At 39.5% G+C, this 1,153,433-nt stretch overlaps 22 protein-coding genes and 2 non-coding genes across 34 annotated transcripts; 14 read left to right on the top strand and 10 right to left on the bottom strand.

The window, feature by feature from the left end:
* The first annotated feature begins 131,083 nt into the window (after positions 1-131,083).
* On the top strand, positions 131,084-142,142 carry LOC117369833 (potassium voltage-gated channel subfamily H member 8-like). The gene is made up of 11 exons (XM_055221536.1): positions 131,084-131,098; positions 132,202-132,400; positions 133,127-133,284; positions 133,959-134,157; positions 134,931-135,128; positions 135,834-136,030; positions 137,321-137,573; positions 139,159-139,367; positions 140,669-140,803; positions 141,489-141,506; positions 142,110-142,142. Exons 1-11 carry the CDS (start codon positions 131,084-131,086, stop codon positions 142,140-142,142), a joined length of 1,614 nt encoding a protein of 537 aa, XP_055077511.1.
* Positions 142,143-209,790: 67,648 nt separating this feature from the next.
* ptprsa (protein tyrosine phosphatase receptor type Sa) lies at positions 209,791-465,607 on the top strand. 4 transcript variants are annotated; one of them, XM_055221435.1, is made up of 34 exons: positions 209,791-209,921; positions 268,595-268,687; positions 326,694-326,898; positions 340,482-340,627; positions 344,123-344,264; positions 362,756-362,944; positions 374,730-374,840; positions 382,923-383,192; positions 383,295-383,876; positions 384,273-384,406; positions 384,894-385,038; positions 390,053-390,376; positions 391,785-391,978; positions 395,755-395,872; positions 401,691-402,284; positions 403,217-403,311; positions 403,400-403,647; positions 404,024-404,111; positions 404,676-404,888; positions 405,073-405,239; positions 406,862-406,977; positions 414,476-414,523; positions 419,152-419,249; positions 424,862-424,985; positions 430,850-431,025; positions 434,324-434,443; positions 435,834-435,988; positions 437,161-437,446; positions 440,950-441,128; positions 442,234-442,360; positions 442,451-442,576; positions 453,537-453,691; positions 461,056-461,191; positions 462,236-465,607. In XM_055221435.1, exons 3-34 carry the CDS (start codon positions 326,802-326,804, stop codon positions 462,302-462,304), a joined length of 5,772 nt encoding a protein of 1,923 aa, XP_055077410.1. In that variant the 5' UTR covers positions 209,791-209,921; positions 268,595-268,687; positions 326,694-326,801; the 3' UTR covers positions 462,305-465,607. The 4 variants fall into 4 exon arrangements, with proteins under 4 accessions (XP_055077410.1, XP_033821417.1, XP_055077412.1 ...); XM_055221437.1 differs by lacking the exons at positions 209,791-209,921; positions 268,595-268,687 and adding exons at positions 282,371-282,788; positions 393,724-393,750; XM_033965526.2 differs by lacking the exon at positions 414,476-414,523 and having other exon boundaries at positions 209,792-209,921.
* A 6,662-nt stretch (positions 465,608-472,269) lies between these two features.
* Positions 472,270-479,788, top strand: tbxa2r (thromboxane A2 receptor). Of its 2 annotated transcripts, none has more exons than XM_055221441.1 (3): positions 472,270-472,433; positions 474,901-475,746; positions 478,374-479,788. In XM_055221441.1, exons 1-3 carry the CDS (start codon positions 472,431-472,433, stop codon positions 478,692-478,694), a joined length of 1,170 nt encoding a protein of 389 aa, XP_055077416.1. In that variant the 5' UTR covers positions 472,270-472,430; the 3' UTR covers positions 478,695-479,788. The 2 variants fall into 2 exon arrangements, with proteins under 2 accessions (XP_055077416.1, XP_055077415.1); XM_055221440.1 differs by having other exon boundaries at positions 477,567-479,671.
* Positions 479,789-480,028: 240 nt separating this feature from the next.
* On the bottom strand, positions 480,029-489,448 carry gipc3 (GIPC PDZ domain containing family, member 3). Of its 2 annotated transcripts, none has more exons than XM_033964902.2 (7): positions 489,294-489,448; positions 487,261-487,527; positions 485,109-485,294; positions 484,836-485,016; positions 482,570-482,679; positions 482,038-482,119; positions 480,029-480,180 (listed from the first exon to the last, which is right to left on the bottom strand). In XM_033964902.2, exons 1-7 carry the CDS (start codon positions 489,375-489,377, stop codon positions 480,029-480,031), a joined length of 1,062 nt encoding a protein of 353 aa, XP_033820793.1. In that variant the 5' UTR covers positions 489,378-489,448. The 2 variants fall into 2 exon arrangements, with proteins under 2 accessions (XP_033820793.1, XP_055077417.1); XM_055221442.1 differs by having other exon boundaries at positions 482,038-482,116.
* Positions 489,449-491,731: 2,283 nt separating this feature from the next.
* si:zfos-943e10.1 (GRAM domain-containing protein 2B) lies at positions 491,732-502,004 on the top strand. 4 transcript variants are annotated; one of them, XM_033964898.2, is made up of 13 exons: positions 491,732-491,975; positions 497,951-498,127; positions 498,421-498,484; positions 498,583-498,655; positions 498,738-498,841; positions 498,926-499,024; positions 499,114-499,185; positions 499,272-499,340; positions 499,421-499,514; positions 499,596-499,685; positions 499,776-499,875; positions 499,953-500,060; positions 500,275-502,004. In XM_033964898.2, the coding sequence occupies exons 1-13, from the start codon at positions 491,884-491,886 to the stop codon at positions 500,291-500,293; spliced, it is 1,161 nt and encodes a 386-aa protein (XP_033820789.1). In that variant the 5' UTR covers positions 491,732-491,883; the 3' UTR covers positions 500,294-502,004. The 4 variants fall into 4 exon arrangements, with proteins under 4 accessions (XP_033820789.1, XP_033820790.1, XP_033820791.1 ...); XM_033964899.2 differs by having other exon boundaries at positions 491,742-491,975; positions 497,954-498,127; XM_033964900.2 differs by lacking the exon at positions 491,732-491,975 and adding an exon at positions 497,040-497,264.
* A 355-nt stretch (positions 502,005-502,359) lies between these two features.
* Positions 502,360-504,040, bottom strand: lim2.2 (lens intrinsic membrane protein 2.2). The gene is made up of 4 exons (XM_033965463.2): positions 503,848-504,040; positions 502,953-503,093; positions 502,538-502,672; positions 502,360-502,454 (listed from the first exon to the last, which is right to left on the bottom strand). The coding sequence occupies exons 1-4, from the start codon at positions 504,023-504,025 to the stop codon at positions 502,384-502,386; spliced, it is 525 nt and encodes a 174-aa protein (XP_033821354.1). The 5' UTR covers positions 504,026-504,040; the 3' UTR covers positions 502,360-502,383.
* Positions 504,041-507,200: 3,160 nt separating this feature from the next.
* LOC117370245 (WD repeat-containing protein 47-like) lies at positions 507,201-520,527 on the bottom strand. Its single transcript, XM_055221439.1, has 16 exons — positions 520,383-520,527; positions 518,984-519,170; positions 518,746-518,829; positions 518,594-518,678; positions 517,510-517,818; positions 515,608-516,047; positions 514,944-515,040; positions 514,056-514,228; positions 513,323-513,583; positions 512,584-512,662; positions 512,342-512,499; positions 511,450-511,616; positions 511,195-511,365; positions 510,544-510,675; positions 509,991-510,209; positions 507,201-508,576 (listed from the first exon to the last, which is right to left on the bottom strand). The coding sequence occupies exons 2-16, from the start codon at positions 519,139-519,141 to the stop codon at positions 508,431-508,433; spliced, it is 2,679 nt and encodes an 892-aa protein (XP_055077414.1). The 5' UTR covers positions 519,142-519,170; positions 520,383-520,527; the 3' UTR covers positions 507,201-508,430.
* A 602-nt stretch (positions 520,528-521,129) lies between these two features.
* camsap2a (calmodulin regulated spectrin-associated protein family, member 2a) lies at positions 521,130-561,167 on the bottom strand. 2 transcript variants are annotated; one of them, XM_033965448.2, is made up of 17 exons: positions 560,809-561,167; positions 558,245-558,504; positions 545,720-545,881; positions 544,056-544,139; positions 539,096-539,237; positions 538,121-538,260; positions 532,131-532,227; positions 531,951-532,047; positions 531,839-531,870; positions 531,682-531,751; positions 529,539-531,588; positions 525,332-525,468; positions 524,553-524,761; positions 524,258-524,318; positions 523,337-523,452; positions 523,021-523,139; positions 521,130-522,438 (listed from the first exon to the last, which is right to left on the bottom strand). In XM_033965448.2, exons 1-17 carry the CDS (start codon positions 560,945-560,947, stop codon positions 522,133-522,135), a joined length of 4,221 nt encoding a protein of 1,406 aa, XP_033821339.1. In that variant the 5' UTR covers positions 560,948-561,167; the 3' UTR covers positions 521,130-522,132. The 2 variants fall into 2 exon arrangements, with proteins under 2 accessions (XP_033821339.1, XP_055077413.1); XM_055221438.1 differs by having other exon boundaries at positions 521,136-522,438; positions 532,137-532,227.
* A 317-nt stretch (positions 561,168-561,484) lies between these two features.
* Positions 561,485-564,200, top strand: ddx59 (DEAD (Asp-Glu-Ala-Asp) box polypeptide 59). Its single transcript, XM_033964804.2, has 7 exons — positions 561,485-562,379; positions 562,469-562,651; positions 562,765-562,854; positions 563,026-563,277; positions 563,359-563,511; positions 563,602-563,730; positions 563,826-564,200. Exons 1-7 carry the CDS (start codon positions 561,621-561,623, stop codon positions 564,078-564,080), a joined length of 1,821 nt encoding a protein of 606 aa, XP_033820695.1. The 5' UTR covers positions 561,485-561,620; the 3' UTR covers positions 564,081-564,200.
* Positions 564,201-564,680: 480 nt separating this feature from the next.
* kif14 (kinesin family member 14) lies at positions 564,681-574,337 on the top strand. The gene is made up of 29 exons (XM_033964805.2): positions 564,681-565,926; positions 565,999-566,253; positions 566,351-566,438; positions 566,544-566,642; positions 566,758-566,810; positions 566,893-566,923; positions 567,008-567,115; positions 567,199-567,315; positions 567,395-567,513; positions 567,589-567,761; positions 568,172-568,319; positions 568,492-568,555; positions 568,639-568,823; positions 568,891-568,993; positions 569,083-569,240; positions 569,323-569,470; positions 569,562-569,708; positions 569,854-569,986; positions 570,053-570,146; positions 570,223-570,352; positions 570,578-570,678; positions 570,903-571,003; positions 571,088-571,318; positions 571,402-571,589; positions 572,093-572,245; positions 572,377-572,499; positions 573,141-573,215; positions 573,666-573,801; positions 573,918-574,337. The coding sequence occupies exons 1-29, from the start codon at positions 564,923-564,925 to the stop codon at positions 574,268-574,270; spliced, it is 4,818 nt and encodes a 1,605-aa protein (XP_033820696.1). The 5' UTR covers positions 564,681-564,922; the 3' UTR covers positions 574,271-574,337.
* Positions 574,338-575,622: 1,285 nt separating this feature from the next.
* LOC117369832 (adhesion G-protein coupled receptor D2) lies at positions 575,623-639,723 on the top strand. The gene is made up of 25 exons (XM_055221046.1): positions 575,623-575,785; positions 575,873-575,909; positions 576,058-576,082; positions 576,329-576,541; positions 576,777-577,412; positions 578,431-578,622; positions 578,706-578,779; positions 578,865-579,128; positions 580,759-580,870; positions 580,955-581,104; positions 581,579-581,690; positions 581,762-581,873; positions 581,969-582,018; positions 582,735-582,855; positions 583,708-583,811; positions 584,403-584,505; positions 585,159-585,312; positions 585,400-585,533; positions 585,933-586,048; positions 586,697-586,817; positions 605,938-605,979; positions 609,051-609,104; positions 611,466-611,619; positions 624,502-624,587; positions 639,578-639,723. Exons 1-25 carry the CDS (start codon positions 575,754-575,756, stop codon positions 639,707-639,709), a joined length of 3,330 nt encoding a protein of 1,109 aa, XP_055077021.1. The 5' UTR covers positions 575,623-575,753; the 3' UTR covers positions 639,710-639,723.
* Positions 639,724-640,258: 535 nt separating this feature from the next.
* nr5a2 (nuclear receptor subfamily 5, group A, member 2) lies at positions 640,259-709,463 on the bottom strand. The gene is made up of 7 exons (XM_033964773.2): positions 708,986-709,463; positions 706,726-706,844; positions 703,717-703,858; positions 692,392-693,104; positions 666,034-666,153; positions 662,498-662,645; positions 640,259-641,787 (listed from the first exon to the last, which is right to left on the bottom strand). The coding sequence occupies exons 1-7, from the start codon at positions 709,065-709,067 to the stop codon at positions 641,540-641,542; spliced, it is 1,572 nt and encodes a 523-aa protein (XP_033820664.1). The 5' UTR covers positions 709,068-709,463; the 3' UTR covers positions 640,259-641,539.
* A 144,224-nt stretch (positions 709,464-853,687) lies between these two features.
* ankle1 (ankyrin repeat and LEM domain containing 1) lies at positions 853,688-860,042 on the bottom strand. Its single transcript, XM_033965175.2, has 9 exons — positions 859,695-860,042; positions 859,081-859,233; positions 858,818-858,923; positions 858,560-858,683; positions 855,778-858,099; positions 855,517-855,685; positions 855,275-855,437; positions 855,062-855,194; positions 853,688-854,879 (listed from the first exon to the last, which is right to left on the bottom strand). The coding sequence occupies exons 1-9, from the start codon at positions 859,757-859,759 to the stop codon at positions 854,713-854,715; spliced, it is 3,402 nt and encodes a 1,133-aa protein (XP_033821066.1). The 5' UTR covers positions 859,760-860,042; the 3' UTR covers positions 853,688-854,712.
* A 561-nt stretch (positions 860,043-860,603) lies between these two features.
* Positions 860,604-865,763, bottom strand: LOC117369628 (alkaline phosphatase-like). The gene is made up of 11 exons (XM_033964924.2): positions 865,645-865,763; positions 865,215-865,331; positions 864,473-864,588; positions 863,647-863,821; positions 862,382-862,554; positions 862,185-862,310; positions 862,011-862,080; positions 861,800-861,934; positions 861,485-861,676; positions 861,288-861,407; positions 860,604-860,903 (listed from the first exon to the last, which is right to left on the bottom strand). The coding sequence occupies exons 1-11, from the start codon at positions 865,748-865,750 to the stop codon at positions 860,635-860,637; spliced, it is 1,599 nt and encodes a 532-aa protein (XP_033820815.1). The 5' UTR covers positions 865,751-865,763; the 3' UTR covers positions 860,604-860,634.
* A 748-nt stretch (positions 865,764-866,511) lies between these two features.
* On the bottom strand, positions 866,512-876,270 carry alpi.1 (alkaline phosphatase, intestinal, tandem duplicate 1). The gene is made up of 11 exons (XM_033964925.2): positions 876,143-876,270; positions 874,941-875,066; positions 872,829-872,944; positions 871,768-871,942; positions 870,932-871,104; positions 870,573-870,707; positions 870,405-870,480; positions 869,806-869,940; positions 869,224-869,415; positions 868,318-868,434; positions 866,512-867,005 (listed from the first exon to the last, which is right to left on the bottom strand). Exons 1-11 carry the CDS (start codon positions 876,225-876,227, stop codon positions 866,731-866,733), a joined length of 1,605 nt encoding a protein of 534 aa, XP_033820816.1. The 5' UTR covers positions 876,228-876,270; the 3' UTR covers positions 866,512-866,730.
* Positions 876,271-889,640: 13,370 nt separating this feature from the next.
* srek1ip1 (SREK1-interacting protein 1) lies at positions 889,641-891,956 on the top strand. Its single transcript, XM_033965368.2, has 5 exons — positions 889,641-889,742; positions 889,983-890,030; positions 890,116-890,253; positions 890,353-890,416; positions 891,397-891,956. The coding sequence occupies exons 1-5, from the start codon at positions 889,730-889,732 to the stop codon at positions 891,626-891,628; spliced, it is 495 nt and encodes a 164-aa protein (XP_033821259.1). The 5' UTR covers positions 889,641-889,729; the 3' UTR covers positions 891,629-891,956.
* A 67,514-nt stretch (positions 891,957-959,470) lies between these two features.
* Positions 959,471-961,786, top strand: nppc (natriuretic peptide C). The gene is made up of 3 exons (XM_033964698.2): positions 959,471-959,667; positions 960,183-960,477; positions 961,292-961,786. The coding sequence occupies exons 1-2, from the start codon at positions 959,575-959,577 to the stop codon at positions 960,453-960,455; spliced, it is 366 nt and encodes a 121-aa protein (XP_033820589.1). The 5' UTR covers positions 959,471-959,574; the 3' UTR covers positions 960,456-960,477; positions 961,292-961,786.
* Positions 961,787-963,780: 1,994 nt separating this feature from the next.
* On the top strand, positions 963,781-969,195 carry ncl (nucleolin). The gene is made up of 16 exons (XM_033964695.2): positions 963,781-963,937; positions 964,758-964,859; positions 964,928-965,063; positions 965,271-965,372; positions 965,663-965,917; positions 965,991-966,137; positions 966,208-966,288; positions 966,460-966,583; positions 966,667-966,803; positions 966,871-966,997; positions 967,075-967,214; positions 967,280-967,415; positions 967,654-967,793; positions 967,970-968,096; positions 968,213-968,487; positions 968,569-969,195. The coding sequence occupies exons 1-16, from the start codon at positions 963,920-963,922 to the stop codon at positions 968,628-968,630; spliced, it is 2,109 nt and encodes a 702-aa protein (XP_033820586.1). The 5' UTR covers positions 963,781-963,919; the 3' UTR covers positions 968,631-969,195.
* Positions 965,411-965,545, top strand: LOC117370440 (small nucleolar RNA SNORA57). Its single transcript, XR_004541388.1, has one exon. It is a non-coding gene; the product is annotated as a small nucleolar RNA SNORA57 (small nucleolar RNA).
* LOC117370439 (small nucleolar RNA SNORD82) lies at positions 966,324-966,392 on the top strand. The gene has a single exon (XR_004541387.1). It is a non-coding gene; the product is annotated as a small nucleolar RNA SNORD82 (small nucleolar RNA).
* Positions 969,196-972,555: 3,360 nt separating the features above from the next.
* b3gnt7 (UDP-GlcNAc:betaGal beta-1,3-N-acetylglucosaminyltransferase 7) lies at positions 972,556-975,535 on the bottom strand. Its single transcript, XM_033964697.2, has 2 exons — positions 975,370-975,535; positions 972,556-974,653 (listed from the first exon to the last, which is right to left on the bottom strand). Coding segments are annotated over exons 1-2 (1,212 nt in total). The 5' UTR covers positions 975,372-975,535; the 3' UTR covers positions 972,556-973,443.
* Positions 975,536-985,764: 10,229 nt separating this feature from the next.
* Positions 985,765-1,002,964, bottom strand: LOC117369540 (lisH domain-containing protein ARMC9). 2 transcript variants are annotated; one of them, XM_033964784.2, is made up of 26 exons: positions 1,002,821-1,002,964; positions 1,002,350-1,002,496; positions 1,002,139-1,002,264; positions 1,001,903-1,002,064; positions 999,470-999,625; positions 999,297-999,389; positions 998,823-998,847; positions 998,347-998,504; positions 998,079-998,177; positions 996,885-996,920; positions 995,591-995,625; positions 995,393-995,504; positions 995,195-995,287; positions 994,912-995,002; positions 994,677-994,800; positions 994,453-994,592; positions 994,052-994,128; positions 993,822-993,896; positions 993,558-993,648; positions 993,372-993,424; positions 993,101-993,196; positions 992,680-992,789; positions 991,074-991,201; positions 990,638-990,731; positions 988,414-988,592; positions 985,765-987,018 (listed from the first exon to the last, which is right to left on the bottom strand). In XM_033964784.2, the coding sequence occupies exons 2-26, from the start codon at positions 1,002,422-1,002,424 to the stop codon at positions 986,996-986,998; spliced, it is 2,451 nt and encodes an 816-aa protein (XP_033820675.1). In that variant the 5' UTR covers positions 1,002,425-1,002,496; positions 1,002,821-1,002,964; the 3' UTR covers positions 985,765-986,995. The 2 variants fall into 2 exon arrangements, with proteins under 2 accessions (XP_033820675.1, XP_055077216.1); XM_055221241.1 differs by lacking the exon at positions 996,885-996,920.
* An 11,569-nt stretch (positions 1,002,965-1,014,533) lies between these two features.
* On the top strand, positions 1,014,534-1,015,988 carry polr2h (RNA polymerase II, I and III subunit H). The gene is made up of 6 exons (XM_033964786.2): positions 1,014,534-1,014,705; positions 1,014,917-1,015,001; positions 1,015,080-1,015,163; positions 1,015,243-1,015,336; positions 1,015,426-1,015,509; positions 1,015,742-1,015,988. Exons 2-6 carry the CDS (start codon positions 1,014,929-1,014,931, stop codon positions 1,015,857-1,015,859), a joined length of 453 nt encoding a protein of 150 aa, XP_033820677.1. The 5' UTR covers positions 1,014,534-1,014,705; positions 1,014,917-1,014,928; the 3' UTR covers positions 1,015,860-1,015,988.
* Positions 1,015,989-1,016,411: 423 nt separating this feature from the next.
* Positions 1,016,412-1,020,753, top strand: mfsd8l1 (major facilitator superfamily domain containing 8-like 1). The gene is made up of 11 exons (XM_033964785.2): positions 1,016,412-1,016,768; positions 1,017,366-1,017,551; positions 1,017,666-1,017,728; positions 1,017,808-1,017,927; positions 1,018,068-1,018,147; positions 1,018,242-1,018,578; positions 1,018,680-1,018,753; positions 1,019,561-1,019,774; positions 1,019,912-1,020,034; positions 1,020,102-1,020,232; positions 1,020,521-1,020,753. The coding sequence occupies exons 1-11, from the start codon at positions 1,016,693-1,016,695 to the stop codon at positions 1,020,596-1,020,598; spliced, it is 1,482 nt and encodes a 493-aa protein (XP_033820676.1). The 5' UTR covers positions 1,016,412-1,016,692; the 3' UTR covers positions 1,020,599-1,020,753.
* Positions 1,020,754-1,153,433: the final 132,680 nt, after the last annotated feature.

Raw genomic sequence — 1,153,433 nt, 5'->3', positions numbered from 1 at the left:
CTTACCTTAAGCAGCTTCACTACAGATCGGCTCTTTGGTTGCTATGATTGGTTGCCCGTGGTCGGAATTCCAAATATGGAACTTGACTCCAAATTCGCTGCTATAACTGCTAGCTTCAATGAGCTTCATTTGACTGGAGCCGAGCGCTGTGGGTGACGTCACACTCACTTAGTCCACTTCTTTCTACAGTCTATGATCACTCCTGGGAAATGTCTTGGGTATTTTCAGCAAGAACAACAACAAAATTTTAAAAATTCACCAAACTGGGGCATTGAAGATGAGAAGGTTCATATTCAAATATTTCCTCCAACGAACCGTGCGTAGCTGAGGTAAGCACAACTTGACTCCTTGACAACTTCCTCCTCATGATGCAAATGTGTAGTGATGGTTGCATGAAATAGTAATAGTCTGCATTAGCACACTTGGTAATGCACAAAGCTAATGTGAGTAAAATGTAGTGCTTGTGTTGTGCGCTCCCTCAGGGCAGAATACTTAAGCAAACATAGACAGACAGTTCCCCTCAGGCCACGGATGACCTCACTACTCGATGAAGAGGTGAGCAGACAGCAACACCGCCGGCCAACACTCTGAACTTCAACCTTTGCTCAGGCCGTGACCCACAATGCACCGACGCTGGACACAAAAGTGAATCTACCACTAAATAGGTTGCGTCTGTTTGGATCCGGTGCATTCTGGGAGTAAAAGAACTAACTTTTCATTTTCTAGAAAGGTTACGCTGTGGGTCCACGTTGCTCAGGTTTCATTAGAATCACTGCCAAAGCTGGGAAAATGCAGAAAATAGTGCAAAGATGATATAGTGGAGATCAGGGCTGTGAAGTGGAGGAAGACGGGGCTGAACTTGAGTTTGTCAGGGGTTGAACGTCTGTGTAATCTGAGGTTGTCGGTGGTACTAAAAGGTCAAAGTGCAAAATGCTAGTTGCTACCTGTAAGAAACCGATCACCATATTGACTTTCTTTCAATAAGTTATAGCTAAAACTATCCTTTTGGGGCTCAATGTTTTGCATAGTACGATAAGATTTCTACCACTAATTAAAGATGAAACGATAAACAGTAATATTGTTTATTGTGAATAAAATGGTAGGTATAATCAACGCCAACGCCAACAAAGATAGTACAATGCTGTTCATCTAGTTTTCCATGTTTTCCCAGCCCAATGAACCAAACAACGGAGCAAATATCATTGGGACAGACGACAACGAACATCATCGCTGGATTAAGGAGACAATTGAAATACGGAAACGTGTCGACGGGACTTTCAACCGGGACGAGGGGGCTTTTTTACTCTCACACACCTGCAATACTGTCCTGAAGAAGCGCCAAAATGTATTTAAATTAGCTGACTGGAAACGTCACAGCGACATCACGTGACCACTCTGAGGAAAAGCGCTGGTGAGAAACGGTCAGGGATGAAAACAAACTAAATCTTGGTAGATACGGCAACAAAGATAATCATCATTATATTACCAAAAGGTGCAGAAAAAAGCTATTTTTCCATGATGATCCCAAGTACAGTATTGTCATTTTATAGAATATTAAAATTATAATTATCATATCCAGAACATTTTTAAACCGTCAGCAACTTTTATTATTATCGTGATATAATCGTTAATCACAATTCTCTTGGCTATGATAATCACACTCCCCAAATTTCAATATTGTTCCATATCTACAGTACAACTTATTCTAGATGCTACTAAATGCCTAAGTATTTTCTTGCAATTCATGTTTTGTTTTGTTTTTTAAATCAAAATCATACATTCGATATTGATTGCTTGCTTTAGCACCTAAATATTATCGTTTACCGTGATATTTACCTATACCAATATATTACGGTATTGTTGTGACAGGCCTACAGTAAGTAGTTTCTAAGTAGGATGAGTAAAAAAAAAACTAAACCAAACCATACCTAAGTGTTATTCTCTCCCAAGACTATTTATATTTATATTTATATACTTTTAACTTCCCCAGCTCTGACAGAAATGGGCACACCTCCTGATGTTGCGTATTGGGTTTGACAGCAGCAGTATTTGTTCTAGTCGATAAATGGCAGTTTCGGCTTAAATCTTGGACATTTTTCGGTATAAATCCAAACAAAGTGAAAGTTAGAAATGACACATATTTAAAGTATTGTCAAAAACCTGTTTCACAATATTTTCCCCGTCTGTTGAATGCAATTATCCCAAAGTATCTCTCATGAAAACTGTCATTTTTCTTTACATTACTCGTCCTTCATTACAATTAATTAGCCACACATTATGACTTCACCTCTTACATCATAACCCCCAGCACCCATGGGAGACTGTTTTAATAGGAGGTGGAACTTTTGTGCTTTGATCAGGAGAAGTGAACGCGCTGGAGGGAAGGGGAGTCAGTATGTCCCGTCTTTTTATGTTACCCCCGGTGCACAGAGGACCCCAGGGCGCTGTGCTGCTCTTATGATCATGATGAAACCTTTACGCCATAGGCACTCAAATATAGGACTGATGAGGTTACACTGAGTTTAAATTTATACAAGTTTGAAAAATAATACTGGTACTGGTAATACTTTAGAAAAAACACATTTTTATTAATAGTCTTAACAATGCATGCACATATACCTAATTAAGTAACTACCAGAGACTCTAAATGTAAATTGCCATAGCTAATCCGCTAGCTGCTGTGTTACAAATATGAAGTGAGCATGGTGCGCATCAACTCTGGTTCCAATTCACTTTCTATTGAAAAACTGTCACCCCTCTCTCCGTAACTGCTGCTGTCAGGCTTGTCATTTTGGTCTTAAAGTGTTCGTATTAACCCGCTCTACATGATCCCGGTGTTTTTATTTTGCTATTTTGGCTTTGACTCATGATATGAAGATTAACAACAGACAAATCAGGCGGCATTTTCCCCCCCAATGTCTCTTGTTGTCGCTAGTTCCTGCAAAACCAGAGGTGCGGGCAGGAAGGGGGGTTACCTTCAACATCATCTCTCCGGATTGGCTCTCTGGTTTCTCTGATACTCGCAGACAGAATTCCGAATATGAAACTCGGCTCTAAATTCTCTCCTGTAACTGTTAGCCTCGATAAGCTTCATTTGGCTGGAGCTGTACACTACGGGTGACGTCACACTCACTTACTCTACCTGTTTTATACGTTCTGTGGTCACTACTTAATTAAGGAGTCAAGGAGTATCAATGAAGAACTTACTAAGCCTGAATCATTCTTAATTAGTTTTTTAAAGCCTTTGTTCATACTTTATTAAGACTAATTATGTTGTAGTTATTATAAAGTCATACCATATCCCTTCATCTTCCAGTCGCTCAATTACTGTCAGTGGGTGAAGTCTTATGTAAGGTTTGATGGTTTGACAGTCACTACTAATAGAGAGTACTTCCTTTGTGTCCTCAGGCAAGACGCTGTGTATTTGTATAAGTGTAATTATACTGTATGATAGTTGGCAGTCGGAGAGGCTGTTGGCACAGAAAGGCGGTCATGTCTGTGTTAGTCTGCCCCAGGGCAATTATGGTAACTGAATCTCAATGAGTACATGAATAATGCAGTTTGTCTTTAAAGGTTATGAGCACACCAAGAACACAAGTAGGAAACAAGAAACATGAGAAAAATGTAAACACTCAACACTCACAAATGACAGTACCACTTACCACTTGCATCAATGAATAGTCTAGAGTAGTGAATTAATATTGTGTGGCTAACAATGTGGGAATCCATTTACATTTTAGGACAAGACACAATCCTTGTTCCATAACTCACACTTGTGCACTTTGAATGTGTGTTCACAAGGAGCACGTCTGCACCATAGACTCTATAAAGAAGTGGACTAAGGGAGTGTGATGTCACCCACAGTGTGCGGCTCCAGTCAAATGAAGCTCATCGAGGCTAGAGCAGTTATAAGGGCGAATTTGGAGACAAGTTCCATATTTGGAATTCCGACCACAAGTATCATAGCAACCAAAGAGCCATTTCGGAGTGAGGCTGTTGGTGGTAATGCCCCTTCCCATCTGCACCGCTGGTTTAGCAGGGAGTGAGCACTTAGCAATGCTGTCAATGAAACCTGTTGCTAACACTAGTGGGAGCAAGGAAAAAGAAGGAGCGTGATTTGTCTGATATTAATGTTCATATCTTGATTTACGGACACAATAGCGAAATAACAATACCAGGATCATGTATTCACGGGTCAATACGAACATGTCAGCAGCAGTTACAGAGAGAGGGGCGACAGTTTTTCAATAGAAACTGAATTGGAGCCAGAGTCGATGGAGCCGGAAGCCCCCACAGGCTCACTTCCTATTTGGAACATGGCAGGTTAGCTATGTCCATTCATATATACACGTCTATAGTCTGCACTATCAGCATCGACTAAGCATCGTGTTTGTATTGTTTCTGCAGTATGTTCCCCACATTTTGAAGACTGTGGTGCGTTTCTTTGCAACTTAGCAGTGAGCGATAATTTGCAAAAAAAATGGAAAAACTATTTTATATGTTTATATGTTAATGACGATAAACACATTATGCAACAAGATTTTGAGTGTTTATAAAAAAATCCTCAACATGTGAAAAGTGACTCAGAGGTGAAAAAGAGATGCACCTTAAATGAGCTCTGTTTGAGATCATTAGACAAACCATCAGTAGGATTATCTATGAATCAATATTACGTTTATGACTTACGACAACCACCAGAGGCCGTAGTGGCAGCAGGGGCTCTAGTGCGTACTCTTGTTGTATCCTTAGGCAAGACACTCCATATTTCCTGGTATGAAAGCGGTGGTCAGATGGGGCTGGTGCCGTAGATTAGTTGCCTTGCTTCTGTTAGTCTACCCCAGGGCAGCTGTGACTACACTTGGCTTACCACTTCCAAGGATGAATGATGTGATGTAAAAAGTGGTGTGGCCTTGGTTTATTCATTTCAAAGGATCAAAACAGTTCAAGATTTCTGTAAAATTAAAGATTTCTGTTTGCACATTACTCATGGAGGTCCTGTTATTGAAAAACTATTGCTTTCTCCTCGTATAAATAATGAAATTCTGTTATTCAGTCATTCATTCAGCCATGTTATAATGCTGTTACCTCCTCAAAACATACCTGGAGTTGTCTTTTCTTTCATTCACATGTTTGAGTAATCCTTTATTATTAAGCTCAAAATTCTTTGTTCCACCTTGTGATGTCATGAAGCAGTATTTTTCAAGTTAACAGCTACATTTCTACCTTTTGTTCAGTAGAGATTGGCAATTCCAGAGTTGAAATGATCCAAATGATTCTAGTGAAGCTGTATGGAGTTTAAAGACACAGTGCAGCACTTCCTGTAGCACCACATGACATCACAAAGTGGAACGGCGTGTTTTCTGTTTGAGAGAAGAACTCAAGAAGAAGAATGAAACAAAGCACAACTCCTGGTATGTTTTTGATGAGGAAACAACATTATAATAACATAGATCAGAAAATAGTGTAGTAGTGTAGTGTGGGCCTTTTAAGTTATTATTACTTTGAAGTTAAATTCATCTGATTAGTTTCTACAGATGCATTAAACAACAACAAAAAAAGACATATTATCTACAAACACTTTTTAAATCTACACTATTTTTTCATTCATTTCAATTGCTTCTTCTTTTCTTGTTGCTTTGTTTTGATCGTCGTGCACATCGCCTTACATACCGCTGACCTTGTAAGCATAGTATATCTAAACAGAACGCATTCAAAAGCCCTGTTTGGACATGCAGCTTATCTCTCCCATCGCAGCTTACACTCCGACATCACCATCGGCAACCAATGATCCAGGGATGTCCTCTTTTGCCTACCGTCCTATGTAGATTTTTCTGTATTCATCGCCACCTATCTGCAAGTCATGGGGTCTTTTATTCGCGGGCCTGCCTCCAGAAAGCACCCAAAGGAGAATAAGGGGAGCGGGTGAGAAAAATGAGCTACAGAGACGGCGAGGTGGCTTATCGGCTCTCCACACCCGAACTCAGGCGGCCTGTGTGCGCTTATTAAATGTTTTCCTGGCAACGCAAACTTATATACACTCCACTATTCCGCTACTGATGCAGTTGCCATCGCTATATGGAAGGTATTAATGTGTCAGAAAGAGGTTATAAAGCCAAGGAGTTGAAAAGGGAAAAGGTATCTGGTATTAAAAAGAGGCCAGTGCCGAACAGGATGAGATTGTGTTATGAGGGATTTATATTTGGTCATTACGGCAGAAGCGCGGCCGATATTGAAAGAGTCAAATGATTAATGAAGAGCAAATAGCTTGTGAGTAATGGTTCTTAAATCGCACAGCGCCAGCAAGGACACACGGCTAAACGCATTCCCTTCATCAAGGTTTATTTCGGCTGCAGCAGGTGCATCAGCAATTATACAGGTCACCAGAACACACAGGAGAGCTACACGTGCACTTAACGCTACAGGAAGGTGAAGCTACCAAGTTAGATGTGGAAGATGAATCAAAACATGGATAATATTGTTGTTTTGGGGATATGAACGTTTTAATTATAGGCTCTTTGCACAGCAGCACGTTAGCTAGCTCGCTATGTCTCAAAGCTGACCGTCACTTTTATTAAAATCGGAAAACATAAAATAAAAAATTCAAATAAAATGAATTAGACTACCCCATTTTTGTATGCTTCTTTATATACTTCTTTTATATACTTCAGTTTATGCTTTTTGTGACACTTAAACCTCAGCCAAGACTTTTCCAGGCACGTTTATTATCTGAATATGGTCATCAGGATATCTGGGTTTCTTCTTTGAGTCGTTATAAATTGAGATAAAAATCCAATTATTACATGCTAAGGTATCACTTTCCTGGGTACAGACCAGCAAACTAGTTATCCATAAATATAGAAATGATATTAAATGCTTTTGTTGTCCATAACAATAATAAAACAACAGTCTCTCACAAATAGAATCAGAAAAGTAGCAGTCAGTGTTTGTGTGGATGAAATATTCAGCAGCAGCTGCAGCCCTGGCCTGGCTCGTCCCGGGTGTGTGCAGTTTAAATGTGCCGTTTGAGCCAGTGCAAGCTCTGGTTTTGGGGCTAAACTCCTCACGGGGACAGAGAGCTGTAGACGACTCTTTTGTGTGTCCTCGCAGGGATGGAGAATTGTAGACTCCCATTTGTGTGTCCTCGTGGGGAAAGGGGAAATGCAGCAGGTCTGGGTGCCAATTTGTACGGCTTTGTCAGGGAGTAGAATACTATAGAGTCGGGCAGCGGCGATCACCACAATCGGAGCAATGGGAAGAGGGAAAAGTTTGACATAAACAAAAAGAATACACTTTGACGTTGCACATTTGCAGTCAGTCCTACAGGAGATGTTTGTAGTCACTTACAATGAAAAAACAAAATTTAAGTAAAAATAACAGAAAGAAAAATAAAAACAACTGGGCTTTTTTATATTATTATTATTATTATTAATTTAATTAATTTTTGTAATATTATTTTTTTTTACTTTATTTATTTTTCACCCCATTTACATTCTGTATATCTTCCTTTCTCACTAACAAATTATTAGTACTAGCACTGTCCTCCGCTGTCCCCAGTTTACCCCTTCACGGAAATATCACACATACACAAACGCACACACACATTTTGCACACACAAACACACACATACACACACACAACACAGACTTGTCACACACAACTGTAAATAGCTGTTACATCTACAAATCATGTTATGTCTTGTTATGTCTTGTCACCACTGTGTATGACTAGTCACTATGTTTGTCTGTCTTGCAATAAATAAAATAAAACCCCCAAAAAATCTTTATATAGGCCTGTCATGATAATCACTATATCACCTTAACGTTCAGAGCATGAAAGTTGGAAGAATATACATTTGGCTCAATATTAATTGTGTGAACATGTTCTTTGCAATAATGGTGAGATTTGTTATTTTTGTTGTAATATAAGATTTGAGCTGTAGAGGGTTTAATAAGCAACTTTTATGGCTAAGTATTGCATCATTCTGCTATTTATGTGTTGCAGCTCTGGCCTTTTAATGACACTGTCTATTTTAAAATGGGTTCACTGGGATTATTCTGCTTTGCGACAATGGTATAAAGTATAAATGGTATAAAGTTTCAATATTGATATTTCTCTGTATCATGCTTCAAATGTGTTATTGTGACAGGCCTATAATTATGTTAACCATTAAGATTAAAGACTTGAACATGCTTATCTGGTTCACAGAGTAATTATTACTTAGAAACAATCTGATATTAAAAATATTTGTGGATAGAATAGTGGTAAAAATCTGATGAAATCTCAAAATTATTCCAGTTGTAGCTCATGACAATAATATCTAAAATAATATAAAAAAACAAATGGAATTTTGATAACCAGGTATTTTTTCATATCCATATTTGTCTAACTGTTGCAAATTCTGCTTTAAAGTAAGTTTAAATTAAAGTAAGTTTATTCGATTTTTTTTTTTTTTCTGTCCCATCTCCTCACCTGGTCCCTCCCACCTTCCCCTCACCATTCCCATAACCTGACTCCTCCCCCATTCCCTTCCCCTCACGTGTCCCGTAACCCTTACCCTCACATGGCCCCTCCCCCTTCCCCTCACCTGTTCTGTAACCCTTCCCCTCACCTAGCCTCTCACCCCTCCCCGCACCTGGCCTCTCCCACCTTCCCCTCACCTGGCCCCTCCCCTCTCCTCACCTGACCACTTCCTCTCACCTTGCCCCTCCCTCCTCCCCTCACCGTGCCCCTTTCCCTGACCTGCTCCGAAACCCTCCCCCTCACCTGGCCCCTCCCCACTTCCTCTCCCCTTGCCCCTCCCTCCTCCCCTTACCTGGCCCCTTCTCCTCACCTGCCCCGTAACCCTTCCCCTCACCTACCCCCTCCACTCTCTCCTCACCTGCCCCTTCCTTCCTCTCACCTGGCCCCTCCGCTCTTTCCTCACCTGGCCCCTCCCCCCTTCCCCCTCACCTGGCCTTTACTCAAACCCGTCTCTGGTCTTCTGTCAGGCCAACGCTGGTGCAGAAACACAAATATCATCTAATGTCGTTACGTGTTAACTACAAATAGAGACTTTGAATCCAATATACATGACCATCTTAAATTATTTCAATTTTTCAACTTCCCCGTCAAGCAATTCTTTTTTTTTTGTATTTTTTTTCTTTCTTTTTTCAGTGACCACATTGACAGTAGCGGCTTTAGGCAACCGTCGAACCACCAACTCCCTGTATAGAAGGAAACTCCATCAATAAATAAACTGTTATGAAAATGTTCCCCACATCTCTGATTTACATACACTTCTATGGGACTTCTGTTTTGCCTCTAGTGACAACATGAATAATACTATTGAATAAACAAAATCCCTCATCTTCTTTGACCTTCTTCTTAGCATCCCTCCATCTTGAATTTGCCTCACAGACTGCGCTGACTTCCATTCTGGCCAAATAAAAGAAATGAATAATACACATGGCTTCTTGCTCAGTTCCATCTCTTGTATGTTTTTAAATTGGCTCCTATGAGATTCTGAAAAATTCTGAAGGCACAACTGACTTTGACTGCACCTGCCCCAGCGCTCCCAGCTCCTCACGCGGATCAAATAAAACCGGCGCCCCTTCAGGATATTAGCCAGTGTCTTCTGCCCTCTGCATATTACAAGGCTGCTTTGTTAATATAATTCTGCTCGTGGTCTGATTGCATTGACAGGGATTTTTTCATTTGTTTTGCTGGGCCTGTTTAGCTGGTAGCTCTGTGGTTTTATAGATGGGAGCAGATGCAGAGGCGGGCAGTGCGCAGGACAGCAGGCGAAGGGGGGAGTTTGATTGGATGGAGCTCAGCCTGGTAATATTCCATTATGTAGGCTGTCACTTTGGGTAACCCTCGCAGCCAGGAAGCATCCGAAACGCTCCATGCATTTGCTGAAACAATAGGATTTGCTGTTGTTTCTAAACAGCGGTGACAAAATCCTGCTGTAGTTTTTTTGCTTTGGTACACAATATATGAATTGTTTAACCTTTTGTACAGCTTACTTATGTGTGGAAGCCTGTTTTCTTTCCTATATGCAGTTTTACAACACATTTGCTATGAAGAAAACTTATTAATATTTACTAGCAGTTCTAAATATGGATATGTTTCTCTCTGTACTAGATTATGGAAATATAATCTACATGCAGATTTCAGCCTCTACTTTGAAACCTTCAGATAAACAGTCCTTCGTTTTGTAACAGGTGATGAATTTAAAATCCACAACTGTACCCTCTATGAAGAAGTAGGTTGGCCAGTATCTGTCAGAAGAGAACAACACTATATAAAATGTATTTATAAGGAACTACGATGATAGACTGACTCAATATCTCGCTTGTTGAGCTTTGATACAGGAACTTTTAATGCAAGATCTTATGATAGCACACATCTAAGGACTAGCTGCACCACAACTGAGATGGAGAAAAAAGCTTTTGGTTATTTTGCTTCCCGAAAATGGAATACATTTCAAGGACATGCAAAATTGGATACTTTGGTGCCACTAATGCACTTTAATAATCTGGTGATAAACATTTATACTCACACCTGCTCCTGTTTTTAATGTTTTAAATGGACTTATGTACTTTTGTATTTGTTTTTGTTTGTATTTTTCTGTATTTGAACAGAGCGCCTGTGAAAAGAAGGGTCTGAGCGCTCTCATTGGACTCTCCCTGTAGAAATAAAGCTGGTAGAGTGTTTGTCCACTGATCTGAAGGCTGCTGCTCTCGACTTAAACATCATTAGTTGAGTAGTCAGATCCACTGACCCACAGGTTTGCGGTGCAATTCTAGCTTCCACAGATGAATGCAATTGTTGTGTCTCTGGGCAGCACGCTTTGCCACTTTGCTCCCAGTGTTTGCGTACACTGGTCTATGAATGTGCGCATGAACGGGTGAGCGGTTCTTTGAGGTAAAGCGCTTTGAGTGACTTGAAAGTGGAAAAGCGCTGTGTAGAAATGTGACCATGTACAATTAAACCAGGTCCCAGTTTGTGCAGAAGCAGTTGAAGCCTATTGTAATTGTATCAGTGGTTTGTCCTTGAATTAGATGTAATGGAGTCGCTTTACCTCAGTTTACTGTACTATTGTTGCTAGGATACATATTTGCTAATGGTATTTTGGCACCTGAGAGTTAAGTAAAGGGTTTAAAATACCTTTCTAAAGTTTGTAGCAAGTCAATGAGTACCTTGTTCACTTGTTTTTGTGGAACGTCTATCTGGCATAAACCAATGCTACCTTACTTTGCTCACCGCACATTTCAATTAATCTGAACTAATCCATTAATTAGTAGCAACTTTAATGTTAGAAATCTGCAGAGCTATTTAAAATGAAACGGAATAGCTAACAAAAAATAAAAAATAAATATAAAAATTTCACATCATGTAACTGTAACAGAAGTCTCAGAAGCCCAAATGTGACTTTACTCCATTAAGATGTTATTCCTTTCCATAGAAGGTTGCACAGTATGGTTATCTTATCTCCATAGAGACAGTGAATGAGACCACAAGTCACAGTTCAGATCTGTGGAGAAACAAACCTACTCACATGCAGTAACAATGTATTTTTTTTCCAGATGTTTATTAGCTATTAAAACTATAATTGAATAAATGGATTGGATGTTAGATACATCATCCGAACTCCACAAAGACAAAAAAGTGACAAACCCTTCTCTAAAAAAGTTACAGTGTACCTTTAAATGATAAAGGACGACGAAAACAAGAACAGAAAAGAAAACAAGTCACCTCTTTTGTTTTGACTGCTTACTCGAAGCCCTGACGAGACAGCCATTTTGTCCTAATCACAGCTTTTTGGGAGAAACGCCACTCCAGAGAGCACTGTTCTCCGAGTGGATTATCTTCACTAATGACAGAAAGCCTGCCTCTTAAGCTATTATACCTTCACTTCTCCATCAACGTCATGTGACTCAGCCTTTTTCCCCCTCCTGCGTCCTCTCTCCTTTTATTTTTTGGAGGACACTCTAGACCTGATGTCATCTAATGGAAACGGGCCAAAATATATAAAAAACTTTACCACTGCTGCATCTGTTGCAGCCAAGGAGACGAGAAAAAAATCAGCTTGCATTTTGGGTGAACTGATAAATAGTGTTGCGTGCCTGACCCGGGTGACCTCCTGGACGCCAGCCATTGAAATGTACTTGGTTTTAAACAGCGCGGGGCAGACAGTATGATGGTCCCTGGCACAGCAAATATCTATCTATTGCCAGAGACTGAGGTTATTGCTTGTGAGATGAAGTGAAATCGACAGCTTTAAAGTATGTGATCAGAAGGACTGGTCAGGCAGCGAACATCAGGGGGTCAACGTTGATCTTGACCATAATAAACTGGAAACAAAGCTGGCCCTATCTCGCAATGGTAAAACACTGGCCCTGACTAATGTAATGTCTCTGAGTTTTTTGCTAAGTCGCACTAAAATCATTTGTATGTATTTGTGTGCCGTGACTAATGCTAATGCTATACAAGCTATATTTGTTAAGAAAGACAATCCTTCCTTAAACAGGAATGGGGAGAGATCTATAATTGTATCTTCAGACCCAAAGCAAACAAGGGAAACAATGAGAACAATAGGGCGAGAGAGTAGGGACATTAAAGGTTGAATAGGGCCATTAAGGCTGAAACTGGAGACAGCAGCTGTTTACAGTTTCAGTGTAGTTAGCTCCTCCCTTCAGATAGATATAAAGCAGTGTCCACCAGTAATCTGACCAGAAATGAAGCGTCTTAGATGAGCAGCATCTTCACCCCTACGACGCCTTGTCCAGTTGACAGATTTAACTTCGCCTTTTGCTAATACTAATGCTCATTTCTGAGCCTTATACATATTTAAATAACACCACTGACTGAAATATTCTACACCCAAAAATTATTGAGTCATGCTTACAAGAAATTTCTAATAGAAAGTTTGCTTTAGCACTGACACACAAAGATGAACTTTTCTAAAAGCTGAAGTCTTCTCTGATGAATCCTTCATTTTATTTGTGTAGTGTTTAACATGTTGTCAGTGACATCCCCTCACAGCTCCCTGTCCCCTGCCTGATCTATCAGTTTTATTGGACATTATATTACGCCAGAAATGGTCAAACATACTCTCCCTCTGATTGGAACTAGCCAGCTACTGTTGTGCACAGACCCAGCTGGTTTAGAGTTTGACAACCAATCCAAGAGCGTGTGGTTTGAATCCCATCCAAGTAAACATTGTGTCCTTGAGCAAGACACTGCAGTCACATTCCAGACACCAGAATAGAAGTAAACACTGTCTCTCAATTGCAAATATTTCACTAAGACCATTTTTGGTAGCTCAATTTTTCCCAATTAAGAAAAAAAAAACAGGATCCAAACACTATTCACATCCACATCAGAATATAATTACTGTTATGCTGCAGTAAACCTTGGTACTTGATTAACTAACAGGAGCTTAAACAAGATTTTTGCTCAAATGATGCTGTAATGAAGCAGTTGCATTTAGATCTCTACACACATTGTTATCTTTCATGAAAATAAATGTGTTTTTTAATAGGTTGATTCAATTTTTGTAGGAAAGCATTCTAGATCATCTCATCTTGTTGTGTTTAATTTTTTTTGAATAATTACAGTGTACCAGTCCACGGGTCATGGACAAAGCTTTAGCATTCCCAGCTGGATTCCCGTTTGAGATTCCCAGCGATCTCTAATTGGCATTTGTGAAGAAAGCTGCAAAAAAAACATCGGATTATAGCACAAGAAAGTGTTGAAGTCAGACTATGTGCTGATGTTGTGCCTTTTTTCCTAAATTGTCAAACAACACAAGCTCTTCTATAACTGCAGACTGGGATCAACACAGGCCTAAGGTTCACCGGGGCGCTCTCATTAGGGGACACACACACACCTCCACTCAAACTCCCACTCGCTCACAAACAAACAAACACGTGAGCGCTCTTCATCATCGTCCTCCTCATGCTCCGCTCCTCTTCATCATCTCCTCCTCCTACACCCTCTCGCTCTCCTTAGCAATTTCCATCTGTTCAAATGAAATATATTTGGCATCTGGAGAATGCCCCTTAGCGATGAGGGACAATATATCTTACAAATATCAGCCGTCCAGCCTTCGGTTCATGTAATATTTATAAAGCAGTGTGGCAGTGGGTGGTGTCAACAGTGTTTACGGGGTACGGGTAGAGCGCCTCTCCAAAATGTGCCGGAATGGTCCAACTTTATGACAGTTGGCGAGGAGGTGGCGGTCTGCGGGCCAATCCGGTGCTTCGTTTACATGTTAGCGGCCATCGTGCTGACCTGAGCACATCTGGCACGCTTGTCCGCTTAATTAATCATGTGAGAAAGGCCAAGAGCTCCATGTTTTTTAAAGCAATGCTGTGTAAGGCCAGAGTCTAGTCTGATGGAAAGGTGTATACCGCAGTTCTCTCAGCTATTTTTATGGCACTTACAAGAACATACAGTACTTTACTTTTTATTAAAGAAGACCTGCTGTGCCTGTGTCTGTTCTATAGTTATAATCAGTGACACCCGCGGATCATTAAGTTATAAACTGCATATTTTAAATTGCAATGTTCATCTAAAAAAGAAACAAGTCCACTCACTCCCACGTTAGAAAACTGCGGCGCCCAATGGAAGATGACGTTGCCGTAAATGTCATCGCAACAAAGAGTCGGCACCTTTAATGCATGGCTGCATCACACTTTTTTTTTTTCATTTGTACCAAAATGACTACGCAACGTGGCTGAATCTTGCACACATCACCGATTACCAAGAAAGAAGTAGTCACAGTGGGCATTTGCTGGTGGCGGTGAAAACAGGCTTGGATTGGCAGTATGGCATCTTAAAACACTACAAATACAACTTTGGGGAAACAACTATAACATAGTTACAAGCTGTAAAAAGTTCATAATAGGGCTGCTTTAAGAAAAGAAGAATTTGACATTAAACGTATCTCGCATTTGATAACATGTGTTTTCATTGCTCGAAAATCCCTTTAAAAACAAACATTCTTACTGTAAGTGGAGTCACCTCTCCACAGATCATACTTGTAATTTGGCCTAGTGCAGTCGCCTGCTTGCCTCTAAGGATATAAATATGTTTGGTATATTGGGTAACATTCCAGGCGAAGGAATAACGTCACTGTGGAGACAGTGCAATTTTATTTAGATATGCATGTATACATTTACATGAATGATTTTTCAATGACATTATATACAATAGTGCATTTATAAACATGATGCCTAGACCTTTTCTGTATTTAAAGGAACTGTATGTAATATTCTAATTGTAAATTTCACAAATATGACCAAATAAGATATGAGTTAGACTTGTTCAAATCAAATGGGGCATAGTAGCTGATAAGTACTGTAATGCTGATTTATTCTTAATTACAAAAACACTGGACATGATGGCCAAGTTGTTTGTTATAATTTGATGTTTTGTTTCTCAAGACAATTATCCAATCGGAAGTTTAAATCTGTCAACTGGACCAATCGTTGTAGCAGTGAAGATGTTTCGCTGCTCATCCTTCTTCAGTTCTGGTCAGATTACTGGTGGACACTGTATTATATCTATCTAAAGGGAGGGGCTACCTACACTGAAACTGTAAACAGCTATTGTCTCCAGTTTCATCTTAAACGACCCTGCTATTGTTCTCTTTGTTTGTATTGGGTCTGAGGATGGAATCATAGATTTGTTAGAGATTCTGTCTCCACTCCTACAACGATATGTCCAGTTGACAGATTTAAATTTAAGTCTTTTGCTATGGATGAGACCTGGACGACTGAGAGATTACACAGATATCCAATCAGAAAGCAGAATGGACGAGCCAGTTTAAATGCTTAAATCCAGTTGCTTTAAATCTAAAAGAACTTACTCTGATCTGAATTGTCACTCCCTAAACCCCAGCTCCTGCAGCCAGTCATTAATCAGTACTAGTGCAAACTGTGAGTGCATTCAGGTTCTGAGCCATCAGGCATGGCCAGTCCATGTACTGAGAATGAGAAAAACCTGTTTGTGTCCTCGATCTGCAGGTTAAGGAACTGGCAACCCAAGTTCAGTTGTGCTCGTAGGACTTTTTACCTTTATTCTTACATAGAGATTCCAGGTTTTCCTGTTTGTTACACAGATATTCCAGATTTGTAGGTTACCCCTGTTAGATAAATATAGATCAGTGTGTGTATGTGCGTGCGTGTGTGTGATCCTGATGATTAGTGTTCATAGTCCAGATGGCACCACGTCTTAAGCTCAAAGTTGCTGTAACTCCTTGATATTCCTCTTATATATACTTTTATTGTTCCAAGAAACACAATCTCACTTCTCATCTTGTATTGACCAAACCTGCTTGTTGGCACGCGAACAGGTCTCTCCCAGAATCCCACTGCTTTGAATATTTATACATACTCCTGACAGGAAAACTTTCTCTAAAAGCCAAATACAGCCGTTCTCGTAGCGCTGCTGAATTTTGTGGAAATGTGAGAAGTGAGGGGTAGGCTTCCACTGTGGGTGCCTCGAGCTAGTCTCAGATCAATATGTCTGCATGGAGTTAATGCTGCAATATTCACTCAGAGTAGCTCAAGGTGTCACAGCGAGTTTATTCTTTCAGAAATAATAACTTTTTTTGGTGGTCTTCTGGTTGACAAATATATCAGCAATGCCAAATTTGGGGGTCATGAAATATAACCAGGATATTAAAGGGAATGGACCCATATAATAAAGGGAATTTGTTTTGCTCCAGTACAAAGGGTTCCTACGATCAAAATGAAACTTCTTTGTGCTGGCTGCATCTAATAAAAAGTGTTTTATCCTCCGCGAACCATGACGTACACTGTTAGGAACATGCAGAAAACATGCAAACCTGCTCAGAGAAAGACCTTGTTCAGTCTAGAAATCTAACACAGGATCCGTGCTGTTATTAACTGGTGAAATTTCCTCCTACTCTGTGATTGGCTGATAAAATAGGGTGGGTTCACGTGAGATCACAACATTCTAAAATTCCTATTGACCTTGTTTCGTTCCCACCCGCTTTTGCCTCTAAATGCTACTAAACCGCAGATTCTTTGTGGTGGCACTTCCGGTTAAGCGGGAATCCCATTAATTTCAATGGAGAATTTACGAAAAATGTTGGCGCTAAAATCTGATATAAACTAGGTTGATTTACGTTCACGTGACCAACAAGTCAGCGCTGAACCGATTCTCTGGGAGGCGTTAAAACGGCTCTGTAGTCCCTATAGAACATAGTCAAGATCTGCTGACCCAAAGCAAAATAATACAACCAGAACGACAATGGCGGCGTCCATGGAAACGTCTGGAATAAAGTGGATAGAACATTGCAATTTTTGAATTTGCCTTTTAAATGTCAGATTGCAGATTTTTTGCATCTGCATGATAGCAAAATCCGAAATTTAAATCTATCAACTGGAAAAATCATTGTGGGAGTGAGGACATTTCGCTACTCATCCAAGCCGCTTCTTCAGTTCTGGTCAGAATGCTGCTGGACACTGCCTTATATCTATCTGAAGGGAGGAGCTAACTACACCAAAACTGTAAACAGCTATTATCCCCAGTTTCAGCCTTAACGACCCCATTCAACGACCCCAGTCACAAAACTCAACGCCTTCTTTGGTAGCACAACTAAGCGTAAGCGAATGTACGTTTTCACAGCAGCTTCAAAAAGTGGTGCCGATATTCAACCCAAAATATGTGATTGTTGTCAGTTAAAAGGACTACAAAACATTAGATTACTATCACCCCAAAACAGTTCATTTCCATGGTAAACATTTTATATAGCAGTTTTCTACGATTTTCAGTGTACGCAGACACTAGGGTCAAGGTGGGTTAAGTGTCTTGCCCAAGGACACAATGACAGTGTTTGTCTGTGGGAGCTGGAATCACGCCACCACTCTGACCAATGATGTTTATGTTGAGAGCGAGATTCGAACCACCAACCTTCAGATCAGTAGTCAAACACTCTACAAACTGAGCCACTGTCGCCCATAGAGTTATACCTGCCTATAATTCTCAAATTCTCAAACTTGAACGCAGCCTATTTACCCTCTGCTCTGTGTATTTCTGTCACTGATTCAGTTTGTATAGTTTGTGACAGCGCTGCTTTGAACACGTCCTCCCTGGGCTCACTGCTCTTTCCTGGGGTCCTCTGTGTGTTGTAATGCTGGACGTGTTAGCAAACAGAACAACACAAGTCCAGAGATCCCTGTCCACTCCAAGGGCTGCAGCTTGACCTCTGCTCTGCCTTTCCCCATCTCTCCGCGCCCCCCCCCCCCCCCTCCTCCTCCTCCTCCTTTCCCCAGCATCCCTCCATCCAGCCCGATCTGTCAGTCTGTCCCTGCACTTAAAGAGCACTTCGCAACGATTTTCTGTCCACTCCCCATCAGAAGCAGGATATCTCATAGACTGTGTATAAACTTTGGCTGTGCATGCTTACATCTCTCTATGCCAACTTGACACCAATCTGGTAAAACAACAATATGGAGTTTGTTTTGGATGCTAGGCATTACAGTGGCATATTGATTAGCACTTCTGTGTAACAAGAGGGTCCTAAGTTCATATCCCAGACTGGGTGGGGCTTATGTGTTGACTTGTTCTAACAGTCGCCCAATGAGGTTCATCTGGTCTTCATCTGGTCTAATTTATGTTAATAGATTATATTTTCAGACCAAGGTTTATTATTTTTTTCCACATCTGAGAGTTTTGACTGCTCACTAGCGCTCTTCCTCGGAGGGGTCACATGATGTAGCTGTGACGTGCCCGGTCAGCTGCCCACAGGACTTTAAACCAGGACGACGGTGCCTTCTTAGTCTCACACACTTGAGATACTGTCCTGAAGAAGTCAGACTGCAGATGGCGCTGTTGTCCTGGCTCTACTGGTTTGAACACACATAACCATAGACTGTACGAAGAAGTGGACTAAGGGAGTGTGGCATCACCCATAGCGTTCAGTTATAGGGGTGAATTTGGAGCCGAGTTCCACATTTGGAATTACGACTGCCAGTATCATAACCAAAAGAACAATCTGAAGTGAGGCTGTTGAAGGTAATGCCCCTTCCCGCCCGCACCGCTGGTTTAGCAGAGAGTGGGTGCTTAGCAACGCTCTCGATAAAACCTGTTGCCAACACCATGAGTGTGACCTCGGGGAAAGAAGGCGCCTGATCTGTCTGTTATTAACGTTAATATTTTGAATCACAGACAGAAGAAATAAAATAAAAACACCAGGATCATGTGGAGCAGATCAATATGAACATTTTAAGACCAAAATGACGAGGTTCACTGCAGCAGTTACTGAGGGAGGGGTGACAGTTTTTCAGTGTAAAATGAATTGGAGCCAGATGATGGAGCTGGAAGTGGGCCCATGCTCATTTCATATTTTGAACACAGCAGCTAGAGTGTTAGCCAAACCTGTTTACCTGTCACAGCAACATCACGTGACCACTCTAAGACAGCTAGTGAGCAAAGATATGACAACACATTCAACTTTGGAATGAAAAAAGAATCTATTGAAAAAAAAAAAAAACCTGTCATCATCTTAAAAGTGGTTTATATTTTGTGGAAGTTTAATTTCCAAAAAAAATTAATTTTGTAATCAACATGTTTCTCCACATAGAGTGTATAGTAAAAGAGACAAAATCAGAGACTATCGCATGCTTGGCTGCATCTAATTGTAAAACACTATCGCTTGTAGATTCAGAAGAAAAGACAGTTTGAATCGCTACACAACTATATATATAAAGCTGTGGCTGTGCTAAAAAAAACAATGCATGTGAATACTAGTGACGTGCTAAAGGGCTAGTGTGATCTAGAAACATGTTTAAGTGCAAAAACCTTGTTCCTCCCAAATGTCCCAAATGTTCAACACTGCCCTCTATGTGTACATATATGCAGGAGAGTCAACAAAGTGGGACAAAAGGGTCTGTTGTCCTGGGCCCCAGAGTTCAAGGACCCAGAATTGGACGCTTTTGCTATTCATTTATATTAGAGGGGGGCCCTTGGCAGGCATCTTGCACCGGGCCCCCCAAATTTCTGTCGACTGGCCTGTATATATGATGTGTCCAGTTATGTGTCTCAATGTTAACTGGTTATTATCCACACTGTAGGCATGGCTTGCAGTTGCTGAAGTAGACTAAAGCAGAGTGTTAAATGAATAATTAAAAGTAACACAATTATAACAGCAGCATGACAAATCCTCACAGATGGTTCTATTTTAATATTTTGTAGGTTTCTTACTTACGTAGCCAACCCCTGTGTCTCACCCACCACCCATCACTGTTCATCAGACGCCAAATCAGACTGCAATGAATAAAGGCTTCGAAATGAATGAAAGTACTGGATGGGAGTGCACGTGTGTGTGTGTGTGTGTGTGTGTACAAGATTGTGTATTTGGGGAGTTGCACCTCAGGGATCTGCTGTCACTGCTGTGTCATGTTGATAGACATGTCAATCACCGCTGCACTCAGAGCGCCGCACAACTGGAGGGGGCTGGCACACGGAAATGACTTGAATGGAATCATAAAACACTCATTGTAAGGCAAATGGTTATAGTATTATTTGATTTTTTTTCAGTCAAACCGTTTAGCAGTAGTGTGCGGTGACTTTTATGGGTAGGCAAGCAGATTTGGGATGGACATCAATATTGAGTCTATAACAGTTTAATAACACCACTTTTTATACAAACTAAGCAAATTGGTATATTTATTTTTCATATTAAATGCATAATGTGCCATTTGGAGTCAAATTAGAGAAGCCTAGACCTATAGTTTATTAATATTTGTATATATTGGACTATATTTCACACACTGTACACAGGGCTATTTGTTTCCTCATTTATGCAGCTGAGCTTTCAGTGCTATTGTTGCCCAATTATCATTATGCATTTAAGCACAGGTCCATCAAGCCAAGGATCGATCCCTGGTTAAATGACACTACTCGTGCTCTTAGGCAGCGTTGCAGACAGGCAGAACGACGATGGAAAAAGGACAATTTACATGTTTCTCTGGACATACTGAGGGACAATCTTGCTCATTATCAGAGAGCTGTGAAAGAGGCTAAGTCCCAATATTTGTCTGATATTATATCTAGCAATGGTCATTCTCCCTGAGTGCTGTTCAGTACAATTGATTCTGTAGTGAATCCAGGCACCTTTCCTTTGACTGACCCCTCAGTTTCCACTTGTGAAGATTTCCTTTGCTTTTTTGTTAACAAAGTGGTGTCTGTACGACAGCTAACTAGCTGCAGCATTAGCTTAGACCTACCTATTGTTGCCACTCATTCTGCTGTGTTTGACCATTTTGAACCAGTCTCACTTTCATTCCTCGCTGATGTAGTTAAACATGAACGCAACAAACTGTCCGCTGGACCTTGTACCAACCAAATTGCTAAAGAAAGTGTTCAGCACTGTTGGGCCTTCCCTCTTGGTTTTATTTAACATTTGTCTTAGTTTAGGGTGTGTCCCAAGTGCTTTTAAACATGACATAGTTAGGCCTCTTCTTAAAAAACCTAATTTGGATCCTTCAGTTTTATCCAATTTTAGACCTGTTTCTAACTTGTCTTTTATTTCAAAAATTTTTGAAAAAATTGTTTTTATACAATTACAGTCATTTTTAGAAGAAAACTCTATTCTAGAGAAATTCCAGTCCGGGTTCAGATCACGCCACAGCACGGAGTCTGCACTGCTGAAAGTTCACAATGACATTGCCCTTTCTGTTGATGCCAAATGTCCTGTTGTATTAGTGCTGCTAGATCTAACAGCTGCTTTTGATACAGTGGACCATTCAGTCCTTCTGTCCCGGCTAAACCACCATGTTGGCATTTGCGGTGCAGCATTTGAGTGGTTCACCTCATACCTGACCAAAAGGACCTTTTCAGTACAGATAGGTGAATTCTCATCCTCTACTGCTTCCCTGTTTTGTGGAGTACCCCAGGGTTCCATTCTTGGGCCTGTCCTGTTTTCACTCTATATGCTGCCCCTGGGGTCAATTATATCCAAGTACAAGCTTGCGGTCCACTGCTATGCAGATGATATTCAGATTTATTTACCTGTAATGTCAAGGAAACATGACGCGCTCGAATCGTTGTTCAATTGTAATGCAGATATCAAGTTGTGGTTAGGACAAGATTTTCTGCACTTAAATGAAGAAAAAACAGAATATATTTTGTTTGGTGATTCTGCCCCCTTAAATCTTGGCTCACTGACCTCAAAGCTCAGACCAACTGCTAAAAATCTCGGGGTCATTCTTGACAACACTTTTAAATTTGATAAACAAATTGACAGCATGGTCAGAGCAAGCTTTTTTCAACTGCGTCTTTTAACAAAAGTTAAGCCATTTTTAAATCGCAATGATCTTGAGAAAACGATTCATGCTTTTATCAGCTCTAGAATAGATTATTGTAACTCACTTTATGTTGGTGTCTCTCAGTCGTCCTTGGGTCACCTCCAACTTGTGCAGAATGCTGCAGCACGATTTTTAACCAACACATCCAGATGCCAACACATCACCCCAGTCCTTTATTCACTCCATTGGCTTCCTGTTTCTGTTAGAGTTGATTTTAAAATTTTACTTTTTGTTTTTAAAGTTCTTAATGGCCTCGCCCCGCCCTATCTGGCTGAACTGTTGGTGGTCTGAAATCCAAACCGGGCCTTGAGGTCATCAAATCAACTCCTTTTGGAAGTTCCGAAAACTAAATCCAAACACTGGGGTGATCGGGCCTTCTCTGTGGCTGGGCCCAAACTCTGGAACAAATTGCCTCCTGATATACGCACCATTACTGACTTTGGTCTTTTTAAATCCAGGCTTAAAACACATTTATTCAGACTGGCTTTCAACACTTAGTAATGTTGTGATACATGATCATTATTTATAATTTGTTATATTAATGTACTTTATTCTATTTTATTCTCTGATTCTTGTTTTAATTTGATTTTACTGGAAAGCACATTGGTCACCGTGAGTGTTGTAAAGTGCTCTATAAATAAACGTTGATTGATTGATTGATTGATTTACAATCCATATGAGAGACACATGAAAGATCTACAAATGTACATTCATGAAGAGATACTAACAACAACAGTGCACTGGTCAGACAGGTGCACTGGTCAAACAGGTGCTCTGGTCAGACAGCACGTGGTCTTATAATACAGCCTCATGTGTCACAAACATCTGCTTAAACACAGCCCTGCTTTAGAACAGCGCTCACACTCACTTCACAGATGCAAATCAAAACCATGTCTTTCCTGAAGAAACGTCCTGTATTGCCCTGAAGCAGAGCAGGTCCAGCACAGCCACATGTTTCTCCACACATGTGTAATAGTTCCAATTTTCCACTAACACTGTTGGTCCTTCATAAACACACAGGTCACAGACCAGACGTCTCCTACCAGACTGTGGCTCCTAACTCCTCCATTTCACACAAACTAGCCCTGAAACTAGCTCATGTTTGATTAAATGTCTGTATTTCTAACTAACATCTGATCTTTTTTATTTTTTTTATTTTTTATTTAACCTTTATTTAACCAGGAAGGTCCCATTGAGATTAAAAACCTCTTTTTCAAGGGAGTCCTGGCCAAGAGGCAGCACATTTCAAAACAAGTACATACAAACAAACAATAAAGTACATACAAACAAGCAATATTACAATATTACAATCATTACAAGCTCAAAGCTACAAACGATAACTTGTCTAAAAGCGAGTTATTTCAGTCACTTGTGTTGAAAGTTGCCACTGTTTTTTGATTTTTCAGAAATCTCCTCAGATGTCTGATTCCCATGGAGCTATAATATGGGTTTATGCAGCGCTGTTTGAGCCGGCTGTGGTCCTTAGTACACATGCACAAACCTCTAAAACAACTGGCTGCCTCTCCGGTTGTAAAAGCTTATGTTAAGAGTGTGCTGTGCATGGAAGTATAATGACACAGCACAGCCTCAGAAGCACAGGACAACAACACAAGCTAATGAGACGTTTGGAACTGCAGATACTGCAGTCTGCTCAGTGTACTAAAGGACACTGTGACTTTAACCATGCTTCAAACAGGCAGGAGTGAAGGGAAAACGGGATTATTTGGATATATTTTAAAACAATTTATTTATATTTTTGACACACAATGATTTTAGATTTTATTGGTCAAGCACTGCGTGCCTTGATTGCCCTTCTCCTAATGGAAAGTTTAATACCACATTTCCCTCAGCTATTTTTCCTGGCACTTACAAAAAGCACAAGAAGAGTTTGGCATTTGGCATTAAATGTAACTATAACACATTTGATAACATGTGTGTTGTTAAAGTGGAGAGGAAATGACTTGAATGGAATCACAAAACACTCATTGTTCCACAAATGGTTATAGTATTATTTTATTTTTTTTCAGTCAAACAGCTTAGAAACAATGATGTAGAATTCTTCATGGGTGAAAAAAGAAGAATTGTATTGCTCGATATAAGCCATATTCTGCTTTGGAATTCAGTGGGTAAGATAATACGTTTAGAGATTATAGAGCTCCCTGTTTTAAATACATTCTGCTTTTGAATATAGGACTTATTTGTGCATGACGGAGAGATACCTAGAGCAGGGGCAATCCATCTAACAGCTTTTCAGACATTCACATCAGAAATATGCGCGTTGAAGTCTGCATCGGGGGAGAAAAGTTAGACTCACTAAAATGTCAAAGTTTTATAGCAAGCCTTTAGGAGGTTTTAAAAAGATACTTTGGGTGAAGCTTTGGGCAGAGGAAATGGACAGAAATAATCATCGCGTAGTGCTTCTAGAGAGGCTGTTTTCACAAGTGGATGTGAGAGTCGCTGTCCGTGGTGCTGAAAAGCTGTCATCCCTCTCTGTAGAAGACTACTGGTTCTGTTGACCCTGAATGACCTTGTGCTGCTGAATGAAAATGTGTTCACTTACATACTTCTGATGTATTTCACTGTCATTCAATGTTCTGTATTATTGCAATAATGTCCACTCAATTAATTTGGTTCATTGTGGTTTCAGTTTCAGTTTCAGTTGCATAAAGTTTCAGTTTTGATTCACAGTTGGGTGTATACACATTATAGGGTTCCCTCTGGAGCCAGGAGTTCCACGGAAAACAAGACTTTTCCGTGGGACTATCCTTGTTACCTAAAGGACAAATACAATACATTGTTTAGATTGTAACACATGTTTCAAAGTAGTGGAGCACTGCTGAATGAATGATAGGGCCCATCAAAATGTTTTTGATAACATATTTATCAATCAGTTACATTGACAACAATACTCATCGTGCCTCACCTCCCAAGTGACGGCACATGTCATTGTCCACGGTGCTGAAAAGCACTTTGTCAGTTTAGACATTGAAAGGCATCGTGTCCAGCCTTGAAGGACACTAAATGTCAAATGTCTTAACATACACATGCAAGTGAGCTAATTCAGCAGCGGGGTCTAACTGAAATATTATATAAACATTTACTTGGGAAACTTATGTTTTTATTTATTTCTCATTTTCATTTAATTTTTTTCCCTCTAGTGATGTGGCCAAAACTTTGAGTCACAGGTGAATGACACTCTGAGTCGACTACCATTGTGAGATTGTATATTTATAATGAATAAATATGTAACTAAAGACAATAATGTGACATATGTCTCTTCTTCACATTTATAACCTTGAGTGTCACTTGTAAACAGTGTGTCCACTTGCACATATTAGTCGATAATATCTGTATGATATGAGCTCAATTACATGCCAAAATATGAACCACCGTTAAAGCAACCACTCCATGTTATAATCTTAATCCTCAACTTTTACTTTGTTTATTTACAGAAAAAATGCCTCAAGGGAGGTCGTTCCCTTTGCCTCAGTATTGAAGGAGGTCGCCTGGGAGTGAAACAATGCCTCATGTCTGTGCAGCACATCAGTCAGCTGCAACTGCGGCTGCTTCCTCCTGGAGAGTGAGTATGAATCTAACTCCTCCGTGCTCCTCAGGCGAAAAGCACCACTATAACTCTGCAGTGCATTGCTCCGCAGACCAGGCGCTTTGTATGCTCAGCACTGCCCCCCTCCAGCTCCATGTCTCACTGCACCCGCACCTCCCACTCAAATAGACTTAAATACATTTGTGACTTTGACGAGGGTCATATCTGCAGGTTGCCTCTCTAACATGACTGTCATGGTCATGCAAAAATTGACCAGACAATTACATGGTTTAATAATGGACGCACTGGGAGCTCATACTCGTACGTTGGGAAGATGTTTTTGCATGTTACAAGCTCAAGCAAAAATTACATTGGTTTATTACCTTATTAACAGGAAAGACTTTTTTTCTTTGTCTCCAAATTACACTGCCTGGTCAAAAAATAAAAAAAAAAAAAAAAATCACCACCAAAAAAAAAGGTCACACTGTAATATTCCATTGGACAACCTTTAGCGTTGATTACGGCACATTCCATGACCAACTGCAGCAACCCCAACCTATTTGCTTAGTTAAATCCAAGTGGTGACTTTTTATTTAGCCAGGCAGTGTCCTTGTTCTGTGCCTTTAAGACGGGAAATGATAGAACTCAAAATTCACTTCACTTCACATCTCTTGAAAGGGCAGTGCAGACAGAAATAAAAAGAAAACAAGCCATTCTGTGGAATATTCTGTTCAAAGTAATGGCATCTCCATGGAGACAAGCAGGTGGCAGACCCTCTAGCAGAAAAGTTACATAGTGTACCTTTAAGATGCAAGGAATCATTTCAACACAGAAAAATGTAAGACCAAAGCAAGGTTATGTCTCAGTGGCATTCTGTGCATTCTCGCTTTTCATTCCTGGGTAAAGATGGTAGCTTTTATGTAATCAACTTCACTTTCACTTAAATAAAAAACACAGATGGGTCAGCAAACTACATGTCTCATTTTCCAACCTTTAACTATACATATGAATGGATATATTTGGAACGTGTTGGCTGCCACATTCCAAATAGAAAGTCATCATGGGCTCCGCTTCTATCGGCTCCAATTCACTTTAGAGAACTGTGACTCCTTTCTCTGTAACTGCTGCTGTCAGGCTGCCATTTTGGTCTTAAAATGTTCATATTGACCCGTTCTACATGATCCTGGTGTTTTTATTTCGCTGTTGTGTCTGTAACTCACAGTCGGAATCCGAAATATGAAAATTGGCTCCAAATTCGCCGCCATAACTGCTAGCCTCGATGAGCTGGGTGACGTCACACTACTTTAGTCCACTTCTTTATAGAATCAAAGTTCCCAACCCATTTCCACTCATGTACTTGACTTACTTGCCAATTATCAATTTTGAAACCTTGCACATATTACCAAAAACTCCCAATTTTGACCTGTTATGTAACTGTTATATTTATTTTAAAGTTTATTCCAGCCAAAGCATATAACGCCTCCTTCTTTTTGCATCCTTTTCTCATCTTACTGCTTTGTTTGACTTAGCTCGTGTTAATTCCCCACCAGTTCAGCATGTCCTTATTTACCCATCTCCATTTTCTTTGTCAATAGATGCTGCTGAATCAATAAGCCGCATGCCTCCTGTCCATGGTACCAGCAAACATTCTCGTCATGATTCTTCTTTTGTGTTTGTAGCTTTTTCTTTTTTTCTATTAAACACTTCATCCCCCCTTCTCTCTCCCTCTCTCCCACACCTTCCCACTCTCTATCCCTCTTTCCTGTCCTCATGGTGGACTGTACAAGATTAAAGGGAGAAACTGCAAAGCTCCCAGGCCTAAATTAGATTCATGCTTCTTTGGAAAGAACAGAGAAATTGGTACAGGGCTGAAATCCAGAAGGTCAGATCGAGCGGTCTTTTCACTCTACTCTCGCTGGGCCCAAAAATAAATTAATAATTAAAACAAGCTTAGCTATCCTCACCCCCTGCCCTGTGTCTTTCACACTAGCCTTGGATGTTTTTTTTTCCTCCTCATCATGTTTGCGGCCCTATCATCTCTGCTTATATGTGGACTTTTTTTGTTTCTAACCGCTTTCCCAGTCAGAGTTCATACTAATGAGTTCATGAATGAATTTATCTTATTCTTCTTGTCTTTATTTTACCATAAACATGCAGCCGGCCGTTCACTTTCATTCAAGGGCAAGGCTGGTCCTCACTAAACTAAACATGTCTTGGGAAAACTGAAGAACAACCACATTTTTGGGTTCTCGAATTGACTGTCCAATCAGAAAACATAATGATCTCCTCACTTTAGGTTGTATACTAAAACTACTTTTCAATAAACCTAAAAGGGCTCCCTGACAGCCGATAGGATAGCAGGTTTTGTTGTGTTACCGTTTTTAAATCATTAAGCGCACCATGACCATGACCATGACATCACGAGGTGGAACAGAGCATTTTGAGCTTTGGAGATGTACAGATTAATAATAAAAGGTTACTTAAACATGTGTGAATGAAACAAAACACAACTCCAGGTATATTTTTGAGAAGGTAACAGCATTATAACCTGGCTATAAGCTCACCAGAGTCCATTTTGCATAATATAGGACCTTTAAGAAGCATTCTTGCTAGAAGCTCGAGTACGCATACCTGCCTTTGTCTGTTTTAAATGCATTCCCCACCAATAACATTCTTTCCCTTCTCCGTGCGAATTGGCAGTGGTGTGAGTCAGCCCTGTGCACTTACATCATATTCTCCGGCTTCAGTGAAGGCCTCTTCGTGTGAAATAGAAAAAGCCAGTGTGCACTTCAAAGACCTTTGTGTGGCCGCCTTTAGTCGTCTGTGCTGCAGGAGCTGTCAGAGCTATATGAGCCCACACACTGCAACTACTCACACTCCTCCCCTACCTTTGAGAAATATGCACAATTATTGTCAAAACATTAACAGATTTTTAACAAAAAAAAATAAAAAATCCTGGTCAGATATTTTCCTCTGCAGGATGACTGGAGGCTTTTTACTGTTACTGTACTCAGGGTAGAGCTGCTGCTCCTCCACTTTGAGGGCAGGACGATTCAGGATCAGTTTACCGAAGTGTGTGGATACTGAGGATAACGGTTTCAAATTAGATACAGGATGGTGCAATTAGAAAGTCTAATTTGAACTGGGTGCTAATGACATGACACTTTACAGGGAGAGAAATGTGCAGAGAGAATATCCTGCAGTCATATGAACGATTATGTCATTTATCAGCAGCATCATAAGACAAAACCCTCACTCTGGTGCAATTAACACAGAAGAACAGGAGAGCCACTGAAATTTCACATCAGTGTATCACATCGACCCCCCCAAATAAATAAATTAAAAATATAAAAAAAATAAATGAGATGAGATATTAAATTACTGCAGAAATTGAATATTTAACAGTCATAAAAACAAATAACAAAAAAAACATTTAACACTGAATTGAATATGGTAATAGATGAAAGCAGCATAAGAACGGATATATACATTTTGCATCCCTGTTTTCATAATGTCAGTGAAAATACTGATCCTATTTCCTGGTGATTAACCATAGACTGTATATATAAAAGGACATAGCTAACCTGCTAGCCACCACATTCCAAACAGGAAGTGAGAATGGGCTTCATTGACTCTGGCTCCAATCCACTTTCTTTTCAAAAAACATTACCGTTCTCTCTGTAACTGCTGCTGTCAGGCTCATCATTTTGGGCTTAATGTGTTAACTATATGACCCTATTTTTTGTTTTTTTTTGTTTTTTGTGTCCGTAAATAAAGATATGAACAATACTAACAGACAAATCAGGCGCCTTCTTTCCCTGAGGTTGCTCTCGCTAGCGTTAGTTTATGTCATGATACTTCCACATGCTATTAGCACAATCACACCTAGCTACCATGCTACTTCCATCATATTACCATGCCGTCGTTACTGTTCTGATAACAAATTGAATTAGTGGTGTGATTTTTTTTTTGTTTTTTTTTTGCTCGTAAACAAAATTAATACTGTGCAAAATTACAAATATTTTCTTTCCTTTTGCGTCAGTTCTCAGCCTTGTAAAATAGAGCAGGCTGTGTTACGTTGGACATCAAAATTTACTGCAAACTCCAAATAAAGCCCACTGCAGACAAAAACGCTGCGGCGACGACACAAGGCCACTCAAGAGTTTTTCATAGAAATCTGACTCAACACTTGAAGAAAAATTGAAAACAAAAATAAGGTTATAACATCTCATCTATTGACACAACTTGACTTGGAAAGATTCTCAGGCGTAACTCAACAGTGATGCTTACGGCTCTTGAGTTGTGTGCGCATTCTTCTACGGAGTGCCCTTGAACACAGCATGGAATCTCTCAGGATGCTTTAAATAAAAACATTGTAAATTGCTGACGTCTGAACACTTTTGCCTTTTCGGCTCTTGTCGACAACAAACAGAGGAACGCAGGTGCACAATTAAAACATTGCATTGATTTGCTGCAATTATGTTTGATTAGCCTCTCCTCCTCTCGCTCTCCCAGTGACGAGACAGGCTAGCGCTAATCACTGAGCGAATCCAAACTTTCCAAAGTGTGTGTAATTACTGTGATTGTGTGGGAGCCATGAGAAGCTACTGCCTCCTTTTATTTATTTAGCCAGCGTGAAAATAGCATTAACTTTATCTTTTGATTTTGTTTGGAAAATTTGATCTGATGAGCAATAAATGTGCCTCAGCGTTATGAAGGTTGTGCATTTGTACTTGATGTTCTACTACATTTTGTGACATTTTAACTTTTAATTGAGTAGGCTGTGTACCAAAGTGTCCTGAGTTTCGTCTTTTTACATGCAGAAAAGTAGAAGTAATAGGGGTCATTACGTCTTTTTTATATTTGGTGACAGAAGGTTGAACCCGTCAGCTTATTATAAAACTGTCTGCAAGGATGGAAAGACTAAAAAAGGAGTTTTACCTGGTCCAATCGCAATTACCACAGAGCAATTACCTGACTGTCGTAACGTCTGGGGGATCAAACATACAGACTCGGAGTAAGGTTTAACAGAGTTTATTACAAACAAGAGGATGTGAATGTGGGTTGGAGGAGCGGTTAGTGGGAAGCTGGGTCGGAGGCTGAGGTGTTCAAACCGGTCGTAGGTAACTGAGTTGGAGGCTGAGGTGCAAGGTGGGTCCAAGAAACGGGATTTGGTAAAAAACACGAAACACCAACTGAGTTTTATGACCATAACCACAAAAAAAACTAACTGAGCCAAGCAGAACTGTACCACGGAGGATACAGTGACGATCTGGCAGCGTGTGTGTGATACTTGGTCTCTTTGTACTCCAGAGGTAGAGGCTCGATTGCTGATTGGCTGCAGGTGTGTAGTGGGTGGTGCCAACGTCTCCTCCCAGCTCCAGGCACAGAAGGGAGTGGGGAAGATGGCACAGAAAATACAGACAGACTTGGATCTTGACACTGACATGGTGATAGCAACGAATGTCCCAGTATCTGTGTGATTCCTCAGTCGTCCAGGTACAGTATGATCCATAGTAAAATAAAATAAAAATGTGTCAACTGGACAAAAAGTTGTAGGAGTGAAGACGTTTGAGACCAAAGGGAGACCAAAATAGACATTTTTGGATGCAGTGAATGGGCGAATGGGTGAATGTAGCTCCTGCACTCATCATAAACATCATTGGTTGAGCGGTTAGATTTACTGACCCACAGGTTGGCGGTGCAATTCCACCTCCCACAGATCAATGCTGTAGTTGGGCAAGACAATTAACCCACCTCGCCCTCACTGTCTGTGTACACTGGTGTATGAACATGTGTATGTGTGAATGGGTGAGTGGTTCCTTGATGTAAAGCGCTTTGAATATGGAAAAGCGCTGTATAAAATTTGACAGTTTACATTAGCTATTTAACTATTTTTGTAATTAATAAAAAAAAGGGAGAAGTCAAAACTCATGAGCCAGTGCAGGATTACACTGCGGTGCATTCAAAATAAAAAGTACACTTAGCTCAAGTCACTCTCATTAAGTTGATTTTGGAATACTTGCCGAACTTGCTAAATCCAACGCACTAAAATCCTGAGCTTAATTATTGTCATTGGTGGTGGATGCAGCTGATGAAACAGTTACCGTGGCAATCCATCACTATGGCAGCATCATTACCACGATCATCTCACTCCACACGGGTCACTACAACACGACTGAGCAAAGCACTCTCCATCCATCTTTACTCTGTCATTTACACTAGCTTCCTTACATACACATCACATTTCTATAGTCTCCGTGGGAACTGAGAAGACCTGTTGTTATTCATGCATTGTTCTCGTTACGAAATGCAAGTCTGAAGAAGTGTACAGCTCAAGGACGCAACGGCAGTATGAAGTGAAAGAAGCGAGCGTCAACCTTTTACAGTTCTCAAACAGTCGACCTAAACACTATTAGATAAGCTGCTTGCAGATTTCATATACTTTTTTGGCATGATGAATAGTCTATACAAATAATTACTTTTTTTAAAATATGGAAGAGAACAATATATTGGAAGAAAATTGAGTTTTACAATGAAGATATAAAACAGTGATTTAAAGCAATGCGGTTTGGTTGCATTAGCTGAATGATGAGGTTTTTGTTTGTGTGTGTGTGCACGTAGGGGGTATTGGGGTGTGTGTGTGTTACTTAATAGGGATCTTTTGCTTAGCATGGAAGTTAACTTAGGGGTTAATCAATGTTAGAGTTTAAGTTAAGTTTAATCAGGACATAGTCTGTGTAATCCCTCAGTCATCCAGGTCTGGTCAGATTGCTGCTGGACACTGCCTTATCTTATCTGAAGGGAGGAACTAAATACACTTAAACTGAAAACACCTTTTGTTTATAGTTTCTGTTTGTAGGCTAGGTCTATTGAGCTACATTAAGTGTGCACTGTGCCTGAGACATATGTAGCTTCCACACCTATTAGCATCTTGACTCTATTGTTGTCTTTGTTCCGTTTGTTTGCTTTGGGTCCGAAGATGGAGACCTGTGGAGACTTCATTAGACCTCGCCTACAAACAGAAACTATATACAATAGGTGTTTACAGTTTCAGTGTAGTTGGCTCCTCCCTTCAGATAGATATAAGGCAGTGTCCAGCAGTAATCTGACTAGAACTGAAGAAGTCTGGATGAGCAGCAAAACATCTTCACTCCCAGAACTTTGTGTCCAGTTGACAGATTTTACATTTGGCATTTTACTATTAATCAGGAAGCAATTACATTTAATATAAGGATCAGTCTTGAGGAATTCACTTTTTACGGTTTAAATCTGCTCTTGGGTTGTTGTGTCAGAGGCATAAATGTGTTTCAATATTATCGTTTATCGAGCATCAAATTATGTAACCGTGAAAGGCCTAGTGTAACCCCCTTTCATATCAGAAGTTCTTTTTAAAGTATGTTATGGAACATTTGACTTTCTAAAACCTGTGTCAAAGCATCACCCGCGTTGCCACTTGCTCTTCGATGTGTGTGAAAGTATTTTAAAATGTTTTGGAGTAGGCGAGTGCTTCATGTTACGGACCCCGAGCAGCGGGAGCGTTTGCTAAGAGCATCCCCTGGAGTTGGCTTCTGATACATGGGTCAAAGCTGCTATGTTCACCTATTCAACAAAACCACAGTCCACAGCGTGTCCCCTGCTCTCCGCTCCGGTCCAACAAAACAAGCGCACCTTTGCATTTTGTTTTTTTTTCTTTTCGCTCTTCTCCCCGGATACCCAGACCACATAGCGACAGCCCTCCTCTGTGTATGCAGCGCCCTGTTGGCTGGCCCCGCGCCATTTTCCAGATACAAAATGTCAATGCAAAGGGAATACTGTGGTTTATGACTACCTGCTGAACAAAGACAGAAAAAATGTCTGGGGAGGAGAAGGGAGAGAAAAAAAAAAACGCTAAATTAATCCCCTAAAAGCCTTTTAGCAATATTGGCCTCCCACAGCGATCTGGTAGCACACAGAGACCACTTCCCATCATTTAATTCCAGACGAAATTTCATTTAGTCCAAGAGCTATTCATTTTGTTAAACGAGTGCACGGCCCACCTCCGGACGGCTGCTACCCCAACACGCACACACACACACACACACCCACACACACACACACACACACACAAACACAAAAGTGACTCAGAGGGAAATTATTTTAAGAAGGCTTGGACAACATGTTTGAAGACATCTTTGAAGTACCACACAAATATACTCGACTTCATGACTAACAGCACCTATGACAAGAGCGTCTCTCTGACTCACCCACTTCCAGTCTGGGATTCATCACGTCTGTCACAATAGACGGGGAAATGTAGATGATACACAAAAACAATTATGCTAACAGTTTTAGCCTCAAGCGTACAGCAATACATGTGGCTTTCAAGAGAAAGTTTTATTATTTAAGTAGTCATAAAAAGTCCCTGGGTTGGACGTTGCATGGGTATTTGTGGGGTATTGGCCTGGAAAGTTTGGAAAGTTTTGTGAATCCATGATCTGATCCAAATTTATGTTTAATTTATCCAGGCTGGAGACTGGCACAACCATCCTACATCTAGTTACAATGATATAAAAGGAGCTTATGGTGACATTTTTATTTCCATGTCATGTAAGTAACCTGTAAATAATACTATATAAATGTACTTCTCTCTAAAAATTGTTTCTGAAAACCTTTACCCTAGTGTTGTCAGGATCAGTGGCCTTGTATTTTTATGTTCTGTGCAAAACCGTATGATGGTAAATAGTCACATCAAGGAACCACTCACCCATTCACACTCACATTCATACACCAACCTTCACATTGGTGGACAAACACTCTACCAACTGAGCTATTGTCGTCCCAGTTGCTCATTATACACACACACTACTTTCAAATGGTGACCACCAAATTCTGGGCTTGTGGTAGAAATTTTAGTATTGCGAGCTGTTTTTCCGTTGTCCAAGATACACTGCAAGAAGTGTTAAAAGCCACACTAGTCTTTGTCAAATCCTTTAGGCTCTCAGGTAGGCTATAGGTAACTTTGTGTTTTCCATGTACATGTTTGCTGTTTTATTTCACATGTCTATTGTTTGATCATCCTTACCTCTACTCAAATGTAATGTCTGTCAGTACTGGGGCCGTTAGTTTACCGGTGCAAACGTAATAAACCAACATAGACAGTCTTCTTGTACGTTCTGGTGTTATTTTACAGATCATTTCCACGACAGGGCCCTAACTAAAAATCATCTCGGGCGGCTTGTACTACCTATATGAAAATGCATATTAGAGACTTTGTAAGCGGCCCCTCCCTGTGCTGGGGTCCCCTTTACCCCTTCCGCAGACCGACGCCCCTAGTGGTGACACACAGCTTGTAATATTTTAGTAGCTCTGGCCCGCTGGGGACGACCTGGTGAGGACACGTTCACATCAAACACCAGCGCTGATATAAACCTGGAGACTCCAAACTCACTCTCCAGCCCCACCCGCAGACAGCACAGAGTATATATACAAGTACCCCCCCCCCACCACCACCACCATCACAGCCGCTGATCAAAGCCCCGTTTGAAGATGATCCAGAGGGATTCCCAAGCAGGCAGCTACAAGGCCCAACACATCGGAGCGTTCTGTTCAACACCACTGTACCCGTCCCTGATCCTCCGACCTGAGCTGATCTGTGGGGCAAAGTGCAGACGGGAGGGCACACAGGTGGGGTACAGCAGGGAGGGACTAAGGCTGCGCAGGGATTGTGACAAAGGAGAAATCAGAAAGTTAAAAGGACCAGTGGTGGAAGAAGTACTCGGCTATGTTACTTAAGTAAAAGTACAGATCCCGGGGCAAAAAAGTAAAGGTGTCATGTGAAAAATCTATGTTAATGTACCTGTTTAAAATTGACTTAAAAGAGTAAAAAGTAAAAGTATTTCATGCAGATTTTGAGGTCTTATGACGCTTCAAATGTAGTGATTTTGATACAGATTTGTGCGGAATTTTGTTCAACAGAAACAACTGAATCAATCATTTTCTAGCTGTTTTTATCTGTATATTTTTGCTTGCTCAGATTATGTTAAAAATAAACCCTCAGCCTTTTCACCAAATCTCCAACAGTAATAAAAACAAATACTTTCACTTTTAAGTCCAGTTTAAAAATATAGTGGAGTAGAAAGTACAGACACTGCTCTCAAATGTACTTAAGTAAAAGTAACAAACATCCACTTCAGAATGTACTCAGGTAAAAGACAGATACCTAAAATCTTGACTTAAGTACAATACTTTACAACTTTTACTTTGTTACCTTCCACTACTGATGGGGAGCCTGACAAAACTATTAAGTAAAGGCTGGTAAAAGTCTGCAGTATAGAGTTGTTATATTAAAGAGCAAACAGATGTGGATTAAAACTGCAAACTTAACTAAAATGTTCTAGATTAAAACTATCCAAAGTAGAAAATAAACCTCTACCCAATTTCATTACTGGTGTCTCATTAGCTCAAAAATATAGTTCTTATTGATTCACTTCATTTGTCAACATCTAAAAGAAAGTAAAGTTAAAAGAAAGAGTGCACTAGTTTGTGTAGGTGGAAGTTAAAGGGCCCATATTACACTGTTTTCTGATCTGTTATAATGTTGTTTCCTCATCACAAACAGGCCTGGAGTTGTGTTTTGTTTCATTCACAAGTTTAACACACAACCCCTGCATGTTTAGGATGAGTTCTTCCATCAAACTGAACACACTCTGTTCCACCTTGTGATGTCATGTGATAATACAGGAAGTGCTTCACTGTGTTTTTAAACTCAACACACCTTCACTAGAATCATTTGGATCATTTCAGGCCTAGAATTGCCGATCTGTACTGAACTAAAAGTAAAATGTAGCTGTTAACTTGAAAACTACCGCTTCATGACATCACAAGGTGGAACAGAGCATTTTGAGCTTTGGAGATGTAGACAGACTAGTAATAAAGTGTTACTCAAACGTGTGAATGAAACAAAACGCAGATGTGTTTTTGATGAGGTAACGACATTATAACATGGCTTAAAGCTACTGGGGGCCATTTTTGTGTAATATAAGAGCTTTAAAGAAACTTTTTTTACCAGTTTACCTGTTCTTTTGCACCTTCTGACCATGTCTCAGGAAGGTCAGAGGGACCGAAACATTGCGCTAATAAACGTGAAACAAGAATGAGACAGTGTGAAGGAGATTTCTTAAGCTTTCAGTCAAAATTCCACGATACAAACAGTTTGACGTGATGACATAAGGTTCTGGCAGCGGAAGAAGGCGATTTACTACTTTGTTTACTGTTTGTCTATAGTATTGTAAACTAGGGATGCAACAGCCTTTTCAATTCCGATACTGATATCAATACTTTTAATATGAACTGATCATCATCTTTGGCCCACAGAAACATAGAGAAAGTGTTAGCAGTCACCTCCAGTCTCTCTCTCTAAAACCTTCAAATCAGGCTAGAAATCTAGGGGTAATAATGGACTCAGACTTGAACTTTAACAGCCACATCAAATCAATAACATCTGCAGCTTTTTACCACCTAAAAAACATTGCAAAAATCAAAGGTATACTGTCAAAGCCAGACTTAGAGAGACTTATCCATGCATTTGTCTCCAGTAGGTTAGACTACTGTAACGACCTGCTCACTGGCCTCTCCAAACGAGCCTTAACACAGCTGCAGTACATCCAGAACGCTGCTGCTCGGGTCCTGACTAGAACCAGGAAGTATGAGCACATAAGTCCTGTGCTCAGGTCTCTGCACTGGCTTCCTGTAGCTCAAAGAATAGACTTTAAAGCAGCTCTACTTGTGTATAAGTCTCTCCATGGCCTAGGTCCAAAGTACATCTCCGACATGTTAGTGCCATATGAGCTATCTTGCAATTTGAGGACTTCAGGGACCGGCCTCCTGCTGGTGCCCAGAGTCAGGACTAAACATGGGGAATCAGCGTTTAAGTTTTATGCAGCTAAAACTTGGAACAGTCTTCCTGAAGATGTGAGACAGGCCTCTACTTTGACAATGTTTAAATCCAGACTCAAAACAGTTCTGTTTAGCTGTGCATATGACTGACAGGTTTTTATTCTGCACTCTTCTCCTTTAATGTTAATTTTATGATGATTATTTGTGATTATTTATGTTTTGATTTGTGTGATTTTAATATCTTTCTTATTCTGTAAAGCACTTTGAATTACCTTGTGTACGAATTGTGCTATACAAATAAACTTGCCTTGCCTTGCCTTGCCTGATACCAGTGTAGGGATGTAAATGGTGCTTATTTCCTTAAAACACAGTTAACTTTTTATGCAAGCTATCCATTGTGTTATGTAACTGTTCATTATCCTGCAAATCACCACTGAACAGCTTTGTATGAATAAAAGTTCAAACATGAGACAACATAGGCCTGTAAATAGTTGTATTACATCCAATTAAAATTGAATATCATGTAAACAATACCCAGTCCAGCTAATTGTACAGTACCATGTTCTTACATCTCTACTGTAAAACATTACATACTATGGTGAATTTTGAGCAGATTTCAAAGGGTCTTTATAGGCCTGTTGTGATAACATAAATACAGAAAATACAGATGATAAACGATAATACTGAAACTAATTTATGGCACTACCTGAAAGTAGCATATTTTATACTACTATATGGTTAAAAAAAAATGGCATAATGAAACTCTTAGTAGTAAGTTTTTAGGAAAGGAGGCAAGAAGTTTATTTGTATACCACAATTCATACGCAAAGTAATTCCAAGTGCTTTATAGAATAACAAAGACATTAAAATCACACAAATCAAAATGTAAATAATCACAAATAATCCTCAAAAAATTCACTTTAAATAGAAGAGTGCAAAATAAAAACCTTTCAGTCATATTCACAGCTAAATAGAACCATTTTGAGTCTGGATTTAAACATTGTCAAAGTAGAGGCCTGTCTCACATCTTCAAGAAGACTGTACCAGGTTTTAGCTGTTTTAAACTGAAACACTTATTCCCCATGTTTAGTCCTGACTCTGGGCACCAGCAGAGTGTGAGATGGTTCATATGGCACTAACCTGTGGGAGATGTATTTTGGTGCTGGTCCATGGAGAGTCTTGTTCACAAACAGAGCTGCTTTAAAGTCTCTGAGCCGGTGCAGAAACCTGAGCACAGGACACATATGCTCGTACTTCCTGGTTCTAGTCAGTCATCTATAATATACCTATAATTAGTTATTTATTCAACCTTCTACTGCTCAGATCTTATTGTATAACAGAACAATAACAAACTGTTCTCTGCTAGTACAAAAAAAAGTCTCCACGATAAATACTGACCCTCAAAAATGTCTGTTCCATCTATCACGTATTGAACGATAACTCGATATAGTAATTATGGTGACAAGCCTGGGTCTTTACTTTAATTCAAACTGATACCGTCTTTGTATAAGCATGTCTCGATCCCATTTCCAAAACCACCAAAGCAAACTCAAATATAACGTGAATGAATTGTTTTCCCTACTGAACTCTGTAGACTTCTCTGGCTGATGTGGCTTATGAAACATGAGACAGTGTGACTTGCTGATGCAGCTTCAGTTCAAACTCTCTCGTTCAAAGCATTCGCTCCCACGGGGAATGTTACTTGTCAATAAGTATTTCTGCAAATTCCAGCCGGCTTAGTTTTGCTTTCTTTCCACTATTCTCCCAGGACTTCATCTTTTCACAGAAGCTGAAATCATAAACTGTCCTTGGAATTAAACCCGCACTTGTCCTTCCTTTTTGCATAGCTCCACTGTTGTAGCTCCTGGCTCCACACTCTATTAATGCATTTAGCAAACCTGTTTTGTATCTTAACTTTAACTAGGCCTTGTGGTAAATATAAGGAGCTATTTTGTAACAGTATCAGTATCATTCAATATATGAAAGGTTGAACAATATTTTTTTAGGGTCAGTATTTATTATGTATACTTTTTCTTTACACTACTGGGGATTTTTTTTTTTTTTTTGTTGGCTTTATGATAAGAAGTAAAAGCCAAAAGTAAAATCTGTCAACCGGACAAAAAGTTGTAGGAGTGAAGACGTGTTGCTGCTCATCCAAGCCGCTTCTTCAGTTCTGGTCAGATTGCTGCTGGACACTGCCTTATATCTGTCTGAAGGGAGGAGATAACTACACTGAAACTGGAAACAGCTGTTGTTTACAGTTCCTGTTCGTAGGCTACGTCTGTTGTGCTACCCCATGTGCGCACTGTGCCATACTTAGCATATTCATTCAGCTCTTAATGGGCGCTTTCACACCTATTGGTATCCTGGCTAGCTCTATTGTTTTCTTTATTTTCTTTGTTTGCTTTGGGTCTGAAGATGGAGTCATAGATGGGGAATAGATAATGATTATTTAACTCCTCTCTCAAAACAATTCAAACTATTATTTCTATAGTTCTTGTGTTTTAATTTGATGTGTTGAGTTTTACTTCCTGTCTGTTGATGGCTGCCCCACCCTCATCTGTTTCACCTGTTCCTTGTTTCCTGGTGTATTTTAGCTTCATATTCCCCCCTGTCCTTTGTTGATGCCTGGTCATTGTCCTGCTCTTCTGTGATTTCATTTTTGTGATTTTTGTAATTTCTTCCTGATGCTATTTTGTTGATTAAAGTATTATTTTAATTTAACTTAGCATTTTGTTTTCGTTTTATTTTTATATAACGTCCATTTGACACTATGACTCATTACAGATGCAAACTAAAGTACTAAAGTGTTTGCAGCTCATGATTTTTTTAACAATAGTGTAGATTTAGAATAGTTTTTTGGGGGGTAGTTCTGCTTTAGGGTTATTGTGTCAGTGGAATAAATTAGTTTCAGTATTATCGTTTATCGTGTCTATTTCTTCATCAATATGTCACACTTCAAAATGTGTTATTGTGACAGTCCTAGCAGTAGTGGTGGAACGTAACCAAGTAAAAGTACTTTTTGAGGTATCTGTACTTTCGTTGAGTACATTTTAAAGTGGATACTTTTTGTTTTACTTTACCACATTTGAGAGCAGGTATGTGTACTTTCTACTCCACGGCATTTTGAACAGGTCTGAAAAGTAAAAGTATTTTTTTATTATTGTCTGAGACCTGCTGAAAAGGCTAAGGGGTTATTTTTAGCACATTCATAGTTTGAGCAAACAAAATATACAAATAAAAACAGCAGGAAGAAAACAATTAATTCATTTGTTTCTGTTGAACAAAAATCTGCATAAATCTGTATTAAAATCACTACATTTGAATCTCTATTAAATCTCAAAGCCTGTATAATACTTTTTACTAAGTACATTTTCAGACAGGTACTTTAATACTTTTACTTAAGTAGATTTTTTTTCATGTGATACTTTTACTTTTACTTAAGTTTTTTGTTTTTGTTTTTTTGCTCCAATATCTCTACTTTTACATATATGACCCATACTCTACACAGGGGCCAAACCTCATCGTATTTCCTCAGAAGTTATTATTTAATGCTTAAAACAAATGCCTTTTTTTTTTTTTTCAAATTCCTGTTTCATCAATATCTTCCAAAGCTCCTATATTTTTCACCACACTTGACAAGTCTATTATCCCGTTAAACTAAGTGCTAATTATATAAACGTGAAAACCTGTCATACACTTGAGTACACAAGGTGAGGTGATCATTTCTAGTACCATTGACTCTGACTCTCAGTGAAGGCCCATAGTAACTGAGAAACTGTACTACAAATGATGAAAGTTGAGCTTGTATGAAGTGATCTACTTGATAAACCATGTACTCTAAACTGACACAAATTTACAACCGCCATTTTGTATCACATGCATAGGTCGTGCAAGAACATTTTGCCCTCTCTGTGTGAAGTCTCTCATAAAGAAGACATATTGTGCTCGTGTCTGCTTTATAATTATAATCCGTGGAACATTATGTTATAATTTACACATTGTTAATTGCAATATTCATCTAAAATGACTTAATAAGAGAAAGAAGACCGCTGACTTTTGTGTTAGAAAACAGTGGTGCCCAATGGCGCTGACGTAGACTAGCGAGTGGTAGATTTTTTTTCATTTGTACCAAAATTAGTACACGACACGGCCAAATCCTACGTGTATCAACGATTAAGAGAATAAAATTAAAGGACGAAGGAAGTGCAGAGCAGTGGGTGCGTGCCAGTGGTGGTGAAAATGGGGATGGATCAGCAATATGGCGTCCTGAAAATAAGCGTTTAAAGATTGCTCAAGACATGCACGAATCATTCCAAAAACAACTTTGAGAGGTTAAATGCGAAGAGGAAAGAACAATAACACCATTTTGCAGGTTTTAACAGGTTCGCTTTAACTAACAGACACCAACACCTCCTGAATATCTGGCAATCCCACATTATGACATAACTGGGCTCCTGCTGAGAGTGAGACATGGGGGGTCGGGGAAGTCTCTGCTGCAGAAGGAGGTGGAGGCAGCTGCTGTTAATTGCAATTTGGTGTAATTAAGCCCTGGAAAATGAGCTGATAGTTCTGCTGCCGGGCTCGAGTCTGTTGGTTCTCATGTCTTGGAGTTCCTCTGTTCTTTAGCCCGCGGTCCAAATAGTGGCAAGAAAACCAACTTCTCCTGGTTTCATCAGAACATCTCCAGAATACAGAGAAATCCGCCTCTGGGATGGAGCCTTGGCTGCTACTGCTCATGCCATACACTAATAATGTGCCTGTGCCATTTTTTTTTAACACTCTGCATGGAATATGTTTGGGATTTTATTCATAATTTATTCAATTTTATTTCTATAGCACATTTAAAAATAACTTCAGCTGCCCAACGTGCTTCACATACAAGTCAACAAAAAATAAATATGCAGATAAAACGATACATAGCAAAAGAACAATAAAACACCAAGATATCCTGTCTAGCTCGTATTAAATGCCAGGGAGAAGAGGTGGGTTTTCAGTCTAGTCCTAAACTGTGAGACTGAAAGATAGATGAGAATCAAGTCAGGAACCACAAACTTTAATTTGGTGGATGTCATACACACAATGAAAACCAACTCTCTCTTGCCGTGTCCCAATTCAACGGTTGCACACTTTGAAGTACCGTTCAGAGGACCCGGGCGAAGAAAGGTGCTCCTCCGTGTAGCCTCTGTCGACCGCAAAGACCATGCCGAAATGGTTTCTTTGCTAAGAATTTCCAACTTTTGGTTTTAACCTCATTCAAACTTCTTAAATCTTCAGTGTGGTATCAGGTGGTATCCTTGCACCCTGTCCCGGGCCTCGTATTACTCTATTCTCTGATCTATGTTATAATGTTGTTTCCTCATCAAAAACACACACCTGGAGTTGTGTTTTGTTTCATTCACGCACGTTTAACACACACAGACACACACGCACTGCATATTTAGGCTGAGTTCTTCCTGTTTTGCCACATGACATCCACCTTGCGATGTCCTGTGGCTCACAAGAGTTTTGTGTAATATAGGACCTTTAAAAACAAGGACATGAGTTTCTTTCATTTGTTTGCAATATGAAATACCAATACAGTTTGATGTACCTATAGAAAGGACTATTATTGTCTTTGCTACACTCATTCCCTGCTTATATATTTTGTGCGTTGTAGTCATTGTTATCAGAGCCTAGTACAGCGACGTATTGTTGTAGCGAGGGTCTCTGAAGTGGCTGTGGTTGCCAGGTTGCACAGTCCTGTCTGGAGCTGCAGCACTGGCCTTTTGTTTGGCACATTCTCTAGTTCCCAGTTGAAGCAATTATTCGCTCCACTTGGCAAATTTGTCCTCCATTCACGATCTCAGTCGACAGATGATTTAAAAAGCACCTACAGAAGCCCTGAAAGCCGCAGCAATCCTGATTTGGACTTTAATTTGTCCAATTAGGCAGCTAATGAGCTCATTTAGACTCAAGTGATGCTCAATAAAGATGAGCGTAGTCATCCAGGACGCTCTGAGGACTGGAATAACACATGTTCACCGTCACCAGGCTGCGCCGCCTCCATTCTACATGCAATATACGGGTTGACTTTTACCACCTTGTGTCGCAATGCATTTGAAATCTCTTGGTGTTTATGAAAATGTACAGTGATTTCATGTACTGCAGTATCGTTTTAGTTAACATGCAGCATCTGGGGTAATGGAGTAGGACCATGTGCCTTGTACATGCTATACACAGACTTACAGCACGCAGTATCGCGAACAAATGGATAACTCTTTGTTGTTTATCAAAAAGTACAATCATTAAATGTATTGGATTTTTTATACTTTATTTTTAGAGTTTTTAATTCAGAGAAGCATGTGTATAATTTGACAATAATTAAATTTATTAAATATCATGTTCGCTAATATTCCATTTTTGATATAATGGTACACCACCAGTCAAAGGTTTGGACCATAGACTTGTATATAAATGGGCATAGCTAACCTGCTAGCCGCTGCGTTCAAAATAGGAAGTGAGCATGGGTGTGTTTCCAACTGCATCGACTCTGGCTTCAATTCACTTTCTATTGAAAAACTGTGGCCCCTCTCTTTGTAACTGCTGCTGTCAGGTTCGTGCTTTTGGTCTTAAGATGTTCGTATTGACCCGTTCTAGATGATCCTGGTATTTTTATTTTGCTGTTGTGTCTGTAAATCAAGATAGGAACATTAATAACAGACAAAGTGTTCGCTCCCTGCTAAAACAGCAGTGCGGAGGAGAAGGAGCATTACCTTCAACAAACTTGCTCCTAACTGGCTCTTTGGTTCCTATGATACTCCTGATCGGAATTCCAAACAAGGAAATCTGCTCCAAATTGGCCCCTATAACCACTAGCCTCGGTGAGCTTCATTTGGCTGGAGCAGAACGCTGTGGGTGACATCACATTCCCGTAGTCCACTTCTTCATACAGTCTATGGTTTGGACACACCTTCTTATTTTTTGTTTTGCTACTTTCTACATTTTAGAAAGACATCAAATATATGAAGTAAAATGGAATTATGTAGTGAAAAAAAGTTAAGTAACAAAATATTTTTCAACAAATCAAAGGTTGGCTACTTTGAGGGTTTGAATAAAAAATATTTTCTTAAAAAGAGTTGTTTAATTTTTATTTATTTATTTATTTTACTAAATAATTCCATATATATATATATATATATATATATATATATATATATATATATATATATATATATATATATATATATATATATATATATATATATATATATATATATATATATATATATTGCTTCATGTATTTGATGTATTCTGTATGTGTCTAAAATGTAGAAAGTAGTAAAAAAATAATAATAATAATAATTGAATGATTGAGTGAGAGGGTGTGTTCAAACTTTAGATTGGTCGTGTATATGAGCAAGTGAATGTATATAAACAAGGACTAATGGGAGGAAATTGACTATAATATGTAAGAAATATATTTACATACAGATTTGTGGAAAAATTGAATCTACAGTAGCTAAAGGTTTCATAATATCTGACTTACATATGTGTTCCTTCTTTGAAATAATTAAATACAGCCTCAAAACACTGACGTAATTCTGCATTTATATTTAGATGTGAGTTAAACATCACGATCAATAGATTTTAATCGTCACTAATCACAGGTCAAATGATGAGTGAAAACATACAGATGATGGTTATCTATACGCCTCAGGCAAAGCAGTAATCCAAGGCTACATCTGTGTGAGTCACACAGGAACAGGCAGCTGCTCATGGACTGTGTGAAAGGGGGGCTTCTAAACATAGCTTCACCAAAGAAGTTTTTCTACCATTTTTTTAAGGGTTAAACAGAGCTAGTTATAAAGTGGATCTGATTTTAGAAAAATGTGAATCTAGCCGAAAGGAATTGAATCAGCTTTTTTACTACAATGCTGTGCTGTAGTGGCGACTGGCTGGTTAGCACGTTAGGCCAGTACTGGAAGAAGTACTTTATTTTCTGGACTATAAGTGACACTTTTTTCATACTTTCGCCAGGGGTGCGACTTATATGTGAAATTATTAAAATATATTATTTCACATCTTCATTATTGTCACACTGACAATAACACACTGACTTTTTACTGTTTTTATTTGTATATTTTGCTTACTCAAACTATGGACTGTGTTAAACATAAACCCTCAGCCTTTTCAGCAGAAAATAAAAAAAATACTTTCACTTTTCAGTCCAGTTCAAAAATGTAGTGAAGTAAAAAGTACAGATATGTAGTGTAGTGAAGTAAAACTAAAATCTATCGATAATATATCCAAGTAAAGTACAGATACCTCACATTTACACTTAAGTACTGTACTTTACTACTTTTACATCGTCACCTTCCACCACTGCTGTCAGCCCAGGTTTGACTTTCTGTTTGGAGTTTGCATGTTTCTCCCCGTGCCGGTGGGTTGCCTCAAAACACGCACAATTGGTTTTGACAAAATCCTCTGGCTAAGGTAGTCCAGACCAAGCGAGCTCATGATCAGGAGATGGGTCCCCGAGCGCTGCACTGTCACAGGTTGTCCGAGCGGCATTAAAGGATGGGTCAAAATTGCCTTCACCTTAGAAGTAGCTATAACCCATTTTCATAAGTATCTAAATCCCATACTTACAGAAGGGGGACAAGAGCCAGATTTCCCTATTGCTGGGTTTCAAATGCAGATTTTTGTTGTAATACAGTGAGAGATTGGGCCTAGTCAAAAATTGAAATGATCACGTTCAACATTTGTGCATTTACTTTTGGATATTTGGCAAAGTGCAACATAATCAATAGGAAAAATTGGCTCTTGCGTCCCCATCTGGGAGTCTGACATCATCAAAGAATCTGAAAACCAACAATTGATGCATTGTGAAATAACTAGTAGGTAAATTCAGAGATGTTGAACCTGATAATTTCTTATAGTGACTAAACTCATGAACTCACTGTATTACAACACAAATTTGCATTTTAACAATATTCGTTTAATCTGCCCCCTATAGAATGTAAATTGTCACATTTTCAAAGCGCTTTACATCAAGGAACCACTCACACATTCACACACACACTCATACACCAGATCATGCAGACACTGAGGGCGAGGTGAGCCAAGTGTCTTCCCCAAGGACTCAACGGCAGCATTCATCTGTGGGAGCTGGAATCGCACCTCCTACTCGTTTGTCGGTGGATGGGACCGCTCTACCGATGACGTTTTATGCCAAGAGCGGGATTTCGAACCGCCAATCCTCAGATCAGTGGACAAACGCTCTACCAACTGAGCCACTATCGCCCCATGTTGCGATGTCATCTGAAATCCAGCAGTAAAGAAAAGGCCGTGTTCACAGGCTGTACCTCTGGGCAGGTGGTGGAGCAGACGAGGTGGAGCCCACAGAAAACACTTGTGTAGACGCCGGCCTCTGCTACAGCTCTGCCAGCTCTTTTTGTCTTTGGCATCTCAGGCCTCGATGACAAGGTTAAACTAAAGAACATTCGCTCCCTTACGTGCCCGCTCTGCAAAATGAGACTTGACTTGCCTGTGCGTACTACCATAGAATTAATGTGCGAACTATGAAGCACGAAAGGCAGCTCGGAATGCATGACTCTTATGCAGCCAGTACATTCACGCATGGATGATCTTGGAAGGAGAACGCAACGCCAGCAACCCCCACCAACACCCAGCAACACCCAGCATCCTTATTATATAATCCTAAGTAATTCACAGCCAAGTACACATTATCAATCTCCATGACTTATAAGGATAAAATGCAAGGTTTCATTTTGTTTGTGTAATTGTTTTAGAGAGAAAGAAATATAGCGTGCAAAAATTACAGGGTGTGTATAAAATGTATTAGTAATGTGTTAATGTATTAAATAAAAAGTAAATGCATAAAAATAAGTAAATAAGTAAAAAAAAAAAAAAACTTAAACAAAAAAAAGTAAATGTATTAGTAAAAAAAATGTATTATTAGGCAACTGATAAGATATCTTAATCAGACTTGTTCTATTGTATTATTATTATTATTATTATTATTTTTTTTTTTTTACCTAATTTAATACACCTTCTATAAGAGCACCATTAGTTGTAAAAAGGATATCAACATGGTACTAGATTTCTTGCCTGTTCGTTGTAGTATATCGTCATCAATGGTTGTAATCTCATCTTTTATCTTTTGCTTTAGTTCAGTAATGTCCCGTGTCTTTGTTCAATACACGATCATTTTAAAATAGCCCCATAAAAAGAAATCCAGAGGTGTGATATCTGGAGGTGGAGCCATTTCTTAGAGGTTCATTCAAAATGCTGCCTCTTTAATCAACAGGATGCCTGAAATACAAAGATGCAATGTGATTAAAAACGTGTACAACCACTGAGTACAATAAAACAAAACTAATTAATATATCAATTGCCTTTGTAATTAAATATAATAATTTAAAGAGACTTTATGGACACCCTGTATATAACACTTTACATTGTCTATAGAAAGCACAAAAGCAGTTGAATGATTGACCAAACTTCCAACAAAAGTTCATTTCAGTTTCTGTAAAAAGTAGAGTTTCAATGTATTTGTTTATTTTCTGTTATTGTGTGGTTACTATATTACGCAAAATTGACTCTTGTGAACTTTAAGCCATGTTATAATGCTGTTACCTCCTCAAAAACATACCTGGAGTTGTGTTTTGTTTCATTCAGACATGTTTGAGTAACACTTTATTATTAGTCTGTCTACATCTCCAAAGCTCAAAATGTTCTGTTCCATGTTGTAATGTCATGTGGTGATAGTTGTCAAGTTAACAGATACTTTTCACCTTTAGATAATTCCAGAGTTGAAATCATCCAAATGATTCTAGTATATGGAGGTATATGGAGTTTAAAAACATGGCAGAGCACTTCCTGTATTGCTACATGACATCACAAGGTGGAACAGAGTGTTTTCTGTTTGAGAGAAGAACCTAAATATGCAGGATTTGTGTTAAACATGTGAATGAAACAAAACAACTCCAGGTATGTGTTTGATGAGGAAACATTATAACAAATCTGAAAATAGTTTAATATTGGCTTTTTCATAGACATTTTAAAAAAATATGACGGTTGGTGTCTTAGGCAGAAAAATGGCTTACATTTTTTTCATAGGGAGGGCTGTAAAAGTCTAGCTTTTTTAAGTACGATATTCACAGTCTCTTGTATAAATGTTATATATTTAAAGTGCTTGTGAGCTGGCCAGTTTTTTTCATTGCTTGCTTGAATAAAAGTTACTCAAAAGTACATTTATTTTATATTTTTCTTCCACTTAAACTGGTATTACACACTTTATGCATCAAAGGAAAAATTAAGGTGAATATTTAAAAAAAGAGGTAGTTTTGTGAAAAGAGGCAAAAGTCGATCTTTTAACATGATTTTTATGGTTAAAAAGGACTAAAAGGGAGAGTGAGGGGGGCGGCGGGGTCAGGAGGAGTGAAGGGGAGAGTGAGAGTGAGAGGGGAGAGTGAGAGGGGAGAGTGAGAGTGAGGGGGGAGGAGGGGTGGGGTCTGAACGACTAAAGGGGAGAGTGAGGTAGGGAGGAGGGGTCTGGAGGACTAAAGGGGAGAGTGAGGGGGGAGGAGGGAGCGGTCTGGGAATAGGAGGAACAGTGTGATTAATCGAACACGTCAAACTCCGCCCCTATAATCAGGGAAGTCCTGCGTGATGTCACCAAGTATTGGGAATGGTAGAGGCCACTGAACACTGAAGGCAGCAAACACTTAGATTTAGGTGTTTTGGTTTTGTTTGTTTGTTGTTGTTTTTTTACCAGAAAGCAAATAGTTTGAACTAAAGTTGCCCAAAAATGACAAGAAACTGTAGTTTATGCTATTAAAACACCATATACACAGTTTAGTAGCAAAAAAGTGGGTTTTAGTGCTTAGTTCACTTTAAGAAATGAATTGAAGTTCGTCGAAGGTCATAGTTATACACAAATGGCCTCTTTGTATATATACTTTGTTGTTCCCCATAGGAAAATTAGCATTTTGCATTTGATCCACCCCTCAGTGTCATTGGAGCAGCCTGGCAGATGCAAGGGATGATGGAGGTTCATTATTATCTTAAAAAACCTCAGTTCTTAAAGGAAAGTGGCACAAAAACGGCACAAGGAGCACTGCTGACTCGTGTCTGAAATCCAAATCTTCCAAAAGTTGGTGGAGTTTTTAAAAGTAGAAAAGTGGCAGTGATAGATTGGCTGGCTGAAGAATCTTCCTTTGTACTGACTGACACTTGAGTTTAAAGTGGAAGAAGGGACTTGGGAAAAAGAGAAGTGGGAGATAATATTGAGTTTTTATAGTGTAAATCTCCGTGAAAGTCATCGCTGTATACAAAGCTGTGGAAATCTAGAGTTTGTGCGGAGAGGCGAAGTAAATATTAACTATACTAATGAGTTACGCGAATGGTTTTGAATGCACTCATCCACTGTAGCTTTTGAACCCATGAGAGAGATTTTTGAAAGAGAGTTTGAAAAGTTAAGTGCAAACTGAATACATGTGGAAATAGTTGAACAACGGTTGGCCTAATACAATGCTATATCATAATACAGATAGTTAATAATACCTGGCTGTTTTTTTGGCAAACTGTCGTCAAGACATTATAAAAAAAATGATCATAATGTTGTATTTGTAGTATATATATATATATATATATATATATATATATATATATATATATATATATATATATATATATATATATATATATATATATATATATATATATATATATATATATATAAATATAAATAAATGGACATAGCTAACCTGCTAGCCACTGCGTTCCAAATAGAAAGTGATCATGGGCTCGCTTCCGGTCTCCATTGACTCTGGCTCCAATTCACTTTACATTGGAAAATTGTCGTCCGTCTCAGTGTTGCTAAGTGCCTGCTCTCTACAAAACCACCGATGTGGACGGGAAAAGGTGTTACCTTCAACAGTCTCCCTCCGGACTGGCTCTTTAGTTGCTATGATACTCGTATTCCTAATATGGAACTAGGGTCCAAATTTGCCCCTTTAACCGCTAGCCTCGATAAGCTTCATTTGACTGGAGCCGAACGCTAGGGTGACGTCACACTCACTTAATCCACGTCTTTTTACAGTCTATGGTTGAACTCCTAAAACACTGAAATTGGAAATCAAACAAGTTCATGTCCACCTTTATTTTACCTTTGTACAGTTTGACCCTGCACCAAAAACAAAGATTCTGATCATATATCATATATCAAGTTCATTTTTGCATAAATCTGCCATAGTTTTGGCAAAAAGGTGGCATCGTTAGTTTGTTAAATGAAACAAAACGCCATTGGAACACTCTTTAAAAGCTGTAGGCTCACTTCTTGTAAATCCATGCTGGAATATTTGCGTGTTAACACCATTATTTTAAAATTATATTATTGGTTTACTTTATACTGATTCTGAATTAACAACACAAACTATGCTTTGCACACATAACATTGAGATTTCTTGTGCAGTCAGATGATTAGACAAAAACAATAGCTTGACTTTTTTGTAAAGAGCTCTGTGCACAGCAGCACACTAGCTAGGTCACCGTGTCTCAAAGCTAACAATCACTTTTACTAAAATTGGGGAAAAAACCAACCTATTAAAATTCAAATAAATGAAAATAAGACTACCCAATTGTTTTTAAATGCAGAATACTTTTGTTTGTGGTGTTGTTTTAAGATTTATCATGCCCCAGAATTAGCATTAGCATTAGCACTGAGACACAAACATCTCTCTTTCTAAACACAGAAGAGTCCTCTGGTGAAGTGTTCATTTTATTTGTGTAGTTTTTAACATGTCAGCTCCCTGTCCAATGCGTGGTCTTCTAATATTTATTCATTTTAGCATGACTCACCAAAAACCTCATAGAGAGAGATACCCGTGGTGAATAAAGCCTACTGTAATGAGATTTTTAAATTTTTTATCCATCAAGGTGCTACATTTTGTATGTTTACATTTCAAAAATCAGTGTATTCATGCAGATCTATATCTCGGAGGAAGTCGGCCATTAGTCCATCCTGAGATCACACTTGTGGTCAATTCACAAAGACAAATCCCGAGGCGATGTGGGCGAGTTGTCATTCTTCTGATAGCTCCACTCTCACTCCAAAGGGAATACCCCAAGGCGATCGCAGCCCCTCTCTGCAAACATGATACAGGCCGCCTTTGAAGAGCCTCACTGCTCAAACTCTGTCAATACAAATCCACTCACATGCTCTTTGCTATTTGCCATTTCACTTTGCCCACGGTTTCCAGCTGTTTTGTGTATTTCAGATTGTGAGTCGGGGAAAATATTTTGAGTACTTGAATTTTTGCTGTAGAAAAAGTTGTTATACATTATTGGTAAAAGTAAAGCAGTTTGTGTCAAGTGTAAGAATCATAGCGATGATAACTTTGCGAGTACAATACAATCCGGCCTCAGAGGAAAATATATAAGACAACCAGCTGTTCAGCCTCCTTAGAATCTATAATGACATTTCCTCATCACAAACAGACCTGGAGTTGTGTTTTGTTTTATTCACACATGTTTAACACACAAATCCTGCATCTTTAGGCTGAGTTCTGTGATGTCATGTGGTGATACAGGAAGTGCTCCACTGTGTTTTTAAGCTCCATACTCCTTCACTAGAATCATTTGGATGATTTCAGCCCTATAATCTCCAATCTCACAGTTTGAAAACACGCAGCAAAAAATGTGGCAAATTTTCAATCCAATATGGCTTCCTGTCCGCCATAGAGCAGTGCTATGATTGGCTTTTTTTTGCTTGTCTCCTTGAGCTCTATCGCTGATGCAAATTTGGTGTACCTAGGGCAAAATATGCATATTGCCTCCCAATTCATTTGAAAATTTCGAGTTTTCTATGTGGTGCTGTTGAGTCGGCGGGCATGGGACATTTATCGAACTTTTTGCCGGACCAGTCGATCCTATACCCGGTTTGGGGACTTTTCGCCGGTGTTCTGGGGGGGTGAAAAATGCGACATAAGTGGGGGGAAAGAAATAATAATAAGAAGAAAAAGAAATCGATGAAGAACAATTCCCTCCGCCATCACTTAGGTATGTTTTTGATGTGGTAGTAACATTATAACATAACTTAAAGCTCACAAGAATCTATTTTGTGCAATATAGGACCTTTAATAATGATAATAAACCTCCTGAGTCAAATCATTGTGCAAACCTTTATAACTACGCTCTCAACCTTTAATTGTAGAAAAAGAGGACCATGTTGAATGTGTTGGGACATGAAAGGACGGACTCATAGATAATAACTACAGTAACGCCATATGATGTCAAGTTTGTATCAAATGTAATGCACAGATAGTTTGAAATAGTAATGCGCCAATGTCTTACAACCCTGAATCCCAGTACACCCAAAAGTCTCAAATTTTGATCTAAACTTTGATCGATCTCGATGATAAGACAAGCGCATTTTAATAGATAGGTCTACAGCCAATCCCGATGCAGTAAAAGGGCATGGTGCTAAAGAGGAGTCGGCGATCTCTCGTTTAGGTCAAAGCTCTGAGTCAGGATCACTGTGTCTTTAAGTCTCCTCACGTGTCTTCGCGTTTCAGAAGCTTTGACTTAAATCTGCGCAATCTGACTAAAATTCCAGTGACTCCTTCCCTCTGCCTGTGTGTGCACGGTGCCGTCTGCCCCCGCTCCCTCTCTCTGATCCAGCCACAGCTCCTCACCTTCTTTTCTCTTTTCTCTTCTCTTGTGCTTCGAATCGTCATAATCCAAGTTACGGAAAATAAACGATCATTTATGAGTGAGAGTTAAGACCTAATTTACCAAGTGCAAGTGTTTCTCGTGCTTTTTGGCTTAATATATTGTACAAACTCATTCCAAACTTTACATGTGGATTTGTCTGGGATTATTGGTCATATTAACACAGCCCATGTTTTCAAGAAGATGGAAGAAGATCGAATCGAAAATCAAGATCCATGATGATGACCATGATGATTCCTTTTTTTGCATATCGCCCAGCCCTAATATTCTATGCAAATCTCATGTTTTCGACAACGAACAACTGGGATATTCTCTAAATAAGTGGGACGAGGGCCAGGCTGTGCAGAACAACCAAAAACCAAGTTAACACCTTCTAAAGATCTAATAATCAAAGACCTCCCCCCACAAAAAGTCAGTTCCTCACTCACTGCAATCGAGCAAACCGGCATGACTCTGTGTCTTGCAATACCAGCAACATTTCTGTGTTAAAACAGGCTTTTGGTCCTCTTTTTGTTGAGCCTTGTATAACCTTGCATATTTTTGATGGTGAAAGTTCCTGCTCAGATAAATTTTGATCATGATGATGAATTTGCCCTTTGCTTTTTGACAAACCTAACCAACCTCTCTGCATCACAAATGAGATCTGAAGCAAAGGCATTGAAATTCACCATGGCTTTCTTGAAATACCTTTAAAAAAAAAAGAAGTAAAAAAGGAATTAACTTTTCACAAGCTCTTTGTGCCCTGATAAAGTTTTCAAACCCGAAATGACAGAATCCCCGTCTCCTGTGTCTAAGTCTCTGAGCCGCCTTAGACTCCTCATATTCACTGACCTCCAGCTGAGAACACACTGTTACACCTTTGCCCCTCTCCGTACCTACTGGATAGGCTTTGGATCATAACAAATCCCACTTCACGGCATGACAACACGCTTTTGTAAACCGCTCCCAACCTATGTGACAAAAGTTCCCCATACGCTAACCTTGTCTCACCTCTTCTGTGCCGTCATAACAGTTCTGACAATGTGGGAAAGTGTATGAGATTGCATGTTGCCTGTAGGATTTCGCACCTTAAGTAGAAGTATACGTGTGTGAGAGTGGTGGGAAGGGGGCAGGGGGGGGTCACCAGCGTGCCCGGGGGGGTGGTTGGGTTGGGTTTAGACCATGTCAAGGCCATGTCAAGGGCAACCGCAAGGGATGAGAAGGTAAATCAATAGACAATATACTGTATATGGACTGAGCTCAAATACCAATCTGGTGTTGGCAGGCTAATCCAGGGCGGGCTGGCGACGTGCGGACACTGTTAAATTAATTAGAGTCTGATTTATGCCCCCAGTGACTTTGATGGGATGTGCAGCTGCTGTGTACAATTTTAGCAAAACCACTTTCTTTCGGAAAAATTGGAAAACTTCACGATTAAAGGGCCCATTTTTTTGCTATTTTCTGATCTACGTTATAATCTTTCCTCATCACAAACAGACCTGGAGTTGTGTTTTGTTTCATTCAGACATGTTTAACACACACACACACACACCCCCCCCCACACACACACACACACACACACACACACACACACAGCATTTAGGCTGAGTTCTTCTCTCATACTGAAAACACTCTATTCCACCTTGTGATGTCATCTGGTAATACAGGAAGTGCTCTGCTGTGTTTTTAAACTCCATACACCTTCTCTAGAATCATTTGGATAATTTTAGACCTGAAATTGCCCATCTCTACGGAACTAAAGATAAAAGGTAGCTGTTAACTTAAACTACCACTATGTGACATCACAAGGTGGAACAGAGCATTTTGAGCTTTGGAGATGAAGACAGACTAACAATAAAGGCTTACCAAACCTGTGAATGAAACAAAACTCAACTTTTTGGATGTTTTTGAGGAGGTAAGAACATTATAACATGGTTTAAAGCTCACAAGAGTCAATTTAGTGTAATATGGAACCTTTAAATAAATGAATAACATACGTTTATTTCACATTAATGACAACACAACAACATCCACAGTAACATCAATTCCCTTAGTTGTATAATCTTATTGTCAGCAACATTTGTGTCCATTTTTAAGTCTGTTATAAAATCCAAATCTTTGCTCAGTACAGAAAACATGTGGAATTAGCTCAGATTCAGGCTGCTGTGTGATGTTGTCTAGCATTAATAAAGCACCAAAACCCAGCTTTCAAGAACTGTTTCAAAAGCATGCTTGAAAATCAATTAGTTCTGCTTTTCACGTTTCATTATTTGCTCATTGCTCATTATGATTCTAGATGTTCTGAAACAAAAACACAGTACTTCACACTACACGTTTGCCACAATGATATAACGCAGCTGAGCACATCCAGTGAACTAAAGCTAATTGATAAAATACAACTGTGCATTTTGAAAACAGTAGGAATTTCTCATTCAGACACAGAAGTATTCAGTTCTCTTTTGGTGTAGTATTTTTTAGAAGTATACATACTGAATACTGTTCCAAGAATGTAATGCTTTTACCCTGAGTGGCTCTGTATTTTTGTGACTTCCTCAGCGCTTCATTTTCACAGAACTCGTCCAATTTTAGATTAAAAGTTCTTGATGTATGAGACATGGTTAGCAGTGCATTTTTCCAACACTTTTTGCTTTTTTGTGGTGTTTATTGTTCAGTGCTTTTGCCTGGGGCTGAGCGGCGCTTTAGTACCTCTTAATATTCCACAGCCTGATTAACAATTTAGGAAGCATCAATTTAAATATAAGGACACTGAGGTACGAGGGAAAGGCCATGCAGGGATAAGTGAGCAGGATTATATTCTGACTAAATATTGTATGCTATACTCTTTCTGTGAGTACCCACAATTTGCCCTAATCAAATCCAGAGGAGCCCGTTTTCCTTCGTCATTTGTTAAGCTACGTTCTCCCTCCCAAGCACAAATTACATCGGGCATATTCCAAATCAAGTGAGTAGGCCCTCATTAGCTCAGTACTCATATCTCACAAAAGAGCGGGGCTACAAAGAAGGAATCAGGCCCCATTTCCACTAATACTGCCAGGAGTCCATTGCAAATGATAATGCGCTTTACATCATTTTGTCCATGCCTTTATCTTGAGCTTCTTAAGGAGTAGGCAACACGCAAAGCCATTAGGGACACGATAACTCCCCATATAATTAGATGGGGAAAGATTGGAATGCCTGCTGTACCACGGGCAACAGAATCACTTATGCTGGCAATTAATTGAAATGAATGGAATTAGCTGGAACAGAGGGTTTGCCTCTGTGGTTTCTGACCAAAGATTTCCATGTATTTTTACTTTTTATTTATTTTTGCAAGCATGAGTCATATGTAACCCAGGTTTTTTTCTCCCCTTGGTCACTTTTTCACCCCCAGATGTTTTCAACTATTGCGACATTTTGCACACGCATCACGAGACTTGGTGCGTCAAGCTCTTTTAAACATGGCCACACGCTACTATAGTCGTGTGTTGTGTCGGTCCCAGGTATTACTGAGCTGCTGCAGATGCGTCTTGCCTTTGTGACAAAGTGCTGTCGCGAGTTATTTAATTAAGCGGAACTGGTCAGGTTCTGTAAGTTTTCTGAAACTGGATAGTGAGATAAGGTCTCGAGCCTGAACTGAACCCCAAAGAGTACAAGTATCAGCTGGTGCAGTTGGAGGCATTGCAGCCACCCCCCACACAAACACTTACCTTCACCTATTAACTTTGCTGGACTTGGCACACACTGCTAGACCTCTGGAACTCTCGCGTTGAACTCTCGTGTTGAACTCTGGTGCTGAACTCTCGCGTTAAATTCTCGTGCTGAACTCTCGCGCTGAATTCTCTTGTTGAACTCTCGCGTTGAGCTCTGGTGCCGAACTCTTGTGTCTTTATGCGTGACCCTTGTGGATGATATGAACGTGGTGTGGCTCGTTCTTTCTGAATAAAAAAAAAATTAAAATCTAAACGAGTTGAGCTCTCGTTCATTTACAGACTGAATACTATCAAAAGTGCACTGCAAATACTGTACATAATGTCTATCTGTACACTGTAAATAACACTACAACTAAGCACTACAAAAACTGTGTCTGTCTCATTAAATACCCCACTTTACCAAGGTCTTCTGAACCAGCCTACTGCTGCTAATGCTATTGCCAAATATTTCTAATCCATAATGCAGTATTGTACATGTTACACATACATATAAATAGCAAGTGTCTTTATTCCTAAGCACATAGTTTGACAAAATTAATTGAAGTGAAGTTGAAATAACTTTTTAACCTTAAGTATTTTCATGATCTCGTTGCCATGGCAGCACCAAGGCAAACACCTCATTAAAACAATACCTGTTGATAACTTCAGACAGACATACCTTGAGGGGTGTCTTCATTTGGCTTTCTGCAGGAGGTAGGTCACGCCACCCTCCGCTGGTTTCTTATTAGCGCAATTAGGTTTTTCCTGGTAACATGCGGGCTGCAGAAAGAGGAACTGTAGAAGGGTCATCTATTAAAGGAGGATTAGACAGGTACCAAAGACAGTCAGAATCATTAAAGGGCCCATATTACACTATTTTCTGATCTATGATGTAATGTTGTTTACTCGTTGCAACATTTACGCTGAGTTCTCCACTGTGTTTTTAAACCTTCACCAGAATCATTTGGATAATTTTAGTCCTGGAATTGTCAATCTCTGCTGAACTAAAGATAAAAGGTATGCCTTAACTTGAAAACTACCTCTTCATGACATCCCAAGGTGGAGCAGAGCATTTTGAGCTTTGCAGATGTAGACAGGCTAATAATAAAGGGTTACTCAAACATGTGTGAATGAAACAAAAACAACTCCAAGTATGTTTTTGAGGAGGTAACAGCATTTTAACATGGCTTAAAGCTCACAAGAGTCAGTGCTGTGTAATATAGGACACACAAACCCAGCCAAAGCAGACACACCATAGAAAGCCTGATACGTATTGAGTAAAACCAGCGAAAAACTATAGTTCTTGCAGGTGCAGGACCTGATTAAACCTGAAACTTTTCCTCACTTTCCTCATATACTCCTTGCATCCTGATTATTCACCATGATTACTTTCTAACAAACATTCAGGGACCAGAGCTGAGTTTTTCCATCACAGTAATGTTAACAAAAAACTAGCTTTCTTCCTGGTTTAAGGAGGATAAAACGCATTAGATGCAAACAGCACAAAAATACTTCATTTTACCCCTAAGAACTGTTTTCACTTTACATTTGTACTGGGGGAAAAAAATCAACTTTATTACATACAAAAACCTGGATACAGACCCTTTAAGCAACCAGCCTTATGATGAATTTGCCTTTCCCTGCAGAACAGCTCAAACCTGGTAGCTATGACGTCTGAAAAAGAGGGAAAAAAAAAATCTGTCTCTCTGTATCACAAGGTAAAGGCCATTCATTATGCAGCAAGCCTATAAATAAACGAAATCAGAATAGTGTAGCGATTTGAGCCATGTCTCTGCGGACGGCGCTGAGCACTGTCACCCTCTGGCTATCTCCAGCAAACCAGCCCGACACTAGCTCCGCTCCTGAGTGCTTTTCCTTTTGTTTTCGTCAACTCAACTGTCTACTGGACCCAAGGCCAAGCGTACGGACAGTCCTGAGACCAGCCAGATCCATATTTAGGCTTCACTCGGACCCATGCGTTCTAATGGATTCAGGAAGTGTGCTTACAGCTGAAGATGTTGGGTATTAAGTGCTCCCCATGTCGATGTACGCACTCACCTTTGATTCTGGTCCAAGGATGCTCTTATGGTGGTGTCATTCCCAAACATCATTCACGTGGAAAGAGGATTGGAGAAAGGTCATGCGAAATAATGAGTAGATGGATATATAGTCTTTTAGGGATGACCTCTTGGATATTTCTGTGTTTCCTAGAACTTACAATATGCCAATAACAAAAAGGCCAGAGGTAGTGTAAATGATTTTGACAGGAGGTCGGAAATTTAAACTCAGTATAGTATGATGTCCTGTAAAAATAACCTTTCAGCCTGTTGCCTTGACAACCAAAGGTGAAAGTACACGCTAAATAATCTGATAGTTAAAGCAGATGTAGACTCATTCCATTCATATGTTGCCTTCACATGACAGGACAGAATTTTATGGAGGAAAGCCGATGTGGTCACTTTGTTTATGGTTAATATCTGTGTAATTACTGAGCACTCTTCATGAGACTTATGTGAAGCCAATCTCTAACATATAATGGTAAGGTTCAGCTTCTGGGGATCATCCATCCATTTTCTTCCACTTACCCGGAGCCAAGTTATGGGGGCAGCAGTCTAAGCAGGGACTCCCAAGCTTCCCTCACCCCAGACACTTCCTCCAGCCTCACTAGTGTAACTTGGTCTTCCCTGGGACCTCATCCCGGTGGGACATGCCCAGAATAGCTCCATAGGGAGACGTCCAGGATGGATCCAGAATGTAGAGGAGCAGCGGCTCTACTCTGAGCTCCTCCAGTGTGCCTGAGCTCCTCATCCTACCTCTTAGGGAGTGCCTAGCCACCCTGCAGAGGAATCTCATTTTGACTGATTGTATCCATGATCTTGTCCTTTCGGCCATTATCCAAAACTCATGACTATAGGTGAGGGTAGGAACGTAGATTGATCGGTAAATCGAGAGCTTTGCCTTTCGGCTCAGCTCCTTCTTTACCAAAACAATCTGATACAGCAGCCACATCACTGCAGACGCTGCACCAATCCGCCTGTCAATCTCATGCTCCATCCTTCCCTCACTCATGAACAAGATCCTGAGATACTTGAACTTCTCCACTTGAAGCAGAGACTCTACCACCTGGAGAGGGATCATACATTTGGATATTTCAACAGTAAACCTCCCAAAGTTATATAGGCCCCTGCTCTCGATCTGAAATTATGACATTATCTAATTCAAGAAACACAAAGACAGACTGACTTTGAATATTGTAGATGCACTGCATGGTATGATGAAGATTTGGTGGAATGAGAGGGGTGCGGGTTCTTGCATGACACAAAGAAGGTCCTTGGTAAAAATGTTTGACTTGAGACTTGGTGGCACTGTGGTGCAGTGCTTTCCTCAAAGCTGCAAAGTTCATGGTTCAATTCCCAGATCAACGAGGGCTTTCAAACTGGTTTTCTGTGTGGAGTTTGCATGTTTTCTATATCTGGATGGGTTTCCTATGGGTTCCCTGCATTAACCCAATTTATACCGTGTAAAATAGATTAATCCTACTCTTGGCCAGGATCCTCACTCATTCTCTGGAGATGGGTCCCTTCCCCAACGTACCTAGCTTCCATTTCTGTGTGAGCCAGTCTAAGGATTGTAGTATTCTGATATTTCCAATCCCACATCCATACTGGAAAAAAATTATGTAAATTATATCCACCTGGCAAACATAGAACAAATGCTTCTTCAACTCTAGTCCATACGTTTCTTCCAGGTACATGGAAAAGTATAGGTTTATTGTTAACAAGATAAAACACTGTCATGGCTGAAGTCTTCCTGTCAAGTAACGGGTATTTGCTGACGCACAATTAAAGTGAACATTTCAACTGCGGTTCATGTATTTCTTCCAGGTACATGGAATAGTATAGGTTTGTTATTAACAAGATAACATATTGTCATTTCTGAAGTCTTTCTATCAAGTAGCAGGGATTTGCTGACTCACAATTAAAGTGGGTTTGGAGAAGCCGGTGTTAGTGTTACTGGCAGCATGCAGTGACAAGAGCAAACGTGTTCCTAATGGTTACTATGTGCCTGCAAGTTCCTGAGACTTCAGCAGCTCGTCTGCCAAGCTGCTGGCTATGTGAACGGTGTGTCAAAGCCGCTCATTCCGCTCTCCAATTAATGCCACTCAAACCTCATCCTGGCCCATTTGTTTGGTCCCATTCTTGCGTCACATGGCTCGGGGTTGTGATCACATCAGTTCACATAAAAGACCATTGGAGCTTGAGCCAGTATGCATTTCACAGGGAACGGGACCCCTATTGATCAAAGCGTTCAGACATGTCCAGGCCCCTTTCCCCCAGTGCATCATGGGTAGTGCTTGTTGGAGCCAAGAGAGCCTAACAACAACAAACATCTCTGCTGCTACTGCCTGTCTCTCTCTGATTAGCTGCCGGGGAGATATTTTTAGACTATCCCAGTCGCTTTGAAGAGGGAGAAGAGGAGACCATCCCCCATACTCAGCCCCATATCCAAGACCCCTATCCACAGTGGAGTCCAGTAGGCTATTGTTTTTGCCCATTTACTACTGCACTGTAACAAGCTGTGTTAAAGGTATATTCTGTAACGTTTTTGGTTTAGGGTCCAAAACCCTCTTGTCTGGAGATGGAGATGTTATTCTGTTGCCTGGAATGTTCCACAGTATAGCGTTTAACAAAAACATCTCCATGGAGACAAGCAGCTCATGCCACCGACCCAAGTAACAACTCAGATCTGTGGAGAAGCAACCAAACGCGCAATAAGAATGCATGTTTTTCAAGGTATTTTTGAGAAATAAAAATGCCTGAGAAGTGCATGCAAGATAGATTAGTTTATTGCTATACTGTGAGACATTCCAGGCAAGGTAATAAAATCTCCATGGAGACGGGCATGTGACTGAGGCTCCACCGGGAAGGTTACAAAATACTTCTTTAAAAGGTCCGTAATACACTATTTTCTGATCTGTTTTGTAATGTTGTTTTCTCATCAAAAACATACTGGAATTGTGGAATTGTCTCAAACAGAAAACACTCTGTTCCACCTTGTGATGTCATGTGGTGATACAGGAAGTGCTCTACTGTGTTTTTAAACTCGATACATTGTCACTACAATCATTTGGATAATTTTAGCCCTGGAATTGCCAATCTCTACTGAATAACCGCCATCAAAAGGTAGCTGTTAACTTGAGAACTACCACTTCATGACATCGCAAGGTGGAACAGAGCATTTTGAGCTTTAGAGATGTAGACAGACTAATAATAAAGTGTTACTCAAACATTTGTGAATGAAACAAAACACAACTCCAGGTGTTGAGAAGGTATCAACATTATAACATGACTTAAAGCTCACAAGAGTCCATTTTGTGTCATATAGGACTTTTAAGCCCAGCAATCAAATACAGAATTGTTATGCTAAAAAAAAAACAAAAAAAAAAAGCTAAGCTAACTAGTCACATCGGGGGACAGAGTAAATCCAATAGCTCATAATGGTTACAACAGAAAATCGTAATGTTTTGCGTGACTCAATAATAATATGCTTAGTGTTTTGATTGTGCCGTGTTTCTTCAAGTATCAAATTTGTAAATGAAATGAATTGAACAACTGCTTCCTGATGTCTCTCTTGACCCACTGCTATAATGAATAAAGTCGGTATTGATTTCCCAGGATATAATGCTATTGCTACATCACAAGCCCCTGTACATAGTTACCTGATCTTGTATCAATTATTAGTACAATTTCACCTAAATATGAGAACTATTGACTTGAAATGCCATGACATCATCTACAAGGCTTCAATTATGGAGTTTAGACCTGCACAGATGCAAAACAACAACACATCCACCTGACATGTGTGTAATATTTTCAGTGGCGGAATGGCTCCACATACAGTTGTTAGTCTGATTAGGTTCATTGGGTCTTCATGTTTTAAAGGTCCTATATTACACATAATTGACTCTTGTGAACTTTAAGTCATGTTATAATGTAACCTTATTAAAAACATACCTGGAGTTGAGTTTTGTTTCATTCACATTTATTATTAGTCTGTGTACATCTCCAAAACTTAAAATACTCTTTTCCACCTTGTGATGTCATGAACATAAATCAGAAAACAACGTAATATGGGCCAAATAATTGTTTATTTTCCATCCTGTATTTTGTGATATAAACAATTGTTGCTTTAGGTCTAAACTATGGGTGTGTAAACGTATTCATTTCACCTTTGCGTTTCTGAATCAACAACATTATCTGTTACCATGTCAACCTTTGATTAAGCATACATTTGTTATGAGTTGCAACAGAAATAGACACAGAATACATAAAAAATAAATAACTTGTAATATAATGACGCATTGCACTGCACATGTCTTTCTTCAGACAATGGTCCCTATTGAGTCCACTGAGCAGAGTGAGGTGAGAAAAACACAAGCTGTCCGTCATACCTCCACTATAATTGACAGATCAGTCAGAAAGTGCCCACACAATCAGCGGCCGGTCTCCGAGATGCCATTCAAATTAGCTGAATATTAAAGAACGCCTCGGCTCAAGCCACATAAATTATACATAATGAAATGCTATTAACATTTTTACTCTGGTAATTAAATGCATTAAAGAGCTTGGACAGTGGCGGGAGAAGCAGAGAGGCGGGAGGGAGGGAGCGGGGTACCTTTACCGTCCACCGGAGTGTGCTGCACTGTTTACACACCAATTAGCGTCGGTGGACAGCCCCTCTGTCAAACCAAATGCCACGTTTGCTTGGAATATTAAGTGCTTTATAATAGGGCGCTGCTGAATGCATGTTAGCTTTTGGAAAAGTGGGGAAAAGGACAGACACGTGAATGAAAAAGAGTGAAAATATAACAGTCCCATTACGTCGATTTGTAGGGGTTTTTGTAACCATTCATAAATGTGCTTGTTTAGCTCCAAATGCACGCAGATGCACAAGGAGAGTAAGGATACAAAAACAACAACAATGGTAATAGTGATGATGATGATGATGATGATGATGATGATAACAACAACAACAACAACAGCAGCACCAACAGCAACAACAACAACAGCAACAACAACAGCAGCAACAACAACAGCAGCAGCACCACCAAAAACAACAGCAACAACAACAGAAACAACAACAGCAGCAACAACAACAGCAGCACCAACAACAACAGCAACAACAACATTGTGTTTGTTAAAATAAGACAGTAACTTGTTTTCTTTTTTGGTAGCGGGTCGGTCACCTGCTTGTTTCCAATGAGAGGCGATTCCTCTGCCTGAAAAGTTCCACAGTGCGGCATTAAAGGGCCTATATTACATGAAATTAAGCCATGTTATAAGGTTGTTACCTCCTCAAAAACATACCTGGAGCTGTGCTTTGTTTCATTCACATGTGACTGAGTAACCCTTAATTATTAGCTCGAAATGCTCTATTCCACCTTGTGATGTCATGAAGTGGTAGTTTACAAGTTAACAGCTACTTTTACCTTTTGTTCAGTAGAGATTGTAAATTCCAGGGCTGAAATCATCCAAATGATTCTAGTGAAGGTGTATGGGGTTTACAATGGAGCACTTCCTGTATTACCACATGACATCACAAGGTGGAACTGAGCATTTTCTATTTGAGGGAAGAACACAGCCTAAATATGCAGGGTTTGTGTGTTAAACATGTGTGAATGAAACATTATTATAACACAGATTGGAAAACAGTGTAATATGGACACTTTAAGCTTATCAGGTTAGAGTTACAGTTGGACGCCACCAGGTTAGATCTATGGAGAGGCGACCCTGCTCACAGTGAGAATGTGTGTTTTGAGGTATTTTCTTTTGCAGTGAAAACATCAGATAAAAATGGAAGAGAGAAAAGTTCAATGCCATAGTGTGGAATAAAAGTTAGCTAGTGCACCTGGGAGGATTTTAGGGCAGAAAAGCAGGATTGTAAACGCAGAGGCTCTGGTCCTGTGTGCCAACTATCTGTGATCAGCATCCTCAGGTCAGCTCCATCTTTGTGATTACATCTGCTACGGCTACAAGTGTATGTGCCGTCTACATCAGCAGAGCACAGATGGTACAGATACAGCAGGGGAAAAAGAGGGATGAAGACACTAGTTTGAACAGAAAGCTATCATCTATACTGCACGTTAACATTAAAAGAACTGTGAAAATCTGAGCATTGGATTTAGGATTTTTTCTTTTCTTCATTTCATCAGCAGAAGTTAAAATGTTTTGAGTCTTAATCTAGTTTATATCATTTCCCCAAGAATCCACTTCAGAATAACTACACGTTAATTATGCACCGATCCATCTTTTTCAGTTCCTATACCAATATTGATAATCTGGATTTAAGTATTTGCCAATGCCCGTTATTAACTGATACCATTCTGAGATAGAAAATGGCACTTATTTCCATAAAACATAGTTAACTTATTACACAAGAGATCTAATTGTGTTATGTAACTGTTCATTATCCTGCAAATCACCACTGAGCAGCTTTGTATGAGTAAAAGTTCAAACATATGAAACGTTCCAGGCCAAAATCAAGCCCCGGGGCCTAAACGTGGTTGTGCTCAATGGCGCATGTCGCTAGTTTAGCCTTTAGCGGCCAGGTACATGTTGTTCTGCCCTGCCCATCGACCATGCGCAGTTGAGCTACCCCCCATGAGACTTTGCGTGATGAGAGCGAGCGGAGCGGCCACGGAGGAGGTAACGGAATAATACATAAATTATAAATGATAAATGATAATGTTTGGTGCTTCCAGGAGCTTCTGAACCATGCTCTAAACTTGCGGCTTGTTCATATCACTCACGTGCTCGTTCATGTCGTACCAGGTGACCACTCTAACTAATCGCAGCTTGAGTTTAGCTAAAGCAGACATAGAGCGTGGCCGAAGCTAACGATTAAAAAGCGTCTTTTTTAAGACAACAGACGGCTTTTGAGCTGAGAAAAAGTTTATGATTTGAAAGTACGTAAAAATCGCCACAAAATTAAACTTTCATAAAAGCTGTAAGTGCCCTGTCAGTTAAACATGAGCAGTTTGTGATTACATTGCGCTCTATGACAAAAATCCTTTCTGGGCAGGAGGGATTTTTTGTTGTAGTAACAATGAGTGGCCACTAATCCAACTCGGCACAACTATAAGATAGCAATACCCAATCCAGTTATTTAAATAGATCCATGGCCAAAATCAGCCCAATCCGTATAGCAGCTTAACCAATATCATGAAACCGATACCTAATCCGAGCAAATTTTTCAGTATCGGCACCAATATTCAATACTAGTATCAGTATCAATGCCTCCCTACTTAGAAACTGCTTACTGAATACCCTAACCCTTTAATTAAGTAGTTACTAAGCCATCTTCCTTCATGCTTACTTCATGCTTACTTCATGCTTTATTAAGGGTGTAAACTGTGTAGTTATTATGAAATACCAAAGTCACTCTTCTTTTATAGAAATGTTTTGCTGGAACGATAAATATTTAAGAAGGAAAAAAGTCAGGGAGAAATTGGTTTAGCAAAGTTTGATGTTAAGAATGGGGCAATTGATTGGCTGTTTTGCTCTAGTGCTAAAAGTTTAATATAAGCTTGGTATTTCAGTTTGAAGTGGGGGATTCTCTGTGGGTTTTAGCGTCTGGCAAAATGTAAAAGATAGAGTTCCAATACGAAGAACTGCTGCTGGTAACTTGGTACAAAAGTTCAAGAAATTTATCAGGTTAATTCTTGGATAATATGAAACGAAAGTCTTCAAATTGCCAATAGTTTGAACTTTTCCTACTTTTTCCTGTTCATCTGATGATTCAATTAAAAGCAGCGGCCCCTTTACAGCTGCCCATCGGCTTTACCTCGCTCCCCCACCGCAATTGTTCCTAATGAAACCCCCGCTGAGGTGTCACAATTATTTCAGCACCAGGCTAACAAAAAGTGATTAAAATGGATTTATTTTTAGACCTCCTTAGGGCAGCTGGCAAGAGTCATGGCAGGAAGAAAATGAGAAAGAGGCTAGCGTCATATATTATGGAGATTTTCAATTTAATCAGGACTCTAAGTGGCACCTGATGCTTGTATTACTTCAGATTTTAGTGTCTTCAGTTGAATGAAGCGCAGAACTGGAAATGAAATCATCACTACACTAATTGTCTAATTTAGTACATTCTTTGAAATTACATAGTAAAGTATTTGATTAGAAATTAATTTAGCCAGGAAGATCACTGGTAAGAAGTGTTTAGCATAAGGGAGGGCATCTGGCATACGCATCTGTGTCAATTACATTTTTTTCTGAGCAGTTTAAGGGAGAAAATTAGCCATGGTAATTTTGGAAGAGGAATGTTGACAGGAAAGAGATACAATATGACTGGCATACTGTATATGTGTTTTGGTGTAGATTTACATGTCTATGAAATATTGCTTTTCATAATTGAATGGGTCTTATATAGAGTTAAAACACAAGTTTACATGCACTGTATAAAAAGACACAATTTTTCATTACTTCCTTCACAGTTAGATTTTTACATACAATAAAATGACTATGCATTTTTACAAATTGGAAAAACCTGGATGTTGGAAGCTGGAAGCTTCTGATAGGTTTATTGACAATATTTAAGTTAATTAGAGACACACCTGTGTATCCTGCCAAACTGGTTACAAAGTGGCTTAAGGATAACAAAGTCAAAGTTTTAGAGTGGCCATCACAAAGCTCTGATGTTAATCATATTGAAAAGGCATGTACGAGCAAGGCGGCCTACAAACTTGGATCAGTTGCACCAGTTCTATCAGGAGGAATGGGCCAAAATTCCTGCCTATTGTGAGAACTATTGTGAGAAGCTTGTGGAACGATATCCAGAACATTTGACCCAAGTCACACAGTTTAAAGGCAATGGTATCGCATACTAATGAAATGTATGGAAACCTCTGACAAAAAAATACTTCTCTTATTCTGGCATTTAGCAAATAGAAATAACTTTGGTAAACCTAACAGACCTAGGATAGGAAAAGATTTAGTCTGATTTCATGTCAGGCAGTGAGGAAAAAAACACGTATGTGTCTTTTTATATAATGTAGGTAAACTTCTGGTTTCAAATGTATATTGCTGTATGTTCCAGAGACAGCAGTAAGGAGCGGCATTAGCTCTGTTGGCCACGTCTTAAAATAGAAATATGTTTTATTCCTTCTCTGTCAAATTCTTGTTGTGTACTTGAGCAAGACACTTCTCAAAACCTTGCCTGGAAATACATCAAACAAAACATTATCTCGGACCTTCGTTCAAATGAGCTAATAGCTGTAGCAGTAAGTGAGCGCTCGCTACTTTCCAATATTTCAGTTCCCGGTGCAGACTTATGTTTAGTTTTTAACATGAAAGGGAACCAGTGAGAATGCAGTTTCAGTGACATATTGTGTATGCACATTACCAACTCAGTACATGTCAAATATTATTTTTAAAGTATTTTTAAGTAACAGAAATTGAGAGTTTGTTTTGAATCTCAAAAGTCTGATGCAGACTGCAGAGTTTGTTTACAATAGTGTCATTATAACTATATTAGTGCTAGATCATTATGTTTTTTACTGAGACTTTTATAGCATCCATTTCGTTTTTACTGACTCCCCTCTTTCTCCCGTCGCTTCGCATTGTTAACTTCCATTAAGGTGGTCGTGTCAGCTTTATTCTGCCACACTGTATAACTGGTATACTGCTATCCAAGAGGGATCGCATGATATTGGTCCAGGGAGGCTAACTGCTCATCTCCACATAACATACTCAAACTGATTTATCCACAGAAATGAAGGAAAAATTATTCTTTTAGTTAGCAAATGTTTTTCTGGTTCCTCTTTCTCTGTTTCAACAAGGCAGATGTCATGATCTTATAGAAAATCTTAAACATATTACAAACTACATTTTACAGTTGTTTCTTCCTCATAAACAGACCTGGAGTTGTTTTGTTTCATTCACACATGATTAACACACAAACTCTGGATATTTAGGGTTCTTCTCTCAAACAGAAAACACCCTGTTCCACCTTGTGATGTCATGTGGTAATACAGGAAGTGCTCCAGTGTGTTTTTAAACTCCATAAACATTCATTAGATTCATTTGGATGATTTCAGTCCTGGAACTGCCAATCTCTACTGAACAAAAGGTGAAAGGAGCTATTAACTTGAAAACTACTGCTGTATGACATCACAATGGAGCATTTTTAGCTTTGGAGATGTAGAAAGACTAATAATAAAGGATTACTCAAACATGTGTGAATGAAACAGAACACAACTTGGGCATGTTCTTGTGGAAGTAGCAGCATTATAACATGGCTAAAAGTCCACAAGAGTAAATTTTGCGTAATATAGGACCTTTAAAGTCCATAGTTTAAAGACACTGTCTGAAAAACAGAACTAGTTCATTTTAAACAGTTTTGCAGTGATTCACAGTTATTCCTCCGTTACCTTATGCACTCAGAGCACCCTAATTATTTACCAGAATGGGTTTATAAGCTTTTCATAACTCTCAAAGACCAGAGCAATTTTACCATCACAGTAAACTTAAAAACCATCCTGCTCACGCTCACCTGATTATCAGATAATAAAAAGCATTATAATTAGATGCAGACAGGACACAGGGGACTTACCGTATATTAACCTCAAGAGCTGCGTCTGTACTGGGGCAAGACAAATTTTTCTCAAATACAGGTACATCCAAAAATCTGGTACAGACCCTGGTGGACAGTAGTAGATACTAAATACCCTAGGTTAAATGCGACTTAATCTGCAAAATGTTAACCGTGGTACAGTTGTTTCTCCCACCATTTACTCACCTCACTTAAACACAATGCAGCCTACTCAGTTGTGTTGTGTTTGAGGAATATTTAGTCGCTTATTTTTACAACGCCATATTGCCAATCAACTCCCGTTTTCATGTACATGCCCACTGCTCTGTGCTTACTTTGTTCTCCAGTTTTATTTTCTTAATGGATGATACGCGTAGGATTCGTGCATTGCCAGTTTGGTATAAATGAAAAAAAATCTGCCACTCGCTGGTGTGATATGCAGCTATCCATAGGACGGGCTAACACCTACATGGCTCTTTGTTGTGATGATTTTTATGGTGATGTCAGATCCCACTGGGCACCGTAGTTTTCTAACATGGAAATCAGTTTCTTGAAAGAACATAATGACCCCCGGGTGTTATAGATACATAGCAGACACCAGCACAATAGGATCATCTTAAGTGAATGACCGCCGTGTGAAGTAATGGTATTGTATCTTTGGATGGAAAGGCAAGTGACAAATGCCTGACATGTAAGAATGCTACCTGCTCCAGCCTGCCTCAAGCATGCACACTTCCTTGCATTGTGTAGAATTCCCAGCTTTTGTAATGGAATACTCGGAATGCATTCGACTATAATGGCCCTCCATCGAACAGTCCTGTTTTGTGTTGAAGGTTATTTGGCCGAGATGTCAAAGGAAATCAGATGTTTCCCACACATCTTTGCCCTCTAAAGCCACGGCTGTATCCCTGTGCTCTGAGCGCTGCACCCAACCTCCAACCTCACAGAGCCGGAAGGAGATTTGTTGATGGATGTGGAAGGCTGCAGCGGTCCCACAGCAATTAACTCTTCTCCTGCTCGAATCGGCCTGTCAGAGTGATGGAATCAGTGTGCAGCCGCTGCCTGTCACCCGCCCACAGGAGGCGCCGCAGACAAATGCTTCATCTGACCGTTTGTTTTACTCCAGGCCTGGGGTCTTAAGCTCCAACAAACCAAAGTCCCCTGCGCTATGAGGGGGAGGAGCATGCTGCATTGTACCGCCCAGGCTGCTAAACCCTGCTTATGCTTGTGCTATTTTTAACAATTGGTTCTGAAGGTTCTTTTAGTTCTTCTAACAAAAATAAAAGTATCTGGATCTGGACACATCCAAACAGTAATAGTGATTTATGTGCACATCCAGTTTCTTTACTACATAATCCCATATATGTTGATGTCTTCCATATAGATCTAAAATGTAGAAAGTTGTTAAAAAAAGCAAAAAAAAAACAAAACACTGAATAAGAGGGTGTGTCCAGCTATGTCCATATATAAATGGACATAGCTAACCCGCTAGCCGCCGCATTCCAAGTAAGAAGTGAGCGTAGGTGTACTTCCGGCTCCATTGCCTCTGGCTCCAATTCACTTTAAATTCAAAAATTAACCTGGTGTAACCTGGTGTTTTTATTTCACTATTTTGTCCATGATTCAAGATATGAACTTGAATAACAGACAAATCAGGTGCCGTCTTTCCCCCTGGTTTCTTTCACTAGCGTTAGCAACAGGTTTGATTGACTGCGCAGGTGGGAAGAGGCTCTTTGGCTGCTATGATACTTGTGATCTGAATTCCAGATATGGAACTTGGCTCCAAATTTGCCTCTATAACAAAAAAAAAATCAAAACAGAGGAGTTATCTGTGCTTTTTCCTTGCTACTTAATTCTATATATCTTACTTTATATATTTGATGTGTTCAGTATGTACATAAAAATGTCAACAGTAGTAAAAACAAAGAGGGAGAAAAAGCGTTTTTCCACATTCAAGGCACTCAGAGCACATAGCTATCCTTAGTTGTTTTTGTCTTGGATGCTTTCTACGGGAACTATGGGTCTGCAAGTTTTTGATACTACATTTACCACAGGTTACAGTAGCCTATTTCCTTGTGAGCATCTATCACCTGGATTCAAAAATAAAACACGACTCTGCCACCTCTTTGCTGATGTCACAGCCTTGTGGATGGACATGGTGGCCGTCCACCAACCATCCACCACTCCATCCATCTGGACCATCCAGGGTTGCACGGCACTCATCAGTGAGCAAGACTGTTTGAACATTAGTCCATGTATTTCTGGGCCCACTGAGCTGTTTCTGCTTGTGAGCGTTTGTTAAGGGTGGCCGAATAGAAGGTTTTATGCATGACTGTAAGCCTCTGGAGGATCCTACACCTTGATGCTCGCGGGACTCCAGAGGCACCTGCAGCTTCAAATACCTGTTTGTTGCTTTGTACTGGCATTTTGGCAGCTGATCCCCCTAATCCAATGTATTTGTCTGGCAGAAACCTTCCACGTTGTACCTTTATCTGCATGAATCTGTGTGTGCTCTGAATCAGCTACAAATCTCTTAATAGTACAATGATCACTATTAAGTTTTCGTGAAATATCTAAGGTTTTCATACCTTGTCCAAGATATTCAACTATTTCATGCTTTTCAGCACTAGAGAGATCCTTTTTCTTTCCCATATTGCTTGAAAATGGTGGTCTGCTTAATAGGATGGAACGTCTTTAAGTAGTTTTTCCTTTAATTGGACTTACCAGTACCTGACAAACTAATTGGCTCAGGTGTCTGAGATTGACTTCACTGACCCAAAGAGCCCTGAGACACAATACCATCCATGGGTTTAACTGGAAAACACAGCATTTTACTTTTATGACACTTAAACACAATTTGCATAATAATTTGGAATGCGGTGTAAGAATTTCATGTTTGTGAAATACTTGTCAATACCACATTCAAAACTACAGCCTTCTTATTGAGGGCATCCATTTGTTTTGGCTCAGCTTTAAATAGTCCACAGAGCACTTAAACTAATCACAAGCTTGAGAATGAGACGAATGAATGGAATGAATGACCACTTCCCCAACCTGACTCATTTGACCAAATATTGTAATGAAACACTCAACTCAAGAGTACTTAACATCCTCTTACTGGAATGGAAATCTGCTCTCAAAAAATATTTAGAGATATTAAAATATGTTTTGTGTAATATTTTTGCACAATATATTTGGGCTGTTGAAGGAAAAGATTCTACAGCTTTTACCTTTGCCTTACCTTGGAGCACTCTCTTAGTGACTGGCTCTGCTCATCCTACATACGAGGCTCTGTCTAGGATGTCTGCAGGTCCCACTCCCTTGTATTAGCAGACCCAGAGGGTGCATAAGCCACTTAACCTGTCATCTCAAATTGTGTGCACAACAGCAGATCGCGGAGCTGTGCATGTCTCCGTGGCGATGTAGGAGCAGTAGTCAGGGCCACAGGGAGGACAACACACTCTTATGGGTCAGGAGAAGATGCAGAATGTGTGTATGAGACTAGTACTTCTGACGATGAGAGTGATACTTGGGACTGGAGGGACCGCGGTTATTGCAGGGCTGGTTCGGAGGCAATGGAGATGTGGAAAATGCAGTTCATATGTTATAGAGAATGACGTCTCGGTTTTTTTGGTAGAACTACCATGCTCAAATGTGCAGCAGAGTGGAGCGGAGGATTTGCAAGAGTTTATTTTATACTGATTTTTCGAAAACTATGTAAACAATTCCTCCAATCTGACAAACAGCTCCCTAATTGCTTCGTATACTCGGAAATTGCTTGTCATTTTCATCTTCTACAGAAAGTTAGAAAAAGCAAACTTGGATTTACAGCCTAGCCAAGCTTGAAATAACAAAATTGCCAATTATGGGCCAGTCATTTATCTAGTATTTTCTGAGAGTTGGTGTGTCCCAGCAAGTGTTGGCTTTAGGAGGGACGTTGAACAATGGAAAGTTAGTTGCAGGGTTGATTCATACTTACAGACTCTTTACTCTTACGCACACAAACATTTAGTATACATGTACTCTGAAGACCGTATTATAACACACAGGATATGTGGACTCCACTCAGAAATACTGCTGTTAACAATACCAGTAATTTATTCAAAAATAAATAAATGCAGGAGAGTCAGCAGAGGGGGACAAAGGGGTCTGTTGTCCCGGGCCCCAAGCTCTTAGGGGGCCCAGAACTGGACGCTCCTCCTATTCATTTATATTAAAAGGGGGCTTCTTGTCCCGGGCCCCCAAATTTCTGTGGACAAGCCTGAATAAATAAATGAATAGTAATATTATTTTGACTGGTTGTAATATTTCTGCTGGTTCTGCTAGGAAACTGCACTTAAAAAGTAATTTGACTAAATGCATTTAAACCAAGATAAATGTTCAAAATTCAGCTTACCGTATTTCAGCTGATAGTTATATTCATTTTCATTTCCTTTTTTGCTGTACCATTAAAGAGCCTGTACCCATTTTTTTTTTCTCTGATACATTTGAGGAAAAGTTGTTTTACTCCAGTACAGATATATTTTCTACACAGCTCTTGAGGTCAAATTAAGTCCACTGTGTGCTGTCTGTGCATCTGAATAGAAAGCATTATATTGTCCTATAATCAGGAAGTGCATGGCAGAATGCTAGTTGTTGTCCGTCGTGTTTACCGTCACAGCAAACCTCCACTCTGGTCTCTGAGGGTTGTGAAAAGCGCTCATAAACTCATGGAGGATACTCAGAATACATAAAGTAAAGAGAGGAATAACTTGGCTAGACCACTGCAAACCGTTTAAAATGAACTTTTTGTTGTTTTTAATGTTTTTTAAGAGTAGAAATCAAGTAGAGCGCGTTTTCCTTTGGTCCATTGGTCTGTGCTGACGCTCTGCTCCCAGCGCTTGTCAGTCTGACTTCCTCACCTCCGACTGCCTTCACTCTGCCTGTCTCTTATCTCCTTGGCACAGGGAGTCAGGGGGTCGCTATCTGCCAGCCAATCAGAGCGGTAAACGCCCACACGCCTTCACTGTTCACAAAATCAATATCCAACAAGGCTTTGTACATTAGCTGTGCCCATCTCAGAGCAGGCACCAGATCAGCAGCATTAAGGAGATGTGGGAATTTGGGCTCTGGACAATATCTGCCTACACATGTACTGAACAAAGGATTACGGGGTCAGTTTAAGAAAGAACGGATTGTCTTTTGATTCATTTTGGACGAAATCTCCCGAATCTGTCATCATTAAAGGAGATTTATTATGTCAAATGTATTTTTATTCTTAAACATGTTACAGTGTTCCCTCATGATTAATTGCATTGATTTGTGTCAGTTTGAGTAATCCTGTATTGCCTGTTCCAGTACAGCAGAAACGCGGGAAGAAAATTAAAAAGTCCAAACCTGGAGAGCTGCATAATCTCCACCAACCCCTCACCTGCCCCTGCTGTTTCCTCACAGATCTGAAGCAAAATGGAATCATCAACAGACTTAGACCCTGTTTAGTCCCACCTAAGTCCTGGGTTAGACCTAATTTAGTTCTAGGTTAGACTCAGTCTGCTCCTCCTGTCTCACTGATGTATGTTTTATTTAAGCCAGGCAGGGTATTTCATGTGTGACATAATGGTTTTGTACAGGTCTGTTGCATCTTTGGGCTGTACGCTGTCCCTAATTTTATTCTATTCCATTCAATTCAAGTTTATTTATATAGCACATTTAAAACAACTTCAACACCAACTTATTTTATTGCAGTGAATGCTGTCACAACAAAAATAAGTAGACCTGGATAAAAAGTGTGCAGATTACATACTCATATACTGTATTTTCTGGACTATACGTTGCTCCAGAGTATAAGTCACATCAGCGAAAAAATGCGTTATAATGAAGAAAAAAACATATAAGTCGCACTGGACTATAAGTCGCATTTTTGGGGAAATTTATTTTACAAAATCCGAGACCAAGAACTGACATTTTATCTTTAAAGGCAAGTTATAAATAATAATAACAATAAAATAGAGAACAACAGGCTGAATAGCAGTACAGCACGCTAACATAAGACATAGCCAATTAACTGAATACGTGTTTGGTTTGTTAACGTAAGATATTAACAGTTAATCAGATAACTAAAGCTTAAAAAAAAACAAGTTTACTCTCAATCTCACTCCAAATCACTAAATCCATTGAATTCTTTATTCTCAGTGTCGCTTCTGAATAACTTTGCCTGCTTGTAAAATTTTAATAATTTCACATTTAAGTCGCATCTGAGTATAAGTAGCATCCCTGAACAAACTATGAAAAAAAGTGTGACTTAAAGTACGGAAAATACACTACTCGTATTTATGCAAAATGCGACTATATAGGCAGAGTTCAGAGAGTGTAGTTCAATAAACCCAGTCAACAAGCAGAAACGGTAAACAGATAGATGTGTTAGTTTCAAAACATCTTCAGTCCAGTTGACAGATTTTAACATTTGTTTTACTATTGATCATACCTGGACTGAGTGATTACGCACACACATCAGTTAAGACCTCTAAAGCCCTTCTCCAGCTCAAAGCCCTAAATATTTCAGTTTAATTATTACTATGCCCGTTGCTGAACTTGAGATGGTTATCCTAACTGTTTTTATTAATGTGTGTGATAAATGACGGGTCTTTGGAGATCTCATTAAATGTAGATTTGTATCATGCAAAGTATTTCCATAATATTACAGGCTGCAGATTGTTAAACATAAGGCGTTTTGTCACCTTGAACAGGACCATCGAGACACCTGGAGTAGTTGTATTCAGTCGGTAGCATGAGTTACAGGCATAAAAACAACATTTAATGGAATAATAATAATAGAAGACAGCAGTGGCTTAGTGAGAGGATTCACCCACCAACCAAAACGTTCTGGATCCAACCTGTAAAGACAATGTTTAGTTGATAAAACACACCAAAAACCTCATTGCCTGTGTGAATGTAGTGAAGGAGTGAATAATAATGATCGGAGGAACCATTGGCACGGATCAGCAGCCTCACTTCCGCCAGTCTATCCCTAGACAGCTGTGGCTATGAAACAAACTATGGAACATTAAAAGTGCTGTCCCAATTTTTCTATGTATTTGAGCAGAATTTGTCTTGCCCCAGTACATATTTATTATATAAGCAGCTCTTGAGGTCAAAATAAGTCCGCAGTATTTTGCCTGCAACTAATTCTAAAGCTTTTTTTTATCATCCGAGTGCACAGTTAGCATGCTAGTGATCAGCCAAGGTAGTCCTGACCCAACGTATAGTTCAAGATCATGGACATGGGTCTCCTGCTTCTGATATTAAACTTTCTTCAGAACAAACTACCTGATCCACTCGGTCCTCTGTGAACTGAAAGTGCATAGTTCCTAAAAGATCCTCGGCTTTTGCTCAGTCGCCTTTTCATTTCAAACAATCAGACAGTGGAATCAGCTCCAGACAGGCTGAAATTGTCTGTACATTTGAATTATTTTACTAGAAATTTGAAAAAGTACATTTTAGATAATCAAATGTGTCCACATCAGTCTAGTTAATTTGTAATGTTCAGTATAAAACCGGCACATAATTGATTTTTTTTTTTTTGTATGGACTGTGGGAAACATACTGTATGGGACATGGAGATTTTTAATGTATTTTACTGCTAATGTCAATGACGAACTGTTAGTCTTATAATATAATCAGATTGAAATGTGTATTTTTAATGTCTGTTCACCTGCACAGTGACTGCACATGGGAAGTAGCAGTAGCTAAATCTGGTACAAATCATCTTTTCTTTGTAAGATGAATGAATTTGTACATGGTCCTTGACAAAAGAAAGAAAAGAAATAAAGTCGGGTTCTCCCAGCGGTATTGGAGGATGGGTCAAATGCAGAGGGCAGATTTTCATACGGGGATAATAAAGTGTCCCTTAACCTTAACCTTAGTTGTCAGCTTTACTGTGACGGCAAAAACTATGCTCTAGTCTCTGAAAGTTCAAAGTTCAGTCAATTAAGTTTATTTGTAGAGCACCTGTCCTGCACATGAACTCACTGCGCTTTACACACAATTAAAATCCCAAGAATTTATGAAATATAAAAGTAAAGAATTCCACATTTGGGATTCACAGAAAGGAGAAATGAGGCTTGACAGTATTTGGTCTAAACTCATCACATTGAATAAACAGTTTAGCAGCAGTTGAGCAAAGAGTTTTAAATGAACTATTTCTGTTTTTCCATGTTTTTAAGACTGTGAAAAAAACAGGTACCAAGCCATGTAAAAGTGTTCAGTGCTTTGTTCTTCTTTTTTTTTTTTTTTAAATGTGGTAACTTAAAATTTGTGTGATATATCTTTAGTCACATTTCTTTTTCTTATATTAGAATCAAAATAAGTTGAACAAAGCCCCGCGTTCTTTCCATGTATATTTTGCAGCGTCCCAGCTTGTTTCCGCTCTGGCCGCTTTATGTTTACTTTCTCATATTGACGAAGTGTCCAGGTGCTTGAAGTCATTTCCCCCTCTGGAGCTCTGAGCCCTCACCTCGGCACAGGGACTTTGATAAGGCCTTCTTTGCTCCAGTGCACTTCCTAACAACATATAGACAACTGGAGTTTGTGTACACTCAGCTTCACTTCGGGCTTATAGCAATCCGTAGTCCATTTCTGAGCCCTCCCCACTGCATTGGGCAGGCGGGCCTCACCGGGGAGATGCCAGAAACACTGTTAAACTTCGAGGCGTGCCCGGGCTTTGAGCGTGGTGCAGCAGTAAATTACATTTTTCAAAGCGTTCTGAAAACTCGTCTCGTTCCTTGTTTCTATTTAAAAAGTGTACTCCAGTTACAGCTAGTTTTAATGGCTAATTGTGCAACGTGAACTTTGGGAACAGGCAGTGCGGTGATGTCAGTGTTGCAAAATACAAATGGGGAAAATACAGCATTAAAATATATAAAAAGAGTAGACCACCTGAAGGCATTTGTGCATGTTTTTTTTTTTGGGGGGATATTTGGCCTAACAAGGAAATTGCCTCACCAATATTACATTATTGGCCATTAGCGGCGTATTACATTTAAACTTGATTATTACATTATCGGTTGCTACAAGGTGTAACCACGGACTGTATAAAGAAGTGGACTAAGGGAGTGGGACGTCACCCATAGCGTTTGGCTCCAGTCACATGAAGCTCATTGAGACAAGCAGTTAAAGGGCGAATTTGGAGTCAAGTTGCATATTAGGAATTCCGACCCCGAGTATCACAGCAACCAAAGAGCCAATCAGGAGCAAGGCTGTTGAAGGTATCACCCCTATAAACAGTAGACAATAATCGTCTGTGGGACAATCGGCAACAAAGATAATCGCCTTTATATCAGCAGAATGTGCAGAAAAAAGCTACTTATCCCGGCAGAAGTCCAATGATATAAGAGCTATTTAAATATGGAACTTGTTATAACATTCAAATAATAGTTATTCATATCCAGAATGTCAGGAACTTTAATAATTACTTACTACTTACTTACATATTACTCTTTCATTAGGTGATAGTCAGAATACTGTTACTTGTCTAAAAGCAGTGGAATACAAACTTGAAATGCAAACTTTAACAGTGCTCTCTTTCTAATTAGGGACAAGCAAAAAATGGTGAAATAGACAAATCAAGATTTCTAGGCCCTTCTCCAGCTAAAAGACCTAAATATTTCAGTTTAATTATTACTGTGCCACATTCCTGCCCATTGCCGAACTTGACATGGTTATCAAAACTGTTTTTATTACTGTGTGAGGCAAATGACGAGCCTTTGTAGATCTGATTATTGAAATAAATCGTTAATCGCAACAGTTTGGACCATGATAATCGTGACACAGAATTTCAATATTGTCCTATGTCTAGTTGCAGAAAGCACAAACATCAGAAAAACATGAATGTACGCTGCATTCTTGTATTATACGTGATCTCCGCCTCTGGATATCCTCTGGACTGACGAGGCAGGGTTTAGACCTGTGCATCTTCTTTGACCAACATTTGTTTCATTGCCGTCAGATCCTGATAGACATCATTTGATCTGGTTTCACAAAATAAACTGTTGCATCGTTTTGTCTTCCGCGAACCAGGAAGTGCACCGTTAGCATGCTAGTTGTTGTTACCTTTACCGTAAATCTAAAACTTCACTCTGGTCTCAGAAAGTTGTGGAAAAACATGAAGAATGAGAATGTATTTGGAAAGTGAGGAATAATCCCAGATGTTGCCTTTAATTATTTCTGCATCTGCATCATTTTATCTTCCAAGAACCAGGACGCGCACTGTTAGCATGCTAGTTGTTGTTGGCTTTACCGTGAATCTAAAATTTCAAGTTGTGGAAAGCATGGTGAAGACTTGGGATGCTAGAAATGTATTTGGAAAGTGAGGAATAATCCTGGTAGCCTTTAATTATTTTACATTGATCCAAAGCAAACATGTAGATTTCAAGATGACAGAACAAAACAGGCGACATCACATATTTATGAAGGGCCAAAATCTAAAGTGACGTATGAAGAGGAGCAGAGAGGTCAACATACACATCAGAAAAGAAGTTTATTTACTTGACTACAACATAAGCCATAACATTCATTGATTTCAGAATGATGGAAAAATAGACCAGTTGTCCTAGTGATTAAAAGTATAAAAGAAAATAATATATATTTTTAATGTTGCATATAACAGGAAGCTGTGTAGCAACCGTAGACTGTATAAAAAAGAGGACTAAATGAGCGTCCGGCTCCAGTCAAAAGAAGCTCATTGAGGCTAGTGGTTATAGCGGCGAAGTTGGAGTCGAGTTCCTTATTTGGAATTCCGACTGCGAGTATCATAGCAGCCAAAGAGCCGGCTGATTTGTCTTTTATTAACGCTCATATCTTGAGTTACGGACACAATAGTGGGTTAATACAAACATTTTAAGACCAAATTGACGACAACATCAGTTACAGAGATGGGCGACTTTTTTTTCTTTCTTTTTATACAAACTGAATTGAAGCCAAAGTTGATGAAACCGGAATTGCGCCCATGCTCGCTTTCTATTCAGAACGCGGTGGCTAGCAGGTTAGCTATGTTTATTTATATGTACATCTATGGCTTTAACCCATGAATAACAAGCTCCTCACACAAATGTAGCTGTTCATGGAAATATATTGACACTTCAGACATTGTTCCTCCTGTTTCACCAAATTGCCAAAGACTTGCGGTATTATTTTCATGTAGCGGCTGAAATGTGATGTTTCTTGTCAACATAATTACACACGTGGCACAATGCAGGAGCCCACAGTGATTACAATTAGACACTCCTCTGATTGCTTTTGCGAGTGCCAGCATTTAAATCCAGGGTCAGCGGCGAGAATCAGACGAGAGATACACAAACATTCATTAACTTTTTTTTGTCGCACACTGTACTCAAGTTAACAATAGCCCACGCAATGCACCGTCCTGTAATTACACTGTTATATTAGCGGGGGTATAATTTCGAGATGGTGATTACGTGATGTGGTGTAACAGCTATAGTGTTAGCTTCATGAGAAATCCTTCAGAATGAGCTGTTTACTATGGAAGCCCGTTTCCGCCATGAAAAAAAAAATAAAAGCCCCACAGAAAGTCGAAATTACGAGTTTTAAACTCGTAATTATGAGTTTTAAACTCGTAATTATGAGTTTAAAACTCGTAATTATGAGTTTAAAACTCGTAATTATGAGTTTAAAACTCGTAATTATGAGTTTAAAACTCGTAATTACGAGTTTAAAACTCGTAATTTCGACTTTTAAAACTACTAATTATGAGTTTAAAACTCGTAATTAGGACTTTTAAAAGTATGAATTATGAGTTTATAACTCGTAATTTTGGGAATGTAACATTTACAAAAAGTGAACCTTATCAATTTTGATTAAATGAATTTGGTATTTTAATAATTTCCTCAATAAACCAGCGGGGTTGTGACCAGCTGGCACTCTGCTCAGACCAGGAAAACGAGCGCTCACAGACACAGAGCACAGCTCATGAGTGGTCAGAACAGCACTCAGGGCCCACTGATTTGTTCAAGACGCCAGAAACTTTACTGGAGCTTAATTTATTCATTTTTTAAAAGTATGTAGGTGATAAACATAACAGTCCTCCTCCTGTCTCCTCTGCTCTGTACACTCAGTTGCAGTGTGCTACAAGCTCAATTAAGACTTTAAAAGTTCTAATTACGAGTTTTAAACTCATAATTAGTAGTTTTAAAACTCATAATTACGAGTTTTAAACTCATAATTAGTAGTTTTAAAAGTCGAAATTACGAGTTTTAAACTCGTAATTACGAGTTTTAAACTCATAATTACGAGTTTTAAACTCATAATTACGAGTTTAAAACTCGTAATTTCGAGTTTAAAACTCGTAATTTCGAGTTTAAAACTCGTAATTTCGACTTTCTGTGGGGCTTTTATTTTTTTTTTCATGGCGGAAACGGGCTTCCATAGTTTACAGTGTTTAGAGGGAAAAAAAAAACCTGGCGCACGTTTTCAAAGGGGAGATCCGGCGCCTCCTGGGACTGTCTCGCACACGGAGAGAACCATCATCCCAAAACAAAGAGACCAAAAGTCAAACGAGAGGAGCGGGTACACAGGAAAGAGTAGAAAACAAATACTAAGCTATTGCAGTAGTGAAGGCGGTGTAAACTGTGTGAATAAAAACATGTATTCCATTCCTCTATGTAACTTGAGGAGGGTGCGTAACCTGCGTGGAACCAGGTTTTGATTTGCCTTGAAAGTTCCGCAGTATGCCATTATTTAGCTTGCACTTATTTGACGATATAGCTGCTTTTGTTGTAACTTGATTTGGTAGTAAACTAAACCCTCTGCCACAAAGCAAAGGATTTGTTAGTTGTCCCATAAAGTGCACTACGGAACTGTGCGGGCGAGGGGTCTATTACCTGCTTGTCTCCATGGAAATGTTATTGCCTCGCCTGGAATATTCCACAGAATGGCATTAAACCTATCTATCTCACATTTATGAAATTACAGGCCATTTCTCAAACAATGACCTTAAAAACACAATTTCTACTGTGAGTGGGGTCGCCTCTTCACTGATCCGACTTGTAACTAGGCCTTGTAAGTAAACATCTGTGCTGCAACTGTAAAATGGTCACATATTTCTATAGCGCTTTTTCACCTTCAAGGCACTTAAAGCGCTTAGCATTGAGGAACTACACACACATTCACACACCAGTGTACGCATCCACTGGGGACAAGGTGGGTTAAGTGTCTTGCCCAAGGACACAAGGACAGTATTCATCTGTGGGAGCTGGAATCGCACCGCCAACCTTTGATCTGAGTGAATCTGACCACTCTACCAATGATGTTTGCGTCGAGAGCAGGATTCGAACACTACTGAGCCACGGTCGCCCCATGTTTTTCGATGTAAAAATAAAACTAGAAAAAGGAATTGTGTGCGTCATTATTTAATGTCTACTTCCTCTTGTGTTGGTTTGAAAATCAGGTACCCTTGTTTAAACTGTTATCACGTCTTAAAAAGGCTTTAAACAGAGATATGTCCATCTTTAAACTGGTACAAGTGAAATATTCAGCTGACTGGTGTGAGGATTTTTTGCAGGTCAAAGCTGTTCTGTGTTAGCAAGAAGCCGGTTGCCAGGTAGAATTTCTTGACGTGCTAAAAATAAAAAATAAAATAAAAATAATGTTGATATATGCCCAGGAAAAGGCCTCGCTATACAATAATGCCTGAGTGCCTTGAATTGTCCCTCTTTGTTGTCAGTGGATGTTTGGGTCAGACGATCCTGCCACTCGTCTGAAGTACTCATTTGAAATTGATAACAAAGTATGTTCTTATATGATTTTTCATAAAGAGACAAACGTGGACTACGGCAACATCGACAGTAGGAAATCGATGAATAAATGAAATCTTACAGAAAAGACTGCGCTGCAAGGTTATAAGGTGCCGTTACTGTCCTTTATAATGTTGTTCAAAGATAAAGTCACTGTTCCAGTCAAATGCACATAATTATACAGCAGTTATATTCAATGCACTAATTACATGAGGCGATTCAAAGCTCAGCAAAAGACACAAAAACACATATGTTGAAATGTGTCAATTTATTCACATGTGCAGGAAACAGACAGAAATGAACCAAGAACAATGTTCCGTGGATCACCTCTTTAATATTCCTTGCATTATCACCAAAGGACACTCAGAAAAATGTACAACATCCAAATGTCAAATTTGAATATTTCCGCCTGCATCTCTGAACAAGCCATTTTTATTGCCTCAGTAATGGTCCACTCAGGAGCCGAGAATTGAATTTTTGTACATTATCACACCAAATGCTCTTACAAAGGTCACTGTGATAGGGCTGCATTTGTTGCTCAGAAGAATATGAGGGATGATATTCTGATTAATCTGACTAATCACTTATTTTCAGCGAGGCCCCAAAGGTTGAGCTGGAGCTGCTGGGAACCTGCACCTGTTTGTCTGAATATGGACAGGTTTTACCAGCACTTCAACTAGTTAGATTTGACCAATCCTTTAAAAACGGAAAATAAAATCATAGATAAAATGAGCACATTGATATAAGGCTTTTCAACTCATTGTTGCTCTTTCTTTCTGTATCTTTATTTATACAGGGAGAGCCTAATGAGAGTACCAGACACTCTTTTTCATGAGTGCCCTAATTTAAAACATTAAAAACAGGAGCAGGTGTGATTATAAATGTTTATCACCAGATTATTAAAGTGCATTAGTCATACCAAAGTATCTAATTTTGCATATTGAAATATGTTCCATTTTTGGGTAGTATTTCAGTTCTATTGTGGCCAGTTTTTAGACGTAGACAATCATATGAGCTTGTATTAAAAGTTCCCGTATCAAATTTCAAAAAGCAAGCAAGATACTGAGTCAGTCTATGGTTGTAGTCCCTTATAAATACATTTTATACAGTGTTGTTTTCTTCTAACAGACAGCGATGGACAACCTACTTCTTCATAGAGTGTAGAAGACCTGTTATGGAACGAAGGGTGGAGTGAAAGAGTGGACCGGAAGGTTTCAAAGTAGAAGATGAAGTCTGCATGTAGATTATATCTCCATAATCTAGTACAGAGAGAAAGGTTGCTTGAGCGTTCAAAGCATTTAACAGACAAAAAAACACACTCAGTCACTTTTTACACTGAAGAAAACATGCTTTTTATGGTGTATGGTTATAATCTATGACACACGCAGATTGAGGCATGAGAACACACTTTCACAGCAATGGGGAAATACAACGTCGAGTGAGGTAATAATGAGAGGATACCCAGCACTGTCTGCAACCTGAAACCAGTACAACCTAAAAGTCTATTTGCATAATCCATTCTATATATGCTTCTTTTCCAACATATGTGAACTGTAACTACACTTATTTCTGTCTATTTTTCAAGAATCTAAGCAAAAACAGTCAGTTATTCTCAGTGAAGATATGGTTCAGTGAAAAGTAAACAGTAGTGGTGGTGTTACTGGCAGTCGCAGTGGTTGTAGTTTGGACACATCCTTTCATTTAGTGTTTTTTTCCCTTTTATTTTTACTACTTTCTACATTAAAGACATTAAATACATGAAGCAAGATATTTGGAATTATGTAGCAAAGAAAAAACCTTAACACTACTAAATATTTTCCGACAAAGCAAAGGGTGGCTGGTAGTAGAAAATAGTCAAAATAAAGGGAAAAAAAAACATTGAATGAGTGTCCGTGTTCAAACTTTTGACTGGTAGTGTATATCATATCAGTTGTATTGTGGTTTTCATGTATTCCATGGTGGCATTGTCATTGCCCCCAAGTTCAAACCTTCAGCCACCTATACTTATACTATTTTTATGATCTGTAAGCACTGTTTGTGTTACAGTGTGGATTCTTTCAATGCAACTTTGTCCCATTCGTCCAAAACCTTCATGTGTTTGATAATTGGCGCTCCCACCTCAGGCCCATAGCTGCTGGCATAATTACACTGACAATAAGATAAAGATTTTCAAGTAGCAGTTGTCTATTTTTACACTTTGGACACATTTTCACCTCTGCTGCAGGGTGATCGTTATAGCTTCGGTGACAGAGGACAGTTGTCAGGACAAAGACAGACACTCAAATTCCACCTGGACTTGGCACTTTCTATTTTAAAAAACGTCACATCATCACTGCTCTACATCGGGACCACGCAGACTCAACAAGAAGCCAGGCCATCAAATTAAAACTGCAACTTTCTCTCTATGAAGAAGCCCCATAGCGACAACGTTTCGGCGATATTTTAATCCATGCGAAATAATCCAGAAGCGGAACGATTTGGGGAAAAATAACAAAGTGAGATTGCGGTTAGGTTTGAAGAATTGAAAGAGCTGAAAAAAGGCTGAAATATGAACAAACTAACACAAGAATCACATTTCAGAACACGTCTGTACATTGGTTGTCCATTGAGCGGAACGTTGGCGGTTCAAATCCCGCTCTCGACATACAGTAAATATCATTGGTAAAGCAGTCAAATACACTGACACATTGGTTGACTTTGCGATTCCAGCTCCCACAGATGAATACTGTTTTTTTTTTTTTTTTTTTTTTTTTTTTTTTTTTTTTTTTATTTTGAAGAACACCCAGTGACATAGAAACACATACAATATTTACAGCTTACTATTTACAGAGAAAGTTGTGTTGATGTGTAAAAGTGTTAGGGGGGGGGGAGTACAGTACGGTACCTGCATTATTCTGTCTTGGTTGGTTTTCTTTGTAAGTATGCGTGTGTGTGTGTGTGTGTGTGGGGGGGGTGGGGGTGTATGAGTGTGTGTGCGGAGATAAAGAAGTAATACTAATAATATTAATAATAAAAGTAAAGATAACGATAACAGGTTTTATTATTGCTGTCATACTCAGTGTTGGTCAATATTGCTCTATGTTAGTTTTGTGGTCCTAATGGTGGTATTGGTTATTTAGATTTAAATGTAAAATGTGTGTGCATGCGTGTCCTGTACAATGCATTAAAAGAGGCAAGGTTTTGGTGAGCCCGCACTCAAGGGGCAGTACCCCCTAGCAACGCGCCCATTCCTTGCTAACCCTAATCTTTTTATGTATTTGTTGTCAATTATTATTATTATTGATTAATAATTAATTTATTATGATTCATAATTGTTATTATTGTGTGTATATATATATATATATATATATATATTATATATATGTGTGTATATTTAAATTATTATTTAATAATTCATGTTCTTTATTTTAATATTTAATATGTGTGTTTATATTCATCCATTTATTTATCTCCATCAGAACCACAAATTAATTCAATAAATAAATTAGTTAATGAATAAGGCAATAATAATGACAATAATAGTAGTGACAGCAACAATAGAAACGTGTACATACAATGAAAACAATAACACAACAATAATAGTGATATACAGCAATAGTGGTGGTATGATTGCAATTATTGTAATAAAGTTTACATAATGTCGTGTGTGTGTGTCTTTGTAGGAATGGGGGGGTGTATAGGAGTGTGCGTGGCATTCTCATAATTACTATGTTAATGGTGTTGTAATAGTCTATTGGTGGAGTTTATGTTGTTGATATTGATGACTGATTGAAAACAATATTGAAGTGGTTTATGAATGGTGTCCAGGTTTCCATGAAAGACGGTATGTCATCCTCAAAGTATGCTGTCATTTGAGAGGTTGAAATGTGATGGATGAGTGAGTTAGACCAGTGTTTGATGTTTATTGACTGTTTTGATTTCCAGTTTTGTAGAATTATTTTCTTGGCGATAGTTAGAGATGTCAACAAACTGTTTTTATATTTAGGTGGTATGGTGAAAGTTGTAATAATGCCAAGTAAACATAGGGATGGGGAGGGAGGAATTCTGCAGCTCAGGATGTCTGTGAGTTTGTGTGTAACTGTGTTCCAAAAACCCTGAACTGGTGAACATTCCCAGAGTGCATGTAAATAAGTGTCTGTGACTCCCATGGTGCATTGTGAACAGGTGTCTGTGTCTGTTAGTCCCATTTTGAATTTCTTGTATTGGGTGATGTGTGTCCTGTGGATAACTTTGTATTGGATAAGTTGTAGATTAGTGTTGGATGTCATTGAGAATGTATTTTTGCAAATTTCTGTCCAGAGTTCGTATGTAGGTGGTGTATCTATATCTGTGTTCCATTTGAGTTGTGGTGCATGTATTATATTGTCTGAATGGATAAGTTTGTATAGTTTGGAAATGAGTTTCTTTGGTTTCTTGATATTCTTTATGTTTTCTAATAGTTGAGGGGGATCCAGGGTATTATTAGTTATATTAATCTTGCTTTGGATAATGGATTTGATTTGTAAGTATTGAAAGCGATTATTGTTGTTGATTTCGAACTGTTCCATAAGTTGTCTAAATGTTATGAATTTATTGTTGTGGAATAAGTGGTGAAGGTGAGTGATGCCTTTTTGTTCCCATGTGCGATAGTGAAGTGGGGTACTATTCATGTGAAAGTCAGGGTTGTGCCAGATGGGGGTGTATTTACAAGGTGCCGTGGAAGAATTAGTTAATTTTAAGGCTTTCCACCAGGCTGTCAGAGTTGTTGAAATGACTGTGTTCTTGAAGCAGTTATGTTTTTTGAGAGTAGTATTCATTGAGGGTATGTCTGCCAAAGAAAGATTTTTTAAATATGACTGTTCCAAAGAAATCCATGTGTTATTATTATATGTTTGTCCTGTCCACTTAACTAGATATTGTAGTTGATTTGCCAAGTGATAGTGGATGAAATTTGGTGCTTCGAGGCCGCCTTGTGCTTTGTTTTTTTGTAATGTTGAGAGTTTGATTTTTGCTTTTTTGTTCTTCCAATAAAAGTGTATCATTAATGAGTCTAGTGTCTGAAACCATTTGTCCGGAGGTGTAGCTGGGATGTTTGCAAATAGGTAATTCAGTTTGGGGAGGATTTTCATTTTTACTGATGCTATTCGTCCTATTAGTGAAAGTGGTAAGTTTGTCCATCGTTCAAGGTCGTTTTCTATTGTTTTAAGCAGAGGGTTATGATTAAGTGAGAACAACTCTGACAGCCTGGGGGAAATGTTAATGCCTAAATACTTAATGTTACCTGTGTGCATACCAGGGAATGAATCCTGAGCTGCAGAACTTCCTCCTTCATCTGAGAGAGGGAGTATTGTTGATTTGTTCCAGTTGATAGTGTAGTCTGATATGGATGAGAATGTATTTATAATTTTGAAAGTTTCGTGTAATGATTGCTGTGGTTTTTGTAGGTACAGTAGAATATCATCTGCATATAGGCTGATTTTATGATGTGTGTCCGAGACGTATATTCCTTGTATGCTGTTATTTTGGCGTATTGCTACTGCAAGCGGTTCAATGAATAAGGCGAACAGCGAGGGAGAGAGCGGGCATCCTTGTCTAGTGCCCCTGTGCAGTGTGAACGAAGGTGAGGTGATACCATTAGTTGTGACTGTGGCTCTAGGTGAGGTATAGAGTGTCTTAATCCAGTGGATAAATGACTCCCCGAAGCCAAATTGATGGAGTGTGTGGAAAAGAAATGTCCAGTTTACCTTATCAAAAGCTTTTTCTGCATCTAATGAGGTTATGATTGTCCTGATATTTGATTGTTGAGCGATATTGATGAGGTTGAATAATCTACGAAGGTTGTCTGAAGAGTTTCTATTTTTGATAAATCCTGTTTGGTCGGGGTGAATTAATAGTGGTGTAACTTTTTCTAGCCGGAGGGCAAGTGCTTTTGTAATGATTTTTAAATCTGTATTAAGTAATGAAAGAGGTCTATAGCTGGTGGGTTGGGTTGGGTCTTTGTCTGGTTTAAGTAATATTGTTATGGCTGCTGTATTCATATGAAGAGGGATTTGAGATGTATTTTTTATTTCAGTCACTGTCCGGTTGAAAAGTGGTGATAGTAAATTCCAAAAGTGCTTATAAAATTCAGGGGGGTATCCGTCGGGACCGGGGGCTTTGTTGTTGGGCATCTGAAGGAGGGCTTTATGGAGATCTTGCAGTGATAATGGTGCATCTAAGAATTCAGCCATATCGGAGGGTAATTGTGGTAGGTTTATGTTTTGGAAAAATGATTTAATTGCTGTTGGATTGGATTCTTTTTCTGATGAATATAAGTTCTTGTAGAACATACGGAATGTGTTATTAATTTCTTGTGGATCATGAGTGATTTGATTTTCAAAGGTCTGTATTGATGGAATTATTGATTTGTCTTTTTTTCTTTGAAGTAAGTTTGCAAGATATTTACCAGATATATTATGTTTTTCAATAAGTTCATATTGGAGTTGTTGCATAATAAAGTTGTTTTTTTCCTGTAAAATTTTGTCTAGTTGTAGTTGTGTGTTTCTCAATTCAGGCATATTTCCGTTTTCTGTCAATGTTATTATCTTTTGATGTAATTGTTGTTCTAATTCTATTTGTTTTTTCTTTTTGTAGGTTGAATATGAAATAATTTTCCCTCTTAAATATGCTTTACCGGTTTCCCAGAGTGTTATTGCAGTGGTCTCCGGGGAGTCATTCAGTTCCATGAAGGATGCCCACTCCCTCTCTACCATCATATTGAATACTGAGTCTTTGAGTAGTGAAAGATTGAAGCGCCATCTCAAGGAAGGTTTGGTGTAGTAATGAAATTGTAGTGTTAGACTGACTGGTGCATGGTCACTAATTGAGATAGGATGAATTGTGGTTTCTTTTATATTAGACAAGAGAATATTGCTTATGAGGATATAGTCAATTCTTGAGGAAGAATGATGTACCGCAGAAGAGTGTGTGTATTGTTTTTTGTGTGGGTGTGACAATCTCCAACTATCGCCAAGTCCAAAGTCTGTCATGTATTGTTTTATTGTGTCTGTGGAATGCCAGTGTCTATTATGTCCTGCGATGTGTGAGCGGTCAAGGTTTGAATCCAGTACTGTGTTGAAGTCTCCAGCGATGATTATATTTGAAGCTTCGTTTAATTTTGAGAATATACAGTGAAAAAATGAGGGGTCGTCGGTGTTAGGTCCGTATATATTAACTATTGTAAATTTATTGTTGGACATGGTGCCATTGATGATGACATACCGTCCCTCAGGGTCAGTTATTGTCGAGAGATGGTTGAATATAAGTTTGTTGTGTATTAAGATTGATACTCCTCGTTGTCTGCTGTTGTATGTAGATGAATATATACTGTTAAATTCTTTAAATTGTAGTAGATCAAGATCTGAATTTGATAAGTGAGTTTCTTGTAGAAGGCATATGTCTGGTTTTAGTTTATGAAGTTCGCTGAAGATTTTTTTCTTTTTCGCCTGTGTGCGAATGCCACGCACATTCCAAGTGACAAATGTTAATGTGTTTGGTGTCTGTATGCACATGTGTTTGTGTTAGGTGTGCAAAACCAAGACAGAGCAGACAGTAAATGCATCATTTGAATGAACTGATAACAGGAAAAAAATGTTGAAACTTGAAAATAAGAAGTAGATATAAAATAAACAAAATTGGATAGGGGGTTGAGAAAAAGAAAGAAGAGGCATGGCAGTATATGTATGTCTGCAAGTGAGTGCGAGTGTAGGAGAGAGAAAGAGAATGAATAAAGATAAAAGGGAGAGTCATAGTCCAGAGCCATTGGATAGAGTTATTAACTGGGAGTGAGGAGACTAGTGCAGTTCTATATGTCTAAAGTAGTTAGTTGAGACCTGGGTTATATGAATCAGTTTTGTATATGAGAGAGCGAGCAAGAGAAAGAGGGAGAGAGTGCGCGTGTGCATGCGTGCGTGCGTGCGTGTGTATGTCCGTATGTCTGTGTCTGCGTGCGTGTGCGCGTGTCTGTGTATGCGTGGGGGGAAGAAGGGATGTATGCATGTGTGTCTGTAGGTTCTGTGTGTTGTTGAGTTATGGAGAGGTTACAGTATTGGAAAGTTTAGTAAAGCCAAGGGGTTATTTCTGTATTCCGGTATAGCTGTCCATTTATGTAAAGTTTGTCCGAAACAATGATTGCTTTCTTTCCTTGTTGAATCATGTCCTTGCGAATCGGATAAAGTTTTTGGCGGCGCTGCATTATTTCTTTTGGGTATTGTTCATTCAGTCCATAATTCGTTCCTTTCAGTTGTCTTCCTTGATTCTGTACGTGTTGTTTTTGTTTGTAATGCTCGAATTTGGCCACGATTGGCCGGGGTCGTTTATTGTCCGGTGTGGTGTTTTTTGGTCCCATGCGGTGCACGCGATGAAATGTGATGGCGTTTACTGTAGCAGCTGGGAGTTTGAGTTGTGTTGTGATGAAATCTTTGACTAGTTTCTCTGCGTCTTCTGTGGGTTGCTCCGGGATGCCGGTGAATACCAGGTTGTCCCTCATGCTGCGTGACTGTAAGTCCAGTATGGTTTCTTTCATTGCTTTATTTTCTGTTGTTATTGTTGTAACCTGTGTAGTGAGTGTGCTGACTGATTTTTTCAATGATTTATTTTCTTCGGTGAGTGTTTGTATCTGTTCCTGACTGAATTCCAGGCTGTGTCGGAGTGCGGAGAATTCTTGGTGCAAAAGTTCGATGAGTGCTATTCTATTGTCCATTGCGGTGAGTTTGGTGTCAATTGAGCTGAGAATGACGGCGATGTCGGCGATGTCTGCGCAGCATGAGGGGTCGGATGGGTTGTTTGTGTGGGTAGTACCTGAGTCTGGTGTTGAAGCCATACGCAGTCTCTTTTTTTCATTACTGGGAGTGGAGTTGTTGACGGAGTTGGTTAAATCCTGGTTCATATTGATGCACAGTCGGGTGAAACAGTCGTCGATATATTCCTCAAGCGATTCCAGGGTTGTGGGTATATTGCACGAGTTCGGATGGAAAGAGGGAGAGAAAAAGAAAAAATAAAGTTCCAGTAGAAAATAACTTTTGTTTTGTTTTTGTGTCTCTAGCAGCAGGGCGCCGCCATCTTAGATCTCGCACAGTCTCGTGAGCTCCGCTCAAAGTCTCATGGACGCCACCTCTCAAAGTCTCCACAGATGAATACTGTTGTCGTATCATTGGGCAAGACACTTAATCCATCCCGCCCCCAGTGTTTGCGCTCACTGTTGTATGAATCGGTGAGCGATTCCTTGACATAAACTGATTTAAGTGCCGATATAAAAACGTGACTGGGGTCTGGGTTGGTCTTTATACTGAATGAGCCAGGATATTTTGTTGCTTGTGAAGGATTGTACTTGCTGATACTTCAAAAACTACAACATTTGTACTTCGGTAATCGCGTCCATTCAAATTTCAATAGTGATTAATCTTTCAGCCCTAATGACACCGTCAACTAGACCGTCTTTGTGCTGCATTTTCCAGTTGGCAATAAACGCATGTAAAACTTATTGCAGCACCAGCTCTGTTCAGCATCACTGTCACCCTAGGGCCCTCCGCGTGAGACTTACAGCTTACAATAAGACAACATGCGCCGGGTGTCTGCGGCGCCAAGAGAGACGCATCGCCTGTCAGCACCCAATTAGAGCTGGAGGGGGCAAATTAACACGAAAGCCAAGAAACTCCAATTAACACTGACACATTGATTTGGTGGCAGTCTCATCATTGTCTTAAAATTAGAATTAATCAACACGAGCGAGGGTGCCAGGGCGAAGGTCTTGATTCAACACTGCTTCTGCTTATGAGAATCTGTATGTTGGAGATTATAGTCCCGTCTTGTCGTGTGTATGTTGGTGACAAACTGTTTTCACTCATGTACGATGTATTCAATTTATTTACTCGTTAATGACAGTTGGGGAGAGGCAGACAGATTGTGGATCAGTGCTTCAATTGGTACCTGACTTTTTTTTCCTTTATTATTTCAGATAAAGATGTACCATAGCGGTTCCTGATTGGCTAATCTACCTGTCAATCACTGCCATCTGAAAACGGGGAAATTCACCGGTGACCAGACTCACATCACATCTTCAGGTAGACATGAGGCATTGTCCTCCAGTAATCTGACCAGAACTGAAGAAGCGGCTTGGATGAGCAGTGAAACATCTTCACTCCTACAACTTTTTGTCCGGTTAACAGATTTACTTTTGGCTTTTACTATGGATCAGACCTGGATGACTGAGGTATTACACAAATATTGAAGAAATGTGTATTCTGGATCCCACAGGTTGGTTGCCACTAGTTACTTCAAATATCAATAGGTGAGTTTACCAGAAAACAATGATCATGAAATATTGTCCCAACAGTCTTTGAAGTTATTGACAAAAAATACATTGTAAGGATGTGCTGGGGCACATCGTTAGTGATGTCCTGGGCTCATTGGGTGTTTTAAGTCTTGCAGCATCAGACACCCTCGCCGAGGTGACCTCGCCAGGGTTGATCAGGCCTGACTTTTGTCCCAGCAGCTGTGGGTCACGGATCACTCCTTTTTATCCAGAGCCATCTCGAGGCTCTTACTGCTGTTTCTGTTTTTTATTCAGTGGCCCGCTCATGCCCAGATGAGCAAAAGCCCTACAGAGAGCGCCCAGTGAAGCCTCCATAGCCCACGTCCATTGGTGCTCACCCTTTCTCACAGCACTGGCCAGTTGTTCCGTGGCCTGTGATAGAACAATGATGTCTGGTGCAGTGATGTTGAACAAATATTATACCAAGAAGTAAAAGTTTGTGACTTAGTAACTATTTAATTAAGGGATTAGGATTAGGAGTTAGGGTCAAGATATTAAAGTTACTAAGCCGCACGTTATGTGTTTAATCAGAATAACTTAAATTGAATACCTTGAACCTTTGTGTTGTTTCCTGAATGCAAGTTTTGCAGAGCCCCCATTTGAAATATTCCATTCACTCGTCTAACACTTTTTCTCTACAGTTCTCCACCATTCTCCTCGCCTTATTTGTATTTCTCTTAGTTCTCAGCTGAATCCCCTCACCTTGTTTGTAATCCTTTCAACTCTCTCTCTGTATCCTAACACGTGTTCCCCCTGGCGCTCTGCTCTCTCCAGCACCAGCTGCCTGATCCTACCATTCTCTGCCAACCTGTGCTCTCGTTCCCTTAGAGCCAGTCATTCTAATGCTCGCTCACCCCCCACTGCACTTGATGTTGGCAGAGACGCGCATTAACACATCAAACTTCCACTCCGTTAATGTTCTTGGCCTTGGCACGGCTCCATGTGCTCCGGATAACTGATGGAACCTGCCAGGTGGTGAACCAAAAAGCAGCAGATGCAAAGCATTCTGGGAGAGAGGGGTGGGAGTTGAGACAGTCTTCTCTGGAGTTTGAGTAAAAATTATAGGACAGCTTGTGATCCCGAACAATTTGTACCCAAAGTTGTCTAGAAGCAATAATGAGCAAGTTTAAGCGGTAAACTGTGATGTCTGAGCACCTCCCGAGGTTGTCTCTGGTCTGCAGAGGTATGGAGCTGCAAGGAGGGCGAAGGGGGAAATTACTGATCGGCCTGTCACGATAACATCATTTTGAAGTGCAATATTTTGCTGGAGTAAATATAGACGAATTTACCCCACTGACACAATAAAGAGCAGATTTAAACCACAAAAAAATATTCCAAATCTACAGCAATAAATAAACAGCAGAATGAAACACTTTAGTACTTAGTTTGCATGTATAATAAGTCATAGAAGTTATTTATTCAAACTTTTGTGGCTTAAATATTATTGTATAGCTAAAATAAATTACCAAAAAATGTCCCAGTAGTGCAAAGAAAAACTACACATAGATATATACGTACTGACCCTCCAAAAATATTGTTCCAGCTGGTATTAGTACTGTTCTCAGAAAGTACAATATTAGACAGTTTTCAAGTTGAAGTTACAGTTCTTTATACAAAAGTGCTCAAGAAGTCCTCTGACACCTGTGTTGTAAACAATGTAGATGAAGTCACATAAAGATGGAAGTCTTTTCTGTTTTTTCCATGAAATGTCCAGCTGTTGTGCAGTGCAGTCCAGTTTGTTTATGTCAGTGACACATTGAGGAGCAGAGGAGCTCATCTGTCATTTCTACAGTGGCTCAGGTGGTAAAGCAGTCAGTTGCCTTATAACCAGAGGGTTTGTGGTTTGAGCTCAGCTTTGACTGACTGTGTGCGGTCATATGTTGGCTTGAATGCGGCGTGTGCATGCTTGTTATAGTTGAAGAATAGTTATTGGTATTAGTATTGGTGTGAGGAAGTACAGTAATGGACAGTTTTCAAGTTGACGTCACAGTTCACAGTTTATTTCAGTGACGCATTGGGGAGCAGTGGAGCTTGTTAGTCATCTTTCGTTTAGAGCAAATCAGACTTTAGAGCTGTGTTTTTGTGTTTGCACTCGTAAACTGCCATCCAGGCTTTCATATGGATGCTCCACACATTTCTCGGATTGGCCAGTCCTCCTGTCAATCACTACCTTTGGAACTCATCGTTCCTCGTTTGTTTTAGTACAGTATAGAAAAAGTGCGTAGTTTTGGCTGCCCAGGCTAATAATTCATGCAAATTATAAGAGCAAAGTACAAAAAGGATGTCTGCATCTCAGTATCAGCTGCACATACTGGTCAAATATTCACAATTTCAACAGCTGTTACTATATTTTCTTTTTGCTTAAGGTACACTTTTACAACTTGTGTATAATAATTCTCAAATATTTGAAATTTCATCTGTAACTTGACTGTTTTCCAGCTTCAGTTGGAGAAACACGGCTGTGAGCCTTCAAACTGAGCGCACATAGAATAATACAATGTTCCACTGATCAAAGAGGATTTTTTTAGTGGACTGCATGAAAAGGGAATAAGTAATATTGATGATGTGTGCTGTTCAGAGGAGCTGAGCTGGCAAACACAAATATCGAAGTGGGCCTAGCTTCATGAGCCAAATGCGGGGATATGTGTGTGTGTGTGAGTGAGAGAGAGAGAGAGACAGGGATTGAGAGATGAAACAATAATAATTCTGCCAATCTGAATATTTTGCTTCTACTCGGGGTTGAATCAATCACATTCAGCTAAAATAGTAACAATTCAACAAATATTTTAACTGAAATGATAGAAATAGACTGTTTTTGCTGTTTAAAATAATGGTTTACATGCAAGACTCATGCTTTCAACAACTCATTTAAGAACCATATTTAATAGTAATAATAATAATAATGATAATATATAATACACATAGCGGTTTTCAGTTTGTTGATGATGTGTTACTAAGTCTGAGGGAGCCTAATGTGGCATGTGCTTTCTTGGTGACGGTTAGAGAAGTTTATCAATGCTTGTGTCTATTGTCAATCCAGTTCCTTAACCTTGCCTTGATGGGAGCTAGGGATGCTCCGATACGATACTGGCATCGGATATTGGTGCAGATATCGGTCCAGCCAATATCTCATTTTAGTTTGAAAATTGGTGTAATAAGACACATCCTAATATTGAACTTGTATTTTTTCAAAACTGTTCTGTTTCAATGCTGTTCTGGTAATTTGGATATATATATTTTTGTTTTTGTCTTTAAAGGATATCTTCCATCTATGGCCTTGTATTGGTTGATATCAGGAATCGGCAGATACTTAAAGGCAACATCGATATCGAAACAAAAAAGCTGGTTCGGTGCATCCCTAATGGAAGCATTGACTAACGTTTTCGTAAACCAATACCATTGTTCACCACATGCCACCATAACACACCAGACCGTAACACACCAGACCGTAACACACCAGACCGTAACACACCAGACCCACACCAGACCGTAACACACCAGACCGTAACACACCAGACCGTAACACACCAGACCGTAACACAACAGACCGTAAGACAACAGACCGTAAGACGCCAGACCATAACACACCAGATCATAACACACCAGACCGTAACACACCAGATCATAACACCACAGACCGTAAGACGCCAGACCATAACACACCAGACCATAACACAATAGACCAGAACACACCAGACCGTAACACACCAGATCATAACACCACAGACCGTAAGACGCCAGACCATAACACAATAGACCGTAACACACCAGACCGTAACACGCCAGACCATAACACACCAGACCATAACACACCAGACCATAACACACCAGACCGTAACACAATAGACCGTAACACAACAGACCGTAAGACGCCAGACCATAACACACCAGACCATAACACACCAGCACGTAACACACCAGCACGTAACACACCAGACCATAACACACCAGCATGTAACACACCAGATCATAACACAACAGACAGGGTCTGCGAGAGTATGTGCATGTAGGAGCCGAACATGCAGCGACCAGCATGTAACCTGGGCAACTCCTTCTTAAAATGAATCAGGAGCAAATTCAGTTTGCACGGCACACTGGCATGCTTCTATTATGGCCCAGCAGAACACGGCAGAACACAATCAACACTGGCGTCTGCGGAAAATAAGACCAAAAGAAAAACACTTCTCAAAGAAACTGCAGGAACACTCTGACCATTCGCTCCAGTACTGAGGTGCAGCGCTCTCTCCAAATGAGGAATTCACAAGATGTATCTAAACTCTGCAACAAGTCCACTTCAATGTATTTATTTATTGGGCAGGTTGGCTAGTTGTAATCTCTTGTGTGTTTTTATAAATTTTATTATCGCTTTATAGGGACACTGTATAAACTTTTGGATAGAGAGTCCGCCACCTGCTTGTGTCCACTGAAATATTACTGCTTTGCCTGAAATATTCCACAGTATAGCAATGAACATCTATCTCCATGGAGACAAGCAGGACACGACACTACATTTTGTTACAGGGCAGAGTTACTGAATTTTTCATATTGAGACTGGATGAATGAATTAATGTGATCTCAGACTATAGCATTTTTGAACGCAAACTAGGTGTACACTGACATCACGCTGGGGGTTCTACATGTATGTCTATGGACTTGTTTAACAGCACAAATCCTCTCACTTGTTGTAGTTCAAAAGTAAACTCTTTCTGGTCATATTGTGTTAGAATTAAGCTCAGATTATAGTCTAACAAGCCTCATATAGAGCAGTGCTTACAGTTAGCATCACACCCCCAAGGAATGTTGATGACCTCAGCTGCAAAGTATCAAGACACTGGGATAGTCCATTTAGAAGAAGGATAAGGAATACATGAGATTTATCTTTCAGGTTAAGTTCCACTTCGTAACAATAGTCCTTTGCATGTTTAATAAAGAAGCACCGTTTTTCATTTTTTTGTCAGTAATTGCCATAGTAGATCATGCAATCACATAATGAACTGGCAGATTTTCATGCCAGATCCTCTTCTTGTTGCAATTAGCCGTATTATTGGGACTGAAGTGTGCAATGGAGAACATTTACTATTATGACTACTTGCCTAACCTTCAAGGATACATATTAGACTATTTTCTGATCTGTTATAATGTTGTTCCCTCATCACAAACAGACCTGGAGTTGTGCTTTGTTTCATTCACACATGTTTAACACAAACCCTGCATATTTAGGCTGAGTTCTTCTCTCAGTAGAAAACCCTCTGTTTCACCTTGTGATGTCATGTGGTAATACAGGAAGTGCTCCAATATGTTTTTAAACTTCATACACCATCCCTAGAATCATTTGGATGATTTCAGCTCTGGAATTTACAATCTCTACAAAACTAAAGGTAATACTTGCAAATGACCACTTCATGACATCACAAGGTGGAACAGAGCATTTTGAGCTTTGGAGCAGTAACCAGACAAAAAAGTACTCAAACATATATGTATGAATGTAACAAAACACAACCTCAGGTATGTTTCTGAGGAGGTAACATTATAACATGACTCAAAGCTCACAAGAGTCCGTTCTGTGTATTGTATTTTCCAGAGTATAAGTTGCACCAGCCAAAAAATGCATAATAATGCATTGCACCCCCCGGCCAAACTATGAAAAAACTGTGACTTATAGTCCAGAAAATACGGTATTTTGTGTAACACAGGACTTTTATCTTAAACCAGGGCTGTCCAAACTCCGGCCCAGGGGCCAAACGCGGCCCTCAGATCAATTTTTGTTGGCCCTTATGCCTCTTCCTAAACTGGCCCAATTGATCAGCAAGTATTTTTTACTACAAATTGAAGAGATTCTACCTCTGTAACCTGAATAACATCACATTTCACTGTGACACAGACCTAAAAATAATCTTCCAAGTCTTATTAACGATACAATGGCTCTGTCAAAACTGTGTTAAATGCACCAATTGTCTCCCTGTATCAGCACTGGTCTGTGGCCCTCCGCTTCAAATATGTTTCACTATACAGCCCTTGGTGAAAAAAGTTTACTTTAAGTTTACTATTTGATATACAGATATATAGATACAGATACTGTATATTGTATATGGAGCTCTTGAGGCCAAAATAAGTCTGCTGCATAATGTCTGCACCTATTATAAAGCATTTTATTGTCTGATAATCAACTCCGCACTGGTCTCAGAGTTGTGAAAAGAGCTTATAAACTCATTGGGGTGAATAATTAGAATACATAAGATAAGTGAGGAATAACTTGCAAACTGTTTAAAATGAACTCATTCTGTTTATCACGTTTTTTACACGGTGAAAATCAGTCACACACCTTTAAGACTTAAAGTACTTTCAGTATTATCACATATCGCAATATTTTCTGTCTGTTTCAAATGTTGCTATAGTGACAGACCTACACACACATACATTGACATAGTGACAGACCTACACACATACATTGATATAGTGACAGACCTACACACACATACATTGATATAGTGACAGACCTACACACACATACATTTATATAGTGACAGATCTACACACACATATATTGATATAGTGACAGACCTACACACACATACATTGATATAGTGACAGACCTACACACACATACATTGATATAGTGACAGACCTACACACATACATTGATATAGTGACAGACCTACACACACACATATTGATATAGTGACAGACCTACACACACATACATTGATATAGTGACAGACCTACACACACATACACTGATATAGTGACAGACCTACACACACATACATTGATATAGTAGTTAAGGGAAGCGCACACCTGTCCCGCACATCTGCCTTGTTACTGCCTCCTCAATAATTCACTGCTCCCAAGACTTTGGCTCCATCTTTTATTCATGCCCTCCTGATATCACACACACCATCTAAACTCACAAAGCACAATCCAAACAGACAAGACCAGAGAAGTAATGTTGACTCTTACAAACTTCTATCATTACCACTGCTGTCATGTTGTGCCGCTGGTGGATTGTGAGAGCAGCCAAGGACAAAATGTCAAGGTCGATTAATGGACACTCAGATGGAAGTCCCTGTTTCAAAGTAGTGATGCATCTTTTGGTTGCATGCGACGAGACGTGTGATGGTAGACTGAGGTTATGAGGAGATGTAAAGGGAAGAAAGTTATACAATTTATGTGAAGGTCAACGATCAATATAACGACACTGTAATACAACTCATGCTCTGGATTTGTATGTAAGGATTAAACAACAAGAAGCAGTGTGTTACGCTGTTTTAATGCACTAGAGTGGAGTCTAGCGTCGCGTGAGAACCATAGACTGTATAAAGAAGTGGACTAAGTGAATGTGACGCCACCTAGTGTTCGGCTCCAGTCAAAGCTCATCGAGGCTAGCAGCTATAGGGGCGGATTTAGAGCAGAGTTCCATATTTGGAATTCCGATCATGAGTATCATAGTAACCAAAGAGACAATCCTTCCTGCTCGGATCGCTGGTTTACTGGCACTTAGGAACGCAGACAATCAAACCTGTTGCTAATGCTAAAGGGAGTGACCTCGGGGACAGATGCTGCCTGATTTGTCTGTTATTAATGTTCATATCTTGATTTATGGACACAATAGTGAAATAAAAATACCAGGATCATGTAGAGCGGGTTGATACAAACATTTTAAGACCAAAATGACGAGGCTCACTGAAGCAGTTACAGAGAGAGGGGTGACTATTTTTCGAGTCGATGGAGCCAAAAGTGTGGCCATGATCACTTCCTATTTGGCTAGCGGGTTAGCTATATACAGTCTACGATTAGAACTGTGTAACACACTGCTCCGAGTTGTTTAACCCGCTTATAACATGGTCCCACAAACTGAAAATAGTTCACATTTAAGCCTAACAACCTTCTGTCTGTATGTTCAAAGCGTCTATTTCTGTTTTAGTTTACGCTAATCCCTCCTAACAGTAGTTCATTTGTTTACCCGTAGCTCTGGTGATGCTCACAGCGTAGTGATATAGAGCGCTCATTAACTATAGCTGAACCTACCTGTGCCATTATACAAAAATAATGCACAGCCGTTAGCCTTAGAATTCTCACTGGCCATGGTATAAAAAAGTTATCCACTCACATTAATCCTACATGGACAATTACCATTTTAGAGCCAGCAAAACAGCTAAAGTACTCTTAACCCAACACAGTAAGACATGTAGTCTCCACCCACAAAGCTCCTGTGATGACTGGAACCATCATGAGTAATTAGACACAGTATTTAGACTGTCTTGTTTATTACCTGGCCAACCACACTACACGCTGTCACTCCAGACTCATCAGCCTGGAACTGTATTCTGTCTACACAAATTCTGATGGGCGTGATTGACAGGCAGATTAGACAATTGAATAAACACAAACACGGCGACGTACGAGTGAAAAATAACACAGGACTGAGAACAGTGGCATGGGCAAAGCGCTAAACTCTGTAAATATGACATAAAAGAAGTTACATATTTTGTTCTGAATGTTAGAATATTCTGGGATGTCTTTTGTATTTGAAAGAGCATTGTTACAAAGAAATGACTGTGATTGAATCGCCCCAAAACTGAATGTGCATCTGATGCGCTCTGTGCTCTGAGTCCAGGGTGTGCTGCATTCAGATCGAAAGTAAGAGGAACAGGCTTGTACGAGCAGGAACTAAACATCCCTCAAAGACACATCTGCAGCCTTCTTCTCCAGAAACAACGTGATCAGCTCCAGTTCTAGTTTGATTACATTATGCTGGTAAACTCACGAGTTGCTAATAATGATTAGCTTTCCTCGCAAACAATTGTTACTATGTCATCACGGCTCTCGTAAATGCAGCTTGTTAACGAGTCACACATTACTTCATAATCATAATTATATTGGCGGTAATGTTGCAAAGACACAGCAAGTGACCAATTCACAACAAGCTGCTATTTGTGTACTGCAAAAAAAACAAAACAAATGCATAATGTGCAGTGCATCCTCCAAACCAAAACACTATATGGAGCTACACTGACTCAATGACCGGCTTTATCTATATTAACATGATAAATATAAGACACACACATTACTCCTTATTTCATAACTACATCTTACCTTCTCATCAGAAGAAAAATCTGCTGTTGGTCTCTTTTTATTCCCAACGTAGACCTGAGCTCTCTCTATTTCTCAAATGTTGCTCTGATGTTTACTCTTGTCTGATTCCGGCGCCGATCGGACTATAGTTTTGCCCTTTTGGTCACACTGGATAAAACCTCTTTTCTTGATTTCATGTGGAGTCTCTGATGGTGTTTGGGAAGCACTGGAGGCCGGTTTCTTTCTTGATGATGCAGACTTCATCTTCCAACTTTGCCATGATGGTTAAAAACCCCGCTGTGTTTAGTTATGGCGACGTATCTTGAAGTCAGATCCAGTGAACTGAGGACACTTATTACATCACTTCCGACTGCGCGGGTTTTTTTAAACCCAAATTGCTCTCACATAATTGACTGTGTGAGCTGATAGAGGCAGCGGTGGAAGAAACAAAAAAACTCATTCTGTGCATCAGACAATGGTTTAAGTAAGTATAAGACCGAAATATAGCCATTTTGAGCATTTTAACTCACGCAATGCACTGTTAACAGCTAAAAGCCTAGACATGTGGAAAAGTTGTTTGCTATCTATTTCTTAGAAAAACTTGACTTCCTTGAGGCCACTAAAATAATAATAGCTTACCAACAGTGTGTGACTGTGGCATTAATGAATAATAAACCAGTGCGAACTGGCAAAGCGCACTTTGAAAGGCAGTCTACAAGTCAGACCCTGTTACATTTTTCATCGCACAAAGATTTTTTTTTCCCCCTCCAGTTTTGAGTTGTATGTTTTTTCTCCCAGTTGCTTCTGTAGCTTCACACACACTTTACCACTTCACGCAGAACACTAAACTAAAAATGATTATGAGGAATCCTACATTTTATAAAATTGTCCACCAAGTATTTTAATAAATTCTACAACTATTTTTTGCCTGGGATCCAGAACACACATTTCTTCAATACTTTACGAAGATGTGAGTCTGGTCATCGCTGAATTTGCCTGTTGTCAAATGGGCGTGATTGACAGGTGGATCAGCCAATCGGGGACACGTATGACCCATTCATATCAGAAATAATAAAGGAAAAAAAAATATCACAGGGAGCTAAACAACATGGCGGATTTCTACAGAATCATTGAGCGACGCAATTAATAAATAAACGCAATTAATCTGAGGTGAGATAAATTTGATTTCATTTGTAAATCACAGGTGACCAATGAGCTCATTCGTTTCACATGTGTCACTGACGTTTGATGACGTTTGACCGGGCTTGAGACATAACAGAGGGAGTGGGGACCAGACTGACATCGATCTGCATAAAAAAAAAAAACAGATAGACAGAGAGATATCGTTCTCGAAACAATTTTACCAACATGTTCAAAAAGGCAAAGCAAAGATCCATTTCGAGTTCAGCTCCTGTGTGTGCTGGAGAATTGTGCGATCAATGGCAAATGCTGATTAATAGTGAGAGAGATGAAGTGACCAGGTGAATATTTAAACCAACCCAGGCATTGATGCAGTGTACTAATGACCAGTGTGAATGGGGCTTTGGTGGACTCCTGATCAGGGACAGGTGAAGCTGCACACACACATTCTGGTGGCACTTTTTTGCAATTAAAGCAGGCCCTGTGGCTATGTTTCCGCTGAGTGCACAAGCCAAATATCAGGGCACGGTGCTCTGGCGTTTTGCTCCCCTAGTGGAACTAATTAGATATTCCCAGAGGACAGCCCTGTCATCACATTGTTCTGCCCACAATGCAAGCCTCGTTTTTGGCCCTGGGAGGGAAAGCGCTGGGCCAAAATAAGCCAGTGAATAACTAAATTATATCAAGGGGGCCCGTTCCAAAAGTGCACCTTATTAGAAGCTGAAGTCGGGCAGTTTGGGAAGGGATTTGAATGAGAATACGTCATCGTTGTGTTTGGATTCGAGAGTGGTCTGGTTTCTGTTTTACTGTGAAACAAAGGTAGATTTAGCAGCTTAGGCATGAATTAGCGCTCCCTGGTGCGGCATCTGTTGCTTGACACCTGTGAAAATGTGGCTGATCAGTGATTTCATGCTAAATTTTCCAGGCTCCTATAGTCCTCCTATATGCAGCACTGCTTCACATCTGTGCCTATAACTGTGTTTATACCTTTAATCTTTCTTCTGAATCCGAGGACACGTCTTTGTCAGAGGGTAAAATTATGTTATATGTACTTTTGCACGTTGGTATTTTTTTCGAATGCACTTTTTCTTTTTCTTTTTGTGGGAAAAAAAATACTACACTGATGTTTCACACCTGGTCTCAACTTAAATATCGTTGATAGAGTGGTCAGATCCACTGATCTACAGGTTGGTGATGCGATTCCAGCTCCTACACATGAATACTTGTGTCCTTAGGCAAAACTATTAACCCACACCTGCCATGGGACTACAGATTAGCGTTTATGGCTAAATCTAGCATATTTACATGGTTTCCTATTAATTAATATGCACTATTACGGAGTTTGATGACATCGGCTCCCACTGGACAACACGGGTTTTCTACCACAGAAGACAGCAGACTTAGTCCTTTCAAATCAATAGTGTGATTCAAAATGTCCAAATTAGAACATAATGATCCACGGGTGTCATAGATTTGGCAAGGCAAGGCTTGTTTATTTGTATAGGACAATTTGTACACAGAGTCATTCAAAGTGCTTTACAGGATAAGAAAAAACATTAAAATCACAATACAACAAATCAAAACATAAATAATCACAAATAATCATCATAAAATTAACATTGAAAGAGAAGAGTGCAGAATGAAACCCTTTCAGTCACATGCACAGCTAAACAGAACTATATTGAGCCTGGATTTAAACATTGTCAAAGTAGAGGCCTGTCTCACATCTTCAGGAAGACTGTTCCAGGTTTTAGCTGTTTTAAACTGAAACGCTGATTCTCCATATTTAGTCCTGACTCTGGGACCAACAGGAGGCTGGTCCCTGAAGTCCTCAGAGTGTGAGATGGTTCATATGGCACTAACATGTGGGAGATGTACTTTGGTGCTGGTCCATGGAGAGACTTGTTCACAAGCAGAGCTGCATTCAGTGAGATTATAACTATAACTATATCGCAGTCACAAGCAAAATATGTCTTCTTTAAATAAACACATAAATAAATATCAGTATTTTAGTTGCAATCTCGGTAAATATTTGTTTTTGATGGAATACTAACTTTGCAGCATAACTGATGTTTAACCTGGAATAGAACCCCCTAAAATCAAAGTGAGGCGGTTTTGTCAGGAATATCTGAAAACTGAAAATGAATAAATGAAAAGGTTGTTTGGTGGGATCTTTGAGCTGTGATGTCATCATTTCAGCTTGTTTTAAAATGCATTTATTTACTGTATACACGTAAATGTCCCAAGAGCCATGAGTTTCATGTTCGGTGAATCTTCTTTTAACTAAAAAGAGCTGCAGATGTGCAAAGGGGAAATTCCTGCTACCCAGCCCTATACTTACCTGATACTTACCACATTTACCTGATTACCAGCCTGGACAATAAACAGTTGAACTAACTACCAGTTGTGTGCTGCTTTTGAGTCCTAAGTAAAACCGCGACATGCACAAACTAAAGGCAATGATTATGCGACATATTTACCCAATTAAAGCAAGTAGTGGTCAAAGTACATGTACAGCTTTGACATACTTTATCCAGGTCGGTCAGTTACAACTCCTGTCTGATTTTCAACTTTTAACTTTTTCATAATTTGGGCTGTTTTGCGTTTTTAAATACCTTTGCAACTTACCTGCCTTAGAATCTAATTGTGTGCTAATATAATTAAGATGGACGATTGTGATAAAGGCAGATATGACAGATAACGAACACTTCATTAATTCCCCATGAACTCATTAAATCACCCTGAACTGGTGTTTACAAAGGTCTTGTAGGCAGTTCATTATTTTAAAGTGTTTTCCATTAGCGGCTTATAATTGGATAGTCCTCTGCAATGTTGGCGCGCTGACTCCTATGTAGGCTGAAACAAAGACGCATTGGGAAAGTGAGAGTAGCGCACAATGGCCCTATTATTCCCAGTGAGAATGTTTTTTGTAGAGCTGGGAGGAAAAAATACAGTACTCCTAAAGTGATGTATAGGCTCCATCCCATTGTTCAAGTCATTTCCTCATTATATCCGGACAAAACACGCCGCTATGCTATCACCTCATTAACAGCTGTGTGTGTGTGTGTGTGTGTGTGCTTTGGAGAAAACAAAGTCCATAGAGATGAATGGGGTGTAGAGGAAAACATTGGCCACATGTTTCCAGTGTTGAGTGCATGTGATGTTGTAATGAGAGTCCACAGAGCAGGTGACCGGTGTTATTATTGGAAGTTCACTGTGACCAGCAATGTAGGACTTGATGTGATTGAGTCAGATGGGTAATGGCTAAAAACTGGCATCCAGAATACGCAGAACGGCACAACTGAAAACAAGTCTTTAAATCTTTCAAGGAGGTTTGAATTTATATAGAAAGTAGCAACCATTCATCTTATTCCATGTATCAAAGGTACTACTTGGGGTGGAGGCCTTTTGTAGTCCACATACACTGTATAAAGAAGTGGACTGAGCGAGTGTGACATCACCTCGTAGCGTTCGGCTCCAGTCAAATGAAGCTCATCGAGGCTAGAGCAGTTATAGGGGCCAATTTGAAGCCGAGTTCCATATTTGGAATTCCGACCGTGAGTATCATAGCAACCAAAGAGCCAATCCAGAGCGAGGTTGTTGAAAGTAATGCCTCTTCCCGCCCGCACCGCTGGTTTAGCAGAGAACGGGCACTTAGCAACGTGTAACGCACTAGGGGCTAATGAGGACCTGACTGCATTGTTGACCAGAGGTAGGTACAGTGGGGAGCCAATGTGTGTGAATAAACACAACAAACAAGAAATCTTAGTCAAAAATAAAATGTGTATTAAGTTCAATATTAATTACTCAGGGCAGGTATGCGATAATATAATATTTACTATGGATTATAAATATGAATATATATATATATATATATATATATATATATATATATATATATATATATATATATATATATATATATATATATATATATATATATATATATATATATGAAATGACTTTATATATTAAGTAGATATAATTAATACAAAATGAAATGCAACAGAACCAAAAAAAGTGCAAATGTCCCGTTCCAGTTCCAGGTTCGAGTATTTATTCTAAGGTTGTGTTATCCCAATCGTTTGTAATGTCTTTGTAAACCAAGAGCGTGTTATAATCCAAGAAGCGGGGAAAAAATAAAACGGTTCGATTGTTCCTACCAGTTTATGAAGGAAAAGGGGTAGCTCGCCATCCAGGTTATTGTGAGGTTGTCGTTGAATTCAGTGCAGAAAAAAGCGGATAGTTGATTTAGTGATAGAGGCACGTATCCGTCGGGTCAAATATATTTTTATGTATTTTTCAATGAGATTGCCGAGAGAATCAGCCACAAGCAGGAGCAGCATGAGAGAGATTTTGGCGTCTGACGTCACCTCTAAGAAGGAAATTGTCCCGCCACAACAAACTCCTCACTGGAAGTGAGCGGGTTACAAACGCAGTCAATCAAACCTGTTGCAAAAACTAGCGGGACGACCTCAGGAAAAGGAGGCGCCTGATTTGTCTGTTATTAATGTTCATATCTTGAGTTACGGACACAATAGCGAAATAAAAATACTAAGTTCATGTACAGCGGGTTAATACGAACATTTTAAAGACCAAAATGAAGAGTCTGACAGCATTAGTTACAGAGAGAAGGTTTTTCAATGTGAAGTGAATTGGAGCCAGAGTCGATGGAGCTGGAAGTACGCCCATTTAAATATATACAGTCTGATTGTTTCCTTGGAGATGTTATTGTTTTGCCCAGTATTTTCCACAGTATGGCATTAAAGTTACCCATCGTACATTATTGCTCAAAAAATATCTTGAAAATATGCAGCTTCTTCTTGTGAGAGGGCTGTAACTCAGACTAGTGTTTGCCACCATTACATTCAAAACAATAACATCTGTTTGGAGAAAAGCAGGTGTCAGAAAAATGCCCCTTGAAAAACCTCCTTCCTTGTTTCATGGTTTATAATTTAGATTTTGTGTGTGCCCGTGGAGTTGTGGTACTGTATAGTTTGTGCGTGTATAGATGTGTTTTGTAGAACATAAAGCTGTGTCCTCTGTAGGCCCTGTGCCTCTCACGGCTGTAATCACAAAGAGGACAATGACTGTTTTTACCGCTGACATGTGACTGCTGACGTGGTTAAGCTTACACATGTTTAACAATGGAGGAGAGCGGTGGTGGTGTGTTTTGTCTGCTATCTCTCTCTATCTCTCTCCATCTCTCTCTGTCTCTCACGCCATCTCTTTATCTCTAACTCTCGCTCTCTCATTCATTCTTTCTCTTTTGCTCGCTCTACTTCTCTCTATATATCTCTTTTGCTCTATCTTTTTCAACCTATATCTCTATTTCTCTCTCTCTTTTGCTATCTCTTTCACTCCATCACTCGCTCTCTGTCTCTATTTCTGTCACTCTATCTCCCTTTTGCTCTCTCTATCTCTTTCACTCTCTATCTCTATCTCTCACTCTATCTATCTTTCTTTTGCTCTCTTTATCTCTCTTTCTCTATCTCCTGCTCTTTCTTTCTCTATTTCTCTCTCACTCTATCTCTCTTTTGCTCTCTATCTCTCTTTTGCTCTACCACTTTCTCTGTTTCACTCTATCTCTCGTTCTGTCTCTCTTTTTCTCTCTATCTGTCTTTGCTCTCTCTATCTCTATCTCTTTTTCTCACTAGTTCTTTCTTTCTCACTGCTTCTCTCTATCTCTCACTCTCTATCACTGTGTCTCTCTATTTTGCTCTCTCTATCTCTTTCAAACTCTATCTCTCACCCTACCTCTGTCTATCTCTTTTGCTCTCTATATCTCTGTTTCTCGCTCTGTCTGTCTCTCTATTTCTATATTTATCTCTCTTTTGCTCTCTCTATCTCTTTTGCTCTCTCTCTCTCTCTGTATCTCTCTTTCTCTCTCCTGCTCTTTCTGTCTCTCTATCTCTCACTCTGTCTCTCTTTTGCTCTATTACTCTCTCCCTCTTTCTATTTCACTCTTTATCTCTCGCTCTGTCTCTCTATGTATCTCTCTTTTGCTCTCTATCTGTTTCTACATCACCTGCTCTTTCTGTCTCTATTTCTCTCCCTCTATCTCTCTTTTGCTCTCTCTCTGTCTCTTTATGTCGTGCTCTTTCTGTTTCTCTATTTCTCTCTCACTCTTTCTCTATCTCTCACTCTTTATCTCTGTTTCCCTCTATAGTATAAAACAGTCATCCTCACACATTCGTATTGTGAAGTAGATGTTTACATTTACAGACCCATAGGAGCCTTGACATTTATATATGTTTTTGTGAATAAATCAGTCGTTAATTAACTCACTGATTGAGAGTTTTACATCATCAAATTCTAAAGTGCAACATGTATAAATGAACGGCGTCGTCGCACCCTCCCTTCAGAGCAGTGTAATTCGTTTTGCTAATACCGGCTAAAATGTCAACATGGCTTTAACTACTGGTCTTACCCATAATGCCGCTCATCAGTCACGGTGTTTACATATGACCATAGAGGAGGTTAATTTAACAGCTCTTAGCTTCTCCAAACTGGAACACCACAGCTCACTGATGATGTATTGTCGGGGGCATTCAGGGGATATTGTAAATGAAGCAATTTATGGATGCCACAAATTACCCAGCAGACCTGTTCACAATAGTCGGGCCCGCCACCGCGCCTCTAATTAAAAGCACTAATGGCATTTTCACTCTGATGCTCTGAGCTCCATTGTGGGATCATATAAAGTCCTCAGGTATTAAATGTATCACGCTTCAAAAAGGCACGGCTTTCTGAAGACCCTCGTCCACCCAACTTGATCACTATACAGCGAGCGCTTTATTTTGAGGGTAGCGTGAAGTCCTCTGTATTTCAGCTGCAAATGATTCATTATTTATTTGTATTGACTTTTTCGCTTATTTTTTTTTTTAATGCAATATTAGCGCACATTTCATTGTCCTCGTTGATTAAGTTGCGTCGTTTTGTACTTTTACCGTATTCTCTTTGTTTGTTTTAGTCTTGTACTTCATGTAGTGAGCAAAACGCGATATAAATGGTAAATAGTCGCATTTTTATATACGATACATCAAGGAACTGAGGGCTGAGGTGCGTTAAGTGTCTTGCCCAAGGACACAACAACAGTATTCATCTGTGGGAGCTGGAATTGCACCGTCAACCTGCGGGCCAGTGGGTCGCCAGTGGACAAACTTTCTACCAATTGAGCCACTGTCGCCCCAGTCGCCCCGTGTAATGTAACGTAGAATATGATTAATAAGCACAAAAATTATAATCAATGTTGTTATCCAATCAATTGTTCATTTCTGGGTTAGACGATGTATAATTTAAACCCTGGATATTTTTGTAGAGACATATTACAAAAAAGTTACACATTATTAAATATTGGATGTAAATACTTGTTAACAAGGCAAAAAGTAGAACAGATATTGATGTGTCTGTTTCATTTCTGAGCTGATTGTACCGAAGACATGGCACTCGATGGGCTTTGTGTACATATAAATGAAAAAGTCTTATACTGTATGTTTGTTTGGTAAATAGTCACATTTTTATATAGCATTTTTGCACCTTCAAGGTACTTAAAGCCCTTTACACCAAGGAACCACACACACATTCACACACACATTCATACACGTGCCTTGCCCAGAGACACCATGACAGTATTCATCTGCGGAAGCTGGAGTTGCACCGCCAACCTGTGAGCCACTGGATCTGACTGCTTAACCAATCACGTTTATCTCGAGAGCGGGATTTGAACCACCGACCTTCAGATCAGGGACAAACACTCTGTCGGCCCAGTTTCTGTTGTTGCGTTGGGCATATGCAACATGGTAAATGGAGGGCAATGCCATTTTCTAGTGGCTACCAATTTTCTCACTGCTTTAAAATATATTTACATATCATAAATGGCAGTGTGCTTTGTGCATTAAAATTTCAGAATGAAAAATCTAAACAGGGGCACAGCACATTATTATTATGGTAATATGTGTTAGTATAGAGAAGAATGGAACTTTAGCCGTCTGTTCTAAGATGAAGCAGAGATTTGTCTTGAATAAATGTACACAACATATATTTTTCTATAAGCATCTAATTGTGTAGGTCAGAATAAAAGCCTTCACACTGTCAAGCCTGTATCAGAGCATTGTATACGGCTGTGTTGTCCTTGGGCAAGACACATCCTTGCCTTCAGTGAATGTATTGTGTGATTGCGATCAATGGTGATTTATCCTTGAACTTTATGATGGTCTGTTGATATTGTCAGAAGTCTGTGTTCAGTGTTACCATAGGTTACCATACCGTAGCTGCAATACACTCCATAATAAATAAACAAATATCTATTTTGCTCTAAAAGTATTTATCTCGGTTATCCAAAGCCGTCTGAGCTACACTTCCCGTCATTTTTATTTAACAATCCAGTTCAAAAGATTGGCCTTGAAAAAGCACATCCAGTCTTCTTCAGATGTGATCGCACAATATTGGACTGATGCCAGGTCATAGCATTTGTGTGTTTTCACTGGGCTGGGATTTTGTAACCTCACTACATTTGTTTAAACTAACTGCCACTATGAAAAAAATCTTTATAAATATAGAATGTTAGAAAACGTCATACGGACTTTTGCACAGAAATACGTTTAAAGGTCCTATATTACACTAAATGGCCTACATTTGCAGGGTTTGTGTGTTAAACATGTGTGAATGAAACAAAACACAACTCCGGGTATGTTTTCAATGAGGAAACAACATTATAACAGACGAGAAAACAGTGTAATATAGGACCTTTAAGCGTATCTTGCATATGGGTCCATAGTTAAAATATTCCATAAATAAGTAAATAGTATCGTGTTACATATATGGCTGCAGTACTGAAGGGCACCTTGTGGGCGTGTGGAGCTGTAGCTTTAGTTTCTCCAGAGCAGACTCCTCCTCCTGACTCAGCACGGGCCTGTCTCAGGATGACAGCCTGTTTGAATGGACGCTCTCTGTGGTGATCTGGTGCCGTTTGTGAATCGCAAGCTCCTCTCTGCATCCTTGTTGTCCTCCAGTGGTTCTGCTGAGGCCATGTTATTTACTTTTGTGCTGCTTGTTACATGCTTACATTTTATATAGTCTATACAGTCTCACGGTCAAATATGGTCCAACACTGCTGCTAATGTAAGAGACTGGACCAAACAAGAGTATTTCTATTTTTTGTATTATTTTGTATTATTATTATTATTATTATTATTATTATTATTATTATTATTATTATTATTATTATTGTTATTATTATTATTATTGTTATTATTATTATTGTTATTATTATTATTATTATTATTATTATTATTATTATTATTATTATTATTATTAATTTATGTATGTGTTTATTTATTTATTTATTTGTATTATTTTGTGTATTTGTAAGAGTATTTCAGTTTTTTTTTTTCCTGTTTTCTTTTATTTAAACTATAGCCTGTATAAAGAAGTGGACTACGGGATTGTGACGTCACCCATCGCGTCGGTTCCAGTCAAATGAAGCTCATCGATGCTAGCAATTATAGCGGCGAATTCGCAATTCCGACCACGAGTATCATAGCAACCAAAGAGCCAATCTAGAGCGAGACTGTTGAAGGTAACGCCCCTTTGCAACCGCACCGCTGGTTTACCAGGGAGTGGACGGTTAGCAACGCTGTCAATCAAACTTGTTGCTAACACTAGCTGGATGACCTCAGGGAAAGAAGGAGCCTGATTTGTCTGTTATAAATGTTCATATGTTGATTTACAAACGCAACAGTGAAATGAAAACACCAGGATCATCAACATTTTAAGACCAAAATGACGAGACAGAGCAGTTACGGAAAAAGGGGTGACTTTCTTTTCAATAGAAAGTGAATTGGAGCGAGAGTCGATAGAGCCGGAAGCGCGCCCATGCACACTTCCTATTTGGAACGTGGCGGCTAGCAGGTTAGCTATGTTCATTTATATATTCAGTAATTTAGATAGAGACAGTTTGCGGTGTCCCAAAAATGTTCAGGGGATCTATACAGTATTTTATTATCATTACTCAAAAGTAATAGATTTATTGATTGATTTGAGTGATTTAAACCATCTTTAATCATGCATATTTTCACATTACATTTTACATAATATTTAATTTAACTTTTTTGGACACAACATTCATTCTGGTGAAGAACATAGAAACATACTGCATACTGTTGTCATTCCCTTTGGCAAGACACCTCACATTAGCGACATTGGATCATTGATAGAGCATTGGCACATAAAAACAAAAGTTGGTGGTTCGATTTCTTCTCTGACCAAGGTGTTGTGTCCAGGGGCAAGACACTTTCTCCACTTTGCCTATATAAGAGCATGGCCGTGTGACTGTTGGTCAGAGAGGTCGTGGGCACAGATTGGCAGCCACATTTGCGTCACTCTGCCCCGCACTAGTTTTGGTATTTTAGTAGTTCTTAGTTGGCAGAGTATTATTGATAGTTATGTCACATTCTGGCTCGTCATCTCTCTGAAGTTTGTCTTGAAAATGTCAAGAGTGGCCCCGTCCAATTAAAGAGCAGTTCTCCACGTTCTATGTTAATTCCGGTTTCTGTGTTGGCTGTCTGAATTGGCTGACAAATTACATTTAGTCCTCTGATTCCTCCTGCAGCCGCTCCCTCTCTGTAGTCCTGCACAGTGGCTCCTCTCTCCTTGTCTCTCATTATTTCAAATGAAATGAAGAATGTGCCTGGAATATCTGAATAAATTAAGAGCTTATTTGAAAACATTTCGGAACCTGATTAGCCTGATCATTAGAGGATCCAGAGAGCTTTTGGCGGCGCAGTTTCTGCCGAGGGAGAGAGTGTGACCACTTCTGAAGGTCAGACATGTGTGCCATCACTTCATGTCATCTATTATTTAATACGGCAATTTCCTCTTCATCTGGCCAATGTTTCATTTCATGGTCTCTTTTCAAATGTAAATTTTTTTGTGATTTTTAAAGTTTAATTCTGAAAAGGAAACTGTTTTATGCCAGTAATAGGCCAATTCTTGAACAGCATAATTATATTCCTTTCAGTATTGTAAAAGCTCAAAGATATTCATTTAATTGAATAACCCTTTATTTATATAGACTCATGAGGAAAAGGCCAAGTGCAAAGACTGTTTTGTCCAACTAAACAACATTTGTGTATGTTTTTTTTTTTATTATTATTATTATTTGGGTGATGTTACAGAAGGATTTACTGAAATCCACTTCTGACTGAATCAGACTGCATTTAAATGTCCTTTTGTAAGTAATTTAGGTGACGTTTTCAAATCGTTATTGTTCTCAACACTCGCCAGCTAAACAACCAAATGGATCAATGTCGCCCGATGTGATATTATTGTCCATTCCTGTCTGGTCCTGTACAGTTTGGCTCATTCTGTTTAAAGAAGTGGACTAAGCGAGTGCGACTTTATCCATAGTGTTTGGTTCCAGTCAAATGAAGCTCATCGAGGCCAGAGCAGTTATAGGGGCTAATTTGGAGCAGAGTTCCATATTTCGAATCCTGCGAGTATCATAGCGACAAAAGAGCCAATCTGGAGTGAGGCTTCTGAAGGTAACGCCCCTTACCACTTACACCACTGGTTTGGCAGTGATCAGGCGCTTATTAACGCCGTCAGTCGAATCTGTTGCTAATGCTAGCCGGAGTGACCTCAGAGAAAGAAGGCAGCTGATTTGTCTTTTATTAAAGTTCATATCTTAAGTTATGGATCAATATGAACATTTTAAGACCAAAACGAGCCTGACAGCAGCAGTTACAGAAAGAGGAGCTTTAGTTTTCTAATGTAAAGTGAATTGGAGCCAGAGTCGATGGAACCGGAAGCACCCCCATGATCATTTCCTATTTGAACACGGCGGATCGCAGGTCAGCTATATCCATTTATACATACGGTCTATGATCTGGCTTTACTTCCATTGTAGGGAGTATTATAGGTTTGGCCAAAATTACAAGCTCTGTGTCGGCAATGTGAGGCTGCTAGTTCTGGATGTGTCTCTGGGGGACAATAAAAACAAAATGAACCTTAATGTTTTCCACTGGAGGGTGATAGATCTGTTTAATAAATAACACAATATACTGTAGATATAAATAAATATTAAACTAATTGCTCCACAGCCCCAGTTGTGCAGGCCTTAGCAGGACAGATAAAGGTCAGTGCGTGTGTGTGCCCTTTGCCTGACTCAGAATATGCATTAACCTGTATGAGTGGATGCTTTGGGCTCATCTGGGACTGTGCATTGAGACCACCCATGTGTGATGACAAACAGTTGATCTAAAACGTTGCATAATTGGTCGCACGGCCTCATGGGAAACCATCTCTATACTCTTTTCCGCTCGGCTGCTTGTATTTGCATCTGTGAAGGCTTTGTATAAATGAAATATTTGTATGCGGTTCTGCGCCTCTGACTCTGTACATGCGCAGTTACTCGACCCAACCATCTAACAGATAACCTTCCGCTGAATCTCACTCGGAAATACCATCGTTTATATATTTTTTCAAATTTAAAAAACTAATTTACAGCGGTGAAACATCTGAACATATTGGAAGCCCTAATCAAATCAACTCGGGGCACTTTAAATTTATTCTCCCTTTAATGCACTAATATTCTACAAGCGATATCAATTACCATCAGCGCTGTATAGGTAGAAATGGTGCGCTCATCACAGGCGAGGTGCACGCTTCAGTGCGCTTGGCTCAAGGGTTCAAAGTGCAATAGAGTGAGATAATATGCTGCGGCCCCTTTGCCTTTCTGTCTTATGGCTTTTCTCATTGTCTTTGAAGAGCAGATAATTAGGGCTGTGTCTGAGCTGCAGGGGAGAGTCAACCTTATGCTTTCAGTCTCAATGAAATAGAAGCAATCAAATTATTCAAAGATCTGCAGGGAGGGGGGAATGGTAAAAGATTTTGAAAAGTAAATTTAAATACTAAAATATTATGCTTGTGGAGGTGCAATGTATCTTAAAAAAAAGGAATATTTCTGGTGTTCCAATCGTAAAACTAGTATAAGGTTCTCTTGGGTTGGCTTGGTCATGTACATAAAGGATTTGTTCTAGTGGAGCTCATTCTTTTTGGAGTGCTTTTCAACCAGACAACTATCGAACATATTGGGCAGCTCAATGGAGAGTGGTCAGTGTGTGAAACATGCAGGACCAGGATGTGTAGTTCAAGAAGCCTCAGGAGCAGCATCTATGAATATTGTGATGAATGTTTTACTTTGATCTGTGTACTTTCTTGCAGTACAAAGGTGAGGTAAAGACTGGTTTAAAGGTGAAACATTCAGGATCTTGTTTGAAAGACAGCAATACTGATCCCAGAATGTAGTATGAAATTAAAGTGACACCACCAGGCTAAATTAAAGGTCCAATCTGTGGAAATGCAACCCCCCGATCACAATTGGGTTGCATGCTTTCCAAGATATTTTGCTGAGAAATAAAAACATCTTCAAAGAAATAAATACTACAAACATTTGAAGGCTTACATTCTATTCAAAGTACAACATTTCCATGTAGAAATGTATGTAACCCTTTTACCAAGCAGCTCGTTATTATGAAGGAATAACCAATTTATATAATACTCCTTTAACCTCAAGTTAAACCAATGGTAAAAGAGACATTCCAATGTATAAAACTTTTGTCTAGGGTCAAGTATGATTCTAGCTTTTAAATTTAACAAATAACTCCAGGGAATAATTATTATGCCAAGAAAACTGTAATGAAACCGTAATGTACTTTTAACTATTTCCAACTTAAAACATTTTTTTGAATATTTTCAGTGTTTGAGTTTACAGTGTGCAAACGAGAAACACACAGTAAATACATTTTAGACTTTTCTTATTTTAGAAAATTTGTTATGAATTGAAATAAAACACAATAAACATAAAATTTCCTCCACACTATAAAGTAAAAAACAAGTGCACTCGATTTGATGTAATGCAAACTTGCAATTTTTTTTTTTTTATGTTGGCGCATGTTGGAGCTCAATGAAAAATCCAATAATAGGTGGAATAATCCTACCAGTCCGCCGTTCACTTTCACGTTAAAATGAAAGAAAGATTTATGAAGATGGTACACAGAATGTGCTCTCCTGTCTGTCGTCCTCAACACAGCTGAGTGCAGAATCGTCCGTGGCCACACCGTCTCTCTCCACCTGACTGAAGTGAAGCAGCAGAAACACGGCACTAGCTTTAGCTTTAGCTTAGCTCTTTTTCAGCACGGTCCTCTGAAGACTTTGTGAAAACTCACCCCCAGGCTGTGCGTTAAGTTCCGCGAGTTCTCCGCAAGTCCTCAGCAGTCCTCCAGAGCAAGGGGAAATCTTCAAAGTACACTGAAACACGGCTTTCAATAATGTTTCTGTATTTTCATTCGAGCTCTTCATTGAGTTGTTCTTGCTATTGCAGTGCAGTCTCTCTGATTTTTCGCTCTTCTCGATCTCTTTGCTCTTTTCTCAAACATGCACCACGTCATCACGCACACGCAAATAAAACAACATTTAATATGGGGTATTTTTAGCTCTCAATCATGAATTTTTATATATTTTTATTTTAACACCATGCAAAATGCATGTTTAACTATTTTATGAACTTACAAAATGTAAATATTATTGTATTTATAATATGAAATTAAATATATATTCTAATGGTGAATGAAAACAAATACCGGTAATCCTAATACAGAAAATATTCAGGTTATTACATGTAGATGCTGCACTTACCATTAGAAAACGGCACCTTAAATAACACATCTAAAATGACAATGGATTGTATAGTTATAAAGGTAAAGAAAGTTTTATCAGTAGTTACAATGTGATACTCATAGTGTTTTGCTGTCATAAGCTTTGGTTTTTCTGCAGGCTACAACTGCTCACCTCAGGTTTCTCATTACAAACTTATTATATTATGTGGCTAGACATTCAATTGGAACAGGAAGAGGAATACATACAGAAAGAATAGAACTACATACTCTTTTGGTATTTTAATTTGTGTTTAAATTTATTTTTTCCTGGTAAATTTGATACAGGCCAATTCTAATGGAAAATGAGTGAAATGCCAGTTGGTGCTTTGTTCAAAAAAGTCCAATAAAGCTCTACTGAACTCCCAAATGAACTATATTTCATTGCTGAATTTACAATGATGTAGTTCACCTGAGTCAACAGTAAACTCTTCAGAACTGACAATAAGCTGCTTCTACTGGAGGGATGGGGGATGAGGTGTCTAGATGAGCTGCCCGAAGTAGATTTCGTCATCTTCGGGTTCGTCATCTGGCACGTCGAAGCAAAAGCTGTATCCGGCCTTGGTTGCACTTTTCTTGTGTTTTCTCCATTTCTTTCCAGTTTGCTGAGCTCCTGGAGGTCTCCTGACGACTTCCTCTGGTTCGTCTGGTATTTCAGCACAGAACCGAACACTTGGTTCAGTGTCTTCTGGCTCAGATGCTGGTTTTGGTGACTCCTCATCTTCGACCGCAGTGGGGCTGGTGTTGTGGGACTCTCGCTGGATCAGGAGAGCTTGTAACCGCAAAGTTTGATTCCATCTCCTGTTGCGTTTTTTCTTTTTAGGAGATTGTGTCTCCGCGATGCCATTTGTACAGCTTTGTACACGACATTGTTCATTCTCAGCCAAGCAGATGGAAGGAATCTCAGGTTCTGGAGTCTTGAGCTCGCCTGTCTTTCTTGGAAGACGCCTTGTTGGTCCTTGTTGTTTTGGTGGGTCAGAAGGATAGACCTCAATAGCCTCAGGTTTTGGAGCTAGTTTCTCTTCTGAGTTTACTTTTGGAGTCTTTCTCGGAAGACATCTTGGTGGTCTGTGTTTTTTTGGAGGACTATGAGGATACAGCTCAATTGGCTGAGGGGGATCCTACCAATTGTGTTCAACATTTACAACCCAAGCAGGTTCCTCCACAGCCTGCTTGGGTGCATTTTCCTCCCATGTTTCTTCAATTCTCCTAAACTAGGCATTTTGTTTGGGTACAAGAGCTGGCAAAAACTTGGACTTTTCTTTCTCCTGTGAAGTTTGTGTTGCTTCAGTCTGTGCCTCGTTTAGTTTTTCTTGCTAACTTCTTGGTCTTGGCAGCAATACTGTTTGCTTTTGTGACCCCAGAACATAATAAGATATTAAGGGTAAAGTAAAGAAAGTTTTATCAGCAGTTACGATGTGACACTAATGGTGTTCTGCAATCATAAGATATGGTATTGGGATTGGCGACATCAGCTGCAAAGTATTAATACTCTAAGATGCATTTTTGGCCTCATTCAGACTGTGCAACCAAAAAAATCATGACCACCTATGCATGTATGATGGAACGCCTCTATAGACATTTTTTGTTTATTCCACCAATGCAAAATATCATGTGGCTATTTGATTTTAGCTTTTATCATACTATCACTATCTGATATATTCTTTTACATGATTTTTTTTTAATCTGACATAATGTTATTCCTGTTCAATGCTTGTAATTCAGTTCAGCCTTTTGACTTTGGTGGCTTACTTTCCCCATCTGCTTTGTTCACTCTTGATGGAGCACTATGCCAGCAGATTCCTTCTGTGGTAGTGGTGTTTTTTTTTACCCACAATGCACCAGGAGGGCAACCCCTGTTAGCACCATGATCGAGGACTCTGTTGGCTTGGTGTTAAATGAGCCGCTGCTGTGTATTCGTTCTATAATAGCCGCCATATGGTTGTCATTGCTGAACATGCCTCCCCACTTTGAGCAAAAGTTTTCTATTGTCTCAGAGGGAAGACAATTAGTATGATGATGTGTGAAAGACTAGAGCAGGGTTACCTTTCTACTGTATAAATTAATCACTGTTAGTTCCGTGTACAATATACCGACAGCGTGTAAGTCGTCTTTAGTTTCCAGACCCAGGGATATAATTATCAACACTGGTGCTGCATTGTAAGTGTTTATACAGAATTAGTGTGTACAGTTTAGTTGCTATAAATAAGACTTCAGCGATGTTGTAATGCTAAAAATGATTAAACGATTCAAATTTTCGACTTTTTGATGTGAGTTTACATTTTGCAAAGGTTGTGTTTACACTTTGCCCTGGTTTGCTCCTGGTTTTACCACAGTTTAGTCCTGATGTAGACTTGGTTTTATCCTGTTGTAGTCCTAGGTTAGTCAAATTCAGGTTTTATCATAGACTGTGTAAAGAACTGGACTAAGTGAGTGTGACGTCACCCATAGCGTTCGGCTCTATAAGCTCATGGACGGTAGCAGTTACAGGGGCAAATTTGCAGCCGACTTCCATTTTCGGAATTCTGAACACAAGCATCATAGTAATTAAAGAGCCATTCTGCAGCAGACCTGAAGGTAATTCCCTTTCCCGCCCTCATCGCTGGTTTAGCAGGGAGCAGGCACTTAGCAACGCTGTCAATCAAACCTGTTGCTAATACTAGTGAGCTCGGGGGAAAGAAGGCGCTTGATTTGTCTGTTATTAATGTTCATATCTTGATTTATGGACACAATAGCGAAATAAAAATACCAGAATCATGTACAGTAGGTTAATAAGAACATTTTAAGACCAAAATGATGAGCCTGACAGCTGCAGTTTGTGGTTTTAATCCTAGTTTAATCTCAGTTCTGCTGTGGTGTAATGGTTTTGACCTGATTTTCACTGTCTTAAAAGCTTGTCACTTCTTTAAAAGCTTGTAGTTCTTTTTAAACAGTTCACTGTGGTCCAAAGATATTAATCACTTTCCTAATGCATTCCAAGCCTCCTAATTATTTACTGCAATGAGTTTATAAGCGTTTTGCATAACTCTCAAAAGCCAGAGTGAAAATTTGCCCTCACGGTTAAGGTAACAACTAGTATGCTCATTTACACTTCCAGATTATCTGACTGTAAGACATATTATAATTAGATGCATACAGCATGCAGGAAACATATTTTGACCTCAAGAGCTGCTTATGCAGTATATGTGTCAGGAGGAATCTATTTTTGTTCAAATACATGGGAAAAAATCATTTGGTACCAGGCTGTTAAACCCCATACAGTATTTGAATCCCAGACTATATGGTGTTTTCGATGTTTGTGACAACTTCACTGACATTTTACCTCAAAATGTTGTCTTTTTTACCAGATTCATTAAACCAAGTGCGTGCGATTTTGGGTTTGTCAGAAGCTGCAAATCAAATATATTGCAATTAGCTAATTTCATTGCAATAATACTGTTTTAGCCTTGATGATCTGTCAGGCATATTAAAAAGCATCAAACCGAATCCTGCAGTGTTTATGTAATGAAATAATACCTATTGTAAAATCCTTGTCATTTCCATATTTCGTCATACAAACGTGCATACACCATTACATTTCCCAGCTTTATTGAGGTGTGTTTTGGACTGCGGTGTTCCTCCGCTGTTGCACCTATAAACCCTCCTGCAGTTTGTGTCTAAGGCCATAAAACATCTTCCTATTAGCATCCCAGACACTCGGGCGAGGAGCGGCTCCCTCTTTATATGCAGGCTCAGGCACATGATCATTTCCATTACAATCATTTGGGTGAAAATATGCAGCCGACACAAACATGACATTCATTTTAATGTGCTGCCACCGCTCCATTCAATTACATCCCATAAAATATTCACCAGGAATCTCGCTCAGATTTAGGCAAAAGGGCCATGGCGCAGTAGGAAGTTTAGATGATTAGGTTCATGTCTATACTGTAAGTAAAGGCAGACTTAGTTTCCAAATAATTGATTTAACATGTACTGCAACTCAAAAATCCCATTTGGAGTAACGTCAGTATATGTAATTTGAACCTTACATTTCAATATGTTCATGTGACCTCAAATGAACCTATTTTATATAACATTGCATTATGTAAGTTTTCTGGGAAGGATCCGTTTACGATTTGTCTCTGTGGAGATGTTAATGCTTACATGTACATCTTGCATTTATTCAAGTATACATTACTCAAAAATACCTTGACAACCATGCATTCTGGATTGCCCCTCCGCTGATCTAATCTGTGAAATGGCCTGGCTGCTTTACCTGCTTGTCTCTAGACTCTATGAAATTTTAATGCCATACTTGGAACTTTCCAGGCTGGCAGGCCAAGTTCATGAGTTTTAAATAAGTATATAAAACTTATGCTCTCTTATCCTCTTAAAAGAATAAAGTTATACACTAACTTATAATTGTATTGGAAAATAAAAACTTAAACTTATATCATGATTATCTCCAGCGGCCATATGCTACCAGCTTCTAGACTGAAGAGTTTAAAGGTTTAATGAAGAACTGAAAAACTGTACATCTGTAGCACTGAGGCCACCTGAATTAGCCCTTTAATAGACACACCCCAGGCCCAGGGACCTAAACATGACAACAACACACAGCCCATTCAAGTCAACGGGCCGTGCTCAGTGGCACATGTTGCGAGTTTAGCCTTTAGCAGCTAGGTACATCCGGTCCTGTCCTGCCCAAGGACCATGCGCAGTTGAGCTATCCCCCATGAGACTTTGAGCGACAAGAGCGAGCTGAGTGGCCACAAAAGGGGCAAGAGAATAATACTTATATAATATATAATAATTTATATAATACTTATTATGAGTTATAAATGATAATGTTTGTGCTTCCAGTAGCTTCTGAACCATGTTTTTAACCTGTAGCTCGTTCATGACAGTTTGTCTCGTTCACATCGCTCACATGCTCGTTCATGTTGTACCATGTGACCGCTCTAATTAGTCAGAGCTTGAGCTTAGCTAGAGCAGACATAGAGCGTAGCTGAATCTAATGATTAAAAAGTGTTTTTTAAGACAACAGATGGATTTTGAGCTGAGAAAATGATCTGAAAATAGTAAAAATCGCCACAAAATTCAACCTTTGTGAAAGCTGTAAGTGCCCCGTCAGTCCCTGTCAGCCAAACATGAGCAGTTTGAGCTCTATGAGAAAAATCCTTTCTGGGCAGGAGGGATTTTTTCATTGTAGTATCAGTGAGTGGCCACTAATCCAACTTGCGATAGCTCTAAGCAGCATCCAATTATTTTAGTAGATCCATGGCACACCTAGACAGACTAAACAGAAAATATAGTGCCACACAGTGGCTGGTGGTATAAATAAATTAAAGGCCCCAAAATGGCTTTTACAATGATAAAAATATCATGAAACTGGAAATGATTTCAGTTTATTTTTTCTGCATCTAGTAAAGCACTTCTCAGGGATAACACATTTCAAAACAGCATTTTATTCACATGAAAAACTTGTTTTTTGAGAGAATTCAACCAACTTTTGTGTTCGACTCAGCCTGGACAACTGAGGGTCTGTACAGGTGTTATGACGTGACAAGCACCAAAATAGGATAAAAAGGATTTTTGAATCACAGCCATTACAATTTCAACCAAGATTTGGCAGAATCATGTTACTGATTGTAATCACAGCTGAAGTCCATCAAACTTTTCTCTAACCCTCATTTTGTAAAGTGTCAAACCAAGAGTCCCCTATCTGTCCGACACACTGTCACCTGTACAGGCCTTCAGCATAAATCTGTGTGTGTGTGTCCGTGTGTGTCGGTGTGTACTTGTGTGTGTCTGTGTGTACTTGTGTGCGTGTGCTTGAGGGAGCGGTGATGTCAGCAGATCGTCTTCACCTGGGACTTCTCTCTGTCATCATTACACATGTCTGCTGTAGCTAAAAACAGAACTCCTGATCATGTCACTGTGGGCGGGAGTCAGGAAAAAGCATAAAATGACTCATTCTTTTACATACTGTGCTGCTCGCAAAAGTTTGGCCTGCATGATAACTTAGCAGTGATTTTTAATGAAGACGGACTATTGCACTAAAAATATCTTAAAAGCCTTCAATTATGCAATGACTCAAACTGGCCATGGACTGAATTTGTTTATCTATATTCTGTCAAAGATGTTTCATTCATCAAGTTTGTCGATGCTCAGTTTTACATGCAACTTGTTTCAGATATATTGTATAATCAGCTCTTGAGGTCAAAATAAATCCACTGCTTGTTGTACGCATCTAATTAGAATGCATTTTATTGTTCGATAATTAGGAAGTGTCAGTTAGCATGCCAGTGACTGTTAGCTTAACCGTCACGACAAATCTCTGCTCTGAGTTGTGAAAAGTGCTTAATAAAATAAACTCCTCACAGTGAGTAATGATGTGCAACATGTAAAAGGAAAGTGCGGAATAACTTTGGACCACGGTTTAAAATTTGTTCTGTTCGTCAAGCAGCTCAGTTGGTGCTTGCCCTCTGATCTGAAGGTTGATGGTTTGAATCCCGCTCCCACAGATGAATACTGCCGTTGTGTCTTTAACCCACCTCGCATAAATAGATTTGACCCAGTTAGCATGTATGTGACAGTAAGAGTTTAGATAAAAAGCAGACACTCACGTTTATCTCAACAGTTAAAGAATAAACGTAGACTGTATATATAAATGGACATAGCTAACGTTCTAGCCACCGCGTCCCTGTGTAACTGAGGGCATATTCTTAATTCCAGTTCTTGTTGCACCTGTGAAAACTTACTCCACTTAAACTTTCAAAACTTCAAGTACCAAATCTATATCAATGCTCTATTTCTGAAACCCCTCTTCTCCCTCAGGCACAGGTTTGAAGCCCTATAACATGAAAAAGATTGAGAGATTCATCGGCTCTGCTCTGTGTGCAAAGATGGCGGACGATGTTATTCAACTTCACCTTCCACTTAACTGTTTCAGACACATTTACATGAACAACTTTTCTCTACTTCATGAATGTTAAATTGGTGCTGGGACATAACAAATTGGTCTCAGTTCGAAGGTTGTGGGTTCAATTCCCGATTGGCCACTATGTTGAATCTTAATTGTCCAAATGGATGGATTTGGGCATGAATAAGTCCAGATAAAGTAATATTAATGAACTAGCAGGTTTTACTACTGTATGTAAATCTCTTGTAGCAACGCTAAAGTAAACTGTGGAGTGCACCATAAGAACTGAATATATTCTATTGTAGTGACAGAAGAAATGAAGGCCTTGGCCACCACTGTTTTTAGTCCTTGAATGTTTAGCACAATGAGAACTTATTAAGGCGCATATTTTATTATTGGAATCTTCTGCGTCTGCACCTGCCCCTGCATCTGCTCTTTGTTTCCCTGTATTTTCTGGAGATGCAGGTTTATTTCTATATCCGTCACCTTTTCTTTGATCATGTCCACAGTCATGTAACTTAGCCCATCCTTCAACACCAAAACATAATGAAATGTTGATGCAAAGCTCCGTGGTCAATGGCCAATCTCATCTGATCTTCCAACCTAAGACCGGGTCTGGTTAGTACTTGGACGGGAGTTTACTGGAAATGACACAGGTGACACAGTGGAGTGGTAGTGGCTCTGGTGGAAACTGTTGTGTCCTTAGGTCACATTGGCCGATGGCACAGATTGGCAGCCTTGCTTCAGTCAGTCTGCCCCAGAGCAGCTGTGGCTACAATGGGAGCTTACCAACACCAAGTATGGAGTGAATAATAATGCACTGTGAAGTACTTTGGGTGTCTTGAAAGGCGTTACTTAAATCCTATTTGCTTTAGAGCAGCATAAAATCATTAATCCAAAAAGAGATAACATCATAAATTTATTTAGGCAATTTCTGTGTGTGTGTGTGGGTGTGTGTGTGTGTATGTATGAATGCTGTTGAAGTAACTGTTTAGAAGTGGGTTAAGGAGATCGCAATAAAATACCAACTCTACTTCAGATAATGACAGGGACAGACAGGGATACCGGCCCCTGACTATCTCTACTGCGTAGCAAACTAACGTAACTGTTTGAGTGAGTCGGTCTGTCAGAAACCCCAGGGTCACTTTTAAATAGGTTATTATGTCTGTTTCATGAGAATACAATTTCTTTTGCAATCTAATTACTGCCTATGAGACTCTATAATTCTCTGTACTCGCTTCGGCTGGTTTGGTCGTGGTTCAAGCCCAGTTTTAGTGCTGATATAGACTTGGTTTGGGCCTGTTTTAATCCTGGTCTAATAACACACCCAATGTTATTCAATGTTTTTGTCCTTCAACTTATAAATCAGATGTTATGTTTACTTGAGTAGTAGTTTCCCCACAGACCTTTTTTCTTGAGTAATTTCTTGAACTATTACTTTGTACCTCTTGAATAATCTTATTTTGAAGTAACTTTATTTCGAAGTACTTTTACTTTATCTCAATATTAGCTTTTCTACCCTTTTCCAGGTTTAATCAGGAAAATCAGTGACACAAAAGCAGCTCAGAGCAAGGACACACGTTTATCAGTGCAATGAAAAACAACTGTAATGACAAAACATGTTTTTATTAGTCTTTTGTTTTGGCTAAAAAGTCACATACTGTGGCTTTAAAGGTGCACTGTGTAAGTTTTCTGGTGGAGAGTCTGCCCAAACTGCTTGTCTCCATGGCAATGTCTTTGTGTGTCAGATCTGTGGAGAGGTAACTCCGGCTCAGTCAAAATTCTCGTTGCGAACTGAATAAATGCAGGGTAGATAATGTTTATGTCACACTGTGGGACGTTCTAGGCAAGGAAAAAACATCGCCATAGGGACAAGCAGGGACAAGGTGGGGGACCATCACCCAGAGAAGTTACTTAGTGCACCTTTAAGTTATGAAAATAAGTTATGGGCGACAGGTGCATTGGAGGAGAGGCACTTGACTGAAAGGTTAAGAAAACTCCCCGAGGAAGGTCAGAGGATCTAAAATGTTGTGTTAATAAAAGTGAACCAAGAGTGAGACAGTGTATGGGGGTTTTCTTAAGCTCTAAACCATGTGACAACGTTGTTTACCTCATCAAAAACATGCCTAAAGAGTTTTCCATCCATACATTTTTGAGTATTTTGGCAATTTTTCCCAGGCATGATTCAAACTCTCCTTATGGTTAGCTGTAAGATTCTGTTCAATGGCTTACTCCCACACCACAATTCTCCATAAATATACAAAAACACAATACAAAACCACACACAACAGCTTCACAAACCTGATGCGGTGTGCAATAGTATCATGAGCGGGATGCACGCTCTGAAGGGGGAGTGACTTTGCATGGAGAGCAAAGGGAGGGGAGACTCAAAAATTAATCTGAAACTTGTAAAACAGGTTAATACATTGTTTTCAGAGAATATCGTGTTCTAAAATCAATAAAAGGACACTAAATGGTGAAAGCAAATGTTTTGTCTTATCAGTTAATACCCCATAGAATTAAAATTGCCCCTCTTAAGGTAGTTATTTTAAAATACATGTTATTTCTGGCCGCTGTTATTCTGGCCGCTGTTTACATCCCTCCGTGCGCGGACACGCACGAGGCCCAGCGCGTGCTCGCGGAGCAGATTCTGGATGTGGAGCGAACCTTCCCGGACTCTTTACTGATCATCCTGGGGGATTTTAATAAGGGAAATCTGAGCCAGGAACTACCCAAATATAAACAGTTTATTAATTGCCCGACGAGAGAGCAGAAGACGCTGGATCACTGTTACACAACGGTCAGTGGAGCCTACAGAGCCGTGCCCCGCGCTGCTCTAGGATACTCTGATCACGTCATGGTTCACCTCATCCCTGCTTACAAACAACGGCTGAAACTCTCCAAACCTGCTGTGAGGACTTCTAAGAAGTGGACCAGTGAGGCTGTGGAGGAGCTTCGCACGTGTTTGGACACTACAGACTGGGATGTGTTTAAGGCTGCCACAGACAGTTTGGATGAGTACACAGATACTGTGACGTCATACATTCAGTTCTGTGAGGACAGCATCATTCCATCATGCACCAGGGTGACTTTTAACAACGACAAACCCTGGTTCACACCCAGACTTAGACATTTGAGGAGGGAAAAGGAGATGGCTTTCAGGGCAGGAGATCGTGAAGGCTACAGGCGTTGCAAGTATGCGTTTAGCAAAGAGGTGGAAAAGGCTAAAGCGAAATACAATACACGTCTGGAGCAGCAATTCTCCACCAACGACTCTGCTTCTGTCTGGAGAGGGCTTAGGCAAATCACCAACTACAGGCCCAAAGCCCCTCCCGCTGTGGACAACAAACAACTAGCAGAAAAGTTAAACGGCTTTTATGCGAGGTTTGAAGTTTCACACCCCTCCCCCTCCTCCCCCACCATCACGGACATTACCTCCAAACCCACCTCGGACCCCCTCCTCCCCCACTGCCCTCACAGTTGTGGAGCAGGACGTGACTAAGCTTTTCAGGAAGCAGAATCCCCGTAAGGCCGCGGGCCCAGACGGTGTCTCTCCTTCCACCCTTAGACACTGTGCTGAGGAACTGGCTCCTGTCTTCACGGACATTTTTAACACCTCCCTGGAGTCATGTCATGTCCCAGCCTGCTTCAAGCTGTCCACCATTGTCCCCGTCCCCAAGAAGCCCAGGATCACTGGACTTAATGACTACAGACCTGTGGCGCTGACGTCTGTAGTCATGAAGTCATTTGAGCGCCTGGTCCTGCACCACCTCAAGTCCTTCACCTCCCCCCTCCTGGACCCTCTGCAGTTTGCCTACAGAGCCAATCGGTCTGTGGACGACGCCATTAACCTGGCCCTTCACTTCATCCTCCAGCATCTGGACTCCCCGGGAACCTACGCCAGGATCCTGTTTGTGGACTTCAGCTCTGCATTCAACACCATCCTCCCTGCTCTACTCCAGGACAAGCTCGCTCAGCTCAACGTGCCTGACTCCACCTGCAGGTGGATCACTGACTTCCTGACAGACAGGAGACAGCGCGTGCGGCTGGGGAAGAATGTCTCGGACACTCGGACTATCAGCACAGGATCTCCACAGGGCTGTGTACTTTCTCCCCTGCTCTTCTCCCTGTACACAAACTGCTGCACCTCCAGCCACGACTCCGTCAAACTGGTTAAGTTTGCGGATGACACCACCCTCATCGGACTCATCTCGGACAGCGATGAGTCTGCCTACAGGAGGGAGGTGGACCGGCTGGTGTCCTGGTGCAGCAGCAACAACCTGGAGCTCAACGCCCAGAAGACAGTGGAGATGATCGTGGACTTCAGGAAAGTCACAGCCCCCCTGCCTCCCCTCACCCTGACGGACTCCCCCATCACCACTGTGGACTCTTTCCGCTTCCTGGGCACCTGCATCACCCAGGATCTCAAGTGGGAGCCGACCATCAGCTCCCTCATCAAGAAAGCCCAGCAGAGGATGTTCCACCTGCGGCAGCTGAGGAAACGCAAGCTGCCAGTCCAGATGATGGTGCAGTTTTACACGGCCATCATTGAGTCCATCCTCACCTCCTCCATCACTGTGTGGTTCGCTGGGGCCACTGCCAGGGACAGACAGAGACTGCAGCGCATTGTGCGCTCTGCTGAGAAGGTGATTGGCTGCAGCCTTCCATCTATACAGGACCTGTACGTCTCCAGGACTCGGGGGCGAGCAGGCCGTATAGCAGCTGACACCTCTCACCCTGGACATGGACTATTTGAGCCACTTCCCTCTGGCAGGAGGCTACGGTCCATTGGGACCAGAACCTCTCGCCATAAGAACAGTTTCTTCCCCTCTGCTGTTTGTCTCATGAACACTCTATAATATCTGCACTAAACTGGACACTTTATAATACCGGTCACTTTAATAAGCCACTTTGCACTGTTGTTCTGATGCTGCTATTGTACATATTTTTTCCCTTTAAGTATTTCATTTGATTTTTTAAGCATATCTTTTTAACTTTGTGCATGCTCTTATTTGTATTTGTATTTATTCAGTGTGTTTATGTTGCACTTTTTCACCGTATCAAGTTCCTAGTTTGTGAACTGTGTTCACAGACTATGGCAATAAAAGTCTTCTGATTCTGATTCTGATTCTGATTTCTACATTTTTATATGCAGTATTAGCCTAATGATGAGCTCACCAACACTTTTTTTTATCCCAACAAACCAAGGTATAATTAGATCAACAAGTAAACCTCTCATATGCATTGTAAACCTTTACGGACCCTAGTGCCATGGAAACCAGTTCACATCTTTCAAATAAAGCAAAAATACATTGTAACTAAGACAATGATATAGTTCTGTGGTGCTTTATTCAAACATTTTCATCACAGAACACGACTGAAACTTCACAATGGTATCCTCTCGAGTAAGTACACATCAAATTATTACTTATTGTGTTGGCTTGTTTAATCAAATGAAAACTCCACATCTGATCTCTAAGTTAGCCTCATGTTAAACCAACGGAGATGTTACGATAAGAATGAAAAGTAAGAGCTCAAACACATCTGAAGTATGGAAGTGGAAGTTTAATAACCAATCCAGCAGTCTACAGCTCTGTTATGTTTGAAAATCAAGTCAACGGTAGGAAACCAGTTAACAGTAAAACCACAGGGACACTGCAGACACACTCACATTCATCACTGATAGAGTTAAACTATAAATAGGATGTATAAATAAGATGTTTCTGAGTGTGTGTGTTGACCAGATTAATTGCTGTGGTTAAAAAAAATAGGTCCATGGACAAAAATTAGGCCAAAAAAGCAAAACAAAAAACAAAAAACAAAAAAACACACACATTTTTTCTGTTGTGCTGCCTATAGTTCTGCCTCAGTTCCACTCAGTCGCAATGTTTTTTTGTTTTGGTTTTTTTCTTCCATAAAATAATGCCAGTGCATAACCCAGGGGTGGGCAAACTATGGCCCGGGGGTTTATTACTCCGGCCCTCCGAACGTGACCAAATTATGGCACATTTCAGCTACATCAACCTTGTATTACTCTCTTATTCTCTCATCAGCCCTTCTGCAAAAATTAGCTTATCAAAGAAAAGAAAAGTGGATAGTGAGCGCTGAGTGTTTAACAAAATATTTTTTCACCGAAGTCCAATCAAAGTCAAGGCAAGGCAAGTTTTTTGCTGGCATTCAAATTAGCAAAAGCTAGCAAGCCTTTCTCTTCAGCCAAGTTTTTAAAAGAATGCATTTGTAAAACAGTTTGTACAATGAGTCTTGCATATTCATGCTTTGCTACATGTTACAAATCTCTAAGTTTGCCCACCCCTGCCATAACCTCTAACATGGTGATCTAAATATGTTATCAGTTAATACCCCACAGAAGTACCACGTCCTCTCTTTTAACTGTGCGGTGCAACACTAGAGTTTGTTCACGTTTTACTCCTATTTGAGAGGTAATATTTTGAAGTAACTCACCTTTTTGCCTCTCTACCCTCCTCTGAAGGATTTCGTTACTGGGCAGTGTGAGTTGACGCCGAACAGGCCTCGTTTCCTTCTGTCCCTTGACAGTAAGATCAGGAGTGCGTGGGACGGGCTCATCCTCGTGGCCACAGTGTATATCGCGGTCTTTGTCCCATTCGAGGTGACCTTCATGAGCAGCACGGTGATGGACAGGCCCACGTTTGCAGCAGACCTGGCCGTGGAGACTCTCATTGTGCTGGGCAAGTGCCATTGATACTTTGTAGCTGATGTCGTCAACGTCCCCTGGGGGTGTGATGCTAATTGTTACATAAAATATAGAATCATTGTAAATGGTAAGCAAACCCGTATTTTTTGAGGAGTCAATGAAATTTGCAAGTGTAAAGGTATGAAAGGATTTCTTGTGTAAAACTGGGACAAATCAATGGTTTTGGATAAATCTGCTGGGACATGGGACACAGGGCTCAAAATTGGAACTGTCCTGGGTAAATATGGAAGTCTGACACCCTACTCTCAAATAACATTAACACAAGTCACAAGTTAGTTAGCATTAGCCAATGGTTTTTCAATTAGTGTTACCTTTTTGTTGAAAATCAAACCTCTAAACAGGACCATGAACACTCCTATCGATCACAGGCTCCTGTAAATGTGTTGTTTAAATCCAGTTTGTAATTTGTCTAGAGTTTCCAGACGAAAACACTTTTTTTTTTAGCAGTGTTTGCTAATGTGTGCATTGTGTTTCCATGGTAACTGATGGACATTCCACCATAGAGATACACGTAGAACAGCCCTAGTGTGATGTCACGGCAAAGTATCAATAATACAGTAAATTAACAATAGATCACTTTAATGCCACACTGTGAAACTTACCACACAAAGCAATAACATCTCCAGACAAGACAAGCTGGTAGTGGAAACATTACATAAAAGTGTCATGTCTGAAACAGTGATTTGTCTTGTACTTTTAGACATTTTGCTGAATTTCCGTAAGACATACAAGAGTGAGATGGGTGAGGTGTTTGACGTTTGTGCCATCGCTCGACATTATCTGAAGACCTGGTTCATCATCGACCTGGTGGCAGCTCTGCCCATCGACCTGCTGTATGAGGTGTGTGTCCCTCTACACGCTCAAACCAACCACTCATATTTATTACATGATTTATTATATACTATATATATATATATATATTAGATTTCAGTTATTATATAGTTTGTATAATGTATTGGATGGACCTAACCTTTGCATTAGACTTTTTCTGATTTATCTTCATGGAGAATGTTCCAAAGTTTGGATTTAACGTTCTGTTCCTCTGGAGTCACAGAGGGCCTCCTCCTGTTTGTTGCAATGGAAATGTTGTTCCTCTGGCTATATAATCTTCCACATGCCATAAAACATCTTTCTGGTGAATGTTTCAAAGTCTGGCTTTAACTTTCTACTTCAGTGGAGTCAAGCAGATAATATGCCACCTCTAGAAAGTTACTAACTGTGCCTTTAAATATAGTAGAGGTGAAATAAACCAATGGTCTCTGGTGACCACCTGTATGACTTCTAAACTTTGGAAAATTCTAAAAGCTGAGGACACACGGCACAACTGTTCCAGTTTTGTCTTCAAGTTTAAATGTGCACTTTTTCTGGTGGAGGGTCTGTCACCAACTTGTCTCTTTCATTTATTAAAATACAGGTGTTTTTATTGCCAACAAACTTCACTGTGTTATCCCATTCTGTGTAGCATTCTTCACATAACTGTCACATTTGACCCCTCTTCCTTAAATCATAGATGAGTCTTGTGTGTTGTTCAGTCTCCCATAGTCCACCTGTTGAAGACTGTGCGTCTGCTGCGTTTGCTTGGGCTCATGCAAAAGATGAAGAATATTTCCCAAAGCAGCGGGCTGGTGCTCACCTGCCTCATGTCAGCCTTCATTCTGCTCGCACACTGGGCTGCCTGCCTCTGGTACATGATCGGCCTTTACGACCTCAACACGGAGCACTGGCACATCGGTGAGTGCATCTCACCTTTGTGTTATTTTGATTTGCAGCCAAAAAAAAAAAGACAATGCATTCTGGTAAACTGGACTTACACTGTGCGTTTTCAAGTCGTCCTAAATGATTCCAAAACTCACACTGTGTGACTGAATCTTGTACAAAGACACATGGGCGTGTGCACACTGTACGGAGCCATGGTTGTATACGCTGACTTGCTCACACTGTAAAAGGGATATGAGCTAGACGAGGGGAGTTTGCTGTACTGGGAACATGTTTGTGACCACAGTATTTTTTCATATGGACTGTTAGGGACTAGTCCAGTTTTTGGCCTTGCCTCCAAATTTCTCAGATCCACCCACCGGCTGAGCCGCACCTGGAGCGACTCAGCAATCAGCGCAGGATATAACAGCCCGGAGCTGCGCACTCCAGCAGCGACCAGTGGGTCCTCTGCTGCAGCATTTTTGAATTATTTGTATTTTATTTTTGTATTATCTAGTTGTTTAATTTGTACACACTTTTGAGCACTTTGTGTAATAATACATTTATTTTATGATTGTCTGACCACGTTTCCACGCTCTCACTTTTGTTCTACGCCCGGTTTTAACATCAACTCGTTGCGTGCCACCACCCCTGGACGTTTAAACTCCCAAAACATCACAGAAGTATGTTAACACTGTTACCTTTAGCACTGCTTTGTTTAATGTCAGGCTTTTGTCACCAAACTGTTCTGATTCTCGTGTGTGCAGTGATCTATTCAGAATTCTTGTAGTCTCTGTTTCCTCTCTCAGGGTGGCTGGCGATGATGGGTGAGCAGCAGAAGACTCCATACTGTGAGAACAAGACGTCTGGAGGTCCGTCTGAGGGCAGTGCGTACCTGGGGGCCATATACTTTACCTTGACCAGCATCACCACTGTGGGCTTCGGCAACATAAGCCCCAACACCAACGCCGAGAAGGTCTTCTCCATCTGCCTCATGATGACTGGAGGTACTTTACACACTACTGCTAAACACTGGTGTACAAACCTTCAAATCAGGTTAGAAATCAAGGGGTAATGGACTCAGAAAAACATATATATATATAAAAAAAAAAAAAACATAGCAAAAATCAAAGGTATACTGTCTAAACTTGGAGAGACCTATCCTTGCAATAGGTTAGACTACTGCAAGAGACTGCTCAATGTAAGACAACTGCAGTACATCCAGAACGCTGCTGCTCAGGTCTTGACTAGAACCAGGAAGTACGAGCACATGCACCCTGTGCTCAGGTCTCTGCACTGGCTCTGCAGCTCTGCTTGTGTACAAGTCTCTCCATGGACCAGCACCAAAGTACATCTCTGACATGTTAGTTCAATATAAACCTTCTCACACTCTGAGGACTTCATGGACTGGCTTCCTGATAGTGCTGGTTTAGTCCTGGTTTAGTTCTGGTTTAGTCCTGGTTTAGTCCTAGTCATTTGCCCAGAGTCAGGACAAATGAGCTTGATTTGTCATGTGACTGATAATCATGATCAAGACTCAACCAGGACCAAACCAGGACCAAACCAAGATTAAACCAAGATCAAATCCAGGATTAAAGTAGGACTAATTAAAGACTAAACCAGGACAAAACCAGAATTAAACTCAATCAAGACCATACCTGAACTCCATAATAATGTCACTGTACAGTTCATGACTCTTATCTCTGCTGTAGCCCTGATGCACGCTCTCATCTTCGGGAATGTATCAGCCATTGTGTATCGCATTTACGCCCACCACGCCCTGTACGGCACACAGATGAAAGAGCTCCGACGCTTCATTCGGGAGCAGAACGTTCCCGAGGAGCTGAAAACCCGAATGCTCACCCACGCGCTCCTCACATGGTCTCCCAGCTCCGTCCATCGCGAAGAGGTACCGTGTACTTTGTCAATCATTGTGAACAGAGCCAGGTAGAGAGGTGTTGTCATGATACTAAAATTTCAAACTTGACTTCAATATTAAGAAGAGGATTCAATACCGATTCCAGTGCCACAGTGATAACTAAAAGACACTCAAGATCAAGATCATTCTAAAACTATTCAGAAAAGGTTCATTTATGTCCTGTGAGTGTGACTTTTTAGTGCAATCAATACCTGCTCAAATGACAAATCTAGTTTCATTACTAATTTTAGTATCAATTAGTAGGACTCTCTTCATACAATATGTTCACAACATGCATCTCATGGCACGGTATTTATTGCAATATTTTGTGGAGGCTAACAAAACTATGAATATACCACCATAACAATGAATTTAAGCAAACAGAGCCTTGAAATCTGATATACACTGGTCCCGCATTGTGTTCTGTGTCCTGATTGGCTGAGAGACTGTAGACCATTCAGCCAAATTTACATAAATGTTCGATCGACACTATAGTGGAGCGGCGCCAGGACGAAGAGGCATGTTCAGAGGAACTGTGAAATACTTGTGAGTCACTACTAAATAATTAAACAAGAGAGAAATGAGAGAAAATGTTAATGCCTGTCTGAAAAAAAATTAATAAAGTGTGTGGTGAGTGTGTGGTGCCTTAAAACATAAATAATAATTGTATTAAATAAAGCTGACTACTTCGCGGATTTCGCCTATTGCGGGTTATTTTTAGAGCGTAACCCCAGAGATAAACGAGGGACCACTGTATTGTGATGGCCTTCGATATTATTGTGAGACTTTTGATGATACAATATTGTGATATTTCGATTATTATTACATTCCTATCGATTAGTAGTAGCCAAATGAGTAATGTGGAGAGGGTTTCATCAGTCAATAAAGATGTTTCAGCTTCCATCCAGAAGACATTTTCACTCTGATGGTACTGGTTTGAGACACTAGGATTTATACTATTCTGAGGTAACTTCGTCCAGCCTCAAAAGGAGAAGTTTTAGAGTGAAACTGCCTTGTCCTTTACTAACTAACATAAGTACTGGCCGTTAACTCAGAGTAGTGTAAAATCCTAATCCTAACTTACTCAAATATGCAGGGATGACATATAAAACCTCTTCATACATGTTTTTGATGAGGGAACAACATTATAGCTTGGTACAAATCTCCAAAAAGTCGATTTTGCATCACACTCCCTCTTTAAAACATAACTCAAGTAAATAGAACTTTGATAGATAAAGCTCTGATTATCAACATGTGTTTACACTGATCTTTTTTCTTCAGATCCTCCAGAACTTCCCAAACGAATTGAACATGGACATCCACGTGTTCCAGTTCCGTGAGATCCTGGGACTGCCTCTGTTTAAGGACTGCAGTCGGGAGGTCCTGCGCTGTCTGTCTCTGCACATCAGACCCACCCTCTGTGTGTCAGGAGAGCGCCTGGTGGAGCAGGGGGAGGCTGTACAGGCCTTCTACCTGCTCCGCTCCGGGATGATGAAGGTGCTGACAGGAGCAAACCAGCAGCTCGGAGTCCTGGGTCTGTCCTCCCACCACAAACACTGCATTATTTGTAGTTTGCAGCCGATGTCATCAATATTCCCTGAAGGTGGGGAAAGTGAGGGGGGATGGGGGGTGAAGCTAACTAGAGGCACTGCTCAGTTTTAAGATGAAGTTAGACTTAAATTTCAAGCTTTGTTTTATCAAAATCTGACTGTAAAGAGCTGATTTAGCTGCAACTACAACAGAACAGTTGATTTGTACATTATAGTCACAAACTAGCCTACCATTTTTTCAGTTAGTTACTCTCCCCTTTCTGCTGTCTGATCTTAACTTTAACCTTAACCTGATTGTGAAGATATATTTCAATCAGCATTTGCGAGCCTAGCCTCTAATACAAAGTGACAGTTGTTTGGTATAACTGTGTTTGAGGCAAGAATGAACAACAGAATCTCAGAGTGCTACAGCAAAAAATAACTTTAAATTACTAAATACTAAACATCAGCAATAAGCTTTTCTAAATAAAAAGGTCTTTAGATTAGCTTTAAAAAAGTCCAGGCTCTGTGTGGCTCTCAGCTGGACAGGGAGGCAGTTTGAGAGACGTGGTGCAGCTGAATAGAAGGCTCGGTCCCCCATTGTACGGAGCCTAGTGGGGGGGACCTGAAGGAGCTACCTGAAGATCTGAGGGTGCAGTTTGAAGATTGCAAAGTGATCAGGTCTTGCAGATACAGTGGTGCCTGACCAGTGATGCATTTATGGGTCAGCAGAAGAATTTTGATGTTTGATCTGGGATGAAACAGGGAGCCAGTGCAGTGATTTAAGAATGGGAGTGATATGTTCAAAATTGAAAATGAAGCTTTGTCTTGTCAAAATGTTGTTTTGTTTAGTTTTTTTTACCTGGCAGCACAGGTGAATAGGAAAATAAAAGTAGGTCTTTAAAAGTAGGTTACCGTGATTGTAATATAATGCTAAGTCCTGCCCCCAGATGATATGCCAAGCTTTTAGGGGGGTCCCGTGTTTGCTTATATGTGCATTGTGTCACCATGGTAACCGCTGAACCTTCCTCCTTAGACTTTTTAAGGTGAAATTAATCATTTTACTTTTTTCATTAAAGCATTTTCAAAAGTTAATAAGTTAATATGCATACACAAATACACACAGAAGAGAATATTGAGACATCCATCCTCCATCATTCCAACTGCGCGGGCCAAACGTTTCTTTGCTTTTCATTGCCTTATTTTTCCATGGAGCTGTTGTTTTCAACCCAAAATAATTATTTCCTCAAAACACTGACTCGGAAACATGTTATTTAAGGAGAGAAAGGTTCAGTTCAGCTGCGTCTGATCCGAGCTCTGTATCAGTGATGAGTGTGAGCGTGTCAGCAGTGTTCCTGTCGTTTATCTGCTAACTGGTTTTCTAAGTTTCTCTTGTTGTAGCTGAGCTGTAGACTTGTATTTTTTATCATCAGACTGTAGTAGCTCTGTCAGATGTTTGAAGTGTTTGCAGCTCTTACGGGTGAAAATGTCAATACTTTGCCACCTTTGCCATTCACTCATAAAGTTCCAAAGGCTGTGATGTCTTCTGCATAACCTGCACTGAAATGCCTTTTGTACCTGTTGTTTTAGAGCGTGGCAGCCTGATGGGGAGCGAGATGCCTCATGGTCAGCCCTTCAGAGCTGTAATGTCGGTGCAGGCCATTGGGATATGTGAATTACAGGGGATGAGTGTGGCCGGGCTCAGGGAGATGCTGCAGCTTTACCCCGACTGGGCCCAAGTCTTCTACAGAGACCTAGAGCACCACCTGACCCTTGACCTCCACCGAGGCAACCTGCTGGTACAAACTGCATCTTTAACAGGGTCCAGGGGAAGTAGTGTTTAGTAAGGTTATCAGAAGTATCAAACAATTTCCTGAATATCTTTAGAATGATCTTGAGCTGTATCAGAACACGTATAAGACACATAGACTAGTATACGCCCATGGACCACTATGAAACCTACTGGACGACTGAGGGATTACACAGATATAAGGACACACAGATATAAGGAATAGAAAAGAAAGTACTACCATTTAATGTTAAAAATTCTATTGTCACATTCTGCTATGATCATAGTATCGTAAACGGTATTGAGTATCGAGTCCATAGTATCAAAATTGAGTTTGAAATTTAAATGCCGTCATTAGTGTCCAGAGGTCAGTAGTATACTGCACTTTTCAGAGTATTTTTTTCTTTTTTTTCCCCAAATATTTTTATTAGACACACAAATAAACAGATTATATTAGATTATATAGTTTAGTTGTCCCAGTTTTTGTTTTGTTTTTTTTGTTTTGTTTTTTTTCCAAACGCACAAAAGCAGTGTGGTAGAACTGTACAAAACACAAGCACATAAATATAGAAATATCACCCACCCTGTACAAGTGCTAAAACAAATAAATGAATTAAAAAAATAAAAATAAAATGAACATCCCCATCCCACCCCATCTCAGCCCAACATATAGAGCACATTCCACCAATTAACTATTCACAAATATTACAGACATCACAACAGCTAGGTACTGGCACACATTCATAACGACAACACCTGCAAATTTGTGAAACAGGAGATGCACCATCTGTATGTCCTCTTAATATGTATTTAATTTTTCCAAGTTTCAGAAAACATATCTCTGAGCCATAGAGAGAAAGAAGGGGGCATCTAGTAGATTTCCAATGTAATAACAATAAGCATCTTGCAATTAGAGATGTAAAAGCTATAATGGCCCAGAGTATTTTTCTAGCAACATACTTGAGTAATATTTTTATTGAAGTAACAGTACTCTTACTTGAGTAAAAATTGTGGTTACTCTTTTCACTATGAGTAAATCTACAAGTGATAAAAGCTTTATGTCGACAATATGAAATTATTTGAACGTTATTTAATGTTTCTCCATCCAATTACATTCACTTTTTTATCATTTTTTATTGTTATTTTATTGATAAAGTTACACAGCGCATCTCTAATTCAGTTTCAAGGGTTAATGTTTGTTTTTTCTTATTGATAACATTGTATTTTCCAAGAAATATGCAAATAGTTTTATGCAAATACACACATACGAATCATATACTGGCTTATAGGATGTCTTGATGTCATCTGAAGCCCAGCAGCATCACTGACCTGCTTGTGTATCTCAGGGCTCCGTTCACCGATCCGCTGACCCTGCCTCCTCCCCTCCCCTTGGCACAGTGGTCCCATCCGCCCACGATCACCCCCGCTACAGAGATGATCTACACGGTGAGCTCAAAATACAACTATACACTTCTTCCTGTTTCCCATTCAAAACACATTTCAGCAGCAGTAAAACAAAAAAGTTAAATCTGTCAACTGGACAAAAACATGTAGGAGTGAACTTTTTGTCCAGTTGACAGATTTACTTTCACGTTTTTCTTTTACTATGGATCATACCTGGACAACTGGGGGATTACACAGACACTTTTCAGCAGGATTTCACTGGATAGATTGTATGAAACCCCATTCACACCCGCAGCGTCACGTTTTACCCGGTAACTTACTGGGATCTATGTGTGATTGGGGATTAACATGCACATATTTGTTCTTGTACTTCTCTTTTCCTCATTCCTTTCTCATTCCTTTACATGTCCAGAGAGTTCTGATCACTTGTGTAATAAGATAAGAACCTAATAATGAGATTTACATACATATACAGTAGTGACAAGTGGTGATAAGACATAACAAGACATAACACGGTTTAAAGACGCAACAGCTATTTACAACTGTGTGTGTGTGTGTTTGTGCGTATATGCATGTGTGATATTTCCATGATTTTGGAGGGGGTAAGGTAAAGACGGCAGAGGAGAGTGCTAGTAACAATGAGATTCTTTTTTCGCATGTAAAATAAATCGTTTTGCTTCTGTAATGTATTGACTGGCTCCTTGTTTTCCCAGTGTGCTGTCCACAGATTCAGATCACGATGGAGGTGAGTTCTCTCCTCTTCTAAATCGGTTTCTTTTCCCAAATATAACTGCTGGATTAAGTCTAGATTTTCTCACCACCAGATCATTTTAATTTTGTTCATTCAAGCGATATTTAAAGAAGACTTTCTGCAAAATTGACTTTTTAATAATTATTTCCTTTCTCATTCACCTTCTTGAATTTAGAGTGATTCAGGCATGTTTGAGTAATGTTTATTCTCCTGTATTCAAGATGTCGTTGCTCCAATCAACCCACATTTTCTACGGCCACTTAGTTTGTTCTCCAGTTGTATTTTCACGTAGGGTCCAGCTATAGCTATTTCGACACAAATTTAAAAATCTATCCATAGGAGCATATGGCTCATTGTTGTGACGTTTATGGTGATGTACTATAAACAAAATGTACTGTATGAAGTCGTTATACGGTACATTTAAAATATTTTGGGCTCCAGCTCCAATCTGCTGTCATATAGTCAAGTAGAAACCCCTGTCTTTCTGCAATTACTCAATTACAGGGGGTTTTATTGCTGAAAATGCCTTGGAAAATATGCAGCCTTTCCACAGATCTGACCTTTAGCTTGGCCTCTTGTTGTTTGTGTATTTTTCAGGAGGACAGTGAGGACAGTCAGGATTTTTACTAGTTCCGCTGTGAGCCAAACAGCGACGTCTAAGCTCGCCCCTGTCCACCGCTTTTGAAAGATTTGTATTATTGTTTCCTTTGACGGAGTGATAGGGCTGCAACTATCAAAGTCATTTATTGTGACTCATCGACTTTACTAAAATAACCACAGACTGTTGTAGGCTACTGTTCAGTTTCTACTCAAGTTTATCAACCCCAAAACAGACGCCTCAAGAAAACTGCTGTCTACTCCACTGCTGAAAATGATATCAACACTTGATTAAAAAAAAATGATCTCAAAAAAAGAAAGTCAACTGTTTGCAGCTATTAATACATTATAAAGAATACATAACATTTTGTATTTATCTGAAATGTGTGGATTTATTTCAAGTGTTTTTATGGAGTTCTGGTTGTGTTGTAATATTTACTCTACAAAATGATCATTATTCTTTCTGATTTTATGCATGGAGGCTTTAAAGAGCCGCATGTGGCTCTTTAGAGAGTAGTTGCAGACAGGTTAACCTATAGAAAGTGCTGAGGATGACTAAACAATAGGCCGTAGACTACAAAGCAGGACTCAAACACTCATTCCATAGTTTGGGAAGCACTGATATAAAGAGACAGACTGATAAGAAGAGATGAAGAGAAATGGATAAGAAAGAGAGTGCAGCGTGTTGGGGTTTGGTATTTCTGCATGCATCTTTTGCTCTGGACCTCTAAACTTGGACGACTAGAATGGCCCCTGACTATCTCCACTGCATAACAAACTGGTTAGGACGCATAGACTCGTGATATCGTGCATGTTTTAAGTGCACTCTGAGGAGACCCAAACAGATACAGTACATTCAAACACTCCACAAAAATGACCCACCCAGATTGGAATCAATAAGCACGCCGATCAGCACCATGCCACTGCACCACTGTACCTCTGTGCCAGCGGCAGCCAGGCTTTAGCCCGGTTGATTGCTAAATGATGCCGCTAACATCACAGGCTAATCCTCCCTGTTCCTCGCACATGCAGCACCGGGGTACAGTCCAAAACAAGGATCATATTGTGTTCTCAGAGCTGAAATCCTGTCTGAGGGCTCAGAGCAGCCTAGTGTTTGTTGGGTCATTATTACATTATAGGTTCAAACACAGTGAACACAGTAAAAATATATATCCCACAATGAAAATACAATTCTCAAACTAGACCACTAATAAGTACAAAGCTTGTTGTTCAGCCCTCTCTCATAGAAGCAGGTGAAACGTAACCAGTGGTGGATGAAGTACTCAGTTTTGTTACTTAAGTAAAAGTACATATACAGAGGTGAAAAGTTATTCAAGTAAAAGTTAAAGTATCACATGAAAAACTGACTTAAGTGAAAGTACTTAAGTATCCGTTTAAAAATGTACTTTAAGAGTTAAAATTTTAAGTAAACATTATACATATTTGGTCAACAGCAACAATACGAATCAATGTCTTAATTTTTTCTCATGAATCTTGTGTGTTTATTTTTGTTTGCTCAAAGCCAAAGCTTGAACTTGAAAACTTTAGTCAGGATGTTACTATGAACATGGTCAAAATAACCCCTCAAATCACATGAAAACTACTTTTTACTTTTCAGTCTTCAGTTTAAAAAATGTAGTGAAGAAGAAAGTACAGATACTGCTTTCAAATGGAGTGAAGTAAAAAGTATCCACTGTGAAATATGTTTAAGTAAAGTACTGTGGGGAAGCTGGCCCGACACGGTGAAAGTAGAATTCAGACTCAGGAAAGTCCCTTTGACAAAATTTATTTAAAGCACTGTGGTATAACGTGGACAAAAAATAATGCATATTTACAAAAAAGATTGACTGTGCTCAACTTAACAAAGCAACAGAAATTAAGAAACTAAGAAGAAAATCAACATGTACCTTGACTACACTGATGTCTCCTTGAATGTCTAATTGGCTTGGTTATACACCCCACTGCACAGGAAGCACCTCCCCCAGTATACTCCATATCCTTCACTGGTGCTGTGGGTATAACTTTAGCCATGTCTTATATTGAACCATCTCTCAGGGCCCAAGTCCCTTAACTAAATAGTGTTTGGAAAATAAACTATAAATACATAAAACACTGGCACAAAAGAAACAGACTTAAACCAGTTCTCCCGTCCACATGGTCCGGCCACAACCACACCCAGGCCTATAAACATGGCCGACATAGGCCACGCCCCCTCTGTGTCTGGACCTTGTGGAGATTCAGGTAAGCGGATGAATGTAGTGAACTGAATAAACTACATTTAACCAAATTAAATATCTTTAAACTAACAAGAGTGTGTGGTGAATAAACTAACTAAAAAACTAAACTAAACAAACCCAGAATAGTTCTATTTAGTTTTGTATTGAAAAATTATTGAAAATGAACATGTGTGTGGACAAATAAAATGATGGCAATATTAAAAGTGGCGAAGACCCACTTTGTCACAAATACAGATACCTAAAAACTCTACTTTAGTGCATTACATTACTACCACTGAACGTAACAAAGTAAAAGTAGTAAAATACTTAAGTATACATTTAAAAAATATATATATCATTGGCCTGCTGAAAAGACCAAGGGGTTTCTTTGTATCATCAACAAAAGTACGCAGAGAAAAACAGTTGAACCAAATTCAGCACAAATCTGGATCAAAATCACTACATTTGAAGCTTCATTAAATCTCAAAATCTTTGCAAAGAGACTTTTTACTTTTTAAGTACATTTTTAAACCGGTATTTTAATACTTAAGTAGATTTTTTTCATGTTATTGTATTTTTTTGCTCTGGTCTTTACCCCACATTATATAATTTCAAACTGATGTTATGACAAAATATAACAAATATGCAGTTTATGTGTAATCTGTTGCATTCTGTTTAATCTGTTAAATAATAAAAATGGCAAAGATGGCAAAACATTGTGTTAAATAAGGTACAAAAATGTTGTATAAGAAATAAATATTGAGGCTTTACACAAAAAGACAGTGCAAAGATTACATAATATTCCATAAGGTCCATGAGAGCTGATATCGGACTATGATCCATCCATCCATCCATCCATTTTCTTCCGCTTATCCGGGGCCGGGTCGCGGGGGCAGCAGTCTAAGCAGGGACTCCCAGACTTCCCTCACCCCGGACACGTCCTCCAGCTCCTCCGGTGGGACCCCAAGGCGTTCCCAGGCCAGCCGAGAGACATAGTCCCTCCAGCGTGTCCTGGGTCTTCCCCGGGGCCTCCTCCCGGTGGGACATGCCCAGAACACCTCCCTAGGGAGGCGTCCAGGAGGCATCCTGAGCAGATGCCCGAGCCACCTCAGCTGGTTCCTCTCAACGTGTAGGAGCAGCGGCTCTACTCCGAGCTCCTCCCGTGTGACCAAGCTCCTCACCCTATCCCTAAGGGTGCGCCCGGCCACTCTGCGGAGGAAGCCCATTTCAGCCGCTTGTATCCGCGATCTTGTCCTTTCGGTCATTACCCAAAGCTCATGACCATAGGTGAGGGTAGGAACGTAGATTGACCGGTAAATCGAGAGCTTCGCCTTCCGGCTCAGCTCCTTCTTTACCACAACGGACCGATACAGCGACCGCATCACTGCAGACGCTGCACCGATCCGCCTGTCAATCTCACGCTCCATCCTTCCCTCACTCGTGAACAAGACCCCGAGATACTTGAACTCCTCCACTTGGGGCAGAGACTCACCACCCACCCGGAGAGAGCAAACCACCCTTTTCCGGTCGAGAACCATGGCCTCGGATTTGGAGGAGCTGATTCTCATCCCAGCCGCTTCACACTCGGCTGCAAACCGCCCCAGTGCCTGCTGCAGGTCCTGGCTCGAAGAAGCCATCAGGACAACATCATCTGCAAACAGCAGAGATGAAATCCTGTGGTTCCCAAACCAGGCCCCCTCCGGCCCCTGGCTGCGCCTAGAAATTCTGTCCATAAATATAATGAACAGAACCGGTGACAAAGGGCAGCCCTGGCGGAGTCCAACATGCACTGGGAACAGGTCTGACTTACTGCCGGCAATGCGAACACAGCTCCTGCTCCGGTCATACAGGGACCGGACAGCCCTTAGCAAAGAGCCCCGGACCCCATACTCCCAGAGCACCCCCCAAAGGACACCACGAGGGACACGGTCGAATGCCTTCTCCAGATCCACAAAACACATGTGGACTGGTTGGGCATACTCCCATGAACCCTCGAGGACCCGATGGAGAGTATAGAGCTGGTCCAGTGTTCCACGACCAGGGCGAAAACCACACTGCTCCTCCTGAATCCGAGGTTCGACTATCGGTCGGATTCTCCTCTCCAGCACCCTGGAATAGACCTTACCGGGAAGGCTGAGGAGTGTGATTCCCCTGTAATTGGAACACACCCTCCGGTCCCCCTTCTTATACAGAGGGACCACCACCCCGGTCTGCCATTCCACAGGTACTGTCCCCGACCGCCACGCGATGTTGCAGAGACGTGTCAGCCAAGACAGTCCCACAACATCCAGAGACTTGAGGTACTCAGGACGGATCTCATCCACCCCCGGAGCCTTGCCACCGAGGAGCTTGCCAACCACCTCAGTGACTTCAGCCAGGGTGATGGACGAGTCCGCCCCTGGGTCCCCAGTTTCTGCTTCCTCCTCGGAAGACGTGACAGTGGGATTGAGGAGATCCTCAAAGTATTCCTTCCACCGCCCGACAACATCCCCAGTCGAGGTCAGCAGCTCTCCACCCGCACTGTAAACAGTGTTGGTGAAGCACTGCTTTCCCCTCCTGAGGCGTCGGACGGTTTGCCAGAATCTCTTTGAGGCCGTCCGATAGTCCTCCTCCATGGCCTCCCCGAACTCCTCCCAACCCCGAGTTTTTGCCTCTGTGACTGCCCGAGCCGCGGCACGCTTGGCCCGCCGGTACTCATCAGCTGCCTCAGGAGTCCCACGAGCCAACAAGGCTCGATAGGACTCCTTCTTCAGCTTGACGGCATCCCTTACTTCCGGTGTCCACCACCGGGTTCGGGGATTGCCGCCGCGACAAGCACCACAGACCTTACGACCACAGCTACGAGCAGCCGCATCAACAATAGAGGTGGAGAACATGGCCCACTCGGAGTCCATGTCTCCAACCTCCCCCGGGATCAGGGAGAAGCTCTCCCGGAGGTGGGAGTTGAAGACCCCCCTGACAGAGGGCTCCGCCAGACGTTCCCAGCAGACCCTCACAATACGCTTGGGCCTGCCAGGTCTGTCCGGCTTCCTCCTCCGCCAGCGGATCCAACTCACCACCAGGTGGTGATCAGTTGACAGCTCAGCCCCTCTCTTCACCCGAGTGTCCAAGACACGCGGTCGGAGGTCAGATGACACGACAACAAAGTCGATCATCGACCTCTGACCTAGAGTGTCCTGGTGCCATGTGCACCGATGGACACCCTTGTGCTCGAACATGGTGTTTGTTATGGACAAGCTGTGACTAGCACAGAAGTCCAATAACAAAACACCGCTCGGGTTCAGATCGGGGAGGCCGTTCCTCCCAATCACGCCCCTCCAAGTGTCACTGTCGTTACCCACATGGGCGTTGAAGTCCCCCAGGAGAACAACGGAGTCCCCGGTTGGTGCACTGTCTAGTACCCCTCCCAGGGACTCCAAGAAGGCCGGGTACTCTGCACTGCTGTTTGGCCCGTAGGCCGACACAACAGTGAGAGACCTGTCCCCGACCCGAAGGCGCAGGGACGCGACCCTCTCGTTCACCGGAGTGAACCCCAACACGCAGCGGCTGAGCTGTGGGGCAATGAGCAAGCCCACACCAGCTCGCCGCCGCTCCCCGCGGGCAACGCCAGAGAAATGGAGAGTCCAACCCCTCTCAAGAAGTTGGATTCCAGAGCCCAAGCTGTGTGTGGAGGTGAGGCCGACTATATCTAGCCGGTAACGCTCAACCTCCCGCACAAGCTCAGGCTCCTTCCCCCCCAGCGAGGTGACATTCCATGTCCCCAGAGCTAGTCTCCATGTCCGGAGATCCGGTCGTCGAGGTCCCCGCCTTCGACTGCTACCCGGATCTCTCCGCACCCGCCCCTCATGGCTCCTCCCGCAGGTGGTGGGTCCACGGGAGGACGGCCCCACGTCGTTTCTTCGGGCTGGGCCCGACCGGGCCCCGTGGGGAAAGGCCCGGCCACCAGGCGCTCGCTGCCGAGCACCCACCCCAGGCCTGGCTCCAGGGTGGGGCCCCGGTAACGCCAGTCCGGGCGACGTAACCGGCCTTGATCTTTTACTTTCCATGCTGGGCTTCTGAACCGCTCTTAGTCAGACCCGTCTCCCAGGACCTGTTTGCCATGGGTGACCCTACCAGGGGCATGAAGCCCCCGACAACATAGCTCCCAGGATCATTCGGGTGCTCAAACCCCTCCACCACGTTAAGGTGGCGGTTCGGACTATGATGTGAAATGTAAAGATCTGAACGTGTCCCATTCCCTTTGTGAGGCGTGTTACAAGGCGAGGTGAGGCGTGGTTGGCTTCACTTATACTGTCAACATAAATTACTCTGTATTTTGAAAAAGCGCTCACCCACACAAAAGCATGTTTAAATAATGTCATATGTACCTGACCCAGATGGAAATAAAGGCTTTTCATAAACCACGTACAGAATGAATGTTGGATCTCTCAAAACACCTTACATCTTTTATGACCCGCGCAACATGAGCAAGTAAACAAAACATGTTTTTCCATGGCCCCTCAAGCAACACCAAAAAGACGTAGTGAGAAAGAAAAAAACAAAAACACGAGGCTATATGCAAAAGCCACTTTTCATCTCCACTGCAGCACAACTAGAACAGACAGGTGGAGCTTCACAGCCTTAAACCGTCGGGAAATGGAGAAGAATAAGTCCGACACATGTTATCGGACGAATAGAATGTAAACTAAACACAAAATGATTATTTACACAGGCGTGACAGTGAGAATGTGGCTTTGTGCAACTGAAGGACAACACTGAGGACCCCTCAGCACAATGACAGATGTCACAGCAGACAGAGCGCTCTGCAGAGACACTCCAGTTATAATACATTCAAGTTTATTTTTTATACTTTTTTAGTCACTCAAAAACACTTCACAGAGCATTCTTCATTCACTCCACATTCTGTGGTGGTAAGCTGTTATTGTAGGCACAGCTGCCCTGGGGCAGACTGGCAGAATTGAGGCTATCTCTGACCACCATCAACACTCACACATACACCAGAATCATACTAGGCAAGCTGGGTCTAGTGTTTTGCTTAAGGACACAACATTTTTGCTACTGGCGCCCCACTGTGGCACCTGAGTTTCCTCGCGGTCTCCCATCCAAGTTCAGGCCCAGCTCTGCTCAGCCTCTAAGGTCTGACGAGATCAGGCTTTGACATGACCTGGCTCACACTACTAATATGTGTAGCATGCGATAAATGTGTAAATCAATTCAATCTGGAACGCCTCTTGCCAGAAGCGATTGGGAAAACATGGAACATTGTGACTAATATGAATGTGATTGGTCAAAGCATCACAAGATGAAAAATCCAACTTTTGTTAGATCCAGCTGAGGGGAAAGCTCAGACATCTATTCCCTGTCCACAAAGTGTTTCCCTTCTGCACATTCAAAAACACAATGATCTATATTTATGTTAAAATGGGCTGAAGTACGTCTGTCTGCGACGTTTGTTTTGGTTCATTTGGGCGCGTTGCCTTTTTCTTTCACATAAACCTTAATGCTGCTCTGTCATTGGTCTGCTGCTACTGGGTCAATTTGAACTTTAAAGTGAGAGTGTCTCAAGATCTCGAGATGTTTTTCTGCTGCCGTGGTCAAGTGTCTTTAACGGGCCGACCTGACACACCTGTCTGATGTTTGTTGCTGTGTTGTGTTTTGTTAGAGGAGTGCACAGGAAGCTCATGCACAAGGAGAACATGCAGACTTCACAAAGAAATGATGGTGATCGAACCCAGGAACTTTTTGCTTTGAGGTAAGTCTCCCGTTGCTTTGAATTTCTTCAGCATACAACTGTCTAATTTGATCCATTAAATGTGTTAAGAGATGATCAGAGATGTTTTATTTAACAGAGTGAGATGATTTTGAATAGAAAAAGACTAATCAAATTAAAACGAACAAGTCCTTGAGGTTGGCATGTCGGACATAGACCTGCCCTAGGCTCATATTCTGACCTAGTGCACTGCATGAATATACAAAGAACTCAACTGTCTCAGAGCACAGACCTCTGCCAAGGCTTTGGCCCTATCTCACAATGCAAAGGATGAACTATGTACAGGTCATGGATAATAGCTCTAAATACAAACTACTGGATCCTTATCTGACAGTGGTAAACAGCCCATTATAACAGTCCTACTGACCCATTATAACAGTCCTACTGACTCATTATAACAGTCCTACTGACTCATTATAACGGTCCTACTGACTCATAATGGTCCTACTGACTCATTATAACAGTCCTACTGACCCTGGAGACTCTAGTCACTATGTTTTTAGTTATTTTTCTTTAGATTGTAGTCTATGCAATTACAAAGATATTTTCTGGATATCTTTGTTACTCAGTTACATTTACTCAGTTACTTGAGTAACTAATAAAAATGTACTTCTCCGAGTAGTTTTCAGACACCATACTTTTATTCTAGAGCAATATTTTATGGAAGTACCAATAATCTTATCTAAGGAGTAAATGTTGTTCTCCCATGTGTCAACAGTGTTACATGATTTGTGTTTCTTGCACCACCAATATCAGATTTGTGTATTTGTTTTGCCCCATTTTCATTAATAATAAAAAAATAAAATAAATTAATGTATAATTTATAAAGATGTTACATCCAGACTTTCTCTAAATGTCTCCAAATACTTTTTTACTCCTGTGGCATTTCATGGGCCATTACTTAGTACTTTTACTTGAATAATATTATTTTGAAGTAACAGTACTAGTTACATCAGTACAATATTTGACTACCCAATTTTGGTACAATATAATCTTATTTTTGCCCAACTGGACTTGTCTATACCTGTACTTCCATAATGCCTTCATGACATCAGCCCCTTTTTCCACATGATCTTGTAGGTCCCATCTCCTGTTTTTCTGCCAGATGTTTTATGCTGCCACATCTGTACGCACCATACTGCTCCCACGAGTAATGAATTATATTATTGGATCGAGCGTAAAACGACTTACCGTGATGGTCCCTTATCGTCAGCCCCGCACACATCAGGTAAATCTATGCTAGCTCTCCCATCGTTTTTACTTTCTCCTCCCCGCTGTCACACAAGTGTACACAACAGACACATAAATTTCATCTTCTAGTCGAGGCCAATCAGCGCAATGCAGTTTTTTTCTCCCAATAAGTGGATTTAATCGGTATCTCCGGCGATGCTAGTGATTTATGCCGCTGCGTTTTTACATAAATTCTTGATTAGTGCAGCTGCAAAGACGCTAATGGCTTTAAAATGTTGTCACGCTTAATTTCGTCACTTCTCTGGGCTTGTTTCTTGCTCGGAAATGAGTAGTTGGGATGAAACTACCTTGGTACAAAAAAATCTATTTCGCTTGGCACAGAGAGGCACCTGTCTAGTCTATCACGTCTGTTATCCAAGCAGTCATTCATGCTTGCTCTTCCATTTCGGCACGCACCCGCCTCCTTCTCCCCAACTCTTTCTTTAGATTTCTTTTAGTCATCCATCTGTGACAAACATACTCTTCCATCATACAACTTTCAGGGCCTTTTTTTGACAAGCACACGTCGGCCATTTTCCTAATTTGTGCTTCTACCCGTTAGTGTTCTGGCCTGTCACATCTGTAGGCTTTTTACTTGTCACAACTCTCTCACTGGTGTTCAAGAGCATACACTATATTTTATTACTTGCTGTTGGTTAAATTTAAAATATCAATGCTTGTCAAAATGTCAGCTTGGTCTTTGTAGGTATCTCTAAAATGTGTTTCGTTTAATGGTCCAGTACAAAGTCAGGATAATTACATTTTTGGCAACATTGCTGGATCTAGAACATTTGGACATTTGCTACAGTTTTATCAAAGGTTTCTGTAAAGTACCACACTAACGCTTTAGGCTGCATTCACTTTCTTGAATGTCTTGATGTCATATTTTCAGATGGAGGGCAGAGGTCTGTAGAACTCTATGGGAGTTGTATTGTTTTGGAAAGAAATATCAAAACTTATTATCCACAGATGTAGAGCCCATAGACTGTGTAAAGAAGTGGACTGAGTGAGTGTGACGTTACTTATAGCGTTCAGCTCCAGCCAAATGAAGCTCGTCAAGGCTAGAAGATATAAGGGCGAATTAGGAGCAGACTTTCATATTTGGAATTCTGACCGCAAGTATTGTAACAACCAGAGAGCCAATCCAGAGCGAGGCTAATGAAGGTAATGAAGGTAACGCCCATTCCTGCTCGCACCACTGGTTTAGCGTAGAGCGGGCGCTTAGCAATGCTGTTAATCAAACCTGTTGCTAACGCTAGCGGGAGTGACCTCTGGGAAAGAAGGTGCCTGATTTGTCTATAATTGATGTTCATATCTTGATTTACAGACACAATAGCAAAATAAAAACCCCAATATCATGTAAAGCGGGTTAATGCAAACATTTTAAGGTCAAAATGACGAGGCTCACAGTGGCTTAGCTATGTCCATTCTTATGGAGATATATATATATATATATATATATATATATATATATATATATATATATATATATATATATATATATATATATATATATATATATATATATATATATATATATATATATATTTTTTTTTTTTTTTTTTTTTTTTTTTTTTCATTATTTAGAAGCTTTAACAGACAACTATTGTGTGAAAGATTTGAGTAAACAAACATCCTAAAGATATTGTGAAAAAATAACTTAACTTTTGTTTATTTGTACCGACAGAGAATATGTCAAACCTTTTGTCAGTTTTTGATTCCTGTGGATCTGCCCTTACAGCGATATTAACCATAAACAAGGTAAACAAGGTAGTAACAAATGTCACCCTAGAATACTCCCCTGTCCTCCAGCTCAATAAGCTCTGTGCAAAACAACACACTTAAAATGAATTACCTTCAACAGTCTCACTCCGGATTGGCTCCTTGGTTGCTATGACACTCGCGGTCAGAATTCCAAATAAGGAACTCGGCACCAAATTCACCCCTAGCCTTAACGAGCTTCATTTGACTGGAGCCGAGTGCTATGGGTGACGTCACACTCACTTAGTCCACTTCTTTACACAGTCTATGGCTTTGACACAATGGAGCTAGCTAGCATGCTGCTGTGCACAAAGACAATTTTAAAATATAGAACTTCTTGAGTTTTGAGATGTCACCTGAAAACAACCTATTTACCCAGAGAAAACACTTCTTCACTTGGCTCCTCTTTTCCCCATAGAGTCTCCAATATGGCATTTTTTCATTGTTGACATAGCTCCCAAAGGGCAAAAGTCCACGCAGAAGATTACAGTGTCCCCTTTATCCTAATCCCAATGTTATATGTGAAATGGAAAAAAGTATACTTTTTTTACTGGCTGTAAATATTTCATCTGACTGCCAAGTACTATTAACCTGAAGAATTACGAGCCATAAACTGTATCAAAGCTTTGAACAGGAGGCACAGTAAGAGTTTTCACACTGCTCCTGCTTGTGTTGTTCCATGTACTTTTGCATTTATTGGACTTCAAGAGGCACTAGAAAGGCAGTGGAGACAGAGCCAGGCTGCTGGGCTTTGTACTTCAGAGAAAAAATGATGTTTTCAAACTTTTTCCAAGATTTTTTTCCTCTAAATGAAAAACCAGGTAACACAGTTTATTCTCACTTCTCACTGTCTCATTGTTTTATCCTCCCACCTAGTCATAAACTTCTGTGAATCTGCTGCTAATTAAATGTAACAGCTTATGAAATCCTACTGCGCCGTCAAACGTTATTACTTTATTATATTTAGCGTGTATCTTAGTAACATACTCCCACGTCCAGTGACATGCACGCAGGTGAAATCATGAGTCCATATTGTCACTTACCAGTAGGTGGGTTACAGTAAAGCACACCTATTATGCAATATTGACTTTTCAGAGCTTTTAACCGTGTTATAGTTGTTTCCCCTCACCATTTCCTCACTCAAAGTTGTTTTTGGAGTGATTCGTGCATGTTTGAATAATCTTCTTATGTCCAAGACGCCATATTGCCAGTCAATCCCTGTTTTCACTCCCACTTACGTACGCCCACTCCTCTGTACTTACCTCGTTCACTAATTTTATTTTCTTAATCGGTGATACGTGTAGGATTCTTCAGCGTAGAAAGAAAAATCTGCTGCTCGCTAGTGTGATGTGCAGCTATCCATAGGGGGCGCCGGCGGCTACACGGCTCTTTGTTGTGATGCGTTTACGGCGATGTCAGCTGCCATTGGGTGCCGTATATTTCTAATGCAGTAGTCAGCGGACTTGTTTCTTTTATTAAGTTGTTTTAGATTAATATTACGATTTAAAATATGCAAATTATAACATAATGATCGACAGGTTTCTTAGATTATAACTATATAGCAGACACAAGCACAATAGGATGCTTTAACCAAAATTAATATGATGCATTTTCTGAAATATCTTGTGTTAACTTGTCAAACTTGTAGCCCCCCCCCCCCCTGAACATTTTGGACAAATCAACCGACTTTACAGTATATCATATTTTAGCGCAATATTTTTCACAAATTATCCATTGAAACGAATGGGATTCCCACTTAATTGAAATTGCCACCTCAAAAATCGTGCAGTTTTGTCACATTTACAGCAAAAGCGGGCAGGCGGATAAGGTCAATACACGTGGCAGCTTTTCATAATGTAATATCTAATCCCACTAACCTTGAACAATTTAACTTTCTCTAATTCTTCTTCTCCTAATTGAAATGGGCACCACTTCCTGTCTCCACTAGGGCCGCTGCTGCTGTATGCTCTATGCCAGAACCACCCACTGGCAGCTGATTAGACCTGACAACCCCCCAGCGCGGATGTCCAACCTTTTCAAAGCACTGAATGTGATACTGGACGGAAGGATTGATCAAGTCTCTGTAGGTGTCTGGAGCAGGTAGGGCCAGGACAAGAACCATACTAGGACAAAACCAAGAGGTCAGGAGATACGGGGGAAAAAACTGAATTGTAATTAAAGCTACGATTATACCTGTGTTTTAGAAAGATGCCGATCATCTACAACAAGGCATGTTTCAAATCACAAAAGGCTCGACCTGGAAGCATTCAAGTAGGGCCAGGGCAAGACGAGGAAACGAGGAAAATACCTACAGTGGGGCACATAAAATATTTGAGATGGGCTTGTTAAAGTAGATTTTCAGAAATATATAGTAAAAAGTACTGTTTAAAGTAATATGGGCCAATTCACCAGGAAGCTTGAGGGCCTAGAAAAATTGGTCTGAGGGCTGCATTTGGCCCCCGTGCCACAGTTTGGGCATGCCTGATCTAGAAGAAACCTTTTTTTTCTCCATTTTATATTGGATCCCGAAGCAAGATTACAGGTTAAAGACATTCAGTGGTCTTGTGTGTTTGGGAACTGGGATGAATCTGAACCATCCAGAGAAAAGTAAACCATGCTAATTATACGTTATACACCTTATATATACATTTTTGATGGTTAAATCTCCCAGCTGTACAAAGAGTCCAGGTTCAGCCACTGATTATTAGTCAAAGATCGAACTTGTTTAACCTGTTTCTAAATACAGAACATTATGTATTGTTTAGTCTTGATGAAGTATCTTGCAGTCAGACAGACCTCAGCTAACCTCTCATAGATTACCTTTCAGAGCTCATCGCAACAACTGAGTCACTCCCTCAACACATTCAACACACTCTGAATGGATGTTTTGGTCATAGCCTTGATGTCTTGGAATGCAGGCTTTTGTAGTACAGTAAAAGTGTAGCTACTTTTATGCAAACGGGAAATTGCTTAAATTGTTTATTTGCCAAAGTGGTACAAGTATGAAGGTGCACTATAACTTTGCCCGTCAAAGGTTTTCAACTTGCTTGTCTCTATGGAGATGGTATGACCTTAAACTGATCATGCATTTAAGAGGTTTTTAAATGCTAAACTAGTATCTTGGAAAGCATAATTTCCGCGTATGGGGTTCTACAGATCTGAGCCTTAACTTGGCCTGCTTGTCTCCATAGAGAAGTTTAATGACATATTTTGGAGTATTCCAGGCAAAGCAATCCCCATGGAGACAAGCACGTAGTTGACCCTCCACCAGAAAAGTTATATAATGTTATGTAGTAAAAATTAGCACTTGCAAACATCTTGATAACCAGCACAGTAGCTAGATTGTTGCAAACATTGTAATTTCCAGCCTCAGTGATATAATGATATACAAACTGTCTAAACATTGGGCTCTCAAAAAAAACTGAAACAAAAATAAGCACAAATCACTATGACAGTTTTCCACTTCGCAGCTCTTCAGTTTCACTAATACCATTTGCATAATTTTGACATCTTCTCACAAGATTGGCTACATCTGGGATACGAGGGCCAAAGGGAGAAGAGTAATTGGCAAAAACAAGCATTTTAGTTTTGGGCCCGTTTTTATCTGCAGATAGACACGAGAAGAAGAGGCAGAGGTAGAGGAACATCTGGGGTCTCAGGGAGTCTGCGGAGTTTCACAGCTGTTGGACTGTCCCAGATGCGCGCACATGACCTTCAACGCACCAAAGCAAAGGATCATGGGATTGGACCAAAATAGATTTAAAAATAAATCACTGCGCTCATTGTTATGTTTCACTCAATCTCGATTTCTCAAACTCTCGGAAGTGTTTTGAGTTAAATGAGGAACTGGTGCCTCAGTGTGTTAGTGTTATTTCTGAGTACATGACAGCATAATTCAGGTTCCTTTTTCTACATAAACTTGAACTACTTTTACTTCATAGCATTCGCGGTTTAGTTGTGGAGCAGTAGTTGTTAGTACCAGCAGTAGTGGAAGTAATGTGCTTTTTGTGTTGTACTGTACATTTGCAAAAAATACATTAATCTAAAGTCATATTCTGTGTAGACACATCTGCAGTGGGATCCTCAGACTTTTAGGTTGATGAGAAGTTCTTTACAGAGATCAATGGGCACGATTGCAAGTAAAATTGAGACTAGACTCAAACTGCTTGATTGTTTCCCCTCTCACAAGTTGTATTTGCCGTGATATGTGCATATTTAAGCAATCTTTAATCACTTATCTTCAAGACGCCATATTCCCATGTAACCCCTGTTTTACCACCACCATTACCTGTCACCCACTTACTCTGTTCTTCAATTCTATTTTCTTAATCAGCGATACATAGGATTCGTCAATGCCACGGAGTCATTTTGGTACAAAGGAAAAAAAATCATCTGCTTGCCAGTGTGATGTGCAGCTACCCATAGGAGGTGCCCACAGATCTCTTTGTTGTGATGATGTTTACAGAGACGTCAGTTCCCATTGGCCACTGCCATTTTCTAATATTGAATGAATATTACAATTTAAAATGTGCAAATTATGACATAATGATCCATAAGATTATAACTATATAACAAACACAAGCACAATATGTCTACTAAGAAAATATTACTGATCTGTAACTGTGAGTCCAACATACGGCTGTGTACCCTATAGAAGCAGCTGGGTGTGGAGAGGGAAGATATATTTTTTTTAAATTGCTATTGCAGCTCTTGTTCTGGAGATATGCAAAATTAGAACATTAAGTATATTGTAATTAACAATATTAAAATTTCCAAACAAGTGATATAATATTAATATATTTCTGCTCTGTCTATTCAGGTTTTGTGTGATACTTCACATTCCTAAAAAGATTCTTAAAACACTGAATAAGGAGCTAATGCAAGAAGACACTGAGATCATTTTTGTCAATATCGTCTACCCCTCGCTGTGTGGTTAGTGTAACGAATGAGCGTTCTCTCACACAGTGGCATATGCCTTTGAGCTGACCCTGACTTCTAACAGGTGTTTGGGGTTAGTGCAGTGCCATCTATAATGTTCTGGCACTTGACATTCTTTTCCAGGGTCTGGCTCTCTCTGGAGAGTCCTACAGTGTGTGTATGAAGCAGCTCCCTCATGCATCATGTGCACCGGCCTCTCCATGATGTGAGCACACTGCTGCTCATCAGTCACACAGAACAGGCTCTGGTCAAAGGGGAACACATGACCACACACATGTCTGAACACCAATGTTTGGATCGGTAAAGCTACAGTTTAAGTATAGAAAAACTATGAAATGAAGTTTATTTCTGAGAAATATTAACCCAGATTCAAGGTGCCTGGCTATGCTAGTTTTTGTTCTCCTTTGCATTAGTCATCGTTTAAAATGACTCACATTGTGTTCCCTGGTTAAGACCTGGTTTAGTTCTGTAACAGACTTCCTGGAAGAGAGGAAGCTCAGTTGTCTGTTTTTAAATGTATGATGTTTGAATAAATACATAGAGGATCATAGACCTTGACACCAATATAAATTATTATAGATTTACTATACACAGCCACCCACTCACAGCAGAACATACAGTTCTGCTGTGAGTGGGTGGCCCCCCTTATAGATACTCCCCATGAGCCTAAAATATAAACAGTATGTTTACAGTCCAGGTAAGATGTGAGAAGAAGGGCATTACGGGGCATCCTGAGCGCTGCAGTGTCCCACTACTGAATGCAGCACTGAAGGATATGCACAAATGTACCTTATCTAGTGATACTGATACTGGTATCAGATATTGGCTTCTAAATATTGGTTCGATGGCTGATATTCTGGTTGGTGTTGTAATGGCAGGAGCAGGGCGGACCAAAGAATGCAGAACTCGGGGCAATTTTACGGTGTTTATTTACAGTTAGTGCAGTCAAGTAACAGTAGTTCATTAAATCAACAACAAGCGGGAGACAGGGTGCAGGCCAGTGTCTGGGAATACGTCGTGACGAGTGGGAACAGGGGCAGGCGTTGGGGAGCCGGCTGGGGTCTAGGACGAGGCACTGAGACGGAGACGAGGGTTAGACAGAACCAGAGCCGGAGCGGGAGATGTGGAGCAAGCCAGAGCCCAGGACAGGAAGGTGAAGACAAGGCATGGACAGTACCGGAATCGGAGCGTGGGATCAGAAGCCGAACCAGAGACCAGGAGCCGGGACGAGCGAGGGAGCAGGAATTTGTGAGGTAGCAAAAATCCAATCAGCATCAAAAGGTAAGCACCAAAATACAAGAATAGAGCTGGAGCATTCACGTTGGACACGCGGACGGTCTGGCGCCAAGTGTCTGGAGCAGATCCCTCTTATTCATGGCAGCAGGTGGTGGTGATTGTGCTAATGGAAGGCAGGTGCGCGCGGGAGGAGCTGAGAGCTCCGCCCAGCTCCATGTTCAGGCAGGTGAGGGAGGAGGGAAGGCACACAGGGAGGCAACAAGAGGCGGAAAATGCATGCATCATGACAGTTGGACATACAAACTGATGTAATAAGACTAGTTACTGACCGTAGTCGGCCCAGAAAGTCTCATAACATTTCAACTTTTAGGTATACAAAGCTGTTCTGTAGTTTAGGGATAATTAACAGCTACATAACACATTTGGATTTGTTCTGTCTTATTTTTTGTTTAAAGAAAATAAATGCTGTTTTTGAAAGTGAAATCAGAACTGAAAAAGGATCGGTGCATCCCTAACCTTGACCGTAGAACATTATAATAGAGTTATGTTTACAGTAGTAGTAGTAGTAGTAGTATTTACTGCTGGATTACAGATGACATCACAACATGTTCAATAATACTTTATACAGATGGGGGACAGCTAAATTGAATATTGTTAAAACGCAGATTTTATTTGTAACACAACTTGAGTTCTTGGGTCTAGTCAAAAATAGAAATGACCAGGTTCAACATTTTTGAATTTACCTTTTAGATATTTCATGGCAAAGTACAATGTTATCAATAGGGAAAACAGTTTTTTGCGCCCATCTGAGAGTATGACCTCATCACATTCTCGTGTCCCTTGGCTCTTACTGTGTGTCTTTTTAAAATAAAGTGTATAAAAGAAAAATACTTGTTTGTAGATTGTAGGTTTGCATGTGTACGCCAAAGTAATCAGCACACTAAATGTCTAACTTTGGTCTGGCTCTGAGTTGGTGGAGGGGGTCAGCTGTGTACAAAGCATCATGGGACCTTTAGCTCAGATGGACTCTTCCCTTCAGCTACACTGCTCTGACAGCACTGGCATGAGAGGCACCAACGCTCACGCACTCACTGTTGTTGCCAGCAATTAGTTTAATGGAGCAAAATCTAAAATCACTTCAGACCAGCGCCGCCATGAAACCCAAATGACAAGGGTAATAGCTCTTAGATTGTTACTCCAAATCAGGCTGCAATGTTTACACTGGTTTCCAGGTCGGCCATTCAGATGCGTCTCTGCGGGACTGTAAAGATCTACCTATTAAGCCAGATCTATTTCATGTTATACGCAACATTTTGAGGACTTTTTCCAATTCCAAAGTTACACAGGGTGATAAATTTGTTCTATTGTACTCGGTGGTTATAAAAAAATTTAATCACATAGCATTTTTGTATTTCCAGGATCCCATTGATTAAAGAGACATTGTTTTGAATGAACCTCTAAGAAATGGCTACTCCTCATGAGAAGGCACAATGTGTATCGAATGTGAAACGTAACAAAACAAAACTACAGAACTAACTACATTTATGAAGACAAGGACGGTGTTAGATGGAAAGAGAAGTGGGCCACCAAGAACATCAATTGCGTAAGAGAAATCTGCTCCCGGACAGTTAGAGTTGCCACGTTCAACAGCGCACAAGGTCCTACACAAGAACATGGCAAGAAATCAAGTACTGTTTGATGTGCTTCATGCAACTAATAGTGCCCATATAGAGGTGTATTAAATGAGGTCAAAACTTTGGAAACCACTGAGTACAATAGAACATGTCATTCATATATCTTAAAATTTCCCTCTGTAATATTTTTTTTACTGTAAAGAGACTTTATGGACACCCTGTATTTAGTTTTAAATTGTTAAACATGGCTACAGCAACAGTCCTCATTTCTCATCATTCTGAAACCCAAGGCCATATTGCTTGTTTTCAGATTCGATTCTGCCTACCGTCTCAAGTGTATGCTCATATAATTTAGCAAACGGTTACAAGGTCCATTATCCAACTCTATGACAAAATCAGGATAAATAAAATAAGGCCTTAATAATCAAATGTTCTAAGTCTCGTTGGCAAAGCACAAACAGGAAAACATGGAAACATAGCTACTTCAGACAGACACCAAATGTACACAAAATGGCTATTGTTCCCGGCTGTCGAGCGTCTTGAGCATCTGCGCCGTCTCAGATATCACAGATTCATTCACATTAATTGACTGTTTTGAAGTGGAGAGATAAGAGTTGTTGGGGATGGCCATATTGTGTGGAAGCGTCTGCTGGCTCTATTGTAAACCCATAATCCAACAGGCTCTATAAAACACTATTCTCCCTCTGATTCGCCTCAGATGTGATCCATTGATGTACGTACGTCATTTGCCTGACATCCCCGCTATCCGAGGGGTTTCTGAATGATGGAAAATAAGGGCCGTTGCCATAGCAATTAACAATAACAGGAAGGTGAAACTAATGAGTCGGTGTTGAAGCAAAATGCAAAACACGACAAATGTGAATAAGTATGGTTCGTTTTAAATCTAATCCCAGATCAAATACGGCAGAGGCATTCACCTAGCAACCAGCTGTTAATGATACCTTGCAGTGGGGGTGTTCTACATGCACCTCTGTAGTGGGATGTTCAGCAGTTGCCATGGCGACACAATGCGCACATTAGCAAACACTGTCAAAGATTTTTTTTTTTATATATATAAATTTTAATTTTACATTTCCTGTTCTATTCTATTCTGTTCGATTTATTTGTGGATTTATTACTTTTACAATTGAAGCAGGGCCAAGACATATTAAAAAGACAGAAAACATAACGGAACAGTTTGTAGATAAGACAAAAGAATTTAAATACATGCAAGCTAAACCAATGAATGAGTATTTGTGTTTTTGTGTAGCTAAAACATGTTGAAGTTGAAGGGAGGAGAAAAAGAGCGAGTGAAAGGGGTGAGCTCAACTGAAAAAGGGAGATAAAAATTAAAAAAAAAGAAAAAAGGCAGAGAGTGCTGCGGTAAGAGTTTTATTATTGTGTGTTGTTTTTCCCATTGTTAAAGATACACTGCAAGAAGTGTCAAAAGCCACACTAGTCTTTGTCAAATCCTTTAGGCTCTCAGGTAGGCTATAGGTGACTTTTACATGTCTGCTGTTTTATTTCACATCATTATTATTTCAAATGCTAATGTAAAGTGTTACCTCTCTGAGCTGAGAAGCCCAAATGTCCCCCCAGACTGACAGGATTTAAGTCTTGTGACTCCATTGCTCTGGTCCCACTGCCGCAGAAACTCTGTGTGTCAGTAGTGGGACAGTTTGTTTACCGGTGCAAACGTAATAAACCAACATAGACAGTCTTCTTGTATGTTTAGGTATTATTTTACACATAATTCCCAGAACAATGCTGTGTTCCTTAGTTCCTTGGTGTTGACATTCACAGATTTTTTTCTTCTTCTTTATGGAATATTGACCTGGCCATAGACTTAATCTCAGCTGCCATCTGCCCATTTGGCCATGGGCGTGATTGATAGGTGGATTAGCCAATCAGGGACCTGCATGGAAAGAAAAATATACAGTATAACAGGGGGCTGAAAAACATGGCGTATTTCTGAAGAATCAACGAGCGAAGCACTAAACTGTGTTAATCTGAGGTGAGGTCAATTTGATTTTGTTTGTAAATCAGAGGTGACTCCTTTGTTTCACATGTGTCACTGGAAAAAAATAATCCGATTGGACGATCATGTTTGGCTGGACTTGAGACGCAACAGAGGACGTGGAGACCAGACTGATGTCAATTTGCTTAAAAAATACAGAAAGATTTGCCAGGAAAGTGTTATTGAGCTATTTATTTGCCAGTTATTGTACTATTGAGGTATTTATTTGCCAGTTGTTATGATTAAATTAGAATTTTCTTGATATTTACTGTATTATAACTGTTATTGCTTTCCTTCTTTTTTTCTTTTATGTGCAAAATTTCAATTTCTAACCTAAGAATATAATTTATCATCATCTGCTCAAATTTCCATTCTCCGCTTGAAGCTGCGTATTTGTTTTCCTGTTCAAACAAATAAGTCAAATAGTGGTCTGAATAGTGTCTTAATAAAAACATAGTTTAGAGACTGGAGAGAGATAATTAGAGCCGCCACAGTTTGACTCTGAGAGGAATCCAATTGTTTTGACATTCTTTTTTATAATTGTAGCACATTAGCTTGTCATGGTAAGATAACGTGCCTGGAAGGATGTGCAGTGCAGATGACTCGTACTGCAGGAGGAAGTGAGGATAATTTGTGGATTAGCACAAGAGCACTAATGACATCTGCAATGGAAAGCAGCGATGATGACATGTAACACAATGGAGCCGGCATCGATAATGAACTCGTGTCAACTCAAGTCAGGAAACAGACAGGCACATAATGGAACAAATAGCTCATTATTATGTGTGGGGTGAAAAAGCAACATTGTATAAGGTGGAAACCAGAAAAAAAGGAGTCTGTGTAATCCTTCAGTCGTCCAGGTATGATCCAGAGTAAAAGAAATATTCAAATCTGTTGTCGTAACGGCAGGTACAGGAGCGGACCAAGGGACGCAGACTCAGGGCAATTTTACAGTGTTTATTAACAGTTTGTGAAATAATATGAGTCAATATTTCATTAAACACACAGGAGGCGAACCAAGTGTTGAGCAGAAACGGGGAACACCAGGACCAGACGAAGACAGGATCGGACTCAGGAACAGAGCAAGCCAAGCGGGGGTAGTCCGGAGCAGACACGGAGACAGCCAGGGCCGGAGCGGGACAGGACCGGAGACGAGACCAGGGGGAACCAGGCAGGAGTAATCCAGAGAGCGAGGACCAGGGCAGGAGAAGAGAAGCAGGCCGGAGACTGAGACAGGACAGGAGGCGAAGACGAGGGGTGGACTGTATCGGAGCTGGAGCGCAGGGTTAGGAGCAGGAGCGAGCGAGGGAGCAGGAATCTGGGAAACAGCAAAATCCAGTAAGACACGAGTAGGCAGGTAACGGGATACAAACTTGAGCTGGAACATTCACGTTTACACGCGGACGGTCTGGCTCCGACTGTCATCTGCCAAGCCCTCATATACTCGACAGCATGTGGTGATGATTGTGCTAATGCTCTCCAGGTGCGCACGGGAGGAGTAGGAACTCCGCCCAGCTCCGGATTCAGACAGGTAGGGGAGGGGGAGAGCACACAGGGAGACAGACAATGCAGGCATCATGACATCTGTCAACTGGACAAAAAGTTGTTGGAGTGAAGATGTTTTGCTGCTCTTCACTTCTGGTCAGATTACTGGTGGCCACTGCCTTATATCTAGAAAAACAATAGGAAAACAATAGGGCTAGTCAGTATTCTAATAGCTGTGAGAGCAAGCATTAAGGGCCTGAATGATTATACTTAATATGACTCTAGGCATTGAGTTTCCCTTCAGACAGATAGAAGGCAGTGTCCAGCAGTAATCTGACCAGAACTGAAGAAGCGGCTTGTATGAGCAGCGAAACATCTTCACTCCTTCAGCTTTTTGTCCAGTTGGCAGATATCAATATTTTTTTTTACTACGGATCATACCTGGACGACTGAGGGATTACACAGACTTCTTAAAAGTAACTTATCTGATTTCCACCTTATACGATGCTTTTTGTCCAGTTGACACATTTTAATTTTTCTTTTACTTAGCAGAAAAAGGTAGAATAGTGAAAAAGATGATAATAATAATAAAAATAATAAGTCCATCAAAGCTCTGAGTAATTGTTAAACTTAAAGTGCATATGACAGGTTAAACCACACAATTCACGAAGATGTATTTAACATAATTACATTCATAAGTGTTAACATCGTGCTTCATTTTGCTATAGTTATTACAAATTGCCAAATAATACATGACAGCAGCTTCATTACCAGTCAAAAGTTTGGACACGTCTTCTCATTCAATGTTTTTTTATTTTTTTTTATTTTTACTACTTTCTACATTTTAGCTACATACAGAGGACATCAAATACATGAAGCAAGATATATGGAATTATGTAGTGAAGAAAAAAACTAAAAAACTAAATATACTAAATACTAAATATTTTTCGACAAAGCAAAGTGTGGCTACTTTAAGGATTTGAATATAAAATATCTTAAAACTAATTTAGTTATGTACCTTTTTTTCTTTGCTACATAATTCTTTATATCTTACTTCATATCTTACGAGAGGCTGTGTCCAGACTTGTGACCTCACACTGACACTGATGATGGGACTCCTTTTCACAATTTCATCTTTTTTTCTTCACAAACTGGACTTGACTAAACCTACTAATCCCACCAAAAAACATTCAAACCTGTCATATTATCTCTAGGCTTTTGAACCCCACGTTCGCAACTACCAAACAGGACTGACTATCTCCAAGCCCTCTGTTCTCCTCACTCTTTTTACTATTCTCCAAAATATTTTTCATAGAATTACACCAAACTAAACTAAATATACAGTGTGTTTCTGTGAGTTAATATGATTGACTGAGATTCAGGATAAGGACCACGCCTCCACCTCCTCCTGCTCCTCTTTAGCAGACCACAGCTCACTTTAACCACACTTCTAATTACCCAGAAGCCCTATTTATGTCTCCGCTCTCTTTACCCCTCCGTCCCACCCTGTGTCTCTTGTTCATCTTTCCCAGCCCCCACATTATATCATCAATAAATATCTTTACCGTTTACCATTGTTGTGGCTTGGTGCGATTCCAGCTCCCACAGATGAATGCTGTTGTTGTGTCCTTGGGCAAGACACTTCACCCACCTCACCCCCAGTGCCTGCGTACACTGGTGTATGAATACGTGTCTGAATGGGTGAGTGTTTCCTTCATGCTTTGAGTGCCTTGAAGGTGGAAAAGCGCTATATAAAAATGTCCATTTACCATTTATTCTACTACGAACTTTGAATTTAGCATGAATTTCACGCAGTTTTTCTTTACCTTCTCGACTTTTTTCCATATACTGTTTTCGATAACTTCAACTTGTCAACACCCGATAGATTTAGACGTGTTGTTGTGATTTTATTAATGGCCTTCTGTCATTTAAAATTACAACATGGCAACACGGGGAGTACGTTCTCACGCTTTCCAAGTTTGCATTATTCATAAGCGTAACATTCATTCAAAATATGAAAATTGATCAATCCATCACATGCAAACTAAGAGAGGTTATTATTGCTCTTAGGCTGTAGTGATGCTCTGTGGACAGAATGACGAATCACATTCAGCCTAACAACCCTTTAAGTGCTGTTTACCAAACATGCCTACAGTAAACACCATTTACATCCCTGTTCGGTCGGAGCAGGATTCGGTGGGCCTAGTTTATAATTGAGTCCAGTGGCGCGTGAACTTTCTACAGCTGCAATCTGTCTAAGAAACTCGCTATTTCTCGGTCTTTGTATTGTCGACGCTCCCGCTTGTCACCTCTCCAAAAGCGGCCAAAAGTGAGGGATCTTGATGAAGGCAGAATGTAATTATTATTGTGGTAGTGTGCGACTGGTGCAGACTCTTTACATGGTTCAGAGGAGCTCTCTCTCTCTCTTGCCGAGTGTCAGCGTTCACCTTTTTTCAAGGGCAATTATTTCAGCGCTCACTCAACATGCTCCCCACTTCCCTGAATGTCAACTACAGCCCTCAGCTCATGTACAAGCAATAAACAAAGATTGGTTTCATTATTAGAGAGGTTATGGATTCTGAAAATCTGTAAGAAGTACAAATGAATGAAATGTTGGGCCGCCCCAGTGCCTCGGTCATGCTGGAGTTGCAGTTGCCTCGAATCAAAGCTCACACTGTGGATAATGGTAAAGTAAATGGTATAGACTTTAGACCGTGAAAGGAATAATTAGGTATTTGGTAAGTCTATCTAACTTGTTTCTAGCTCACACAAACTCTTTGCACATCGCTGGTATATACAGTTGAATCCAGAAGTTTACATACACTATATAAAAAGATACATACACTTTTTTTTTTCCTCATAGTCTGACATGAAATCAGACTAAACTTTTCCTGTTTTAGGTCAATTAGGATTACCAAAATTATTTCTATTTGCTAAATGCCAGAATAAGAGAGAAGGATTTTTTTTTTTAACTTTTTTTTATTTTTTATTTACTTCAAAGCCAGAAATACAGTAAGATTACTATGCTTTTAACCAATTTCTGAAAACCCAGATGATGATGTCAAGACTTTGGAAGCTTCTGATGGAACTGTGGACTTTCACAAATCTGGTTCATCTTTGGGTGCAATTTTCAGATGTCTGTGTGAATGCCAAGTGTGAAATACGGGGGTGGCAGCATCATGTTGTGGGGTTGTTTTGCTACAGGAGGGACTGGTGCACTTCACAAAATAGAGGAAAGAACATTATGTGGAAATACTGAAGCAACATCTCCAGACATCAGCTAGAAAGTTAAAGCTTGGGTGCTAATGGGTCTTCAAAATGGACAATGCATACTACCAAACTGGTGACAAAGTGGCTTAAGGATAACAAAGTCAATGTTTTTGAGTGGCCATTACAAAGCCCTGATCTCAGTCCTATTGAAAATGTATGGGCAAACCTGAAAAGGCATGTGTGAGCCACAAACTTGGCTCAGTTACACCAGTTCTGTCAGGAGGAATGGGTCAAAATTCCTGCCAACTATTAAGAGAAGACTGTGGAAGGTTATATAAAATGTTTGACCCAAATCATACAGTTTAAAGGCATTGGTACCAAATACTAATAAAATGTATGTAAACTTCTGACTTTGAAGAAAGTCATGAAAAAAATTGCCTTGAAAAATCTTTCTGAGCTTTTGTCACCCACACATGTTTTCAAAGTAAATGAAGCCTGTGGCAGTCTAATTTTTGTCACAAAGTTCTGCTTTTACAATACACTTTCTAAGGGGAAAACACAATTATGAGAACAATTTGTAATTTGTAATGCAACTTTACTGAAGTGTCATAAATTCTCTGCATTTGACCAAGCAATCCAATGTGGGAGCGTCCTGTCCTAATGTGAAGTTCCATATTTAGTTCTAAATTATATGGACCGTCAGTCATATCATCAGAAAGGACGTCTATGACTAGCTAAACAATGAAGAAAACTGGTCAGATCGTGAGGGAACATGCACAATCCCCACAGAATCAAAGATCCCCGCGCGTTCAAATTCTCCATCTTGTCAACATCTCCTGACTGTCCACATATAGAAGTTAGATAAGCCGGTTCTTTTTTAAACTACGCGCAGTATTCTTGGATCTGCAGTACGATGCCACCAGCCACCTTCCTCTTTACCATTTGGATGCTCAAAGCAGTGGTGGGAGGCTCTGCGGAAGAACACCAGCTCTATTTTCAGAGTGTGAAGTTGTGGGAGCAGCAGAAACATGTCGCGCTCAACCTGTTTATCATTAGTCCGTGAGTGCATTTATTATGACGCTTCATGCAGATTTAGACAGAGTTGGGAAGTAACTCAATACATATACAGAGAATGTGTACTCTTACTTTTTCATTTGGTGGTATTCAGATTACAGTTACTTAATCAAAGGAATATAGGGGCGACAGTAGTGCAGCTGGTCCTATGTTGCATCTTTACTCTATAATTTAAATGCAACTCTGCCTGAAAGTATTCAAAGTAATCAGAATACAGTACTCTGTTTGGTGCATGTATCGGAACCCATTGCAAAATACATGTTCAAAGTATTCTTGCCATCGCTGCATTTAGATGTATGTAGATGTATTCGCACTCCTGAACGAACTTCTAATGCGGTAATGAAGTGGTGTTTCCCGTGTCAAGAGCCCTAGAGACACAAGGGCTGGATAATGCATTTAATGTGGATAAATGGGAAGGTTATTATGTCCTCTGTGTGTGAAAAGTGTTATCATGATGTTACAATTACACTTATGTGCTAATTACAGCTAAAAAATTGTACTGTAGCGTGCCACAACTGCTTTCACTAAACACAGCAAGATCGAAAGACTTTCTGTTTTACTCAGTGCTGGAAGAAGTACTCAGTTTTGTTACTGATACTGGAGCCAAAAAAATTAAAGTATCACATGGAAAAAGCTACAGAAGTAAAAGTATTAGAATGCACTTAAAGAGTAGAAAGTACAGGTATTTCGTGCTGTCTTATAAGGCTTCAAATGTAGTGATTTTGTGCTGAAATTTGTTCAGCAGAAAGAACTGACTATATAGTTAGTTTTCCAGCTGTTTTTATTTGTATATTTTTGTTTGCTCAAATTATCAATGTGTTAAAAAAAAGAAAAAAGAAAAAAAACCTCAGACTTTTTTATAGGTCTCAAACAATAATAATAATGAAAAAAAAAACAAACAAAAAAACTTTTGCTTTGCTTTTCAGTCCAATTCAAAAATGTAGTGGAGTAGAAAGTACACATACCTGCTCTCAAATGTAATGAAGTAAAAGTAAAAGTATCCAACTGAAGTACTACTTAACTAGGTATAGGCTTGATATTGGACCAGATTGAACTATATGGCAGAAAGTAACCCATAAATAAATAAACGGTAACAGGTTTAAAGCAGGACTTACGTAATAGTGATGCAACAAGATGAAGAGGTCAAAATAAGATTCCAACCACAGACTGCAGAATCAAGACTGCAAAACACTTCAGACTAGCACCAGGAGAAATCCATGTGCGCACAGCTGTTTATATCTGTTGAACAATTCTCCTGAGGAATGTGGGTTTACTTGAAAACTTGAAAATTTTAAGTTTAAATTTAGTTTTTTTTTTGCTGTAATACTCTCTACCAAAGCAAACCCATCTCCATCAATGTGCTAACTCTCAGTTTGAGATCAGGATATAGATTGCTATGGCTAGGTATGCTTTTATTGTCCCTATAGGGCTATTCTTCCTTTGCGCTTGACCCGTTCTTTAACGGGGACTCTATCTGGAGTGCAGTGCCCAGGGACCCATGAGCAAGGTCAAATGAGGACTAGTGAATTGGCCTATTGTGTATAATGGAACACTAGGAAGCTGGAAACTGTGATTTTGTGTATTTCATTCAGCCCAATATGCAGGATTTATGTGTTAAACTTGTGTGAATGAAACAAAACAAAACTCCAGGTCTGTTTGTGATGAGTAAACCCTTTAACTTTAGAATACTGTATACTTCCTCCAACACCTAACATTATATTAAAATAAATTATGGCATTTTTAAAGGTGCTATAACTGATTCTTAAAATGTGAAAAGCAGAACTAGTTCATTTTAAACAGTTTGCAGTGGTCCAAAGTTATTCCTTGCTTATCTTATATCCTCATAGTATCCTGATCATTCACTTCTCACAACTCTCACGTCATGTTATAATTTACATATACTGTCACACACAGGACCTATGTATAAACATGCAGATTCCACCATTCAAAGCATTCACTTTTGATTTGTTTCCATAGACTGTATGTATAAATGGACATGACTAACGCGCTAGCCGCTACGTTCCAAATAGGAAGTGAGCATGGGCACGCTTCCAGCTCCGAATCTGGCTCCAATTCACTTTCTACTGAAAAACTGTGGTCCCTTCTCTCTGTAACTGCTGCTGTCAGGCTCGTCATTTTGGTCTTAAAATGTTCGTATTAATCAGTGCTACATAATCCTAGTATTATAATTTGGCCTATATTGTCTATAAATCACCAAACGAACATTTATAACAGACAAATCAGGCGCCTTCTTTCCCCGAGGTCGCTCCCACTAGTGTTGGCAACAGGTTTGATTGACAGCGTAGCTAAGCCCCTGTCATCTGATAAACCAGCCATGCGAGCAGGAACGGGCTTTACCTTCAACAGCCTCGCTCCGGATTGGTTGATATACTTGCGGCCAGAATTCCAAATATGGAATTCGGCTCCAAATTCACCGATATAACCGCTAGCCTCGATGGGCTGGAACCGAACTCTATGGGTGACATCACACTCACTTTGTCCACTTCTTTATACAGTCTATGTTTATTACGAGAAATAGCTCAAGTCTAAAAACAGCAGAGACATCCCCCAAACAATGGCTTTAAAAGAAGCAGGTCATGTTTAAAGTGAAGAACATGGACTGAGCCCCGGGACGTCTTTGTCTGTCTCCTCCTCCTGGTGTGAGTGACCGCCAGGGGGTTCTGAGCACAAACACTTTTTGCTAGTGTGCGTGTGCTAGTGTGTGTGTGCTAGTGTGTGTCCTAGTGTGTGTGTATGCTACTGTGTGTGATAATGTGAGTGCTATTGTGCTTGTGTGTGTGCTAATGTGTGTGTACTAGTGTATGTGCTAGTGCGTATGCTAGTAAATGCTAGTGTGTGCTAGTGCTGTGTACAAGTATGTGCGCTAGTTTACGTGTGCTAGTGTGTGTGTGCTAGAGTGTATGCTAGTGTATGAGCTAATGTCTATGCTAGTGTGTGTGCTAATGAGTGGGTGCTAATATGCGTGCTAATGTTTGTGCTAGAGTGTATGCTAGTGTGTGAGCTAATGTCTGTGCTAATGTGTGTGCTAGTATGCTTGCTAATGTTTGTTCTAGAGTGTATGGTAGCATGTGCTATTGTGTGTGCGCTAGTATGTGTGCTAGTGTGTGTACTAGAGTGTATTGTAATGTGTGAGCTTGTGTGTGCTACAGGCCAAACAAGGAGGAGGAAACAGCCCTTAATGTAAGGCAATGGATTAGAGTGGCGGATTGTGCCTCAGAGCAGACAGCAGAGCACAGCAGACCAAAGAGAAAGACCAAGCATTGAGGAAATATGGAATTGGGTTTGCCTGCTAATCCCATCAAGCACTGGAGAGTGTGCTTCTTGGGTACTAACGGTGGTGGAAAGAGTGCCAAAAATGTGTAAGTGATGTGTAAGTAAAAGTACAGTGACATGGCTAAAATGTACTCAACTGCAAGTACCGAAAATACTCTTATTATTATTATGTACTAGTTACATAATTACATAGTAGCATTTTAGATGAGTCTTTTACACAGAACTAGATTAATTAAACAGTAAATTTGTTTTAAACTGCAATTGTATTATCTGGGGTCTGGCCAATCAGAGCAGGCGTTGCAGTGCTGTTACATGTCTTTGAATAGAAAAGTACAGATGTTATGAAGTACAATGGCTACAGCAAAAGCTGAAGTTAAATCTGTCAATTGGACAAAACGTTGTAGGAGTGAAGACGTTTGGCTGCTCATCCAAGCCGCTTCATTTCTGGTCAGATTACTGGTGGACACTACCTTATATCTATCTGAGGAGAGGGGCTAACTACACTGAAACTGTAAAAAAAGCTATTGTCTCCTGTTTCAGCCTTAATGGCCCTATTCAACCTTTAATGGGCCTACTGGCTCACACTATTGTTGTTATGGGGGAGAGATTATGTCTCAGGCCCTCATTCCTGTTTAAGGAAGGATTGTCTTTCCTAACAAAAATGGCTTCTTTAACTCTCCTCTCAAACCATTTATTTTCTCTGCCTAAGATTTGTACCATTTGTATTTTCAAAGGAGTGGTTAGTGGCATTGAGATGGAGACATACGGTGGACTGGGGTCCAGAGGAGCTCAGTCCACTGTACATGATGCAGCGAAACGTCTTCACTCCTACAACGTTTTGTCCCTTTGACAGATTTAACTTCAGCTTTTGCTAGGAACCTGGACAACTGAGGGATTACACTGACAGGTACAATGGCTAGAATTATGCGGTATTACAAGTACAAGTACATGTTTAAAGGTCTACTCCAAAGACTTCAATTAACCTACCCTAAAAATTCTACACAACATGAGTGTGGCTGGGCACTAGATAAAATCCATTCATCCATTTTCATCATCCATTTCATCCACCCCAGACGCTTCCTCCAGCTCCAGGACAGCTGAGAGACATAGTCCCACTAGATCACATGTATTGGTGAATGTCAGTGTCAACAATGCATAACTATTCTTTTTTTTTTTTTCATTTTTTTGGTTTGTGCAAAAGGTGGTAAGCAGCTTGGCTAGGGAGTCGGGGGCTGACACATTTATAGCGAATATTTCATCTTCATTCGCATTTGTTCGCTGAAGAAAAGTACAGCAATACTGAGTGCTTTGAAGATTAAACCTTTCACAATCCTTCACTCCAGGAACACTAACTCTAAAAGTTAAAAATAAAATATGTATCCATTTTATAATCAATTTAACTGGGCGACTTAAAAGGAAAAGATTGCATAATTCATGTTTTTTATGTTTCTGTCATTTTGAAAGGATTGTTGGTGTAAGATATCTTCGTCCTTGCGTGTGTCTTGGTGTTATTCTGAAGAGCCGGTATTTCATGCACGCAGACTTGTCCCAGCTGCTGCTCTATGGGTGTCTCCACAGCTGAGCACTCATCTTATCACTGCTCCACTTCCAGCTGAGAGCCGCTGTCACCTTTGACCTCTGCCTGACACTTGTACACCTGTGGGCTCGGGGTGTAATGGAGCTGCTGATAAACTGACGGAAAAAACGTGAGACTTTTACACCTTTAATGGTATGTTTTTCGAGATGAACATACAGGTGTTTTAATATTAATTCCTTTGGATGAAAAACGTTTCTTGAGAATGAGGAAGTTCTAGTTTCAGTCAGTATGCTTCTCTTGTTCCATTTCCTGTTATCGTGCAGTGACTGAAAGCTGCGTATGGTAGAGAAGTATTCGCTTAGGAACCCCACTCTATAACTGTAGTCTTCTTTATAGATAAACAATTTGATTTTATTTTAATATAAGCCAAGGTTGATGACTCTTCTGGATGTAAGATCTCTGACAGTTAAACCTGCTTGACTCTATGGAACTATCTTGTGTTTGATTCTGCTGTATAGTTATAATCTACGACAAACGTGGATCATGTTATACTGTCCACATTTTTAAAAATCGCAATATTCATCTAAAATGACTTAATAAAAGAAACAAGTTTGCTGACTTCCGCGTTAGAAAACTGCAGTGCCCGATGGGAGCTGACGTCGCTGTAAACATCATCACAGCAAAGACTCTGGAGCTGTCGGCACCTCCTATGGATAACTTTTCATTTGTTCCAAAATTACTATGCAACACTGCCAAATCGTAGGTGTATCATTGATTAAGGAAATAAAATTGGAGAAGGAAGTAAGTGCAGAGCAGCGGGCGTATGCTGGTGGCGGTGAAAACGCGGATTGATCGGGAATATGGCATCTTGAAAATAGTTGATTAAGGATTGCTCAAACATGCACGAATCACTCCAAAAACAACTTCAGGTGAGTAAATGGTGAAGGGAAACAACTCTAACATGGTTAAAAGCTCTGAAAAGTCCATTTTTACATAATAGTATTATTATTATACATAATATATATATATATTTTTACATATAAACGCATATGCAATGTTTGTAGTCAAGTAATAAGTTAAAAAACAGTTGTTTTTTTTTTGCATTACATTCAATTACATTTATACGGTTTTACAGTTACATCTGGCCAGTTTTGCTGATGTGGCCCTTGGTGAAATTGAGTTTGAGGCTCCTGCTCTAAACCCTCAGATTTCACCTGCCTTTAATTGTACACAATTCAACACTGCAGTTTATGTATTCATTGGGACTTGATGTTCACAGATGTTCAAAGTTGTAGATCTGGGAGTTATGTGAAGGACATAAATTCAATTCATTTTTGTAAAGCCCCAAAATCACAACAGCAGTCGTCTCGCAGGGCTTCACAAAATTGTAGATTTAACCAACAGAAAGTTAGAAAATGAAGCGGAAAGAACCAGAGAGAAGAGAAGCCTTAAGGAGAACCACAGGGAAAGAGAGATCACTCCTGTGGACGGGCAAGCTGCAGATGTGTCCACGACTGACACACATCCGTTTGCAGATAAAAGTCTGAATCTGTGAGCCCATTCAAGACTAAGGGACGGGGTTAAGGGTCATCCAGGTGAGGGAAAGGGGGGATCTGGGGCCACAGATCAGGATCAGGACATGGGAAGGACTCTTTATTGCTATGTCATACTTTATTTTTGCACATTTTAGGCCATGACCCTCAAAATAACCGTGCAACTGACACAGGGAAATAGACAGGGATAATCAATTTTAAGAGGCAAAACAAGTTAAATCAGGTTTATTTGATTGGTTTGTTGTGATATTGGTCAAACTTTCCGTACCTCCATTTTAGGAACCAGCTAAAATGACAGCCAGGGAAAAACTCTTCTCTCTAATGAAACTTCTTATTATTATTCATTCCTCTGTATCTATGTGTGTGTGCGTATCCAACTCAGATTTATCAAAACAGTAATTTGTTCCCCTCATTCTTGTCTCACTCTCATTTTTCACAAGTAAAAAAAAGGCTGCAGCTAAAAATAAAGATCCAGTGTTTTTTTTTCAACTTCAGCTTTCAAATTCAAACTTGTATTTTCTCCAGTCTACCTCTCCACACTTGAGCAGACTCCTTCCTGAGTGGGATTTGAAACGTTCCTCCCCCTCACTATACTCTGTACTTGCCTAGATGTACCAAACCAAGGACTAGCGACTGTACCAGAGCTGCAAAAACTTTCACCAAACCTCCACACTGCAGCATTCTTGTCAAAACATACAAAACCCTGCACTTGGCCCACTTTCCACCTGTCGTTACTTCTTGGCATTGCCTTTAACATTGACCTAAACGCGCACTATGTAACTTTTCTGGTCAGGGGTCCCCTACCTGCTTGTGGAAATATGTCTTAAATGTTCCACAGAATGACATTTATTCAGTTGTGTTTTGATTACATATTTTTTTTGGGTGTGCTTGCGTCTCCACAGATCCGATTTGTGACTTGGCTTGGTTGTGTCACCTGCTCGTTTCCATAGGTTTAATGCCGTACTATGGAACGTTCCAGGCGACACAACGACAACGCAGTAAGATCAGCCAGTCAAAAACTCATCAAAAAAAAGTATGAGCAAGTTGATTCTGGCTAACAATCTTGAGCTTAAATATTGCATCATGTAACTTTTATGACACCTGCTGGTTTCCATGGAGATGTTGCTGTTTTGCCTGGAAGTTTCCACAGTATGGTATTAAACAGCTTGAGTTTCTTGAATGTTTACAGCAGGCCTATTCTGCAAAATTGACTTTTTAAAGCTTTTAACCATGTTATAGTTGTTTCTCCTTGTCATTTACCCTCTCCAAGTTGTTTTTGAAGTGATTCGTGCACATTTGAGCAATCTTCAATCACTTATTTTCAAGACGCCATTGTTACGACCCAAGGGTGGATCAAAAGATATTTAAGAAGGACACAGGAAAAGAAAGGTAAGGGTTCAGAGCTGTTTATTATTTTCGTAGCTTCTGGTTCTTCTTAAAGTTTTAAAGCTGTTGGGAAAAAAATGTAAAACCTTACCAACCCCCCCCCCCCCCAAAAAAAAAAAAACAACAAAACAAAGTAAGAAAGGAAAAAGACCATGGTGAGCCGGCCAACAGGACCTACCCTAACGAAAAAAAAAAAAAACCCAAACTTCCCCTACACAAAGTAAACTCAACAAAAATAGGACGTCCAGACTCACCAAGCCAAACAAAAAAGGAGCCAAGGTAACTAAACCATGGAAACACCAGCAGGGAGCAGAGCGTGCGGAGTAACGTGCACGCTCTGGTGCATGGGAGCCTGACGGAGACCGGTGGAGAGTGGTGAACAGAGAGAGCGGCCAGCATGTCGGGCTCACGATACTTAAAGGCTCCGGGGCTTGAAACCAAAACAACTGGTAGCAACCTAGAGATACTTTAAAAAAACAGGCAAGAATTCTGAACTAACTACTAACTAACTTGAACTAACAAAAATATACAGGAAAAAATAGGAATATCTTCTTATGAATTAAAACTATGGCAAAAAAAAAAAAAAAAAACACTTAAAAATGTAGGAAATTCAGAAACAAAGGGGGAAATGAAAACAGTCATATTGCTCATCAACCCCTATTTTCACCACCACCGACATACACCCACTGCTCTGTACTTATTTCATTCTTCAATTTTATTTTGTTTATCAATGATATGCGCAGGATTTGGCAACGTCACATAGTCATTTCGGTACAAATGCAAAAAAAATCTACTCACTAGACTGAGGCTCTAAGGCACTAGGCTCTTTGTTGTGATGACGTTTACGGCGACGTCAGCTCCCATTGTGTACCGTGGAAATCAGCTGACTTTTCTTTTACTAAGTTGTTTTTTATGAATATTACGATTTAAAATGTGCAAATGATAACATAATGATCCACGTTTGTGGTAGATGATGACCATAGAGCGGACACAAGCACAATACATCTTCTTTAATGCCAGTTTGTTGCGTGGTACTCTTGGAAAATAGAAGCCATAGTCCTATTGATCTGGGAGATGCTAGCACCTTGACAGCTTGTCCTGTTGTTGCAAATTCAGCAGCCCACAGTATCTTTAGCTCATATTGGCAGATTGGGATTAGACGCCTGACTCAGATACTGCATTTAACATCACAAGTATGCCATACCCCATACCCATGAATTATAATGGCAACGCCGCGGCCCTAAGTGCGAGTACAAGTGTGGATCTGATTTTGAGTGCAGGAAAAGTTAGAGGACGATGACTCATGGCGCTAATGTTTGTACCGTGCTCTCACCTTTGCGATTTAAAAGTTTCACCTTGTTGTATTGTCTTTGAGTCTATTTGCCCACTGCTCCTTAGCAACAGTAAACAATGGGTCAAATGCAGCGCCTGAAGTTGAATCCTCCCCTCCACATCATAATCATTATTCTGAGTCACATATAACTTACCTATAACTTACTAATTACTTCATATTTTTGGCATTGTTGTTATCAAACCTATAAGATATTCATTTGACAATAATATCTTTGATTAGTACTGTTATTCCGGCTATGTATTATTTTGATTAATATTAACATTATCATAATTAAAACCTAAAAAAACATATTTATACACTACCAGTCAAAAGTTTAAACGCACCCTCTCAAAGATTTCTTTTAATATATATTTTATGTTCAAATCCTAACAGCCCCTTTGCTTTACCGAAAAATATTTAGTAGAGTTATTTAACTTTTTTCTTTGCTACATAATGCCATATATCTTATATCAGGGCTGTTCAAACTTTTTTCATTAAGAGCCACTTACAAAACAGACAAAGTTGAGGGCCGATTGAGGGACATAGACTGGTCAACAGTACAGTGAGTACTTCAAATTTGTGTTATTATTACAAGTTAGACTGAACCACTAGACCTTTATTCATGCTCATCGTCAGTAGGACACATTAAATATTTGATGTGGGCTTGTTAAATTAGATTTTCAGAAATGTACAGTAAAAAGTACTGTTTAAAGTAATATGGGCCATTTCACCTGGAAGCTTGAGGGCCAAGAGAGATTGTTCTGAGGGCCGCATTTGGTCCCCAGGCCACAGTTTGGGCATGCCTGTCTTACATCATATATTTGGCAAAAAAAAAAAAAATTTAAATTAAAACAAAAACATTGAATAAGGGAGTGTGTCCAAACTTTTGACTTGTGTATGTTAAAACAACACCCTCTTATCAAAGTTTTATTCCTTTTTGTTCTCTACTTTCTACATGTTATATACTTATGGAAAACTTCAATTATATGAAGTAAGATTCACCTTGCCTGGTTCGTACAGTGTAACGTGTCTTTTCTTTTCGGACCTCAGAGTCAGATTCAAAGCATCACATCTTTATAAATGATTCCACCTCTCTATTGTGACTCACTCCGGCTTCCATTTCCTCTTTCGTCCTTTTAGCTGTTCTGCCATTTGCATAACTAATGTCAGGTCCAGTCTGTGTGAGCCCTGCATGCACTTTTATTAATATTAGATGTCGTACTTAAGTTGAAAGATTGGCCCGAGCGTTTCTATGTGTTTGTGTGTAGGTCTCTGTGGGACCAGGGGGCTTAAGGGGTACAGGCCAGACAGAATGTGAGCACGGCACCCGTAATGAAATAATGAGTCAAAACTTATAGAAGGGGAAAGTGCAGCTCTCCGTATCCGGGGGGTGACATTAGAGTCGTGTTGCTTCAGTTCAGTTCAGTTGTGATAAATTGCATTATGTCCTAGCTTCATCAACTCTGGCTCGAATTCAGGTGGGAATTAACAGCCTCTCTCGGGATTGGCTCTTTGGTTGCTACGATGCTTGTGGTCGAAATTCCAAATATGGATCTCGGCTCCAAATTCATCCCTGTTACTGCTGGCCTCGATGAGCTTCATGGGTGACACTCCCTTAGTCCACTTCTTTATACAGTCTGTGGTCCCTCTTGGAGATACTTAAAAACAACGGAAAAAGAGCACTACGTAACTTTTCTGACGGAGAGTATTCCACCTGATTGGCCCCATGGAGATGTTATTGCTTGTAATCTGTAATCTGTGTAATCCCTCCAGGTCTGATCCATAGTAAAAGCCAAAAGTAAAATCTTTCAGCTAGACAAAAAGTTGTAGGAGTGAGTTGAGGAGGAGTTTCGATACTCATTCAAGCCACTTCTTCAGTTCTAAGTTCTTCAGTGTGCCTGGAATATTCAAATGTAAGGTATTCAGCTCATCTATTTCCACGGAGATACCACCAGAGCAAGTAAGAGGTCAGATTTGTGAATCTATGGCCCTGCTTACACTAAAAATGCATGTTTTTCATGGTATTTTTGAACAATAAAAACACCTGTAATAGAACGGTTTAATTCCATACTGTGCAACATTCCTGACAAAGCAAGAGCGTTTCCATGGAGATAAGCAGGTGTCAGATCTCCCAGCAGGAAAATTACATGGTGCACCTATAAAAGTGCTAGGAACTCAAGACAAACTTCCTGGATCTAGATTTGGAGAAGAGATATGGGTTTGGAGCTGGGGGCCACAGACATTTGCGAGTTTTTTACAGAAATGTGTTGGAAGTTAAAAATAAAATTAGAATAGTAGGTAATGTTGTATAACAGCCACACTCTTTACAGCCTTAATAAACTATGAACATGAACAGATAGTTTATTAAGAATGATTCAGGCTTAGTAACTACTTAACTAAGGGTTAGGGCTAAGAGTTAAGATGAGGGAATTAAGTACTAAGCCTGAATCTTACTTAACGACATTTGTTCATCATGATGTCTGTGATCTATGAAGATGTTTTGCTGCTCATCCAAGCCGCTTTTTCAGTTCTTCAGTTCTTGGATGAGAAGCAATTAATTTTTTTATTTTACTATTGTTCATTATGAATTACAGTCTTTCTTCACACTTCACTAAGGCTAATTAGTGTATAGTTACTTCATAAAACATCATTAAATAAAGATATTATAGAGAAAATAAAATGTCTGTCTTTTAAACAGTATGGATCAGCATTCAATATTCCATTTCTTTCCTCAGATACAGATCTACTTTTTTCTTCACATATGTCTAGGTAATTTCTGTAGACCTCTCATGCTTTTGAGGTTGTGCTGAAATCCATTTAACATCATCTGTCTCTTTTGCAAAAACATTAGTTAAACGTATCTATTCATTAAGTCATGTTTGTAAGTTTAACATTTTTAACGTTAGCGTCTCTCAGCCCTGATAGGTTAATGCATAAGAAACATATTTCAGATGATGCCCCCAGAAATCCGACAGAGTTGTTCCGGTATTGTTGTTGGCTGTCTGCATACGCCTGACAATAATTGGATTTTCAGTCTTCTGCCACATCAGGACAAGTTAATTAAGCAGAAACATCTCACCAACTCCACTCACTGTTTTTCTGCTTATTTCTGCCTTTTTGACTTGGAGATCATGATTTGCCATTGTGTTTTTCTTCTACCTGAAATCCTTTTGTCTTTCCTCCTCTGTGCCCGATGAGTGATATCTGAAATAATTTGCCGTCAGACACATTATGACATGTTTTTCAATCTAATTACACCTTATTCTGCGCATGCACTCACACCAAACACTGACAGGCCAGACACAACTGTGTGTTTGTGTTGTTCTTGATCATTACTTCCTGTAATTGTTGGTCTAAATTTGGCAGGATAAGTGCTCTTTGTGCCAGCAGCTATGAAAGCTCCTTTCTAATTTGGCAGTATTCCTTTATAATATTTCTTGCCTTCTTAGTGGCTATCCCGGCATGTCACTCAGTTTATCCAGGCTTGGACCAGCTTAAAGTTCTGAGAATTGTGGGAGGAAAGTGATATTTGAGTTACACAATTTGCAAGAGTATATATTCTTTAAAAGTATACATGAATTCAAATGTTCTTTTCTCTACCATGTACTTTTCTGTAGCATGTTTAATTTGCTCCAGGCACAGCAGAACACTAGCTAGCTCACTGTGTTTCAAAGCTTAAGCTAACTTTTATTAAAAGCATAAAATATAAAATTAACAACCTATTAAAATTCAAATGAATTAAAATAAAGACTACATAATTGTTTTTAAATGTACAATACTCCAGTTTGTGGAGCTCTCTTAATATTTATTTTGCCCATAGACTGTATATATACAGTAAATGGACATAGCTAACCTGCCAGCCGCCACAAACAGGAAGTGATCATGAGTGTGTGTGCAGCTCTGTCGACTCTGTGAAGACGCCCCAATTCACTTTACATTGATATGTTGTTGCCCCTCTCTCTGTAACTGCTGCTGTGAGCCTCATCATTTCGGTCTTAACATGTTTGTATTAACTCGCTTGGCATGATCTTGGTATGTTTATTTCACTGTTGTGTCCGTAAATCAAGAAATGAGCATTAATAACAGATGAATCAGATGCCTTCTTTCTCCAAGGTCACTCCTGCTAGCATTAGCAACAGGTTTGATTGACAGCATTGCTAAACGCCCGCTCCGTGCTAAACCAGTGGTGTGGGCAGGAAGGCCCACTTGGCTCCAAATTTGCCCTTATAACTGCTAGCCTCGATGAGCTTCATTTGGCTCAAGCCACACACTATGCTCAAATTTTATATCATATTTATATTTATTTATTTTAGTGTGACTCTGCTAAAACCCCATAGAGATACAATAGAACAGGAAGGAACGTTAACAGTGAGGTTGCTGTTGTGCACTGAGCCAGTTGAAAGTTTTAAGTAGTTTTCAAACTTTTTAAGTACTTTTACATATTTTTCTACTTGTATATACTGACTGTGCAAGACACTGAACTACATGGTAAATCTTCCCAATTTCCATTTTTCTCTTCCAGCCTATTGCATTCAATTTGCTTAAAGTAACACCGCGTAACTTCCCGGAGGTGGCACATTACCTTCCATGGAAATATAAAAACCATACTTCGAAAAATTCTCCATGAAGATAGCCATATTGTGGAAGCCAATGGTGCAACATTTCCCAGCAGAATAAAGCCCTCCAGACCAAGTTAGACCAGTCAGGTTTGTGGAGATGCAAGCCCTCCCAGTAAGGATGCCTGTTTTTCTAAGTTTTTCAGAGCAATGAAAATATACAAAATGAAAAAAGTAAAATAGATTATGCCACAGGGCTTAAATGATTTCCGAATATAATTCACTTTTTTACAACTAAACAATAAATTTTTTTGATACTGAACATTTGGGCCCATCACAAATCACTTTTCCTTTTAAGTGATAGTCAAAGTGCTGTGCAGCATGTGAATAATGCAACCATGAGCTCCTGTTTTCTCCTGACAGGGACAAGAGTCATGAATTTATATAAGTTTGCACAGCGACGCATGACTTGTGCCAGGTTTACCAGTCCGAGGCCAGCGGTAATTTTATGGGTTCATCCAAAGTTAGTGAGCTGTAAAATAGAGTGTGGTGATAGCCCCAGCACACATAATGGAGGCCCCTGTGTCTCCATGGAGCTTTGATGGGCATCATATTGTGCACTATCAATGACTGGGCCATAAGTCTGCACCCCGATAGGAAGAGTGGGCTTCTGTGTTGTTTATGGCCCCTACTGTGCAGTTTGAAAATGATATAAAGTGGATTTGAAAAATTCAACATGTGTATAACCATATGAACAGTATTGCAGCCTGTAAGGCCCTGGGACTGCACGTGTAAATGATCTCGGAGCTATAATTTAGTATGTTTACATTTGTTTAATTCAATTTGTTTAGTTCATTAATGTACACTATCCCTATCAAATAAAGCAATAAATACAAATTAAATCCTTAAGCAGCATCAAACAGCCCTTCCAGGCCGCCCTTCGCACTTGGCCGATCCGACACTCCCTAAGGATGGCGCTGACACATCACTTGTCTCTGTGTTATTGTGGCTTTGGGGTGTATTTGTCACTACACAAAGTCAACACACATTGGCCATGGCAACACCATGCAAAATATGTTTTTAACTACTTGACTTTTTTGATCGAGGTGACCTGAAGAGTCACTCTCCCAAATTTCACATTCTTCATTTAAACTAATACATTACATTTTATTAATTTGAAATTTAAGAAAATTAGGAAATTTTGCCATTATGATAACATTGGCGCTTTTGCACATTGCTATGGCAACACAGTGATAAATACCACATGATTTCCATAGACTTTTTTGATTGGGATGGCCTGAACAGCCATTGTCAAATTTATTACATGTTACTAATATTTTCTCATTAATAAGAAATTGTGGAATCGCTCCCATTAGAATAACACTGGCACTTTAGCACATCACCGTGGCAACATGGTTAAAATTAGAACATGGTTTTCATCGATTTTTTTGATTGCGATGACCAAATGGAATTTTGTGTAAAATTGTATAGCATTTTGGAAAACTAAACTACCTCCCTACAAATATATTTCTTATTCTGTAGGGGGCGCTATCATGCCAATTTTGTTTCTTTCATAAAGAGTAAGTTTCAGCAAGAAAGTTTTACAACTGATTCAAATTTGAGTTGGACTTGGGCATGAATGCCCATTGACTCATTGTTGACTACTACATGTTTGCAATGACAAATCTGCATGTCCCAGGCCTGTGGCGTGGGGCTTGGAAACTGTTTCTAATGCTGGGGGAGACTGAGTGGACGAAGTTGACAATGATGAGTAACCAACAGGCCCTACGCCCTGTAGGGGCTCAGGCCTAATCATGAGCCTAGTTGAGGGTCTCAGAAATATTGAGTTGGAATCAGATGCGTGCTATGGCTGAACACATTTGGCAAAGCAGAAAAAAGAAAAGAAAAAAAATAAATTATGCATAAACACTAGTACATTCAGTGACATTTAATTAATTTGTTGTTTTGGTTTATTTCTGGTATTAAAACCTGACAAGTGCAATGAAATACCTCCTAATCCTTAATACAAATGCAAAGTATTAACTACTGAGCAATAAGAAAATGTTACCAAATCTTTATCTTTCATTCAAACAGATTTTCTATATATAGTTTTATCACTTGTGTTCTTTGACTGATTTGAATATATCTGTTTTAATCTTATTTTGTTTATCTAAAATGTTAAGCACTTTGGGTCAGAGTAACTCTGAGCCTGGATTTAAACATTGTCAAAGTAGAGGCCTCTCTCACATCTTCAGGAAGACTGTTCCAGGTTTTACCTGCATAAAATGTGCTCCATGTGTCTCAAATAAAATGTTCCTGACCTGTGGGGTGCCCTAGGGCTCAATTCTGGGACCTTTGTTGTTCAATCTTTACATGCTCCCGTTTGACCAGTTAATAATAATGTGTCCTACCACAACTCTGCAGATGACACTCAGATCTATGTCTCACTGGCAGCAGGTGAATATGGACCATTGGATTCACTCTGCCACTGCATCCAACAGATCAGTGTGTGGATGCAAAACAACTTTCTTCAGCTAAACACAGACAAGACTGAAGTCAGCATCTTTGGCCCACAGAAATAAAGAGAAGTCACCTCCAGTCTCTCTCTCTCTCTCTCTCTCTCTCTCTCTCTAAAACCTTCTAATCAGGCCATAAATCTAGGAGTAATAATGGACTGAGACTTTAACTTTAACAGCTATATTAAATCAATAACATCTGCAGCTTTTTACCATCTACAAACATTGCAAAAATCAAAGGTATATTGTCAAAACCAGACTCAGAGAGACTAATCCATGCATTTGTCTCCAGGAGGTTAGACTACTGTTCACTGGCCTCTCCAGCCTTAAGACAGCTGCAGTACATCCAGAACACTGCTGCTTGGGTCCTGACTAGAACCAGTGCAGAGACCTGAGCACAGGACTTATGTGCTCATACTTCCTGGTTCTAGTCTTAAGGCTCGTTTGGAGAGGCCAGTGAACAGACTGTTACAATAGTCTAACCTACTGGAGACAAACGCATGGATAAGTATACCTTTGATTTTTGCTATGTTTTTTAGATGGAGAATACAAGCAAATACGAGCGAATTCACTCTAATGTCTGAAAACATGGAAATTCCTTTAATCAAAACTACCCAGGCCTGAAATCAAAACATAAATGACTAAACCAAACCACAAAGCTACCATTCTGACAAACAGTTCTCCATTATTGTGTTTTATTGCAATGCAGGCACAATGATGATATTATCAAATCCTTGTTTTGTCCCCATGAAAAAAGAATTATTGAAACTTCTTTCACTAAGTTGCATCAGCCCATCCCCAACAGCCAGCAATCAAACACCACGGTCGATCCACGTGACGGGTGAGCTCACACGTTGTTATTCCATTGATCCAGCCTTGGCTTTATAACCCTGATAACAACCTTTTACGGACATCAAACCCATAACACACCCCACTATAGTTACCCACCCACTCTGCATGTTCTATCTATCGTAATCCCCTGTTCATTTTTCATCGCCGTGGGAACAGGTCTGACAGGTTCACAACCCGGTGGGCCTTTCTCTCTTTCTCGCTCTCTCTCTCTCCGTCGCTCTCGCTATCAGATCAGCTCAAATACAGTGCTATGATAATGCTGCTTAGCTCCGCGGCTCGGGATGAAAGAGTTTTCGGCATAGGCAGCCAATATCTAGGGAAGAGCCCGAGCAAATCCTTCGCCTTGTCAGATATGTCTCCCACAGTCTCAAAGAAAAGAAGCACGTTGTACACTTTGGAGGATTTGCAGCGAGGCTTTGTGTTCACCCAGGAGATCTCCACTGATACAGTCCTAAAACTTCTGATGTGCCGAATGTAAAAAAAATAAAATAAAAAATGTACAGGTATGTGAAGAGAGGAACACAAACGAAGGGGCTGTGTGGTTGTGGAGTGCAGAATGTGACAAGTTTGATATGACAGAGCTACTCCCAGAATGCTAGCAAACATGTATGGTTTGTTTTCTATATATATATCGTTTTTGCTAAAGTTTTATAAAGTAAAAAAAAAAAAAAAATAGTACATATTTAAGTTACCGAAAATAAATTGTTCAAGCAACCTTTTTTTCTGTACTGGATTATAAAGTACAGGGTGACCATGAAGACACAATACAGTTTTAAAATTTAATTACAAAGGCAATTGATACCATATATTAATTAGTTTTGTTCTGTTGTACTCAGTGGTTATAAAAGTTTTTTAATCACGTTGCATTTTTGTATTTCAGGCATCTTGTACATTAAAGCGGCATTGTTTTGAATGAACCTCCAAGAAATGGCTATTCCTCAAGAGAAGGCACAATGTGTATCATGGTGTATTGAGACGAAATGGGATACGCAGAGTCAATGAAACTACAGAACAAAGTATGAAGAGATCAAAATATAACAGATGAGGCAAACTGCGAACATGTCAAGAAATCCAGTACTATGTTGATGTGCTTTGAGCGACTAATGGAGCTCATATAGAGGTGTATTAAATGAGGTCAAAAACTTTGGAAACCACTGAGTACACTAGAACAAGTTTGATTAATATATCTTATCAATTTGCCTTTTTATTTATTTTTTTGTTATTGTACAAAGACTTTATGTCCACCCTGTACATGCAGACGTCAGACTCTGCTTCGCACTCGTATGGTACTGTAATGGTAAATGTTTTGTTTGGTAGTTGCCTATTTTGCAATGAGATAACAGAATTTGAAAATGAAAACTTAGGACTGTTGGTATAGCAATTAACAATTTAAAAACAGTTTTTAAAAGTGATATCCTTTGAATGATGAGAAGTTGTCTTAATGTCACATAAAACCGGAAACTGAAACCCATGACTATTTGACAAAGGATAAAGGATGTTAAGATGGATATCATGAATTATACAATCACAGGATCTTTTTTGCCAATAGAACTGATCATGATTTGGGCTGTTTGTCCAATTTGTCTAAAATTTTATATACGTTTGTCAAAAAACAGACCATGAAACTTTTGGTTTAAAGTTCTGCGCTCAAAAAGTTGTAGATTCAATATAGAATAATACATACACTTACAAAGTACAAAGTATTGGTTTGCCAGGTTTTCTGGAAGAAACAAGAGACCAAGCCTTTGTTAAAAAATAAATAAATAAAATGCACATATTTGAATAGCATATTTAACATCATCGACAGCTTAAAATGTTAATTAACTGTAAACAGCTATATTACGGCTTATTATTGTGAAACTGACCTGAAAATGGCTTAAAATCACCTCTTTCGTGACGTGAAAGTGCCTCAGGAACAAACCCTCTCAAAAAACACAACTCCCCCATCAAAAAAGGAAGCCCAAATTCGCTATAAAGAAGCCGAAAGTCACTATAAAGATGCGGACTTGGCAACTTCGCTTGACTCCATAAAGGTAGCTCACCATTTTATGTTGAGGAACTGAGCAGATTTCAGTTCATAGCCATGGCACGACTCAGGACCTGCTTTTGACGATTACTCAAACTTTATTTTTCCCATCTTTGATCCCTTTGACCTTCCTGTGCTCTTTTCTCTCTCACTGATGTCTGCTTTAGCCCTGAAAAGCTCCGCCACGCAGGGGAAGAGTCACTCACTTCTGCTTCAACCTGTGTTTTCTTGACGTGACAAAAACACTTAATGCTGTATATAAGAGGCACCCTGAGAAGAATGGCCTGTGGCAAGGATGAGATAAAACATGTGGCCTTGCTTTGCAGAACCAATGAGGTGAAGAGCTGAAGGAGGAGAGAAAACACAGACCTTTTACAGGGGGGAGGCTCTAATGTGTTCTGCAGAGTACTTCACTTTAGTGGTCCAGAGAAGAGAGAGCACTGCTTTGGAGTTACACTTCAGTAGACAAGAATTATTGAAAGAATATCTAATATATTTATTTGTGTTTAACTTTTACAGCTTTACTTCTTTCATGTAAATCGTCACATTTTTATATAGCCCTTTCCCACCTTCAAGGCTCTCAAAGCGCTTTACATCAAGGAACCACTCACCCATTCACACACTCATTCACAGTGAACGCAGACACTGGGGCGAGGTGGGTTAAGTGTGTAGCCCAAGGACACAACAACAGCATTCATCTGTGGGAGCTGGAATGACGTCGCCAACTGTGGGTCCGTGGATTTGAAAGCTCAACCAATCATGTCTGTGTCGAGAGTGAGATTTCAACCTTTGGACCTACTGATACTTTGCAGTGACATCACAATGGGGGTGTCCTTCATGTATCTCTATTGGTGAATGTTCAGCAGTTACCATGGTGACACAATACAAACATTAGCAAACACAGACAACTTTTAAGATGGTCTGAAAACTCAAAAAAAAAAAAACACAAAAAAACCAAAACACAAAAATCATTTAAACTCATTTTCAGGAGCCTGTGATCAATATGAGGCTTCAAGGTGAAAGTGACTAACTCCAGAACAGTTGGCAAATGCTAGCTAGCTTGTGACTGTAATGTTATCTGTGAGAGACTTGTTTAAGCGCACAAATTAGCTCAGCTAGTTCCAACCAAGTCAGCTCTTTCTTGTTACATTGCACTATAAGGCTCAGATTAAGTCAAACTTGAGTAACGGAGCTTCTAACAGAGTAGTGCGTTCAGTTAGCTTCGCACTCCCAGGGAATGTTGATGACATCAGCTGCAAAGTATAAATTTTAGCAAAACTAGAGCATTTATTTTACTATTAAAAGTCATGTAATTCCTCATCAGTCGTATAGGCACCATAGCCTTGGTTAGCTGTTGGGCAATTTAGCATCATGAATATATGGAAAACAAGCAAGGGCACATCTGCTGGTGCAATGAAGATGCACAGAATCGAAATTAAAATATATATAATTAATGTAACAGTTTACAATGAGAAGTCCCTCAGTTCTTTTGCAATAAACTTGACCTGTATGCATGTTATGTCCAGGTGTTCTCATTGGGTTCTCAAAGCTGCTTGTGGTGATGTGTGATGGGAGACAGTAGCAGTTGGTGTGAATTGTTCATCCTCTTATCCGAAGGTTGGCAGTTCGAAACCTGCTCTCGACATAAACATCATTGGAAGAGTGATCAGATCCACTGATCCACAGGTTGGCAGCGTGATTCCAGCTTCCACAGATGAATGCTGTCGTTGTGACCCACCTCGCCCCCAGTGTACACAGACACAGGTGAATGGGTGAGTGAGTGGTTCCTTGATGTAAAGCGCTTTGAGTGTCTTGAAGGTGCAAAAGCGCTTTATAAAAATGTGACCTTTGACCATTTTACATGGACTCCCATTCTGTTTTAGTGTTTACCTAATTTAGAGTCAACGTTATCCTCCTTAAGGTAGGTTCTTGGCTTCCTATGGTAGTGGTACTGTCCTAGTTTTGGACTTAGTTTTACCTTATTTAAGACCTGAAATAGTCCAGACCTAGACTCAAAACAAAACAAACAACTGTTCACACCTTAGGGCAGTTCAATGGACTTGACAGATACTTCTTATAAACAGCTAGGGTGTGTTAGTTTCAATATAGATAGCTCGTTCCTTTGGTCTCATATAAGGCAGTGTCAGAATGAAGAAGCTACTTGGATGAATGGCCAAACATATTCACTCCTGAAATATTTTGTCTAGTTGACTAAATTCACGTTTCTCTTGTGTTACAGACCAGGTTAAGATGTAGTAGCACTTGAAAAGCCAAATCTTTTCTTAGGTGGTGTAAAAAGTTATTGCTGTGTGTACGTCTCGCAGTGTCACAAAAGGAGTAGTAGTGAAAAGTATCTGCTGATGTGCGTGTAAAGCACTGTGGTTGTGGTGAAGTTGTTTGTCACCGTGAGGATGTTCTCTAACAACAAGTGTGTCTTCAGCTCCAAGTGTGCCATCGCTAACCAGCCTCTGTTACCTAGCAACTGTTATCATTTGCATTTGTGTGACGTCTTGAGGTCATTTGCATTATTTATATGGCCGTCTTGTTTTGACTTGCATAGAAATCAGAATGCCCACTGCTGCTATACGTTTTAATGTCACATGCAAAACGCCTGCTGTTGAATTTTAATGTTGTTATTTTACTTTTAACCGTAAATTCAAATGGCAAGGTTCAGCACAACACGACTGCGCAGGCCTACAGAGACAAGGTGGTTAGTGCTCTGCCTGCCAGGTAAGGCTGTGGGCTTAAATCTCGAGGTGGTAGTTAAAAAATATTTGGGTGGAGTTTGTACTTCCTCCCTTTACATTGTGAGTTTTTCTCATTAGGTTTTTGCAGCGCATCATCAAAAAAAATAGACTGTATAAAGAAGTGGACTAAGGGAGTGTGCGTCACCCATAGCGTTCGACTCCAGTCAAATGAAGCTCATCGAGGCTAGAAGTTATAGCAGGGAATTTGGAGCCAAGGTCCATATTTGGAATTCATGAGTATCATAACAACCAAAGAGCCGATCCGGAGTGAAGCTGTTGAAGGTTATGCCCCTTCCCCCTGCACCCAGAGTTTAGCAGGGAGTGGGCGCTTAGCAACGCTGACAATCAAACCTGTTGCTAACGCTCGTGGGAGCTACCTCAGGATGTTCTTCAATCACAGATAAAATAGTGAAATAAAAACACCAGGATCATGCAGAAAGGATTAAGACTAAAATGACGAGGCTCACTGCAGCAGTTACAGAGAGAGGGACGACAATTTGTAAAGTGAATTGGAGCCAAAGGTTTGCCCATGCTCACTTCCTACTTTGAATGTGGTGGCTAGCAGGTTAGCTATGTCCATTTATATATACAGTCTGCGTCAAAAACATGTATGTGGTGTATTGCACAATTGTTGTTGTTATTATACTATTTTAGCCTCATGATTCTTATTGTTTTTCTGTTTTTGTAGCCGGCCAGGTGGGTAAAGAGACAGGTGGTGTTTGGAGGACAGGTCAACTCCTTATCCCTGTTTATTACAAGGCCAGAACAGAGTAAGAGGCCAGAAAGTGGGAACAGTTTTATCTGTTACATTTGTTTAGCTGATGAATCATAACAGTTTTTTATTATTATTCACTACTATACAGCACTGGAAACAGTTAATATGTACGCAGCATAAATATATTGATGGGAAAAGGTAAAGTGGTATGGAAATGAATACATAGATATTTTTTAAAGCCAGAGTATGTAACTTTTTGGCCAATAAATAGACTAAAACAAAAACATGTTGGTTTTTTGTTTTTTTTTGTTTTTCATTTTGGTGTAAACATGCATCTTTACTCTGAACAGGCTTGCATCGCCATAAAGTTGACTTATTTCATGGCAATGTTGTTTCTTTGGCTTTTACCTTCCATATTATGACAACTTTATATGCACAGAGAATGTATGAAAAATATGGTATTAACAGAAAGTTACATAGAGTACTTCAGGCTTGACGAAAACTGATCCTTGAAATATCTCGGAATTATGTAATACTTTAAAATCAAAGCTATCTTCAACGGGATACAAGACTTGATAGATGATAGATTTGATTTTAAACTGTTACATAATCCAGTACAAAAAGAAAGTTATCGTGAACACTTTTTCTTTAATTCTACTGGATTATGGAGATATAATCTACATGCAGATTGCAAAACTGGATACATTGGTGACACAAATGCACTTTAATAATCTGGTGATAAACATTTATACTGACACCTGCACCTGAGACATAATCTCTCACAGATCTATGATTCCGTGCTCAGACCCAAAGCAAACAAAAAAACAGAAGAGAACACTAGGAGGGCCATTAAAGGCTGAATAGGGTCATTAAAGCAGTCATTACAGTTTCAGTGTAGTTAGTCCCTCTTTTCAGATGGATATAAGGTAGTGTCCAGCAGTAATCTGACCAGAACTGAAGAAGCGACCTGCATGAGCAGCGAAAAGTCTTCACTCCTACAACGATTTGTCCAGTTGACAGATTTAAACTTTGTCTTTTGTTATGGATCAGACCTGGACAACTGAGGAATTACGTAGACACCTGTTTTTAATGTTTTAAATTGAGCTATGTGGTTATTTGTTTGGTTTGTTTTCGCTTGTATTTTTCTGTATTTGGACAGGGCGCCCATGAAAACAAGAACCTGATAGTGTCATTAGCCTCTCCCTGTAGAAATAAAGATAAATGAAATAAAAAATACAGTAACTATTTAAGTGTTCTGTTACCACACTGACAAAACCGCTCCTTACATTCCTCTAAGTAGCTACCCTTAGCATTAGCTTCACGCGGCCTGTACGTGGAGCGTGTGACATGTGTGTGCGTCCGTCAAACTGCGCCTAACTCAAAGTGTCCCGGGGCATTTGTTGTAGCGCACATGATTAATGATTGTTGACACAAACACAAACGCCGGGAAGCACAGAGCCAGTGAGACAGATGAAGATAGATAGAGGCAGAGGGAGAAGCTCAAGTTAAATAGCCCCATATCAACATTGCAGACGCCGCAGATAATGGGCCTCTGCTGCCACTTCTTTTTCACCTCAACCACATCCCTTAAGAGAGCAATTTGTAGCAACCAAAAGCAGCGGAAACACAAATCTAGTTTATAAGTACTCATCATCATCATCATCATTCGAATTGTTGTGTCTTTATATGCTTATTTGCAACCAGTTTACTGGTTACTTTACACTGTTTCAAGAGCTAAAACTGAAGAATTGGTGCTTCGCATGTGTTCTCATGGCGAAAAGACGGTATTGAGTTCATTCAGCCAGCCGGAGTAAAGTAAATTAGGGCTCCCCTTTGTGAGCGCGCTGGTATTCTGTCAAACATAGAAGTCAAGGTTCACCCCAAATCACCTCCTGTGGGACAGCACTTCACCTGCCTCACTATCAGATGCGCAGCCCGATCTTTCTGAGATTATTTTGAGAGTGTCCAGGGAGGTTTTGTATCTCCACTCTATTGTTTTTTTGCAGGTTTTCGACCATATAAAGTCACCGCAACTCATCGTGAGCTTCAGTGTGCTGCAATAGGTTGTGTTCACGTTGTGGAATTTGATAGTAATTTCAGACAGAGGGCAGGGAACTGTAAAATTATATGGGAGATTTATAGTTTTTGCAAGAAATATCCAAAGTTATAATCCAGACTTTAGCATAATGTGCTTGGAACAGCCTCCATCTGACTGTCAGATTCTCTCTGTCTTTAATAAAGCTTAAGATTAGACTGAAAACCCACCTCTTCTCCCTGGCATTTAATACTAGCTAGACACGACATCTTAGTGTTTTATTGTTCTTTTGCTATATATCGTGATATCTGTGTACTTTTTTTTCTTGTTGAAGCACTTTGATCAGCTGAAGTAGTTTATAAATGTGCTATATAAATGCATTTGAATTGAACTGGCTTGAATAATGTGTCAGGGATTGACTCCACAAACTTGGCATATTAATCTTATGTCTTAATAATCACACACCTGCACCTGTTTTAAATGGACCTATGGAGTTTTTTCTCGTTTAGTTTGCATTATACATAAAGATAAATCAAATGAAATTAATAGTTGCACCATTTTTTACCACTTTATGCGAATATGCACGATGATTACATAAACCAGCTCAGCAAATCCACATTGTGACAGATAGAGGGCAACTTCTGCAGGAGTCTGACTTCTCCAGATCAGGTTTAAACTCTAGGGATTCCTGAATGATGTGATTTCAAATAAACGCAATAATAATAAATTCCCCGGATTAGTCCAAAGCATTTTTGTGCAATGAAATACACCAGACACGAGGCATGGTCGATGGAGTGTCTTGCTCAAGGGCACATTAAGGCCCAATCCTAGTTTTACCCTTTAGCCCTTTGCCTTTGCCCTTCCCCTTCATTTTGCACATTCATGACTGGGAAAGGGGTATTCCAATTCTATTTTAGATTGAGGGATATGGGTAAAACAAAGGGCTGTACACCTTTCCAAACGGAGCAAATTCATGAAATAAACTCTCAAACGTCATCAATGAGCACTTTAATGAGATTTATAAGGTCTTAACTTTATTCTTTAGTGTTTTTGTTCACTTTGCACCACTCTAAACAGTCGTATGTTTGGTATTGACTCAACGCACGTCTCAGTCCACCTGTTCTGCCACTGTGGGGTTTGCAAACTTTACCAGAGCAATAGACCCAAGTTGTATTTTATTTCACGTTTACGCCGGATATCACTGCTGTTGTGAGCGATTCTCAAAGGTCAAAGCACCGAGTGGAACGTGAGACCCGGTACAAACGAGAGAACTGCACGGTGACTCTTTCGTCCCACTGTTGAGGGGCAGAGAGCGGGGAGAGCAGCGGTCTGAGCGAGAGGGCTTCACGGGGGGACAGGCTGTCTTTCTCTGCTTCGGGGTCGTATTGAGGTCAGCAACGGTGCGAGAAACAGCGATCTGACACAAGCGCGCACACACAGGAGCAAAGACGGACGTAGCGATGAAGCAAATCTATGAAAAAGTGGGATGGCCATCACTGTCTATTAGAAGAGAACAGCACTGTATGAAATGTATCTGTAAGGGACGACTTCAAAAACTGCCAGAATACCACATCTCCTTGTTGATTATTGATACTGGAACATTTAATACCAGATCACATGACTGTATAAGGTTGTTTTGCTTCACAAAAATGGAACACACTTCAAGGAAAAGCAAAACCGGATATGTTAGTGACACAATCGCAATTTAATAATCTGGTAACAAACTTTTACGCACGCCTGCTCCTGTTTTTAATGTTTTATATGGACTTGTATACTTGTTTGTTTTGTATTTTAAACAGGGCGCCCATGAAAAAGAGACCCCTAAGTGCCCTCATTGGGTTCCCCTGTCTAAATAGCAATAAAGAAAGAAGAAATAAAACCAATTCGGAAATATACGACATGGAATGATTACAGTTTGCCTATAACTACAGCATCCGTTTGTCTGAGTTTACAAGCATCTAAAGGATTACTAAAGGAATCAGGATTGGGTTTGAGAGTTTACGTTGACCAGTATGAATGTAGAATCAGGTACATTTTGAGATTTCAGATGAACAGTGCCAGAAAATACTCAATAGTAACTGCAACAAGATGGATTTATAATGAAAAAAGTAGACTTATACATACTTATATTCCTGGCTTTATCTGCGCTGAATAAAATATATGTCTGAAGATGTGAGAACGGCATGAAATAACACACATTTATCCACTACAGGATGTCATTATACAGCGAAAGTGGAGAGAAAGCCCTGAGTTAAACATATATTCATGACTGTGTAGCAGCCGCATACATTGGCTGCTTCCTGTGTCACAGTTTATCAGCGGGTTATCCTGTGTGCTCCTCCCATCACAGATCACCCCCTGATTCTGCGAGACCCCACCTCCTCACGCCTCTGCTCTGACCTTTCATGTCCCAAAGTGAATTATTATGTGTTGTAATGTATTCCATCTGACAACTGCCTCTGCATCCGCACAGCCACCAAATTTCCATTAACTTTTAATTAGCTTATACCTGCTAAGGGGGATCTGTTTAATTTTCGATGGCCCGGAATTTCATCTCTTAATAAATCCCTTGAATAACAGCCCATCCTCTCTCATTAGTAAATGTCAGAGTTGGAATTACAGTATACAGGTACATGCTGAGTGAGGAGGGCCTTTGTATCAGAGAGTGGGGATAAAACATGTTTCAAAGACATAAATAATTTAAACTGTAATCAAAGCTGAAATGGGACCTCCACAGTGTGTTTTATAGAGCTGTAAAGTGTAAGGCTCAAACTCTTTAGTGTGGCATTCAAACTACCTCGCTCTTGTTCCAAAGTTTCCATACACAATCTGAGAACTGATACACATTAGAATTTTATATTGGTTGTGTTTCTGGACTTGTTTTGGGGTAAGGTAAGGCAAAAGTAAAGGATACGTGCTAATATCTATCCATTGGTCCTGTAGACTGTATAAAGAAGTGGACTAAGGAAGTGTGACGTCACCCAATTTGGGGCTGCGTTATTTGAAATTCTGCCCGCTAGTATCTTAGCAACCAAAGAGTCAATCTGGAGCGAGGATGCTGAAAGTCACTTCCTGCCTGCACCGCTGGTTTAGCAGGGAGCAGACGCTTAGCAACGCTGTCAATCAAACCTGTTGCCAAGGCTAGCAGGAGCAACCTCAGGGGAAGAGGGCGCCTGATTTGTCTGTTATTAATGTTCATATCATGATTTATGGACATAATAGCGAAATAAAAATACCAGGATCATGTAGAGCGGGTTAATACGAACATTTTAAGACCTCCTCTACTCAAATACTTATTCCAGTTACGTAGCCACTTTAGTACAAATGAAAAAAAAAAGTCTGCTACTGTAGACTGCAACTATCCATAGGTGGGTCTGGAGGCATTGTCTGGCAGCATAGCACCTGTGATGATGTTTAGAGCAACATTTTGTAAAGGGGCAGGGAAAAAACAGCTATGCAGTCTTCAACCGGAACGCAGCAGATTTGTTTTTTTTTATTAAGTTGGTTTACCTCAATATTGAAATTTAGACCTACCACCATCTGTATTATTACTATTCTTTATATTGTTGTGCGTATGGTCTGTGTGTTGTGTACTGCTACTGCAAACCTAAGTACTCCTCTGGGATAATAAAGACTCCTTGAACTTTGTAAGGATATTTGACTTACCAGTAGGTGGCAGATGCCATCTACTGGTGGAGGGACTATGTCTGGAGGAACTATGTCTCTCGGCTGGCCTGGGAACGCCTTGGGGTCCCACCGGAGGAGCTGGAGGACGTGTCTGGGGTGAGGGAAGTCTAGGATTTTGCTTAGACTGCTGCCCCTGCAACCCGGCCCCGGATAAGAGGAATAAAATGGATAGATGCAACAGGGCCAACCTAATTACAAATGATGTCTTTAAAATGTCCGAAATATAAAAGAATGATGTACGAGTCTCATAGATTATAACTATAAAGCGCTTAAAAGCATAGTCTGTCTTCTAGTTTAATGGTTTAAACTTCCAAGTATGTAAAATATTGTCTGACTCATTACATAACTTCTACAGAGTGTTTTTGGAGCCGTGTGAAAGTGCAGCTAAAGCTCCATTGTGTGTGATGTGTGGAGTTGATCTGACTCGTAATGCTCCGTCTCCCTCAGGCTGATGTTCGGCTCTTGTGACAGTGGAGTGTTATTGTTGGAGGTTCTACACCTCACCAAGGTTAAGTCACATCGGATCATGCACCGGTGTGTGATAGAGAGGGGGAGGTATTAAGAGAGAGGGAAGAGAGGTGAAGGGAAAGAGAGAAGGGGAACTGAGGGGAGCGAAAGAAACTGAACTGAAGAGAGAGATGTGGGTGGGGAGAAAGAAAGATAGTGAGAAGGAGAGAGAGAGAGCAGACAAAACAGAGATTGCACTGAAGAGAGTGTGTGAGACAGAGAGAGAGAGAGTTCACTGAAAAGGGAGAGTGGGTGAGACAGACAGAGAGAAAGGTCAAACTGAAGAGGAAGAGAGAAGGAGAGAGAGTGCACTGAAGAGAGTGTGTGAGACAGTGAGAGAGAGAGAGTGCACTGAAGAGAGAGTGTGAGACAGTGAGAGAGAGAGTGCACTGAAGAGAGAGTGGGTGAGACAGAGAGAGAAAGAAGAAGAGAGTGCATTGAAGAGAGTGTGTGAGACAGAGAGAAAGAGAGATTGCACTGAAGACAGAGTGTATGAAGCAGAGAGTGCTTTGAAGAGAGAGTGTGTGAGACAGAGAGTGAGAGATTGCATTGTAGACGGTGTGGGAGAAAGAGAGATTACACTGAAGAGAGTGTGTGAGAGAGAGAGAGAGTAGTGAAGTGCATGCTCAGGTGAAGGCTGCTGATAATAAACAGATGAGTTCCAGTCTGTTCACTGATTCACTGCTGTTTCACATATAGTACGTGTAGTACATATAGTACACAGGCTGCACCCTTATTGTTAAAGTGGGTCAGGGATGTGCTTTCACCCTGATCCTTGATCTAAAGAAAACTCGACAGAAACAGCCTTTTACTTGCAACTATTTTATTGACGCCTACAGGTTTGTGTGTGTAGTGTGCAATTAGTCAGTGAACAGTTAAAGTTATACTAGGAAAAAAAACAACGCATTTTTAATTTTTTTTAATTGCACGACATCATTAGAAAGTGTATTTATAGTGGCCAAAAATCAGACTAATTTTAAATCCTGCGTATTCTCCTGATGGACCAAATACAGCAGCCCTCCTCTGTGGGAGTGGATGGCTCATTCACACTGTATTCCAATCCAAATGAAGTCCTCTACTGCTATTTTCGTTTTCATTACCTAAACACCCGCTGTCTGAAATCACAGGGTTTATATCGACATAGATCCTCTGCTTGTTCCGACTTTGTCCCTGCAAGATGTTCCTACCTTCACCATCCCAGTGTCCTGTCAAGATCCGGCTATAAATATCCTCGCAAGAAGCGGTAGTGCTAGTGAGAAGTGGAACCAAATGAGTAGAAGATGCTAGCAAAGCCCATAGGTGAACCAGGAGCCAGTCAGGTTATACACTGACAACAGGAGAGGCAAAATCAACTCTACCTGTGACAGCATCAAAGCGGTGTCATATCGTCGCGCCCACTCATCCTTCCAATACTTAGGTTTAATGAGGCAAGTGGCACCCAACGGTTTCTCAGTAGCACCCTACCTAGCCAAGCCTTTACCAGTCCCACGATTTATTGCCCCGTACAAGCGGAGGTGCTATTTCTGTTGTCACGACTTGTTCTCTTCACACTGTCATGTTACCTCGCAGCGCTCTCCTTCCATAGACTAAAGTTAGAGCTGCTTATGCCACAGCGTGTGCCAGCTAGTTTGGGTTGCTGTCCAAAAAGTAAGATCCTTATAGCTCTGTGGGGGAGCGCAAACTTTAAGGATACGAGATGTTATTGGTGATGCTGTTCGAGCAGATGTACTGTATGTCTTTTGGTTTATAATTTGTCGACGTGCTACTATGTATTGCTGCTTTTGTTATTTTAAACTTAGGGGAGCAGAAGAAGAGAAAATGCTGAGAATATTGTCAGCGGGAACCGAGTTGTCAGCTTGTTATTTTCCTAACCCTAATCACAAATGATAGTGTAGGCCTAGTGTTTCATGTTCCTTTGTACTTAGAATAAAACTTTTAATCTTCGTTGGACTGTTTCTGATGTTGAATGTGTGGATAAAGAGCCCATATTGGCGTTTGATGCCTCTGTGCCAACACTTCCAAGTGCGCTGCCAACCCGATGGCATAAAGTCTCATGGGTAACAATGGGACTCTGTGATGAACGGAAATCTAAGTGAGATGCAGATGCAGGGAGGTGGTGCTCCATGTTTGGCTAGCACTCAAGCCTCACAGCAAGAGGGTTCCGAGGTCGACCGCCCTTGCCTCTCTGTGCTGACTTAGCGTGTGTTCTACTCGTGCCTGGGTGGGTTTCCTCTGGGTACAATCCTCCTGCTAAGGTAGTCCTGACCATGCCTAGGTTAAGATATGGACATGGAACCACTGCTCTGGACAATTACCCAAGCGACAGTGAAGGATGGGTCAAATGCAGAGAACCAATTTTGCTGAGAGGAGAAGGTGTACCTTAACCTTGTCTCCATGGGTTAATGCGTTTCCTTGAATGTTATACAGCATTAATCTTGCTTGTATTCAGTTTTTTTATTGCTCAAAATACCCTTACAAACATCTAGTCTTACTGTGAGTGGGCTTGCCTCCACAGATCTAACCTGTAACTTGGCCTGCCTCTTTAATCAACAGAATTAAAGAGGCAGGTCTAAGATAAGTTCAGTGATGTTCTGTGGAATATTTCAGGCAAGCAATAGGATTTTTACGGAAAGAGATCTTAGTGCCCTTCACAAGAAAAGTTCCATAGTGGAGCTTTAAAGTAAAGGATTTAAAACAGTAAATGTAACCAGATCTCCGGCAGCTTTTTCCCTAATGAGCCTTGTGATGTTACGCACAAGAATCTGCCTCACACACAACTTGTTTCACCCATTTCCATAGTAACACAGTATTCTGTTTTTATCATCTGAACGCGCCGTGAACTCACTTGCCCCTCACTGGCTCCTCATTGACTCTTCACCGGCTCCTCACCCGCTCTTCACTGGCTCCTCACTAATTCTTCACTGGCTCCTCACTGACTCTTCACTGGCTCCTTACTCACTCTTCACCGGCTCTTCACTGGCTCTTCACCGGCTCCTTACTCACTCTTCACCGGCTCTTCACTGGCTCTTCACCGGCTCCTTACTGGCTCCTCACTGGCTCTTCACTGACCCTTCACTGGCTCCTCACTGGCTCCTCCTCAGTCTACATTTATTTACATTTACTTTGAATTTGTTGTTGCTACATCTTTGGGTTAGGTGATCTTCTGCATCTTTAGGCTAGGTGCTCTTCTACGTCTTTGGATTAGGCGCTCATCTGCATCTTTGGGTAAGGTGCTCCTCCATATTGTTGGGGTTAGGCGCTCCTCTACATCTTTGGGTTAGGCCAGGGGTGTCCAAACTACTTAACTCTTGCTGAACCGGCTCAATTGATCATTTAACAGCAAATTAAACTATTTCTATCACTATAACCTCAAACATCACATTGCGTTGTGATACAGACCTAAAATAAATGTGTTTCAAGTCTTATTAATATACATCGGCTCTGTCAAAGCTGTGTATAAAGCACCGCCCTGGATTGGTCACCGATCTGTGGCCCTCCACTTTGAATATGTTTAGAGAAAGGTTTGGGCACCTCTGGGGTAGGCGCTCCTCTGCATGTTTGGGTTAGGTGCTCCTCTGCATGTTTGGGTCAGATGCACGGCCATTTTTCCATCCTTTACCATTAATTATGCAGAAACAGCTAACCCTCCAGCTGGGTACTCCTGACCAGTACTCTGTCTAGTTTTTTGCTCTGAGAGTGAGATAAAACACATCACAAAGTAAAAAACCGTATTTGCTGAAATATACATAAAAAATGCAGAACTTTTGACTTTATCACTTGCAAAGTTGTGGTCAGGAGTGCCTAGCTGGAGGGTTGTTATTATTGCACACTTCTTGGCATAATAGAATAGACTTTGACTTTATTATGTAGACTGGTTAAACATTGACCTTAAGTAACTTGTTGCCTCTTTCTGTCTTGTCATTCTGCCAGCATTTTGATCACTATAAATTAAAGAATCAATATAAAGCTCCAATATGGCCCCAGGTTATTAAAAGACTGAACTTAAAAAGTGTTTTTCATTCAGGCAGCTCTTTAATATTCTGTCTCACTCTTGGCTTCTCTTAATGATCACTCCGTCTCTCCAAAGCACAGACTCCTGTTTACATCGCCAGCCGGCTTCAAACACCGGAGCACAGAACAGATGAGCATGCGGAAAAAAACAAACTCAACCCAAAAATGGCCATAATTAGGTGAACTGACCATCACCGTTAATGATCATCCAGAAAACGACACATTTCCTATGAATGCACTAGGCCAGTCTCATCTCTGAAGTGTGTCTTAGTCATTGTTGAACAGATTAGAAAGTCTCTTCAATAAGTCTGTTTATGGTGAGTTTGGTCATATAAGGCCTTGTACTTTGGGTTAGGTGCTCTCCATATCTTTGGGTTAGGTGCTCCTCTGCATCTTTGGGTTAGATGCTCCCCCATATCTTCGGGGTTCGGTGCTCTTCTCCATCTTTGGGTTAGGTGCTCCTCTACAGCTTTGTGTAAGGAACTCCTCCATATCTTTAGGGTTAGCTGGTCCTTTACATCTTTGGGTTAGAGGACGTAGAGGTGCTTCTCTGCATCTTCAGGGTTAGGTGCTCTTCTTCATCTTTGGCTTAGGTGCTCCTCTGCATATTTGGGATAGGTGCTGCCCCATATCTTTGGGGTTAGGTGCTCCTCTACATCTTTGGGTCAGGCGCTCCTCCATATCTTTGGGTTAGGTGCTCCATTAAGTCTCCTTACAATTTTAAAGTTGAATAACAAAGGCAATTGATAAGCTATATTAATTACATTTCTTCTATTGTACTTAGTGTTTTTTAAGTTATAATCACATTTAATTTTTGTATGTCAGACATCCTGTTGATTAAAGAGGCATCGTTTTGAATGAACCCCTAAGAAATGGCTACTCCTCAAGAGAAACCACAAAGTTTATCATGGTTTATTGAGACAAAATAGGATACGCAGAGTCAACAAAAGTACAGAACAAAGTATAGAAGAGATCAAAAGACAGCAGACGCGATTGCAACCATTGATGAGGCTACAGCGAACAAGGCAAGAAATCCAGTCCCGTCTTGATGTACTTCGTGCGACTAATGGTGCCCATATATAGGAGTATTAAAGGAGGTAAAAACTTTAGAAACCACCGAGTACAATAGAACAAGTCTGATTAGGATATCTAATCAATTGCTTTTCTAACTTTATGGATACCCTCTACTTCCACTGAACAGTTAAAAAAAACAATCTCGTCTTATTTATATTTACAAAAAACTGCATAAACTTTACCGTTTTTTAGGGTTATCTCATTTTTATATCTAATTATTTTGGATTATGCTTCAATCCAGGTCCACTTAAAATCATGTAGCAAAGTGGGGTCTTTTGTTCCATTAACCTTATTTTACTTCATTTAATTTACACATTTGTACATTTACCATAATTTTTCTATAACCACCAACCTTTAGTCTTTGGTTAGTTATAGTCCACGTTTAAGTTAAATATCACACATACATATACATCACGTTAATAAAGATACTGTATTTGGTTAAAGCATTTCATTTCAGTTCAACTAATACAATTCAGATAAACACAAGCACATGACTTCCATATTTACCTGAGTCTCCTCCTACATGGTCCAGACAAATGAGGGGGCGTGCCCAATGCCAGGGGGCGTGCACAAAGTCAGCCATTTTTAAAGCCTTTGTCTGAGGTCCATGTCGAGGGGAGAACTGCTTTAAGTTCCTTTTTGTTTCAGTGTCTTTGTGTATTTAACTTTAAGTACTTCAGTGTTTATAGTTTTATTTTACACACTTTGTTAAAGAGACTTAGGCCCACGTAAATGCTGTTGTTAGGTTTGACATGCTGCTAAAGTTAAAACAGTCACCTGTGTGATAAATGGTACTTACCTGGGGGAGGTCCTTCCTGCTGGGGAAACTATTCACCTTATTCCAGACGTTGCCGCGGGCGTCATTTGGGTTGTATTATTTTGCATGAGACTGTTGATCTTGACAGGAAATAAGTTCTATAGAGACCACAAAGCCGTTTAAAAGCCTCCCAGAGAATCGCTGCAGTGTTGACTTGTTGGTCACATGAACACTGAACATTTCACACAAATAAACCTACTTTTTTATCAGATTTTAGTGATAAAACCTTTCTCATTTTTTGGTGTGAAATGAATGGGATTCCCGCTCAACTGGAAGAGTCACCACAAAGAAAGTCATAGTATTAGTAGTACTTAGAGACAAAAGTGGGTGGGACCAAATAAGGTCAATAAAAGTAGGCTGGAGTTCCTTAGTTTTGTTAATATCTGTTCCTTTTGATTTAGTTCAGCAGTTTTTTGTCAATTTGTACGATTTTGCCACGCTTTACCATGGCAAACTTGAATACATTTTTGGTTGAATGGGACATTTTTCTGAGTCCGCCTCCTACTTAAGACCACATTGGCCGCATCCCCACAAAACAGGGATAAACAAGAGTAAACAATGAGTCTTTTTTGAAGCACGTCGGTAACCATGCATGAAAACAAATCCAAAACCAACCAAAATGAAGAAATTATAATCATTTGGATGTCTTTGCCTCAGTTGAACCCATTGCTGATCACTTGATGTACCTACCTGAACTACCTTTGTTTGTCTCGACACCATTGTCCCATCGTTCAACACGATTCAAACAAAAAACATGACTTATATACTTTACAATGCACATCACTGACTGAAGAAGACACCAGAGAGCCCTCGCCCCGTCGCGCTCACACTGTGTTCACCATAGGCTCTTGTAGATGAGGTGTCACTGCAGCTGTCTTGTGCCGAAGCTCAAAGGTTATGACAAATGGCACAGGTGTGGTCTCCATGGCGACACATCTGGGTGAACCGCAATTTTGCATCTATTTCAAAATGTGATTGGTATCGCAGCAGGTATGGGTCTCTGCAATTGCAAATGATATTAGAAAGTGATATAAAATTTGACCAATTTCATTCAAAAGTGGCTGAGGTCAGGACAGAATCGGTGGTGGATGAAGTACTCAATTTTGTAAAAGTACACATACACACGTAAAAAGTTACTCAAGTAAAAGTAAAAATGTGCTTTAAGAGTACCAAGTAAAAGTATTTCGCACAAGTCTTGTTAAATGTAGTGATACTGATTAAAAATTGTTATATATCTTGGTCAACAGGTGCAATACAAATCTATTTTTTTACTTTTCTTATGAATTTTTCTAATGAATTTTTATTTTTGTTTGCTCAAAACCGAAGCTTGAACTCGAAAACTTTTGTCAGGTTTTTACCACGGACATGGTCAAAATAACCCCTCAAATCACATGAAAAGTGCTTTTTACTTTTCAGTGCAGTTCAAACATGTAGTGGAGTAGAAAGTACAGATACCTGCTCTCAAATATCGTTACATAAAAGCAAAAAGTATCCACTGTAAAATGTACTTAAGTAAATAATTGATACCCAAAAATTCGACTTATGTACGATACTACTTGTACTTTGTTACCTTCCACCACTGGAAAAAGTTGCTAGATAATACATGTAATGAGTACATGTTTGCAAATGCGTAATTTAACTGGTAATAGTCAAAGTGTCCGAGAGCAGATGATGTTTCGCTGCTCATCTAAGCCGTTTCTTCAGTTTTGGTCAGATTAATAGAGGACACTGCCTTATATCTAGGCAAACAATAGGAAAACAATAGGGCTAGCCAGTATGCTAACAGCTGTGAGCGCAACCATTAAGGGCCTGAATGATTATGCTAAATATGACTCAGGCACAGTTTAGCTGAAAAGACCTATCAACAAAGATAAACTGTAAACAAATAGGTGTTGAGTTTCCCTTCAGACAGATATAAGGCAGTGTCCACCAATCTTCACTCCTACTATTTGTCCAGTTGATAGATTTGAATATTTCTTTTATTATGAAACGCACCTGGATGACTGAGGGATTACACAGACATAACTCCACTGCTAAATACAGTGTGTTCTTTCAATTTTGCTGTGTTGAAAATCAACTACACCCGTGAGAATAACCAAAATTACTATTAACAGTATCCGAGCCCCAAAACCTCATTACCATATCTATCCTTGTATCATTATTATTGCATTATGTGAGTTCCATTCCTCCTGTCCTGGGACTTGATTTACCCATTGTGTTAGGATAAAATACATTTGTAGCTCTCTTCCCTTGAGTAAATTGCTCTCTGGTGCGTTATCTTTATCCCTAAATGAAGTCGGAGCTCTTTAAGCTTCTAATGTCCCCTAACACTTCTGAAGGGTCCAATCAATGTGTGGCCTTGTCCGACTTTCCGTGCGAGCGTCTGGCCCTTGATTGCAGGTGCTCGGTACAAGGTGACAGGGGCCTATACTCGGCACCTAATTAAAGCCCGTCCTGCGCTCTGATTGGACCGTTCCCCCCGCACACCGCCGCACGCATTAAGAGAAGAAGAGAAAGGAGAGGTCAGCCAACAAAGCCAGGTTCAACAACAAGACGAAGAGCAGTGGTAGATGGAGAGGAGAAGAAGAGGTGATGGGGAAAACAGATTAAATGCATCTGGAAATAAAAGTCCCTGAGATGATGGGAGAAAAATATTGAAGTATCCACTCAAATTATGTTTCATTTTGTCTGAATACTGTTATAATCCCTTCCGAAAAGATTCAGTTTGGTCCAACAAATGAGTAAGTTCCAAAGAATGCATTGCTTTGTTTCAGTCAGTTATATGAACATTTTAACAGAATAGCTAGTGACATTAACCTGTATGTAGTGATAGGAGTAAAATGAATATGAAATGAAAGAATAAAACAAAATGTACTTGCGGAATACTGAATCCCTCATTAAATGTGTTTTTTGACATATTTGGTCTCTATCTTTAAGCCTACTCATTGATTTGATAGGCTTAAAGATAAAGTGAGGAGCTCGGTCACACGGGAGGAGCTTGGAGTAGAGTCACTGCCCCTAAAACGTCGAGAGGAGCCAGCTGAGGTGGCTCGGGCATCTGCTCAGGATCCCTCTGGACAGCTTCCTAGGGAGGTGTTCCGGGTATGTCTCAACGGGAGGAGGCCCCATGGAAGACCCAGGAGACACTGGAGGGACTATGTTTCTCGGTGGGCCTTGGGGTCCCACTGAAGGAGCTGGGGGATGTCTCTGGGGTGAGGGAAGTCTCGGAGTCCCTGCTTGATGACTGATGACCCCGCGACCCGGTCCTGGATAAGCAGAAGAAAGTACTGCTGCTGCTACTGAGTACTGCTTTCTGAATACTTTACATTGAGTTGCAGTCCATTATAGATTACAATTGCTTTATGTTTGTTGCACCGTTTGTTATGGTAAAATGTTCACTCGCCCATTCATACACCAGTGTGCGCAGACACTGGGGGTGAGGTGGGTTAAGTGTCTTGCCCAACGACAGCATTGGGAGCTGAAATTGCACCGATCTTGACGGCTCAACCAATGATGTTTATGTCGAGAACAGGCTTCGAACCGCCAACCTTCACATCAGTGGACGAACGCTCAACCAACTCAGCTGCTGTTGCCCCTGCGCTTTCACTTTCTCCTAATTAGAGAAGAAAAAATCTCTCAAGCGTGCACCACAAGAGCCCTGTTTTCATTTTTTCTCGCTAATTACGTCAAGTTAAAGTCTAAATTGCATACTTAAGTACTGCAGTGTGTTCCTCTGATGAAAAAGGAACTATACTCAAACTTAGTACTCTGAATCAGTATTTTCAGTGCATTTGTTTAGTTACTTCTCGACACTGCCTGTAGGCCAGTAAACAAACTAGTAGATTCATTTGTGGACTTCGCTCGGCCTCTGGAGTGTTTGGTTGGCTTTGAAGAGAAGAACAGATCATAATTGGCACAGTGGAGTAAAGGAGTTTTTATGGGAGTGTTGTTAAGTTGTAGACTATTATAAGCCTTCAGTGAATTCTGTTGGTCAAGCTTTGCACTTTGCTCCATATGACTATAGCGTGAAGTTATTCCATCACTACAGCCCGTATGGATTCGTATACGTAGAAATGTGCAGTTCCCAGTGACAAAAGCTCAGTGTCTTTGTCTTTCTAAAGTCTAACTCTCGTGGAGCCTCCCAATAATTATAGTGGTTTGCCTTAAATCTCTGTAATGACAGCCTCTGTGTCTGCTCTCTGTTTAACTCATTATTCACTAAATAAACCCACTTGCTTTTAAAATTACAACTATTGTGCTGGTTACAGAGGCCGAGCAATACTATTATTTATCCACATGCAAAAACAAAATGGGGGTTTAAGTTTACTTTTGCAAATGCATCCTCTGGGCTGAATCTGGAGACGTGTTCTATTAGTTTGGTTAACATCTCGCTCATTTGAAATTACAATCAGACGGTTAATGTTAAGACTTTTGTATTCTTAAAATTGTGTGTTTTTTATCGCTTGCCTTTTATTTTGTGTTTTTTCCAAGTCCTCTATCTGTATTTGTTTCTGGACACATAGATTAAGACGTCAGCCACACTGTATCCCCTCACTAAAACATTATCCACACGACAACCTTTTGAAAACCTTGTCTACTCCCCGATGAACGAGGGAATACACACAATGTAAAACACACAACGTACAAATGTGTTGGATAATTCAGAGATCAGGTTTAGCGATGACTTATGCGTCGCCCTTGGGTGCTTTAGTGGCAATAACGCTGACATTTTAATGAAGGCAGTATAACCTTCTCAATATCCTCAGTGGAGCTGTTTATCCCTGCCTAAGCCACCCCTTTTTGGAAGATTTGATTTGGTAAATATTAGTGATGCACCGATCTGATACTGGTGTTGAATACTGGGCGATACTGAACGATTTGCTGTATTAGAGATCGGTTTCCAAGCGGTTCAGTCGATATCCTGGTTGGACATATGAGGACATTGAGGTATTAAGACTATTTAATGGCTGTAGTCGTGCCAGAAAATCTCATAATGTTTGAATTTTAACACATCTGGATCAGTTCTCTCTGAAAATAAAGACATAAATGCTGTTTTTAGTCTCTCCCCTGGTATCGGTTGAAATTGGGTATCAGCAGCAAAAGCAATGGTAGCAATGGTATCAGAATCGGTATCGAAGCTGCAAAAGCTGTATCGGTGCATCCTTAGAAAATATGCAGCAAAAACTTTCTTTGAAACACTTAACCAGCCTTTGCCTCAGAGCATCTGTGTTCTTATGGCGCACCCAGCTGCAAAATGACAAGAGCATACTGTGCAGAAAACTGGACTCAATCAAAAACTTTAAGGGAAAAACAAATGAATAAGTATATTATTATTCTTCACTCAATGCCCTGAGGCCATGTAAAGTTATTCTCACATAAAGGAGCATGCTTGGCTCATTTCAGTCATGAGAGAACACTGTGCTGGCCCCAAACCTAACCAAACGAATAGTGCGTAATACATCCGGCATTACAACCAAAATGAACGTTTTACATGACAGCTGTTGAATAAAATTAACAGATTACTCCCTTGGGTTTCATTATAAGCGCATAATCAAACTGAAAACCTGGTCCTGGTGCATATTAACAACTTTTATCACTCGAAAAGAGCGCTATTTGAACACTAAGCTTACACGTGTGGGAGGTTGTGACCATATAGAGCGCACAGACGCACAGAAGCAGCCCCTCGTTGCGTATCTTCTCATCGTTTCAGCGGTTCATCTGATAAGCACTAAGTGAGATGTGGCACGCCTTTATCTTTAAGACGGAATCGGGAGGGAGGATGCTGAGGCGCAGTACCCGGCGCGTATTGGTGCGTTTTATCCCAGCCTTGCCGCCCTTCTCGCGCGCTCTGTTGCACTGACGAAGCGACTGGACAACACCTTGAAAGTAGGCGGATAAAAACGACATGACTTCATCACGTTTTTGACCGCACTGTAAAAAAAAAAAGCCCATATATTGTATTCTACTTAACCATGTGGGTATAGACGTGACTGTGGGTATAGGGAGATTTTGACCGCATAGTAAATTACGCAAGTTTTTTTTGTGTATTTTTATTGGCTATTGAAGTAAAATGTGTTTCTAACTAATTGGCAAAAATGTTGTAAATACATTTTACTTCAAAATTAATCCTATAATTGCAAAATGACATTGATGGAGATGGTCAGATGGACAGATTTGTGAGTTGAGTGTCGTTTGGAGAGAGAGAGAGAGAGCCGGACGCATGACATCATTCTCTCAGCTTCCCCTGCGCGAGCACACGCGCACGTACACGCACACGCACGCACACGCCGCTCTCTCCGTTTGCGCACGCTGGTGGTGGTGGCTGCTGCTGCTGCTGCTGCTGCTGAGGGAGCTGAGTGAGGTCCTCCTCCTCTGAGCTGTGCCAGACGCGTCCCGAGCAACCTGCGCTCCTCGGCTGGATTTTAAAATTACACCGAAACAATCACTCAAGAGGCTCACCACCGCATACCACGCATCCTCAACCGGACTTGCACCCAGGACGCAGACGTTTAACGCGGGGATTATTGTTTGTTTTAACCATGAAGACGTAAAGGGTTTAAAAAAAACTGGAGAAAGAACGAACAACTCCTCAACGGTAAGCGCATGCCACCTCTTGTTACACTTTGCGCCACTTTTTCCTTTAAAATGTGACCGTTTTCTGCAAATACGACTCGTGCAACATCTGAACGTTCCCTCACGCGTCCGTAAATGGGACCGTGCGTTTAGATTTGTGCAGAGAATCTCATCCAAATGGCACCGCGGGGCTCTAGCGATAATGAAACACGCTTTGTGGTCCCGGGCTCAGTGGGAGACGGGACAACGCAGCTCCTATAGCCGCTCACTCCACAGTAACGCGGATTTCCATCACTCCATAAACGACCGAGGCGTAGGTGCCTTCTCCATTTCAATTCTCCCCCCGTGGAGAATTCCCAAAATGAAGCAAGCAGCCTCGCCTCCCTCTTCTGCTCAATTCCCCCCGGGTGCCTTTTGGAGCTCGTGGATGTTGCGCGTGGGGCGGAGGTGTGTTTAGAAGTAGGCTCGTCATTTAAGTGCACCTCTACACGTCTGGGTGTTTGATTCAGCAAGTGGTGGAGCTGAGCTGTGCGTTGCCTTTGTCATAAAGAGCCGGACATTCCCGCGTGTGGCGATATGGATCAACCCCGCGCGCCTCAGCTCCTCACTTCAGATCAGTGAAGCGACAAAACTGAGAAATGCTCGCTGCTTTGCTGATTTTGGTGCTGGGTCTGGTGCTGTCTCCACACACCCCAAATGAGCAGGGTTTGGAGTTTTTGCAGATCGAGCGCTCATCACTGGAGTTTATTCCACGATGCGCCGCTCCAGCCATAGCCCCGGGTTTTCTGAGTCTAGATTTAACCAACAGCGCATAGGAAATCCATTATAATCCACGCTGGAACCTCACCTTAATATTATCTATAACGCAGAATATCTCATACCGCGCGTAATGTGAGAAAATGGCAGATGTTGTTGTCATTTTCAGACTTGTTGCCTCATTTTGTCAGATAAATGAATGAACTGTTTGGATACGATACGGCTTAACTATAAAGGCATTCATTTATACAGATCCCTAGTTTTAAAATCATGTAGTTGTGCGTTTCCATTCTGTGTCTCTCTCTCTCTTCACTCCCGTTTCTACCCCACTGAGTACAGCCCGCATCCACGCTCAGCTCATAAAAGCGAGAGCGCAAGAGAGAAAGAAAGAAAGAAGAGGGAACAATATCTCGCCCTCGCCCTGGTTGTTAAAAGAAAATGGCTTTATTCATTTTTCTCTGTGCCTGTGGTAACTTAGTTATAGCTTTTTATGGTGCCTGCAAATGGCGCACAGGCTCACGCCACAATGTAATGTAATCAAATTTATGATGTTGCTGTGTATTACAATTCCCTGTTATGCTCCATCACATGAGAAATTCGGATTGACCCCCCTCCTCTCCTTCTCACAACAATACCACACCCCCTTGTTGTTGAGTCAGCCCATTACCCAAATGTAAGCCAAGAAGATTTGTCCGAACGTAATGCATTCATAGTATCATTAGTCGTTTCACAGTGTCATATATTTCCTCTCCATAATGTAAGCGTCTATCCAAAGTTGCTTTCCGAGGACGACTTAAGAAAAACAGTGTTCTAGGTCTGTTTGCAGTTTTTATAGACTTCCCACAGTCCACAGTCCACAGTCCGGATTGTTTTATATTTATAGAAAGTTGAAATTTCACTTCCATAAATACAAAATCCGCTCCATAATCTGCCGATCTGCAGCTAGACTCCCACATTCTTTCATTCATTTTAATAGATTCACACATTTTGCTTCAGTTTCAGACAGTTGGGAGATACTTAAGACCGCGGGCAAAAAGGCTGCGCCCATCTGTAGATAACGCTTGCTAACCTGAGCAGGCAAAATCACTCACTCCCCATTTAATGCTGTCTTCACTCCAGACATGCAGAAGGACAGCCATTATTGGAGCCTTTCCCTCAAACCTAATGGGCTGGATAGGTTTTATGAAGCGTTCCCCCCGCACGCTGCATTGTTCACAGCACGATCAAGTACCCGTGTTGGACATGCTCACAGGCCTGTTTAAATAGCCCTATTTATATCCTGCAGTGCAATTAAAACAGAAAAACAGCCAAAAGTGCACACTAAACAACCATGTAGTTCTATAGAATGCCATGTTCAAAGTGTGACATGCCCAAGCCTACAGTTTTAGCACAGCAGACTGAAGGTAGGCTGGGAGTTTTCAGCAACACTTTCCAAAATAGACGGTATATATTTTGTTGTGCGTTCGTGTTTGTGTATCTCATGTTTTTCCATAATGATTTGCTGCTAGTCTGAAGTTTTTTCTCTCTCTTTCTTATACGAACACATCCAACTTAATTTATCTGGGCTTGGTGACAGATTCCAACCTGGATTTGTTATTGTTCAGTGTATTGTCAGAATATTCCAAGTCGATATCATGCAATTACATTTGGTTTTACTTCAGATGCCGTTCCGTAAACAGTTTTTACAACATTTTTTACAGGTTTTCGAGATGTTAATAATCCACTGTTGGCTTAGGTTTCAGGGTTAAATCAGACAAGTGACTAGTTTATTCTGCTATTTACAACTGCAAATGGATAAAACAACAACAGTAAAGACAAGAGAGTATGAGAATTTGAGTCAGATGCCCTCCCGATGCATGTCTTGGGACTAGCACAAACTGGTAACTTAGCTGGTTTGCAAGTTTAACACGTTCTGCAAAAAAAAAAAAAAAAAAAAAAATAGCGGATAGCTCATATTGACCCAAACTAGGATGGATTTTTGAGCACGTTCCCCCTTTTCCACACAATCCATTCCAAGTAGAAATCAATCCGAGCACGTCTCAGTATGTATGAGATGGGTGATTGGATGACAAGCGCAAGTTGAGTTTTTCCTCCCCCTGCAGCTCTACCTCTTCATCACCTGTCAGGAGTCCGGCCAGCGCAAATAAATGCACCCACGTAAGCCGGGCCATTCCTCAACACAAATTACACATGCACATATACTTTTAATACATTAACGATACAAGCCAAGTGCAATGCGGTAGAGAAACCACGAGTGAGCCAAACGTGTGGTCAAGCCATTAGAGGGGGAAGAGTGCTGCTTGTAAAAATGAACCTAGGCAGATAAAATATAGTCATGGAAGCCAAATAGTAAAAGTACTGCTTAAGTACTCGAGCATATCTTATGGGTACATGCTGGTTGTCATGGGAGTAACTACTTTTTACTCACAGAGGAACAGCAAGATCTGCTAAACAGTTTTAGTTTATAAGTGGTTAAACAGAATCACATGCGTATATGGTCCATCATGTTGTCAGCTTATCCCCAAATGTACAAAAAGGACTTAAAGGTTCACTAGAGGGTTTGCTACCTGTTTAGGATTTTCAGTAGTATGGCATTAAACTTGTTAATCTACATAGAGACAAGCAGGTGACACAAACAGGTAAAGTTACAGGTCAGATCTGTGGAGAGGTAACCCCGCTCACAGTAAGAATATATGTTTTTCAAGGTATTTTTGAGCAATAAACACACCGGTAATTGAATAAATGCAGGATAGACAAGTTTAACGCCATATTGGGGAGTGAAAGTGATAACATCTCCATGGAGACAAGAAGGTGGTGAACACTTACTACAAAACGTACTAATATTTTACAAAGCGTAAGGTTAGACGGTTATACCTTTACCCTGTATCCCACCCATAGACTGTATAAAGAAGTGGACTACGTGAGTGTGACGTCACCCATAGAGTTCAGCTCCAGTCAAATGAACGTTATAGAGCCGAATTTGGAGCCGAGTTCCATGTTTGGAATTCTGATATGACAACCAAAGAGCCAATCTGGAGCGAGGCAGTTGAAGGTAACGTTCATTCCTGCCCGCACCACTGGTTTAGCATGGACACAATCGCAAAATAAAAACACCAGGATCATGTAGAGCGGGTTAACGTGAACATTTTAAGACCAAGTTGAAGAGCCAGATGAGAAATTGCGGAGAAAAGGGTGACAGTTTTTCAATAGAAAGTGAACTGGAGCCACAAAAGTCAACTGGAGTCGATGGAGCCGGAAGCGTGCCCATGCTCACTTCCGATTTGAAACGCAGCGGCTAGCGGGTTAGCTATGTCCATTTATATTTATAGTCTATGATCCCACATTAATAGAAATAACAATGCTAAAACATGAAATGGTGAACAGTGAAGCTGCAGTGACTTTTACATTCATTTGTCTGAAGACTAAAGTCCCATTGTTAACATGCAGAAAAGGGTTTGCGTAATCCTAGTGTCATGCCATTTTTTATAATACCACGCTGTGCACCCGTAGCATATTATACTGTTCATCTTGTCAGAAACCATATGGTCTTCAAAATCCCTATTCAAATGCGCTCTGGAATGTTGGAGCCGGAATGTTCTTGTCCCTCACTGTTATGTCACTTCAGATAGACCATCCATACATGCTCTTCAGAGGGATTCTTGACTGCCAGAATGAGGCCGCAAAATACAGTATTCAGTGAGTTTTTTCTGAACATTCTGACCTGGTTTGAGGCGAGCGGTGACACTTTAATGGCTTTGACGTGTACATGTTTCCTTGGTACATGGAAAGCTGTAACGGAGAAGCTTCATCGTAATTTGGAGTAGTTTAAAACGGCATTAAAATCTTAAGTTTGTGTTTTTTTTTATGTCAGAGGCTTTAAACATCAAATGTAGACGTAGTTCCCATCAGTGAGTTTTGATGTCCGGTACTGCAGGCATCTTATTGCAGGATGTGTTGAATAAGTGTTTTTATATATTTGTTGGAATCGTTTAGGGGTAAATGCTTTGTTCTGAAATAATAAAAATAGAAAAGATATACAGAATCATTATAAAATTGGATTTGATGTTGTTTTTTTATTTTATTTATTTATTTATTTTTTATTTTTTATTGTAATAGCAGTAATACCCTAAAGCTGCACTGTGCCACTTTTCCTGTAAGACGTCCATCATCTGTTCGTCTCCATGATGATGTCATTTCTTTGCGTAGAATGTCCAGAATCTCCACGGAGACGAAGCCATGTTGCAAGTCAGATCAGTGGAGAGATGACTTGCTCACAGTACGAAAGTGTGTTTTTAGCTATGAAAACATATATAACTGCAGGAAATGCCAGATACGCAAGTTAAAAGTCATACTAATAAATATTCCAGATATATTTCCATGGAAACAAGAGTGCGGTATGGTCTCCACCTGTAAAGTTACATAGTGAAATTTTTAAAAGTAATAAACGTTTACGATGTCTAGTCATTTAAAACCATCAAAAAACATAAACTAAATCACATTACTTGACTTTTTTGTTTATTTCGAAGTTTTTTGTTTTAAGAAATTGTGGGGATCAGAGGTGCAAAACTGTTGCAGCAGTGTCAGCAGCAAAAGAAGCATGTCACAGTCACACAGTTCAGTTTCCATCAGCATGTTCGCTCTCAACAGCTCTTTACTCAAGGGTAATTGCACTCTTAATATCTGTGTGGAGTGCGTATTCCACCCAATAACAAGTGCAAGGACAAAACATTCAAAAGAGCCATATTCAACTTCCATGCGCATAGTTTGAGTCAAAAGACGTTTCTGTGGATCGTATTTAGACGTGATTAAACATGCTTACAGTCTTTTTTTTTTGGCATGGAAAAGGTAAATTCACAAATGTTGAACTTGACCCAAGAACCTGCTATATTACAACAAAAAACAGCATTTTAACAATAAACTGAAGTGCGCCCCCTTCTGTAATCTGTAATGTTGTGATGTTGCCTGAAACTCAGCAATAGTGTAGTAACATAGCAATGCTGTATATCAAGATCGGCAGCAAAATAATACAACCAGAATGGAAATAGCGGTGCAACTTCTGGAATAAGGTGAATATTATATGTAGAAAAAGTAATCAAAGTGGCGATGGCTCAGTAGTAGAGTATTTGCCCACCAACTGGAAGGTTGTTGGGCCGATCCCAGTTTTGGGTGTTGCATACTTCAACTGTCTTTGCTTCAGTCTTGGATAATGGACCAACTTCCTCACTGTTCGGCAAGTGCACAACCACTATGGCAAGGCAAGTTTATTTGTATAGCACAATTCATACACAAAGTAATTCAAAGTGCTTTACAGAATAACAAAGACATTAAAATCACAATACAACAAATCAAAACATAATCATCAATTAATTTTAATCATCATAAAATTAACATTGAGAGAGAAGAGTGCAGAATAAAAACCTTTCACTGATTTGCACAACTAAGCAGAACTGTTTGGAGCCAGGATTTAAACATTGTCTAAGTAGAGGCCTGTCTCACATCTTCAAGAAGACTGTTCCAGGTGTTAACTGCATAAACCTAAAACACTAATTCCCCATGTTTAGTCCTGACTCTGGGCACCAGCAGGAGGCTGGTCCCTGAAGTCCTCAGAGTGTGAGATGGTTCATATGGCATTAACATGTCGGAGATGTACTTTGGTGCTGGTCCATGGAGAGACTTATACACAAGCAGAACTGCTTTAAAGTCTATTCTCTGAGCCACAGGAGCCAGAGCAAAGGCCTGAGCACAGGACTTATGTGCTCGCACTTCCTGTTTCTAGTCAGGACCTGAGCAGGAGCGTCCTGGATGTACTGCAGCTGTGTTAACACTCATTTGCAGAGGCCAGTGAGCAGGCCGTTACAGTAGTCTAACCTACTGGAGACAAATGCAGGGATAAGTCTATCTAAGTCTGGTTTTGACCGAATACCTTTGATTTTTGCAATGTTTTTTTTTTTTTTTTTTTTTAAAGCACCATGATTCTTACTTTATTCCTAAACAGGTACATTTTTACAAATGTACAGATAATTCTTTTGAAGGACTTTAATCCACCTTAGTCTGAGTGATATTTCCTTCAGACAGACTATGGGTCCATTTCTTCCTGCAGGAGACAGTTGTAGATCTCCAGGGAGTAGTGCATGCTCTGGGTTTAATTGCACTTGCAGCCATCAACTGCCCACTGGCGCTGTAACTCTCGAAGGTCATCAGGCTCAGGCCCATCCCCCGTTTCTCCATAGAAACTAGAGACTGATGTCACCGGTCGCTTGGCATCTCGGCATGGCTAACTAGACACTGTAGACTGTTTACTACTGACCTAGCATCGGAGACCATAAATCTTTCATGTTTTGTTCTGGACAGGCGTTTATGTTTAATTTAGAGTGAGCAATAAGTCTGGCGACCCGCTGTGACTTGGCACCGTGACCTAGGATGGGCGGAGTGTTGGAATTAAAGCAGGAGGAGGGGCCACTGGGTGTATTACAAACTTGTACAGACCTCAGGATTGTGCCATCACATCTCAGAGAATTTACAGTTAGGGTAATTTTAAACTAATGGAGATTATAAGATGCTAAATACTTAATTAAGACTCTGCACCTGATTTTTACTGTAGTGAAAATAGAGCTAGTTCATCTTAAATAGCTTGCCGTGGTCCAAAGTCATTCCTCACTTGCTTTATGCTTTCCGAACATCCAATTTATTGCTATTTTCACAACTCTCAGGACCGAAGTTTGGCTGTGACAGTAAAGGTAACAACAACTAGCATGCAAACACGTACCTCCTGAGTATCTGATAAGAAAACACTTAATAATTAGATGCAGACAGCACGCAGAACACATATTTTGACCTCAAGAGCTGCTTACACAATATATCTTTGCTGAGGCACAAGACATGGGAAAAATCAGGTATAGCGTCGTTAACATAACCTTCATCCAGGAGTGATCCAGCAGCTTATCAGATTGTTCCAGTGCTTTTTTGTATACCTTTTTAAAGTATTTTTGCAAGTATATCTCTATGGATGTTTCACACATATGCCCAGAAACATAAAGTTTTTGACGTTCGATCCCGAGTTCTATACGTCCAGGTGAAATTAAGACAAAGAGTTGGGAGCATTGGCCTTGTACGCTTCTTCAGCAGCCTCTAATAAAACCCTCACAGGCCAGCATTGATCTCCCAGAATAATCCATTTAGACTGTGCGTGCCTGGCCGTGTGGGGCCTCTTCAATTATTTATGGCAGAATGCTGTGCAAGCTTCCACCGCGATGCAACAATGTGCTATGGGAAACCTGTGAGCGGCGGGCTGCAGGAGGCCACACTGTCCAGGGACACAGATGTATGGAGTGAGTATAGAGCAGGTGTACGCTCAAACAGGACAATAAGGTTTGCTCTGTTTCGGTCCTTGGCTGAAGAATTGGGTAGCGTTTTCACAATCCTGTATAAAGGCTAATGACAGAGTTGGAGTTAGCATATAAGTCACAATTTTTTTCATACTCAAATTTATGCATTTTTTGGCTGGTGCGACTTATACTCTGGTGCAACTTATACTCTGGTGCAACTTCTACTCAGATGCGATTTATATGCAAACATTTGTTTTTTCTTCATTATTATGAATTTTTTGGCTGGTGCGACTTATACTCTGGTGCAACTTATACTCAGATGCGATTCATATGTGGAAATATGTTTTTTTCTTCTTCATTATTATGCATTTTTTGGCTGCTGCGACTTGTACTCCAGTGCGAATTAAACTCAGATGCGATTTATATGTGAAAATATGTTTTTTTCTTCATTATTATACATTTTTTGGCTGGTGCGACTTATACTCCGGAAAAAACAGTATATATTCAATAACAGGTATAAATAAAAATAAAAAATAAAAAATCTTAAAGTCATACTGTCGAACCTTCCAGGCAAAAGCAATAACATCTCCATGGAGACAAATCTGTGGTTCATCCTCCACCAGAGAAATAGTACTTAATTTTATTGAATTATAACAACTATTTTTAAAAGCCATTTTTAAAACAACCAAAAAAAAAAAAACGTCCTGCTGGTTCATGACTACTGACCTGCATCTAATTATAAATAAACATTATCCTCTGCAAATCAGGAAGTAAGACTAGTGCATGTTAGTTGTCAAAACTCCAGTCCGGGCTCTGAACGTTATGAAATGTGCACATAAGCTCATTGCAGTGAATTATTGAGCTCCTAGAAATGCTTTATAAAAAGTGAGGAATAACTTTAGACCACTACAATCCGCTTAAAATGAACTTGTTTTCATGTTTTTAAGACAAAATATTGATTGCAGCAATAGACAGAATTCAAATTTCCCGTTTTGAGAAGCACATTTATCAAAGGAAAATGCTGACAGGAATCAAAAGTTAAGTTGGGAAACAAGAGAAATGGTGCAAGATACTGTACATAAACTGGAGAAAATAGAGTTAAAGTGAGCTAAATGTGATTAGGTGGGCCCTGTGAGAGTAGAGAGGGGAGAATAGTTAGAATTATAGATGAGGCAGGAAGGACTAACTGGAAATGAGGCCGGAAAAGATGGATAGGAAAAGGCTGGAGGATGGGACCTTTTTAAAGCAAGTCATGAATGGTTATTGATCACGGCAGACTTATTATTGTTGCCATTGTGCTAAGTGGGAATGCCTGTCAGCTTCACTCAACACATCAATCCAAAATCCAATGCAAAGTTTGGAGTGGAAAGAAGTGAAAGAGCAGTATAGGTTTCCAAGACTATGCATTACTTTTGTCAAAATAATTACATTTCCAGCTTGATTTCAGGATTAGGGAAAACTGATCTATTACCGTAATGATATATATTTTTTTATTTTATCGTGTGGTTTGATGTAGATCCAGTTCAAAATAAAACTATCCAGGGAAGTTCCAACTTTGCTCTATTGGTCTAATCTTTTTGAGCATCGATACTTGCTCATCGCTATCTAGTCTACTTTGTATGACTTGATTATTTAGGCCGTCTTTCATACAGCTCTTTAAACCCAACCAGATTTGTCTCACCTGATTTACCCAGAATTCACCAGGAAGCTCGCTCCTCGCTCCCCTTTGCTATAATTCCCTGAAACCTATTAAGCCTTTCTATCGATGTGTGCTGCCAGCTCCGGATTTTGGATTCAACGAAAGACAACCAGCATCACCTTTTAGCTTCTAAATCTACGATATTTTTTGACCCTGTATTTATACATAATAGGTTATTAAAACATTTCACTTTGCCTCACTTGGAATTTCATTAAGCACTATTTCAGTTATAGCTGTGGTAGCCATTTTAGATATCCATCTGCATGTATCTACATATCATTACGACCACAGACATTTTATGCACAATCTCCATAGCTACTGGAAGCCCACACTCTCCTTCCTCATCGCCAACAGTGTTACTCAGAGGGAAGAAACCTCGCGGGCTCACACACTACCAGCTGTTGAGCAATCATTCTGGAAAAAAAGGAGTCTTTGTAATAGCTATTAGACTGTGCTTGTGTCAAACAGCCTAATCAGATGAGCTAAATAGCGTAGTGGCATTGCTATTAGCCAGCGATAGCATACCATCACGTTTGGCTTTAATTAGAGGGGAGCCTATTTCCCTGCTCTTGTCATCCGCGTGAAGCAGCCTGTAAGGATTTATTGTTTGTCCACTTCCATTGATTATTGGATTCCAGTAATTGTTTTGCGTTGGCTTGATTAACAAACCTGTGTTTTCTCTGGAGATTAGCTCAATAGCAGGAGTTTTAATGGCGGGATGCCAGGCAAACCCTTAACGCCAGTGTTCTTGACAATACAATGGGGAATAGAGTGGAGAGGGTCGGGCAAATTAAGAAGAAGAAAAAGGACTTCTTGTGTGTTCGTTTATGTTGCAAGTGGGAGATGTTTGGCAAGATGCAGATTGAGGAGGGATTGGAGACAAGTACAAATCAGGTTCGGTTGGTCCCAGAGGTGGCGTATCCAGGTGTCTGTTTTGTGTTCCCTGTCCGACCGTGTAAAGGTGATCAATGGAGGACGTGTCTGTGCAAACATCCCCTGACTCTTGTCTCAGGAATTTGAGGCTTTTGTGTGGTGTTATGCTTTTGTCGGAGGTTTCTGAAGAGGTGTCAGATGGGAATGTGAAATGATACTGGTAAACCATCCATTTCAATTTGTGCATAGAATTGGGGGCATGGGAAGATACATATCACATTGTTTATATTCAATGTTTATTTTCTATGAACTAAAATCTTTATAAAAACGCAGAAAGGCAAAACAAAACATGGGACTGTCAAGGTATACATTTTTGGAAACAAACAAGAGGAGCAACCTCCGGGAAAGACGGACACCTATTTTGTCTTTTATTAATGTTCATATCTTGATTGAATGGACATAATAGCGAAATAAAAATACCAGGATCACTTAGAGCAGGTTAATAAGAACATTTGAAGACCAAAATGACGAGCCTGACAGCAGCAGTTACGGAGAGAGGGGCGTTAGTTTTTCAATGCAAAGTGAATTGGAGCCAGAGCTGATGGAGCCGGAAGTGTGCCCATGCTCAATTTGTATTTGAAACGCAGCAGCTAGAAGGTTAGCTATGTCCATTTATATATACAGTCTATGATTATGACCTTAATAGCGACAACTATCAATAAAACAAAGTATCTTAACATCAGACAGAATGCAGAATGTGTGACTAAACATGGAAAAACCCACAAAACGGAACAAAAATCATGTCTTTAACTACTTAGTATAGTCAGATCAAGACATCCAAACAGCAGTTCCACGCACACAACAGTTTGGGGAACACTTGACTATCTCATTTATAGGCCTAATAGAACCTAACAAGATTGCCCATTTTGCTGCATATTTGAACTTACCTTCATGAACATAACTAGATTTGACAAAGGCCTTTATCTATAGAAGCTACTCTGATGTATTGATTGAGTCTTTCCTCATTTAAATCATTCATGGACCATTTTCCTGTCTACAGTGATTGCTGAATAGTTATGATCTCCATGTATGAATGTAGGTTTTGATTTCTTGAACATTTTTGCATACCACTTCGCTCTGCTTTGTGGTAAGGTGAGGACTGGTTGCAAAGGCAGCGGGGGAACACGGGGTCTACTTTAAGGTAATTTATTTCTGCTGTCGCTTTGTTGGTTGAAGAGGAAGTGACAAATGCCCGCTGCTTGTTTATGGGGCCTGGCTAAGTGCTGGCAGGGCGACTTTCCTCCGAGGCGGCTGGGCTCTCTGTTTAATTCATGTCCTTGGGAGGTGCACTGCTCTGTGGCATTGTGTGTGGCGGGCGAGCTAATGAGCGCTGAGCCTACCTGATTTCTATTCCACAACTAGCATCCTCGCTATTTACTACGTCTTTCTCTCTCAATCCCAACTGTTCCCAGTTTTCCAAGAACGGGAACGCCAGAGTCTCAACCCATCACTTCACGCCATATAAATCAGTCAGGTTCACTACAAGACCACGTTTTTTTTTTTTTCCACAGCTGTCGTGTTTATCACTTTGATTCATCTTGTGAGAGAGGGAAAGTATGTTTTCTTCTCATGTCAAACCCCACGACCTTTGAACCTCACTGCTTCATGTTTATAGTCAAGGGTTAGTGGGAAGAGAAGGAATGACTCATTGTTTTTGAGAAATTCCCAAGTTCTGAGCATTCCAAGTTACGCAAATCTACCGTGCCCATTGGTTTGCGTCAGCCTGCCTTGTCGATAACTCTATGCAGCTAATAATGTAGCCGTCATGTTAATGGGGAAACTTTTTAGGTTTTTTTTCCATTGCAATCTGAAAAGACTCCCCAATGAACCCCAATACCAACATTTACCACCATTTTTTCTTCTGCGTTCTACATTATTTTCATGACTAAGGATGTGAAATGCAAGATGTTGCTCTATAATTTTATGCAATATTAATTAACTGAGAGACATAGTTTGGCAATGTGGTTAATGTGCTTGGCAAAGGACTTATGCAACGCTAGACTTTTGGTTAATGGGCAAAAATCTCTACCAACTACATCTGTCAGATCTTCTCAATGTTTAATGCAGTTTAAGACTAGACTGAAAACCCACCTCTTCTCCCTGGTATTTAATACTAGCTAGACTAGACAGGATATCTTAGTGTTTTGTTGTTCTTTTACTATGTATCATGTTGTCTGTGTATTTGTTTTTGTTGACTTTTATGTGAAGCACTTTGGTCAGCTGAAGTTGGTTTTAAATGTGCTGCTGCCCCAAAGGAACCACTGCTTTTTATTACCAGGCCAAGAATTGTACCCATTATTAATTTAATCCAGTTGCATATTAAATAACCCAAATTACATTCTAGTTTGTTGTAGTTGTTGTTTTTCCCTTGACATGTTTTGGTGAGCGGCTGTCACTTTCCTCAGAAGCATCAAAAGCCAGATTACATTCTATTGTCAAATATCTTACTTATGTTTATTACGTAACAGAATGTTTGAACAAATCCAAGTACTTCTGCTCTTACTGCGATCCTATTGTACCCCCTTTTTTCCTCCCGTAGTCTGTGCTAAAACACACATTTATATGGCCTTTGCCTGGGAATAAAAGCAGTCCTAAATGCAGCTGGCAGCTGGTTGTGAGCGCTATGGAGAGAAGCAGTGGACAGACAGACAGGGTGAGATAAGGCCTGACCTCTGCCACAGCCGCTCAGCTACATCCTTCCCTCACCATTATCCTTCTGCGCACGTCCTCTAAGTGCGCCTCTAATTGACAAAAGGGAAGGAGCTTTTAGGCTGTTCGGCCGCGTGCCCTTGTTTCATGTCAGTTTAGTTCATTTTTTTCTCTCCTGTTCCTTGTCCATCAAATTCCTCCACATACTTAAACACTTCCCTCAGTGCTGGCTCCTATAGCGCAGCATTCCCAGTCCATAGTTTGAACTCTTCTATGCCTCCTCCTTTTCCTTCTCTGTCTCGGCCCATTTACATCTTACCGTCGCAGATCTAGTGCATCGCTTACTACAAAAGTTTGATGTGCTTCCAGTGTGAATAATGAAACAAAGTTCTCCCGCAAACAAAAAGAAACGGCCGGCTACACTTATCAAAAGGTTTGCAAAAAATGAAGAAGAAAATGTTTGGATCTTATACTTTATTATACCCATTCAGCAATACAAATGAAATATGTATATCTATATATGTTGAGTTGTTTTAAAAATGACCACAATACTATGCTTATTCTTGTAAGATGTCTTAAATGAAGTTGTTTTTGTCATGTTTACAGCATAAGTAGTTATTTTATTTGATATACTCTTTTTTCAGACCATGGTTTAGTTTGTTTTCAACCCTGACAGTTTCGACTGCTCACTAGCTTTAAACAGGATTGAAACCAGGACGAAGGGGCTTTTTCACTCTCACACACCTGGGATACTATCCTGAAGAAGTCGGACTGCAGATGGAGCTGTCGTCCTGCCTCCAGCGGTACAAAGACAGCGCCGAAACCTATTTAAATCAGCTGCTCGGACACGTCACAGCAACATCACGTGACCACTCTGAGGAAGAGCGCAAGTCAGCAGTCGAAACTCTCAAGTATGAAAACAAACTAAACACTGGTCTGAAAAAAAAAAATTATAAATCTAAGACCAGATGAACGTCATTGGACTAAGTAGTCATTAATAACTCAACTATACTAATGTAGTGGTTGTGGTTGCTGTTACTGTATTCATTATAACTACCTGAATTATTCCATTAATAATAAGAATTCTCAACACTATAATAACACCATAATAACAGTGGTTCGTCCTTCTTCGGTGTCTGTCACTGTACATCGATCACACAGATCAAATTGATATTGGAAGCCTTCTTCTCATCCCATGTTCCACAGTGCGTGAAGACTTGTTTGACTGACACTTCTGTACAATTTTCTGCTTCTTCAGTCCTGGAAATGTGAGCAAGACAATCTCACTTCAGAGATATCCAATAGATTCTGTGATACTGCTGTCTATGGCGGGTAGGTTCTCTTCTCCGCAGTACAAGTGCAGATGACTTTAGATAGCTTGTCTTTTAAAATAGCTCAGTGATCCTGTTTTTAACCAGGCAAAAATGGAGGAAATCCTATGCCACAAAGTATTTCACTAGCAACTGCAAAACTGATTGTAGTGAAGTTGTGTATAGCTGGAGAAAAAATATGTTTTATTGGTAATATGATTAACCATCAGCTCCCTGTAGTTGCTGCTTGGGCCCTGTTACATGGCATATAAAGATCCAGAAATCAGTATCGGTTTTGGCTCGCGTAGGAAAAGTGCATCGAAAGCTATTGCCTCACATACAGCCTTATGGCCTATTTCTGTATATTTTCTTCAACAATACAAACAATATAATCAAATATTCATGTTTGGTCCTTGTTAACGGTTAGTATTTGTGACATTCCCATGCTTCCTCCCTGAATGTTCTTTCCGAAGCAGCTCTTAAGTGCATTGTGTCCAGACCTTCCATACCGTGCCGGGGTCAAATTCCAGTCAAACTCAGCATTGATAGTTACCTGTTTTGTATTTTTCATGACTTTAAGTGCTTTCTCCATGTTTCATCCCCCTAGGCCCAAGCATCCTGTCTCTATGGCCTCAACCTACTACTGCAGTTTTTCTTAGCCACAGTTTGTTTGTTCTATTGTCCTCAAAAGCAATTACGGCCATCAGACATGCACATTAAATATTAACTGCCCTGGCTTGTGACAGTTTTCCCCAGGCTGTCTCATTTTTGTGATGTAAAAATATGCAGATATTTGAAGCAGCAGCTCTTTTGGAACAAAGAGAGGGACATTTCGCTGTTGTCTGCATTTGTCGGATTGCATTTGCATCGGAAGTCCAGCGGGCATTTCCACTCGAGTGTACAAATTAGAGCAATCAGTTGTTTGAGAGAATAAATAATCTCCTCTTGTATTGATTTGCCAGAGATGCAGAGGGACCAGGCTTCACTAATGGTTACCTTTTTCACAAATGTGTTTAGTATAGAACGTGACTCGTGGATCGGGCTGTGTGCGTGCTACAAACTGTCACTTATTTTTGGGTTGACGTGCTTAGTTTTGTGGCACGTTAGCCCCCGGGGTTAGTCATCGAATTTGGCATTGCTCTAGCACTAACCAGCATCAAGTTGTGGATATCTGGTGTGGAATATTAATTTGATCCACGGCATTTAAACATCCAGGGCATTTCAGTTGGTGTGTTGAACTGTCCACTGATCCGAAGTTGAAGGTTTGAATCCCGCTCTCGACGTAAACATCATCGGTAGAGAGGTCAAATCCACTGAGGCACAGGTTGGTGATGTGATTCCAGCTCCCACAGATGAATGCTGGTTTTGTGCTCTTGAGCAAGACACTTAACTCAGCTTGTCTCCAGTGCCTGCGTACACCGGTGTATGAATGTGTGTGTGTCTTTTCGAAGGTGGAAAAGCGCTGTATAAAAATGTCACTATTTACCATTTTACCATTAATTTCCTCTAATTATTAATGACTATGGTTAGAAGAAAACACAACAAAAAAAAAACTATAAAGCTCGGGTTTGAACCTCATAGATTTTTCAGTTAGCCTATTGAGGTTTTATGATGCTAAATGCTAAATTTTGCAGTCATTAAATAGCATTCTGGCTGACAATAATGTGATGGATGCATTTACCAGTAGTAACAGCAGCTTTTCGGGTTGTTCCACGGCTCGTTTGTTTTCTTTTTTTATATTCTTTTGGCTCGTGCATCTCACATCAAACATGGTAGATTTTGATAAAACCTTTTTGACATTCAGTTCGACGCTCTATAAGCAGGAAAGTAACTTAGAAGTAACGACTACAATGTTTTGGGTTCAATTCAAAGTCCAGGTTCTATTTACTTTACACAAAAAATCTGTCACATTTACATACACAAGCAAGAATTTGCGTCTTGCCCAAGGAAACAACAGCACTTGGAATAATAGGGGGAAGAAAAAGGGATTTGACCCAACAACTTTCTAGTTTGAACTACAGCTCTTTTTTGCGTACTTTGCTGTAGGATTTAACACTCTACGAGATCAAATCCTCCTTCATGACATTTTAGCCCTCCATCAAATGATTCATTCAATATATATAGACTCTCCCTGCTCTGAAAGTGACAGATATGCTCATAAAAGTTACTTAAAATCTGATACAGTAGACGGATGATTGGAAGATAATAGATAGAAAGGAAATAAGATGGTGAGTCGAGTGGCCAGTCAGGCTGACATGACAGATGGCTTCGTTTGAATGTCCTTTGAGTGGTTCTGCGGTGGAAGCACTCTCTTTCGCCTGTAGCTGAGTGCTTTGTGTCACTCGAAAACCTGTTGGACTTGGATTCTGCAGAACTGTGGAATAAAACAATCAGTAGACAGCATCAGGCTGTGTACTTAAACAAAACTTCTGCAACAACTTTGCACATTTGACAGTCCTTAAACTCATTAAGCTGACCAGTAGAGGGCACCACAATGAAGTTTTACTGTTTTTTGCACAGAAACAGATAAAAAAACATAATTAAAAATCCTTCGGAAAATACTTTTATTCAAATACAGAAGTTAAAAATATGCTGATGATGATGGCTTCTGATAATTTAACTGGTACAGACTGAATTTTAGGGCTTTTTTATTGATTCGTTTGAGAAGCAGATAGAAATGAGCCACTTTGCAATTTGTAGCGAGGCAGTGCCAGAGAATAGTGGGAGTAAAAAATAAAACTATCATGTTTTTGATGAGCGGATCAATATTTGACAAAAGACCTTGTTTTTAAAGGGCCAGTACCTGACTTTTACTACTTCGGGAAAACACCTTTTGCTGCTCATATTACCTATAGATTTTAAACAGCATTTTGTTGGATGATCAGCTTCCTGGTTCAACAATTTATCTAGAAATGTTTTTGGGTGAGAACTGTATGGAAACAACTACCTGAAAGACAGTTGAGGCGACAGTAGCTCAGTTCAGTTGGTATTAGTCCACTGATCCAAAGGTTGGCAATTTAAATCCCGCTCTCGTCATAATCACCACTAGTTGAGCGGTCAGATCCAGCTCCTACGCATGAATGCTGCCGTTGGGTACTTGAGCAAGACACTTAACCCACCTTAGCCCCAGTGCATGAATGGGTGCGTCGTTCCTTGATGTAAAGAGCTTTGAGTGACTTGAAGTTGTAAGAGAGCTAGATCCCAGATGTTTTTTGCCTGGTTCGACATCAGAATGAGAGGAGGGGTTAAGCGTGGAGGACGGGGCTCACAGTTTCTTCACTCATGGTTCAAAATCAGTTATGCGCCTTTAAAAGTTATCTTTCATTCTTACTGTATTATGGAAGCTACTGAGTGGCGTTTTGATATGGACCAGACAGCTAACGTAATGCAGTCTCCGTGGTGCATCCTCTCTGTGCGTCTGCGCCTAATGGTTGATAATGAAGAAGCATCTTAGCCTCGTCCTCCGACACACACACACACAAACGCGCACGCACACACACACACACCGTCACTGCGACTGCCCTTCAAAATACCAGGCCCCACATTAATCTTTAAATGACTGTTGCTTCTTCCACCATGACTTTCAATCCATTAGTGAACGCAGAGTCTTGGAGATGGAGAGAGATTGCCGGAGAGTTGCGCGTTGTGAGGGAGTGCGAAATGGAGAGAGAGAGAGGGATAGAGGGGGGGCAGAGAAGAGAAGAGGATGATGTCAATGATACAGGGGAGAATGAGAGGGCTGAAGATGCCATGAGCTATCACCGGACGGCCATGTAACAGCCAATCTGGAAATATCAAAGTGGGACATAGAGGACACTGATTAACATGCGAGCGACGAGGGCTACTGTATGACATCAGCCTGTTCTCACGCAGTGTCTGCAAAGTCACACAAAATGACAGCTAAGTTAGACTAGACAGAATACAAAAAGTGACGCTGTTACTCTGCAAGGACAAAAGTGTTGCGGTCTACAGTTTTAAAATTGTCCTGCCAACTACGGGAACTTTGGAAGGGTAAACGGGTAACGGTTAGTTTGGCTTATGGGCTGAGTCAAATGCATGCGTACTTTCATTTATTAACAGTAAAATAAGTGCAAACTAGGGAAAAATCCTTCAGCGATGGTAGTCCAAGATGTGGAGAAGGGCGGGTCAAACGCAAAAGGCACATTTTCCTACAGTGACAATAAAGTATACCTTAACTTCATGGGTGCAAATGAATAAAACAAACATCAAATATAGAAAAAGTCACATTTATACAGATGCAAAATTCCATATGACTTGTCCAAAAACAGCTGCTCTGAAGTCTGGGATATATACTACACGGTGTGCTCCCTCATTCGTCCAAGAGTGGTGTCTCTACATACAGGCTGTATACGTACTGCATTCATAAATTCTACACTATAGTTTTTTTCAGATTGGAGCTAGCACAGAATATACAGAACTTACCTATAAGGAACTGGATGCATTGTGACTGTCCATTCAAACCAGTTTTCTCTTTCTTTTCTTTATATTTCTTTATCTTGAGTCAGTTTAGCATCACCTAATCCTACCTAGAGATTCTTGGCGTAAAACATTTGAGAGTTTAAAAAGTTGATACCAGTTAAAACTGCACTCTCAACTTTTTACTTGTCTTTGATTTTTGGAACTATCCCTCTCTACTTGCACTTCTGCCCCCGTCCACTTTCCCTCTCCCTCACTCTCTCCTCTTTGGACGTCCCATCCTCCGAGCTGGGTCTCTCCACCTCTCCCTCCCTCTGTGGCTCTCCTGCAGTGAGCTATAGTGACTCTGACATCATTACCCTTGTTGTGACAGGTTTCATTTGGACCCTGTGGACCTATACATCAGGCTGAGTGATAGTGCGGGGCCCGGGGCCAGCTTCGCCCCGCCCACTATGGGACAGAGTAACAGACCGAGTGCTTCCTAAAAACCTGCTCGGACTTCGGCACCGATGGATTCTTTCTTTTTCACTTACTCTTTATGGCTTGTCAAACTTGATGTGATTTCAAAACGTTCACCAATCCAAGTCTGACAACAAGTAACAAGTAGAAGCAGTTGGGAGATATTTATTAAAAAAATATTCCCAAGACAGAGGAGGGAAAGAAGTACTCATTTTCGTTACTTCTGTAAAAGTACAGCTATTGGAGCAAAAAATACTCAAGTAAAAGTATCACATGGAGTGATTTTGATAAAGATTTTTCATGATTTTGCATATTTTTGTCATGAACATGTAAAAAGTAAGAGCCTTTTCAAACAATAAAAAAATAAAAATACTTTTCAGTCCAAATGTAGTAAAGTAAAAGTAAAAAGTATCCACTTTAAAACTGACTTAAGTAAAGTACAGTTACCTAAAATTTGTACTTAAGTATAGTACTTCTGTCACACTTTAAACAGAGGGAGGGCTCAAAATGCAGGACTGTACTGCAAAATGTTCTTTAATGTTAATTTTAACAAAAAACTAAAGTAAAACTAAAGAAAAAAATCCAGAATGGAAACTTACAGGACATGACACATACAATGGACCAACAGGGGGCAGTGGAGAACACTGGGTGCATATGCAAACACAGAGGAAGAAGACACAGGTGAAGCACATGAGGGCGGGGCAAGCAATCAGTATGACAGGAAGTAAAACTCAAACACACACAGGGCTACGGAAATGAAGGATCATGGAATAACTCAAGGAAAATGACCACCATGACAACTTTACTACTTTTACTCAACTTACTGTTAAGTAAAAGTACAGATACAGAAGCAAAAAGATACTCAAGTAAAAGTATCACATGAAAACATCTTAAGTAAAAAGTAAGTAGCTGTTTAAAAATGTACTGTACAGTAAAAAATGTATTTCGGGCAAATTTTTGAGAAAAGAGGCTTCAAATGTAATGATTTTGATACAGATTTGTGCTGAAATTTTTTCAACGGAAACAATTAAATTAGTTGTTTGTTTGTTTTAAGCTGTATTTATCTGGTTTTTTTTCTTTGCTCAAATTATGAACGTGTTAAAAATAAACCCTCAGCCTCTTCAGCAGATCTCAGACAATAATGAAAAATATTTTAACTTTTCAGCTCAGTTAAAAAATGTAGTGTAGTAGAAAGTAGATACTTGCTCTCAAATGTGGTGAATTAAAAGTAAAAAATATCCACTTTAAAATTGTCTTAAGTAAAGTAGCTCGGGGTGACAGTAGCTCAGTTGGTAGAGCATTTACCCACTGCTCCATAGGTTGGCAGTTCTTGACATAAAACATAATTGATTCAGCAGTCAGATCCACAGACCCACAGATGAATGCTGTTGTTGCGTCCTTGGGCAAGACACTTAACCCACCTCACCCCTTGTGTCTGCGTACACTGCTATGTGAATGGGTGAGCGGTTCCTTGATGTACTTACATTTACTACTGTACTACTCCTTCTTCGTTACATTCCACCGCTCCCCAACATGGCGGCGGGGAGAAGACAGATGGCAGTACCCTGTTGTTTGATTGACAGGTTGTTTCTTTAATGTGTAAGTGTAATAATGAGCACTCAGTGTATATCTGTAATTATAGCTACATTTAAGTGACAGATTTTGGCATTTGACTTCATTGTAGTCGTCCACGCCGGGAAAATGGAAACCTTTCGCAAACATTTAAATTCCTCTTGTTTATACCGTTTTGCCACTTATTCTAATTGCAAAGTGACTCATAGATTTTTCAAATAATTATCATATTTTGAATGCTTTAACCTTCAATTAACCTCTCGCGTTCTCAAAAGTACAGTTGCTTTTCTGTCTGTGAGCGTTTTAAGGAGACACAACAAATGAATCAATTTAAGTTTGTAAGTAAAGTGGCTTGTTATACGGGTTGACCTCATCCATCTGCAAAACGTAATTAGAATCAAACTCAAAAGACAATAACAGTAACTTTCTAAACATTTTTGTAAATTTAGGTTTGCAAAAGGTGAATCAAATTGACTCACTTACATAGAAGACAATTATTTTATGGCTCATGAAAACAAAACTAATTTAACTAAGAAACTATGAAATGCAAAGCAAATCAAGGCCAAAACAAAACAATCAGTTGAACATCCTGGGATCTCCTGCCTCAAAATGTAATAGGGCTAATTTCCTGCTGCAAAACTGTTAAATTCGCACTATGTAACTTTTCCATAGGGCCGTCTGCCACCTGTTTGTTTCTATGGAGATGTTATATCTTCACCTAGAATGCTCCACAGTATGGTATTAAACTTGTACCTTTTCATTTACGCAAAACATGTATTCGTGCAGGCTCACCTCTTTATAGATCTGATGTGTAACTGGGCCTAGTGGGAGTCGCCTGCCTGTCTCCATGGATACACAAGTTTAATGTCAATTTGTGGAACGTTCCAGGCAAAGCAAAAACATCTCCGTGGATTCTTCACCTTTACAAGACAGACCTATGATTCCGTCCTCAGACCCAAAGCAAACAAAAAGAAACAAAAGGGAATAGGAGGGCCATTAAAGGTTGAATGGGGTCGTTAAAGCTGAAACTGGAGATAATAGCGGTTTACGGACAGATATAAGGCAGTGTCCAGCAGTAATCTGACCAGAACTGAATGAGCAGCGAAACGTCTTCACTCCCACAACGATTTATCCAGCTGACAGATTTAAACTTCGTCTTTTGCCTTTACAATATCGTTTAAATGTTGATCAGCAGATTCTCAGGTTAGTTATTATGGCTTTGCTTAGACACTGCTTTGCTAATTTGGTAGAGGAATACGTTTGACCTCACAATCGAGTACAGCACTGGCTTATATATCAGTCCATTGATACTTTGCAGCTGATGTCATCAACATTCCCCGGGGCTGTGATGCTATCTGTAGGCTCTGCTCTGTCTGAAGCTCAAGTTAGACTCTAATCTAAGGTTTGTTTTAACACAATCTGATTATCCTAAAGGACTGATTTAGCAGGAACTACAACAGGTGAGCTGATTTGTGTCGATAAACAAGTCCTTCTCAAACAATAGTACATTCACAAGCTAGCGTTAGCCAACGTTTTTTTCAAAATCAAACTCCTAAACAGGACCATGAACGCTTTTATTGATCACAGCCTCCTGAAAATGTGTAGTTTAAATCCATTCTGTATTTTTCTTGAGTTTTCAGACGATCTTAAAACAGTTTTGGCTGTATTTGCTGCTGTGTGCATCATGTCACCATGGTAACTGCTGAACACATTATGCCACAAACATACATGTAAAAAGCCCCCCCCACCACCACCTAACCCCAGTGTGACAGTACTTTTGTATAATACATTGTACAGTTGTGGTTGCTCGCCCCACTGTGAGTAAGTCTAGAGGTGACAAAAGCTTTATGTCGACAATATGAAACAATTTGCACATATGTGTTTCTTGCAGCGCTCCTTCAGATGTGATTTAGTCTTTAGATTTTGTGCATTATTAAATATTTCGTCCTTCCAATTACATAAAGTAAAAAAAAAACCTTTATGAAAACTGCCGAGACTCTGCCGTCAGCACAAACCATATCTTCCAGTGCGGTAAACCCAGCCAGTGTCAACAATCCCTCTGCCTCTTCACAGCCCCATTGATCTGTGGTTATACTAATGTGAAGCTTATGAGCTCGGCCGTATCCTTTGTGGCCAGACAAAAATGAATCCACTTGAGTGTGCCTCGTAATGGCCACACTACCCTTCACCCTTTCACGGAGCGGGACTGTCCTATTGTATTCTTTCACCCGCAAAATAAGACACTCCGAACTGAGGCGTGAGGGAAAACGCTCTTTTGATTCCTGCTCAATGTAAAATCGATCTATTTTGGTGATGAAATGCCAGTTGAGGTATAACTAATGTGATAACAACAGCTAAATACTGCAGCGCAATGTTACGTCGTGTTGTAACCGGATTAGATATGGGAAAGGATTTGAATTTTAACTTGTAATTCTTTTTGTATTGCTCACTGATTGGGATTTGTAATCTTTTTTGTCTGTGGAGAATATAATTGAGGCTTTTGAAACTCTACTCCCTGCTTTTCAAAAAAAAAAAAAAAAACAACACTCGAATTTCAGGTAGTAATTAGTAGTGCTCTAAATATCCATTTTGCAATTAAGTCATTTTCATTTCAGTCAATGGGTTTCATTAGTCAGTTAATGGGCACACGAGTGACATTTTGCTTTTGTTTTACTATTTCACAGTTATTTGCTGCAGTTAGAGCTGTGTTACAACAGTTTGACAAAAGCGATGATGTGACAGTGAATTTTAAAGATGAGATAAAGATGCAGTGTAGAAGTTAAATGAGACAAAACTCTTTTAGAGAGTAGTTTAAGTGGTTAGCTTTGAATTTGTGGCTTCAATCGCTATGGCTTTTATACTGCCAGACTGTTGTACTGTAGTCTGTGTTTAAAGTTAAGGCTACACTCTGTGACTTTTCTGATTGCTCTGCTTTTCTCTGCATTACCGGGAATGTTATAGAGTATGGCATTGAACATAACTGTCTTCATGGATGCAAAAAGATGACGCCACCTGGCAAAAAATGCATCAGCTTCAGACCATATACTGTACTACTAACACCACTGCATCTTATTCATTCATCATTCATTATTCTTCATTCTTCAATTTTATATTTTTAATCAGTGATACACGCAGGATTCGGCAGTGTTGCATAAGCATTTTGGTAAAAATGGAAACAAAAATATGTATATATAATAAGTGGCTTGCTAACTTGATGTGCAACTATCCATCAGAGAATTGCGCAACTTCTTTGCTGTGATGATGACGTTTTTGGTGACGTCAGCTCCCATTGGGCACTGCATTTTTCTCACCCGGAAGTCAGCGGACTTGTTTCTTTTTTAAGCCGTTTTACATGAATATTGTGATTTAATATGTGCAGATTACAGCATAATGACCACAGTTGTCAGAGATTATAGCTATATAGCAGACACAAACGTCTTCTTTAAAAATCCAACGTGTTTTACTCCCTGGTCCCTGCTCTCTCTCTTTCTCTTGTATTTAAGTGCATGTGTGCTAAAGCAGGCTGCCCACACACAGGGCTCATAAATCACTGTGCTTTTTGAATCCCTTGCCTCTTGTAGAGCTGGTGGAGCTCTGATGGATGGCTCTTTTTTCAGTCAGGATTGTGTGGGAAAGGCTGTAACCTATGGACAGGCCGAGCGCCCTTTGGGAATTCTCTGCCCCCCCCTCCCCTTCCCCGTGCCTCCCTCAGTGCATACATCTCCTGACTGGAGCTCTGGCGTCTCTCATGGAATCACGCAGGGGCTGGTGCGAGAGAGAAAGATGTCAGAGCGTTTCTGTGTTTTGTCCTCTTTGAAAATTGACTCAATTCATTGCATTATTTAGAGTGGATAGTATTCTAAACATAAATGAAGTGCTCGTGAATGTCAGCGTACCCCTTCACTTAAAACATTTTAAATATTAATAAATCTGAGGATGGCTCTGAAGTATGGATCACTATTTAGTAGAAAACTCTACGCATTTGTTCTTTATAGTGAAATATTGCATTAATCCTTTGTAATACATAGGACTTAAAACTCCACTATGTAACCTTACTGCTGAAAGGTGCACAACCTGCTCGTCTCCATGGAGATGCTACAGCTTTGCCTGGAATGATCCACAGTATGGCCACCAGGTTAGATCTGTGGAGAGAATACATGATTTCATATCTGTAATTGAATGAATGCAATAGATAGATTAGAGTTTGATAGAGTTTAATGCCATGCAGTGGAACATTCCAGGCAAAATAGTAACATCTCCATGGACCAGTTGTGCCTGTTATTGTACTTGCTGCCATTCTTACAAAAAAATTAAAATAAAAACTAGAGTATCGCATGGTACAGTTTGGAGTGTGAATTTATGAGAATCATGAAGGCACATCCTCTGCATTTACGTTTCCCTCTCCAAAACAGACAGGAAATCTATAGGACGTGATGCTGAGTGCCCTCTGTTGTTATGTGCTCCGCTGGTCAATCAATGTGAATTATTAGAGCCCTTACTTTACAACCGAGATACATATGTTTTACTGGCATTGTCTTATTTAGCCTATAGGAGAAGGAATCGCGTCTTCCAAAAGTTTAACCTGCTTTTTTCAATTTTCATACAGTGCTTGTCCAACTTCAGAGCTCTTTACATCAAGGAACCACTCGCCCACACACACACACACACAGACACAGGTAGAGGGGGGCGAGGTGGGTTAAGTGTCTTGCCCAAGCACACAACGCCACTGCAATCACAGGTGGGAGCCGGAATCGCACCGCCAACGTGTGCGTCAGTCGACAAACCCTCAACAACCGAGCTACCGTCGCCACAAAAGTTTGAAGAAGACCACATACTACATACTTAAAGAGGGCAGCTAGCTTTGTTTGTGAGCTGTCTGATGCTCTTGTTCGACCTTTCCTTGTAGCGTATTTGCACAACCTGTAGCTCCATATTGTCAAACGATTAATAATGCAGACAGCACTATCTCAGCTCTTTTGTGAGTGACGGAGAGGAGATAGGAGAGGAGAGGTGAGGCGAGGCAGTCGTTGTTTTTGTGTTTAGAAAAAGCTAAATCCGTTGAGCGTTGGAGTCAAACGAATGTATATACAGAGCGATGTGACAGACCTGTGCATTCATTATTCGACATATGGCTGCTCCCTGCCTCGTCTCCGTCTCCGTTTAGATGTTGTCATTCGCCTAACCTTGGTGGCGGAGGGGAAGGATTCTGCTGCCTGAAGATTTTTCCCGTCACAAAAACTCAAATAATTAAATAAAAGTAAATGCATAAAATAAAAATACTGTTTTGATGTGGTTCCTTGCTGTTTTTAAGGTGAACAGCTTTAAAAGATTCATTCAAGGAGACGATGCATTTACAATTTATGATCAGAGATGAGACGCTCCAAACAGCACAGTGGCTCTTCTGGTTGAGAGGGGATCCTGTTCCTTTCAAAGGCTTATTCAGGAAAAGTGTCACCTCAAAAATATGAAGTAAAGTAGTGTTGATTTGTGTAAAATGTTCTATGTGCCAACAAGTCAACACCTCAACGCTTCTATGGAATACTCTGAATCGAACTTATCAAATCGCCAGCCCCGTGTAAAATAATACAACCCAAATGACGCTGGTGGCGCGAATGGCAACTTCCAAAATAAGGTGAATAAATAAGTAAAAAGTTAGAAGAAAAAAAACATGTTATTTGAGATGATAACAGGTCAAGGCAGCACTACATATCATTCTTGTGTCCTTGAGCAAGACCCTTCACCCACCTCGCCTACGTGTGAGTGAGCGGTTGGCGGTGATCAGAGGGGCGATGGTGCGATCGGCAGTCTTGCTTCCATCTGTCTAGCTCAGGGCAGTTGTGACGACAAAAATAGCTTACCACCGCCGAGTGAATGAATAATGTCTACGGTGTGGCACTTTGAGAGGGCTGTCAATCCTGTATAATGTTATGTTTCATTATTATTATTCAGGCGTTTAAACTGCGTTTTTCATTTCTTTAAAAGGAAGTCGTCGTGACCCGTGTTGTAATTTCCTGTGTATTGATGGTTTTGGACACAATGCTAGACAAATCTTATTATCAGCGTTGTGGTTTGTTTTTTTTGTATAGTTAGGATTTCCAGATCGTCACTGGTTTCCGATTGTGTGAATATGCTTTGCAGTGTAATAGGGATGGGAAATAAACTATAATATTGTTGTAAATAGGGTTTGTGTGACATTTTATAGTCGTGATAATCGCCAACAAAGATAATCGCCATTATGTGACCAGAATGTTCTGAAAGAAGCTACCATAATGTTCTCACGTAGATCGTACTTGTTTTCACTGATAACAAAGTACAATTACACGTTAAAATGATAATTATTCATATCCATAACAGTTTTAAACCATCACCAACTTAAACAATTTTTTTGCATTTTGACTATCATTATCATAACACAGTATTTCAATATCGTCCCATGGTCCCATTTTTTTTTTTAATATATAGTGCTTTTCCACCTTCAAGTCACTCAAAGCGTTTTATATCGAGGAACCACTCACCCATTCACACACCAGTGTACGCAGACACTGGGGGCGAGGTGGGTTAAGTGTCTTGCCCAAGGACACAACGACAGCATTCATCTGTCCGCCAACCTGTGGGTCAGTGGATCCGCCCGACCCATGCATATAGTGTATTTGATATGCCTGATATTTAAATTTTAAGAAGAACAAATCTTGAAAGATGTGTTCTATGGCACTGTTGCTCTTTAGTTCTTACTCATTCTCCTGACTTAGAGGTTAAATCTTCAGGAGCTGTACGTGTAACGCTGTCCTCTGTCTGTTGGGGGAGCTTGAGTACACTAAAAGCCTAATAACATTGTGCCTCGCCTTAATTTTAAAGCTAAACGACCGTTGACGGACACTTTGCTCGATACGGGCTGACACGATTTATGCTGAGTGTCTAGGTCAACGTGCCCTGAAAGCCAAACACACAGCTGTCTGGAAGTCTAGGTACACATAAAGAATTTTACCCCCAGGATGTTTTAGCCTTGAACATAATCGAGGCTGTCCACTGCCAAGTTGGATCGAGCGCTCCAAAGAGAAGCTCACACGGGGGCAAGAGTGTGCGGCGCATACCAACCACTGCGGAGTGCCAGGAAGTCAGCCCGGAGTGGCACTTAGAGGAAGTTTGATCTGAAAGTTATCAAAAAGTTGTTTATGCTGAGAAGTTTTCGTTACGGCTCTGTTTCAAGGCCACAGCGAGCGCGTGTTTGTTGTCAATGCGGGGGAACGGTTTAATGTTGTGTATATGATTTTGACACGTCCTTCAGTGTGATTTATATTACTTTTTGAAGACAGAAAATTACGCAGTTTCTTATTCTCATTTTGGTATTTTCAGCAGCTATAAAACATGGGTGTTACGCTGCGTCAACTCTAGACAGTGGCCATTTTGACAGGATGCGTTTGGTTACATCTTATTAATTCTTTTGCAATTTATTTATATTTTTATTTGATATGTATTCTTTATAATTGTGTGTGGAAAATAGTTGGCAAAGATTTGGCAAAATGCACGAGGCTCGACACAAACAAGTGATAGAACTTTCGGCTCCTTTATGGGATCCGAATCTTTTGGATCTGTTCCTTTCAGAGCTCTTCAAAAGTCTGGCTCTTTTACTATTTGTTTATATGCCAGAAGCCAATGTGAGAACTCATTTCATCTACAAAGTAATCGCAGAGTGTGTTTACCCTTTGAAATTATGCATAATCTAAATAAGACGTTGCACTATATTATTTTTTTTAAACTAACTGCTATTACGACTTTTTCGTGCTCAAAGCTGTCACTCGTGTCATTTGCTTTGCTTCTGTGTAAAAATGTATAAAAATGAGAAAAGATTTGGTTCTTTATAAACTGAGATTCAGCTCCAACCATTCACGTTAAGGAACCGTTCAAAAGAGCCGACTCAGTAATCAACAGATTTCCTTGGTGGAGCAGGCATAATGTTAACCACTCTGCCACCCTGTATCCACACTGAAAATACCTTTAAAGATTTTAGCCTAGCTTCTCTCCGTGGATATGACTGACAGAGTAACCAACCTTTATGACAAAGGAGTATTATGAAAACTAACCACTGCAATGAACCACCAACCATTCCTGTAAGCGATTTGGCTGAATTGTATGCAAAATGTTTAAACAGCCTCTTGCGCTCGGCATTTCCAGTGTGAGTCAAAATGCAAATTGATTATGCTCTCCAGCGCAACTGAATCAGCCAGATGAGTAGGAAGATTGAGGTGTCGGAGAACTGCCAAACATCAAATCATTCCCAAGGTCAGGAAATATTGGTGAACGATATCATAAACCCAGCGGCCAAACGGTCCATCTCCCCCCTGCGTTAACAAAAAAATATCAGTGTTTTTGGCTTGTGTATTTATTTATACCGCCGCTTTTTATGACTCGTCTTTTCATGATATTGAGACAAATTGCGGCATGGCCCTGAAAGCTACTCTGCTGATTAACTCTTCGCGGATGGCTTTTTATCTGTTGGCATTTGATGTACGACATCTTTGTGAGGGCTACGGTCGAATGCAATCACAGGCCCTTTCATTGCAATAGGGGCCCGGGTAAGATTGCCTGGCTGCCAGTTCTCGGGGGAGGCGATCCTTCAGAAAATATTGACTTTTGGACAGTGAGCGTTCCGTGTGTATTAGCGCTGCAGCTTTGGAGAGAAATTGCAAATGCCGTTGTGTGTGTGTTGTATATTGTGGTTGTCGTGTGCCTGTCTGTCTATACTGTGCGCTAATGGATAAAAGGCAGCAGAAGAAATCCACCCGGGGGCAAAGGTGACCGAGCTGGTAAAAGAATAGAAAGGAAATTCCATCTACACCTTCCCTCCCCCCCCCAAGCTTTGGGCAGATCAGCCATCATGGTGCTTCCCCCTCACAGATGACAGGCTTCACTTACACATATGAGTGACTATAAGCGCCGTATGGTTTACCTCTCACCTGTTGCATTTGTATCATTCAGCACGCTTCTCCATTACGCAGCCGGGCAACGACCATTCACTTTCCCACGTTACGGACAGCTACACTGGCGCATGGTGAGCTATAGCTGAGTTTTATGGCCTTGGAAGGGTTCTTTGGGATTACGTTTTGACTTCTATAGGAATTCCAATTTGTTTTAAGATTAAATCGTATTGTCGTATCTCTGTGTAATCCCTTAGTCGTCCAGGTATTACCCATAGCAAAATAAAAATTAAATTCTGTCGACTGAACATAAGTTTTGGAGTGAAGACGTTTCACTGCTCACCTAAGCCGCTTCTTCAGTTCTGGTCAGATTGCTGGTGGACAATGTCTTATATCTATCTGAAGAGAGGAGCTAACAACACTGAAACTAACACACCTGTTTGCAGTTTTTGTTTTGTTAGTTAGGTCAGTTGGACTACACTAAGTATGAACTGTGCCTGAGTCATATTTTGCATAATTGTTCAGGCCACTAATGGGTTCTCTCACACCTATTAGCATACCAGCTATCACGATTGTTTTCCTTTAGGTCTGAGGATGGAGTTAGGATAGGACATAAATTATGTCTAAGGCCAGCTTAAAGATGTATTTAACTCCCCTCTTAAACCATTTTTTTTTAACTTTCGCTAAGATTTATACCACAGTACCTTCTTTGAGATAAACGGCAGATTGGGGTCCCGAGCTGCTCTTGTGACGGTGTTGACACATTCTCTTATTATGGAATGTGAAATCTATTTTGGAAGTATAGTGGGACTGTGAACAGTTAAGTCCAGGTCACAGTATACATTATTATCCCCTTAAGATAAATGTATCCATTTTACTTGCTGGTGAGGCTTGTAAGAAGTAATGTGTGGCCAGTGTTTAAATCGTAGAAACCCTTCTATAGGTTTTGAGGCAGCTACTTAGTTTCGGACTGTGGATAATCTATTGGTGCGACAAATCCACTGAGTTACCTGGCATCTCCAAACAAAAAATAAAATTATGCCATATATATATAATACCTTGAGACGATTTAAGCTTCAGGAAGATGAATTTTTTGCTAATTAGAGTGAAAGACAAAAAGCTTACATTCACAGATCTAGAGACTCATGCTTAATCCGTCTTTTTCATTAGTGAATTTCCACCCACAATTAGCCTTATTAGTCAAAATCCTGCAGTTACTTAAATGGCTGTATTCATTCACTTGCATTGGCTAAAGGTTGTGCACTTTCACCAAAAGTCCTGCCTCTAGTCCCACATCTTCAATGATCTACTGACCTTGTCATGCCCAATCCCACAGCAGTGTTTACTGCATACTATCAAGTGGCTGCATCCAGGGTCATGGGGTTAATCTGCTATTAGGTTTAAGGTCAGAATGGGGTCAGGTCGGGTCTGTGGCTAAGCTAACAGATGTTACTAGCCAGGAGGAAGGAAATCTATAATGTTTCCATAAATCCTAGTACAGTATTAGTCACATTAATTCATATTCCACCATATATTTGCTATGCTACACATGATCTTCATAATAAATGCTCAAATATAGTACTTCTCAGCCTGCTCTTGGTATGTGTTGTGGAAAGTTCTCCTTAGCAGAGTCCATTCACATTGAGAAGGAGGGAGAAACAATTTGAAAGGGTGCAGGGCCTTTTCTAACCATAAAAGGTCAAAAACTTAATTTAAAGAACACATTATGCATTTTTGTGCCTTTAATTCCCTTTTAAGCATACTTTTCACTTAAAATAATGTCTGAATTTCAAAAATATACTTTTTAATCTACACCTGTTTCCAAGGTGACATTTGGGCATTGGAGCTCCCTCTGCTATCAGCAATAGGAATGAACAATGGCAAAGTAAAAAAAACAAAAACAAAAACTGAAGACCTTATCCACTATGAGTGTTATGCTAACTCCTTAAGAGAGTTTTATCTATAATGCAACTAAATGGGTAAAATGTGAACGGAGCATTTTTGAATACTCACACATAGATGATTTTGGATTAATAGATTAATGAAAGGAGCCTGAATAAAGCAAAAATACATCTCCAGGTATGTTTTTGTTAAGGAGACAGGGAACATTATATGGTTAAAAGCTCAAAAAGTCCATGATTGTAAAGCTTTTAGCCATATTATAACGTCAATACCTCCCCAAAAACATACCTGGAGTTTTGTTTCATTCACACTTGCGTAACCTTTTAATATTAGTCTATGTCTCCAAATCTCAAAATGCTCTGTTCCACCTTGTAATGTTATGAAGTTGTAGTTTTCAATTTAATAGCTACTTTTTACCTTTTATTTAGTAGCGATTAGCGATTCCAGATCTGAAATCATCCAACTGAATTGAAGGTGTATAAAGTTTAAAAACACAGTGGAGCACTTCCTGTATTACCACATGACATCACAAGGTGGAACAGAGCGTTTTCCGTTTGGTAGAAGAGCTAAAATATGCAGGGTTTTTGTGTCATATATGTGTGAATGAAAACAAAACTACAGGTATTTTTGTGATGAGGAAACAACATTATAATATAGATCAGAAAGTGGCGTAATGTGGCCCTTTAACAACTTAACAACATACACTTTGTACATTTCATTTATTTTTAACTCCTCAAAAAACACTGTCCTCTGCCCGGTGAGTCAGTAACTCAGAAAACTGCTCTCATTTAGTTTTGAGAGGCAAAGTCAGGGTTATCATCATACAGAATTGTTCCATTTCCCATTTGCATACGAGGTGTCTTGTATCCTTAATGATCAAAGTAGTCAAAAGGCCTCAGGACCCTCACTGATGACAAGGATGGTGCTTTAATTATTTCAGAATGAACCAGTACCTGCCCCACAGCATTGAAATTACCACACTCCTATGCACAGTGTGTTAATAACAGTTGAGGGGGGAATTAGAAGCCCACACAACTGCTAATGTTCGTCCTCCAAGCAACAATATGCTCCATACCTTATTGCAGGGTTTCACTCGGTTACACTTGGAATAATGGTTTTAAGCCAAATCAGACAGAACATATGAAATCTGGAAAATATTACGCAGTTGGATCATAATTAAAACTGCAGTGCAAATTCAAACTGTAGCGCAGTTGAATGCTAAAAAGTCTCATTTTTATATAGTACTTTTCCAACTTCAAGGCACTCAGAGATTTTACATCAAGAAACCACTTACCCATTTACACACACATTCATACACCAGTCTACACAAACACCGAGGGCGAGGTGGGTAAAGTGTCTTGCCCAAGGACACAACATCAGCACTCGCCTGTGGGAGCTGGAATCGCACCGCCAACCTGTGGATCAATAGATATGATTCAACCAATGATTTTTTTTTTTTTTTTACGTCGAGAGTGGGATTTTCGGATCAGTGGACAAACTCTACCAGCTGAGTTACTATGGCCCTGTTGAAGAGACATTCACACATTCATCTAGTATTTTTAAATTCTTCGTTACCAACAATGCATACAAAAGTTGTGTCCTTGAGCAAGACACTTTACTCATCCTGCATGTTTAAAAGTGATATGGAGTGTGAACTTAAGGTAGCTGAAGTAGCTTATCAACAGAAATTGAATAAATAATCATGGAACTCTCTTAAATACAAAGACCTGTATACTGCAGACTTTTATGTCCTTTTTTTTCGTTATAGCCATTTCCAAAGTCAAGAATTGTAGTACCCTTGCAGATCAGCATGTACAATTTGCCCCGCTGAAAAAAGCGAGAAAAAAACGGACTGAAAATTGTTCTATGTACAAGTGACACAATATAAACTGACTTGAGAAGAAGATTGACTCTTTGGTTGCTATGATACTGACGTTTGGAATTCCAAATATGGAAGTCTGCTCCAAATTCTTCCCTATAACGAGCTGGACCCGAACGCTAGGGGTGACGTCACACTCACTTAGTCCACTTCTTTATACAGTCTGTGACCAGTACAGAGATATTTTAAAATCAGATTGCAGTTTACCATGAACAAGCTGGGTTTTTAAGATCAAATACAGTAGATAAAAACAATTACGTGACAGTTTTTTTCTGCTACACTGTCATTATATCTAAGTACTGGTAGTATTTATAGGTAGGACGTGCCTATAAAGTCATTTGTGATAGTGCAGAGTGTATAGAGGAGACAGCTGGTGTGGTCTTTTTCATCTCATTCACACAGACACAGGGCCACTCGCTTACGCTAATTCCCGCCTGTGCTCTGAGCTTTGTGCCTGAATGACAGTAATTATCGCTGGAGTTCTGACGTGCAGACACAAACACTCACTTGATGTCTTTGTTAAAATCAAGTACGAGCCCCGGCTAGACCTCCCACTCAAAACTTGATTTCCATGTTGCACTGTTGCCTTAGGGGATCTCCTGATATGCATTCTTATGAGGCATTACATGAAATCTGAGTCAAAACACGGAAATATCTAACAGTTAAAGGTCATTCATGAACATGGTGTTACTCATGCAGAGAGATTTTATTCAGAAATGTGATGACAAAATTGTTAAATACAAATCCAACAAAGGATATGTATTTAATAATAATAATAATAATAATAATAATAATAATAATAATAAATAATAATAATAATGCAAGATTATTATTATTATTATTATTATTATTATTATTATTATTATTATTGTCTTATGAAGCACTTTTCCACAGTCAAAGTTGGTGTAAAATTCCAATTTCTTACTATTATTCATTCACTTCATGGTGGAAAGCAGTACCCACACCTGACACCACAACACTCACGTACACCACTTTCATACTAGGCAATGTGGGTTAAAGGTCTTGTCTAAGGACACAATAACAGTTTTTCCACTGTGGCACCTAATTTTTGTTTGCAGTCTCCCATTCAAGCACTAACCAGGCCCAACTTTGCTTAGCTTCTTAGATCTGATGAGATCTGGCTTTGACAAGGAGGTTTGGCCATATTTATACATTATACATTAAAGCCACATTATGTATTTTATGTTAAGAACCTGACTCTTATGAACCACGTAGAATGTTCCGAAATATGGTTTTAACTTTCTGTTTCCATGGCATCACCATTTACCACACCTTGTTTACATTTTTCATTTCAGTGTGAACTCTCCATAAACAGGGATTAGATTGAAAAGCATTTTTGGCTGTGGACTCTTGATGTCACTCTCCACTCTTCATCCCCATTTAACACTGCTTCTCTGCAACAGCGTACGAGCCAAAGATCGTTCGAAAAAATGGAAAAAGCCCCTGACATTTGAGCTGTATTTTAAGTCCACTTGGAGCATACATAGACCCCCATCTCTGTACACGTTCTGGCGGCCATCGCCCTCTGTGGTCGGGGACACAGGGTCATGTAGTTCTCAGATGATGTATGCAGGAGACAAAAGGAGAAAAGCCAAGGTCCCGCCCTTTGCTAAACATGTCTGTGTAATGTGTGTGTGTGTGTGTGTGTGTGCGTGTGTGTGTGCTCAGGGGTAACAGCCCCAGGGGTAGATCACAATGGAGTAATCCTCTTATCTGTTGCTGTTTCCATCGCCCTCAGACCGTTTTTTTCACCCAGCCACTATATCATTTCATATTGAACGGCTGCATTCGAGCGGTTTGGCACAGTCGGAGAATATATCGGAGAAATAAAGGAAAAAATCTAGCGCATTTTGTGCTGAATTGTATAGTATTTTTTACCTTGAAAATTATAGATAATAACAAGAGCAGTAGCATAGGGTACTGAAAGTAATAGTAGTGGTGATATTAGTAGCAGTAGCAGTAGTGTAGTAGTGGCAGTAATCACACTATGAAAGCTACAGTCTGATGTACTTAATGTTGCTATTCAGCACCTTCAGTCCAGAAATCACAGGAAAGGCAGCTGGCTTAAAGTATATTACAAATCAGTAATGAACACCTGCAACTCATTTATATTTTTGTGGTGTTTTTGTGTTCATATCTTGATTTACAGACACAATGGCAACATAAACACACCAGGATCATGTAAAGCGGGTTAATATGAACATTTTAAGACCAAAATGACGAGCCTGACAGCAGCAGTTACAGAGAGAGGAACAGCAGTTTTTTCAATAGAAAGTGAATTAGAGCCAGAGTTGATGGAGCTGGAAGCGCTCTCATGATCACTTCCTATTTGGAACATGGTGTCTAGCAGGTTAGCTATGTCCATTTATGTATACAGTCTATGGTTCATAAGGACTAGCAAGAATATACAGTATATTTGGTGTAGCATAAGCATATTTCTTTATACATTTCCCTTATATATAAAGCATGTGGACAGAATGAGTCCCATGCTCACTAGCACACAGAGTACAGTAGAAATAGCAGCGCCGACAGTGTTCTGAGCTGCCCTTTGGCACACAGAACTGCCGCTCGGTCCAGGCTTGTTGGACGCTTTGTGTGAAAGGTGTCCCGCTGTGTGCTGGTGACAAACACTATTTCTGTACCCCTACTCTCTCTCCCTTTTTCACTCTTTATTTCCATCTCTCTCTCTCTATCTTATTCTCCATCGTACCTCTCTCTTTCTCTCCTCTCTTGCTCTCTCCATCCCTCTACCTCTTTCCTTTCCCACACCCTCTCATCCTGCCCCCTTCTTCCCTCTTTTTTTGTTTCCACCCTCTTTCTCTGTCCCTTCCTCTTTTTCTCCCCGGCTCTCTCTCCCTCTCTGTGTCTCTTTGAGTGCCATCTCTCTGTCTATTCATCCTCCCTCCATCTTCTTATCTTCCCCCTCTCTATGTATCATCCTCCCTTTCTATTTATTCTCTCTTTCTCTCTCCCTTTCTAACCCCCTCTGTGTCTCTTTAAGCTTCCTCTCTTTGTTTTCCCTCACTTCTTATCTACCCCCTTTCTCTATCCTCACTCTCTATTCACCCTCATCCTCCTCCCTCCCTTCTCTCCCTCTCTTTCCCTTCATCCATCCCTCCCTCCCTCTCTGTCGTGGTTCCAGCAGGCCGTGAGAGAGAGGCGCTCCCTTCCGTCGGTGCTAAACAGCGCTCAGGGGCGGGATCCACACCTATCATTAACATGTCCCCTGCGCTGGAGCTGTCTCTGCCTTCGCTCTTCACAAAACCAACAGTCACACAAGACTTCGGAACGCACACATTGCATGAAATGTTCCACAGTATGGTATCAAAACTTAACAATCTCCACAGCGACGAGCAGGTGACGCCATAAGGGCAAGTCAGTACGGCCATAGTTTATCTTTTTTCAGCGATAAAAACAAGGACACATTGACAGCATTCATCTGTGGGAGCTAGAATCGCACCACCAATGTTTATGTCGACAGCGGGATTCAAACACCGACACCGTTCAGATCAGCGGACAAACTCTCCACCAACTGAGCTACTGTCACCCAGCTCGTCCCGTACACGTTTTGTCATCTTTCTCCATGAACTTCTACTGTATTGTTTATCCGGGTTGGCAATTTCGCAAAGATCCCTTTCTGTCCTTTCATTGTTTTCACTCCTCATGCCCCAGCCTGGAAGTGATAGTCCATATCACATAATTGAATCTAATACAGGTGGCGGACAGGGGGGAGGGGCTTATCGGCTGTATTGACAAAAGACAAGTGCAGCCCATTTGTCAAAGGCTTTATCAGGAGCATCCCGGAATGTGTCAGAATCAATAACAAAACTGGGACATGCATTGTCAGACCGACTCGCTACAATTTGTATTAGAGGGGCATTATAGCTCCTTCTGTATTTTTAATGTCTATTTTGGCAGCGATTGATGAGACTCAGTTGGGTTAGCTAGAGAAGACGCAGAATACTAACCTACTGATGCATAAATAACTCAAGAGCTTAGCCATAGACTGAACAGCCAGCTCTGAACATACAGATAATGCGCCCAAGATGAAACAGTGGCTGATCAGAGGGCTGTTGACTTGTGCCATGACTTGTTGCTAAGTGCTTTTTGCTCTCACATGCGTTTTAAGTGTATAGTCTATTGAACGTGCGTCTTTAAATAGGAGGCTTATAGGAAGGACAAGTGGGTATAGAAGGCATTCGCAGTTGATCTTTGATGTTGCCCATTTTGCTTAACTCTTCAAAAGATCCAATTCTATAATCAATATATCCCAGGAGCGAATACAAGATGAAACGCAGGTCCCGTCTTTACTTCCGTGCGTCATTATTGGAGTTTTAGTACATTTATTTGACCATGTAGATAGAGTAGTTCTTGCTTAGTCTTTTGTTTGTGGATTGGGTCCTTAAGCCAGTCAAAATGGAGGAAATCCGAACCTCTATAATGGCTCTTTGTTAATTGCCTGCACTAAATAAAGATCAGAGAGTTGGGTTGTTTGCAATTAGCAGTCTTTAGGTTTAAACCGTTCATTTGCAGAATGGGGCTCACCTGCCGTTGGAGGCTTAGAAGTAAGAAAGTTCTAGGACATCACCTTATTACCATCCGATCTCAGTTCAGCTGTTTCTTGCTTGGTTTTGTGTTTTTCAGTTTTACTCTCTGTTTTTTTTGGCAATGCATGAAATTTTAATGTACTAAAAGCCCTTTAATTTATTTGTTGTAGTCTGTGAGAAGTGTCTCTCTATGGGTTTCAGAGTTATAAAGCATTTTGCACCATGGCCATTTCAATAATTAAATCAAAACATAATTTAGCAAACGGTCCAACGTCAACACGGAATGAGAAAACAGTGTGCAAAAAAACTCCCATAAGACCACGGTGTACATGCAATTGTATCCCTGTCAATGGTTTGTCCATAGTTTGTCTCTGACCTCCCCGTGCCTTGCTTGCTGCCTCTCCTGCTTGGCTCCAGTTGCTGTTTTGAACCCTTCCTTCTACCCAACTTAATGATTACTGCTTGTGGAAAAAATGCCTCTTGGGATAGCTGCTTGCTGTTGAAAAATGAGGTTCCCACACAATTATATGGAGGACAGTGGCGCTTTCTCCTCGCCTTTTCTGTGTCTTCTGGTCAAGCTGATAAGTGGAAAAATGGGCACGAAAAGGTTGGCTTGTTGGCTCCATATGTTTGCACGCAGTTGGAGACGGTAAGGTGTGCCAAGTATCACAGCTGTATCCTCCAATCAATGCCCCGGCGTGGGCTGGGAGCGACGATCGATGTGCCCTCCCTGTTCACACTGCAGCCTGTTTTTTCTCCCCACTTTAACTCTATTTTCTGGTTTTCAGGTTTTATTTGTTTATTTTACCAATGGTAGTTCAAACTAGTGAGCGATTCGTAGCATTCTCAAGTCAAAATAAATCAGAAAAATGTGTTTTGCATGTTTCCAGTAGTAGTAGTCGTAGTAGCTTGGATGTATCACCAGTACTTTTATTAGTTTATTTAACTTTTATTGAGCCAGGTACGTCGATTCAGAGCCAATTCCCATTTAAGACGGCAACCTGGTCAAGAGGCAGTAGTATAAGGAGTACACATCAAGCAGAACAGTGAATGCAATGCACGTATGTATTAGTTGGTAGTAATTTCATGGATGATTTACAAATACTTTGAAACAGCTCAATTAGTTGGCAATAGCAGTACTTCTAGGCAAATTTTGAATACTTCCAGGTGTGCCATAATGCTTTAGCCCAACTCCAAATAAAGTAAACATGTCTTATACTCCAAGCAAATTAAACTAAAACAATACTAGACTAGTTTTTATTCCACGAGCCAAGGTAGCGATAGTGGTAATAGTCGCACACTCATACAAACAGATGGAGGGGTACTTAGTTTGATTCATCTGTTTGTATGGCACAAATCAATCGTAAATCGCTCGTTTTCTTCTTCTGCCAAATTTTCTAAAGACTGCTTTGTAATATGTGGATACGGGCTTAAAAAGAGAATAAAACCTTAGCTTTTTCATTTGTTTTGATCGTTCATTAAGAGGTCAGACAAACACACACATAATTTCCAGCAATTTACCCAGAGCCATCGGATCATGGGAGTCTTAAGTTGCTTTGCGGAGACGGAGGATTGGACTTAAATACTGGCTGATACCGAGGGGCAGAGACGGCACAGAGATGATGAAACTGCCTCACTCCTGCCTTATTATGTCTTTTATGACTGGTTGAAACTACGTTGGTTTAGTACAAGAAGGTAACGAGACGCTTTGTGCATGAAAACACTATTATTCTGGATCCTTTGCTTCCATTTCATTGTTTCTCTGTTTCTGTTGTTCTGTGTTCTGGCTCAATGGTTTGCTTTCCTGTTATTTGGCATGGAGGTTGTAGTATTTTTTGAGTGCTCAGAACAAGATGACCTAAACGGGACAACTGAAACCTTTGCCAATGAATCAAAATACGCCTCCAGACATGTTTTTGATGAGGGAACATAGCTCGGTTTCTAGCCCAAAAATGTTCACGTGATATTTGTGCCCTCTGCTGGAAACTGTCAAAAATCACAGCGATGAATTACTTAAATCAGGCCTATTCTGCAAAATCGACTTTTCAGAGCTTTTAACCATGTTATATTTGTTTCCCCTTCTCATTCACCCTCTTGAAGCTGTATTTGGAGTGATTCGTGCATGTTTGAGCAATCGTTAATCGCTTATTTCCAATGCTTGTTTTCACCACCACCGGCACACACCCACTGCTCTGTACTGACTTTATTCTTCAAATGTATTTTCTTAATTGATGATATGCCTAGGATTCCGCAGCATCGTGTAATCATTCTGGTACAGTAGACTAGTGATGTGCAGCTATCTATAAGAGCCGACAGCTACACTACACGGCTCTTTGTTGTGATGACGTTTACACCGATGTCAGCTCCCATTGGTCACCGTGGTTTTCTAATGCAAACATCAGCAGATTTGTTTCTGTTATTAAGTCATTTTAGATCAACATTGCGATTTAAAATGTGCAAATTAGCTCTTTAAACTTAATAGTAAACTGACTTTCTTGTATCCTTGTGCAGATAAACATCATAACTCCAGCTCTCCATCCAAAATAGGCCCTTTTTCTGACCTGTAGTTTCAGGCTAACACTCCTTTCTGACATGATTCTCTGCCAGAAAACCTTTGCTGCTCAACATTATAAGCTCTTGTCTGAAGAGCTGAGCCGAGAGGAGCAGGAGGGAGACCCACTTTCCAATCAGACCACTGAGGCAAACTGGGAGTGTCTAATTCCCTCCGTGCCTCTAGGTTTTTGGCAGGCGCCGCACTCAGGAGAGAGGGGTTGTGGGAACAGGATCTCCCCTCTACCCCAGTCTAAATCCTGCCTGCTCTCCGCATTTGGATAAAGAGGCCACCGGCACTGCCTCTGGTGTTTCAAGTCCGATTAATCTTCTGATTAGGTTAATCCGGCAATGCTCCAACAGAGAAGCGTCGAGAACTATTTCCTTTCCTCTCCCATTCGAATCTGTCTGTAGTTATCTCCAGTCTAAGGCTAAAGGTGTTGCTCTGTTATCGCACCGCTTCATTTAGTAGAAACAGTGTGAAGCAGGGCCTAACATAATGATCTCTCAAACCCAATGGATTAATGTCTTACCGCTTCCAGTTTAATTTGAGTTTTTAAAGTCTTATAAGAACAAATACCATTCAAGGCGCTCATTCGATTGGAGTATCTGATTGTTTAAAGAGACTAATGGAATCCAGGTAGGACGAATGATTACAAGAGCACACGAGCACACAATAGAAACCTCTTCCTGATTTATCGCCGTGTTGAACGCTTGAATAGACCATGTTAATGAAGGTCAAATGACAAAGCGTTTCCTATGGGTTCGTAGTGAGGTTGGATCCATTACATGACCCCTTTTACACACTTGGCTTTGAGTGTTTAATTTACTTCCTATTCGCCTTACCTAATGTCATTGTGCCGTTACAGTATGGGAAATATGTCAGGCTTGGGGGCGACCGTAGCTCAGGTGGTAGAGCGTTTGTCCACTGGTCCAAAGGCTGGCCGTTCGAAACTCGCTCTCGATATAAATCATCGGTTGAACGGTCAGATCCATTGACCCACAGGTTGGCGGTACGACTCCAGCTCCCACCTTGCCCCCTAGAGTCTGCGTACACCGGTGTGTGAATGGGTGAGTGGTTTCTTGACGATTTGACGTTCTTTTAGTGTTGATTTTAGAAATATTTGCACTGTTAATAAAATCTAAGTATCCGTATGGAATCTATGTAGACATTTGTAGTTTTTTGTTTTTGTTGCAGTATTGAAATATGTTTTGAAGTAAGGGTTTCCACAACGAACCATTTATAAGATTACCACGACTTGGAAATCTTTTGGGGAATATTTTAACTCTTGGATGCAATTCCTGTTTTTCTGACAGAATAACCAATCTTTTGCGCTGTTTCGTCAAGATGCTCGTCATCTGTCCCGTCTGACCACCAAAAACGCAATTCGGATCCCACATCTTACGTCCTGAAAACACAAACACTTCCCTGCTACTAATTTTAAAAGTAATTTAACCCTGCTTATATCGTAATTTTGACAATTTATGTAAAGCCTCGGGGGAGAATACGTGTCTGTGTTTAGTCACAAGTAACGTCAAACAAGTCACGCATCTTACTTCTAAAATTGTAGCAAAACATATAATTTTCACATGACTAAGCTGACGGATTGAACTTTATGAGTTTGTGTGTGTGACTTTGAAGAGTGGGAGGATATCCTAGCTGCTAAATAAATACGGGCACATATTTCAGACATCTTTAAAGTTGGCCCTTTGAAGTGGCACATTTTACATTTGGCGTTAGCTTCATGGTGTCTGGAGTGATTCAGTGGAGGAGGGAGGGGATTTTGGAGAGACTGGTGACACGTAGCTAGAGGTATAAACACTATGTGATCAAGCTCGTGACCTTTTAGTTACACGATGTTCTCCCTTACATCCAGGACACACGCCACCGGATGCGAGGCCCACGGCAAAAAGTAGCATCACTACCAAGTACGAGGGTGACACTTTCATCGCTTGGATATCTCCCGCTCACAACCGCACGGATTCCAGTTACAGCAGGCACCAACCTAAATGGGCCTAAATTTTTAATCTGTGCAGGAGAACAGAGATCACATCTTTGGTGGATAGCAATGCTGTTATTTATTTAAGAACCCCCACGGAGAGAGAGGGTTATTTTGGATGGGAGAGACGGAAGTATCTATGTGGCGTTCTTTGTCTGGCCCAAGGGGATTGTAGGTAGACTCCTTTCACCACACTGACCTTCCCTGATGCAGAAGAGTGCTGAGGGGGGACAATCTATTTATGTGCAAAAGTCCAAGCAGAAATGCTACAGAACTGTGCGATTTCTGCCCTAACAGAAAGCACCTGAATTATTGATTTGGAGTTTGCTCAATCTCCAAATGCTTCTACATTTGTGCCAGTGTAAAGTCATTTGGCTGCTCCGTCACCCTAATGTCTGCCTCATTCACAGTGACTGCGCTGGAAAGCACTGGCGGAGTTCTCAATGGAACTCTGAGGAGGGGCAGGGGATAGTATCTCTCTCCTGTCCTCCATCACTCTCTCTCTCTCTCTCTTTCTTTCTCTTGTTCCTTTGTCTCTCTCGCTCTCCAAGGGCACTTTTTGAGGTGGACAGGAATAGCACGGGCCATCCTTTTAATTTGATCAGTAAATTCAATCCAGTTTGATTCATAGTATATCAATTAGCTATAATGGAAAATGGTAAATGGTCATACTTTTATATAGCACTTTTCCACCTTCAGAACACTCAAAGAACTTTTACATCAAGGAACCACTCACACATTCACACACACATTTAAGTGTCTTGCCCAAGGACACCACAACGGCATTCTTCTGTGGGAGCTTTAATCGCACCGTCAACCTGTGGGACAGTGGACCTGACCATTCAACCAGTGATGTGAGAAGGATTCAAAACTGCCAACCTTTGGATAAGTGGACACATATGAGGACACGGTCAAGTCAATTCAAGTTACACTTATCATTATTATAAAATGTGACTAGCACATATTTTCAGTACTTCGTTAGCCTCCATAATTTGTTACAGTGGTCCCTCGTTTATCGCGGGGGTTACGTTCTAAAATAGCCCGAAATCCACAAAGTAGTCAGCTTTACTTTTTCCAATTATTCTATATGCTTTAAGGCTGTAAAACCCCTCACCACACACTTTATACTTTTATCAGACAGGCATTCATATTTTCTCACATTTCTCTCTTGTTTAAAGACTCTCAAAGTTCAAACCTTCGTCTATTATATCCCCCTTCCTCGATGATCACTTTAAAGTTTTGGGGCCACTGTATATTCATATAATATATATGTGTGTATCTCATATTATATTATGTTGTTAATGTTAGCCACATTAACAACATAATATGTGGGACTACTGCAGCCGTATAGACAGTGTTACTTAAGTAAAAGTACAGATACCAGAGCAAAAAAACACTCACGTAAATGTATCCCATGAAAAAAATCTACTTAAGTAAAAGGATTAAAGTACCCGTTTAGAAATGCACTTAAAGGGTAAAAAGTAAAAGTCTTTTGTGCTGATTTTGAGATCTAATAAAGCTTCAAATGTGTTTTGCTGGATTTGGTTCAGCAGAGACATTTGTATTGATAGTTTTTTTGTAGCTGTTTTTTCTTTGTATATTTTTCAGCAGGTCTCAGATAATAATAATAATTAAAAAAAAAACTTTTACATTTCAGTCCAGTTAAAACTTTAGTACTTTCACTTTGTCCTTTGTCATGTCCCAGCGCTGCTTATAGACAGAGTATCGTTACTGCTTTCTCACCTTAATTATTTTGAGCAACTTGATATATTTAATTTAGTCTTCCAGGCCTGTATAATATGACATTCCATTAATCCAAGATATAAACTGCATTAGCATCAGTAGAGTTGAGTAAACCTTTTGTCTGTTGTAATTAAACACACCCTGATAGTTAGCGACAGGTGTGGCGGGCCCCCTGTTCTTCTGGCCACACGCAGCCGTCCAAAGTCATTTATTAAAACCACCATCAAAGCTGCCACGTATCCTGTGCATGCGGTGGGGCGCGGGCCTGAGAGTGAACGCGTAAAAATGGGGGATGGGGGGTTACGTAACAAGGGCAGACTATCATACAGTTCATCCTAATGAGTATGGATTAGCAAGGATGATCCCGGCTTTACAAAACTCCAATGCTACTGTGTGTCTATGGAAGCATCATAGAACCGGGTCAGTCTGGGCCAGTGGTGGAAGGTACAAGTACAAGTAGTAAAGTACTGTGAGTAAATTTTACAGTGGATTCTTTTTACTTCACTACATTTGAGAACCGGACTGAAAAGTAAAAAGTACTTTTCATATGATTTGAGGGGTAATTTTGAGGATGTTTGTGGTAACATCCAGACTAATGTTTTCGAGTTCAAGCTGCAGCTTTGAGCAAACAAAATAAATACACAAAACTCATCAGAAAAATTAAGAAAGTGATTTGTGTTACTGTTAACCAAAATATCTATACTTTTTTTTTCTAATCAATTTCAATACATTTAACACTAAGCAAATGAACAGTGCTTGTGTGAAATACTCTTAAAGTACATTTTTAAACAGGTACATAAATACTTTTCCTTAAGTGTATTTTTTCATGTGATACTTTTACTTATACTTGAATTACTTTTTACCTCTGTATCTGTACTTTTACTTAAGTAACAAAAGTACTTCATCCACCACTGTTCTGGCGTCTTCTTTTTCATTCTCTTAATAACTACAGTCAACCTATTTCATTGCGTATGTATGTATGGCATTACTTATTTTCCTCTCTGCCAATCACGGTACATCAGCCCGCCTCCTCTCCTCCCTCCCTGATGCGCCCAAGTGCTGATTAATATTTATCCATGTTCGTTTATTCATTCATTTGATTATCTGAGCTGTCGCTTGAAAGCAGCTAGAAAAAAGCTCTTTTCCCCACCAATATTATAAACCAAAGTATCTCTTCACGGAAAAGTCATAATGACAATTTTATGATTATTTCATGATTGTGGGGTGCTGCTATTTTAATTGCTTTGTTCACAATGCAAGCGCTCCAGGATATGGATTTCAGAGAAGGGCTCAAGGCACACATTACGACAGAGAAATGAGAGGGTTCATGTAAGGATTGGGCCTATAATGTCCATGTATTGAGTTTGCTAACTTTGCATGCTGCGAGTGGAATCGTGTTTGAAGGAGGATGTGAATGAGCCTGATCCCCCTGTGGTTTATGGAGTTTGAGTGAGTTTTTTTGTCCACACATTCAAAAAGAGTGCTTGACTCTTGTGGTTATTGGGAAGAATTTGTCGGATTCCTGTCAGTGCCATCGGTGACTCGAAATATTGGTTAAAAACGTAAAAAAGAACAAGTTTATTTGAAATGCTTTGCTGTAGTCCAAAGTTATTCCTCAAGCAAGCGAGCAAAGTTTGTTTATATAGCACCTTTCACAGACAAGGAAGTCACAAAGTGCTTCACAACAAGAAGCTAAAACTCATAAAAATAACACGCAGTTACAACAGAGTCAATACAACAACATGGCGGTCGTAGCAGCCCCTAAAAAATGACTGCACCTTAAAACAATTGTGTTCAAAAGTCAACTCAAAACGCACTTCTTTAGTCATCAACAGACCCCAGTGAACGCGAGGGGAGCGGGAGATCGTTCCAGAGTCTGAAAGCAACGGCCTGGAAGGAGCGGTTTCCTCTGGACCGAAAACGAGTGCGAGGAACCGGCAGCGAGTTCTGATCCAGGGACCTCAAAGAGTGAGAGGTCAAATTTCTGATGTAGGAAGGAGCCAGACCATGCAATGCTCTGAAAGTCAGCACCAAATTTTAAACAGTATCCACTATGAGACCGGCAGCCAATGAAGAGCTTTGAGAATAGAGGTAATATGTGAATCACTTTGTGCTTTCCGAGCGTCCCAATTTTTCACCTTGATAGGTTAATAAGCACTTCTCTATAGAATTATGTTTTCATGGCAATGCTAACTACAGCTAGCATGCTAACAGTGCACTTCCTGATACTCAGACTTATATTTTGACCTGAAGAGCTGCCTTTATGATATATCTGTCTGTACTGGGGTTAGATTTTCCTCAACAACATGGAAAAAAGTGATACAGCCAGATTAAAGTGAACGCTGTTAACTGAATCTTGATTTGAAGTAAATAAGACTGCATTTTTTTCCTAAAACTTGGACTAAAATGCTCTGTAGTTAGGTGCAGATATACAGGTGTCTTATTTTGACCTCAAGAGCTCAATATATCTGTACGGGGGGAAAAGATTTTCCCTAACTACATGGAAAAACATCAGATACAGCCAGATTAAAGTGAACGTTGTTAACCGAATCCTGATCTGAAGTCGTAAAATAAGACTGCAATCCCAGAAAAATCACTATTTGAACTTGTCCATTTATTCCTGAATCTTTGCAGAAGTTGTGTCGCAGAACATCTTTGGTTGACGCTCGGATTGGCTGATGACTGATGTCTTTGTTGTGCCCACAAGGTCACATTAACAAGCTGTCTCCCCGCACACACCATCTCTGTTTGATGGTGGCCCTCTCTCCGCTGCCAATAGCTAATCCGGAGATTTGCAGCCGGCACATAAAGACGCTACAGTGATATGTTTGCTGTCTGTGTGAAATATGGCCCATTGTCATGAACCAGCAAAGTCATTCTTCTACCCAACCCGCAGACCTCTCCGGACACAAACACACACACACACACAACACCACCTTACCGCAGTGTCCAAACCATAGCAACTGTAAACATGCAAGTTGCACCGTGATTCATAATAATTAATCCTCTTCATTCGGTCTGTCCCGTTTTGCACCCAATGACAATATCCCCTGCTTACACACACATACAGTTATTGCGACCTCCCCCCTCTCTGCACCCCCCCTCCCCCCGCCCTTCGCTTGGGAACACAGCTGTGACCACCTCGGCGCCTTTCCAACACCAACGTCCCATACGAAAGGACACCGCAAAGGGATTTAGTCCGTCTATCTCGCTGTCTGTTAAAGAGAGCTCTATTTTATCACGGCCGGCCTATCATGAGGCATTAACACTAGACCTACAATAACATTATTTATAGAGGTATTAATATTAATATCGACCTGGGTGCTGTCAGGCGGGCTGATTTAGTGGGTAGGAGAACGCCGTGCCATGTCGAAGTGGCAGGTTTGACTAATTGAGTACAGTGGTGTATAGCGGCAGAGTGGTTAGTGCTCCCAGCTGGAGTTTGTTGCTTCATTCATTGGCTGTCTGCTAAATCTGTGCATTTACATGACTTAACTGCATATGAGCTGTTTTTCAAAGTCTCGATTTTGTAAGTAGAGCTGGTCAATCTAAAGTGGGACTGATTTAATTAGTTAAAGCAGACCAATTACGCAGAGCTTTTAACCATGGTATAGTTGTTTTCCAGTCTCATTTATGCTCTCGGGGTTGTTTTTTTGGAGTGATTCGTGCATGTTTGAGCAAGTTTTAATTTATTTTCAAGACGCCATATTGCGGATCAATCCCCGTTTTCGCCATCACGAGCAAATGCCCACTGCTCTGTAGTTACTTCGCTCTTCAGTTTTATTTTGTCAATCGATGATACATGTAGGATTTAGCAGCGTCGCACAGTTATTTTTAAAAATCCGCTATTTGTTAGTGTGATGTGCAGCTTTCCATAGGAGTGATCCAACACCTACACGGCTCTTTGTTGTGATGACATTTGCATCTCCCATTGGGCACTGCAGTTTTCTAACACGGAAGTCAGTGAACTTGTTTCTTTTATTAAGTTGCTTTAGATGAATAGATGCAGTTTGCAGTTATATTTCAGTTTTTAAAATGTGCAAATTATGTGTCAGATGATATCTATAGAGCAGACAAAAGCACAATAGTTCTTCTTTAAAGGTGCATTGTGCATAGAGATGTTTTTGCTTTTCTTGGAATGTTCCACAGTATGCTTTTACACTTATCTGACTTTCAAATTAATACCTCACTGCACAATATTTCAGGAAAAGCAGTAACATCTCCATGGCGACAAGTAGTTGGTGGATCCTTCACAGAAAAAGGTGCACTATGTAACGTTTCAACAATGTAAAGATGTAAGAATGGCTTAACCTGCAACTAACCGGACCTAATCTAGAATATTTTCCACCTGAATCTCACACTTGCGTAACATGGATAATACCTGATTATGAATAAGCAGTCCATCTATTTTTACTATAGATTTTGAGGCCAGTTTTGCAGTAACAGCTTTCTTTAAAATCACTACTGTTCCTCTCTGTACAAAACATGCTCTGCCCTGAAACAAGCGGCTTCTGGGTGCTTTCATCTGAGCATGTCGGGGTTGGAGTGGACGTTCTCGTACAAAGCACTGGGCACCAGAATAGAAAGCCAATAGGAAAGTAATAAGGTCACTGAACAAAAGCTTACAGAAGGGAACAAAACCTGCAGTCTGTAGGCCATGAGTCTGATTGTGTGAAGGTTGTATTGGGTTAAAACTAAGACTGCACACACACACACATTACATATTGAGACTAAACGAGGACTAAATCTATAGGCCATGTCTGAAACGAGACCAGGACTTAAGTCTACATCAGGACTGGGCTCGCACTTCACCTCAAGTTGCCTCAGATTCAGAACACACACTTTTCCAATACTTTACAAAGATGTGGGTCTGGTCAGCAATGAATTTCTCACATGGGCGTGATTGACAGGTGGATTAGCCAATCAGAGACATGCATCGTTAGTTCATATTAAAACAAATATGGATGCTTATAAGGAAAAGAGAAAGGAAAAAAAAATATCACATGGGGCTGAAAAACATCGTGGATTTCTGCAGAATCAATGAAACGCAAAGCTGTGTTCATCAAAAGTCAGAGAAATCTCATCTTATTCAAAATTATGGACAGCCAATGATTGCCTTTGTTTCTCATGCATCACTGAAATAAACAAATCTGATTGGTCGTGGGTCGATTGGGCCTGGCTCTGTATAAAAATCCCTCAGTGCAAAAAAATACACAAAGATATCATTCAGGATTTGCAAGGAAACTCCAAAGTAGCTTCAGAAGAATATCAAATCTTTTTGTCAAAACTTTATTGCAGTGAATCAAGAAACAACATCACATATTTTGGACCTGACAACAGCATTTGTGTTTTGGTTAGTATTGGAAAGGTATGACTCAAAAAGCAAGAACATTTCAATTTGAGTGGATGCTATGCAATCGAAACAACCCAAAAACCAATTACCATTACAAAGTCGCCATGTTGAGTTCCCAGTTTTGCTTTGAGTTCACTGCATACACTAAACTGGCATCTCTTCATGGTCTTTTCCCCTTTCATTTGGCTTGGGCATTAACATTTCTGCAGAGCCGCTACAACATCAGAAAGTCTTTTTCCCTCAAAGACACCATCAGAAGAGCCCTCAACTGCTGACAGCGTCACAATCCCACTCCTGCAAAAGCTCTCACCTTTGACACCCGTGTGAGATTGAATTTATTGAAAATTTTTTGTCACCCAGTCAGCCTTTTTTTAATAAGTCACATTTTGTAAGGCTTCAAAAGAGACTTGGTTCGCAAAAGCCCGCCACCCTCGTCTTTGTATACGTCGAGAGTTTTATCAGGGACCGCTTTCTGTAGATTCCAACTATATTTCCAAGGTTTTGAAGCTGTTGAAATGAAGAAATGACTTGATCAGTGTTTATATTAATGGTATAAATGTTTGAATAAAACTTTAAAGGACCCATGGTTGCGCTATTCTCTGATCTATTTTATAATGTTTCATCTTCAGAAACATACCTGGTGTTGTGTTTTGTTTCATTCTCACATGTTTAACACACAAACCCCTGAGTTCTCCTCTCAAACAGAAAACACTCTCTTCCACCTTGTGATGTCATCATGTGGTAATACAGTAAGTGTACTGTGTTTTTAAACTCCGTACACCTTTACTAGAATCATTTGGATGATTTCAGCCCAGGGAATTGCTGATTTCTACTGAATTAAAGGTAAAACGCAGCTGTTAACTTGAAAACTACCAGTTCATGACATCACAAGGTGGAACAGAGCGTTTTGAACTTGACTAATAATGCAGGATTATTAAACACATGTGTAAATGAAACAAAACACAAGTTCAGGTATGTTTTTGAGGAGGTAACGTGGCTTAAAGCTCAGTTTTGTGCAATTTAGGACATTTAAAATACACATGCTAAAAGCCCTGTACCCTATTGTATTAAATTTATTTGAGCAAAGTTTGTCTCGCCCCAGCACAGATATATTGTATAAGCAGCTCTCGAGGTCAAAATAAGTCAGCATCTACTTATAAAGTGTTTTGCATCATCAGAAAGTGCACTGTTGCCATGCTAGTTTTACCATTATAATAAAAAAACTCAGCTCTAGTCTCTGAAAGTTGTGAAAAGTGCTTTAAAATATATCTCCGTGAATAATTAGGATGCTCTGAATGCAAACGGTAAGTGAGCAATAACTTTGGACCGCTGCAGATGATTTAAAGTGAACTTGTTCTGTTTTTCATGTTTTTAAGACTGTAAAAATCAAATGGTATACATGTTTGTATCAGAAAATAGATTTGTTTAAGCTCTTTTGGCTAGTCGACTTGGAATAGAAAGCTCAATAGACCAAAGGCACTGTCTATGCTCTAAAGAACAACAGCCCAAATTAGAGTGTACATTGACTCCGACAGTTTCAATAGAACAATTCATTCACACCTAAAATATCAAGGGTATTTGTAACTCAATCGGCTCATCCGATCGGTCTGTGATTGGTTGAAAAAGATTGGATGATATATATAGTCACTATCCATTTCGTGAAAGTGGTTTCCTCTGTCTTTCTTCTAATAGCATTCTGTCCTCTTCCTGTCACCTTTCTTTGCCTTTTATTTTTCTGATTATTTGCTTCAGGTTAAAGTGAAAATATATTTACTGTCCACCGTGGGATTTCTTTTCTTTCTTCTTCCATTCTTTCATCTTGCTGAGGGAGTGTGTGATGAGCAGTGGGCGACCGGAGTGCAGCACCTGGGGACACTTCTTGAGCCCGGATCTTGTTAAAGACTTCCTACCTGGAGTATCCATCCCATCGGGTTTAGAGACTGCAAAAACTGGGACCTTTGCCATAGCGATTAAAAGTAACAAAATGGAAAAGCTGCAAATGTTGAACCGTTTTTGCGATAAGGTTTTGTGCCACATTTGTCATATTAATCTTGTGGTTTAACATCCTTTCACCTTAAACCAAGTGCCCTCATGGATTTGAATAATGAAAATATATTATAATACTAAACTGAGCAAAAATATTTCAGCTTTAGCCAAGTTACGAATAGCTCCTACTAGACCACTTTTTGTTTCACACAGATAGGACTAATAAGAGGACAAAATGCAAAATATCTGCATTAGCCAGTTAACCCTATAGTGGCGGATGCTATCGTCGCCGATAGAGCGCGGTTGCAGACTTTCCATTACCGTAACTCTGCAACAAGTTGTGCTCTCATTGTAAATTCAAACGGCGTCTCAAAGCAGAGGCATGAGGCTCTTTAAATATTTTACTGTCATTACGGTAATCTGCCGCCGTTGTCCCTCGAAGATGACCAATCAGAGCTCAGGTGCCGCCGGAATTTTCCTAGTCACAGTGTGTTAAAGAAAAATACAGATGGATATGTAAAATAGAGGTAGTTGTGTGAAAAAAATGCAGTACATTCTGATACTTCCTCTAACGTGATTTTTATGGCTAAAAAAATAATAAAAGTCTAGGCGAACTGTGCTCAGTCCAACAGAAAGTTAGAAAATCAATCATGAAAGAGAAACAGACAACAAATGAATCAACAGAAAACAAGCAAATGAATATTAAGGCAGACATATTGTGCTTGTGTCTATATAGTTATACTCTATGACACCCGTGGATCATTACGTTATAGTTTGGACATTGTAAATCTATAATGACGTAATAAAAGAAACAAGTCCGCTGACCTCCGCACCAATGAGAGCCAACGTCGCCGTAAACATCAACAACAAAGAACCGTGTAGCTGTCAGCAGTTGTACCAAAATGACTACGCGACGCTGCCGAATCCTTTGCGTATCATCAATTAAGAAAATAAAATGGGAGAATGAAGTAAGTAGGTAAGTAGGTGGGTGTACACTGGTGGTGCTGAAAAGGAAGGTTGATCAGAGCGATGACGTCTTGAATACAGGAGGATAAAGATTACTTAAACATACATGAATGACGCTAAATACAACTTCGAGAGGGTAAATGAGAATGGAAACTACTGAATCCATGGTTAAAAGCTCTGAAAAGTCCATTTTCCGTAATAGGTCTGCTTTAAAACATTGCCTCTGGAATGTTATGAAGTCATGTGAACACCACCTACAAACCTAATAAGCTACGTTTTATCACCTCGACAACTTCCTGGGCATTTTTCCTATATGAATACCAACTCACATTTTTTCCTTTTTGATATTCTGTTGGGGAACATAGCTACTTTTATGGCTGGAGAGAGGAGGTTGTTTGAGGCTAGGTGAAGACAGGACAAGAGTATGTGACGCGCTGCCATGGTAACGGTTCTATTGACACCATCACGTGAAACACGAAATGTATTTTTCAGATGGCCTTCCCAGTCATTTTTCTGATTATTTATAGACTTCTTCCATCGTGTATCTTCTGCTCTGATGTCCTCGCTATAGTCACGTTGTTAGAAGAAAAAAAAGGAAACGCTATGAGATTTTTTGCATGTTTTTGTATCCCATTTTGCCATGCACCATGATGCTTGGCCATCTGTCTCCGCACGGCCGCACAACCCAACGCCAATATGTTGCGGGGGTCATGAGAAAACAAACCAGCGCTACTTTCCGCATGAGTGAACCAAACTCTATTGAACCGTGTCCTTAAGGTGCTTTGGCAAATGTACAAGCATCTCACCTGTAAGTAAGTGGCATTTTTTTTTTTTTTTACCAGGTCCCAGATTTTGATTTAGGGAGCAGTGTAATTTTTTGGGCTAACTCTTCGAACGCGTTGATTAATGGCGTTGTGCCCGGGCGAGGGAGTGTCTCATGCGACGGACGGAGGGAGGGAGGAAGCGGTAGTGCAACAGCGTGTGTGCGGTGAATAAGTGCTGTACATTAAACAAATTCCCCCTTGCTCGTCTTGGCAGCCAGGCGTGTGGGAGGAGGGAGGGAGGGAGGAGGATGGAGGGTGGAGGGAGGGACGACGGAGGGAGGGAGGGTAGTGCACTCTCTCCCCGTGTCTCAGGCAAGCGCACACAGTCATTGGTTATATGCCAGCAGTGATTCATTATAAGCAAACTGATGCAAGTTGTTCAAGATAAACTTTTGTGGTAAAAAGTGGACAGCCCCGCAATACATCGCCAAATGGATTTTTTATGAGATATGATGCAAAGGCAAAACTTCAAAGTTGTAAAACAAAAGTATAGATCAACGAATTTATTTACTGTAAGTTTGATTAAAGCGGACCTATTATGCAAAATTGTCTTTTCGGAGCTTTTAACCATGTTGTAGTTGTTTCCCCTTCGCATTTCCCTTCTCGAAGTTGTATTTGGAGTGATTCGTGCATGTTTGAGCGATCTTTAATCTCTTATTTTTAAGAATTAACCACTGTTTTTACCCACGCATATGCCCACTGTGACGTACTGACTTCGTCCTTCAATTTTATTCTTATTTAACAGCGTTGAGTAGTTATTTTGGTGCAAATGTTTTTTAAAAATTCGTGGCTTGTTAGCGTGGTCTGCAGCTATGCATAGGAGGCTCTTTGATGTGATGATATTTACGGCGAAGTCAGCTCCCATTGGGCACTGCGGTTTCCTAACACAGAAGTTAGCAGACTTATTTCTTTTATTAAGTCGTTTACATGAATATTGATATTTAAAATGTGCAAATTATAACTTAATGAGCTGCAGGTGTTGTTGATTATAACTATATAGCAGACACAAGCACAATATGTCTGCTTTAATTTTTTTTTTTTTTACTTAAAATAAAAACAAAACAAAAAACGTCCATAAATATCATAAAATATATACATTACACCATGCAATGTGCAAAGAATGAATTCATTGTGAAATTGTTAAAAGTCCTATGTTACTTTTCTGCAGAAGGAGCAACTACCTGGAGATGTTATGACTCAGATGTTCCAGAATATGGCATTAAAATTGTACAAGTCACTAGGCGAGTCACATGTCAGATCTATGGCGCATGTACAGTACTGCATTTTTGACATTAAAACACCTGTACACAAAACTGAATAAATGTAAAATAAATAAGTGTAATGCCATACTTTGGAAGATTTCAGACAAAGGAATAACATTTCCATGGATACGGCACGTGGCATCCTCCCGTACAGAAAAGGAACATAGTGTACCTTTACATATTTTAAGATTTTAATACCATTGTTCTTACTTGATTTAAATTCTAAGTTTTATCCTCAGTATGTGAAAGGTGCTAAAGTGTGTAGCACATATAGATCACAGCTCATTAGTATTACCATGATCTCAATGGCGTCTGTCCAACTCATCTCTCGTCAGTGTCTAATTAGGCTGAAATCTGGCGAGCGTGGAGTGTTCCGCGCATGAGTCCCTCTATTCTTCCATTCTTCCATCGTCATTACAGCGGAGTGCCATGGAGTCCCTGTGGGTGGGGCCATAGTCCGTGTGTCTACAGATCCACTCCCCCTCTGCTTCTCGGTCGCCGTGCTGTTATACCAGGGGATCTCTCACAGTCTGCCCTGTTAGTTGACACTGATTGGCCAGCATGGGTTGCTCTGACCCCAGTGGCGTGTCAGAATAAAGGATTGTGTTGACTGTTTCTATTGAGGTAATCATGCCCATGGAGAATGCTGGGAAAGTGTCTAGGAGAAGGGTTCATAATAAAAAGATGGAGGGGGAGAAGTGGCTAGTATCCAAACAGAATACAGAAGCAGGATGGACCGCCCGAGCTGATCGCTGTTAAAAAAAAATCGAATGGATACAATGCTTGTTTGTCATCTATTTGAGTCAACTGAATTATTTACAGATTCAAATTGCAAACATTTTATTCTGCCAGCCACTGGTGAAAAGGTTGCCACTGATCTTCCAAAACCTTACAACATTATTTTCAGGGCTGCAGTCAAATAAACTCATTCTTGGTCGACTGATTTAGGTCTCCTGCCTTTGTTTTTAAAGGTTATTGATGTACCAGTATCTGAAATATCGTGACATTGTATCGTCACAAGTCTCACAATAATATCGTGGGCCATCACAGTATATCGAATCGTGCAGCAACGCTAAAAGAACAGAGGGAATGACATTGACCATGATCCTTTGCGTTCAGTGGAGAATTAAGACTTCTAAATCTTAATTCTGAAAATTTCTCAAAAACGATTTAGTCAAATAATGATATGCTATAATCGTATAATATGTTCATACCTGGATGATAAAAATGAACTTGCATATAATCTTCAAATAGTAAAAAATGTAGTCAGACAAGGCTTTGTTTCCACTGGTTAACTTTGGAGCGGATCAGTACAGGCCACAAGTGTCTTAACTGTCTAAAGTGCACCGTACCGCCCTGTTTGAGGGGTCTGAAGCAGATCCTGGAGGGTACTAGCTGCCACAAGGGTCTTACCCTGGAGGGTACTAGCTCCCAGCAAAGACCAGCACGATATGGATCTCTTCAGCTAAGGTGTGGGTACATAAGAAAGGAGATGATTGGACAAGAGAGAATGCAGACTCAAGACAGCAACAAGCAGATATAAACATAAAACAATAATCTCTCACCAAACGCTGACTTGATCTTGTGATAAACCACCGTATGGCAACTTTATATGTTGAGCAGATATGCGTCACAAAACGAAGCACAAATGCAACAGCTGTTTCCTGTTTATCGATGCACTGCACTCATTTAAAAAAATATAATATTTCCAGAGTATACTGCATCTAACATGAGCCAAACCCAGTGCATTACTTACAGACACATTAAAACATGGCATAGAGGCACAGAAAATTGAAGTAAATGCAGAAAAGTTTACGACAAACCGGAAGGTGGAACGGAGCATTTTGAGCTTTGGAGTGTACAGATTAATAATAAAACATGTGTGAATGAAACAAAACACTACTCCAGGTATGTTTTTGAGGTGGTAACAGCATTATAACATGATTTAAAGCTCACAAGAGTCAGTTTTGCATAATATGGGACCTTTTGCATCGCTAAACTGCATTACAATATATTCCACCATTTTCCATTGTTTTGATCTGAAATGTCGTCTTCACCATTCACAACCATATCACAGATTCCTACCCCCCCCCCCATACTATATTATGCTGCAGACCTCGCATGTGATCGATCATACCCTGTGGTGTTTATCATCAGTGATATTCATATGATTATGTTGGCGGAGGTTGAGAGGGCAGAGTAATGGCTCTCCTCTCTGACCTTTACTGCAGATAACCTTCCCGAGGAGGCTCCTTTGGGTGGCTCAGGGCCGCCCAGAGCTCCAGACCTCTCTAACGCTATTGACTGGTATCGAATAGGGCCACGGTAGACCAGACATGCCCTGCAGAATAGACACACACACTATCATGCCAAGCAAAATTGATCAGTTACAAAAGGGGGTCTCTTTACATAGTGGCTTGTGTTTATTGGTTGAATTGGTAGTAAGTGACTGTAGTTTTGTTCTTGAAGATTATGTTTGGTAGCAGAATTGGAATGGATTGGCGATGGTTTTATCACAAATACAATTACTCGTTAGTGTTATTCCAATGCACAAAGTTTTAGATGTAGCATATGCCATTTTTGTTTAGATCTGATGAAAACTTTACTTGTTTATGCAGTTAGTTACTGCATTGACAATGTTCTAATATTATACAAACATGCACTTACCTATTGCTCTGCCTATGTTCCAAGTTATAGCATTAAACTTGTATATCTAGGTGCGACACTAGTTCAGTTCATAGAGTGTTTCTCCACTGATCCCAAGGTTGGCAGTTCAAATCAGGCTCTCGACATAAATATCACTGGTAGAGCGGTCAGATCCACTGACCCACAGGTTGGTGGTGCGATTCCAGCTCCTACAAGGACACTTAACCTCACCTCCAGTGTCTGCGTACGCTGGTGTGTGAATAGTTGAGTGGTTCCTTAATGTAAAATGCTTTGTGTGCCTTGAAAGTGATCCCATATCTTAACATTTATTCAATTAAGTGTGTTTTTACTGTTCAAAAACATCTTTAAACCATGCGTTCTTACTGTGAGGGTCACCTCTCCACAAATATGACCTGTAACTTGGATTGATTGCTTCACCTGCGTGTTTTCTTAGAGATACGATAAGTACAATAACATCTGCATGGAGACTAAGAGGTGGCTTACCCTTCACCAAAAAAGTTACATAGTGCACTTTTAACCACAGTATCTTAAAACATGTCCCCCTCAAACATTGATGACTTCACTGTATATTAAGTCCTGAGTGTCCGACTTACCATCACACTGCACTGGGCAAGTACACCCACTCGACTAATATGGCCCGGGCTCATTAGAGATGTGTAGCAGCCACTGATCAAAAAAGAAAAAAAAAAAAGAAAGAAAAAAGCCAGAAGGGTTCTCATGCAGATTTGCACTCTAGAGCTCTCAGGCAATCAGTGGAGAGGCTGCACTTTGCCTGCCGTCCTGTGGTCACAAAGGGCACGCATACAGCCCCAACCAAAGCAATTCCCCCTCCCACCACTTGAGGAGGCAGTTCATTCACTAGTCCCTTTCATTAATCTTTCTCTTTATTCTTTCTCCTTTCTTCTCTCCCTCCCTGCGCACCCCTTTCCTTCTTTTAAAGGTACCACCGAACCAGTAACAAGGCAAAGAAGAAGAGAATCCGCCGCAGCAGCAGAAGATATGAAGCTAAAGTCGTGTTGAAAACATCCCAGAGGTAAGAGCAGAAACCGCAGACCCAGTGTGCCGCCATTTTAGAAGAATCTCCAACTTGGAATAACTTACCAAACTTTATATATTCAGCATTGTTTCTCCGCACACCTCTTCTTACGCCTTCCAGGCTCCTACATATTGTTTTATTTTTCACACTGCACCAGATCCCCCATTACACTGCCTGGAGCAACCCTCAATCTGCCGTGCTCCTATACACTAGAAATGACTCACACAGCAACAAATGTGTTTAAAGGTGAGACTTTCACTGTATACACCGTCAGAATGTTACTTTGGGTTCAGTCATGTACGCTGAAAATGTAGTATATAAAATGTAATATGAAATTTAGAGAGATTGTATTATTTTACATCTGGTCAACATGATAAAGAGAACATTTAGGCTTCTCTGGTGCAAAAGTATTGAAATTATAAGCAACTCTAACTGTAGCTCCTTCAGTCTGTGTCTGAGTGATGCCTTTTTTCTAACTTTTTTCCAAAATCAGGTGTGATTTGTCAAAAGTTTACAGTATATCCAAAATGCACAGCTCGGTACACTCATTTTATCACAGGTAATTTCCCTGCACTGCTGCCAACTGCAAACTGTTTCCAAAACTCAACAACATGCACAATAGGCAACCCAGCTATAGGCCCTGAAGTATCTGGAAATGGGTGCGCAGGCCCATCGGCATTGAAGGATGGGTCAAATGCAGAGGAATTAATGAACTATACCTTAATCTTCAATAACTGTTTTTCTTTTTTTCTAGACTCAACATCACAAACAGCTTACAAAGACACATACATTAACACAGATATCAGCAACATAAGTGGATGTGGTGAGGGTAAAGGGGATGGGACAGGTGGGAGGGGGGTAGGCTTTGTTGAGTTTGTTCATAATTGCACAAAATTTTAAATAATAGTGAGAAAATTGTATCTATACATTTGTTTTAAACTGTAGGGTGAAAAACAGGTATAACACTCTCCTCCTCCTCCTCCTCCTGTTAGTTTACACTGATGCCCTCCCATGCACACTGCACAGCATGAAAAGGTCTCCGCTCGTCCTCTGTTTGCATCTGCCTAAGTGATTATTTATTTTGGTGCTTTATGCTGCGTATGGAGATCTCTGGAGACCTAAATCCTTGTAAATATTCAAAGCCGCTCTTAATTGAAACCAACCTCTGCTTTAATTGTGGCTCTATGTATTCAGCCTGTTTTATCAGCGCTGGGCCAACGCATTGGAAGTCTCATATTCTACCTAATTCTATTGCTTTTATATTTCTTAATATTCTATTGATATTTAAGGCTGTGGAAGCGAAAAAAGGAAACGCGCTGTTGCCAAAACACATGTAGCAATGACTATGTGAATGATGCTGAACACATTGATTGCTCATTCTGCTTTATTTCATGGTAATAATATTAGCGCTTACCCAGCACAAAGACTAAATTATGTAAACAGGTTTCAAATGCCTTTTTTCTGCCTATTACCGTGCAATTTCTGCGCTAGATAAGGTTTCATTTCACTTTACTTACTAGGTAGAATTGAAACTTTTTGGTAAAATTTTCATTAAAAAATTAACAAAAATAAGTATGGTGAGTTTTTTTCACTAAATAAAATGAAACAGTTCAACCCCTAAATGCCTTATAGCCCTATGAAATGAATGAATCATGTTGAAATAAACATGCAGTAGTATAATTACCTCACAAGCTGCAACTTGAACACGAACACAAACACAAAACATGGCTGCAAAGTTTTTAACAGGCTCTAACGGGTGAACACACATCGCACCAAAGTCATCTTCACTGCAGTGGCTTCCTGTTCAATTCCATGTTGATTTTAAAATTGCCCCCACACTTTAAGCCGCACCCTCCGGTCCTCAGGTCAGGGCCTCTTCATGGTCCCAAAGACTTGCTTTAAAACACGGGGGGGCCTGTCCTTTCAGACTGTGGCCTCAAATTATGGAAGGCCCCGCCCCTGGCCCTCCGTATGGCTCCTTTAAAAAGCAGATCAAGACAGTTATGTTATTTGGACAAGCTTTTGGTTAACAGTGTTTGTAATCTAATAAAGTCAAGACAATACCTACTTGGTCAAAGCCTGATCTCAATCAGATCTGAGAAATAAGCAAGGACTTGGATGGGAGACCACTGGGAATATGAGGTTGGCCATGGTGGGCAAAAACTGTTTGTTATGACCTTAGACAAGGCCCTTCACCTATTGCCTAGTATGAAGTGATGATTGGAGGTCTGATGGCACAGATTGGCAGCCTCGCTTCTGTCAGTCTGCCCCAGGACAGCTGTAGCTACAATAGTATCTTACCATCACCGAGTGTGGACTGAATGAATAGAATAGTGTCCAGAAAAGCATTATTTAAATTATTATTATTTATTTATGTATTTATTTATTTATTCATTTATTTATTTATTTATTTATTTATTTATTTATTTATTTATTTATTTATTTATTTATTTATTTATTTATTTATTTATTTATTTATTTATTCATTTATTCATTTATTCATTTTGTATTTATTTATTTATTTTTATATCCTGTCCATGTTGTATTTTATTATTACACTCTACTTAAACTTAAACTCTTACTTACTTCTACACACAGCTCACACTATCACTTCTACACTAGACATCAAATGAGTGTAATCTAACAGATTTGGCGTAAAATGGAAGAAGTACATTGTAATGCCTGATGAGTGTAAGCAGTGAGCCAGCCCTCCCCTGTCCTGCTCTGAACGGCCATGAGGAGCAGCTGTGGATGCCTCTCTCACTGCGCTCTGCCGGGGGGCTCCAGGCTGCTCCTAACAGCTGGATTTGTCATATTGTGGCGGAGTGATGAGGCCGCGCTGACCTGCTGAAATGGTGGAGCAGAGGAGAGCTGGCACAAGTGGACCCCCCTCTACAAGCCTCCCCCCACCAGCCCCGCAAGCACCCACCAGCCCCACAGCCCCACCAGCCTGTTGAACCTCCACAGACTCAACAAGCTGGAACGTGAAGGACCTGGCAGATGTTAATTGTGATAATTATATTCAATGCAGCCTAAAATTGCTGCCTCCCCAGGTCTCACATGAAGTGTAAATATACAAAAGGATCAAGTTAGTGAGGTGTAGCAGCGAGGGCCAGATGCTGAAAACGCAGTCAACTTCAGGAAATTAATATTGGTTCTTGACTTCTTAGTAAACCTTGAAACAATAGAAAGTCTAGTAGTTGATATTGATACTTTGCAGAGATGTCACAAGTCAAAAGTTGTTAGACTGTCTGAAAACTCAAGAAAAAAATATGAAATGGATTTAAACAACACATTTTCAAGAGCCCGTGATCAATATGAGTGTTCGACAAAAAAAGTGAGAGTGACTAACTGAAAAACTGCTGGCTGACACGAGCTTGTGACTGTAATATTATTTGAGATCGACTTGTTTAGCAGCACAAATCAGATCACCTGTTGTGGTTCCAGCTAATTCAGTCTTTTGTGGTCAGATTGCGTTAAAACAAAGATCAGATTAAAGTCTAATTTGAGTAAGAGAGCTTCAGACACAGCAGAGCCTACAGTTAGCATCACACCCGCAGAGAATTTTGATGACATCAGCTGCAAAGTATCGATTGTTTGTGGTAATAATGGACTTTATGGACACGTGCACACTTGACTTTAACCATATGGAGTGAGATACCTTCATTTTGTCACATTCTTATTAAAGAATCCTCAGTTCATATTGAAGGTACTGCTCCTGTCTAGTACCAGTACATTTAAAGGTGCACTGTGTAACTTTTATGATGGAATGTTCGTCACCGGTTTGTGTTCATGGAGATCTTATCACTTTGCCCAGAACGTTCCCCAATATGGCATTAAATTAATCTCTCTATCTTCACTGAGACAAGCAGGTAACAGCATCAGGTCAGCTTACACATTAGAGCTGTGGAGAGGCGACCCCGCTCACAGTGAGAGTACATGTTTTTAATAGTATTTTGTAGCAATAAAAAACACGTAATTGGATAAAACATTCAAGACAAAGCAATATCATCACCACGGAGACGAGCAGAAAAGTGACATAGTGCTCATTTAAGTTTAATACATTTTACTATGAGTATGGGGTGACAGTAGTTTAGTTGGTAGAGTGTTTATCTGCTGATCTGAAGGTTGCCGGTTCTCGACTTAAGCATCGTTGATTAAGTGGTCAGATACACTTACTCACAGGTTGGTGGTGTGGTTCTAGCTTCCACCAATGAAGTCTGTTGATGTGTCCTTAGGCAAGACGCTCCTCGCCCCCAGTGTCTGTTCTGTGTACATTGGTGTGTGCATGTGTGTGTGCATGTGTGTGTGAATGGGTGAGTGGATCCTTGATGTAAAAGCGCTTTGAGAGCCTTGAAGATGAAAAGGCGCTGTATAAAAACATGACCATTTACCATATCAGTATCATTACATTACATTTTACCCGTACTTCCTGTGTTGATGGATAAAAATAAACAACGTGCCGATGCGTTCTATAAAACCACTGTACGATGTATATTTAGGGGCGGAGCGGTGGTGATGGCGGGGGGAGATGCTATCTTAGGTCTATTAATGCAGTCATTGCAGCACTGCCCCGGGCCAGAGGGCTTAATCCAGAGGAGTGCGCGTGAATGGGAGCGCGGCTCGGACTTGCCAGACCTATTTAAGTTCTGGTTGAGAGCACAGTGCTGTGTGGGCGAATCTATTCTGTCCTGGACCCGGGCACAGCATAAACATTGCCCAGGGAACACAAGTAAAGGGAAGGCGAGGAGAGCAGGCCAGCGCACAGCCACTCAAGCGGACAAGAGCAAAACTATAAGGATGGTTGCCTTTAATTTCCTTTCTACCGACTCCCCTGCACTGTCCAGGGCTTGGTGCAAGAGGGGCTAAAGGCAGAGCGTCTTGGAAATTACCTGTGGAGGCTATCTCTTTGCTGGGGCTGCGCAAAAGTCCATCCCACACTTTCACGCTGGATCTACCCTGATAAATCCCCCAGTGATGGCTCCGAAGAACTATACTCTCCCCCTACTGTCTGTAAGGGTTGTACGTTAGCTCTGTGGCACTCCGCTGTGTCTGACCCCCTGACCCTACATGTAAACAGAGCCTCATCCGCAATCCTCTTACCTGTACCCCCAATTCCCACCCCTACCCGCCTACACCCCTCACTTCACCCGCGTGACCAAATAAGGAATACACAGCCACGAAAAGCCAAGCAAGTCGGTCAGCTAACCCACCGAGGAAGCCATTAGCGAGCCAGTGGAGAGGGGTGGGAGAGGGAAAAGCACCTCTGGCATCACTCATTATTATGGTCTTCCTCCCTTTAACTCCCCCCCCACACACACATGCACGTGCACATACACATACACAAGCACGTCGTAAGTGAGCACGGAGAGATGCTCCAAAGGATATACAACTAAGTGCCCACAAAAGCATGGTATAATGGCCTGACCCGAAAAGGGACATGTGCAGGATAGTCACGAATAACAGAGAAAGCAGGATAATGGAAGATAGAACCTTAAAACAGCATATTCTAATCTAATATCATGATTTTTATTTTTTTTTTCATTTAATAATTATTTTGTAGATGGATTAAGCAACATTATAGACATGTATTTCATTATAAATAGACATCAAAATATTTGTAAAAATGCTCCTTTAACACAAATACCACTTCAGTTATCATTACATTTCATACAATATTATACTTATTTTATTTTGAATGTTTTTATGCCTTTTCAGACAGTAAAAAAAAAAAAAAAAAAAAAAAAAAGGTTTTATTTAGCATCACTCCATCCTTTACATCCAAAAGTCAAGCCGGTTAACCAGAGCCGCAGGAGGAACACTCTCCAAACGTTTTAAAATAAACTCAAGAACTAGGAAGAGAGTTCAGAGGATAGACTGGATGTGGTAATAAAAATAAACTAAAATGTTCGTTTGGAAAAAAAAGTAGCTGGTGATGACTAAGCAGGGAACTTTGAACAACCAAATAAGACTGGAACGGCTGGCACAAACAAGTATCTGGCTTAAGAATTATTACGGGGGATGCTGACAATACATTTTGAGCGTTTTCTACTTTGGCGTTCCAACTGTGTATATTTGAGGTAGGCTGGTAGCTTTAGCGTTTTAGCTTTGGCACGCTGACAATAGAAAATCCAAGTCGAACCCAACATCACAGGCGCCGTCAAAAAATCTAAAACTTAAGAATTGACAGATTTATTCAGTCCCGTGTAATTCCCTACATTTCATTCAGAGCCACACTTCCAGCCCGAGCGCATCTCCTCCCTCACACTGGTGTCTATCTGCCTGCTCACTTGTGTATCCAGGTAATGAATTCATAATCTCTCTCCAGCTCTGTGTAGATCTGTATCGTGTTGGTAGATAAGAGGCAGCACTGGGGCGTTCTAATAGTCACCAGTCTGGCTCGGCTTCTCCGCTGCTCCTACACGGCCAGCGGATGTGTGGGAAAACTACCACCACCACCACCACAACCACCCCAAGCTCCGGAGATGAGAATTTGAGGAAGAAAACTCACCTGGATAACTTGTTGGAGCTACTGAAGCCCTGTCTTCTGCACCTTTTGTGTTCGTTTTTCATAGCAGCATTGAGAAAGCACAAGTAGTTTTTTAGTCCAGTGAAGCGGTACTATTTTCGGAGAGTATACGTTTGAATTATTCACTCACATCTCACAATGTATTATGCTTTATAAGTAAAATATAAGCAGGTCAACTCTAAAGCATAAAACGAGCGTGATAAATGATACTTAAAATACCAACCATTTTCTAAAGCTGGAGTTTTTTTTTTGTATCGCTGAATTAATGTTTATGGCATAGACTGTATATAAATGGAAGTAGCTAACCTGCTATGGCTGCGCGTTCCCAAATAGCTCCATCGGCTTCCATTCGTTTTTTTATTGAAAAACTGTTGCCCCTCTGTGTCTAACTGCTGCTGTCAGGCTCGTCATTTTGGTTTTTAAAATGTTTGTATTAACCCACTTTGCCTACTTTGAAAATCAACATTACGAACATTAATAACAGACAAATTAGGGCGCCTTCTTTTCCTGACGTTGCTCCCCGCACTAGCAACAGGTTTGATTGACAGTGTTAAGTGCCGCTCCCTGATAAAACAGCAGGCAGGAAGAAGCGTTACCTTCAACAATCTGATCCTGAATGGTTCTTTGGTTGCTATGATACTCGTAATCAGAAATCTAAGTATGGAACTTGCTCCAAACTGTTAGCCGCGATGAGCTTTATTTGGCTGGAGCTGAACACTATGGGTGACGTCACTTTGTCCACTTTTTGTTTACAGTCTGTGGTTTATGGCACAGCAGAAGAATGCAGAGTGAAATATGTGCCTATACTAAACATGTTTTTGTTTAAAGGAGCACTTTGTAATTTTTCTGGTGGATAGTCTGCCATCATCTTGTCTCCATGGAGATATTATCACAGTGTTAGGCGCGTTCCGTAGTATAGCATTTAATGTGGACACAAGCGGATGATGTAAACAGGTTAAGTTAAGGAGAAAGAAAGGAAGGAAGGAAGAAAGAGAAGAAAGAGAGGAAGGAGGAAGGAAGAAGGAAGGGAAAGAAGGAAGGAACAGATAAGAGGAAAGAAAGAAAGAGGAACGAAAGAAAGAGAAAGAAAGAAAGAAAGAAGAAAGGAAAGAAAGAAAGAAAGAAAGAAAGAAGAGAAAGAAAGAAAGAAAGAGAAGGAAGGAAGGAGAAGGAGGAAGGAAGGAATGAGAAAGGAAGAAGGAAACTGCAGGAAAGGGAAGGAAAGGAAGGAAAGGAAGGAAGAAAGAAAGGAAGAAAGAAGAAAGAAAGAAAGAAAGAAGAAAGAAAGAAAGAAGAAAGAAAGAAAGAAAGAAAGAAAGAAGAAAGAAAGAAAGAAAGAAAGAAAGAAAGAAGAAAGAAAGAAAGAAAGAAAGAAAGAAAGAAAGAAAGAAAGAAAGAAAGAAAGAAAGAAAGAAAGAAAGAAAGAAGAAAGAAAGAAAGAAAGAAAGAAAGAAAGAAAGAAGAAGAAAGAAAGAAAGAAAGAAAGAAAGAAAGAAAGAAAGAAAGAAAGAAAGAAAGAAAGAAAGAGCAAAGGAAGGAGTGAAAAAAGAAAGAAAGAAGGAAGGAAAGAAAGAAAGAAAGAAAGAAAGAAAGAAAGAAAGAAAAAGAAAGAAGGAAGGAAGAATGGAAGAAAGGAAGGGAGGAAGGAAGGAAAGAAAGAAAGAAAGAAAGAAGGAAAGAAAGAAAGAAAAGAAAGAAAAAGAAAGAAAGGAAGGAAGGAAGGAAGGAAGGAAGGAGAAGGAAGGAAGGAAGGAAGGAAGGAAGGGAAGGAAGGGGAAGGAAGGGAAGGAAGGATGGAAGGAAGGAAGGAAAGAAGGAAGGAAGGAAAGGGAGGAAGGAAGGGAGGGAGGAAGGCAAGAAGGAAGGAAGGAAGGAAGGGGAGCAAGGAAGGCAGGCAGGAAGGAAGGAAGGCAGGACGGAAAGAAGGAAGGAAGGAAGGAAGGAAGGAAAGGAAGGAAGGAAGGAAGGAAGGAAGAAGGAAGGAAGGAAGGAAGGAAGGAAGGAAGGAAGGAAGGAAGGAAAGGAAGGAAAGGAAGGAAGGAAGGAAGGAAGGAAGGAAGGAAGGAGGAAGGAAGGAAGGAAGGAAGGAAGGAAGGAAGAAGGAAGGAAGGAAGATCGGAAGAAGGAAGAAGGAAGGAAGGAAGAGGCGGCGAAGGAAGAAGGAAGGAAGGAAGGAAGGAAGGAGGAAGGAAGGAGGAAGGAAGGAAGGAAGGAAGAAGAAGGAAAAGAAAGAGGAAAGGAAGAAAGAAAGAGGAAAGGAAGAAAGAAAGAGGAAAGGAAGGAAGGAAGAAGAAAGGAAGAAAGAAAGAGGAAAGGAAGGAAGGAAGAAGAAAGGAAGAAAGAAAGAGGAAAGGAAGGAAGGAAGAAAGAAAGAGGAAGGAAGGAAGGAAGAAAGAAAGAGGAAAGGAAGGAAGGAAGAAGAAAGGAAGAAAGAAAGAGGAAAGGAAGAAAGAAAGAGGAAAGGAAGAAAGAAAGAGGGAAGGAAGGAAGGAAGAAGAAAGGAAGAAAGAAAGAGGAAAGAAAGCAAGGAAGAAGAAACGAAGAAAGAAAGAGGAACGGGAGGACGGAAGAAGGAAGGAAGAAGGACGGAAGAGGAAAAGAAGGAAGGAAGAAAAGATGGAAAGAGGAAAGGAAGGAAGGAAGGAAGGAAGGAAGGAAGGAAGGAAGGAAGGAAGGAAGGAAGGAAGGAAGGAAGGAAGGAAGGAAGGAAGGAAGGAAGGAAGGAAGGAAGAAGAAAGGAAGAAAGAAAGAGGAAATCAAGGAAGGAAGGACGGACGGAAGGAAGGAAGGAAGGAAGGAAGAAAGGAAGGAAGGAAGAGAAAGGAAGAAAGAAAAGGAAGGAAGGAAAGATGAAGGAATGAAAGAAAGGAAGAAAGGAATAGAGGGAAGGAAGGAAGAAGAGAAAGAAAGGAAGAAAGAAAGAGTGAAAGGAAGGAGGAAGAAGAAAGGAAGAAAGAAAGAGGAAAGGAAGGATAGGAAGAAAGAAAGGAGGAAGAGAAAAGAAAGGAGAGAAGAAGGAAGAAGGAAGGAGAAGAAAGAGGAAAGGAAGGAAGAAGAAGAAAGGAAGAAGAAGAGGAAGGAAGAAGAAAGAAAGAAAGAGGAAAGGAAGGAAGGAAGAAAGAAAGAGGAAAGGAAGGAAGGAAGAAAAGATGGAAAGGAATGGAAAGGAAAGGATGGAAAGGAAGCAAGAGGAAAGGATGGAAAGGAATGGAAAGGAAAGGATGGAAAGGAAGGAAGAGGAAAGGATGGAAAGGAAAGAAGAGGAAAGGATGGAAAAGAAGGAAGGAAGAAGGACGGAAGAGGAAAAGAAGGAAGGAAGAAGGAAGGAAGAAGGACGGAAGAGGAAAAGAAGGAAGGAAGAAGGAAGGAAGAAGGACGGAAGAGGAAAAGAAGGAAGGAAGAAGGAAGGAAGAAGGACGGAAGAGGAAAAGAAGGAAGGAAGAAGGACGGAAGAGGAAAAGAAGGAAGGAAGAAGGACGGAAGAGGAAAAGAAGGAAGGAAGAAGGACGGAAGAGGAAAAGAAGGAAGGAAGAAGGACGGAAGAGGAAAAGAAGGAAGGAAGAAGGACGGAAGAGGAAAAGAAGGAAGGAAGAGGAAAGGAAAGAAGAAAGGAAGGAAGAGGAAAGGAAAGAAGAAAGGAAGGAAGAGGAAAGGATGGAAGGAAGGAAAAGGAAAGGAAAAAGTTACACAGTGCACCTAACATCATTGTTTAATTGCTGGTATAATCTTTCATTTATTTCATCTGTGAAACGTTGTTCTTAAGACGCCAAATTTCCTATAATCAACCCCTCAAAGACAAAAACCAAAGCAACAGGTCAGTCTACAGGCTCTATTTAAACCCATACAAACCCTTAGTCAGAGTGGAGTATGTATCTGAATAGTTACTTCAGTTACTTCAGAAGGGAGGTATCGATGGGCCTGGAGGGAGTGCGGGTGCTCTCTCCTTAATTGTGTTTTTGGGAGGTGATGAAACGTCCTCCATTTGAGCACGGGTTTGGCAGTAAGTGGACTGTCGCCTCCAGGGACAGGCTGAGCGATGGCACGCTGCTATCCACCGTGATTGTGTCTCAGCCCCTTCGGGTGACACAGAGAAACGGAGGGGAGCAGCCAGACAATAAAGAAAATGGTGACAGGTTTTATTTACAACCCACCCACCTTGTATTTTTATATTGAGATAAGTTGATGTTGAGGAGGGAAATTATTGGGAACACTGTACTTTTAATCATTTATTTTACTGTCATGAGTAGGATGACCACCTATAATCTTTTGGTTGTCCTGTACAGCCATTTATGCCCCTGTCCCTTGCCCCACTTACTTTAAGAACGTCCCACTATGTCACAGTTGTCAGATTAAATAAAAAGTTAGATTAACATGATATTATCTTTTTTTTTTTTGGCAAAGAAATAAACACTTTTGAGCGTTTTGGCTTTCAGGGTTGTAATATTTTGGCACCTGTTGCTATTCCAATCTCTCTATGTCGTCTACCAATATTAGCGAGTGTATTAAAGGTGCACTGTGTAACTCTACTAATGGAGCGTCGGGCACCCACTCGTTTCCATGGAGATGTTATTGCTCTGCCTGAAACGCTCCACAGTATGGCATTAATCTTATCTAACTTACATTTATTTGATTGCATGTGTTTTACCTTTGAAAAATATGGATTCTTATTGAAAGTGCGGTCGCCTCTTCACAGATCTGATATGTAACTTCTTGACCTAGTGGCGTCACTTGCTGGACCCCGTGAAACGAATAGGATTAATGCCATACTGTGGGACATTCCAGGCAAAGTGAGAACGATTACAAACAGCAGTGCACCTTTATTAGTGCATGCTTAGTTTCAGTCGTACACAGAGGCAACAGTCGCTCAATTGTTGGAGTGTTTGTCCATTGATCTGAAACATCTGTCCCCACGTCATATAAGGCTATAGCACAATGAGCTGCAAAAACAGACTCCTTGGAGCACGGTGAACAGGCTGTAGTAGCATTCTGCAATAAGATCCTCCCGATTAAACGCTTAGCCCCCGTGTGCTCGTCACTTCTTCCGCTTGCTGAATTTTCATGGCATTTACGCACACTTACCACTAGCTAAAGCAAAAGTGCGTATACACTATAGAGCTCTCCGCTGCACAGGAGGGCTCCTTTGTGGCAGAGTCTCATTATTCCGTTATGGATTGCACATGTCAGGCTGTAAGTGCTCTTTTTATCCTTCCGAAGCACTGTCCTCTGCCACGGAGCGCATTTCCCTCCTCCACTGAAATTTACCATGTTAGGCCCACGCCACCAGGGGAACAGCCGTGAGAGCCCTGGGTAGCAGCTAAGATTTACCAGCCTGATTAAATAAAGAGCTGTAGTGTGAATAAGAAGCCAGGGGAGAAATCTGTGCATGTTCTTTACTCCATGGTTAAATTGATTAGCTGGTCTGGGTGCTCTGGTCCTCCCGCACACTTTCACAGCTCTTTACGGCGTGCTACATGTCACACTGGGTTTTAAGCAGAGAGCAGAGAGAGGGCAGTGGAGCTCCGCCGCTGCTGCTGCTGCAGGGTGGCTCGCTGCCAGCACACAGCCACTCCAAGACCATCCTCATTCATTAGTGTCTGCATGCTTTTAGAGGTTTACACTTAATAAATTGATACACTTACTTTAATTGGACAGCTAAAAATCTTTCATGTGATTTACTATGCTAAATTTGAACGGCGCATCATCGCTAATCACTCATATTATTTTCCTTGAGCATATGTCTCACGGACGGTACAGACCATGTATCATATTGTTACAGGCGGTGTATTTGTAGTATGCATATTTACGCCACAGTTGCTTGCACACCCATGAGCCTTTTCTTTTCTTTTCTTTTTTTTTACATACAAATAATAGTTGTATGAGTTTGTTTGATTCCAGTGATGCATTCTGCACAAATCCCATGTGGAAAACTGTTTTAGTTGGAGAGGGTCACTTCCATTTTTCAAAACGACACAAGGTTACCTACAACACCTATACTTTCTTTTATGAAGGTGTCTTTAGATATTATCAGCTCTGTCAGTTTTCCTAGAAGCCAAACCATTACAGAGTTAGGAATTATAGCTACTTTTATTTTATCTTCTTTAACTCCTTCATAAATCAAGTTACTCTATTTCAGAATCAGCCTTTACCTTTTATTTTTTACAAGGAGCCAAACACTTGAAAAACGAGACTTTGTAGCCTCTTTGTTAGCAGCGTGCTCCAGGCAAACAACAGAGTGGGGGTCACTTGATTGATGTGTCTCCACTGCGTGTCCCTCTTCAGTGCTGGACACCAGCTGTCACTTCTCACATTCAAACTTCACCAGCCAATCACATCCACGACTTCTGCTCGAGAACACGTGATTGGACGGAGTTACATTATGTTAGAAAATGAATATTATATTGGAGGCCACCTACAAAGAATCAGAATCAGAAGACTTTTATTGCCATTGTCAGTGAACACAACGCACAAACTAGGAACTAAAGTGCAACATAAAACACTGAATAAGGACAAATAAGGGCATGCATAAAGTTTAAAAAAAGATATGCTTAAAAATAAAATAGTCTTAGAGGTAGATATATACAACAGTGCAACCAAAGAGACAGAATCTGGTTTGTGAGAAGTGTTGTTATTACACTGCAGTACATTTAGTCAAACTGCAATCAGCATGGAAGAAACAGTAAACTAGTTGTAATGGCTTAATCGTAGGCCTGGTTGATTTCAGTCACAGGTACACACAGACATACATTCTACAAAAATGAGCTACATTGTATGTTTTAATAGTACTGGTTGCTTTGCAGTAGTTGACAGTGCTGTTTTTTATCATTTAAACTGTATAATCACACAGCCTATTTGCCAATCAACACGTGCGTTCTGCATTGTTCCATACTGCACTTGGAACAATTGTACCTGTCAATACTCCCGCGTTATAAAGCAAAAGGTCTTCGCTATTTGTTTTCACTGGAGGCTCCTGAACGCAGCGCGGGTCTAGTATTTTTTTTTTTCTGCGCTCTGGAGCTCTGTGTGCGTGTGTGTGCGTGTGTGTGTGTGTGTGTGTGTGTGTGTGTGTGGATGGAAGAGAGGAGGAGGAGGAGGAGGAAAAGGAGGAGGGGGGGCATCTGCCTGTGTGTGTCTCTCCCCACCCCCCAGTCGGTACGAGGTGCATTTGGGAAGAAAGGAATCTAAACCTGGGACGCGAAGATAACGAAGCACCAATAAAGAGGTGTACGTCCGGAACCCCGTGCGTCCCCGTATCGTGCGCGGATTATTACGCGGTATTTGATTTTTCTTTCACTGCGGAGCTTCTTTGGCGTGGAGCTGCGCGATCTTTGGGGGAAAGGAATATAAACGCACACCGGGGATATTATGACTTTTACGTGCCTTTTTTCTTTTAACAATTGACTGCTATGCCAGCGAAGAAAGTGGAATATTGCTTTTTGCGCATGTTGGGATGAAGGAACTGTTTTTTTTTCTGTCGGAATACACAGCGTTAACATCGAGGACGGGGTTTAAAAAGTGAACCCCGTAAAACAAACAGGGGGGTTCTTTCAAAGACTTTTACGCATCAAGTGGGTAAGTTTTTCCATCCTTCTGTTCTATACGTTTGATTTATTTACCCTGTAACAAGAATGGCTCGGTCTTTTGGCGTTTTTTGTGAACGCGCTGGCACTTTTTGCGTAAATCTGGAGCGCTTTATTGACGGGGTGTCTTCGTGTGAGAAGATGGCACCGGGAGAAGTAAAAACACGTTTTTTTTTAACTCTGGAGTTGCAGTCTGTGGTTCTGGCAACTAACTTTTGGTGATAAAGTAGTAGCCTGGGAACAACATACACATAAATGAAGTGTTTGAGACGTTTAGAAGGCTGTGATTGAAAACTTTTACAACGGCACGACCTCCTATGTTGAATACGCAGTTGGTTTTGAGGCTTGTGCGCGCTACAGGCTCCCAACAAGTCACTACTATAGCTTTTCTGTCCATTTTCTTTCAATTGATTTAAACCATGAACGGTGATTTTATATAATAAGCTTCATTTTGCATGTGTTCTCTTCTGTACACCTATAATCTGAACTAATCTTACATTTTACGCACGGTGACTGTTAACACATGAGGGAGGCGCGTGAGATTTAAACATGACTTTAGGCTACGTTGTTTTCTGATGGAGGCAGATGGTCTTTTTCAAACTTATCTGATGAGATTCTTAACTTTATTGCTGCCCCCTTGCCTCTCTCTGACCCTCCTCCACAAGATCCAAGCAACTGTTCGCCAAAAAAAGATCAGTGAGTGGACTAATATGTTTCATTTAAGGCTGGGATAAACACAGTTGTTTTTGCTCTATAATAATACTGAGATGGGACTGAAAATGAAACGGTTCACAGGGATCAAGGTTTTTATGTCCAACAGAGCTGTCTATATCAGCTCACTACCTTTCCAATCCAAATCTGCCCTGTTAATAGAAATTTACATTTTCTTAATTAAATCCCATCTATCTTGGTTTTCTGTATCAATCCCTCTGCTGGCTTGAATAAATAAAGCCATTTGTCTTATGATAGGAGTCACATGTTGTCTGTCAGGAGCCTGTACAAGTCTTGTCCTTCAGAGTAATTGGACAGCCCGTACACCAGGAGGCGGCGCATCAAGTGTGTTCTGGATTCTTAATGTGGCTTTAATTGAACAATTTATCACCCCTGATCACTGTCAACTAAGTGGGCAGGAAAAGACAAAAGGCAATGAAAATGCCAAGGATAAGCTGGCAGGCACAGCAGGCCGAGCGTGACCAGCATCTGTCTCCACGGCGACAGTCAAGGTACGACTCTATTTGATCAAATTATTTTGTCTGTTGAAAATGGCAGATCGATGCATTTGTGAGTGGCGAGCTTGTAAACGGAGAAAATGAATAACAGAGCAGAGGAGGAAGGGGCATTGGGAACATTACACCCTTGAAAAGTTCTTTTATTTGACCAAACTTTAGATTCTTCCCTGGAGCACCACTCTCCACACTTGGAGTGAAGCTAATTGAATTGCGCCGTGGATATGATGTGTTTTTTGCACTTGGTCCCCAACAAATGGGTTTCATGTGAATTTCCTCTGCAATTACTAGTTTACAATTACTAGACATAAAAATATAACCATTATGGTGCTATCCAACAATAGATCCTAATTTTCCAGTGTAAATGAGCCGTTATATCCCATAAAACCATCCCTTGCTGTTCTTATTGGTGGATATATTTAAAACCTGAAAATGTGGCTGATCCAAATAGGCCTGTCACGATAACTACTATATCGACTCATCGTATCGAAACATGGAACAGTATATTTTCGGCTCAGTAATTAAACTTTTTTGCAGCATTTTTTTTTTTTTTTTTGCCATTTTTATGTAAGATTTGAGCTGTATAGGGTCAAATAAATAACTTTTGTTTGTTGCAGCACATAACTTATTTTAATTATCTTGCTTTGAATCAGTGGCGTAAAGTATTTTCAATATTTATCGGAATATTATCGCAATATTTCTCTGTAACGATATATCATGCTTCAAACTTGTAATCGTGACAGGCCTAGATCCCAACCAAGGTCCTTTTGTATCAATACAAACAAAACAAAAGCAACAGTTTAAAATATGACGTGTCAAGGATTATTTATTAAAACCCACTGAACAGAACCTCTCACACTTTTTCTTACACTTTTCCCTGATCCTCAATTTCACTTTTTATTCCAACAGTTTACAGTTCCTTCTATTTTAATCACCCAGTGCTAGGCCTGTCACGATAATTACTATATCGACTTATTGTTCAATATATATTAGATGGAACAATGTGGCTCAATATTTTTGTAGTACTTTTTCTTTGTAGTAGTTGGGGATCTGTGTTATTTTTCTGTACTACAATTAGATTTGAGCTGTATAAATAACTTCTATGACTCATTACAGATACAAACTAAGTGTTTCATTCTGCTGTTTATGTTTTGCAGTTTGTGTTTTTTAACCATATGGTACATTTAGAATAGTTTTTTAGGATAATTCTTTAGGATTATTGTGTCAGTGGCAGAAATTAGTAGAGATAAACTGACGATATTTGCACTTTTTAGCGTTTCAGCTATCAGCCTTAAATTTGTTTTGTTTTGGCTGACCTGCTGCCTAAAAAGAAGTGATGGAAGGTAATGAAGTACAAGTAGTAAAGTGCTTAAGTAGGATTTTTAGGTATCTGTACTTTACTTAAGTACTTTTTAAAGTGGATACTTTTTACTTTTACTTCACTACATTTGAGAGCAGGTATCTGTACTTTCTACTCCACTACCATTTTTGAACTGGACTGAAAAGTAAAAAGCACTTTTCATATGATTTGAAGAGTTATTTTTACCATGTTTGTGGTAAAATCCTGACTAAAGTTTTCGAGTTCAAGTTTCGGCTTTGAGCAAACAAAAATAAACACACAAGATTCATGAGAAAAATGACGGAATTGATGCATATTGCTTCTGTTGACCAAAATATGTATCATTTTTTAATCAATATCACTACATTTACACTTAAACAATTTAACAACGTTTGAAATACTGTGAAAAACTATTTACTCTTAAAGCACATTTTTAAACAGGTACTTAAATTACTTTTACTTAAGTCGATTTTTTCATGTGACACTTTTACTTTTACCTCTATATCTGTACTTTTACTTGTGCAACAAAACTGAGCACTTCACCCACCACTTCTAAAAAGTACACACAAAGTTTTATTTTAACACTTTAGTACAAATTGATAACTCAGATAACGTGACTACAGCTCTCTTACAGGTTTGTGGGTGAGTTTGTAGTAAATTTAAATTACACAGATTGGGGAAAATGATCAGAATCGCCCCAAAAATATAATCAAATCTTAGTGGCCATCGGTTGCTCAGAATCGTAAACAGTCGGTATCAACATCGGCCTGAAAAAACCCATATCGGTCGATCTCTATAAATTAGTATCAATGTTATCGTTTATCTTCAGCAATATATGAAACTTCAAAATGTGCTCTCTTGACACGCCTACCCTGTGCCCCGTTCAGCTTCAAATTAGGAGCATTTTAGTAGCATTTAGAGTTGTGCAATTAGTCGCGTTGCTCTTGACACAAGCACATAGTTAATAACAGCTGCTCAGAAGTGACTGTCATGGCAGTGAAAAGGGGAGGAATGTAAGCTGTAGAGCTACTGTTGCACTCCCAGCTAATTGTGTTTATTCATTTTAATTTGCTCCAAGTGGTAAATCAGTGATCCTCCAGACACACAAGGTGCAATTAGTCTGGCTGCGAAAACAGGAGGCACTGTTTTATAAAGTGTTCCCCTCCTTCTTCCTTTCATTAGTGGATTAGGCCATTTTTCCTCTGTCATATTTGTATCGGTAACACAGACCTGGGTCGACAGGTAAAGTCTGAAAGCTCCAGGTGTAACGCGGCTTAATTCAATAGCGGAGCTGTTAATTAATTTCAGATGTCCAGATAATGTGTTCCGTGCCTTTCTGAATGTTATCAGAGTGACCTTATATTGCAGTGGATACTCCTGTAGTGAGTGAACGGGTCATGTCAGCTAGTTCTCAGAGATCGAGCGATATGTGCTTTTTCTTTTTTTTTTCTCTCTTTTCTTTTTATTAAAGTTTTTAATAGGTAAAGCAAAATATTACATAAATAATTACATAAATACAAAGGATATATAATAAAATAAATGAATAATAATAATAATAATAATAATAATAATAATAATAATAAATTAACAGATAAATAAATGAATTAGCAGATGAATAAATAAGATAAATATAAATAAAATAAATAAAAAAATAAAAAATAAATAAAAAGGGAGGGGGCGGGTTCAGGTAACATACCGACTGCTTTTTTATGGCCAAATACAAAGCAACCGATATTTTTTTGGGCCGATATATAGGGTTCATTTTGATTACTTTCCTCAAATTATGCAGTTTCAATTTACTACAAACTGCCTCATATGGCTGGCTTGCATTAAAGTGTTAAAATAAAGCTTTGTGTGTATTTTTAAGCAGCAAATCGACCAGAACAAAATATCAGCCTGTGCTGGAGGTTTGAAGCCGATAGCCAATACGCTAAAGAGCCCAAATATCGGCGTGATGTATCGACCAACTCATATATTGGTCTTAGTATTTTGTGCTTTGTTGCATGAATAAGCCACTTCTATAACACTTTTATTTATCAGAATTCAGTTTTTACTCATATTATAAGTCACAATGTGAATCCGATACGAAATTATATCTGTACGTTCATAACAAAGCCACACTATTGTAGTTGCCATGCTTTTTACACCATCCCCCCGTTTTTTTTTTTTTTTTTAGTAGAAATCATTATCCAAGGCCAAAAACAAACTTTGTATTCAAGCCAGGAATGCTCACCGTGTAGTCAGTTTAGTGGTAGCAGCTGGATCCAGACTAGTGCTTTCGAGTCTGGGGGAAATGCTTATTATCATCAGGGGAGGTACTTAAGAGTAAAACTGACAGGCTTGGAGTAAAAGCAGGTTTTTGAAGACAGAAACAATTCAAACATTACAATTGCATTTTTTATGTGCTTGTATGTGTGTCATTTTCTCTGTTGGGATTAATATATTCAACATTTGGCCGTAGGGGAGAAACATGATCGGGCGGACTGGCAGAGGAAATATTGACCACTCACTTGCGCTGGTTGGCAGTGAGCTCCGATACTGCTGCCTATGTCCTTAGTGAACCTCATTGGAAGGAAAGGAGTGAGCGCATGACCCTTTTGGTGCAGTCTAAAAAAGTTGTATTTACTCTCCAACTCCCAGAACTCCAAAAAAGGTCAATGCTCCAAAACAAGCAGCTGTTCCCGGGGATGTGATGAGACTGCTGTAGTGGAAGGTAGATAAGACGGAGCGCAGATAAGGTGTGTGAACTCCGAGGCATTGATTGGGGGCTGGCTTGGATGAAGTATGCCGCTCCTTCTGACTGTCAGCCCTGTCTGGGGTTTGCTTGCACTTTGCTTATGTGCTTACTTAATTTGTTTGTTTTGTGTCAACACTTTCAAGAGTACTTTCCCCACTTCAGATGTTCAGATGCCCTGGACGTCATTCTACACTAGCTGTCAGTACTGCATGTTTTGCTCTCTTATCATACACTGTAATGTGTTTTTGGTACTGGTTCAATGAAATGGATTCTAATCGGCAACTACTGTGTTTGTTTAACGGATACTTTAAATCAGGTCAAGTTTATTTCGATAGCATATTTAAAACAACTTCAAAATAAATATACATATAACACAATACATATCTGAAATGCATTTGGTAATTTGTTACATTTTTTACTTCATTATCTTACCCACGTAATGTTTTTATCGAAAGCTATGATTAGAATTAGCGGTTGATGGGCGGGTCATGGGCAGCAATGGATGAAGTACTCAGTTTGTTACTTAAGTAAAGGTACAGATACAGAGGTAAAAAGTTACTCAAGTAAAAGTAAAAGTATCACATGAAAAAATCAACTTAAGTAAAAGTATTTAAGTATGCGTTTAAAAATGAACTTTAAGAGTAAAAAGTAAAAGTATTTCACACAAGTTTGGTTTTGGTCAACTGTATCAATGCGGATATTTTTTGTTAATTTTTCTTATGAATTTTGTGTGTTTACTATTGTCAAATCCGAAGTTTGAATTCAAAACTTTAGTCAGGATGTTACCACGAACATGGCAAAAATAACCCCTTAAATCACATAAAAAGTTGTTTTACTTGTTGTTTTACTTTTCAGTCCAGTTAAAAAATGTAGTGGAGTAGAAAGTACAGATACCTGCTCTCAAATGTAGTGAAGTAAAAGTAAAAAAAAGTTTAAAAAAAAAGTATCCACTGTAAAATGTACCTAAGTAAAGTACAAATACTTAAAAATTCAACTTAAACATTTGTACTTCATTACCATCATGGGCAGCTGTTATTTATTGAACAGTAACGAAAAAACACAAACCTAAAATGTCTGTACTAGGAAGTCTTCAGTTTTGAGTTGGACTTAACTTTTTTGTGTGCAAAATTCAATGTACCCCCCTCAAACACCCTAATCCCTGCCTGAGTTCTTGCAGAATCCTTTGGGAATTCTCTGACCCGGTGCCACCTCCCCAGCCTCCTGTGCCCACTCCCCTGGCACCTCACGGTTCTTACCGAAAAGATTCGCTCCAGCTCCTTTTGATGAAGTGACAGTAATCTGCTTTTGACGTTGTGCAGGACCGTGTGTTGACGCTTGCTACTCCCACATTCACTCCCTTAAGAAATTACACACTTGAGCAATTGCTTCAGACACTGTACAGATATTAACACCTTCGCATTCAGTTTTCTTTGGCCTGGAGCTGTTTCGATGTGGACAGGTACAAAGCGGATGCGGACATTGAGTTTCATGGCGATAGAATTAATAGCATTTCTGGAATCAACATTAAAGAGGGAATATTATGCAAAATCGAGTTGGAGCTTTCTACCATGTTATAACTTTGGTCCGTCATCAAAAACGTGTGAAGAGGTTTAATATGTCATCCATGCATGTTTTAGTAATTTATCCATGTCTCCTAGGCCTTATCTGAATATCTGAAAACCTCCTTATGGTTAGCTGTAAGATTTGTCCAATGCTCCGCCCACAAGCTTAAGTCACCGATGCTCCCACACGATAATTGTCCATAATATAGAAAAGCAGGATACAAAACAATACACTACAGCTTCACAAACCTGATGCGATGTGTAGTAGTTTAATTAATACGCTTAATTAATTAATACGTTTTTTGGCAAATTTTGTATTTTCAAAACAATAAAAAGTAACATGCTGATCTAAATATGTTACGTGTTAGCAGTTAATACACCATAGAAGTAAAATACATCATCTTTAAGTGACAGAACTGAACAATTTTTCTAACAAGCGCTGCGATTAGATTTGCGACAGGATTCTGTTCAAAGTGCACATTTTAAAAGCATCCAAGAGCGATAACATTTAAGAAGACTGATCTATGACCTGCTAATCTAATACAAGAATCCCATGCGTTTAAGAACATGTTTGTAGGTTTAGCAGCTTTTGGCATGATTAGAGGTCAATTATGTAAGTTTTGTGCTGTTGTTATGATTTGCTAATTGCGAAAATTCAAGTTTTGATTCGTTTAAGATATATTTTGCAGCCATATTAAGTGGGTGTTTTTTTTCTGGCTTCCTGTCTGCGTCTCCTTTGGGTGCCCATACTGTTTGTTAGCAGTGTGTCTATGTGCGCTTCATCACCAGCTGGCGTCCTGATGATTGATGCGGTGTGGTCCCCCTCGAGGCGTCTGCTCCCTCCCTTTTTGTAAACTAGGTCTGGCAGGAAGGCTCGCCCCTTTTGCCCTGGCAATTTGACCTCGGTGTGGTTTCAGGCTTGCGGTGCTGGAGGACTGGTGGGTGGGGGTTAAAATCCCATTCTTCTGCCTGAAGGGTCCGAACAGGTTGTGGCTCATTTAATCGCAGTGCATGCAGCCTGGTCGATGGTTCACTGCAGCCTGTTGAGCCATCTGTGTGATGTGAGCGAGTGGATTCCAAGAACATTTCTTTTAGTTGACAAGAATTCAACTGGGTAAGAGCATTAGCGGTCTCTAGCAAAGACGAAGTGCAGAACAGGTGACCTTTGGAGAGTCTTATCTCTGCAACTTTTGTCCATTTGGAGGATGTATCACAACACAGTACTGTTCATATATTGAGATAATAATCACCACTTTTGTCCAGTTTGATGAAGAAATCTTTTGTCTGTCATGTCCTTCTCTGTAGACCATTTTAAGGGGTGTAAACTCGACGTAGTTTTTCTAAAGTATATAATTTTATCGAGACATAACTGCAACTAATGATTATTTTCTTATTGATTAATCTGACAATAAGTTTTTGATAATTCGACTAATCGCCTGTACAGTCAGCGTTAATGGCACCTGCATGTGTAGCTCTGCTGAGAAATGCGGTCTCCCTGAAGGACACTTTAAGTTTGGACAAAAGTTTTGGATACACGAGATGGTCTTCTGTTCTTGTCTTGCACGTGCACTGTTGTGCTTTGTGAGGAAATACAGCACAGATGGTCAGAGTCCGCCTGTACCTGACATACCTGACACATTAATAAAAGACTCAGCTCTACAGGCAATGCATTGACGCACTCTACAGGCGATGACGTAATCTTAATATCTTAATGGACGTCAATGTTTACGTTGACAAAGTGTTGCAACCCTGAATGTATGTGCTACTTCTCCTTTATACGTAAGCAGCACTGCTCATGATGGGCATTATTCACAACGGATTTTGTAACAGGTCACTGACCTTTCAGCAGTCACAAAACAGCCTGATTCATAACAGGCCAGTTGCATTTTGAGAAAAAAGAAAAACAGCGAATAGAAGTAGAGGTGTGTTATTATCCTCTATATGTGTGTTAAAAGCTGTTAATCCCATGGTGCTTATTGGGCGAAGAGCGGCGAAAGCCTCTCGGCAGGATGGTTGGGGCCAGTCGGCCTATTCAAATAATCCCTGCACCCCCCCTTCACCCAGTGCCCCCTTTGCTTTTGTTACTTGCTCACCCAAAGTTTTGGGGGACATCTGGTCGTAGGAGGCAGGGGGAGGGAGGGGGGTGACTCTTGAGCAGCCCGAGGGGAGCTCTAGGTGGCAGCAACAAAGAAACGTGCGCATACAAGACCACCAGCGGGAGAGAAGGCAAGACCAGGGGAGCTGTTTTTGTCATAGAGTAGAGAGAATAGGTAGCTAAGGAGAGGTAGACAGATAATTGATGGGTAGAAATAATTGTGTGCAATGCATTCTGAAAAACATGGGCCTCTGGGAAGTAGTGACTGAGATAAAACAGAATAAACTTAGTGTGTGCTGTTGTTGGGAGGAATACAAGAGAAAGACATTGGAAGAGGACAGGAAGGGGCTGCAGAGGGGGATGGCTGTTCTGATGCATCATTCAGAGCTGAACGAGCCTGGGTTAAGAAGCCGTAACTACCTGCCTGTCAGCCTGATTGTTCATCCCTATGCATCAGGCGCTTCACCCAGGAGACATAGGACTTTACTATAGGGGCCACTTAACTGAACAAAATGGCTGCCTTTGTGTCCCGAGAATGGCATAGGTTCAAACATTTGCATATATAGCCCAGTAGACTGGAGTTGGGTCTATCATTTTAATCTGCAAGTTTTCCCAAGATGGCTGTCAAAGTGGACGCTTTACAAGGTCTTCATGGGGGAACAACTCCATTTCCGTTTCAGCAATGACTTATTGATTTTCACAAGGTTTCAGCAGGGTTTTATTTTTACAACCAGTGATTGACAGCAGCATTGATCCATTGAAGTTTGCAAATCAAACAATACCAGAGCTGTCACTGTTTTTGTGGAGTAACTTAAGAATAGATTCAGGTCATGACTGTATGAAGTCACCTAAGTAGTAATCTGCATACAATCTACATATAATATATATATATATATATATATATATATATATATATATATATATATATATATATATATATATATATATATATATATATATATATATATATATATATATATATATATACTATGACCCTTTGTGGCATGATTTCTCATGAGTAATATATTTTAGGGTTGTCAGTTTATGAAGGTAGTTATTTTTATTATATAATATATAACAGAACTGTTACACAAGAAGCTGTACCATAAAGCCTTTGAGTGGTAATTATGACTTTAGAGGCTGGAGTACCTTTTTAAAACAGCATGCTTCCTCATCCAAGTGTGCAAAAGAAATTACACTTGCACACTCGTGTCTGGATATAGAAATATAGCATAATGTAAAAAGAAAGAAAATAAGGAACCAGGGGCGAAATGCATTGGGCTTTGCTCTCAGATTTATCCAGATGGTAAATAAAGGTTTTCCAAGTGGTAGACAAAAGAGAACCTAGAAATACAGAAGGTGCTATTAGTATGTAAGTAAAAAAGGCAAAGATACTGTCTTAAAACACTGTTAAAGTTAGTTAAAATCATGCAATCAGCCAAACAAAAATGTAGGTTGCCATGGTCCTTGTTCCTAAAATATAGTATGCATTGCTAGCAGTCTACATCATGAGTATATTTTCCAATTAGTTTCAGGTTTTGTGGAACAAAATTTGAAAGTAATCCGTGCTTTCCGAAATAGGTCTGGCACCTGCAGTGGCTGGCTAGACCCCTAATTAACTTTAAAGTCTTGGTGTCAGCGAAGATAATCCTGATTAAAAGGCAGTGGAGGCTGGGGGCAGAATGACAACATGGCAATCAGCGATAGGAGCCATGTTTGGGCAGATTAACATTAGCAGAGGGCGGAGGGTGCCCTTTCTCTGCTGTCCCGCTTTTGTTTAAGGATTAGAAGCTCACTGGAGTTAGGATGCCACACATTTTAGCTTTGTGTAATATGCCCAAATTGTACTGTCCCAAAATGAAGAACTCTATGGATTATTCAGTTTGTGCAGAATACAAATTCAACAACCATTTGTCTTGCATGTATTTTATATAGCACTTAGCTGAAATAATAATTAGAATGGTCCATACTCCTAAACATAAACAAGAAAAGCTAAGCACAGTAGGACTAAGTGTTTTTTCTAAAGAAACTAAATAGTCACGTTATCTATATCAGTCTATTTGGTGTCAATGCAGCAGGAGATTGTGTTGACACAGTGGGAAGTCAGCGTGTCTTTGATTACACTACAGCCTAAAGCCTCCAAGTGAGATCTGTGGTGGAAGATAAGAAATATCATATACTATGCATCAATGACAATGCTGCAGATAAGATGCATGGGGCTAGATAAAGTTAAACATATGGTGATATTTTGAAATAATTACATTGTAACCCCCACAATACAACATGTCCTTTAGCAAAACGCACCATCTAATGACATTTATTTCTGTTACATCCATGTCCCTAATGCATGTAAGAGCAAGTCTTACAAGTTAATGGGTGGTGTGAAAGGTCTAGGTTTAGCTTAGTCTGTCTTTTACCCCAGGGTTAAATGGTGAAGTGTCTGCGAAATCCATCTGCCCGCCCCCTCAAGGCAGAGTCTGTGACATTTGTCCTGCTGCAGCACCCAATATGTAGTCTCACCAGGGTAGATAAGGGGTTAAACACGAGAACAGAAGGGGAGACTAAGTCATGTCTGAGTATAAAAAGTGACTCTTGCTTTAGCCCCCACTTTGCCTTGTCTACTGTGGAGGCAAATACAAGAACAGAGTGAGACTATAAAGGCAAGGGGGCCGGGGTTGGAAGTGGTAGGGGGAGCAGACAGGAAGGAGATTGGAAACAGGAGGTAGATGGAGCACTGAGAGTCCCCCTTTTTCATGGAGATAAAGGAGCACTAATGAATTTGAACCAGCGCCCTCCAGGGATGTACCATAAGGGCAAAAGCAGGAAGGAGCAGATTGGGGTTTTGTGGCTTTTTCAACCATAGCCAAACTGTCTTTTCAGCGCATAGGGGTGCTTCACATTCTGCAGCCGCTAAGATGGCCGTTACCTCGCTTGCCAACTGCCACAGTACAAACCTGTGCCAGGACTTGGAACGCAGCTCGGTGCCAGAAGAGATGTTGCTGATTGGCCAGACTGTAACCCAATCTTTTAGCTAGCAGTGCCATTTAACTGTCTGTTTGGTAACCTTGTTAGGAATAACTAGGTGGATAGTTTAATTGGTTTCAGGTAAACATTGTAGAAGAAGAAGAAGAAGAAGAAGTTGAAGAAGTCGCGTCACCTGTAGAGACTGAAACGTGTAAATGTGTAAGGGTGTTGAGTGCAATACCGTAAACTGTTTAGCAGCAACTGCATCGTGATGTCTGTATAAGGGTGGGCAAATGATAGTAAAAACAAGGACAAACTAAATCTGATCGCTGTGACAATCTGCTTGTTTAGAGATAGCTTAAATTGTGGTTCAGTTGATTTAGCCAATCATAGCGAAGTGTGCACTATCAGAAACAGTAGATAGATTGTAAACTGTACAAAGAAGTGGACTAAGGGAGTGTGACGGGGCGAATAGCAGCAAATCTGGACATCCATATTTGGAATTCCGACCGTGAGTATCATAGCAACTATAGAGCCAATCCGGAGCGAGACTGTTGAAGGTAACGCCCCTTCCCACCTGCACCATTGGTTAAAGCAGGGAGTGGGCGCTTAGCAATACTGTCAATCAAATCTGTTGCCTAGCACTAGTGCCCCAAGCAACCTCATGGAATGAAGATGTCTGATTTGTCTGTTATTAATGTTCATATCTTGATTTATGGACACAATTGCGAAAAAAAAATACCAGGATCATCAACAGCAAATGATTACAAATATTTTAAGACCAAAATGACGAGCCTGACAGCAGCGGTTGCGGAAAGAGGGGTGACAGTTTTTCAATAGAAAGTTAACTGGTGCCGATGAAACCGGAAGCACACCCATGCTGACTTCCTATTTGAAACGCTTTGGCTAATAGTTTAGCTATGTCCATTTATATATACAGCCTATAGTTACCTCTTGATTGTAATATGAAGTTACTGAGTATCTTTCCCATATATGTGTCATAATATTGCATGTGTATTACATTTAGGATTCACACTTTCTTTAGGCACACTTTCTTTGCTATGTCAATCACAACCCTTTATCTATCGCTTTACCATGTCTAGCGAACCACATGGTGAGCGACCTTCTCATAGAGAGGTAATGGTTAGTTCTAGGGGCTGTGAACCTTTGCAGTTAATAATGAAGTGGGCCCCTCCATTGTAAATCACAGAGCCTGTGTTTGACTGGAGCCTTTTACAGACTTGCGGGGGGATGGCATTTGTGCTAAAGGGCTGTGCTTAGAATCACTGCTAAGAAAATAACCTTGAAGGGAGATGTTGTTGTATTGGTTTTTCTATGAGCGTTGAATTAAACTTGTTTGAAAGAAAGCTTAAGTGTAACAGTTTTACCAAATTTCCCTTTGTGCTGCTACAGTCGACCTCAAGGTTTCTCACAAGTCTTGTCGAACATGTCTCGAACAAGTCTTGTCAAAAAAGAAGCCAGAAGGAACCTTTAGGAACCTGGTCTGTTCTTTGAAGTCGGCTATTTCCCCTTTTTTCCAAGTGCGTCACTCACTTCAAAGTAGGAATTTCACACACAATTTTCTCCTTCTCTCCTCTATGTAGAATTTAGTGACAAAATTTGTGCCTGTTGTGAATTATGTAACCTAAGATGACTTGCTGTGAAGGGATGATTATTGTGCATATATTATTTTGACAGCTTACAGAGTCCCCCTTCGTTTTTCTTGCATATCATTTACTATATATCTGTAGAAAGAGCTTGCAGATGCTTCTTGGAGGTGGTCCAAGGTTTTTCTTTTGTTAATGAGATGGAATTTGGAGAGGGTCAGCCGTGTGGATAGCCTTGCCTAGATAGCTCTGACCTCTGCGGTTTACACTTTTAAGTTGGGCGCTTGGAGAATGCTTAGTAAGAGACTTGGCAGCTGACCTCCTAAAAATGAAGTGCGTGAAATCTGATTCAAATTTGCATTCCGTTTTTCAAAATACAATGTGACAAATGCTTCTTAACCTCTCATTCCAACATCTGCAATGTTGAGATTAAAGTACAAAAGGCGTTATAGAGTCATAAACAATCATGGTTTAAAACAAGCTTTACAATTATTAAGGTCAGTCATTTTCACAAAAGGTTAGAGGTTTTCGCCCCGAGAAGAACCTTGAAATATTCCAGCGTTGAGTGATTGGTATTCAGCTGTGTCTTTTGCTGTCTTTGCTGTGAACAAAAACAGCGGTAGCATTGGGGGTTGCAAACAGCACAGAGGAGGGTGCCATCTCCACTATACCACCACTGTTTCTCCAGTTGTCCCAAACACATTATGCATGCAATCCCAGTGTGCTGTGGATATGATTTTCACTATTTAAATCATGACATTTAATTTGTTACACTATATTTTTTATTCATGTTTATAATGGTGTAGCTTGGTGCCCTTATTACTTTGCTCAACCTCTGCATATTGCTAGTTTTGCTTCACTTTGCCTTACTAACTTCTCCCATTTGATAGTATTAACAACAATAATAATAATAATAGTAGTGTATTTTCAACCGCTTTTTAGTCACGTGTGGTTATATTAGAGTCTATTTAGTTTATTTTTAAGTCTATTTTTAAAAATTATTTTAAGCTATTTATCTATTATCTTGTTCTATTGCATGTACCATTTTCCTTCTGTTCTATGACTGTGTGGTGCAATACTGGAATTTCCCCACTGTGGGACTAATAAAGGCATATCTTATCTTATCTTATCTTATCTTATAGGAAATATTTTGAAGCAATTTTATGGCCCCTCCATTTTCACCAAACACGAAACCCGTTCATACAGACAAGGTAGACAAAGTGTCTTGCCAAAGAACGAGATAACTAAGTATGCCATGTTATAGGAATTGAACCTTCTTGTTGGGCCTGTCATGATTGTTCCAGTATCAACTTTAATGAATGAAAGCTGGAACAATATATTTTGGAGCTCAGTATTTATTGTGGGTATTTTTTTATTTTTTTTTGCCATAACGGGAAGATTTTTGCTATTTTTATGTAATACTGTAAGATTTGTAGATTAATAAATTCTTTGGCAAATTTTTGGTTCATTCTGACATTTAATGAAACTGTCTATTTAAAAATTGGTTTACTGTGATTTTTCTGCTATGTGTCAGTGGCATAAAGTAGTTTCAATATTATCGTTTATCACAGTATGTCTCTGTAGCGATATATCGTGCTTCAAACTGTGTTATCGTGACAGACCTACTCCTAGTTACACTACACTCAGTATTTTATCAGTCAGCTACCATCGCTGTCATAAACATTAACCATTGTTCTCTTTGTACATTTTTTTTCATCTTGACACCACTGATCTTCCACAAATGTTGTTACGAGAGTTCAAATCATTGCCCACCAGCATTCAGAGCACTCCATCACTATACCCCCGGTCCCTCCTATGAGGCCAGTTTGCACTTTGGCTTTGAGGAGCATCCAAATGCATGGGGTATTTTTATCCAGAGTCTATGATCTCTCTTGATCTGAGTCTGTTGCGGGTCGTTAGCTGAAGCGATTGAATGCACTTGACCTGCTGGTGCGGGCAGCGTGGGCACTGCACACTGGGCGCTGAGACAGGCTGCGAGGATGAAGAGGAGGGTAGTGAAGAATGCAAAGGATGTCTGTGTGGGAGGAAGAAGACGAAGGAGGAGTATGCATAAGGATTCACGTTTGAGAGAAGCATACTGCAGCGGGACGAGTGGGAAAACAGAGCAGCGTTCATAGTAGTGAGAAAATCAGGACTTACGAGACAGCAGAGAGTCATCTGAATATTATTAAGGGCGGTGCATGCCAGTTAGCTATAAGGAGTGAGGTGGACAGGGCTGATATATCGAATGCCATTTGGTGCCGGCATCATCAGATTTTAATGATGTTCAACTTTGCCGTTGGGCAATTGTGTACTGGTGTCAGATTGACACATCAGCATATTGTAGCGCGGGGGAGTGAAGTGAAGGCACTGCAAGGACACGGTTCCATGTCCCGCCGCTCTGCTCCTCTCCAACATGTTTCCTCTTATTAAACTGCCCTGTCCTAGGATTCTCACTCAAGACAGCTACAGCGCAACAACCCCCTAAAATCCAGGCTAATATATCTGACACCCACTCAGTCCTCCCTTAGCGCCGCTGTAGTCCAGTTGCTGCCTTTAGGTGACCTCTGCGGTGGGTGAAAAGGCCACCGATGAAAATAGTATCAGCTGATAACGGTGACAGGTGATCTGCCGAGCGGCTATAAAGAGCAGAGGCATAGCTTGTTTCTTTTAGCCCCCGCCTGCCTCCGAGGTCATCTTTAGACTATAATGGCCCTGCTTTGATTCACTTTGAAGTCTTCTCCTAAATAAACAGGCGCAATTTTTACATTTATAAAAACACATTTCATTTTTAACAGAACAGACACTGCTGGTTTATCATTCCTCGCTCTTTTATCTTATAGCACAATGCTTCTCATGACTTGGCATCTCTGCACAAATCAAACAGCCTTTTGAGATTAACTCTTGTTTTTTAAGTTCCTGTCAGCAAATGTCAACCCTGTTTTATTTGATATGCCTATCCTCTTTTTTACCCTTCCTGTGTTTTGGATGCTGATAGTTTAAGCACCATGGGTAGTTTTAAGACTCTTGCCCCACATTTCCGTCACTGCCTCCGTGAGTTCTAACAGCGAGTAGCGTTACATGATGCCCTTCACATGTCGGCTCGGATTTCACAGCAGCCACTGTTTTGACAAACTAAGATTTTACGCTGTTGAAGTGAGCCCTTCAAAGGACACCAATGATTGGATTAACATAGTGACATTGCTGTTTATGACTTCTTGAAGAAACCTTTTGGACGTGTGTACTGCAAACAGCTGTTGCTCCGGACAGGAATTTTTAGTACTACATAGTGGCAACGTCTTAGAAGTTTACCTTGTGTTACACCCTCGGAACATGTAATGGGTGGCATATAAAAAGGGGTTATGGACTAGTTCAGCAGCTAATAATAAGACCAAAACACATCTGTATGCTTTCAAATGTCAAAACTCTTTAAAGGGCCCATGTTACGCAATTTTTAAAAATGTTTTAATGTTGTTTCCTCATCAAAAACATACCCAGAGTTGTGTTTTGTTTCATTTACATGTTAAACACACAAACCCTGCATATTTACGCTGAGTTCTTCTCTCAAACAGAAACACTCTGTTCCACCTTGTGATGTCATGTGGTAATACAAGAAGTGCGCCATTGTGTTTTTAAACTCGATAAACCTTCACACGAATCATTTGGATGATTTCAGCTCTGGAATTTCCCATTTTTTATTTAACTGAACGTAAAATGTAGCTGTTAACTTGAAAAATACCACTTCATGACATCACAAGGTGGAACAGAGCATTTCAAGCTTTGGAGATGTACTTAAACATGTGTGAATGAAACAAAACACAACTCTAGGTATGTTTTTGAGGAGATAACATTATAACATGACTTAAAGCTCACAAGAGACAGTTTTGTGTAATATAGGGCCTTTAACAATATTTTTTTTAACATGATTATTATGTAACTTACACCATACATGTTTCTGATCCCTGAGAATTCAGCCATCATATATGAAATACATCCTCTGGTGCACTGCAGTTAGTATTCTAAACCATGACAAGGAATGTATAACAGTATAAACCGTACCCTAGCGAGATGTTTAGTTTTGTTCTGTTCTGAGCTTTGTGTGTTTAACTGGGATAGAAGGTATAGTTAGCTCAGCGCTGCATCAGTGTACAGCCTCTGCAGCCCCAGTCCCACCGGCCCATACATATTGTTCTCATATTTCCTTTATTTAGATGGGAAGATCCTCACAGGATATTGACTGTTTGAGGCTCATTCATCCCGGTCCACTGCCTGTCCGATGGGAGGGAGGATTTCAATATTTTGTTCAAAGATTTATGCCAGGACACATTTCACAAAACAGAAGGAAGTATTTGGTCTCTCATTCAAACCATCGTATGGAAATTCCCTCCTTTTATGTTAATACAAAATAGCGTCGCTGCACAGATCAAAAAACCTCCTTGAAACCCAAGTCATGCCTTGTCTTGGAAATTTCCTTTGAACCGACAAAACTTGGAAGGGTCACTGAAAGCCAACCTCAGAGCTGCCCTTGATGTCACATAGCATCATTCCATTTTTTTGTGTGTATTTTTTATTTAATTCTGGCTTCTTCTTACTTGAAAACCTCCGAGGCTCACTGCTGCGCAAACACATTTAGCATAATTGCACCTTTCTTGTTGGCCTCATTTTAAGCAAGGTATTGATTTTCTCTCTCTCCACTTCTCCTCTCTGTTTTTGTTCTCTTCAAGCCATTTTTGCATTCCTCAGACAGCTCTTTCCTCCCTTTGGCCTATGTGATCACTAGTATGTTTTTCTTGCCTGAATTCGCTCAAGTGGAAAAATAGTACCAAGAATGGCGTTTGATTACAGCGGCCAAATTAATGCTCACCTAATGGACACCGAATGCTCGATACTACTGCGCTGTAGATCTCTCAGCTCCGTGTGCTTCATTATAGTGAGAAATCGTCTGTGGAAGTGATTTTCGGCATTTATTTGGACCAATAGCAGCCGTGTGTGGGAGGAATTCTGCAGATGGCTTCCTCTTGCACTTGCAAATTAGAATGTACTGCATCTTTTTATGTATTTTGGGAGATATGCAAAGTCTATCACTCTCACTTACAATACTTTGCTCGAGCCAACAAGCTGTTAATACATTCAGAGGTTCTCAAAATCAAGTTGGATTACCGATGGTACACAGGCTGACTTAATAAGAATATTTAGTGCTTGTCTGTTTTTGTTCTTTAAACGTTTAGAAAAATAAAATGGCCAAGATAGCGGCATGAGCGATATATTTAAAGGGCTCGTATTACGCTGTTTTCTGATTTGCTATAATGTTGTTTCCTCATCACAAACCCCTTTGCAAACCCTGCATATTTAGGCTTCAAACAGAAAACACTCTGTTCCACCTTGTGATGTCATGTGGTGATACAGGAAGTGCTCCACTGTGTTGTTATTCTTCATACACCTTCACTAGAATCATTTGGATTATTTCAGACCTGGAATTTCTGAACAAACGGTCAAGTGTAGCTGTTAACTTGAAAACTAGCACTGTATGACATCACAAGGTGTAACAGAGCATTTTGAGCTGTGGATATATAGACAATGGCTTACTCTAAAATGCGTGAATGAAACAAAACGCAACTCCAGGTAAGCTTTTGAGAAGGTAACAAGACTTAAAGCTCACAAGAATCTTTTTTGTGTAATATGGGCTGTTTAATACCATATATGAAACACAAAAGTTACATTGTCTTTAAAACTAATTGTACTTTTGTTAAAGAGTTAAAGCTGTTTCATAACGTCTTACCAACTTGAGCGATACTGAAAAATCCCAAGCACATTTTATTGATGTAAAAATCTGGCCTACCTGCGGCACATTGTTATTTCAAGTCTTCTTTTCAGATGTGCTTTTGCCATTCTTCCACTGCTTCTTGGATATAAAGCGGTCGGTGAGTGGTGGCAGAGGAGGTCGGACATTGGCTGTGTAGTCTAAATTGTTCGTTTCTCATGAATGTTTGATTCACAGCAGCAGCGAGTGGAAGAGTGTGAGGCATGGCACATCTGAAATGACAGTGTACACTTTGTGAGCTTGTGTTGAGATTTCACAGTGTCGCTCTTGTCAATTTTCATTTCCCATCTCTGTTCCACTGTGTGCGCCTTTTATGTGGACTCAATCTGGCCACCTGGACAAACACCAGAAGGTTCATAAAATGTTCAGTGTGGACGTTCTGTCTATATGAACATGAACAGTGTTTTATTTTTAACATCTAGCAGCGAGGATTGGGACTAGGTTTCACATATATAACTGTTACTTTTTGATGATTTTGCCAGTAAACCAGTACTGGGCCTATGATTGTACACACAGGTGCGTACGAGGCTTAACTCTTTGGTAGCTGTTCAGAAAGAGAAATTTAAAACTATACTTTGGAACATTCTCCATGAAGATAGATACTTTTTATGTCATACTGTGGAACGTTATAGCCAAAAAGAACAACATTTCGATGGAGACAAGCAGGAGTAGGCGCACCTCCTGGTCACATATGAGTCAGGTCTATGAACACGCAAGCCCACTGAAGGTAAGGACACATGTTTTTCAGAGCAATAAACACCCCCATCTTGAAAAAAACACAAAAAACATGCTTTTATTTGTGTCTGTTGTTTTTACCTAAAAGGTTACATGCTGTGGCTTTACCTATACAGCACATTAAAGGGCCCATATTACACTATTTTCTGATCTATGTTATAATTGTTGATGTTGTTTCCTCATCACAAACATACTCGGAGTTGTGTTTTGTTTCATCCACATGTTTAACACACAAACCCTGCATATTTAAGCTGTGGTCAAAACACTCTGTTCCACCTTGTGATGTCATCATGTGGTAATACAGGAAGTGCGCCACTGAGCTTTTTTTTAATCATTTGGTTAATTTCAGCCCTGGGATTGCCAGTCTCTGTTGAACTTAAGGTAAAAAGGAGTTGTTAACTTGAAAACTACCACTTCATGACATCACAAGTTGGAACAGAGCATTTAGAGCTTTGGAGATATAGACAGACTAATAATAAATGGTTACTCCAACATGTACGAATGACACAAAACACAACTCCAGGTCTGTTTTTGTGGAGGAAACTGCATTATAACATAACTAAAAGCTCACAAGAGTCAATTTTGTGTATTATAGGGCCTTTACTACATTAATAATCAACATAACATTACACTATAATCTCTCTGTTTCTTTTAATTTACTACTGGATGACCACTATCTCTTCAACCCATTTCCAGAGCCTACCCCACCGTGTACAGCTCCCCTGACACAATCCACCATGAGATTGTTGACCTAAGCCATTCTTACACTTGTCGCTACATGCACACTCCTCCTGTTATACCCCTGAAACAGCCGCCCGCGACTCCGTGTTCAGTTGTACTGTAACGTCTCTGAGTGGACCTGACCATGCATGAAACTCCACCGCTTTAAATGCTGTAATCACTATGTACGCACACACACACACACACACACACAGGCCCAAGTCGCCGTTCTATAAATACACTCATTTGCACGCATTACTATGACCTGCGTGCTGTGTGTGTCGGAGGCGGTCAGGAAGTCATTGAGGGGCCCTTCACTCCAGTCTGGGAGGAATGCAGTTTGAGGGGGATGGGCGTGTGAGAGAGGGAGAAAGAGGGTGGGGGGAGAAAGAGAGAGAGAGAGAGAGAAGGAGAGCGAGCTGTTCGGAAAGTGGGGTGTGGTTGTCCAGTGGCCTGACGACACAAACTGAAGCCTACTATATATTGCTACTATATTTTGGTACCGTATGAATAGGCTTTCACAGATGTTCAGTGTTTATGTGGCGCTTGTCAGATCCCATTCAACCCTCCCTTTGAGCAGCTGGGCCGACGCACACACACGCACACACACACACACATACACACACATACACACATGCATAGACTTTATACTGACAGGCTGGAACTTAGAGCTATTTTTAGTTCTCGGCCTTGAATCATGAGCAAGCAAAGAGCACAGCAACAGTTTATATTTTGTTCTAAAAACTAGGCAAAGGTTATATTAAAAACACCCAAGATTTGGAGTAGTGCAGTAAAGAAAAGTTCAAAATCAGCATTCTTTCAAACCGCACTTGGCCCGAATGTCTGGCGGTGCCATTTATACAGCAGGATCGAGTTTAGCATGAGTTTAAATCAGACCAGACTAACACTCTGCAAGCATTATGGCCAGGTGTGCAATATGGCTGCTAAACAAAGGGCGCTTTAATAAAACAGATTTTTAGTTTAGAAAATTTTTGAAAGTTTTGATGAAAATTGTTTGAGTTTGGGAAGAGATTTGTATCGACCTATTAAGATGGCAATCAAACATAATTTCACTCACTCTTAGAATAATTGCTGTTTTGTTTGTTTGGGCATCATTTTGTGACTCTGTGAAAATAGAGTTTAGCCTGAACTTTTGGAGATCTTTGCATTCAGATATGGAGACATTGTTCCTTTGGCAAGTCTAAACTGTTCATATATGTAAATTGTCACATTTTTATACAACGCTTTTCCTGCTTTAAGGCACCAAACACAACCAATGATTTTTCTGTCGAGAGCGGGATTTGAACCGCCAACCTTCAGATCATCAGCTCTACCAACATTTTATATAAAGATAAAGATAATGAATATTAAATCACCAGAATGTCAAGCTACTTATCCACAGGGGAGTGACAGGGCCCAGAATTGGACCCTCTTCCTATTCCTTTGTATTAGGGGGGGGGGGGCCCACATGAAGCCTCTTGCCCTGGGCCCCCCTAATTTCTGACAACGGCCCTGCTCATCCATAATGTCATCCACTAGATGGTACTAATTTTTACTGATAACAAAGTACAAGTATATAAAAGCTGTTTAAACATGTAACTTATTCATAACATTAAAATTATAATTATTCACATCCATAACATTTTTAAACTGTCAGCTGCTTGAATCGAATCGTTATTGTGATATTTTGTTGGTAATTGGTCACATTTTTATTTAACATTCATACACTGGGGGCAAGGTGGGTTAAGTGTCTTGCCCAAGGACACAACAACAGGATTCATCTGTGGAGGCTGGAATCGCACCGCCAACTTGTGGATGAGTAGATCTGACTTCTCTACCAATGATGTTCATGTCAAGAGCGGGACGGAATTTCAATATTGTCCCGTGCCTAAAAATGTGCTTTTTACAATGAAACAACTGATTATATTACAAAACATCACAACAGAAATATTGTCCTGATAATCTGGCACGAGTTTTAGGTTTACGTTCAAATGTGTTCCAGCCCATGTGCATGTTTTTTTTTTTTTTTTTTTTTTTTTACTGGAAGTGAAGAGTTAACAGCTCTAAACCAATAAAGAAATGTGTGTTTTCGGTGTTCTGAATTTCAATGAAGCTCAGATGTGGAGCGAACAGAGAGAGGTGGGGGGACTTGGGTCTTAAGGTAAAAATTGATTTTAGGCTGAATGAAAGCAGATGCCTGAGAACACACATGCGCAGAGAGAGAGAGAGAGGGATAGAAGGAGAGAGAAGGAGAGAGTGCTATCAGTGGGAATATAGTAGCACGTATGCACAATCACACACGCACACACTGCTCCTCGATTCACAAAGAAGGTTAATTGAAGGTTAGGACTGGGGAGCTGAAGACATGAGGCTCTCAGTGCTAACATGTGGCTGTTCTCGCTCAACCTCCTCCTTCCTCCTTCTTTCTCTTCCTCTCCCTCTCGCTTCCTCACCCTCTCTCACCACCCCATTCCTCTGTCTACTTCCTGGGCCCAGTCAAAATGTGCAGCCATGCAGATGCCTACAATTTCATTAATTCAACCCATGGGCTACACACTGCAGCGCTAGCTCTTTCTCCCTCTCCCTCCTCTTTCCTCTCACACTCTGCATATGGCTCCACTAAAAGGTTAATATAATCGGCTGCCACTGAGGACAACTGTGCACACACACCGGGAAATAATGTGCCAGCGTTTTACATACAACATGAGGCAGTGAAAGGTTGTTCAGTGTATGCTAAAAAACTACTTTAGATTCAATATGCTAATTGTACAGCTTCTTCAAACTGACTATTATAAAGACAGGAGCACTGGGAAATACTATGAACCTAAAGTAACTGTGCTTTATGTCGATGCGATGGCGACAGCAGGTCAGCTGGTGAAGTGTTCGTCCACTGATCCGAAGGTTGGAGGTTCGAATCCCGCTCTTCACATAAACATCATTGGTTGAGCGGTCAAATCCACTGACCCAGAGGTTGGCGATGTGGTTCCAGCTCCCACAGATGAATGCTCTTCGTCGTGCCTTTGGGAAAGACACCTAACCCATCTCACCCCTGTGTCTGCGTACTCTTGTTTACAGAGAAAAGATGCACATATACAACCACAGTTTATGTAGAACACGGCAAAGGTATTTTTCTGACATTATTGGAAGTTGTAGTAACAACTCTCGTGTCCTGTTTGCAATGGTAAACAGATTAACAAACCCCCCAGCTCCACTGCCGTTAGAACTAATTTCCACATGAGTTTGCAGTATTCTTTAATGACAAGGTTCAGAGCATTAAAAATGTCATAAATTCCACAACGCAAATAACAACCCTGCACCCACCTAGACACTTAGAGCTGACTCACTTTGCACCTGTAACTGACAAAACTGTCCAAGAGATTGTCACCAGTCTGAGTTCATCTACATGCTGCCTTGATGTGTTACCCACTAAACTTCTAAAGTCTGTGCTCAACAGTTTGCTGTCACCACTCACTCACATAGTTAATATGTCACTTCAATCTGGAACATTCCCAAGTGCTTTGAAAACTGCGGTTATCAAGCCTCTCCTAAAGAAGAGCAGTCTTGATGCCACAATATTGAACAATTATCGACCGATCTCAAATCTGCCATTTTTAGGCAAAGTCCTCGAAAAAGTTGTTTACCAACAGCTTATTAACTTCCTTGAAATGAACAACTCCTTTGATGTCTTCCAATCAGGTTTTAGACCCCACCACAGCACTGAGACTGCTCTTATGAAGGTGACAAATGACATCCACCTGAACACTGATGCAGGCAAAGTCTCAGTCTTGATCCTGTTAGATTTGAGTGCTGCCTTTGACACTGTGGATCATGGGATCCTCTTACAGAGACTAGGGGACTGGGTGGGCATCTCTGGTACTGCACTAAACTGGTTCAAGTCCTATTTAGAAAACAGGGAGTACTTTGTTGAAATTGGAAAATGTATATCAGATAAATTTGAGGACTTCAGGGACCGGCCTCCTGCTGGTGCCCAGACTCAGGACTAAACATGGGGAATCAACGTTTAAGTTTTATGCAGCTAAAACTTGGAACAGTCTTCCTGAAGATGTGAGACAGGCCTCTACTTTGACAATGTTTAAATCCAGGCTCAAAACAGTTCTGTTCAGCTGTGCATACGACTGAAAGGTTTTTATTCTGCACTCTTCTCTTTTAATGTTAATTTTATGATGAATATTTGTGATTATTTATGTTTTGATTTGTGTGATTTTAATGTCTTTCTTATTCTGTAAAGCACTTTGAATTACCATGTGTACGAATTGTGCTATACAAATAAACTTGCCTTGCCTTGTCTTGTGTGTGAATGGATGAGGGGTTTCTTAATGCAAAGTGCTTCGGAAAAAAAATAAAAAAAAAATAAAAAAAAGCAAAACACAACAGCACAACCAAACATCAGGGAATGTTAATGTGACATTTAAGTTAGTTTTTCAATTCAATCTATACCCCAAAGATGTAAACCTAACACAATTATCATATTTAAATGCTTATAATTAAATCATTCACCAATATCAATTTCTCTTAATAATAACCAATAATACAAAACATATGTCTGTATTGTCTCGTAACAATGGAAGCGGATGTACCGGTCTGAAAACCCTCTGATCGAAACGTGACTTTCAGAGATTGGACTGTTGCTGATCTGAACAATACTAAAGTTATTGTGAGTGTAGGATTGGCCCATGTGACGTGGTCTAGGGTGAGGAGTTGTATGTGTGGCGCTTTGTATTCCAGTGTGCAGTGTTGTGTCGTGTGTGCATGGAGACAGAGTGGCTCTTTGTGGCCATCTGCATTAGTATGTGTGTGCATGTGTGTGTTTGCGTGTGTGTTTGTGTGCATGTGTGTGCGTCCATCATCACCCTTAGAGCCAGTCTCCCGCACACACTCATTAAAATGTCACCCTAAGCTTGGCCATCCATTCCCTCATGTGGAATGCAATAGGCACAGGGAGGAGACGGAGGCAGCCATATTGGGCTTATGGGAATAAGTGGGATCTGAAAGAGACAATGTATGATTTTAATAGATTGTTATTGTTGTTGCTTTTTTGCATGTTTAAAGTTTGATTAGTGGCCAGTTTTGTAAATCTTGACCCAGTACTCAAGATATGATACTTTTGAAGACTGTAATATACAACTGCATTTGCCACTAATATTTTTGCTCTCTCTGCTTTTGCTAAATTTTACTCTTGGAGACATAAGAAGTAACTCAGTACAGTTAGTTTATGGTTTTGGCTTTTTAATCAAAGGTCGTCAGTCAACACTCTGTTAGTAGAGACATGTGACTTGAGGCTAAGTTCAGACATTGGAGGAAGAATTTTGACTATTTGTTGCGGTAAATAGCATTTAAGTTCAGGAAATCCTCTCTAAAAAATGTTTATTTAGTTTTTAAAAAGAAAAAAATGCACCAATCTATCACTATGAGAGCTCGATCAATATGGAATTTTTATTTTAATTTTTTTACTGTTGTTTAGAATCCAGAGAAACCAATGGCTGACAAGTTCTCCCGCTGTTTTTGGGCCGATATGTAGGACCGATTTTTATTGTTGTCCTTAAATTATTCCCTTTTTATCACAGCCCTTTAAGAGAGCGGTGTAGTCATGTTTTGTGCAGTACCCTCTTTGGATTAAAAGCAGCAGATCAACCAAAACTACATGTCAGCCCGTACTGGAGATTCAAGGTCGACAGCCGATACGCTAAAAAGTCCAAATGTCTGCCAACCGATACTTTGGCCAATCCGTCCATCTGTAAATATGAGAATAAAAGCTGTGATACATATATTTTTTGCTGTGTAGCTCAGTCCTATTAGAAACAATACATTCTGTTTCTAATGGTTCCTTTAAGCATCCACTTATGCCACTCCGCGTCCCTCCTCCCTCGCTCCATCTCCTCCAAACCCTTCCATTTCCACAGTAAACAGACAGATGAATAATTTAATCACGATCGATTGGTTTGTTTCGGCCTCAAATGTCAGGGTGTCATTTGATCGTAGCCCACCGCCTCCCCTCTCTCTCTCTCTCTCTCCACCTTCCTATTACAAACTGGGCTTCTACGCTGATGCTGTTCTCACTGGTGCTTAATGACCAGAGCAGAGATGTGTGGGACCCCTGTGTGTTTGCTCTCAGCACCCATTCACCCGCTGCTGCTGCTGCTGGACAGTTGTTTGGTCATTTTGCTATAGGTGAATTTAACCGTTTGAGGCGTGATGTGTATTTTTGATCTCTTTTGTTGTTAATGGTACAGTGTAAAACAAGACGCCATGTTGGTATTTTAACTCTTTCTGTTGTGTTGCTGACCAGAGTATGCGTCAAGGAAGAAGGATGAAATAAAAATAGAAATAAGTAAAGATATCCAACATAGTAGACAGAACAATTCATGCAGGATCATTTACAATACTTCTTGATTAACAAAATAAATTAAAATCTGAAAACATATAACATGTTTTTCTGTCATTATAGTGTAAAAGTTTCCTTAAAAGTCTATCTAAATCTAACCATAATCTTTTGCAATGTCATTGATTTATTGTGTAATCAAAACCATGTATGTTTTTGGAGTGTTAAAGTCAAAAGATATTGAAATTTTGTGTGACGATTATCATGGCCAAAATAATTGTGATGAACGATTATATCACGATAATGATTAAAGTTGTTATGGAATATGAATAATTATAACTTAAACAGAATGGATGAGCAGGGCCGTCAACTGAAATTTGGAAACACGGGGCAATAAGCCTCACATGGCCCCCGTAATACAAATTAATAGGAAGAGGGTCCAATTCTGGGCCCCTAAGTCCCTGGGGCCCCGGACAACCGACCCTTTTGTCGCCCCCTGTTGACTCCTCTGTGGATAAGTTGTTTTTTTCTGCAGATTCTGGTAATATAATGGTGATTATCTTTGTTGGCGATTATCACGATTATATAAAATCGCCTTGGGGTCCCACCGGAGGAGCTGGAGGATGCGTTTGGGGTGAGGGAAGTTTGGGAGTCCCTGCTTAGACTGCTGCCCCTGCAACCCGGCACCGGATAAGTGGACGAAAATGGATGGATAAATGGATATAAAATCTCTCACAAACGATTATTGTCAACCTTTTTTAGCACGATAAACTATTTAAGTATTTATTGCCCCATCTTTACCTGAAAGTGTCACCTTGCCCAATGCTTCTGCCTACTTTTTCATATTTCCCTGTCCATTCTATCAGATTACATATACAGAAAACCAGAACTAACTAAAGTTTTATGAATAGGTGATGTGAGTCACACAAACACATGCACACACTTTTTTTGTTTGTTTTCCACGCTCCTATGGGACATAACACTGACTTACATTCATTTTCTGGAGATTGATCCTAACCTTAAACATAGCTATTACTTGCCTAGCGTTAACCTATTTGAACCCATATCTGAACTCTCCATCATGTTAAGCTAATAATAAACCACTTACAAAGACCAGGTCCGCATATCGTCAGTGTGTATGCAGATTTGAGTCCCCACACTGTGATAATTACCTGCCCACACACTTGTTAGGTTTCCATGCATGTGCGCACTGCCTGGAAAACGTCTCATTGAGCCATTGTTGTTGCTCTTGGTTCATTCATGAGTCGACCGGGCTCCACGCTCTGCTGGAGTCCCAGAAGACTGCGGCAGCCCTGGGAGACCTTGTTAGTGACAAACACTACTTTTACATGATGGCCAAGTTTAACATCAGGAGCACGCAGCATTTACCAGATTAAGATTTGTACTTTCATCTCATTTTGTTTACACATCCCCCGACTTAATGATCTTGACTTCTGCTTATTTCAGGTTGATCCGAGATTAAAAATACTGACTTAAACTAATTTTAATCCAGATCAAGATTCATTTCTAGTCGTCATTTATCAGCGTGGGGCTTTGGCATCGAGAGGTCTACAGCCAGTTCTAGTAAAAACAAGTTAAAAACAAGAAATTTGACATTTTGTGTGTAAAAGGACAATGATTAAAATTCTGTATTGTTAATGTTTAGGAATTTATACTAAAATGCATTTTTATTAGTCTTAAAATAGACTAAATTAAATCAAATCAAAAATAGTGATCGATCAGTATGAGAAAACACGATGTGATTATTATTTTTCAGTAGTGGATGAAGTAGTACAGATACAGAGGTAAAAGTACAGAAACAGAGATTTAAAAGTGTATTTAAGTGTAAAAATTAAAAGTATTTCACAGTGTTTCAAGTGTTGTTAATATTCAAGTGTTAAATGTAGTGATATTGATTAAAACTGATACAAATTTTTGCCAATAGCAGCAATATGAATCCATTTCTTCATTTTTCTTTTGAATTTTGTGGGTTTATTTTTATTTGCTTAAAGCCAAAGCTCAATCTCGAAAACTTTAGTCAGGATGTTACCACGAACATGCTCAAAATAACCCCTCAAATCATAGGAAAAGTACTTTTTCAGTACTTTTCAGTCAAGTTAAAAAATATAGTGCAGTAGAAAGTACAGATACCTGCTCTCGAATTTAGTGAAGTAAAAGTAAAAAGCACCCACTGTAAAAAGTACTTAAGTAAATACAGATACCTTAAAAAGTACCGCACTTTACTACTCACACATTGTTACTTTTTTGCCATATTTGCACCTGATCAGCCCTTTCAATAATATCATTTTTTATATTTATCTGCCCCCTCCATTCTGAAGTCCATCCTTACAGTGACGCCTTCATGACCTCGATGTTACAAATGGAAAACCAGATGAATGAATAACTCCCTGTTAGTGAATGTCCCAGTCTGCCCTATGACTCCTGTCCCTCTACAGTCCTGACACTACGCCCCCTCAGGCTCATAGTTGGACTGCAGCAGCATAGTCGTGTCTAATTATCCTGGTGGATCCTTTGGCTAAATATCTCTCTCACATAGGTGGCCCATGTGTACTGCTCTTGTTGACTCTGCATGTTTTCATTTGTTTACCGTAGTTAATTTGCCTCGGAGGCTTTCCTGCTCAGATAGCTGCAAACACTGGCCCGAAATGAGGGATGAAGCTAATAGAATGCTGATTAATTTTACAGTGCGCTTTAAGCCTATGCGTGTCGATGACTGTACTTGAGAGTGCAGGAGGATAAGTGGATAGGTGGTAAGTACTCGCTAACATTGCATAACCCTGGAATTGTAGTTGTAGTAGCGTGTGTGTGTGTATTGGCATCATGCACACATACTGCACTGTACAAATACACTCAGAGCCTCGGGGGAAGACGGGGGAGGAGGAGAGGAAGAGGGAAGGAGGAGGAGAAGAAGAGGAAGAGGGGAGGAGAGGAAGAGGCTGACCAGATGGAGCAGACTGCTTCTTGCTGAGAGAGCCTGACGACAGCTGAACAGCTTGAGGTGTACCGGAGTGGCAGGTTGCATATCATACTTGCCTGAAGTGAACACACAGGCCCACTGACGCTACTGCACATGTCCGAGGAGCTGAGGAGGGGTTCACGCGGTTGTCATAAATGTGCGTGTATTCACTTAAAACATGACCTGTTTAGCAAATGAGCCGTGTGAATGAGTTTGACAGACAATTGGTGACATGTAAATATGAACAGAAGGTGTAACTGCGTAGGCCTAGGGTGTGCTTTGGTCATATGCTCGGAAGTGTTGGGTCAAATGTTTAGCGTGATCCCAATCTTTTTGTTTTTGTATGGCGCAGACGGATTACTATGGCACTTCATAAGGAGAATTATGTCATTTGTTTGTTTGTTTTTTAAATTACAGTAACAATTAAACCTGTCACAATAACACATTTTGAAGCTACAGAGAAATATTGTGATAAACAATAATATTGAAACTACTTGATGCCACGGACACAAAGCAGGAAGATCCCTGTAAACTTTAAAATATACAATATCATTAAAGGGCATGAGATGCAACGAATAAATAGCAGGTTGAAGCAATACTTAGCCATAAAAGTTACATATTCCACCTTCTACAGCTCAAATCTTGTCGTATTACAACAAAAATAACAGAAATATCCCCATTATTACAAAGAAAAAGACCAAAAAAGACCAAAATATACTTACTGTTTCAACTTTCACCTATTGAACGATTGACATAGTTGATATAGTAATTATCATGACAGGCCTAGTAACAATACTGCCAAACTAGTAGTATTCTTGTTGTTGGCCATGGTTGCAGGTTTAATATCATGTTGAGGCATTTTAATTGCATGCTTTCATCAATAAATGGAAGTGGGCAGCTAGAATGCTGGTTGTTTTTTAAGTAAAACTCTGCTCTGACCTCTAAAACGTGCTTATAAACTCATCAGGGTGAGTAATTAGGATGCTCATAGTGCATAAGGCAAGTGAGGAGCATATAAGAACAGCTTAAAATGGATTAGTTCTGTATTTCACATTTTTAAGATTGTAAAATCAGGTATAGCGCCTGTTTATCAGTTTCATGTGGACATATTAACATCCAATTTACCTATGTAACCGATTGACTCGTAATCAAATCTCCTGACACTGAGTATGGCTTTAAATCAACAGCCTCTTTGCCACTAGAATCTTAATGGTTTATTCTGCGTCTGTCCAAGTGTCTGAAAACCTTTCTCATGGCACTCATTTCCTCCACTCGTCTACCTCCATCCCTCCTTCCTCTCGTCTTTCTTGCCACCAAATCGTGACTCTCCACTGAGCCTATTCCCCTAGCTGTGATTAGGGGCTTTGGATTCCAGCCTGCATGTTTTTCAAGGCCCAGAGGCTTTAGGAAGAAAAAAAAATTGCTGTATTTTTCAATCCAATAAAGAAAAACGAAAGATACAAATATGTGATGCGAGTCATCGTTCAGTGAGAAGAAAGGGAAATAATCTAACTGGAAAAATGTCTTCTTGTTTGAATATGAGCCAGTGCTGAAGTTGCCAAGATGAGCAGTTCGGTAGTGCAGTCTGACTGGCATCTAATTACTGCTTCTTAATTTTTGTTTTTTTCCTCAGTACTTTCTCACAATTCGTTTTTCGGGTAATAGATCTTTGTTGAATGTGTTTTCCCCCTATTTGAAAGCGTCAAAGTGCCATAGAACAGGATTTAACAAAGTAAAAATAAAATCCTAAAATGAAGAAGCTGTAATTTGCTCTGTTACAAAACTAAAAACAGCATCTTTGAAGGGCGAATGATGCAAGCTACTCCAAACAACACCATCCCTGAGGACTTTTTAAAGGTGGGCACAGCAATGGCATGGTTTTGATGCTTTCTCCCTGGAAGTTGCGCTTGGCCGGCTCTGCTCACCCAGGGTCGCCCATCAAAGGGGAATCACAAGATGAACACTGGGCAGAAAGGGAATTTCAGCCACTACGTAAGAAACAAAAGGCTGCGCGAGTGGCTAAACCCATCAAACAAGTCCAGAACAGTACAGAATCTGTCTTGAGAGTTGACTTCAGACATGGATTACATGCAAAACCATTGTGGTCTATAATTAGATTACAATAGGGTATAACTTCATGCTGAGGGGTTTGTTGTTGAGTCCGGAGCCTAGATTGAGCTGGTTTCTCTCTCCAGCGGCAGGGCAGTGTGAATCAGGAAAAGTTTTAAGTTTTAATCCTCGGCTGGAGATTTAGTCTAAGCTGTGAACCGCTGACTGTGAGAGACTGGAATAACACACTCCCCTATCACTGCCAAACTGCTCTTGGGCTACTTATGTCTTTGCTGCAGCACTGCCTCCAGTCGTGTTACTCCGTTTTTTTCTGCAAACCAAATGAAGTGAACTTTAGTTTCTACATCATGTCAAATAAAGAGGCATCCAGGGTTCAGTATGTTCGGTGGTGGAAGAAGTATTCGGCTTTGTTGCTTAAATAAAAGTACAGATACTGGAGCAGAAGTAAAAGTATCATATGAAAAAGCTACTTGAGTAAAAGTATTGAAGTACCTGTTGAAAATGTGCTAATATGTAAGTAAAAAGTAAAAGTATTTTGCGCAGATTTTAAGATCTAATAACTCTTCAAATGTAGTGATTTTGAGACAGAAACAACCCCTTTCAGCAGACCGAAGACAGTTATAAAAAAATGCTTGTACTTTTTAGTCCATTTAAAAAATGTAGTGGAGTAGAAAGTACAGATACCTGCTCTCAAATGTAGTGAAGTAAAAGTAAAAGTACCCACTACTGAAGTTAAGTACAGATACCTAAAATATACAGTTCAATACTTTACTGCTTATACTTTGTTACGTTCCACCATTGAGTACCGTGTATATATGTACACAGCTGAGTGGAGAGTCTGTAAATACATCACAGACTAACTTAATCAGCTCTTCAGTGTCAGTGTGAAAATATCAGTGTCACTTTCATGCACGTACATTGTTTCACTTGCTCTCTGCACTGTCGGATTCAGATGTAAATATTGTTAGAGCTAAGTATTTGCTTGTGTCGTATTCCTAGCCTCAGTCTAACAATACACTCGGTAGACTGAGGCTTTTGTGATCCCCGTACCACTGTACTCTGTGTGTACTCTGTGTACCGTGCGATTTGCAGAGGCATCAAAAACATATCTGGAGATGTGTATGTGTTGTTTTTTTTTTGCAGCTGACCTTTTGCTTCTCTATAATAACTCCTCTAAAGCCACACACTTCTCATCAGACGACCATGGATCGATAAGTCTCGGCGCGGTTACACCAAGTTTGCTGTTTGCTACTGCCGTAATTGTATTTACAGTTGAACTTGCTCTGTGTGCATAAATCTAGTGTCTGGCCAAGCACGTCGCATTCCTCTTAACAGTCAGCGGGAGAGAGAGCGCTGTCTGCCGGCCTCCCTCGCCCTTGGTGCTCGTGGCTCTAAGCACTACAAAACACAGCATGGGTGTGCAAACAAACATACGGGGAAATGAATGACAATGAGACAAACATTCTATTCATGCACTTTAGTTACAGACTTGAAAACCCACAGCTCTCTCCTCTTGTGCCACTTAAAACCAGCGTGGGTATTCTGCATGCAAGAAAATAAACAACCCGACAGCCCCCTGAAATCCTCTCACACCAGACTGCTGTTGTTTTGTGTAATTTGCTTCCCGAAAATAAGTTTTATACAATAGCATGACTCATGGTGTGAAAACTGCCTTTACACATGTCTATAGTTAGGCAAAGTTAGCCGGCTAGTGAATGCCCCGCCGGGACAAGAATGCATGTGCACAAAAACGAGAGGAAGATTTAAAGAGGTTTTCCAGCTGTCTGACCTTTGAACTTTAACCTTACAACTCTACTCTTCCATCACTTTTCCAAACCCCCACCTTCACTCTCTGTCTACGTCCTGTGAAATTCACTCTCACAACCGAAACAGTCAAAGTCAAAGGTTTTTTTGTTGCCTCATCGTCTACTTTCATTTACATTTTTCCTCCTTTATTATTTATTTATTTACTTTACATTTTATCCATCCATTTTCTTCCACGTACAGCAGTCTACGCAGGTACTCCCAGACTTCCCTCACCCCAGACACCTCTTCCAGCTCCTCCGTTGAGACCCCAATGTGTTTTATTTACTACTGAATTAACTTAGAACCGTATTCTAACTCATATGTGTATGTTTAAATGCTCATGGTCTATAAATTTTCAGTATTTTATGGAAACAACTTGCCTCTTTTTATGGCAGTGCCTGTTCCACAATCACCTACTGTCCGCCACACAAACAGCCTTTATACCAGTGAGTGGGTGAAACCTAAGGCCAGCTGACAACACCAGCTCTGTGCTCCAGTCGTTTATTGTGGAGGAATACGTTAATATGGATAAAGGCACTTTATGAGCGCCCACTGAATACACTCTTCTACCCCAGTGCTTCTGCCAGTGGCCAAACACTCCACGGGTCACATGAAGCCCATAGAACAGAGGGCTGCTTCTTTGTTCTCTTGATTTTTATCATGGGGATTTGGGATTTTTCCCGGCAATTCCAGGAAGTGAATTAATTGTACGACTATTAAGTTGGTTTTCATTCAGTTTGTTCTGAAGTAAACAAACACTGGAGATTATAAACCCTCTTTGTCTTACCAGAGGTTATTTTTCAGAACTCCACTGACTTTTGATGATTTTTTTGTTAAAAATTTCATTGTGATTTTCTTTCTTTCTTCTTTCTTTATCTTTATTTGGAAAGGGGAGCCCCATTGAGAGCACTCGAGCTCTCTTTTTCATGACTGCCCTGTTTAAAATACAATACAAGCAGAAAAAACAAGCAAACAAGTATACAAGTCCATATAAAACATTAAAAACAAGTGCAGGTGTGTGTATAAAAGTTTATTACCAAATTTCGATTGTGTCAAGTATCCAGTTTTGCAGTATGTGTTTAAAAAGTAGGATTCTGTTCAGAGTTACTTTGTGTTTTGAAAATCGTGCTAACTCAAATTGTGATTCTGATAGTTTGCAATATATAGCCCCGTCACAATAAGTGCTATATCCACTTACCGTTCAGAATATGAAAGCTGGAACAACATATTTTGGGGCTCAATATTTATCGTGTGTACATTTTCTTTGTAAAAATTGGGAGATTTGGGGTATTTTTGTTGTGATACTATAAAATTTGAGCTGTAGAGAGTTGAATATTTCACTTTTATGGATAATTATTGGTTCATTCTGCTGTGTATTTACTGCTGCTCAGGCCTTTTGAATAGGTTTTATTTAAAAATGGTTTCCTGGGATTATCCTGCTTTATTGTTATTGTGTCAGTTGCATAATATTATCGTTTCTCGCAGTAAATCTCTGTAGCGATATATCGTGCTTCAAAATTTGGTCTAGCAATAAATTGAAGCCATATTTCTGTCATTCACTATTTGTACATTTTATTGGACACTTTGCTTTTGGTGGTGTACAGCGACTTCCTCTTTTTTCCTCGTTTTTTCTCGTTTGTCTTTTCCTTGTTCAGCTTGGTGGTTTTTCCATTCCCAGCGCTCTTTTACAGAGCATTTCTTTGGTTTAGTTGCCTGGGATGGCGAAAGTGTGTCCCATTTGCTCCTGTCTGTTCCGCAGGCTCTTTGTGGCTCTAAGGAACAGTTGTCTTTCCCATGCTTTTAGTACAAGTGCTGCTGGTTGGAGCACGGCGTTGGCTGGGCTGACAGGTTGAAAGACTGAGTGTGGCTCGACTTGGCCATCTGTCTGAGGCTGAGCTTGTTCCTGTGCTGTGTGATTGACAGGGGTACGGCTCCCCCCCTAACCTCCAGCCCGCAAAACATCTCACGCACTTGCACAAAGCTAATTGCTATAGCTGAACCATGTTATTGGGTTGAGTCGATTGAACTTTTAAAGATGAAATGTTATATTTAGAGGTTGTGGGAATTAGGTTGGCAAATCCAGACTGATATCTCTGTATTTTTTATACAGGTTGATGTCAGGCTGCTCCCCACGCCCTCTGTTGCGTCTCAAGCAAACGTGATCGTGCAATTAGATTTGTTTTTTCAGTGACACGGTGAAACAAAGGAGCTCATTATTCACCTCATCTCAGATTAAAAGAGTTTAGTGGTTCGCTCAGGCGTTCTTTACTATTTCCGGACCATGCCTGTCCCTGATTGGCTGACCCACCTGTCAATCACTCCCATTTGAAAACAAGGAGATTCACCAGAGACCAGACTCACATCTTCGTAAAGAATTTGTATTGAAAACTTTATGAAGATGTGTGTATTCTGGATCCCCACGCAAGTATTAGGTCAGTCACGATAACAAATATAGACGATAAACAATAATATTGCAACAAATGTATGTCTCTGACACAATAACACTTAAGATGGATCATCCAAAAAAAAAAAAAAAAAATCAAAATGTACGATATGGTTAAAAAACACAAACATCAATACAAAAATCGCAGAATGACACTTTAGTAGTTAGTTTGCATCTGTAAATAGTCATACAAGTTATTAAGTCATCCTTCCACAGCTCAAATCTTATCGTAGAACAGAAAAGATAACAAAATAAATGCCCACTAGCACAAAGAAAAAGGACCATGATAAATATTGACCCCCCCCAAAACAATAGTTCCATCTAACAGAACGATAAGTCGAAGCTCAAAACATGTCAAACTGTTTGTCTGGCTGGAAATCTTGTCGTGATTCATTTAATGTATGCAGACTTGGTGTTTTTTAGTCTGAGCACCTCTGGTTTACAGCAGATACTCAACATCTGCTCAGCTTATGGTGCGGAGCATGATGTTAAGTATAACGCAACTAAGAGTATGATCATGATCTGCAGGACCAAAGACGACCAGCACGTGAGAAATGCTGATTTTTACCTGTCTAATGTTGTGTTGAGGGTTACAACTAAAACGAAACATGTTGGGCATGTCATCACTGCGGACATGGCAGATGATGATGGTATTTCTAGACAATGCAGGATGTTGTACGCTCTGGCTAATGCTCTTATGCACATGTTTGGTTCTTGTTTTGATGATGTAAAGTTGATATTGTTTAAATCATATTGTTCACCACTAAACACTGCCCACCTCTGGACTCATTACAAAAAAGCCAGTGTTTAAGGGCTGCAGGTGGCTTATAATGACACTTTACAGTTGCTCTTGTTTTATTTGCAGCTGAACAAGTCAGAAAACGAAATAATAATGTCACTCACAAACATAAGATTCAGTGCAGTACTCTATCAGTCTAAGATGTGGAGACACTGATCTGGTTGTCTTTTTAAAGCATAAATGTTTACTGTTTGCATTGTCACTGTCCTTATCTGTTTTAAAAATGGATCATGAGTCTGGAATAAAGATGAACTGATGTAGTAGTTATCGTGACAGGCCTAGAGGGAATAGTGTTTTTGCCTGAAACTAGATGCGGGACGATATTAGATAGCAGAGATAACATCAAAATAATCGTATTTTCAAATTTAAAATATCACGTATATTATCTTATTATCTGCCATCTCTTTTTGAGGCAGCCCTGACATGCTGTAAAAATAAAAAGATGCTTGCAAAAGGGATGTATTTATTTGTTTTTCCTTTTTTTGTGTTTAATTTCACATTCTATTCACTATTATTTATGCACTACTCAAATCTAAACCACGGCACATTTGAGGAAAAAATCCGAAGCTGTGATAATCGTTTTGGAGATTATCCAGACAATGATAATCCCCAATTGCTAAAATTATAGAGATATTCATTTCGTATCAATATTACCAGCGTTTACTTGCAACAGCGTCAGACAGCAGTAAGGCCGGTTTAGCGTCGTGGAAGAAAAGCTTTTTACAAAACATGCGTCTTGTAGAGTATTATTTGCAGTTTGAATACGTAGTACCATGAGGGGAATGTCTGCTGCGTGTATTGTTGTCGTCGTTAACATGCTAACATCTATTTTCACATTCAGGTGTCACAATTTTTCCGAGTGGTGCGCATCCCGTTATTTTGGAATCAAGAAAGTTCTCAAACCACACAACAAATGTTACACGCTGATTCCTGCCAATTACACCACAGACTGCCAGCTCTCTCCTCCTCTGCCTCCTCTTCTCTCACTTAGAATAATCTCATTCCTTTCCCATCCACATCCCATTTCCAGAATGAATTGCATAGATTTTTTTTTTTTTTTTTTTTTTTGCAGCTGTCCTTCATAAACCGCACTCACTCCTCCTGTGGCAGTTTTTAAAGGGCATTGGAGCCGTTGGCCAGTCGCTGTAGTCTGTCTGATTCCCTTGGCGGGAGTCCAAAAACTGATGTCACCCCTTCTTTACTCCCCTCTTCTCCACCAGACTTTCTCTCCTCTATCAATTCGTTGTCAAGGTCTTCCACCAGCTATTACTTCTGGCACCCAACTGAGATAATTAAATACCTCCTATGTGGTAATAGTGCTGTAGTAATTGGGGTTGGCAATATGTTGGGTCAGTCTGGATTTCTTTTTATCAATAAGAGGCATGTATAGCTACGCACTTCACTGTAATTGGTTAAATATACATATCACTCAGATGTGCACGATGGACGCTGACCAATAGGAGAAGTGGATGGGAAAAACTAGATACAAGGTGCTATTAATATGCTGCTCACTCCCCGTTGTAGTAAAGACAGTTATAGACAACTGCCTCAGTAGTCGTATACGCCAACGTGTTTACTATAAAGCTATGGCTATCTTTACCGCAGTCACCTTTGGCCTTTATATCTATAGAGCGACAGGGCTGTGGAAGCAGAAAGAACAGATTTTTACTTTAGGAGTCTGTGAAGTTTGTGTGAGGGTCATTGTAGACAGCCATGTCACTCCTCTGCGGTAAACAAAATGGCCGTGCAATAAAACCCGCATTTAGGAGGGCAGCGCCGAGCTCCCGTCTCCCAACTGCCAATCTGCCCGGCCCTTCTCCATGACCCAGTGCTCTCAGCGGCTGCGCGTACAACCCCGGCACATGTGAAGGAGGGGCGCGCAAGCTTTATCTTATTTGTTTATTGGGAAGTTACACTGGGAGAGGAGTGTTTGTCTTACAATATATACAAGAGCGTGTTCACAACTTTTGATGAAGACTCTTGGATGCAAATCAAATACAAACTTTGCGAAATTGAGTTGGGAAAGTTTGTTAAATCACATTTTTATCTTGTCTAAGGATCAGTAGTTCTTGTAAAAATGTGTACTTTCCATACTTTTACATTCAGTTGTAGACAAAGATCAAATGCAATTACAGTGTGTACAGTGTAGGGGGCAGTGTTGCATTTATAAGCTTCACCTAAATATAAAACGAATGTGCGTTATTTAACATTTGCATATCACGATGGCACCAGCGTATGACAATATTAAAATAGATTCACAAATACAAAAGAGTGGTGTGACTTTGAAATAAAACTTTAAGGCACTTTTCAGCAGTTTTAACTCTCTTTTCCCTTTAGTTCATAGGATCCTCGCTAAAGGTTGTGGGACTCTCGTGGGGATAGCAGATGGCAGACACAAGGTGGCTCGGAGATGTCAAGCGCCATTTCTGGGGTCGGGGGAACGTTGGGAACAGCGGAGGGCAAAGGCTCATGGGAAAGCTGCTTCCAAGGAGAGGTTGCCGGGGCAGCGCAATCTTAGGTCCCTTAATGAGGTCAGGGCAGAGCAAGTCCTGCCTACCTACACAAACAACCTTCAAAATCACAGTGGCATTATTCTAAGCAGCATCTTTGAAGACATGTGTCTGTGTGTATGAACCATTCTTCTTCCGACTGGGCTGTCCCATGTGGCGCCTAATGACAGGTACACTGAATTTCACATTCCTGCAACACCGATCTCTGAGGATTGAGCAATAAAAGAGGTAGATACACACATGGAGGGGCCATTTACATAATAGTCCCGCAGTTTCATGCAAATTCATGTGATTCTCCACCAAACATCTGCAATGCAAGCATAGTTTAGTATGCATGAATTTGACGGGGGAAGGGATGGGAGAAGAAGAGGAAAAGTAATGAAAGATAGGAGAAGGTTAGGATGTACGTGGCAGGCAAGCAACGGTAACGGTAGGTTTGAAGGATAGCTTTGATCAAGGAGAAGTAGCAAAAATACATGTTTGTGTTGAGATGACAGCTTTGAGTATATACATTTCAATACAACACATTCTCCTAGTCGGGCGAGGCAGAAAAAGTCAAGAGAAGTGAATTTCAATGACACATGGAATCAATAAATTTCAGGATTCTACAACAGATGGTTGCTGTATTCCAGTTTTACCGCAATGGCAGGCTTGTGTGGTATGTCTCAGCACACACACGCCTCGCATGCAGACAGCCATGCTACACAGCTCCGGCGTCATATGCAGAACAAATAAATTATATGGGAGGACAAGTAAATGAGTAGACTCTAAATGATCACGCTCTTAAATGCCATATGGAGGTGTTCAGTTGAGAAAAAAAAATACCTGCATGTGACGACTAAGTGCTATGCAAGCAACAGTAGGAGCTGTTATTATAAGACACTGTTGAGTATGTTCACGCACAGCCTCTGTAATTAAAATCATATAAAAGTCTTATTTTACATCTGAAAATGTCAAAATGAATGCTAGAGTTATGCCAAGTATGTTGATGGGCCAATTCATCTTTACTGTGCAATGGGGGATTTTATGGATTTTTTGCATTGCCAAAATGTGTATACGTGCAGAATGAACATGTTTGCATAAATACCATGTGCAAAGAAATGCTAGTTTGTGATACTATTGAAGGATGGGTTTTATATTATGCAATTTTCTGATCTGTTCCAATGTTGTTTCCTCATCGCAAACATGCCTGGAGTTGTTTTTGTTTCATTCACACATTTAACACACAAATCCCTGCATATTTAAGCAGAGTTCTTCTCACAAAACTAAACTCTCTGTTCCACCTCGTGATGTCATGTGGTAATACAGGAAGTGCTCTGCTGTGTTTTTAAACTCCATACACCTTCACTAGAATCATTTGGATAATTTCAGCCCTGGATTTGATGATTTCTACAAAAATAAAAGGTAAAAAGTAACTGTTACCTTGAAAACTACAGCTTGATGACATCACAAGGTGGAACAGAGCATTTTGAGCTATGGTGATGTAGACAGATTAATGATAAAGGGTTACTCAAACATGTGTGAATGAACTCGGGTATGTTTTTGAAGAGGTAACATTATAACATGGCTTAATGCAAAGAGTTTTGTGTAATGTAGGACTTTTAAACAAGAATGTTAGCTCTCTACCTCCTTGCACGCATATCGGTAGATTTCTGACTCTGGAATGAGCAAGAGGTAGACTAACAATCTAATTATGTGTCAAATGTCTCTGATCAAACCCTCATTTAAATTAGCTTGTTGTAGAAACCCTTAAGAGGAAACTGACCATTAGCAGTTTCCGTTTGCAATCACAGCTGGGGTAATGGTACGGGTTTATCAATCGACTGGCCTCTCAGCCCGCAGTGCCAGAATGCGAAATTTTTCCCTGTGTCCATTTGTGTCGTTAAAAAAATGAATGCTTTTAACAAGACCTGGCAGGCTTCCCCAATGAGGCGCTAACAGCAAGGATTAATATAGTGTTTACCTTTTAGATTGAAAAAACAGGTATATTGGCTTACATCCAGGTTGTTATGGTAAAACTTTCCATGCTGTGGTATTTCTTAAGGAATTCAGGCCGCACTACATGTTGAGAGAGGATGAATCGATAGTTAACCAGTAGCCCACACATCGCCATAGGTTATGTGTAGTGAAGCGCCTGTCTTAACAACAATGGGGCTTGTAATTGTGTTGTGAAGTTTGTATAGCAACCAGAGCAAGAGATAGAAACGCTTGGCCTGTGGGTAGGGCCATAAATCATAACCTAGGCATGCGACTGTGGCAAATCCCTGCAGGCCTGGAAAGATTAGCCCTACCTACACCCATGTTTACACTCGCAGACAATAGGGGCATCATTCACAAGGCCCACAGATTATTCGATACTCTCTTATGCTTGTGTGTTACATCACTCAGCCTCCAGGTTGAAGCATAGAAATAGAAAATAGGGAGTCAAGGGGTGGTTGTTGGTCGTGTATGTGTGTATTGTGCGCTGAAAGAGGAGCTCGCTTTTTGAAAGACGCCCACTCTTTTCTTGCACGGCATCAGTCAAAAGATCTTTTGTTGATCAGCCTCTTTTAAAACTCTGGAAAGTGTGTCTGGCACGTGTAGAGGAATTTATGGGAACTGGACATCTAAAGAAAAAGTTTGAAGGAAAAGTGTAGAGAGATAAAGAATGAGGTGAGGGTTATAATGTATTGTGTGCTGTATGCAGCCTATATATGGCCTTATGCTGTGAAATATGAATGTATAGGGTGTGATGGAGCAATGTCAGTCAGCAGTATTGTCAAGCACATGCAAATGCTGCCTTGCTGTGACCTCTTTTTTGTATTAACTCGCTATCTCATGTGTTGCCAGTGCTCGTTCATTTGCTCTATCGTCCTATTCTCATACATGAATAATGTTTTTGCCATGGTGATGTTTGCAAACTGAACAGAAATTCTCTTAAAATCTTCAGTCTAGACTTGTACATGAAAGTTTTTTTATGTTGACTGCATCTTGAAGAGTAAATATAAAAACTTATATTGAAACGTTGAACTTGCAGAATGCCAAAAAATAAAATATGTCAACATTTTGAGTTAGCGCCTTTCATAGATGTAATGTTTTTTCCCCTTTTGTATTTACCGTTTGTCCTTTCGTGAACCGCTATTAACCATTATAGAGTTGTCTGTCACTTGCTTGTATTCCTGTCCCTGTGTTGAAAAGCAGCTCTCTTTAAGTTCGCAGGCGAGGATTTAATATGAAATGTTCAGGGACATTTGAGAACCACTCCTTTTTATAGATCCCAATTGTAAACCTGTGTTGACACAATATTATCTTTAACCTCCATGCTCCCCCTTACAAAGGAGTCTGTTTTATGACAAAGTGCCCCCTGTCTGCACAGTTTGTATTGCGGCACCCAGTTAACCACCCGGGGTGCAGGTAATTAATCTCACTTCTACACAGTCACCCTTGTGCCTCTCATGGGGGCGGCTAAGGTGTAAAGAGAGCGTGCTCAGTGTCTTGCTCAAGGACACGAAGGCTTGGCAGATGCTCGCTGACACAGGGGTTGAACCAAGGTAGTGGGATCGTGTTACTCTCAGCTATTATATAGTTTTGTGATGTGGGTTTTACAGTTTTGCAGACAAGACTTTGCCTTCTGGGTGACCCACAAAACAAAGTGACTATTGTTCAAGTGCTATTGGATATCTATACATTTCTAATATAGAACTTTTTATCCAGTTTTAGTAAGACAGTGCATGAGTATGGTGCAAATCTTGACTAAATGTGTATGGAAGTATAAAAATCAAAATAATTAAAGATGTATTTTCCGGAGTATAAATTGCACCAGCCAAAAGATGCATAATAATGAAGAAAAAAACATATTTCACATATAAATCTCTTCTGAGTTTAAGTCGCACCCCAAACTATAAAAAAAGTGCAATTTATAATCCAGAAAAATACGGTATACAATTGAATTCGTCTAGATTTAGTTAAAATGGTGCCTAATGTACCAAATGACTCAATTATGAATGTAACTCTAAAAACACTTGACAACTATTGAAAACACTAGGGCTTATGTTTATATTTGCACAGTTTTTTGATTTGTTTTAACCTGACCTGATGCGCTCTCCTTCATATACAATTGTTTACTCCAATGACTAAATATGGTCCATTTTTTGTGTTTTCTTCCAGAGTACCGCGCCATCCTGTGTGAAGCCCCGCCCTCCCTGTTTGGTTGGGGCCAGGTCGATCCTTAGCCCCTCCCTCTCTCCCTGCCCCCCTCCCCCCTCTGGAGTCAGGATGGCCAACGCCGGAGCCCCTCGCCTCTCCCTGCCAGTCCTGCTGCCTGTCATCACACTGCTGCTCTCACTGCTGCTCACCAGCTCCCAGGCCTTATGTAAGTCTATGGCACATGACAACTATACATGGAACATGGAAATACTCTCCATGTTAAATAGTCTTTTTTCATCTTGTAATATTTAGTAAAAGAAAAGTAGTCAAAGAAAATTCAGTGACCTTGTAATGTTTACAATTTGAAATTTATTGGTAAAAATACAAAATTACCTTGTTTCGTTCTGTATAGTCTGAAAAAAATAAAAATATGAAAAGAAAAGTCGTGAAAATAAACTTTCCATGTAATAAATTAGTATATAAGGTAGTAATAGTGCAGTAACAGTAGTCGTAGAAGTACTGGTTGAAGTTCAAGTAGTTGCTTTTAGTTGTTGCGAGTATCCTTACAGCTCACAAGCTCCAATGCCTTGTAAGTCTTTCTAATGGCCACAATCTACGCATTGTACAACACCAGAAGCTTCACCAATCAGTTTAAATGGATTTTTCATTTTACAACCAAATACTCACCGGTATGAAGTCAGTGCGCATTCATCATCTTTTATTACTTAGTTGAGATAGAAACACGAGGTGCATTGGTAGTCTCTTATCCCGCCCTGTCAACTCCTGCTCAGGATTTGTTCTGCACCATTTCCCCGTTAAGATGAGCTTAGAGTAGCATTAGGGAGATGGAACAAAGACGAAGGCACTGCGCTCAGATAGAAAGAGAGCGATGGGGATGTGGGGTGGCATTCCCCTTGGGTCTCACTGTCTGTAAACCCTATGAGTTTGAGAGAAAGTGTTGTTACATATGTAGAGAGCAGCCTTGTCCTTGTTGATGTATGCTAATTTATTTTAATTGTTTCCAGCGTACTGTATGTTATGCGAAGATTGCTTTGTATGCAAATGATTCTCAGTTAGACTTTATATATTGTGTGTATATATCTATAAAGGACAGGAATGTGACTTTGCTTTTTCAGTCACAGGGAAAAAAAAAAAAAATCTACTCCCCTACTTCCTGTTTGACCTTCAACACGAATCAAACCAGCGAAGTTAAACGCACCCTTATTACAAGTATAGTGGCAGACATTTGTAAGCCTTAAAAAGGGAATAGCGATGGATGGAAGTGAAAAAATGGGACAGTACAAGCGTGTGAGTCCCCACATGAACTCTGGACTCTCCTGTACTTGGGAAGGTTGATTGGAAATGTATTCATGTATTCAGTCCCACTGTATACAGGAAATGGGACAGATGTTTAGAGCTTTGGGTGTACGCAGACTGAAACATAATTACCATACTCACACATGCATTAGCGAATGCAGTTAAGTTCACTGTAAGTATGACGGAAAATCATTTTAAACGGATTATGAGGTCTTTGTAGAAAATATTTGCCACAATGAATTTATCAACTATCAGATGTAAATTTTTTGATTTACTTTAAGGTCCTATATTATGCGAAATTGACTCTTGTGAGTGTTAAGTCATGTTATGATGTTGTTACCTCCTCAAAAACATACCTGGAGTTGTGTTTTGTTTCATTCACACATGTTTGAGTAAACCTTAATTATTAATCTCCAAAGCTCAAAATGCTCTGTTCCACCTTGTGATGTCATGACGTAGTGGTTTTCAAGTTAACAACTACCTTTTACCTTTAGTTTAGTAGAGATTGAAAATTCTAAGGCTGAAATTATCTAAATGATTCTAGTGAAGGTGTATGGAGTTTAAAAACAAAGTGGAGCACTTCCTGTATTACATCACAAGGTGGTGTTACATGACATCGTGAGGTGGAACAGTGTTTTCTATTTGAGAGAAGAACACAGCCTAAATATTCAGCCTTTGTGTGTTATGTGTGAATGAAATGACTCCAGGTATATTTTTGATGAGGAAACAACATTTTAACAAATCAGAAAATGGCGTCATATGAGCCCTTTAAAAGTGGCAGAAAATAGGTCTTTGTAGCTATAGAATTTCTGGAGTTTAAAATATGAAAACATAATGGCATTGAAGCAACCATATTATCGCCTAATAATGAAAAAATATTCAGCTTTAATTATTGTATGTGTGATTCCTATATTATGTACATATTATTTACACTATATAAATCATGGCAGAGGTGTAGATTGAATCCTCCTCACAATATGTTTCATGTCCCCAGCTTGAGTTCAGTCACCGACCACGCACGGATGCCATTTGCTCCCCCGGTTTAAATAACATTCAAACGTAATTGTCAGCTTCATTTCTGATGGAGATTAGCCCCTCTCTGTCCTCTGACACAGCGGGGGTGTCTCTCTCCATCTGTCTGCCATCTCCACAAGCTCTTCCTGCAGATATGATCTTTGTTTCTGTGTAGATCTCTCACTCTGTTTGACTGTCTCATGCAGTTGTTTGTCCTTCTGTTTTCTCCTCACAGAAGTAGGAAGCCAGTTAGCAAAATTAGACAGCATGAATCAAGCTGGTTATACTAACATGTGATTAGTATTTTGGAACATTGGTGTATGGTAAATGGCACTCAAAGCACTTTACATCAAGGAACCACTCAGTCATTCACACACAAGCAGACACTGGGGGTGTGGGGGTGACAACATTCATCTGTGGGAGCCGGAATCGCTCGGCCAACCTGTGGATCAGCGTTTCTGACAGCTTAACCAGTTATGTTTATGTCGAGAGCGGGATTCGAACCGGCAATCTTCGGATAAGGGGACAAACACACGCTATTGCAGCTCCGTAATTATTGAAATAATTGTAGTAACAAAACAATGAACAACAAATTTAAGGCATTCGAGACACACATTTTTCATCAACAACAACAACAACAGATTAAACTTCATTATGATGGGTAGATGCAACCCTCTCCTAACTTGAAATTAGCATCATAAAGTATGTAGACGTTGGTCCTCAAGTGTACTATTACCTCTAAAGAAAATTCCCACATGAAGGTAGTAGAAGTACTTTGTCTTGTAACAAATGTAAAAGTCTGCCCCTTCTCTCCCTAAATAGCCTCTCTACTGAGGGCCCACAGCTTTGGCCCCTGTTATTACATATAATCTATGTATTTCATTTTCTCCCTCTCCTTCTCTCTCTCTTCCATTGTCTTGTACACCCACAAGCAACACCCAAACACACAGACAGAACAGTGGTGTCTGTCCAACGATATCGCCTCCCACCTGCTGGACTGAGACTGTTCACAAAGCTGCCATCAGCCCCCACCTTGGACAAACACTTTTTTTTTCTCTTCCCTCAAAAACACAATGCCACTTCCTTGCATTATACCATCCCTTTTTTGCAGCTCCTAGCATGATGTCATCGCTCTATCTCTTTTCAATCTCTCTCTCCATCACCGCACGCCATCCCCGCTCATAAATCACACGCAGAAGTAGACAGTTTTAATCAAAAGAGAAAGAAATATGGCTCAATAAATCCCACCAGCCCTCACCATAATAATGCACGCTTCCTTATTTGCAGGTTCATTTTAATATGTACGAGGCTTGCTTACTTTTCAGCTATGAACACATCGCGGGAAACCTACGCCATCTACGCGCTCTATATGTGGTCTGTGTGTATCTAGATTGTCTTTTCATTGTGTACAACATGACAACTAAATTTATTTTACAGGCAGCAAAGGATAATAATTGTATTTATGTGCGATATTCAGATGTTATGGTTTGTTTGGTTCTCTTTTGGCCCACGGGCTTATCTGCCATGATAGCGCGCATAATAAGAATATATTTTTAAAATGAGTAAATATGCATTGTGTACAGCCAACGACAACACAAACACGATAAAAATGGAAATTAATATTTAGTCAAGCCAACAAAGCTGCCTCGTATTCCGACTGACAAACACAGCGTGACAATAGACCAATAATGAGCAAATGGTGCACTGCGGGCCGTTACAATAAAGGATTTTACAGTCAGATATTGCATTTGGAAGCGGTCAATATATTAGCAATTTATAATATTTACTGATGCAACCCGGTATCGTATTATATATATTTATAAACCTACAAAAGACTTCACATTTTCTCAAAGCAGGGATCTAAGGATGCTTAAAATTTGTTTTTCATCTAAGTAATATGACAGCATATTATTTACTTTCTGTGTTTAGAAAAAGCTGCTTTTTCGTTGCTGTATTTTGTCTTTTGTTCCATTCTTCCTTTTGGAGTACACAGCCGCACTCTACGCGCAGTCCTCATAGCGGTAATTGGTCATATACTCCCAGTGATGGGCTAAGGGTCTTCAATTATTTATATTCCTTTGAAGATGCCTTTTGGGAGAAACTGGAAGCCCCTTAGTGGAGCTGGTACTTTCCTTTTTTGTGTTTTCTCCATCCTCAACTTTTTTGCTGTTGTTTTGGACTTTTCTTCATCAACTATTGCCTTGCTAACTATATATTTTTCTTTTTACATCTCTTACGTGTTAATTTTTCATGGGTCAAAACGGTCAAATCCATGTAATTGCAATCGCTATTGTCAGGAAGGCTCTGGTAGAAAACAAGTCTCCTTATATAACTGCCTCACACAAGTAAAAGTTCACCATCTGAATGCCAGTTGCCATGGCAGAACAGATACTAACCACTTTTAAGATTTTTTTTTTTGATATCTTTTACCTCAGAAGTAATTTTCTTTGGTCGACACAATAGATCAATTACCTATTTTCAAAACCCCTCTTCTCACTCTCCCAGTCTCTTCTCAGCATCATGCCTCAGTGGTTTGAGCGATGTTCTGTGAACCCAGTTTGACAGAACAATACAGTTGATTGAAAGGTGCTATCCCACTATATTATTTTCCTTCCACTAGAAGAAGGAATTAAACACAGCACCGCGGGAGACGGCTGTAGAATTGATCCAGTCTAACACTTTAAAGTCTTCTTGTACGCCCAGAAACACACCCCCAAAACTTCCACCTTGTTAAGCAGTTTATTTATCTGCAGCATACAGAACAAAGAAGTACATATAGACCATAAATTGTAATACTGAAATTTATTACAGTGACACAAAAACTCTAAAGCAGGTTTATCTTTTAAAAATATTCTGAATGCGCAATATCTGTGTAATCCCAATCAATCAGTCATCCAGGTCTGATCCATCGCAAAAGAAAAATATAAAATCTGTCAACTGGACAAATCGTTGTAGGAGAGAAGACGGCTGCTCATCCAAGCGACTTCTTCAGTTCTGGTCAGATTACAGGTCTGAAAAGAGGAGCTAACTACACTGAAACTGTAAACAACTATTATTTACAGCATAGTCATGAGTGAAATCACACATCAGGGGCTTGAATGACTATATACTACTATAAGAAGGACTCAGGCACAGTGCACACCTAGAGTAGCACAATAAACCTAGACTACAAACAGAAACTGCAAACAGTAGGTGGTTTTAGTTTCAGTGTGGTTAACTCCTCCCTTCAGACAGATATAAGGCAGCCCCCAGCAGTAAACTGACCAGAACTGAAGAAGCGGCTTGGATGAGCAGCGAAACATCTTCAATCCCACAACCTTTTGTTCAGTTGACAGATTTTATATTTATTTTGCTACTGAATGTACAATATTATATGTACATAATACTCATCTTACTGTCTTATTGTAATACTGAAAACTAACAAAAAAAATTCCCCACTAGTAAGAAAAACTTCTCTTGATAAATACTGACGCCCCAAAAATGATTATCGATCTATCATGTATGGAGCGATAAGTGGAAATAGTAATAATCTTGACAGCCTAAGTTTACATTGTGATGATTCTTCGAAGTAAAGTGGTCACACTTTAGATCTGCTCAAGAGTTTGTTTCTTTATATTACTGTGGAAACTCTTGCTACCATAGACGTAAACTGGTGAATCATATAATGTGACTGCTCTTGGAGAAAACATCGAAATTATTAGCAAAACACCACTCACTAACTCATACTCCACTTTAATGGTCAAGGTGGGTGAAGTGTATTGCCAAAGGGACATCGCAGCACTAGAGTCGTTCGTGGTATTCCCAGCGATCTCCCATCCATGTACTAACCAGCCCTAAACCTGCTTAGCTTCAATAAATAGACCACATTTTCGCCTTAAGGAAAATAGTCAGAAGTTTATTACAGTATAGATTAACCAGCATACATGTAACTTCCTGAAAACAGCTCCACTTTGACCATTTTGATGTTAGTGCTCTTTACAATCATTTTCAAAATCACAAATACTCCAAAACTTAATTTTCTTATACTCTCTGAGGAATTGGGCCTATTTATTTCCAAAAGGGCTAAAAATGCTTCGTCTTTTTCAGCTTTTGTATCCCCTCCGCCTTCAATTGTGGTTTCAATGGGACCAATTTGTGCATATTACAAGTGTGTACCTCTTTGTGGTGGCAAAGTGGCTGGGCAAAGTTTCTCACCTCAGGATGGGAGCACTCTAGGACTTAACCTACTTCACTCACAGCTCCCACATCCTGCCACAAGTCCCCTGTGCTCTGCAAAGCCTGAACTCGGAAAGTTTGAATGTAGAAATGGCTCAGTGCATGATGAAAGAATGCTGAAAAAAGTAGTTACTCATTTGCAAGTAAACTTCAAAGTAGCATGGAGCTGGAGTTATTGGAAAAAATGCATTACGTGTCACATGAGTATAAATAAAGTGTATTAGCAGGTGTTGATTGAATACAAGTTTATTATTGTCACTGAGTTATTCTGCAAAATCGACTTTTCAGAGTTTTTAACCATGTTATAGTTGTTTCTCCTTGTCATTCACTCTCTCAAAGTTGTTTTTGGAGTGATTCGTGCACGTTTGAGCAATCTTCAATCGTGTATTTCCAAGACGCCTTATCACTGATCAATCCCCGGTTTCTAAGCCACCGGCAAACGCCCACTCCTCCGTACTTACTTCGTTTTTCAATTCTGTTTTCCTAATCGATGATACGTGTAGGATTCGACAGCACCACATAGTCAGTAGTGTAATCTGCAGCTATCCATAGGGGGCGCCAACAGCTCCACGGTTGTTTGTTGTGACGATGTTTACGGTGACGTCAGCTCCCATTGGGCACCTCAGTTTTTTAACACTGAAATCACCGGACTTGTATCTTTTATTAAGTCATTTTAGATTAATATTGCAATTTAAAATGAGCAAATTGTAAGATAATGATCCACGGGTGTCATAGATTATAACTATAGAGCATAGAGCAGACACAAGGCACAATAGGTTTTCTTTAAGATGTACTTTGGGGGCAAGTTTTCCAGCAACCGGTGTCCCCTAATTAAAATGAAATGAATGGGTATTGTGAAGCATAACAGAATAACTAACAATTTAAATAATAATAATAATAAATCAAAACAAGTATAGAATGTTAGTGTATACACAATTATGCAGTAAATTATTACAATGTGTTATATATTTATTTATTGAGCCATTCTTTCATTGTTCAAAGGCATTGCATCTGTTGTAATACTTTTGTCCAGCGTGCCAGACTGAAGCGCGTACAATCACAAACTAAACATGAAGAAGAAAAGAAACACTCGCACTAAAGCATTATAAATCATTCTGTCCAGAACTACTTTCTGCCCCCACTGCCCCACGAGTTATTCCTCATTAGCCTTTCTTCCTTTAACTTTAATTGGAAAAGGTATTGTTACATTAACCCTTTAGCTTGCCCAGTCGAGGTGAGGCTTACAGACTGGAGCTCTGACCCACACACCTACTCCATGGACCACAGCTGCCGCGCAGATTAACTTGCACTGATTACGATTTTATCTTGACAGACAGTGCATTTGTTAACCCCCAGTAACTACCAAAGAACGTCTGCTTTGGAGTGATTTAGCCTTAGACGCAACTACCTCCGTCCTCCTTTGACTTTTCCAAAAGAGAGTGAATAACATTGATTTATATGGTCCTGGCTGACTTCTTCTCCCCCCATTCAAACACGGTTTTGGGAATTTTGCAAGCGTCTTCTGGTTTTTGTTGGCAGTGATTGCGTGTGAAAACCTCCAGACAAGACAAAACGAGACAGGGTTTAGAGTTAAGGCCTGGTTACCATAGTGATGGTGCTTGCCCAGGCAGCCAGTGAGAATTGGTCCTGATTGATGGGGCTTGGTTATTTAGGCCTGCAGGGTGTGTGTGTGCGTGTGTGTGTGTGTAGAGAGAGATGGGTGTTGCTTTGTGTGTGCTGTTGTTCAATGCATGCGGTTGAGTGCACTTTTCAGAGTTCATGCTGGTTATCTGTGAGTAAGGTTTAGAGAGTGGAGATAGTTAGGCATGAAAAACCTGTAGCCGTCATTGCAAAAAGGTTAATTTGGGCTTTGACTTAATTACAACTGGTCAATTAAGTTTTCATCAAGCTAGTAAAAGTATGGGTAAGACATGAGTAAAGGCAACAACACTTATACATAGCCTTTATAATAAACAGACTAAATACATAATGTCAAAAGTGCTGTTTAGCCAAAAAAGTACAAATTACAAATGAATACTTCTGCCATTTCTACTCTATTTCCACTATATTAACACTTCTAATCCCTGAGTACTACTATGATTAACTACCATTTAGGTCAGTAGGTCCATACTGCATAATTTTTGTCATGTTATGCAAACGTTGGCAGGCCTTTATTTCCATTATAGTACAAATATTCTCCCCTGAATAGCACAGCATGCCTTAACACCAGTTATCTTTTTTAGATGTGGTGAAAAGATCAAGCTTACACAAGTATACATACGCTCTAGAACTTTGAAACTATGTAAACGATGGTTGATTCCAGCGCTGACTGATTTCTGATCCAATAAAAGCATGTAAAAGAGCTGACAGTTGGGCGTTACTAAATTGTTTTGTATGCCTCAAGGCCAGTCGCGTCATGAGGCTTCTGTTTGACTAATGTGCAAATTTGATTTAATGCAAGCCAGGATTCACTTCAGCAAATCAACTTTCGTAAATCACTGACATGCTGTTTATGTATTAACCATAGCGTAAACATCACCAAATAGCCGAAAATGGTCCCTATAAAAGTATGCAAACGACTATTAGAAATACGCAGGATGTCGGTAATACATCCACCGTGATCGGGATGGAAATATGCAGAACGCACTTTACTTTGATGGGTTTCTCATCTATATTCCTCCTCCGAAAAGCCTTATAATAACAGGGGAAGTGAAATTAGTTAGCTTGCTGTGGTACCTTTAACAGCATAAAATGGCTATTCTTGCTGTCATTCCCTTTTGAAAAAAAATCTTTTCTGTGTGCTTTAAAAGATACACAAAAGCTATCTGCCGCAAGATGGATAACAAGTGCCCTTTTCCCTTTTCTCTGGCTTTCTCTCCAAATCACAGAATAGCCGTGCGTCATTTTGTCTCCCACTTTGCTAATTCAGCACATAATGGCTCCTATTTATGACCCTGGAAGCTTTTCGCCCATCAATTACCGTATTAGTCATAAAGCTAGCACCCCCCTCCTCTCTCCTATGGGCTCACAACAACGGTAAAATTCTGTAAATGGAGCGGTCTCGTATTTCCACCTCCCTCTTCGCTCACTGGGGTGGGGTGCGCTCGGTGCCATGTTATCGCGGTAAAGCAGGGGTACAGACGCTAGCAGGTGGTTAGCGTATTAGCAAAAAGAAACATCGGCGTGCGAGGTGTAGTTATGTTTCTCAGTGGTCATTCATGTTTGTGCGGATCTATTCTCGGTGACTTCGAGATAGCGCGGCTCTCCCATTGCTGGTAATTTTAGCTCGGACCTCTCCCTGCAGAGCTGATAAAGAGGGGACTTGTACACGCTTATCTGGCCAGTAGTAACTCTGTCCATCCGAGGAAAGCTATGGGGAATACCAGGGTACAAAATGGCCACTGCAGGTGTCGCGCCCTCTCAATGTCATCTTTGGTCAAAATAAACGCATACAGAACCAGGAGAGACTTTCCTTCCTACAACCTTCCTTACAGCAAAAGACGAGTGGACATTTTTAGAAGAGTCGGCACAGCTGGGAATCAAAGCCTTTAAGTTTTGTGCTACCGTTAGCATACACAGAGTAGCCTATAGGGAAGGACAGTGGAAAGTTTTATTTTTATGACGAAGTAACCTTAAATGAAACTTCTTTTGTAGTTTTTTGTAAATGGATCAGGCCCGTTGACAGAAATTTGGAGGCCTGGGGCAAGAAGCTTTAAATGGGCCCCCGTTTAATATAAATTAATAGGAAGAGGGTCCAATTCTGGGCCTGTAAAACCCTGGGGCCCGGGACAATAGACCCCATTGTCCCCTTTCTGTCAACTCCCTTGAAATGGAACTAGGGATGTCAAGATAATTCAGTAAGAACAAAAATATACTAGCTAATTCTTACCGTTTAAGCTATATTAAGTCGTTTCAACTGATTTTACTACAACGTAAAACTGAAATAGGTATAAGATCTTGCCGTCCATGCCTTTTAACTTAACGCTTGTTTCAGAAAGTATAATTTTGTAAACCTGTTCTTATATTTGACAAAAAATAATGCGTAGATAAACAGTGTGAATCAAAGTAAGAGACTTGAAGATTTCACTGTTGTTTAATAATTGTGAATAATTGCTAGTTTGTAAAGTTTTTTTCTCACAAAATCATAATTATGACATTGCTAGCTGGCTCTTACTATCAAACATTATTGGTTATATAAGTTATATTAAATTGGTAATTCAGTATCCGCTAAGCCTATAATTTTTGTGACGGCAAATTAAGTTGTTAAGCTTTAGGCAGTTTCTGAAAGTTCCAATGTTTTATTACAATATGTTTTTGCCCTTTTAAAGTCACACAGACAATCCCATTGATGATTTCCCTGAAGGTACTCATCAACAATAGCCTTTGAATGATGATGAATGTATGACCCAGCATGCTCCTTCACTATCTGTTAAATTTATGGTGTGGTCTGTGCCATCACTCATTACTTGAAAAAAGGCTAAACAGCTTAAGTGCTGACACCATTCACCCTCATCTAAGGTGCAATTACCAGCTACTTGGCAAGGTTCAAATTCAAGCAAAAAAAGGCAGGTTTAACATTAACTGTTGCTGGCAGCTGAGGCCCAGAGGCGCAATGCTCAAGAAAATTGAATAAAAGGTTAATTATAGTTCACACAATCACACACAGCAAACCTGGAGTAATTGCTTTGTATTAGACATTTACAGGCTTACAGTCGGGGCGTTATCTCATGATGTGTCCCACACACAAAACGCATACAGCCTCCAGCACTTTAGTTCTTTTGGTCGGTGAGTTAGCTTTGTATTGCTTCCAAAGTTATGCCTAAATTGTTTAAGTTATATTCTGTGTCAGGTGATAAACTTAATTTGGAGAATAAGTAATGTCTTTGGTTAATTAAAATATCCAAAATGATTTGCACTGAGTAATGGGATAATACTACTACTGTTTTTCGTAATAATAATCGTTCGTGGTACAATTTGTCACATGCAATCCAAGGGGGCTTTCAAAACACTTGAGACTAGACTGAGACTAATCCTGGAACTAAACCAGGACTAAAATGGAATGAGAACATGACCAAACCATATCTAGGGACAACATTCAAGACATTCACACTTGTTTGTAGATATGGTTTGGTCACGTTCTCGTCCTGTAATCGTAGAATTCCTGGTCAAGAAGTTTGCATTTTATGAATAGACCAGTTTACATTTATACACTCATTATTTCTCATATCAATACATAACTGCAAAAAAGTAATGAAGTTTGAATCTGCATCAGACCCAGTCAAATGAAGCTCATCGATGCTAGCAGTTATAGCGGCGAATTTGGAGCCAAGTTACAAATTTGACACTCTAACCGCGAGTATCATAGCAACCAAAGAGCCAATCTGGATCGAGGCTGTTCATGATAACGCTTTTTCCCGCCTGTGCCGCTGGTTTAGCAGGGAGTAGACACTTAGCAACACTGTCAATCAAACCTGTTGCTAACGCTAACGGGAGCAATCTTGAGGAAAGAGGCACCTGATTTGTCTGTTATTAATGTTCATGTCTTGATTTATGGAGAGAATAGCGAAATAAAAACACCAGGATCATGTAGAACGGATTAATATGAACATTTTAAAACCAAAATGACGACGCTCACTGCATCAGTTACAGAGAGAGAGCTAACAGTTTTTCAATGTAAAGCAAATTGGAGCCAGAATCGATGGAGCTGGAAGCTGGAACATATATTTTATTTCACCCTTTTCCATATGGCACTCATTTTATTCTATCCTTACCCACCGCTCTCCTTTAGTTAACTACTTGATCTGGGAAATACTGTGATGATGTCCCGAGGTTGAAACCCGATAGACATTCTCAATTGATATAGTTGTGTTGCAGTTTCTTTTCTTTTTTATTGTAACTCCCAAGTAAAAGTGAGTGAGAATTACAAGTCAAACCAGCGAAGGGAAAACTAATCAAAGAAGCACTGCCACCAGCCCCAGTCAAGCAGAGGTCAGGAGGACTGCACTGAGTTAAAAAGCACTTGTGTCTAATTTCAAAATACCACTGAAAGTTGTGCCAAAAGAAGAGATTGTATTATACTCACAAAAAGTATAGCTATCTAGAACCTGTCACCTAACACTTATAAGGGTGGTTTGCACTGAGGGGGAGGAGCTAAGAATAAGTTGCCGTGATTCAACAACATAAAAAAAACATGAATCTGTATTTTTAATGGGATTACTCCTTACTAGCATCTAAAGCAGCATCACAAATATGTTTAAGTTCCTTCTTTTCACCGCTTTTACTTGTTTGTTTAAAACCTTCTCATCCATTCTATTGAAAAAGAACTTTGCGTGTTGTGTTGTGCCATTCTGCTCCTGAGGCATTTCGGAGAGCCTTTTAATTTTATGTCCCTGTGTCTCCTGGTATTTCTCCTGCTCGCTGTAAAGTACCCACTCAGATAATGAATGCAGGAAGTCTCTTACATATGTGTTTAGCTGTGCCTGGAGACCGGTGTCGGCCGATGCTTCCTTAATTATTCATTTGACGGAACGCGCTGGCCGTTTGATCATGCTCACATATCTGTATGATTCGCATTTAACAAGATGCTCAGGAGACCCTCGCTCGTGGTTGTTGTCTTCTGCCTTCTGCTGCTAAGAAATATATAAGACACTTGGAAACTGTTCAGCTCCGTTTCAGTGGGACATAGTAGCAATGACTATTCCAGTTTTAAATGGCTGCAACACCTGAAAAGCTATTTTAGACAGCGAGTTTCTGAACAAAAAACTCTTCTATTGTGATAATGATGGTTAACCGGGCTGTGCGTCAGATGGTAGCTAGCTGCGAATCCACACCACTCTGTACAAAAGTTGATAATAACTTTTCTTTTCAATGCTCAGCGCTTTGTAGTCGCTGTAATTGCCAAGTTTCAAATCTTCAGCATGCATTCACCAGTCCATTTAATTATCTGCCAGTCCTCAGTATCTCCAATGACTTTCTGGTTGTTTATTTGGTTTGCCGGTGAACTGTCAAACGATGCGGCTCGGCGGAGTAGAGCGAGAATGAGTTATAGCTGAAGATTAAAGGCGTGCGATGAGTTAGCGCTCTATTGTGTGACATTCTAAAGCTGTGCGAGAATGTTGTGTGGATGCGGCTGTTCGAAAAGGGCTGTCCTTTCAGAAATGTAATTACACCCTTTAATTCGTCCGGAGAAGAGGCTGACTGGGCTCTGTGCATTCATCTTATGGCTAATGTCGTTTTTTTTCTCTTCTGTCTCTCTTTCCTCAGCACCACCTCGCTTCACTAAAGTTCCTGTCGACCAGATTGGCGTCTCGGGGGGCGTGGTCTCCTTCGTGTGCCAAGCGACGGGCGACCCCAAGCCCAGGGTGAGCTGGAACAAGAAGGGTAAAAAAGTCAACTCCCAACGCATTGAGGTGAGTTTGGGGAAGACATTAGGTAAAGCTAAACATTTTTTTGGCCTTTAAGATGTAAGTAAGATGTTGTGCAGACAGGCTAAGCTATTATTACACTATAGAAACTTCCATTAAAGTCTGTTCAGCACTTTGGTCAACTGTGGTTGTTTTTAAATGTGTTATAAAAATAAAGTTTGACTTATTACTGTGTAGCTTTTGGGATGGTGCTATCACAGTTTTAGTTTCAGTTTAGCTCAGGGTTTGAATCCAGTTAAATCATGATATTTATTACTTTGTTTGGTGTTTTTCCAGTCCTGGTTAAATCCTGGTCTAGTCTTGGTTTACTCCCAACTTTGTTTTGGTGTATGTGTGCAAGTGTGAACATATCCCAATCCACATAATAGGCTGTGGGTTTTTTTATTATGAAAATATAGTGTAATCATAAGAGAAGCACTGCCTCTTGCCTCCCAAATGAATGTTCATAAAACAAAATGATACAGTACAGTATACTATGACATTTAAAAATAGTCTTGTTACAGCGTGCATTCACTCTTTTAAATCTAATTTGAACTAATTTGAATCCAAAAAGCAACCACCCATTTATCCGCTCCTCTGAACTCTTGCCTAACTCAGCGCAGTTACATTCCTCGTTCATACAAGCACATCATTCAGCCTGTGAGAATGAGCCTTCTTCGTGATGTTTGTTGTGGAGTTCTCGGCAGGCGTCCCAGATGGCATCTCCAAAAGTCTTGATTGATGCTCAGTGTCTCTTAATTAAAAAGTTGCTTTCATTAACTACCACACAACTGCTCGGTGAGATAGACATGAACGCACTGGCACGCAACACAGTGGGTAGACAACTAAAAGCAAGGGGGCTAAGAAAGCGCAAACAGTGGAAGTGACAACAGCGCCGGGGGACAAGTCGCTTCTCAACAGAGGGCAAAATAAAAAAGACTGGGCTGTGTTTGTACACTTTTTACTGCTGCATGCTAAGTGAGAAACAAAGCCAAGGGCGGGAAGAATCCTGCCAGAACGGACGCTCTCTTTCCTCCGTTTAAAAAATAAAAATTAGTGAGGGGACTTTTTTGAAGTAGTTATGCGCTTCTCCCCTGCGCTAGCCTCTAGACAGCTGCTTTGATATTGATCATGATGCTGCGCTCCACAGTGTTTTTAGTCTAATTAGCAGCACAGCCCTGAGACTGGAAGCAGCGGGGGCCACTCCAGACTTGCACTTGTATCTCCAAAGTCACTTTTTGAGAGGAGAGAACACATGGGTGATCCTTCTGCTGCAGTGTGCTCTTAAGAGATGAAAGTAATGGTTTGTGAGTGGACTGACCAAGTATGAGATTTGCTTTTAAAAAATGATAAAATGTTAAATGCTATATCAATGTCTAGCTAAGCTCATAATACTCTGTTAAGCACTTTGGGGCTCTTGAAAAGCGCATTATAAATTCAAGGGATTATTTTTATTATTGTGTTGCCCAATCCCAACAGTGTTCATGGAAAGCGTTCTTCAGGTACAGCTACTATTCATAATCTATCACTAATTGTTGGGTTTCAGGTGACATTATCAATATTCTATAGGCTTAGGCCAATATTATTTAATACAGATGGGAGGAAGCTAAAATAAATATATAAATGTGGATTTTTTTTGTAATGTCCTTGGGTTTGCACAGTAACAGCAATCATTGTGTTTAACATTTGTGAATTTACCTTTTGGATATTTCATGGCAAAGTAAAATATAATCAATAGGAGAAACTGGCTCTTACGCCCCCATGTAGGTGTTTGCCATCATCACATTATACAATCTGAAAACTGACAATATACAGTAGGCTATGCAATAGGGATGGAACAATAAACAATAATATCATTTATTGTGATAAAAAGGGTTGGCAGCAATCATTCGTGGGACATTTTATATATCATGATAATCACCAACAAAAATAATCACCTGAATGTCCAGAAAAAAACAACCAGAATTGGACCATCTTCCTATTAATTTGTATTAGAGAGGGGCCCATGTGAGACTTATTGCCCCTGGGCCCCCAAATTTCGTTTGACGGCCCTGCTCATCCATAATATTCTCTGCTAAACCGTAGCTGTTTTCAATGATAACAAAGTACAATACTATAACAGTTGTTTAAACATGGAACTCATTCATAATATTAAACTTATAATGATTCATATCCATAACAACTTTAATCATTATCCTGATATAATCTTTAATTGCAATTATTGTGGCTATGATAATTGTCACACAAAATTTCAATATCATCCCATGCCTACTATGTAATATCTGATCCAGCCACAAGGGGCCACAACAGAGCACCAGTGTCAGTCCCAAGCCTTGACAGAGAGAGTGACAGCAAAATCCTAATGCATTTTACTAAAGGAGAGAGTGTTGCTCTGGTTACTATGGAAAAATAAATAAGTGGAATGAAATTACTATATCACTAAATATCTATATCCTTAAACTCTGACATCTTAGCTCAAGTGTGCATCCACTTGTGTTATTTCAAAGCCCTAGGACCAGTTGAACATAAAGAGCATTATTATCTGTGTGCTTAAATGTAATGATTAGCTCTGGTGCTTTCAATCCGGCACAGCCCTGCTCAGCATTCAGCCCATGTGCCCACTTCTGAGGCAAGACTGGTTTTGTTTATAAGAAAGCTCTCGCAACAAGGTTCACAACAGAGGGCTCTGTAGAGAACAAAGGGCATAATTACTGATAAAAACAAGATGAAACGTAGAAAAAGCCAATGCATCACCCAGATATGGCAGCAGAGGTGTAGTGCAGAGAAAATAACTGGTGTAAAGGCACGCTATGCTATTCAGGGAAGAGTGTTTGTACTATAATGTAAATAAAAGCATGGAAATGGCCATTTAATTGTTAGCGCCAATGTTAACATAACATGACAAAAATAATGTGGTATGGAGATACCGATGTATACAAGAAAAAAAAAAAAAAAAAAAAAACCCAGCTTGATGTTAAATTGATATAAAAAATAGTAAAAAATAATGATCTATACAGTAACTATTAAAAAAGAAAACTTTACTTTAAAAAAATAATAAGCATCAGAATAAAATGTCTTAATATAAAGCTACACATATATATGTTTTCATGCATATAAAAAATGCATGAAAATATTAAATAAATTGATATCTTTTATACCATGTTGATACTAGTTTTGTCACAATACTAAAATTTAAACTCAATTCCAATACTAAGGAATAGACTTGATACTCAATACTGATTCTGATACCACGATGATAATAAAAACACTGTGATTTTCAACATTATAATAGTACTTTCTTTTATATTACCATGTGGCCTTATATCTGTGTAATTACTCAGTGGTCCAGGTAGCTTCCATAGTGGTCCATGGGCGTATACTAGTCTATGTGGTCCTTGTTTTGATATAATTGTTTTGTTTTTTTCCACCAATTTACTGCACACTAAAGTTATTCTTATGCACAGTTATACCTCACATTTCTTGGGTTGTTTTCTTCCATAGACCATAGAGTTCGACGAGGGAGCCGGTGCCGTGCTAAGAATCCAGCCTCTGCGGGCACCGCGTGACGAGAACATCTACGAATGTGTGGCTGAGAACAGCGAGGGCGAAATCACCGTCAACGCCAAGCTGTCAATCATCCGAGGTGAGTGCCACGTTATGAAGCAACCGGCAAAGGGCCTGCAGCCAAATCCATCATTCAAGTGGACTTCCACAAGCTCTAGCTCCTCTGGTTCCATCTGACGACATCACTACTGCAGTTTTAGCTTCTCAGTGTACCTTGCACTATGTATTTTTATGATTTATTTTTTTATTCGTTCATGCATTTGAACCAGCCCTTATTATACATATTGCTGGTTTAATCAAGTGTCCATTCACGTCAGATCTCCAGACCTCTATTTAGCAGTGATGAAAACTCATTGCAGCATGAATGAATCAAATTGCCTGGTCACTGAAACACATCCAAAATGGTGGAGAGATGTCGATATAAAATCAGTGACTATTATGAGATTTATATAAGTGCTTTCTATAGACAGCAGGGTCAAGGTTCAGGCTCATAACTTATAATAAATGTTTCAAATTGGTTTTCTAGTTTTAAATAGAATCTGACTCCATAGTTGTTGTTTTTTAGCACGCAAGTGTTGTTCCTTAAATAGTAGTCTACTTTTTTCCTGCGAGTTTTAGTGTTATTTATTTTCACAGCATATACAATAGAAAGTGAAGGATGGTTACCAAAAACCCTCAGGGGGCTTAGATTGTGGCAACCTCCATAAAAAGTGCATAAGCCTCTAATAAAACAGTGCAAAATTCATATTTGCAGCTTACGAGAGATACGATACATCAATACAAACTGAGTTACACATCAAGTTTAACAGGAAATGGAAAAGTGCAGTTATTCAGAAGCAGACATTTTAAAGTGTTTTCAAACACTAGATCGGGGCAAATTGCAGATCCAAATAGTTCAATAGTTTTGATTTTTCAATTCAAAGTGAAGAATACCTGTACGTTAGTTGACACACAGTTGTCCACAGCAGTTGTTGTTAATTGTCCACCACTCCAAAAACCGTCACTAGAATCATTTGGATAGTTTCAGCTCTGGAATTGCCAATCTCTACTTAAGTAAAAGTAAAAAGTAGCTGTCAACTTGAAAACTGCTACATGACATCACAAAGTGGAACAGAGCATTTTGACGTTTGGAGATGCAGACAGACTAATAAAACACAATTCCAGGTCTGTTTTGAGGAGGTAACAACATTATACCATGACTTAAACCTCACAAGAGTCAATTTTGTTTAATATAGGACCTATGAGAAACGATTCAGGACATCATGGTTGCTAGTTGAAAGTCTTAAGCCTTTTCCACCACTGTTTTGTTCTCTGACTGCTTACGATGGACATGCACTATTTTCCTGCTTTCCTGTTGTTTTCTCAATATGCTTCTATCTGCCACATCCCCGCTCCAAATAGTGTATTTTTGCTCTCCTCCCCTGTCTCTGTCATCTGCCATGTCTGTGGTGCTGGATGAAGCTGCTGGCTGACTGGCTGGCAGGAGGCGCGCTCGTTTTCACATCCACAGGCAGCAGAGGGGGCGAGAGGGGCGAGAGGGGGGAGCCGTGGAGAGTGTTTGCGAGTGGGCACAGTGGGGGGGTTTGGACCAGAGATTGAAAGCCTGGAACAGCATTGTGAGGGTGTTGTTATTGTTAGATATAAACCCCCAGAAACATGGATTTGTGAGACTTGGGCGATACCTTAGTTGTTATACAAGAATGTAATATCTTGCACACAGTCACATTAATACCTTTCAATAGAAGATGTTTAATCTAACTTTTCCAGTCTGTGGCACCTGCTTGTCTCCATGGAGATGCTTTTTCTGGAGTTTGCCCCATTTCACATTTAGCTCTTTTTATGTCTCCTATATACACAGTTAATTGACTAAAACTATCTGAAATGTTCAACTATGACTATATCTGAAATGCTATTGGAATGAGGACGCTTATATAACATGTAAAATTGTAAATAGACAAAACATTTTAACAAGCTTCTGAAGGCTGACTCAACAATGGCACATAACTTCATACCCGACTCCTGCCAATAATTGTAAATATATGAAAAATGTATAGTTGCAGACCAGCTATGCAAACCCTCCTCCACACAACTGCATACATGTGGAGTTGTGCTTTCTTTCACACATGTTTAATGCACAAACCCTGTATATTTAGGCTGAGTTCTTCTCTCAAACTGAAAACACTCTGTATCACCTTGTGAGGTCATGTGTTAATACAAAAACACTGTGTTTTTAAACTCCATACACCTTCACTACAATCATTTGGATGATTTCAGCCCTGGAATTGCCCATTTCTATTGAACAAAAGGTAAAAGGACAATACAAGGAGGAACAGAGCATTTTCAGCTTTGGAGATGTAGACAGACTAATAATAAAGAGTTACTCAAATATGTGTGAATGAAATAAAACACAACTCCAGCTATGTATTTTAGGAGATAATGGCATTATAACCTGACTTAAAAGCTCACAAAAGGCAATTTCATATAATATAGAACCTTTAAAAATAGTATCCAAGTACCAAATTCATTCACTGATTCAGTACAAATATACTGCTTTCTGTAAATAAGCAGAGATGAACAAACTGGCCCCTTTCTGGCTTGTGTATCAGGCCGAGTGAAAGTGCACATGGCCAGGCGTAGGGCAGCCCGCCGGAGATAAAGCAAAATGAAAAGTTATTGGAACGAGCCGACAAGCTTCCCCCCTGAGCCCTGAGCAAGACGGCGGCTCTCCTGCCCAGACAAGACCCGCACGGAGCAAAGAATTCGACAGTGCAGTGATGAAGGGCTATGTGCAAGCTGAGCCACGCAGCCCAAAAGAAGCATAGTTTCCTCTGTTTTCCATCCTTAATGAGGTCGTGCTCCCGGCTTTAACCTGTTATCCAAAAGACTGTCAGGAAATTGCAAAGGAAGAAATTGGAGGGGCTTTGAGAAAATAAGATGAGCAAAAAAAACCAAAAAAACTGAGTTGGCAATCGCTGAAGAATGGTGTGGTGGGAGCAGGTGAACAAAAGGCATACATGGCTTCTTGGAACAGGGGCAAAGGATTATGGGATATGGGACAAGGCACTAGGGATGCGGCAGCAGTAAACAGGAGTTGTGGTTTGGGACTGGGAGACGAGGAATATAGGGCACAAGGATGGGTGACTTGGCCAGAAAAGCCATAGGAGCACATGTGCAGTGAATACAGGCCAACAGGAAAAAGAACAGATAATTGGTAGTGACATACTACTGCACAGTTTGTCCAGATGTCATGGCATGTGCGTCTGTGTTAAGTGTGCATGGCTGCTCCGAGGGATTCATTTAACGTCAGACTTCTGAGTTGAGTTTGATACACATATGCGTTTTAGATTGGGCTGTTATACTAGTGTCACGATACTAAGGAAGAGACTCAATACTCAATACCAATTCTGACGATAAAAAAACACTCTTTACTGTGACGATTTTCAACATTGCATTCGTACTTTCTGTTGTATTATGTGGTATATCTGTAATGCCTTAGTTGTCCAGGTAGGTTCCATAGTGGTCCATGGTAGTCTGTGTCTTATACTTACTTCTTATACTAAATCTATTGAGGAAGTGTTCATTTTTGTTCTTTGAAAGCAACTTTTTGACTGTCGATACCTCTTCAAATGAGTACATAGTTTCGATACTAGTTTTAATATTGATACTATCTGTTTTTTATACTTGTGACAGCCTTGCGTCACACTGTATACCAAAGCATTCACTGGAATAAATTGCGTGTTCAGTGACTTTTTGATAATTTTCTGATTCCAAGAAGGTTGGCTGAGGTAATTAATTAGTAGTTCAAATCTAAGATAGACTAAATGGCCATATTTACAAGAAATCAGATAGCAAATTGTTGAGTTGTCGCCAAATCTTATTCTGTTCCTAAACCGCTGATTTAATTTCCTCCATTTTAGTTGGCTGTGGATTACTTCTATGTGCTGTGGTGAGACCTCATTTACTATGTCTATGGGGCTGTGAGTGGAAAAGATTGAAATGGAATTAACAGAACAGATAGTGCTCAAACGTATAGCGTTTTTCTTTACTTTACTTCTTTACTGTATAGTGCAAAGGATAAATTCAAGCATATAGGCACCTGTTTAACCTGTCATAGTCGGGTTGTAAAAATGATCAATCCTCGGATACTAGTCAAAACAAAAACTAATATCAAAACAAGATACTCATTTGAAGAAGTATTGATAGCGAAAAAATAAGACATAGTAAGACATTTCCTGAATAGTTTTACAAAGGTCTTTAAATATATCTGATCTCAAGCCTTTTCCTTGGTACAAAAATTCGGATTAGAAATTTTAATATTTTGACAACACTAACTCATTGTTCATATCCTTGTTATGTCCTTGGGCAAGACACTTCATCCACATTGACTACTCCAGTTACACTAAAGCTGGTTAAAGACATGAAAAATATCCAGTGTAAAAACCTGCCAATCAGCCAGGGGTGGTGTGTACAGTTCTGTTTTAAACTCATACACAGGTAGTATTTTTCTCTTATCATTGTATTTAAGTCTCCTTGACTTTTTCATCGTGTATTCTTTATCCACATAATTACACCTTTTGTGATTTGATAATTGCCACACCTACCAAAGAAAACGCCCGATGCTCTGTACTTTTTTCATGATGCAATGTTAATAAAACATCAATACTGTAATTTTCAACAGAGAGTAATTGTAGTTTCTTTAAAGCAGGACTATTATGCAAAATTGACTTTTCAGAGTTTTTAACCACATTATAGCTGTTTCCCCTGCTCATTTACCCTCTCGAAGTTGTTTTTGGAGTGATTTGTGCATGTTTGAGCATCAATCTTTTTCGATTATATCATAATAATCCACAGGTGTCATAGATTATAACTATATAGCAGACACAAGTACAATAGGTGTTCTTTAATTTTACTATTCGGTCTTACACGAGCTTTGATTTCAAGGCATTTCGAGAACTATTCAGGAAAGATCCCATTTTTACACCATTCTTATATTATCAGTACTTGTTCAAGTGGGTATCTAGGTTCAATTAGTGTCTGAATATCAACCCGTAATGTGTTTGTACCATTGTTATATAGAATTACCAAACTGATTTCACCTTGTCACACTGCAGTTGACACACACCCAGTAGAATGATGACATCTCCCCAGCACAGCCCCGCCCTACGTGCCCGCTCATGTGTTTAGTGGGGGGCAATGACTTCTTGACTGTTGCTTCACTGTCTTGTCTGAATACCTAAGAGGGGGGCCATCTGGCGGTACGGGACTAGCGCACAGTTCTCGGAGAGTCCTTGGAGAGCCACTGACAAGCCGGCACAGACACTCCTGAGATCTGACACAAAGCACGGCTCGCTGTGGGTTTTCTGTAATTTCCTTTTTCTGTTTTTTTTTCCAGACGAGTGTCAAAAGGAGGCAAATATTCTGGCGAGATACTGTCATGCTGTGGTGTAGGGGGGCGATCGTGGGAGACGTATCTCTAGGTGCCTGTCATTTAGACCTGTAGAGTTTGAGAGCTATGATTATTGTTGTAAATAAAACTCTCCCTTGAGGAAACAGAGAGGAAGCTGTCACTGTTGGAAGTATATTATTTCAAGTTTTGTTACCAGTCAGTTTGTGATGTTAGTGTCTCTTGTGCCAAAGCAAAGAGGTTGTTGGTTCAATCTCTGTATGTCTTCCTTTGTTAGTATGACAATTTGGACATTTACACTGGGCCTGTCATGATAATTACTACATCGTGTGCATGCTTTCTTTGCAATAATGTGGAGACATTTGTTATTTTTGTTGTGATACCATAAGATTTAAGCTGTATGAAGTAGTTCCATTGTAATTATGTATTGCTATATTTCTCTGTCCCAATATATCATGCTTCAAAATTAGTTTTCGTGACAGGTCTAGTAAATACATTGTCTATTATAAATCAGTGTTTGGGTTGGTAGTTTATTTAAAAGCATCTGGCATTTGGTTTTTATTCTCACATGTCCTGAAGAAGGTCCCATGAAGCCGAAACGTGTAGGCTAGTCCTTTTTTCATGTTAAAGAACTTTTTTAAGGTCGTCGGAGCGCCTCGGATCATTCTTTTTGTTGTCTGTAATAACTCAAATTTTCAAATCAGGAATCAGTTCTTGCCTAAACTACAGTGTACGCATATTTTTACCATAAAAGACTAAAGACTTGTTAAGTTAAAAATGCAGACTTTGCTATTTGATAATTGCATCCATTCAAATTAAAAGGTTAAGGTAAGGTTAGAACATAAATGCTCATTGCAAAATAAACTTTAAAAACAGAACTGTTTTGAGCCTAGATTTAAACATTTTCAAAGTAGAGGCTTGTCTCACATCTTCAGGAAGACTGTTCCAGGTTTTAGCTGCATAAAACTGAAATGCGGATTCTCCATGTTTAGTCCTGACTCTAGGCATCAGCAGGAGGCTGGTCTCTGAAGTCTTCAGAGTTTGAGCTGGTTCATATGGCTCTAACTATGTCGGAGCTGCTTTAAAGTCTATTCTCTGAGCCACAGGAGCCAGTGCAGAGATCTGAGCACAGGACTTATGTGCTCGTACTTCCTTGTTTTAGTCAGGACCCGAGCAGCAGCGTTATAGATGTTTTGCAGCCATCTTAACACCTAAGGCTCAGCACAGCAGCTTTGACATGTTCCAGTTACCCACAGCCCAAAAGAATTAAACTTCCATCTTTTTGCATGTAAAGAACCTAACAAATCATATTTAATTAGTGTGAAAACAAGTCCATAAAGTGGAATTTGGAAGTAACCTAAAGCCACCTAATGAGAAAAGACTACACAGACCCAGCGCTGACCTTTTCACAGTGGCAGTCTGCTCACTTCTCCCTCACCTTACTCCAGATGGAACCGCTCAAAAGTACCTTCCCTGTCTGCCATCACTTGCTATATCCTAATTTAAACACACATATGCACGGTTATGGGGGCAGGAGCTATACTTCAGTGTTTGAATTGCTGGCTTTAACTAGACTCGAAACTCCCATCTGCTTCAGAGAAACACTGTGCCAGTCAGGTTTACCAGGCGTGCCCGCTGTTATCCAGGGACTAGCGGTGCATGGCGGGCCGACTGTTTGATCAGCCTGTCTGCTAATTTGCTGCTTCTGCAATGGAGAAATTTAATTGTAGATCCTTATACAGCCATTGCACAAATAGAAATGCTGGTTCTCTTTAGTTTGCAAAAAGAGACAGTTTCTCTGTATTATCTTCATACAGGAAAAAGCGTTCACATATTTAATTTAGAGGTTGGTTCACGTAGGGCGATTGCTTGGGCGCTTACATAAATGGGTATAGACACGTTGAATACTCACTTGAGCTTGTTTTATTTACAGAATGGGGTGAAGTCAGGACAGAACATAAAAAATACATAAGACACATGGTGAAACGTAGGTGTTTACTACAGAGGAGGCGATGAGTTGACGTGAAGGCAGTGATAGGGGTTAAAGCCTCTATTTGTGCGTGTACAGCAGCGACGGAGCTCCAAGGCAGGTAAAGAAAAGATGACAGTTTAGAATGGGTTTGGATCAGCAGCAGACTGACTGTTTACTTCTTTATTCATGGCTCAAGCATGACCTTTGCCCTATTTCTTCCACTGTAAGCTTAGTACGAGAAACACATGTTTGTGGATGGCAAATATGCAGAGGTGGAATGTAACAAAGTAACAGTAGTAAAGTGCTGTGCTTAAGTATAACATTGAGGTATCTGTACTTTACTTAAGTCAATTTTACAATGGTTATTTTGTACTTTTACTACATTTGAGAGCAGGTATCTGTACATTCTACTCCATTACATTTTTGAATTGGACTGAAAAGTAAAAGTATTTTTCATTATTGTATGTGACCTGTGCCCTGTGACCTGAGTTGCATATTTGGAATTGTAGCCACTAGTATCATAGCAACCAAAGAGCCAATCCAGAGCCAATCCCACATTGCTGATTTAGCAGAGAGCGGGTGCTTAGCAACACTGTCAATCAAACTTGTTGTTAGTCGGGGTGACCTCAGGGAAAGAACGTGCCTCATTGGTCTGCTATTAATGCTCTTATCTTGATTAATGGACAAAATAGCCAAATAAAACACCAGGATCATGTAACACAGATTAATAAGATTTTTAAGACCAAAATGACGAGCCTGACAGCAGCAATGACAGAGAGAGGGGGCAACAGTTTGTCAGTAGAAAGTGAATTGGACCCAAAGTTGATGAAGCTTGAAGCAGGTTAGCTATGTCCACATATATATATAGTCTATGGTCCATACATATACATACATATGTGTTGTATGTTGAGTACAAGTACCAGGCTTGTTTTGAAGTAGTCATAGTTGATGTAATTATTATTATGTATTTACTTTATATTTTGCCTTTTTGCTCCAAACATTTTAAATTGCATTACTTACTATTGGCTGCTATTCTCTGCCTGTTGCCTTTCTGACCAGCACTGATACCCAATATGGTAAGTTTATCAAAGAAAACTTTACCAAATTAAGTTCTGATGTTGGTTGGATTAATTCTTACACCCTCTGTCGATTTGAATATCCATGCAAGTTAGAAAAACAAATAACTCCTCACAGCTTTTATTGGTCCAACTAGTTCCAGGCTGACGCACACAGCAGATCAATAGTTCTGTTGTGTTCATGAGGATGGCCCTTGTGGCCCTGAACCCTTATTGCAGGCTTAAGAAGTTTAACAGCGGGGAGCTCTCTGGCTGTCCTTCTGTGACTTTACTTTCTTCACTTTTGAAAAATCCCTCTCTGGAGAATCTTTTGTCTGCTCTTCCCTTTGCACACTCTATTCAGATATATTGCAATTTGTATGCCTCCCCGAGTGTTGTCTTGTCGTTTCCATACTCCTCTGTCTAGAAGAAAAAGGAAAAATAAGTTCAGCAAGGAGAAAATTCACTCCGATGAGAGTTTACGGCCTTGGAATCCTTTGATCCTGGAGAGCTGTAATGCAGTAATCATGTGTGATTGGGGGATGAGGATTGGGGAACAAAAGCCTTGTGGTACGGCAAAGGAGGAAGCCAGTGGAGGAGATGAGGTGGTACGGGCTGAGTGGGATAAGTGAGAGAAGCTTGCCTTTAGGGGTGGCCGCATCCTGAACCCTTCGCCATCAATTTCGCGTAATGCCGGATTGGGGAGCGTGAGCCTAGAAACTTAAGACATTCAATAAAAGGCCATATTATGCAGTGGAATAGAAAGAAGACATGGGTCGATTAAGTTATAGAAACAAACAGTGGTTAGTGACTAATAAGATGGAAACATAATGCATTGTGCTGGCTAAAGTAAGTTCAAAGTTTTTGCTCAGATTTCCATTGTATATTCTTGGTCTATTGGAAGAGGCCTTTATGCTTCAGAGAGCTTTTATTATTTCTTGAAATACAGAAAGAAAAGTTTGTAATTTGCTAAAAAGTTTTAATTTCTCACCTGTATAATATGTCATTTTAACTCGAGACCATAGGAGAGAAGGGCATTGCTCGGTACTTAAGCCTGAAAATGAGAATGGGGAAAAGGCAGTGGGAAGCGTGTGAGTGACGACCTTTGGAGTGGCCCTTCTCATGCATAAAGACGAGCGATGGGAAACAGGCCGTACCAGAAGCTTCCTGAATATGCATGAAGCCCAAACCCAGGTGATGAAGCCCGACATCGCAGAGGTCAGTCCAGGCCCAGCGCGATTGACAGAGTTGAGATGATTTGCCCCACAAGCACAGGGCCTGCCACACCTGTGGAAACAAAGTCGAGCTTGTAAAAGGAAATATTGTAAAACATACAGAGCAGGGGGCACGAAAGCATCAAATAAACTGTGTAGCCAGGCGGAACCAGACTGAAATGCATTGAATTATTGAATACCACTTTACAACTTTTCTTATGTAAAGTAGCACTTGTCTCATGGCAAGTGTGGCATTTATACCATGACACTGCCCTTACACACCATGAAACATACTAACACGCCAGTGCAGATGTTTTATAAACATTGCATTTGGTTGTAAAGGTATGCAGCACATATTGTATTCTTGTCCATTTACTTGGCCTTTGCTAGTGAACCTATTTCCGTTTTTATGAAAATAAATGAAACTCAAAATCCTTTTTTTTCCCTCCAAGTACCACCTTTTTATATGAAACGCATTCTGTTTTGACAACCAAACAGAAATTGTTTTCTTCCCTCAGCACAATGTTCCTTTTGGAGCAGGTTTCTTTAAATGACAAAGAGAAAACGATTGCAATCCAACATTTTTTGTCAAATGTGGCTTTTCAGAGGAAAATGATGCCAGAATTGCTGCTTCTCTTCTCTGCCTGTCATCAAAATGTAGCATGCTATTGAACAAGAACACTGTTTTCAATGTGGTAACTTTTTTATTAAAACCACATTAAAGTATAACGTTGTGCAGATGACTAACTGAGAGAGCTGAACCTGATGCATTCTGGGGCTGAATGAGCTGTCAGGACTCCTCCCCACACACTTTCTCATCAATGCCATCATTAATTAGCTGTGACACGTAATTATGCCACTTGTTCTGTGAGCGCAGCCCAAACACGTCTTTGATAACACATTAATATTTCACCATCACTGGCTTAGTCACATTGATTCGAGATACCACAAAACATGCAATGTTTTTGCAGACAGAGAACTGAATTTTTGCCTATAGGTTCTATAGTACGTAAAATGGACTTTTGTGAGCTTTTTTCCCATGTTATGTTTTCTGTTACCACAAAAACATGCCTGGAGTTGTGTTTTGTTTCATTCGTACATCTTTATTATTATTATTTTAATCTCAAAATGCTCTGTTCCACCTTGTGATGTCATGAAGCGGTAGTTTTCAAGTTAACAGCTCCTTTTAACTTTTTTTTTTTGTAGAAATTGGCAAATCCAAGGCTAAAATTATCCAAATTATTCTAGTGAAGGTGTATGGAATTTAAAAACTTCCTGTATTACCAGATGACATCACAAGGTGGAACAGAGAAATCACAAAACAAGAAACAAAAACAAGAACAAAAGACATGTGTGAATGAAACAAAACACAACTCCAGGTATGTTTTTGATGAGGAAACAACATTATAACATAGGTCAAAAATAGTGTAATATGGGCCCTTTAAGGTCTTAAGATGAATAAAATATTTAATTGGATGTAGGGAGCACTAAGCATTATTTGTCTTGTCTAAATTTCTTTTTGTATTCAGCCCCAAAGATTCACTTCAGATAATCTTGTGGTTCACACATTTAGTCTGGCAAGTTGGCCCAATGCAACCATGTTTATTTATTCAGGCTTTGGACAAAGGTGACCTTGTTGGCTCATATTTTGGACTTAATTTGACAGTCTAAAATTAGTCACCGTGACCTCCAAAGTTTACTATGTTTTCATTGTCTGAATAGACTAGTTCTTAAAAGCCCACAAAGATTAGAATAGTGGTAATGTTTGCATATTAATGGAGATATGTAATGGTTGCATTAATAATTTGAAAGCATTTGTTACTGAATTTTGAGCAAACACAACACACACATACAACACAGTGTCCACTCACAAACAAAACAAAACTACCCATGCAAGTCTTCACAGCTCAAAATCACTAACTCAAAGTATAAGGGCTCCAATTATTTTGTGTTTGCCCTTCAGTATATATGTTTTTTGTTTGTTTTTTTGTTTTAATTTTTACAAATCAATTCAAAAGTCTATTGAGGGACCCTTATTTAATGAACACCTACAAGGGTCCTGGCAAAAGTACAAAATATTACACATTTGAACTCTTTGAACTTACACAATTCCTAGTGTCTTCCAGTGTAACAATAAAGCCAACATCTTAATGGCACCACTGACGTCATGGTTTATCCCTGTGTGCCAGCAATCCCTCCTCTCCACAGTCTCTCCACAACCGCACATGTACCCAAGCCTGACACCCACACACTTACACACACACGAGCACACACACACGCAAAGCCACCCACCTCCAAAGCTGAGCAAACCGTCTGACGTCTGCAGTCTACAGTGGGACACTTCCTTTAATGGCCTTGGCCTCATCTCCCGTCTCCCCTGGAGCTCTCCTGTCTCACCCCACACGCCCTGGGAGCCTGACAACAAAGACAGGGACAGAAAAAAAGATAAGTCTCAATAAACTTCCTCTGGCGCAGTTGGATAAACACATTTTTGCCCACTTTTATGTTTTGTCTTCTTCACTCCACCTCTTCGCAGCGCTAGCAGGGGACCGTTGGCACTGTTCTAGGCAATTACTCCTCCATCTTGTCTATGGTTTGTCTATCGTGGTGTTTCACTTTATCAGGGAAGCAGCTTGTAGTCAGCGTGCTTTGTTCAATGTTTGGACTGGTATTCATGCATGGGGTGACAATAGGCAACATTTTTTCCATGTAATTACAACAAAACAAACGAAAGCAAATTATAAAAATGTGCAACATTCCTCAAGTTTATAATTTCTATTCATAAAAATTTCAAGAAAGAAACTAATTTTGACCATTGCCGAGGCTCTGCTCCGGTTTTGCAGCAATCAATACTGCACCTAGTTTTGAGGAATCTTTTTTTTTAAAATTCAAGGTAGATATAGGCCTGTCATGGCTATACCGACTTCGAAGGTTGGCGGTTTGAATCCCGCTCTCGACATAAACATCGTTGGTTAAGTGGTCAAATCCACTGACGCACAGGTTGATGGTGAGATTCCAGCTCCCGATAGATGAAAAAGTCAACTTAAATGTCCAATGTGCCGGTCAACATGTCAAAACAGTACGTCGAAACCTAAGTATAAATGAATCAAGTCATTAGTTAACGTTTCACACCTCGCTTAAACCTTCACACAGTGTCTATTTCTACCACATCCATTGTTGCTGTATTGAGCCCATCGCCCATCTTGCCTTCATTTTGTCCCCAGACTGTTTTGCTTAGCTTTTATTTCTTGAGATTTGGATGTAAATGTCCTTGGTGGCTGCTGCACTCACTGTGGAGAATACCAATGTGGGGTGGACTGGACCAACTTTCCTGGAACACAGACACAGGGGAGTAAGGGGTTGAGTGCTGGCTCTATAATAACCATTATTCAGCCTGAGATGCCTCTTCGGAGTGAGCGGGCTATTGGGGGCCGGGGCCAGAGACGCTGTGATTAGATTTCCCCTTGTGTCGCTATCCTTCTTTGTCCCTCCATCGTTCTGTGTCAATGTTCACCTGCCTTTCTTTGTGCATTCTTCAAGCTATTCCGCAGGGGCCTTGCTCTGCTTTCCAGTCATTTTGCTGAATTTAAATAGTTCTCGGAAGGCTTTTCAAACAGTGATGTCCAGCTAAGTGTTCCCATTAGGAGCTTTTTTGGGAGAACACTAAAGCTATCTTACTGATTTTTGGACATTTTTCCATGCACAGAATAGACATAACATATTACCCCTGAGGTGAAGTGAACGCTGATATAATTTCTGGTATATCTTTGTGAATGTTGTGGGAAATATTTACACATGTTTGAGAAGGCTATTGAAATTGTGAAATTGGAGATCATCAAGCCTTTTTCTTAGTTTCAACATGGAGTTTTACCTATTTTTTGAACCTGCATTGTCATATCACTACTGGAGGTCTGTGTAATCCCTCAGTCGTCCAGGTATGATCGATAGCAAAAGAAAAAAATTATTCTGTCAACTGGACAAAAGTTTTCAAGTAAAGACTCTTCTTCACTTCTGGTTTTGGCAGCTTCTTCAGCTCTGGTCAGATTGCCCAGTGCCCATCAGCAATCTGACAGGAACTGAAGAAGCTGCTTGGATGAGCAGCGAAACATCTTCACTTGAAAACCTTTGTCCAGTTGACAGAATTGAGAATAGTACTTTTGTTTTGCTTTGGATCACTACAGGAGCAAACCGGATCAAATTATCTAAAAGAAAATGTTGTATAACTGTATTGCATTAGCCATTGAATCATTACAAATCATATACGTGTAATTCCCAATATTAAGTAGGTGGTCATAATATTATGGCTAATAGATATTATTTTACCCTCTGTGTATTCTACCTTCCCTCCTCTTTTCCTCCTCCTCCTGCAGTGCCCTCTGTGTTATTAACGCACAGCTCTGCTTAAAGCCTGTGTCTATGCTGTGGCTCTGGGTAATCAGTTAACCTGATTATGCAGCTGATGAAATTAAATCATTTCAGTAAGTGAAAATAATAATATGTGTAATATGTGCGGGGGACGGCAGCGCATCCCATGGCATTAGTGGAACTCTCAGGAAGACGTGCTGTTTCTACTGCACTGCTTTTTCCATTGGAGGGGATAATGGGCGTATTTGTATCAAAAGTGCTGGATAGATGTAGAGTTTGTGGAAGCAGTTTAGCGAATGCCATGTAAATAGGCCAGTCACGATAACCACTATATCGATATCATTCATTATATCAAAGCTGGAGCAATATTTTTGGGGGGTCTGTACATATAAATCGTCTGTAAATGTTTGTAAATTTTTAGCTGTACAATAAGATTTAAGCCGTAAACATTTTAATTAACAACGTCTATGACTCATTACAGATGCAAACAAAGTATTAAACTGTAACATTCTCCTGTTTATTTATCGCAGCTTCTGATTTTTATTTTTTTTTTACATTTTTGTAGATTTAGAGTCAATTTTTGGGGTTTAAATCTACTCTTGGGTTATTGTGTCAGTAGCATAAATTAGTTTCAATATTATTGTACTTCATCAATACATTGCATTTCAAAATTTGTTATCATTACAGGCCTATATCTAAATCTTACAAGCTGTTTTATGCCCAATGTTATAAAAGTTGCTAAAGTTGTATAAAAGTCCTGCAAAACTGGAAATAATATTATACAGGTGGCCTGGAAGTCCCACATATTAGTACTGTATGTTTGTGTATATGGCATTGGTGCGCTCTTAAGTCGTTTCTGAAAGTATTTGAACACAAAGAAGTCAAAGTAGCCTCAAAATCCATTATTTCCATGGCCACACTAAATACACAAGTGTAGCTCAGTGTGGTGTGTTCTGTGCCTCCCACCACTTAAACCGAATGGGTACACCAAAACAATAGAAAACAGGGACAAGTGAGGACATTAGCTGATTAGTGGTTATACAGTAGCTGATTAAAAGCTTTTCCACCTGTCACTATTGTGTGTAATAATATTTAAATGGTTCAACCGAGGACATTTACGGACACCCTGTTTAACATTACACTGAACCTGTGACGAAATCAGTTCCTTTTTTGATAAATTGTATTTGCAACTGTGAATGTTTTAATAGATTGTTTTTCTCTGCATTATTAAACTCTCATCTCTTAAAAGGTCACGCCTTACCTGCATGTGCTATTGATCACAGTGGGCTAGTCACTTCTAACCCTGGATTTGAGTGTTTCTTCAGCTTCTGCTTCAGTGGGGAGCACCTGGGGGCTTTTTAGAGCACTTAAGAAAATGAGGTAGCACAACAAAGGAGGAGAAAAGATTAAAAACTCGCCTTTAGATTTACTTTTGCACCTGTGGTCTGCTCGGGAGTCCGGTTAGTAATAAAGTTCTTTTATTTTTCTTTTGCGAAATAGCTTTCTCCTAACTATTGTCAAGGATAGGCCTGTCACAATAATCACTATATCAACTTGAGTATATGAAGCTGGAACTATATTTCTGGGGGGTCATTATTTATCGTGTGTACTTTTTCTTTGCACTACTGGGAAATTTTTGCCGTAAAAGGTTGAATTAATAACTTCTATGACTCTGTTGTGGAATTTCTACAAGCAAACAACTAAAGAATAAACACAATTGTAAAGAACTACATGTATGTGAAAAAGCGTCATCTTGCCTTAAACTGTGTCACTGTGAGTACATCAGCATACAGCAACAGCATATTACTATCTTACAGAGCAGAATTACATGAAAACCAGTTTAACCCGATAAAGGAGCGAGGCCAAAACACCTCTCGGGACATAGGATAAGCTGTTTGTCTAATATGTATCAGACAGCGGACAACAGAACACGGTGTACTGGATCTTCAGGTCAAATAAATAAGATATAATTGAACCAAGAGTTAAGAAACTGGGACTTAGAGGTCTGTGTACCACTACCCAGGCTATATGATAAAGTACAAATAGGTAAAACACTGTAAAGACTAAAGATTTCCATAACAACTCATTACACATGCAAACTAAGTACTGAAGTATTTTATTCTGCTATGTATTTATTGTAAAAGAAAAATCTTAAATCTGCCAAATGGAGTTAGTTTCAGTGTAGCTAGCTCCGCCCTTCAGATAGATATAAGGCATTGTCCATCAGTAATCTGACCAGAACTGAATAAAATGAGCAGCGAAACTTCTTCACTTCTACAACTTTTTGTCCAGTTGACAGATTTAAAATGTTTCTTTTACTATACTTAATACCTGGACGACTGAGAGATTACACAGACATCTATTTATTTATTCCAGCTCATGTTTATTTTCACAATATTGTATTTTAGAATAGTTTTGTGTGGTTTATTATTTCTCTTGGGTTGTTGTGTCACTGGCTTAAATTAGCTTGAATATTATCGTTTATCATCTATATTTACTCCATCAATATATCACATGTCAAGATTTGTTACCATAACAGGCCTATTTAGGGATTATCAATTGAAATGCTAATTCCTGCATTTTGATTTTGCATTTTCCCCATCATTCCATTTATCTAGGCATATCGTTGGCACAATATCACTGATACCCCTCCGTGATGTCTTTACGTGTGAATGTCAAATCAAATTGACATAACTGACTAAATCTGGTCCTGGCAAAATAAACTCTACATTATTGACCAGTGGAGCGCACACACTAATCCATTTTGGCCCTGTAAAGATTTGTCATTGCAGTGAAGGCCTGGTCCCCATCACAAAAGCAATTGCTACAGCATTATGTGGGAAGCGGCCCTTTGGGAATTCCTGGGATCCTATCAGGCTCATGTCATTGCTGGCCTCCTCTCCTTCCCCCGACAGGCTATAGCTAACCCTCCAGTAACACTCCCCTGATGAGTGATCTATTTATTTTTGCATGGGCGCCTTTATCGATGGAGCCTGTAAGCTTCAGGGGAAAGAGATGCTATCAGAGTCTATTCTTGTAGAAGTAAGTAACCAGCGTAGTTCCCATTTCTCTAGGAAACCATGGCCGCTGTATCAGGTCGGAGCAGCTGCGCTGATAGCATCAGCCCCTTGTATTATCTTTAAAGGCTTTTACTAGCTCTTCATTCACCACTATCGCCAGGCACACTTTTGTTTGTCACAAAGCCACTTGCACATGGGTTTTGACCTTTGCTATGGGGTTCCATGTCTGTAATGTTTCGCACATAGGTTGAAATGATTCTTAAACCATATGCAGTGTTTGCAGATCTATCTACAGTTACTGGATGTGTCGTTAGCACAGCTGTTAGATTTCTATTTATTAAGTAGTTGTACATTCAGGCATTTCTAAATGAATGGGTGGCTTACTTTCCTGAGCTGCAGGGAAGGTTGCTAAGCGATTATACAGGGGATGATTATGAATATTCGATAAAGAGGATACAGCGCAGAGCCTAAAACTGTGTAAATGCCAGTGCTTCTTTGAAGCCAGCTATGAAATATTCATTGTGCTTTGCAGATGTCAATTTTAGTTACAGTAAAAGCAATCAAACTGGACCTCCTGCTTTCGTCCTTTTTTATCCCTTCTGAATGAATCCAAACCACTGTACTTTGTAAAATGACAGGACATGGATTTGTGTGATAAAGAATTCTGTTTATAAACCTTTTAATGGCATAGTCTAAAATTATCTAATGAAGTCAGTGACCTTGTCACCAGAACCCTACAATTCTCACAATAAATCCACAATTATTGCACTAATTACGCTTAATTTAGCGCTCCCTGGGTGACAACAATGCTCTGGCCGTGTAGCCAAGTGGACGTGAGGTCACCCACTCTCCAGATGAAGGGTGACCTAAGTGGTGCCACTGGCCGAGTCTTAGTCAGTCAATCTTCTGAGAGCAGGCTGACCTTGGGCTTGTGATGCATATTAGAGCCGCGGGTAGTTCCCCCTCGGATCTGATCATCTCCCCCTGACTCAGTGCTGTGACTGACTCAATGCTGTGGCTGCTCTCTGAGGCGGGTCACGCGGCTCTGACCCATTGCACTAATTGCCCTGTGAGCGGCAGCCTCATGAGGGTCTGAGAGCGTACAATGGCAGTAATATACATCCTCTCATATCTTAACTGTGAAATAAGTGCTCAGGCCGCACGGAGATTAGCAGCCAGGGAGTATTTATAGAACATCGTCTTCAGATACGGAAAGGATTAGATTGTATTTTATGCTGTACTGAGTAGAATAGCACTGCTTATGGTTAGTGTCACGGATATACTTGATATACAAATCAGGCTAGAGGCTATAGACAGATAGAGTCACATTTGAGCACAGGTCCTGGATTGGATCATGAATACTATGCTCATCTCTGTAGTAAAATGTGGCAGAGAGACAATGGCATAGGTTGTTATACATTTAAATTTCCACATGTAACATAATCTTATCACTGTGGTATTCAAATTATTAGCAACTAAAGTAAAAAAGTTGGTGTGTCTATAGCAGAAAATAACAATTTGCTTTGTGTGTTTCTTACAGAGGATCTGGTGCCTCAGGGTTTCCCCAACATCGACATGGGCCCCCAACTCAAAGTGGTGGAGCGGACCCGAACTGCCACTATGCTGTGTGCGGCCAGTGGCAATCCTGACCCCGAGATCACATGGTATAAGGACTTCCTGCCCATTGACCCTAGTGCCAGTAATGGGCGAATCAAACAGCTACGTTCAGGTAAGTCCCGCCAGTTTTTGTTCCCTTTAAGCTTAAACAAAGTTACATTTTTTTCTGGAACTAGAAGTAGATTCTTACAGTCAGATGGTAGAATGTGGTATAATTGATTACTTATGACATAGTCTGCAATCACGAGGCAAGATGAAAAGATTCACAGCGGCTTGCCAGCGTGTCATCGTAGACAATGAATGCAAAGTCTATATTCTGGTGACAGAGCTCTGTAGTGGATGTGTTGTCTTGTTCCCATTGATTAAACCCCACAGAGGCCTAGGATAGCAGAGAGCCTAATTATGTAGCTAATTAAGAGCCAAGCTTGGAGTAGCCCTGGGCAATGAGGGCTAGATATTTTAGGTCAATCTAACTTGTCACTATTTGGAAAAATCGAAAGACTTGTATTTGATTTGCTTGCAATCAGGCGAGACAACACAGTAGTTGTTGACCTCTTGCGGGCATACAGCTCTTTATTATTTATCAGAAGGGCATCTTATTCTCTCTGTTATTTTGAAGACTTGCTTTGCCGTGGTATACCTGGATATATTGCTTTGAGAATAGGTTTTTGGGGAATTGGCTGTCCTTGTCTTTTTGATGCATTCGTCTATGTGTTTCTGAACTGTCTCTGTCCTGTCTACAAAGCTGCCGGCTTGTTCTATTCTTTTGTACGTCTCCATGTGTCTATATGTCTGAAACTCTGATGTATTTCCAATAACATCGGGGTATTCGAGACATTTCACACGGCCAGAATGGATAACACTAAACTAAAACCAAGAATCTGAAAATCTCCATTAAAACACAGCTAATATTAACATAACACTTAACACACCATGTAAATTAAAGTTATACAAGACTAAACTTAATTATTTTCTTGTACTTTCATTTTGCAGATACCATTGGTAAGTCTCTTGCTTTAGCCCAGCAAGCCCACCCACTCTCCTTGAAGCAGATGGCATATTTCAACTACTTTCCAAAAATGCATGTATCCCATGCTCTCTCCTTGCCCTTACACTCCCTCAGCATTTTTATTTTATTTTATTTTTTTTATCAAGTTCTGTTCCACATCCTTTTCATTTTTTCATGCACACTATCTCCAAACAAAACTTTATCTTGCTTCAGAACTTTTAGTCAGGAAGGAGTTTCAAGGTTAGATAGTTAAGAGGACAACTGGCCAGTCTGCATAATGTAATAAATTGGAAAGTTACAATATTTTTCTTTATTAAATATGTGGATATAACCTGTATCCGCATTTCATCTGTCTTTCCGAAAATAATTGGACTCCGCTGGACTCCAATGCAGTTATTTCTTCACAGAACCCTACCTCCCATATTCTAAAGCCTCCCGTGCCATTTCGTGCAAGTAACAGGTCCTTTTTAGCACTCACATTTCACAATATCCACCTTGCAGTCCAAAAATATCCTTGGAAAGTATAGACTGTGGATGGAATCTCGGAGTATGTTGAGTTATTTCCAGGTGAAGGCCTCTGCAAAAACATGGCCAGCTCTGAACACTCTGAGCGGCCTGTGTTTACTTTTGTGTCTTAGTCAAATATTTTCTTCATTTTTTTTTCTGTCCCAGATTGGCCCACATATTCGCTCACCAAAAACCTCGAGCTATGTCTCTCCTGGAGGTTAGCTTACATTTGGCTGCATTCTCTACCCCCTCTGAGCTTTGGAACTGTCAGTCTTGAAATGGAAATATGTTACTTTTAGTTCAGATTCTGTGTATGTAGTACCGTATGAGGAAATTGCTTTTCCTTGTTTCAGTACCCAGGGCCCCTGTAAGGCGGTATTAGTTTGGAGAGGTTGCATTTTTGCCCTAGTATTTTTTATTAGTGATCGACTGATGTTTTTTTAATGGCCAAAGCCGATACTGATTATTTAGAATACAGATAAACGGATGGCTGATAAGTTCTGCCGATATTTTTAGGCAGATTTAGATTAATTTCCTCAGATTCTTTCATTTAAATTTACTACAAACTCACCGTAAACCTTTAATAGCGTGCTGTAGTCACGTTTTGTGTAGCCATCTCGTCATTTTAAAGGCAGCAGATTGACCAAAACCAAATATTGGCCTCTGTTGGAGATTTAAGTCGATAGTCGATAGCCGATACGCTAAAAAACCCAAAATATCAGAGAAAAGGTCTATCTCTAATTGTACACAATGCTTGATAATGATTTATGTCGATGAACTGCAGCCATATTTAGTTAATTGTGTCTGTTTTTTGCAGTTTTGCTCTTATTTCCAAAACAAAAACGGAATCAATTTGAGTTACTTTAGACATTGCATTGATTTATTTCTGACACACTTTCCAATGGGGTGGGTAGGAGTAGAGCTTGAGAGTTCGCTACAAATAATTACCTCAGGAGAGACATGTGAATTGGTATTTGGGAAGAGATTTTCTTTTCAGCTCATAAATGTCCATCTACCTCATGTGTGCGTCCGATACAATATAACCCTGATCTAAGCCTTCCTTGGAGACAAAAGACAACATTAGCACATTTTAATCCATAAACTCAAAGATCACCATGCGGCCGTTAGATATGGGCCTGACTGCTTACTTATGTGCCAGAGCGTGCTGTGCTGGCGGGGGCAGTGATATTTGCGCAGAAGTCCCCTGAGGAGTTTCTCTGGAGGTGTGGAGGGAGCCTGACATTTCTACCCCAGTCCCTGTGGCTGCAGACCCCAAGCCCTCGCTGGCCTTGTCAGCCACAACTGATTAAGCACACGCCTGAGAGACAGTGAGCGGATGGGAGGAGCTCACTTTGAGAAAGATTATCCAGTAACTTTATATACAGGTTTAGAGACAGCACCTGCCAAAGACGCACTTTCATCCAGGTCTCTGATTTATGCACACTTTTGGCAGAATTCACACTGAGTTGTATTATACTTAATCTTAAATTGAAAGAAAATGACTCATATTTGCATCAAAGCGGCGCAGTGGGGGTGGGCTCTCTCCTCTGTGGATGTGGCATCTCTTCAGGCTGATGCCGGGTCCCGCTGTGACCCCTGTGGGCTTTAAGATGGGTGTCTGCGGTGTTGAGAAGGTCAGCCAGACGCCCTCAGCGCTGGTCACTCTGACACCGAGCCAATCACGGCACCTCATCTGCTCGCACGCAGATGGGCAACACCACACCGCCACAAGCCAGTCCGGAGATGTCCTTCACTCACATTTTTAATATATTTGGAGGCTTGTCGGACAAAACAGCTGGGGCTTTCAGTGCAGGGAATCATGCTGTAGTTGATAATGTGAGGAGGTCAGTGGCCTGTGGAGGTATTTTCAGGTCATTGTCACCGTAAGCTGATCAACCTCTGGCTGACCAAAGATTTAAAGAGGGGCTTATGGTCACTAGGCTGTGTGCCCAACACAGGTGGATTTGCCATTGTATCTTGATACCGTCTGGCCTGAGCAGACTGAAAAGCTGTAGGCAATCTCAGGTCTTTATAAAGCTATTAAAAATGTGGTTGGCTACAAATTCAGCCCCTAGTCCTAAAATGATGCCATATTTGAATTTGAATAATAAAAAGCGAAGTAAGTAGCAAGTAGCAACTAATTTGATACAATGACCGCTGTAGAGAAAAGGAAAGGAAGGGATATTATTAATTTTCTTGTATTTGAGTTTAACCTTAAATTATTTTCAATTCAACCCATTTTATTTACACCCATCCCTGACAGTTTCCCCCCATATTTCACTGTACCAACCTGCTTTATTAACCTAACCCTAACTTTAGCCTAACCTTAGTCTAACCTAAACCTCAACTAACCTTAACTTAACCACCCCAACTAAAACCAATCTAAAACTACATAAACCTAGTGCTTCCTGCAGCCTCTATTGAAAATCTAACACCATAACAAAATAACCTGCCCAGCCCCTCTCATTGTGTCCTTGTGACTCCCAATTCTGTGATTGCTAAAATGGTTGGACAAATGAATGTTACTGTTTTGTCTGGTTTTTTGAATTATTCTTACAGAAAACACGATAGCACATGGCGAAATCATTATGGACTAATTTATACCCATAAAGTCAATGCAATAATCCACTTCTCTTTCATACCTTGCTGCTCTTTGCTAGTTGTCCAAATACAGCATAAAAGCATGTCATAAAAGAGAAAATTATAGGTGTCTGCCAAACCAGACAGAACTTCAATGCAGTACCTCCCACCTGCTGGTATGACAAAGGAAGCCACCATGTTCATAAATATAAATACACTGACATTTTAAAAGACAGCCAACAAAGTCAATGGTGATATTAGAACCAGTTTCTAACAGTTAAGATGAGCACATGCTTCACTTGATCACAATTCAAAAGAGTTTTAAATGTGTGAATACATATAATGAGCATATATTCTACAGTATTGGCAGTATTTTAATTACATTTGCTCCTAATAGCCCTGCTTCTCTTAAAGGGCCCATATTATGCTATTTTCTCATATATATAATGTTGTTTCCTCATCACAAACAGACCTGAAGTTGTGTTTTGTAGGTCGAAGGTAGAAAAAGGTAGAACAGACTAAAAATGCACAACTCTAGGTATGTTTTTGATGAGGTAACAACATTATAACATAGCTTAGATGTCGTAAGAGTTATTTTGTGTAATATAGGACCTTTAAACCTTGTACAGTCAGTTTTTAGGTTTCGTAAATAGTTCCCATACAAATTGGTTGGGAAACATCACTTGGCTTTTGTATTACTTGGCCTATATGTCTTTGCTCCCAGAGTTTTCATCAAATGGGGTGCAGAGCTGCTATATTTAAATCTCGAAAAGTGGAACTAACTGACAAGCAAACGGAGATACGCATTGCACTTGTAAATGAATGGTTTTGCTGCCCACTCTAAACATGTCTGTAGGAGTACAATTTACATTACAGAACCACAATATTTCAACAGCACACCGTCGATTGCCTGGTGGAAAAGAAAGCGTATGATTTTACTGAGCTTAATGTGGTTTCTGGCTCACCGTCAAGGCCGTAACCCAATCCAGGCCTGTAATAAACAAAAGAATAGAGAAATAAACAGTCAGATGATACAATGGAAAAATCAGGGAGGAGGACAACCAGTGAGAAGGAGGTGAAGAGTATATCTGTCACAGTTAAGGAGCTTTAAAACATCTTTCGTAAATAACAACTTGAATGCGTTGCGTTTCACTTTGCTGCAGCCCGAAGGCATGTCCTGAAACTGCACTTGAGCCTCCAGTGCGGTCCTTGAGCGAGTTTATTCCGCTAAGATAGCCGGTTTATGGAATGGCGGCAACTGTTAACTGTTTTATTGACCTATTATTCAAGGTCAGTTGCCTCGGAAATGGCTTATACAAACCATGTCGCGCTGAGGTCAGAGCTCTCTTTCTGTTCCCACGTTAAGATTGGGTAGTGGGAGATATGTTCTAGCTGATGTGTTAAGTTTTATCACGCTTTTTTGCACCTATATAAGAATGTACCTTAATGTAAGGCTCCCACTAGAGTGAATCATAATCAGAAAAAGCTGCCAGCAAACGACATATGGTGGAATATACAATAGTAATAATATGAAATAATAGTAAAACATAAAGTAAAATAAAAGGTATTAGAAATAAAATGTACTTTTACTCCATATAAATACAAAATATACAGTATGGGCAGAATAACAGTACACATTAGGTATGCGATTAAGGTATTGTTAACGTGTTATTATCATGACAGCATCTATAATTTTAGACGCCTGACAAGGGACAAATTCAGATGTAATCATAGACTGTATAAAGAAGTGGACTGAGGCAATGTGACGTCAACCATAGCTTTTGGCTCTAGGTAAATGAAGCTCATCGAGGCTAGTAGTTATGGGGCAAATTTGGAGCTCATTTCCATATTTGGAGTTCCGCGACTATCACAGCAACCAAAGAGCCAATCCTTAGCCTGTGGAAGGAAACGTACCTTCCCGCCCACTCCGCTGGGCACTTAGCAACGCTGTCAATCAAATCTGTTGCTAACGCTAGGGGGAGTGACTTCAGGGAATGAAGGCATCTCATTGGTCTGTTATTAATTTTCATACCTTGATTTACGGAGAAAATAGCAAAATAAATCAGCAGGATCATGTTAAGCGGGTTAATATGAACATTTTACGACCAAAATGACGAGCCTGACAGCAGCAGCTACGGAGAGAGGGGGGATAGTTTTTCAATAGAAAGTGAATCGGAGCCAGAGTCGATGGACCCGCATACTCACTTCCTATTTGAAACGCAGCTGCTAGCGTGTTAGTCATGTCCATTCATGTATAAATGGATGTAATATCTCCAAAATGACATCTTTTTATGATGTTTGCGACCTCCAGTATCTGTAAGAAACCACATGTAGTATTTTGGTTCATGCATGATTGAAATTTAGGCAGCTATAATCTCATGCCTGGTCTTTGTAAGCTCTGTTTCTCTTTGTTTGTCATACCAACAATGGGAGGTGTGATATTATAAAGTCCCCTTATAAATGATCCAATCTTTTCTTTTCTAACCTCGTTCCAAAGATCCAACCTTTAAGCCAAACCCCCACTAACTAATCTGTAATTAACTTTTAACTAAACTAATGCTGTGTCCTCATCTTTGTGTCTTCTCCAGAGGGTACCCCAATTAAAGGTAAGCTCTAAGAAAAGTGGGATTTCAAAAAGGTTCACTTTAAACTACTGCATAACCAAACATAACCTCACATTCTAAAACATTAAATCAACCTCCCCTTTAAAAATAAACAAGGAAAAAGGCGTTCCTGCTCTTTCACCATTAATAATTCATTCGTATTTGTGCCCGGTGTTATCTGCACATTCTGTATCTGTGATCTCATGTGTTTGACATTTCCGTGTCCTCTGTCACCGTTAATGTGCCATTTTTTGCACCACTGTCGGCTATGTGTGTTCTACTGCCTTTACCTCGCTCAATGGGTGCTTATGGTGGAGCGGTAGAGCGATTGAATGCACCAGGGAAGGAGAGGGGGTGGCTATTACAAGGCTGCGTGTGTGCTTTATGCTTGTGACATTTAGGTGGAGTCGGGGGGGATGGTGGAGGTACCGTGGTTCCTTTAGCTCTATTTGCAAAAAAGGCCTAATGAAATCTACCGCTTACGAGTTATTTGTCTTGGTCATTTATTTGTAAAGGACAATGTAGAGTGGTATTTTAAACATTCAAATGCAGCAACAACTGGTCACAAGTCAAGTGTGTCCTCGTGCTTGGTCTAAACTTATATAATTAGTTTGCAAAAAAATAATTTAGGATGTGGGATGTGTTAGGATGTGCTATGGACACTCGGAATGGATGCAACAAAAATAATGAGATATATTTATGTTTGGTCTTTATATATTATATTATGTGTGCACCATTCTATAAAAAGTTGACTGGACTTGAGATAAACCGTAGATGTTTGTAATGTTGAGGGATATAAACGAAGCAGGTAAGTACATCATTATATGTTTGTATCCTGAAACGATACCCAGGTCTATAAAAATCTAACAGCATTCCCTCCATCATCAGCCATTTTGAAAATCCTGCACAGTACATTTATACATCTCATTCCTGCGGGGAGACCTAAGCCATGCCGTTGTATTAACTCTCTGTGAATAAGGTCTCATAAATCATATTGTGTCAAACGAAAGCGGGCGTGACTTATGAACTCTGCATTTGCATAATGAGATAAGCGGCCCGAAAAATAAAGACAGATTTTTGCGTTGGACTATATGCTTTTGAAATGGGAGACGGAGAAGGAAATATGAACCAGATTTTGTGCAAGGTAAAAATCATAATGGCAATACAATGTTTTTTTTTTTCTAATAAATACATTTAAAGGACATAGATTACACGAAATGGATCCGTGTGAGCTGTGAGCCATGTTATACTGCTGTTACATGTTGCTGAAATGATCTTAAACAGTGTAATATGTGCATTATTTTAGGTTTTCACTTACTACTCTGCCTTCCGCAAACCTGCTAACCTCCCGCAAACCTTCCAAAATGAATATAAATCAAGTCACATTTGTAAGCTTCTACATATAATCTTGCACAAATGTCATCTAGCACGTTTGCCACATATGTAGCATCGCGGAAAGTGTCTCGACTCCCTACCTGCATCATTACTGATTTCATGGGAGCGTTACAAGGCACCAGATGGGCACTGACAACAACGACAACACACGTGAGGCTTCCTGCTGCGTCTGGGTGCCACAGTGACCTTGGGGTGGGTGCAAAGGGTGCTCGCATGACAACAGAAGCATCAAACCGACCGAACGAAAGGCCAGTTCACGAGTTTACTCCTGCTCACTCTCTGTTAGTTATTAAAACTTCCACCGACGTGTCCTTATGTGACTTCTTTCACCTCAGTTTGAGTTATGCAGTTAATTATTTCTACCCCTTACTGTACTGCTTCATAATAGCCGGGTTTAAACACACAGTGAGAAATGTGAAACTAATAAGGGACGAGGAAATGAGTGATACAATAATGAAAAGGGACAGCGTGGCATTGGGCAGCAGCAGAGAAGAGGAGCGAGGACGGGGGATTTGGCCAGCCATTTTGTTGATCGCCTAAACAAATCAATCAAGGCTGGCTGGAGCACACTAATTGAATTACACAAATGGGGCTGGGGGGTGCGCACAGTGAAGCAGCTACAGAGCGGTGATGAGGGTTGGGGAGACCACAGCTTGGAGCGCTCTTGGAATCAATCATCCATGCCGGCCCCCGCCTGGTTTTTGGTTATCCTCTCATCTGGCTCTACAGCACAGTTGCTCTCTTCAACTCCATCGGCCCAAACTCTTTGATTGGGCTGTCATTTGTCTCTATCTGCAGGCTTCCACACATGAAACCGCGATACTACATATGTGTAACAAATCAGGTCAAATGTTTGAAATGCCAAGGTTAAAGTGACAAGGTTAAGTCATTACGTTCTCCCTGTGTGACCATGGTTTCATCATCACTAACTTTGTCCCACTGTCAAGGTCATGAATGAACAAATTACTTAAATAAGAATAAATTATTTTGCACATAATTATAACTGAAACAGGAAGCCCTAAAATTGTTGAGAAAGACCCACAGCCCAAGAAAGAGAATATGATAAAAATACAGATTGTTACCTTATATATTTTGCCATTAGTCCATAGAGTGGACTAATGGCAAGGCAAGTTTATTTGTATAGCACAATTCATACACAAAGTAATTCAAAGTCCTTTACAGAATAAGAAGGACATTAAAATCACACAAATAAAAACATAAATAATCACAAATAATAATCATAAAATTAACATTAAAACAGAAGAGTGCAGAATAAAACCCTTTCAGTCATATGCACAGCTGAACAGAACTATATTGAGCCTGGATTTAAACATTGTCAAACTAGAGGCCTGTCTCACATCTTCAGGAAGACTGTTCCAGGTTTTAGCTGGCACAACATTTGAGCACAACTATGTCTTTTGGAGAAATGGAGTATTTATTTGCCGGACTTTATTTATTTGTGGCCCTCTCTGTTATCATGGCTCAGTGGTACTGCAGACCTCCTCATCAGATGAGCCTGAGGCGTGCTATGCGGTTAACCAGGACAGCTGTCTGGGCTGGGACAAATGTCCACGCCCAGTGCCCATTACTGCCTTCTTTATCGAATGGATGATGGCTGTCCAAGAGCTGCTGGACGGCCAATGGAGGCTAACCGAGGAGATTAGAGCGTTGGTGGAATGAAAGGGTCACTTTGCTTCAAAACTGGAGTAATTGTCCCACACGGAAGCAGTGTTTTACAGGGTGCTTTATTTGGTTTATTTATAGAAATTAGGCATGCTGTTTTGAAGTGTTATAAAAGAACATGACCATATATTTTGTGTGACCTATAACTGCTGGTGACACACTAGACAAATGGACAGTCAGGGAGATCTTGTCTCTGTTCCCACAGCAGCTCATGTGTCCATCATCATCTGAGTGTCCTGTTTAAACGTCCTTGAGTACGATGCTCTGTCCTGTTCCTACAGTTAAATACTTAACAGTAACGCAGTGAATATTCTTTTTCTCAAACAAAAAGTACATTAAGTACTTTATTCTTTTGCCAATAGTATTGTTAAAAAGTCTGTTGGAGTAGTCAGTGACTATAGAGGCCCTAGTTTCACAAAGCAGTGAAAGTATGGTTCTCTTGTCGATCTTGTTCAGGCAGCATTTTTACAACAGAGAACAGGGAGTAGAGCTGACGAGCTGCTGGCGACGCGTTCTGGAGCGTCCACCCGGAGCTGAACTTCACACACACCTTACTGTGTGGTCTCTGCAGGCGTCTAAGCACATTCCAACCCACCTGCCATCAGCCTGGCATTTGCTGTTCCAAGCACACATCAAACCCATCCAAGTCACATCTTTGCAAAATGCACAGCGCAGACGCCACCACCTGTACTCGGCAAGTCGACGTTTTCATTTGCTTCAAGTTCTATGCCAGAAATCCAGCTCTCCTGGGCAGAGCCAATGATCTGAGCTGAAGAATGCAATAGAAGTATTCTGCATCTAAAAGCCGAAGGTGGATGTATGACTTACATTTTCAGTTTAATTAAGGGGAGTGAATGCACTCATTTGTTGCACATCTAAAGCAGCAGCATTATTAGAGCAGTGTTCCAGCACAGCAGCCCTGTACATTATTGTTTTGTGGGCTTACAGATGTGATGAAGTAGGTTATGCTATATTACAAAGCATTGCAAGCTGCGGTGCTGGTGTATTGATGCTTCCTGGCTAAACGCTAACGAGCGCGGGTGTAGTGTTTGTCAGGCAGAGCGAGGCTGTACTCTGTCTGCTGAGCCAGCCACAGCCCTAATGATATCATCAGGAAGCACCGTCAACAGAGCACTAACAAGGAATGATCTGACGCCCCTACATTCACCTCCATCAGACCCCAGCTCCACATACTCCCTGGGTACTTACTTCATTTGGACATTCAACATATAAAATATATACTTTTTCCACATATGACAGTTTGACTGATTTGATGCAGATTTTATGGTACCCTCAATTTATGGCTGATGATGGAGAAAGTTTTTATTTTTTTATTTTTTTGTCTGTGTGTGTGCACATTTATTTTTAGTAGATTTATGATGTTGACAATCTATTTTTTTTAGATGAGAGGGTTTAGTACATGTAACTACAAAGCATATATAATTAAAGGGCCCACATTGCGCTATTTTCTGATCTATGTTATAATGTTATTTCCTCATCACAAACATACCTGGAGTTGTGTTTTGTTTCATTCACACATGTTTAACACACAAACCCTACATATTTAGGCTTCTCTCCAACAAAAAACACTGTTTAACCTTATGATGTCACGTGGTAATACAGGAAGTGCTCCACTGTGTTTTTACACTTCATACAACCTCACTATAATCATTTGAATAATTTCAGTCTTGTGATTGCCAGTCTCTACTCAACAAAAGGTAAAAGGTAGTTGTTAACTTGAAAACGTCACAAGGTGGAATGGAGCATTTTGAGTTTTGGAGATGTGGACAGACTAATAATAAAGGATTACTCAAACATGTGAGAATGAAACAAAACACAACTCCAGGTATGTTTTTGATGAGGTAACAACATTATAACATGACTTAAAGCTCACAAGAATCCATTTTGTGTAATATAGAACCTTTAAACTAGAATACTCACTCTGTTTAATTTGGTGTATTTTGTACCGTTTTACATTTTTCTTTGTTCATAGCCTTTCCACAATGCTGCACCTGTCCCAGAAGACTTTTAGATTTTCAGACTTTCCGCTTTTCCATGTATCGTCACTAACTGGTTTCTCTCTCTCTTTCTCTGTGTGTCTGAACATTTTGTGTTGGCAGGTGCCTTGCAGATTGAGAACAGCGAGGAGACGGACCAGGGGAAGTACGAGTGCGTGGCGTCTAATGTGGAAGGCGTGCGTTACTCGTCCCCTGCTAACCTTTACGTGCGAGGTAGGAAGCAACCCGACCATAGAACCAGGACAAATAAATCCAAACATCCACCCATTCTGACGTAACAAATATCCGCTCAGCCTTAGTATGCCATTACTGTTGAGCTTAACAAATGATAATTGCTTCCATTTTAGGCCAGTAATGTATTTTGCAAAATACGCAAGTAAGATATAAATATTTTAGCGTAGCATTGCCTGCCCATAAATGTAATTTCATATGCACTGAAATTTCCACATGTAAAAAATATAATTGACCAACTAACGTTCTTCTCTGTGATGTTATGCTCCATTTTGTGTCTTTTAATGCCGGCCCCAACTCACTTGGAAGGAAATGTGTAGCACAACAAGCCGTATGTCTTTACCTTATGGGTTGCAAGACACCTTTTTTATCTGTAATTGTGTGCTCCCCTTCCGTAAGCTATGGAATCCCCCAAAAGAGCTGGGAAGAGCCACTTTAATAATAATAATAGTTTTTTCAGGTGCTGAAAAAGAACGGTAAGTCTTGGATTTTGATTGAGAGGCAAGGTATTAGTGCTATCAATCAAAATCTTAACCCCGACCCTTTGAGTATTTTTTGGGGGAAAGGACTAAATGGTGAATTGAAAGAAAAATGTATTTGATGAAATGGTTTGTTACATGAACTCTACAAAGACCTGACATTTTTGAGTCTTGGAGCATATATCTTTACCATTCCCGTTTTTGCTCGGGGATATTTCACTAAAAGCTTTTTACTGTCAGTTGCAATCTTGGCCCAAGTCAACATCCTAAAAACAATCAGTTATGAGGAACATCTAGTTTCATAGGAAATAGCCAATAAAGACAAAAGCCGTACCACTAATGCCAAATGACAAGGCAGCACTGTTCAGGGAGCTTTAATAAATTGAAGCAGATGCATTTTCAACATGTATTATTTATATTGCACATATTAAATAAAGATGCTTCGGTATCTAGTCAGTTTGTTCCTTCTGCTGTGTACCAAATAACTTTGTTCCCAATAAATTATTCAGTTCTGTGACATTGTAAAATGGGTCAGAGAGCTGCTTTTTCATTATTATCGCTATTATCATAGCCTCTGAAGCAGCAGCTTAAAGGAGAAAATCAGTGTGGAGACGGAGGTATAAAATGATTTGTCAAGATTAGGCTGTTTTGTTGGGAGCATTTTTCTCAAGGCCATAGTCTGTCTTCTCGCTAATGCAGCCATACTTAACATCAAGAATAACTATTGGCTCATATAATGTTATAAAGAGATTCTCAGCAGAGCATTTTACAATCATTAAATACGAATAATGGGAACATTATGTACATAATGACACAGCACAGGGATATTTAGCCATATTTGGATCAAATACACGCCAGCTTGAAATCATGTTCAACAATTCATGCAATCTCCATGAACACTGGCTCCATCAGCATGCTTTGAAAAGGGGGCGCACCAGGGTCATGACTGCCCATAGGGACTTACACACAATGTGACACACCTGTTATGCCTTGATGGTGTCAACCTCTGTCTGTTTTCAGTTAACTTTTGTCAATCAATTCTGAAACTTTGATGTTGACTATGTTTTGTTCACGGAGCAAATTGCACTTGAGATTAGCAGCTGCGGTATGAAACCCAAAACAAAACAAAAACTCGCTAAACTCTCAAAATGAGGCCTTAATTTGTATTCCAACCATAATGACTCCTCGTCTGATTAGCCACATTTACTGGAACTGTCCTGAAAAACCACAGCTGCTAATTTCAGCCCAAACTGTGTCTTTTTCTTTTCTATCTCTCATTATTTTTCGCTTTATTTTATTCTTTATTTGGTTTATTCTTCTCTAACAAAAGCAAATGCAGCCACCACAGGAGCCTCTCCTTGTGGCTTTTAAATTTTTTGAATTATGACTATGGTACACTTGATTTGGCGCCAGTGGTGCCTCTCAAAGCGAGGGCCACTGGGGTAAAAATGATTATTTTTCTTTGAAAAAATGGGGGGTGGCAAGTGTACTTTCAAGTTCGGGTGTCACTGGTAGTTAGGGAGAGGGTAGGCAGGGTGAACAAAGCATTTTAGTCCCAGGGAAAGGTAGCAGCAGCTAAACACCTTGAGGTGGCTTTTTTTACTCTCTCTGTGTTTCCCCTATTTTTCTCTTCTCCTCATGTCATTGTGTTCTGCATCAACCCCTTTACATCCCTCAGAGCTTCGAGAAGGTTGGTGTGTTTTTTCTTTTTTACTTTTTTTAACCCACATTTGAAAAAGAAAACAATCAACATGTTTGCAAAAAGTAGCTGTTTTAAAATTAATTCATTACTAATTTGAAATCCTAAACAAAAAGCTAAATGATTATGCAAAGATTTTTTTATTTTTTATTTTACCTTTGGTCCAAGGAAGAAATGATGAAAGCAAACCCGCTTAGCTCGGGTTTTGTTATACTTTTAATTTCTGTTTGCATTGTGGGGCCTTTTCTCGTTTTGCATCCTTTGGTATTGCTTCTGCACCAAAAAGGCTTTTCTTGCATGTAAAATGGAAACCCAGCATGTTGGAAATGATGAGTCTGGTGCATGATGGGAAATTGTAATTGCGCGTGCATGCCTGTACAAAAATCTGTTTGGCCGTGCTGATCTTTTCTTTTTCTGCCCCTACCTATGCCCTTACTTATTTTGTTGTTTGACATATTTTCTCCTTCCTTGGTTTCTCAGCGAGTGTTTTCCCAACTCAAACTTTTTCCTAATTTTAAACCTTTCCTTTCATATCGTAGTTACAGTGTTGTTTTGTGTGTTGTTTTGTTCTTGTTTTATTCCTTTTTCCCTAAACTTTCTTTGAGTTGAACACGTTTGTCCTCGCGTGATTCATTTGTTTGTGTGATTTGTGTTCCTTCAAATGCTGCCCTGCTTCTTGAGTCTCGGAGTGCAAATGCCTATGCCGAATGAAGTATTAAGTGTGCATATACAGCCAGTGTTCCTGCCATCTTGTTTATAGCTATCCATTACTGACAAATTATACCTGATTGGACCTGATTGGTTTCCATGGTGATTTCAAGCAACCGTCAAGGGATGCCATTTACAGTGTTGTGTGGATCAATAACACTTTAATGACTTCGATATCACGTTTGCTTTTGTTTAGCGGCTGCTCAGAAATACTTATTGTCCGATGGCGAAACTAGCTTTTGTAGAGTGACTTCTGTTTACATTCCCTGGCAGCCATGACACTCGATCAAATTACAATTTATTATTTACCAAGCCCGCTTCTCACACATACACATAAAACATTGACAAGCAAATTATGCAGGTTCTTGAAGGGAACCGTAAGATAAATAGCATTGATATTCATGAATTATGTTCCTGTCTCTAAAGCAGATCTTTACGGTGATAGCGTAAAACCTTACTATTACTAAATGAGCAAAACACAAAAGTAAGATCCACCAGAACACTTTGAATTTTTAAAATGAGATTGTGTTGGTGAAAAGCTCCGGCCGATGCAGAAAGACTTGGCTGTGTCGGTGCATGTGCATGGTTGCCCTCTTAACGTTTTCTGCCTGGTTCTGAATGAGCCTGCATGTTCTGCTCTGCATTCGTGTAACGTTGGGAAAGAAAGCTAGATTACACCTTATGTTCTTACTGGCCAAAGCAAACTCCTGCCATCTCTATTAGATGTTTGTCTCAAGAGTCCTAAATCTATTAGCATCCCATCCAAAACGTAGAAGTGCGTTTTCATGCAAAATGCCACTTTCATTATGTCTAAGGCTTATAATTCATCTAACTATAGTCCCCTCTGCAATCTGGCTAATACTATACACTGCAGGGATCAGCACAGTGTGGGGCATACATACAGTATTATTTAGCTTCTTGTCACCTCATGTAAAACAAAAAAAAAAAAGTGACACACAATGATTTGCCCTCGATCCACAGTCTTTTATTATCAAACACCCCGCCATGATTCCTGTCAGTTTCCTTAAGGTAATAATTTCCATTTTGATGAGCCACCCATAGTGACTGTTTAGCATTGGTGCAGGCAAGGTATGTTAATACAGGGCGACCCCTGCGGCTTCTATGTAAATGCTTAAGGCCTCATCCGGCAAGTGTGACTAAAGCATCTCCATTCTGGGCCTGGGTCTGAGGCAGCAGGCAAGAGGGTGTAATCTCAGCTTCAAGGTGACACTAAAGGCTGCACATTATTTTGGCTTCCCCTTCATTTTGGGGCAGGAAACCACTGCCTCACCAAAATGGCCGATAATGTCCACCTTCTGACCTCTGTTTTTGGCACAAATCCCTCCACTACACCGCCCACTACTAGAGTTAGAGCAGTACTCTGGCGTTCTCTCTCGACTGCTTTCACCTCGTCCACTATAAGGCTTCTTGTCTTTCTCTCCACATTGGGGCTTGAAACAAGATTATCTGTTGTTATTATTCAAAACGCTAGGTACTCATTTGTTTTCATTTTCTCTCAATTCCAAATGGGCCGGCTGGCTCCTGGTCTCCGTGAATGAGGAGCCTGTCCATGCAATTGGGATTCTTTCTTTGTTTTGTTTAGATGTAGGCTAGGGATGAACAGAGCATAATGACAGCGTGACTGTCTTGAAATGTCGTACTTCTAGTGTTTGACAGCAATCCTGCTTGCAGCAAATGATTTACTGCAATAATTATAGTTAAGAATCAAGTTACCTTGGCCTCGTGGCTTTTTTCTCCTTCCCTTTCCATGCTTCCGGCACACATGTTCGTATATGGTAAAATTTGCACATAACAGGGCTCCCCTTTTGTATGGCAGCATAGCAGGATGATGTAACGGCTCATTACTTTTAAGGTTGACCCCCACTAGAGGAGACAGTCCACTGAGAGTTTGGTGGTCGTTGGGTTTGTTGCCAGTGCAGGTAGCCAGAGGTGAAGAGAGACCTATTCCTTTGGGGAAACCTCATTCACTCAGCCAACACAGTTCCCGGTCCATTGGCTGACCAGAGCCCCAGGGAGAGAATAGCACATTCAGGCACACAACATTAATGAACACTTACAAATCCCCCTAAAACAGACCTAGTTTGCCCTGACGATACTAGTTTTCAAAACTGGTAACAAAAGTGATGCAGAGACAAACTACTGTGGAAAACATCTAATAGTATTGATGCAAATGTCTTTGTTGAACTCAGCTGCACCCCGGTACTGTCTATGCTGTCCAGACATAGTATTTTTGTGGATTTGTTCATTTTATTAATTTGATTTCATTTAATTTTGTGTGTCTGGAACAATGCTATTTTGGGAATGGATGGCATGCTTGGATGGGCTTGGGTGACATTTGGGACTGTATTGGTTTTCTGGTGACTGCCCTGGAGGATGGAGGCGCACCTGTATATGTCACTCATGCCATAGCCACACCCATGCATGTCTGTGTGAGGAATGGGCTGCCCTTTCACTTTGTTGTTCAGTTAGGAGACATTTTTTCTTTTACAAATCAAAACGCCTTTGACACATTTTTCCGGCCCTATCTCAATGATTTTTTTTTTTTCAATGGATTTTTCCATTGGGACTGCATGACTGGGCAATTAGATCTGCCATGGTAGTACAAGCATTATATTAAATGCTAAAGAAAAGGTCACTCCCCGTGTTGCAGATTTCTGTATCCCCCTCTGTCAGGACAAGCTGAGGCTCTTGACTGTTTTTCAGGTTTAGCATTAAAATAATTCAAGAACAAAGACAGATCCTTGTGTAAGAGTAAGAATAGCAAACATTTACCCTTAATTCCCAAAGCAGAGGGAGGGTTACCAGGTACGCATATCTCCCATAAGCATCGTGCATACAACTAGATGTAGATGTGATAGAATTCCCTGGACATTGTCTGTTGTGGCCAGATCCCCCCCCCAGCATGGGTGGATGATATTTGTGCCGTTTATATCAGTCAGAATGTCCCATATAACGATCATCTGAATCCCATTTGGATCGACACGGTGTATTTTGGAATGCTCCTTTCAGTCCCTGTCTGATCCCATCCTTTAGTCCTTCCCAGGTCCCAGCACCTCGCGCCCGCCCACCTGAGCATTCCACATGAACATGCACCAGGTGAATGCCTAAGGTGGGCTGGAGGCAGGTGTGGCCATATCTTGATTTTAAGCCCCAGTGTGTGAGATCTCCAAACCACTTTGAGCCATGGTCTTTACTTTCTTTTCTTGGTTTGGTTCAGATATCACAATCTCCTTATTCTCTCCCCACTTATGCCTTCCTCCTCCCTCCTTCCCTCTCCTCTCCCTTTTGCGTACTGTACAGTATGTCGCCTGCCCATCTGTCATCGTCTGTTTTGCTGCTTGAGTCTCTTCTGCCTCGTGTGCTTCCTCTTGCCCCTGTCCTGTCTGTCTGTCTGTCTGTCTTCCTGTCTCCAGAGTCAGCTCTTCCATTTGGTTCTCTGTTAATGTCCCTCATCAGTTCTACTTTGTTTTTATGTCCCAACAAACAACGTGAAAATGAAAATAGATCATAAAAATATAAAATATCATGACTCCTACTAGTTAGTGTTGTGGCCGACAAATGTGCTGCTGAAATATCCTAAAAACATTGGTATAGTGTATAGAGATGATACTTGTGATGTTAGATCACATGTGGGTCATTTTTATACTCTGGTGTTTTTAGGACAGTTTGGCAAATCAAATTCAAGGGATTCATCTGATGAAACGTACTCTTCCTAATGTATAAAGCCTCTTGATCATTCCATAGAGTGTTTGCTGGGATCCATTCCACTCACAGTGTTTTTGCTCACCCATGCTCATGTGTTTCAAACTCTTACATACTGTACACACGCACACTCATAATTAGACACTGGTATACATTGACAATATAACTGCACACAAGTATCTGCTACAATTCAGTCTCAGAGTCATTCTCAACCCCCCTCACTCAAAGCCAGCTCCGATCCATGAGATATAAACTCCTTCCTTACTGTCCCCCACTTAGGGATTTCATTCTCCTCTCATCGTCTATGCTTCTTTTTCTTGTTGTCTGAATTTCTTGACTCAACACTATGTGATAGTACTGTCTTTAGCAACAAATAATATATTCAGTTTTAGGCACATACCTTGTTCCTCAGTATTGATTTTGTGTTAAGTGGGACTGCGATGTGACAATGTGCCACCATCACATTTTGTCACATTAGCTGAAGAAACAATAATGTTTACACAGCACTGAAGCGGGTTACCCCTCCTTTACCCTCCTCCAAACCTCCCCTATCTCTCTCCCTGTTACTCCAGCTCTTCCTTCTATCCTCAGTTACTCCTCAGTCTTGTCTACTTCTACTCTCTCCAGTCGTCTTTTGTCTGGGCATGCTAGCGACCCTTCAGTTATATTCCTCTATGCATTTTATCTCAATTTTTATATCTGATTTTGTTATCATTTATTCCTTAATTTACCTCGGTCTATTTATGCATGCTGTCTGTGAAACTGATAGCTGCATCTATCAATGGAACCGTGTCAGATCTTAATAAGGCTTTGTCCAGTGGATCTACCCTACACCACAAAAATCTGATTAAAGTTTCTCATCTTTAAGATAAACAGGTAGTAGCTAGAGACAGGTGTCAAGAACACTCAAGTGTTCTTGGAGAATGCAGAGATTGTCAATAGCCATGTAACCCTACACTTCCTGTGCTATGGGAGAAGCCTGTAATGGTGGACTTCCTATTTGGCATGAGTGCCAGAGAGGACAGGAAGTTCCAGGTTGCCACATTGGCCTAATGTGATACTAATCACATGGGTGCTCTTTTACATGGTGATCAGGTTGCACTTTAGCCAAACATATTAGCAGTTCAAAGATGAGAAACTCATAATAGATTTTTGTGTCTTTAATTGTGCTGTGATGGGTCAAATATTGGTCAATGGAACCTTGTTGCTATGAATCGTTGCTTAATTGTTAATCTATATTGTTGTTGAAGCAGTTCTGTTAGTTTAGTTCCTTCTCATTATTTGTATATTTTTATGTTTTGAAAACTTTTGTTAATTTGTGTTTAGTACCACATTTACCATGTTGGACCTTTTATGATCATTTAAGAGGGTCCATTTTCATCTGTCTCTTTTGTTACCTCTCTTTCTCTCTTTTTGATTCCCTTGTCAACCTCTTCCCCTTCCTCATGCCTTCAGTCCGCCGGGTGCCGCCTCGTTTCTCCATCCCACCGACCAGTCAGGAGATTATGCCCGGTGGCAGTGTGAACATTACATGCGTGGCAGTGGGGTCACCCATGCCTTACGTCAAATGGATGCTTAACTCTGAGGACCTGACTCCGGAGGATGAGATGCCTGTGGGCAGGAATGTTCTGGAACTGAGCAGTGTCCGTGAGTCAGCCAACTACACCTGTGTGGCCATGAGCAGCCTGGGCATCATCGAAGCTGTGGCACAGATCACTGTCAAATGTAAGAAAACAAATGCATTTTTTTCTGAAAATGGTTAATACATCTGTTATTACTGGGCCACGCCAATGAAACAAAAATCTTTTCTTCCCCTTCCTCTCACAGCTCTACCCAAGCCTCCAGGTACCCCCGTAGTCACTGAAACCACTGCCACCAGCGTTACGATCACCTGGGACTCTGGCAACCCAGATCCTGTCACCTACTACATAATCCAGTATCGCGCCAAGTCCCCAGACAGCAAATACGAGACTGTGGATGACATCACCACCACACGCTACAGCATTGGCGGCCTCTACCCCAACACCGAGTATGAGATCCGGGTCTCAGCCGTCAACACAATCGGCCAAGGTCCTCCCAGCGAGCCTGTTGAAACAAGAACTGGAGAACAAGCACCTGCCAGCCCGCCACGAAACATCCAGGCGCAGATCATATCCCAGAACACTATGATGGTGCGCTGGGAAGAACCGGAAGAGCCTAATGGGCAAATCAAGGGCTATCGAGTATATTACACCATGGATGATTCTCAGTCAATTCACCTGTGGCAGATCCACAATGTGCAGGACAGCATCATCACCACTATACAGAGCCTCGTGCCCCAAGAGACATACACCATCAAAGTGCTGGCGTTTACCTCTGTCGGCGATGGTCCCTTCTCGGAACCCATACACGTCAAAGTGCTGCAAGGAGGTGAGATTTTGAAATGAATACAGTCTGGTGTATTCATAATGATCTCTGTCTATTTTTCCCAACTAAAATTGTTTCAAAATGACTCAAGGTTATTGTTGTCTAATGTTCCTTTAAAATACTTCATGACAGATGGCATTTGACGTTAATGCGACGTTGTCTGGCAATGACGCATACCAAATGCATTTCTGTGTAATAATAGCGTCTGCGATGCTTGCCATTATTTACCAAAGATCAGAGCTTAATCATATTCAGTCTGATATTTTATTGTACTGTCGAAGCATGTTCCTAGTTTGTGAATTCTGTTTTGCTGACAATGGCAAGAAAACTTTTGACTGTGAATTTGTTTGACTAGTTCATAATCATTATATGTTTTTATATCTTTTTTTTTCACTCAAGTTCCTGGTCAGCCGTCCAAATTCCAGGTTGGTGCTGTGTCTGACACCAGCATTGAACTCACCTGGGAGCCGGCCTATGAGAAAGAAGGCATCATCAGCTATAAACTTCACTATAGAGAAGGCTCTGGATCTCAGGTAATTGTTTAAGTCTTTGGTTATACGTTCTTTCACGCTACTCTTAATATAATTTTAAATACCTAAATCTTACAATCTTTTACACGTAATAAGTAGGGGGAAAAGAAGGCACCTGATTTGTCTATTATTAATGTTCATATGTTGATTTACGAATAGCTAAATTAAAAACCCAGGATGATGAGGTTAATACAAACATTTTAAGAGCAAAATGACGAGCCTGACAGCAGCAGTTACGGAGAGAGGGGAGACAGTTTTTCAATAGAAAGTGAATTGGAGTCGATGGAGCCAGAAGCGCGACCATGCTCACTTTCAAGCTAGCAGGTTAGCTATGTCCATTTATATATAGAGTCTATGGTAATTGCACATGACCAGTGTTATAATATGACACAGCTCTAGTTCAAACTGTGATATGAGGTCAAATAAAGTTTGTAAATCTTAAAAGTTTTTGAATGGTCATTATTATAATTCTTTCTTCCACACCTGACAGATGGTGAAAACATTTGGACCCACGTCTTCGTACGTCGTAGAAGGTCTGCGGCCCAACACAGAGTACCACTTCTCCTTGGCAGCTATCTCTAACAAAGGGATTGGAGCTTTTACCAATGACATTACTCAGAGGACCTTGCAAGCCAGTATGTAGCCTTTTTATTCATCTTTGTCACTTGCGTATGTGTTTTTGTGAGTTAACAACTTTTTGCAAAGGGACTTTCAGGGTTGTGGCGGTGGTTAATATTTTATATGCTATGAATTAATGTTTGTAGATGTTCAAACTTGTTGTATCTTTGTATAGTTGTGTAAGGTAATTCAACTAATAGGGATACGCCGTCATGCCAAATTTGAGCACTCTAAACTAGAACAAGTTTGGCCTTTGCTTTATTCTCTCATTAACTTTATTTGTTTTGTTTTACCTACAAGTTGACAGCAAACTCACTTTCTTTTTGATATTGACACAAAATGTTGTTTTTCACTGGAACTGCCAAGGTCCTCTTAAGAAGTGTGTTAGAATAGCATTTTTGTGCATCCAATGTCACTATAAAATAATCTTATAATAATATTCTTACTCTATTCATATTGTGTATTATAAATTAGTGTTAGTATTTTAATTCATCATTTCAAGTATTCATAACTATCTTAAGAGGACCTTGATGGACACATTTTAACAAATCTTTTGTTTCCAGTGCAGCTTGTTGACTGCAGCCTCACAACTTTGCTGTAGTGGCTCTTGGAACAACCACTACACTGTTCATTTATGTTGTGTATTTATTTTGTGTCTTACTTTAGACAGCTGCTACACAGTTAGCGGTGACAATGAGCAAACTTGCATGCACCACCATTTTGTCCTCTGAGGCTGCTGTTAAGAACTGTTGACTAACTGCACAGTTAAACTCAGATTCAGGCATGAAAACACTGTTCATCCAGCTCCATTCTGTCTTGACGTCTCCTGAGTGCGTGTGCAAATCATCACCTGTCGATATGTAGTAGGTTTCTGTGAGCGCACTCTGCATTTGATGTGAAGCGGTGAGCTGACTGGACTGGATACACTGCACTGCTCCTCTTACATCACCCCTTTTCAACTCTCTGTTTTTGCCACTCATTCCCCTGCGCAATGGAACAAAAGCTCTCCTTGGAATGGCTTGGCATCACCTTGCTCACTTTGTGTCCTCTTCCTTTTATGTTGAGCAAAAAAAAGTTTGATTTATTTATTAATTTCTTGTATTTCTTTCTGAAATGTATGAAAGTATATTGGCGTCACTTCAAATACTGACCCACTGCTATCTTTGTGTCCTGCTGGGATCTTAGAAGAACCTGAGTCCCCAGCAGCTCCAAGTAACACAAATGCAATACGCTGCACAGGCATACACATGGCAGCTGCCCATACTCTATGTTCACAAACTTCTAGATGAGAGACTCAGTTCATTTTTATTTATTATTTTAGGCTAGGTTCACACTAAGAAATTGCATTGCATAAAAATAATTGGTTCCTATTACTTGCGGGCATTGTGATTGGTTCTGCTCCCATATTGACTTCCTGGTTGTCTTAGTGATTTATCCATCTGTTATGGTTCAGTCAGTCAGACTTCTCAGTCTCTAAGTAACATTCTTCTCAGAATACAAAAACTTACATAATCATTGGATACCTGGAGGTAAGTGATTGTCTTTGGTTTGGGGGATTCAATCTGTCATAACTTTACTAGACGTTTGTAGATTTTACTGAAAAAGAGGTTAAATAATTAGGACAAAAATGACTATTGCTGAGTAGTTTATAATGGCGATGATCTATTTCAAAAGTAGTAAAGACAACTAAAACTCCTACTTTATAGTTTGTTTGTTTTATTATACCACTACTACTAAGTGTTTTTTATTACAGTGTTTTTACCTGCAACCATATAAATTTCTCCTTTATTGCTCTGCATTGTGTGGCAGACTGAATCCCTCTGCCATCGCCCCAGACAGATCGAAAAGTACAATTTTGCTGTTTGCTATGTTGGCCATTATGTGCGGTACAAAATGTTCACAGATCGTTGAAGTTTGCGCTCGGTCCAAGCAGCATTACCAAAGGCTATCGTCAGGGGAGCCATTTGGCCTGGACATCATAAAAATTAACTACAGCAACAATCTCTGCTCCATTTGAGTCCTTATTTACCCCAATGTGACTGATGGAAAACATTTTCAGAGGAGGCAGAAAGCACCTCTGTCATTACATTGGATTCTTACGAGCATTTTTCTATCCATGATGTAACCTGCGAGCGGCTCTCTTACAGAAGCAAGGCCTTCTGGGTAACGCAGCTGGGGTCCGGGCAGGTAGAGACGCAGTTTCTTTGAGACGTTCAGACGTGGCCAGAGTGTGTCCACAATCCGAGAGTGCGGAGCTGTTCTGACATTCTTCACAAAGACCTCCGATAGACCCGTAGCTGTGGGTGTTAGCGAACTCCGCTGGCCGAGAAGTGCCAGATAAGAATCCCATTTCATAGCGTCACAATTAATTTCATGCTTTTGCAATGAGCTATAAACCAGGCCTCTTGGATTGTCAGGCTTTGTTACACATTTAGATTATACCTTGAACCTGCCAGTAGCCCAGTCAAGTGCTATCTCTCAAATTAAAGTGGCAGATTCTAAATCCCTTGTATTCAGCCAAACAAGCAGTTTAGCTCCCCCCACTTACTGTAATTGCGTGAGGGTTTTAGATGTATTGGAATATCTGTGTGAGCCCTAGCATGTCCATTTGGCACTGGAGAGGATTAATTCCATAATGATCTACAAATGCCAACAGTCTGTCATTTCGCTTCATGCTACAATACAATTCAGATTCCTCTAAACAGCAACGGGGAACCTGTGTTATTTAAAGAGTCGACGCCTCATAAAGAGTAGTATGTTTTACAGCGTCTAGAAGTCAGTGATTGAGTTAAGATGTGTAAATCTGCTATTCGTAATGATTAGGTATGGCACTACGAGTTGACACTGCCGCCTTTTCACAAGCAGCCTCAGCACACTTGAAAGTGAATGGGTGTTGACATGACTAATAATTTGTCAAAAAGCATTTAGCGTGAGTCTTTCAGGGAAGTTTCAAAAGAACCCAAGTGGCGTATTAGCTGAGTCTCCTCTTCTTTTATGCCTTGTATAGTTCTAGCATCCGTAATCCACCCAGCGAGCCCTATGGGATATGCGGTTTATTAAATCTTAAGACTTTAAACTGTTATCGGCTGTAGGGAGGCCTGTGCACTATGATAGCTTGGTCACTGTCAGATCCACTGCCCTCGTTTTTCAGCAAGATTGAAAACTGGGAGATCAGTTTTGACATATAGGGCTTGCGAATACAATATGAAGCTGAAAAGGAGTGGAAATCCAGTAAGAACATAAGTAAATAAGAACATTGGACACAGATAGCGGTTTTGGCATTGGCTTCTTGGTCCTCTTCTACTTGATGTGTGCAGTGGGAGGACGCCTTGTACTTGTCTTGAGTTTTGTTTATTTTTGTCATTTTTTTGAAAGCAAAGTTGAGCCAGCGTTGTTAAACTTTGATGAATCTCGCTATACAGGCTTTCGGTCTTCCACAACAGTTCAGAAAGTGGCACCAACTGTAGGTCTATGAAATGGGATTTATACAAAGAAATTATTTAAGAAGCAGTGTGGGTACAAGGCAGGAAGAATTTTAGATGACTTCCACTCTCACAGTCTTGCAGACCCTCTGGCCCAAAAGATACATGAGAATTAAAACAGTCCTGGCTACAGCACGGAGCTAACTCTCTCCCTCCCCAAGATGGCTGACAATTACAATTGTCTTTTGAATATTTTAATCTACCCCAAAAATCTTGCCATAGGAGGGATAGCGTTATGTCTCGCCGACTGCATATTGTTGTAGTTGGGTGCTGTTGGTAAGAAAGTCTTAAAAATGTTGTGTTTTGGGAGTCAGGTACGTATAGTGCAGACAATACTTGTGACTTGCTTTATTTTACTTTTTTCAGTGTCATTTTAATTTATGTTCCTGTAGAGTATTGAATTTGTTTTGTTTTTTGTATTTTTATTTTCAAGCCTAGTTGTTGTCATCTGGTTTCTGAATATATTGTTTAATGCCATTCAAATCATTTTTATTTATTTTGTATCAGAATGTGAAAACTGTATTATTACTTTATTTGAATTATGATTTCAGTTTATATGTTATTTGTATGTTAACTTACCATCATGTAACATAGAGTAATAATGAACAAGGCTGGCAGCTAGACTTTAAAATAGAAATATCCTGTATACATAGTTATATTCCGACATAAAATCCTAAATACTGAGTGGAAAAGGAGGCTTTTTATCGCTCCTGGCACAGTGCAGTCTTTGGCCGAGTCCATGCTGTGTCTGAGATTAGAGCGGGTTTGATACAGAAGGTTCTCACATGTGAAGCTTCAGAACATGCTAAGCAAAAGGGAAGGGTTCAGTGAAATGACTTATGCTTCTTGGTGTACGCTCTCTGTGGCTATATTCAACTACATAAATACAGTTAGTGCATTCGAGAGTTTGGTTGTTGACACCGAGGTAAATGTAATACAGTGTTATGCCTCAAATATTATTATTTTTGAACACAGTACTATTAAATGTATCTTCAGTGAGCTACAAGTACAATGCAATAGTAGACACAAGCCTGTTTCTTGTGCATCTTGTGCTCTATCATTTTTAATGTTGGCTATTTACTGCATTTCACGTTTAATTTAGCTGTCAGTGAAAGCATAATTCAGACTTATGAGCTGTTTAGATGTTTCCTTGTCTGTTTAAATACAATAGATAATGTGTAAAATTGATCATATACAATTTTAATTTACCCAAAACATTTAACGTGCTCGGTCCTGTAGATGGATCTCCATGGAAACGCCTTGATTCACTATTACTAAAGATAGTACCATCCCCCATATGTCTTTTACTTTTCCATTTGCCTGCTTGTTTTTGTTAACTTTTGTGTAATATTTTAATTTTGCAGTTACGTTGACTTACGCTTCTTTTATTTTTGTTTGAAGTTTTCCTTTGGTCATTTTCTTTATCTCTCCCATCTTTTATTTTTGTTTTTCACTTCCTCCTTCCTCCCTCCCCCTCTCCAATGGTCTCCTCTACCTTGCTCCCCCCACCCCTCCTTATACCCTTCCTTTACCCTGTCCACTTCACCAGAGCCCTCAGCCCCCCCTCAAGACATTAAATGCAACAGCGCCAGCTCCACCACCCTTCTGGTAAGTTGGCGCCCCCCACCCGTGAAGAGTCAGAACGGTGAGCTGGCGGGGTATAAGGTGCGCTACCAGGTGGTGGGCGGGGCCGAAGGTGGGGCTGGTGATGACGGAGACGTGATGGAGGAGGCCAGCGTGTCTGCGGCCGAGGAGCAGGTCCTGTTGCAGCGTCTGGAGAAGTGGACCCAGTACAGCGTCAGTGTGTCGGCGCTCACTGCGGTGGGGGCGGGGCCAGAGAGCGAGCCCATGGTCTGCCGCACTGATGAAGATGGTATGTGAATGTAATGCGTGTAGTTACCGTGATGTGCTGTCTGTAACTCAAAATAAGGTTGTTTAGATTTCCGTAGAGCTGGGAGCTTTTTCGAAGTTTGATTGAGATTTGAGTTCAGACAAGAATTCTATATTTCAGCTGTTTTAATGAGACAATGAGAGATAAAAACACGTCATACATCAGTTTAAATGAAAAAATAAATAATACAAACTTTCATTGTATCGCCCTGCCTTAGTTTTCTGTTAATGTTACAATGATACAAAATCCCCGGTCACTATGAGAAGCTGGTTTGATCCTGGACTAGTTATAAAACAGTCCTGTTTAATCCTAGTTTTGGCTGAAATTAATCCAGCTTTATGATTTCTATTTGACATGAAACTGGTTTGGACTGGTTTCTTAACTCATTTAGCGTTAGTAGAGACTTTTTATCGTTATTTTTGTAAAAACACATTACAATCAAATAACTATAGTACTACGAAAGCAAAATATTTTCAGAACCGTTGATGTAGAACCTCAAAATGATCAAATCTAAGGTTTACACAGTGCACCTGGGAAATCAAGCACACTGCTGTTAAACAGAGCCAAATCTCATTTACCAGACCCGGCACTTAACATTGATTTATCGGCTTTTAAGAGAATACCAGACACTATTATCGGTGCGGTATACCACAAGGTCATATACAAGTCACGTGCTGAGCAGGAGTTAAGAGGTATATTGTTTTCCCTCACAAATCAATCAAGCCTCTTAAAAGTGTCAGATTGGCTGAATACCTGCAGGTTACAATTCATTATGTTTAATTGTCAGACTTCCATAGTTACGGAGAATGTGGTACACCATAAGAAGCGCGTTTAAAATCAAATTACTCAAATGGTTCGAGCCGTTATTGTTGTAATTTTATAAAAGCCAGTGTCAGTCACGTTAGCTGTACCTATTGTAGAATTTGACTGTAAAATATAGAAAATTGAATACACTTTGAGCATGAGTTTTTTGGATGCAAAGAAAAATGAAAGAGGAAAGTACACAGTGCATAGCTGGAGTGACAAGTATAAATGTGGCATGTCACAGCGCAGATGACAGCTGGACAGATGTCTGACATTGGCTGGTATTCTCCACAATCCATTTCACATCCATTACCACAACATCTCAAAGATCCCTCTGACAATGATGTACGGTGAGTCCAGTGTAGTGACAACCTTAAGTCCAGACGATTTTCTCATAACTGCACACTGGTTTAACACACAGCAGCTCTGGCATTGTATAGTAACATTTTATAACAAGTGTAAAGATATGAAAGGATAAAACTAAAGTCAGATTTGGATTATGACAAGGTGTATAGTCTAAGGAAGATTGGATTATATGAAGCGACCCGTGTGCTCATATATACCTACACTGTGTTTTTGTTCTCAGTTCCAGGGGCTCCTCCAAGGCGAGTAGAAGTGGAAGTTCTGAACTCCACTGCGTTAAAAGTCATGTGGCGTTCACTGATACCTGGGAAACAGCACGGTCAGATCCGAGGCTACCAGGTCCACTATGTGCGTGTGGAAAATGGGGAGTCTCGGGGTCTTCCACTCATCAAGGACGTGATGCTTGCAGATGCCCAGGTATGATCGTAATTCTAGTCCAGTGTTTGAGTTATAATAGTTTTTACACAACTCACAATAGTAATTTATGTTTTATATAATAACATTTCTCCTATTCATGCTAGCTTATATATAAAAATAAAATTGACTAATCACAAATAATACTGTCATGATGTGATATTTTGTGTTTAGCTCAGAGTTGACACCTTTTGTTGTTCTTGTAACTGTTGCTGCTGTTGTTAATTTAACTGCTTTTGTTTTTTGCCGACAAGCTGATGCGCAGGTTCTAGTCGTCGTTTACTAGAGCCAGTCTCCAAAACTAAGTAGTAACGGGCGAATACGTCAACTTGTCAGGACAGCAGCCCAGTATCACATGCCAAAACAGCTGCATCAACAACAACATATAAACAGTTACAAGAACAACATAAGGCGTCAACTCTGAGTTAAGCACGAAATATCACATCATCACAGTACTGCTGGGTTTCAGATGACATCACATTAGTCTCCTCGCCAATGTTATTTAATACAGATGGGAGAAAGTTAAAATTAATATTGCTAAAATGCTGATTTTTGTTGTGATGTAAGAAGTTAATGGGCCTAGTCAGTAATCAAGATTATCAAGTTCAATATTTGTGTATTTACCTTTTAGATATTTTCAAGGCAATATTGAAATCTGGCTCTTGTTCCCCCATCTGGGAGAATGACATAAACACATTCTATAATCTGAAAACCACCGATATACAGGAGGCTATTTCATTGATCCTCAACAAAACATGCTACCGAATCCAGCCACAATGGGTCACAACAGAGCACCCGTGTCAGTCCCAAGCCTTGATAGAGAGAGCGACTGCAAAACCTGACAAAATCATCATCTGAAAACTTCAAATATACATTCTCAAAGTTTATGTGCGTAGCCTTTTAATAGCTAATAAGATAAGCTGATAGTTTTGCAGAAGTTCACTATAGGAAAATATGTTCAGTGTAATGTCACTGTCCTTGCCTTGGCCATCACACCTAGTTTTATAGAATCTAGGAGTTCTACACAGTTGTATTTCATTTTGTATTGTCGTCATCGTCTCCTCCACCGCAGCCCACAACGGGAACTGTAATGAAAGCTTCACTCATCGTCTGCTGCCTCTTTTGGCTCGGCGTTTTTTTATTAGTATCCCCAGACCCGGGCTTCGTGGCGACAAGAGCTATAAAAAGTTTGATTGTGTCCATGCACCAAAAAGAGAAGGTTGAAAATAACACTAACGCCCTCTGTAAACATGCATGAAAACCTTGACCAAAACATAACATATAGTAATTGTATGGCACTTTTCGTCTTTTACAAAACTTGTGTCAAAATGCTACTGAATTGAAGCAGGAGTTTGCACACAGTAGCAATCATCCCTGTGGAAATTATAGCTTTGATGGAACAGGCTAAACAACACAGGAAGGAACAGTGGTAAGCTGCATTGCAAAAAGAGCCCAAAACCTATATTTTTCAGATGAATGTAGGCATTGTTAAGATATATTTTAGAACTGCGCAACAGTACTTCTTTAACATGTAAGCAGACCAACTTGCTACTGATCCGCCCATGTTTCTTTATATATAACATAAGCTGCAAATGGCTTCTCTTTTCGTGCCCTAACCAAAGTCAATGGCCTATTTCTGCTCCCCAAAGCCTTAAATCTTCCACCTCTCACAGTGCTGTTTCTTCCTTCTCTCTCTTTTAAAATCACTGCTTTCTCTACACACACTTGTCTTTGGTGTGGTGGGTTAGTGGGAAACGGACGATACAGCCGAATATGTGAGTACCACGTTTCCTCTGAGTGCTGTGTGTAACTGACATCGTGCAAACAGCGGGTATTGCATCAACATTGTCAGAGCGGACCAGTTGACTCCCAATTTGCACAAGGCCTGCAAGACTTACTCAGTGGATTGAATAATAAAGTTGTGCTCAAATGTATGGCCAACCTATCGTTACAGAGCTAATGAAAATAAGAACCGTGTATTACCAGCGAGCTTCTACAAAATGGAGGCTGATGCAATATCCACTGCCCGCTGTGCTTGGAATGCCAATGCTACTCGTGCCCTGCTGTGTGTTACTTTACTATGTTTTGTGTTGTGCTCTGATCTACGTCTTTGTGGGTTTTTCCCCTCAGTTTTTTTGTGTGTGGTGACATAGATTGACATAGATATTTTCTTTTATTTAGACTCTGTTTTTTAAAGGGCCCATATTACGCTGTTTTCTAATCTGTGTTTTAATGTCGTTTCCTCGTCACAAACAGACCCGGAGTTGTGTTTTGTTTCATACACACATGTTAAACACACAAATCCTGCAAGTTTAGGCTGTGTTCTTCTCTCAAACTGTAAACACTCTGTACCACCTTGTGATGTCATGTGGTAAAACAGGAATTGCTCAATCATTTGGATAATTTAAGACCTGGAATTGCCCATTTCTACTGAATAAAAGGTAACAGTTTACTTGAAAACTACCACTTCATGACATCACAAGGTGGAAAAGAGCGTTTTGAGCTTTGGAGATGTAGACAGACTAATAATAAAACGTTACTCAAACATATGCGAATGAAACAAAACGCAACTCCAGGTATGTTTTTGAGGAGGTAACAACACTGTAACACGGTTAAAATCTCATAAGAGTCAATTTTGTGTAATCTAGGACCTTTAAATTACATCTACAACATTCATTTAAAGTCTGTTGCATGGGGTTTTTATTCAAATACCTGGTTAATGAACTATTGCAAGGGAGTCAGTCAAGGTTTAATTCTTATGCAAAATGGCAAAATCTATTATGTGGCAGCATTAGATAAAAGACAAAAGCCATCTCAGTTGTCTCACAAAAATTATAGCTCATTTAGCTTCCAGGCTATAAGTACTTCCTGGCAGGCCACCCGACTGCCAGCCTGCCTGTTAAAAAGCTCCTTGTGAATTCATTCAAACCTGCCCTTTGAAAGATTCATTAGGATTGATCCAAAACCACCCTTTGAAAAGAACTTAAGGAAAGTTAATGGCAGTTGTTAAAATGTAAAATGCAGTTTGGATGGTCCGGATAGCGTGTATTTATCAAAAAGTTAACATGTTGATTGATGCAGTGCAGAATCGGCCTCTTCCTGCCGCGATAACACATGCGATGTATTGCTGTAGAAAATATGATAAATTCAATTCAATTGTATTTATAGAGCACATTTAAATACAACTTCAGCTGCCCAAAGTGCTTCACATAAAAGTAAAAAAAAAAAAAAATGTTGAAGACAACTTTATGCCACTGATATAAAAACATAAAGCACGATTCAAAATTTACCATATTGTAAATAAAAAAATTGCTACAAAATCCCACTGAAAATAGTAGATATGACTCCTAGCTGTAATTACTTGGCAATTGACATATACAACTCACTATGTTATTCTGTAAAAGAGGTTTCCTGTAGTGCAAAGAAAACATACACATGATTAATACTGAGCAACAAGAATCTATATATATTTTTTTAAATAATATGTCACTTTAGTGATTATTTGGCAGGCCTTTGTGGAGGATGGGTGGTTACATACCTTAAATCCCTCCTGCTCTCAAGACTTGACATAAGGTTATGGTTTTCCATGATGCAGAGAGGAAAGCGGTTCTGCATGCCTCAAGAATGAAAAAAGATGAAAGAACCTGGAAACACACTAAACAGAGATTAACATTGGGGACTAGTCAGTTTGAAGTGCATGAGTGGGGGAGGTACATTTCAGAATTTATTTTGACATTGTTCTTGTTGTCTATCTGCCCTCTCTCTCTCTTGGCCCACAGGAAATGGTGATTGGAGGACTCAAACCCGACACCACTTACTCCATCACTGTGGCAGCCTACACCACCAAAGGGGACGGGGCACGCAGCAAACCCAAACTGGTGGTGACCAAAGGGGCTGGTGAGTGTTTCTTAATTTTATATATTATTATATTTCTGGATGTACTGTAGCTGTCTTAACGCTTGTTTACATCGTTTTGTATTTCTAAATCAAAATAGCTTGGAAGACATTGCTTCTAATAACTAAAATTTGCTGTTAATTTGCAGTTAATATGATTTGGATATACTAGTCTAAGGAGGCAAGACAAAAATCCCTGTCTACACTCACTTAATCATTTCCCTTTGGAGTAAATAAATATTTGATCAATATTCCTTACATTATTATAATACGCTGAAACTAATACACTTATTTGTACACAGTTTATATTCGTTAGCTAGGCCTATTGAACTACATTAAGTGTGAACTGTGCTTGAGTCATATTTTGCATAATCGTTCAGGCCCCTAATGGCTACTCTCACACCTATTAGCATACTGGCTAGCCCTACTGTTTTTAATCAAAACACGGTAGTGTCCATCAGCAAAGTGACCAGAACTAAAGAAGCCTCTCGGATGAGCTGCAAAACATCTTCACTCTAAACTTTTTTTGCTCAGTTGACAGAATTGCTTTGATATTAACACTAACATAGTGGTAATCCATTATAATAATTTCCTTTAAAACGAGAACATTGTGCTGTCAACTGACTTACAAACTGGTACATCTTAAACATCTTAAAACTGTGAAGCAAATAAAATGAAAACCACATCAGTGAAGTCCTTTTATAATAAACGCACTTAAAAGAGACACGCACAAACTTATGCAACAAGCCTTTCACAGACGATGGAGCACTCAAACTGCCTCCAGACACTGTGACGTCGTGTTTTGTTCCTTTTTGCCAACATAAAGAAGACTAAGACGCTGCTTCAATACAAAACATCTCCATAAAGGCTGTGCCGTTTTTGTACCACTCACAAGTCGATTCACATCAATTCCCAGAGTCTTTTCATTTTCAGCAAACCAGCACGTCGTATGTGATGGCTGGATTCATCACACTGTATCCAAAAGAATCTATCTTACATTTAAAGCAACTACAACAGCATTCATTCTGTCGCTGCAAGTACCTTTGTGTACAGAAGAATGGATGATTTGGAAAAGTTTTTGTTGGTCTTTACAAAGTGTTTCTTTTTTACTTTATGGTTTTGTCAGAAAAAAAAGTTGTGTCTCCTGACTTGGAAACAAACAAATCAATGACCACTTTATATGTCATTTTCTATAAAACTGACAAAAGTAGTTTGAAGCTGAAAGTATGAGTATAAACTGTAAACTACATAAAGTACAAGTTTAATCCCTCATTGTTATAATTGTGACCGAGAAGATTTCAAAGTTATAATAGTAATGGTATCTTATTTATGCGTAATAATTTTCCTTTTTATCAGATGAGGGCCAGCACAGACATCACCTTTCAAGTCATCCACCTCCACATCACCTCTGGTTGCATCCTGTAAGCGGACACCAGACGATGTTGTGTTTACATGGCCTGGCTTTGAGTGGGCTATTCTGCTGTTTTGTGCAAACAGCTGACAGGAAAAATCACATCTACTTTCATTGACAACACACAAATGTACAAAGACATTCAGTGGAATTAGTGTTGATGCTAAAATTTCAAACTCGATTCGGATACTAAGGAATAGACTCAATACTGATCCCGATACCACAATGATAATAAAAAACAGTCTTTATTCAGACAATAGAATGTGATTTTCAGCATCAAATAATAGTACTTTCTTTTATATTTACATCTGTGTAATCCCTCAGTCGTACAAGTAGGCTCCATAGTGGTCCATGGGCGTATACTAGTCTATGTGGTCTTATATTTGTTCTAATACAGCTATCTACTTGTCTTAGTATTGATTTGTATCTGGTTTTCAATGCATTTGTCAATGGTAAATGGAATAAAGTATAAAAAAATATATACAAATTACATTAAGTAGTACCTCATCATAGGACTCTGCATAGTTTTATCATTTTGTTCTGGTTTGGGCATATAGGCAGCTTTTTGAGACAGACACTTGATTAAAAAGTGCCCTTTCCACAAATGCACAAAGGTAATATCGTTTTTTGAATGTTCGCTGAAGAAGGACCGGAAATTAGAAGGAAACCCTATAGGATATATTTCTCCCAATCAGTCTGAGTGAGTGTCAACATAGGGCTGTTAACTCTGCGGCCTGATAAGAAACGTGCCTGGAGGTCCGCAAGGAGGGATTGAACCGGGGTCGACCCTGCAATAGACCTTGGGAGGGAGAAGCGGGGGCCAATGAGGAGAAAATGAAAATGGGAATTGGGTATCTGGTTGAGAGCGGAGAAGTTGGAAAAAATATAGGTCGAGAGAGAAAGAAAGATGATCACCAAGTCCAAGGAGTCTAATAGTAGTCATATATACACACAGTAACACATAAGCGGGTATCCCCACTATTCATAGGGCTTATATCCCTTTGGGGGTCTTTTGTCAGGCAGATTGGCCCTTGTCCCCCGTCACCTTCTTTTTCTTCTTCTTCTTCCCTCTGAGCTCTAGTGTATAAGACCCCACCCAAAACAATCAAATGCTTTGTATTACATTTGATGCCTGTAAGCGCATGTCGCATCGGAGTCTTGGTCCTAAACTTTATAGCACTGCCTTTATGAAAATAGTGTAGTGTTCTGGTGTAAGGAAATACCCCGAATTTCTTCTGGTTGTTTTATTTTTTGAGGCAGTAACCCACTCCAAAACAAGAGCAAAACAATGACAGTTTCAACTCCTAGAGCCGGTCTCCCAAACATTAATTTGTCGGCATAGTAACCAATTGTCACATACAAAAGCAGTTACATTAACAACAACATATTAACAGTTGCAAGTAAACAGTGTACGCAGACAAAAGGGGCGAGGTTAAGTGTCTTGCCCAAGGACATGATGACAGTATTCATCTTTAGGAGGCTAGAATCACACCGGCAACTTGTGGGTGAGTGGATCTGACCGCTTAACCAATAGTGTGTATGTCGAGAGTGGGATTCGAACCGCAAACTTTCAGATCAACGGACAAGCGACTGAGCTAAACACAAAATATCACATCATTACAATATGTTAGAGAACGATTTTTTATTCCAGCGTCTATCATTCCGAATGAGATTCAATTTTTATATTATGTTGTTTTGAATTTTTGAGATAATGAATGAATTAATTAACATATATATATATATTTTTTAACTCTATCCTTAACCTAAAGCAACAGAAGGGTTTAGCGTTAGCGTCTTGCTCAGCCTAGTACGTACTTCAGTTTTGTCCTTGGGTAGGACTTTGTCACAGGACATCTGGCGTATAAACTAGAAATGTATAATATATGCATTTCCCTTGAAACAGCACAATTGAATAATGAATGGCCTTGTGTATGTTTCCACTTGACCTACTAAGACCTCTAAAATAAACTTTTGTGAAAATGTGAAAAATAACCCATAGAACGCGTGAATACCACAAGTGTAGGAACGACTTTATTCCGTAGCCTGTTGAGGTTTGTGTAAAATTTAAAATGTCAAATGCATGCACAAGCATCACAGGAAGCCATCACAAGACCATTATCTCAGGTTAGATTTCCTTGATGAGCCGTGAACGCCCGGTCAGAGTGGGCTTTTAAATGACACCAAGCTGAGCTATAGTACGCTACTGCAGAGTATTAGGAGGATCCGTCTCACCCCCGCTATCCCATTAACAGCAGCGTTCACTCTACAGCTACACTTGTGTTTTCCCCAGCCTGGCCAAAGAGATGCATTAGGAAAAGGAAATGAATGCAACTGTTGGAGATGACCATTTTCTAACTTGCAACATCTAGAGCACAAAGTCATTTATAGTAATAAAACCTCCAAACCTTAAATGTTATTATTATACAGTTCAACGCTACACACTGGAAAGAGGAACTAGTAACTTTCCCCATTTGACTGTCCCATATGTTAGACGTGAACAGTTCTAAGTAAGACCTATATTATGCACAGTGGACTCTTGTGAGGTTTAAGTCATGTTATAATGTTGTTACCTCATCAAAAACAGACCTGGAGTTGTGTTTTTTATGTTTGAGTAACCCTTTATTATTAGTCTGTCTACATCTCCAAAGCACAAAATGCCCTGTTCCACCTTGTGATGGAACAGGGCATTTTTCAGTTTGAAAGAAGAACTCAGCCTAAATGTGCAGTGTTTGTGTGTTTAACAAAACAAAACACGACTCCAGGTATGTTTGTGAGGAGGAAACAAGATTATAAGATGGATCAGAAAACAGTGTACTATGGGCCCTTTAAGATAAAGCTTTCTTCATCTCACAGTGGAGAAATTCAATTGTTAAGGTAGCTCTTACAACACAATTAAATTCAGGCTTTAAAGTAGCACTATGTAACATTGGTGATGGGTCCTCTACCTGCTTGTATCCAAGAGTCTGTCTGTTACGTATCTCACGTTTATTTACCGGTAGTTGCATGTGTTTCAATGCTAAAGGCATGCACACTTACTGTGTGCAGTGTTGCTTCACCGCAGAAATCCTGCTTGTCTCGCTGGAGATAGAGATGTTATAGGTCATTATGTGGAACATTCCAGGCAAGGCAATAACATCTCCAGGGCAGCTATTCTCTCAACCACCAAAAGTTACAAAGTGTAGCTTTAAGAAAAAGCACAAAATATGTGCTGTAAAAAATATAATTAATTGTTAACATTAGCAATGCCAAAACAATGCAGAAATGTAACTAATCATACACAATGGTAATATCATTATCTGTTTGCTATTTTGTTACTTAGGAGTATGAAAACCGTTAGGAAAACGTCTCTTTTTCATGTAATGTCTCTTTAAAACAAAAGCCTATCTGTAAGTGGAGTGCCCATGCTCTGCTGTGAGGCACCATTAGTCAGGTTTGTTGGATTAACTCATCCCTGTGTTTGTCAGATCACAACTTTGATTATATTTGCCGGTTGCCTCCCACAACTCACTGTTTGTATGTGGGCCGGGATTGAATTTATTTACAGAGAGATAGGGCTCAAGTGTGAATCAGCCACAGTCATCTCTCACAACGCCTTGATGGCAACTTGAGAACTAAAAGCTCCCCATAAGCGCTGGTGCTTCTATCATTCGGATGGGCCTTAAATGGAGGGTTAGGACGAAACGTTTGTCACCCATAAAGCACGGCAAAACTGGGCCACTCTGAAGAATGGTGTCTAGACCCCAAGTGTAGATCATCCATTTTACAGCAGGCAATGACTCTTTGAGTGGAGAGAGCCTGTGTTCCCAGCTCAAAGTTTTAGTAATGCTTTGCTCTACTGAAATTATTTTGACTGTTGCCTACATGAATCATGAAACTGTAATGGGCGCAGTGATCACTCAAGAATTTAGAGGCTCTAAGGAGGTGCTGCCAAGCTGAGGAAACACAACCTGTCTCGGTTTGTCGGCTGTGTTTGAAATGTAGTCTACTGTCAATCCATTCATCTTGTCTTTTTTGTATGTAGACTTACTGGTAAATTATATTTGTGTATTGCGTTTTTACAATATTTTCTAAAACAAGGCCAATGTCACAAGAGTATATTTGCAAATTAAAATTCTGTGGCAGCATCCACAGCCTCCCTCTGCCTGTCAGATCCTCTCAGTCTTTAATGTAGTTTAAGATTAGTCTGAAAACCCACCTCTTCTCCCTGACATTTAATACTAGGTAGACAGGATATCTTAGTGGTTTATTGTTCTTTTCCTATGTATCATGTTATCTGTATATTTGCTTTTTGTTGGCTTTTATGTGAAGCAGTTTGGACTGAAGTTGTTTTAAAGTGCTCTATAAATAAAATTGAATTAAAATGTTATATAAGTCTTCATTTGCATTCATGTAAATCTTTTTTTCTTACAGTGCCAGGGCCGCCTTATCTGTCAGTGGCTCAGAACTCAGAGACTTCAGCCGTGGTTCGCTGGGACCCTCCAGACATGACCAATGGAATGGACTTACAAGGTTACAGACTCCAGTTTGGACGGAAAGATGTCGCCCCTCTGGCCACACTAGAATTTTCAGCTCAAGAGCGAGAGTACACTGTTGGCAATATTCACAGAGGAGCGGCCTACATGTTTAAAATCTCAGCCAAGAGCAGGGGGGGCTTCGGAGACGAGGCTGTAGTGGAACTTAATGTCCCAGAGAATTCACCTGGAGGGTACCCTCAGATAAATGAGGGCTCCAACGTGACGTGCTGCTCGGTTCAAGTGTCCTGGTCCCCTCCAGTGCTGGCTGAGAGGAACGGGGTCATCACTGAGTACACCTTGGCCTATAAAGAGGCAGGGACTGGAGAGGCACCTCGAGAACTTCACCTCCCTCCCAACTTGTCCAGCTATGTACTCAACAGTCTCAAACCCAACTCAGCATATGATGTGAAAATACGTGCTCACACCAGTGTAGGTCCAGGGCCCTACAGCCCCCCTATGCAGTATCGGACGGTGGCCTTTGACCCAACAGGTAGGGCTTGCTGTTTCTCTTCCAGTCTGGTTGACAGGGGGTTGGATTGGATAAAACACAAAACCACAAAATGAAATCTGCCCCACCCCCTCCTTCAACCACCTTCACTTCACTTCAAGAACAGAAACTAAATTACTAAATATGTTTGCTTGCCGTGGGATTCTCACTTCACTAACCCCAACCAGGTAAACTCAGTCAGTCAGTCAGTCTAGTCAGCCTTTTTGAGTGTATGTGGAAGAAGTTTGAGGTAAGTGGTATTTGGTCTGAAGTCCAGTCTTTCCCTTTGCCCAGTGCACTCACACAGTTATTCATCCCAGTAGACCACCAGGTAGGACATTTGTAACAGGAGTTTTCAGCCATATACAAGCAGACAACGGTTGTTTTGGTTTTGGTTTTGAGATATTGTACCACCTTTATCCCCTCCCTCCCCGATTCCTTGTTGCCCCTTCTCTTGTTCTTCTATGAGACAGCTTGTGGCATGGCATTCCCCAGGTGCACTGCAGAGGACTGTTAGCATGCTGTGTCTTTGGTCTGTCTCTGTGCCCAGTGTGCAGCGCGTTGGCAGTGGCAACCCGACTCAGCGCGAAGAGAAACAGAAGCTAAAATAGACATCTGCCAGTTGTTAATGGCAGACTTAGGTCATGGTACGAGGTGAGAGGGGTTGGCACTGTCACGCCCGCTAGCCAGTGGGCACACCCTGCTCCACGGGTTTGTCATCCATGAGTCTTATGTGCTGTGTGTTTTAACCAAAGCCCTTCTCACAGCCAATCACAGCTCACAGCTAAACCACTCTCCAACCCAGAAGAACTTTGCAGGGGAACAACATCTTTTTTTTAAAGAACTAATTTAAGCAACTGTACTGTTTGTTCAAATAATTTGCATCTTTTTAATACAATCTTTTTCCACATTTTTCATTTTTTCCTGTTAATTAGATGTCCCAAAGAATTTCACAGTCAAGTGGGCAACGAAGACGACAGTAGTGCTTTCATGGAAGTTTTCTAACAGCAGATCCCCATATAAGTGCACCGTAAGTTTAGTTTTTTTGTTTTTGTAATGTAACTGGTTTATTTAGCTGTAAACTTCAACTTTTTTTGTAATGATTTTCTTTACTACAGATTGAGTACAACCGGCAAAAAATGGACGTGGATGCCAGACAGATGAGGGTCCTGGTGACTGGTCTGAGGCCGAACAGCACCTATGAGTTCAGGGTGACCTGCCAGGAGAGCGTGGATGGGGGTCCAAGGCACCGCGTGGTCGCCCGCACGGCACCTATGCTCCTGAAGAAGCCCAAGCTGGACATCTATGCAGAGGCAGACAACATGCTGACTATGTCCTTCCCACCTGTGGAGAGCAAGGACATCAAGTCAGTGTCTTATCATATCAATGGTTATTTTGGTTTTGAGATATTGTGCCACCTTTATCCCCTCCCTCCCTGATTCCTTATTGCCCCTTTTCTTGTTTTTCTATTATAGACATGGAAGTTATTTGCACTTTTTAGATATTTGCACTTTTTAGCATGTCGGCTATCAGCGATATTATGATTAGGCCAACAGCAGTGGATGAGTTTGTAGTTATTTCAAATCGTATTATCAAAATCAGCTCTACATATCAGCCCAAAAATATCGTTTCTTGGCCAGCAGTTTCTCTGGATTCTAAATCTACATTGTTCATAAAAAAAACTACACATATTTTTTTCTCCTATATTTGAACTTATTTGACGTTTCTTGTTTTGTTTGTAGAATTTACTATGTGGTTGTGGTGCCTCTAAAACGGACTTCAGGAACAGTCAAAAATCTGAAGAATCCAGATGAGATGGACATAGAAGAGGTAGGAATTGCACATTTTAAAGCTTATTGTACTTGAGTCATTGAATAAACACAAAGAACTAATTTCTCAAGCTGTTCACTGCAAAAACTGAACTCCTAAAGCCACCCTTGTTTTCATAGCAGGGGTGAAATAGTGTTGTTGAAGATGGGGCTCTCATAAGTACATCTCTGCTATGCTAATTTGTCCCCTGAAGCATGCAGTGCAGAGAATTACCAAGTCTTCAGTCTCTTCCATGTCTCGGGGTCACCTTGAGCAGCAGATCAACCGCTCACATCCCCATTGGATTTGGGATTACAGACATTCCCCTGCTGCCTCTGTCTGCGGTGAACGGCAGCAGTTGGGTGGTGTACTGGGCTGGAACTCTACATGGAATTTTGCCAAAGTGTTTGCAGCTTTTTTTTGTACAAGCAGTGACAAACCAGCTATTTGTTTTCTTTAGTCTCAGCTCAGTTAAGGCAATTTAAAGCCTAATAAACCTTTTGGTCTGCTATAAATGATATGATTAAAATTAATAGTGTATGTATGATTAAATGAAAGCTCTTGTTTTTATTGCCCTCCTCTCAGCTGCTGCGTGAGGTGACCCTGAAGCGGCGGACACGGCGTCAGTTGGCCCAACTGGACCAGAATAAGCCGTACATCACAGCGTGCTTCAGACAGCTGCCCTCCAGCTTCACTGTGGGCTCGGACCACCGCCACAGCAGCTGTGAGAACAAGCCCCTGGAGCCAGCGCAGGAGTATGTCTTCTTCCTGTTGGCTGAGCTCAACGCCACGTCTGGGGTAGGAGCCTCCATCATATCAAGGCCAATAGATGCACCTCTAATGAGATATTTGTTTTATTTAACTTGTAACATACTGTAACTATGAGTCAAGTTGGTTCTGTTAACTTAGATTTTTATTTTCTCTATTCCCTGAGAGGAAATCCATCTAAATGATATAATACCATTAACTTTTTTCTTTTTAGAAAATGTTTGCCACCAGTCCATACACTGACACAGTGATGACTCCAGAGTCCCATGTGGACCCTCTGCCTGTGGAGACCGGAGGAGATGGGCTCATCTGGGTGGTGGGCCCAGTCCTGGCTGTGGTCTTCATCATCTGCATCGTCATCGCTATTCTCCTGTACAAAAAGTGAGTTATCTCTCAATCTTTTGTCCCATTTGAAAAGGACTTAACATCAAATGAGACCAAATTGTGGTAGTGTATTTACAATTTTGTTTGTCTGATGCAAACAGGCCAGTGGGAATTATTACATATGTCAGAGTAATGTTGTGAAGTGCGTGTATAGCTGATATTTTCACTCTCAGAGGAAGGACAGGTAAATTGAATTGCATTTATGTTCCTTGTTTGGGTGCAAATTACATAATGACTCCAGAATCAACCCAAGAATAGGTTAGACCCAAATAAACTGGAGCGTATTTATATACTCTACAGTTTCCACACAATTCAAGCACTGCACGTTTTCAAAAGGCTCCTCCAGCCTTCAGTGTTTTGCATAATAGGATTGGCAGAAAACTCTCAAGCACCCGGTCTGTTCTTTATGTTAAATAGAACAGTGCTCTTCTCTGAGAGACTGTTCTAATTTCTGTTGAACAGATGTTCCACATTAGCCTGTGGCTGTCCATTACATTTGCTTCTTTTTGAAAACATCAAAAATATCTATTTAAATTCTCAAGATTGATAATAATAATAATAATTCAACAGTATCGACATGAGATTTTTTATGTCCGATGTATAAAGATATATGAAATGCATATATATTGTATACACAGTCATTTTTTCTCTTCATAATAGGTGTTTTTTGGATGTGAGGAGAATGAAGAAAGATTTTTTGAGAACAAACTTGCCTGAAGCTAAAACTAATACATATTCCATTATGGCTGACTGTTTAAATTCACAATTGTATATACAGCTTAGTTGTGTGCACCTTTAGTCAATCCATTTGGCAGTACAATTCCCTCTCTGAGATGGCCCACATTATAGGGCACACCCAGAGCGAGAGCTGGTGAGGGGACAGAGTGCAGCTCAGAGTGTCAGATGATCCCACACTGTCTGACCCTGCTTTACCTTCTGTCGGTGGTTAGGGAGAGTAACATCTCTCCTTGGATCTTTTTCTCTTGTCTTTCTCTTCACCTCGCTCGCCCATCTCTCCCTGGTGAATAGTGTTTCCCGGGTCTGCCCTTGGCCCTGACATTGGCCCTTCCCATCTGTATCCGAAACCCCCCGCCCCGAGTCCCCGCGCACACATTCACTGACACACAAACACTTAAATGGAAGAAGCATCAACATATATATAATCCTGGCTTCACTATTCATTGACACAACATTGTAACATACACACACACACATACACCCACTCTCCACCGCAGATGAGCTTTACTGTGCGAGCCCAACACTGACCCCTGTGAATTTTAAAGTGTGCTCTATTGATTTCTCTCTCTTCTCGCCTTCCCCTCTCCCCTGTTCTCCTTGTGTGTTGTCTTTTTGCCATCTTTATTTATTTGACTCCCATTGCTTTCTATGGAAACAGCAAACCTGACAGGTAAGTTTTAGCTGCACTTTATTGGATTTTGCAGGGAAGGGTAAAATAGCTTGGCTCAGCATAAAACATGTAATACGGGGTCGACAGGGTTTGGCATCCAGGTTAGATTTTTAGTAGAGAAAGGTCTTATCTCTGACAAGGTTACCCATCAAGACTACGCACCTGATGCAGTATTCATCATTTAATTATTTTTTTATCCTTACTTTTTTAGCCGTAAAAGAAAGGAATCTGAACCTCGCACAAAATGTCTGCTGAACAACGCAGATATCACTCCGCACCATCCCACAGATCCAGTGGAAATGAGACGAATCAACTTCCAGACTCCAGGTACGATCCAGGACATGCTCATCCTAACCCTAACCACCAGCATTTTTAAGACTAACTTTAGTAATTATGCTAACACTTGATTTAAACACTATGAGCAAGATAACTAATTGCTATGGTAAATTTAATTAATATATGTGATCCCTTCTCTGCACTCCCAAATCTAATCTGCTACAGGATTGGAGTGGTAATTATTGAGTGAATGACTTTGGTGTAACTAGAAACCCACCTAAGACGATATCAGCCTTAGAATTAATATTACTGGTGTAAGTGTTTCTAATAGATAACATTTTCATATTTTACAGTTTATCTAGGGAAATGTAACACTGTCATCAGTCCTACCTAAAAAAAAACCTCCAAACTGTATAATCCTTGGAAATAGATTTAACTTGCAAAACTAGCTAATGATGCAACAAAGCTAAAATCACCCAGCACGTGCTATGACTACAATTTACATTTCTAATCACATAGTGTGCGTTTAAATGTTATTTTTGTTGTTGTTTTTTTACAATCACATATATATATAACATTTTCTCATTGATATCGACAACCTGCAAAGGCGATGTTGTTAGACGAGACATTTTTTCTTGTGTTTTGGACTGCTTCCTCTTTCCTCTCACCTCCATCTGATGCTTATCCGGGCTAAAGCCAGGTGTTAACAACAGAGCACATCCAATCCCACCCTCATTCTCAGAGGCATCGCCACCTAAAGCCTGGATGACATCTTTCTCTTGTCTGCTTTTCCGAGCCATTACACAGCCGTAAAATGATAATCGGACTCCGTGCATTTAAGGCAAGGTCACAGGGCGCTGTTGTTTAGGGAGTTTGAAGTAAAATCCCACTTTCCATGGTTGCTTTGAGGTGAGACGTCAGATTAGGATTGTGGCTCTTCTTGTAGCAGTTCATTTGAGAGTGGATTTCAAGTGGCTTTCTTCTTATCCCCCCAACAAGCTTAAGAATGGCAGAACTTAGACAAATGGAATTCATTTTTGACATTTTGACAGGGGGTTTTGGGATGGATTTTTTAACCAACGTTGACAACTAAGGGCAGTGGTTTGTGGGATACTTTCAAGATGGTGCATATCTTTATGTTGTCAACTTGAGAGATTGCATGTGGGCTACAACTTATTACAAAAAAACAGAAAAATATAGTTACAAAAAATAGTTAGTATTAGCATTTTCAGTGTTAAATCATTTCACAGTGGCTACGTTTACATATTTACACCAACATCTGACTATCTGATTTCTGGACTTCAAATTTCATGCGTAGTTACATCCAATTTGTGTAATCTTTTTTCTTTCTAGTTGTTCAGATTTTGACAATAAAAAATAAAAGGCAAAATATTTACTTACAATTGTTATAGATTTAAAGTGCCCATATTACGCTTTTTTCTGATCTATGTAATGTTTTTCTCAATAAAAACATAGCTGGAGTTTTGTTTCTTTCACACATGTTTAACACACAAACCCTGTATAATTAGTCTGTGTTCTTCTCTCAAACAGAAAACACTCTGTTCCACCTTGTGATGTCATGTGGTAATACAGGAAGTGCTCCACTGTGTTTTTAAACTTCATGCACCTTTACTCGAATTACTTGGATCATTTCAGCCCTGGAATTGCCAATCTGTACTGAATAAAGGTAAAAGGAGCTGTTAATTTGCAAACTACCACTTGATGACATCACAAAGTGGAACAGGGCATTTTGAAGTTTGGAGATGTAGACAGACTAATAATAAATGGTTACTTAAAGATGTGTGAATGAAACAAAACACAACTCCAGGTACGTTTTTGATGAGGTAACAACATTATAACATGGTTTAAAGCTCTTAAGAGTCAATTTTGCATAATATTGGACCTTTAAAGAGCTATTTTAAAATGTATTGTACTTTGTCTTTCAAATGCAACCGTTGCTCACACATACACATAATCAGAATGGTTTTGCTTGCGTAAACAACCATCAAAAATCAAATGTAAATATTGATTTCATTCTAGTTATGACTTTTACTAGCCCCACTGTCTCCCAAATTTTGATAGTTTTCCTATAAACTTGCTGGAAAATAACCTCCCCCTCCTGCCTTTCTCATGTTTTTTCCCCATTTTTACTGCTCACCTCTTTGTCCCTGAGCCTACTTTGTCTGTCAGCCATCTATCCGTCATTCATGGCTAGTCACTCTTGCAATCAAAAGGCTTGAGTTTCAAAAAGTGAGCCTTCTCAAAAAGCCCACAGAGGCCCACACAAAAAATCCAAACACTCTTGCATCAGTGAGAGGAGAGCGAAAGCAAGAGAGAGAGAAACGCTACACAATTGGATTCCTCTGTCGGTGGTTCAATTTTCTGTCGCCATCTGCTTGGTATGCAGGCCTCGTGGAGTGCCTCTTTAATGACAAGGTTATAAAGGGTCATTGTGTGTATTTGTCTCTCTGACTTGCTCCCTGCACACTGCTCGCTTCTTTTTTTAAATAATAGAAATTCCATGTCTTTAGCTTCACCAATCCGCTGCTATACGACTTCTCATTCAACAGCCGTGCCATTGTTTCCGCAGAATTGGGCGATGTTGTTATCTCCGCACGCAGGGAATTTAATTTGAATGGACAATTTTGGACCAATTAAGTGGGCCGGTGAGCATTGGTGAACATCCTCCCATCAGCTAATAGCCGCCATTGTTCAAACGAGCGTTACTCCCAGTCCACTTATCCGAGGCCTCTGTGGGTCTGGCTTGGCATATGCTGCGTCGCCACTGACCATTCGCCCTTTGCGTGTGAGACAACATGTTTTAGATTAGCTTAGCCCAATAAACTAAGCGTGGCTAATGCGTTGAGGAAGACATCGCAGACAGCGCTTTAAAGCCAATACTTCTGCGGATGGACCAGCTATGATGTTCGATAACTCCTGGGGGCGCTAAGTGGCTCATTTGGTCATTATGTGCAGTGGTGCCTGGGGTTTAATTGTCAAATGGGGCACGGTAATGAAGCAGCACGAATCAGTGGACATTTACTGTCAATCCCTTGCCAAAAGCTGTCTCAGTTTTGCCATCACTCGTATTCATTTTATCAATCCATTTTTAATCTTATGCCGTGGACTCGGAGCGTGAACCATTAGAAATCCTGAGATAGTAGAACAGCCGCTGACAATAGGGATGGTCTAGTCTTTAATAATCTGTCCTCACATGCGTGCTTTGTCATATTATAATATGAATCTACATAAGAAAACCCACATGATTACTTTCAAGGCAAACATAAGAAAAAGGGAATATAGAGTTTTTATACTTTCCATACTTGAATTGTTTCATTCAGTAATGAACCTATTTATAATAAAGCATAATTAATATCAAAATACTAATCACTAACAATCCCAAACATATTATGTATTATGTGTCACATAGAGAGGTGGGCGGTATGTCAAAGTAATACAATTGCTGATGTAGTTTTGAAGAGATGCAACATTTTAATATTGAGTATACTGTTTATAATAAAAAAAAACAAAATGATAAAAAAGACCTGATTCAGAATTACACTTAAAATAACTTCAGCTGCTCAAATTGCTTCACATAAGTCAACAAATATATAATAATAATAAAAACAAATATACAAATAATATGATACACAGGCATAGAACAATAAAACACCAAGATATCCTGTCTAGCTAGTATTAAATGCCAGGAAGAAAAGTATTTTTTTTTTCTGTTGGATTGCCAAAATATCTTGAGATTATTGATATTTCGATACTCCAAATTTAAGTATTAACATGTAACTTTGTTGTCAGTATTGCCTGCTCCAGCACATATGTTTAATCAGATCTAGTCGTGGGCTCATTTTCATATATTCACACAACCACTGACACTCCCCATACATCAACACTCGTTACCTTAGACTACAGCAACAGCTGTAACAGCACTCGACACACACAGCAAAGACACACACACAGCAAAGACACACACACAGCATAGACACACACAGCAGAGACACACACACACACACAGCAGAAACACACACACACCGCATAGACACACACACAGGAGAGACACACACAGCAAAGACACACACACACAGCAAAGACACACAGTGCAGACACACACAGCATAGAGACACACAAAGCATAGACACACACACAGCATAGACACACACAGCATAGACACACACAGCATAGATACACACAGCAGAGATACACACAGCAGAGACACACACAGCAGAGACACACACAGCATAGACACACAAACACAGCAGAGACACACACAGCAGAGACACACACACCACATAGACACACACACACACACAGCAGAGACACACACACACACAGCATAGACACATACACACAGCATAGACACACACACACACACACACAGCAGAGACACACACACACCGCATAGACACACACAGGAGAGACACACACAGCATAGACACATACACACAGCATAGATACACACACACAGCATAGACACATACACACAGCATAGATACACACACACAGCATAGACACACACAGCAGAGACACACACACAGCAGAGACACACACACATACAGCAGAAACACACACACACATCAAAGAGACACAGTAGACACATACACACACCATAGAGACACACACTGTAGAGATACACACATAGACACACACGTGCAGCATAGACACACACATCATAAACACATACACCACAGACACACACCATAGAGACACACACCCTACACACACCATACACACACACAATTGACACACACACCATACACTCACACCATATACACACAGCATAGACACACACACACACACACCATATACGCACACCATAGACACACCCCCACACACACCATATACAGACACTATAGACACACACACGCGCACACATGCACACACATACACACACATAAACATCACGAGACGTGCCGGCGCCTCCCACTGCGTTGAATGACATTTGGAGACAGTGCATCAGAGCGCCCCCCGCCAGCTTTAATTAGTCACTGTCACAAATCAATTAGTGAGAGAGGGCTTGTTCGACGTCTTCATTTTTTAGCGCACTCATTTCGCCCGATACCCTCTTGCCTCCCGAATGTGAACGTGGTGGAAAAGCCAGTTTAATGCCTAATAATTACCACATGAATAATTACAGGCTTAGAGTATCAATTCATAACTGAAGATTTTTAATAGCTTAGTGCATTCAACAGTGTGTACTGGCAAGAATCAATATTTTATGACACTGTTAAGACGATTACGAACAATATAGTGATAAAATAATAATATTGACTATTTAAAGTAGTATTTTGAAAGTTCTTGATGCAGTTTTGAAGAGATGCTAAATTTTTATATTGAGCAAATTGTTTATAATAGGCCAGGCGAGTTTATCTGTATAGCACAATTCTTTACTGCTTTACACAATAAGAAAGACATTAAAATCACAATGTAACTAAATCAAAACCAAATCAAACCAAAAAAAACAACAAAAACTTTCAGTCATATGCACAGCTAAACAGAACCGTTTTGAGCCTGGAGTTAAACATTGCCAAAGTAGAGGCCTGTCTCACATCTTCCAGGTTTTAGCTGCATAAAACTGAAACACTGATTCCCCGTGTTTAGTCCTGACTCTGGGCACCAGCAGGAGGCCGGTCCCTGAAGTCCTCAGAGTGCGAGTCGGTCATACGGCGCTAACACGTTGGAGATGTAAAAAAAAAAAAAAAGACAAAACAAAAACCTCAAAACGCTGCAAACAGAGCTGATCCAGAATTTGAAAATGGAACAGATTTATGTTGTAAACTTCTTCTTATCTGATCCCCCACTCATATTAAAAACACATTTTTGCATATTTCTGTTGGATTGCTAAAATATTTTCAGATTACTGTTATCTGGATACTCCAAATACACATTAAGATCTATTTTTTTCTCAACATTGCCCACTCTAAGCACATACCCTTAATCAAAGGTAGTAGCGGGCTCATGTGATGTATGTGTTCTGACGTGAATCAATATTTTATGACACAGTAAAGATACGATACAATGCAAGACAATATAACAACATTTTCCATTATAGGCCAATAATAGCATTGAGGTTGAAACCATGGTAACAATGATAATGCACGTTGCAGCTTTGCTTTTATATTATTACCAGGAAAACACTAATAACTCTACTTGGTTCATAGCTATCGTGTCCTGTTTTCTTAAGTAATTAGCACGGTAGCGCGATCATCTTTCACGCAATTTTCTTTATTTTACGCTGCTATTACTTTGCTGTATGGTGCTGGAACAATCAGTATTCAATTATCAGTAACCTCCGAACATTTTTCTGTTCAAAACAACGAATCTAAGCCCAAATACTGCGGATCAACCCTTGTTTTTACTGACGTCCACTTCTCTGTACTTACTTCGTTCTACAATTTTATTTTTGCATAGGATTTAGCAGCGTTGTGTTTAGTAACGTTGGCATAAATGAATAAAAAAAAAAAAAAAAAAAAGCTTCTAGACCTGCAAATATCCATAGGAGGGTCCGACAACTTCATGGCTCTTTGTTGTTACGACGTTTACAGTGACGTCATCTCCCATTGGGCAGTGGATTTGTTTAATTTATTAGCTTGTTTTAGTTGAATTTTGCTATTTAAAATGTGCAAATGATAGCGTAACGATCCACGGGTGCTGTAGATTACAACTATATAGCGAGTTCAAGCACCATATGTCTTTTTTAAGTAACTGCCAAGTAATTACCATGGTAACGCTTTCACTTTCCATACAATCCTCTTTCTCTTGCCCCGCTATTACTGTGTTTTAAATTGTTGCAACAATCCATATTCAAGCAAACATTTTTTCAGTTCAAAGCAATATCCCAAACCCAAAATGCGTCTTAATCAAAAAGGTAGTTATATAGATATAGTGTAAAGAAATAAAACATCGAAACATAATTCAGTCTTCACATGCACCACTGTTTTGGGTGGATTCTTGGCACCGCCGTCTTTCACCCACTTGTCCACTTGCGCTGAAAGCTGTCACATCTGGTTTGTTTCTGCTTGAACAGCTGGGGAGACCTTAGACTTTTTCCACATGCTCCTTCCTCTGAGGACTCCCTGCCTACCTCTGCTGCTCCACTCCACACTTTGAACCTCCGTCTATTCCCTCAGAGCCCTGACTTCCCATCAGCCCCGGCTTCTCGACTGTCAAATAAGAATGCACATGCTTTTCCACACCTCTCACTCCCAGTAGCTCAGCAGTTAGTAGTGGACAATGGCTTCCTTGAGGGTTTCGTTTTCGCCGGGGAAACATAAGCTGGTTCTCCCCGCTCTCTGTTTGTGTCTTTATTCATCGGAGCGGGCGTTTTCGATCTGACAGCTGTTCGTTAAAGCTCCAAGATGGCAAATCCATTTCTCTATAACTATTATGTGACGGTGGACGCCTGTGCTTCTTGACTGAATGTGCACTTTCATAAATTGTTAAGAATTCTATTGATTTTCGTGCTTCCATATGCTATCGCTTTATTTCGCATTGTGTTGCATTGTAGCTGTCATAAAACATCTGCCTATATTTTTTGCAGACTCTGGTCTAAGCAGTCCACAGAGTGATGCAGATTTGAATGGTGAAAGTTAGTCTCACCTTTTTTTATATGGGTTTTGTTCCTGTGTGTTATCTGGCCCTGCTTGCCTCCAATTTTTAGATCATTTGCTTTATTTTTTCCCATGATGCAGCTGTGCATTTGGCACTAATTTTTACTATGATTTTGAGATACCCTGCTTTTATTTTGCCTGTAATTTGGATGCCATTCACTTGAGCCTGGGCATTAATCCTCACTGTGTAAAATAACCCGTTGATGTTAAAGATGGTGGCTAGGTAAACCTGCTGTGTCCGAATTTCATCCCTATTAACCTAGAAATATATAATGGATTTTACTCAATATAACTGCAATGTTAAATCCCGAATTTTCCCTTGTTCTTGAGGCAAAAAGCCAGTCAAAAACCTCATTGATTTATGTTATTTTGTCTACAGTTACTCAACCTTTCCAGCACATCACAATATAATCTGTGCAATTTGGTCCAGCCAAATTAGCCTACTTCCTTCACTATCTATCCATGGGCTTCAGAATTATGAAAAGGCAGAGCTGTCGCCATAGCAACTAACCATTTAAAACAAAATATCACATCTTTTGAATGGTCAGAAGTCTTCAAAATGTCACCTATATCCGGAAGCTGAAACCCATGAATGTAGTGCAAAGGGCTAAAGCGCTAGGGACGAGATTTGGACGCAGCCATGTTATCCCTCACTCCTCTACTCCTTCACTTTCCCGTTGCATTTTCCAACTAACTACATCTTTTGTGCACATGCCGCTAACAAGCAAAATTAATTAGAGCTTTCACAAACAATGGCTCAACATTTCATAACCTCTTTGTCCCCCGCTCTCGGCAAAATCCTCTAGATTCTGGATTGTGTCTGCTGGAGGCTCATCCCTTCTGCTCCTTACCTTCTGCTTGAATTTTGTCTTTTAACACACACTTTACAAGTATTCTATGGGTAAAAAGGAACTACGTTGACTTATCAAGGACGACTCGTATACGGAGAGTGGAGAAGGATCGGAAATGTGTAATTAAATGGGAGTTGGTTTTGTCGGACTCACTGATCACACTCTTGATTAGGATGTGAAAATTTATGCAGATGTGAAGGAATTTAGAAAACAATTAGAGCGTTATAAAGCATTGGATGGGATTAAAATTGTCCTTGAATAACACAGGGACACAGACACTGATTTCACAGTACAGTGTACACAAATAGGAAAAGTAGTAGGGTTTTTAAACAGTGAAGTACGATACGATTCTGAAAAGACACAGATATAGTAAAACATGCTATAAAGTTGAAATACAGTATGTTCATGTTAATTTTCATGAATAAAAATACAGAAACTACAGCTATAAATAAAACCCCTAATAATAATCTTTTACAATATTTTTAGAGCTTAACTAACACGTTTTGGGCCTATACAAAATATATCCATCTATATATTATTAATTATTATACCACGGTCAGTGAGCATTCCAAGGGCTAACTGCGGTGCGTTAATTCTGCATAGAGCACAAGTCGTCCGACAGCGCTTAAATCACGTTGTATATCACTGCTCTGCCGCCCTCGCCATGACATGTCACGACGTGTAAACAAATGCTGACCTGCTGTGAGTAGAATGCAGGGGCTAGTTTCATTTAAAACACTGAAATAACTGATATTCGAGACATTTACAGACAGAGAACAGGGTTTACAGATTCACAGGTGAGACATTTCAGTTTGTAGCCACAGTAACAGCGCATTAAACAACGAGGAGCCGTGCGTTCTGCAGTTTTAATGTACTTCGTGGAGGAACACCACTTCCACTTCGCTGCCTGTCGTGATGTTCTGCGACTTAAAACTACATAACGCACGGCTGCTTGTTGTTTAACGCTTATTTAATTTATATTGAAATGAATACTTTGATAACTTCATTATCTTTGCAGTGATACATTTTAATTGCAATACTGAATTAAATCAACTTATTTGATTCTACTGTTTTGCAAAGCACCTTTTAGCCCCAGTCAGACACACAAAGTAGGCATATACGGAGAAAACATTTTCAAACCAACTTTTTGGCAAGTTTCTTGGATAGATAAACAAATTGTAACTCAGAAACCTTAAGTTTGTTGTGCAGGTAAACACTTTGGCCTGATAAGAGTGTCCAAACGTTCACGCTCTTTCCCATGCAGACAGTAAACAGCAACCTAGAGCACCTGATAGAATTTGATTAATTTATTCACACTGCAAAAGTATAGCACAAACAGTCTTTGATCTGGGCTCAAACACACCGCTCGTGTTCTATCTCACCGAGGAGTCAGGACCTCAACAATTACATACAATTCTTATTTTTCTCAGAGCTTCTGATAGCTTTCCTTTTGAATTTGGAGCTGCCAACTAAATTTAATTTGTTATTTTTCCCCGTGCTTATCTTGCCGAATCCCCGTCGCAGAAGTGATTAATAACACTTCTTGAGAGCTGCCACCAATATCTCCACGGTTTGTTAGCTCTCCGAAAAACAGAGCACAAATAAACAGTTTTTGCATAAAACGTGTCCTCATATTATTACAAGGTTTTCTTTGTTTGGTAGTAAGGAGTAATAATTAATTAGCAACAACAAAATAATATTAATTTAGAGGAAAGCATTTAGACGATTGGTTTAAAGGGCATCTGTGCTTGCTACAAAACTTTTAACGAGCACGGCGTTTAGTGGAAGATGTCACACCATCCATAGCATTGTAATCTTTGTTAATCTTCATGTAATTAATGCCACTACATTATAAAATAGATTGGCATTACTAATTAAAAGATGTCAGGCTTGGGAGATCTGTCTTTCTCTTCAACGTAGCCGACCACTATATGAGCAAGTGACATTCAACACTGTAATACACAAAATGGCAGAAAATCTATGAGCTGTTTCTATTTCCATTTATTTTTATTTATACAGTGAGCACGAAATGAGAGCGCTCAGACTCTCTTTTCATGGGTGCCCTGTTAAAATGCAGAACAATACAAAAACAAAACAAACAAATAACTATAAGTCCATTTAAAACATTAAAAACAGGAGCAGGTGTGAGTATAAATGTTTATCACCAGATTATTAAAGTGCATTTGTGGCACTGTGTCTAGTTTTGCATGCATGACAATTATACAATCCTATATTAAAAGTACACATATTCAGGTTCAACAAAGAAGTGAGATATTCAGGCAGTCTATCAATGTTTCAATATTAAATGTATAGTACTATAAGCAATTGTTTGGACCAAATTATCCATAATTAACTAATCAATCGAATCATTACAATTTAGTTAAGAGAGTTTATTACAAACCCCATAGAGTAACACCCGCCCACCTCGTTTTGTATACAGTGCACAAAGTCAGCTAAAATATACTCACCAGCCTTGACATTGTAAGTGATATTAAGCATCTTTAATAAGGAGAAAATGCTAGCCTTTTAATATGATTAGGCAGATTCTCATGCTCAATTAAGCTAAGACATGCCCTTTGAGAAGCGATGTTGACGTTGTGTTGACCTACGACCCCATGCACTCAGCGGGAAATGGGGCTCTGACTAAAAATATGAACGTGTTAAGTATTTCCTTGGCCACATGCAGGGACACAGCACCAATCTATGGCTGCTGCATATTCCATTACATGGCCCCAGCATTATGCGTCTAAATGGATTAGCAGACTGGAGCGCACAGCGGGGTTGATTACAGTGGCGCAGTGGCAACAGCACATTGTGAATATTGGTACTAGTAAAAGGCTTTCTCGTGATATCTCATTGAAAATAACATAATATTAAAGGGGCATTGAAGCTTTTTTATATACGAGGAATTTATCACTGGCAGAAATAGTAGCTTGCTTGCTTTGCACCTTCTGAAACACGCCTGACGAGCTACATATTATTTGTGGTCACCTCACTCCTCACATGATCCCAGGTCAGGGGCGGCGCCAGGAAGAGGCTTGAGGAGGGGTTAGCCTCCACTAGAATGGTCCAGGCACCCCCATAGCTCCCCCAAAGATTTCGTAACACATCCAATCTCAGTTAATATGATCAAATGGCAACCTCCAAGAGTTTAAAATGAGACTACAATAAAAATAAAATAATTTATTATTAGGTTTTATAAATTACTACAGGGGCAAACTACATATAAGCTTAAAACAGTGACGCAAACATGGTAGGAGTTGGGGGATGCTCTCCATTGTTAAAAAGCTCTATATTAACATGTTAAGTGAGCATCCACATTGAAAATCTTAGCTCTTCCAACCAAAAATGTCTGGCTCCGCCTCTGTCCCAGGTTAGGGCTTCACGCACTTACAATAACGCCAAAACTTTGCATGGCAACAGTAGCTATGGTGTTTTCAGAGTATAAACACATTAATAGCTGAGGCGTTATTTCAGTTATGTTTTATAGGCTCATATGCTATTTTGCAGCTGTATAATGTATAACGGCCATTGTTTTATTTGGTTGTTAAAATATTTCAACCAATCAGTGACAGATACACTTTTTGAACTCCAGCGTGGTCACTATAACCCCAGTACTCGGCACATTTTTGCAGTGTATGCTGTGCACAAGCTTCCTCACCACTACCACTTCTTAAATAATATTTTGTTTTCATTGTTCGAATTGTATTGCCGTCATCTTAAACATGTTTTTTCTCTGTTTTCTCGCTGAGCAGGTATGATGAACCACCCTCCTATCCCTATCTCGGAGCTGGCTGAACACACGGAGCTGCTCAAAGCCAATGACAACCTGAAACTCTCGCAGGAATATGAGGTGAGGAGGTCAAATGTCAAACTTTCCTTCCCCCTTTAGCTTCAAAGTATCGATTTTCCTGTGATTGTGTTTTCATTGTGAGGTCGTAGTGCAGCTTTACCCATGGGAGTGAACATATTCTCCTGTTTGTTATTGCCTTATTAAAACTTCAAGTAATTTAGTGGTGTCAGGTCATCACAAGATCTTCCACTATCTACATTCAATTTGAATGATTAAAGAAAAGTTAAAATTACAAACTTTATCTATTCTTGTTCTTTATTTAATTTAAATTATTTAATTCTATGTAATGTCAGTGTGTCTGTTATATGAGTGAACTCTTATAAATAAATATATGTAATTGTGAATCATGATGTTGCGTAACATCCTGCAGTTTTCCAAGTAAACCATCTGATCTTTTGAATGGTGAAATATCCTCAAAGTGTTGCTTATACCAGAAAGCTGACACCCATGAATGTGCTCTTTGCACTTCTGCTCTGATGCTCAGATGATGTTGTCATAGTACTAACATGTCAAACTCAATTTTGATATGAAGCAGGGTTGACACTCAATACTGATTTTGATACCATAAAGCTGATTAAAGCATCACTTTTTTATTTACTTTTAATAGTCATTTACTACACAAAATAATAGTAGCTTGTCAAATATTACCCCACGATATCACAAAAAGCAGGTCCATTCAAAACCTGCACATGCAGTTTTCAAAGTACTTTTTTTTTTTTTTTCTGTTCCAATACCGATGTTGGCTTGAAGTATCTGCCGATATCCGATATTAGCCAATACTAAGGCAGAGACTGAAAACATAATTTATTTCCTTTAAACGCAAACAGTATTTGATAAAAATAATCCAACTTGTCATTTGAAGTAATTAGAACAGCTTTGTAAAAAAAGTTTAATATTATGAGACGTTTTGGGCAAACATTGACCTGTAAAGTCTTACTACACCAATTTATAGACCAAAATGGGATTTTGGCTGAACTGATATCTTGGAGGCCGATACCTGATCCATCAAACTTTTCAGCATTGGCACAGATATTTGATTCCCGTGTCAGTGCATCTCTACTATATTCTGCTTGCCGTGCAGGAACAGGCTCTCTCTGGCTCACTAGCTTTAGCATAGCACATGCATGTGTATTTGTGTGTGCTTGTGTGTATTTGTGTGTATGGGGAGTGGTGGTGGTGGTGGGGGTAACAGAGCTGTCTGGGCTCTGAGACTGCAGCATTATAAATGACACCCGAGTTGATTAGAAATCAGGAGCGCTGAATCAGCTCTCGTTTGCATACAAGCAATATCCCGCTTTGGCTGTCCCTAAATCACGCGCCTGTCGCCTCGCTCCACTCTGTGCCGGGCCTTAGGTGGAGATGTGGTACATAGAGCCAGAGATTGCTCCCATCATGCCTCTGGGTCAGACACATAACGACTTCTCATAGCAATTGAATATTTCCTTTGGTATCTATAATTCATAAATCCACACTGCAAATGGACAAGCTTGTTCCATTTAAAGACTATAACAGAAGTTGACGCTTAGCTGCGACTACAACTTCTAATTACTTTGTGCTTTAGCGTCCGTTCGGTCCACTTTTCACTGTTTTTTCACTCCTGCACCCTTCACACACCCCAGCACAGCGCCCCCCAGGAAAAATAAATGACCAAATTAAATCGAGAAGTGTAATTTTAATTTTGTTATTTTCTTGATGAATGGCTGCTCGTCCAGGCGCCCCGGCTTGCCAAGCGCGGCTCTTTCGGGGCTTTTTGACTGATTGGTTTTTAGGCAGGCGGGATGTGAGGGTGTGATGGAGGAGATGTGGTGGGGGGGCTGGGTGGAGAAGCAACAGAGGAAAGAGAGTGTGGGAGAAAGATGAGGTAGAGGAGCGCAGTTAATGATGAGGATTCAGTGGGAATAGAGAGGCCATCACAACTGGAGCAAGGCCGCGAAGAAAAGATCATCTAACCCACAGGACCCAATAGGAATGAAAGAGCCACCGTTTTACCTGGAACACTATATTCAAAGTGTGTGGTCCACGAATAGTAATATTATAAAAGTATTTTCACAGCTATTGGGACTGTTGCCATAGCGATCAACTATTTATATCAATTCATTACATCTTTTGAATGGGAAAAGGGCCTCAGAATGGTCCATATGTCTGGAAGCAGAAACCCATGAATGGATACTAATACTACGAGCTCCCCCGCATCTACTAAAACATTTGTACATATTACTGCTACATTCTTCAATTTAAAATACTACGCTGAAGAAATGAAGACCGTTGCCATAACAATTACTAACTTAAAACTAAATATTTGAATGGTGAAAATTCTTCTATAAGCTGAAACCCGTGAATGTACTTATATGCACTCTTGTCTGTTCAGATGCTATTGTACTAAAATGTGAAGTAGGTTTGATACTAATTGCGATATCATAATGATGATTAAAACATTAACATCTTAAAGATCCTATATTACACAAAATTGATTTTTGTGAGCTTTAAGCCATGTTATAATGTTGTTAAGCCCTCAAAAACACACTTAGAGTTGTGTTTTGTTTCATTCACACATGTTTGAATAACACTTTATCATTAGTCTGTCTACATCTCCAAAGCTGAAAATGCTCTGTTCCACCTTGTGATGTCATGCAGTGGTAGTTTTAAAGTTAACAGCTCCTTTTACCTTTAGTTCAGTAGAGATCGGCAATTCCAGGGCTGAAATTATCCAAATGATTCTAGTGAAGGTGTATGGACTTTAAAAACACAGTGGAGCACTTCCTGTATTACCACATGACATCACAAGGTGGAATCAGAATCAGAATCAGAATCAGAATCACTTTTATTGATCCCCGAAGGGAAATTCTCTTAGTTAACAGATGCCACAACCACAGGATAGAATTTAAGAATAAGAATAAAAGTCATTTAAATAAGAATAAAATTAGGAACAGAGTGTTTTCAGTTTGAGAGAATAACTCAACCTAAATATGCAGGATTTGTGTGTTAAACTTGTGAATGAAACAAAACACAACTCCAGGTCTGTTTGTGATGAGGAAACAACATTATAATAACATAGATCAGAAAGTAGCGTAATATGGGCTTTTTTCTTACCATATGATCTTATTCTAAGCCATTCAAAACCTATAATGGAACCCATTTATGTATTCTTTTCAGTATTGTTACCCAGTCAAGTGAGTCACTTTAAGCTTACAGTGGCTGCTAAGGATGCTATCACAATTGTTAGTGAAAATGACAGTGTTTATTTCTTTACAAGTATATGATAGAGTCTATTTTACTTCATACTGAGCATAATTCTCCATTGGAAAGTCTGTTTCACCTGGAATGCCATATATTCATTAGATGTCAAGCAGTTAGCAGCCATTTCAGTAAAGCTCTGTGATGGTCCCCGCTCTCTCTCATCACAGGCAGGAGAAATTGATGCATTATTCAAGCAAATTGAAAATTATTCCCGGTCGAAGTTATTCCGCAGAATTTGGTACTACACGCGCAGAGCAAATATTACTCATATGCTGGTCTTAATTTTCAGACTGACTGATGTCTCCCAGAAGTGACCTCAATCTTTCTGCACATACAAACCAGGGCTGTGAGATTGGAGGAGCTTCAAAACACTCTCTGGCAGTTTTTGGAGTCGAGGGCTTAAAAAAGTGCATTCCCGGGCTGGACTTTATTTTACGTTAGTCCCCTGGATAAAATCAATTTTGAATCTCATTTCAGTAGTTTAAGCGATTATAATCAGAAAAAATAGTGGGTTGTCATGAACAGAGAAAATACTGCAAAATTGTCTTCAGATAAAGTAAATAAATAAACTGGAAGCTAACAAAGTACTCCCTACTAATCTGACTGCTACAACAGGATGTGCTATCAAGTGTTGTCAAATTACACAAATGACAGACTGAATTTTGATTTTTGTAAAAGTTTGTTACTTCATACCAATTTAACACCACAGGCCATATTTTTTTTTAACACTTTTTCTATTCAACAATGTCATTTTTCAACACACAATAGCAGTAGTTTGTTTTATAGTACTATGTGGTTTTATATAGTTTAGTTTTGATACTTCCATATTAAGTACTGATACCTGCACAAATATGTATGTAATTAACTTTAGCTATTGATATATGAAGTATCTAGGTATTGATATTATGGACAACTCTGGTACTACCCTCTGCAGACATTTTGATTAAAACCATAGACTGAATATATAAATGGACATAGCTAACCCGCTAGCTGCCGCGTTCCGAACAGGAAGTGAGCATGGGCGCGCTTCCGGCTCCATTGACTCTGGCTCCAATTTGCTTTACATTGGAAAACTGTCCCGCTCTACATGGTCCTGATATTTTAATTTCGTTATTGTGTCCGTAAATCAAGATATGAACATTAATAACAGCCAAATAAAGCGCCTTTTTTCCCTGAGGTTGCTCCCGCTTGTATTAGCAACAGGTTTGATTGACTAAGCGCCCAGTCCCTGTGGGTGGAAAGGAGCGTTACCTTCAACAGCTTCGCTCCGGATTGGCTCTTTGGTTGCTACGTTTCCCATGATCAGAATTCCTAATATCCAACTTGGCTCCAAATTCCCCTATAACCGCTAGCCTCGATGAGCTTCATTTAACTGGAACCAAACGCTGTGGATGACGTCACACTCCCTTAGTCAATTTCTTTATACAGTCTATGATTAAAACGCGAGTTGGAACAAACGAACAAATCAATAGAATCCAACAGCTGACATAATAGCCTTTGAAATATCCTCATTGATTATATAGATCAGTTTAAAGCGTACGGTATTTATTGAACAATGGCCCATTATACCTACCATTTTATTGTTTTGACCCAAATTCCATTTCAAAGTAAGCTACATAAAAAGCAACCCCAAAAGCAGTAGCGTAGTTTCACCGAGCTGCAGAGAGTGCTGCAAACATCAGAGACAGATAGAGATGAGATAGTGAGGAAGAAATAAGGACATGGCTGCCTTTGAAAAGGAGATGATCCAGAGATCCAGATAAGAAAAACAAGCGCACCAAAACAGGAGAGAGAGGGAGAGGAGGAGCGCTTGTGCAGAGGGGGAATAGATGGAGGCTAAAACGCAGAGAAAAGCCTGATTGTTGTAATGATTAGATGCAAATTGTCTACTCGGGTTTCCAGTTGGACTTCATCTAACTCTAATGTCCTCTATCCAAGCTGCCCTCTCCCTCACCGACGCCCAATGCAAATGCCCTCACAGTCCGAGTCCGCTAGCCGCCTACGAGCTAACAATGAATGGTAATGGAATAGTAAATAAACCTGACAAGGCATCTGAATATTTATATGTAATCCTTAGAATGTAAAAGGGGGGCTGCGGTGAGAGCGTGTTCGTTTCTCTACGCTCCAGGCAAAGAAAACTGCCACCTCCATCAATATTGTTCTGAGCCATTATGCATTAGCTACACTGTATTATTGATCCTGATATAGCTGTTGCATGAGTTTAATCTCAGCAGTGCACAAATTTCTCTTTTGTATTTTTCTTAATGGGGAAATGACTTTTGATAATATGTTTTGTTTTGAGCGGCCATTACTGATTCTTTCATTTCTTCTTCCGCTTTCTCTCTTTTTTTTTTGTTTTGTTTATCCCTCGTCAGTCTATCGATCCAGGCCAGCAGTTCACCTGGGAGCATTCCAACCTGGAAGTGAACAAGCCGAAGAATCGTTACGCAAACGTCATCGCCTATGACCATTCACGCGTCATCCTGGCTCCCATTGAAGGTAAGGCATTCTTATCTGCGCCCGGCTGAACCTCTCCCTAGAGATAAATGTTGGTATCTGAAGCTGCTTCTGTCAAATAGAAAAGCTTTACAGTACAGCTATGTGGCATTTTATGTAGTTAGAGCTGTCACGATACTGTAATTTCAAACTCCAATTAAATACCAAGGATAAGGTTTGATACACACAAGGGTATTTTTAGACAATACAATGCTGTTTTCTACACTATAATAGCTGTCTCTGTAGTATCGACGTTTGGTCTAATACTATTTCTGATACTGATCAAGAACATTAATATTCAGGAAAAGTTAAGCTGTGTCCTTTATATGATTATTTTTCAGTAGCAATACTTGCATCTCGTTTTTATACTAATTTTAGTATCAGTTAGAGTCTGTACCTCAGTTTTTGTATATCTATTGGTCAATAAGTTGTGTTTGTGTAATAAATAATTAGATACCACATACAGAGCTTTTGGGAGATTGTTAGTAGTAGTAAGTGTAGTGTGTTTTGTAAGTTAAACAAAGTATACTACTTGTACTACTGCTCTGTTCCTACATTATTTTAAAATGTATTCGAGGACATGTAAAAATAAAATTTCTTTTTGAAAATAGTACAAACAAGTTGCAGAGAGCTGAGTTATCACATCTGCAACGTAGTTTGAAAGTTGAATTATTAGAATCTAAGACGATGAAACTGTTAAAGTGAGCAGCAGGCGTAATAGTGAGTGGTGTGTCTGACTCATTGCACCATAACGCACAAAAAGAATAAAATATACACTAAGTGGGGTTCAGATGCAGTTCACTGCAGCTGTTCTCAGTGACTAGTGGATCTGCGCATTGATCAAAACACTGTGTAGGACTGGCCTGAGTCATGTATAGTTAGAGGTAGAAGGAAAACTCCCATAGTGCACAGAAGCAAAAATACAGCATGAAAATGAGATGAGATGAAGTGGACAAAGTAGAGGTTACTGTTAATACTACTACTACTTCTATTACTGTTACTGCTGCTACAACTACTACTATTACTATTACTATTACTGCTGCTACTACAACTACTACTACTATTCCCTTTACTATTACCATTACTATTGCTATTACTGCTACTGCTACTATTACAACTATTACTTCTACTATTACTGCTACTACTATTACTATTACTATTATTACTATTACTATTCATGCTGCTATTACTACTACTACTTCTATTACTACTACTATTACTGCTGCTACTACTACTACTACTACCGCTACTACTTCTACTGTTACTGCTGCTAGTACTGCTACAACTACTACTACTACTACAATTTTGAATCTCCTTCCTAACTATAATAGTAAAAATAATACAGTTGGAGTATTCACACTTCACCTGGTTTAGTTCTAGCCCAGTCCAGGTTTAGTTGTAGATTTTGATGTGGTGTCAAAGTTTAAACACAGTCTTAGATGAACAAGTCAAAACTTCTTACTCTTAACAATGTAGTTTAAATAACACCAAATCAAAATCAGTAAACTGCAAATAGAAATTACTATCTTCATCTAACAGTATCCTGTGAGTCTTTATATAGCTGCAGTACTGTGAAAAAAGTAGAAGTGGAAATAGTAGTAGCAGCAGCAGTAGTAGTAGTAAGGTATATTTGCCTTTTTTAAGAGTATATAATTTATAATTCTTATTTATTTATAAAATAACAGAAGAGAAACTTGACATTTCATAGTCAAAACAGAGTAGATATTTCAGTACTTTTGTGTGAGATTTGACCTGAAGCCACGACATAGACACGTAATAGATAATAGACACGTTTCAGCACATTTCTTGGTGAGTAGGCCTGTGACTATGAATACTATATCTACTTATCACTCAATATATATAAAAGCTGGAACAATATATTTTGGGGCTTGATATTTGTTGTGCGTACATTTCTTGTCTGTTGCGGCTCAGTCCTTTTAAAGATACTGTCTATTTAAAAATGGTTTACTGGGATTATCCTGTTTTTGTTATTGTATCAGTGGCTTGAGGTAGTTTCAGTATTATCGTTTATCAAAGTATTTATCTGTACCAATGCTACAATACTACAAAATGTGTTATGTGACAGACCTTGGTGAGTATAAGTATTATCCCATTATTATTATGAAGTATTAAGTCATATTTTTTCAGTGTTTCACATAATATTGTAGTTTACTAGAGGCAACCTTGCTCTTAGACGTAGTAGTAGCAGTAGTAGTAGTAGTAGTAGTAGTAGTAGTAGTAAGGTATATTCAGCTTCTGCACCATCCCAGTTGTCTCATCAAAACTAGCACTCGTCCTTAACTGTACTAAATATCCTACATTCACGAATCTCTCCCAGTCTCTCCTAAATCCCCAGTGACACAGAGAGCAGTCAGCCTTCAGCAATGACATTGTTCTGGCACCACCGCTCCACATACAACTCCCGATTCCCAACTCCTCTCCTCTCTCCCCTCCACCGAGTGCCTCCACCAGATTCTCACAAAAGTCAGACCAATTTGAGAGCGCAACAACACGTTTAACCAAATTATCCTTAGGAGAAGAAGGAAAACGCAACCTCGTCCATAAATACATAAATTAATCAAGTCTGAAATTTGTATTTTACACTGCAGTGATTTTGCCATTAGTCGCAGCAGTAGAACAATCCATGCACCTCGCCATCCTCTGTTCACTTAGCTATGACTAAGGCACCTCAGTTGGATTGCGAGACGTGGTATCAGTTTTAATTACATTTGCCCCCCGTTTTCTCTCTTTTCCTCCTTATTTCCATTTTAGCGTGTAGGGGAACAGAAAAAATAATTAAAGCTATCTCATTTTGCCTCTCCACCTTGCTTGTTGTCCTCTATGCATCTTCCCCTCTCTCTTAAATTAGCCCAGTCAAGTGTTTCATTGTCTGTCGCTGGAGTGAGGAAGTGCCAGTCATGGAGGGACGTGCCTGGTGAGTGCAGATGAAGCTCAGGCAGGAGTCCTTGACAGAGGAGGGAGGGTTACTGAAGTTTGGGTAAATGAAGACGGCTGATGTAGCGCCTTATCGCTGTCAGATGTTTGCTGTTAGACACACCATTATTGCACATTATCTTGTTTACAAAGACGACATTAGCGCGTTTTAAAGAGGCTTTGTCAGAAACAACTTTTGTACCAGTACACTTTTTGGAGAGTTTAAGCTGAACAGAAGCTGATAGAATGCAAAATTTAACAAACAAGTGCGTAAATATGTTTGCGCCAGTTGTTAAAAGTCCAGTATTACACGAAAGAGATTCTTGAAAGCGAAAAAGTCTATGTTACTTCATCGAAAACATACCCAGAGTTGTGCTTTGTTTCATTCACACATGTTGGAGTAACTCTGCATTGACATCTCCAAAGCTCAAAATGCTCTGTTCCACCTTGTGATGTCATGAGGTGGTAGTTTTCAAGTTAACAGCGACTTTTTACTTTTAGTTAAGTAGAGATCTGCAATTCCAGGGCTGAAATCATCCAAATAGTTCTAGTGAAGATGTATGGAGTTTAGAAGCACAGTGGAGCACTTCCTGTATTACCGCATGACATCACAAGGTGGAACGGAGTGTAACTATGCATGGTATGTGTGTTAAACTTGTGTGAATGAAACAAAACACAACTCCAGGTCTGTTTATGATGAGGAAACAGATCAGAAAATAGCGTAACATGGGCCGTTTAAAGTACTACATTAGAGTTGTGCAATATAATGTGGTTGCAAAATGAAAAAAGCCTTAAGAGCATATCATTTATAATCTGTATTTATTTATAAAAGAACAGAGCAGAAACTTGACATTTCATAGTCAAAACAGAGTAGATATTTCTGTACTTTTGTGTGGGATTTGACCTGCAGCCACAACATTAATAGACACGTTTTAGCACATTTTTCGGTGAGTAGGCCTGTGTCTATAAATACCATATCCACTTATCACTCAATATATGAAAGCCGGAACAATATATTTTGGGGTGCGGTATTTGTTGTGTGTACATTTCTTTGTAAAAGTTAGAAGATTTGGGACTTCTGTTATTTATCTGTTGCAACTCAGTCCTTTTACAGATACTATTTAAAAATGGTTTACTGGGATTATCCTGCTTTTGTTATTGTATCAGTGGCTTAAAGTAGTTTCAATATTATCGTTTATCAAAGTATTTATCTGTACTAATACATCACGCTCCAAAATGTGCAATGTGACAGACCTTTTTGGTGAGTCTAAGTATTATCTCATTGTTATTATTAAGTATTACATCATATTTTTTGCCAGTTTTTGTTTATCTCTATTTCACATAATGTTGTAGTTTACTAGATGCAACCTAAACAAACGCTAGAAACCATTCCCTCTTCGGTCTTATTTGGTTCCTCATTGTCCCGACCTCACCTCCAAATCCCCGTTGACTGACCGGATCTCAAAATTCCTAGTGGGATCATTGCTGTGTGGTAATACCAGTCGTCCTGCTTTGTAGCTTCGAGTGTTCGCTTTTTTGTCCTAGCACTAGATTAAAGCGTGATGACAGTTTGGGACCACATGATGGGAATAAAAGCTTGTATTCTTTTGATCACCAGCGAGCCAAAAGATATCCTTACAAGTAACTACACATTTCGGCTTTTGCAAGTGCATTAGACACATTAAAGAACACCAAAAAGTGCTTTGATAGCTACACACAATCCAATTTCTCGTACACATTTGTCTATCCAAAAAGCAAAGGGGTTCCTGTCTGTATATCCAGTTTGTAACAGAGGCGTGTGGTGGAGGTGAACGGCAGCGGCAGTGGGACAGTAGACACCGCCGGTTGAGGTTGATTTACTCCTCCGTGTCCCCCCCCCCCCCCCCCCCCCCGGTCGGTGAGCTCTCCTCAGCCGTGGAGCTAAATCAGATACAGCTGCTGTGCCAAATCGACAAGGAACCAAGGCCCACGGAGCAGTAGGAACATGATAGAACTGCACCAAAAGAATGATGTGATAGGGAACAAATTGGATCATTAAACTGTGGGGATTCACGATGGTTTGGTGACGATCCAAAAGTGAGCAGAGTTGGTTTATTAAATCAGGAAGTTATGAGAAAGATGTTTGTAAAGACCAAAAATGCTGCAACAATAACTTTTCCATCATGTAAAAGAAGTTTAATCATACCAGTTTGGGTTTAAATGCTTGCAGACACACACATTCACTTGCTTTTTTTTTTTTTTTTGACATTTTCGCAATTTCAAGGCATTTTAAGTATAATTTCAAGTCAAATGTATTTATAAAGCACATTTAACCCAACCACAGCTGCCCACAGTGCTGCACAAAGGTCATATAAAGTGCCATTTTATAAAACAAGACATGTAAAAACCCAAAAGAACAAGTGTCCCACACTGCTCGTGGTAAAAGCCAGTGCAAAAAAATGAGTTTTCAACAAAAATTTAAAAATATTTAAAGATTGGGCTGTTCTAATACGCTTCTTTTTGGTTTAAGTCCAGGTTTCAGCATGGTAGTTTTACTATATCAGAGGCCAGGGCGTTTTATCACACCATTTTATTTTTGTGCTTTCGGTAACATATATCGTAAATTGTAACTGTAGTATCCCTATTTCACTTTCTAGCAAATAGTCTGTAGTTAAACCGTCACACTACAATCTCACTTTGGCCTAACCTCTCTGGGCAGTCTTAGTTTTAACAAATTTCCCATTGCCAATTTTCACCCGTTTTAACAGAAAATGGTGTGAAAAATAATCTTCAGTCTTGAATTTTTACACCTCCCTTGATTGGAGATCAGTGTAAGTGTGTGAATAGTGGGAATTGTTAAAGCCGTTGACGCCAAACAGAATGCTGTCAATTTACCAAGATGTGTTTGAAAAAAAAAAAAACATAAACTCTAACCTTTGCTTTTTGCTCACCAGGGATCACAGGCAGCGATTACATCAACGCCAACTACATCGACGGCTACAGAAAGCAGAACGCCTACATCGCCACCCAGGGTCCTCTGCCCGAGACTTTTGGTGACTTCTGGAGAATGGTGTGGGAACAGAGGGCTGCCACTGTGGTTATGATGACCAGACTGGAGGAGAAGTCACGGGTAGGTGGCATCACGCTACAGCACTGCTCACGATACAAACTGTGTTGCTGTTAGGCTGTAAATCAGTGGTAGAATTCAACAAGAGGCGCGATTCATAAAAATAAGTAGTCAAATCAGTTTAAACGAAGACAATTGTAGCTCCTCAATGACAACACTGCACATGGTGAAAACTACGTGACAAATAAAACAGTACAATTAAACACCTCATCTTGGGTTTGCTAACACACAAGTGAGGAATAAAATTAGTCGCTGCCTGTCTTTTCGGAGGTCTTTAGGCAAAGGGTGCATCAATTTGTGTATTTTCTCCTGCACACATTAGAGCAACATAATTTTGCAGTTACAATAATTACACATGTTATAATCTTTTATAATAAAGATACCTTGTGCAGCTGGTTAGCTAGTTTTTGTAAGCTGTCAAAAGCAGAGAGGCACTCGCTCTAAAAGTCTTTGAACGTGTGAGGACATGTGATTTACCTGTGGCCTGGTATTCTCTCTCAAGTTCTTATTAAATCTCGTGGCAAAAGTGGTGCCAAACCAAAAGAAATAACTGCTGTATAACTGTGTAACTGCAAAATAAAGATATATTTTTACCCATATGAATTATAATCATTTTCAGCTAAAATATTTTGCTTATCAATGTTTTTTATGTCATCTACGCATGTGTGAGTAACCTAGCACTCTCTCTTAGGCTCTATTCGAACCCTCTTTACGGTTAGCTGTAAGATTCTGTTCATTGCTCTGCCCCCAAGCTTGTGTCAGTCTTGCTTCTGCACTGTAATTTTCCATAAATATACAAAGAATTATGCAAAAAATGCGCTACAACTTCACAAACCTGATGTGATGTGTAATAGTTAGCAAAGTCATTAGCAAAGTATATGCAGATTGACACTCTGAAGGGGGGGAGACTTAGAGCGGAGAGCAAAGGGAGAGGAAACTTGGAGCATCAAAAACGAAAGAGAAACTTATTTATATACATGTTAATTAATAAAAGGAAACATGGTGGTCTGACTAGATTACGTGCTAGCAATACCCCATAAAAGTGTAACACCCCCTCTTTAATATTTATTGACCATGTATCAGACAAATATAGGTTATCGATGATGTATTAATGATGAGATGAACATTCCTAATCTTTAAAAACGATACTTTTCCACATTACCCACCATTGTCTTGCTGAACACTAATCTGAATTCTTTTTTAATATTTTGCTATTTAAGACCCTGAATCCTCTGGGAGAGTGTTCACAGACCTGCTGGTGTTTTTCTGTCTTTATTTGCTAAGGAAATGACAATCTGTTGCACATTCCCTGCAGAGCTTGAAGCATGGTGAGGTACTCAAAGTGCACGAGTAGGCTCAACTTCATGAAAAATAAAAATAAAACAATATGTTATAGACTGAAATACCCGTGACCAGTGTCTCCCACATCCATCTGTTGAGTAGAAAAGGTATTTTATTTCAAGTAAAGATAAAAAAAAACCCATCTTACTCCACTTGTACAGATTTAAACTAGAGGTGGGTGATATGCCAAAAAATACCAGATCACAATTTCAGATTTATCACAATTCATGTTTTCTTATAAGATAGCTTTAGTTACGTCTTAAATAATTCATAAAAGATACTGTTTCTGTAAGTTTACTCTTCGTTGTGATTGGTTAAATCGACTTTACACTCACTTATAGCATGAAAGATGCTAAACAATAGGAGGAGTGGGTGGTGGAAAGTGTCTGTAGCTGGATTAAACAAAAAAGCAGAGACTCACGATATGACGATTGCACCAAAATAGCATATTGTCACAGATTGGATTCAGTTTTTTGTCAATATATTGCCCATCCCTGGTTTAAACATCTATAGCTCTAATGCAAACATCTACAGCTGGTAACGGATCAAACTAGTAACGAGTGACGAACATTTTGTGACCTAATTTCAATGCAAAAAAAGTATTTCTACAAGACTTTCACACCCACTTTGCCAAACCAAATATTGCCTCACTTTCCATATTGAGCTTGTTGAAGTGTCAAAAGCCAAGTCTCCTTCTGTCAAAGCCAACGTGTGTCAACATCAGACTCATTCACCCGGGTTGTCTCCGCTCGTCTCCCTCCGCCCTCTGACGCCGCGCCCGATTGTTTACCTATCCCGTCTCGTGGCATGCGCGTTCCCCGCTGTCAAACGCCATCAGGATTAACGCGCAGCTGAACGTGAGTGTCAGCCCGAGCAGGAAATGGGAGCGGTAGCCGGTAGAGAGGCGCGTCTTCTTCACTTGCTGTCACATCTCATCACATGTCCACCCGGCCGTCACTGCCCGTATAGACTGAGGCTTTATTAGGTGCGCTGACAGCGGTAAGGGAAAGACAGGCAAAAGCAGGTGTTGTCTCTCAGATGTAGAACTGTACGGCTCGCTGTGAGGAGGAAGCGCTCGCATGCTTAGAATAAGATATTCATTCAAGATAGAGCTACACCCACTCTATGAATCACATTAATATTGCAGGCTGTAAGAGCATTAGGAAACTGGTGAGGTAGTATCCTGGTGACGCCTGTAAACTGGATATTGCAATATCTAATCACCCTGGTTTTTACCGTCCTTAACAGCAGGACTTCAACTGCCTCTGGGGGTGTTTTTCTATCTTATCAAGTATGAGCTTAACTGCAAGTCACCTCCTGATTTACATGTAGGATAGATCAGAGGTGGAATGTCACATAAAAGTAAAAAGCTACTGTAATTAAGTATACATTTTAGGTAACTGTACTTTACTTGAGTACATTTTTAAGTTGATACTTTTTACTTTTACTTCATTACATCTGAGTGCAGGTATCTGTTCTTTCTACTCCACTACATTGGAAGTATTTTTTTTATTATTGTTTGAGACCTGCTGAAAAGGCTGAGGGTTTATTTTTAACACATTCATAATTTGAGCAAACTAAAATATACAGACAAAAACAGCTAAGGAAAAAATGATCGCTTCAGTTGTTTCTGTTGAGATAAAATTCAGCACAAATCTTTATCAAAATTACTACATCTGCAGCTTTATTATTATTATCTCAAAATGTGCAAGAAATACTTTTTATTCTTTAAGCACATTTTTAAACAGGTACTTCAATATTATTATATTAAGTAGATTTTTCAATGTGATACTTTTACTTGAGTATTTTTTGATCTGGTATCTCTACTTCTTCCACCTCTGGGATAGGTCACCCATCACAAAATAATTCACTGGTAGAAAATGATGATAAAATCAATGTCTTACATTTTTATAACCATATTGAGGAAATTTAAAATAATGATCTTTTTCTTTTCTTGCAGATTAAATGTGACCAGTACTGGCCTAGCAGGGGCACGGAAACCTACGGAATGACACAAGTGACATTATTGGATACGATAGAATTGGCCACTTTCTGCGTTCGCACTTTCTCCTTGCACAAGGTAAGACACATCTACACATGCTGCCTTAAATCTATGTTATGTGTGATGGGGTATAGTGGCTTTTTACACATAATGGAGATATATTTCAGACATTTTCTGTATCCTGTCTGTGTGGAATAATACTGTACTCGGACAACCCCTCTTAGCCACTGTCCTTGTCATCTCTGTCTTTTACCTTGTTCAGCTTGTTCTCCCCCTCCTCAATAGATCATCTGTTTATGTGCGCCTGCCAAATTGGAGCACTTAGGTAAAGTGAGCAGAAAAGAAACTCAATATACATAATTGGCAGACTGCTCCTAGCCTTCTGTGGCCGTACACACACAGTCACACAACAACACACAACAGCAAAGACACTGACTTTGGAATACAAATATTGTCGAGCTTTGCATAAGTACAGTTTACTGAAGTACCATGGCTTTCTACAAGGTCAACACAGTGATAAGATACATATGCATGTATGACATCATCAAGGCACATACATGCCAAACATTTAACGCACAACTTCATACCTTCTGTTTGACTTTCCTCCACTACCAGAATGCCATCCCTGTATATCCATCTATTCACCTTCACTAGGCTGTTGATTCCAGCTGACCTGTTTTCAATGTACATCTCCAGCACAAACACACAGTGCATTTGCAAAGCAGCAGCCATGATATGCCTCTATATTATGCATGTGTGCTGTGCAGTCAGGCACAGTGTTCCACTTCTAAATCCTCCACAAATTTAAGAAGAAAACAGCACCACCCAAGCACCAATTACAAACCAAGCTCTACCTTAACTCTGAAACAGGGATGTCAGAAATAAAGGAAAATAGGATCTAGGTCAGTTTGCTCTTAATTACCACACTCATTTATTCAGAAAAGAGAAAAATCCTTCTGCCCGAGCAGCAGAAGCACTGCATTGAAATGCAAACAGTACCTCCATTAGAGGATCTTCTGAGGCGAGAGAGGACGACCGAAAGATGCAAGAGATTTTTCTTTCTTATCCTCCTCCCTGGATCCACTTGTATCTTTGATACATCAAGAGTTGAGTTGGAGACGAGGCTGACAGACCGCTGTGTAATGTGGGTGTTGCATGTATCTGGAGAGTATCTGAGCTGCAGGAACGTTACAGCTCTGACATATAAGTGCCAGCACACTATAGAGTTGAATTTTTTGACATTTTGAATAACCATCTGCAAATATACCGTTAAAATAAAATTATATAATTTATCTCTGTTGTAAATATATTCTATTTAGTTTTAAATCTGTTTATTATGAATGTCAAACTGTTTATAGAGTTCACTTTTGCACAGCCCTTCAACCCCTAATTTGAACATAACTGCTGTTGGAATACACTTACCAACTCCAAAAATACATAATGACCAAGAGTTTATTTTTTTTTCCAGAATGGTTCAAGTGAAAAGCGCGAGGTGAGGCAGTTCCAGTTCACAGCATGGCCTGACCATGGCGTGCCCGAGTATCCCACCCCGTTCCTGGCCTTCCTCCGTAGGGTGAAGACCTGCAACCCCCCTGACGCCGGTCCCATCATTGCGCACTGCAGGTCGGCCTTTGCTTCCACTTCATTACCCAACAGGAGTTTTTTTTTTAACAATGCTAATGTGTTTATGGCTATAAGTAGGACAGCTCCCAGGCTTTGAGGGCTTTTACTCTGCACCGCTGTGATTTAGCCCGACTTAAGGGTAAACATGAAGGCTAACCTACACTTCAAAGAGTGGCCTTTCCTCTCCAAGTGTTTGTGTGAGCACGGCCATGAGGAGAATTGCTTCCACGCATTATGTAACTCACATTATTCCAACACATGCTTCTATTCTTCCAGACATCCTTTTCTTTTCTTCGTCATCTTTTTCTTCAAGGCATATTTTTGCCTTTCGACTTTCATTGTCAAAAGGCTCTCAGTAATCCCCTTCTATCTTATTTTCACTCGTCCTATTTTTACAAGCAACTTTTCTCAAAGGGCTTATTCAAATTGAAACCTTTCTTTTTTAAAGCACAGCTGCGGTGACTCCAAAACAAAACATGATAACTGTGAAATTTGATAACTTCCTTTCTTCACTGTGTTGTTGTTGTTGTTGCTGTTTGTCCTTGCGATCAGTCTCGCTCCATTTTTAAGAGTGTTGCAGTATTTTTTTTTACTCCAGTTAATTTTTACAAATTATTACAAATTTTATTAATAATGTACCTTATTAACCAAACAGCAATATTTGGTTCTTCTTCTCATAAACACATTTTCATGATGACTATTGATCAGTTGTGAATAACACAGATAGCGGTGGTGCACACAATTACACTATTAGGAAGTGAAAATTTTGTCTTTAAAATGGTAAATGGTTAAATTTTTATATAGCGCTTTTCCACCTTCAAGGCACTCAAAGTACTTTACATCAAACTTTTACTCACCCATTTACACACATTCATAACCAATGTGCGTAGACACAAGGGGAGAGGTAGGTTAAGTGTCTTGCCCAAGGACACACTTACTGCATTGACCTGTGGATCTGGAATCACACCAGCCTGTCGATCAGTGGATCTGACCGCTCAACCAATAATGTTTATGTCGAGAGCGGGATTCAAACCACCAACCGCCAAGATGCTAGTTGAGTTTGACAAATTTCACACCCATATCACACTGCATTGCGAGCTGTATACTAAACCTATGAGATATTACAGTAATGAAATGCTAAACACCTAAATAAAAACGTTTTGTACCCACAGTGCGGGCGTGGGCCGGACAGGCTGCTTCATTGTCATCGACGCCATGTTGGAGCGAATCAAGCACGAGAAGACAGTGGACATTTATGGTCATGTGACACTAATGCGCTCACAGAGGAACTACATGGTGCAGACAGAGGACCAGTACAGCTTCATTCACGACGCGCTGCTGGAGGCTGTGGCCTGTGGGAACACGGAGGTGGCCGCGCGGAGCCTTTACTCCTACATCCAGAAGCTGGCCCAGGTGGAGAGCGGCGAGCACGTCACAGGCATGGAGCTAGAGTTCAAGGTATGTTTCAACACATACATATCCATTTTTATATATTATGGAGGTCATTTTTTACTTTTTTTTTTACTGTTGGCATTCCTATTGACCTTATTCCGCCCCGCCGTGTTTTTCCGTAAATGCAAATCCCGTTCCTTTCAATGGAGAATTTGAGAAAAGTTTCAGCGCTAAAATATGATATAAAGTAGGTTGGTTTGTGTCAAATGTTCAATGGTTATGTGCAACAACAAGTCAACACTGCACCGATTCTCTGGGAAGCTTTAAAACGCCTCTGTAGTCCCTATAGAACCTATTTGCTGTCAAGATCGGCAGCTCCATACAAAATAATACAACCCAAATGACGATGGCGGCGCCCACGGCAACTTCTAGAATAAAGTGAATAATATGCAACAAAAGGCAGTTGTTCTTTTTATTCATAGGTTTCAGAATAGTGAGGTTTGTTTTGGTTAGCTGCATTTTAAACGTTACATTGACCATTTTATGAAGTACCTGCACGCTGTTAACCTGCTGCACTTTGCCTCTGCTCAGGGACTACAGATGAGCCGGTTGCTATATCTGGTCTGTGCGATATATTTTTTGTGCAATGACCCTGTAATAAAATAAATGAAAAAAGAGGTGTACGTGAATGAGAATAGGGGAGCGGAGTGGCCATAGCGATTTACAATTCAAAACTAAATATTATATCTTTGTTTATGTATATCTGAATGGGAAAAATACCTCAAAATTTAGCTTTGAAAAGGAAACCTGAAACCCATGAAACGACATAGACAAGGTTTGTTGCCCCATTATGGAAATTACTTCGACACAGGAGCTCACACCTTACAATATAATTACAAAAATTAAAAAACAAGTAAAAAGTAAAATTGTACATAATTAAAGTGGCAAAAATAGCAAAAAACTATTATTATTTTGTCTGCGTACATTTAAAGATTCACAACAGTCAAAACGTGTAAGCCCTTAAATCAGTTTACGAGTATCTCATTTATAAAGGAAAATCCTAAATCTCTATTTAAGATAAAAGCACTTCCCCTTAAGATGTATTACCTTTCTGCCGCAGGTAAGCCTCAAATAGATTAAAGAAGCTTTATTTACATTAGCACTATTTGTCAGTTCACTCAGGCTGTCCAGGTAATAAGATCACAGAGCAGCACTAGAAACACCCCCTGTTTATTGCTACGAGCCCCACTTCAATCATTTCACACAGAATTTGTATAGTAATTCTGCTTTGAAAGAAAAAAGGAATTATCGAAGCTTTTTGTGATTAGCCATAAAGTTCATTTTTTGAGAATTAGGAATAATATGCTTAAGCTAAGACAGTGAGTTAAATCTAGCGGGCACAAGACAAAGGATTTTACATCGGCCGGAAACATTTTGGATTTATCGTATATACGCTTGCTTATAAAAAATACTGACGAAGCGGTAAGTGAGGAGAATGCAAAATGTTTACATAGATCTCTATTAAAGATCTCAACAATCATCAAGTTCTAAACACACCTTACCGTCGGCGTTCCCGCTCGTATCTGCTGACCTTGGACTGCACAAGCGCTCCCCACTTTGAAAATCATCCGTCATTTTCGCATCGCAATTCATCAACGCAGCCCCCTGCCAAGAAACAATAATGGTGGTGGTGTGTTTTGACCCTTTTTTTAAAACTCACTGCCGCACAACGGTGATGGGATCTCTAGCTCCATCTGTAACGTGGGTAATGCTGAGCTGGCGTTCAAACTCGAAACGGGGATTAATAACGTCCATAGCGGTACAAGGATAGTGAAAGAGGTGTGTGTGAATGAGAAGAGGGGAGCGGAGTAATTAATACTTGATGATGACAAATGGAGGTGGATGGCGGGGCAAGTGGAGGGAGGGACATTTGGCTAATGAACAAAGGAATGGCTGTATGCTAACGTGGCACTTCGCGTTCCGACAGAATGGGTCTCTACGGGGACCGCGTGGGAGGGCAGCGTCGGTCTCAGGTGGGAAAATGGAGTCGTACGGAGTTAAACCCGTGGACTGCTGGGAAATGCAGTTCGGATGGGATAGCTGAAAATCTCATCAGAAAGGCGTTTACTACAGAACAAAGAGCATCTGGGCTTCTGAGGTCTTCATAAAATTAAATGGCGTTCAGAATTTGTAACTGTTTTGAAGACTCGTAAAAGTGACAGTTGGATTGCAGGAAGTCAAAGCTATTTGGTCATGACAAGTGGTTAAACTATTTACAATTTTAGTAAGACAAATGTTCAAATGGCTTAATCGTTAGCAGTCTTTGGAAAGATGGTTGTGGTCTGGATTTTCTCTTTTATTGTTCCAAAGAAAGTACTTAGTTAGTTCCTCCAGCTGTTCAAAGACATGCACATCATTAATAAATATGTCTTGCAATCATTTGTAATATTAAATCAATAAATCTTAAACTAAACGATTCATCTGAACATGGGAAATTAGCCCCGAATGCCAAAACCCAGCAGTTTTTCCCCTAGTCCTCCATTACATTTACAATTTGTTGTTTTTTGTTTCATTTTCAAACCAAATCCATGTTGCTACAAAGCCATACTAAGTGTAATCCCATTTGACTAGTGCCCTGTAAATGGTTGCCATGTTGGATTCTACGTTGCCAGGGTTGGCACATTTACTTGCTCCCAGTTGCAATGTTCCATGGTGCAGCTTTTGAGCTTTGCCAGGCCACCTTTGTGAAACACGGATCAAAGGGAGGACACTAGCGAGGGATTGTGGGAATAGGAAAGGTGTTGTCACGGATACAGCATTTCATTCCAATTCTCCTCACACTATCGGAAATAAAATATGTAGTTTTTCAGTGGGGTTGGTTCCTAGTTTTTCCCCTCTGTAGTTCTTCAGTATACCTACATCTTCACAAATATACAACTTATTCAAGATGGAGGATTAGGTCTTCTCATTATTCCACCGAACAGTCAACATTTTTACTCTGTTCAATTGGCACTCCTGATGTATTCTATTGTGAACAGGGCTGTGCGATTCTCTACCACATTTTATGCACACATACTAAAGTGGCATTATCAAAGACACAGCTGACCCACTTTTTGACGTATTTTCTTTTGGCTTGAACCGCAGCCTTGTTAGTCTAGCTGTGTGAAATCTTCCCAATTATTAAACGCAACCTAACCAGACCTCAACAGCAGCGGAATAACTATACAAATATTTTTTTTGTATGCAAAGATATATGATAAATACCATTCCCATCGGATCAGCTTGCGCACGTTATCTTCCATTGATTCACAGATCTATTTAGCTCTATATATTCCCTATTCTCTCGCCTTTCACCGCTGTTATTGCTGCTTCTGCATTCTTCTTTGTAACATCTCTCCAGTTTTGCCCAACTCTCATCTTTTTACATTTCATTTCATCTTGCGCTATCCTCCACACCTCTCATTCCACGCCTTCTATAAAGATTTGGGATGTCTCTTTTTGCAGTGCCGCCATTTTGCTTCTCTTATTCGGAAAATTTCTCACAATCTCTCCTATCTTTCTCCCTCCAGCGTTTGGCTAACTCCAAAGCCCACACGTCGCGCTTCATCAGTGCCAACCTTCCCTGCAACAAGTTCAAGAATCGGTTGGTCAATATCATGCCCTACGAGACCACGCGCGTCTGTTTGCAGCCAATCAGAGGCTTGGAAGGCTCGGATTACATCAACGCCAGTTTCATAGATGGATACAGGTACAAAGCTGATATTGTATACATGGTGCTAGATTTATTAATGTTGGACTGAATACGTTTGTGTGTGGAATTCTGTGTCATGATACTACATAAAAGACTCTATCTTTTGGTCTGTTTGCTCTCTCAACACAAGCTTTCACAAGAAACAACAACACAAACATTCTCAGATCTGCTCCCCATTTGATTCATATGAGACACTGTAACTTTAAAATACATTTTTCGTGCATAGGGACAAATTGAAGTAGCACCAACAACACTGAACACTCCAAATTTGTACTTAACAAGATTCTAATCCTAAGCCTGATTGAAGTGTTGTTGATTTTTTACACAAATTTTCAGAATGCAAAATAATAAATCCAAAATCCCCATGTAATCTGTTGTTAGTGTCTAATATTTTTACACTTAAAATCCCTGATTACGTGATGGAAAAACTTGTAATACATTTTCTTTGTGTAAACTGCAGAAAAAGTTGATAGCTTTAAATTTAAGAGGTGTTTTGTTTTAAGTGGCACAAAAGTCCAAGACAAATTTCCTCTTGGGACAGTAAAGTTTATCTTACCTTAAAGGTCCAAGATTATGCAAAATGGACTCTTGTGACCTTTAAGTCATGTTATATTGTTGCTACCTCCTCAAAAACAGACCTGGAGTTGTGTTTTGTTTCATTCACACATGTTTGAGTAACCTTTTATTATTAGACTGTCTACATCTCCAAAGCTCAAAATGCTCTGTTCCACCTTGTGATGTCATGAAGCTGTAGTTTTTTATGTTAGCTACCTTTTACCTTTAGTTTAGTAGAGATCGGAAATTCCAGTGCTGAAATCATCCAAATAATTCTAGTGAAGTTGTGTGGAGTTTAAAAACACAGTGGAGCACTTCCTGTATAGCCACATCACAAGGTGGAACAGAGTGTTTTTTGTTGGAGAGAAGAACTAAATCTGCAGGGTTTGTGAATGAAACAAAACACAACTCCAGACCTGTTTTTGATGAGGAAACATTATAACATAGATCTGAAAACAGCGTCATATGAGCCTCTTTAAACCCTGTCACATTATGATGGTTTTAATTTCAAATGCTTATACACATTTCAATTGCTCTTTTGATTCAGGCAACAAAGGGCTTATATTGCGACACAAGGCCCTCTAGCAGAGACTACAGAAGACTTCTGGAGAATGCTCTGGGAGAACAACTCAACTATCGTCGTCATGTTGACCAAACTTAGAGAGATGGGAAGGGTAAGATACAGCTCCAATATGGCGCAAAATAACTATGGAATTTGAATTATATCAAAGTAAAAATTATGTTTTGCTTTTTCTCGTGAACAGGAAAAGTGTCACCAGTACTGGCCGGCAGAGCGCTCAGCCAGATACCAGTACTTTGTGGTAGATCCCATGGCTGAGTACAACATGCCACAGTACATCCTGAGGGAGTTCAAGGTCACAGACGCAAGGGTAAGACAGTCATTAGTACTACTCAAACCTATTAGTGAAATTACTCATTCAAATACTGTTATGTATGTAATGATAGGCCTGTCACACTGATTACTCTATCAACTGATTATTCAATATATGGAAGCTGGAACAATTTATTTTGGGCCTCAGTATTTATTGTGAGTACTTTTTCTTTGCAAAAGTGATGAGATTTGGAGTATTTTTATTCTAATACGATACGATTTGAGCTGTGGAGGGGTGAATAAGTCCCTTTTATGGCTAATTATTGGTACATTCTGCAGTTTATTTGTTGCAGCTCATGTCTTTGAATGAAACTGTCTTTTTAAAAATGGTTTACTGGGATTATTTAGCATTATTCAAATTTTAATTAGTGACATAAAGTAGTTTCAATATTATCGTTTATTGCAATATTTCTCTGCAGTGCTTCAAAATGTGTGATCATGACAGGTCTAAGTAATGACAAATGTGTGTTATTGACAAGATAAGTGATGAAAGTGTAAAGTAATAATAGTGGTATATTTGACTTTTTTTTTTTTAAAGCTACTGTTGGGTAGTCTCATGCAATTCACAGCCTTACTGGATGGTGACACATGTGCAAAAAGGTTTCAAAACCGATGAATGAAAGGTGTAATCCAAAGGGACCTAACCTCCACGCTCTTAAAGGTTCTATATTTCACAAAATGGATTCTTGTGAGCTTTAAACCGTGTTATAAGGCTGTTACCTCATCAAAAACATACCTTGAGTTGTGTTTTGTTTCATTCACACGTGTTTCAGTTTTCTTTTATTATTAGTCTGCCTATGTCTTCAAAGTGTAAAATGCTCTGTTGCACCTTGTGATGTCATGAAGCTGTAGTTTTCATGTTATCGGCTAAATTTTACCTTTAGTTCAGTAGAGATTGGCAGTTGAAGCGTTGAAATGATTAAATTGATTCTAGTGAAGGTGAATGCAGTTTAAAAACACAGTGGAGCACTTCCTGTATGACCACATGACATCACAAGGTGGAACAGAGTGTTTTCAGTTTGTGTGAATATGCAGGGTTTGTGTGTTTAACATGTGTGAATGAAACAAAACACAACTCCAGGTCTGTTTGTGATCAGGAAACAACATTGTAGCATAGATCAGAAAATAGCGTCCTATGGCCCCTTTAAAGGATGTCGTGCTGTACAATATTACAATGATTACCCTCCCAGATAGCTATTGCACTACATAAATATACGAAAGAGCTCAACAAAGTTACATCTTTCCCATCCGTGCTTTCTCCACAGACCTGTGGTTATTGAGTTTTCCGTTCGCGCAATCATGTTTGTATGTTTGAATATTTTATGAGCACCATGAAAAAATACAGAACATATGGGCGCGCTGAGAATAAGATGTAAGATACTTTTTTTCTTTTAACTCTCCATGCTAACTGCAAAACATGAATAACTATCAGATCTTAAAATGAATAATTTTAATCTGGGTTTGAGTTGTTTTGACTATGTTAGACTAAAGGGGCTGTAAACGTTATTTTTTTCCATGTATTTGAGAAAAAATTGTCTTGCAGATGTATTGCATAATCAGGAAGTGCACTGTTAGCATGCTAATTGTTGTTGGCTTTACCGTGGTGACAAAACTCTACTCTGCTCTCTGAAATTTGTGGAAAGCACTAAAAAATGAATTGCAGTGAATAATTGTATAAGTGTATGAGGTTTAAAAACACAGTGGAGCACTTCCTGTATTACCACATGACATCACAAAGTGGAACAGAGTGTCTTCAGTTGGCGAGAAGAACTCAGCCTAAATATAATATGTTTGTGTGTTAAATATGTGTGAATGAAACAAAACACAACTCCAAGTATGTTTTTGATGAGGAAACAAGATTATAACAGATCAGAAAACTGCATAAAATGGCCCCTTCAAAATAAACTAGTTAGACAGTAAAATCAGGTACAGTGTAGTCATTTTAACTCATTTTTGCAGCAGTAACTGTATATAGGAGTTAACTGGTTGCTGCTGCTGGTGTTTTGGTGAACATTGCATGCCTTTGCACAGTAATAGCAATGACTCCACGCCTCGCCTCTCACATCTACCGAGCCAGTCACGTATTTAATCACACAATTTGACACGGTAGCATAGGCCCTCAAGTTGTGTGTTAAATTTCCCCCGTCTTTCCTTTTTTCTCCAGTTAGCATGGTTTGTTTTGTTATTGTCTTGTCGTAACGGTGCGGATAGGACCAAAGGATGCAGACCAGAGCAGTTTTAACAGTGTTTATTTACAGCGGTGAAAATGCAGTCTTTAAACAGGTCACAAGAGCAGGTACAGGAACCGGGGAGCGGGAGACGGGTCAGGCGGGTGCGGTGCAGGTAGAGGCGGGCAGGACAGGACCAGGACGGGGATAGAAGCAGGTGCGGTACCAGGGCAGGCGGATCAGACGAAGACCAGAGCGGGGAGCGGGTGACAAACCAGAGACCAGGACCGGACAGGAGACGAGACGAGCAGGAGACGAGACGAGCAGGAGACGAGACGAGCAGGAGACGAGACGAGCAGGAGACAAGACGAGCTGGAAGCGATACCGGGACTGGAACGTGGCGGCAGGAGCTGGGCGAGTAGAGGCAGGAATCTGGAGGGTGCATAAATCCAAATGAGCATTTGCCGGAAAGTACCATATAACAAAGCTTAGCAAGAAACATTCACGTTTTACACGCGGACGGTCTGGCACCGAGTGTAGACTGCCAAGCCTTCTTGTAGTCAGCAGCAGGTGGTGGTGATTAGGCTGATGCACCCCAGGTGTGCACGGGAGGAGTCAGGCACTCCACCCAGCTCCAGACACACAGGTAGGGGAGGGGGAGAGAGCACGGGAGGACAGGGAAAACTGACATCATGACAGTACCCCCCCCCTAAGGTCCACCTCCTGGTGGACCCCCAGGCTTGTCAGGATGAGCGCGGTGGAAGTCTCTCACCATGTCGGGGTCCAGAATGCGTGCCCTGGGCACCCAGGATCGCTCCTCCGGACCGTAACCCTCCCAATCGACGAGGTACTGGAGGCCCCTACCACGGCGACGAACGTCAATCAGGCGGCGGACGGTGAACGCCGGGTGGCCGTCAATGACTCGGGCGGGCGGTGGGGGATCGGCCGGAGGGCACAGGTCGCTGGTCCGGACTGGTTTAACCTGGGAGACGTGAAAGGTCGGATGAATCCGGAGAGACGGGGGTAACTGGAGGCGCACCGCCGATGGATTTATGATCCTCATGATCTTAAACGGTCCCAGGAATCGGGGGGACAGCTTACGGGAGTCCGTCTTCAGCGGGACCGTCTTGGCGGAGAGCCAAACCATCTGGCCAGGTTGGTATACGGGCGCCGGGACACGGTGGCGATCGGCCGTCGCCTTAGTGCGCGCTCCAGCCCGAAGAAGGGCCGCCCTGGCCTTCTTCCAGATCCGGCGACAGCGCTGGAGATGGCGCTGAACAGACGGGACGGCGAGGTCCCTCTCCTCCGTGGGAAAGAGAGGGGGTTGATATCCCAGCGATGCCTCGAAGGGGGACATACCAGTGGCGGAACTCACGAGGGAGTTGTGAGCATACTCTATCCAGGGCAGGTGAGTACTCCAGGTCGCGGGGTTGGCGGAGGCTGTGCACCGTAGGGCCGACTCCAGGTCTTGGTTGGCCCGCTCCGTCTGCCCATTAGATTGTGGATGGAACCCGGACGTGAGGCTAACCGTGGCCCCCAAACCGTCGCAGAAAGACCGCCATACCTGAGAGGTGAATTGGGTCCCTCTGTCGGACACGATGTCCACCGGGATGCCGTGGAGTCGGAAGACATGACTGGTCAGCTGGTCGGCAGTTTCTTTGGCTGTGGGGAGCTTAGGCAGGGCAACGAAATGGGCGGCCTTGGAGAAGCGGTCCACAATGGTGAGAACCACCGTGTTCCCCTGGGAAGGGGGAAGGCCCGTCACGAAGTCCAAGGCGATGTGGGACCAAGGGCGACGAGGAACTGGGAGAGGATGCAAGAGACCAGAAGGGGGTGAGTGGGAGGCCTTGGCCCGAGCACATACCTGGCAGGCGGCGACATAAGCCCGGGTGTCTGTGTCCATCGTGGGCCACCAGAAGCGTCTCCTGAGGAGGGAGAGAGAGCGACCGGCACCAGGATGGCAGGCGAAACGGGAGGCATGGACCCACTGGAGCACCTGAGACCGGACAGAATCGGGAACAAACAGTTTACCTGGAGGGCCGTTACCTGGGTCGGGGTCGTTGGTCTGGGCCTCTCGGACGGTGTCCTCGATATCCCAATGGACCGCGGCCACCACACACGAGGAGGGAATAATTGTTTCTGCGGTGACCGGGCTATCCTCCAGGGCGAACTGGCGGGAGAGGGCATCGGGTTTGACGTTCCGAGATCCGGGGCGGTAGGTGAGGAGAAAGTTGAAGCGGCTGAAGAAGAGGGACCAACGAGCTTGACGGGGATTGAGGCGCCTGGCGGACTGGATGTACTCCAAGTTTTTATGGTCGGTCCAGACGATGAATGGTTGCTCCGCCCCTTCGAGCCAGTGGCGCCACTCCTCCAAGGCCAGCTTTACGGCAAGGAGCTCCCGATCCCCCACGTCATAATTGACCTCGGCCGAGGACAATCGCCGGGAAAAGAAGGCGCAGGGACAGAGGCGGTTGTGGGGGTCGAACCTCTGCGAAAGCACGGCCCCCACTCCCGAGTCGGAGGCGTCGACCTCCACGATGAATTGCCGTGAAGGGTCGGGCTGGTGCAGGATGGGAGCGGAGGTAAATAGTCTCTTAAGCTTCTCGAAGGCTGTCTGCGCCTCAGGAGACCAGGCAAACGGCAAAGCAGGAGAGGTGAGTTTAGTTAAGGGCGAGATAACCCTACTAAAATCCCGGATGAAACGTCTATAAAAATTGGCAAAGCCGATAAATCTCTGGAGCTGTCTCCGGCTGGTAGGAACGGGCCACTCAGTGACAGCCTGGATCTTTTCAGGGTCAGCTCTTACTTGGCCCCGCCCCACAATGAAGCCCAAAAAGCTGACCTCCTCTGCGTGAAACTCGCATTTCTCAGCTTTCACGAACAGTTTATTCTCGAGGAGGCGCTGGAGAACCTGGCGAACGTGCTGATGATGCTCCTGGGGGGACCGCGAGAAAATCAAGATGTCATCCAAGTAAACAAAGACGAATCGGTTAAGGAAATCACGGAGCACATCGTTGATGAGGGCTTGGAATACGGCAGGGGCGTTGGTGAGACCGAAGGGCATAACCAAGTATTCGAAATGTCCCAGGGGTGTCTTGAAGGCCGTCTTCCATTCGTCTCCCTCCCTGATGCGCACCAGGTGGTACGCATTCCGCAAATCCAACTTTGAGAAGATGGTCGCACCGTGGAGGGGCGTAAATGCCGAGTCCAGTAAGGGAAGCGGGTATTTATTCTTTACAGTTATATTGTTCAGACCCCGGTAATCAATGCAAGGCCGCAGGGATTTGTCCTTCTTAGCCACAAAGAAGAACCCCGCTCCCACGGGTGAAGTGGACGGGCGGATGATTCCGGCAGCCAGGGACCCACGGATATAGTCCTCCATTGACTCGCGTTCAGGTTTAGACAGGTTATATAGCCTGCTAGATGGTAGTGGGGCACCCGGCAGGAGGTCAATGGCGCAGTCATATGGACGGTGGGGCGGTAAAGAGAGGGCCTTGCTCTTGCTAAAAACCTCCCCCAGGTCGTGATATTCAGCAGGCACCGAGGACAGATTGGGGGTGTCTGGGGACGGATCAGCGACAGGAACGGACCTCCCGGCCGGAGGGAGGGCGGACCGAAGGCACTTGGCGTGGCAATCGGGACTCCAGCCCGAAACTCCGCCCCTGGCCCAATCGAAAACAGGGTTGTGGGCGCGTAGCCAGGGGTAACCAAGGACCAGAGGAGAAGCGGAGGAGGACAGGACATGAAACTGACGGTTCTCTTGGTGGTTGCCGGACAGAATCACGGTGACAGGTTCTGTGATGTGAGTGATGTGCCCCAGAAAACGTCCATTGAGCCCCTGGGCATTTAAGGGGCGTTCGAGGGGCTCCAGGTAGACCCCGAGCTGCTCCGCGACTTGGGCATCAATAAAGTCCCTCTCAGCCCCGGAGTCGATAAGGGCGGAAACGCATAAGGTCTCTGTGCGAACGCACAGGGTGGCGCTGAGCCGCAGTCTATTAGAAGAGTCCAGGATGTGTTGCTCGCCCACCAGTACTCCCAGTGCTACTGGTGGGCCCCCCCTTTTGGCCGAACTGGGCAAGTGACCACATAATGTCCGCGCTCACCGCAGTAGAGGCAAGCCCCGGCCAGACGACGCCTCCGTTGACGCTCCTCGGCCGACACAAGGGTCCTGTCGAGTTGCATGGGCTCATCCGGCGGGGGCGGGGCAGCGCGTGGCTCCGGCGGGACCGGTGACCGGCGTCTCTCTCGGCGACGAGCCCGTAGGCGGTTGTCTATACGGTGAGTGAGGGAGATGAGGGTCCGCAGGTCGGGGGGTTCGTCCCGGGAAACCAATTCATCTTTCAAAGTCTCGTTCAGGCCCCGCACAAACACAGCCCGCAGCGCGCTGTCCGTCCAGTCCAGCTCCGCCGCATGTGTCCAGAATTCAATGGAATAATCCGCTACCGTCCTGGAGCCCTGGCTGAGAGTCAATAACCGGGAGGCAGCATTGTCCTGGTAGTGCGGGTGGTCAAACACCAGCTTAAACGTGGACACAAATTCATTAAAATCCAGGCTATCCACAGACGTCTTCATTAGGCGCGCCTCTGCCCACTGGAGAGCTCTGCCCCGGAGTAATCCACATATATATCGGATCTTGGTGGCCCCCGAGCTGAAACGAGAAGGGCATTGCTGGAACATGAACTCGCACTGGAACAGGAATCCGCGACAGAGGTGAGGTTGTCCAGCATACGGCTCCGGATCCGTGCCTCTCGGCTCCGGGAGGCGTGGCGGCGCTCCGGCTGCAGCAGGCGGGGTGACGAGGAGCGCGGCCACCTGGTGGTTAAGCTGTGCCACCTGCTGGGACAATGTCTGATTTAGCTCCAATAGAGTCCGAATGGATTGTTCATGCTGACCCAGCACCGCCTCGGGGTGAGAGTGCGTGAGGCGGCGCGTCTGGTCCGGATCTGAGCCTGCTTGGTCCATAGTGGCCAGACCGTTCTGTCGTAACGGTGCGGATAGGACCAAAGGATGCAGACCAGAGCAGTTTTAACAGTGTTTATTTACAGCGGTGAAAATGCAGTCTTTAAACAGGTCACAAGAGCAGGTACAGGAACCGGGGAGCGGGAGACGGGTCAGGCGGGTGCGGTGCAGGTAGAGGCGGGCAGGACAGGACCAGGACGGGGATAGAAGCAGGTGCGGTACCAGGGCAGGCGGATCAGACGAAGACCAGAGCGGGGAGCGGGTGACAAACCAGAGACCAGGACCGGACAGGAGACGAGACGAGCAGGAGACGAGACGAGCAGGAGACGAGACGAGCAGGAGACGAGACGAGCAGGAGACAAGACGAGCTGGAAGCGATACCGGGACTGGAACGTGGCGGCAGGAGCTGGGCGAGTAGAGGCAGGAATCTGGAGGGTGCATAAATCCAAATGAGCATTTGCCGGAAAGTACCATATAACAAAGCTTAGCAAGAAACATTCACGTTTTACACGCGGACGGTCTGGCACCGAGTGTAGACTGCCAAGCCTTCTTGTAGTCAGCAGCAGGTGGTGGTGATTAGGCTGATGCACCCCAGGTGTGCACGGGAGGAGTCAGGCACTCCACCCAGCTCCAGACACACAGGTAGGGGAGGGGGAGAGAGCACGGGAGGACAGGGAAAACTGACATCATGACATGTCTTTGCATCCTCTTTTCATTTTGTAATCCCCCCACTGAGGCAGAATGTTTGTGGTGAATAGGAACACAGAATAGACAACATGCAGAGCGCCATGTAACAGGCAGAGCGAGAGGAAACAAAGAGGTTCCGTACTGTAGAGTGTAATTTATTAAAACCACATCTGTGTACGTGTCAGGGGCTGTGGTACGATGCAGCGTGGCTTTGGAGGAGAAGCAGAGATGGCAACATAACAGCTGGCAAAGACACAGCAGGTTTACATAGGCTCCAAACAGGTTGAACTGGCACACCCTCTGTGACTTTGATTTTCTCTATATTCACATTACACGTAGCACACAAATGTGGTGTATGTGGCACGACTGCCACAAAACGCTATTGCAAAGTAATACTTTTCCCTCACAGCTGCGTGCCTTCTCTGCACAAACACACCTGTAAATAAGTTAAAAGACTTTTGTCAAGACCAAAAAAATTTAGTTTTGTTTTAGTTGTTTAGTTTGTGCCTGTCAGTGGTGAAACGTAACATAGTAAAAGTAATAAAGTACTGTACTTAAGCATAAACCACTTTAAATTTTAAAGTGGATACTTTTTACTTCTATTTTATTACATTTGAGAGCAGGTATCTCTACTTTCTGCCTCAGTACATTTTTGAACTGGACTGAAAAGTAAAAAGTTTTGGGGTTTTTTTAATTGTCTGAGACCTGCTGAAAAGCCTGAGGGGTTTATTTTTAACACGTTCATAATTTGAGTAAACAAAAATAAACAAATGAAAACAGCTAGAATGAAAAGATCGATTCAGTTGTTTCTGTTGAACAAAATTCAGCACAAATCTGTATGAAAATCACTACATTTGAAGTTTCATCAAAGTCTGTGCCAAATACTTTTACTTTTTACTCTTTAAGTACATTTGTAAATGGGTACTTTAATACTTTCAGTATTTTTTCATGTGATTTTACTTTTATTTGAGGTTTTTTTTTGTTTGTTTGTTCTTCACCTGCTTGTCTCTGTGGATACAGCATAAAACCTGTTCATCAAGTTACATGTCTATGGAGAGTCACCATAAGAATGCATGTTTTTCAGAGTATTTTATCAACAAAATCATTCAATAGTTATTTTTTTCCCCTTTCAAGAAACCTTCAGATCCACTCTTTCACTCCGCCCTTCGTTTCATAACAGGTGATGAATTTAAAACCCATCACTGTACACGATGTGAAAAAGTAGGTTGGCCATCGCTGCCTGTCAGAAAAGAACAACATTGTATAAAATGTTTTTATAAGGGACTATGACTATAGACTGACTCAATATCTCACTCGAACATTGAAACGGGAACTTTTAATACAAGATCTCATGATTTTCTACATCTAAAAACTGGACACACTAGAACTGAGATGGAGAAAAAAGCTTTTGGTTCCTTTGTTTCCCAGAAATGGAATACATTTCAAGGACATACAAAACTGGATACATTGGTGACACTAATGCACTTTAATAATCTGGTGATAAACATATTTTATTATATATTATATTATATTCACACCTGCTCCTCTTTTTAATGTTTTAAATGGACTTATGTAGTTCTTCATTTTGTTTGATTTTGTTTGTTTGTGATTTTGTGTTTTCTGTATTTTACCCGAGCGCTCATGAAAAGGAGAGTCTGAGAGCTTTCACTGGGCTCTCCCTCTATAAATAAAGATTAAAAAAATCTGCAAATTCAATAATACAATCACACATAATTCAGCTGAACTAGTTAAAAATCTTTCTCCGCTACCTACACACAATTTAGCTGCAAAACAACTCCTTATTATGTTTTACTTATTTTTAAAAATCCAGCTTTAAATTCGAAAATGAAAGACTCAAAATGCCTTTATCAGAGTATCGATAATGTTTTCCTCTGAGCTGCACAAATAAATATCAATAGTGGAATAAATTGGTCCAGCTGACATTTCGCCCCATGGCCTGTCAGTATGTCAGGAGTTTGTTTTCAACTTAAATCATCCAATCTCTCCATCGCTGTGTTAGTTCGGCATTCTCCTGCTTCTTTGCCTCCACTCCTTGCACTCATCCATCAGGTAGCTCCATCGATCCAATAGTCGGATTATCCTATTCAACATGGTGTCTGGGAGAAGACGCTTGTCACGGCAGATACACTATTGATTAGCTTTAACTCATGCCGCTCACACAAACTCACAGCACTGCGAACAAATAAATACAGAGTTTGAAGGTAAAGAAAATATATAGTGCAACTTAGTGCTACTATGTATATTGATGTTATGTTTTGGTTTTAAATATAAACTTTGCAATGGAAAGCTGCAACTGGCACTGATTTCAAGGTCCTATATTACACAAAATGTGCCCTTCTGAGTTTTAAGCCATGTTAAGACGCTGTTACCTCATCAAAAACAGACCTGGAGTTGTGTTTTGTTTCTCTCACACATGTTTGAGTAACACTTTATTGTTAGTCTGTCTGTCTTCAAAGTTCAAAATGCTCTGTTTCACCTTGCGATGTCATTACGTGGACGTTTTCAAGTTGTCAGCTCCTTTTACCTTTAGTTTAATAGAGATCGGCAACTCCAGGACTGACATTATCCAAATGATTTTAGTGTATGGCGTTTAAAAACACAGTGGAGCACTTCCTGTATTACCACATGACATCAAAAGGTGGAACAGTGTTTCTGTTTAAGAGAAGAACTAAATATGCAGGATTTGTGTGTTAAACATGTGAATGAAACAAAACAAAACTCCAGGGATGTTTTTGATGAGCAGCATTATAAAAGCAGATTCTTATTTTGTGGGTGGTTCTAATTAAAGCCCCACCATGTAGCTTTTTACCCCAAAAAACAGACTAAAATAAAAGTATGATTTTTCTTTTTGGACTTTTTTATTACGAACAACAACAAAAGAAAAACATGTTCTTACCATGAGCAGGCTTGCATTTCCACAAACCTGACTCTTAATTGTTCCTTTGGCTAAAATATCTAATAATATGCCATAAAATGTATTGATCTGAATGCAAATGTTGTGAATGAAATGAGTTTAACTTTTTGTTTCTATGGATTCGTGCAGATACGTCACCTTTATGGTCACTTAAAAAAAATGTGTGTATTTATTTCTAATCTATTGCATTTCCCTCTTTCGTTGTGCAGGATGGTCAATCAAGAACAGTTAGGCAGTTCCAGTTCACTGATTGGCCAGAGCAAGGCGTCCCCAAATCTGGAGAGGGATTCATCGATTTCATTGGTCAAGTGCATAAAACCAAGGAACAGTTTGGACAAGATGGACCAATCTCTGTCCACTGCAGGTTAGTACACTGCTCACACCACACGCGCAATCTCCTCACGCGTTTCAACCATCAAAGTTTAAGATATGAACTTATGCCATTAAAAGTTAAAATGTCATGTTCATTAAAAGTAGATATTTTTTACCGCCCTGAAGACTTTATACATGAGAACAGGATGGAGTCACTCGCGGAGGAGGCTGTTGTTTTGCAGTACCCCGCTTCCCGCTGCGTAGCCCCACCAGCATAATCAGATATTCCCCTCCCATGTTTTTGCCTGTGCCGTACTCTACCTCTCAACCTCCACAGGCCAATCTGCTCCATAATTGATAAGACTTGAGATGTGGCTTGGCATTTGCAAGGAGGCGGCACATGAAATGATACAGCCATTCTTTTGGGTTTTACGATCAGGGCTCATGATGCATTTTTATCGCGTCGAGTGTAGCTTTCAAGGTAACCTTCATCATTATCTGCACAAGCTGGACCCTTGTAAGCAGTGGTATTTGTTATTGGTCACCAGTAAGACCTCATTTTTTATTTCAAAGGAACTGTTTATTTTATATTGCAGAAGCATAGCAGGATTCAGGGTTTATTTACACCTTGCATCTACAGGCATAACCCTCTTACCAGGTAATGGCAATGGCAAATATAGCACCGGTGTCCAGTTTGATCAAATAGAAACTACAAACATGTGCAAGAATCAAAAAGGCAAATAGATCTGGCTTTGGATCTAACACTGTGGTCGAGTATTTCCAAAACTGTGATAGTGATATTGATATGGAGCGGTCAGTATCTAAAACTCTTTATTTCAACTAAAGATGTACCGAAATATCAGGCTAATAGTAAGAGAAAAATCGAAATCTATCAAAAAGTTGCAGGAGTAAAGATGTTTCGCTGCTCATCCAAGCTGCTTCTTCAATTCTGGTCAGATACTGGTGGACACTGCTTTATATCTGACCAGTAATCTGACCAGAACTGAATAAGCGACTTGAATGAGCAGCAAAACGTCTTCACTCCTACAACTTTTTGTCCAGTTGACAGATTTGGATTTTTCTTTTACTATGGATCATACCTGGATGGCTGAGGGATTACACAGATATCAGGCTAATATTTGCACTTTCAGCTGTGCGCCTTCAATCTCCAGCATAGGCCGATATTTTATTCGAACTGACAATCTGCTCAAATGACATGATGATTTAAAGATTTAAAATAACTGCACGAAATGTGATTATTTTAGTCCATACAGGTTTTTAGTGATACTATGTCTAAAAATCATTGCCAATGATATAAATACCATTTTTTTGTGATCAAATTTTTATTATTATTATTATTTATTTATTTATTATTTTTAGTATTGTTCTCAACTACAGCTATACAGATTACTATAATAATAATAATAATAATAATAATAATAATATACAATAATAATAATAATAATATACAATAATAATAATAATAATAATAATATACAATAATGAAAATAATAATAATAATAATAATAATAATAATAATAATAATAATATACAATAATGAAAATAATCCCATCTAGGTTTGAATTCCTTCCATAAAGTAATTGCATTGATATAAATACCATTACACTGCTCTAATAGTGCTATCTATAGACGGTAATTGAGTTTGTAGTTATTTCAAATTATTTATTTTGGAGGAAATTATCAAAATCTGTCCTACATTTTGGCCCATATCGAGTGTAATGGCCATCGGCTGCCCTAGATTTTTTTTTTGTAAATGATGTCTGCATCGGTCGTGGAAAAACCCATATTCGTGAAACTCTAATTGCAATTCACGGCCATCCACGAGCTCTAAGGATCCCCCCAACAACCTAAAGTCTTTATTAGATCTGATAGCACATTATGTAATTTCCTCTGACATAAATTGGTTTTACTTTTCTATCCGTAGTGTTCTTTCTTGTCGAGTAGGCGCCATGACCTCACCAAACGTCACATGACTGCCCCGTGAGTTAAAAAGCCATGATGTCATCGCCTATTAAACGGCCCTATGGGGGTTGTAAGACGTGTCAAGGAAGCTCCAATAAGACTGAGTTATTCCTCGCTTCTATGAGCCCGTTATTGGAGAGGAAGAGAGCTGTCTGAAAGCCAAAGGGCCTGTTATTGCTGAAAGAATGGCGGTGTAGAAGTAATGGGTGGAAGGGACCAGGGCCCATTATGCGATTGGTTGTATTGAGCAGACAGTATGTAGAGTTAAGAAGGAGACGGTTTCTTTGATGACCGGAACAAATTATAGTGTTTGTTATCTTAAACATTTACTCTGTGCAAGCTTTCCTTGTTCTTTATAATGGTGGATTAGCGTCTTATCGTATCACCACTTCCTGCGTAATACAAGGACCCATTTGATCAAATTGCGATGCCAAGTCATCTCAATTTGATCTTAATCAGATCCATTTTTACAATGAAGACAAACCACAATGGTATAATTCAAATGCAGAAATAATTGGTGGTTTTCAGATTCCAGGATGTGATGATGTCAGACTCCCAGATGGGAGCGAGAGACAGTTTTCTCTAATTACACTGAGCTGCCATGAAATATCCACAAGGTAAATGTGCAAATCTTGAAGTTGGGTGTTTTTATTAGTGATTAGACCCATTAACTTGCCATATTATACATCTATTTATATTTATTTTACCTGCCCTCATCTGTATTAAACATCATTGACCTATAGAATACTATGATGTCATATGAAACCCAACAGTTCAAACTTGCAGGCGCCATGGGGCAAAAATAGTCTTTAATTCACCTGGTAAATGGTCACGTTTTATATAGCGCCTTTTCTACCTTCAGGGCACTCAAAACACAACCACTCACCCATTCACACACATATTCATACACCAGTTTATGCATAGAGTGGGAAAAAGTGGGTTAAGGATCTTGCCCAAGGACACAACAACAGCATTCATCTGTGGGAGCTGGAATTGCAGCACCAAACTGTGGGTCAGTGGATCTGATCGCTCAACCAATGATGTTTATATCGAGAGTGGGATTCAAACTGCCAACCTTCGGATCAGTGGTAAACCTGCCGAACACTCTACCAACTGAGCCACTGTTGCCCCGTCATAACTGATTGTGTATACGCAGTGTTTCTTGTCTGGTTATAGTAGCTATCTTAAGTTTTTAGCCCATCATATCAGCAGATTTCACCCTAGTGTTAGTGCATTGTTACTGCTACATGGATCGTCTTAAAAAAAAAAAAAATCTAGCGTTTGTCAAAGATTGTTCAAGGGTACTGCTGGAGTAATAGGAGCGAAGCAGCCGAGCCTATTAAATCAATGTTGTATTGAGCGGTGGGTAGGCACAGTTAAGGAGGTGAAGTTTCGTTTGATTTTTTTTCAAGTATCATAAGCGGATTAACACTACAGTATCACTTAAATTTGCAGCATGGATCAGGTAGTTTAGCTATTGAAGTACTTAGTATTTATAACGTCACAAAACATACTACTTAGTACATGTATTTGTAACACCACACGTTTACTGCTCTCCAAGGTCAGTTACCGCAGCTGTAATAGTAGTGAGTGAGTGAAGAGCCCAGAATCCTATTACATTATATTGAGTCTGGCAGGGTAAGTGAAGTTTCCTTTGATTTTTGGTTTATCGCTAAGAGGATTAGCAGTACAATATCATTCGAACTTGCAGACTGACTCAGGTGCGCTGCCTAATTACATTCTCACTTTTGTGGATTAACGGCAGGTGTCATTTCGTGTTTTTCCTTTATTTCTTGATAGATTTTATTTTTACCGTGTCTCTCTGTACCACTCCCTGTTGTCATCTATTTCTGTCAGGCTTTGTCAGTTGCACTAGTAGAGCTTTACCTCCTTTTCTGTTATTCTGTATCTGCCCTCCCTGCCTGTCTGTCTGTTCCCTAATCCCTCCATCCATACATACCCCGACCCTCGCTGTCGTACACTCCCGCCCACATTTTTCCTCAGCCACTATCTAATAAAGCCACATGCGTTTTGTCATTAATTGCCTGATTAGGTCCTATGAATGGGAACACCAAATCCTCTCAGTCTGCAGCGGCTCAGAGAGTATTCAGATTTGCAGTTGATGTTTGAGTGAGAGGCAGAGAAAGAGGATGGAGAGGGTCTTTAGGACTGTGTGTGAGTGACTCCCTGGAAGAGGCTTTCACATGGAGTGGAGTAATAATAGGTGAGAGGATACGGCTACAGTGGGAGCAGGAATCGGACTTCCAAGGAACCTTTGGATTAGTCAGACATATAACCACTAGTAGAAGTAGTAGCAGTATTTGTTGTAGGGGAACTTAACACTTGATACAACAAGTTGCTTGATTTTGGAGGCAAAGAATGTGAATCTGTACTAATATCTGTACTAGTAGTAGTAGTAGTGTCTGTAGTATTAGCAGTAACAATAGCATTATTTGTAGTCAGTGCTGGTAGTAGTAGTAGTAGTAGCAGTAACAATAGTAGTATCTGTAGTCAGTAGTAGTAGTAGCATGTAGTAGTAGTAGTAGTAGTAGTAGTAGTAACAATAGTAGTATCTATAGTCAGTGGTAGTAGTAGAAGTATCTGTGGTCAGTGGTAGTAGTAGTAGTATCTGTACCGAGTAGTAGTAGTAGTAGTAGTAGCATGTAGTAGTAGTAGTAGTAGCCGTAACAATAGTAGTATCTGTAGTCAGTAGTAGTGGTAGTACTTGTAGTAATTGTAGTAGTAGTAGTGTCTGTAGTCAGTAGTAGTAGTAGCATGCAGTAGTAGTAGTAGTAGTAGCAGTAACAATAGTAGTATCTATAGTCAGTGGTAGTAGTAGAAGTATCTGTGGTCAGTGGTAGTAGTAGTAGTATCTGTACCTAGTAGTAATTGTCGCATGTAGTAGTAGTAGTAGCAGCACTAATAATAGTAGTATCTATAGTCAGTGGTAGTAGTAGTAGTATCTGTGGTCAGTTGTAGTAGTAGTAGTGGTGGTAGTAGTAGTAGTAGCATGCAGTAATAGTAGTAGTCGCATGTAGTAGTTGTAGTAGTAGTAGTAGCACTGATAATGGAAGTATCTATAGTCAGTGGTAGTAGTAGTAGCAGTAGCAGTAACAGCAGTAGTAACAGTAGTAGTATCTGTAGTCAGTTGTAGTTGTAGTTGTAGTAGTGCTAGTAGTCGTAGTAGTAGTAGTAGTGTAATTGAAGTAGTAGGACGAGGTGTAGAAGAAATGTACACTTGATATTGTGATATATTGCAAAGGAGCAGGAATCAGACAGACAACCTAGTAGTGTTTGTAGTAGGGGAAGATAATACTCAATACAACAAGGTTTGACTTTGGGAGAAAAGAAAAACTGAGTAATTTGAGTTTGAGTAGTTACAAATACATGTAACTAAACTAATAAGACTAGAATGTACACTTGATATATTCTTTGGGTTGTTTAGTTATGAAATAAATCAAGTTGAGTCATATCAAATCATCATCTAAGTATTTGTGTTTGGACAGATTTAACCTGTATAAAGTACAGAGTTATTTTGACTTACACTAATAACATTTTATGATTTACATTTGAAAAGCCAGTGGATAGTTGCAACTGGGATGGTCAACTTTATTTTTCACGATCATAATTTTAGTTGCAGATCTCAAATGTTTGCTAACACCAAACAGTCAGAAAGGTGTCAGAAGCGTTAGTCCAGTATATACACTCTCTTTCAAGTGTCCATAGTCCCCACATATTCTCCACATGTGACAAAATGGCTTCAGAGGACACGAAAGAGGTCTAAATAAATCTGTTGTCACATCAATTATTGTTCCATTGGTGACGTGGAAGTCATTTCACAGCAAAGCAGCTTAGAGGGGCAGCTCTCAAAGTATTTCAGGATCTAAGTCTGCCAGGCCGTATTTCTGGAGAGCACAGCAGCAGCAGCAGTGGCGGCGGCGGCGGCGGTGGTGGTGGTGTTTGAGGGTGGGGTGGGCACATGGGAGGGGCTTAATGAGACTAAACGTTCACTTGCTTGTTTGTGCTGTTGGTTTGGTGTGTGGCTGCTCACTTGTGTCCTTGAGGGATTGTTTTCTGACTAGGGAGACAGTGGAAGAACATCAAAGTGGAAAAATACGAGCACATTTTGTAAGCATTGTAAGACAGCAGACTTAACTAGCTGGAGAACTCGGGCTGTGGAATTTCCAGCAAATCATACGTCGTTTATGAGACTTGCTTATTTAATTTGACATATGTTGTATGTTAGATGACTTTTTCTGGTGCATTCCTTCACATTTTTTCCAGATTTTTGGCCTGTCATAAAATGTGATTATAAATGTTGTTTCTTTTGGCTTTAATATTCCACAGTACGGCATAAAACTCTCTATGGAGAATGTTCCAAAGAAATGTTTTACCTGTCTATTTCTATTGAATAACTTAACCAGAAAGTTACACGATACTACTTTAAAAATTCCATACACTTGGAATAATTGATAATACTGAAAATGATATTGACAAATGATATTGACAAATTTCCATATGTGATTAGGTTTTTTTATGTCTTGATAATTCTAATCAGATGTTATTTTTGCAGTGAGAAATGTGCTGAAATGTGCCTTTTAGTGCGTTGATTAGAGTTTAATTATATATGAATGGGTTGTAAAAGTAACCACAGATATGCAGAAGTATCTAGGGATGCACTCATCAGATACTGGAAACAGATATTGGCGCAGATACTGAAAATTTTGCTGGATCGGATATCGACTTGGTTCAGCCGATCTCCTGGTTGGGCACATACATCAGTGTAATAAGAAAGTCGCTCAGAAAGTCTCAGAATGTTTGTATTTTTATTTACACATAGTGGTTCTGCTGTTACTTGAGAGATAAATAACAGCTTCATAACACATTTGGATCAGTTTAGTCTTATTTTAGTTTAGTTTAAAGGAAATAAATAGGGAGGTGTTCCGGGCATGTCCCACTGGGAGGAGGCCCCCGGGGAAGACCCAGGACATGCTGGAGGGACTGTGTCTCTTGGCTGGCCTGGGAACGCCTTGGGTCCCACCGGAGGAGCTGTAGGACGTGTTTGGGGTGAGGGAAGTCTGGGAGTCCCTGCTTAGATTGCTGCCCCCACGGCCCGGCCCCGGATAAGTGGAAGAAAATGGATGGATGGAAATAAATACTGTCTTCAATCTCTGCACTGGTATCGGTGACAATGGGCATTGGATACTTAAACATACTTGATCGAAAACAGTAGTGGAACGGAAAAAGCTGTATCGGTGCATCCCTAGAAATATCACTGTACGTTATTTTTAAATACACTGCCGGTTTCTCCTCTGCAACATTGTCTCACTACCAAAAATCTTCTTATAGACTAGACATTCAGATCTATATTGTGGTGCAAGTGTTACATCAGGGGATGTGTTACTCACGTATTGACTGTTTGTGTGTTTGCAGTGCTGGTGTGGGAAGAACCGGCGTTTTCATCACCCTCAGCATTGTGTTGGAGCGGATGAGGTACGAAGGCGTGGTCGATATCTTCCAGACAGTGAAGATGCTCCGGACGCAGAGACCAGCCATGGTGCAAACTGAGGTAAGATCACAAACACAGCACGACTCAATGCACTTTGTTAGCTAATATATTAATCATGAATCATTATCTGTTTGAAATGTCATAATAACAGTGGCTGCAGTTGATTATTATCTCATATTTGGAGTTATAAAACCATTAAAATCACACGTAAACAGCAAAGTCATATGATTTCTTACTGATTATGTCCCTCTGATGACTGATTTTGCAATTCTAATGTCATTTATATAATGTTTAAGGTCCAGAAATCAAATAATAATCAGATGTCAGTGTGCACGTTAACTTAGCCAGTTATATCTCATGTGAGTAATCAGATTTTTCACATCAGTGCAGATGTTGGAAAGGAAAATAGGCTCTATGCACAGCAGCACGCGAGCTCACTGTGTCTCAAAGCTAACAGTCAGTTTTATTTAAATCGGAAAACATAAAATTAACAACCTATTGAAATTCAAATTAATTAAAATAAAACTACCCAATTATTTTTATATGCAGAATACTTCAGTTTGTGGCTCTGTCTTAATATTTACTATGCCTCAGAATTAGCATTAGCGTTTGCATTGATCTCTCTTGATCTTTCAGTGAAGTATTCATTTTATTTGTGTAGCGTTTCACATGTGGCCAGGTCCCTGTCCACTGCGTTATCTTTAAATATTTGTTCATTTTAGCGTGACTTTGTAAAAAACCTCATAGAGATACAATTCGACAGGAAGTAGTGAAGCTAACAGTGAAGTCGCCAATTAGGCAAAAAGGGCAAAGACAAAAATGAAAGGCACGTTGTTGAAGATTGAAAAAGATATATTAATGTGTGTTGTTCTTTGTCATTCAAATACAACAGTTAAAACAGTAAAAATCCTTTCATTAACTGGCTCATGTCACCAGGTGTTTTTGATTATCAGAGTTCTTTTATGCATGTAAACACACCCCAAAAATCAGATCTAACTATTAGGTTATATGATGATTTTACTTACCCAGTGTAATGAGTTCTGAAATGTGTTTTTATTTACCACTAATCTTCCTTGTTTTCTCTCTTTGTTTTTCTCCCTGAAGGATGAATATCAATTCTGCTATCACGCAGCTCTGGAGTATTTAGGAAGCTTTGATCACTATGCAACGTAAAAAGCCATCTCTTCCCCAACCAGAACCCTGTCACTCCCTACCCCACCCTCGACAGTATCCTGAGCCATAGAAACTTTACAATCTGACAGAAGAAGACGACCAGGACACACCAAAATGGATACTATTGTAGATTTTCTTTCCAAATATCCAACCAATCAGATTTCAATTGGACTGAACGGCCTCTCATAAGGAAGTGAGGAAATGACCCATCCAAAAGAGAAGAGCGGCTCCGAGCTCGGCTGTGGGGCGGAGTATTGATCAAAGTGTCAGAGTGCTTTTACCTTACCTCAGCTCTCTCAGTGTGGACGACGTTGTAAACATTCGTGGATATTTCTCTCTTTCAAAACTATCTGACACACAAGCAACAGTTAATGAAGGAGAAGGTAACAGCTAAATCAATCAGTGCAGATGGATGTAGCCGGTGACTTTCTCTTGCTCCTTTTGATATGCCTGGTTGTAAAAGGGCCTTTTCTATATTACACACATTTTGTGGGTGATATTCAGAAGAACTATCAAAATCATGGCTGCCTGAGTGGACACTGGTTGGCCAGGAGTGGAGACGACACACATTGTAAGAGGAAGCAAATCTCCTTTTAGGCAAATACATAGCGTCTTTATTTGCTTGAAGCATTAACACTTTTCCATAAGCCCAGATTAACACAGAATTATAAGATGATTATAAATTTAAGGTAGTAAGATATCAGATAAACTGACAAAGGGACGGGGAGAGATGGCACCATCATTTTTACAATCACTCATATCTATGGCACCAGTGCATCATGGGGCTTTGCTGTCTACTATCTCCAAGGACAACACGTGTGGATCTACAAGCTTTGGGACAAACCAACAGGGACGGCCACACAACCTGGCCCTCCTTGTGTACAGTGACCAACATCAACATTAAGAACCCTTTTGTCTTACAAGGAAGTATCTTTTTTTAAAACCATTTCTGTCAAACCAAACATGCTGCTTATATTGTGTGTGCTGTATGTGTGACATGGGAAAAATGAAACGGACAAATGAACTATTCCAACTTTGCTTATGCTAAAGCACGCGTGACTGAAGAGCATCCTTATAACATTCTGCACCTCTGAGTTCCCCCAGCCTTCTAGATATCCATGTGTTTCATCGTAAAGACACTTGAGAGTGGACGAGGCCTGAAGTGACTCCAAAACAACCCAGGCCTCTGATCATCTGTTTGTGAGTGTGTGTGGATAAAACAAGTCGACATTTGGCTTTGCAGTATGTCCATTTTTAAAATAATGTTTCCGCAAAGAACCAGACCTGGCAGCCATGTCTCAGCTAAATGAATTGATGTGATAATGAAATCTTCGGTACTTGCACACACCCATCTGAGAACATTATAAACTTGAACACCTGCAGGTTGCATCGCTCACACTATGGTAAAATGTGTGGGATTCTGCACCGCTCTGGTCTGACAGACAGGGGGCGTGCTTATTCTATATGAATGACGGGTGTGCACAAAAATCCAAGCGATGGACAGAACTGTGTTTAATCTCTTCTTATTTCCAAAAAAGCCTTATTGTTGTTGTAACATTATGGAAACATTAATGTTGTATTATGACAACTTATTTTACATTTTCTAATTTTTTCTTATTTGTTTTTGTTTTGTTTTTAACAGAGATGTATCACGTTTTTTTTAATAGCAGGATAAAAGAAATGCTTATTTGTTCATATTATGTTAAAAGACATTCTATTTTTTCACTGTAGAAATGTTAAGTACATGTCTGTGTGCATGTGTGCATATATATACATAGTACTTTATGTATATGTACTGCACACGCACACAGGCATATATATTTAAAGCAAAATATAAAGATATATCCAAACTTTTAGTATAAAACGCATCAATGTTATAATAGCAGCCAGGTCAAAACATGATTTTTGTTGGTGTGTAATTGGAAAGTGATATTATACTTCAAAGGAGGTGCATTTTTTACATTTTCTTTATTACTATTAACTTTAGTTAGAAATTAGTCATTTTTTATTTTGTATTATTAATGTTGAGAAAACATTTATCAACCAAAATCTCATTACTGTCAGTCATTTTTTTTTTCTTTTTTTTTTTAAATCATCTTGACTTGACACGCTGTACTGTGCTATGGTGTACAGGTGTCTAAGGGCATCATCTTTCTCTGCATTTCAGTTGTTTTCTGTCCTGATTTTGGTTATAGATCCACAATTATCTAGAAATATGCCTGTAAATAAACAAATATAGATTATATGTATTTGTATCATTCGACCCTGAGATCTCATACTTTAAGTGGGCACACAAATGTTGATTCGGACTTACTCTTTTCTACTCTCGAACAGAACACACTCCTCTCAAGCCTGCTCCCAAATATTTTAATTAACAACATTTTTTTCCCATTTCTCTTGCAAGCATTTGAACATGGCATTTTGTATTTGAATCTTCAATCTCACTATATTGGTAGAAATTTGTTTTTTTAATCAATTGAATCAACAGAACATTATGCCAGTTAATAAAATATCAGTTAGGGGCCAAATTGTGAAAAACTGGGTCACTTTTGCAGTTGCTACGACCCCCAAAAGTAGGAACAGGTGTAAACAAGGCAGTAGTACTAGTTAAATAATGATTTTGGTGTAAGAACTGCTTACATTACATAACCAAGGTCATAATAAAACACCATAACACAGACCCCAACGGTCCAAATGCCTTAGATGCCAATGTGTGAATTTTGAATGAACAAACACTGAAATGAAATGCACATTTTTGTTATTATTTTTGCCTACTGTACTTATCAACATTGTATGAAATCATATTGTCCGATTTTGTTCAGCCATGTTTGTTTATGGGATGCAGTTAAAATCAGGACTCAATAGACAAAAGGAGACATGAAGAGACTGAAAACCAAAACGTGCTGAGAATTAACATTTCTGAGCATGTCTCTCTAACCAATGGGATGTTTGCTAAAAATGAACTCCTCAAAACCTGAACTTTTCAACCCCTAAAAAAGGCTGGTCCCCATGCCAAACGGTGGAAGTCTTTTTGGAAGCTTGTGCAATGTGTTACTATTTTTATGTAGAGGTTCTAGGCTATACAAAACACAAACCTACACGATTGGTGAAATATGTAGGTACAAAAAGATACTAAATATTGAGCATAGGCTAGTAAAAAGAACCCAAATTTGGTGGTTTTCCTTTATATGAGGCAAGCACTATCACCATCAAACTGTTACTATGGACTGAAATAAGAATTGGTTAAAAGCCACTGTGTATGTAGATATGTTGACTTTGTATTAAAGAAATGTTGTCTGAAAAGTGTGTGATCCAATTTTTATATATATATACTATGGGTTTCTGTGGGTTTCATAAACTGATTACAGGTCTTTTGGTTTGTAAAAGTAGTAGGTAGTATTTACTGTGTATTTCTATCCATTTCATCCACTCCAAGGTAACTGGGAGGTAGTTTAAAGGTCCTATATTGCACAAAATTGTGAGTTTTAAGCCATGTTAAACTATTGTTGCCTCATCAAAAACATATCTGGAGTTGTGTTTTGTTTCATTCGCACATATTTAGGTAACTCTTTATTATTCGTTTGTCTACATCTCCAAAGCTCAAAATGTTTTGTTCCACCTTGTGATGTCATGAAGCGGTAGTTTTCGACTTAACAGCTACCTTTACCTTTAAATATGCAGGATTGGTGTGTTGAACGTGTGAATGAAACAAAACACAACTCCAGGTCTGTTTGTGATGGAAACAACATAACATAGATCAGAAAATAGCGTAATATGAACCCTTTAAGCAGAGTTACCCAGACTTCCCTTCCCTTTTAGCTCCTCTAGGGGGAGTCCTGAGTCGTCCCCAGACCACAGAGTAGTTTAGTCCATACTCCAGTGAACATCTCTCCAGGAAAGCGTCAAGGAGAACCACATCAACTGCTCCTCTCAGTGTCGTGGAACAGTGGTTCTACTCCGAGCTCCTCTTTTTCCTTTTGCTCATGACCACAGATTAATCATATATACAAGGCTTCGACATGTGACCTAACTTAATTTAAATTCTTAGATTATAATTAGAGCATTTTTAAATTATTCTTCCTGCTGCCTTGTGGTGAACTTTGCACATTTTGGTATTTGCTTTTTTAGATTTTATGTCATGAAAGATGTCAGGATGTGCACCAAACACACAGTGATAGTGCCCTTTTGTTAATGGATGCCATGTATTCTCCCGTGGTATTTGTTCTCTGGCCTTTCTACAAACAGATCCAATGCTTCCTGAGATTTCCAGACACTAGATAAGACCTGAACATTCAACTGGTGATATTTGCTTTGCTGTCTGTCTAGAGGGTTCTGTCAAAGCTTAAAGTGCATATGACAGGTTAGACTGCTTATTTCAGTAAAACATTGTCAACACCTTTATAAGATTTTGCATTTGATTTAGAATTTTTTTTTCTCATTCTGGTTAAGTTTATAAATTTACTTCCTGGTTGGACACGGGCAGCAGATATGACATACGTAGAGGTAATAGTGTAACTGTTACCTAGCAACCACGATGTAAAGAAGGGCCAAAGCTTCAGTTTCAGTTAGACTAGTTATGATTACACTAATAAAAAGAAATTATAACATCTTTATTTTGTTAAATCAATGTCCAAAGTGCCAAAAATATCCCTATTTTTGGCAGTTTGTGTTAACTGTTCCTGAATTTTTGGTGTAATTTTTACCGCTGATGACATGAGAAGAGGTTTTCGAACCTTTTTTCGAAAAAAAGTTGAGAAGAAAAACACTCAGCGCTACAGGAAGTAGCGCTGAGTGTTTTTCTTCTCAACTTTTTTTCCCCATAAACTGCCACTAAACTGACGTAAAGCTATATCTACCTCATGTACTACCCCGCTAATCCAAGTCATATTAAAAAAAAAAAGGGCCCATATTACACTATGTTTCCTCATGAAAAACATACCTGGAGTTGTTTTGTTTCATTCACACATGTTAATCTCTCAAAAAACACTCTGTTCCACCTTGTGATGTCATGTGGTAATACAGGAAGTGCTCCACTGTGTTTTTAAACTCCATACACCTTCACTAGAATCATGTAGATAGGTTCAGCCCTGGAGTTACCCATCTTTACTGAACAAAAGGTAAAAGGTAGCTTGAAAACTACCACTTCATGACATCACAGGGTGGAACGGAGCATTTTGAGCTTTGGAGATATAGGCAGACTAATAACCCGGGATTACTCAAACGCATGTAAATGAAACAAAACACAATTCTGGGCATGTTTGTGATGAGGTAACAGCATTATAACGTGACTGAAAGCTCACAAGAACCCATTTTGTGTGATATAGCGAGGGATAATATGCATAGAATGACAACCATTTTCAGAAGGGGGATGTGTCGTCTTTAGTCCAGTCTTCTCTAATAGAAGCTAGCCAGCGGAGCGAGTGTTAGGGAAGGGCAAGGCAGTGAATTAGGCCGGTGATTATGCAGTGATTCAGACAGCAGCTCATTAGGACCCAGCTAAGCAAGCAATCAACGAATCGATGTGACAGTGGACCCAAAAGCCGCAGAAATTTGTAATAAATGGCAAAGCGATAAATTGGATTATCCACAGCCCCGTGGCCAAAGCGCTTTTCGGTTGCAAATGACAAATCAATCCAATCAGGGAAAAAGAAAGCCGAAAGCACCAGATAGAGAGCACTTACTTGGAAGTTATCTGTCCGAGATGTGTCTTGTTAAAGTTTTCCGGAGGTCATTTTCTGCCTGGTATTCAAGACTCTGAAATATTCATGACGAACCATTAGCTGTTTATGACCATGTTTTATTACAAAGAGATTTACGCGTGTTCACAACCCAGGCCTGAATAGTAAATTTTCAGGAGGAGCTCTGTACCACATGCCATTGGTGAGATGTAGGCCTACAACAGCTCTGTTTTTAGCGGTGTCGTATGCTCATCAGTGCAAATGAACTGAAGGCAATGCATAAAAGAAGTGGAGGCGTGCACGAGCCAGTTCTGCTTTGGGTATTTAAAACCAACGAACAAATGGGATCCGCTTTAACCACATTTGTCTGGCTGGAAAACAATACGCACTTCTGGATCTGAGGGACAGTCAGGAAACCCGCACTACCAAAGTCTTCATATGGCTCATGCACACACTGGTAGTTCTACGGGAAGAGCATTTAAACATCACACAAAGATCCTCTCCAGTCCAGTTTTTTAGTCCACTGCATCAGATCTTGGAAAATCAATCTTGGCATGACTTCATAGGAACAAGAGAGAACAGTGTTTTCAGAGTGCACTGCTACCATCTACTGGATACACTGGGATTCAACTTCAAATACTCCTTATAATATATGGATAAATAAGACCCACTTGGATTATTAAACTATTAAAGCTCGTTTCCAGATGCATCTTTCTTTTTTCACTATTTTTGCACAGGAATGTAGCACTAAATTCTGGGCCCTGGGTACAAATCATCATGCTGGGCCCTCACTACATGTTGTCTAATGAAAATTGCATATTGTAGAGTTTATGAGGGGCCCCTCCCTGCACTGGACCCTGGTAAAACAGTGCCCATTACCCCTCCTTCAATCCGACACCCCAAGATGAACAATCCCATTAATTCTTACAAGCACTATGTTTACATGTTTATATGTTAAGACCAAATAGGCTCAAAGTGACACTGAATGTAAATGCGTTGGGGTCACACAGTTTTGATTGTTGGTCGGCTGTTTTCATAGACTAATTAAAGATGTCATAGAGATTTTGATATATAAAAAAAATGTATTACTTTATGTATTAATAGCCAATACAACATTTGGCTTCATATTATTGTAACTGCTTTTGTTATTACATTATGTGGTTGTACCCAGTTAAATAATGGAAAGAAGTTATCCTCTTAATCAGTGAGAGTCCCTGTATGTCCTATAGTGGGCGCTGTGGTGTTTTTTTTTTTTTTTTTTTTTTTTTTTTAATAGCTCTAGATTTTACACAGTAGCTAACATTAACCCTGTCCTTGCCACAGACATCTGTATGTACCTTCTTGTCACATGAAAGTGAATTGACTTGGATAAAATGTCCTTTGGAAGAATATTGCTGCCATCTGGTGGACACATTTAGGTTCTGCTTCCCCATATTAAAATTAGCCTACAGTGTATTGAACTAGATAAGAAATTAATATAGCTGTTGTAAAGCACTATTTATAACCCGCAAGTGATTTCTGGTGTTTTATTGTTTTATTGCTTTATTCTAAAGTAGGTTATAGTGACATTAAAAACAGTGCATTAGTAAAAGCCAAGTACCACCAGTGTGAGAGAAAAAGAAACAGCTGCTACATACAAGAATTCTTTTGACTTTGTTGAGAGAACTGTCATGTCTTACACTCAATATAACATTACTACAGTGGTGTTTGATGTAAATATGTACTTATATATCAGCCTTGCCACCATTTTGAATCATTTCTCATGTGTTATTAATTATTATTTAGATCTGTGAAATATTCCCCAGGTATTGGCAAACTTCCAATTTATATATATGTTTTTATCATGTAAAATATATAGGTCTAGCTCAATTCAAAGCTCTGTTGTATTCAAACCCTCAACACTGCTGACCTCACAGTTGTCTTACCATTGTTTATGACAAGCGTATATGTTCTCATCATGTGTTCTTTTTCAGGGCACTTTCTGCTTATACTGCAGCCGTTTCCATTTTATTAGTATGACCATAAAAGAACAAAGAATGCTTCAGCTTCAGTTTAGTAACAGTGATCAGTCATACGCTGAAGTTAAACAGACCCTGTATAAATCCTGTACATCTACTATATATTGACAGTGTCCAGCAGAGGGAGTAATGACTTAAGAACTATAGAGTGAAGCTGTTGAATTTAAACTGAAAAAAATATTATTATCTTTAGCTTTCCTGTTAGTGATGCATCATAGTTACAGTAATGCGAGAGCTGAATCATCACAATGAGTCTTAAAGGGCCCATATTATGCTTATTTCTGAGCTATGTTATAATATTGTTTCCTCATCACAAACATTTAGGCTCTTCTCTCAATTTTAACCACGAATGAGATGACCTAAAAAAATAAAAAAAATAAAAACATTGTCTGTGGTGGAAAAAAAACCACAAGTCATTTGGAGGTTAGGTACAAGAAAATAAGGTACATACAAATATACGTGTTGTGCCGCGGTGAAAGAAGTACTCAATTGTGTTACATATGTAAAAGTAAAGATACCAGAAAAAAGAAAGTACTCAAGTAAAAGTAAAAGTATCATATGAAAAACTACTGAAGTGTTAAAGTACCTGTTTAAAAATGTACTTAAAGAGTCCAGAGTAAAAGTATTTCATGCAGATTTTGAGGTCTTAAAATGTAGGCTTCAAATGTAGTTTTTTTTTTTTTTTTTTTATAAAGATTTGTGCTGCATTTTGTTCAGTTGAATGCCAGGTTTTTATTTGTTTATTTGTTGTTATGTTATATTTTTGTTTGCTCAAATTATGAACGTGCTAAAGTAAACCCTCAGCAGGTCCCAGACAATAATAAAAAATACTTTTACTTTAAAGTCCTGGTCAAAAATGTAGTGGAGTAGAAAGTACAGATGCCTGCTCTTGAATGTAGTGAAGTAAAAGTAAAAAGTATGAAAATGTACTTAAGTAAAGTACAGATACCTAAAATGTAAGTACAGTACTTCTTTTACTTCATTAGGTTTCACCACTGATTTTGTGTTTGTGACATTTGAACATGACTGAATCAACAAGAGAACATGAATTATCGACTTGTTGCTGTGATTCATGAGACAAACTTACTTTTAGAAATTATTCTTCATTTTATCACTTCAAAACAGAATTTATTTCATGTTTCAAACTTCAGGACAATGCTATTTGTGCCTTTACAGGACATGCTATGGCACAGGCATCGGCATAGGCTGCAAGGACCCCGCTGGGTGAACATGCTGTGAACTGCACTCACGTTCACCCTGTCAGTGATTTATCTGTGCACATGCAGGCAATCGTCACACATCTGTTTTGCAGAAGGAGAAAAGAATTTTCTCTCAAAGCACTGCACAGTTCAGACGAGGGTTTAAAAGCTGCACACGTACACTCTACACTGCAAAATCATGCATGTCCTTACTTTTATTTTAATTTGATCTAAAATCAATCAATCTGTAAAAAAACAAAAAAAAACAACAACTTGCAGTCAGTATTGTTGCAAACGAGATAAGAGTTTTAAACTTGACCTATTGTCTGACCTATTGTTTCACATAGTCTTAATGTTTTCTGCTCACTATTTTCTGTTGTTTTTGTTTGTGCAGTACTTTGGAAACTGGCATGTTTATAAAATGTGCTACATAAATAAAAGAGACTTCAGTGACCGCTCTCATGTGCTAAAGTCCAAATACCACATTTAAACCCCATTTAAAAGTACAGATACCGTACACACTAGGATATTAGTACAAACTAGCCCAGATCAACCTATAGTCAGTGTTACGAAGTAACTAAACACATGTACTGAGAATACATATTCTGAGTACTTATTTTGAGTGCCTGTCTTCCGGTACAGTTACTTTTCCATTTGGTGGTATTCAGAATTCAGTTACTTTGTTAAAACCAAAGGAATACACAGCAGTACTTGATAAAACACTGCTCTTGTGCTGAGAGCAAGTGTGATTTTTTCTTCTCTAATCAGTGATAAATAAATGATGAAACACACGATGAAACAAACATAAAGCTGTTTTTAATTTTATGCTGTGTCTTTACACTATAATATAACACAGCTTGGTGTAAAAATATTCAGGGTATTCAAAGTATTCCTCCCATCACTGCTCATAGTAGTAACTTTCACTTTACACTACCCTTCCTCTCCTTTAATGGCTCATCCTCATGATAACCAGACTCCTGACCACAGTGTGATGTGCCAGCTCTTCCCTCCCTCTTTTCCTCTGGGGAGGGTCTTAGTGAGTAAAAGGAAGCACATTTTTAAGTGAAACTAGAACAAGAAGGAGGACAGCAGAGGGAGGAGCGGGTGATGCTGGATCAACAGTCTCTTTAAATCTCTCAACAGTTACAGCTATTTCTGTATTTACCTTAAAAGAGCGAGTAGAGCGTACCGTAAATGGAGCTGCACAAGCTTGACCTTTAGCTTCACTTAAATGGTAAGACACTGACATTGTAAGTGTTTTGTAGAGTGTTTATGTGCTAATGCTAATAACGCTGCTGTATTTAACACTTGTTTGACAATGACCAAACTGCTATTATTTTTATTATCACTGAGCAACAAAGGTACGGTGATTCTCATTCATTTTAAATTCAGCTGCAATAATTCATATACAGATAAAAAATTTTTCTGGTTCAGAAAATATGTTAAAGTTATTAGAATATTTTGTTTTTATTAATCAAAACATTTAACCAACGCTACTATCCTACTTTAGAAAGTGTACTTTTTAGTCCAAACTAGTTGTGTGTGTGTGTGTGTGTGTTTTTTTTCCCCCATGTATTTTAAGTCTATTAAACATTCATTTCTTGTACAGGTGTTGTGTCATTACGCAAAACACTTCACCCATCTATCCTATTATTAACACGGGCGTTAGTGGTATTGTTGGTGGTCAGAGGCGGCAATGGCACAGATCGGCAGTCTTGCTTCTGTCAGTCTGCCCCACCACCACCAGCCAGAATAAATGAATAACACGCAAAACTGTAAACTTTCTGTGTTTGCCCACGAGCTTTATAATACTAATGCCGTATTATCATTCCTATTTTGCGGTAAGGAATAAAACAATAGATCAATTGATATAAAAAAAAATAGTCTAGGAAAGGTCAGATGTGTGTAAAGTAAATAAAAGTGTGAATTAAGATTGCTTTGCATAGCTCCGTATCGACATTACTATGCATTCTTCTTTCCGCTTGTGTTGTGGTTCAGATGTTTGATTAGCTCCTTATTAATGGTGCAGTAGGGTCAGAAGGGAAGCTAATTGACATTTTTAGTTAATGGCACCTTAAAAGCGTTCAACATACCACAGACTTCATCCTTAACCCATTTGTTTGTTCCCAAAGGAAGCCCGAAGATAACTGTCTACTACTTAGAGCCGAGCTGCACATCCAGCACTTCCTTCAGAGACGTCAATTAAAACCAAGCACTCAGCATTTCCTTAGTGGTTTCTTCCTACTCTGCTCCTAAACTGGTTCCTAAACTGTGGCGCATGTACTATAAATTGTAGTAGCTCGAGAGTTGAAGTACCCAGAGACATGAAGCCTCAAAACATCGTGATAGTGCAGTCTGTTCTGGCTATGCTTTCATTGTAGGGAGTATTATACCTCTGATCATGCAGGCCAAGAAAACAGACAAATGGAATTTCTCTAACACCTAGGAGCAGGCAAAATGATTCATGGGATATGTGAAGTATGCTATGGAAAAGAAGAAAATGGAAATCTTGTCTATACTTAGAAAGAATTCAAATGGTTTGGATCTCACGCTACCCCACAAGTTATATACATACAGTAAATCTATTCTAAGATATGGTATGACGTGTGCAGAGTCCACATATATTTTCTTCAAGTGCTTGTCACCATCTCAGTCTCTGGGGTACGAGACTATTCAAAACTTTGGGAACCACAGCTACCTTCCAAATAATATGAACCCTAATCTCCACTGGTTACGCACAGTAGACACACACCCACATACTTCTTCCCGTGTTAACGTGTTATTTTCAGCTTTTCCTGTTTATTGCAGCTGATAAAGTGATACATATTTGACTTCATAAAAATGTGGAGAATATTTCCCACATGACCCAAGGACCGCATTGGCTGTTTACAGGGTCTGGATGGATCAGAGGGGAAGACTTTAGGCGTTAATGCAGAGTGCACTTCCTGTTAGAGCCTCGGTCACTAAACTAGAGTCCTTCCTGTAAAGATAATGTCATCCTCTCATCCCCATTACCCCCACTGACCCTCTTATGGGCTATTTGTGGTGGAAAAGTACTGGAAATCTCAAGTTGCATATAAAAAATTTAAATTCTAACTCATACTGCTGCCAAATTTTAATTGAAATGAGCAGTATTATGGAAAATGGACTTACATTGACAAAGCTTTTAAACAATGGTATTCCCTTGTTATTAGCTTGCTCGATGTTGTATTTTTACTCATGCATTTTGAGTTATCCTGCATTAGAGTGCTTAGAAAATGTCTGTTTTTACCTACTCCATATCCCCGCCTACAGTCCTGTAGGTTTGGAAAATGTTATAGAAGGCAGTCATTTCTATATGTGTGCAAATACTTTTGTTAGGATATTTGTAGACTCAGTGAATTGACCTCAGAACTTGACCCACCCTTCAACCAGTGCCTCAGGGGTAACATTTGGGTGACGGGGGGCCCATTTTTGGTTAGGCTCTTAATCAGGACCAGCTTTGAAGAATAGCTTTCTGTGCACTTTTATGGTTGATGGATGAAACCAAAGCACTGGAAAAACAAATATGGTGAGAGCACACAAACAGAAACACTGACAAACACAGGGATGGAGCCTGTAACCTCCTTGTGGACGCCGTACCTCTCACTAGTTGCACTTAATGGTTTAAGGTCCATGACATGTAATTTTCTGTATTTATATTCCCCTTGTATGTTTTACAGGTTAATGGAAATTTTCAAACTCTTCCCAGACCTCCATATTTGCACTCTTTCACCATGAACGCTTCACACCTGAATGACTCCACCCCGCTGTGCTACTCCATCAACAGCCCACCCTTCCAGTACCACCCCACCATCGCCTCCGCATACTTCTCCTCCATCTTCAGCGTTCTCGGACTCACCTCAAACCTTGTAGCCTTCCTTGTCCTCCTTCAGTCCTACAAACGAGTCAAAACCCGATCACGCTCCTTCTTCCTGGTTTTCCTCGGCGGCTTGGTCGTCACTGATTTTCTGGGACTTTTAGTAACCGGATCTATCGTAGTTTCGTTCCATGTCACACATTTCAACTGGCGCCAATTGGACCCCAACTGCCATTTCTGTAACTTCATGGGCATGTCGATGGTCTTCTATGGGTTGTGTCCATTACTTCTTGGTGCAGCAATGGCGATCGAACGCTTCTCAGGGATTAACTGTCCATTTTCAAGATCTCAAGCCATGCCCAGGAAAAGAACTGTCATCATGGTCTTGCTTGTGTGGATGATTGCTGGTTTGATCGCTTTACTTCCCATAGTTGGAGTTGGTAGCTACCACATGCAGATGCCAGGGTCGTGGTGTTTCTTCAACATCAGCTCCATTGGGAATGATAAAATCTTCTCGCTGGTCTTCTCCCTGGTTGGGTTGATGTGCCTGGCTGTGTCGTTTATGCTGAACACTGTGAGCGTGGTGACTCTGATCAGAGTTTGCTGTGGACCAGGCGGCACCCAAAGGCGACGAGATCACGAGGTGGAGATGATGGTGCAACTTATTCTTATAATGGTGATAGCTTCGGTCTGCTGGTGTCCGCTGCTGGTAAGTTATTTATATTCAATTGCAACATTATTCACTCTAGAGAGTCGTGTGTGTGAAGCCTAGACTGTACATATAAATGGACATGGCGAACGTGCTATCCACTGCGTTCCAAATAGGAAGTGAGCATGGGTGTGGTTCCAGCTCCTTCGACTCTGGCTCCAATTCACTTTACATTGAAAAAAAACGGTCGCTCCTCTCGCCATAACTGCTGCTGTTAGGCGTATCATTTTGATCTTAAAATGTTTGTATTAACCCACTCTTCATGATCCTGGTGGGTTTTTTTTAGCTGTTGTTTCTGTAAATCAAGATATGAACATTAATCACAAACAAATCAGGTGCCTTCTTTCCTCATGGTCACTCACGCTAGTAATAGCAACAGATTTGATTGACAACATAGTTAAACCAGCAGTGGAAAAGCATTATCTTCAACAGCCTCGCTCCGGATTGGCTCTTAGGTTGCTATGATACTCGCTTCGATGAGCTACATTTGGCTGGAGCCGAACGCTATGGGCGACGTCACAGTCCCTTAGTCCATTTCTTTATCCAGTCTATGGTGTGAAGTCATCTTTTGTCACAGTCTATAAAACAAATTTGATTATTCTCACAAAAAAATCTTTCTGTAACATCCCTACAACAAAACATATATAGAGATACGCAATAAGTTGATTGGAAGTGCTTGCATGGTCTCCTGTGATTGAAAATGCTCTTAGCTTATTAAAGTGTGGTAACTGTTTACTCTGCTGATAAAAATGTGTCTGTTTTCTCAAGTACCAGTACAGATTTTTTTTAAGTATTATTATTTTGAAAGAGGAAAAAAAAACAAAAAAAACTTAGGGCAAAACATTGTGCCCTCTTGTAATTTCCCATCTCCACACCCCATTTCCTCTCAGCGATGTTAGATTCTGAGTGAAAGTTCTCCGTACACAGTTCAGATGAAAGAGGCTCATCATTACAGCGGTTAACTTGATGGGAACTGAGCTTTCAAAAACATTTCTAAATGATATTTGTCAGTCACATATTTATTTTCTCTACGATCCCATCTCATTTAAGATATTTAGATTAAGAGATTTCACGAAAATTTTGTTTTTGAATCTTAAATTGATTCAAGATAACCTATTATGTTAATACATTTTTGCACAGCAAAATTTAGAATACCAAATCCATAATTTCTCTTAATCTAAATAATCATCATTCTGTGTTTAAAAACTATTCTAAAAACTATTCCAAAAACAAGATGGCATGACAGGCAATAAAATGCATCCTTCATTTACTTCACCACTGAAGGGCCAAACATCTTTAAAGGATTAAGATCACAACTCTAGATCTTTACTTTAAAGATTACAGACCTAAACACTGTTCACAACCACTGTCCAAACAAGAGGCTTGTTTGAGATACGCAAGGTCTGATCTGCGTCACTAACAGTTAGGCAATTAGGAAGAATGAGGAAGGGAGGAGGGCCGGGGTCTGCACCAACTAGGAATGGTTGACTTACACTTTAAACTCCGCCCCTGCAGGTGTCGCTCATGACATCAGGGGAGTGTGATTTCACTTGCCTCTTAAAAAGCAGCGGCAGATTTTAACCATTGTTGCCAGTACTCACTCGGTTTTTGACACGTTTAGACCACAAAGCTGCAAATGAACCTACTTTGGACTAAAATGGCAAAACTAGACTAGGAACATTAAAGAATAGTACACAGTTTATTTGCTACAAAGTTGATTTTGTGTTTAGCCCCACTTTAAGAAGGCTCATCATTGCCTTCTATAGACCCATAAAGACAAAGCCCCCTCTGACAGCAGTGATGTGACACTTGTGACTTAGGGCTATACTTTGATGAGTGCTGTGACTGGGGATCCTGTATCTGAACAAAAGTTATTGTTCAACATCCGAATGGCCACCTGCAATCAGATTCTGGACCCCTGGATTTACATCATGTGCCAGTGGTCCAAGCTGAGGCGAGTGCATTGGGTTCAGTATGTCGTGTCATCACTCCTGTCTGTGGGCTGTGATCGGCTGGCTCCCCAGTGTCGCCTTGAACAACTGCCAACTACTGAAGTGTCATCATGCAGCTTTGTTAACTTGAGCTCACTGGAGTGCTTGCTTGGTGCATTCATACAGCACTTCATCGCATTGAAAACAATTAATAGGCGCTTGTTTATTCATTGATTTGAGTATGTTTTCATTCCATTGAACTAACCCGAATGTTTTTTCATCACAAACACAAAATGCTAACAGTGATCAAACAGTGTGTTTGATTGGAATCAACATTTTTTGGGATGCAGAGAAGGAATTGCAATGAGAGAAAATTCTAATATTTTGCAATGAAATAACCGTCCAAATACATTCATCCAACTGTATTCTCTGCCTCTTGAAAAATGTTTATATGCTTTGCTCACACATTAAAGGTCAGAGACTGAATACAGTGTAATATATATGCATTGCTTTTTACAATAGAGTTTGAATGTTTGTCTTGTGCAGTTTTGGGCGGTTATCATAGTAGGGGTTGTTGCAGATGTTAATGTAACAGAAAACAAACAGGAAATAACTTTTGAATTAACCTCTTTGAATTAACCGTCCTCTCTCTATTCCTTCCCACCCCTTATACTCTCCATCTTCATTCTCCATTAGATCTTTGTTGCACAGACTGTGTTATCCGGAAGCCCGCTGCAAATCAAGTACCTGCTGCTGTGGCTTCGGTTTGCCACGTGGAACCAGATCCTCGATCCCTGGGTCTACATCCTTTTCCGAAGAGCGGTTCTTAAGAGAATCTATCCCAAATTCCAGTGGTCCAGACGCTCTTTTCTGACCCTCTACCCATCTCTGAACAGCACAACCTGCAGAATGACCAGGTGTTCATCTAGAGGAGGACTCGAGCAGGAGGAAGCAACCAAAACCATTGACTCACATACAACAGTTACTCAAACAAAGACCACAGATCCCACACAATGATAGGCTGAATTATAATTTGGAAAAGCCTGAAATGTCTGTAGGTTTTGGTCATAGCAATTTTTTAACAAAATCCAGTAGAATGAGCCTACACGTGCATGCATAGGTTCTTGCATGGGTTTAGGATTAGGATACTGAGACAATCAAGTATGCAATTAACATGGACCAGATGGACATTTAAAATATTACACATTATATACAGTATACTTGTTCCAGTGACTTATATGGCTCGACGTTGCTGATGTTTACTTTTCTTTCACATATATATTTCTGGTGGAGTCTGCCTTTGCTTAGAATGTTCCAGAGTATGGTAACTGATCTATCTTCATAAAGACAAGCAGGTGACACCGTTAGGTCAAGTTACAGACCCCAGATGACCCCATTCCCAATAAGAATGTATGTGTTTTAAGATATTTTTAAGCAATAAATACGATAAGATACATTTCATGCGTTACTGTGGAACATTCTAGGTTAAGCAATACCATATCCATGGAAATAAGTAGAAAGCAGACGCTCCACCAGAAAAATTCCAGTGTGCACATTTGAAGAATTTATCAGCTGCTTTACAATACTTTATATGGAAAGAAAAGTAGAGTGCAAACTAGTATGTATGTAGTCTAAGTAAGCATGATGTGAATGTAGAGTTGGATGTGACTTTTGGTATGATAGACAGGATTTAAGTAAGTTGTTTTGTTTTTTTTAAGCCCACAGTCCAAATAGAATATTAAGATGAAGTACCTCATTTTGAACATGCATATAAAGCACTGTATGTATTTTGTGTTAAAGCTACTTTGATGAGTTTGTTTCTTTACTGACCTCACTCATTTAAGGTGACTTAGAATGTCTTACTTTTTCATGAACAAAAAGATGTATTTATCAGCTTGCATATACTCATAATCTGACGTTTTGACTTTGTGTCTATCTGCATCCATGGTTACAGCACTTTGTGAATATAATCCTTAAATGAAGGCATTGAATCGGATTTGGTCATTTATTATCTGGCAACACAGCAAGTAAATGTTTTGCAGGCGTCACATATTTTATTTACATAATTGCAAGGCTTCATCAAAAACGAGGGACAAAAATGTTCTCATGGCAAAAAATTGAAAAGGAAAAACGTTAGCGCCAGGATATACGGTATTTGCAAAAGAAGCAAACAAAATGGCTTTGTTGTTTGCTAATTAGCATGGGAAGTCATGGGCTGGGTTCCTGTTAGGAGTGTAAAGCATTGTTGAAACAGTGAACAGGAGTCTTAAGTATTCAAAGCTGCAGAAATGCGATATATACATTTTACAATCTCAAGTGGATCAACCCAAATGTGTCACTCAAAGGTGTTTCTAGATTCTGCCATTTTTCACATCACCGATAGCTCCCCATACGTCAAACAGGAACACATCTGGAAACGCGAAATCACCCAGCACGGAGTCCAGAGCCTCTGCAAAGTCATCAGGGTTTTTCTTGTCTTTTCCTGCTTCCACAATGGTCGTAGCTATGGAGACAGAGAGTGTATTGAGTTTAAACTGAGTGTGGGTTTACATTCTTCAATTTAATGACATATATTAAAATTGCCTGTTTGTTTGTTTCATGTGGATTGGACCTCTAAAATTATTATGAACCAATTTTTTTCTTTTTCTTTTTTTCATTTTTTAAATTCATTTTGAGCAGATTAAAGAACACAAGAAGTCAGTATACATGTATCGAGTTCAAAAAGGAGTGGGAAGAAGAAAACTTATCATAATTTATGCAATGAAAGACCGGATTTAATAAGATTTAAGATGTAACAGTTTCAATACTTTTTATGACTCATTATAGATACAAACTAAGCACTAAAGTGTTTCATTCTGCTGTTTAATTATTGCAGCTCATAATTTTTTTTTAACAATATTGTACATTTAGAATAGTTTTATAGGTGGGTAGTTCTGCTCTTGGGTTATTGTGTCAGTGGCATAAATTTGTTTCAATATTATCATTTATTTTATTTATCAATATATCGCACTTCAAATTGTGTTAACAGGCCTATGAACCAGGTCGAAACATCAAAAAACTAACCTGCTTTCCACCTCAATCCTAAACAATTTTGGGATGATGTTATAAAATTACAGTGCCTATGGAAAAGTCAACTTATTCCTTATTAAACCTTAAACCTTAACCTTCCTGATTTTCATCATATTAAACAACAGAATTTCATGAGAATGGTCACATTTTTATTAAGCGCTTTTCCATTTTCAAGGCACTTAATGTGCTTTACATCAAGGAACCACTTACCTAAAATTTTTAACAGTTATGAGTTACAAGCAGTTCTACCTTGTCATCCTTGTGCATTTTATCCTATTTCATCAGAAAAACACTACAGGCATGTGACGCATTTTATAGGCACTGTTCTGTATTAACACCAAAGTGATACTGCAGCTGTTACCCATATGTGTTTTGTTCTGCTTTCTCATTATTCGGGTGTGTTTATGTTGTGATTGCACTATTGTAAGGCCCCATTAAGCTACAAACATACAAAGGCTTTCAACTATCTACTGGTAACAGAAGGAAAGTATATGCAAGTAAATAAAGTTGAAAATACGCAAAATTCTAAAACATTTGTCTTTACGAAATAGCAGCTTCTGGCATAAAAAAGGAACACAACATTAAATATGACTGCTATTATTAATACAGCAACTATTACTATTTTCACAGCTAGTGTTATGTCGGCAAATTCTGAAATTCGATATATTGCTGAAGTAAATGGACAATAATAAAACTAATTTATGCCACTGACACAATAACCCAAGAGCAGATATAAACCACAAAAACTATTCTAAATCTGCAATATTGTTAAAGAAAATAATGCACTGCAATAAATAAACAGCAGAATGAAATACTTTAGTACTTACCGGTAGTTTGCATCTGTAATGAGTCATACAAGTTATTTAGTCCACCTTTTACGGCGTGAATCTTATCATATAACCAAAAAAAATAACCCAAAAGAAAAAGTACACATGATAAATAATGACTCAAAAAATGTTTTTTTCCAACTTCCATATATTGAACAACCTCAGCTCTTTGGGACAATGGATGGAAATGAGCGTTTGGCTATAGTCCGGTGAGTTTACATTCATGTTGTCTGTCTATTAACATGCACTATTCTATTCTATTCTATTCTCTCCCTACAAATACCTACATCAATAAAAATAAAAATAAAAATAAAAATAAAAATAAAAATAAAAATAAAAATAAAAATAAAAATAAAAATAAAAATAAAAATAAAAATAAAAATAAAAATAAAAATAAAAAATAAAAAATAAAAACATCTACTGAACCTTTTGACCAAAGGTGGCACTGATGTGTTGGGCCTTACCCAGCTCCACGTCTCGTATTCCCATGTAGCTCTCCAGCAGGTCGTCCACTTTCTTGGTAGCCTGCTCCTCAAACTCATTCTGCTGGGAAGAGAATCACAAATGTTTAAAAACACTTGTGGTCCATATATGGAGACAAAACATCGTGCCAAATACATTACAACACCTCTCCTATTTATCTACTGGCTTTGCTCAGTAAATGTTTCATTTGCTGGTTACGTAATAGCTCTACATGATGCTGACTGATGTATATTTGAATTCTGTTTCATGTGCTTTGAGTGCTGCTGGGCTGTTTACCTTGGGTTTGTCAAGGTGAAATTCTGTATGTCTTACATTATTCAGTGAAATCTGAGGCCAGATGTAACGTGTGAGGATAGTTCAAGTTTTCCAGTAGTCAAGTGGAGGTGTTTAGTTCAGTTTAGGACAGATCCAAAATGGAGGCTGTATTTCATAACGTAATGGTCCATTTAAAAACAGCTAGTGGATGTGTAACTGTGCGATAAAATGAAAGTACATTGTCTGGAGGAAACTTACCACTTCCTGAACTGTGGCTGCTCCCTTGGACCTTAAACGCAGCGTCTCCTTCCCATTCACCATCTTGCCCTCACTAGATTTGGGGGCTTTAGTTCGCATGCCGATCATATCTAAGGACGTATGAAACAAAGGATGTTATTTGATCATTGCTGTTTTAGAAAGGAAGAATTACAGTTTTGTTAATCAATAAGGAGTAAACATCCAAGTAAAGTATGTAGGCTAATGATGCTCAAATTATATAACTACTAAAGCAACACTACCACTTGCCTACTACTGCCACTATTGCTCAAAAATACTTAAAGCTGTACTGTGTAACTTTTCTGCTGGAAGGTATCTTACAATACACTTCCGGATATTTCTTCCCAACCATGTCTCTTTCCAAATCTCTATGTGGAAAGTGGCGCCAAAAGTCAATTATTTCAGTTTTTCAAATTTCTATTACTATAAATGCTTGGTGAGACAATACTTGCTGTGGGTGCTTTCTAAACTTTGAAAATGAACAGCTGTTTGGTCTGGAAATTCCACCTATAATTCTGCAGAGGAATTGACCCAGAAAGCGGTCAAAGATTACTTGTCCAGCTGTCCACCAATCATGAACATTTTTAAAATCCCTAGACAGTAGAGTGCCAAAAACAAGGGTCCACAAATAAAATATCATTTATCGTAAGTTAAATCCAAAATTCATATGGATGATTTTATTTCCTGTATTTTCATCAAACCCTGTCTGTCTACTTCCTTCCAGATCAGCAGTTGCTCCTGATGGTGACTGTAAAAGCACTTGCAGTAACAAAGCGGAAATGGGCAAGGCTCAACCCTGATAACGCTGTCCCTGAAAATAGGTTATGGCCATTGCTTGTGTAAGAAGGTTATACCATAAAGGGCCCATATTACACCATTTTCTGATCTACGTTATATTATTTCCTCAACACAAACATACCTGGAGTTGTGTTTTCTTTCATTCACACACATTAAACACACAAACCCTGCATATTTAGGCTGAGTTATTCTCTCAAACTGAAAACGCTCTGTTCCACTTTGTGATGTCATGTGGTAATACAGGAAGTGCTCTACTGTGTTTTAAACTCCATACACCTTCACTAGAAACATTTGGAGAATTTCAGCCCTGGAATTGCCCATCTCTACTGATTTAAAGGTAAAAGGTAGCTGTTGAGTTGAAACTTGACTTGTTTTTGAGGAGGTAACAACATTCTAAATGGCTTAAAGCTCACAAGAGTCAATTTTGCACAATACGGATCCTTTAACGTTATGTATTTTATCCTACGGAGCCCTTATAAACTACTAAGACAACTCTGGAACTTTTCAATTCACCTAGGTTAAACAATCAGTGTGTTGGCTGGCAGAAAAGAAGAGAGAGACAGATGAACTATGAGACATCTGGGATAAATATTTACGCTTTGGAGGCTGGATAGGAGACAATGCCACAGATACCAATTCTCCATATTAAACAAAATATATCTTGCTGTTTTTTCCAATACGCCATTCTTCCATCCTGTCTGACCCATCCTCTGCCCTTACTTGGCAAATCATGCACGAAACTTCACTTTGAGCCAAGAAGCCATCACGAAGACTAGCTCATAAATAAAGCGTGTAATGATATTGCCAGACTCAAAATGGCAAATGGCCTATTTTCTAATGCTATTGTTTGTTGTTTTTTTTCCTGATATTATGGAATGGTTGTTTGATTTGGAAAGAACAGCACTGAATGATGAGGTCAGACAGTTTCTAGGAGCAAAGTCAAAGTCATGTAAAATAAACTTTTGGTCATCACTAAGAATCCTCATGATACAGCATCAGGATGACTTGAGTGAACTATATTTGGTACTAGTCCCCAACCTGGATAAATGAGGCTTAGTCTATTTTCTTTTTTTAGATGCTCAAAATATATTGGTTTAGCTCGTTGAAATATCACATTTATTTATAGCACGCAACGGCCGTGTCCTTGCAGTCTGCACTTTATCTTATCTTAGTCTAACAAGAGAGCACAGAGGAGGAAACCATATAGTAATAAAACAATTCTTTGTATCACGATCAAAACGCAAATGTAACTTTATAGCCGTCCTCTGCAGTTCATCAGCTACTTCATTTTGCATCACTTTACCCATGACTGCACAGCTTAGACCTTAATACTAGTGATAAAAGTAATTTGTTCTATTTAATGTGGACTATGAGGCACTTTGATGGAAACTGTTGACATGGTAAAGAGGTTAAATGAAAAGATATGAAGCGTTATACAATTTGCACTCACCAAAAGCCTTCTTGGGTTCCACCAGTCGTAGGGTGAAGGGTGTTCCTCTGGGTTGCTCTTTCAGCATCTTGGCCACCTCATAGTGTCGACAGCCCACAATGCTCTGGTCATTGATAGCCTCAATGTGGTCTCCTACGCACACAGTCTTCAGTCGATCTATGGTGCTGCCTTCCTTTATTCTCTGAGAGATCAACACACAGGGCTGTCAGTGTCTTAAAATATAGCAGCTACTACTAAAATGTACTTGTCATGTTTGGATTAGGTCTCATTTACCTTGATAAACGCATAGCCCGCTCCGTTGTCTGTGATGGTGAGGCCCAAAGCGTCTTCTGTTTTAGTGACCTCTACCTCTTTAGTTTCCCCTCGAACATGAGCAAAAATGAAGTCTTCTAGTCCAATCTGGCCACCCAGCAGCTTCTGCATGTCCACTTTATGGGAGTTGAGAGTGCAAAACAAGATCTGAAAAGGTAAGCATGTGTTTTAGAGTTAAATGTACAAATCATCATAGTGAATAAAACAGAAAATAAGAAAGGCTCCATTCACTAAAGTTCACAGAAACATACTAATGCCTTGTAATATTCATAGGCACCTCAACACCATCAACACCTCTACAGCTGAAAACAATGGCTTCTGTAGGTCTATTTACTGACCAGTAGAGGGCAGTAGTACTCTGCAACACTCCAAACTACCTTTTTGTTGAAATGCTTATAATTAGAATTTATATAGGCCTATGCAATAGTTTTAATACCACAGCAAAACAATAAAACAATGTATAGAACACAAGTCTATTGGCTTTTTGTCAAGAAATTACATGTAATCTAAGGGTGAAAGTTCAACCCAATAATCCTAAACAGAAACATGTTATTCTCCATTTGTTATCTGGCCCACACAGTCAGAGTTCAAGGTCTTCGTTGATGCGATCGACAGATGCTGCATAGCGTGTGCTGCTATACTGTATTCTCTTTTGACTAGGCCTATTAATAATCCATGTTTTAATGGATTAACTGCTATTTTAGTGGGGTACTTATTTAAACAATAAATAGACCCACTAGATAATCTTCATATCCACGTGCCCACCATTCAGCTATGATTCAGGAGAGTGTTAAACAGTGATATATCAAGTCCATATCACTTTCATTTATGTTGAGTATGTGTCTTCCACTGATAAAAAAGCCTCCAGATGTCCTTCAGAATACTAAAGATAAGTGAATAAGGCCACTGTCAAATATTTATTGTTTTGTTGCCTAGGTCATTCCACAATAGCAGAAAGGCCGCAACTATTTACCTATATACCTAACCTTTACCATGCAGTTTAAATTTTATGGGTTACTGTTACTGTTGCTGTTACTCCCTTGCCAGTTTCCATAAAAACCTAAAATACTATAAAACCATAAATGATGCTGTTTAAACATGTTTTAGCAGAATCAATGTTTAACCTTCCTGGAGTGTGTTTTATTTTGTTTTTTTATGAGATATACATCCACAAAAACTGAAGAGTTCCAGTAAGTGCACACAGACCGAATGTCGTCATCATGGTCATGTGTTGTCTGATGACATTTTGTGTTTTCTGAATAAGTGATGAAATAGTATTACACTGGAGTGAGGGCACAGACCTGTAAAACAATTGACTTTTTGAGTTGAAATGAAAATCATTTCCAGAGGTGGGTGAAGTACAAGGGCAGATACTGAGGCGAAAAAGTTACTCAAGTAAAAGTATCACATGGAAAAATTGCTTAAGTAATAGTATTGAATTGCTAGTTTTAAAATGTACTTTAAGTGTTGTTAAATGCAGCAAAACTGATTCAAAAATGATACATATTTGGGTCAACAGGTGCAATACAAATCTATTTCTTTTTTCTCATGAATTTTGTGTGTTTATTTTTGTTTTGCTCAAAGCCGAAGCTTGAACTCGAAACCTTCAGTCAGGATGTTACCACGCACATGATAAAAATAACCTCTCAAATCACATGAAAAGTACTTTTTACTTTCCAATCCAGTTCAAAAATGTAGTGGAGTAGAAAGTACAGACACCTGCTTTCAAATGCAGTGACGTAAAAGTAAAACGTACCCACTGTAAAATTTACTTATGTCAAGACAGATACCTAAAAATTCTACTTAAGTACAGTACTTTACTACTTTTTTACTTTATTACATTCCATCACTGGTCATTTCTGAAATCATTAGTTAGTTGGGGTCATATTTTTTCCCCATTCAATATATACTTCAAAGTAATTCTGCCAAATTTTGTTCTCCAACCAGAATACAAGGCCAGACATTTCAACCACCAATCCAGAAACCTAAAAACTACAGCTCAATATATTTCTGCAAAGACCAAATATCCTTTTGCAAATCTAATCGCAATATCAATACTTGTTAGTAAATTTCAATAGGCCTAAACCCCACCCGCTGACTTGTTTTCATATACCTCTGATGGTGAAATGTTGAAGACCTCTGCTATCTTGGCGTACAGTTCCTTGACGTTGGTGAATCCATGGATGCGGCCCGTGGGACTGCCATGTGCCAGCTGTGTGTGGAAGATGAGCCTGGGCCTGGGGTAGTCCGGTGGTCCCGGCGGAGGTGGTGAGGGTGGAGGCAGAGGCGGGGCAGATGGCTCCACATTGGGGTTATGGGCCTTCTGATGCTCCGTGGCCCCGGCTGGCTTGGTCTCCTGCGGGCTCATCGGATCCCCGTTCTGCATGGGCCACAGCACAGGTGAGGAGGGTCTTCTGGACTGGACTTCTACTTCTCACTGTTGGGACGGTGATGTCTGTCCCTTCAACTCGACCAACTAACCACCCAGAGCTCAACATATGAATTAGTGATGAGAGCAGCATGGTAACAGTAGCTGGAGGAGGCCGTCCTGCCCTGTCAGGTAGAAACCCAATACTTCTTTAGTTCAGGTTGTATGCGTTACACCTGAGACAATGCAAACACACATTGGATAAAAGCATCTGGTGATCATGACACAGCTAAGCCATTTTGTCTGTCTATCTCCACACCAGTTGGAACTACAGGTATCTATACTTCCTACTCCATTACATTTTAGAACAGGACTGAAAAGTAAAAAGTACTTTTCATATGATTTGAGGGGTTAATTTTACCATGTTCGTGGTAACATCTATATACTATATATACTTTTTTTTTTTTGTTCAAGCTTCGGCTTTGAGCAAACAAAAATAAACACAACATTCATTCAACATTCAAGAAAAATTAAGAAAAAAATTGACAACACTTGAAATAGTTTTACTTTTTACTCCTAACGGAAATTTTAATACTTTTACTGGAATAACCTTTTACCTATGTATCTGTACTTTTACTTTAGTAACAAAATTGAGTACTTCATCCACCACTGGTAAGATGATATGTTGAGGTATACTATAAGGCACCCCATCCCCCATTACCGGCTCATTAAACGAGACGGTAGGGTGTAGGTGGGTGGGGGTGAGTTCTGGGGGAGCCGTTGACCTTTTTGACCTGGCAGTGCACAAACAGATGCCACGTGTAGGCAGGTGGACAAATTATTTATTCAGGCAGGCTCATTGGTGTCATCATTTTCTGCTGGAATAATGAAAAAGCAGAGTTTCCTATGTCAAACAATTAGCGTGAGCACCTGTCCTCTTTTGGTTGTCCTGTGTAATCATTTAAGCCCCTGTCCCACGTCCCACTTATTTAGAGAATGCCTCACCTTTTCATTGCTGTTGTATGTATTCAATAGAAAACATAACTTTTTTTTTTGGGTGTATGGCTCCGATTGCTAATCCAGTCTCTCTCTCTTTGTATGATAAATATATATATTGATGAGGAAAACAGACGATAAACGATAATATTGAAACTAATTTATGCCACCCAAGAGCAGATTTAAATCGCAAAAACTATTCTAAATCTACAATATTGTTAAAAAATCATGAGCTGCAATAATGAAATAGAAGAATAAAACATTTTAGTATTAGACTATGTCTCTCGGCTGACCTGGGAATGCCTTGGGGTCCCGCCGGAGTTGGATGACGTGGCTGGGGTGAGGTAAGCTGAGAGTCCCTGCTGCCCCCATGACCCAGCCCTGGATAAGCAGAAGAAAATGGATTGATGGAACACTTTAGTACTTAGTTTGTATCTATAATGAGTCATAGACGTGACATATTCAACCTTTAACAGCTTAAATCTTATCATGCAGCCAAAAAATTACCCGGTATTGCAAAAAAAAAATGTCCACATGATAAATAGTGACTCCCAAAAAATGTTGTTCCAGCTTTCATACATCGAATGACAAGCTGATATAGTATTTATCATGACAGGACTAGATCAATACAAACTGAAAATCTTATGGTATTATGGCAGTTATTATACATGAGCTTAAATTCCCGAGTCCATCACTTCTTGTCCCACACTGCATTTGAGTTATCCCTCTTTTTCTATAACTGGACACAGTCACCCTTTTCACAAATAAACAGAAAAACTCACCTGATCATGACGTGTATTTGAAAACCATGTGACATTGCCAGATTCTTGCATTTTTTCTAGGAAGAACAAATCAATAGTTCCCATTTTCCTCCGCTGGTTAGCTTCCCCAGCATGAAGAATCTGATGTGTCTCATGTGATGGACAGATCACGTAGCTGTTTGGATGTCTGACGTCTCTGCACAGATCAGTGTCTATCTGTGTTGTGGAAATTCCAACTAAACTACTGAAAATTCCAGCTGGGAAATTTTTAGGGTTAAAAAATACAAATAGATTGTTATATTAAGGCTGATATAGTAGCAGTTAGGAATGGGCTTAATGTAGGCTCAGGTTTCATTTAGAGAAACTTTGTTGATCCACGTGGGAAATGATCTATCATGTCTATGATTTAAAGTCTAAACTAAACATGTCCGCCATTTTAAGTTACATATTATGCTAATGAGTCTTTTAATCATTTAGTCATTCAAAAAACGTTTCAGCTTAAAAAAAATTTGTGCTTCATTAAATTCCTGCATGTTTGGGAATTCTTTATAAAGACCTTATGACTTTCTTAAGCAATAAAGACTCCCATCATATCAATTCAGCTCTGACACAAACAGTAAAGTTAACATAAAAGCTCCTTTTTAGCCAAATTTCAACAACATCTTGCTCCAACCATTGCATTTTGTAGACAAACTAAAAAAAAGATTTCCACTGCCTGTAAGATCGTCTCAGTCGTTAACGCAGTTTAAGACTAGACAGAAAACCCACCTCTTCTCCCTGGTATTTAATATTAGCTACATGGTGTTGTTATTGTTATTTTCCTACATATTTTGTTATCTGTATAGTGTATTTATTTTTTGTTGACTTCTGCGTGAAGCACTTTGGGCAGCTGAAGTTGTTTTAAATGTACTATATAAGTACATTTGAATTAAATTAATATATCATCTTGAACTGAGGTGTTCACAATACCTAACCAAAATACAAACTTGCCCAGCTCTTTACTGTGTGGTGCAGTGAGTGTGGCTGCAGCTGTCAGTGCTTTTTCCAGCCAAGGTGTCACAGGCTCCCAAGGTTGGAATGTTTACTCCAGCCAATTATTATGAAAGCCATAGTAGATAATGAACTGACAATGAGGCAAAGGTTATCTGATCTCACGGCCCATTCAGTAGAAACGCATCACACTTACCTAACGTAGACTTCACTGTTATTTTGTCGTTTATTGAATTTTCTTAGAACTGTTTGTTTATTCCTTATTTACTTATGCGCCCTATTTGTGAGGGTTTAACATCCATCCCAGTCATGTGGTTCAAGGTGTGAAAAGTGACATATAAGGGGCAGACTCACACCAACACCAACACCTATGAGTAATTTACATGCAGATGCCATGGCAGTCAGCGCTATCTTTGGTGTTAACATATGGTTCATGACCGACTTTCAAGAGAAATTTCATTGGATTTCATTCTATCAGAGGTTTTGTTTAGTCATTGTCATGTCCACACACATTCCTCCCACAATAAGAGGATGAGAACCCACACATGGACCTAAAAACTTGCCTGCCTAATATTCACACCCCCCTGAATGGATGAGCTCACAAACATAAGCCTAATTACGTCGATGAGGTGGGCATTGTCTTGGCAAAAGTGGGAACAGGGAAGACTGCAGGGTAGACTGTGTAGGACAGCTTGTGTGCGGGTGTATGCTGTGTCATGTGCCTGCAGTAACAGTGCTCCTTCTGTTCCCAGTGCGCATGGTGGTGACGCTAGAGCTGCCTGGCATAAAAAAAATCAGGCTTTTAGTATACATCGTTTGCATGAATTTTATAGCCTCCACTTTATGTGTTCTTTCCTGTATTAAAGCTTCCACTATTCCATAAGCTAATGCAATGTGCCATAAACTACACTGAGAACAGAAAGGTTTCACTAGCCTTTCATTTTGTCAGCTCTCCAGACTAAACATTTGTTTGCAGTGGCATGCACCTTGCCATTTGCTCCCACAGCTGTTCCTCTCTTATTGAAAGGGAGGGGAAAGGTGGGATGTTTCACTTCTTCATGCTGTGCAGGAGAACTGAAATTGCAGAGAAAGTGCAGTTAAAATAGGCCACCCAGCTTAGCACCCAACCAAACACCTGGCCTATCTGCACTTTCTGCATTTTTCATTTCTCCTAGTATAATATTTCATAACATAGTTATGAAACAATTGCCTACATTAAACAGTCCACCCCGTCCTTTGTATATTCTGGCAGTAAGTTCTCGTGTTTATTATTCTACTCACACATGTATTACAGTCCCATGTAAATCATCATAAGGTCCTCTTCACTAGCTACAGCCTCACCCGCATGTGACAGTGGTACGACCCACACACCATATATGGCAAAGAGAGGGCGGTCCTTACCGCCCAGCCGCGTTCTGATTGGAGGATTGACCTGACATGACCGTTTTTTCCCCATCTGTCCCTGGTTCTGATTGGCTGTGAGCCTTGGTCCGATTTAGGCTCATTATCTTAATCACCCGTAGATGAAGCGAGAGAAGAAAGCACAGGCTAAACAGGATCGGAGGGTTCTGGCGTGGAGCGTGGTTGTAACACGAAACAACCACCACTGGGCGAGGGAAGGATGCTTGAAAATAAGAGAGAAAGATTAAAAACCTTCCTGAGGAAGATCGACGAAAAGGCCATTGTCAGAATCAAGCATTTCATGAAAGAGGGGTGAGTCTAAATGAATGTGGCTAGCTAGCCTGATCTGTACCGTTATGTACCGGAGAGCAGGGATCTTAGAAATAAACATGGTGACAACTAGGACATTGTTAACTATAGTCTGACGTGGTCTTATGACATAACTAAGCTGCAGTACTATGTATTTAAGCCGGTATCTAAAGTCCTAAATGTTTGTAGTCTTTGGTTTGCAGCTGGAGCTAGCATGCTAACTGTCCCGTTAGCTGCTGTGTTGTCAGAAGTGGTCTTATCTGTTTGGTCACATTCTGTACTACTCTCTATCCAGAGAATACTAAATCAGTACAGAACATAAGAACAGTTTGTGTGAATGTGGTTACACTTGACACTTCAGACACAGTGTGCTGTGTTTGCTGAACCTGACCTCTACGTCTCACTCATCAGCTGTGTCTCATCTGAGCACCTGTTCCTGATGAGACAGATTAGAGCTTGGGATAATCTCTACTTTCTTTTGAATTCTATTCAAAGTATAGATGATGTCACCCGTTTCTAACTTGATAGACTGACTCAAAACACAGATGCACAGACGGTTTTAGTTGTAAACCTTGTTAAATCTATTTGACCTTCCAGTAAATGAGAATTCAATAGGTGTCTGTTAAAATGTTTGATGTTATTGATGACATTTCTTGTTGTATATTACTCTTTGAATGGGACAGCACCACTTGATTGTGTTTGTTCATTTGATCCTGTTGATTGAAGATACTTTCCATATTGGACTAGCAGGTTTTTGATTTCCTAGAAAGTCCTGCCTTTCACTTCCCGCACATAGACATTTGATATTGACTTCAGGCTATCACCTTAGCTATGTGTGACCTTTATAGAATGGCATGTTGAGTGGCATGACCATCTCATACCACATCAACTTTGTGGGTGTTTACCAGACCATAATAGTTTTGTTTTGTACTGCTGCACAATTAATTGCAATCAAACCAAAATCACAATTTGAATAGACGCAATTGGCAAAGGAAGGAGTTTTTTAAGTACTGTAATTTTCTCTATGTACATCAAAATATCTTATCTTATTCTGCATAAAAACTGCGAACCCTATAGTTTAGGTCTCTACAAACATGTCCTGAAATGTGATTCTTGCATTAGTTTATTAATATTTCAGTATTTTTGACACTTCTTCAAGAGGCGGTTAAAATGTAAACAGAATCCTATTCTTGAAAGATGAAGTGCAAATCTAATCACAAAGCTTGTCAGAAAAATTGCAATTGAATATTTTATCCCACTCATTCAGCCTTAAAATTGTAGGATTTTATTTGGTTACTTTAAACAGAGGAACAGCAAAATCCCAGAAGCATTTAAAAAGTTCCTTGAGTGAGTGGATGGTGCATTGGTTTTGCAGATCCTGAAATAGTCTGGGTGTGGTTGCTTTACTGGTGGCTGCTCCTTCAAGATGCTGTGGTGGTAGTACGTGTCTGTTGAGGGCTCTGGGCACTGATTTGCCTCCAAAGGATCAGAACCAGGAAAAGTATTGCGTTTGGACCAGAAAACCACATGTTCTGCTGGGCTTGTGAGTAATTGAAGGCTTGTTTAAAACCAGGTGGTTGGAGTTGAGTTTGTATGAGCTTCAGTCAGATAAGTGTTAATGGCCTCTCCCCTTTGTGCTTTATCTGTAGAAAAAATACTCTTTGTAACACCCATTTTAGACCTCACAATACACTGATGAATTCCATTTTCTTTTGACTACATCTAGGCCAGTCACGATTTAAAAAGAAAAAAAAGATACTGTGTTGTAAACCCTTTTGTGTCATATCATAATAATAATAATTAAATAATTTAATAGTACAATGATTCCTTTTTAAGTTGGGGCTAGATATTTTTTTTATTTTTTTCATGCTTTCAGTTGAATTGACAGCAGTTTCTGTCAGTTATCAACTTGGCTCGTTTTAATGGAGAGGTCTACAGCTAATTCTGTGCTAGTAAAAGTATGTGGTTTGGAGCAGAGTTCAAACTTTGGAGGAAGAAATTGGATTCTCTTTAACAGTGATTATGTTCAGGAAATGTGTTCTATTCAATTTCAAAAGTTTATTCATAGAGCACATTTAAAACAGCCAGCTGACTGATAAGCTTCACACAAGTTGGCAAAAACAAAATGTAGGAAAAGAACAATAAAATACCAAGATATCCTATCTAGCTAGTATTAAATCCCACTGTCACCTCTGATCTTGAGTCTTTGGGCAGAGCGATCAGGAGCTGGTCAGGAGACCTCAGGGCTCTGGGTGGTGTACAGGGCTGCAATAACACTCTAAAATGTCTGCACTCCATCGGTCCATTTTGAAACCCAATCACTAGCATTTTAACAACAATGGTAACAAATGTATATTACTATTCTCCACTAATGTAAATAAAATGTACAGACAACAAAATCTGATTTATGTTTTATTTATTTAACAATAAATAAATATAGTAATCATCATGAGTGATTTTGAACTGTTGTATTTTCATCTTTCTCAGCAATTAGAAATGCCAACAAAAATAAATACTTAGTTTCTTTGTACTGGCTGGTCACATCCCCGTGGCCTACTTGGCTCTGGTCAGGTGAGATGTTTCCACTGGGCACTCGAATGCCTGATCACTGTGGCTTTTTAAGCACTCAAAGGTCTCTGTCTCTGCAGTCAGAGGAAGTCTGGTCTTGTGACTGACACACAGCTAGTTCAGTTCAGTTTGATTTATATAGCACATATAAATAAAACTTGAGCTGTCCAAAGTGATTCACATAAAAGTCAAGAAAAAACATATTACAGATAATACTATAAATGGGAAAAGAACACCAATAAAACAAAGATATCATGTCTAGCTAGCTTTAAATGAGAGGATCTGACAGGCAGAGGGAGGCTGTTTCATAGTCTGGGTGCTGCCACAGAAAAGGCTGTGTTATCTCTGGTCTTAGTTACTACTGTTGGATTTTTTTTGGTGTTATTAAAATTTAGATAACAATTTTATTTTTTCCCTACTGATCAGACACGATTTTCCAGTTCATTCAATCTTATTTTATCATATTAAAACCAAAAAGATAGTGCCTAGATCAATATCATGAACTTAAACTAGAAGGATGTTTAATAACTCCCAATTAAAACAAAATGGTAAAAATTCCTCCTGTATCCTAACTCTGCTCTAAACTACTTCATATGCTTTTACTGACAGTGGTGTCTGAGTTTCCACTAGATGGTGCTATCGTGTCAAGCCATTAAACATCATGTGAATCATTGTAGTTCAAAGCAATTACATTTGAAAGAAGGTAAGGAACCACAGGATCCCTGATTGGAAGCACTGACGTAAAAAAATTGAAGAATGCTGCGGCACTCCTACTCTTGAATCATGAGGCATTATTTCTTTGTGAAGAAGCATGAAGCAAATTAAAATTCCACTTAAGAATTACTCACATGCAAATGAAACCACTAGCTCCTTTGTTGTAAATACATTGTTTATTGCATCACTTGGAGTAGATTGTTTGAAGGCTTTAGGTTAATTGTTCATGCAGGCTGTGCGCTGTCTATTGTCATGTTCGTTGTACCATCAGCTTTAATGGGCACCTCCTTTGTCATTGAGGGTGGCCTTTTTGCAGGGTTTTGTCAAGTCTGCTAAATTGGGAACAGTCTGGCAATGGCTCCATTACCCTCCTCCACTTTCACCCCCAACCTCCAACTGTTGTGGCCCTTTGAGTCTTTTCCATGACGACCATTGGCTGGGCATTGTTTAGGTCCTCCGGGAGAGCTTTCACACATTTCAGTCTTTGGTGGTTGTTCCTGTGGATCACTTGGCTCAGGTTTAAAGGTCCTTTTTTACAGCAACATAAACCAGAGTGTTGGACTATAACAGTTCAGGGGCTGTGGGCAAAAGGTAAACTTCTGGACGATCACTTTGACTTGTGCAGAGTTTGGAGACATGGAGAAAGGCAGGATTAGCTCAGAACGGACCATTTGTTCTAGCTCTTTGCGCTCTGGGGCAAATGAAAGGTAAGTGGGGTAAATTGTTTTTAGTGTGAAGTCTAGTTTTGAATAGCAAATATCACATTTTATTTCGCAAAACAAATACTAACCTTTCATTTTTTTTAATAGTTAAAGAAATCAGCTTAAATTTGCATAGCTGGCAACACCTTTTTATATAAGTGGTGTAATTAAATCAATCTTGATAACGAATGGTATGCGGCGCAATCTGCTTGGTTAAGTGTTTGCGTTGGCACATTCACGGTTGCTTAGTAATGCCGTCATTGTGGTATTTTTATATTTCAGAATCCATATCATTGAAGTCCTGGCGAAATGTGCATGCTGTGCTTGAAAACTTGTTTGAAAATGTATCACTGTAGAGTTGATCTGGGGCCAGAAGTGATTGTTTAAACAAGGAAGTGGGTCAGAGGTTATTTTTCAGCTATATCTGACTTGCCTAAGCTATGCATTAAAACATCAAATAAAAAAAAAACATCCTGCTGAAATTCACCCACAAATATTTTTTTTAGGGGGAAGTAAATGTGTATATTTTTGAAAGTGAACGTCTCCTTAGCGAGAAGGGGGAGGAGTGGGGTGTTTTTTTTTTCCCAGCTTATAGGAAGTGAGGGAAGAATTTCCTTTTTGAGTAAATCAGTTTTGATGTAACTCTGTAGTTGATGTTAAACCTTTACCCTAGTTTCATAAGTCTGTCTGTAATGCCCACAGCCTATGCTATGCTGAAGTGTGTTTTCACACTGAAAGTTGAACAAACAAAACATGTATATCTTTTGTATATTTGTCTTAAGTTATAGCTCTCCATATGCCTTTGCCAAGCTAGTTCCAACAGTGGAGGAAATAAGTTATGAGTATTATGAGATCTGTCACGGCAAGCCCAGACCTGTTACATGTTTGAATTCTTTCATCCTGTATCCATTTGGAGTTCTGTTGGATAATTGTCTGTAATGTCTTTATCACATGTGCCTATAGAGAAGGCACTTGTATTGTCAGTCCTGTCTGTTTGCCTCTGGGGGAGTGGTTGAGTTTGACGTCACTGACTACGGAGTGTCACACCATTTCACCAGAGCTGCTTCCTCATTACCACTGAGTTCAGAAGTTTTTTTTCCTCGGAAGCTGTGTGGAAAAGAACACTGACTACGCTGTGGAGTTATACTTGCAGGCTAAGGACTTTTAGGCAGTATATCTTGTGTTTTTCCAAGTCCCGGGATAGTTAAGGTGTGAGAACTTAAGACCAGAGTGTGGTCAATTATTTAGAAATGCCTACAGTTAGTAGGTATATAAGTTTTCGAGCATCCAAGCGTTTCAAATTGTCAAGGTAAGATTATTATTTTTTTTTCTGATGTGGGATTTGTTTTGAATCTGAATTTGACTTTGGTCAAGTATAGGCCATGATCTATTGTGATAATCGATCCTCCTTTTATTGGCCCATATATCAAGGGCTTAATGTCTATTTTAAATCAATTTTGGTTTTACTTGTTTGTATTGGGATTTTAATACACCTCTTGTTCTGTGAAGTACTTTGAATTACTTGTGTCCTCTTCTAATAAATTTGCTTTGAGGTCTGTTTGAACCCGGTCTGAACACATTTTGTAATAAAGCAGGCAGCAGATGTGCTTCTAGACACTGTTTGAACATTGACGCAGCAAGTCCAATAAACCGCACTGTTTGGAAATTATGCAAAGAGCATCTTTTTGCATTTTTTTTATTTTAAAAGCAGATCTTGTATGTTTTTTTTTGTTGTTGTTTTTTTAAGCATGAGTATTGAGTAATGTCATTTCCCAGTTAACTTATTATTCTGCATATAATTAAATTGGTTCTATAATTGGTCTGTGTTGTGAGTCAAGTCTCTATCACTAAATTGCTCTCTACATTAGGCTAATTATAGAAAAAATATTTGCTTAAGTTGGTTCTATACTTGGCCTGTTGCTATGCTGAGAGACAAAATTTGTGTGTATTTCTAAAGGCCTACCAACTCAAAACCCTGCTTCTCTGTGTGTCTAGCAGCTACCCCGTGGAGGGCAGTGGAGGTGGACTGCCAGCCAAAGTGAAGAAGAGTCGGAGCAGTCTGAGTAATGGAAGCATCAAGAAGGTGGAAGCTCGGAAAGCCTTGAGTCTGGAGGCGGCCCAGCTCGAGATTCAACAACAACACAAAACTCTCAGTCGGCAGGGGGCCGTCAGGTGCGGACTCTTTACTCTTGTCAAATAACTGGAAATACAAGCACGTTTGGTTTAGGTTCAAATGTAATCCACACTGTTCATTGGCTCATGAAATGTGACTATCTGTGTGTATCACAAGATCAGACTTAGCTGCTGTTGCGTCCTGACACGCACATGACTTCGTAATGTTTTCTCACATGATCCAAGCTGATTTGGTGGATTTGTAATAAACCATAGTCCCACATAATGTACTTTCTGCTGCTACAGGGAATATCTTCTAAAACATATTCAACATATTCTGTGTGTTTCAACAGGTCGCAGACATTTGACGAGGACAGCAAAGGCTTTGAAAGGACAGAAGGAACTGGCTCCCAAAGTGTAAGTTCAGTTTAAAAAAAGGGTTGAGGCATTTTCTGAATATTACGCTGTAGTTAATTTCTACGTTTAATTAAAAAATGTACATTTTATGTGTTCAGAGCTTTATAAAGCACAACAAGACATTCCACAAGTTGTTTCCTGATATTCCTGAAAGTGAAGATTTGATACATGGTGAGTAAAGTTTTGGAAATGCCCTTGTATCTGTACAAAACTGTCACATATTTCATCACAAATCTCTTCCTCCACTTTCCAGCATATCTCTGTGCGCTGCAGAAAGAGGTGCCCTACCATGGAAGGCTCTACATCACAGATAAAAACGTTTGCTTTTATTCCTCCGTTTTGCTCAAGGACACAAAGGTAGGCACGCATTTCACCCATTGTTATATAAAAAAAAGTATATATATTTAAAAATGTGTTTTTAAACAAGATTGGTATTTGCAGGTTGTTGTTCCAGTTTCCTCCATCCACATTGTGAAGAAGCAAAACACAGCCCTGCTTGTCCCCAATGCCGTATCCATTCGCACTACAGATGGAGACAAGGTTAGTTTCTTGACTTCAGTTACAGAACCCTCCTTTTTAATTGTATTAAAATGGTTAACTGTGAACACTAACCATATTGTTCTTTTTAGTATCTCTTTGTCTCCCTGAGAAACCGAGAGGGATGTTATCAGCTTCTACGTTCAGTCTGTCCTCAGATTGAGGTAAGTTTGTCAGGTTTGTTACTTGCATCATTTTTGTTTCTATTTCAGTCAAATGAAACAAATTAAAATACATTTTTTATTTTCAGGATGGAAGCACAAACAGTAGCCCCATATTTTCCTCAGCTGAAAACAGCTTTGAGAAGAGTAGACTTGTGGTAAGAAAACTGTTTGTGAAATCTTCAGCATTGTCTTGTATTATTGATTTCTAATGGTCAAACATTGTCTCTTCAAACAGAACTCCAGCCAGTCGAGTTTGGAGGAGAGCTTTGACCTCTTTGATGGCTCTGACATTCAAACTCCAGTGCAGCCCCTCTTCAAACCCCACAGAGGTAAGGCATTTTCCATACACATGCACATGTCTTGAATTTCTGTGCAATGTTGTATGCTAATGTACAAACGTTCTATTTCAGAGACCGTGCCTAATAGTACTGGCTCCACTCTAAGAAGCATGCACATACAGCCAAGTGATAGCTCCTCATCAGAAGATCTGTCTGTGTCAAGTAAGTGACGTACTCCTCAGTTTATTCAAGTCACATGTCAAAATGATGTCCAAATAGACATGTTTCACTTACATTTGTCTGCATGGGCAGGTGGCTCCTGGGTATGGAGTGTGACTGATAAGGCTCGCTCTCTGTTTGTTCAGAGGGAAGCCAGCACTCTTAACACTTTACTTTTCATTTACTTGATTTTGTAAGTATTTAATTTCTCATAAAAATGACAAAATGGAATAAGGCAAAGAGCTGACCCAAAATGAATTTGCTTTACAGGGTTGTTTTGCTGCTGCTGTCTTCGGGCTATATAGGCTTGCGTATTGTTGCCTTGGAGGAACAGCTCACGTCTCTAGGTGCCCTACCTGAGTTTACACTACAGAGTGGGTAAGTGTCTTAGTGCTACTGTACGAGTTTATTTCTGTGGGTTCTGTGACTTCATGTTATGTAAAATACAGAAACATTTCCAATAAATGGCATAGTCTTGACCTATTAACAACAATTATTGTATTATTTGAAGGCTCTTATCCCTTCCTGTTATAGGTGTGCCACAGTTCCCTGCCAAGATATCTGACTAAACGACTTTCTCTTGTGTTTTTAGATATCGTCAGGAGACATAACCCACGCTCACTCAAGGAGAGATTGGTTGACTTGTGACTAGAAGTATATCTGGGTCTCTTTCACAGAAGGAAAAAGTCAAGACTGTTCACAATCTTGCCTGAATGAAGGAAGACTGACCAACCTGTGCAATAGAAGACGGTTTGGTGTTTTGAAAGGTGCAGCAAACAGAAGGCATGCCACAACTTGTTTTATGAGCCAAGCCAAAATGGATAAACTCACTGCCTGGTTGCAGTGTGTTGTTAAAACCAAAGCCAAATGGCTCTGAACTCATTGCGTGCCACGTCAAAGGCGCAACACAAACTTTCATATCTTGCTCATTGTATTCTTTGTTGTTAGCATGCAATCAAACAGGGCTATACCTCTGTGCAGGTATGTGGTGCTATGCATCGCCAAAGACGCACATGATTCATCTTTGGCATGATTGCACAAAGATGACTTTTAACATTGGTTACTGGGTATTCCTCTGGACCCAATTGGTCTCTTAATGACTGAAATGCTAAATCTGATAAGATAAGCCTCTTGAGGTGTAGTAATCTACTGGATGATCATTTTTTGCCTTCTTCAATCTACTGTAGTTTCAGTATTAAATTTCTCATCTTTGGTGAGATCTAACCATATATTTGGAAAAGTATGGGGTCCAACCTGATCAATGTTGAGAGAACCACCCAGCAGTCTCCGCTGGAAAACGCCTCACCAATGCAGTTATTTAGAGGGAGCTTTCAGAGTTTGTTTAATGAGGCATGACTACGTTTAGCCCTGGTCCTCTAAAGTCGATTTGGGATCTGTTTTTCAGTGTTGACTGAACGGGATCGGCACTTTGTGTTAATGATCTGTAACAGGGCTCCAGAGGACCAGGTATCATTTCTAGAAAGAGGGTATTTAAAGTAGCACCAGTATTTGTATCACATTGACACTAACCAAGAGCTATGTGAATTCTTTTTTTGAATGAGAGTTTAAAACAGCTATTAGATGGTCCCAAAATGTCAATATGCAAAACCTATTACTGTATGCACGATAATATGTAATGCATCTGTATGTGCCGTTTTTATTGAGCTTTATGTTTGTGGGAGGTTGTGATGGGAAAGGAAGTGGACAGCCCAAGGGAGCATTGCACTTTCATTGTGCTTTGCCATTCAGAATCTAAAATCCTGGTTTAAGTTGAGACAAAATTGCAGAGTCTGTGGTATGTGACGGTGCTAAGACCTTTTAAACTCGTTCACTCAGGGGTGTGTTCAATAATTTAGTCCTTTCATTTCAAAATCTTTTGCTTATGGCTGCCCCTCCCACTCAAAGAGCACACGTTTTAACTGCAATCATCCTAGCTAACCAATTCATACTGTATCCTGCTTCCCCCAATGTTCTTTCATCTTTGTGAACACTGTCACTCTGTAGCCAAGGTACAAAAACATTTCATTGAAGGTTAATATGGTATACATTTCATGACTGGTTTTGAAGAGTCTCAGGAGATTCTCAATACAGCATCGTCAGTTGCATTTCCCCTACAGGGGCGCACACACACCCTCTGTCCTCCAGACAACCTGTGCAGTGGGTGGTTTTGCACTATTTCAAAGTTGTACATAATTTTGTATTGATTGTCAATGTCCTTAATTCTACTATGGTCCTATATTTATTTTTCATTCTTTGTAATTCAAAGTAGTCTCTGTGAGACGACTTTGTTATTGTTGAAAATAAATTGAATGTTGCGAAGTATTTGTGGAGTTCCAGTAATTTGACAATGAATTTTTGGTTAGTGGTTTCACACCTACTGCTCATGTACTTCCTTGTGAAATTGACTAGATGTAATTTCTCATTCACAAGAGCACATCCAAAATTACATTTCTTTTGACAGTTTAAAATGAACATGTTTAAATGTGACAAACCCTCTTAGATTTGTGGTGTTGTTTTTTTGTTTTAAAGCAACATTCTAAAGTGTAATTTCAGACAGCTCCCTCTAGTGGAAACAAAGAGCGAACATGTATTCGGACTGAATTGTAGAATTAAATTTATTTATGGTGTACATCTTAAATGATTGCCCTTGCAAGATGCATTTTTTCATTCACACTGGTTGGACACTTATGGGTCAGTCTTCTCAGCTCTCAATGGTATTTGAAGGAGCAGGTTCCATAGTGGTCCTTCGGTAAGCACACAGTTGAAATACTCCTGAGGGGAAATATTCACTTAAAGTTTACTATTAGGTCTACTTAAAGCATTTTTGAAATTAAACAGAATAGGAAAAGGGTTACCAGCCACAAAAGCCAAAATAATGGCTACCCAACCGATAATGTAGGACCATGAAAACCTCCAGTTTAAGAAGCGCTTTCCAAAGAAGGTGACCATGACCCCAGTGTAGATGGCCAGAGCCAACAGTGCCAGGAATGCTGTCAAAACAACACAGCGAGTTAGAAACACATTAGTGAGGATAAACAACTCCATAGTATCTGATAAATTTAAATTAAGGGGTGAAATGAATTCAAATCTAAGTACTAGATGGTATTTTACTGTGACAACATACTCCAATTGGTATAAAGACATTTTCCCCTGATAATTCCCATAAAAATAGCCTGAAAAAGCCATGTTGTGTGAGTTCATAATTTGGCTTGCTTGCCTTTTGCTTTACATTAGCATAAAGATAACAAAATGTGACTGTTTAGGGCTCACCTGACAGAATAAGGGCAATCCCACCGGTGCGGACCCTCCTGTTCTTGGTCCCATTGGTGAAAGCGCTCAGACCAAGCACCACTCCAGCCAAACAGCTCAGCACTGACAGCAGCATAAAGGCCCTGGTGGCATCCCAGAAGGCTACAATCAAACATAATAGGGTTTGTTATGTCATAAAAACAGTGTATACTTACATAATATAGATTTATAATTAACAAATTGGCTAGTTTATTAACCAGGCTTACTAGATATTCAATAAAAAAGTTACTAAGATTTACTAAGTTACTCTTTACACAAAATGGACTCTTGTGAACTTTAAACCATGTTATAATAGTGTTACCTCATCAAAAATATGGAGTTATGTTTTGTTTCATTCACATGTTTGAGTAATTGTTTATTATCAGTCTGTCTACATCTCCAAAGCTCAAAATGCTCTGTTCCACCTTGTGATGTCATGTGGTAATACAGAAAGTGCTCCACTGTGCTTCTAAACTCCATACATCTTCACTGGAATCATTTGGATGTTTTCAGACCTGGAGCTGCCAATTTCTATTAAACAAAAGGTAAAAAGTAGCTGTTAACTTGAAAACCACCACATCATGACATCACAAGATGGAACAGAGCATTTTGAGGTTTGGAGATGTAGACAGACTCATAATAAAGGATGACTCGAGCATGTGTGAATGAAACAAAACACAGCTCCAGGTATGTCTTTGATGAGGAAACAACATTATAACAAAGATCAAAAAATAGCATAATATATAATAATTTGAGTAGTTACTAAGCCTACATCATTCATAAATTAACAGTACATACACTATTAACTTGCCCATTATGTTTTTGCTTGTGCTTTATTTAAGTTATTATAAGTAATACCCTAAAAAGTTCCACTCACCCACTGTTATGGTGTGGCCATGGCACTTATGGTTGATGCAGAACCTCCACAGCCCCTGATGGGCCCAGCTGCCTGCGTATCGGTACTGCATCCAGAAGTCTGTCGCCGTGGTGACAATGAGAAGAACCAAGGCGGCCACTCCACAGATAGTGCCTCCTCCTGCTAATGTGTAGAGCATCACGCACAGGCTGAGAGGGACACCGGCCTCAGCTGCTAAACAGGGAGAAATATGTTGGGTTGTTTTGTTGTCATGTTCTTTTTTCTTTCATTTTTCCTTATCTATTTCGGATATCTATTTGTTTTATTAATAATATTCTGAAATAGACCAATGAAGTTTATCTGGTTTTCTGTTACTGTGACGTTTTTGGTCAGTTGATTTAAACAGGTTTTCACACATTGTAACATTACAGTACATTAGGGGTATAACAGAAAGTGCAGAAAAAAAACACAATATATATGAAATAACCTGCAAGTCTGGCAATAAAACATACAATGGAGAAACTGGGAGGACATTCAGAAACATAGGACAGAATGTGAGAAGGAATTGGCTATTTCTGACCACTGCTAAAGAGAGAACCACATTATGGACTGGGATGGAAAAACATCATTGGAACAGATGTCAACAAACATCGTCTCTGGAGTAAGGAAGTGATTGAAATACGGAAACATGCCCACGGGACTTTAAACTGGGACGAAGGGGCCTTTTTACTCTTACACACCTGGGATACTGTTCTGAAGAAGTCGGACTGCAGATGGTGCTGTCGTCCAGCCTCCACCGGTTGGAAGACAGCACCGAAACCTGTTTAAATCAGCTGACCAGATACATCACAGCAACATCATGTGACCACTCTGAGGAAGAGTCGAAACTGTCTAGTATGAAAACAAACTAACCCTTGGTCTGGAAAAATAAATATAATCTGTTAAATAAATATATATAATAAAATTTATAATAATATAATAATAAATAATAATAAAATAAATAATTATAAATAATAATTATCAAATAAATAATAATAATACTAATAAAATAATCTGTCAAATAAATATTCTGAGATGTGCATTCATAATAGGTTAATAGGCTTGGATTGGCAGTTTCTATGTCGCTGTAAAGCAAAAGACTGGACAAAAGTGTTTAGAGTGTATATGTTTCGCCATTCATCCAAGAAGCTTCAAGAAGCACTCTAACGTTTGTTCAGTTGACAGGATATAACCCACTTTTTTATGGACCCAACCTGCATGATTGAAGGATTACAGACTCACTATATCCTTTAAAGCATTAAAACATTTTGTATGATTGTGATGTGTTGCATGGCTTAAGATTTTCCATTATACACTAAATGTTCTGTTTTAAACTCCAGCTAAAACATGCTTTTCCCACATTTTTGAGATACAGATGTAAAGTAGCGATAAAGCGTTAGCCCACTGTTGTGTTGTGATATTGAACAATGTAAAATTGCCTGTAAAACAATGAGAATGCCCATGTAGCAGTCCTGGCTTTTGTTTGACCATAAGTCCCCACAGTCTGCCACAGTCAACCCATGTCCCATTGCTCAACAACTGAACTGTCAGCACTGTGTTTTGAGTCATTCAACAGTTTTACAAACCAACACCAAAGGCACAGTTCAAAATCAAGTTCATGGAAAAGTTTTGCATCCACACAGAAGAAGTAATTTACACTAAAAAGTAAGTTTGCATTGATATTAACATCTGTCTTCTAATCTTTTCTCAGCAAATTTGTAAACTTCAAACAACCACAGCAGTTATAGTTTTAGATGAATACCGTAATGTAGTTGGGTGTCTGTCCGTTCGCTGGCTCTCTCTGGACTCGTGTGCTCTTTAAAGCCCTGCAGCTCTGAATCCCATTGTGTCCAGCTTCACAAAAGAGTGAATGATCCAGGGCAGTGTGCTCATCTCTGCAGTTTCCACCTAATTTACAATACAATTTATTCAGTAGTTATGAACAGATGACTTAACTTTTCTCGTTTTATTTTCCATATAGCATACAATTACGCAGCTTGTCTTTAACTGTCAAAATGCAGATGTTTTGAGCTGATTTATGGTTAATATCTCTGTAATTTATTGGGCCTACTGCATGAAAGAAACAATGGCACAGTAGTTAATGTCTTCTGTCAACTGAAATAAAGGTGACTTTTTTTTTAAAGAATAGCTTTAAAAAGTGGCTGCATAATTCAATCACAAATGTTCAGTTGCCTTAAGAGTAATATGACAAGTTTGTGGGGCTAATCTCTAACAAATATGGTTCCACAGCACAGAGGGACTGTACAGTTCTCTTCTGTACAATATCTTTTTTTTGCTCAGACTGTCTTCTCAGTGAAAGGAGCTAAACTTTGGAACTCTTTACCTGCTCACATAAAGCCTTTTTTTTTTTTTTTTTTTTTTGTAAATTTTGAACCGTTTTAAAGCCCTTCTGGCCTTCTGGGGACTGGTGTTGTGAATTAGTCTAGATCAGGCATGCCCAAACTGTGGCCCGGGGGCAAAGTGCGGCCCTCAGACTAATTTTTCTTGGCCCTCAAGCTCCCAGGTGAATTGGCCCATATTACCTTAAACAGAAATTCTTACTGTACATTTTTGAAAATCTACTTACTGCCAATCTCAAATATTTGACGTGTATTGATGTGTTAGGATGCAAGAATGAATAAAGATCTAGTGGTTCAGTCTAACTTGTAATAAATACACAGATTTGAAGTATTCACTGTATTCAGCTGAGGTGGCTCGGGCATCTGCTCAGGATGCCTCCTGGACGCCTCCCTAGGGAGGTGTTCTGGGCATGTCCCACCGGGAGAAGGCCCCGGGGAAGACCCAGGACACACTGGAGGGACTATGTCTCTCAGCTGGCCTGGGAACGCCTTGGGGTCCCACCGGAGGAGCTGGAGGATGTGTCTAGGGTGAGGGAAGTCTGGGAGTCCCTGCTCAGACTGCTGCCCTGGCAGCAGTCCTGGCCCCGGATAAGCGGAAGAAAATGGATGGATGGACTGTATTGGCGACCAGTCTATGGCCCTCATTCGGCCCTCAGCTTTGTCTGTGTTTTTATATGTGGCCCTTAAAGAGAAAAGTTTGGACACCCCAGGCAATCTATATTTGTTGTATCTGTTCAACATTTGTCATAGGTTTGGAAATTTCGTGTATGTGACCTATTGTCTGCTTCTCTTCCACTTTGAACGGATTTGTTACTTGTTGTTGTATGTTTTTGCTTCTGAAATGAAAGATTTCATTGTTTTCACATCTGACACAACAATTCCCTATCTCTACTGGCCACTATTCCTTTTCGCTCAAGTTAAAATTGTATCACACGATTTTACAAATAGAAAGAGAATTACAGAAAAGAACATTTTGGTGCTCGGTTTATCTTTATTTCTTTGGACATCCTGTTACTTCAGTGTACATGATGAACCCACAGGTGTAAATCAGCTCCTCTAGTATAACTATGTTACTACAATGTGAACCAGGAGACTACAGACCACAGGAAACAATGCATTATTTAATCAGATTTGTTCGTTGCTAGCTGCTTGCATTCATTAAAGTGCTTCCTTACCAGAGAAAACCCTAGCAGTCCATCAAAATACAAACAAATATTGATTTTGTGCTTTTAGTGTGTAAGAATGATGGGAACATGGACAGGCCTTAATGTTGCACATTTTAAATGCACCTCATGCAGGACAGCAGAGACATTGGAGAGAAACATTCTGAATTATTATAAATTTCCACACAAAAAATGCCAATTCTATTCCCTCATAAACAAATATATCCATATACCGGTAGTTATAAGCTAAACGGGCCATGTATGTTTTCTGGTGGAAGCTTCATCACCTGCAGGTCTTTGTTACTGCTTTGCCTACAATCTCCCACTGTATAGTATTAACTATCCATCTTTCCAGTATTTATTTTAGTTTTTTAAATATTGTTGGGAACATTCCAGGCAAACCAGCCATGGACAAAAGACAGTATTTGGACTCTCTGCCCCTCTTAAAGAGAGACAAATAAACACAGGATTGTAAAAAAAAAAGTTACTAAACAAAACAATAAATGGTATTTATTTAGGCAACTTATTGTGGGTAATTATGAGGTAAAAGCAACAGTGCACATGTGATACAAAAATAAATACAGATCTCGTGATAAAGTGCTTAATTAAACTAATTATAAAAAGGCACAGCATGATATTACATTATAGCAAGTTGTTTAGTACATCAACCATTCAACAGCTAAAATGAAAATAACTCTCAAATGGTTTACTTTTGTCAGCTGCTGACAAAATATGTGAACTGTGGTTAAAGAAGCTTAAATGTGTGAGACTTTACATGTTTGTTTTGGCACAAGGTACAATTTGCCAGTCACTTTACATGTTCTGCATATGCATGAAGTAAACATTACGAATGAGACAAGGTGTTACTTTCAAGCACAATCACTTGATCTTTTTTCTTAATGCCATAGTCATGACAAGGAAATATTTACTTGCCCTATGCATATTTGAACAGTAAAAGTTAACTTGTTTGCACACATACACCCAAGTCAACAAAAACACACCCCACAGCTGACCAATATGTGTAACATCTTTAGGTAGGAGGTCAGGGCGATAGTGGAGCCCAGAGGACAGCGGTGCGATCAGCCGACGAGGAGAGGAAGGTCCGGTCGTGAGGGTGCCACCGACACTGGATCACCTTATCCCAATGCTCCCCTGCCAGGGTCTGAGGGAGGGGCTTGGTTAGGTCTCCTGCAGGCAGAGGGTCACAGAAAGCAGAAGAAAATTAATAGAAATGAATGTCAACAATTAGCATACGAGATAATGCCTATGAAATATTACATGTCATGTTTGGCATTTAAACTGTGCCACGGGCTATCACCTGCAGCCTGCCACCTACAGAGTGGAACCCTATCAGCCCACACAAAGACTCCAGTCATTCATATGTGTGCTGCACCACCTATGTGTGTGTAAGTGTTTCTGATGCAACACAGCCCAGTGATTTTGTTATGAAGAGGTCATGTCTGACTTAACAAGTCTTAACCTCCTGAGACCTGAGCATTGGTTTGGAAGGCATTTTAGATTTTTTCTAGCTTTTTGGGGCAAGGAAAAAACAATAAATGCAATAACCAAATATCATCACTTTACATGAAGGTCGTCTAAGAAAAAACAATGTCCTCATATATGGACAGTTGATCCAAGTTACCTCAAAATGCTGTAAAGACACCATTATATAAACCTGTTTTAGACAGTAAAAAACTAAAACCAGATTAAACCCATTTAAACCAATCAGAATCAGCCCATTACCAGTCTGAACCTGTTCAGAGTCAGTTGAAACTCACTGAAAACTTGAAAAGTCCAAACCAAGTCCATGCCAAGTCTGCACGAGTTCAAACCCATTCAAACCCTGCCCAAAAACTGTCCAAACCTAGTCTAAACCTATCCACAATCTAAATCAGTCCAAATCCAACTAAACATATAGACTTAATATTGGCTAGTCAGAACCGATTGAAACAAGCTTAGGCTATTGAATATTGAAGCTTTATATATGAAACGTTTTCTTTGAAAAAAAAATTGGCTTTTATAGAAATAAGCAGTGAGCTTGTATTTTTTCTTTCCTTCTTTTTTTTTTTTTAAACAAACCCAAGTACAACAGTCCACAAGCATATACCTCCAGTTTGGCTGCATATGTACGTCATCTTGCTAGATTTTTTACTCTGTAGGCAGCCATCTTAAAAATACACTGTAAGTAGATTTTGCTCACATGACACCACCAGATGGCACTCCAAGTGTCCTTGTTTGTGCACAACAGTTTTAAATTAAGTAATATTACATCCAATAGTTCAGATAACTAAAAATGTCCAGTCCACGCATGTGGATGTGACTTCAGTTTCAGTGTAGTTAGCTCCTCGCTTCAGACAGATATAAGGCAGTGTGCACCAACAATCTGACCGAAACTCAAGAAGTGGCTTGGATGAGCAGCGAAGCATCTTCACTCTAAAAAACTTTTGTCCATTTTTTCTTTTGCTATGGATCATGCCTGGATGACTGGGTAATTACACAGATATATTTATAACTATCCAAAATTGTTTATTTTAAAAATAATGTAAACAGATTTAAATAGAATTTGACCTGATAAAATAAATAAATAAATAAATAAATGTACCTTGAAGGTCACTGATGATGATTTTGTTGTCGTAGGAGCCTGTCAGAAGGTGATGTGCTCCTGGTGAGAAGCGTACAGAGCGGACATCACTGGTGTGGGGGCGATACGTCTGCACTATGCGACCCCCTTTAATGTCATAGAGCATACAGGTGCTGTCCTCCTGCCCAGTGGCCAACAGCCGCCCGCTGGGGTCCACCGCTACAGATGCAACCGCACTTCCTGTAAGAGAGGAATCAAATCTACAATAAATAGTTCAAATTTAATTCAGATTCTCAAGCTTCTGAAAGTAGCAGGCTGGTAATTATTCATTTACTCCCCACACTTCCTCAGTAGCCACAACTTCCTTCTGTACTACTGAGGAAGGAAATCTGACAACCACAAATCACGCACATACCACATTCATATGTGCATTGTGAGTTGTCTTGCCTGAGAACACAACAGGAGGATGAGCTGACTACATTAAATAGCCAACGGTCTGATTACCATAAAAACACAGCTGTATTTAAAAAAATTACATTTTAAGGTTTGAAAGAGAACTCATGATTTGATTTACCTGTGCCATGGAGTGTTGTGCCAATTACCCGGACACAGCTGGGCACCCGTAGATCCCAAAATCGAACAGTCTTATCTTGGGAACCAGAGGCAATCATCCAGCCTCCCCACGTGTACAGTGTCAGAATATGACCTGAAAATGCAGTTCTATTTAGTTTTATATTTAAAGAATCCAGTTTCTATTAATACAATTTTATCTCACATTCATTTGTCAATAGTTAATCAGTTACCGGCACTTCATAACTTTGTGTACATAGACTAAATATGTATGAACTAGTGTTTGTACCTGTATGTTCACTTTAGCTTAGCAATAAAAAGGAGTGACAGTAGCTGAGTTGGTAGAGTGTTTGTCCACTGATCCAAAGGTTGGCTCCCACAAATGAATACTGTCATTGTGTCCTTGGGCAAGACACATCCAACTCACCCTCACTGTCTGTGTACACTGATGTATGAATGTGTGTGTAAATGGGTGAGTAGTTCCTTGATGTAAAGTGCTTTGAGGTGGAAAAGTGCTGTATAAAACTGAGACCATTTACCAAAAACACATGCAACTTATACCATATTAGGGAATATTTTAGACAAAACAATAAAATCTACATGAAGACATAGCTTTGTGTACATAGACCACATAAGTATGAACTAGTGTTTGTACCGGTATGTCCACTGAGTGCGTGTAGACCCTGTCCCCTCTGACAGTCGGTGGTGTAGATGTTGCAGTCTCCAGCTCCTGCACTGATCAGGATGGAGCCCCCACTCTCCGGACCCTCCATGAATGCCAGGTCTCTAATGGTACCATCGTGCATACTAAACTCCAAATCAGGTCCTGAAAAATATTATACAATAACAGTGTCAGAGCAACATGAGAAAGAGTTCCCTAAATAGTTGAGAATATAAACAAAATACAGACCTGTTGCATTGCAGTTGTCTGGATTAAAAGGCAGAACTTTGACATATTTATCATTTGAACCAGTGGCCAGCAGCTGTCCGCAGTGACTCCATGCCACGCAGTAGATGGAGCCCTTGTGGTGTTTATTTCTCCGGAAGCGTACCACTGCTTGCTTGGTGACACCAGAACTGTTAGAAAAGTGGACAGACAATGCCTTTCTCATCTCAGAAATCACCAAACCATAAAAATCTTGGACTAATTCTACTGCTGGGTTTCAGATGACATCACAACACATCTATATAGGTCAATACTTTTTCATACAGATGTGGAGCAGTTCAAATTAATATGGTTAAAATGCAGGTTTTTGTATTAATATGGTGAATTCTATGGTAGGCCCTCTCATGATAATTACAATATCGACTTATCGTTCTTAAGCTGGAACAATATATTTTGGGGCTCAGTAGTTATCATGGTTGTTTTCGTTGCAATAGTGGGGAGATTTTTGCAATTTTTATGCGATAACGTAAGATTTGAGCTGTAAATAGAAAAATTAATAACTTCCATGGCTAAGTATCGGTGCATTCTGCCATTTATTTGTTGCATCTCAGGCCTTTTAATGACACTGTCTATTTAAAAATTGGTTTACTGGAATTTTCCTGCTTTGTCTTAGTGGCATAAAGTCGTTTCAATATTATCGTTTATCGCAGTATGTCTCTGTAGCGATATATTGTGTTTGAAAATGGGTTATCCTGACAGGCCTGTTTTATAGTCTAGTAAGTACTATAAATTATCTCAGTATTTGTGAATTTACCTGTTGGATATTACTTATGAAAATACAATGTAATTATAGGGAAAGAGAGCCCATCTGCGAGTATGACAGCATTGTATCTGGAAACCACCTATTCATCCTCACCTCGTGGAGAGTGTTTCTGGATAGGCGCAGACTCTCAAGGTCTTTGAGTTGGACCCCACAGCGTACAAAGACCCTGAGGGGTTAAAGGCCACCGCACGCAGAGCCTGAGTGTCCTCCAGCTGCGTCAGTCTAATGAACTGGGTTTTGGTCCTTCCTTGCTGTGTGGAAAACTACAGTGTATTACTCCCAGGTGCAGAGGAAATTGTGGAGATGTCGATGATGATACTATTAAAAACGCATACCTCTTGGGGCGTGTGGCGAGTTGCTAAACTGCCAGATTGATCCTGGACTCGGATCTTTTCTGCACTGTTAATCCCAACTCTGAGTTAGAGGTAAAATATATATGTTTGCAAAAGCATGGCAAATTAACGGTGAACTATGTAACTTTTCTGCCACCTGTTTGTCTCCATGTTATTGCTTTGCCTCGTATGTTCTATAGTCAAGCATTAATACAAATAAACTTGCCTTGCCTTGCCTTAATCTTATCCATCTTCATCAGGACAGGCAGGTGACGGCAGGCCAGGTTACAGGTCAGATCTCTGGAGATGCGCTCACTTACAGTACAAATGTTTTTAAGGTATTTGGTTTAGCAATAAAAAGGGGCGACAGTAGCTCAGTTGGAAGAGCATTTGTCTGGTGAGCTAAAAGATGGCAGTTCAAATCCCACTCCCACAAACAAATACTGTCATTGCGTCATTGGGCAAGACACATCCACCTCGCTGCCAGTGTCTGTGTGAATGGATGAGTGGTTTCTTGATGTAAAGCGCTTTGAGTGTGTTGAAGGTGGAAAAGCGCTATATAAAAATGTGACTATTTACCAAAAACACATGCAACTTACACCATACAGGCAAACCAATAAAATCTACATGGAGACAAGGAGGTGGCATACCCTTTACCAGAAATTACACTGCCCCTTTGATGAAACAATTAAAATGGCTTCATATAAAATATTCAGCAAGGAAAATGTATGAATATGCTTACTTGTGACTGATGGGAACAGGAGACTCGCTGAGGCAGGGCATGGTTTGGCCTCCTGTTCTCACTGGGGTGCTGCTGCTGACCCCTCCTGGCTTCTCTTGTCGTGGCGCAGTGTCAGACGTGTGGTGGTGGTTGTGGGTGGTTTCAGGACTGGCCGTGGTGCCGTTTCCTGCCAGTCCATTACACTGCGTTCCCAACTGCCCCATCACCTCCTCCCCCCTGTGCTCAAGTCCCACGTTCATCTCCTCCAACTTCTGAATAGATCTAGATACAGAACATAATCCAGTTTATTAAAGAAGACATATTATTTTTCTGTTAGTATTAAACCAAAAATGTATAGATAATTATTTTAAATTAATTTGTGTTCGAAACTGCAGAACTCACAAGCTCATCCCAGTAAGCAGCAGATTTTCACTAAACATTTTTGTTGTTGAAAAAGATTTAAAAAAAAAGATGTTTCTGAACTGTACGCATATGACCCAGATTACATTTTTTTAAGTAAGTACAGAGAAGTGGGCTGAGATAGGGGGTAAGTGAAAACAGGCAATTTCTGAGCTCTCAAGCTTCAAATGCAGGAATACAGAATTACTCAAACATGCACGAATCAATGAAAAAGGACACCCTGAGTAAGCTAATGATATGAGAACGCTGTTATAACATGGTTAAAGAGTAAAAGTTTTGCATAATAAGTCCCATTCAACACAGCAGAGACCCAGACTTTTATGTTTTGTCTTACCTATTGAGGAACGTTTCAGTGAGGTTGTTTTGGGTGCCATTTTGTGGTTTGACCCCTCCCTCTAAGAGCATCTGTTGGTAAAGTTGCCGCTGCTGCTGCTTTTGCTCCAGATGTTGCTGCACGCGATGCCGCTGCCGATAGTATTCTTGTATCTGTTCAGTGGAACCGCGCGGCTGAAGAGAAAGAGAAATTAAAAACATTATAATCAGTTTTTTTAAAAGAATTATACCCTCCAAGGCCTTGTAACCTCATTTGGCAGCAGTCGCTATTGCTGCACACAAACTAACTCCCCAAGGTCTAATTCGCCATCATGCAGTCCATAAAAAACTTCTCAAGGACCCCATCATATTCAGTAGGGCCATTATATACAGGCTCTCATCTCAGCTCATACACAAAACAATCTAGTCTCAAAACTTTGCTCCTTTAGATGGCGATGACAACACATAAAGGTGAGCGATGATGAGAGGAGTCGGCCATCTTGGCGGTGACAAGGTACACATCAAACCAGATTACCACCCTGCTATGTCCATGACCTCCTCCTCCCTTTATTGGGACAGGGGGCAGCGAGGCACAGACGCCATTCGGGATGGGTTTGGAGAATTGGACAGGATTTATGGGACAGCAGAGGTATGGAGATGAGGTACTTTAGGGGTTTAGATGCTATGTGATGCTCTGACCCCCAACTGAGAATGCAGAATGGAAATTTTACACTGACTTTGGCCAGATAGAAAACCCAGGTTATAGGTTTTTAGCATTTGACCAAAAGGCTAGGAAATCCACTGATTCTAGCTAACCAAAGAGTAAATCAGTTGAACCCTGATAAGCCAAAAGAACTCACTGCTACTGATTTACAGCTCATCTAAGGTTAAAAACGCAGCTTTTTATTACCTCATTTAATTCTGTGCTGCATGGCGGCCCACCATCTTTGCCCGGGGTCAGAGGAGTGCGCACTGGGTTGGGACCATCAAGGCCCTGTGGAAGTTTCCTGCAAGAAGAAGCAAACTATAAAATGTTATACTCAATCAATAATAAAATAGGAAAAATAAAATCAAATAAATCAAGTTAAACACAGTTTCACATTTTGATAAAAGAAAGAATATCGTTCCTGTTGGTAATCCTAGCATAGTTGATTTCAGTGTATTTGTTATTATATTATTATGTTCAGTCTTTTATATAGTCAAATATGTACACGCATTTATCCAGCAGGTGGCACCAGAGCCTACACATTGAGAAAGACAAGGACAAATACACTCTGTGGAGAATGCTGTTGTGACTTAGGCTATATAAAAAACATAAAATTGAACTGGAAAAACAGAGAGATCTTCTACTTAAATCTGCATTCTGCAATCATAGTGGTATAATTTCTACTACTTTTTTTACTGCTGCCTGCATCATGAAGTATTTCAATAATAACTACAATGTTTACTGTGCAAAACCAGTTTAGTTTAGTTCAGTATTTGCCATTTCTTTGCAGTATTAAAACCACATTGGAAAAAAATGTGTGAGAAGCCCAAAGAGCACAGCATTTATTTAGAACGAACATTTTTGTTACCGTTCAGGTGACTCCTCCTGCTGATGAGAGTGGTTTTCGACCAAGCTTCGACTCAGGGCTGCCTTTGCGTTGGCCTCCATGCCTCTCTTGTCCTGTGCTGCCAGTCCGTGTGACAGGCCGTCCAGAGCAGGGTTGAGGGACCTGGACATGTAGGTGTCTGCTGAGTGAGGCCTGTGGTGGAAGGGTGAGGTGGGACAAGGGGACAGGCGATTGATCAGGGGCGTGAGCAGGTCCGCGTGGCCAGCCTTACAGGGTTTCACGAGCTTATCCACGTGAATGTTTAAAGTCTTCTGTTCAAATGTGCAGTTAAAGACGCTAGAGGAGAGATTCTGGAGCCAGGACAGGAGTGAGAGATCCAATTCATCACAGCCATTTCCACAAAGTAAATCCACCCCGAGAAGCACCTCTCCCTCGCTGATCTCCTCACCTGTAGCTTTACTCTAAACACAAAATGGCAGATAAACATATTATTTATATATATATTGATTTAAAATGACTGTAAGTAACTTTTAGAGAATAATATGTTTTTTTCATAGCCGATGCCGATACCAATTGTTTAGACTCCAGAGAAGTCAATGGCCGATAAAATCTGCCGATATTTTTGGGCCAATATGTAGGATAGATTTTACAATTTTCCCCAAAATGATTTACTTAAAATTAGCTACAAACTCACCTACATCCCTGTTTTACCACAAACCTGACAGAGCAGTGTCCTCTTTACATTGACGTATTCAGTTAAAGCTTCATACTTTTGGCAGCTGGTTGGCCAAAACAAAATATCGGCCTGTGCTGGAGAATTAAAGCCTATAGCTGATACAGTAAAAATTGCAAATATCGGTCAAATATCTCGACCACCCTATATATCTTGCTGCCATCAATATTTCCTTGCAATTTTGTGGTCGAGCAATGCAACCTACTACTAGGCCTGCCATGACTTATCGACTTATCATTCAATATAGGAAAGCTGGAACCATATATTTTGGAGCTTAATATTTATCGTGAGTATTTGGGATATTTTTTATTCTAATACAATAACATTTGAGCAGTTGAAGGGTGAATTGGTCCCTTTTCTGGCTAATTATTGGTACATTCTGCTGTTTATTTGTTGCAGCTCATGTCTTCTAATGAAACAGTCTTAAACTTACTGGGATTATCATGCATTATTTAAAACTTAATTAGTCACATAAAGTAGTTTCTGTTTTATTGTTTATCCCTATATTTCTCTGTAGCGATATATCATGCTTCAAAATTTCTTATCGTCATTGGTCTACCTCCTAGTAGCCTGAGAGAATGCGAACTACTAGGGATGCAGTGATTAACTTTCAAAATGGAGAGACCATAGGGGCCCTGATTATAAACTTTTCATCCAGGAATGAATTCAGATTACTGCAATATACTGCAATAGTCTCAGTTGTTTGTGTAATCCCTCAGTCGTCCAGTCGTCCTAATAATAAAGCATGAACAAAGAGATAATTCTTAATGAACAAAGGTTTTTACATTGATTTAGGCTTATATGTCTGTGCAATCCCTCAGTCCAAGTATGAGCCATAGTAAAATAAAAAACAAATTCTGTCAAATGGGCAAAAAGTTGTAGGAGTGAAGACGTTTGGCTGCACATCCCAGCTGCTTCTTCAATTCTGGTCAGATTACCGGTGGACACTGCCTTATATCTATCTGACGGGAGCTTGTTACACTGAAACTAACATCTATAGTTTACACTTTATGTTTATTGGCTATGTTTTTTCTTTTACAGTAGTCTCAGTTGAAATATTTGGAAGATATTGGAAATTAACAAACGTATATACAAAAATTTGACTTGTATAACGTACATGCCTTTAATAAAGGATAGTAAAATATAAAATCTATTGATGTAGACTTGGCATATTAAATGAAACCAATCACCTGACAAAACTCCACACAGCACTCGTACAGGATGCCTTTGATGAGCAGCTGGAAAAGCCTGTTGCCACTGGCCCTAAACCCAGCCTCACTCAGCTTTCTGTCTGCGGGGATAAACTCGGCTACCATGTCACAGGCCTCCTCAAAGCAGTGGACCCGCGCTGTGCTCGGGTTCCAGTCTTTAAACTCGGCGTGGTGGGTGAGGCGTGGGAGGGTCAGCAGCAGACACAGTTTTCTGTAGTCCTCTTTAGTGGGACAGAACTCCTCCAGACTGTTGAGACACTTCACCGCCTCCTGCATGGTGAGCTCCAGCTGTACAATCAAATCAATGTAAATCTGTCATATGTGTATGAATATTTGTAAAAGTATATACAGGTTTAGGCAGTTGGATAGATCCGAGGGATGTCAAGATGATTTGGTTAACAGATACCTACGATGTTTCAGGTGACAATAAAATCATAAAAACTTCAAATAATAGTTTGTGACCATTTTAGACGCAAAAATAAGTAATTTGAATTCAATCTACACTCCAGAAAAGTAAATAAAATTGTGCTACATAAACTTTACTGTAATATTCGAAAAGTTTGATTATAAACCTGGTCACATACTAGAGGAATGATTATCTATTAGACAATGAATGAAAGTGGACTAAGAGGGCGACAGTAGCTCAGTTGGAGAGTTTGTCCACTGATCTGAAGGTTGGCAGTTCAAATCCCGCTATTAACACAAACAACTGGAGAAGTCAGACCCACTGACCCACAGGTTCACGATCCAATTCCAGCTCCCACAAATAAATACTGTCATTGTGTCCTTGGGCAAGACACTTAATCCGCACTCACTTGCCCATACACTGGTATAAATGTGTGTATGAAAGCGTGTATGAATGGGTGAGTGGTTCCTTGATGTAAAGCGCTTTGAGAGCCTAGAAGGTCTCAAAGCTAGGTAAAAGTGCTATATAAAATGTGACTATTTACCATTTACCATGAATTTAGTTTGATTGTGTTGTCAATAATTGTTAAATTGTGATGTTTTGGTCAATCAACTGAATCTAGTCAAAATGTTAAGTATAACAAATATTTCTACTAACATTCAGGGGATCCTCTGCAGCAGACATGACATTGTTTACATACAATGCTTCCAAAAACTTCTGTTTGTAGATTATATACCGAAACCTGTAAAACACGTAATAAATAAAAAGACATCAACAAGATAAAAGTAGATTTCAGTTGAATATTTCACCTTTTCTTGTCAAATTTCTCCATTCCTTCTAGAGGTTGGATAAACTGCATAACCTCATCCCACTGGCCATCTAAAATCAGCTGCCTGATAAAGGGCAAAAAAATCAAGTTTAGAAAGGTTTTGCAGACATTACGATTTTCCCTAAGAGCTATCAAGATATTTGGTAGAAGAAATCAACTTAAAATTTTAAACTAAAAGCAAATAGGTAATACATCTCGGTTTGTTGACAATTTCATACCGGAGAAAAAGCATATCGTCTGAGTAGAGTCCATTGATGACTCCACTCTCCTTCTCCAGGGCCAACATGCTGATGTGGAGCCTCCTGGAGTTCAGAAAGTCCAGGATGAGTTTGATGACCTCGGCCTCTTTAATGTTGATGATCTCCTCCGCTGTCATGATTCCAGGTGTCCAACTACTGCCTAGAACTGACCATAAAACAAAAAGAGTGACTTCATTAATCATTTAACATTTGGGATATAGCTGTTGTACACAAGTGCATGTTTTACACTGTAGCTTCACCAACATTAGAAATAACCACATATTTTTAACACAAACATCTCAGTGTCTAAGATATAAGCAGCACATTAGAGTGACAGCAGCTTAGTTCATAGAGTTTGTCTGATTCGAGGGTTGACAGTTCAAATCCCATTGTCAGAGCAGTCAGATGCACTGCCCAACAGGCTGGCGGTGCGATTCCAGCTCACACAGATGGATACTGCTGTTGTGTCCTTGGGCAAGGCACTTAACCCACCTCATCCCCAGTGTCTGCCTACACTGGTGTATGAAGGTGTGTGTGAATGGGTGAGTGGGTCCTTTATGTATTATTTTGAGTCCCTTGAAAGTGGAAAAGCGCTATATATAAATGTGCCGATTAACCATGGCTGAGACCTGTTTGTTTACATTTACAGATATTCCTCCTGTAATATTGCATTAGGCTGTTTCAAATAAAACACTGTGGTGGTGAGGGCACAGTGGGCATCTTTACAAATCAATGCTAATTAAGTAAACATTGATCATTACATTTAGTCTAAAACAATTACACGATTAGTGGAAGCACCTTGAAAGATATTAGATTTCTACATTCTAAACCTCCATACACTTACACTTACTTTTTTCATGTATTTGAACAGGGTGCTGATGAAAAAGATAGTTTCAGTATTCTCATTGGGCTCTCCTTGTATAAATAATAATAAATGAAATGTATTTACAAGAATCAGTCGTAATGGTGTAGGCATACAGTGCTATTCGTCATAAATTATGCATTGTGTCTTTGTCTGGGCACAGCAAAATGAGGCTGAGGAGCACTGATGCCTGGGTGTTTGCCCCCCTGGTGTCCCCTGTCTCTGCCCAGTCCCTCCCTGCACTTGCCTCATCTCTGGTACTGGATGTTCAGAGGGGCTGCGGCCCAAAAACACAAACTCAGCACATTTTGGATATTTTACGCACCTTGTTGAAATCACTGTCCCACCCACGTTTTTACGCACACATCTTTGGCACAGTGACGCCGATGGGAAAGTCACACCTTGCTGATTCACTGTTCTGTGCAGATGCAAATGACGTTTTATCAGCGCTCTGCAGCTCAGCTCACAGCTAACACGCCACCAGCAGAGTCCGCGCCGTGCCAAGGCAAAGCTTACCTGTCAGTGTGCAGCAGCCGCATTCACGTGTCCACGGCCCGTCTGGAGTCACGCTCGCACCATGCAGTGTTATTTTGTGTGCATTTACAAAGTAGAGTCCATCTCAGCGGGCGTCACAGCACAGAACCGACACAGAACTGATTTTTGCCCTTGTACACAGCTGTGGTTGCCATGCGGACGCAGCCCCAAACCACCAATCACAGACCGCGGTGTTTTCAGGTCCCGCCCACACCGGCCCTGCCTCTGATGATACTGTTTGTGTTATATTTGGGACATGGTGATTTGCCACTGCAGGTCAACCCTAGTCAAAAGTGTATAGTGCCACTGAGCCATAGATCCATAGTGTTAAGTATTTACATTCTTATAGTTTATTGCTCAGTAGCACTATACAAACTATAAGAGTGTAAATACGTAGCAGGAGGCTGTTGTTGATGATGTACAGCATTTGGAAAACTGTTGCCCTGTGCAGGTCTTTCAATAATTTAGAATAGGTCATTAAAAAGATCAGAGAATGAAAGAAAGAGATTTTATTCAGCTGATACATTTGCAAATATACAACTATACTGGGATGTTTCTGTTTGTTTTTGTGTAAATAGCTACAAATTCACAGATGTCTGCTTAATGGCCCATTCTTATTGAGATTGTAGGCAGCAGGCACTAACTGCTGTGACAAATCTGTGAAACTCTTTAATTACAGTACTGTATTCAACACTGCAAGTGCAAATAAATATTATAGAACCACATACCCTTTATTGAATAAATATGGTCAAGAAAGTATTCATACAAACAGAACTTTAAGTCCTGATTCACACAATTGCATTTAACATTTCAGTCACTGTCCATTTTATTTCACAGAATCATGAGGCTGTGATTGTACCTTACTGTTAAACTTCCTTCACACATAATACTGACAGATTCAAAATAACACAAACCGGCATCAAAATATCACACCGGTTCTTTGTACCACTTCCCTGTACAGCCAGACCATAAACCTTAAGAAAGACTACAGTCATACACACTATGTATGACAGGAACATTTAATATGATAATAGTTTACACTGAGTCATAAATAACGAAAATACATTATAGCTTTATCAGGCTTTGTTTTGAATATTACCCAGCATTTCTGTAAAAAGTCCTGAAAAGGCTTGTGTAAAAAGCTGAAACCGCTACGCTTTGAGCTGGACACACATGTTGTGTGAGGCTAATGCTAGCTGTATGCAACACGTTTTTGGCCCTATGTAGTTTTACATACCTTATTATACAACTGGTAACTGAGAAACTATTTTTCATTCATATAATAAAACAATTTAGTGCGTTCCCACAAAAAACAAAATACACAGAAGGCTTACACAAAAATGTAAACAAATTATTCTGTACAAGACTTAAAACATTCAGTGCTTGGTGTATTGAGGAAAATAACCCGTCATTCATACTGTCTCCTTATGTTTGGCACATCGTAAAATAGACACGCATCATAATTACCAAAAACAATCGAAAAATACAGAGAGAAGAGTCTCTCTCAGCATTAGTGACGTACATTCCAGTTTTCAGGAGTCCTGTCAGATCTATTTTACACCAGTCCATAGACCCAACAAGGATGACTATGTAGTGTTGATGTAAGAACATAAATAAACATAAATAAACATAAATGCATTCATTACATTGGCATTGCAGGTGTTTGAATCTTTATGGATATGTACAGTGAAGTGCAGATGCTGTTCTCTTTTGTTGAGTGAGGAGATTGGCATTAGCTCTGTGGTGGTACTACTTTTTTGGGTGTGGCTGGCTTCTTGGTTTGCCACAGGTGACCGTGAATAGTCACAGCATCTACGCTAGCAGACATGGTTTTGGCTGGTATCTGACTGAACTGCTTCTTGTCGGAGTTGTATTTGTAGAGGCCGTCAATCATCTTCCGGGAGACACTTTTGGGGCCTATGCCTGCCAGCTTGTTAATCTCTTCTGTCTCAGGGCAGTAGGTGTAAAGAGAGCGGAACTGGCATCCACCATCTCGAAAAAGGACCAAGAAGTTATTGGCCCCTGATTTCTCCATTTCCTAAAACAGATCAAAAGATTTTTCTTATTATATATAAATAATTACATGATGACAAATATAGCTTTCTATGTGAATAATATTTATGTAGTATTTTATTAAAGTTCCTATATAGCGCAATTTTTTTTCTTGTGAGCATTAAACCATGTTACCTCCTCAAAAACATACCTGGAGTTGTGCTTTGTTTCATTCACACATGTTTGAGTAATCCTTTATTATTAGTCTGTCTACCTTTCCAAAGCTCAAAATGCTCTGTTCCACCTTGTGATGTCACAAAGTAGTAGTTTTCAAGTTATTGGTTACCTTTTACCTTTAGTTCAGTAGAGACTGGCAGTTCCAGGGCTGAAATCATCCAAATGATTCTTGTGAAGGTGTATGGAGTTTAAAAACACAGTGGAGCACTTTCTGTATTACCACATGACATCACAAAGTGGAACAGAGCGTTTTCATTTTGAGAGAAGAACACAGCCTAAATATGCATGGTTTGGGTGTTAAATGTGTGTGAATGAACCAAAACACAACTCCAATTACTGTATGTTTGATGAGGAAATAACATTATAACACAAAAAGTAGGAAGGTAGTTACCTCTAATATCTTGTTCTTCTGAGCCTCATTGACCTTTCCTGCCAAACAACAATGAGCCAAGGCGTTTTGAATGATGTGCTTGTTAGATTTGGCACTGGGCTCTTTGTACAACCTTGGACCTGTAAAAATAAATGATAAAAAAAAAAAAAATAGGGGTGAATAAGTGAGAGTGTTGTCATAGCAACCAGTTATTCAGAGAGGCTCTTCCTCTTATTAAATTATGAATGATGTCCTAAATTTTTTGGGCTAGAGTATTCTTTTTGTCATTTGCCAGTATCAGAATCAGAAATCGAAAAATCCTAACTCTGAATAATACCTGTGTATTCTGTGTTGGATGTGACAGAAGAGGTTGTGGATGCATTTTCCCAGTCCTTCTCTCCATTCCTGCTGCTGGAGCGACTTGGAGACAAGAAGCCATCGGCAGAATCTGGCCTACACGACAAATAAACATGGTCGGTATATTTATTTATTCATTTATTAACTTTTCAACTGAAATTATCCACACAGTATAATACTGGCATCTCCCAAGTGAGATACTATTTTGTGGTTCTTGCACGTGGCAAATAGCAAAGCGTACAAGCATTATGTGCAGGGATGAAGCAATTAGTAAATAAATAAATAAAAAGGTAAAATTACAATAGTTATTTCTCATTGTGAAACAAGCAGGTGAATGTACAATACTAGAGAGAGAAAATACACTTGGGTTAAAATACCACAGTTGCATAATATAAAGGGCAGGGAGTAAGTGTTATTTGGTGACTTATGATTGGTGGAAGGTGTTGTTGAAGTATATGAAATAATAATAAAAAAACTCAATTTTATTAAAGGCACATGAACCCCTAATAAAACAATAGCAGAAACTGTTATTTGTGCAAGAAGCAGGCCATACCTTTAGCTTACATTCATAAGAGCAAACTAACCTCCTTCGTCTCTTTTTAGGAGAACGCAGAAAGTAGAAGAGACTGACAGAGGCTAAACTGGCACTTCTGAGTGTCAGGTAAGAATAGAGGGTAAGATAATAGATGACAATACACAAGAAAAGTTAGACTTTAAAATTTGACAAATGCAGAAACTGGCTTTGAAAGACAAATATAAAAAGACCAGAGACCATGCTGTAAGAATAACTACACAATCCATTACTCAGTATCAAAGATTATAAAAGTGCAAGATAAACCTTTCTGGAATTACTTTATTGTGTAGTGTAATTACTTTGTTGTTTCATTTTTAAAGGTCTTACCTTGGAACTCTCTTTTCGCTGTCATCCACTTGATTGAGTGAAGCCAATGACAAGCTGCACACTGAAACGAGACATTGCTGTTAACATGTAATATAAAAAATACCACAAATATAAGAAATAAAAGGCTTTTTTTTTTTTTAGATAAAGCATTATTCAATTACTTATTAATTATAGTGAACAAGCAGTGTAATTGTGATACGTCAGCACACTTTTTAACAATCCATTAAAAAAACAAAAATAGTCTGATTGGACAAGTAAATGACTGTGAATTTCCTCTCACTGTTTCTATGGTTACCTGTGGCAGCCCTGACAGGTGTTTTAGGAGACTCCAGATTGTCCCGGTGGATAGACTTGGGCCGTCCCCGTCTCTGTGTCCGAGGTTTGATGAGTGTCTCCATGTCCTCCATGAGTTTCAGCTGCTTCCTCCTCAGATACTCCTGCTTTATGAATTCCTTCCTGGCCTTGTCCTCCTCCTTCCTGATGCGCTCCTCCTCCGCTTTGATACTACGCATGAAATAGACAAGAGTAAGATACACATATGTTTGATTGTTCTTCCGCCTCCTAACTAACGATGCAATAAAGATTTGCGTGATGACTTTTAGTAAGATTTTTAGGCAATCTCGTTAAAGCAAAATTCAAATCTCATTATTATCACATTTCTGGAGGTATAAGACTATTAAATTGCCATGTAAACAGCAACGCAAAATCATCTGATCATGGTTCCTCTGATTCTTCACGTCTGATTTAGCAATTTGCTTGTCATTTAAATAATCTTCAAAGTCAGAAATCAGACAATAATCAGATTTTGTTGTGCACGTAAACTGATACAAGACACACACTCGAACTAAAGCTATGTTCATCAGCATTGGTGGATGAAATAAATAGTTTAAAATCTATTGGTTTATATTAGGCTGCTCTGTGGCACAAGCACAACTCAAAAGCAAATATTGTTGTGATTTGTAGTAGTTGTGTATTGTATTATCTTGTTAGTAGAGGTATTTGTTGAAAAGAGAATATATATTTTTAGCCCAATTCTTACAAAGATAACCCAATGCCAAACTATTTTGTACACACCGTGCTTCCTCTTTCTTCTGCTCCAGCTCAGCCTCTAGTTGAATCTTTCTCTGTTGACTTTCTTTTTCTCGTCTCATCCTTTTCTCCATTAGAGCTGCTCTCTTCTGGGCCATGTTCTCCTCAGCCTTCCCATCCTCCTGAATAGCATAAGACAAACAAATGTTATTTAATTTATGATATTATTTTGTAATGGGATAGATACAATATTGTAATGATCTGATATTTTGTGTTAAGTTCAGAGTTGACACGTTTTGTTGTTCTACTCACTGTTTGTGAGAGAAACAACGAGGCCAGTTACGTCGCCCGGACTGGCATTACCGGGGCCCCACCCTGGAGCCAGGCCTGGGGTGGGTGCTCGGCAGCGAGCGCCTGGTGGCCGGGCCTTTCCCCACGGGGCCCGGTCGGGCCCAGCCCAAAGGAACGACGTGGGGCCGTCCTCCCGTGGACTCACCACCTGCGGGAGGAGCCATGAGGGGCGGGTGCGGAGAGATCCGGGCGGCAGTCGAAGGCGGGGACCTCGACGACCGGATCTCCGGACATGGAGACTAGCTCTGGGGACATGGAATGTCACCTCGCTGGGGGGGAAGGAGCCTGAGCTTGTGCGGGAGGTTGAGCGTTACCGGCTAGATATAGTCGGCCTCACCTCCACGCACAGCTTGGGCTCTGGAACCCAACTTCTTGAGAGGGGTTGGACTCTCCATTTCTCTGGCGTTGCCCGCGGGGAGCGGCGGCGAGCTGGTGTGGGCTTGCTCATTGCCCCACAGCTCAGCCGCTGCGTGTTGGGGTTCACTCCGGTGAACGAGAGGGTCGCGTCCCTGCGCCTTCGGGTCGGGGACAGGTCTCTCACTGTTGTGTCGGCCTACGGGCCAAACAGCAGTGCAGAGTACCCGGCCTTCTTGGAGTCCCTGGGAGGGGTACTAGATAGTGCACCAACCGGGGACTCCGTTGTTCTCCTGGGGGACTTCAACGCCCATGTGGGTAATGACAGTGACACTTGGAGGGGCGTGATTGGGAGGAACGGCCTCCCCGATCTGAACCCGAGCGGTGTTTTGTTATTGGACTTCTGTGCTAGTCACAGCTTGTCCATAACAAACACCATGTTCGAGCACAAGGGTGTCCATCGGTGCACGTGGCACCAGGACACTCTAGGTCGGAGGTCGATGATCGACTTTGTTGTCGTGTCATCTGACCTCCGACCCCGTGTCTTGGACACTCGGGTGAAGAGAGGGACTGAGCTGTCAACTGATCACCACCTGGTGGTGAGTTGGATCCGCTGGCGGAGGAGGAAGCCGGACAGACCTGGCAGGCCCAAGCGCATTGTGAGGGTCTGCTGGGAACGTCTGGCGGAGCCCTCTGTCAGAGGGGTCTTCAACTCCCACCTCCGGGAGAGCTTCTCCCTGATCCCGGGGGAGGTTGGAGACATGGAGTCCGAGTGGGCCATGTTCTCCACCTCTATTGTCGATGCGGCTGCTCGTAGCTGTGGTCGTAAGGTCTGTGGTGCTTGTCGCGGCGGCAATCCCCGAACCCGGTGGTGGACACCGGAAGTAAGGGATGCCGTCAAGCTGAAGAAGGAGTCCTATCGAGCCTTGTTGGCTCGTGGGACTCCTGAGGCAGCTGATGAGTACCGGCGAGCCAAGCGTGCCGCGGCTCGGGCAGTCACAGAGGCAAAAACTCGGGGTTGGGAGGAGTTCGGGGAGGCCATGGAGGAGGACTATCGGACGGCCTCAAGGAGATTCTGGCAAACCGTCCGACGCCTCAGGAGGGGGAAGCAGTGCTTCACCAACACTGTTTACAGTGCGGGTGGAGAGCTGCTGACTTCGACTGGGGATGTTGTCGGGCGGTGGAAGGAATACTTTGAGGATCTCCTCAATCCCACTGTCACGTCTTCCGAGGAGGAAGCAGAAACTGGGGACCCAGAGGCGGACTCGTCCATCACCCTGGCTGAAGTCACTGAGGTGGTTGGCAAGCTCCTCGGTGGCAAGGCTCCGGGGGTGGACGAGATCCGTCCTGAGTACCTCAAGTCTCTGGATGTTGTGGGGCTGTCTTGGTTGACACGTCTCTGCAACATCGCGTGGCGGTCGGGGACAGTGCCTGTGGAATGGCAGACCGGGGTGCTGGTCCCTCTGTATAAGAAGGGGGACCGGAGGGTGTGTTCCAATTACAGGGGAATCACACTCCTCAGCCTTCCCGGTAAGGTCTATTCCAGGGTACTGGAGAGGAGAATTCGACCGATAGTCGAACCTCGGATTCAGGAGGAGCAGTGTGGTTTTCGTCCTGGTCGTGGAACACTGGACCAGCTCTATACTCTCCATCGGGTCCTCGAGGGCTCATGGGAGTATGCCCAACCAGTCTACATGTGTTTTGTGGATCTGGATTCGACCGTGTCCCTCGTGGTGTCCTTTGGGGGGTGCTCTGGGAGTATGGGGTCCAGGGCTCTTTGCTAAGGGCTGTCCGGTCCCTGTATGACCGGAGCAGGAGCTGTGTTCGCATTGCCGGCAGTAAGTCAGACCTGTTCCCAGTGCATGTTGGACTCCGCCAGGGCTGCCCTTTGTCACCGGTTCTGTTCATTATATTTATGGACAGAATTTCTAGGCGCAGCCAGCGGCCGGAGGGGGCCTGGTTTGGGAACCACAGGATTTCATCTCTGCTGTTTGCAGATGATGTTGTCCTGATGGCTTCTTCGAGCCAGGACCTGCAGCAGGCACTGGGGCGGTTTGCAGCCGAGTGTGAAGCGGCTGGGATGAGAATCAGCTCCTCCAAATCCGAGGCCATGGTTCTCGACCGGAAAAAGGTGGTTTGCTCTCTCCGAGTGGGTGGTGAGTCTCTGCCCCAAGTGGAGGAGTTCAAGTATCTCGGGGTCTTGTTCACGAGTGAGGGAAGGATGGAGCGGGAGATTGACAGGCGGATCGGTGCAGCGTCTGCAGTGATGCGGTCGCTGTATCGGTCCGTTGTGGTAAAGAAGGAGCTGAGCCGGAAGGCGAAGCTCTCGATTTACCGGTCAATCTACGTTCCTACCCTCACCTATGGTCATGAGCTCTGGGTAATGACCGAAAGGACAAGATCGCGGATACAAGCGGCTGAAATGGGCTTCCTCCGCAGGGTGGCCGGGCGCACCCTTAGGGATAGGGTGAGGAGCTCGGTCACACGGGAGGAGCTCGGAGTAGAGCCGCTGCTCCTACACGTCGAGAGGAACCAGCTGAGGTGGCTCGGGCATCTACTTAGGATGCCTCCTGGACGCCTCCCTAGGGAGGTGTTCTGGGCATGTCCCACCGGGAAGAGGCCCCGGGGAAGACCCAGGACACGCTGGAGGGACTATGTCTCTCGGCTGGCCTGGGAACGCCTTGGGGTCCCACCGGAGGAGCTGGAGGACATGTCTGGGGTGAGGGAAGTCTGGGAGTCCCTGCTTAGACTGCTGCCCCCGCGACCCGGCCCGGATAAGCGGAAGAAAATGGATGGATGGATGGATGGACTGTTTGTGTTGTTGTTAACGTAACTACTTTTGTATGTGAGACTCGGTTGCTATGCTGACAAGCTGGTGTGAAGGTCCTATTCTGAGTTACTGGCCTGTTTTTGGCATATTTCCTTACACTAGAATACTACAATATTTACATTTAATAGTCAATCTAACATTTTAGTTTGGCATCTTCTTCTTAGTAACATGTCCCATCTGAAATCACTTTTAAATGCATCTCTGATCCAGTTGTATCCATGCTTCTTTTCCTAAATGAAATAACATCTCTACAGCTGTACTTGAATTATTCACAGTAGCCCCAGTTTCCTGACCTACATCAATGCAGACTTCAGACTGCATTAAGCTAGAGGCCTGATTATAATAAATATAGAGTACATACTCAGCTCAGTCAGCCTATTTTTAAAGATATTTTAGCTCCTAAAAGCATACAATATATATTTGTGTAATTAATAGTACGATCTTTCAACTCTCCAAATCAAATGTATGCCTTTCTTCAGTAAAATGTGATTATAATTTACTCTTTTTCAATAATAAAATACTTTAAATGCAAAAAAAAAGACATTCCTTCTTGATAAAATAAACTTTAGATTCACTGAGATTATTGAAATTGGTAACAAAAAGAAATACTTTTTAATGTTTCAAAATTAACTCCAAATTAACTCTTAGTCGTTCATTACGGTAGCGTAGAAATTAAAGATCTGGAAAAAAAAAAACCCAAAAAAACCCCCAATGTACCTTGAAGAAAAATCCCCGACATGTTTTCTGATCCTCCTCCAGGCTGTCCCCAGAACCAGGCTGAGGATCTAGGGCATCTTCTAGGGCAAGATCTTCTAATGACTTCACTACAGACAGAGGCACCTCAATAAGGTTGCTCTTTGCTTGGACTGAGGGGTCCAACTCTGGGGGTAATTCTGCAGGTGACATAGTGAAACTTTCCACAACCGGGTGAGAAAGGACTTCAGACAATGTGGACTCAAGAACGGGCTTTGAAACCTCTAGCTCTGTCTCAATATCACTGGAAGCATAGTTAATAGCTTCATGGATTAAATCTAACTCTCTAATGTTCACTTTGTTGGGGGACGTGGGAAGTGATTTGGCGGCACTCTTACCATTATGCACCTTCCCCCGACTAAGAATTGACTCCATTTCTTTAGTTTTCTCTGCCATCTTTGCATTGGCAGACACTGGCTTCTCCCCCATGTATACAAAAGAACTCGCTAAGGGCTGGCAAGGAGAAAAGCGGCGTAGCCTGGGGATGCTGTCTACAGACTGCGGGGCGGTTAACACGCGGTTGTAGGGGGCTAGCTTGAGTTCATTAGGGCGAGCTGTGCGTGGATTGCGGGAGTGGAAAGAGGCAGATTTGCGCTTGATGCTGGTGGGTGATCGGTGAGTGAAACGTGGGGAGTCTACAGGCGAAGACGGGCCAGAGGATCGCGTGACGGCTCCGCTGCGGTTGTGTTTTTGGGTATTTGTGTGAGATTGAGGTATGACCCAGGCCTGTTGCTGCCCCCTCATGGCCATGATTATTTCCTGCTGTTGGGACAGTCGCTGCATCTCAGACTGGAGGAAAGCCAGGGAATGGTTGAGTTTTTCAATAGAACGAGTGTATTCTGTAAAGTCTACTTCTGTGATCTGAGGATGGCTCTGGACTCCTTCCTCTCCAGAACCGGGTGACTTGGTCCAACATGAGCTAGTGTTGCTTTGCTCTGCTCCATCAGGCGTGTCTGTTTTGCTCCTTCCAAATTTGAATGTGGGACTTGCTGTCTTTCCTAATTCCTCTTCGGAACTAGCAGCTCCATCTCCCTTCCTCTTCATAACATTGAGGAATGCAGAGTGACCCATCTTTTGCCGATGTCTAGTGAAAGCAGCCTCTACTTTCTTCTTCTGTGCTTCAATCGCTTTACGTTTGTCCTCTAGACGAATCCTCAGCTGAACCATCTCAGTGGCCATAACCTGAGCGGGGTCATTGGGTGGGAGCTGAACAGGGGAGGGGGTTGTCTTCGTGATGGGAGAGAGAATGGTTTGTTGAAGATGGACAGGGCTGTGCTCAGGAGTAGGAGCCCAGGAGACAGACAAAGGTAACCCAAATTCTGAGCCCTCCGGAGGGGTCTTTATAGAGCTGCTACTGCCCCGCCCTGAATCGGGTGCAGATGGAGTGACCTTCTTCATCTTCTGCTCTGCAAAACTTGTCATCTTCACCCCTGAGGGAGACTTGCTCTGATTGCTCGGACTAGGGCTGGGAGTGTCCATATCAAGGTCCATATTCATAGAGCAATCCTTCAAAGAAGAGTCTTCATCCAGCATATCTTCAGTATGGATGTGAATACCAGTATCCACCTCTGCAGTATCCGTAGTTTTGGAATCTGACTCCGAAACTGGCTCCAAGCTTCCGACTGCAGCTCCACGATCCTGACTGTGTAAGAAGAACCCACTGTTGATCCCTTCCACCGGGGGTCTGCTAGGGCTCTGGATTAACAGCAGGGCGTCCTCCATTGAAGGCGATTTTCTCATTGCGTTGCCATGTCCATTTGGAAAAGCTGGTCTTCCCTGCTCCATGCTGCAAAGACTGTCGGGACAACCCTCCTCCTCAATACCAATACTCTGCCCGTTTACCGGCTGGAATGACAAGTTACGTTTCATCCCTCGAGGAAGGTTGTGTACTTTAAAACCAGAGCCATCATCTGTGCTGACAGACCGCACCATGCCTCGTGTAGAGAGGTTAGGAGCAGGGGAGGAGTCTTCTTTGTCAAATGGGATATCAAAAGACACCCCATAAGGCCCTGACCTGGAAAAATTACAATCACACATGTTGTTAGGATGAAGACAGCAAGACTGCATGTCAGAGCAGAGCAACAAGGAAATAGGTCATGTTACAAACCTTTTCTCTTTGGGCCAGGTGCCAAGGTTCCCATCAACAAAAGACATTGAGGTAGACCTCTTGATCTCTCCTTGAAGATCAGACAAAATATTATTTGATTCTTTAATATTTAAAACTACAGTGCAAAAATGTTGTTTATACACTAATTTTATCTCACCTGAGTTCCGTGGCTGAGGTCGGAGTGGTAAACTGTACAATCGGAGAAAACAGAGTTAGGTAGGGTTGTTACAGTCTTATTACTACGATCACACTAATCAAATAGAAATTACCTTGGTCTTTCTGGGCTGGGAGGTCTTTCCATGAAGCTCCTCTTGGTCGCCTTAGAAATAGGGACTACTGGCACATCCTTTAACAGTGATGATGGCTCTAGAGTCAGAAGAAAGTTACACGAAATTACGAGTTTGATCATTTTCATCCTAACATTCTCATTGCATTGTAAGAGACCAAACCTTTACCATTGCTTTCCAGACTCCTTGGCTGCACAAAAGATGGCTTAACAACTTCAAACCAGCAAAATAGCTCTGCCATGAACACCAGGTAGTTATTCTGTGAAGAAAGAGAAAAAATACAAAAAATACAAAAATATATTATTATAACATGACACCTACAAAATTAAAAATACCTCAAGCAACCACACCACAGAAACTGGTCACTGAATGGTTCTGTCCAGCAGAGGGCTCTGTTAACCTCATCTATTTTATGCAGCAGTGTGTGTAACATGGCTGATGCTGCTCTACATTACAGATGCAAACATGGTATTAAACGTTCACTGAAGAATCATAATTTGCTTTCCTTAAAAAAATCCATGCTTGTGCAAAATTTTAAGAAGTAATTAAAAAAAGGTGTATGTAATTTTCAGTTGTATCTACAGTAATATGTCCTAGCTTAGCCCTTACAACAGTGGCCAGACTTGTGGTGATACTCATCAAGTGATTGAGGTATTAACCTGCTTTGGAGAACTGAGGTCAACTATTCATTCTATTTTGTATCATTAAAACAGGACATCCAAACTGAATCAGAACGCTGCACTGCAGAGTCAGGCCATGTAAAAAGCAGGTCAGAATACAGTAGGTTGTTAACTATAGTAAACCACTGCAAACAATTATATTTTTTCCCATTGCATATAAGGCAAGAGTACACACATTTTGAACACCTGTGAGTCAGAGCTACAAACACTATGCAAAATTGAAATACTAATTAGACCTGCAGTTGCTACAACATTACTACCTACTAATCTTAACAAAGAGGTATCAGTTGCTTGCTGTATATAAAAATGCTGGAATATAATAAGATCAAAAACCAATAGAACCCGGTACACGTGCAAAATGAGCAGAGCCGCACCGGAGCGACCTTGAGGGAACACACCCCCTCCCCGTCTACACTGTTTCCAGACAAAGACAATGGTGCATGGCTCAGCTCCAAACATACCTGAATCACTCCATCAGCGAAATTCTGTTCTACTGAGCTCGCCCCAGGACACGCTCCCTACATCAAAATGATATCTGCAACATGCTGACTATATCCCGTAATAACTCACAGTTTAGGGCAGAAACAATTAATAACGATTATGGCATTTTACAATAGCCCTTACTGCAGCACCTTTTGAATTTTATAGCACAATTAACTATTTATGTCCCCTGCTGCTGTCTCAGTGCAGCAACTTCACGTCCAAATCTGTGGTTGAAAAATGAGATAAAAAAGCTCATATAGAGATTTTTTTTTCACATTTCAACAATCAAATTAAAGCTGCACTGTGTACCTTTTCTGATGAATGGTCTGCCACCTGCATGCCTCCGTAGAGATGCTATTGTTTTGAGTATTCCACAGTACAGCATTTAACTTATCAATCTTCACAGAAACAAGCAGGTGTCATCAACAGTCCAACTTGCAACTCAGATCTGTGGAGAGGCAAGCTTGCTTACAGTAATAGTGCATGCTTTTTAAGGTATTTTGACCTATAACTGAATCACAAAATTTAAAAAAATAAGATGTAGACAAGTAAAATATAGAAGTAAAACAATCTAGCATTTTTAAAGAAGAGCAAAATGTAAAGACTGACCTCCTAAAATCCATCCAACCATTGAAGAAACCTCTGACACAACCTGCCTTCTCTCTGCCAGAATGTAAACTACTGACACACCATGTGGCAAGGTTATCTTAATGCAACACTGAACACTGTCACACACTCCATCTGTAATAGTCACTGCACCAGCACACTGACTCCTGCCACGTGTGTTGCCAGGTCTGCTGCGTTGCCAGATATTGAGTTGGTGTTTGCATATTTCATCCTGTCCCTGTTAGGATGAAACTAGACCTGGAATCTGATTGGTGATTAATGGCGTGGAGCTCAGGGTTGAGTGGATTGAAGGGGTGAGGGGTTTGAAAACCTAATCCACTTCGGACAAATGGTAGAAAGCCCCCACTCCTGCTGGTATATGTGGGTTAAATGTATGCACTTGGCAGGTGAGTACTTCAAATTAACTAATGGGTTTAAATATTTAACACAGTACATATATATATTCGGGTGCCCCATCATATTACTAATAATTTATTATATAGGGCTAAGTGCAGGCCCATATGCACCGAGCATTCAGAGAGCATTGATGTCAGACACCATTGGCTAAAGGGTTGATTAAAGGATCTAAGACCAGCAGACATCACATCATCCTCTCCTTTAAACCTTTGCCAAATGTCTCTCTGTGTCCATGTTAAAAACAAAAAAAAAATCAAAAGCTTGGGCTGGCTAAGAGAAGAAAAAATTTAAATCCTCATATTTATCAATCAAAATTTTCTATTTTATTTTGTCTTACTAAAAAACTAAATAAAATAAAACAAAATTTTTTTAGGCAAGGCAAGGCATTTTTTTAAATATAAATTTCAGAAAATAAACAACACACACTTTTAATCATCGTCATTTAACAGAAAAACTCTCAAGTCTGAACCTTTGAACCTCAAGCATTCATATCACTGAGGGTTAGAAATGACTAATTTCATTTTTTTCTTACTGAAAACTGGCATTAAGTATTTTTATTATGAGTTAGAATCTATTATATGCAATGTTTTCAAGACACATATAAAATTATGTATAAGCTTCACACAATTTATGGAGAGCCTATAAAAATCAATTGCACTAATAACCTGAGAGCCTGGGCAGAAAACTTCCTCAGGAAACAGCTTGTGCTTGTGCACCCTCAGAGTGAATCTCATTTCCCTCCCCTGGATCCCACAGATAGTAATTTAGATGTGTGTATTAATTAAATGAAGGGTAAATGGGTGTGTGTTGACATGATTTACTACAGCCTCATGTTCCGTAGGAGAGAATAGCTTCGACTAATGCATGTTGTGATTTATCGATGGGGAGTGTGTGAGTGAATCTTATCCCATCGCAATTACATAGGTTAGGAAAATGAATCAGCAGAAGATCCAGATATTAATCGATACTGAAACTAGTATCAAAACCAGATACTCTTGAACAAGTGTCGATACTAAATACAAAGTGCATAAACAGGACAAAGTTAGAGTATAGTTTTTCAATGGTCTTGATCTCTTTCACAACTAGGACAAGAACACATAATCATATTGAAGAAAAAGCTCTTTATACATTCTGTTGTATAAAAAGGGGTGTTACTGAGGATCACTACAGTATCAGAAATGGTATTTAGTATCAAGCATTTTCCTAACATCAAAATAGAGTTATCATTATCACAATGTAGTGCAAATAAGTCATATAGTAGCTTAGAGGGCCCATATTACGCTACTTTCTGATCTATGTTCTAATGTTTGCTCATAAAAACATACCTTGAGTTGTGTTTTGTTTGATCCACGCACGTTTAACACACAAACCCTGCATATTTAGGCTGAGTTCTTCTCTCAAACGGAAAACACTCCACCTTGTCATGTCATATTTTAATACAGGAAGTGCTCCACTGTGTTTTTAAACTCCACACGCCTTCACTAGAATCATTTGGATAATTTCATCCCTGGAATTGCCAATCTCTACTGAACAAAAGGTAAAAAGTAGCTGTTAAAAACTACCGCTTCATGACATCGCAAGGTGGAACAGAACGTTTTGAGCTTTGCAGACGTGGACAGACTAATAAACCAGGATTACTCAAACATGTGTGAATAAATATCCTCTTAACATGAACTAATTCCTTACACTTCCTTGTCTCTTTTCCATTCTCAGTTTTCTTCCACATAAACACCTCACACACTGCTGTGCCTCTTTTGGTGCAGTCTCTATAATAAGGTCTTTCCATTAGTGTCTGCGCCGTGGCACAGAGCTTCTCAGGGTGTGCCCGCCTGAAAGTGGGTCAAGGTTACAGAAATTAAACGGTTCGTTCGGTATGCTGTTCTGCCTGCACTGCTGAGCGGCTGTAACTCTACCCACTAGGAATTGTATTATCCCTGAAGACTATGATGTCAGCACAACACCGCAAAAGCTCTTCCTTTCATGTACAATGTCTGTCAGTTGGTCAGCTACAGAATGTTACTACAATAAAGATAGGAGTCCATCCATTCGCTTACCTGTCTCATTACATTTTTAGCAAACGTGTTTATTCTTGCTCAGCAGAAAAAATACTCTCCATTTCAAAAAGCATAACACCAGCACATTTTGAAATCAAAGTTGTTCAGTCAAAATGTGAAAAATATGCTTGTAGCGACAGCTGGCCATTCAGTGACCTGTATTCTGGTTTGAAATACTGGGCCTACTGGTTAGCTTTGATTCTTTGTATCAGTTCACTCAAAGATCACCGGTTTTAAATTAGGTAGCTTCCACTCGTGCACAGAGGTAGTTAGAAACTGCACCTCTGGAACACCAGTTTAATGTGCTGCTGGGATAATTAGATAGCTGGCTGTGTTGCTGTCTTTTTAAGTTACTTGGCAGATTGATAATTGCCTCTTATCTCTGTCTCTAGTAAGTAAATTGTAGGTTTGTTCACCAAGGGTTTCTCCTCCTCTTTCTCTTTGAGGGGCAGATACTTGTGAAATACTATCTTTGGGTACTCTGACCATCACAGCTTCTGTAAACACAAACTTGCTTCTTTCTGTGCGTATGAACCAGTCCTGTTACATTTGGCTAGAAACTAAACTAAAACTAAAACTAAAACTAGAAACTAAAAAACATTTTGAGTCGATTAAACAGTCTTGTAAAGTGATGGAGTAAAAGAGGGCGAGGTGTGATGCTGGGAAAGCTCTCAACACTTTTTAACCATCTTTATAAATAGCTGACCCAAAGTGCACTCACAAAATCACAGTAGGTTTATGCAGTAACAAATATAGAAATATACTAGTAAACAGGGACAGTCCCTGTTTTGAGCCCTGTGTTCCCTGTACCAGCAGATTTATCCAAAACCATTTATTTGTTCCAGTTTTACACAAGAAATGTCCCAAGTGTCCCTATTTTTTTTACCAATTTGACACCAGCCAAAAGTAAAGAGGGGCATAAACTTGTATTTATTCAGCCAAAATACAGAAAAACATGCTTGAAAATGACTAGAGCGGATGTGTCCCAGTTTTTGATTCTGAAAATCTGGTCACCCTAGCTAATTCCCTCCATGACTTCAATGGTTCCTTATAATCCAAATGAAATAATCATTTGACTATACATACAGCCCAACATCAAAGGTCTACTTCACTGTTCCTTCTATAACTACTGCAATACGCACCCATAGTCACCCACTACCACTAGAATGAATAGGGGGTGGGAAATGATGGCTACATGAGCAAATGAATAACTGGATCAACAAAATCTGAATAAAATAGTCAGATTCCAAGCCAAAAAATAGAAAGACAATGTGAAATTTCATCTGAGAATGGGAAAGTGCAAATAGAAATTAGGGAAAAACCAAAGTAGAAGAACTGTGTAATTGTCTCCAGTGTGTGGTCAGGAAAAAGCCGAGGGTTGAGTCTATTTTTCCGCCGCTTGTGTCACCACACTGGGCTCCAAGAGCTGTTCGTTTCTCCAGTTTCAACCTCTCCCTGAACACTCGAAAACATCTTGTATTCTCATTGGTAGTATACTAAACCACGGTTATATAATTCTATTTTTACAGCGGAGTAAAACAGTACATGATTTAAAATCAAGACACAAGTCAAACTACAGTTAAAGGGCGCTCATTGCACTGTTTTCTGATCTATGTTATAATGTTGTTTCTTGTCATGTCTAAAAGCTCACATGAGTCAATTTAGCCTTAAATTGGACCTTTAAGCAGTTATGTAACATGTACAGCAGCCTAGTGACTTCCTTTCATCAGCACGAATATAGCAATTACAATCTTTACAAGCAATATCCTATAACTACCGTGTACACTATGCAAACACAGTATTTTGATTCTTGTAATAAAGACACCGCATTATCTGCTCTGCTGTAATGAGCATTTTGCGGTCTGTTGAAATTTGAAGAAGAAATTTGAGTGAGGTTACAGTAAAAGTGTACCTTGATGGTGGAGGAGGCGTACAGCATGTCTTCGAGGCTAAAGTGGCAGCAGCTGTTTAAGTTGTCTTTGCAGAAATCCTGGATGAGCTGAAGGTTATAGAGTTTATCAGCCAACGTCATGTTCTCCTTTAGGCAGATGTCTGGAGAGGCAAAGACAGTTATCACGCATGAATGAGGGACAACTATAATCATGTTTCCTCTCTCATCATCTTTAACTGTACCCGTTTTTTGTATGAAATTTAGTTGCATCGATATATATTAAAATGTAAACAAACAATATGGGTCAAAGTGAGTGTATTGTCAATAATAAGAACAGAAACCTGCAGTGTGATCTTCTAAACAAGGGTATAAGGTGATATTTCAGCATGTTTGTGTTTACTTTTACAGTCCATTTATGTTTTAATACTTTAACTCAACCAGGACATTTACATAAATTTTAATAGATTTTTTTTTTTTTAGACCAAGTTTTAGTTTGTTTTCATACCTGACAATTTCGACTGCTCACTAGCAGTCATCCTCAGAGTGGTCACGTGATGTTACTGTGATGTGTCCGGTCAGCTGAGGTTTTGGGGTAACAGCAACATCATGAGGCCACTCTGAGAAAGACCACTAGCGAGCACATATGAAAACAAACTAAACCTTTGTATGAAAAAAAACATCTATTAAAATAAATTAACAGACAACTAGAAGAATTTCAGTGGATCAGGACATTTACAGGCACATTTCTGATGAACTGCCATACAACTGCCCGAACAATGACCACTGGAATAATCAAAAACAAACATTGTGTTGTTTAAAATATAGTATTGTATTCAACTTTTTATCAAAATTGGCCACCCATTATAATCTCATATTTCCTCCGGTGTCTATCTTAAATCTTTGAGCTTGAATTGATGACATTATAGGACCCATAAAGGACCCAAGAGTAAGAATGCAACTGAACTAATATTACAAAAAAAACTAAAAAATGCTGACCCTCCAATGGCAGCAGCTGAGGGCAGTAGAAGTGCAGCAGAGCGGCCAGAGCAGAGCCATCGGAGCTGTCCTTGAGCAGGTTGTCCACAGGAGGGATCCAGGGAACTGGCTGTGAGCCGCCCTGCTCTTTCCTGTAGCGAGCCTGGGGGACGAAGGGAGCAAAAACAACACATTTTGTTATTTTATTTTATAATTTCTTCACATAGATTGAAATGGAACTGGTTGCGTCTTAGTGATATGGTAAAAATAATGTTTGAATGTTTTATACAGCTACATGCAACTGATACAAAACATTTCTCTTTGGTTTATATAGCAGATGGGGTCAAGCACAAAGGAGGATGGTTAATATGGTCACATAAAAAACAGCAAAGCGTTTATTAGTTGACTTACAGGCACAAGCTTCATGTACCACTTGGTTGGAGACTGTGAAAGCAAAGCAAAAGAAGAAAGACAACATTTGTGCAAGATTAGTTTGGAATGCAATTGGCAGAACAAGACAGGGCAGCAACAGAGAGACACAACACAAGGTTCAGGTAAAGAGGTAGAAGTAAAGAGGCATTATTTAAAGTGTTTTGAAAATGTCTGTTGCTTGTGGCAGTTGAAGAAAAACCAAAAAGTTTCTATGCTTTTCAAACTGAAAAGTTAAGACAATCACATTGCATTAGGGTGCCCAAATGTCAGCTTGTGCTAACTTTGTAAGCTGATTGTAGAGAAAAAAGGGTTTCCCGCTGTTCAATTCCCTCTCTACCAAAAGTTATCAGAGAACTAAATGTAAGTGTCACACAAAATTCTACGGCTCAAATTTGACTTCAAAGGCAAGGAAGCGACTTGTGACAAATATGGTGACTTTGCACTGAGCTTTTTTATGATAAATCCACAGCTGCTATAAAAGCCTGGGATAAACTGGCACTAGTAGAAAGCAAAACATAGTCTGCTTATTTTAAAGTAAAGTACCACAATGACAAAGTGCTTATTTTAAAGCAGACATATTGTACTTGAGCCTGCTATACACTTATAATCTATGACACCTGTGGATCATTATGTTATAATTTACACATTTTAAATGACAATATTCATCTAAAATGACTTAATAAAAGAAACAAGTCAGCTAATTTCCACATTAGACATTAAATAAACTGTGGTTCAATGGGAGGTGACGATGCCGTAAACCTCATCACAACAGAGAGTCCTATGGATAGTGGCAAATCATGCTAGTGTGAGAGAGCAGATTGTTTTTCATTTATACCAAAATGACTATGCGACGCAGCTGAATCTTACGTGTATCATCGATTAAGTAAGTAAGTAGAGAGCAGTGGCTGTAGGTCATTGACAGTGAAAACGGAGATTGATTTGCAATATGTTGTCTTGAAAATAACAAATCACTTCAAAACAACTTCGAGAGGGTAAATGAGAAGGGGAAACCACTATAATATGGCTAAAGGCTCTGAAAAGTCGATTTTGCCGAATAAGTCTACTTTAAAAAACAGAAGCAACTGAATACAGTGATAATGGTATACAAGTGAGTACACACACGTTATATGTAGGGCTGCAACTAATCGACTATCCTCAGACTCAGTGATTCTTTTTCGACTTAGTCAACTAGTTGAATGCTTATTTCTACAGTGCCTTTTTTTTTTTTTTAAATCAAACGTTAACCAGATTCAGTAAAACTGTTCACTGAAGGTCCCTTTTTCATCAAGATCACAAAGCACATATTTGCCATTTGGAAGTCTTGTATTACACAAAAATGACTCTTGTGAGCTTTAAGCCATGTTATAATGTTGTTACCTTCTTCAAAACATACCTGGAGTTGTGTTTTGTTTCATTCACACATTTGAGTAATCCTTTATTATCAGTCTGTCTACATCCGCAAACATCTACATCTCAAAATGTTCCACATTGTGTTGTCACAAACTAGTAGTTTTCAAGTTAACAGCTACATTTTACCTTTTGTTCAGCCCTGGAATTGCCCTGGCAATCAATTCCAGGCTAGTGAAGGTGTATGGAGTTTAAAGACACAGTGGAGCACTTCCTATATTACCACATGACATCACAAGGTGGAACTGAGTGGTTTCTGTTTTGAGACGTCTGATAGAAACAAAAAAGGTATGTTTGTGATGAGGAAATAACATTATAACATACATCAGAAAATAGTGTAATATGGTCCTTTAAATTATAGCATTATCTCTCAAATAAAAACCTCCCCAAATAGTCAAAACCTTGTTACTGCGAGAGTAGATATGAACATGCAGTACACAAAGCTATGTTCTTTTTTTATTCCCTTCTTCCAGACATGGCCAGGAAATCTGCGGCTCAGCATTTTCTTATAGGATTAGCCTTTCGTCTTTGCCCTGGTTTGGCCCTTGCAGCACCCCCACACTGCTGTTTTGTAGGACACTTTGGAGTAAAACAGGAGGTTGACCTGCGTTAGTGTTGTTCTGAGCGACTGCTGTTTGCTGTTATTCTGGAAGATATTTGAGTGACACACAGGCTGCATATATGACTCACACTGCAGTCAGACTGAAAACAGAGGAAGGGGAAATGTGTGGATAGAGATGCATAAGAGGGCTGAAATACAAGAGAGCAGCTTTGACATTGTTAAACACATGTTATAATGTTGTTTCCTCATCACAAATAGACTTGGAGTTATGTTTAGTTTCATTCACATGTTTAACACACAAACCCTGCATATTTAGGTTGAGTTCTTCTTTCAAATGGAAAACACTCCGATATTTGGACTTAGACCGATATTTTGTTTTGGTCAATCTGCTTCCTAAAAAAATACACACAAAGCTTTATTTGAACACTTTTTATACAAAGAGATAGCTGTACAAAAACATGACTTAACAGCTCTTATGGTTTTGCGGTAAAAAAGAGCCTCCAGTTTGTAGTGAATATAAATTATATAAATACTCAAAATCGGCCCTACATATTGGCCCAGAAATATCAGCAGATTTTATTGGCCATCGGTTGCGCTGTATTTTACATAATTGGTATCAGCATCGTCCATAAAAAAACTATATCGGTCAATCTCTTCAGCTCTGGAGTTGCCAATCTCTACTAAACAAAAGGGTAAAAAGGTAGCTGTTAATTTGAAAACTGAAACTACATGACATCACAAGGTGGAACAGAGCATTTTGAGCTTTGGAGATATAGACTGATTAATAATAAAGAATTACTCAAACGTGAGAATGAAACAAAACACAACCCTGCTTGTGTTTTTGATTTGGTAACAATATTCTAACATGGCTTAAAGCTCGCAAGAGTAAATTAATATAGGACCTTTAAATGAAGACTTGACAAAGGTTATTTTCTAAGGTGGTTATATGCTCTGATATTCTTAACAGAAAGCTTCACCTCTTTTGTCTTCATGGTCCTTCATGTTGGTCACTAATGATTTATCAATATCTAACAATCAATAAACTGACCTACAAGATAGTGTCCTTGTTCTAATAAATGCAGTGGATTGTGAACAACCAATCACAGTGGATAGTCTGCCCACTACATATAAAGCAAAGGGATACTTTCAAGTGTAAGAACAAAAAAATGTTGTTTGAAATGTAATGTTTCTGTTACATAATGACTCAGGCCATATGAGGAAGCAAGGGACGTTTCTGATGAAAAGCTGTTCAGATCCATTTAGCTACATTCCCTTTAAAATAACCTACAGCTGAGCACATGAGAGGAAGTATGTCAGACAGTTTCAGTGCCACATTAGGGCACAAGAATAGTACAAACAGATGGTAAGATGGTCCCAGGTGGTACGCTCGACTGTTTAATATGAGATAGGTGGAACAATTATTTTTGGGGATCAATATTTATCGTGGGCGCTTTTTCTTTGTACTAGAGGGGAACTTTTTGTTATTTTTCTGTGCTATGGTAAGATCTGAGCTGTATACATAACTTCTATAACTCATTAAGTTCACACTACTGTACATATAGACATGGTCATGACAGGTATGAGGTACGCCCTGTCTTCACTTGAACAACAACCACTAAAAAGGAACACAATATATTTTAAGATTTCTAATGTTTTTAAAGCAAAGACAGAGGACAGGCTTTATTTAAAATTACCTCTGCATTTGACCCATTTTCCAATACCTCGGATGCCATCTTCATCGGGACAACTTTAACTGTAGAATTACCCTATTGCATGTGTTTTGTTGTCTATCCCAGAATTATTTATTTATATTTATTTATACAGAGAGAGCCCGTTGAAAGCACTCAGACTGTCCTTTTCATGGGCGCCCTGTTTAAAATACAGAATACAAAAAAAACAACAAAACAAAAACATTGTAATCTGTGGTTCTTAGTGGTGATGTAAGGACGCATACACTGTTATAATATCGCCCTGTGTTTATTCCTTACGGGTCTGGCAGTATTATTTCAGGTACCTAAATAAAGAAAAAGTAATTTTAAAGCAAACACTACTCTGCACCAAAAGCTTTAGTCCAGACCAGTGAATAATTCAGCAGAGTTCACTCCAGCTGTCTCTTGTAAATGGCATTTCTATATATGCCTGCACATGCACACTTTGAACACAGTCATATGACATTAGGACTGCCCGGAGCAAAGTTGGTTATGTAACACAACAAACTACAGGCTGCACTGACCCTGCACTATACGCCTGCTGGTTTAATTACACTGTTAAGCTCTGAACTATTAGTTAAGGCACATGAGGAGCTTGTAAAGTCATCATGGTGGATAAAGGAGATCTGGATCTTAATATGAAGTGATGTTAAGCATGGCGCTTGGTGTGTCTCTTTATCTCATTAGCTGAGTCGGAAATTATTCTTGGTCTGAAACTCAAACAATAACATGGCTTCTGTTATCTGGGATTATATGGCTGGCTGCCTGACAAAACAGCTGATACAGAATGACATTGGGACTTTAAGGTCTGAGACAAATAAGTATAAATAAAACAATACAAGATTTCTATAATTATATAAAATTTATTTACCCGAGGAGCTCCAGTTGGATCTGTGTTTTGAGTTTCCCTCATTTTCTGCTCCTGGATCAAAATGTCTTTCAGATACTCGTTTACCTGAAAAAACAAATGACACATGGTATTTCAAACAAAAATGGAAACCACAACATTACACTACAGAATTAGAAAAATAATGGTATAAAGAATTAAAGATATATTAGGCCGATCGGATATAGGCCTTAAATCTCCAGAATAGGCCGATATTTTGTTTCAATCAATCTGCCGCCTCAAAAATAAACTAAAATCTTAATTTTAACACTTTAATACAAAGGGATAGTTGCGCAAAACATGACTGGACAGCTTTCTTATAGATTTGTCCTAAAAGGGCTGTGGGTGAGTTTGTAGTAAATTAAAATGACATAATTTGGGAAAGTAACCAAAATCAGCCCTACATACTGAGCCAAAATTATCGGCAGAGCTCATCACCCATTGGATGCTCTAGATTCTAAGCAACTGGTATCGGTAATGGCCATGGAAAAGAAACATATCGGTTGATCTCTATAAAGAATTATATTATTTGAAAATATATATTTAAAAAAACAAAAACAAGTAGAGTTGTTAAAAAACTATACCCAGATACTATTTAAACAATTTATGATACAGAAAAAATAGGACAAAATTTGAACTTTCTTGAATAGTCTTAGAATAATCGTAACCAGGTGGTAATATTAAAAAAAAGTTTCAATTATTTTGTGTTGAGATTGACATTGTATTGTCTAAAAAGTGTAATATCAATGTGGTATCAAAATCATCTATCTGCATTGGGTATTTAGCTTTCACCTCATCGAGATCTGGTTTTAAATTTCAGAAACACAACAGTAGTGTAGTCACATGAATATATCACTCTTTGTATTTCATTGTTTAATTTTTCAATTCAAAGAGAACACAACAGAGTGCCACACGTCTGTTCAGTAGTGGGATCTACCCCCCATAGCCAGAAGCCTTTGCTGGAGTGTGTTAGTGGTGTGCAGTGAGTGTGACAGTAGAGGTTCCCACCAAAGGAATGTAAACAAACTGGGCTCACTGGCTTTGTATGGAGTACTGTCAGCATTTACTCAATAGAAAACATGCACACTTACAATAAAGTCGTAAAATGCAAAACTAATACAGATTTTGTTGCATTAGGCTGCATTAATACACATGTTCAGACTTTGGATGAAGAAACTGGATATAAGAATAATTAATTAGCGTTATGTAGCACTTAAGCACGCTCACAGGCGTTTTACAATATTGTGCATTATTCATTCACTCCACACTTGGTGGTGGTAAGCTCCACAGCTGCCCTGGGGCAGACTGACAGAAGGGAAACTGCCAGTCTGCGCGATCAGCCCTTCTGACCATCACAATGCTCACACACAAACCACTTTCATACTAGGCAATGTGGGTGATGTGTCTTGCATAAGAACCCAACAACAGATTTTGCCACTGGTGGTCCACTGTGGCACCTGGAATTCCCAGTGGTCTCCCATCCGAGTACTAACAAGGCTTAGCTTCTGATTCCATCTAAGTACTAACCCTGCTTAGCTTCTGAGATCTGATGAGATCAGGCTTTGACAAAGAAGTGTGACCACATCACCACATTTTATAGTTATTTAACTACACCAGCTGATTCCAATTCACATAGTAACATTGTGTACCTTGTTGACCCAGGTTGTAACAGTGTCCTCTGTGTCGTATGGCGTTTCCTCCTCAGAGTCTGGTGAAGAATACTGCCGGACACAGGACATGACTTTGTCCACACTCACGGTCTCCACTGTGTAAGCCATCATCAGTGTGTCGATCATGGCCAGATGAGCACTCTGAAAAACAAAACACACCATTTATGACACATGGTTACTATGCAGAGATCTTTTACAAAAATATTATTCAAGGTTATTAGTCTGTGTCAACAGTGATTAATTTGAATAGTTTTAAAAGGTTATTTCATGTATCCAGTAAAAATTACTATAAATATTTACACTTGAGCTATACTTTCCATGAGATGATCATGTTAATAAGCTAGGAGTCTGTCTAAATGACCCAGGAACCTTTTCCACTGTCAACTACTCCTGGTCAAATTAAGGATTACATCAGTTAACAAGCTTAGTAGACGAAGTGGCCCACAAACTCATACAAGGCAATGCAGTGAGTTGTTATTTTGCAATGTGGTAAAAAATATATATAACCACATTCAAATAAACTTAGGGTGATGTGGATTTGCATTACATTAACAGTGTGGTAAGCTTTAATTTTTGTATCTAGCAACTCAGCCCATTTAATTATATACTACTGCTGTTTTCTATTGGCCTTAATTGATCCCTTCTAAGCAGTGAAACACTGAACTACAGAAGACAATTGAAACCATTGATTACAGAGGACAGCTTTGAGTTTGTCTCATATTTTGATAACAACATGATGAACTCCAGACAAAGACAATTTAAAAATGGCTCTGGGACCAATGTTCTTCCCAAGAGGCCTCTTTTTCCTGTCTGCTCCTTTGATTCATTTGTGGGTATAGATTTCCTCCACTGTGGTCTGATGAGATCAAATAGCAAGAAGGAGAACTAATCTTGTTTGCACTGGGCAGTGGCCACACACAGACTCTAATTAGTAAATGACATCAAGATACTGTGAGAAGAAATAGATTATTATTATCAACATAAAAAGATAGCAGCAATTTGAACTGTCATAGTAATAGTAGTAATAGTAGCAATTATTTGAGTAACAAGCTGCAAAAAAAATAAAAATTAAAGAAAGAAATATGCTAATCCTTAAATTTAGACTCCTACAAACATGTTATAAAATACATGGGATTATTGTATTAATCCCATTCATTTCAGTCTTTTATCAAATGTGAATGACTGAATATGTTTAAAGTGAACAGTGAACAGAATCCAGCATGAATTACAATTACATATTTTCAAAAAACTGTTCAACTTTAAATTTCACAATGCAAAAAAGCCACACTACAAATCCAACACAGTTTAGTATAGGTAAACCACAGCACTGTTTCACAAAACGCAGCATCAAATGCAAAGTCCCTGCTGTAATTTTAAAGATCCTGTATTATGCAAAATTTACTCTTGTAAGCTTTAAAACATGTTATATTGTTGTTACATCATCAAAAACATACCTGGAGTTGTGTTTTGTTTAATTCACAGATGTTTAAGTAATCCTGTATTATTAGTCTGTACATCTCCAAAGCTCAAAATACTCTGTTCCACCCAGTGATATCATGAAGCAATAGTTTTCAAAAGCTACCTTTTACCTTTTGTTCAGTAGAGAATGGCAGTTCCAGGGCTGAAATAATCCAAATGATTCTGGTTAAGGTTTATGGAGTTTAAAAACACAGTGGAGCACTTCCTGTATTACCACATGACATCACAAGGTGGAAAAGAGTGTTTTCTGACTGAGAGAAGAGCTCAGCGTAAATATGCAGGGTTTGTGTGTTAAACATGTGTGAATAAATCAAAACACAACACTGAGCATGTTTACAATTATAACATAGATCAGAAAATAGTGTAATATGTCTCTGTAAAGAAATCTATGCTGCACTCTACATCATTCACACACATGGCTTTATATAAATGCCATCCAGAAACACGAGGAAAAGAGAGACCTCCTCAAACGCATGGATGAGGATCTGTGGGGGTGGAAGAACAGGCGCTTCCAGCCAGAGGGAAGCTAATACACACAGATACTGCAGCTCCACTGTAGCTGTAGCCCAAAGACAAGAATACTATGTACTCCTATTCATTATAACCAGCCTTTTATAGTCCTCTGTTAAGTTTACTCTGTCATAATACACTGTACTATCATCTAACCTTTAGCTGTGCCAAGAACACATGTTTCTATCACTTAACACTAGATCTGGGGAGAGACCAAACTTAATTTTCACTTTGATTTTATAGTTTCTTATACAAAGCACATAACTATGTATTACTTCTAATGAGAATAATGGGAGACTTTTCAAAGAAACCGATAAACAAATGTAATCTTCCAAAGTCGTACCTCTATTTTAAAAGCATGTGGTCATATTTATATAGTGCTTTTCTACTTTTCAAAGCACTCAAATTGTTTTACATCAAGGAACCACTCACCCATTCACACACACATCCATACACCAGTGCACACAGACACTGAGGGACAGGAGGTCAAATGTCTTGCCCAAGAAAACAACGACAGTATACATTTGTGGGAGCTCGAATCGCGCTGTCAACCTGTGGGTCAGTCGCTTTGACGTTTATGACAGACTTTGATGTTTATGTCAGGGGCGGAAATCAAACCACCAACCTTCAGAGGACGAGCACTCAGCCAATAATTGCGATCATCAAACAATTAAATCATGATTCAAATTTGACTGATTTCCCAGGCCTTCTTTACACTAACACAAGTGCATGAATCCATGCCTTACATCTGCCTTGTGCAACACTATTCAGCTATTTAGCATTTAGCAGTTATATAATGGTTTGCAACCCAATAACACCAAGAGAGAAACAAGCCGTCTATTATAACATGATACCCTATTTTCTCTCACTTAAATCTGATACACCTATGGCAGTATACACCACAGCTCTGGCTTTGCTCTCTCATGTAAGCGGATTGGGCCATAAATCTCAAATTGATTTCTCAGGAGGTAAGCAGCTGCTCCTTCGTGGTAAATATCCTGGTTTTATTGTACTGCAGCTTGGCGTTTTTCTCTGGATTTGTACCTGGGGACATCCACGAATCTATAATACAGTCCAGTGGTGAGACAAGACTGAAATCTACAGAGAAACAGCAGAACAAGGCAGAAAAAAGGTTAAGTTTTAGGGATTGCCACACACCGCAAAAATATGTTAAGAAATTACTTAAAATTCAGGATTGACTTAAATTCAGGACTGATTTGAGTAATTTAGAATAGCTAAATGTAATCTCCCTGATTCTTACCTGCTTAAATTGTGAAAAACAGAACTACTTCATTTTAAAAGGTTAGCAGCAGCCCAAAATTATTCCACACTTTCCTAACACATTTTTAATTATTCACCATTAATGATAACAAACATTAGCATGCGACCAGTGCACTTCCTGATTCTCGATGGAGAAAATGCTTTACAATTCGATGCAGGCAGCGCAAGCCAGTCTAATAATATAATAATTCTGTACAGGGAGGAATTTTGCAAAAAAAACAAACAAAAAAACAAACAAACCAGGTACAGCCACTTTAAGATTTATTTTTGTCTTTTTTCCCTGTGTTCTTCTGTGTTGTTTCCCCCCTCCCTTCTGTGTGCCTGGAGACCACCTCAGCTTCCGATGCAGCACCCAGCTCCCAGCCTTTGATTATTTTCCAATAAACCCTGTACATTTTTGAGTTTGTTTTTTCTGCATTTTTTATTCACCAATCGATAAAATAATTTTACTGCAACCAATTCTGCAGGACAAATTTTGTTTATTCTCTTATCCATAAATCTCCCCTGTTTTCCACCTGTCCCTCATTACACATTCCTATCCATCTTCAGCACTCCCAAGGCTTGCAGCTTTCAATATTTTAAAGGGTCCATACTGTGGCATTTTCTGATCTCTGTTATAATGTTGTTTCCTCATCAAAAAATATACCTGGAGTTGTGTTTTGTTTCATTCACACATGATTAACACCAAATGTTGCATATTTAGGCTTTGTTCTTCTCTCAAACAGAAAATACTCTCTTTCATCTTGTGATATCATGTGGTAATATAGAAAGTAATTCAGTGTTTTTAACTCCATACACTTTCACTAGAATCATTTGGATATTTTTAGCCCTGGAAATTCCAAACTCTACTAAACAAAAGCAAAAAAAGTACATGTTAATTTGAAAACTACTGCTACATGACATCACAAGGTGGAATGGAGCATTTTGAGCTTTGGAGATGTAGACAGACTAATAATAAAGGACTACTTAAACATGTGAATGAAACATAACACAATTCCAGGTATGTTTTGATAAGGTAACAAGAGTCAATCTAAATTTCCTTTGCTTTTTGTCCATACTTTCTCTGAACCCTCTGAACACATGGGCTGTTGAAAATGCAATTATAATCTGATCAACTTTAAAAAAGAAAAAATACATTTGTTTTGGTTGCACTAACTCCATTATAGTATGAGAGAATTAAAGGGTCACATACCCCAAGAATGAACAGTGAAAAGCGAGTTGCAGAGTTCACTCCCAGCGTCTCTGCTCTGTTGGGAGTTGTCTAAAACTGAGTCCTTCTGCCTCAGGTCATATCGTGCCAACTCAGCTAGAGTCTGCTGGACACAGAAAAGCACTCAGCCACATCACTTTTTAAGTCTTTTTGGAAGGTCATCCTAGCCTAGTATTGCCGAGTGGGCAGTTATAAAGGGTATTTCATAATATTTTCTCATGATTTATGTACATTTTTGAATATTTAAGATAGGCTCATCATTTTAGTTTTTACATAAGAGGAAAAAACATTCAATATTGGCCAAAAAGGTTCACAACTGCTGAGCAAGTAAAACATTTAGTATAAAGGTAAAAGTATAGAGGTGGACTATTCCCTATGCACTAAAAGAAACGGTTTCTAAATCAAACTCACTGCAAATGGAAGGAAAGCTGGATCATAAGTTTTGGACACTCAAGAGGCTTACTCTGACCATTGGAGACATGCCCCATAGCAAGACTGTCTAAACTACATCACAACTGACTAGTGTTTGCTCTGTGTTGTTGGTTTAGGCTGGAGGGTATTTTTACCACTGCTCCTTTAAATGTGCTAGAATATACAGCATCAAACAAAGGTATTCGCTTTGCATCCTTTTGGAGTCATTCGTCAAATAGCATTCTATAGAGATTCACAATATATATTATATCATTACAGAATGCAATTTAATTTAGTTAAATTTATTTGGTTGGGACAAAGTTTGTTAATGAACAGACATGACATGACAGCGATGAATATAAACACACCAGATTATAGCCAAAATCTAATTTCCACCCATTGTCCCAAGGGCTGGGGTCACAAAGGGGTCAAAATAAAAATTGCACTACGGTAATCATATTGTATTATCATCCATCTGACAGAGAATATGTACGTTCTGGAAAACAAATGCATTTTTAACACTGTTAATATTTAAGCGCAAGCAACAGGGTCTATATAATAGGAAATGATCATGGGCAAGTTTTCGACTCCATCAACTCCAATTCATTTTACACTGAAAAATTGTTACCACTCTCTCTGTTTGTATTAACCCACTCTACATGGTTATTGTATTTTTATTTCACTATTGTATCTGCAATAATAACAGATGAAACAGGCACCTTCTTTTCCCGAGTTCACTCCCGCTAAGCACCAACTCCCTGCTAAACCAGCAGTGCGGCTGGAAAGGGGGCATTACCTTCAACAGCCTTGCTCCGGATTGACTCCTTGGTTGCTATGATACTCGCGGAATTCCAAGTATGGAACTTGGCTCCAAATTCGTCCTTATAGCTGCTAGTCACAACGGGCTTCATTTGACTGGAGTCGAACGCCATGGGTGAAGTCACACTCACTTAGTCCACTTCTTTATACAGTCTATGGTATTGCAAAATGGTATATAGTCTGCAGTTATCAAATACTTTTTATTTCCTTATATTGTCAAGCCCTTATTCTGTCATCTAAATACAGGCAATCTAAAACACAGTTTAGGGATCACAAAAGTCAGTACCACATTAAACAAACTGCTAAATCCTAAGCTCAAACTGACTCATTTTAAAACTAATAGCTTTAATTCAAACCAATGTAAAATAGAGGAACACTATAATGAATTGTTCAGTATAATCGTATTAACCATGATCCCTGCATAACCCTCTGCTCGGAGCCAGATACGGTCATTATGGATTAAACGTGTTACATTTGCATTATGACTCACACTGGCCCAGGTGAGATTGTGTGTTTCCAATGGGAAATGATTTAACACACAATCAGTTTCTAAAAATGCTACATGAAATGACAGCTCTATTCAATTCATAGACTCAAGAAGAGGACTAAGGAAATGTAACGTCACCTATAGCATTTGGAGCTGAGTTCAGTATTTGGAATTCTGACTATGAGTATCATAGCAACCAAAGAGCCAATCTGGAGCGAAGCTGCTGAAGGTAACGCCCCTTCCCGCTGGTTTGGCAGCGGGAAGGGGCATCAAACCTGTTGCTAACACTAGGTGGAGCAATCTCGGGGAAAGAAGGAGCCTGATTTGTCTCTTATTCATATCTTGTTTTACGCACACAATAGCAAAATAAAAATACCAGAACTATGTTGCATGTTCTTTTTTTTTTTTTTACAGCATATGAACATGCATTGTGTTCTGCGTCCTGATTGGCTAAGGGACGTGCCTTGTCTCCTGTACAGTACAGAATGTGTTCAGCCAAATTTGGATAAATGTGTGACTCTGAAGTGCTGTATGTCTGCAAGTTTTTTCCCCGACAAAACCCACAATGTCGAAGAAACGTTCTGCACCCAAAAATTTCAGAAACGCTTTCGAATTAAAAGTGTTTCTCTGCACAGAGAGGCCGCCACTGGGGATACCGCTGGAGCAGAGGCACGTGAACAACAAATTTATCGAGGAAGGGGGACATAATCTACAAAGGTTTGAACTTTGAGAGTGTTTAAACAAGAAAGAAATGTGAGAAAATGTTAATGTCTGATAAAAGTGCATAAAGTGTGTGGTGAGGGGTTTTACAGACTTAAAACATATATAATAATTGTAAAAAATAAAGCTGACTACTTCGCAGATTTCGCCTATTGAGAGTTATTTTTAGAATGTAACCCCTGTGATAAATGAGGGGCCACTGTATACAGCCTATGGTTTAATTCTTACATTTGACTAAACCAGCAATTTGGTGTGTTCATTATGTTACAAAAAACATCTGGAAATAACATTTGAATATTAATATTACAGTTTTATAGATTTTGTTGTTTATAATTTTAAATGAGGTAATACTAAATAAAATATGTGTTATGCACAAATTATTAATTTACGACATAAAGTAGATTCAATATTATCCTTTATCTCAATATTTCTCTGTATCATGGTTAAAAATTTAAAGTGCTCTTTTTGTGCTTAATAACTTGTATATAACTAAAAGAAAACCCAATCCATTTCAAGCTTGCTCTGAAAAACACTATAGCCAGTATATACCCAGTGTCTCCTCATGAGCCCTGCCTCTCCACAGAGCTGGGCCTGAGAGTCGGGGCCGTTGGCAGTGAGCAGAGCAGACCGAGGCTGACGGGAACAGAGCGTACTTGGCCGGGTTTCCCTTCCACCCTGCTGTTTCGCGTTGCCTTTGTTTGACATAAAGCATTGGGAAACGCTAAAAGACAGTTTGATGTCGAGATCTCTATCCATCTAGAAATTCAGGTCAGTTTTGGTGCAACTCCTGTTTTTTGTGTGGGAGTGGGCGTGTGCTCGCTGATGTAGTCCGCCGGATACTATTGCCTGCCTGCTCCCCAATCCCATCTCCATGCAGCAAAGACATAGCAACACACGAGCGACATATGCAGCCCACACCCCCACCCTCTCTCTCTCATACACCTACTCACGCGCACACCCAGCAGCTTCTCCACTCAGGGTAACCATGGAAACCAGCGCCTGCTCAATAAGGGCTACATAAGAGGCGGACATAGACGAGGATGAAGAGTGTTTTCGTCAATGCAGCCATGTCACACAAGATAATCTGTCAGCCAAGAATGCAAGCTGGTATTAGGCTATTTTGCAAGACTTTTGTATCAGTTGAACATTAGGATTATGGGCGTATCCAGTGAGTACTGGGTAAATAGGGACAAATACATGAAATGAATAATGATCCAAGCTACAGCAGCAAAATTCATCAAAATTAAAGCGCAATTTGAATGGATGCAACTAGCAAATTGCCAATTCAGAGCAAGGCCCCTTCCTGCCCTACAGGTTTAACAGGGCGTGGAAGCTTAGCAACAATGTCAATCAAATCTGTTGCTAATGCTAGCAAGAGCAATCTCAGGGAAAGAAGGTGCCTGATTTGTCTTTTATTAATGTTCATATCTTGATTCACAGACAAAATTGTAAAATAAAAACATCTTGTAGAGTGGGTTAATATGAACATTTTAAGACCCAAATGACATGGCTTACTGCAGCAGTTACACAGACAGGGGCAATTTTTCAATGTAAAGTGAATTGGAGACAGAGTCGATGGAGTTGAAGGCGTACCCCATGATCAATTCCTATTTGGAACGCAGCAGCTAGTGCGTTAGCTATGTCCATTTATATATACTGTCTATGCTCTGAACAGAATCCTATTATTGGCCCTTATTCAAACTCCAGCAGAGCAATAACTGAAGACTCAGACTATGAGGAGGAAATGCCTAAATCCAGCCACATCCCTTTAAGAAAATAACAGTCTGCTTCCCTTTCTTTGATCATGTCTGTACCTCTACCAATCCAATTCAGATGGGTCTAGTAAGCCTGATTTAAGGAATAGTGGAAGGAATAGGGAAAGTCCTCTCATTTATTTAGTGTTATGGTCCAGCAAACATCCTTGGTCAAGTGAAGACAAGCAAGGGGGCAAAAACTACTATGTAAACAGAGAAGTACTAGTTAACACCTATAAATGAAAAGGTAGATTAAACAGTCCAATCACTCCAAAAACACACGCTAAGTCACATTCTATAGAGATTTTCCACCTTCAAGGCACTCAAAGCACTAATCCCTCACCCATTCACACACATTCATACACCAGTGTACACAGACACAGTCCATTAATAAAAGATTTGGTCGACCAAAATATCAATCCATGATACAGCACAACGTAAACTAGCTCTGTTAACGAATAGAGCTAAACAAACCAATGTCACATGTTTGAATTTAGACAAATAACATTTAAAGATAGAAAGTAGCATTGCCATTTTACATTTTTCATACCAAAACTGTAAAAGATGTTTTGTAATGACTAATGACTGAAGGCTATTGTTATGTTCACAGCAATCCTAAAACAACATGCTAAAATTTGAATTTCCAGCCCGCCTCCACATTATTTTGTTTCAAAATCACAGATGAAGGTGAGTCTTACACTGCGTAATGTGTGTAGGCGACTGAGGGTGAAGGTTCAGTCAAATTCATCAAAAGTGAGAATCATCACATGGTAAAAAAAACAACACGAATGAGAGTACTAAAGGGCCTATATTACACTATTTTCTGATCTATGTTATAACGTTGTTTCCTCATCACAAACAAACCTGGAGTTGTGTTTTTTTTTCTCACATGTTTAACACATATATAGTCTGTGCTCTTCTCTCTAACAAAAAACACCACCTTCCACCTTGTGATGTCATGTGGTAATACAGGAAGTGGATGTCAATCATTTGGATGATTTCAGCCATGGAATTGCCAGTCTCTGCTGAACAAAAGGTAAAAGGAGCTGTTAACTTGAAAACTACCACTTCATGACATCACAAGGTGGAACAGGGCATTTTGAGCTTTGGAGACGTAGCCAGACAAATAATAAAGGGTTACTCAAACATGTGTGAATGAAACAAAACACAACTCCAGGTATATTTTCGTTGAGGTAATAACATCATACAGGACCTTTAGAACATAATATGCAGTGAAGGCAAAGTAAACATCTTCTCATCGTATTATTGACTTGCTGAAACTGTAGTACTTCTGGTTGTTACAAATACGCCATTATCCACTCTACATTAAACTGAAGCTAAACACTTCAGGGATGCAGACGCTATAGAGTCTAGCACACGCTGCACCAAACATAATGGTGTTTCTCTCCTAAGGATGCATTAAACCACTCAGCCTTAACAGGATACAAAGCAGTCTTTGTTCTTCCTCTTTGAGTACTCATCCCTGGACACTTCTGGTCACCTCCTCAGTACTCGAAAAGACCTTTAAATAATAGATCATCTCCCACGAGCAGACAGCCTTTCACACAGCATCACTGGCATCACTGTGTTATGATATAAAAACAACACATGATGTACTAAACATATTCATCAATGCAGTGTTTTGTTAATGCTGTTCATGTAATCCAATTTTAATCGAGCGTGATATTCAGCCTTTTCAGATGTGCTTAGCTCTTTTTAATCGAGAATTCCACAGTCAAAAGCATGTGGTTTGGAGTGTTCAGACTTTGGACGGAGAAATTTGACTTTATTGTGTAAAATGATTAAAAGTCTGTATTGCTGAATTAATATTGAACAAATTTAATTAAAACTACTTAGACTACTGCCTCCATCACTGGCTCTGGATTAAAGAGAAGAAAGTGGGTGGAGGGAAAGTTGGGTTTGATCAATATAAGGAAAAAATCTGTCAAATCGCCAGGTTTTTAGATAGAAATAATGTTGATAAAACAGTAACTTTACACAAGGAAGAATGAACTGAATGAAGAAGGAAATTAAAAGATTGAGCAACAATGAGAACTGAAGACCAGAGGGATCAGACAAAAGTGCATGGCTGAATGAATTTTGAAAAGGTTGGGATACTCAGATCAGTCTGTGCTTAAAATAGTTAGGGACTCCTCTGTGGTTCACCTGCTCAGTATTGTACTCGGGCAGCTTTTAAATCCAATTCATCTTGCTCAAATGTCATTTCCCACTCCTTACCCAGTCTATCTCTTAATAAAAATATGCACAACATAATTTACAGAAATTGAAATTCAGGAATAAATGGATGGAATAGCCTTACATTAACCTTCAGACTACTTTCAACATTTAAGCCTTGTCAAATGAAAGAAACAACATTTAAAACAACTTCTTAGACATTATACTCATTGAGATTCAAATCTTCCAAGGACAAGTTTTGTGGTCAAAGTAAATGCGTTTTTGTCACAAAACTGGTATCAGTAATATCGCACGTCCAAGCTATTTTTAAACAACCCAGAAGATAACATGAGGAAAAACAATATTTCAATATTTTTCACAAACAATACAAAATAACTTATAATAATTGATGTTCAATACAAATAAAACAGTCAAATATATTCCTCAAAAGATGAAACTTTGCCTACACCATCTTCAAGTTAATTTAACAATTTTAAATAACTGTAATAAATGATTTCTGTCAATACATAATAGCATGGGAGCACATGGACTCCTAAATGAACTTAAATAAGTTTTGAATTAGCATAGAAGAGAAATTAAACCCAGCAAGGCTCTACAAACAGACTGCTGTCATACTGTGTGCTAATTGCGTTACAATTGCAATGCACTGAAGCAATGAAATCTCCTATTGAGAAAATGCCCCCAAATAATGAACATGGGCCTATCTCCAATCCCACTGCCTCTGGTCATCGTTCACAGTCAGACTGTGCTGTAATGAACACAAACACTAAAATACAAAAAGAAAAGACATGCCAGCAATTTATCAGATTGGAAAGAACAGTTTCTGTCTTTTCTGAACAGAATTTAGTCTGGTTAACAATAATATAACAACTGTCACAGTGACAGCACCAGCAAAATTTTATTTTATTTTTTAAATGAATCTAATTAATTTGGTATAAGATTAGATTAACTTACTATGTTTAAAGGTGTTTAAGACAAACTCATTCACGCATGCATCATTTATTTTGATGAATAGAGTGAATATTTCAAGTATTTCATAAAAACAAGAGTGAAACTGGTTATTTTTACTAGAGATCAACTGATATGGATTTTTTAATAGTTGACACCGATACCGATTGTTTAGACTCCAGTGAGACCAATGCATGATAAGCTCTGCTGAGATTTTTGCGTGGATATGTAGGGCCGATTTTGGTATTTTTTTCCCAAATTAGGTCATTTAAATTACTATAAACTCACTTACAGCCCCGTTTCAATCGGAAACCTATAAGAGAGCAGTGTAGGCATGTTTTGTTCACTTACCTCTTCCAACTAAAGTTTTCAAATGAAGCATTATGTGTCCTTTTTAGGCAGCAGGTCAGCCAAAACTAAATATTAAATAAACTAAAATATTTAAGGCCATTCACGATTCATTAAAAAGTGCAAATATCAACCCTCTAAACTCAAATTTTTACCATACAGTATAATAATTACAATATACAGAATTATTTTCAATATCATAAATTCACTCTTCCCATCTTATTAACATGTAGTCCATATATTGCACCTGTGTTACTTTCTCAAAACAGCACATGAACCAGATGTGGGCAAGCTAAATATTGCTCTTGTATGATGTATATTTTTAACATAACACCTCTTACCATCTGCAGAGGCCTCTTCCTCAGGTCCCTCTCAGTGACCAGTCTCTCCTGGTCTGTGACATAGAGCCCGCGTTGGGCCAGAGCCTGGATCACAGCCTCATGTCCCTGCAGAGGTTTGGCTGTGTCACTCTTTAGGATGAGGCTCCCCGCTCGGCAGTACAGGTCAGCTGACAGGAGCAGGCTGGCCACCGGGGGCTTCAGATGCTCCTGTTCATACTGGTCTGTGTAGAACGGCTCCCGGAGGTCAGCAGGGACACTGTCTACAAGGGATAAGGGGAATCAAGGTTAGCTTTAACATCAGAAATGCACAATATAAATATGTAGATTAAAGGTGGTAATATACACTACCAGTCAAATGTTTGGACACAACCTCTCATTCAATTTTAAATTGTTTTACTACTTTCTACATTTTAGATGCAGACGGAAGACATTAAATACATGAAGCAAGATATTATATAAGAAAAAACTCTAATAAATATTTTTTGACAAAGTAAAAGGTGGATATTTTGAGGATTTTAACATAGAATATATAGAATATATTTTAAAGAACTGTAGAGTTATTTAACTTTTTTTCTTTGCTACATATTTCCATATACCTTACTTCATATATTTGATGTCTTCTGAATGTATATAAAATGTAGAAAGTGGTAAAAAATCAAGAAAAAAAACAAAACGTTGAATGAGATAGTGTGTCCAAACTTTTGACTGGTGGTGTGTATAAAAGTATAATTAACATTGGGAATGGGATTTTGAAGATATGTAAAACTTGAATACTAAAAGCACTCTGTTCCACCTTGTGATGTCATGTGGTAATACAGGACGTGCTCTGCTGTGTTTGAACTCCATACACCTTCACTAAAATCATTTGGATAATTTCAGCCATGGAATTTCCACCTCTATTGAATAAAAGCTCAAATGTAGTTGTTAACTTGAAAACTACCACTGCATGACATCACAAGATGAAACAGAGCATTTTGAGCTTTGGAGATGTAGACAGACTAATAATAAAGTGTGACTCAAACATGAGTGAATGAAATAAAACACACCCCCAGGTATGTTTTGAGGAGGTAAGAGCATTATAACATGGCTTAAAGCTCAAAGTGTCAATTTTGTGTAATATAGGACCTTTAAGTTACAGTTGTAATGGTAAATTTTACATTTTTACAATACACACAAACTTCAACCAACACATTTACCCTACAGGTACATTTAAGCTATTTTCTTGATGAATTGCTAAACTACCATCTGATTATCAACATTGGTCCAAAACCTAAAAGCAAAAATATATAAATAAATAACAGATAATTAATGTCATGCAATTGCGATTATAACATATTAAAAAAGCTAACTTTCAGTTTCAGCAAAAACATATTTATAGTTTAAATTTATATATGTACCTATGTTTCTACAGCAACCGCACAGGGAGTGGAAAATAGATCGATTGAACTAGTCTGTATCTGTGCACTGTGCAGCAGAGCTCCCTGGGAACACCCTTCACTGCCTCATCAAAGAGAAACACCTCTAGCTAACTCACCCAAATCTATCTCAGGAATACTGTTGCTTCTATTGTTATTTTTGAAACAGTCCATGAGGAAAATTAATCACCGCAAATAAAAAAAAAAAGATTTTTCTTATGCATTTGATGTCTGTGTCTCAGTTTTGGTTTGTGCACAAATGTAACACCTCTACAACACAACCCCCTTCCTCCTGCTCAGACTCTTTGTCAATAAATCACAGGAGGCTATTATCAACAAGGGCATCTAGCAGCACTGAAATGCAACATCAACAATTCTCAAAAGTATAGACCTATTGTATGCCTACTATAACATACTGGATTTATTGATTTCAACAGAGAATAAATAAGTATTAAATATTAGATTTTGGCCTTCTGTTGCAGGGACATGAAAGAACAACATATACTGCATTTATCGACAATGCATCTTAGGTAAAAGGCTGTGTTGGCTTTAGTCACAGATGTCAAAAGATACAATTCCAGCGATGTGTAATGGCTCAAGATCACTGTATATTAGGATCTGCAAATGAGCCTCTTTTCTGTGCCCTCTCTCTCACATCCTCTGGTTCTCTCTGGGGCAGTCATATTTTTGGAATAATCCACATTCATCCGGCCTCATTTGAAAATACATTATGAGGTGCATCAGTTGTTTAATTATGATAGAAAATAAAAGGTATTACTTGATGTCCTAACTGGATGACATCATGAGGTGTTTGTCATCACTGTCAATCCAGAGAGAGTGGGCCACTATGACCATTGCAGGCCAAATGTAACCTTTAGTTTTTTTTTTCCATGGAGACACAATAACTGGAATTTTATCAAACAAACCAAAATAAACAAATTAGTCATTACATTAGGTTATTAATAATGCACTACAGCAAATGTTAATGTTGACAATGGGCTGAAAAAAAAAATGTGCAGCAGGATAAAAATTAAAAATGAAAGAATACAGACACTAAACACTTGAAGAAGTGTGAAGAGGAGAGCAATGCAACTATTATTTTATTGGAACTGTCAAGAGATCTCCACCATGAAGGTAAACAGAGCCTACCTGTCCCATAAGCTTTGGACACCAGCCATGTGAGGTTGCAACAGATTTTAGCCCTGGAGAAGTCATAATGCTCAAAAGGTTTCAATACAGGAGCAACAAAGGGCTTCTTGACATCCCTGACGTCCTGGACTTCACCCATTTCTTCTTGGATCTTCTTATAACCTGTGAAGCAAACGCCGACGCATCCCACCTATTATTCCAATGCAACAAATTGCTGTTACAGTAAATAGACGGCTTGGTTTCGCTGTCTGTGGAGTTTGACTACATTTGATGAACTAAAAAATGTGTGTTTTCTGTGATAGCTCCGCTTTCTATTTATAAGACAATAACAGAGGGCAGGTCTTGTTATTCTTCATCCATTCTGTTCTTTTACCAGCGTCTGACCAGACTGAAGAGCTCCCCTCAAGTTTCAGTGAAAAAAAACATCTTCGTGTGGACAGTCAACAGAGATATTCCCATCATGCTTGTTTCGCTTGAGTCAGGAGGTCCCTTCTCTCATCTCCATAAAATAGCGTCAATATGGCACACAGTTTACGGGCTCCGCTCCGGTAAACGTGCCATGGTGCGGTTTTTCTGCCGCACTGTGGCTCCTTAACGCTGCACCTTTGTTGGGTATTGCGCATGCGTGACCGTTGCCTCCAATTCTTCTTCACGGACTCCAATTCCCATCGTAAACGTGTTGCCTACGTCATCATTCTGCGCCAGTGTTTGTGTGGAAGATTTGACGAGGATGCCTTTTGCAACAACAGCTCCAAATTAAATCAGTTATTCATTTTTTAAATCTTGTATTGTTAGTCCGATGCCAATTAAACATGTTTATGCCAAGAGCTCTCAAGGTGAAGCGATCCAGTGAGCGTCCAAATGTCGTTTTACAGAAGAAAAGTAAGACAGATGAAGATGAGGCTGTAGGTAGCTCTGAGACACATGTTCAAAATGATGTGTGTGACCAAAAAATACAGAGTGAAGCCGAGCATGAGTCTCCTTTACAAGAATCAGATGATGAGGACGAACCCGTGAAATCATTCAAGAAGAGCCAGAGATGGCCAGAGCCTGGGGAACCAGTCTGTGTTATGTGTGGACGCTATGGGGAGTATATTTGTGATCGCACAGATAATGATGTCTGTAGTCTTGAATGCAAAGCCAACCATCTGGCTAAAATGGGACTGGGGACTGGGGGAGAAGTCTTCAATCGTGAGAGTGTTCTTACAGAAGACAGGACATCTCCCCATCAGCCTGTTGGTAATGCAGGTGCCTCTGAACCTGAGTATTCATACAAGGAGGACTTTTTCATATCAGGCCTGTCTGAGGAACAGGTGAAGCGCATACAACAGGAGCTGGGCATCAGTACTAAGGGACAAGATGTCATGAAGCCAATAGTTGAATTTGAACATTGCCGCTTCCCAGTGACTCTTGCTGCCAACCTGAAGAAGGCTGGCTATGAGACTCCAACCCCAGTCCAAATGCAGATGGTTCCCGTTGGTCTTAGTGGCAGAGATGTGATTGCAACTGCTGATACTGGCTCTGGGAAGACTGTGGCCTTCTTACTGCCTGTGATAATAAAAGCTCTAAAGGTGCATGCTATTTGATGTTGCATTAATAATGTTTTCATTTCCTTATTTAAGATCTGTCCTGAATTTACATTTAATGCTCTTTGTTTAAGAAAAAGGTCCAAACTGTGAGCAGTCCAGTGGCTCTTATTCTGACCCCCACCAGGGAGTTGGCAATTCAAATTGAGAAACAAACCAAAGAACTGATTATGGGACTCCCCAACATGAGAACTGCCCTGCTGGTGGGTGGTATGCCACTCCCTCCACAGCTGCACCGCCTCAAAAGAAGTATCAAGGTACAGTATGTTGTTTGCCTTTTAGGTCATAGTTTTTTATACAGTAAAAAAAAAAAATATATATTTATATATACATACATACATACATACTCACATACTCTTTGTGTTCTTAGATTGTCATTGCGACACCAGGAAGACTTATTGAGATCATCAAGCAAAAGGCAGTGATCCTGGACACAGTGGAGATTGTTGTTGTTGACGAGGTAGGAGAATCTGTCGCACATGCTCTTTGCAAGTGTAGCTGTGTTAAATTGATTTGTTGTGTTTGTGAATATGTTGCATCTTAAGACAAACTTTATTGCCATTTTTATTAAACATGAAATATGTTTGTGGTCAATATTTGGTGTTAGATGAAATTTTGTGGTGTTTTTTAGGTTGACACTATGTTGAAGATGGGTTTTCAACAGCAGGTGCTGGAGGTTTTGGAGCATGTACCTGAGCACCATCAAACTTTGTTAGTTTCAGCCACTATTCCAACAGGGACAGAGGAGCTTGCTGCTCGATTGGTTCAAGACCCCGTTCATATTTCAGTTGGGGAGAAAAATCAACCCTGTGCCAATGTCAGACAGATATTGCTGTGGGTAGAGGAACCCTCTAAGAAGAAGAAGCTTTTTGATATACTTCACGTAGGTTTAAAAGAAATAATAATAATACAAATTAATTTTTTTTAGTAGTTTTACTTTAACACAGTATTTTTTATCATTTAGGACAGTAAACTATACCAGCCTCCAGTGGTAGTATTTGTCGACTGTAAACTGGGAGCAGATCTCTTGTGTGAGGCGGTCGCCAAGGTGACAGGACTAAACTCTGTCGCAATGCACTCTGACAAGACTCAGTGGGAGCGCAACCGTATAATTCGTGTGAGGATAATAATATTTACAATATAATAAAATAAGTCAACAACAAGACTAATAAAATAATTAACATGTGTAAACTGTATGTTATTCCAGGGCCTTTTGGATGGAGATTTTGAAGTGGTGGTCAGCACTGGTGTGTTAGGCAGAGGCCTGGACTTGGTTAATGTCAGACTAGTGGTTAATTTTGACATGCCAAATTCAATGGATGAATATGTACATCAGGTAAATTGTGTGTGACACTGCTGCCTATACACTTTTTTTCTTTCTGTTGAAAAGTTGTGTTATTTAGTATGTATTTGTATGTTTTATTCCCTTAGGTGGGGCGAGCAGGTCGGCTGGGGCACAGGGGCACAGCCATCACGTTTCTCAACAACAACAACAAACGACTTTTTCTGGAAGTAGTGAATAGAGTCAAACCCACAGGTTCAATTCTGCCTCCACAGCTGCTTAATTCACCACATCTCCATGAGCAACAAAGAAGAGCAAAACTAAAAGCAGAGTCTAATGACACAGTGGTGACACAGAACAATATTATTGACATTATAAAGAAGCATAATCATTCAAAAAAGTAAGTTTCCTTGACATGTTCTGTCATTTGTAGAAAATTGTGTAAGCTGTTATTAAAATGTGCACTTTGTATCAGTTGTTACTTATATTTAAATAAAGACAGTAATGATATTTTTCAGAAGTATACCTCATGGGGTGACTCTCTGAAATAGTAGAAAAAGGGACAAATTGTTGAATGTGGTGGAACATGGACAACATGGATGTAATCTCATAGATAAGCTCACATGGAAGCTCATAGATAAGAACTGCAATAAAATCATATGATTCATTTTACAACCCTGAAGCCAGTACACCCAGAAAGTCTTGAAGAAATAAAAAGTAAATATCACTTTTATGTAGCATTGATCCAAAAGTCTAATAAGTGAGACGAGGGCAGCGGTCTAAATGTCTGTGCAGGACCACCAGGCCAAACATATAAATCATGTCTCTGCTTTATAGGCTAAGCAAGATAGATTTATAATTACATTCCCATGCGAATGTCTCCCCCAAGTGTCGGATTGTGGCATTTAGAATCCTACGTGCTCACGTAATGTCAGTTAAGATTTTAACCAATCAGCAGCGAGTTTGAGGGACGGTTTGAAAATGCGGCGGGCGAAGGCGGAAGCGAGGAGCAGAACATAAACAAAGCAGCTTTATGTGCAGGGATCGCACAACAAATTCATGTATAATATATATTTTTTATACAGTTTGATTTGTATTTTGCTACAAGGGTATGTATATTAAGCTCTTTTATTTGCTTTAGAAACGCGATGTGTGGGTAAAGCCAAAAAGAATGCCGTTAATTGTAGCTATATCACTATTACAATCATTTTAATTTGACGTGTTTTACATTTGAAAAGAGATTGCAATGTCGCTTTTTAGTGTTCAAGCAAGGAAACATACAGTGTATTATGACCATCTCCTGTCAGCTGGGAGAGCTATGACTGGAGATGTAAAAGACTCTGTTAATTCAGTAACACTAGATTCTTTAAACGGGGATATTAGCAAGATGTCGGAAAGGAGCAGACAAGTGAACAGAACATATGTGATTTCTACGCTGTCAAAAAGCGGAAATGGACCACAGACTCCATACCGCGGGAGACTCACTCTACAGAGGAGGTCAAAAAGGAAATCTGGGACTGAACGAACATTTGTAGTAGACAGCAGCCAGAGCAGCACGCCAACAGCAGAAAAGAGACTGACCCTGCAGAGAAGAACCAGGACGCCCTCATCCATGGACAAGAGCGTGAACCGTGGGCCCAGGCTGAGCTCCAGTGCCCACCTCGCTGCAGCAAAGATTTTGAGTGAACCAAACGGCAGGACAACCGCTTTGGTCCGCTCTGTTAGTCTGAAAGATGGAGCAAAAAGTTACAGAAGGAAAAGTGGTGTCCGTGTGGAAACCAAGTCAAAAGTGACAAACGGCTCAACGCCTTTGTTGCTAAAATCTACAGCTAAGCATTTGGAAGAAGATGGTACAAGTTTTAAAACGCCCACCAGAAAGACTCCGTTTGAGAAAATAGCAGCAAAGAGAGATGTCTTTGAAAAGCTGGCAGCCAAGGAAGCCCCTAAACCACTGCAAAAAACTACAAGCCTGGAACGGTCCAAATCACGAATACAGCAAAAGGGTGATTCAAAACCCGTCCCAACTCCCAGAATTAGCAAAGCCACAAACTCTGCGGTCAGTGTAAGCACCACAACTGCCACTCCAAGAGGAGAGTCAGTCAGGATAAGAACATCCACCACTGCACCAGCTCCAGTGCAGCGGGAACAGCCCCTTTCCAGGCCAAGTGAAGCTGTGAAGCAGCCAGATCATCTACAAATGGAAAACAGTGCCGTTACTGTTGCAGTTCGTGTCCGCCCTTTTAACACCAGGTTAGTGGGGTTCTTTTTAAGTAGTAATGGATTGTTGATTTAATATTTCAATTCATTATTTTCTGGTTTTAGGGAAAAGACAGAGAAAGCTTTGCAGGTCATTTTCATGAATGGCCAAGAGACTGTTGTCCACCACCCAGACACAAAGCAAAGATACACTTTCGCATACGACTTCTCCTTTTGCTCAGTGGACAACAGTAACTCTGATTTTGCCAGCCAGCAGACTGTTTATGAGAACTTGGCCAAACCTCTCCTACACAGGGCATTTGAAGGCTACAACACCTGCCTCTTTGCCTATGGTCAGACTGGCTCAGGAAAGTCTTACACGTGAGTTTTCTGCTTTATTTTGTATAACTCGTCCATCTACTCAGAAGATAATTTATCAGCATTTTGATGTTGTTTGAATGTGTAATTGGTACTTTAGAATGATGGGATTTGGAGATGAGGCAGGCATAATCCCCAGATTCTGTGAAGATCTTTTTTCTGAGTTGAGTTCTATGAAAAGTGAAAAGGTACCTTTGTTTTACTTGTCATGTTGTTATATTTATTAATGAATGTTTCCTTTATGTTCACTTTAATGGTGATTATAATATTGTTTGTCATTTCCCTTGCTTTAGGTTAATTGCTATGTAGAAATGAGCTATTTTGAAGTGTACAATGAGAAGATTCATGACCTGCTTGTCACACGGGATGATCCCAATCAAAGGCAGATGCCAGTAAGGAGAAAAAATGATTTTATTTTTACAAGGACAAATATCTTTCTGTAGTATCTCTACAACTGCTATAATTTTATTCATGTTACAACATGCATGATGAAATATTTGTTTTCAGTTGAGAGTCAGAGAACACCCAGTACACGGCCCTTACGTCGAAGCACTTTCTGCGTAAGCAACTCTATGTTCTAAATTTAAAGAAAAAACTAAAATAACTAAAAACTAATCAGTCAGTGCTTTTCTGTTTTTACAGTAATACTGTGGGCTGTTATAATGACATTCAGGTGAGTTTAGTAAGTGACAGTGACAGAGTCAAAGTTAAGTTTAAGCCTTATATTTACATAACTTTTTTTTTTTTTTGTATCTAGGGTTGGTTACAGCTTGGCAATAAACAAAGGGCTACAGCTGCAACTGGAATGAATGACAAGAGCTCCAGATCACACTCAGTCTTCACCTTAGTTATGACTCAGACAAAAGTATGACTTCTACTTGTTAATTGCAATGATGTCATCTGGTTTATTAGAACATCCATTTATTTAAACCTTTTTCTACTCTACAGACTGAGTTGGTTGAAGGAGAGGAGCATGACCACAGCATCACCAGCAAGATAAACTTGGTGGATCTGGCAGGCAGTGAACGCTGTAACTCAGCTAAAACTAGTGGAGACCGACTCCGGGTATATCACAATTTCATAATTAGTTTTTCATCATAATAAAATGCATAATTATTATTTTACCCTTGCTTACGTTGTATAGGAAGGTGTCAGTATCAATAAATCCCTTTTAACACTTGGAAAGGTCATTTCAGCACTTTCTGAGCAGGCTTTGACCAGAAAAAAGATCTTTATACCCTACCGCGAGTCTGTTCTTACCTGGTAAGAGTACACTGACATCTTAATATTTTAGTAATATTTATTTAAAAACTATTATATTGTTTACATTGATTATAGGCTATTAAGAGAGAGTCTTGGGGGAAACTCAAAGACGGCCATGATTGCCACACTCAGTCCAGCTGGTTGTAATGTGGATGAAAGCCTCAGCACCCTGCGCTATGCTCAGCAGGCTCGCACTATCATTAATGTTGCCAAGGTCAATGAGGACACCAATGCCAAACTCATCAGAGGTATGAAACGTACATTTTTCAAGATCTTGCAAACATTTAATGCCTGATATGTAAATGAAACAATATCTCTGATGAATAATCATTCCGGTGTTTTATGACATAATCTAGTGCCTTGAAGTTTTAATCCATAATCACCATTGTTCCCAAGTGTAATACTTTAAAAAAAAATTATTTAACACATTTCTTTTCATTTCTATTTGTGCAACAACACATTCTTTGAATTAATTGTTACTCTTGAGAATGATTTTGATTGTTTTGTTATTCCACTTTTGGACACTAAGGGGAGCTGTTGTTTCTCCAGTGTTATGGCACAATTGGTGTAACTTGGATTGTACTGTTAATTCAATCATCAATATCAGCTCCCTGCTTCTTGTCATGACACATCATATTTATTTTCTATTATTTCTAAGACCTAAAGGCAGAGGTGGAGAAGCTAAGGGCGGCTCAGATGAGCTCCCAAGGTGTAGAACCTGAGAGGGTCAAACAGTTTCAGCAGGAGATTGTGGCCTTAAGGAATAAACTGTGGCAGCAAGAAAGAGAAATGGTGGAGGCTAACAGGTAAGTCATAAAGCCATCCTTTAAATGTATTTATCTGTATCCCCAAGTCAGGTAGATCAGAACATCACATAATGTCAGTCAAAGATGTTGAAAATTAGATAAGTGATGATCTAAAGTAATAGGTCACAGTTATGCCGGGATAAAAACTTTGTACATGACTCTAACTGTTCAGGGCATGGAGAGAAAAGCTCGAGGAAGCAGAAATTCGTAAATGTGATGAGGCCAAGGAGTTGCAGGTTAATTTTGATATTCCCTAATTTAAATGCAGTACTCTGTACTTGGTAAATCCTTCACTTTACCTTTTACTTTATTTTTCCAGAAAGCTGGTGTGACATTCAAAGTAGACAACCGTCTTCCAAATTTGGTTAACTTAAATGAGGATCCACAGCTGTCGGAGATGCTTTTATACATGATCAAAGAAGGCCGAACAACAGTGGGGAAACTGAAATCTGATTCCACCCACGATATTCAGCTGACAGGAGCTCTGATTGCAGATCAACACTGGTATGAAAAGCTGAAATAAAAATTTTACTGTTTTTTAATATTAGCAATAATGTACTTTCTTCTTCAGTGTTATAAACAACATGCAAGGTACCGTGAGCATTACGCCAATGGAAAATGCCAAGACCTTTGTCAATGGCAATCTCATTTTTGAATCCCATGTTCTTCATCATGTGAGTCATATTTCCCAATGCATCATCATCATATGTAATACAGTTTAATTTAATCATAAATAATGTTCATATGGATGTGCCGTTTTCAGGGCGACAGGGTGATTTTGGGTGGGGACCACTATTTCCGCTTCAATCATCCAGCAGAAGTTCAGTCTGGGAAGCGAGTGTCTTGCTGGACAGGTGCAGGCGATGGGCACAAAGATTTTGAATTTGCCAAAAATGAGTTGCTTGCAGCTCAAAGAGCACAGTGAGTTTCATTTTATGCCCTACATATTAACCATCAAAATATATATTACGTAATCAAACCAGCTATTACTTTTTCATTTAAGACTTGAAGCAGAAATTGAAGAAGCCAATTTAAAAGCTAAAAAAGAGATGATGCAGGGAATACAAATGGCAAAAGAGGTGGCACAAAAGGAACTCTCGGACCAAAAGACACTTTATGAAGACCGGATTCGAGTGCTAGAAAAAGAGCTGGTACTGAGAGATTAATTTTCAATATTTTATTATATCTATTTGTGTCTGTTTGTTGTATAGACATTTTTGCAAACAATATGATCTTTGTTAGCATGCAGAAAATGAACGCAAACGTCAACAGGCGCTAGACCATCAAAAGGTGGCTAGCCAGATGAAAGATCTCAAAATGGCCAAGTTGGAGTTGGAGCAAGAGGTTGACACCCAGAGGAAACGCCTCCGCCTGCACATGGAGGCCCAGGTCAGACTTGGCACAAAAAACTGAACATCTGGGTCCATATGGCTTTGTTTACTATGTTTAACTCTTTAGGCTCTGCTGAATATCATATCATAGGTTAAGATTCCCTTGGGTGTATTTCATATTTTTTTTATTATTTAACTTTCAGGCAATGGAGGAACATCGCATCACTCAAGCTAAGATTGTGGAGGCCCTGGAGGAAGAGAAAAAGAAAATCAGCAGAGAGCTTGAGGAAATCCAAAAGAAAAGGGCTTTAAGAGAAAACCAGAGTCTCAAAAATGGTGAGTTTGCTATATTAGAAAGATCGTATCTAATTTAGCTATGTATTGTAAACCACTGTGTTGTAGATTCAACTAAATGGAATGCAATGAAGCTGTCCTTAATGATCGAAGAAGCCAACAAGATAAGTGTAAAGCTTAGGAAGAACACAGTTTTCAGCAGGTAAGGTGGTCCTGTATCAGACAGCTGGCAAAGTGAATTTGTTCAACATGCCTTAAGTTTCTTTCTTCTGCTGCAGACATGAAAGCTCTGAGAATGATCAAGGTGGGCTTCATGTTCGGGTACAAAACACAAAGCTTGGGATCTCCACATTTTGGAGCTCGGAAAAATTTCAAAACAACATGGTTGTCATGAGAGAACTTGAACAGGTATGTCTTTTATGTTAGGGCAAAAAGAAAAATATAATTTCATTTTACCAGTAAGACAATTACCTGAATCTTAACTGAGTCTTTATAAAAATTATTCTTTTTATATACTTATTATCTGCTCAAAATCTAGTGGAAGAGTAGTTTTATGGTGAATTCCTACCAGTTTTTAATGTCAATAATGTCCAAATGTGTTTGGTTATGACATCAGTGATTTGATCTCTGCAGGAGGATTCTACCTCTAAAGATGACGATGTGTTTTATGACCCTGATGATGAGTGGGAGCAAGATATATCGGCCTCCTCCACCTCTTCTTTTTCAAGACGCAGGTTATCATTTTACATGATTATACTTTTATTTATATATATATATATATATATATATATATATATATTTTTGTATTTATTTATTTATTATTGTATGTACATAAAAATACTTCCTGTCTTTATATGTTATTCCTTGCAATTTTTTGTCAAACCACAATTTATGTAATGCAAAAGGTGCGTTATGAATGGAACAATTGTGCTCATTAATTGTTTTATTTGATATCAAGGAGTAGAAGCCTGTTAAAAAGTAGGAGAATTTCTGGTAAACTGTACGAGATCAGAGTTCATCCAATTCAGAGTCTTCATAATGGTTCCACCCAAAATGCTGGTAAATATATAGTATAATATAGGTGTACTGTGATGCGTCTCAGCCTGCTTATTCCCTTTTCAATTTAACTTTCATTGTGTTCAGGTTTAATGGGCGGGCCCAAACCCCCATCCACTTCTCCGAGTTCAACGGACTCTGCCATACCAGGAATCTGCAAGGAGCTCATTGGGCAATCTGTCGCTCTTCTTCGCAGCTGTAATGCCACAGAGGAGAGTTTGGCCGACAAACTGGCCTCTGATCTATACGTAGTTTACACAGCAGCCCAAACAATCTCTGATTTGTATGACAGCCTGGATGATGACAGTCCGGAAAATGGTGAGATTATATGTGAGTTAGTATTGAATGAAAATATATGTTTTGTAAAAATGTACATTACTCAGTCTGGTATTTTCTTGCAGTATTCACAGGTAACCCTGTAGCACAAACTCAGTTGATCAAGTCGTCTGTAGCTATGGAAAGTGCCGTGTTTGTTACCATGCAATGGTTGGCAATAGTGAAGCCTTCCTCAGGCCTGCTCTACACAATTGCAGAAGAACTTAAGAGTCAAGTAAAGAAAATGGGAGGATTTTTTCAACTTCTGATACAGGTACACCAGAAAAATACTTTAGCCCTTTACAGGCAACAGACTTGCATAATATACTTTTGCTTTTCAAGGCACTTACTGTCAATATATTAGTCCAAAACCGCTGGAAACACATTTTCAGCTGAGTGCAGTTTGGACATGGGGATGGCTAATCAAAATGCAAAGGATTGATTGACTGGTCTTAGCTTTGAGCTGTTTGAGCTCTGTCTATGGAAATGGCCAAGCAAAGGGAATTCTCAACCTTGAGCCCCAAACAGCACATGAATATATGGAAAATAAATCTAAATTCCTTACCAGGCTTAGGACCTAAACACACAATTTCACACCCTGGTTTAGATTTTTGCTCAATGTGTAGCATTTTAATGTAACAAATGTGTCCTGCGGCGTATGTATGTGCGTAGGGCCAAGTGCTGTGAATCGCCAACGCATAAATTATGTTATAACCTGTTTGTCAGTCTGAGCTGACTTGATGTTGTCTGAAAATGCTATTTCTTTTTGATGTGCAGGGTTGTGAGTCTGAAATAACATCAATGGTGACAGAGGCTTGGCGGAAAAGTAGCCAGTGTCTGAATGCAGCGTTAGTTACGATTTGCCACTTGGCAGCAGTGACAGGCTTGCCTCTGAATACAATTGCCCTTGCTGCCCAAGCCACTGGCAAGGTAATGCCACTAATGATGTCACAGTTTACATAACAGTTGTGAGGATATTCAAAGTTAATTTTCTCTTGTCATGGCTTTACAAAAATGTAGTCACGATTTTGTAATTGAATTCATTGCATTTTTCCCTGTAGCCTTCAATTATCACATCTCTGCTAAAAGGAACCAGCAAAGGGTTTCATTCACTCTTAGAGGAGAGCCTCAACATAACCAAAGAAATGCTAAGAGAGGCCCAGCTGGCATATTCTCGAAATCCGGTAGGACTTTTAATTATTTATTAATAAAACAAAGTGACACAGTGACAGGCCTGTGATTTGAAAGAATCAGATTAAACATAATGAATATTCATAGTATATTCAGATTGGCCCTCATTTATCAAAAAGACACCCAGTGTCTAGGCTCATCCAAAAGTGCTTACCACTGTTTCAGGCTCAGTCTGGAGTCGGATTAGTGATTCACTTACAGTTTCTGTAACTTAATATAATGTACTTGCATTGTCAAACATTTTATATGCTGAAGTTAATATGTTGATTCAGTCAGTTTGTCTTAGATTTAATGATAGTTTTTATATTTCTTAACATACTTTTATATGCATTTCTTTGATTTTTCTAATCGAATGTGAAATGCTTGTATTTCCTGCCTACAAGGCATAAATCCAGTTGGGAAGTCGTATAAACTTTGATATTAAGGGGAGTTTGATTCAAACACAGCTGCTTATTTATCTTATATTATCAACAGCTACACACAAGTTCAGAAATGTTATGGTTCCTCCAGAATGTGCTGAATTTGTGTAAGGTTTATAGATGAAGGCCTCTGTGAATTTTCTACCACAGATGTCCCCTGACCAATGCCACAACATTATTCTGGCATTCCTTTAATACTGATGTTGTGTTTGCAGGTTCTGCAAAGCCTTAAATCAAAGGTGCTTGACTTGGCTCCTGCTCTTCAGAACTTCATGCTTTACCATATCACTGTAAGTGTTTGTTTTCTTTCCCATCAAACATATGGCCCCACAGTCATCATTTAATAGTGTATTGTGAATTGAAAATACTTTGAGCTACAATCAGTATAAAAAGGCTTGATCCCTCACCTGCCAGCTCCAGCAGCTCTGGCAGGTCTGGCAGGTCCTTTGTACTGGATGGTTCTTAAACTCAATGCTTATCTTTCTGCCTTGTTAAGCACTCGGGTAATAAATGTCTGAAGAGAATAAAGTCCAATCAGTCAAAGCTGAGAGGTTGTTTGCCTTTATCTTTGCTGCACACCAAGCATCTTTGTTGCCAATGACATACAATACTGTGTACCTATGTGTGAACAGGTCTCAGCATATGTGTGCCTATTTGTAAAAGTACATTTTAATGAAAAGTTGGAAAGTAGTTCAGCCATTGCTAAATCTGTTGTTCATAATTTGTATTTGTATTGGCAGGAAATTCAGGAGAACAATAAGGAGTTTGAGGATGAATCTTCAACTTGCCAAAAACTGAGGGCTACAGTGACCCGGTTGTATGAGCTAAACCAAGTTATTGGACAGTTGAATTCTTCTTTATCCACTGCCCTTCGAGGTATTGATTTTCATATGTGGGTTTTTCTGCTGTGCAAAATTTGTTGAAATGTTTATTTGATTTGTATTTCTACTGGTTATGGAATATGTTTATTCAATTCCATCACTTATTTTTAGGGATAGACACAGATGTTAACCTTGGAGGCTTCAGAGATCTTATCTCGTCTTCAGCCAGAAGAGTTGATGAGCTCATAACTGGTCTCTTTGAGGACAGAGAAGGGATGCAGTGTGCCCCGTCTCCAAATGCCCTACTTGATGACATTCACTCTGCCCTCCACTCCCTGTGCCTGTCTTGGTCACAGCACACAGCAGGAGAGGGAGGAGCAGACACTTCAACGAGGAGCTCTGCTAGTGATGGCTCACTCCAAGAAAATGTTACCATTCACAGTACAGTCAGAAATAGAGTGTTTAGTAAAGTTGTCTATGCTTTGCCTTCAGGTACCACAGTTGCAAGTCCACGCTGGGTGTAATGTTGTAATTTATTCTGCTTTTAAATCACGTTTTACTTAAAAAATATACTGCAGTGCTTATTAAGTGGTACATTCATTCTGTCATAAGTCAGGGATATTGCTATGTATGTAATGGGTTTCATCAGAATTTTAACAGCTTTTATTGTGTAATAACTTTGGTGTAATTTTTATCATTTGTACTTGGGATTCTATCATTCATTCATTCATTCATATATATATATATATATATATATATATATATATATATATATATATATATATATATATATATATATATATATATATATATATATATATATATATATATATATATATATATATATATATATATATATATATATATATATATATATATATATATATATATATATATATATATATATATATATATATATATATATATATATATATATATATATATATATATATATAATCAGCTGTTTCAATTAAGGTATATGGATCACTCCCATGCTTGGCTGTAAATGTTTAATATTTTCTACCATGTTTAAAAACTTGTAATGTACAGGGTCTCTTAAATACACGCTATAACTGCAATAAACTTGCACATGAAATAAATTGTTTTATACGTTTAAAATATTGGATATGTAATGCAAGCTAATGTTTCTGAGCAGGGTTTCAGTTTTACTTTGGTAGCAGACAGTAGTTAATATTGATTATATTTCTAACTTGAGTATTTGTGACTCAAAAGTAGGGTGACCAGATTCTCAACATTAAAAACTGGGCCACACCAGGTTGGAGTTGGTAATAATAAACTTGTGAAAAGAGAGTACACAGTAATTAAGAACATTATTAAGCACTTGGTACTTTCTTGACTCACTTGTGAATCAGTTTATAACATGACAGATTTCTTTCAATGTCCACTTTTTGGCCTTTCAAGTTGTTTTTTGTATTTCACCAAAACATTTGACAATATATGACCCTTTTTATTGTTGGTGGGGAGCGAATGGGTCAAAATAGGGACATCTGGGACATGTCTTGTATAAAACTGGGACAAATCACTAGTTTTGGATAAATATGCTGAGACATGGGATACAAGGCTCAAAACTGGGACTGTCCCGGGCAAATAGGGACGTCTGGTCACTCTACTCAAAAGAAGTTTGTATCTTTTTTCCGTTAATTTGAATATTCTCACTATTCCTCATGTCGCTCGTGAGGCCTGAATATTCCCCTTCAGATTACATCATTTGGTCTGTAGTCTTAGGTTGCTGATCCAAATCAACCCCGCGCCTGTGACACGTGTTGGATCCCTCTCTGGGGCAGCCCTCTGCGCGCTCCAGACTCTGGGCTACACCCTCTGTTCAGCTTCAGTGCATCCTCCCACTGCAGCTGGAGGAAGCGGAGCTGCTTCTCCAATGACGCCGAACTGACGAACAATAGCTCAACTCGAACCTAAAGCTTTTATCCTCTACTAATAGTCTGTTTAGATGCAGCTTTTGCTTTTGCCAGACGTGCGCTCATTGGAATGACCAGAATCGCGCCAAAAGTGAGTCACAGGTAAATTATACGAAAGGCCTAATCTTTTACATTTTATAAACTCAGATGAACAGCCTCTTTACACTGCTTTAACTGCTTACTTTTCAGAATGCATAAGTCAGTGTTGAGAAAATTAGAACTTCTTGTAAGTAGAATTTAAGAATGATTTGATTTTAAACATTTTAGATACAGGCTCCACTGAAATAAATGTGTTTTTTTCACTGTACAGGAGGGCTATTTTGCCATGAGTCTGCTGTAACCATAACAAAGTCTAACCATATATTTAATTTCAGGTTTGTCTCCAGAGCTTCTTATCAGGTAGGTCACTTAACTGACTCAACCTGCACAACTTTGCAATGGCCTATGTAGTCTGATCCTAGAATATGAGATACCTTATAGACCTGTAGGAGTAAGTAGCCTACATCGTAACTATGCTGTACACAAAACTTACTGACAGTGTTATTGTGATTATAGCATTAAAAACACAGAGCATCACCTTTTACCTGATTATAATAATTCCCCACACCCTGCCTGTCCTTTGGTTAAAGCCCATTTGTCTCTTAGCAGTCCTCAGTGCTTCACATGATGAGACATACTTTGAATACGTGCCTGACCATCTGCAGTGGCAGGTAGCAGAGAGTTTGTGTAAGCAGCGTTCAGGAGCCTTAGCCTCCGTATCCAGCTCTGCAGAGAACCAAGAGATCTCTACCTTCCTCCAATCCCTGAACATTTCTCAGCCAGTGTGGATTGCCAGGAAAACTGTGGCACACACACGAGGTAGGTCCACTCTGTCATTTTAACATATTAGTACTTATTTTCAAACATAGTCTTTGTATATATTCTTTTCAAACATTGCATTTGTTTAAAATGGAACTGACAATTCCGGCATGAACTTTTGAGCCACAGTGTTTACAGTAAGAACACGAGGACACAGTGGAATTTTGCTGCATACTTTCCAAGAATAGTGCCAAACTTTGCACTAATGCCTGTTTTCCCTGTGTGTGATGGAAAGGTTCTGAAAGCCTCATTCTGGAGTTCGCTGGGCGGTCGGACACGAAGAGCGCTCGTCTCAAACACAAGTTTACATCTATGGACTCCATGACTGTTTGCACCAGGCTTCGTTTTGATCCAAACTGCTTTGGAATTTCCACTGTCTATTCCTACTCCATCCCGTCATGCATTAATGAATTTCAGCTTCGTGCAAACCTAATCAAGGCAAAGCCCGTGCAGCTGGCTCTGATGGTCCATGGCATCCATGGGCCTTACCATGAAGCTTTTGAGCATGACAGCTCCTGGCACTCAGTCTGCGTTTCATGGAGCCAAAATGGAGGACACTGGGCCATATTTGCAAATGGGACTTCTGTCTCCGAGGGCGATGGCTTACACAGCTCCAACCGCACTGGCCCTGATGGTCTTTTTGTTATCGGCCAGGAGCAGGACACCTTCGGGGGTTCATTCAAAAAGCATGAATCATTCTCTGGTAGCATCACAGAACTGCACGTTTGGGATCGAGAGCTGACCAGGGACGAAATCCTCAATATGGAAAACCAGTGTTCACCTCTTCTTTCTGGGCTTGTGTTCAAATGGAGTGAAGAGGCCTTGGAAATAGAATCCACAGTCACAAAGTTAAAAGACAGGATCTGTCAAGGTACAATAGCAAGTATGCATCATGTATGAAAAAACATTATTTGAGCAACTAGTCAAAGCATGTAATTTAGCTCACTGTTGTTCACAGAAGCCAGTGGATTAATTACAAATGTCACTTTCAGTTCAGATTTTTGTTTTAAAGCTGGTGGGTGGAGCTGGTAAAACAATACATAGAGATCATCTGAGAAACATTTTAGATTGAATACTTTGCTAGAATCATGCCAACATTTATTGTGATGTGTAAGCTCCACCTTATTTCACAACAGAAACCTGATAATTGAAACCTTATGAATATTTTGGACAATAGGTGAACAGAAATCTCATCCTCTTAAAGTGTAAAAAGCCATTTTGTTTTGTCGATTATCTAGTAATTTGTATAGTTCTGGGCAATAGAAATATCTCAAGTATTTCCTACTAATACCTCTTTATGATACTGGCAGTATAAATGGTCTAGTTTTTCTTCAGTCTGTGCGTAATATGAGCTTGCGACTACAGTAATTGGCAACCGCAAGGGCTCCCAAATGGTTGTAAATGTTTAGTGAGTCACATCATTCAGAATCCCACCCTTAAAAACAAACTTGTGCTGTTCTGACATCATTGTCCCCAGTGAACAGTCAGAGGCCAGACACCCCTTTCCTATGTACATTCTGCAAATTGAGGGGAACTCCAACAGAATAACTTCCATGAGTTGTAACACTTAAAGGTGCACTCTGTAACTTTGGCTGGCGAAAGGACTGCTACCTTCTTGTCTCCATAGAGATGTTATTGCTTTGCCTATAATTTTCCACAGTATGGGTTTTTAAATGATCTTTCTCCATGAAGAAAAGCAGGTGACACCAACAGGCTAAGTCATAGGGCAGATCTGTGGAGAGACAGCAAGATAATTAAGTGTAATGACATACTGTGGAACAATCCAGGCAAAGCAATCATATCTCCTCGGAGACAACAAACCCAGGACCTTAAAAGTTACATGTCAATTACATACTGGTAATTTGATCTTTTTATCACCATATTTTCAGCTAACAGTGCAATTTCAAACCCTCTCCTGGGATTGTTGAACGGCAACCTCTTTCCCAACTCAAACCTCTCGTTCAAAGTGTTTACCAGTATACCGGAAATGGAGCAGTGTGCTATCTTTGATCCGGTTCTACAAAATATGACTCAGACCGCATGCGATTCATACCAAGGGGCTGTTTGCAAGTTTAAGAAAGGTACCAGTATCTATTCTTATTCCTTTATTAAAGCGAGGGTCACCCCTAAATAGTGAAATCTGTTTTTTCTTGTTTCATTTTAGAAACAATAGAGGGTTCTAATGTACCAAAGACACCGTTTTTAAGTAGATGGAACAAGGCTCGCCTGTACAAACTGGTGAGTGGAGCCTACTCTTTAAAATGAGGAATAATACTGTATATAAGATTCTTCTTTTCACCATTCAAATGATAATCTGTTTCAGAATACCAAAGAATCAAGCATGAATACTTCGTTGGCATTGTTGCAGCAGTTGACTCAAGTTGTCTTACGTGATTTTGAAACCGGGGCCCTGTCCACTATGTCCTCAGAGGATGTTCTTTTTGTGTTGAGTGAAATTGAGTCTGGACTGTCTTCTGCCACTGCTTCAGAAGTCTTGGTGTCAATTGCTACAAACTTTATTAAACTGGCTAGTCTGCTGCTGGAGCCCCACATGGCGGCACAGTGGATGGGACAGACAGAAGATGGAGTGAGTAGAAAGCCCTTATTTACTATTGGTCAAGGCAAGGCAAGTTTATTTGTATAGCAGAAATAGTACACAAAGTAATTCAAAGTGCTGTGCAGAATGAGAACAACATTAAAAGCACAATTCAACAAATCGAAACATAAATAATCACAAATAATCATCATCAAATGAACATTAAAAGAGAAGAGTGCAGAATAAAAAACCTTTCAGTCACATGCACAGCTAAACAGAACTGTTTTAGCCTGGAATTTAAACATTGTCAAAGTAGAGGCCTGTCTCACATCTTCAGGAAGACTGTTCCAAGTTTTAGCTGCATAAAACTGAACCACTGATTCCCCATGTTTAGTCCTGACTCTGGGCACCAGCAGGAGGCCGGTCCCTGAAGTCCTCAGAGTGTGAGATGGTTCATATGGCACTAACATGTCGGAGATGTTCTTTGGTGCTGGTCCATGGAGAGACATGTTCACAAGCAGAGCTGCTTTAAAGTCTATTCTCTGAGCCACAGGAGCCAGTGCCTGAGCCTCTGCATTGGCTGGTTATTAATGTGATATAAAAGGTGACAACTGTAATAAGTAAATAACAGAATGGAACTCTTTACCAGTTTGTTTTGTTATTTATGCAACCCTCTACAGCTCAAATCTCAGTGTAGAACAGAAAAATAACAAAATGTTCCCCACTAGTGCAAAGAAAAAGAACCCTTGATAAATACTGACCCCCCAAAATTATTGTTCCATCAAACATATACTAAACGATGAGTGAATATTATTGTGGTAGCCCTATTGACACCTGTGCAGGTTTTGATTAGAAAAATTATGTAAAAAATGCAAACTAGTGTAGAAAAGACAAAATGTTAACGATTTAGAGCTATTTAAAATGTATTCTACTTTATCTTCCTAATACAGCAGTTACAATCCATTGATGATCAGATTTCTTTTGTAAATGCACAAAAAAAATCACTTCTAATTATTGGGTCTGACTGCTTATCCACCAACCCAAAAGTCACTGTGTCCTTGAGCAAGACACTTACCTTGCATGTCATGTGTAAGTGTTGGTCAGAGAGGCAGTTGTCGCAGATGGGCAGGCTTACTTCTGTCACTCTACCCCAGGGCAATTGTGGCTACAGAAACAGCTTACCCACACTGATGTAGCAGCTGAATGGAACTCAACAATGACCTCCCACTGCCTGGTTCTGAAACTAAATTTCTCATAAAATATTCCCATAGACTTTCTGAACAAAAATGATGTTAAATGTTTGAAAGTTTGTGGTAACTAATGACCACAAAACCTATAATTGTATTTAACATCTGTTTCTGAAACGTTATAAACCGCTAAGTTATTAAAGTATTTTGCTGAAAGTTACATTTTAAATGTGCTTTTTGGAATTAAAATGACCATATGACGGATATTAGTAACCACAAAGCTGGTTAGCCTCCACGATGCCTTTGAACTCTTAATATTTGAATTTCTTGAAACATCTATGGAAAAATTAATGGAAAATTTACTGCCGGAACTGGAGCAGGCGGTCACTGTTGAGCTCCATTGTGAAGTGCTTTGTGTATTTTTAGTATTTTGCATCATTTGTGGTCATATTTTCTTACTGGTTCACTGATTGTGTGTTTTCATTATTCTTCAGGATAGTGTTGGACCATTTAATATTGTTAAAACTATTGACATTCTCACTGAAACTCTTGCTGACATGTTCTCGGTAGAAAAACGCAATTTTACGCTCTTCACAAAAAATATAGGTAAGATTTATGACTTTGCCAAAAAATAGACATAAAACTAATTCAAAATCTGAATCCATGTTGTGCTGTTGTGCTGCGCTCCAGGTGTCTACATGAAGTGCCAAACTCTTTCTAATACAAGCAAAAGTGAAGTCTTTAAACCGTCCTCTGTGGCTCCTCACTCCTCCGTTAGCAGCAATGACCAGGACGAGCTGCTCATATCTGACACAGAACTTCAGAAGTTACACTCACAGGGTAATCGTCAAATGAACATGGCACAATATGTAAAAGTAAATATTATGTACTTCAGCATGCTTATGAAGTATTGCTATACCAATTAAAATTTATACTAAAAAGAAGTATCAGAACTATAAGTACAATACTCATTTGAGCAAGTATTAGTTCTGAAGAAAACTGAACTGAAGTTGTACCTTTACTGAAACGTTTGAGATCACACATGTATAAGGTCACATTTAGTAAATCTACTTAAAATTTGTGTTGGAAATTACATTATAATGTACTAAAATGATTGGTCAAATCATTGTGCAGTTTAAATTGGTATTGACTATTGAGTCTTTTCCTTAATATCAAGTTCAGAATTTTGGTATCTTGACAATACTACTTGAACATTACCTTTCTATATAGACAAATATTTACTGAATTGTATCTAAGTTATAGATTGATGAGTGACACTTGAGAAATAGACTCTGCGTTTTCCTTTCAAACCAGGATATGAAGATGTGATTCTTATTCACACCCACTACAGCAATCTGAATGACATTTTGGCTGGAGCTGAGCACGCTGCGCATAATGATAAAACCTCACCTAAAGACAATGTAAGGTAAGACATTTTAAACTGTAACATTGCTCTGATTTAAAGTTTTATACTGGAGCTTTTCCTTGTGTTTTCAGAGCTGACCCTCAGCATCTGGCCTCTGCTGTCATATCAGCCACTGTTAGAGGCGGTGTAAAACCAAACAGCGTCCCTGTTACAGTTCATTATACACTTTCAACTCCTCATAAGGTACTGACCATAGTATTTTAGACAAATTAACCATTCTCCCTGTTTGTATCAACTGTTTCCTTGTACCAAACATACTTGTATACCTCTGCTTTTAGGCCAAGTCTACCCAGCAGAGTGTTTGTGCCTTTTGGAATTTCAGCCTCGTGTAAGATCACAGTGGCTTAGTTTAGATGCACACTAAAATCTATTATTATCTGATTTCTGGACCTTTAAGATTATTTAAATGACCTGTGAGTAATCAGACCGTGATCAGAAAGAAATCAGGCGAAATAGCTGTTTACTTGTGATTTTAATAGTCTTAGAACCATAGACTGTACGTATAAATGGACACAGCTAACCCTCTAGCTGCAGCGTTCCAAATTGGGAGTGAGGGTGGGTGCACTTCCAGCTCTATCACCTCTGGCTCAAATTCACTTCCTATTGAAAAATTGTTACCCCTCTCTCTGTAAACTGCTGCTGTCAGACTCGTCATTTTGGTCTTAAAGTATTTGTATTAACCCGTTCTACATGATCCTGGTGTTTTTATTTTGCAATTTTGTAAATCAAGATATGACCATCAATAACAGACAAGTCAGGCGCCTCCTTTCCCTGAGGTTGCTCCCGCTAGCGTTAGCAACAGGTTTGATTGACAGTGTTGCTAAGCGCCTGCTCCATGCTGAACTAGCAGTGTGAGCAGGAACCTTCAACAGCCTCGCTCTGACTTATGGAAGTCGACTACAAATTCACCCCTATAACCTCTAGCGTCGACATTTTTGAGTGTGCATGTAACCATAGCCACTGTATGCTGTGAAACTGTGAAGTGTATCAGTTTTGCTATTTAATTTTAATATTTATCAAATATGACTTGTAATATTTTGACAGGCAGATGAACAGCTGGTCCAGTGATGGCTGCACAGTTTTATCTGCAGATGCTGGTGTTGTGACCTGTCAGTGCAACCACACCACAAACTTTGCAGTGCTCATGAATTACCTTGAGTCAGAGGTTTGTAAAATATATCATATAAAAAACAGTTAATATTAAAGAAAATGACAAATGCACAATGGAATAGGGCTGTGCATCACATTTTGCTTGAGATTTAGACATTTTGAATTCTCAGAGATGTGCGTAATGCTCACTGATGTGCTCACACTTGAAGAAAGGGAATTGACTAATTGATTTTTGTTTGTTAAAGGCAGGGATTTTAAGTTTATTTTGTTTGTTCAGAAAAGTAGTATTAAAAGCCATTTTACTAGTTTTAAATAAGTCTAAATAAACCAATGAGGTGCACCAGGTCTTCAGTTAATTTATTGGAATAGATTTTTTTATTTATTTATTATTTTTAAGACCAACCTTTAGTTTATTTTCATACCTGACCATTTCGACTGCTCACTAGCGCTCTTCCTCAGAGTGGTCACATGATGTTGCTATGACGTGTCCGGTCAGCTGATTTAAACAGGTTTTGGTGCCATCTTCCTACCACTTCCTGAGCCACTCTCTAAGGAAGACCGCTAGTGAGTAGTCGAAACTGTATGAACTGGTATGAAAACTAAACCTTCGTGTGAAAAAATAATCTTTTAAAAACTATAAAAAACAGTCTAACTAAAATTGAAGTGAAAATTGTAATCACTCAATATGAGGAGAAAACAATCACACATTTTTGTATAGCCCAGCCCTAATGTAAAAAATCTAATCTTTAATCTTTATTTTGCCAATTACTTTAGTGACCAGTAGGTGTCACTGCCTGAATGTGCACCTCCAAAGCACTTCCATATGAGAATCACCCCAATAGTTTCTGTAAAAATAAAATAAAAATAAGATTTTTATTTATTTATTTATTTTGTGTTTGTGTTGTAGTGGAGTCCAGAGGAGGAGCTCATCTTGACCAAACTGACATTTATCGGCTGCGGGGCCTCTCTTTGTGCTCTCGTGGTGACCTTGATGCTGTTTACCGTGCTGGAGTGAGTGAGATTCTCTTTTGTTGACATCTCTTCTTTAGGTTTCCTCTTCCTTACTCTTCTGGTAAACATTGCTTACATTTTGTATTGGTACTGTGAATTTTGTTTTCGATAAATAAATTGTAACTTCACTTTTGGGCTCTCATCTGGTGTAGGCGTGTTGTCTTAGCTGTTTAAGTTTTACTCAGTATTGTGTTCATTGATGAATAAAAGACCAGATCTAGACACGACAGCTGTGAGTTATTGGCTGTGGTTGCTGGTGCCCTCTTTTTAAGCGAGCAAAGGGTATTGACTAGTGCTAATCCAGTAATTACCTTTGTCTATATGTAAGTCCGCTCGGAAGGTTTATGGCACCATTTTGGACTTGTTAATTAACACAACGGCCACTCAGGGATCAGACTCAGCTCGAAAAGACCTGCTTAGACAATTTATGACATGGCCAAAATCAAAAGTTCCGTTCAAGCAATTTAGGCACATGCCGCTGGACATCTTGTAAACATTTTATATAGAATGTACAGTTTATGTGTATTCTATGTTAATCAATGTGCAATTACTTGTAACTAATACAACTATTTCCTCTCTTTACATCCATAGCATTCCTAAATCAGACAGAACATCTATCCATAAAAACCTTTTCATTGCTCTGATCTGTGCTCAAGTGATTCTACTGTGCAGTGGCTCCGCGATCCACAACAAGGTATTGGATAAATAGCAACATTGTTTTCCGTATTTGCCATCAAAGTCAATTATTTATAGTAAGTAGCCTGATGTTACTTAATGTTACCTCCGTCAGTCTGACAGTGGTAGGCCAGTTGGCTGCTGTTGTTTTGACCTTTGTGTCTTTAACCCCAGGTCATGACTTGGTGAGCGCTGCCCCTTCAACCTTATGGTCATTAGGTCATTTGTACTTCATTTAGAAATACAGACATCAATATATTATGATTTTTTCAAGTCTTTAAAACAAAACAAAATAGTAATTGTGACACTTTTAGAGGCAAAATTAGGTCTCGATTAGATCTGTTTACATCACATTTGTCATAACCATCTCACAAATGATCATTCAGAAAGAATGATTTAATTAAACTAGAACTAACTAAAAGATGTGGAGCTATTTGACAATGGGATTCAAAAAAATTAAGGATTTTATTGATCATGGTATCAACAATCGTGACTAATACAATGATTGACGGAATTGAAATTTTTCTTTTGCTATGGATCATACCTGGACGACTGAGAGATTAAACAGAACTCAGAAGATAATTTCAAAACAAATGATAATCTCCTGTTTAATGACTACAATGTATTTGTTCAAATACCATGTAAATATAATGCAGTAACTTGTATTTATAGGTGGCATGTACACTCGTGGCGGCCCTGCTTCACCTCTTCTTCATGGCTGCGTTCAGTTGGATGCTGGTGGAGGGGCTACTGCTCTGGAGTAAAGTGGTGGCAGTAAACCTGAGCGAGGACCGGCACATGAAGTACTACTATCTGATTGGCTGGGGTACTTGCACTCTCTGTGTCTTCAAACCTGATGTTTTGCTTTTGCTGTGGTTTTGAAGTGTGAATGTGTGCGTTCTCTGTGTTGCAGGTCTGCCCGTGTTAATAGTCACTATCACACTGGCCTCAGCCTCAGGCAAATACTCAGCTGATGGCTACTGCTGGCTTAGTGTCCAGACTGGTGTCATCTGGGGCTTTGCTGGACCAGTCATCTTCATAATTATGGTTAGCAATTATGGTTTTCTACATGTGATAATGTAATGTACTAACCATATCTAGGGCTGTGCAACCAATCAAATTTATATAATACATTAAAATACCTTCTGTATGTGCGCTCGTTCTACCATTGCCTAAAACCAGTGTCACAACACATAAGTATACAAGTATATTGCCATACTATACTAGGTTAAATTTGACAGTCTAGTAGTAATTATTTGAAATCATTTTTATTTCAGTAATGAGCCAAATAATTGTGAAATTATAGTTTTCTACTTGATTTATGTACAAACTTCCATGAATAGATACAAGAAATATACCCGCTCTTCATTGACATACTGTTCTCTTTTGACTATCTCATATTTAATTGCACAATAATCTTGTATCCTTTTGTTTTTTCCTTCTCAGGTGAATATCCTGGTGTTAACTCGAGTCGTGGTCATCACAATCTCCACAGCCAAAAGAAGATCCATCTTATTGGCCATGGGAGCCAGCCCCGTGGAACAGGCCTATGAGCAAATCAGGTAACAGCCACAAGGAGGCACCATTTATCTGCATTTTATCGTTTTCCAGTGTAACAGTGCGTGAGTGAATAAAAACAGCACAAGATCTTTGAGGGATCAAATCAAGTTATTCACATATTATAATTCACAGTCATTTTAACTACTGCATGTTTCTTTTTACAGTTTACTTAATGTACTTTCTTTATGTCTATCTTATATGAATTGCATTGGTAAAATCCTCTGCTCTTACTCAGCCCTCCAGAGCCCACAGTAGGTGCTCTATGGAGATTTTCAAAGGTGGCCTTGAACCATCTGACACCCGTGGGTGGCAGTCGCAGCGGAAACTCAAACACATTCCTCCGCTGAACAAACTAGGCCCTCTGCCCACTGACATGTCGCACGCTCAGGAACACACACACAGCTGGTGTGGTTTGGCGGTCACCTGAGCCCAAAGTTAATTCCTCTCTAAACAGAATTATCGTATGAATTATGGAAGTTGTCACCCAATGAACCTCCTCTGCTATATACAGTTGTGTATGGAACAAGCAGGGAGCCAAACATAGACAAAAAGGATTAGAAAATGTGAGAAACATGAAGCCAGGGCAGAAAGATAAATCCAGTCGATAACTTGAGAATACCAGAGTTGTTTTCATGTTGTAATGTGCACAGGGCTGCAGTGAAAGCTGTGCTGGTTTTGCTGCCTATCCTGGGTCTGACGTGGCTCTTTGGCATCTTGGTCCCTTTCTCCATCGTCATGGCGTATATTTTCATCATTCTCAACTCCTTACAGGTACACACAACCAAACCACACTAACACCATCACAGTAAGAAGGGGCATTTCACTAAATGCTTAAATCTAAATTATACTGGTGTTATCTCAAAAGGTACAAGTCTGTGTTATAGATAATGCCAAATATAAACTTTTGTAACAGTTTCAAAATAAATATAGTAATCATTAATAACAAGTTGCTTCGTTGTATTTAGTTGGGTCTTTTACTATGTGTTTAGAGGTCAAGATGGAACTCTGGGAAAATGTTCACAGTAAATTTAATAATAATAAAAAATGCAATTTCCTGCTCCTGCCAGAACAAAGTCACATAATTCTGCTTCTCCACAAATATCTCTGGTGGTGAGGAAGAGCCTGTGATTCTCAGCAAGTTTAGTCTTAATCTTGAATTAATTGTGTTCCTGGTTTTGCCTTGTGTATAATCAACCCTTGTTTTAAGCCACTTTAGCCACAGATTAGTTCTTTTTAGAGCCAGGTTGGCCCCAGTTCAGACCTGGTGGTACTGATTTTGGCAATACTCCCCTACCTTGAGTTTACTACGACCTGTTTGGTTGTGTTTTTTGTTTTTTCATGCATTTTACATTGTCTCAATGATGTAACCCAGTTGTTTGTCTATTAGAGTTTATCTAACCCTCTGTATCGATGATGTCAAAAGACAGCAATCATTTTATGAATATTTGCCATGAATTATTTCCCGTCATAATTTGCATTAATTTCAATTATAGTCTCTATTACCATAATATTGACAAAAACAGAGTTTTCTCTGGCCTATTTAGTGCTTTAGAGGACACAGCATCAGAAGGTATTTCACCTAATAGCTCCTCGTAAAGATGATGAAATGTATGTAACCAGAACAATATTCAGAGCGAAGCTGCCAGACAGGGCATAATAATAAATACATGGGAACCATGCTTACTTTTCTTTTTTTAAGAAATCGTTTTTTATTTGTGGCTGTTGTATTTTCAATGGGGCCGACCGATGCAACATAAAGCTTAAGCGGCAAGCCTTTACTGTTAAATCAATAAAACAGATAATGTTGACAAGCCTTTTTCATTGCGCTTCCCTCAGTGGCCTCTCTGTGGCTCTTCTTCTCAACACTCAACTAGAAACACTTTGTGAAATCTTTCTATGATTATTGTCCATTTTTTCTATACAGACGTGATTGAGTCATTAGAAGTGAACACATGTATTTACCTTGATCTGAACATCCAAGATCTGATGCTTCCAGATTTTTTGAATTTAATAATTCCAACACATTTTTTGTAGTTTTGTAAAAGTTTGTATGTATTGGTGCAAACAATTTTTTATTTTTTGTATTATTTTTGTATCTAATTTTCAAATTATTTTCTATTACTTACTTTTGATTGCTTTTTTATTACTATTCCAATTCTTTACATTGTGTGTATTTTAGTTTTACAAGTTTTTCTAAATCCAGTTATTTAAGTACATGGTTTTCTAAAAGATGCTATTGCTTTATAATGACGTTTAACTAAGCCCAACCCTGAGGACAACTTCCTAGAGTGAACCTATAGTTTTATGTCCAACGTGGCCATAAATACAGCCATGGCTCATCTGCCTTCTTATCAATCTAAAGCTAAACAGCACAGTAGTGTGTAGGAGTGTGTGTATGTGTGTGTGTGTGTATGTGTGTGTGTGGGGTGGGGTGCGTGCGCTAGGGACCCATAAATTGCTCCACCTTCCGTCATCCAATCTGTGGGCAATGTCATTCAAAACCCCGGCTCTATCCATTACTTGGATATAATAGGCTCCGGGCCATGCAGTGTCCATCTTATTATTAGGCCATAACTTTAAACTATCAATAACTTTGAGCTGCGTCATGGGCGAATGCAGGGAATTAAAAGGAGCACAGGGAAAAGTGGACTGAAGTTATGGACAAGAAAATGTGCTGGTTGTAACTTGGGTCAATATTTGGCAACAGGATAGGGCTGTGTGGTTAGTTTGACTCATGTGTCATTTTTGTCATGTCAGTGTGCAGCCTGTGGGGGGCAACCCTGTACCTGTGACTATGGTGATGTATAATCAAAGTAAAGAATGCAAATTAAGTAGATTTTAGATAGATTTTTTTATTTTCATTTTCTTATTAATTTTAATTGTATTGTTTAGTTTTTTATAGTGAAATAGAACTTGATATAATAACACCAATGCCAAACATAAAAGGTATTTTTGAACTTGAAAGGCTTGATTCTCAACACAGATTTTCACACAATATATTGTAATTTTTAACTCAAAATAATAGCAGCATCTTTTAACATTATTAAGTTGTTTTATTAGCTATGATACAGATCCCAAACATTATCAAACCACTCTAACTGTCCTATTTATGTAGATTTTTACTATCAATACCTGCTCAGAGGAGAATCTAATTTTACTATCATTTATTATCTGTGTATTGTTTTTAGTATTGCTTTATTATTTATGTATTTATTTATTATTTCTTTATTTATTGACCCCCCCCTAATGTTAATATTGGAGTAAATACTAAAACACACTAAATGAGAACAATTTAAATCTGTCAAAATACAATACAGATAAAATTACTGCATTTCTTTTTTTCTTCTTCAAAGTAATGTTGCCCGACTGTTCAAAAAATATAGTTGTCTTTGCGGTTGTCGTGGCTACCAGAGCATGTCATCAGACTGTACCACAATATGGATATGATCAATAGAGTCTTGGTCTTCTTATTGATTTTTGCCTTATGGGGGAGCTTTGGTGTGAGTAAGCGTTGCTCTTACACGGCTGCTAAAACAACTCTTCTTGCTATGATTTGTCTGTCTGTTTCTCAATTGATCCTAAGCTGAAAGTTGTGATTTGTGCGTTTTTTCCAGTGTTTTGAAAGGAATAAAAAATCTAAATAGGAGAGTGAAAACATTTAGCCTAATGAGACATAATGATTGTCACCCCATGCTTTTTTTGACATAACTAGGCCTAACTGCTGTACGCAAACTTTCCCATATACAGTAAGTAGGAAAAGTGTGCCCTTAATTTTACCTTGAGTCAGCCAGACATTACTCGTGCTTTTACAACCATCCGCGGTCTCCATACTTGTTTATTTAGAGGAAGAAATAAATGACATATAAGCACAACCATATTGACTTCTATTTTGCCTAACGCTGTCACTTTAAAAGTCAGACTGGATTGGCTGTTTGTTGATGATTCCTAAAACATGGGTGCATCAAGTGTTCCCTCAACAGATTAAGGACTGAACCTGTACCTCAGGGCGCCCAGAATGCAAGCCAAAGCAATTTGCAGCTCAATTGGTCAGACAAGATGTAATTTAGAGGAAGCAAAAAGCGCAAAAAGTATACAAAATTATGTTTTTTTAAATGTTTTGTACCCTTTGTGCAATATTTTTACCCCAATATACCAGTGTTTTATTATAATGGGTGTTTGGACATGTACACATTCTACAATTTTTTATGTTTTTTTAAATATTTTTTTTTATTTATAATTAGATTAATTGGTGCCCTTATTAATTAAAATTTTAGTTTTTAGTCAGAATTTTCTAGTCACAATATGTATTAGGCAGAATTTTTAGATGAAAGTGCATTTTTCTGTAATATAAAGAGTAATTTGCCCTACGATTATATTTAAATAAACAGCTTCGTATTTGGTCACTGTATCATTAAAACCACAAAAGAAATGTTTCAATTAGGACAGATACAAAATTAGGTGTCTGGATATGTTTTACTTTCAAGTCAATGCACATATAGGTACAATCACTCACATTTATTTATAAAACAACACTTTAATGAGTTTCTTGGATAATTACGAGATGGATATGAACAAAACAAACTAAATAAATGCGCGACACAATTGTTTGCATTCCGGTTGCTTGGGAAAAATAGCTCTCCTTTGAAAAAAAAAAAAAGTCCAGTGCTCGCTTCGCAATCTCAATTACCAGCGGCGGCATTAAAACAATATTCAAACAGGATACCAAGGTCAGAACTGACTCCCACTACGCTCGGAGATGGCACTTCTAATGAGCACGCTGCACCGCCTTTTTAAGTAGTATATTTATAGTGTGTTTTGTCTCAACTTGTACTTATTTCCCTCTTTTCATCTCTCGCAGTATTGCCACGTTTAGAGATAGAGCTCATGATTTAACCCGAGAATGCTTTACAGATGGTGGCGTCATTTAAGGTATTAGACTCAAGGTTTTCGGGATGGAACCGCTCATATTAAAATGGTCACCCAAGTCGACGTGAAATAAACCTGATTAAAAATACTAGCCTTCGTGTTGTGTATGTTAGATTTAGCGGACAAGATCGACACCCGAGGAATGGCTGATTTTGGGATGAAATATTATAGCCCAGAGAGATCAGTGTTCAAACGCGAGGCAGGGCTGGGTAAATAAAGTTGTAAGAATAATAGGGTTCCTGTCAAAAGAGGTGAGAGAATTCCTGTCATTGCTCACACAGGCACCCTTAAGACCTCTCCTTGTGTTAAACCCGCTGGCATTTATTTGCTTTAGAATTACCTGCTAGTTCAATTTAGTAATAGGCCGTGTCATAAGAAAGCAAACGCTGTCCTTTTGCTCCCTCCTCGCTTGGCTTTTGTATCAAATGTTATTGTGCGAACGACTCGGGAAGCAGGGTATACAAAGCAGCTCCTGTATCATGCAGAGTAGAGTGGCGCTGAGCAAATTTGGAATAATCAAATCTGACATTTTTTTTCGATTTGATTTGAAATTTTGGTGTTGAATCAGTATTTTTTGGATAGTAGTAATAATAATAATTCAGAACCACTTGTATAGCGCTTTTCACGATACTCAAAGACGCTTTACGCAGTTCAAGACACACAAAACGCAAATGGAAGAAACTATTATTTGGATTTTGTAGTTTTGAACAGGTGTGTTTGCATGGCTTTTTTGAGCACGGTGAGGGTGGATGTGTCTCTGATGTGTTTGGGCAGAGGGTTCCAGAGGGTGGGGGCAGCAGCGGAGTTGGCCCTGTCCGCCCAGGTCTTAGTTAGTTAGCTAATTGGCAACCAAATTATGAAACCGACAACAATTTACCTCTTAGAATCAGGATTCAGTCCAACAATGGAGAAAATATAGTGTGAAATTTCAGTTCACAGTGCATATTTTTAAATACGCTTTGAACCTTTGAGAGAAGAGTTATTTTATGTACTGCTAAACTAAGTTCCATGTGTTTCATTTTTAAATAAACTTACCGAAATATGAGTCCATGGAAAGGGGAAATGACATAAAAAATAATACAATAATACCAATATACAAATCATTAACAGTCTTTGTGATTATCTTGTTGCTATCATTCAAATTCCCAGTTCCCAGTTCACCTTGCAATCCAAAGTTTGACCTCTCTTTTTTTTTCTCTTGTTTAGTTTCAAATGCTTTTCAGGGATGTGGCTCTATTGCCTGACTCTGCTCCGACCTCCTTCTTCCACCGTCAGGAAAAACTCAAGACAGCCAAGATTACCCCGCGTTGAAACAATGAGCTGTTCTATTTATGAGTTCACAACCTTGCCTTTTGTGGCGTTCAACATCACCGCTTACACTTGTGTCAGCTGATGGGGACTTTTCCTTACGTTGGCCCCGCTTTGATGTGCCGTATACTTTGCAGGTAATTAGGGAGAGCCGGGTCAGAGCGGGGCAAGAGAGCAGCTCTGTGGTGGGTGGGTTTGGGTGGGCTGTCAGATGTTGGTGCTGGTTTACATGGGAGGCATTGTATTTGCTTTGTAATATGGTAACAAAGAAAATGTGTTGTCGTTTCGGATGAAGAAATCTCATTTTTGGTATTTTTTTTATAATACCTAAACCAATTTATAATGAATTCGTCAAGCCTATATTATTTAGAAATTGCACGAATGCTATCTATAAGTTTACCATATGGTTTGGGCATATTATAATGTAAAATTGAGTCCTTAAAAATAACCTGAAGACTAATTGCCAATATCAAATAAGGACTTTCAATTGGACACTATCTGCACAACTATGAAAGGTTTAAAACTTTTCTAAGCCTACTTTTTATGGGTAAAATGGGACAGCATGAGGCTATGTCGAGTACAATTCCACGCTTCAAAGTAAAATAATTTTCAGAGAATTTGAATTTCTAACCTGAGTATTCACAAAAACGTCCACAATAGAACGCCAATGTCAAGTTACATTGGCCCTTTTATTTCCCATTTGTATTCATTTTTACAGTGTGCAGAGAAAACGATTTCGCAGAAAGTTCTATAAATACGACTTTATTATTTATTTTTGATCTTAAACCATATTTCACCTGCGATTCAGTTCAAACCAGATTATTTTGCTTACTCCGTGCTCAGCGTGGACACATGATTTACTCGTGTTAGCTTTCGCACGAGACTTACTGCTTGTAAACAGGGTGCGCTCATTAAGAGGCCATTTAGCACAATGTAAATCCCTGGTGGAGATGATTTATGGACGTTGTGTGGCGGCGTCTGGAGAGCGCTTTAGCTACATGTGTGTTAGCCTACTGCTGCGGTATTGTGTTGGAGAAAGAGGGACCAGGGGAGGCTGCAGGAAACAACATTAGTACCAGCGGGGCACTGATTGGGCTAACAATACGTCCACGCTGGATAAGGGATGTTCTTGCTCTCACCTCTTTTCTGTTCCCTGACTGCGAAGATATGCTGCATGTTACCAAGCAATGTTGTTAGGGCTGCACTATTATAACACCTGTTTGAAACACTTTGAAACATAATTTTTAAACGTCCTATATTACGCAAAATTGACTCTTGTGAGCTTTAAGTCATGTTATAATTTTCAAAAAAAACTCTTCAAAAACATACCTGGAGTTGTGTTTTTTTCATTCACACATGCTTAAGTAATCCTGTATTATTAGTCTTTCTACATCGACAAAGCTCAAAATGCTCTGTTCCACCTTGTGATGTCATGAAGTGGTAGTTTTAAATTTAACACCTACCTTTTTATCTTTTGTTTAGTAGAGATTTGAAATTCCATGGCTGAAATGATAAGTTTTGTGAAGGTGTATGGAGTTTAAAAACACTGTGGAGCACTTCCTGTATTACCACATGACATCACAAGGTAGAACAGAGTGTTTTCTTTCTCAGCCTAAAGATGCAGCGTTTGTATGTCAAACATGTGTGAATGAAACAAAACACAACTCCACATATGTTTGTGATGAGGAAACCTTTAACCTTGGGCCCTTTAAATTTCAAATGCTGTAACTATTTAGGTTATAGATCATCCCTTTAAAACATTAAAAAGAACAATTGCTAACTTTTAGCTTAGATCTCTACAAACTTATTCTGAAATGCATGCGATTCTTGTTTAAATATAACAGTTCATATTTCAGTTAATGTTCCTGAGTGTGTTTTGAATGGGCACCGTGAACTGAATCCTGATTTAAAACATAAAAAGCAAATCTAAGTGCAATTGCTAAACTCAAATTTGTCTCCAGTGTAGCTGAGCCACAGTGTTGAGAGATGCCCAGTTTTTCATGTTAATCTGTTTCTCATAGCGCATGGGCATAGGGCGATGTGTGCATGTGTGTGTGCGCTTGTGTGTATGCGTGTGGGGGTGTGTGTGCGTGTGTGTGTGTGCAGGGTGGTTTGTGTTGGACCAGGAGGCCGTAGGTAAAACACTGGACCTGAAAGCCCTGTCTGACAGATTGCACCGGGCCTGGCCTTTCTTACACTGAGCAGATGTGGTCTCCCACTTGTTTTGCTTAGTAATTATCCCTCATTAAGTGAAAGCATGTGCCAATCAAACGGCTGCAGAGTGAGAGCAGGACTGGGCCAGAGAGCTGCAGGGAGGTGCACAGACCCCGTAGCCTCAGCCCTTTTCAAGCGCTGCCATTTCAGAATCATTACTAGATTAAAGGCAAGGCAGAGCGAGAGGGCTGCTGCAGCTGCACTGATAGCATTATTATGGTTCATTTGACTTTCTAGTGGTTACAAATTTGATGATTATCACATTTAACACTTGCCATGTTCAGTTATAGTCTAATGGCACATTAAACAGTTTTCTAATAGTCAGGTATTGCTACTAAAAGAGGCTACAGTGGTGAGAAATTGATCAACTCAAATGACAAAGTAAATATGTGAATTTCATCTTGGTCACTTTAGTATTAGATGCGATAGTCACGGGTCTCCTTTGCTAACACTGAATATCAAATATGTAGCCGCCAATTATTTCAATACATGTGTTTCTTGTGCAGTTTAGTGAATGCAGATTACAAAGGACAAAAAAGTAATTACGTCCTCATGCAACTTGTTTGAAAACAGTATACAGTTTTTCATAGAAATACTTATTAACTACTCTCGTGCAGAATATAATAGCACAGGTGTTGTGCTGCACAAAGACATAACAGAAAAAAAGACACCACTCCAAAAAACAGGGGAACGGAAAGCCAAAAAACGAAGATTTATGAAGTCTTCATGCCAATGAACTACCATTCATTTTCACTTTGAAGTCTTGCAGACCGTAGTGAAGTGTGATTGCATGTGACAGTCGCCGTGTCTGCCAGTTTATCATGATGGATACACCTGCCTCTGTGCTCCTGCTGCAGGCACACTCACGTACACATACTGTATACAGTCTATGGACCACAGATATATATGGACAAGTCTTTATAGTCAGGCAATTAAAAAAATGTAAGAAAACACACTTGTATTTTATTGATTTTCACTTGCATCTGATGTAGATTTAGAACATTGTGTGACATCGCATGCTAGATGGTAAATGCATGTTATTGCTACTGTGAATGCAATTAACTAGGTATTTTAGAAGCTTTTAAAGGTGCTATATTACACACAACTGAATCTTGTGAGCTTTAAGCCATGTTTAAATGTTATTAGTTCATCAAAAACATATCCAAAGTTGTGTTTTGTTTCATTCACACATGTTTGAGTAATTCTACATTATTAGTCTGTCTACATCTCCAAAGTTGAAAATGCTCTGTTCCACTTTGTGATGTCATGAAGTGGTAGTTTTCAAGTTAACAGCTATCTTTTGTTCAGTAGAGAATGGCAATTCCAGGGCTGAAATCATCCAAATGATTCTAGTGAAGGTGTATGGAGTTTAAAAACTCAGTGAAATTCTTCCTGTATTACCATGTGACATCACAAAGTGGAACAGAGTGTTATGAGTTTGAGAAAAGAACTCAGCCTAAATATGCAGGGTTTGTGAATGAAACAAAACACAACTCCAGGCATGTTTGTGATGAGGAAACAACATTATAACATAGTTCAGAAAATAGTGTCAAATGGGCCCTTTAACTTAACCCAAATGAAGTTACAATGTCAAAATGGCCACACTCCCACACTACTGTAGTACTCCTCTATTCTTGTTGTTTACTACTGCTCTTAAAGTAGCATCACCCAGTTCTTGTCACTTGTCATTGTCCCCAGCTCGACTCAACTCTGCAGGGATAAGGGACACCAAACGCGTCGCCTTATGTCACTGGAAAATTTAGACCCTTCCAAAACCAAACATTCAAACTTCACACTACAACATGCATTTGTCACGGTTTATCAAGGCCATTGCAGAAGAAGTCAACAATGTTCATTTTTGATCAGACTTAATGATCCTGTATATGTTAGTGAATTTAAATCAGCCATATGCATACCAATGTGTGCACATAAATGCAGAATAGACCGAGTGTAAACCAAGGACAAGCACTGTTCTTTAGATTCTGAACTCCAGCTGCAGTACTTGTTTCCTTTATTTAAGCACATTTAAAACAAGAAATATTTCACGTGAGATTCTGTGGACTCTTTGTGAAATACTTCTTGCATATTTGTTTTAAATTCTAAGCTGTGATCCATCTGGCTTCATTTTGTTTCTGTCAAGCTAATTTTCCTTTACGTGGTGGGAGCATAGTAGACGTTTTTGACTTCAGAATGTTATACAGAGAAAAAAATACCTTGGTTAATCGTGTGTATAATGTCTTCTACGAAAATATTCTATTAAACAACAGCTTCTTTCTGCAATATGGAAATCGCACGAGAACTTTCATTACGTGACAAGTGTATGGTAATAACAAGTCACATGATCTGTCTGTCTACTTTATTTCATGATGATATTTTTAAAGGTGCGTTATGCAACTTTTCTGATGGGGGGGGGGTTTCCATGGATATGTTTATGCTTTGTCAAGAATTTTCCACATAAAACAGCATTTTTTTTGCTCAAAAATAGAGGCAACTACAAGCAGGGTTATCTCTTCATGGAGCTGACCTGTAACTGGGCTTGTTGATGTCTTTTACTCGTCTCCATGGAGATAAATACATTAAATGCCACATTGTGAAACATTCCAGGCAAAGCAAAAACATCCCCAGGTGATTGGAAAGTTACAAAGTGCTGCTTTAACCCCACTCTCTTCGATTATAAAGACGAAGAGAGTGAATGAGGAGAGTGATGAAATGGAAACGCAGCTGCAAAATGCATTATCCCGGTTAGCATGCTAGTTTGATCTTATTACCATGCTGTTTCTGTGCTATAAAGTAACACGTGACAGCCGGGGTTTTCTCTATTTGTCAGTGTGAAATAATCTAATCAAAAACGCCCTCAGAGATTGACAGCAGACTCACATACAGTTTGACAAGGGGGATGCTCGGAAAGGCCCCTCGGATACATAAGTATTTTTTAATTAAACAGCTCTCAGCTCCGGCAGTGCGCTTTCCAGTCCCAGTTCAAAGCCTCAACTCCAACCCATGTGTTAAAAGTTTGTATCAGTTTTCCGTAGCCGTGTTTTGCTTGGCTCTCAAGACATGCAACCCCAAATTGTCTTGTTTAAAAGCCAGTTTGTTTACAGTTCACTCTTCTCCCTCGCGCTCTCACTCCGCTGCCTGAGCCTTACACACCACCACATGTGCAATCAGTTTCGAGCTATAGCGAACCATCTCAATACTGCTCCAAAATCCTGCTATCCTGTTAGTATTAGCAAATGACCCGGAGCCCGCAAATCCTTCATCATTCATATTTCAACTTTATTTAAACGTTAAAAGATGTCAAATAGAGTGCTCATCTGTTACTTCATCAATATCATTCGTCTGTCTGATATAAAATCAATATGACACAGTGACGCGGAGCAGGGGCAGTGGTAAACGCGGGGTCATTTGTCATTGAGGGGCAATAAAGACACGTCAAAATTGATTTTTTTTTTTTTTTTTTGCCCCGCACACATGCTAACTCTGTCTCTCTGTGGAAAAAAGAAAAGTGATTCTTAAAATGACTGAGGTACGACCAGCCGTGCCCAAGTCAATTAATATTAGTGTAAGAGGCGCAATGAGTTGGAGTTGTGTTTTCAAGCTAAGAGCAAAAGATGAACAGATAGATGGACAGATGGATGGATGAATGCATGAATAGAGGTGCGGGTTGTCTCTGGTGTGAAAGGTTCAGTTGTCGGCTTGAAATAGATGTTTTTATTTCCTATTTGTTTCCTTTTGGGTTTTGCGGTTCGTGCTTCTCGATACAAAAGTATTTACTTGACCTTGAAACGCTGCTGTATTTAGTTACTTGCGTCTTTATTTAAACTCAGTGGAAATGCCTTTGTTTTGTTGTTTGTTTGTGTTATTATAATACCAGATTTTGTTCCATTTAAGAGATGCTTTGCGGGTTCATAAAAGTGCAACTGCAATTTTAACACTGTAGTCCCCAGCCACGGTAATAAAAGAAGGATAACAAGGACTTTTCTATGTTGGCCTCTCACGGTAATTACTATATAAACTTATTTCAATATGTGAAAGCTGAAAAAATATATTTAGGGGCTCAATAGCAATCATGGGTACTTTTTCTTTGCAAAATCGGGGAGATCTGGGGTATTTTTTGTTGTCATAAGATAACATTTGAGCTGTGAAGGGGTGAATTACTCCCTTTTACGGCTAATTATTGGTACATTCTGCTGTTTATTTGTTGCAGCTTATGTCTTTTAATGAAACTGTCTTTTTAAAAATGGTTTACTGGGATTATCTTGCATTATATAAATCTTAATTAGTGGCATAAAGTAGTTTCAGTATTATCGTTTATCGTAATATTTCTCTGTCATGTTTCAAAATGTGTTATAGTGACAGGTCTATGTCTATGGAATTTTCTGTAAAAAAAAAAATTCAATAGTCGAGATACTAGTAAATATTAAAACCAGATACTCATTTGAACAAGAAAAACAGTCACATAAATAGGACATTTTCTTGAATAGTCTCAATCTATGTCAGAACTAGTATAAGACCGTGTGGTGAGATTAAAGGAATAGTGTTTTACAGAATAAGAAAGACATCACAATACAACCAAATCAAAACATAAATAATCATCATAAAATTAACATTAAAAGAGAAGAGTGCAGAATAAAAACCTTTCAGTCATACGCACAGCTAAACAGAACAGGATTCAAACCACCAACCTTTGGATCAGTGGACAAACACGCTACCAACTGAGCCTCCGTCACCCCCTTATCATTGTATTGAGTATCTGGCTTGTTCTTTGATATCAAAATCAAGTTTGAAATTATATTATTGTTGCAACATGAAGTTCCATCATTCTGGCACCAGCAGCAGTGTATAACTTTACAGGGACTTAGTTAATCACTCCTACCCCACCACGGCCTATGACCTATAACCTATCCAGGTTAACTCAGTTTGTGGTCTGCTCTGTGCCTTGGGGGGGTGGGTTCCCCTGGATGCCCCCTGCTGTACAGGCTAAACAGGTGCACAACATTACTTATTTATGGGTAGGGTTCAACCTGGCAAGTTAATACAAACCCAATTCTGAAAAGGCTGTGGAAAATTACAGTCACTCTTTGTACCCGTTTTAATAGCGTCACATACTTTTAATACTTTATGCCAAAATATGTCGCAATAATCACGTACAGGCTAACTCTAAAATGTCTCTTTTTACTCTCACTAGTGTACAAAACTCAGTATCCATAATTGTATTCATTCATATTTTTAGCATCTTCAGAAATGAGTTTGCAGATCATTATTTTTAGCCTCTTATGCTGTAATCCTCCATGTGTCCATGTCACAGTCCCCACCACAGTTTGTCGCCCGTGGCTTTTGTGTTGTGTGTACACCCAAGTAGCGGTGCAGCAGTGGTGAGCAACATCTGTTTCGGGCTTGTTGTTCCTCTTGGCTGCTTTTCAATTGGATTTCCTCAAGCAGGGCCAAAAGCTGTCACCTCTGCCAGGCTCTGTTAGCGATCACCGTCGGCCCCTATATTAAGTAGGTGGTTCAGGGCTAAGCTAATAACTCTCCCTCCTCTCCCGAGCCATCACATAGCGCTGCGCTGGCGTATAGCTGCGGGCCGGCCTCTCTCAGAGCTGGTTTGGGGGCTTGTGTGTGTGTGTGTGCGGGAGAGCGGCTGGCCTGGGGGTCCGCTACTCAAAGTGACAGCTTCAACTGACTCGATGTGTGAGTTTGTGGGGAAGCAAAAAGCAGACAGGCATTTTTTACAAACAATAAATGATGGACTTTAGGCTGTAATGTGCAACAGAATAGGGACAAGATAGGAAGTTGGACCTTATGTTCACCTTACATTGTGATACATAGGCTGCATATGTAATGTCAGAGAGACTGGGGGAGTTTTATCAAGGTAAATGGATTGTTGCTTGTGAACAGCAACAAAGGGAAAATACAATTGGGTGGAGTGTGTTTTAAAATGATGTTTTCACAGTAATAACACTAAATAATAATAACTGTAGTCATTTCTGCACACTGACATTGTGATGTTCTGCCCGTGAGGACAGATAGGGCAGACAGATAGGGCAGACAGAGGGTAGACATTTCAATTCAGGTATGTGCTATTTGTTGACAAATTGCTAGTTTTTGTGTCTTTTGTATAATAATAATAATAATAATTATAATTATAATAATAATAATGCATTATATATATTGCTTTTCAGATTTCGTTCATTATTCACTCCATACTTGGTGGTAGTAAGCGACTATTGTAGCCACTGCCCGCTGCCCTGGGGCAGACTGTTAGATGCAAGGCTGCCATTCTGCACCATCAGCTCCTTCAACCAACACTCACACACACCACATTCATACTTGGCATTGTTGGTGAAATGTCTTGCCTAAGGACAAAACAACTGTTTCTAACTTAAAGGCGCTGTACCTGATTTCTTTTCATAACTTTAATAGGCCAGAGTGGAGTTTTGCTGTCACGGTGCTAAAAAACAAGCTAACAGTGCTACTTCCTGATTCAGAGGATAAAGTGCTTTATTAGTAGATGCAGACAGCACGTAGCCGTCTCATTTTGACCCAAGAGCTACTTTTATTATATGTATCTGTAATGGGACAAAGCTGATTTTACATTATTTTACTTTAATTGTATGCAGACCCTTTAAATGATCATTATAAATGACATAAATTATGTTTAATTGTGGGTCATATGGCTCAGTGTGTTAGGATTTAGTTTTACCTCATCAGACCGACATAGTGGCAGACTGCCTGGTTACCTGCTTGTCTTTCTGTGTCCTCCTGCCAGCCTCCATGGCCAGCTGGAGAAGTTTTACAGAGCTGGAATTGAACCACGAACCTGCAAGGGATCAACTCCCCGTTTCACAGGTCTGACAGACACTTTGATTTGACATGCCACGAGCAGTTAAAGTGAAAGTTATGTATACATGTTAATTAAACTGTTTATGCGTGGAGGGGTCAGAGACATTAGCAAGTCCCAGCGTAGAAGTGTGAATTTCTTCTCTTTCCCCCATCGCAGCGTTTTAACCTCTTCTGTCTCTCATTTGGGTAATGACAACCAGGTGCAGGGGCAGAATTTTTGCCTCACATTTTTGGCCAAGTGGAGATGCAGATAGCTCTATTTGTGAAAAGTGTCTGTGTGTGTTTGAATTTGGGCGAGGGATTTGACGGCTGGTTCTGTTCGTTTGGCTCACTTTTGGAGTTGGGTGACACACGGAGCCTGGAAAGCCTCTACAAAGGATGCATGAGTTCAACAGCTTAAACAAAATACTCAGGCCCACTGTAGAGTGTCAGTTTGAGAAGGGTGATTCATTTGGATGTAGGTCAAAAGGTGTAAATTATATCTTTCTTAGTAAAACGTCACTGTTGAAAGTAAATACATGTACAATTATCAGGTTATATTTACTATTATTATTCACTGTTAAATGTTGCATCATACCAGCAATGAAAATTCATAGTTTGGGAGTGTTGTTCACTGGCAATAAAAGTTTTTCTGATATTGATTATTCGAACAATGACGGAAACTGATGAATGGCAGAGATTACAAAAAACAATAAAAAAAACAAGAAACTGTAAATAAATAGCTGTGTTATTTTCAGTGTAGTTGGCTCCTCCCATCAGATAGATATAAGGCAGTGTCCACCAGTGATCTGACCAGAACTGAAGAAGTGGCTTGGATGAGCGGCCAAGCGCCTTCACTCACAAAAAGGTTAAGCTTCTGGCAAAAAACAAGCAGTTTGTGTAATTGAAATAAGAGAATTGTTAACTCATCGCAAACAGTTGACACCGACTGACCAGTGTCCATATTATATTATTTAATAATATTAAACTCCAGTGAAAAATCAATAAAATATAGAAGTTACTACATCATCAGGTTACTTATAATGACCTCACCCAAGGCACAATCACACAACTCTCTGGGTGCTGTTATATATAATAAACGTGTTTTCTTGGACTTGCGTAACTTAGTATTGCTCCCTTCACTCATTGTTACAGCAATATTTTATATAAGCATTTACCTATAAATTACAAGAAATAAGATGAAAAAAACCTGCCCTGATAAAGGCCAACGGATCGAAACACATTGCCGTGATTTTTTCTTTATCTGCCATGTGATAATGTGGTCATCATTTGTACTTTTTGAGTGCCACAGTTTTTTTTTCAACTTGCATTTGAGACTGGTCCCTATACTGAAGAGCAGCAAAAAGACAATTTTGCGCCATCTCTGCACATCCAAGTAGCATTCCTGCCCCTAAATGTTTACGTGAAATAAATACTTTCAGGCAGAACTACTGTTATCGGTCACAGAAAATAGCATCATGATGTTTAAAATGTGAGCCATTTTGTTTGGTGTACTGAATTTGACGTTTTGTGTTGTGCATTTTATACATATCAAAATTACATTTATAAACCCAAGATGAGCCTTTTGTGAAAATAAAGTAAACAAGTGTAAAAACTCTTGACATATTTTTATATTTAGTAAATAAACATGGTTAACTGAAAATGTGCTGTCATTAATAGATATACACTTTAAAAGTCCCCCATTCATTTTTCAAGATGAGGTAAAATGTAGTTTTCTTAATTGACGTTAAATACCCATCTACTCTGCTATTAAGACGAGCTCTCAGAACACTGTTAAAAAGAGGTTAATGTTTTCACTCTAATGCACTCACGAAATGCTTTTCCAATGAGCAATTTACAAGGACATCACATTCACAATGAGCCAATATTTGAAAAGGAAGTTCACCAGCGCAGGCGGTTAGCTGTAAACTGCCACAAGATCAGGATCACAGCAAAATATTTTTTATTTACCCACAATTCTTTGTAAAATGGATCCCTGGTTTTGAGTTCCTCCTCAGGGTCTGATAATGTACTGTAGTTCACTTGAAGCATCTTTCCGTCTCACATGCACAGAATCTCTCCTGGGTAATATTTGTTTTTGGTTACTGTTTGTTAGCTTTAACTTTTTAAAGATACAATTGTTTCCTAATTAGCTTGTGGCTAATTAATCTATGGATTGTTTGATGTACAGTGAAGCAATACTTTGAAAGCTCATCTTTTGCATAAATCTGTAGCATTTGCAGCGGAGTTCAAAAGAAAGAGGCCTGAGTTTAGAAAAAGCGTAAATGCATTTGAATAATGTGGCCCAATTTTCTACTGTGTTTGTTTTTACCGGGAATATTAATGAATTAACATTTTAAACAATCCATCATTATGTTTGCCACTTATTTTTAACTCAATTATAATCTAATAGTTCATTTTTCCTAATGTGCGCACAGTCTTCTCTCCACTTTGTTCAGCACACAACAAAAGATTAATTACAAATCAGGGGACTGATCAAAAACATGATAATCAAATTGCAACAATGAGCTGAAAATTGCAACACAATAGTGAGGAACATTAACCACCCACTGCTTGGAGCATGAGCGTATGTGCTGCTCTCCACATCAGGCCAGTCAGTCTGCAATGGCAACTAGGAAAATCTACATCCTGAGCACAGCAAGAGACCCAATTTAAATGAATGTATAGTGTATCTAGAGGCGTGAGGCTGCATTCAAATTTAATTAAACAGCATGATCTATACATTCCTCTGGGCATCAACTGTAAACCAAATGGAAAATATTTGTACATTTTACATATTTGGACAGTCTATATCTAGTCACTTTTTTGCATAAATTGAAACAAAAGAGACGTTGACCACTTAACTACTTTTTAAAATATTTTGTTACTGTGGAAGGCATTATAATTCAAATCATAATATATTTTCTGTTATTATTCATATATATATATATATATATATATATATATATATATATATATATATATATATATATATATATATATGTATATATATATATATGTATATATATATATATATGTATATATATATATATGTATATATATATATATATATATGTATATATGTATATATATATGTATATATGTATATATATATATATATATATATATATATATATATATATATATATATATATATATATGTATATATACATATTTGTGAAACTCTGCATAATTCAATAATTATTTTGAAGAGGTTTAATAATGTTACAGAACCAACACTTGTATTCAGTTGTCCGGTTGTGTCCAGCTGTGCACTTGTGGTTGCTCTTGTGTGCGCTCTTCATGTGTCTCTTGTTAAAAAATAATCGGTAGAGCAGACCAATGTACTTTGAAAAGTTTGTCCCTCTAAACTCCCGTAAGGACGTAAGCTTGGCTTATCAAAGATCTCCTGAATCTGTCAGCCTTGAAATTTATAGGATTTTACCTGCTTTTTCATTTTTCTCAGTACATCTTTTGTGGCAGCGTTCAATCAGCGCTTTGTGTCTCACTGTTTCCACTGAAGGAACAAGATTACATTATGGTTGTACATTCAATGCTTGTACATTCGGCGGATGCCACAATAGATTGGAATGAAAAATAGCTTTTCTGTGACCACAAGTGCAGCCTTTATGCATCCAAGGGCATGGCATTCCTGGGCCCTGGGTACTAGCTGTGGAGTTTTGTGAACATGAAATATCTTCTTTTATCAGTCTCTTTTCATTATGCTACTTCTGTTTCTATATTTTTTTGCCTCCTTCTTTCAATAGACTCCTCCATAGTCTCCACTGGCATCGGCTGCTCTCTTCATGTGGAGATGTGCGTCTTTTCTTATTTGTTCTCCTTTAGGTTAATCTATATGTTTCGCTTTTGTGTCATTATTATCATTCATACATGTATTATATTTGCATGCGGTATTAAATATAGCAGCTTGTCCTCCATACTTTACTTTTCCCCATTGGTGAGGCTGTGTGGGACCTTGGGTTAATCCTTTGATGGCTTTGTGAGAGCTGCAATGACGAGCATCATATTGAAAATTAAACAAATACATTGTGCGGTCATACAGTTTATTCTGAGTGTTTGAACTATTTCATTTCCATCAATTCCAACCATCTGTTAGTCTTTTCTTGCTCCCCGTTATTTTCTGTATAGGCTATTTAAATTAGTTTTGCCACAAACCCCTTACAAAATATTATACAAGCTAAATGCACATTGACTCTTTATTGTAAAACTAAAAAGACAGTTCCCAGACCAAACCAAAATCTTCAAATTCATTGGAAAATTATTTAGACAAAATAAATTATCCAAAATGTGAATGTAGTATTTTAAAATTCAAGAAAGCATAATCTGCACCTATAACAATGCCTTAATTACTGCCACATTTAAAAACACAGATAAAACAGTAACACATTCATTTTGTCTCTTTTTTTTTGCATAAGAAAAACAAATATTATCAGTTTCATAAGGCCCTTTCTCTCTGCTAATGACTGGACATGCAGATGACGTGGCTCGCCTGTACGTTGTGAAATTGACCACTGGAAATAAGTGAGAAAACAACTGTAACAACTTTGTCCTCTTTCTCTTGCCTTTCTTCTCCCCACTCTCTCTGTCTTTCTCTTTGCAGGGCCTGTTCATCTTCCTGATATATGGGGTGTACAACACAGAGGTAAGTCTGCATTGTGTCTCAAGGCTGTCGGAGTGAATGAGAGAAATGACAAGTTTCTGATGGGGTTCCTGCTTAAGTGCCGTGAGTGTGTGCGTGGTTGTGTGCGTGGCGGAGAGGAGGGATGGCGTGCAGGGGAGGGGCCATCGTTTCCCGCGTCCCACTGCCCTTCATGCTTGGACTAACTTATATGCATCTGAGTCCCACCATTAAACACTGACACGAGGCACTCCTCAGCCACTCATTCCTCACCCACATTGGCTAATATTTCACTGCCTCTTTAAGTTTTTAAACTCACGGCCCTCCATTTAGCATCCTGACAAAGCCACCGGCCAGTCCTCCGCACCGGGCGCCGCAGCGGTCGACATATAGAGCAAGAGAGAGGGGGAAAAAGAGAGAAAAACGATATGCAAGCGGCGGTGTGCTATGAGGGAATATCACTCCAGCATTACCATTTAGATTTGTGGAGGCGGAGAATGTCACAGTGCGGAGGAGGAGGAGAGATTAAACGGATGAGATTTTGAATCATTGAAATCACTCTTGGTCAAATGTAGCTTTTATTCTTCCTAAAGGCGATGTACAGACTAGATTTTGAGCTGCATCCTAATCAGGCATGGGACAATAAACATTAATATGGTTTATCGTGATAAAAAGGGTGACCAATAATTGTTCGTGAGACATTTTATATAATTGTAAAAATCGCCAACAAAGATAATCGCCATTACATCACCAGAATGTGCAAGACTTCTCCACGATGATCACCCCTAGATCAATGTTGTTTTCACTGATAAGAAAGTACAATACTATAACAGTTTAAATATGGAACCTGTTCATAATATTAAAATTCAAATGATTTATGTCCATAACATTTTTAAAGTGTCGGCATAATAATTATAATGATATATTCGTTAATTGCAATTCTTTTGGCCATGATAATCGTGACACCAAATTTCAATATCGTCCCATCCCTAATTTTGACAACATTTTAAACTTTGATATTGAATTGTTAGTACTGTTAGAACAAGTACTGTTGCAAAAATCTAAATTGTAGCAGCTTGATCTTATTATAAACTAATATAATAATGATTAACTGTCCAGGTTACAGTGCTGTACACTTATTTTTAAACAGTAACATATTTTCATGTAGACAATGTAGATGAAATTAGTTATGCCGTTATTTCACAAACTTTTCACATGTGAGAGGAGAAGTCGGCCTAATAAAGAAAAGGGTCTTGTATAATTAAACAGAGTATGCATATTTTTCTTTCATATGCAAAGGAAAGCTGTTGCATTAAACAGTGTCCAAACTCAGGCAGTGCTCATTTATGGAGCCTAAGCTTCATAATTACAGATCTATGTGGAAGACAAACTGCCTCTACAGCTATTAAACTCAAAATAGTGTTTTAATTGCTAATTACCTGACAATAGCTCTCCATTATTCATTGCAATTATCTTTTCCTTGGTGGTCACCTTGTAATCCCATGCTTTGATGACCTTTTATTTCCATCAGCTCCAAGGATGTCGGCAGGTGTTGTCGGGTGCTCTGCTTTCATATGGTAATCTCTGTGCGCCCATTTACATGGGGAGCCATGCATTGCATCATTTTGAAACCTTGAGTACACACAAATCCCTTTAAACACACAACAATCATCTAAAACAATGCCCTTCCCCTCATTGTCAAATGATTAATTAACTTGTGTCATGTAATTGCCTCAGCACGCACTCTGCTTTTGATATCAGTCAAATCCCCAAGACATTCTCCCCTCCATTAAATAACATTAAGTCTCTCTCTACAGTCTGAGGCCTGTGTGGATCTTCTCACTATAAACTCTGGTCACATGACGCTGTGGGTTTAGTCCTGTCACAGCGGTGCCCTCTTTATTATGTGGCCTTATGCAAAACAGAGTGTGCTGTGTCTGCTGGGTTTGTCTCTGACATCATTTATAACACACTGGGACTTAATGAAGCCATAAGCCATAATGCACAATCACTAACCTGGGGGGCTGGACTGGTACCCAAACAAATTTACAATGGGAAATGACACCTGAAAATGCTAACAGGTTTCATCTCTAATGCCACAACTTAAATCAACATTTCAATATGTAAATTAGAAAGAATATAATTACTAGACTAGATAACACACTTTTTAGCTACCTCCTGTATTAATTAAAATATACAATATTCTTGTGAACATGTCCTTTGGCTTCTCTTTGCACTCTGGGGTACAGTGTGTGTTAAATGAAAGCCTGCCATGTGCCGTTTGATCCAGAGTGTAAAAATGTAATCTGTTCTGCTAGGCCAGTCCCCTCTCCTCCAATAGCTCCATTTGTTGGTCACGGCGCTCTATGTTGACAGATGATCGCTTGAAGTCGTCTTCTTAGTTTGGCTGCTCTATGTGTCACTTTCAAGTGCCATTAGAGCGTAGGGCACAGAGGACCCACTTTACCACAGAGGCACCCAGACTTTGGCCTGGCTCAGGCATTTTTGTGCTGATACAAAGTCCATTTTACACATTTATAATACATTTTGAAAAGTTAAAACAAAAGTTTGGTTACTTTTCTCTCTCCTTTTCCATGGTGGAAAAATTACGATAACACAGAAATGGCACTTTTTAGTACATCAAAATAAAGGCTTTTGAACTACACAGTAGTAATATGTAAATTTTTCACATTTACATGTCTTTATTTTAATTTGGAGTGAGAACTGGTAATAAAGAACTGGTAATAAAACAAAATGTGCAAGTTAATTTAAATTATTCAGGTACAATTCAAAACTATGTTATTTAGTCAACTGCATTTTTTCCCTCCCCATAATACTTCTTATATACACAGCTACAAATAATGACCAGCGTATCCCTCAACTTTTGGGTGGTGTTTCCACTTTACTTTGACGATAAACAAGCTGCTTTACTCCCAAAACGCAGTGATATGGTAACAGTTGACCTAATAATATATTTTTTTAATGAATAAAACAAAAACACTTTGATGGAATAATAACTGTAAACTAAATGTATAATTCACTCTGTTCTGTTAATATCCCCTGACTGCATCTCTTGTTCTCTCTGCTGTCCTCAGGTTCGGAGCACAGTCAACAGGATCAAGGAAAGAAGAAAGGCACTTAATTTTTCAGTGCGTAATATTCCCAATCTTTTTATAGTCTTTAAACCAGACAACAGCACTTTTGTCCCATTTACACAAAATCTCCACAACCCCAACAAAGCCAATAAAAACTGGCCACAAAATAAGTCTCTTCCTCTTACGGGTCGGCAGTCCATGTTAGATGCCCTTATTCATCAAACATAGACTCTCGGTAATAGCCCCCCTATCCTCCTCCTCCTTCTCCTCCTCCTTCTGTGCAACTGGCCCTTCGCTGCACCTTCATCCTCGCAATGTCAAGCCCCGCGGTGGGTTACAAGTTTCTAATCCCGGACAAGCCGTCCCCTGACATTAAAGTGTCAGGCCAGTATTTATACCTTGTTTGGTTGAAATGGTGTTGTGTCTTTGTGTGTGTGTGTGTACGTGTCCAGGGTTATGTGTGTGCCTATGAACATGGCCCAAGCTCTTTAAAGGTAGTTACTAGTCACATGCACATAGCGACAATTATAGAGTCTACAGCGTCTTGACAAACAGCCGCTACCATCGTTCCAAACACCGTGTAGACCCATACACAGTCAGCGCCGGCCCCTATGAGTGATCACGTTAGCAGTCGTCCCGTTGCCTAGATGTTGTGTCACACTTTATGGCTAGCGACACTTTGTCCTACACCCCTCCCTCTGCACCCTGACCCAAGCATGTGCCTCCCGATGCCTCCCCACCCCACAAACACCCCCTCCTTCCGAGCTATTGCTAACCGTAGATTAATTTTTTTCTCGTCTCTAGCAACCTCATGCTTCCTCTTTGACCTCCCACCTCTGTTATGGTCTGGAGTTGTGGGAAATATAAAAATAAATAAATAAATTGAAGTGTTTGATTTGGGAGGGGGGCCCCATGTGACCAGGTGCACTTTGATATATCGTCTCCCATGTTATCAGCGATACACCCCCGCCTTCAAACATCTACCATCATTTTTACTGCTTTCCTTCTCGCAATTTTCCAATCTTGCTGGGTTCCGCTACAAGAATACGTTTTTTAGCCATTGCTGCCGCTTGACGGTTTTTAGCTAATGCTATTTTTTGCCATAAATCTTGCTTGAAATACTGTATCTATACCTGTCCTGTGGTTAGATAGGAGACATTTGGCTCTAGATGACCGCACATGCCCCTATATCTCCCCTTGTTGTAAAACATAGGATTGGAGCTGGCACAGGATAAAGAGACTCGGCTGGCGTTACTACATATGGGGTCATTTGGAGACGTATGGTACTCGACAGGGGGCAGGGAAGTTTATATCTCATATTATTTGCGACACTGTGGGATAATTCATGGCTTTACATATTTGAAGTATTTTTGTACATTTACAGAGGTCAGACCTTGTTTCATTTCACTACAGGAAATGTTGCTAAATGTAATAATGAGTTGTTTTGTTGTTTTTTTTCTAGAAATGACTGATTTGTCACCTGTAAAACCTATCGTAATCATCAGTATCATAGAACATTTAAAACGTATTATTTTAGTTTTTTTTACCAAATTGTACTCATTGTTTTAGTAGTCGACTAGTCAAACAATTATTTATACTGTACAGTGATATTTTTAATACATTTTTTTGACAAGTGGTGACCGAAGGCTTCTAGACAAATAATATTTAAGGATAAAGAGAATTATTGCTAAACATCCGAATTTCGTATATACATTTTTATTTAATAATTTTGCTATGTTCATGAAAAAAGGTATTTTATCATGTGTTTTTGAGTCCAGAGTGTAGTCCAGATTACGTGCATACTAGTCAGGATTCTTCCGATTAACCGTTGTAGCCCTACTACATGAGCACACTAAAAGATTTATTTTAGATGCCCCTTCTATTAATTACAAACTTGAAAATTGTAGATCATTATAATCTCTTAAATAAAATATTCTGCTCCGTAGCTATTCCGGCCTTGACCATCTCTCATAAAAATTCCAGTGAACGCCTTTTTTAATTCCACACTTGTGTTGACCTCCTTGGACCTCTTCTTTTTAGTAGCTCTCAACATAAGCATAGGTCACAAGCGGCCTGCGAGATGGTCTTCTGACACCCGCCCAGACGGCCATTTGGACCTGAGCAGGCTGTCGGATCGTACCCGGTGTCTCTTGACCCACCCTGACCTCCCTCTTGTACACACACTGCCAGATTGCTTTGTGAAATAAAGCTGTCAGTAGCAAGACCCAAATAAAAAACAGCCCCCCGCACACAGTTGATGTCACTGCCCCTGACACCTTTGAAATACAGATATATATTGGCTCTAGATTAGTTTTTTTTGGACCTTAATTCAAGTTTTGACAAGATATTAAGTTTGCGTTTTATTATATTTTTGTTGTGTTTTGTTAAATGGTCATTACCGTGTGTTTCTTATAGAACTGTGCCAGCTCCAGACCATCCAGCTCCATGACCAGCTCTCGTCCCACCAGTCTGCCCCTTGGCACCGGCCCGAGCCAGGAAGAGGAGGCCAACAATATGTCCACCTGCAGCAGTGCCCCAGGCCCTGCCCAAGAGGAAGAGGCAACAACAGGTGAGTCACCACACTACTGCTTCATTATAAAGGAAATCACTTTAGTATGAGGCTTAGTTTTTACCACTCCAGCCTAACAGCAAATAGGTGAAAATTCCGAACTGACAGTAGCCTTGGCCTTTTTTTTTTTTTTTTTTTGAGTTTACATTGAGTTCCTCTGAGTGCTCCGATTTCGCCTATCATTAAAAACATATAGGGTCCCGGGACTCCATTGAAAAAAAAAAAAAAAAAAAAAAAGGTATCTCAGTGGAGCTTTCTTGGTAAACAAAAAGTGAAATAAAACAGTTTTTTATGCCTATTCAAATTTTCGATTTCACTCAACGGTTTACATCTAATCTTAAAGAGGGGGTATTTTACTTCTATGGGGTTTTAACTGCCAACACATAACATATTTAGATCACCATTGTACAGAATCTTAAAGCAAACTGTAAGAAAGGTTTGAATAGGCCTCAGGAGAGATAGTTAAATTACTAAAACATATATAGACCTCTTCAAGCATGTTTTTGGTGATGGAACAACATTATAACATGGTAGGAAGCTAAAAAATAAAATAAAAAAAAGCATAATACCTTCTCTTTAACCAAAAATGTTAAATGGCCACATGGTAAATAATCACCTTTTTTTTTTTTTTTTTTTTTTTTTTTGCGTTTTCCCACCTTCCAGGCACTCAAAACGCTTTACATCAATGAACCAGTCACCCATTCACACACACATTCATACACCAATGTACACAGACACTTGGGGCAAGGTGGGTTAAGTGTCTTGCTCAAGGACACAACAGCAGCATTCATCGCACCGCTAATCTGTGGGTCAGTGGATCTGATCACTCGCCCAAATATGTTTATGTCGGGAGCAGGATTTGAAATGCCAACCTCCGGATTCAGTGGACAAACACTCTGAACTACTGTCGCCCCAAGTTAAAAGTTAAACCTAACCAGCCAAGATCACTCAACCTCCAATGAATGATAAAAATAATGTGGTGAAATATGGTTAAAAATAGATAAAAGTTTTGAAAAGACCACCTTGTCTATTTGGAAATAAGAGTCCTATTTCTATCAACACTGTTTCACTACTTTATATCTCGTCATAGATTCATACCTGTACATTGACGTGTTGAAGCTACTGTTTAGACTGAAGCTGAACATTTTGTCTGGGTTTGATCAGTGACAAATCTCATCATACTTTACATCTACATTATATTACTGTTTACGATTACATCTACTGTAGCTAATTACTTTGTACATTCAGGTTAGAAATTGGGTGAGCCGGCCCGAGGTTAGCTTTTCAGAAAATTCGTGCTCCTCTTTAGCGCTTCACATAATCACATAATTTTATTTCATTTGATTTAAATACTCTGTTGACCTTGCTTCCCAAAAAGCACAACCAATTGGCACTTTGCGTCAAAAAGAACAAGGAAGGTCAGCGCCTGAGCAGTATTTTTTAATTGGAAAGGTGAAATACAATTCTACACATTCAGAATAAGTCAAATATTTGTTGTGTACCTTTTTCCGTTCACATACTTCTTTTGAGCATGGCTGCACCTGTAACCTTGCCTTTAGAAATGTTTGTGTTCACAAGTGGTTGCTTTGCCGAAGGACTTCTGTAGTTTTTTTTTTTTTCCTTGTTTTTTTTGGGTTTGTAGCTACTGCAGAAAAGTCCTCCCTAAAGCTGCATTTATTGACATTCAGTTAAGTGATTACAACTATTTTGTTTGTATTATACCTGACAATAGCATGGTGTGGAGTGAAAAATGCAGGTACAGAGTGTCCAGGGAGAGAGGGAGGGAATGTTAAATCAAAAATCTCCCCCAAACACTAACCAGAGAGCCTGGATTCAATCTAGCTCCCTGACCTGCACCGCGCTCACTCGAGTTAGCAGTCATTTGGTTATGGAAAAGATTGGAAGCACAAATTTCAAAGCGAAGTAATGAAAGACTATATAAAAGGCCATAGTTTTACTTGATTTTACTGTAATGTAAAGCATGCCCTTATGTCCGTTTACATTTTTTGTTTCAAAGAGTGAAGCGTTTACAGACAAACCCTCACATTCTTTACTCAGATACGTTTATTTCGAAAGCACTGGCAAACAAAATACAACTATACCATATATCACATGGAGTTTTATGGCTTTTGCACGCTGTGAGGATCAGTCAATGCAAATAATCCATAATGAGCGGTCTTCATTGAGGAAATAGATGGCAGCGGGTGGTTTATGACTTGCACAATCACATTTGAATAGTACATATGCTGCCTGTTACACTCACGGTGTGATTTACGGCGTTTCCGTTACAGGCGATTTGCATGGCCCTCCGACACTGTCTCACTTACAGTTTGAGCTCACTAGTTAAATCAGTCTACGTGTCACTTTAGCCGAACGCAGCGCAGGCAGAGAAATGAACATCGGCAGCAAAAGTCACGGTTTTGAAAAGAAGACAATTGTAGCAATAACTGAATGTCACCTGCTATTATGTGGTACATTAGCTGCAACGTTTTGTGTTCAAGAGAAGAATAGGGAAGTAATATGGAAATGGAACAGCTTGGAGCCCGATAGTAAAAAAGAAACAGTTATAAAAAGGTTAACAAAATAGTGTATAAATAAATCCTTTTACATTTACAATATTTTAAAGGTCCTATATTACGTGAAACTGACTCTTTTGAGCTTTAAGCCATGTTATAATGTTCTTACCACATCAAAAACTTACCTGGAGTTGTGTTTTGTTTCATTCATACTTGTTTGAGTCATGCTTTATTATTAGTCTGTCTACCTCTCCAAACCTCAAAATGCTCTGTTCCACCTTGTGATGTCATGAAGCGGTAGTTTTAAAGTTAACAGGTACCTTTTACCTTTTGTTTAGTACACCGAAATCACTGCTACTTAAATCATCCAGATGATTCTAGTGAAGGTGTGTGGAGTTTAAAAAGACTGGACTGGAGAACTTCCTGTATTAGCGCATCACATCACAAAGTGGGACAGAGTGTTTTCTGTTTGAGAGTAGAACTCAGCCTAAATATGCAGGGTTTGTGTGTTTAACATGTGTGAATTAAATATAACATAGAAAACAGAGCAGTATGAGCCCTTTAAATAATCGTTAATCACAATAGTCTAATAATGAAGTTCATCTGATCTTCCGGCTATTTATTTTAAAAGATTATTTTTTCAGACAAAGGTTTAATTTATTTTCATACCTGACAGTTTCCATAGAGTGGTCCTATGCTTATAGTTTTTTTTGCAACGTGTTTGATACACTTACAGTATAAAAGAAAATCTATATCAAGAAGAACAATAAACACACCTGCAATTGAATAGACGCAACAGAGATATGTTTAGGGCTGTACTGTCGAACATTCCAGGGACAGCAAAAACATCCTCATGGAGACAAACAGGCCATGGAAAATATCTTTTGTTGAAAATACCAATAGTTTGTGAATCGAACCAAACCGTTTTCAAGTTCAAAATTTTAGTTCTGTGCCAACACCATAACAACCTGGCCTTCAAAATGAACATCAAGATTTCAGTGTTTACGTCGTATTAGAGAATAGCTGTTTTCTTTGTCTTAATCTTGCGTCCATAGTGCTTGCTTTTTACCTTGCTCCACATGTGTTACAATATGTCCTTTTTCCATAAGGCACAAACAGATGGGTCCCATTCTCGTACAATTACGTCCCCATCTCTCCTAGTGATAGTGGTATCTTGCTTGTACAAGGTCAGCTCTTTTCTTAGTGGGTGGGTTGAGTGAGGGGTCTGCCTTTGATAGCTTTGATACCTTTTTGCTTGTTCCATCTTTCTGTTTACCAAAGTTGGCTGACGCAAATGTCCACAGTGCAGACTGGGTCTTGTTTGAGGGTATGTGAGCACTACAGAAGGACAAGTGCATAATGGAGCAACAGCAATAGAATAGGTATGGATTGGATAGAGATTTGAACTGAAAGGGAACGGTTACGTGGGTGTTTGTCGATGGATTAGATTCTCGACAAGAAGGACCCACACAATGTTTAGGTGAAGGTTGCGAGCTCTTTAAAGTAGGAATAATATGCTAGGTCACTAGTGTTATCGCACCTATTCTTGCTTCGTTAAAGCTCTCCACTCTGCGATTGAAAAGAGACTGGGTTTTATACTTTTTTATACTTTTGGTTGTTTATGCCTTGCTCAGAGTTCATACTTTTATGATTCATACGTTTATTAGTTGTATCTTTATAAGTTTGCCACTGAATTCAACAACAGACTTTTTTTTCTCTTTTACATCTATATTGTTGTATTGTTAAGGCAAAATACACAGAGCAACCAGAGGACAGATTTAAAATAGTCTCTTGCAGATACAGACTTGGTGTCATATCCAGTTTACACAGTTCTTCTTGTAGGAACCATACGCCTGCACATGGCTGACATCTGACACTCCTTCCTGCTTGGCTAACATGTGTTTTATAGCATCGCTTGCAATTAGGGGCCTTCCAGATAAAGTGGTGTGGCGGTATATTGCATGCATCTTCAGCAGATTACACCCAGATCCTGCAGACACTACGGGTCGACCCTCCCCCTCTTCATCCCTCCTGCCCCTGCACCATCACCCGTCATGTGCGTTTAGCGATGTCTGCTGACATGCAACAGGTCTGTTAAACTATACAGGCAAAGTTCATTGTGCAGCTTTATTATTTTAATTTTTTTGTGAATACATGGTAAAACAGTGGTTATAGGTTCAAGTCTGTAAAATAACATTATCTTTTGACCATGTCTATGTTTCAAGTGTCCATTTGTCATGTTTATTTGTCATTGTGAACATACCACAGAACATACTGTATTATTATCGCAGTTTGAAACGATGTCTTTGAACGATATCTTTGAACAGAAGTAAAAATTAAAATACCAAGTGTAATGCTACAAGTCAAAAATACTACTCTGACGCGTGCATTAGAAAAATACCTGATTGATTTCAAAACAGTTAATTACAGGTTCAACCTCCTTCCTGTGACTTGGGAATGGGAGTGTAAATAAGGTAGCAGCATCAGAACTAAAGCAAATTAAGTAATTTAACGAGAGTTCAAACTCCAGTGTGGTCTAAAGTAAGACCTTCAAGACAGGTTTCTGTTATGTGTTACATATTCATAGCTAGTCCAAACTTTCCTTCTGAATGTGCATATTGTAATACCAATGGAAACATGCCAGTTATGCAGACACTAAGTACAGTTAGTATGGGGGAGTTTGGTTGCCGTGGGGGCTAACATCACAGTGATAATGACCACAGGAGCTGATGCACAGACAGTGCTGCGAGGTGTGCGTGTGACACTGAGGTATTTGGCCTCTGAGTGGCAGCTTATGTTCAACATCTCACTGATGCAAAGTGATGTGTACTAATTCTACATCTGCTCAACCCAAACAGGCTCAGAGAGTTCAGCCAAATCCCCAAAACTCACTTCCTCACAGCTTCACCCCTGCTCTACCCCTGCACACAAGGAAAGAGATATTCCTGTGTTCTAGGCACAAAAGTATTTTAATTATTGCTTTTCACTTTCTGGTTTGGATTGTTCTCTGTTTAAAAAATAAAGACCAGAAAATAGGCTTGTGTCATAGGGCTGAAGGTTTGGAAGGAGATAATTGTAGTCCTGCATTGAAACAAGGACGATGCCAGTAGTTTATATATTTTTATGTATCTGTCATGATTACAAGATATGATAAAACACATGCACTACGCAAGTTTGGCAATTTATTAATTTAATTTAATATTTACATTTGCTGTAGTTGTACATGTAATAATACATTTACTTTTTTCTCCTTTTCGCCAACACAATTATATCCAAATTATTCTCCTGTGCATTTGATATCTGATATTGACATCTGAATTCATAGTTTTTAAGAGGATAACACGATAAACAGTTAAAACATATTCGCTTTTTACATCAGATCTTAAACCCGTTTTTGATCATTTCAAACATGTAGAAACACGTGTACCTGTTTTATAACATGTATTTCTCACTTTCAATCTGAGAACTCTCCAGGTGAAATATGGAACCCATTTGCTTGTTCTTAAGTGGCTTTAAGAACAACAGTTTATGCATACGCAGCCATTTGCTACAGCACGCACCAAGCTTCTTGAATTTGTTTTCCACAGCTGTTCTGCATAAGAGCGCTCAGCGGCAGTGTGGTAAGGAGAATCTATTCATAATTCAAAGAAACAACAGGGCATGGGCTGTAGGGTTGTCACATATAACAAATTGAGGAGGAAAAGAGTTGAATTTGTATCTGCTTATGGAGGTTGACTGCATTATACATACGGCAAGTGGCGCTGAGTGCGTGGTAATGGGATGTATGATGGATGGCCAGAGCATAGTTCCTCTGGGTTATTCATCTATTTATCTGCTTATTTATTCCCTCACCCAGAAAGACCCCCACAAGCCACACATTTGCCTAAGGTGTAGTGAAGCCTATAAGAAGTAGTAGGGTGGTCATTATGGAAATAGGCTCGGGCTTTGAAGGTCTCTGGATCTGGGAGGTTGGAACTCTTCTTCTGGCCATGTGCCATATGCAAAAAACAAATCAAACTTGGGTAACATGTGCTGCAGGTGGCTCAGTGGTAGATCTGCAGCGCATATTCAGGGCCCAGTGTCATAAGACTTTCCACCAGATCTCCCCATATTCTCATGCACTGAAAAGAGCTCTTCAACCTAAACTAATCTAGTTGCTTCACTCACTGCATTTTTATTTGAACCCATCGGTGACACCCTCAGCCCCTCTGAACCATACAAGCCCCCCTACCCCCACCATCACATTTTTGTCACCCTCATCTCCACGGGCCGTGGTAACGACATAGCCAGCACCTTACGATGAAGCAAAGCACTGCAGAGGGAGGGGGCGAGGTGGTGGGGGGCTCTCAGGCCGTAGATCAGGGCAGGGAGGATGGCGGCGCGACCAGGAGGTGACAGGGGAATAACATCCCTTTCTCCTCAATGGACAGGGACCATAACTCGTGCCTCTCCAGGGACAGATTGAGAAAGGCAATAGCCCCAGGGGCTGTGAAGCACGGATGCTTAGGAGAATTGAAAGTTAAAAGAAAAACGCTGTTTGCCGAGCCACTAACACTGATTCACCCAGCAGCGTCACTACTCACCACTGGAATTCTCATTTTCCTTTGATAGAAAGGCACAGGTGCCACAATGTCCATAATAACATAAACAATGTATACAGAGGCTGGGCCGTTGTATTAAGGAAGCTTCTATAAAGATAGAGTCTGTACTATTACTTAAACTTCAAAAGCCATTGAAAAAGTTATTGACCACAATTATTGCTTTCTCTTCTAATATTGTGTTCAAATCAATGTCTCATGACTTGGAAGGATCTCAAATGCATATTTAAGAATTAACTGAAATAAATTCATAAATAATTGTAATAAAATGTCAGTTAGCCATCACTCTGAAAGATGTAGAGCATTAGTGTTGATAAAACAGTCCAAACCCAGTGTGATAAACCATGAGCGCATGTAGTGAGCCGCTTTTACGGCCTGATCAATTTTACTGTAGCTTATTGAATAGATTTTATTTTCCCCTGTAAGCAACACACTGTCTGACTTTATGTCCCTCTTGAGAATCTCAATAAATTTTAATATACCATTTATGGAAAATTACACATGTTTAATCATTGATTTTTATTGGCTCATCATAATATTTTCCCAAGGGGTGTGGCTGAACAAAAGAGCCATAAAAGTAACGAGGCTTGATTACTTATTGGCTTTTAAAGAGTTCATATGACAAGATGAAATGTTGAGCCAACTTTCACTGTCAAAGTTACGGCCTATTGATTTGCATTATCATTTTTATTTAGGCGATTTAGTGCTCTAACAGTTGCAGATATCTTTCTGTTTTTGAAAGTAGAAAAGCCCTTTTGTCATCAGTGGGTGGTCTTCACTTTTAGTAGACTCAGTCAATCATAAGCTCTTCTGCTCTTTAATTCGTTTCTTGGCCATTGTCTTTGCTCTTCACAAACCAGAGTGCAGGAAAGGTGAAATCTGAATGTGCATGTGCAAAAGATTTATGAAGTGCATATAAAAAATATCAGCATCATTAAATTCAACTCTGCTGCTATGGCGCTGATGAAAGCAGGCGGCCACACAGCCTCTGTAATGTCTCTGTGTGCTGTGTGTGTGGCTAAGCAATGTGCTAAGGTAGATTGACTTCTAATCTAAGCTTCACAAGTGTCTATTGACATTTGTATAGAAGTGCCCTTTGTGTCCCTGCCTGGCACCCTTACTGCTGCTCTGTGCATCTGATGAGTGAGACTACACAGTATTTCTATGTACTTTCACACATGTGTCTCTCTTATTACACACCACATAAAACACACATGAACACAGCGGGCAAGCTAGCCATCCTATGCACTGGCACCTGCTCCGCTGAAGGTGAAAGAAGTGCTCACTTGAGCTCATTGAAAAGTAGATGTGACAGTAAATTTTTCAGGCCCTTGTGAGATGGGAGATCTTGTTATAGCAGTCAGGATGGGGGTCAGGGCAGTGGCTGCTTGATGATTGAGGAAAAGAGAAGTAAATTCATTCTGCTTCGGGCACTTTGTCAAGTGCCAGTAGCTTACCGTTGAGAGCCACTCACCCATCACCGTGTTACGGCCCCAGAGGTCACCTCCAAAGCCATAAATCTGCCTCGCCTTCTCGCCTGCTAAACCTATTGCCTTCCCCTGGCTGAGCAGTGTAGCGGCAGGCTGCAGCTGCTCTGCCCATCCTCACTCAAAGCAAAGAAACCAGCAGACAGATAGATTCTCATTTGGCTGCGAGAGGCTGCTCTTTGTTTGGAGGCATGGTTCACTTTTCCTCTTGTGTCGAGGCAAGTTGGAATTTTCATGCAGTTTTGTACTAAATGCGAGTGTGGATATGTAGATATCAAAGATATGAACAAGAGGACACAGGAGTGGAGAGAAGGCTATGGTACTATGGGATGTGTTTTAGTCACTGAAAGTGCTATGATGATTCCCTTGAATTACAGGGTCATATGTGCTTGGCCTAAAGGCATTACATAAAATATGAAATTGCCTATTTGTATATGATGTAAATGATTACACTTTGAAGAAACACTGGTTGCTTTACTATTTCTCCCATTGTCCATATCAGGCTCCCTCTATCTCAGCCTCATTTCCTTAAGGTCACCAAACTAGATACCGAGCGCACAAAACCAAAGGGGATACAGTTCCACTTTCTAAATTGATAATTGATACACAGAGAAATGATGAGTATCTTTTGCCATGTGTTAACGTTTTTCTCTGATGGTGGCACAAGAGGGTAAGAAGATCCGTCAGGGGAACATTGTTTTTTTTTATGCGTCCAAGATATTTTTGTTCTCATGCTTGAATTGAAAATTATAGTTATACCTTTTTCATGCATCTTGCAAACACCTGGCACTTTCTTATGCAATATACCAATGTGAATTTGATAATCATGTATACAAATGCCTGCCTAACTCCCAATGTACAAGCGCCAGCCTGCTTTCAATGTTGTCTTATTAGATGGTTATTATCCGGTCGTGTCTGGCTTCTCTCAGCCAGTGACTGGAAGTTATGGAGGCCAGGGGCACCATGGGAAGGAAGGAGTGAACACTTCCTGGACCTGGCCCTCACCCCTCTACACCACACTTTAGTGCACTCTTTCACCCCTTTACTACCTTTATTTAAGTTTTATAGAAAAATGATAGCTGATAGAGTTTAGCCTGTCATGTTGTCACTAATCTATGACAAATAAATGTGAAATACTGTGTTAAAATAATGTTAGCTAGCACAAGAAAATTACTGAAGAAATTTGACTTGGGTCTAGACAGCGATGACCACAGCCCATACGTCAGCTGTTGTTTAACAGGCATCTAAAAAGCCTCAGCAGACACAATGGACTGGACAGATGGTTGCACACCAAATGCAGTCGGTTTGATGCTATTAAAAGCTGTTTACTTCATGCCAAACACAGTCAGTCCTCTGAGTGTTTAGATGTGCACATTTTTGTCATTCACAAGTAACCAGTTCTGACAGTACACCCCCTGGTGCACTTTAGCCACCAAATCACCATTCAGGCCTGGTACAGTAGCAGTGTGTGGCATTTATAATTAGGTTATAATCAAATGCAAATGCACTCCATGGCGGTGGGTTTGTGGATGTTAGCCAGCTCTGTGAATTAAACTTTGGATGAGAATCTAGTTACACAGGACACACTTTTATGTTTCCCCGCCGTGCCCCATAAGTCCTCCTCATCTGCTGTCCCAAAGAGCAGTTCTGACACCTCTGAATGATCCACTGCTTTCGAGCGCTGACCTCTCTACCCTCAGAGCAGAGCCCCGCCCTCGCACCCCCTCCCATGTAGATGAGACAGAGACTTATGAAGATATGCAGTGGGCTGTGTGGCTGTTTGTCGGTGCAGGTGGGGGTCACAGAGCATCACAGTGAAATGAGTTTTGGTGCTGGATGTGTCCGGCCCACCTTCAGATCAACAGTGATTACTCCAGGCAGATGAGGCCTGGAGCGGAGGGAGTGATGGACACATGGGTGGGGCGAATCACCTATAAAAATGCCTAGTCAGATTGTGTCCATATATTATTATGGGCTTCTGGGACTCCATATGCAACTTTAGGTTCAAGTGTTCTTTATGCAGAATAAGACTCTCAACCTCTTGCTATCTGTTCCCTGATATTGGCTAGTAGGTTTTTGTTAGACCTTAAACTGTCAATTTATCTGGATTTGCCACTGGCACACGGAATACAGCTTATGTTTATGATGACATGACATCATTTTAAAAAATCATATTGATTGATTTTGATACAGACAAATATAAAGCAAAGTATGATGTATTTCCTGATTTGTGTGTGTTATAGTCACAAAGACACAGACAGTCACAGTATTCACTTATTGTAAAAGAATACTAAATATATTCTAGAGATTGACTGATATGTTTTTTTTTTTTTAATTAATTAATTTTTTTATGGCTGATGCCGATACCGATGGTTTAGAGTCCAGAGCAACCAATGTCCAATAAGCTCTGCCAATGTTTTTGGGCTGATATATAGGGCCGATTTAGATTTTTTTTCCTCAAATTATGTTATTTAAATTTACACCAAATTCCTCCCAAGTTCTTTTTTTACCACAAACTTATAATAGAGCTGTGTAGTCAAGTTTTGTGCAGCTACCTCATCATATTAAAGGGTTAATATAAAGCTTTGTGTGTGTGTTTTAGGCAGCAAATTAACCAAAACAAAATATCAGTCTGTGCTAGAGATTCAAGGCCGATAGCCGATACGCTAAAAAGTAAAAACAATCGTCCGGACTATCTCTAATATATTCCCACCTTTGCACTGCATTTGAAGTCTCCAAAGGCTATTCATTTTGTTTTTAAATAATAAAAATTTACCACTCTGGTAATAACAAAATAATATCAGTGCATTTTTTATATTTTGAAGCAGAAAATGCAAAAGTCATGCACTAATGAGTTTCGATTGACAAGTTTACATAATATATTTTGGAAATCTTTATGAATATTCAGTACATCAACACTGAGTCAATCAACACTCAAAGCAGTTATCATAAATAACTTGTATATAATATCAGCCTAGTGAATTACAACCCTGTTTCTCTGCCGCCTCCTTGTTGTCCATCAGCTGTAATCTGCCCAGCGTCCTTGAACAACACTTAGCCCCTGCAGCGCTGCCCAATCAGTGTGGGCCAGTGCGAGCCAGTGCGAGCCGATCATGGTCTAAACGCCTCAAATGTGAAAAGAGCGTCAGGAGTTGATGAATATGGGATCATTAGCCACGCTTGTCTTATCTCCTCTTCTTGGGCCTAATTGGCTGCAATTTATAATCCTCCACCTCTGGGTCATCCCTCCTCTTACCGCATGCTTTCCTTTCATAATTGGGTCAAATGTGCCTGTTACTGTAAGGAATATTGGCTCTGTTATAGACGGCCTGTCGTTAGGAGTCCAAATTCTGGTTGTAATTTAAGACATTTTCCGGAATTAGAGTATTTGAATTGCTAAATCAAATGTATTGCCCTTTTACTGGAAATATTATTGCAATGGGATATTAGCATTTTTTTCCCATCAAATTAAGGATCTTTGTGAATGTGGCAACCGTCAACGTGTCAAACCTGATCCAATTCAATGTGGTGTTGCTTTTGGATGGTTTGGTTTCCTTTCCTTTCACTCAGCCAAAATATTAAATATAATCATGCCTTATTTTCATATAAAGTTAAAATCATGTATGCATTTATTCAATGGACTACGTATAGCACTACTTCCAACAATGAATCATAATAATCGTGAGTAGTCAGCTGGTAAAATAATTGTGTTTTGACTATGGCAATCAACAACTGGACAATACAAGCTCTAAAACACACGCCAAAAGAGCTTGTATAACAAAAACGGCAACATTATTATATGAAAATGTCATAAAGGAATACGAAATTTCAGACTTTTTTGTATAATATTTGTAAATATTCTTTATTCAGAAATATATTTCAATTATGTACTATTTGCTTAAAATATGTTTAACAAATCTGTACAGTAGAAATAATTGTACGATTATTCTACTACTAAAATAATCATGGTAACATTTCATAATATCTATTGCTAATTAGCCTAACCTAGCTTTTTTCTTTATTTTTTTTTACATCTGTATTTATACATGGAGATCTAATGAGTGCACTCTCTTTTTCATAGGTGCTCAGTTCAAAATATAGGGAAAAAAAAGACTGAATCATTCCAAATAAACTATTAATAAATTATTTCATTCTGAGTTAAGTCTTTCTTCATGTTTTATTAGCGCTAAGGTGTAGTTTTGTGTAACCTAATCATTAATTGCAGGTCTGAGCTCTTGCCTGCTTTGTTATTCACTGCTTCATCTGCTTGTCTGTCTGCAGGTCATCTGTCCATGCCCTCTGCTCCGGGGAGAACAGAAAATCCTCCTAGCCACACTTCCAACGCCACTCAAACCAAACCCAGAAAGGTACGCACCGCCTCCTGACGTAGAGCCATAAATACTGTGTTTCATGTCAGTCAGTCCAGCGCTGGGACTTTGAGCTTTGGGTAACAGGGTGGTTCAAGCAGGTCAACAGCGGCATTTGACCCCCGACCCCAGGACAAAAACAGACTGAGGTGAGGGGTTGAGAGATTACTTTGTTGGGTTAACAGAGTCAACAGGAGCACTCAGCGGCTCGGACCTGCTCTCGTAACATCACTGTTCATTTACTTTTGATGGGAATAACACAAGACGTAGATGTTCTTATGTTGTGTGGTGAAATCCTGTGCAATTTACACATTTTACAGCTAAAATAATATAGTGTCACTTAATTAAATGAGCATTTTAAATAATACATTTACTTTAACTAAATAAAAAAAAAAATCCCATGCAACATATTTGTTATTCATATACAAAGTTCACATAATAAAGACTGAATTAAACAACAAATTATTTCTAAATTATACTTTACCAGTTTATTTTTTTATTTTTTTTATTCAAACAGTCAAATGTACAAATTATCACTGACCTCTCCTTGTAATAACTAACAACTTTGCATACTGAACTAACCTTGCATACAATGTACTGTCCCTCTTGTGGTCACTCTCAGTAACACACCTGAATAGTTCAAATTAGTTCTTAGTTTAATTTCAGTTTTAGCTAGGTCTTAACAGAAATACATTTTTATACACTTTAAGAATGAAAGTGGTTTTGTTGTAATCACGCTATAATGTAAAACAGCTTTGAATTTTTCTTCTCTACTATTTTACCAATAAAATCATGCTCTGAAGCTCAGTATAAACATTTAACCTCATACCTCCTAAAATTATTTAACCCAGTTCCAAATAACTCCCTTTAAGCATACCTCATATTTTGGCCCTTAGTGTTCCTCTAGTAGCGTTGAACCTCAGTGACAGGTTTGCCCTGATCAGATCTGACTTCCCTCTCTCCACCCGCTTTATTTTTCTTCTCAGCTGTTGGGTGGTCCCTCTCCTCTTATTCTCCCTATCTCCCCCTCAACCTCACTCATTGTCAGGTTCACAGCGTCTGTTTCTCTTTGAGCTCCACAGGTTGGAAACTCTATACCTGAGTATACACAATTAAGTTCACACCCGAGGTTAGTGGAAGTCCCAGTCCGCAGAGCCATCGCGCTGTTAAAGAGGGCTGTTAGTGTTTATGTGCGGGGCATGGGGATATGGTAAAGTTCACTCTGTGGACGGCTCTGGAGTGCGCAGGTCCGGTACTTTTGGAGCTGGAGTCTGTGTGTGAGATTGTAGTAGATTTGTGCTAGCTAATTCTAAATTCACGGAGCACTTCTTGGCACATTTTCTTGTTTAAGATTATAAATAAACAATTGACTTAATGAAGAGCAATCAGACAAATTAGAAAAATATGTTTTGAGACATTGTGAGCTTTAATTTGTCAAAGATAATATAAATCTAAAATATAATCATACTTTATTATTACTAACATGTGTCACAGACTGTACACATGTTTGTCTCCATAACGGTGTTCCACAATGTGATATTAAATGTACTTTTTGAGGCCACAGGTCAGAAGAGAGTCGACCCTGCTTACAGTGAGAATACATGTTTTTCAAGATATTTTTGTGCCAGTTAAAACACCTATAGTTGAATAAATGGAAGAAGAAGTTTAATACCATACTGTGGAACATTCGAGGCAAAACGATAACATCTCCATGGAGACAATGCGTTGACGTGCCCCTCGGCTGGAAAGTTACATAGTGCACCTAAACAATGCCCAAACTCCAAATAAAAAAGATTAAAAAAACAACTATAAATGCAAGACTTATAGGTGTTATGTTTACTTTAACAAAGATAATGCAAATCAGAAATGGAAAAAGTTATTTATAAATCCTGTGTGCAATAATAGCAGCATAAAAAATAGACAGATACAGATGTACTGATAAATGTACAAATAAAGGAATTCACAAAGATTATATAACTCGTACAAAAATACACTTGCTACTGCCAAAACACCTCCAATCCTCTCCTCATCTCTCCCTTTTTCCTCCTGTTGAATGTTTTAATTTAGCCCCGTTACTGCAGCTCCCTCTGCGTCTCACTCACACGCGATTGGGAGTCCCTCGGCAGAGCAGCTGGGAGCCCACGGACACACACGCGCGCACACACACACACACACACTGGCCCCTGAGTGAGGACAGCTCTGCGGAGCGCCAGTCTCCTCTCAGCACAGCGCTCTCTGGGACGGGTGCATGTGCTGCGAGGGCTTCCTGTTTTGGCCGGTGTGGTGGAGGTTTCCTGGCAGGGACAGTGCTGGTGTCATGTCAACTCTTGGACTGGCCATTTTACTCTTACTCTGTTTGGAAGAACTATGTAATGTATGAAGAGTTTTGGAGAAAAAAAAAAAAAAAATCATGGTTTGGTAGTACATTTTGTGTTAGCGTATATACACTTTATTTAAACGTAATAGCTGTAACACACACTCCTGTATAGTGAATCAGCATTGAGCCAGGAATGCCTTTATAGCTGTCTTATATTTACTCATATTACAGAGCTTTTTGGGGGTTTATTGCAAATGGATCAGGATCTGGCAACCAAAAGTGAGGACATAATTCTGCTTTCTGACTGAATAGTTGGCTCACATAATCATCATCATCATCATCAACAAATACATTTACTTCATATATAAGGTTTTTGTAAATGTGAAGAAATAACATAACAAATACATTTACTTCATATCTGGAGACACAATTAGGTAACACTTATAAAATATTTACGAATATTCCTACCTTGGATTTCACTTTTCCCTGTGTATGCTTAAAATTCTGACTATATTAGTATTGGCATGCTACTTCCTCTGTTCTTCCATGTTGTGTGGCCCAGTCTCGAGGTGAAGCCAAGCACCAGTCAGTTTCCATTAATCCAGACCAACCAGCAGTGATTGATCAATTAGCCCTGTTTAAACCAGGGGCTCAGGCTGATCAATACCACTGATCACCAGCCAAAGGTTTTCTCATTAAGATCTGCTGCTCTGCATGAGTACACTCCATTAGCATAGGCCAAATGGGCTAGGGAAATGCTAAGTAGTGTGGGCCTATCTTAAGAGTATTTCATGATCTGTCTGATAATGTCAAAATGCAAAACGCCTGAGGAATGAATCCAGCTGTGATCTGCGCCATTTCCAATTCTATAACCACATTTTGGACAGATTTAGTCAAAACTGCATTAATATATATTTGGTGTCTATTACAACATGAACCCGTCTTTCCCTGTTGGAAGAATGGACCACTAGCCTGTTAGTAACATCATACTGACAGCTCAGTTTAAACACTTCATGATCAGTAACTTTCTTGTTTAGTTGTTGAATCTTTTACTGTCTAAATTATGTTTTTTACGCCTGATTCTAGTTATCAAGGTATTTATAATAATGTATGAAAATGTGTAATATTATTTATATCAAGAGTAACTGTTTCAACTGCAGTTCACAATTATGACCACTCTGTATAAACACGCCTTTCATTACTCTGGATCTCTTGTTAGTTTTTATGGCACGATTTCCTCCTTTGCCCGCTCATTGTCTGACATTTTGTTCATTACCTGAAAAACAGCGGATGTAGCCTGCGCACCACAACAATATTTCTGAACCCACAGAACCCTCGGGATCATCCCCAGCCCCAAACACAAAAGCACGGACACGCTCACCTTTCTCACCCCTCCCTAAACCACACTGGGACCCGGGCCATTGTTGCACTTAAACAATACGCATTGAATTAAAAGTTTTTTTGGTTTTGAGTTGATGCGTACTGCTGTCATGGGTCCTATCGTCAATGTGCCATCACTAGAGCTCACATCCTCACAGACACAGGCAGGACCGGCTTCCTCCATCTGCAGACTGGAGGTGAATGTGTGTGTGTGGGGGGGTGTTCTGCTTTAAATCGCTCAGCATAGGCCATTGTGGGATGAGTTTTTTGTTGTAGACTGAATTAATGGATTATTTATGGATACATGACAAAAATATAGAGAAGATCGCCCTACACTGCAAAACACGGTTAGGATTCTGTACCACTGCAAAATGGAGGATGATAGAAGTAATATGGTTATAACTAGAGGTAGTGTAAATGTTTACTCCACAAAATAACGTATTTGGAAGTATACAAAATAGAATATAATGTATAACCTAAAAATGTCAAATATGTTCTGATGAAAAGGGAAAGCAGCTTGCAGTGTAATAATTTGGAAAAGTTATCCAATGATATCTGTCTGTAGTTTTATACAAATTGATATCAGTCTGGTTCCCCTGTCCCCTGCTGCATCTCGAGCATCTCGGTCAAACATGATCGTCCAATCAGATCTGTTTTTTTCAGTGATACATGTTGAATGAAGGAGCTCATTGGTCACCTTTGATTTACAATAAAATCACATTTCCCTACTTCAGATTACCAGTTTAGCGTATTGATTCTGCAGAAATCCGCCATGTTTTTCAGATTTTTTCCGATACGGATGCACCATGCCTGTCCCCGATTGACTAATCCACCTGTCAGTCACGCCCATTTGAAAACAGGAAGATTCACCGGTGACCACACTCACATCTTCGTAAAGTATTGAAGAAGAGTGTATTCTGGATCCGAAGCAAATATTTACACACTTCTGTTGTTAATATTACAGTTCATTCATGAAACAATACTTGAACCTAAAACAAGACATTTATTTTACAGACGAAAAATAACTTTTTATTAGTTTTTGGCAATATTGCCCACTCTAGTTTACAACATCTCTCAGTCTTGACCCCGACGTATTCTAATTAGAAAACTAGATGGTTCTCGTTAGTTGTACCAGTACTACATGTGAATTCCCATGCAGTATTTATAGTTTTCAAATATATCAAAGCGCTATTCTTTTCCAGGCTTGTTAAAAGGTGGAAGTTCATGAATGGTCTGTTTATCCTTGGTACCAACAGACCACTGACAATCAAGCAGCATTTAACTCTCAAGGACTCTTAACAAAAAGGACTCTATAGGAGCTTTTAGAAGACAAGAGCACCAGAAAGGCCACGGGATCTAGTTCATCCACTCAAAAACCAGCCTTACTACGCTGAAGTGAACACATGGGGATATCGGCTTTTCGTTTAATAGCAGTCTATAATGGTCAGTTAGCGCTAATGTGCGTATTATGTTATGATGCTAGCGAGTTTTTGTGTTTTAGCGACTAGGAAGGAAGGCACAGAGATACTGAGGCAGGCAGGAAGAGATCATCCCAGTGTCGTAGCTGGGGTTGAAGCTCAGGCAAGAGGGGTCGTTTAGAGGTGACAGCTTAAAGGGCCCATATATTGTGCTATATTCTGATCTATGTTATTATAATGTTTCTTCATCACAAACGTACCTGAAGTTGTAATTTGTTTCATTGACACATGTTTAACACACAAATCCTGCATATTTAGGCAGACATTTTTTTTGTCTCAAACAGAAAACACTCTGTTCTACCTTGTGATGTCATGTGGCAATACAGGAAGTAAAGAATACATTTAGTAGTAGCTTTTTAAAATAATTACTGAAATATTGATACTCTTCTCATCTTATTGTGGATCAGTTAGAAATTATAATAGGATAGGACGCATTTTTTTCACTAAATACAACTGATTAGTTTGAGTAGATTTTTACAGTAGCTTGTTTAACAAAATAAAATTGAGATTCTTCAGTAAAGAGTCTATAGTTTCAATACATTAGATTACATTTTTCAATATTAATGCCTAATGATTTGAATGTTGAGTTACACTTTAACACGCATGGCATAAAATCAGATTGATATTTCCAAAGGTGCGGTGGACTTTGGGTGTGATGGGTGGATGGCTGGGTGGATGGACAGACGGATGACTCTCATATCCAGCCCCACGGTGGAGAGGAAGTCCTTATCTGAACACAACAGGAAAGAGACTTAGCAAAAAACAAGCCCCTGTCTTTTTGGACATTAAATCGCTTCCTCTTCACGTTCGGCCTGCTCCCTGCTAATGCTAATCCTGTTTAAACACCTTTTAGACAGACAGAGGAATTGATCAGGGCTTCTTTAAAGTGTGCTTGTCTCTATGGGGATGTCTCGGAGGTATAGACGTACAGTAACTCATTAATAATACAAAGCAAAAGGCTCCAGACCCCATCACTAGTGCAAACTACCTATAACCTCTCGTGGTTATATTCTGTATGTACCAGTGTGGCGTTCGCTGTCCTGATTTATGTCTGTGAATTGCAGATGTGATGAGTAGCGTAGGATGCAAGTGGCCTATAAATCCTTGCGCCATGACAGATCACAAGCCCTAGCTAAGACTCGCGGCTTTGATCGTTTTCCAAGAACGAAAACAAAGACTCAAAATGGTTTATCTGGGGCAGGAAGAGATGGGTTAATAAGAGGAAATTGTGGCAAAAGCAGTAGCGAAATGCAACAAGGCTAGCTCTAACTGTTAGCATTTCTTGGTATGCTTTGAGAGCTGTGTTTTAAGTCCAGGCAGACACCAGACGACTTGAGTGAATGGTGAATGTGGACATGTCGTTGTCCAGGGCACAGCTGTAAAAAAAATATGACTTCCTTCCTGTAGGCCACTTCCTGTTTATGTCTGAATGCAGGTCAGGACAGTGCGCACAGGCTTAGCGTCACTTGTCATTGCCCACATGTGACCCTACCCATCCCCCAATCGTGCATTACCAATATTTTCACTTTGTATTTTTTTTTATTACCTTGGTGAAAGAGTTTAAGATTATTTTGAGATTTTAATTTTATTTGTACCTCAAGTGCACGTTTTCTCCCTCTAAAACTTTACATTTTTACACCGATGGGCCTAAACCAAATTTCCTGCTGCTCCGTAGTTTTAGGAATGATTAAAAATACTCCCACTTAGTGTATACTCATGAGAATTAACAATACACACACTGACTTAAAGGTCCTATATTACGCAAAATTGACGTTTGTGAGTTTTAAACCATGTTATAATGTTGTTACCTCCTCAAAAACAGACCTGGAGTTGTGTTTTGTTTCATTCGCACATATTTGAGTAATCATACATAATTAGTCTATCTACATCTCGAAGGTTTAAAATGCTCTGTTCCACCTTGTGATGTCATGAAGTGGAAATTTTCAAGTTAACAGCTACACTTTACGTTTTATTCAGTAGAGATTGGGGTGAAATTCTCCACAAAATTCTAGTGAAGATGGAGCTCTTTGTGCATCACCACATGACATCACAATGTGGACCAGAGCGTTTTCAGTTTGAGAGAACGAACTCAGCCTAAATATGTAGGGTTTGTGTGTTAAACATGTGTGAATGAAACAAAACACAACTCCAGTCTGTTTGTGATGAGGAAACAGCGTTATAACATAGATCAAAATAGCATAATATGGACCCTTTAAAAATACATAGTGTGTACAACATTTTGCATTTTAGTTGAACTTGCTCATCCTCAAAGTAGTATTTTTTCTTTTCAAAACGAAAGAAGGCATATTGTTTTTCTTGTGTACTTATCTTACTATCTGTGTACCTTTTGTTTAGCTTTCTTCAAATGTATCTAAAACACATAATATAAGAGCTTAGGCTTCCTCTGCTGCTGGTTGTTGGGGGCATGTGAGGCTGTGGGTGTAGTCCACATGTGGCTCAGTGGGTGTGTGTGTGTGGGTGGGTGGAGATAGCGGGGTGGTGAGAGATCGGGTGGGGGCTGATTGAGATCCTCAGGTCTCCGGGCACAGTCATTAACATGGGCAGCTCACTTTGGAGATGAGCACACACATCCAGGACCAAGCGCTTACTGAGCACGCTCCCTTGCCCAGTCTCAGCATACATTATTTAGCATTATTACATTATTTTTTAACCAATTCTAGCTGACATTTTTATCAGTTAAAATGTGGGATTGAGATTTTGGATTTACCTGAAGCATACATTACATTCTGGAAAGATGTGGAATTTTTGTATGTGGTGTATTTTTGCAGTTAATCACAGTAGCTAGACTATATATAATCTATTTTTTTAATGTCTGGAATTGACAAATAGATCAAATAAGAGGCATGTTTATGTACTTATCAAGATGTATAATTATCCACCCATCCAATTTTATCTAGTAATAGTACAATTAAGTACAATTTAGTACAATTAAGAATGACTCAGGATTACACCAACTCTTTAAGTTGTTACCAATCCTTAATTAATAACCAAAGACTGTGTACAAGTGGAGTGTGACGTCACCCATAGCGTTCAGCTCCAGTGAAATGAAGCTCATCCAGGCTAGTAGCTGCAGGGGCGAATTAGGAGTCGAGTTCCATATTTGGAATTCCGACCGTGAGTATCATAGCAACCAAAGAGCCAATCCAGAGCGAGGCTGATGAAGATAACGTCCCTTCCCGCCCGCACCGCTGGTTTAGCAGGAAGTGGGCACTTAGCAATGCTGTCAATCGAACCTGCTGCTACAACGCTAGCGGGAGTGACCTTGTCTGATATTAATGTTCATATTTTGATTTACAGACACAATAGCAAAATAAAAAATACCAGGATCATGTAGAGCGGGTTAATACGAACATTTTAAGACAAAAATGATGAGGCTCACAGCAGCAGTCACAGAAAGAGGAGTGACAGTTTTTCAATGTAAAGTGAACTGGAGCCGATGGAGCCGGAAGCATGCCCACCCTCACTCTATAATAACTCCCATTCCTGACCTCACCACCCCCACCGATGTGACTCTTTATCGACCGCGTCTCCAGCCTCTGCTCCTATGGGTGCTCTGGTTCTGCGCCCGAGGCCTCACCTTATATCACTCCCCTCACATTAGAGCCAGACCGTGTGCGCGCAGAGGACTTGTCAAACGGCGCTTAACATGAGCTGAACAACACGACCCACTCGCTGTCAATCACGTGTCAAGCTGGAGGTCATTCAACAATGCTCATGTTCACCACTGTTCTTATCGTTCTTGCATTTTGTACACTTACCAGTTTGAGAAAAAGAATATTTGATTTGAATTATGAATGTGTATACAACATAGTATAGTGTGTGATATAGTCTTTGATATATTTATAGTCCTATTTTGTTTCTCAGGAGTGGAGTACATTTCAAGGACATGCAAATAGATGCCACAAATGCACTTTAATAATCTGGTGATAAACATTTGTAATCACACCTGCACCTGTTTTTAATGTTTTAAATGGACCTGTGTAGTTTTGTTTGTTTTTGTTTGCATCGTTCTGTATTTTAGCAAGGCGCCCAAGGTCTGGTATACTCTCATTGGGTCCTCCCCGTATAAATAAAGATAAAATGAAAATTATTGTGTAGTATGCAATATATGTCATAGTCTTTAGGTTCATATCAGTTTCAGTGGTCACTTGTTACTTGTGAGGATGAGTTGGCATTGCGACCCTCTTTTATAAACTTTTGTGGAATAAAAAAATAACTTAAATAATAACTTAAACTCATACTATCTCTGTATATTCACTCGCTCACAGTGCAGAACATATGTCTGATTAGAACCAAACTTGCGATGTGACGTTTGTGTTGGCTCTTTTGAAGGTTTTTTTAAACGTGAACAGTTATATCTGGATCGCATTTTTTAATAGAGCTGAATCTTTTTCTTTCTAATTTGTATGCATTTTATACTGATTAACGCTGAACCAACTCAAGAAACAGTACAGAAGCAGAATAGGTGACAGGAGTGAAAGCTTTGTGCACAAAAAACATATTTGGAATCACAATAACACTTAGTTTAAAATGTATTATTATTGTAGTGCAACGTTTGAATTAGATTATACATAATTCCAAAGGGTAAACACAATCCCTCTCTCAGTTTGAACCATTCTAAACACATTTAAGTCTTGGTTGTTTCTCTCTGGCTTATAAATAAATAGTGAAAGAGCCAGTCTTTGGAACGGCTCTTTGAAATGAATGGATCCAAAAGATTTTAATCAGATTAAAAGTAACATTTATTGCAACTACAAAACAATGAATGTGCATTTGAATACACCCCATTTGTAAACTGATAAATGGAGCAGTCTGACTCTTAATAGTATTCACTGTTGTGTAATTACTCAGTTGTGACAGTAGAGCAGTTGTTTCTCTTGCTCACGTACTCTCCTTATTAAATCAGTGTTTGTGCAGACTGCATCTTTAAACAAGTTCATTCACAAAAGACAAAAGACATCACCGATACAATAATCTGTCTACCTATTGTCGCTAATACAAAGACACTTGATGCCTTTTGTCAACATGGCAGTAATTGTGCTGTCAAAAACAACCTTACGGCTGAAAACATTTATTGAAAAGCAATTTATAGCAGTCTGAAGTGCGTGGCTACACAATATTTTGGAAAACAATTGCAATATCAGCTAATTCCATATTCTGATTGGGTCAGGTTTAAGAACAGGCATGTTGGTTTAGGGTACGGATTTGGGACAGGTTTAATAATTTCATCTTGGCAAAACTGATGCATTCATATCAGAGCAAACATTGCAGGAACGCTAATATCTTCCATAAAATTGTGTTTTGGAAATGCTTTTATTTTAATCCTAATCTTCAAAGTGTTTTACCTCGCATCATGGTCATCGACAAGTTAACTGTTTAAGGTTGTTGTAATGCAGTTGAACTTAAACAAAACTCAACATAACATTTTATTCTTTTCATAATGCGCAACCCAAGTATGATATCAAATACTTGTGGTCGTTGTCAGCAGATTTGGGTCGCACAGCCAGCCCAAACAGATGCTGAGGAGGCCTTTCCCAAAGCACCTCCCTGGGGTCTGCGCTCCAGTTTCCGGCTGCGGTCAGGTCTGTGATGTCCCGTCACCAGTACGCTCCCCTTCGCCTCCAGCAACCACCAGCCTTCTCTTAAGAGTCCTCAGTCAAACCGCCACTGTCCCGAGAGACGCACGGCAGACTAAATAATCACTTTCTCATCATAGCCACAATGTGAGAGCAGCTGCTGGCTTTTGATGGCCTGCCAGCGGTCGTCTGCGCCACTACAAGAAAGAAACGGAGCACTGAAGGAGAGGAAGAAAACCAAGATGCTGTTGCTAGGAATGCTTTGGATATATATTTTAATACAAAAAAAAAATCAGCTGCAAAATATTTCCATTTGGGCAAAAGCAGAATGAGTCTAAAGTGGGGTTGATAGGAGCAGAGTACAGTACGCTCAAGGGAAAACAGTATTTAATTTGCGATGCAGATTTTGTTTGTTTTTTGCGGCATCCATACAGCACTTTAAATCTATAAAGTGTAAACGGTTAATCAGACGTGCAAATGCTGTCTGATGGGGCAAAAAGGTCACTACTGACAAACAGATAGAAAAAAAAAACTTGTAGAATCAAATACATTTTAGCAGAAACATTGGTCACATATTTGATACATTTTACACTACTCTATTGACCTTATTCAGCCCCGCCCACTTTTTTCCTCTAAATGCTACTAAACCGCACTTTCTTTGTGGTGGCTCTTCCGGTGAAGCAGCAATCCCATTCATTTCAATGGAGACTTTAAAAAAATCTGTTATAAAGTAAGTTGATTTGTGTAAAACGTTCTATGTTAGTTTCATTCAGTTAATTTTCATTTATTTATTTCATTTTGTTCCTCAAAAGACCTCAGGGACTGGCCTCTTGCTGGTGCCCAGAGTCAGGACAGAACATGGACTAAACCAAGACTAAACCAGGACTAAACCAGGGTAAAACCAGGACTAAACCAGGACTAAACCAAGACTAAACCAGGGCAAAACCAGGACTAAACATGGGGAATCAGCATTTCAGTTTTATGCAGCTAAAATCTGGAACAGTCTTCCTGAAGATGTGAGACAGGCCTCTACTTTGACATTGTTTAAATCCAGGCTCCAAATGGTTCTGTTTGGCTGTGCATGTGATTGAAAGGGTTTTATTCTGTACTCTTCTCTTTTATTGTAAATTTTATGATGTTTATTTATGTTCTGATTTGTTTGCATTGTGATTTTAATGTCTTTCTCATTCTGTAAAGCACTTTAAATTAATTTGTGTACGGATTGTGCAATACAAATAAACTTGCCTTGCCTCTATATGCACCAACAAGTCAACACTGCACCGATTCTTTGGGAGGCTTTAAAACAGCTCTGTAGTCCCCATAGAACTTATTTGCTGTTAAGCTCGGCAGCCCAATGCAAAGTAATTAAACCCGAATGACAATGGCGGCGCCCATGGCAACTTCTGAAATAAGGTGAATTGCGTCCACTTCATTAAATGCAGCGTAACAGTTCAACATTTAAGAGTTGAGATTCCATATTATATTAAGTAGTTACACCGTTTGAGTGTGTACTTAAAAATGTATGCACAAAATATTAATACTCATTTGAATCAGCTGTTTTGAGAATTGAACCCGCAACCCACGCCAACCACTCTTCCACTCCTCACTGTGGAACCTTATCTGATGAATTACCGCTACTTAATTAAAAGAGCGATTTGCTTTCTTCTTCATTCTGAGTCCTCTTTCGCCACTCTTAATTGTTTGATTCTTTCTGGGTTTAGAAAACAGTTTAGAGGTCACACGTACGACATAAGCGTTCCCTCCTTTCATTCCCGAGTCGTGACATTCAGGTCGCGGTGCTTTCATAGTTGCCCCTCTTTGTCCCCTGTGCGGTACTCCGAGCCCAACGCTGGCAAAGCAAAGGTCAAGATCCACACAAGTGCAGTCAAGCATTCACCTTCGCCACTTGGCTGAGGTCTGGCAAGATTAATTTTTTTGTTGGCGTGTGTGCCAGTTCCGTGTCTCGCACAATGGCAGGGCCCGCGCGTGTGTTTGTGTGCACGTTTTTTTTTAAAGACATCGGTGCAAGCGTTTTAACAGGGCGACTCTGTTTGAATTAGATGTTCTAACCCCCCGCTCGCTAAATGGATTTCTGAAGTGGCTGTAGTTGGAGGCTTTCAATCGGATGCAACCTTGAGTCCTTTTTTATGTGAGCTCTGTAGGATTTAAGTGCCGGTATAACATGAGCCCGGCTGAATACACGCTCTTCATTTTTTGAAATTGAAAAATCTCTAAAGGCTCTCCCCATTGTGCTGGCAATTAATGGAATGCTGGCAGCGAGGTTCAGGTGCTTAAAAGTTGTATTTTTTTCTCTCTCGTTCTCTTTTTAATGACTAATAAAGGATAATCATCGTGGAAAAAACATCATAATGCTGTAGGCTTCCTCTTTATGCACAATGATGTATAATGCATGCTTTGAAATGAAACGGCAGCGGCCTTCAGAGCGCTCCGTCTCCAAACCTATTTGTTTTGCATGCCACAGTGAGGCTTTTGCATAACAATGCTGAGTGTTCCTATTAACAATGCTAGCCTATTAATTTGATCTTTACATTTTTAAAGTTTGTCCATCAGACCTCCAAACAATAGCTCCCTGAGTTGCTATTTGGTGGAAGCCATTGGAAAGTTGGCTAATTACCTCTCTGAAGGTTTGCGCTGCTTCTTTTAAGCACCATTTATTTCTCCACAAGATGAATCATTATTATTAAAATACAATAAAGTAGTTATTAGCCCTGTCCTGACTTTGACAGTGTGTCGTCAAAACAAACATGATTTGAAATAAGAGAAAAACAAGCATGTGATGTAGTCCAATAAGAATGTTAAGTTATGATTTACATATATGCTTTCATTAGGTGCAGTGTTTTGTGGATGGCTGGGGCAGCTGTGTGTTCTTCAGTCCTCCAGAGACCGCAGCTCAGCCTGAGTCCGGGCGAAGCACCAAACTGTTCCATCGCTCGTTTCTACCTTTTCTCACACTGCTGGAATACTTCCAAAAGCTTTTGTTTTTTTCCTCGTGCCCCCAGTCCTTTTCTCTTTGACAATACACTGAAACGTATGAGCGCATCTTGGTAAACACGAGTGATGTTGTTCCAGAGTTTAAAAGCTTTCTCATCACACTGGCAGAAGCAACTTGGGGCTGTTTGTGTGACGGAAAAGGAAAAGTTGTTTAGGAACTGACAGCCCTGTATTTGTGTGCATTAGCCGCTGCTGTGTGTGTGAGCGGAGCTGTGTGTGTGTGTGAGTGGAGCTGTGTGCGCGCACATTTAGACTGCTTTTGGCAACTTATTCATTTGTGTTTTTTCTCTCTTTTCTTGCTCGGTGTGGTTCTTTTTTGAGCTGAGGTTTGAAGCTGATGTCCACCTTCAGGGATGCGCATAGCATGCATCTCTGAGTATTTTCACCTGAGGCTGCACTTGTTAGAGTCTGTGGATAAATGTATATACATTATTTATACAAATTCAGGGCAAGTGAAAGCTGGTTTAACACATTTACAGACAGGAGGCCTGGCAATGCAAGCCGAGCTTTGAGAGGAGATCGCGCTCTGGGACTGTGAGCTGCATCTTAATGCTCAGATATCAGACTCATCTACAGCTCCAATAATCAAATCATTAACTCATTGTCTAATTGTTGATTAGTTTTGGGGCGATGTGGTGAGCCCAGCTGATTGCCTCAGAGCCTCAGAAAGGAGCTTTTAACAAAAGTGTTTTACAGTGCTATCATTATTTTATTTTGTCGTCACAATTTTTTATATATAACAAAAAGAAGCTTTTCACCACTAGTCAAAAAAGTCTTTATAAAATGACATTACAGTTATTAGAAGCATACGTCTTACCATAGAACCCCAGCTATAACCTTATCTACTTTTATTAATTGCATCCAGAACGAAAATGGTCCTATATATTTTGGACAGATCTGTGCCAGTATTTCTTAAATTAAAAAGTATATTTTTATAAATCAATCAATGAAATGAAAACATTAAATGATGACCTTTCCAATGAGTTAATTTTTTTCCTCTTGCCCCTTCCTCTCCCATTCTGCCCCTCTCTTATCCATCCTGGCCGTCTCTCCTCCCTCACACCTCTTCCTCCTCCCCTCCTACTTCCTCCCTCCTCTTACCCTCCTGCCCCTCTCTCCTCCCTCCTGCCCCTCTCTTCTCCCCTCATACCCCTCTCTCCTCCATCATGCCCCTCCCTCCTCCCCTCTTGCCCCTGGTCTGCACAGGCGGCTGTCGGTTCAGAGGTGGACTCTGTGCCAGTGGGCTGCAGTCTTCACGTTCCCATGGATCTGGAGTTCTCTGCTTCCTGTTTCCCTCTGGGCCCTCGGACAAACCACCGTCTCGTCCACATCGACTGACACCAGCCTCTCACTTTGTCGTTTAAGTCTCATATCAACTCTTTGTAAAGTGGTGATTTTCATTTTTGTTTTTGAATTACATTTTGTGAGTAACCCTTTCACCCATGTTTTTTGAGTGTTTTACAGTGAGTTTAATTCTGATATTTGGTCTGTATTATATTATGTTGGTTCATGGACAATAATCTTTATATTTGTATTTTTAATATGTGCGTCTAAAAAGTATGTGAATGTCTGCAAACCGAACATTGGTGAAAATGTGCACGCCATGTTGGCTGGTGATTCATTCTTAGTTCACTCCCCCTTTATAATGTTGCATTTCTGATTTGACAACAGTTTATTTTTTTATTTTTTTTTCAAATTTCTGTCCAAAACAAATGCAGTGGAACCATTTTCACTATTTTAAGAATGTTGCTATAGGAGACATTATTAAAAGCAACACCTTTCAGAAAACGATGCTGGGATTGGCAGACTTCATATAACTGTCCCTCAACATACAAACACCACATAAAGAACAGACTCATCTGTGACATCTAGGAAACAATAAGACAATTCTACAGTAAACAAATTTATTCTGGCGTGGACACATCACGTCATGTAACACAAAGATGGGAACCAAGAGACGCAATAAATTATCTTCATTATTAAGCGTAACCAGTGACATACTGTACATCAAAAGGTAAAATACACTGTAAAAAAATCTACAAAAACAGGCTGAAACCTAGCATGGACCATTATACAGTAATGCTTAAGGAACAAATGTTTGAATGCCAGCAGACACAAAGAAATAAGTGTGATTCCTCTTTGATTTTAGTGTCTCACGACGATTTAAGTACTGCTGAAAAACAAAACACTGTACACGCAACCCAGAACGCAAATCAGAGGGGTTTTTCTTTGATAGCTTTTTTTTTTCACCATCTTTTTTGGAAATCATTGAAATTGCAATGCCATCACAGTTCTCTCCATATGACCACATGAATGTAAACACCTGTTGAATTATTCTTTTTAAAATTATCTTACAACATTAATACTTTAATATATATATTTGTACATATTTTCATTCACATCTGCACGGTTAGCTAGCATGGTGATGAAATAAGGCAAAACTCACAGAAGTGTGACATCACAAATCATTTCATTAATCAATACTGATTCTGGTTGGTGTTCTGCGGGCTTTGGTCTTCTGCACAAAGTAGGCATGGTTCATTCAACATCTGCACAATTACACTTTCAGTTTGAAATTATATAGGGCAATGAATTTAGCATGGGCTTGGTTATTAAATAAATGCACTCATTTGAGGTACATAGTTTAAATTATATTAGATAACAAGTACATGGTAAGCATGATGAAAAAAGCATTTTCTTACTGGCTCTTTGTTCATTTTTTTATTTTTGCGTTAGTTCTGTTCAGGGTAAAGTCGTGTTGGGTGAGAGGACATAAGAAAAACAGATATCAGAGTCTCTGGCCCGGTCGGCCACACTTGTATTTACAGTACCAATGAGTTTTTGGTGATGAGTTGCTTCTCTTTACTGGCACAGTTCGCCACACTGCTGCCACTTGTCAAAAGTATGAAGTTTGCAGGCTTTCAGTCTCAGTAGTCCATGCTTATTCTTCAATGTTTTTCAAGTGTTTTGCTATTGTCCTTAATGAGAAACCACTTCTTTTAAATAAACAAATCTAGTGTTCGTGCACATGTCAGTCCATGTGCGAGCTTTCTCTTCTTCACGCCACACCCCTGAAGCGGGCTGGTGATCAGGTTTGGTAAAAGCATGTCGTTTTTGGCTAGCAGCTGAAGCAGTGCACAGAGGTGCATTGTGGGTGTTGTAGTGTCCTTAAGCTCTCTTGGCATGCAGCATCTCGATGAGCAGGTTGTTACAGGGCACGTCTCCATTCAGGTGTTTGTAGTACAGGTATTCTTCAGCCTGCAGACTGATGGCGCGGATCTCAGGCAGCCGCAGCAGCAGCTGTCCAAACTTGTCCGTTTGTTGAGGATAGTTACACATGACGTAGTCCAACAGAGCTGCGTTCACCTGCTCCTGTACACTCTCCACCAGGTGGAAGTTCTCCAGGTTTTTCACATCTGAAAATCAAACAGAGAAAGAGTTAAAGCTGTGATCAAAAGGGAACCTTTACATTCCGACTGAACAGCAAGTTTTTAATGTGAAAGATTACATGTTATTTAGTTTTCTTGTTATGATTTGTAATTTCCAGAATTAATCACCCAGCTGCAGACCATCACGTTGAACATTGCTGCAGCTAAATGTAAAAAAGCTGCTGCATTTGTGACTTTTGCCATGTTACCGTACATTGAAAACAAGACTTTTTTTAGTTCATAATATTTTATTATATATTTTTAATGTCAGGGCAAAGTATTATCATGATTATATCCTTCTATTTCAGCCATATTTCCTCCAGAGACTGCAGCAAACAGGTACAAAATAAAACCCCAGAGAGTTGGATTTCCCCAGAGTCAGTGAAGTAGGACACAAGTACAGTGTAGCCCCAGACTATACCTGCACCATTTGTGTCATGTGGAAAATATAGCAGCCACTCCAACCCTTTAAACAGGCACATGCACTCTGAACAGAATCACGTTTCTTCTATTTTAATTCCACCATACCTTGTGCGTCTGTTTAATTACCCCTCCTCTCTATGCTGCACAGCCATAAGCACTTTTTCCTTGACCATAATAAGCTCACTGGGGGTTTGGGCTTGAGATTATTGCAAGACAAGACAAAAATGTGCTAAATGGATAATGGTGGACGGGAGCGCAGTGTGTGTATTTGTCGTGATTATGAAGCACACGAGGCAGCCCAATATTTAAATAAGCCACACTGCCCCCCTGCCTCTGCGTCTGTGTGCGCACAACTCTGATCTTTTATTAATCCATTTGACCCCAGGTTTAGAGCGCTCACAGCGGGCTAATGCCTTATGACGGGGTCCCTGTGTCTCCCTGACAAGCTCCCCGACCCTAAAGACACACGGTAAAATATAGTGATTCTAATCCACTTTTTTATTTGGCGCGCACACACTTTACGGAGAGAGCGGGGGAGATAAATCAGGAGCTAACGAGGTCTGCAGAATGAGAAGCAGTTCCTTCGAGGCACTTCCATCCACGATGCACTCTAGCATGCTATTACAATGTGTAGGCTGCCGTCTGCGCTCACCCTGACCCTGCGCTGACACCACGGGGGCTAAATAAGGCCAAGAGGAGGGCAGAGGTAATGTGGGGAGGGAGGTGGGGTTGCGGGGGGGTTGAGGGGGGTGTGGCCCGGTGACAAAAAGACCTCCAAACAAACATGACATGTGCTTTTTCCTGCTGCCACTCAGCTGCCTGACCCCATCATTCCACAGTGTTCAGCCAGGACAAAGCTTACATGGAGGATATAGGCACATGGTTGACTAAATATGGAAGTAATGTGTTTATTTTGCAGTCGTTTTTAATATATTGTTTAAACTTTCAGTGGGCCCTATTCATTTTGTTGGCCTGTAGAGTTAGTAATAATATTGCTTCATATCTAAGGCCTCTCACATTTTTTTAATCTTACTGCGATAATTTAACTTTTTGTTTTTTCCATTATGTTCCCTCTCAAATGGACTGGCAACATAAAAAAGAAATCAGCTGAGACCCCAGTTGTCTGGTTTCTACATTTGGAGAAGACATGTAAAAGCACATGTAAAAATGTGCGTATTGGGCAGGGGGTGAGGGGCACTACAGAGACCCCCCTTCCTCCCCCCTCTCCCCCTCTGTCAGGCTAATTAGGGGAAAGTGAGGCAAAAAGACAGCATTTTAATTGCTAATTATTACCAGAGCCCCTTTTGAAAAATAATGAATGAACAAGAGGTCCAAATATGAGAAACACTAAAACCCACAAATTACAATATCTATTTCTAGTGTTTGCGTAAAGCAGTGGGTTACTACTGGGTTTGTCTATGAGTAATTTAGGTTTATTGAACTATCCTCTTGTATGGGGCATAAGGAGGGGATGCTAAATGAATATGCAAATACAAACAAACAGAGCCAGTGTCAGATCGGACATAAGTACATGTGCTCTCTCTCCTCTCCGAGCCCACGAGCCCCCGCCTCTCACTGCCGCTCTCTCTCCTCGCTCATTGTTCAGTCACTGTGGGACTAATTATCAACTTTTTTCACATAAAACAGGCACAGTTCGTGGCAGCGGAGTGTCCGAATACTCAAATGGAAACCCCGAGGTCCTCAGAATATATTGTTTCATTTGACGGCCGATCACACTGCAGCCTGCGACTCAACACACAAGCACACACAAGCACGTTTAGAGTGTTTTTGAGTACAGCCTGATTTCACTGCTGTGTTTTAATTAGTCTGGATGTGCTGTGTCTCTGTGTGTGTTCACTGTGAACTGCTGCTCTAGGGACATTCACACACACAAGTACACGCATTTTAGGTTTTCATGCTCTGTGGGGATACTACATTCATTTACGTACTTACCTAACCTGAACCTAAATCGTAACCTTAACCTAAGTTCACTCTACTACTATATATTCGGTTTAAACATGTCAATGACTCAATGCTATCTCATGGTCCCCACATTGAAAAGGTCCCAGTGAAGTGATGTGTATTCAGATTTCAATCCCCACAAGGTATGGAATAACCGCCTACACACAGTACCAATGGCATACATTTGGTTTGTGATTTTGCACAGATCCAGAAAGAGATCTCATGTAAAACAGTCGGGTCAAAGTTCATCGTGCTGGAAAAGTTAACCGTAGACTGCTGAAGGATGATGCTACCTCTTTAGGTGTTGACTTGACAAGACATTTTTAACCCCTTCATAATATTGTAACTGTGTTGTCAAAAGCCGTTTTGCAGTGAATTTGAAATCTTAATATCTTAATATTATCTTAATATTATCCTCAATTTTTGCATTACTTCCAGTCTTCCCACCTCACTTTTCCTTCTCTCCTGAAATACTGCCAACGCTTTAAGTCCATCAAACAAAAGTCAGCCTACAAAATCAACATAAATAACTATGGCTTATAAAACAAATCTCTCTTTAGCATTAACGTCCATCTTTAAATCTATATACAGACATAGTATACATTCACCCGCAGTATAGCATTGCATCACTCCATAGGTCTCATGTTGGAGTTTATGTGCTGTTTAAGGAGCTGCGGTGCTTTGAAGAGGCATTACAGCGGCCTACTGGACTCTTATCAGGTCCACTTTACGATTCTATTGCCTCATTAATAGCGTGGCTGTGCTCTCCAATCGCAGAGAGGGGGCGGTAGTAGGTGAACCCAGTAACCTTTGACTCTCTGTTAGGACTGAGCTCACAGTTGTAATGGGCAGGTATTTGTTGAATTGTGGGGACTGAAATTGGCATATACGATCACATCCTGGTTATCTTATGCTATGTGAGGACCAAAAATAAAGTCTCCAAGAGGTGAATCCTCGATGTATTTTTTCAGGTGGACAGTCATGTCTCCATGGATCTGCTATTGTGTTGCCTGGAATGTTCGACAGTATGGAATTAAACTTAGTGATCTCCATAGAGACTGGCAGGTGATGATACCAGGTCAAATTACAGGTCAGATCTGAGGAGAGGTGTCCCGCTTACAGTAAGAATGGGTTTTTCAAGGGCCAATAAAAACACCCATGACTGAATATACTCAAGATACAGAAGTTTAATGCTATGTGATGATTTTCAAGACTGTTTGAGCGTTTTTTGTTTCTCTCAGGAGTGATTTACTTGGTTGAAAGTAATAATAATAATGATAATAATAATAAATGCTCAAATAATAAAAGTTAGAATGATGTAACTTTGCCCATTATGAAGAGTCCCTCTGTAAATTCTTTCACAAGTCCACGACAAATAGACTGCTTTTTATGATTTTAATTTTTTTTATTATTAAATTTGAAGGGGCGCTATAGAGCCGTCTTAAAAGATAGAGCTTTAATTTGTATATCATTACGTCCAGTTTGAAAATGTATGTATATGTGCCATTCAATCCGACAATGTCTGTGAAAGAAAGATTTTAAATTTTTTTTAAATAGATTTTTTGTTGAAAAATCACCATGACCACATCCAACCTTTTATTTAAAATGTAACTGATAACCTTTTATTATTATAGTGTCTTTTGTTTTTGATGAAAACTGTTGAAGGAGATGTCAAAGGATTGCGATGGGTTTGACTTCCTGTAGAGTTTAGAGTGGGCACATAATATCATTTTTACATGTCCTGCTAAGACCTATTTTTAAAGTTTTTTAAACTAAGTTTTATTTGTCTATGACATTGACAGTTTGACATTTTCTGGGACTGGCTTCCATTGGTGCAATGCAAAATGATTTTTCAGGTGGCGCTACTGAGCTGAGTCTTTAAATATTTCTTCTCGGGGTTCTTCACTCAAAATTAGAGCTCTCTGATCTCTTACTTTCTATAGCAGTACATATCAATACATCACTGCTTTTACAAGTATATGCGTGTGTGTTGTTAGAAAACAGGGCAGCGGGGGCAGGCAGTGCAAATAATGACGATGGGACAAGGGGCAATGACCGAACGGACACTCTCTGAAGTCGCCTTTATCTGTCTTTTACTGAAAAACTTCAGTAAGTCGTGCTACAGGAGAGTGTAGCTCCCCTGTAGCGCAACTTAGTGAAGTTTTCAGTTCTCCCTTGACGACGCACATGTTATCATAAGTGCAGTTTTTTTTCTACTGAAGGTCCCATATTTTTTAAAGCTCTTAGTAACAGGTTGCTGGGGTCCCTAGAGATGAACAGAAATTCGTGTTTTCCTCCCATTTGGGGAATTCCCTTTGTGCTATCCATGAGAGCAGGAAAAACAACAACGAGGTAAAAATGTGCAGTTGATAGTAAGCATGAAGACAGGAAGGCTTTTGACAACACGGATAAGTAGGGCCAGCATTTTGTCACCGAGATCATCTACATGTTCACATCGCATGCATTTGAGTAGGGATGAGGAAACTGTCTTGCAGTATTTTATTAAGATGTTCAAAAGGATTCAATTGGATGATTTTGTTTTGTTTTGTAAGAGACAGTTGTACAATAGAGCATAGTTGTAATTTGGCCACAGTTAGGGACTTCAACATTATTTACTTAATCAGTTATTGAGATTATTCAGGTCACAATGCAAGAGCTAAAAATTGAAATTGTGACCATTTTAGAGGCAAAATTAAGTTGTTTTTTTAACAGTCACATTAATATTACTCATCATTCACTTTGATTTCACAAAGCTGGCCACATACTAGAGTAATGGTAGCGTATTAGACAACCATAATGGGAGAGCATCACAGATTTGTTCATGGCTTCAATAATCGTGAATATGTGTAAATTATGATGTTTCTTACAGTAATTGCAACACTAAAATTTGATATAACTGAATGAATGGATACATCTACAGTTTATCAGTTTGAGGGAATTCTGTGTTATAATGTGCTAATGTTTAGAATGACAATAACTGCAGAAAAATAGGTCCATACACAGAAAACAAAAATTGGTAGTAAGCTCAGAACAATGTAGCACAAATTTGTATTTTTTTTTTTTTCACAAAATTTCAACAAAAACATAATTTACAGTTCTCTTTCATAGTTTAAGAAGAAAACATCTCTAAACTGTAACACTTTGCCTTAAAGAGTGACTTTTCATGGGCTAAACCTCCTGCAGACACTTGCCCTACAGCAAACACAGGCTCTCCTCAGACCTCACTGTCTCACACACAACCCCAGCACAGCCTTTTGTCAGGATGTCACAAATAACCTATGAAGGCTCAATTTGCTGCTAGTCTCATCACCCAGAGCCCGAGAACACTGCTACGGCTACGAAAGCAGGAATTAAACCTGGAATACATTACTCCAAATCTAAACCCGGCCTGACACTGTGGCTATTGTTGTTAAAGCCAAACAGGTAGAAAGTGCTGGTGCTCTGTCGCCCAAGGACGAGTGAGCAGGGCCGATGGAGAGAGGTGGGGAAATGTTGAGAGGAAAAAGAGAGAAAATGCCTTAGGTCTGATAAAATAAACAAGAGAAGAGGGGCTCGGAGAAGCAGACAGGAGCCGCAGCTCATTGCCGATGCCGGATGGAAGGTGCTGGGGATTTGTCTGCGGGTGAGGGGGAAAACAAATTTACATCCTGTACAAGTTGATCCTGCCTGGTTCACTTCAAGAGCCGCGGAGGTTAATATCAATGGGAATAGGTATTACAGGGGATTCACATCTACTTTTGACATAGAATGGAGTGCACTGGTAACTGTATATTTCTGTATATTTGACATACCTCATAATGCTGCCAATATATTTTAATAGCTGTTTTGAGACCGTACTGATTTCATTTATTGGCCTTTTTATGTTATTCATATTGCAACCAGCTACACTATGTATTACTTTATTCATTGCAGCTCATGATTTACTTTTATTTTTTTTACAATATTGTAGATTTACAATAGTTTTTGTGGTTCTTATTTGGGGCAGTGGCATAAATAAGTTTCAGTATTATCGTTTATCATCTCTATTTGCTTCAGCAATATATCAAACTTAAACATGTTATCATGACAGGTCTAATCCCAGATATGTCCTGATGATGCTGTCTCAGTTTGGAGTCCGTCTGATCATAACCCTAGGACAAGTTCATTAAAGTATGAGGTCTAGATTTGGGACGACTCAAGTTAGAACCAATATTTCCGACGTCCTGTGTGGTTTGAGGCGGGGCCGTTACATACTTTATTTGTCTATCTTGGGATGCTCTATGTACCTGCTTAGTTTTAAGCATCCACGATGTAAAAACATGCTCTGCTCCCTCCTATTTCGTAATGTATTTGCATTTTCTAGAGGGCACCACTGAGCCGTCTTGCAATGTAGATGCTTGGCGACATTATGTAAGTTAAATTTGAGTTAACCTCTAATTTTGTGGCCATTTTCAAGACAAATATATTGTTTCTTTATAATATTTTATCGCAAACAGCTACACTAAGGTGAACAAAGCAGACAATTTGGGTGAAGGGTCTTGCACAAAGGCACACCAACAGTATGAACTTGACCAGAATCAGACCATCAACACTTAATTGAATTGATTTCGGTAGCTACCCATAGAATTCATTTAATTACAGGTTATACTAATTGATATATTTTTATGTCCAAAACAACGTATCTTATATTTGTTTGTCTAATAATATTAATAATACTGTTTTTAAGAATAATTTTATTGAGCCCAGTTTGTTTCTCTTCATTTCCGACAAGCAGCACAAGACTCCCCGGGATCCCAATCATGATCTGCACTGAAGAAAAAAATCCCATTGTCTCAGCATTATGAAAATCCATTTGCCAAAGGGGGAGGCTTGAATCAGCAATGAGTCTGGTGCTTGCCCCTTTGCTCCGTGGTCCCTCTCCCGCCCGCCCCCCCTAAAGGTGCATCCAAATACTCGCCTCTGGTCTCACCCTATTAATACCACCACGACCCCCTCCGCCCACAGCTCCAACCACACCAGCTCACCACAAATCTGCGAGCTGTGGGATTCATAGAAATAAAGCTGGGTTGATGAGCCAACAATAAGATTACATTGAGACCTCTATATGGGATTCTCATATGTTATGTATGTATGTTTATCATTGCTCAAATGTTAATCCTTGATGTGTTTAAAATCTTTCAAAATTGCAAGTATAAAATCTAGACAAGTTTATTGATCCACAAGAGAAATACCTGGACCAAATGGTGCAGCCCTATTCTATGGAGATGTAATATAATATAGTAATTCCAAATGAGATAGTGGATATCCGATGAGGTGATTTTATGAGTGCAAAAGCTTTAAAATTTAGCAGACAGCAACCAAAGCAATGGTCCTATTTCATAATTGCAGAGATACACACACCAAGGACTCAAACTTGTATCTCTGAACTTCCTCTAGCTATTCAAATATTCAAGCATTTTTACTTTTTCATAAGAACAAAAATGTTTATACTTTTTATTAAAACATTACTTGTTGACAACATTTTCCAGACTCACTAAAACTTTCTCCCCGCACTGTACCTGCCCGTGTGTGTTCACTGGTATAATTTGTGCGAGCCTCGTTTACATGCACCGCACTTTTGCGCCCCTTGGCTAATTACACACAGGGTCTGCTTGTAAAGGGAGGGGTGTATGGGGCGCATGTCAGAGCTTCTTGTTTATGATAAAGTGACAGAAAATCATTGGGGGGTCAAGTATCCCCCTTCAGCACTTTGCGGTTCCCCCGGCCCACCCCGAACCTCCGGCAGCCCATACAGAGGGTGCCGGGTCCGCGTGTGGGGAAGGAAGCCTCCCCTTTAATGAGACCATTAAAGGACCCGTTCTCCCCGTCAATAGATTTCTCTCATTCTTTCTCTGACAAATTTGTATTAATAATTCAGTGCCAAGCGCCTGGGGATGTATATTTTGAGCATGAAGGACAGTTAATCCATAGCGCCACCCCCTTTCCCCCCTCCGCCCTCGCTCTCTCCTCTCATTTGAAGATGCAGGTAGAGTGCTGACTAAAGAAAGAGTATAGGCCATTTTTGCAGCTTATTTAACGTCTTTGTGTGATTCTCACCTTAATATGAATATTATGAGGAAAGAACACTAAAATAGATCTTTCTTGCCCTGTTTTTGTTTCTTCCATGACACAAAAAGACGGTTCTTTTACAATGTGTATCAATAAGTATACATGTCCTTTAAAGGTGAACTATGTCACTTTTCTGCTGGAGTGTCTGCCACCTACTTGTCTCCATAGAAATATTATTAGTTTGCCTGGAATTTTCCACAGTATTGTATTAAACTTATTTATATTCATGAAGACAAGTGGGTGATGGCACCAGGTCAAGTTACAGGTGGCACGTCCCCACCAGAAAAGTTACACCGTGCACCTTTAAAAGCGGTAGTGGATCCCATCAGATGTCTGCATAAGATTTTGTAAATAGTCACATTTTTATATAGCTCTTTTCTATATTCAAGGTACATCAAGGACCCACTCACACACACAATCATACACCATCGTACACAAACACTGAGAGCGAGGTGCGTTAAGTGTCTTGCCCAATGACATTATTCATTTGTGGGAGCTGGAATTGCACCGCCAACCTGTGGGTCAGTGGATATGACTGCTCTACCAATGATATTTATGTCGAGAGCAGGATTTGAACTGCCAACCTTCAGATCAGGGGACAAACACTCTACCAACTGAGATACTGTCGCTCCTACATGCATCATACGTAAATAAAATTTATTTGGACAAAAGTAATTAAAAATAATTGCTTTTAAAAATAATTACTTTTGTGGTTACGTAAAGGGTTAATGTGACTGTATTCTACATTTGTAAATTGTAATTACTGTAATAAAGCTCTCAAAAGTTAGTGCTATAAAGGGCATCTGACATAAAAAAGTAGATGATTAGGCTCGATAAAGAGGCAAAACTAAACACACAACATCACTGTAAAGCAAATAAAGCCAAACGCTCCCTTTGATGTAACAATGATCTACACAAAGGTCATTTTCACAAGCCTTTAAATGACAACAATTACGTTTTACAATACGCTCCAAAACATCTGTACATTTACACAACCTTAAACAAATACATCACTATCAAACCGCGTTAATGTTTAGCCACAGATTGCAGAGTTAAGCCTGACTGTGACTTGTATTAGCGATCATAAACCGTGTGAGTAACTCTGTAGGGATCTCCTTTAAATGCCTTTAGTGCTACTTTTCCCGATTACGTTTTATGATTTGTGTGCAGTAGCTTATTGCATTAGACGGAAGAAAACATTTGAGTAATGTACTGGCTTTGATGTTTTTTGAATGTTACCCATCTGACCCAGCATGGAAGATTTTCGTACGCAGAATCATCCAGGGGAGTTGACAAAGATGGAGCGTTGCTTTAAATACCCCACAGGACAGGAGACTAGAGAGGAGGTGTAATTTGGGAGTGTGTGTGTGTGTGTGTGTGTGTGTGTGTTTGCGTGTGTGCGTGTGCGGGGGTCAGGGGATGGGGTTCAATGGGATAAAGAAAGACAGTGGCTTGGTGCACCTGTTGGTTCATCTGTGCTTTAAAATGTTTAATCAGAGTGTTAAGTTACAGGCGCACGTCAGCCTAAAGCCCCAGCTGATCTGCTCCCCTGGTGTCTTGTAGTCACATTGTCCACACACGCACGCACACACACATGCACACATATACGCACATGTTGAGTTTTCATACCTCTGGGGGACACTGCATCGACTTACATTCATTTCCCGGACACTGATCCTAGATAAATAGGGAGGCTTTTTGTGATTTTTTCGTACTATGATAAGATTTTAGCAGCAGAGGGTGGCTCATTATAGATACATTGTTCTATTTATTTATTGCAGCTCATGCTTTTTAATGATGTTTTACAGTTAGAAAAATGTTTACCTGGGTTCATCAGGCTTAAATTAGTTTCAACATAATCATTTACTGTCTATATTTTCTTCAGCAATATATCAAAATGTGTTATCGTGACAAGCCTGTTTTTTAATTTAATCATTTATAGACCTTTTCCAACCTGTATCTGAACATTGAATCATGCTGTTGATCTACTAATGAAGAATTAACGTCATGGGGACCTGATTTTTGTTCTCATAAGGGAAGCAGGTCCTCATGATGTAAGTATTTATACATATCTTAGTTCCCACAATGGGATAAATACCCATCCACACACACACAGACACACACACACACACACACACACACACAAACATACAGTAGTTAAAAGAGCCTGTGCATTGCAGAGCTGCCACCTGACCATATAGATTACGACCACCATACTTTAAACATATGCTTTAATGCGGCAAGACAAGGGCCGACAAGCCACAAGCGGCATTAGTGAAGCGATAGCATAACACTGGATACAGTCGAGAGAAACGGCTATTAATATAACGGTATTGTGCGGTGAAGTCATTAAATTATACTGCAGTTCATTATGACCGCTTTTTTTAGTATGTACTTGTTATTTCAATAGATGTTGACCAGATGTTGTCATTGATGTTTTTCTTCAGATATTTTCTTTTTCTTTTGAGATTCTTGTTTTCATACTTGACAGTTTCGACTGCTCACTAACAATCTTTCTTGGAGTGGTCACGTGATGTTGCTGTGACGTGTCCGGTCAGCTGATTTAAACAGGTTTTGGCACTGTTTTCCTGCCAGTGGAGGCAGAAAGACAGCGCCATCTGCAGCCTGACTTCTATCCCAGTATCCCAGGTGTGTGAGAGTAAAAAGGCCCCCACGTCCCGGTTTAAGCAGTCGAAATTATCAGGTATGAAAACAAACTAAACCTTGGTCTGAAAAAAGAATCTATTAAAATAAATTAAAGGAAGACCAGATCAACCTCATTGGGCCACTTTACATTATTGTATATATATTTTTTATTTTATTATTTTTATTTTGAAAGTTTTATGTAACTTTTCTGGTCCACCACCTGCTTGTCTCCGTTTAGATGTTACTGCTTTGCCAGGAATGTTCCACAGTTTAGCATTAAACCAAATCTATCTCATATTTATTTAATTACACGCTTTGAAAAACAAGCCTTCTTACTGTGAGCCGGCTCGCCTCCTCATGGATCTGACCTGTAATTTGCCCTGGTGGTGACACTTGCTAATAAAGACAAGATCAGTTTAATGTCATACTGTGAAACATTCCAGGTGCAGCAAAAACATTTCAAATAACAATCAATTGACGAGTTTTGCAAGTTAATGACGCTTCACGGAACTATGTAAATAATTATCCAATTTGAAACACTACCATAAATGGGCCATCGTGATAAAGATCCTGTAGCACCCTCACTGACACATGGTTAAACCGATAGAAAAGCTCGTCATTCACACTTTACAACTCCACCAATGATTGACAGGACGGGTGTGTTATGCTGGGGGTTCATCTGATTGCATTTGTATTTTTGAACATTTGACCTGCAATGCTCGGTACTGACCTTTGACCTGTAGTCTGCATGTGTCAAGCCACTGTTTTTGTAACCTGCATTGCACAAGTTATTTAGAGCATAAATGTTTTGTTTTACCCATTTCAATGCATCATCTGTAACAACTATTGCAACGGCCCTGAAAATCCAAATCTAGTGGCTCAAGTGTTGAATTTGGAGCTATCGTTTTCTCTCATGGAACCTTATCTCTCCAGTTTTCTGGCCTATTTACTGCAATGGATGCGGGAAGCCAAGGGTCATCCAGGGTATTCATGTTTATTGCCAGAGATCGAGACTTCATGTTGGTTGCCGGAGATCGAGACAATCTATGCAATCCCAAAAAGTTATTATCCATCTTCGGGTATATACGAAAGTGAAGTTTGCAAGTTGTGATGCCATACATAGTAGTTATAGAGTTGTACAAAACATACAGGCAACTGATGATAGTCTAGTTGGCAATTCATTCAAATCAAGTAGAGTTTTCACCGGCAGAATCCCAATATATGCACAATTTGTACTCCGAGCCTGTTTTCCTCGACTAATGTGAGCCTGTTCTCCGCAGGGTCCCGAGCAGCCCAGGCCTGTCCTCCCCACCCCAAACACACATCCCTGAGCCGCTAATTGGAGAGGAGTAGCTACCTTGCTAGCCCAGCGCTGGGACCTGAGCTGTGGCCACTGAGAATGTATTAGCATTAGCATTGCAGTGGACCAATCTGTACATAATGATAACCTCAAGCTCTGGCCATTGGGAGCAGGTCTGGCACGCACACACACACACACAGACTAATGCGGCAACCCCACTCCTCCTCCCTCCTCCTCACCCCTCCTGGTCCACGCAGTCACGTACAGTAAACAAGTACGAGCACTGGGCTGCTGCGGCTGGCCCGTGAAAGGGGAGGGGGGGGTCAACTCCGTCGTCGGGTTGAAAAGTGTGTAATGAACTTGAGCTCCATTGATCGGGACGGAGAGTGCAGAACCGAGGGCTGTTTGTCCCAGAAGGGCTGCCGTAGCACTGCTCGGTAGCCCCTCATAAATGTTTGAGAGGCCTCAGCACCTCAGATCCATGCAGCCAGGGTTTAGACTGTCTCTCACCCGCGCACACATCCAAACTGATGCAGGTGATGGACGGTCAGCGCTGGTAGCTAGGCTTATCGATTGTTGTGTTAGCTGGATAACATTTACCTAGTCCATGTATTTGCAGGTGGAAAGTAACTAATTACAAATAGTCAAGTTACTGTAATAGATTTTTTGGGAAATATTTGTACTTGTACTAACTGAGTAAAATGTATTTCTCTACCTACAAACACAACAGCACTGCATCACCTGCTCTGATTGGCCAGAACTTATTTTCTGAGGAGTGACCAATCAGCTTTTAATGTTCTTAAAATTTAGTTAAAAAGTAACAAGCAGCTAGTACTCTGAGTAGTATTTTTCATATGTACTTTTTGCTATTACAAATTTGACAGCTATACTTACATATTTAGCCATATAACTACTTTTACTTGAGTACAAATGTGTAGCTTCTTTTTCCACACTGTGTATTTGATATTCCTTCAATATTAAAACTCTTTCACGAGGCACTAACCAAGCTCTCATTCAAAAGAAGGCATAAGGCAACTTTTGAGCGCTAAAAAGCAACTGACAACACTTAGTAGAAAGATATACAGTAGTGGACTTGACTCACGTTGCCCATTTCAGTCCCCATAGACTTGACCAAATCAATTGCAGGTGTAAGTAAACACCTGATGTGCAGGAAGTACCATCCACGCCTCTTTATGCTGCTAAGTACCAGCTCTTATGTTATGCAGTCGGTAATAAAAGTTGAGAATTGATTTTCTGTAGCGGCTTGTAACTGTTAATGTTGAGACATCAATAGCTGAAGCAAAAGGCCAGTGCTTTAATAGGAGACCAGAAACATACAGGAGATGGCACGGGCAGAGGCTTGTTCTAAATCACAGAATCTATCCTGGCCGATCGATAGGACAGTAACTGCAAGTGTCCCTCTGCTTTCCTAATGTTTTATAATAAACTGACAGGCTGTAATAAGGCCAGGGGAGAGAATGAGAGGGGGAGAGAAAGGTGGAGAGGAGGGCTGCAGTTTTCCCCTGCATCTATAGCTCGCCCATCTTAAATCACCCCACATGGGACAAAAGAGAAACATAGGATAAGAGAACGGTGGTATACTGTATTTTTTATTTATTTATTTTTTTTAGGTCAAAAATAATTTACAGGGGCATTTCTAAAGCTAGTCCCAAGCACAGATATATGTAGGTAGTCTGTTTGTCTTAAAAAACTGATCCTAACATGTCCTTAAATCTAGCATGGGTAATCAGGGGAGTCGAGGGGTGGGACAAAAGGGTCTGTTGTTCTGGGCTCCAGGGTCTTAGGGGCCCAGCATTGGACCCTCTTCCTATTTATTTACATTACAGTTGGGGATCATGTGAGATTTCTTGCTCCGGGCCCCCAATTTTCTGTCAACGGGCCTGTGGGTAATACATTTTTAGTATGAAGTTAATGCAACATGCCCCTAACAACGCTGTCCAAACTGGGTCACAAAGGGAAGGGCATCTGATGTTAAATCAATATGTAAATAGGACACAGGTGATTTCTGTAGTTACCTTAAAATAGGAAGAGATTTGGTTATGGTTGTCAATCTAAAAGAAAAAAAATATATAAAGGTGAAATAGAATTAGGGAAATAAATCAACAGTCAGCGTAACCGATGTAAATGTATCAGTGTCAAGTCGAATACAAACATAAACCCTTAAGATGCCCCTTTACTGTGCGATAACTGGTTCTATACTTTAAACAAGATAGAGAGCAGTGTCGACACAATTGCCATATAAATCCATGTGTGAACGTGATAACACCAACTATAACCCTTGTAGTCAATTGAAGGGGTACTTTGGAGATAACCTACGTGTATGTTGTAATCCATCAGGAAATTACAGGGAATCTGAGGTGAGACATAAGGATATATTATAGGGTCAACGGTCACCAAAAAGCCATAATAATTCAAGTCTTTCCGTGGCTAATGACAACAGTGGGCTGAATTTCCACGACATAGAGATTCTGGGCTTTTATTAGTTTGATAAAGTCTGAAAGCTTTTTGGGTACACTCATTACATCGAATTCATAGGACAGACGTCGTCCAGTGTAGGATTTCTGAGGATAAGAATGGAAGGAAATAGATAGTATTGTATAAAGTATTATGGCTCTCATTTCTGCACCTACTTCATGAGAGCAGAGACACTTAAAAGCAAAAATTGAACCACTGCAGAGACTGGAGTTATTTATTTCAAAAACAAAGATGGCGACTATATATAAAAGGCTACCTAGATTCCCATACTTTTCAATCAGTGCATGTTTGCAGAGCACTTCCCTTGACTTAAAGCACTGATGTACAGAAGTACCAGAGGTGGTCCAACTGCACTTAAGGCTTACAAGTTTAGAAAGGGACTATAATGAGCAAAAATATAAATAAATAAAAGTATAAACTAGAACTGGATTTTTATTTTCCTGAACAACATGGCTGCCTTGGAAAAATGGGACCATAACCATGTTGGACCACAACACATTTTACATATAGCAATTACTAATCAATTCAGTATGTGTACATTGTGTCAGAGATTGGTAAACAACATTAACAAGTTGTTTAGCTATGATATTCAATGTTAATTTGCTTTTAGTGTAAGCAAACTAGTTTAATTGGTATGCTCATGTTCAGTTGGTGTACTATGATAATGGTATTGTAGTAAGTAAGAGTTACTTACCTACCTACAGATGTAGGTAATGTAGATGTAGATGCATTTATTTACTCAGTGTGTTTGTTCTGTCTTTTGTCTTGGTCTGTTTGGTGTTTGGAATGCATACAACATAATTAAGATCAACTTTCTTTTGTTGCCGTTAATAATGCCGTATTGACTTTGTGCTAGTTATATGCTTTGTGATCCCGCCCGCACACCGGTCTCTCTGGGTGCTAAATATCGACCCGTCGCTGCCTCCTCTGTTTAATCAATCCCCATTCAGATTCCAAATGATGCGCTTCATTTGAGGAAATTAATATTTCCCTGGCTTTATGGGTGGAAGTACGGGAGCGCCGTGCATGAATTAGCTCAGCGGCCAGGGATCAGGGCATTGATCTGAGCAGCTTTCGCCAGCGCTTAATTAGAACGTACCTGTCTGGGAATACGTGCCTGCTCTCTCACATTGTGCACAGGAATTTATGATGGAAGTTACGTGAAAGAATGAAGTAAGGGGGGAAAAAAGAGTCTTTGATTATCAAGGTTGATCACGTGCGCTTGTGTTAGGAGGCTGGGGGACGCCTGGTTGTGCATGAAATTACGCTATTCTAGAGGGTTTATCAGGACAAGACGATGAATAGTGGAGCAAATGGGCTTTTTAATCATTGTGAATTTGAAGAATCCCTGTTTCAATTTGTGTAACAATATTGTCTCGATACAGATGTTACAGAATGTGAACCACCAACATAGTAAAATGTTTCAAAAAACTCAAAAGTAGCAAAAACTAGGCTCTATAAGCACACATGAAAAAGATGTAAATTGCCTATATATCAAGTATGAGTGGTAATAGGGACAAGGGTTGAGTACAAAATGGTGGGAAGATGAAGACCCGGATAATTTAGTGTGCTGGTTTTAACTGAAGTGGGATTGAATGACTAAACCACTCTCTGTTGCTTTAGCAGGTACAAAGACTTCAAATTGGAGGCATTACTACAGTTCTCCCCCAAAAAGTGTCGTGTCCGCTGGGAGCATTTACCACTATGGCTGGCCTGGCTGCCTCTCTGGTTGTGCTCTGAGCTGACGAGGACTGGCAGCGCCTGTCTCAGCCAATTACACGTGAGCTTGTGAGAGCGGTAGAGTGAGGCTAAACCATTCCCTGACCTCCTGTCACCACATGGGCCATACTGCTGTGTCTGCTGTGTCTCCCATGTCAACTGTGGAGGTTACAAGTACCACAATGTCAACCCCAATATAGCATCTCACCTAAACAAGTACGTTAGTTTTGAAACATAGTTAAAGTGACTACATGGACTGATTAATCTATTTTTGTATATAAGAAAATCCATGCGCATAGTTTAAGTGTGTGTGACATATGAGTGCATTTATAATTTAAGGGGACTGCATCTCTTTAAAATGGCTAGAGTCTGTAGAACAAAGAAAAGCTTTTGTATTTCAGTTTGTGGGGTCAGAATCTGGAACTATATGAGTGAAGACCTCAAAAAATGCCTAAATATGAGACTGTTTAAACAAAGATATAAAGAAATGATTATAAGTATGTAGAAGAATGAACTGTCATCATGAATGCACGCTATAACATTCTGAAAATATAGTTATTTCGTGTGTGGAGTAAAGTGATTTATTGTTGTAAGAGCCTGGCAGAAGCATGATTGCTGCTAGAATGGTATTCTCCCCACTCCTTTTTGGATTTTTAAAAATGTTAAATCTATATTTATGACTGGAAATGAAAAAATAAATAAATAAAATTGCCTTCATGTATCTGTTGATTATCGTTTGTTTGTTTGTTTGTTTGTTTGAACATAATGTCATTTATCATTAATCAAATATCCCAATAAACTTATTATTACTTATAATGGTTGAATAATGCATGGTACAGATTGGTAGCCATGTTTTTGTCATTCAGTCCCAGGGCAGCTGTGGCTTCCACCATAGAATATGTTTATGGGAAAGTCAGTGACTTCAAATGCACTATATAAAACTGATTAATAATTGTTTTCCTTATAGTTGACTCGGATATCTTCATTTAAAAATGTTTACCACATTTTCCAAAGATTCTAAAATAAGACCTTTTCCAGTTTACTTTTAATTCATACTGAATAAAAGCTCACTTTCACAGCTTATGCTTTTCTTCCTATAGTGTGAATTTGAACTTGTGACCCCGTCCTTACCTCCGCACTCCCCTGTCACCTGACTATAAATATGGCCGCCTGTCGCTGCTTCTCTCAGGTCTCTAAGCCTTTTAAAGGAAATCAAAGCCCCATTAACAGCTCCCTGACAACAGAAAACAACTACCACCCATCTTTAACTGAACTCTGACCCACGCTCCGTTCAGTCTCCGCTTCTCTTTTCAACAGATGCCACTGTAGTCCATTACACTATTGCACACTCACAATTCAACAAAAGACAAGAATCTACAAGAACGCTGTGGGACAAATCAATGAAAGGTGAAGAAAAACGCAAGAAAATCACAGACATAAAAATGAAAAAGAGGTATTTAATGGTTAGAACAGGCCAGATGGACCAGGTGCAGCCCCTCAACTGGAGTGACATGTCTATCCCTGTGTTATCGACAGCTGCCTTATCTAAGAGGCCAGCACAACAGGGCTGGGTGACTGATTGTCCATTTACAGACAGTGGGAGAATGAGGGATGGAGAGAGGAGGGTCCAGGTGAAGGGTGAAATATAGTGAAAAATCAACACAAGCTAAGGAATGGACATTGGATTGAAGACGGTGCAAGAGTCAAGTCTATAAAACCGTGCTAGAGTCATTTACCTATTAGAGTTCTCTGTTTATAATAGGCTGTCATATATAAATATGAAGTTGTGTAAGTAACGTTAAGGCATGAAAAATAATATACAATTCATATTTACATGTTTACAATGTCCTTATACTAGGATGTAATTATAAGTAAGTCATTACAGTAATTTTAGACAGATTGCTTGTCTCCATGGATACTGCTTTGCCTGTAATGTTCCACAGTATCACATTAAATGTATCCAACTTCTTAGAGACATGCAGGTGTAGCGTCTCCCGGGTTACAGGTCATCTGAGGAGAGGTGACTCCGCTTACAGTAACGGAGTACTGACTTAACTTGACAAAAAAATACATCCAAAATTAAGACTGCACATAGTTGTTGTGTCTAATGTCGTAATGCGGAACATTCAAGCAAAGCAATAACATCGCTACGGAGACTAGCAGGTAGTGTACACACCACCAGAAAGGTTTCACAGTACACTTTAAACACATCTTTGAAATAAGTTTTTATAGCTTTTCAATGAACTCTGAACTACTCTATATATCCGATGTCCCGTATGAGTCCAGTGGGATGTGAAGTAGGTTCAGTCATGGACTCGCACTGTAGGCACGTCAATTAATCCATTAAATACATAAATAAACTACAGGTAACACATCTCAGCACTAGAACCCACTCGCATCTCTATTGCACTCATATTAATCACATCTAATCACAGCCGCCGTATCCCCCTCTGATCCCTTACAGCCTGCTCGCCGGCGTCTGCTTGTGGGGGCTGCTTTGGTGGGAGTGTCGGGCCGTGCTGGAGAACAGGCACTGCCGGGGGCGATACACATCCCTCAGGTGAGCGTTTCATTATGGATGATGTTTCTGTCAAATTATTTAAACCCTGCGCCCAATTCTACACCCCGCCACGTAAGGCCAGCTCCTCATAAACAAACACGTATGCATGCAAGCTGTTTTACTTTTATAATAATTCTGCCTGATCTTTATGTTCAGATCATTAGCTGTATGTTTAGGAGAGGGAGAGTCAAGCCCTGGTGGATTAACAGGTGAGAGGAAGTAATGTGAAATGTATGCCAGGGTTGCTGTAGCTGCCACAGCGGGCTATGTCAAGTGAGCATCCCTTCAAATGCTAAGCTAACCCTCGGAGGGCCCTTGCCGCACACTAGTTAGGAGCGAGACAGGGGCGGGAGTCTCTTGGTAGGGTCTGACCTCGGCTTAGAGAGAGCAAAGGAGCTGAGAGATCCGAAATGGTCTTCTCCCCTTCCCTTCGTCCCTTCATTTGAACCCGTCCTTCCAAATCTCCCCCTCCTCCCCTATCAGGCTCAATGTGCTCCACTGCAGCCTACACAGCCAGTTCCCACCCTCGTCCACTCCTTCCTTTTCCCATCTCCTCGTCTGCCTCCTTTTCCTTCCTTCTTCCCTCCTCTAGCTCCCTCCGTTCCTGGCCTCTGAGGCTTGAGGGAGAGTGAAAAAATCTTCTTTGAATAACTTATATCTTACATAGCCGCATGGTTTTGTGCACTATAGGCTTAGTTGGAGGCATCAAATACTGGCTGTTCAGGGAAGATGATTCTGAAGAGGCTGGTGCAGTTTGTCTGTGCCTTATATAGAGAATAGTGACGTGCCGTTTTTGCAACATTATGGCTAGTTTTACATTATCACTATTATATCCCTTTTTATTTATTTATTTTTTAAAGGGGCCATATTATGCTATTTTCTGGTCTATGTTTTAATGTCGTTTCGTCATCACAAACCTGGAGTTGTGTTTTCTTTCATTCACACATGTTTGAGACACAACCCTTGCATATTTAGGCTTCTCACAAATAGAAAACACTCTATTCCACCTTGTAATGTCATAATAATGTAATACAGGAAGTTCTCCACTGTGTTTTTAAACTCCACACACCTTCACTAGAATCATTTGGATAATTTCACCCCCGGAGCTGCCAATCTCTACAGAACTAAAGGTAAAAGGAGCTGTTAACTTTAACACTACCACTTCATGACATTACAAGGTGTAACAGAGCATTTTGAGCTTTGGAGATGTAGAAAGACTAATAATAAAGGTTTACTCAAACATGTGTGAATGAAACAAAACACAACTCCAGGTATGTTTTTTGAGGCAGTAACAACATTATAACATGGTTTAAAGCTCACAAGAGTCAGTTTTGCGTAATATAAGACCTTTAATAATCCTTATATTGAACTAAAACCTTGTCAGGACATAATGTAGTTCTATAACGTCACTCATGTAAAAGTGTTCAGACATTTTTTCCATGTGTTTTTCCTGTTGTGGTGGACTCTATGAGTAATAACAGAGGGCGTACTGGGAGCAGACTGACCCAGACTGAAGAGGACGAGGAACTTGAGGCAGACAAACTCCCGCTGGTCCAGCTGTAGCGAGCGCAGTTTGCTGACCAGCTCCTGGGCGTGGCTCAGCAGGTTGTTGAGGGTAGCTCCTGCTTGGGACGCGATCACTGCATAGTCCACCTGGAAACACAGGAGGACTTGTGAATGACTTTAACCAGCCTAAACACAGTATTCAAATGTTATCTGGAGTCTCCCACTGTGATTTTACCACAGTGTAGTATTAAAAACATGGTAACAAAGGATACTCTGAAGCCCTGTTTCAGAACTATTACTAGCACAATACTAAACCTGTTCATACTGTTTTGCTGTGAAATATACCCTCATCAATAATTGTTTTCAGTGTTTTTTTGTTGTTGTTTTTTGCCAGTTCCAAACATGAATAAATTGGTGTCAGGTCTAGAAGCAGGTTTACATCATACGCAGCGTATAACATATGGACTTAAATACTTGGTTTGTATGGTATTTTGAACAGGGCACCTATGAAAAACAATTGGGTTTCCCTGTATAAATAAAGATAAATAAAACAAATAAATATATACAGCATAACTTCAGCAAACCTCAGGAGAAAGAAGCGACTGAGAAAATCAGTAAAAACTAAACCCTATTGTACCTTTTCAAACAGACTGACGGCTATAGACAGACAAATGCACAACACACATACACATACGCACACACACAGACACGGTCACACACACAGACATGGTCACACACATATGCACACACACAACACACACACAGTCACACACATGCACCCACACACACACCCCCACCCCTACACAGTCACACACTCCAGGTGCTCCTCTTAACTGCTGCAGCAGCACATTTGTCTGGGAGGCAAGTCCTTACCTGCCACTCACAGTAAGCAGGACAATATTAAATTTTTATATTTATTGACAATTCATTACCATAATTGACTGTGGTTGGGGTTTCGGGGGGAAGGCGGATGCTGGCGCGTGCGGCTGCTAAAGCTCGGGGAGAGAGGCAGCCCCGGCGTGCTCAAATTTGCAATTAAAAAGACGTGTGGATTTAGAATTTGATTACTGTGTAGAGGGCAATGCGTTTAAGGATGTGTAAACTTTATAGTACTAAGCTAAGCAAAGTGAATGAACAGAGTAAAGTACATGTTTTAGTTTTTTTGAAGATAGTCTGAAAAAACTGAACTCTGGGTAAAACGGTTATCTTCTATCAGACAAAATTGCTCGGAAACATAATTCATTGAGCTATAGAGTGCTAACAGAACAAGCATATTACACTTAAAATAAAAATATGAAAAACTAATTATTAAACTTTGCACGACCAAATTTAAGCCATTTTAACTTTTCTGGGGTTTTTTTTTGTTTGTTTTTTTGTTTAGGCCATTGTTCAAAGTTGCTTGCTCAATTCTGGCTGTAGATCGACACTACTGTAAATAAATGTAATTTTGATTGCTCTTTTTGATGATCTTTTCCTTTTGCTGTACATTGATCTTGAGACGTTAGCACATATTCCCACTCCTGACTGTCACCCCTCTCCGCTCTAACACAGCCCTGTTTTGACCCCTCCCTATTCCCACTTTGCAGACAGCAGTAGAGTTATGGCACAATGAGACGCAGACACCAGCGCCCCCACCACCCCCACCCTTTCTTCTCAGGTGTCAATCAATTTACATAAAATCAACTGTGCATGAAATAACTTCATTGAAGGATTGGACTCTTGATGGTGATGCCTTGGGTTATTGCTTCCAAGCCTTAAGTAAAAAGAGGCTGGAAAAAAGAGCTGTAATGTGACTTTACTAGCAGACTTAGCACTAACCTCAGTGACCTGTGTATCAATCAATCAATACTGGTTTATAATACGTCCCGGGGAGGCATAGAGAGTAAATACGTGATTATGAATACAGTGACTGATGTGGTAGGCCAGATTTGGAGTGAGGGCGGCTTTGTGCTTTTGAGAGAGAGCATTGACTGAAATGTTTTTGCATGATTTGAATTTCATGTTTTTCTCAAGTCGAGTGGCGTCAAAATATCACGATTTCGAGCCACAAGAACATCAGAGACCTTGCTTAATGATTCAACACTTTCAACACGCCTTTTGTCATTTTCGCATTTCGCATGTAGCAGATGATAGGCGGCTAATGTTTGATCATGTGACAGCGTAAAGTTTGAGATATCGTCCAAGCCGCGCTCATGGTCATCTCTCTACATGGGATTTGCATAGCGATGCGCATAGAGCAACGTGAAGCAAGAATGAATGAAGATAAGATAACACAGTAAAGAGAAAAATGACTCCAAATATGTTAAAGGGTTTTAGCAATTTAAAAATAATATTAATATTACGTGTGAAAAAAAAAAAAAAAGTACTACTATGTATTTATTAAGTTGTTTTGTTTCATGGCCGCATATTATAAGTATTCTGTCATTAGCCATTTTTGTCCTATTAAAACAATTCTTTAGTATTTTACATAACAATATAAAGGTGATACACATTCATAAGCACGTAAACAACCACTAACTAGCATAGCAGACTAATATATGGACCCTAAACTCAAGTGTTACCAAAATCTCTATTGAATTACCTATACACAGATATGGTTCTGTGTCTATGTCTCTTTTTTCTCCCTCCAAATTTGACTTCCATTTTGCGCACACATCCCCTTTAAAATGTGTCAAAAGTTGCTTCAGTCACCTATCAATTACTTAAACATACCCGATATGTATTTTAAAATCTCTCACTGAAGCATATTTTATCTTGCTTGGGGTGATGCAGAATACCTTGTTCATAAACTCCCCAGTGTTACCGTTACCTGTCACCCCTGGCCAGGCAGAAAATAATGGGAGATAATGAACTGTTTCGCGGACTCCCTCACACACACAGACACACATATACACACATACGCATTTGCACACTGCACCAGCTGTTCATTAGACAAAGTATGCAAACGAAACCGCCTCCCCTGACTCCTCCCCCCTCCCTCCCTCACCCCCTCCTAGTCCTTAAACCCACCACGCCTCACCAAATCCATCCTTCCTTGTATATTCTCTCACTTTTCTGACTTAATCCAAAATATTACCACAATCTATCTTCGACCTTGCTCTAATTCTGATATTCCAACCACACGTCTTGTACAATATTTATGCCAATATGTGTTGTTGTATAACACTTTGCCGGGCGTGTTTTGGCGCAGCATTCAATCAATAATTTATAACTCCTCATCTGACTGACAGCCACGCCATCGGTGCAAGGCATTTTTGCAATATTTTTGTTCTGTTGATTCCTACCTGTAAGCTTAAATGCAAACTGCCTTTTGACTTTATTCCACGCAATCAATTGAAAACTTTCTTAAACAACACGTTGCTTTGTCTCACCAGCGCAAGTTTCTATAAGCCTGATCTATATTTAATGAATAAGGGGACCTCCTGCGTGGCTGGTGTCATCAATAATGCTTAAAGGAAAGAGTTTAGGATTGATTGGGAGCTGCTAAGAGCCACAGGAGAACAGGCGTGGGTAAATATGGGTTTTAGTGGCCTACCTGTTGCCCGGTGACCAAGAGGATGGAGCCCTCCTTGGCGTGTACGACCTGCCGGAACACGTGGTCCAAGATGAGCAGTTCACTCCAGCAGTTCTGCAGCAGCTTCATCTGGTCGTCAACCTGAAATAGTACAGAGAAATGTGTGAGGGGTTTAGGATTAGAGGGAGGACTAAAGTTCATTGGCAAAGCGAAAAGGCGAAATCTTTTTGTTTGCTTTGAGGTACCATAGTGAAACAGTTGCTGGCTGAATTTTATACTGATGAGGTGTAGTCTCCTGCTCAGGGATGCAATGGGAGCTTTGGGTAACTTTTAAAAAGATCTTGAAAAATCTGCCTCCTTGCATTTAGAATTTGTTTATTGTTTTAACTTAGATGGTTGTGCAATTAATTCAAATAGTATAAAAAAGCTATTAAAAAAGCATTAAAAAAACACCTATCTGGTCCGACATCAACTTGTCTCTATGGAGATGTGGTAGCCTTCCATGAAATGTTCCACAGTATGGTATTTAACTTATCTACATCCATGGAGACAAGCAGATGACACCACCAGGCAGAGTTTTAGGTCAGTGGAGATGCTAGTCCGGTCACTAATATTGACAAAGTATTTTCAAGTAGAAGTATTTTCAAAGTACTTTTTACCATGAAATTTGATTGAATTGGAAAAAAAAAAAAAAAAAACTCCATGGAGACAAGCTGAAATGTTACATAGCGCACCTTTAAGTCATTTTGAAGATGATTTTGGAAACGCTTCTTCTAAAGCCAACAATTGAACCCACGCGATTTAAGCAGAAGCAGATGCCACTATGAGCTTGCAGACAAGTCAATAGCTATTGATCAGCACTGCACCATGGGCATTGTTTTTACAAGCCCACACAAAGCGCCTGTACAAGTCCCCTGTCCTCTCAACACTTCTCATGTGAACAGCTTTCTACAGTTTAGCACCAGACTACACCTGCCTGATTTAACACTAACACCTTTGTATCTTTTCTGCTCATCAACACCACCACTTTAGATTAGCACAGTGATTAAGTCCCACATTATTTTCACACATTTGAAAACTAAACTTTGGATAGGAGGTGTGCATGGGAAGATCCAGGTCAGACACAGCAAAACAACCTGCTCTATTGTAACTCACGCTCTCTTCCCATGCCTGGCTTTGTAAATCATTAGCCAAGACAAAGAGCCCACATTGAGATAGAAAGAATGAGGAAAATGCGCCAGATATCCCCAGTCAGTGCTTCAGCGTGATGTTGCTGGGAATGAAGCGATTCCTGGGATTCTGTGTGGGTGTTGTGCATGACTTTGTTGCTGTGACTGTGTGAGAACCTATGTCCAACACCAAAGTCAACAACAGGGCAAGAATGCAGATCAATACGTCTGTGACAGAGGCAGGTGCAACACGAGCTGGGCCAGAATGAGGTCTGTGAGGCTGAATAGAAAGTCATTTGTAAAGGAAAAAGTCGATAGGAAGGGAATTGTGCTAATACTAAAAGTGCTATATTGTTTGTTTAGTGTTGCAGTGTCTATGGCGGAGTGATTATAACTGTTATGACTGCGACAAGAGCCAAGCAGCCAAGCGTCGTTTCAAGCCAGACATAACAGAGTGAACAGTGTAGAGAGAGAAATGTGTATCAATGTTAAAAAATATAAAGAAATAGTTGCTAAACAGAATGAAAACATATAATAGAGGAAGATTGAGCTGGTCACAGCACTGATTCTAAGGAGCTGTGCACTTGGCAGGACTGGATCACTTTAAAATCAAGTTGTTTTATTGGTTAGTACACTTTTCAGACACACATAAATGCATGAGGTAATTACTAAAACTACCCCATCACTTGCTGGAAATTGTACAGAAACATCCCATCAAGTGTCTTGCCCAAGGACACAACGACAGCATTCATCTGTGGGAGCTGGAATCGCACTTTCAACCTGTGAGTCTGTGGATCTGACCGCTCGACCGATGATGTTTACATCGAGAGAGTGATTCAAACCGGTAACCTTCAGATCGGTGGACAAACACTAAGCTAACTAATGGTATAACTCTTGAGTAAATAAAAAATAATAAAATAACATCACACTAATACTTGGGCAAAGTACTGAATCTAAAGTCTTGTGTAGCTCAAGCAAGATCAGAAATTTCAATATTGGCTGCTTGAAGTCACACAGGAAAATTCACACAAAGAAATCCCTGATACCATGTCCTCCCTATGACATTTTCAAATGTTACACAACTCTTTAATCAAACAGGACAAGTGACAAAACACAACAAAGTGGGTGTATTTGGGCTTTGTGACAGTAACAAGGACGCTCCTGTCATGTCCGCACTTTCTCTTACATATGTACATCTGTTTTCTGTCGACCATCTTAAGCAAATTCAAATTCGTTCATTAAAATCATCAGACGGCAGGGAGCGAATGTGCCAAAGGAGAGATTTCGCCATTCTCTATGTCTTAAAACAGCCCCCTCCCAATCCACCGCCACTTCAAGTGTCGGGGTCCTCATCAAAGGGCTGTCCTCACTGTGCCTGCCTGGAAGCTGTCCTTTGACAAGCGTCCCGGGTCATCAAAGAAGGGAGTGTTAGCGGGTCCGTGGAGAGTATAGGACCCCCAGCATGGAGGAGGAGGGTGAGGGGAGAGCGGGGGGTGAGGGTGACAGACAGGCGGTATGTAGGGCCAAACCAAGATTGAGACTAGTGACCTTATAAGATCTCAAGAGAAATCTGACATCACATTCATGTATCATTTTATCTTTTTTTTTTTTTATCTTTTACTGAATCTGAGAAGAATCACATGTCATTATCTAAACTTAGCAAGTGGGAAAGGTTTATGTACCTTGAAAAAAGCCTACTGTCATTGTGCTTTTCAACAGTGCTCTTCACTCACTCGTGTTCCTAGTATGTTTTTTGTGGTTGTCGGATGGGCAGTGGTTTCTATGGCAGCCAAGTCTCTGTTAGGCTGCCCTAGGGCAACTGCAGCATGATAGTCATATGGATTGCGAAGCTGATGAATAATGGACAATTGTATTCAATTAAATTTTATTCAAATAGCACATTTAAACAAACTTCACCTGCTCAAACTGTGTCACATAAAAGCCAACAAAAAAACAAATATACAGATAATATGATGCACAGGAAAAGAACAATAAAACACCAACATATCCTGTCTAGCTAGTGTTAAATGCCAGGGAGAAGAGGTGGGTTTTCAATCTAGTCTTTAACTGTGTTAAAGACTGAGAGGATCTGAGAGGATCTGAGAGGCTGTTCCACAGAAAAGGCTCTGTCACCTCTGGTCTTGAGCCTGGCTTTGGGCACAGCAGCAGGAGCTGGTCAGCTGACCTCAGAGCTCTGGGTGGAGAATAGGGCAGCAGTAACTCCCTCAAATAAAGAAGACCCATGGATTGCACTTAGAAATAGGAGCCAGTGCAGGCTTCACATCACAAGTGTGAAGTGCTGTCATCTCTTAGTTTTTGTTATGTGCATGAAATTATGAAGCACTAAAGCAGTAGATAGACTTTAGGGTCCAACAAATATTGATATCTGAATTGTCTTTAGTCACATTGTGTCATATTGTGTAACATGTCATGTTACAGTTGTGTCTTATGTTATCCCAAAGCTATGTGAACCGTATGACAGCGCTAACTTCATCTTGCAGCTGAGCACTGAGAGCTTCTGTGATTGTGCCACTGAAGTGAGCAAAATATTGGCCACGTGCCAGTGACAGATTATAATATATCAAGATTTGTTTTGTTTTGATTATGAGGTGACAAAGTTCAGATGGGAAGTTTACTGAACTTGACTGCAGCTGTAAAAGAAGTCATTTGTTCTACTCTGTTCTTATCTGGTCACGTGAACGGAAAATTTACATAAGGTGGCTGAGTACTCACAACTTATTCCAGTTAAAGAGGCAATAAACCTGTGCTTTTGAATATGGAGCAATAAAACAACCTAGTGTCAAAATAATGTTTTTATTATTTGTTAATATATGGCATAAGCACCGCTGAATGCCCTTAGACTGCAAGCACATGGGATTTCAACCGGATGACCTTCCTTCTTCCAAAACCTTCTATTCATCCAGGCTTGGGACAGGTTCATTGTGAGACATTTATTACTTGGTTAGTGAATTTTGTCATTGGATAACGTTTTTAGGTGTAACAAAAAGAAGCGCTAAGCCATTCTAAACCCACAAAAGACATTTACAAAGAACACTGAATCATACAATTGCCAAAACGTGAATAGGATTCCAACATGAACAAACGTATTCAGACACCGTCCTTGGACAGCACAAAACTTATTACCAGGATTTACAAGATTCTCCCCGATCCTGAAAATGCACTCCCCAGAAATCACTTCAAACTCTGCATTTAAGACTTCTATTTTCCAAAAAGTGGTCTTACAATATTAAATAAATATTCTAAAAAGTTAGTTTTGAAAAAGATTGCAAACCTTAAAAAAATTCAACATGCGAATTCCAACTTGCATTCAGTCAGTAATGAAAAATACATATCCTCCAAGAAACCAATTTAACACCTTTATGATCGTTCAAGCTGGTGGGATCGATGCCTGGATCAATTGCTTAGGCTCATAGCTTTTGTTCAAAACTGCGGGCGGAGATTAACAGGATTTTCTGAGCAGCGAGAGAGGAGAGAGAGACACGTAGAAATCAGACTGAATGAAAGGGCCAAATGAGAAAAGACTTGGGGGAAATAGCTAAAATAAAACATAGTGATTAAGCCTAGAGATTGTCCATATTTCGTGTAAATTAATTGGAAATTGAGTGTTGGGATGATAGAAGCGATGTTTATTCATAGCCCCCCTGCTAAGAGTAGAGCAATTATCATGATGTGTGGAGTCAAAATAGGCCAAAATCTTCAACCTCTTCCCCCCTCCCCAATTTTTTGTGCCCAGTTTTTGGTCTTGTGCCACAAGCATTGTTAATACGTAGAGAGTAACACAGCTGGAATTGGATTTTAATAAGTACTTGCATTTTTGAAGTGGCCTAATGATCAGATTAAGAGCATCTCCTTCTGCGGAGTCTTAATGAATGGAGACTAGAGGGGAGCTATACAAACACACACACACATACACACACAATACAACCGGTTTATTTAGTGCACAATGTCTTGCTCATAAACAATAATAATAGCTTGCTGGAGCAGAATCAATGGCGTACTACAGGTGAGGTTTGAAGCCCACATCAATGCAGTGGGATTGTGGAGTGCGCGCTAATCTTTTGTTGCAGTCCTGTCTCGGCATCTGTTCGCCTTGAGCCAAAAAGGGCCTTGTATCCACCTGGGAACGGAGCATTAATTCACCTAGCGAGGCGAGGCGCGGCGTCCAAACACTTCATTATTTGGTGCGTTGGATGTCGCTCATTTTCAGTTTAGGCTGGTATGAGAGCGCAGGGAGGGAGGGCTTTAGCAGGCACCCACTTTGGCTAATTGGTGGGCACATTGGAACGCTTATTGTTTTGCTGACCTGCAAAATGGTCTTGTTTACATACAGTTAGAGGTGCATGGCAATAGATCAGGGCATGAAGGGAAAGATTATACAAAATGTGAAATTTATACCTCATTTGGTGAGTGTTTGTTGCTTGGTAAAATGTAACTGCATTCGGTGCCATTTTCATTATTATCGGACATTTTCTGCTAGATGATATTGGCATCTGACTCTCAATCATTGTTAGTCTGTATGTATTGTCCATAGACTGTATAAAGAAATGGACTAAGTGAACCAGCCAAATGAAGCTCACTGAGGTTAGCAATTACGGGGCAAATTTGGAGCCGAGTTCCATATTTGGAATACTGACCGCGAGTATCATAACAACCAAAGAGCCAATCCAGAGCGAGGCTGTTGAAGGTAACGCCCCTTCCCTAAGCAATGCTGTCAATCAAACCGGTTGCTAATGCTAAATGGAGTGACCTTGGGGAAACAAGGCGCCTCATTAGTCTATTATCAATGTTCTTATCTTGATTTTACAGTCAAAATAGCCAAATAAAAACACCAGGATCATGTAGCGCAGATTATGAATATTTTAAGACCAAAGTGACAATCCTGAGAGCAGCAGTTATGGAGAGAAGGGCGGCAATTTTTCAAAAGAAAGTGAATTGGAGCCAGAGTCGATGGAGCTGGAAGTGTGCTCAGGCTCATTTCCTAGTTTGAATGCGGTGGCTTGCAGGTTAGCTATGTCCATTTATATATACAGTCTGTGGTTAGGTGGCATTGGCATCTGACAATCAATCATTGTTAGTCTGTGTATTTTGACAAGCCAATGTCAAATTAGAGGGATCATTTGGACTATCTACTGGCAGACAGACAAAAATAGTCCCTCAGTACATCTTTATGGTATGATTAATGTAACGTACATTTTAGCAAATTTAAATTATTTGAATAGAATTTCAACTTTCCTTTGTTGTAACCTGTAACTTCATCTTACATTAGTTTGCTCCTATATGAAAACAGGATAGCTGGATGGATGTTAGATGTGCTCTGACCCACTGGTTGGCTGGCATATGCTTAACCCTCTAAGCCACCATTGACCCATGCAATTATGTATTTGAGATCATCCAGTATTAGATCTTATACTGATACTAAATTCCGCCTACTGATGTAAAGTACCGTCCTTATCATTCTGTCATTAACATTCAACTATATTACATGATTTGAAATTGCTGGCCACTACTGATTTAAGTGACAAGTCATCACATGAACTAGTGTGTCTTGTTTCAGGTCATTCCATTTGTCACCCACAAATAGAGACATATCCATCAGGAAAAATAGCCGCGTGAGTGTCAGAATCCCCGAGATGTTCCGGGAATGTGACCCGCTTGGATACGCAGATGGCATTTGGATAGGCCTGCATTTTCAACAGACTTTGCCCTGGTGTATATCCACAGGGATGAGAATAAAACCATTACGCCACTGTCCCAACTAGTTTCCAGCCCAAAGATTACTGCGGTGGGTTGGAGCGTAGGTGCTGTGGCTAGCATGGTGATAAGGATCCTGGGAAAACGAGCAGGTGCCATGAGGTGCTAGATGGGCAGAGCGAGGGCTGAATGCTGCAAAGAGGAATGATAACGCTGCCAGTAATTTACTGAGCTGTGCATTTGAGAAGAACATGATTTGTCAGCCAACTGTCAGATAAGGGATTTTCACAGTCTGTTAAAAACAATAGTCCAGATCATGTTGATACATAAATCACAACCAGGTTTTGGAACTTTAAAAGTAACAACAAGCTCCTAAGCACTAAATTTGTTGTATGCAGGCTTCATATGGTCAGTTTTTAAAAATACAACTTGATATACTGTACAACAATTCACACTTTTCAACTGTCTCCTATAGTATCAAGGAATTTCCATCTTGGTTTGACCTGTAGGCAAAATCCACTTTAAGAAGACCTACTGTGCTTGTGTCTGCTGTATAGTTATAATGTCACCTGTGGATCATTTTGTTATAATTTGCACATTTTAAATCGCAATATTCAGTTGTGTCCAATGAAAGCTGACGTCACCTTAAACGTCATCACAACAAAGAGCCGTGTAGCTGATGGACGCTCCTACGGATAGCTGCACATCACAATATCGAGAAGTATATTTTTTTGTCATTTGTACCAAAATGACTATGCGACGCTGCCGAATCTTACCCGGATCATTGATTAAGAAAATAAAATTGAAAAAAGAGGTAAGTTCAGAGCAGTGGTGTCATGTACCAGTGGTGGTGAAACAGCATTATGGCATCTTGAAAATAAATGATTAAAGATTGCTCAAACATGGACAAATCACTCCGAAAACAACTTCGAAAGGGTAAATGAGAAGGGACACAACTATAACATGGTTAAAAGCTCTTAAAAGTAAATTTTGCAGAATAGACCCGCTTTAACATATCTGTAACTAATCCCAGTGCCTTGGATTTATATATTGCCTTTCAAGATTCTCAAAGTGCTTTACATTGCATTATTCATTCACTCCATGCTCGGTTGTGGTAAACGTCTGTAGCCACACCCGCCCTGGGATAGACTGACAGAAACCACCGATCCCTCAAGCATACCCCACATTCACACAGAGCCAAAGATGGGTGACGTGTCTTGCCGAAGGACACAACAGCATGCTCTGGTGTGCAAGCGGGGTTCAAACCTCTTACTTGTGGTTTGTCGCCCCAATAAACAGCTAATTAAAAATACTGTTATGAGGTTGTTATTCAGGCTGCATCGAGAAACTTTAATTAATATGCGGTTTACCCCATGCTATAAGAAACACTTTGTAACATTAATGGCTTATATTACCTTGCTAGTCGATATCGTGCCTATACAGTGTCTATATAAATGTTTTAGTTGTTATCTTAAGCTTCTGCATACGCCAACAACATGCAACATCCACCACTCTCAAATAGCAATGAGTATTTGGAGACATCTTGAAGAATAATAAACTCCCATAGCTTTCATCACAAGGATAATGAACTATGATGTGCTGTCAATGTGGACCACGCATTTGTGTATGTATCACTATATGTGTGACTATAGTGTTTCATATCTGGGCACCTGTTTGCCAGTTGCGTGTGTGCATAATCCGCAGTATCAGGTAGTGGAGAATGCCAGTGGGTTTATCTGGGACTGAGCACACAGAAACCCAACACTCTTATTATGTCCCTAAACAGTCATCGAGATGCCACCAGCCCTTCAAGTTAACTAAATAGTACTGTTCTCTAAAAGTGGACTCGTGGAAGTGTAAGAGAATGTCTTTGAATTGTGTCAACTGGACCAACGTTTTTAAAGCAGACCTATTCTGCTAAATCGATTTTTCAGAGCTTTTAACCATGCTATGGCTGTTTCCTCTTCTCATTGACTCTCTCGAAGTTGTTTTTGGAGTGATTCGTGCATGTTTGAGCAATCTGGACACCATTCGCGCAATCATTTGGTAACGTTTAGCCACTCATCCAAGCTTCTTCAATTCTGATAAGGTTCAGCAAGGGACAAGCTAACTACACTGAAATTCACCATAAGCAAAGAGCAAAGTTGTGGGTTCTACGCCAGTTTCCTCTCAGAGCTAAAAGACATGGATGTGTATGAAATTGCTCATAGTTACAGAACGTGAGAACTATATGATTTGTTGCCATTGTACCATACATCGATTCACCCCTGCATTCTGCTATTCTCTACTGTTTATTCTGCCCAAGCCCCCACAGTTGCTTTTAAAAAATTTCTGAGCCTTATTGGTTAATTTTGTATGTCAAGGATTTTATTTTATTTTTTTCCATTTGACAAATAATTGAGAGGTCTGTGTAATCCCTCAGTCATCCAGGTATGATCCATAGCAAAAGAAAAATTCAATTCTGTCAACTGGACAAAAGTTTTTGTCCAGTTGACCTTTTGCCGTTCATCCAATTTAGAGGTTTGCAATCCTCATTTTACAAAATTGTAGCTAGATTTGTTAGGTATAGCTTACATTGGTCCTGGCCAGGTAACTAAAATCCTTACAGGTCACCTCTAATTATCCCCACTCCCATCCTTCCATCCATCTAGTCTTGAAACACTTTATTTAAGAGGTGTAAATCTCGAAAATCATCAATAAAAATGTGTTTGCGTCAGGTTTTTCTTAGTCAGCCTGTGAATTATCAGTGGCCCGAGGCGTTACCGCAGCTCCTGAATGAATGTTGCATTGTGTGTGCGCCTGGGAGAGCGCTAGTATGTGTCTAAGTGTGTCCACATGTGCCCGCGCCCAATCGATCGCCCAAGCCCGAGATTGATTGGTTCCCACGGTGACTGCATTAACAGACTCGGGAGGCTGACCTTTGACCCTGGGAACACTTGGCTTTTCGATTGGCCTGTTCTCTCTCTGTCTCTCCCTCTATCTCCCAGTACATCTTCGAACCCATCCGCTTTTCCGGACATTCTTTGACTTGTCCCGCGCTCGTGTTGGTACAATGGGGAGAAACTGAAAAAGTAGGTTTTGGATGTGCCCCCCTTTCCTTCCTTTCTGTGGCAGCGGCACTTTCATCTTACATAGCAGCTTTGGACCAGAGCGTGGTCGAGACAAGAGGAAACAAGACGTGCGCCTAATAAGGTCTTCCTGCAGACAGACACAGGAAAGATATTTTTTGACCCAAAATCTTCCATCTTTGTCATCTTTATAAGCCTATGGGATACTGTTGATGTGAATAGTTTATCTGCGTAAACCGTCTTCAAAATAAAGTTAGTACAAAGGTTGAAAATAATTTTAAAAGGCTGAAAAAAAGTCACCTAATTAACACTTTGCCACTGAATTCAATGTTTTTTGTTCAACCGTATCCTTCAGTAAACCTCTTATGCCAGTCTTTCATTGTGCCCTATTCAAACTGAGATGCGTTGCTACAATCAAAATCAAGAAATTTTTGTTCCAACTATTTTAAAAATGTTATTCTTGCCAGACATAACACACAACGTCAAATCAAATAGGAAGGTGGAGCAACAGAATAGGAAAAAATGCTCAGTTGTTTCCACCGCACAAGCAAAAGAAGCAGGATTTGTTTACTCAAGGTCGCAGATAGTGGCAACAAACCATCTTCTTTGTTTGATCGGGGCACTGGGACTACAGCATTAAGCAGGCACGCCGCAACCTCCCTCTTCCGTTTTTACATGATGCATATGAAAGATAGAAAAATCAATGAGCAGAGAGAGTCGGCCACATAAAGAATTCCATTGGATTTTTCCGTACTTGCATTTTGTTTACTTCAGGTGACACAACTGCTTTAGATTATTAATGGGAAGAATAATCATGTTTTTAGAAAGCAGTATGGTAAAACTGGTTAGATCCACAAGGAAATTTATCACATGTGTTAATCCCAAACCTGGATAAATAACATTTGGTGCAGAATATGCCAAATCTGTATCATTGCTTTAAAGAAGGCACAGGTCAAATGTAGACACCATACTTGCCATGCTTTTTAACATTTTATTTTCTACATTTTAAAATTCCACTCCAGAACTACTTACAAATTGCTACCTCATTTTAGATGCAAGTTAATCCACTGGTTAACCACTGCATGCTAACAAGATTTTTATTTTTTTTTTTGTTTTCAAGCGCTTTTGTTTTCCGTAGACTTCCCCTGCACATACACACACAGTTGAAATCTCAGGGCTTAGAGCTCTGAAGCTATCAACTAATTATCAAAAACACAGAAAGGCCCTAATCAATTATTCACATGAACATTAGACCACTAATACACATGCAGCCCAGGGAAGAGCATGTCCCAAAAGTAACTCCTCTTCATCGGCACACACAAAGCTTGAAGGCAACATCCGTATACCTGAATATCCCCGGCACCACCTCCCCCACATCAAAACAAATGCACGTCTTCCATGTAAAATGAGCTCCCTTTCTACCTGCTACTGTTCTAGGCTGGAAGAAAGGTACTGATCATACAAGTCATATTGATCTATTAATACGCAACCCAGACTTAATCAACCAAGCAATACAAAGAACTGAATGAATTCCCAAATGGATTTTACCATGTTTATTTGTTTAATGTAAAAAAAATATAGTGGTATTGTATAGTTTGAAATAAATGTATAGAAAATCTGTACATACTAGGGCGCAGGTGGCTGGAATTCAAGGCAATGCGATGTGAATTTTGAAGGCTGTGCTTGGGAGCTTAGAAATTCATCTACAAAAAGACATGAGCTGTTAAAGTTGTATGTCATTCCCAAGGCTGGATAACTTGGAATATCTGATCCGAATGGGCATCTGGTACAAAATATGGGGAGTTGTTATGCAAATCAATGCACATGAGGGGCAGAAGGTTTTTAAAGAACGGCAATGTTGCAGTTTTCAAGAGTAGGCATCTATTTATTAAGGGTCGAAAGTCCAAAACTGAAACTGAAACTTGGTCAAATGGAGGGTTGGGTCAGGAAGTGCGCTCTTTCAGCTGTCGGGAAATTTGTTCTTTGCATTTGACCCATCCTTCAATGCTTTGGGTAACCTGTCAGCAGTAGGAGCACCCAGGGGATACATCTCCAGATCTTGAGCCTACTGATGTAAAATCCAAATAAATAAATAGATTTCATGAAAGTTGGATTGTAGAGGCAACTTTAGATAAGGCAAAACATACAGAAGGAGATATGTAAGAGGAGCTAGCATAACAGTAGTCTTGCATTATACGTTCTGTTAGCTTTTGTGAATACTGTACAGTCAACTGCTTTAAAATGCAGAGACTGACCGGGTAATTCCTTCTGTCTGAGAGGCTGGAGACACACCACCATTAGCGTTTGATGCTATGAGATCACATTTTCTCTTCAGGCGAGAACGAGGGGAGGGGGGTCTACTCTGCGGGTGGACAAATGTGCGCGAAACTTATGGCACTGGTCCAAAACATCGCCGTGATCACCACTCTTCATGCTCAAATTAAATATCTGAATGAACTAATTGAGCATTTGCCGCGCTCCTGTGATATGTAAACTGCTGTAGTGAGAGGAGGATGAGGCAGAGGGCAGACCAGATGGAGCAGGGCCTTTTTTCCCTCTGGTGTACGTTCTGAATGAGGCCTCAGCTGACATGCATTTGTATTATAATAGAGACATCTTTCTATAGGCCAGCTGTGGCAGTGCTGGGCCCGGCTGGTGCCCCTATGATGAAGACAAGTGCGCTTCAACATGTGGACTATAAAACATCTGGCCTCAGGGAAGGTGAAATCGCAGCATGCCACCTGAAAACCTGTCGCCTTGGACCTCCTTCAATAGCTCGGTCCTGGTGATTTTACAGTCTTGTCAACGCGTTTCTTAGCAAGTCCCTGTTTCATTTTATAGCTCGTTATTGTTTCAGCTTTGCTCGGAAAGCCGCTTTTTATCCCTCGGCGAGTGCACCCAAAGCCTTAAAGGACTGCAAGACCGTAATGGCTATTATTAGTGCCATGCCTTTATTTCGCATGGATGGAATCGTTTAGCTGCGACTCGTGCCAGGTTTGCCGGTCTGGAGAAAAAGACGTCGATCGAGCGAGAGGTAATAGAGAGGTAACAGTGTGAGATTAATAAAATGTAAAAAACATGCGGAATATTATGGGTTTTTAATATTAAGAGCGCAGAGGAGAATGCAGAACAGGTGTCTTTGTCCTACTTTGCCTAGAGGCGTTTTCGCGCTCCACTTGCTGGTTGTCCATTTGAAATCTCTCGCCCGTCGTCACAACACAACCGCAGTGTCTAGTGTTACGGAGCGCGCGGCCAACATCAGTCATCGGATGGCAAATTCAATCACCCGCCTTTAACAGTGCAAAGGAGGGCCAACTCTTGTCTATTGTCTTGGGCTGTAGAGGCCCTTCCCCGTCGGCCCGGGATAGAACAGCACAGGCCATAAATAAGCATCAAAAATAGACATAGAAAGACAACTGCTGACAGGCCGGTGACGAAAGCGGCAGACACTGGGCCAACCTCGAGGCATGCGTGGATTATATGCACATAATTGAGGCCACGCAATACTGGAACATTAGAAGGAAGGGGCTTACCTAAAAAGACTACTGCGGGACAATGCATTTTAGGCACGCAATTGTCTTGGATGGCCACATTAAATGGCTAAGGTTAGTAGTAGTGGTGTTAATGACTAAGGTCCTAAGTACCCCCTTTGCTTATTATAGTCTTTTTAGGATATATGTCATTTTAGTTTGCCTAGTGAAGTAGTTTTTTTTTTGCTGTTTTATGGAAGTAATATCCTAGCAATGCAATCCATCTTGGTCCTTCTTATAAAATTCATTTAAGTAATAATCCTCGAGCAATCCCGAGTCTGTCTTGGAAGTAGAAAGCTATGTTGTGATATTGATCAAATTGGTGCATTTCATAGCTTTAAAAATTGATTTATAACTGCAACCATTTTGTTTTTAGCTGAACTTTTTAAAAATGGTTGAAAATATTGTTGGTTTTTTTCATAATTTTTGGTAAATAGATTTATTTAATTATTTATTTTATTTTTTTGTCAAGCACATACTGAATAGAACAGAATAAACGTCCCATTTCGCGGATGGCCTTATAGTACAGTGGAGCTCTCTAAACATAGCCCGACTCAGGCAGGCCGTCCAGGCATAAAGGTGGAAGATAAATGAGATGACAGGTTTGCATAGTTGAGTGTGTTGAGTTTAGTTTAGGGGTGGCGGGTCGGCGTAAGTCGGGAGCAGCCACACCTCAGCCCCTCTGACCCCTGAGAAACCCTAGAGCACAGAGCTATTTAAAAGCAAAACGTTGGCACTTCTCTCACTGTGTATTTATTGCTTTTCGGACTGCTCCCTCAGCCTCCAGCCTGGCCATAGATAACAATGGCTTTAAGTGGTTGCTGTTTGTTGCTGTGGACAATTTCATGCTTGCAAAGCTCCAGATAAGTGGCAATTGTGAAATATATAACATGGGATACAGGGGTGGAAAATGCCAAAGCACTTTTAACCAAACATGTTTCAGTAGGCCTAAATGGATTATTACATGAATTTAGATATTTAATGTAATGTAGTGTACACCTTTAACTGAGCCAACAAATGCTCACAATGAAGGACAAACAAAAGTAGCTGCAATCATATTTCAAAACCCTTTTGTTGAGAATGTTTCAGAGAATAGAGTGGAAGCATACTGCATATGTTACAGCACTGAAAGGGCTAAGAACCTATACTAGTGAAAAAGGTTTGGCCGCTCTGTACAAGAGGACCAGTGCCTTAGCAGAGGCCTGCAGTTTTGTCTTTTATTCTTTAATCTTTTTTTATACTTTTTGCACATGGAAACATCTGCATTTGCTAAAAAAAAATACTTTTGCACTTGACTGAAGGGAAGAAAGCAGCAGTTTGCCTTACAATGAAAATCATTCCCACTAAATTAATTTGCAAACTTTCTTTCATTCTTGCTCTGTTCTTGTCAGGCTTAATCCCCCCTGTTCTTCATTTTGTGTTTGATTTGAGACTTTTCAAAGCTACAGATGATTTGAGGCCACCGCAGCGCTCAGGCACCTGCATCTCCACATTAACAAGCAGCATGACCTGCCAATAAAAAAGGCTTTTACCCTGATCGTCCTCAAACAAGACTTAAACACTAGAGCTCTTCCTAGCACCAAACACCCAAAGTGCTCATAAATGTGAATCAGGCTGTGTTAAGTCACTTGAAAATGAAAAACTACAGAAGTGCAGACATTTGTACCCTTTGCTATACTTCATCAGCAGTGCACCAGGCCCAAATGGAGGAAAGTAACAGACAATCAAAACACTATTTATTTGTATTGTTGACTCTGTCTAGACAAAACAACAAACACAGCAACCTCAATCTAGAAAGTGTTGTCTAAAATGTAAGAACAAAGAGGACGCCATGATCTGCAAACATCATACATTATATTATTTGTTTTATTAAAGCCATAGCACATAACTTTTTGGCCAAAAATAGCCTAAAAGCATTTTTTTTTTTTTTCATTTTTTATGTTTTTATTGCACTGAAAAACATAGACAAACATGTGTCCTTACTGTGAGCGTGCTTGCATCTTCACAAACCTGATTGTTATTTAACCTGCTTGTGTCCCTGGAAATATTGTTCCTTTGTTTATAATATCCCACAGTATGGTGTAAAACATTTCTATCTCCATTGAGATTGTTCTGTGTCATCACCTGTATGGCATCATATTATTAATATAGTTTTGCATTAATAATAAACATGCATTTTAAAAAATGACAAATCCTTTCCCCATCGCCTGGAAACTATCTCAGTGTGCGATCTGCTGCTGCTATCAGTTTCCTAGTTTTCAGCGCTACTCATTGTATTCTGTTTTATATTTACATTTACACAGTATCCCATGGTGTTGGATTCTGCATACACCCAGCTCCATGGGAAAGATGCACGAAGAGGAAGCGTTGTTGAGGACAGTGGAGTCTATCACTGTCTGAAGCTCTGTAAACCTGGTCTTCATGACAGCCTTTCATCCCTCATCAAAGCCACAAGTGGAGCAGCAGACTCCAAGCCTAACCCCTCAAGTCTCCTTACCGCATTCGCCCCAGTGGGATGGGCGACCCTAAATCTTCTGTTTTAACAAGTTCTCCTTTTAAGACCTGCCTCTCTCCACTGGGGAATGGACCAAAGGGATGGGCCAGAGCTTGAGAAGCCTGTCATCATCCTTGACTGGCAGGTGAAGACTGGGAAAATAGTGCGCTTTTAGGATTGCATTTTAGTAGTTGGAAAAACCTATTGAAAACTTCATTTTATAGGACCAAAAGTTGAATCACAATTGGACTAAAATCAGAATTTGAGAATCGCGATTAGCAAATTCTGCAATTTTTTAAAGGGCCCATATTATTATGTTTTCTGATCTATGTTACAATGTTGTTTCCTCATCACAAACAGACCTGGAAGTGTGTTTTGTTTCATTCACACATGCTTAACACACAAACCCTGCACATTTAGGCTGCGTTCGTCTCTCAAACGGAAAACACTCTGATCCATACACCTTCATTTGAATTATCTGAATGATTTAACCCTGGAATTGCCAATCTCTACAGAATTAAAGGAAACAAAACACAACTCCAGGTATGTCTTTGAGGAGGTAACAACATTATAACATGGCTTAAAGTTCACAAGAATCCATTTTGCATAATATAGGACCTTTCATGCTTGTATCGTAGTTTAGAATGATGTAAATATGTTTTGAATTACATGTGATTCGTGAGGTAGTTTAGCAATTAGCAGATGGCTTCTGAGAAATATTAATGCTCCTAGATGTTATATATAAAATGTGCATGGTGAGATGAATCTTTAATAGTTGATCCAAATAGTACTTGGTGTCTTTTCATTGAGCGACAAAGCCCTTACTGTAAATGCATGACACAGTTAACTCTTAACCTTAATCTTATTTCATTATCTATCCAGACAAACCACTGACAATTTCCATTCCATACCAAAAAAAACTCCACGTCAAGGGGGATGGAGGAGTGTGGGGGGGGGGGGCTTTTTCAGTATTTATGACCAGAGAGTTGTACGCCTTGTGCAACCGTCAATAATTTATGAATGAAAAAAGGTCTTTGTAAAGCGCTGCTGCCACCCGCTCTGAAATCTCAACACCCCAAACCCTGCCCCGACCCAGTCCTGACGATCAAAGAGATATTGTTACCACTAAAATAGCAACTTAAAACACATCACAGGCGTCCACTATAAGACCACGCAACCCCCCCAACCCTCCACCCACCACCGCTAGCCTGCCCTATCCCCATAGAAACCGACAGTGAACAGTAGGAACAAGAAGTCAAACACTGGACATCCAAACTGCATTATATAACCGCTTTAAGCCTTAAAGTGAGCCGGCGGTACTGTGAAACGGGGTTTGGTGGTGGCGGTGGGTTGTGGGGGGGCAGTATATGTGTCATCTATCACAGGACAAATGCTCAGCTGTGGGGGGGTGAGGGGGGTGCAGTTGGTTCGGGACAGTGGGGTAGGTTGCAGAGGAGGGGGAGTGAGTTTTTTGTCGTCCAGTATAGCGCTGCTCCTCAAATGAAATAATATATCTTTGAAAGCCTACGCCCGCGCCGGTCTCCAGGCCTATATATCAACCCCCGCGAGCGCCTGGTGGATCCGCTCCAGGCCCATTAACCTTCCACCTGTTCCCCCCCCTGTTCCCTCGCTGCCCCCCATCCACCTCCGCTCTTCACCCCAACAACACCTTCCCCTTAACCCCCTTGTTGTCCTTCGCTGTACCCGTGTTCCACTGCCCCCCTCCTATTGCCCTTGGTCACTGTGTCTTGCACCCTATGGCTCGTCTTCCTGACCCTCCCCACTCGTCCTGACTCTTCACCTCCAACTCACCCCCCATCTACTGTCCCTCGTTTCCTGTCCTTCATTCATACGACTTTGCATATAAATGTGTGTTTGTAGTAGTAGTAGTAGTAGAGTCATTTGAATTTTACGTATTGTTGAGCAATAAAAACACCTGGAATTAAAATTAATGCTAGATAAGATACATTTAATGCCATACTGTGGAACATTTCAGGCAAAGCATCATCTCCATAGAGTGAAACAGTTGACAGACCCCCACCAGCAAAGTTGCATAGTGCACCTGAAGTGGCCCTACTATTGAATTTTCAGAGCTTTTATCCACGTTATAGTTGTTTCCCTTCACCATTTACTCACTCGAAGTTGTTTTTAGTTGTGATTTGTGCATGTTTGAGCAATCTTTAATCGCTTATTTTCAAGACAACATACCCCCGTTCAACCCCCATTTTCACTGTCACTGACATACTCCCACATACTTCGTTTTCCAGTTTTATTTTCTGCAGCATTGTGTAGTTATTTTGGTACAAATGAAAAAAAAAAAGATGCTTGTTAGTGTGATCTGTAGCTATCCATAGGAGGGCCAACTCTTTGTTGTGATAACATTTACGGCGACGTCAGCTCCCATTAAATTTCTAACATGTCAGTAGACTTGTTTCTTTTAAGTGGTTTTAGATAAATATTGCTGTTTAAAATGTGCAATGATCCACGGGTGTCATAGATTATAACTATAGAGCAGATACAAGCGCAATAGGGCTTTAAATATTTTGATATTCTCTTTTGGCATTCTTAGTCTACTGCTACTAGTACTGCATTCTGTTATGGGACAAACAGGCTAAAGATATCTTCCCATTTTCAATCTAGAAGGTTAATGCAGAATTATTACATTTATAATATAAATATCGAAGGCTTTAAATTAATAAATAATACAGTGATTGGTTGTCGAATGATGGCTGACAAAGAGAGTTACAGAAGTGATAAAATAAATGCTTGAATAATTCAAATCTATAGATAGAACAAGGACATAGTAACAAATCTCTGTCAACTGCATGCAACCACAAACCCTATCATATACTCGCTGTTTATCCTGGTTGGGCTTGTCAGATTGGGCCGGAGGAGGCGGGTGGAGGCAGGGTGGAGGGGTGTGACCTCTATGACAGAGACAAGACACTGCAGGCGCGGGAGGTGTAGATATTAAGCGCTTCCTGGAGTTCACAGTTCACGCCTAAAACGCCTTATTAATTTCCCCTCAGTTATGGGGTGTGAAGCAAAGGTGCAGTCCGCGGTCAGGGCAGGCCACGGGTGCTACGCTAAACCCCGCCCCTCCCTTCCCCAACTCCTACACATGGGTGCACCTCGGAAATTAGAGCGGTCCTAAAGGGGTCATGCAGGAAAGGTGGAGAAATATGAAGGGGAAAGAAGACGATAGTGCAAACAGTACAGTAACGGAAATACACATTCAAGGGTAAAATGGATTCAGTTGATAAAAAGAGTAATAAAAAATAATCTGGTTTGGACAAAAAGCACTACAAGAATGGCAACAAAAATATTAAATAAAATACAGAATTAGCGCTTCTTTTCCAGGACTGCACCCTATATGTGTGATAAGGTGTACGCTCCCTCTCATGATTCATGCTCTTGGGACGTCGTTTGCGGATCTTGATGGTCTCTCTGATCAGGGGCCAGACATTTTTGGTTGGAGAAGCTAAGGAGGTGCTAAGGTTTTCAATGTGAGTGCTCACTTAGCATGTTTTTTTATAGCCTTTTAAGAATGAAGCACACCCCCGCCCTCCACCTACCTAGGTTTATATGTAGTTAGTCCCGTAGTGATTTATAAAACCTAACATGGAGTTATTTTATTTTTTTATTGTAGTCTCATTTTGAACACTTTTTTTTTGCTGAGATTGGTTATGTTATGAAAATGGGGCAAAAATCTTTGGGGGCGCTATGGGGGTGCATTGGCCATTCTAGGGAAGGCTTGTGCCCCCTCAAAAAAATCCATGTGCACACGGTACAAACAATATTTTTTGTTTCTTTGCATTTTCTGTGCAGTGGTGCTGGAGAGTCGACGAGGAGGAACAAAGGGGTTTGTTATCCCGGGCTCCAGCGTTTTAGGGGCCCAGAATTGGACCTTCATCCTATTAATTTATATTAGAGGGGGGACCATGTGAGGCTCCTTGCCCCAGGCCCCAAAATTTCTGTCAACAGCCCTGCACTTACGTATGGAAATGTCTATGTTGTGTTCTATCATGCCGTAGATTGGATGCATTTTTTGCGTTCTAGCAGGGAGACAATAAAAGAGTACATTAGCTTACATATCAACAATAACATGTATTTATTATGTTCTATTTTGCTTCCAATCCTGGCAACATTCCTTATAAGTATCATAGTATACACATAAAGTACATGTTTTTTGTGTGGTAGTGTTGTTTGTCCAACATATTTTCCACAGCAAAACTTCTCATTGTTTTGAACTTACCAAACATGAGCTCACTCACTTCCTGCCCTTCTGCCCTTGCACTTGTCTGTCCAAAACTTTCATTTTCCTCTCCTCGGTGCTACTCTGATCTCTTAATCATCCCTTTACCATCCTCTCTCCGTCTCCCCTCACGGCACATTCCTCTCATCTCTCCTGTCTTTGTTTCACCTCCTCACTCCTTGTCTTCCTTCTCCCGCACCATCTGTTTATCCAATATGGCTGTCCCCTCTCAGCTGGGAGCTTTCCCACAGAACGCCGCTTCTAATACAGTTCCTCCTCAACTTAATGGCCCAACGTTCTGCTTTTGCCATTCCTGCAACATGCGGCGAGACAAAAATGGCATGAAAAAAGAGATAGACCGAAGAACAGAGACAGCCAAGCACAAAAACCTGAGTGGATCCCTCCCCAAAGTGTCCCTGGGTGACTAAAATAAACAGCAAAGCCACATTTCAAAATGTCAGGAGCAGTTTCCTCTGAGTTGCACTTTTATCAGGTGGACACACTAAATATATGTATAAAGTTACGTCGTATTTTAGGTGACGGTCTAAACAGGCCAGTCTCCTCAAATGGATGTCAACTTAGTAAAAGAAAACACTTTACTAAGCTGGACAAAAGTTGTGCTAAAAGCATCGCAGGTGTTTTATCCCCCTATAGACCTGCTTTAAATATGAGAATCTGCACTGCTTCATAGTAACCAAATAAAAATAAAATAAAGCATTAATGATTTGCACCTATTTGTGAAATTGTTACTGTAAATGCAGTTGTGGAAGAAGTACTTAATGCAGTAGAGAAAGTAGATACTGGAACAAAAAAAATACTCAAAACAATGTACTTAAGTAAAAGTTCTTGTTTAAAAATACACTTCAAGAGTAAAAAGTAAAAGTATTTCACGCAGATTTTTAGATCTAATAAAGAAATCAAAATCTATTTTGTGCTGAATTTTGTTCAGCAGAAACAATTAAATCAATTTTTTTTAGCTGTTTGTATTTGTATATTTTTTGTTCACTCAGATTAGAAACATGTTAAAAAAATAAATTCCTCAGCCCTTTCAGCAGCTCTCACACAATAATAAAACATACTTTCACTTTTCAGTCCTGTAGACTGAAAAGTCTGTGCTGAGTAGAAAGTACAGATACCTGCTCTTAAATGTAGTGACGTATTTTATGGCATTTAATGCCATACTGTGGAACATTGTAGGCTAAAACAAAAACATTTCCGTGGAAGCAACCAGGAAGAGCACACAAATGCATTTACCGAAATTCAAATTACTTCCTGAGTTTTTTCACTGCACTGGCGTTACACACGACGCTGTGTCCAAACACCAGACCTCGCTGTTGTTAAAAGGTGCAGAGAGGAAGGGGCTTCGGAAAGAGGGATATAAACAAATGAACCATCAATAGTCTCGATCGCCTGGCTGAGCTCTGCCTGCCATTGTGTTGGTATTGGGAGCAGGGCCAAGCGCTATGCACTTAAAACAATAGGGGACTATGTAGCTTAGACACATGACAGAAAATACTGCGGCCATCATACTTAGATACTACAGATATGAGTAGCTTCAAAGCCATGCAGTGTTTGACAGTTCATCTAGCATGTGTATCATATTAAGTATTATAAACAAGTTATCACTATCCACTCTGGGACGGGGGGAGGAGGTCACTGCAGGACGGGCATATTCGGAGTTGGGACATAGAGCAGTAAATGTCAGGAGAACACTATTTGATTAGCACACATCGGCTACTAATCCTTCTTAGATGGCAATAGAAAATACATTTGAGGCATTTTATGTGTAAAAATGACCAGAACTGCACAGATTAGGGGCATGTAAAAAATACATACACTACCAGGCAAACGTTTGGGCACAACCTCTCATTCAATGTTTTTTTTTTTTATTCTTTATTTTTACTATTTTCTACATTTTATATATATACAGAAGACATCAAGTATATGAAGTAAGATATATGGAATTATGTACCAATGAAAAAAGTAAATAACTCCACTACATTTAAAACACTTACTTAACTTGTTTTCTTTACTACATAAATCCATATATCTTGCTTATTTGATCTCTTCTGTATGTATCTAAAAAGTAGAAAGTAGTAAAAATAAAGGGGAAAAAAAACACTGAGGTTTATAAAAAAAAATAAAATCTTTACATTGGACGTATTGAGACATATTGAGACAGCAAACTGACCAAAAAAACAAGCTGAAAAAAAAAAAAAAAAAAAAGTTTTGCCTGAAGTGTCTCGCCTTCATAAATTAGACAATAAATCTAGAATATATTTGCTATTGTACTGATGTGACTTCAGTCCATATCAAAAAGGTATAGACTCTCCTCTTACTCAAACTGTTTTTGGACCCTTTCCAAAAGTATTCATTGTGTCCTTGGCCCATTACAAACCTTTCTTAAAAATCTCATAACAAACATATCAAAGCATAATTAATTTTTAGTATTTATTAAATCATTTTTCACACTAGAAAGACTACATACCCGTTCCAAATACCATCTGGCAATTGCACCTGTCTTAAACTCATTTTACAACACAGCCATATGCAATAGTGACTTAAATGTTGCCAAATTTTCCTTCACTGTGCCGTGATTTTAAAAACAGCTGACACAACTTTTCTTAATCAAAAACTGGCCTGATTTGTGAGTTTCTCTTTCTGAAATCCAACAGTCCAACGAGCGAGAACTTGCCTCATGCCTCATGCCTCATTCCCAGAAAAACGAAACATTGTGTGTCACTGCTAAAGAATGGCACCGCATACGGCTGTATTATAATATTTATGAGTACATTGACCCAGGCCAACTTATGGAAACTAAATCTTTAAGTATTTTGGCACTGTCCCCAAACACACCCCGCGATCTTGGCTCACTTATAGCAGAGAAATTCTTTTGTTCTTAGTGTTCTAATAATAGCGAGAAGGCTTGTGTTATGTATGAGTGGCTGTCTGTTTCTTAATGTGGTAATGGGGACGAGATGAAAGGGCATTTATAGTTTCCTACACTCCTGTGACAAAGTTTTATTTTGGCGGGGGCTTCCTGTCTTTCTGGGGTCCAGCTTAGACGCTCGTTTATTGGTCACTTCAGGGCATGCAGGAAGCGTGGTGGTGAGTGGTTTGGTCCGGCGAAAATAAATAGAGACGCACCTATTTGGAATGCATTGTTTAGAAGATTTTGTGTGATTTTGTGTGTTGCGTTTACATGGATAAAGCTAATTATTGTGAGCAGAAGGTAGTCTGAGAAAGTTGGTTCTGCCGTTGTGCCAAGAAAAAACGTTGCCAAAGTAAATGGTCACATTTTTATATAGCACTTTTTCACCTTCAAGGCACTCAAAGCGCTTTACATCAAGGAAACACTCACTCATTCGCCAGTGTACGCAGACACTGGGGGCGATGGGGGTTAAGTGTCTTGCCCAAGGACACAATGATAGTATTCATTTGTGGGAACTAGAATTGCACCACCACCCCGTGGATCACTGGATCTGAGAGCTCTACTCGTGATGTTTTATGTCGAGAGTGGGATTTGAACTGCCAACCTTCGAATCAATGGACAAACACACAAACTGAGTTATCGTTGCCCTAGCTACTATCAACCTAAAGGAGTACTTAGCAACATGAAGGAAACATTTTGTTTTCCTTATACTGATCAATCGCTATTTTTCATTAGACTTAAAGATGTCTCATTAAATACAACAAACTCTGTATTTCAGTGTTAGTTTCCTGAACATGAACTATAGAGATTTAAATACTCGCAATTTCTTCCTCCAAAGTTTGAACTCATCTCCAAACCTTGAAACTCTTTTATGACAGTGGACCGACTGTAGACCTCTAACTTAAAAATATGCAATTAATTATTATTGATTAGAAATGACTGATCCATATATATGTAAGTTTGATTGTGTTTTTGTGGTCATAGAAGCTGTCGGCACATTTGGGCTACCACATCCCTTTCACCCTGCCCCTGGGCAATTGAGGCATCTAAGTACAAACCCATTATGGACCCATTCATTACTAGCACATATTGCTCTTTTCACAAACAGTTTAAGTATAATTACGCCCCTCGGTTTAAAACCAATGAAAACTGTGCTGGGACTGCCACAAGGGTGCGTTTAGTCTGATTGTCAGCACGAGATGAAGGCGGGGCTACTGAATTCATCCTGGGTCATTTTATACCTTTGTAACTCACATCCAGCTCAATTACTATCAGGCTTACGGTAATATGGGTAATCATTAGGAACACATAATGACATTTCATTTAGCCGCAAATCAGCCACTGACACAACACAAGTGGCCGAGGTAATTGAATTCAAATGAGGCAGTGGGGAGAGAGGGAAGTGGAAATGATGATTCAGTTAACAGGCAAAATCCATGCAATTATGAGCTGTGACCACACCTATACAACGAGCCACTATTCAACAACACAAAAATGTCATTATCTGGGAACAGTGCTTGCTAAATGTCAACATGTGTGCTTCAAGTGCTCTTGTGTTTTGTAAATGCGCCAAATCTATTATTATTGTCACCTCTTTTGAAAGCTGGAGAGATGTGCATTCATAACTGGGCTAGTAGGGCCTGGACAAAAGATTGAAGCAAAATAGAATAAAACATCGTACGACCCAGTGTAATCAAATGGTTTGGCACAATGATGAACCCAGCCGCTCAGCAAATAGAGCTGCAAGTGAGCAAATATACAAAAACCCAACTCAAAATGTGATGAGAAAGGCTTATTTCTACGAAGGATTTCTCAGCTGTTTGTGTCGTGGCTGGAATGTTCCAAATTATGCCAATAATCGTATTTATCTTTTAACTGGTAAAAAAAACTTAGACTATATATATAACTGGACATAGCTAACCCGCTAACCGCTGCATTCAAATAGGAAGTGAGCATGGGCTCGCTTCCAGCTCCATCGACTCTGGCTCCAGTTCACTTTACATTGACAAACTGTCGCCCTTCTCTCTGTAACTGCTGCAGTGAGCCTCGTCATTTTGGTCATAAAATGTTCATATTGACCCGCTCTACATGATCCTGGTGTTTTTATTTTGCCAAATGCTATGGAGACAAATGCTCCCTTAGTCCACTTTTTTATACAGTCTATGTAAAAAACACAGTGAGCGGGCTTGCCTCTTCACAGATCTGACCTGTAACTTGGGCTTGTTCATTACTTGCTTGTCTCCATGACGATACACAGGATTTATGCAATACTGTGGAATATCCTTGGTAAAGCAATAACATCTCCATGGAAACAAGCAGCTGGTGGACTACCAACAGAAAAATGTCTTATGATATTAAAATGCCAGTTTACTTGGTGGGAATATTACATTGTATTCCGTTCACATAAAAGCCTCAGAAGAGGTCACTGGGCCTCAAGCTTCTAGTCAAACTTTTCACAACCAATAGTCGGAATGTGTCAGCCAATGTAGCAAATGCCTGTTTTTTGCATTTTGATTAGGCACTGGGACAGACAGATGCGTCAAGCCAGGCCCTCCAGCCCACACCAGCCACTGCACTCTGAATTAATGTTGAGCCGGAGCATAAAAGGCAAGATTAAAGGGGTGGTGGAGATGAAGGACTGAACTGATGATGGTAACAAAGTGTCCAAAGTGCTGTCAATTATGGATGACAACACAGAACAGTTCTACAACAATACAAGCTCGGCCAAATGATCAAACTTCTTGCTTTGATCTTTTATAGATGCTGGTGTGACTCTGATGAAGGAGCGACCATACAGGCAGACACATCTCAGTAAGTCTGTCACAGGGAAGCTGTGGCATCCCCCAGTGTGTGGCGCACCCCCAGGGTGCATTATGTAATTTTTTTATCAGCTGCCTGTCTCTACGGAGATGTTCTTGCTTTGCCTAAAATGTTCCACAGCGCTGCATTAATTGTTGATCTTCCACAGGGGACAAGCAGATGACCCCGACAGTTTTTATGTATTTTTGTGCCAAAAATACCTGCAATGAAATAACTGCTAAAGATACTGTGGAACATGCCAGGCAAAGCAAAAAATTAAGACAATTTTTCCCACCAGAAAGGTTACGTAGTGAGCCTTTAAGCAACTTTTGTGTCCCATAAAACAGTACAAAAAACTATTGTATCCTGATTTTACAGAGCTGTACTGTATCGTAGCCATGTTTAAAAATCCCAGCCTACCTTGAGTTCTCTGAAGAAGATGCTGCTCCTCGCCCACTCGACGATGGAGAAGAGCGTCTGGTCGGCCATCTTGCACATGAGGCCGAAGGTGTTGAGCTTCTCGTGTTTGGCGCGGCTGGCCTGCTCCTGCTGGAGATAGGCCAGGATCTTTGCCTGCACTTGGGGCTCATCCGGTTCACACTTGAGCAGCTCCACGATGAGGTGAGGGAAGCTGGGGGGCGAGCCAGATTGGTAGGCGTCTACGTAGGCATACCCCATGATGGACTCCGGTGAGCTGGTGTACGGGTCAGGGTATTCTGATTTGATGCGCGTGCTTTGGAAGTGTCCATATGCTGTTTGGTAACCCTGGAGGCTACCGGCGTGAGGGGGCATGGCCATACTGACTGGGGAGGTGACAAAGGGGGAGCGGTCGTAGTCTGTGGGGGGCAGGGCGGTGGCGTGGTGATGGTGGTGATGATGATGATGGTGGTGGCCCGTGTGGTGGCCTCCATGGTGGGTGAGGGGCAGGCCCTTGGAGGCAGCAGAGTGGATGTTCTGGATGGCAGAGGAGATGGTGAGGTCGGTGGGCACGGCCTGCATCACCTGGCTCATGGCTTCGATCTTCAGGCCGTTGGCGCGGATCAGGGCCTTCTTCTGCTGCTTGAGGGCCCGGTCGCGCTTGTACATGGGGCCAAACTTGTTCCGGCCTCCGCGCATACGATCTGCCCGCACAGCTAACACACAAGACAGGGGAAATACAGAGTCACATATCAAGAAGTGGCTTACAATAGGTGGACTTTACTAAATGCTTTTGTAAATGGAAAAAACAAATAATGCTTCATGGCACAAAGGGTGGCGCCAGACATTTTTGGTTGGAGGAGCTAAGGGAGTGCTGACGTTTTCAATACGGGTCGTCACTTAACATGTTAATATAGAGGTTTTTAACAATGCGCAATGTTTATATGTAGTTAGCCGCTGTAGTGATTTATAAAACCTAATATGGAATTACAGTTGTCCCTCACTATATCGCAGTTAACCTTTCACATTATCACTGTTTTGCAGATTTTTTGTGTGCAATTTTTCATGCTTTTTTTTTTACAGTGTATGAACGTGCATTGTGTTCTGCATCCTGATTGGCTAAGGGACTGTAGACCATTGTCAATCAGTCTCCTCCGTGCCATGTCTCCTGTACAGTACAGAATACGTTCATCTTGCCAAATTTACATAAATGTTTGATTGACACTACAATGGAGTGGCGCCAGGACGAAGAGGCACGGTCAGAGGAACTGTGAAATACACGTGAGTCACTATTGATTAATTAAACAAGAGAGAAATGTGAGAAAATGTTAATGCCTGTATGAGAAAAGTGTATAAAGTGTGTGGTGAGGGGTTTTACAGCCTTAAAACAGATATAATAATTGTAAAAAATAAAGCTGACTACTTCGCGGATTTCACCTATTGTGATATTTTTAGAACGTAACCCCTGCGATAAACGAGGGACCACTGTATTTCATTTTTATTGTAGTCTCATTTTGAACTCTTGCCATTTAAACATTTTTAGTCAATACTGGATTTGTTATGAAAGTGGGGCTACTTTGGTGGAGCTATTGGGGTGCACGGCCATTATGGGGGAGGCTAGTGCCCCCTCAGGCTCCTTACTTATTGAAGCAGCGTATTATAATATAAATATTTGGACATGAGTGTCAAGTGGTCTATGAAGTGTCCTATTTTTCAAAGCACTTTACATCAAGGAACCACTCACCCATTCACACACACATTCATACACCAGTGTAGGCAGACGCTGAGGGTGAGGTGGGTTAAGTGCATTGCCCAAGGACCCAACAGCAGCATTCATCTGTAGGAAGTTAAATCGCACCGCCGACCTGTGGGTCAGTGGACAAACACCCTACCAACTGAGCTACCGTCGCCCATATCGCACATAACAGGAAGATGGAACTCAAAAGTCACCATTTAACATCATAAAACTACAATTTGTACACAATGTATTTTATCATTTATGAGTGGCCAAACACCTGGGCTTATGGGTAATAAATATATTGAGAGCAAAGGTTTAACTTCTTCACTGTGCTACTCTACAGATAGCCCAGTTACTCATTGACCCAATACATTCATTTAACACTACTAATCCCAAGATGACCTGCAATCACTCTCCAAGAAGCCGCAGAGTTTGTCATTATATAGCTTCAAATTACACATTGTTTATTTTTATCTGATTACGCAAGAGCTTGGACATGTAAATCTTTGTAACTCTTATCCCGGGAAGTCTAAAAAAAGCTGACAATATGAGAACATAATAAAGCATATCAAACATAGGCCCCACACCGCAGGAGTCCCCAAATGCCCCCCTTCCGGATCAGTGCGTGCTTGTAGTGGGTATTTCTAATGAAGTGGGGGCACACACCGGCCTGCTATGGGAAAGGGGGGAGGGAGAGGGAAAGAGGGAGGGGTGTGTGATGTGTCCGACCACTGCCACAGGGGGAAGCCGCTCTGCTCTCTCTCCCAGTCGGGGGGCGATCTTGTTAATTATTCATACTTAATTACCTCTTACACTGATGAGGCCAGCCAAAGCCAGAGCGTTCAACAAGAGAGCAGACGTCTGGGAGCAACGCAACAAGAATACATTTGTTATCATTTGTGGATACGGGCAGAGTTATTGTATTTGTAGAACAGTGTCATACAGTGGTGGTCAGTGTTACTATTGGTTACTACTGGTGTTTTGTACAATCTCATGATACGTGCTGTGTAGAGACTTTGTAACAATTACTACACCTAATTAGCCTCCGTGGTGGAACGTAACAAAGTAAAAGTAGTAAAGAACTGTACTTAAGTATAGATTTTAAGTATCTGCACTTTACGTAGACTTAGTAGAAGTTACTTTACTTAGTAGATTTTAAATTGGATACTTTTTACTTTGGCTTCACTGCATTTGAGAGAAGGTATGTGTACTTTCTACTCCACTACATTTTTTAACTGGACTGAAAAGTAAATGTATTTTTAATGATTGTTTGAGATCTGCTGAAAAGACCGATGGTTTATTTTTAACATGTTCATAGTCTGAGTAAACAAAACACACACAAAGAAAACTGATTTCAATTGCTTCTACTGAAAAAAATCACTGCACTTGAAGCTTTATAAGAGCTCAAATCTGCACAAAATTCTTTTACTTCTTACTCTTTAAGTACATTTTTAAACAGGTACCTTAATACTTTTACTTAAGTAGATTTTTTCATGTGATACTTTAACTTTTACTTCAGTATTTTTTTGCTCCGATATTTGTATTTTTACTTAAGTAACAAAACTGAGTACTTCTTCCAAAACTAAGTAGCTTTAGTAAAGTAATGCATAATGGACAAATTGTTTATTAAGAGTGATTCAGGCTGAGTAACAACTTAACTAAAACCCAAACCCCAGCTCCTAACCCAAACATCTTGACTAAACCTGACTTCTTAATTATAACTTAATTAACTATTTGTTTATTATGAATTCAGTCTTTTTCATGTTTTATTTTGGCTAACAAACATATAACCAGGTTTGCAATGGATATTTTCTAGATTGTTTCAAATGAAATAAAAATCTCTGTCAAATTTTCAAATAAAATTGCGGTGGGGACCAAGTCGTTCCACCTCATGTTGCATTGACAGGCAAAAGGACATAAGAGGAGAATCTGAAGATGGGGCGCATAAGGGGGGCTCCGGGCCGCCTTGGGAGCAATTTTAATGACCATCGTGGTAAAAGTGTCTGTCACTGATGTGGGCAAAAAGAGCCGAGAGATTTGAAGATTCGCAAGCAGACCGTGTAGCATGTCAAACGAGCCACCACTGTATCCCCAACTGTACAATATCTTCTCAAAACTACCAATTTTATACTTTGCGTTTGGTTATTTCTCCCATTATATATGATGACAAAAAATATGAAAAAGTCCAAATCTGGTGGATGATTAGATCTATTTCTTAAACAATATCACAGAATATAATTTAAGTATTAATTATTTATGCATAACAGGGTAATTAATGAGCTGAGGATGTAATAGTCAATCCAACAGGGAGGACAAAATTAGGGGCTGACTCCACTCCTCTCCGTCGAACCCAGGGACCCACACATCATAAACAGCAGAAATGGGGGAGGGAGGGGCCAAGAGGGTCTTTGTCTCTAATTAAACAAGGTGATTTGCATGTAACACAAATGAACACGAGGGGGGTCTGGAGAGGGGAGGGGCTGAAGCGAGAGAATGACAGAGGAAGAGGTTGTGAATGACGGAGGGATACAACAATTTTTTTAATAAAATGAAATATGCATTATGCAGAACTGTGCAACTTACAGGTGCTGAAGTCAAGGCAGATACTGTCAGGAATCTAAACCCATATGTTACTTAAACTTTGATGGCAGCAGAGTGGTTAGCTTTTGCGTTTCTGACAAGCAAGGAAAGAAGTTGGGGGTCTAGAGTGTATTGCAGTAATTAAAGGGGTCTAATTATCCATCATACCTAAATACACTGTTTGTTTCATAACAGCTGGTGAATTTAAAACCCATCACTGTACACTGTATGAAAAAGTTGTCCATTCACTGTATAAAATGTATTTATAAGCATGGTGAAGAATGATTTTACTTTGTTGTGCAATGCATATACAGTGTTTGATTACACTTTGTTTTTCCTGTGAGCTCCCCGGTTCGTGTAAATAGTTTTATTTTTCCCTTTTACTCTTTTAATACACTGAAATGGGATGGGACTAGAAGAACATGGTATTGTAAGTAGTACTTTAAATAATCATGCTGTTTCATATGTCTGAACCGGAAGGAATGTGTTTGTACTATGTGCTTCCCTCCCGAAATAAAATAAAGATTTAAAAAAAAAAGAAGTATTTTTAAGGGATTACTTGATAGACTGCCTGAATATCTCACTTGTTTGTTGAACATTGATATGGAAAGTGAAAGTGAAAACCCCTTAGCTGACAAACTGAGGGGGAAGAGGATGGATTAGCATAGTAAAAACATAGTCTAAGTCATATAGAACATTCTTTTGCAAACACATCCTAGAAAAAACTGAGTTCATATTTTTTAAATCCATCAACAAGTTCAACCCAATAAGTAAAAAAAAAAAAAATGCAATGGAAAAAATGGTAACAAAAACAACACTTCCTCTTCCCTAGCCGTAGTGAAAATGGGATCTTTGGGGTTAGCGCTGCGGCTAAGGGGCTACTGCCATATTGAAAAGGGCTGAAAGGCTAAAAGGCTGTCGGAGTCGCCCATTCTGCATTCCCCCTGGCTAACCCTGCTCCTCTGCGGTGCATCCATAAATTTACAAAACTGACCCGGACCAAACCCTTCCTTCCTAAAAAAAATAAAAAAATAACCCCCACACACTGCCCCCTATCCCAGCCGCGCGCACGCACCCCGAACTCCCCTCTTACTCTCTGATTTATGGTTGTTTAATATACAGGAATATTAAGTGAGCGTAGGTGAGCATCCCTGTCTGGCTGGGGGCATATTAATGGGATCCGCGGAGGCTTGCTGACACCCTGTTTGTCATGTCGCGGCTCGGGCCTTTGCTCCGGATGCGCCCCTACCCAATGCACACACATGAATACCTATGATACCTATGCATAAGTAATGGGACAAGGCCCGCGCCCGCTCTTCCAGGCTACTGCGAGGAAGCTGATGGAAGACGGATCAGAGAAAGAGGGATGGAGACAGCCGAGGAAATGAAAGAGTGGAGAGAGTGGAGTGTGGGAGATGCAGGAGGGAAATAATAAATATAAACAGTGTAATTTCACATGTAGATCAATGATATGTTGTGATTTCAGATGTCATGTGGTATTAAAGGTGAAGTCAAATGCATTTGTATTGAGGTAAAAAGCAGGTTGGAGTGAATTATAGCGTAGGTGGGGTTCTTTTAGTAATGTTGCCTTCTATTGCAAATGCAAGCACAACAATTTGTTTGGGGTTAGACAGTATAAGAAAAAAATAGTACAAAATGAATCTGTAAATATTAGAGATTGACTGATATGGGGTTTTTTCATGGCCGATGGCAATACCGATTGTTTAAAATAAAAAAAAAATATATGGCCGATAGGTTTTGCCGTTATTTTTCAGCTGATATGTTTTTGTTTGTTTTGTTTTTTTATTCAAAGTCACCACTAAAATCCATAAGAGAGCTGTGTTGTTATGCTTTATGCAGTTGTCTCTATGCATTTAAGTGTTCAAGTAAAGCCTTGTGTATATTCTTGAGGCAGCTGGTGAGACAAAATTAATCAACCTGTCCTGGAGATTTAAGGCCGATTACTAATAAGCTAAAAAGTGCAAATATCGGCCAATCGATATATATCAGCTAGCCAATATATCAGTCTATATTTATCTAATTTTGAGGGGTGGAGAAGAATGGGGACTATTGTACGTCAATACGATATAAATGGCTTTTCTATGGAATCTATAATCTTTCAAGTTGAATTGGAGCTCTAAAATACACAAAAATCTCCATATATTTAGCAATTTTGTTGAAAGAAAAAATAAAAAATGCCTGCGCTATTCTTACAGTTGCCTGTTCTTCCTGTACCCACGAGTGAGAGAGATATTAAGCAGCTCACTGAACCATTTGATGTGAACTTGTAGCGAGCATAAAAAGAGAGTGAGACCAGAGGGAGCACTTCTGATATGGCATGCTTCATCAGCTTCTGTGAATGACCTGCTAATAGTCCACACCACACTGGGGTTTATGTTATTCTGTGTCAGTTAACATCGAACGAAGCATAATTTTACACTACGGTAGCTATATTATGTGTATGCAAGAGAGCAAACATATAAAATAATCTGTAAACTGTGTAAATTGGAGTACTTTCTAGGGTAAAAGTACAGTACCGTACAAGTTGCCTGGTGATCCAAAGCCCCATCCTATTGGCCGTATTCAGCCCCGCCCATTTTTGCCGTAAACTGCGCGTTTTTTGTGGTGGCACTTCCGGTTAAGCGGGAATCCCATTCATTTCAATGGAGAATGTGGGAAAGTTTTGTGGCTAAAATATCACATAAACCAGGTTGATTTGTGTGAAATGTTCTATGTTCATGTGACCCACATGTCAACACTGCCCCCAATGTCTGGGAGGCTTTAAAACAGCTTTGTAGTCTCTATAAAATTTATTTGAGGTCAAGATCAGTAGCCCCATGCAAAGTAATACAATCCGAATGACGATGGCGGCGCCCACAGCAACTTAATAAGGTGAATACTTTACAAGGATGTATAATCTGGAACGTGTCTCTATGGGTGTGATTGACAGGCGGATTAACCAATCAGAGAAGCGCATAGTCTGTCAAGTTAAACTGAAGGGAAAACATAACACAGAACTATAAAACAGCATGAAGTTCTGTTGAATTTATGTGCCAAGCTCTGAACTCTGAAATAAAAGAAAGTAGTTTGGTTTGAATAATAGCAGGATATTTGAGCGATGTGTTTTACATTTGACTGCGTCTGGTCCCAGATCCTTTTGCCTTCGAACAGAAAGTAGGAGGACTAGCTCGAAAGCCAAGTAATTTTGTAGTGGGTGCTCGTGGGTGTAGTGGAAGAATAAATACTAGAAGCAGTTGAAAGAGTGACAGTTGGAGTTGTAATCTTACTAGTATTAGCTGGTAAGCCAGTTTTCGAATATTTTTTTGCAACTCAATTAATACAGATCCAAAACTAGCACATATTCTTGCTCTAAGCCTGTCTGACTTTGACCCTTACATACTTTGATTGGTAGTTACATTGTCCAAAGTGACCAGTATATTAATAGCCTTTTACTATTGTCTACAACATGTGCAAGATGCCAGTGCAGTGTCTGCCACTTCACCTCGTATGACTGCGACCTGTCTGCCAATGATGAAACAACACAAACAGATAAACATGAGTTCACTGCACCACAACCACTGCCAACAGAGCTGTGCACACTGGGGATAGCACCCGCTCATGTTTTACTGTTAGGATTAGTGTGAGAAGATAGATAGAACTTATGGTTGTGGCGATCTCTTACACAATGAAAACAAATCTATGTTTTTAGTGTTGCTGTTCAACAATGTAAATAGCTATAGATAATGTCAATAATGCGTTAGTAATGTTCTGCTTGCAACATAAAGGTGAAACATAATGAAAAGACAGAAATTTTCGAATCCAGAGCAGACGATAGCCACCCAAATGGATCCCCCCAAAAAAACTTATGAATAGTATATGTACATTGCTAGAAAGAGCTGGCTAACTGTGCATTTTAACACAAGGATCTAAAAAAAAATTCCATTGTACTTGTTCAAATCAAACATCAGATAGTAACAGAAAATGCATGTATATTTTTTGGCAAACGGTCACATTTTTATATAGCGCTTTTCCAGTTTCAAGTCACTCAAAGCGCTTTAGATTAAGGAACCACTCACCCATTCACACACACATTCATACACTAGTGTACACAGACACTGGAGGTAAGTGTATCGCCCAAGGACACAACAACTGTATTCATGTATGGGAGCTGGAATCGCACTGCCAACCTATGTCATAGTTCCAGATGAAGCGCAAGAGCCAGATTTCCCTATTGATTACATTGTATAGACCATAAAACTCACTGTATTACAACACAAATCTGCATTTTAACAATATTCATTTTAGCTGCTCCCATCTGCATTAAATATTATTGTGCTATAGAATGTTGTGATATCATCTGATACCCCCAATAGTTTATTATATTTAGACTATATGTATCTGTCAGATATTGTCCCTTAGTTCTAAAATCCCACTTGCGCACCTCTACTGAACAAGAAACCCTCGCCAGTTTAGCTTTACACGCTCTTTGGCCCTTGCACGATCGTCTTGAAATAACAAAACGCTCAACCTAAGCCTCCTTTTTCTTCACACATACATTTCTAGATCAAATGACAGTGCAGTGCAGTTGCCCATGGCCTTCTGCACACCTTTTTAAGTTTTCTCATGCATATATACATGTGTTTACCCAGGGAGAGCCAGGCATATACTGCGTGTGCGTGCATCTGTGTGTGCGTGTGTGTTTGCAAGTGTCATCTTTTCCGCGTTGGAGGTGCTGTAGAGCGGAGGTGGCAGCAGTCGCCCGGTGGCCCGCGATGGAGAGCCGCTGCAGGGCTTGTCGTGCCCCCGAGCTACCCACCGACGGAGCCAAAACATCTCAAACAGAGCGCACACATAGTCCCCCCCCCTCCTGCTCCTACCCTATCCCCCCCGCTTCCTCCCCACCCTGCTCCCCTCCGCTCTACCTGCCCGCGTGAAGGGAGGGAGGGCGGGATGACAGGCTGAGACATGGTGCCCGCCGGCCATTCACAATTAACGGCAATTAATTATACTACGCGCTAGGAAGATATGAAAAGAGAGGTAGAAAAAGAGAGATTTGAGTGAGTTCATTGCTAGAGAGGTGGGAGTGAGGGAATGAGTGACATTTTGGGGATTCACTGCACAAAAAGTTAATAAAATCAAAATGAATAAAAATAAGAAATGACTCCAAACTGGAAAAATCAGAAAAAAAGAAAAAAAAAAGTGAACGCAAATTTCTTAGAACAGCAGTAAAATCCAATTATGTTTCGTCGCAATATACCTGTTGCAATAGAAATTAATCATAATCTGCTTTTTTATGGGCAAAAATATAAAGTTTAAAATTCCCTGGTGAATACTTAACAAAAGGTTTGTAAGATTTATAATTCAGCACGGTGTTTTGAATGTGTCATAATCACATCGTCAGCTAAAGCTGATTTTAAATATTATCTTTGTGCACTGGGAGTGGTCTGCCCTGTCACTTCGGCATTAGTCCTGTTTGAACAAGCTCCTGATCCAGATTCAAATAAAACAAAGAGAACCCCGAGACACTACGCCAAAAGTATCATCATTACCATTCTCAACTCAACGCCAATTTTAATGTTTTATCTATTACTCCATCTGGTCGGCTTAAGAGCAGGCCGACGACCAAGTCTACTGTCTATAACCCTGTACATCTTACTCTTATTATGACTTTACTGTGATTTGCACTTTTAAATAAATAGTAATCCATACTTTTATAAGGCAATCAGGTATTTGACATCGTACAAGTTTTAGCAACCCAATTCACGACAAAGGATCCATTCATTAGGTTTAGATGAGCACATTACTGATCTGTAAAATTAAAAAAAAAAAAAGATCAAACCTACAGAAAAATATGAGTTTTGCGAGTGTTGTTAGATGCATATTCTGAAGCAAGCTGAAGTTAATTAGAATTGTGTACTCGTCTGCATTCTGTGCTTTAAGACGGGGATGATGAGTGTTTAGTGATAATGGAAACACCATAATGTAATACAAATACAAACATTTCTATATTATTTATGATTATTTATGTTTTGCTTTGTTGTATTGTGATTTTAATGTCTTTCTTATTCTGTAAAGCACTTTGAATTACGTTGTGTGCCAATTGTGCTATACAAATAAACTTGCCTTGCCTATTACATACATATACATTTAATTTTTTGTGTAGTTCAGACTTTTTTTTTCTTGCCCAACAGAGAAACATTTGAGTTACTGATTTACAACAAAACTGGGAATTTCTCTTGCACGTGTCCCAAATATTGCATCAGAGCTAGCATAGCCTGGACTACATCTATTACACATGTTAACAACAACCACATGCTACTTTTGCTATCCCCAGTGTTTTCATATTGTGTCAATGTCTTTTTATAATTCAAACTCTACGACCCACGTATCAATGTTTGGGCCATGTTTGGGCTGCTGTTACACTTTTTTAACTTTTAAAGAGTCCATGGAGCCATTTTGGAGCAACCAGTGTGAGTCACAGATATACAGTATTTTTTATATATATATATATATATATATATATATATATATATATATATATATATATATATATATATATATATATATATGTATATATGATGAATACCAATATATCTAAAGAGTCACATATATACTTCAGAAATATTAATTGTAAATAATTTTAAGGTCGTAAAGCAATATAAAAAAGAAAAAAAAAAAGATATATAAACGTGGTCACATGACATATGGTAATCCATGCGTTGGTTTGAATTACAGTGAAAAAGAATTGTAATTTCATCAGATTTTAATCCTGATAAATGCAAATTATTCTTCTCGCAATAATCAAACTTTTTAAAATGTTTTTGCTAGTAGTTACAAATCCACGTAAACGCACACTCTATTCATTGGTTTAAGAATTATCAATAAAAAAAACACTGTTGCTATGGCAATTAGCAATTTAAAACCTATCCTTTCAACGAGAAACAGGAACAAGAAGCTGAAATTACACCGTAACTACACACAAGTGGTAAAAATCTAACCAGATGCCCTACCTTCTAGCTTCATGCCGACGGTGAGGCACTTCTGGAAGCGGCAGTAGGGGCAGCGTTTGCGTTGGGTCTTGTCGATTTGGCAGCTCTGGTTTTCGATGCATGTGTAGCGCTTGTTGTTCTGGACGGTGCGCTTGAAGAAACCCTGTGGAGAGAGGCCAATTAAGATGTCAAGACCTGCTCTGACCCCCGCGCTGAACAAGCTAATGGGGCTATTCACTCACACACACTCTCACACACACACGGACACTTATAGATACAAGTACGACGTTTGATCGAGGGGGAACATGGCGCGGTTGTACGATTTGTGAGGGAAAAAACATGCAAAACGTGTGAGAGTTTTGGTCAGTTTTGAGCTACTCGAGAATGCATGTAAGACTACTCTACAGGATGAAGATATGGAATCAACATAAAGATCCTACATAAAAAGTACATTTGTTTTTGCAGAAATTTTCTACATTATAGATGGGGCTCAAAATATGCATATTGAAGCTACTAACACACATAATTCATTTAAGTACAACGCTATTATTAATAAAAACTGAGAGTCAAATTTGGGCTACAGACATGATTTTTTTTTTGTACATAATACTGCAAAAAACAAAAGAACACAAAATGGCACAGTACTTTTCCTTTTCTTTCTGCATAAATACCATAAGATCGTTGCTAAACCTGTCACATTGCATTATGTCCATTTTGGCAAACAAACATAAACAACCAAAATCCACTTGATCAGATTCAACATGGAGACTCATGAAGTATGTTCTGTATTCATGTACTGGGCCTAAAGTTTACCAGGAAACACTCTTTTTTACTCTCTGCTTAATTATTTAAAAATATGAGCCACAGTCCACAAAATCCAATACATGATATCCATAATTCACAGTTCCGGGATTAGACACATTCATGCTTGCAACATGGAATTCATTATTGGCAGCTGCAGTGAAAATCAAACGAAGGGAAGATAGTATTAACGTATGCCAGATCCATAACCTGGGAGGAGAATTCCTAAACCTGTCTTTTAGAAATAAAAATATTAAAAGGGAGAGCTGTCGATATCGCACCAAACACTAATTTAATTGAGAATCTGCATGGCCTGATCCGTCAGAAAAGAGGAAAGGAACAGTTTTGGACTCTGGTTTGCCTCAGAGAGAACTTTCCATTCATTTTCCTATTTATGACACGGTATTCGCTATAAATATCTGAAGCAATATGCGATGTGAGCTGGCGTACAAACCCAGAGAGTTTGTCTGATAGAACTGAGAAAGAACACATTTTTGCCAGTACTGGATTCTGCTTTGTGTATTCACTTCTATATTAAAAATAATTTATTGTATGAGTTTAAATCACAAAGCAGCATTGTCCACGAAATTCTTTTAAAATAATATTATATTATCTAGACCTCACTGACCTCAGATTCCATCAAAGAACTTTTCAGCAGTTGGACAATACACAGAAAACTGCATTACAGTAATACCTCAGTAATATACTTTTCTCTTGCCTCACCCAAAAAGCACTGCTTATTGAAATAGGCTCATTATAACTTTAGAGTCAAAACTAAATGATGAAAAACGTTTTTGTAAGCTAAAGAGTTTCCAGTGTTCCACAGCATCAGAACTGAGAGCTCCCTTGTTGCTTCAGCAGACTACAGAGCCCTGTCCATGTGGAGGAATAAAAGACTATAGTATCTATGAGTGCCAGTGTGTTATTTAGCTTCAAAAGTGAACCTGTGCTGTCCTTTACTCCTTGAAGCATTTCACAGTTTGAGGTGTGCATAATGTTGTTTTGAAACATGAAAACAGAATAGGATTTTGAGGATTTTTGCTTTGATTGGTGAAGTTGGAGTGGCGAGGGACTTCCTCACCTGCAGATCTATTGCAATGCTTTGCTGATTGCAGATATTTAATGCTTATGTGCCCACGTCAACAATCGATATCTCACAGTCATTCAAAAGGCTGTGTGCATTTTAGAGCCGATCAATGAAGAGCTGCAGGTAATTATCAATAGTATTCATTCTTTAATAGGCATATGCAGCACTTGATAGGAGAGCTCTTCATCGGGCTCTCAGTGTGAGGGCTCTAACAGCACAGGGAGATGTGTGCCGGACTAACAAGGCTCAGAGGCAGCGGAGATGCCACTGACGTCTGCTGCAAACCAGCGCTTAGCATCTCAAGGTCATAATATGGGATCAAATCTATAACATCTGCTTTGAATAATGACCACATAAGCAAGAAATGTGCAGCACCGCATCAATACGACGAGCTGCCATTTTGACTCTCAATAGTGTTAACACACAGACATTTGTCTTAGCTTCATTTTGTGCTGACAGCTTTACGGAACTAAGAAAACAGCTATTAGCCGGCGCTGAGGGGCTGGGGCGGAGGTGTGGCATAAACAAGTTGTTGATGGAGCGCAGATTAATAGTTGGGCTTTGTGTCGCGTCATTATGAAGAGCACAGCACCTCCGTCAGTCCATAATGAACTGGTGATGAGTGGATCACAGTGGAGCAGGCTGAGCAAACACTGAGCAGTAATAACCTCTGCTGCAAAGGACAAAGTGTGGCCTATAGAAAAAAAAAAAAAAACTGTTCTACTATTAACAGACTCCACAGAACACGTTTAACTATTGGGATCTCAAAAATACAGGAGAAAAGGATTTGTTGATTTAAAAATATTGACACTGACAAAAAAGTATATTTCTACATATGGGCCGAATAAACATTCAAATACATTCTGCAAATAAAACTGTTATCCAAAACTGACACATTTTAAAACAGTGCTGTACTACTGTAAATGCTATGTAAAATCCATCCAAAATATAAAATCAAAACTGCTGCTTACAAACGATTCCAAGAAGAGACAGGGAATAACGTTTTTTTTGTTACAGTGCCCTTCACACAGATAAATAGTCCGGGGCCTGTTTTAGACACTGAGTATTTTCTGTGGACAGCAGAGCACGCGGACAGCGCACAGTCACCCGCGGACGCACCGATCCACAGCGCACTCACTCACCTTGCAGCTCTCACAGGTTAGAAGCCCATAGTGGTAGCCAGAAACCTTGTCTCCGCACACGGGACACATCTCGTCCAAATCTTCGTCATACGTGTAGTCCATCATTTTTAATTGGGGCGCTGAAAATAACACAGAGAAGTAAGAAAATCTGTTTGGAATCGTTTGCCCCAAAGCGCACTTCACCCATCAAATAGAAGCCCAACATGAAAGCATAGGTTAGGCTATAAGTTTAACCATGAAATACTGATTTTGGATGTGTGGAAAAAATAGTGTTTTTCCCCCCAGATAGCCCTCTATGTTCGTCCCAATAAATAAATAAATAGATGAAGATGAACACTCTAATATGCAAACCTTTAAGTAGTGAAATAGCAAACACAAAAGGGAGGATATTAAAGTTACGCATTGGAAGGGAGAACGTTACCGCCCACAGACAAATGAAGACACACAGACAAACTGTTATCTCTGCTGGTGGGTAAAAAAATAAATAAATAAATGAATGAATCAGGGGGTGTGGAGAAAATACTCCTTCAATTAGACAGTTTTGCCCAACTCTTGTCTTTAAAAATATCGAGGAGTTTATGGGAAAAGGCTTTAGACGCGTAACGCCCTCTTAAATATTGTTGCATTTTTGAAGCGATTACTGCGCAGAGCAAACAACCAGATCCACGTTTAGTGTCTGAGTGTTTATGGCTGTAATCGTATAAAAAGAAGCCAAGATCAAGCAGCTCGCGGACATATTTCAGACACGTTAATCCAAGGCCTTGTAGACACTTTTACGCATCAGTTCCACGCGCTCTGAGTCTTAGTGTGAGATTTTAATTGGAGGTGATTCCTGGTTTGTTATAGTAGCTCTCCCGATGCAGCTGGAGCAACAAGTCCCCCTGCGTCTCTGCCGTGGTCTCCCTCACACTCCTTTTTCCGCAAAGCAAACTTTATTTCCGAACTTTCCGCTGCTTTGATGCGCCCAGCGGCTCAGTGCGCGCAGGAAGCAATTTGTGAAAATACATTTTTACCTCAACAAATAATCAAGTTTTGAGTTTTAACTGACAGATGCAAATGTTTTTAGAGTATCACTGGCAGGTGTTTAGGATATGCTGTGTTCCAATATTGTTATTTTTCTTTACATTGATATTTTGGCGCTCACATAAGGAACAGTCTATATTTAAATAAATTCTCCGGGAAGGAAATGGTGTCACCTGTTCGCTGCGTGTCCGAAAGTGTGGCATGTAGAGCTACCTTGTTTTAAAGCCGGTGTGTAAAGCCAGATAACGGTGCGTCCCGCTCTTGTTTGAGTGTGTTATCAGCGCCATAAAGCGCAGCGGGCTAATTGATCAGTCCGGCTATTGGCATGAACTACAACCAGTGGAATTACAGCGTCATGTGGGCTTCATGAGGAAGATTCCGAAATAAACCTCTCTGCACAGCCACAAATAAATTTCTTTTCAGATAGATATATTTTCATAAACAGAAGTAAAACATTAATTGTGTATTAAAAGAAAATAATAAAAAAAAAACAAAAAACAAACTCGCAATGCATCATAGGCCTATAAACATATAACAAGAATAAAAGAAACAAATGACTAATTAAAAAAGGAGAATGAACGAGAGTTTATGTTTAGTTGCATTCTTTTAAAAAGCACTTGTTACAGAGTAAGGCCTTTTCATTTATTAAATACTTATGCGTAATTTTGGGATACGTACGCGTAAAGAGCTTTTACGCCCGAGGTCATGGCATTTGAATCCCAATCTAGGCTTTAGTACAGGCCTAAAGAATAAACTAAATAAACAGAATAAAATATGTTTTTTGGGATCGTTCCAGTGAATTAAATGTTCTCTGCAAAAACTCCAAAAACTAGGCTATAATGTCAGATTCATAAACATTTCAGAGAACTCTTCAGCCTCCTCGTCATATTTTTATTTATTTATTTATTTATTTATTTATTTTTACAAAGAGTTAAAATGTTCGATCCACTTCATCTGTCCCCTTTTACGCATTTTACGCGTGGCTGTAAATGACAGCAGCCTTAAATCAAAGGCCATAATGTAAAACAATAAATAAATAAAATGTAATGATTTTAGTTTATGACCAAAGAGAAGCTTCTAGAGTTATAAAACAATAGTCTTAAGTCAGTGACTGGTGTTTGGCCTATAGTTACACAATAAAGAACATTCCCGGTTATACATTTTACAAATGTGTCCAGTCACAAACGTTATGGCTTTACAGCCGATCATAAAAACAAGTTTGACCGTACTGTCCTACCTTGCATATTCCTGGGCATACGCCCGTGTTCTCCATACGATCGAGAGAGTCCCAGAGATTCAGTCTCGACTTTGGGCAGCATGTCAGCGCTGCCGGCCTGAGCTGGAGAGTCCGCGCAGCTCTGCGCCTGGACGAGCAGTAAACGCGCTCTGCTGATAACCAAGTCTGCAAAGTCCGCTCAATGTCAACATCAACTTTTAGATACTTTTGTACTTTCGTTAGACGGACACGCGAGTCAGCCAATAGGATCAGTCTTTTCTCTACTCTACGACGAGAAGCGCGTGTAGACTTCTAAGTCTAACTGAGGTCCCCGCGTGGAGCTCTAGGTCTGGCATCAGAAGCGCGGGTCTAAAAGCCGTGAGAATAAAGTCTCTACTCGCCGGTGCCGCGTTCCTCTGAACATAAAGTCGGCTTATCTGAATTGCCCGGACCGTTTGGAGATGTGGAGAGCTGTCCTGCTCCTCCGCCTCGCTGCTTTGTTTACGCGTGCTTTCTCCAATAGGAGACGCATGCGATCCTGTGACATCACTGCGTGTCACCCAATAAGAAGAGAGCACTGGAATACATCGCCTCAATCCACTTCTGTCTTACTAAAAGGAAAAAGCTCAGCTGTTAAATATCGTTAATGACCAAGTTTAACGCGCAGCGAGAAGAAGCGGAGATGCAGAGGCTCTGGCACGGCACGTGCGAGAGAGGATTCAGATTAGGGGTTTCTTACCTCGTGCATGTCTTAACCTAGAAGGCCTACTCTTTAATGCACTGCGTCTATCGTCTGACTTACAGGACGACACTATTACAAAAAGAAAACAAATGGAAAAACTGTACACGTCTTTATCTACAGCGCATGTGTGCTTAAAAATATGGAAGACCTTTGCATCCACAAGCCTGCTGCTCGTGGCCCACGGAGCTGTGGCCAGCGATGCGGCCTCGGGCTGATTTTACTACAAATCCGCAATACATTATGCACCATCTCCTGAGGAGTTCTCGGATAATGGGCGGTGCGGAGATCAATTAATGGCTGGTGTCAGACTCTGGCCTTTTAGACTCCTTTAAATAAACCAGATGAAACTCACGCGCTACAAAACAAAATCTGTATTCCCTGCATTACGCACCACGTTGCACAATTTTCTCTACATCAAAGGCTAGTCATTTTGCAAACAAGTTTAGGTATGTTTTCAATGCCCCTCTTAATGGGAAAAATAAGGTCCCCGCGACAGAAATTTTAATTATTAGATCAATCACATAATTTAAGGTTAGATAATGGATAAAATAGGTTGAGGTTATGGTTTAGATTAAGGTTTGGAAAGTAGTAATTATGGTTAAGGTTAGGGCTAGTAATTAGTAGTGTTTCCAAGACACAGGTAAACAGGTAAACCCAACTACACACACAGACACACACACACACAGACCCCCCCCCCCCCCCCCACACACACACACATATATATATATATATATATATATATATATATATGGGGGGGGGGGGGGTGTGTGTGGGGGGGGGGGGTGAGAGAGAGAGAGAGAGAGTCATGAGGAGGGAGCAGTTATAAAATGACACAGGCTGATAAGAGTTCCTCTGGTCAGATAGAACTGCAGGAATCATTAACCTGTATGCACAGTCCTACAGACGACATGACGAGTGCCCTGTGAAGAGTGTCCTGTGAAGAGTGCCCTGTGAAGGCACTGGGGGCAAGGAGACACAAGAGCAAAGTCAGGTCAGGGGACCGAGGAGGAGACCGCTACTTCTGAGGAATATCAGCATTGAGGATATTTATTCACAACTGGACATGGGGCACATAATAAGATTGGATTTAATGGATTTTAAATGACTGAAGCATAGTAATGTGAAGCATTCACCAAGATCAATGACCAAGATCTGCCCACTGTTCTTCTAAGGGTGACCCACGGCTTGAACACTGGTTCATATAGCTAACACGTGTCATTTAAACAACCTTTAAAATGATGCCTCTGCATGTGTTGTATTTTGTTGTTTCATTTAGTTTTCTCTTCCAAATTCTAGACTCCCTCCTCATAAGTCGTGGGTTTCATTTTAACTGTATGCTGGATACCCTTCCTACAGCAATCTGTGTCTGAGCTTGTAGCCAGCACAGACAGTCCACTGGTTCATCCTCTCTGTGGTCTTGATTGTAATAGGTCCATGCCTGATTCTCATTTTACTGGTGACTTTGTTCTACACATAAATAACCTCTACTTCACCTTGCAGTAAGGCACTCTAACTGCATATTATCAGGAATGCTTCTCTTTGACTTTCTACTAAGGCCTGGGTCACCTCCTGCCCCCTGCCCATTTCCTGGGCTCTTGTGGGGGCTCGTTCAGATGAGTGGAGGAAACCCTGTCTGTCAACAGCAAATGTTGACATTCATGCTCTGTAGATAAAGCTCTCAGGATCAAACAGGAATCAGCCTTTTGAGTGAAAATACAAGTTTGTGTGTTTGTGTGTGTACTTAGACATTTTGCTACTTACAACCTGTCCTGCTGTGAGAAGAACATGCACAATCTGATGATAAAAACAAAATAGCTACATTTTCAAGTATGAGTTTCTTTCCAGTCAGGACTCAGTGGTCCCGGCCAGTTTATTATAAGTGAGTGGAAAATACTATCAGTACTTGCATTACAGCAGTTTAATGTGCATTTTTAAGCTATGGCACATAATATCCACCGTTACTGTGTATTCTCATATATTTGTGAATAGCTGCATGTCTGAATATGTGCTTTATGTTTGAAACCTTGAATATCAACACCTTATGCCCATCTAATTCTCATAGTAGTACTCAAATTTCAAGATGACCCAGATTGGTTTACTTTACCTTAGCGGCTCTTTGTGAACTATCCATTTTATGGTGTTAGAATCAATCCATAACACCAGTGTCCATATAGGCAGCTCATGATCTACAGAAAGACTTTGTGGTTGCCTATAGCTCCTAGTTGCAGCAGTCTCACAGAAGGATGTGTCAAATGCAAAGGATGTGGAAATAATTAAAGCACCAGCGTGTGACATTTTAGCAAATAAATTGATTCAAATACATTTATTTTATCATGGGTGTTTTATTGCCACCAGGCCAAGTACTCAGGTCTGTGGAGAGTCGTGCGTGCTCACTGTAAATATGCCTGTTTTGAATAAAAGGTCCTGTATTACGCAACATTGGTCCCTGTGAGCTTTAAGCCATGTTATAATGTTGTTACCTCATGAAAAAACATATCTGGAGTTGTGTTTGTTTCATTCACACATGTTTGAGTAACACTTTATCACCGGTAATACTCTGTCTACATCCCCAAAACTCAAAATGCTCTGTTCCACCTTATGATGTCATGAAACAGTACTTTTCAAGTTAACATCTACCTTTACCTTTTGTTCAGTAGAGATTGGCAATTTCAGGGCTGAAATTATCCACATGATTGTAGTGAAGGTGTGTGGAGTTTAAAAACACAGTAGAGCTCATCCGGTATTACCACATGGTGTCATTAGGTGGAACAGTGTTTTGTTTGAGAGAAGAGCTCAGCGTTTGTTTGAGCGTTACGTTTGTTTGTGTGTATAACGTGTAAATGACAAAAACAAAAAACACAACTCCATGTTTTGATGAGGAAAAAGCATTATAACATAGATCAGAAAATAATGCAATAGATACCTTTTAAATAAATGCTTTTACCTTTGTCTGATTTTGGTTATGTTTTATTGTTTAAGTGAACATTACAGTAAATCTTAAATATACCTTATCTGGAAATAAAATATGGAATACTGACAAGAGTCTCAAATGATAGTTTTGAATGGCCACAGGTGAAAGTATTAAGGCTTACTCCACAATCACAGGCGGTGCAGTAGATGTTAAGTGTGGGACCTCAGTGAGCTGAAATGCGAGGAAGTCCGCCCCTCACAAACACGCACACACATTTCTTGTACAAACACTTTGCCTCGCAGAATGTCCAGGAATACACGCTGCGGTGACTGACTCATCCAGGCTAACCGCTCCTCTGTCCGCACAGCAACACACTCCGGCCTGGCCAGCATGATAATTAATCTGCCGGAGTCTTGGTGCTCTTCCAAACCCTTCTTTAGCAGCAGACATATAATTGTTATATCTACTGTCAGCGGGTTGCAGCTTTGGGATTGGACTTCCTCTGCTTCCCTTTTTTCCCATGCTTCGGAATGGTCATCCAAGATCCAAGACATCATGATTTAAATATCCCAACTTAAAAGCATTTTGTAATCCTCAATATACATACCAGACATTGCAGTCCTTTTCAGGTTGTCTCCAAAGGGACTTTTCTCATAGGAGCACATGTTTTTGTAATGGTGATCCAAGACATAAACTCTTGTTGTTCTTTGTCACTCCGTTGCTATCTTAACACTTGCATGTGTATGCACCGCCAGAGTCCCACTGTTAGATCCATTAGTGGGTCATGTACCAGTCATTGTTCATTGCTTCCTATAAGCTTCTGTTTTCAAGAGCCAATGTGGCTAACAATGTTGCTCAGGTGCTCAGATTGAGAGAAAGCTAAACAAACTACAGAGATCTGGAATGCTGCCTTTTATGGCCAACTTGTGATGTTTTTTCTGTTTAATACATATTTGTTTATTATATATTCACGTACCAGATTGCAAAGTGAAATTCTATGGAGATCAAGGTATTTACAGAGCTGACCTGTAAGTTGCCCTTGTGGCATCACCTGTCTCTGTGGAGACAGATAACTTTGCAGCATTCCAGGCAAAGCAATAACTTACGTCTGGAATCAAGCAGGTGGCGGTCTCTCCATCAGAAAAGTTACACCTTTAAAAGACAAGAATATATTTACACCTATATGAGGGTCCCACAGTCACATTCTTCCTTTGTTGCTCTTTGCAAATGTGGATCCTGACTGTGTCTGGTACTGGCTGCTTAACACTGTCCATCTACAGCAGGCGACCCGGGGTCAGTGTGCGGTTGGCCGTAACAGTCGGTTTAGTGGAGAAATCTGTGAGAAAATGGACAGCTCTTTAGGTCTTATTGCATTGCAAATACTCTGGTGCACTGGTGGACTGCTGTGTCGCAGAGCGGTCAGTTGTGACAGACACATTGTATCCCCTCTAGCTGACCCTTGGACACTCTCTCTCTGTCTCACACACACACACGCACACACGCAACACACACACACACACACACACACACATGCAACACACACACGCATGCACCCGCACACACACACACACACACATACACAACACACGTACGCACACACGCACCCCCCCCCCCCCCCACACACACACACACACACTGTTCACTAGGCACTAGAGCGTTGTGCCTTTACTCAGGCCCTGTCCCTTTCTCCAAATGTGCCACTCCATTCAGAGCTAATGACACGAAACATCAGGCAGTCAGACCTGTGCACCTCCTCTGTTAATTAGAAAACATGAAGATGTCACCAATTTGTCACTATCTAAATACAAATACCAGTGTTGTTTGGCCTGTTTATGTCAGTGTTAGATTATTTAGTAATACTGTTTTGATTTTTGGCAACGGAACAGGCTCCAAGTCAGTGCTTCTTCCTTTTGCCTCTGACGGTGGCCCTAGCAGACCCATCTGACTGCTTATGTGACTTTGGTTACTTGTAAACCTTGCAATATTTTCCAGAACACTATTACCCAGAAAATGTGACTCCAAGATCTCATGCTTGGATCATTGTACAATGATTTGACCACAGCATATATCTTTCGTACATTGTCAGGACCCTTCATAAGTGTGTTACTTTGTCCATTTGCCTAATAAGACCTTCTTGAAACCTGACCATCCATAAAAGAAAGCTGCAGATGAGGCTGAGTGATCTGCTTTATGGCTCTGAAAATAGGCAGGGTGATGGGGGTATTGTTCTTTGATGATAAAGCTCGTCTATGGAAGTGTTCCTCTGTTTACTTACCTCTCCACCGGGGTATACGTTCTGGTGAGGTGGGGGCTTGTGTGTTTGCCTACCTGAGAGGGCCAGCTACACAAGTGGTTGATTTGCAGGTCACTTGTTTATTATGGTCTGTGTGGCACTTGTGTGCTCAGAGACCTAATGGAGAGCAAATACACATCCTAACCATTAACTTTACCATAATGTTTGAAAGTGGAGACATGAGGAAACATTATCTACAGGCAGTTCCTCTCCATAACTCAAGGAATGTTGTGTGGGAAATCTGTATACTTTTGGAATTTTTTAATAGACCGCATGGACCCTGTTCACTCCTTTCCAGTTGTGTTCAAATTCAGGAGCTGACAAAAATCTCTATGCCAAGTGACTGTAATCATATGATGTTCAGCAGAGTGTTTTGTTAAATGATACTTTCAAAAAACAAGAAAATCTACCCGAACATTGACAAAATGCTCAGGCCTCTACCCTCACAGTAAGAAGGTTCCCACATGAGGAATTTCTGTGTGAGTTTAGTTTCCTACTGTCCCTAAGCAGTGGTGGATGAAGGGCGCCATTTTATTACTCAGGTAAAAGTATAGATACAGAGGGAAAAAGTGACTCAAGTAAAAGTAAAAGGCAATCCATCCATTTTCTTCCGCTTATCAGGGGCCAGGTCGTGGGGGCAGCAGTCTAAGCAGGGACTCCCAGACTTCCCACATCCCAGACACATCCTCCTGGCTCCTCCGATAGGACTCCAAGGTGTTACCAGACCAGCCAAAAGACATAGTCCCTCTAGCGTGTCCTGGGTCTTCCCCGTGGCCTCAACCCGATGGAACTTGTAAAATTATCACATGAAAAAATCTACTTAAGTAAAAGTATTAAGTACCAGTTTAAAAATGTACTTTAAGAGTAAAAAGTTGAAATATTTCACACAAGTGTTATTAAATTGTTAAAGTTTTAAATGTAATGAAATAGATTTAAAAATTATACATATTTTGGTCAACAGCAATACAAAAGTTTATTCAATTTTTTTATGATTTATGTGTATTTATTTTTGTTTCCTCAAAGCTGAAGCTCGAACTTGAAAATTTTTGTCAGGATATTACCACAAACACAGTGAAATAACCCCTCAAATTATATGAACAGTACTTTTATACTTTTCAGTCCTGTTCAAAAATGTAGTGAAGTAGAAAGTACAGATACCTGCTCTCAAATGTAGTGAAGTAAAAGTACAGTAAAAGTAAAGTATCCACTGCAGAATTTACTTAAGTACAGATACCAAAAAATGTATACTTAAGTACAGTACTTTACTATTTGTACTTCATTAGCTTTCGCCACTGGCTCTAGGTTACCCCAAAATGAACAAGTGTATGTGTAGATAGAGTGGATAGAGTCAAAGTCTGAAACCTGATATTTTCCAGTTCTCCTTTTTGCTCTTCTCTTCTTCCTTTTTATTTTTCTAGTACCATAAAAATACAATTTCCCTCATGTTTACTCTTGGTAAGTACCTGAGTAAATGTAGTTTCTCACACCTGTGTTAAACAGTGAGCTCCTGCCTCTTTACACATCATCCACAAGCAAATGTGCAAACTCTTTACTCAATGAAAACATCACAATCATTTTACAGTTGGCAGTAGAAATGAAGAATGAAGGGAGGCCAACGCATTTCTGACAGAACTTTGGACATCCAGGCGAATGTGAGTTTGTTTTATCTGGACCCAGCCTTTCCTGGACTAAATCTTTCTCTCTGCCAGCTGCCCATTTCAACTATTTGATTTGTCAGTCACTTAATGCTCCATTCTTACAGGCTGATTACCAGTTAATAATAAATTTAAATGTACACTACCAGTCAGACGTTTGGACACACCATCTCATTCAGTGTTTTTTTTTTCTTTCTTTTTACTACTTTCTACATTTTATATACATACAGAACACATCAAATATATGAAGTAAGATATATGGAATTATTAAGCAACAACTAAACAATCCTTTGCTTTGTCCAAAAATATTTAGCAGAGTTATTTAGCTTTTCTTTACTACATAATCTTGCTTCATATATCTGATGTATTCTGTGTGTATATAAAATGTTGAAAGTAGTAAAAATACAAAAAAAAAAAATACAAAAAAAAAACAAACAAACTTTGGCGCAGAGGGTGTGCCCAAACTTTTGACTGGTACTGTATATATAGCAACACTTCAGATGAGCAAAGTACTGTCCAGAAATGCAACCTAAGCTAATATAACTACACATGAAGTATAAATATTGGGCAGGTCCACCAGACAGAACTGTCACTTACTACGTTTACAAGCACGCCAGAAAAAAAACTAATAAATAGCTTAGTCCAGTTTAAACCGATTTTACTTAATGCATAAAAACTACGACAACTACGACTCAGATGTTGTGAATCAAGTCTTAAAGATCCCAATGATATCCCGATACCTGCTACCTGTAACCGCATTCTCCGTTTTACATTGGGTGCAGACCAGGAGAGGTGTTCAACTGCACAGGGTAAGAAACAGTCAGTAAAACATTACACATATGTTTCGACATTTACTCAGTCATTTTAGATCAGCAGCATTACACTACTATGGCCTCTCCCTCCAGCACCCAGAGAGCACATGTTGCTTTGTTTTGTTCCGCCACATTAAAGTGAAAATGAAACTTACTGCAGCTTCAGTGCATTCGTGCTGCGGACTTGGAGAGCAAATAACTTGTGAGTAATACGGTTCTTGGCATGTCTAAAAATAAAATGCTCAACGTTCTGCCAAATGTGAGGTTATCTGCATGATAGCTTTTTATTAGTAATTATAGCTGCAAAGTTTTAGTGCTATTGCTAAATTATAAGACACCACTGAATGCCCCATAGCTCTCTGTTTGCACATATTTGCTTCTTTTTCCTGCATGCAGACTGGAACAAGAGTGGACTGACAGGTTTTGGGGCAAATATGATTTGAATTTGGCTGTTTTGCACACTCAAATTTCTCTGTGCATGTAAACGTAGCGACTGGGTCAATGGGTAAAGCTAACAGGAGTTAATGGGATGCCTGCTTACTGATTGGCGACAGTAGGAGTTGGCCAGAGCACACCAGCTGTCATTACAAAGCTAATCAGCCACTTAGCAAAACATTTATCACATGCTAATTAGTGGCCAGTCAGGGGTTTGTTATTCACCTTCTCCTTTGGATGATCGAGCTAAATTTAAGCAGTATAATCTGGACTGGTTCTTCTTCACATTGTGTATACTGAGCCATGTTGTATTTATTAGAAAAAAGGCATTTTCATTGCAATAGTTATTACATAAAGTTACCAAACTATACTCATGTTAGACATAATTTTACGATCGTGGAATTATGACTAGGCCAAGATCATATTTAGTTGTTTTAATCATTCTGAAAGCCATATATATATGTAATCACTATTGTGGACCACCCATAGGCCTAGAGCACCTCTGGGTGAGCACTGGCTTCATGATGATCTTGTATGAGGTGGTTTTCGTGGTTAGCTAGAGGTGAGGTTGATACACCTGTGAATGGCGTCGCTGTTGACCTCAAGCCAGCACTCTGACATGGGGCGGTGTACGCTAGCCAGGGTGAAAATGACTCCCAGCTTACCCCAACTTTTTCTAGGCCCGCTGTGAAAATCCAACACATATGGCTTGTATTTGCGCAAAAAGAAATAAAAAGTTCTGTTTTGCGAAGTGCATGAATTTCCAGATGGATATACAGTGAGAAGAAATATTGGATTTGCCCTTTGCTAAGACCCCGGTAGATTTAAATGCTGCTTCAATCTTGTCCTGTCGGATAGGTCTTTGGGTGTCGTGGGGCGTTTGAGGTGTTGTACTGCTTGTCGTTGTCGATAAATCTGTCACCAGGTGGAATCCGTCTCCAGTCAGAAGAAACAAATTGTGGCTTGGGTTTAATGCAGAAGGGGGGACAGGGAGGATGAAGAGGAAAGGGCACGAGGAGAGGAGGGAGGAAAGAGAGGAGGTAGAGAGGAGAGAAGTGGCCTGTCAGCCCAAACCATTTATCATCCGGACAAAATGGTGGCCCTTGTCATTTTGTGCTGACCAGCCGAAACATTCTGCGGTAAGCAAGTTTGAAGATGTCATGCAAGTGTTTCATAGGGTTTCTGTTATGGTTGCCAGGTACTTTTGCCTAAAGGTCCTATATTACGCAAAATGGACTCTTATGAGCTTTAAGTCATGCTATAATGTTGTTTTTTATGTCATTCACACATTTGAGGAATGTTTTATTGCTAGTCTGTCTACATATCCAAAGTTCAAAATGCTCTGTTCCACCTTGTGATGCCATGAAGTGGTAGTTTTCAAGTTAACAGCTACTTTTACCTTTAGTTCAGTAGAGATTGGAAATTCCAGATCTGAATCCAAATAATTAAAAACACAGTCCCTGTATTACCACATGACATCACAAGGTGGAACAGAGTGTTTTCTGTTTGAGATTAAAAAAAAAAAATGTGAATGAGCAGAGTTTGTGTGTTAAACATGTGTGAATGAAACAAAACACAACTGCATGTATGTTTGTGGTAAGGAAACAACATTATAACATAGATCAGAAAATAGTGTAATGTGGGCCCTTTAAAAGCATTCTGAAGCATTTTTTTCTTCATAGAGATGTTATATTTGGAATGTTCCACATAAGGGCATAAAACTTTGCGATCTCCATGGAAACAAGCACCAACTCCACCATAGCAACTACATTTTAACACTTAAAACTGAATAAATGAAAGATAAAGGTGTACTGTGGAATGCAAAGTAGTAACATTTTCATGAGACTAGCACCAGAAAACTACCTTTAATTAACCATAATCCAGTGGTTAACACTTTCACCTCACAGCAAAGACTTCCTGGGTTTGATTCCTGTCTCCTATTTTCTCTGTGTTTAGAGGAGTTTCCTTAAGAATCTTTGGTTTCCCCCATCAACCAAAAAGAGCACGCACATCATAAGTGAATTCCTTGGAAAAATCTTGTCCAACATCAGAAAACTGTCCCTTGAGAGCTTCACTCGACAGATCGGACTAGTTGCATTATGTAAAGGGTCAAATGCAGAGGCAAATTTCCAGGACGAAGCCGGATCTAAAGAAGACAGCGGTAAACGTCAAAATTAAGTGTTATGCAATGGAAATGTACAACACAAACCAGTGCGTGTGACCACCAGAAGACATTTGCATAGCCTATCTTCAGAACAAGTCAAATTTATGAAGTCCTAGTCCTCCATGTTCACTTCTCGCATTGTCTCAAATATCATTAAATAACTATTGGGCCTCCCCCTAAGTTATGTGTGGTATTTTTAGAATGCGGTCCAGATGGCTCTCCTGGTGTTTCTTAATCGTTATTTTTTTAATCCACTGACTGCACCCGCTCACATTGTCCACTTACATGCAGCCATTACAGGTTGGCATGCTCTGAACCACATAAATGAGGACCTCCAGTTTGAGCGGTCAGGTAGAGCCAGGCCTGTGGTGGGCAGGAGCTGACAGCCTGGTCCTCTGGAGAACTTGGTGAGCCAGCTGGGGTTTGGCACGGCTCTGTGTGCATGTCAGCGTGCTTGTACCGAACTGGCCCATGTCTCCCAGTGTACCAAAGCTATGTGGGACAAAAATAAACATTCACAGTTAGAACGCAACAATGGATGTAGTTACATATACACATAAAGACACAATCAGTCACAATTTGGTGTGTTTTAGAAGTTTGACAGATACACAAAATAAAGCTTTCAGATGTAAGTGTGTTGTTTTGGCCACATTTTAGCACTTGAATGGTTGTTTTATGTTTGTTACCCATTATTTATTTCACGATCTTTTGAAAGACAAGAAAAGACAAGCACAAAAAGGAAAAGTAGTAAAAAAAAACATTTATTAGGTTATTCAAAGGTGAACTATATGCCACTTTTTTGGAGTAATAACATCTTCATTCTTGCATCCAGGGACATGTTATTGTTTTGTCTGAAATGTTCCGCAGTATTGCATTAAACTTATACATCTCCGTGAAGACAAGCAAGCAGGCGACGCTACCAGGTCAAGTTAGCGGTAAGATATGTCGAAAGGCGAGCAGAGTCACAGTAAGAATCTTAGCAATAACATCATGAAAACATGTAGGTAGCAGACCCTCCACCATAAAAGTAACTTAGTGTAGCTTTAATTACAGTTTCAAATGTCTGTTTGTTTAATTAGCTTACAAAGTGATACAGACAGCCAAATGAATGCGGAACAACAATGTAAAAAAAACAGATAGCAGTTATAAATGTTAATCAATTCTTTCACATTCCAAACATTTCCTAAGCGTTGCATAACCCATAAGCAAAGCACCTGAATACCGCTCAGGTAATATGGCGGTATATCTGCACATTCACATGCATTGTGTTATGAGTGATGTGGAGCGGTGATGGCTTTTCGATAAGCCGCACAGCACTGGGAGAGGAATAAAGAGACCCCCTTTCCCCAATAGGCATCCACATAAAGAGGTTGGCTGCTGGGACGAGTGGGCTGAGCAAATAGATCATAGTAACAGCCAATAATAAATGGATCATGCTTCTATGTTTTTAAAGGCGGTGGCAGCTGTATTGAATGGGAAACCTTGTGTGTGGGGGAAAATAGAGGTTTATTGATCAGGAGCAGGGTGCTGGACAGAGAGGTCTGAGGCAGGACGCTCACAGTCCCACACCTCCCGGACATTTTTTTTTTTTTTTTTTAACAAGCTGGGTTTATGTCATATTTCAGAAATAAATATTTTTATACTTTGGTTAATTATAAATATTTAACAGAAAATGCTGTTTATTGAAATGCTGCACTTGCAACACTGATTGTAAATAATAATGCTTTCATCCTATATAGCACTTTTCCAGACACTCAAAGTTACTTCACAATTTTGTGCATTATTCATTCACTCCACACTCAGTGGTGGTAAGCTACTACTGTAGCCACAGCTGCTTTGGGGCAGAGTGACAGAAGCGAGGTGCCATCGACCACTCCAACCACCACCAACACTTACATTGATGATTCCGAGTGGTCTCCCATCCAAGTACTAACCAGGCCCAGCCCTGCTTAGCTTCTGAGATCTGACGAGATCAAACATTGATAAGGAGGTTTTAATTTATAAATGGTGTGGAACCTCTTGTCTCCACAATGTCCAATGGGAGCAATAAACAAAATACTACACTCTGAAAATATGAGTTGAAAGAAGTTATATATTTTCTTCTGAATGTTACTAGGATATTTGAAAGGAGATGTATTCAGCATTTGTGAGACTACATGTTGGCAATTGGATTGGAACATCCCAAAATAAGATGGTTATTGTGCTTTATGGTTTGGTTCCAGGCATCCTGTAAGGCAAGGCAAGGCAAATTTATTTGTATAGCACAGTTCGTACACAAAGTAATTCAAAGGGCTTTACAGAGGTTCCAGACCTCCTGCGTTTGAATAGAAAGTAAGAGGGAATGGCTTGCCAGGCAACCCATTCCCTTTTAGTTGCTTCATAAACTTTGAATAGCTTTGAATGGGCTGCATATACTATGCTGAACCTCAGGCCACAGACAGAAGGCAGAACTCCTCTCAAATGTTTGTTTTCCTTAAAGGTGAGGTTACATCTAGATATTTTTGCGCTGGCTTTTGTTATTTTTCTGGTGGTCATTTGGAGAGGATGGCCATGAGTACAATCAGCCTCGGCGGAATAATTACTGGGATTTAGACCGTTACGGAGCTTAGTCTACTGAAAATTACAGCTTTTTTAATTCCAACAACTTGTTGGACACCGGATTCTTAACTATAGGAAGTCTGCGCAGTGCTTGGATCTTAAATAAGCTGGATTTAAAATAAACCTGGATAACATAGAGATTGATTGATGGGACTTGGCATTCTAGTTAAAAGGTAATAAGAGAAGATCCCATTGACATTTGTAAAACTTTAGTGGTATTACATGTACATTCTATGGGCTTTGGATTTGATATAAACAGTGCATCAATAAGCAATCCAAGCTAAATGAATAGAACATTTTGCTTTCAGGAATCACCAATCGGGGTTCAAGCTAAACACCTTTGCTCGGACATGGCGCCGCTCACCCTCCATTAAACTTCAATACGCTGATGTGTGGTTGGACATTTGATTTGCAGAATTTTTCGTATTTATTTTGCCAGTTGTTACTCGGCAAGCTCAGATTCCGAAAAGGATTTTGTCTCATTTGTTTTTTTGGTTTTATGTCTCTGTATTCCCTGACCATTTTGCATACCCCAATTGCATGCAGACTTGAAACAGCGACCAACTTAAACAGCAAGGTTTTTTTAATGACAACTAAATGCTACAGTGAAAAGCATTGTGGTCCAAGTGTACTTTGTCTGTGGGTGCACAATTAAGGACTTAGGTGCAGGATAGGAAGAATGTGGAAATGGGATCTTAGCAGAACACACCCTATATAAACGTTTTGTTCTTTTTTGACTTTTATACATTCTGCCTCTTTAATTTCATATTTCAAACTTTATCTTTTGATTTGCTGGTTTTCACTTACTCAACATTTCGGTTCATTCCCTCCCTTCCCTTACATTTTGTCTGTCTAAAAAATGTTTTCCTTTTCCTGTGGCATCAGACAGGAAGTAGGGGTAACATTATACATTTATCTCTCTTGATTTAGTATTAAGTGACAGCTTAGTAAAACACTAACCTGGTCAAACTACTCCTTAAATAAAGAAATGAATGGAAATGAGGTGTCTTGTGTTATTTTAACTATTCTGATTCATAGCATTATTGACAGCTAAATATTGTCTGGGCCCCATCATAGGAACATATCCATCAAAATGAGATTCCTTTTAAACTTCCTTCTCCACCCTGGTTACCATAGATGTAACCCGCTGTGGTAAATAGGAGACATTAGGTTGTGAAAAATGTACTTTAGTCATCCTGTTTTGCACCTAATTTGTAAATGTGTCACTGATGGAGTATGGCAGTAACATAGGAGTACCTCCAGTACGGCGCTACAATAAAATTATCATGGGTTTTTCCAAGTTCAAGACAATCAAAGCACTTTACATCAAGGAACCACTCACCCATTCACACATTCATACATCAGTGTACGCAGACAGTGGGGGCAAGGTGGGTTGAGTCTTGCCCATGGAAAACAACTGCAGCATTCATCTGTGGGAGCAGGAATCGCAACGCCAACCTGTGGGCCAGTGAATCTAACCGCTCAACTGATAATTTTTATACTGAGAGTGGGATTTGAACCGCCAACCTTCAGATGAGCGCACAAACACTCTACCAGCTACTGTCACCCCGTAGATTTGAATGCTGTTTTTCGATTAGCTACTGTGGTAGTCTCTCACAAAAAACACAAACAAAATATGACTAGGTGCAAGTCCATTTTAAAGAATAAAAATGGACTTGCACCCAGTCATATTTTGTTTGTGTAAACCACATGCATTTCCATTCTTCATTGCAAATATGAAACAAATCTGTTTTGTGCAACCTAAACCTCAGAGAAACTTTTGAAATCCTTCAGCAAACTGAGAAACTACCATCACTATCCAAAAGCATTTGTATGGAGAAAAATCTGGCATGACCCAAACAAACTACGCCGGCTGCCACTTATCAAAGGAACAACAAGACCGTTCTGTCTTTTGACCCATAAACTTTCCCCATTGTTCTCGAGATTGTCAGCAACTTATGATCCATGCTTCCATAAAGGCTTCTCATTCATCAGCCCCAATTAAATCAATTATCATTCCTGGGATCAGATCTCAACAAATCACGCCGCTCGATGGCCAGGTATTGCCGGGCGGCCGGGGGCATTTGGACAGGCGGAATGAGGCAGCGGACAGATAGAGCCATCCCTCATACTAAGTGGGATTGTCCTGACGCGGGCTGAGATGGGCCCTGGGGTGTAATGGACCTCTTTGCCTTGACTTGCTTTGGCCCCCAGTGACGGTGAGAGTCGAAATGTAGACCCGGGTCAAACCGCTGCTGAATATAGTTTGGACTCAAAGTAAAATAGGTGCCATTTGGGAATTACAAAATGATTCATGCTGCAACCGGTAAACAGTGGTTTCAATCTTAAAGTGCCAGCATTCACTTACAATGGAAGATTCACTATGCCAGTTCGGAGCGCTTTTGGCTGTTTGTGTCTGAGGTTGTCATGGTGAATCATTTGCATTAGCTTCATGGGTTTTCAAGATATTCGACATCGGCTATACAGAGATTTACACCAAGAGGTAAAGAGGTGCAACAGTGTCACATGACTACTGTTGTAGAATAAATTGAAGTTGCAGTAGTAGAGTTGAAGAGAAGAGGCATGACGATGGAAGAAGGTTATCACTACGGGACTCGGAGACATGAACCCTTAAGACATTGTGAAAGTGTTGTAGTCCAGTTCAGTCTAGTCAGAGTCTAACTGTCAGGGGTGGCACCAGGGAGGGCTTGAGGGGGCACTAGCCACCACTACACTAGGCCAATTTTAACTTTTTTCACTACAGGTAAACTTGGTCTAAAATATTGAAGCAAACATATGGTGTGGGGTGTGTGCTTGCATCTATAAACATTCTAAATGAACATGTTAAGTGAGCACCCACACTAAAGGCCTTAGCATTCCCTGACCTCCTGCAAAGAAAAATGACTGGTGCCACCCCTGCTAACTGTGCTTTCTTTGTAGGGAGTATTATACCTCTCATGATGTAGGATAACCAGGACTGAGCAGTACAATTTCTCTAACAACTATGTACGAAGTGGAGAAAAGTGACACAACTAACAATGCTGTCCAAAGACTGAATAGTCCCAATATTGGGTTAAGATTATGCCTTTTCTGTGGCAGCACCCAGATTATGGAACAGCCTCCCTTTGCCTATCAGATCCTCTCAGTCTTTAACATACTTTAAGACTAGATTGAAAACCCACCTCTTCTCTCCTCTGGCATATAATACTAGCTCTACCGGATATCTTGGTGTTTTATTGTTCTTTTGCTATGTATTATCTGTATATTTGTTATTTAATTACTTTTATGTGAAGCACTTTGGACAGCTGACGTTGTTTTAAATGCACTAGACATATAAATTTATATTGAATTGAAAAAAGAAAAAAAAGCTGCATGGTTATTATTGTCACTATTAGTCCTGTGTAACCAAAGTCCAGGCATTTCTGTGGGAAACTGACAAAAAAGCAGTCCAGGAGTAGCTGGAGCACAAATCACACAGAGCACAAGTTTTACGATGAAACGTATGCATCTATTCATTTATAGGCAAACTGTCAATACTCCCTCACCCTACAATAAAGCTTTCCAACAAAATACATTTAAAATAATAAATAACAAAATGCCATTTTGCTTTAGAAAGATTTGTGTGGGAAGCAAGCAGAAGCAAGACAGACTGAGAAATGCACATGAAGTAATACCAATACATTCAACATGTCTGACTTTTTACAATTGCGTGGCTGAGTTCCCACCCTCTGTCCCTGCATAAAACATGTCAGCAGACTCTCCCTCGGCTGCTTGCAAAGATGACAGATGTTGGTGAGGGCTTTGCGATGGGGATGCCATCTGAGTTTGCCTGAGTGAAGTTTACGGAGAGAGTCCTGTTTGTGGGAAAAGCGGGAAAGACTGCAAACATGTTAGCTCATTGCATCGTGCTGGTGTTTTGTACAGCTGTTTGACTGGTGAAAATACGATATGAGTTAGAAAGGTTTCAATGTGTGAGTGCAACAGATGTCGATTACATGGTGGTAGAATGGGCAGTGCTTGGTCCAGCTGTAGCTAACACAGGTATTAGTTATTCATGCAATAGTCCTTAAAAATATGACAAAATATTTAAAACTTGCCATTGAACACGAATTAACTACTTTTACTGTGCAATAAATGGTAAAGTTTTTTTTTTTTTTTTTTTTTTTTTAAGGTGAATCTGTGGACGAACACTCTACAAACTAAGCTGCACTAAACTAAGTCACCCCAGGTCTCAATATGAGGATCATTTTCAACACAATTTTAAATAATTTTCCACACAGTCCTTAGTCCACACTTTAAAGACCTGCAACACAATAGGAAAGGCTAGAAAGAATTGTATTTCCAACACATAAAATGCACAAAAATTCAATGAAAAAACCAAAAAAATGTGAAAAGTGAAGGGTAAAGGTGGAGAAAAATTTGTGTGCACAGAACAGAGAAGGGAGAGCGAGAGGGTTAGTGGTGGATTGTGGCTGGAGCTGCTGCTGCCTCAGCACAGTCTCAGACCACTGCTGCTGGAGGTGAGATGTTTTCTCAGGAAATATCTGCTCCGGCTCCACCACTGGGACCAGGGCTGCAAAAGGAGAGCTATGCCCACGAACAAGCTCTCATCCTGGGGTAAAGACCAGAGCGAGCCAGGGCCAAGAGACATATTTCCAACTGAGCGGAAATTTAACTGAATAGAGAATGTTTAATACAATTTTCTGTCTTTGTTTGAAAGCATTATTAGATTGGAGAGATGTGCATGTGAAGGGGATGAAAATAACCTCTCTAAGAATTCACATTTCTTCACTAGTTTGCATGTTTAGATTCTGTCTCCAGTTGTCTTCAATTGTGGGTCTGTTTGTTGATAGCACTCAGATTAGGAGGAAGATTATACCTTGATTTCCAAATTTCAAACTTCATTACTGCAGCCAGGTCAGAGAATTGCAGACATCCTCATGGAATAAAATCACACATGGTAAGATAAAGGTCACATGAAATAAGAACAAACCGATCCCAGTGTACAACATTATCATACTGCAGTTGATTCAGACATGTGTAAAGTAAAAGCAGATGTATTCACTATATATTCTGATCGTAGAAAAGTGTCTAATATGGCTAAGTAGCATCATACTAGCAAATCATAATCATGTAGTGTTTATCGTTGTTGTTATTTGGTTGAAACTGAACCCATTTTAGCCCTAATGTGAACTGGATTTTGGTACTTTTCTAATCCTTGTTTTGCCCTGTTTTAATCCAGGTTTAGCTGTGTGTTTCCTGGTTTAGTTCTAGTTTTATGCAAGTGTAAATACATCCTCCAGCATAGCCCTGTTGGACACTTCCCTGGTTTGACTCAACAGCACTTCAGCTGGAAGCACGTGACTCCAACAATAACTCATCAGTGCAGCTTCAAAACAAACTTTCACTAATCAGGCCAACTTATTTTTAGGACATAACATATCCAATAGACAAAGGTATGATCCCTGATGTAACAGTTTTGTCACCTGAACAAACCAACAGTAATTTTCCCACGCATTCCAGATAGCTGGCAAAACTACAACCAAGTAAAGCACATTCAACACAATGATACAATGATAGGAAATGCCACATCCAAGCAAACATGGTGCATTAATACCCACCTTTTATAGTCATTATTATTTCCATGTTGTATATACACAAACCTATTGTTAACCTATAGGGCTGACACTGTACACACTGAGCTTGATTAGGAGGATCGCTGTCCATTAGAGCTGGAGCATATATGGGAAATTTGATTATGTCACAATAGTTGTTCTGAAGCTATGCAAACTTTCAATCTTTCGTATATCATCTACAATAAAACCAGCTAAAACGGGAGAAAAAAGAGCTGGTTATTTCTTTTTTGTGCAATACTTGAACCTCAACCATGATATTTAAAGGCACAGTGAAAAAAAGGAAAAAGGAAAAGAGGAAAGGGAGAAAGGAAAGGAAGGAAAAAAGGGAAGAAAGGAAAAGGAAAAAATAAATAGAAGAGAATGGAGACTCAACCCTGACACTGAACATCAAAACTAGTTTTAACTTCATAACTATACCCACTCATTCATTCTTTTTACCTGCTCAATAATAAAACATTAGTTCACTGTAAAATAAAATTATAATAATTAAAAAAAGACACAGTGAGGAACATTTCTGGTATATTACCGTAATTTAATATTGACATCAAGATAATGCATCAAAATATATCGAAATATTATGTTTTGTCAATATAGCCCATCTGTCCATCACCTCCATATTGGTTCAAAGATCTTGAAACACAGTAGTAAATCATCTTAAAATGCTTTTATTAGAAAGAATGTTATTTCCAACATGCAGAATGCTCAGAAATTCTGAAAAGTAAAGAGGTGGAAAATAATTTCTGTGCACAGAACAGAGGAGGGAGAGCCCAGCTTTTATAGTCATTATTATTTCCATGTTGTATATACACAAACCTATTGGAGACTGATATGTAAGTACATAAAGTATATGTCCATTAGAGTTGGAGGACATATCGAAAATTTGATTATATCGCAATAGTTATTTTGAAGATAGTTTTCAATATTGTGTATATTGCCTATAATAAAACAATTTAAATGGGAGAAAAAAGAGCTGATTTAAAAGTAAAAGGAACAGAAACGTGTAGTGTTATTTTCACAAAGCCATAATTCTGAATCGATTGCTTCTTTTTTGTGCAATGCTTGAACCTCAATCATGACATTTAAAGCCACATTGAGGAACATTTCTGATATTTTACCATGCAGTGGCTCAGTTGGTAGAGGGTTTGTTCACTGATTTGAAAGTTGGCGGTTTAAATCCCGCTCTCAACATAAACATCATTGGTAGAACGGTCTCATCCACTGACCCACAGGTTGGGGGTGCGAGTCCAGCTCCTGCAAATGAATACTGTCATTGTGTTCTTGGGCAAGACACTTAACCCACCTCACCCCCAAAGTATGTGTACACTGGTGTATGAATGTGTGTGTGAATGGGTGAGTGGTTCCTTGATGTAAAGCGTTTTGAGTGAAGCGTTATATAAAATGTAACAATTTTATCCATAAGATCATTGAATATTGTGATCAATAATATTTCGATATATTTTGATGCTTTATGTTTTGTCAGTAAATCCCATCCTGTCCATCATCCCCGTATGTTTTGACAATCTTAAAATTGGTTTGCAACTTTCACAACTACTTTTAATTTCATACTTTTCACACAAAATCCAACGCGGTCACGTGTTGATGGCTCTCTTCCTCGCGGTTATCTCAGGAAGAGATAGTAGTCCGAACCTTGCGTGATCAATGTGCTCCTGTGTTGAGAGGAAGTAACAACAAGAGTGAGAGACGACCAGTTATTTTGGAACTGCCCGACGGAAATGGGACCGAACCCAGAGAGGATGTAGATAGTGCTGTCAACGTACACACTCTTGAAAACACATGGGTGAATACACTGTCACACATTGCAACGGGTTTTAATGAACGTGCAAAAAACCTCCATGTAAGAAGAGGAAATCAAAACCACTCTATCTTTAGTAGTTTCCATAGGTGGTTGGTATTTTTGGTTCATTCATGTGTCCATTTTTATTTGCCAAGAGAGGCAAGGCTATAAATCTTTAGCAGAAAAGTCAAACTGGTGTAGGTTCCTGCTAAAAATACTCTTGGTTTCGCGTGTCCAGAAGGTTTCACGTGTGGTCTCTGTTTCAACAACGTAGATAGTATCACAGCTGGAGGCGGTCAGTTCTGTGGTGTATGCCCAGATATTGCTCAGTCAGAGATTCGCACGTTTTTTGTTGTATATGTTGGTACGTTTTGATTTGAAAGCGCTACAACAGGAAACTGCGTACATTTTGGAGCTTGTTCCTTTGCAAAAATGCTCTAGGTTTGTCCTCACAGAATCCTCCTGGCCAGCCTAACTTCAGATCCCATCCAGCATCATAAGTGGCGGTCAGACCACAATGTTTGCTCAGAGTGGTTGGTTACACCATTCTCCTCACATGGTTGTTAGAGCAGAGCCAGGGGAAGGAGCTTGTTCAACATGTTTCCCCATTTTTTAATAAACTGTCTACTGCAAGTCTCCATTCAATACCACCCAAGTGCAGCAGTGCCTTTTATAAGCCTGGGAGGAGAGGTCCAGTGACATCACATGATTTAGACTGCTGCAAATACAGACAGGGCAGACGTACACTTCTATACCTCAGACTGTGGTGGTCCATAATCTGGAGCACATTAGAACTACCAACCACAAGTGCTATTTTGTTCCGTGAAAACAGAACACATTTAAATTGCAGCTGTAGGTGGCTTCTTTTTCTTAGAATGGGTGGGTTTAAATTAAAAGTTCTTCTTCCTTTACATACTACGTCCGAGCTATCTCAAGAGAGCTGCCTCCCGGTTATTTCTTGAGCTTTGATTTTGCACGTGGTTAATGAGGTTCTTTGTTAAATTTAATGGTAATTTAACTTTTAATTTTGCCTGGGATCCAGAATACATAGTTCTTCAATACTTTATGAAGATGTGAGTCTGGTCATCGCTGAATCTCAAATGGTTGTGATTGACAGGTGGATTAGCCAAATGGAGACAGGTATGGCCAGAAAAAATATAGGAAAATAATATCACAGGGGACTGAAAATTCTGAATTTCTGCAGAATCAATGGGTGAAGCACAAACATTGTTAATCTGAGGTGAGAAATTTGCAACTGACTGAGCTCCTTCGTTTCGCACGTGCAACTGGAAAAAGCGAATCTGATTGCACGATCACGGACCATTTGACCGGGCTTGAGATGCAACGGAGGACGTGGGGGTCAGACTGATATAAATCTGAATAAAAAATACAGAGAGATATCATTATAGATTTACCATACAATCTTTAATCTAATCTAGATCTGATTTACAGGCGTTCTATCTGCTGCTGTGTTTATGGAGGTAGAGAAACGAGTATACAGATGCAATTTTAGTATTAAACACATACTTTCCTCCTGTAGTGTAATAATGCTTATAACAGATGCGTGTAATCCTTCAGTTGTCTAGGTATGATCCATAGTAAAGGAAAACTTCAAATCTATCAACTTGACAAAATGTTTTCGGAGTGAATACAGCTTTTTGTCCAGTTGACAGATTATTATTTTTCCTTTACAACGCTTAAAACTATTACATTTTTTGGGCTGTAGGTACAAACCTTCTTGGTGGACCCCTAATATATATGATTTAACCTCAGAAATTAATGCTTTTCTTCACTGTTGCCACAATATACACCACATGGCTACATTCCACAGAGAAGCACTTCTAAAGATGTCTGAAATTATAGCCCAAAAAATACATTTTCAAAAATATAACCTGAGAGTTCTTGCCTTGACCTGCCATTCATCGGTTGCATTATTACTATTTTGAGTCCTCTTTAAAATCTTCACCTGTACCGCCGTGATTACTCCGCACAGCCCTGTAATGTTGTAGTAGTATGTGGATACAGACATTAGCGATGCCTCCTCCTCCTCTTCTGTCCTATCTGTCACTGTGTTATTACAGTCCCGGCCACAATGGGACTGACCTTCGCCAAAACTCAATGCATCGCTTTGACACAGCACACCAATCCATCCTCGGCATCACCAGACCTCGCCTCCTTTGCACCACAATGGGCTTTTGGAGAAGAGATGCTTACACGTTTATACAAATATAAATAAATATATAAGTATAAAGCTAATAAAATGTATTTGTAAATGTATTTTAAATCTTTTCAGCTGAATAAATACAATATGTGTTGTGTACTTGCGTAGCGTAGTGAGTCTATTTGGCCAAATCTTCACCACTCCCAACACTTTGACCTTGTTTGTTTGCCTTGTGGTGACAGGAAGGGCATCCAGCTTGAACAAAATCTACCAGAACACTACCAGCGCTACTGGCTTGCGATAGTTTTCTGACCGAATAAAAGAACATCATTTTACAGTATAAGCTGTGTATAGCTTGTGTTATCTCTCTTGAATACACACTGAGATGATGTGTTTTGCAGTGGAAATAAATGTGGTCATTTTATTCTCATCTGGCATTATTTATTAATTTGTGCTTCTGTTCAGTCTATCACTTTCACAAACATCTGTACTAGATTATGGAGATATAATACACATGCAGACTTCAGACTTCTTTAGACACACTCTTTCGCTCTGCCCTTCGTTTCATAACAGGTGATGAATTTAAAACCCATCACTGTACACTCTATAAAAAAGTAGGCTGGCCATCGCTATCTGTTAGAACACTGTATAAAATGTATTTAAAAGAGACTACTTCATAAACTGCCTGAATATCTCACTTGCTTGTTGAACTTTGATACGGGAATGTTTAATACAAGATCTCATGATTGTCTAAGTGTAAAAACTGGCTACACTAGAACTGAAATGGGGAAAAAACAAAAATCTTTTGGTTGCTTTGCTTCCCAAAAATGGAGTACATTTCACATGCACAAGTGGATACACTGGTGCCACAAATGCACTTTAATAATCTGGTGGTAAACATTTATACTCACACCTGCTCCTGTTTTTAACGTTTTAAATGGACATATAGTTATTTGTTTTGAAAAATATAAATGAGTGTTTCTATTTACTGATATTTATTTCTGTTGAGGCATTATCGTCTGACCTCCACACCACGTTTTACACTTATGCTTTCTTGTTACTTGCATGAGAAAAGTCAATTAATTCATAAATACTTTAGCACATTTACAGTAAGGGAAGGGGAAGATGACTATTGATTGATCTCAGTAACACAACCATGCTCTCTCCCTCTTTCCACTTTCTTCTTAACCAATAATAAACCAAACCAGGACACTACCTAAGGTTACTACATAGCGTATATGAAGTAATGTTGCCTGGGCCTCTGTAGAAATCTGGTGAAACAGCAGAAAAAGATGACCTCATTTTTGTAGCACCCAAGATGGCAACACACATTGTGACCCAAACAGACCCGAGCATCCCAGAACTCAGCACATTGCAAAAGTAATTTCCTTTGTCCTACAACAATAAGAAGTGATAATGCACATACCAGGAAATAGCTCAAAACGTCTCAGAAAATAGCAATAATTCATATGTTCTTGACAGCGCAGCAGCAGTAGTAATAGTACTTGTAGTAGTAATAGTGGTAGTATAGTAGTAATAGCAGTAATAGAAGTAGATGGATATTCTGACTTTCTACTTACTCTTTCTAGAATTTTGTACCTATTTAGGGTGCAGGGGTGAAAGAAGTACTCAGTTTTGTTACTTAACTAAAAGTACAGATACTGGAGCAAAAACATAAAATACTCAACTAAAAGTAAAAGTATCACATGAAAAAGTAATAGTAATAAGTACAAGTGTTAAAGTACCCGTTTAAAATTGTACTTAAAGAGTAAAAAGTAAAAATATTTTGTGTAGATTTTAAGATCTTATAAAGCTTCAGATGTAGTGATTTTGATTCAGATTTGTGCTGTAGAAACAATTGAATAAACTATTTTTTCTCGCTGTTTTTCTTTCTACATTTATGTTTCCTCACACTATGAAGTCAAATAACTAACTAAAATGTACTCAAGTAAAGTACAGATACCTAAAATGTGTACTTAAGTACAGTGCTTTACTACTTTGACTTCATTATGTTGTGCCACTGGGGTCATGAGTTACTGGCAGCTCATAAGCCAAGTACATTTTCAATAGAATGAAATATGAATGAAGTCTGGAGCTGGTTTTATGCCGCTTAAAACCCCGTACAGATAAATGGATGTGAGAAGCACTTCTAAAGCGCACTAATGTGGGAAATATTGAGCTAAGTAATTGCACTGGTTTCATCGATAAAGTCGAGGAAGAGGAGCTTTAAAGTGAAATGTGATTAACACAAATTGCAGGGTGCTATATACAGACACATAGTTTTCATAAGGCGCATAGGGCATGTTATTCCTGATTGCAAAATGATGAGAGAGTGCTTCCTTGGTTTTCCGTGATGCAGGATATAGAGATGACTTTAGTGTTGAAGTTTGCCTCACTTTTGCATATGTGCATGTCAATTCTTAGTAAACTTTATGAAATTTGAATATTATTTAGGACACAGTCATTAAAAAAAAATCTCGCATTATTGCACTTTAAGCTTGACAGTGGTAAATGGTCACATTTTATAAAGCACTTATCCTCCTTCAAGGCACTCAAAGCACATTGCATCAAGTCAGTGTCTTGCCCAAGGACACAACGACAGCATTCATCTGTGGGAGCTTGAACTACACTGCCAACCTGTGGATGTGACTGATCTTGATGAAAACAATGATGTTTTCATTAAGAGGGGGATTTTAACCACCAACCTTTGTATCAGTGGACAAACTGATACCAACTGAGCTACTGTCACTCCAGAGTGTCCCACAGTCCCGCACAGTAGTAAATATTCATTCACGCCACATTAGATGGACAAACACTAAGTTCTTTTAGGCAAAGTGCATGACATATCTTGCCCAATGACACAACAAAAGCATGCAAACAGAAGGATCACATAGTTTTGTTGTTTTGTTTTGTTTCATTCACACGTTTTTGAATAATCCTTTATTATTAGTCTGTCCAAAGCTTAAAATGCTCTGTTCCATCTTATGATGTCATGTAGTGCTAGTTTTCAAGTTAACATCTACCTTTTACCTTTAGTTCAGTAAAAATGGGCAATTCCAGATCTGAAATCATCCGAATGATTTTAGTGAAGGTGTATGGAGTTTAAAAACATAGTGAACCACTTCCTGTATTACCACATGACATCACAAGGTGGAACAGAGAGTTTTCTGTTTGAGAGAAGAATGTAGCCTGTATATGCAGTGTTTATGCATTAAACATGAGTGAATGAAACGAAAACAAACTCCAGGTCTGTTTGTGATGAGGAAACAACATGGTAACATAGATTTGAAAATAGCATAATATGGGCCCTTTAATTAGATTTTTTTTCACTATTAAAAATACCATTAGCCCTTATAATGACTTTAGCCATGTCGTTTAGTGCAGCGTATTTGTAAATGACTGTGGACATGTTGGATTGCGTGTGTGTGGACAGGCGAGGGACATTTGTTCTCCTCAGGGCCCACACCGTAATCAGTCTATCAGCAGAGGAGGAGCCCCCCACTCCCATGCAGACCTGTCCGTACTGTCCCAAGACGGATGCTTTGGGTAATAAGGCTAATCAATACATTTCCTCTGCGAGCCACCATGCAGGCCACCGTAGACCACCCACACCCCACCCCCTCCCCTCCCTGAGTCCTGGGACATAATCAGCTGTTTGTCATGTTGCGTTATCAGGTGTCACCATCTTGTTTACATGTTGTACGCTCAGGCACATGCAGCAGAATAGACGGAACATGCTAATACACAGGCATGCTAATATACACAGCAGGTGTGCTTCCTAGTTTGGACCGCACTGTTTCTGGTGGGATTGTTTCCTAAATAGAATGGCCACGTCAGAGAAAGTGGGCTTATTGTTCCAACTTCCAAAATGTAAAACTGTACCATTTATAAAAAGCGCCAAAAGGTTGTGAGGATGGATGCTCCAACAATGGGTGACTTCTTTTCTACTCCCTGTATCAATGCGCTGATGTTGCCTTCCGTGGAACCAGCCACAGATAATAATAATAATAATAATAATAATAATAATAATAATAATAATAATAATAATAATAATAATATAACACTTTTCATGACACTTAAATCCACTTTCCGCAGTTCAAGACAAAACATAAACAAAAGAAACAGAAAACCAAAAAGCAGATGCAGTTATGTGAAGGCAGGTGAGTTTTCAAGTCTTTTTTGAACATGGCGAATGTGGATGAGTCTCTGATGTGTTTTGGGCAGAGAGTTCCAGAGGGAGCAGCGGAGAAGGCCCTGTTGGTCCTTGGGGACAGGAGGTTGACAGGAGGTTGGCCGTCATATGCATTAATACTTGAAAAACATATTTTGAAATAATAGCATTTTTAACCCATATCATACCAAAATATTCCCCATGTTTGCATTACATTCCAACAAGGATTACAACAGTGAAAGGCAAAGTTAATTAATTTCAGGTCACATTTACACATGAGCTATAGCTAATGTGGAGCATGATGTTGTGGCTCATCCATAAGGTCCCAGAAAAATAATCTCAAGGCAAAAACTAAGGATTTTATTGACCAGGTTTAAAGGGGGGTCTTTGGAGTAGGTGAGCAGGTGAAGAGACGTCGTCAACCAAAATTGGAAAAACAGAAGATGGAGGTAAGTACAAACATCTTGAAACAGGTAAGTAACTGCAAAAATTTCTGAGTTGCCAAAACACTCTGGCAGCTTCTATCTGGAGAGCTGAGGGTTTAAGAGCTAAGGCCTGACTGCAAACTGCACACAGGTGAGTAGTGGTCAGTTTCAGGAAGACTCCGCCCACACACACAGGGAAAAGAAGGAAGGGAGTACAGAGGAAGGAGTGTCAAAGCCAGCGACATGACAGGTGGGTGGGGTTTGGTCGCCTGAAGTTTTGTTCTTCTGTCCACACATATTTGTGAGTGAGTTTTCTTTTAGGCCTTTTATTTGATCATAGAATATGTTTTGCTGATGTTGTTCACTGTTTTATATTGCACAAGATACCACCAGAACACATTCCTATTCTGCACATTTTGTTCACTGACAATGGCAAAAAAGCATTTTCTGATTCTGATTAAATGATTACAGAGTCTTAAGGAGGATAAGAAAAAAACTTTAATTTAATTTCAATTAAATGTACAAAGCATCTTAATAGATTAACTCAAAATAACTAAATAAAAGATAAATTTACGTTGGAAATGGATGACACAAAACATGTATTATTATTATTATTATTATTATTATTATTATTATTATTATTATTATTATTATTATTAGATTTATTTATTAAATTTTTTACATTGTATTTTATTTGATTGCAACTAAAGTGTACTTTTAAGGTGAATGAACCCTCCTAGTAGCTGTATCATAATGAACAGCCACACCGGGAGTCCCATCTGTGCACAAACAGACACAGTTACTGATTCTGGGCACACGCCTCCACCGTCCCTCCCCCTCCCTCCGTCCTCCCTCCCCCCGCCCTGTGATGAATAGACTCTGGGGTGCTCCCTGACAGCTTACACATGCACACTGCTGTCACCATCTATACAGAGAAATTAATCAACAGTGACATCAGTGTCTATAGCTCCCCTCCAGGCTCAACATGCTGTAATTTGCCCTGTATGATTACCCAAGGGTCCCGGGGGCCGCAGCATCACCCTCTCTGCTTAATTAATTAAGAAGTGTGCAGTTGTATTGGAGCATCGCAGAGGTGTTATCGGCTGTCTCACCTGGAGTCACCTGTTCCACAAGTCGTGTTCAAGTTAGGCAGCTGGAAAGAAAGATAGTTTAAGTTTTAACTGGCAACTTGGATCCATTGTTGAATTTGTGATGTTACAATGTCATGGCTTGCTGGTGAGACGGTTCACTTTGTGTTTAAAGAGTCTCAGAAAGCAGTTATTAAAATTAGAAAAACAAAACAGTGATTTCAACTTCTTACATTCTTTCATAGTTACAAAAGTCTATTAGAGATGCAACAAATGGGCCAAAAAGAACCACCTGCAGCGTTGGGAAGTAACTGAATACATGTCCAGAAATACAGTAACTTTTCTGAAACAGAAGGAAAACATTGTGGTACCTGATGCAATTTTTGGCTTGGAACTGCACAATTTTATTGAAGAAAATGGACAAGGGAACTCTTGTGATGAGGAATGTGAGATAAACAATTGCAGAACAAACAGTGCAACAAACATAGTTGTTTTTATTTTTCAATCATGTTTTTTACACTATAATATAATGCAAGTTGGTGTAAAGGTATTCTGAGTACTATGTTAAATACACCCATCTGAATTATCCACTGTATTGACCAGTGGCCCTCCATGTCGAATATTTTTTCAAGATACGGCCCTTGGTGAAAAGAGTTTGGACACCCCTGATGTAAATGAATAAATTACAAGATACACTTTATGGCAGGTATTTAGTGCTCTGTAACTAAATCCATTTTCAAAGTATTCTTCACATCATCCCATCTTCCTAGTTACACTAAACACCACAAAAGAGGCTATTTATTTTACTTGTTGCAAAATATATATGCATTTAAGCCACATTATTTCACATCAGTTATGTGTTTCCATATTTTGATTACTGTCTTTCTTACTGTTTGCACTGTGCACAGTATAACATCCAATGCTCTAACAATGCTATGACAAGAAGTTCTGTGACTTTGCTCAATGTTTTATCTGTCCCTATTCAAATAAACCAAATAAAACATTTAAATAAATACACTTATTAATTGTCATATGCAAATATCCTTTATTTATTATCACACAATAAAATTAAGTATTATAAAACAAAACAAAACAATATAAGATAAATGTCCCATGTATTGATAATTCCTTGTACCTATTTGTTCAAAGTTCATATTTCTTTGTTTCCAATTCCCCTGAGTGTGTGCTGATTAACTGCTAAGGGCTGGACCAATGGCAGGAGGCGCAGTGTATCACATGACACCACTGTTTGCGGTTGTAATGATTGGGACTCCCTGATATGGCAGCCTTTGATGGATGACTCATTTATCAGCTGTCTGGACCTAAGCATGGTTAATGATGCCACCACTGTTTGGCAAAGGGGAGGTGACACGCAATGTTTGACGTGATTATCTCTGTTTATGGGACGAGACCCTCACGATTTCTAAAGACATTTCCAGAGTGGCTACAGCAACTATGGACCTTCTGCAGGGTACAGTACATTGGGTATTTGGATGCAAGCCACAAACATATACTTTCATTTAGCTTTTAACTGTTGTGATCTTTATTATTTTGCAAAAAACACAATTATGCAAAACAATAATATGGAAACATGGGTGCAGTAATGGAGTGGCAGTAGTTCAGTTGGTAGGGCTCCTCTTCTGATCTGAAGGTCGGTGGTTTGAATCCTGCTCTTGTCATAAACTTATAAACGGTATTGGTAGAGCGGTCTGAACCACGGGTTGATGGGGCAGTTCCAGCTCCCATCACAGACTGTATATAAATGGACATAGCTAACTTGCTAGCCGCCACATTGTAAATAGCAAGTGAACATGGGGGTGCTTCCGGCTCCATTGACCCTGGCCTCACCTTCTATTGAAAACCCGTTGCCCCTCTCTCTGTAACTGTTGCTGTCAAAGTTGTCATTTTGATCTTAAAATGTTTGTATGAACCCGCTCTACATTATCATATTTCTCAATTTTATCCGTAAATCAACATATGACCAATGAGCTTCCTCTTTCGCCAAGGTCACTCCTGCTAGCGTTAGCAACAGGTTTGATTGACAGTGTTGCTAAGTGGCGCTTCCTGTTATACCAGTGGTGCAGGCAGGAAGGGCAGGATTTGGCACTTTGAATGCTGTAATACTCGTGGTGGGAAGTCCAAATATGGAACTTGGCTTTAAATTGGCCGCTATGACTGCTAGCCTCGATGAGCTTGATTTGGACGGAGCCGAACGCTATGGGTGACGTCACACTCCCTTAGTCCATTTCTTTATCCAGTCACTGGTTCCCGAAGATGATTACTGTGGTTGTGTCCTTGGGCAAGACACTTAACCCCCCTCAACACCAGTGTCTGTGTACACTGGTGTATAAATGTGTGTGTGAATGGGTGAGTGGTTTCTTGATGTAAAACACTTTGAGTCTTTTGAAGGTAAAAAGATGCTATATAAATGTGATCATGATTAGAATCAGAAAGTGTCAAACATGTGTCTAAATGTAACTAAATGTGTTGTTATATTAAGTACATGGTAATTTCACATTATACCCATCTGTTATTATTCAATATTTCATCAGTTCAAACCAAACCCAGCCTTGTATGAGGAAAATTAATTGTGGAAAACTCAAAAGATGCATTCAACCCTCATTATCCAATGCAAGCTTTGACCTTTATCATTTTAATTTTGATAAATAATTACCAGGGAAAACATGCAGATTGACACAAAGACATTTTTTACCCAAATATCTTGACATCTGTGGCTCCCATCCAATTGTTTCAAGGCCTTTGCGACTGTTTTTCTCTCTCTTTTTGTTGCCGTTGCTCATTCTCTGGAAAACAGGTGATGCCAAACAATTATCCTACATGCTCATCGCTCCATCCACATTCGACAATCACACTTTGACTGTTTCTTTCACTCGTAAACATTGGCACAACACTGGGTAAACTGCGCTTTGGAAATAAATTCATTGTCACTGTCTGGAGCTGAAGGGGAAAAAGACTGGGACAAAATGGGTAAACAGGCCTTTGAAAGAGTCCTGGCGATGAAAATGTGTAATATAAATAAGGGTCTGCACGCTTTGAAAGGAAAACCGGGCTTCCTGGCCACTGCTCTCTGGAGGGATACGCCCACTCGAGAAGCCATTGCTCTTGAATTCCCAAAGACCCCTCTGTCATCAGGGTCCCAACTGCGACGCGAAAACATGCCAGACTGGTTAACACAGTCGCACTCTTCAAATCTGCCCACTGTTTGGTCTTTTATGCCCCCCCCTCTCACCCCCCACACATCATAGTTATGTCTGGTTAAATACACCCCAAAAGCTCCAATTATTTTGCCTCTGATGCACTGGAGCAGGTTCGAGTTGTTGCGATGGCACTGAAAACTGCTCTTGATAATATGCATTAATAGAGATAACATTTTGTATTAGCCAAAGGTCCACTATGTAACTTCTCTGGTGGAGAGTTTGCCACCTGCTTGCCTCCATGGAGATACTTTTGCTTTGCCTAGAACAGGGCTGTCTAATCTGTGGTCCAGGGGCCAAATGCGGCCCTTAGACCAATTTTTATTGGCCCTTATGCCTCCTTCTAAACTGGCGCAATTGATCAGGAAGTATCTTTTATTGCAAACTGAGGCAATTCTACCTCTAACCTGAACAACGTCACATTGCATTGTGACACGGACCTAAAAATAATCTTCCAAGTCTTATTAACGGTAGAACGGTACAATTGACTCCCTGTATCGACACAGGTTTGTGGCCCTCCGCTTCAAATATGTTTCAGTAAAAAAGTTTGGACACCCCTGGCCTAGAAGGTGTCCCACAGTATGGCATAAAACAAATTTATCCCCATGAAGTCACCAGGTCAAGTTACAGGTCAGATCTGTGAAGAGGTGACCCCACAATAGGAATATATGTTTGTTTGTTTTTTTGGCATATTTTGAAAAACAAAAACAGCTGTAACTGAATAAAACCTAAATATACAAGTTAATTTGGCTTACTTTGTAATACTGGACAAAGCAATAAAATGTCTACATAATTCATCTTTAATGGAGCTAAACATAAGGAGAGATTAACACTTAAGTGAACTTGGTAATGACATTAGTTTATCCCGATTGTTTGTTAAAAGGCAGGCAGATTCAATCAGCACCTGTCCTGGATAAATGGTGAAGATTGCATCTGGTAGGGCATCATGCATAAAAGTCCAAGACAAATTTCCCATATTTTATTCTATTCTATATGCTATAAATCACTTCTCTTCTGGGTGCAGATAAATCCAAGCCAGGCAATGCTCATATGTGTCTATCCTTAGTCTACACGAAGCTGTCCAACATAAAACTGTAAAATCACTCCAAATTAATCTCCAAATTACTGCATGGGAGGAAGTAGATCAAATCACTACCTATAATTTTGTTCGGAACCCCATAAAATTGAACCCCAAAAACTGAAACGCTGTAGGGTCTAGTTACAAAGTGAATTTCCCCAAACTCCTGGACCATACACCAGTGAACCATACATCAAATTGAGCCTGGGACACTTACCCGGGCTCAGCTCTGACCCTCCGTGGCAGGGTCTCTAATGGTATCCCCCATCTTGGCTCAAACAGGGCGCCGTTTTCACTGACGATATGCCTTTTTTGATCTATCTGCTGAAGTAAAGGAGCGTGTGGGTCAAGGCGGGCAGATCTGCTGGTCAGCTCACTGCTCAGACCTAAAGGGGAGTCCGGTTAATTACAGCTGACTTCACTCCTGTATTTTAGGTCATTTTACTGAAATGGTTTTATGGGGTCTAACTCAAAGGTGGTCCTCAAATGGTTTCAACTTTAAGCCGCAAACTTGGACGATGAGTATTCCAAGGCATAATTTTTCTTTAGGTTTTATGAAATCAGGAAAGCATGTATGAAAATTAATGATATGAATGTTTTTGACACTAATATTTTTAACAGCCATTGAGGTTGTGGGTTCTATTCTCAAGTTGGCTGAAACACAATCTCTACATGTTTCTTAAATGCACGTTTTGGGGGAAAATGGAATGTCTGATTACTCCTTTTTGTCGACTGCGTTGTCTATCAGTGAATTCCTGTGTATGACCAGTGACTAAATGACAACTTTTATCAGTTTCACTAATTTCCAACTTTCATAGGTTATAACGTGGATTTCCTTGTACGATATCTTTGGGATTTCCAACTACACTTAAGGCTACACTTGCTACAAATCATGTAACAATACAAAAAGTGGCAGGTGAGGTTTCAAAAATTTTACTATCAAATTGTAAAAATAGTAAGTTTCTACCACAGACTGTATAAAGAAGTGACCCAAGGGAGTGTGACGTCACCGATAGCGTTCAGCTCCAGTCAAATTCAGCTCATTGAGGCTAGCAGTTATAGGAGTGAATTTGGAGCGATATTTGAAATTTCACCCGCAAGTATCATAGCAACCAAAGAGCCAATCGGGAGTGAGGGCGTTGAAGGTAAAGCCGCTTCCTGCCCACACCACCAGTTTAGCAGGGAGCTTAGCACGCTGCCAATCAAACCTGCTTCTAACACTAGTGGGAGTGACCTCAGGGAAAGAAGGCCTGATTAATGTTCATATCTTTATTTATGGTCAAAATAGCTAAATAAAAACACCAGGATCATGTAGAACGGGTGAATACAAACATTTAATACCAAAATGATGAGCCTGACAGCAGCAGTTATGGAGAACTGCTGGACCCAGAAGTGCATCCATGCTCCCTTCCTATTTGAAACGTGGTGGCTAGCAGGTTAGCTATGTCCATTTATATATATATTCTATGATCTGTACATTAAATTACTTTTCTATTTTGTGGTACATTTGTGTAAAAATAACAGTAACTCATTCCCACTGATGAGCTGCCATGAGATGCCACGAGTTATAGAAATAGAGGTAATATATTATAAGTAATAATATTAATCAACTGCAGTTTCTATAGCATTTACTTTTTTTTTTTTTTTTTTTTTCCTAAAATTGAAGACAAAGTATTTTTATGTTATTCTCATGTTTTGCCTTGTCCATCACATCACACCTAGCGGAAAAATAGTACATGCAGCTGAGAGGGGCTTTATAGCTTCCTCTGAGCAGAAGCCATTAAAGTCCTCACATTGTCCACTGGGGTCAGGCTGCAAATGTGTTAGGAAACGCATAGTAATCAAATGAAAGAGAAAAGAAAACCCAAATCGTGAGAAACACACGTAAATAACCCACCAGGAAACGGCACATCAAAGCTAGCTGGTCGCCTCCGCATTTGTTTTTATACTGGGGCTGGCCGTGCAATAAACACGCAAGAGGGGCACTGGACAGGGGAGGAGGGGACGGGGGTTCCAGGGGAGTGATGCGAGGAGGAAGTACCCAAAACGGTTATGTCCCATCCTGAGAATCCCGTGCCACTATCCCCATGATGGGAAAAAATGTCAGGTACAGCGCCAGTGTTTATCAGGAAACGGAATAGTTCTAGATCAGAGAGGGCTGTGAGAGGCAAGGGGCCGTCCAGTTAAACAAGCCTTTCCTATCTATTTTAAATACTGGAGCCTTACTGAAGACAATGTGTAGAATATGGAACAGAAAGCTCAAAATAAGAGGCGTAGGGAGGTTGTTTGCGTGTGAGAAGACGTCAGCGAGGTTCTTAGAAGTTGGTTTACAGCCAGGACAACTCATGACAATAAGTTGTTGGAACAGGCTCAAAGCTGGAAGGATGTGGAGCTTGTAAACGAGTGACTATTGAAGCAAGTTTCCCCCGTGAGAATGAGAATGTGAGGTGGTAAAGTCAAGATGATGCTCCTGTGCTTGGTATAAATAATAGACAGTTATGCAACAATGAGGAAATCATCACTGTATTTCTTAGGATATAATGAGGTGTACAAGAGGTCAAAGGTTAAATACAGGTATCGGGCTGGTAAATGGTAAATGGGTAAACGGTCACATTTTTATATAGCGCTTTTTCACCTTTAAGGCACTCACAAAGCACATTCATACACTGTTGTACGCAGATGCTAGGGGCGAGGTGGGTTAAGTATCTTGCCCAAGGACTCAACAACAGTATTTATCTGTCGAAGCTGGAATCTCACTGCCAACCTGTGGGTCAGTCAACAAAAGCTCTACCAACTGAGCTACTGTTACCAATTCGTCAGTGGTTTAACTAATAATATAACACAATTGAATGTTTAGATTAACATACATTTTACCATTGGGGGCCACCTCACCTGTGATTCAAACCACCAACCTTGAGATAATTTGGCAAACACTCTACCAACTGAGCCACTCTTGTACTGATATATTTTGCCTTTAGGTTGTCCGTGCATTTTTCACCATCCAACATTTGCATCCATCTACTTCCCCTTTAATGAATCTGGTGCAGAGCTCTAATATAGCAATGTCCAGGAAGCTCCCTTTCCTTACTCCTCAGCGTGAGCGTGACCTCTCAAATCAATAGCTTTTTGGCCCCCACTTGACTCTGACCTCCGTCCTTTAATAGTGTTTTGATATGCAGCAAATTAATTCTTCCTAATGGTGTACAACGGGGTCAATGGGGTTTGATCCCATTTGGACAGAAGGCCTATAGTCCCGTTCCATTTAGCCGATGCTCTCAGTGGTAGTGAACTGATCCCCTGGGGTTCGATCCTGTGCAGTTAATAGCTTTATTATGCACAGTTTCAAGATGGGACCTGTAACATAGATTAATTATTTTGTCATTAGGGTGCCAAGCTGCTATACAAATGTGTAAATATCCATCTTAACCAGCAGGATTTGTCTCATTCAAGTGCCTCTATTACACATCCGATAGGGTCACACTTGGCAAATGAGATGGATATCATTGGTAGGGGAGAGGGGAGGCATTGATAACTAAATAGATTTCAGTTTGTGGGAGCTTTTCCAACTGTGCACCTCTCTGCCTCTGTATTGATTCTAGTTTCGCGGCGTTTTCCAATAAAACCAGGTTCATGAGTTTATTATTACAAAATAGAGGTGTAATCGTGTTTCTGGTGTGTGATGGGGAATGTCACCTGCTTACTTCTTTGGAGAAAAAAAAAATTCAAAAAATGCTAAGAAGAATGCAAGTTTTTCGTTTTTTGTTAGTGGAAAAAAAACATTTATGATTGAGTATGCATGATCATTTTAATTCCTCACTGAAGAAAATGTACATTGTGCACAGACAGTTGTATAAACGGTGCTGTTCATTTTGTGGAACCCTTTTACAGTTAAAATGCCTCTGACAGGTTAGACTAATCATTATATTTAAAATTTTGCTAAACATGTTTAAAAATTTTCCCAGTTTGACCATGTTTTATGTTCAAATTCTTTTCTTCTTGGTTGGAAATTATGACAACTGTTACCTAGCAACCATATGGTTCACTGGACCAAAACTCCTTTAATGGACACAGAAATGATTACTTGACAGATACAAATATAAGAAAACATTTCCCATTTGTCGAAATAATGTTTAAAGTATCAGAATTTATTTATTTTTTCAGCAAATTGAGAATTCTCCTTAGTGTGATGTCATCAATATGTTTTAGCTCTCTACCTCCTGTAACTTTCAACATATTTTCCAACTTTGCTTCACAAATTGCTTCTTGATTGGAGTAAAACTATAATTTATATTTACAGCAGATATTGAAAATTAGAGGATCATAAAAATCTATCATATGTTTTCACCTGTACTGGCCGTAACAAAAGTGGTATTGATACTGTTTTCTATTGTCTATGTGGTGTCTTAATATTTAAGGCATGAGAATAAGAAGAGGCCATTTTGGAGAGCCACAGAGGGGCCCAAACCGTGGTAGAGACTTCCTCCGGTCAGTGGCACCTGTAAAACTGAGCAGCTGGACGGACTTTGGGAATAAAAGCAACATCCTCTGCAAGTGTAAAGACACTGCTGTCGCCTCTATCAAACTACGATTGGTATTTCTGCTGCTTACGAGACTTTAAAATATGGCAGCATGATTGGTTTTTCATCTAACAGGAAGTATTGTTGGATTGTGTGCAAAAAAATGTTATTATCACTCAGCAACTTGCATGTGTGTGTACGCAGGTGCAGATCAAATGTGTGCCTGTCCAGCTGTGTGTGTGTACGTGTGTGTGCGTGTGTGTATGAGGCGTGGGGCGGAGGGGTAGGAGGGTGCTGTGGATTTACTGCCCCAGCCCTGTGCAGTGCACTGGGGCAGCTGGGTGGTAGTGTGGGGGTGTTGAGGCTTTGGTCAAGGCTGCTTCCTCCTCTTGTAACCTAAAAGGATACAGGCTGCTGACAGATACCTGCTCCACACTGAAAGAACACTTCCTCCGACAAAATATCCCCTTGTTACAGTTGGAAAAGGGTTTGGGATTTGGTCACTTTTTTATTAAAGGTGCACTATGTAACTTTTCTGGTGGAGGGTTTGCAGCTGCTTGCCGGTTTTTGTTTTCTTTGGAATGTTCCGCGGTATAGCATTTAACATCTGTCTTGTATGCATTCAAATGTGTTTATTTTGTTTGAAAACACCTTTAAAAAATATGCATTCTTATTGTGAGCAGGGTCGCCTCTCCACAGGTCTGACTTGTAACTTGGCCTGATGGTATCTCCTGTTTGTTTCCATGGAAATATAATGTTTTGACATGAAAAACATACCTGGAGTTGTATTTTTGGGCATTGTTCCTGATCGGTTTCTTCTTATTACACTGAACATGACTTGTTGTCATGTCTATGTGCACTTTTGTCTCGTCTGTGTTTCTTTAAATGTTCTGTTTTTGACCTGCCTTAGGACCACGGATGTAAACTAGCTATTGTGCTATTTCCAGCATATTTACATTGATGCTGTTTGTTGACATGTTGATTAATATGCACTGTCCTAATTAAAATAAATAAATAAATAAATAAAATAAACATCAATGAAAAGTTTCACATGGGGGTAAAGGATATACGATAAAGGTATAGGATCAAGCAACCCGGCAAAAAAATCTGTTGTCACTTTTACTGCCTTTGTGTGAAACCTAGTCCTTGGTTTTTGGTCCAAATGAGCTCAAATTTAGCATGCCACAAAAATTATCAGTTTATTTGGGATACTCTTTTTTAGGGGGGGATTTTTGCGTACCATGATGTAAAGAGTGCAAAATCAAAGCCAAATAGAGCAGAGTAATAAGCACATAACCAGTGCTGACTGTAGCGCCCTTTAAATATCAAATAAAATATAAATACAAAGTCCAAAATCATTCAATTATCATGAAACCTGGGAGATTAATGGTATTCACCACAACATGCAATAAAGTCAATTGCAGCACCATCACATCCTTTATCGTTAGTGGAAACATAAACCTCCACTATTTCATATTGGACTTTACAAATCTTTGTACAGAGTCAGAAATAACTTTTACTTTATACAGAGTTATTGAAAATTGACAAACATTATCTAGGTCACTCCAATCAAAACAGTCACTTACACTATATCTTTATTCTGCACAAGGTTGCTGGTTCAAAGCCACGGACTCCACCAGTATAATGAGAGTTACATAAGTAACTATGGTTCTATGAATCACAGATGCAAAGTGCAAAGTGATTGAAAATGAACATAGAGGTAATCCATTATTCTCTAAATAAACTAGTTTTTCAAGAACTTTTGATACTGTTGGTAAAAAAGAGATTGGTCTGTAATGATTGAAAATGGCAGGATCATCCTCGTTAAATATGGGAGTAATTTTTGCTCTTTTCAGTTTAATTGTTATAACACCTTCGGTCAGGGGAAGAAAAATATGTACTAAAGGTTTAAGGACAGAAAGATAGAACGTTTTTAATTATTTATTGGCAATATTATCATAACTGGGGGAACTGTCTTTTAAACCAAGTACAGTATGTCCTGACTTCCTCCTCAGTAGTTGGGATTAGATCCAATTTCTCAGTAATTGAATAGTTCAGATACTCCAGTGGTCCATAGTGAATACATCTTAAAAGCCACATTTGGGCTTATTTTAGGAGAAAAATAAATAAATAAATAAATTTGGTAGCAATGTGATGACGGTCTCAAATGAGACAATTGTCACTCTTGAATTCATTGGGTAGCTGTTTTTTAGTAGCTTTTTTGTTAAGTATACAATTGATAGTTTTCCAGAGGCAAGATAAAACATTTTTTTCTGCTGGGCAAGCTTTGTGTTAAAACATGGATCTTTGCTCCTTTCATAATATTTATTTATATACTTTTTGTATTGCATGAGATTCAACTGTGTAGGAAAATACAGATATGTTTATATAACGTCTTAGCTGGAGTGATCCGTGGCTTTGACTGTTTGGGCTTTAAGAGGCAGAGGTTGAAGAGAAAACCTGAAGAGCCTTTAGGGTGTCTTGTGTTCAGTCCATTGCGTCTCATTGTGGCTGTGTTTGTTTCACTAAAATCCCTCTTATATTTCTGATTTTCATAGACTTGACATCATTTACTCTCAGTTCAAGTTATTAAAAATACAGGGCTGTGATTGGCCACATCCCTGCACAGGACACCAGGTTTCATAGTCTAACCCTAATATGTCAGTAAAGATATTGTCTGTATGGGTTGGTAAATATTTGTCACTCTGGAACAAGAAGTAGAGCTTCTATGTGACCAATAGACAAAATTCACTCCAAACTCCGATAGCAGTTTAAATCTTCATTTTCCAAAATAAAGGTGTGTTATTGTATTATGTAAATTAGATGTGCTTTGCCCCTTGTTTACAGTGTGGTTGCTTGGTAACAGTTACTGAATTATTTCTACTTATGTCACATCTACTGTCCATCTCTAAACAGGAAGGAAACTTAGAAACTTGGCCAAAACTATAGAAACAGGAAAAACTAGACCAGATAATTTATTAATTTAATTTGTGTTAATCACATTTTAATAAAAAGTATAATATAACCGGTCATATGTATTTCAAAATAGTGTTTTTGAATTTTTTTGTGGGTTGTTTTTTTTATAAGGGACAGCAGATATGAACAGGCTTATGATAAGAGCTGCCATGTTGTTAATAAACCCTTTAATGTTGAATACTATTACATTGCCACATCTCCCCTGTTCAGTTCACTAAATGTCATGTCAAAGTTCTGCTCAAATATTTATTAAAAGCATATTAGCTATTATTACACCCTAAATATACAATACAGTACAGTAATTATATGTGTATATTGTAAAACAAGTCAACCTGTTTTGCTAAAGTCCTTGTAATCACAGCTTGTAAGCAATTTGAAAACGACTGTAATAAAAAGAATAGGAGTGAAAGTTAATAATTTCTTGTGTTGGTGAATGAATGTGGTTTAATTAAACGTATTATAATCAAACAGAAGTGAACTTTTTCTTTGTGAGTTTGTAAAATTCATAAACAAGACAAGTCTCTCAATGACAAATGAAATGTTTATTATGAAGTACACATGGGGTCATACAGACAACAATCATCATAATCATCATAATCTGTCATATAAACAGTTACATCTGATGTGAGTCTTCCTAATTCTCACAAGACAAGACAAGATGGACAAGAGTTATTTTAGTAAGTAAAAGTAATTGTAGCTCACCTTTCAAATACTACAGTTACTCTAAAAATGTTTAACTGAATAAGAATTTGTTTTGCCCTCTAAAATAAAGGTTAAATAAAATTAATAAAAAGTTAATCTCATTTGCTTATTAATACAAAAATGCATACAGATTGAACTGAATCTTTGCACATGCATCGGATTTACAAAAATGAACTAATCAAGCAAACAAATTTACAAATGTACAAGCGAACAAGTAATATTATGCAAGTATACAAGCAAGAAAAAAAATATGCTAACGACACGTAAAGAGGGGGTCTCATGAAAAATTGACTTTCTCGACTTTTCTGCTATGTTATACCATCTAATTCTGTCAACTGGACAAAAAGTTCTTGAGTGACAGCTTCTAGTCGGAGTCGGAGTCGCTGTATCCTGGATGGAAGAAGAATCTTTGGGGTTCTAGGCCCCACATGGGTCTTTATGCAGTTACGTTTTTTGGCCTGAGGACTGGGTAGTGGAATATCTATTGAAGGTTTCCCCAGAGAAAGCCTCTTGATCCTCAGAAATTCTTTATCGTCATCATTGCCCCAGCTTTGCTTCCTCAAGTTTGGAATTCTAGGCTCCATACAGGTACATGCTAGAGCTTCATCGCCATCACCATCTTCATCGAGGACACGTTTTCTGGCCTGAGGATGGGAGGGTGAGGTGTTTGCAGGCAGTTGCAAGTAAAGAATGGTCTCAATTCAGAGGTGGTCATGATTCAGCAGCAATCATAATAAAGGCAGATATTGTGGCTTTAATGCTTTATTAAAACTTGTTTCATTAATCCATTAATCCAAAGTGTTCTATGAGCACTCAAAAATACAGTTTACAATTTCCCCAGATTGTTGCATCATAGTAAAAAACAAACTTCTGCAAATTGTGTTTGGAATAAATGCATGGCTCAATCAGCATAGCCACGTTACCTAAAAAAAAAGAGAAAATCTGTTGCCTAATAACATTTATACAAAAACATTATATTGACATTAGATTTATAGAGGTCAAAAGAAGTGTGACAGTATTTTTGAGCCCTTATTAGCAAGTAAAGTATAGACATTTTTATGGCTGCTCCGGTTTCCCGTACCACTAAAAACATGTACAAAAGGCTCCCTTCTGAGGCCAGGAGTCCTCTGAAAAAGACATTCTAAATCTCAATGGGACTATTTTAGTTAAATAAAAGGGCAATTATGTTTATTCAAGAAGCCACTGTAGAAAATCATTTGCATTGATATTTTGGCATGGGAGACCAGAGCAGACGCAAATGAAAATATATGTGGTTCACAGAATTCACATTGCAAATAGGACTCAGATCTTGAGAATAAATGTCTGGGTTCACCAAAAGTTAAAAGCGCACAGGTCTACATTAAACAACAGTGACTTTAGTAGAGTTTGCAGATGCACTGGCTCACAGAACAGTTGAGGCTGCCAGTTCTCCATTGTCTGGATTATGGGAGTGGGCAGAGAGGCCGCTCTGTGAAAGGGATACTACCTCTGCAGTTGTCTGACAGTAGCTGGCCTGCGCTCGGCTGCTAAATTTAATCCTGGAATTGTCTTCTAAATACGGCTGTGGCATTAAGTTGCACTCTGAAGATGCACCTCAGGACAATGGAGCGCACAATGAAGCAATCCTCACTGCTAGGACCAGCTGTACAGACCAACGTTTCACTTCAACATAAAATAATTACCTTTTCATCCCTCTTAAAAAACATACCTGGAATAGTGTTTATAGTCTTTTCCAACATGCATGTTTAAGTAATTATGTTAAATAAGAAGCAATTATGACGATGATGATGAAGAAGTGTTCCTTAAAGATCTTATACTACACAAAATAGACTTCTGTCAGCTTTAAGACATGTTATAATGTTATTAATGACATCACAAAGTGGAACAGAGTGTTTCAGTTTGAGAGAAGAACTCAGCCTAAATATGCAGGGTTTGCGGGTTAAACATGTGAATGCAACAAAAACACAACTCCAGGTCTGTTTGTGATGAGGAAACATTATAACATAGATCTGAATACAGTGTAAAATGAATGAATGCTTCATAGTGGGATAGTGAAATATAGAAATGCAATGTGTTTTATGATGATGAAACTCATGATTTTGTAAATATTGTGTGAGTGTGGACAGTGGGAATTGCTTTTACTGTTGACTGAATATAATTGCATTGTATAATTTATTTATGTAAATCCGGGACTGCAGATGGAAACTAGCTCTTTAGCTCTAATTTGGTGTTCATCTCTGGTTTTTATGGTCTTAATGTCTCTGTACATTGACCCTTAAACTAAAGACTAAACTAAACTATATGAAGGTTTTGTTAATCTCTACTGGCTTTATGAAGTAATAAAATATGAAAGAATATGCAAAAAAATATCTTAAATGGCCCATATTACTCTTTTTTCTGATCTATGTTATTATAATGATGTTTCCTCATCACAAACAGACCTGTAGTTTTTTTGTTTTTTTTTTCATTTACAGACATTTAACACCCATACCCTGCATATTTAAGTTGAGTTCTCTTCTCTAAAACAGAAAACACTCTGTTCTACCTTGTGATGTCATGTGGTAATACAGGAAGTGCTCTACTGTGTTTTCAAACTCCATACACCTTCACTAGAATCATTCGGATAATTTCAGCTCTGGAACTGCCAATCTCTACTGAACTAAAGGTAACGAACTTGAAAACTACACTTTATGATGTCACAAGGTGGAATGGAGCATTTTCAATTAATAATAAAGGATTACTCAAACATGTGTGAATGAAACAAAACAACTCCAGGTATGTTATGGATGAAGTAACAACATTCTAACATGTCTTAAAGCTCACACGAGTACATTTTACATTATATAGACCCTTTCAAGTATGTTCCATGTGTTTATTTATCAGATATATTGGGTTTTATGGCGGTTCCTATAAGGCCCCGGGTAATCCTATCCACGCTGCCTGCCGTGTGTCTGTCCCAGTCGTTGTCACACGAGTTGCTTTGTTATTTTTGAAGTCGCATGTGTTTGTATAAGGCAGGCTCGGGTTTCTCACTCGTCCACTCGCTGCTGCGCCCAAAACAACGCAAGTGCAGCAGCCGCGCATTCCCCTTCAAAGGCCTGGACAAACAAGGCAGCTTTCAGACAGTTTGGATCAAGGCTAAATCTGGCACTAAATGGACTGGCTAACGCAAATGGTTTTATTAGCACAATTTTGGCCAGATTTTTGGTGTTTAGTATCACAGGTGAAAGGCACATGCAGTACTTCGTAGACCAAATTCTGCCCAAAAATTTGCAAGTTTTAAAAAATATATATATTGTTGCCTTTCTGGGTGTAAGGAAGCATGCCAAATTTTTTCTGGCTGTTTATTTTCTGACACACGGGCTACTGTAGGCCGTACCCCACGACAAAACGAGCAAAATAATAGTACATAAACAGTTACAAGAACAACAAAAGGTGTCAACTCTGAGCTAAACTCAAAATATAAGATCATTACAATATTCTAAAACAAAATTCATCACCAAATCCTAAAATTTTGTGTGTCAAAACGAGCTCGGAAATAGCACCAGAGCAATGATCTATGACCCTGCCTGGAGTGAATGTTTTTGCGTAAGTTATTTTTGGGGAAAAGTTTTATTTTTACTTCTAACTCCATATAAGATTTTTGTAAAAGCTGAAAGAAGAACTGAAGGAACAGTTTGGGATCAAAGTAAATGTTTGTTTTAGTACTTTCACAGTTGTCAGTTCTGCTAATACAATAAAATACTGGGTAAAAGTACTGCACCAACTCTTTATTTCCATGACGATGTTTTTGCTTTTCCTGGAATGTTCATTAACGTTGCTAGTTATTGTTGTACATCACATTGAATTGTAATTTCACTGTTTGTTTTCTCCTTCAGTGACAATAAAGAAATCAATCAAACATATTTATCTCCATGGAGACAGTACATGCCAAGAATACATGTTTGAGAGATAAGTTTAATGCCATACTGTGGAACATTCCAGGCAATTTGTGTAATTCAACATTTGTCCGGGAGTGGTCCAAGGTAAAAAAAAAATTTCCGTGGTAGTCATCTGGATACTGCTTTTGAAATCAAGACATTTCAACTTCCATCCAGAAGTCATTTTCAGTTTGATTGTTACTGGTCTAAGAAAGTAGAATTCCAAACAATATCTTGTCCGTGGAAAACAGGAGGTGGCAGACAATCCAAAACACACCAGAAAAGTTACATAGTGAAGCTTTAATCAAAAATGTAAAAGGTCAGCACTTGCGGTTCAATCCGAGCAGTGTATTTCGGCTTCGAAAGTAACGCTCGTGTTAGTTTGTATGTTTTCCTGTGTCCTCTGGCCTTTGGGGAGGGAATTTGGGCCGAATTGGTCAAGCTGGAATCTTTATTCAGTAAGTGAACGTGAACGTGCCGTCTATGCTCCATTTGATAATTGATAGAGCGGGTTAATTGCCTTGATCAGAGGTCAAGCATTTTAATATTCCGAGTTTGGGCCATTGGATCTGTATCGGACACGTCAAATGTTTATGAGATGAAACCAGAGCCGTCCTGGGACCCGGCCCAATTAAGAATATTAAGGATGTTTTATTCCGATCGACGCTGGAATCGGCCGCAGACATCCACATTAAGCCTGATGAATATTCATGAAATCGCTTTTCTTTTGGGTGATCAGATTTCGCATTTTAATTTGAGAAGCGCGCGTGTGGATTCTGATTGCATCTCCCCTAAGCATCAATCCTAATATGCAGATGAACGCTCTTTTTAAAACAGGCACTGGCCACCGAGGTACGTTTGATATTTCATTCATGCTGTGGAAAGAGGAAATGGCCAAAACAAACAAAATACCCACAATGCCCTGGTGTGGAGTCTCAAGAGGTCCTGCATAATTATTTTACCTGCACAGCGCTCTATTCTGTCAGCATATGCACACACTCACACACTCTCACACACACTCACACACACATAAGAGGTATAGTGTGGGGATATGGGGCTTGGAGACTCACTGGGGAGACATCTCAAGCTTGTTTCTGGCCGGAGCTGGCGAGGTGTTAATTGCCCTCCTGAGTTGGCAGAATTCAGGGTAAAAAGGTGCTATCCTTGATGGATCAGCACAGCAGCCACCGGTGACCGACGCGTTCAATGTGAATATGTAGCGTGCATATTTGACGTCTCATTATGGAGAGGAGGAGAGATAGGAGGGCAGGGAGGGAGGGACAACTCGGGCTGCGTACAAATGTATGGCGTAGATATATAAAGGTTTGTACTTGTAAAGAACATCCCAAAAGTGTGCTACAAACTTTATATTATTATACTTTACTTTTACTTATTATAAGAGGTTTTTTTTTTTAACAGTGGTGGAATGTAACAAAGTAAAAGTAGTGAAGTACTAAAGTGCTTAAGTACACATTTGAGGTATCTGTACTTAAGTAAATTTTAAGGTGGACACTTTTTACTGTTGCTTCACTACATTTGATAGCAGGTATCTGTATTTTCTATTCCAATACATTTATAACAGGACTGAAAAGTAAAAGTATTTTTTATCATAGTTTGAGATCTGCTAAAATGTTTTTGGTTTTTTTTTTGTTGTTTTTTTTTTACATGTTTATAAGTGATGTATTTACTATATTTGTAAGACCTCAAAATCTGTACGAAATAGTTTTACTTTTTACTCTTTAAGTAAGTTTTTAAATAGTTGCTTAAGTAGATTTTTTTCATGTGATACTTTTAATTTTACTTAAGTGTTTTTTGTGCTCCAGTATCTGTACTTTTACTTAAGTAGCAAAATTAAATACTTCTTTCACCACTGTTTCCTAATTAATTGGAACCGATAGTAGTTGTCATGTAAAATTGCTGGTATATGTGTTAAATGTGCACTGTGTCACTTTTCTGTTTGAGGGTCCGCCACTTGATCGTCTCCATAGAGATGTTCTTGCTTTGCCTGAATTAAACTCATCTGTCTGTTTATTTTACTACAGGTGATTTATTGCTGAAAAAGCCCTTTGAAAAAACATGCATTCTCACTGTGAGTGGGGTCGACTCTCCGCAGATCTGACCCGTAACTTGGTCTGGTGTTGTCATACTTGTCTCCATTAAGACAGAAATGTTTGATGCCATACTGTGGAACATTCCAGGCGAAGCGTCTTTATTTAGAGACGAGCAGGTGCTGTATCCTCTGCCAGAAAGGTTCCGCAGTGCAGCTAATTACTGTAAAGTGCTGGGGATGAATATGTGGTAAATCATAAGGGGCCGGCTTACTCACAGTGTTCTACAGAAAACAGTACTAACATGTATAAATACGGATGTGTGTAAGCCTCATAGTTACTGTAAGTGCAGCCGCAGTATCATAGACATCTGAGAGCTCCAGACAAAGTGGGCTTCAGATCCACAGTCCTCCCTGGTATGAAGTCTTTTAATAGACCTCTTATTACACTATAGTCTTTGTTTAGACACTGCACACACTTATGACTACTCTATACAAGCATTTGATACTTCAAGAGACTGGGCAGATCACAAGTGCAAACATAATTTCATTTATAATATAACCTTTATGAACAGATACTTTTACATAATGTTAACGGAGTAAGTGTAATCAGAAGTGATGCAATGTAAGGAAGTACAAGTAGTAAAGTACTGTCATTAAGTACAAATTTTAGGTATCTGTCCTTTACTTCGGTAAGTTTTGAATACTTTTTACTTTTACTTAACTACATTTGAGAGCAGATATTGGTACTTTCTACTCCACTATCCAGTTTTAGCTGGATTGAAAAGTAAAAGATTTTTATTATTATTATTATTTAAGACCTGCTGAAAAGGCTGAAGGTTTAATTTTATTATGTTCATAGTTTGAGCAAACAAAAATATACAAATAAAAACAGCTAGGAAAAAAAGAGAAACTCAGCACAAATCTTTATCAAAATCACTACATTTGAAGCTTTATAAGATGTAAAATCTGCAGAATATACCTTTACTTTTTACACTTCAAGTACATTTTTAAACAGGTACTTTAATATTTTTACTTAAGTAGATTTTCTCATGTGATAATTTTACTTTTACTACAGTATTTTTGCAGATATCTGTATTTTTACTTAAGTTGCAAAACTGAATACTTCTTCCACGACTGGTAATAGGTAAATTAGATACATGATGAGAGCTTAACCCACTGTGGCATTGCTTCCCCAACTCAAAAGTAATTGTTAAATCACACATTGCACACTTGATTTAATTAATTGTTTTTTTTTTTGTTTTTTGTTTTTTGTTTTTGTTTTACTTCTGATAATTTTTCTTAAGTAATACTTTCACACTGCAACACACAGTCCTGGCCTAGTGCTGACCTGTGCACAGATGTCCATATTCACACACGTGCGCACACACACACACACACACACGCGCACACAGCAGTGACATCACCATCCATGATCTGAGTCCAGCCCACATGCAGCTGGTATCACATTACACCACACGGCATATCTGAGATCACTCTAATTATTACTTTGATCAACACTGCTTGTTATTAGTACATACACGCTTTACATTTGCAGATTCAATTTCCCATTTCAACAAATATTTCCAAAACCGAAGAGACACCCCTTCATTTGTATAAATCCACTGCAGCTTTGAATCATTACAACATGGACTTTTGATTCACAATTTGGTCCAATATTAAGTTGCAATTTGTTATTTCAAGCGAGCAAACCAATTTTTATCTTATATCTCATTTTGACAGTATTTTCATGAGTACTTACTGACTTTTGATACACTATTCAGCTCAATTTTTTACCATTCTACGTTTCAATACTAATAAAAGACAATGTGTTCATCAAATTTTTACAGAGGTGATGTAAGATTGATCAGGTTGGGTTCGGCCTTGAGCACAGTTTTGGTGTGTTCTGATTGATTCCACAGTACAACACAGTATCCACACAACATGAAACATTGACAAGAACAGTGTGTAGCCTGACGGGGGCATGAACATTTCATCAGGTCTAATCGCTCAGTCACCATCACTCTATGTAATGCTATAGACAAATGTATTTCAGTGTGCATTTTTTATTAGACTATCTTTCTCTCAGAAATACATATGAACTACATGTTTTTTAATGATTATTTTTAAATACTATTGTTACTACAGATTGAAGTATTTTTAATTACTGTAAAGAAATACACTGCAAATTCAATAAATAAAACTTCAGTTGTGGAATCTGCTGTTAACAGAGTAAGTGTACATACTGTATATATGTGCTCAGGCAGAGTTTCAACCGCTGACCTTCTCATTGATGGGCGAATGCTTAGCTCACTGTGGCATTATTTCACCTCACTCAACAGCTTTTTTTTTTTTTTTTTTTTTTCTACCAAAAGTAATTGTTAAATCACACTTTTCATTGCATAATTGTGGAATCTTTTTTGGTCAATTATGGTCCACATGTGGCTTAAGCAAACATCTATAAGCTAATTTATAAAGGTCTATGTACAGGCAGAATTTATACAAAAACATGTTATTTTTTATTATTATTTGAATGGATTATTTCTGTGAAGAGATCCAGGAGATTATCATTAAATAGTGACAGGAAAAGAGCAGATTCAGGCTGGTCATCCTGGTCAGTGTGCGTAATGTTAGTGCCATCTGTTGGTACAAACACGCACTGCACTCAGAGTTTGCTCAAAATCATTTCGCCTTTTTCTTTGCATTTTTAATTCCGTGTTGGACCAGATGGTTGTATTTACTTAAAAAAAATGAAACAAAACAACAAAATGGAGAAGCAGGTTTTGGAAATGGGTTTGTTTTAAGCTTTTTTAATCCATTCTTTTTCAGTAAAAATGTGGCGAATGCTGTGTTTTTAGTTGAATATACAGTGTTTAGGCCTACTATTGATTACCCACTTGTTATTGTAAGACTAAATTAATGATATTTGTACACTGGACCAACAAAATAAATAAATAAAATAAAACTACCACAGGACACTTACAAATGACATACTTGTACATTCTGACCTTAAGCTTTGGGTCATAGGCAGGTCAGCCATTTACTCACTCAACCACAGCCTTATCCATTATAACCCAGTGCACCTTTTATTCCATGGTTCATTTGGAGCATTGAGACAGAAAAATCAGTAAAAAAGAAGAAATCAAATCAAATAACAATTATGTTATATGGTGGTATATGACATATCCCTTGTTCTCTTTTTTTCTCTTTACTGTCAACTTTTCTCTTTGTTTCTTATATAGGTTGCAACATTATTTTAGGAGATTGCTAGATCCTATGGAAAAATATTAAAAACCTATGGATTATATAGATTTGACCATGCCAGATGTGTCAGCCTGTAACATTAATACAGTATATACAGGCCTGTGTCTTAAAGTAGTTAGTATGGATGTTGTAAGCCAAAAAGATTAGAACTAAACCACCAAAACACCTCACATCCTCCTTTTTCTTTTTGCATATTGCTATACTATAATATTTTCGTTATCCTTTAATATTTTTTCTTCTTTCTGCGCTTCCCACACGCTATTTCTGCGTCTTTAAACCCATAAGCCCCACAACTGCTCCATGAGAGACCGTTCTTTTGTAAGAGCAGGTCCCGTGGGATTGGGGCCACCTCAGGGAGCACATTAACGGGGTGAGGAGGATGAAGAGGGCGCAGAGACACGCAGGGGGGTCAAATGGTGTGACTGCCCCGTGGTGCGCTATCATTTACTGCAATTCGGAGCTGTCAGGCTGAAGGAGACGGAAGGAGAAGACGAGACTGAAGGAGAAGACGAAAGCAGAGCACTGTGGTAACATGTGATTGGCTAATAACGCAGCGTTTGATAGTTTGAACGGTGCTGCGCGTGTTCTTGGGCACTGTACCATCTGCTTACTGCTTCCATCACTTGGTTGTGGTAACAAAAAGATCAGATCAACAAAGAAAGTAACTGTGAGAAGTAAGAAAATACCACGTTTGACTGGAGAACTGCAGGAAGACACATTATTAATCACCCTCAACTATACAGCAATCATCTTTTTGTTTGATAAAATAGGCTATATTTGACAGAATTGTGCCAGAACCAAAAAAACAAGTCATCTCACAGTAAATGCATTATTCAGTGCGATTGTAATTCACACATAGGCTTGAAATGAACGAGTCCACGATTCTCAAACACTGCGACGCTGCAATTCTCATGTGTGCCACTAGAGGGCAGCATCTTAGCATTTTCCCGTCATGTGCAGGGCAAAGGAAACGCCCTTTTGGATGGCTTATGCTCATTACAGTCATTTTTTAAAATAATTTGCTAAAGCCATGTGGTGTCTATACCACTTTAAAAACGCACTCATGGTTATTGCGTTTATGTCAGTGCAGTAAACATAAGCCATGTTTTTTCTTTTTCTTTTCTTTCTTTTTTTTTTTTTTGTCTTTTTGTGCATTTTCCCATTAAATGCATAAACTACCTGGCATTGCATGAAACAATACTGTCATTTTGGATAACATAGGCTTTGATAACAGTGATGCAGCCCATGATGCAACAAACCATGTGATATGTCTGTGTCCAAATGCATTTCAGAAAAAAGGCCTATCTGATTACCCACACCCATTGCGACAGTTTATGGGATGTGCAAAACGCTTCTATGTGACCTCATTTTTAAATCCTCTGCAAAACGATGACGCACTGTCTTCTGCGTCCACACGGGGGCGATGTTGAATGAACCTCTAACCAGCTCTCTTTCTTAGGCTTACCTCACCAACTTTACCAGTCTCACACCTAGGCCTGTAGGATCTTTGAATTAGAGAGGGAATATCTGAGCACACCAACACGTGCCTGGGCTCAAATCCGCCTTCTATACGTTCCTCACTTTGAAACAGGATCTTAAAACAAGCGCGTTGGCCCACTCTCTAATTAGTGAGGCCCACAGATGTCTGCACGCTTACCCCCCTTTTAACGCACACGCACGCCACGTATATATACGCAGTTTAGAATGTTCCAACACCGGCGTGAGAGCTCCTCTGGACCCCAGTCTGCTGTATGTCTCCATGTCAAAGCCACTAACCACTCCTTTGAACATAGTGAGGTGCAGATCCTAACCAGAGAAAAGAAATGGTTTGAGAGGAGAGTCAAAGAAGCTATTTTTGTTAGGAAAGACGAGGCATCACCTGTTACCAATATATAACTCCATCCTCAGATCCAAAGCAAACAAAATGAACAAAAGAGAACAAATGTAGGGCCAAGAAAGGTTGAATAGAGGCCATTAAGACATAGATATAAGGCAGTGTCCACCAGTAATCTGACCAGAACTGAAGAAGCAGCTTGGATGAGCAGCGAAACATCTTCACTCCTACAACGTTTCGTCCAGTTGACAGATTTAACTTCAGCTGTTACAATACACAGTTTACTCACACATCACATAGGCCTATATAAAGGAGAGATCAAAGGGCAGGGATTTTAATTCAAAACTCATGCTGCCTGTTTGCTGTATAAAATTCCTTTCCAAGACATTACTGGGAATTGGATTTTTAGTTGAGTGTGAATGAACGAGCTGTCATTTTTTTTTTTTTAATCTATGGCTTTTTCAGTAACGCGTCACACGATCGGCCAGGCAGGCAGTGCTCGCCCGGGCCTTTATCATGCTAATGTTTTTCAATTTTGCCCCTTCCACAAAGAGCATACATCGCTCATACAAAAGCTGGCTTCAGACAGACAGGCCGCTAACTGTCCGTCTGCGTCGCACGGATCTCTTTGACAAAGTGTCGTTTCAGTGGACGTTCACAGTCGCGTCTTGTCCCACATTAGAAGACATTGTGAAGGAGGACACAGTTGTAGAAGAAGACACTAGTGTGCACATGCAGAGAGGAGCCTGCGCGCACAGCTGGGGGCTCTGTGAATGAGAGCAAGTGGATCTTATCTCTGCTGCACACACACACACACACACACGCCTGCTTCTGTCAGGGGCGAGGGTGGGCTGGATCAAATCTGTAGTATAGTATACAAACTGTTTCTGTATCAGGGCACATCCATTTTTTTCCCTGGTTACAAATTCATTCATTTTTGTCCTTGGTTTTGTCCTCTTGAAGATGGACCGGCGTGGGCAGAGTTTTGTTTTAGTTTTTCCTGGAGTGAGGCAAAGAAGAGGCAGCTGCTGACTCTGTGAATGGTCATATATGTTAGATTATATACATACATTTAGCACACTTTCATATTTGTCTTTGGAAGTTAAGAGTAATAAAATGAATGCCTATCTGAATTTTAGTCTGAGTGAACACACACACAATGCCTGCTTTAAAATATAAAATATATAAGTGGGTCTCACTATTTTTCCATCTCACTTAAATCATTCTATTGGCCTGTATTTGAGACAGAATTGGCGTACTTCATGCTATTTGTAATTTATTTATCATTTCACATTGCCCATCCATTGTACCCGAGTGTCCATTGCTAAGATGGTACAGATTCTTGACAGTAGCTGGGGGCTTTGTTGTCACACTGACCCCTCCCCCCAAAGAATAAATCAACACATCAAGCATATAATTCTCCATAGGAGCCGTTTAAGGGAGTATTATGGCCCATGTTAAAATCTCATTATCAGACAGCTGCACTTTGCACCATGCTGTTGATTGGGGCGGTCGTATTGTTTTGGCTTTTGTTCTGAAGAGGCCCGTACAGAAACATGCACAAAAGGACTGAAGGTGTTGAGGTCGAAGTTCTTGGACTCTGTGGTTAAAGTAAAAGCAGAGAACTGTTACATGAATTAAATTATATATTATAAAGAACAAAATAAAACAAGGCTACATTTATTAAATAATGCTTATACTTTTTGTAGAATACAAACTACTGCAGTGGAAGAAGTTTTGTTACTTAAGTAAATGTACAGATACTGGAGTTAAAAAAATACTCAAGTAAAAGTATCACTGGAAAAAATCAACTTAAGTAAAAGTATTTACATACCCTTTAAAAATGTATTTAAAAAGTAAAAAATGAAAGTATTTCATGCAGATTTTGAGGTCTAACAGTGATTTTGATAAAGATTTGTGCTGAATTTTGTTCAATGGAAATAACTGAATTGTTTTTTTTTCCCAGCTGTTTTATTTGTATATGTTTGCTGAATGTGTTAAAAATAAACCCCGAGCCGTTTCAGCAGGTCCCAAACAATAATAAAAAATACTTTTACTTTTCAGTCCTGTTCAAAATGTAGTGGAGTAGAAAGTACAGATAATGTACCTGCTCTAAAATGTAGTGAAGTAAAATTAAAAAGTAAAAGTAAACTGACTTAAGTACAGACACCTATAATTTTTTACTTAAGTACAGTACTTTACTACTTTTACTTCACCACGTTCCACCACTGCTAATCATATAATGTATTGATGAATAACTATTATTATTTTAAGAGTAACAGTGATTGCATTAAGAGGCCATTTCATCACAAACATTGTGGAGTGAGAACTGCAGCAGCCGTTATAGGTGCAGTATTTGGCACAAACATTATATTTGAGTTATCCGTTCATTTGCATGTCGAGTTGGGAGTTAGTCCCAAATGTAAAAAACGCCCCAGTTTATTACAATAATATAAACATATGGCGTATTCCCATACATGTTCCTGTGAACACAAACAACAGCTTTGAGAACAAAAGGAGTTTTTTTTTCCCCATTCAACAAAAGGAACAGTATCCAGTGTGTATTTTGTGTTATAGCCAACTAACTAACTTAACTGAAAACTGGCACTGAAATCTGAACACTGACATACATTATTTCAATATTTGTCTATTGAAAAAAATGTAAAATAAAATAAAAATCTACTCCCTATCCTTTCCCATTGACGCACAATATAATATAATAACACAAATGTCGCCTACATAATCAAAGGCTGCTTGTTCACCTTTCGCTCGATTCATGCGTTTGTTTGCAGAGCACACAAAAGTGTAGAGGTGCATGTGGCAATGTTAGCAGAATTTTAGTAAAGAAAACTCCAGAAGAACTGTCAGAATAATATAGCAAAGTGTAGAATTTAGCAGCCTATTTTTACCCGTGCTAACCTCAGAGGGTGTGCAGAGAGGGTCATGTGAGGAAACATGGAGAGCTGCCACAATACTCATTCTAACACATGTGCGGCTCATGTGTGGGTCTCGATGACTTCCTGCATACTGTGGCGTCAACTTAAGATGAAATGGCAATACTAAATAAATATCTGCCCTTCATTATATAAAGTCATGGAGTTCAACGTCCTGGCTTCATATTTAAACCAGAGTTCTACCTGAAAATGATGGGAGACGTAAGTCAACAAATGTTTCCCATTTCTAATTATGAAAACTGCCAAACACACACGGAGTTAGACTTTTAGGCGTTTTATAAACCACTTTTTATTTATATGTCAGTGGGGACGAGTTGTTTTTATTGTAAAATCTTTGGGTTTGTGTTCCCAACATCAAATTGTCAGATATTATGTTGTGTATTTAAAGTTAATTTCAAGTTCCATGTGCGTGAATGAACAAATATATCAAGCTAAAGTATTTTGTTTAAGTTTCTGTTTTTCTAGGTCCTATATTATGCTATTTTCATACACATACCCTGAGTTGTGTTTTGTTTCATTCACACATGTTTAGAATAATCCTGCATTATTAGTCTGTCTATATCCCCAAAACTCAAATTATTCAATAGTTTGGTAATTCCCGGTCTTTTACCATTTTAAATCTGTATAACATATAACTACAAATGTATCAGATTTAGTTTCTCATGCGATAATAAAACTCAGCATATTATAAGCTCAGGGTGGTTGTGGTTCAAGTCACTGTTGAAAAAAAAAACAAATTACTTTAAGTTGTTGCTCTGGAAATCAGCATTTCTACACTATATGGGCTGAGACTCCAGATGTCACTGCTGATAACACAGTTTTTACTTTCTCACAGTTCAGGCCTTTTTTTTTACAACTTTGTAAAACAAGATTCATCATGAAATCATCCCCTTAGAATGATACACCTCTGTCTGATGATCTTGAGATTGACTTATTGCTTATTCTTGTTGGTAGAAACCTTCTGTACAGTTTTATTAAGGTTTTCCATATTCCATTGTGCTCTATGAGTGGTCAGAACTTCAATCCCCAATATATCTACCCAGAAGTAGTGATGTGATATTTGTGAAAGAGTCGGCTCTTTCGAACGGTTCCTTAACATGAACTGTTGGATCAGGATTTAAGTTTTTAAAGGAACCAAATCTATTTTTTATTTCCAAATTGTATATATTTTCATACTGATGTTTATATTGAACGCTGAACCAATACGAGAATCAGCACAGAGGCAGAGCAGGCCACACAAGTGAGAGATTTGAGCACAAAAACATATTTGAAATCATATTAACAGTTATTATTATTATTATTATTGTAGTGCAAAGTTTTATGTAGATAATGCATAATTTGAAATAGTAAACACAATCTCACTCTCAGTTTGAACCATTTTAAACAAAGTTAAGCCTTGGATGTTCCTCTCTGTGATTAGTTTGTTGTTAAAATGAGTTTTCACATTGGCTTCTGTCATATAAATAAATAGTAAAAGTCTTTTGAATGTCTTTTTGAAATGAACGGATCCCATAAAAGAGCCAAAAGTCCCATCACTACCCAAAACACAGATAGAAGCTTAGAGACAGATATCAGACGGTAGAATCAGCTCCAGACAGTCTGAAGCTGATTGTAGTTCTTAATAATTTCACTAGAAATTTGAAAAAGCACATTTTAGATCAAGTGTCAAGTGATCAAGCACCAGTTAAGTTCATTTGTGCTGTATTCACTGCACATGACAATCTTTAATATTTGCGTAGACTATATGAAACATAATGCTTTGGAAATAGTGACATTTTATTGTATTTTTCTGCTAATGTTAATGATGAGTTTAGTCTTATAGTGTTATTGTAATGTCATATGTATTTTTTACCGGGGACTGCAGATGAAAAGGAGCAGTAACTAAATCCAGTGGTGGATGAAGTGCTCAGTTTTGTAAAAGTACAGATACAGAGGCAAAAAGTTACTGCATTAAAAGTAAAAGTATCAGTTGCTTCAGTAAATGTATTAAAGTACCGTATAAAAATGTACTTTAAGAGTAAAAAGTAAAAGTATTCACATAAGTGTTGTTAAAGTGTTTAATGTAGTGATTTAGATTTAAAAATTTGACATATTTTGGGCAACAGTAGCAATACAAATCATATTTTTCTTATGTATTTTGTGTATTTATTTTTGTTCACTCTACACTGAAGCTTGAACTTGAAACCTTCAGTCATTATGTTACCACGAATACGGTAAAAATAACCTTTGTATACATAACATTTGTACATGATCCCTGACAAAAAAGCGAATAAACTAAACCAAACTTGTAATGGGACAAAATGGTAAAAAATGTTTCACTTTGACCACGTTCGCTGTCATAGTGTGCACTCTACGCTACACTATTTGATTGTTTTTTCACTTCCTGCGTCCTAACTTCTAACTTGTGTGCCATTGGTTTACATAGAGCTCACGCAGAAGTGCAGGCTCTCATCATTCCCGGCATGTCTCAGCCTGATGAATGTCCAAAGAGGAGAACAAGAGAACATCAGATAGTACTGCGCCTCTCTCCTCCTCCACCTGATGTGCAGATAGACACGCGGGCGACAGCGGCACCACCACCCAGACAGGATATTAGAATGGACGGGTGCTACTCCAAGGATACTGCTTCTCCCCACTCGGAAAGAAAGACAAAAATAAATACAAGATAAAGATATTCTAGTCCTTTTGCATTTTGAGTCCATTCCTGATTTGATCCCGTGAGAATGATTTCAGGAGACGATGGTGTAGATGGCTGACACACGTGCAGAAGGAAGTTAGCGAACAATGCGTTTGGACGGGTTTTAATTTAACCTTTATTTAACCCTGGGAGATAGAGGATCTTTGTCAACACGCTAACGTCACTGGGTTTCATTATGGGACCTGGATAACGGCGTTTTGATTGTGGGAGGAAATATATTAAAAAATGTAATGTAAGGTTTTCTCATAAGGAAATGTTCAGTAGAAAGAGTATTAATACACTATGATATTCTCAGTGGATTCGAGTACATGCGTTTTCTAAATACGGAATGATAATAAGTAATTGGACTTTTTGACACTGGTGGGAAACTAGCGGTCTGATCTTAAAGGCTAAAGTAGTTTGGGCCTTGTTAGTACTTTAATACAACTTTACTCCAACGCATTTATGTTTAGACGAGCTTAGGAGAGACAAATAATCTAAAATCTTATCAAACAAAAACAACACGGCCATTTTGTTTTTTGCCTATCTCCTAAGTTATTCTTTGTAACTTGTGTGTACCCATACCACAGTTTGGGAACCTCTGCCTTAGACTGTATTTAATGCCATTGTGTCCTTTGGCAAGACACTTCACCCACTTTGAATGAATGCAGTGTGTGAGTGATTCTATATTCTTTTTACCTTCTGATAAAAAAAACAGTTTTATCTTTGCACTTCAGTCCAACCTACTTTAAATTTTCTGTATATGTCGTGTGTACCCATACCGCCGCTCTAGACGGTGCTTAATGTCATTGTGTCCTTTGGCAAGACACTTCACCGAACCTTGTATGAATGTGATGTGTGTGTGATTCTATATTATATTTTTACATTCTAATAAAAACAGGATTATCTTTGCACTCCTGTCCAACCCAGCTTTAATTTTCCGCATACCTCGTGTGTACCCATACCACAATTTGGAAGCTTCTGCACATTATCAGTGTGTCCTTAGGCAAGACACTTCACCCACTTTGTATGAATGAAACATGTGAGTGATGCTATATTATTTTTACCTTCTGATAAAAACAGGATTATTTTTGCACTCCAGTCCAACCCAGTTTTAATTTGGGCTCAGACTGGCTGTGTTTGTGCATGCCAGAGCGGTCATGCATCAGATGAACGGGCATTCCATATGTGTGTGCATGCATGCGTACCTACTCTCTCACCCATGACCTACACCAACCTACATATCTGCTCCCATCCAGTCCACGCTTCTAATTCCAGTTCGTAGATAATTTAAAAAAAACAAAATTATAATAAGTAGCTAGCATTTTCTAATTGTCTAATTTGCCATAACATACTCGCTAATGTGATGTAATATCCATGACCTTATTAGCATGTAGAAGTGTGCCCATATGTTCTTGTCATGCCCTAATAAGTGAACTGTCACATCATTTACGTTAGCAACACGCATCCATCTGTAAACACAACACATGAGACTGAACGAGATCGCCAACATCTGCGGCGTATGGGATTATCGAGCACCACTCTAGCTCAAATGATGTTTAAGTGATGCATTCAAATCTATAAATCGCCCAATTACAATACCATAAATATAGTTGGACTAAGTATAAAGGCTATGGAGCTGCTGCACCTGGCCTCTCCATCGTCTTCCGCTGGTTGGCTTGATCCGATACCGCAGTAATTGCCGAATATTCTGTAGAGTTTAATGAGAAAAATGTTCTGACAAGGCGTTCGCTAGTTCCAGGCAATTTGCTCACAGCCTGGATTATTACATCGAGTGAGTGCACAGAAGTGAATTACAAAATGGGTTTGAATAATATGCATCATTAGAACAATAGACCCATTTCTATATTTGTTTAATTGTGCTTTTAATTGTATGTTTAGATAATTCTTTGGAACATTATGAAGCAAGATAATAATTCCCCACAATAAACTGTTTTTGAATATACAGTATGTTTGATAATGAGTTTGATGAGTTCAGGATTTGTTTGACTGCAGTTCATAATAGGCTCTGTATGCAGCGGCATGCTAGCTGTCTCTCAAAACAGTCACTTTTATTAAAATTGGAAAACATAAAATAAACAACATATTGAAAGTCAAATTAATTAAAATAAAGTGTTTTTATATGTAGAATACTTCAGTTTGTGGCTATTTTAATATTTATTATGCCTCCAAATTTGCATTAGCGTTAGCACTGAGGCACAAACATCTCGCTTTCTAAAAACTGAAGTGTCCTCTAGTGAAGTATTCATTTTATTTGTTTAATTTTTAACATGTTGACAGTTACATCCACCTGCACCCTAACCCTGTAACCTCTGACCCCTGACCCCTAACCCACTCGCAGCTCCCTGTCCACTGCCTGATCTTTAAATATTTATTCATTTTAGCGCGACTCTGCAAAAACCTCACAGAGATTACACGGACAGGAGGTAGTGGCAGTGAAGTCGCCAGGTGCCATTGTGCACAGAGCCAGTCTGTTTGACTGGAATTAATAATTTGACATTGCCTTACATTACATAATATTATGTCAACACATAAAAGTGTCCAGGATGTAAGTATAATATACTTTAAAGGTACACATACACATACATATTAACGGGTTTAGAAGCTGCAGTAATTTACCACAACCCCTCCTTTCTTGTTGGGTGGTGTCATCTTGCTTTGTGATTGGGTAGTATAATTTCCTCCTTTGATGTGATTGGCTGTTACTCTTACAAATATTATGCGGACCTCTCATTTTTTTATGCCAATTTTCTGCTCTGCCATTGGCTGATACAACTGTCCTTGTAATCTCCCATTAGCTAAAGTATTTTTTGTCTCCCTTCACCATAAAATCCTCTTGTCTGGAAAAAAAAAGCCACACGCCAAAATCTGTGCAAATGATGTGATTTCTATTCAATACATAAATGTAATACAAGATATGTTTTGCTCTTAAAGGTCCTGTGCCAGTTTTTCCTATTTATCTGAGCAAAATTTGTCTTGCCCCAGGACAGATTTATTGCATAAGCAGCTCTTGAGGTCGCAAAAAGTCAGCTGTCTACTGTCTGCATTTTATTATAAAGCATTTTCAAGAATTATCAGGAAGTGCATGGTGGCATGCAAGCAAGCTTTACCGTGATGACAAAACCACTCTGATTTCTGAAAGTTGTGAAAAGCACTTCTAAACTCCTAATGGTGAATAATTAGGGTGCTTGGAATACATAAGGTAAGTGAGGAATTTTTGGACCGCTGCAAACAGTTTAAAATGAACTAGTTCTGTTTCACACGTTTGAACGCAGTAAAAATCAGATACAGTGCCAATATAGAAATCCATAGACTTGCATTTTGTCTCTAAGTAACTGCTGTTTTCATTGACCTAAATCCACATAAGAAGGAACAGGAACATTTACCACCATCCTCATCTTAAATCAACTGAACCTCAAGTCTATTCAGGGCCTACACTCCCACAGCCCCTCTGATTACTGTGGTCAGTGCAGTATGGCTCCCATTTCCTATGTGTTACAGTGCGGACGTATAGAACATATGGAGCGCACAAAGACAGCCTTTCCACTACCAGCAGGAGACTCCCAACCCAGTCCATGTTTCCACACTGAGACGGCCTGGATCCCTTCCCACAGTTACGCTACACCGACGCTGCTCCTGATGACTTCACCATGAGCAGACCTAATTGGCCAAACTGTCATAACCTTAAATTGTGAGAAAGCTTAAAAAATGTGACTGGTGAGATGCATGCTGGGACATTTGACTGTATTTTATCGTCTGGAGCCAGGTCTCTGTACTGGGCAGTGTCGCTGAGGGATTGGACATCACAGGTGTTCAGCTTAACGCCCTGTGCACACTCAAATAAATTATATACAGTACCTTTTGGATAGCGGCCAAAACATTCAAATCACTTCCAAAAGTGAAGCATTTTACAGGTTTTCTCAGGCGGTCTTTCTGCTATTTTCACACGAGCAACAGTTTTCAACCTTTCTGTTTTCTTATTTTTGCTGTGGCAGAAAATTATTATTTCCACAAACGCAACTTTTTTCATATTGAAATGACCCTCTCCGGGCTTCAGGAAAGCGTGACAGTGGGTTATGATTTGGTGATTTTAAATTGCCCATAGTAAATATAAAACTTGAAAAGAACTGTCAATTTTCTTTCTTAAAGAGGTGGTGTTCCGCTAAATCGACTTTTGCAGCTTTTTGGCATATTATAACGTTGTTCTCTCATTTGCCAACCATTTATGCTTGAGTAATCTAGTGATCTCTTCAGGGAACTCTTCAAACCCTCCTTACGGTTAGATTTGTCCAGTATTCAGCCCACAAACCTACGTCACCCATGTTCCCACACGACAATTCTCCATGAATATACAAAAGCATGAAACAAATCAATACACTACAGCTTTACAAACCTGATGCAATGTGCAGTACATCTATTAGCAGAAAGCATGTCAATTGTAATGTGATAGCGCTGTGAAGGGTGTGTAACTTTTGACTCTGAGCGCCAAAAACGAAATTGAAACTTATAAACCATGTTAACATGTTGTTTTTAAAAGGTAACACGGTGATCTAAATATGTTATATGTTAGCAGTTAATACCCCACAGAAGTAATACCCCCTCTTTAAATAATGAATATACTACCTATTATCTGTCCAGCATTAAGCAAAACATGTTCAAATCAAATATCTAACAATTGTAATGTTTATTTATTGTTTTTTTTAGTCATCCAGCTATAAAGCGCATGGAGCTCCTCACTTTGGGTTAGCAGATTGTACAACTAAAACCACTATGCAATAAGCCCTAAAGGTTTCTCTTTTGAATTGTATCTTCAGCTCTGTATATGTAATCGTAGTGTAGTTTTAAACCAGTTGGAGCTATTAGCCTTATCTTAAAGTTAGGGTTAAACTAATCTAAACCTGAACTGCAAGGTTAGAAGTTCCTTAGAGTTACATTTACACAGTAAATGTAGAAAGAAATCAGTGTGGACTTTGAATTACAATGTGAATAAAGCCGGCGAAGGTGCTCGGCGCGTTCATTTGTGACCAGTTCTGCCATGTCAGACTGCACTACCAAAGCTCCCAGCATGCTTCAGGGTAAACACAGCTGTGGCACAAATAATACACCTGTCTGAGGGAGTCTGCTTCTCACCTTAGCCTCTGTCAGTTTACCCCTCCTCAAAGGTCTCTCCACATGACAGATGCACAGAAATTGACAAGAAGAATGATACAAAATGAAAGTATATTCTAGATTACCACAGTTTTGGACAGGCCATTTGGTTGGGAGGGTTCTGCTGCTTACAAGTGTGTGAAAGCCTACGAGACGAGTTCATCCATGTGGAAGAGTAATGTCTATGTACAAAGTTAGGCTCTTGTATTTTGGCAGAAAGGCAGAGCAATCTCACCTCATCACATCACATGTAACTTGCAATATAAGCATAGCAGTTATAAGCGTCAAGGAACATTTGTTACCAGATATCTGTATCCACTCCTCTTTTTTTTCTTTTTGCACCTCTACAAGTACATTGGTGTGCGTTACTGTTTCATTTGGAGGATCTATCAAACACTTTACCGAAAAGTCTCCATCCTGGGTAAGTGTCAGTTGAATTCATTGTCCCGTGTGTTTGTGGAGAGGTGCTGCAGGCGGTTCAACACAGGTGCAATCGTGCTAGGCACATTAGCCTTAGCGTGCTAAGTCCCGCTCCTCCTGTCAGAAGGTGTTGAGCGTTCGACCCTGTGTCCCTGTGAGGGAGAGCAGAGGTGGAGATGGATTGAGTTAGGGGGATTGTCACACATCACCCACCAAGAGCACTGTCTGTGTTTATGTTGTCAACAGAAAGGAATCCACTTTTGTATTTATGCTGCAATACATGTAACAACCCAGAGATTGCAATGTCATGACATGTATAACGACAATAGCAATGCCAACAAGAAAGGTTCGAAAAGACAATGGTTGGTATTTGAAAAGCAGAATACGACTGATGTTGCCAATGTTACCAAAAAGATGTGTGTGCAGCAGTCAAGTAGAGATCTGAGGCGCTCTGTAGTATGGAAAATGAAAAGTCCTTTATTACAGCATGGACAATCATCATGGCAATAAAAACACCAGCTGGTGAGATTCAAAACTAATGAGCTCATGTGGTAGAAAGTCATGTGACCAAAGCAACATGAGAATAAATATGGATACATATATAGTGGAATATTACAAGTTTCCTCTGCAGGGTGGCTGGGCGCTCCCTTAGAGACAGGGTGAGGAGCTCAGTCACACAGGAGGAGCTTAGATTAGAGCTGCTGCTCCTCCACATCGAGAGGAGCCATCTGAGGTGGCTTGGGCATCTGTTCCGGATGTCACCTCGATGCCTCCCTGGAGACGTGTTCCGGGCATGTCCCACCGGAGGGAGACCCCAGGGAAGACCCAGGACACGTTGAAGGGACTATGTCTCTCTGACCTGGGAAAGCCTCAGGATCCCCCCGGAAGAGCTGGAAGAAGTGTGTGAGGAGAGGGAAGTCTGGGCCTCACTGCTCAAGCTCAGGCACAGAAGATGGTGAGGGCACATGAGACGGTGAAATGATGAGGGCACATGAGATGGTGAGGCAGGACAGTTTATAAAAATGGAGAAAGTCTGTTTCTTTGTTGACTCCTGGATAACTTATCGATCCAAAATGTCTCTCTCTGCAGGAGTCTTTTTAATCCATCACCACCCCTTGTGTCACACATTTTTTAAATGCTTTGCAATCCAGTAGCCCAAGTTTTCAGTTCAAATAACGTACTTGTGCTTAGCAAGCCTCTCTTTTAATTTTGTTTTGTCATTGCTGCTCCTATTTTTTTATTATTATTATATAAAATTCAGCTATATAATATGTATCACATGTTACTCTGGTCCATGACTTTCTACCCCGTGTCCCCATTCGTTTTTAAAGTGACCAGCTGGTGTTTTCTGGTCATTGCCCTGATGAAGACATCTTTGCTGTTTGCACCCTTTCCATTTTCCATCCAACTATTTAACTGCTGCATGCTCATCTTTTTGGTAACATTGGAAAGTCAATCCTTTTCTGTTTTGCATAAAATACCTTCTAGCCACATCGTAGCAGAGCACCTGTAGATTATACTCTTGCACTAATGCACTAATTTCTCAATTTTTTTCAGACAACGATTGGTGTTCTGTGTTTTTTAGGGAACAAAGGAGTCCTGCAAGTGTATGTAAAAAAGACACAATATTGCAATATGCAATATTATTATTTTTTAACATATTTTTTCACATTTTCACATCACATATATTCATTACTCTGAAACAACTATTTTAAAGGGCTATTGAAACAACATCTATCCTCAATGCACAAAGTGCCCACTTGTCAAAACAGTGAATCTGACGCTGGACTTACACTTAATGTGGGGCAGATTCAACACATATTTGTGAGTGGGTCACTTGCAGACTGTCTGTTACACCAACTACAGTGTACTTGACTCGCATTGTGGGTCTTGAACGCACAGATTGTGTACACTCACTCTACAGCTAAATTCACTGTTGACACCCTTTGTCATCCTCGGCACCTCGACGAGCTGTGCTGCTCTCCCAGTTTCAAAGATGTGTGGGGAGGTACGACTGTGGATTGAGTCCCATCCAACAGTGCTGCTGTGGGTGCCTGTGCCTCCGGTATTAGCATGTATAAACAGGCTTATAAATGGAGCACTATTTGGCGGTTCATTTTCATCCTCTTAACAGTAAACAAGGCGGAACAGGCTCTGACAACATCGAATAAATGGAGACCAAAGAAACGCAAAAATCTGCAGCAGCGACGAACCACGGAGCTGTTTGAGTTAAGGTCAATCCTGTTTAGATTATATTTGGTTGAAGGCTGAATTTTGTGTTTTGTTTGCAAAGGTTTGCTCAGAGCTGAATAATGTATTCATGTATTCTGAATTGTGATGTAATGAATGTGACTATGTTTACTGTGGTTCAGTGTGTTCACAGATATAAAATGTGATAGGACTGTTCAGTGCAGTCTATGTCCACATTTGTAACACAAGTTGTTTATGTTGAACAAGATAAACCCTTACCTCAGCCAATAGAAAAGGTCAAACAGATGAACAATGCTGTCATTGTGATCCACACTTTGATGTATTTTTTCATAGTTTCAATATTTGCACAGAGAGAGGAAAAGAGAATATTCAGATTAAAGCCACAGTAACACTGGAGGACATGCAGAAAATAGACCGGCCAAAGGATTGAAACAAAAAAAATATCTTATTAGATTATTCACAATACTTTAAGAAGATGTATGGTATGTTGCAAAGGGGTTGATTGACAGCCAGATTAACCAATAATGGTCCATTGGTGTCAAAAGAAACATGAAAAAAGAAAGCAAACACAACACAGAGGACTGGAAAATATTGCGGCACAATTTTTTTTTCCTTCTGAACAATGGTGAAGTTGTCCACATTTGAAAGATCTGCATTTCAAATTAGTGGCTGTGATTGGATCATCCCAAAATTGGACAGTTCAGGCAGAAAATAGGAAGTCTGGCTCACCAGGCAACATTACAGCTGTCAGTATCTGCAGCGTGTCTGTGCTATATGCATCTTTTGACACAAGAAGGTGTAAAACCTTAACTCATTTGCACATTCAATTATGGTAAATGTTCCTGCTCAACCGTGTTTGCATAGGACTTGGCTCGTATATATGGCAAATTGTCTTGTCGCTTGTCCCTCTCACATACGTCATATCAGGCTAACAGTCTAATAACCCATTGCACCCTTGTAACTGTGTATATAATTGCACTGTGGTATTAACCCTGCAACTGTTGTCCGAGATTACTCCTTTCCAGGTCCATCGTTGCTTTGAGAGAAACTCAGTGAGTACAAGTTTAAGAAATGATCGGGATTCAAGGCAAGCAAATGGTTTTGACATTACTTTCCTAAAACGTATTGTACTTGTGTTTCGCCTGAGGTTCTACACCCCATAATAGATACCGATGACAAGTTGTATTTGACATGTTCATTCATTGAGCACTGACAGCCCCTTGTTGCAGCCCATAAGATAAACTCACTGGAGACAATGCAGCTTGTCATAACCATCCATCCCAGTTAGCTCTGTTCCAAACACAATGTGGATTAGCAGCATGCATAGAAACGGCCTGCTTCCCTCCCAGCAACTTTTGTCTCTCTAGCATACCGTACAGCGCCGTAGCTCCATGTAGTGTGCGAGTTGGGTTATTTATGACTCTGAAATTAATCTCACTTACTGCGCAATGGGTTCCGTAAGAGGGGCCCTCCTTCCGCGTCAGGGATGAGAGAGAGATTGAGGAAAAGCTAGGACTTAGTCAAATCCGCTCCTCATAGATTAGCAATCGCAGCTTGACATGATTTTTTATTTATTTTTTTTTTAGAATATTGGAGCTACTTACATGGCAGAGGATGGGAGGAGGTAATCCGTTTGAAATGATGAGATGGTGTCATATAGTTGTGTAGAAGTGAAATATGCTAATGAAGGGGTAGGGATTTAAAGCAGCTGTCTTTGTTTGCCCGCTGATTTATGTTGGGCATTCTTGTAGGTACCTATTAGAAGGACAAATATTATGATTTATGATTACACCACGATTTTCATTGTAGAGACAGCGGGTGGTCTTTCTAATGTAAAGACGTGCTCATTGTGCAGGAGTGTGTGCATAAATTTGGTTAAAACATCGTGGCGTAGGATGTCGTTTCAGCCAACAGGGGGCTCTCAATCAAATGAACAAAAGGGCTAATTTGGTGATAAAAGGAGATGTCATAGCACAGGAAATGTATTATGTTTTTAATTGTCTGTTATTGCAAAAAATACATCAATTATTATCGATTTGGCAGCTGATACAATGTGTAAAATGGTCATGGTAAATGGTCACGTTTTTATCTAGCACTTCTCCACTTTTAAAGCACTCAAAACACTTTACGTCAAGGAAACACTCACCCATTCACACACTTATTCAGACTGCAGTGTACGCAGACACTTGGGGCGAGATGGGTTAAGTGTTTTGCTCGGGGACACAATGACAGCATTCAAATGTGGCAGCCTGAATCGCATGTATTTATTTATTTACTTTACAAATGATTTATTCTATTATGTATCAGTTCTAATACAACTCTCTTTTGAATTGTAAATGTGCCCTAATTAAAAGGCCTATCCCCGTGACGCCATCCTATTTTTAGGGGGAAACAAATCTTGATTCTTTCTATAATAAGATATGTCTAAATTAATAAACAACACAACTAAATGATGAATTAAAAAACTTTTCATTCTTTTGAGTATTATTAACAACAGAAACTTGTCTAAAACTGTGTGTCAAAGAGAATACACAAACTGTCTATTGATGTAATGCACAAAGACTAATTCAGCACCAAGCTCAAATTGAATTCTCTTATTATGGGGCTGCCTGTCTCCTCCAGGACTTAATCTGTGCTGATAATGGTGCAGCTCCAACAAACAGGGAGCAGGCCTTGTCTCACTGAATGAACAGTGTATCTTTGTGGAGGCACACTCACTGGGACACTGTCTGAACGCATCAACCAGAGAACACCAGTCTCCAATGGCACCCAACTGCAAAAGCCATTGTATTAGAGTAAGTAGATCTAAATAATGACACAGTTCAGTGCATTGGAAATACATTAAACAATTTGAAAAACAGACTCAACAGTAGATGAAAGTGCTTTATTCTTCCACCAGCTCATTATGTATGGAGTAGTTTGTGAATATTCTGTGTGGGTTTAGAGATGAAGAGATGTAGACGGTGACATTTATAAATATTTGACAACAAATGAGTGTGCTCAGCTGGAGACCACTCCGGGCAGCAGCGAGGAGTCACAGAGGCCAGTGGCTGGTACACTGATAAACATGCACACGTCATATCACATAACTGAAGAAGCAAGAAGAAAATAATGAATATATAGATAGTATTGGGAAGTAACTGAATACATTTATCAAAAATACGTGTTCAGAATACATATTTTAAGTAATTGTATTCTGGTGTAGTTACTCTTTATTTGTTGGTGTTTGGAATACAGTTATCTTCCTAAAATCAAAGGAGTACATTGCAGTGCTTGATCAGACAATTTTGAGATAAGAAACACAGAACAAGTGGGGAAACAAACATAAAGCAGTTTTAATCCTATATTGTGTCTTTACACTACAATTTAAATGTGACTCAATGTAAAAGTATTCAGAATACAATACTCTGAATATATTACAAGATACATTTTAATACAGGGTTCAGTGTTCTTTAACTAAATACATTTTCAGAGTACTCTCCCCACATTTAATATACTTTACAATCATCCAATAAATGGCTAGAGTGAAGGATTTAAATGAAAAACAGCAGCACCTTTAACAATTATGGTATTTCATAGAATTGTCTGGTGAGTAGATTGTGATTTATCTGGGGAAAAGGTGAAAGAAAATCTTTTTTTTTTTTTTTAAGACTGTAGCCAATATGTTTGTACAAAAATCAAATTTTTTGTCAAAAACTATATATATATATATCCAAGTCTGGCATGCAGTCACAGAGGAACCAGAGATGCTCTGATACTTCCCTCTCCCAAGGCATTTCCTCCAAAGGGACCTCAAGTCTTCCTATAGCTGCTAGAGTGTGTCCCTATAGCATCCTGTGTAGTGTATAAGATTATTTTTAAGCACTGAAATAAGTTACGCACATGGACATTTTTATCCACAGTTGACAATGGCGTTATCCAGCCTTATATTGAACTCTTTACCCCAGTTGAAACAGAATTTGAGGATATGAAAGGTTTTATCACACTGCTGTATGAACCAGAGCTGAGTTCCCTGTAATTTCACATCTCCCCATGTCTCATTACTGCCCCTTTGTTCTTTCCTTTCATCCTGCTCCCTTCATCCCTCTGTCTTTTCCCTGTCCATATGCATAAGCGTTGCTCTCTCTTCGTTGGCATGTGATTCGCTGCTTCCCTGTTGGTTCACCCCCCTCCTCCCCTTCCTCCTCCTCCTCCTCCTTCGTGTTCTGTGTGCGTGTGTGCCAGGGGTCCGGGGGGCTCGGCACACTGTTCAGCCCAGTGGCCTAAAAGTGAATGCTTACGTAATTGCCAACTGTCTCTAATCATTAGGGGCAGCCCTTGAAAAAGACGTGCTTCGCCGACAGCTGCGTTCCCGCGCCTTTGCCAGCCTTTCACATTGCATTTGCTTTAAAGGCCTCGTGCGCATTATGTTTAACCTCACTGTGAGCACTGCGGGCAATTGCATGGACATAAGGGTCCGCAGTGTTCTGGGAGTTCTGATTAGTGAGGGGACATCATAGACTTTGGAGTTTTACTTGTTTCTAACTACTTATATGGACTGAAACATTAAAAGTCCTATAATACACAAAATTGACTCTTGTGAGCTTCAAGCCATGATGTTACCTCCTCAAAAACAGACCTGGAGATGTATTTTGTTTCATTTATACATGTTTGAGTAATCCTTTATTATTAGTCTCTCTACATCTCCAAAGCTCAAAATGCTCTGTTCCACCTTACAATGTCATAAAGCGGTAGTTCTCAAGTTAACAGGTACCTTTTACCTTTAGTTCTTTGGCAATTCCAGGGCTGAAATGATCAAAATGATTGTAGTGAAGGTGTATGGAGTTTAAAAACACTGTGGAGCATTTCGTGTATTGCCACATCACAAGTGTTTTCTGTTTGTGAGAAGGACTCAGCCTAAACAAAACACAACTCCAGCTATGATTGTGATGAGAAAAAAAACATTACATAGATCAGAAAATAGTGTAATATGGGCTGTTTAAGCTGACAATCCCAACAGTATGAATTTCAAAAAATAGCTTATCTTAAAGGTGCATAGAGATGAGAGCGATAGAGACACGTGTCCCTAATGGGCCATATACATATTCATGAGTTTCAGTTTTCTGCTATAGGCAATATTTTGAAGACTCTCACCATTCAAAGGGTAAAATGTTTTGCTTTGAATTATGAATCGGTATGGCAGCTATGCAATTTTTTAATCACTCGGAAACCAGTGAATATATATACATGAACATAAGGAATTGTAATTTTGTAGTAGTAGTAGTAGTAGTAATAAAGTAGTAATAGTATCATCTTGCTAGTGTCTAGAATGGTCTCGTTTAGGTGCTTTGCAGGTACTCCACCTCTCATTCATTTATGTAACCTCCTGCAGATTTGTTGCCATGTTCTTTCCGGGAGTAAAGTGTACAATTTTCTTTGGGAGCGATGGGTCGACCTCCCGCAGCAGGGTTAGTGACAGCTGGGTCAGGTCCCTACATATCCAGGCCACAGCTGTCCTGCAGATACACACACATGCACTCACTGAAACACACATGTACAAAAAAAGACAACAGAACACTGCAGGAACAGAGAGGCTGAGCAGCTGAGCAGCCTCCCAGCAGAACTGTACAGCCCAAATTCTGTCGGTAAAATAGCAGATCAAAAAGTATATCTCAGCAAAAGTACAAAGTGAATTCACTGAAGTCTTAAATAGGTGAAGCTGAAAAGAGACAAATTAGATAACTGCTGACAATAGTAAACATATTTCAAACAGCAACTGTGTGGGTTCATTCAAATTCTAAACTTGTACTGCCTAAACATAAAACCTTGTAGAGTTTGTTGTGAGTAACAATCATAGACTGTATAAAGTAATGGAATAAGTGAGTGTTACGTCATACATAGCATCCAGCTCCAGTCAAATGAAGCTCATCGAGGCTTGAGCAGTTGCAGGGGCGAATTTGGAGACAAGTTCCATATTACGAATTCTGACTGCGAGTATTGGGCGCTTAGCAGCTCTGACAATTAAACCTGTTGCTAACGCCACCGGGAGCAATCTCAGGGAAAGAAGGTGCCTGATTTGTCTCTTATTAATGTTCATATCTTGAGTTACAAACAGAATAGCGAAATACAAATACTAGGATCATGCAGAGCGGGTCAATATGAACACTTTAAGACCAAAATGAAGAGGCTGACAGGAGCATTTACGAAGAAATAAGCAACAGTTTTCAAGTAAATTGGAGCCAGAGTCGATGGAGCCGAAAGCATGCCCATGATCACTTCATATTCAGAGCGCAACAGGTAGTACGTTAACTATGTCCTTTTATATATACAGTCTATGGTAATGATACTGGGCATAGTAAAGTAATCCTTATAAACTGTTCCCTGTTGCATGTGAAATACTGACTTTGAGCTGTGGACCTGGTGTTAGGCAATTTTAAAAGAGCAAAAAGCAAACTGAATACAGAGTGATCATTTTCAGCGTTCAAGGTGGAGTTTACAGTAGTTAAGTCTAAGGTCAGGCTCTGATTTATAAATATGAAATCAAGCCAAAATGGAAAGGGTTTGGTCATTTAGCTCACTGCAAAGTTGCTCCTATTTTTGATGTTTAATTCTTATTATTACATAGTTGGATATTCAGGAAAACAATCTGTACATTTAGTAATTTCGTCACTCTGGAGCCTTGTGTAAACATCCCCCTAAAACAGCTCAAAGGGTCTTGAATCAACCATGAAGCATAATCAAATCAAATGCAAATGAGGTGAGTGTGAACGTGTTTTTTTTTATTCTGTTGCTTATGCCTGATGCCCCAGGGGCCCCTGTTGGTTGTAAGGGGAGGGGCTCTACATAATGACAGGTCACGCTCAAGGGCCCTTTGTAAACATGCCTGAGTGAGAGCCCTTTGTAGGGGACAAAACACAGAATTAGTCCAAGACAAAGAAGACTGTGAACGCTCCCAGTGCAGCCTACTCAAAAATACACAGCATCATGTCCTTACACTTCACTATCATGACCCCAGTACTTTCATCTTTGTAGATACTCTTCTTATTTATATTTTTGTGTTAATAAAGTCTGCCAAGGGATCAGAATATGCAGTAGAGGAGGCAGCCATGTTTGAATTTAGATTTTTTAGGTTAGCATTGAAAAATCCGGACTGAATCAATTACAGGGTGTCCATAAAGTCTTTTTATTACAAAGGCAATTGATAATATATATATATTAATGAGGTTTGTTCTATTTTACTCACTGGTTATAAATGTTTTTAATCACGTTGCATTTTTTGTATTTCAGACATCCTGTTGCTTAAAGAGGCATCTTTTTGAATGAACCTCTAAGAAATGGCTATTCCTCAAGAGGAGGCACAGAGTGTATCAGAGTTTATTGAGACAAAATCGGATGCGCAGACTCAACGAAACAAAGATGATGTCTTGTACATTAATGAACTAAGGCAAAAGATAACAGATGCGATTGCAACCACTGATGAGGCTCTGCTACAGCGAACATGGCAAGAAATCCAGTACCATCTTGGTGTGCGTCATCCGACTAATGGTGCCCATATAGTGTAGGTGTATTAAATGAGGTAAAAACTTTAGAAACCACTGAGTACGATAGAACAAGTCTGATTAAGATGTTTTTTTTAATGCATCTTTAAATTGTATAGAGACTTTATGTAGACCCTGTTGATTTTTTCATTGAATTCACGTTCTAAAGGGTTAGGGGTAACACTGCTATCGTTAAGTAATGAAACTTAGTAAAATAGCAAACTAGCTAAAATGTATGTGTTGTATGTGCATTGTAATTAAATTTATTGTAGTAGAAATGATTCACTTTTAGATTACTTTTAGATGGCTCCTTTATCCAAACATTTACTAAAGCTAAAAGTTAGAGAGCACATAAAGGTATTGTGTTAAAATAGCTACAGCTTCGCCAACTGAGTCGTACTTTTGAATAGCTGTCGGTCGGCAGTAGCAGTGACCCATGGTGTACATTTGTGTGTGCGGAATAAAAACACAATATGTGAAAAATGGCCCTAAGCCCTCCACCTGTCTCTCCACTCTCACAGCAGGGCAGCGGTGTTAAAGTGGCAGCATTGGGTTTCTACAGAACAGCTGAAAGAAAGTGAACAGTTCATGTTACTGAACAGCCACTCCATCATATATTTGGCATTACAGACCAGGGCACGCTCCTACTGTAAAATACTACACTGAGCGATCAAAATTATTTATAATCTACAATAACAAGCCGGAAACATTGGGAATCTTGGTTGTATGAACTGTACATTTCAAGTTGTTAACTTTTAACTTCATGATAACTACATTTTTAAAAGCCTCAAAGGGCCCATGTTACACTGTTTTCTGATCTATGTTATAATGTTGTTTTCCCATCAAAAACATACCTGGATGTTTAACACTCTGTCCCACCTTGTGATGTCATGTGGTAATACAGGTGCTACAAGTGCTCCACTCCATACACTTTCACTTGAATCATTTGGATAATTTTAGCCCTGGAATTACCAATCTCTACGGAACAAAAGGTAAAAGGTAGCTATTAACTTGAAACATGACATCACAAGGTGCAACGGAGCATTTTGAGCTTTGGAGATGTAGACAGACTAATAATAAAGGTTTAATAAAACATGTGTGAATAAAACAAAACACAACTCCAGGTATGTTTTTGATGAGGTAACAACATTTTAACATGACTTAAAGCTCACAAGAGTCAGTTTTGTGTAATATAAGATCTTTAATGAACAATGTACAAAGTCTTGATTCATATGAACTACTAGTTTATTAAGAATGATTCAGGCTTAGTAACTACTTCATTAATACCCTAACTCCTTACCTTTTAGTTAAGTCCACATCTGTTTCCAAAGCGCAGAACAGCTGAAAATAACAATGTACTTACTAATTCTGAATCATTGTTAATAAACCATTTGCTCATTATGGATTGGGCAGTCTAATTAGATTGTATTCACTTATTATATTTTCATGCATTCTTGATTAAAAGATGATTGTCCACTTTCCAAATCAACAGCGCAGACGTAAACAGTTGCAGCTTTTGTCGCCCGATTGCAATTGTCTAAAACAGCAGTCGATTCCTCTCAAAGATTTTATAGGGGAAACCAGCTCATTTGCTCCATATCTCAAAACAAAGGCTCGCTTTAACAACACTGCCCTGGCGATTGACATGCAAAACAGTGGCTCCTCTTTGATAGCCATGTGGAGGAAGGCTTGTGCATAATTACAGACATGGGCGTCTCAATAGCATCATAATTGGAGGCTCTGCTCCGGCCTCAGTAAAGGGACTATGGGATTTCTGAACGTGTCTTGGTTTATTGCGATGAGGTACTAGTCCTTAAAAGTACAATGGAGGGGTGTGAGGGACAATGGCGCGTTAACATGACTGTGCTTGGGTTTGACTATAGGAGGCTGGGACCTGTCTGCCGTCTCTTCCGCCCGGTTTTGGGGTTTTGAAGGGGGAAGTGAGGCATACTGACGACAAAAGCCATGGGTGCTCGCCAACATAAAGGGGCTGCCTAATCACGGTACTAAACTACAGGAAGTGCTCATTCAATGAACCCTCAGGCAGCCAAGCAACGAGGCAATCTGGCCACTCGGGCGGACAGGCGCGAGCAGCGGGAAGATGCCAGGGAGGAGAGAGTGATGGGAGGGTTTGGAGCACTTAAACTCAAGTTGTAGAGAGTCTGAGTCTTGCTAAATCAGCCCTGGGGATTTTAAGAAGTTAGTTAGACACAATGCATTTTGAGTACAGTCTTTTGGATTACCCTGTCAGTCATACGGTAATTAACAGTAAGTAAAATTAGTCAGCATAATGGCACAGCCAATTTGTACTACTATAAATACTGTACCAAGTCTGTTGTTGAACCCACGCCCATCAATTTTCTATCGCCTATCTGGGCCAAGTCATCGGGGCTGAGTGTATTTTCCATGTATTTTCCGCTGAGAGACAAAATGATGAAACATTCTGTCCAATAAAGTTATGAACAGAACAGGTGATGAAGGGCAGCCCTGGTGGAATCCAAAAACACAAGGGAGTCTACAGTGAAAAATCAGGGCATCAGCAGGGCTCTGTGGGCAAAAGTCTGTCCGATAAAAGTGAAGCATCATTGAAAAAAACATGAAAGAGTTGGTATTTATTTATGTATTTATGAATTAATTTGTGACAAAACAAACACTAAGATTTCTGCAAACAACAAACTAAATCCTGTCCCTTTATTTGTCGGTATACCAGCGCTGCACTGGGAAAGAGGAGTTGGAGTTACTTAGCACACATGTGTTATATGGTGCGGCTCATCCGCTGGAGAAGCTGGCCTTAATTACCACTGTCTGCCTGAGAACGCTCCCCTACCCACACAAACAGACAGCAGCGCACACGGGCAAGAGTGGTTCTGCCTCATCGCCGTAGGCAACTTCTCACTGCCAAACAGATACAAAGGTACTATGGGCCCACATCCAAATAGATCCCTAGACCTTCCTTCCCTTGGGCCTTGTTGACTTCCAGTTGTTTTCACTGGCTGCAGTTTGGATGAGTTAAATCTATTGTTTGCTTTTTCAATTGCTTGTTTTTCTAGACACTGTTAGCTCGAGTTGTTCACTTGCTTTTTTAGTCAGCCACTTGACTTCAGTTGGGCTTTGGACTGGCGTAAGTAAATAACCTGATTTGTTTAGGCGTTTACTGACTCAAACATTCAAAACAGACACCAGTGCATTCGGGTTATGTGATTGTACTTCTGAGCTAAAATGCTGTACATGAACTCACTATCGATTCAAACCTCACACTTGGTAGGTCTGAAACCATCTTGTCAATGTGAAGGGTCTTAATCAAGGACACAGTGGCAGTATGTAATGCCAGATAGCAGGGAATAAACCTTTATGGGTAAATATATCAAACAACCCAGCTACTGGTTGGATCCTCACAATAATTCACAGACTCATCAAACTATTACATGCCGTACTCGTCTTTGGACAAGTCTTTGGAAGAGAGAAAGAAGAAATACCAAGTGAGACACACAGACTCCCAAACCCTGAGAACATGGACTGGGTTCAACTCACTGTACATCTGGACTCAGAGGCTCAGCCCTTCTTGGGTGGAAGGGCTGTAAATGAATTCCATACATTTTCTGTGGTCTGAGTCGTCCACAGCATGCAAAGCATCCGATTGAATCTATTCATAAAGTTATTACAAGGTTTTGGGTTCTAGTCAAGAGAGGTTAGTCTGTCCCTCTTTATCGTTCTCGACATGTATCATGTTTCATGTCTGGCAAAGACCTCCAGACCAACAACTAAAAAATCCAGTGGTTTACAACTGTTAACTTATCATGAAGCTAAATTCTCCAGACAATACTCATATGCAACAACATGCTCATATGAAGGTAATTGGGCTTATTCTTACGTTCCAACAGCATATATACAAGAAACTATGTGTAGTTTTTGGAACTGACTTGTGATTCACGAAGCAGCATTAGGAATAGTGCTCTGAGAGTCTTAACAGCTAAACCAAGGGCGACTGTGTTATTACTATGCTGGCTGAGGCTGGTTCAGTGTCCTGGTGCGAGGCGGCAGCTGTCCTCCTCTGCTCTCCTCTCCTCCTGCAAGAACAGTGGGGAGTCAATCCCAAAGCCTGGAAAACACAGTCCATTAACTGTCCTGCAAGACACTGATGGGAGGCTGATAAAAGGAAAAAGTAGACACTGGATTGTTAATGTAGGCTCTGAATGTTCCCCAAGGAGAGCTCCACACTGAAATCACAATGTAAAAGTGATTTTTATTTAACGCTTTACATCAAATACTTTCGGGACATCAATATTCATTTCAAACAGGGCTAAATAAAAACGATAGGCCACTGGATAAAGTAAGAATGAACATAGAAAATGAATGCATGAATGAATATTATGCAAAATCTATTTTTCAGAGCTTTTAAACATGTTATAGTCATTTTCCCTCATCATTTGCTGTCTTAAAGTTGTATTTGGAGTGATTCGTGCATTTTTGAGCAATCTTTAATAACTTATTTTCAAAACGCCATTGACGAGTAATCCCTGTTCTCACCAGTATACGCTTTCTGCTCTGTACTTATTCTGTTCTCCAGTTTCATTTTCTTAATCGGTGATACGAATAGGATTAGGCAGGGTTCCGTAGTCATTTTGTTACAAATGCAAAAAAAATCTGTGGTTTGTTAGTGTGACGTCAGCTCCCATTGTGCGCCACAGCTTTCAGCAGACTTGTTTCTTTTACTAAATTGTTTTTGATAAATATTGCGATTTAAAATGTCCAAATTATAGCATAATGATCCACAGTTCTCATAGATTTGAACTATGTAGCAGACAAACACAATAGATCTTCTTTAAACCAGTACTTAGCTTGGACTACTGTCTAAACCAGCTCTAAGTCCCAAAGGAGTCCAAACCAATTAGATGCAAGAATATAATAGGGTAAACTAGGACAAACCCACATTGAATTAAACAAACACTAAGCCAAAAAGCTTTATTAGGATTAAACCAGCATTAAACAAATAATAAATTACAAAAAAGCCAACCAATTTGCAAAAACTTGGAAATGGCGCTATCAGTTGTGCCCCTATCATAGTTTAAAAACTAGTTCTGCAGATTACAGCCTAAGTTGAAATCTTCCAAAGAAACCATCACACAAGCCACAATCCCATTTAAGGAAATTTAAGATAAGTTTATTGGATTTTGCAGCCATGTACAAATCTTCAGATTAGCTTTAACTAGGTCACTACTTTTACATCTTTAATATCCTTCTGGTAATACTGATGGAGGGAGGTCTTGTCACTAACGGAGGCTATTACTGAGGCTTTATCCATTCGACTTCGGATCTCGCTCATTTCGAAAATAAAATAAATTGCTTGTCATTAGCCTGTCATGTTAAGTCTGATGTTGACGTGTCCAGAAATACTTCTCATCTATTTCACATACAACTTTGAAAACGGAAGCTCTCTCCCGGCAGTCCACAAAGCCAGTGTTTTAGAATGCCTGTCTTGTTTAGGAGTCTTGATAATGACTTGAGTTGTGTGGATATTGATTTATGCGATTCGGTGAGAGGGACAGCGGCGGAATAAACCTCTGGCTCATCACACGCCATGCATCAAAATAATTGGCAGCACCCAATTATCCAGTGATGCGTGTACAGGAGCGCTGACGAGATGCCTCTAACAAATGTGTAATCAGACAGCCCTGTGTATGTATGATTCACCGGGCTGGAGTGGCAGGTCAAACATGAGGTTTCTGGAAAGCTTTGGGAGAATAGGAAAGGTAACGGTACACAAAAGGTGATCATATTGTATAAAATATGTGATTAATAGCAATAAATTAGTATGATTTGGAGTTGCATGTAATCTGTCATTGAAGTGCCTCATTACTTGGATGCCACCACAGGAGCGACCAATGATTGAATCTGGATTGTGATATGTGCACAATAATTGCATGTTCTATTGTCATCGCTGAAAGGCTTAAGGCTCAAATATGTACAATTACATAAAATGGCAGTATAGATCGTCTTCTATTGTACAATGGGAACTTCTAGTTGATATCAAATGGTAGTGGTTATGTATTTTGGTTTTGAAGTACTTTCCATACAATGTAACAGTGAGAGATATGCAGCTGATAATACTGTCAGGAACAACAAAGGACACATGCATACCGTCTCTCCATTTTCTTCCACCCCTTATCCCAGACCAGGTCGCAGAGACATCAGTCTGATCAGGGAGGCCCAGACTTCCTTTTCCATGCACACCTTTTCCAGCTCTTCCAGGGGTATCTCAAGGCGTTCCCAAGCCAGCCGCGAGACTTGAGCCTCTTTGCCACTGGCACGGTTCGCTTGGGGCTGCCTTGGAGAGGGTCACTTTAGTGTGGCTCCCTAAGGCCAATTTCAGTAATTCACAAAAAGATAAAAATATATAATTCCAAGTTTGTGGCAGGTGAGACGAGGCTAAAGCTAGTGCAAACACAAAACTACTTCCATTTTATCATCAGCTTTTTCTGCATTTATTTCACTTCTTTGAGCCTCTACACCAGGTTTACACCTCTTTTTATGTAATGCAGTGGGTTTGGCTCATGTTAAATGCATTATGCATTGGACAGATACAAGTGCTGTTCACGATAAACAGGTAACATGTGTTGCATTTGTGCTTTGTATTGCGTACCGTGTTGGCTCAACATTTAATTTGCCATAGCTGGAAATACAGTGAGTTATCAAAAGATCAAGTCAGTGTTTCGTGAGAAAGTATTCTTTTATGTTTGTATGCTGCATTCTCTCTTGTCCAGTCATCTTGTTTGGTGGTCAACCATGCTTAGATCCATACAGTACTGACCCCAGACCCCTCTGGTAGCTAATACCCTCCAGGGTCTGCTTTGGACCTCTCAAATGGGACAATACAATTTTCTTTAGACAGTGGATACTGTTCCACTTCAAAGTGAACCAGCGGAAATGAGGCTATAGTCCCTCCAGTGTGTCCTGGAACACTTCCCCAGGGAGCTGTCCTGGAGGCATCCCAAACAGATGCCCGAGCCACCTCAGCTGACTTCTCTCAACGTGGAAGAGCAGCGGCTTTACTCCGTGCTCCTCTGGTGTGACTGAGCTACTCACCCTATCTCTGAGTTAGCGCACATGCAGCCACCCTGTGAAGCAAACTCATCTTTGACTGATTGTATCAGGTCTTTAATCAAAGCATATAACTGTAGGTGAGAGTTGGAACATAGATTGGCAGTAAATTGAGAGCGTCGTCTTTTTTACTCACCACAACAGTCCGATACAGCGATCACTGCAGACACAGTAGACACTGTACATTAAGATGTAAATTGATCTTAAATAGAAATGAGAAAAGCAAGGTCGAAAGTTGACATCAAACATCCAGACACATGTTGTAACATTTCAAGGGGGACAGACAAATTGATAGGTCAGCCTTGACAAAGCACTGAGAAAGAATAGCTTCAAACCATAAAATGCCAGCGCTGTCTCTCAGTGTGTGAGTGAGACATGGGCTGGCACACGGCAGGTCACGGGGTGAGGAATGTGAGGACACAGTGTCATTCCCAACACCAACAAACTGTAAAGGTTCTGACAGAATCTATGCTTCACAAAACAATTGCTCAAATTCTGGTGATCCCTATGTGTCAAAGGTGTATTTTATTTTGTGTTACAGAGGTTATGTCACATAGTGACAAAGTGCAGCTCTCCAACAACTTTTAACAATCAGCGGGCAATAGTTTTAATGAAAAGTTATACAGCTATGAAAACATTTGTTTATTTTGCACTTGGCACTGAAATAAAAACAAATGAAATTCTTGGTCGTTGTCAAGGGAAGTGGCGCAGCTTTGACTAGTGCGTAGTGTTGTTGTGTCCTTGGGCAAGACACTTCACCCCAGCTTGGCTATGTATGAATGTGGGTTTGTGGAAGAGTGGTGGTTGGAGGGGCTTTTGGTTGCAGATTGCTGAGCAGATGTGGCTGGAGAAAGAGTCTATCATCATGAGTGTGTGAAGAGTTAATAAAGCAATTGTTAAGCCATTTTAGCATCTGGAAAAGCGCTAAATAAGACTACTGCTACTACTATAACACTATCATAATTAATACAAGGAACACTACCTCACACCTGTTCTTATTTTACACCAGATGCTCAACACATTTTTTAAATATATGTACAGACACGGTGAGCACATTATAGCGTAAGAATATGTCTAGTTATAGATATTGTCTAAAGCAAATGCAGTCTTAATGTTGTATGCTGCACTGTGCTTGGGTCTGCTATATAGTTACTATCTATGATAATTTGCACATTTTAAATCGTGGTATTCTAAAATGACTTATTAAAAGAAACAGGTCCACTGACTTCTGCGTTAGAAAACTGCAGTGCCCAATTTGGAGCTGACGTCGTCATAAATGTCATCACAACAGTCATCAACACCAATTTGAGTTGCAGATTTTTTTTTTCATTTGAACCTAAATGAGTATGCGATGCTGCAGAATCCTACGTGTATCATTGATTAAGACAATAAAATACAATGAAGTAAGTACAGAGCATTGGGTGTATGTCGTGGCAGTTAAAACAGGGATTGATTGGTAATATGGTGTCTTGAAAATAAGAGATTAAAGATTGCTGAAACATGCACAAATCACTCCAAAAACAGCTTAAAGGGAGTAAATGAGAAGGGGAAACAACTACAGCATGTTTAAAAGCTCTGAAAGGTGGATTTTGCATAACAAAATCTGCGTTAAGGGAAGGACGTGTCAAAGTAAAGTTGCAAGTTAACATGTCTTCTTCTCTGCTCAAAAATATTTCGTTCACAAGATAAAGGTACACTGAAATACACCCTTACTCTGCCTTGTCAACAATGTCATCATAAATTCTGTGTTTTTGCATTCTGAAAGTCAATCGTAGCTTGTGTAGAAATAATTCATGTGCCTATCCCCTTTTCCCCTTCACTCAACCAACCTTAGTTTTTCACATTTAAAACTGATTTTTCCACATGATCTTCCACAAAAGGCTGAAACGTGCACCGATAACCAACCGATATCGAAAAGAATACGTTACGCCCAGGTTTCTTCCAGTGCATTATAAAATCCATCAGAGATAAATGACAAACAGTGAGTTGCGGCGGCAGGAGGCTGCATGGGCTTCTGCTTGAGTGAGCATGTAGGCCACACTCTGCAGATACACAGCACAGCCCGAGGTAAGTGCACAAGAGCGCTCGCCCCTTGTTTTTTATATACACATCAAGTCAGCTTCAGTGCATTCTGGTGACACATCAGCCCTGCAAAGGAATCAGGGCTGGGATGGATAAAGAGTCCCAGATGATGAAATATAGAGAAACCAATTATAAAGACACTGTATAAGGTTGAGATGCTTGGTTAAAATGTGATTGGGAACTCAAAATTAACTAGTCATCGTAATCCCTCATTGGTCTATGTTAGAAAAGGTCTCAGAGGTAGTCAGAGGTGGCTGCCATCCGGATTAGTAGTTATTAATAATTAAAATGTAATGTGTGATTGCTTTTTCTTTTTTTTTTCTTCTCACTTTTCAAGTCATTAAAGCCTCGTTTCCACTGGCACCGTTTGCTTAGGGCTGGTTGGCGTGGGTCTCTCCAACCGAGTCACGTTTCCACGCACCATGTACGGCTCCGGGTACAGCTCCGGGTCCAGGGTCAGGGCTCAGTTCCGTGAGACTCCGACATCACCCAACCATAACTTCTTAGTAAATAAAATCTAAATCACATCTGAATTATACTTGTAATTGTATGACCAATCTCTGCAACTCTCAAAAAGATGTTCAGTATTTCCGAATTTGTGGCGCTGTGAGACGAGGCTAAAGCTACCATTAATACAAAACTTCTTCTGGTTTATCTTCAGCTTTGTCTGCATCCACTTAATCTCTCTGCTCCTCTGCGCCACGTTTTAATGACTCTTTATGTAATGCAGTGGGTGTGGCTCATGTTAGACGCATTATGCATTGGAAATAATGTGTTCGATCTTATGTGAGTGGTGAGCATCGATAAACTGGAAACAGCTGTTGCATTCCTACTAGCTTTGTTTAGCAGAGCATAATTGGAAATACAGTAGTTTTTCACAAGATCAAGTCAGCATTTGGTGAAAGATTATTAAATTTAGTTTATATCGGCTTTTTGCCTGGCTCTGCGTTCTCTCTTGTCTGATCTTTTAATTTAGTCCTTAACCGTGCCTGGAGCTGTACCGATCGGCAATGTGACGTCTTGAACGTAAATGATTAAAGATTGCTCAAACATGCACGAATCACTCCAATAACACCTTTGAGAGGATCAATGAGAAGGGGAAACAACTATAACATGATTTAAACTCTGATAAGTCAATTTTGTAGAATAGGTCTGCTTTAAATGTGTGACTATTGCTTATTGTTGTTGTATCCTGGAGCAATACACTTCACACACTTTGATGAGTATGAGTATAGTTGTTGACTGTTGTTTTCCATTTCATGCAAGTCTTTGAAGTCTGACTTCCATGTACTTTATGTGTCATCATACATTATTATGTGTCACCAAAATTTGTGTTGATATTAGAACACAAAGTCAATAATGCTGAAAACATATCTATAAAGAAGTAGAACACCACGTTACAAAAAGTAAAGCTGGTTTCACAACTGCACCAGGAGCTTTTTGCTGTAAGTCATGTTTTTAATGAGAAATAATTGTTTTCCTATTAGCTTTTTCTGAACAATTCATCTGCAGTCTGGTGTGTAATTATTTGGACATTCACTTTGGGTTATCCTCTTCTCTTATCAGCTCTTGGAACTGAACTTGATAATGAACAATAACTCATTTGTGTCAATAAACTGGACCTGCAAATCACCTTTGTCCAAGTGAAGCCAGATTTCACGTTAGCTACTGCGCTGCTGTATTCTTGTTAATGTTAGCTAATGAATTATGTCCCTAAGTTACTGTCCTTTCATTCATTAAACAGTAAATTAACAGTGCTTCCTCAACTCAACAATGCAATAGAAAAGCACTTCCAGACTTTGGGGTAGACAGAATAACTGTCTGAGATTGTGTTTTGAATAGATGAAAGCGCAGTCAGACAAAGCCATTTGTTAAGACAAACAATAGCAAGATAGAAATGGAAATTCTCACATAAAAAGAAAATGATTGACATGTTAAGAGCAATCGGTGTGAGTCTGTTGCTAGGTAATGTGACCTCTCCCATCTCCTGATTGAAACGGGCAAACCAATCGTGTTTTCTTGTTGGAAATCCGGCAGCGAGATTAGATGTGAAATTTGAATATGAATGAGGATATCTGAGCTAATTATAACTGCTCATCCTGCTGCCTTGTCAGCACCTAGCCACGCTCAGCGGAGGAACAGAAAAATAATCAGAAAAATAAGTCAGGCCATGAGGGAGGAGCGAAAAGTTAGATCTTCTTAGTTTGGGATTATGTACGCTTATAGATACCCTCCTACACCTGACCCACCTACTCAGATCTGCTCCCTGTGAAATACCCACAATGCCCCTGGGCTAAGTTTGCCCAAGTACTGTCGTCACCCTTCTCCAAATGCGATTAGGTCTTATCTGAGCTAAAACCAAAGTATCTCCATCTCTCCATACATGATTCTCACATACATATTCATGCTGTTCAATCCCCTCCACACTTGAACCATAGACATCCAGGCACCGGGAATCTTATAACAAAAAGGAAGGATTGTATTGAGGTCAGGGCTCAAAAAGAGTTATTTAAGATGGATTTGAGACACAGAGAAATATCAAGTGCAGAGAAAGTACTGACAGGTATTCCTTTGCTGTGATGGATTGAACGTAATGAGTACAACCTTAAAAATCACTCCAAGTCGTGTTCAACTGGCAAAATGTTGATCAGGTGACAGACTCTGATCTATTTTTGAGAATGAAGCCCCGGGAGTGTTGTGTTGAAGCAGACACAAAATCGTACTACTCTGACAAGCTTTCTTTCTGGTTTAGGATTTTCAAAATAAAATCCAAAGTCATTGCCTCGACTTTTCTCTCAGATGTGCAGTTGTCCCTGTGACTTCAAAATAAAAACATTTATTACAATTTAAAACACTATATCGGGTCTTTTAAAGGTTGCCATAGCGATCCACAGTTTAAAACAACATATCGGGTCTTTTGAACGTTGCCATAGCGATCCACAGTTTAAAACAACGTCTTTTGAACGTTGGCATAGCGATTCACAATCTAAAACAATATATCAAGTTTTTTGAACGTTGCCATAGCGATTCACAATTTAAAACAAAATATTGTGTCTTTTTAATGGGAAAAAGTCCTCAAAATGAAAATTAGGAACGTTGCCATAGTGATTCACAATTTAAAGCAAAATATTGTCTTTTGAATGTTGCCATAGCGATTCACAATTTAAAACAAAATATTGTGTCCTTTGAATGGGAAAAATAATAAAAATTAGCAATGTTGCCATATTGATAAACAATTTAAAACAAAATATCATGTCTTTTTAATGGCAAAAAGTTCTCATAATGAAAATTAGGAAAATTGCTATAGCAATTCACAATAAAAAAAATTGAAAAAAAAAACAAAACTCTGGATTTTTTTGCATGGGAAAAAGTCCTCAAAATGACAATTAAGAATGTTGCCACAGCGATTCATAATTTAAAGCAAAATATCATCTCTTTTGATCGTTGCCATAGTGATTCACAATTTCAAACTAAATATTGTGTTTTTTTCCTCAAAATCAAAATCAGGAACATTACCATAGCAATGCACAACTAAATATTGCATCTTCTGCATGGAAAAAAGTCCTCAAAATGAAAATTAGGAATGTTGCTATAGCGATTCACAATAAAAAAAATAAAAAAAAATAGGAATGTTGCAAAAGTGATTTACTTAATGCAACAGTAGCTCAGGTGGTAGAGTTTGTCCACTGATCTGAAGGTTGGCGGTTCAAATCCTACTCTTGACCTAAAAACATCACTGGTTGAGCGTCTGTGGGTCAGATCCATTGACCCACAGGTTGGCGGTGCAATTCCAGCTCTCACAGATGATTACTGTCGTTGTGTCCTTGAGCAAGACACATAACCCTCCTTTACCCTAGTGTCTGAGTACAATGGTGTATGTATGAGTGGTTCCTTTATGTAAAAAAGAAATGCTTTGTATCTCTGTCAAATCAACTAATAACTGTAGTACAACTCTGTTAAATCAATTGCACAATTATACACAAAATCTAAAATCAAGCATTTGTTAAGTACGTAATAGTCATAATTTAAGTTTAAGAAAAGACAATGCAACCTGATTGTAATTAATAGTCATGTTGCTTTTCAAAGTGAGTAATTCAAACATGTAGAGCATGGTGTTGTTTTGAACCATTTACTCTTTACAAAAAATACTAACCTTGCCTGGTGCTCGATGATCTGGATTCTAACTAAAATAAATAGATGTTAACACTATTCTTAAAATACTGGCCTTTGCTCTACCGATGCTTTTTCTGATGCTTTCTTCCTCTCCCCTGTTCCCCCCGTTCAGCTCTCGTCTGTGTTCTGTGTTGTCTTCCCCACGTCCTCTTGTGTGACGTGGCTGTGCTCTTTCAACCTTCTGTAACGACTGTTCCTCTACAGCAGCCACATGGGCCCTCACCTCCGAAACCACGGGCCCAACGGCTCCTCACCGCTTCCCTCTTTGTGTGTGTGTGCGCGCGAGTGTGAGGAAAGGGGAGGAGGCGGGCACAGCTGGGGAGGCTCAAAATACAGATAGAATCACACTGATACTGAGGAGTATGTGAGGAGATATTTTGACCAGTTTGTGGTTTTTCAGAGTGCATTTGAAAACCTAAAGCTATTATCATCTTTGCTAATCAGTAAAGGTGCAAGGACTAAACTGACATGGGAGCTGTAGTGAAAGAAGGTTTCGGACTTCGGTCAGATAAGTTCAAAATGTCTAGAAGAACATTTTATAGATTTAATTGATAAAAATGTCCCATCAGTTGTGCTTTTACTGTTTGAAAACTGTACTCCCAATAAGGTAAAAGTTTTTGACCTATTTGACCCCATTCTTATTGGCAACAGAAGTGACCATACTTTAACATTAGTAAAAGTCAAAATAAAATAATCAAATAATAATAATAATAATAATAATAATAATAATAATAATAATAATAATAATAATAATAATAATAATAATAATAATAATAATAATAATAATAATAATAATAATAACAATAATAATAATAATAAAGCACCTTAATTGGCCTTAATAAATTATGAAGAAATGACTCATATTGAACAAATTGTTTATTAAGAATAAATAGGGTTTAACTTCTTGGAAATCCTGGTCACCTGCAGGCTGGAGCTCCACCTCAAGGTCCAACCACCCCACCTGTGCTCCATCGTTATTCAAGGAGCAGCTCTGCCACAAGTGCAGTATCTCCTAATTCAAGATCTGCCTCTGATTTCTTTCCACATGCTATTTTTTGCATTTATGTTATACTTACCTGATTTTTCCATGCCTTCAGATTACTGGGTTCTGCCTTTGCTCAGCTCCAGCCTCACTCCAGCCACCGCCTTTTTTGCATGTTATAATGTTGTTACCTCCTCAAAAACATATATGGACTTGTGTTTTGTTTCACTGAGAGTCTGTCTATATCTTCAAAGCTCAAAATGCTCTGTTCCACCTTGTGATGTCATGAAGTGGTAGTTTTCAAGTTAACGGCTACATTTTATCTTTTGTTGAACGGTGATTGGTCATTTTAGTGCTGAAATTATCCAAATGATTCTAGTGAAGGTGTATAGAGTTTAACAACACAGTGGAGCACTTCCTGTATTACCACGTGACATCACAAGGTGGAACAGAGTGTTTTCTGTTTGTGAGAAGAACTCATATATTTGCAGGGTTTGTGTGTTAAACGTGCGAATGAAACAAAACACAACTCCAGGTATGTTTGTGATGAGGAAACATTAACAATTATAACATAGATCAGACAATAGCGTAATATGGACCCTTTAAAAATGTGTTTATTATTAATTAAGTCTTTCCGTTAAGGCTAATTTAAGTGTAGTTCTTATAGTGTTACCAAAAGGTTGTCTAACTGTTCTGTGTACTTTTTATCACTTGCAAAGCTGTTGAAAAACCGAAAATGAAGAAAAGAAAATGAAAGCTTGTAGCTCCTTTAAGCCCATGTCCTTCTTAACCACAGCCAAAGTCACACAGACTTGAAGTAACTTTTAATACTCCCCCTGTGGCGGTGCAGTAGATATGTATCTGCCGACAATCTGCGTCACTATCGTGTTATCTGCAGGCTGCGGTGCTCTGTGCTGTTAGCCACATGTTTCATTCCTGTCCCAGCACAGAGGACCCTCCCTGGTCTGCATCCCACGCCTTTCATCGCTCCACATCCACGGGAGACATGGGAAGCTTTTGGAGCAAATCAAGGCCCTCTCCTTCATAAACACCAAAGCAATTAAGCCCGCTGGTCGTCCCACTGGTTTATGGCAGCCATGTTGGAGGCTGGAGGTCGACGAGGTTCTCTGGGTTTCACAAGGAAAGCCTGCTGAAGTAACTGTGTGGTTTCACTTTGAGGTCACAGAAAATCGAGAAATCATATAGTTTATTAGAAACATCTGTGCGTATGCATTAATTCAATCAACTTCTCCAATCTTTAAATTATAAAGTGACTGCAGTGTGATGTGAGTTGTGTTATGTGGACCATATCCGTGGTGTAAGAAGTACTCAGCTTTGTTACTTAAGTAAAAGGACAGATACCAGAGGACACAAATACACAAGTGAAAGTAAAAAAAAAATCTACTTAAGTAAAAGTATTAAAGTGCCTGTTTAAAAATGTACTTAAAGAGAAAAAAGTAAAAGTATTTGATGCAGATTTTGAGATGGAATGAAGCTTTAAAGTGATTTTGATAAAGATTTATATCCTATTTGTTTCCTATTTGTAAGCATATATTTTAGCTAAACATGCTAAAAATAAACCCTCAGCCTTTCCAGCAGCTCTCAAACAATAATAAAAAATACTTTTACTTTTCAGTCCAGTTCAAAATGTAGTGAAGTAGAAAGTAAAGGTACTTGCCCTCAAATGTAGTAAAGTAACAGTAAAAAATATCCATTGAAATTCTACTTAAGTAAAGTACAGATACCTAACATTTTTATTAAGTACATTACTTTACTACTTTTACTTTATTACGCTCCACCGCTGGTCCATATGTGCGCGTATACAGCAGAAAAAAACATCACTCCTATGGCATGTCACTTATATATGTGTGTAACTTTCGGGATAGAGGCTCTGCTTTTCTACTTCGCTTCAAAAGTTCCACAGCATGGCATTAAATATGTATGTCTTGTATTTCTTCAAAAACAGGTGTCTTATTGCTCAGAAAGACTTGCATCCTTACACATGAGCGGACTCACCTCTCCACAGATTGCACTTATAGTCAGGGAGTCATTTTTTATTTTTTATTAATAACACGTGTATAGTTCTTTGTTAACAGTTTTACAAAGATCCTGTCTTGATTAGAAAAAAGTGAGAGTTTGAATAATGATGTGCAGTGTTTGGAGAAGAAACAGCCACACCAGTGTAAGTGGTTTGTACAAGCACAAACATCAGGATTTAATGCTTCACTTACAATTTTCCCACTTACATTCTCGACCCCAGACACAGGTCACTTTGTCACATTATAATAACAGCGGTCCATAGTCGTATATAGTCTCTTTAAGGCAAATGAGCAGGAAAAACTGCTCGATTTCATTTGCGTTCCCTACATGAATAAGTTACTTTTGTTCATTTATAAGAAGTAGCATATTCCCTGTCTAAATAAAGCTTTTCTTTGTAGTCTCCATACTGTCTAACACGCATACAGCCCATATGCATTAATTGAGTTATTGGCTGATAATATCTCTATGTCACGGTCTTTGAGAACATTTACATATTTGATCATTACTTTGTGCACTTTCCCTCTATATACATATTATGCTAAGACCAGGGGATTGTGGTTCTCAAACTTTTCACACCAAGTCCCACAAAGAAAATATTTGACCTTCTGAGTCCCACCATAACCCGGGTCTAAAACAGCACTATTCCTGGTCTAACCCCATTCTAAAATTAAACTAGACAAATACTATACTACACAAGGACTGAAGGAGGACACAATCTTGGAATAAATTGAGTCAGAAAATATTTGAACTGTAGGGGAATCCATGAACAAGCTTGAGTAATACTAGTGGTACATGTATTTCAGTTTGAGAACCACCAACTCTAGAGACGCTATCCTGTTCAAATACCATAGTTACATGATATCTTACGTGTCAAGATCCAAAAAAGGAAAAAAAAAAAATCTTGACAATATATGTACTAGTCAATGGTGGAATGTACCGCAGTAAAAGCAGTAAAGTACTGTACTTAACTCAAAATCTTTGGTATCTATACTTTACTTAAGTACATTTTAAAGTGGATGCTTTTTACTTTTACGTAACTACATTCGAGAGAAGGTATCTATACTTTCTACTTTTGAACAGGACTGAAGTATGTCTTTATGACAGTTTGAGACCTGCTGAAAAGGCGGGGGGGGGGTTATTTTTACCACATTCATAGTTTGAGCAAACAAAATATGTAAAAACACCAGAAAAAATGACTGATTCAAGTGTTTCTGTTGAACAAAATTCAGCACTCAGCAATCTTTACCAAAATCCTTACATTTGAAGCTTCGTAAGACCTGAAATGCCCTTAAAGTTGATTCTTAAATGAATAGTTTAATACTTAAGTACATTTTTTCATGTGATACTTTTACTTTCACTTGAGGTTTTTATTTGTTCCGCTATACAAAATTGAGTACTTCTTCCACCACTGGTACTAGTGTATAGATAATGATCAATATGTCAGCAGTGGTATAAATTGGTCTTTTCAGTTTACCAAAAATATGAGTTCTACCAAACTTTGAGGCATCAGGCGTGTTTGAGACTTGAGCTCGCTCTGTTTGTGATTCTGTGCACTTCTAAAGACTCACTGCTGACGGTGAGGTGCACAGACAGTGACATCTTTTCCTATTTTATATTCACTACTTCCTTTAAGACAGCTCAAATCTTTTGTGTTCCACTTTTAGCTCATCTAAATATAACCAGGAAACATCCGGCATTTTAATAATTTATTTCCAACCTCAGTCTATACTGCTATCCTTACAGACCTTTTTAGACATAACCACACATCTCCTGCCTTTTGCCCATTAAAAATCCCAAACGGTTCCTCTTTAAAACACTATTTACTTAAATGAATTGCAGATATATATAGGCATTCCATAAGGTCCCTCCCAAAGCCTACCCACAATCCCACTGTGCACCCCCTACACCACACGGCCCTGCCCTTGTCTGCTGGCTTTCTGCATACTGGTGTCATTCTTGTAGGCCACAGTAAGAGCCACACTGATTTGGGTAATGACGGTATACAGAAGTACTTAGGCCGATATAGTGTACATGTAAGGCTGTGTGGGCCTGGAATCAAAGCACATATTTGAGTGTGTTGGAGAGTGATTATGGTCTTAGCCGCGACACGGGGGTTTAATGCATGTGGGAGGGCGCCGTATATGCTAGGAATATGTTTATGTAATATGTAGTGAGATAGAGTTACTTGACAGACTCTTCTAATCAGGTCGTATACCATTTAATCATGATCCAGCGTCGTAACTCATAGATTACAGGCTATATAAAGCAATTATAGAGTCGGTTATTCTATACATATTTTACGCCAGCCTATTCAGTCTAGTTCAATTCAGTTCAAGGTTATTTATATAGCACATTTTTATTTCAGCTGACCAAAGTGCTTCACATAAAAGTAAAAAAACAAACAAACGTCTAGTTATTATTAAATGCCAGGGAGAAGAGGTGGGTTTTCAGTCTAGTCTTAAACTGTGTTAAAGACTGAGAGGATCTGACAGGCAGAGGGAGGCTGTTCCATAGTCTGGGCGCTGCCACAGAAAAGGCTCTGTCACCTCTGGTCTGGAGCCTGGCTTTGGGCAGAGCTCACCTCAGGGCTCTGGGTGGAGTACAGGGCTGCAGTAAAGAGGACCCATAGAGTGCACACATTTAAATACAATAACATTTTTAATTACACAGGCCTGATGTACCCTTGTCTGTTAGTTTTTGTCAACAGACGAGCTGCAGCTTTCTGGACATTCTGTAAGTGCTGCGGGGAGCCCTAGTCCAGCCCCACATACAAAGAATTACAGTAATCCAGATGAAGTGAAGATACAAATGTGTGGATTGCTTGTTTTTAATTAAACAATAGCGTTTTAGTCATTCTCCTGTCATTAATCACTCGAGGGGTTTCTATTTTAGGCCAATACCAAAATAGTTTATCTTGATATCCTTCCTTTTGCAACCAGGGCGATGTGTAACTTTATTTTGCGAACATACTCTTAAATTATAAAGCCAACAAACTGAATTATTTACATTAATTGAAATGAAATAACCTTCTAAGTATATGGTAGGTGATATTTTAAATAAGGTGATATTTTAAATAAAAGAAATGAGAACATAAATGCACAAGTCTTAATCATCTATTTACTCATCTGTGTTTGGATACTTCACAATTAGGCTGGAAAACACTGAGGGTAATTCTTGAAACTACTACAGCTTGAATGCTTATGAGAGGTGATGCCTGTTTGCTTGTTATTCTGATGCACTGTAAAATATTCACTTGAGTGCACCTTCCCCCTATTATCCCACTCTTCTGTCAGCAGCCAGAGGATCCTCTCTCTGCAGCCCCTCTCTGACTTTTTACCTTTAGTTTAAAGGAGTCTAATCACCTGGAACTTTGCTTCTGTATCTGATCCACTGACTCCTGACAGCAGACATTCTTTTGGCAGCTGGGGAGAAGACAAAGCTACAAAGGTAAAAGTAGCATGATGGGATATAGGATTCTGCCCTGTCTCAGTAATTAGCCCAGTATACTGTAGAACCATTCAAGAGTTTAAAATGACACGGTGTGGTTGCATTTAAGTGCTTGACACTTGGACATCAGATGACAGCTGCAGTACATCCAGGACACTGCTGCTCGGGTCCTGACTAAAACCAGGAAGTACTTCACACATGCGTCCTGTGCTCAGGTCTCTGCACTGGCTCCTGTGGCTCAGGGAATAGATTTTAAAGCAGCTCTGCTTGTGAACAAGTCTCTCCATGGCTTAGCTCCAATGTACATCTCCCACATGTTAGTGCCATATGAACCATTTCACACTCTGAGGACTTCAGGGACCAGCCTCCTGATAGTTTTCATTTAGTTTTGGTTTGGTCCTGGTTTAGTTCTGGTTTATTTCTGGTTTAGTCCTGGTTTAGTTCTCGTTTAGTCATGGCCTCCTGCTTTTGCTCAGAGTCAGCACTAAACATGGGGAATCAGTGTTTCAGTTTTATGCAGCTAAAATCTGGAACAGGCCTCGCCTCTGACAATGTTTAAATCCAGACTCAAAATGGTTCTGTTTAGCTGTGCGATTGTATGACTGAAAGGTTTTTATTCTGCACTCTTCTCTTTTAATGTTAATTTTATGGTTATTATTTATGTTTTGATTTGTGGTATTGTGATTTTAGTTTCTTTCTTATTCAGTAAAGCACTTTGAATTACTTTGTGTACATTAATTAAGATTTTTTTTACTTGAAATATAGATCTTTCTCTCTTGGTTGAATTGCAGGTTTTGTAGTGTAACGATGTTTACAGTTGGTTTACAGTGTAGTGGCTGGAAGTCTGACCTCATAACAAGAAGGTGCACAAAGTGTAATGGCGCCTCTTGGCCAGGACTCCTTTGAAAAAGAGGCTTTTAATCTCAGTGGGATTTGTTTCCTGGTTTAATAAATGTTAAATAAAATAAAAATAACATTGAATTCTGCATACACTGCCCAACAAACATAATCTCCAAGTTGACAACTATGAAGTGGCTCAGTTGGTAGTGTTTAGCCACTCTCAACATAAACATCATAGGTTGAGTGGTCAGATCCACTGCCCTACAGGTTGGCGGTGCGATTCCAGCTTCCACAGATGAATACTATTGTTGTGTCCTTGGGTAAGACACATGTGCCTCACTCCCAGTGATGTATGAATGTGTGTGTGAACGGGCGAGTGGTTCCTTGATGTAAAGTGAGTGCCTTGAAGGTGGAAAAGCACTATATATAAAAGAATACTGAGCTTAGAGTAGATTAGACTCAACCTTATTGTCATTACAAGCACAGTACAATAAAACACAGTGGTATACCTGCCGTGAGCTTGAACCTAAAATCTCCCTGTGCTTTGTGGTTCTTGCACCTCTTGGCTGATAATTGCAGAGACAGGAACATAACAGACGCTTACCTTGGTGTCAGCCTGAGGCCCAGTGCACTCTGTCTACATCTTCTCTTTGTAGCTTCTGCCAAGCTCTGATCTCTCACAGACCCGCCTCCTTATGGCAGCTCGACGTTCACATCCTCTACAGAGGCATGGACCATCCACACAACATCTGCTCTGCTGCCATACTGTTAATATTGACTTTACTAAAACTGTCAAGTTTTCTTTATTAATCGAACGTTTTAATCCAATCTAATAACTTAATAATTAAAATTGTGCGATTATAAAATTCAGGTACCATGACAATAATTGATCAATGAAAATGACAAGTGTGAAAGAGCAAATCTTGTGGGATTTTCATAAATTTAAAATTACACAAATAAAACCCACTGACATCATTCATTTAAAATCTATGTAAATTGCAACCTTCATTCACAACAACAATCTTAAAAAATAAATGTGTGCACTCTATGGGTCCTTTTTATTTAAGAGCGTTTTTACAGTCCTATACTCCACCCAGAGCTGACTATGGAACAGCTCAGTCTTTAACACAGTTTAAGACTAGACTGAAAACCCACCTCTTCTCCCTGGCATTTAATACTAGCAATACAGGATATCTTGGTGTTTTATTGTTCTTTTCCTTCGTGTTGTATTATCTGTATTTTTGTTTTTTGTTGACTTTTAGATGGAGCACTTTGGGCAGCTGAAGTTGTTTCAAAACGTGAATAAAATTGAATTGAATTGTAAAATGTAGTACCGTGTCACTGTGTCATATATTTGATGAAGAGTCCCGATGATCGCTATGGCAACCAAGGGCAAGTTTATTTTGCAGGTGGTGGGTGGGTTAGAGGCTGTCTGTTTTTTGGGGTGGAGAAGTGAGTCCTGGAGCTATTGTTGTGTTGGTATTCAGGGTGTCAGCGGCACACTGGAGTAATTGCTAGGTCTTTAAAAAGGGCCATGAGGTAAAAGTGTTAGGAGGGGCTGTTTTACTCTTTATATTCCCAGGAAATACAGGAAATGGATGCGTTCTATTTGGGCTTGTGGGATGAAATTATTTGCAATTTTTCTCTTGACGCAACACTGATGGAAGGGTCACTGCAATTTCTCCTGGAGCAAAATAACACACGATGAGGCATGTTTTTTACTTACCCATATTGGTGCAAAAATGAGGTTATAATCACCCACAACCTAAAGCCTCTATATCATATGCCACATGTAAACCTGGCTGTAGAATAATACACATGATCCATTTGATGCTGGCTGTGTGCGGCTCACTCCGGAATGTATATATATATCTGCTCTCAGCCCCTTATCAGGCGCTCACAGTGCTGCCTAGCTTCACCGCTATAGAGACGTACTCGCGGTGAGGAGAGGGAGGGAAAGAAAAAGAGACAGGGAGGGAGAGAGAAGAAGGGATGGGAGGGAAAAACTCCTGACACCTCCGACTGCACAGCCAGTGGTGGAGGAAAGTGAGCATGCCGTTAAGCCGTGCCTCCGTGCTACTGCCTGCAAGCTGGAGATATTAGTCCTCCCCGTTTAAGCATACGAAAGGCCCCTACTGCGGGAGCTCGCTGGGTCTGACACTGACACTTTTATATGTACAGTTTTTTGTTGGGGGAAATAACACTTGTTTGGTACGTACACAGAGCATATATATAAATCGAGGAGTATAGTGGGTCCAGAACATAGACTGTATAAAGAAGTGGGCTAAGCAAGTGTGACTTTACCCATAGCGTTCGTCTGCAGCGAAATGAAGCTTATCGAGGCTAGCGGTTATAGGGGCGAATTTGGAGCTGAGTTCCAAGCGGGAGTATCATAGCAACCAAAGAGCCAATCCGAAGCCAGGCTGTTGAAGGTAAAGCCCCTTCCCCCCACTACTGGTTTAGCAGGGAGCAATCTCGAGGAACCTAATGTTCATATCTTGATTTACAAATAAAAATACCAGGATCACGTAGAGCAATTTCATACGAGCATTTTAAGAACAAAATAACAAGGCTCACGGCAGCAGTCGTGCCCATGGTCACTTCCTATTTTGAACGCAGCGGCTAGCAGGTTAGCTATGTCCATTTATATATACAGTCTATGGTCCAGAGGTTCTCAAACATTTCAAACCAAGTACCACCTAAGAGAGTGTGGTCCTTCGAGTACCACCAGACTCACCACAAGGTCAAAACCAGGACTATTTGAGAGCTAAACTAGGGCTAAACCAGGTCTAACATAGGACTATATTTGCTATGGCTTGCAGAATGATGAAAAAGTACGACTATTGCCACAGCGATTAACAATTTAAAACAAAATTGGATATGTTTTGAATGGGAAAAAGTCTCTGTTCTAAAAAAGGACTAGCCCAAACAAGGATAAAATGTGGATGAAATTAACTCTAAATTCAACAAATATTTAAACCGCAACAAAATCCACAAACCACCTGAAGGATCGTGTGTACCACAGTTTGAGAAACACTGCAGTATAGGTAGAATGAAAACGGTTCTCATCTACTTTATCGGCTTACCTAGCTTACTTGGGTGCCTAGTTTAGGATTAGCCTATTGCGCAGGTTTATACTTGAGAAAACTCATCCTGTCACAAGCAGAACATGCAAATCCATCCAGTTATAAATCGATATTACTTTTAAATACTTGTTTTTGAGTGCAAGACATCTCTAAATAAGACTGCTGAATGATTCGGCGTAATGCTGTGTACTTAGAGAACATCGAGACTATAACAGCATAATCAAACATGACATGATCTCATTGCCCTCCAAATGTCAACCGCTGCTGGCAACATGCTCGACCACACTCCGAGCGCAAACTGAGCAAACTGTGTACCGCCACGGAGAAAGTAAATACCCCCAAATAAAAAGAGCTGCAGTCAGCATATGAGCCAACACAAAACAGATACGGGATTGCAGTGGCTTGTCCAAACCCTTGTCTCGTTTCCTATGCACTTTCATGTTGCTGTTTATTTAATTATAGATCAGAGCGGGCTGGCACAGTTAACAGAGTCTCCTTGCCTCACAGGTACAAACACTTGAATAATTCAGGGTTCAGTTGCGTTGGATAGGATGTGGCTCGTGTGATTGCAATCGTAGAATAGGCTCACTGTTTTGCAAGCCTAGCCGTGTTTTGCTAACAGACAAAATGGAGATTCATATAGGGATTACGTTGGATATTTTTTTAGCTGAAAAGTTGATTCTAGGCTTAATCTTTGGCTAGCTGTCTTGTTGTTGACAGTGGTAGAAGATAACAAAGTACAAGTACAAGTAGTATTGTTCTTAAGTAGATTTTTTAGGTATCTATACTTGTATTTTACAGTACATACTTTTTACTTTTCACTGCATTGTACTTTCTACTTCAGTACTTTTATGAACTGGGCTGAAAAACAAGTACTTTTCATATGATTTGTGGGGTTATTTTTACCATGTTCTTGGTAACATTCTGGCCAAAGTTTTCGAGTTCAAGCTTCGACTTTGTGCAAACAAAAATAAATACACAAGAATTAATAAATCGTATTGCTGCAGGTGACCAAAATATGTATAATTTTTATCATTATCTCTACAACACTTTAACAAAATAACAACACTTGTGTGAAATACTTTTACTTTTTACTCTTAAAGTACATTTTTAAACAGGTACATAAATACTTTTACTTTTCTTTTGCGATGGATCAGGCCTGGACGTCTCAGGGATTACACAGATATCTTCTCAAGAACTTTTACTTGAGTAACTTTTGACCTCTGTATCTGTACTAAATAACATCCACCCCTGGTTTTCAAAAAAATGTCACCCAAAATAAAATGTATTCATAGCTGTTTATGTTTTATTTGCATTTGGATGAACAGCCATATGCTTATAGCTGAATATAAAAATGAAGTGTTTAGAATAGCTTTGAAATTTATGTGAAAAATATATAGTTTGGGATCATCCTTATACTACAATGAATTCTCAGTTAGAACCATAACATAATGAAGTAGATGTAATAAAATATTGTACTTAAGTATACATTTTAGATATCTGTACTTTACTTACTGCACTTTATTAAATTTTAGAGTGGATACTTTTTACTTTTACATCACTACATTTGAGAGCAGGTGTCTGTACTTTATACTCCACAACATTTTTTAAGTATAAAAAAAAAGTAAAGTAAAAGTATAGTATCATTATTGTCTGAGACCTGCTGAAAAGGCTGAGGGTTTATTTTTTAGCACATTCATAATTTGAGCAAACAAAAATATAACAACAAATATCCAAATAAAAACTGCTAGAATAAAAAGCTCGATTCAGTTGTTTGTGTTGAACAAATCTTTATCAATATCACAACCTTTGAAGCTTTATTAGATCTCAAAATCTGCTGAAAATACTTACTTTTTACTCATCAAGTACATCTTTAAACATGTACATTAATGCTTTTACTTAAGTAGATTTTTTCATGTGATACTTTTACTTTCACTTGAGTAGGTTTTGCATCGGCATCTGTACTTTTATTTAAGTAACAAAATGGACTATTTCTTCAACCACTCAATATAACATAATAAGGCTATGATGATTCAAACATGCTAACAATGCATAAACCTCTGACATTTGTAGGTACATGTACATTTGGACGTTGTTTGCCCTCTGACGATAAATGGCATGTGATTTCTATAGAGACTTTAAGTAAATAGGTGCCACGGGGCTGACACAGTGGAGCCTGGTATTGCACGTCGACGTCATAATTTCTCATAACGGGGCGTATTTGAGAGATGAACTTGTGGCACAATATGAAATAAAGAGGATGCTTGTCGGTGCACTGGAGTGTTCCCAGCTGCTGTCTCTGCTGACTGCTGGAGAATTTTCAACATGAACTCAGCAAGACAAATGGGAGTGATTTTGTGGAGGAGAAAATAAAAGTACTTTAGAGTAGGAAATTCTTAAGATGTCTGCTTGATTTGCACTGTTGGGGGATTATGTAATGCAATAACGACCACTTTGAGGCCTTGAACTGTTTTTTTTTTTACTACATTTCATCATTTTTTGGTTGAATTTTTGTATAAGTGCTTGAATAATGTCGTTGTCAACAGGGGTGTAGCATCAAATTCTGGGCCCTTGGTACAAATTATCTTGTGGGGCCCGCACTACATGTTGCCAAATGAAAAATGTCCATTACAGACTTTATGAAGGGCCACTCTCTGCACTGGGAACGGTTCTAAGCCACTTTGAGGCCTAGAACTTTTTTACTACATTTCATTATTTTTTGGTTAAATTCTTATATATGCGCTTGGATAATATCATTGTCAACAGAGGAGGAGAACCAAATTCTGGGCCCTGTGTACAAATTACCTTGTGGGCCCACACTACAGCTTCCATTCATCCATTCATTTTCTTCCGCTTATCCATGCCCGGGTCTTGAGGGCAGCAGTCTACGCAGGGACTCCCAGACCTCCCTCACCTCAGACACTTTTCCAGTTCCTCCGGTGGGACCCCAAGGTCTTCCCAGGCCAGCCACGAGACATAGTCCCTCCCTATATGTGGTCTAATGAAAAATGTCCATTACACACTTTGTGAAGGGTCCCTCCCTGCACTGCGCCCTTTGTAAACAGTATCCTTTTCCCCCCTCCAGCCCGACGCCCCTGGTTGTCAATTTGAGTAATGCAAGTACTTCTCCATTCACTTGGGGTTGCTCCTGTTTTTATGTCCTTGAGCAACACATTTATCAACAACGCTCCGTGTCTGTGGCTGGTTCTAAAAGGAAGGGCATCTGATATAAAAAAAAAACAAAAAAAAACAAAAAACATCTACATTATTCAGGGATCTCCGTATTACAGCATGTGAAACTGGCTCGGTTGAGGACAGCCAGTGAAGAGGGAGGATATGGAGATGTGGGGGTGGAGTGACACATTGGGATAACGTGAACGAGGGAGAAGAGAGAGAGAGAGAGAGAGAGAGAAAGAAAGAAGCGGACGCAGTGAACAGGAAGCATCCGGAATGAATTCCCAGAGAAGTCCACGCATGGCTGAGCTGAACTGGCCTGGATCTGTGGAGGCGGAGGGAGGGCTGCGTGGTTGTGTGGGGGCGGGAGACATAGATATATAGAGAGGGGGGCTCCAGCTGGACAGAAGGGCCGAGGCAGAGACGAGAGAGGCCCCCGGGCGCTGACAGGTGCGGGCCCTGTCTCCAGCTGAGGCCTCGCAGCTGACCTGGATCTGGAGGACTTCTGTGTGAGCCTGTTCCTCTACAAACACATGCGAGAACTGTCAGGGCCAAACAGGCAGTTCTGGTATGTTCCACTATGAATGCTATGGTCGCCGTGAATAGTGCTAGCCTCTTGAACATGCGTCGGCAGTTAGCACGCGACATGTTTTGATCACAAAGTTGGAAAGCAAAACACATTTTAGTTTAATAGCCTATAGTCAAATATTTTTGTATTTATTCCTGACTCACTCTCTTCCCCTTCTCTTCAAACCAGGCTCTCTGTTACTGTAATATGCATGTACGCTACCAGTCAAAAGTTTGGACACGTGAGTGAAGTGTCTTGCCCATGGACACAATGTCAGCTTTAAGAAATTTGAAGGGTAAAAGCATACACTCTTGCTATTGTTGCATTAGTATATTAGTACACTTTCTATAGTATAGGTTCTATAGGTTCACTTTCAAAAGCTCTTTTAGTGACTTTGCATGTTCTCTCACTCTCAGAAGGCATTGTCAAGCACTGTCAGGCTCTTGTTTTTCACATCCTAAAACAGCCAGAATTGGAGTACCCCTTCAGCTAGGTACTCCCATGAACTTGGCTCATAAATCACATGATCACAATTCGAATAAGATGAACTGCCAACCATAAATTGTATAAAGAAGTGGACGAAGTGAGTGTGACGTCACCCATAGAGTTCACACCTCGAGTATCATAGCAACCAAAGAGCCATTCCAGAGCCAGGATGTTGAAGGTAATACCCCTTCTCTTAGCAATGCTGTCAATCAAACCTGTTGCTAACGCTAGTGGGAACGACCTCGGGGAAAGAAAATGTCTAATTTGTCTGATATTAATGTTCATATCTTGATTTACAGACAAAATAGCGAAATAGAAACACCAGGATCATGTAGAGCAGGTTAAAACGAACATTTTAAGACCAAAGCGATGAGGGTCACTGCAGCAGTTACAGACAGAGGGGCGACAAAGTTTCAACGTAAAGTGAACTGGAGCCAGAGTCGATGGAGCCGGAAGCGCGCCCACGCTCACTACCTATTTGGAAGGTGACGACTAGTGCGTTAGCTATGTCCATTTATATATACAGACTATACTGCCAACAAGTTCAAATTGGGATTCCACAAAGTATATGTACCCTAACTTTTATTTAAGAGAATGAATCATATCAAACTGACTCATTGTTATCAGGTCCTATTGTGCATATTAGTTTTTTTTATTTTATTTTGACAGGTAAATTGCACCTATTATGATTTTCCCCCCACATTTTCATCCAGACCCTAATGTCAGGTCTTGTTATTTGAAACCTTCCTCAGATTAATAGCAGACTGAAATTAATTGAATTTGCGTGTCTTATTACGTGAGGTGACTCTTAACATGACGAGTAAATGAGCTTTCTAATGTGACAAGTGAGACGATAAGGTCAGTGCTGCAGAACAAAGATGGGCCAATTTCTCTCATTTAACACCACGCACACGCTAAACAAACATACAATTAAAGGCAATGAGAGGGAGCGCATTGATTGGCTGTTTGCATAATTTGTTTGACACTGTTCTTATGAAAGATAATAACAACAAAGGAAATCAGTGGTGGAAGAAGTACTCAGTTTTGCTACTTAAGTAAAAGTACAGATACTAGAGCAAAAAGTACTCAAGTAAAAGTAAAAGTATCTCATGAAAAAAATACTTGAGTAAAAGTATTAAAGTACCTGTTTAAAAGTGTACTTAAAGAGTAAAAAGTAAAAGCATTTCGCAAAGATTTTCACATGTACAATAAAGATTTGTGCTGAATTTTTGTTCAACAGAAACAATTTAATTAATATTTTTTCAAGCTGTTTTCATTTGTATATTTTAGTTTTCTCAAATTAAGAATGTGTCAAAAATAAACCCCAGAGCCTTTTCAGCTAGTCTAAAACAATAATAAAAAATAAACCCAGGACACACTGGATGGACTATGTCTCTCGGCTGGCCTGGGAACATTTTGGGGTCCCACCGGAGGAGCTGGAGGAGATGTCTGGGGTGAGGGAAGTCTGGGAGTCCTTGCTCTCAAATGTAGTGAAGTAAAAGTAAAAGGTATCCACTTTAAAATGTACTTAAAGTAAAGTACAGTTACCAAAATATACTTTCTTACATTCCAGCCTTGTATATTTTCCACTGAAGAAAATATACAAGGCTGAAAAAAATGTTGTATGAAAACCGTGTTCAAACAGATTCAAGACATTGCATTTTGTCCCATAACCCTGCCATTGTGAACAACTGAATACAACGATACAGGCCTAATTTAGAAAATGCCAAAAGTCAAGGCACTGGCTCTGCACCTTACCATTTCAAAGATGGAGTCCGTGACCTCAAACAATGTCTGACTTGAGGGCTATTTTAAGTTATTTTAAGCCTGTAAATATCTGAATCCTAAAGTCAAAGTTTTGACATTTGAACTACCCTGCAACATAACATAAGAAATAACGTTCTATATGCATGCAATCACTGTGAAGTAACTGCATTTTTCCACAAATCGGTCAAAAAAAAACAAAACTTAAAGAGGAAGTATTATGCAAAATGTGGTACCAATGAATTTTTATGATCATTACAATTTTTACTTTATTATTACTTTGATTTCCAGTCTAGAGTTTGACTTGTTTCCATGTTTGAAATGTCAGAGGTCAATAAGGCATCCCCATAAATCATTATACAAGTCCATCCTGTGTTTTAATGCATAAGTTTGATACTCTAAAGCGATATCTTGTGGAAGTTTAAACATGCCAAATGTTGTATCTTTATTCCAATGAAATAGAATGCATTTTCTTGATAAATATGATATGATATTCTCTGCCAAAAAGGCTTTTTATAGGAGATATCTTATCTTCAGTTTTGGCAAGTTTAAGTTTTGATGAATGAAATAAATGAGCAGTAACCAGGAAATACTAGATATACTATGACTTGCTACTTGCTAACTCAGTACAACCTTTCATGAATATTTTTGACAGATCTTGGAACTAGTATTCGACCATATGGCAATAACAAAACTTGTAATCTTTTGTGGTCAAATTGCATTACATCCGTGAAAAGTGTTTGTTTTTTTTTTAATTATTATTATTATTATTATTATTATTATTATTATTATTATTATTATTATTATTATTATTATTATCATTGTAGTATCAAAATTGCTATCACATATTGTGCCTTCTCCTCAGTATGAAAATCAAGTATTTCATTTTGGTAACGTGACAACACTATGCAGGACCCTTGTGTTATTTTGCCTGTTTGTCTCCTTGCATCCTCCCACACACACATGTACAGCAGGCTCTAGTGGATACTATCAGTGGTCCAGGCCAGTCCAGTCCCCTCAGCGCGGCTCAACCGGGGGGGAGGGACGCCTTATCTGGCCCCCCCAAACCCCTCCCCGTGGCCCCTCGCTTTGGCTGCAGGAGCTGGGAGGCAGATGCCACGTGGGCCCCTAGTGTGCCGTGTGTGTCTGTGGCCAGGGTAGGGTTCAGTGCTGAAGGGATGCTCTTTTGATTCAAGTGTGTGTGCACATGCTTGTGTGTGTTCTTCATCTGGAGCGTGAAAAATGACTAAATATGGACGACATGCACGCACCTGCTACTAAAGATTTGCCACGTTTAGGTTGCAATGTGATGTCATTTGAAGCTGAAGTTAAGATAATGTAATGCATTCTTATCAGCGACTAGCAATTAGCCATGTCTGAAATGACTAGGCCTATTCACATGAAACAAAAACTGAAACTACATATTTTTTTCTCTCTATCAACAAAAATGTACAACAGTATTTTTGTGGTGGCCTTCGATTACACAGTTCCCATAGCTCCTCATTACAAAATTTCACCTGAACGCAACTTTTTGAAATGTATTTTGAACTTAAACATAATCAGGAACATATATTACATATTAACTTTGCTTAGTGAATAGTTTTATAATGCATGCTTCCATTGTGTTTTATATATCTGCTTTTGCTTATATATGTTTAAACACATATTCCCGTCTTGTTCCAGTCTTACCCAGAGCATCAAATAGATTTAATCCTAAATCTGAACGAACTCCATTGCAAAAAGTTTAACCACTGAAACGCATATGCAGATGGCCCCGCTGAGACGCCTCATTTTTTAAAAGGGGGGGCCTTGAATACCATCTCCTTCCCTTAGAAATAATGTAAAGTCTTCACAAAACACTGTTCTAAATATAGAGTGAAAATCTGCTGCAGATTAGCTGGCACTGCACTGATGGCTCTATAAGGCGGAGGGAGGCAGAGCTGTCTTCCATCCTTGACTGGCACCGCTTTGAACCGCACCACTCCACATCCTGTCGGCACTGGTTAAATACTGCAGCTCCAAGACTGTATATTAGGCCCTGTGTGAGAGAACTAAGGCTGAATGAGTTTTTCATGAAGTCAGTGGAAATTCTATGTACTTCAATGTCTAGCAAAAAGAACTGCGGTAGAACTGGATAACTAAGGGAGCGGCGTATTTGACTTGAGGGCTAACTGAACGCGATAGAAGGTTCCAAACTACAGCAAATTAGAGATATTTGCCAGAATCCTTGTATTTTTAGGGGGGCAAAGACAAGCGTATAGTGTAATGTAGGAGTCTGTAGCCTTTGATGTGTGATCATAAATGCGCATGTCTATACCAGCAAACGCACAAAGCACCAGATAAAGACCGCAGTGGATGACCCATTTTGCAGAAGCAGGGATTTGCTCTCGAAATAAAATGGCGTGAGGGAGAATGTAACTTATTGGTAGTTTTCAGATTCTAGGATGTGATGATGTCATGCTCCCAGATGAGGGGCAAGAGACAGTTTGCCCTATTGATAATATTGTACTTTGCCATGAAATATCCAAAAAGGTAAATGTTGAATCTGTTGTTTTCAATGATGGACTAAATCCAGGGACTCACTGTATTACAACATCATTTTGCATTTTAACCATTTTAATTTTAGCTGCCCCGCATCCGTTTTAAAGAGCTCATATTACACTATCTTCTGATCTGTTATAATGTTGTTTCCTCATCACAAACAGACCTGGAGTTGTGCTTTGTTTCATTCACAAATTTAACACACAAACCCTGCATATTTAGGCTGAGTTTGTCTCTCAAACTGAAAACACTCTGTTCCACCTTGTGATGTCATGTGGCAGGAAGTGCTCATCTGTGTTTTTAAACTCCATACACCTTCACTAGAATCATCTGGATAATTTCAGTCATGGAATTGCTGATCGCTACTGCACTAAATGTAAAAAGAGCTGTTAACTTGAAAACTACCGCTACATAACATCACAAGGTGGAGCAGAGCATTTTGAGCTTTGAAGATGTACAGACTGATAATAAAGGGTCACTCAAACAAAACACAACTCCGAGTATGTTTTTGATGAGGTAACAGCATTATAACATGGTTTAAAGTTCAACTTCAGAGAGTCAGTTCTGTGTAATAGAGAACCTTTAATTAATATTGACCTTTTTTACTTCTAAACATGGTTATATTTCATATGTTTCATATTGTTCATGAATGTACACACACTTTCAACACAATAACTGAAAGGTGAAGATTCAAAAGTAAAAAGTGCCAGATTGGTCACCTTTCAGAGGGTGGGATAACTGACAACTCACCTTTCTATATCAAGGTAAGGCGAGTTTATTTGTATAGCACAATTGTTACACAAAGTAATTCAAAGTGCTTTACAGAATAAGAAAGACATTAAAAATACAACAAACCAAAACATAAATAATCACAAATAATCATCTAAAATAAACATTAAACATTAGTAAGTTTCTATTTATTTATTTTTTTTCTTTGCTATACTCTGCGGTGAAGAGTGAGTGTGTTGCAATGGCAGAGAATTTCCAGATTTCTTTAAATTTTATGGAAAAAATTGACCTCTTCTTCTGATAATGTGTGACAATACTCAGGAAAATACTCTTCTGCTCAAGTTTGGTTCTTGTAAAGTTGATATTGTTTAAATCATGCATATACTGTGTATATATATATATATATATATATATATATATATATATATATATATATATATATATATATATATATATATATATATATATATATATACACTTTGCAAGCTGCACTAACAACTTTAATGTACAGTTGCATCTGCAGCTGAACAAGTCAGAAAATGAAATAATTATGGCACTCACAAATATAACATTCAGTGGAACACGCTTCAGTCCAAGATGTGGAGACACTGGTGTGGCTGTCTTTTTAAAACATACAATAAATATTTAATGTTTCTATTGTCACTGCCCTTGTTTAAAAAATGGAAAGGTGAATTGAACAAAAACACAATATAATGTAATTTTAATACAGTGATAGTACTTTCTGAAATATTATCCTGTAGTCTTATCTTTTTGCTCAAGATCATTTTGAAACTAAGCAAAAATGGTCCAACTTTGTCATGTTTATGAGATTTGTCAGTATCGATACTTGTTCAAAAGTTTGGTTTTAGTAACGATTAGTATCTGTACATGTAGGCCTGGTCTATATCAACTTATTGTTCAGTATAAGTTAGATGGAACAATATTTTTTGGGGGTCAGTATTTATCATGGGGGCTTTTTATTTGTACTAATTGGAAAAGTTGTGTTATTATGAACTTGACTCATTATAGACACAAACTAACTACTTAAGTGCTGCATTCTCTTATTTATTTATTGCAGCTCATATGTAACTATAATGTACATTTAGAATACTTTCTACAGGATAATTCTGCTTTATTTCTCCTATTTTGGTTTTGATATTCTATAGTCTATATTTACTTAAGCAAAATATCGCAGTTCAAAATGTGTAATCGTGACAGGCCTGTGTATAAATGAGCTTGTTTGGCAACCCTAGTTCAGCCAAAACTTCAAACACCACAGAAACAACAACACTAGAAAAGCCACCACCCAAATGCAAGGCTAAGCAGATGATACAAACATGAAACGGGAATAAACTGCACCGGCAACAAACCACAAGCACAAGAACATGCTTCCCCAGCACTTTTGATTATCATTGTTTCAGAGATAATCTTTGTGTTGAGATAAAACATTGCTATTACTTCTACTCAGCAGACTGGAGGACTGTGGAGAATGTAACCGGTACCTTTAAGCCATCCAAAGTCAAAGAAGTGATGAAGAGTAGAAAGGATGGCGGGAAAGAGAGAGGGAGGGGTGCAAGAAGTGCCACAAGGAACGGTGTACTGGTCGACCCATGGCAGCAGTCAACTGGATGTGAAAACAAGAGAAAGCTTTGGAGAATATTGATTTAATGCAGCAGCCTGAGCGTATGGGCGAAGATGTTCAGCCCCACATTACCCACGCTCTATTTCCCACCTATGAACGCCAAGCCCCGGTTCCTCTGCCTCCTCACTCACAAGGAGGCTCCCATGTTCTTTTATGTGCTCATTCCAACTGTGCCGATGTGAAAACACGAGCATAAATATGTAATAACCTTCTTTGTCTGCATACATCAAGGGATCTGGAAGAGGAACCACCCACCTCCGCACCTCTGCTTCCATGTCTCCTTTTTTAATTAGCTCCACTTCTGATAAATAATTGATTAGATGCACCAATTATTGCCATGTATTTGATCTTATTATGTGGGTTGGGCGGATTTTCTGACTTTGGGATGAAACAAATTGGCAGAAAGAAAATACCACTTCCCACGCACAAAGCCTACATTTGTCCATCCCAGGTAAGTGTTTAACCTTTGTACTTGTTATGTTTTTCTAGTTTGACACGGTTTGTGAGGTAGCTTTTGACTCTCTTCATTTAGTTCAATTCCTGTGGCTTTATAAGGCAAAAATTAATTAGTTTTGAAAAGGATAGTAACTTTTTGATTCACAAAAATGTGTTCTAATGAAAGAGGATAGCTTGAGCCTGGAGGTTCTAAATGAAAAGTCAACTATGTCTCTTTGGTTCGTGTCTCTTTCAGTCACTTCCCAAGTTAAGTCGACGCTTCTGTGACAAATACTCAGCTCTTTGGAACAATTTGTTACTTACTGCCTCCTCCTCTTTGCTAAAATGATGAACATCAACGCACACACATTCTTGTGCACAGCCGCGGAGTGTGTAGGCGCCTCCTGCTCACCTCTCCACGCGCCCTGGGCCAATGACGCGCGTAGCAGCCTTATCATGCTTCTGCTGTACTGGCCAATGGCGCGCCGGAGCCACGTCACATGACGCCTTTCTGCTCGCCGTTTCTTCACACAGCGCTCTATCCCGGCGAGTGCACGCATCACTTCGGACCTGACACCGGACACAGCGGACCTCCACTACACTCGTGCCTTCTCCGTGGTGTTCTATCTCCAGCGCGTAACTAAAAAAAAACTGCTCTCGTGAAGTGGAGCGCCTTTACCGCGAGGAAGCTGAAGTGTGCCAGTGTCCCCATATGACCAGAGGATCGCGTGTGCAAGACAATAAGGCAGCGAAGTTATGAAACTGTAAGTAAGCCGTTATATCACTTAATATCTCATTTCAGCCATAAAACGCGCACCCTTCCTTTTACGCGTGTGTGATGCGCAACGCAACTTGTCCAGTCCACTTCGAGTTTCATTCTCATTTTCAATCATTACATTTAAAGTTTAAATATCTACATTTCCCTCATGAGTTCCATCTAATTTATTTTTTATTATGTTCTTTCCATCCAGTGCACAGGGCAGTGTCCACGCAGCGCCCGCCAAAGCATGAAAAATAGATAAAAAAGAACATTTTAAACTCACTGACCCCAGGCAGACAGGCTGTGCAACCGGTCCCCACAGCTCATGAGGACAATTATGGCGGGCCAAGGGGGCAAAAATTAGTAGTTACGGTTGAACAAGGCTACACTTAACTTCAAGCTGCTGAACAAGAGGGTGGATCTCTCATCTGTGAAATCCTGTCTTTATTTCAGCTAAGAAAAAAGCTGTTTATGCTGCATGTCAGTAGTTTGGACAGTTAGTTAGGAGGTCAAGTCACTGATCCCTTTTATTGATTGGAATTAGGGAGTCATACAGAGATTTATGTCAGTGCTGAAGTGGCTAAAAAAAAAGCCCAAGATTTTTTTTTCTTCCATGATTCTGTACAATCAGTGGTGACAAGCTGGAGGGGGGACCGGTTCCATTTGATGTTTTGAAAGGCTTCAGATGGCTTTAATTAGGACCTATAAATTCTGTCTGCCCCATTCTCTAAGGCGGCACTCGGCTCTGCTCTGGAGAAGGGAGGGGATTGACACACACACGCACGCACACATCTACGCTCTAAGAAAAGAAAAAAAAAAACGCTACACAGAAAGTCACTTCAGCAAAAGGATCGTCTAATGAAATTTTTATAACCTTTTTTCCGATTCTATGAAGGCGCTCTGGTTATCTCTTTGTCTGTCTCTCACTCTCTCACCCCTCCCTCCTTCTATCCTCGCACCACCCCTTCACCCTATAACTACCACCTACAGTCAGCCTGACCCCGAACACCTGAAGGCTAGACATAATGATCAAGAAAAGTTCCTGTCTGTCTGGAACTTGCTACTTTCTTGACGTCTCCTCCTCCCCTGTCTCTGCGCTGTCCCTCTATTGGCTTTGACTTTTCCTCTCTTTTCTCTCTGATATTGTCATGGGACCACATTAAAAAAACATGCTAAGTTGTTTGTGACTTGTTTGGCACGCATTTAACTGGGTTTCATTGCTACTGCTTGCCACTGTGTTGCTTGTATGAACGCGAGTGAGTCACGTCTCTGCAATAGACGGCTGCAGTGTTGAAGGAAACATCAAAGAGTTCCTCTAAGTCTTTGTGTATGAGGGAGAGGATTCAGCTGTTCTTTTGAGTGCTACCAATACACTCGATATGACGACTGCTAAGAATTTTAAATGCATTTTGGCACAGTAGTTGAATCATTACTTTCACCTTTTGATATTTTCTAAAATCTTCTTAATATTGATTTTTGTGTATAGGTAATGAATAGAACAGATTAATATTGTACGGTGAGACAAAGAATGGGGATTGCTGGGTACTATTGATTTGAATGCTGCCTCTAGTTTTTTGCACTTTTATTCCATATAGTTACATTTTATTAAGTAATATAAAGCATGTTGAAATGGTTACTGCGGGTCTATCTCTCATCATTCATAATTTGTTTTAATAACTTGGCAGACATTTTAATTGTATCTTTTTGTCTGTGTTCGTTAGTCTGGTGTTACATCTTCCAGCTGCTTTGAAGTTACCATGATTATAAATTAGCCTGCATGGTTGGAAAATAGCCGGTTAAGCGCTAAGGCTTTGTTTGACACCTTATCTTGAAAGCAGCGCGAAATCTCAGAAAGTCATTTTTATCCTCTTCCCAGGCGCACGGAGCATGTATTAATTTAAATTGTTTGTTTGAAGATTATATTTTACACCCATTTGGAATTGTGTAATGTAATCATTTCCGCATGGCGCAAATATTTGAGGATTTGCACAGACTCCAGTCCAAATCTTGCCACTTGTTTACGCGCTTTTCCAAACTGTCTGTGTGTGTATCACGGCATGAGGCAGAATGAGGTTGTCTCTTCTACTGCCACCATCATCCTTTGAAGAGGGAAGTCATAAAAACTCAATGGCTGCTACAAGCTGTTCCTCCCTCCTACACTTTGAGGCTCTCTACCTGCACATGAATAGGAGGCCCCGCCATAGCGAAGGGGAAGAAGAAGAAGATTTTATGGAAGGCGGAGGATGTGGGGGATGCGCAAGAGCTATACAGTACGTGTGAAATAGTGCGTTGGTACCTGTCACACAAACGTTCCCATGCATTGTAGGTATAGCACATTTGATTCATTCAGTCATTTTAGGGCCCAGTGGATACATTTACACAGCCAGTAACCGTATAATAATCTATGCAGTAATTAGATCTGATTTTTAGTGCACAAAAGGAATCTGATCATCAAAACCTCCTGATGTATGTTGGTTGGAGCAGCAGCTGTGTTTGGAAGACTAAGTACAATTCATTTTAAAATAACTTTTGCCAATCTGTAATATTTCATTTTGCCACATTTTCAGTTCAATTCAAGTTTATTTTTATAGCACATTCAAAACTACTTAAAAGTAAAAGTAAAAGTCAACAAAAAACAACATTTTGCCCCTTTTTTACAGTATTTCCATTACCAAACCTACACAGGTGTGATCTATCAGAAAGAAATCAGATTAGTCACATCAGATGGAACTGTTTACATGAAATTTCAAATCTGATTTTGGTATGCAGGGAAACATAGCAAGTGTGTTACGTAAGGTCTATAAGCCAAAAGCTGTACCTGTAAGTCTATTTTGTAGTTAAATATCTCATCCACAGGGGGTCACTAGTGAGGGTAGGTTTGTGGTAGTTCCAAGCCTGGAGAGAATGCATTAGCTAGACCCTCACATTACATTTGCATCTTAAATATGATTTTCAGTGCACACAAAAAATAAATAAATAAATAAATAAAAACAATCTTATACAATCAATATGAAATGTATTGTAATGTAATCCTGTATATATATAAAAAAAACAACTAAATCATTTCAGTATTTCTCCCGTTGCTCTCAGCATGTAGGGATGATAAAAAAAAAAAAAATACATTTGCACCACCAATAACAATGACATTAACCAATCACCACACGACAAATTGCTGCTTTTGCTAACCACATTCCCGTGTGAAGCCAGAGCAGGAATGCAAAATGGAGGAGTCATTAAATTACCGTGCATGTGCCCTCCCTGGGAAAAGTCCCCAGCCGCGAAGAGGTTAATTGTTTTTGAATCTCCATCAGAGGGAAGAAAAAAGAGCTGAAGGGGAGGCATAATTGAACAGCTGATAGTTGAGTGGCTTATGGATTACTGCACCCAAAAATGCAAGGTGAACCACAGTAGAGGGACATGGGTGGTGGGGGGTGATGCCGCAGGGGCTGTCTGGGTTTCTTTGGGGGGAGACGAAGGACTTCAATCGTGTTAAGTCCTACGCCGTGACCCTTGAACCCTGTCGATGCTTCTCCCCACTCCAGGTGCATGTGCTCACTGCTAGAACTTGCTCGCCGCCTTTCAGCACAAGCTAATTTTTCACACATTTAAGCAGCAAAGGGCTTAAGGGGGTCTTTTCACCCCCACTTTTGATTAGCTTTCTGTCACTCAGATGAGGATGGGGGTGTGCTGCTGAAAACTTATACAATATTAGGCAATATTGTTATAACCAAAATGAGTTCATGTGTTCAGGCAGTGTGGAATAGGCGAGACTATTGTGGCTCCCTCATAGTAAAAAGCCATAACCAAATAGCTAATAGCCATAACAAAAACACACACGATTGCTTCTTGTACTGCCATAAACATTCAAAAGTAACTATGTTGTTCAAAAAGGACTCTTAAAATATTAAATAAAGGTAATAAGTTACATGTATTCTAGTATTTATGAAAAATGGGATACAGTGGTTCAGATGTATCATATTCAAACTACGCTACTATCCATCAGTTACACCTGTTGTGGACCAGCTGACAGGAAACATGATTGGTGTCTTGCTCAAGAACACAATGGCAGAGTGAACCAGAGAAAAGGCTGATATTTCCTCTTGTCAGCATAGAGGCTATCAGCCTTAAATCTGAAGCAGTGGCCCATATTTAGTTTTGGCAAAGAGATAACTGTACAAAACATGACTACACAGCTCTCCTATGAGTTTGTGGTAAAAAGGGCTATGGGTGAGTTTGTAGTGAGTTTATATAATAGAATTTTAGGGAAGTAATCAAAATTGGTCTTACAAAACCTAAAGCCCTAAAATATCATCAGAGCTTATGAGCCAATGGTTGCTCTGGATTCTAAACAATTGATATCGGCATCAGCCATGAAAAAAACCCACATCGGTTGATCTCTAGTGTGAACTAGAGAATGCATCATAGCAACTTCACTAATGCTAGCTTTGTTTTGCACGCTATTAAGTAAGAGTCAAAGCTTTAAGTATGATTCACCCACAGTTTTGATTAGGTTTACAGCACTCCCAAAGGTTAGAGATCTAAAGCCTGCTTAGTGCGGCAAGGGCACCCTGCGATAACATCTTTTTTCTTACTCGAAAATATGGATGAGCGCAAAGAGGATCTGACATGGTGCAATAATCTTACTGGTGTTAATCAGAGGGATGTCATGTATAATTACAAGTGTGTTTGATAATGCTACAGACAACCACCTCAGGCCATGAGCGAAAAGTTTCCTGATGCTATTAAGGGCCGCTAATAAAATTCAAGAATACCCGAATGGTGCGAACCCAAGTGCACGGCCTGCTGATTAAAGCACTGTAAGGTTAATGAACCAATTTACATACGTTCTGCTGCCATCTGGGCGGAGTGACGAGGCAGATGCTACCCCCACTGCAATACAAAGGAATGTGCGGTTTGCGGAGAGCTAGGACATATTTAACACTGGTGCTGAAGGCAACGGGAAGGATCGGAATAAAATTAGAAAGCATGTGTAATTTCAGTTTTCTCTGCAGTTATGAAAGACGGCACGATTGATCCCAGAACACACTTTGAATATTAATGGTGTCGAGGGATGCGTAAGACCTCCTCGGACCGGTCTGTCTTAATTTAATTGAATTTAACGGGCTAAAATTTCCAACTAGAATGCAGTGATGTCTGTCAGTTTTACTTTTGCCTGTATGGGGTTGGCACTGGCACAGTTGGTTAATTGTTTGCCCGCCAACCTATGGGTTTGTAGTTCAAACCCTGCCAATGTGCGTAACAATGTTTGTTAATGTTAGTTTTATGACTGGAACTGCATCCAGTATAAAACTCACTGTGCGACTGGTGTGCTACTAGTTGTACAGGAAGTTGTGCAAGTAATAATTAGATGCAGATGTAAATAAATAGTCAAAGTATGAGTAACAGTAGTAGTAACAGTGTGAAAGGAGAAGCAGACAAGTATGGGCCAAGTAGTGGCAGTAGCACTGTATTTTTGATTCCACAATTTGATCAATAACATTTTTCTCAAAAGATAAGTACTGCAGTAAAACATGTATTTTGACATTGACACAAACACTATCACAACTGTTCAAAATAGTTTTAAAAATGATTCCAATTCAACTGTATAAACCTCCTGATCCACAGAAGCACAGGTTATGTGTGATTGGCTCTGCGCCTGTCCACCTCAGTGCCAGCCTCATCTGGCCGATCGTGTTACAAACTGTGGGCTTCTGTCAGCGCTCCTCCAGCCGGGGAACAAAATGAAGCCTGTCAGAGATCAATACAGCAGTGTGAGCAGCGCACAGGGATACACTTAGACAAATCAAAGGCTTTTGCTGGCACGGCCATAATCTCCGTCTGCTGGAATCAGATAAGGAAGTGTGAGGTCTCGCCCCAAAGCCTGCCAGGCCCCAGGGCACCAGGACCTGTCAGATATCCCTCTCCCAGGCAGCGACCCGAGCGTGCATATGGGGAGAGCAGACTGGTTTAGGCTCCTGCGGTTGGCCCCTGTCAGTGCAGATGAGGCAGAACAGCTGAAGAGATAAATGGGGATTGAAATGCATAATCTGTAACTCTTGTAGTGTGAATGGAAGAAAGATTTGCAGTCTGTTTGCAATTGTTTTAGATATGCTCGATTTGATGGTTTGGGTTACACAACATACGCAATTTATGGGATAATATGGGATGATTATGGCATAGTGAGTTAAGTGTTTACCCATTAACTGGAAGGCAGCTTGTTCACACCTTATTTATTCTTGTATCCGGGGGCACTCCAGTGACTGTGTGGCATCTGGCAGTTGTTGATAATGGATTACATTTAATTTCAGGCTTTGATATAACAACAGTTCTGACAGTCAACACATTCGTATAGAGCTTGGGATCCAATGTCAAAAAACAAACCATAAGCTAAATCCGCCATATTGGTGTGCAAGCATGCAAAACGTCCATAGAGATGCATTAGCCAAAACATTATTAAAAAGTAAACCGCGGCAAGGAACAACTCCATAAACGGCTGGTTCGCTACTGATAAAAAAAACATTTATCGCACTACTATGGTGTCATAATCCCTTAGAATGAACGATACATTTAGCATCCAGCATCTTAAAATTACCAATTCTCTGAGAAATGACGACACAATCCCACATTTGTAATCATAGCATTCATTTGCAGTAAAACAACTATACATTTCCTGACATCAATTCCCCTGCACAATTTGAAGAAAACATGAACATGAATCACAACTAAGGCAAGTGTTCTCCTTAGATTAGCTTTTGCCACAAGAGAAAGGCTTGGTGGATGTCACGGATGTACGAACAAAACGGCCGCAATCCCAGTTTGAAAGAAATGATTTGCACAATTTTATGAAAAGTGGTATTTGGTGCGGTTGGATGGTTCTATCAGCGGTGAGCAGCCACAGAGAAGCATGATTTGAATGGGGGGAGGTTAGGTACAAAGAGGTGGGGTTAGTGTCACTACTTTGCTCCGCACGCTTCAGGTGAAGCATTACTGTGCTCTCAGTGTTTCCTTTCTTAAGGCACTTCCATATTTTACATTAAGCCCCGCGCTGACTCTGGCTCTGCACAGCTTATGTTCTTAGTGGAGAGTTTGTACAACATTTATGCAGTGGAGATGAAAAGGCGTCATGGATGCACTTCAAATGCAACGGTGAAGGTCTTTTTGCAAAACTAGTGACTTAAAGACCAATATTAGTACATCACAAGTATATTGGTGTGGAAATATAATAATATTGCCAATAAACTAAATGCCTCTACAGATGACGGGTTCACATGCACGGAGACAAAAAATTCTAATTAACTTGTATGTTAAATGATGTGTTTCATTCCATTGGACCCTGCACCCAATTTATCCCATTCTCTACAGTTTGATGCTTTTACAATATACTCTTAAGGGCACAGAAACAAGAAAAGAACATTATTTTGGCATTGGTTTTAAGTGCCAGATGCACAACATATCCAGACTTGGAACTAGCTCATGGTCTGTCCAGTGACTCCTTCTGGCATGACATAAACTGTTTTTTTAAAGTCTTAAGTAAATCAAATAAACCAATGTTTTAGTAAATGTACTTTTAACTTCATGCAGAATGTTGTTTTTAAAATCCATGCAGTTAATTTGAGCATCAAAATACCCTGTGTTCCTTTTGCCCTGCAGCAATCTTATTTTTACCTGTGTTGCGTTCCAAAACTCCCACTCTCCTAGCGAGCGATTTGGTAAACCGTTTGTGCTTTAAACTTCCTGAGGATAAACCAAACATTTTTATTAGCAATGAGGGGACCATTGGGCATAATGAAGTTCTGTTTCTCAGCATGGGTTAGCCAGGCTCATGATTACAAATGCTCTGCTCATTGTGCCCCATCATCTCTTGCCTAATTGAAGACAATCTAACGAGACAATGGGGTCCCGCTCGTCATTCTGCACCAGTGGCTTGTTTTCGCGGAACGTGCCAGTCTGTTCAAGTGGTGGGGGTCGTATGGATACCCGAATGTGCTCAAGCTTGTTTAATTTGGACCAAGATGATGGACAATTAAACTACAACTCCCAGGGGGCTTTGCACTTTGGTCACCGAGCCCAACCCATAGCCCTGTCCGTCCTTGTAAATGCTTTTGGATATGTCTGGGTCAGTCGTTTGGGGCGTAGCGTGGTTGGTAGGCATAATGGCTGATTTGGGGAGAGTCCCTGGGTGCCTGGCCTCCTCTCACCTCCCTAATATACTCTGAATACGTCCCCCTGGTGCAGGGAGGGGGCAGGCAGGAGGGAGGGGTGCTGGTGGATTATGTCTGGCCATGGTTTAGGAGTGTTTGTCATCTGGCCCCTGGGGGCCTCGGCTCCTTTGTGTGAGCGTCAGGGGCCCGTACAATGTCAAGTGACACAGCGTGAATATTCAACCAGAGAAAAGCAAGTTAAGAGGTGAAATGAGACTTCATGTTTGCAGACTGATGCATGATTTTTGAAATTATTTGTTAAATTCCAAAAATCATGCTTTTGAATTGTTTTTGTCAGATTGGAGGTTTGTTTACTTGCTTTACAAGTGTCAGCTATTTCTAGTGCCTTCCTTTCTCTGAAGCCTTCAATTCAAAACTGAGAAACCTTACCTTCACATAGTGGCATTTCACCGTGGCAAGCTTTTTCATTGATGTGTTTTTATTTTTGAAACCTATTAGTAATAAGCTAATCAAAAAGTGTGATCCACTAGTGTGATCAAACGTTTTTTCCTCTGATGGTCAGGATAATATTTTTGACATTTGTGCCCCATTACCCCACACCATTCATATTAATCTATAATATTACAACCACGCATTTGAAAAATTATGACAGAATGCACAGTGTGACAGAACAACAGGTTTCCTCATGATTCATTTCGTATCCAATCAAGACGCTTGTCACTTTGCGCACAAGTGTTTAGCACCCGAGCAAGAGACAGAATCCATCAAAGAAGAAGTGATGCTCATTTGTCTACAGACGCATCAATAAATCAGAACACAGTGCAGCCACAGCTTGCCTCTTTCCCAATGATTACTAGTGTGAGGAATCCATCAAACTCACTAATGTTGCCACAATGAGACGCTGTGGCATTGTTTGTTCCCCAGTCAATTTTAATCTAGAATCTGGGGGAGAAGACGACAAAAAGTAGAAAAAAATGAAATCAAAAAATCCATACACAGTGCTGTTGCTAATGTGTTCTTCTCAGTGTGGGATCCATTAACACAATCTGACATATGCAGAATGTCATTAAACAAATCAGGAAGGTTATGCTAATTTTACAGTTTTTAAATGACTTTTATAAAACAGAAATTATTATGCTAATATTTGTATTAGCATAGCACTTTCTTCATACTTTTAGAGCACCCAACTGGAGAACAAATAGCAATCTCCAAAGAGAAACCTGTTTTTTTAGATGATCTTTTAACCACATGATCCTAATAATTCAATATTTCCAATGTTGCGGGCACGAAATAAACTTCATATAACTTTATCATTCTGAAAGTTTGATTTCATAAAGCTGGTCACAGAGCAATGGCAGTGGTGGAAAGAGTTCTCCATTTTGTTACTTAAGCAAAAGGGACTAGAGCAATACAAAAAAAATAATAAAAAATCAAGTAAAAGTATTAAAATACCCATTTAAAAATGTATTTGTGAGTGAAAACTAAAAGTATTTTTGCACATAGTTTTAGGTCATATTTTGAGGTCTTCAGATTTGTGCTGAATTTTGTTCAACAAAAACAATTAAATCAAGTGTTTTTTCCTTGCTGTTTTCATTTGTATATTTTTGTTTGCTCAAAATATGACCGTGTTAAAAATAAACTCTGCATCCTTTTCAGCAGCCTTTATTAAACTATAATAAAGAATGCTTTTGCTTTTCAGTCCAGTTGAAAAATATATTAGAGAGTACAGATGCCTGCTATCAGATGTAGTGAAGTAGAAGTAAAAAGAAGAGTGCAGATACTTAAAATTTGTACTTAAACATAGTACTTTACTTTTACATTCCACCACTGAGCAATGGTCATCTATAGGACAAAGAGAATGAAAGTGACTGGATTTCACAGTTGTCGGGGTGTGGCGTGAATCTTAAATATGTGTGAAATGGTGATGTTTCTTCTCACAATAATCGTCACAGTAAAATGTGATAGTGTGACATCCCTTGTTGTGGGTTTTAATACTTAAAAAAGTAAAATGAACAGCAACAACAATAAAATCAATTCTCCAGATCTTCAGCAGTTGTTTCCTGGCATAGCTCAGTGCCACATGTGTGTATTTAACATGAAGTGTGACTCAGATGAGCACATGGAAATGACTAAGAGAAGCTCGCTCATTTGACAGTGAGCATAATGTGCGTTCAACAGTGTCTTTGTACTACACAGATGAGTCGATACACTCAGAACAGAAAGTGCTCTTGGTCTTGCATGCGTTATACAATTAAGTGTTTAAGTGGCCTTTATATGTAAATGTGCCGATTTTTTCTTGTGGATCTTTTAGGATCATGCCTTAGAGAGTATATGAATAGACGCATTAGATGATGTGGTTGAGTGGGTAGTTCAGTGGAGCACTTTTATCTGTTTAGCTTTAGTATATTAATGAGGCTGCAGTCTGTTCTCGAACTTTTTACACCAAATGTAATCTCAGGAGATATTTACTTTTTAAGAACCACCAAGAATCACAGTACAGATGAGTCACCCACAAAATGATACAAGACAAAACAGGATCTTACCACCGTGAAGTAGCTTGCCATGTAAATCTATGACCAGACTGACCAAACCAAATCAAAACAAAATTGCTGAGCTCAAGTCAAGAAGTACAAGATGTAATATTAGTATATTTAATGTTACAGTATGGAGTGATGCTGGCATATTGAGTTTGAAGAGTAGTTGGTAGTACACACTTCATCCATGAGAGCTCCATTATGTGTATTCATATTTTTAATTAATTATTTTCTTACACAATAACTTAGATACTGATGGCTTGAGCTGCACAAAAGCTGTTTAGGAATAAAAATTGAACAAACTTATCTTATATTCTTTCAGAGGGAATAGAATGATGTTTTTATATAAATTTTTCAATCCTTAAATATGCATTTTAGAAAGTTTCTGTTGAATATCTTTATGACTACTTTTATTGGGATACGCTTTTTGTCAATATCGACCATGGCTCTAATAAGAACTGGGGTCTAATTAAGACTTGAGCAATTAATCAACTTTAAAAGATTGAGATTAAGTCTGATGCTCAGTAATAAGCTTGGTGAAGAGGTGTACAGTCAAACTTGTTGAATGCAAACTTTGGAGGAAGAAATTTGACTATTTTTATGTTAATTGGCACTGATTAGTTATGTTCAGAAAATCAATACTGAAAAAAAAAGAAAAATGAAAATTGAGATAAATCAATATGAGAAAAATAGTCTTGATTCCATTTTGCACTTTTTTTTTTTTTTTTTACTATATTACCGAGCCCTATCTTCAGTTGAATTTGACTGACACAAAGCAAAATGATCCCTCTATAATTTCTGTTGTAAAAGTTCAACACGCACCCAAACTCAAATTTACAGTCTATGCAAATCAAAGCGTTCCTACTTCTTCTGGTGTTGAAGAAAGCGTACGAAGAGCGCTGCTGATCTTGTGTGGGCAGGGAGGCTCGGAGGTTTGCATCATGTCTGCCACGTTCCCCCCGAGGGTATTCTCTGTTCTCGCGCGCATACAAGCTAGCGTTTTCCCTCACAACACGGCGGGAGTCTGTCTTCATCTGTCCTATTGATTAATGAAGGCGGCGCGGCAGGGGTCCAGGAGAAGGCAGGAGCGCAGATCAAGGCTGCATCACAACCATACACACACATACACACACACACACACACACCCCCTCACACACACACACACACACATACTCTTGCATATAAGCACACACACTGTAGACACCAGCAGCCCTGTCATGCTACTGTAGACATGGCCTCACAGACAAAACACACATAGGAATGTTTTGACGATCATTAAAATACATGCAATTTACATGTTTTTGCTGTAACACAATGTAAAAATAGAAATTTGGATAATTGGGTGGACCAAAAGTTTTACTCTGGATCTTTTGATTGATGCTATTATTTTGTTTGCTAGTCAACTGAGAAATAACAATTTTATGAAGTCTCGCTACAAAGCATTCTTGTCAGCATTGGGTAAAACTTAAAAATGACACACAAAATTCAAAGAAATATTGTATTTATACCACACTTGTATTAGGTCTGAGCAGAAATAATGAGCAAGTATTAATAAAAACAGTGAGGAATGTGTTATATTTTTACAATAATGGTCAATTTATGATTTTGTAGTATAATTACAATTAGCAGCTCACTAACCAGGCTGCTCCCCACCTACGGTTCATAAAGTCTGCAAGATTCATCTACAAGAAATGTTTAACTCTAAATACACTTTCAGTTTTCTGCTAGCCTGAAAATGTCTTTGTCACCACACGAACACACACACAAACACACACACATATGCACACACACACACTCACCAAAAGAATTACCGTGGCTTAACTGTACGTGCTCTTGACTGAAACGGCGCCTCCATAAACACATTGTTTGCAGATTAGGCTGGGTTAATGATCCAGTCTCTTCGGAGCGGTGCATCTGTGTTGTGTTCATGTGTGTTTGGCCAAAGGGAACCTGCACAGCTTTCATGTGCACCCTCTCTCCTCTTGTCTCTCCGTTTCAAAATGAGACAAGCCGCAGGCACTGTTTATGTTATTAGGGCTGCAAAGGTACCAGAGCTAAAATTATGTCCCCACTAACCTCCGTGGGCAGGACCTGTATTTTCTTTGCATGATTTGGAAATTACAGGTTATGTACTTTAAGGCTATTTTTAATAATATGCCTTCTCCAAAATCACAAATTGTTATTTCTGCTTCTAAGTAATTTAACAAGTCCAGCCAAAATGGATTTGTGTTTTTTTGCCACTCCTATGGACAAATTGAGAGGGCTGCCTCAGAAAGGTGCTGTAAATGTATAATTAATATGCAAAGTTTGAGTTCATTACAGCATCTTTGTTAAGGGAGAAACAGCAAAGTAAAAAGATGAACTATTGGGTTGAGTAGTAAAACACAATTCATATCGTATCAGTTGAAAGCAATTGTGGAAATCATCTAATAGCAAGATTTCTGTTTGCAATCAGGTTCAGTGATTTTACTGTGGTGAAGGTTTTACAAAAGCTGAAAAGGCAGACTTTGTTTATAATTAGCATAAAACCAAAAATAGTACAACTTTGAAGTCGCGCTCAGAGAGGATGCTGTCTCCACGCACCTCTCCTTCCTTTATCGAATGCTGTTTTTAAAGATGCAAAACACAGAAGAACAGTTTCAAAAATGACCCCATATTTTTGAGTGCGTTTGTTCCCTTCCTCCATGACCGTTCCTGTCGAGGCATGCCTGTGTCCCAGCCAACCAGCATCGAGCCGGGGCAGGGCAGGAGGAGGCGTGGGAAGGGGAGGGGGGGGGTCGCAGGAGAAGGAGGGCATGGGGACCAGACAAAGAGCCCCTGTTGCAGTACGGGATGGAGGGGTGGGCCTTTCGGGCTTACACGCAGACAAAGTAGGAGCTGGCGGTGCTATGGTTATCATTTGTATCATAATGAACAGCGAGGGATCATGGGTAATTTCCTGGTGTAATACAGGAGAGAAAACGCCATTCATTTTGGTCATGTTTGCAGAATGCTTTATCAGCCTCGCACATAGTCAACATTGGTACTCCACAAATACATTGATAGCGACCATTACAGCTGGTAGCAATTTTATCATCACTCACAACTCAAAAGCAGATGCATGCGTGCACACCCAGGCAATTTATGTTTAGTGGGGGTTTTGATTCGAATAACAACAACAGAAATCCACAAAAAACTTAAAACAACAATATCTTCACATGTTCAAAATGCACATATATATAGTGCAGACACAATATTTTATTTATACCTTATACATTGTCATTTCTTGTAGTAATGTAGTCATAACAAGTAAGAAATAAAAAGACCATGATCATTTGCACCAGTTAAATGCAACCACAACCATACAATCTGTTTATTTAACTTATCCTGAAATATAGTGTAATGATTGGACAGAAGGATCTCCAGGGTGTTTATATAGAATAAACAACCATATATAAGCCAACTATGAACTTCCCAACAATATTTTCCCATAAATTTAAAACTTTGAAACTACTGTATTGTGAGATGTAGGTACTTTACCATCCCTGAGAATAAATGTCTTTTTCCCATTATATTTGGTCTAGTAGATTTCCAATCCATGGCCCCCTGATGCTTAATTTCTCCATGTTTCTTGTTGCAGGTGCAGACAGTAACGTTGCAGTTGACCACTCTGGGACAAAAACAGGGGAAGCTGGAAGCCCCAAGAGCCACACTTAAAGAAGAGGACATGAGAGAGAGGTAAGAGAGTGCTGTTTATATCCCAGTATTCCCCAGTATTCCACAAATCCCATTGTACTTCCTCCACCTGTCTGTGACTCAGCCATGTTCCTGGTGCCTCGATGTTTGCATGCACTCTGTGGGTTTTGTTTAATTGTTTGTTTTGGTCCTTGGCATTTGGCCACAGTTTCCAGGTGAAACATTGTACTGTAAAAGTCACCTGCTGGATATTAACTGTTGCCTTTTGTTTCCTTTCAAATGGACAAAGAGATGGATGACAGATTAATATGTTCTTATTGCATTTTAAATGAAACCCATGACAGTGACCCGGGCAAACAAAAATGATTTTAATTTTACAGCATTTTTTGTAAAGGTACAGTATAGAACTTTATAGTGGAGTGTTTCTGTCAGATGCTTGTCTTAAGGGAGAGGCTTTTGCTTTTAGGGATGTACCAATTCGATACTGGATCAGATATCGACTTTCAAATATCTGCTCACATATCCTGGTTGGACATATAATTTGACACAATAAGACTGTTTACTGGTCATATTCGGCCCAGAAAGTCTCTGAATGTTTGAACTTTTATTTACACAGTCCTGCTCTGTAGTTACTTGGCATAAATATCAGCTACATGATCCGTTTTGTCTTTTTAAAAAAATGTTTTAAAGGAAATAAATGCTGTTTTCAATCTCTGCACTGGTATCATTTGATATCAGGTATCAGCAGATATTTGTCGGTATCGGAACCGAAGAAGCTGGATCGGGGCATCCCTAATTGCTTTGCCTGAAATGTTTCACAGTATGACATTAAAATGATCTAGCTCCATTGAAACAAGCAGATAACTACCAAATTACAGGTCAGATCTGTGGCGAGATGACCCCCACTCACAGTAAGAACACAGGTTTCGGAAGGTGTTTTTGAGCAATAAAAACATTAAATAGTAATTATTATAGTAATTAAATCAATGCTACATAGATACGTTAAATACCAGTTATCGCTATGACACAATCTGATAACTTGAAGATTTCATTTTATAGTAACATAATATCAATGTAGTCAATTAGACTATGATTACAACATTTGATATACACTTAACTGCATCCAAAGAAGTAACATCCAAGTTTCTAGCACCTCAGTTAGCCAAACAGTTTTCTCTGGAGCTTTGATGGGACCAGCATTACCTTGAAGAACTTGGGAGCATATGGCCACAGGGCAGAGCACAGACGGGAGACTGGGAGAGGAGCCACCTGATTTGTTTTAACTGTGTTTTCCAGCAGCTCTGTGCACTCTATAATCCCCCCCTGAGTGAGAGAGAGGAGAAGAAGCCCATTTCCGCTCACAAACATGATCAAAATGGCTTCCCCCGTGGTTAAATAGTGGAGGCAATGAGAGGGAAACAATTCAATCTGCCTACAGCTTCTCTGGTCTATTTTAGGAATTTATGAATCGTAACGTTACATTATTATAAAAGTTCAAATTTCAACAATATCTTGGACGTGTGATTTGGGTATTGTCAAAACAAAAGACAGTACTAGAGATGCCTTTTCATCATCTTGGTAGAACATCATTTTGATTCCACTGCGTCGTCTATAACCTATTTAAGTCAAAACTTTTCTTCTTATTTCCTGTGTCTGTCAGTCTCTCTCTTGCACTTTTCTCACATTGTCAACCTTCATGCCATAACTGATGACACAATGTTTCTGTGTGATTTGCTGTTTTTGTCTTATGCCACTTGAAACAACAGGAACTTAATAGATTTTTTTCCAGACCATGGTTTAGTTTGTTTTTATACTTGACAGTTTCGATTGCTCACTAGCGCTCTTCCTCAGAGCGGTCAGGTTTATTTAAGGTAGGTCAGGTAGATTTAAACAGGTTTTGGCGCTGTCTTCCTACTGGTGGAGGCAGGACGACAGCGCCATCTGCAGTTCGACTTCTTCTGGACAGTATCCCAGGTGTGTGAGAGTAAAAGATCCCCCTTGTCTCGGTTTAAAGTCAGCTGACTTTCAATGGGCACGTTACAGCAACATCATGTGACCACTCTGAGAAAGACCGCTAGTGAGCAGTCAAAACTGTCAGGTATGAAAACAAACTAAACCTTGGTCTGGAAAAAAATCTATTAAAATGCAAGAAGGCTCTAGTTTTTATTGGACTGACCACACTTAAATATTTTGTTATAGGAGCCGTAAATGTTTGGAGTTAAGTTATATTAGTTAGGGGTGCCAATTTTTTGAGGAGCTTTTTTTCTGTCAAGCGTTCCGATTCAATTTGCAACTCATGTTTTCAAATCAAAACACTACATTTAAACAGAGAGAAAATGAATACCTGCTTAAAAATGCTAAACTACTACAAGAATCACATACGTTTGAAATAAATACATATGCACGATAAATGATAATGTTGAAACTAATTTATGCCAGTGACACAATAACCCAAGAGCAGAAACTAATATTCTAAATCTACAATATTGTTAAAAATCATGAGCTGCAATAAATAAACAGCACAATGAAACACTTCATTACTTAGTTTCAAGTTATTAATTTACTCTTTCATGGCTTAAATCTTATTACATAGTCAAAATATAACCAAAAATTTCCCAGTAGTGTAAAGAAAATGTACACATGATAAATACTGGCCCCAAAAAAGCACTGTCCCAGCTCACATATATTGAACGATAAGTCGAAAGCATCTAGTTGAAGTACTACTTGAAGTACTACTTGAAGTACTACTTGAGTGCCATTGTCCTTTCTCCTCTGCTTTGAGCACATTGTCCTCTCCCCTCCCTCTGTTGTTGTATTATAGCCCCTTTTGGATGTGTTTGTGTCCCCAGTTCCATAGTGGCAGTCCGGGCCATTGTTCCAGGGGCAGGCCTAATGATATGTCTCATGTGTAAGTGCTGGACAGGGGAGGGACAGGATGTCGTAAGGATGTTCTAGACGTCCTCTCTCCTTTTGTACTCTCTTTGTCTCACTCCTTCTCTCTCTTCCTCTGTCTCTCTTTCGCTCTCAATCGAAGCAGCCAACTTTGTCTAAGCTGCACGCAACAGCTCTCTCCTTAGGGTCCACTTACATACTGTGGAGGTGTTGAAGTGGATCGGGCAAACTTGGGGAGTGACTTGAGTAAAAAAAAATCAGCATTCATACATTTGGTCGCATATATATATGTATTTGGTCCATTATGAGCAGAGGGTCACAGCTGGTATTGCATTTGTGCTAGTCCCAACCTTGAATGCTGAAAGCTAAAAGCAAAACTCAAACCAAAGTAAGTGGTTTAGTTCTACAAGTTGCAGTAAGAATAGAAGTAGTGCTTGTAGTATTCAGTTCAATTCAAGTTTATTTATATAGCACATTTAAAAGTACTTCAGATGACCAATGTGCTTCACAATAAAACCGACAAACAAAAAAACAATATACAGATCACACGATGTATAGGAATAGTATAATAAAATACAAGATATCCTGTTTAGCTAGTATTAAATGCCAGGGAGAAGAGGTCAGTTTTCGGTGTAGTCTTAAGATATGTGTTAATAGTTTACTGTTAGCTACTAGTACTTTTGTTTCTCAGTTTAAATTCTACCATTGTTTAGATTTTGAATATTTTTTTGGACTTTTATTGAAATCATTGTGTTCAGTATTCATGTAGTCATTTTGGTAACATACCATTTCACATTCATGTTAATTAGATTGTAATTTCTTTCTTCAAAACTTAATTAGAATTACTATATCAACTTATCGTTCAGTATATAAAAGCTGGAACAATTTATTTTGGGGTTCAATATATCTTCTGTATGTACGTTTTCTTTGAAAAAGTGGGGAGATTTGGGGTATTTTAGTTATAATATAAGATTTCAGCTGTAAAGAGTTGAATAATTAATTCTATGGGTAATTAAAGGTTCATTCTGCTAGCCTTTTGAATGATACTGTATATTTAAAAAGGGTTTACTGGGATTATTTTGGATTATTGTTATTGCGTCAGTACCATAAATTAGTTTCAATATTATCGTTTATCGCAGTATATCTCTGTACCACTATATCGCACTTCAAAATTTTTTATCATGACAGGCCTAAACCTAAATTCAATTTTCTACTTCTGATTTGGGTGCAGAAATACTATACTTCTATTACTAATTCATATTCAACAATTTAACTTAACAATTGCATATTTGCTTTTGCCTGTTACTCTGAAGTAGTGTTCTGAGTACCTAGGCCTTTCACGGGAACTACTATAGCGGCTTATTATTGTTTTTTTGGATCAATATTTATCGTGTGTACATTTTCTTTGTCCTACTGGGAAATTTTATGTTATTTTTTGGCTATTTGATCAAATTTAACACATACAAGTTTGAATTAATAACTTCTATGACTCATTACAGATGCAAACTAAGTATTAAAGTGTTTCATTCTGCTGTTTATTTTTCACAGCTCATGATTTTTAACAATATTTTAGATTTAGAATAGTTTTTGTGGTTTAAATCTGCTCTTGGGTTATTGTGTCAGTGGTAGGCCTGTCACGATCATATATTTTAAAGCACAATATATCGCTACAGAGAAATATTGTGATAAACGATAATAATGAAACTACCTAATGCCACTAACTAAGATTTAAATGCAAGATTTTTACATAGACAGTTTCATTAAAAGACAAATAAACAGCAGAAGGAATCAATAATTAGCCATAAAAGGGACTAATTCACCTGTCAACACCTCAAATCTTATCGTATTACAACAAAAATACCCAAATCTCTTCACATTCGCAAAGAAAAAGTACTCACATAAATATTGAGCCGCAAAATGTATTGTTCCAGCTTTCATATATTAAACCATAAGTCGATATAGTAATTATCATGACAGGCCTAGTCAGTGGCATAAATTAGTTTCAATATTATCGTTTATTGTCTATATTTTCTTCAGCAATATATCGAGCCTCAAAATGTCTCATCGTGACTAATTCAACTATTTGACTTAACAATTGTTTATTTGCTTTGGCCTGTTACTCTCAAGCAGCCATTGTACTAGATATTCCAAGTAGTCCTACCTCTTCTGAGACATAAAGGAGGAATCCACGCCATGTCAGTGTGTCATATTTCACGAAACGCATACAGGGAAATGACAGGCAAATGACTCACTCTGTCAACTTGTATTGATTTCAGGGCAGGAGTGGTGGACGGGCTGCGTAATTGTAAGTTTCACGCTGGCGCAAAATAACCCTCCAATGATACGCCGTGATTTACAACAGTGGACTTGTTTGTTGCCAGCGTTAATAAATAAATATAGGGGGAGATGGACAAGTGTCAAGATTCGTAATAATGTTGCGCAGTGCTCTTCCATCAAAGCGCTCCGGCGAAGACACTCTCCCAACCGCCAGAGGATTAGAGATTAGAATGAAAGCCTTTATTGAAGCCAAGACGTTTCAAAATGGATGGACGGGTAAGAGGGGGCAGAGGCAGAAAATTTCAAAGTGCACAGAAAGTCTTCACAAAAAGGTGGGAGATAAAAGTAGTGAATGGTGAGGGCCAATGAGCAAAGGTCTCTAATGTCTTTATAAGATCGTAAAACACTGTACTACTTCCTGTCCCCTGTCTAATTACTGTGGCTTTTAGAAGTCCTCCCTTTGGGTTTTCTTTTGAAATGAGTATCAGAGGTCATGTTTTTGCTTTCTTTTTTTCTTCAGCAAATTGGTAAATGGTTTTTGAATGAGTAAATGTTTTGTTTTGGTTCTTAAAACTGCATTACCAGATTTTAAAACCACAAAAGCACAAAATGAGTTTTTAAATCCATCTAACTAGTCCCTGGCTTTCACAAACCCTTTGGCACGCAGTTCATATTCACATGCAAGAATTTCCGGGTGTGTGCACAACGTTTGAACTGCTTTTTTCAAGGTGAAGTAAAGCAGTGGTGGACCTCTTACGTCCGGGTTTGCAATTGATAAAATACCTTTGTCCTGAAGTGTTGCTATTACAAAATACTCAGAGGAGGAAAAGAAATATACACCTTTACGAGAATAAAGCAGGATGCCCCGCCTTTAACACCACAAAAATACTAGAATTGCATGTGCCCACTTCCAGAGAATCCACCACAGAATTGGATGAATTGAAAATTACCATCCAAACAATTGGTTTTAGTGACTCATGGTTCATGTACTAACTTTGTGGTGGTTTATTTAGCTCTAAATAAAATGACTTAAGTACTTGAACAGAACCATCGCTGCACATGCTTCTTGGAAAGGAAAATTATGTCTTGTATTTTCCTTTTTGACAATTTGCAATAGATAAACGTGAATGTTTTGAGATGGTTTCAAGTTTAGAGCCTATTTATTACACAGTTAAGGTCGATTTCAGTTTTAGTTACTTCTTGCATCCCCAAAATGACCTGCAAACAGATTAATCTTACATTTGCTTGGTGTGTAAGTAATGTTAACTAGCATGTATCTATAAGGAAACTTGACACAGGCTGTTTTCGTGCTTGGACGCCCCTGCCTATCGCCGGAGACTGAATTCTCCGGTGATGGGGTACCAGCAGGGGGTCCACTCTTCTCCCTCTTCACTGCATTTGAGTCAAGCCTGGCTGCCTCTTTCCCCCTCTGCAACTGAATATATTTATCGGGCAGAGAATAGCTAACCCAACTGCACTCGGCTGCTGTAAGCGTGTGTTTGTGTGCGCTACCTCCAATGGCAGACTAATGATAGGTCTTATCGACACCCAACAGTGAATGCAGGCCTTTGTCTCCTGGCGGGACGCATTATGGGAAGCTTAGGGGGCTGCTTTGAGTCCCCGTTCTTTCTCTCACGCACTGATAAAAAAGGAGAACTGTTACGGAGCTCCTGTAGCATGGCAAGTTGAGACACACAATGCTCCCCTGTGCCCAAGCCATCAAAATATAAAGAGAAGGGAAATAATGAGCAAAAGTCAGGCGGAAACTTGGGGTAAGACACTAACAAAAGATGGGAGTTATTGTAAAGATGTGTAATGTAAATGTGAAATAACAAAGAACAGAACATGAAAAATGCACTCCTGCCATCCATGAGTTTCAGATTAATAAAACATATGTATTGTTGTCATAGCAATTAACAGTTCAGAAGAAATATTTTAAATGGTCAAAAGTACTCAAAATGGCACCCAATGGAAGCTGTAAATATCTAGACCTACTGGAATTCAGTTGCTTGGCCGCTTTCTCATTTTTCCCATGAAGATATAATCATATTTTCGTTCAATTGACAATTACTATAGCAACAGTCCTATCTTTTAACTCTGTGAAAGCCATTACAATTACAGAAATGTATGAAAAGGGTGACGTTTTGAGGAGATTCAAAGCATACTGTATCAATTATGTTTGCGATGTCACCCAAAACTCAGCAATAGTAAGTAGAAAGCCTTCAAAATTTGAGACTTGGATTTAACTTTATCTAACTCGCATTAGATATTTAAAAAGGGAACAGTAGTAGAGCTTATGTCTAAAACCAGCTCTTTGCAGGGCTAGGGACTAGTCCAAGGTCCCTTACTCAAGCAGTTTAAGAATTCAAAATGTTTTCTTTTCCAAGGATGGCGAGTTTGACTTTTCTCAATTTAAGACTTCAGTAATGGATCCTTGGGGAAATATTTCTACGATTCTTATCCGGCCAGTCAAAAAAATCTATATTTTTCTTGCAGTGTTTTTCTTTTTCCTATCTGAGTACACTCATTCAAGTCAGTAATGAACACCTTTATTCAAGAATGGCCCATGAGCTTTTTGCTCACAGCGATGATGAATTTAGAAGGAAATTTTTAAAAATAACACTAAAGTTGGATCCAGTATGATAGATATTTCATTATTTTGTATATACTATAGTGGGTTAATACACTTATTTCACTTAAATACATTGTGTTTGTTATAAGTGTACTATAAATAATGAAAAATAAAGGAAAAAAAATCTTCTTAAGGTACAAGCTGGAATGTTGCCATGTAGTTAACCTTTGACAAAATCATGGTACAGCAATATAACATAATACCATTGATACTATTGGTTTATTTGTTTCATTAAGCACCGTATTTACATGGCACAGTGTTTCCTTGAAGTAAAGCTAAACGCCGTTAAAAGCCTTGTTAGCTTGCATGCTTATACGACATCCTGAATTAATGTGTTATTGACTTATCGATGATGAAAGCCCCACATTTACCCGCTGAATTGGACACAAGGAGGATTTTCTATTTACTCTGTGCTAAGTGTTGAGGATGAGCTCTAGCCTGTCTCTCGTCCTAAGTAGATGATGGACTGTAGCATCCATTCCCACTCCTGCTCATTAGCCCGCCCCCCCGGAGAATATACGAGCTTACTTACCTTCTTTTTGCATCGAGATCCGGGCCAAATGCAGTGGGTCATTAACTTCTCCGCTTGGAACAAATGGCCTTCGATAGCATCACGGCTACGGCTACAACAGAAGCGGATAAAGCCTTTTGAATGTGTTATATTGGGAACATTAGACGAGGGGAACAAGATGGCGGGTGTTTTGGAACCCATTTTTTTGTTCGTAGAGGTCTTGAAATCCCATTGCACTAAGACATGGAGGTTGTTGTTGTCAGCAGAACAAAAGGAAAGAGGGAGAGGAGTGGGCCGAAGATCAAAGTCCCAGAAGGATTTGTCTGACATATTTGCAAAGGTGTTGTCTCTCCACGCTCCAAACAGGTTGTGTGGAAATTGCACACTTTTCAATCTATCGGGCATTCCAAAAACATTTTACATAATGCTCACATTCACGAACTCATAGCTACGTGCGCACGGACACGGGAGATAAGGGTACAGTGACAGTCGCAGGGATGAAACCAGCAATGTTCGGTTAGTGGGCAAACATCCCTACCAATCCTACGATACTATCCTCCAGCATGAAAATGGTATTACAACACAATTTTATATTTATTTTGCAACAACAACAATGGTGAGATATAGCAAATGTAAGTGTCTAAAAAGTAGTCATTATTTTGTCTGTTGTTTTTCTAAATTATGGTTCAACCTAGTCTTAAAAAGGACTAAACCAACACTACTGTAGACCTATTTCTAGATCAAAACCAGCCCAAAGTTGACAAAGATGAATTAAGTTGACTCTAAGTTAAACAAAATTACAACATTGAACAGTTTTAATCATCTGCGTCCCATTGTGCAGCGTTACTGTTTACATACACTTTACCCCAGATGCCCTTTCTGAACCCATGTATGCTAGCATGGGAACAGCAACCATCTCCTAGTTAGATTCTAGTTAGAACACATAAAATAAAACATTCTTTCATTCATTCGATTCTTCACTCATGTATTCCAACAATAGCCTGTTCAAAGCCTGCTTGTCTTCATGACCCCGGGATCAGAAGTGACTCGACATACACACATACACGCACACACACACACACATACACACACAGTAGTTTATTTTCATGTGGGGTCACTGTGTTCACCCTAAAACGTTCTTTCCATAAGGCTTTCGAGGTTTGCGGCTGCTGCTGCTGGTGGTGGTGAAGGGGGGAGAGGATGGATATAATTAAGAGTTCTGCATTTTTTTTCTTTTTCTTGTATCTTTTTTAAGCAAAGAGGCTGTTTGGGTGAGTGTGCTGGGTGGTCTATGGCTCTACATGCCTGCACTAGCTTTATTACATACAGACACACTATGGTTAGCAGCGTAGACATACCCGGACCGAAGCGCGGAGATGATGAGATGACGTTAGATACGACATAAAAAGAAATACATATCAAAGAGTCTAGCCATATTTCCTGTGGTACCAGTAGGCTGAGTTGGACGTGGTGCCGAAGATTACACAAAAAATAAACAACAAACAATTGATCAAAGGCAATGGGACACAATAGCTGGCATTCACTGGGGGTGCTATAAAATGGATAGTAGCGTTTCAGTGGGCTTTGAGCATGGAGCCAAGTTAGTGACTGTTTTAGAACACACCATTATACAGTACACGGTGATTTGAAGAGATAAAAATACCATTATAATAGCTGACATGTGTGAACATATTCTCACATTGTTCCTTTGTATTGGGTTCTATGAAATTATAGTCTTCGTGCAAGGTTAAAACTGCCGTGCACATTTAGCGTGGCATAAACATTATAGAAAAAGATAAAAACAATGAGGATGAAATGGTTTTGCTATAAAAAGGTTTTGGAATTTTGCAATTTTTGAGTGGGAGTATTTCATATGGTAAATGGGTAAATTGAAGTTGGTGTAGTATTGGATGTCACAGTATGAGGATTTTGTGTAATGATTATTGTCAGTAGAATTCAACGTTAAAACACCATTAGATAACTGAAATAAGTCATGTTTGTTCCTGTTCAATAATAAAGTAATACAATGTGAACATATAAAAAAACACTTTGACCCAGTTAAATCTGTTACTGCAAGTCGTATGAGCTTGTGTGCTTTTCACAACATGGCAACCCGTCTCCACAGAATCTTCCAATACCTGTATTTTTGCAGTTTCCATTGACAATTTTGTATTTTTTTCTTTCACCGCCATAAAAGAAGAGTTAGAGCTTGAATGTGAAATGTTATTAGTAATACAAGTTTTGACTATTTACTCCTGTGTGGGAAAATGCCTTAAAACAAATAGTTGATTGCGTCATAACAACAAACCTGAGCACATTCTTGTTAACGCAGTATCGGACCAGAAAATGTCCATTACTTCCTTTTTTTTCTCTATTGACTGCAATTAGCAAATGTAGGCCTGCACTGTCTGGGGGGAACACAGATCTTTATTGTTGGATGTGCAGTTGCCGGAATACTTGGGTGGTCCCGGCAGCACTGTTCTGAAGAGTGCACATAGTTGTTAATGAGTGGATAAATTGGTGACTGCGTGTTGGGACCTTGCAGTGGCAGAGGTGGCTTACCGGATCCTGCTGAGAATCTCTATTGGAGTCTGTTGGAGCAGCAAGTAGGAATGGGATGACAAAGAGAATATTGTGAATAATGTGAAACTAAAATGGTTGCAAATTGTAGATTGGTACATTTTATTTTTGAATGTTGAATTATATATAATGAAATGTGTTTCACTGCTGTATAATGGTGTAGGAGATGATGGAACATACCTTTACTTATCTCCAGGACCACCTATACTTTGCACAGTCCAGGTACCTTCATACATTCCCATTCTCTCGGTCCCCTCACCCTTATATGGGAAACATTGGTCTACAGGGATTACTGGAACAAATTCACTTCTGTATAATACATTTTATACATAGCAGTAAAAAAATTCAACCCCACTTGCTTCCACAGCAGTAAGTGATAATCACATTAGCTCGCGGAGACAGAAAAGTTAATTACATGTACTATATTTTGGCAGATGCAGGCAATTGAACAGAGGCAGACTTAAGAAATGAGAAGCGAGTGCAGCGAGGTTCTTAGGCGACATAAAAGCTTTCATTTGTGCTTAGGCTGTGGCCTGTTTCACTGTATTTAACATCAAAGTGAATAGGAACAATCCAGGCAATTTCTAATCTGGCCAAGGTCAATCATTGTTCTCTCTGTGTGAATGCAGATTGTACTGAGAGTAGTTTGGAGCACTGGGCTTACTGGATAGATACTAGTAATGCAGCACTGAAATACTGTTTTTAAATCAAGTTCAAAAACTATGACGTTATATAAGAATTTTGAGCATTTAAGATAACATTGCCTTAATTGCTCACATACGACATATATAAGTGTGTGTAATGTGAATTAATTGTTGTGTGAAAAATTACAAGAATTTATGGCTGTCATTTGATCAGGTTATCTTAGAATCATAGACTGTATATATAAGGACATAGCCAACATGCAAGCCGCTGCGTTCCAAATGGGAAGTGAGTATGGCTCTGGCTCCAATTTACTTTCTATTGAAAAACTGTTGCTTTTCTCTTCGTAACTCCTGCTACCAGGCTTGTCATTTTGGTCTTAAAATGTTCATATTAACTACATGTACATGATCCTTTTTATTTTGCTATTGCGTCCGTACGTCAAGATATGAACATTAATAACAGACAAATCAACTGCCGTCTTTCCCGCTCCTGCTAGCATTAGCAACAGGTTGGATAGACAGTGTTGCTTAGTGCCTACTCCCTGCTAAGCCAGCGGTGCAGGCGGGAATGGGCGTTACCTTCGACAGCCTCACTCTGGATTGGCTCTTTGGTTGCTATGATACTCGTGGTCGCAATTCCAAATATAGAACTCGCTCCGAATTCGTCCCTGTAACTTCTAGCCTTGAAGAGCTTCATTTGACTGAAGCTGAACACTGTGACTTCACACTCCCTTAGTCCACTTCTTTGTACAGTCTATGCTTAGAACTCAGCATACAAATATATAATTCTGTGTATATAGTTTTGTAATCATAAAAGTAGTATTTTATATTATTGCCTTTTATAGTTGGTGCACAGTCTGTCCATAGACACAAAGTCAATTGTACATAACTAGACTGACTCCAGGCGACATTATGAGCCCCCTGCTGGTTTTCCAGGTTTCACATATTCCTTTTCTCTTCTTCCCTCCTCTGCCTTTCCATCTGGTCAACTGAAGATGTTCCACTCAGAAATTCTTTTTGATAATGGATTCTGTCTCAGCCTCTGTGTGCTGCGCGCCTGTCAGACACCCAGCTTTATATTATACATTACAGTCACTTCTGCCATTATCCAAAATTCTTTATTGTGCTTAGAGTAGAGCATAAAAGTGAATGGGTGATAACTTTATTGAACAAGGCAAGTGGTAACATTACCATCAGATTCTTAAGTATTTTGAAATCTGATTTACACTCTACAAAATGGCTTCAAAGGAGAACTGCACTTGAGAAGAGACATTTTTGCCTTTATGACGCTTCTGTTATTGAAAATACATCAAGTGTTAATGTACACATGTGATGGATCGCTGCTTTGGTGTCTGCAGACCACACACACTGTTTATATGAATTGGGTTGAGTGGGTGTTAGGTTTAACATGTGAAGGTACTACAATGGCTTACATGATTCTTCAGTGCTCAGAATACAGAAAATAAGGGCTTTTATTTTCTTGTAAGATAATACATGGCCTTTTATTAAAATGTATAAGTACTCAAATACATACATTTGTATTTGAGGACCTTTTTGATACTATAAAGTTTATTTATGTATTTTTATAATAGGCAATGAGCTGTTGCAGTAGATGAAGGTAACAAAGTAGAAGTAGTAAAGCACTGTACTTATTATGTAGAATTTTTAGGTATCTAAATTTTACAGTGGATACATTTTATTTTTAATTCACTACATTGGAGGGCAGGTATTTGTATTTTGTACTCCACTACTGAACTGAAAAATAAAGTACTTTTTTATTATTTGAGGCATTATTTGTACCATGTTCTTGGTACCATCCTGAATAAAGGTTTAGTTTTGAGCAAACAAAAATAAATACACAAAATTCATAAGAAAAATTAAGAAAATGATTGACCAAAATATGTATCATTTTGTAATCAATATCTACATTTAACACATTAACAAATTAACAACACTTTATCAAAATCTGTGTTAAATACTTTACCTTTTACTCTTAAAATACATTTTTAAAGGAGTACTTACATGCTTTTACTTTATTCGATTTTTTCGTGTGATACTTTTACTTTAACTTGAGTAACTTTTTACCTCTGTATCTGTGCAATCTGGCTTACTTATACTTAAGTAACAAAATTGAGTACTTGATCCACCACTGAGCTGTAGTAAACTTCAGTATTGTTCCATATAGTAAATATACTATAATTTGGTTCTTCTGTATTAATTGGTGTTTATATGGTGTTATTCTGGAATTTGACTCATCATTACGTAACATTTTAATAATATGGTATTGCAAGTAACACCTGAACTTATCTTCTTCTCTTTGTTCTCTTACAGGTCCAGATGTGAAACATGTGCACACATAGCCTCCTGTTTGCCGTGTGAAACTAGACTTCTACTAATTTCAAGTCATCACAACAGTAACATGGTAAGTTACAATTTCATTTAGTATCCCCTCAGTGTATGATAAAAGTTAAATGTGTTTTCTGACTTTGGGAAACCATTCTATTGCTTTTCCAGTCTTTCTGAGTTAACTAAGAGTCATGTACCATAATTTGACAGCCCCCTACAGTAGTTCCTACCCCAAACCCACCCAGAGCCCCTCCCTGCCTGACCAGCATCCTGCCTGAAATTACAGTGTGTGAGGGGCCATTGTGGCAGTCTCCTCCTCCCTTCTCTCTCCTCAAATACACCCATTTTTATATCCGTCTTCTTGTGTTTGCATTGGAGATTTTGTTCCAGGACCATCAAACTGTCAATCACTCGCTCGTTCATTTCCATCTGCTGCTCGAGTGAGTTCAGAAGCAGGTTAGCAAAAGTATTAATATGCAAGATTATTTAAGGCACATAAATGTTCTTTTAAGTTGTGTTTTAGAAATAGCATTACTTCATATGAGAAGTCTTCCAAAGAAAAATGTGTGCCAAGTGAAAAAATAAAATAACTACTGCAAACATTTTAGGTGGGTTAATATCTAAAGTATCACGTTGTTCTGAAGGGATTTGAAAAACATAGTAAATAAAGATACATTTTTTCAATTGGTCAGTAATGGTTGGTTTACGCTAAAAGTATAATGGCATAAGCGATCCATATTTGAATAATTTTATTTAATGCAATATTTTGGTGTATAAATGTCACTTATTGCCCTCTGCGCTGATTACAGATAAAAAATAGTTACTTCTATCTATTTATCATAACACTACAAGCATAAAGTGCAATTTGTTTTACCTTTTTTTTTGCACAGCTAGTTTTTAGACTATGGGGGTAAAAATTAGACCACCACAGTCCCCTCTATTAATTGGAAACGCTGGGTTTTATATTACTTTAACATTGACACTGTTTCTTATTTCAATTCAGATTTCAGATAAAAAAAATAAAAATAAAATCTGGACTGGAATCTTAAAAAAAACTAAAAAATAAAGAAAAAATCATATGAACACCAGTATTATTTATTTTTATTTATTATTATCTATGATTTTCAAGTATCACCAAAATAGGACAAAACTTGTACAAAAATTGCTGCTATTGCCGATAATACGAGAGCGAAACTTCCCCCACATACAATTAAACATTTCCGAGCCATATATAACCTTTAGACTTCCCAGTACCTCCTTCAAACCCTGCTTCATCCTTGTATTGCACCCACTCCACTCCTCACCGGCGTAACCATATTAGCGCCCTAACCAGCTGTAATGGCACACTCCATCACCTCCGCCAGGCCGCGGCTCTGGTTAACACTTGGCCAGGGCGCAACATGAAAGAATCGCAAGTGTGTGTAGTGTAGGAGCGTGTGTGTGTCCCCGCTATTAAAGCACTTGAGAAACACAGAGAGACCGGCTGCTAATGGATGTGTCTATTGATGTTCCCATTTAGCGGCACACTGTAAACGATAGGGCAATGATTGTGTTGAAGACAGGAGGGGGAAGCGGCCGAGGAGAGGGAGGGAGGTGGGGGGGCTAGGGGAGCGCGTCTTTGGGCTCGCCGATGATAATGATAAGGAAGGTTATTATTTGGCGCCCCGCGGAGTCGTGTCTTGTGCGTGCATGTGTGTGGAGCAGAGATAGACAACCCCCATCTCTCCAGTCTGGAAGATATAATTCATTTTATGACACTACTGCCGCGAGTCTACTCCTCTCTCTTGTTTTGTAATGCGCCAGCAAAAAAGCAACAAAAATGTTACCAACGATTAATATTTTAGGTCGCCCTTGAAATATTGATTCGCGCGCCAGTCTATTTCTTCCCCAGTTGTTCTAGGGCGTGCGTTTGTCTTGTCAGTTTCAATAAATGTACTATGAGGGATATGAATACAGTCAGTCAGTTGGCACAGACCACCTCCAGCTGGACCCAGACCCCCCCTTGTCCGGGTGGGTTAGCTTGTGTGTGTGTGCGTATGTGTGTGTATGTGTGTGTGTGTGTGTGCATCTGCGTGTAGGAGGGGGTGGAGGGGATGGGGTGAGGAAGAGAAGGGGGGGGTGCACATGTCGTTTCGGATTTATCAACACCTCGACAACCTGAGCAAGAAAGTAGACGATGTGAAATGGCATTTGACACGTGACAGGCAGAGAACCAACGGTCTCTCTGGTGTATATGTATTAATAGACTATATATTTTATATTATATACACAGAGTATGTAAATGAATACAGGCAAGCATAACTGTTACATCTGTGTGTATAATATCTTGAGAGTGTGATTCCCTTTCGTTTGGCTGTATATTGAATATGAAACTATGGACAGTTCAACAGTCATATCCTGTTTTTTGGTTGTTGTTTTTTTTCAGTTAATCTTGAGAAACATTTAATAATATTTATAAAAGAAATTTGTAATCTGCAATAATTCACATTTTCACATGATAAACAATTTATATTTTTCAATCTTCATTTTGAAATTCATGCTTTGGTTCACATTTTGATCATTTTTTTGTTTAATTTCTCAATATTTCCAAAAAAGGTCAGATGTGGCTGGTTAGTTTCCATTAATATTATAACAGAAGCTTTGGGCCATATAAAATATACCTATGCCATACTGTTTTTGGGAACTTTGGACATGCCATATAGATTGAAAGCCAACATATTATAACTGATGCCTAGCTATCCTTATGTGAACCTTTACTACTACCCTTGCATTTGATATTGAAAGTTAATCTGCCATTCTGTGTGTGTATGTTCTTATAATTGCAGGTCAAATTGCAGAGGAAGCGGAGGAGACACAATTGCGGTGCTTAGGAAATGGAATCGCACACACATACACGTGCACACACACGCACACAATCACATATGTACACTCACACCTGGAGGGGAAGAGCAGGTGAGTATTAAGTCAGGAAGCTAAACAGATCACGTCGCGGTATGATATCAGCAGACAGGCAGACAGACAGAGGAGACCGGTCCATACCTGCAGGCGCTCGGCAACAGCTCACACATACACAAACCTGGCCAGGAATGTCCTCCCCCCTCTGGAGACAACCACACTAGGGGAGGGGGAGGGGGGGGGGGAGCACGAAGCCAGGGGACTGAGAATGAACCAGCTACTGCGAAATGGTCAGAAAATCGTGTAGAAACGGAGGGCGACATTTTGTTTCAAGACGTTAAGTATTTAGTAGGGCTATATTGTATGAAAATACATGGAGCTTTTATTAATACCAATAGACCTCCACACATTTAAAGTGCCATACATGCATGTCCTGCGCAGAAAATATCACAGTAAATGATAACAGTTAAACTACTTTATTTCATTTACACCTAAACCCAAAAGCAGGGTAGTTTAAAAGGCTATTTTAAATGTACAGTATTGTTAAAACACGAGCTGCAAAAAATAATTAGCAGAATGAAACACCTTATTAGTAATTTAGTGTGTGTTATTAGTAATTTAGTGTGTGGTAAAAAGTTCTAAAACATGCAGACGTTATAAATAAATAAGTAGTGTAAAAATGTACTTAAAAGACTCAAGGAACAAGATGCGTCGCACTTGATGTTTTCAGAATCTTGCCTGGACGCTTTATGGCTGGGTGGTCTAATATTATTCTGTTATGACTATTTTGTATTGATTTATGTTTCAAAACCCTCAATTTTCACAATTGAAATGAGCCTAATTGATAGTTGTGTTTTTATGGAGCAAATAACATATCATTGACAAATTACCTTCACACCAGTTTACCTCATGGAAAGATGAGAACTCCAAAAGTGAATTGATCCAGTCACACAATAGCAGCAACATTTGTCACTGATGATGCTTTTGTTATAAAATGTAATCGGATCATCCCCTGAACAATTGATCTTTCTAAAATATCTTTTGTTGTTTGATAGCAATCTTCAAATTCTGGCAGCGTCCGTTACAAAAACCAGTTTCGCTAGTTTGCCTCCAAAACTCTTCCTCCTCTTCCTACCTCCCATCTGTCAACCCCTTTTTATCTAGCGCATGATTCATTTATTTCATTACTGCTAACGTCAAATTTCCCCAAAAAGCAGCCTCTCCTTACACAAAACCGCCGGATGCACTTATCTAAAAATGATTCCGTGGTTAAATGTCAGAGCTGTCGGTACCATTAAGGCCAGTCCGGTTGAAGACAGGACACCCTCTCGCCTCCTCTTCCTCTGTCTCTTCCTATTTCTCCAGCTCCTTGCTCATCATCAAATAGCCCTCTACTCACCCCGCTCCCCACCCGACCAGGCTGCTGTGAGGGCTGATGTTGCAGACCTTGTCATTCAGATTTGGGCCACATTGTCAGCTGGCGGCCCTCCCCTCTCCTCTTCCAACCGGATCTTTCTTCCTACTGTCATCCAGGTCCCGCGGCCAGAGAAGACCTTATGAAGCATGGTTCCTCTTCATCCACTTCTGTCAGGTTCAGCACCGTCACTCAAATCACATATTTTTTTTAGAAAGAAGACGCAGTTAGGCTCTGAGCAAGGACTGTGCTTTTTTTGGTCAAATTTGGTTAGAGAAATTGTCAACTGGAAGAGCTGCAGGCCTAAATTATAGAATTTTCAAAGTTTTTTAAAAATACACTACAGCGCAGAGACAGTGGCTGCGGTTACATGCAAACCAAAATATGATTATTATATCTGATTTCTGGACTTTTAAGATGACTTAAATGATATTCAAACCACACGGAGAGAAATATGGCGATTTTGCTGTTTACATTTCAATTTAATAGTCTCGTAACTTAAAAAACGTGATGATAATCTGATTTTGAGTGCACACTGACGGTAAGGCAGTTGAAATACCTTGCACAAGAACACAAAAATGCTCAAGTGGAGGCAGGAATTGAACTGACAGCTTTACAGTTAGTGGGTAAAGGAGCTCTACCCACTGAGATCTTATCAGACCAGTTTACTTAACATGTTTTTTGTACGTTTTATAACGTAACCATAATGATCCAGGATTGGACAGACCACAGCAGCAGATACATTATAATAACATGCAAGTATTTTCTAATATATATTGCTAAATTCTCTATAGTTAAGGCTAAGCTCGAGCTGTTGGTAGAAAGCTCCACCTTCACATCACTTCTCATAAACACTAAACGATGTGGTTGGATGATACAGAATGCATCATCCAACCACATGTTGACTCGAAACCACATTTTATTATTCTGCGTCAAATCGGTTGTGGCTTTTTACTCCTCCCATAAAAGTGTTTTGTAGTTGTAATGATTCAGGATTGTGCAATTCCTCACACATTTCCATAGCATTAAATTAGACAGTAAGTCAAACCTGTTGTGCTTCCTTAATGAAACGCCGTGCTTTACTGACAGTGTGAGTCAATCATTTTGAATCTTGCTCCGTCTTGTGAGTAACTTTACAGGCAAACTAAGTAATACCCTTCAGTCCCATGTACAGACTGCAGCCCTACCCAGGTGCAGTGTTTACTAAAAGCCACTATGAGTCAGGAGTTTCAAGATGAATTTCTTTCTTAAACCTCTCTTGAAAGTATTTCCCGTTCATGGTTCAGTCAGGGTGTCACATAGTATATCTTATAGAAGGGTAGTACAGCAGATGTCTATTCTCAGATCCTTAGCCAGATTAGAAGCTTTCAAACTAACATGCAATAAGGCATAGCAAAATACAAGTGAGCATTTTTTTTGTTTACCATTATGGTATGCATGGTTTAATAAGTGATGAATCTTTGTCTAAATGTTGTATAATGGGATAACAGAAATAAGATTGTCTTTGAAGTGTCTGTTGTAAATTTTGTATTTTTCACTGTCTCATGAAACTTCCCATTTCAGGGGAATGTTAATTAGACTAAAATTAATATGGCCATACATAAAACATTTTCTCCTAGTTAGAGAAGCCCTGGGTGTCCCTGTCCGAACATTTCTATGTCTAATTAAGGTGATAACCAATGTGTTATATGGGGCTATTTGAGTGCCTGTCTCAGTAGAGCAGAATTTAGCTTCTTCCACCACAGCCCATAGGAATGAGTCACTCCCTGTGCATCCCTAAGCAGACTGTCATCTCCTGTCACCATCAGGACCCTGCTCGCCCCGGTGAACATTCAACGCTGTCGGTGAGTTTCAGCTAAATGAAGAAAACCATCGACCGTTGACTGTACCCTGTGGCTGGGGTTTGTCACTACGAATCTGCAAAAAATAACTGAAATAACACAATGTAAAAACAAACACAGATGAGATTCACATAGTTGTTATACTAATGCATGCACAGGACTTAGTGGACCAAAAGGAGATCTTACTTCCCCGCATTTCACAACAAAGGTCACAATCAACATTCATTGCTGTCGGTGGGTTTAACTGTGTGGAAGAGCTCACTGAACGATGAATGCAACTGTGTCCCAGATTTCGTCCGCGGCCGAGGGAATAGAGGCATGATGCGCTGATGATGGCGTTATTTACCTCCTCCAATGTCAACTCAGATCCAGTATGCAGCTTAGAGGCTGTGGAGCAAACTGACAGCAAGTTCACATTGGATTTTGATCAGTAGAGCTGGAGGGTTTTAATAGAAGATCAGCATCACTGAGGGTAACAGTGGAATAATAAGAGCTTTAATGTGAAATGTAAATGTATCTGATGGCATATGTGTACTTATAATAGTATAATTATTCAGTTTGTAAATTGGTATTTATGAGTTTGATTTAATAAAATGTAATTGTGATTATCATTGTTTGTCAAGTTATTCAATAAAATGCAAAATCAAAATAATAACATGAATACATTTTTTTTTTATCTGGTGGAGAGTTCAACTGCTTTGTTCCAAGGTGATGTTCTTGCTTTGCCTGGAATGTATCCATCTCAACGCAGACAAGCAGGTGATACCATCATGCAAAGTTACAGGTCAGACCTGTGGAGAGTCAAGCCAGTAGATCAGGACAGTAAGACTGCATGTGATTTCAGTGTTTTTGAGCTGTAAAACCATCTGTGATTGAATAGATTCAAGACAAGTTCAGCGCCATTCTGTGGAACATTCTGGGCATCTCAAAGAAGATGGGGAGTTGGCAGACACCTCCACAGTAAAAATCCATAGTACACCTTTAAATTAGTATTTCACTCGTTCAAAAGATGTTAATATGATTTCAGGTCCTAATGTCCAAAACATAACTCTTGTTGACCACAAGAGGGAGACCAAGACCACTACAAGAATTTCTCCAGCTATTTATTTTAGGCAAAAACCTATAACACAGTATACAGTAGAAAAAGGGCTGATCAGTAGGAAAGTCAAACACAAACATGAAATATGACTAGTAATGAATAAAAACACTAGTGGTCATAAAAATGTTAGGCTGCTAATATACAAGTAAAATAATGTGAATAAATGTTATTAAAGCACTTAAGTTCATATTAACGGTTAGTCGTGATCTACTATAAAAAAAACAAAAAAAAAAAACAACAACAACAACAAAGCATTTGCAACTGTGAAATGCAAGGCTATATAGGCAACTCTACCACAGACATAAATTTACACAAACTTTGGAGTAGCTTTTTTTTTTTTATATAAAAACACAACGCACAATATTGAAACTACTGTCTCCCCGGAAACATGTAAACATGATCCAACATTGTATTTAGAATCAGAACAGCTGCCATCTTAACAATACATTATCAAAAATGACTAACTCGGGTCACAATCATGTGAAAACAGACCATACACAAAAATCAACAAAAAGGTCAACATAATGGACCAACCATAATAAAAACTAAACAAATACAGCGATGTAATGATGGGCAAAACCAGTGATTTTTGTTTTAAATGGATCTAAGTAATACTATGGAAATATTGCAATATTGATCCAATATGACACTTTTGAGTTTTGTATTCATTTGCAATTAAATTCAGCAATTTTACCTTGAAGTATACATCTTAATATCATAATTTTAGCTCCACCCCAGCTTAAACAGTAATGTACATGAAGATAAACTAAAACATAAAAATATTTTCATGGAAATGTTTATGTTTCATAAATTGGTTAAAATATTATTTAAAAGCTATTCTTGATCAGTTTTAATTGATTTCTTGATGTTTTTTGCAAAACATACTGTGGGTATCTTGCGAGTATCAAAATATAATCAGTTTTTAGCTACTGATCGGCCCATCACTACTGCATTATATCTGAACTGAAATGCATCTCAGACACTGAACATATCACTGTTAAGAGTCACAGTCTTATTGCCTGATATCTGCTGGTCTGAGCTGCCTCTCACCCTCAGCCAGAAAGATCTGCATGGCCCTGTACAAAAGGTGGATGCCCAGCTCCTTCTTCCTTCTTTGCTGCCAGTTGGACACTATTCCATAATAATCTCCTCTCTTCTGGTTGGTCAACATCTTCAGGCCTGCAAGTAAATAGACATGTCAGATAGTATAATGAACTTATTTTTCTTAAACATGAATACTACAAAAAGAGGGTTCTCTAAATAATTTATACCCATTCTTATAGGGTTTTGCTCATTGCTATTTGCTCATTGCTATTTCTATGTCTTTAAAAGAAAAGAAGGCACGCATTTACTGGTCTTACCAATAGCTTCCACCATGCAGGCCTCTCTGGTATAGGCCTCTACAGGAATAACGTTCTGAAAACAGTGCAGGGAAATGACACCCTGTCCGGCATTCCACACCTGGAGGATGTGGTCCACTTTGCGACACAGTTTCTAGATCAGGGGACCAAATTGTAAAGACATTACCCACTGATTAGTTTACAGGTTTGTCAAGTGTATGTGTGTAACTGTACCTTAGCGCTTTTCTCCCCTTTGTAGTACTCTAAAGCCTCGTACAGATGACTGTATGGGCGTGAGCGCTTTCCTTTGCCAACATAAAATATTGCATTCACAAATGTCTTGAAACATTCATGTGGCGTTATGGTATGACTGCGAAATGGAAGGTTGTTGGTGACCCTGGAATAAAACAGGAAACAAACAACTATGTATTGGCTTGCATTTTAATGTAAAAAACAAGATCTGAAAGATGGTGCACCTTGGATCCAGCAACAGGTAGTTAAAGCTGGATTTTATGATCCCCTCTCTCCATTTCCTGTTCTGATCTGGTTGTTCAAACTGTTGACACAGAGCCTGTTCATCTTCCTGGGATTGAGGCAACTCAAATGTCCTTAAAACGCGACATAATTCTGTGCTGTAACCTAAATCTGTAAATAAAAACTGTGTGAATGCTTTAATACAGTGGAATTGAACAGTGTATTTAGGCATTATTTGGAAGGTAATTCCCTTTGCCCCTTACCTGATTGTGTCTGGTCTATGTGCTTTTGATGATTTGGAGATTGTGTCTTTGCCTCCTGTAAGAGGCGACACAGTCTGCGCATGTAGGTGGGCCTTGTTTTGCTGCTGATTGGTCCAGGACTCGCCCCTAACTCCAGCAGCCTTATTCGGAGCTCTTTGTCTGTCAGGCCTCTAGTCTCTGGTAGAACTTCCACGTCACTGTCACTGGAGCTCTTTTGTGGCACTGCCTTCGGCTCCTGGTTCTCCTTCTCTTTGCTCTTAACAATGTCTCTGTGCATAGAGCGCCAGTCGTACAGAAGCGTCTCCTCACTGCTGGTGCTGACGCTGGAGCTGAGGGAGGTGTTGGCTTTAGGAGGGATGTGGGTCTCGATGAACTTGTGCCCTTGTTCTGTGTCAGTGTAAAGGTACTCCACAGGCTCCTCCACATCGTCAATGAGAGGCCGTCCTCCAGGTGTGTAGGAGATATTAGCTAAGCTCCGTGGCCTGCTCCAGCCTGACAGTCTGCTCATGCTGTATCGTGGGGTGCATCCAGTGCCTGGGGTGCATGGGGGATCAGAGTCCTCCCGAGATCTCTTCGGGGAGAAATAACTGGAGCTGGATGAAGAGGACAACGATCCAGGCTGAGAACTGCAGTCTTCTGTTATCCAGACTTCATCCTCTTTTTCATCGTGCTCTGAGGTTGTACACTTATCTTTCTGCACATCACTTTTCCCATCATCTGTACTTGTCACATCGTCAGTCAGAAAATCCTTGTTATCTGAAGCTTTGTTTTGTATAGCTTTTACAATCTCAGCAAAATTCTTTTCATACGCATCCATAATTTCACTTTCTTTGTCCAAGATAAACGTGTCACCTTGTGATTCAACAAAGGGAATAGTGTCATTGACGGTCTGCGAGAGATTGATAGTATCTGCTTGACTACTGCTAACACTGGAGCTGGCTCTCAAAGTGCTGGACTGTGTGTCTTGGTAGTCTCTTGACACAAAGTCTCCTTCGTTGTTGTTGATGGGATAATATGAGGAAGTGCTTGCTGTATAGAGGCCTTTGTAATTGTTTTCACTGCTTTGAGACCGAGGCGTCTGTCTGCGAGATCTGACAGGTGTAGGAACAGTGTCCTCAAACAAAGCGGAGGTGATCAGAAGACTCTCTGGTGTTTTGCTCATCCTTATTGAGCAGCGACTCAAGCGCGAGCGCGTCCTGCCCGTGACAAAAGGACTTGGAGTAAAAGACAGATCTTGGTCAAATAAATCCGCCGGGGGGTTTTCAGTCACTAGCTTCATTTCATCTGCAACATTACACAGGGCAGTTGCATCATCATTTTGGTGATTGGTTTCAGACAAGGCCAAGTTATGAAAGCTGTCTGATAAATGTTCTATGTTATTATATTTTGAACCTGGCTGAGGATACGCCTGCCCAATTTTATAATGATCTTTTTTGCCTTTTCCCTCTGCTTCTGTGGAATCTGTGTTAGAGGTCATTTCTGGGCATTCTTCTGCAAAAGCATGAGCACTATTAGTTGCTGGACCCTCTAAAGCACTTGTGTAACGGTCACTATCACAGCTACTGTAATGGCTACTTGTGGTTCCACTGCTGCTGCCACTCCCCAGCTTCTCAGTCTGAACTGCTTTGACATTTCCAGGCTGCTGTTCCTCCTCATCACTCTCGTCAAAAGTACACTGACTAATCACAGTTTTCTCCAGGTTCTCATCCGTGCTCTCACTGCTTTCCCTACAGAACACATAAACATGATCTGGGGAGGTGACATCAATGCCCTGTGTCTGGCAAACCGTGGCCATGCGCTCTGAGTCCAAAAAGTCTGAGTATTCTGTGGGGTCAAAGGGCAAACTCCGAGATGCGTCTTCGATGGGTTCTTGTTTGGGAGTTTCGGGACTAAACACAGGAAAGTGTTCATCTACATCTCTAAATGAGACACTTTTCCGTATTGTTTGTTGAGAAGGAAGAACAGGATGTGTGTCTTTTTTTGAAAGGGAGATTCTGTCCACATCTCTCCACAAAACGTGCTCCTCAACAACTGGTAAAACACCTACTAGTCCAGCAGCTGACATGCGTGTGCTTGATAAAATGGAAGGGCCCTCACATGCCCAACTGTTCCACTCCCGGCTATATCTTCTTTGATCAACCATGTCAGAAAGTCTGTGTGACAGTCCTCTTCCATTGAGTCTTCCATTCATGTTGAAAAACGAAGAGCGTCTTGTGCTGCTTAAAGGGCATTCACCAAAGTCGCTGATCCTTGATGAAGAAGAGCTAAAGCTAAATTCTGAGTCTGGGTAGCTGGATGTGTCCGTTTGGTCAGAATAAACAGCTATGGGGGGGGGGGGGGGGGGGGGGGGGGGGGACAGAAGTTAATGCAATTAATGAAAAAATGCTGGTAAATGAGTGTGCTACGTAAGGGTTTTGGGTAGACGGTAAGCTTGTCTCCATTGAGATGTTATGGGCTGATCTGGAATGTCCCACAGTTTGGCATTAAACTTCTACCTAAATCTCTATGACAAGCAGATGACTCATCGAGCCAATTTTTATCATATCTTCGGAGAGGCAACCGCAGAAAGATTCCATGTATTTAAGCAATTTTGGCACATTCAAAAAACATCTGTAATTGAAGTCGAATGCCATACTATGGAACATTCCAGGCAAAGCAATAATATCTCCATGGGCACAAGCAAAAAAAAACATATCTCCTTCTACAAAAATTACATACTGCACCTTTAAATATGTGAGTTCTTATGAATGAAATTAGACTGTTGTAACTCAAGTACACTTACAGTAAGAAAAGCGAGGCAGGTCCTCTTCTTCTGTATCTCCAGAATCTCTTTGATACTCCTGAAGAAGCTGTGCACATTTCCTGTTATCTTGTTGTTCTGCAAGTTGCCGTGGCGTATTCCCATCCTGGATAATAAAAAACATACATGCTGAATATACTTATACAAGAATGGCAAAATAGTTCATAAAATACATTACGGTAAGTTAAAAGTACTTATGTTGCATAATGCATAATAATGAAATACATAAAGACCACATACATTGTCTGTCAAGTTGGGATCCCCTCCATTGGTCAAAAGTAGTTTCAAATTTTGGAAGCATCCCCAAATTGCAGCAATGTGGAGAGGTGTCAGCCCATCTGCAGATCTAGATTTACAAACAGGAAACCATCAAATACTTCACTAATTCCAATAGTTAATAGGTTTATTTTAGTAGTCAGCTAGTCAGTTATGGTGTGTATAAGTAGGCATGTAGAGTATAAATAATCATAATGTCTTTCATTTCTTATAGCTTCGGATCGTACTTGACATTCGGGTTTACTCCATTCTGAAGCAGCAATTTTAAGCAGCGCAGATTTTTCTCTGCCTCTTTGCCAACAGCCAGGTGGATCGCTGCCACTCCTCCTCTGCTCACTACATCAGCCTGGGCGCCTTTGGTCAGGAGAGCCTGCACAGACCTGTAAAGGTGACAGTAAAAGAGAGTAAAAGACTCAATTATTATGTTATTGAAGTCAAGTTAAAATAAATGAATTATAAAACAATATAAATGCACCATAATAATTGTATATCATTATTTCTTTCACTTCATTATTTGATAAACAATTATCAAGTCTATGATACAACTAGATCTGGCATAACTCACTGGCTGCGGTTACATGCACAGTCAAAGTTGGACTTGTAAGATAATTAAAATGAAATCACCAGATTTGTTTGTGATCATGGTCCCTCTGATCACATAAGATCTGGTGGTTTACATGACATTTAAATAATCCTCGCGGTCCAGAAATCAGCTAATAATCATAGTCACTCTCTCATTTACATAACCTTAAATGAGAATCTTCAAGTCTGTCCGTCAAACATCAACAATAACAAAGACATGTCTGGACATGTAACACACGCAGAAGAGAAGAGCTTTTACCTGGGGTCTCCATCATTTACGGCTTTACATAGTTCACTTTCGAGCCTCTTCGACTTTTGGTCCATGATCCAGGTATGAACACAGCTCAACAATAACTACTGAGTTCTTGTCCCTCTTGGCTCATAGTTTACCACAGTTGTGCAACATGCTAGTGCTAGCATAGCTAATATAACCTGAGACACGACAGGAAAGCATCCTGTACCTATGCATGCGCATTTAACGCGATACTACTGAAGCTAGCAAAACACGACCTATCATTTGGCATTTGTATTTTACAACCTGATTTCGTATAATTGTTAGTGGATTAAATTTCCCTCCGTGAACAATAACCATCCCCCTTGCTCGCACAAACAGGAAGTCCCGCCCACCCTCACATCCTATTGGACACTAGTGGCGCTACACACCACCTTTGGCCAATCAGAAGCTTACATTTAATCTTTGACACTCGTGTTTTTTTCGATTTATTTTAATTTTCAATAGGTTAGGTGCAATTTGTGCAGAGCAAGTTTTCATTAAGGTACGATTAAATTACAGCAGTGTGACGACTGTTCTCGTGCTTTTCTGTTCGAAGTCAGTGCATTTAATTTTACAATGTGGGACAAATAATAACAAAGAATAATTAACAACATATAGCTGCGACTGTCCTATTTTCAGTTTATTTGGCAGCTCATTTATTAATTTTCTTGACAGTATTATGAGTCTGACCCAAACCTTTTCATCTAACAATCATCGTCATTATTAGCTTTATTTTATACGTATTTAATAAATAATCCAAAAGTACATTAACAAATATGGTTCTGTGCAAAGCAGTCACTTTAAAACATATTTTCATATCAATTATGTACAGTTCTAAACAAAAGAACATTTGATGCAAATATACTTTTTTCTCTTGAAGTATCAAATTATTATTATTATTATTAATTATATATTATTTAAAACTTTAAAAAGTGCAGAAATAAATCAAAGCACCAAGTAGCATCAGTAACAGACTGGAGTGCACTGGTGCTGCATGGTTGTATTCAGGCAGTTTGCACTCTTCATAGGGCGGTACACAGGAGGCATAGGCCATAACATGTGCAATGTAATTCTGCTCTTGGACTCCATGAAAAAGATGGGACATGGGGCCCTTGGCAAAGATGGCCACATCATCAATGCCATGTGTTTCTGAGCCCAGAGGGACAGGGGCCTGCTGCCGGTAGTCCTTGTCACCTGGGAGAGAAAAACATATGGCTGTTATTAGGCCTATCATATCTAATATGTAAGTACTTAAGTGTTTCATTCTGCTATTTATTTACAGTTATTTACAGATCATGTTTTGAACAGAATTATAGATTTTTATTTATTTTTTATTTTTTGCATTATCAGCTCTAGGAGTATTGTGTCAGTGGCATGAATTGTTTATATTGATATCATCATTTATCATCTATATTTACGTCAGAAATATATCACATTTTAAAATTCGCGACAGCCCAAATAGTTACTTCAAAATTCTTAAATGTTGACATTAAAGCTTGGTCTTCTCTACACACTTCTATAACTAACCACAAGAGGGAGACACTGCGTCACTGTTATTTGAGGATGACTGGGACTCACGTGTAACAGTTTCATTTACATCTGGACGGACTCCATCTGCACCAATTTGGTATCCGGGTCCGTTTCCATACACAGCCGTCGTGAAACGCTTGTTGTCCTTCGCTATTGAGCGAGACAGCCCTGGTCCATGAAACAAATGTCAACTTTTAATCATGTTTAAATATACATACTCAGGTTCTCTTTTTCTAAAGGTTTACCCGTAACTGGATTCCCTCTGACAGAATGTCCTCCAAAGGCAAAGACGTGGGAGTGGTCAGCAGTGACTACACTCAAGGTGTCAAACTCATTGGTGAGCTCAGCTGCTCTGCCAATGGCGTTGTCAAACTCCACTGCTTCATGGAGAGATCGCTGTGCTCTTCCTGCGTGGTGGGCATGATCAATTCTACCCCTTATAAAGAACACAAAATGTTTTTGCTATATTCATATTGTTGAAAAACAGAAATATGTTGCTTTTCCAATAATGAGCAGACTGTTAAAGTGTGGAGACACACATACAAAACAGTGATACTTATCTTCTACAAAAAGGAAAAATCCCTTGGGGTTCTTGGATAGAATCTTGATAGCTTTATCCACCATCTCAGTAAGAGACGGGTCCATGCTTGGATCACGATCCAGCTCATAACGACAGTCTTTTGGCTCAAACAACCCTATAGGCACACAGCAGTTTCAGAATATTTGTAATTGTTGCAGATATGGTATATTTCACTCTAGAGAGACTCTTACCCATCAGAAAGTCTGTATTTTTAGGATTCACCTTATCAAACTCTGCTTTATTCCAGACATATTTAACATTCTGTAAGATAATAATGTGACATTTTCATTTAAGGTTTTAATCTAACTATATTTAATTTGTGATGAATTATGCTGTGTATATAATTAGTTATATTGCCTCTGTACCTTTTTATTTTTAAGCCACTCCATAATGAGATTCTGCCCGTCTAATCTGTTTCCCATCGTGGTTGGATACTCTGGGTCTTGTACATTTGTGGGAAACATGTACTGACGTCCTCCACCAAGGATTACCTGTAGTTAAAGGTATTATTTACATATCTTTTATGCATATATTTGATGTCATTTCTTTATGTGCTAATTACATCAATTTCTGTGTTGTGCACCAGCTGGTAGGCCACATCCCTGCAGCCATTTTGGACAGCCTCAGGGGTCAGGTCGGCGTCTGAGTACCAGTCTCGGTCGGGCGTGTGTGCATAACTGGCTCCAGGAGAGGCATGCTGGACTCGAGTGGTGGTAACTATTCCCACTGATTTCCCTAAAGCACAGGAGAACTGAGGTCATCATTTAACAGACTCACCAGTGTCTGTCTGTAAACGTATATCATGAAGAAAGCTGCTACAGATAAGATAAACAGAGAAATATAGACAACTTTCTCTGGGCATGTAGATGTACAAAGGGTCGGCATTCAATTTGAAGCTAGGAATGCCACAATAAGTACTATATCGATGTGATAAATTATAGTTTTAACAACTTTTGACCTGTTTTAATATGAGTGCTCTTAACAGACAAAACAAACAAAAACATTTCCAAAACCTTGCTGCCAGGCTTTTAACAGGAACCCCCAAAACGCCCCACATTAACCCGGTTCTATCATCCCTCCACTGGCGTCTAGTAAAGTTCAGGATTGATTGAAACATTTTAGTTGTTAGTTTTAGAGCAGTCCACGGGCAGGCCCCCCAGTACATCCTGGACCTTTTAACTCCTTACTTCTCTAGACGCACCCACCGCTCCACCAATCAGAACCTACTTGTGGTCTCAAAAAACAGGTTTAAAACTCAGGGGGAACTGTCCTTTAAATCTGTAGCCCCAAAATGATGTAATATGTTGCCCATTTCTGTCTGTGGATTCTATTATTTATTTTATTTTATCTTATCAGGAAGTCCCATTGTTATTGCATCTCATTTTTAAGGGAGCCCTGAGTACACAGTTAAAACATAAACATTTACAATTAATAAAATGCACAGTTAAATGTACATTTAAATATAAACCTGTGATCCATAAGGCTTCAGTTAAAACAATTACAATGATCTGAAAAGATGAGAGAAAGCAGCTGACGATACTCCTGTTTAGACAAGGTTTTGGTCGACCGAGTCCTTCGACCCTATTTGACTTGTTTATTTGGTGTACCTGCTCTTGTTGGTCAGTATTTATTGTGGGTACTTTTTCTCTACAATGGGAAGCTTTTTGTTACTACAGTAACACAATACTGGGTTGTAGAGAGTTGAAGAAATACTTATATGACTCATGTTATACAAAACGCTGAGCTTTAGGGGATCATTTTGCAGGGTTATTGTATCAGTGGTGAAAGGCCTGTTTGAAACTGCACACATTAATATCCTAGACTTACCAGCTTGCTTGGATCGATACAGGATAGAAGTAACTTCATTGCCAAAAGATTCACTACAGTTGGATCTTGGGGCTGAGGCACTAACACCCAGAGTCCCATAGTTGGCCTTTACACCACACAAGTACGCTGTGGCTGTGCCGGCGCTGTCTGGCATCTGCTGGTCTACGTTGTATGTCTGTTCAAAAGATATTTGTGTTACTTATTATATATTGTTGTTTTTTTCCATGTTTATTCTTTGTGATTGTCTCAATATTGGCACGATATCATATTTTAGTGTCAAAATTAATCACTATTTCACGTTTACTATTTTTGACATCATGCCCAGACAACAGTGATTTCATTTTATTTGCATCATCCAACTGATTATTAAGACTATACGTGGAGAAAGATGGATGGTTCTTCTTATATTGTGCCCTGAATAATCATGATATCGATTCACCAGTTAATCTTGACATCCCTATTATGTACCACCCTCTCCACACTAACTTCACTCTGTTGCCCTCAGGCCGCAGGTACAGAACACTTAGGTGGAAGCGAGCACGCTTCAGTAAAAGTTCCCTTCTGCCATTGCTGCCCTGAACAGTTAGTAATCTGTAACTTTCCCATTGTGTGCTGACTTGTCTAGTGTGTGTTTAATGTCTGTAATCTTTATTGTACTGACAGAGTGTGTGAAAACATATTTCCCCCTTGGGGACAATAGATAGATAGAAGAATGCATTTATTGTATTTATTGTATGTTAATAAAGGTCTATCTATCTATCTATCTATCTATCTATCTATCTATCTATCCATCTATCTATCTATCATCTATCATCTATCTACTTACCTTCGACAGGGCAAGGTGAGGAAAGGTATCCATGACTAAACTGGTCTCTTCCCCTGAGTGCCCTGCCAGCTGCCCTTTGAGGATCCTGGCTGCGGTCACCGTGGGTACACCCATTCCTGTGCACAGGTGGACATGCACCTGAATGTTAGGTAATACTAGGAACAACATGGCTATTGTCTTGCATGAACCATAAGGTTAAGCAGATGCTGAACTCAACGGAGCAGGGAAAGACAATTAAGTAGTAGCGATTGAGATCTATAAACTTCAAAGAAAGACGTTAATTTATTATGCAGCTATTAAAAGATCACTAGCGTGTAAACGAAGAGACAATATTTTCAAAGTTAACAACAAAGCCAAAAGTCTTATCTCTTGGGTTCAAGCCAATAACTTACTACTACAATTATCTTCTCATGGACACTGTTTTTATGGTACAATTATCTGTTACTGATCAATCCCAAACACAGATAAACTCCTGGGCTATCAGCAGTGTGTGGGGCATTTAGGAGGACTGCTGTCATTAATATAAATTTAACTGTTTTACTCCTGAGGAATTCGTCCCTCAGCCTTCCTGGAATATAGTTAGTTCCTGTATTATAATGATAATAATCTGAACATATATGAGTCAAGCAGCTATTTGGAACTCTGTGATGTTTTTGCATTGACCAAGGCTTGAAGAAAGATATATCGTCTTATATACGGTTGGTGAAGAAATTAAATGGAATGAAACTTTAGTGAGACTCACCATCTCCCAGGAAGAGGATTACGTTCTTGGCCTTATGCATGTTAGGCTGGACATTGAGGGCTGTGTGAAGCGCCTGTTTCGCTTTGTTGTTCCAGTAGCTGGGCTGACGTTCCTCCTCTGTGTTTGATAAATTTAAATGTATTCATCATTTGACATTTGAATAAAAATTGCTTAATTTTGCTCAGCTTTACAAGCTACTTGGACCTCACAGAGAACTGTAAGTTACTCCAATGGTGACATCTCTGTGTGCATACAAAGAGTTTGCGTTCTTATGTTACGTTTAAATCATAAAAAATAAATTCAGTCATAATTAACATACTATTATTGGTTGTTACTTAGGTCTCAACCCGACAATGAAATAGCTTAGACTCTCTAGCTGTTTATGTAAATTTGTCATCTCTCTAAATCCATTATCATTATAAACACTTACCAGAATAACATGTCCCCCTCTCCACCAAAGTAAATAACAATAATCCAATCCAAATAAATGTCTGTTTGTTGGCCATGTTGTGGGCTATATGTGAGTAAAAACCCATTTGAACCTTGTGGTACTCTCACTCACAATTTATAGCAGCAGGTGGAGGGTAAAGGGCACTTGGCGCACTTCTTCAACGTGAGGTGGAGGTAGAAAAGTTACATGCATAAGGCTACTAACTGATGGGTGTGACCAAGGATCACAGCACAGTTTGCCCGCATACTGAGTTAAATAATCTATAATATCCACTATAGCTTATGTTGTATTTATAGTGTTGAAAATATCAATAATAAACACAATTATGTGGAATCTATGTAAAAATATACTGCGATACAAAAGCAAATAAAATAATGTTGTTTTTTTTTTATTTCTTTAAGAACCTTTGTAAAAGATTTACAATTTTAAAAATGCTATACATTAATTTTTCAAATATATATTCAAGTAAAATATTCCAAATAGTATAGCCCAAGAAAGATCTTAAGCGATCCCAACAATCATAAACTATCTGGATAAATTGAGGTCATTGTATTTCAAACTTCAAAGCTATATGATTTAATACCTGAAAACACAGCAGCCCAGAAAACATGTGGGCATTCCGTGGGTGTTGTGGTCCACATCAAGCATTGTTACAACATAAGTTTATGTTTTTCCATAATACAGAATAAAAACTGATACAGTGTTTCTTCTATGATGGCACAGATGATCCTTATTTGGACAATTCAGTTTCATATTCTTAAATATCACTTGCCTTACTGATCAAACAAGGGTGTATTAAAGATTAAGTATAGTTAAGTATAGTTAATGCTAAATGTTTATAACAATCCAAATATATCAGGTTTTGTTGAGCTTGTGTTAGACTATAGGAGGTGAAGGTCAAATGGGGTCCCCATATTCTCCTGTATTTATGAGAAACACTGAAACGTATTCCTGTAATGACAACATTACAGCAAAAATGCTATGAAGCATGTACTTTATGATTGGGGACCAGCGTGTGTCTGTAGAAATGCAAAGTGCAACAGTCTGTAGGCCAGTGTCTCTGTGTCATCTGAGCAGCCACATCCAACTGAAGGTAGCTAACAGTGCGCTCAGCTGTGGTCTTGCACTGCTGGCAGAGCTGTGGCCGGGAGCGTGGGGGGGGCAGTTCTTGTAGGGCTCCAGACAGGCTGCGTAGGCCATGACATGAGCCACGTAGTTCTGCTCTTTCACCCCATGGAACAGGTGAGCCATGGGGCCTTTGGCATAGATAGTCACATCCTCGCCACCATGAGTCTCTGAATCCAGTGGTACAGCAGCCTGCTGCATGTACTCCTCATCATCTGTGGAAAAATACAAGGAACAATGTACTCATAGTTTGTGGTCTGGACCGTAATCTGAAACATGTGCTTATATAGTCGTGAGATTATTTTCATAAAGGTTTGTGGTTGGATTGATTGGCTCCTGAGATTCACAATTCAGACTTTTTATGATGTTGTTTTTAGTTTTAACAAACAGTGAGTCATATGGTATTCTGGAGCATTAGTATTTATTTACAGCTGCAAAAGCACTTGAATAGGGCTGTATATGCCATTCGTCACCCCCAGTGTGTATGTCCTGCTGAAAGATCCTCTCCCACCTCCGCCGCATTCACTTTGAGGAAGTAATGTTGACTTAATGCCGCCTCTTAACAGGTGCCATAATGAAGAATCATTTTTGCTTGTTCTTAATGTCTCGCCGTATATGTTATTGAGAAGGCAAATTAACAGTTTGAAACAGCATTGAAGAAGCACCTGCAAACATGGCCAAGTACATACTTTGAAAATTACTACTTTTGTGCATGGTAGCTTTGAAGGATTTCTGCTAATGGTACAGTAAAGCAGTCAAATTGTTTTAAACATAGTGTAGCAGAGGCCGTGTGAAGTTTCCCTCTGTTAATGATAAATTGTGTCATCTAAAAACAGTATTTAGTGACTCATAATAAACACTTATCGGAACAGTGAATCAGGAGGCTTTTCTCATTCACTTCTGCAGGCGCAACTACCAAATAATCAGGTCACAATCTATTTATTCCTGTTTTATAAGATATATTTTGTGCTTATGAAATAAATCCAACACGTTAGCATATTTTGAAAACAGTTTGTTGACAGATGAATATTTACCAATGTCATTTACACATTTAGGAAAGAAAATGTTTAAAATAGCCTGTATATTCTGTCCATCCAGGTCAGATCATTAAAGTGCATGGAAAGCTCCACCTCACCCTGTACCCTTGGCTACAATAAGGTGTGAACAACAAATACCTGACCAGAAATGGCATGTTTCCTTTCCCTGTTCCGTTTCTTCCTTTGTAATGTTACTACTAGTTCCCGAAAAAGACCTAAACTCTGGGGTTTTAAAAGGCAATTTATCCCAGCACGGAAGGATTTCCACTTGTAAGCAAAGCAGCTCATGCTATGACTAATCTGAATGGTGCAGAACAAGAGGAGGAGGAGGAAGTAGTCCATAGAAACATCAGGGAATTGTTTTAATATCTGTGGACTAAAGTGTTGTAAATGTCTATCAATGGTGAGACAATAACATAAGCCGCAGTCTCTAAATGTACCTTTGCCCTCACTCCTCTCCCACATCTGAAACACATTACTTTGTACTTACAGTAATCCACCATTGTGATGTTCTCTCTGGTTCCGTTTATATGAACGTAGCCCGGGCCATTGGCGTACAGGATACTGGTGAAAGGCATTTTGTCATCGGCCTTCTTTGGTGCCAGACCTGTGAAAGAACAAAATCAATTAAAAGGTGCACTGTGTAACTTTTCTGGTAGAGGAGAGTTATTGCTTTTCCTGGAATGGTCAGCTGTATGGCATCACTCATCCATCTCCATGGAGACCACCAGGTCAGTTACAAGTCAGACTTGTATGTTTTTTTATGTATTTTTAGCAAGAATAGCATTTATTCAACCTGCAGTTCAGTAAGTGCAAGATGGATAAGTGTGCAGCTTTTCAGGCAAAACATTAACATCCCATGGAGACAAGTCAGCAGATCCACACCAGAAAACTTACATAGAGCTTCTTTAATTGTTGAGTTTAAAGCTTACTTTCCCTTTATAACTACCATATATTGGCCTGCCTTTATCAAACACTCATTTATATATATATATATATATATATATATATATATATATATATATATATATATATATATATATATATATATATATATATATATATATATATATATATATATATATATATATATATATATATATATATATATATGCTATTGGATTAATGGATAGCTACTCAACTACTCTGCAAATTACACCCAATGGATGTTTTATTAGGTATGCTTTGTAACCAACCCATTTGATATATTACCGTGAAAAGACAGTTGTTTCCTTTTACCTTAAGCTGAAAACATGGCATTTACCACAGGATTGCTGTTTGTTAGACAGATGTTAGACTTGTCCTCTGATTTGGCTGCTATGATTCTGTACTGATTAGTGGTGATGTGTTGTTTTTTTGTGTGTAGATTTGCATCATAAACTGTACTTATACATACCAAAGATTGGGTTCCCTCGAGGAGTGTTGCCTCCAAAGGTGAAGACGTGAGAGTGGTCGGCCGTGACTACAGTAAGTGTCTCTGATGCTTTGGTGAGCTCCCCAGCTCTGTTTATAGCCTCATCAAACACAACTGCTTCTGTTAGGGCCAGCTTGGCGATCCCATCATGGTGGCCGTGGTCAATTCTCCCTCGTATAGAAGAAAATGACACTTATAATCATGAACTTTCAATGATTAAAGGTGCACTATGTAACTTTTCTGGTGGGGAGGTCCACTACTGTCTTCATGGAGAACTTATTGCTTTGCCTGAAATGTTCCATAGTGTCTTTACATAGCGATCTTGCTTTTATTCAATAACAGGTGTTTTGAGTTAAACAGAATATCTTGAAAACATGTATTCTTACTGTGAGCAGGGTTGCCACACAGAATTTTAGTGGAATCCCCCTTGTCTCTATGGAGATAAATAATACTGTGGAACATTCCAGGCAAAGCTAGAGCATCTCCTTGGAGTGGCAGACCCTCCCCCAGAAGGTTACACAGTGCACCTTTAATATGATAGTAGTTTGTTGTAATATTACTTATCTTCCACAAATAAAAAGTATCCTTTAGGGTTTTTGCTCAGGATTTGAATTGCTTTCTCAGTCATCTCCACAATGGAGGGGTCTCTGGTGCTGTTGCGGAAAACCTCAAATCTCATGTCTTTTGGTTCAAACAGACCTGAAAACATTACATTGAAATTCATATTATGTGTAACTGAATACAATGACATAACTATTTTAGCACTTAGCAATACTAATAAACATGCCTTTTATTATCGTCCTTTAACATAAAATGGCACACATTTATTCTGGATCTAGAAGTGTGTCACTTTCTGATTCTGATTCTGATTCTATGTGAATATTTTTGGTCCATGGCTTTCAATTCATCTAACAGATACATTTTTTATTAATAAAAAAATTCACACAGTAGAGAGAATTCTTACTCTTATTGTGTATTATTGTCTTACTGTGTACTTCAGAATTATTCACCAACACCTACAAATATGCCGCTGCCTAATTGCTTAACAGATGTAAAGATGAGAGCTGGCCTTAACGTTAAGTCAGTGTTTTGAAACAGTAATGTAGATAAGATAAGATAATATCTGATGATGTAATCAGCCTGCTACATAAACTGAGACTCACCCATAAGTCGATCTGTTGTCTTCACATCAATTTCATCAAAGTCTTTTCTGTGCCAAACGTAGCGTGATCTCTTGTTCTTTAGAGAAAATAAAACAATAATATATTATTGAGATTATAGAATGATTGTTGGAATGATGTGCACTTTGAACGATGGAATAATAGTCATACTGGTTTAGCATGTAGCCACACATCAATGAGGTTCTTCTTGTCTTTGCGGTCACCCTTGCGGGAGTTGGACGTGGGGTACTCTGGGTCTAGGGTGCCTTTGGGTGTCATGTACATCCTTCCCCCACCTAAAATCACCTGTATTGGAAAACATATTTTTATCTGCTGCATCTATATTAACACACACCACACTCACAGTCATGTCCTCAGTGCACTTTGTGTTTTATGGTGATTTAATCCATAAGCAGTATACTACATTCATATTATAACCACAATAGATAAGATCATTACTTTATGATACAGTAGTGGGCATTGTAAACTGTGCAATATATTGCATAAATCTGAGTTAATTTTCTACTTGCATCAATATCCACATTGGTGACGAGTTGTGTGGCAATGTCCACACAGCCTTGTTGCTGTGCGCTGGAGGGCAGGTCAGAGTCACTGTACCAGCTGCGGCTCACAGAGTGGGCATAGGCGGCTGCAGGGGAGGCATGCTGCACCCGAGTGGTGGTCACTATTCCCACTGATTTACCTGGACAAAATGGACACAGAAGTATGTTTATGTACATGTTTATTCAATATGAGACAGTGCTAGGCCTCATGATAACACATTCTGAAGTGTGATTTATTGTTTTAGAAAATATAGTTGAGGAATGACAGAAATGCTGCTGCTCAAATCGTAGTTCACAGAAAAATAACAAAAAGCTCCAGAAAAGTATCCACAACAAATACAGATCCCCAAAAATGATTGTTCCATCTATCATAATTAAACATGTTAGTCTTGTAAATGGGTCAGGGTTATGTATGTATGTAGTCATGTAGTTTTTCATAACATACTGAACCCCACATAAAGTTTTTTGTACTCAAAGTCACTTTACAGTTAGATGTATCATCGATTCACTCATCTGTCTTATCTGTTACTTAGGTAAACACAGCTGCTTTGGGGCAGACTGTCACACACATGGCCATGTTGGCCTACAACAGAAAAGCAATGTGTTGATACTAATGTGCCAGTTATATTCTGGACATTGACCTGTACTCGTTGAAGTAGCTTATCATTTCATTGTTTTATTTGTCATAAATGGGAAGAATAAATAGATATCATACATATCATAAGGATAAGATAAGGCTTGAACCTATTTATTTTCCATTAAAAAGCTAATTAACAGTGAGGCTGTATTTAGACCATGGTTACCTTTAGCTTTAGCACGTCGCAGGACAGAGTAGACCTCATTACCAAAGGTAGTGTTGCACTCATAGGCCACAGCCATCGCACTGACGCCCACAGTCTTAGCATTAGCCTTGACCCCACAGTGATACGCTGTAGCTGTGCTGGCACTGTCCGCCACCTGTTTATCCACACTGTAGGTCTGAAACAGAAAACAGATTCAATTAATTCATCAAGTGTGTGTAGGAAATAATCATAGCATGGTATAGAAAGGTATCCTTTGATTCACATATGAAAGAATGTACTCACTTATAATACCTCTAATACTATGACTGTTGATCAATGAGAGAAATTGCTTGGACACAGTAGTTGACACATTATGATATAATAACAAAGTATACAAGAAAGTGAATGGATCATGACCTGTGTGAACCTGAAGACACTGTAACTGCTTGTCACACTCTAACAGTAACCTGTTTAGCTCTTTTATTTGTGTAAGTCTCCCTAGTCTTTTGCAGTGCAATGAGGAGAGATTTCTTCTCTTGCCATTGGCTGTAGTTCACACTGCAAGTTCACTCTTTGAGATAGCACATTACTATGTGAGTCTTCTCTCTGGTCCAGTCAATAAGTCACTTTGTGTAGTGTACAAAGCCCCTTTGAGATACAAAGGTTGTGAGTTTGAACCCTGTTAAGTGCAGCTCAAGTGCAGCACTTAGCTGTGGTAAGGGTAAAGACAATGCAAACATGCTGGATTACTGTCCTTCCAGTAACCATTTTGTTATGAGTTGACATTATTTTGCTGATGCAGTTAACAGTAAGTCACTCTTATTGTATATATCTGTTTTGTATAGTATACAGATGATCATAATGATTGCAGACGCACAATGAATCATGATATATTCAGCGTTCATTAGTGTTGTAGTGAAACGGCATGAAGAATTTCTTTTGTGCACATGATGATATGTGTTCATTTACAAATATGATGTGATCACTAATGATGTAATACAGTATTGTGATATTTTTCACAGTCGTGCTTCTAGCCTGGAGATTTGACGGTTTTGTGAAGGCCATGAGTCTGGTGCCATTACCTTGGACAGAGCCACATATGGGAATGTGTCCATGGAGAGAACTGTCTCCTCTCCAGACCTCCCCTCCATCTGCCCCCGGAGGATCCTGGCCGCGGACACAGTGGAAACCCCCATCCCTGGAATGATTGACAGGTTTGCATTAGCGTAATACAGAAAATCAGGGAATGGAAAATAATAATTATAACTTTAGAGGCGTGTGGGATCCTTCACAGCTTTAAATAAGACCCACAGACCCCGTTTTGCCGTCTGTCGGTCTGTCACAGTGAAAAAAGGATCATGTAAATCTCTGCACAAACAAAGTCAAAGGCCATTAGTTCCAACTGAACCCATAATTGGAATGGTGCATTTAAGGTTGTGGTTTTGTAGGAAAACACATTTTCGCACAACATTATTTCACTGTATAAACCTGACTCCACAAGCGACTATTCACTGCTCTACAAACCATGCAGAACAAGTGCATGTCCCTGGGTTTATTTTGACCATTCTGGCGGTGGCAAGATTATTTATATTACACCTATGAGTAAAGGCAAACTCTGGGTTGGATATTATTAGATGTGCAAAAAGTCAATTTACTTGTATAAGGGCAAATGTAATAGACAGTGGTTAGCAATTTGTGCAGAAGTTAGTTTTTGGTTCATTTCCAAGTGACTCAATATTCTACAGTTGTTGTCAGTATTGGCTCTGGATTGCAACTAGGCCTGCCATAATACATCAACTTATTGTTCAATACATAAACAGATGGAACAATAATTTCTCAGGGTCAGTATTTATCATTGGGACTTTTTCCTTGTACTAGTGGGAAATATTTAGTTCATTTTCTGTACCACGATGTGATTTGTGCTGTTGAAGGTTGAATTATGAACTGTTGTGACTCATTATATGCACAATTATATGCTGCAACTAGGTCCCATATTACGTAAAATTGACTCTTGTGAGCTTTAAGCCATGTTATAATGCTGTTCCTTCCTCAAAAACATTTCTGAAGTTGTGTTTTGTTTCATTCACACAGGTTTGAGTAACCCGTTATTATAAATTTGTCTGCAAAGTTCAAAATGCTCTGTTCCACTTTGAGTTTTCAGGTTAACAGCTCCTTTTACCTTTAGTTCAGTAGAGATTGGGAATTCCAGGGTTGAAATGATCCAAATGATTCTAGTGAAGGTGTATGAAGTTTAAAAACACAGTGGAGCACTTCCTGTATTACCACATGACATCATAAGGTGGAACAGGGTGTTTTTTTGTTTGAGAAGAACCGAAGAATTCAGCCTAAATATGCAGGGTTTGTGTGTTTAACATGTGTGAATGAAACAAAACACAACTCCAGGCATGTTTGTGATGAGAAAACAACATAACATAGGGCAGAAAGTGTAATATGGGCCCTTTAAGCATTGCACATTTAGAATACTTTTTGGGGGATAATTTTGCTTTATAGTTTGGTTTCAGTATTATCGTTTAGCATTTATATTTATTTCAGCAATTGACCACCTACAGCTCAAAGATGTGACTCCTGCACATGAATTTAACTTAAAAATGTTCCTTTTAACTGAATGTGAGGCTAACCTCTACATCGGGCTGTGCAATTAATCACATTTTAATAAAGTCATTTCTAACTGTCAGCTACCATCTTAGTTTTTATTTTTTTATTATTATTTTTTTAATAAAGAGGTCTACAGACAACTCTCTGTCTGGAAAAGCATGTGGCTTGGAGCAGAGTTCAAATTCCGGGAAATAATTTGACTATTGGTTGTGTTAAATGGCACTGATTAAAAGTCTGTCTTGTTTGAAAACTATTTTTATTAGGGTTTTAATAAGATCAAATAAAATTGAACTGAAAATTGTGGGTTGACCAGTATGAGGAAAACCAAAAGCATTGTTATATTGCCCGTGCTTAAGTCTACATTTGATCCCTGTTGCACTCAAATTGTATGACTAGCCACACAAACCTGATCTTTTTTATCTGCCATCACCGCACCTCCCTACAATGATTTTAACGCGCAATTAAGCTGTAAAAATAAAGCCATAGTTAGTAGTACATGTGTAAGTCATTAACAAAACTGCAGCTTATGTCCACACTGTTACTGTCCACACTTTATGACATTACATTGACTGCCATACCGTCTCCCAGGAATAAAATGATGTTTTTGGCTCGGTGTTCCAGTGGGCGGAGCTTCAGCGCAGCATCCAGTGTGTCGCGGGCCTGAGCATCCCAGTAAGCAGGGTCCCTCTCATAGTCATATCCTTCTGTTTGAATAAATAGACAGATTTATAAGAAATCAATTATTATTTCTTAGCAGTACTCAAGCTCAAAAGTCAAAGTTTAGCAGACTTTTATGTACTTAATAGAGCACTGACAGATGAGAAACATTACAACATAACTGGACACTGAACGATGATGAACTGACTGGACTCATTGTTAGGCAAATCTGTGCTTTTCTTGTGAGTTCAAGAGAAAAGACTGATCCCCCTGGATGTCTGAAGATGTTTATTTAGGACACTTAAGTCCTACAAAAACTGTATCACTGAATCTAGTCATAGAATTCAGCACTGGCATAGACCTGTTAAACCAATTTGTAACCCACTGTCTGGCCATTCTTTGGTCACTTATCCCTTTTTTCCATAGTTTACACGAAAGAATGATTTTGTTCCCCAGAATCTGATTATGCAAAACGCTTTAAAACAAACCACCACATTTGATCCTGCATATTCTGGAAACAAACCTCCCCCACAACACAACTCAATAAAGATGAGCATGTATTTGTGTAATTCCAACGCTCAGCAAAACCAAACTTATTCCTCAGTAAAGAGACTCCCTCTTTCTGTAATATCCCTATTGATTTTGTTTAAGCCAGATGCCCTTCTTGACACAACTTTTGTCATTTGTCCAAGCTTGAACACAATGATAGCTAACACAAACCTACTGCATCTTTACTTACTGGCATTTCACACAAGCGCATCTATCAAACTCTGCTAGTTAATGTTGGATGCCAATACACTCTTGAGGTCAACTCTGCAAACTTAGTTCATTCAAAAAACCCTGAATCCCATTAGTAAACAGAAACAGTTAGTACTTCAATATAGACACACTAAACCAACTGGCAAAATCTGTATAAATTATTGCAAAGTTTCCCAAAAAACATATTTGTTATAAATACACGTTTTAGCCATGCCAAGAAATTATCATGTACAAATAGTCACACAGCTTCCACAGCCTGGTGAACATTCTTACCTATTCCCACCTGCTCACGTCCCCTCTGGGTTCACCCACAAAGTGCTGTTAATATCCAGCATGCAAAATAAAAGCTGTGTTGTCCCCTCACCTTGATCGTGCTCTGTAACCCAATCCTCTGCCCACACCAGGAGCCCCCCAAGGATGAGTAAGAGAACAGGGGCTCTTGGTTCCATTGCGAAGTCCCACCTGTAAGGATGACTTCTGTGTGTGTTTGAATGCTGCCTAGACCTACGGGCCCAGCCTTTTTAAAGCCCCACTGGGTGTGTGTAGTAGTAGTAGTAGAGAGGGAGGGATGGGCTTACAGTCACAGAATGGGAAGAGTGGAGAGAAAGGAGAGGGGAGAGAGAGAGGGAGACCACACAAGAGCAGTTTGAAGCACACCATCATAGCCCCTTCCACTTTGATTCCTGTTTTTTATTGTTTTAAAAGCTTGCTTTGATTTAGTTTGCCCTGCTCTCCTTCTCCAAAACGTGATGTTTTTTTGAAGTGGTAAATTATTTTTTTGTAGAAAGGGTAGAAAAGAAGCAATTGGTCTTGGCATTCGTCACTGTAAATCATTTCATTTTTTCCATTCATCTAGCACTTGGAAAGAGCGGCGCAAAAGGGGTCCACGAGCCATTCTTGAAAATATCATGATTGAGTCAAGTTGATAGCTTCTGCATTTCACATTCACTGTTCCAATTTCCACTTCCGATCATTTACAATCTTTGCATTTAAACGGCACCAATATTTTTTTGTTCCTTTTGGCTAGTGTGTTTGTGGGAAGTGAATCAAGGTTAGCATTTTTCTTGCATGAGGTAGCCTGCTTGCCGGCTGAATAAAAATGTCTTTGCCAATATAACAGTTAATGGTGAAATGGGGTGAGCCGGGTGCAGTTATGTGTGGTGCAGTGAAGAATATGAATTTGTGCAGCTTGTTTGGTGAACCTTGCAAGACTGGTTACCATATGTAGTTCACCAGACCTTAAATGTTGCCAAGAATGGTTAGAAGTTCATCACATGCGCATAACGAAACTCATAAACTCTAAACTGCTACCGAGCCACAGCAAGCGAAGATACAAGTATTGTGCTGAACGTGTATAAGCCTGTTCATTTGTTTTGGTTGGCCCCTGCGATAAATCGCAGTTGCAATTGTGGGGAGAATTTGGAAAGGTTTTCTGAAGTTGAAAGGAGCTATAGCTACTTTTCTTGTTTGAATATGAAGCAGTTTGTGAGAACGCAAACAAACCGTGATATGGAAGTCTTAAGACACGTAATGATATGTGTGGTGCAAAACAGCAACTATCTATTATTACTTTTGGGAAACATTAATTCATATTTTGTAGCTTCGAGTTTGTTTTGGTGTGCCAGTTAGCTTGTCTCTTAGGGTAACACACTACAAGGAATGTAATAGGTGAGGTAGATGAAATGCCCTGCCCAGTGACACAAAATGTAATACAATGTACAAAATTAAATCCAGGTTAGGGAACTATTTGTGTATTGATATTTTCAATTCAACAGTATATAGCACATTTAAAATACAACTTAAGCTGCTTGACACAAAAGTAAACAAAACAAATATTCAGACAGTATAATACATAGGCAAAGAACAATAAAACAATAAAACAGCAAGATATCCTGTCTAGCGAGTATTAAATGCCAGGGAGAAGAGGTGGGTTTTTAGTCTAGTCTTAAACTGCGTTAAAGACTCAGAGGATCTGATCTGATACACTGTCAATATTTTAGGAATATGTGATTAAATTATCAGCAGCAATATTTTCTTGTTAAGGTTTTAGTTCATTGGGGATCCTCTATCTTTTAAAGGTCCACTATGTATTTTTTTTCCTAGTAGATGGAGGTGGAAATATCTGTTGTTTGTACAGGTGTGTGAATAAGGAATAAGAGGTCTGGAGTCGATCTGTTGTCGGTGGAATTTATTCTCTTGCCATAGGGAGAGCAGAGCAGAGATGAGAGCATATTGATTGAGATTGGGAGATAGACACAGTAGAGTAGGAACTTGCACTCATTACAGAACTTCAAACCACTGCACAAAAAACCTGTTCAAACTTGTATTCCTCTGATTTTCACTGTGCTTTCTGAGACTTTGTAAAGCATTTTCTGAGTATCCAAGTTCTAGCTTTGCATACGTTTGGTCTATAATTATTATTTAGATCAGGGGAAGAGACTCCTTGGAAATATTGTTGCATTGCCTAGAATGTTCCACAGTATGGCATTCAACTGATCTATCTTATATTTATTCAGTTACATGTGTTTTTACAACTGAGGAATAACTTAAAAACATGCAATCTTACTGTGAGCGTGGTTTCTCTCCGCAGATCTGACCTGTAACTTGGCCTCATGGCATCACCTGCTTGTCTGCATAGAGATAAGATAGACACAGAGTTAAAGCGATAACATCTCCATGATAGTAGCTCATGTGGTATAGTGTTTGCCCACTGATCCGGTTGGTGGTTTGAATCCCACTCTCGACATACAGTGGGTACGGAAAGTATTCAGAGCCCCTTCAATTTTTCACTCTTTGTTATATTGCAGCCATTTGTTAAATCATTTAAGTTCATTTTTTCCTCATTAATGTACACACAGCACCCCATATGGACAGAGAAACACAAAATTGTTGAAATCCTTGCAGAATTATTAAAAAAGAAAAACTGAAATATCACATGGCCATAAGTATTTAGACCCTTTGCTCAGTATTTAGTAGAAGCACCCTTTGAGCTAATACAGCCATGAGTCTTTTGGGGAATGATGCAACAAGTTTTTCACACCAGGATTTGGACATCCTCTCCAGTTCTGTCAGGTTGTATGGTGAATGTTGGTGAACAGCCATTTTCAGGTCTCTCCAGAGATGCTCAATTGGTTTTAAGTCAGGGCTCTGGCTGCGCCATTCAAGAACAGTCACGGAGTTCTTCTGAAGCCACTTTGGCCCAGTCTGAGATCCTGAGCACTCTGGAGAAGGTTTTTGTTCAGGATGTCCCTGTACTTGGCCGCATTCATCTTTCCTTCTATTGCAACCAGTCATCCTGTCCCTGCAGCTGAAGAACACCCCCACAGCATGATGCTGCCACCACCATGCTTCACTGTTGGACTGTATTGGACAGGTGATGAGCAGTGGCTGGTTTTCTCCACACAAACCACTTAGAATTAAGGCCAAAAAGTTCTATCTTGGTCTTATCAGACCAGAGAATCTCATTGCTCACCATCTCGGAGTCTCCAGGTTTTTTAGCAAACTCGATGTGGGCTTTCATGTGTCTTACACTGAGGAGAGGCTTCCGTCAGGCCCCTCTGCCATAAAGCCCTGACTGGTGGAGGGCTGCAGGGATGGTTGACTTTCTAGAACTTTCTCCCATCTCCCGACTGCATCTCTGGAGCTGAGCCACAGTGATGTTTGGGTTCTTTATCACCTCTCTCACCAAGGCTCTTCTCCCCTGATTGCTCAGTTTGGCCAGACGGCCAGCTCTAGGAAGGGTTCTGGTCGTCCCCAGTGGCCAAACATTTTCCATTTAAGGATTATGGAGGCCACTGTGATTTTAACAAAAGGCTGCAATATAGCAAAGAGTGAAAAATTTAAGACATCGTTAGTTGAGCGGCCCAATCCACTGATCCACAAGTTGGCGGTGAGATTCCAGCTCTCACCAATGAATGCTGTTTTAGTGCTGTTGGGAAAGACACATAACCCACCTCACCCCCCAGTGTCTGCGTACACTGGTGTATGAATATGTGTTTGAATGGGTGAGTGGTTCCGCTTTGAGTGCCTTGATGGTACAAAAAAGCACTATATAAAAATGTGACTATTTACAATTTACCATGACGGCAAGCAATTTGCAAAACTTCCATCCCAGAGATTTCATAGTGCGTCTTAAAGTGCCATATGAACCATCTCACACTCTGAGGACTTCAGGGACCGGCCTCCTGCTGGTGCCCAGAGTCAGGACTAAACATGGGGAATCAACATTTCAGTTTTATGCAGCTAAAACCTAAAACAGTCTTCCTGAAGATGTGAGACGGGCCTCTACTTTGACAATGTTTAAATCCAGGCTCAAAACAGTTCTGTTTAGCTGTGCATGTGACTGAAAGGTTTTTATTCTGCTCTCTTCTCTTTTAATGTGTATTTTATGATGATTAGTTATGATTTGATTTGTTGTATTGTGATTTTAATGTCTTTCTCATCCTGTAAAGCACTTTGACTTACTTTCTATACGAACTGTGATACACAGACAAACTTACCTTGCCTTAAAGTATTATCCTAAGTTAATGGACAATTTAATGTGACAGGATCCACAGACTTAAGCAAATGCATGTGGACAAATCTCTAGAGTTGTACAGAGTGTGGGAGCGTAGCCAAGCTTTTCATTTGAACACACCTCTGCGCACACTCTTGTGACTCAGATTTCACCCAGAGTAAATCTCACCGCGCTCCTCTCCCCTCGCCTGCTCTCTCCCCTTAACGTACAGGGCCCTTTTAACCTATAGATGGTGTAAATTACAGAGCTAAACCCGGTTTTGTGTCTAGATTACAACTCGCGGACGGAAATGTTTAGTTTCAAGATGTCAAAGCCAGATATATACAGCCTAGAAGTGGGTGGCTCTAAGACCACCCAACCACAGCATTCAGGAATTACTTAAAGGTTTCTTCAAAAATGATTGGGGGTATCTTTCAAAAATATAGAGTGTGATGAAAACTTAATTGTATTACTTCAATGGAGATGTAATGTTGCCTCGTATGTTCCACAGTATAGCATTAAACTGATTCAATTACAAATGTTTAACTGCCAATTGAACTATTTGAAAAACATGGATTATTTATTGGGTGTAGGGTTATCTCTGCATAGATCTGACCTGTAACTTTTCGCGGTGATGTCCATTGCTTTGCTCCATGGAGATTTACAAGCTTAATGCCTTATTGTAGGAAATTCCATGTTGAAGCTATGACATCATCATGGAAACAAGGACCATTCACCAGTAAAGTTACATAATGCAACTTTAACTATAGCAATAGATTCACAATATATAAAGCTACTATTTATTTTTGCAGAAAGGTGGACAAAAATGAGCTCAGATCATTTTAAAGAGATACTATAAAATGATGTCACTCCTTTAAAATATGGGGCTCTGAAGACTTTTCTCCATCCTGAGACGTTCGGATAGGTCATTAAAGGGTTTTACTGTTGCCATGGAGGAACTGACATCGAAAATCCGCCACTCGCAAAGGAAATATGACTTTGACTGGAGTAGAGATTGATGAATGCAAAATTTAATTGTGTGTTTTGGGTCTTTTGAATTGGGCCACAGTTGGTTGTATTTTGTTATGTCTATGATGTGGAGACTACATGTTATACCACACTGAGAAGTTAATTACTGAAAAAAAAACATGTCAAAATTGTGTACAAACATATGAGTTATACAGAGATTGGAAAATAGCACCATGTTTGGCTTGTGCTAACAGGTCCAGTCATGGAGGCGACATCAAAATCTGTGGCTGAGTTTGAATAAACAAAATAAATTACAGTAATACCAGAACAGTGTATTCTTGTTAATGATTTTTTTTTTAAACTTGCACATAGTCAGATACACTGTCCTATAGGTTGGCAGTGCGATTCCCTCTTCCACAGATTAATATTGTCTTTGTGTCCTTGGGCAAGACACTTAAGCCACCTTACCACCAGTGTTAGTGTACACTGTTATATGAATGTGTGTGTGAACGGGTGAGTGGTTCTTTGATGCAAAGCACTTTGAGTGGCTTAAAGGTAAAAAAGTGCTTTTTATGTCACTCAAAAAAAAAGAAAAAGTTATTTATTTGACCCTTTAAGGCACAAACCTAATTGCACTACAGAAAACAACAATTTAGCACTAGTGCAAAGAAAAGGTATACTGGATAAATACTGAACCCAAAACAATAGTGTTGTTTTCTTGTATTTATTGAACAGTATGCAGTAAGTCGATATAACTGTTGCCACAGACCTAACGTTTACCACCAACAATGCTTTCGATTCTTCCAGTTTGCGTCACAGATCGATCGAATCAAAAGACTCCTCTGTTTTTCCTCTTCACTGTGGCCTGTCTCTTAAGTCTTACCATGCGTTGTGGTCACATCCCCATCCGCCTTTCACAAGAAATGGGTTAAAGCTGCTGCAATTCACAATGATTCAAGTCTAGGAACACTTCAAACAAGCTTTCATTGTTGTGCTGATGCATGGATTAGCATAGACAAACTTTGGTACCCGTATCCCTCCAAGTACCCAGACAACATTCATATCAAAGGACCTCATGCATAATACCAGCAGGAGGTAGTGATATTGACTCTACTTCTGCAAGCAAGTGGTGCCGGGGTGGTGGAAAAGACGTCCTGCGCTTTCTCATTCTGGGTTATGAAGTTCTAGCAGTGTGTTCCATAGCTGGTATGAAGAAGTGGTCTATGTGTGTATGACATCACCCATAGTGTTCGGCTCCAGTCAAATGAACCTCGTCATGGAAGGCAGTTATGGGGTGAATTTGGAGCCAAGTTCCATATTTAGAATTCCAACCACGAGTATCATATCAAACAAAGAGCCAATTTGGAGCAAAGCTGTTGAAGGTAACGTAACTTCCTTCCCACAATGCTGGTTTAGCTGGGAGCAGGCGCTTAGCAACGCTGTCAATCAAACCTGTTGCTATTGCTATGCTAGTGGGAGAGGCCACAGGGAAAGAAGGCGCCTGATTTGTCTGATATTAATGTTCATATCTTGATTTACGGGCAAAATAGCAAAATATAAATGTCAGGATCATATAGAGCAGGTTATTACAAAAACTTTAATACCAAGATGATGAGTCTGACAGCAATAGTTGCGGAAAGAGGGGTGACGGTTTTTCAATAGAAAGTGAATTGGAGCCAGAGTTGATGGAGCCATTAGCGCGTCCATGCTCACTTCCTATTTGGAACACAGCGGGTAGCAGGTTAACTATGTCCATTTATATACAGTCTATGATCTGCACATGTTTGTTGTAGGTGTAGTATTTATTCGTTTGTTGGTCAGATCAATCTAAACTAGAGACTTCATCTATAGATCAGCATCAAAGACACTACTTCACAAGATCAATTTGATTTACCATGCATCCATCCTCTTTGTCATATTCCTAAAACCCGCACAGCTTCTGGACGCTCCTCATATCAGGCCTCTGACTGAAACCACATACAACAGAGTTTAAAACTTAGTTTGAGTATTTTACAGAAACAGTGCACATGCGTTTAACACTTTTATATCTTTAATTTGCAAAAGCTTCACTGTTGCATGTTACGATTCTCTGTTTCATGTTATGATTGATGTGTGAGTATCATGCGTGTCCTGTTTTAATAAACTACAGAAATGAAAAAAGCAAATTAATCCAATATCTTAAACTATACAGAGGCGTATGCTGTCACTCAGTTAATAGGTTGCAGGTTATATCCCCATGCAGTCTGAATAGGGGATTATTAGGACAAGCAATATATTGTAGTTTTTCTTCAAGTTTTAGAACATTCCCCCCTCCATCCTGAGAATGAGGGATGTTTGTTTTCATGCAGCCTTGTGAATAGTTCTCCAGTCCATAGTTGTTTTGGTTCAAACCCCTGACATAGATGTGGAAGAATCAAAGGACAGAATACCCTTTATTGAATATGTTTTTTAAATCCTTATTTAGTCTAATTGTGATTAAGAATCTCTTTTCAACATGTAATGGACACAAGCGGGTCCAGCAAGTGACAGATACAGGATATAATCAGATCAGATTAGATTCAATGTGTGTATATTGCTATCAAATATATAGGCTTAAGTGTTATATCTATCCTTAAATACATGTTTACAATAGGCTTGTGCACAACAGCACACAAGCTAACCCACTGTGTCTCAAAGCTACATAAAATAAATAATCAATTACAATTCAATTATTTTTGTATGTAGAATACTTTTGTTTGTGGTGTTGTTTTAATATTTATTATACTTCAAAATTAGCATTAGCGTTAGCATTTACCGACAAACATCCCTCTTTCTAAACACAGAAGTGTCCTCCAGTGAAGAAGTATTAATTTTATTTGTGCAGTGTTTAACATGTTATCAGTGACATCCACCTGCAGCTGCTTTTTTTTATTATCTCTAAGTATTTATTCATTTTACCATGACTCTGCAAAAACCTCATAGAGATAAAACTGGACAGGAAGTAGTGACGCTAACAGTGCTGGGCACTGTTGTGCACAGAGCATATTCTGATACCTTCTGTATAATATTATTTAGTATTGTTATTATTTTGTTAGACGTTTAGTTTACTGTACTGTACTATTTGACAAACCATCCCTGCTGACGTCATGTGCCTTCATACCTAACTTACCTTGGACGGGAAGATGTCAAAAATAGTGGAGATAAACACAGTTTGTAAGCTGTGGCAGAATAAAACAAGTTCATTTTCCGTTGAGCGTTTCCGTTTTGGTGTGCTTTGGCCTTTTTCCTGCATGGCCACCCAGGCGTGATGCTGATGCTTATGGAGGAGAACATTGTGTCAAAGGGGAAAAGAGAGCTCGCAACTGGCGCTTGAGGTCAGACACGGGGTTTATTTTCTCTTGAAGCCACGCTGAGAAAGACAGGCCTTTATCCAAAACCATCCTCCTCTGTGTCCACCAGGTGCTAACCAGACACCGGAGAGGGGAGCCAGGAGGCACCAGTGCACAGCTTTGCATTTCTCATTCAGACTTTTACCCAGTTCATTTACAGTTTTGGTCATTTTGGGTCATTGGCTTATCCATGGATTAGCATAACCCATGGACCACCCAGGGGACTGCTGAAAATCATATTTCCGACTACTAGCTTCGAGCCAGATCAGATGACCTGTAAGCAATTTGTACCCGCAGTCCTGACAACCTTCACCAAACAAGTGATCGATTAAAAAGAAACATGCAGGGTTAGGGTATCAGTCAGGCTCTGGCAGAAGGATGTGAGTGATTAGGAGTTCATTGAAAACAGACATCCTACTGCCCACCTTTTTGCTGCTACAACATGTTTGACAGTGTTTGATTGAAAACATTTTGTTTGCACAGTTTCACTTGCTAGCTAAAAAGATAACATGATTCAGCATAATTTACATACAATTTGAAGGTGGGACTACTAGTTACGGTTAAAGCGGTTAGAGGAATTAAAAAGGCTTTCCAAAACCTGTAGTAGCATGTTTGCCAATTGGCACGTTGTTATTGGTAATTGTGGGGTAAGAAATATGGACAGGATGGGAATGAGCTTTGTAGTGTTGAAAACTGCACCCCTGAGTGTGACGGGGCTGGAGTGACTGGATGCTGAGGAAACTGTAGCAATACCCGATGTAATAGTGAGAAAGCTATTATTTCATTACTCAGTACAAATAATATAAAATACATTTATTTCAAGAGCCAATTATATTAGATTTAATATATAGGCCTAGCACAGCACGCCGGCAGGGCATCTGGTGTAAATCCTCATCTTGCTGGCATTAGCAGGTTCATTAATCAGCCAAAGACCTGTGGCTTATGCATGTTTTTATTGATTATTTCACACAAGTTTCATATGTGTATAACTTATTGTTAAACGTTGTCCAGGGATATTAGATAAACAAACTGTTGTGTGTGTTTGTGTCTCTGTTGTGTGTGTTTGTGTCTCTGTTGTGTGTGTTTGTGTCTTTGTTGTGTGTGTTTATGTCTCTGTTGTGTGTGTTTGTGTCTCTGTTGTGAGTGTTTGTGTCTCTGTTGTGAGTGTTTGTGTCTCTGTTGTGTGTGTTTATGTCTCTGTTGTGTGTGTTTATGTCTCTGTTGTGTGTGTGTCTATGTTGTGTTTGTGTCTCTGTTGTGTGTGTTTGTGTCTCTGTTGTGTGTGTTTATGTCTCTGTTGTGTGTGTTTGTGTCTCTGTTGTGTGTGTTTGTGTCTCTGTTGTGTGTGTTTGTGTCTCTGTTGTGTGTGTTTATGTCTCTGTTGTGTGTGTTTGTGTCTCTGTTGTGTGTGTTTGTGTCTCTGTTGTGTGTGTTTGTGTCTCTGTTGTGTGTGTTTATGTCTCTGTTGCGTGTGCTTGTGTCTCTGTTGTGTGTGTTTATGTCTCTGTTGTGTGTGTCTGTGTCTCTGTTTTGTGTTTGTGTCTCTATTGTGTGTGTTTGTGTCTCTGTTTTGTGTGTTTGTGTCTCTGTTGTGTGTGTTTGTGTCTCTGTTGTGTGTGTTTGTGTCTCTGTTGTGTGTGTTTGTGTCTCTGTGTGATGTCCTTGTGTCTGTGTGGTGGGGCTGCTGTTTCATTGTGAAACAAATTTCAGATCTATGATCTGACAATAAAGTATTATCTAATCTAATAAACTCCTACAGAGTAGACAACCTCACTGGATGATTTCCCTACTTTTTATTTTGTTTTTATTTTAAATTGACACAAACTGGACCTTTAGCTAACAAAGTTCTCCATTATCCACGTTGGCTATAGGCTTTAAATTTCTCTGCATTCCTTAATGCTGCTGGAGAACCTGAGTTGGTTTTCTCGTGTCTCCATAAACCCTGCCCTTTTGGTGAACCCATATAAACAAAGCGAGACAGTAGACATCCACCAGGGCTAGGCATATTAAATTAAAGAAAGTTATGAATCTATATGAGCTAACGAAAATGCTTTCAAGTGGAACACATTTATGAAAAAAGTGCTATAAACTTCTCAAAAGGCATCTGGAAAAGAAGTTCAGACTATATGAAATGAATGTAACTCAATATATGTTGTAAATTAGTCGCCTGACTGAGACTGTGGTGGCATTAGCAGACATACTTTTTAAAATATCTACACACATACATACATACAAAGTTATCTAACACCAGCAGGTCAGAATAGACAAACTGATTACATTATTTATTTTTTGTGTGATCAAAACAGGGCCATGCTTATACAGAGCTTTAGTCATGTTGTGGTATGTTACAGAAGTGCAGAATAATGAAATTATTACTGGAAGGCCACAGAAATTGTGGTAAGAAGCAGAAGTTTAAAGTTCAATGCTGAGTGTACTTACAATGTGATGATGATGTTACTCTTAGTGTCCCATTATGCAAGAAGGATTCACTCTTCTGATAACAGGTCTACAATGCTGCAACTGACAGGGCCTTTGACTGCTTGGTTCAGTAAAATATGTGTGAAAATATGCTTATTGTAGTGCAAATAAAAAGGAACACATTTACAAGCCTGTTTGACTTGTAGTTATTTTGTCATATTGCTTTTTAATATTAACTACTGTATTATGTTTTCACTATTGTCCCCACCACCAGTGTGTTGGTGGATATATTGTAAGTATGTGCCACAGTCACTTTATGATGACAGCATGTCTGGGGTCTTTACATCAGTCGATGTTTTCCATCTGCCCGTCTGACTGTTGCCTTAAATTAACCCTTAGCAAAAACCACAAGTGACTTTTACTGGTGAAGCCATGAGCCATAGGCAGAAGGCGCCCTACGATTTCAGGCAAAACATCCATAAATAAAATGAGGAAAGGTCAGCTGAAGATCATCTCCAAATCATTGTTTGAATCTTTTTTTATTATTTATTGTATTATTATTATGTAATATTAATGCTGAAGATTCTAATATTAGCCAGTGTCATATAACACAAAAATGTACACTATAGCTAGGTTTCATATGGCATCACACTCTACAGGCAAATCATTTCATCACAATAAAAATCAGGATCAGCTTAAGTTAATATTCAACAGGACAGGAATGGGGGTGCCTCCCTTATCTATAACTCCATCTTCTGACTCAAAGCAAAACAAAGAAAACAAAGAAAACAATAGGGCTAGCCAGGTTGCAAATAGGTGTGAAATCACTCATTAGGGGCTTGAATGACTATGCTAAGTAGGACTCAAGCACAGTGCACACTTACCTATAAACAGAAGCTGTAAATAATAGGTGTTTTGAGTTTCAGTTAGCTCCTCCCTTCACATCGATATAAGGCAGTGTCCACCAGCATTCTGACCAGAACTGAAAAAGTGGCTTGTGTGAGCAGCAATACATCTTCATTCCTACAATGTTTGTCCAGTTGACAGATTTTATTTTTCTTTTGCTATGTTAATATTCAATGTTCAAACTGATTTTTGTTTACATAACGAGGTCTCTGGGGCTTATTCACAATTACACTGCCTGGCCAAAAAAAAAAAAGTCACCACCAAAAAAAAAGGTCACACACTCTAATATTTCGTTCGGCGGAAGCCTTTAGCTTTGATTATGTCACACATTCGCTGTGGCATTGTTTCGATTTCGCTTCTGCAATGTCACAAGTTTTATTTCCATCCAGTGTTGCATGAATTTTTCACCAAGATGTTGCTTTGATGATGACCGAGTCTGACGCTGCACAAAGCCTTCTCCAGCACATCCCAAAGATTCTCAATGGGGTTAAGGTCTGGACTCTGTGGTGGACAATCCATGTGTGAAAAAGATGTTTCATGCTGAAACAGTCTTTCATAATTTGAGCCTGATGAATCCTGGCATTGTCACCTTTGAATATGGCCGTTGCATCAGGGAAGAAAAAATCCATTGATGGAATAACCTGGTCATTCAGTATATTCAGGTGTCAGCTGACCTCATTCTTTGAGCACAGACTGTTGCTGAATCTAGGCCTGACCAACTGCAGCAACCACAACCTATTTGCTTGGTTGAATTCAGGTTGTGACTTTTTTTTTTGTTGGCCAGGCAGTGTAGTTCAACATTTTGTGAATTTCACTTAAGTTTCATAAAATCTATGGGACTTACTGTCTTTAGACCCTATCAGGGAGTCACATCACATTCTGAATCTGATAAACACTAATAAAGCAAAACTCAATAAATCAAACTTTATTTCTAAAGCAATCTTCTTACATAGCATGTAGCCCAAAGGGCTCTGTTTCACTATTAAAATACAATATTAATGAAGTAGATTGAGATAAGTTAAATTAGCAGTTCAACAAAGCATCAAGTCTTTAGAGCTAGCCCTTCTAGGCCTATTACAGTTTTTTCAATTGGTTTGGCATGCTTTCTAAAATCTTTAATAAATATGGCAAATCTTTTGTACACTTTGTAAAACTATTCACTTAAGACGCAACTAAAGGCACAATCATTTAGGGAACAAAAACTTATAATTTTCAAATACTGTACGTTTTAGCAGTTGATATCTGAACTGTGTCTGACCTGAACCTCAAAGTAAAAAAAACTAAACAAAAACAAAACTGGTTCAGAGTTTTCCCCTACAGAAGTCTTTGTTGTGTTTCTAGTGCTTCTGTGTCAATAAAATCTATTCATATTGTGATTTTTGTGTTTTCCCTTTTGTCCTTTGTGTCTTTGGTCTATGAACTTTGATAAAAGTGTGCACATGCATAGAAAGTGTTACAATTGCAATCTGTGTTTATGCTAATTGATAGTCGTGTTTAAAGTACTGCAAAAAGTGTTTTGTAGTTTTGATTGAGAGTTAAGGCTTGAAAATGAATATAAGGTTGTGACTACACGAGCTGAGTATTTGCTCCTCGAGTGGCGAAAACAACATAACATTCTATTCCAACCCCAGTCCAGTAGAGGGCGCGCGTGTATCTTTATTCATCTCGGCGGAACCAAGTAGAGCGCTCTGCAGTTTCCTCCCGGGTCTATTTTGATCACGGACCACACACAATCGTAGCGGCAACTGTTTTGTACGATTTATCTACGGGTTTTTTTTTTACTTTTTATAAATCAATGGATGTTCCAGGTAAAGTTTTACGGCATTCTATCTTTTCATAAAGCATTAGATACGACAATAGTAGCGATAACATAAGCAAACAAATCAAGAATGATCAAATAACTTTAGTAACCTGTCAAAAATAGTACAGTTAACACAGAATCCACAAATCTACAAAAGCCTCATTTTAACATGAATATTGAGTTGTTGAAATTATAATGAACAAATTTGTCACTACAGTAAATTGGTCGCTTGTTTTGATCTTAATAGGACCAAATAAAGATAACATCAGAGCGGGGTGCAAGAAATGTGGATATCGTAAGTTTCATTAAACTATTTTAACCAACGTTTTTACGTACCTATGCATCAATGTAGTCTTGTCTTATTATGTTTGTTTTCTCAGCGGGGCATTTGACTTTTGAGTGCCGAAATTTCATAAGAGTTGACCCTCAAAAAGACATCGTACTGGACGTGAGCAGCACCAGCACAGAGGAGAGTGAAGACGATGAACCCTTGCAGGTCAATGAGAGGCAACGTAAAGGTAAATGGAGTAAAAAGCCACCCAAAGTGCAAAGGCAAGTCTGAGGGTTTGGTATATTCAAATAAATGGCACATTCGTGTGTCTACCTCATTTTTGTAGGTAATGATGACCGAAAAGTAAAGAACAAACGCAAGAAGAGTAAGGATCGCAAGTCAAGAAAAAGGTACATTTTTATTTATTGATAAACAGTTAACCCCAAGTCATTCATTAGAAGACTTTTATTTTTCATTCATTAGACTTTTAAGTTTGATTGAAGTGAACCTAAACCAAACAACAAAGCCGTAGTTATTTTTGCACTCACGTTCATATGAACGTGAATACATTTTTGAATCTTTTGTGTTATCTTTTTACACATGCAAAATTATGTGTAACTGGTCTAATAATGAATTAGTGTTGATTATCTAAATCTAAAGTTACTTTGTCATAGTACTTGCAAATAGTATTCAAAAGAAGGCTGGTGAAGCACTGAGGATTTCAGTCAGTTCATGTAGTATTTTTTTTTTATAGTGTGAAATACAGCCATCTGCTGTCCAATACAGAGATAACAGATTGGCACATCTTATTCCAGTGTCAAAACTTGAGCATTGTGCACAGAAATAAAACATATATATTTTTCATACTGTGCATTTCGAAATACACATCAACACAGGCACTGATTATTTAATAATAAAAATAATTTAAGGTGCCATTCAAGCATTTCATTGCTTTGAAGTATAAACCAATTTAATGTACTAAGAGCGAGAGAGACTTTAGAAATACACCAAAATGTGCCCACAGCAAACCACTCTATGAAGGGAATTTACTGAATGTTCCCAACACAAACCAAGACCTTGTTGGCCATAATCACTTGCAGGATTTTCTTGTCAACCATGCAGCGCTTCCTACTGATGGGGAAAACTAATGAGATCTCAAAACCAGTCACAACATGAAGCTTCACCAAAAAAATCTTGAGCCATGCTTTGAAACTCTGAAATTTATGGCCTTAGGTTTCTTCTGGGTTCTCCGGTTTCCCTTACCTAAAAACATGAACAATAGACTTCCCAAAGCATACTCTTCTGAAAATGTACTTTTTAAGAACGAATAATGTTGTCTTTCTCTTTGTACATACTCCAAAATATATTTCAAATGTAATTTTATTTACAGATGCCCCTCATCTTCATCAAGTGAAGAAGAGACGCCAAAAAAGAAAAAGAAGAAACACCGGTCCAGCTCTGACAGTGATGAGCGATCCAAGAAGAAGAAACTGAAAAGCCACAAAAAGAAAAGTAAAAAGAACAAAAAGGACAACAGTAAAGATGACAAAAAGAAGCACAAGAAGAGGAAACATGAATCGTCCTCCTCGTCAAGTAGCAGCCAGTCCTCAGACAGTGACTGACTATGAATCAAATGTACCAGATTTGTCATTTTGGGTTTTACAGAACATACTTTTAGGTTTCTACATAAATAAGGGATTATAAAACCATAATTTTAATTGAATATGTTTGTGATGGATGAAAACGTGTTGAAACAATATACATTTAGTTTTGTGGACTCTGAATGCATAAAACACCATGCTATAAAAATGACAGTCACTCTGTGATTCCAGAAGATTGTGAAAGTAAATTATCCACCCACATTCATTTACATGGATAAATGGGGATGCTTGATGTCCATTTATCTTACTGTATTTTTTTTATAATGAAATAATAAAAGTTGTTTGACACCATTTGCAAAATGGTAATTTATGCTGAAGCTAAGTACTTTTACATGTATTGTTCCACTTTTAGTTGCCCAAATATCCTCAATTGCCTGTTTCACCGGATGTCAAGTGAATGTTCATGTGTTTTCCAAAAGAGGGCAGCACAGCACATCAAATAGATACTGGGGCACATTTGACCTTAGAAAACAAAATACACTTATATTCTTAATCTTCACCCACCAACCCTACATTTCTTAATCTAGCTGTGCATATTCCATTAAGAACACATTCACTGATTGTACAATACCTGGAAATGAAGAGTTCCTAATATGTCTAATGTGTTTTTGTTGCCCTCTAGTGCTCAAAGAGTGAATGTTGAGAACCTAAACCCCCTGAGGGCAATAATATCTCTTCCAAGAAGTTGTGATGACACATGACAATGATGGATTATGAAAACACGAAAGTTGTGAATGCCTTGGGAAATGCCAAACGTCAATCTGATTTGCCAGAGCCTTCATCTGTTTATACAACACGAGAAGCTGTAAGTCACGTCCGCATTTCCCATATCACACCACCACAAACATATAGCCCACCCACAACTAACTGTACATAATCAAACTCAAACCTATTCTTGCATGACAGTGGCTCAGTGGTTAGAGCAGTGATCTCCAACCCAAAGGTTCCTGGATTTATTTCTGCTTTGACCAAGTCCTGTCATCTTGTCCTTAGGCAAGACACTTCACCCACATTGCCTATGAAAGTGTTGTGTGTGTGAGTGATTGGTGGTGGTCAGAGGGGCTGTGCAGATTGGCAGCCTTGCTTCTGTCAGTCTGCCGCAGGAAAGCTGTTGCTACGAAAGTAGCTTCGAGTATTGAATGAATTAATAATGACTACAGTGTAGCACTTTGAGAGGCTTTGACAAGCCTGTAAAGTGCATTACAAGTGTAAAGCATCATCATCATCAGTATTATTATTATTATTATTATTATTATTATTATTATTATTATTATACAATGCCTTAAAGTTACAATCACTGTAGTTTTCCATTTGAAGTGTATACAAGTGTGCAGAGACATTTACAGTAGATTTCTTGATGGACTGATAACCCCCAGTGACAATATACCATTCCAGAAAAGATTTTCATTGTATTATTTGGAATGATTTTCTTCAGACTCTTGTTTGATGTGTGCTGTTGTTTTCTCGCTCTTCATAAAGGCATCATTCATTTTGCTTATAACCTAAGGGGATGTGTGTTGTAACACACTGAACTATGCAGAGCTTATGAATGAATTCACTGCCACAGCATGCATTTTATAATACATTTTAAAATAATTAAGCTGTATTTTGAGAACAGAGAATACATCTATACAGTTAATATAGATCTTTGTTCTCAAACTGTGGTTATGGGCCTGTTTGTTGAGACCTCCATCCATCCATTTTCTTCCACTTATCTGGGGCCAGGTCGCGGGGGCAGTAGTCTAAGCAGGGACTCCCAGACTTCCCTCACCCCAGACACATCCTCCAGCTCCTCCGGTGGGACCCCAAGACGTTCCCAGGCCAGCCGAAAGACATAGTCCCTCCAGCATGTCCTGGGTCTTCCCCGGGGCCTCCTCCCAGTGGGACATGCCCAGAATATCTCACTAGGGAAGCGTCCAGGAGGCATCCTAAGCAGATGCCCGAGCCACCTCAGCTGGCTCCTCTCAACGTGTAGGAGCAGCGGCTCTACTCCGAGCTCCTCCCGTGTGACCGAGCTCCTCACCCTATCTCTAAGGGAGCGCCCAGCCACCCTATGGAGGAAACCCATTTTGGCCGCTTGTATCCGTGATCTTGTCCTTTCGGTCATTACCCAGAACTCATGACCATAGGTGAGGGTAGGAACATAGATTGACCGGTAAATCAAGAGCTTTGCCTTCCAGTTCAGCTCCTTCTTCACCACAACGGACCGATACAGCGACCGCATCACTGCAGACGCTGCACCGATCCGCCTGTCAATCTCATGCTCCATCCTTCCCTCACTTGTGAACAAGACCCTGAGATACTTGGAACTTCTCCACTTGAGGCAAAGGCTCTCCACCCACCCGGAGAGAGCAAACCACCTTTTATCGGTCGAGAACCATGGCCTCGGATTTGGAGGAGCTGATTCTCATCTCAGCCGCTTCACACTCAGCTGCAAACCGCCCCAGTGCCTGCTGCAGGTTCTGGCTCGAAGAAGCCATTAGGACAACATCATCTGCAAACAGCAGAGATGAGATCCTGTGGTTCCCGAACCAGACCCCCTCCGGCCCCTGGCTGCGCCTAGAAACTCTGTCCATAAATATAATGAACAGAACCGGTGACAAAGGGCAGCCCTGGTGGAGTCCAACATGTGCTGGGAACAGGTCCGACTTACTGCTGGCAATGCGAACACAGCTCCTGCTCCGGTCATACAGGGATGGGACCGCCCTTAGTAAAGAGTCCCGGACCCCATACTCCCGGAGAACACCTCCAAAGGACACCACGAGGGACACGGTCGAATGCCTTCTCCAGGTCCCCAAAACACATGTGGACTGGTTGGGCAAACTCCCGTGAACCCTCAAGGACCCGATGGAGAGTATAGAGCTGGTCCAGTGTTCCACGACCGGGACGAAAACCACACTGCTCCTTCTGGATCTGAGGTTCGACTATCGGTCGGATTCTCCTCTCCAGTACCCTGGAGTAGACCTTACCGGGAAGGCTGAGGAGTATGATTCCCCTGTAACTGGAATACACTCTCTGGTCCCCCTTCTTATACAGAGGGACCACCACCTCGGCCTGCCAGTCCAGTGGTACTGTCCCCGACCGCCACGCAGTGTTGCAGAGACATGTCAGCCAAGACAGTCCCACAACATCCAGAGACTTGATTTACTCGGGATGGATCTCGTCCTCCCCCGGAGCCTTGCCACCGAGGAGCTTGCCAACCACCTCGGCGACTTCAGCCAGGGTGATGGTTGAGTCCGCCTCCGTCCCCAGTCTCTGCTTCCTCCTCAGAAGACATGACGGGGGGATTGAGGAGATCCTCAAAGTATTCCTTCCACCGCCCGACAACATCCCCAGTCAAGGTCAGCAGCTCTCCACCCACACTGTAAACAGTGTTGGTGAAGCACTGCTTCCCCCTCCTGAGGCGTCGGACGGTTTGCCAGAATATCTTTGAGGCCGTCCGATAGTCTTCCTCCATGGCCTCCCCGAACTCCTCCCAACCCTGAGTTTTTGCCTCTGCGACCGCACAAGCCACGGCACACTTGGCCCGCCGGTACTCATCGGCTGCCTCAGGAGTCCCACGAGCCAACAAGGCTCTATAGGACTACTTCTTTAGCTTGACGGCATCCCTTACTTCCGGTGTCCACCACCGGGTTCGGGGATTGCCGCCGCGACAAGCACCTCAGACCTTACAACCACAGCTACGAGTGGCCGCATTGACAATAGAGGTGGAGAACATGGCCCTCTCGGAGTCCATGTCCCCAGCCTGCCCTGGGATCAGGGAGAAGTTCTCCCGGAGGTGTGAGTTGAAGACCCCCCTGACAGAAGTCTCCGCCAGACCCTTACAATATGCTTGGACCTGCCAGGTCTGTCCGGCTTCCTCCTCCGCCAGCGGATCCAACTCACCACCAGGTGGTGATCGGTTGACAGGTCAGCCCCTCTCTTCACCCGAGTGTCCAAGACGCGCGGCCGGAGATCAGATGACATGACAACAAAGTCAATCATCGACCTCCGACCTAGGGTGTCCTGGTGCCACGTGCACTGATGGACACCCTTGTGCTTGAACATGGTATTCGTTATGGACAAACAGTGATTAGCACAGAAGTCCAATAACAGAACACCACTCGGGCTCAGATTAGGGAGGCCGTTCTTCCCAATCACGCCCCTCCAAGTGTCACTGTCATTACCCACATGGGCATTGAAGTCACCCAGGAGAACAACAGAGTGCCCAGTTGGTGCACTATCTAGTACCCCTCCCAGGGACTCCAAGAAGGTTGGGTACTCTGCACTGCTGTTTGGCCCGTAGGCCGCCACAACAGTGAGAGACCTGTCCCCAACCCGAAGGCGCAGGGATGCGACCCTCTCGTTCACTGGTGTGAACCCCAACACGAGGCGGCTGAGCTGTGGGGCAATGTGCAAGCTCCGGCTCCTTCCCCCCCAGCGAGGTGACATTCCATGTCCCCAGAGCCAGTCTCCATGTCCGGAGATCCGGTCGTCGAGGCCCCCGCCTTCGACTGCCCAGATCTCCATGCACCGGCCCTTTACGGATCCTCTCGTGGGTGGTGGGTCCACATGAGGACGGCCCCACGTCACTCCTTCAGGCTGAGCCCAGCTGGGCCCCGTGGGGAAAAGCCCAGTCACCAGGCACTTGCTGTCGAGCATCCACCCCAGGCCTGGCTCCAGGGTGGGGCCCGAGTAACGGCGGTCTGTGCGACGTAACTGGCCTTGATTTATCTCTCGTCATAAGGGGCTTCTGAGCCGCTCTTAGTCTGACCCATCCCCCTGGACCTGTTTGCCACGGGTGACCCTACCAGGGGCATGAAGCCCCCGACAACATAGCTCCCAGGATCATTCATGCACTCCAACCCCTCCACCACGTTAAGGTGGCGGTTCAGGGAAGGGTTGTTGAGACGTGTCCCAGTTTATTCCTGGTTTAAACCATATTTCAGAGTGGTTGTGGCTCAGTGGTCAGGCCCTTCACCCACAAACCAAATGTTGGCAAGTTCTGACCAATGCATATGGACATTATGATTTTGGACAAACAAGACACTTCACCCTCCATCTACTGTATGAACGTTAGAGTAATATGAACAGAAAAATTGAATATGCTCTTTTGATGATATCATGAATCACTGCTTCTCTGCAGCAGCTCGGACTCTCCAATTGGTCAGTCACCATCACACAATGGATTCAACCAATTGTGGTGAATAGAGCATTCTCAAAGAAGCAGATGCAGTACAAAACTAACTGAGATTTAAAAAAAAAATATATATATATATATATTTTTTATTTTTTATTTTTTTTTGCATAGCCATAATGACATTCCTAGCCCATTAATGCTACGCTTCATGTTATTATATAATGGACACAGAAATAGTTGTTGGAAAACTTAAACTGACCTTAGGTCCAAGAATTATTAGTAAACAAGTTAAGTAGCTCAACTGTGTTGTTACCGTAGAAACTTTCTATTGTGTAACTTCATAATTGTCCAGATGGCGAGAAGTCCATTTGAAGGATAGAATGAAGTGCGGCCGTGTGCAGTCGCATTGAGGACCCCATATGCTGACTGTATAAGAAAACAAGCTCTCCTCCGTTCACCAGATCATTGACTTTTATTGAGCCTGTTAGGCCTTACCGAAATGCACAGCAAATGGGACTCCACTGAGCCATTTAAATGAAGATAAGATATTCACAGTCATCTTTTTTCAGTGGCTTATCTGCAGAAGAGCGCTGATCTCAGTATCTCCAAGGCATTTCTCTCCAACTTGGAAGAAATTTGTTAACAAAATGGCAGTGGAAATGGTGTGCTATTGCCTCAAATGGTCTCACATTAAAACGTAAGTAGTAGTTTAGGGCAGGAATGGCCAATAAAGAAGTCTTTAGTCCTGATTTCCATATTTATTCGATTAGCAGGTTAGACTGTGATGCTAGAGCTGTATCCTACAAATGACTTGCTCAATGGCACTCCAGCAGGACTTCATTTGACTCTGAGAACCTATGCAACCGTCTTTGCCTGCTTCTCTTAACCTTATGGCCAGCACTATACTACTACACACCAAGGCATATTATCTTCCCAGAAATAAAATGAAAATCCCTTATGCAGCTCTTTGGTGGGAACAGCCCAAGCTGAGAGATGGCGCCGGTTTTGCGTCTGTAACCACTGTTGAAATATTATTTCAGAGGCAAGCCGTCCCCGCATCTTGGAGCGCACTGAGCAGAGCACTTGAAGATCGCATTAAGGCCAAGAGGCAAGTGGCTATACATTTGCTACCAATTTAGTTTGTGCATCTTAAATTTCTTCCTCCTCTTCCTCTCCTGGCCCAAATGCAGTCAATGACCTCTAGGATAAATAGACAGCAGGCCACATGACCCCAGCCATCAAAAACGGAGGCTGTAATAAATACGACATGGCTTTAGAGGAAGTGTGTTCGATGTTCTCCCAAATCCTGCAGGGAAAGAAAACGAGGGGGCGAATGGGGTGATGGTCAGGACTTTTCCCAGCGACTGTTATTACCGGCCCGGGTTCTGGGTTCCCGTTCAGAGCCGGCCTTGTTCATACAAACGTTGAGGTTTTGAGGCAGTGCTGCTCTGACTGGGTGGCTTCCACAGGGAATTAGCGCCAGGTCGCCTTGGCCCGGGATCAGTGGGCCCTCAGCACTAACCTGTATGGAGCGGTGGGCCAAGTGGAGTTGGTGGTGGTGAAGACAGGATTCTTGGCTCTGTAATGTGGGCCAGACACTGATGCTCTAAATCAAACAGGATTCTGATGCTTCAGCCTAATGTTTAGCCTCAATAATTCTGACCTCAAAGTGATTTCATTTAACAACTACTTTCCATGTTCCTCAAATGGATTTATTCCACTGTTGACAGCTTTGCACACTCTGAAGACAGATGGAGGGATGTTGAGGTCAAAGAGGATAGCAGTCATTTTAGAATTAAGGCAATTTATGAAATTATATTAACCATTTGTGTGCACGATGTACGCTGACAGCCCACTCAACTCAGCCATCAAATTTGATTCTCAACTTGATGCGCTGCAACTGAAAACTATTATCCTTTGTCCCATTTTCAAATATGTCATAATAATACAAATCGATCTGTGGTTGTCAAACTGTGGTTCAAGGACTACCATTGATACTTGGGTTCTTCGAGCAGAACGCAAGATCGCTAGGAATTCTTCTTCTCTAGCTAATCTTTGTTTTAAGTCCTCATTTAGGACTGGTATAGTCATTATAGATGTTATTGCTTGGCTTGGAATGTTCCACAGTATAACTTTAAACTTATCCATCTATTACACTATGAATCATTCTACGCTAAACAATAACCTCTCCATGGTGACAAGCAGGAAGTGGACCTCCCAAATCAGAAATGTTCCACAGTGCACGTTTAACTGAATAACAATAATGTGACTAATCCAGTTTGTTGTATTTTCCAGCGTTCCATATGGATCAGGAAGATGCCATGATGTACACCGCATCGAAAAAACCAAACCAAATCCGTATGCAGCTTCAGTAGGACTCCAGCAGTAAGTGGGTGTTAGCATGTCCCCAGCAGCAGCAGACACATGTGAGTGCTTTTACCAAGACGTGGTGTCATCTCTGAGCAGCACATCTGCTCACTCTGACCATATTTTAGTGTTCTTTCCATTCGCAGTTTATATGGAAAGAGTCGTGTGCCTTTGTTCTGTGGGGGGTGAGCCGTCCCTTTGTCTGCAGAGGACATCAAACGGATACAGAGCCTGGTACGAGGGACATGTTATGGCTTCAACAAGACATCAACACAGTTATTTTCTGTCCTCTTGTGCTCACTAGTCTTTGGAAAAGTTGTGATGCGCTTATAAACTCAGGCAGATGGCATCCCGCTTTAACAGATGCTGTCAAATGTTTTTGTGCCTTAAAATGGAATTATAATCTCTTGCAAAACTTTGAATAACAAAAAAAAGTTAGAGTAGTGTAATTTAAAGATAGGTGAAATTACTTTTTTAGTGGACAATCCTCCACCTGCTTGGAGATGTTATTGCATTGCCTACTATGTTCTATACCAAAGCATTAAACTTATGTATCTTGCATTTTTCTATATATACGTAGCTGTGTTTGCATTGCTAATCATTTGCATAGTCGCTTCCCCACAGATCTAACCTGTAACATTGCCTGCTGGAGATAGATCAGTTCAATGCTATACTGTGGACCATTCCAGACAAAGCAATGACAGCTCCATGGAGACAAACAGGTGGCGGACCCATCACCAGAAAAGTTGCATACTGCGCCTTTAACCGTTGCCCTGTTCACGCCTTCAGAAGCATTGAGCTCACCCGCTGATGGTTTAGTGCCATACTCAGAGGCACCTCGCTGCGGTCTGCATTCAGCTGAGAGGGTTACTCATTTTCTCCAGACAGTTTCCAAACTTTTGCAGAGACATAAACCACAAAGTGTCAGAATGCTATTTTGTAGAAGGAGAAAGAAATGGATGTTATATTGCTCAAGAGTCATCAGCGACTGTTAAAGCTATGGACGAGTCGAAGTGGACTATGCTGCACTCTGTGTAAATATGAGTGAGTGTATGCACTGAAATTAGCGGGACTTTATTTTAATTAATGTACTTATACATACATTTGAATTTGATTGTGCTTAAACTATGATCTGTAAATGGACTATTTCTATTTCTGATTGGCAATTTTCTCCTAATGGAAGAAATTATGTTTTGACAAGCTTCCATGCAAGTCCAGAAGCTCTTTAGAGTTCACAAAGATGCGTGAGTGCCAAAGTGCAAATATTCTGGTATAAATGGGTGAAATCTGTTAGAAGTGATGTGCAGTGCAGAGTAAATGAGGCGATTGTAAAGAGAGGGGTCCAGTCAGAATGTACTGTGTGTGGGAGTGTTTTTATAATGAAAGACTTAATTATTCATTAAAGCCTGTGAGGAGCTTAGAGTTTAGCACTGAACATCAATGAGGCTTAAAACTGACTGTTAATGGGAATGGTCTGGTTATTAACAGCATGCTCTTCTTTGCTCTGCTGGTCTGTGATGGACACGGTGCTGCAGCTTATCTTCAAACACAAGCACACAAATGTTAACAGTATGTTCTCTAAAGGGAATACACCCATCATGACTATGTATTATTGTTAAAGCAAAATTAACTTTTATGGGCTTTGACTATGTTATAATAGTCGTCCCTCCGCATTAGCTTTCCCATAGTATTCAGATTCATGCATGTATGAGTAATGCTTTAATGTTTATAGTTTCACGTAGGCCTGGCAAGATTGTACTTTGTAGTGTATTGGCTATCGGCCTTAAATCTCCAGCATAGGCCGATATTTTGTTTTGGTCGATCTGCTGCCTAAAAAATAAACATAAAGCTTTATATTAATACTTTAATATAACAGATAGCTGCAGAGAACATGACTACGCAGCTTTCTTATAGGTTTGTGGTAAAAAAGAAAAAGGCCTTGGGGGGAGTTTGTAGTAATTTGGGAGGAAATAATCAAAATCAGCCCTACATATTGGCCCAAAAATATTGGCCCAAAAATATTGGCAGAGTTTATCAGCCATCGGTTGCTTTGTATTCTAAGCAATTATATCAGCATCGGCCATGACAAAACCCACATCATTCTCTAACACAAACTAAATACTTCAGTGTTGCATTCTGTTATTTATTAGTATTGTTAGTTTATTGACTTTTAGTTTTTGGGGATAATTCTATTTTATGGTTTGTTTTCAACATTATATTATCGTTTATTGTTTATATTTACTTCAGCAATATATCACATTTCAAATGTTGTTATCGGGACAGGCCTAGTTGCACCTACCCCCTGTATACGCTCCCTGCTACTAACATATTAAAATATTCAAATTTCAAAACCTAGACTCTGGTTTATACAATAGATCTCATCAGTTTAACAATAATAACAACAGAAGCAACAGATCCATTAGCAACTTGTGCATATCATCTGCTTTTTGGGTTTAAATACTATTTTGAAGACACACATTTCATGCTTATGTCTTTAATTGGGTCTTTTGATCAAATAATACACAGCAAAGCCCTGCTCTTGCACTCAGTATGTGGGATCTGTCTGAATGCTGTTCAATTGCCTTCACTAACATGTTTTGAGGTAAGGGCTAAAATATTGTCATTTTTCATTCACGACTTCAAACGGACCAGTGGTAAAGAAGAAAGCACTCAAGAGCGTAGCCACAGAGAAGGTGGTAACCAGAGATGTTTTCACAGCTATTCCCTGTTGCATTTGGTTCTAACCACACCTGCAGTGCATGGGAAAGACTACTACACACATACAGAGTATTGTGAGGGTATCCCTTTAGGGATCAGTCCCTGCAACTATGGGTTTTGGGTGGGATATATATAAGTGCAGCATATGGTACACCAATCAGTTACTCCCACTAATGTTAATGTGTAAGTATAAGTAAAGTAAGTGCTGGAAATCTGTGGTTTATTTGGATACTTTGGAAGTTTGTTTGTTTTTTGCATCTTTTTTTTATGTTTTATCCGAGTTAGTGAATACACAAATAATATGAACCACTAACTGAGGCTGACGGCATTTAAAGAAAAGTTCTATTTTCAAGGATACATTTTCTTTTCAGCACAGTTCTACCCTTATGCACATTTATTATTTGAAAAAAGATGCTGTATGATATTGAGGATTTAATAATGTCAGTTTATTCACCAGCCACTAGATGGTGCCAATGATGACGCTCAGATGAGTAATGCATGGAGCTTGTTTTAACCAACTTTGACTGCCTAATTAACCTAGATAATTAGCACACGTGGGTTATTTTTAAAGACAATACAGACAATATAGTAGGTAGGCAGGTTGCTAATGTATAAAAGAAGAGGTACAACCAATACAATACAATACAATACAATGCAGTACAGCCACATCACAATAAGCTGAATTTAAAGATTTGTGCTCAGAGTAATTTCATATCCACGTTTGCATAGCTCTTTTTATCTGTCGTGATCACTCTGTATGTTGTATTATAATGGCTTGGTGCGTTAGGGCGCACGTGGTGAGGCGCGCGGGTGGTGCGTCAGCTCTGGGCGCGCCTTTACGCCTGAAAGAGCCACTGTTGAACGCTGTGATGGATCTATGCAGGAGATTGGTCATGGCCTACAGAATGCCCTGTTGGTCTGTGCTCTGGCTAAACCTATTATTTCAGCAGGGGTGTGAGTGATGTAGCCGTCCGCGGTGCTGCTCTCTTTCTGAGTATACAACGCTGGCAAATCACCACCGGGACATTTGAACTTCGCCAAGTCAGTTTTTCATTGGTTACGTAACATGGAGAAATGTAACGAAGTAAAAGTACTGTACTTAAGTTTAAAAAAATGTATCTCTACATTACTTAATAGACATCCCAAGAAATATGACCTGGGAAAATCAGTGTCTCAGCTGCATAAACGCCTGACATTTTTTATAAGAAGGGCTGTACAAACCTAACCTTAAGTACAATATACATAATTTCAAGTATAAATGTTGATTATCGTTCAAATATGTAATTTAAAGTGTTTCTGAGCTGGCCAGATAGCTTTTTCATTGTTTGCTTGCATAAAGTTACTTAAAAGTACATTCGTTTTTATATTTTTGTTCCACTTAGACTTGTGTTACCCACTTATTTGATGCATCAAAAGAAAAATAAGGATGGATATGTAAAATAGAGGTAGCTGTGTGGAAAAAAGGTAAAAGTATATGCTGATATCTCCTTTAACATGATTTTTATGGTAAAAAAAAAAAAAAAAAAAAAAAAAAAAAAAAAAGTCTAGCTATAATGGTCAATGATGTGCTCAGTCCTTAAAGGGGTAAGTCAGTTTTAAAGGATTTACATTTTACTTTTATTGCACTACATTTGAGAGCAGGTATCAATATACTATTTTAAAACAGGTACTTTAATACTTTTACTTAAGTACATTTTTTCATGTGATACTTTTACTTGAGTAGTTTTTTGCTCTGGTATCTCTACTTTTACTTAAGTAACAAAATGTAATACTTCTTCCATCCCGGTGTAATAGCATATGTGCAATGGAGAAAATGAGTATTGGAGAAAATACTATTAAATATTTAGTTGAAGATTTGATGAAAAGTCTTTAAATTAAGTCTAAAAATGAATTTGCACAAAAAGCGTGGTCTGTAGCTGTTTTGGATCGTGTTCACTCAGGTCTTGGTTAACATGAGGGAACTACAAATCTCTTCATTTATTATTGTGTAGGATTGATTGTTAATAGTAATAATAGTAGTAGTAGTAGTAGTAGTAGTAATAATAGTCTGAATCTGTATTAGTATGTAGTTGTTGTTTTTTTTTTGTTCACAGCTTCCCTGGGGTCAAGTACTTGTTTTGATTTGTTGTAATAAGCCAGTTAGATTTTGGTGACAAGCAACAAATCCAGTTTTTCAGGCCTTATATTGATACAGATACATGAGACTTGTGCCAGTACTATATAATCACTTTATTTAGATTATAAGGATTTATTTGGAGAAGCAGCAGAGAGGAGTGAGAGAGGAGTTACTGCGTGAGTAAACTGAAGATTTGGTATTTTTTTAGTATTTCTATTAAAAAGGCAGATTAAATGAAACTTGATTAATGAGTTTAAATGGAGTCTTTATTTAAACAGTGGTTCCTGGTACTTTTTCTGCATAAACGGTTGAATTGTTTTTGTTTTTGAATGTGGTTTTGGTCAGATACATAGGGATACATATACATAGATACATATGTATACATACATAGAGTTTTGAGAGCTTTTGCCACGCCCCCTTTTTAGTTGACTAATCGATAGTTGTGGTAGTGTAAACCTAAACAATCCATAACGCACAAGTGAATAACAAAATAATTTCTTCGAAGCTCCTGTTGCTGATTCATCTTAAGAAATGTCACTGGAGCCCTCATGGTCAACCTTGACGTTCCTTTGTACTTTTCCAAAATCAATTCAAACTCATTTAAATAGCTGATGTCACTATTTTGACAGCATAACAGTTTTATTTGTAGAAGTCAAGCGACTGACTTCAGACAAAAGAGCACTTACATTTAAAGAAGACTAAACTTTCTCCCCTTTGAACTTGTGCTCTGATGAATGAGACTGGATTTCAAAGTGCTTCCAGTGTGAGGTTGTGTTACCTTTGTCCTAACGACACTTACAGTTCAAAGTGCAAATCATTATTGTGTGCATTTTAGGGCTGAATGGTAGTAAAACAATAATTATATATTTTTTTCCTTGTTCAACCTTGATCTAAAATATCTTTTCTTAATAAAAACGTGTACAAATTGCATTCAGTATTAATTTAATGATCATAAACAAGACAAGACATTTTAATTAGTGCCATTTAATACAAACTTTATTCATGCAAAGTCCAAAATCTGCTCCAAACCACATGCTTTCACTGACAGAGAACTGGCTATAGAACTCTGACTTTAAAATTTGATCGTTGATGTATTTCCAGTTGATTGTACAATACTCGTTTTACTCACCCACTCACTGTTACAACTGCAGTGTGTCAGAAAACAATAACAAAGCACACTTTTCTTGCCAATATCGCTGACCTTCACCAGGAAGTCAGTTGTTTGAATCATTGGAAACAGGAAGTTCATGTCGTGTGCGGCATCCTCCCAGACTATGACGTGTGCTGGGTGTGGGAGGGCAGGGCCGTAGTGGAGGTCACTGGGCTTTGGCAGATTGTAACCAAACACATATTTTAATGTTCTCGTTTTTGGGGTTAGCCTGCTGAGTCATGTCAGAGGAAAATGTACCAGATAAGGAAGAGGAAGGATATAAGGGCACAGCATAAGGAGAATATTACATAAACAATGACTTCACCTTTATGTGGCCGGAGTGGGCAGAACCAAGAGCCTATATGCTGACAGCTACAAAGCATGTACCAGACTTTCATTAATGCCAGTGCCAGAAGTCTGGAAATAGCATTTGATTTTTGTGTTACTGTGTTTGGTCAACAATAGAAGGTGAATGTTTATACAATAAACTCTTTAAGGTCAAACTGACCCAGATCATAGGGCATAAGGCAAGTTAAGTGTATTTGTACAGCACCATGCGTACACAAAGTAATTCACAGAATAAGAAAGACATTAAAATCAAAATACAAACAAACATAACTTAACAAGCAACAAACAAAACATAAATAATCATCATAAAATTCACATTACAAGAGAAGAGTGCCGAATGAAACCCTTTCAGTCATATGCACAGCTAAACAGAACCATTTTGAGCCTGGATTTAAACATTGTCAAAGTAGAGGCCTGTCTCACATCTTCAGGAAGACTGTTCTAGGTTTTTGCTGCATAAAACTAAAATGCTGATTCCCCATGTTTAGTCCTGACTCTGGGCACCAGCAGGAGGCCGGTCCCTGAAGTCCTCAGTAAGTTGGTTCATATGACACTAACATGTCGGAGATGTACTTTGGTGCTGATCCATGGAGAGACTTGTTCACAACCAGAGCTGCTTTAAAGTATTCTCTGAGGCACAGGAGCCAGTGAAGAGACCTGAGCACAGGACGTATGTGTGAAGTACTTCCTGGTTCTAGTCAGAACCCGAGCAGCAGCATTCTGGATGTACTGCAGCTGTCTTAACGCTCGTTTAGAGAGGCCAGTGAGCAGGACCTTACAGTAGTAGTAACCCACTGGAGACTCTCTCCAAGTCTGGTTTACACACTATACCTTTGATTTGTGCTTTTTTTTTTAAATAGAAAAAGCTACAGATTTTATTAATTTGATGTAGCTGTTAAAGTTCAAGTCTGCTGACACTTTCTCTTTCATATATAAATAATGTAACATGATATTATATGATATATATATATATATATATATATATATATATATATATATATATATATATATATATATATATATATATATAGATAGATAGATAGATAGATAGATAGATAGATAGATAGATAGATAGATAGATAGATAGATATAGATATAGATATAGATATATATATATATATATATAGGGAGAGAGAGAGAGAGAGAGAGAGAGAGAGAGAGAGAGAATGTAGAAAGTTTTGTTGAATGCAATCGATATCAAAAGAAATATAACGTTTTAGTTATTGTAATTTTCTTTTCAGGAGCATCTGGGGGCTGGTGCTGAAGAAAAGCACTCAAACTTGGCCGGGTTTCTGACAGACAGGACCACAGACAGGACCACAGACAGGACCACAGCGCATCTCCTCAGGTGAGTGCATTGTAGGGACCAACACAACCCTGCTCTAACAAAATGAATTCATTGCATTTATTGAAGGCCTCCTATAGGCTGCATATATGGACTGAATTCTATTGTAATCTAGGGTTTTGAGTCCACTCTTTTTATAAACAATACATGTGTAGGCCTGTCACAATGATCACTATATCCACTTATCTTTCAGTATACAAAAGCTGCAACAATATTTTTTTGTGAGTACTATTTCTTTGCTCTAACAGGAAATGTGTTCTTATTTTTTGACTGTAGGATAAAACTTAAGCTGTAAAAGGTTGAATTAATAGCTATGAATCATTAAAGTGTTTCATTTTGCTGTTTACTTTTTGCAGCTCATGATTTTTAACAATATTCTAGATTTAGAATAGTTTTTGTGATTTACATCAGCTCTTGGGTTAATGTGTCAGTGGCATAAATTTGTTTCAATATTATCGTTCATATTTACTTCAGTGCTATATCACACTTCAAAACGTGTTATCGTGACAAGCCTATACATGTGTCTGCCTAATAAACAGCTTTGTAATGATTCTACAAATGATTCCACAAATATCTACCACAAATACCAAAAATAGATTTATTTTAGGTGGAGATTTCAGAGGGTGTTTCTCACAGTTAGTTTAATAAGGATTTTGTAAACATGTAACAAAATAATAGAGCGTCAGAGCCTGCGTTAACCCTGACCTCCACCCGTATGCGTAAACTTTCTCTTCTCATTAACATGGGGCCTCTATTTATTAAGTTCACTTCTGTCCAGTTTTCCTACTGAACTGCCAGTGAACAAAGGCTTTTCCATTACTTGCCTGCATGGGAAAGTGCACAATTACTCAGGCACAAGCAGCATGGTTTAGATATCTTTCTGATATACTTGGACCCCTGACAGCTGTATGTTGTACTATAGATTCCTCTTGTATGCCCAGTAGTTCAAATGACTTCTTCTTGTGTCTAAAGAAGCTAGATTAATAAACTGCTTTGTCTGGATTACTTGGACTACTTGCATTAATTTCATGAACAGGGATTGTTGATATGTTGGTATATTTTTGTGTTTGAGGTTGCATTATATTCATTATGTTGATCCAATTAACTACATTGTTAAGATTTGCTTTTGGCATTGGCTCTTGTTTATGTTTGCATCAAGGACATTTTTATTAGGTAGCTCAGTCAGTAGAGAGTTTGTCCACTGATCCGAAGGTTGGCGGTTCGAATCCTGCTCTAAACATATACATCACTGGTAGAGTAGTCAGATCCACTGACACACAGGTTGGCGGTGCAATTCCAGCTCCCACAGATGAATGCTGCTGTAGTTTCCTTAGGCAAGACATTTAATCCACCTCAACTTCAGTGTCTTTGTACACTGGTGTATGAATTTGTGTGTGAATCAGAATCAGAATCGTTTTATTGCCATCGTTTGTGAACACAGTTCACAAACTAGGAACTTACTTTTTCCCGATAAAATGCAACATAAAACACACTGAATAAATACAAATACAAATAAGGGCATGCCATCCATCCATCCATCCATTTTCTTCCGCTTATCCGGGGCTGGGTCGCGGGGGCAATAAGGGCATGCACAAAGTAAAAAAAAGATATGCTTAAAAAAATCAAATAAAATTGTTAAAGGTAGAAAATATATATAACAGCAGCATCAGAACAACAGTGCAAACATGACTTATTAAAGTGACCGGTATTATAAAGTGTCCAGTTTTGTGCAAATATTATAAAGTGTTCATGAGACAAACGGCAGAGGGGAAGAAACTGTTCTTATGACAAGAGGTTCTGGTCCCAATGGACCATAGCCTCCTGCCAGAGGGAAGTGGCTCAAATAGTCCATGTCCAGGGTGAGAAGTGTCAGCTGCTATACGGCCTGCTCGCCCCCGAGTCCTGGAGACGTACAGGTCCTGTAGAGATGGAAGGCTGCAGCCAATCACCTTCTCAGCAGAGCGCACAATGCGCTGCAGTCTCTGTCTGTCCCTGGCAGTGACCCCAGTGAACCACACAGTGGTGGAGGAGGTGAGGATGGACTCAACGATGGCCGTGTAAAACTGCACCATCATCTGGACCGGCAGCTTGCGTTTCCTCAGCTGCCGCAGGTAGAACATCCTGTGCTGGGCTTTCTTGATGAGGGAGCTGATGGTCGGCTCCCACTTGAGATCCTGGGTGATGCAGGTGCCCAGGAAGCGGAAAGAGTCCACAGTGGTGATGGGGGAGCCTGTCAGGGTGAGGGGAGGCAGGGGGCTGTGACTTTCCTGAAGTCCACAATCATCTCCACTGTCTTCTGGGCGTTAAGCTCCAGGTTGTTTCTGCTGCACCAGGACACCAGCCAGTCCACCTCCCCTAGGCAGACTCATCGCCGTACGAGATGAGTCCAATGAGAGTGGTGTCATCCGCAAACTTAACCAGTTTGACGGATTCGTGGCTGGAGGTGCAGCAGTTGCACAGGGAGAAGAGCAGGGGAGAAAGTACACAGCCCTGTGGAAACCCTGTGCTGATAGTCCAAGTGTCCGAGACATTCTTCCCCAGCCGCACGCGCTGTCTCCTGTCCGTCAGGAAGTCAGTGATCCACCTGCAGGTGGAGTCAGGCACGTTAAGCTGAGCGCGCTTGTCCTGGAGCAGAGCAGGGAGGATGGTGTTGAACGCAGAGCTGAAGTCCACAAACAGGATCCTGGCGTAGGTTCCCGGGGAGTCCAGATGCTGGAGGATGAAGTGAAGGGCCAGGTTAATGGCGTCATCTACAGAACGATTGGCTCTGTAGGCAAACTGCAGAGGGTCCAGGAGGGGGGAGGTGAAGGACTTGAGGTGGTGCAGGACCAGGCGCTCAAATGACTTCATTACTACGGACGTCAGTGCCACAGGTCTGTAGTTATTAAGTCCAGTGATCCTGGGCTTCTTGGGGACGGGGACGATGGTGGACAGCTTGAAGCAGTCTGGGACGTGACATGACTCCATGGAGGTGTTAAAAATGTCCATGAAGACAGGATGAGCGAGTGGTTACTTGATGTAAAACGCTTTGAGTGTCTTGAAAGTGGAAAAGAGCTATAAAAAAAAAGTGACTATTTACCATTACCTTATCAAATATCCATACTTTTTTATATAACCCTTTTGTTTTTAGACCTTTAAAAACATGTTCTGAAATGCACAGGGTTATTGTATGAGTTTCGCAGTTCATATTGGCATTGTGTACATTTTTTTACATTACAAATCGCTATCTCAAAACTATATAAAAATTTAAAAAACACAATTCACAACACAATTTTTTTTCCCCAAATTTGTGCTTCCCCAAATTGGCCATGGATTTTATAATTTCCTCATACCAGGTCTTTTCCCTTGAGGATCCCCACACTGATGGAGGAGATGCCCTTGTGAAATCCCCTTGTCAGTGACATCAGTGCTTGTGTTATGACTGTGGAGTCTGACGGCTGCAGTTATATAGTACGGCACTCATCAAGGGTTCACGGTCTAATTATAGCCCAGTATTACCCCATCGCCAATCAGCAATGGAAATGGTGTTCCCCAACGGCTATTCTACCATTAGCTTGCTAACTCTCGCTCAGAAATAAATCGCACACTTTATGGAGAACAAAAAGGAAATCCTCTCTTCAAGATGACGACAGAAACCTTGTGGGTCCGGATTTAATATATCTCTCATTTCCTTCCCAACCTCACCGCGACTTCTTGTAAATGGCCACACAGGTATGACTAAATATATAATGAAGCTCAAAGCCTGGTGTTGTCAGTTGAACTTGTTGACTGGGGACTCCTGTAGCCTGGGAGGGCAGGGGAGATGTGTGCAGACTTGGTGCGTCAGCTGCCTCACTTCCTAAACTGTGGGAATGCCTCCTCCCGGCAGGACGCACTAGGATTCCCTGTAAGCATTTACCTGCCCGGCATTTTGTCTGCTTGAGGGACTGGTTAATTGTAAAGATACCTTGTAAAAGCATTACACCGGTTTCTATTTTTGGCAGAAGGGGGGCTGCATACTGGGCTGAGAATCACAATTTTGACCACCAAAATAACTCCATAAACTTTTAGTGGGAAAGTTTAATACCAACAGGGTTCTTGTGTGGTCTTCTTTTCATGATAAAGGCCTCATTTTCCACTCAAAGTCTGGAAACTGGAGCACTCTTGTAGGCGTTGTAGTAGTAGTAGCTTCAGAGATGTTGTTCACTAGTGAAATTGGGCAAGAACCTGCAAATAAAAACTTAATAATGCTCTGATTCAGTCTGTTATTATGGGACACATGAGTGAGGATATTATGTAAACTGACATTTCTCATGCACTCGTAAAGTACAGAGGCTTGAGTGAGTCATTGAGGGATCTATGTATTTATTTATTTTTACCTTTGCATGACTTGACTGTGTGCAATTTAAGATATGAGGCACCCTTCCCTTAAAGGTCCTATATTACACAAAATGGACTCTTAGAATGTTAGAATCTTGTTACCTCCTCAAAAACATACCTGGAGTTGTGTTTTGTTTCATTCACACATGTTATAACACAGTAATCCTTCAATAAACTCAAAATGCTCTCTTGTGATGTCATGAAGCAGTAGTTTTCAAATTTACAGCTACTTTTTACCTTTAGTTGAGTAGAGATTGGCAATTCTAGCATTGAATTTATCCAAATGATTCTAGTATGGAGTTTAAAAACACAGTGGAGCACTTCCTGTATCACCACATGACATCACAAGGTGGAACAGAGCGTTTTCAGCTTAAGAGAAGAACTCAGCATAAATATGCAGGGTTTGTGTGTTAAACATGTGTGAATGAATTCTTTGTGATGAGGAAACAACATTATGACATAGATCAGAAAATAGCTTAATATGAGCCATTTAATTAACAAATATGTTTTCTATTTTTGAAGGATGATAAAACATGGGACAAAATGACGCTTAAGTCATTTTTTAACTTAGTGGTAACAGTGGTTTGCTTTTTCATCTGAACTTTTTTTTTTTTTTTAATCAGGGTAGTATATTTGATTAACATCTCAAATCTCAAAACTACTGACACAGTTTTGGTAGCCAACATTTTAATGCATTAATTCTAATACTTAAAGCAGTTATGAATATAATGGCAAACATTTGTTGCAATGAAATACCACATAATGAACAAATAAATATATGTGAGATGCACTTTCCAAAGACTTACAATGAGTTAATGCTACAAACACTGTTTACTTAGACAAATGATTAGACCTGTCTTTACCTGTTTAGTATCTGGGGCAAAAAGATTAGCTAAAATCATTATAGCAGATTTATCGTCACCACTTCTCAGACAGCTATAATTGTGTTAGTATTTTTGATCACAAACTAAATGAGACATGCAAAGGCAAAAGTTTTTTCAGGAGTGTTCTCAGCGTGAAATATGACCGGGAAACTGGCCTCATGCCCAAATGGCTATGTCTTGGCACCACCGCCGGAGTCCATTACAGTGATTTATATTAATCGGAAAGCCAATAAAACATCAACAGACAATGGCAACCGCAGCATCTTCCCACACATTTAGTTAATGCCATAAGTGCGTCATTCGGCCCTGATGAGCATAAGTGAGAAATAATTTGATATATTTTTCAAAACAATGCCTGAGGTCAGTTTATCGGTTAAAAGGTAAATGGTTACTTTTTATATTGCACTTTTCCACCTTCAAGGCACTCATATCGCTTTACTATAAGGAACCACTCACACATTCACCAGCATATGCAGACACTAGGGGCGAGGTCGGTTAAGTGTCTTGCCCAAGGACACAATAACAACGTTAATCTGTGGGAGCTGGGAATGTGATACTAACAGGAGAAACTAAGAGTAATACTTGTAGTAGATGTGCAATAGTGAAGGTTTCCTATTATATTCATTCGGTAAGATATTTTAAATAACATGCTTTTACTTCTTTTTAGTATTCTGTGACTGCATCCAGAGAGCAGGACAATATGATCAAATGTTACTTTAGATTTGTGGCCAGTGCATTCCGGCCATCAGAGTGTGTTAGCTTCAAGTGTCCCCGGAACCAAAAATGAAGTAATATCTATTTTAGTCATTACTTCTGCCATTTTTGGATGCTCCCTTTGCCACAAACTTAATTCATAAAACAGCACCGGTGTAGAATTTCTTCAACTTCTATATAGCTCAAGCTTGTGGGCAGACAAACCCAAGACATTACCTACTTTTTCTACATACTTCCTCACCTCTGTGTCTCATGGTTCTTTCCTTTTTTCTGTGGCTTTCTGCAGCATGTGGGAGGTGATAATAGGTTCCCATTTAAAAACAATACTACTGATGTTATTTCCGTTATAGCTGCTTTAAAGGCCAGTCACATCGAGCTGTTTGTCAGGGTTTATATATACTCTTGGTTATGATATGTAATGATTCATATATTCGTTAGAGGCATTAGAACTGTCAAAATTATTTCAGGTTCTGTAGTTTAAAGATGCTATATTACACAAAATTGACCCGTGCAAGATTTAAGTCATGTTAGAATATTGTTGCCTCCTCAAAAACATACCTGTAGTTGTGTTTTGTTTTATCCACCCATGTTTGAGTAATCCTGCATTAAGCTCGAAATGATCTGTTCCACCTTGTGATGTCACAGAGTGGTAGTTTTCACATTAACAGCTATCTTTTATCTTTAGTTCAGTATAGATGGGCAATTCCAGACCTGAAACCATCCAAATGAATCTACTGAAGGTGTATGGACTTCAAAAACACAGTGAAGCACTTCCTGTATTTCCACATGACATCACAAGGACGCAGCGTTTTCCGTTTGAGAGAAGAACTCAGCCTAAATATGCAGGGTTTGTGTGTTAAACATGTGTGAATGAAACAAAACACAACTCCAACAGCACACAGCAAACTATAGAATGATAGTATTTATCGCTGAGCAGAGCCAGAGGCGTGGCAGCCCACACCTTGTATATTGATATGCACACAGTCTATTACAGGTGACTAATGAAGCCTGAGGTAGCCCTACCAAGATGAAGACACTACTTGTTGCAATGCTGGCATTTACAAGCGGTGATAGCTGACGTCAAACCAATCCCCTTTAGTGGGAATTAGGGGGTGTATTGTTTGTAACAGCTTGTCAATACAGACAGACAGACCCATTAGTAATGAGTATGTGGTCATAAAGACTACCTTTGTTTGGGTGGAATTGTGCATATGTGTAGGTGGACGCCACCGTCTTTCACATGCCCATATAGAGGCACCTTCTGCACTTAAAACTAGGTTACCCTCTGGGATTAAATTAGCTCCTGCATGATTGAGCCTCAATGCCTTACATCAGTCAGCCTTTTACAAAACAAATGCCAAAAACACAGCACCTCAAAGTGGAGCTTGCATGACCTCTGATATGAGTAGCCACAGATATTCCCAGCACGCACCCCCTTACAAAAGGAAAGAGGAAAGAATCGCAGTCCCTTTAGCCATGATTTGGATACAAAATAAGTCGCCAATAAAAAAACAAATGGCAAAAAGGAAGGAAAATGTAGAGAATGAGGCAAAAGCCATTGACTGAGAGAAAGTAACATTGTTTGGGTGTTTTTGTTTGAAGCAGCAGGGGTTCTCTGCCAGCGAGGGCCGAGAAGAACCACGTGATTCTGTTGAGCCACTAAAAGAGCCCAGAGACGGTCAGAGCAGGGCCTAAACAGCTTTGAAGTCAAATAAAGCCACCTCATCGATCACCAATTCAAAACCTCTTTTCCCTCTTCCCCTTTCTCCTCAGCTTTCTTTTGACTCTTGAGAAACTTTTGTGTATTGTACAAATGAACCTGTTGCAAAGCTCCATCATTTTCACTGAAAAGGCAAAGCTAATTCTCGAAAAGGTTCAATTTCAGGGTTTTTCTTCAGAAGATGTGTCAACAATGGGTCTAAACCGCAAGCTTCAGAAAATATTTTAATATGTGACTGTCTTGGGACATTAGACACATGCAGTGAAAATGAGTCCTGGGTAAAATAGCATCTGATATTACTAGTGTGAAATGTAGTACTGCTTAAACAAATGATTGAAAGTTAGCATGACCATTTTAAGAGGAAATACTTTTGTCAAACCAATGTAAAAGTTTGGGATGGAAAGACCGAAAGTTGACAAAGAAAACCATAAATGTCAGGTTTTTATAGCCACTGCTTTAATGATGTGTTAAACCATCCAATGAAAATGAAGGCCAGATGCACAGCTCCTAGAGAATGATAGCCTGCTGGCATCACACGGAGATTCACAAATAAAATGGCTTGTTCTAGACGTGTCTGCAGAAACAGTAGAACACCTATTTAATTAGCACCTATTATGCTTTTTAGTTTTCCCTTTACTTTAATGGCCTCGGCGGCTCCCAGTTCATATAAAGGTCTTTATGGCGTTGCCAGTGTGAAGTTGATCTGGACCGGCACTGCTGTCATATTGCCTAACTTAGTAGTCTTTTTTGACACTTCTATTTTTAGCACTAATTGTACACTTTGGCGTCACAACGCTACTTCAGCTCCTCCAGGGCTTTTCCCAAGGCATTCTCAGATGGGACAAGCTTGGGAAACACCTCCTTAGGAACTTGTCCCAGCGCCATCTGCATATGGCGGTTCGTCACAATATGAAAGAGGAGAGGCTTCTCTAGGATAACTGAGCTCTTCAACCTCCTGTATACGGATGCACGGCCTCCTTACTTCTGTGTTACATTGTTAGTCTATAAGGCAGCTGTGGTTACAAAACACAATCAATTCTCAAGAGATAAGAAAAACAGTGATTGACAAATTAACTCTTCAATAGTTACATAAACACTCATCAGAGTCAAATTTCACCCTCTGTTGGTGTTAATACACAGAGTTAGCCCACACAGAGGCAAATGCAGAGAGTAAAACTAAATGTACATCAAACAGAGTCACAACAGCAGCCATGACACTAGTTCAGTGTTAAAATGACTCTCACATACTCAGTGATATTTCAAGTGTTTGTTACTTTACTAAATCATTTTATTACACTTATAATTGGTTTCAATTGATTTCAAACATGAACCACAATGGTGTCTAAACATGTACACTAGGGCTAAGCTAACACATGTGGTTGGGCTAGTTTTTGTGCAGGTACACCTCCATGCTTGTCATGAGTGTGCAGTACAGAAAGATGATAATTAAGAAGTACATATCTTATTTGTGAGTGATTTTATATATTATTGTTTGTGTTCTCAGATTACACGTGGAATACATCTGTATGTATTGTTGTGCTTACAGTCATAGTAACAGTTATTACACTACACTCTGTACTAATTTTACTATTTCTTTTGTTGCAGATGCAGCCATGCTCGTCAAAATCAAAGATCACTGAACCGAGCCTGGAAGAGTTTTTGGATGCCGGTATGCCACAGTCAGAATTTTACTTTTTACACCACTGGATATTTCTTACTGGCTATTTCTTCCTCGAAGCATTTATCAAGTTTTGAGTTTTTTGAACTATCTACTAAGTCCTTGGACGTAATGATTGCATGTTTTGTCATTTAAAAATCAAATCTCATTTAAAAATGTGCCAAGTAGGATTAACTATAATTAGAGTTATATGTGTATAACACTGGACCAGAGTGCAGTGGTCTATAGATGGCTCTTTAAAGTGTTGATTCAGAGTTAATATTACATAGTGTCAAAGCTCCTCCACACTCCACAGAGTCAGCACAGAGTCAAACACCAACTCTGTCCAGTGTTGAACTAAGTCTGAATTAACTCAAGAGTAAATTTAACACTCTAGGGAACAGGACCATGAGTTCACTGAAGCTGTGTTGAAAATAACTCTTAAGGTGTTAAGCCTACACTTCATGTTTTACTGTGTAGCAGCTTACCACCACCGTGTATGGACTGAATGAGTAATGCATAGTAAAGTGCTTAGAAAGGTGGTGTGTAATTCCAAGGCATTCATCAATCAGTTATGTCCTCTTATCCCTGTTTAAACAAACACTAGAAGAGAGAAGATCTTGCAGTGGCCTTTGACTGCACCTAGAAATAATGTTGATGACTGTGACTGTTCATCTCATTCTGCAAAAAACTATAACTTCTGCTGGGATTTAAAAAAATGAGATGAGACACTTAAATAAATCATTATACTATACAATTTAGCTAAGGAGTACTGTCAGCTCTAAAGTTGTACTGTGATTTAAACCACTGGCTTTAGGAGATTAAATGAAAATTCACTCTTGCCATTGAGAAAAGTCATTGAGCTATGATCTAATTCTTTCCCAAAGCGACTTCCTCTTTCTGAATAATCTCACAGACCATTTTTAGGAGCAACGGTGGCACCCGAAAGGTACGACAAAGCAATCGGACGTAGTGGCTTAAACTCATTTGTGGCGGCTTTGCTTTCAGGAACCAGCCTTTAGCCCTGTGTCCATGACCTGCATGGGGCTGTTTGCAGATAATTGCTTGAGTCATGTTTTGGTAAATCTGAACCCGTAATCGCTTCTATACTCTCCGTCTCTGTCTGTCTTTCCACAGCCTTTCCTTTGGCTTCGTTCACTTACTTAGAGTTCTTTTTTCTTTTTTTTTTTTCTGGGTGCACCTCCACTCTCCCTCCCCCTGTCTCCCATTTCCGCTGGTTCAAGTTGTGGCTACGGAGCTCAGCCAAGGGTCACTGGTGTGCGTTCGCTCTAGCTGCTGTCCATTCTGTGTTTCTCTTCATCTGAAAATGTCTGTAATGATCTAAGCTTTTCACAGTCAATATTCAGCAGCTTTGTGATTGTAGTTATGCGCCCAAGAGTTTGTCAAAACAAAATAAAATGAACAAAACATGCATTGGGAACAAAATTATGTTGAATTATACACTACAGTTGATTTTGGTAACAATGGCATCTTTTTTGTAATTATAGGTTTGATGAGGCAGCTTGCGTTCTCAAAATAAAGAATACAAAAATATTTGAAGGATAAAACCTGAGAGAGTTCATAATGTTTTAAATTGTCAATCAAATTTGAGTTTTGCGAAAAGTCCTACATATGACTTATGCATTATCACTATTATTTGAAAAGTGCTAAACTCATTGTGATAATATTGTGCACTACGACTTCTGCTCCATGTTTGCGGGGACCAATAGTGTGTTGAAGGGTAATAAGAGTTCCTGGTGCTTCCTAATGACTGGAATGTGTTTGCCTTCAGAACATGCACTGTAGTCCTCAGCTGCTCTGGGGCTAAAATATGTTTTTCACTCACTTTCACTGGACTTTTATCACTGAGTCAGTGATGCAGAGTGTCCCTACTGTATCTCCTCTGGTCATTTAGTCTGGGGAACTCTGCCTCTGCCATGATTTCTCAGGCTCTGGCAAGAAATCAAACAGCTTTGATACTAGCTGTAATTACTGCTTAACACAGCAATAGAGATTAAGGCATTTGAGTGTTGTTTTTGATAAGATTACTCTACGTGCGTTATCCCACATCTCTTTTGGCTGAGTTAGCGTACAAGCATTTGATTGAGAATGTTTCAGGTTGATGAAGTTAAAATGTGTTATGGATTACCCCCACCCAGAGAGTTTCAAAATAAAAACAGCCATGCATTTAATCACGTAGCACAAGCACATGTAAGTGCATGTACAGTAAAATAATGGGGAATCAAAACAATTTATTTTAAGTCAAATGCCTGAAATGATTTTCTGTAGATTTGAAATTCTTTGTAAGTATAATTAATAGGAGCAGTAGGAGGTTCCCTTTCTGTGGACACACATCCAGCTACTTGCCGCCATTGTTCAGAGGTAATGAAGCAGGTGGCAGCAGCTGATTTGTTAGTGGGAGGTTGAGACCATCAGTAACAATGACTGTCCGTTATCATGTCCAAACAGGGGATCAGTTCTCAACGTCACGGTGACGCAGTACCACGGACTGTCCCAGGGTAATCTATAGGACTGGGGTCACCATTTTTGGACCTTAGACCTTGTCAGTTAAGCGCAGGGACAGGAATTCGCTCAGTGGGCAATCCGAAGTGTGAGTTTGCTTTTCCTACACCTGACTCATGGGGCTCTCCTGTAGCGCCCTTGCCATTTACCTCAGTAGTCTCTAGGGAGGATCTCCGAATGGCAGTGCTTTGGATTTATACTTAGGGCTTGACTATTAGTCATCTACTGCTCTCATTGCAGATAGGCAGCCTTTTAAAGGTTAATTGCAGTGGCTAATTGCTATCCCTCCTTTCTGCTAACAGAGCCGCACTCCCGGTGATGTCACTGCATGAATGAACCAAAATATCTCTCCAACTACTTTGGTAAATGCATCTCACTTTGGAAGGGCAGAGTCATGCTTAATCTTTGTGCATTGCGAAACATATCCTTAATGTACAAAACTGAAATATTTGTTTGACTTTCCTAGCCAAAACAAGCACCCTGTTAATTATAAGTTTTCTAATTAACTTTTGAACAAGAGACAAGCATAACTTAAAACATAAAAGTGGCATTGTCTATAATGGATCTTCACCAGCCTCCATACTGCATTTGGGGCAATAGAGTGAAATGATAGGGCAAAGTAAATTTCTACATGTTACTGTAGCATTGAAAATTGCCTTTTCAATGAAATCATTGGGACATGGCACTATAAACTTTGTCTCTGAACCACATAACAGCCAAATGCACAACACAGCCAACATTTAAATAGAGAAATGTCACATTCATCACTCGAAGGTGACTTTGATGTTACACATGTAGCAGTATATTCATATAATTACAATGAAGTTTAAAAACTCCTTATATTTTTACGTTTAGGCCTTGTAATGACTTTGCAGAACAGATGCTGACTCATGTTTTTAGTTAGCTTGTAGTTCATTTATAGAAATTTAAGGGGAAATTTGTCCTCTGCATTTTACACATCCTGTGCCACTAGGACAAACTGTCAGGACCAGTCCTCAGAGACCCATTTCCAGCTCCTGAACCAGGCTTGCTCAAGACTACATAGCAGGAGGATTTTGCTTATTGTGCATGTTTTGTGTTGATGCGACAAAGTGGGGTGCCCGGAGGAATGTGAGAAACGTTCAAATGAGAGTCAAACACCAGACCTTGCTGTGAGGTGAGAGTGCTAACCTGTCAGCCTCCAACTTCCCAAAAAGCTTATTTCATCTGTCACATTAATTTAGTATAGTATGTGGGCCCTATAGATACAGACTATTTTGGTGTCTGTCCACTATATATTCTCTTAAAGTGATATACATACACATAACCGCTGCTCCACCATGCGTCAACCCTTACCCTCCCCAGTCGGATGACCATGGTGTCAAGCAAATGTGTTATTATTGCTATAAACTTTTAACTGATTTGTGTTGTTAGTTTCAGTGTGTGCAATAATGTGTAGTTCAAGGACTGGAAAGCTTTATTGGCTGCCAAATGATGGTGAGATCTATAGGGACATAACAGTTTACGTAGAGCCAAAGTGACATAGTTATAATAGTTTGAGGAGGTGACTGGCAGCAGTGTGGTGTGGGTTCAGTCAGTGTTATGTCCCGAATAGCAGAAGGAGAATTCTGGTTGACACAGAGAGCAGTCGGATCAGTTTCACTTACAGACACTAATGGTCACCTTTCACTGATGTTTACGAGGTGATAAAAGGCAGATTTGGAAAACAAGCAGTAGAAGTCCCAAAGTAAAGATTAGTTTCATGGAATTGGTTTTGAACTATAAATTAGTGAGACAGGATTATGCTTCTTTTTGCCACATTAGTGTATATCATAACTCTGGATTTAAAATAAACAGGGACAGCATCTGCAAAACCCTGTGCAGATTTGATTTCAATAGATTGTGTTAACTGATTTCAACAAAGACTTTTAAATCTAGTTTGATATTCTATTCATCCCAATGTGAACAATATCGTTCATATATTTTTGATGCATTACTAAGTGTATTTTCAGCAAGATAGTGAGACAAGCAGGTTAGTGTTCTGCACATGTGTTGTTGGTTTTTTGTGTTACCTCCAAAAGTAGTAGTACACTGTATACTCTAAACAACTGTGTGAAGTTAATTGGACTGGTGTCTGGAGCATTTGGAAATCTAAGCATTTTTAGATTGCAGTCAGATGCAAGAATAAACCACTTATCCATGTCCCACTAAACAATGTCATCTTTTGTTCTCAACCAAATTTGAGATTGACATTGGAATCATAGCGGCATGCAGCGCAGCCAACAAAAGAATCATGAAAATGTCTTTCAGGGACCGATGTGCGTCACCAAAATGTGCTCATAAAATACTAAGCCTGCTTCGTGTAACAGGAGCACCCACCTGTGTTAAATATTTGCATCTGACCACAATATAAATGTAATGTTATGGTTATCTGTTCAAAGCGGGCACAAATTTTTATTGAAAACTTGTGAATGCTCTGGATTTTGGTTCATAGCAGTTCATACATAAGTGTTTTGTGCATATAATAATAATAATAATAATAATAATAATAATAATAATAATAATAATAATAATAATAATAATGGCTTACACTTGTAATGCGCTTTTTCAAAGCCTCTCAAAGCGCTACACTATAATCATTATTCATTCATTTCCACACTTGGTGATGGTAAGCTACTATTGTAGCCACAGCTGTCCTGGGGCAGACTGCCGGAAGTGAGGCTGCCAATCTGCGCCATCGGCCCCTCCGACCACCACCTATCATTCGCGCACACACCACTTTCATACTAGGCAATGTGGGTGAAGTGTCTTGCCTAAGGACACAACGACCTCCGACCTTTGGGTTGGGGGACCAACACTCTAACCACTGAGCCACTGTCGCTGGCTGACAAAAGCCTGGGCCATGACCTGGGCCAAAGCATGAAGATGGTGGCACACAATGGAGCTTAACAGACTGCCTGCTCCGATTCCAGAAGTAAAATTTCCATTCATTTTACCAATAATCGAAAAATCAAATCTCAAGAGATCAAAGGCATCACAGAGGCTAACCAGTTATGTGCTAACTAATATTCATAATGCTGTCATTTTAAGCCCAAAAAGCACATTTAAAACACAAGATTCAGCTAAATGTTTTAATAACGTAGCAGTTTATAACATCTCAGAAACAGATGTTAAATAAAATTAGGTGTATTGTGGCCATTAGTTAGCACGTAGCTGATTATCCCCAAGCAAGCTCTCAAACTTTTAATATAATTTTTATTCTGCACGTCTATGAGAAAAATGAATGAGAAATTTAGTTACAAAACAGGCCGGTGGGCGGTCACTGCTGAGCTCCATAAAGACAAAAATAACACATTAAGAATGACTGATTTCCCTTTTTGCCTTATGCACCTTAAACAAAATTGCAGCTCAAAATGACAAGTGCATTCAAGACTGGGATTAGATGTGACAGTGGTCATATTATTGTACAAGCGCTCTCCGTGTTTAACCAGCGGACCCTCCCTGCAAAACCAACATGATCAAACAGTAGAAGGAGGTCATGTGGACATATTCCAAAACATTGTTATGCACCGGGCTGCTGCTGTTTCAAAGCTCCTCCAGATTAGATTGGGCAGGTAGCTCCATGGAAACATATGATTTGGTCTAGGCCTGAGGTTAAGTAAAGGTAAGGCTGCAATTGAAAACCTGATGTGACCAAAAGTTAAGACCTGTGAAGTTTTTTCCCAGGGAGCGCACCGAGGGAACAGGATGGGAATGGCAGAGATGGCCTATTATTGCTATAAATCCCCCAAAACACGGCGTAGGAAATGATTTATGTGCATAAATGTGCCGAGTTGGAGAAAAAGACGGAGGCTCACGTTACCTTTCGGGGTTCACGGGTGGTGCACAGCGGATCTCAGCGTACACACCTAGAGTTTGCGTGGATTGGCAAAGACAAGCGCACATCATCTGATCATTTGTCCTGCATATGCAATCAGCAGTGACAGAAGGAATGACGTAATCTGTGATGTATCCTTTTGGACCTAATGCAGTTCAGACTGGACCACGGCCAGTTAGTTATGAATGAAGTGATATTTGAGGTTATAAAGATGAAGGGCATGGATAAATATTTCATTTCCTCATTCAACAATGACTCTGTAGTATTCATAAACTAAAACGTTATATTTTATTGTACACATTACAGTTACTTATTCAGTACACATTTACAATTAAACATTAAACAGCCTATATCCATTTTTTGATAATAATGTTAATGTTGTCCATCCATCCATCCATTTTCTTCCGCTTATCCGGGGCTGGGTCCCGGGGCAGCAGTCTGAGCAGGATTTCCCAGACTTCCCTCACCCCCAAACACTTCTTCCAGCTCCTCCAATGGCACCTAAAGGCATTCCCAGGCCAGCCGAGAGACATCGTCCCTCCAGCCGAGAAGGACATACTCGGAACACCTTTCCACGGTGATGTCCAAGAGGCATCTGGAACAATGGACGAGCCGCCTCAGCTGGGTGCATGGAGGAGCAGCGACTCTACTCCAGGCTCCTCCCATGTGACTGAGCTCCTCACCCTATCTCTAAGGGAACGCCCAGCCACCCTGTAGTGGAAACTAATTTTAACCACTTGTATCTGTGATCTTGTCCTTTTGGTTATTACCCAAAGCTCATGGTCATAGGTGAGAGTAGAGACGTAGATTGAGTGGTGAATTGAGAGCTTTGCCTTTTGGTTCAGCTCCTTCTTTACCACAACGTTATAATGTTGTATTCTCATCAAAAAACATACCTAGATTTGTATTTTGTTTCATTCAAACATGCTTAACTCACAAATAGTGCATATTTAGGTTGTGATCTCAAACTGAAAACACTCTGTTTCTCTGTGTGATGTCATTGAGTGGTGATACAGAAAGTGCTCCTCTGTGTTTTTCATTGCAGTCAGTCAATGATTCTACCTTAGGTAGGATAATTTGGATAATTTGCAGCCCCGAATATGCCAAACTTTCATACTATAGCTAATAGTTTATCCTTGTTGAAACTTCTTGGTGCGTCAGAAGATATTGTAGGCTTTCTGTGGCAATTATAACTGAACATAAGGTAAAACTAAAATATTTTGGTGTAGACAGATGAATAATAAAGCATTACTCAAATATGTGTGAATGAAGAAAAACACAACTCAGGGTATGTTTTTAATGAGGTAACAACATGACTAAAAGCTCACATGAGTCAATTTTGCGAAATACAGGACCTTTAAATCCTCTCCAAATATGATGAGTGCAGTATTACGCAATAGTGCTCATGGCTATTACAGGGTCATTATTGTAAACACATTTTAATAAGTTACCCGAGTAATTCAAGGATAAGTAAAAAGTAGACAGTGTTGACTGTGAGATTTAAGATTTTGAAACAAGATTTGATATCACTCAGATATCCCTGACCATAAAATACATAATATACACAATAGACATTCAGTAGATTGCTACCTGCAACAGTCTGTAATTCAGTCTTTCACTGTTTTTAGCTAGTGTCTCTCTTGAACTTGAAACGAAGTGTTCAACAGCTAAAGCCTTACTTGTGCCCACTAGATATTATTCCAAGTAATCTCTTCAAGGACATTTTTTGATTCTATTGGACCTTATATTACCAATGTTGTGAGCTTGTCTCTGATGTCTGGTTGTTTTCCAACTGCTCTGAAACCAGCCACTCATCAAAAAAACCTAATCTTGAGCCAAATATTTTTTCTAACTTTAGACCCATCTCAAAGTTGCCCTTCTAAAATTTTAGAGAAGGTTGCACATGACCAACTGCAGGCTTTTTATCTGTATATTTGTTTTGTGTTGACGCCTTATGTGAAGCACTTTATGTGAGCTTTTAACCATGTTATAGTTCCCCCTTCTCATTTCCCCCCTGATTTGTGCATGTTTGAACAATCTTTAATCTTTTTTAAGTGTGCTATATCAATAAAACTGAACTGAATTGAATAAATTGTGTGCTACTTGAGTTCTGTGCTTAAATGCAAATGCTCATAAAATGGTAAATCTAAAACAGTTTAAAAGTACTTATTTTTCAGGTCACTCTTAAAAGCTATCTGTGCCCGCAATAACCTTATATCAACCATCTTATACCATCACTGAACACTGCCACGATGAAAGCTCACCCAGTGCTTTCTGTAATACAAGATCAGTGTTTACACATCCAAGCCTCAAATCATGCATGAAACTAATTGATAAGGAAAGACATCTGACTTGATGTTCGGCCTAAAGAGAGCTCCTTTGATTCAGATATCCTTGATCCCTTTAATCTACTCATGATCTTTCACATTGCTTTCATGGTGCACTTACACTACAGCTCTTCACAACACAAGTCAAAACTATAACGGGACGCTTAGGTCAGGTGTTGGGTTAGGTCCGGTGGGTGAAAATGTATCATTCCAGGGAGCGCACTCACATGGCGGTCAGCTATATTTGATAGTTCAAAGGTGGCACAGTGGTTAGTGTTTCTACTCGCCGGGGAAGTATTGAGAGCTGGAGAGAGCAGGACAATGATACATAGAGTCTATAAGGTCATATCATACAAGGGAAGATGAATCTGTCCAATTGAGTTCAGTATGATTAACATTTTTGAGAATTTGCTTTGCCAGCTAGTTCAAAGGAGCTGGAGGACATGTCTGGGGTTAAGGAATTCTGAGGTCCCTGCTTAGACTGCTGCCCCCGTGACCCAGCACTGGATAGGTGGAAGAAAATGGATGGATGGACCTAGTTCCAAACTGACTGAAGTAACGTACACCTAATAATAATGGGGTCATCCTTACAACAGTTTAAATTTAGTTGTTGGTTAATAGAAGTTAGCATTAGCATTAGTATTAACCCACAAACATGTACGTTTCTAAAAGCAGAAGTTTTATCTTCATTTGTAAAGTGTTTAACATGTTGTCAGTGACATCCACCCACAGCTCCCTGTCCACTGCCTGATCTGTCAAGAGTCATTGATTTTACCCTGACTTGTCAAAAAAAGCTACACTAAAACATTACACAACACTGGAAATGGTTGAGCCGATTGTCCCTCAGATTGGAACTAGCCGACTACCATTGTGCACAGAACCACTGTCAATTTCCCAATCGACTTCATTTATTTAGCAAAATTTATAAGGATGGAACAAGATCCTGTGCCACAAGATTCCACGAGATAAAATAGCCTCAAGACACCGGTGAGTTACATATTTGTAGTTCCAAAAATCAGTGCCATAAAATAACAGGAAAAATCTGAAATAAAAGACACCAAGATATTGCAACACCAAAATTGTGAAATGGATTGCACCATAAATGCATTATAAATCATGTTGAAATCTTGTCTTATCTCGTTCTCGTGGATTCAACAAGAACTAGGGCTAGATTTAAAATTAGAACTCAGCTGGTATCGGATCCACTGATCTGAAATTTGGCTGTTTGAATCCCACTCTCGACATAAACATTACTGATAGAGTGGACGGTTCCACTGACCTACAGGCTGGCAGTGCGATTCCAGCTCCATAGATGACTGCTGTTGTTGTGTCCTTGAGCAAGACACTTAACCCACCTCCCTCCCAGTGTGTGTGTACACTGGTGTATGAATGGGTGTGTGAATTGAGGAGTGGTTCCTTGATGTAAATCGTTATGAGTGCCTTGAAAGTGGAAAAGCGCTATATAAAAATGTGAGCATTTACATTTTTGTGACCATGACCATGTGTCTGGGTGTATGTGGAAGAGACTGGGGGCATTAGGGGAAGGATAGGGAGACTGTCTTCTACCAACTTCAGATGCCCGTTTCTAGTGATCTCTTCTTATCCCCAAGTTATGCAACTGCTGTACGATCAGAGTGCCAGTTCTAGAAATCAAGCAAGTAATAAACAATGACTGAAAACCCTGCAGTCACAATACATCAGCTACATGAGGTAAATGTAATGGAGAAAACACAGCAGTCGTACAAACAGATCTACTGTAACATGGATACAGCACATTCAGGAATAGGAAGTGGTAATAATATGCCTTAATACTCAATATACTGTGTTTCAGGTATGTTAAACAAATTCAAAAACAATTTTAACTTTAGAGCTGACATTATTATTGCCCTGATCTGTTAAACTGCTCTTTTCCTTCTGTAAATCAGTGCATTGGGTCAGGTCAACCCCAGTTTAATGTCTAAAACAAATGCCCTGTCAGTTAAAGCCAACCACCACCAAAGATAAAATGTGGAACAACTTTATTTTCATTCATCCTTGTGGTGATGATGATTCTTCCTGAGATTGTTGTGGAATATAACCGGTACACAACAAGCAAAGTCCTGAACCACTGCATCTGTTTGTGTCACCATAACAACCGTCATCTATGTCAGATCATGGTAGGCTGATTTTTGCAGTGAAACTATTCAGATAGATCTACAAAACCTGATCTTTAGTAATGCAAAACTGTAAAGATATTCCAGATGTTTCCATGATGTAAACATCAAGTACTTAATTAATTTAAAGACATAATGTGGTTGAAGAGAAAAATGACCCTACATCAGAATGTGTTTATTAGAGACAATGCAATAACACGATTCTTATGTGACAGTGTGACAGTAAACAGGAGGTGGGTGCACGCAATGTTAATAATACATTTAGTCATGCAATTAAATGTATTATTCTGAATCAAAAAGATTATTTTTTTGCAAACCCAGAACACCTTGCACATAATCTTACACTGCAAGATCATTTCCCATGAAGTTTCTGAACTCACAAGAACACATCTTGTATTGCTCCCACTGTTGTGATTGGGTCTGAACCAATCCTGATAGCTTTCAGCAAGAGCCTTTCCAAATAATGTGTAAAACTCCAAATCAAGTGCTGTACATATTATGTGTAAAACACCAAATTGGGCAGAACTGAGTTTCCCTACATAGTTCCTTGGGCCTGGACCAACTTTCAGACGTCTCTGTAGCTACAGGAACTGATTCTCCTGAACTAATTTAAATCTCTGTTTAAGAAGAGTTGAATTTGAAATGCAATTGTTGATGCTATTCATGACCTGGATCTGATTGTACTTTTTGAATTCTAATCAATCTGTTCTATGTCTGCTGAAGTGCCTCTTGACCAGGTCTCCCTTGAAAAAAAGAAAAAAAATATATATCTCAAGAGACTTACGTAAAGGTTAAATAAAACTAAATACATTATGCATGAAAATTTAAATATTTTTATTGCTTGAAGAAATGTAAAATGACAAACCAGAAAATAGTAAAAATATAAAACAAATATTATCTGATACAATACAAACCTCCTTTCCTGGATTGGAAATGGCTGTCGACATGGACTTCAAAGTTTCCCGAGTGTGAGAGGAAGGAAAGAGGAAATGAAGAGGTTTTCATGGCTCCTCTCTCTCCTCTCACATTACATGTCCAAGAGCCCTGGGATATTGTAGTATAGGTCCTTGTGCATTCAATGATAACGGCCCCAGCCCTCTGCAGCAGTGGACCTAATCAAGTGTCTATCACTTGTATATGACTCATACAGTTGATATGTCAAGGACTATGCTAAATAAATACAAGCAAAGAAGTAGTGTTGGATTTTCTGTTATAACACTTTGAAGCTGCTGTGACTTATTTTAAAGAAGACATGTTTTTTTCTCTCAACTCAACTGGTTTGCTTATGACAAGACCCCTATAATAAAATGAGTTAAGTTTGAAATTTCCTAATTATTCTGATTTACACATGGGGGTGTAGAAAATTATTGATCAACCATAGGCAAGAATGCACTCTGCAGGGCCCATCTCAACTAAACTAAACTAAATACATTGTTACATTTCTATGTGTAAACCCTGTGATACTTGGACAAATGCAAAGCCAGACGATCGAGGATTTATCGAAGGCCAATTTTCTCTTTCAATTGGATAGCTGCCAATGTTTTAATAACATATTTGTATTTTTTTATATATATAATTGAATACCATGTATATGCTAGTATCCCCACATACAGCACTGTCAAACAGGAGCCCAGGACACTTTCACACAACAGCGCCTGGCAGCCCTTTGATGTCTCATTAGGGCGACTGCGAGGGAAAACAAGTGGAGGAGAGAGGGAGCGCAAGGAGAGAAGAATAACACAGAGCTGTGCACCAGTGTCGGAGGAAGAGGAGGAAAAAAGTTCAACACTGTGCAGACCCTGAGAGCCCTCCGGTGCTTGACTTTCCGCTGGACCACCTAAAAAGCTCCACAAACCAGCGCTCCCCAGGCAAACTCTGGCTTTTCTCGAGCGGACAACGCCCTTGCCATGCGCACATCAACTTCAAACCCCAACCGCGTTATTTATGACCGCTGCAGGTAGCTGTTGTCTCTGGTATAGTGTCATGTGTGCATCCCTGTATCACCTGATCATGCACTTTTAACTCCGCATGTTTACGCTGTGCAGAGGGCTAATCTAATGCAGCTCTGCTCTCTCACCAACTTGTGTCCAAAACTAACATTATGAAATGAGCAGCACAAATTACTATAAAAATATGGGGCTGCTTTAAAATAAACTCAGCTGATTTTGCATTTGCTGAAATATTAGTCCGTCCAAGCGCCCTCTTTCAAATTTATAAACCACATTTTCAGTGAAAAATCAAATGTAAACAAGCAAGAGGAGCCTGTATTTTTCTCCGTTCAATGGCTGAGGTATGTTTCTTTTTTTCATAAGATCAAACGGCATTGTGGGTGCATGGCTTTTGGGATCATTGGCCCATTCAAAACATCCTAAAAAATGTGATATAAAATGATGTGATACAAAAGAGATCATATTTTGTCAATTTCAGCCTTGTTAGATTGCATGGATATATACATTGGCCCAAGATAATTATTTAAAAATCCTCAAATTTGGAAACTTCGGCCAGCTGGGATATGTGTAAAACTCAAATAAAAATACATACATTTTTATTTGCAAAAGCTAAAATCATTTCTCATAGCCCCATCCCTGATAATGACATTACCATAAAGGTTCATACTAAATAAATTGAGTGAGGGTCCCTGCAAAGTGTGCCTTATAAGTTATTTTGGGTTTCAGAAGAGTTGAAGAAGACAATAAATTGAATTCATACTTTCCATTCTTGCCCCTCTGCCATGTACCATATAAGAAAACCAGGAAAACCAGACCATGACTAAAATGGAAGAGTATCGAATAACCAATCTGTCTGCTTTACAAATGAAGCCTTGTGTGTTTGCTGTTGCTGAGCTACAGAAAAATCATGGGCAGTTCTGTGAAAGCAGCAGACGGATATGGCCACTTTTTTGTGCCACATTTTGCAAAGTGCAGACCCCCTCGGCCTGATGGAAAAGGTGCAACTATGTTCTAAAAATACATCTGTGTGAATCTCCCAAACATATTACTGCTGGATATCTCTGCACTTCTGATAGATTGAAATGGTGGCGCCAACAAAAATGCAGCGAGGAAGTGGCTTATGCTTAGTTCATTACTTGTGACGTGTAGCCACAGTTACACAGTTTTTGGTGTTGATCTATTTTTGACATCATTATGTTGGAATTTTTAATCACGCAGAAGACCAGAGCAAAACCATAAGTGCATTTGATTGAATTTCCAGCATTTAGGTCGTCTGATATTGCACCGAGGCACTCACTTAGTCTGGCCATCAGCACATTCATTTTAAAAATCGAAAGACCAAATATTAAGACAAGATATGACTAAATAAAAAAACAGCAACATGGCTTAATTGACATGACACCCAACGGTAGAATACATGGGGTCTTTCTGTGTGGAGTTGCATGGCCTGTTCTCCCTGGTCTCCATTTCCTCCGGGTGCTGTGGTTTCACCTACTACTACTACAATAAAAATGTCAATAGATGACGAAATGTTGTGGTAAAAGAAATTCAAAGTTCTTACATTACGCAAACTGGACTCTTGTGAGCTTTAAGCCATGCTCTAAAATTGTTACCTCCTCAAAAACTTACCCAGAGTTGTGTTTTGTTTCATTCACACATGTTTGAGTAAAGGTTTATTTTTAGTCTGTCTACATTTCCGAAGCTCAAAAATCCGTCTTGTGATATCATGAAGCAGTAATTTTCATGTTAACAACCACCTTTTAACTTAGTTTAGTAGAGATTGGCAGGGCTGATTCTAAATGATTCTAGTGAGGGTGTATGAAGTTTAAAAACACAGTGGAGCACTATCGGTATTACCACATGACATTGATAGAAGAACTCACCTATCAAACATGTGTGAATGAAACAAAACACAACTCCAGGTATGTTTGTGATGAGGAAACAACATTATAACAGATCAGAAAATTGTGTAATATGGGGCCTTTAAGCACCAGAATGATCAGAATATATCAGGTGAAGGTGCATAGAAAGTTCCTTGCTTAAAGCTGCCATCCATAAGTTTATTGATTGATTATTGATTTTTCACCAGTAAATATCAGGTGATCATTTTAATGTATTTGAGTGTCAAACCTGCTCCCCCTCCTCTCACCTAGCCTTTGTTGAGGCTCACTGGTGCTCTCTGGTCTTCTTCTGTCAGGCCAAAGCTGGCACACTGGCAGACAGAAGTAATGTAGATACCATCTAGTGTGAGAATACAGCAGTGTCGGGTTGGGCTGTCTAATTACAAATGGTAGGTTTAAACTACCTGTTGAAATAGAGTTTTTACAATTTCTGACAACATCAAAAATGGGATTAGTTATATCAGTGGTTTTCAGGTTCTGGACTGTGATGATGTCATACTCCCAAATGGGGGGCAAGAGCCAATCTTCTCTATTCATTACATTGTACTTTGCCATGGAATATCCAAAAGGTCAGTGCACAATATTGAACCTGATCATTTCTATTAGTGACAAGACCCAAGAACTCACTATACTACAACACAAATCCCCATCTGTATTCAATATTATTGGCTTATAGAATGTTGTGAAACACCGCAGCCCAGCAATAGATTTAAAAAATGATCCAGACAAGTAACATACAATATGTTAACAGCAAAATATTCAACAATACATTTATTTAGCCCATATAGAAACAACACTACCTTGTTATTCTTGTTAAAATTCTAGTAATGCATTTACATTTTTTTGTATTCAGAGTATTGTATTCTTTGGCAATATAACAGCTCAAGTGAAGCTTGAACACTTTTACCCTATTTTGATCCCTTTTGGTTTCCAGGGTTTTCCTATAGCGTTTTTGTTCTCTGGCCTCTTATAGCCACTTCCTCCGTTATTTACCATGCTTTGGGCCACTGTCTAAAGTAATTGCCGCCTGTATAGATCCAGACTGCCCCATGGTAACAGCAGGATAAAGCCCAGTGTTAAAATCATTACAGTAGCTTCCACTCGGAGGCATTCCAGGTGTTCTGCCACTCCCCACAAATGTTTCATTATAGCTGCATCACAATCGCTAATCGCATTTCCTCCTGTGGTGCATTTCCCCGAACCGTCTCATTTCGTCATTGTTAACAGGGCATCGGACGTACATGGGCAAAGGAGCTGTTTTTTCTCAACTTACTCGTGGTGACTTCATCAAGCTAATATGGGGTTGAGTCATATAGTCAGAAAGTAATTACTTTTGACTCCTCAGGTCAAGACAATGTGTAATTTTATCATTCACTTCAGCACTTGACAACAATGCTGGGATTAACGACCATACAAGTTAATCAAAATTGAAAGGTGAAATGTTACAATTAGGCTATAGGCTACGAATAAGCTATACATGGTTGCAGTTGTGTGACATTATTGGGTGTTCTCTCAGCAAAAAACAGAAAAAAAATGGGATTTCTGTATGTTATTAAGATGTTCATAGTTAAGATTTCTTGCAAATGTTGATGCTCCTGGGTGTGTTTAAATTGTGATTTGATTATTGCAATACTTCAAAGTGTGGTTTTGATTGGGTTATATTGTGCAAATAATCATCAGTATGCTCAGGGCAGTTGTGTACCAGCTCTGAATGAATTATGGCCTTCTGTAACATTTTTGGGAAGCTTTTCAAACCGGAAAAGCCCAATATGGTGGCTGGGAAGGAGAAATAGATGTGGTAACAGATGATTCATTATATATATAGGACTGAAAAGTGATCATTTTAATGTACTTGAGTATAATTCTTTGTAATTGCGACAGTAGCTCAGTTGGTTTTTGTCTACTGATTGGTGTGATTTCAGCTCTCACAGATGAATGCTGTCGTTGTGTCCATGGGCAAGACACTTAACCCACCTCGTCCCCAGTGCCTGCGTACACTTGCGTATGAATGTGTGTGAATGGGTGAGTGGTTCCTTGATGTAAAATTGATTTGAGAGCCATGAATGTGGAAAAGCGCTGTAAAAAAATGTGCCCATGACCATTATCAATAAGTTACATTTAAACTAATATATTATTGTTATTGAGTGTAGCACCCATTTGTACCGATCTATGGCTGTCTTACTGTTGTTTCTGCTCCTCTCTCACCCCAAACACACATAAGAACACCTTATTGCCTGCTCTGACAAGCCAGAGCTCAGAAAATATGCAAATATGTTATTAGTTTTTTGTTTTTTTTTCACCAGTAAATCATTTCTGAAACCTTAACCTGAACTAAGACCTTGACAGTCCAAATGACATTAACACAATTTGAACTCAGCTGCTGCTTTCAGGACTACCAGGAGTGTTGCGTTAGCTAATAGATAACACTATTCTGGGCTGGATTAGTGTCTGGCTCTCCGTCTCTAGTGATCCTGCTCAGCGTGCGTTGGCCTTGGAGTTTACCCCCTTTACCTCCTGCTCCGAGTTTGGGGGTAAAGGTTACATCAGCGGCGCTCCGGGCTCCGTACGTTCCCTGTGTCAGACTGACATCACCCTGGCTCTTTCATCCCTGAGAGCTATTCCCCCTCTTTGACTGACCCCCACACTTAGACCACCTGATGGCTCTCTCCTTTGACTCTAAGGCTACCATATGTCAGCAATCATCTGCCCTTCAAACCGGACTGGCCCATTGTTAAACAATTGGGCCCACATGCCAGTAATCTCTCTCACAAGGCGCTGGTTCAGAATGAGGACCGCTATTTGTTTCCCGTCTGATGCTAATGAGCTGTTTGTTGTGAAAGTCCCATGTCCTGGTAAACAGTCAGCGTCAGGCTCGGTATCAAAGATCAGAGGCACATACTGCAATTTTATAGCTCAGCTGTTCCCAGGAAGAGTGAGCACAGATGGTTTTGAAAAATTCTTTGACATAAAAATCAGATAATGTGTGGTTTAGCGAATTCCCAAACTACAGCAAAACTCAATGCCTGGTTAGAATGTGTGTGCCAAGCTAAAATATAATGTATAATATTTGTTTGTATATGTCCCTGATTCATCATGTTACAATATGTTGATTGAGTTTGGCAATTGGACAGCACTTTGTAACTAAGTTAATTACCTCATCATAGGGCGACAGTAGCTCAGTTGGTATTTGGTGTTTGTCCACTGATCAAAGGTTGGCAGTTCAAATCTTGCTCATGACACAAACATTACCGGCTGAGCGGTCAGATCCACTGAGCCACGGGTTGGCGGTGCAATTCCAGCTCCCACAGATGAATGCTGGGCAAGACACCTAACCCTCCTCGCCCTCAGTGTCTGCGTACACTGGTGTATGAATGTGTGTGTGAATGGGTGAGTGTTTCTTGGTGTAAGGTGCTTTGAGTGCCTTGAAGTTGGAAAATGTGACCAATTAACATCTTTTTATTGAATCTTTTTTCTGAGAATGCCCTGGGACAGTCCATAAGCTTTGACACTATTTGGCTGTTGTGATATTAAGCAATACATTTTACAATTATTTTGGATCTCAGCTCTGATTTTACTGCAGATCTACACAACTAGTAACTGCATCTCACAAGTCCAAATGGATCTCCAGGATAAACCCTATTAACCAAACACAGTATTTTTCCCACAGTTATTCTGCACTGGAAATCTATTTTAGGCAAATTACTGCAGAGGCTTTCATAGACACAGAAAAACACTTGTGTTTCTGCCCTCAAACCCACAGGTATTGGGCTCAAATATATCCCACTTGGCTCAGGACAAACTAACCTCACTGCAGAGCTGTGCACTGGAGCGGTTACGTCACTAATGAGCACAGCCTGCAGACCAGCGAGTAAAATGACATGATCAGCTATTAGTGGTAGTAATAGCAGCAGTAGCATGAGTAGTAGTTGGGAAAAGCCTTTTATTTTCTATTTCTAAATTGTTACATTGAGAGTTAACAATATTATAAAGGGGTTAGGATTTCATGTAATGAAATAAAAAATAAAAATAAACATTATAGGCTAGATCTTATGTTTACTACTTACTACACTTACTACTTTACTACATTTTTACTACCATTTGGAGTTTAATTTGGAAACACAACTTTAAGCTTGGTTTGGTAAAGTGAATGTGTTTTGTGAAATACCCCTATAAAGTCCAATATATTTTTTTCACATGTCAAACCCAAGACTCCTAACTCATTTTTGAAGGTTTTGATTTTCCCACATTTCATAACAGCAGGCTACTTAACTCTACTGTTCAGTAATCGCTGCCAGCATTGTGCCAAACGAGTAAGGCCTCATATAATGAGGAAAGTCTATTTGTTAAAGTGGGCGAGCATCTGGGAGTGGTTGTGCAGGATGAGGCATCATCAAGGGGTCCCTGGCAGCGCTGGCCGTGCAGTGTTGGAAACATGTTCTTTCCAATATGCAGAGCAAAAACAAAACAAGGAGTTCCACCGGCGCACTGGGAAACACCATCATAAACAGTCACCTCAAAGAAATCACATGGAAACTTGCACTGTTACGACTTGACAAGGCGCCCAGGACTCCCCTGTAATGAGCCGACACACAGAGCCCTGCGCTATTCTCACTATTCAAACCATGACCAACAATACTGTTTGTTTTATATAACTTTAAGTGGAAAGAAATCTGCATTTTTGAATGGACTGATTGAGTACTTTACAGACTGCATGTTTCATTTTGTTGCTCAGTTTCAAAGAGTCCAAGTCCAACTTCGGCCTTCTTTTTTTGTGTGTGTTTTTTGGGTGGCTTGTCACTGATGCATACTTTTACATCACAACAGAGATGATTTTATCTTATTTTTTGTAGTTCTGTTAATAAACCCAGAAAAGGAATACTTGCTTTTGAAAGTTGTTAATTATGTTAAATTCTATTAAAAATAAGTGCACAAAACATTATTTTAGTTATTAATTTTTGTGAGATTGGGGTCTCTTGTTTTGTTTGTTTTAAATGGCTTAGTCCCTTGTAATCTCTGAAAATTTGGCAACCCTGTAACATAGCCTTCAGAGATCACAGCAAGCATAGACATAGACATAGACATAGACATAGACATAGACATAGACATAGACATAGACATAGACATAGACATAGACATAGACACATATTTTAAAATGATCACACCCCCTAATATCCATTCAAACGATAAAAGGCGGCATGTCCAATTCTTCACCAACTCCTCCTTCCTTCATGTCAGATACTGAAGCTGAATGCCCCATAACAAAGCACTACATGGGTCTGAGGGAAGTGTTACCAGCAGATAACACACACATACTAACACCATTGTCCTATTCTCTATCCAGTCCACACCCACATCCTTGTTCTATGGCTGCATGGATGATTAGCACCAATGTAAAGGGACCCAATAATGTATTTTTTACTTTATCATCGCCGGCCTGGCTGTCGGGTTCACAATGCCCCTTAAACCAGATGAGAAAAGGCACTGTGGAAACTGCAACACACAAGGTTTCTGTCAAATTGTTTCATGTGGTGACACTGTGTTGGATGTGTTCAGGTAACTAAAAGTCGAATACATTGTCATTAATTGGTTTCCTTAAAAGACCTGTTGTGCTTGTGTCTGCTATATAGTTATAGTTATAGTTATAATCTATGACCCCCATGGATCATCATGTTATAATTTGCACATTTTAAATCACAATATTCATCTAAAATGACTTAACAAAAGAAACAAGTTCACTGACTTTCGGGTTAGAAAGAAGATCAGGCTAGCAAGTAGCAGTTTTGTTTTTTTTCATTTGTTCCAAAATGACTACACAACGCTGATGAATCCGATGTATATCATTGATTAAGAAAATAAAATTGAAGAATGAAGTAAGTACAAAGCAATGGGCCTATCTCGGTGGAGGTGAAAAGGGGGGTTAATCTGCAATACAAGGTTTTGAAATTAAGTGATTGAAGATTGTTCAAACATGCACGAATCACTCCAAAAACTACTTTGAGAAGGTAAATGAGAAGGAAACAACTGTAATATGGTTAAAAGCTCTGAAAACTAAATTTTGCATAATAATGTGCTTTCATTGTTGTGTGCTATTAGCAACATGATGCTAACAGACTGGTGCTTGGTACTGAAACTGCTATTACAATATTAAGTGATACAAATGGACTTGATGTAATTTTGTCAACGTGTGAGTTTAGATGTTTTCCCAGAAGAGCCATGTGGGGCTGCCAGGACTAATAGACATTACAAGAATATTATTCACTGCTGAAAAGGACGTGTAAGAAATTCAATCCTGGTGCATAAAGCTCACCTCGTCTGCGTCGTGAAGCAGACTGGGGGGTGAGGTGAATGGCAGGGCACTGAACACTCTACACTACTCCTGTAATGTGCACAAAGAAAACTTGGCATCATAAACACATGTATCCATAGGCTTTTATAACAGCGTGATAATGTCATTTAGCTGCAGAATAATATTTTCCGTATGATTTCAGTAAGGTGCAATATTATCAATAATAAGTGTTAAGAAGAGTATTTTTGGTCCTAGATCTTTATTGGCATTGACGCTAATCAAAGAGGAATACCTTGAAATGAAAAAAAGAGAAAATAGAGCAAAATGCTGACTCTGTAATAAACAAATCAAAGTAAGTGGCCAAACATTGGATGAAGGCTCTTGGAAACAACGTTGACATTTAACAATTCCCATTCAGCCAATGGCGAAACATGTCAAAAGTACTATTGGAACATGTAAACACTGGAAGCCCCTCAAATGTCACCAGATCTGACGTGTGTGTCACATTCCTCCATTCATTCAATGATTTGCTCCGTGAGCTTGTTTTTTTAAGTTCCAGAAATGGAAAATCCAACATGGAGGCACCCCTTATGGTGCACAAGATACAGGTCAGGGACCGAAAACATAGATACATTTGAATTCTAAGAGCATTCTCATATATATATATATATATATATATATATATATATATATATATATATATATATATATATATATATATATATATATATATATATATATATATATATATATATATATATATATATATATATATATATATATATATATATATATATATATATATATATATATATATATATATATATATATATATATATATATATATATATATATATATATATATATATATATATATATATATATATATATAAAAATATGAGAATGCGCTTATATATATATGCACACACATAGATAGATAGAGAGATAGATATATAGGTATATAAATATATGTACATATGTAAATATATATATGATGGCCACTGTTCTGAAAATGTTGATATTTTGCCCTGTAGTGCCGCCTTTGGTTAAATCTATATATTACCAGCTCCAAAACTTGATATGGGACATCACCTAGACATGTCATCACCTGTGGGCTTTCTCATATAAAGGCCTGCTTTCTACTTCATGAATGAGGTCATATTATTTTAAGATAAAAAGACAAGTAAAGCCTGGATAAAATTATGAGTCCTAAAATAAACCGGTTACTTGAGAAGGAACAGTTTCAGTATGTGAAGGCTGCACGTATAGCGATGTGCCATGTGCAATACTATTCAGCTTTTCTGAGACATTTGGTTTGGTTTATGGAAAAGAAAACACTATTACAGAGTTTATGCTGGTGTATGGAGGATATATTCTTCTTTAATTTGTCATCATTTTAATTCATTATAAACAGAAGATGAACATTTGCCTGGGATCCAGAAGACACACTTCTTCAAAGATGTGAGTCTGTCACTGTTGAATCTCCACATTTTCAGGAAAATAATAAAGGGGACTGAAAAACATCACAAATACATAATCAGTGAGGGAAGTACTGAACTGTTACTATGAGTTGAGAGAAATTTTGTTTGTAAATGACAGGTGACCAATGAGCTCCTTCGTTTCACATGTGTCACTGAAAAAAATGAATCTGATTGCACAAACATGTCTGTATAAAAAACGAGAGATGAACATGTAAATAATGCAGTAAATATGAAGGCAGGCACGGCTTAGAGTAAATTGACTTTGTGTTCTAGTCCCAATCAGAGGGACAGTCGACAAAATTTAATTTGTTCTGAGGATGACGCTATTATTTTTATGAGTACATTATTTCAGTCAGCGGCATTATTTAAATATTTATTAGGCTCAGAAATTAGTATTAGCATTATCTCCGACACACAAAGACATACTTTGGTAAACACAGAAGTCTCCTCCAGTGAAGTTTTCCTTGCATGTGTAAAGTATTTAACATGTCGTCAGTGACATCTACCCACAGATCCCTGTCCACTGCCTGATCTGTCACAATTTATTGATTATAGCGTGACTCAGTAAAAACCTCATAGACATGACATTACGCCGGAAATGATCAAGCCCACTGTCCCTCTGATTGGAACTAGCCGGTACCATTGTGCACAGAGCTAATTGTATCGTATAAATTGTGTTACTAGTCTGCTTTATACAAATTAAAAATGAGTAGTTCCTCAGACCTTCTCATTTGGCCTTAATGAGGATCCTGGAAGAGCGTGTTTATGGAGCCTCCTGCCAGTCCAGTCCAAACACAGACATGATACTCTGGGATGACAGAGAACAATAACACATACATCCTCCTCCAATTAATCATCAATGGGCAGGTCTGGAGATAAAACTCAGTGAATCAGCTTCATTTTCCTATCAGCAGTAATAACGCTCCTACCGCTCCCAGACGAATTTCCCTGGTGCTAAGTGGCTCAACATGCCTCCCATGTTTGGCTGTCTGAGGTCACATCCTTTAAGGAATTAAAAGCAGGCTCCTGCCCCGACCCCACACTTAAACGCATTGATCTCACTTGGCTAAAGGCAACAGTAAGAGCTTCTGACTGAAAATTGCACACATTGTCACAGTTTTTTTCCCAACAGCAATCACAAAAGCTAACACGAAACAGCTAATAGTGCATATAAAGTACTTGTTGAAAATGAGAGAAGTTTCTAGATTCCAGGAAACATTCAGCAAGGATAGTGACATTTTCTTTTATACTTTTTGCCAGTTCAGTTTAATTAAAAGATGTTTACCTTTGAACTCCAAATGTGATGCATCACAGCTCTACAATTGAGCCAATGGATGAATGACGCTTGAGTGAGAAACATGGTTTAGCTTTGACTTTTAGCTTGCTCATTTATTTCCTAAGCTTTACACTTAAAGAAGACCTATTATGTTTGTGTCTGCTATACAGCTCTAATCTATGACACCCATGGTTCATTATGTTATAATTTTAATTTGCAATATTCGTCTAAAACCACTTAATAAAAGAAGCAAGTCTGCTACTTCTGTGTTAGAAATCTGTGGTGCACCAAATCCTGAGTGTATCACTGATCACGAAAATAAAATTGGAGAACAAAGTAAGTAGAGAGCAGTGGGTGAGTGCCAGTGATGGTGAAAACAGGGATTGATCGGCGTCTTGAAAATAAGCAATTAAAGACTGCTTAAACATGCACAAATGATCCCAAAAACAACTTTGGGTGAGTAAATGGTGAGAGGAAACAACTTTAACATGGTTAAAATCTGAAACGTCTATTTTGCGTAATAGGTCTGCTTTAAGATATGCTTTATTGTCTCCTTAAGAAAATTTGGCACTTGCATTTGACCCATCATTTAATGTTGCTTTGGGTAACCTGTCAGGAGCAGTGAGTCAGGGACCCATCTCCACAAATCCAGCTAGGTGTGGTCAGGATGAGGCTTGTTGGCACATGGATTGGTGCCTGTTACTGTCTTCTTAATAAACTTCTCTGACTAAGTGGTACTGATGGGTGTTTTTGCCCCTAGTGAAATCAGCTTACAAGAAACTGTCTTTTATTCACTGTACTAATGTTCCCGAGTTTGTAGAGGCTGGTTTGTAACACGTCATCCCTTGTTTTCCTGAATTTCCTCTCTTGTATCAGCGTTAGAAAGACACTAATTTGTCGGAATTGCTCTGTAATTTAGCCTATCCCTCACTTCCCAACAGCTGCCTCCTGTTCCAAAGCTGCAGAACGTCCCTTTAAGACCATCTCTTTTAAAGTCAGCTGATTAGAACTATTAGCCACATTTACCAAATTACCTGCTGTCTTTTTAATGATATTATTCACCAACACTGTGAAGGTACAGGACATGCAGCTACCTGGTCTGTGTGCCTTCAACCTTATTGGGTTTTCTTTCTTTTACTTGTTATTTTCTGACATTATCACCCATATAGAGATCTACTCTGGTTCTGGTTCTGCAATTAAAGGCATTGCACTGTCTAAAAATGTGAAAGATGTGTTTTAAACATTTTGTAATGGTTCAAACTTATTCCTCACTTACATTATGCATTTCAACCATTTGAATATTTCACTGTGATGAGTTCATAAGCACACTTCCTGGTTATCAAATAAACCATATTTTATAATTAGATGCAGACAGCCCACAGTGGATTTATTTTGACCTCAAGAACTGCACACAATATGCATACAGTATATCAGTACTGGGGCAAGACAAATTTTGCTTAAATACATGGGGAAATAAATTGACTACTGGGCCTTCTACACTCTTGTCCAATCAGGTTCATCTGGTCTTCTGTAAAAAAAAAATTTTAAAGATTCTTTTTTCAGATCAAAGTTTAGTTTGTTTTTATACCTGACAGTTTCAACAGCAGTGGTCTTCCACAGAGTGGTCATGTGATATTGCTATGACGTGTCAGCTGATTTTAATAGATTTTCAACGCTGTCTTCCTACCGGTGGAGGCAGGATGTCAGCAATATCTGCAGAGAGAGAGAACCACATTATGGACTTGTATGGAGCAAACATCATAGGGACAGAATGCAAACAAACATCATTGCTGGATTAAGGAGGCAATCAGAATACATAAGCTTACCCACGGGACTTTAAGCCAAGATGAGGGGGCCTTTTTACTATCACGCACCTGATATACTGTCCTGAAGAAGTCGGACTGCAGATGGTGCTGTCGTTCTGCCTCCACCGGTAGAAAGACAGCGCTAACATTAGCTGACCGGGCACTTTACAGTAATATCACATTATCACTCTGAGGACTGCTAGTGAAGAGTCGACACTGTCAGGTACGAAAGCAAACTAAACCCTGGTCTGAAAAACTATCTATTAAAATGCAGATTGGTATTAAGATCGGTCGTGCATTTGTAAGTACTTGCATTTTAATATTAGCATAGGCCCTTTACAAGCATATTTATGAGGGGAAAATATTATTATAAAACTATTCTTTCTTGTACTAATACTATACTGGTCTACTGTTTTTGCAATGTTTAAACTTGAACACACATGCCAAGGGACTGTGGATGGACAGCAACCTTTCGGTAAAGCAAATGTTCATTGATTTATTTTACATGGTGCCTAACAAATAAATAATATACAGCATTGTTAAACTAACATAGTTTATCTATGTAAGTGTGATTTTCTTCTCTGTCTCTAACTTGGCAGCATTACACCTCCATGATCACATTTATGACATGGTTCTTGTATGTGTTTAAACAGCTCTATGCCCTGTCCGTGGTCCTACTCGATGAGTAACTTCCCTCACAGACTCTCTGAACTCTTGAATGGAGCACTGTCTCTTTGTGCCAACTTCTGTCAATGCAACAGCCATGACTTTTTGTTACTAAGTGCTCTGCAGCTTACCTCACAGTAATACATTTGAGAGCAGCTGAAAATAAAATTGAATATGTTATTTATCTAATAGCTCATTGTACTTCTCACAACACAAAATTAATTTTACATATAATATGGGCTGTTCTTAACTGAACCCCACATTAAAACGCACAGCATCATCAGTCAGCTCTAACCTTTAAAAACATTCTCGTTTGATTGTCCCAATACTTTAAAAAAATCACGATTTCTTGTAATAAATTATGGGGTTTTCCTCTCGTCAGTGCCAGCTTAAGTGCATCTTCAATATTGTTGGAAATTTTGTGCACTTCTTTTGGAATCACTCTCTGCGACATGCCATCAATCCCTTTTTGGAAAATGACAATGGAAAGTTGAATGAGGAGGAAGCTACATGGTGTGTCAGCGGGATAAATACTTGGAGCTTGGTTTTACTTGGTATTTTATGGTATACTGAAAATATGCCCTTATGTAAGGTGAACTTGCTCTATTGTGTCAATAATAGAACTAATTATTGAAGTGCTGCAGTGGATCTAAACTTATAAAAACAAGTGTCCATTGGACCAGTGGGCTTGGATTATTGTAGAGATGAAAAAAGGATGGGAGAGGTACTCTGATTTGCTGTATATTTATTTGTGGTCAAGACAACATGTTTTGAAAACTTTAGAATCTTCATTCAGCCCTGATGAAGACTCAAAAGAAGTCAAAAGTGTTGGTGTGACCACTAATAAATACATAGCAAATCAGAGTGCCTCTGCCATCCTTTCATCTCTACAAAAAAAAAAAAAAAAAGTATTTCATATTACTTATTTTTTGCTCTTGCCTTAAATAAACATAAGTGTAAGAGCCAAAGAGTCAAAAATGTAACAGATAACATATGCATTCAGTCCAACTTATTTACATAATATTCAACTTCCTGAAAATTCTGAATGACTCTGGCTACACCATTCTTAAAAACCCCATTAGAGAGAGGAGCTTTTCAATAGACAGTAGTTTGTCACAAGCCCCAAAAGTTAATAATGAGGTCGGTGTGACCTGAAGTTAATGGCCCTGTAAGTTGACGTTTTATCATTTGATTTAGTGTGATATTTGTGGCCGTGGGTTACATACTGTACATCTCTACTGTCACATCAGTCTCCTCTTGCCTCCTGCTGCTTTTTGCTTCATAAGTCTCACATTATTTTGGCCAAAGTCCATGCACTGTGGGTTCATTAATGCCAAAGAATACTGCCTACTTAAGCTTTCAGGCTAGTGAAAAATGCTGAGCAAATAATGGCTGGAAGCGAGGAGCAGTAGTCACACACTGATCTCACACTAATTTGATTGCGTTTTAAATAAATACCTGCCTAATAACAAATCAGGTGCTTATACTGTACTATGGCCAACAGGAGGGGTGGCTTGACTGCAGGACTGTGGCTGTTCCTCTGGCGCTCTTTGAAAGCCTCCTGAGGTCACGCTGTCATCAAATATCAAGAGCTTTCTCCGTCTGGGCTCAGGCCGATGGTGCTTCTTCTCTCCGCTGGATGTGCTCCGATAAGGTATTCCTCAACCACAGCTCTCTCACACACACTCCATTTGTAATGACTGTGTGCCACTCACAGATGTGGCTCTTTCTGTGCAAACATATGAGGCAAAAATAACTCTTGAACTCAGGAAGCAGTCAACCAACGGTCACATTGTTGTCAATGGCCACCAGGGACTGGTCCAGCCACACAAACATTGGGCCCTGTTGCACAATGTTCTACTCACATTTTTCGTCACAAGTTAGTCAAATGGTTTAAAATGTTGTGTTGGATTCAGATGTTTTTTGTTTGTTTTTTTCGTTTCATGTGTGTCTTGTGGGTATAATTTCAGTGAATGCCTTTGTACTGCTCTTGTCTGTAGAACAATATAATTTCTACATCTTCATTAAAACAGTCCAGGTTCCTCACAGTAAAAGTTGTATGTTCACTTACATACATGTTGTGATCAAAGTTTCTGGCAAAAGTCTTGACCATGACTCAGTGTTTGGTCAGTAGCTTTCTTTTCTTTGTTGTATCTTCCCCTAGTGACATCCGTGGAAACTTAAAGAGGAATTATGTGAGGTCCTGACTGAGGCTAAGTCCTCTTTCTGGATCAGAGAAAAAGCAGATCTTTGATTGAGTTTACCTTATGTCTTGAGCCACACTGATGACTCCTTAGAGACTGAGGAAATAGTGTGATTGGTAACCATAAACAATTAGGAAGTCTTTGTCTTTGGATAACTCACTAGTTATCCAAAATAAGCAGTACATAACTGAAGAAAAACGTACATAATGTGACTGTGTTTTAACATTTTTATATTTAAAGTTAGGCGATGGGTTCCCTTAGCCCAAGTTTAACACTTGGCACAGTCTCAGTGGAGCACATTACATCAACGCACAGAACAGATCTGGATTCTGAGTGACCTGGGTGAAGCCAATTAACTTCCCTGATGGTGAACCTGGTCTGGACTTCATATTTCATGAGCAGTGTCCACAAGTCCTGTTTAAGACTGTGGGGGACAAAAGACGTGCTTTGGGGGGAAAGGAAAAATCATCACATCCAGATGGAATTCATTTGTCTAAAGGCAGTTGTACATGTTTTTGACTTCCTACAAAACTGTGACAGCAAAAGTACAGATTTTGTAAGAAACAAGAGGGTTAGGTCAAGAAGGGCATCTGGCACAAAACCTTTACAAAAAATGTTTGATAAGTTTTATCTGAGCGAATAAAGAGGCAGATATTTTACTCTTGCCCCAAGTGGAAAAGAATAAAACATCATAAAAGTTATAATGTTAAGTATTCCCACTGAACATATTAGTCAAAGTCAAAACCGCCAAGTAAGAGTGGATTTAAGATAGGTTTAAGTGGCTGGTGACTATTGCCCAGTGCGGTGTGCCGCATGTGTTTTAATACGCAGCTCTGAGGCTGAGAACAGCACACCTGGGACACAGAGCACACTGTGAGAGGAAGTGGTCCTCCGCCAAAGAAAGCAATAGAAATTTCCAACTAATTCACTCAGACCCCCCTCAAATGCCTCCTGTTAAGTCACTTTGACTGTGAAACAATGTCACTAATTACACATTTCAATTCTGCAGAGGAAAATAAAGACGCATGTGGTCCATATTAAACCCTCAGTATTCCAGATATCAGTCAAATTAGCACTTTACTTTTAATGTACACTGCAATTACACTGATAAACGATTCTTAAATTCAAACTGTAACACAACTAAAAACACTGAGTGAATGTTTAGGGTGGACGCTGTACAACGTTAGCTCTGCGACTTGAGTTACATAATGATTTTGATGTGTATTTCAAACTTTCAATTTCATTGCTTTTCCAGTATGTAGTCGCCAACAGGAGAAATGACCCCTGAGTGGCAATTGTGCTGCAGGAAGTGGAGGAAAATGTCATATCTTGAGTTAGATTTTCTACACTGTCAAAATTCACCACAGGCAGCCCTCTTGGTACTGAACCAGATTGTGTTAAATGGAGCATTTCTACAGAATCCTTTGGAAGGTTGTAAAAGCTACAAACTGATATTTTGTTTATTTCATTATTCATAGTTATGATATTACGCATCTGTACAGATCATTGGTTTTAATGACAATGGCTTTTCTCCTGTATGCATGTTTTGATGGGAACTTTAGTATGCTCTGTTCTGCCCTCAAGGTTTTCTCAACATTAGTCTGAAAACATTCAGAACTTAGAAAAAAAGATATGACTAAAAATGTTTTCTTTGTATGTATTAGATCACCTCTTCACAATCTCTATGAAAATGCCTTAATTGTAAGTGGTAGCCTGACTAAAGACTGAGTCATTTGGGGGAGAGTTTATCTAAAAGGTCAAAGCTTCCCCACCTCTTTTGGGTGCTTTCCCCATTTTTCATATTAAAGGATTCTTAGAACCATGAAGTTTCCCATGTCAGTTTTGCACCAATCTTATGTACAAATAAACAGAAAACTTCAAATCAAATGTATTTTATTTGTCATTAAATACACTGTACCCTATTTTACATGACTGAAGAACATTTTTTAGTTTGAACTGGTAGCCCAGTCACTTCCATCCCTTTTGTAACTCTGATATTGCACCATAACAGACAAACAACTGTCTGGGATAATCACACATGTTTCCTCTTGGTTCTCATCCAAAACTGTGCCAGAACCAACACAAAATGGTGTGGCAGTTGCATCTATATGGTTCTCATCCAACAATGTACCTCATAATTTCATATTTTATAGTCTGATCTTCATCATAGCTGATTTACATTACACTGGATGAACTTAAGGGAAGCACATGAAGAAATCTACTTAAGTAAAAGCATTAATACCCGTTTTAAACTGTGCTTAAAGAGTAAAAAGTAAAATTATTTCACACAGAATTTGAGATCTAATAAAGCTTCCAATATTTTGAATTTGATAAATATTTGTGCTCAACTGTGTTCAGCAGAAACAAGTGAATCCATCGCTTTTTAAAAAGATTTATATATTTTGTTTGGGTGTTAAAAAATAATATATATACTTTTATCAATACATTACTTTTTTTTTTTAATAATCCTGTTAAAAAATGTAATGGAGTAAAAAGTACAGATACTTGCCCTCAAATGTAGTAAAGTAAAAGTAAAAAGTATCCAGTTTAAAATCTCCCTAAGTAAAGTGCAGATACCTAAAATCTTACATTACTTTACTACTTTTACTTCATTCCACCACTGCAGTTCCACCACTGCACTGGGCTGTGGTAAGAAGCCCAAAGCACCCAATGATTTGAGATGTCTATTAAAAATCTATATGGCAGATGATGTGATGTGGTAACCATGTAAATATGATCCACTTACTGTGCTAACAAGGTCTAAAATTACCCACATGCCAAATATGGACCCAATATATCATTTATTGCCCTATTGCTGGAACCACTTGTGACTGGAAATCTCTTTTAATATAATATGAGATAAGAGAGTTTTGGGGGTTTCTGTTAAAAACACAGTCAGTTCCCTTAAAGCCACAGCGTCATCCTTGAACTGAATGACTGAATATTACACCGTCAGTATTACAGGAAGCTACGTGCTGCGAGCGGTTCCTCCCTGTGAGCTCCAGCTGGGCCTTCCTCTTGAGAGCAGGAACAGGGCTTGTGTCCTCTGAGTCCTCTCCCTACCACAAACATACACGTATCTCAGTGTCCAGTGTTTACCTCGTCACTTTTCCTGAAGTTTAACAAGGTCAAAACTACAAAACATGAAATAAGGAGGAAAACTCAAACTGCACATAGTAAATGTCCAATCATAAATAATAATACAAAAAAATCTGTTTAAATCCACTTTTGATTGAATGTGACATTCGCTCTGGTAATACAGTGATCACTTTCTTCCTGGAAGGTTGGCAGTTCAAATCCAGCATTTAGGCACTTCATACTGGCATTGTACCCTTGGGCAAGATACTTATTTGGTGTAATGGAAGTATTCTATCAAGCCACAAATAAAAAAAATTGTAAACTGACTTGAAAGAGCACCATTTCCATGTCACTACTCACCACAGTAATCTGTGGTGAGTAGTGACATGACACCCCCCCAGAAGAAGGTATAGTCTTTTATCTGCATTAACAAAGAGCATCCAACATGTTTTGATTTCATATACATTTATAACCTAAATATAATTAGAGCAAAGGTTTCATAACACCAGAGCCCAGTGTAAAGGAGGGTTGGACTTGACCATAATTAGCTGCACATTAGCACAGAGCCTGCAGTGTACAAGTGCAGTGGTCCCAAACAGGTATGGAAAAGGGAGCTGATATTAAACAGACCACTAGGAGGGGCACACGAGGAATGGGGTCCCAGTTCATGAGCTCTGAGGGACCACGTTGGACAACTTAGAGGGATACAGCATTCCCATGTTTCCTACTCTAGATACCTTGCTTCATTTCAATCACACATGAAAGATAACCGAAGCAAGAGCATTGCAGTAAATCCAGAGCATCTTATTTCACTCACTTAGAAATAGGGTGAGGAGCTCAATCACCCGAGAGGAGCTTGGAGTAGAGCCGTTGCTCCTTGATGTCGAGAGGAGCCAGCTGAGGTGGCTCATCCCTCTGTTCCAGATTCCTACTGGAAGAGTTCCTGGGGAGGTGTTCAGGGGATGTCCCACCTGCAGGGAGGCAAGAGGAAGACCCAGGACACACTGCAGGGATGTGTCTCTTGGTTGGCCTGCTCAGACTGCTGCCCCAGATAAACAGAAGATGATGGATGAATATGATTTTGTGTTTAGTTTTGATTCTGAACTTCTCTTTTTCTTACATAGTTACCGGTTGTTTTTAGTAGGTATTAGACATTGACTTACTAGTGTCAAAGTCTGCAAGGTTAGGGCACTAAAAGCCTGGCAGAACTAAAACATGGTCATGCTTTGAGAACTAATGGATAAAAGCGTGACCAAAACAAGCACACTATGTCACCACGTACTCAATAAAATAAGCAATTTATTTATAAAATGTACCACAAAGGTGTAATTTGAACATGTCAGAAGTAAAGCAAAGCAAAAGTTTTACTTTACAAATAAAATGTAGCCTGGCACAGAGGTACAAGAGAAGATAATGTAAATACATGCTATGATTATAGTGTATGCCAGCATTACAGTGCTGGCATACACTATAATCATGATCGCTATTACTACAGCTGCGATTAATGTTGAGCTAAAACTGAATCTTACTAATATTAAAAAAACTAATATGAAATAGCAGATGGATAGTATATTTCATATTAAACAGAGAGAGCTTGGGTGTGGAAAGGCTGTGGGTAAAAACAACTGCTGAGATTCAGACATTGCTCTAAAGAGGTTGGTTGCCTGAACTGAGTTGAATTAATCCAACAAAAGATTACAATGGAGAGCCATATCTTTCAGTCATTCTATGCAACAATATATCCCACCATAGTTTAAACCAGAGCACTCTCCTATGTTCTATATGCACACATGGTAATGATCAGGACCATGCCAGTTGGGCAAGCCTTGTGGTTAGCCTGTGCATCGGCCAGTCATGGTGCCAACAGTGGTTAGCGACACAGCACATGATACAAAACCGGTGTATTGCTGAATGAATGCTTACTCCATCTGATGCTATGTTCCCGTGAACCCTGACTTCACCGTTACAGGACTCAAAGAGGAGCCGGCTGATGAGCTTTCGGCTGCTGTCCGTTTTCCTGCCTCAACTTTGTGGTTCACCAAAAAGGCTGAAACCAGAGAGCATGATTTGCTTGCAATATGTGCTAAGACAAGTGATGTGAGATGAAACAGCGCAGCCTGCCATATTCCTGTGAGTACGTGCTGATTTGCAGTAGCACATGTTTTTTCTCCAAATAACCTTTTGACTGAGACAAATGTCCATCTTTTAACCCAATGTCCTGTCAGCAGTTCATGTTGTCACTTATACTGTCAAAAACACCTCTCTCTTAAACATTGTCATGTTTTGTAGGAAAAAGTTCAGTTAGATACTATGAAATGGTTGTTGTATGCTTGTAAATATACTTACTTTGATTTTCTGTTCATGTTATTGTGATGGGAAGACTGAATCAAAACAGTGTCCTTTAATTGCTCTACCTACATGTATTAGGAGTAGACCATAGACTGTTTATGTAAATTGAAATAGCTAACCTGCTAGCCACCGTGTTCCAAATAGGAAGTGAATATGGGTGCACTTTCAGCTCCATCGACTCTGGCGCCAATTCACTTTCTATTGAAAACCAGCCGTCTCTCTCGCCGTAACTGTCAAGCTGCTTAAAGTGTTTGTATTAACCTGCTATACATGATCCGTGTTTTTTTATTTGCTATTGCGCTCGTAAATCAAAATGTAATCATTAATAACAGACCAATGAAGCGCCTTTTTTCCCCAAGGTCGCTTCCGCCAGCCTTAGCAACATGTTTGCTAAACCAGGGATGTGGCAGGAGGGGTGTTACCTTCAACAACTTTGATACTTGTGTCAGAATTACAAATATGGCTCCAAATTCTGCCCTATAATTGCTAGCCTTGATGAGCTTCATTTGAACGGAAACACACTCACTTAGTCCACTTCTATATACAATCTATGGAGTAGACTATAGCTGTCTCAATGAAAAGCTTATTAGAACACAAATCTTGCAACACTCTTTTTTATGGTGCCAGAAAGCGCACTACAGATGCCTTACGGGATGTTTTTTCATGGTACAAAAGCCACAATGTTTCCAACCCTTTTTTTTAGTTCATATCAACATTCCCACCCAGAACAAGTTTACCTCGGGTGACTTTATAAACAGATAACACAGGAGGAGTCTGGTTTCCTATAACCACTGATAGTCCTCCAGGAGACTCTTCTCACCAAGTGCTCTGGTTCATCAAAGGCGGATCAAAAGGCATTTTTTATTGGGCTGCATATTTCCTGATTTCACTAAGTAAAAACTATTGAGACTTCAGCAAATAGAAGGCAATACTGCACTGTCAAGGCCTTCGCTGTCATGGTGGAATGTAACAAAGTACAAAAGTAAATACAATATTTAGGTATGTATACTTTTTTAAAGAACATTTTACAGTAGATACTTTTTACTTTTACTTCACTACATTTGGGAGTAGGTATCTGTACTTTCTACTCCACTACATTTTAGATCTGGACCGAAAAGTAAAAAGTACCTTTCTTTATGGTTTGAGACTTGCTGAAATGGCTGAAACCTATTTTTAGCACATGTAATGAGTTAGCGTCCCAACTTTGAGCAAAGCAAATAAACAAATGCACAAAACTATCTAGAAATATTAAGAAATGGATTGAAACACTCACAATCATTTGATGCTAGTTCTAAAAATCTCTGCAAAATACTTTTACTTTTTACTGTACTTTGTACATTTTTAAACAGGTACTTTTATTTAAGTAGATTTTTTCATGTGATACTTTTATTTTTCTTAATTTCTTAATCTTTTGCCCCAGTATTTGTACTTTTGCTTAAAGAATACCTATTGTGCTTGTATCTGCTCTATAGTTATAATTTATGACACCGTTGATCATTATGTCATAATTTGCACATTTTAAATTGCAATATTCATCTAAAACGACTTAATAAAAGAAACAAGTGTGCTGATTTCTGCATTAGAAAACTGCGGTGCCCAATGGGAGCTGACATCTCTGTAAACTACATCACAACAAGGAGCCACGTAGCTGTCGGCCCCACCTATGGATAGCTGCACATCACACTAGTGAGTAACAGATTTTTTTTTTTTCCATTTGAATCAAAATGGCTGCACGATAGTCCTGAAACCTGCATGTATCACCGATTAAGAAAATAAAATTGACGAATGAAGTAAGTACAGAGCAGTGGCCGTATGCCCGTGGCCGTGAAAACGAGATTTGAATGGTAAAATGGCGTCTTAAAGGTGCACAAATCAATCCAAATACAACTTCGAGAGGGTAAATGAGATGGGGAACCAAGTATAACATGATTAAAAACTCTAACAGTCGATTTTGCAGAATAGGTCTGCTTTAACTAACAAAATTGAGTACTTCATCCAAATTCTTCAAAGCCACTGGGTTGTAGTCTAGTCACACACTGCAGTGTTTCTTTCAATGGGATCCAAGCAAGGTGTAATTTGTTTGAGTATTTGGCCCAGTGTGTTACATGTGTTATTTCATTAAAAAAAGCAATGGGTAAAAGTTTGCTGCCAATCACTTCATGACCCAAAAAAAATGAACACTCTAAAAACAAACCGCTGGAGAACACTGCTTAAGGTCACTTCTACAAAACAGTCTACACTTCTACAGTCTTTTGATAATAATCAAAAATAATTAAGCATTTAAACATTGCATAACCGCACAGTACATCAAGTAAATCGTCTGTCAAATCTAGAACAGACTTAAAAATTTGAATGAGAATCCCCCTTCGGCATAACCAGGCAGGAGTCAACATGGCAGAGGCAGAAGGAACACTCTAAACACATGCCCCATTACCAGTAGAGTAGCATGGCGCACTGGGCTGTCACTGGACTTCACCACAGTGCTCTCTGCTAGGACTTAAGGGCTTTAGACCCAGCCTCCTGCAGAGCAAACAGTAAGCACACTTGAAGGAGAAGTAGTCATACATGACAACAGTGTTACAAACCACTATGCACACACCCGAAGGGGCTATATTAAGCCTGTCAAGAGCAAAGCAAACAGACTGTGTGCCAAAACAGACAGTGCAGGAGACCACACAAAATACTGAAAGGATTCTACTTCATCACACCGTTCACTTGCTCTGCATATTATCACAGAACGTAATTGGGGTAAGTCTCCACGCACTATGTTGGCAGCAAATGAAGTGCTTGTGAATGGGTTTGTCTTGCTATGTTAACACTTGGCATCTCACTTAACTGTATTAACATAACTGATTTACTCTATTGTACTTTGGCAATCAATTCAGCCATAAACACACAATATAAAGAAGTCAGCATTTTAATTACTTGTTCTGATGCAATTCCTTCACCAAAGGTTTCTACATTATGCAAGTTGGTAAGTTGCGTAAGGCAATTTGAGAACTGAAATGATCCAAATGAGTCCGGTGAAGGTGAACAGACTTTAAAAACATGGAGGAGATTCATGGAACACCAGACAACACCAAGAGCTAACTGCAATTAGTTTGAACTTTCCAAATCTTGTGCAAATGAAATAAAACACTACTTCAACTTTGTTTTTAATTAAGAAACTTTATAACAATATTAGAAACTCAAAAACCCATGTGATATAAAACCTGTAGAAACATACTCAACATACACAACATAACACTTCTTAACGAGGCCAGATGTAATCACTGAAAATCATTTATTTAAAAATTGGCTGTTTGGGTTTTGTTTATATGAACGATGACATTTTTTTTGTTTCCCAACTAATTTTCAATTACTCAAACCTTGTAAAGAGATTGCTGCAATTAGTGTCCCTGATAGGTCCCTTAAAATAACAAAAACAAGAAGATAATTATAACATGCAGTAACAGTAGTATGACCTTGTTCCAGGCTGCCAAAAAGGAGGTTGAGGGCGTAATGTCATTTATGTTGTGTGTTCTCATCCCCATTGTCCATCCATACCCACTGGCATCGCACAATAGCTCCATTGGCCCTGCTACATCTGTCTCTCTCATTAGGTAACTAAAGGATGAGGTAACAGCATTAAAAATGGTTGGACTTCATTTTACCTTAACTTGGGGCATATTTCCCCTATTTCCCGTGGACCACCTTCACTATAGTGAACTTATGTTCACTTCACCAAATGGGCAAACACTTGAAGTCATACTTTAATAGTGTCTCCAAATAGCAGGTTAACTTGGGTTGTATTTTCATTACTGCCAGCTTATGTCATTTGACCCTCAAGTGAATGGTAGATTGAACTTTTTCACATTTAAGACAAAAGCCAGATGTTAGTAGGTCCTTTGGCAAGTATCAAGCAGGGTGACGAAAGGTGGCATGCCTAGTTCAATAGTGAGGTAAGAAAAACTAATATTAGCTCTTAATGACAAAAGGAGGAATACCGTCACCTAACTGCTTTGTGTCTAATTACCTGCTAAAGAATCATGACCTGCTTGGTGCTTAACCTAGGTTGCTGGTCATACATTATTTTTGGCATCAAATGTGCATAGAATGAAGCTCCTCCCACATGTGAGGGCAACTCGAGGTCTTACTAAGTGAAGAAGTCAACTTTTTTACAACCACTCACTTAAGGGTTCTCTTCCGTTCCAAAAGTATATTACTTTTTTGGAGAACATAATAACGATTATCCAGAGCAACAGGGTGGCCTAGTGGTTACAGTGACCCTCCCATCATGTAAAGGACAAGGGTTCAATGACAGTAACAGTCCTATGAGCTGGCCAACTGCCGTTCAGCAAGATGTTAAAACCACTCACTCAGTCAGTCCAAAGATGACAGTTAGCCACATGTTAACATGCTCTGAATTAAGTGGACTACTTTCTCCTTTTTCATATTAAACATGGGATGCCAGGTCCTACAAAAACACTGTCAGTCATAAGGCAGAAAACCTTCACTTTGCAATCAAAATGTATCTTAATTTATTTCTCTCATTTATTTCAAAGCACTTCATTTGTCTCAACTTCACATCATACTGTATGGGTCCAGATGATAATTGATGGCAGTAGTGCATGCAGTTAAAGACAATCACTACACTCATCTGACTCAGCTCTGGCAAAGTTATGTCTCTTGATTTCTCAGATAGTATACTCTACAGACCTGCACTGTGCAATGAAGAGACCATCACAAAACTTTGTGTGGACCACAAAAGCCCTAAAGGCAATGCTATGCTTCATCACACATTGAGCCTTCATGATAAACAACTAATAAGCGTCTTGATGGAGATGTTATTGCTTTGCCTGGAGTGTTCCGTAGTATGGCAGTAAACATGTATCTCCATAGACGCAAGCAGGTGATGCCACCAAGCCAAGATAATATAGGTCAGATCTGTGGAGAAGTGATGTTTGCATGCATGTTTTTTCAATGTATAATTCCAGCAATTTAAACATGTGTAATGACATGCAAGCTTAATGCCATACAGTGGAACTTTTCCAGTAAAGCAACAACTTCCCATGAACAGATGATGGACCTTCCACCACAAAAATGACATAGTACAGTTTTATTGCTTGAAAAGCACTATTCTTGTCTTATCTTGCATAACCACATTCAGTGTAAGCATTATAAAGGTTTATAAACAAGTAAAAAGTAGGTGGCTCACTCATGGAAGAACATGATGTATATGTTGGCCAATTATGAACATACAGTTAGTTTGTGGAACATCCAGCGATTGTTTTAGAAACAAATCCTACAGATTAGATGGTAATGAGCAAAAGCTGACAGTGTCACTGTGAAAAACAGGCCTACATAAAGTGTGCATGGGAAGAGTGAGATGGGCCTCCGCCTTCAATATGTGTGCGTTCAGGTCATTACCAATCACTAATTTGATTCCATTGTACAACCACAGGCAATCAGAAGCAGGCTTGTCCAGCCAATGGAAAAGACACCGTACATGGCAACGTGGTGACAATGTAAAACAAACTGAGCACAGGTTAGCTGCAGAAACATCAGGACCTGGATACACCTGTCTGAACATTAGGTACATCCAGCTCATGTTACTCCATATAGAGACATCTTGATGACAATGACAATCTCAGTCCAGTTTGTTAGAATCAAATGGAAAGTAGTTTCTCATCTACACTGGGGCAACTTTAACAGCTTTTCCATGGCAACGCTCCTCTGTATATACCCTGGAAGGGGGTAAGGGGCCAAGAGATTGAATGAGGGCTCGAGCTGGCCTTTGTTAAATCAGTGATCCCATCATGGTGATAAAGAGCACAGTGCTTCACTCCTTCCTATTGTAAAAGCCTAGTTCATGGCAGCGCGGCGGAAGGGTAGACACAGCCCCCTAAGGTGACTGAGTACAGAGGTAATCTTCATTGGTAACAGTGGCTGTCCATCCTCAACATCAGGGACACAGTCTTCCTTATATTGCATTATTATTCAAATGTTATATTGTTAAAAAAAAAAAAAAATTTAAATCTGAAAATAATCATCTTTCATCGTGATTGATCAAAAATAAGATAATCTTTTCATTGCACAAGATTTTGATCTTACCACACCTTGTCCCCAGGTTGTGTCTGTAACAGAATAATGCCAGCACATCAAAGCAATCTCAAACTGTTGTCCCACTATAGAGTCATCTCCCCACTTCCTTACTTCATCTCACAAACTTCCAACAAAAATGACTCGATATTACACTAACTATTAAACATTGATTTTACTCTGCTCTGTTCATTACCTCAGTTGTGCACTCATCTCATCCTTTGCTCCATCGTCTTGTCAGCATCACAACCAAATCTTGTTTCCCAATCACCATCTCATATATAGCATATGACAGAATTATCTCAGGGTCCTTTTCCCTCCCACCCACTCTGCATAAATAAACTAAGTTCCACGTCTTTTGTTTGTATACAGTTCCTATTTAAGAACCCTTTGTGACTGGCCTTTGTGAGAATGTATGGGGTCATGCAGAGTCTAAGTGCTGCACATTTACAAGCAGTCCACGTGTGACAAGAGTTTATATGACCTGTTCTGAGCACTGAAATGTAGAGGCTTTTCATGTGGTACACTGTGGCCCTCTCGTAGCACTTAGGTAACTGTCTTCTACGTTACTCATTCAGGAGTCAGGGACTTCTGGGTGAAAACGATCTTTATTGAATTAAGCCCTGTCCGTAAAGCTAACTGCAATCAGGATAAACACTTGATTCGTATGCCAACCAGTCTCTTATTGCCTTGTCAACATACAACAGTATTTATTCTGCACAATTTTACCTCTGTGCATATCATATTTAAATGAGTCAAATCCAGACAATGAAGTTCTTTGAACACATTACACTCACTAACAAAAACCTGTTCCACTGAAAACACACAAATTATAGAATATGCAAATCATACATGCTCTGTAAATAGATGAAGTCTGTATTTTGATCTGTGCAACTTTCTCATTACTAACCTGTGTGGCCATTGCGCAGGTCTACCAATGTTGACGTCAAAGATTAGCCACAAAAAGGAGGTTCAAATACTTTTATTTGATTCTGGCTGGCGCAGTCAGCACGCCACTCCATGAATGTTTCAAATTGGTGCAGTGAGTATCTCTGTGAAAATACAGGGGGTTTCAGTGACAAAGCCACAGTTGCATGTCACATCTGGCTGGTATTACCTATCATACTAAGTGGTCTTGCTGATTAAATGTATGAACTTTAAAAAAAAATTAGAACAGCATGATTTTGTATTGACCCCTAATCAAATAAGGGACATCTAAAATGATGTGAGGAAATCCAAGGGCCTTATTGGTATCAATAGTGATGCACATCAAATAAACATAAATATGTTTATATATATGTTCTAATGCTATTTTCTTAAAGATCCCTCTCATGCATATTGAGTGCAGTCATGACAAAACCATGGAAACGTCCTCTGTGTTTCACCTGGAAAGTGTCACTTTAAAACCACCTGTCAGGTTTAAAAAAAATTAACTAAAATCACTAATAGAACCTTATAGTACAATAAACATCCAATCCAGTCTTAGGATCTCAAAAGAATACAGAACTGGAACAACTGAGACTGTTACAGGCTTATGAGGGGAACCCACAGGTCTATGATAAGAACTTGGGACCTTCTTGCAGTGAGACAAGACTGCTGCTACTTCAGCATAATGACTTTGGAGACTATATGAGACAGTTTTCCATATTTTTCATGCCTCAAAGTCTGCTGAAATGCACTGTATAAGAGTTATTATGGAACTGTTGTAAGGGAGAAGAGCTGTGGAACAGCCTGTAAAACTCTTACATTATTTCATTGTGGCTTTGTGTTTTTTGTTTGGTGTTATGCATGAGCAACACTGAACAATACTTACAAGGGATTCCACCATTTTCTGGAATTTGATGGGTCATGTTATTAGATGTGGCCAATTATACAATGGTAACGTTTAAAAGGTTATGGAGCTACTAAAAATGGACAGAATGTTCAAGGTAACAGCATACAAATATATTTTCTTTAAGAAAGAAAATGCAGCAGTAGCTAAATCTGGTACAAATCATCTTTCTTTTGTAAGATTAATGAATTTGTACATGGTTCCTGACAAATAAAGAATAAAGAAAGAAAGAAAATATACATACATTGCAATAGGCATAAGTAAAATGGTGACAAAAAAGTTGGTTGTAGAGGGACTATTGGTGCATGTGTAATTCTTTGCAGATCTTGTGTAAAACATATTAAAATCCCCTTTGCCATAAATCGTTTATTTATTGGGCTGTAACTGACTTGTAGTTTGTCTAAGCCAAAGCCCTGAGTAACAACAGTGCATGACCCGGCATTGCTTCCTGCTGTGCAAGCCTTGCTACTTTAAAAAAATAGAATAAAAAATCTATATAAAAACTAAAAATAAAATGAGGCATGGAGAGGAGTATGAGGAAAGAGGCAAAGCAGATGATGCTCTGTAACTTTGTGTGAAGTCATTGGAAAGAATGTGTAACTTTATTAAACAATACAAAACAAGAGACACTAGTGACACTTGTGGCATTACAAAGGAATGTGTCAAATCCTTGTAAAGCATAAATATAAAGAAGCCGTAAGCTGCAGAAAATGCTCTGTAAAACATAAAACGTCAAGACTATTGAGGTCTGGGGAGTTTAAGCCTGGCATTGCTGTCATTAACTTGTGGAGCTTTACATATCCTAAAACAGATAAACTGAATCTTTAAATCTAGGCTAACACATATATTTATTTGGAAATAGACATCACACGCCTATGTTTTATCATGTGTGATCCCAAATTTGCTCTTGAAATCAATGAAACAATAATAAAATACTAAGGACATTATTTTTGCTATACCTACATGCAAACGTCCTTGATGACATCGGTGACAGTTCTTGTCCGTGCACTCTGATTGATGTCCCGTGTACATAATGGGATTCTCTTTTTGGCACAGTAAATGCTGCCACTCTGTGTCCCAGCGCAGACAGTGCTTCTAAATACACTAGAACTGCCTTGAGCCCAAACCATGAGCTTGTATATTAAGAGAGGAGTGATTCCATGTGATGGAAAATTCTAAATACTATGTTTATATATTTGTATTCGATAGTTTGAGATCTGTAGTTTAAAATTATGCCATCATCTCTGCTCCATGTGTACCGTACTTTTGCTGAAACCGGCAGGTCAAAAACGGAGTTATGGTGAATATATTTTTGTTGGAGAGGCCACTGTGATCTTTTAGTGTTTGAAGTTTCATGCAGGTTGGACAGTCTCATCTAATTTCTGCAGAAGCTTGGCTCATTTAGTTGCGCGTGACGTGACGCGCTCAGAGGCAGGTATTGTGAAAAAGGAGCGCACCATTACGCAGGTTGTTATGACATCACCATGGGTCGGCTATAAAGCACAGCGAACCAATACACCGAGTTAGAGGAGCACTTGAGGAGCCTAAGAGTGAACGAAGGATTTCAGCCTCCTACGGTGAACAGCTGATTGGCTACTGTGTCCCACAGGAATCAATTCACTCTAGAACTCACAAGTCGCCAAAATGAACGTGTCTTACTTGGTAGCATGTGGACTTATTGTCACTTTGCTTTCAATGAAGATTGGAGCAAAACCTTTATCACAAGTGCAGCAAAAGGTAAGGGCAAATTTTCGTCGTTGGAATCAGAGTCAGCGTGCGCACACCATAGAAAGACAAAAAGAGCTGAAACATTTAGCAAACAACAAGTTAGGGTGAAAATTGTTCTAAAACACAAAGCAAATGTCAAACAAGTATTCGTCATGTAATATTTATTTTTTTAAACGCTAGAAATGATTTCATGTTTCATGCTTATTCTAAAACATACCTATGCGTAAAAGAACAATTACGCACGTCATTGTGCCAGCCTACACTTTACGGACACATCAAAAGTAATATTTATAATAGGACCGCATGTTATTTTATTTATCGATGGTAGTTGTAGACTCCATATAATGCAGCACTAAGCACCTGCCTAATGGGATGTGAGCTCGGCAGACGCACAGCTTGTTTTGACATGAGCGAACTTTAACAACATTGATATATGCACTTGATTTATTCTGTTTGACTTTTGTATCCTTTTAGTATACGTTTCTATTGTGTTTACGATATTGTTTTAATTTTTATGATTCCAGTCTCTTCGGAGTTTGCTGGGTGAGGAGCTTGCGGACTTTCTGGAGTCAGAGGAAAGGGAGAGGCAATTGGAGGCTGTGCGCTCACGGATACGGTTACTGCGTGATTTACGCGTGGACACCAGGGCCAGGGGGATGTGGGCTCGGCTTCTTAACGACCACCCTGTGCCTAGGAGGCACAAATCAGGAAATAAAAAAGCCGGCTCTTCGTCGAGGAGTGGCTGCTTCGGACATAAGATGGACAGAATAGGAACCCTAAGTGGCATGGGATGCTAGGGACCGGAGCGGTGCTGTGAAGGTAAGACATCAGGAAAACAGATACTGTTATAAAGCAAATACACCTTCAATAATTTAAAAAGGTGATAAACCAAATACAATTGTAGTTTCTGCAAAAGATTAGATTTTATGTAAGAGAGAACCTGTTGAGAGTTGGGTAGGAGGAAAGAGGAGGAGTGGCATCAAGTACAAAGATGAAGGCATATGAGCAAAAACATACTTTCCAGTAGTTTGCTTTTTGTCTCCAAGTCCTGCAGTCGTGGTTGTAATATGAATGAATGAAGATGACATGATCTGACTTTCACAATCACTGAGTGGTGGTAAAGTCACACTAAAGCTGTGAACAAAACCTCACCAGAAAATATCTGTACTGTATCTGACTATAAAGTCCACTTTATAGGCGTTTGCTAAGAACAGCATCTGTCTCATCTGGGAGCAGACAGGATGTATCAAGTTTATGATTAAAAGCTAGAGCGATGAAGGAGGGACACACACTAAAACAAAGCAGCATGCTGTGGCAGTGGGGGATCTTTCTGGGAAATCCACTTTTACCAAAGACATTTTAAGGCAAAACAGCAGGAGTTAGGAAGCTAAGGTGACGCACAGTTAGTCCTGCAGCTATGGGCTCCTGTGTGTGTGCCTGTGTGTGGCTGTGGCAAACTGTCAAGTCCTTAGTCCTAATTCTGTGAGTCAGTGTTTTTCATCACAGCACACTTCGTTATACACTCATGGGTCAGACCATATCCTGCGCACTTTTAAATGTACCCAACTGCTTAAATACATGTGTCTTCTGTTTTTAAAATGGCACTAACAAATTTCCTTTGCTTTTCTTACAGATCTGTGGACGATGGGTTTGGACAACTTACAGCAGTCTGTTCTCACCTGAGGAATAAAAAACAAAACTGAGTATGTGACCGACTTCCGGTGAGAAAGTGACCAGCATCTACAAAGACTGAGATGACGACGCTCCGAAACCCTCATATAAAACAATATATGCAGACACTACATCCATTTGTCAACACATCCCGACAGAGAGATAATGTACACGATGATGGACAATGGTGTAAAAACAACACAACGCAAAGCTGTATATTGTTGCTGATGCTGCTGCTGTACATTCATGTATTTCATCTCCACCTGCATAAATGTATTTATGTTTAAAAACTATTTATATGTTTATAAAAGAGATATTTATAAATATGTTTTATTTATGTAACATTTTGAAAGAACAAAATGCAGGTCAATTCTGTTTGTTACTTTTTTGTTTCAAATAGTTGTAAATGTTTTAAAAATTATAAAGATTACATTCCATGTGCACTTACAGAATTCTTCTTATGTCCATTTGATTCTTTGTTTGAAAACATGGAAGGTCAAAATTTCAATCTGATTTATACCTTTACTTCTTGTTCACACAGCACCAATAACTACACACTTTTAAGATAGTTGTTTCTATAATGATGGCACACTTAACTCCATTTTAACAAAGAGATTTCATAAATATGCAGACATATGCAGGTCAATTTAGTTCTGAAAATAAAATGATTATTAAAAAGGAACATCAGCTTATGGGGTTGTTAAAGAGAGTATTCTTCATTAAAATCACACATTACAGAGAATATAGTTTAATTCATATAATGGCGCATTTTAATGTCTATTTTAAATTGAGAAAAACTCTATGGGAAACCTCCCCTTTAAACTGTCAAATTTGACAGCACATGTCACAAACTGATGGTGTATTTCAATTAGAAAGCTTAGACATAAATTCACATTTCCAGAATCCCACATTGTGGATTTTCTGTATGACATCATCAGATTATCATATCTCATATTGTTCCATTTCACCAATGAACTTCCTCCTGTCGGCACAACCTGTCCTCTGTCTAATGAATCCTTAACCCTGGGCTCCGTACAGCACAGGCCTACAGGCCAGCAGTTGTGGACATTATATTATTTAAGTAGGCTACTTAAGTACAGTTTTGAGGATCTGTAGACACACTTAACTTATTGCTTTATTTGACTCCATTACATCTATAAGATAAATACAATATTCCACTTGATTTCCAAAAAGGCTCAAAGGATTCATTACTATTGTGAAGGAGTTTTCTTGTCTTGTGCCTATTAAAGCCTTATAATGCTCAGTCCAGAGACTGGCTATATGCAGATATACAGTCAATGCCACCAGTAAATATACAAAATGTCGGCTTGTTAAAATCCTGTTTTCATTGTACTCATTATAACCAAGTATGCCTTTCGTCGTTTTATAATCTGATCTTTTACATAATTTATTTTGCTTATATGGTGCAGTGATAAGACCATATTACAATTCAAGACTGTTGATGTATCTTATTATTTTGTAATACCCAAAGTTATCATCACTAAAGGTAGCCTCCTTCAATACTAAGGCAATATTTTCTATAGCCTATTCGAAGATTTATTTTTTTTAACTGAGCAAGTTTTACTTGTATCAGAGTAATATTAAACCAAGTATACCCGTAGGCTACTTTGACTCAAGTAACGAAATGCGGTACTTTGACCACCTCTATGGACAGGCAGGGCTCAGTTCAGAGGTGAAATTGCAAACTGGTAGCACTAGAGGGCAGAGTGCAGCAGACTGGACTCACACCTGTGGAGCAGCATCTGGTGCGCCTGTGTATAACAAAGGATTACTCTAAACTACAGCCTACAGGAATATTTGTATTATTTACTTATTTATTTATGTTTTTATTCATTATTATTATTATTATTAGGCTTTTTGTTTGTTTGTTTGGTTTGCTTTTGTTTTTTGTTTGTTTGTTTGTTTGTTTTTTGTGCTTTTTCCAATTAGACACTGTCAGACTACGAGTACAGGATAACCTGTCGTAGTTCGCCTTGTGATTCAAATGTATCTTCTCACAAATTAGTCTAATATTCAATAGTCGGGTGAGGCTCGTGTGTTAACCCTGAATACACTATGGTGGGCGTAGTGGGAAGTGTGGAGCGATCTGAAATGTGTCCCACAACAATTAAGCCAATACTGCCACGATGTGGTGGCTTTTTACTCTGCTACCGTGTGGTTTATATACAATAGTCTACTCTTTGCTAAAAGCTATCTTTCTTTGTCAGCTGTGGTTAGATTCGTATGGTTCCACACATAAGATAGACCTGCACAGTTGCCATTTGCTTCTTAACGTAAAAGAAAGTCACCCAGTCCAGTCAAACGTGTGAAGTAGTCCCCGCGTGTTGTAGTAAATTCCATGGCGCTGGCAGTAGGCGTGTCCACGGCGCGAGCGCAGCTGTGATTGGTGCAGAGGCCGTGTGGGAGGGCGCAGTGCACGCGCAGGGGGCACAGAAACAGCCCGTCTCTGTCCTTCTGTCTTTCCTGTCCAATGTCTCACTGAGCAGGCTGAGCCACGTGCATGTGCTAGAGCTATATTACTCTCTCTTTTCGTACATTTATTTGTGTTTCTTTGAAACACAGCGACATCATGGTGAAGTTAGCGAAGGTAAGGACTTTTTATCCTTTTTTTTTTTTTTAATATTAACGCTTAATGACATTAAGCCTTGGTAGATAAAGCTTTGTTTTTACGTGGGACACTATCACGTTCATTGGGGGCAACGTACAGCAAATGGCCTAAAATATATCTGCCTTGTTATGTCCCCCTGAGCTTTTTAACAAAAAGAGAAGATACTTGTCGCCATTCTTTTCTGTGAAATCGTTTTGCAGTCGTTTGCAGCAGCCATGTTTGTTCTGTCGTGGTGCAGCCGCGTAGGCCTGCTAACTGCTCAAAATGGCACATATACGCCTTCGACACTCCTTCGGCCGAAGCCATTGGTTTTCAGTTTACAGTTTTACCATAACTGTACCAACAAAAATGTTTAAATCGTGTTTTATGGATGTCCTCGTGTTGTGCTTGAATAAACGTGGCCACGACATGTGTGTTAGCTAGCATTAGCATTAGCAAACAACACATGCTCTGCAGACTATGATTTGGTTTAAACAAGGCAACGTATGTGCGTGTCTACAACAAATTGGAAAAACATAATTTAGCACGAGACATTAAATTAACACAACTGTGTATGTGTAGGACTTTGTTATATTGGCATGATTATGTGCGGATTAGCCTTATGCTAACAGGCGGACCTCTTGAGCCCCACGTGGGCTTTGCGTGTGACACACGAGGTGGGCACGCACCAATGGAACGATAGACGTTATACATACGTTAGACATATGTTGCACTCTGTACTTGAGTTTATAGTGAAGACGGGTTTAATTCTTTTGCCCATTAGCCGTGATTTTGAACAATATCTTTGATTAAATTTCAGGCAGCTAATAAACAAGTCACGCAGAAGAAAAAGGCACCCCCACCGCCCAAAGAAGTAGAGGATGACTCCAGTGAGGAGGACAGCAGTGAAGAGGAGGAAGAGGTATATGCCTGTGACGTAATTTTATTGATTTCATATGCAGGTTTATTTATAGTGTTTATACATTTCAGGCTCCACCACCAAAAGTGAAAAAGGCTACTAAAGCCCCTCCTGCCAAGGCTACACCTGCCAAGGCCACACCTGCCAAGAATGGCAAGGCTGCTAAAAAGGCAGAAAGCAGTGAAGATGACGACGATGATGATTCAGGTAATAAGAATATCCCTCCATTTCCTTTGCCATCATTGGCCTAAAATTGCTGTAAAGGCATCGTATAGCAGCACTTGTCAATAGATGTGTGCTTCTTTGTTCACCAGTAAGACAATACACATTACATTTGGTTTAATAGGCATATTGTCCTGACCTAATGAATATTTATTTCTTAGTTTACCTTTACTCATGTTTGTAATCCTGCAGATTCTGAAGAGGAAACTCCCCCATCAAAGGCCACACCAGCCAAAGCTACAGCCAAGGCGCCACCAAAAAGCCAAGATTCTGATGATGACGACGACGACGATGGTGAGGACCTAGTTGTCCTACAAGAGTATTAGTTGAATCCTCCATTTCTTGGCATGCATGTAGTTGTTCTGTACTCATGCGTGTTATGTACGGAGGAATATGAAATTCAGTGCTATGTCTTCGGTGCCGGTGTGTTATGTCTGCCGGTTCTATCCTCAATCGCTGTGACATTGTTTTTAAAACTGATTGTACCTTGCTCAGGCTGCACCTGGAGTGAACTGCAGCTCTTCCACAGTGCTCCAAGGGTCTTGGGAGTTGGTCTTATTTGAAATGACTCTTGATGTTTTCAGATGACTCAGAAGAAGAGGCACCACCCCCCAAAAAAGTCCCCGCCAAGCCTGCCGCCAAGGCTCCTGCCGCCAAAGCTCCTGCAGCCGAAGAATCATCTGACGACGATGATGATGACGACGAGGACTCAGAAGAAGAAATGCCAGCTAAGGCGCCCCCCGCTGCTAAAGCTGCAGCTAAAGCTGCAGCCAAACCTGCAGCAAAAGCCAAGGCCCCAGTAGCAAAAGAGGAGTCCTCAGAAGATGAGGATGACGATGGTGTGAACCACAAAGACTGCATGTTGGCTATTGGTGAAGTTGCAGATTTTCTAACATTTAAGTTGTTTTTCAGAGTCTGAGGAGGAAATGGACACAACACCAGCTCCTGCCAAGGCTAAAAAGGCAGGTATGGTGAAGGCAAAGGAGGAGTCAGAAGAGGAAGATGATGACGATGAGGAGGAAGATGAAGATGAGGAGGAAGATGATGATGAGGAAGAAGGTATGAAGTTTATCAAACTATTTAAAAAGTGTGTTGAATTTGATTGTATTAATCAAAATGTTCTCTTCAGCACCAGTGACTCCTGCAAAGAGGAAGGCAGAAGCCAAAAAGGAAACACCACCTGCCAAGAAGGCAAAAACAGACGGAGAAGGTACAGATGCATAGAACTACTATTCTCTTCAGTTGTTAAATAATGATGATCACAAGGGACTTAATACTGATACATGATGTCACCTTTTATACTTTCTGAATTTTGCCAATGTATTTCAATTTTTAGGAATGGTCAAAGATTAGTCTAATTCAGTGTTTGCTTCCCCTCCAGGGTTTTGTCTATTTGTAGGAAACCTTAATGCAAATAAAGACTTTGACGAGATTAAGGCTTCGCTTAGGAAATTTTTTTCAAAAAATAACTTGGAAATTGTTGATGTTCGGTTAGGAGGATCAAAGTAAGTATATTTCTTCCACAACTTGCCGTTGATCACACTTATGAATTCTTGGTAAAGTAAATTTTGCCTTTTTTCTTCTTTAGGAAATTTGGTTATGTGGACTTCTCTTCTGAAGAGGAATTGCAGAAGGCAATGGAGCTCAATGGCAAGAAGTTTATGGGTCAGGAAATTAAGCTAGACAGAGCCCGGAGTAAAGAGAACGCACAGGAGGGGAGGAAAGGTGAGAAAACAAATGAAGACTTGTGTACTCACAGTTGTATTGACACTGGTCATATTCATTCTTTCAGAGAGGGACACCCGCACCTTATTTGTGAAGAACCTTTCCTTCTCTGTAACGGCTGATGAACTTAAGGAAGTTTTTGAAGATGCTGTAGATGTTCGGTTACCCCTAGGGCAGAACGGTTCAAACAGAGGGTAAGAAAAATGCATAACCTTACTTTAATCCATGTATTCATTGTAGATGCATTTAATGGTTTGTATTTTCCAAACAGAATTGCCTACATAGAATTCAAATCTGAAGCTGACGCTGAGAAGATGCTAGAGCAGGCCCAGGGAACAGATATACAGGGAAGGGCCATCATTGTTGACTTTGTTGGAGAGAAAAGCCAGCAGAAAGGAGGCAGAATGGGAGGTAAGTGGTCATTGGATGATTGACTGATCTTAACGATGAACATTAATGGCCTGCTCTTCTTATAGGAGCTGCACCTGCAGCAGCCTGTAAAACGCTTGTGGTAAATAATCTGGCCTTCAGTGCGTCAGAGGAAACCCTGCAGTCCACATTTGAAAAGGCAGTGTCAATAAGAATCCCTCAAAATAATGGAAGGGCTAAAGGGTAAGGTCTTAATTTGATATATTTTTACTAACTGGTTGTTTACAATTGACCTTCTCATGAGCTCCTCTTAATCTTTCAATGATTTTGTGGATTCGCACGAGAAGAAGAGTTAATGCACAGCTAAACGGGGTCATTCTTGTGGATGTTGCCTATGTCTGATGTGCAACAACACATCAAATGTTAGTGAGACTTCAGTAATTATGTGGCAGCCTCACTAATTTTTAAACTTCTTCCTTAGATTTGCCTTCATCGAATTCGACAGCACAGATGATGCCAAGGAGGCTCTTGAAAACCTGAACAACACAGAGATTGATGGCCGGTCGATTAGACTAGAGTACAGCTCAAACACCAGAGGTGATGGAGGTCGAGGGAATTCAGGTATTTTTTTATTTTAACAGACATACTTTGAAAATGACCGAATGTGATGAAAATTGACTTCCTGATATTTGACTGAAGAATTCTAAGATAGTCAAGTCCTGATCTGGATTATGGCTAAACTTTGATTTGAACAAACACTGCATTTGTTTAACTTTCCTTTTTTATGTTCCCCAAAGGTCCAACAAAGACCCTGTTTGTAAAGGGTCTTTCAGAGGACACGACAGATCAGTCACTCAGGGAGGCATTTGATGGAGCAGTTGGGGCCAGGATAGTGACAGATCGTGAAACAGGGGCTTCAAAATGGTAGGTTAAAATTATACCATTCATGTAGTGTGGCTAAAAAGAGACACTGCAGTCTACCTTTTTCATTGGTCAGACTTAAGTCACCAGCACTGAAATTTTTTAATGCTCTGTTTTAGTTTTGGATTTGTGGACTTTGACAACGAGAGTGACTGCAAAGCAGCGAAGGAGGCCATGGATGATGGTGAGATTGATGGGAACAAAGTAACTCTGGACTACGCCAAGCCCAAGGGAGAGGGAGGATTCCGCGGGGGCCGAGGGGGAGGCCGTGGTGGAGGCAGAGGAGGTTTCGGAGGCTTTGGAGGATTCGGTGGTCGAGGCGGTGGGGGCAGGGGAGGCAGAGGCGGTTTTGGGGGACGTGGAGGAGGTCGAGGTGGACGAGGAGGATTTGGAGGTACATTTCAGTTTAAGTGATTAAAAACAAATTGCCAGTGAAGTATATAAATTTTTTTGGTTTTTTTTTTTCCCCCCCCAGGTGGAAGAGGTGGTGGTGGATTTGCCAAACCACAGGGAAAAAAGATAAAGTTTGATGACTAAGGCTTTTGGTCTTTTACTTTTGAATGGACTCTGATTTCATCGTTTTCAGAGCTTTTGGACATTCCAGAAAGCATCATCCCATGTTAACTTTCAATGGGCATTTTAGGCCTATATCGTACACCCCATTTTGCCATCCTGCTGTGCCAGTAAGGTACTTTGTCTTGTACTCAATCTGAGTACTGAATGTCTCTGCAGCAAACCTTCCCTATCCACCTGTTCTTGCTCTGGATGAAGTGTATGGTCTGACTCAATGGTTTGCTGTGAAAATGCATTTTGTCCAGTTCATGTAAAAAAATGTTTATTTCATTTTACCTTTTGTAAATGATACTCTTGTATCCATGTTTGTTTTTATTGTTTAGTTTGCTTTAGGTGTCAAGTTTTACTTGTACTGTGTAAAGCATATTTTGATAAATATTTGAGGCTAAGTCAGTAATATGCATTATGCTATTCCATCCCCGGGAAGGGATGCAGTCAGAATGAATTTTTCCCACAGTATTTGTAGTGCATTGACTAATTACTCCTAATGAAAATAAATCCCACTAGGTGGTTTTTAAAATGGTGGTGTCTTTTAATGTATAGCAATGATTATTGAAGAAATTGGTAAGTGGGACCCAGCATTTGTTCAGGTGATTTAAGCTTTGTGCTGAGGAAGTTGACTCACAGCAAAGTACAAATCTATGTACGACTGCCCTCACCAGAAGATCAGCTAGACAATGAGCTGTTCAGAGACTAGTAACGTCCACCAGATGGCAGCATCACTTATGTAATGGTGCAAGTATTTGACAGCAAATGAGCTCAGTTGGATAGCCTCACCAAATTGGAGGTGTCAAAACAGTTAATTTGAACACTAAGCCACTACATGTAACATTACTAGTAAAACTAGGGCTTGGCCTGTTCTAGGCTGGATCACACTGGTGACAATATCATGTCTGGGACAGTAGTCTGCTGTCATCTCTAAACATGAACAGAGGGTTCTTTATTCTTAAAGGTGCCTCCAATTCATTAGCTCCTCAAGTCACACTGGCAAATACCCAAACAGGTAAACATTTCATTTGATTATCCAAAAAAAAAAAAAAAGTACCAAAGTTCCTCACATTTTTTGGTTGAACTCAAAAATTCATTTGTTGTGGGATTATAGTTTGTCCAAAAATATACTTGTTATATTAACATACAATGTATCTGTAGTAGTAGCAACCCCTATGATTAAAGTTGGTATGGGGATCGAACTATAAGACCTCAAAGACTGCTACTACGCTTTAGTGTAGGCTTCTCATACAACTTAAATACGATTTTTTTTAAGTATTTTGCAAATTATTCCATAATAACATAACATGTATAGAGCACGGTCAATATGACAATATGGTAGTCACGGATACTTAAACTTTTGTTTTGGGTATAGTGTAAATAGTATCTCTCTCTCTCAGTAGTAAAACCATAATTCTCTATGTCCTCTTCACAATGGATCTTTGTGGGGAACCAGTGTACTAGAGCACACAGTGTTCTTTGCCTTGGCCCTTTATTCATTCAACAGGAATACTCTTTAATTGTTTGCACGTGTTTAGTAGACAAACACATTTACAGCTGTTGACCACTGGAGACAAAAATGTGTTAACATTCTATTTTTTTCACTTAAGGTGTGCTGTAGCTGGTGGAAGCAAGGCCACCTGTATATTTCTGGGGGGATGTTTTTGCTTTGTCTGGAATGTTCCACAGTATGGCGTAAACATTTTCTCCATGGAAACAAGCAGGTGACATCACAAGGCCAAGTTACTGGTGAGAGCTCTGGAGAGGCACCTCTGCTCACAGAGAATGTATGTTTTCAAGTTGTATTCCTTTCCTTTTTTTTTTTTTTTGAATAAGAACACCTGTCTTTTAAAATAAAAGATTATGTGTAATGCCATACAGGATTAGTTTCTATCCACAACAAATCATTCTGCTTTGTACATTCTTTTTCATTTAATTTCATTTATTGGTTTATTAGGACAGTGTACAATTACATTAAGCATAGTGGCAGATATGTTTGTACCAGATTGTAGCTCATAGCTAATTTCCATCTTCTAGATCACAACAATTTTCTATAGAACCAGAGACGTTCCAAACTTTGGAACAATTGCCCTCAAATTGCATTTTCTCTTGTCCAGTTTTCATGTCACCACACAGGTTAAGGAATGTTCTTGTTAATTTGAGCCTTACAACATTCCCATCTCCTGCCATGCCAGCAATGGTCCTTAAAGGCCTTTGAAGAAAATGGAGGGTTAGTGTGAAAGGCTGCAGCCCCTTCTACCGACCCACTGACCGCTCTGACATCAAAAGCCCCAATTAGTGTCAACAAATGTGCAGTTGCCTATTCACTGGCAGGTTATGTGCATACGGACACATCTCCTCACCGCAGTGGGACATTGACACTGCATGATGCTAAATGATGGCTGGTGCCTCTGTCCTCCCGGGAATGTTTTTTGCTTTGTCGTATATCCATTCTTGGTATACTAGTATTAATCATTACTATACTAGTATTTGTATATTTATATATTTAGAAATACTAGATTTTTTTTGTTGATTTTGTTTTTCAGTCACCCACAATCTTCTGTTTGTTTTGACAGTATAAAGCTATCTACCAATTTGTGTTAAATCACTCATAATAAAAATAATGCATGACACTTTACAGGCGCTACACTGTAATTAATATTAATTCCCTTCATATTCGGTGGTGGTGAGCTACTATAGCCACAGCTGCCCTGGGGTAGACTGAGGCACACCTGGCTGCCAGTCTGTGCCATCGGCCCCTCATCATCAATCACTCACTCTAACACCACATTCTTACAAAGGCGTGGTGAGTGAAGTGTCTTGCCTAAGGACACAACGACAGAACTTGTGTTCTTAAGCAAACAAGTGCTTCTAACCCGAGTCACTGTCAACACTGCCAAATTAAAGGTAAACTGCTGAATTTCCAGAGGCTGATGAGTTCATTTTTATACTTAGTGTTCTTGAACTGTGCGTTGCAACACGGGAACTTCCCCATTGTGGGACAGATAAAGATTATCTTATTTTATCTTAAGTTGTAAACAGATTATTATATTACTTGTTGAAATAAATATTCCCTCATAAATCATAGTAGGAAGTATTTGCTCTGATTATTTTATTTCGAGGTGTCACGTTTCTCCAACATCATCAAGTTCATCAGTATCACAACATAAAGCACAGCAATAATGCTTGATAGTTTGACACCATTTGACTCAGGCTTTGTACTTTTGTGAAGATGAAAGCCGTATAAAGAGATTAAAACCTTTCTGTGTTTGAGAGTGTACACCATGAGGAACATAATATACAGACTATCCAGTTTCAATGCCATTTTTCTCAGTTTGTCCCATAAGAAACGGAGAAGAACAACAGGAAAGCATCCCTTTTGTCCTTTGATAAGTCTTTGTCTTCTTGAGCCAAGTTAAACCACTCAACAATATCTCCACTGTTGGATACATGGCTCTATCTGCCCCATCTCTAGTGTGCCATGTGAAAGGATCCTCAAGATTCAACATGGCTGCCAAACTGTGCCACAATGCCACACTCATGAGCAGTGTGGAAGTATGCAAATCAGAGCCAATACATCTTAGACAGAGGACAGTCCTGATAAAACCACCAACAAAAAGTGAATTAAAATCACAATATATTCAAATTGTGACCAGATGTTTTGTCTTTCAATCTCATTATTACTAGCATATGTGTTACAGTACATATGTTATCCACTGTAACCGATACCTGTCAAAATGCATCACTATTGTTGTTGACCTGAAACCTATGTTCACATTGATGCGCAAGGCTGATAAAGAGCAGATCTAGGACATGTGTTACAATATACACTGTACATAGAGAGAGACTAAAGGTTTAAGACATTTATTTACACATATGTACATTTTCACATAAACTCTGAAGACATAATCACCACTCATTCTAGCAAAAATCACTGAATTCTATTATTTTATTCTATATTGGCTTCTTGTAATTAAATAATCTCGTACCAGCAATCAGCAGTTCACAGTGTTACGGTAAACCCTCTACCAAAGACATGTCAAGTATTTCAGCACATGAACGCAGCTTCAGACATAAACACACAAAGGCAGAAGTCCAGTCCAATTCAATTTAAAATAACAAGTGCAAGAACAATTCAAAAAGTCACCTTGAACGCATTTGAAAGCTGTGATGTCCCAACACTTAAAATATTTCATTTTTGAGGTAGACTGGTTTGTCCCGCATTAATTACAATATGTTGCATTGAACAAAACTATTAGACACGCTTTAGTTATGTTATTGAAAGGAAATTTGAAATCTCCCTCAGGTCAGAACATCAACAAACCGACATATAAAAAATAATGCATGAATGGTTTCTGTACCACTAAATTATCACAAATTCACATTGTTGGATTCATGTGGGGGTTTTTTTTGTTTTTGTTTTTTACTGCAAATCTACAGTAGTTTGACAGATGATAGAAAAGAAAAAAAAACAACTTAAGAACATAAATATTAGAGTATTTGGAAATTCCGGATGGGGCAGGGTGGAGGCTTATCACAAAACATTAACCCAATAAAGTCCAGTGCCACGCAACTGGATAAGCAGCTACTGCAAATAAGTTCTCCTTACAAATCCACCTATAAAATTCAGTAAAAGTCCTTCAATTGCCAATAAAAAATACTAATAAAAAGTTCATAATTTACTTTTAAGGAAACTCCTTCAGGTAGTCCGCTTAGACGGCAGTTTGATATGTCACATTTGTCCATAAACAGGAGCGGTTCCATCTTAAGTCCGAATATTCTCGTAAAGCTATAGTATTTGTGCCTTCTTGGAACATACCAAATCACTATTGACCAGATTCCACATGCGAATAAGGTCCGTGGGCAGCAGCTTGTGCACCACAATCATGCTTTTAAACAAACAAGGTTCTCTGTTCAACTTGCTGGCCTTATTTTTCACCAAGCCAAACGTCTTAAAGGCATTGTGCTTGATGGGAGTAACCTTAAGAACCTCGAGGCACATGCCCAGGAACACATCATCAATGGGATAGAGATTCAAGGTATCTGCCGCAACATGAAGCCTCTTAACCAGGGGCCCATCCATCAAGAACCCCCCACCGCCTGCATACGGAGGGTAGAAGGTCTTGTTGTACAAAGCATGGGGGATGTAGTATTTGTTCTCCTTTTTGCGAATGGGCTTAGCTTTGAAAATCACATCCCCAACAAACATATCTTTCACCTTGCTGCTCATTTCGAGATACTCAAAAATATTGTGGACGCTCACAAAAACATCATCGTCGCCTTTGAAAACGTAGCGTACGTTGGGGCAGTATGTGTGAAACCATTTCAGGAAGTGGGTTTCTTTCAGGGTCAGGTTGAAGAAGCTATCCAGGAAGTCCCATTGGAGGATGTCACCATAGATGTAGTCCTCATATTCCAAGAGCTTCTGATGGTTGGCCCGCTCCACCTCATTTGAAGATTTACCGAGAAGGAAAAGCGTTTTGATTCGTTTCCCATCCACCACCTGCTCTTTACCCCACGTTTTACGGATCACCTCTCTGCGATCGTGCTCCGTTGCAACCGATTTGATAACGATTAGTAGATAGATATCTCCTGAGCACTTTTCTGGGTGGTTAAGAATCATCGGAAAGTATCTACAGTGTCGATAAAGCAGGAACTGTTTGAAGTTTGCCTCTAACCCCATGAACCAGTCTTGTTCAGAGAGGTTATGATTTGCAGTACAGTTGGTGCTGGTGACATCCCAGGTGGTTGGCCGGTTGTCGTGGGTAATGGTGGGACTCTCGGAGGTTGAGGGTTTACTTGACTTCCAGAAGGCCTTGATGCCGTTTTCCTGTTTGTCATCGTAGTCAGCGGGAGGGTGCATGCGCGCCTGCCTCTCTAGTTCAAAGGGAGCACCCATATTGATGCTCCCACGCTGAACAACAGTCAGTGCCAGCAGAGCCAAGAGGAACATGAGGCTCACCCTTTTGTATACTCTCCAGCGGTCCCGGTTATTCATCCTATGTGGAAACACAAACAGTATAAATTCCAGCACATGTAGAAGATTTCATTCACAGACAGTTTAATTAAAAGTTACAATCTATTCTTTTATCTACAGTCTTGAGGCAATCGTATCTGCATGAACTAAGAAAAGATAAGAAATAATAACTTTTTGATTAAGTGTAATCATAATAGTTATTCAACAGTTTTTATTCACAACAACAAAGGCTATTGAAGAAAAAAAAGCCCTGGGGAATAATAACATTAGGAGATGTGCTAAGAAGATATGCGTAAATTTTGTGCGTAAAATGTGTGCGTAAAGTGTGCCAATAGTGGCCAATAGTGGTTCCGCGCAATTGAAACTACTTTCCAAAACATTTTTTCTGGTGATGTAAGCCCCTGCACTGTACTTCAGACCCTCACGTTTGCATTTTATCATGCTGGGGCTCGTTCCTCTACGACCCCCGGGGCACTGCCGTGTTAGCTCTCTTTCTACCACAAGACAGCGAGTTTTACCCCAATTGTGAAGTGAGGCTAAGTCAACAGTGCTTTAAAAACAGTCACAAGGAGCGCTCTCTAAGTTCTATCAAAAATCATACTTTAACAATATCGAAAACAGTACTGTATGCGTAATTGTATGCGTAAAAGTAGCCAAAACAAGCCTTACACTTTGAATTTATACCGTTAGGACATGCTAATTAGTAAACCTTGTAAGAGTTCATGATTGGCTACTTACATTTTGCCTTCTGTAAAGTGCGTAGGGAAAAGATCCAAAGAAAAGTCCTAACTCCAATAAAAAAAATGCTGCGTAAATGTCAGTCTACCTTGAGTATATTGGCATCAAAATCGAAACAGTTTAGGTAAAATGACCAATGTTAAAAATGAGTGAGAATCCAGCAGTGGACGTGTGCTGAGAGCTGCTGAGATGTGATGACCGTTCTGCGTAAAGTGCCCGTTTTAAAGCTGCCAGGGCTCTTACGTAGACCACGTAGGGAGGAGGTGGTTGGAGAATGGCGCGCGTCCTATCCACTGCAGTATAGCGTGGATGGGACGCATGCAAATATCAGATATCTGATATTTGCATGACTAAGAAACAGACTTATTGTTTATTTCGTCTGGTAAAAATGACACATAAACAACATGAGGAAATGTTGCACTAGTTTAAATCCTCTTTCGCAAACTGGTTTCAATGGAGTAAGTAATCAAAGCATCAAAACATGTCATCAAAATCTCAAATCGTGTGTCGTTTGTAATACTGCTATTTAAAACAACATTGCTCAAGTCTCTACAGTAGATAGTAGATGTAAAATGCCATTAAAATGATTTATTTAAGATAATAATTATACAAATATTTCAAATATCACATAAATGTTGCGTCATGAGGTCTGATTAATTATCAGCTTGGCAAATCCAGAATGATGAGAAGTGTTTTGTTCCGGATGATGCAAAATGATACACAGGAATTCTGGTAATCAATATCAAACAACACCAGTCAGTGTACAGCCTGTAAAGACACTATGGTAAAATAAACTGCATGGCCCATTATCACTGACCAAAGTTATTGTCTTTCAGATGGCTACATTATGGCTACATTAACCCATGCTAGTGTTTCCAATGGCATGTAAACATATGAAAGGCTGATGTCCTAAATGTCTCCATAGCAAGCAGTTCTTTGTCAGCTGACTGGGACAAACTGAACACAGATGAATTTGCACAATGACAGAGGCTCTGGGTGGAGTTTAGGAGTTTGTAATTATAGCCAGCTGCTCTCCAGAGATATAACTGTATCGATATTTACTCTGATAAGCTGGGAGCGAAAGCATCTTTGGGTCACACGGTTTGGACAGAGAAAGAGATCGTATACTGTGTCGCAAAATGTGTTTTTCCAAATAGATTTCAAATGTCAGACAAACACACAGTAAATATATTATTTTTTGCATTGCTGCTCCTACTGTGTATTTCTGTTTGAGGCGGTGAGTGTTAATAACTGCTGGGTTTCAGATGATATCACAACATTATGTAGGGCAATAATGTGCAGTACAGACCAGTACAGTGCAGCTAAAATCAATATAGTTAAAATTCAGACTTTTTTTTTGTAGTGCAGTATAGCAAGTTCTAGGGTCTAGTGACCAAAAGAAATTCTCAGGTTCAACATTTGTAAATTTACCGTTTGGATATTTGATAGGAAAGTACAATGTAATTAACAGGAAAATCTGGCTTTTGCCCCCCATCACATTCTAAAATATGAAAACTACAAATAATTTCCATATATGTAATATTTCTGAGTTTAAGAGAGAGAAAAATGTGAAATGTTGACAGTCCAGATGGTGTGTTTAAACTGTAAACTCAATGTAATGGGATATACTTTTGTCATTTATAACCTGCACAATAAACACAAAAACAGACATCTCAAAGTTTGGAAAACACATACAAACAAAATGGGAATAGTTGACTGATAAATAAATAGTCAACACATATGCCTCATTTGCATACATGGCTGACACTGGGTCAACTTAGATCTCTCACAGTGGAGTCTCGTACAGTATGTTATGTCCTTATGTTCCCGAGGACTCGCTTTGGCTCTGACCTCTGTCCAGAGCCATGTTTAAGGAGAAGTGATGGATCTGAAATGGATTACATTGACTACATTGACTGTAATGTTTGTTTTAAGGTTTGCTATTGGCATTGTTACTGTGGATGTTTCCATGGAGACAAAACTATCCTTATACTTTCTTTAAACACATGTCTTAAGAGCCAGGATCTAGAAGCTATTTATACCAACAGAGCAAACTTGATATAAAGCAGTTAGCATGGACAGGTCACAACAGGTCATAACTGAACTGTTCTGATAACTTTTTTGGATTTGGGTTATCTTTTGTTGTCCACTCTGGCTGTAGGTCTACAGAGATATTCATTTTTTCAGTTAATGCTCTATTCATTCTTTCCTTTGTATCAACATATAAACTTGAAGCTGTAACTGGAGGTTTTACTGCTGAAATTTACATCAACAAACATGTAAAATGTCATTACGCAATTATGGTAATTCTCTGGCTATGTTTTTGCGGAATTTTAAAGTTTAATTTTTAACTAAAATCACGTATTCCTTTTTCCGCCATGTTGGCTAATAGTTAGATTGTATTAACCAGATGACACAGTGGCATGTCCGGTGTTCCTGTGATGTCAGTCGTTGATCCTGGTGTTCATAGGTCATCACAGAGTAAACTCCACTCTGTCCACACACTCATTTTTTATCCGTTTGCTGCCTTCTTCTTTCACCTGTTTTTTGTCGAAGGTTTTGTATATTTGACCAATTGCAAACGTGAGATTGTAAAGTTTGGGCGTGAACGTTAAAAGACTTGATGAAAAGATGGATTAAAGGTGCACTGTGTAACTTTTCTGGTGTGGGTACGGCGCCTGCTTATGTCATGGAAATGTTATCGTGTTGTCTGGAATGTTCCACAGTATATTTACAATTGCAGGTGTTTTTAAAAGAAAGAAAGAGGAAAGAAAAGCTTAGTTTGTTGAAGTCACCTGCTGGTCTCCACGGTGATTGACAAGTTTTATGCCATTCTGTGGAACATTCCAGGCAAAACATCTTCATGAACATAAGTAGGTGTCAGACTCTTTACTTCTTGTGGTGTGCTTTTTTCCAGTGGTGGAATGTAGCAAAGTAAAGGTAGTAAAGTAGTGTACCCAAGTAAAGTACAGATACCTAAAAATTGGATACTTTTTACCTGCTGAAAATCCAAAGAGGTTATTTTGAACACATTCATGATTTGACCAAACAAAAATATAACCACAAATCACCACATTTGAAGCTTTATTAGATCTCAAAATCTTCCACAATACTTTTACTTGTTACTCTTTATGTACATTTTTAAACATGTACTTTAAAACGTCTATTTAAGTTGATTTTTTTCATGTGATACTTTACTTGTCCTTGAGTATTTCTTGCTCTGGCATCTGTATGTTTATTTAAGCAACAAAACTGACTACTTCTTCCACCACTGCTTTCTTCTAACCCTCTGGACTGGTATTTGATAAATCCTTCATCATAAGTAACCACATCTATTATAACATATGTCCCCATTTCAACCAGCTCTTCCGCCCCACTGTTACCGATGGGAAAGAACAACAGTCTGCACTTCCAAACATGATTTTTTTTTTCTTTACAGTGCACACAGCTGTGATCCGTGAGCCTCTTCCTCCTCTTCTCTCCCCATTTCCTGTCAGCTCCAGTCATCCTTCGCAGGGCCATGTGCATCCTGTTGCCTGGCTGTGGTGTTTTTTCCCGTTTTCTTGTTCCTGGTGCTGTGGTGGATGTGGAGCAGGGTGCCGATGGATAGTGCGCTCAGATTTCCTCCACGCACGTTTGTGGCGCAGAGAGGGAGCGAGCGGCAGTGACTCAGTGGCTCAGGATGCAGCCTTGTTACGTTTCCATTTGATATGATGAGTACACAGTAAAACAAAGAAATACAAAAACAAATACTATGATAAAAATGTTTAGGCAGAAATGATTAACAGAACATATTATCACACTTTTACTGGTGGTGTTCCTTCATCAACCCCCTATGTCTGCCCACTTTTCTATACTTACATGCAATTAAAAAAACAAACAAACAAACAAACAAAACAAAAAAACAGACCGGGTCATAGGTCTACGGGTAGAATCTCAAAATTTTCCATAACAAAAATCTGCTGATTGCCACGAAATGTTGCTATGAAGAGGAGGTGCAGTTTTGAAGTTCTACAGGAAATCTCTGGCCCTCTTTCTATCATTAAGCTGTTTTAGATCAATATTGTGTTTTACAGTGGACAAAACTTAAAATAATAATCTCTGTACTCTGAAAAATACCTGAAATATGTCTTCTTTATGATAAGCAATCTGATAAACATCCTAAGATCACAAAACTAGAATGCAAACCTAAAATCTACTTCCAGTGCATCATTCGTTTGCATTTACAGAATATATTTAATTATACATTTTGTCAACAAATGTCTCTCAATTTTCAATTAAATGTTCTATTTCTATGCTCTTAATTCAGATACTTGAAAATATTATAGACCTGACTATTTGCTGTATATCTGAATATACTTTTAGTCCAGCTGTAGTGATCAGTGGTGACATAAGAAAGTGAAAGTAGTAAAGTAATGTACAAATGTTAGGTATCTTTTTACTTTTGCTTCACTACATCTAAGAGCAGGACTGAACAGGACTGAAAGAAGTATTTGTTTTATTATTGTTAGTGACCTGCTGAAAATGCAGAGGGGTTTATTTTTGACACGTTTGTATTTTGAGCAAATACAAATATACAAATAAAAACAGCAAGAAAAAAAAAAAAGATTGATTCAGTTGTTTCTGTTCAAAATTCAGTATAAATCAAAATCACTACATTTGAAACATCTTTACATCTCCAAACCTGTGAGGAATACTTTAGCTTTAAATGAGAACTTGAATACTTTAACTTAAGTAGATTTTTTCAGGTAATACTTTTGTTTTTACTTGAGTGTTTTTTTTTGTTCCAGTATCTATTCTTTTACTTAAGTAACAGCATTAATTCAATTCAATTCAATTCATTTTATTTTTGTAACGCCCAAAATCACAACAACAGTTGTCTCGAAGGGCGTTCATGTTTTGGTTGATGGGGGAAACTGGAGTACCCGGAGGAAACCCATCCAGACACGGGTAGTAGTGCTCCCTTAAGTAGTGCTCCCGTCACTTCTGAAAACATACTGCACGTGTTTTTCTTTGAGTTGTGTCAAATAGTTTGAAGTTTATTTTAATATAATCCCAGGTACAAAGGTTACTAGCCGACAGTCGCCTTACATTCAGCCGATTCTTTCTCACATAGATCAACACAATATCGTGCGTTATCTGCCATCTCCTGAGTGGTGTCCACCCTAACCCTTATTGAGATAGTGTAATGAGATCCGCAGAGACCCTGACCTGTACAGTGCCATTGTGCCTGGAATAGAAAGGTCCAGAGATGGAGACTGAGATATTAACCAGTTAATACACACACAGCATTTCCAGTCTATGAGGAAACCTTCCCTTCGCAAGCACCTGTTACTGTAAAGTATGTGCCCTGTGAAGGCTGCGTCCTCGGCAGGTGACGTGACCTAATTTGGCCCACGCTCACAAGAACTAAAGTCCCACCTCGAGAAGACTTACTGACAATTATGTGTTGTTTATATTTACGAGACCTGACAATAGCAGCCTTGTAACACTATCTCAGAATCCTAAGAGGAAGCGTTCCATCCACTGTTGATTTAGGAACACCTGTGAGGCTATAGAGAGGATTATCTACTGCTGAAAGAAGTATCCCAAATATGTAGTTAAGAAAAGGGACTGTTGGACCAAACTATGTAACTAAAGTTTGAGTAAAAGTGTCTACAAATCTGACAACAGCGTAAAGCAGATTGACGTAAACTCAGTGGTGGAAGGTAACAAAGTAAAAGTAGTAAAGTATTGTACTTAAGTAAAAATTTGAAGTATCTGTACTTAAGTAGATGTTCAAGTGGATACTTTTTACTTTTACTTCACTACATTTGAAAGCAAGTATCTGTACTTTCTATTCACTATATTTTTGAACAGGACTGAAAAATAAAGAGTATTTTTTATTATTGTTTAAGAGTTGCTGAAAAGCTTGAAGGATTTATTTTAACACGTTCATAATTTGAGCAAACAAAAATATACAAATAAAAACAGTTCAATTGTTTCTACTGAACAAAATTCAACACAAATTTGTATTAAAATCACTACATTTGAAGCCTTATAAGAGCTCAAAATCTACACAAAATGCTTCTACTTTTACAGGTACTTTAATACTTTTCCTTTGGTAGATTTTTTCATGTGATACTTTTTTGCCCTGGTATATGTACTTTTACTTAAGTAACAGAATCAAGTACTTCTTCTACCACTATGTAACCATCTGGCTACTACTAGAATACATGGTTAAACACTAAACAAACAAAATGTCAAATCTCAACACTACAAACACAGACTGAAATGGCAACAGTTCAGATCATAGACTGTTCCCTTAAATAGTGGACACAAACTCATAAACCAAATCGTAAATCACAAAATGAAGATGTTTTATAGCCAGGCTGTAGAAGAAACTATATGAAATGGAAACTTGGTCTGAACCAGTTCAGTACAAAAACTTCATGGTTCAAATCAGACAGTCCTGAGTCTGTCTGTGTTTGTTTTTTCATCCACTGATCCGAAGGTTGATGGTTCAAATCCCGCTCTCGACATAAATGTCATTGGTTAACCCACAAGTTGGCGGTGTGATTCCAGCTCCCACAGATGATTACTGACGTTGCCGTGAATGGGTGAGTGATTTACCAACAAATTTCTATATATTTAAAATTTTTGGTCACATAAACGGATGTGTAGTATTTTAAGCATTTTTTTCTCACTCTCAAACAAACAAAAAAACAAAGTAGTGGTCCTAAAGGTGTTTGACAATAAACATTTTTGCAATTTGTGCCAAAGATATGCCAGATTTACAATACTTTTCAGGAAATGAAGTTAAAACAACATAATTTTAGATCACAACAAGGTCAGTTAGTTTCATTCTGGTATTTTGTTTTTTGGCATCAAAGTGTGATTTTTAAGGACACGAATGAAAAGATTTGCAATTTATGCCAAAGATATACCAGATTTATTCTAACACATTTTCTTTTTGAGATTGGTGAGGAAAAACGATGCCGTGCTAGTTTTATTCTGCGTTTAGTCTCCTTGTTACTGATAACGCAACCGTGTTATGATCCATTTTGTATAGACCCCCCATTGCTATTACATAACCATGGTCTCCTCTTTTTTCTGAAATAAAAGTCTTTTGTCACAGCGAGTTCACCTGCCTTCTATCTGTTACCTGCCTGGAATGAAAGCCGGTGTCAGAAACTCCAAGTGTCTCACCTCCTCCTCCAGATAAGTGTGTGGCGGGCGGGGAGGGATGGGGAGGAGGGGGGGCTTGTTCCTCAGTCACCGTGAAGGAATTTACAGCCCTCCAAAAGAAAAAAGTAGCTGGAGGGGATCTTTGTCTACCTCCCTGTTCCTACTTTTACACCTCCTCCCCCCTCCTTCGTTTCTACCCAGCTGTCAAGTGAGTATGCTGCTCTCTCAAAGGGCCCTAGGAACAAAGGGGATGTGAGCAGGTCTGTTATGGATGCCTCTGTCACTTGAAGCAGTAGGTAAACACACACCTTCTTCCACCGCTATAGGCCCCGCTGTGTGTATACTAAACAGACATTTAAGGTTACCAATACACTGTTGAATACGGGTATGCGCAAAAGATGCTGGTTTTCAGGTGGGAAGGTTGAAAGTTGCAGTATACGGGCTTGTAGATTAAAAAAGTCACAGTGAATGTCCTTTAAAAGTCAATGTTTAATCACTTAAACAAGATCCGTTTTACTGCTACATTCACGACATCAATGGGGCAAGTTTACATCAGGGCTAAAATGGGTCTCAAAACAGGACCAAACCAGTGTGAGCGTGCTCTATGACCAACTTCAGAATACTTTTAATACTGTGCTTATCACCAGTGAAATAAGTGTTTGTGTACAGGTGAGCTGCATATGGTGAAACGCTTATAAAGGTTTAAGCTCCCCGAGGAAAAGAATCAATATTCGGTCTAATTATTACATAATATTGTTTTCAATGGTGGAACTAGACATTTGAGTTGAGTAATTCAGTACAAGTATTCTTATAAAGCTAGAAAAAAAATATATTGTTATTATTATAATGGTAGTAGTATTAATATTAGTAGTAACAGTAGTAGTATTAGCAGTAGTAGTAGTAGAAGTAGTGTTTGTAGTATTAGTGAGTAGTAGTACTAGTATTAGCAGTAGTATTAATATTAGTATTAGTATTAGTAGTAGCAGTATTAAATACTTAATTATGAAAACTATCAGTCTATGACGCAACAGTGACGCTCATGTCAGTATTCATATAAAGAACAGAGTATCAAAAGCAGAAGTGAATAAAAGTAGGCTAATATAAAAAGAGATAAGGATAGAAGCTTCACGCTCACTGCGTCAAACCAGTGACTAAACTCCTGACACTTGAACTTGACAACTTGACGTGGACTAAACCAGGTCTACAACAGGACCAGGACTAGACCAGGTTCAAACCAGGATCAAACCAGGACAAGTTTGAGCACATGTTTTTCTGATAGCAACAGTTGTAAATATTCTAGTTATTGTATGGAGCTAATAATAAATGAAACTCAAATCCCAGTAGAAACACAAGACAAGAAATGCAGCATAAACCAGGACAGGTCCTAATCCTTTTGAGGATCAATATTGTTTCTTTTATACATGGTAAATGGGCACTTTTTTATACAGCGCTTTCCACCTTCAAGACACTCACATCTACACACATTCAAACACAGACATTGGGGCAAGACGGGTTAAGCGTCTTGCCCATGGACAAAATGACAGTATTCATCTGTGGGAGCTAGAATCGCACTGCCAACCTGTGAGCCAGTGGGTCTGACCGCTCAACCAACGATATTTACGTCGAGGGCAGGTTCCGAACCAGCAACCTTCGGATCAGAGGATGAACAGTCTACCAACAACAAATAAAAGTACAAAAATCCTACTCTATCTGCTACTACTAAAATCTGCTAAAGGGGTTCCTTGTTTTGCTTTAAAGGACTGGTGCGAGGAAATGCTTTCTCCCCCACACTGGCGTCACCATTTATCAGTAATACTCATGGCTGTCTGCTGATAAACCCATCTGAGTGGTACTTGTGTCGCTAAAGGTCTTTAGGGGCATCAACCGCTTCTGTTTGCAACTTTGAGGGACAGATTCCAGCATGGTGGCATATTAAAACTTTACAACCTTCTAAATACTCTTTAACAGGCCAGCTCATTGTGCTAAACGGTGCTATAAGTGTGTTTTCCCATGCCATCTCCTAGCTAGTCCGTATCTGCTCTGTTGTTTGGATAGAGAGGCAGTTTCCTACAGCTGGACGGTGGGAGTGTGGATGAAGCGAAGGGTTACACAGCCACCTGGCCCCAAGTGCGTCAGTCCTGTCATGTGCATGTGGTTTCCTTAGATTGTGTTAGTGCTCCCAGGCATCATCCTCAGTCGCTTCATGCTAAATATGGGACAAAAAGGGGGACGCGGGGGAGACGAAATCAGGGAGGAAGATAGACAGAATGTTGCAGCAATAGGTTTCTGTTGAAGCATTGAAAAAGGAAGAGTTTCTTTGGATGATGGATTGTAGTTATAAGATTTTATTGGTAGTAATGCAGACTACATTTGGTTTTATAGTTTTAGAATATGTAACATGCATTATCATCAGTGGTGGAACGTAACAAAATAAAAGCAATAAACTACTGTTCTTAAGTAAAGTACAGATACCAATTTTTTTTTTTTTAACTTAAGTACACTTTAAAGTTCAATATTTTTTACTTTATATTTGAAATAAGGTATCTGTACTTTCTACTCCAGTATTTTTATTATTGTTTGAGACCTGCTGAAAAAGCTGAGAGATTTTATTTAGTTTGAGCCCACAAATTACAAAAATAAAATCAAACAGAAAAACTATTGATTCAATTGTTTCTGTTGAACAAAATTCAGCATAAATCTCTATCAAAATCACTACATTTGAAACTTTGTTATAGATCTAAATCTTTTTTCATGTGATATTTTAGCTTGAAGTTTTATTTTTGCTCTGATGAGTACTATGAATCTGTTTTGACTTATTTGAGTCTTTTGGGGTGTTTTGGTGGTGAAAATATCTTAATGAACGCCCTCTAGTCTGGTTAAAGCTACACCATTACCGTAACATTTCTGGTGGATGCTTCACAACCTTCTGATCTTCATGGAGATGTTTTTTGCTTTACCTGGAATGTTTCACAGTATGGCATTGAACTTTTCTATATCCATAGACAAGCAGGTGACACAGCCAGCCCAAGATGAAGATTTGTGGAGAGGTGACCCTGCTTACAGTAAGAAGGCATGTTATTCAAGGTATTCTTGAAAACATTTCCATGGAGGCAAGGAGGTGATGGACTTTCCTCCAGAAGTTACATAGTGTGTCATTAAATACAAATAATTACTAATACACAAACTCACAAAAGGACAAATGGGAAATTATTGTGGATTTTTTTTATTACATTTGTTATTCATACAAGTGGACAATTTGAACAATCTGTCTTATTTGAACAGTCTGAAGTATTTGAACAACTGATATATTTGAACAAGGCTAAGTTATCTCAAGATAAACCTCTGTAGGTTGACTTCATCTCAGGTGTAACATATAGTAACATATTATACTCAATACACACATGTCATAACATGTGTAAAATGTGTGGAATTATTGCTGAATTGCCAGAGGGGTTAATTTTTATCCCCTTACCCTGCTTGTAGCAAGACATCTTGTACTGCTCTAGTTTGGGCTCATGACACCAGTTTATTAAGAAACCAAGTGATTTAGTGCATTTTATACAAAATGTATGAATCTATAGAAGACATTAAGAATTGAATTTATTTGAAATAAAATAAAATGTGGCATAATTTTATTTACAACCAAAATGAATTATGGTAAATGACAGGATTTTTGTAAAAAAAACAACAACAACAAAAATTAAACTATACACCTCAACGCGTGCAAACATTAATGTCAACAATAACTACTATTCAAGTCTCTCATACATATTGGTAGACACATTAATAAGCAGCATATGATTCCTAAAATTCATGAGTCAGTGCAGACCTGTGTCATTTGTAAACATTCCTACTGCATAAGTTAAAAATAACTTAAGTCTTAATCAGTCACCATAAAAATCTGCTACAATGGAGAATATGTCTCTATGTACAAGAATATTCAAGAGAAAAAACAAAACTGCGGAAATCCCTTTTTCCCCAAAATAGATTCTGTTATCAAGACATCCGTCCTTGGCATGCTTATTGATACATACATTAAAGTTTAAGATGGGCACCACAATTTGCACAACATAATATGTTGACACTTAAAAGCTTTAGCTCAGAAAATGAAGGTAATAATTAGCAAAGCGGAAGATTAGTCAGGAAATAGCTCTGTGAATGGAGGGGCAGAGGTGAATGAATACACAGAGTGCAGGGGGAGGGACAGCTCCAGACTGTGATTATTGTCTGACCCACTATAAAGTTACAGAACAGGTCTACTGCAGAAGGGGTGAAAAAACACAACCCCCTCACAATCCTTTGCATTGTTCTGGCCCCTCCCCCTTTACCTCTCTGTTTGTGAGGCTGATCTTCGACCGTCTCTGCGCCTGGACCCTGATCACCACTGACCAGGGATGAGGTTACAGGAAGTCCCATGCTGTGGGGGAGATAGTGGAGCTCCATGGTGACAGGTCCCTCCTCACCTCCTTTTGGACTGACCGCCTGCATGATTAGGACAAGGAGGGGAGAGTGGAGTATGGGTGATGGGGTGCAAGGGAGGTAGACGCAGAGATTAGGGTATTAGTAGATGCATCAGGTGACAGTTGCATAATGTGAGGTAATAAAAAATATCAAGTGGCAGATTCCATGAGATGGCTGTATATGGTCTACATCTTTGTATTAGGGTATGAACAATCTCTTTCCCACAAATTCGTGCTAAGTTATAGTAAAATTCCCAAACTAACTTTACATTTTTGTCAATAACAAAATTGATCTGAGATATAAAATAATTTGTTGCATGATTGTACAAACATATTGCCATATTTTTTAGTCTAACTGTTCTTTCATTTCCATTTTTCATTAGTTAAATATACATTTTCAATATTGATATTGGACTCATACTGATAGCTCCAACAAGTCAGGTCTTCCCAGATGATATGTCGCCCATCCCTTGTTTTTAGATTTAGATTTGACTACAGATTTGGTCTTGAGAGATCAATTAATCTGTACTGACTTACAATAACAAAACATTACATTCCCAGTGCAAGGAATCACAGAATTTTAGTTTAACTGTTCATCCAGATGCCGTTCTCAACTACATTTGTATGAATGTTAGACTATTATTCCCCTAGATTATAATTTACTCTTTACCATTTCAACCTACCATGCAATTAACAACTACAATGATCACAGAAACCAAATTCTAGAAATATGACCACATATTTATTATTTATTTAAAGTTTTTCTGCAACTGCTCTACTTTTCATTGTGGGTGGGCCCGTCATCTTCACCACCCTCCAGTGAAACTCCGTCATAGTCCCCTGCAGCAAGACGCCACCGAGCACAAAGCATTACACTTAATCGCACAAGACAGTTGGCAGAAACGCACCAATAAAAAAAAAAAAACACTAATATCTTTTGTATGGGATGTCATGTGTGTGTCTCTTTATACGTTTTGAGTGAAGTGAAGTGGGATTAAGCGATTTCCTGGTGCGTCCATAAATGTTTGACACTTGCCAGGCCTCAGAAGTACCGCACACACTCAGAGGAAGTGGTGGCTCTGACCATTAAGTCTTATTACAGGCTTTATGATAAGGGTAGCCAGCATAAGAGCCGGAGGAAGTCAGTATAATACTCCAATACAATTAAGATGCATGAGGGCATAGAGATGGTATCAGCTCAACTAAAAGCAACTGAAAAGCAAAGCACAGTACGCCAACAACGCAAAAGATAATTCCATCCAGCTATAACACAATGTTGTTAGTTATGGTTTTAAATGTGATACAGTTAGCTTGATAACTATGATGTGTCTACCGGTTTCAGTAGTAACATCAGGGCTGCAACAGCATAAGCCCATGTTGCCTGGCGGTTTGAGTATATTTCACACTATGGTCTTACTTGGGCTCATCTGAGACTTGTCTTCATTAGAGGCGCCCGAGTTGGGCCTACTCCGCTGTGGTTCACAATGGGAGAAAGAAGGGGCCAGGCCACGGCTGTGACTGGATCCCCTCTGTGGTGACGGGCCATCAGGTGTGCGTGGAATCTTTGGCTGACTAACAAATGCTGGAATATAATCCCTGTGGAGATAAAGTTGACAAGTACAATTACTACATTTTGGGAAGTAAGATTCAAAGCAAAGACTTGCTCAGTTCCAGTATGCTGTGGACATTTTATCCCTGTTTACTCTTAGAAGGCTTAGTGAACAAGGTGCAAGCCTCTAAAAAGACATGAAACCCGACACAACAGAGCACAATAGACCCAAGAGACAAGGGCCCAACATGTACCCGTCCTCATCTGTTTAGTTTCACTTATATTGTTTCACATATATTTCCATATACATAAGTATTGTGGTACACTTGTGACACAAGCTAATCAATAAACTAGCCAAATAGCTATATATGTTAGGCTTATTTTGTCTGGCTCAGTCACACTGGAAACATATGAGGCTGCTAAGCTTTTTGCAGAGTAGGCTTAAGGTTAAGCTTAAACTAACACTGCTGCACTGAACACTAATGCCACCCACTGTGACATAAGTGACAGACTGAAGAGATACATCTGGCCATGTTTCTTTGTTGTACAAATATAATTATGCTATGATTGAGTCGGTCTCCCAGGTCTAGTGATATTTCAGAATCAAAAGATGTGACGTATAAAGACATAATTTTCAAACCACTTGTCTCTAGTGTGGCAACCCTATACTGTAATAGATGGTTTAATTTCAGCAAAAACTCATTCATCCCTTTGTCATACAAGTCAAGGTGGCACCAAAATACAAGATAAAATCTGGTGCAAGCAAATAATCTGAACAGTGTGAGGACAGAGCTGGACCTGCAAGGAGACTTTTGTATAGAGAGCAGACAATAAAGTATCATTACAAAATGTCTGATATAATGATATTAAAGAAGAACACAATACATAAGGACAAAAGCCACTAGAACAGGTCATAAAAATGGATGCACTACACAGGAAGAGGCAGACCCACAGTGATTTCCTTAGATGCTCTGCTATAAGTGCTGCTGTGCATTGGCAAGTAGATATGCCCATTAATTCTTATGATCAGTCTTCCGGTAAGGAGAGAGACTAAAGGACACTAAGAACTGATGTGGTTCAGGCTGTGGAACACAACAGCAGTAGGACTGGATGGGTCATTACTTTTCTACACAATGCAAAGGCAAATACACCATTATGCTCACAATGGGTGTAAAATTCATTGCGACCTTACACAAAGAGGAGATTTTCACGTCAACTACCCAGTCTTCCCTCTTCTCACTAATCTTAAACTTTTGATGTTGGAAAAGAGTCTGGTTGTCACTCCAGGTGTGTGTTCCGTCCATGTAACCAAAGGAACAGCTGTGTTTTGCTAACAAGCACAAAGAAGTAGTTCCAGAGAGTTGGGCCAAATTGCAGTGTTTCTAGGATTCCATTGATTTCTTTGTTGATCTCACTGAAGTCCCCGTCATTCAAACGTGGGGTGAAATCAGGAGACTGGATTCAGACCTGGCCAAGCTGTATGGCAGTATGGTCTTGCGTTCCTGGGGGAGCAGCGGAGGGATGACTGAAGCAGTTTCCTGAGACTCATTACTCTTGGTGCGATTGAGGAGTCGGGTTCCTTTGGGATTTGAAGGAGGACTGGAGTCGGGGAGGTCTGCCTGAATGGGTCCCTTTGTGGCCGCTGCTGGTTTAAACGCATGTCACAGGCACACGGAGCGGCTGGCCAGTGCTGAGTCACCCATCGGTGAGTGTGCCTGCCAACCCCCCCAAACCACAAATAACTCTGACCCATATAGTAAACCTGATACAGAAAATATGTGCATCCATAGCATGTCAATTTAGAGATCGGGGATGAAGCTATATCCAATAATATGACATTATTTCTGTATTAGCCTCACAGTCTGATGAAATAAGGTGAGGAGGTTCATGTTAATGCATATACTGTTCTGTTACATTCATACTATCCAACAAAAAATGTTAATTTCAGACACAGAAGGTTACAATACAGTATATTGTACATTATACAAGTTTACAACAATATTGTGAAAATATTGGCACTATACGCTTGTTTTGTGCTGCTTAACCAGAGGTGTATCATTTTAGAATAGAGTATTTTCCAGGATCATTTTACCTGTCTCCATTTTGCTCCTCCAGTCCTTTTCTGGCATGACTTTCAAACAGAGCATCCGAATCTATATCATGGGAAAACCTTACACTTTCAGTATCTGCAACAAAATGAATAAGAAAAAAAATTATGAATAAAGACTAATCCAAATCTTGTAACAAACAACTATTTTGTGTGAATTATTGTCAGTTTATATATATATATATATATATATTGTATACATTTAGAATATTTATTTATTTTAACTTAATTAATTTTAACTTAATTACTTAATTACTTTCCACAATACATGGTTCCTTTTTGTTTTAGTTATCTGCATAGTCCAGATGAATGTTACCTTTAATTTAGTCACCCCTTTCAATAATTACTTAATAATAATTTTTATTCTGATAGCTGTTGCAACTCTAGTAAATGTGAATAGCGTTCTGTGTGTAGTACTGACCGGTGCTCTGATGTAAGGACTCAGTGGTCATGGGGCGGCTGCCAGTGCGAGTGGGAGGCCGAGAATTGAAGCGAGATGGAGGGAGGCTGTCCTGGCCATCATCCCCAGGGCTGCCTGCTCTGGAATTCCTGAAAATAAGGTGAATATGCAAATACTTTGACATAACAGGTATAATTAAATTATATAAATAATATAAAAACATAATACTATTCCTAGTTTAGTAAATACTGAACTGTATTTCAAATTTCATCTTTGGGCACAAAAAAATAATAATGATAATGGGGTACTCAAAGATATAATTTTTTCTGGTAGTCATGGTCATCACAAGGGATGCAACCATATTTGATGCAGGGTGTGATGATTCAATTTACATGTTTGCTCGATACGCACATGTCCCTGTAAGCTCGTAGTGTTTAGGCTTGTCAAATTGCTAAAACCAGTCCATTATTAAAAACAAAAAACAAAAAAAAAACCTGTACACGCAATAAATATTGGACCCCAAAATATATTGTTCCAGCTTTTTGAATATTGAACGATACGTCAATATTGTGATTATTGTGACAGGTGTAGCTGCGTTGTCATTTTAAAGGGAAAACCTCTCTCCCCAGATGCAGCAAGTAAACAGCTCCAAAAAAGCTTTCAGATGAAACATTCTAACAACGGTGGGTTTTACCTTTTAGCCACTTTTTATTTTACCTTGATAGATCCAGGAATGACAAAAATATGAATGTTTAAATAATCTAAAAACGCTTTTGGCTTCACATGTCATTACTCAAATGCACTCCTAATGCATATCTTATGAGTTTTACTCAGAAAAGGTCTGTTGAGACATTTCTATGTAATATAACACAGTTTCAGTTCTCAAAAAGAAGATGGGAAAGTGTCTGTGAGCGTAATGGGAGAGCGCTGTGTCTGTAAGAGCAGGGGAGTGTGGGGAGGAGCTACTCTCTGTCGCTGCTGATGCTGGAGAGGAGGGAGAGCAGCACGGACATAGGCATGTAAACGTAGTCAGAGGAAAGTCAGACTCAGAAGGAAAAGAAAAGAAATAATCCAAAAATAAATAATCAAATCATCAACAAAAATGGAAAAGTCTGACAGTGTAATTCCCCTGGAAGTCTATGTTAAGAGTATATTATAAAAACTGTTCTCTTTAGGAAGCACAATTCTTATTTTTACAGAATAATGATAGGAAAACACTTCACATAGAGCATACAGTGGTTGTGCTGTAAGTTATCAAAATGTGATGCCTCATGTTAATATCATCTATCAAGTGTGTATACTTTGGTCATTAGAAGGAATAAATAACACAAGAAAGATTTTTTTTTCAAAATCGAACAGATATTGTGACCCATGTATCAAGATACACATCGAATGATGGGAAACTATCATTGCATCCCTAGCAAAATAACTCCACCTATTTTATCTCTAAGTATTTGATATGAAATACAACAATGAGCCATTTGGGTATTGTCTTCAACACAGGCAGAAAGTACAAACTCAAAATGATATCTTCAACTTTTAGATTCAGTTACGCCAAAATACTAAAGTATTAGACAATGAAAAAACACTTTCCTAGCCAAATGAGTAAATTAGACTGGGCATATACCCTAGGCTTGAATTCCTCTGTTTTGGAGTGACTGGGCGCTGTAGGGGTTCGTTGCCTTCGGATTGTGGATTTGGACATCTCTTTTTTGCTTTTGCCATATTGGTCAGAATCTAAATAACACACACAGAACAAAAACACAGAATGTTGTCAGGGAACATGCACTGATGATGTCACGAGGAGTAAAAATCCTATATAGCATCCATCAAGCATGAATAATAGAAAAACCACCGGGACACTACAATATCTATTTACATAGCATTTTTTGCGAGTGTTATACAATATCAGTGTCAGAGCTGCGTTAGATTCAAGGTCAACAAGTGAAAATGTATTAATTTTATTCCAAAATACACACAGATCAAGTGTGTGGATCAAGTTTTGCTATTTTAAATGAAACCTGCTGGATCTGATGTCTAGTTCTTACTCCCAGGTACTCTGTAGTGAGCAGACTCTCCCCAGACAGTTCTCCTGACTGTGGCTGGACAACTTCCTCTTCCAAGTCTGTCTCCATCAGATCCTCCTGTAGTAGTAAAAAAACAACACAGTGCTTACATTATACATCATTATAAAGCCAGATGTGCACCATGAGTTTGATATTCGTTTTTACTCTTTTGACGGTTTGGAGATTTGATGTCCTTCCTTATAAGTAAGCCAACATAATAATGATAAAACACTAGACCATTGTTTATGCTTACATCATTGTCATCCTCTTCTTCCTCATCCTCTGACTCCGATCCTTCGTCTTCAGCTGTTACAATTAGAACAGTGAGGACCAGTGTTAAATCAAATATATAAACATATACATAAAAAAAGAGTCTTACAATTAATCCCAAATGCATACGAAATAGAATAGAATTTGAATATTAAAAAATAAGACATACTTGAGTTGAGTTGCTTGATGACATACTCAATCTGTCTGTTCAGGTTTGGATCATCCTCTTTCGAGTAACAATAAAGAATCTCCTCAACGCTCTATTAAAACAGCATACAATAAGCATAAGAAAGAAGACCAACACGGTACAATGTGTAACCATAGATACGCCACAGTGAAAATGATATGGTTACACAATAAACTGCTACTTTTTTGTTAATATCTGACCCACTTAAACTAGGTCTTTGACGTAATAATTATTTAATCATCTTACCATCTCTTTGGCTTCCTGTCTCACAGAGGGTAAAGATAGGATACTATACAAGGCTCCATTGACATATGGTCGAATCTGTGACATAGACAAATAAAACTTATACCCAACATCAAAATCATCAAGATATTTAGTTAGTAAGTAACAGTTACACACAAACACGCACATATAATAGACTGTGCCAAATTTATTCACCAAGCAATAACGCTATTTCAGTACAACGTGTTATTCACCTCATGGTTCTCGTGCCCCAGTAGGTCAGTCAGAACTTTAAGCACTTGTTTGGCCTTTTCAGCACACTTTCTTTTTCCTGAATCACAAAAATAAAGACAATTTTTAGACCAGACAGGGCAGATGTAAGTGTGAAACGGGGGTGAAGAGTAAGGAAAGACATTCAGTAAACTGTCAGAGCTGAGAACTGAGCCCATCACAGAGCCGTGTGCTGTAGAGTAGACTATTGTTGGCCACACATGATTGGTATTTCATAACATTAAAATAAGCTTGAGAAAGAAGAGAAGAGAAGAAAAAGAAGTGCATTGTATGAAATTTTGCAGTAAATAAATAAAATAAAATGGTAAAAGGAAATTTATCTGCATTAAAAAATTATGACATATGCTATGCTATTAGTGCGTACCCTTTGTTCTCAGACAGAGGTTCATAAGCAGAGCCATGGAGTACTCCAAAGTGCAGTCACTGAGACAGTCATAGTCCTGCAATTCATCCACAAGCCAGCAAATCAGATCCTTCTCTATCATGGCAGTCTGCTGACTCCTCCTACAGCACAGTACACATTTATCCAGATGTCATTGTGTGTTATTTATCATCTATTTAGTATGTGAAAACTCAAAATGATTTTACCTAAGACTGAGTTTCTGCAGCGCAATTAGAACATATTCTCTGGTCTGCGAGTCTTTTTCCTCCTTCTTGAGAGCCTCTGTCATCATTTGCAGAAGAATGGGGAATTGAGAGAGATAAACTCGGCCTGAAAAGACAAACACAAGGATAAGGTAGTATGGTTTTCAGCTGTAAAATTGTGTCTCCTCCAAGATCAGTCAAGCATTAACTGAGACTGTTTACTCATCGGACCACTTACCCTCTGCAAGAGAAGCGAAGGCATTGATCAGGCGAGCCATGAACTGACGGACAATATCATTTCTTGACCACATTAAATGAAGCACAGTTTCCTACAAAAAAGAAATTATAATAATAATAATGAAAATACAGAAATATACCATAAAAGAAAAGCCTGAAAAGCTTTACTTCTCAGACACTCATCCTCGAGGGACGACTGAAGTCTGACACCGAGTGCATGCATTGTCATATTAGATGATGCCTAATTCTATGTGTTATTAGTGCCACACCTGTAAAAATCACACCTGATTATTGCTGAAGCGGTCAAGCAGATCATTGGTGATGTAAGCTTGAAGCACCGTATCTCTCTGCTCACCAGGAAGTGACCGTGTGAGTCTCTAAAACAGCACATATGTTTGAGATTCTTAAAGAGCAATTAATATTCGAACATAAAAAACATTCATTCTGATGGTATTTTTTTCTCTATTAAGAATATGAATTACCCAGCGCAGTGCTTGCAGCAGTAGAGCTCTGAGCCTGTCTGTCCCCTCCATCAGATCTTTCTTCAGCTTGTCATAGTCCAATGATGGCAGCATTGGCACCTCCTTGGGTCTTCTGAGAAACAGCAGGAAATCCCATTGCCAGTGACATCAAATAAGAATGTCAAATGGAAAGATGTGTTTAAAATGCTGCATACTTACTGAGGTGCAATTGACGCTCTGAGGATTGAGGAGGCCTGTGGCGAAGATTTATAAGACGACAAATTTGAACAGTTATTAACCACTGCAATGCTGTATAGAAATGTTTAATTGTTATGGTTTACCAATCTTGAATGCAAAAACAATCAAACAGATATGCATTCTTTTACATATCTGCACATGTCAGATATTTTAAATACATGCATACATGCTAGTTTAACATGCACAATCCCCAAAATCCCCATGCTATTAGTGTAGTAGACTAGAGTGTAGTTAAGATGTTTAGTAGCAAGTTTTGAGAGGTTTTCAATTTGTAATTTTGGACCTTGAAATTTAACCTAAAGTCCAGCTTTAAGCTAGGCCCGTGAAAGGTTATGTGAGTGAACCATGTCTTCTCAGGTATCCGGCGGCCTAACCACATATTTGCATTGGACTACAGCGGGGCTTATGGGAGGCCTTTGATACCTGGATTCCTTCTCAAATGCCTCTCTTCTTACTCTAAACATTCCTCCTGCCCTGGCGCACGCTGGAGGCCAAAGGGACATGTTCAAGTCAGACAACAAGTGCAGCCATCAACACAACTCTATTTGAATGCAATGATTGATTGATTGATTAGATTTATACTACTACTAAACAATAACAAGTTGACCTCATTCCTCAACAATGCACAGTTTACATAAGTGTTGTCTATAGTCCTCTCCCCTCAAGCTGTCTTCTCACTATTCACTCCTACTGTTGATGCCGCTTTGTCCACAGGGCCTGGGGTTTCACCTGAGTAAAAGATTTGATTACTCTACTCAGATAGCCACAACTTCACGAGATCAAAAAGCCTACATTTCATTCAACAACTGGGTTCTGTTTTAATCTTTACAAATACCTGTAGTTTAGGCAACCCGAGCGTGAGAGAGGTTGTAATGTAATCAAATCCACATCTTTAACTTTCCAACGCTTTAATACTAAAAGCACTGATGTTGGTAAGTGCAGCAGGAGGGGGGACAACATTGACGTTGCTCAAACACGACCAAGGACTGGAACTTTATGGGAATTATATGACTTAAGGATACAGTCTAGTCTAATAATCAAACTTTTCTCCAGAAAGACAATGCACAGACCTAGTGTAGACCTACTTGAATACCAGAACAAGACAATTAGTTACTTTTATAGTAAAGGTTTATGATGCAGGCACAGAATGGGAGTGGACTAAAGAGAGAAACATAAGAAGCAGGCAGAAGAAAAATGAGACGACCTGGGTGATATCAGGGAGTAAAAACGGAAACATGGAACATAATAAACTTACATAGCCATCATCATAAGGACTCATAGAGTAATATCCCTTTGTGGGTTAAGCACAGCACACACAAACACAGCACACAGACAAACAACACAGAGAAAGAACTTGTTCAGTAAAGCAACACAAAAAAAAAATCACACAACAAACTTCAGTATGAGTAAGCATGATGGCTGTGGGCTGAAGTAAGCTACAAACTTTCACATCTGAGCAATCACTTTTCCCTGTTTAATGTTACTGATGAATGCCATTGGCTTAAATCTCTTGTCTCTCTCTCTCTCTCTCTCTCCGTCTCCGTGCCGCCCCTCTTACCCTCTTTTAATCTGTTAAATTTGATCTTTCAGATAATAAGAGTGGCCAATATAATTTGTTTATTTTGCGTTCACTTTGATCCTTAAGCCTGTTACAATAACTACTCTATCAACTTATCATTCAAAATATGAAAACTGGAACAATATTTTTTGGAGCTCAATATTTATCATGTGTACAGTTTCTGTGCATTTGGTGGGATATTTAGTCATTTTTTTCTGCAATAAAATTTGAGTTGTAGGGGGATGAATAAATAACTTCTATGATGCAGTATAAATACAAACTAATACTGAAGTGTTATTCTGCCATTTATTTTTTGCACCTCATAATTTTTAACAATAATGTACATTTATAATAGTTTTATGGGGGATAATCAGTTTCAATAATATCGATTATCCTCTAGATTTTCATCAGTAATGTATCATACTTCAAAATTTGTTATCATGACAGGCCTAGTAATCCTGTATATTTAGTCCTCTACCTCTCTCCAAAGCACAACACTTGTAATCATCAGAATATCCTTGGGTTTCAAGTGAAAATTGTTTTTATCACATGTAGGACGTGTATTAACCAAGGCTGTTCATAAAGCTCAAACAATTCCTTTTATATCAGTCTAATGTAATATGAAATACAAACATTTGCCTTCACTGGGCCAGTACAGGAAAGTCCTGATTACACTTCACCCTTCTTTTACATGATATTTTCTACCGTATGACACATGTGTAACTGAACAGGGCTGACAGTGCAGTATACATTGTGTTTCTGCAGGCATGTCATGCCTGTGCTTTCATTAAAAAAATGGCTTTAGGCCTTGTTTTGCTCATCCGTGTTGTTGGGTCTTGTTTGATCCCAGGTGTAAAGTGGAGTGAGGAAAGATGGTGTGATTATACTTACAGTGCCAGGCCTGGTGAAGTCTGTGCTCTGAACTGCGCTCTGTCTCATCTGGCGGTTGAACAGACAAACACAGACCCTCTGCAGGTACTCAGGGGAGATCTACAAAAGCACACCACACACTCTTGAGTATAAATAGTTTATAAGGATAGTGGTGGGATTGTACACTTGTTTTCTTTAAAATCTTACAAACATAATATAAGACAGAATAAGAGCTGTTATTGTATGCATCTCTAATAGGTAGTATTGTAGTAGCTTGTCTTTGACCAACCATTTTTCCACTGACAGATGCCTCCAATAAGTCGATCAGGTCAGCGGTTATTCCAATCAGGTTGTAGTAATCGACCTGAATTTTATTACACTTCTTTATGTAAGTCGCAATGCGCCGGTTTGACTCAGACAACTGGATCTGCAGCTGCTGCATGGCTTCTAGGAACAAACAACATTTTACAAGCATATTTCAGCATCTATCTTTTGGGTTTCAAATTATTCATTAGTAAAATACCTTCCTATAGCCAAGTACATTTTTTTTTTTATCAAATGGAAAGCTTTAACTTTAAATAGTGAAGTAGAATACTAGTTTACAGTCTACATGGTATCAAAATATCAAATTTGCTTTTCACAATTTAAATCAACTGGGAAAATGTGTGTCTTTTATCAGAATTTTACCATTACTGCTACATGTTCATTAAAAAAATATTGCAATGAAACTTCAACATGGCTAACTGAGCATGAAAAGTGACATACCTTTGGTACTTCTGCCACCCTCTCTCTACAGATGCTTGTTAAAGAATACACTTTAAAATATTGTATTTGTATTGATTATATTATGTATGAATTGTATTAGCAAAGGATCTACAGAAGAATATCATGCTGGTCTTGTAGGAGGGACAGATGACTTAATGAAAGAAGTCCCATGGACCAATATCCCTTTTGTGTGTCTATTTTTGAAAAACGCATCTAAATTCACATACTGGGGTTCAGCAATTTGAATGTAGTTGGACGTCTTAGTACTGTAAGTCATGCTAATCTTTCAATGAAAATTGTCTTTACGTACCAGGAAGTTAATTGGCTGAAACTGTTCTACTCCAAGCTACAAACTGTTCAGTATAACTTAAGTGTAAGTTAAAGCATAACTAAAAAAGGGTATTGCATAACATGGAACAGTCCTCTTCAGGCGATAATACAGCAAATGTAAGTGTGGAGTAAACTAAAGGATACATATAAACTTAGAAGTCTAGGGCTGTTTGGTGACTTCAATGTAAATGACAGAAATTGCTCGAGCTTTTTCTTCAACTTTGGTATCCAGGAATCCTAAATAGAAACAAAATCAGTATGGGAAGTGATTACATGGAATGATATAAGAAATAACGAATAAATAGCAAAATTCCTACCTGAAAAAGATTTTTAAATGAAGGGTGTGCCATAGGATTAGGAACAAATGGCAGTGCGTAGTAGGGCAGGAATTCTGTAGTTTGACTCAGTGCTGCTCCTTGTGTCTCAAGGAACTGTTTAAATAGGGATACCCTTTCCTCAAGGTCACCTTGCTCCTGGAATAACAAATAAAATCATACTCAAATACTATATCCTAATATAATAACACTGAGGTTGCTATTTATTAGTCCTGGTTTAGCACATACTGTAATTTCATATGTAAAAGGGGATGGTTAAAAAGCTCAACAGCACAGTGTAGTGGCCATATTGCCAAAATGCAACAAAAGACGTTATGGGATGAGTAAACATTTTCATCACTGTGCAGGGTAAGCGGGTCTGAGTCAAGCATTCTATGTGCAGACTTTAATAATTCTTATCATTAGGCAGGATCGAAAAAAAGCAATCGAGTGCAGTTTCCATGTTATACAGTGTATAACATACATATCTATCAAATTTAATTTACAACAATTAATATTACTAAAACATTAACTAATTAATTAATATCCGAGGTTCCGAGGTTCGACCTCGGATTCAGGAGGAGCAGTGTGGTTTTCGTCCCGGTCGTGGATCACTGGACCAGCTCTATACTCTCCATCGGGTCCTTGAGGGTTCATGGGAGTATGCCCAACCAGTCCACATGTGTTTTGTTGATCTGGAGAAGGCCTTTGGGGGGTGCTCTGGGAGTATGGGGTCCGGGGCCCTTTGCTAAGGGCTGTCCGGTCCCTGTATGACCGGAGCAGGAGCTGTGTTCGCATTGCCGGCAGTAAGTCAGACCTGTTCCCGGTGCATGTTGGACTCCGCCAGGGCTGTCCTTTGTCACCGGTTCTGTTCATTATATTTATGGACAGAATTTCTAGGCGCAGCCAGGGGCCGGAGGGGGTCTGGTTTGGGAACCACAGGATTTCATCTCTGCTGTTTGCGGATGATGTTGTCCTGATGGCTTCATCGAGCCAGGACCTGCAGCAGGCACTGGGGCAGTTTGCAGCCGAGTGTGAAGTGGCTGGGATGAGAATCAGCTCCTCTAAAGGGGCCATGGTTCTCGACCGGAAAAAGGTGGTTTGCCCTCTCCGGGTGGGTGGTGAGTCTCTGCCCCAAGTGGAGGAGTTCAAGTATCTCGGGGTCTTGTTCACAAGTGAGGGAAGGAAGGAGCGTGAGATTGACAGGCGGATCGGTGCAGCGTCTGCAGTGATGCGGTCGCTGTATCGGTCCGTTGTGGTGAAGAAGGAGCTGAGCCGGAAGGCGAAGCTCTCGATTTACCGGTCAATCTACGTTCCTCATGAGCTTTGGGTAATGACCGAAAGGACAAGATCGCGGATACAAGCGGCCGAAATGGGTTTCCTCCGCAGAGTGGCTGGGCGCACCCTTAGGGATAGGGTGAGGAGCTCAGTCACACGGGAGGAGCTCGGAGTAGAGCCGCTGCTCCTACACGTTGAGAGGAGCCAGTTGAGGTGGCTCGGGCATCTGCTCAGGATGCCTCCTGGACGCTTCCCTAGGGAGGTGTTCTGGGCATGTCCCACCGGGAGGAGGCCTCGGGGAAGACCCAGGACACGCTGGAGGGACTATGTCTCTCGGCTGGCCTGGGAATGCCTTGGGGTCCCACCGGAGGAGCTGGAGGACGTGTCTGGGGTGAGGGAAGTTTGGGAGTCCCTGCTTAGACTGCTGCCCCCACGACCCGGCCCCGGATAAGCGGAAGAAAATGGATGGATGGAATTAATTAATAGTTAAAAAAACAACATTTTATCACACATTTTCCTCATATAACATCATACACTTCATTTGTAACAGCTCCTAAGTCTGAGATGTTTTTAAATCAAATGCTGGACACAACAGTGCAGAATCTGTTCTGCAGTATTGTCTGTGCCTCATTGGTGAAATATAGGGACTTTTTATTTCTGTCACCAAAGACCTTCTACATCACCAGGTTGTTACCAAAACTCACCTCTCACACGCATTTGTATTGATAAGGTTTAGGTACACTTTGTCATCCCCACAGGGACATTCATCCTCTGCATTTGACCCATCCTTCAATGCCACTGGGGCAACATGTTAAGAGCAGTGAGCACCACAGTGCCTGCAGTATCCAGGACCTCTTGAACTTGTGCTAAGCTTGGTCAGAACTACCTCAGCTGGAGGATTTTACCTACTGTGCATGTTTTGAGTTGTTTTCTGGAGTGCCCAAAGCAGTCTACACAGAAAGGCTTAGGCCACCGTGCAAACAAATACATATAAATTGCATCCTATGTTGATTTATATTAATTTTTAATAAAAAGGTGAAACATTTTCAATACATTAGAAATCAGCACTTTTAGTCTATTTAGGTCCGAACATGGTTAATATTCCATGCATATAGTACACACCAATATATTTTAGAAGTGAAAAAATATTTCACATACGTGACTAAGATGTTTCCTCAGTGGGTAGATAGTGAAGTGAATGTAAAGGTAAAACTCCAAACTTTGAGCAGCAGCATCTGTATCTTTCACCTCAATATGGTTTGTCCACAGTTCAAAGAACACCTTATGGTCTCCATCATCAAAAGAGGTAAGGAGGTCTCTCTGTAGCACACAAAAACAAACATTAGAAGGGTTAAAGAAACACATGCAGGCCTACTAAATAACACTTGTTTTACCTGGATGGCATGGTTCTTTGAGTCTCTCAGTGAGCTACCTTGAGGCTTAGAGACGAGTTTGCCTTTACATTGACACTCCATGTCAAAGCTATCAATAGTCTCTTCAAAACCCTCAAATTTAAGATACTATTAAACACAAAATTCATAAAAATGGTTAATTGAAATGAACGCTTGTAGTATATACTATGTGCAAATAAACCTGTCAACTTACCTCTTTGATCATCCCAAGAAGATCTGCTTCTGTTGCCAAGATATCGCCCATCTCGGCTGTCTCCTTGAAACTCATGTGAGCGACAGAAGCTTCAAATATACTCCTTACAAGCAAGTAATTCTGTGTCCATTAAAAATGAAGAATCGTCTGTAAAATAACGGTAATACCTGCAATGTAAATGCAGCATAACCTTACGTTTCAGAAAAAATGCATCACTATACAATCTATGACATGGAAGTGGCTGAAAATAAAGAGTCTGTTTGTATCCAACTAACTAGCTAACTTAGCAGTTTAAAACTCTATGTCAGAAAACACAGAAAGCTACACGTTCACTAATGTTAAATTACTACTCTGTTAACATTTATTACCCCTACTTGTGTCTCACATGCATTTTAAAAGACAGCATACGGGTCCGTTAGCAAAATGTAGTTAGCTAGCTCCAGCTCAAAGAGAACACTTTAAGATCATTACCTGGATAGTTTTTGGAATGTACGTATCCTATCTAGAAATCACTATAGCCATGAAAAAAAGCATTGAGCAACCATTGATTCCTCATTTATCGAGCGCAGTCATCCGTTGTGGTCATGTGGCGCAACTAGCATTAGCGTGTTGCTCGCAACAAGAAAGGACGCTGAAAAAATATCCCCTAGCAACCAACTGTTGATGACGTATGTGTCAACAATTAACAAACAACAGAAAATAAATCTAAAATAAATGCATTTCGTGCATAGTGAGAAATATTAATATAACATACTATTATGTTGCGTTGTTTCTCTTTAATTTACAGGAGTGAATAAATACATTATCAATAGTACATTTTTTCACGTCATTGCACGCTAGTCAGTAATATGTTGTATATAGCAATGTATGTCATTTCTTTACTATTTATGCTGTAAGTATTTAATATATTTTCTGCAAGAGACCTAACCGGAAGTACTCTTGTGTCAAAGGTTGCGCACATTGTGCGCGGTTTACGTGCGTTTTCACATACCAATGAAAGAGGCGTGCATCTCTATCAAGTGGTCGAGCGGAACCAAACAAAACAACACTAGTTCCCACACGACTACTAAAATAAAATTCTAAAATACCATATAACATATTATTCAAAGATTATTTAAATAAAAGGTAAATCAACATTATGGCAGTAAAAATAATGAAGGTAAACAGTGAAATAGACTCGACTGTCTGCATGGGTGATATCAGGATAAGCTGTCCCGTTGACTGCTTATAAAATCTTCCTGTGACTTCCACTCTCTTTTTTGTAGGTCTGCATATGTTTCTTATGGTGATCTTTTAATGGGTGTGTTGTATTTGAGTTGTTCAGAGGTACTTGAGTTATCCGTGTTAAGTAAAGAATCCTTTATGATAATACCATTTCCTTCTGTCTGTGAAAAACAGTGTATTGTTGGCTGTGACATGATCAGGCCCAAAAACGTTCAAGGTAGAATGGAGAAACTCACAGCAACTATGGGTGGTGCATCTCCAGTGTCAGTGCTGTGCCTGATGAGGTCAGTCTGGCCCACATCATCCTCTGATATGGAGAAGCTGTCTTTAAACTCAAACAGCAGCTGACAACGCTGCTCCTGTTCTGATTCTTTCAATCCACTGCTTCAGTTCCTACCCCAGATCTCTCTCACCATCTCCAACGCTTCCCCCTGGTCAAAGTGAGCAGACTTGTCTGTGTATCTTTGAGGTGGAGAAGGGCGAGCAACAACAGACTCAAGCAATAATATGCCTCAATTAAAGGATATTCGGCTCTGATGAACAAACGAGGACACAGGACTTGTGTATTTGCATGTCTTTACCTGTGGTGTTCTGCGGATGGAGCAGGCATTTTCAACAGAGTGACAGCTACACTTTGAAACTACACAATGGTCCAGCAAGTCATGGGTCACACAGGCCTACAGGTGCAAAGACAATGCTCCTCATCTGGATGGACACATCCAGAGCATGCTCGCGCTGCGTCAGGTAGGTTCCTGCATGATCCAAGTGCTTTAATTCCAAACTCTTGTTTTGTTGGTACGATGATTAGGTCTGTTTTTCTCACATTCATTATGACCGAAGACCCCTCATCAGACATACACTTTAAAAACTGACTGGCATTAAAAGCTCTTCATCAGTGCAAAGTTACCAAAGCAAAAGCAACCTGAGGCTATCTACTGCTTGTCTACAGAGATAGATAAGATTAATCCAAACTGTGGAACATTCCAGGTAAACTTTTCTCCATGGAGTAATTTTCTCCATGGAGAAAAGCAGAAAAGTTACACAATTCACCTTTAAGATGCTGGAAACACTCATTTCATTTGCTGAAGATTAATTTACTGTTAAGACTGTGAATCGGTATTTATCTTTTTATAGGTCCAAACACTCCCTCTATTTAACCAACAATAATTGAATAAAAAAACAGACATAACCAGCAAACGCTGAAATTCATTTGTTCTTCCTCCAGGAATAAATAACTCACACAATACAATCTAAATGTCATAATAACACCTCTAAATAACTAAGACCATGTTTTTGTAAAGATCTTTAACAAAGTGCTTGTGTGCCCTCAGAGGACTGGGGCATTTTGGAGTGGGTTAAAAAGCACGGAAACATTATTCTAAAACAAAATTCAGTGGGGTCATCTCTCTCATCACTACACAAAGCTTAGACATACACAATAAAAATAAAATTAAATAAAAACAACTAATGAAAACTAATCCAGTTCCATGTCCCAGTTTGTTCTAATCTATTGCACTGAAATAATTCATTCATTCATTTGCTAACATTTGATAATAATAATGATTAATTATTGCACACATTAAATTGGACATATTCTGTTTTTTTTAAGTTTTAAGAATTAGACAATAACATGTAAATACAGTTTATTCATTGTAAACCACAATATTGACCTTAAAGGCAAGGCAAGTTTATTTGTATAGCATAATTTGTACACAAGGTAATTCAAAGTGCTTTACAGAATTAGAAAGACATTAAGATCACAATACAACAAATCAAAACATAAATAATCACAAATAATCATCATAAGATTAACATTAAAGGAGAAAAGTGCAGAATAAAAACCTTTCAGTCATATGCACAGCTAAACAGAACTGTTTTGAGCCTGGATTTAAAAATGGTCAAAGTAGAGGCCTGTCTCACATCTTCAAGAAGACTGTTCCAGGTTTTAGCTGCAGAAAACTGAAAAGCTGATTCCCCATGTTAAGTTCTGACTCTGGGCAGCAACATGAGGCCGGTCCCTGAAGTCCTCAGAGTGTGAGATGGTTCATATGGCACTAACATGTCGGAGATCTACTTTGGACCTAGGCCACGGAAAGACTTATACACAAGCAGATCTGCTTTAAAGTCTATTCTTTGAGCTACAGGAGCCAGTGCAGAGACCTGAGCACAGGACTTACGTATGTGCTCATACTTCCTCGTTCTAGTCAGGACCCGAGCAGCAGTGTTCTGGATGTACTGCAGCTCTTTTGGAGAGGCCAGTGAGCAGGCTGTTACAGTAGTCTAACCTACTGGAGACAAATGCATGGATAAGTCTCCCCAAGTCTGGTTTTGACAGTATACACTTTCTCTATGTTTCTGTGGGCCAAAGATGATGAGTCTTCAGTCTTGTCTGAGTTTAGCTGAAGAAAGTTGTTTTGCATCCACACACTGATCTACTGGATGCAGTGCCAGAGTGAATCCACTGGTCCATAGTCACCTGCTGCCAGTGAGACATAGATCTGAGTGTCATCTGCAGAGTTGTGGTAGGACACATTACTGCTGTGTATTAACTGGCCTTACGGCAACATGAAGAGATTGAACAACAGGGGTCCCAGGATTGACCCCTAACATAATAATCCACGGGTGTCATAGATTATAGTTATATAGCAGACACAAGCACAATAGGTCTTCTTTAACAATGAATCCAACACTAATCTGTCAATGAAAACAGAATTAACTCCATTGTGTGTTGTATTTCTTTGTGTTTCATTTTTGAGGTTTTTAAGGGTTCAATTTGTACCTTTTTGTGGAGTGTTTGCCACCTGCTTGTTTCTATGAATAGGCTATTACTATACCTGAAATGTCACAGTGTAGCATTAAGCATATCGATCTCCATGGACTCAAGTAGGTAATGGCACCAGGTCAAGTTACCTGTCTCAATTGTCTCTGGCTCTCTGTAACTTTTATTAGTGTACTTTATTTTTCTTTAACTTAAAGTCAAACACCACACAAAATGGCAGATGATCACTTATATCTGTCAGAAATAATCCACTCCATTAGGTTGAAAAAATGTTATCGATCAAAGTCACGCTGTCCTTAGTTATTCAACTAGGTCTTGATATTAAAGGGTACATACCCAAACCAAACATATTGTTAACAAAATCACTTGTCTTAATACATTCACATGATTTCAACAAACCAATATTAAAATCCCCAAATACCAAAAGACCCTTCCTACTTTGTTTAGAATAAAACTCCACCATTACCATTAATCAATACATGATCCTGGGGTCCTACAAATGCAGCTAATCAATATCCTTTTATGTATTAATTCATTTCTTCAACAGTAACACACTCCATCAACTCATCAACAGAAAAAGTCATTTCTTCCATAATCTTACATTTTATACCCCTTTTTACAAATAAATCAACTACTTCTCCCTTTTTATTTTTTTCTATTTTGATTAAATAAATTATAATCTTCTAATTCATTATCCAGTTCTTTATTGTCACAAGTCTCTGAGATAGCTACAATGCTACATTTGAATTTAATATTATTTAAATAATCTTTTATTTTGTCCATATTTTTACAGAGACTCCTGCTGTTAAAGTCGATCACAGAAAATTGTTCAGTTGATGCTTTAATTTCATATTCAGAATTATACAGTCCAAATTAAAATTCTCAGACAAATAGCCATCAGGACTTGTAATCCTGGTGTTCAAATGTATTAAAATGTATAATGTTCTCGATTTTGCTTGATTAGTTTCTTCTTTTTGGTGAGCTTTTGAAGACCAAGCAGTTCATTTTTTCCAAGTCAGTCTTAGTATTCTTACTTAAATTTATCCAGGTCTTTGATTTCTTGTATTGTCATTATGTTGGCTTGCTCTTGTAGTCCATTGAGTTTGATCATAACTTTACAGTTCCTTGTCCATATATCCTGGATTCTTCTGTTTTTTTCAGGACTCTTGGCTGTCGTGCAATCTCTGTGTTTTTTCTTGTGAGGTGTTCATTTACACCTGTGCCCTTGAGTTTTTTAGTTAACTTTAACATTTCAACTTTATGTGTGAAAATGATCTTGGGGCTATTCTCGCATTTCAGGGGGATAGTGTGACAAGCAGAGAATTTCACCCTCTGTGTCACGTGCTCTACTCCCGGCAGAGGTGAGGTGTCTTGTCACCAATCCAGACATCACCAAGTCATCCACTCTTTTTTGTAATTCGTCAGTCTTCTTGTCCTTTTCCTTGATTATATCCCTCAGCTGTCGCACTTCATCAATTAACTTCAACATATCTTTTTGCTAAACCAAGTTACTCAACTCTCCTGTCATTGAGACAAGTGATTTTTTCACTTGTCCCCTGCCATCTTCTTTGCCATTGTTCTGTATTGTTTGGTTAAGTTATGTTACTGAATTGTATTGTTGAGTAATCAGGCTGCCAACACATGTCATTCAAGTGACTCCCAGGTTTGTGCCTTGTCAAAAAATTGTCCCCAAATTAGATTAAAAAAAAGTGTTCAATGACTTGGATGGCACTTCCTCCGGGTGATATTTAGTGGACTGTCAGAGCTGAACAATCTGGCCTGTCACAGCAGCAGCCATCTTAGAAAAACATGATGTTAGGATAAATAACTATGCTTAGCTATTCTGCATAACCACTGATATAATTTATTATTGTATTGCTATAGTACATTATTGTACCAGTGCTCATGTGAAGAAGAGGTCTAGATTACAGCTGTGAAACTAATGTGGCACATATTTTTCCCGCGTTTGGTATGTTCAGTGGGTTTGGTACACACTGCCTGTGCTAGGCTAAAGTGGCATGTTGTTGTCTGTTTGGTTCGCACAGAAGTGTTTGGTATGCTTAGCTTGTGATATGCTTAAAAGACATTTGGGACGTCCAGTGTGGTTGTAACAAACTGCCTGTGGTAGAAAAAAATAATAAGATTAAAAAAAAAAAAAAAGAATAGTGCATGTTAGTGACTGTAAATAGATTTGCCAAATGGGGAGAAGCAATTCCAGAAATGTAGCAAGTGTTGTCAAATGGCTGTAAACAGAGTTTATCCCCAGATATAGATTACCAAGGATAATCAGATCAGGAAACGGCAGAGATTTTAGTAACAAGCACCTAAGGGAAATAGAAGCTGACCTAGGCATCACACACAAGTTTGGGTCAACTTATTACCCTGCCTCCCAAGGTTAAGTTGAAAGACCAAATCAAACACTGAAAAGGAAAATAGGCTAAATGTGTGCATAGACCAAACTAACATGGGCTGAAGCATTGCCTCTTGTACTGATGTCAGATGAGAAACACACTGAATGGACAAACTCATCTGACTCATCTGGTCCAACATGAGATGCGAGTTATCGACCAGCCCTTGATATTACGCAGATTGAGCACGATGAACATTTACATAAACTAACCTCTCTTGTTAAAGGTCTGTCCTGGCACGTACGCAATTGAAGCTGTTTGTTGTGGTGACTGGGTGAGGGTTAAAGTCCACAACAGAAAGTGGATGCAACCCTGGCGGGTAGGACCATACCACATAACAGCGAGCTCCCCATGCGTATTGCATGAAAAGAACAAGGGAGGTATCTAGTATAATCACACCCATGGTGTACCATGTTCCAAGGTTATTTGTCTTAGCAGAAACTAACGGACATGAGAGGAAAGGGCAGTTTTCCTCAACAGCAATAAAAAAATCAAGTGGCAGATTCCATGAGATGGCTGTATATTGTCAGCAAGGTATGAACAAGTATGCTGTGGACATTTTATCCCTGTTTACGCTTAGAAGGCTTATTGAACAAAGTGCAAGTCTCCAAAAAGACATGAAACCCGACACAACAGAGCACAATAGACCCCAGAGACAAGGTCCCACTCAGTTCCACTGGAGACATATGAGGCTGCTAAGCTTTTTGCAGAGCAGGTTTAAGGTTAAGCTTAAACTAACAGTGCTGCACTGAACACTAATGCCACCCACTGTGACACAAGTGACAGACTGAAGAGATACATCTGGCCATGTTTGTTTGTTGTACAAATATAGATACAGGTCTAGTGATATTTCTGAATCAAAAGATGTGGCGTATAAAGGCATAATTCTCTAACCACTTGTCTCTAGTGTGGCAACCCTATACTGTAATAGATTGTTCAATTTTAGCAAAACCTCATTCATCCGTTTGTCATACGAGTCAAGGTGGCACCAAAATACTGTCTCGGCCATCGTCCCCACAGCTGTGTTCGTCTGTGTTTGCCCTTGACTGTAGTACAGCACATCAAGGGACCTGTTGGCAGAACCTTCAGCCGACCAAAAGTCAGTACTAACAAGTTCAAGAGGGTCAGGGGTAAGAATGTTTTCTAGGTGCTTCAGGCACCTAGAAAACAACACACCGCCGGCAGTACTTAACATGCTTAGTGACATCACTGGAGAGTCCCTGCCAATAAAGCCTCTGCCATGTCAAATATAGAGTCCTTTGCTGCCCCTGCCTCATCATGGATGCCTCACAAAACATTGTGCCCCCAACAGATTCCTTAGCATGTTCCCTCATTGACGGTTTCCGTCCTCGTTCCACAAAAAAAAAAAATCACTGTTCAAATCCATGTCATTTCTTTGTTTGTTTTTCAACTCATTATGAGATAGCACCTCAGAGCCATTATTCGGGGGCACCAGTACTGTTTGGGAAAACTGGGGCAAAAGCAAAGCATGTGGGCACCGCTCTGAATCACGGTGTTTACATAGACTGAGCTCAGCACCAACCTCTTGAAACAAAACTGAGCCAGACTGAACTACTGCTGCACACTATGTAGTGACAGGTTGGCCACACTCGGATGTCACATCAAGTGGTTTGGCGGACCACCGAAAATCCTAAACACCTGCGGTGCCCACTGCAGCAGTCTCAGCAAGTAACTTGACGTATGGCACCCTGGGTAAACGGCGAGATGTACTGGACTGCACAAATGGGGCTCTGCTTAAGGCGCCAACGGCCACATTTCAGAGACCTGAATTATTTGATATCAAACTAGAAAGGCGTTAGTTTCGCAATCCATCTCTGCTCACATGCATCTAGACGAGCTTTGGCCAATATATATAAATCAGTAGTACCGGTATATAAATCAACAGATTATTTTCCATCCATATGGTGAACTGATGACCCCACAACCAGTGATGGAACTTATCACACACCGCCCACTTAAGTGCAAAAAATTCTAGTCTATGTGGGATATTTTGACTGAGCATAAATGAGAGACTTGCTAGCGAATTCAATTGGCCTGGCTGTTGTGCCATCAGAAGGAACTTGGGACAAGACAGCGCCCAACCTGTTTGTAGAGGCATCAACTGAAGACAAAAAGGGCTCATTGAAATTTGGGTGAGCGAGAACGACCTGGTCTAACAGCTTGTTTTAATTTAAATTAATTTGTTTAATGCCAACCTACATTCTTCAGTTCAGTCACTAAGCTTTTTACAAATCTGGCGCTTCCTACCAGCTCCGCAAGGACCCTTGGACCCTGAGGTGAGTCCAAACAGTGACTTGGCTATGGCAGAACAGCTCTCAATAAACTGCTGGTAATACACTACCATACCGCCTTATTTAATCATCTTACCATCTCTTTGGCTTCCTGTCTCACAGAGGGTAAAGACAGGATACTATACAAGGCTCCATTGGCATATGGTTGAATCTGTGACATAGACAAATCAAACTTTACACCCGACATCAAAATCATCAGGGTATTTAGAAGTAACAGTTACACACAAACACGCACAAAGAATAAACTGTGCCAAATTCATTCACTAAGCAATGATAACACTATTTCAGTACAATGTGTTATTCACCTCATGGTTCTCGTTAGTATGTGAAAACTCAAATTAATTTCACCTGAGACTGAGTTTCTGTAGAGCAGTTAGAACATATTCTCTGGTCTGCAAGTGAAACTGTAACAACATAATTCAGTGTACATTAGCAAGTTAACAAAGAATACGGCAAATAGCAAATATGCTAATGTACCACATTCATGCTAGTAACGGAGCATAAGTTAACATGTAAATTAGCTTGTAAATTGTTCATTTTTGTACCTTTTTAACTAGTTAAACATATTTTATTTATGAATATCTTTAACTTTTAGACTTGTTGTATACTTACAGGGAATGCCTTCATGAACTTATTACAGCGTGACTAACACGTGTCAGCCAAACGATTAAAAGGGCCAGCGCACTTGGCCAAACTAACAGAGAATAGGCAAAATAGACTGGTCAGAACATTAACTGAGACGCTTTACTCATTGGACCACTTACCCTCTGCAAAAGAAGTGAAGGCATTGATCGGGCGAGCCATGAACTGATGGACAATATCATTTCTAACCTATATTAAATCAAGTTCAGTTTTCTGTGAAAAAAAAGATATTAGATAAATATTAAATATTAGATTATGCCCAATTCTATGTGCTATTAGTGTCCCATAGAACTTTGAGTGTTGTTGTAAGGACGCAGACAAAGAGTTGAACTGGGAGGTGAGGATTGTTTACTCTTCTGTTCAGGGATTATTTACCATATTTCAAAAGCCATGGCGAACGGTTTAAAGAGTCATAAAATATACAAGCTCAGGGAACATGTAGGGTATAAATGAAGCCCTGAAATAGGATAACATGAAGTGAGTATGGCTTAGATAATGCATGGCAAGTGTTCATGTTTTTATTTCAAAACTGCACATTTTCTTGTGTTATAATAACGATAATAATAATGCCTTTGTATTATTATTAGTATTGCATTATACAACTTCACACCTGGTTAAGTGCTATGGTAGTCACTGTCATTCACTCACCATACTCAGTGGTGAGGTACACTATAAGTGAGGCTTACAATTTGCAAGCCGCCTCCTCAATGCTCACATATCACATTCACAGGATAACTCAGTGGTAATCCTGAGTTATCCTGTATATGAATGTGATGTCTATTATTCCAATGATCTTGGTCACACCTGATTATTGCTGAAGCGGTCAAGCAGATCATTGGTGATGTAAGCTTGAAGCACCGTATCTCTCTGCTCACCAGGAAGTGACCGTGAGTCTCTAAAACAGCACATTTGTTTTAGATTCTTAAAAAGCAATTTATATATATACATATATATATATATATATATATATATATATATATATATATATATATATATATATATATATATATATATATATATATATATATATATATATATATATATATATATATATATATATATATATATATATATATATATATATATATATATATATATTAAAAAAAACATTCATTCTGATGGTATTTTTTTCTCAATTAAGAATATGAGTGAAGTTGAAGTGCATTACATCATTAATGAGATCTACTGGAAACAGATGTCTGAAGAAATCTATGGGATCTCCTCCCTAAACATTCAATTTCCACTCTCCTAGAAAAGGAGGCAAGTCTCCATCAAAGTCATTGTCTTGGATTTCCCAGATATTTTTGCGGGCTTGAGTGTGGTCAGGTGCCATGTGCCCATCTTCCACAGCTCCCTGATCATGCTGACCTTCCTCTGCATCCTGCTCCTCATCATCCTCACTTTCTGCTGTGTATCTCCATCATCTTCAGCTCCTATGTCTCTGTTCTTCTCTGGCAGCCACTCATCATCACTGTTGTCACTACACTCATCACCACTGAATTTAACATCACTGAAGCTGGATGGAATTTCCTGGAATATTCTGTAGGCTGCCTTCTATTCTTTGCTGCATTTGAAGTCTACAAAATATGATAAAATAATTATTATAGTAAGTCAAACCACAGCTAATCTGCACAAAAATATATATTTTAAACGAATAGTTTATAAATATAACAATTATACACTCACTTATAAGCAAAACAGTCAGAAGAAACAGTGAAACAATTATATGACTTGTGTTAAAAAATACGCTCTGTGATGCATGATGTCCACTTCACTGGACACATGGTTAATTGTAATTTTCTACATATTGGATTAAAACATTTCGTATTCCAAACAAATCCTTAACTAGATGTTACTGTACAAAATCATATATATATATATATATATATATATATATATATATATATATATATATATATATATATATATATATATATATATATATATATATATATATATATATATATATATATATATATATATATATATATATATATATATATATATATAATTTATTTTTTGTGTGTGGGGGGGGGGGGGGGGGGGGTCTGCAGGGTTGGCTGTTTGTCAGCCATCTTGGATTCAGAGCAAACGTACTTGCAGTTACACCGACTGACCACTGAATTGACCTCAATGGAGTATGGCAGCAGAGAGCACTCTAGAAGCTGATATGCAGTTCCACTATATAAACCAATGCATTAAAGAGAAAGATCTTTTAGTAGCTGTCCACTGCAGTGACCGCTATGCATCAGAGGGTTAAAAGACAACATAAGGGTCCGTTAGCAAAATGTAGTTAGATAGCTTCAGCTCAAAGAGAACACTTTAAGATCATTACCTGGATAGTTTTTGGAATGTACGTATCCTATCTAGAAATCACTATAGCCATGAAAAAAGTGAACCATTGATTCCTCATTTATCGAACGCAGTCATCCGTTGTGGTCATGTGGGGCAACTAGCATTAGCGTGTTACTAGCAACAAGAAAGGACGCTGAAAAAATATCCCTAGCAACCAACTGGTGATGACGTATGTGTCAATAGTTAAAAACAAACAACAGACAAAAATAGAAAATAAATTAAATAAATGCATTTCGTGCATAGTGAGAAATGTCACATAATATTATGTTGCGTTCTCTTTAATTTACAGGAGTGAATAAATATTATTAATAGTACATTTTAAAAGCATTACACGTTAGTCAATAATTTGTTTTATATAGAAATGTATGTCATTTCTTTACTATTTATGCCTAAAGTACATTAAATATACAGAAAATATATTAAAATATATATTTTCTGTAACAGACCTAACCGGAAGTAGTCTTGTGTCAAAGGTTGCACACATTGTGCGGCGCGGTTTACTTCTGTTTTCACATAGCAATGAATGAATTTACTACTTAGAGCGTGTCCCCATACTCAAAAGAGTCGTTTTCACAAACATTAGAGAAGTTATTTTTTTGAATTTGCATCTACAGCACATCACGATAATCGCACGTGGTAAGTCGAGGTATTTTTGACATCAGGCTAAAGCTAAGAGCTAAGTTTCTTGTTATTTAAACAATTAAACCACCGCTTGCTTTCTGTCTTTCCTGTTTAAATCTGCTAAACATAGCTAGCTCCAATATATCAGCGCTATTCCTGTGTTAAATGTATGTGGTAGGCTACGCCATATCTAATTATAACATAACTTTTTTCACCCTTTTCGAAGACCTGAATAAAGATGGCTGGAATATTATTTGAAGACATTTTTGATGTAAAAGATATAGATCCAGATGGCAAGAAGTTTGACAGAGGTAAAGTGCATGCATTACATACGATATATTGAATCTTGATCTATTTACTCAATTAGACTAGTTTTGCATTTTTTGCAGTCTCTCGTTTGCACTGTGAAAGTGAATCGTTTAAAATGGATCTTATCTTGGACGTAAATATTCAAATCTACCCAGTGGATCTCGGTAAGTATCAATTTATGAAATGCCTTTTTAAAGTATGATTGAAACACTGATTTTGGACCAATTCTTATTTTGCTGTGAGGCGACAAATTCAGGCTGGTTATCGCCAGCACTTTATATGAGGATGGTACACCAGATGATGGAGAATACAACCCTCAAGATGACCGACCATCCAGGTGTGTTTTGTGGAAACCTCTATTGTGATGATGTGTAATGTTTGTTTGATTCATGTGTTTGATTTCATATGTGTGTCATATTGTTTTAGGTCAGACCAATTTGAGTATGTCATGTATGGAAAGGTTTACAAGATAGAGGGTGATGAAACCTCCACAGAAGCAGCTACACGCCTGTAAGTGGTAGCACAGTTTATAAAAATACGTATAGTGTACTACATTGTTATTTTTTTCTATAACTACGCAATATGTTTGTGTAATCCTTCATCATCCAGGCATGTTCTATAATGAAGGTAAAAAACTGTGAAATAGACTTGAGTGTCTTGACCTGAACAAGCTGCCCTGTTGACTGCTTATGAAATCTTCCTGACTATGTGATTTCCACTCTTCATGTGTTGCTTTTTGTAGGTCTGCATATGTTTCTTATGGTGGCCTTTTAATGAGGCTTCAAGGAGATGCCAACAACCTTCACGGCTTTGAAGTGGATTCTAGAGTTTACCTTCTGATGAAGAAACTGGCATTTTGAGTGTATTCTAGTTTGGAAAAATTTTATACTTCAATTTGTTAAACATTTCTGTTGGAAAATCATTCATCTGTTAAATCTGTATCATCAAAACAAACTCCCTACTTACTGTAAATAAACCGTTTTTTAATATACGTGTTGCAGCATGTTTTTTTATTTTATAATATATAAGCATTTTTTGTCATACTACCTTATATTTTGTAACTAATAGTGCACATATATTTTCAAACCTTAATTAATTTAATCATAGAATCTCAGAATGCCACTTTAAAACAGACTTCCCAGTGTCAGTGATAATTGGCCTTACCATGGACTTAAAAGTGGAGCTACCTAATGTGTTCCCTCTTAGGAAGAAACACATGCACTAGTGTGTTTTGTACAACAATGAAACATCGCCTCTTGCTGGTTGTGTTTGTCATTGCCACCTGGATGCATTATATTTCACGTTTAATCCAGTTTCACCTCTCCCATAAGGAGTTGTCAACACAAGTTAAGGATGGTAAAGGAGCGTCAGGTAGGCCGGAAGTGACGCAGTGGAACTAAACTGCGCACACTCCTGGGGCAAGTACGTTTTCTATACACTCATGGGTCAGAGTCGTTGGACCTTTTGGAATAATATAACATTTTAGATGACCATGGAACTGATGAATCTCGTCTTAAGAACTTCTGTATTTTTTTATTTTATGAAAAGCAGCGGATATGATGCGTGATGTGGTTCCGCATTCGCATCTAATTGGAAGCACTACACTCGAGATTACTTGTCTATCCCAACAAATTGTCGCCTGTAGCTCCAAGAATAATGAATAAACACCTTTAATATAGTCGCTGCTAAAGCCATGGATGAACAACGCAAAAAGAAGCTGACTTATTTCACGATTGGACTTCTGTTCCTTCTAAGCGGAGTGGAATATGGTGTGTGTTGCTTTGATTTATGTAGACTACTTAAGTGTTTGTTTTATTATGTTGGTCTTTTTTTTATCTTGGGTAAAACGACGACTATATTTCTCTTATAGTGACAGCCAGTGTACCCTTTGAATTTGCTTTTTTCCATGTATTATGTATTTTATCCTGAATATTTTGCCTATTACCAACTAAGTTGAATTCCTCCTGCGTTTACAGCAGGAGGAATTCATATTTATGTTCAGATTTTTGAACAATCAGTGTTTTCATCAAATTTTCTTAAGGCACCGTTATTAGCGTCTCATGACTATGTAATTGTATTTTGATTGTGTCAGCTCAGCAAAACCCATTGCCTCAGTAATAAGGCTACATAAGGAAGAAGTGCAACCACCCTGCATCACATGATACTACGTTTTTCCATCCAACCTTTGACTTTAAAGCTGTGTATGGTCTTGTAAAATGTTTGTTCATCCGGCTCTTGAGCAAGCATGTTTGTCTTGGGCTATTGCATGAGCTAGATAGTAAGATTTACTTTAGAAGTGATGGTAAAACATTATTCCATTTGTCAGTCCATTTTGGGTAACTGTTGTGCCCTTCTGTGTCCTTCAGCTGTAATATTACCAACGATATGGAGATACTTGCAGACTTTGGATGCTGCTCCATACTTCCTTGGTCTGTCTCTCTCAGCCTTCAGCTTTACTGGGCTCCTTTCAGGACCACTCTTTGGGCATTGGTCCGACCGAACACGAACCACCAAGAAGATCATATTGTTTGCCAATCTTTTTGAGATTGTGGGTAAGAAACCAAACCTGACTCAGATACTGTGAATAAAGGTTTTTGGTTAAGTTACAAAGACTAAAGAAAAACAAATCTCTCACTCACCCCCTCTCTTTCTTTCTCTTTCTGAAGGTAATTTTATGTACTTTATGGGCCTTTCTAAGTGGCTCCTTTTGTCAAGTAGACTTGTAGCAGGTATGGAAAAATTATATAATAGAATAATTCAAATGTTAAGATAAAAATGTTTAATTATTGGACTTTTGACTTTGTCCAGGCATTGGCACTGGTGCTGGATCTTCTATCTTTGGATTTTTAACAAGAAGCACTCTTCCTGAGAACCGGGCGTCTGTTTTTGCTGCTGTCATGGCATGTCGACAAGCTGGCCTTCTCATTGGTATGTAGGCCCGTTTGAAGTTTTCTTGGGTTATAGGTTCTATTTTATGCTCCATATATTATTATGTAACATGTTTCATCACTACTTCACTAAAGTTTCCTCTCATACATTAATACAAACTTCTTTGTGAATTTGTTTAGGTCCAGCATTTAACATTTTCCTAAGGTTGTGTGATTTCCGTTTGGGACCTTTTGTCGTCAACAAGTACACAGCACCTGGGGTAATAATAATATGCCAGTACTAACAATACCAACAACTGTTCTGTGTTGTTAAATTTTGTCACTTATTATTTCTTCAATTATTTCTTCTTGCAGCTCTTTATGTGCGCACTGTGGACCTTACTTCAGCTGGCTATTGTTTTCATGTACTGGGACCTGCCGCCTTTGGAAAGAAGCATTGCTAAAAACAGGCAAACAAACGGGAGCAGTGTCAGTGAGCAAGGAGCTGAAGAAGATAATGAAGACAACAATGACGAGGCACAACCACTAATGCACTCTCAGGAGGTCCACGGCTCTTATGGCTCAGTGGTAACGCCTGACCAGTCTAGCAACCACATCTGTGCCAACACAAATCACATCTCCCCACCTACGTCTCCTACAGCAGAGTCCCCGGAGTCGTCCAACCCCTTTAAAAACTTTAACTTATCCCGGGGTAGGCAGACAGCTTTTTACTAAGGAGTTTCTTCCATAATAATTTATACTACCGGTATATACCAGTGATAAACAAATCTGTGTTTTATTCTTGTATTTTAGAGTTCCTGAGAGAAGAGGTTGTTGTGTTGCTGGCAGCTCAGTTCATTACCCTGTTTAATCAGACTGCTTTAGAGGTAATGACACGCAGACATTAACAAGTAACTTTCTCTTCTGTACTGGACTAGGTTTGGTTTTCCATGGTCATATTTGCCAGTGTGGTCAGTAATAAAAAGCACTGGAAGCTAGAACTTATTTGAAAGAACACTTTCATGCACACTTATGTTCACCAGGGTGGTACGGTGGTGATGCAATTTAACTTAACCATTGTTTACAGTTGCCTTTTAACAGAGAACCCTTTTGTGGCATTGAACTAAACTGTACTTCTTCATATGACATATCGCAAGCCTCATAGCATAACTGCCAATTTTTTTTTTGGCCTAATAGAGTAAAAAGGTTTTTATTTTTCTGAAAACCTGCGCAATTATGCTATGAGGCTAACAATATATTGCCTGGCTAGTTAGACAAATTTAGTCATCCTCCATAGAGGGTTAATTTCCTCTGATGAACCGATCACAGCCATTTGGTACAGTTTTGCTACTTCCAGACTTTGGCACATAATGATATGTGTTGTTGTCTTGTACCAACATCGGGTTGTCTTTAACAGAATCCACATATCTATTCTATAACATTTACCTGTCTTCTGTTGATTTGCTGGTTAAAGTAAAGAAAAGTGTGCTCTCTACAAATAAAACTATACTATGACCTCAAGTGACCTCTTTCCACACATTGAAACATGTGTTACGTGTGTAAACAAATTCCCTTGGTCAATATAACCTTTCATTTAGAATTTAATGTACTAGCAGTCTCTCCACTTAGAATTTTGTGAAATGTTCTAAATACAGACTAATGTAATTTTCCACCCCTCTTACTGCCCTCTGTAGACCATGGTGACCCCGCTGACTCAGAAGTTCTTTGGCTATGGCGAGCTGGAGAATAGCATCATGTACTGCCTGTGTGGTGTGGAGGTGATCGCAGGCTTCTTCTTTGTGCGCTGGCTGAGCGGGCGTGTAGCTGAGAGGGTGGTCCTGGCTGTGGGCCTCGTCATCTGCAACATCTCCAACGTGTGGTGCCTCATCTTCTTGGCCTCCCCACTAGGTCAAAATTCAAATTATTGCTTTATTAAATGTGACAATAAACCTGTAACCATAATGTACGACAGCTGTTTACTGCATCTGTGTTGTAGTTAAATGTTTTGGCTAATGTTTTCTCTGTGCCTTTGTTCGGTTGTGCAGGAGACTTTCCATGGAAGCTGACTGAGTTCATCATTGGGGTGTTTCTTCAGGTTTTGGGTTTGCCATTTGTGGCTGTGGCCCAAGTCTCACTGTATTCCAAAGTTACTGCAGAGAAAACACAAGGTATGAAACTTTGCATGTCTATTTGTGTGAGTTTGTCTTGTTTTTTATTGTTTTTGTGGTTTTCCAGGATTCAGTCAAGGAGTGCGTCGCTCAGTGGGGGGTCTTGCCACCATCCTGGGACCTCTCTGGGCTGGAGGTCTGACCGACAATATGTACGTCATGTTGGGAGTCATGACGGGTCTTCTTGTTCTTTTATCGGTAATGTCACCTCTCTTTTATATTTCCATATTTCTCAGTTAATAAATATTTTATTTACAAAGAAGCTAAAATAAATTCTGATGATAGCTTGTCACCTAGATGGGTCCAACACCAACGGTCTTTTATGTTTCTTCATTCAGTAAATTGGGTTGCATTTTATACGCTAGGCTTACATCTGAAAATTAATACTGTCTTATAATTTCATTTTCTATTTGCTTTGGATACAGTGTTCTTTTGATTTTGTATAAGATTTGTCTGCTCATTGTTGACATAATCATTATGTTTCAGGTCATGCTGGTTTTCTCCTACAACCGTCTGGTTGAACCTGCTGCTGAGGACCAAAATAACACATCAGAAGACTGCTGAGTTTGTTCACTGAGACTGTGAAGGAAAGTGCACATCCCCTCACACATTTATAAACACGTATATGTATGTTTCCCATGGAAATGTGGACTCTACATGTCATTTCACATGTTTAGTGTTTTGTTTTTTTATACTGGCTGTCAGTAAAGTGTGACACTAACCCAAGCCATTTTAAATCAGTACCTTAAATGCTGCATTACTCAACACACTTTTTAATTTATTTAAAATGTTTATTAATATTTAACATTATAATAATATATTTAACAGAAAAGGGGTTTGGGATAAATGAATAGGCAGACATGTAGAGATATGGAGGGTTTATATTTCATTTAGATGCAATTTTCAGCAATAAAACAAAGAGTTAAAGTTGTTACTGTTTGCTTTTATCTTCTGTCTGGCCACAAACTTCGTTGTTAAGATATATATTTTTACTGCTGTTTGAAGAGGTTGCTTATTGTATATTATTACTTTCACCACTTGGGGGCAGTCACATGCTGTGATAAACCAAAGAAATGTAGAGCTCTTTATCCACATTGCAGGAGGATTTATGGCGCCCTAAAATAAAATATTTATATTGAATAAATAGTGAAAATTGTTCCGCGTTTCACACATTTTCAAAGTTTTTGATTGAGGCTTCTCCATCTTTTCTAAATATGTTACAAATGAACATAAAAATGAATTTAAATTATAAATTATTTTGAAATAAAAATAAATAAATACAATTTCAACATTTAGTATTTTTATATATAAAAATTAAATAAATGGGTATATGTTTTTTAATTGAAAGTATAGCAAAGTAAGTAATTATTGTTTATTTAATTTATAGACTTTGTAAGATAAAATACAAGCCAAGGATCTGACCATTCTAGTGAACAATGGGCAATTTATTTTGGGACATTTATGCATTTATATAAAATAAAAATTCCAAGTTAAAATAAGATTTTTTTTAATGAGTTGGTAACTTAATAAATATAATTTTTTATTCTAATTTGAACAAATACTACCCCTTTTTGAACTGTGACGTCATTCAATAATCCATTCTTTTTCAACAAAAACAATAAAGAAATCTTTTTAAAAACAAATTTAAAGCTGCTCATTCCTCTTCATCACTTGCATAAAGCTAGATCTTTGTATCTTAAACTATTCCACAAGTCCAGCTCACAAATGGCTCAAATGATACATGTTTTTTGTTTTTTGTTTCTGTTCAGAAGTATAGTTTCTGAAATGTATTTTCCTCTCAGGTAGTAGTAAAGGTCGTAGCCTCCCTGTCTGTCACTAAACAATCTCTGAATATTTCCAGGTAACATGTTTTTTCTCGCCTTAAACATGGTTGTGGCTGTTTTGAATTGAACAAGTCTGGCAACTTCAGCTCCTTTGATTCCAAGAAAAGCCTGTTCTGTCCTTTGTCCTGTGCCTCACAATCCTCAGTGCCCTATTTGAAGTATCACTAGTGACAACAGGGATATCTGATGGAAATAAAGTCTGTAACTGTTTTACAGTTTGTTTTACAGTAAATATATCTATAGTTCAGTTTCAAAGTGCAAACAATATAAAGGGTAAACACTGGGCATAATGGCGAAGTTGTTGAAAATCAAAACACCAAATGACAAACTCAAGCCGATCACCTCAGAAAGAAGAATGCGTCAGAAATTAGTCTCTAATTTTGATTGCCATTTCCTACGACTAAAATCACTTTAACATGAAATCTAAAATGGAAGAAAAAAAAAACTCTCTAATCAGAATCCTCACTTCCTCACTTAAACCCATTAGTCATTAGTCAGTGCTAGTGCAGCCTCTGCAGCTCAGTGAATGAATCCTGCAGGTTCTGGGCTTTTTGCCTTTTTATTTATGCAACACCAAGTGAAACTATATATAATATCAACACTGTACATACAACATGTAGGTCCTGAGTTTTCACATGAGGCATGGCCTGTCCATGCACTGGGAATGAGAAAATCTTGTATGTGACATCTATCTTCATGTTAAAGCACTCGCAGCCCAGGTTCAGCCTTTTTAAAAAGTCAGAGGTTGTCTTTGTTTAATTTATAAGCAGAAGCATGAGTATTTTTAGTTATATTTATTTGTTCAATGGTGTATATTTGTCTTAGTAATATTATTAATGTGTTTTTTCGCCCCCCGTTGGGTGTCGCTGTGGCCTTACTTCTCACAAGCCCAAACTAGGCCATTGTCGTAGGATTTGAGTTTAGCGATGCCATGTCATCTGTCTGATGATGTGGTTGTGAGGGGGCGTGGTCACGGTGAACTTCGGCTGACCCCAGAGTTGAGTTTGGGCGGGGCTAATGCACATGTTCTTACACAAGACGGGCACATTGAGATATTTTGGGTATTTTCTGACTTGAACTTGATTCCCCCTCACTACCACCATCACTGCTTTCACACACACTCTGCCTACAGCGCGCTCTGACCGAACAGTGACCCCGCGAATCAGGGTCACATCATAGCTGCACTAGCTAGCTAGCTGTCGCCGGGTAACTTTGGCCTTTTCCCTCCCCCCCCCCCCCCCCCCCAGATCACAGGCTGTAATACTCACTGGCATATAAAACTAAATTCGACGATCAACGACACGTGAACTCTGGATGAACTGTCGGTGGGGACACAGAGGGCACATAGAGTTTAGTAGGACTTTTTATTATTATTTATTTTTCCTGTCTGGTTTCAGGCCTTACTGATCCAACCAACCAGAAGATGGCCTTTGCAGATGAAATGCACATGTGCTATTTATGTTTTTGAAGAATCGTATTTTCTTATTTTGTTCTTTTTTCTTTTTTCTTTTTTTTTTTTTTTTGTTAATATTACTCAATTGTAATAAGTTTTCTTGCAATTCAAATTTCATATTTTGAAACAGTTTATATTTTGTTAATTTGATTAAGCTTTGGTTATATATAATTTTTAAGTAAAAAAATGTTTCTCATCATTGTTGTTTTTTATTATTATTAATATTTATTATTATTTATTCTAATAATTCTTATTAATTTTGCCCAGGGTGCTCTTCTTTTTATGTTACTAACAACATTTAAGCCTAGAATGGGCCATATGGCCTTATCACAGGGACATAACAGCCATACACACTTCAGCCAACGACTGAAGCATTTATCTTTATTCTATGTATTTTTTACTCACTGTTCCACTGTCACCATCTGTCTAGGCCATGGTATAGGCCCGAATGGTGTTGATTTTCAATGATTGCTCTGTGGCTAACAACTAGTTGTAATTATATTGGGGAAAGTATCAAGTTTGAAAAGTCTTTTCTGTTACCCAAGTAATGTTTTGTTAAGTAATTTTTCAGAGCTTTGAAGTATCTCTGTCATAACCCATATTCTTCTCCCACCCTTTCTTTTCCTTTTCGCACATACTCCACTTTGATCATGGCACAACTTCACAGCTGAAGAATAATACCGCACTGGCCCATAGTCGTGTTAGTCTTTCATGAGGGTGGTCGAGAGGGTCATAAATGGACAGAAGTGCTTCCCGGAGTGAACTTCTGAGCCTTTGTGCTGTCAGCACCAATCAAATATTTAGTGTGGGACTGGTGTCACATAGTTCTATGTTTGGTAAGAACGCACTTGCCACACTCAAATCAAAACGGTGGCAGCATGTGAACCTGTGAAAGTCCAAGAGTGTCCCCACAAGGATAGCAGTCCATGTCAATAATACATGAGTCACTTTGCAGAGGTGGCACGGCTAAAAACAACACACTTATGGAGGGACGGAGACTGTGGGGAGTGTGTGACTGAAGCAAAAAAGTGTACACCCAAGTAAAAATAGGTCTACTGTTAAAAAATATGGCTTGGGTAGAGGTTTCTGCCTTAAAGACGACGTTAACTTTGGAAAGTGCCAATACTTATGAACTACTACAAATACTGCTATTCTATTTTACTACTATTTCACTTTTTTGTATCTTAACTCTATCCAAAATATAATCTCACATTGTAGTTACATTATTAGAGTTTAGTCTGTTTTAATAGTTCTATTTTTTTTTTTTTTTATTTGTTATAATGCTGTATACTAGCCATACGTTACAACATGGAATTTTTTGCATTATCCTATCTATTTTTTTTCCAGTTTTGGGAACAGTGCCTTCCAAAATAAGAAATTCGGCCTTATTCCTTTCCTTTGAACAGTAGGCTACGCTGTGTTTCCCTGCCCAGATCCAGCTGCAGAATAAAATGCCACTCCATCAGCTGTACTTGAGCCTGGTTTAGTTGAAAAGGTCATTACAGCCTGGTTCTTTGAGCTACTATGAAATGTCACAAGAAAAAGGCCCATTTCCTCTCACTGGTTTCATCAGAGCAGCTCTATTGTGTAACTTATGAGTCGATTAATTATTAAGACGCCTTCAGCCTCCAACCTGGCTCTGTTTGTTTACATGTGCAGATATGAAGTGTTATAGTGCAAAAGTGCCTCTTTGATGAGCACTTTTCACACATAGGGGCGTTTTCATGTTCACCCTGTCATTTGTGCCTTCCTTTATATGAATGCCGTCTTCTGTATTAATTATGCAGAAGAAAAAAAGTGTTGTTTAGGAAGTTATTGTTTGGGAAAATGCTTGAGGCCTTATGTATGGAATGATGGACATATTTTTGCTATCAATTGTTCAATTATTGATTTCTATGTACAGTATTTACATTTTTTTTATCTATATTTTGAAGATAAATACATGATTACACTAGGTTGGTCTTCAAGTTTTTTAATCATGTTTTTTTTTTTTTTAAGGCTTATTTAGATTAGCAGATATTAGCAGATATATAGATTATGGTAGGGCTGCACAGTCTATCACAAAAATATCAATTTCATGATATTGGCTAATGCAACAATATCGCAAGAAAATAGCAATAACATTTTATAGAATTTTAAGTATTTTTTAAAATATTTTTATTGAGGAATCACAGTATATCCATATAAGATTTACAGGTCACCTTTTTTTCCTTTACATTTTTATTATCAAACCCACCATCTTAATAATAAATGTCAAATCCAGACATTAAAAACAAAATAAAGGCAGACAATTAGAATGAAGTAGCGGCAGTGTTTTCAGTGATTTGCAGTATTCCATAAAGCAACCCCATTTCTGTTCAAATTCTTATTAATATTTAGTATTTTTAAAGTAAAATGTACAAAGGGCAATTTTTATTCATGATTTTCCTTATTTAGTCCTACATTTAGTCCTGTTTAGTCTCTGTTAAGTTTTTGTTTTGCAGTTTCATAAGTAAAATTAAGGGATTTTTGTGTTTTTATTTATCTGAATTTGCCAGAAAGTACTAAAATATCACAATACAAAGCATAGTTACCAAATATCACATCGTTTTCTCGCTGTCCAGCCCTACGCTTGTATGGGCTCCAAAAATGAGTATTACAAATGTACAACAATTTTGAATAATCATGTCCCTGTTTTATTTTTCATGTCACCCTGCTCATGTGCCCTGTGCGGCCTTCTGCTGCAGATTATGGTGCCGCCCATCTGTAGCACAGCGGCCCGCAGCACGCTAAGCCGCGCTCAGCAAGCCACCGCCGCCATAGTTAACCCTGATTAAGTTGACGTGGTGTTCAGTACAGAGAACAGTGTGAAAATCAAGCAAGGGCCGTGACCTAGTGCCCTGCCACTGAACCAAGCGCAAATGGGCCAAACTTGGACAGAGAGGGAGGAGGGAGGAGATGGATGGACAAACAGTAGCATACAGAGGAGAGAGAGGGAGCATGTAAAGTGCCAAGCTAGAGGCTGCTTTTTTCTGCTTTCAATAAACACAACACTAAATACCCCCTAGTGCCAGAAGCATCCGCTGACCATGAAATAGTACACATAATGATACATGGTTGCAGTATCGGTACAGTACAAGTTTGAAGTAGAAATAGCAACACCAAATTTGGTTTACCTACTTTCTGCATAACAATATTACTTCATTTTTATTCCACATGGCTGAATGTCTTGATGTATTTTCCGCATTTGCAGTCCCCTCCGATTAGTTAAACCATGTTCCGAATCAACATTTTGATGATCTTGTAATATAATAATAAAGTGTATCCACAGAGCTCGACATGAAATATTCATGAGCATGAGAAATAATGGTTTTCTGTGCAGAGGTTATGAGCAGGGTAAGAACTGGAGCATAGTTAAAGATGGCAGCATATGGTCGTGCACTGCAATTACTTTTATTCCATGAAGTTTCATTCATGTTCGAGTCCCTGAGGCGCAGTCATGTGCTTACAGCTTTAGCAGAGAAAAGTGCTGTTATGGCCAATGGTGCTGGCTCTGGTGTGTTTGAGTGTGTATAATTATAAGGCTGTATCAGTCCAACATATCACTTTGCATTGAACATGATTTCATATTATTTCTTTTATATGAGAACTCAGTGTCATGTTTTGTTTAAGTGAAGGATGATGTAAATGTAAACAGCCAAAAAAGCCTATTCCTTCTTTTCTTAAGTTACTCTCAGCCCAATAATTAACATGATTAAGTTCAAAAAGGGCCTTGTATAGATTTATTTAGTATAAGGATTTTACAGACATTAACAATATTTGAAAATCAGTGGTGGAATGTAACAAAGTAAAAGTAGTAAAGTACAGTACTGTACAAATTTTTGGTACCACGTTTTTTATTTTTCCTTCATCTCATTTCAAAGCATGTATCTGTATCTGTTCTTTTTACTCCACTACATTTTTGAACAGGACTAAAAAGTAAAAGGTTTTTTTTGTGTTTTTTTTTTTGGTTGCGACCTGCTGAAAAGGCTGAGGGCTTATTTTTAACACATTCATAACTTGAGCAAACAAAAATATACAAATAAAAACAGAAAAAAACGATTAATTCAATTGTTTCTGTTGAACAAAATTCATCTGAAGCTTTATTAGAGTAAAAAGTACAAATATTTCATGCATATTTTGAGATCAAAGTACATTTTTAAACAACTTTTTTAATACTTTTACTTAAGTAGAATTTTTACTTTCACTTGAGTATTTTTTTGTGTCTGTACTTTTACTTACGCAGCAAAATCGAGTGCTTCTTCCACCGCTGTTGAAAATACATAGTAAAATGCAGTACACAGTTTTCGAAATACATATAATAATGTACTTTCCAAATAAAATGATATATACGCAAATTGTTTGATCCATAGCCATGTAATTTAAAATACAGTACTTGATATGCGGTAGATATGTCAATGTAATCCAAAAGACAGACTATATATAAAATACGATTGCAATACAACATATAGCGTACTCCAGATAATATGCAAGATACAAACACTATACACAGGCTATAACACATTGTGACATAAGCCCAATCAAATGTGTGGATAATACTTGTAATACCCGCATGGACCGTACCGCCTTTGGTCCTTTCTCCTTTGACCCAATAATTAAGCTGCTTTTACCATTAGAAGTTTTGGATCCGCTTTGACAGATTACACACAAAAAACCTCCCAAAGTTTAACCGTCGCTCTGGACCTAGCTCGCAATGCTCCACTGCTCACTGCTCCCGGGTGAACTTGTAAATCTTTAATCGTCCCGTTGGAAGTGGGATAATCCCTTACCTTTGGAATCTGGGATGGAAGCAGCACAATGAATGTCATACGTGTAGTTTAGCATGTATGACAGAGACGGATAGCGTGTTGAGTCTGTGATGGAGCTTTGCAGGGATCTCACTGTTGGAGCCAGGAATCAGGACAAGAGCGAATGTGGAAATAAATGGCACTTTTGGTAATTATCAATGTGGCGCTTTTGCATATTATTAAAGTTCTAATAGTCATTATCTTGCGTACTAATTATATACAATTATTTTATTGATTTATTTATTTTTTTTACAGCAAAACAAGGTGCACTCAGGAGCATGTGTTAGTGGTTCACTGCCTCCTGCTATCATCAGTGCTCTGCTTGTGTATCCATGGCAGTGCTTACAATCTGCACATGCGCTTTTATGTGTTTGTGAGTGCTAAACCACGCTAAAATTTTGAATGCAATAAATAAAAATACAAAGATCTGATAATATGTGACAAGCTAACGAAAATGCCATCCGTGTCCCACTTATACTGCATCCCATGTTTTGTGAGCGCTCTGCTAACTTGATTTAAACAAAAACAAAAAAAAGAAAAAAAGCGTTGCATTGTTTGGCTTGTGCTTTGGCTAGTGTTTGAGCCTGGTGAGTGCAGACACATGAAGAGGGAGGGGGAGGTGAGAGGGCCAAACAGTGAGGCGAACACAGTCCACCAGGGAGGGCAGGAATGTGCAGGAGCTGGCGGCTGAAGGTGTCCCAGGACGGGGGGGTGGCATTAGGAGCCAGTCACCCAGCATAAGTGCTCTGGACAGTAGCCATTTGATTAGATCAGGCAGTGCTGTGGTGTTCAATCGCTCATTAAATCCAATTAGGAACAGGATTTTTGCCAAACGAGCAGGTGACAAAGTCCTACTGTGAACTCCCTGCGCAGGGGGCTGGGAGACCCCGAGTGTTCACAGCTTTGGTTATGACAGCTCCCCCTTGTGTGAGGTAACGGGACAATGGGCGCCATCTTTTCACTTCTGAATGTGTGGTTTGGTTATTCCAGCCTGCAGGCCAATTATTGTCTCATCAAATCAAGTTTTACTGCTGATCCTGTCCCTACAGAAGCAGTGAAAAATGCCTGTTAGCTATTGTGTCTGCAACCTCAAAATTCACTGTAAACAAATAAACATGATACTACATTGAATCATCTTTCTGTTCGGATTTGTTGTGGAGTTTGATGCTAGTATTACACTGGCTCGCTCCATTATGAGTCAAAATTACTAACATGATCCCAGGGTTTAGTCTGTACCAAATGTCACAACAGACCTTGCTCCAGTGCATATTAGTATTACTTTAATGTGGACAAATGCTAGCCGTTGTCAACTCCAATGCACCCTCAAGCAGCTATATCCTGGCCTTGTTTTTAGTCTCTGCGTCTTGTTTTGTAGCTCAGAAAACAAACAAAGCATGGTACAGTTATATGCTACATCATGACATAACATTTCAAGTAGATGAATTTAAAATGCCAAATTTGCTATTTAAGCACGGGAATTGCAGCTCATAGTGGAAGAAAATGCATAATATCAAACTGAAGTAATCGCTAATCATTATAATGATGTTTGTTTGTTTGTTTTTTTTATTCTGTCAGAAAAGTCATAATAAAACTAAATGAATTTAAAAAAAGAAAGAAAAAAAAGAAAATGCAGCAGTTAATATTGATTTGGTTATATTTTGTCTGAATCTAGAAAATATTATGGGATTTTAGCAGAATAAAAAAAAAACTAAATGAGAGAAATTCTATTAAAATTAATAGATATTAATTAATAGATATTAAAATAGATATTAAAATTCAACTAAATTGTAGTGTTTTTCTAAGAATACACAAATAAACAGATTTACCAAATGCCAATACTTTGCTCTCAGCTTATTGGAGATGGGCAAAATCCTGGAGACTTCCGTGAGCCCGCCCCACTGCATTAGGGAAGTAATGAAATACTGTTTATGGCTCACAATTCAGAAACCCGGCTGCACCTGATGCATTTGACTGGAGTCATGCTACTTTATCTCACTGGGATCTTAATGTCCTTTTATAATGTTGGTTTTAAATTTGGAGCGGGCCATGTTTATTGTGGGTTGTAAAACCCTGGCCACTGGCTCTGTGTTTGCTGAGTTCAGGCCTGTTTTGGTCCACAGAGACGTGCACATGGACCGAAATATAGGCCTCTAAAATCCCCACAATCCGGATAAAGATATACTCCGGCCCTGAATATGAATAAATCATATGTGCTTTAACAAATGCTTTTTCCAGCTTTGTCTTTGCTTTTTGAAATTGTAATATATTAAATATTATTATTTATTTCCATTCATTATATATATATATATATATATATATATATATATATATATATATATATATATATATATATATATATATATATATATATATATATATATATATATATATATATATATATATATATAAATGATTTTGTTTTGTTTTGTTTTTTTTTATTTTCAGATTATTTTCATTTGATAATAGAAACATGCACCAACACATGATTATATAATTGTTCCAATCATTTTTACATAAAAAAATATAGATTTTTTGTTCTCGAATCACCTGGCGCATTAGCAGAGTGCACTACCTCTGGAGCATCTGTCCAGTCTGTTTCACATATTATGTTGTTTTACGTCCAACCCAATTTGACGTGAACTTTTCACTTCTAATATACAACAATGTTTGACTTTCCCGCACCAAATAAACAACATCATTTAAGAGCCACAGGTGCAGAGATCAGAGACAACACTGTGACTGGAGACCTGAGCAGGCTCTAAGGGACGACACGGTGCCCTAGATTTGTGCATCTGAGCGGAGCTGTGGAGGAAATCCTCCAGGCGTCCAGTTCCACAGAACCAGTCGGGCTGTTGTGACCTCCTCATGACCTCTGCCTTTGGATCTCTGTTCAGAGCACTAGTGATGTGCAGCTTTTTGACTACGACATTTGACTGTGTATACTGTTGTAGAAATCACAGTATTACATGTGAAAACATAAAATACATGGAATCCAAGTGCAATACATCCAAAATACAATACATACAATGCTTTAATGGGATCCCATATTGATCCCAATGGAATCCCATATTGATCCCAAATCAATATTAACTGCTGCATTTTCTTTTTTTTTTTCTTTTTTAAAATTCATTTAGTTTTATTATGACTTTTCTGACAGAATAAAAAATACAAACAAACAAACATCATTATAATGATTAGCGATTACTTCAGTTTGATATTATGCAAAAAAATTATTTATATATATATATATATATATATATATATATATATATATATATATATATATATATATATATATATATATATATATATATATATATATATATATATATATATATATATATATATATATATATATATATATATATATATATATATATATATATATATATATATATATATATATATATATATTCTACTTAAACATGACCACTATAAAAACTCAGTCACTTTCTTAAAATGTTAAAATGATGATAATGGTAGTTTGTTTTTTTTTTTCCTAGGCATTACTCAGAAAGTGTCAAAGTACATATAATGAAATCACAAGAGAAGACTGTGCTGCAAACAATTCTGAAAAACCTGTTCCTTCTGCTTCACTCCTCGGGTGGTCGAGATCCAGACCCATTTAAAACAATCCTATCTGAGGATCTGCTGTGGGCTAAACAAAGGACTGATCCTCATTTGGATAAGACTGTGCACGTACAGACCAATGTAAATGACCCACAATCCCTCTCTCCTATAGCGACTGGCGTCTCCAGTGTCTAAGTATATTTACACTTTAGAGAAACATGATAAACGATGGATAGGTGCAGACACTTTTCTGAATGTGCAGTGTAGCAGAAGTGATGGGGAGACGAAGGCCAGTACATACATACAAAACCCAGTGAATGAATACAGACTGCTTTATGGGTCAGATGGGTCATTCTAATATTTTAAACGGCAACAGTAGTGAATATTTCTCTAGTATTTACACTGTTAAATGTTCAGATCAAAAGCGAACCCAGTAGTTTTTTATTAATTTGATTTTTAATATTTTACTGTTGCCATCAGGCGGAACTTAATTTACAAATGTCACAAAATAGAGCCTATTATAAAATATATTTTGCAATGAAAAATGTGTCTTCATATTCTTATTTGAAAGCAGTGTCAAATTTTGATTATCACTATAAAATGTGCCAGCTTATTCTGACAATGTGGCGAAAAAGAAAAAAAAAAAAAAGATTAAAGATGCCAGACATTTACAGTAGGCCTATAGTAGTTCATCCCACTGACACATGTCCCAAACAAACATGAACTTAACCTGAACCCACAAGCTCCACACCCTGACAATACTGTTATGGTAGTGGTGAGTTATATTAACCCTTACACTTGCCCAAAATATGACACACACGAGGCCATGTTTTGTTTTTGCTCTCTTCCCTGCAGCGACTACCCCTCCGCAGTGTATTATCATCAACCAAAAGCTGCGGCACAAACATGCACTCACCACTGGATGAAAACGTGTAAGCCTGAATAATGGGAAATCAAAAGGAGCTTAGCTGTTAACTTAGACGACCTGAACTCTGATTGACACGGGGTTCAATCAGAGGTCATGGGTTCAAATATGCAGAATGACGTGCTAAGCCTTTGTTGAGCGTGTATATATCTGTCACACCACTAGGGGACAGTGCGTAACCGTGGAAGCGTGAACTCGGTGCAGGATTGGAATATGATGGCAGCAGTGTGAGGGAGATGTTGACCCCCTGATGAACTGTAAATCTGCCGGGAGCTCAGCGGGCCACTGCTGACTGTTTAAATGCCAGTCCTCCACCTGCATGGGAGAGTGACAGCGGCTCATTTGTAAGCACCTGGCTGCATGGTATAGGCCTGTAGTCTATTGTACAGTGTTTTGAAGAGGGATTGGAGAATGCAAATTGTTATTCTGTCTGATTTTTGTGCATGGATACACGCTTTGTATGCACGCAAAAATGTTACATACAAGGTTTTCCCAGGTAAGTTTATTATCCAGGATAGACAACATGTGGTAGAAATGAATGGATGGATGGTGTAGTTCAAAACCGTTGAACTTTGCATGCGGATAGCGTTCAGCTCTCAGAAAGGTGAGCTAACTGGACTAAGTGAGTTTGAGTGCACTACACGACACCATGTAAAGCAGAATTCCATGTAAAGTTTCATAAATGAGGCAGTAGCAGTAGAATTATTATGTTAAAAATGGTAGATATATGGTAGTTGTAGCCTATTATACATTTTTACTTTTTATTTTATTTCTAGTTAATCTTGAACTTTTAATGCATGCAGGGTTGTGAAGTGGCAGTGAATGTACCAAAAATATGTAAAAAGATACATTTTGAGTAACTATATTGCATATTATATATTTGGTGGAATTCAAAATACAGTAACTTCTACAATCACAGAAATACATTTACATGGTACTTGCAATTTAAGTTTTGAGTTGCACCACATTAGTAAGACATGAAACAAAAAACTGCTCTGCTTTTTTTTAATTTTTTTTTTTTTTTTTAATTTCTCTAATTTTGATGAATAAAAGCAGTTAGACAAACATAAAGATATTTGAATGCTCTACTCATAATATTGAGTACTGTGTTTGGACTTGAATACACTATATCCTAAAGGCTGTCTTATTCTGTGTAACTAAAACTTTCAAAGCATTCTTCCCAACTCACACGTATACAATTAACAAAAGCATGTCTCTTATGTCTCTAAAAATAATAATTTATTTAATTTAACATTTTAAATAATGCTCATATGTACGTATGATTGATAAACTTTTTTTTTTTTTTTTTTTTTAGTATATAGCATATCATTTTTCAATATGGATAAAGAACTTAAAATGTAGGCCTACTGTATTTAATAATGGCAGTGATTATAAAATAAATACATTCATTGTTAATTATTGTTTTGGGGTATAGTCAAACAAACAAAGTCAACAAACTTGAATTGTTAGGCCAAAAAAATAAATAAAATTAAAATTAAAATTAAAATAAAAAAATAAAAAAAATAAAAATTAAAATTCCATTAAGTTGACCTGCTTAATTACAGTAATCATTCAGACACACGCAACTAAATATAAAAATGTTTTGCTGAGTACTCAATTTGAATGATTTAAATACAGTTTTCTGTTATATTCACATGCAAGTACATATTCATTCAAATATATTGAGAACTACTTTTTTGCTGGTTTTCAGTTTTACTGAACTGTAACATTTATCATTATGAATTCTATTTATTTTGTCACAATTCATCCACACGTTCAAGCAACATGTTTTAAATGAAAATAATGTTTAACTTTACTATCTTGATTTTTTTTTAACCTTTATTTATCCAGGGAGAGCCCGATGAGAGCACCACTCTATTTTCCATGGGCGCCCTGTTAAAACACAGAAAAATACATACAAAAAAGCAAACCAAACGAATAACTTCATATGTCCATTTAAAACATTAAAAACAGGAGCAGGTGTGTGTATAAATGTTTACCACCAGATTATTAAAGTGCATTTGTGGCAGCAATCTATCCAGTTTTACATGTCCTTGAAATGCACTCCATTTTTGGGAAGTACCAAAAGCTTTTTTCCTAATTCAGTTCTAGTGCGGCCAGTTTTTAGACACAGACAATCATGAGATCTTGTATTAAAAGTTCTCGTATAAAAGTTCAACAAGCAAGTGAGATATTCAGGCGGCCTGTCAAGTAGTCCCTTATAAATATATTTTATATAGTGTTGTTCTCTCTGACAGATAGTGATGGCCAACCTACTTTTTTATAGAGTGTACAGTGATGGATTTTAAATTCATCACCTGTTATGAAACGAAGGGCAGAGTGAAAGAGTGGATCTGAAGGTTTCAAAGTAGAGGCTGAAGTCTGCACATATATTAAATCTCTGTAATCTGGTACAGAAAGAAAGGTTGCTTTTCTTTAATTCAATGGGATACAAGATTTGTTTATATAAAATGACAATTTTGATTTTAATCTGTTACATCATTTAGATATTTATCATGGTGACACTTTTTTTTAAAAATCCTATACTTAGTTTTATTTGCCTTCAATTATAATTTAAAGATTTTGTGTTTTATTAAAATCTTGTTGCAGTTTTAAAAATGCCTGATCACCAGAGGGAGCACAAAACAGCATCATCTGCACATAAATGTATGAGGCTTTCTATTAAATGGCAGCCAATGGAATCAATAAATATGGTAAAAAGTAGCCCAAAATTGAGCCTTGGGGCACTCCTTTGTTTAACGGTAAACATTTGATTTAAATCCACTGGCTACTACTGCTTGGGTTCTGTTTGAAAGGTCTTTTTGGAACAAGTTACATGTAGCATTGTCAAATCCAATATGCTTCCGATGATTCAAGAGGATTTTATGATCTATTGAATCAAAAGCTTGAGTTACATCAATACATAGGCTACACCATCTTGTTTGTCATCAAGGGCTGTGGAAATGTCATTTAAAACTTTAGGGTTGCAGTGACAGCATTATGCCCTTTTCTGAAACCTAATTAGACTTAGTATTTATTTAAATAAATAGTTTAAATACTGTCCAGGAATTATTTACATTTTTAGTTGTCCCACCTTTATGTAAAGGCAAAACATGCACCATTTTCCATAATTCTTGTATAACTGCCATTTGGATTAAAAAATATGTAATAGAGCTTGAATTAAATATAGGGCAGGTAGTAACAGAAGTTTTGGATCAAGGTCATTAACTCCCGTGGACTTTTTTGGGTCTATGGAGCATTTAAGACCTCCATGTAACTGAAAGGTCTTAAAGGGAGGTTCAGATTCAATATAATCGTGATCACAATTTTCCAAAAACATCACACACACACACACACACACACACACACACACACACACACACAATAGCTGAATCCAATAAAACGTGGGTTGGTAATGTTTGAATACTCAGTCCTGAGAGGGATCTTACTGTTCTCCAGAATTTCGCTGGATTTCTGATTCTATCAGTGCAGACATGAAATAAGACGTTTTTGCCAATTCTAACTGTTGATAAAGATCTATTTTTTGGCCAATCCAAATCTGATCTAGCATTTCTTTCTCTAATTAAACTTGCAATTTCAGTGTTGAATTGTTACAGTTTTTCATTCAAATTAAGTTCAAATTTTGTTTTAGGTGCATGTCAGTCTGATGTTTCATTAAATGTACTCATAAAAGATGTTAGGCCATATCAGAGTCAGAGAAGGCTGATGTTAGACCTATATCTCTGTAATACAGGTCAGAGATAAAGACCTGCTCATTGAAATGTTTATACAATTCTCTAACCTTTACACACAGATGCGTCTTTTTCACTTTTGCATTTCGAATACACCCAGTTGGACAGTGGTCGCAAAAATCCAGTGGGAAAACACCATTTGCCTTATAATTATGGGGTTTGTTTGAGTTTGAATGAGTGGTCTTTATTTACATTTCTAGGGCCAACTCATTTCTATCCAGGAATATAAATGAGTTGTGCGAGATTCAGGCCATTGCGTAGGTCTCTCAAAATTCATATTTATATCGCTCATTATTAGGACCTTGTAATTTTCCAGTATAGAAAGCATCATGAATAGGTCATTAAGAGCATTTTTAGGTGCTGAAGGTAAATACCAGCAACAGCCTTTTTTATTACGATCATTTACATAACTAATAGATAGAGACAGGTATTTAAAACATTTAGGCTTTGAACAGGAGAGTAGAAGGTCCACAGAAAAAGGTAATCTTTGACGTAAATGGCAACACCACCTCCTTTAGATTGTCTGTTCCAACGAAACTTTGTAACTTTCAATATTGATTTTCTTATCACCATGCCAGGTTTTATAATATGCTAATATATCTGGATCTGTTTGATCTGCCCAGACTTTAATGCAATCTAATTTGGACATAATCTTACTTATATTTATATGTGTTATTCCCAGTGCCTTCCTTGTCTTGAAGTTTGCATATCAAATAGGCCTTTAGGGAGATAGACTGGGATTGATTTGACACCTGGAAATTGGATATCAACCAAGTTACACAACCTCTGATCATTTCTTTCGTGTCTATGAGATATTCTACGTGAAATCTGCACATTAATTTGTTTTAATCTAAGTAGGTGTTCACTGATTTTGTCAAAGAGTCACAAGAGATGCTGATTATCCTATGTGTAAGGAGTCACTCAGTAGGCCTATTAAGTGCAGACTCCAGCGTTAGTTTGATATTGCCACGCAAGTTTTTTTTCCTGGTCTGATTTAAATGAATGCCATTGTGGGTTAATAGATTATTCCTCTTCCAGAATCCACAAAAAACATCCACAAAAGGAATTCCCCGAGCACTGCAATAACCCTTCAGCCAGACGTGAAGTTGGCGGATCCGACTAAACTTCATGTCTCTGAAACTGGGAATGGAGGGAAGGGGGTGGAATTGGACCAGAAAGTCCCCATTGTTTCTCTGTCTTATCAATTTGAAGTCACTTTTCAACACTTCGAACTGTTGTAGTTTAATGTGTTTGGAGCTGATGTGCACTATCACAGTGGTGTGTCTGTGAGCGTGGTGTTTATGTTTATGTGTGATACCCATAGCGATACCCATAGACTGTGTAAGGAGGTGGACTAAGGGAGTGTGACGTTACCCATAGCGTTCAGCTCCGGTCAAATGAAGCTCATCGAGGCTAGTGGTTATAGCGGCAAATTTGGAGGCGAGTTCCATATCTGGTATTCCGAGCATGGCTATCATAGCAAGCAAAGAGCCAATCTGGTGCGAGGCTGTGGAAGGTACCGCCCTTTCTCGCCCTCACCGCTGGTTTAGCAGGGAGCGGGTGCTTAGTAATGCTGTCAATTAAACCTGTTGCTAATGCTAGTGGGAGCGACTTTGGGGAAAGAAGGCGTCTGATTGGTCTGTTATTAATGTTCACCTCTTTATTCGCGGACAAAGGATCATGTAGAGCGGGTTGATACGAACATTTTAAGACCAAAACCATGAGGCTCACTGCAGTAGTTACAGAGTGAGGGGCGACAACTTTTTCCGATGGAGCCAGACGTGTGCCCTTGATCACTTCCTATTCGGAACTCTGTCGCTAGCACGTTAGCTATGTCCATTTTTATTTACAGTCTATGGTGATATATGAGCTTCAAAGTGGCACTAGTGTTTTTTTTGTTTGTTAGTTGTTGCAAAAAATCTAAATTCTGATGTAAATACATACTTAGATGACCACATTTTCTAGTCCTAACGCATTTCTTTCCAAAGTCGCTGTTTTATTTGAGAGCAAGGTTTGGCCTTTCTGTGCTTCTTGTTTCAACACCTACAGTATAGCTCTGATTTAATTAAGTCTGCACCAGTATTTTGCTGCCAGTTCACTTCTCAAACCTCCTCTGCTGCTTTTACAATGAAAATGTATTTTACCCCACTGGCAAAATGTGCATTTCACAACAAAAGCCAGGACTTGCGGGCACATGATTAGTCCACTCCTAATTGGTATCAGATTCGCAGGTTTTGGATTTGCCCAGTGCAAACTCCAGCCAAAATATAGCCCACATCTGCAGCATTCATAGGTCTGGGGCCAATGCACAGTAACAGATGACAGCTTTTAAAGTGGGAGCCAGGGCCTGATCAGGAGACCTCCATATTGACACATTTCATGGTGGGTTAGGAGGCCGACAGTGAAGACACGGGGCAGCTGGAGGAGGGAGCTGGAGGAGGGAACTGAAGATGTCTGGGCCACATTGAGGAGGCATCCATATTTGTGGCCTCATACTCAGAGGTTACGGTAAAGTCAGTTTTTGCCGTGTCATGTTTTTGTTAATAGACTTAGAGAGTTCATTTTATTCCATGAGAAAAATTAGTTGTCTAAAAATGTTCCGACATGCTCTGGAATATTTCAAGTGATAGTTTAAACTGGGACTGCTGCAATTGGGAGTGCACTGATGTTGATCGTCAAACAGACATAAAGGATTTTCATATCTGACGTTTGCTTGAACTGAAAATTTGACACTAACATAGCCTAAAGCGGTATATTTCTTGTCAAGATTGGGGAAAATAGTCATCACAGTAGAGAATAAATATTATATACATGCTTCATAATAAAGAACCAATATAAACACTATATTTTGATTATGCATCTGACTTAAGTTTTAATGTGTGAATTTGGAGATATACAAAAATAAAAATAATACAAATATTCATGATAAAAATAATGTATTATTATTATTATTATTATTATTATTATTATTATTATTATTATTATTATTATTATACATGTTTTTTTTATTTGTGTTTATTTTCTCCAAAATATTAACAATGTCACCTACATTTTGGAGCGATCTTTCACATGCTCTCACATCATAACTCAATGAAAACCAGAGTTTCTACATATGGTTTCAATGTTTCAATGTTGTTTTTTTTGGTCTTTTTTTCAAATAATACTTTTTAGTTGTTGGACTAAATGCCACATATTGCATTTTAACTCCTGGATGTGGATTCCATATGCAGTAGTTTGAAGTGAGGTAAAGGGACAGTGCGTTCCTGGTGCTTCAGACTCTGTCCCGTCTCCCGCTGCTCTCTCCTCAGACTTCTGCAGTGGGAGCCTTTTAGTCCACTGCTCTATAACTGCTTTTCCTCAGTATCTCCTCCTGCTGCCTCACACCGACACTACGGGACTACTCACTCCAAACCACAGTTCTGTCTGTAACACTCTACTTACTCCATCTCTGTCACATAAAATGGCAGATAGGTAGTAGTAGTTTATCATTGTGTACAATGATTTATGCATTACAATTATTACAATTAATATGGCACATTTTCAACCCTCAAAATTATGAGTTAGACATAAACAGTGGTGGAAAGTGACAAAGTAAAAATACTACATTTTAGGTATCTGTACTTTACTTTAGTACATTTTAAAGTGTACAGATTTTACTTTCTACTACTACTACTAAATTTTTGAACAGGACTGAAAAGTAAAAGTATTTTTTATTATTGTCTGACACCTGCTGACAAGTCTGAAAGTTCATGATTTGAGCAAATAAAAATATAGAAATAAAAACAGATAGAAAAAAGGATTGATTCAATTGTTTCTACTAATCAAAATTCAGCACAAGTCTGTATCAGAATCTCTACATTTGAAGTCTTGTAAGACCTCAAAATGTGCGCAAAATACTTTTACTTTTTAGTCTTGAAGTAAATGGATACTTTAATACTTTTCATGTGGTACTTTTTCTTTCACTTGGTATCTGTACTTTTACTTAAGTAACATAATGACTAGTACTTCTTACACCACAGGATATAAATATCCCACTAAAAGTAATTAGCAGCAGTTGTTTTAGAAAGTACTTTTGTAACACTTCAGCAAATAACTACTTTTACTAACTTTTACTACTACTACTATTACTACTACTACTGCTACTACTACTACTACAATTTAGTTATGTTCTACCCCCATTACTACATTTACATATAATTGCAGAAATCAATTAAACCATAGTTTTTTTTAAATACTATTGACTCTTGATCACATAAAAAACGTGCTCATAAAACAAAAACTCTCCCCAAAAATCTCCCTTCAGAAAAATAAACAGTCACCCTCCAGCAGCAGTAATCACAGCAATTTGGTCACATTCCTCTCTCAAAATATTCACAAATAACTGGACATCAAACTCCCATTGCAGAGAAACTCTTTGAAAATCCATGGTAACCCAATTTGTTTTCTCATTTTAAAACATCCGTACTTGGCAGCCAAACAGCTCAAAATAACCTGAGCTATTATAAATATGAAGCTTACGGTCACTCCCCACTGTGAGTCACTCTAGACTGGAATCAACCAAAGACTATTCGCGTTCCGCCTCCTATTCAAACGGCATCAGATAAGACAGGCATGTAAATCTGCGACTCGGATTGAATGCAGTGACACGATGAGGCTCGAGGGATGCGGTAAACAGCAACGTTCTAACTGGATTTCCATGTGTTTTGACTGATGCTCGTCGCCGTCAGCCTTTAATTAAGACACAGTTAGGGCAGAGAGATGGTTCTGTTCCGTTTTAAAAAGCTTTTTGTGGAAACCCGATAGCGCGTCGTTGGAGTTAACTTACCCCATGTTCTGTGCCCCGTGACAGCCGTTACACTGAACCAAGTCCAACCAAAACACTCTGGGACTCTCCTCTGTTCAGGCAGGGAAAAACTGACAGCACCATCTTTAGTTACTGCTAAAGGATCATTATACCACATATACATTATAGCCTGACTGACTTTCTATATTCTGCTGAGGGTAGAGTAGCAATAGTGGAAGAGTATTCTTACTTAAAAGCCGTATATTACACAAAATTGACTCTTTGAGCTTTAAACCATGTTATAATGTTGTTACCTCCTCAAAATCATACCTGGAGTTGTGTTTTGTTTCATTCACACATATTTGAGTAACACTTTATTATTAGCCTGTCTACATCTCCAAAGCTCAGAATGCTCTGTTCCACCTTGTGATGTCATGAAGTGGTAGTTTTCAAATTAACAGCTACCTTTTATCTTTTGTTGAGTAGAGATTGACAAGCCCAGGGCTGAAATTATCCAAAAGATTCTAGTGAAGGTGTATGGAGTTTAAAAACACAGTGGAGCACTTCCTGTATTACCACATGATGACATCACAAGGTGGAACAGAGTGTTTTCATTTTGAGAAAACAACTCAGCCTAAATATGCAGGGTTTCACACAATTCCAGATATGTTTTTGATGAAGAAACATTATAACATAAACCATAAAACAGCATAATATGAGACCTTTAAAGCTACGCTATGTAAGTTTTATGAGTCAAGTATGAGTCAAGTATGGCATTAAAATTATCCTGTATCACATTTATTCATGCGCAGATGTCTTTATTGTAAAAAAAAAACGTTGAAAGTTTGCAAGTTCTTATGGTGAGGGGACTCATCTCTCCACAGATCTGACCTGTGACTTAGCCTGGAGGTACCGCCTGCTTGTTTCTTCTTCTTTATCTTTCTCTATTTTTCTCTAGCTCTGTTATGTAAAAGTTCCATAGTGCACCTTTGGCAGTCCTCAAGTGTATGATTAATGTTTTAATAAAGGTGTAACAACATGATCAGACCAAAAAAACATTTAAAATAATGTAAATTACCACCAAGAAACAAAGAAATGAGCAAAAATCACAACACTGTGTTATAATAATTATACTGGAACCATACATTTCCTGTTAGCATTAGCAACAGGTTTGATTGACAGCGTTTCTAAGTGCACATACTTACCACAACCTCACTCTGGATTGGCTCTATGGTTGCTATGATACTCAGCTCTAAGTTCGCCGCTAACCAAGACAATATTCAACATAACCGATAGACGCTTTTTAGTGATTGTAATAATGACCGGTCAGTCTGATGAAGGTGTGGATGCGCTCTTTAAAAACAAGCAGGACGAAATGGTGACTACCCATTCAAAATGACCAAATATACTTTAAGTAGTTTTGAGGTGCAACAATAAATTTGCGTACAAGCTCAAACAAGTATTTCACAATCACTTCTTTTAAGTACCAGTACATGCTAACCCCAACTACTCCCACTATGTAGAAAAATAGAAAGTAACCCGAAAACCGCCATAGAAGTAGACTGGAGACAGCAGGCTTTGACCCTCTTTAACTTCATAATCCCCCGTAGTAACCGTAGAGTGGAAGAAAGCACATTATCTGCCGCCCAGTGAAGTTACAATAACAAAAACACATAAGTTGACACACGGAGCCCTCTCGTGATCTCGCGGCCCGCAGGACAAGTGCCAGTGCGACTCGTGAGTGTGTGTGTGTGAGACCGCCACTCATGGGGAACAGATGGCGCCTTATCATTTGCCAGGATCGCCTGCGCAGCACACATTCCTAGACATGCCGGTAATGCCTTTTGTGATGGCTGTTTAATGGTACCTTCACATAGAATTACACGTGAAATTGGAATCAAGCGGCGATAGAACCTGTTGAAAGCACTGCTAAATGATGGTGGGTGATGATTGTCTTTGGAGGGTCAATCTTTATCTGTTAACTGGTTTGGTTTATTGAAGGTCAAAGGTCAAATAGGTATCCAACAACAGAATTTGCTTATTGGTTATTCCCATAGACTGTATATATAAATGGACATAGCTAACCCGCTAGTCGCTGTGTTCCAAATAAAAAGTGAGCATGAGCGCGCTTCCGGCTCCATCGACTCTGGCTCCAATTCGCTTTACATTGAAAAAACGTCGCCCCCTCTCTCTGTAACTGCTGCAGTGAGCCTCATCATTTTGGTCTTAAAATGTTTGGATTAACCCGCTCTACATGATCCTGCTGTTGCTAAGCTCCCACTCCCTGCTAAACCAGTGATGCAGGCGGAAAGGGGTGTTACCTTCAATAGCCTGGCTCCAGATTGGCTCTTTGGTTGCTATGATACTCGCGATTGTTATTCTGTGCCAAATTCCTCCTTGTAACTCGTGCTCGAGCTTCATTTGACTGGAGCCAAACGCTATAGGTGACAACGCACTCACTTAGTCCACTTCTTTGCATAGTCTATAGTTATTCCTAAAAAAAAAAAAAAAATGAGAAAAAGAAAATATCTCGACATTCACCCATTTAGTTAGCACCTCTAAATCCAAAGAACCAAATCAAAATCAGCTTGTTTGTTGTTGCCCAATGACTGTTTCGCTTTCTGTCAGTTAAATCAGCCATTTTATTAAGCCCTGTGAGGCAACTAGTGATGTGACATTCATGAACGAGTCGGCTCTTTTGAACGGTTCCTTAATGTGAATGACAGGAACCGAATTTAATTTTTTTAAAAGAACCAAAACTTTTTCTTTTTATAGTGATTAACTCTGAACCATCACAAGAATCAGCACAGAAGCAGAGCAGGCGACACAGTTCAGAGGTTTGTGTACCAAAAGAAAAGAAACAAAATGTATTTGGCATCATAATAATAGTTCGATTTTTTTTATTATTATTGTAGTGCACTGTTTTATTTAGATTATTCATCATTTCAAAGGATAAACACTCTCCCACTCTCAGTTTGAACCATTTTAAACACATCTGAGCCTTGGTCATTCCTCTCAGTGATTATCTTGTAGTTAAACTGAGTTGTCACGTTGGCTTCTGTCATATAAATACACAGTAAAAAAGCCAGTCTTTTGAACGGCTCTTTAAAATAAACAGATCCTAAATATACAGATCATTTAAAATTGCCAAAACTCTCATCACTAGAGGAGACTGCTGTTGTGATTTGGGGCTTTAGAAAAAAAATTGAATAAATGTCATGTTTAAATATATATCTTGACTCCTTCTTGTGTTTCGTGGTTATGTTGATGTTCACATATGTGTTTTCAATCCCACTTGATTTTACATGAATAAAATTTGCACTTAAAGCTACCATCCATCCTTAAGTTTATTTATTTATTTGCTCGTAGGTGGCAGATGTCAAAATGTTCAGTCTCACCTGTGCTGTCTGGTCTTCTTCTGTCAAGCTAAAGCTGGCACAATATCAGGCAGCAGTAATATAGACAGCATCTAGTGGTGATATGTGAGAATACAACAGGGACGGGTCAGCCAGTCTAATTACGCATGGTAGCTTTAGTTTAATTGTAAAACGTGTTGAACCTGTACCTGGGTAAATCAAGAAAGTTTGGGAAGGTATCTGGCGTAAAAAAAAATAATTTAAATAAGTTCACCGAGGTTACAGTACGTCTTACACTCCCTCTCACCCCTGCCTCCACGCTGACCTTTTTATCATTGCTAATTCCCCTCTTTTGATAATGGCCTTTTATTGGTGAACACATTATTAAGGCTTGTCAGTCAGCCTAAATACCAGGAATAGTTGGACAGCAGCCTAAACAAGGGCCTTGGTGGTACACAGATTACTCAGAGTGATGGATAGGCCGGGTTTGTGAGGGGGAGAGGGAGGTATCGCGCTAGTGCAGGCGGGTGGAGGGGGGGCTGGACAAGGGCCAAGTGTATTACAGTGTAGGGTGAAGGGTGAGGGCTCAGTGCAGTGGGGGGGCTGTGTTTTCTGTGGTCCCACGCAGAGAACCCCGGTCAGCGGCAAATAAGATGATGGACACCTGGTAACGGACTTGAGTGACAGGTGCAGTCGGGATGTTGGAGATAATAGGCGGAACAACAAATGGTCACAGTTTTATATGGCGCTCTTCCACCTTCAAGGCACTCAAAGAGCTTTATATCAAGGAACGACTCATCCATTTACACACACGCTTATACGCCAGGGTACGCAGACACAGGGGGAGAGGTGGGTTAAGTGTCTTGCCCAAGGACACAGCAACAGTATTGATCTGTGGGAGCTGGTATCGCACTGAGAACTTGTGGGGCAGTGGATCTGATCGCTCAACCAATGATGTTTATGTCAAGAGCGGGATTCGAACCACCAACCTTCAATCAAATCATGTTTTTTTTCACATTTTTGTTACTGTGTTCAAAATCCAGTCAAAAATACTATGTGCTTTTTTTTTTAAAAACACTTAATCATTTTACTTTGATTCGTTTCATTTTTTTTAAAATTTATCTTTATTTATTTATCTTTATTTATACTAACATAAATAAGTATATAAATCAATTTAAAACATAACATAACATAACATAACATAATTTAACATTAAAAACAGCTGCAGGTGTGAGTATAAATGTTTAACACCAGATTATAAAGTAACCAATTTTGCATGTCCTTGAAATATATAAAATTTTTGGGAAGCAGACTAACCAAAATCTTTTTTCCCATTTCAGTTCTAGTGTGGCCAGTTTTTAGACTTCACGAGAAGGCTAAAATCATGAGATCTTGTAATAAACGTTCCCTATGAAGTAGTCCCGAGTAGTCCCTTATAAATACATTTTATACAGTGTTGTTCTCTTCTGACAAATAGCGATGGACAACCTACTTTTTCATAGTGTACAGTGATGGGCTTTAAAGTAATGCAAGGCAAAGAAATTGAAATAATTTATAAGATGCACTACAAAAATGTCATAGCAGCTGTCCATTGGTCCAAAATGAAGACAATCCAATGAAGTCAGTGTAATCTTTTGCCTTACACATTTTGCGTGTATTTCTCCAAACAAAAGACTATAATGACATAAGAATGTTAGTGAGTTTATGATCTGAATATTAGCCAGTAGTGTTGTTATACCAAATTTCCCTTTTCAGTCTCGTTCAGAGGTCAAGTCTGTGAGGAAGTTCATCTGGATCAGGACCAATACCGAAACAGCTCTGCGTTGGGACTGTAAAGCCTCCGTCGTGTACCGTATAGTTATTACTTTCTCTGACATTTGGACCACTGGCATTTAGAGCGATGGTTTGTTTTAGATGTGTCCATTCACAATGCCCCCCCACACCCCCACCCCAACCCCCCACCCCCAGTGAGAGATGAGGGGCTTAACTAGACAGCCTCGTCTGCTGGTTACTCTGGTGAGGTGACAGGCTGATGGTAAAAGTGCTCTCTATATACGCTGCTGTAGAGAAGAGGGGAAAAAAAAACACAAAATCTGCTCACGTCAACACGACCGGGCTGACCTGCTGTAGAGAGTGGATTACTCACCACTCTTACAATCTAAACACCTTGAAAAACATTCATACAGTGAGAGGGGTCAGATCTGACCTGTCACTTGACCTGGTTGCATCACCTGCTTGTCTCCATGGAGATATATAAGTTTAATGTCAGACTGCCAATGACATCTCCATGGAGACAAGCAGGTGGAAAAGTTACATAGTTCATAATCAATAGGAGGCATTGATTGGAAACAAGTTTGATGCATATGTTTATTTTATGTTATTCAGAGGCAAGTATTTCAGAGATTTTCACATCTAACAAAGCTTCAAATGTAGTGATTTTGATATAGATTTGTGCTGAATTTTGTATTTTTTTTGCTCAAAGGATAAACATGTTAAAAATAAATCCTCAGCTTTTGCAGGTCTCAAACGATAATAAAAAATCATTTTACTTTTCAATCTGGTTAAAAAATATAGAGGAGTAGAAAGTACAGATACCTGCTCTCAAATGTAGTGAAGTAAAAATAAAAAGTATCCACTTCAAATGCACTCAAGTAATGTACAGATATCTAAAAATTTTAATATATGACACAAAATTTATTCTTGTGAGCTTTAACCTCCTGAAACCTGAGCTCTTGCATGACATGCTTTATTAATTTCTCTTAGTTATTTGGGCTGACTGGGACCTGATGAGTCTAAATACAAAGAATTATCTTCTTACATTATGTAGCTTCTGAGAAAAAAATATGTAAATCAAATGTCCTCACATGTGGACATTTTAATCATTTTGATGAAACATTTGAATAATGATTTACAAAAAGTATTTATTAAGACCCTGAACACAGCAACATTTGTCCTGAATGTCAAAACAAAATGAAAAACAACAATTGTGCCTCTTGGAACAATGTGTCTCATGTGAAGAGCTGTTGACAGGAGCAGGAAGAAAAATAAAAAAAATAATATAAATTATTCAAAACATTCTAAACTATTAAAAAATTAATATATATAATATATTTGCATTGTTGCTGTTCTTGTATGCTGTTATTCTTCTTCTAAAAATTTGCATTGTGGCCTAGACGACCCAAAATGTGTTGTCCACATATGAGGACGCCAGGTCTCAGGAGGTTAAGTCACATTATAATGTTGTTACTTCCTCAAATTGTTACATTATTAGTCTGTCTACAAGCTCAAAATGCTCTGTTCCACCTTGTGATGTCATGAAGCAGCAGTTTTCAAGTTAACAGCTTTTACCTTTTGTTCAGTAAAGATCGGCAATTCCAGGTCAGAAATTATCCAAATGATTCTAGTGAAGGTGCATGGAGTTTAAAAATGCAGTGAAGCACTTCCTGTATTACCACATGACGTCACAAGCAGGAAGAGCTTAAGGGAAGAACTCAAATATACAGGATTTGTGTGTTAAACATGTGTGAATGAAACAATAAAATTCCAGGTATGTGATGAGGAAACAACAGATAATAGTGTAGCATGGGCCCTTTAGTACAGTACTTCACTACTTTTACTTTGTTACATTCCACCACTGACTAATAAAAAACATATATAAATATAATTTTAAAAAATATGAATGTATCTTTTTTGCTTCTGGCAATAAAACGTCCCCAAATTAGTGTCTTTGGCAAGCCAGAGACAGAGTATACACTTAAACACTGCGTGAGGATACTAGCAGCCATATGTTAGCTCCACAGTGCATTGTTTTGAGCACATGCTTGGAATCACACTATAATTTCTCACATGATGCGCCATTACCCACAAGCCTCTGATTCTACACACGGCACAACACACCTGCTCAAATCCCAGTCCAACAGTAGCAACTGTAACAATGGCAGGGTTTAGCGGGACAGCGGCGGCCCCCTGTAGCTTCAGTGCGCCCTTACACTACAACCATTCATTCACGAACTCCAAGCTTGATATCTCACTCTTGTTTTAGCCAACGCAGTCGCAGCTGTGCACTCCGGTAATTAAAACAGAGACCTTTACATGAAACGTCAATCTTTATTCTGGCTTTTAGTGACAACCATATTCGGCTAATGCAAGCGATATGCCCGCTGAGGAGAATTTGATATTGGCTTTGCAGTTTTGGAATCGTGCCATGGATTTGATAGGAAGTATAGTGCAGTGCTGTTTGGCTTTTGGGGGATGGAATGATTTTAATATAAGATTGGCGGATAGATGTTTTTATTTATTGAAATTTTCTTTTTAGTTCCTTGTTTTAGTATTCCCATATCGGTGTCAGGAGTGTTGTCTGTAAATGCAGGATTAAATGAATGCAATGAATGAGCTATTGTTGTTATGGTAAGGTTTAGCTTGAGGCCAGGACTGACTGTGACACATCTCGGTTTGGTTTTCTAAGCTAACAGACCATTTAATGCAGCGTACAATACTACCTCAGGGCTCAGATTAAGTTGACATCCATCTCATTTGAAAACACGAGGATTTTATAAATGTGGAGACAAAATGAATCACATCAGGCTAATTCAAAATATGGGGCTGATGAAAAGGGTACACTAGTTTTTGAACATCTGTGAATGTAAAATTATATTGTCTGAGTACTGAAACTATCATTATACTTTGACTAGTAGGTATTATAACGTTTTAAGGATTAAAATACACACTCAAAAGTATAGTGCACAGAGCTCTTTAAGTGTGCGCTAAGGCGTCTACCACCTGCTCGGCTGCAGTGGTGGAAGGAGTACTCCATTTTGTTACTTAAGAGCAAAGAAATACTCAAGTAAAAGTAAAATTAACGCATGAAAAATATACTTAAGTAAAAGTATTGAAGTACCTGTTTAAAAATGTACTTAAAGAGTAAAAAATAAAAGTATTTTGCAGATTTTGAGGTCTTATAAAGCTTCTAATGTAGTGATTTTATTAAGGATTTGTGCTGAATTTTGTCAAGCTGAAACAATTGAACTGATGTTTTTTTCTTATGTGTTTTAATTTGTATATTTTTGTTTGCTCAAATTATGAATATGTTAAAAATAAACCCTCAGCCTTTTTCAGCCGCTCTCAAATTGACATAAAAATACTTTTACTTTTCACCCCAGTTAAAAAATGTAGTAAATTAAACAGTGTCCACTTTAAAATCTACTTAAATAAAGTACAGATACCTAAAAATTCTACTTAAGTACAGTACTTTACCACTTTTACTTAGTTACATTCCACCACTGCTTGTCTGCATAAAAAGGTTATTGCTTTGTCTGGAATGCTCTACAGTATTACATTAATCTATCTTTAATTTATTCAATTACATGTATTATTGCTAAACATACCGTCAAAAACATGGATTCTTACTGTGATTACTCGCCTTTCCGCAAATCTGACCTGTAAGTTAACATGATAACATCACCTCCTCATCTCCATACGGAAAGATAAGTTTAGTATGATACAGGTGGCAGACCCTCCCCCAGCAAAGCGACATAGTGCATGTTTGAACATTGTCACATGTAAAGCTATATAAACTCACACACAACGGCGCACAAAGCTCTGGACACACACACACGGTGGCCCATAATGCCATGCCACTCTGCCGCTCTGCTCTGCCAGTTGTCAGTCACTGCCTTTGAGCACAAGGCCTGAGGGACTAGAGTTAATCCTAGTGGAGACAGGAAGACGGGCACACAGGGCTAGCATCCACACGCACACACACACACATGCACACATTAATACAGTGACTGATGGCATGTCGTACGCTAACTACCTCTGCATGATGAAACCTTGTGTTCCTCCCTAAGATCTCCTGACAGATTTGAAAGATGACACAACTCCTCTCTCATAAAAGCGGACTACCTGTCGTTCCCATCGCTCATAACGCCGAACATTTTGTGCCACTTCGGAACACAAATCACAATTTCTCCCAAAGTCCTAAATCCTGATTAATTTTCTCCCTTGTCACGACTGTTTAAACTTTTAGTCTGCGGTTAATGAAAGGAGACAGGAAATTAAAAACCCCACCGCCAGTACACATTTTGTTGTGATCGTCTGCAAATAACGGCAGACTAAATATTGCGTGCTTGTAAAATGTTTCACAGGGATAACGTAGCCACATGGTTCATTTTGTTTTTATCGTTTTTATCTGTTCAATATAACAAATCGCAAATAAGGGGCTTAGCATTGTGCGCGGCTGAATCCTTGCTTTATCCCAAGTTAATCATATATTGACAAAACCCTACACAATTGCTCTATATGTTCGTCAATCACCTTAAATTGCCTTTTTACCTCCGTGCGCCGAAAAGCTAGTTCGGTGCTAACATACCGGCTCCACTGTATGATAATCTGTAGAGCAAAGTTATACGAAATTGTGTTGTGATTTGTAACGTGGCTGTCCAGAGTTGCAGATGAGTTATCGGCGTATTTCGGCGTATTTGTTGTACTCAGTCATCAACATCTGAGAGACTGCTGCAGCTAGGGGACCACAAGGGAAAGTAATTGAAGTTTAGCATACTCGGGAATGAAAGTTACACAACCGCGAGAACAGATGGTGATAAGGAGTTTGCTGGCGCTGTGTTCGGCGATTTTTGATGTAGTTTTTCTGTCAGTGCTAAATGGGATACATCAGCTAGTTGGAGAGGCTCGTGTGAGTAGTCCTACCAGCTGTAATAACATTGCACTGACAGATTTATTCAGTGTTTGAGTTTCGGTGATGATCTGATTGGTGGCAACACTATCCGCGCTTCACATCCGTAGCAGGAAGGAGTACCTAACAGCGTTCATGTTCGTTATCTTAAGATGAGATAAAATTAGATGTAAAATCCGACCACTTACCCTGGGAATCCCAACCCACATCCGGACGTGGCTCTGTAGATACTGTGGGAGAATTGTTTTATAGCGGACGAGAGCAGTTGACGTTGCCATTCTTGTCTCTGCCCTCATATGAGAACTATGCAACTGCAGGAGAAGCTTTGTCTCACCAACGGCACAGAAAGAAAACACACGATTCTGAAGATGGAAAGTAAAAAGCAAAAAAAAATGTGTAAAAAAATAATAAAATACGAGATTGCGTTTCCTCTTCAGTAGCACCTGTCCAAGTTGTTTTATAAAATCTTATCTCAATATATTTGGAATCACATTGTAGCCCCAATAGACTGCTGTTAATATCATTTCCGAAAAGCCAGATAGCTAGAGAGTCAAATTCAACGCTCATAATATAAATAATAGTGAAAAGAGCTGCTGTCCTTGGGTCTAGAATGCCTTTCTGGTGTGTGCATGTGTGCGTCATCCACCTCCACTTTATTATTATGTCTTTGATGAACAGGGCATACGAGTGCAACCCAAGGGCACGGTCCATCCATGTGCCATCTGTCAGCGGCTTGTCATCTGGCTCTGGTAATTACACAAGCGTAAATATGGGCAGGCCACGCTCGCCGATGGCTCCGAGATCTATGTGGCACACGGCGCTGTTCGTCTCTGCTGATTCACCGCTTTAAGTCTGGGGTTTTCTCTAGAGGGTTTGTCAGAGCTTTTACGGGACAAAGGTGGAAGTGACTCAGGAACAAGGCCTTTGACCCTCACAGTGGTTTGCTGATTAGGTGTCGACCTTCAGCGCGGCGCGAGTTAGCATGGAGATGGATGGAGGTCATGCTGCATCATGAGCGTGTACCCAGGTGTGCCACGCTGTATTCCTTATCCCTCCTTGTGATTTCTGCTGATGACAAAGCAAATCTGACATCTGTTGCACAATGAGTTGCTTAAAATATTGGCACATCAAGCAAGAAAACAATACAAACCAAACAAAAAAAACCTTTGCAGTCTAAAGTCTAGATAAGTCATAAGTGAAGTAGTGAATCATTTGGCCTAAAAACTACGCCTAACCGTCAGCGCAGGCTATGACGATAGTTGATGAAAAGAAAAACGGACAGTTCGCAAAGAATGTGCCCCAAAATCTGACATTAAACTGATATAAAATATTAAATTCTGCACAAAAACATCAGCCTGAAAAACGTAAAAATGGCAGCATAATGTAAGACACAGATTTTAAAACACAGATTACACACAAATTTGCTTTAAAAATTAGCTTTAAAACATAAATTAACTCCAGTTCTATGAGGGGACACGTCAGAAATATTTTGTTATTAAATTGCTTGTATGATGCAGTTGTATGGTAATAATAACAACTGCGTGGCACATCTGAATGTATCTATTCTGTTCACCACTGGCACAAACCTCTCTCAACGGCTCAGCTGCAAACAACCTGCAAATTACATTTCCAAAATTCAATACTTTTCCCCAGTGTTAAACCATCCTTTCCAAACTCCCAAATTTTCCTGAACAGAAATATGTCGTTTTCATTTCTTAGACATTTATTGCTTTCTCTGGGCATCCAAAACAAATGAATAAAGATGAAGACGTTTTATGCTTCCTCGACTGTCGAACCTTTGGGAGACAATTCACGGATGCAATAAAAGTGGGCCTATAAAAGCGCAAGAGGAGATCAAGGAGGCAGACATTTGGAAAGGCAGGGCTCACCCTCCTTAAATCTTCCGCTCCAAACATTCTATTTCGTACTTGCATTGAGGTTTTATCTTTATGCCAGCACTGGTAAAAGATTAAAGCCGTCTGTTGGAACCTGGGTCAAGTCTAGGTGGTCTTCTCTAAAACCTCACAGAGAGAGTATCTATCTTGCTTTACATGTTTATGATTATGTGTTTTTTACAGAAAGGGCACAGCTGTAAATTACCGCATCCTCCCTATACCTGCCAAGACGATGTTCACAAGCAAAGACAACCACTTTAGAGTACGGAATAAATACGACTTCATTATGCACAAAGACAACGGCGACTGTTGCTCAGTTGGTAGAGCGCTCGTCCTCTGATCTGAAGTTGGGTGGTTTGAATCCCGCACCCCGATGCTGCAGCTGCGTCCTTGGGCAACACAACCTGGCCGCCTAGAGTACATAGTTGCATGAATATGTGTGTGAAGCGGCGAGTGTTTTGAGCGCCTTGAAGGTAGAAAAGCCCTATACAAATTTGGCCGTTTACCGTTTTTAGATGATATTTGGCAAAGTGATTTCGAAGGTCGTTTTGGAGCTTCTGAGGACACGATCGGCACTCAGGCTCGGTTACCCCCACACCTGAAAGATAAAAGGAATGATAAGTAGAAAAGAGGGGAAGATGGGAGGGGCATGAGAATGAGAAGATGGAGAGGAAGGGAGAGGGTGGTGTAAGTAAGGACAGGAAGAGGCGTGCGTGAGGTACTAAACTTGACTGGTGCTGGCATTCGAAATTCTTGAAGTTTTGTAAGAATCTTATGCCATTGCCAAGACAATGCCAAATATGTTCCTGGACAAAGGCTCAAATGGGGACACACCACTGCACCTCTATGATACAGTCGATATCAGTCCAGTTGATATCGATATCGGTTGAGTTGATATCGGTTGAGTTGATATTGTTCGGTTGATTTTCATTCAGTCGATATTGGTTCAGTTGATATCGGTTCAGTCGATGTCAGTTCATTTGATATCAGTTCAGTCGATATCGATTCAGTTTAAGTCAATATTGGTTCAGTTGATATCAGTTCAGTCGATATCAGTTCAGTAGATATTGGTTCAGTCGATATCGGTTCAGTTTAAGTCGATATTGGTTCAGTCGATATCTATTCAGTTTAAGTCGATATTGGGTCAGTTGATATTGGTTCAGTCAATATCAGTTCAGTCGATATCGGTTCAGTCGATATCAGTTCAGTTGATATTAGTTCTGTCGATGTTGGTTCAGTTGATATCGGTTCAACTGTTATCAGTTCAGTCGATATCTGGTTCGGTCGATATCCCATTTTGGTCCTTACATTATAATTGTAAGTGTAATAAGACAATTTATTGGCCCAAAACATAATAATAATAATAATAATAATGGCTTACACTTGTAATGCACTTTTTCAAAGCCTCTCAAAGCGCTACACTATAGTCATTATTCATTCATTTCCACTCTTGGTGATGGTAAGCTACTACTGTAGCCACAGCTGCCCTGGGGCAGACTGACGGAAGCAAGGCAACCAATCTGCGCCATCGGCCCCTCCGACCACCACCTATCATTCGCGCACACACCACATTCTTGGTCCGAGCGGGACTCAATCCTCCAACCTTCGGGTTGGGGGGGACCAACACTCTAACCACTGAGCCACTGTCGCCCCAAACATCTAGTCATCTAGTATTAGATCATTTTCAAAGTTGTTCTGTTGTTACTTTAAATGATAAATAATAGTTACAGAACACATTTGGATCTTTTTTACCATACGCTGTTTATGTTTAAAGGAAATAAATGATGTTTTCAGTCTCTACCCTAGTATCGGTGAATATTAGATCGGTGCATCCCTAATTACAACTCCTTGGTGTAGGTTGGCTCAGACGGTGCAGATATATTTTACAAAACCATCACATCGTCGTCTTATGATTTCTAGAAGCAACATTTCTAACTTCTTTTTTCAGTGATTAAAAATAGTGGTTTCAGGCTAATGATAAACTGCATTATTTCAAAACTTTTACCAACCTTGTGTTATAAATAAAAGTCTGGTGGTGTATCTTTCCACGTCCCAAACATCAGTAAATGAACTAGTTACTTAATCAGATGAGCCTATTGGGTTTTGCTTTAACATCTCTTGCTGGGGATAAGTGACCATAGACTGTGCTGCTTCTCTGCCAGAATGAAAATGCACGATGGGAAAGTCTTTTGATGTTGATTGACAGGTGAGTACCACTCCTCTCTATCCTTGAGGCTGTAGACTGTAAGGTGCACACTGTGAAGTCAATTGGGTTTTTATTCAATTATGCAGCACTGGCTGATACACGGTCAGATATAGACATGTTCTCCATGGTTACTTTGACAGGGAAAAAGTTTCAAGAACCAGTGGATTTAAAAGTTATGAAAAGGGGTAAAGTTCTGGTGTTTAAATAGGAAAGCATCATGAAACTGTCTCTGGGTTGCATATTATAGCCATAGTTAAATATAAAATACTTTCCTGTTGTTGAGTTTAGCAAAGTTGATAAGCAAATACTACAAATTTCATGGCTAACAATAATGGGAATGTATAGACTGTATATAAAAAGGGGAAAAGGCATCAAATACAGTAGCTATTGACAAAAAATATAATCATACAATATATATTTAAAAAGCTCTATGTCAGGGTTGTCAATCACATTTTCACAGAGGGCCACATCAGCAAAATGGCTACCGTCAAAGGGCCAGATCTAACATAAATGTAACTACTTTTAAAAATTGTTTATTAACTGTTTCTTATTCAAGTTACAAATATTACATATGATTTGTGAAGATGTAAAAAATTATGGCTGTGTAACTGCGTGTCTCCTGATAAAATGATATTTTAAGACAATCATACCTTTTAATTTACCCTGTCGCGGGCCACATAAAATGATTTGGAGGGCCACATTTAGCCCGCGGGCCTTGAGTTTGACACATGTGATCTATGTTAAGTAGCAAAAGAAAAATGTAATTCTGTCAACTGGGCAAAAGTGAAGACAGTTCTGGTCAGATTACTTGTAGAAACTGCCTTATATCTATCTGAAGGGAGGAGCTAACAACACTGAAACTAAAACACCTAGTTGTTTACAGTTTTGGTTTGTAAAACTGTTGAACTAGGCCCCTAATGTGTTCTCTCAAACCTATTAGCATACTGCAAGTACTATTGTTTACCTGTTTGGATTTGGGGCTGACGATGGGGTTATAAATAGAAGATAAATGATGTCTAAGTTTCCTATGTAAGCTTTTATTTTGTATCTAGTGGTTACTTTTGAAAAATCCTGCTAAATAATGGTGTTTCCTTCCTTCATCTTCCAGTATCTGCAATAGTAGAGGTATTCCTATAGTTTAGGACAGAGTTAAGTGTGTTTTTAGCTTTAGACTTACATAAGTGGTACTAAAATCATCTGCACTATTTTAAGATGTTCATTTAAAATATCTTAAAATAGTGCAGATTCCTGTTCAAACATAACAAACATCTCTTTAATTTTGTGTGGCCAAAAATCAAAGTGAAGTTATGAGTATTACAAATGTCCGTGTAATCCCTCAGTTGTCCAGTGGATGCTGCTTTACTCATTGCAATAACGTCCGTGTTGTTACTGCATGTTCTCATTTCATATCACTGTACGACTTTGTAAAACACCAAATTTGGATCAAGAGTAATCAGTCAGTATAGTCCCTCATCTGTAGCTTCCACACTTGTCCTCTGAGTGGTCCGTTCTCACTGCACTGTCTCCTCTGTCTGTGTTGTTTGTGAGCGCTCTGGTGCAGATAGCTGACGCAGCGTTCTGTCTCCCTCACGGTGCCTCGGAGCTGAAGAAGACCGAGGAGAAAACTCTCTGTGTATCTCAGCCTTAATCTGATCAAGCTATTCCTTAGACAGGCCTTTTACCGCCGCAGTGAATCAGTTGCATTACTTAGCCGCTTTTTTAAGGAGCCGGGCAGTTTGATGGAAGTCTCGCAGGTCAAGCTCATAAGCCTCGTCTGAATTGCAAATTAAAACCTGTGGTCAGCACGCGGTAATGAATTTGAAGCAACTCTTTCGGAACTTTTCTAGTGGAGAAGGAGCTATCTTGTTTTGAAATTCCGGGCTTTAATTTAGGATTACGCAGGAAAAGTGGAACGCCGTTAAATCTAAGTTAAGCAACTGTGAGTGTTTACATATCATTTTGGTCCTAAATATTATTTTTCCCAATATTATGTGAATCAGCTCCAAGTTTTTGTTACAATGTTTAGTTGAAAATATATCATTATATAGTAGTTGGACTGTTGTGGCTCAGCAGTAGAGTCGTTACACATTTTAAGGTAGCTCAAATGCCTCTGCTTTCTTTGTTTATATTGAAATTCAGCCTCTCACCTTAAGTCCCTTTGCTTCCTTAATCACAGCGTCGTGAGTTAATACCTGGGCACTGTCCAGACTGCCACCTAAGACCAGAGGTGGAAGAAGTACTCAATTATTTTACTTAAGTAAAAGTACAGATACAAGAGCAAAAAAAAAAAAAAAAAAAAAAAAAAAAAAACTGAATTAAGGAATTAAGTAAAAGTATTAAAGTACCCTTTGTCCTTAAAGAGTAAAAAGTCAAAGTTTTTTGCACTGATTTTGAGGTCTAACAAAGCTTCAAATGTAGTGATTTTGATACAGATTTGTGCTTAATTTTTGTTCAACAGAAACAACTGAAGTGATATTTTTTTCCTACCTGTTTTCATTTGTATATTTTTGTTTGCGCAAACTATGAAAATGCTAAAAATAAACCCCTCAGTAAAAAAATATTTACTTTTACTTTTACTTCAGTCCTGTTCAAAGAAAGTACAGAAAGTACTGCTCTCAAATGTAGTGTAAAAGTAAAAAGCCAAACTTTAAAATCTCTAAAAAGAGATTTTGAGATCTAATAAAGCTTCAAATATTGTGATTTTTTGTTCAACAGAAACAACTGAAACTTTTTATTATTGTTGTTTGATTTGTTTATTTTGGCTTTCTTAAATTGGGAAGTTGATAAAAAAAACAAAAACCCTCAGCCTTTGCAGCAGGAATCAATTCAAACATGTAGTGGAGTAGAAAGTACAGATACCTGCTCTCAAATGTAGTAAAGTAAAAGTAAAAAGTATCCACTTCTCAAAAAGTAAAGTACAGATACCTAAAACAGTATACTTAAATACAGCAATTTACAACTTTAACTTCCTATTGCCTAAGACCCAACAAAGTAGAGCAATAGTTGATGATTGGTTTTCTTAGGCTATTTCCAACAAGTGCAACTCCTATTTAAGCACTGAAAGAACATCTCATCCAAACTTTACTGTATCAACAATACCTTGCTAAAAGTCATGAAAGATGTTTGAGGTCAGCGTTCTCGAGCTGTGTTCATGTGGGCGCTGATAATCCTCACAGCTTGAACACTGTAATAATAGGGAGGACAGACGTTTTGGCACAGACCCACTAACCCTGATACATGCTATCACCACAAGACAGATACTGGCAAACATAGGTCATTAGTAACAACTCCTATCTGTACTGACTACATCTCCAAACTGTTATTATTACATGACCTGCCATCCCCTTTAAGATGTCTAAACTCACCATTTTGTTTATAATACTGTACTCCAACAATTTGACATGAGAACAGAATGTATTTTGGAATAATTTTCAGTTATGCATAGGCTTTTCCCGTGATGGAACATAACAAAGTAAAAGTTGTAAAGTACTGCACCTGAGTATAAATTTTGAGGTATCTGTACTTTTACTTAAATCCATTTTACTGTGGATACTTTTTACTTTTACTTCACTGTATTTGAGAGCAGGTATCTTTACTTTCTACTCCACTATATTTGAAGTATTTTTTTTATTATTGTTTGAGTTCTGCTGCAAAGGCTGAGAGGTTTATTTTTTATCAACTTCCCAATTTGAGCAAGCCAAAACAAACAAATCAAAACAGCAAGAATAAAAAGATTCAGTTGTTTCTCTTGAACAAAATTCAGCACAAGTCTTTATCAAAATCACAACATTTGAAGCTTTATTAGATCTCAAAATCTGAGCCAAATACTTTTACCTTTTTCATTCTTTAAGTGCAGTTTGAAACAGCTTTAATACTTATCTTACTTTTTACTGTACTTTTACTTAAGTAACAATAGTGCATACTTCTTCCATCACTGTTCTTTTCTCAGAAAGTGTGAAATGATTTGTTAGCCCAAACTCATCCGGAAAACAACAGATTTCAGTGATTCCCTTGTCCTAAAATGAAACAGCCAAAATGAAATGGTAAAATCTTCTGCTGTAAGATGAGACACGCTACCTGGAGGCTAAGTCAGCTCTGCGATAATAGTAAACACAAGCAACAATAAACGCAGCCTCAGCCCCTCCGAGTCTTCCTCTATCATATCCATACATTATTCATGAATCTGGGGGGAAATAAATATGTATATCCTAATCATACATGGAAAGATTTGAGTGTAAAATAGGATCCAAAACGCCTCATGCTATGATCAAATGTTTTCAAGATTTTGGCCTCTCGCAGGGAGTCTCAACTGATTTGAAAGGTTGTGGTGTTGTGTATGTTATATCAATCAAACTATAAGAGAATTTCAGGTCACTGTGTCCATTCAGAGCTCCTGCCGGCCCGAACCGAGGATCTCAGTGTAGATAGTGAATCATTCAAATTGTGAGAAATTCTATGTCTTGGCATGTCCTTATTAGCCATTTTTTTAACATCTTATACCATGGTCCCACCTGCAAAAAGATTCTTGTGTAAACCAGAACAAAACCAAGAGACAAAAATGGTAAGTGGTCACATTTTTATACAGCGTTTTTCCACTTTCACGGCACTCAAAGAAGCGCTTTACATCAAGGAACCACTCACCCATTCACATATACATTCATGCACCAGTGTACGGAGACAGTAGGGGTGACGTGGGTTAAGTGTCTCGCCGAAGCATTCATCAGCTCATCTGTGGGAGCTGGAATCGCACCGCCAACCCGTGGGTCGGTGGATTTGCCCACTCGATTGATGATGTTAACGTCGAAAGAGAGGATTCGAACCGGCAGTCTTTGGATCAGTGGACAAACGGTCGACCAACTTAGCTACCGCCGCCCCCTAGTCTAGACGTTTATGCTTAAAACTGCAAAAAAATGGGTTGAATGAATGAATGAATGGGAACTGAGTTATATTAAAATCATAAGGTCACTCCAGTAAGACACTTGGACAGTGAAACTATGAAGAATCCTTGTCCCTATCGAATAAACCAAAAAAAAACCCAACTTTAAGTGCCATCCTTACCATGAAGAGCGCCTCTGCCCTTATACATATACAGACTCTTCATTATCCTGCTCCTCCTTGTGCTCGGGTTTCCTTTGGCCACGTTACAACCGACGGCGGCCCTAATAGCTTCCACTAAATGTTTCTTTCTCTCTTAATAAGCAGACATTAAAAGAGGCTAAAATCTGGAGCAAAGTACACAGAAGAGAGGGAAAACAAACCACTCCAAGCAGAATGGACCACTTCCCTTTTTTATATCGAACCATCTCAAAACAGGCTGCTCTTTTATCGCCTGTCAAATCTGCTACTTGTGTGAAAAGTGGCAAAGAGGGAGATAAAAGAAGCGGAATGGGTATGGAGAGGTTTAGACGGACATCCTGGGTGAGAGAGACCCAAGAGAGGAGAGACAGATAGGCCCAGGCTGCGCTAAGTGTCTCTTGGATGAGGGGGGTTTTTGTGTTGCCTGAGTGGGAAGGGCTCTTTAATATTTGAGCAGTACATGTTTACAGATGAGACTCGGGAGGCCAGAGTTGGAACACTGAACAGGCAGATTTCGTTAACCTCAGTTCCTGCCAGGAGAGTGTAAGTGATAGGATGTTTCAGGGGAACTTTTTCCAGATTAGATATGAAAAGACAGAAATGCATGGCTGATAATGTTTCTGGGCACGTTGTGTATGCAGAAGTCTGGTTTTGTTGAGATTTTGTGTTCTTATGTGAGTGAAGTTTTGCAGCCGAGCCTTGGATGAGTTCTCCAACTTAAACAAGGCGTGGATTATTATCTTATATTTTGGACATTTTAAATCATAATATTAACTTAAAACAGCTTGATTAAATATACAAGTGAGCTGAAAACTGGCGCTGATTTATGGCTGGCCCGTTACAGTACGTCGTCATGGATTTATGTAATCACAACAAGGTACTGCTGAAGCACTGATGGCCCTATGGGATAGCGAGCGGCGAGGCAAAATGGCAACGCAACGCCACTGAATCTTATGTGTATGGCCTATTAAGGAGAAACGGGATGTGCAGTGTATGGGGTTAGGGAAAACTGGAATTTTTGGAGCGATGGCGTCTTCGCTGAAGGAGTGTAATGATTGCTGAAACATGTAATCAATCAAACTAAATACAGCTTCAGTGGGGTAAATGAGAATGGACAATAACATGGGGAAAGCCTCTTTAGTTTTGCATATTATGTCTCCTTTAAATCAAAGTCAGTCTGATGTTACAGGCTACATACAAATTCATTCAATAGTACTATTTTTGTCTCTCTTAAAAAGAAAAATAACAATCAAATCAAACCAAACCACTTCTATTTCAAAGCCACATTTATGCCAGTGAGAAAACTTGATGCACTTGAGATGGGAAATATCAGAGGAACCATTCACACTCCAGTACAGCAGGTGGCAGTAATACCCATGTTATTTTGGATGTCAGCATATGCCATGTGAGCCCAAAAGGTGTGAGAAGACAGTAGTCACGTGAGATTCTTTCTTTCTGTAATTTATAGTTGTGTCGTTGCTTTACATGCATAATCTTTGTATCTGATGGTAGACTGCAAATGCATTAATACCAGTGTCCTAAATCAACAATGTAAGATAAACAGTGTCAGAAAAAGTAGTCAATTTTGTTACTTAAGTAAAAGTACAGATAATGGAGCAAAAAAACTCAAGTCAAAGTAAAAGTATCACATGAAAAATTGTACTTAAGTAAAAGTATTAAAGTACCTGTTCAAAAATGCACCTCAAGAGTAAAAACTAAAAGTATTTCACAGTTTTTCAGATCTAACAAAGCTTCTAATGTAGTGATTATGATAAAGATTTAAACTACGAACTCAAACTACGAACGTGTTAAAGATAAACCCTTAGCCTTTTCTGCAGGTCTTAGACAATAATAAATATACTTTTACTTTTCACACCAGTTCAAAAATGCATAAAGTAGAAAGTACTGATACCTGCTTCCAAGTAAAAGTTAAAAATATTCACTTAAAAATGTATTTAAGTAAAGTATACCTAATATGTATACTTAAGTAATGCACTTTACAAATGTTTTACTTTCTTACATTCCACCACGGGAGAGATAATGAATGACCTCATTATGCCAAAAATAACTTAGATACTCAACGACTTACAGCGAATGAAAAATACTTTGTCTTGCCCTCATTAAACCACATAAAACATAATTTCGCTAAAAAGTTTCTTTGCTGAACAGTTGTTTTAAGTCACTGCTGACTCACATTGTGGTCTGACACATTAAATGCTTAGACAGGAGGAAATGTCTTTGCTTATTTTCTCTGGGTCTCTCCTCCAATAAGTGCTCCATAAGATTGAACTACAGTCCTGCACCAAATCACTTCATTGATCCCGTGTCTCCAGTTCCATCTTAATGTTAGTAGTGAGATGTGTCTTCTGTTGTCGTTATATCGAACCGGGATCTCTCTGTGATCCAACTTGGTATTGTATATTACACTGAGACACATGGCTGAGCTGATAAATTCATTTGTTTGGCTTGTAATCTGGTTTATAGAGTGTCCTGGAGGAAGGAGACATGGTGCTTGTCCCAGTTTTGTTCTCTTATTGTGCTGCCACTCTTTCTGTCTGTTCGGTCTGTTTGCCTCTAAATGGGTTTTGATTTCTTATTGCTATTTTTCACCACCACATATCGTTCCATTTTCCTTTAAAACAGCTGAAGGCTATGCCACCTCATCTAGTTCTTATGTAAAACCATAATGTATGCATATAATATTGTGCAGTGTGTGTGTGATGTTGTTGGCACTGTTTTTAGATTCAAACTGAGCATTAACTGTCCAATCAGAATAAGGTGTAAATCAATAGAAAGATATTTAACCTGAGCTACAATCCCTCCACTCTGAAACCAGGTCAGGGCACTATATCATTGTCAGACGTGTGCCTTGGCAGAGACCTATACTCTGGAAGTTATTATTTTTCAATAAATTATCATTACATTTTTGTACATTGCATTGTGTAAAAAAAATACTATCCAAGTGACCTCCCTGTCTGGGCCTTTCCTCCTTCAGCACCCTCCAGTCCACCATGGTCCAGTCCCCTGTGACTGACACACACCTTTAAAAGTTATTTACCAGCTTTTGGCCTCTTACCATTTGTTTAATGATATTGTCAATATATTCCCTGTTCTCCTTCTGTTTCTTTCTTTCTTTCTTTACAACAAAGTAAAATCAATTAATGGTTGCTTATATGGTTGAATCTAGATTTAAATGAAATTGTATGTAATGTAATGTAATTAAATGTAATGTGCATTGTGATTAGTGATGTGAACGAGTCGGCTCTTTTGAACGGTTCCTTAACGTGAACGGTTGAAGCCAGATTTCAGTTTTTAAAAAGTACCAAATCTTTTTCTTTCCAAATTTTATGCATTTTTTAACTGAACCAACTTAAGAATCAGCACAGAAGCAGAGCAGGTGACACGAGTGAGAGCTTTGTGCACAAAAACATAATACCACTTAGTTTTTCAAAATTATTATTATTATTATTATTGTAGTGAAACATTTTATTTAAATTTTCATAATTTTGAAGGACAAACACACTCCCACTCTCAGTTTGAACCATTTTAAACAAATCTTAGTCATTTCTTTCTGTGATTTGTTTGTAACTAAAATTAGTTCTCATGTTGGCTTCTTCTTGCCAAATGTGCCATCACTAATTGTAATTTTAAAGGTGCAGTATGTAACTTGTAATTTTTGAGCAATAAATTATACACAGGTAATACAATGAATTTCAGATAGAGTAAGTTAAATGCCATACTGTGGAAAATTTCTGGCAAAGCAAAAACATCCCCAAAGAGACATGGATGTATGGATGCGCTACCAGAACAGCTTCATAGTACACCTTTAAATAACTGTGACTCTTTAGTGAGCATTGTGATTATTTTGTGCATATATATCAGTAATTATTAACATTCTTCAAATCTTTTTTATAATGTATTTCTCTGGCAGTAGCTTCAGTGGCCGCTTTTCTCTTTGGAACAAATTTTTGATTGCTGTGAAAAGGAGTCAAAACCCCAGGCAATGCACTGCTCAACCCTTATTAGCCCTTAGGTTGATCCCTTGACCAGCTGCTACACCATGACTTATGTGTTTGCAATAAAGGGTGTGCCCAATGCATTGTGGGACACTTATTAATTCCAATGACCGCTTTATCTGCACTGGGACCGTGTGTACGCGTGTGGTGTATGCATTAGCAGACCACATCGGTTTGCCTTGACCGTGCTCCACAGAACACATTTACTGCAGTTTATCTTTCAAACAACTCATCTCCATCAAATATCTATTGTGACTCCATTGTCCACCTGTGCTCTGCTTACTTAATGTCCTTTTTGTTTGCGACTACAGATCATTCCCGTAATGGCCGCCCATTCTATGTGGATAAGATGTGACAAGCGCAATCTGTCTACAAAGACCACTGCATCCCATTTGCAACAGGGGTATAATGAGGCTACGTTCTCCCATGGTCTATACGTGAAGTGAAGCTGACCAGTTAAAAGGCTTTACCTGATTTTTGCAGCAGTCTAGATGTATTGCCCACTTACCAAAACCATTCTGAGTGCCCTAATTTTTCACTGCGATGAGTTTATAAGTGTTTTTTTTTTTCAATTTTCAGAGCCTAGAGCGAGGTTTGCATCACGGTAAAGCTAGATAAAAACTAGCATGCTGAGCACGTCCACAAAACAAAGAATAGGTAAGATTGTGGCAGATGTAGGTTTAGTTCTTGATGGAATGCATGGATCAGGTGAAGAGATAACCACTAATTCAGACCTGAGTGTAATAAATTAGAAGGCCAATGGACATTTTGACATCAAAGGTCTGACCCAGAATTCTTGACAAACCAAAAACGACATTCAGACTAAGTGTCAGTGGTGAAGTATTAAAGTACTGTACTTCACTACATTTGAGAGCAGGTATCTGTACTTTCTACTCTGCTACATTTTTGAACTGGTATTGAAAAGTAAAAGTATTTTTTATTATTGTTTGAGACCTGCTGGAAACGGTGAGGAGGTATTTTTAATATGCTCGTAATTTGAGCAACCAAAAATATACAAATAAAAACAGCTACAAAAATATCCTATCAATTCAATTGTTTCTACTGAACAAATTTCAGCATAAATGTGTGTCAAAATGACTACATCTGAACCTTTGTAAGACTTCAAAATCTGCTTGAAATACTTTTACTTTTTACTCTTTAAGTACATTTTTAAACAGGTGCTTTTAATACTTTTACTTATGTAGATTTTTTCATTTCATTTATTTTTTTTTTTTTGCTCCAGTATCTGTACTTTTACTTAAGTAGCAAAATCAAGTACTTCTTCCACCATTGCTACCCATGATATAAATGTTCATGTTGCTAGGCCTGATTTTCCTCATGTAGTTTACAGTTAGTAATCGTAAATATTCTGTTATGGCTCTAGTTCCTTTTTTCCGGTTTTTCACTTTGACTCATTTGTCCAGATCCAAGTTTGAAAGGTCATGCCATCTCGTCTGGCTATATGCTTTCTATAAATGTTGTTTTTTTATTCAATAGATCTCTTCCATTGACAGCATTCTGCCATTCGCAAACCGTTTGACCTCTGATAAACACGAGCCAGCGCAGATGTAGAAATCCATTGGCGTTTTATTGAATGTGAATATGTGCTGCTGGTTGTAAATAAACACCAAAATCGAGTTATAAAACATCATTTCATCATCGAGGAAGTAGGTATCTGTAGTCATCACTAGAGGAGAATCTCATTTTGTGAACGTCCCGACAGATTGCTGATTGAGTTGTTTGGCCCCACAAGATGGCACCGCTTAGAAATACAAAGAGTTTCATATGCTGTCTGTTTATGTGCAGTGCATGTCCCTTGGCTAAAGATTTCATTTCGGCTTTGGACAATAACTTCCAAGCTGCACCTCCTGGTTTGGAACACATTGCAGTATTGTCTTACATATGATGCAAAGAATATGTAGCGATGAAAAGGATTTGGCAATTGTTGTGTCTATTGGGGGAAAGGATACAACGAAATGAGAGACACGAGGTAGACACGCACTGGCTTTGAAATCTGCTAAACTTCCAGCGTATATGCAGTGATGATATTTGTTATTCAGTGTAAGATTAGATGAGACAGCTGGTCCACTCCTCCACATGTTTGATATGGAGGTGGTAAAAAGGTTAGGGATTTTTCCTCACTGTCTGTAGTTTTCGGGCTGGGATCATTATTCAAATTGTACAGTGCAGCGCTGAGTGTCTCATGCGTACACAAAAGCTACTTCGCGGTGAATACTTTTAAAATATGACTAATGTTCAAAGTATCGTCCTTGCTCATTCAAAGCTGTGGAAGGTTAGTCATTGAAAAACAGCCCTCCCAGTTCTATACTTCTGTCTTCGGTCTTTGAGGAAAAAGTACATGAAATGGAGTTAGTACGATTGAGAGGTTCAGCAGCAGGACCACGCCTCAACCTCCTTCTGCTGCGAACCACAGGTCACCTCAACCACACCTCGAATTACCCAGAAGCCCTATTTATACAAGCCTATCCCGCCAACACCTCTGTCTCCGTTCTCTCGCCCCCTCCCTCCTACCCTTTCAGCCTGAAGACCTCACCATCTACAGAGAGTCCTGAATCAGCTGGGCTATACGCCTGAGACAGAGCCCCCGTCCTGAGTCTTTACCCAGCCTTCACATCTATTCATATCAAAAAATATCTTTACCGTATACCAACGTTGTGCCATGGTCCTTGCTAGTGAATGTGCTAGAGATGGTATTTTAGGCAATGTAAAATTACAGCCCAAAAGTATATGTAAACTAATCAAGCAGCAAAAAGAAAAAAACAGTTCAAACTTTGAATATATTCTTAAGTCTACTGTATTTAGAAGTGAAAAATATTACAGTTTTTCAATTCCGTTTACATTTTGGTAGAGATATAAGCAACGTCCATCACTAATCTGACCAGAACTCAAGAAGCGGCTTGGACGTCTTCACTCCAACAACTTTTTGTCCAGTTGATAGACTTGAATTGTTCTTTTACTATGGATCAGACCTGGACGACTGTGGGATTACACAGACATTTTGATAGAGCCCAAAATCACAATAGATGTCACCTTGCAGGGTTTCACAAAACTGATTTAACCAATGAAAGTTAAAAAATCAAACAAGGAAGCAGTCATTGGTCCATAAAAGACATCCAGTTCCACATCAAACAAGTTCATGAGGAACTCCAAAAATGGACCGGCTGTAATGTGTCTAGACATGTATCCATTTGCAGACAGATCGATGTGTGTCGTGAGATCGTTTGCTCTACACTAGCCATGGAGCGATATTGAAAATTGGTGTCACGATTATGAAAATAATTGTGCTTAACGACCATATCATACCAATTATTAAAGTTGCAGACAGGTTGAGAATATTATGGATTTTAATAATTATAATTTTAATATCATGAGTAGTAAAGGAAAAATTCAAATCTGTCAGCTGGACAAAACGTAGGAGTGAAGACGTTTGGCTGCTCATCGAACCCACTGCTTCAGTTCTAGTTGGCTTCGATGAACAGCTCAGTTGACAGATTTGAATTTTTCTTTTACTATGGATCGTACCTGGACGACTGATGGATTACACAGACATCTCATGAATAGGTTCCATACTTTGTTACAAGTGAAAACAACAATGATCCAGAAGAGATCATCAGGGAGACGTAGCTTTTTTCTGAACATTCATTGGTGATTGTCTTTGTTGGCGATGTCTCAGGAACGATTATTGTCATCATTTTTATTACGATAAACGATATTATTGTTTGTAATTCCATCCCTGCTCTACACTGTACCACTACCACTTCAGTAAAACGAGTTACCCATGTGAATTACATCATATGTTGATCTTGGCAAGCCTCTTCCTTTTGTGGCTCTTTGCTCCACACCGCTGTAGTCGTAGGTACTGCACACCACCCTGCTACACTGTGTATTTCAATGTGCCAATTAGGCGTCTCACTTTCTCGCCACTGTTTGTCATGTGTGAGAATGAATGGGACTTTGAGCTGAGCATTTCTGTTTGGGTTCCTCCTCTAGCCGAAGCGGAGGGAGTTTGTCATGGACATTTGGTGGATTTAATTAAAGGGGACAAATGATTTATGAAATTACAGCAGATGACGTCTCCATATTTTTTTCCTGCTCAGTGCCACTCTGTTTCCCGAGTGAGTGATGTTGTGTTATTTCTGGCTATACAAACCGTTTTCTTATTTCTGTTGCCAGCTTGAGCTCTGCATCTGAAAATATTTAACTAAAACTCAGTCTGTTGGACATATGCACACACATTCTGCACTAACAGGCGTGCAGTGCATGTGCAAGGGAAAACCTGCCGTGCTTGCACATTTGGTCCTACACACACAACATAAACAACTGCTCCATTCAAATCAGCCAGGCAGGCACATTGGGAGGCTGTCAGTGGTGAGAAACGTCACATTTTGGGCCCAGATTTAGAGCTCCATAGACAGATAGACAGACACGGAGATGGTCCGACACGCCACAGGATGTTTTTGTTTTCCCGTCTTCAACAAGCCGTATAGCTGTCAACACCAACTTGGAGCAAATGGTTTAAGTTCCCAGAATGAACTGTCACTGAGCAATGGAGATAGATTGGAGTTGCATGGAAGAAGGGATGCAGACCAGGAAACAAACAATGTATAGATGCAAACTTTCCTTTTAAATGGCACAATATGGATTAGAACAGAATAATATAGCTCATGTAGCCAATTAACCATATAAGCTCACTGCATTAGCTACATTATTACAAGAGAGAGACCAACTCAAATCAAAGTATCTGAAATACCTCTTACCAAGTCTTTTATGTCTCATGAACACTTTGTAATATCTGCACTAAACTGGACACTTTATACACCGGTCACCTTAATAAGCCATGTTTGCACTGTTGTTCTGATGCTGCTGTTGTATATATTTTCTATATTTTATTTTATTTTTAAGCATATCTTTTTTAACTTTGTGCATGCCCTTATTTGTATTTATTCAGTGTGTTTTTATGTTGCACTTTATCACTGCAGTAAGTTCCTATTCTGTGAGCTGTGTTCAGTGGCGATGGCAATAAAAGTCTTCTGATTCTGATTCCTTTTATGTCAGTATAACTTTAGTAAAACTTACAGAGCACACATCTTTCTTCTCAACTAAAAGTATTAATAACCCAAAAGTACTTCCAATGTGTGGATTAAATTGTTATGTAACATTTAACTAGAAGAAAAATGTATTTGAAACTACTCTTAGTACTAGATTTTATGTAAAGAGTATATAACTGAATAAATGTCACTTATTTTGCCATGTTTTATTTTTCAGTCATGGCTCAAGAATATATTGTAGTGCAATAGTAACAGTTTGAAGTCAGTTATTCCATTATCCAAAATGTCATCTTGTGTGGAACTAAACCTCTAAACTCTGCAACCAGCACATTTCAAATAGAGCTGATAAACTGGTGTTTGTAATCAGAAACACGTGGATGTAATCAGGGCAGTCTTTTATTTGAATTCATTCTTTTTCCAAATAAATAAATAATAAAAATTGATGTAAGACCAGATGAACCTCATTAGACAAGGACAGTCTTTTGTGATGTCACCAACTACTGGAAATTGTAGAAGCTACTGAAGGCAGCACAAACATAGATTTAGGTTTTGTTTTTTTGGGTTTTTTTTTTTACCAGAAAGCTGCAAATTTACCAAGTTTGCACTAAAATTGCCCAAAATGACAGGAACAGTAGATAATGCTATTAGAAAATAAAACCTTATACGCAGTGCAGTAACAAAAAAGTTGATTTAGCGTTAACTTCCACTTTAAATTCTGATGGTTGGCAACTTACGGAGGAGTTGTTTTCAAAGTAGACTTTCCAAAACATAGATGAAATTTGCAGTTGCTCCGTGTCTTGGTTGGTTTACTTCCAAGGGCTACAGTTTCCCCCACCATCTGCACTACGGTTGGCCATTGCCCCTTACAGTTTGCCCCACGGTATGGAGGGATTTATTTCTTTTACTGAACTAAACAAAGTCTTTCTTAAAAACAAAGTATGTTCACTATCAGATAAAAAAAATCTAAAACTATCTTTCTGCCCTGTACTTAAACCTTTTCTATTGAACCAGTTATATAATGTGGATGACTGTGAATGCAGTGCTGGCACATGTTTCCACTTGATAAAATAAAAAGACAATCTGCCTCATAGCTTAGAATGGAGAGTATGCTTCACACCGCTCTGGTCTTCAAAGGTCACGATATTGACTAAGATCCAATGGAAAGAGTAGCTGCTAGTGCTATCATTTTAAAGCACACTTCTGTTTGTAATTTTATATCACAGTGCTTAAGGCAGCATGAATAAAAAGCACTACATTTGGACAGCACCTTTAATTTAAATACTGAACGGAAGTGCTTTCTGTTTTCCTGGCTCAAGGGTTACACAAAATAACTGGTGATTTTAAGGCTTTTGGCTAAGGTGAGAAAACGCACAGTTTTATTGATGCATTGACAAATTGCTTCATCTTTGCAATCCTGAATGTTATCCTACATAATTGAAAGAATAAAGGGTGACCAGATTTTCAAAAATTCAAAACTGGGGCTGTGTTCCCTACAGTGGACAGTGACAGGTATTTAACTGGACACAACATGACTGAATGAAAGGAGACGGAAGCGCATTTTCTTGATTCTTGATTGTGATGAACACTTTCAAATAAACCGTTTCTGTGTAAAGTTGCTACCTTTAGCATGTTACTTTAGCTTGAGTTGTTAAAAGAGCGATAATTTCCACATCTCAGACAAAAAGCTGATGAATCCAGTCCCTTTACGTGAGATCCAGCTTGACGAAAGTGTGGATACCATAAATACCAGTGTGCCAGTCGAATTTGATCATTATATTATCTACTGTAGTGAGCTGAGGTTCCGAATCCCTCTGTGAATGAGGCACTAGAGAGTCTGCTTAAGAATGTGGGGCTATGTAGTGAATGGGGGGTTACGGGCTCAGGTGGACATTCGGGCACAGCCTTACACACACACCCCCGGGTTGGGATGGTTTGTATAAATAACACTGTGAAAAGAGTGTGTAACATTGTCCATTTCGATGCACTTATGGTTCAGTGTTTAATCTGAGGAAATTCTCTCTTTTGCTTTGTGCTCATTTTCAAGCATGTTTTTCTGTATTTTAGCTAAACAAATGATCATACATTTCCTTCTTTTCTGTTGGTGGATATCAGATTGGTCAAAATTAGGGACACCTGGGATTTCTCGCATGAAACTGGGACAAATCAATGGTTTTGTATAAATCTGCTCGGACAGGGACACAACATTCAAAACTGGGACTGTCCCGGGTATATGGGGATGTCTGGTCACCCTAAGCTAATAGTATTCTAGTACAATTGTTCATATTTATTTATCTACTTTTCTCTCCTGGTATTTTAATGCAAGGGTGAAATTGTACTAAAAGTTCAACTAATTTGCAATCGTTCTGGGTGTATTGTTACTTAAAGCCAAATTAATGATTTCAATTAGATTTTTTTTTTTTCAGACAAATAGGACTGTTCTTTAAAAAGGGGATATTTAATTCTATGGAGTATTAACTGCTAAGAACATGCTACTTTTTATTGTTTTGAAAATGCTGTGTTTACTGAAAACATGTTTTATAAGTCTCACTTTCGTTTTTGACTCTCCTCCATGCTAAATCACACCCCCTCCAGATCTCTATCACAACACCATCAGCATCCATCACACACCAGGTTTGTGAAGCTGCTGTGTCCAGTTTTGTGCCATGTTTTTGTATTTTTATAGAATTGTCATGTGGGAGCATGGGTGACGTAGGTTTGTGGGCTGAGCTTTGAACAGAATCTTACAGCTAATCGTAATGAGGTACTAATGTAGTGAAACATGCATAGATGATCTAAAACCTTCCCAGGCAGGTTTTTGACACGGGAACAACATTATAACATGGTAGAAAGCTAAAGAAAAATCGATTTTGCATAATAATCCCTCTTTAAAAAAATGTTAAAAATGTGACAGGTTTTGGTCTCACAGAACCTTACACTGAGGCCGAAATAATGATTTAGCAGAGCAGGAAAAACGACACTCCATTCATGCTCCATTCCGATTAGGTGTTAAACCCACCCTAAATCCTAATCCCAGAATCATTCGATGTTAAACACACATTGGCTGTGCGTTAAGACCAACTTTTTAAAAATAGTCTGATTTTTTTTCTCTGACTTTTCCATCATGTCTTGACTGCTCTATAAGACATTCCCTAATCTCCCTGAGCGCTAACCATATGCCCATATGTGTTTATTTTCTAAATCCATCTTTCCTCTTTATGTGCTTGGCAAAGGCTGAATCCGGGGCTTTATTTGCTCAATTTAGCAATATGCATGTGACAGTTTCAAATGCACACAGAGCCTTTTGTTTTAGTTTAGTGGAGCCGTAATGTGGAAAACCATATGAATCGTGTCCTGTGTTGGATAATAATGTTTTGTGTAGACAGTCGCAAGGCACAAAGGAGATAATGGAGAAAGTTAACTTTCAAAAAGTTTACAGTATATGACGATAACAATCAATTTGAAATCTGATCACTGTGACAATAAGCTCCTTAGGCGTCAGAGCAGCACTGATACTCACCTGTAGGACGTCAAATTGATATAGTTCTACACATTTTTAGTGAGTGGACGGTATATGGCATAGCATACAGTTGAATTCTTTTCAGATTGATATGTGCTGTTCTGCCCAATAAAAGCTGGAGCAAAGCCACTTTTATAACAAAAGTGTCACAAAACTGTACATATAATACATTAGGTCTATACTTATAGTTGCAAAGTAGCAAAAATCCTGATTATTTATGGAAGCAATTGGGATATGTATTATCATCCAAGTAATGGTTAGAATTTTTGCATACTCAAACAGACCTGTATACATACTGTGTAGTGATTGTAATGAACCTACATGAATTTTGTTTGGAATCTCGATTAATGTTGGTGTGGACAAATGGCTTTCACTCCAAAAGCCAGCCTTTTCCATGTTATCCATTCCAGAGTAAAATGATTAAGCCCAAAGTTTTACCAGATTGCGTCCACTCCCTTAATTATAATTGTATGGATGAGGAAACAGTGCTGCTTTGTCCAGCTGAGATCTGACTCCTCTCTCTGAATCCTGGTGGAGCGCCACGCCTTAATTAGTGCATTGTTTCTGTACGTCCCAGCATGCACCTCTTCTCTCCCGACGCTTCCCGGAGTCTGCTGTCACCTGAGGCAAACTCTCCTCACTGCAACGTCATCTCCTCCTCCGATTCTATAGCCAGCGTTTCATTTTCTTTGTCTCCTGCTGACAGATGTGCATTTAGACAGACGTGTGTATCAGAGCTCCCAATCTGCTTTTTCAGCAAACTGCCGGAAATCTATTTGGGCCTTTGATTGTTTTTGGATACATTTGCACATTGATGTCCAACTCTCAGGTGCTGCCTTAAGTGAAAATGTGTTCAGAAAAGCACAGCTGGAAACCTCCAATCTCGACAGTGAAATCAATGTTTGTCCATAACCTCAGACGTGAACCATGTTAGATTGACTGATTTGTGGCCAGGACAAATGTTTCGAAACCTCATTTCACAAACCACATTATTTCATCTGACGTGTTAGCCTGTAGTGTATGTATGGTTCATGTTTGTGTAATCCCTCAGTTGTCCAGATAAGTTCCATCACAACCATCTTAAAAAAATGTTTCACCATTTGGAGAGAGAGAGAGAGAATTAACTCTTTTAACTTTTTTTTTTTTTGCTATGGTCCATGTATTGTGTCCAATGTCTTTAGAGTGGCAGAAATGGCATATAGTAGACCAGAGACCACAGGTGAGCTTCTGACTCCGTGGCATAGGCCTGTCCCATTTCGGCTATTGTGTCCTTGTGTCCTTCCAGTTCCCACAGATGATTACTGTTGTTGTGTCCTCGGGCAAGACACTTAACCGACCTCGCCTCCAGTGTCTGTATACACCGGTGTATGAAAGTGTGTGTGAATGGGTGATTGGTTCTTTGATGTATAGCGCTTTGAAGGTGGAAGAGCGCTGTATAAAAATGTGACCATTTATGATTTAAACGTGCAGATGATGGCTTTAAAAAGTCATATTCAAAAGTACATGTATCTGTCATTACCTCTGATTACGCCGTCAAAAGCAGTTGTTTCAAAATTCTTAGAAGGAACACACTGTCTCTACATTTTATTAGATTTTTCTCTCTTTCTTTCAATTTCAAGGAGAGTTGGTTATAATATTGCGTAGATTCTTTCTGACCATCTGTACTAATAGCTTTCCCAACTGCCAATCACAACATTCACACAGGCAACCTTCATCTACTCACTGTACCTCCTTGTATCTTTCTCCAGCTGTGAATGCATGCTGGGATTTTCAGATGATGGAACTAAACATCTCTCAAACATTCGTAGCTATGTGCTCCAGCCCGAACAATGGGGTGTGTCACGAAGCAGCACTCCAAAGTATGAAGGAACCCTTTCATTCAAACTGCTGCAATAAACCAGTGATTACACTCCACACTGAAGGACTTCCGCTGGCGTTTGATCGCAGGAAATTGATATCATTTTCTCATTGGGAGGACGTGAATGTGCTCAGATGTACTTATTCATATACTGATGACATTTGAGATTGGAGCGTGCTTAATTACACTGGTGACAAGCCCTACGCAGCCCTGCTTAGTCCACAAATCGGGGGGGGAATCTATGTTGAAAGCATCGACCACAACTATCCCAATAACAGTATCCACTTTCACTACACCGCCAAGTCGGATACAACTGGGACACTTTGATCTCCAATACATCTGTGATTTTGACCGCACCAATAGGGGGCGCTGTAACATTTCTCATTTTCTCACTTGGAAAGAGATAGACAGGTAATGTAAATAAGGAACCCATGCAGTTTGTTTTCCCTTATGAGGAATTAATTACACAATGCAATTTACGCTGAAACAAGACGTCGCCAAAGCACTTTATATGCAAAAGATACTGAACTTTGCACATTGTTTCTAAATTCTGCATAATGGCTATAGATATGGGGAGAAACTTGTGGAAAAAAAGTGCAGTTTGATTAAATGTAATAAAATGTAGCTCATCCTCATAAGATAGCATTAATAGTTATGGACAGCTAAATTCTTAATCTCTCCCATTGCTAGCATATTAATGTAAGGCATGGATCATAAAATCAATTAGTGATGATAAGGATAACATTGCAAATGATGGGGCTTGATCGACGACTGGTGAGCTGTGCCGGAGAATATGAGGATTAATGACAGAGGAGCGCTGATGTGACCGTACAATTATACAGCTGAGCTCAGAGGAACAAAAGGCTGCATGCATGTTTAAGTAAAGACGACAGTGAATATCTTAAACTAATTTAAGTTTCCGGGAGAAGTTAAGGTTTACCTGCAAAAGTGCTATATTGTTTGTATGAGTTGTATTAAGAGTACAAATAGTAGAATGTACAAACGCCCCTTGAGTTTTCTATTCATGGAGGAAAATACAAGAATGAATTAGATTAGAATGACTTTCCATCTGCAGAATTTTACCTTCGGTTCATAGAGTGGAATGCGGAAACGGCGTGGTGTCTGTCAGTACTACGTGACACTTACATATTTTACATACTTAACATCACAACACGCTGATATAATGGCAATCGGATGGAAATGGTGTAGTACTATCCCAATAATGTACGATCGAGGAGACAGTTGCTCAGTTGTGGCGGGTGGTTTGAATCCCGCTCTCAACTTAAAACATCATTGCTAGAGTGGTCATATCTACTGACTCACAAGCTGGTGGTGTGATTCAAGTTTCCACAGATGCTTACCGTTAAGTGTGTGCTTAGGCAAGACACTTATCCCACCTCACCCCAGTGTCTGTGTAAACTGGTGTGTGAATTTGAATGGGTGAGTAGTTCGTTGATCGTTGCAGACACTCTCTATTCGTTGTAAAGTGATTTGCGTGCTTTGAAGGTGGAAAAGCACTATATAAAAATGTGACTATTTACCATAACTAAGTATGTTTATGGTAGTTACAACTCTAGAGGCTAGAAACATGGTTAGTATTTTGCTGGAAACGGGGCTATAGTACTAAATTCTGAGCCCTGGGTACAAATTATTGTGTTGTGCCCACGCTACATGTTGTCTAATGAAAAATGCATATTACAGACTTTACGAGGGGCCCCTCCCTGCTCTGGGCCCCAGGTAAACAGTACCTTTTACCTCCTCTGTCAGACGGCACTGGTTGGGAATAATATAGAAAAAGGGCAACAAAATGCATTATCACGTGTTATCCATCATGCTTTTTAACATTTTCCTAACATCCTAAAATCCAAAATGTCTTTCGTTACATGGATACCTAGTGAATATTGTTCTTTTGTACTGTACCAGTCAAAAATTTTGACACACCGTCTCATTCAGTGTTGTTTTTTCTTCATTATTTTTACTACTTTACTACATTTTAGATACATAAGCAAGACTTCAAATATATTGGATTATGTAGCAAAGGAAAAAGGTAAATAACTACTAAATATATAGTTTTTATATTTCATGTTCAAATTCTCAAAGTATCCACCTTTTCTTTTGTTCAAAATTATTTCATAGAGTTTTTAACTGTTTGTCTGTGCTACATAATTCCATATATCTTTCTTCATATATCTGATGTCTTCCATATGTATAAAATATAGAAAGTAGTAAAATGAAAGAAAAAAAATTGAGTGAATGGGTGTGTCCAAGCTTTTGACTGGTGTTGTTTAAACATACACTACCAGTCAAAAGTTTGGACACACCCTCTCATTCATTACTTTTTATGCTCTCTATACATACGGAAAACATCAGAAATATGATGTGAGATATATGGAATTGTGTAGTAAAGAAAAAAAGTGAAATAACTCTACTAAATATTTTTTCTTTGCTACATCATTCCATATCTCTTACTTCATTCATTTGATATCTTCCGTATGTATATAAAACGTAAAAATAAAGAAAAAAACATTGAATGAGATGGTATGTCCAGACTTTTGACTGGTGGTGTAGTTTAGTCAGGTACAGTAAATAGAACCAAGCCCAAGGCAACAACACCCTTCTCCCTCTCCTGGCTCTAGCACAGACGAGTTGTACCAGCTATGATACAGATAACACAGAAACAACACGGTGGTCTAGAGGCCACATGGCAGGAAGGCTGTAAGTGAACTACCACCTCATGATGTCAGAGGCCAAGTTATTTAAAAACAGCTCTTAGAGCAGTATCATCCCATATGTACTCCAGCCAACCTGGCCAGCATTTGTTACCTAGCAGCATATTCAACACTCACCGCAGATGTTTGGCAGCAGTTTGTGTATTTGAAAAGAAATCACTGGAGATTCTGTTCAACTTGCATAAGTCTCTTACTGTTTGTTATACACAATCACTATAATAGGGCTGGGCCAACAATTTCCCTCCTTCTCATAAGGGGTAGTTCAGTTGGTAGCATGTTCTTGACATACACAACATCACTGGCTGAGCACAGGGCCGGCCCAGTCTATAAGCAGACTAAGCAGCTGCTTAGGGCCCCCAGGAGCCCTTACATTTGTATTGAAAATAATATAATATGCAAAGTGGAAAGAGTGCTTGGGTGTATGCAGCTGCCTAAATATCCCTCTATAAAGATTACATTTGTTTTTTTTATATATAGTAGCAAAATATCTGCTGCCTATGTTTGTGTTTACACCCCCTGAGGTGAGGTACTTTTGAATGGCTATTTTACAAGTTAGATTAAAACATTTCAGTCTTTTGGTCATATAAATAGAAACACAATTGGGTAAAGTGATGAGAGCAGGTTGTAATGTTGTCAAATGCGAGTCACCAATAGCTGAGCCCAGGTACATCCACTGCCAAGACACATTCTGCTTAGGGCCCCCTGAAAGCTAGGGCCGGCCCTGGATGAGCGGTCAGATCCATTGACCCACAGGTTGGTAGTGTGATTCCAGCTCCCATAAATGAATATTGTCGTTGTGTCCTTGGGCAAGACACTTAACACATCTGGTTTCTAGTGTCGGTGTTCACTGGTGTATCAGTGTGTGTGTGAATGGGTGAGTGGTCTTGAAGGTGGAAAAGCAAAGTATAAAAATGTGACCAATTACCATCTTTGCAATTTTTTTTTTTTTTTTTAATAAATAAATGTGTTTTTATTTCCACTTTGCTGTGGGCTCATCTATTGCAGGGCCTGGGGTGAAGTACACCAATAGACTGTATAAAGAAGTGGCCGCCACCCATAGTGTCTGGCTCCAGTCAAATGAAGCTCATTGAGGCCAGTGGTTATGAGGCGAATTTGGAGCCGAGTTCCATATTTAGAATTCGGACCACAAGTATCATAGCAACCAAAGCCCCAATCAGGAGCGAGGCTGTTGAAGCTAACACCCTTCCCTCCCACACTGCTGGTTAACAGGGAGAGTGCACACTGTCAGTGAAACCTGTTGCTAATGCTAGCGGGAGTGACCTCTGGGAAACAAGGCACCTGTTTTGTTAATTAATGTTCATATCTTAATTAAAGACACAATAGCGAAATAAAAATACCAAGCGCATGTAGAGCAGGTTAATATGAACTTTTTAAGACCAAAATGACGACTCTGACAGCAGCAGTTACAGAGCGAGGGGTGACAGTTTTTCAATAGAAAGTGAATTGGAGCCAGTCAGTGGGGCTGGAAGTGCGCCCATGCTCACTTCCTACTTGGAACGTGGCGGTTAGCAGGTTTGCCATGTCCATTTATATATACAGTCTATGGGTACAACAATAGCATTTTCTGCCTTTAGCTGTCAAAATTATTGTGAAACATTTTTGCGTATTTTGATTTATTATTTTCATTTCAGAGTTGGCTCTTATTTCTGCTTACTTCTACATAGTTTTACATTCATTTTACCACAAACGCTCTGTGGCGGTGGTCCCCAAAGTAACGCTATCGTCTCAATCCGACCTGTTTACATTTGTTGTTTTTTCTGGTACATTTGCAGACCGGTCCCTTATGCCTCAGTGTTGTTCTTGTTCTCCCGAGACACCCCACATTACTAACCCTTTTCTGCTTCAATCACTCTTCAGTCCCACCTCACCTTTGCTCGCTAGCACCATCTCTCACATCGCCCGTCGACTTGTATCATAAATCTTACCCCACCCTAGCCAGCCATTACACCAGCCCACAGCTAAAGCCCTATTAACCCCCGCTAGGCTCTATATTGTTGTTGAATAATTGAAGGTGCCTCCGTCCTGGGCGAAAAAGGCAGATGAATAATGAATGGGATTGGGCGTCTCTTAAAGGTGGAAGAGCCCAGTGAATAATGCAAAAGGCAAATCCGTAGTAAAAGACACCTGTTGAAAGAGGAGATTTCCCAGGCTGGTACTGCTGTTTATTGAAACGGAGGGGGCTATTTTTCTGATGGAAGGTTTGAGCTCTGTCAGCACAGGGCACATTTAATACATTTGATAAAGTGGGAACTATTTTACTATGCAGTCGTAGTTGTTTCTAAATGTAACTTAATCAGTGTTGGAGGAAGAACTTGATTTTGTTACTTAAGTAGATTTTTTTTCACGTGCATTCCTTGTCCTGGTATCTGGAATTTTACTTAAAGTACCCGTAAAAGTATCCGTTTAAAAATGTACTTAAAGAGTGAAGTAGTGATGTAAATGAATGTAGTGAAGTAAAAGTAGAAAGTATCCACTTTAAAAGTAAATTAATACAAAAATTATTGTTTTTATCATGACAGGCTTAATTCTCATTTATGATTGGGGCCTAAACAGTTGTGATGAAGTTGTTGACCTTTTCTGTGGATGGCTTTTATTCATGGGTTGGTTGCCATAACAAAACATTGGCATACATGGTTATTTTTGAGGAATTTAAGATTTTATCCAATTACTGTATTTTCAGTTTCTGAAGTTAAGGAAATGCAATGTACCAAAAATTAATATCATTTTCCTGGAGCCAGATTACATATTTGATGATGTGTATCTTTTAGCATAGTTCTATTGCGTTTAGAGGTGAATTTAATTGTCTTCTTGTGAGAGTTCTGTCACTTACACAGAGCAAGATGAAGGCTGACCAGCAGGAGGAGTGAAGGTGTGTCTGTCTGTCTATTTGAGTTGTATTACTAATCACAGAAGCAGTGAAGTAAATCACATTATGCAGATGTCACATACATAACATATCGTCACTGGGATGAGATCATGATTAGATTTCTATCACCATATCCCCAGCCCTAACATAAATTGAAACATTACAATACAATATAGTGGCACTTTTTGGAACAAGACTCCATAATGAACATTTGATGTCTGTATTGACAGTGTAATATTGATATGACATGCACAATACATCATTTGCAGGATGCAGTTTCCATTCTTATCTACAATTTGTTTAACCAAGTGAATTTTTACACAAAATAACATGGCTACTTATTTTTTAACAAAAACACAATCTTTCCTTGTAAGAAACCCAGACAGCCATGACCAACCATGAGCCAGAAGAGGATGCCTGTCAAGTGTATATTGTTTTCAGTAATACAAGCTGTGAAAGGAAGCCGGGGTGAAGAGGACAGACAAGACAACAAACATTTGGAGTGGGTTTGTCAGAGAGGACCCTGTGGAGCAGCCTTCGGCCCGGGGTCAGATCCACTGCTGGGAGCACACCTGGCAGCACACCATGCGCTTCCTCAGCAGCCAATACTGACACACTAGCTCTGTGTGCTGTGTGTGCTCTGTGTGTGTGTGTGCTCTGTGTGTGCTCTGTGTGTGCACATGTATATGTGTGTGCACATATATACATGTGTGTGTGAGTGGAAAGGGACTTATGTGAGGAGATGAAAGGGTGTGAACAAGTTTGTATACAGATTTTATGTTCTAGGGAACGGTAAAGTTGAGTTTGGCAGTTTTTGAAAAGGATCTAAGGATATAAAGGATATAAAGACCATCTGATTAGTCCATATGTGACAGTAACTGTCAGTAACTGTTATTGTACATTTTGTATTTAGAAAAATGTTATTTATCTTTTTTAGCTATTCTCTTACTTAGTATATATTTTTATAAAGCTTTTTAGATTTTCATTCTGATTCAGTAATTTATAAAACATCTGAAATTTTACTTTCATTAGCTGTCACAGTTGAGTTTGTAAGACTGATAATTATCAATTATCCCCAGTGAAAGACATCAAAAATGGAAAGTTTTAAACAAATTTTTAGAAATCATTGAAGTACACTCTTTTAATGTTCAAACTTTTTGACCTGATGTGGGTGTATTTAATTATATTTTGTCAGAAAGTTTCAACAAAATTGTAAAACTATTACGAAACATGTTTTCTTTTTAACCTTTTACCTGCTCCTGTCGGTCCTGTACAGTAGTTCTAAATCTGGAGGCACTTACTGCCTTTGTTGATCTCACATGCAGAGGACATGAGCGCGGGTTAAGTTTGAGAGGAACCAGTGCTGCACCTTGTGGCACTCCACTGCCACCAGCGCCACAGCCAGGTCAGGCGTTACAGATGTCACAGGACACTTTAATGGACAAAAAGTGAATCATTTATAAAGAAGCTCAGAGAGGCTTCACTCTGCTACAAGTATACAGTGTCAGTGTGGCAGAACAAACATGAGAGTTAGATGAAAATTAACCTTATGGTGTAAAGTTATATTGGAAACGGTGACTTTTAGTTCACTTCTAAATTTAATGTTGACACATCTCCTTTCATGCATGCAGTGATTTGCATAAGATCTGATGGCTGCCTTCCAAATTAAAATCCCACCTGCCTTCAATCTTTTGTGGCTGAATCAACATCAAGAATTGAGAATTTCATTATTTAACACACATTAGGCAGAATTTATAAAGATACATTTTTGGAACCTGACCATTGATCAAATTTCATAAAATAAGACACAATCTTTTCACTGAACAGTACAAAGACTCCACTAACACTGGCAGGCTTGTTATTTGTGAAAGCTGAAGTGTTACAAAGCTCTACAAAATTTCACACTTGTTTTCATTCATAATAAATACAGTCTGAGCTGCAATATTAATACCCTCCAGCCCGTGGCACTTGGTTTGGGTCAGCCTTCAGATTAAGAGGACTTTGGAGGTGACAGGAACTTTCTTTGTCAAATTCTCTTACACTTTAGCACATGCCAAATTGTTTAACAGTGGAGTAATTGTTCTGGCTTCTTTGGTGAATGCCTTCCATCAATCCTTCAAGATGGAACATTTATTTATCTGACGTTGAAGCACAAACAACAGAACAAATACGCCTCTCGGATTGATGGGAGTTTGAGCTTTTAGCCTTGAAAGTTGTTGCTGCTTTGAATGTCACTTTAGCTTTACCAAGAAAGAAAATATAATATATAGTTTTTTAGGTTTAGTTGATTAATGCATTTTCAGCCTTGTGTTGTGCGTCACTGATAAATCATGTTAGATCAGATGTTGGAAATGGCGCCACAGCGGAGATCATTAAAGATTATGCAATTTGTGTGGGAAGGAAATGCTTTCTTGAGTTGACTGTTCTGCCTTTAAAAACTAACAAATGTATGAATGACACTTTACGGTCCAATGGTTTTATCCATCCATCCATTTTCTTAAGCGGGGACTCCCAGTCTTACCTCACCCTAGACATTTCGTCCAGCTCCTCTGGTGGGACCCCAAAGCATTCCCAGGCCAGCATGGTTTTATTTATAGTTCAGTTAGTGTACAGTTGAAAGGATTTGAAGATGTAGTGAGGGAGTGCATCTTAGTTAGAACAAAAGATGCAGTGGAGAGGAGAGGCATTTGTGGTGGCACTTAGACGAGAACACAATTTGACCATTTTTACCTGTCTAAAACGTGTTAGAAATTAGACGTTGAGAATGTAAACGTACTGGAGATGGACTGTTCACATATCCATCCATTTTCTTAAGCAGGGACTCTCAGACTTCTCCCAGCCCTTATACTTCATTCATCGCCTCTGCTGAAACCCCAAGGTGTTCCCAGGACATCATGGTAAGAACTTAGAATTTGAAAATGTACACGTATTGGAGATGGGCTGTTTTTGTTCACATATTTTACCAGTTACTTTTTTTTTTACTAGTGCCACTGAGTTTGCCCAAGCAGCTTACTCTGGGGTTTAGTCTTGTGTACTACCAGAACACAACAACCCAGGCTTTGATGGCAACCTCTAATATTGAATTCAGTAACTCAATCTCGACTCAGTGCGGCACTTCAGAAGACTTCTCAGAAAGACCTTCTGGCTTCTTAGATGGAGCAGGTCTTCTGATGTTTTGCACGAGAGTTTCACCAAAGAAACTCCCTCTAACTTGTTCATCGAGCTTATTCAGAAACGACGCAATGAAAAGTCGATTTATATATTTTATTATTCTGAATATCTTGACTCCGCCGTAGTAGCTCGCCATGCCATATGAAATGTATTGGTTCCAGATATTAGCCAGTGAACGCTGCTGATGTCATATTCTTTTATATTCAAAGAACTCCTGTTGGACATGAGCCTGTAGAGACTTAGAGAAATGTTACAAACACTTAACCGATGGATTGACTGAAATACACTCCATATGTTTCTGGTTTGCTCAAGGAAAGAAATGTGCGGTCGGAATTTGTTCTTCTATTATATGCTGCATTTTGTTCGTATTACTTATTGGATGTGGCATACAGACAGCCGTCATATTATATAAATATAATATAGCTTTCTACTGTAGGCCTTTCTGACAGTTCGTAAACACACATTTATCAGTTATTATTCAATTTTAGAGTTTTATAGTTGACCAAAAAAGAGTTTGTAGTGGAATAGGTTCATATTTTAGTTAAAAACACATTTCTAACATATCCAATAGGTGTACAGATTACGCATTGCATGAGTAAAAGCAGTACCGGTGGTCATAACATCATAATGGCTCTATCTATTTAAACCGTATAACTTTTACCTGCTTCTTCTCTTCTATCTTCTGTTCGCTGACGTGTTAGAAGAAATAAAAGTGTAATTTCTTTTAAATGTTAAGTTTTATTTAAACATGATTCTCTTGGACAATCTTAACCTGGACTTTAACTTTGGAAATAGAATTGACCCCCGCTGCTGTCTCTATTCCTACAAGCCAATTTTAAGATTACTGCAAACACTTTACACTGAACTGCTTCCAAAAGTCGTTGAAGATGTTAACAAGGCGTTTTAATTATGGACTATATTGCTCAAGCCTCACGTTAAGGACAAATAGGGATGCACCGATACCGATACTGTATTTTCTTTGAACTATTGCTACATTTTTAGTTATTTTTTGGCTATATGATAAGATTTAAGCCGTAAAAGGTTGAATTAATAACGTCTATGACTCGTTACAGATGCAAACTTAGTACTGAAGTGTTTCATTCTTCCATTTATGTATTGCAGCTCATGGCTCTTAACAATATTGAAGATTTAGAATAGTTTTTGTGGTTACAGCTGCTCTTGGGTTCTTGTGTCAGTGGCATAAATTAGTTTAAATATTACCGTTTATCGTCTATATTTACATCAGCAATATATCAAACTTCAAATTTTATTATCCTGACTGGCCTATTTGTTCCATTATTATTGTAAGTTGAGTCGATACCCTGGTTGGGCCTTTAACATGACGTAATGAGACTATTTACAGACTGATTTTGACCTAGAATATTTCATAATGTTTGAACTTTTATTCACACAAAGCTGTTCTTTAGTGATTTAAGAGATAAATAACAATTACATAAAGCAATTTGATCTCTTGTGTAATAAACTAATAACTGTTTTAAGGAAATAAGTGCCATTTTCTTTTCCTGCGACGGTATCGAAAGATGTCACCACATTAAAACAGTCTTTTAAAATGTAATTACACAAATTGGGATCAACACCGAAGCAAATGTAACCATGTGATTCTTATGCTAAAGGCTGACCGTGTCTGCTTAAGGACTTGAAGGTCACAACATTAATCAGATGGGAGCGTCCAATTCCCTGTAGACTCTTAATGATCTTGACACTGTTGTTCATTTACTGATCAAAAACTTAAAGCACTGAGAATTATGCAGAGGATTGTATTGTATTTAAAGGAGTACTCTAACTTTTCTCATGAAACTTTCCTGTATCCATGGATATGTTATTGCTTTGCCTGGATTATTCCACCATATGACATTAAATCGGACATCTGTCTTGCATTTATTCAATTATGTGTTTATAGTGGGAAAAAACAACAACTTCATATGAGTTTTTTCATGGCAGATGTTGATGCCGATTGTTTAGAATACAGAGCAACTGATGGCTGATAAGCTCTGCCGATGTTTTTAGGCCGATATGTAGGAACGATTTTGATTATTTTCCGCAAATTATGCAGTTTAAATTTACTCCCCCCAAGCCCTTTTTTACTACAAACCTTTAAAGAGTGGCTGGAGATTTAACGCCGATAGCTGATACACCAAAAAGTCCAAATATCAGTGTGATATATCGGCCTATCTCTAATCCTGATTGTGTTGGGCTTGCTCCTTCACAGATATGACCCATAACAACTGTTTGTTTACTCCATAGAGACTGGCAAGATTATTGTTTATTGCATACTCTGAAACATTCACAGCAACGCAATAACAACTCTGTGGAAACAAGCGAGTAGCGGACCTCTACCAGAGAAGTTACATCGTGTCTTGAAATTACAACAGTTTTGTCTTGTTGACGTGCACCAAAAGTGAAATCTCTCTGGAGTTATTTGATGTGTACGAAATCGATATTCAAGAGTTCATAATCCAAGGCCGATCCATAAAGTTTGCCGTCACATTTTAACATAATTCCTTTCATGCATCCGTTTTGGTCTTTAATTGGTTTTCAGTCATCAGTCATCTGCCCAGATCTTTTAGCCCCTCTCCACCCACACTTTTTAATAGCACAAAGCCTAATTTTACACCCACCAGTCCCTCTATTTAATTACTGTCTGTCCTCTAGCGCAATCAATAAGGAATGCAATGGACAGAGCGCGGAACGAGAGAGAAAAATCATAGCTCTTTGATTCAGAGGTGTAAAAGTGACTCTTGATGTCACTGAAGAGCGGAGAACAGTTAGCAAAGAGAGACAGCGAGGGAGCTAATTGGTCATACGGGATTGATTTGTGCAAAGTCACTGGTGTCGTTTCATTCCCTCACAATATCAAGTTTGCTGTAATTCCTTTTATGACGTTAATAAAATTTGACAGTTTGGAATTACTTTGGGTTTTTGAGCGGACGGAGTGGGATCAGTCAGGCTGTTCCATAAGGTTTTAGATCTTAGTGGTGCTTGGAAACAAAAGTATTGTCAAAGGAGGCATTGATATAGAATTTTTTACGCAATTTTAAATGTAGTAATTGCGATTTTTTTTTTTTTTTTTTGTATATATGCTATTCAAATTTAAATGTTCTTTTCCTTCAGTGGTTTAGTAGTACTGCAATTTACTGTGTCATATTGCATGTAAACAGAGGAAATGGCTTTTGACATCATTATGACTCTTTTCTTTCAATGCAACCACATTTTATTTGTTTGTAATAAATGGCGCCACAAACGAGTACTGTGCATTAGTGCCAAGATGGGAAATTGGCAGTACTGGCAGAGGAAGTCGGTATAAATATACCGGCACATTTCCTAATTGAAATCTCATTTTTCTTGGGAACTTTGGGCTTGATAATGGCAGAGTTAAGGCATTTTAATCTTGTATATAGATTGTTGCATTCGGTGTGTGTGTACTACATAAAGTACCACAATACATTTTCAATAAAGGAATTAGGCCACTTAATATTGCACATTATTTTATACGTGTCACTTGAATGTGAATGTATATTTCGATCTGAATGAATACATAGAAATAAGTAGTTCTTTTTGTTCGTTTACCTGCTTTACATGTTTTTCAGCTGCTTCCTGTAGCCTTCCTCAGAAGCGTCATGTGATGCTGTAGTGACGTGTCTTGTATCTGCTTACATGCTTTTGCCAGACAGCAGGGGAAGCTTACGCCCACTATTGTCTGATGCCTTCTCCAGGACTGCATCCCGTGTGTGTGATAAGGTGTACGCTTCCTCGTCCTTTAGCTACATCTCACAATACTAGCAATTAGTAATTTATTATTTATTTATTTAACAGTTTCATTCAGGTTAAATTTTGATTATATATATTAAAAAATCGATTGTTGTGTTTTGGTGGCATCATGTTGATATACAGCAGACCCCTGACACTGCACCTGGATCATGGACTCCACCGTTCACTCTTTGCCACACACAGCTCCAGGGTGAACGAGTCTGGGCATCAGAGCCAATGGAAAAGCAGCTACAGGCCTACAGGTCCGAGTCCACAGCTAACGGGAGAGAGCCAATCGACAGTGAGTTCTGGATCTGTGTTTGACAGACCAATGGGAAAAGGCAGTGTATGAAATGATGAAGCATGTGTGAGTGTGGCAGTGTTAATGCTAAGTGAGAGGTAATTATAGAGAAGAGAGTGTGAGCCTCTCCATCCGGTGAGCACGCAGGGAGCCGGCCTCCCCACCGCCTCTCCACTGGCTCATTTATCATCATCTGCTTAGCAGGCAGCTCAGCGTTAAGGCAAACACAGGCCCTGCCTCACCCCAGCTCACACAGCCCGTCATATCTCCTGCTTTTATGGCACTTCTGTCCTTCTGCTACACTTTGGATAATACCGCTATTTCTCTGTCACTCTCCTAATCTTTTGTTCCCACACTAATGTGCTCGCCTTCTTGCTCTTTTAAACAGCAGATCAAATCTACTGTCGGTGTAGTGCCTTTGACTTTCTACAAAAAATATCTACTTCAATGCAGTGAACTGAGAGAAACTTCTCCCTTTATGATCCACACTGTTACATAGTTGATTAAGACCTTTGCAACATTACACTGCAGTGTGGCCCATGCATTAGCAATGACAATGATTTAAAGGAAAAACACCTTGTCCATTTAACAACTTCAGAAAAACGTAATTTACTCCCTCCATTTATCTATGATGGATGAATATGTTAACATCAATTTAAAGTGTCTGATTCAGCTAAATGTGCTGCTGTTGCAGCCAGGCTCAGAGTAATCAGCGTGCTTACTTCTTCCTCTGGTGTGTATGTGATTCATTAATGGCCGCTCTTGTCGTACAACTGCAACATGTCAGGTGGCTGGCTCCGATACAGACAAGCAGGCTAATATCGATAATTGGCTCCAACAGGTGAGAGAAAAAATTGTACCAGACATGAACAGAACTCCGGAGGCCAATGTACAAACACAAGTCATTTGTTTCAGGAAGTCATTGTATTACCGGTGACTGGAGGCACTTGTCGGAGGAATATTAAAACGATTGATTGCTGCACTCTTGCCATATTAAGTGTTGTATTTAAGTGACAAATGTAAAATGCACTTTTTAAATTAAAATTCTCCCACACATATTTCCTTGGTTGGTGGTCCTGTCTCTAAGTAAGAGGCTCTCAGTCTGTAAAGTATTTCCGTATTTATTGGAACATCGGAGCTCAGTAATGTAATAACAATGATTGCAACAACCTCCAAATCCAAACTCTTTTTCCATTTCTGCAAACATGTAGCAGATAGAGTAGAGGCCTCATTTGACAACATAAATGCTGTGGTATAATACCAGTATGTTTTGAGAGAGAAAATAATATAGAAAACTGACAGATAACCAAGCCACATCCCATTTCACACACTGAATACAACCATCTCTGACAAGGTTTTGACAAGAAGCACAAACAGTAAATTTATCAAATTGCAGTGTGTCAAAGTCTATTTATATGAGCCCCCCTCTGGTGCGCAGCCGTATCACAGGCTAATGGCCACTGTATATGTGCTGATATGAGATGGCAGGCATTCATTCGGAAAATGACTCTCTTAATCTATATTTCATGAACTACACTGTAGATAGGCTTGACTGGGACAGACAATGTTAAGGACATTAAACAGTCATCAAACATGTCAATGGGTATATGTTGGCAAGCCCCTTTTGCTTAGTATGCAATTTGTTGTATAAATTAATGGATAATAGTTTTCCCCATCATCTAAAGTTTGTGCAACATAGTAGATTGGATTTTTAATAAACTTTAAAATGTTGTGCATTCAAGGGGCAACAGAAATGAAGTGAAAAAGCTCTTGGAAGTCCTGTATGTGACTTTGTCCCGTATGTATCTGAGCAACATTTGTCTTGTCCAGATGTATTGTATAACCTCACCTCACCTCTTGAGGTCAAAATAAATTTGTCTGCATTTAATTAGTTTCTCTGAAATCTTTGAGCCTGGACTTGAATTTGTGGAACTTTCTGAGTGTCATTTTAGCAATCGAACCGTCATGTTGTGTGTATTTCCCAAGGACACATTTAGTCGTCTCAGCAGAGTTAACGACTCTACTGCGTTGTTGTCCGCCTTTCTCCCTTTCTCCACTAGTGGTTTTGGCGCAACCAAATTGCATCTGGGACTTCAAAGCAGTGGGGCCCTCTGCTGCTGCTCTCTTATCCATTCTTCCTGTTGTTGCTGTTGACGTGAGAGTGGAAAGTGTGCGGCGTGCAATCACATTGGCTCAAACCTGAATCTAACGAGTGATGTGGCGCAAAGGATCATGGCGTATGTAGTTGTATTAGAGTTTTGCACTGACAGAAACTCAAAAGTGTTATTTTACACACAAATACGTGCCGTCTAATAGCAAAAAGAGACCACAACGATATAGAGGCTTTTGCTATCGCCAGTACCGTTACATCCCTAGAAGGCAGTGCTAAAAAAAAACAGATATAATGGGAGTTGAAACATTTCACATTGAGACAGAAATGTGTCTCACTGTATTGTATTAGATGAGTTTATTGCATGGCCTAAAGTTTTGGATGCAAAATGGAGGAGCCTGCTTCGGTCTGGTATGAACAGATAACGTTCTCAGGGGGAAGAAAGAAAGAAAGACGTTGGTTTGAAAGGATACTACTTGTGACATCTATTAAGAGAATGACTTTATGCATAATTGTCAGTAAACAACTTTTTTTTTCAACCATGAGTGAAAAAGCATCTGGAGGTTTGAAGATAAATTGCTGTCAAGCCAAGATACAGACAACTTTGAACCAACAAGAAACTTTATGAGACCCTATAAGTTCACTTGCAAAAACTGGCAAAAAAACAACTCGGGTATCCACTCCAGTCTGAACTCTATCACTGCTCCTCTCATCTTCCACTGACTCGGTGGTAGTGCTATCAACAGTCACACCTCTATTGGTCATAAACACTTATCAGCAGGACAGCATCCCAGCCCTGTCCGAGATACAGCGTAACACGGGCGACGTCTGTGGATTATCCAAGCTCTCGCACCTGGATGACTCAGCTACAAGAGATGCATTTGGTTTCCTTTACCCAGACAAGTGGTGAGATTGTATCCCCCCCAGTGCATTTAAGTGAGGGTAGTATGTGTGCACCTTATCAGTCCTGTGTGGGCATTTGGGCTGATATGGTGAGATCCATGTGTCTTGACACTAACAAGGTGAAGTGATACTGTCATAGACTTCTGATGGCACCAGTATGAACTAAACAGGTGTGAGCTGATGGATTGTGTTCACTCTTACTCGTTCTGTTCATTATCACTGTTCATTATTAGGAATTCTCACAAATTATAAAGTATACATGGAGTCTTTAAAGAGAAAGGATTTTTAGTTTTACATTTTAAAACATGTTTATTCAGAAACAGTTACAGTCCCTGCAGCTTTGAGTTGGGAAAGTGGAAAAAATGAAAATGGCAAGGAAAAGCAAAATGTAAAGGAAAAGGAAAATATAACTTTTGGAATAGCATTATATTTCACAATTTTATTAAGGACAGAATGACCACAAATTACATTTTGGAAACAATGAGTTTGTAAAAAAAAAAAAAAAAAAAAAAAAAAAAAAAGAAGAAGAAAAGTAAAATATTCATGTGGCATCTTATACAATATTTAGTCCTGCAGTCTTCCCTGATGCTGTACTAGGTAAAACGTGAGCATGACAATATGAGTGATGCACTTAAAGCTGATCTCTAAAACAATGGAAAACAAGCCCGTGCAGTCTTATGCTGTATCAGATGGGAGCCTATCCGAGATAGGAGCGAATATATCAGGGTGGTACATGGTGCGAAAGCCTGCTTTCCTCACACCCCTTCAACAAGATAAGGAAGTGATTACACTTGCACAGTAACAATGGATAAAGCAAAGGAAATTGGAAAAGGGAGGGGTGCATGCTATGGAAGACTAAAATACATAGTGATATCGTTGTGTGACTTTGAGAGAACGTATTAAGTTGCTTTGTAATCATATTTCACCATTTGTTATCACTCCACTGGGTTTTATCACGTATATTAATACACCTTCAGAGATTCTGTATTTTTCATGGTGGTTTTGTCTAAAGATGAAAGTGTAGGAATTAGCTCGCCTTATTGTCCCTTTTACATGGAATGTAAAATAAGTTGCCTGCCTACTTGAATATTCAAGGTTTGTTTGTTGTTGTTTTTTTTTAACTCTTTATAAACCAGCTTGTCCATGTGCCCTCTGATGGCAACAGTATTTTCCTATAAATACAAATTAGGGCTGAATTACTACCTTTTCCCATGTCCAGAATTTGTTTAAAACATGAAGTACCGATCCTAACATGCCTAAAAGTTTCTATTTTTATTTTTTATTTATTTATATTTTTTACAGTAGCTCTTTTGCAATGTTCCACTTGTTTTTCTTTAGTCCCTGGAGGTAATAGACCTGTCAGTGCAATAATAATGATGAATCTCTTCTGTTCCCACACAACCAAGAAACTTCAAAATATGAATGTGAGTTAGGGTTACTGTTAGCTAAGGTCTAAGTGTATTCTAAATACACCCTTTTAAAGTGATTTGTTGTAAGTTGTAATTAATGTTTGTAAGCCGACAGGAATTATGCCATGAGTAACTGGATAATTTGCCATAAATATTTAAAATAAGGATGAATTTCATTGAAGGAGAAATTATGTTTTTTAGGATGTGAACTGCTTTGCCTCACCCTCATTATCTTTTGATTTTACATCACTTTTACTATAAATGCATTTTCCCATTGCAGTGAATAATGATCTGTCTTAGAAAATATGACATATGTTGAAATGCATTCTTTTGTTGTTTCATCAGAGACGTCAGCAGAGGTGAAATCCAAGTGCTTGTTACATTCACAGCTGTATTATCACAGATGGAGGTGTTGTATTTTGTACTATATATGATTCATAGCATCTGTTTCAAAGTGACAAGAACAGAAATATAGGCATCATTTTTAAGCCACTTGATTTGAAAACATTCATATTCAACACAGGACTTTCAATAACAATCACATGTTTCACCTTATGTAAGAGTAATTGGCTTTAACAGAGTAAGAAAACAAACTATGAGAATGAGGAGGGAACGGTGAGTGAACTGTGACTGTTCAGGGCGTCTTCTACAACAAGGGTTAGGACAAGAGCGCTAAGATATGAAAGAGGGGCAAAAAATTTGAAAAACTTCGGCATAGACACTAGAACTAGAGAATCGGCAAAAGGATATTAACAAAAAAATAATTTGTAAAGAATATTGTTATTGTTTCTGCCGAGATGGAGGTGAGTTATAAAGGTTTGATTTTGTTCTTGCTCCTTCAATTGCCATATATGAAATGCTTTTGAGATCTGCATTTACTTGCCATTGGATCATGTTAACTTCACAAAAACTCCACTCGCTGTAGTTAACGTATAAGACCCCACCCCTCACCGCCAGCGGCTGCTCTTTGACGTTTGCTCAGTTAAAGCTGACTGCAGTGTGCTGACCCGGAACAGATGCAGTCGACCTATATACAGTTAGCTGTGAGTGAGCAGCCTCCATCTGCAGAGGCAATATGTTTCACAGTTCTTGGCGAGGCCCGCTACTTATTGCTTTTACTGCGTTTCACACTTTGGACACTGAACCTCAGCTCAACTCCCACTCTTTGCTTTCTGGACGTCTTCTGGGCTGGTGTTCAATAGCCTCGGGGCCTGACCTTTCTGGCAGGCAGTGAACTGTCAAGTCCAGTTGCATTTTAGTAGTGCCATGTCAGTGTAGAACAGGCGCACGGCTGTGTTGATGTTGACGTCTTCTGGCAGAGTCCGCAGGCTCCGGTGTCATTACAGGTCTTCAGTACTGACCTTTATAGCCAAATCATACCAATAAAGATATCGAGCTCACAAGGAATTCCAATGTGTTTAGTTTAAGTGCCAAGGCGGTGCAAAAGTTGTCTTACTTGAAAGAAAGAGATACATAGAAAGACATTTGCTCTCAGGTAAATGATTAAGGCAATTCACAATTCACAGATCAAACATTTTACTGCAGGTAGAATACTAACTACTGAATGCAGTTTTTGTATTGGGCTTTTCAAGGTTCTCTTCTAAAAACCTATTACATAAGAGCTCCTTGGAAGTGTCATTAGTCCTTGGTTCAATTCCCTGACTTGGGGCCTATGTCTAAGTTTTTCTTTATTTAATGTTTCTATGGATTTTTTCAAGACTAACCCTTCATTTATGCATTTTATTCAACACTATGTAAGTATAATGTGATCAACATTTTTAAACAGGTACTATGCTATAATAATTTACTTGTAGATTTTGTCATGTGATAATTTTTACTTTTACTTGAGTATTTTTTGCTCTGGCTCCAAAATTGAGTACTTCTTGCACCACTGCATACTTCTGAAAACCCATTAAATAAGAGCTAAATGTTACTGTTATTAGTCCTTGGTTCAATTTCCCCAATTTGGAGCCTACATCGCAAGTTTTTGTTTTTTGAAAGGGTCCATGGGTTTCAGTACTAACCCTTCATACATGTATTTTTATTCTAAAGCACACAAGTATAATATGAAACTTCACCAGAAGATATGAGACATGTTTAACAAACTCTGACCCCAGTAAATTAAATGACTCCAGATCAACGGTTTACTGGCCACTGCATTGTCAACCCAAATACCCAAGTTTAAGGCAAACATGGCAGGAATCTTTGCGATGGTGGATATTGCGCGTGCTGAACACCAGAGCATGATGGGGTTTTGTGATTCCATCTTTCTGTTCTCGCTGGGTAATTGGGCTCTGGGGCTGCACACCAAGGTAAAAATAGGAGGAAAGGTGCGGGTTGTCAGACAGCGCACAAAGCCAGGAGACATGAGAGAAAACGCTGGACAGAGACATGTTGCTTGGCAAGAGGTTGATCTTGGTCCCAGAGGAAGAGCATCAGGGAGAAAGACAAGTTTAAAACGGTTTCTTGGCTGTGAGAGACGACACTCTGTCAGTGGATTGGAAAGTGAGTGAAAGCATTACAATAGAGTTTAATATGTCAACCAATTTCATTATATTCTTTTTTTTTTTTTTTATCTCCAAGGCAATAGCTGATGAAATGCATTTTAAGCACACAGGTATATACTTTTGAACATTAGTAATCATGACAGACATATCCCAGGTTTAACCCAAGGGTGCAACCTCAGACATTGTTAGCCAGCGTAGCAGCATAAACTGTTACGGTTCCCTCAGTACTCTTTATGTACTGTATATCTTAAAACAGCTGTTCTATTGTCTGTGGTCTGCCATATTCCCACCATGTGCTATTTTCATCTCAGTAGCTGTAAAATGTGGTACAGGCAAAAAAGGGGGAAAAAAAATGTTTACAGTTCTTCTCTGGATTTGTTTAAAAGGAAGTTTCATATTAATACTTGTATCTTCAGCCGATGTATCTGAGGTGACTGGACCACCTATGATGATGCCCACGAAGCTCAAAGGGAAGAGATTGTTTCTTTAGAGGGATTTCTATTGTAATACATGATTATGACTTTCCGCTTTGTCTAGCTGGTGATGTGGTTGACTGGTATGTGAGGTCAATCCCAATGGGCAATGGATGCAAGTGTCTGTACTTTACTTGAGTACATTTTAAACTGGATACTTTTTACTTTTACTTCACGACGTTTTAGAGCAGGTATCTGTACTTTCTACTCCACTACAGTTTTGAACAGAACTGAAAAGTAAGTTTATTATTTTCTGAGAGATGCTGAGTTTTTTTTTTTTTTTTTCGTTTTTTTTTTTTTTTTTTTGTAACACATTTGTAGATTGAGCAAACAAAAATATACAAATAAAAACAGCTAGGAACCAAATTCAGCACAAATCTTTAAGAAAATCACTACGCTTTATTAGATTAAACTCTTACTTTTTACCCTTTAAGAACATTTTAATCAGGTACTTTAATACATTTACTTATAATTTTTCATGTGATACTTTTACTTTTTTGCTCCAGTGGCTGTACTTTTTACTTAAGTAACAAAATACAGTACTTCTTCCAACAGTGTCGATGGGTAAACTGGTTTAAATAAGTTGGTTGTACTTTGCCACAGTGTATAAACAAGTAAGTTATAACATCAATCTTGCTCTATGTACTGTAAAACATAAGATATTTTGTAACTGTTATGGAGAAAATGAAGAGCCTAAAATCTTTAAAAAACTGTACCAACCTGAGTATTACCCTTTTTCGGGGCAAGCCTCCAAGTGCAATCTCCGACTGCTTATTTTATCATTGTGAGGCATTAGCTCTGTCATCCCAGTGGCCGGTATATACCTTGGCATCATTCCAAAACAGATACGCTGGTAGGGAGTTGCTCTAAGGGCTCCAATACTCTACTATTTAGTTAGCTCTATTCCTGGCAGGTCTGGCCTTTTTACCACTCCCAAGCTTCGACTGTCAAAGATTGGCTTTACCTTACCTCTACCGCCCGGAGGTGACTGGAGACCGTAGCCGTGCCGGGGTAGACGGGAGCAAGGACGTTCGGAGTAAAGGTGTTTAAGAATGCGGCTCAGGTTTTCAATTGGCGTTAGGAGGGGCCAGCGCTGGGTGACAGAGTGTCTGGGAGATCTGGCAGGAAAGCTGGCTGAAACGCACGGATGGGAGGGTTGGCGTACGGAGCTGAAGAAGGATGCAAGTGATGGATGGTGGTTGTTAGGCGCGGTAATTGTGTTCAGGTAATTGACCCTGCACCCTCCTCCTTTTCTTTGCCCTCCTCACGCTAAGCTAGCACTCCATCTCTCTTTCAGTGATGGGAGAAAACATCACAGCACGGTGGACCGGTCCCCAACTCCTGGCACGGTCACTGTAGGATTTTGTTTAGGATTTGCAGGCTTTTAAGTGCGTTCCATGTTTAATTTCCATCCACGGCTTCACCACAAGAAGTGAGTGAAAAAGCAGATTGGATCAACGTGAATGGAAAGAGTCTACTTAGCCTAATGATAGCTTTCGGGTACCTTGAGCGGCTTACATTTAGGAACATGCTAAGTCCTTCTTAAAATCTGCTCTGAGCAACTTTACATGGGCCTGAACGTGTTACGAGTCCATATGAGAAAAGCATATTTCAATAGATGTGTGAAAATATAACGTACAATTTGCAGCTCATGACTGAAACACTTGGGAATAATACAGTGGAAGCAGAAACTGTAGCATGTTGAATCTAATAGGGAGGGGCACACTAAACTCTCCAGAACAAAACTCAAATAAAGGCAAATGGAGTTAAAGAACTGTTGAACTGTTGGCTATAGATGGTTTGTCGCTTTCAAAATAGTCTGCCACTGTACCAATTTCTTTCATGTTTTGCCCCAGTACATGTATATTGTGGCTCTTGAGGTCAAATTAAGTCTACTTTGTACTGCCTGCATTTAATCCCAGCATTTTATCTGATAATGCGGTGCGACAATGGCTCAGTTGATATGTCTTGACAACATATCGATCCACTGACCCATAATAATGAGGATGCTTTGAATGTATTAGGTAAGTGAGCAATAAATCTCTGTTAGAAATGAACTTTTTTCTGTTTTTCATGTTTTTAAGACGGTAAAAATGGCAATCGTTTACGTATCCACCAGTGTATTTTTTGTCGATTCAGCATTATAATCTTCCATCTATCTTTGGAATCTTAGGTGCATCTAAAGTCCACAGTTGTTCAACACTATATTGATAAAGCCAATCGTCCCGTGCGGGCAGAGCAGAGCCTACACCAAACGTCTGTGATGGCTTGATCCGAAGCAGGCGATGATGCAGTATCCTCTTCATGCATCAGCAGATTATAGCAGCATTTATCAGAGGCCCTGCGCCCCTTTCTAATAATCAGCCTGGTATATCTCACTCCACCACATCTGATTTATGCCACGCTCTGCCCAACGGTGACAAGTTTTTAAACAGAGTTGGGGAGTATAAATAATGACTGTGACTGACTGCTGAGTCTATGGTTTGAAGCAGTGTGCTGTAGGCAGGGAGATTAAAGTCATCACGACCCAACCATTTGAAAACTGACAGCAGACCAGTGCAGCACAAAGAGAAGGCTGGAATTGTATAAATAAATAACAGAAACGATTACTTTAGAACGGTGTTTCTCAAAATGTGGTGCGTGGGCTGTTTCTGGTGGTATGTGGTGCACTCTGCTACTGTGAGTGTTTGTTTAATCTGAGACAAATCTATGTATTATCCCTTGAAATATATAAGAGAGTGTGACATCACCCACCCTTCTTAGCAACGCTGTCAATTAAACCTAATGCTAACGCTAGCGACAGTGACCTCAGGGAAAGAAGGCACCTCTTAAGTCTGTTATTAATGTTCATATTTTGATTTATGAACAAAATAGCCAAATAAAACCACCAGGATCATATACAGCAGGTTAATACAAACATTTAAAGACAAAAATAATAAGCCTGATAGCAGTAATTACAGACAGGGGCAACAGTTTTTCAATAGAAAATGAATTGGAGCCAGAAACGCGCCCATGCTCACTATTTGGAACACTTCTATTTCGAACGCGGCGGCTAGCAGGTTAGCTATGTCCATTTATATAAACAGCCCAGTGCATAGTGTTACTGAAATTGTAAATGGGAATAAAGATAAAAGAACATCTATTTCCTAAGCTGATTTCTAAAATGGCTGTAAGAAAAGAGTACTTCTATTATATTTATGGACCTCGGTGATATATTTTGAAACCTCCTCAACACTTTCTGAAACTGGATTTTGAATGGATGGTAGACCCGGCGGACAATTATCATTCACCGTAAATGTAGTTTCTCATCTTTTCGTGCATCACAACAATCAAAGCTGGTTATAGATGGCTCCAGTGTTTTATATGCGTATCATTCATGTGATTCTTTACAGTCGGTTTAACTGCGCAGATCAATCCAAACCTTTTAGGACTCTGCAGTAAATTAGACCAATGTCGTCGAGCCAACACAGACTGTAAAATACCTTTCTCCAACTCTCAGAACTTAAGTGCTGTGATATAGTTCAGTCTAATTCAATTGTGGATGAGGATATGATCTGCCTACCCTGACTTCCACTCATTCACGCAGGAGAGAAGTATATTGTTGTGAAATGTCTTTTGGCAGATTTCACTGTTAAAGTTTTAAAGTCCACTGTAAAAGTTGTGTGAGGTTTTGCTCAAAAGGAGAAAATAGAATGTCTCTCATTGTGTGAGTGCATTATTCATTCTCCAACAGATGGCTGTAAAGGAGACTGGGAGCTCTGGATGACTGGCCCAAAGGGCAAATGACGTACTCTTCTCCTTCTAGACATCATAGCAAGATAGTGTAAATCTCAAGCTATTTTGACCTATTTATGTATTTCAGCGTATGTAAAGTGAAACAAAAGGAGAAAGAATGTTGAAAAGTAAACAGGAGATCAGAGGCAAAACAGTAAACTGCTCGATCAATACAGATAAACATTCTTCACACTAGTGTCATAATACTTTTGAATCACCGGTAACTGTATTATTTAGCATCATGCCATTTCCATTGGTTTAACATTAGCCTCACTGAAAATGTGAAGATGTGACACAGCCCAGAGCTCAATTGTAAAGTAATACTAATGTTACTGTATGTAAAATTTCCTTCTCATATGTTGAAAGGTACTCAGAAAGCACTTTGCTGGGAAAAATGTACATTCTATGTGAATCACTGAATTGCTTTCCACCTTCAGTTCTAAATACATCTTATAATGGCCTAATGAGAATACCCTTGAGATGAACTCAAACGTGATTAACATCAAATTAGGCCGAGTCAGCATCATCGACGCTGGATAGATTTCACACGTGTTTTTTTTATTCTGCAAGGTCAGTAGATGTCATAGGCCTCTGCTCATCCTCTCCTATAATGACCCACTGAGTCGGACCACTGCTCTATCCTCCATCATTTTCTCTGCACTCAGTAATTCCTCACTTTAAAATGAGGTTACATTAAAGATGTCACTACAGATTCCAGAAGACAAAGTGAAATTCAATGAAACCAGGTTGAAATCACGGCAGCCTATGTAATAAGCTTTTTAGCTAACATTTCCAGAGCAGCTACAAATCCAATATCTGCCCAGGCCACACGTCTCACACTGTCCTGAGTGTATTAAAAAGAAATCACATCTAGACTACATGGTGTGGAGCACAGTCATTTGTCTGATTGTCCTGGAAGGCTATCTCTGTGAACTCCGTTTCAAGTCAGTCGGGAATCTTTTAGCCAAAATGAGCTTCCACACCTGGGTTAAAGAAATCAGCAAAAAAAGTGTTACATGGGGCGACCGTAGCTCAGTTGGCTTGTGGAGTGTTTGTCCACAGATCTGAAGGTTGGCGGTTTGAATCCCACTCTTAACACAAACATTGGTTGAGCCGTCTGATCCACTGACCCACAGGTTGGTGGTGCGATTCCAGCTCCAAGAAATGAATTATGTTGTTGTGTCCTTGGGCAAGACACTTAACCCACCTCACCCCCAGTGTCTGCGTACACTGGTGTATGAATGTGTGCATTGAAGTGGGAAAAGCGCTGTATAAAAATGTGATGATTTACCATATGTGAAGTATTTAACTGGCTCTATGCAAGGACACAGGGGTTTTACGCTGTGCAACTGCAACAATGTACTTTGAATTTGTTGCTTTTTAACAATGCAATGTGTTGACATAAGTGAAGAAAGAATGCATGTAAGCAAGAGCTTCGGGTTTGATCTTATTACTTACACAAGTCGAGTAGAGACGCCAGGGCTAGATCTCCATGTGGTGAAATTTGTAATTTTGGGTATCATCGAGATTGCTGAACTCCATACGTGGAACTGGAATAGGAGCACTGACATGATCAAAACAAACAGCCAGACTTCAAAAATACAAAGGAGCTTCATAGTTTACAATGCATGGATGTATAACAAAGGGAGCAAGGATTTTGAGAGCTGAAGAAGAAAATCAACTAAATATGCCGAGTTACTGAAACGCGTAATGATGAAACAAAACACAACTCCACATATGTTTTCACTGAGGGAAACACATAAAAACAGGGTTGAAGCTTTAAAAGTTAGATTAGCATATTTTCACAACTTTACTTGCAAGAGATGAAGGCTGTGTGTTACTGCATTCCCCAGCTACAGCCGCAGGTAAACATTATTTGTGATGTCATTTTTTTCCACTAAAATTGAACATAGTAAACTTCCATTCACAGGGATTTGTGATTAAAATTACCGGGACATGACCTCTGAATGTTAGCCTCTGTTGTGCGCTGGCGTCATTGCACACACTGCGCCAATTCACACTCCCTCACTGACTCGCTCCAAACATGAAGTCTGACTATTCTCTCCTCCAAGTGTTTACAGGTACAGGGGTCAAAGGGCATGCTGGATTGTTTACATTCAACCACAAAGCAAATCCCCTGCATCCTTCTAAGGCTATAGGTGACTTTAAGACGTAACTTTGTGCTTCCTTTTCCTTCCTGTTTAGTTTAACTTTGCCTCCGATAACTCCCAGGAAGACTTTCTCGAGCCTTTTATACTCAGCAGGGTTGCTCTTGAAAGAATTCACATAATGGAAAATGTTTAAATGTGGACATGCTGGAAGTTGGGTGAACAAAACAGAAGTGGTCTTTGAAAGAGTACTTGATATAAAAGGTATTTCGTGCTTTCTAGACAATATGGAGATTTTAAATTCTTTGTAAGCTGGATGAAAACTGTGGCTGAACAATTTTAGGAATATTACGGTTGGGTTTTCGATTTGGCTCTTTGTTGCAGTGCGCCTTTTCAAACACACTGAGTGGCAATAATGTTTGACAGAAGGCTTAAATATGAACCAATAAAAGGATCACATGAAAAATGAAAAATTTGAACACGTTTGAATAGGTCTGGGTTCACACCTGTACCCGATTTGTACGGTCTTAAAAATGTAAAAAAAAAAATACAGAACGAGTTAAAAACTTTGCAATGGTCCAAACTTATTCCACACTTTAACAGATTCCTAGCATCCAATTAACTCACTGCAATGAGTTTGTTATTACCGCAATGAGTTTATTAGCAGTTTCAGAGGCTATAGAAGCATTTGGCCGTAACAACAACTAGCAAGCTAACAGTTATTTCCTCGTTTGTGGCCAATAAAATGTTGTATAATTAAATGCAGATAGCACACAGCAGTCTCATTTTGCGGCAAACTTATTTTAATTTGTTATGTACAAAATCAAGTACAGTCTCTCTAAGACTCTAAGACCCTCTAAGTGCAATGCAGCCATTCGCTAATTGAAACTTCTCAAATTGTGATTTAGTTTCGTTTGGTAATCTGGCTGCCCTAACCTGTGGAAATGAGTCTACCATTGTCCATTCACAAGTATAATTTTTGTTTCTTTGTTATTAGCAAACTGTGAAGCTGACCCAATGGAATACAAAAATATCACATTGTACAAAATATAGTGTACCAATAGTGTATCATAGAAAAATCCCAGCCAACCATTCTGCCCCCTGCTCTTATTGTTTGGGGTTCAGAGCTGTGATTGCCTGCTGTTGTCTGGCAGAGGCTCTGAGTGTGGCTTAGCTGGACTCATCTCAGCTTCTATTATCACTGTTACACACTGGTTGGCCACACTATACCTGCTGCAGTCAGCTGTGCCAGTAATGCACTCCAGCCAGATAACTGCTTCACCTGTGCATCTGCTGCAGCTCCATGCCACCGTTAAGGAGCCCTGACAGAGAGTTGGAAAAGTTTGAGAGCGTTACCCGTCGGCAGAGAGGTGGTGAGGCCTGTTTGTTTGTGTGTGAAAGTGCTGTGCGTGTCATTGGCACAAAGCCTGCTAGACGGATCAATGATAAGCGGCTGCTGCAGCACTAGCTCCGCTTGACATGCCACAATTTAATTTGCCCGCTCTGCCTGGGTGAGGTTAATGCTGCAATTTCTGACGCCACAGCACCTCACACCATCACAGTCAGTTATGGCTGTCGTCCGCAGCTGAGTTTATTAGAAACAAAGGAGTAAACTTGCACAGATACTTTAAAATACGCCCTTTAGTGGCTATTATTGTAACTTTGTGTATGGCTCATTTTGAAGTGCGACTCAGATATGGATGAATCTCTAAATGATTTTTTTCTCACCAATCATAGACTAGGCCTGTCACGAGAACAAATTTTGATGTGTGATATACTGCTGTAAATATGGACGATAAACGATAATATTGAAACCAAATCATAAAACTGAATCATTCCCCAAAAAGCTCTAAATGCACAAAATAGTTAAAATATATGAACTGTAACAAATGAAAACAAAAACAACAATTAAGTAGTTAGTTTGTGTCTATAATGAGTCACAGCAGCTCAAATTGCATCTTGGCCCAGAAAGTTAACCAAATATTTCCCACGAGTGCAAAGAAAAAGTCCCCTTGATAAATACTGACCCCTAAAAAGTATTGTTCCATCTGTTTATGCATTGAACTGTAACTTGATATAGTATTTATCATGACAGGCCTATCATCGACTGTATATAGAAGTGAACTGAGGCAGTGTGACGTCACCCGTAGTGTTTGTTTGCAGCCAAATGAATCTAATCAAGGCTAGCAGTTATAGCGGCTAATCTACAGCCAAATTCCATAGTGGGAGCTGACCCCGGCAAAGACTGCACCTGATTGGTCTGGTATTATTCTTTGTAACTTGACATACGGACAAAATAGTGAAATAAAAACACCGTGCTCATGTGGAACGGGGTAATACCAACATTTTAAGGTCAGGATGACAAGCCTCACAGCAGCAGTTACAGATTTTTCAATAGAAGCCAATTGGAACCAGACTCCGATGGAACCACTTTGCGCCCATGTTCACTTCTTTTTTGGAGTACTGTGGCTAGCGGGCGAGCTATGTCCATCTTTATATAAGGTCTATGCTACCAATCCAGGCAGCTTTCTCACAACACCTGGACCTGCACTGCGATGTTTACGCTGGCAAGAATTTTTCACTCGCAAAGAAATCATTGAAACTTGTGCCAACCTAACGTTATAAGCCGATGGGAGTATATCTGCCTTATTGTTTGCAAAAGTTGAAATATATACTCTAGTTGTACTTTTTCCTTCACTACATGATAAAATGATAAAAAAGCCAGGCAGCACGAAAACAGCACATATTCAAACAGTCACTTAAAACTGGACCTTTTAATGGAGCGAAGGTCTGTAATGGCCTTCTCTGATTTCGTTTTCAGGTGTGCTCGGTCAAACAGGTGCTTAATAACACAGGGTGAATAGCGTGGAAACTGCGATGAGCCCCTGTAAGCAGGTACAGCCAACACAATAGGATTACAGCCCAGATTGATCCTGGCTTTGTGCGCCTCTGTTAGACTAGATTGCCATAGCCGCAGCATTATTGTGTGGAAAATGAACCAAAATTTATTTTCAATTTGCCAACCTCTTGAATTGCATTTGGTCACAGCTGTTTGCACAACACCAATGTAGTGAAGCCAGCAAAGTGAAGCATTACAGACTCCAGATTAACCAGTTTCTTGCTGATAATTTCGCTGCCTGTGTTACTGAATAAACTGTGTACATTATGAAGCGTGAAATCCATAGACAGACGCCACAGCCCCAGCATAAACAACAATGAAGTCTAAGATATCGACTTTCACTCCTTTTGATAATGCACAGTTTCTCGTGTGGGGTGTTTTGAAAGTATAGGGTTTGAGCTTTTAGCCATGTTACAGTTGTTTCGCCTCAACATTTACTCACCCCAAGCCTTATGTGGAGTGATTCGTACATGTTTAACCAATCTTTAATCGCTTATTTTCAAGATGCCAAATTGTCGATCAATCCTTGTTTTCACCACCACCGGCACACGCCCACTTCTCTCTACTTATGATGTTCTCCAGTTCTTCTGAATCAGTGATGCATGCAGGATTTGGCAGCATCACATAGTCATTTTGGTACGAATGAAAGTTTTAGAAGTAGTTTTAGAAGATTATTGCGATTTTAAATGTGCAAATTATAACATAATGATCCATAGGTGTCATAGATTATGGCTATACAGCAAACACAAGCACAATAGGTCAACGAAAAGCAGTGCAACATTGTAACTACCTTACCTATTTTTGTTATGGTTTCAGATTTTTACGTAAAACCTATAAAATCCTCAACAGCGGTCTCATCTATTCAGGTCAGGTCAAAGTTCAGGGGTCATTCCGCTCTCCGTCGTGGTGTTCTAGACTCTACCTTGTTCCATTAAAATGATATAATACATTGCTCCTCGTTGTTTAAGGCTTACTGAATGTATGGTAGCTATGGAATCTTGTTAAAACTACTCTAGTATGAAGGAAGATCATTTACAAGAAGCTATGAGTGAAGCAGTTTAAAGCGAACGATAAATAAATACACGAATAAAAGCAGTACTTAAAGGACCTGTATTACACTGTGTTCACTGTTATAATGTTGTTTCCTCATCACAAACATACCTGGAGTTGTGTTTTGTTTCATTCACACATGTTTAACACACAAACCCTGCATATTTAGGCTGAGTTCTTCTCTCAGATGAAAAACACTCTGTTCCACCTTGTGATGTCATGTGGTTATACAGGGAGTGATTTGCTGTGTTTTTAAAATCCACAAACCTTCACTAGAATCATTTGTATGATTTCAGCCTTTTGAGTGGCAATCTCAGCTGAACTAAAAGCAAAAGGTAGCTGTTAAACTGAAAACTACTGCTTCATAACATCACAAGGTGGAACAGAGACAGACTAATAAACCAGGATTACTCAAACAGGTGTGAATGAAACACATCTCTAGGTATGTTTTTGATGAGGTAACAACATTATAAAACAGCTTAAACTTCACGAGAATCTATTTTGTGTAATATAGGACCTTTAAAAATGCAAAACTAAGGTAACTTGTGAGATTTTACAGTTCTTTTTGTAACTTTAGTATTAAACTGCCCAACATTAGACTTTATTTTGTCTGATAGAGGTGCCAAATATAACTCTGTCTCTATATCCCATAAAAGTTTTCACATTTACTCACCCATTCTTCTTTCTGTTAATAATAAGATGCATAGTTCACTTTGCAGCCTGACCATCCAGTCTACGACCATTTGTTATTATTATTTGCTGTGTGCTTGCCTGTGGTGGAGGAGAATTGGAAACGGGATCGCTCCAGTCCCAGTATTTTGGGCGCAGTTCTGCCTCAGTGCTCCAGGCTGATTGTGATGCAGCACAGTTTGTGTGTCTGCCTCCTCTCTCGCTGTCTCCCAGTGTCTGACGCTCTGCTCGGCCTTAAACATTTGGAGGGATAACAGAGGAGGGAGGGGGATAAATGTTTATGAATGCATGGCACATGGCCACGTGCACATATGGACATGCATACACTCTGGTTCACAAATGTCCAACCAACATGAACAAACATGCTATCTTGGAATTTCAAATATAGAGGCGTTTTATTTCAGGCAAGCTTTTTCTAACTGTAGAAAATGGATAGTAATTTTGCCAAGTGTATAAATAAAAAATTATGTGTCTTGAGAAGGAGAATCAGGCATTGGCCCCTCTAAAATAAAAGATAAAAGATGTAATACTTGGCAAAGAGGTTAATGCAAGAGGAATATTAAGCTCTCTCTGGAGATAACACCAGCATCATTCAAATGATCAAATGGTCAGACTTTCCTCACCCCAGACCTTCATTACTGGTAGAAAAACACAAAGACAATAAACAAATTTACTCATTTTGCTGTTTCATCTGGGATAGAGGTAACAGTATCTTAAATTTGTAGCCAAAAAACAGATGAAATGTGTCATTTGGGAGCTTTTTGTTAAACTGAAAAACATGTCTTCTTACAGTGAGTGTGCTTGCATCTCCACAAAACTCACTCTTATTCGTCCTGGAGGAGGGCCTCCACCTGCTTGTCTCCATGGAAATGGTGTTTCATTGGCTATAATATTCCACAATATGGCATGAGTAAAACCCCAGATGTCATCAGCATTGTCTTCGTTTCAAACAGTCTTGTCTCGAGTCATGTTTACTTTGATCATTAGCTTTGGCTTTAGCTGCTGTATCACCTCTCATGTCTTTTGCACATTCTCCAAATCTTTGTACGGTGTCAGCCAGACATATGGTGAAGATTAACCACACATTGTTTTGTTTGTGGATGTGCGTGTCCCGCAGTAGCCAACGCGTAGCAAAGAACAAAAAAAAAGCCAGTTGAGCATGTTCAGGATTACCATCATCTCCATGGCGACTGCCTCCTCCTCCCTCCTCTTCTTCTCTGTGTGGGTATAATCCATGTGCTGCTGGTACGCCCACTCATTCGTCTCCCATCCCTGCCACCAAATCTGAATTCTGAAATTACAAACGGAGTCATAAATGAGATTGACTGCCGTTCTCTGTATTGATCGCTGCTTCGATGAGTACGCATGATTTGTAATGTCACCCCCTTCAGGCTCTCCTCCACTACAACTAAGGCAACGAGCTGGCCATGGGAAGACAAGGCAAATTATGATAGGACAAGAATCCATTTCTACTAGATAAGGCTTTTGTCCATGTGGCTGCAGTAGGGTGGTTGATTTAAAGGGAATAGTACTAAGAACAAGATAAAGTCAGGTACAAACATGACAACTAAGAAAGTATGTGCATGTACATACTGTTTTTAAGAGTCCAGTTTGTCATTTAGTTCTTCCTTTGAGAGAGTTGGTGTAAAATGTAGGTTACAATGAATTTTAATTTTTGTTAGAGATCAACCAATATATAGGGCCGTTATTTTGACTTTTCAGAGTAGAGTAGGGAGATATTTTACTCACACAGCTTTCTTTTAATATTTTAAGAGAGCAGTGTGTTTAGTTTGTTGCAGTTGTCTCTTCGTGTTAAAGGTTTGTGGTAAAAAAAAAAAAATAGTATATTTAATTGACATATTTTGAGGAAAATCAAAATCGGCACTATATATTAGCCAAAAAAATATCGGCAGAACTTTTTGGCCATTGCTCTGTATTTTAAACAATTGAAAAAGCACATATCAATCTCTCACTTTTGTTTTGAACTGAAATCTGAATTGACAGCATGTTTTGAGGGAACCCACTTGAAATCTATGTAGTGGGAGGTCATTTTGGACAATTTATGAACTCTTTATTATTGCATTTTTGTTGTATTATGTAATGGCAATGTATTAATGTGTGTTATACATTTAATAGGGAATCCACGATGAACAGCAGCCACCATGTTGTAAGTGAATAAGGTTTCCAAAAGTAAATAAATAAAATAAACAAACCTGAAAATCTTTGCTGAAGCTTTCTGGAGAATACAAATTTTTGAACTTTACTAACACTGAATATTTTTCCACAGAAAAGCAACACCGAACATTGCACTCATACTTAAAATAACAAGTAGCATGGCTGAAACATTCAAAGTATGTGAACATTTCACATTCTGTATAGATCTAACATTCTATCTTAAGAATTCAGCTTTCATTTTGTCTTTGCCATTCAAATTTCTGTTAAACCCGAATATAAGCTGAACATGAAAGTTTCTATATAACAGATAATTAAAAATATGTATAAAACATATGAATTGGACAAATGAGAGTAGCAGAGTCGCACTTGAGTTATCAACAGATGTCTGACTACTCAAAGGGAAAAAAATCATCTTGTATTTTTGCATGGTTGCTGTTATTCTCTTGAGATTCCAGGCAGTTGCTGAGAAAGTATACTTAGCCACAATAAGATTCACAATCCCCCTGATTTCCTGCCGCTTTCTTTTGGGTTAGGCCTGCACTCCACTTATTACCATGTTTACAACTTGTTGGCATTCTGAGAGCGAGCGTTGGCTTTGGTAGCAGCGACATGGAAAATAAAAGGGAAGAATTCTGAAAACATGTCAGTAAGTAGCCTGTTATAAGAGGATCAGACAGACTTGAGTGAATCTGGCCCTTAAGTGTTCCAAAAGAGAATGAGGCTTGAATTATCATTTAATCCCAACCCGGTCAGTGCGAGGCGGCAGCGGAGGAGAGCCGAAAACCAAGGCTTCATTTGTGCAACAAAAGGATGTGAGATACAGAGACCGGGAGAGGACAATGAGTTTTTCTGTGGAGGATGAGGAAGGTTGGGCTGGGAGAGGAAGAAGAAAGTGGTGTTTTGAAGATATGGGGGCGGTACTTGGGCCATAGCTTCAATTTGAAGTCTGTAAACAGTGGCAGAGTCACTGGGGCAGAACAAGTGGAATGCTCCAGTGCTAATTCTACATTTTCCATATTCCCTCTATTCCATGTTTTCGGAGTAAATGGATAAAAGTGCTTTTTCTTTTTAACAGTACAGTCAAACCAAGTACAAAACAGATCCATTTTCTAATGATTGTTTGTAAATCCACAATACAAAATATTTGATATGATTTTACTATAAATACATGGTTTTGTTATTCCGCAGCAGAATATGTGTTAAGATATTCCCCAGACACAGCTGTCATATTGCATGTGTCTTCAATACAGAAACGTGGAATCACAGTTGTACATCTATAAAATCTGTCTCAGCAGCTGCCTCTGTTTATAAAACGGCAACATGTCACAACAGTGCTCCAAACCAAAGTTAGACATAATACAGTGAAAAGGGTCCGATAAGGCAGGAGTAATGCTATTGGGTGAGCACAGGCCTGTTTGTTTGGTTATGAGAGTCACACAGATAACACAAGATAGAATGTTTTCATTTGTGCTCAATCTATCGCCGCATATCTCATATATAAACATAAAACATTTTATAACCTATGAGAACACTGCCCTATCTTCTGTCCAATAAATACATGCATACCTCCTATGTCATTCCCCTTAAAGGAGAATACTAAATAGATTGGAAGGTTAGTGTCATCAAAGAGGAGAATTTAATCATATAAAACTGTACTGTTTGATGCATTCGAACAAAAGACCAGTAGAAAAAAAAAAAAAAAAAAGCCTGTCACTCGTAATCACCGACAGAGGTATCAGGTATGTAAAATGACAAACTTTTACTAATACTGTATCTAATGTAAAGACTCATTTTAGCAAGTATCTTTACTAAAATAAAAATAGGACAAATATGGACCTTTCCTGAAAAAGGAGATTTTACAATGGTCTCGATCTGGATCAAAAGTAGAATTAAATGATGTAATATTGCACTGGGCCTATACTATGGTGACAGACAGGATAGATACTTAAGAAAAAAGAGAGAAAACGAAAAAAAAAACAAAGTACAGTTTTGGTAGTGACAACACTAGTTTGTATTAAAATGCAGTTTGTCAGTCCCTGGACATGAGCCTTTTTTCATCACAGAATGAAAACCATGATACTGGAAAACTTTCCAGCTGTAAGATAATATGAATTATGGCTGAAGCAAATTCGCTTTCATAAGAAGATTCCCACCAAAACGGTCTAGTTTTGTTTACTTAAATAATGACTTTATTATAGTTATTTCAATTTGGACTTTCTTGCCAGCACTGCTTCTAGTTTTCAGCAAAGCAAATAATATAACATCTGCTTTAGATTTGTGGCCAGGGTTTATAAAATAATATTGTAATTCTAAGGTCATAACACTGTATATCCCCTGCTCTATGTAAGTTTTCATATTTATTTCAGAACACACAAGCTTGTGATTAATATTCTACTTATGAAATCCATTCATGTAGATTGATCAGATATAGAAACCTTATCCCCTTTTTACAATAATTGCTGATGTGATGAATAGATAAGGCCTGGATTCCCTGTATGTAGTATTCATAATAGACCTATGTACTTCATCTTAATGTAAGTATATCACTGGCTTGCAGAGCTCATGCTCTGTCTTGGTAATTTTTATGCCAGCGGTAGAATGATTTCTTCTCTTCAAGTTTAGATTTTCATTCCCCTACTCATAGTGTTTTACCATTATTGCACGCCGTGAGACTCCATCGAGCAGTTCACTACCTGTGGACATGCTTGGGAATTGCTGCAAAATGCTTGTCTAAATGCAAATGGAACCAGGTAATTGCTGGAGTTGAGTTGAAATTCTATCATTGGTTATACTTTTTGGGCAATTCTGACTTATTCAGTTAATTTCACTATGCACAGGCATGCAATGAACGCTTTAGCTTTTAGGTATTTTAACGTGGCTTTAGCTAGCATTTCTGAGTAAACCATATGCCATACTTTTTAGATCCATAAGACAACAGTGATGATGGTAGTCTTGTTTATTTTTTGTGTGTTGGTTATACTTTTATTGTAAATATAGATATTTTTCTTTCCTTTTCTTCAAAGATCATGTCCTTTATGTGGCTGCATGTGCATTCCCATCTGTTTCTAATGACCTGATCTTTTGGCTGGAGTTGTGAGGATGTGAGGAATTCAAAACAAGCTCTATCAAACATATGACGCTAATTACCGGTATATAAAATTATGATTTGATAATGTCATTTTTGATTAAAAATTATATATTTTTCCTGGCAAAAGTGCACATATTTAGTCATTGTTTTAATACCTTATACATTTTGTTTAGTATTTGTTATAGTATTATGGTATCTGTCAACCAAATCTACAATCTACAGGAGGTACTTCGTTTTAATTCAATTCCCAAGTTAAGACCGATCTAATCCACAAATGTCTTTGTAGAGGCCTCTATGAGCTTTTATCTTTTATCATCGATTAGAAAGAGCTTCAAACAGCAGTGCCTTACCTCACTGACGGTACACACCCAGATCGCACTGTCCCGCCTTGTAGCATGCTTCACGCACGCTGATAAGAAATCCCCATACACTGGCACCCAAAAACTGATTCAGGAGACCCAAAGCAGAACTGTCCAGCGAGGACTATCTGTGGAAAGCTGCTCCGCATGAGCTGCTGAGCTGTTTCATTGATCTGGCTCTCCTCTGAGTCCGGCCTGCGCATTCACTCTTGTTTTCTACGCCTTGGTGAGTTCACTTTGGAAAACATCGCCCGTGGGAGAGGTGGAGGAGACTCTTAAAACCTTTCTCCTCACACTCTCACCGAAAAATAAAGTTAGCTTATGGCCTAGCTCCGGTCTGAAACCATGATGTCATCTCTTCACATGGAAATTGTATGCATGCAATGTTGAGTGCAGCTTTGTCATGCACCGAGCAGATATGAGGCAAATCAGGCCCTTGTTCATGCATTAATATGGATGTGGGGATGCATGTCGACTTTACATGCCATGCGAAAGCCTCCTCCCGTCTTTAGTTTGCACAACCATGTCATGAGAGCAAAATGGAGGTTTAAATTCCAACTCTCCCACTTATAATTTGATATCCAGGGTCTGTACCTTACATTTGACTTGTGCTTTTGTCTCTGTTCTCCCTCTGTGGGCTAAAAACAATAAGTATGCGCTGAGCTGCCTTTTGTAGCTCTTTGGCCTTGTGCCGTGGCCGCTCCTCGGTGGGTGGATTTCTCCTGTCTGCACTAAAGCAGTTTATTCTAAAGGCTCATAATGTTCACAGGTTGTGTGAGGACTTGTACAACGAAAAAAAATTCTACACCTTCTGCTCTGTAGGTGTTTTATTGAGAATGTGATATTGTGGTCTGCTACTACCACATTTGAGATCTGTTTGTTATCCAGCAGTTCAATTCAACACATATGCTAACCTCTCACTGCTAAACCAGTTTCTTTTATGAGCTGGTGTGATTTTGTGACAATAAAGATGATGTTCAAATGACTGATCTTGTAAAAAAAAAAAAGGCCTATCCTGATTTTTTAAAAATATATATATATATATTTTTACACCACATTTTAGTTGACAGTTTGGACTGCTCACTAGCGCTCTTCCTCAGAGTGGTCACGCGATGTTGCTGCGATGTGTCCGGTCAGCTGATTTAAACACTTTCTGTTTTCCTACCGGTGGAGGCAGACACACGACACACCTGAGATACTGTCCTGAAGAAGTCGGACTGCGGATGGCGCTGTCATTCTGCCTTCACCGGTAGGAAGACAGCGCCAAAACCTGTTTAAATCAGCTGACCGGACACATCACAGGAACATCACGTGACCACTGAGGAAATCCGCTAGTGAGGAGTCCAAACTGTCAGGTATGAAAACAAACTAAAAGAATCTATTAACATAAATGAATGGAAGACCGGATGAACCTCATTGGACTACGATGTCTACCGTGATTGTTACATGTCCTGGAATCGAAAATTTACACTATTAACTTTCTTTACTTAAACAAAACATGACTAGCATAAGTACAAGTCTGTAAAATGTCCTGCTTCCATCACCCTTGCAGCTTCGTCAGTCAGTGACTTTTTCCCAACATAATTATTAACCTAGAGGTGAGATACTTCAAACCCTATTTGTGTTACTATCAAATATGGAATCAGACACTTCTGCATCTGTTGGCCATCTTAGGGTTAATTATTTCTTTTTTCATCCAATAATCCACTTGGTTTTTACTTACCAACTTGGCAAACTGAAAACTGTCATTCTATCCCATATATTCACAGATAAGAGATGAGAGCTTTGAGATGCAATCAGTCCCAACAGCTGCCCCATATTGGTATTTTTCTGATGTATAGCCCCCATTCATGTATGCTGAAAACATAACAGCATAACAGTAGCCCAGACAACATTAAACATTTATTGGGAACACTTAATCCTTTTTATCATGGCATCAGTCTGTCCAACTCATCTTAAGACATTACCAAACCCTTTGCCATTACTGTCTCTGCAAGGTCTTCAAAACTCCATAGTCCATTTGGGAGCTGTTACCGTCTCAGACCTTTTACGGTTCTTTTTGGGTATGGTTTTGCATGCTAGTTTTTGCTTTTAAAATACCATATTAAACATACAAAACCTACATACTGGAATTCCTCTTCTTTACGGGAGTTTCTTGCAGAGGACAATGGCTTCAGCTGCTGTCGTGAGAGGGAAGCTGCATTTGACATTACATGTGAAAACCTTGAATCGTTTAGCAGTTATTGGCTAAACATGGCTAGCCAACGTTATGAAGGAAGTGAACCCTTTTTACCAGCATCCTGATATGCTGAAATGTCCACTCTGGTTAAGTTTTTATAAGCTTTTAAACTAATTGACCATATCACCGTGGCAGAGGTCGCTCCTTCCAAATGAATGGCTTTTAGAGCATGGATTTTTATGACTATGGTAACCTGCTTTCAAGGAAAAAAAAAGAATGAATTCACACTACTACATCAATTATTGATGCAAGTATGAAAAGTCTGTGCTCAAGTTTATGGATCCTGAAAATTGACTAATAAAAACAAAATAAAGAGTACATTTGTTAAAAGTTGATGCTTTTTATACCACAACAGTATAGCCGAGGGGTTGTGATCAATAAGGGATGGAATATGCATTATCATTGAAATGTTTTGGGTTTTTTTTTTTTTTTTTTTTTACTACTTTGTACATTTTATATACATACATAAGACATCAAATATATGATGTAAGATATATGGAATTATGCAGTAAAGAAAAAAGTTTATTTCTAATAATCTAAATATTTTTATTATTTTTTTCTATTTTATTTTCGTATGCTCAAAATAGCCACCCTTTGCTTTGTTGAAAAATATTTAGTAGAGTTATTTAATTTTCTTTCTTTACTACATTATTCCATATATCTGGCATCATATATTTGATGTTTTCCAAATGTGTAAATGTTGAAAGTATTAAAAAAATAAAATAAAACATTGAATGAGAGTTCAAGCTTTTGTCTGGTGTTATTTAAATATACACTACCAGTTACACCCTTTTTTCCCCTTTATTTTTCTAGTGCTTTATACTTTTTATACATACCGAAGACATCAAATATATAAAGTAAAATATATGGAATTGTGTCATAAAGAAAAAAGGTGAATATCTACTTAATGTTTTTTGACAAAGCAAAGGGTGGCTACTTTGTGGATTTGAAGATAAAATGTATATATTTTTAAGAATAGTACAGTTATTTAATTTTTTTTTTCTTTGCTGCATAATTCCACATATCTTATGTCATATATTTGATGTCTTCTGCATGTATATAAAATGTAGAAAGTAGTCAAAAAAAACAAACAAAAAAAAACAAAACACTGAATGAGAGGATGTGTCCAAACGTCCATATATATATTTTTATTGTACTAAAATAGCTTTTGCTTTTGAAAACACTGCCAGACAAAGAGTAACTTGTAAGCCTTTTGTAAATGAGCTGTTTGTTTGAAATGTGGAAAAGTATTGAGCTAAAAGACCAATAAAATAGACATATCTTCTTAGAATGAAAGAACAAAAAAAACAACATTTCAATAGAAGAAACTAAAGCCATATCAATAATTCCTTGCCATTTTTACTGTGACTCGCCTTTGCACTAGCTCTAATAGTCATTCCAAAAGGACAGCCTTGTACTTGTCTCATTATGTGCGCCCAGTTACTGTATTCCCCTTTACAATCTCTCATCTAAAATTGTACACTGCCATTGGGAAATACATAATAAGCCAGTGGATTTTGTCCACATCGCCACATGAGAGGAACCTCCGTCTGCCTTTTAAAGATTATATTCTTGCGATCGATCAATGGTATCACTGGGGATGTGCTTTGGATGAGCATGAAGTGAACTATGACCAGTCAAAATGTATGATAGGTTGCAGAGAGCAGCCTGGATTCAATCTCGGACAAATAAATCATGGCTTAATACCTGTCCAATATAATTCCTCCTCTCCATCTGTGACTGAAATACTGGCTCAGAACCGTGGGTGTGAACCGGATCCCACATTTACAAAAGAGGTGAATAAAATGGAAAGGCTATATGGAGAGGATGGAGGAGTTGCAGAAGCTTGGAATAAGTCTCATATATTAGTATCAAACAATGGATTGTTCCACAAATGACGTATTCAAATGTTTTAAGTTTGTCATTTATTGCATTAAAATGATTAAGCAAGCAATAAAAATACTGGCCAGGGAGCTAGACTGTCTCTGTCTGTATTTTCAAATGCGTTGACATCTAATCTGTCTCTTGTGCCCCGGTGAACTCCAAGAAGTCAGACCAGGGATCCTACCACACCATCTTTGGATAGTATTGGAAAAGTGTGTAGTCTTGACTGGTCAGGCAAGGTTGTTACGGTTTAATTTATCCTCAGTGAGCTTCATTTGACTGGAGCCGAACTATGAGTGACATCACACTCTTTTAGTCTACTTTTTATACAGTCTGTGCAGGTTATGGCGTAATTTTACACCATTTACTGTTAGACTATTGGCTGTCACTTACCAAACTACCCCTGAGGATAGCACTAATTCGGTAAAATGTATTTCCGCCAATTTAATGGCATCTGCCTCCTTTCCGTCGACCTGACCTCGAGTTCAAGCTGGAGGAAGAGGTTGGAGATTGGGTTACTTTGATTAAAAGATTAGAAAGACTGCTCAAGCCGTGTCAGCTGTAACCTAAACTAGCCACTAGTCTCCAGGTAAATTGGTGGGATTAAAAAGACAGGTGTTCGTGCTTTTTCTATGGGCCGTGTTACACCTGAGATGCCTGACAAGTGTGTAAAATTGCACTAAAAGCCATTGTACCACTTTGATGCAATATAATTATATGTTTTTGCGATCTGCGGGATTTGTATTTTAGCAACAAGCCGCGTCGTATTTCATTACATGCAACTTGTTAAATCAGTTAACGCAAGCTTGATTCCAAACAGCATTCACGCGCATTTTGCAGAGTTCAAATTGTCTGACAAATCTGGAGGGCTAATACTTTTGAGTGGAGAGGATTAAGGCAGCATCCTTCAGTGTTGCGCTCACAAGCCTGGAGATTAGTGTCTGATAAACAAACACTCAATTAATGATGCTACGGGACACAGGTTCAAATACGTTTTCTGGCAACACAAGAAACAAGGTTAATGTGATTACTGACACAAAGGGGTATTTCCATTGGAGCAGTAAATAGTGTCTAACCAGTTTATAGAGACTGTTTCAATGGTGTGGCTTTTATGGGATTAGCAGTTTTTGAAGTTGCAGTGTTTTTTTTTGTGTGTCTTTTTGTCATTTGACAAATTTTCCAATGTTGCTGGGGCAATCTGTCAGGAGCACCACCATATTATAAGTGCAACTTAATTAACCTTAACAAAACATGAAGAAAGATCTATCTCATAATGAACAAAAAGTTTATTACAGACTTAGTAAATACTTAAATTGACGTTAGAAGTTTCAGACCAAGATTTAGTTTGTTTTCATACCTGACAGTTTTGACTGCTCACTAGCGCTCTTCCTCAGGGTGGTCACGTGATGTTGCTGTGACGTGTCTGGTCAGCTGATTTAAACAGATTTTGGTGCTGACTTCCTACCAGTTGAGGCAGGACGACAGCGCCATCTGCAGCCCAACTTCTTCAGGACAGTATCCCAGGTGCGTAAGAGTAAAAAGGCCCCTTCGTCCCGGTTTAAAGTCCTGTGGGCATGCTTTATTCATATTCCAATTGCCTCCTAAATCCAGCGAGGATGTTTGTTGTCCTTTGTCCCTGTTTACTCCATCCCAATCCATAATTTGGACTAAGGAAGAGCAGTCAAAATGATCAGGTATGAAAACACTAACAGTAAAACTAAACCTAGACTAAAAACTATTAAAGACCAGATGAACCTCATTGGACAAGCAGTTTCCATAGCTTTTACATATACACATATACTTTATATACAATTTTGGCTTGTCAGTAAGGTGGACCCACTCTATAATTATAGCAGACTGCACTGGATGATGAACAGGCCTTTCTAAACATTGTATGACATGGTAAAAATCTGCTTATACCATGTTTGTTCTGACATACAATGAACTATGCATTTCTCCAACTGGTAAATAATACGCCTTTCAATACTGCTCATCAGAACTTGGAGGTTGATACAAGAATCCAGACTTTTAGTTTTATGGGTTTCAGCTTCTTGTTATAGGTGACATTTTTAGGACTTTTCATCATTCAAACAATATCATATTTTGTCTGTGTAATCCCTCAGTCGTCCAGGTCTGATCCATAGTAAAAGCTTTTTGTCCAGTTGACAGATTTTTGTCCAGTTGACAGATTGAACTTCAACAATTTAAAACAAAATATGATATTATAGTAAACCTGATTTCTATGGCGACAGTCCTAATTTTTCATCATTCTAAAATCCATGGATAGATTAGGAAAAGTCAGCTGGCCAGGCTAATGGAAACACTGACCCAGCCTGTACCTGTTATACTGAGAATGATTCCTAAAGTCTATTCATTGTGGCACAGTGTTTGCCTGTTTGATTTATTCCGGGTAAAAGTCCCACCTCATTTACCTCGCTGCTTTAATCCTCCCTTGAGTAACAGCAGATGTTTGATGATTTAAGTTCCGTCTTTTTGCTACTTCTTCACTAAGAGTTCTGTGCTGTTCTTCATCCTCACCTGAAACTAAACACCTGAACAAAGGCAGTGGAAAAGGACCATGACCAAACTGTAAAACCCCACTCCGTTGAGCTGCGCACAAGAACAATGCCCCGGAGCTCCTGCTTTACTACGTCTGGCCTCCATCCCCCTTTTCATTCCAATTTTTCAGGATCCATTCCCAGACTATATCTTTTGTTCGAGCCATTTATTCCTCTATAGAAATATGTGAATCTCTTTGAACCTTGGCAAGGAGACGACAAAAGCCTGCACCGAAAGACTGGACGGTATGGATTTGTAATGGTCAAGCAGCCCCTCAAAAAAGTGTTGGCTATCACTAATGGCTTCTTTGCATTGCTCCTTCCTCTCAGTCCTCCCCATTATTCCCACATGGGCTCTTAAAACGTCACAACAGGTTTACAGCATGGAAGATTCATTTAACATTACATTACCGCCACAGGGGCATTGGCTTGCTGCCTATAAACGGAGAAAATAAAAGGGAAATGACAGAACATGGTGGCTCATATGCCAAAACTTCCAATCCGTTCAGGAAAAAGCGCTTCACTGCTGCTCGTCAGCCAATAATGGGGAGATAGAGCTACATGTTGATTATTCCTGCTGTGTGTTATGTGCTCATTAAAAATGAATTCATAATCATGTTAAAAGCTCGCTGGGATGACATTTTGAGAGGAATGGGAGTGGAGCTACTGTAGTGTACATACAATTAGCTCATCTTCTACAGCCTTGTCCCAGAGTTGATGAAATGGCTCTATCTAATTAAAGGATGCAGTGATTTACTCAAATATGATGTCTTATATACTTGCCCTCATGAGTTATTAAACTGGGTCACAGTGGGCATGTTCCGGGACACTGTTCAAAGCTCATCCAAGCACGTAATGTTGTTGTGTCACAGAGCAAGGCACTGCCGTTGTAGTCCTTGTGTCTCAGTGGTGGAGCAAGACATGTAGAAGAACTGACCAAGGAGTTCAAGATGGAGTTGCGGCTGTAGTTTTCAGTGTGATCCTGTAGGTTTCAGCATGTTCCTTTCTGAGATGGAGGGTCTTTTAATGACTATTGACTGTTTCATATTTGATCAAAATAAATAAATAATCTGCTGTTTAAATCAACATTTTAGTGAAACTTTGACAGGCGACTGCTGTTGTGGTATTGGGCTGGATAAAATACTAAACTGAGCTATCCCCTGTGTTGAAAACTGCACTTTCAAATGATGTTACTTCACCTGTGTAATCTGTCCTGTCTGGCCTTGAGCCACTTACAGTTGAGTCAGACCAACACAAACTAACTTGTATCAACCCTAAATACATCAGTCTCTCCTCTCACTGGTGTGGAGAAAAGAGTGTGCACTGTCCACATTCTAGACCCGGGACCCGTGGTATTGATTTTGCCGAGGACTCCAGCCGAGGGGCGCAGGGCTGGAACATGGCGTCCAAGTGTACAGGAACTGATGGGAATATTCAGTGATATTAATATTGGCTAAACCTCAGCCTATGAGAGTAGTGAGTGAAACCCAGCAAGTACACGATCTAAAAATGAACCACTTGTAGACATTGTATCATTTACATTTCAAAAATTCAAAAAATCTAAATAAAATGTACATTTGTAAGAGATTATTTCTAATTATCTGTGAGAATATCTCATTTGGAATTCTGAGAATATTAAAGATAAATAGTCATAATTAACAAATAGTTTATTAATATTGTATTTAGAATGATTCAAGCTTAACTTATTGATAAGTTTAACACAGACTGTATATATAAATGGACATAACTAACCTGCTAGCCGCCACGTTCCAAATAGGAAATGATCATGGGCTCACTTCCGGCTCCATCAACTCCAGTTCACTTTACATAAAAATAAACAAAAAAAAAAAATACAACCCAAAAAAAAACAGTTGCCTCTCTATGTAAATGCATTATTTTGGTCTTAAAAACACCAGGATCATGTAGAGCGGGTTTATAGGGACATTTTATTTCCTATTACATCTGTAAATCAACAGACAAATCAGCTGCTTTCCTTCCCCAAGGTCACTTGTGGTACCATTAGCAACAGGTCTGATTGACAGTATTGCTAAGCGCCCTTTCCTTACTAAACCAGTACTGTGGGCGGGAAGGGCCGTTGCCTTCCTCAGCTTCACTCCAGATTGGCTGTTTGGTTACTATGATACTCTTAGTTGTAATTCCAAATATGAAACACTGCTCCAAATTTGTACCTGCTAGCCTCGATGAGCTTCATTTGACTGGAGCCAAACAGGTGATGTCACACTCACTTAAGCCACTTCTTTATACAGTCTACGGATTAACAGTTATTAAGCTTGAATCATTTTTAATAAACTATTTGTTCATTATGAATTAAGTATATTTTTCATGCGTTATTATGGCTAATTCAGTGTAGTTCTTATAGACGATACCAATTAAAACACTTACTTTTCCCACAAAAAGATATTACATAAATGATTCATGAAGTTATTACTCAGACTTATGTAATCCTGGTTGTGCTGTGTGCAGGGGGCTGTTGGTGTGTTCCCTGTGATTGAAGGAGGCAGGGGGTGGATGTCTCGCTCTCTCTTCAGTGTGAGACCCTTTGGTGCAGGTCAGTGAGCACACAAGCTGCCAAACAAAGCAGCCACACTTAGCAGGAGCAGTCCTCTCTGCGGGCTGTCTCAGTGTCGTCACATGCATGACATGGCACACATCCAGACCATACATCCTGGTCCAATCATGCTTCTAACACTCATGATAAATGTGACTGTGTCTGCAGGCATCTGGAACTTTTCACATGGAGCAGGGGTCTAGTGCCAGGTGTTTGGATTTCATGACTTTTGGACTTTATTATATCACAACAATTATGAAAGGGCTATTTTCTGAACTGTTATAATGTTTCCTCATCAAAAACCTGCATATTTAGGCTTAGTTCTTCTCTGAAACTAAAAACACTCTGTTCTACCTTGTGATGTCATGTGGTAATACAGGAAGTACTCCACTGCGTTTTTAAACTCCATACACCTTCACTAGAATAATTTGGATGATGAACAAAAGGTAAAACTTGAATGACACCGCTAAATGACATCACAAGGTGGAGTGTTTTGAGCTTTGGAGATGTAGACAGAATAATAATAAAGGATTACTGTACATGTGTGAATGAAACGAAACGCAACTCTGGGTATGTTTTTGAAGAGGTAATAGCATTCTGACATGGCTAAAAGCTCATGGGAGACAATTTTGTGTAATATAGGACCTTTAAAATGAAGTATGAAAAAAGAACACAGATTGTTCAGACGTTTAAGAAGAAAATAAGTAAAATAGTGTTAATATTTCAAAGTTGATTTTGATACTAAGAAATAATGCTTGAAACCAATTAATTTCAATACCACAATGATGAATATATATATAATATACTTTTTTCACAACAAAATTACCTTGTGGTAATTTTGTTGTGTAAATCTAATTGTTTAAGGGGCAGAAGAAGCTCAGCTGATAGAGCAACCTTGGCCCTCGTGCTCTAGGGCAAAGCACGTGACCCGTCTTGCTCTTCAGATTAGACTGGCGTAGAGATGTGTGTGTGAATGGGTAAACGGTTGCTTGATGTAAATAGCTTTTAGTGCTCTATGAAAGCAGAACAGCACAGCATAATTATGACCGTATACGTATATATTTCAGAATTGCTTGTTTTTTTTGTAATTTCATGAATCAAACATGGAGATTTATTTAGTTACATGGGGCATTGGAATCCAGTTTGTTTTGGTGTGGGCATAAACAAGTGCTATAGAAACATTCAAACACTCTTTACCCGGCGCACAACATTTTCAAAGAACCGCAATGTAAACCTGCCCTTCACGATGCTGAGATGAAATGAAAAGAGACTTGCACGCCAGTAATGAAGCAACTTTATGTACTGCAAATTTATTTTAAAATCATTTCTGAGTTCATAAACACACAATAACGCGGGGTACTTTGTTCTCCAGGCCGGGGAATATCTTTACCTACCGCAAGTGTTTTACTGTTGTGAGAGACAGAACACGCTCTAAACTGCTGCAAATGCAATTGAGAGCAAAGAATTTCATTAAGAGGGCAGTAATGGAGTCAGAGTGCTATAACCAGAGGCCTGCTGCTGTGAACCGCCAGCACACAAGTGTAACAAGAGTGAATTTAGCACCCGACGTGGGCATTTTGTTAATCCAGCCTGGTAATTCAGTTCTTCCTCCCTCATCTTTCAATTATCATTATCATAAAATGAAGTGAGGCCTGAGAAGCGCCACTTGCAGCCTAGTTTCATCCAATTACCCGCTCCAGAGCCCTATGTTCTCATCTGTTTTAAAGATGGATTTTGGGACTTATGCACTATTTCCTTTTGGCATATAAATACAGCATGTTGGATGGTTCAGACATAGCGTTTTTGAAATGATAAAAGTTAAAACCAGCCGAGTGTGGTTTTCATAAAAATAAATGCGTTTGTCGGGAATGTGAATGTTTTATGCTGTTTGGAGTCGTGAGAGGCGTTTAAACCAAGACAAATGGAGCAAGGCATGAAATATTTTTGCAGTTTTGTTCTTCTATCTCGAAGGAACATGCATGTTGCTAATATTGATTGGTTAAGAAGTTCCAGTATGGCTTTTGCTTCATCTGCCTTTTATGTAATGACTGGCTCATGGTGTTTCATGGAGGTCTATATATATCAACTGAGAAACTGGAACATGCAGAACAATATTTATAATAATGAATTATGGTTGGATTTAACCAGTGTTGGAAGGTTAATAAAGTACAAGTAGTAAAGTACTGTACTTAAGTAAAATATTTAGGTATCTGTACTTTACTTAAGTAAATTTTACAGTGGATACTTTTTACTTTACTTTTAACTTTTACATCACTACAGCAGATATCTGTGCTTTGCCATGTTCGTGATATCATCCTGACTAAAGTTTTCGAGTTCAAGCTTCAGCTTTGAGCAAAGAAAAATAAACACAGAAAACTCTTAAGAAAATTTAAGAAATTGATTTGTATTGGTACTGCTGACCCAAATCAATATAATACTACTTTATCTTTAATAGACTTTTACACTTTAACGAATTAACAACACTTGGTGAGATACTTTTACTTTTTACTCTTAAATAAAATTAACTTAAATTCTTTTACTGAAACAGATTTTTTCATGTCATACTTTTACTTTTATTTGAGTAACTTTTTACCTGTGTATTTGTACTTTTACATAAGTAGCAAAATTGAGCACTTCATCCACCACTGGATTTCAAAAATATCCCAAATAATAACTTTTGCATTGCGATGACGTTTCAAGATAGGTAATATAGATTTAGTTTAGTTTATGGGATAGAAGAGAAGGCAACACCTCCAGCTTGAGGTCAGTCTTAAGGGACTAAGTAGTTATCAAATAGCTAAAGGGCCCATATTATGTTACTTTCTGATCTATGTTATAATGTTGTTTCCTCATCACAAACAGACCTCGAGTTGTGTTTTGTTTCATTCACACATGTTTAACACACAGACCCTGCATATTACAGATGAGTTCTCTCAAACACAAAACTCTCTGTTCCACCTTATGATGTTATCTTGTAATACAGGAAGTACTCCACTGGGTTTGTAAACTCCTTACACCTTTTCTAGACTCATTTGGATGATTTCAGCCCTGGAACTGCCAATCTCTACTAAACAAAAAGTAAAAGGTAGATGCTAACTTGAAAACTACCACTTCATGACATCACAAGGTGCAACAGAGCATTTTGGGCTTTGGAGATGTAGACAAACTAATAATAAAGGACAACTCAAAAATGTGTGAATGAAAGAAAGCACAAATCCAGGTATGTTTTCGATGAGGTAACAACATTATACCATGGATTAAAGGTCACGAGAGTCAAGTTTATAGTTTATAGTATTATAGGACCTTTAACATTTACCAAAAAACTTGAAAATTCCTAGTCCAATGCCGGGGTTGTTAGCTACTTTTGAGCTATCTTTACATTTCTCATATTGTATCTACTTCTTAAATTAGCATTGCAGAATCCTGAAATCAGAATAAAAGGGCAAGTGCTCAGAGGTCAGAGGCCAATGACAACATTCCAATTTACTTTCTTAGTGTAACACATTGTCCAAACAATTAGGCTAATTCTAACCTCAGGCGTTTGCTGCTCTCCACCTCACTGCTCTAGCCATTGTTAATAAGCTTCCCTGATGGTCTAACTCACGATCCAATGCACCATCTTCAGAGCGGAGGGTACAGGGGGCAATCGTTAAGAAGATGGAATGAACTCCCGTGGGATCTGAGAGGCAGCTAAATTGCTCTTTTAATTCATTAAGAGGCAGATGTACGGCATTCATATTCAGGGACGTGCTCACCTACACTGGGGTGAAAGGCTATTGCACAAGCAGGCTGCCAGCTCACTGACCCATCTCCAATCGCCTTTGCTGTGTGTGTGTGGGAACTATCAATCAGTCAAGCCAGGGCACCAAACCAAGGCTCTCTGGAATAGTGCTTGGGTGTTGTCATCAAATATGGATAGAAGCCTCAGAGTTTTGTCTTAAGGGATTAAAGAACGCATGCATTCTTGTGGATTTAATTCCCAAACGTGCTTTTGGTGACTTTGAGATTATTATTTCACATTTTCTTACTTAAAATAGTATCTGCGAACACAATTTAACAGCAGAACAAGTCCGGAGATGGCTTATGGGCTTTAAAACTGTAGAAAAAGTCCAGATTTTTACCTCTGATGCAACAATCTATAAAACTTTGCATTGATGGATTAATGAAACAAACATGAATGAAGCAAAGTACAACTCCAGGTATGTATTTGATGAGGGGATAACAATATAATGTGATTAAAAGCTCCAAAAAAGAATTTTGCATCATATATTAATTTCTTAAAGAAGATCGCTGATTGCAGATTTTTGCCTGAAGCGCTCGTTGGCAATAAAGGGCAACACCAAGAATGGATGGATCTCTTGACCTGCTCCTCTTCCTCCTCCTGTGTTACCTCCCTGATCCCGTCTTCATCGATCTTATCAGCGTGGATGCTCACTGACAGGAAATCCATCAGAGCATGTTCTTAATAAACCCCCGACTCATTTCAGTTCATTCTCCACGCTCCATGTGTCCTGCTAGTCCTTCCCCTCAGTGTAGGTGAATGACTGTGTCTGTAGGTATAGTGTACAGTTGAAATTACAGACATAACTAACAACAGACACAAACATTTCCAGTTGTAAGGAATGAAGGAACCACATGTCGGTACCTTCAAAGTCCGCTTAGAAAATATTTGAAGTGCCATGACATTCAGCCATTTTATTCATAATGACGCATTTAGCATTTAGCATTTAGCATGTGGTTTCACTTGTGTTCGTATACTGTGGTGTCATATAGGAAGAGAGCTAAACATTTTCAGTAGCACACTTTGCATTGGCCATTAAAAGTGCTGCACCTGATTTTTATATGTTGAAAACGTTAAAAACTAAACTAGTTAATTTAAAACTTCAGAGGTCAAAATTAATTGCTCACTTACCTAATGCATTCCCAGCAACGTAATTATTCCCAGTGATGAATTTATAAGCCCTTTTCACATCTTTCAGAGGCCATAGCAAAATTTACTATCACAGTAAAGCTAACCAATATTAGCATGCTAATGGTGTACTTCCTGTTTCATAGATAAAATAAAAATAAAGGGTTGTAGGTGAAAGCAAGGTTTCAGACCACTTCAGATGCATGACAATACAGGATTACTCAAACACGCATGAATGAATACAGCTTTGAGTTTTCTGATGATGAGAGAACGCTGTGAAAACAAGGTTAAAAGCTCATTAAAGTTTATTTTGCGTAATATGTCTGAATCTTCATGTCATCACTTCTGTTTCATATCCTTTGTCTCTGTAAATGTCTTGGATTACTTTAGTTGTATAAGACTCTATGGTCACACAGCCCTCTTCATGCAGTGGCCCTACTCTATAATTATCATCAGGGTAAACTATTACAAAAACAGACCCTTTATACTCTTGCTAAGCTCTTCTCACGTAAGCTCCCATGGGTACGGGAAATGCATATCAATCCCACTGTTTATACAAATGTGGTGTAATTAATGTTACAGGTGAACTGAGCCAAGTAATCCTATTAGGCATAGCAGTGTGTTAGAGGCACTGTTTACAAGATGAATTCCCAGCTAAACTTAATTGGTTGCCATGTCAACGCCCAGTTTCTAAGCAGCAGGGATGTTTGCATCGAGGGATCACATGACCTGTACTACTTTTCATGATAGTGTAAAGTAATGACCAGTAAGAATGAAAGCAGGATGTGGTGATAATTAAGCACGAAATATTGCGTATGTTGACAATTTGAATAATATCTTGGCAGGTTAGTGGGTTGTTGAATGTTAAAGTTGTCACGTTGGCTAATTAATACGGTTGACACATCTATCAGTTTACGTGTGGTAATTATAGAGGCAGCGTGTAAGGAAAAAGGATAAGCTTAATTGCTTTTAATGTATTTGGCACATAGATTGTATAAAGAAGTGGACTAAGGAAGTGTGACGTCACCCATAGTGTTCGGCTCTGGTCAAATGAAGCTCATTGACGTTAATAGTTATAGGGGCGAATTTTGAGTCGACTTACACATTTGGAAAGCCGACTGCGAGTACCATAGCAACCAATGAGCCAATCCAGAGCGAGGCTGTTGAAGGTAATGCCCCTTTCCACCCACACGGCTGGTTTAGCAGGGAGCGGATGCTTAGCAACGCTGTCAATCAAACCTGCTGCTAACACTAGTGGGAGCAAACTTGGGGAAAGAAGGTGTCTGATTTGTCTGTTATTAATGTTCATATTTTGAATCACGGGCAAAATACTGAAAATAAATTACCAGGATCATGTAGAGCGGGTTAAGATGAACATTTAAGACCGAAAATACAAGGCTCACTGCAGCAGTTACAGAGAGAGGGGTGACAGTTTTTCAATGTTGGTGAATTGGAGCCAGAGTTGATGTGCCCATGCTTACTTCCTATATGGAACGCGACGGATACCAGGATATCTACGTCCATGTATATATACCGTCTATGACTTAAGCATTGAAATCTGAGTATAGGTGTACTTTTGTTTTAGCCATTTGTACTACAAGATATTTGAGGGTTGATGAACAGGGGCAGATAAACTTTGACCTTTCGGAGTGCTGTTCGTATTTGCATATTTGTGTCGAGATAAAAATCCAAAATATTCAATCTCTACAAGTCTTGCAAAGTACACATTATACTCCACTGAAGGGTTATATTTACCTATATGAGTTACAGAATAAAACAGATATAACATTAGTACTGCAGTGTATTCATGTTGATACAATAATGTAGAGGGCCCCACCTGAGATTTGACCCCTGGGTTAAGGCTTGTAGGATAACAGCCGTTGGATCACATTGGGCTGGAAAGTCAATGGATAAAGAAGATTTAGAATTATTCCCCTGTTATCCTTTGCAATCCTACTTTGAAAATCCTCTCAAGCCTCCATCTCTGTGACTAGGTAGACTAGAGCTCGCCTCATAGACTGACAATGGACAAACAAACTGTTGAAATTCCTTAAAATAAAATAACGTAAACCGCAGTGGGTAAGTGTTAAGTATAGCCTACAGGTATGATCTATAGTAAAAGAAAAGATTCTGGTCAGATTGCTAGTGGACACTGCCTTATATCTATCTGAATGGAGGCGCTAACTACACTGAAACTAACACACCTGTTGTTTAAGTTTGTGTTTGTTGTGAACTGTGCCTGAGTCATATTTAGCATAATCATTCAAGCCCTTAATGGTGTGAGAGCATACAGCTGACAGAATTGAATTTTTCTTTTACTATATTGGCTTGAGAACCAAAAGACATGGACAATGTCAACACCTTTGCCATGTTTTCATAAGAATAAATCAGTATTGTAATTGTTTTCTGTAAAAGCAATATTTGAACATGTCTGCCTTGTATCAGGGAACGCAGATAGACAGACTTTCTAAAGTTTGAACTAGGCTAATTCCCCGTACGCTCCCTTTAAGGCTAGGTTAAGTAAGTGAGCAAGAAACACTCAAAGAAATAAGACCTACACACGCGACACATGCTCTCACATCTTTATTTGGCTCTTTCAAATACTTGTCCTTGCTGAACTCTATTGTAGCCGCTCCCGACTCTGTGCTCAAGGGCTTATCTCATTCTTCTAAATCAACGTTGAAAAATGTTTTGATTTTATTCTCGACTGGAAGACTCTTTGACTCAAAGCTTGAGATTTGACACATGGTTAAAGGCTTAAACATTTTCCTTTTGTGTTAGTCATTCGTGCTTCACCATCACGTTCCCATTAGAAAAGAAGCCAGGAGAAAATAAAGACATCGCGCTCTGGTTTCAGCAGCAGTGGATGCCCTCCTCTGCGGACAGTGTAGACTGGAGGGTCTGAAGGTGCTGATACAAAGGGGACTCTCGGCCCATTCACTGCTAATTACTGCTCCTTGACTCAATTAGGCCAATGATTAATGACTTTTTACAGAGATAAGGAAGCATTCAATTCCAAACAACACACATATGACAAACTCCTCCTTATTCTAAGATCACGTACAAAGCTATGATGTCATTTACTGGAAAAAACATCAACTTGGGTAAGGGTTATTTTCAGTTCAAGGAAGCTTTACATTTACTGAAAGTCTTTCCATTTATCTTTAATGGTAACAGCAATATTTTAACTTATAGTCTGTGAACTTTAAAAGAAAAAAAAAAAAAAAGACTTTCATCCTGGCACACACTTTTGACTGTATAGATTTTCAGAAATGAACTGGCTATATTTACAGAGTGTCTGGTATATTTTATCCAGAGACAGTGGGGATTAAACAAATATAAAGCAAACATCTCCATATGTTTAATCTTGTGCGTCCATCCTTATAGGGAATCAAACAAAGAGACATGTGAAACAGCACAGACTCTGCTGTGGTGAGGTTCTGCTCAGCATGCGCACATGAAAATTGTTACTCTTAAAATGAGAGTCAAAAGAGATTCTTGATAACACTGGCTATGTTTACACGTATGCCGACAATCTGATCATTATCTGATTTCTGGAGTTGTCGGATTATTAAAATGTAATGTAAATGGTGACATCCGACATCCTAATCTGATTTCTCTCTGGTTGTTCCCATTAGGCAAGTTTTGACATGGGCAAAAAAAGGCAAATGTATGTGGCAAATATTTAAAAATGTGTTGTACCTCCAAATCCGTCTGTCAGTCTCACACTTGATCTTTTCTTAATGGTCAATCTACATTCTTACCCTCACCTATGGTCATGAGCTTTAGGCATTACCAAAATGACAAGATCGTGGATACAAGCTGTCAAAATGAGTTTCCTCCGCAAGGTGGCTGGGTGCTCCCTTAGAAATAGATTGAGGAGCTTAGTTACACAGGAGGAGCCAGCTGAGGAGGCTTGGTCATCTGCTCCAGATGCCTCCTGGACACCTCCCTGGGGAATTTGTTTCGTGCTCCTCCCACCTGGAGGAGACCTTGGGTCTCTCGGTTAACCTTGGAACGCCTTAAGGTCCCACTGGAGGAGCTGGAGGAAATGTCTGGGGTGAGGGAAGTCCGGAAGTCCCCGCGACCCGGCCCAGGATAAACGGAAGAAAATTAATGCATGGATGTACTTCCAAATACAACAGTTACTCTAAAAATCCATTGCTTAACTGACACATTTCACCATGATCAGTTTTCTTAACGTACACCAAAAATCAGATCTAATTATTGAGTTATCCAATTATTCTGATATCTGATTTTAGTGTAAATATGCCCACTGGCAAATACTTCTTTAGGTAAAATAATAATAATGAAAATGTACGAAATTGGAGAAAGGTTAGATGGTAACAACCATCCAATCCAAATTCACTTTGTTTATACAGCACGTTTTATAAACATAGTGTTTCCAAAGTACATTCGTTGAGGTACATAAAATATTCTGTTCAGCTCCTCCAGTTATAAAAAAAAATAATAATAATAATACCAAAATAAAAAAAAATAATAATAATAATAAAAATACTTACTATAATAAATCCTTGTAGTAAAAGTAATTTGGCACTTTCATCTGAACTTTTAACACTAGAACAATATAACATAAACTTGTGACTAGTCAGCACAAGCCAGCACTGAAGAATTTCATTAGTCCCAACCACTGGAGGTCTGCATACCATAAGTCTAAGTGACACATTCTTGGTCTTTGAAGCACTTTCATACACAAAAGAATTCCATTGGTGCATTTTGTGAGTTTGTCTCCGTATCCAGGTAGGTGAGTGTTACGCAGAAGGTAAATATTTGGATCTCCAGTGCCGCTGTGCTGTATCCAGGGGACAGGATCAGCTGGGGGCGAGAACGCACCGTTGTTTTTCACCCAGGAGTGACACTAACACGACCCGGGGCTATGACAGTTCGCTGGTGACTACAGGACTGTCAGCTCAACTTCACACATACTCTGACAACTTCTAATATCCTGACAAGTGTCCACGATCACACCTGAACATGACAAATGGGTCACGTGTAGCCCTGCGGAATGCTGCTACAAGCTGCGGAAGAAATTAAGATTGACAGAAACATTCAGTTTAATTAAGCCTCATAAAATCACACCATGGAAATATCTGTTTTCCATTATGAGCTTGTGATCCACTGTCACACAATGGTAATTACAAAAATGGCTCCCTTGGCATGGCATTGCATAGCAGAAGATTATAGTATTTTTGTTATATTTGACAAAAACATGATCCGACAGACTTTTTAGCAGACTCAAATTACCACAAACAAAAAAAAGTCCCAAAACATTTTTAACATTTTGATCCCTTTGTTGATGCGCTGTATTGTTTCTGGGGACGCAGCCAAATGCATTGTGTAATGTTGTCACTTTACTTATAAAGAATCCACATAATGACTTAAACATTACATGTCACTTACAACAAAGGGCCAATAAGAGCACATTTTCCTCCCTGCCACAGCCACTGCACAAAAATGATGTATTAAAAAGTGAACTGTCCTTGTACCGGGACAATAGAAGACATAATGGCGTGTACCGCAGAAATCCAGTTTTGGGATGGTGGATAGTATGCCGCCCATACTGCTATTGTCCTCACCAAGAGCAATTTCCTTTAAAAGCCGTAACTTTGGTACACAGTGAAAAAGTTTTATTATTGAGGACAAAACTGAGGTGTTTTTTTTTTTGTTTTTTTTTTTTTTGGACTGTAACATTTATTTTTTCTGCATTGCTGTCTGTGCCTACGCTTTGGAAATAGTGGCAAAGTACATGGCACTTTTTTCTTATTGTAAAAGGAAAAAAATATATTATAATAGGAATACAGACACAGAAGAAAAGGGCCATATGTCATAGCTGAAGTGATTAAAACTAGCTTACTTTAACCCTGACCTATGCGACATTGGTGATTCGAAATAAAAGCATTTGAATAATAAATGTTTTAAAAAGAAAAACACTGTAAAAACTGTATCTGAATATTACATGGGATTTATATTATAGAAGAATGGTGGAAACATTTTTTTACTATCACATTTATTATTAAGGTTTAGTCAATTTTTTTTTTTTTAATAGATTATTTTTCAGACAAAGGCTTAGTTTGTTTTCATACCTGACCGTTTTGACTGCTCTTCTTCAGCGTGGTCACATGATGTTGTTGTGACATGTCTGATCGCTGATTTAAACGGCACCATCTGCTGTCTGACTTCTTCAGGACAGTATCCCAGATGTGTGAGAATAAAAAGGCCCCCTCGTCCTGGTGTAAAGTCCTGTGTGCACGTTTCTTTATTTCGATTGCCTCCTTAATCCAGCAACGACACTGTCCTGAAAAAGTCGGACTGCAGATGGCGCTGTGGCCCTAAACCTTGCCTAAAATAAGAAACTATTGACATAAATTATCGCAGTACAAAATTTACCTCATTAGACTAACTTAGACTAACTTTTACTCACTACAGAACGCATTTACTACTATGGCTTAAAACAATCTTCCAAGTACTTCAAAGTAGTCCAAATGGTCCAGTAATTACAACAGCGAAAAAGTATAACTCATCACTTCACTTTCCACCTCTTCAAACTCCCACATAGAAACCAAAAAGAGACTTGGCTCTTATATGTGTTAGGGCAAAATAACAGGTAATGAGATGGTTTAGGCACAGCGGTACTATGGGGTGCCAACTGACGCAAGACCACACCCGCAAAGCCATCAGTCATAATATTTACCTCAGACTTGTCTTTTTCTATATATTTTTACCATCGCATGTCAAGCCAGCAAGCCCTCACCACTAGCACCGTGTCTATTTTGACGAATGGTTTGCACTGTTCTTCCCCAAAGTGCAGGAATATCTTTTGAGTGCCTGGAAATTACAAAAGAAAAATATGAAAAAAGCTCCAGAGTGATGTATGTTTGGTTTATCAAGCGTTGCGTTCTTTCTCACCACAGATCACAGGGCGGCAGAGCAACTCTAGCAGATAAAAGTGAAAATCCGCCAACATATCTTTGGCCCGGCATTGGCTTCGCTTGGGTTTCTCTGGACTTTGTCACGCTTATTTTTGACAAAACTGGCGCCCCTATTTAACAGATGGTGGCCCAAGCGCGCCGTTTTGGTCCTCAAATGCTCCATGTACAGTAGATGACCGCAGCAGAGTAACGTAAGAGCAGAGAGCGCTTGAGAAACTCTGTTGATAATGTATTGATTTATCTGAGAAACGACTCCAGGCCTGTACAATAACATCTTGCGTCTTAAGGAGATACTCTTGAGAAGTAAACATGACTAAGATAAACAGAAAAAAAAAAAAAAAAACACTCAATGAATAGTTGTGTACTCCACTGGTGGATGTTCAAGAGTAGTGCTTATAGTTAAGTAATTGTAGTAGTATTGCAGGTACAACAGGGGCAGGTTCACTTGTTAAGCTGTTTGTCCCAGAGATTGTATATATAAATGGACATTGTTTTGGTCTTAAAATGTTTATATTAACCCATTCTGCATGATCCTGGTGGTTATTATTTATTTCATTGTTTTGTCCATAAATCAAGATACTGCATATATTCAACAGCCTTGATTGGCTCATTGGTTGCTATGATACTCGCAGTTGGACCTCGACTTCAAATTCGCCCCAGTAACTGCTCGTCTTGATGAGTTTAATTTGACTGGAGCCAAACACTATGGGTGACGTCACACTCCCTTAGTTTTTTAGTCTACTTCTTTGTACAGTCTATGGTTTGTCCACTGTTCCAAAGGTTCACAGTTCCATACGTTACTGACGATAATAAAGCAGTTATATCCATTATCCGACAGGTGAGGTGGCAGTTTGTTTCCAATTTCCACAGATGCATACTTAAGCAGAACACTTCAGCCGCCCCTCATCCATTGTCTGTGTACATTCATGGTTCTTTGATGTGGCTCCTTGATGTGAAGTACTCTGAGTGCCTATAGAAGAGTAGAAGGTGCTAACTTCTTGTGGTAGTGGTTAACCAACTGTCTAGACTGTGCTATTCATTTTCAAACCTGTATAAATGGAAAGAAGTGTGTTGGGAACGACATCCAACGTAAACCTTGTGCGTACTATACAAACAACAGCAAACATGAAGGAATTTTTTTTTTTCTGAAGCCATTCCCAGACAAGAAAATCATGGTAACATAGTAGAACATGGTTACTACTACTTTACTTCTTTCCAGGTATCGTGATAGGTTGTTGGGAGTATTTTTACACCGGCATTTTGAAATAACTTGCTCTTTTCTTGCTACTTTTTCACAACTGAATGCTCTCCGCTATCAGGAGAAAAATATTCGGCAGACATTTTACCAGTCTTCATCTCATCCTCCCTTCACTGTAAGGACACTCATCTGTGCAGACCTTGGCTTGGCCTGATTTACGACTGCACAGATATAGAAGAGGACCAATCAAACGTGGAGTGTGCATGTGTTCTGTATTTTTAGCCAACACAAATGAAAAGTGAGCTCATCCTTTCCCTCTCACTCTCACTAACCTCCTCCTTATTCTCTCTTTCTCTCACCCACACACTCCACTGTACAACTGGCTCCCCATGTCTGTCAGCGAGGAATCTGGAAGGAGTTATGGTCACCGCTCGACCACAAGAAAGGCTGATGTCCGCTCCCCCCACACCCCCGCGATGCAAGGGTCAGGAGGAGACGCTGCCAATGGGTTCCACAGTGGGTGTCCAAACTTTGGTGGACACTGTGCTAAAATGTTGTCAAGTGTTTGCCAATGAACACTGCTCACTGAGTCTTGGTATATTCTAAACGACTATCCAGGTTTCCATTCGTGGTGCGTTTGCTCATGTATTTTGACACCTTTTTTTTTTTTTTAAAGGTCCCATGCTACGCAAAATTGGTTCTTGCGAGCCTTTAGCTATGTTAGAATGTTGTTACCTCATCAAAAACATGCCTAAAGTTGTGTTTTGTTTCACGCACACATGTTTGAGTAATCCTTTTTTATTAGTTTGTCTACATCTCCAAAGCTCAAAATGCTCTGTTCCACCTTGTGATGTCATGAAGTGATAGTGTTCAAGCTAACAGCTGCCTTTTACCTTTACTTCAGTAGAGATTGCTAATTCCAGATGATTCTAGTGAAGGTGTGTAGCGCTTAGAAGAACAGTGGAGCACTTCCTGTATTACGACATGACATCACAAGGTGGAACAGAGTGTTTTCTGGTTGAGAAAACCGCTAAATATGCAGTTTTTATGTGTTAAACATGTGCGAGTAAAACAAAACACAATTCCACATATGTTTTTGATGAGGAAACAACATTATAATAACATAGATCAGATAATAGAATAATATGGGCGCTTTAATATGTCAGTTTGTGTTGCTATTCTGTTTGCTGTTCGTTGGTAATACTGGTGTCTATATTGCATTTTGGGCTACAGACAGACAGTAATTTCTCTCGTGAATCAACCAAGTCTGTTTTTAGTTTTAGTCTCTTGTCTGAAACATGAAGCAATTTATTAAAGGTCTGCAAAAAAGGAAAACAAACAAATTGGAGTGATATATTAGGATTAGCATGGGTGTGAATGGCATTGACAGCATAGGAAGCAATGATAAAATATAGAAGACTTTTCCTGTACTTGAATTAGTTTGGAGAGGAAAGTCTGACCAGAGCCCCAGGGATTTAATTGGTTAGATATAGAACAGTATTTGCATGTTACTCACATACTTTATTGGAGAGGGGTGCCACCTGCATGTCTCTATGTTAGCTTTACATGGAATAATAACAATAGTAATAATAATACATCAAACTTGTATAGAGTTTTTTTGGACACTCAAAGACACTTTACAAACAATAAGAAAACAGTAGAAGACATTGGACAGGCGAGATTTTAATAGTGGTTTTAAGTGTTCCTGATGAGTTGTGAGAATGTTCCACAGTACGGCATTAAACATGTACATGTACTGACAGTTGAAAAAATCATAACTGTTTTGCTCCTAAATATTTTTCTTAGTGACTAGTGATAAGTTCAAGCGTATGTGAACAATTATAACCGTATATTCTGCTAAAACTATAGTAACTAACTATAGTATAACTTAAGAATTATAGGAGCTACTGAAGATTTAAAAGTGTCAGTGACTTTTGTATATCTTGGGTGTGTTCGATTACATGTGTTTTTATTGTGAAAAGATACCTTGAAAAACTTACTATACCTTGGCCTGTTGGAGCCACCTTCTTATCTCCATACGAATAATTTTAATGCCTTATTGTGGAACATTCCTGGCAAAGTAATGACATATGCATGGAGACAAGTCAATTGCAGACCCAGAAAAGTTCCATAGTGCATTTTCAAATAAAGGAATTCAATATTTCACTTGTAGAAGGCGAGACAAACTAAACTTGGATTGGAATTACATTATGTGCAGTCTGAAGTACTGACATTGCTAACATAACTACACACCTAAACTTACTGTAAATTTGCCACTCTCCCTACACTCAAGTTATTTCAGTCCCACGTTTTCTCTTAAAAAAACAACTTCAAAATGCTACAACTTTTGCCTGGGTGTAGTCAGTCAGACAGACCCTTCATCGTACAGCTCTGCAGGTTTAGCTCTCCTGCTCTTCTCCTGAAGCCCTGGGCCCTTGCCTCTCTTCCCTGAGCACGTGCCATGACGGATCAGATCCTGGTGGTGCACTGAAGGCAAAAGGCAGCTATTAGCTGGACAGATGCCCTGGCTACCCCTCCCAGCATGCTTTGCCTTTAGGTCCAGCTTGACGTCCAATAAAAGCAATCCGGCCTCATGCACGCACACACGCACACACACGGGTGAATGGATGGAGTATTGTCTTTTTGGCAGACATTGATGGTGGGCTGACAGGAAGGTATGGATTTGACTCTGATGAGGTCATTGTTTACCTGCTCGGGCTGTAATGAAGTGTGCTAGAGGGCAGAACAGGCTGTGGGCAATAAGTCTGGAAATGCAACTCTACCAAGGAGAGGGTTCAGAGTTCGTTGAGGTTTTGGAATTGTCAGTATTTCTTACCAAGAGTAGTGAAGAAAGTGCTCAACGTCTTGAAGAAATACAGAACCACTTCACGCTTGTATCGGGTAATTCCTTCAATAAATCTCTTTCAAATCAAACGGAATGTATGCAGTCGTCAGGAGCCTCTCGTGATGTAGTTTGGCTTAGCAACATGTTGTATATTAGTTAGTACTTAAAGGCCCTGTATTACACAAAATTGACTCTTGTGAGCTTTAGGCCATGATAAAATGTTGTTACCTCCTCAAAAACATACCTGAAAATGTGTTTTGTCTCATTCGCACATGTTTCAATAACCATTTAGTGTGAGTCTGTCTACATCACCAAAGCTCAAAATGTTCTGGTCCACTTTGTGATGTCATGAAGAGGCGGGTTTCAAGTTAACAGCTACCTTTACTTTTAGTTTAGTAGAGATTGGAAATAAAGGACTGAAATCATCCAAATGATTGTAGTGAAGGTGTATAGTGCACTTCCTGTATTACCACATGACATCACAAGGTGGAACAGAACTTTTTTTTTTTTTTTTTCTATTATAACATAGATCAGAAAGTAGTGTAATATTGGGCATTTCAACATGGCCTGGTGGTGTTACCTGCTTATTTCCAGGGAGATCGACAGGGTTGTTTTTTTTTGTTTTTTTTTTGGCAAGCAGGTGGTGGATTATTCTTCACCAGAAAAATCACATAATGCACCTTTAAATAGCGGTTGTGTGTGTTTGTGATAGTGGTCCACAGATGCTATCTCGGACCATCAGTCACCTGGACAGTGATCTGTGATCTGAGCCCTGACTCAGATAAGGCTGGGGACCCTTCAGCTGTGCAGTCTGATCAATCTGCAGATTTACAGCAGCACTGCAGCACACTCATGAAGCATAGGAGCAGTAAATTCAGATTCTGCTCATAGAAGCCCCTCCCCTCCCCTTCTTTGTCCCTTATGTATTGATGTAACACTCCTGAAATCTTGGCTTTCCAGTTTCAGGCAGATTAAGGAGCTAGTAGCTGATCTTAATCGACCAAACGTTGTAGTCTTTTTAATGTCTCTGTTCTTATTACAGTTCCTTCCTCCTCAAATTTGCTGTACATCTAATTCTTCCCAGGAATGTCTCAATTTCTCATTTAAATCACTTAACGTCAGCGGCAATCCGTCACGGGCACAGTAGGACTCCATCTTGCTTTCAGAGGTACCTCCTTCAAACTGTTGCAGATCATATTTGATCTTTATCTTAGTTGAAACGGCTGATGTTGTAATATGCATACATTTATTCACATACTAGCTTTTTATCTTTAACCATTGTTGTGTTGGAAAGTTGCTGTTGTGGTTTGTTTTTGCTGCTGAACTTAAGTTTGTTAGTTAAGGTGAAGGTTGAATATGAATGAATTGTGTTTTGACTGATGTGAAGACAGAGTAATGAGTAATTAATTTGTGACACTTTATTATTATTTATTTATTTATTTATTTATTTATTTATTTATTTATTTATTTATTTATTTATTTATTTATTTATTTATTTATTATTATTATTTTAATTATTATTATAAAGGGCGACAATCCACTGATCTGGAGGTTGGCGGTGCAAACCCCGCTCTTGACATAAACATCACTAGTGGAGGGGTCAGATCCACTAACCCCCAGGTTGATGGTGCAATTCCAGCTCCTAAAGATTAATGCTGTCATTGTGTCCTTGAGCAAAACACTTAACCCCTTTTGCCTTTAGTGTCTGCGTACACTGGTGTATGAATGTGTGTGTGAATGGGTGAGAAATTATTTGTCATAATAATAATAAGCTTCTCAACAGTTGTGTAAATTTGAGCGTTGTTTAGGCGTATTTTTTTTATAGGGCTCATAGTTACTCCAGTTCACATAATTGGCATCTAGATGTGAATATAAACAGCTAGTAAGTTAATACCGCAATGAAGTTTAGTGGTTTTAATACTGCCAAAGCTGTATGCTGTTTCGAGTTTACTGAGCCATTACTTCAACAATTTGGAAACAAGTCTATATATGTTTCCTTTGAGTGGGGACCATATGCTGATGGTAATGCACTTCTCCACACACCTGACTCACACTGGAAAAGCCACTCCTCTGTCTTGTTACTTGAGACATGATCCAGTCTCCGGAGTCTTAAAGGCATGGGGGTGATGAAGCAGAGCACAAAGCCAGGATCCCTCTCTCCCAATGCATTGTGGGAGGATAAAGGGGCTTAATGGCAACCTGCCTAACCTTCTGACCCTACTTTGCTGCAAGGGAGGAACTGACTGAGGCCCTATTCAAGAATAATAAAAGCGCAAATGCTTGGATATCCGACATATGGTTCGAATTCCTTCCACCTTTACAAGGCCCTCGTCGCAGGTAGACAAAGAGGGACAATTCCTTCTGCTTGTACTGCGGCATTTGATGTCGGCTATTGCTAACGGCTTTCAGCAACGGAGCCGCAATGGTAGTATCACTCGTTAAGGATTACACAGTGTTTAATGTCAAGAGTTTGCAGTGAATTTAGGTGCCTTTGAACACTTTTCCCTATATCTCTTCTCCTATACTATAAAACGTTGGCAAACTAATCCAAACTAGCCTTTTCAAGTTAGGATAATTCATGAACCGCTCCAAGACTGAAACGAAAATTATCCCACATACACAAAACAAATGTATACATGTATTCTATTTGAACTGCAGTGTATATTATATTTTCACAAAATTAAATAAAGACATAAATAAATTCAACACAAAGTATATTTGTTATTTTACATGTATGAATGTATTTGTCTTTTTAATGAAACAACACTGCGTACATGAATTCATTAAATAAAATCCAGAAATCTAGAGTGTCATCTACAGGACATTTTTACTTCTAAAAGTTTGCTTCATTTCTGTCCCATAGCTGGTGTCCTATAGGGGGCGCCATGACCTCACTTTCCCCCTCTGCCTGTCTCGGCTCTCAGACTCAGGACTGTACTTCAAAACCAATGCAGACAGAGCTCTGACCACAGCAGTGAGCACAACAGAACTGACCTGGACCAGCTCGGCACACGCAGGCTGCACACTGCTGTATGAGGAGGAGGTAACAGTGACAGGATTATGACCGGGCCCTCACCAGGAAGCATTTATGTTAGTGTGAGTCATTGAGCAGTGCCACATATCAACAACTGTGACTTTAAAGGTCCTATATTACGCAAAATTGACTCTTGTGAGCTTTTTGCCAGGTTATAATGCTGTTACCTCATCAAAAACATACCTGGAGTTGTGTTTTGTTTCATTCACACATGTTTGAGTAAGTCTTTATTACTAGTCTGTCTACATGTCCATCTTTCAAAATGCTCTGTTCCACTTTGTGATGTCATGAAGCGGTAGTTTTCAAGTTAACAGCTACTTTTACCTTTTGTTCAGCACACATTGACAATCCCAGAGTTGAAATTATGCAAATGACTCTAGTGAAGGTGTGTGGAGTTTACAAACACAGTGGAGCACTTCCTGTATTACCACATGACATCACAAGGTGGAACAGAGTGTTTTGTGTTTGAGAGAAGGACTCAGTCTAAATATGCAGGGTTTGTGTGTTGAACATGTGAATGAAATGAAACACAACTCCAGGAAAGTGTAGTTAAACTTAAAGTAACAATGTAAGTATCTAGCAGTGGATTTTACTAGTACTACAACTTCAATAACTGTAACTAAAACTATTACTACTACTACATAATGGTGTAAAAAGTACGCTTTACTTGGGCTAGGCTGCACACTGCCGTACAGAGCATGAGTAGCCTACAGTAGGTCATGATGTGTCAATATAAGCACTGCCACGCACCAAAACTGTGGCTTTAAATAAGACAATATATAACAAGATTCCCTGAGAAGATGTAATTAAACCTAAAGTAATAATGGAAGCATGTAGGACTGTACTGTACTACAATTACACCAACAAATACTATTACTACGACTACTCCTTGGGCCTCAAATGGTGTAATGGTCAGTTGCAAATCACTTTTCCTACGAATAGACACAATAAAGGCATCCACTGTTAGACGTCAGGATCAAACCACAAACCTTTGAGTCAGTGGGCGAGCGCTCTAGGGACTGAGCCCACATGGTCCGAACAATACTGTGCTCTTTGTGACATGTAAGGCCATAATGCAGCATGTTGCAGACTTTTGCGGAAGCGTGCGGCCTGAGCATGTGCATGTGTTATGTGCATATGACTGGGCACTCGGAGAAGTCTGCAAAAACACGTCTCATTTTATTTATTTATCTTTATTTATACAGGGAGACCAATAGGTACACACTCTAAGTCCATTTAAAACATTAAAAACAGGAGCAGGTGGAAATATTACGACAGAGTAGAAGAGTCACTTAAAAAATTTAATTATGCAGGCGCTACGAGAATAAAGTCATAACACTTTGACATTAAAAGCGTAATTTTACAAGGAGAAAGCCGTAGTCAAAAAAAAATCTCAAAATAAACTTGACATTTAATGATTTAGGGCTCGACACCGAATCAAAGTGTACACAGACTGCAAAAGACTGATTCTTAGATGAGTTAAAGCTTACATAAATGCCCATAAAGGATATCAAACTTTAAAATGCTGTCTTTTTACACATCCCATATGTTTGTAAGTTATTCTACACATCGCCACCTCCGTTTAGCTGCCAGCTCTTCACTCGTACGCTTCAATCACAAACTGTTGAATGAAGCCGGCTACATTTTCGCCCCGTGGAGTGACCGGACTCCTGCATGGAAAAAGCCTGCAGAGCGTGGTACTCCCTGGGGCTCATTGGGCAGGACACAGGCTGTGCTCCGAGCTGCAAACAGGTGGAGGAGTCTCAGAGCGATACCCATACTCCGCTACGCATAGTTTTACTCCTCAGCTATTCTAAACGTGGGCACTTTGCACACAATTACCAGTCAAAGATATGCTCATTCAGGGGTGTAGCACTGAATTTTGGGCCCTGGGTAGAAATAATCTTGGTGGGGCTGCACTATATGTTGTTTAATGAAGAGAGACATGGAGTTACAGTGGAATCAGCTTCTAGAGTCTGAATGTTACTAGAAATTTGAAAAAAGTACAATTTAGACAATCAAGGATGACCACATAAGTTTAGTTAATCTGTACTGCTCTGTATTAAATGTAAAAACCTGCACATAATGATTTTTAGTATTTGTATGGACTGTAGGAAACATAATGTACTGGACATGGCGACATTTTATTGTATTTTATTGCTAATGTTAATGATGAACTGTTTAATAATAATTCCTATAATGCCATTGTAATTAATTAATTAATTGTATTTATTTATTTATTTATTTATTTTTGGTTATTATTTTTTAGTATTTATTTTATTTTATTTTATTTTATTTATTTTAAGAATAAAGAATAAAAAACAAAGAATAAAGAAAAAAAATAACAGTTTGTAAAAGGCCCCTCCTTGCACTGGACCCTGGGTAAATAGTACCCTTTACCCATTACGACTTTATTCTCATAAAATTGCAACTTTATCCTCTTAAAATTCCAATTTTAATGTCAAAATGTTACAACTTTATTCTCGTAGTGCCTGCATATTTATTTATTTATTTTTTTAAAGTGACCCTTATACTCCAATATAAAGCATAAATGTTTGTCACCAGATTATTAAATCACATTTGTGGCACCAAAGTATCCAATTTTGCTTGTCCTTGAAATACACTCCAAGATAACAAAGCCGGTGTAGAAAAGGCAGTCCATGGCCTTTCTAAATGTCTCTTCACTACTTTCAGTTCTGCTTAGTACGTGGCCCACCTGACCTATTGATCAGGGCTTTCAACAGCTAAATTAGCCAGGTCAAGCCAATAGCCGATTAAGTAATTAAACTAAATACCAACCAGCAATCTACTATGATCCATAAGAACAAGCGGCCTAGAAGTTCAAATAAGGTGGAGTATTACGGCAGTCAACATTTACATAAAAACAATATTTGAAGGCGTCTTTTAGAGCAGCATCTGCAGTACTGATTTAGTCTAATTACAGAAGATTTGCATGCTGATATTATACCATTACTTACATAGAATATACACAGAAATAGCTGGTAAACAAAATGCAAACTAGCGATTGTGGTTTATCTCAACGATTTCTTGTATTTAATTGCCATATTTATGTTTAAGATGCGTTTGTCAGAGTCCAGCTCATTACTCAGGCAGAGGGAGAATCTGTCTTATCTCCAATCTGGCCCAAATTAAAAGGCTGCGTATTTGAAAGAAGGCCCTGCACACTGCCTTATAAGAACCAGTAATCTTCCTTCAAGCTTTAACACACTTTTCTGAGCCCACAACATTTTAATATGCATTAGCTTTAGCGCGTTAGCTAATAAGGGGTATTGGATTTGTTCATTTATGCCGCGCAATTATCATTTATTTGGCGTGAAACATAGAGGTCACTTGTGTTTATCATTTCTATTTCACTGAAGATTATTCAAGAAATTCCCGATGTGAATCAATTTATATTCTGTATGCAGACTTCACATGTCTGCGTCATGGTGTAAAACATTTTTGAGCAAATTTAACTTTGGATTTTGAGCAAACAACACATATCTTACTTGAAAATTGAAAAACTGCAACTGCTGATTCCATTGTTTATAAAAATGAAAAATTTCAGCTTTTGTCCCTTGTCCATGAACCTTTTCTTTGTCTGTGTGGAATAGCGTCTAAAAACACAGTTAAAACATTTGTCCCTGTGTAAATGCATTATCTTTTTCCCATTATGAGTTGTTCTACACTTAAACGTATGAATGAAGGCCAGTCTGTTGCAAGACTTACACTTTACATCCCACTGGACCATTATTCCTTCACATTTATACACAACTAAATAATAATACATTTTATTTGAAAGTGCCTTTCAGGACACTCAAGGACCCTGTACAAGACAAAGTTAAAAACACATATTTACAGATAAAACAGAGATACAAAACTGGAAGATGGTGAGAGTGACTGATTATGTGGCGTAGGATTGTGTGAACAGGTGGGTTTTGAGTCTGGATTTAAAAAGTGGAAGAGAGTCAATGTTGCGGAGGTCAGGAGGGAGAGAGTTCCAGAGCTGGGGAGCAGAGCAGCTGAAGGCTCTGCCCCCCATGGTGATGAGATGGGCAGAGGGGACAGAGAGCTGGAGAGAGGAAGAGGAGCGGAGGGAGCGAGAGGGAATGGAGATGTGGAGGAGGTCAGAGATGTAAGGTGGGGCCAGGTTATGGATAGCTTTGAAGGTGGTGAGGAGGATTTTGAAGTGGATTCTCTGTTTTATGGGAAGCCAGTGTAGTTCTTGGAGGATGAGGGTGATGTGGTGGGAAGATGGGGTCTTGGTGATGATGCGTGATGATGAGTTTTGGAGAAGCTGCAGTTTCTGGAGGGATTTGTTGGGGAGACCATAGAGGAGGGAGTCACAGTAGTCAATCCGGGAGGTGGCAAGACTGTGAACAAGTATGGCAGAGGTGTGAGGAGTGAGAGAGAGACGGAGACGAGAGATATTGCGGAGGTGAAAGTAGGCAGAGCGGGTGATGTTATGGATGTGGGAGTGGAAAGAAAGTGTGCTGTGGATGCTGAGGATGACACCCAGACTCTTGACCTGAGGGGAAGGAAGGACAGTGGAATCATGGATGGAGATGGAGAAGCTGCTGGATTTGGAGATAGTAGAGGAGGTGCCTACTAGGACTTTGGTTTTAGAACTGTTAAGTTGGAGGAAGTTGGAGGAGAACCAGGAATTAATTTCCTGTAAACAGAGTGTAAGAGAGGTTGCAGGGAGAGATGAGGAAGGTTTGGTGGAGATGTAGAGCTGGGTGTCATCCGCGTAGCAGTGAAAGTGAATATTATGTTTACGGAACAGAAGACCAAGGGGGAGAATATAGATGATAAAGAGAAGGGGACCTAGGACAGAGCCTTGGGGAACACCAGCAAAGACAGGGAGAGTGTTGGAGTTGTAGGATTTGAGATGAATGAATTGACTACGATCAGAGAGATATGAGGTAAAGGCAATTCCAGGTCATTATTGTGGGCAGTTTGAAGATTGAACCATCAACCATCTTGCTAAAACAAAAACTGGCATAAAGTTCATTGTGAAATTATGTTATGATAATGGTTTCAGAAGTGCTGCCATTTTTCAATACCAAACATAAATGAGTGATTGTTGTCATCTGAAATAATTTAGATGAGATAGATTAATATGGCTAATTTGTTTCGCTAATACAAACAAATACTGAATTTTGATAAACATTTGTGGATTTTGTTTGGATATTTCTTTCAAAAACAGTGATTTTCCCATAGACCCCTGCTCCCATCTAAAATTATGACATCAGCTTCACCAGGTCACCACAGCTTCCACTTTTTGTACTTTCTCGTGAGTCTCTAAACACCACATAACAGATTTATTTTTGTTCATATACCATCACTTTGCACAGCTTAAGTGTGCATTTTTGTTCTATAGTGTGTAAAAGGGTCACATTTTTGCCCTCTCCTCTTCAGCACTCACTCCTCACCCTTCACCCCTCAGCTCCAAAAGTCCTCACCCCCATGTCACCTCCCTCCCCCCTCACCTCAGACTGTCCTCTCGGCCCAATCTGGAGCATTCTGCTGTGAAGGCTTGATATTTCAGAAGCCAAGTAGCACACAAGTTTGTGTTTCAAGCAGCCATGACTGTGACGGACATGTCTATAATGTTATCAGGGGCTGTCAGACATGCCAGCTCTGGGCTGTTGTTCATTTGAAAAAGCCCTTTAATGCACACAGCCACAGTGTCGGAGGACCCACAGTGGCTTCAACGAGTCAACATCACTTTCTTTTGGCAGGTTTGGACGCATACTCTGGCTGAATGCAAAACATGTTTACACTTTATAATCAAGGTATTTAGCCGATGCACTCGCCCAAGGATTTTAGGATGTGTTGGTGGAGTGAAGTGATGCAGTGAGTGTGAAGGCACAGCAGAGAAATCATGAAATCATTCTGGTTTAGTTTGTTGTGGCAAGTAGATTGTTTTTAATGTATTATTATTATTATTATTATTATTATTATTATTATTATTATTGTTGTTGTTGTTGTTGTTGTTGTTGTTGTTGTTGTAATTATTATTATTTTTATTTTATTTATATATTTATTCATTTATTATCATTATTTATTTATTTTTATTAATGTATTTTTATTATTTTTTTCACAGTAAATCACTTGAAAATGCACAGTTCATTCACAATCTACTTATGCAGCCATAGGTGAGTGGCTAACGGTCATCTCTAGATCCCAGCACCAACCAATGCATTTTGTCATTGTGTCCTTGAGCAAAGCACTTCACCCACTTTAGCTCTTTGAATGTGGGTCAGTGAGCTGGTCAGGTAGATTGATGTTGGTTGCTGTTGTTTAGATCAGTTATGCCCAGGGCAGCTGTGGCTACTGCCTACATCTTACTGCAGTGTATAAGCAGCAAATAAATACTGCACTCTGTAAAGCAGCTTTGTGCTTCGGGGATTGTGCCGAGACTGTGGCATTGCTCATTTGATTATTTTTAGTATTGCTACTTACTTGGAACATGATGTGAAGTAGGATAGAAAATGACTGTGAACTTTTATTGTAAACGGGGTCAAAGAAGTAGTACATGTAGTTCAAGTGGTGGAAGCTAATCATAGAATTTGTAGAAAATGAAGCAGTAATACTTAAGAGTGACTACATTTTAACCGTAGTAGTTGTGAGAGTAGTGGTAGTAGTGGTGATAGTAGCGAGACTAGTGGTAGTTTTGGGAGTAGCGGGAGTGGTGGTAGTAGTGGTAGTAGTGGGAGTAGTGGTTATAGTAGTGGGACTAGTGGTAGTAGTGGTAGTAGAGGTAGTAGTGGTAGTAGTGGGAGTATCGATGGACCTGATGGTAGCTGTAGGAGTAGTGGTAGTTGCAAGAGAAGTAGTAGCAGTAGTAGTAGTAGTTGCAGTAGTAGTAGTAGTAGCAGCAGTCGCAGTAGTAGTGGTAGTTGCAGGAGTAGCAGCAGCAGTAGTAGTAGTAATAGCAGTAGTAGTAGCAGGAGTAGCACCAGTAGTAGTAGCAGTAGCAGCAGTAGTAGTAGTAGTTCCTCAGTGTGGAGTTTTTCATGTTTCTCCCCGTGCCTGGATGGGTTTCCTCCGGGTACTCCGGTTTCCCCCATCAACCAAAACATGAACGCCCTTCGAGACAACTGTTGTTGTGATTTTGGGCGTTACAAAAATAAATGAATTGAACTGAATAGTACAGCAGTAGCAGCAGTAGTAGTAACAGTAGCAGCAGTAGTAGTAGCAGTACCTGAAATAGTGGTAAAATTAGTAGATCATTCTAGTAGTCATTTTTGTACAATAATAAATTGACTTACACAGTAAGAGCAATTCTAAAAGATTTTTCCTGTAAATATAAGAGAATCTTCCCCAAATGAGGGCTCTTTGTTTGAGAGTGTGAAGTCCACGCGGGTTAAAGTCTGTATCTGATAATGAGCCCCCTCAGACCAGTGCCCTCTTTCTTCTCTCACCACATTTGGAACAGCTCTCCCTCTGAGTATACAGCCAATCACAGCTCCTCAGCCCTTTAACCACACAATCATCTGCTTCCACCCAGAGACACAGAGACAAGGGCTTTAGGACAGGCTCACGTTTCAACTGTAAATGTCTCCTATAGACTGCAGAAAAAAGAGGAAAAACCTGAAAATGCAATCACTATTTCTTTTATTAAAACATGATAAATGTAACATGGCTGCAGACTGTATTAGATGGTTGAAGGGACATTAGGATGTTTCGTGTATTGATAACGCATTTTATTTTAAGATCTATCCAAAAGATGAAACATATTTTATTTTCTTGTTCCCCTAATAGTGCACCAAAGTACTGTACCTTAGCAATTTGTAAATTTATCAGTGCAAGATGTCGTCTGAAACTTCACAATAGTATTATTATTATTATTATTATTCAAGTAAAGGCATATACACTACCAGTCAAAACTTTGGACACATGTTTTTTCTTTCTTTTTATGATCATTTCCATTGTAGATTCTCAACAGAAGCATCAAAACTATGAATGAAAACATGTGGAATGTAAGAAAAAACTAAAAATACATACAAAAAAGCTCCAAGCTTGTTTCAGATTTGAGATTTTTTAAAATAGCCACTCTTTGTTTTGACCTTTCCTTTGGACCATTGGACACATTCCTTGACCCAGATGTGGCACAGGTTGAAGTGAAAAAAAAAATTCAGGTGAGTTTATTATAAAGATGACGGAGAGAGGGCCAAAGCTTTACAGCGATGTCAACAATAAAAAAAAAAAAAAGAAAAAAAAAAGTTAAATGATTCAACTAAATATATTTGTCCAAAGCAGTGGTCAAAGTAAAGTTTTTTTTTTTTTTTTTTTTTTTTTTTTTTTTTTTTTTATATATATATTTTAGATTTAAATTCTTCAAAGTATCCACCCTTTGCTTTGTTGACAGTGCTGTAAACCACTGTTGCAAAGGGTGTATACTCCAAGGAATTTGTATCAAAAATATAAAATATATATATATATTTAGTTGAATCATTGAACTTTTTTTTTTCTTTACTGCATAATTCCATATATCTTGCTTCATATGTTATATTTCTCATTAATTCTCCCAAATTTTAGCTGCTGCTCAGAAGTTTGGGACAATACTCATCCAGACACTATAAATCCTTTAATCCCGCTGCAAAAACAGCAATAGGAAAAATGAACAAAAGTGTTTCAGAGAGCACACCGATCATTTGTTTAAGTCTAATCACTAAAGTTAAAAGACTTAGTTGATCTTAAGATTTTATTAGTGATGTGGAGACTGAAACAAAGGCATTTACCAGAAGCTCTACACACCCTTTTTACTCACATACTCATATTTTTTCCACATTGTAAACGTGCATGTGGCTCATTGGTGTCTGGGTTGGGGTGGGGAACGATTATTAAAGAAATGTTTATTTATGATTTATGAAAGGAGCAGGTTTATAAGATTTATCTTCTGTTCCTTCTGTTCCTTTTGTTCAGGCCAATAATGACATGGCACATAACGATTGTATTAATGTTCATTGTCTAATTATTTTATTTTTCACTCTTTAAATTGATGCCAACAAAATGAAACAGCATGAGCAAAAAATAAATAAATAAACACATATTTGGTGTTTTTCGTGAGTATCTAAAATGTAGACTGTAGTAAACAGAAAGTAAAAAATAAATTAATGAGAAAATGTGGATCTTTTGGAGATGTTGGTGATATAGTCCAGGGGCAGTGCCAGGGGGAGGCTGGAGGGGGCACTAGCCTCCCCTAGAATACCAAATGCCCCCCATAGCTCCCCTAAAGATTTTTGTCCCACTTTCATAGCGCATCAAATCTTGACAAAAAAAAAAAAAAAAAAATCAAATGGCAACCAGAGAGTGTTCAAAATGAGACTACAATAAATAATAATAATAATAATAATAATAATAATAATAATAATAATAATAATAATAATAATAATAATAATAATAATAATAATAAACACATTACTATTCATAAATCACAACAGGGGGACATTTAAACTTTTTTCAAACAGCAAAGCAAACATGGTAGAGGGAGTGACTGCGCTCGTATCCATGTAAGACTAAATTATTAAGTGAGCTCCCCCATTGAAGAACTCAGTACCCCCATAGCTCCTCCGACCAAAAATGTCTGGCACCGCCCCTGATGTAGTCTACAGCGAAGCATCGTATCAGACAAACAGTGGAATTCAAGGGCACACTTTGCTTATTTTGCATTGGTGGACATCCAAAGCAGCTCTTGAAAATTACACTGTGAAAAGCCCCACAGTCAACATTGGCTTAGCTACTGCTCCTGGCAAATCAGGTCGGATGTGTCAAAGTCACCTTGGTACTTTCCAGCAGAGCCCCCCTCACATTATTTACCAACACTGTCAATGAAATAGAGATTTAGCATTAGGCAAGCTAAAGGACATCTGATGTTCCTCTGTGTTTTGTTTGCTATGACAGTGTTATCTCGGTTATTTAGGATATAGGCAACTGTACATATTTGTCTGCTCTTCTGGAGACGGGTATTAGCAGGTATTCAGTAAATTGAACAATATTGGGTTTAACAAAGACACATTAAGTTACAGGTGCATACGTCCCTGTAAAGATGGCCTACAAAAGCAAGTACATAGTCACCTCTGCATGTAGGATTTTCCCTCATGCACCCGCTCTCTTCCTTTTTGAATCATATTAAGTAAGTCCGTGGAGTCATAAGTCTGTGACAGCACACATGATAAATAGTGCACTGGGCATGATCTTAAATCCCACTGTTTACGTTTGCTCACGATCATCCAGTCTCATAAATCATAATTGTGTACATGAGCTGTCAGAAGACACCGTGTTTGTTGATGTCATCCCTTCATTTCTGCGTATTTTAGAGTTCTGCTGACAATGCCCGCCTTGTGGTTTGTGAATTTTGTGCAAGATTAATTTTCTTTTTTTTTTCCAGCAGTAACTTAATGTAACCACTAAAATGTAATCATATGCTAAAATTTAAATAAAAAGTTTGCCTAATTTTCCTCTTGGCACTGGTCTACCTGATGCTTTTGTCAGCCACAAATGGAGCGGGCAGTGATGGTAAAGTGTCGTACCAACATGTGGGCTCAAGGGGAATTTCAACCAGACTCTCTTAAACCACTGCAACACATTTACCTTTTATTTTATTTGCTCTGTAAAAGTAGTAATGTGCAGACTCAAGATGCATTTAGTTGACCCTGGACACATGTATATACTTACACAATTCTGTACCTTACCTGTACTATGGACTTGGTAGTGTCAAACAAACTAAAATATTTTTCAGTTTTACTCGGCCCATGACAAAAATCTTGGACCAGCTTGGATATATATATATATATTTTTTTCCTGGCAACCTTAATGTCAAATCTTAAAAATGTGTGGTTTTAGCCAGGAAAATCATTTTTATCATTATTTTTCTACGTTTATGATTCAATTGTAGGTTTAACTTTTTCCTTTTGCTACATGAATAAACATAAACTTTAAGATAAACAGCATAACTTTCAAAAGTATGAATAGGTTTTCCTTCTGCTCACCTTTGGCGTACGTTCTCTTTTGAGCATAATTCAATGGGCCAGTGTTTCTCAGACCCGGTCCTTGCTCTCAGCGTAATAGCATTGAGTTCCCATAGACTCCGGTTGCACTGTTTGGCAGGGGGTCTATTGATTTCATTAAGAAGACGTGTGGAGCACATTACAGAATGATGACTGCTTCATGTGAGGTCAACAAGAAATCAATATGAAATTATATTACAGCTTCGACTGGTTGGGGTGAGGCCAGCTCGCACAATCCGCTGCCAACGCACACGGAAAAACAAGAGGAGGGTTTCCCTGCAGGGATGTCCCACCTTCACCTCATGCACAAGGTAGGAGCCCAGCGAGGGGAAGCTCTGACCTTGGATGTCAAGAGTCCAATACTTTTCAAGAGAGTTGTTTACTTCACTGATGCCAAAGAAATATAAAACTCCAACTAATCTTTCAAAATACAGACTGATATTTTATTGGTCGTAACTCAAACAGTGTCAGTGAAGGTTCTCATAAAGCCATGAGTATTACTTCAAAATGTTAAAAGAACTCAAGCATGTTGGAGAGAGGTCTATGAATGGTTCACGACTGAGGTCAAAACACTGTGAAGTAAGTTTGTAAGATCAGGGACATTTAAAAAAAACTTCTTTCGTTTATAATTTCTCAATGACAAACCTTTGAAAATAAAATAATACTATAAAAACGTACCCAACTCTAAGTATTGCTAAATCCATTAACGTTTATTAGGGTCCACTGATCCGAATCCCGCTCTTGACGTAAACATCATCAGTTGAGCGGTCAGACACACAAGTTGGCGGTGCGATTCCAGCCCCCACACGTGAATACTGCCGTCGTGTCCTTGGGCAAGACACATCACCCACGTCGCCTCCAGTGTCTGCGTACACTAATGTATCAATGTGTGCGCAAATGGGTGAACGGTTCCTCGATGTAAAGTGCTTTGTACGTCTCGAAGGTATAAAAATGTAACTATTTACCGTTTACTTTCTGAGCGAGGTTTGCGACAACTTACCTCGCAGACTTTTTTCCATTCATTCCAATCTGTTATGCTCTTAAAAACTTATCAGACCAGTCGACAACATTACGTCTTTACAGCTAATTTTGCAAAACCTAAAGACAAGACTTGCACTGTATGTGGTGATTCATAAAAAGAATACATCAACACTACTGACAAGAAGACTTCATGTAAAATGCGGGTTTCCCCTTGTCACTGTAAGATGGAAAGAGCAGGCTTAGCTGTGCCTCTGTTGTGAACATGTGCTGGAATGTGACTGATAATTACAGCCAATGACAGACGAGCTTAGCCTTCACCATGAGAATCAAAACAAGCAGCACACAGCGTCCGAAAAGACTTGACAAAGAGCCATCGAACAGTCCACTTATTCAGATCTTGACTCCATAGCTCCCTTTCAATTACATGGGATCTGACTGCTTTATGCATGGGGTAGTCCTCATCGTTAATATAGCCATCCCACATGACTGTTAATGCTTATCCTGAGGAGACACTCGGAATAGAATGACCTCTTAAAATGCGTTGCTCTAGGTCCTTTGTAATCACATTGTGGCCTATATATCCACATTCAATAGATCTATTGTACATTCTTATCTCCCCTTTCTCCACCTTATCATTAAACACTGCTGTATAATTTATTGATGGCCTACATTCTATATATTATAACGCTTTAGAACAGATCTTTGTGCCGTTGCTCTTTGCCATACGCTCGGTAGACAGTATGAATAATGCAGGAGTCTTGCCGGAGCGGAGAATGATCAGAGCTGGTGGAGAATCAACAAAATACAATGAAAAAAGAGACTGCCAAAGCACAGTGTTCTCCAGAGGGACACGCAGAGTACGACATCACGCTGGAGAACACTGTGTTGTGTTTGTCACATTTCAGTGTCGCAGAATGGAAAATGGTACTAGTTGAATGTTTACCATATGATTTGATGTAAAAAAGACTTATGCATACAGAAGCCTCATACCCACCTTAGGACGTCTGAATCTAGGGATTTAACAATTTCCATTTAAATCGGTTTACATTTTAGTGTATCAGCAAAAACACAAAATATAATTGAGATTTTATTGACTTTTTAAGATGGATGGAAAATTTAATTGTTTAACTTTTCACAGGATCAGAATCTGGGTGGATGTTTTGAAGAATATTTAGCCATTATATGGAAAGAGAAAATTAACTTCTGGACAAAAAATAATTACCAAATTTGTCCTCTGCATTTGATCCATCTTTAAATGCTGCTGAGGCAACCTGTCAGGAGCAGTGAGCTCCAAGGTGCAGCGCCCAGGGGCCCATCTCCAGATCTACAGCTAGACTTGATCAGGACCTTAGCTGGAGGATTTTACCTATTGTGCATGTTGTGGGTTGGTTGGGAGTGCCTGGAGGACATCCCCTCAGACACGAAGAGAAACACACAAGCTCCGACACTTGGTCAGGAGTAGCTGGGGGCCTGTTGTGTTGTAGGTTGTTGGTAGACATGATGCAAACTCCACACAGAAAGGAGTTTAACACAGGAGTTTAACCTGGATGCTGTGAGGCAAGGCTGCTAGCCAGTGGCTACTGTGCTGCCAAATGGAAGTCACTTTCAGTAAAACTATTTTTATTTTCTCTTTTGTAAGAATGTATTGATCAGGACAGTTTAGATTTATGTAAAGCATAAGCACAGATGTTTATGCCAGGCAGAGTCTTTGGGGGGAGGGCCACATTGTAACAAGTATAACATAAAACAGTCAGCCTGTGAAGAATGGGAAGGTCTATAATATAGCTGCTAAATTAACAGAACATAACCTCTCACCTAGAACAATCCTGCGTATTATTTCAGTCAAACTTTTCCATTGCCCAGTGAGCTCGGAGCAGAGCTGGCTCTGTTTCAATCACAAAGTAAATCTAAATTTATGGTAGCAAAACTCCCCTCCTGACAAATGATTTATACCTGCTTATCAGAAATATAATATCTCC

Source organism: Periophthalmus magnuspinnatus, chromosome 4 (assembly GCF_009829125.3).
Source record: "Periophthalmus magnuspinnatus isolate fPerMag1 chromosome 4, fPerMag1.2.pri, whole genome shotgun sequence".
NCBI classification, from domain to species: domain Eukaryota; kingdom Metazoa; phylum Chordata; class Actinopteri; order Gobiiformes; family Gobiidae; genus Periophthalmus; species Periophthalmus magnuspinnatus.
The sequence above is the reverse complement of the archived record's forward strand: the minus strand, read 5'-3'. Positions and strand labels throughout refer to the sequence as shown.

Bases quoted from the DNA above. Each gene is read 5' to 3' on its own strand.
- LOC117369833 (XM_055221536.1), top strand. The intron at 132,401-133,126 runs GCAAGTGCCATT...TTGTACTTTTAG, and splicing joins GGAGACTCTCATTGTGCTGG to ACATTTTGCTGAATTTCCGT. The intron at 136,031-137,320 runs GTACCGTGTACT...TTTTTTCTTCAG, and splicing joins GCTCCGTCCATCGCGAAGAG to ATCCTCCAGAACTTCCCAAA.
- ptprsa (XM_055221437.1), top strand. From the start codon at position 326,802: ATGGCCAACGCCGGAGCCCCTCGCCTCTCCCTGCCAGTCCTGCTGCCT. The intron at 402,285-403,216 runs GTAGGGCTTGCT...CCTGTTAATTAG, and splicing joins GGTGGCCTTTGACCCAACAG to ATGTCCCAAAGAATTTCACA. The intron at 441,129-442,233 runs GTACAAAGCTGA...CTTTTGATTCAG, and splicing joins AGTTTCATAGATGGATACAG to GCAACAAAGGGCTTATATTG.
- tbxa2r (XM_055221440.1), top strand. The intron at 475,747-477,566 runs GTAAGTTATTTA...CTTGTGACTTAG, and splicing joins TCTGCTGGTGTCCGCTGCTG to GGCTATACTTTGATGAGTGC.
- gipc3 (XM_033964902.2), bottom strand. From the start codon at position 489,377: ATGGGAACTATTGATTTGTTCTTCCTAGAAAAAATGCAAGAATCTGGC. The intron at 485,017-485,108 runs GTAAATGAGACC...TTGATCTCTCAG, and splicing joins CGGGCTATGCGTTTATCAAG to AGAATAAAGGAAGGCAGCAC. The intron at 482,120-482,569 runs GTAAGTTTCCTC...TTCTCTTCCCAG, and splicing joins CAGCCACAGTTCAGGAAGTG to CAGAATGAGTTTGAGGAGCA.
- si:zfos-943e10.1 (XM_033964898.2), top strand. From the start codon at position 491,884: ATGCTTGAAAATAAGAGAGAAAGATTAAAAACCTTCCTGAGGAAGATC. The intron at 498,128-498,420 runs GTGCGGACTCTT...GTGTTTCAACAG, and splicing joins AGTCGGCAGGGGGCCGTCAG to GTCGCAGACATTTGACGAGG. The intron at 499,515-499,595 runs GTAAGGCATTTT...GTTCTATTTCAG, and splicing joins CCTCTTCAAACCCCACAGAG to AGACCGTGCCTAATAGTACT.
- lim2.2 (XM_033965463.2), bottom strand. From the start codon at position 504,025: ATGCTCTACACATTAGCAGGAGGAGGCACTATCTGTGGAGTGGCCGCC. The intron at 503,094-503,847 runs GTGAGTGGAACT...GTTTGATTGTAG, and splicing joins TGGCCACACCATAACAGTGG to CCTTCTGGGATGCCACCAGG. The intron at 502,673-502,952 runs GTGAGCCCTAAA...TTGTTTTGACAG, and splicing joins GATTGCCCTTATTCTGTCAG to CATTCCTGGCACTGTTGGCT.
- LOC117370245 (XM_055221439.1), bottom strand. From the start codon at position 519,141: ATGACAGCGGAGGAGATCATCAACATTAAAGAGGCCGAGGTCATCAAA. The intron at 518,679-518,745 runs GTGAAATATTCA...CGTGTTTTACAG, and splicing joins GAGAAATTTGACAAGAAAAG to GTTTCGGTATATAATCTACA. The intron at 517,819-518,593 runs GTTAGTAGAAAT...TTGATTGTACAG, and splicing joins CTGCAGAGGATCCCCTGAAT to CTGGAGCTCACCATGCAGGA.
- camsap2a (XM_033965448.2), bottom strand. From the start codon at position 560,947: ATGGGTGAAGTCCAGGACGTCAGGGATGTCAAGAAGCCCTTTGTTGCT. The intron at 531,589-531,681 runs GTTTGTAACATG...TAATTTTTCCAG, and splicing joins ACCTGGCCCAAAGAGAAAAG to GTCAGGGCCTTATGGGGTGT. The intron at 523,453-524,257 runs GTAAGACCTTTA...TTTGTCGTGTAG, and splicing joins AGCGAAAAGAGAGTTCCAAG to GCCAGATTCTGCCGATGGCT.
- ddx59 (XM_033964804.2), top strand. From the start codon at position 561,621: ATGTTTATGCCAAGAGCTCTCAAGGTGAAGCGATCCAGTGAGCGTCCA. The intron at 562,380-562,468 runs GTGCATGCTATT...TCTTTGTTTAAG, and splicing joins TGATAATAAAAGCTCTAAAG to AAAAAGGTCCAAACTGTGAG. The intron at 563,278-563,358 runs GTAGGTTTAAAA...TTTATCATTTAG, and splicing joins AGCTTTTTGATATACTTCAC to GACAGTAAACTATACCAGCC.
- kif14 (XM_033964805.2), top strand. From the start codon at position 564,923: ATGTCGCTTTTTAGTGTTCAAGCAAGGAAACATACAGTGTATTATGAC. The intron at 571,004-571,087 runs GTAAATATATAG...CATTGTGTTCAG, and splicing joins TGGTTCCACCCAAAATGCTG to GTTTAATGGGCGGGCCCAAA. The intron at 573,802-573,917 runs GTATTGATTTTC...ACTTATTTTTAG, and splicing joins TTTATCCACTGCCCTTCGAG to GGATAGACACAGATGTTAAC.
- LOC117369832 (XM_055221046.1), top strand. From the start codon at position 575,754: ATGACCAGAATCGCGCCAAAAGTGAGTCACAG. The intron at 576,083-576,328 runs GTAGGTCACTTA...TTTGTCTCTTAG, and splicing joins TCTCCAGAGCTTCTTATCAG to CAGTCCTCAGTGCTTCACAT. The intron at 579,129-580,758 runs GTGAGTAGAAAG...ATTATTCTTCAG, and splicing joins TGGGACAGACAGAAGATGGA to GATAGTGTTGGACCATTTAA.
- nr5a2 (XM_033964773.2), bottom strand. From the start codon at position 709,067: ATGCTGCCCAAAGTCGAGACTGAATCTCTGGGACTCTCTCGATCGTAT. The intron at 703,859-706,725 runs GTGAGTGAGTGC...CTCTCTCCACAG, and splicing joins TAACCTGTGAGAGCTGCAAG to GGTTTCTTCAAGCGCACCGT. The intron at 641,788-662,497 runs GTCAGTCTGCTC...TTTGATTTTCAG, and splicing joins CCTCGTCCTCTTCAGTCTGG to ATGTGAAAAACCTGGAGAAC.
- ankle1 (XM_033965175.2), bottom strand. From the start codon at position 859,759: ATGGACCAAAAGTCGAAGAGGCTCGAAAGTGAACTATGTAAAGCCGTA. The intron at 858,100-858,559 runs GTAAGTGTACTT...CCCCCCCCATAG, and splicing joins CCTGCCTCGCTTTTCTTACT to CTGTTTATTCTGACCAAACG. The intron at 855,686-855,777 runs GTAAGGGGCAAA...TTTTATTTACAG, and splicing joins CATAGACCAGACACAATCAG to ATTTAGGTTACAGCACAGAA.
- LOC117369628 (XM_033964924.2), bottom strand. From the start codon at position 865,750: ATGGGTTTTTACTCACATATAGCCCACAACATGGCCAACAAACAGACA. The intron at 865,332-865,644 runs GTAAGTGTTTAT...TATCAAACACAG, and splicing joins GAGGGGGACATGTTATTCTG to AGGAGGAACGTCAGCCCAGC. The intron at 861,935-862,010 runs GTAAGAGTCTCT...GTGTGCCTATAG, and splicing joins AAATACAGACTTTCTGATGG to GGTTGTTTGAGCCAAAAGAC.
- alpi.1 (XM_033964925.2), bottom strand. From the start codon at position 876,227: ATGGAACCAAGAGCCCCTGTTCTCTTACTCATCCTTGGGGGGCTCCTG. The intron at 871,943-872,828 runs GTAATGGCACCA...TTTCTGTTTCAG, and splicing joins CATATGTGGCTCTGTCCAAG to ACCTACAGTGTGGATAAACA. The intron at 870,481-870,572 runs GTATGACTATTA...TTTTCTCTAAAG, and splicing joins TGTGGCTACATGCTAAACCA to AACAAGAGATCACGCTACGT.
- srek1ip1 (XM_033965368.2), top strand. The intron at 890,031-890,115 runs GTAAGTTTCATT...TTGTTTTCTCAG, and splicing joins GTGCAAGAAATGTGGATATC to CGGGGCATTTGACTTTTGAG. The intron at 890,417-891,396 runs GTACATTTTTAT...TTTTATTTACAG, and splicing joins GATCGCAAGTCAAGAAAAAG to ATGCCCCTCATCTTCATCAA.
- nppc (XM_033964698.2), top strand. From the start codon at position 959,575: ATGAACGTGTCTTACTTGGTAGCATGTGGACTTATTGTCACTTTGCTT. The intron at 959,668-960,182 runs GTAAGGGCAAAT...TTATGATTCCAG, and splicing joins TATCACAAGTGCAGCAAAAG to TCTCTTCGGAGTTTGCTGGG.
- ncl (XM_033964695.2), top strand. The intron at 966,289-966,459 runs GTACAGATGCAT...CTTCCCCTCCAG, and splicing joins GGCAAAAACAGACGGAGAAG to GGTTTTGTCTATTTGTAGGA. The intron at 966,998-967,074 runs GTAAGAAAAATG...TTTTCCAAACAG, and splicing joins CAGAACGGTTCAAACAGAGG to AATTGCCTACATAGAATTCA.
- LOC117369540 (XM_033964784.2), bottom strand. From the start codon at position 1,002,424: ATGAGTTTCAAGGAGACAGCCGAGATGGGCGATATCTTGGCAACAGAA. The intron at 993,897-994,051 runs GTGAATAACACG...TCTATGTCACAG, and splicing joins TGGGGCACGAGAACCATGAG to ATTCGACCATATGTCAATGG. The intron at 993,197-993,371 runs GTAAGCATAAAC...TTACTACTACAG, and splicing joins AAGAAGAGGATGACAATGAT to GAGGATCTGATGGAGACAGA.
- polr2h (XM_033964786.2), top strand. From the start codon at position 1,014,929: ATGGCTGGAATATTATTTGAAGACATTTTTGATGTAAAAGATATAGAT. The intron at 1,015,164-1,015,242 runs GTAAGTATCAAT...TTTTGCTGTGAG, and splicing joins AATCTACCCAGTGGATCTCG to GCGACAAATTCAGGCTGGTT. The intron at 1,015,510-1,015,741 runs GTAAGTGGTAGC...TGCTTTTTGTAG, and splicing joins ACAGAAGCAGCTACACGCCT to GTCTGCATATGTTTCTTATG.
- mfsd8l1 (XM_033964785.2), top strand. From the start codon at position 1,016,693: ATGGATGAACAACGCAAAAAGAAGCTGACTTATTTCACGATTGGACTT. The intron at 1,016,769-1,017,365 runs GTGTGTGTTGCT...TGTGTCCTTCAG, and splicing joins TCTAAGCGGAGTGGAATATG to CTGTAATATTACCAACGATA. The intron at 1,018,579-1,018,679 runs GTAGGCAGACAG...CTTGTATTTTAG, and splicing joins AAACTTTAACTTATCCCGGG to AGTTCCTGAGAGAAGAGGTT.